The sequence below is a fragment of the Gopherus flavomarginatus genome, chromosome 2 (genome assembly GCF_025201925.1).
Source record: "Gopherus flavomarginatus isolate rGopFla2 chromosome 2, rGopFla2.mat.asm, whole genome shotgun sequence".
NCBI classification, from domain to species: domain Eukaryota; kingdom Metazoa; phylum Chordata; order Testudines; family Testudinidae; genus Gopherus; species Gopherus flavomarginatus.
In genome coordinates, this window is record NC_066618.1 from 121,782,461 (window position 1) to 122,847,354 (window position 1,064,894).

The following is a 1,064,894-nucleotide window of genomic DNA, read 5'->3' on the forward strand; positions in this document are numbered from 1 at the left end:
CAATGACAAAGTCTCCCTGGGACTCCAACCTAAACTTCTCGCCGAGGTGGCCTCTCCATTTCACCTCAACCAATCTAGCCACCTTCCAATTTTCTACCCCAAACTGCACACCTCTCCCAGGGCACGCTGTTGTGTTGTCTGTAAAGACTGACACGCACTTGCCCACCGCATGGGGTTGGAATACCTGGCAAGCCAGACGAACTGCCCTGAGCTCTCTGACATCGATGTGTAGCCAGAGCTCTTCTGGCGACCAAAGGGCTTGAGTTCTGAGCCATTCTTGGCTTTAAGAGGTTGGACCTTGCTGACCCTGTCACTCCTGCTTGTTGGCTTTTGACACTACCAACAAACTTGGTGGTGGATGGGTATACAGGAATTAGAACCCTTAAGCCAGAACAAAGTACTTTTTCTTCATCTTTTTTGCTATCGGTTGAATGGAAACTGGGGTCTGCCACAAGGCCTTGATGGGGTCCATTATAGCCTGATTTAAGGGCATAGCCACTCTTGAGAGGCCAAATGCAGCTAAAATGTCCACTGGGGCTTGGAAGGACTCCCTTATCCCCTCTACCTGGATCCCCAGGTTTTGGGCCATTCTTTTGAGGAGCTCCTGATGTGCCCTGTAATCATCCTGGAAGGGCGCTATGTTGTCTCCTGGGAAGTCATCTGTAAGTAAAGCCTACAAACACAGGCAAAATGACTGTGGGACTTTGGGATTATTTCACCATTTAATCTGCAACATCAGATTTGATAACAATACTGTGAAATGTTTTCCAATTTTTTTCACTGATAATGATAGTACAGAAAAAGATAAGAAACATATCATACTCAGTAGTGTACTTACAGTTTAATGAGCCACCTGTTAACCCTTGAATAGCCTGGTGATAAAACTTTTGATGAGCTAGTAGATCTGCTTTTCAAAAAACATTTCAACCCAACAGCCAGTGAAATAGTAGAATTATTTAAATGTAACTCTTGGTCAAGGAAAGCAGAGGAAACAAGGAGAATTTGTGGCAGACCTGAAAAAACTCTCTCATGATTGTGATTGTTGTGTGACCCTGACACAAGTGCTAAGAGACAGATTAGTTGTGGCATTAATGATGACAAAATGCAAGGAGATTACTGCCCGAACCACAGTTAGCATTTGAAACAGCTCTGAAATTGGCTCAGGCATGGAATCTGAAAATAAAAATATTCAGGATTTATGAATGCAAGATACAGGACCTGGGGAGATGGAAACACAAGGTGTACAGTGCACAAAATTTCAAGGCAACTTGGGAAACACGTCCAATCAGCTAGCAGAAATTCTTATCATTGTGGTGGCAAACACAACTCAATGGATTTTGGATTGAAAAAATGAGATACGTCATATTTGTGGGTGTCATAAACAGATAGTCAAGGGTTAATAGAACAGAAGTACTTCATGTCTCTTTTGCCTGTAAAGGGTTAAGTTCAGTGAGCCTGGCTGTCACCTGACCAGAGGACCAATTAGGGGACAGGATACTTTCAAATCTTGAGGGAGGGAAGTTTGTGTGTGTGCTGTTAGTGTTTGGTTGTTGTTCACTCTGGGGGCTCAGAGGGACCAGACGTGCAACCAGGTTTCTCTCCAATCTCTTTGATACAGTCTCTTATATGTCCAGAATAGTGACATAGGTAGATAAGGCAAGTTAGGCTTATGTTTGTTTTCTTTATTTGCAAATGTGTATTTGGCTGGAAGGAGTTCAAATTTGTATTTTGCTGAAAGGATTTTACTTTGTACTTGTATACTTAGGCTGGGAGGGTATTCTCAGTGTCTATAGCTGAAAGACCCTGTACCTATTCCATTTTAAATTTACAAAGATAATTTTTACTGTTTTTTCTTTCTTTAATTAAAAGCTTGTCTTGTTTAAGAACCTGATTGTTTTTTTATTCTGGTGAGACCCCAGGGGACTGGGTCTGGATCCACCAGGGAATTGGTGGGCAGAAAGGAGGGAAGGGGGAGAGAAAGGTTAAATTTCTCTCTATGTTAGGATTACTTTCTCTCTCAGGGAGAGTCTGGGAGGGGGAGAGAGAAGGAGGGAGGAAGGTGAATTTTCCTCTCTGTTTTAAGATTCAAGGAGTTTGAATCACAGTGATCTTCCAGGGTAACCCAGGGAGGGGAAGTCTGGGAGAGGCAATGGTGAGGGAAAGGGTGTACTTTCCTTGTGTTAAGTTCCAGAGGGACTGAGTCTTGGGGGTCCTCCGGCAAGGTTTTTTTTGGGGGGGGGACCGGAGTGTAGCAGGCACTGGAATTCCTGGTTGGTGGCAGCGCTACAAGTACTCAGCTGGTAATTGAGCTTAGAGGAATTCATGGGACGCTAACGTTCAGAGTGGGGGTTTATACCATGACAGTGGGTTGACAGGGCACAAAACAAAACCAGGAAAACTGACACACAAAGCCATGATAAAAAGGAACCTCATATCTATGTCACTTTTCATGTATTTTAGGAGGAAAGTAGTGAAAAAGAAGATGATGGTAGATATTATCTATAGTATAACAAACAAATATTCCTAAAGTAGGTCCCATTATATTGGGCTCCCTGTAAATAAAAAAATATATACAATTTGAGCACAACATGGAATGTAGAATTACTATTATGAACCAAGAAGTGTATGAGACCTTGTGGAAAGACAGTGAACCACCTACATTGCTGTTACTAGATCTGCCCGTTACTTTGGGGTATGCTCATTTATTCAGGTTACTCTTCTGCAGGGGGACTGTTCTGTCATTCTATCAATGTACTGCTTGTGTCATGTGTGTTTTCACATGGAGCTCTACTTCTCCGTTATGCAAGTCCTCTCCCAATGGAGCTTATCCTGCAGGACCTCGGTTCCCTAGAGCTGGGTTCCTCCAGCCCCAGAACCGGATGAACACACAAACACACACACATACATTAACAGAGCAAGTCTGAGCGGACTGGGTCAATCAGCACTTTCAAGCTGACCCCTTATATGTCCCTGGACAAAATGGGCTGGATCAAGCAGCACTTTCAAGCTGCCCCTCCCTTATGTGTCCCAGATTCAGCACGTCCCTATCCCCACTCCCACATCACAATTGTACTGGCAGTAACCTACTTGATGAGTATTTTGGGCACTGCAGGGATCTTTAGCTTAGGTAAAAGAAGCGTTGCTGCATAGTAAATAGGGGAAGCTAAAAACACAAAAGAGTAAAGTTCAGCAAGAGAGAGAAGCAACCAGCATAACCATAAAAGTTATTTATTGAATAATAGTGATAACTACACAAGGAGGGCTAAACCACCATAACATACATTATTAAAGGTTAATACCTAAGGTAGTAAGGAAAACAGAGAGAGAGAAAGAGATCTCACCCACTCCATGAGGCTTGAACTGGTCAGGGTTCCCAGGTGATGGTGGTAGCTCAAGGTCCTGAGTGCTGGAGACAGGCAGAGACCCCAGCACAATCAGTCAGGAGAAGATGGAGTCCCAGTGGAACTGATGCATAGTTTGAACGTAGGTAGGGTTTTTTGTAGAGAAATAACAATGGTTCAAGGGAGAACACTAGATTTGTTTATGGGTAAACTGATGACTCAAGGGTTTTCTTTAGGCTAGACAAAAGGAGCTGATCGCTCTTGGCTATAAGGTGGTGTTTTCTTCCAGGGAGCTCACAATGCAACTAGACAGCTTCAGTATTTTGGCTATCAATCAAGGATTCATAACTAGAATTGGTCTGATAACTGCTGAGCTGGGTGTGGGCAGGCATAGGTTTATTAACATCTGGAGCAGAGATTCCCATGATGCAGTGCTTCCCTGCTTTTCTGGTCCCAGAATTCAGTGCGGTTCTCTGTTCTCCATTCTATATGCTAATCCCTGTCACATCTTTCATGCAGATGAGACTAGGGGAATTGTCCTTGCTCTCCATTCTGTATGCAAATGGAGCTGCCTTAATCAGGGGAGGGATAGCTCAGAGGTTTGAGCAGTGGCCTGCTAAACCCAGGCTTGTGAGTTCAGCCCTTGAGGGGGTCACTTAGGGATCTGGAGCAAAAATCAGTACTTGGTCCTGCTAGTGAAGGCAGGGGGCTGGACTCAATGACCTTTTGAGGTGCCTTCCAGTTCTAGGAGATAGGTATATCTTCCAATTATTATTATTAATCTTGTCACCCTTGTCAGGAGGGGTCTAGGTTTGTCTCCCAATACCCTTCACTGCTCTCTGCAAGCCTTTTCGCTGATTGGTTTTGGTTCAAGCAGAATCTGGTGTGGGGAATGGGGTGGGAGTGTCTTTCATGAGTCAGACAGGCTAGATACTGTACCCTGGTTCCCCAAGAACACAGCACTGACTGGTGTCATTGCACAAATGTAGGATAAAATTTAAAACATACACTGAAGAATCAGTAAAGATTGCTTAATTGTAATGAAAGAGGTGCCAAGGCTTGGCCCCAGCAAGGCCTGGCACAAATTAAGCACTTGCTGGGTGGCTGACTAGACACTCAGCTCTGAAGGCAGCACAGCCACCAACAGCAGAGCAGAAGTAAGGGTGGAATGGTATGGTATTACTACCCTTACTTCTGTGCTGCTGCTGGTGACAGCGCTGCCTTCAGACCTGGGTGGCTGGAGACTGACAGCTATTGACTGGGAGCCCACAGGTATCCAGGCTATGAATTGCCAAGGCTAGAGTTGCTGGGGCTGATCCATGGCAAGCCCTATCACTAATTAAGTACTGAGTAAAGATGCCGGGAGCCACCACTGTGAAGGCTTGCCACCAGAGCCAAGTAAGATCTACTGTTGTTAGGGTTTGTAGGCACTGGTCCTAACTTGCTTGGTAGATGGTGATCAGTTGACCTTTCACTAGACTGGATAGGACAAGGACATAAATTGAAATCGGAAGATAATCTAGTTCTGGAAGCTGTTTTAAATACACATAAGAGAGTATTTAAAGATGGGCACTTTAAAAGGTACTACTGCTAAACTCTATGTAAATCCAAATGCCATGTCTTGTTATTTCAAACCCAGATCTGTATTCTTTGCCATGAAACAAATTTGAAATTGAGTTAAAAAGGCTACAGGCAACTGGTATTATTGAACCTGTGAAATTTCTGAATGGGCTGCACCAACAGTTCCAGTGTTGAAGCTGGATGGCTTTGTATGCATATGTGTTGTCTATAAGCTGACTGTAAATAGGATCACAATTAGAATATTAAGTTCCAAAAACTGAGGATCAATTTGCAGTTTTAGCAGCAGGGGAATTGTTTACAAATTTAGACATGAGCCATGCCTACCAACAGTTCATTCTGGAAGATGATTCCAAGCAATATTTCACTGTAAATACTCACAAAGGACTGTTTAAATACAATCAGTTACCTCTCAGTGTGTCCTCAGCTCCTGTTACTCTCCAAAGTACCACAGAAAAATTAATTCAAAGAATTACACATCTGGCAGTACAGTAGAAACTCAGAGTTACAAACATCTCAGGAATGGAGGTTGTATGCAATTCTGAAATGTTCACAACTCTGAACAAAACATTGTGGTTGTTCTTCCAAAAGTTTACAACTGAACATTGACTTAATTCAGCTTTGAAACTTTATTATGCAGAAGAAAAATGCTGCTTTCGCTTTTTTTTTTTTAGTAGTTTACATTTAACACACTACTGTACTGTATTTCCTTTGGGGGCGGGCGGGGGTGTCTCTGCTGCTGCTTGATGGAATACTTCCAGTTCCAAATGAGGCGTGTGGTTAGCTGGTCAGTTCATAACTCTGGTGTTCGTAACTCTGAGATTCTACTGTATATCTGGATGATGTACTAATCACAGGTACCACCGACACAGAACATTTACAAAATTTAGCAGACATGTTAAATAGGCTAAAGGAAGCAGGTCTGCTCCCAAAAAAGGAATGTGTTCCTTCCTGGAGCATTAAGTGATATACTTGAGATAAAAAGTGGATACTCAGCAAGGACGTGAGTGAGAGATAGAGTAAAAGCAATTGGGGATGCCCCAGCACTTGGGAATATTTCAGAGCTGAAGACTTACTTAGGCTTGCTTAATTACTACTGTAAAAGTTTTTGCCAAACTTATCAATGTTTCTAATGACTCTATATATGTTACTTTTAGAGGGGTTAAATAGTACTGGAAATCAGATCAGGAACAAACGCTGCATGATTCTAAACTATTGCTACAATTGCTGACAAAGAACTAATATTGACTTGTGATGGATCAGCTTATGCAATTGGAGCCGTTTTAGCTAACCAAATGGAAGATGGGTCAGAGAAACCAATTGGATTTGTATCCAAGACTCTGTCTTGTGCTGAACATTATTCAAAGCTAGATTGAGAAGGCTTAGCTGTTATCTTGGGGGTTCAGAAGTTTACATTATATATATAAATACATTATATATATAATGTAAACATATGGGTATATGTTTACAATCTGTACTCATCATAAACCCTATAGCTCATTGTTTAATTAGATGAAATCTATGCCACAGATAACGTCACCCAGGACCAGAGATGGGCCGTATGAGCCTATGACTCCTCCATTGTATAAAAAGCTCGTAAGAAGTTGAGAACCACAGATGCTGTAAGTGGGCTGCCTTTACTGGAAACACATGAAAAAGACAAAAGTGAATAGAGAGTATGACTAACGGACTATCTCAATACACCTCTAGTCACAGAATTCTAGGTAAAATCATGGACTGTAAAGATTTAGTACTCACAAAAGTTAGAGAACTTGTGCTAAGATCAAAGCTGATCAGGAGCTCAGACGATGCAGTGAATTTAGTAAAAGCAGCAAAGAGTCCAGTGGCACCTTATGTGAATTTAGTGTGCAAGATTCTATAGTGTACTACAGGAGCCTGACTCATCACTCCAAAGCAAGGATGTGAAGTAATAATGGATGAACTCAATAAGACACACCCAGGTAACACTACAATGAAAGAGTTAGGCTGGAGTTGCATGTGGTGCCCAAAGATGGATACTGATAATGCGAACAATCCTATTCTACTTGGCAAGAGAGTCAAAAAGCTCCTACTGTTGCCCCACTCCATCCTTGGTAGTGGCCAGATAAGCCTGGCAGGAGAGTACATATTGCTTATGTTGGACTATTTCTGGGAAAAATGTTTTTTAATACTAGCGGATGCACATTCCAAATGGGTAGACATCTATCCTATGAATACATCCATTAGAGAAACCATCATAAAAAAACTAACGGCCAATTTTAGATTCTGTGTTTTACCTGAAATGCTTGTATCAGATATTGGAAGTTCTTTTACTAGCATTGAGTTCCAAAGATTTATGACTCAAAACACTATTTAACATGTTACATCAGTATCTTACCATCCATCATCAAATGGGTTATATTTACTTCCTGCTTAATATAATGACTGTTGGATATATTTTATGTTTTTGTTCTTTGTTGGGTGTCTCCAACTATCTCACAAGTAAGTGGGGGTTACCTTGTGCTTAGAATGTTTCTTCCACACTGGCCTGTCAACCCTGCCAAGAAGGAGAAAGGGGTGTGTGTGTGTGTGTGTGTGTGTGTGTAAGCACTCATTTAAAGAGGGTATTAAAAGAACATGGAGTTACTATAGAAATAAAAAGAACAGGAGTACTTGTGGCATCTTAGAGACTAACTAATTTATTTGAGCATAAGCTTTCGTGGGCTACAGCCCACTTCATCGGATGCATAGAATGGAACACAAAGAAAGAAGATATTTATACATACAGAGAACATGAAAAGGTTGAAGTAGCCATACCAACTGTAAGAGGCCAATCAATTGAGATGAGCTATCAACAGCAGGAGAAAAAAAACTTTTGAAGTGTTAAGTGAGATGTCCCATGAAAGGTGTGAGGAGACCTTAACATGGGAAAATAGATTCAATTAGTGTAATGACCCAACCATTCCCAGTCTCTGTTTAAACCTAAGTTAATTGTATCTAATTTGCATATTAATTCAAGTTTGGCAGTCTCTCTTTGGAATCTGTTTTTGAAGTTTTTTCGTTGCAAAATTGCCACCTTCAAGTCTGTCACTGAGTGGTTAGAAAGGTTGAAGTGTTCTCCCACTGGTTTCTGAATGTTATGATTCCTGATGTCAGATATTTGTCCATTTATTCTTTTGCATAGAGATTGTCCAGTTTGGCCAATGTATATGGCAGAGGGGCATTGCTGGCACACGATGGCATATATCACATTGGTAGATATGCAGGTGAACGAGCCCCTGGTGGCGTGGCTGATGTGATTAGGTCCTATGATGGTGTCACTTGAATAGGTATGTGGACAAAGTTGGCATTGGGCTTTATTGCAAGGATAGGTTCCTGGGTTAGTGTTTATGTTGTATGGTGTGCGGTTGCTGGTGAGTATTTGCTTCAGGTTGGGGTAACAAAAGTTACCTATTTAATTGTCGAGTAACACTGCAGTCAATCAGAGGCCTGTCCCCAGCAGCAATGTTAATGGGAAGGAAATGAAGGTGAAGGTTAGACCTTATGCATACATACTTAATGGGAAAAATACATCAGAAACAATGGAAGCAAAAGCAACAACATGACAAACATGCTTATGAATGTAGTTTTACTGTTGGCAAAGCTCTATACTAAAAACTCTGGTTTGGGTCTCAGTTAGATGCCAGCTATCATCCAATATATTACAGGACCAATCTCCTACATGGTAATTCTAGGGATATCAAAGTCGTGCACCAAGATATGGATCAGCTGAGAAAACGGATTGTGGTAAGCTCTGGAGAGCAAGAATGGAATTGCCTCTGGAAAATGCCCAGTTAAGGTCTGTGCTAGTTTCTGGAAGTCTGAAGGGGCATCAACCTGCAACAAGATCGACTACTACAGACAGCCCTCATGGACAGACTGTGCAAGTTCCCATCACAGAATGGCAGGTTTGAATCAAAAGCTGTTCCTGAAAATGCAGCAATGATTGTGAAATTACCTTTTTCATTGCTTGAATTGAGGCATTCTGTACATGAAAAATGTCCACCTACATACTGCAAATATTATACAGTGTAATAGTGATTGAGTGCCTATTTCTTTATTATTATTTGCCATTTGAAATGCATTACTAATTATTATTATTCATTTTGTAATTAGTATAGTACATACTTTAAAGTGTGTGTGTGGGGGGGACACAATATTATGAGTCTTCTGAACCAGCCCCTGGGGAGGGCAGATAGTTGAACAAGGAAATGTGTGCCTGTCTAATGTTTGTTGGTTTGTTGTCGGCAATTGCTGGAAGTGGGAGGCCTGGAGAACCACTCCAGACACATATGTGCGTGTTACCTGAATAAACACTGTAAATAAATAAAGAAGCTACCACACTTGATTTTATGATACAACAGCTAGATTTCTTTCTTTTTGAACTTGATGGTTTTCCTAATATCCCAGTAAATTCCTAGTGATTGATCTGAGAATGCCATGAATTTAAGTGTTAGCAAATACTGATTTTGTTTGTGTAACTGATGATGCTGGGAACAATGAACAAAATTCCCACTGTGCTGCATTTTAGTCAGATCAAAAAGCGCCTGTCTCTCCAGTTCAATTGTATGTTTTGATTCTCAGATAAACAGCTTGTTGGATTTTATACCCAAACAGAATAATAAATCAGAAACATCAGCTTCTGAAAAATGATTCCTAAAGCTAAGACTCTAGGGCATTGTTTATTACAACAATATTCTGCATACCTAGTTTAGAGTGTCAGCCTTGCCATTATAAACTACAAGTTATAAGGGTTTGTAGCTGAACAGCAAAATTCCTCCAAACTAAAATTTTAAAACTAAAAGGTGTCTGATGAGAGGAAATGGTCTATATGATTTGCTGTCTTGGAAAAACAAAACAAAAAGGCCTTCCAGGATATTTCAGTTTAAAAAAAATATTTCTGTGACTGTGTAGAAACTGTTTCAATAAACCTTTTCACAAAGAGTTGTGACTTACTGCACATGGATTTATTTGGGTTTAGACCCCATTAGGAGTTGGGCATCTGAGTGCTAAAGACAAGCACACTTCTGTGAGCTGTTTTCAGGTAAACCTGCAGCTTTGGGGCAAGTAATTCAGACCCTGGGTCTTTGTTAGAGCAGACGGGAGTGTCTGGCTCAGTAAGACAGGGTGCTGGAGTCCTGAGCTGGCAGGGAAAACAGGAGCAGGGGTAGTCTTTGCCCATCGGGTGGCAGCTCCCAGGGGGGTTTCTGTGATCCAACCCATCACATACACATGCTGAGGCTTTTAATGAAATGATCAGATTCAAATTTTAACAATGTGAAATTGGCTTTTGGGGTTGTCCACGTACTCCAGTTCCAGTGGATGCGCCATGTCAGGTGTGCTTCCACCTGATGCTGACAATGGAACTGAAATGAATGCTGTCTGATTTCATGTGCATTGGGTCTCCAGCCAGCCATGTTGCTATAGTTCATTTTCCATTGGAGTCTTTTTCTTTGGTGGAATAGTAATTCACAGTCTTATCACTATGGTTATAGCTAACCGTAAATTAAGGATATTGTATCTGTAGCTAGAAAGTCTTGGAGGGCAGGGGGTACTTAACTTGATCCCTTTCACCCCACTCTTTTCTGTGTCCATATTAGGACTAAGTGTCTTCTGAGAGCTTTTGAACTAAAAGTTGTAATCATGAGCGATAGAAATTCTCAGACCATAGTGAAATATCTGGCTTTTTGTCCATGCTATCTGGAGGGTTTCTTTTCCTTCAAAGTCTAACTATTTTTAATACAGTGGATCGCTGGATTGTGTTTGTTATCAAGTTTCTGGGTGAGTGCTTGTGACTTCTTTCTATGTGCAGAAACTTGTAAGTACAGTTTGTTCTGAAAGCACAGTGTTTTTAAAACCCAGTGTGTGATTTTTGCTCTTTTTCAGGGAGACCATAAGTTCTGTTTTCTGGATCATCACAGTTTTTTATCGCTCCTTTTCTCTACAGATCAGGAATGTGATGATGGCTTTGACCTGAACTAGACACTTGTCATCCTCCCCTGCATGTTGGTCTACCCTCTCCTATTCAGGGTTTAAATGACATGACCAACTCTTTAAGACAAGAGATGATGTTTTTAGGAGATGTCACTGTATCTTTAAGATAAAAACGTTGGCCTTGTCTACACTGCCGCTTTAGAGTGCTGAAACTTTCTCGCTCAGGGGTGTGAAAAAACACCCCCCTGCGCGATGCAAGTTTCAGCTCTGTAAAGAGACTGCAGATAGTGCTACGGTGCTGGGAGCCATGCTCCCAGTGCTGGTAGCTACTCCTCTTGTGGGGATGGTTTTTTTTTTTTTACAGCGCTTTAAGGTTGGGAGTGAAGACAGACCCACTGTGGTTTTGATCACTTTCTGCTCCTTTGTTGTTTTTTGCTTGAAGAAAAACATTGTCTAATGCAGGAGCTTTTTCATTTGAAGCAGTGCTGCTTGCTCAGCCAGAGACACTATGTGCATTTTTGCAAAGTGAAGAGGCAGTTGCCAAGTTGTTCTTGCTGTTTCTTGCTTTCATCCATTTTCAGAGCTGCTGGAGAGACTGCTGTCAGCTCTGCCTGACGGCTGCTCCTGCTGGATGACATTATTTGATGAGCTGCAGAATCTGTTTTGGGGGCAAACGAAAGGATTTCTCAGGCTGAAGGAGCAGTTTTCACCTCCATGGCAGGAAGAGCTTTTCTCCTGTGCAGTCATGTTATAAGCAACAGGAACAGTAGGTCTCACAAGACAGGTAATAGATAGGAGAGGGCCCCTTTCCTTTTACAGAAGCTGTGCTGCGTCCTCCTAGCATTCGTGTTCATTTAACCATCTTAAACTAAGCCATGTCTATGCTAGCGAGCGGACAGTGGCACAGCTGTACCAATGCAGCTGTGCTGCTGTACGATAGCTCATGTAGTCATTCTGTGCCAATGGGCGAGACTTTTCCCGGCGACATAGTAAAATCACCGCAATGAGTGGCAGTAGCTATGTTGGCCGGAGAGACTCTCACACCAACATAACGCTCTGCACACTACCACCCTGAGCGACATACATTTTGCTGGCATAAGTGGTAGTGTAAACATGGTCTAAATAGTATGTTAACTAATCTACCTGGCACAGAGGAAAGACTCACTCCCCTTTGTAGAACAGAGGCTCCTGTCTCCAGTGTGTACTGTGATGCCTTTGCTACAATTTAAGAAACTGAAGTTCAAATACCAGAGGCCACTTATTATAAGGGACTAACGGCTGTAGCTCCCAACAGTAATGTCAGAAGGCCCTTGCCCACTGTAAATACTGTGGAGTGTGGCTAAATGTGCTGCAGGGTACGGTATCAACTGCTGTCATTGGGGGTTTCCTAGCCCTCCAGCACATACACTGAGGGTCTTCTGAGGGAGGAGGTGCTGCCTGGGACATACATGCTTCTGCAGGATTAATTCAGCTCAGCAGCCGTCAGACACATGCACATTTCCTGCTTGTTGCGCCCACAGACTTTCCTTTCTGTTTCTCTAGCTCCAACAGCAGTTAGTAGAGATTTCTGGCCTGAGGGTTAAGGGAGGCTGCTGAGCTTGGTGGGGGTGGGGTGAGGAAGGAGGAGGATGTTTTCTGAGCCCAGGGATGGGCTTTCTGAACACTTTTGTTTGCTCTGTGGGGAGGGGAGGCTGATATTGGCTTTGTATGGGAAAGGGTCTTGAGCTCCAGAGTGGCTCTGAGCTGTGGGCGCAGGCTAAGTAGGAAGAGGCAGGGCTCTCAGCCTGGGGCTCAGGGTTTGTGTCTGTGTGTGCACGGTGGGGAGGGGGATGGCAGTTTATGAGCAAGTTGGGTTGATGGATGCTCAGAGGCCTTGGGGAGGTTGAGGGAGGGGGTTGGATTTTGTACAGGAGAGAATGGGGGTCAAATGGTGAATGAAGCTATAGGTGAACTGGCAATGAGTATGTTGGGGGGTGGGGAGGTTGGGCCTGGGGGGTGAACAGTGAAGGGCTAACAGGGATAATCAGTTTGCTCCTGGCTTGGCCTTCACTATATAGTGTCCCTGTCTTTCAGTCAGAAAAGGGATGGGAGAAGGCAGCTCTTGTTCCTCCTGCTTCCTCATCAACCCGCCTTATTCCCACCAATATGGTTCCCAGCAGCACCTTGCCTAGCTTCCCAGTTTGAAAACATAATTTGCCAAGGTGCCGGGGTGCAGCAGCGTGCTACCTGCAGCCCTACTGCAGGGCATATTTTGGGCACCAGCCACCGCTAGACACAAGGAAGCAGTGTCACATTCTGGCAGCCATGCCATGTGAGACCTGGGCCTGGAAGCTCTTTGGGTGTGCTGAATCACTGCATGCCTAGCTCCCTTTTGCATCTGAGGCCTGGTCTACACTATGCGTTTAAACCGAATTTAGCAGCGTTAAACCAATTTAACCCTGCACCCATACACACAATGAGGCCCTTTATATCGATATAAAGGGCTCTTTAAACCAGTTTCTATACTCCTCCCTGACATGAGTAGCAGCACTGAAATCGGTATTGCCATGTCAGATTAGGGTTAGTGTGGCCACAAATCGACGGTATTGGCCTCCGGGTGGTATCTCACAGTGCACCATTGTGACCGCTCTGGAAAGCAATCTGAACTCGGATGCACTGGCCAGGTAGACAGGAAAAGCCTCACGAACTTTTGAATTTCATTTCCTGTTTGCCCAGCATGGAGCTCTGATCAGCACGGGTGGCGATGCAGTCCCAAATCCAAGAAGAGCTCCAGCATGGACCGTACGGGAGATACTAGATCTGATCACTGTACGGGGAGACAAATCTGTTCTATCAGAGCTCCGTTACCGAAGACGAAATGACAAAGCATTTGAAAAAAATCTCCAGGCTATGATAGACAGAGGCCACAGCACAGTGCTGTGTGACAAGCATAACGGAAAGCCAAAGAATCAAATGGATGCTCATGGAGGGAGGGAGGGGGGACTGAGGACTCCAGCTATCCCACAATCCCTGCAGTCTCTGAAAAGGATTTGCATTCTTGGTTGAGCTCTCAATGCCTGAAGAGTCAAAAACATTTTCCCGAGTGTTTCAGGGTATATGTCGTCAATTTACACCCTTCCCTCCCAAAAAAAGCAAAGGGAAAAAAAACCATTTCTCGCCTTTTTTCAATGTCACCCTGCTGCATTCTGCTGGTAGATGGGGTGCTGCAGCGCTGAACACCAGCATCCCCATCCCGGTGGATAGCAGTCATATTGTACCACCTGCCATCATCATCAGCCCGTGAATGCTCCTGGCTGGCCTCGGTGAGGTTGGCCGGGAGGCGCCTGGGTAAAAATGGGAATGACTCCCTGTAACCAGGCACGACTCACCCCCACGGCACCTCCTACTGGTCGCTTTGGGAATTAGCTCAAATTCCAGCTCGGAGCACCCCCTGCAGGCCAGTGATCCACCTTTCAGCTACTGGTCCAGTGTCCCTCCCTGGACCCTGGTGCCCCTTTTATGTGGGGTTCTGCCCCCTGGCAGTAACCCCTTCCTCTTTCTTAGGGGTTTCCCCTCCCTGGGAACCCCCTACCCTCTATCCCCACTTTGCCTCAATGTCTTGGTAACTGCCCAGTCATTGGCTAGCCCCACGCCCTGGAGCAGACTGCAGTATTAGCCTCTCATCATCGGCAAAGGGGGTTGGACCTGCTGCCTTGGCCTACCCCTGAGTTGCACCCTGCAATGCCCAGTACCTCTTAGCCTTCTGCTGGGCTGCAGCCTGGGGCTTTCCAGGCAGGAGTTCCCCAGCTCCTCTGCCTTTCCCCAGCCCTGCTTCACCCTAGGTACCTTATTTGGTTCCCTGCAGCCAGGCCCTTCTCTTTCTGTATTCAGAGAGAGACTGTCTGGACTCCTGGCTTATCTGCCCTTATATAAGGGCCTGTTGCTCAGTTTGGGGCGTGGCCCCAGCTGCTGCCACTTCCCCAATCAGCCCAGCTTAAAAGGCTGCTTTCTCCAGCCCCAGCCCTTATCCAGGGGCTGTTTTAACCCCTTCAGGGCTGGAGCAGAGATCCACTCTGCTACACTCCCGGTCATTCCTGGCAGGTGGTACAGAACAGCTGGTAACCGTTCTCATCATAGCAACTGGAGACTGAGCTTTATAAGCCCCCACCTTTCATGTCTAAAGAAAAGATTCTGTAATGCCTGGACTATCATAGCAGCTGGAGACTGAGCTTTATCACCCCTCACCCTTCATATCTAAAGAAAAGATTCTGTAATGTCTGGACTATCATAGCAGCTGGAGACTGCCTCCCTCTCATTTTATCTCACTAAAAAGTCAGTGTTTCTTATTCCTGCATTCTTTATTACTTCATCACACAAATGGGGGGACACTGCCACGGTAGCCCAGGAGGGTTGGGAGAGGAGAGAAGGAACGGGTGGGGTTGTTGCAGGGGCACCCCCTAGAATGGCATGCAGCTCATCATTTCTGCAGGATTTCTGGGGCTCTGACACGGAGCGGCTGTGCTCTCTGGTTCTCTAGTACACTTGCCCCCTATTCTAGGCAGGACTGACTCTATTTTTAGACAAAACATAACGAAGGGAACGACCTGGGGAGTCATTCCTATTTTTGTCCATGCACCCCCGGCCAGCCTCAGCGAGGCCAGCCAGGAGCACCCATGACCGCAGCAAACGGTACAGAACAACTGATAACTGTCATCTCATCGCCAGTTTACAATGGCATGGCAGACAGTGCAATAGGGATGGTAACCATCTGCTACCTTGCAAAGGCAAATGAATGCTGCTGTGTAGCACTGCAGTATTGCGTCTGTCAGCAGCACCACATATGGTGACAGTGACAAAAGGCAAAACGGGCTTCATGGTTGCCATGCTATGGCGTCTGCTAGGGCAATCCAGGGAAAAATGGTGCGAAATGATTGTCTGCCGTTGCTTTCACGGAGAAAGGCTTGAGTGACGACATTTACCCAGAATCACCCACGACACTGTTTTTGCACTGGGATCTCAACCCAGAATTCCAATGGGCGGGGGAGACTGCGGGAACTATGGGATAGCTATGGGATAGCTACCCACAGTGCAACACTCTGGAAATCGACGCTAGCCTCGGTATGTGGACGCACACTGCCGAATTAATGTGCTTAGCGTGGCCGCGTGCACTCAACTTTATAGAATCTGTTTTACAAAACCGGTTTATGTAAAATCGGAATAATCCCATAGGGTAGACATACCTTCACATCCCAGCCGGTGGTGCTACCTTTGGCGACTCTGTTGGTGGACTGTGGGATTCCTAGGAGAGGGGAGGTAGCTGCCACCTTGCAGAATGGACTCAGCTGTGCCCTCTGACAAGAATTGCCTTTGAGTAAATTTGACTCAGTATTAGTTTCCTTACAGAATTACAAATAAGGAGCTGGTGCTGGTGCAACACACTGGAATTGCTCCTTCATTCCTGTAGTGTCTTCCAGGTCACTGTCCTGGGTCGCTTGTCCTGCTCGTGCCCTTCTGCTGCTTCCTATCTCTTCCATTATCACTCCTGGGCTCTGCAGCAGCATGCCCATCCAGTTCAAGTTGAACTGACGCAGCCGAATGACATACCCCTCTACCCTCGGGAGCCAAAAAGTCTTACCGCGTTATAGGTGAAACTGTGTTATATCGGGGTAGTGGCAGGGTAGCAGCGGCAGGGCTCTGATGGTGATCTAAAGGGCCCAGGGCTCCCTGCAGCAGCCAGAGCTCTGAGCCCTTTAAAGCACTGCCCGAGCCCCACTGCTGGAGCCCTGCAGTATTATCTGCCTGAGTTTCTCGTACCAGCGGTGCTTTGGCTGTATTCTACACTGAGTTCCCATTTAACCAGAATGCTTTACCCCTTTCTGTGTGCATTCTTTTTTTACCATTTGGTCTATATGACCCAAGCTCAATCAGAATGGTATTTGCCAGGAAACCTATTTTTTGCTATCAGTCTCCTATCATCTTGGTTTATAAATCACTCAGTACACTGGCTTGAAGATTCTCCCCATTGCCACATAAACATGCTGTCTTGGTTACTCCCCTCCCCCCCGCCTTGGCTTACTATGCACCCTGAAAACACATGGGGTAGCCCAGCCAACAGAAGAACCCAGTTTAAAACATGAACTCTATTGCCTGTGCACGAAGGGGCAGAGAGGTTTAACACATGCTTTCATGAAACAATTTTAGATTCTGCTTAAAACCAGCTTGAAGCAGAAATTGCCACAGTTTTATTACCTAGGTAGGTTTGCTTGCCTTCTAGTCTGAATAAATTTAGTTGTAGGAAAAGGTGAAGCTGGGGTGGGGCCTCGGGGGAAGAGGTGAAGCCAAAGTGTGGGGAGGTTCCAGTGCTTCTGCTGTAGTGTCTGTTTTTCAGACATTAGAAAGTTGGCAACCCTAGTCACTTTGGAGAGGGAAAGGGCCAAGCTGAGGGATCCTGCTTCCAGAGTCCCAGAGGCCAGTTCTCAGGGGGACCCTGCATGCCAGCCTGGGACTCACCAGCTCACCACACAGTCAGTCCTGCCCTTTCTGTGGCTGGCTCCAGACTGCTCCAAAATGTCTTTCCCCTCCTCCAGGGCTCCCAGGGGATGGCATCTCACTTAGTGTTAGTCAGATTAGCTCTTTTTTCTGGGCTTTCCCTTTTCTATCATTTGACTCTGTCCCCTTCTTTCTCTCAGACATGGCCCCTCTTCTGAGCAGGTGCCCTGCCAGCCTCCTTGGCTCTAAACAGTGACTCTCCTCTCCCCTTCTGGGTTGCTTAGCCGACTCTGAGTCTGCCCTTGGTCCCCCTTCCTCCCAGGGACAGTGCTTCCCCCTGAGTTTCATGCACACCAAGCCCCAGGAACCCTGATAATCTCTTTGGGGGGTACAGATGTAACTGTTTAGAATGTCTAAATTGGTCCCTCACAGTTTCTAGTCTCTTTGGTGGACATTCCAAAGAAAGGTTTGTGAGAGGGATATAGACAAGGTTCTAAACTTCAGGCATAGTTACAACCAGGGCTGAAGCAAGCAGGTCTATTGTATCTTGGTACACGTGCACTCAGTTAGACTATTAGTGTGCATTTTTAATCTTCTGGATTATTACAAAGATGTATTGTGTTGTGATTCCCTCCTTCTCCAGAGTTTGGTTTGCTGCTCCTTTAGGGATGGGAGGCAATGGACTCATCAAGCTACACAAAGTTAGATTTTCTATATTTTATTCATAAAAACAGATTTGCAACAATTTTTTAAAAATTGATCTCATGCAGTATAAGGGTATACAAGAAATTTTTCATTTACATTTTCTTCTGGCAGTTCCAGTCTAGTTTAAAGCATTTGTGCACTAACATCATTGGAAAATGCCATTGGGGCACAGTCTCTTCATAAATTTACAGTACTGTTTTGCTGCAGTATAAAAGAACAGAAACATTAAATAGCTATATTCACTTAGTGGGTCTGGTTATGCTGCAGGAAATTAAAAAAAATGTCATGGAAGAAACTACAGTATCATTGAGACAAAGAATGTACTGCATGGTTTAAACCTAATAAACGGCACACAGTCGGTATTCACAACGTTACAGACACACACACACTCACCTCCATCAGGCCAATACTTTTGAGTTTTTCCTGCTATGTTGGATTAATATTTCTACAGCGATGTTTGTGTATACATTATATACAATATTGTCCTTTTCTCGTTTACAAATTAACAGATTCCTTTAAAAATAAACCAGGCTCTGATTAAATTAATAAAGCAAGAGAATACTGTTAACACACATTGAGTGACAACATCAATGCTTAAACAGAGTCATGAATTCTATTTTACCTGTGTTATACTTACATGTTTTTGTTCTGAAAGCTACAGGTACCTCCATAATCTCTCCTACTGTATGTGCCAAGTGAAATATTTTGTGATGCTCCCACTGGAAGATTTATATTTATGGTTATTTTTGGCTACGTAGTGAAGATTTTTGCTTATTTGTCAAAGCTGCAATTAAGTCCCTCTGTTAATGAGCCTCCTCCACTGTGCAGATACTGAAAGCTGCTCTTTAGTCATCTCTGGTCTGGGAGCATTTGTGGAATATTCACTTCAGAATGTGTGAGGTGGGCAGGCATTGGTTAAAGACACTTAGGATGACCAGATGTCTCAATTTTATAGGCATAGCCCCAATATTTAGGGCTTTGTCTTATATAGGCGCCTATTACCCCCCACGCTCTGTCCCGATTTTTCACACTTGCTGTCTGGTCACCCTAAGGACACTGAGTGCATCCTGAGGCACCACTGCTATTTTTAGCTAGACAATATTTTTATTTGGTTTAAGAAAATCACTGGTCTTAACAACTGACGAGGCTGTGATACATCACACTGCCAATACACTGGGGAATAGGCTAGGATTAGGCCTCACTTATAGTCCATGAGAATGTCTCTAAGATTGGTTCAGCTAGACCAGGGGTTCTAAAACTCGGGGTTGGCACCCCTCAGGGGGTTGTAGGTTATTACATGGGGTGTCGTGAGCTGTCAACCTCCACCCCAAACCCCGCTTATCTCCAGCATTTATAATGGTGTTAAATATATAAAAAAGTGTGTTTCATTTATTAGGGGGGTCGCACTCAGAGGCATGCTGTATGAAAGGGGTTGCCAGTAAAAAAGTTTGAGACCCACTGAGCTAGAACATCTTACAATTATAATACCTTAGAATAACTTTGCTTAGGGGTGTGCAGCTAAGGTATGTGCTCAAATATGAAAAACGATCAGCCCCTATCAACAGAGAGATTAAAATTCATGCTTTTCCCACACCTTTATTTTTCATATTCAAACAAAATATTCTATGGGCAAACTTGGTTTATACCATCTATTACCAGTTACAACTGTCACACACGCAGGTACCAAGCAAAGGTAGTGTATATTATTGTCTATGCACTCTGCAGAATTTGCCTGCAGTCGCGAGGTGCTGTGCCCTGCTCCCCCACCCACCCCGTGTACTAAATTAATATGATTGTAATTATGTGTGGCATAATTCAAACAAACTGTAAAAATCAATTCATCCTGTGACATTAAAACTTTACTACCCATCCATCCTCAGCTTCTTGAGTTAGCAGCCCTAGGACTTTTTCTGCCAGTTTTGTATATTACGGTTGGTTGTGTTTATTTTGAAAGAGAGGAAGAAACTCTGTCAAAATGAAGTCCCTGATGGTCAGCATGGGAACCTGGCAAACACCACAGCTAATCCCTGGAGAACTGTAAACAGTTCTGACTCAGAACAGCAACTCTGTGGCTGGTAACGCCTCAGGGCTGTTGCTACAACCTCTGCTTCTGCCCTATGTATAGTTTTTAGTTACAAGGGGACCCTGCTATTAGCAACACAGAGTCTAAATCACACTTCAGGAATCATTTCTCAAAATCCCCCCTTCCCACTGAAAATCCTCTCTGAAATGAAAACAAGCAAGACTAACCAGTGCAGAATGCTTCCAACAATTTAACACAACTTTTGTAAAACGAAGTGTATCTATTTCAATAAATGTTATAGCTCTACCATTTTATTTTTCTTACACGGACAGCATATAGTTCCATGTTTTCAGCAGCCGTGTAACAGTGACAGTTGAGTGGTTTGTTTTTTTTTAATTGTCTCATTTTTTGCAAGATTCGTATTTCCCAGCCTCCTTGTTGCTAGTAGAAATTTGGGAAGAAATATTTTCAATGACTTCTTTGTGAAGAAATAAAAGCTCCATGAATAAGGCTACAGATCAAACTCTAGGTATCTCTTGCTCTCGTCTTTCCACATGAGTTACACTGGTACTCCCATGATGATGGCCTTAGCACTAGTTCCTCTGTGTGGTAAGAGCAAATAGTATGTTTATAGCAGAGTTCTACGTCTGATGTTCAGTCCAGTCATTAAGAACTTAAAAGCAGTTCAGGAAGCTCTGATCTCCCATTTCTACAGGCCAGAAACCATCACTCGAAAAGATGGTGGCACGTGTCTGTGCCGAGGACTGGCACTGGGGCTTACACATGGACTGGCACAGCTAGCGTCAACTCCTCCTATGGATGGCAAATAGGCATGGTGAAGAATGGGCAGTTGTAAAGATAATCGGCGTTGTATACTGTAGAGAGAGGGAAAAAAGAGATGTTAGCAGAAGAGGAAAATTGAATATATCAAATGCTTGATGTCTCTGCAGGTTTCTGTAAGAATGTTTTCTCTGACTTCTGCTATTACAGAGAGGGTTAATACCAAGAACATTACATTTGCTGCTGTTGAGATATACCACTGCTGTTACCAACTTCCCTTTTGGGAGTTTTTTTTTGACAGACTAGACAAGACAGGAGAGTCTAATGGCTTGTTTCAAGTATCTCACAACTGTCTAAAATTCCCAGCTATTTTGAGATTAAATGTTAGATTGCTGATGTTTGGAAAAAACCTTTAGCTTGCAATGAGGATGAACTAGCTAACAGAGCACACTCACAGGCTGATTTACCACCATTCTGAAGGTTGGATAACTAGACAGAACAGAAACTGAACGAATGAGGTCCAATCTATGTGTATTTTTAGTTCAAAAAGATTAGAATTAAAGAAGTCAGTTTTTCAAATCCATTTAAAGCAAATAAGTGCATACAGAGGTGTGGAAGGAACCCATGGGTCACTTTGCATCTTTCTGTAGAGTTTGTCTACCTTTGCAGTTTGGGTCCAATCCAGGGACATGCTGAGCACCCCTCAAAGCCCAGTGAAGTCAATGGAAGCTGTGGTGGCTCAGCCGTCATAAAAAATCAAGCCTAACTGTCTATTTGGAGCTTAACTTTAGGCACTCAATTTTCCTAGTGGGCTGGTTTTCACATCACAAGATCCCACCATCATAAATGGTAGTCTTAAGCGAGATGCTGAAGAGTGAGAGCATGGAGTCTGAACTAATCTCTCCTCCCTGAAGGAGGAAGTCCTTCCAGAACAGAGTCGAGCCATACTAGCAGACTGCTTTGTGGAAACTTCCATTATCTCTGTGCATGGGCGGCAGATATAATAGGCAAGGGGAGGTGTTGCCTCCTCAGCACAGCTGTCCCTGCTGCCCGACACATGGGCTGTGGTGCCCCCCTCCCACCTCTTCCCCTCCCTGCTGTGACCCTTCCCCAAGGCTCCCATGGCTTGCTGCTGCTGCCTGGGGTGAATCTTCCTGCTCTCCTCCAGCCCATCTCCTTCCGCCCTCGGAAGTCCCCACAGTTGCCAGCTGCATCTCTCCTCACCCCCTGCTCTTGCGGGGGGCGGTGTGTGTGTATGTGTGTGTGTAAGAATGCGAGTGGGGAGTCAGTGGCAGTCGGGGGAGTGAGGAGGCGAGGGGAGGGGATCCCTGAGTAACTTTACACAAGTGAAAAAGCCTTCCAGAGACCTAGTAGCAGATCACTGAAACTGTTAAAGAGCCATTAAAGTGGTAATGAAGCCATGTAACAGGCATTTGCCAGTGCCCAGGAGGCCTTTGGCCACATTCAGCTGGCTTTAATAGTGTAGGAAAATGTGTTACTGGGGTTAAAAACAGTTTCCAGTTGAGGACCCTTCAGTTATTCTCTGTACCCAGAAGCAGTAACTGCTAACCTGGCTCAAGGAGGAGCTGACATAGCCAGTGAGTTTATTTCTTGATCTAGTCATTTTATTCAAACCCAACTGAAGTAAACAGGTCCAGCAGGGAACTCTGTGTAAGAAAGGTGATTAAATTACTGCCTTAATCAGGGCCGGCTCCAGGCACCAGCACAGCAAGCAGGTGCTTAGGGCAGCCAATGGAGAGGGGCAGCACGTCCGGGTCTTCAGCGGCAATTCAACAGCGGGTCCCTCACTCCCTCCCGGAGTGAAGGACCTGCCACCGAATTGCCACTGAAGAATGAAACGGAGGTAGTAGAGCTTGTTTTTTTGGCTGCTTGGGGCGGCAAAAATGCTGGAGCCAGCCCTGGCCTTAATGCAGACTGTCAATGACTTTCAAAAGGAGAGATTAGGCTTCAGTTTGGCACAGGTAACCTGGCTTTTCATCTCTCTCTATACAGCATACACTGAACTCCCTGCTGCGCAGCGGAGAATCTATCTGGTAACTGAGCTATACCTGTTGCCTGTTCAGTTCCCTTGGGGAATGTTATTAGTACCCTAAGGTGAAATGGGGAGAGAGTGTCACGGGGGCAGAAGCAGGGTGAGGAGTCAAGCGGTGAGCCAGCTGCACAGGAGGGTCTCATGGTGGGCGGGGAAAGGGTCTGCAGGGAGAGGTGAGGAAGTGAGCGGAGAGGGAGGTCTCAGGGGGGTGAGGAGGTGAGTGGTGAGTCAGCGGGGGGTGGGGCAGGGCTGTGGACAGAAGAGACAGGACAGAGAGCTCGTTTCTCCCAGGTGAAGTTTCAGCCACTGCACATGTCTCTGCCTGTGCTCTTTCTGCACTGTGGATAAACTGAGGTCTTCAGTTTCCAGGGCTGTCAATTTAGCACCTTTCACAAGAACCAGAATTTACTCAGGGCTGTCTACATGGGAGATTTTCCCATTTATACTAGTATAATTATTCTGGTATTGCTAAACTGCTATAGTTATACTGGTATAAGTTCCATGTGGACATTCTTGGTACAGACTAAGAGTGCTTTTTTTTGTTTTAGCTTAAACTGATTGCAAAGCAATATAAGCTAAACTGGAAAAAAGCACAGTTATACCAGAATATGAGTGTCTACATGGGAAATTTTACCAGTACAACTATAGCACTTCTCATTCGCAGCCTATAGCCTTCCCAAATGGATAAGTCGTTTGAAAAAAAAATATGCTTGAATGTTTGCTTGTTGATGATCTTTCTTATTCGAATAGATCTGCATTTGTTGTTTGTACATTATGCTGTCAAATGGAGATAGATTACTTGTCACCCATTGCTCTGCTCATGAACCAAAAATTAGTTACTATGGAGAACTTAAAATTGTTGGCTTTGTTCAGATTCTGCATCCCTGTGCTGCAGTATATCAGACAAACATAGGGGGTGTAAGTGATTGCAAATTGCAACACCCTGGACAGATAGACTCAACTTTACATTTCAGGGCTCTGCAGATTTCCTTTCAATGTTTGAAATGTTTGGTGAAATACAAATATACACTGTTTATCATGCTACTGATGGCATTACATCTAGTGGATTAAATCAAATCCGCTGATTGTTACTCTGCTACTCCGTCACACTATTTTGGTGGTATCAATTGAATCATGCCCGTTCCCAAGGAGTGCAAAGATGGCATGTTTGCTGAGTCCATGTGCTGAATCCTTATTAGTTTGATGTTGCACTTTTTAATTGTGTTTATGGTACCGGGTCAAACGGAGAATTGCCAAAGCTTATTTTCCCACCAGTGAAACTGCTTACTTTGACTATCACAAGCTCTTCTTTAAAGAGCTATTTGAAGCTATTCCAAGAGAATTCAGTTGCATAATAGACTGAATGGGATTTTTCACCCATTTAAATGTCAGCCATGCCACAAATAAAGCATGTTTGACTACATCAATGCTGGCTGCAGTGGGTGGCAATTTTGCTTTAACTGTACTTAAAATTTACTTTAACTTGAAAACTTTGTTTCCAGCGGGGTAGCCTCTGATAAGAGGATTGGATTAAACATAACAGTTTATACAAAAACTCTGTCTTAAAAAAAATATCTAGCTCATAGTTTGCAAGGGCAAAATGTCTAAAGAGGAGGTGAAAGTTCAACTTCTAGAGTTAGTTACTCTGTATGGAATTGTATTCAACCTGCATTGCTTTTCCCTACCTACATCTTGTGACCATAGCCTTCCATGATGACTGCTCATGAGGTACCTCAAGATGGCTACATAAAAATTGAGATTCCAAAATTAGTGGACATTTTGAAAATGTAGGGCTAACCAGGTATTGGTGTAGGAGAGTTTAGTATTTTATTATCTATAGATTATATTGCAAATCCCTGTCATTGCTAAAGCTAGCCAAAATGAATGATAATGTAAGCTGTTTCAGGAGTACAATTCAAACTGAAGTCAATTGGAGTTTGGCAAACAGAGCAGCTACAAGTCAGGGCATTGGATGGGGCAGGAGCGGTGGAAGTGCCCTAAAAGTGTGTGCGGGGGGGCGGCCACAGGTGCCTGAACCGTGGTCCTGCCCCCTGTGCCACGCCATCCCCCGAGGCCCTCCCCCGCACTGCCCTTTCCCCCCCGAACTCCTGCTCCCACACCACCTCTTGCCCTCAAGACCCCCCCCAATCACTCCTCTCTGCCCCACCCCCTGTTGCTTGCCCTTATGGACATAGCTCTGGCCCCCCAGCCTCCCTGTTCTAGTGCCCCGGGTATGGGGAATAGAACATAGATGGTTTTTCACTTCTGTATGGAAATATATTCTTTAAATTTATCGGGAACAAGTGAAATTCTAGCAATAGTGTAGGTCCAATACTAGATAAGGATGGTAAAACTGTCAATCATGATGTGAAGAAGGAAGAAGCATCTATATAAAAATATTCCAGGATTGTCATTCTGTGTGTCATGCAAAAGCCTAGAATGTCTGAGTCAGTGTGAGGCAATGGAGACAGCTACAAGCATGGCTGAGAACTCTGTGCTCATACTGTCACCAGGTTGAATCATCACTGATTTTCACAGGCTGTTCCCATCCAATGTTTAAGTTCTCAGCTATTTTGACTTTAAGAATTATAATACAGAGGAGATTTCAGTAACACATGCAACTGTGACATGCCAAGAGTCCATCGAAACCATTGTGATATTGGAGGTAACTCAGCCAATCATCTCCCTTACTCTACAGCTAATTTGCATGCAGCAGTTGTCATAAACAGATAGCTAAGGGTTAATGTCTCTTTCACCTGAAGCACCTGACCAGAGGACCAATCAGGAAACCGGATTTTTTCAACTTTGGGTGGAGGGAATTGAGTGTCTAAGGTCTTTGTTTTCTGCCTGCCTGCTTTCTCTGAGCTTTGGAGAAGTAGTTCTACTTTCTAGTCTTCTGTTTCTAAGTGTAAGGACAAAGAGATCAGCTAGTAAGTTATATGGTTTCTTTTCTTTGGTATTTGCATGAATATAAGTGCTGGAGTGCTTTGATTTGTATTCTTTTTGAATAAGGCTGTTTATTCAATATTCTTTTAAGCAATTGACCCTGTGTTGTATCATCTATACAGAGAGAACATTTGTACTTATTTTTCTTTCTTTTTATATAAAGCTTTCTTTTAAGACCTGTTGGAGTTTTTCTTTACTTCAGGGAAATTGAGTCTATACTCACCAGGGAATTGGTGGGAGGAAGAAATCAAGGGGAGATTTGTGTGTTGGATCGCTAGCCTGATTTTGCATTCCCTCTGGGGGAATAGGAAAGTACTTTTTGTTTCCAGGATTGGGAACAGAGAGGGAGATTCACTCTGTTTGGATTCACAGAGCTTGTGTCTGTGTATCTCTCCAGGAGCACCTGGAGGGGGGAAGGGAAAAAGGATTATTTCCCTTTGTTGTGAGACTCAAGGGATTTGGGTCTTGGGGTCCCCAGGGAAGGTTTTTCAGAGGGACCAGAGTGCCCCAAAACACTCTAATTTTTTGGGTGGTGGCAGCAGGTACCAGGTCCAAGCTGGTAACTAAGCTTGGAGGTTTTCATGCTAACCCCCATATTTTGGACGCTAAGGTCCAAATCTGGGACTAAGGTTATTACATGGTGGCAGGGGTGGGATACAGAATCCAGAAGCCAGTAGAAATATTATATTTTTCTTTTCTCTGCTAAGGGCTTTTTAGCAGAGAGAAGCAGTTGGTTTTAAAAGGGAACCAGAGAGAATTTTTTTTTTTTCTGCTCTCTCTCGCAGTTTGTGGCTTGCATGTTAAGCGAGAAGCCGTTAAGAAACTGTTGAGGGTCTTTTGTCATGCAATAGCCCTCCCATTAGGAGGCAAGTACCGGCACTTATATGCATGCAAATAAAGTGGTTTTTCTGGTTTCCCTTCATTGAACATTAGCTAGAGAGAGAAAGGGAAAAAAGCACTGTTGCTAGGCAGACTTCAGGAGGCAACAGAGAACCTGCAGTTCAGAAGATAAACACCGGAGGGCACCCCAACGCAAGAAAACAGGAACCATGACTTCTAAGGCAAAAATTGACGCCGAAGAACAAATCAAAGAAGCTGAACACAGGCGACAGATGGAGATGAAAGAAAAGGAAGAAAGCATCAAACTGGCAGCCTTCCAAAGAGAACAGGCGGCCCAAGAGGCAGCACACAAAAGAAAACTAGAAGAAGAAGAGGTGGCCCACCGCCGAGAAATGGAAAAGCACCAAAAAGAAATGGAAAAACAACAAAAAGAAATGGAAAAACAACAAAAAGAGAATGAAGAGAAGGAAAAACAGAGAAAACATGAACTGGAATTGGCAAAAGCTGGGCTGCATGTGCCAGCCAACCCTAACAACCCGGTGCCAAATATTGCTCCACAGCACAGGAAATTTCCCACCTACAAGGCAGGTGATGACACCGAGGCCTTCTTGGAAAATTTTGAAAGAGCCTGTCTTGGGTACAGCATTCCCGAAGACCAGTACATGGTAGAATTGAGGTCACAGCTCAGTGGACCTTTAGCAGAGGTGGCAGCTGAAATGCCTAAGCACCAAATGAATGACTATAAACTTTTTCTAACCAAGGCCAGATACAGGATGGGGATAACCCCAGATCATGCCCGTCGGCGCTTCAGAACCCAAAAGTGGAAACCAGAGGTGTCATTTCCCAAACACGCCTACTACATTGCAAAAAACTATGAGGCCTGGCTAACAGGAAACAACATTCAAACCTTGGAAGAACTGAACCTCCTCATACAAATGGAGCAGTTCTTGGATGGTGTTCCTGAAGACATCACACGGTACATACAAGATGGAAACCCCAAGAATATCGCTGAGGCGGGGGAGATTGGAGCCAAATGGATGGAACTGGCAGAAAGCAAGAAAGCTACTGTCAAGGGGAACGATTACCCCAGGGGGCACACAGACCATAAACCCTACAACCGAGGACAGCCAAAGACCCCACATACCACCCAAGTAAAGCCACAGATACCCTACCCTTCAACCTCACCAGTCTCCAGTAACTCACCTCGGCCCAGTGACCCATCAGATGGAAGATGCTTTAAGTGTAATGAACTGGGACATATCAAGGCCAAGTGTCCCAAGAACACCATGCGAGTGCAATTCATTACACCACCATCACACCCAAGATCCCCAGGCCCGGATGCCTCTCAAATACCCTTGGAGCGAAGGGAAAATTTGAGAGTGGGCGGAAAGAAGGTTACTGCGTGGAGAGACACGGGGGCACAAGTGTCAGCTATCCACCAATCCTTCGTTGACCCCAAATTCATCAACCCAAAGGCCAAAGTTACAATTTACCCCTTCATGTCACAAGCTGTAGACTTGCCTACAGCTCAACTGCCTGTCCAGTACAAAGGCTGGTCAGGAATGTGGACTTTTGCAGTCTATGACAATTATCCTATCCCCATGCTACTGGGGGAAGACTTGGCCAACCAGGTGAGGCGGGCCAAGAGAGTGGGAATGGTTACACGTAGCCAAACCAGGCAAGCTTCCAGACCCATTCCTGTTCCTGAACCGTCCACAGAGGCCCCGTCTGTGTTACCAGAGACCCAGACAGAGGTAGAGGACCCGGATTCCATGCCTACCACTGAAACAGCCACAGCATCTCCAGTCCCAGGCCCGGAACTGGAACAGCAACCAGCACCAGCAAGTGCAACCCCATCTTCAAACTCAACGCCAGAGGGCGCCAGCGAGCCAGAACTGGCAGAAGCACAAGACAGCCATACCCAAAAGGCTCAGCCAGAGCCTGAAATACCCTCAGGTGCACCAGCGGAGAGCGGTACACCAGCAACGGAAACAACCCCATCACCTACATCGCTTCCAGAGGGACCAAGCCCAAGTCCACAGTCTGAGGAAGAACTGGTGACCCCAGCCTCAAGGGAACAGTTCCAGGCTGAGCAGGAAGCGGATGACAGCCTTCAGAAAGCTTGGGCAGCGGCACGGAGCACCCCACCGCCTCTCAGCTCTTCTAATCGATCCCGGTTTGTTATAGACCAAGGACTTTTGTACAAGGAAATTCTTTCTGGTGGACACCGGGAAGAATGGCAGCCGCAAAAACAGTTGGTGGTTCCAACTAAGTACCGGGGGAAGCTCTTAAGCTTAGCCCATGATCATCCCAGTGGCCATGCTGGGGTGAACAGAACCAAGGACCGGTTGGGGAAGTCCTTCCACTGGGAGGGGATGGGCAAGGACGTTGCCAAGTATGTCCGGTCTTGTGAGGTATGCCAAAGAGTGGGTAAGCCTCAAGACCAGGTCAAGGCCCCTCTCCAGCCACTCCCCATAATTGAGGTCCCATTTCAGCGAGTAGCTGTGGATATTCTGGGCCCTTTCCCAAAAAAGACGCCCAGAGGAAAGCAGTACGTACTGACTTTAGTGGACTTTGCTACCCGATGGCCAGAAGCAGTCGCTCTAGGCAACACCAGGGCTAACACTGTGTGCCTGGCCCTAACAGACATCTTTGCCAGGGTAGGTTGGCCCTCTGACATCCTTACAGATTCAGGGTCTAATTTCCTGGCAGGGACCATGGAAAAACTGTGGGAAACTCATGGGGTGAATCACTTGGTTGCCACCCCGTACCACCATCAAACCAATGGCCTGGTGGAAAGGTTCAATGGAACATTGGGGGCCATGATACGAAAATTTATCAACGAATTCTCCAATAATTGGGACCTAGTGTTGCAGCAGTTACTGTTTGCCTACAGGGCTGTACCACATCCCAGTTTAGGGTTTTCACCGTTTGAACTTGTGTATGGTCACGAGGTTAAGGGGCCATTACAGTTGGTGAAGCAGCAATGGGAGGGGTTTACGCCTTCTCCAGGAACTAACATTCTGGACTTTGTAAGCAACCTACAAAGCACCCTCCGACACTCTTTAGCCCTTGCTAGAGAGAATCTAAAGGATGCTCAGGAAGAGCAAAAGGCCTGGTATGACAGACATGCCAGAGATCGGTCCTTCAAGGTAGGAGACCAGGTTATGGTCTTGAAGGCGCAACAGGCCCATAAGATGGAAGCATCATGGGAAGGGCCCTTCACGGTCCAAGAGCGCCTGGGAGCTGTAAACTACCTCATAGCATTTCCCAATTCCTCACTAAAGCCTAAAGTGTACCATGTTAATTCTCTCAAGCCTTTCTATTCCAGAGACTTACAGGTTTGTCAGTTTACAGTCCAGGGAGATGATGCTGAGTGGCCTGACGGTGTCTACTACGACGGGAAAAAAGACGGTGGCGTGGAAGAGGTGAACCTCTCAACCACCCTGGAACGTCTGCAGCGGCAACAAATCAAGGAGCTGTGCACTAGCTTCGCCCCAATGTTCTCAGCCACCCCAGGACGGACTGAACGGGCATACCACTCCATTGATACAGGTAATGCTCACCCAATCAGAACCCCACCTTACCGAGTGTCTCCTCATGCCCAAGCTGCTATAGAACGGGAGATCCAGAACATGCTACAGATGGGTATAATCCGCCCATCTACCAGTGCATGGGCATCTCCAGTGGTTCTGGTACCCAAACCAGATGGGGAAATACGCTTTTGCGTGGACTACCGTAAGCTAAATGCGGTAACTCGTCCGGACAACTATCCAATGCCACGCACCGATGAGCTATTGGAGAAGTTGGGACGGGCCCAGTTCATCTCTACAATAGACTTAACCAAGGGGTACTGGCATGTACCGCTAGATGAACCTGCCAAGGAGAGGTCAGCATTCGTCACATATGCGGGGGTGTATGAATTCAATGTCCTTCCTTTTGGCCTTCGTAATGCACCCGCCACCTTCCAAAGGCTGGTAGATGGTCTACTAGCTGGACTGGGAGAATTTGCAGTTGCCTACCTCGATGATGTGGCCATTTTTTCTGACTCCTGGCCCGAACACCTACTACACCTGGAAAAGGTCTTTGAGCGCATCAGGCAGGCAGGACTAACTGTTAAGGCCAAAAAGTGTCAAATAGGCCAAAACAGAGTGACTTACCTGGGGCACCAGGTGGGTCGAGGAACCATAAACCCCCTACAGGCCAAGGTGGATGCTATCCAAAAGTGGCCTGTCCCACGGTCCAAGAAGCAGGTCCAATCCTTCTTAGGCTTGGCCGGATACTACAGGCGATTTGTACCCCACTACAGCCAAATCGCTGCCCCACTGACCGACCTGACCAAAAAGACCCAGCCAAATGCAGTTAAGTGGACTGATGAGTGTCAAAAGGCCTTTACCCAACTTAAGGCAACGCTCATGTCTGACCCTGTGCTCAGGGCCCCGGACTTTGACAAGCCATTCCTAGTAACCACGGATGCATCTGAGCGTGGTATAGGAGCAGTGCTCATGCAGGAAGCAACAGATCACAACTTCCATCCTGTCGTGTTTCTCAGCAAGAAACTGTCTGAGAGGGAAAGTCACTGGTCAGTCAGTGAAAAGGAATGCTATGCCATTGTGTACGCCCTGGAAAAGCTACGCCCATATGTTTGGGGACGGCGGTTCCAACTACAAACTGACCATGCTGCACTAAAGTGGCTTCATACTGCCAAGGGGAACAACAAAAAACTTCTTCGTTGGAGTTTAGCTCTCCAAGATTTTGATTTTGAAATTCAACACATCACAGGAGCTTCTAATAAAGTTGCTGATGCACTCTCCCGTGAGAGTTTCCCAGAATTCAGTAGTTAAAAAGTGTTCTTAAAATGTAGAAGTCTGTTAGTTATATACTTAGGAGTATATGTAAAGGTGTATGTGTTGTATTAATCTGTTTATTTTCAAGTTCTAGAAGGAAATCGCCGCCAGTGAGCTTCCCCACTGTCTGCAATTTGGGGGGCGTGTCATAAACAGATAGCCAAGGGTTAATGTCTCTTTCACCTGAAGCACCTGACCAGAGGACCAATCAGGAAACCGGATTTTTTCAATTTTGGGTGGAGGGAATTGAGTGTCTAAGGTCTTTGTTTTCTGCCTGCCTGCTTTCTCTGAGCTTTGGAGAAGTAGTTCTACTTTCTAGTCTTCTGTTTCTAAGTGTAAGGACAAAGAGATCAGCTAGTAAGTTATATGGTTTCTTTTCTTTGGTATTTGCATGAATATAAGTGCTGGAGTGCTTTGATTTGTATTCTTTTTGAATAAGGCTGTTTATTCAATATTCTTTTAAGCAATTGACCCTGTGTTGTATCATCTATACAGAGAGAACATTTGTACTTATTTTTCTTTCTTTTTATATAAAGCTTTCTTTTAAGACCTGTTGGAGTTTTTCTTTACTTCAGGGAAATTGAGTCTGTACTCACCAGGGAATTGGTGGGAGGAAGAAATCAAGGGGAGATTTGTGTGTTGGATCGCTAGCCTGATTTTGCATTCCCTCTGGGGGAATAGGAAAGTACTTTTTGTTTCCAGGATTGGGAACAGAGAGGGAGATTCACTCTGTTTGGATTCACAGAGCTTGTGTCTGTGTATCTCTCCAGGAGCACCTGGAGGGGGGAAGGGAAAAAGGATTATTTCCCTTTGTTGTGAGACTCAAGGGATTTGGGTCTTGGGGTCCCCAGGGAAGGTTTTTCAGAGGGACCAGAGTGCCCCAAAACACTCTAATTTTTTGGGTGGTGGCAGCAGGTACCAGGTCCAAGCTGGTAACTAAGCTTGGAGGTTTTCATGCTAACCCCCATATTTTGGACGCTAAGGTCCAAATCTGGGACTAAGGTTATTACAGCAGTCTCATGAGTTGTGTAGATGAGACTGCACAGATGGGGGATTAGTTGGCCCAACTGCCCCACCTGTGTGCCCAGTTGCCACAGTTCTTCAAAGCCATGCACAAAACAACACAACCCCCCCCACACACAATAATCCCAAACACACACAACCCTTTATGGCAGCACACATCCCTCATTTGCCATCACAACACACAACCCCCACACACAATAACCCCAAATGCACATAGCATCTCACAGGATCACACAACTCTCATCCTCAACTGCACAAATCAACACAAATCTCCCAGCACAAACCTTCCCTCACTTCAACACAACCAGCGCACACACTAATAACTCCAAACATCACACTGAAGACTAGAATATTTAAGTCAATGTGAAGTGGCGGAGAGAGCTACAAGCATGGTTTGGAGCTCTTTTTGTTTGGAATATCACCAGGTTCAAACATCACTAAGACTCACAGTTTGTTAGCAACAAATTATTAAGTTCTTAGTCATTTGTGGCTTCTCCCATCCCCTATGACTTTATGAATTAAATTGGTGTGACAGCACTGCTTTCAGCGACTACTTCAATAAATATTTCTGTTCTATATTTGAAAGGATGAGGTATTCACATCTTACAATGACGATGAAATACTTTCCCATCAGTAACTAGAGTGAGTGGGTGTTAACAACTGTTATCCAGTCCAGCAGATTTTAAAATGTTTAACTTGCACCCAAGATTATTAAAAGAACTGGCTGAGGCACTCTCTGAACCATTAATGTCGGTTCTTGAGACACTGGGGAAGTTCCAGAGGACTGGGGAAAAGAAGCAAATGCTGTGCTAATATTTAAAAAGGGAATTAAAATAGGATGGACCCAGGTAACTACAGGCTTGTTAGCCTGATATCTCCTTCAGTGCGACTTGTGGGGACAAACAACCTAAGTAGCTTTAAGATGGAACTTGATACATCTATGAACAGGATTATATGACATGGTTGCCTGTGACTGCAGGGGACTGGAGTCTGACCTATGCCCTTCCAGTCCTATGTAAATGAACAACTAGTTAGAATGATAAATGATCTAAAGCTGTGTTTACAGAGATCAGCTTCCCTCTAGAAAAACTGACTTAACTCCTAGTAACTCAAGAAAAATATAATTTTAATATTCCGATTTAAAGTGACCTAATCTAAACAGCACTCATGAGTTTTAAATGGAAGAACTTTCTGTGGTGATCAGTTTCATACATGCCTACAACTTGTATTCAGTTCATGCCTTCAGTTAGTATTCAGCTTTATGATGAAGGGTCAGATTTTTAATTATTCAAATATATTGGTAATGCTGAGAGGTAATTTAAATGAAAACTCCTCTTTTTACATTGCAAAGCTTGAGAACTTGAAGAGCTATAAGTGTTGCATGCTAACAATAAAAGGAAGTGAATTGATTTTTGGTTATTACAGAAAGAATGAGTTGACATTTTCCAAAGTAAATGGTCACACTGTCTCCTAGGTTTGCGTGAAGAGGAGATATTTAACGACTTTAATTCTAGCTCTCTGGAGTTAATTATGTTAGATACACATTCCTGAGGTCTATTTGCTGAACTTACGGAGTGCTGCTAAAGCTGTGAATTGTTAAACTGCTTCACCAACAAGTGGTTCAGATCAACCCTAACTACTTCAACCTTCACGTCACTTTTTACCAAATTATTGAGTGTTAGTAACCTTAAAGACACGTACTCCACAACTCAAGCTGGAAAAGTGAGCATGGACACATTCAAAGTGCAATTCTACTTATGGAGAGCACAAAGGTTAGGTAAGAAATGGTCTCTTCTTAAAAGGTAAATAAAAAATTGTAGATCCCTAATCCCAGAGTCTAAAGAGTGTTCTGGTTCTCCTATAGGTACACATTCAGTGGTATGAAACCTAAATAGCAAAACCTGCTTTACAAGTACAAAAAATAATAGCATCTCCCTAAAATAGGTGCAATGTAGTGATACAGAATCACTAACACAAACATTTATTTTAAAATGAAAAGAAAAGACCCTTCAGACAGCACAGTGCATGAGTTTGGAAAGGAAAACAGAGAGAAATTTTAGACCAGTTCCTTGCCTCCATTTTAGCTGCTGTAGTGCCCCAAAGCTTCTGGAAACCAGTGAATTTGCACAGGGGAATTCCCATGTGGCAAAGAGCTGAAGGCTCTGTGCCACCCTATCTGTGCATTCCCCAGCATGTGGAAAAGGGATGTGGCTGCTCAGTGTGCGTTACACATAGGGTATGGCTACACTCGAAACTTCAAAGCGCTGCCGGAGGAGCGCTGCCGTGGCAGCGCTTTGAAGTGTGAGTTTAGTTGCATGTTAAAACAAATATTATGATCAGATCAAAATCTGTTGTTTTATGTTGATACTAGATTCAATTTATTTTATATTAAACATATTTTACTCTGCCCTTACAATTTTCAATATGATCCAGTTTTCTGTATAAGGAACATGCAGCCTTAAGGGAGCCAGTGTGGTCCAGTGTGCAGGGTACAGCAATGAGACCTGGGTTCTATCCCTGACTGTGCCATAGGGCTGCTGGGTGACCTTTGGCTAGTCACTTAACCTCTCTCTGCCTCTACCAGGCAGGTGGAGTTTGTCAGCTGTAGTAGGCAGTGCACATAGGAGAAGGAAAACTCTGATTCCAAACCAAGAACATCAGGCCTGACAAGCCAGTTTGTAAAATGTGTGCCAATGCTTTATGGGTCTGCACTGTCAACCCTGGCTACTGGGCCAAGGCAAAGAACCATGCAACCTTAGGGCTTGTCTACATTACCCGCTAGATTGACGGACAGTGATTGAGTTAGCGGGGGTTGATTTCTCACATCTATTCTAGACGCGATAAATCGACCAACAAGCGCTCTCCCATCAACTCCAGTACTCCACTGGAGCGTGAAGTGGCAGCAAAGTCAATGGAGGAGCATCAGCCATTGACTTACCACAGTGAAGACACCGTGGTAAGTAGATCTAAGTATGTCGACTTCAGTTATGTTATTCAGGTGAAACCTGGAGATTTGGGCAGCTAGGAAGAAGATTTTGGGGAATTCTGGCATGACATGAGGCATGGGCAATGGTTGAGGAATGTAGCCACATTAGGTGGATATGTCTGCTTAAATGATCAGCAATGAAATAGCTACCAATACTGAAATTTAAGCAGTTATTATTAGGATTCGGTGTTAACAGCTGTTTGGGATGAATGCAGTAGTTCAATTCTTTTATAACTACTAGTTCGCTGACTGCATAATTGATAATAAAGCTGGTAAAAATATTTTCTACAAAATGTTTTTCCATTGAAAAATGCCATTTCATCGAAACTGAAATGTTTAGTGGAAAGCTAGTATTTGAGGAAAATTTAGTTGAGGGGAAAGAGCGGATTGTGAGGGTTAGTTAGTGCTTATAAAGTGCTTTGAACATATGGAGTGTTCTGAAAAATCAGGCCCTAGGTGTCCCAAGTTGGGAACAATCACTGAGGCACCCCAAGTTAGTGGAAAGTTCTTCAAATATTGACATCAAAAAATTAAAGAGTATCAAAATCCATATGCACAATTGGCCTAAATTAAGGTTGCACAGGTAAACTCAAAAACTGTCATTTCCTCATTTTTGTGTGCTCTAAATAATGTTTAACAATAAGTGGGCTATGATAAAACATGATCAAAACTTAACTCTCCAGTTAAAAAAAACATTCTCAGTTCCTCTCTGCATTTACCACTAATCTGTTTTCACCAATATGCTACTTACTGTTCTGGAGAGTTGATATCTTCTACAGGATCTTTGCTTGTTCTGGAGGGCTCTGTTGTGCTCCACTGTGCTTGTGGATTTTGATCAAGGTGATTTTTCAAAACTGCTTTCTCACCATCTGGATGGGGGAAAATGTTTAAATTGTATTTACTATGATGCAGTGAAAATGTATTTTTGAAACGATTTCCTTTTAAAACATTTGATATATTCTTAGAGGCATGACGTGACCCCTCCATGCACTCCAGTCCAACAACATCTCTAATTTCACTGCAACTCTCAGCCTTTTTCTTCTTTCCCTCACCTCCATTGGTTGATGCCTACCTCAACTTCACTCTCTCTTCTACACTTGATTCCTTCAGTCCTTTCTCCCTTCGTTATGTCTGACTCACTAATTCCAACACTGGCTTAATCCTCACATCTTCCTCTTTCATCCCCTGCTTTCAATTACTCTGAGCACCTTTGGAGAAAATTAAGGACTATACTGACTTCCCTCATTCTCTCGTCTTTCAGATCTGCCTCAGTTCTTGACCAATACCATGCTTACTTACTAATGTGCCAGTAACCCATAGAAACTCCATCTCCATTTTCCATGCCCCTCCTCCAGCACTTGCCATTCTGCAAAAAAATGTTGACCCAATCTGGCAATACCTTTCATTCAATCTTTTCCCTCCTTTCTATGTTTTTCCCAAACCATCCAATTAATCACGTTTTTTATTTCCCCCGTTCTATTGTTTTTGTGCATCTTCCCATATAGCCCTTGATCAATGACACCTGGAAGAGGGAACACGTTCCTCTCAGTTTTGTTTACTGTCTTGTTGTCCATCTACATGCAATTGCAGGATGAATGTATTCTCACTCCTGGTCCCAGACTTTATTTCTTTCAGTGTGGTTTCACTACTGTATTGTCCTGCACTGAGAGCTCCCTATCTTTACATGGCAAAAAGCTGCCCTCGCCTTAGTTAAATCTGTCCTTAAAACATTTTGTGAAGCCTATCCGTGGTAATTCTCCAGTGGAATAAGTATGCAGCATTTCCAGGACTGGATTAGGGCAACCTGGGGCAGTAGTCATATCCTAATAAGTGGAACCCCAGTAGTCCTACTCACCCTGACCCCCCGAGGTCACTTACATAAGAAATTTAAAAATGCATAGGAGACTTATCTGTTCGGTATAATTTGGTATTAAGGGGCCTTCTAAAATATTAATGTATAGCTGTTATCACGTAACATTTAGACCACACACTGCTCTTAGCAAAGATGGCCACTGACTCTTCACTTGCTTCTTGCAGCGTGCATCTTTCCAACTGATGGCAGTATAGCAGGCCAGCATCTTTGAGGGCAGACTGGCTTCACTCCCTTTCAAATCTTTATGAGACAGCGGCCATCTTTGCTAAGGGCAGTATACAGGCTAAGTCCCATGGAGAATAAGGGGAGATGACGGTCATTTTGAGACAACTGTCTTAACTGTGGGTTGTTTGTGACTTCAGTCCCACTGAGAACAACATCATTTTGAAAGAGGACAGTTCTTAATGAATTTCTTTGAAGGAGAAAATTCTATGTGCCAGCCACTGTTGAGGGAGAAATTTGGAGTCATGAGGAACAATGGCAAAAAACTACCCTTGATCCTAAAAATTTCTTTAAAAAAAACCAAAACAACAAACTACTTGTGCTAGGAGAAGCTGGGGAGTGATAACTCAGTGGTTTGAGCATTGGCCTGCTAAACCCAGGGTTGTGAGTTCAGTCCTTGAGGGGGCCGCTTAGGGATCTAGGGCAAAAATCTGTCTGGGGACTGGCCCTGCTTTGAGTAGGGGGTTGGACTAGATGACATCTTGAGGTCCTTTCCAACCCTGATATTCTACGATCAAAAACTGGGACTGAAAGGCTGTAATAGAATATGTATAAATCTATTAAAGGTATTTGTTTCTAATATCCTGGAAGCACAAGCAGTGTTCTCTAGAGTAGAATAGTTGATGCACTTTGCAACGGTGCTAGTTAAGGCAAAATGGCTGTATGCTGAATACCACAAAGTCACACAGACAGATTATAAAGACATGTGATGGACTATGATGATGAGTCTAAAAATGTTATGTCTCTTCCTGAGAAATGAGGGGAGGTTGGATTAGACTTCACATGTAGTGTGATATTTTAAAATGCACATGACAGAATGTCAGTCTGTTTCTCAATAGAGCTCTTAAAGTTAACTGACAATGCCCGTTCTCACATTTTAGCTAACTGGCATGCTCATGAAGAGAGAGCTATGTGGCTAGTCAAATGGGTCAAATTCTGCTTAGTTATACCAGTGTAAATCCAGTGTAATCTCAGAGTCAAGGAAGACACTCTTGGGATTAGACTGGTGTAATGGAGCAGAATATGGCCCAGTGTATCTGTTCTCTCTACATTTATAGAGCGTCTGCATTACTAATGTGTTCCAAATCCTTTGTGACCATTCCCTCTTGGAAAGTGATATTTTAGTAGAATTGTATTTTGATGAGGGAACTGAACAAGGAGAGGGTCAATGTTACAGTTACATGTCTAGCTGCTTCTGTCCCCTTTCTGGTCTCTGAGTCACCCCTTCAGGTGCCAGGCCACAAGCTTTTACTTCTTCTGGGGAGGAATTCCAAAATTCTCCCACTATCAGATGGGATAGTACCCTGTGGTTCTTCCCTTTGGGAGTCTGTGATCAATGGTGTATACATTTGTCAGAGTCTGTTTCCCACTTTGAACTTTAGCGTCCAGAAAGTGGGGACCTGCCTGTTTCCTTCTAAGCTTAATTCCTAGCTTAGATCTTATCACACTGCCACCAACCCAAAATATAGTGTTTGGGTACACTCCCTGTCCCCCAAAACCTTCCCTGTGGAACCCAAGACCTAAATCCCCTGGGTCTAAAACAAAGGGAAATAAACCGTTCCCCCCTCCTTTCTTCCTCCCAGATTTTCCCCTCCCTGTGTACGCTGGGAGATCACTATGATTCAAACTCCTTGAATCTTAAAACAGAGAGGAAATTCACCTCCCCCGCTTCTCTCCCCCTCTCAGACTCTCCCTGAGAGAGAGACAGTGATCCTAACACAGAGAGAAATTAACCTTTCCCTCCCCCTTCTCTCCTTTCCCCCCACCAATCCCTGGTGAGTCTAGACCCCGTCCCCTGGGGTCTCACACAAGAATAAAAAAAAAAATCAATCAGGTTCTTAAAAGAAAAGCTTTTAATTAAAGAAAGAAAAAAGTAAAAATTATCTCTGTAAAATCAAGATGGAAGAATGTTACAGGGTCTTTCAGCCTCACCTAGACCAGGGGGACTCCCCCTCCCAGCCTAAGTATACAAGTTACAGCAAACAGAGTTAAAATCCTTCCAGCAAAATACACATTTGCAATAAAGCAAACAAACAAATGCCTAATCCGCCTACTATCTAGTACTTACAGTATTGAATAGAAGAGACTTTTTCAGAAAGATTGGAGAGCCTGTATACATGTCTGGTCCTTCTCAGACCCCAGAGAGAACAGAGGACAAAAAAAAACAGCACAAAAAAAAAGACTTCCCTCCACCCAGATTTGAAAGTATCTTGTCTCCCGATTGGTTCTTTGGTCAGGTGTCAGCCAGGTTCACTGAACTTGTTAATCCTTTACAGGTAAAAGAGACATTAACCCTTAACTATCTGTCTATGACAACATTGTTCAGACAGTCTTCTTAAAAACAAAGTATTCTTTATTTTAAACAATAGAAACAAAGAATTTTAGAGAAAAAGCATTAAAAACAAACAGTCTAGCTGCATGTCTGTCTTAGCACCCCCCTGAGAGTAGTGAGGGCAGGCCCAACTCCTTCAGATGCCCCCAGTATGGGGTGTCTTAGTCTGGTTTCCCTGAACAGCTGAATACGAGGCTGAATCTTCAAACTAATAGTCCTGACATTGTCCCTTTTTACAATCCTCAAGGGTTTGCAAGGAGGTGGTTTATCTTGAACCATTCTTTTCCTTCCTGCCTGTTTTTTCAGAGACACAATCTCCTCTCGTGTTAAGCCAATACACTCTCACAGAGAACATCTCAACCAAGTCAACAGACAGTATTCATAAATCATTACAGAGCAGCTCCAAATACATCAAGGTAGTTCTTTGCTACATATGAAAAGTGTGATTGTTGCAAGCATACAGGCAACATGGAAAAAGGCATGAAGGTGAAAATGGGCGAAGAAAACAAATGGTGCAGTTAGGGAGGAGGCTAGGACGGCGTGAAGGAAATGAGATGATGAGTAGCAATACACTAGAGAAAAGACAACACTAGAGAAAAACAGCAACAGAGCTGCAGAAAGCTTTCCATGGGTTTTATGTATTGTTTCTTTTGCAGTAGCACCTAGCATATGGAAACCTCAATCAGAGGCCATTTTGTGTTAGGTTCTGTAATACCTGTAAAAATATCCCCAAAGAGCTTACAATCAAGAGTAATAATGAGACAAAACAGATGGTGAAACAAGGCAGTGGGTTGGGTGTCAGGGAAGGAAGATGGAGTAACAGTATTATGTGTGTTTTTGTGCAAACTAGTTAGTCTCCACATGTGTTATTCTGTAGTCATCACAGAACAAGAGAGTCTTAAGGAGTGATTTGAAGGGAAAATAGGATTCACACAGGAGAGGATGCCGAAGTGAGTAGTGTATGGGAGTGCTATGGTCCAAAGGGGTAGGAGCAAAGATTTTCAGTATATTGGATGGACTAGTAATGAACTTGGTGAGAAGGAAGGAGGAGGCTAGAGTAGAAGAGTTACTTTAGCTAAGGCAAGGAATGACCATACAACAGGGACAAGGATTTCAGTTGTAGGAGTGGAGAGGGAAGGACGAAATTTAGAGATGTTATAAAGAATGAAATGATGGGATTTGATTGCCTGGATGTGAGGAGAGAAGAACAGAAAGGAGTCGAATCTGACACCAGTTAACATAAGAATTTTAACATTTTGGACAGTGGTGAGCGTGGGGTGGGGGGTGAAGAGAGCTGAAGTGTGCTGCATTTGCTGCAGCAGCTACTGTCATGTAGGTTCAGATTTTATTTTCTATACATCACATTTTTATGTGTATTGTTCTTGGCATTTGTGTAAAAACCTTGTAGTATCTACAAGCAGAGGCATTAGACAGGAATGCTTTTTTCTTTCAGAGATTAAAACAATGTTTGATGTAGAGCTGATTAAGGTGACAGTGTAACACACTGACTTTATGATACAGACCAATTAAATTAACAAACAAAGTTACATTTGGGAAATCTTAGAAATTAGGGACTGAACAGACCAGTGGTTTATCTAATCCACTCCTTTTTTAGAGCATCATTGTTACCCATACTACATTTTCTAGCCAATTGTCCAGTCTGGTTTTAAATGTCTCAGATGAGGTCCCACCATTTCTTGTGGGAAACTCTTCCACAATTGAACAGAGCTCAGTGCCAGGAAGATTTTTACTAGTGCTCATGGCTGGATGGTGCTCAAAATAAGTGTTGGAGCTGGGGAGAGCCATTACATGCCCACTCTCCTTCACCTCAACCTGGCCTCCACCCCTGACAAAGTTTTTTATCTTCCAAATTAGAAAAAAGAACAACTGAAATATTTGGGGGCTCTTCTCCTTCCAACAATACATAAATCCTGTCCCCTCCCTCAAAAGCTTCTCTGCTGTAATGCCAGCTGTTGTTTCCCTACTCCTCCTGAATATGAGCAAGCACCTGCTCCATTCACCAGGTTACAGGCTCCCCCTTTCACCCTTTTAATTGATTTACAGGCCCCCATGCTCCCCCTTTCCTCCTCAGTTGCAGGCTGCCCCTAGAAGCTGTTGATTTGCCAAGCTCCTCTCTCCTTCTGCCCCAGTTTTCCCCACTAGATCCCTGGGGCTGCTCCTGATGTGGGGTGGAGCTCTACACTCTGACTCTGGGACTACCTTGATTCTGCCTCAAAAACCAGCTTATGAACTTATGGAGCACTCAGGAGGAGCACTCTTAGGAGTTGGAGACTCACCAGCTCCTTCTTTCCTAGACTGCCCTCTCTGGGACTGCACTGAAGATGCTACAATCTGCTAGCCCCTACTCCCAGCCCACTTGCCCCTTGCTCTTTCCAGGGTGCTTTAGGAGAGAAGGGAGAAAAAAAAGTCATCAGCCTAAAAGGGGGTTAGTTTGTTTAAAAGGAGAGGAGATTTCATAGGTAGGGTTTAGCCCCATTAGTCCTTCAATACCTGAGTCATCCTCAAATTTACACATCCTTCTTGTGTCTCATTATTTGATACCCTCTCCTATCATGCTAGTCAATTCCTTTCCCTTCTTGACAGTACACGTAAGCATACTCATAGAGTATTGCCATGCCAAAGTGTTCATGAATCAGACCCCCCAAACTCATAATTGGCTTAAAATGACTTTTAAAATAATAAACATGGGGTTATTTTTATTTGACCTCTCATGTTTTCAAGCTTTACTCCACAGCCAGGAGGGCTAGTAACTTTCATTTTTTTAAAATGAAAACTACAATTCTCCCAGATCACATGCCTCCAGAAGCTGAGCCTTGAAGAAAAACACCAAATGTCCCAAGGCTCACAATAAAATTATGAGAATTGGCAACACTATATATAGACAAAGCAATGGCAGAAACTTAAAACATACCAACATTTTGAGAGCAAAGGGAAAGGACTTGGTTCAAATAACAAGGCTGCAATTTAAATTTCTTGGGCACATAGACACGGCACAGACAATAATATCGATAGTATTAACCAGTGGGTTTATTTTTTATATATATATATATATAATTTCATCATATGGTTCACATCATAATCATGATTTATGTGCAAAAATAGGTGAAAAGGAAATAAAGTAATTGCACTGGCAAACTTTCAAGCTTCCAGTTACCTCTGAAGCTCAATATTGGCTTGAACATCTCTTTCTTATTGTCTTCTCTTTCTTTGTTCATTAAGTACACTACTTAAAATTGCCTTCCTCCCTCTTCAAGGTGCCGTCTGTTACTACAGGATGTGAAACCTCAAACTGAATGGGTTGCACTGAAATGTTCTAACTCACTTTAAAACTGCATTTCCATTATCTGTAGGCAGTTTCTAAAGCACTCCACATTCGCATCTCATGCAGGTACTTAGAATCTTGAATAAATAATGCCTTGGCATTTTGTATTCACAGAGCAGTGGCAAGAGAGCCAGGCAGATATCAAGTACTATACATGGAACAGAACTGATTGGAAATGTAAAAGCCAGTGCCCAATTGTCATTGAATGGCAGAAAGCTTTAGCAAAGGACTTTTATTCATCTATGGTAGAGAAGTGAATTCTAGTTACAAAACTCACAAGTGTATAGATCCTCTCACTTGTTATAGTTTCTTAAAGAAACATGAGCTATTTCTATGGTTTCATATACGTTTCTGTAAGTTTAAATTTCAATGTCATTTGTACTGTTGTAGTTTTATTAAGGCTCTTTGTTACTCTGCTTAAGTTGCAGCAGCATTTTAATGGTTTGCTACTTGATGAAAATACTTCTGTTTACCCTGTTTCTCCTAGTTTGATCATTACTTTCAATTCTATTGGAAAACATATTTTACACTCCACTCATTAATAAATACAAGTCTAATGCTGACTTGAGGAAAACTGGCAGGTTTAAAATTCATACAGTTTTAAAGCCAGATAACCTATCTGTATTGTTAAAGGAATCAGAAATTTTTGAAGCAGATTTTTTTTTAAATCTACTTTAATTTTCCAGATGTATGTTGTTTGTTTCCTTTAAACAGTGAAAACAGACCAATCAATTTCTGTTTTGTCAGCAATTTCTAATGAATTTCATGTTTTGGGATCATAAGCCGGAGATGACAATCTGCAGATTAGAAACACTACACCTATTAAAAATAAATCATCTCTTTTGAAAAGAATAAGATAAGATGACCATATTCTCAGTTGGTATAAATCACATAGCTCCACTGAAGCCACTTCCCAGCAGGAGACAGTCTGGCCCAACCCTTCTAATGAGGTTAGGCTTTGAAAAAAGATTTTTTTAAAAAAAGCCAGGGCAAAATTCTACTCTCATTCCACTGTAAATGTGACAAAACTCCATTTATTTTAGATTTACATTAGTGTAAATGAGAACAGAAATGGAACCACCTACATTTTGGCCCTAAATGGACCTCACAGCTATTGTTACTACTGTTGTAGTATAGGAGTCACAGTATTAGGGTGGCACCCAAAGGCCCCAATCAGGATTGGAATCCATTTGCTTGGCTCTGTACAAACGAATAGGAGGTCCCTATTTTGAAGCAGTGTCCCTTTAAAGTCATATAGATCTCATTTTTGAAAGCCTTTGAATCTATCTGTGGTTCAGTCTCATGCTTAATGACTTCATCAAAGCAACTTCACTGAGGTATCATTTCTCTCTTCTGTTGCAGATGAACTTCTCTTTTCCCTGCGGTTACTAGCACCCTGTCTTTGAAGTTTGTTTTTCTTTGAAATATTTCTACAAGAGGAAAAATTGTAACACTAAAAAAACATGGGAGGCTGGTGAAAACTGACAGTAGATAGGCAAACCTGACCCACCAAGTTGTATTCTGAGTCAAGTTACAGCAGTGAGTAAAGATTATACTGTGTCTGACATGATGGGTAATACCTTCCCTGAGCAAACTATAGTGCTAAAGAGAGAAAATTTGCTAATGTGAGTAGTAAAAAGTCAGAGTTCTCTCAAGTAGGGGGGAAAAAGCGTTGCAAATCACTGCCTTTAACTTCTTACTATACTTCCCACAGTGCAGATGTCATTCCTTGATTCTCCTCATGAACTGCTCTACAACTTACCACATAGATGTAGAAATAAATCAAGGGATTCTACTGAAGAATATACAGTTTGGTTTTATATCAAAAGTCCTGTCATCCATGAATCATTTATCATTTCTTTATCTAATTAAATGCCAAACACAATGTTAATGCATAATTGACTGCATATTTTAAATGATAAAATGTCAGTAAACGAAAGATTTAAAATTCCTATGCCAACATAAAATAAGCCACATTACAAGTATATATTTTTTTCTGTTTTTCTTGTAGGGCCAAATTCAAACCCCATATACACGCATTCAATTCCCATTGACTCCTGTGGGATTTATGCACAAGTATTTGAGAATCGAATTTGCCCTTAAACAGAAAAAGGGAAGAAAAACTCAGGAATCAGAAGGCACCTATTTCCAGCTGTGAAAAGGATTAATAAAAGATCAAGTGGAAACTTCCTCTAGCAGATATAATCAATAGCTCTTTAGAGGACAACTGGTTACCAATGAATTAATGAAAGAAATAAACTAACAGCTACAGTAAGTGCAGGTCTACTCTGAAAAGCAACGTTTAAAATGGCATAATAAAGTACGTCATCTATTAGGTGAGCATATTTGCTCATTTGCAAGTAAAAAGAGGTTGAGATCCCATGCTGCATTTCTTGGAGGCATAGCACAGAAGGCACAGCCCAAGGGGAGAGGAGTTTGGCCTGCTCCAGAGGACTACATGGCTTCTGGCAGACATCTGAGAAGCCCCAGGATTGCACCAATGTATGGCAGCATCCTGAGGGCTACTTCACAGTCTGAAGCAACCCAGAATCTCTGTAGCAGTATGCACTAAAGAGACGCCCTGTCTTTTCTTGACAGGACCTTTCCTGTCCCTGATACACCCTCTACACTGGGACAACATGGGGCCACTTATGGCAGCCCTATGCTGTGCAAGTGCCATGGTAATTCTTCTGTGGGCCCATGAGCACATTTCTGGCTCCAATACACTGTCCAAGTGGCTAGGATGGGGGATAAAATCTATCCTTTTTTTTTCAATAAATGCCAACCTGGGAAACTCAATCTGGACTCTTCTTGCTTGCATATCATCACCAGTAGCAAATATTCTGCAGGCCAAATTCTGTTCCAAAGGGTGTTGTATACAATGTAACAGGATGGAATGTAGTGTTACAACTGGAACAAAACTAGCAATTCTGTTAGTAGGCAAGGAAGAACAAAATCTATCTCTGCACTCATAACTCTCCAATGCTAGCAGAAGCAATGCGTTTAAAGAAAATAAACTATTTGAAGAAAATAACTAATAGAGTTGATGGAATGTTACAGTTGAAAACATTTCTATTTGGTTTGGGAAGCCATTTGATTCTGTATCGCAGAGGTTCCAAACTTGGCCCCAAATAAACTAAATGCTTTCCTAATATTACTTTTCCATGTAAGCAATTGCTGTAGATGCCACAGGAATGTTATGGGATTATGGATGGGAGGCAAGTGTCTTGGACAATCTCTGTAGGGTCCATCCAATGAAAATGTTTGTGCTGCACAAATACAGCACAGCACTCCTGATATAAAGAGTCAAACTGGGAGTTGCAGGTGCTCAGCACCTCTTGGGATTTGGCTTTCTATTCACCTCGCTAAAGAGCGTGAATATAGATTGCTGTGGTGTGACAGGGGTTTTTTAATGGCACAAGTTTGGAATGGTCCCATTTTTCACATGTGGTGATATGGATCTTGGAGCTCATCCCAGAAGAGTGTTCCTAACACCTTCATATTCCACTACACCACTGTGTGTGTTCTGGCCAAGATTTTCTACAGTTAAACTCATAATTCCATATTTGAGATGAATGGGAAAATCAAGCAGCCTATTTAAGTGTTTAAGTACAGATTTAGGAGCCTAACTTTTGCTCCTATTTTAAGAAATGTCTCCATAATACACAAGTGTGTGCTGTAGTATTAAGATTTTTATAAGAGATGAGCTGTACGGCTTACCTGTGGTGTCATCCAACCTCTGAAATGTGGCCATTCCAAACTCATGCCAGTGATAGACAATTGGAACCTACTGCAAATATGTTCTTTTAGAACAGAGGAACACTGCAGCCTGGAGATTGGCTTAGGGATTAACCATGCCCATAAGAGCAGAGGCAAACGATTTTGCAGTGCCAAATCTGCTTCCCCTATCTAAGCCCTGGAACTACATCACAGCTTCAGTCTGCTGTTACTTCTCTTCTTTACTGTCCTGCTAACTCTCTCTCTCTCTCCACTCACCAGCAGGCCAGACATGTACTATGGAGTTAGTGCATATAGCCCATCTCCTGTGCCCAGACATAGGCTATCCCTCTGCCCCCAGGTGAGACATGTGGCCACTTTGAATTCATGCCAATACCATCTTTCTATCAAGCCACAACATTAAGCATTCCCTCTTCCCGTCTAAGTAGGGGCTCACAACAATTTCACAAATATGCTTCCCTTGTCTATTCTAAGAAGCTGCAGGGTCCAGCCACAGTGACCACCTTTCTTCTGGGCACTGGCATCTCTAAATTTAGAGTTCACCTGCTCAAAACCTTCCCCTGTCAAAAGTGTGTTATGGTAAGCTGTAAACCAGCATGCACAATATTTCCAGTTAGACACACCTGAAACTCATCTAAGAGACTGTCATTGCTACTGGGCCCTGCAACTTAAATAATAAAGGGATTTGGAAGGTTCATTATCTAAACTTTTAAAAGGGTTTGGTTTGGCTAGAGCAAACAGTGGGGTTTTATTTGCCTGAGGTTTTCACTCTGGCTAAACCAATTAATTAGTTCACAACAAAGAACTATTTTGGATACAAGAAGATTCTTGTGAGTGGAAGCAGTTTAATACAAAACAAACAAACAAACAAACAAAAACGGAACCAGTGGCATTAAACAAAGTTCAATAGGAGAGACTTTGTGTATTTTATATACCAGTGATCTGGAAGAAAGAATTTGAGAAAAATCATTAATAATAATATACTGCTAGGGGACAGTACAATTCTGATTAAGCTGAATAGATTTTGAAATCTGTAATTCAGTGCAGAAAAAGCTAAAATGATTTAGCCTAGGGACAAAGACATGAAAATGGAACATGCTCTTGGCATTTGCATGGTGCAAAACAATGAAAGGTCTGGGACACTGATGTTTAAAATTTGAATACCTTCAGCATGCGGTGGAAAGGTTAATTGAGCACAAACAGAATATGAGCTACACAGAAAATTATTCTAATAAAGTATTAGAATTAAGAGCAAGGTCATATTTAGAATACTCTTTACCAAGGGAATCATTTTTATTCAAACCACATATTCAAGAATCCATTTGGCACAATTTAATGGCTCTTTTTTGCATGAGCTATTGTTTGTGTTTTGTTATTTTTTTCTGGCGTGCCTGTCACTGGTGAAGTAGTCCACATTCCTTTCAAACACATTATAAAAGTGCTTAATTCAACTTCTCGGGGTTAGTTCTTGTTGCTGATCTCAGCCCAGTAATTGCATGACTCCAGCAGCTATATATGCTTTTTTAGGACATTGGGAACTTTCTGGAGCCAAAACTAGTGTAACTATAAGTACAGCCACAGTTGAAAATATGGATATTCTCTGACACGAAGGGAAAAAAGCTGCTTTGATCCAAGCCAAAACTTAATATGCTCAAAAACAAATTATTTTGACCTATTGCAACAATAGTACAACATTTTAATGACTGAAAGACTGCAACAAATATTTTCATTGAAGTAGCTTCTGTCTAGCTTAAACGGAGTTTGGGCCGCGCAGAAATATGGTACCTGTGCCCATCTGTTTGTTAATGTTTAAGCAATACACGATGCCTTATAATGATAGACTCAAGGAACTCAGCTTAACAAAAAGAAGCTTGGGGGTAACTTGAATACAGTCCATAGTACCTGCATGGGGAAGAAATGGTTACTCAGTGTCATAGGTGCTGACTTCCCCTCTTTCCCCTTGGTGTTCAATCCTTGCTCTGCCCCTGGCTCCACCCCCACCCCACCCCTTCCATGAGGCCCCACCCCCATTCCAAAGCCTTCCCCAAAGTCCCCGCCCCAACTCCACCATCTCCCTGTCCCTATTCCAACTCTTTCCCCAAATCCCCGCCCTAGCCCCGCCTCTTCTCTGCCTCCTCCTCTGAGTGTGCCATGTTCCCACTCCTCCCCTTCCCTCCCAGAGCGTGCTAACGCTGTCAAACAGCTGTTTGGTGGTGGCCGGGCGGGAAGCACTGGGAAGTAGGTGGAGAAGTGGGGATGCAGCGCGCTCAGGGGAGGAGGAGGAGGTGGGATGGGGGATGAGGGGAGTTTGGCTGCCAGTGGGTGCATAGCACCCACTAATTTTTCGCCGTGGGTGCTCTAGCCCCAGACACCCACGGAGTTGGTGCCTATGGTCACTGCAGTTCCTCAAGATGTGTCTCCCTATGAGTGCTTCATTCTAGGTGCACTGGCACCACCTGCGCCTTCGATTGGAGATTTATCATAGCAGTGTCTGTTTGGCCCATGCATATGTGTTACTCCGCCTCGTGCTGCATGCTGTTGTTATATAGCACTGTGTGAGCTAACTCTCCTCAGTTCCTTCCCTACCACGACACCCCATAACAGGGAACTCTGAAGCAGCAGGGAAGGAGGGCGGGTAGTGGAGCACCCATAGGGACATACATCTCGATCTGCAGTTACTGCACAGAGTAACTATTTCCTCTTCTGTGAGCAGTTACTCTCCCTATGTTCCACTGTAGGTGACTCCCAAACAGTTCCCTTTAAGGTGGAGGGGTCTTTGGAGTCTGGCTCTGCTGTACTTTCTTCTATACTGGACTAAACACAGTGTTGGAAGCAGATTTGTGAATTGTTGCACAGTGTTCAGCAAATGTACACAGAGAAGCCCAAGTTGCGGCTTTACATATTTCAATGATAGGAACATTCTAAAGAAAGGCTGTGGAGGTTGAAACAGACCTTCTTGAGTGAGCTCAGATGTCAGTGGGTGCTTCGAGATTATGAGATTGGCAGCAGTTGCTAATACAATCTTCTTGGCGCAGTGATGGGATTATCACAGCAAATGTCACCATTCTGAATTTTTGTGCCTTCACAAAGATGTTGAGCTGTCTTAAAACTAGACTGTGTCTCCAACCGTTGCCTTTTTGGGGGGACCAGGAAATAGCTGGAGTAAAACCTCTTCCCTCTGTGCTTGTGGGGACTGGTACAATTATGCCCAGCTGTAGAAGGGAATAAGTTTCCTGCCATAGCAGGGTCTTGTGAAAAGGGTCTCTGAAGAGGGATAGGGAAGGGGGGTTGGTGAGTGGAAGAGAATTGAAGTAGATGCAGTACTCTGTGGAAATGTTCTCCAAAACCCACTTGGTCGTAGTCACGGACTCCCATGCCCGCCAGAAGTGCTAAAGGGAGGAAGGTAGGTGAAACATTGCAGCTGGTATGAAAGGGGTTAGGAACTCAGGACTTGACCATCCTGTCTAAATTGATGCTTTGAGTTGAAAAGTTGTGAAGTTGAGGGCTGGGAGGTGGGTTGTTTCCTCCTCTGAAACCTCTGTCTCATGCGGTGAGTTTCATATGGCATCTGCAAGCCTGGGAACTGGGTGGGATGGGATCTCTGCACTGTCTGGGACCTTGTCACTGAGTCCTGGTGTGGTCTTTTGAGGGGTCTGAGCTGCTCCTGACTGGCCTTCCATAGCTTGCTCATGGATAGGGCAATTATTTGACCCTCACCTCTATATAATTCTAGCAGTCTGCTTCAGTCTCTGTTCATGGAGGTAGCCTGGTGCAGCCTGGGTGTCATAAAATCATAGAACATCAGGGTTGGAAGAGACCTCAGGAGGTCATCTAGTCCAACCCCAACACCAACTGCTCAAAGCAGAACCAACACCAACTGTTGCCCCTTTGCTGTTCCAGGCCTTTCCCTTTGCTTCTCTGTACTCTCCCCTTTATAGCAGACCTTGTTTCCCCTACTGGCTGCTGCAGCTGTGGGTGCCTGCTTCCATGATTGGCAGCCCTAGCAGCTCTGTGGGGGTGTGGTCAAGCTGCTTGCGGTAAACAGGAGAAGCTCTCCTCGCTGTTCTGTCTATGGTCAGTTTAGGGCTTGTAGACCCCATTACAGACCTACTAAATTTTCTCTTCTGGGCAGGCGTGTAGCTCCACAGAGATCATAAAGTGGCCATGGGCTCATTTAATATATGCAGAGATTCATCCATGTTGCCAGTGAACACCTCAGAGCTGTCAAAAGGGAGATCTTTATCGTATTATGGACCTAATTTTGGAATTCAGAGAGATGAAGCCAGGAGGCTCTCCTCATAACTATTGTTGTGGAATTCGAATGAGTAGCAGTATCGGCAAAGTTGAGAGAAGCCTGTAAAGTAGCTGAAGAATAAGATTTTTCTACCAAGGCGATTGAGACATTTAAGATTTTTATCATAGGGCATAGATTTAACGTGGCACTGCCTTCCACATTCATTAACCGCCTTGACCACCAAGGAGTTAGGAGATGGGTGAGAAAATAAAAATTCTAACTCCTTAGAAGCAACGCAATATTTTTTGTTTGCCCTCTTGTTCCTGGGAGAAATTGAAGCTGACATATGAAAGATGACATTTGCAGGATCCAGGAGTGCCTTATTGACTGGCAAGGCAGTGGGGGCAGAGGAGGCAGTAGGGAGGCTGTCAAACAGCTTATGATTCAGTTCTTCAATCTCCTTGATGGGGATCTGTAAAGAATCCACAATACTCCTGATGAGATCCTGAAACTGCTTAAAATTGTCGGCCAGGGATGGTGAGGTGGCATTGACAGCTTCATCTGGGGATAAAGAAGAGATGTTTGCAGTTGTAAATATCTACATGTCAACCCTGGCCTCCTGTTCCTCAAAAATCTCTTCCTGAGGCTCTAGCCTCCTAGAAAGGGAGGATGAGGAGGGTTATCTGTCTCTATGAAGGGTAGAGCTTGAGGCCCTAGAGAACTCATGGCAATAAGCCACTCAGGGGTTCCAGTATGGCCAATGGGGTGGTGCATATGGCACAGGTGGTGGATTCCATAGGTGCTCACCCCAGCAGGATGGTAGCTGTGGACATCTGTCATGAGTGACCTCAAACTCCTCAGGGATCTCAGGAAAATAGCCTTCCTGGGGGAAGAGTGAAGAGCCTTGCACAGATATTTGGGAGGCTGAGGAAGAGCGTTCATTGGAATCCCCTTTCTCTGAGTCACTTGGTAATGATGGGGCAGCAAAAGGAACTTGAGGTAAAACCATTAGTATCAGATGGGTGCTGAGGAAGTGTGAGATACCACAATTGGTACTTGGTAGGCATATGGCAAGCTGGAAGTTCTCGATATCCGGAAAGATCAGAGCCGAGAAATGATGAATCAGGGGTCTTTGACACTCTTGAGGTCTCAGGGAAACTGGAATTCTTGCAGTATCAAGATTGTTGTTGGTACTGTGTCCATGGCTTAAGCTGAAGTAATGGTAGCTGAAGGAGTGGATGGTAGCATGAATTTTGAAAGCTCCCAGGGGAATCCGGATGGAGCCCAAGCACTCTTTTTCTGTATCATGGTAGAGCTCTTCTTGCCACTGTAGTCTCCTGTCACTACCAATGACCTCTCAGATACATTAGAGTCGCTAGGCTTGGTGGAGCTCTCAGTATCTGTGGAACCATCAGCCTTGTGGGTACCATGCTAGAGACCAATGGGATCTGGTGGAGCTAATGACTTTGACTTCTTTGAGGTAGATTCTCTATCTGGAGAACTTGGGCATGGTCTTTGGAAGATTTATGAGAGGAATCTAGGGTCTTCCTCTCAGATGTCCTTGAGGAGTCCAGCTCAGAGATAGAAGAGGCAGCCGACTTACTCAGAAACCATCATATGAGGGGGCTCCTGGCCGGGGTCAGAGGCTGGATGCAGCGAGATCTCCATTATAAGGAGTTGAAGTTTTATCTCCTGGTTGTCCTGACTCTAGATTTTAACACCAGACAGAAAAGTTGCATTTTGGGGAAATATGAGAGATTCCCCAAAACAACAGATGCAGCAGGAGTGTCCGTCACTCCCCGGGATTGACTCTTGACATGACAAGCAACACTTGAAGCCAGGAGAACATACCCTTGGAAAGGGTGAAAGACTCCCCAGGGGGTGGAATGGGGGAACTATCTAAAAGTTATATATATTTTTTTATATATATATTTTTGTAAAAAATCTGACTATAACTAAACTATAACTCGGTACTAACTACTGTAATACACTAAGTACAAAAGCTAAGAGAAACAGTTGAGGCAAAAAACTCAACTCAGACAACTAGCTGAGGCTCCGTCTCAAGCTGGGGCAGTTGAGAAGGAATTGAGGATGGCTAGCTCATGTGGTGCTATACAGCAATGGCATGGAGCATGAGGTGGAATAACACATATGCACAGGCCAAATGGACGTTACCATGAAAAATCTCTGATCAAAGGCACAGGGGGGTGCCAGAGCACCTAGAGTGGAGCACTCAGTGGGGCACTACTCAAAGAAGAACAAATATTTAATAATGGTCTCTTCAATCTAGCAGAGAAAGGTATAACATGATCCAATGGCTGGAAATTGAAGCTAGACAAATTCATACTGAAAATAAGGCATACATTTTCAATGGTGAGAGTAGGGCTGTTAAGCATTTTTTAAAAATTGTGATTAATCATGAGATTAAAAAAATTAATCACGATTGATCACAGTTTTAATCACACTGTTAATAATAGAATATCATTTATTTAAATGTTTGGATGTTTTCTACATTTTCAAATATATTGATTACAATTACAAGACAGAATACTAAATCTACAGTGCTCACTTTATATTATTTTTTATTACAAATATTTGCAATGGAAAAATTATTTAAAAAAATAAAGTATTTCAATTCACCTCATACAAGTACTATGGTGTAATCTCTTTATCATGAAAGTGCAATTTACAAATGTAGATTTTTTTTACATAACTGCACTCAAAAATAAAATAATGTAAAACTTTAGAGCAGTGTGTCTCAAACTTTATGTGCTGGCGACCACATTTAGACTTAAAATAAATTGTGACCCCCCCACTAAAAAAAATTGTGATCCCCTACCTTTAGCCCCCCTTGAGGCATGGGGTTCCAGCCTTCAGCCTCCGCAAATGAACACATTACTTGTGTTGTGAACTAATCCTTAATTGACACCCTAGTGCAAAGTGAAAGGCCTTGGGGATTTATCAGTTGTAAGTGACAGAGAAGGAGTAAGACCTGGGTGCACTGATTGATGACTATGAGCTGCCAATATGATGCAGCTGTGAAAAAGGTTAACTCCTAGGATGCATCAGGCAAGGCATTTCCTGCAAAGATAGGGAAGTGTTATTACCACTTGTACTATAACAAGGTACTGGTGAGACCTTATCTGGAATACTGGATGCAATTCTGGTGTCCCATGTTTAACAAAGATGATTTCAAACTGGAACACGTTCAGAGAAGGTCTGCTAGGAGGGTCAGAGGACTGGAGAATCTACCTTACAAGAGGAGACTTCAGGATCTTGGCTTGTTTAGCCTAACAAAACAAAGGCTGAGGGGAGGTACGATCGCTCTCTGTAAATAAGTCAGAGGGATAAGCATCAGGGAGAGAGAGGTGCTATTTAAGTTAAGGGCCAGGGTAGTACAAGAACAAATGGATATAAACTGGCCATCAACAAATTTAGGCTTGAAGTTAGATGGAAGATTAAGGCCCAGAACAGCATTCCTAGGGGAGCAGTGGGAGAAAATAAACTAACTTGTCTCAAGACTGAGCTTCATAAGTAGGATTATTAAGTGATTAAAAAAATTAGTTGTGATTAATCATAGTTTTGATTGCACTGGATAAAAAGACGGTTTTATGTAGCTATTGCAAGGCTAAGTTCTAATACCATTGAAATACTTCAAGTCTGCAGTACCGCCTACACACTAAACATGCCTTTGCCTCCAGATCTTGTGCTACAGATAACCCACCAACAGCAAATGAATCCCTCCAGCCATGACAGAGTAACCTTACAGAGTTTCAGGATCGCTGCAAGCCCATGTATCAAAGAGAGTACAACAGTTTAACCAATGCTATTGCAAAGCGAATAGCTATGGTCTGCAGACCATTCAATATTGTAAACGACAGAGAACCAAGAGATGTTATTCGAATTGCGTTTTCCAATCAGTCACACCTCCCGAGGAAAACATGACCTATATCACAATGAGAAGACTACAAAGTTGGAGCTTCTGAAAAATGCACTGCTTGCTGTGACTGGTGATCCTTGGACATCCTTGAGCACTCACTGCTCTCTTGGGAGTCACAGCACATCTGATTGATGCTGCATGGACACTGCAGTCATTTGCTTTAGCAGTAACACCTACTGAAGAGAGATATTATGCTAAAACATGTGTAGAGCATTTCTTGGATGCTGCGAAAGAATGGAATATTCAAGAAAAGGTAACAACAATTAGTACTAACTATGCCATCAAAACTGTGATTAATCACAATTAATTTTTTTAAATCACAACTAATTTGTTTTGAGTTAATCGCTGAGTTAACTGCGATTAATTGACAGCTGTAGGTGAGAACAATTAACTACTGGAACAACTTAATTTGTGGTAAATTCTCCATCACTGACAATTTATATATCAAGATTGGCTGTTTTATGAAAAGATACGCTCTAGGAATTATTTTGGGGAAGTTCTTCAGTATGTGTTATACACGATATTAGACTAGATGATCATCATGGTCCCTTCTGACCTGGGAATCTATTAATTAATTCTGTGATGTCTCACTGTGACGTCCCAATGAATAGTAATTAGTTTTTCCAATAATATATATTGTGACTTTGGCAGACCAGGTGTAAGCTCATGCCAAGACATGTAGGCCTCAACTGAACACTAACAAATAAATAGCTGAAACCAGGTGAAATCCTCCTCTTGTGATCAGTAATAACGTGCAATGACACAGAAGCAGATTCTCCAGAAGAAAGTATGACTTATTTTGCCCAATTGGTACACAGGAATATGAAGAGACCTATATTATCTTACTTATGCCTGGCATTCTCCTCAACCCACTCTGTGGACTTGACTTGGTGTCCCTGTTCTCTCTGGGCACCAAGTTACAGCTCACTTGCTGCAGACTGTGACTCCCAAGTCACTCTGTGAGTCAGTTTCGCTACATGCTGACTCTGTGTTCCTGTCAGTTTCCAGCTGAGCAGACCATCCCCACTCATACCCTCATTTTCTGCCAGGGGCATCTTTTTAACTCCTCAGGATATTTTGATCGCAGCCCTTGCCTTGGGAAGAGATAAATGCCTTAGTCTGGGTGGTTCTAGCAAAGTAGTTTCTTCCCCCAGCTGATGGCCCAGCTCTTGTTCTTAACATCTTTGAAGCAGGTACCTTAGAGGTTGTCTAGTATGTGTTATTGTTTACCCGTCCTAGATTTTACTTTTACAGCCCCCTTTGATCTGATTATGCATTCAGGCAGGTAACTATACCAAACCAAACAGGGAAACAGGGTCAGACATAAGATTAACGAGAATAATGAGCCATTTTCCTGATTTGTCACATCATTATCCCCATTTTAGTCACAAAGCAGATCAATGTCAGAGCCAGAAATAGAACCAAGGTGTCCTGACTATGACTCAAGTGGAGCATGCTGCTTCTCAATAGCGGAACACCTTTAATGGAAGTAATTGTTTTGCCTGTATTTCTTTGGGGAGCGATGCAAAATACATGGTGAAAGCAGCTATGGGGTAGCTATAGTAGTAATGAAAATTCCTTTTTAGCACAGCCTATTTCTAGATAACAGTTTTCAAACATAAATGTCTCCAGTCTGACGTTTGGAAGCTCAAATCAGCACTTGGTATATAAGCACATAAATATTTATTTTTTGCGGCTATTTGCCAAAAGCAAAATGTGGACACCCTAATAAGACCATCATGTTTGAAAACTTGGTTTCCCATATTTAATACTGACAACATGGGTGAGGTAATATCTTTTATTGGATCAGCTTCTGTTGGTGAAAGAGACAAGCTTTTGAGCTTACATGGAACTCTTCTTCAGGTCAGGTCAGGTCGGGTCATGTTTAATACTGACTCAGTTAATTGTCACAACATCCAAAATAAAACAAGAAAGTCTTTTTAATCATCCCACTATGACTTTCTATTCCTGCTTGCAACACAGAAAATCCTTGATTCTGAATATCTTTTAAAACGTCTTTCTCTATGATATTTTACCATATATGATATGCTCTTAGAGTGCACAACAGGATAAGGCCATTTTATATAGCGAGGTAACTAAGCAGTGAACATAGTATAGTTTAGTATTAGATTCTGCATATTTGCAAAATGAAACTTTATAATTTAACACTCAATTCAGTAAAACGAAGAGCTCTGGAGCCAGTCCAACGGGGGGCCAGACTGCTTAACACTTTGCAGGACCAAGGCCTTAGCAGGCATCAGTGATTCTTACCTTTGCTGTCTGTAAAGTTCCGTATACTGAGGATGTCATTAAGATCCTGATAGTGGTTCTGCTTAATGTATGTTGTCTTCTCAGGTGTGTCCTGGAGCTGCATAGTAACCTCTTCTAAATCTTTGTCCAGCTGTAAAACAAAAACACAGTATAAGAAATCTAATGAGTGGGAACTAGGGCGGTCAAGTGGTTGAACAAAAAATTAATCATGATTGATTGTGTGATTAATTGCAGTGTTAAACAATAATAGAATACCATTTATTTAAATGTTTTTTGATGTTTTCTACATTTTCAAATATACTGATTTCAATTACAACACAGAATACAAAATGTACAGTGCTCACTTTATTTTTGATTACAGATATATGCACTATAAAAACCAAAAGAAATAGGATTTTTCAATTCACCTAATGCAAGTACTGTAATGCAATCTCTTTATCATGAAAGTTGAACTTACAAATGTAGAATATACAAAAAAACCTGCATTCAAAAATAAAATAATGTAAAACTAGAGCTTACAGCTCCACTCAGTCCTACTTCTTGTTCAGTCAATCGCTCAGATAAACAAGTTTGTCTACATTTGCTGGAGATAATGCTGCCCGCTTCTTGTTCACAATGTCACCTGAAAGTGAGAACAGGTGTTCGCATGGCACTATTGTAGGCAGTGTCGCAGATGCGCTAAAGATTCATATGTCCCTTCATGCTTCAACCACCTTTCCAGGGGACATGCATCGATGCTGATGACGGGTTCTGCTCGATAACAATCCAAAGCAGCGCGGACCGACACATGTTCATCTGAGTCAGATGCCAACAGCAGAAGGTTGATTTTCTTTTTTGGTGATGTGAGTTCTGTAGTTTCTGCATCAGTGTTGCTCTTTAAAGACTTCTGAAAGCATGCTCCACACCTCATCCTTCTCAGATTTTGGAAGGCACTTCAGATTCTTAAACCTTGGGTCGACTGCTGTAGCTAGCTTTAGAAATCTCACATTGCTACCTTCTTTGTGTTCTGTCAAATCTGCAGCGAAAGTGCTCTTAAAATGAACATGTGCTGAGTCATTATCCGAGATTATTATAACATGAAATATATATCAGAATGTGGGTAAAATAGAGTCGGAGACATACAACTCTCCCCCAAGGAGTTCAGTCACAAATTTAATTAACACATTATTTTTTCAATGAGCATCATCAGCATGGAAGCTCGTCCTCTGGAATGGTGGCCGAAGCACGAAGGGGCATACAAATGTTTAGCATATCTGGCACATATATACCTTGTAATGCTGGCTACAAAAGTCCCATGTGAATGCCTGTTCTCACTTCGTTATGATGTTTTAAATAAGAAGTGGGCAGCATTATCTCCCATAAATGTAAACAAGCTTGTTTGTCTTAGCGATTGGCTGAATGAGAAGTAGGACTCAGTGGACTTGTAGGCGCTAAAGTTTAGCATTGTTTTGTTTTTAAGTGCAGTTATGTAACAAAAAATCTACATTTGTAAATTGCACTTTCACAATAAATAGATCGCATTACAGTACTTGTATGAGGTGAATTGAAAAATAATGTTTCTTTTGTTGATCATTTTTACAATACAAATATTTGTAATAAAAAATAATAATGTAAAGTGAGCAGTGTACACTTTGTATTCTGTGTTGTAATTGAAATCAATATATTTGAAAATGTAAAAAAAATCCAAAAATATTGAATAAATTTCAATTGGTATTCTATTGTTTAACTGCACGATTAAAAATGCAATTAATCACCATTCATTTTTTAATTGTGATTAATTTTTTTGAGTTAATCACGTGAGTTAACTGTGATTAATTGACATGCCTAGTGGGAACCATTAAAAACTCAAGTCGCTGCTTCCATTATGTGCACTAAATGCATAGCTTTCTATCATTAGAATAGTAGACAGCTTGACATTGCAATTACTACAGTGTGTCAAATACTGATTTTTAATAGTACACATATAGTACCTCCAAAAGTCATGTTAAAGGTGAGTTAAAGTGGAAAGCTGTGCACATAGGACTCTAAATAGCCAATAAATACTGTTATTTGCTAGAGATAATGTACAAATGAAAAAAAAAAGCTGCTGTGTCATTTAATACTTTTCATTTTAGTTAAGCAAATTTTACTTCACATGACATTGTAGTCTTGCTGAATAAGAGAGTGAGTCCCTTGGACACTGGCATGCCTTGCATGGAAACCTCTTAATTTCATTCACTGCACACACATTACAGATGTACTATAGGTGGCTACTACACTGATTTCCACAGCAAGCTGCACACAGTCCTTTGTAGGAATTCTCCATTATTTCTAAATTTGACTTTGACTGAGTCAGTGGCACATCAGTAGTGCACAGAAAGATTCAGTCATTTAGCAGATTCAGTAATCAAACAATATATGAAATGTCAAAATATTCGATAACATGATGTAAAGAGAAAGCATTTAAACAAGAGGACTGATATAATCAAGTATATGTTGTGCAGGAGTTAAGACTAGGTGATCATAATGGTGCCTCTGGCTTTCATAGTTATGGGAGGGATTCTCTGTGCTGCTCTTGACCCTGTATGCCACTGAGCCAGCATATGGGACCTAAAGGCACCACAAGGAGCTTGGAGAGAATTCCCCAGTGTAGGTCCTATGCACAAGATGTGTGTTGGGGTGGAATGAGGCATGTTAGAAGAAGCTGAGTGATCTCTACAGTGTACATTGCTATACCGATTACGGACACTGCAGGGTGCACAGCCACTCAGACCTGGTCTACACTACGCGTTTATACCAAATGTAGCAGCGTTAAACCGAATTAACCATGCACCCGTCCACACAACGAAGCCCTTTATTTCGATATAAAGTGCTCTCAATATCAATATCTGTACTCCTCCCCAAAGAGGGGAGTAGCGCTCAAGTCAATATTGCCATTTCGGATTAGGTTTAGTGTGGTCGCAATTTGACGGTATTGGCCTCCGGGAGCTATCCCACAGTGCACCATTGTGACTGCTCTGGACAGCAATCTGGAGTTGGATGCACTGGCCAGATAGACAGGAAAAGCCCCGCGAACTTTTGAATTTCATTTCCTGTTTGCCCAATGTGGAGTGCTGATCAGCATGGGCTGTACAGGAGATACTGGATCTGATCGCTTTATGGGGAGACAAATCTGTTCTATCAGAGCTCCGTTCAAGAAGTCGAAATGCCAAAGCATTTGAAAAAATCTCTCCAGAGGCCACAGCAGGGACTCAACACAGTGCTGCGTGACAAGCGTAACAGAAAGCCAAAGAATCAAATGGACACTCATGGAGGGAGGGGAGGGGGACTGACGACTCCAGCTATCCTACAGTCCCCACAGTCTCCGAAAAGCATTTGCATTCTTGGCTGAGTTCCCAATGCCTGAGGGTCAAAAGCATTGTCCCGGGTGGTTCAGGGTATATATTGTCAATTTACCCCCCACTCCCTCCCGTGAAAGAAAAGGGAAACAAATCGTTTCTCATCTTTTTTCAATGTCACTGTATGTCTACTGCATGCTGCTGGTAGATGTGGTGCTGCGGTGCTGAACAGCAGCATCCCGTCCCCTTCCTTTTCTGATGGTAGATGGTACAAAAGGCTTGGAAACCATCCTCATCATCCTGTGAGTGCTCCTGGCTGGCCTCGGTGAGGTCGGCCAGGGGCGCCTGGGCAAAAATGGGAATGACTCCTGGTCATTCCTGGCAGACGGCGCAAAAGGATTGAAAACCATTCTCATCATAGCAACTGAGGGCTGAGCTCCTCATCCCCCCCCTTTCATGTCTAATGAAGATTCTGTACTGTCTGGACTATAATAGCAGTGGGAGGCTGCCCCCCCATCATTTTATCTCACTAAAAAGTCAGTGTTTCTTATTCCTGCATTCTTTATTACTTCATCACACAAATGGGGGGACATTGCCACGGTAGCCCAGGAGGAGTGTGGGAGGAGGGAAGCAACGGGTGGGGTTGTTGCAGGGGCACCCCCTAGAATGGCATGCAGCTCATCATTTCTGTGGGATCTCTGGGGCTCTGACCCGGAGCAGCTGTGCTCTCTGGTTCTCTAGTACACTTGCCCCATATTCTAGGCAGGACTGACTCTATTTTTAGACAAAACATAAAGAAGAGAATGACCTGGGGAGTCATTCCCATTTTTGTCCATGCGCCCCTGGCCGACCTCAGCGAGGCCAGCCAGGAGCACCCATGACAGCAGCAGACGGTACAAAAGGATTGATAACCATCATCGCCAATTTCTAACTGCAGACGGTACAAAAGGATTGATAACCATCATCGCCAATTTCCAATTGCAGACGGTACAAAAGGATTGATAACCATCATTGCCAATTTCCAATTGCAGACGGTGATATAGGGTTGGTAACCATCTCTGCTACCTTGCAAAGGCAAATGAATGCTGCTGTGTAGCCCTGCAGTACCGCATCTGTCAGTAGCATCCAGTACACATACGGTGACAGTGACAAAAGGCTAAACAGGCTCCATGGTTGGCGTGCTGTGGCGTCTGCCAGGGCAATCCAGGGAAAAAGGGCGCGAAATGATTGTCTGCCGTTGCTTTCATGGAGGAAGGGTTGAGTGACAACATTTACCCAGAATCACCCACGACACTGTTTTGGCCTCATCATGCATTCAGATCTCAACCCAGAATTCCAATGGGCGGGGGAGACTGCAGGAACTATGGGATAGCTATGGGATAGCTACCCACAGTGCAACGCTCCGGAAATCAACGCTAGCCTCGGTACATGGACGCACACCGCTGGATTAATGTGCTTAGTGTGGCCGTGTGCACTCGACTTTATACAATCTGTTTTAAAAAAACGGTTTCTGTAAAATCAGAATAATCCCGTAGTGTAGACGTACCCTCAGACAGCCTAGGCAGGAAATGCCGGAGCTTAGGTCAGTCATGGCCTATTTTAAGTTGTGCTGGAAGCAACACTGGCCCATAACCAGGCAGAATCCTGAGAATGCAAATGTGACCTTTTTCTCCCTGAGCTGCTTTTGTGTCCTGCGCCTCCTGGTGTCATGTCACACACACTCCCTCTATGAATAACATTTTCTTATAACAATAACAAAGTAGCACTGACATAAGTAACTCATTTGTTTATTTTTGGCAATTAAAAAAGGAAACTTACCCAAATTGTGGCATCATGGATGTGACTATGAAGTCAAGACTGCAGGAAGCATTTCATTCCTTTAAACAAGACAAGCTGGGTGAGATAATATCTCTTATTGGACCAACTTCTGTTGGTGAAAGAGAGAAACTTTTGAGCTTACACAGGATTTGAAGAAGAGCTTTGGGTATGCTCAAATGCTTGTCTCTTTCATGAAGAGAAGTTGGTCCAATAAAATATATTAGCTCACCCACCTTGCTTCTCTAATAAACTGGGACAAACAACATTCTTTTAAATGGTATCTTCACTCCCTTATAACCTTCCCAGAGAAACTCCTTTTATGGGGATGTTTTTCTGAAATTCAGCTCAGAGGTGGCATTTTTGTAAGGTTTGAAGAAGATCAAGCTCATGACAGAGTTGAGAAAGTTCCATGCTTTCTGTGACTTGAAAATTATTTTCTAACTTTTTAGATCCTTCATAACTCATACTGACCAACCTGCCAGTCAGCAGGTGGCCAATCAGCTGCTGTTTTTGGTTGGAATTGCCCTTGGTACCAGCCTCCAGGCAAGGGGAAAAACATCCTGAACTCTTTGAAAGCAGCCTTCAGACTGTAGGGAGAGAGAATCAAAGACCTCTCCCCAGCAACATGCCTGGAAGATCAAGAGAAAACACTGGCCTGCTGCACTTGCACCATAAAGGACTGTACAGAAACAAAGAATGACCTCCCTGAGGGCTAAACTGTGCTAGTAGGTACAGTCCTGAGTAGGGAGTGGAGCAGGGTCTGGATTTTAATTACTCCTGGTACTTACAAGGGGCTCCTTGTACCACTCTCTTTATACAATTCTAGGGACAATCTGTCCCCAGAATTTGATCTGGTTCTAGAACTGAGATCATAATAATGAATTAAGGTGTTTGTTTAACTTTACATTGCTTCTTCATAAATCTCAGATCTGGAAACATGATGAAGGTAAGCTGTAGAGGTAATCACAAGTTTTAACAGAATGAGCCCCAAGTTCTTCTGACACTGGAACTTTTGATTGCTCTTAGCAGGTTTTGGTATCTAGTTTAATCCATTTAGAAAAAGTCTGAACAGAAAGAACTTCTACTCTTGGACTGCTCTGCAAACGCTATGAAGAACCAGTATGATTTCCAACATAGTTTGTTTCTATTCTGGTAATAGCTAACAGTTCTTTTTGCATCCAATTTACATAGTCTGGCCTCACCAGATATACTCTGAGGCTCTGATTGGCAGACCAGGAGCTCGATGCTATAATTCAGATGGAATTCTGAGATCAACTTGGGCAACAATTTGGGATGAAGATTTGTCTTTGTGAAAAAATGAAACAGGAGAGTTTCTCTCACCTCTCTCATTGACCGAACTGCTACCATCAAGGCAACTTTCAGAGAGCTGGTGAAAAGAACCATAGTTTGCAACTGTATTAAACTTTAGGCTATGCTCATCACAGTGTTATCTTAGCACCTCTGCAATTCTGGTGAGTACTATGTTCAAGTCTCATGCGTTAGGAGGGTTATGAATTGGTGAATACAAATGCAATAACACTTTTAAGAAAATGTTTCACAGGAGGGTGAGTAAAACAGATGCCAATGTCACATTAGAGTGGTAAGCAGAAACCACCACCAAGTGTAATTTAATCATGCAGTAGACAAGCCAGGCTTCATTAAAAATGGCAAGAATTCTAAGATGAGAGGGACGGGGCAGGAGAGTGATGGGAGAAAGCAGAGTTGGGTGGCCAGGATTGGGAGGAACTTCCCTAGCCCGGGCAGGGAGTGGAGCATTGAGCTGGGAAGGTGTCAGTGAGTGACCAGGATGGTCCTGGCTGGGGGTGAGGGAGAGTGGTAGGCTATGAGGTGAATGGGAGGTGTTGGGAGGGGGCTGCAGGGTGAGATATTGGGGGCAAGTAGGGGGAGCTGGGGGAGATGGGGTGAGTTGTGGGGGCTGTGGGGGGGAATGGGGGATGTTGAGAGCTGTGGTCAGTGGGGCTGAGGGGTTGGAGTTGTGGTGAGTGTGGTATTTGTCAGGGCTGCTGGGATGTGTGATGGGCCTGTCACAACAAGCGAGGACTGGTGGAGGATTGTTGGGGTATATGTGGGGTGAAGGAGAATTCTGGTGTCTGTGTGTGGGGCGGGACACTTTAGGGAAGAGGGGGCCCTCCAATTACCATGGTGCACAGAGTCCCAAAATTCTTTAATCTGATCCTGCTCCTGGTCTTAAAAATCTGTGAATAATTTGTAGTGCTAGCTATGCAATTAGCTTAACTACAAATGTAAAAGCCATTTATTCTTCTAAATAAATATTGACAGAGTGTTGTGAGATGGTGGTGAAAATGGTTCTGTAGGAAGGTGGGAAGAGAAGATGTGAGGGGAGTTGGGGCTGCATGCCTTTTATAACAGGGAGCAGAATGCCTGGAACTATCACCATGAATGGCGTCACTGACTAATTGCTTTAAAGTGGGTCAGGGACTCAGGAGGCTCAGCAGTTAATTCCTACAATGTGGATTTGTGATAGCAGCCATATATAGGAGAACCTTGGCTTTCCCTAGTGAGTGCACACTGTGAATAAGGCTGCAGGATCAGCTGCAGAAGGGTAACAATGGGAGCAAGGACTTTCATGCCCTCTTGCTGAATGGGGAGGTGGGGCAGGCAACCCATTGCCCAAAAAACCTTACCATGGACCTTAGGGGGCAGCAGCTCCCCTTGCCAGTTCTCTGAAGGCAAAGCTGCTGTGTTTCCCTTAACACATCTCCAAGTCCGAAGGGAGACCCACATCTGTTGGATTTTGATATTTGTATTCAGAGACTAGAACACCACACATAGTATTAGGCCATGCTACCAGGAATTTTATACTATGGTAGTGCTCTGAAGTGCCAACCAAGATCAGAGTCCCATTTTGTTAGGCACTGTACAGATATAGAGGCACAGAGAGGTGAAGTGACATGCTTAAGGTCATACAGCAATTAAGCAGCAGAAATGGGTACAGAATCCAGATCTCCTGATCCACAACATAGTACCTTATCTACTGGAACACTCTGCCTCAGCTACCTCAAAATTGGGGTATTGGACCGATTCAGTAAAAGTGGAACTAATACTGGGATGCTGCAAGGTACAATAAAAAATGTCAATATACCATACCTACTCTTTGAGTCCCATGGTGGTCATGATATAAGATTTGCACTTTTACAACTACACCTGTACAACTCGAGGTGTTCAGTCTGTCCATAGGTAGCATAGGCGTTAATGTACCTGTTGGGAATTCTCAGAAACGAGGGAAGTTTCACGTAAAGCTGATACAGGTATCATCTGTGATGAGATGAAGTGTCTCATCTCTATTAGTTTATAAGTATGACAATACTTGTGATTTTATTTTTTCGCACTTGCTAACCGACTTTCTTTCTTTAGAAACAGAGGCTAAAATTATGAGATTTTAGTTGAAAAAAATGAGAATGGTTAAGCTTTGTATTGCTTTACAGCTATGCAAATGAAGTGTTTCATCCACAGGACAGATTTATCTGGTTTAGTGTATACAATAAATGATACCTCTGTGATTTTCATTCTCAAGCGGTGGTTTTCTGACTGCAGTCCTTCTAGCCGAGATGTACTGGCTTGATTGACACTGGTGACTGATGTTGATGTTTTTGAGTCTTCTTTCTTTTGATTTTGAGTGAATTGGAAACGTCTGTTCTGAGTGGCTGCATCAGGATTTGTCCTCAGTGTGATTAACTGAAAGGTTTAAAAGTTGTGAGAAATTCTGCAGAGGATTTTATTTTTATATCAGTTTCTTCCCCTCCCCCCTGACCCCCAAAATAATAGAAGGTACACTTTACTTTCCACATGGAGTACAATTTCTCTGTGACCATACAAACTGTTGAGCTATAATAACCTTGCAAGATGAACTGTTCCATTTTTTCCAATTATTGGGAAATGTTTCTTAAAGTTCCAGTTAAATATATTATTTTTAAAATTTACTGCATCATCCCTTGTTAGTTCTTTCTTTTCACTGATATTTTCATCCTTCAAAGGGAAACATTCAACTTAAAAATCACACTTCTGTCTGAAAATTTCTTACACCCTATAGTTACAAGGAATGTGGTGAGCAGAGAAAAGCCCCAGACAGAATGAGAAAGAGAGGTACCGGCAAAGGGATCACAGGGAATTTAGTCTAGGTGGGAGTTCAGCAGCAGGGGAGGAGGAGTAGGCAGCCATTAGTAGACTAAAATAAAGAATAGCCATTCAAATAAATTAAATACAACCCATTTTTAAAAAAAGGTTAAGCTCAAACTTAAAGATAAAGATAAACCGCAGTACAACCTAGTAGATAGTGACAGAGAAACCCCCTTCACTTTAAATATGAAGGTGGAAGGCCAGCAGCAGTTTAACAAGGGTGGGCGCTATCCAGTTTACTTCACAGAGTGCAAACTGTATGACCATTTGCCAAGTGACATATGTATAAACCCACTTTGAGCCTCTCATGGCCCTCAAGAACAGTGCAGCCTCTTAAGGCCAAAGCTGATGAACCAGTGAGGCCTACAGAGATAGCGAATTATTTGAAGAGACGGCATATAAGGACATGGTAATACTGTTCCACCTCAGAGCTGGCTCCCCACATCCTCCAGTTAGGGAAGTTGGTTTCATGAGCCGAAGGAATGGAGGAAAAAATGCCTCTCTTTGGAACTCCACCTCTGATAGAGGTGGGAAGAGGCTGATCAGGCACTGAAGTGATCATTCCAGAAGATGAGGTTATAAATGAGAGATGCAGACAGGCTATGGTAATAGGCTACATTTGAAGACATAAGGGTGTAATTAAGTTAAGGTATTAATGACTATTGTATCCAGTTTTTATAGTTAATATTCCCAGACAAAAAACTGCATTAAGATGGAGTTAAGGTAGAGTCTGAGTAACTTTTTCATTGAGCAGAACAAAATATCCAAAGTTTGGAAGTTTGAAGTGAATTAAATTCAAATTGGAAATAATACAGAAAGAGTAATTAATTATCAGATCAGCTGACCAAGGAATGTGGTGAATTCTGCATCACTTGGGAGTCTTTAAATCAAGATTTGGATGTCTTACTAGAAAGACGTGTTCCACTTCATCCATATGTTGTTAGATTAGATGCAAAAATCAGTAGGTGAAATCTATGGCCAATGTTATACAAGATGCCAAACTAACGTATCACAAAGGTCCCTTCCAGCCATAAAATTTAACCAATCCTCTGTTGCTCTGCACTTATACAGTCATTTTCAAGCGTCCAAAGTGGGTGTCAAATGCTACCAAATTAGAAAGACAGAATTTTACATCAACTTTGTACTCACTTTGCACTGGTGTAAAATATTAGGATGCCTAAGAAATTGGATTAAAAATGTTTTAATACCACTATACCAATCAATGCTATGCTCTCATATGGAATATTATGCTCATTTCTGATCACCCTGTCTCAGAAAGGATATAGTAGAAGACGACGGCTTCAGAAATGGGTGATAAAAATGAACAGGCATGAGAAGATTTCTATATGAAGAGAGACTAAAACTGTTAGGACTGTTTACTTTAGAAAAGAGATGAATAAGTGGGGACATATTAAAGGTATACATTGCAAGAAAAAATGGGCTTTAGAGGCAGCAGATTTAAAACTTCTAATAGGAACAATTTTTGACCCAATGCATATTTAACCTATGGAGCTCCATGAGATATTAATGGGGCTAACAATGTAATACTACTAAGAATGAGTGGACTTTTATATGGATAAGAAGATTTTCCAAAGTTAGGTAGGCAACAATGTATTGGATATGAATCTGCATACTTGGGGTATAAGGTAATCTCTAGGTGAAGAAAAGTTAGGATTAAACTTCTCTCTGATCTAGTTATTCCATTATGAGCTTTCTTGAACTTTCTTCTGAAGCATCTAGTGCTAGCAACAGGTTACTTGAGTAGATGGACCATTGGGCTGAGCTAGTATGGCAATTGCTATGTCCTATATCCTGAGCTAAGAAGAGAAAATAGTTTTTCTCTTTGTTCAGTTGTTTACTTTGTGTATTTGACAGTCATCCGTGTAGAGTCACTGTTTCTCCTGGGCAGTCAGTTACTCCCTTCCAGAAATCACTCTTACAGATATCAACATAATGACTTTTTAAAAATAAGAATTAATTTTTCAGAAATAATTAAATTGAAAAGCCACTTTCAGAGAGACCATCTTTACCTGGTATGCCATAAAGCTGGAATTTTTAAAAGTCATTAAAAAAAGTCAAGTAGTTGATGGGCCTTTAATTAATGCTCAGTTAAGAAAGATTGTGGTACCCCCATTTACAGGTGCCACAACTTGCCAAAGCAACATGAAGTATCAATAAAGCCTCTGTAGTCATACAAGTAACTATCCTGTAATTATATTCTAGAACTGATTTGACAGATTTGTTATTAATTATTATTATTATTTAATTATTTAATTTCATACTTATATTCAGGGTAGCACAAAAAGGCCACAACCAGATTGGGCCTCATTTTACTTGGCACGGTGCAAACACTGTAAACAATAGTCCTTGCCCCGAAAGAGCTTAGAGTCTAGAATACGAGACATAACAGGGGGCAGAGACAAACAAGTGGGCTGGGATGGAGGGAAGGGGAAGCAGGACAACAAACCTAAGATGGTATGCACAGTTTTTAGCCCTTCATGAGGAGTGATTACAGCACTCCCCATGACTAGCCATGATCAGGCTTCAGTATTCCGTGTACATTATGGCAGAGAGTTCTGAGGAGGGATGTGAAAAAGGACAATTTGGTGGCTTTATGGATTTTCCCTGGAAGCTTGGCAATAAGATAATAGATTGATGGGGTGAGGTTGAGATTTTTTCTATGCTCGGAGACATCAGTGCATGCTTGCATTGTGAGTGGAAGGAACCTGATGAGGGTGAGAAGCTGAGGAGAAGAAGAAGAGCAGAGATGAGTCAGCCTAGAAATGGGAAGGGATGGGAGGGCAGGGGCAGATGGAGGGATTGGAAGAAAGCTGGGAAGCAGTCTCAGTGTCTGTGATAGGGGAGAGGGAGGCAAGTGTGATGGAGAGGTGTGATAGGGATGGTCTTGTCAGATTTTGTCAAGTTGTTTTCCTTTGAAGAAATCAAGAAGATCCTATGGGGAAATATGCATTCATATTCAATTTGTCATTCACTAGTACTCTTAAATGTCTTGCTTCATGACTGTGTTTATGAATAAGCTCTCTTAACTTATGGTTATGTTGTAAGTAATTCTTCTGTAGGATCCAGTATAAAAAAGTTGGACTATACAGCCCTGGAGACTGAATTACTCTAACCGCAGAATGCATAAAGCACTACTGGTAAGCTAATGTGACATTCCACCCATATGTCTCAACCCTCACCTACAGGGACCACATTTAGAGGAGATTTAGTAGTTCAGTTCCTGCTCCCATTTGTAGTTGGTCTATCTGCTGAAAATGCCAATCACTGCCAGATGTGTTGGCGGTTTTGTGGCGTGTACACCTATTCACTAAGAACTGTTTTTTCTTCTTGCTAGGAACAGATGCCACAACTAAACCCCAGGTTGTGAGTTCAATGCTTGAGGGGGGGTATTTAGGGAGATGGAGCAAAAATCTGTTGAATGACTTAATTGGGGATTGGTCCTGCTTTGAGCAGGGTTGGACTAGATGATCTCCTGAGGTCCCTTCCAACCCTGATATTCTATGATATACTTTACAGAAGCCACTAAAGAATTGTTGACATTTGGTCATTATTAACCTTAGTTGGATTGGATCTGGTAACCTAGAGGTGAAAGGCTCCCAATCTCTGAGGCATCCAGTCTCCAACTAACTATATGAAAGTCATCCAGGATACACATTTCATTTATGTTTATTTTACTTCAAAATATCAAGTAGATTTCCAAAACATGAGGTCTTTACAAAGTCAAACTCCCATAGGAATCAATTTCCCTTTGACTCAGAGTCTGTTGGACTCACCTTGACTAGCACCTCACTTCACAAGTAGCCCACAAATGAATGGGATTATTTGTGGCGTGACATCATACTCTGGTTCTTTGTGAATACAGTCTGATTCATTCCACCAGTGCATAATATAAATATACACCTCTACCCCAATATAACGCTACCCGATATAACATTAATTCGGATATAACACAGTAAAGCAGCACTCCGGGGGGTGGAGGGGTAGCACTCTGGTGGATCAAAGCAAGTTCAGTATAACGTGGTTTCACTTATAACACAGTAAGATTTTTTGGCTCCCGAGGACAGCATTATATCGGGGTAGAGGTGTACAAGAGGAGCTCAAAGATAATAAAAGGCAATTAAATTGCATGTTTCAGGGCACATCTACACGGGTCAGGAAAGAATTCCTCTCTCCTTCCATCATTGAATTGCACAGTCGGTGAGATGGCTTTTTTGGGAGGGCCCCCCTTGGACGCATCAGATATTGGTCACTAATGTAGGCAGCATCCCAGACTTGATGGACCAATAGTCTGCTTTTATATGACAAATCCTGTATTCCTAGGAGATTCTATTATGTAGCAACCATTCCTACTGTGTCTGAGTGCTTCACAGTCCTTAACATATTTATCCTCACAATACCCCTCTAATGTAGACGAATAGTCTTACGGCTGTTTTGCAGATAAGGAACCAAGGCTTAGAGGGTATGTCTACACAGCCCATGACAGTGAGTCTCCCAGGCTGGGTCGACAGATTTGGGCTTTCAGGGCTCATGCTACTGCATGAAAAATAGCTGTGTTGGTGGTGTGGCTCAGGCTGGAGCTCAGGCTCTGGAAGCCTATGGAGAGCAGTGGACTCTACAGCTCAAGCCCCAGCCTGAGCCAGAACTTCAAAGCACTGTCTACACATCTATGTTTAGCATGGCAGCACAAACCCCAGGAGGCTGAGTCTGTTGACCCAAGCTTCTGTGGAATGTGTAGACATACCTAGAAAGATGGATTAACTTGCCTTAGGTCACATAGCATGTCGGAGGCACAGCAGAAAATTGAACCCAGGTCTTCTAAGCCTATGAATAGCACCCTTCCTCTCCTGCATTCCTTAAAAGAAGGAACCAGAGACCTATTCAAATTACAGATGCAAATCATTGTTTCCCGCAGACTAAGTGAGAGAGTGAGATTGTATGCATTAGAAATATTTGTTTTCAAGTTCTTGCACATCTTGCTTTATGTAGTCATCTTTCTCCAAAATCTCATGGAAGTTCACCCCCTCTCCCACTAGGGCTCAGAGATAATTTAATGCATAACAGATTGGCTTAATTTAGAAATCTCACATATTCTTCTTGCTTGGAGGAGTAATGAAATTAATATAGAATTACCATACAAAAATCAAGCAACAATGTAAATACTAGCATAAATGAATTCACCTACCTTAGGTACAAAAACAAGGCAGAGCGTAATGGTACTGCAGAATATAATGACTAAAGCAACAATGCAGAACTGAACATTGGGTTGATCCCGAGTGAGGAATGAAACTGCAGCTCCAATAATACACATGATCCCCACATTGTATACACTCATCCCGATGTATTTGCTGTCATTCAAAGCAGGAATGCTGACATTTCGAGTCTCCCATGCTAAGAAACAACCAAATAACTGAAATAGAAAAAAAAAGAAAGAAAAGAAAAGAAAAAAAAAGCTCACTGTTATAACACAATACCACTAGTTTACACGAATCAAAAAACTAGTTTTTATTACAAGCTGTTATATATTTGGTATGGTATTTCTCTATGAGCAATTTATGGATTGTTGACAGATCGATACAGCATTAAGAACCAGAGATATGAATGTGCACAGCACACAATATCTAATTCAAAATACACTAACTTCTACCAGTAACTACAAAAATTTGATTTATATTGCTAATCCTACTCTCAAGAGATAAAAAGAGATAAATGTGAAAACTATATTAGCAATCAGAAGAGATGGGACTGAATTTCCCCAAAGTTCAGGGTTGTTTGAATCTAGGCCCATCTTTAGCCATCAGTAAAGAAATATCATTACTGCTTTCATTCAAGGATTTCATTAAAACCCAAATATGGCAGGCCCAATTCATTTAGGCTTTTTTTCAGCGATGACTGAGAGTCCTAGTCAATCCTAGTCAATCATTCACTGATTATCACCTCCATTAGTAAACAGCAGTGCTGAGAAACATCCTGTGACATCATTCAGACTTGTCCAGATAGAAACACCCACAGAAAAAAGCAGCACACCAGCTGCTAGGACAACAAATGTGATTTATTTTATCGCAGGAGGAGTTGATAGTAACCATTATATTTAGGTGGCCTAACACCTAGTATAAACGATTCTTGTGACCTTTTTTGACAAGCTCTAACACCTCCACACAACAGGCCTTTGAAATTCAGTAGAGGGAATGTCTTTAGGCTTCAGCAGGGGTTCTCAACCTTTCCTGACTACTGTATCCCTTTCAGGAGTCTGATTTGTCCTGTGTACACCAAGTTTCACCTCGCTCAAAAACTACTTGCGTACAAAATCAGACACAAAAATAAAAAAGTGTCACGGCACCCTACTACTGAAAAATTGCTTACTTTTCTCATTTTGTCCATGTGAAATTTTAGCCTGTACTGACTTTGCTAGTGCTTTTTATGTAGCCTGCTGTAAAACTAGGCAAATATCTAGATGAGCTGATGTACCCCCTGAAAGACCTCTGCATACCTCCAGTGTACCCCTGGTTGAGAACCACTTGGTTAGAAAAGCAATTTTTCTTTGAAATTCTATTAAGCTGGAGCAGGACACGGTGCCCTCTGAGGAACCCTGGGGACCAGACAGCTTTTCTGGGACTGGGGAAACTGGGTCAGACTCCTCATGGCACATGTCCCCCATGTTCCAGCCCACCTCACTCAAACCAAGCCTCCCAGTATGCCAGGGAGACTCCCGTTTGCAACCAAAAACTCCCCATTCCCAATTTAATGTCATTTCCTGCATAAAAACATTACTCAGAATATGTGTCAGCCACACATGCACACCAGCCTTTGTTTGGAGAAACTCTGGCCAAAGCCATCCCTTGGGTAGGCCGAATCAGGGCAACCGCTCCAGGCCCCATACTTTGGGAGGCCCGGCGGGCTGGTATGATTAGCTGGTGCAGTCGGTCCTAGAAGCGATGAATCCGTCACTTCTGCACTGGGCCCCCCCACTCTGGGCCCCATGCTTTGGGAGTCCCCCCGGGCTGGTGCAATTTGTCAGTGTGGTCACTCCCAGAAGAAACGAATCCGTCACTTCCGCCCCAGGCCCTGCACCCCACTAAGGACGGCCCTGAAATATGACAGATGCACAACATGCTGGGTAATGTAGCTGACCTTTGCTCTCCTTTTGGTTTCAACCAATGGAAGTTCAGAAGGGGCAGAGTTGGATGGGCTTGGTGACCAATGGCACAGGGGGGTGGAAGCTTTGAAGAACAGGATTGCAGTGGTGGTGTGGAGCCCTGGCAGTGTGAAGTGGAGTCAGGTAAGGGGGTGGTGGCAGTATGTCAGGGAGAGGGCGGTCATGCCCCGCTCTCCCCCAGGCCCTGACCACTGCAGGGAGTAGATAGATAGGGAGTTCAGGGAGGGGGACACAGCCCCACTCACTCTGGGACTCAACACAGCAGGAGGTGGGTGGGGTGGGTGGGTTCATGCCCCTTTCTCCCCAGGCCTTTGAGTGCAACAAGAGGAGTATCAGGAAGGGAGTAATATTCCTCCTCTTTTGGGACTTGGTGCAGCCAGGAAGTGGTAGACCTGGGTAGTTCTATTCTGCTGAAAATACCAGGCCAAAAGTGAATGTCTTGTCTTCACTTCCCAAGGTGTAAATGCAGCTCTGCCTCCCAGAACATAGCCTACAGCCAGGGGCAGCTCTATGTTTTTTGCTGCCCCAAGCACTGCAATCAGCTGTTCACATGGATTCGGCGGTGTTTCTGCGGGTGATCTGCTGGTCCCGCGCCTTTGGCGTACCTGCTGCCAAATTGCTGCTGAAGCCACGGGAACAGCGGACCTCCTGAAGGCTACCTGACTGCCTCCCTCACAGCGACCAGCGGGCCGCCCCCTATGGCTTGTCTCCCCAGGTGCGCACTTCCTGCGCTGGTGCCTAGAGCTGCCCCTGCCTGCAGCTGAGCTTGGGATAGCCCTCCTGGGGCAGGGCCCACACTGGAGGTGGGGCTGCAACTCTGCTTGCTTTGTTGTGTGTCCTACAGGGTGCAGGCATTGGATGGGCTGGAAAAGGCTAAAGAGACTAGATGGGAGTATTAGTGAGTTGGCAAGGGGATGGCAGTGATGGTGTGTTAGTAGGGCTAGCAGTGGAAGCGTTGTGGGGTGGGAGGCAGGGCAGTGAGGTTAGCAGTGGGGGTGTTTGGAGGGCATCACGGGTGTTGGAGGCTGGGGTGGGATGTTTCCTGAAATGAATTTGGAAGTGTTGATCAGTATGCCTCATTCCCTTTGGGGGCACCACAGGGGGAAGGGAGGAAAGGGAAAAAAGAGAGAGGGGTTGCTTTCCCCTCAGCCAAATGCACAGTACCAGTCGATCATTCCCGCCAGGACTGCAGCCTTCTCCTGTTGCTAGCTAACGTAGCTAGTCTGGTAGCTCAAGTAGTAGTAGTCTGTGCTGCAATGTCCCTGATGATGATGATGATGGTGATGATAGGACATGGAGGGTGGAGGCTTACAGTTACAGTTCTGACCATGTAATTAAAAAGTGTCTCATAATGCATATGCATAAAGGGGCTGAATGAAGGTTGCAGAGACAAACTTAATATGAAGGTTGCTTACCTGTATCCAGTTCTTCAAAATGGACTCTGCATATTCATACTGTTGGATATGTGCTGACTGGTGTCACTGAATGGTGCAATCTTCCACTAGCACTGCCTAGTCAAACACTCACATGCCCCTTTCTGCCCCTACCCTCAGCCTCCAAGCATTATTCTGAGGACGAGGCTATAAAAGGGAGGGAGGCAGCAGTTACCACATCAGTTCCTTCCACTGCTAATGCTGAGCCAGTAGAAAACAGGACCCAGCAAAACAGAGGAAGGAGAACAGGGCATGTGAATATGCAGAATCCATCTCAAAGAGTCTCAGTTACAGGTTAGTAACATTAATTTCTTCTTTGACTGTTCTCTGCATAGTCCTACTCCTGGTATAGTTTAGTCTGTAGTACACATTTTAAATAGGATGGTGGGTATGGAGTCCTAACTAAACAAGGACTGAAGCACAGAACTACCAACTGTGCATCTGACCATATATAACAGATAATGTTTAATGAATATGTGTTTTGACTCCACATGGCTGCTGTACAAATTTATAGTAGTGGAACATGTCTCATACATGCCACCAATGCTGCCATCACCCTAGTAGAGTGTGCTTACAGTTGAAGAGTGGGAGATCATGCTGCACTCTTATAACTTTCTATTATACACTATCTGACCCATCTTGATAATGTTCATGCTGACGCAAGATTTCCTTTATCGTTACCAGCATACGAAACAAGCAATTTATGCAAAAACCTAAAGTCCTTGTTCCTATTGAAATAGAATGATAAAACTTTTTTTGCATCCAAATAATGCAGCTTTGATTTGCCCTTACTCAAATGAGGTCTGGGAAAAAACACTGGTAGACTAATGGACCGACTGATAGGGAACTCAAGTGATATTTTGGTATGAATCTAGGATGTGGATGAAGAAATACACTGTATTTATAAAAGGTCATAAATAGAGTGTCAGCCATTAAGGCATGAAGTTTACTAATCTTCCAAGCTAATGTTATGGCTATAATAAAAGCAGCCTTAACTGATAGATGAAGTAAGGAACATGAAAATAAGGGCTCGAAGGGTGGAGACATAAACTGTGATTGCATTAAGTCCAATGGTGCAATAGAATCTCTTACCGGGGGTACAAATTTAGTAATCCTTTAAAAAACTGTTAACAACATTATGTGAAAATACTGATTTGAATATGAGAAGCTGCTGTTGCAGCTAAATATACCTTTAAATGCTTTAAATATGCTTTAAATATAACAATTACTCTAATATAGTTTGAATAGGGACTGACACAGGATTTATACCCGTATCAGATAGCCATGGCAAAAATCTTTTCCATTTTAACTTATAATATTTGCTAGTTATTTCCTTATAGCATTAAGTAGAACATGTAGAAAAAAATTATCTAAGTTATATCTGCAGACAAAGACTTCTCCAACTCTGCTAAAAGCGTATTGCCCATGCTGTCAGATGCAGTGATGACAGGGTGTCGATGGTACACTTGTCCTTGCTCTTGTGTTAGAGGCCTGGTCTACACTACGAGTTAATGTCTAATTTAGCAGCTTTAAATTGAATTAAACCTGCTCTCGTCCACACAACGAAGCCCTTTACTTCGATATAAAGGGCTCTTAAAATTGATTTTTGCTCCTCCACGATGAGGGGAGTAGCACCGAAATCGACATTGCCATTTTGAATTAGGGTTAGTGTGGCCACAATTCGACGGTATTGGCCACTGGGAGCTATCCCACAGGGCACCATTGTGACCACTCTAGACAGCAATCTGAACTCGGACGCACTGGTCAGGTAAAAGGAAAAGCCCCACGAACTTTTGAATTTCACTTCCTGTTTGCTCAGCGTGGAGAGCTGATCAGTACAGGTTACCACGCAGAGCTCATCAGCACAGGTAACCATGCAGTCTGAGAATCGAAAAAGAGCTCCAGCATGGACTGTACGGGAGGTACTGGATCTGATTGCTGTATGGGGAGAGGATTCTCTGCTAGCAGAACTATGTTCCAAAAGACAAATGCCAAAACATTTGAAAAAATTTCAAAGGGAATGATGGAGAGAGGCCACAATAGGGACTCACTACAGTGCCGCATGAAAGTTAAGGAGCTCAGACAAGCCTACCAGAAAACCAAAGAAGCAAACGGAAGGTCTGGGTCAGAGCCGTAGATGTGCCGCTTCTGCACTGAGCTGTAGGAAATTCTAAGGGGGGCCGCCACCACTACCCCACCACTGACCATGGTTTCCAAGGAGGGGATAATCTCAGCCATGGCTGAGGATTCTCTGGACAGGGAAAATGAGGAGGAGGAGGAGGACAACCTTACAGAGAGCACACAGCACTCTGTTCTCCCCAACAGCCAGGATCTTTTTCTCAGCCTGAATGAAGTACTCTCCCAACCCTCCCAAGGCATTATCCCAGACCATGAAGCCATGGAAGGGACATCTGGTTAGTGTACCTTTGAAAATATAAAACATGGTTTAAAAGCAAGCGTTTTTCAATGATTAATTTGCCCTAAGGACTTGGGATGCATTCAAGGCCAGTACAGCTACTGGAAAAGTCTGTTAACGTGTCTGGGGATGGTGCAGAAATCCTCCAGGGACATCTCCATGAAGCTCTCCTGGAGGTACTCCAAAAGCTTTTGCAGAAGGTTTTTAGGCAGTGCAGCCTTATTCCGTCCTTCATGGTTGGACACTTGACCATGCCATGCTAGTAGCAATTACTCTGGTATCGTTGCATGACAAAGCCTGGCAGCGTATGGTCCCGGTGTTTGCTGGCATTCAAGCAACATTTGTTCTTTATCTTGCTGTGTTAGCCTCAGGAGAGTGATACTGTTCATAGTAACCTGGTTGAAATACGGGAATTTAATTAAGGGGACAGAGGTGGTGTTCCTAGTGGGCTGTTTGCCTGTGGCTGAAAAGAAATCCTTCCCTGCAGTTAGCCAAGCTGGGGGTGGGGGTGGGGAGAGGGCATTGGCACTGAGCTTTTCACGTTTGGCTAGCAGGGATCTTCCCTGATACCAGCCATGCGGTGGGGGGAGGGGTAAAGCGATCATCCCAGAGAATTGGATGGTGGGAGGAGCAGTTTAGTTTGGTTTCTGCTGCTACATCTTAACAAGAAAACCCAAGCACTCAACGGACTTTGCTGGGTATGTGGGAAAGGAGGGTGCTGCTTTTATGAAGGCTGCAGAAGCCAAAAGACAATGGCTTACCATGGCCGCATGCAAGCCGAATTCTGTTGCCCGGACCTGCATCTGTGATCTCTAACACCAAAGGCACTCAATATTAAGATGCAAAATGTGACCTTGTAGTGAAATCACGTGCTATGTAATGTGAATAGTGTTGTTCACCGTGAAAGAGTATAAGCATTGTTCTGTAAAATTTATCTTTTTAAATACTTCTCTCCCTTTTTTCCTCCTTCCCAAAGCTGCAAATTTTTCAAGTGCCCTGCCTCTGTTCTGAAGGCTCTCTCAGATAAGGTGGCGAAAAAAACGGATGCGAGACTAAATGTTCTCAGAAATCATGGAATCGACCCGCAATGAAAGAGCTCATCTGAATGAGTGGAAGGATGCGGTATCAATGTACAGAAAAGATGCCAGTGAATGTGAGGCCATGAGGGATGAACGTGAGGAGAGGCGAGATGCTCGAGATGAGAGGTGGCGGGATGCAATGCTGGGGCTGCTGTGTGATCAATCTGACATGCTCCGGCGTCTGGTGGAGCTTCAGGAATGGCAGCAGGATCACAAAGTGCTGCTGCAGCCCCTGGGTAACCACCCTCACCCCTCACCATGTTCCATATCTTCCTCACCCAGACGTGTAAGAACGAGAGGGGGAGGGGAAGGTTCTGTGCATCCGCACACTCCACACCAGTGGACTGCCCAACCAAAAGGCTGCCATTATTTTGAACTTTTGAAGTGGCCTTTTCCTTCCCTCCTATCCTCCTCCCAAACCCCACCCGGGCTACCTTGTCAGTTCTCTCTCCATTTTTCTAATCAATTAATAAAGAATACATGATTTTTAAATGATAGTGACTTTATTTCCTTAGAAAGCAAGCTGTGATCGAAGAGGGAGGATGGGTTGCTTACAGGGAATGAGTCAATCAAGGGGGCGGGTTTTCATCAAGGAGAAACAGACAGAACTTTCACACTGTAGCCTGGCTAGTCTTGAAACTGGTTTTCAAAGCTTCTCTGGTGAGTAGCGCTTCCTGGTGTGCTCTTCTAATCGCCCTGGTGTCTGGCTGCACGTAATCAGCAGCCAGGTGATTTGCCTCAGCCTCCCACCCAATCGTCCAACACCTGCAACACTATGCGGTGCCACCAATTTGTGCTTGTTTCCCGGGCCCAAAATCGGTGTTCCATGGCTAGAACCTGTCCCATTACCAGTATGATCTCCAATGTGCAAGAGCACACGGTTTGAGAGAATTCTGTGTCCATGTCCTCATCACTCTTGTTGCCGCGCTGCCGTAGCTGCCTCCTCCTCGCCTGGTTTTGCAGGTCCTGGTTCAGCATAAATTGCACGATAATGCGCGAGCTGTTTACAATGTTCATGACTGCTGTCTTGAGCTGAGCAGTCTCCATGATTGCCGAGGTAATGGCGTCTGCACAGTTCACCCAGGAAAAAAGGTGCAAAACGGTTGTCTATCGTTGCTTTCACGGAGGGAGGGGTGAGGCTGTATCCAGAACCACCAGCAACAATGTTTTTTGCCCCATCAGGCACTGGGATCTCAATCCAGAATTCCAATGGGCGGAAGAGACAGCGGGGACTATGCCCAAAATCGAATTCTGTAAATTCGGAGTAATCTTGTAATGTAGACATACCCAAAGGTTCTGTCAATGCTAGTAAGCATCTATCTTCCCTTGGAATGAAGAGCAAGTATGTGTACCACTGTTGTCTTGGCCATGCTACTATGATCAGTATCAACTGTGATTAATCCTGTCAGATTTTTTTCAACCACTTTCAACATTAGAGAAAAAGCCACACCCAGCTCAGCAATTATCTGACCAATTCTAGTGATGAATCCTTGACTGATAGCCAAAATACTGAAGCAGCCTAGTTGCACTGTGAGCTCCCTGGAAGAAAATACCACCCATAGCCAAGAGTGATCAGCTCCTGTTGTCTAGCCTAAAGAAAACCCTTGAGTCATCAGCTTACCTATAAACAAATCTAGTGTTCTCCCTTGAACCATTGTATTTTCTCTGTAAAAATCCCTGCTCGCTCTCCAGTCAGTGTTCTGATGCTTAGATCCAAACTGTGCATCAGTTGCACTGGGACTCCGTATTCTCCTGTCTGATCGTGCTGGGGACTCTACCCGTCTCCTGCCCGCAGGACCCTGAGCTACCATCATTACCTGGGAACTCCAACCAGTTCAAGCTTCAGGGTGTGGTGAGATCCCCTTCTCTTTCTCTCTCTCTGTTTTCCTTCTATCTTAGGTATTAACCTTTAATAATGTATATTATGTTGGTTTAGCCTCCTTGTGTAGTTATCACTATTATTCAATAAATAACTTTTATGGTTACACTGGTTGCTTCTCTCTCTCTTGCTGAACTTTACTCTTTTGTGTTTTTAGCTTCCCCCATTCATTCTACAGCAACGCTTCTTTTACCTAAGCTAAAGATCCCTGCAGCGCCCAAAATACTGTGGGGTTTGCTCATCAAGTAGGTTACTGCCAGTACAATTGTGATGTGAGAGTGGGGACAGGGATGTGCTGAATCTGGGACGCATAAAGGTAACAGCTTGAAAGTGCTGCTTGACCCAGTCCATGAAGCCCAGGGGCATATAAGAAGAGTCAGCTTGACAGTGCTGCTTCCTCCAGCCCAGTGTGTCCAAAGAAATATAAGGGGTCAGCTTGAAAGTGTTGATTGACCCGGTCCGCTCAGACTTGCTCTGTTAATGTACGTGTGGGTGTGTTCATCTGGTTCTGGGGTTGGAGAAACCCAGCTGTCATAAGCAGATAAGAAAAGTTAATAGCACAGAAGTACTTTATATCTCTTTGACTGTAAAGGGTTAACAAGTTCAGTAAGCCTGGCTGTCACCTGACCAGAGGACCAATCAGAGGACAGGATACTTTCAAATCTTGAGGGAGGGAAGTTTTTGTGCTGTGCTGTTAGTGTCTGGTTGTTGTTCACTCTGGGGGCTCAGAGGGACCAGACGTGCAACCAGGTTTCTCTCCAATCTCCTTGATACAGGTTCTTATAGATTCCAAATAGTGAGTACTAGATAGATAAAGAGAGTTAGGCTTATGTTTGTTTTCTTTATTTGCAAATGTGCATTTGTCTGGAAGGAGTTCAAATGTGTATTTGGCTGAAAAGATTCTAATTTGTACTTGTATACTTAGACTGGGAGGGTGTTCCCAGTGTCTATAGCTGAAAGACCCTGTACCTATTCCATTTTAAATTTACAAAGATAATTTTTACTGTTTTTTCTTTCTTTAATTAAAAGCTTTTCTTGTTTAAGAACCTAATTATTTTTTAATCTGGTGAGACCCCAGGGGACTGGGTCTAGATTCACCAGGGAATTGGTGGTGAGAAAGGAGGGAAGGGGGAGAGAGAGGCTAAATTCTCTCTGTGTTAGGATTACTGTCTTTCTCAGGGAGAATCTGGGAGGGGAAGAGAGAAGGAGGGGGGAAGGTGCATTTTCCTCTCTGTTTCAGGATTCAAGGAGTTTGAATCACAGTGATCTTCCAGGGTAACCCAGGGAGGGGAAGCCTGGGAGAGGCAACGGTGAGGGAAAGGGTTTACTTTCCTTGTGTTAAGATCCAGAGGGTCTGGGTCTTGGGGGTCCCCGGGCAAGGTTTTGTGGGGACCAGAGTGCACCAGGCACTGGAATTCCTGGTTGGTGGCAGCGCTACAGGTTCTAAGCTGGTAACTGAGCTTAGAGGAATTCATGCTGGTACCCCATCTTTTGGACGCTAAGGTTCAGAGTGAGGAATTATACCATGACACCAGCCCTAGGGAACCTAGGTCCTGCAGGATAGCTCAGTTGGGAGGAGACTTCCATAATGGAGAAGTAGAGTTCCATATGAAAACACAAGTGACACAAGCAGTACATTGAAAGAATTACAAACACCTCCCCCCCAGAAGAGTAACCCGAATAAATGAGCATACCACAAAGTAAGGGGAAATCTGATAACAGGATGTACATGAAAAACAGAAAAGCCTTCATATGGAATCTGGTAAAGCTTATCTATCTTGTTTGCAATTAGCTGCCCGACGATGGAGTATTCCATATTAATTTTGCTGGTTGCCATACTCTCTCCAAAAGTGAAAGAGAAACTTTATTTGTAGAAGTGCTTCCAAATATATAAAAAATGGGATGCACAGTTTCTTTTAAAGAAAAGGAAGGTTTTTTAAATGTAGAAACCATTCTGCTGATTTATTCCTGGGAATGAATGGCATCCTCTGAAGTTGAAGGTGTTGAGGCTACTCCCACATTTTTGTCGGGAGAGGATTCACCCATAGGTTCCTAGTCATGGGAAAGATCTGTCTGTAGAGAAACGTCTACCTTCTCCTCTCCATCATATAATTCATCATTAATTAGAGTAGGGGACTTGTATCCCATTACTGGATCCATTAGTGTAGGAGCCAAATGTCTTGGATCTGAATGTGCTCTTGAGAGTGAATGTGTCCGATACATATAATTTGGATCTGGATGTCTCAGATCCAGAAAGACCTCACCAGATTGATGGGGAACAGAAGGCCTGACCCTGGACGGAAGTTGATATGGAAAGTCTGGAGCTAACCAATAAGGTCAAGGAATTCATGGAGGCACTTGCCAATCCTGTCAATTTCAACAGTTTGGTATCATGGCAGAACCAGGGGGATACCTGGGTTTGTAGTAGTCCATGTCCAATGGAGGTCTCTGAGACTGTGGTTCTGGATTATTCATTGGATCCAGTTGTTCATTTGAATGTGGATCTGAGTCCAGATCTGACAACAAAATGATTGGGGTGGGGGGACTACTGAGATTGGTATTCTTAACATGGACATTGGAGAAATCATTGTCTGAGGAGAGTCCGAAGGTGCCTTGGGTGGTGGAGGTAACATCATCAATGAGACATCTGATTTCCTTTTCTTGTGAGAGTGTGGGGATGGATTCCCATCCAATCTTCTTTTCTTTGTTCTTGCAGAATCCACTGGAACTGAGGAGTGTGGTTCCACAGACACTTGTATGTTTGCTGCATTGGCTCTGATGAGTCTACAGACAGGTGTTTAGTCTTCCCTTTTTTCTTCCTTGGAACCGATGGCCTTGGTTCCATGGAAGCTCTTGACATCTATTGTTTACCTTGCATGTCTGATTTCCTTGATACTGGTACCTTCTTTGGTATGGGGATCAGATGACTTTGTTACCAAGTGCTCAATTTCTTTAGAACTGGAGTTTGTTGCTGAGACAGATGGCTTACGTTCAAAAGGCTTCCTGGAAACAGAAGGGCTCCCAGAGCTCACCCAGAGCCTTATCTTCCAGAGCCTTAGGAACTAAGGATCTGGAGGTTCTTGCTGATAAGGCTTCTTGTAGAAGGAAGGCTTGGAGTCTCTTCTGCTTCTCCTTTCTGGCTTGCAGTGTGAAAGTGCTGCAGGTTGAACAATAGGAAGGAGAATGCCCTTCTGCTAAGCACTCCAGGGAGCAAGCATGGGAGTCCAGATCTAGGTAAACTGCCAGACATGACACATCTCTTAAATCCATGCTTCCTGCTCTTTGGGTCCACCACAAGAACAACAAAAACTAATACAAACAATAAACTTACATTATCTATAAAACAACAACCAAGGCACTGTAACTAACAATCTAAAGAATCTTGATTTGTAGAAGGCTCATGACTGTGTCAGCAGGTGGAAGGAACTGAGGTGGCAACCACTGCTGTGCCCACTTTTATAGCCATGGCCTCAGAATGTGCTTAGAGGCTGAGGGTGGGGGCAAAGAGAAGCATACAAGTGACTGACTAAGCATTGCTAGTAGAAGGCTGCAGCGTTCAATGGCACAGCTTGGTGCATATCCAAGAATGGGAATATTCAGAGGACGCGCAAAGAAGAAACTGGCATTTCCTAACTTTTGAGTGCTTAACTTTGAATCCCTAATTATGTCCTTTTAACATTGTTTTTGGGTGTTCAGTATCACTATTACTGTTATTACAATAATAAAATAAAATATTGATTTACCATATTAGTTTCAAACCAGAATCCTGTAACTTTAATGAACAGAGAGAGTGGACAGTACATGCTTTGCAACCTGTGACATGTCAGGATTTCTAGCATCTCCTACTACAATCCTTACTAATTAGATATTTAGAATTTTTATTGAAATATGAAAAGATTCCTTTAAAAAAATCATTAGTCTGGGAATACAGCCAAGAAACAAAAATGATGCCAACATTTACTACAAAGGCAGTTATAAAGAGATCAGAAACATCAATTATAACTGAAAAACTGATTTGAAGAGGATTGTAGGAGTTGTGGTTTGACCCATCCTCATTTACAGCCCGAGCACAGCATGTAAAGTAGTTAAATATTCTCTAGCTCAATAGGAAAATACTTCATTTCTATGATAACTGAAGAAAGGGACAAGATTTGGGTGCAAATGTGTTTCTTTCACAACTGTATGTTATAATTTGGGGAGTTTATTCCTACTTCTCATTGGCATTTATGACAAAATACTTCCTTCTGGGAGAAATCCTTGTTTTTAAAAGAACCACAACTAATTATGGCCAAGGGGTGTAAAAACAGGGACAAACGCAAAGAGAGTTGCCCTTGGCCTGCTAAGAGGACAGTAATGGTTGTTGCAACGTTTCTTGGTTGCCAATATGAGTGACAGTACTGAGCCCAGCTAAGAATCTAAAGGGTTCTACAAACAGGCAACCGAACTGCTGATATGGTGAGAACATGTTGCTCTTCTCTTTTCCCCTTTGCCCTCACCATGCTGACTCCTTCCTTCCCAAATGAAGAAGCTAAATTGGAGAAGGGTTGTTAAGGCCTTGGCTACACTGGGCGCTTTACAGCACTGCAACTTTCTTGCTCAGGGGTGTGAAAAAACACACCCCTGAGTGCAGCAAGTTACAGCGCTGCAAAGTGCCAGTGTAAACACTGCCCCAGCGCTGGGCGCGCGGCTCCCAGCGCTGTAAACTAATCCCCACGGGGAGGTGAAGTACCTGCAGTGCTGGGAGAGCTCTCTCCCAGCGCTGGCACCGCGACCACACTCGCACTTCAAAGCGCTGCTGCGGGAGCACTCCCGCAGCAGCACTGTATGGCTGCAAGTGTAGCCATACCCTAAGATTGTGGGAAGCCTGCCACCCTTGAAAATGCCATTTTTGAAGTTAAGATTGGGAGCATGAACGGTTAGTGAAAGATTCTAAAGTCTGCAATTCACTGACAATTCCCATGAAAATGATGTGCCTGGCCACTTTTGAAAACCCCACTTAATGCTTATCTGCATAGTTAGGCACCTAAATACCTTTAAAAATCTGCCCCTTCCCTCTTTGGTTCAATAGGTCCAGAGCTTGTTGAGCTTCAGAACATATTGCAAGGCCTGTTTTTGATTTTCTCTGATGATGTGGGTGGGGTGTGAAAGGCTGGTTTTCCCTTCTTGGTTTGTGAGTTGGAAAGTTCTGTAATCCCACTTTTTGACATTAGATTATTTTGGGCTATCATCTTTATCTGTGTCTTTAAATCTTAGTGCCAGTGCACTTAGAGAAACTGTGACTGTATAAATTGGAAAATAAAACAAAAAAACCTCCTCTGAAGTCAATGGGGTTACAGCACTATACTTGAAAAGAGAATTTGGGCCATTAACAGAAATTCATTGTAAACTGCTGGAGGAAAACAGGACTGTGAGCAATAAACAGCATGGATATATAAGTTTTAACTGACAAACTTGATTTTTTTAATAGAATTACAAAATTTGTGGATGACAGGGATGCAGTAGAGGCACTATGGCTTGAGTGTAGCAAAGCATTTAATGCTGCCTCTCAAAACTACACTTGTAAAATCATTTCCAATTACCTTATTATGAGTACTATCACACAGAGTCCATAGTGTGTTGTGACAAATGTCAATGAACTGAGTTGTAAAGGGCTTCTGCTGGGGTACTGCAAGAACTAGTGTTAAGTACAGACTTATTTAACTTCTTATTATTTTTAACATCTTATTTTAGAACAGTGATCTTGAAGAGAAAGTAGGGAACTTCTGTCTTATCTGTTAGTTTCTTTTCCTGAAAAACTGAATGCCTGCAAACCTATTACGTAGCCATGTTGGTCCCAGGATATAAGAGAGACAAGGAGATGAGATAACATATTTTACTGGACCAACTTGTGGTTGGTGGAAGGGACAAGCTTTCCAGCTTTGCAGAATTCTTCTTCAGGTCTGGAGAAGGTAACCAGAGTGTCTGAGCTAAACATGAAGCGGGACAGATTGTTAAGCATAAGGAGTTCATATATGCTGTAGGAGACCACTTAAACTGAAGTGGGCAATAAAGGTTGGCAGACAGGGGTGTTATTAACTGTTGTAATGAGCCATAAAATCAGTATCGCTAATAAGTCCATGCAGATCTATTACCCTCTCACTGATTTGCTGGAGGGAGCTGAAACTTAATCACAGTGAGCCCTGGTCTATGGGGTCTGCTGACCTACTTCCAGCAGCAAGAATTCTTCCATAGCAATTTTATTTAATAATGTAACACTTATAATGAACATAGGTACTGTGCACACATAGGAATTTTTTTTCCTGAATGGACCCCTGAGTATGATCTGAATAACTCTATGCTTATATACCAGTTTGATTGTCCCACGTTTCCTTTGAGAGGCATGTCTGCTTATCCTCTGCACAACAGGTATGAGTAGGAGTGAGGAAAAAATATAACAAAGAAAGGTCACAGTGAGGATATCAGATAGAAGCATAGAAAAATAACAGAAAAGCTGGCTACTATCCTGCCAAAAGTCAGGCCTGTCAATAATTGGAGGTCTGTTTTGTCACAGCTTTGGAAACTCTGCATATTAGACCAGGCTGCTGCTTTGCAGATTTCACTGGCTGTTTACAGTTTGTATTGTAATAAACTCTGGGGGCCACTCTCATGGATCAGGGCCCTATTGCGCTATTTAGAGACACATAGCAACACCTTGGTCTCTACCTCAAATACACTATGGCTCTTTTCCGTTGGCTGTGCTGCTTCTTTAGTTTTTTCTTTCCTAAAATCAAGACACTTGCAGTTTTTGACCTGCAGATATTTCACAGTCTTAAGTCACTGTGAAAATGGAACTGTGGTATTCCACATTTATTATCTCTTGGTGACTCAAAATTAAAAAATATTTTACAAATAATGCCAAAGAACTGGTTGAATTTTTTTCACTGATTATTTTTTCAACAAAAATAGTGTTTTGAGCAAAACAAAAAAAAATCACTGACATTTTTTATTTTGTTTCCAATTTTCATGATTTGAAATAAAATATTTTGGGGAAATCAAAAGGGTTTGTTTTCAGTTTTTCACTGAAAAAGCAAAACATTTTCCTAGGAGAATTAGGAAAAAACAAATAAAAAAGTTCCTGTGAAAAACAATTGGCAGTTTTCAACCAGGTCTATAAAAGATGAGTTTTCTAAATACCAGCACTTCAAACTCAGTCATGAAATTGAAAGATAAGCTGTGTTCTTTCAGGCTTCACATCATCACCAATAATAGATTCAGCAGTTAACTCTTCTGTTGCTGATGTATAAGCCAGAAATGTATCCAACTCTCTTTCCCAGATTTGTGTTTATGTACAGTGCTAAATCAAAGTATTAATAGTGCTTAGTTTTTGCAGGAATGTAGCCAACTGTGAGTAGGAATACACAATGGGGGTGAAATTCACCCATTGGTGGAGGCCCACACATAAAGCCCAAAATTCCCACTACTGTCCTGCATAGGGGGTGCTGGTTAACCTTTCTTTATACCTGCATAGGCCCATGGACAGGAGGCTACATTAACACTGAAAGTTATTTAAATAAAACTTCTCATTTCATACCCTAGACCAGGAGTCTCAGACTCAACTGACCACGAGGGCCACATGAGGACTAGTACACTGGCCTGAGGGCCGTATTCCTGACACCTCCCCCTCTACCCTTGGCCCTGCCCCCACTCCACCCCTTCCATGAAGCTGCTCCCCTAACTCACCTCTTTCCACCACTTCCCTGCCCCCATTCCAACCCTAATTCCATCCCCTCCCTGCCGCCGGGGGTGCAGGAGTGGTTTGGGGTGTGGTAGGGGCTCGGGCAGGGAGTTGGGGTGTGGGGTGCAGGAGGGATGAGGAGTGCGGCAGGGGGTCAAGGCAGGGGGTTGGCGTGCAAGAGAGGTGCAGCAGGGGATCAGGGCGCAGGAGGGGTGCAGCAGGGGGCTCAGGGCAGTGGACTGGGGTGTGGAGTGCAGGAGGGGTGAGAGGTGCAGCAGGGGGTCAGGGCAGGGGATCAGGGTGCAGGAGGGGTATGGCAGGAGGCTCAGGGAAGGGGGTTGGGGTGCAGGAGGAGTGCGGAGTGCACCGGGGGCTCAGGGCAGGGGGTCAGGGTGCATGGTACGGCAGGGGGTCAGAGTGCGGCAGGGGGCTCAGGGCAGTGGGTTGGGGTGCAGAAGGGGTGTGGCAGGGGGTCGGGGCAGGGGTTCGACTGCAGGAAGGGTTCGGGGGGCAGGCTGTGGCTCAGTGCGCACCGGGGGCACACCGCTCCAGCAAGTGACTGGAACGTGGGGGAACAGGGGCACGGGGTGTGTGTGTTGCTGTTGCTTCAGGCACCGCCCCCAGCATCTCCCATTGTCCGGGAACGGGGAAGAGCAGCCAATGGGAGCTGCTGGAGGCGGTGCCTGAAGCAACATCAACACACACCCCTGCGCCCCTCCTCCCGCAGGTTCCATCTGCTTCCCGTAGCGGAGTGGGGGCAGGGCAGGCAGGGAGGGAGCCTGCTCTGCCCCCAGTGCACGTTGGGCCGGAGCTGCTCTAGGTAAATGCTGGAGGAGGGTGGGGGGGGGGGGCTGCAAGGACCTTGCAGGCCGCAGAAAATAACCATGTGTTTGAGACCCCTGCCCTAGACTTCCAGCCCACATGGATTGTAACAGCTTTTCCTTCCTTGTTTCTAGGCAGCCCGAGTCTTTCGTCCCTAGATCCTAACTGCTATTCCCTAACAGCTTTATAACAACTGAACTAAACCTGTGGTAAGCAAACACCTTTTAGAAAACAGCCTATAACTTCACATTATTTCTACTATGGTTTCCAAAGGTTAGATTGCAAGATTTTTAAAGTAATCAAGCACTTCTGCCACAAACCTACTATCAATTTAAAATGTTAACAACAAATGTACAGTTTATTTTATTGTAATATATTATATATTTTTGCTAAATAAAATAAATGCTACAATGGAGAACAAATATGTGAGACCCCATTACAACCTTCTGCAACTTCCCAAATTTGTTTTGGCAGTTCTCCTCTGGTTCAGGTTATAGGGATTTATCCTACAAGTCCATATACCCTAATGTATTTTTCCACATCCTAAAATATCACCATTATTTTATACTATTGAAGAAATATGTAGATCTGGTACCAGTTGATGTAAAAATCCCACAATCCATAAAAAGCAAAATAATAATAATAAAAAAACAGTTGTAAGGTGGAATATCCAGGATGATGCTGTATTGACTACATGCACAAGTTTAAATAGTGTAAGGATAAAAATAAGCCACTTTCCTCTTATGGGTATTTTCTTTGGCTACCAAAGCATTGGGGAAACAAGGAAAGCAAATCCATTAAAAATTACAGGTATTAAGAAAGTTTAACTAGGACTCAGGTTGTTTACCTTATTCTTTTACAGTACAAATTTTGATTCCTCAATGTACAGGTTAATCAAAAGTATCCAGATTACTCATTTATGAATTAAGTATTAAGAGTATAAATGAATGGTCCAGATTCTGAACAGTACTGCAGGGGTAGGAAAGCAGATCACATGTGCAAAAGCAGTGGTAAAGAGCTATGCAGTGGACATGTACACTAGACACAGTCTCAGCCAGTGCAGTCTGCATAAGGAAATTTATGTGGCTATGACAGGGAGGCCTGCTGACTGTGAGACAAATAGCGTGTATGAGGATACAAATCTTATATAAACTTTAAACATTTTATTTCTCAAATGGGTTTCATCTTGATAGGTTTTAAAGTACGGTAACTTTTTTTTCTATCAAGATTCCAGAAGACAAGCTATTGATTTATAGCCTAATTCCAAAATAGATGGGTTACTGTAATCTCCAAGAATAAGCAGCAGAGGTGATGAATTTATTGTTAATGTTGTTGATGAATGAATGTTGAGTGACAACTTTTGTTGCTAGTGTTTTTCCAATCAGCTATTTTTAGAGGATTTTTGTGTCAAACGTTGTGACACAATGTCCCCTCAAGACCTTTTCATCCAGATAATACCATGGCAACTTCTTCAAAAGTGGTATCATGCTTTGGATTTTTGATACTTTGGGAGTCACAGGTCACAGAGCATTATGGTATTCAAAAATCTGAATATTTCTAAATTTGCTGATTTAAATGCACTCCTTCAAACAGGGGCGTCCTTAGGATTTATGGGCCCCAACGCAGTATTATGAAACTGGTGCCCCGATGCCCGACGGCAGCCTGGGCTCGCAGCCTCGGGGGATGGGGAGGGATGAGGCAGCAAAGGATACTGAGCCACCCGGCCCACCTCATGGCGACAGAGAGTCACAGTTCCCCGCAGAGAGCCCTGTAGCCTCTCCCTCATGCAGAATGCGCAGCGCCAACACATTTGTCTCTGTGAATACAGCCCCTGCCTAAGGAGACTGCAGTGTGCACTGTGTGTGCGGGAGCCGACCCGCTCTTACTTGCTGTCATGGGCAGTGGGTGAAGCTGCCACTTGGGGAGGCTAGCTCTCCAGCCCACCTGAGGCCCCACCCAAACTCCAACCCTGCTCTGCCCCAGGCCCCACCACTCTCTGCCCAGGCCCCGCCCTCTTCCCACTGTCTCCCTCCTCTCTTCCCTCCCCCTCCCTGATCACCCCCTTCCAGCCAAATCCCTGAACCCAAATGAAGCAACTGACATTTGAAAAAAAACTCTCTTCTGCAATTTCTTTCTAAAAAAAATGGAGCATGTTTTCCACTGCATTCCAGAAGGTAAAGACTGGCATGCAAACGGTACCTAATTAACAGCATTAAACTTGGGAATAAAAAATATCAGTCATGGGTTTTTTGATATACCCTGAAGTTTGTCAGAGATCTATTTGCAAAAACTTTGTAGTAAGGGCAAGTCAGTTCTCTGGCTGAATAAAACATTACATATTATGGAATACATGATGCAGTTCTTATCTGTTTTACATTTTCTTAATCAGTATTTCTAAGCTGACTTTATATTTTAAATGTACTCATAAGCCTTCATAAAGTAATCATTCCAGATTACTACATATTTAACTCACTGAAACAAAGACATTCTTTTAAATTAATCAGTCACAGAGGTTTAGTGTGTTCATAACAATGTTCATTGCTTTTAGAAAAAGGGAATACTAATTTACTTCGTGTGATCTCCATAACAATAGACACGTGTATGAAATGTCACCAATTTTAAAAAATATGTTTCCAAAGATTTTAGGCATAAGAAAGGATTTTATATCTTACTAAGGCCATGTCCAGACTAGGTATTAAAATCGATTTTAGATACGCAACTTCAGCTACGGGAATAACGTAGCTGAAGTCGAATTTCTAAAATCGAAGTACTCACCCGTCTGGACGGCGCGGCATCGATGTCCGTGGCTCTCCGTGTCGATTCCGGAACTCCGTTCGGGTTGATGGAGTTCCGGAATCGATGTAAGCGCGCTCGGGGATCGATACATCGCGTCCAGACTAGACGCGATATATCGATCCCCGAGCAATCGATTTTAACCCGCCGATGCCGCGGGTTAGTCTGGACGTGCGCTAAGATACTGATTTTTCTAGAGGGTTTTCTTAAAACTAGTTAATCAAATAATCAGAAGTGAAGAAAGGGAAACTCGTTTGTCCAGCTATCTGGCAGGAAAGGGGTGTTGTCCCTTTAAGGGCTCTCTTCAAGGATTTTTTAGAGATGTGGTTTTATCATCTTCAGAAATACACTAATGAAATATTTTTAAAGCAAATTTTAAACTAAGGTCCTGTAGATGAACATGTTCTGAGTAAACATTACACTAATGCACAAATGTTTTTTTCAGTAAATTCAGAAACTGACATTATATACCTGGGGATTGGCAAATGCCTGTTAAATGGCTTCAGTACCACTTGAATGGCTCTTTAACAGTTTCAATGTTGTGCTAATAGGGCTGGCAGGTTTTTCTACTTTTAAATACTAGATCCCCTCCAGAGTAAGAGTCACCATGCTGCAGCAGCTAGCTGTGGGAGCCTGCAGGAAGGGTCAGAACTGGGATAGGAAGAGGCGGAAGAGTTTTTTTTTTTTAAATAGGAGATATACCAATCTCCTAGAACTGGAAGGGACCTTGAAAGGTCATCAAGTCCAGCCCCCTGCCTTCACTAGCAGGAACAAGTACTGATTTTGCCCTAGATCCCTAAGTGGCCCCCTCAAAGATTGAGCTCACAACCCTCGGTTTAGCAAGCTAATGCTCAAGCCACTGAGCTATCCCTTCCCCTAGGGTGGACACTAACACCCAGGGGTGCCCCAAATTTTCGGGTACCCTACACAGCCTTGTATGCTACATATGCCTAAGGACCGCCCTGCTTCCAAACTGATGCTAGATAAGCATGACCTAATCTGAACATGAGAGGATTAAGTTACATGGCTCCAAGGTAGCCCTCACATTTGATTTGTCCAAAGGCCCCTGGTGAATGGTGCTGCAAGGCAGTGTAAGCAATGTTTTGCAGCGATACAAATCAAGGCCAAGAAGCCTCACCTTTTGGGTCAACAGGCCAACTGAGAGCAGACTAACATTCCCAAATTCCAAAGACTAATCACCTTGGGGCAAGGCAGTCATGACAACCACAACCAGGCCATTCCAGCCTCTGAGCAATTTTTCCATCCACCCAAAGGAGGCCTGCTAATGAGAAGAGCTGTGCCAGCAGAACATTGCCATCTGGCTCCTTGACTGCAGTTCCTGCTCCTACCCTATGACAGTCCAGATGACTGTAAGAGCTGGAGTTTGCATCCCCCTGCCACCATTATCTTAAGGATCTTATTTTTTTTTCTATTTTGTTTTTATTTGGTCAGAGGCACCCCAGCCCCTTTATTATCAGAGTGTGGAAGTGAAAGTGTGGCTGTGTGCACACATCTGTGTGTGAGCATCCATAAAGTACAGGTAGGAAAGGTGCCAGAAGGAAAAGTTTCTCCAGGTTGTCTCATGAAATTATTCATAGGAGCATGTTCTGTGTTCTACATCTAAAATTCCACTGAGTCTTGAGTTATCTTGTGTAAATTTTTATTAGGTATTAAAAGGTATTATAATATCTATTGGGGAGGAGCAAAAGGTTAGATATCAAACAGCAATTGAATTCAAAGAAGGAATCTTTATAATTTATTCTGAGGTTGTGGTTCAAATATTAGATAATAATTTTGTTTCAGTTTTAAGATATTTAATAGGACTGTCGATTAATCACAGTTAACTCACGCAATTAACTCAAAAAAATCAATTGCGACTAAAAATTAATCGTGATTAATCACAGTTTTAATTGCACTTTACCAATTGAATACCAATTGAAATGTATTAAATATTTTGGATATTTTTCTACATTTTCATATACATTGTATTCTGTGTTCTACTTGAAATCAAAGTGTATATTATATTTTATTACATATATTTGCACTGTAAAAATGACAAACAAAAGAAATAATATTTTTCAATTCACCTCATACAAGTACTGTAGTGTAATTTTTTTGTCGTGAAAGTGCAATTTATAAATGTAGATTTTTTTTTTGTTACATATGTCAAGGTTCTTTCCCCACTCTGAACTTTAGGGTACAGATGTGTGGACCTGCATGAACACCTCTAAGCTTAACTACCAGCTTAGATCTGGTTTTGCTGCCACCACTCTCAAATACTAGCTCCCTCTTCTGGATAGTCTTGAGAGACTTCTTTACCAATTCCCTGGTGAACACCGATCCAACCCCTTGGATCTTAATACAAGGAGAATTTAACCATCCCCTCTTTTTTCCCCCACCAATTCCTGGTGAGTCCAGATCCAATCCCCTTGGATCTTAAAACAAGGAAAAATCAATCAGGTTCTTATAAAGAAGGCTTTTAATTAAAGAAAGAAAGGTAAAAATCATCTCTGTAAAATCACGATGGAAAATAACATTACAGGGTAATCAGATTCATAGAGCCCAGAGGAACCTCCTCTAGCCTTAGGTTCAAAGTTACAGCAAACAGAAGTAAAATCCTCTCAGCAAAAAGGAACATTTACAAGTTGAGAAAACAAAGATGAAACTAACACGCCTTGCTTGGCTGTTACTTACAAGTTTGAAATATGAGAGACTGGTTCAGAAAGATTTGGAGAGCTTGGATTGACGTCTGGTCCCTCTTAGTCCCAAGAGCAAACAACCCCCAAAACAAAAAGTACAAAAAAAAAGCCTTCCCCCCACCACGATTTGAAAGTATCTTGTCACTTTATTGGTCCTTTGGGTCAGGTGTCAGCCAGGTTTCCTGAGCTTCTTAACCCTTTACAGGTAAAAGGGTTTTGGTGTCTCTGGCCATGAGGGATTTTATAGTATTGTACACAGGAGGGCTGTTCCCTTCCCTTTATAGTTATGACAACATAACTGCACTCAAAAACAAAACAGTGTAAAACTTCAGAGCCTACAAGTCCATTCAATCGTACTTCTTGTTCACCCAATTGTTAAGACAAACAAGTTTGTTTACAATTACAGGAGATAATCTGCCCTCTTCTTATTTACAATGTCACCGGAATGTGAGAACAGCCATTCCCATGGCACTTTTATAGCCAGCATTGCAAGGTATTTACATGTCAGATATGCTAAACATTCGTATGCCCCTTCATGCTTCGGCCATCATTCCTGAGGACATGCTTCCATGCTGCTGATGATTGTTAAAATAATAATGCGTTAATTAAATTTGTGACTGAACTTCTTGGGGGAGAAATGTATGTGCCCTGCTCTGTTTTACCCACATTCTGCTATATATTTCATGTTATAGTAGTTTTGGATGATATCCTAGCACATGTTATTCATTTTAAGAACACTTTCACTGCGAATTTGACAAAATGCAAAGAAGGTACCAATGTGAGATTTCTAAAGATAGCTACCACATCGGACCCAAGTTTTAAGAATCTGAAGTGCCTTCCAAAATCTGAGAGGGTCAAGGTGTTGACCATGCTTTCAGAAGTCTTAAAAGAGCAACACTCCAATGTGGAAACTACAGAACCTGAACCACCAAAAGAGGAAATCAACTTTGTGGCATCTGACTCAGATAATGAAAATAAACATGTGTCAGTCCACACTGCTTTGGATTCTTATTGAGCAGAACCTGTCATCAGCATGGATGCATGTCCCCTGGAATGGTAGTTGAAGCATGAAGGGACATATGAATCTTTAGTGCATCTGGCATGTAAATATCTTGCGATTCTGGCTACAACAGTGCCACGAGAATGCCTGTTCTCACTGTCAAATGACATTGTAAACAAGAAGTAGGCAGTATTATCTACTGCAAATGTAAACAAACTTGTTGGTCTGAGCAATTGACTTAACCAGAAGTAGGACTGAGTGGGCTTGCAGGCTCAAAATTTTACATTGTTTAATTTTTGAATGCAATTTTTTTGTACGTAATTCTACATTTGTAAGTTTAACTTTCATGATAAAGAGATTGCATTACAGTACTTGTATTAGGTGAACTGAAAAATTCTGGTTCTTTTGTTTTTTTACAGTGCAAATACTAGTAATCAGAAATTAATATAACGTGAGCACTGTACACTTTGCATTCTGTGTTGTAATTGAAATAAATATATTTGAACATGTAGAAAACATCCAGAAATATTTAAATAAATGGTATTCTATTGTTGTTTAACAGTGCAATTAATCAAGCAATTAATCACAATTAATTTTGTTAATCATGTGATTAATCATGATTTAATTTTGTAATTGCTCTAATATTTAACCAACTCTAAATTATAATTTTGATTGACTTCAAAAAAATTCTTTAGGTGGGAATTATAACCAACAGACAGGAACCGTCTATGAATCTTTTCTTTGAATTTTTGAGGACTATTTTTTGTATTAATTTAATGATTTAACAAATTTGATTTAATTCCAGTCCAATATTGAGACTAACCTGTTGATTTTGCTTTGATTTTATACAGTTGATAGCTGTATTGCTTTATTCTTACTCTAGTTTAATTTTATCAGCAGTAGCTTAACTTTGGCGATACATTTTATTGATTTTTATGTTTAGAGTTTTAAGTAAATGCTTAAAACTGATACTGAGTCACATTTTAGTAAACAACATGGGTGTAGAACCTTTGAGAACTGGGATAGATATCAGCCGGTCAACCTAGAAACTTGACTCTTAATTAGTGTTTGATTCTCACAACACATTCCCAAAATGAGATGTGATTTTCACATACTGGAAGAAAAGATTTGTGGACCTGAAGAAAGAGCTATCAAGCCTGCATACCACCAAAGATGCTGAAGAGTACTTGGCCAAATTGATTTGGGCAGCATCATTGCAGAGTCCACAAAGAAAGAACTTGTCAATAAAGGAACTAGAAAGCACAGAAATTAAAGAAAAGATTGGCGGCTTGTGTGACTAAAGGAAAAAAGGAGGAATTTTACATGGCTAGAAGCAGAAGAATATGGACAATCTATGAGCCCCTAGAGGGAAGATAACCAGGACTGCTACCTAGTTGATGTTGGTATCGAGTATGGCAGCTGAAGAGAATGCTTCTGAAGATTTTACAGGGGGAATGGTATAGACAACTTCAGGGTGGGCAGGCATACCTGAAGATGGTTCCTCAGCCCAACTCACAAGGATGTAAGGTATGCTAAAGAGGTCTCCAACTGTCAAAAAATAGCAAATCATTTTCACTAAGACTCCATGTTCAGAACATTCTGCAAGGGAAATAAGGACAGCAGGATGCTGTGCTGTCTTCCTGGAGCTAAGACAAGATGTGACTGCAAAACTACAAGGGATTCTGATGGCATCAGGCAAAACTGCACTACTGATGACACATACTGGTACCAGTCCAATTGGTCTTTTCAGAGATTTTCCAGTCTCATGAGCAAAGGAACTCAATATTCTGGAAGCAAGCGAAATGAATAGAGTGATTGGCTTTGTGAAACATTAGGCCATCTTCTATGGTGAGAGGAAGCTGTGTGGCCTGACTGGCCTCTATCTCAGTATCTCTCTTCTGGGTGGCAGGCTATCTAGACTAATCACATGAGTGTTAACCTAGAAACAAAAAAGAGGTTGCTAAGGGGGTAAACACACTGCATGAATGCTCAAGCATTTAACTCACACTCAAGTGTTCATGAATGTAATAAATCAAGGTGTCAAGGGATGTAAAAAGATGAATTTTTGTAGTTGCCTGTACATCGAGTTATAAACACAAGAAACTGGAAATGATCATTCATGAGAAGAAGTTTGACCTAGTTGATATTCTTCTTGGAGCAGTGCAGAACCCTGGCAGGCAGGGAGCCTGCCTTAGCCCCGCTGTGCCACCAACCGGGAGCCACCTGGGGTAAGTGCTGCCTAGCAGGATCCCACACCCCAATCACCCTGCCCCAGGTCGGAATGCCCTGCTGCACCCTAAATCCCTCCCAGATCCTGCACTCCACCCCAAATCCCTGTCCCAGCCTGCATCCTGAAGTCTCATTTCTGGCCCCACCCCAGAGCCTAGAGGAAGCCTTGATGCAGGGGGAAGCCCTGAGCCTCTGCGCCCCCACCTCCTCCTGGAGCTATGTGGGGCCCATGACTGATTTTTAATTTGGGTCAGTAGCCCCTGATTGTAAAAAGGTTCCCCACCCCAATGTAACAGGTCAAAACATTAAATAAATATTTCTTTGGAAAGAAACTGGGTGAAATATTCACATTTTACAGTAAAAATGAAATATTTTCTATTCCAACAGTGATTAGGGAGGTTGTTAAAAATATCTATTAAAATTAACAAGACCAGATAACTTGTGCCTCATGAGTTCTCTGGACTGCTGACATTAGCTGTTAATACATATGGAAATAGTGGGGAAAATCCAAAGAACTAGAAAAATGCTTATGTAGTTCTATTATTCAAAAAAAAGTTAAGTGGCATGGTCTGAGTAATTATAGCTCTGTTAGCCTCCTATTTTTCATGGGCAAAAGAATGGAATGAGTGATATGGGAATCAGTCAATAAAAAGACAAAAGGCAGGAATAGAATTAATGCCAATCAGCATGGTTTTATGGGAAATAGCTTTTGTCATCCAAACACATGTTGTAAGTTTGATCAATAAAATGCAATTGCACTTATATAATACTTGGATTTCTGTAAGGCATTTAACTTAGTACTGCATGATGCTGAGATAAAAAAATCAGTATAGCACATTGTGATGGGACAGACAAACCCCATGCTAGGCCTGAAGGGTTTAAAGGGCCCCTCTGGGCCTGCCAAGTATGTTCTGGCTGGAGGAGCAAGTTAAAAAGGAGCTCAGAAGCCCAGGCAAAATGTGGTGGACAGGCTGCAGGAGAGACAACTCTTCCCTGGGAATCCAGGCAGAAGGCTGAGCCTGAGATGGACCACAGGCAGTGCCTTCTCCAACCACCACCCCCTACAGGTCTAGCAGGACTCCACTCATTTGGACTTTTTTAAATTAGGCTATTGACTGTTTGGACTGTAGTAGCCACTCCCCAAACTGAAGAAGCACATAGATAGGAGGTAGCGCAGTGTGGCAGATTTAGACTCCCTGCAAGAAGGAACCTGTTGTTGTTACTTCTCACAGGGCCCTGTGGGCTGAGACCTGATGAAGGGGGAGGGCCCAGCTCCCCCTCCCAAGCCCCATTTAAGGGTAATGGCCCAAGACACTTTCAGCCTAGGGGGAGGAACCACACCCACCCAACATAGAGATAAATGGCTGGAGGACAGGTGTGCTAACTACTTGGACACCTGGCCCACCATATCCCTTATCACACACATAAAATAGATTAATATCTAGTTGATAGATCTTAAAAAAATGTAATTTCTAATGGAGAACAATCAGCAAAAGTGTGTGTTTCTGTGCGGGAGCCACAAAGGGATCAGTTCTTGACCCAACGCTATTTAATATTTGTATAAATGATCTGAAAGAAAGAACAACATTATTGCCTGTAAAGTTAGCAGATGACACAAAAATTGATGGAGTTGTGATGAAGAGGACAGGTAACTATTACAAAGTGATCTGGATCATATAAGAATGTGGTATGATTAAAAAACAGTGCTTTAATATGGCCAAATCAAAATGATACATCTAGGAGAGAAGACAGTGTGCTGTACATATATATATATATATATATATGTGTGTGTGTGTATATGTGTATATATATATATTTGACAAGATCCTATGGGTGGCAAAGAGAGACACATTCAAACTGGAAAAAAGGGGCAAATTTTTAACAGTGAGGGTAATTAATCACTGGGACTTTAAGGGATGTGGTATATTCTCTATTACTTGAAATCTTTAAATTAAGGTTAGATGTCTTCCTATACAGGGGCGGCTCTAGCTTTTTTGCCACCTCAAGCACGGCAGGCACGCAGCCTTCAGCAGCTTGCCTGCGGGAGGTCCCCAGTCACACGGATTCAGTGGCTTGCCTGTGGGAGGTCCGCCAGTCCCGCAGCTTTGGCGTACCCACTGCCGAATTGCTGCCAAATCTGCGGGACCGGGGACCTCTCCCAGGCAAGTCACTGAAAGCAGCCTGACTGCCGCCCTTGCAGGGACTGGCAGGGCGTCCCCTGTGGCTTGCTACCTCTGGCACGCACTTGGAGTGCTGGTGCCTGGAGCCGCCGCTGTTCCTATAACCACAAGTTATTGGAATTCATGCAGAATTACAGGGTCAAATTCTGTGGCCAGTTATGCAATGGGTCAGACTAGGTGACCAAAGTAGAACAACAGACTGGGACTTACAAAACCTGAGATCTATTCCTGGCTCTAACATTGTCCTTCTGGATTACTGTGGCCAAGTAATTTCACCAATGTTTTTCAGTTTCCCCATATGTATAATGGAGATAATGATACTTAACTCCTTTGTAAAGCGTGTTGAGATCCATTCATGAAAAACTCTGTATAAGACGTGAGTATTGTCATTATTTCTGGCATGAAAAGTTATGGTTCTGCATTCACATGATAAAAGTAGGATGTGACAGTGCACCAGCCAAAGAGAAAACACACAAGGGCTTTCAAGGGATTTCTCTCAGTGGACAGGGAGTGTATATTTATGGTACACATCAGTGGCAGTAAGAAAATAATTTATAAGAAGTGTACTCCTTAGTTTGGCTCTTCACATAGAAATACGCTGACAGAAATTATCGAAAAACAATGATTAGGCAGAAAGGAGTCAAACCTTAGGCAACACATGTGTAGATGGTGAATAGACAGGTGCCGTGTTGTGGCACCACTTGTCCTCAGCCTGATAATGTTAGAACTTAAATCAGGTTATGAAAGGAAAAGAAGAAAAAGAAAGGCTTATGCCAATCACAGCACCTATAAACATATCAGTGAGCTAACTGTAATGGACACACATCTATCAGCATCTACCATCCCTTGCTATATGTAAAGTGAACCATATCAACATCACCAGGAATCCAAGGCTAGACATGGAAGTGAAGGTCACCTGGCTGGCACACACAGAAAGGCACAACATCAGGAATTAGTCTACTCAACTTCCGTGGTTGAGACACTTACTAAGGAATGCCAGAACACCAGACTCAAGAGCAGGTTTAGAGAGCAGTGCTGTAAATATGCAGCATGGCAAACAAATGTGGTCACACAGAAAATTAATCTGGGGCAGTGACCATTTAACAAATACAAAATCCATGTTAGCAATACAGAAACAGTGCAGTGAATAATGAGAGGGGCACAAAGCAGCCATAAATCTGTGTAGAGCCATGTTTCAAACACTGTGATATATTATAAGCACAATATATTATACGCACACCCATCTCTGAAAAATCATACCAGCGCAGGCTTAAAGAATTAGGCCTATGAGAGTTAGACGTCTAAATACCAGTGAGGATCTGTATCTTGGTACCTAGAATTAAGGCAAAGCTGTCCCACACAGTGTGCTATCTTACTTATGTTTCAAGAAACATGTGTGGAACTGGTGTTAGATTATCTCCAGAAAATCTTTCTACATCATCATAGATGTGTAGATAGGTAGTCATGGCAACTTATGAACATCAGCATATTTGTGATGTCAAATTACAAGAAACTGTTTAAAGACAGGATATGTGGTCCACCTTTCTCTTATTCTTTGAACACAAATCAGGAAGAAACTGAAGCCAATACAGGAGAAACCTCCATGCTGTCAGCAAGAGTTTCTTCAGCAGTTGCTACTATTAATGCTGTCTTAAAGTACCCACAAGTATGCAAATGTAAGTCTTTTGTGTTTGCTTACTTCTGTATACAATATGTGGAAAATGTGTAAGTACTGTTTTGGGGAATCGCTGTACAATTTATTCATTGTTTGAGATTATGAACTATTTGCATATATCTTTATCAAGCTACAAACTCCATTTTTATTATAAGGCTGTTTTTTTTGCCTCTCTGGTGTCCTTTAACTTCCATTGTGAAATTCCAAGTGGTGATGGCACAGGTCTAACATCAGAGAGTCACTAAACTTTGACAATCATCCATTTGAATGGAACATCCTTGGACAAAAATGGCTATGACCCAGGACAAAAGTCTGAATTAGTGTGCTCTAACTAAGTAATGGATCAGCAAACGGGGGACCTCAAAAGGTTGATCCAAAGGTCACCTGGCAAAAAGGATAAAAGAAAGGATCTGTTGTTTTGAGAGAGAGGCAGAAGAGATCAGAAAGACTCTATGATTTGGGGAAGCCATGTTCAGGAGGGTGTGGGAGAGGAAGTGCACTGGACTCCACAGAAGACTCTGACCTCAGCCCAGAGAATGCCCCAGTGTGGTAAGGAAATTGTGAAAGGGAAAAGTGTATAGGTGTGCTTATTATTTTGTCTAGATCTGTGTATTCCTTGTGCTAGCTAAAGTAAAGAATGGTTTCCAAAGCCAATCTCTGGATCTACTTTTCACTATCATGTGTCCCTGAAGAGTGAACTGTACTCAGAGCACCTAGGAGGTTAGTCTTCTGGGAAATGGTGTGCTTAAGCTACTGGGGAGGCTGGGGAGGGCAGCACTGGTCCTGGAGACTAGGATAGTTAGGCCTCCTGGTCCCATTTTTGTGAAGGAATAGCAGACAGAGAGCCTGTGCCCAGGAAATGTGCCAGAGAGGCCAAGAAAAGAGAGAATGCTACAGCCTGCTCAGTCCAAGGGAGATTTTAGGGCTGTAGAAGCCTTGTGAGTATCCAGCAGAGGGAGCTTTACCAGGGCTGTGTGCTATTTGTCTCTCTTAGGGAACTCTTTGCTGCTCTGTGAAAACATACATATTGTTGTGTATATTTATCAATACATTCATGCCAACAATTTCAGGTGTGACTTCTGATTTTGGGAACCTCAATTTTTGTATTCTCAACTTGAGACACCAGAGACACTTTAAATAATTTTTGCCTAAGTAAATGAATAAGTCAGCTGCTTAAAGCTAGATCCACAATGGGGACTCAGACTCAGTGTTGCAATATCTAATGTTTATGTGCCCTTTCGCCCAGTGGAATGCACAGCCCAGGCTCCATCTACAATGCATAGGCTGAGTCTGTGCCTAAGCATGAGATCTGCAAAAGTCATCAAGATGAGTGGGGAGCCACCTAAGCTAGCCAGTAGGAAATGCTGAAGAGAAAGGAGGGGCTAAGGCACTACCTCCTCCTCATGCTGTGTTTTATAGAGGGCCTGATCAGGTAGGTGAGATAGGTGGGAGAACACCTAGCTTGTGAAACCAACTGGGGCTTAGACGTGAGTTAGGAGCAAGGCATTAGGACTTCTGTGACTCTGTGCATGTCTACTAGCAGAAATGAAACCACCTAAGGGACTCTGAGAGCAGAAGTGTAGGCAGGACGGACGTTAGACTCCAGAGTTAGGTGGCAGCTGAGTAGAATTTTGTGAATCTAAATTTTGGACATGTGCACCTAAAGTGGCAGTTAAGTCCCTAAATTACTTTTGTGTATCTATCCTTTAGTGAATTATGTAAAATAACTGAAATGAATGTTTGTCTTGTTATAGATTGTTGAGTTTTGTATCTCAAACCCTTCCAATATTTTTCACAATCATATAATTGGCTTCTATTTTCTGTAACTACTGGCAAAGAATTTGTCTTGCATAGAGAAATATTAAACTTCTGTGATAATGAGATGAAAAATGTTCCTAAGGTCCTCAGACATTTGGCTATGCAAAAAAACAAAACAAAACAAAACAAAAATACCCACAATAGGACAAAGGTGCAATGATGACAAAAGTAGCCTAATTAGTAAGAGAGCATCTTTCTTTTTCAATAGCAGAGATTTGTGTTATGGTAAGGCACCAAAATAATAAAAGGTATGTATTTGGCTAATGGCTATGGAACACAGTACACCTCAAGTAACTGTAATTAGTAAAGCAGAACAGCCTTTGCAAACTTCAAAAAATTAGTCACATATCCTTTTGAAAGTCATGTATATGGCTGCCAGTAAATGAGGGACAACATGCACATGACCCAGAATGTCTAATTGACCATAATAATGAGTAGCTAATGATACATATGCTCTAGCCTACTTTTACTACTATAAATTATGACAGTAAGCACAGAGGTTACACAATATTCATTAGGCTTGATACTAACACCCTCCTGAGCGCAGCAAGTTTCAGCGCTGTAAAGAGCCTGTGTAGACAGTTACCAGTGCTGGGAGCCATGCACTGGAAGCTATGCCCCTCATGGAGGTGGGGCTTTTTTTAGAGTGTTCCATTTGCCAGTGTACACTGGCCCTTAGACTAGCCCTTAGAGCAGGGGTTGCAACCTTTCAGAAGTGGTGTGCTGAGTCTTTATTTATTCACTCTAATTTAAGGTTTTGCGTGCCAGTAATACATTTTAATGTTTTTAGAAGGTCTCTTTCTGTAAGTCTATAAAATATAACTAAACTATTGGTTTATATAAAGTAAATAAGGTTTTTAAAATGTTTAAGAAGCTTCATTTAAAATTAAATTAAAATGCAGAGTCCCCGGACCAGTGACCAGGACCCGGGCAGTGTGAGTGCCACTGAAAATCAGCTTGTGTGCTGCCTTTGGCACACGTGCCATAGGTTACCTATCCCTGCCTTAGAGTATGTTTGTACTGTAAGTGGAGACAGTTTCCAGGTTGGGTAGGTATATGTGTGTTAGCTCTGTTCAAGCTAGTGGGCTACAAATAGCAGGGTAGCTATAGCTCCACAGGCGGTGGCTTCAGCTAGCCACTCGAGTACTTAGCTGGGCCTCAGACTAGGTTGTATGTGGGTGGATTGTCTGTGCTGCCACCCACATTGTCACAGCTACACTGCTATTGTTAGCGCGTTAGCTCGATCAAAGCCAGCATGTGTACATCTATCCAAGAGGAAAATTACACCTCCAGTTGCAGCTTAGACATACCTTAAGGTCTTGCTCCTGGAACAATTAACATGCATACCTCTCTTTACACACAGTGAGTAGTCCCTTTGAAGTGCATGGGACTATTCATATTGTGTCAAGCTAATTGTCTGTGTAAATCTTTGCTGGATTGGGGCCTAAATCTGTGGAGACCTAAATGGTATTTGCATAACAATGTATCTGCAACAACCCAGAACATATATTTAAACCATATGCTACTGTTGAAGTTGTATGTGTTTGTAATTAAATACAAAAGCAGATTTGCAATTTAGTGTTAGTTGCTTTAATTGTCTCTATCCCACAAGTTACTTATTGACGAATGTATTAGTGGTGTTCAGTTGTCCATATGTAACATGTATGGAATTTTGCTCAGCATCCAAAGTAGTGTTTGTGATAGGCCACAAAAGATTAAGCAACATTCTCAGTAACCAAATTATCAAATTCATACTAATCTGTAATTCTTAGTTGATGCTTACATTATTTTTATTTAAATAGTAATGAATTTCTCATCAGGCTATGCAAAAAACTATTAGGACAAAGGAGCAATGATCATCAAATCAGCACCTACTATTTAGCTGAACTCACATATGTAAGAGAGTATCTTCCTTACAGAGATATCATCTGAATCTAGAGCACAAAAATAAATACTCTTATGTTATCATAAATGTTACACTGATGGCCAAAATGTTTCAAAGAAAATGTCTAGTCAAAAATGGTCATTTTATCCAAAATGAAGTTTAACAAACAACTTGTTGACTTTTTAAAAAAATGTGCCATGTGAAAATTTTCTTGGAATTTTTTTATAAAAATGATCATAGAAAATTGTATTGGAAATATTTTTGAATAATTATTTCTGCAATTTTTTAAAAAAAAAGAAAAAAATCAGTTCACTTTGAACCCTTCAGCATTTTTCAGAATTTTAATTTAATTTTTGACTAGCTCTATTACACAATTGTAGATGAACCAGACAAAACTTTTGACATATTAACTCTTATGAACAAAATTACAGAGAAAAATGTAACAAACACCAATGCCTACTTTTTACCTATGAAAATGCAGAGTGAACATTTTATAATTTTATAAGTTGATGTTGGCACTTAAGAGGTTTGGCCACTGATGTCCTTGCATACAAGTTATGGTCCTTTTGATCTAATACTCTATGAAACTGTATTACAAAACTAAACATGCAGAATGTGTAAAATCTGGTTACAGTTCAAGAATGAGAGTTTCCTGCTAGCAGTGACAAATTGGGAAGACACAGTAGAGATAACTGAAAATGATTATAAAATCAAAGAAACCCATTATTCATTAAGACAAATGACATACCAACCATTACAGTGGGTGATGTAATATCTTTTACTGGGCCAAGTTCTGTTGGTGAGAGAGACAAGCTTTTCAAGCTAACACTTGTCTCTCTCACCAATAGATGTTGACCCAATAAAAGAGGTTACCTCACTCATTTGGTCTCAGATATCCTGGGACCAACCCAGCTACAATAACACTGTATATATCAATCATCATGCAGCCTTTACATTGCAAAGAACATATATATTATGATAAAGCTTAATGACTTGTCAGCAATTGGGTACTAAAGACATGAACTCAGTGCTCTTTCCAGTTATAGGGGTCTGCATGGATCTGAGGGCAGAATGTGTCCTATATTTATTGACTGAAAAATACAGTGTGTCTCCTAAAATACTTTCTAATTTTCAGAAGTAATCTTACATAGGTTTGGTTTAACAGAAAGTTTACTAGTCACATAGAATTAATCATTAGCATTATGAAATTCAGAAAGAACCAAAATAGTATTGGTAGAATTTTCAAGAAGTGCCTAAGTAATTTGGAGTGACTTTCAATTGGATTGAGGCCTCTAAGGGTATGTCTACACTGCAATTAGACACTTGTGGCTGGCCCAGGGCTCAGGATGTGGGACTGTTTACCTGTGGTGTTGAAGTTCTGGTTCTGGTTGCAGCTGAGCTCTGGGACCTTCCCACCTGACAAGGTACTACAGCCCAAGCTCTGCCCTGAGCCTGAACATCTTCACTGAAATTAAACAGCCCCTTAGCCTGAGTTCCACAAGAGATTTAAAGACTATTCATATTTTCTCACTTGTATTCCCATTCTTTGATTGCCAAATTCTTTAGTTTGCATTATACCTATTAGGTTAAGCTTTAGTGTTGTATTTAATAATGCCCTTGTCACTTAATATAATATCACATCTGCTTTAAAAAGTTTTATTCAAGGATTTTTAAACTTACATCTATGCATCAGGAAAGCTGTTTATTTTTACCAAAGAGTAGCAACAAGACAGCACTGCTGTGTAAAGCAAGCAATACTTACCATGAGCAGCCCTTTGTAGGCATAGACAATACCAAGCCAAATGGTCATGTGAGTGTTTTCACAGTGCTCTAAAATTGGACGAATGGAAATATCTCTGCCAGCAGGGTCCGGCTACAAAGGGAAGAAAAAGTAAAGAGTAAAATATTTGAATTAATATTTGACATGTACTTATGCCTCAGAAGCCGTTTCATTCTGTTCCCGGTAGGTTGGGAACACATGTATTTGTGTGTAAAAGAAAAGCGAACTTTAGTAAGACTTTTGATGGTGTGGTTCCATAAGGCTGCAACGGAGCTTAGTAAAGATTAGTAATTAGGAAATGGAACGTGATAGGTGGATTCATGCTTACCCTGCTACAGCAAAATAGAAAGCAGAAGGAATGTTCGTCATATATTCAATGACTCTTTCATACTGCCAATCACATTAATCTGTTATAGTTTAAACAAATATATAACTACCATGAAAAAAATATCCAGGAAGGCATTCTGTGTAACTGAAGGGAAAGAAAACAACTTGGTCTTTTTGATTTGGGCAGCTAATTTGGTAAAAATAGTAAAAAAAAAAAAAAGAAAAAAAAGCTAATGGATATAGCTCAAACATGCAGCCATGAAAATAAATATATATAGTTAAAATCACTCTTCACTTCACCCTAAGTTTTGTGTCATTGATCAATGGCTGAGTGTGCAATGAGACACATTGTGGTATGTTCCAAACTATTTTTTGTTTTGTTTTATTGCTCTGAAACAAACCAAGTGCTTGGATGATGCTGTTGTCATTGACTATAGAAACTGCAGCAAAAGTTTAGAATATAACTCATCTCCAAATCCCCTTGAGACCAAGTGAAACTCTGTACAATTTAATGCTGCTAGAAACCCTCATAGCTTCCACTCACCCTCAGAAAAGAGGATAGTACAGCAATGCACGCCCTTTGTACCTGGACATAATATTTGTTCTTTACAAATTAGACTAGTGATTCTAACTGACTTTCTGTGTTACTTTGACAGGAATGTTCTGTTGTACCAATCTATCCGAAGTGGTTGTGAACTCTTATCTTGTTTTCCTTTTGAGAAGAACCTGAAATATGGGCACAAATGTTCAAAGCAACTCACTATTTCCAATTTAAAATGATGGTCCAGCTCTTCAGCTTCACTTTATGTACATGTGCAGTAACAGTGGAAGTCACTACAGCCAGTTCCTTTTTCAGCTGGCTACATGTATAAAATCTTTGAGGCAGAAGAATATTGATTTATCCAAGCTATGAAAAAATCAGTTTTTCTTTGACTCAAATATAGAAGTGAGTTTTTCATAGAAGGATTTCAGAGAAAAACTGACCATTATTCTAGGGTTCAGTCTTGCTCCCATTAGCATCAGTAGGAATTTTTCCATAGATTTCAATGGGTGCGAAAACAAGCCCCTACTCCATTTCCCTCCTCAGCCCTTCCATATGTAAAGCATGATTGCCTGACTACCACTGACCTCAGATAGCAACAAAGAATACAAAAGACAAAAAACAAAGAAAAAATAAAAGACAGAAAAGGAAAGAGGATTGTGGGGCATGTTTCTCACAATCCATAGTTATTTCCTTGCACCCTTGGCAACAGAATGACAGTTACGTCCACCTCTTCCCAGGAGTAACCCTGAATAGGATAATCTAAATCCTAAAAATCTCTCAAATAAAAGAGGTCCCAGAGGACGATTCTACTTTTTCATAAGTAGTGTATGGCCCCACTCTGACAGCCACTGATCACCTGCAACTCCTGTTACCATCAATATAAGCTACAGATGCTCATCACCTCTCAGGGTAAAGCTGCCAGGTAGCAGAAAAATATATTACAATGCTACTAATGTGTGTTTGGGATCATTAAAAATGTCTCCTTCTCCCTGACCTGGGACAAGATGCTTCATAATGCCAAAGTCTTTATGTACTGAATGTAATTTGACATTCCAAACTGAGGATAAAGCTTTCTGGATTTTCCATCATTTATGACTGAAATGGAGAAAACTTCAGGTGAGAGTTGCTATCTTAAAAATTCAGTAGTGTCAACATTTTCATATGAACAGGACTGTCCTGAAGATACATTTTCTCTAAGTTTCTAAACCTTGTCTTAGCTCATTACAAAGCGAAAGAGTTTTTTTTAAATACAAGACTGATCTCCAATACATCTTTGAGTTTTGGCGTGCCATTAATTGCATCCTTTTCTGAGTTTTGAGATAATTATTTCAGTTCCATTCTTTTCAGATCTACAGTATTCCCAAAAATGTTTAATTTTTAGCAGTGGGGAGCTACACCAGTTTACACCCACTCAGGATCTGGGCTCATGTCTTTTCAGCTACGTTCATCCTCTGCCCACACCCCTTCTCCTTTTTACCTCACGTTAGTGGAGTGGGGTTTGAGACCTGCACTCAATGAAAACCTGATGCTTCACCATACTTGTGCCTGCATGGAAGACTGGACTCATGCTTGCACTGAAACTCAACAGGGTCAAGGTGTTGTCCGATATTTTGACGTGTATGCACAAAGGGTCACTGAAGGGCTGCTGTACTACTCAGCCATAGGCAGTGAAATGCTCACTCTTCTGTTTTTCACTAAGGTATTTCTCTCCTAAAAGAATGTAGTTATGTTCAAATTAGGGCTGTCGATTAATTGCAGTTAACGCACATGATAAACTAAAAAAAATTAATTGTGATTAAAAAAAGTATCACGATTAGTTGCAGTTTTAATTACAATTTAATTTTAATCTTATATTTATATGAATTTGTATATAATTTATAATTTAATTATAATTTTGCATTGAATTAATCGCACAGTTAAACAATAAAATACCAATTGAAATTTATTAAATATTTTGGACTTTTTTTCTAAATTTTCATATATATTGTATTCTGTGTTGTAATTTAAATCAAAGTGTATATTATTTTTTATTACAAATATTTGCACTGTAAAAATGAACAAAAGAAACAGTATTTTTCAATTCACCTCATACAAGTACGGTAGTGCAATCTCTTTGTCATGAAAGTACAAATTACAAATGTAGATTTTTGTTGTTGTTGCATAACTGCACTCAAAAACAAAACTTCAGAGCCTACAAGTCCACTCAGTCCTACTTCTTGTTCAGCCAATCACTAAGACAAACAAGTTTGTTTACATACACAGGAGATAATGCTGCCCTCTTCTTTTTTACAAAGTCACCAGAAGGTGAGAACAGGCATTTGCATGGCACTTTTGTAGTTGGCATTGCAAGGTATTTATGTGCCAGATATGCAAAAAAATCATATGGCCCTTCATGCTTTGGCCATCATTTCAGAGGACATGCTTCCATGCTCATGACGCTTGTTAAAAAAATAATGTGTTAATTAAATTTGTGACTGAACTCCTTGGGGGAGAATTGTATATCCTCTGCTCTGTTTTACCCATATTATGCCATATGTTTCATGTTATAGCAGTCTTGGATGATGACCCAGCACATGCTGTTCATTTCACAAAATGCAAAGAAAGAATCAACATGAGATTTCTAACTGACCCAAGGCTTAAGACTCTGAAGTGTCTTCCAAAATCTGAGAGCGACGAGGTGTGGAGCATGCTTTCAGAAGTCTTAAAAGAGCAACACTGATTCAGAAACTACAAAACCTGAACCACCAAAAGAGAAAATCAACCTTTGGCTGGTGGCATCTGATTCAGATGATGAAAATGAACATGTGTCGGTCTGCACTGCTTTAGACTGTTATTGAGCAGAACCCTTTCATCAGCATGCACGCATGTCCCACAGAATAGTGGTTGAAGCATGAAAGGACATATGAATCTTTGGTGCATCTGACACGTAAATATCTTGCAATGCCAGCTACAACCGTGCCATGAGAATGCCTTTTCTCACTTTCAGCTGACATTATAAACAAGAAGCGGGCAGCATTCTCTCCTGAAAATGTAAACTAACATGTTCGTCTCAGCAATTGGCTGAATAAGATGTAGGATTGAGTGGACTTGCAGGCTCTAAAATTTTACATTGTTTTATTTTTGAATGCAGTTTTTTTTGTACATAATTCCACATTTGTAAGTTCAACTTTCACGATAAAAAGATTGCTCTACAGTACTTGTATGAGGTGAATTGAAAAATACTATTTCTTTTGTTTTTTTCCAGTGCAAATACTTGTAATCAAAAATAAAGTAAGCACTGTACACTTTTTATTCTGTGTTGTAATTGAAATCAATATATTTGAAAATGTAGAAAACATCCAAAATATTTAAATAAATGATATTCTATTATTGTTTAACAGTATGATTAATAGAGTGATTAATCATGATTATTTTTTTTAATCATACAATTAATTGCAATTATTTTTTTTAATCACTTGATAGCCCTAGTTTAAATGTATTTCAAATGCAAGTTCTGTTCTGTTATTAGGGCTGGAGAGAATGCATGAGTTCATTACTCAAAACAGAAAAGCAGGAAAAAATGTTGGTATACAAAAAAAGTTTTAAAATATTTTAAAATTCTACCAGAGTAGTAGATACATCATTTCCTTACTGGGAACAGTGCAAGAATTACACTAGAATGAGTCTGTAATGGACATTATATGCTGAGAAATAAATGTGGGCTTTTCTGGGATTCTGAGCTTGATCCTACAAGAACAGGCAAAGCTCCCACTGAAGACAAGAAGGTCCCAATCCTGTGAGGTGTTTCAATGGGAGCAGAGAATACTCAGCACCTTGTGTGATCAGTCCCGATATCAGTATCAAAATTAGTGAAGCTTCTATATTTGACAACACTCTTTTAAACCAGGCTTCAGATCCATAAAGTCTTAATATTTTTAATGATATTTTGTTGAATTCTCATAAATTATGAGTTGTGTGTGTTCCTAAATAGCCAGGAATTATTTTGCTGTATGTGGATTTTTGTGTTTTATTTTTCAGTACTATGGAATGCTATTCCTGCTTCACTGTTTCTATTTGCCTTTTTGTTGATGTATTGATTTTCCATGAATTTACTGATCCTGACTAAAAGCTAGATAAATCACAATAAAATAAGGTCTTTTCAGATGTCCAAAGAATGTTTTAAAAATCCATAATTATAACTAAATGCAGCACTTCACTGACCTCGCTAATCAAACACCATTTGTGCACTTTGCTATTTGCTGGAGAGCTTGGCCGTAGAGAAGATGACAGCTTAAAACCTACCAAGAATTGTATATGTACTGGAATTCTGCCCTTTCCTTTTATAGAAAGCAATTGAAATGGCCTTCAGATGTCATCAGCAAAAGCCTGAAGACCTCCTGTCTGTGATTAGGCTGAAGCTTTCCTACTTCCTTTGAAACCTAGTAAGGTTTCTTATACTGGCCTCAGTTTTTGCAATGCTTTCAGCAGCTCAACACAAACAGTTTATTCTGTTAACTTCACATTAGAGTTACACACCATCTACAATAAAATGCTTACTCTACTCTATGCCAAAACTGCTGAGTCTAGAGAAGGACTTTCGGACACCAATAAGCAGTTTACTTGTGAAATTCTCATAACCCTCTTGGATGGATGCATTATTATTAATAGGAGAGCAGCACCAACCCCCACCTTTAGGACGCTTAACATTGCTCATTATAAACATCCTCCACACTGTTTCAGACCTCTATTGCCTTCAGTGTTTGCAGCAGGGCTTTGAAATTTGGCGGGGCCCCTCTCTGAGGCAGAACAGGCACCAAATATGAGCGTCTGTAATGGACACAATGCCAACCCAGGAGAGGCATATTGTGAACACCGTGGATTTTTCTTAGCCATGGCTAGACAGGTTCACAACACTCAGAGCCCAAAGTACATCCAAAATGACCGACAGGCAAAAAATTGGCAAAAGAGCTTAAGACTAACTTTGCTACTTCTAACTATAGCAATAATAACTTTATGTGGAAACTTATGAACATTTCTCAAAAGGGTCTGATGGACGGCAGTGTTGGACACTGCTGAATAGCTGGTCAAAGCGTACAACTGTCAGAAGCAATTGAGTCATGGATGGGATTGTATTTCTTCATGCATGGCTAGGGGAGTATAAGGATATAGTCCCAATCTACCTCTCTAGAAAGGTCAGGGCTCACCCACTAGTGCCCCAGGCAGACAGTGCTTGAAGAGCTACACAAACTTAACCCAACAACTCTCTACACCTTTTCTGTAGTAATCTGCTTTATATGAGTGAACTGCAGGGTGGGATGTCGGGGTGGTGAAAATTATGGCCCTCCTTACTTGGGGTCAGGATGAGGAGATGTAGTACATCCACCTCAAAGTCTTTTGTGACTCTTGCACTCTGTAGTATGGCCACTGGGTCCACACACAGTGATTCTATGAACCCTCCTTTGGCCTGCACCTGGCCTTCCCTCTCACTGTTATCCCTGTCATACTAGACAAGGACTTCTCAAAGCCCAACTTCACAGTGTGAAGGGTATGTGTATTATATGTGGATGTCCCCTTTCATGGCTGCCTTTTGGCAGTCCCGCTGCATTGGCCCACATGGGTCTTAAGGAGGGAGAGGGTACTGAGTTGGCCCTCTGCACAAGTGTGAATTTCATCCATAGAAAATAGTGTCCCTTCCCCATGGAACCACTGTCACATACCTCCGATACCTTCCCAACAGATTCCTTCTTCACAGAATTTTCTTCAGTGTCTAGTCTGTGAGTACTGTAAAATGTTAAAAGTTTAAATCTAGAGAGAATGGATGATATTGTAGGTAGGGCACTGGAGTGGGACGCAGGAGATCTGGGTGCAGTTCTGGGTCAGCCACAGACTTCCTGTGTGACTTTGGACAAGTCACCAAGAGTAAAACTTTCCAAAGTGCCTAAGTGTCTTAGCCTAGGTTCCATGTTCATAAGTGACATAGACATTTTGGAACCTAAGTCTTATTGAAAGTCAAGTCAATGGACAATACTGAGTCATTTAGGCACTTTTGAAAATTTTACCCTTGATCTCTCTGTGTCTCAGGTGCCCATCTTTAAAATGGCAGTAATAATCTCCATTTCTCCCATCCTTCACCAGCCTTGTCTATTAAGTCTTCCTGATACATGTCTTGTTGATGTTGATAGTTAAACAGAAGACGAGCTCTGTGTAAGCTCGAAAACTTCTCTCTCTCACCAACAGAAGTTAGTCCAATAAAATATATTACCTCACCCACCTTGTATAATTCTAGTCATTTTGGAAAATAACATTCAGGGAAAACACACAGGGTTGCATTCTTCTCTCTTTTTTTAGACTTAATTGGTCTTCATATTCTCATTCCACTGTGTATTTTGTTTCTCCCGTCCCTAGATTCATATAGTTGCACTACAAGTGTAGAACACCACAGTCAATGCTGCTGCATAAACTATGCAGCTTTAACCTTTAAAATTTGGCACATTTAGGAGTCATATGGAACCCAAATGTGTTTCTTCATTAGAAAATCCTCATTTTACTAAATCAGAACACCCTTAGTTCTTTCTGAATCCGTCTTCTGCAAGGCTAATTAGATTTAATATTTCACTGCGCATTTTATGAAACTGAAAATGTTTTCTACATAAAAACATAAAATGCTTTTAATATGCAATGTATTGTGGTTGTCTTTGCAATTATACAAGGAAGTCAGGAATATAAATAACAAATGCTTATATATTTTTCAATTATCAGAACATTTAAGGACATTTTAAGATTAAACAAGTCCGATATGAAAAGAGAGTGATTTTCTGTGAAATTGGTCCTCTCTCTTTAGCAAGGTATTTATTTTGTAAAGTCCTTATGTTCACTAATGCAAAAATAACTGACACGTTACTAAACTGGGGTGACACATCCAGAATATTTTCCAAATTTTGAGGTCTGTTCATGGGAAGTATCGGAGAAAAAGACAGAATGTGATCTTTGTTTAATTTCTGAGCCTGTGGTCAAATGTGTTACAAGACATCTATGATACACAGTAGCTCACATGGGTGCAAAAGAGTTACTGTGCTTTGATATATGTGTGACAGACTGACCATATTCTGAAATATCCTGAACAAACCTTAAGGAATTAAGATAAATCTTTCTGAATTAGAGTTCATACCTTTGGGGCCCATTGAATTAAAAATACAGTGGTGTATGTGTTAATGTGGCATTGTATATAGCTTGTCTAGTAGCGAGGGCGATGCTAATATACTTCCTTTATTATCGCCCTTTGAAGCTACCCCCCAGCCACCCCCGGAGAGGTTTACATATGCTAGTTCAAACTGGATTGTACAGGGGCCCCAGACAAAGAAAGGGGTTTTGGATAAAAAACCTGGTTTTAAACTGGCTCAGGCACTTTTCTTTCTGATCCAGCAAATGGACAGAACCCTGGTTCACAGAGGGCTCCAATCCTTAGGGAAGTGTTGGAAGGACTGGGCCTACTGAGGCCCCATAAGACTGGGTTCTTGTTTTGAGCTGAAGTTGTTATGAACTTGTAACCAGAAGGAATCCCCGGGGGCCTGGAGTGGGCCCATGTCAGAATCGATGTTAGAGCTGGGGTGATCTCTGGTAATCTTAACAGCATGTGTGCAGGTTCTTTTATTGTTTTTAATATGTTTTCTCTGTTGTCCTATTACTTTAAGAATAAAATAGGTTTGCATAGGAAGAGCAGTGTGGTAACTTGTAACTGTTGACACTAACTCTGTTATCAACAGTAAAGAGTTCTGTGGCACCTTATAGACTAACAAAGGTATTGGAGCATGAGCTTTCGTGGGTGAATACCCACTTTGTAGGATACAGATCCAGACTAACATGGCTACCCATCTGATATTTGACACTCTGTTGTCAGTTTCTGCAGTAAAAGCAAGCAGTGTGCTTGGGCAGCTAGTCTCTGCTAGGAATAACACAGTGGAGGCAGGCAACTGTGCAGCCAGGAAATACCCTGCTCAGAAGGGAGAGAGATGTGAGTCTCCACCCAAGAAAGGCAAGAGCTGGGGAGCTGGAAGCCTGAGAATGAGTGGCCGTGCTGGAGCATTGAAGGAAATTCAGGTGCACTTGCCCTGAACTGTGACAATAACATGACATACATCTTGTTGGTGTTGATAGTTAAACAGTGAAATGCATGAGGCTTTGACATAGCATCCTAATGAAAGTACTGGAAGCTCCAGCCATTGGGGTTTTAAATAGGGCTGTCGATGAATCACAGTTAACTCATGCGATTAACTCAAAAAATTAATTATGATTAAAAACATTAATTGTGATTAATTGCACTTTCAATTGCACTGTTAAACAATAGAATACCAATTGAAATATATTAAATATTTTAGACTTTTTTCTATATGTTCATATATATTGTATTCTATGTTGTAATTGAAATGAAAGTGTATATTATTTTTATTGCTGTAGTGCAATCTCTTTGTTGTGAAAGTGCAACTTACAAATGTAGATTTTTTTGTTACATAACTGTAGTCAAAAACAAAACAATGTAAAACTTCAGAGTCTACAACTCCACTCAGTCCTACTTCTTGTTCACATTTACAGGAGATAATGCTGCCCTCTTCTTATTTACAGTGTCACCAGGAAGTGAGAACAGGCATTTGCATGGCACTTTTGTAGCTGACATTGCAAGGTATTTACGTGCCAGATATGCTAAACATTAGTATGCCTCTTCATGCTTCAGCCACCATTCCAAAGGACATACTTCCATGTATGACACTCATTAAAAAAATAATGCGTTAATTAAATTTGTGACCGAACTCCTTGGGGGAGAATTGTATGTGCCCTGCTCTGTTTTACTCGCATTCTGCTGTATATTTCATGTTATAGCAGTCTCGGATGATGACCCAGCACGTTGTTAATTTTAAGAACACTTTCACTGCAGATTTCACAAAAGCAAAGAAGGTACCAATGTGAGATTTCTAAAGGTAGCTACATTATTCGACCCTAGGTTTAAATATCTGAAATGTCTTCCAAAATTGAGAGGGATGAGGTGCGAAGCCTCCTTTCAGAACTCTTTAAAGAGCAACACTCTGATGCAGAAACTACAGAACCCAAACCACCAAAAAAGAAAATCAGCCTTCTGCTGGTGGCATCTGACTCAGATGATGAAAATGAACATGCGTCAGTCTGCACTGCTTTGGATTGTTATCGAAGAGAACCCATCATCAGCATGGACGCATGTCCCATGGAATAGTGGTTGAAGCATGAAGGAACATGTAAATCTTTAGTGCATCTGGCACGTAAATATCTTGCAATGCCGGCTAAAACAGTGCCAATGCTCGCTCCTTACAGCCACCACCTTATCCAGTAGTTCATTTTCCAGGGTGACTTTGTTTTTTTTCCTTCCGTTATACTGAAATTCAGCTTGCCAAGACATGAACTTTTGGCTTTCAAGTTATCTTGTTTCAACAGAATCTTAAAAAATTAAACTCTTTTGGAAACTGACAATACAATGGAAATCTCATTCACTTCACAATTTCCAAATCCTCATTGCTAGGAGCATCTTTCGATCCTGGCACACATGTATGACAGTAATTCTGTAATGCTCAGCTAGCTGAGATCACCATGCAATGATGTCCAATAGAATGCTAGTATATATAGCTATACTGAAATTAATGCCACATGTTATATATTGTAAACATATAATTTTATTTTGATTTGAGTTTTTGGAAGATGTAGAAAAATGTACTGTTTCATCACAACAACATTACCAAAGTAATAAAGCACCTACATCTTTCATGGCTTTCAGGTAATCTAATGTAGCTATTTAATATCATAGAACTTGCTACAAAGACAGATGGGATAAAACAAACTGGAGTTATGATTAAAAGGGAAAAAATGAAAGAAAAAAATGCCATGTCATAGATAACCACTGAAATTTCTTCTACTACAATAAAAAGAGCACTGTTGATTCAGCCTCAGCAATGCTCACACATTATTATCTTTGAAATAAATCTGCTTTCTTGCTCTCCATCTGTCTCTATACAAATAATTCCATAAAATAGTAATCATACATACTGTAGTTTACTGGGATTTAGAGATGAGAAAATACTCTTAGAGTTATTCATAGGCTCGTCCATTGTGAATGCTCTCATATTTTTACCTGCAAATGGCATGAATTCATAATTTATCATTTTATCCAGTGGGGATTGATTTTTGTGTGTTTTAAATAAACTGATTTTTGAGAGCCACATGCTTCCCGGAGAGGAGAGACTTGTGAATTCCACAGCCTAACCCAGATAGCTCCATTTTAATTTTAATCTATTGATCTAATTGTTTTTAAATAGATGGCATTAACTAAACAAAAAAAAAAAACAAAAAAAAAAAAACAACCAACCAAACACACAAACAAAACAAAGAATATAAGCAATGAGAGAAAGGAATATTCTGGTATATTAATGTCGAGTTCTCTGAAACACTATTAATTTCCTTAATATATAAATGCACTTAAAGGTCCAATCCTGATCCCAATGCAGTCAGTGGGAGTTTTGGTTTATATTATTTTCTTAAAGAAATCTAATCCAGATAGGATTATTGTCCAAGTATATGGTTTCAGACTTCCCTTCTTGTCTTCCTTTGATCACAGATTCATAAAAGTGTAGGGCTGGAAGGGACATTGAGAGATCATCAAATCCAGCCCTCTGTGCTGTGGCAGGGCCAAGTATTCCTAGACCATCCCTGACAGGTGTTTGTCTAACGTGTTCTTAAAAACCTCCGGTGATTGGGATTCCACAACCTCCCTTGGAAACCTATTCCAGAGTTTAAGTAATCTTATAGTCAGAAAGTTTTTTCCAAATATCTAACTTAAATCTTCCTTGCTGTAGATTAAGCCCATTACTTCTTGTCCTACCTTCAGTGGACATGGAGAACAACAGATCACTGTCCTCTTTTTATGAGAGCACTTAACATATTTGATTACTTTTGTCAGGTTGCCTCTTAGTCTTCTTTTCTCAAGATTAAACATGCCCCATTTTTTAACCTTTCCTCATAGATCAGGTTTGATAAATCTTTTAACATTTTTGTTGCTCTCCTCTTGACTCTCTCCAATTTGTTCATAGCTTTCTTAAAGTGTGGAACCCAGAATTGGATGCAGTACTCCAGCTGAGCAATCACCAATGCCAAGCAGAGTGGGACAATTACCTCACATATCTTGTATACGATAAAACACCCCACAATGATATTAGTCTTTTTTGCAACTGCATCATATTGTGTCGACTCATAGTCAATTTGAGATCCATTGTAACCCCCAGACTCATTTCAGCAGTGTTACCACCTAACCAGATATTCCCCATTTTGTATTTGTGCATCTGATTTTGTCCTTCCTAAGTGTAGTACTTTGCACTTGTCTTTATTGAATTTCATCTTGTGGATTTCTGACAAATTCTCCAATTTGTCAAGATTATTTTGAATTCTAGTCCTCTCCTGTTCTGTCCTGTCCTGATATGTCTGATAAATAGAGACTGAAATCTGCCTAAATATGTGCTTGCAGCCACTTGGACAAATACTATAAGGTATAGTAGAGTGTGCTCAGCACTGGGACAGGAGTGGTTACTTTGTGACGTGAGGCAAGAGGCCAGGATTTAAGGGCTATGGCTGTGCTACACATGAGACACAGGAATGTCAGGAGAGGATGGGGCCAGAAGCTTTGTTACTATGCAGCTCCTCTAGAACTCCATAAACTACTCATTTGGCTTCAGTAGCTGCTGTGGTGTTCTCCACAGACCTTGTAAAGACTGGGTGAAGGATTCTTCCTCTCTCCCTATGAACCTGTCCAGAACCCAGCCTACTACTCAGGCTGGGGGCAAGGATTAGGATTTTCCCCTTACTGCTTAGCAGGGGTTCTGGAACATTTTTTATAGTGGGGCTGCTAAGAGCCAGTGCACCAAACTGTAAACCCTGTATATAATGGAAACCACTTCAAGCCAGGGGGGCAGCAGCAGCCCTAGTTCCAGCACCTATGTACCTTGGTAAAATGGTACCAATGTTCAAATTCTCTTAGAATCGAGGGAGGCTCAGCATTGCTGCTAGCTGGGACACTCAATTTTGAGTCAGACAGAGAGGTCTGATGGCTAGAGTGTACTAGGTGCTATGAAGCCTGCCCCAGGCTTGCAAGAGTCAGTCTAGCTTGGGATTTTAGGTTAGGCAGAGACTTGATTCATCTTTGGAAGACTTAGTTAGCCTGGGATTAACGTTATATTTGGAGTTTGGCTTAGATAGAGGCCTGTTCCAACCTTGAAAGTTTGAGTTTAGCTTGGCAGAGCCTAGACCAGTCTGGAAAGATTTTGGTTCAACCTAGGAAAAAGCTAACTCTGCTTTTTGTTTGTTTGTTACTTTAGTTGGGAGATATAGTGTTATGAAGTTGCTAGGAGAATGCTTTTGTAATTTATTTCAGTTCACTTCTCATTATGTTGAGAAGACAAATAACCAGGGCTGCAAGCTCAAGAAGAAAATATATAGAGACATTTTATTGTGTGTGTACATATACTCAAATATCAACGTTATTTTAGATTTTACAGAATGGAAAGTTGTTGAAAGAACAAGGGAAGGTTCATTTAATATAAAAACCTACAGAGTATAGAAGAAAGGACTCAATCTTTACATGGGTAGTCTCATTGATTTCACTGGGATTGTTGATATTAGTAAGGACTGATGTTTTTTATGCTTATATAGTAAATTATATGCCTCCCCAGGAGATAAAAGTATGAAAGTTATGGGGATTTTTAGAGTCACTGAGTTTAAAGCCAGAAGGGACCATCAGGGCATCAAGTCTGACCTCTTGTATATCATAGGATTTCCACACTACCCAGAACTCACACTCTAAACCCAACAGCTGAAACTAGCCCACAGTTTTGCAGCCCACAGGAGACTAGACTGTTATAGGAGGGATCAAGGTGCACCAGTGCCCAAAATCCCTACAGTGGCAGGGAGATGATTTCCTACTCATCTTTCTTCAGTAAATACTCAAGCAGTGTTGCCACTTTTGTGACGTTATTGAGAGCAAACCAGGTAGCCATGAGAAAGTGTTCTTGTCTGAATTCTGTAAAACTTTTATGCAACATTTTCCTTAAATAATTTATCTTCTTTCAGCAGCTGTCAAACCAGATTCCATTTAACACAATTCTACCAAATACTTTTTCATGTTGCTGGCATAGAACAGAAAAGTTGTTAATTTGGTAACAGTTCAAAACAATAATCAGGCACCCTTTTATATACTCCTTGGACTGTTCTTTCTTATGTTACCATGCGCCATATGACTGAAATCCACATTTGCCTATGCAACAGTGTGTGTTTAATGCATGTCTGGGACAACTGGGCAATTCTGAACCTACTGTTACCTCTACAGTGTTAGGTAACATAGTTCCTATACTCTTAACAAAAATAGCTCTCTGTTCAAAATCTATTTATTTATACAATCATGCCTCAGTGACTTATAACAGTGAATGACTTAGGCAAGGCTATATGGCTTATTTTCAAAAAAGAATTCATTTTGGAAACTAACATGTCATACAGGGGATGATCCATATACCATTTTCTTCACCTTTTCATATATTTTAGTTGGTGGTTGAGTGTAGGTCCGTAGCTATACTTGTAAGCTTTTCCTCTGCATTTTAGGCCCATCTGGACTTTCAATGATTTAGCTAGTCATAGGCGTTTCTTGCCCACAGAAACCTCTGTGTGGTGTAGGCAGGCTGGGAGCCCATTTGCAGCAATGTAGTCTGCCTGGGTGCTATGGGTTAACCTTGGCTGACCTTGGACGCTCCAGAAAGGTGTGTGTGATGTATGGTGCCACTACCCTTGGCCCTGTTTATTCTTTTTATTCTTTTGGACAGTTCTACATATTAGCTGAATTCTAGTCCCAGCTCTCCTTGAAGTGACCTTGTGAAACTTCTGTTAGTTTATTTATAAAACTGCAGGAGTAGCAGGCCCTGGATGCAGCAGAGACGAATATTTGACTTCTTCTAGAGTTGGGGTATGAGGCCTTGCTTAATAATGATGGCAGTGAAGTGTATAGCAGTCAGAAAAGACAAGAGTTTAACTCATATTCACTGGCTCTTTGTGCTGTGCATGTTCCCCTAGGCTACAGGGTATTTGGAAGAGCTTGCCCACTGTTGCATGTCTGTGGATCTTTGCCTGAACTACAACATGGTGGGCAGGCAGCCTGATTCAGGCAAAATGTGGAACATACTATAAAATCTACTACACTTAAGAGGTCTGGTTTTAACAGTGCTTTCCAGGGATCTCACTTCAGAAAAATTCAGTTGGAAGGGAACAAGATTGAATAATATTACTTCAGCCTGTGGCTTTTCACATACAATTTAGAATATTCACAATCCCACCTTCAGAGTAAAAAGTTTAAAAGTTTAAAAGGAACTCGGGGCAGAGGAGTTTCCACTGAAACACAATGAAAACAAAGGAGCAACAAAATATAGATGCTAGAAGTAAATTACAGAGGTGGAGCCAACAGTAAGAGGATGTCAGCCAGCCTGAGGCAAACTTATGGGTGCGGTAGCAGCTGTATTTCATGCATGAAAAAAGATACATTTAGTGCTTTGCAAAATAATTAAATAAAACCTGGAATAGAGAGTACAGCACCTGATTTATCACAGAGTACTTATACAATATTTCTCCTTGAATCACAGATAATATAATAAGCAACAATATTCCTCACTGAATTTTTTAATATTTGTTTTATACATGTCAAAAATTAACATTTTGTGACAAAAAAAAGTCTAAGACTTGCACTTAATGGATGAAAGGTGGATTCAGATAACATAGAGTTGGATATTAGACTCCATACATGTATCACTCATTCTTTGCTTATGCACTGAAGGATGTGTCCTCTCACATGCCTGCCAGATTACAGAAGATCTAATTTATGTAGATAAACTGTAGGTATAAAAGAATAAGACTCTGTTGTAAGTTTGGTCTGTGACATGTTTATTTTTATAATACATACCAGTCATCTAAGAAAGGTCAGGGAACATGATGCTTCTGACGAAAAGTTTTTAAAATATATGCAATACCTTTTTAAGGGGACAGTGTCAACTTGAACATCACATTTCCATGGGGAAATTTTCTGAAGGATACCTATTTATAATTGTCTAAAAAATAATAATATATTTGGCTCAAAAACTTCATGAGCTGTTCCATATAATCAAACGATTCCCCTCCACCCAGTTTTCCCATTTAATTTTTTTTAGGGGGTAGGCATGCCTTCTCTGATACTGTTATGACACGCTTAAGTTACTTCCAAATGGGTCGGTGTGGGTGAGAGCAATGGCTGTGTACACAAAGGAGCTCACCTACATTTTAGGGATTATTAACTGGCAGTGTTCTGTAGGCATCATGGCTGTCATAAACAGATAGCTAAGGGTTAATGTCTCTTTCACCTGGAAAGGGGTAACAAAAAACACCTGACCAGAGGACCAATCAGAAAACAAGACTTTTTCAAATTTGGGTGGAGGGAAGTTTTGGGTGTGAGTTCTTTGTTCTTTGTCTTGTATCTGTGCCCTTTCGGCTCTGAGAGTGATTTTTCTATCTCCTGGCTTTCTAATCATCTGTTTCCAAGTTGTAAGTATAAGGATAGTAAGACAATAGGTTTATATTGTTTTCTTTTGTATTTATATGTGTGTAGTTGCTGGAATGTTTTAAATTGTATTCTTTTTGAATAAGGCTGTTTATTCATTTTTCTTTTAAGCAATTGACCCTGTATATTGTCAACTTGATACGGAGCCTATTTTAATGTCCTTTTTTCTTTCTTTTTATATAAAGCTTTCTTTTTAAGACCTGTTGGAGTTTTTCTTTAGTGGGGACTCCAGGGAATTGAGTCTGCAGCTCACCAGGGAATTGGTGGGAGGAAGAAGTCAAGGGGAAAATCTCTTTGTGTCAGATTTACTAAGCCTGACTTTGCATACCCTCTGGGTGAGGGGGAGAGATTAGATCTCTCGGTACTTGTGTTTCCAGGACTGGAAGCAGGGAATCTCCTAGGGTCGTCCAGGGAGGGGAGCCTGGGAGAAAGTAACAAGGAAACAAGGGGAGGGGGTTATTTCCCTTTGTTGTAAAACTCAAGGCATCTGAGTCTGGGGGTCCCCCAGGGAAGGTTTTGGGGAGACCACAGTGAGCTAGGCACTGTATAATTCTTAGCTGGTGGCAGCGGTACCAGGTCCAAGCTGGTAACTAAGCTTGGAGGTTTTCATGTTAACACCCATATTTTGGATGCTAAGGTCCAGATCTGGGAAGAAATGTTATGACAAATGGCAGAATTAGTTTTAAGGAGGGAACTGAAAAAGGATAAGAGAGTGGATTAACCGGGTATTTTAGCAGTTTGTGTTGGCATAGGTTACAGCAATCAAGACTTAAGGAAGAAGTGGATTAAAAAGGGACAAAAGATGGGACTGTTGGCTGAGTAAAAATGGAGGTCATTGGTGCAATAAGCCAATAGATAATAGATTAGGCAGGGGTGAGTCTATCTATGCATTTTTCGATGTGGTAGTGAAAAGGGATCCATCTGCAGGGCTTAAAAAAGTGAGAAGACATGATTGAAGTAACAAGCAAGGAAGGTTGAGGGGGGCAAGGTTGGAGTTGCCAAGTCCAGAGGAGAAGACATTACAGTACCTAAGAAACAAGATAAAAGTCTTGATGAAAGATATGGCTCTGGTACAGGGAGGACACTGGCTGCTGGTTACTTCTGGCAGCAGGCAGTGCTCTACCCCTACTCCCAACCCACCCACCATGGTGATGGAGAACCGTTATTCTGCCCTGGCAATGAGTGATGAGGAATCACCCCCAAAGTTTGAAGAGGAGAAGCTCTGTACCCCCTAAAGCTGGGAGGATCACAGCCACAACTCCCAGGAAGAAATGTAGGGTAATGGTGGTTGGAGACTCTCTTCTGACGGGGACAGAAGGACCCATCTGTCACCCTGACGTGGCATCCTAGGAGGTATGCTGCCTGCTAGGGGCCCATATCTGAGGTGTTACAGAGGGATTGTCGAGGATCATCCATCCCTCTGACTACTACCCCATGCTACTCATCCATGTGGGCACAAATGATACTGCGAGGTATGACCCTCAGCAGATTAGAAGTGACTACAGAGCTCTGGGAGTAAGGGTGAGGGAGTTGGGAGCATAGGTGGTGTTCTCTTTAGTCCTTCCAGTCAAGGGTAGGGGCTTCAGCAGAGACAGCTGCATCTTGGAGGTGAATGCCTGGCTGCAAAGATGGTGTCTTGCAAGAGGGCTTTGGCTTCCTTGACCAGGAGATGCTGTTCCAGGAAGAAAAACTGCTAAACAGAGATCGGGTCCACCTACTCAGGAAGAGGAAGAGCATATTTGGCTACAGACTGGCTAACCTAGTGAGGAGAGTTTTAAACTAGGTTCGATGGGGGCAGGTGACCAAAGCCCACAGGTAAGTCAAAAACATGGAGACCTGGGAGAAGGGTCAGAATCGGTGGGTGGGGGGGCATGGGCTGTTATAGCAGAAATAAGGGAGAGACAAGACAGAACTGGGGGAGGCGATAATTCAAATCAGGCTTGGGCTCGATCTAAGATACAAGAATAGCGTAGCTGAAGTCGACATATCTTAGATTGACTTACTTCACATTCTCAGGGTGCGGGATCGATGGACACTGCTCCCCCATCAACTCCACTTCTGCCTCTTGCCCTGGTAGAGTTCCGGAGTCGACGGGGAGTGCGTTCGGGGATCAATGTATCGCGTCTAGATGAGACGCGATACATCGATCCCCAATAGATCGATCACTACCCACCGATCTGGCGGGTAGTGTAGACATACCCTCAATATCTTAGATGTCTGTATACTAATGTGAGAAATATGGGGAATAAGCAGGAAGAACTGAAAGGCTAGTAAATAAACACAGCTATGACATAGTTGGCATCACGGAGACTTGGTGGGATAATATGCATAACTGGAATATTGGTTTGGAAGGGTACAGCTTGCATGGGAAGGACAGGAAGGGAAAAAAGGGAGGAGGTGTTGCCTTATATATTAAAAATGCATACATTTGGACTGAGGTTGAGATAGAAATAAGAGACAGACTTGTTGAAAGTCTCTGGGTAAGGATAAAGCGTAATGGGTGACAGGGATTGAGTGACTGTTTCTGGCTCCCCTGTCACTCCCCCTCTCTCACTGCAAGATTGGCTCTGGAATTAATCGCAGGTGAGTTAACTTGACTGTAGCAAACATGCCTCACCTGGCATTGGCACTGGGGATTGGGACCTCACATTCCAGGTGAAGAACTGAGGCTGCTCCAGGGCATGGGACTACAGCTGGGAGGGCAGACAGACTGCAGTGGCAGAGGAGTCAGTCATTAGGACCTGAGACAGCTGGGCCTGGGGAGACTGTGACAACCATTTGATGAGGAAGAGGAATTATTTAAGCTCAGTACCAGTGTGGAGACAAGAACAAATGGATATAAACTGGACACTAGGAAGTTTAGACTTGAAATTAGATGATGGTTTTTAACCATTAGAGGAGTGAAGTTCTGGAACAGCCTTCCAAGGGGAGTAGTGGGGGCAAAAGACACATCTGGCTTCAAGACTAAGCTTGATAAGTTTGTGGAGGGGATAGTATGATGGGATAGCCTAATTTTGGTAATTAATTTGTCTTTGACTACTAGCAGTAAATATGCCCAGTGGTTTGTGATCTGAGTTACTACAGAGAATTCTTTCCTGGGTGCTGGCTGGTGAGTCTTGCCCACATGCTGAGGGTTTAGCTGATTGCCATATTTGGCGTCGGGAAGGAATTTTCTTCCAGGGCAGATTGGCAGAGTCCCTGGGCTCTTTTTTTGATTTCCTCTGCAGCATGAGGCACAGGTCATTTGCTGGAGGATTCTCCGCACCTTGAAGTCTTTAAACCATAAAATATCAGGGTTGGAAGGGACCTCAGAAGGTCATCTAGTCCAAAGCAGGACTAATCCCCGGACAGATTTTTACCCTAGTTCCCTAAATGGCCCCCTCAAGGATTGAACTCACAATCCTGGGTTTAGCAGGCCAGTGCTCAAACCACTGAGCTATCCCTCCCCCATGATTTGAGTACTTCAATGGCTCAGACACATGTTTGTTACAGGAGTGGGTGGGTGAGATTCTGTGGCCTGCATTGTGCAGGAGGTCAGACTAGATGATCATAATTGTCCCTTCTGACCTTAAAGTCTATGATTCTATGATTCTATGAAAATGGGTAAAAAAACAAGGGACATGTCATGGTAGGGATCTACTACAGACCACCAAACCAGGAAAAAGAGGTGGATGAGGCTTTTTTTAAACAACTAACAAAATCATCCAAAGCACAGGACTTGGTGGTGATGGGCGACCTCAACTACCCAGACATCTGTGGGAAAATAACATAGCAGGGCACAAATTATACAACAAGTTCTTGGAATGTATTGGAGGCAATTTTTTATTTCAGAAGGTGGAGAAAGCCACTGGGGGGAGGCTGTTCTAGATTTGATTTTGACAAATAGGGAGGAACTGGTTGAGAATTTGAATGTGGAAGGCAACTTGGGTGAAAGTGATCATGAAATGGTAGAATTCATGATTCTAAGGAATTGTAGGAGGGAGAACAGCACAATAAAGACAATGGATTTCAAGAAGACAGACTTAGCAAACTCAGGGAGTTCGTAGGTAAAATCCCATGGGAAGCAAGTCTAAGGGGAAAAACAATTGAAGACAGTTGGCAGTTTTCAAAGAGATATTATTAAGGGCACAAGAGCAAACTATTCCACTACATAGGAAAGATAGGAAACATGGCAAGAGACCACCTGGCTTAACCAGGAGATCTTCAGTGATCTAAAACTCAAAAAAGAGTCCTACAAAAAGTGGAAACTTGGTCAAATTACAAAGGATGAATATAAACAAATAACAAGTATGTCGGGACAAAATTAGAAAGGCCATGGCAGAAAATGAGATCAAACTAGCTAGGGACATAAAGGGTCAGAAGAAAACATTCTACAAATATATTAGAAGCAAGAGGGAGACCAAGGACAGCGTAGGCCTGTTACTCAATGAGGGGGAAAGACAACAACAGAAAATGTGGAAATGGCAGAGGTGCTTAATTACTTCTTTGTTTCGATTTTCACCAAGAAGCGATTGGATGTCTAACATAGAGAATGCCAGTGAAAATGAGGTAGGCTCTGAAGCTAAAATAGAGAAAGAACAAGTCAAAAATTACTTAGACAAGTTAAAAGCAACAAAGAGTCTTTGTTGCTTTTTACAGATCCAGACTAACATGACTACCCCTCTGATACTTAGACAAATTAGATGTCTTCAAAATCAGGGCCTGATGAAATGCATCCTAGAATACTCAAGGAGCTGACTGAGGAGATATCTGAGCTGTTAGCAATTGTCTTTGAAAAGCTGTGGAAGATGGGAGACATTCCAGAAGACTGGAAAAGGGCAAATATAGTGCCCATCTATAAAAAGGGAAATAAGGACAACCTGGGGAATTACAGACCAGTCATCTTAACTTCTGTACCCAGAAAGATAATGCAGCAAATAATTAAGAAATCAATTTGCAAACACCTAGAAGATAATGAGGTGATAAATAACAGTCAGCATGGATTTGTCAAGAACAAATTGTGTCAAACCAACCTGATAGCTTTCTTTGACAGGGTAACAAGCCTTGTGGATAGGCGGGAAGTGGTAGATGTGGTATATCTTGATTTTAGTAAGTCTTTTGATACTGTCTCGCATGACCTTCTCATAAACAAACTAGGGAAATACAACCTAGATGGAGCTACTATAAGATGAGTGCATAACTGGTTGAAAAATTGTTCCCAGTGGTTCAAAGTTATGCTGGAAGGGCATAACGAGTGGGGTCCCTCAGGGATCGGTTCTGGGTCCGATTCTGTTCAATATCTTCATCAATGATTTAGATAATGGCATAGAGAGTATACTTATAAAGTTTGCGGACAATACCAAGCTGGGAGGGGTTGCAAATACTTTGGAGGATAGGATTAAAATTCAAAATGATCTGGACAAACAGGAGAAATGGTCTGAAGTAAATAGGATGAAATTCAACAAGGACAAATGCAAAGTACTCCACTTAGGAAGGAACAATCAGTTGCACACATACAAAATGGGAAATGACTGCCTAGGAAGGAGTACTGCAGAAAAGGATCTGGGGGTCATAGTGGACCACAAGCTAAATATGAGTCAACAGTTGTCAAGGTTCCCTCCCCACTCTGAACTTTAGGGTACAGATGTGGGGACCTGCATGGACATTTCTAAGCTTAATTACCAGCTTAGATCTGGTATCATTGCCACCATTCACAAGCACTACTTTTCTTCCCTGGGTAGCCTTGAGAGACTTCACCAATTTCCTGGTGAACACAGATCCAACCCCCTTGGATCTTAAAACAAGGAGAAATTAACCATTCCCCCTCCTTTCTCCCACCAGCTCCTGGTGGATCCAGATCCAACCCCCGATCTAAAAACAAGGAAAAAATCAATCAGGTATTAAGAAAAAGGCTTTTTATTAAAGAAAAGAAAGGTAAAAGAAAACCCTCTGGGAGAGATTAGCATACCAGCTACTCTCACAGATAACAGATTCAAAACACAGAGGATATTCCCCTAGGCAAAAATCTTAATACACACAAGAATACCCAAATTTGATAATTCTCTTAATGGTACCAAGACAAGTTACAAAGAAAATAAACATAAACCTATTTATCCCTTTCTAAAACTTACTGCTCTGATAAGAGACTGGTTCCTTGATCTTTTTCACTCTAGCTGAAACTGAGACTCTAAACAAACGAAAACTTCCCTCCTTCCTTTTGAAACATCTTGTTCCCCCATTGGTTCCTCTGGTCAGGTGTCAGCTAGGCTAGGTGAACTTCTTAACCATTTACAGGTAAAAGAGGCATTAACCCTTAACTATCTGTTTATGACAATAGTGTAATGCTGTTCCAAAAAAAGCAAACATCATTCTGGGATATAGTAGCAGGAGCATTGTAAGCAAGACACAAGAAGTAATTATTCAGCTCTACTCCACGCTGATTAGGCCTCAAGAGTATTGTGTATAGTTACGGGTGCCACATTTCAGGAAAGATGTGGACAAATTGGAGAAAGTCCAGAGAAGAGCAACAAAAATGATTAAAGGTCTAGAAAACGCGGCCTATGAGGGAAGATTGAAAAAATGGGTTTTTTATTCTGGAGGAGAGAAGACTGAGAGGGGACATGTTAACAGTTTTCAAGTACATAAAAGGTTGTTACAAGGAGGAGGGAGAAAAATTGTTCTTATTAACCTCTGAGGATAGAACAAGAAGCAATGGGCTTACTCTGGGCTTGTGGGTGGAGCTGAGGGGTTTGTAATATGGGAGGGAGATCTGGGATGAGGCAGGGGATTGGGGTGTGGGGGGAGGTATGGGCTCTGGTCTGGGGGTGCAGGTTTGGAGTGGGACCATAAATGACTGGTTCAGGATGTGGGAGGGGGTTGGGGTGCAGGGGTGTATGAGGGCTCTGGCTGGGGGTGCAGACTCTGGAGTGGGGCTGGGGCTCAGGAGCAGGAGGTTGAGGCCCGGGAGGGGGTTAGGGGTGCAGGCTCTGGGCAACACTTACCTTAAGCAGCTCCCGGAAGCAGCAGCATGTCCCATCTCTAGCTCTTATGCGGAGGTGCGACCAGACGGCTCTGCATGCTGCTGCTGCCCTGCCTGCAGGCGCCGCCCCTGCAGTTCTCATTGACCATGGTTCATGGCCAATCAGACCTTCGTGAGCGGTGCTTGGTGTGGGGCCAGCGTGGGGAGCCCCCTGGCTGCCCCTATGTGTAGGAGCCAGAGAGGGGACATACCACTGCTTCCTGGTAGCTGCACGGGGCAGAGGCTACAGGGAGCCTGCCAGCCCTGCTGCACAGCACTGCCAACCGCACAGTTAATGGCCTGGTCAGTGGTGTTGACTGGAGCTGCCAGGATCCCTTTTTGACCACATGTACCAGTTGAAAACTGGACACCTGATCATCCTATTCAAACCTCACTTCTATATGGTCCAAATGCAAAGTGTACTTCCTTTGACCTGGCCTTCACAAATAATAGTACAACCATTTGTTTTGTCTTTTTAAAAATTATAAACCCCACACAAAGTTCCTCACAGGGAGAAGAAACACGTGTGACAGTTAATCACTTATTTATTTCTCACTGAACAGCGCTTAGATACCACAGTGATGAAAAGATGGAAGAACCTGAATAGACTGTGAATTACATAACCTATTACTTTCCAACAGGGCTGGCTCTAGAGTTTTTGCTACTCCAAGTGGTGGGGAAAAAAAAAAGCCGCAATCTCGATCGGTGGCAGCTCCACCGCATCGCTTTCTTCTTTGGCAGCAATTCGGCGGCAGGTCCTTTGTTCTGCGAGGGACCGAGGGACCCACCGCCAAATTGCCGCTGAAGAGCCCGACGTGCAGCTCCTTCCCCTTGGCCGCCTTAAGCAGCTGCTTGCTGAGCTGGTGCCTGGAGCTGGCTCTGCTCTTCAAGAATAATGTATTACAAATAGTGAATAACTCAAGTCATTATTTTGTCTACAATCCAGGCACTAGAATTTGTTCACATCAAATGTTCTTCTAACAATTTTGAACACACACACACACACACACACACACACACACACACACACACACACACACACACACACACACACACACACACACACACACACACACACAAGAATCAACGCATGTTTATGCATAATTTGTGAACAGAAGAGAGGGTTAAAATCACTCATTACTGTTCTCCAAATAACTAAGTTACTAATTTTTCTCCAGACTTCTGGTGCTCTATAATTTTCAAACATTGCTCAAATGATTGTCCGTGCTAAAGCAGGTTCATGGTGCTATTACAAATACTTTAAAGTTGACTGTGATGCCCTCACACATGCTGAGTAGCACATTACTCCATAAAGAGTCCCACTGAAGTCAGTGGAGCTATCTGTGGAACAAAGAATAAAGGGTTACCTGACATGAATAAAGATATTAGAATCTGGCCATCAGAAAGCATATAGTCCACACCAGCCAATTTGTGTGTAATAGTACCTTACCCTTGCCATGTGAGTAAAGATATCAATCACACTTTGGTCTTACATGCTTTTTTACACACACAGCACTGCAGTGGCTCAGCTGTGCCACTTCAGCGCATTGGGTGAAGATACTCAATACCAACAGGAGAGAGCTCTCCTGTCAACTTAATAAACCCAGTTCTGCAAGAGAAGCTCTCCCATCGACATAGGGATGTCCACACTGGTGCTTACGTTGGTGTAATTTATATCACTCAGGGGAGTGCTTTATAGACATAGGCAGCTTTTGGCGACAAAACAGTGGAGGTGTACACACAGCAATGCCATTTTTGGCAACAAAACTTGTCGGTTTCAACAACAAAATAAAACCACATCAACAAGAGGCATAAAGCTTTTTGCGGCAAAGTTGAAGTGACAAAGTGTCAATATAGACACTGTTGTTCATTATATGACCAGAACTGGCCTCCCGCAGTATCCCACAATGCCTGCCCTGACCATTATGCTCACTCTTTTGAACTCAGCAGTCCTGCTCCCCTTTCAAATCTCACAGAAGTTCTGACAGCTGCTCTGTTCCAGACAACAAAGAGCAAATCATTGGTGTAGAACGCTCCTGCTCTCTCCCACACTAGGAACACAGAGGCAGACAGGCAGGGGTTCATATGTGTGTGTGTGTGTGTGTGTGAGAGAGAGAGAGAGAGACTGCTGTGCTGTGCAGAGCCAGGAAGGGAGACAGGGGCTGATGCTGGGGTTTCCCCCCCTCCATGTCTCAGCACTGGTTGCTTCCAGTGGCTGTCTGAATTTATGAGACAGCATGTGGACACACTCACTCCCCTCCTCACCACATACATTCCCCATCACACTTTCTCCCACCTCCAGACATGCCAAACCCAAAAAAACCCCACAGAAATTGGGCTTGTTTTTGGCTTAATTGGATTGTGAATTGCTTGTTGGCTAGTTTTTGGCTTGTAACTTGTTGCTTATTTGGTTTGTAGCTTGTTGCTTGTTGTAGCTTGTTGCTTCTTTTTTTTTTATTGGCTCCCGGCAAGGGGAAAGCAGAGTCAATGGGGGGAGAGAGTCAGGGGTACACAGCGGGCCCACCACAGTCCCAGACTGCATGCTGGGGGAATCTAGTCACATAGAGTGTTGCGGTTCTTAGGGATTGTCTTGTTTTGGCCTTGTTTTGAAATGGAATTAGCTGGATTTTTGACTTATTGTGAAAGCCGAGATGCTAATTTACCACGTGAAAGCTGGCAGCTGTGCCCACCTCCCTCCCCACACACTTCAGTAGAAAAGCAGCTGACTATCTACTAGGATGCCCCTGGAACAATGGGATTGAGAAACCTGCATCATGTGATGCTGTACCTGCCCCATGACGCATTGCACACCCTTCCCAAAGCACCTTGTGGCCACTTGCACAGTGGGATAGCTACTGCATCAACACAAGGAGCATAGTGTGGATATGCAACAGCTGTTCAATTAAAGTGGCATGACTTTTGGTGACTAAACTCTGCAGTGTAGATACACCCATAGCCTAAATTTCCTATGATGCCATTTTGGCTTCTTATGGTTCTTTAGATTCATTGTTTTCAGAAGAATTATAGCCATTTGTGCCTTAATTAAGGTTTGCTTTAATTATATTTAAATAAAGGGATTTAATTTATAAACTGATGTACATAAATAGACTGCTTTTAATGACTGTACCAAGCACAGTATTAATTCAATCAAAACTGAATAATGAAGTCAGTGAAGCTAAATACTTTCTGTATAAATGGATTTATGTACAAATCAAATCAAATTTGGGAACCAGCATCTCTTGTCACCTGCAAAAGTAGATTTCTCCAATATGATCATATCCCTGTTATGTAAAATGCATCTAATTTTTTTTAAAATTGGAAAATGTATTCCCCTAATACATATGATATAGTTTAATTCCAGTCCACAATATATTCTCATGCACCATGCTGTGATTTCTGCTTCTGTATGTGTCAAGCTCTGTGCCCTTCCTGTTTATCAAAATAGTTTCAAAAGGATTCAGTCATATTTCAGCTTTCCTGCTAAATGCATTTGATCATGCCACTAAATAGAGACCTAACAATGTAGCTTAAATATTATAGACTGAAATTAAATCCACCAGAGGCTGCTTGCTGCTTCTGGTTTGCTTACTGTGCACCTTACTTGGTGGAGGGGTAAAATGGACACAGACATCATGATACTTTCACTCTTTTATTTATAGACATTGTCATACCTATATGGCAATGTTTACCATAGTATCCTAGCATCTGCATGATTCTATGGTGATTTCGACTCTTCTTATTGTGATATCATTTAAACTAAAAATAAGAAAAGATAGCAATGATAAATATCTTGATTGGGGACATGACTGAGTGCTTCCCCATCAGCATACCGTTTGCCAGCTGAAAAGGTCCCATCTAAAATAAAAAACTACATTTAAACATGGTTGTGAAACATAACTGTGGTCAAACCCATGTTGTTATATGAATTACTCTTGCCCACGTAGACAGAAAAACATGTTAAAACCATGTTAAAAAGTGTTTTAATGTAGGTATTGACTGGGGTTAGCCAGGCTTCTGTAACATGGCTGTACATTTTTTTCTGTACATACAGGCAAGAATAATTCATAGTACAACATGGTTTGGCCACAGAGGTCTTGTCTACACTACGAAAAGTGTTACCCATTTTTCAGCACTGTCACAGTTGTTCATTGTGTCATCCAACCTTGAGGATAAGAAAACTGCCTGCACATGAAGTGAAATCCTGGCCCCATTGATGTCAATGGGATTTGCCATTTACCTGAAATGGGGAGTGAGCGGATTCAGCAAATCAAGACCTAGGTTCATTAGATACTTTGCATTACCAGCACTGTATCGGTATGTAATTTTTGAGTTGGCATTTCTCCTTTATGGTTGTTCTTTAATAGAGAAAATTTAAAATCTACAAATTGTGTATAGAAGAATCACAGTGTGCCCCTTTCTATTTACTTCATAAAATGCTGAACTGTCATTGAACAACACAATTCCAAAACAGAAGAGTAAGTCTGTATCTACACTACAGAGACTATACTGACATAGTTGTGTTGGCGTAGCTAGGCTGGCATAATCCAGGCTTTTCCATCAGTGTAGGAATGCTGTCTCCCCAAACAAAGTTGGCTCTGCTGATGGAAGCATTCTTCCATTGATAGAGCTGCATATACACAGGGGATTAGGTTGACATAGCCACATGAGTCAGGGATGTGGTTTTTTCACACCCATGACCGATGTAGCTATGCTGACCTAAATTTTAAGTGGCGTAGAGCGAGCCCTAGTCTCACCAGCTTCCTAAAGCTGTCCTTTACATGTGCAAACATTCACAGGGCTTTTGTACAGTTCGGTCTCCAGACTAATTAAGTACTCACTGTGGACAACACCTGTCACTCAGGCCAGCCATCTGTGTTTTCTCTGACTTAGCCCCCTCTCTAAATCCAGGTCAAGTCTAAACCTTGCAGATGCTTCCAGCATAACACCTCTAAGATCACTGTTACCAGATCTTCATTATCCTGCATTTCAATTACTGCAGCCTCCAAATCTCATCTTTCCGCACCATTTGCATGCTCCTAGCTTCAACCACATCATCCCTCTGTTTGCATCTGTCCACTGACTTCACCTTCTTCGCTGCATCAAACACAAACTACTTGTCTTTGCTTTTAAGGCCCTTGATAGTTTATTCCCACCCTACTTAACTCTGATGCACTAGTGCAGGGGTTGGCAACCTTTCAGAAGTGGCGTGCCGAGTCTCCATGTATACACTCTAATTTAAGGCTTTGCATGCCAGTAATACATTTTAATGTTTTTTAGAAGGTCTCTCTATAAGTCTATAATATATAACCAAACTACTGTTATATGTAAAGTAAACAAGGTTTTCAAAATGTTTCAGAAGCTTTATTTAAAATTAAATTAAAATGCAGATCTTATTAGTTTAGTGTGATCCTTGCCCTTGCTTTTCCTTGCTGTTTTCCAATGTCTGGCACATATTTAGATACTTAAAGCTGCACACAGGTTTCTGAGTGCTCAGTTCTTAACTGGCTAGAACCACAGATCGGCAGCTGAGGTGAGTGGAGCTGGTGGCTGGGAGGGCTGAGCAGGGCCGGAGGCCTGGTCCCTGTCTGGCAGGGGGCCTGCGCTGGAACTCCAACCAGAAGCAAGGTGAGTGGGGCTGCGGAGGGGATCCTGGCTGGCAAGGGGCCAGCAGCCAGAACCCCAGAGCAGCGGTGGGCTGAGCGGCTCAGCCTGCCCTGCTCTGTGGTTTCGGCTGCTGGCTCCTGCCAGCTGGGGTCTCAGCTCACTGCCAGCCTGGGGTTCCTTCACCCAGGCCAGCAGCGGGCGCTAAGTGGGATTGGTGGTGGGACCCTGGCGGTGGAAAACCCAGAGCGGTGGTGGGCTGAGCAGCTGCTGGCTCCTGCCAGCCGGGGTCTCAGCCCATTGCCAGTCTGGGGTACCTTCCCCCAGGCCAGCAGCAGGTGCTGAATGAGACCAGTGGCGGGACCCCGGCTGGCAAGGGGACAGCAGTGGGAACCCCAGAGCAGCGGTGGGCTGAGCGGCTCAGCTCGCCCCACATACCATCAAAAATTGGCTCGCATGCCACCTTTGGCATGCATGCCATAGGTTGCCAAACCCTGCACGAGTGAACGATCAAATCCTGCATCCACTCTATCAGCCTTTTTCATCCATTTGTATCATTTTCAAATGAGCTTCTTTGCACTCTCTCCCTTATGTATGGGAGAAGCTCCCTGTAAACATCTGTCGAACCACCTCATTGTCCTCCTTCAAAGGCCACCTTAAAATTCTCCCTGCCATGATGCCTATAAAATCTCGACACTACTTTGGCAGCTGGTGGGCTGTGTCTGCTGCTTATCACCATAACCAGTATTATGTCATTGTTTTCCTACGTTTGCCCCATTGGTGATGTATTCAACTGTTGTTCTATGTCTTAGATTGTCACTTACATATCCTTTGGTTAAGGACCATCTTTAGTATGTCTGTATTGTATATAGCAAAATGGAGCCCTGATTCATGAGTAGGGACTCTACGTGCTACCACAATACAGATAGCTAATAAATAATGATAACAAAAATCTTAATGGCACTACAGACTAGACTATCGGAGGCAACAATGTATCACTTTTTATTGTTCCTAGGCTGGTCTATCCAATAAAAACATTGCAATTAAAAGACTCCATCTTAGCCCATGTGAATATTATCCTTTTACTTTTGGAGTAATGCACGTGCAAAGCACATATCTAACGAACCCTGATTCACAAAAAATTCTCTATAAATTGATTTATAAACAAAATACCAATTCTTAAATACAGATATGACTAAAAACAGTCCATGTGGATATTTTTTATTGGACCAATGTCTCTTGGTGAAAGTGACAACCAATCGAGGTCCACAGACTTTTTTTTTTCAGGTCTGGGAAAGTCAAAAGCGCAAAAAAAAAAAAAATAAAATAAAAAAAAATGCCAGTGTATTAATTACATGCAATGCCAAGCCTGACTGAATGACTTTTGTTCTAATGTTCTGTCCTGGTAAAGAATTCTGTATAATTTCTAGACAAAAAGGAAACTTATTAAGAGTATTTAGAATAATTGCTGTAAGTATTTGTTAAAGGTGGAAAAATAAAAAGTTTTAAAACCATTTTACAGTATCTTCTGTTTAGTCCTCAGGTATATTTCATAGCTTTTCACTCATGCTATATCCCTAGTGCTGGTATTAGTGGGTATGTTGAAAATTTATGCAATGCTTTACATGGCTACCTAATTTGCCATTCAGTAGAGATGTTGTCATAGCAACTGCTAGATCTCATGATGCTTAACACTGTTTCCAGGATACCAAACACATACTCAAAGCAATATACCAGACTGTGTTTAGTCACATTCATCCACCTTTCTACAATTCAGCATTTTCCATTAAAATTAATACATTATCCCCCTGAAGGACGATTTTAAACAAATTGACTGATTCCATTGAAACCCTTTTCCCTGTAACTTCTCCTTCCACCCTAAACTGTGCTAAAATAATGTTTGCATAAGGAGGAAATTTGAGGAAGGAATTAAAATGCAATTCCAGGGACAGCTGTGGAATTAATGAGATCATACGATGTATATGGCATCTGCTGGTGACAATATTTGGGATCACTGTTACCTGTAAATATTTGTGGCCTAGCCTCTGTGATCACTGCAGCACAGAAAGGTCCTGTATAGTGAACAAGTAAATACTTCTTTCCCCTCCACCAAATCATTGCTATTTTATTTAACATTAGGTGGCTCTTGGTATGCAGAATTAATCTGATATCTGTTGCAATAGATCTACAGACCGTGCAGGGGACCTACTGAGACACATGTATCATGCACATCAGAAGTGATCTTCTAAAAGTAAAATGTACATGAAAGCAGAGTCTAAGTGGAATACAAGATTGTGAGAAGCCCTGTATGCAACCCAGTCTTGAAAAATATCATCAAGCTTGATAAAAGAGAGACCGAGATAGACTACATGATCAAGTCTTAAAAAAAAAAAACTTTTAAAAAGGGACTTCAGAGTCTGAATATGAGGATACAGGGCACCAAGCAGTTGCAAGTCAATACTCTTAAAATATTTGTTACTGTAGAGGCATTGGCAGTGTTCTGTTGCTTAAAAAAGAAAGAAAGAAAGAAAGCCAACTTGGGTTAAAAACTGAAGGCAAGAGTGAAAAACACACACAGACAAAAGGAAAACAGGAAAGGATTATGAAAGAAAGAGCTCTCTGTTGCACCCTTCCCCTCCTTTCTTGTCTGTATATTGTCTATTTAGGCTCCACTGTTGCTAATCCTTTTACAGGATCAAGACCTCAGACTGTATGGGTCTAATTCTCCACTCCCTGGCATCTGGTATTGCAATTTCCAGCTGTGCAATGTAAGTGCAAAACACTAATCTTGGTGTAAGGGATGGAAAATTCAGTTTTGATGGCATTTTACACCCAATTTACCCTGACTTTGCACAGGTGCAAGCCACTACACAAGTTTCAAGCCAGTGAAGAATCAGGTTTGAAATGATTTTGTTAGTCAAGGATCTGTCTTCTTACCTGTCTGATTTATCATGCAAACTTAATGGCGCTCTATAAATAACAATAATAAATAATAGCTGGCTCTTCTGTCTTTGCTACTTGTACATCCCTTTCAGTCACATCCATTTCACTCTGGGAAGCATTATGGGCAGCAGCATCAGAGCTAACAGCCTCCATCCTAATCATCCAAAAAATCAGTTCATTTATCTCTAATGCAATCATCTTCTTTAAATGAAGAGTGATGTTAACTTGCTGCATTAAGTTATGAGATCAACCAGTTCTCCTAATATGTTTACACTGCTCTAAAGAAGACAGGTCAGGTTCTGTTCTCAGTTACTCTGATTTTCACTGGTATAACTTCAGTAATTACTACACTTTTATACAAGTGTGACTGAGAATAGCATTTGGCCTGACAGTGCAGCAGACAACTGTGTACTCACTTCACTTACTGACATAAAAGCATGTTTCTAAGGCTAGCATTTGATGTCCAGTGAAAAAAAAAAACTTCAAACAATAACCTCCACCCTCATGATTAATCAGGAGTGGAATCTGTGATGAGTATTTGTCAGTGGCACTCGACATATGTTTAGTCAATGAATAGAGAGACTTCTATAATAAAAAAAACAGAACAAAATTTGAAGCCATTGCATCTCATTATCCTGTGCATTTCTCTGATCTGTGCCAGTATATTAGACTGCAAAGCCCTTGTAGTAGAGACTATTTTTCTTTGTACCTTGTGCAGCACCACACTCTTTGCTGGCACTAACCAAATAAGAAATAAATAAACATCTATTGTAATGATAAGTATTAATTCGATATTTCTAATGTACTGTATGTCATGACCAGGATGTGGGCAGTCTGAGCTAGTGGTCAGAGAAGGAATCATGACGGGTCACATACCCAGACATCAGAGTCAGGGGCGGCTCCAGGCACCAGCAAGCCAAGTGCATGCTTGGGGCCGCAAGCTGCAGGGGGCACTCTGCCAGTCGCCACGAGGGCAGCAGGCAGGCTGCCTTTGGTGGCTTGCCTGCGGAGGGTCCGCTGATCCCGCAGCTTCGGCGGATCTCCCACAGGCTGCCGCCGAATCCGCGGGACCGGGGATCTCCTGCAGGCAATTTGCCGAAGGCAGCCTGCCTGCCGTGCTTGGGGCGGCAAAATGCCTAGAGCCGCCCCTGATCAGAGTCTGAGCTATACCAGAGGGCAGACTGAATATCAGGAGGCAGGCAGGGTCATGCAGTAGGAGCAAATAGAACAAGGGAAGCAGTCCTAAGCAGTTGCATGGAAAGTTGCTCTTCCTGTGCTTGGTTTAAATAGAAACAGGGAACCAATCAGGATCCCCTGAGTTCTGCCAATCAGATCCCAGCACTGGAGGTCTGTGTCAGAGTTGAGCTTCTAATTCTGGCAAGTGTTAGCAGGTCACTGGGTGGCAGGTTGCAATTTACTTGTTCCTAAGTGCCTTGTAGAGAGGGTTGGAGACCCATGGTCAATGGGGTGCCTTCTGGTTGACATTAGACTGGGTTTTGCAGGGCGGTTCCTATGGAATGCAGGTGACTGCAACCTATTCTACTGGCTCCCAGACATGCTTCTCAGGACCATACCTCTCCCAGTCAGTAAAATACCAGAGCCTGCCACATTTACGTTTAGAGTCCAGGATCTTGTGAACCATATATTCCTTGTTGCCCTGAACTGGTGGAGGAGGCGGCAGGGGCCAGAGATGGACAGAGTTTTCCGTTTAGGGTTTCAAAAGTGATACATGAAACATTGGGTGACTCTTCAGAGACCAGGGTAGTTGAAGTTCAAAAGTGTCACAGGATCCTAAAGGGCCAAGGAACAAAAAATCCAGCTTGGGAGCAGGTCTGTCTGTGTGGAGATGCTCCATGGAGAGCTATATCTTTTGTCCCACTGAGTAGGTGGGGCCTTGCTGGTCTGCATCCATTTATAGTCTGCTCTGGTTTTTCCAAGGGTCCGTTCATTTCTTCCTGGGTCAGATAAATATGCTGCAATAGGTCTGAAGAAGCCGCTTTGGGAGAGAATGCAAGTAATTGCAGGAGGAATCAGAGTGATACCCATAGTTGGTAAAAGAGGGCTTTGACCCGTAGACAGAGGCGTAGCGAGCGCCCTCCGTACACACCAACCGGAGGGGCCCCCGCAAGGAAGGGGGCCCCTAAAAGTGGCAAAAAAAATGTAAGGTATAACTAGATAAGTGACATTTATTGACGCTATTGCACAATCCATGTCAGTTTTACTGACAAAACCGTGAAGTCATTATGATACATCATAATGCTATTGGCTACATCAGTTGTCTGTCAATCAGTTTCGAATTTTAGTTGGACCCATTCAAAGAATGTGTATTTGCGTTCATAATGGCAGTCGGCGGATAAATGTTATTAATTAAGTTGTTTAGTTTTTTATCGTTTCCAACCCAGAAGCATGCTTTGTGATGTCTAAGAGAATGTATAAGAGCGGAGCTAGTAAACGAAAGGCAGCAAAAGATGCCGAGAAGGAACTTGAGAAAATTCCAAAGTTGTCAACGTATTTTGCACTGCAATCCAACGTACAGGTACAGGCACATGAAATGGACAGCGCTAGCAGCGACGAATCATATCCAGAAGTATCCAGAAGTGCTTCAAGTGAGGTCGAAGGTGAAGCCAGTTGTTCTACCAAATAAACTGTGACAGATATTCCAGCTGCTGCCAGGAAAGAAGTATCTGAATCTGAACCACTGACTGATGATCCAGGAGATTGGCCGTCTATAATATCGGACAGGCAAGTGTTTGACATTGTTGCACATGGCCCACCGCAGCAGAATGAAAGTTACGAATTTCCATATAACAAGATTGCCAGATCTCTGGACTATGATGCATTGATTAACCAATTTGCGGAGAACAAGGCTCGAAAGAAGCGCTTTGCGTAAATACGGAATACATGTACACTGTAGGCCTATGTATACATAATATGAACCCTGTATATTGTATAAAATAAATACCGCATTCCAGTTTCTGCATTGTAAGGGGCCCCGGACATATGCTTGGAGGGGGCCACGTTCTTTGTTGCTATGGCCCTGCCCGTAGATGCATGGCTGAAAATGCTGTATTAAGGGAGAAGTGAGGACCAATTACCTTTGTGATGATTGATGTAACATCACAGATACTGCTTGAGGATTTGGTTGGCCTTTTCTGTTTGGCCAATGGGCTCGGGATGGTAAATGGAGGAAAGGCATGTGGGACTCCTTGCAAGCACAGGGCCTTGTTCCAGAACCAGGCTGTGGACTCTGACCCTTGACTAGAGGTGATGTGCTATGGAGGGCCATGGAGGTAGGCTACATGGCTAATCCAAAGCTGTGCTGTCTCTGCAGCTGAGGGGAGGCCTGCGCAGGGAATTTAGTGGGCCATTTTGGTAAAGTGATCCACTGCTGTCAAAACTCTTGTAGATTTTTGGTGGACTCCTGTAATTCTATAAAAAAATTCTATGTCAATAGTCACCCATGGTTGAGATGAGGCGTCCAAGGGCTGGAGGAGACCATGGGGCTTGTCGCATGGTGTCTTGGCGCGAGCAGAAACATCACAGAAGGCAATAAATTACTACTTTGGGGTGCATCTGGGGCTACCAAAAAGAGTGGGAAATTAATCATTGGGACTTAAAGTGCTCCAGGTGTCCTGCTAGGGGAAAGTTGTGCCATAGTTGCAGGAGAACCATTCTTGTGGATCCTGGTGGAACACAGACATTGGTCCCTTATGTTATGTAATCCCTTCCCAGGAGCCTTGCAGTTGCTTGTTGATAATGGCTTGTTCATCAGGTGGAATTCATGAAGCAGAGTTAAAGGCAGAGAACCCACGTGAGTATATCCTGGTGAAGAGCTCTGATGAGAAAGTTATGGGATTTGAAAATGAGGGTTGGTTCCTGGCTGGGGCTCATGGGTTGGTACTGTATCTACAGGATATGGTGTCAGGCTTGTTATTTTTGGTTTAAGAGTGAGGACAAAATCAAATTATGAGAAAAACAGGGCCCACCAAAGCTGCCATTGATCTAATGCTTTCACCTTATGTACATGACACATTACCCAGGGTACAATCTGGACTGATTAATAGTTGTGTTGTCTCAGTTCTCCAACCTGGGGTGCCTTTTATACTGCTTCTCTGTGAGAGCTACCACTCCTGGGCAACAGGTGGAACCCCCACTTTGGGGAAGCTAGTCCCCAACTCCACCCTTTCTGCCCGCACCCACCCCCGATGGCTAGAGCCAGAGCCCCGAGACCTCCTCTGCCCAGAGGAGCCCTGAGTACCCTCCTTGGCCAGAGGAGCCCCAGTCTGGCTGGAGGCCAGAGCATCTCCTCCCTCAGCCAGAGGAGCCTTGGGCCAGCCAGAACCCCCCTCCTCACCTCCCTGGAGGAGCTCTGGGCCAGCTGGAGATTCCAAGCTGCCACAGGGGAAAAGAGTCTCACTTTCGCCTGAAAGAAGTTTTTGATATGCCCCACGCAGGTTCCGGGGTGGCTGATGAGGTAGTGTTTGCTACTCAGCCTCTTGAGTTAATCACTAATCTCTCTGGAGTCCAGGGAGATTACTGATGAACCTGGAAAGCTGAATAGCACATACTGCTTCCTCAGCCACCCTGGAACCTGCATTGGGCATAATAAAGCACAAACTTCCTCAGTAAAATCCTGCAACCACGGGTTCAGCAGCAGCAGCAGCAGCGCCAGGGTAGACTAAACCTCCCCTGGCTTATTATATCCACTGCCCATGAACTCCTCATCTGCTCACACCAACCTCCAGCATGAAAGTTACTCCCAGTTATGGTATATGAATGCTGCAGCCAAGCAACACCGGCAAACTCCATAATTTTATTAGTAGAAAATGACATACTCAAATCCTGTTATCTCAAATAGAGTTTCTCAAACACTTCAATTCAAACACATTAGTTTAGATAAAACAATACAACACATTTATTAATTACAAAAGATAGATTTTAAGTGACTACAAGTAAAGAGACATAAAAGTCAGAATTGGAAACAAGAAAATAAAACACAACTAATGCCTAACTTAACAAGCTAAGCGAATTCAAAGGAAAGTCTCTCTTACTACATGTTTCAGCAGTTCCTGGCTGAATTTCTTTCAGTCAGTAACCCTCCCCCAGTCCAGTGCTGCTTCCTTTGTTCTTCAAGTGTTGGCAATGCTGTGGGTAGAGACACAGGGAGAAATCATTTGGGGTGTCTACTCTCCCTTCTTATATTTCCTTCTCTTCTTCGAGAATCATCTCTAGCTGAGGTTCAGGAGACAGAAAGTCTGTGTGGATGAGAACCCCAAAGATGTTTCTTTGTCAAGATGTAGATTTTTCATCCACATCTTCTTTCCTGACAAAGAATGGCTACTTAATCAGGTGATGCTCCATTTGATTTTGTTGACACTTGGCTGAGGCATCAGCTAGCCTCTTGTCTCTGGGGAACTGGTTTGTGACTGTTCCCCAGGCTTAGAACATGTCTTAGTAATATCATAGAGTAGAATATTATAACATTACATACAATGTTGCCATATATATTTTACCAGGACAATAATGTTCAGCAAATTATGAGAGTTTTCTGATAATGCTTCACAAGGCATACTCTGTACAAAATTTATCATAGTCCTGTAAAAGGGGTGAACACAGTGGTACAGACTGTCACAGTAGGTACTCCAGATTTTTATGATCAGTGAATACCTGAACTAGGCAGTGAGCTCCTTCCAAGTAGTGTCACCATTCTACAAAGGCATTTTTTATCATCAGGGGGTCCTTATCCAGTATTTCATAGTGTAGCTCTCCAGGGGTGAGCTTCCTTAAGTAGTACACAAACAGGTGTAATACTTTCTCAGGACCAAGTCAATGAGAGAAGATAGCCCTGATCACTGTACTGGAACTGTCCACTTCTATAAAGAAGGCTTGCATGACATCTGGATGAGTCAATAAGAGTGCAGTAGTGAAGGCAAGTTTCAGCAGACTGAATGCATGCTGGACTTGGGAGACCAATAGAATTGGGCATTATTCCAGAGGCGAGTGGTAAGGTGCTTGATTTGTTTTGAAAAATTTGGGATGAATTGATGATACAAATCAGTGAACTCCAAAAGCTTTTCAGATCATGTACCGTGAGGGGAATCAGCCAGTCTTGAATGGCTTAGACCTTGCATGGCTCCATTTGGAGCTCTTCTGGGGCTAAGATGAAGCCCAAGAACTCTGTGGATGCCTGATTGAAAGCACACTTCTCGATCTTGGTGTAAAGGCCATGCTGCCGTAAGCATTCCAAGACTTCAGACACAAGAAGTATTTTGTTCAGTGTACTCAGAGAAGACCAATATGTCATCTAGGTAAACTACTAAGTTCTGGTTCAATATGTCTTGGAATACATTATTTATAAAATGTTGAAAGATGGCCAGAACTTTGGTCATTACAAGATATTCATAGTGGCTATATTGGGCTCGGAAAGTGGTCTTCCACTGATCCTCTCCCCTAATTCATACAAGGTTGTACACCCACCTAGAGGTCCAACTTAGTGAATATACGGGCAGCCCCTAAACAACCCAGCAACTCAGGAGACAGGGGTAGTAGGTAACAATTCCTGAAAGTTATCTGACTCAATACATAGTAGTCGACAGAATCAGAGACTGCCATCTTTCTTCTTGATGAAAAGAAGTAGTGCGCCAGCCAAAATGGTCAACTTGCGGATATACTCTTGGGCAGGTTTTACAGGGTTATGCTTGGAGTGCCATCAGATCGGGCTCTGACATGGCATAAATTCATCCTAAGGGAATTTTTATTCCTGGCTGCAGCTCTATTGGGCAGTCATAGTCCCAGTGCAAAAGCAGGGTTTCCACATTCCTCTTTTCAAAAACATTGGTGTAGTCTTGGTACTGTAAGAGGCGTTCCAATGTAGCTTCAACAGAACGTTCTGCCTGGATAGCCACCCCAACCTGAGCCTGTAGACATCGGGACAGGATCCACCAGTCTCAAACAGTACTGCCAACAAAATTGCAATGGAAAACAGACTTCCTATAATTGCCACCAAACAAGTGGATTGTGTAGGCTCAGTAAGGAGATCCTGAGGATCAGGAGAAAGTGTGGAGAATGGATCACACCAATTTGTAACATTTCTCAGTTACCCTGAATCAGAGCCTCCAAGGGAGTTGTTTCCTGTGTTAATGGACTAGAAGCAAAGAGGAACCATCTACAAGGTTGAGAGTGGCTTTGCATTGCCGGGGAGTCTGCAGAATCTGGGCTGCCACTGCCTTTATGAAGCAGTCAGCTGCACTGAGTCAATGAGAGCCAGTAGGATGGGAGTTCACAGGAGCTCCCCAGGTATGTGCAACTGGACCAGCACCTGCACATGGGGAGCCCTTGGGCAGAGTCCAGAATGTGTTTCAGTTAAGACCAAGATGTAAGGGATCTCTTTTCCCTGATTTTTTTGTGTTCATACAGGACAGACAGAGATGGAATGACCTGATTCACCACAGTAGAAGCAGAGATGGTGCTGGTAGCAGCATTCCTTTTCTACAGTGGCAAGCCATCGATAGCCTCCATCCACCTGCATCAGCTCGAGGGGAGGCAGTAATGAAGAGTTACGTACATGGATAGGAGAGATGCAAGACCTTTCTTTTTTCCTCCCTTCGTTCCTATAACCAATTATCCATGAGGGCATCCAGACTCATTGGTGTCTCCACCCAGGTTAACTCATCTTTAATTTCTTCTCTCAGGCCCCACCAGAACTAATACAGTTCACACCTTGTTCTAATCTGTATTGGCTGTGAGAGGGTGGAATTGCATGGTATAGGAGGCTACAGTGTCCTGCGCCTCTCAGAGCTTTCTTAGGGCAACTCCACTGTTCAAGCATGAAATGGCACTAACCCACTTTGGAGAAAGACCGCCCAGTGTGTCGGTATCAGGCTGTCACATTCCAACAAGGAGGAGCCTCAGTCTAATGCTTCTCCTGACAGCAGGTTGATAACCAGGCTCACCTTTGCACCATCAATAGTGTAGGACTGTGGATGGATTGTGAAAAGCAGGTGGCACTGGTTTATGAAACCCTGGAATCATTAGTGACTACTATTAAACCATTCTGGCAGCTGTGTTGGGGAACATGGTTCTGTGAGCCCTACCTGGAGTGTGGTGTTTTCTACATGTAATTGCCTGACTTGGTTCTGCAATAGCTGGTTCTCCAAGGTTAACTGAATGACCTGGGCCTGCAGGGCTTGGTAGCCCATGCAAACTGTTATGACCGGGACATGACATGGCCTGTCTGATCTAGTCACCAGAGCAGGAGTCAAGAACTAGGCTAGGTCAATTACCAAGAAATCCGAGTCTGAGGTATGCCAGAGGGCAAAATTAGAGTCAAGTGTCAGGCAGGCTCATCAAGTTGCCAGGAGATCAGGCAGTCGGAGCAGGTAGCACCAGAGAAGCAGTCTTAAGCAAGAGAAACACACTTGCATGGACAAATTCCTCTGCTTGGTTTAAATAGAAGCAGGGAACCAATCAGGACCCCCAGAGTTCTGTCAAATAGAACCCAGGACTGGAGCCCTCTGTCAAAGTTGAGCTTTTAGTTCTGGCAACCGTTAGTAAGTCACTGGTTGACAAGTCAGAACTTACTGGCTCCTTGGAGACAGGGGTTTGAGACCTGCGATCTCTGACACTAACTGTTAGAAAACAATGATGAATGTATTTATTTATTTTGAACGCACTTTCTATCACTATCACATATCTCCCTTTCTTTCTTAACGAACACTCCTATCCCATTTCCACTATTCACACCTCTCTCTTCCTGACATGAGTTCCCAGCCCTTTTTAGATAATAAGACAAGACTCTTTCTCCAGAACTGTCTCCTCCCATGTCATTCCCTCCCTGGTACCTGTCCTGCCAGTTGTCATCCTGACACTTGTAGACACAGAGGCTGGATCAAAAAAAGGATTTAGGTATTGTGATACTGAGCACTACAAGCCTAACTTTTAGGTGCTTAGAAAATCACAGGAACAACACTGAGATCCACAAAGCCTGAGTTAAAGTGCATAGGTTCCCTATACTTGGGAGGAGATAGGTATCTTAGAATACAATCCACAAAAGACAACACTTACACTGGCCAATGGCAGATGCTGACCAGAGGGCTGTGTGCTAAACCCTTCCCCTCTCATGGAGATAGGTGCCTAAATCTGGAGTGCAGAGAGGAGCCTGTCTCTGCTTGTGACCCTCAGTTGGGAAGCCCTCTCCTCAAGTCAGGTGGCCAAGGAACCTAAATTGTTTCTTGTGAGAATATGTTAGGCACTTGCCTTACTCTACACAAAATAGCCCAGTGATTAAAGCACTCACCTGGAATATAGGAGACCCAGGTTTAATTCCTTCATCTGCTTTGGGAGGGAAGGATTTGAAAAGGCATCTCCCCACCTCTTCTGAGAGTACTGTAACCCTGAGCTATGGGACAGGCTGATGCAGAGCTTCTTCAGTCTCCCCTGTTAAATCTGTTCCACTATGGATAATAATGAAAGAGTGATGGGAGCAGAGGACTGGACCTTAGGTCACCCACTCTGAGGTTGGTGCCTTAGCCACCAGGCTTCAGAATCATTCTCTCTCTCTCTTTTTGGCCCAATGACTCTTTGGATTAAATAATTAAAGTGGAACAGCTTCAACAGGAGAGATGGAGGGAGCCCCACAACAGAATAACCCAGTGGTTAGATCACTTTCCTGAGAGGTGGGAGACTTACCTTCAAATCCTTTCTGCCCTAAAGGTGGAATGTGGGGAAACTGAACTGAGTTCTACCACTGTGCCAGGTAAGTGCTCTCACCACTGGGCTAAAAGTTATAAGGTGGGCTGCAGCTCCACCATCACTCCTCTTCTGGTCAGATTTTGAATGGGACCTGTGCAATAGGCAGCCCGGCCTTTGAGCACACCTACTGGATTGGGCACTGCAGGCAAGATAAGGAAAGGAAGACCTCTCTTTCCTGGTTTGTGGATCACTCTGGGGCTTAGATGTTCAGGTGCCTAGAGTAAGGCAGGAACAGGCATGCCTAGAGGCAGAACTTTAGGCATCTGGGAAACTTTTACTTCAAAAATTTAGGAGCTGAGTGAGTTTAGGTGCCTGTAGAATTAGATGGTAGCCAAACAGGAGTTTTGTGCATTGCAGTGGAATCTAACATTGGGATTTAGGCACCTAAATCTGGAATTAGTTATCTAAGCACTTTTGTGGATCTGAACGATAGTGCTGCCCATCCTAGTCCTTCTATATCACCACTCAGCACAGTGGTTCTGTGAGAAGAGAATTGCTGGGTTGTTCAGAACACATAACAAGAATGGGACATGCTGAGAACCAGCAATGATGACCTGGACATGTTGAGATTTGCTCTAGACAAAGTAACATTTCAGTACTATGTGGGACTAGTTAAATCAGTATTCTTTAAGCATGAAAAGTTGAAAAATCAAAATGAGATGCCTGTAGATGTACATCAGCACGTAGACCAGACCTTTGTCCTATAGTAACACACAGGAGTTGGTTCAAGAAGTAACTATAGTTGATCCATAAAGCAATAGAGACTGAAAAATAATTAAGAATGATATCAAGAAAGGTGGGATTGTGGCAGAACCAAGAAATGTGATACAAAACATTAGCAATTAATTATATTTAAAATACAATAAATGAAAAAGCTAGTCAAAATGACCAAAATCAAAATGGAAGAAATCAAAATTCTTACCTATGTCACTGAAAGTATTTAAACAGCTACAACAGGGTCAAAGATGGCATCCTTGTCCCTACACAATACAGGAAGCAAGAAGGCAAGAAAAAAACAGTATGGCTGGAAGGCAAGGCTCAAGGGGTCATTCAAACCCACCAGAGATCCTTCAGAAAAACAGAAATCCACTCCAAGTAAAGCCAAGAGAAAGGGAGCACAAACTATAACAGATAAAATATAAAATCATCTGCTAGTTATAAAAAAAGCAAACAATTCCTTAAATATATCAGATATAGGCAGCTTATGAGAGAACCAGTGTGTCCCCAGGATATAAAAGAGTAAAGAAAATAATTACATTGTATACTCATTGGGCAAGGAGCATCTTTTTTGTTCTGTGTTTGTACTGAGCCAAGCACAATGGGGTCCTAGTCCATGAGACTGGGGCTTCTAGGTGCTACAGTAATACAAAAAATAAATAATAATAACAACTAAGGAAGATAAGGGCATTACAGATATACTAAGACTCTAATTCTTTGCTATGTTACTCCAGTTTTATACATCACAGGTGTAAACTAGTTTAATGGACTGGAAAATCAGTGGGACGCTGGAAATGACTCCTCTGAGTCCTTAGCACCATTTTGATACAAAAATAGTCAGTTAACTTGGGATTGCTTCAAATAATTATCTCATTGACCATCTACAAAACCCTAAGGCCTATCCCTGTATAATGGAGTATAGGTGTCAATTATGTTTTGAGAGGGAGTGTTTGCTGGACAATCCAAAAATGCTAAGGTGAGCTCCTTGCTCTCATGAATAATAGAGAAGATTTGGCCCTTAGTATTCTGGAATAGTTGTAGGGAAAGGAGAAAGGAAGTAGGTTGATTGGCTGGGGTGGGGGAATGGGCATCAGGAAGGAAGGAGGGAAATTTTGATTTAGTGTTCTGTAATACCAATAATCACTGGCTAGTAAGTGTCTCTAATCTTCTTCTAACTTTGTTCTGGCATTTTATTATGTGCGTGGCACATCTATCCTGCCAGCTGTTTTGCTTGCTTTAGGGAACTAAAACTAGCTCACAGCACAGCAAAACTAGCTCAAAGTGTGTAAGAGAGAAAGGGGATATAAAATTAAATCTCTCTCATGTGCCACAGTTTGTCTCCAATGACCAAAAAATAATAAAAATGCACTATGGTCATCATCCCTTTGAAATACAATCAAAGGGTGCATCTTCAAATATTTTAATAAAATGGTCTCCAGGACTTGTTTTTGTCTAGTGAACAAATCACTCTTCCTAAACAGGGATGTTGTTAGTATGGCTCCAATGCACCTGGAATGCTCTATTCATACAAAAGCCACTTGTTTGAACGATGTGATAATTTAAGAAAAAGAATATGCTTATACAAGTGTACTCTATAGTGTAGCTTTTGAAGCCTTTTGTTCAGTCAATGCCCAGTGCCTTTAATGTGTTCCCACAGGATGAAGAAAGCTTCTACAGCTAATCCTGACTTTAAATGCTTAATATTCTAATCTGCCTCATACACGGGCAACACTGTTGATTAAAAGTAGGCTACATATGGTAGACTATGAAACTACTCAATTATCTGTGTCATTGCTTCATTCCCAATCTGCAGGAGGGGTAGGAAGGGAAGCCCTGTCCTAAATATTTTTTAAATAAGAATTTTATAAGGATGCCAAAAATTAATGTGAAGACATTTTGTTGTTAATCTTCCTTGGTACAATATAAGGGAAACAATTTTACAGTATTTCTTCTTTAATCATCTTGGTAAATAAATAAAAGGCATTTTAAAAAATGTTTCTTTATAAAAATGAATAGCTTTATATAGTTACTGAAATATCCCCTCTGCCCAGTCATAGTATCTGATCACATCCAAATGCATCTGTGAGGTAGGGAATTATCATCCCCACTTTGAAACAAGGGAATTTAGAAACAGAGAGATTAAGTGATTGTCCAAGGTCACACAGGAAGTCTATGGCAGTGTGTGGAATTAAACACACATTTCTTGAGTCCTTTTCCAGTGCCTTAACTATAAGATCATCCTTCCTCTTCACTACCCTAATGAACAATACCTATGATTATGTTTTATAATAATGAACACAAGGCTCCATCTGAATCTTGAGCACGTATACTGGAGCCACAAACCTCTTATTCACAGAACAATTGGCAACTGTTTACCCAATATGTCCTGAGACCACAGCAGTGGGAATTGAGCTTGGCACTTCTCTTCTTAATTTATAAAGTATTTCTTTAAAGATAGAACAAGAATTGCATAGTAGAGGTGCAGAAACAATATGCAAGCCATCTTGACTTCTGCTTTGGAAGCAGCAGTTGCTCATTTACATGTAGAGCCATTTGTATGACTGCCAGTGAAATGTATCTCCTTTAAGTGGACTTTAAATAGGACATTGCAGAAATAATCTAGCCTTTTTTAATGTTGCTGCAGTTTTGAAATAGTACTCAGCTTGCAGAAACGGGAAGGGGGAAATCTGTGTGAAGTCACCTCTTTGTTTTGTGTACTTGAAGTGTCTGCATTGCATCATAGCAATGAAAGAATTGTCACCCTGGATCAGCCCAGCAGTCCTTCTAGTCCAGTATCTCATTTCCAAAAGTGACTAATATAAGATGTTTCACATTCACAGGAATGTCTAAAATCCCCTTAACTAATTATAACATGCGAATGAAGGAAATTTCTTCCTACTCCAAGCAGTTAGTAGCTGGGTTGTTCCCTGAAGCATGATGGTTAATTCCTATTATTTGTATACACTGTTATTTTTTGTATTATTTCTATATCACTGTTATTTTTACTGCGCCTTGTATGAAAAAGGGTAAATACACACGTCACTCACCTTTACTGTGCCATTAATTGTTTTATATGCCTCTTCCATGTCTACTATTGTCTTTTCTCTAAACTAAATTGAAGACTTTCTATGTCTCTTATCATTTTTATTGTCCTTCTTGGGACCGTTTCAATCTTTTTCATTTCTTGCCTATGCTTGCTGTAACAGGGTTTCCAAAACTGTACATAGTATTCAGGTGGGGACATAAAACTGATGTTTATAACAGCATTGTAAAATTGCCAGGATTATTTTCTGTTCCTTTCTCAATAGGGTCTAACACATTTTTGACAGCTGATGCAAATTGAGCAGATATTTTGACTAAACTGTCCAATATAACACCAAGGCTTTTTCCTGAGTAGTTACAGTAAATTCAGAAGCTGTATACAAGTATTTAAAATTACTGTTTCAAAGTCAGACTGTTGCATTGTGTTTTCCAATACTTATCTTTGTTAGGTCCCTTTGAAGTTCCTCACAACCACCTTTAGCCTTAACTAACCTAAGTAAGTTTTTGTCAGCTGCAAATTTTGCTACCTGATTAGCTGAAAGGAGATATGAACAATTAATAAATATATTAAACAACATTGGTCCTCATACAGAACTTTGGGGCACTTCACTGACACACTCATTTCATGCAGGCATGTGGAACTAGGAGTGCTGGGGATACAGCAGCACCCCCTGGCTCGAAGTGGTTTCCATCATATACAGGGTTTACAGTTTTGTTTTACAGCATTCAGCATCCCCACTCTAAAATTTGTTCCAATGCCACTAGTTCCATATTGCAAATTTACAATTTATTTCAAATTCACAGCAGTATGACGTTATCATTTTCTGACCTGCAAGCTACAATTAAATCGTACTGTCAAAATAGAAACATAAATCTTCACAGGATCATTTGACCAGTATTCTTATTTACTTGCAATTTATTGTGATCTGTTTCATGTGATGCTTTCAGAAAAAAATTGTATCTCAGAAAGATGTGATCTTTATTCATGTTTTAAACTTCACCAACATAATTATCCAAAATGGGTATAAGTTCATACTTTGCTGTGATCTGCTTTTCCCCTTCTTGGGAAAGAAATATTTTGCCAGTTTAAAAAAGCTATGTCAGAAAAAGATGAAATACAGGCATATTTTGTAAAGCTTCTGGGATATCCTGAAAGGAAAGGATTTTATGTGACAAATTTGATTGGTTCATGCTGTCATTTTTGTGTTTATCTGGTGCAATTTATTTTCCCTGTTCCTTAAAATGCCTAGAAGAAAGCAAGCACTTACAGTATCCAAGATATTTTTTATTCCTTTTTGACCACTAGATGTCATGACTCACATTTTTGTGAATGTCTCCCATATTTTTGAAAGAATTAAAGAAATAATTAAAAGATTCATGTACTTTTAGACTGCACTCCTTAACAAAATGATGCCTGAAGAGGACATAAATCTTGGCAAAAACAGTGCACACCAGTGTTATATTTCAATTTGATTGTACTCTTTGGTTGGACCATAGCTAGGGTGACCAGATAGCAACTGTGAAAAAACGGAACAGGGGGTGAGGGGTAATAGGCACCTGTATAAGAAAAAGTCCCAAAAAACAGGACTGTCCCTATAAAAACGGGACATCTGGTCACCCTAACCACAGCTGTTAAATTAATGAAATAGAAAACAAAAGACCAAATTCAACCTTGGTGTAAGCAGAGATTAGACTCACAGTACAGAATTTGGCTACAAAAATAGAAAAATAAAAAAGACTTTATCAAGTAGTCTGTTGAAATTAGTGTAACCATGAGGCATGAAAGAATAAAAGAATACAGGAGAAATATATGTTCAGATTTTGTCTTCTCATTTAGAGTACATTACAGATGAGCTGTACTTTAAATATAATGATTAGAACTAGAGGAATAATTGATTTTTTGGATTTTTTGGTTCAGCCAGCAATCCAAAAAATAAAAATAAAAAAAATCAGTGAAAATATTTGGTTTGGATTTAAAAATGTTTGGAATTTGTCAGCAAACCAGAAAAGGTGGCTTCCAAAAGGAAAGAGAGGGTCCCTCTCGTAGCATTTAGCCCAGTGATTAGGGCATGTAAGTGGTGGCCACAGCAAATCTCTATTTTATCCTTCTGTTTTAAAAAGAGCCCAGGATGACAGCTGTAGCTAGAATTTAAGGGAATAAAAAGGGGATACCAAAAGGAAGAAGAAGAAGAAAAAGAAACAGTTGCAATTTTAACTGCCAGTCTTTCCTTGTCATTACTACTGTGTAAATTACTGGAGAAACAGTCCCCTTCCAGCTTCCTATAAGTAAAGAAAGCAAAATAAATAAACATCAATTTGAAACAAATCCCATTAGGGCTGCATGGGGGTAGGAGAGAGCAGTGGAGTGGCTCTGCAGTGGAGCATTTGCATAGGTCTTTGTAGAAGGCAGTGACATAGATGGGGCCCAGAAGTGGCTATGGGAGCTATATGCAGTTGGATGCAAGGGGTCCAGCACCCCAGACAACTGAGGTGCTCTCATTGCTACTCCAGCCTTTTTTAAGATTCACTGCATTTCTGGGTGGCTGGATTTCACCTTTCCAGGCTACATCCTGTACTGTGCAGCTGGGGAATGATCAGACTTTTTTTTTTTCCCTGAAGATTTTCATTCTGAGCTCCTCTAATAACTTTTGCTCAACTTGGAGCTTAAAACATGAATAAAATTTTAATATCCAAACAAGGAATAAGAGAATCTTCCAGAAACATGATATGAACCTTAAACAGGCTTAGTAAGAGTATAAACAGGGATTTTAAAGAAAATAGTACAAGCAGAGATAGTTTATTCCAGTATATATACTTGATATAATGTTGAGAGTCCTCACAGCTTTTCAGCCCAGAACTTCTCTGCTAATACTCAGAGCTTTCCAGGGCTGGCTTTCGGTGCTTCCCAGGGCAAAATTCCATGACTCATTTGTATAGTCCCTCCCATGTGCATCCCATAGAAAGGAAACAAATATCCTCCTTGAGTGTACAGCTGGGATCGATTGCCTAATTTCTCCAATACAGCAAACTTCTCCTAGGGTAAGATTCTTGGAGAACTCCCAAATCTTGTTTTAGAGTATTAAACCTAATCCTCACTGTTCCAATACTATTTCTAATCTCTAGGTCCTCCTCAGACCAATGCTGAATGTTTCAGTGTGAAATTGTAATTTTCAGAATATTTTTCTGTGATAATACATGCAGTACATATTGGACTGGACTGTAATATCCCTTTAGTCTCTAGTACACATATTCCTCACTCCAAGACCATGAAACATTACTACAAATAAAACTGTCCTTTGTTGAATCATCTATGACTCCTGTGTATTGAAATGCGGGTAGGTCAATTGAAATGAGAGTCACAGTCCTTCAGACATATGAATTAACAGAAGGAACTTTAGGGCTAGATTAAAAGTGGGTTCTTTCCTAGCTTTTCCTTTCAAGAGACTTCAGATCAAATCTGGCCTAGCTCACACATGAATATTAATTTCATCATCTCTGTTTAGTGTGAATCCTGCTCTTGACAGATGGATCAGTGTTGCTGCATAGCTTGTAAAATCAACTAATATATTTGCACATTTATGACCAGTAGCTGATTTTACAAAATACTCAATGAAGCCCTGCCACGTACAACTAAGTCAGCTGAACAGTACAAAGCACTCCTGCAGAAGACAACAAATTGCAATGAAGGTTTACTTCAAATAAATTAGTACCATGTTTGCATTCCTGTTGAAGGAAAATTTCACTTTTCTTCAGTCCCCACTTCATCTGAGGACAGGATTGAAATAAAATGTGTGTCCAACATGCAGACTGAGCTACTTTAACCTAGCAATTGTAAGTGTCATCATTTTTTGATGTGTTGAAAATATTAAAATGGTTCAGAAAGGGACCAGAAGAATGATTTGAGGTTTATTTAGCTAATCAAAGAGAAGGTTAAGTGATTATTAGATCATGGTTTATAAATATCTATATTGCGATAAGATTTCTGATAACAAAGGTCTCTTCACTCCAGAAGACAAAAGCATAATGAGATCCAACAGCTGGAAGGTGAAACTAGGAGAAGTCAGACTGGATGTAAATTGCAAATTTTTAACAGTAAGAGTAATTAGTTATTGGGAAAAATGACCAAGAGATGTGGTGGATTTTACATCAGTTGAAGGTTTAAAATCAAGATTGGATATCTTTCTAAAAGACACATTATAGCCCAATCAGTAGTTATTGGGCCAGGAATTACTAGGTGAAATTCTATGGCATGGTGTGATGCAGGAGATCAGATCAGATGCTCATAACTGTTCTTTCTGGCTACACACACACACACAAAATAGACAACTACCTTGCAGTATAAGAAGGGAGGGGGGAAGATTAAACTGTGGAATGATTATTATCCTAAATGGCTGAGCTATGGAACAGTTTAAAAAAAAATACCCGCCCCCAAACTCACCTCTGTCATGTACAATTCATTTATTTCATAAGTTAGAAAGCTTTAAAAAATTGTAAAATAACCCTGAGACTAATAAGCATGGAAAGAGAGAATGTTTCCTATATATTTCCACACATTGCAGGAAAGTAGAAATTGTGAGAGAAGCCTACGTTTGTCTGCAAGACTGGTTATCTGCTTAGATTTGCAGGACCTCTTCTTTGAAATTGAACACACAGTATCACTGGAGCAACTGATTAATCTCTTGTTTTGTATGTCAATGGGATTAGTAATACTTAATATAATATCTATTGTTGTAATAATAGGCCTCTTTTCCTTTCTGGTTGTTTTTGTGTGTGCAAAAATTAAATAAAACTGCATGCTCTGAAAAAAATTTCTGTAAACCACAAAAATAATTAAAAGCCTGAGAAATGTGAACGTAATGAAGACTTTGCAAATAGAGAAAAATACAACACAGAATAACTGCAACAGCAGCAGCCTTTTGAGCCTTGTGTGCGAACATAAGCAAGCACTGCCCATAATGACCACCAGATGGCTCCCTACACTGGAATGTTATAAACTTGTAAAATTCCTTTTTTTATAAGAATAAATGGCTTGTGCATAACCAGAGCTACTCTGATTTTCTCTGGATCTAAACACACCCCCATAGCTACTGAGCAGACATGCAGCCTAGAAACCAGTTTGAAAGCCTCATGCATATATCTTTTCCTGTTCAGTTTGAAGTCGTTCTTTACAAAAGGCTCCATGACTGCTTCCCATTCTGAAGAGGAGTGCCCTGATGTTTATTTAGCATTCTGTTCCTCATTGAAATGAAACATGCATGAGCAGTGGATGTAATAGGTCAGGGAAGGCCCTGTCTTCCCTGGCTGCAGCTGGGCTGGGGCTGCTCCAGCCGCGGGAGGGGGGAGTTGGGGTGCGGTGGGGGTCAGGGCTCTGGCTGTGGGGGGTGGGGCCTCATGCAGAAGGAGCGGGACCACCGGGCTAGTCTCCCCAAAGGGGAGGTCAACCTGATGCCAATGGAAACATATATCAGAGACGGCTGGACAGTTTTCTATAATAAAAGGGTTATAGAAAGCAGGGGTGCTGGGACTAGTGCAGCAACCCCTGGCTTGAAGTGGTTTCCATCATGTATAGGGTTTACAGTTTTGTTCAATGGCTTTCAGCACCCTGACTATAAAACCTGTTCCAACACCACTGCTTGAAAGGATTCTTGGTTTCTGATTAGTTTGGTCTTTTTTTAATTGCTACACCCAGCTGCATTTCTACCTAACATGTACTCATTAAATTGATGGCTGTTAAAGCTGTACCAGATTCCTCAAAACCTGCGCAGAAGGCTGTAGACAGCTCCTTGTCAGTAAGCTTTGTGTTTGTGCTATCTTTTTTTCTCTAAAATTCCCCACCACTGCTACTTCTTGTACAATTGCACTAGTGGGAGAAGTGAGGGAAACGTGTGTAAAGATAGCTCTGGGCAGCCCCTAGTGTTTTGAGCATGGTGTCATCTAACACAACTCAGAACTACATAACACAGTGTTTCAGATGCAGGTTCATCCATCTACACTAGCACAAACACAAAGTTTACTGACAAAGAGCTGTGATAAGACTTTTTTTTGGGGGGGGGGGAAATCCTAGTACACACAAAGTCTGAAGCTCTCTGGGCTGACAAATGGAAAAAGAGTTTTGTTGCTTATTTAGGGAATAGGAGCAATCCCTTTCGGAGCAATTGCCCATCCTCTTTCAGAATGCAAAAGACTATAGCTATGACTTCAGGTCCAGATTACTTTTCCCTGGAAATGTCCATGTTTGCTATACAATATCATTTGGAGCAGTGTGTACTAGAAAAAAAGGCACAGAGACTTTTGTAGACCGCACAAATGATATCCTACTGAAGTAGGATCTGCTGTCATTTGCCCCTCATCCAAACATTGAGCCAGATCCTCAGCTAAATATCAATGTAAATGTTAAATGTAGCATAAATTGGCACAGCTCCACTGACTTCAGTGGTGCTAAGTCAATTTACACCTGCTGAGCTGAGGACCAACCATTAGAAGCCTGGATGTCTGTTGAATTAATGAAGATAAATGTTCATGTTTCAGCAACTTTGATAATCTTGATCTTCTCCTTCCTCCATGCTCATCTTACAAGAACAAACTCTTTCTTAAATTCCTATTACTTCATTTTTGCATACTTCAGAGTGCTACGTCATTTTTGTTTCTTCCACCTGTTTCAAAATAAATTAACTAGTGAATTTCTGTTTTATTTTGGTTGAATAGTTTATTAACAGAATCTGAATCCATCAGTTTTCTTCTTTTATCCTTAAGGGAAGACAAATGCCACAAATGCTGTGTTTTAAAGTAATCAGCACTGACCTTAATTATTGTGCACTTAGCCGAGGGGAAGGGGAGCCTGCCTTTGAGGAGGCTGACCTACGTGGGTTCTGCTATGAGTGTGTGTTGCTTTGTAATGTAGTCCCTGTGTGCAGCTGTGCTCATGTGTTTTAGCAAGGGTTCCTTCTAAGAGCTGGTTGCTGAGAAGCTCAAGCCTTGTTTGAGAATAAAAGCAATAGAAATACATTTTTGCTGGTTTTCGTCTTAATCTTACTTTGTCCTTTGTATTGATTCTTCATTATGCTGGCACTCTGACAATGAAAGAGCACTTCACAGTGTGGCATAGTTTTTTTGTTAGGTTATCACTTTCTCCTCTTATATCTATCTTTTCAGACCAGCTGCTTGCAATATGAAATGTTATCGCCAAAGAGAGTGAAGAAGAAGAACTTTAATTTACTGAGAAACTAAAGTTATTTTTATGGAAGAAGAGATATTTACTGATATCACAGATCATTGTAAAATAAATGGAAGTGATTGAGATCCTCAAATGAAGAGAAGGTTCTTTAACTAAATCCCCACCTTCTCTTACTTCAAACACAAACTTTACTTCTTAGTACAGATGGTCCTCAGCTATAATCTATTCTCTAAGTGCAAACTGTTATAAATTATAATTTTATTAATAATAACCCCCTAAATTCTAGTGTTTGAATAGGGAGTGTAACCTAATTGTTAATTGGAGGAAACCAGGAGTAGGTTCTTCTAGGTTCTACCCCTAGATCTTCCACCATGCTTGCTATGTTTTACTGGGCAAGTGAGGAAATTAGAATACCAGCCTTAGCTATGAACAAGATGAACAGAAAGAAGACACAGAAAGCCTCCTAAATAAGCAACATGTCAGAGTTTTTCTTTACTACTTAAGGAAGTTAGAAGGGAGAACCTCACTATGGCAACCACAAAGGGGTGTGGCCTGCTACCTAGGAGACATAAGCAAATATTTTGCCAGGATATAAGTACCTTCATAGGGAAAAAAATACTGAGTACTGAGAGACTCTTTAATCTAGTGGTAAAAGGCATAACAAGAATCAATGGCTGGAACCCAAAGCTGGACAAATTCACACTGGAAACAAGGCACACATTTTTAACAGCGAGGGTGATTAACCATTGGAACAAACTACCAAGGGAAATGGTGGATTCTCCATTTCTTGACATCTTCAGACCAAGACTAAATACTCTTCTGGAAGATATGCTTTCATAGAATCATAGAATGGTAAGACTGGAAGGAATCTTGAGAGGTCTTCTAGTCCAGTCCTCTGCACTCAAGATAGGACTAAGTATTATCTAGACCTGCCCTGACAAGGGTTGGTCTAACCTGCACTTAAAAGTCTCTAAAGGATGTAGATTCCACAAACTCCATAGGCAATTTATTCCAGTGCTGACAGGAAGTTTTTCCTAATGTCCAGCCTAAACTGCCCTTGCTATAATTTAAGCCCGTTGCTTCTTGTTCTAGCCTCGGAGGTTAACGAGAACAATTTTTCTCCCTCTTCCTTGTAACATCCTTTTATGTACTTGAAAACTGTTATTCTGTCCCCTCTTAGTCTTCTCTTTTCCAGACTAAACAAACCCAATTTTTTCAATCTTCCCTCATGGGTCATGTTTTCTAGGCCTTTAATCATTTTTGTTGCACTTCTCTGGACTTTCTCCAATTTGCCCACATCTTTCCTGAAATGTAGAGCCCAGAACTGTACACAATTCTCCAGTTGAGGCCTAATCAGCGTAGAGTAGAGTGGAAGAATTGCTTCTTGTGTCTTGCTTACAACACTACTGTGAATACATTCCAGAATGGTGTTTTATTTTTTTCCAACACTGTTACACTATTGATTCATATTTAGCTTGTGATCCACTATGACCCCCCAGATCCATTTCCGCTGCCGTCCTTCCTAGGCAGACATTTCCCATTTTGTATGTGTGCAACTGATTGTTCCTTCCTTTGTCCTTATTGAATTTCATCCTATATACTTCAGACCATTCCTCCAGTTGTCCAGATTATTTTGAATTTTAATCCTATCTTCCAAAGTACTTGCAACCCTTCCCAGCTTGGTGTCATCCACAAATTTTATAAATGTACTCACTATGCCATTATCTAAATCATTGAATATATTGAACAGAACTGAATCCAATCCCTGTGGGACCCCACTCATTATGCCCTTCCACCTTGACTGTGAACCACTGATAACTACTCTCTGGGAAGGTTTTTCCAGCCAGCTATGCACCCACCTTATAGTAGCTCCATCTAGGTTGTATTTCCCTAGTTTTTTTATGAGATGGTCATGCGAGACAGTATCAAAAGCCTTACTAAAGTCAAGATTTACCATGTCTACTGCTTCCCCCCCATCTGCAAGCCTTGTCACTCTGTCAAAGAAAGCTATCAGGTTGGTTTGACGTGACAGTCAAACAAAAGTTACTGGGCTAAATGAAGAGGTAAATGGGCGGTATTTAAGGGCCGTTGATAAACAGGATGTCAGACTAGATGAGCTAATTGTCCCTTCTGACCTTCCAGTCTACGAATCTATGCAGCGCATAAGTTCCAGATGGCAGCACACCCTAACTGGCAACACACTTTGTCAGCAGCAAGTGTGCTCCACCACACATACCCCAGCCCACATCATGAAATCCTGGCTGGTAGGATTCATGGAACACAGAATTATCTCCCAATGTTTTTATTCCACCTTGTAGCACTGGCCAAGGCAAAATGTGGACTTTAACCTTTTTGTTCCTCAGGTTACACAACTATAAAATGGGTATAATATATATCTGACAGGTATTGAAGTTTAATGAATTAATGTTTTAAAACACTTTTAAATCTTCAGATGAGAGGTGGTGTATAAGTCCCATGTACTATTATTGTTATGATTAACAACGCAGTCTCCCCACTCTTTGTAAAATATATAATGGGGGGCTTACTGTGTGATCAACTGGTTAAGGCAGGAAGTTGAAGGAGGCAGGAAAACAGCAGACACCTTAACTAAGTGCTGCTGGACAACAAAAAATCACGAGAGTCTCTTTTAAAAGATCTGAAGTTGTGAAATTCATGATCCTATTGTGAGAGCTGTAAGGTACCTTCTCTTAGTTTCTGTGACTAAAACCCACAAATTCAAAATGATAAATCTTCCTATGTGAGATTTTTAATAGATGCAGAGCTGGTTAGCCAGTGATGACAGGTTCTACATACTTTAAAAGAGAGACTTTGAAGAGTAAGTCTCATGTTTCCTTACTCCATGAAAAGAAAAAGGGACATGAAGGAAGTGAAGTGAGGGATCAGGATGTGCCTTGATAGATTTGAAACACACACACACAGAGAAAAAATATTTATATATACACACATTACCAAAATACAATATAATTGTAAAGTAAAGTTAAAAATTTAAATGCAAAACGGTTAGGAAATGATGAAATGAGAGCATTAAAGTTCTCCTAGTAGTAATATTAACTCTGCCCCTTGGCACATATTTCTGATTGCAGACTGATAGATACCTACCTAAATATTTACAATGTGCAGTGCAGTTAATTTTGATATAATACTTTTTCCCCATTTTCTGGCTTTAGAATTGTGACCTTAATGTATTAATATTCACTTTTCTTGTTTGTTTGCTTTTTAAAGAAAAACAAAACAAAAAACTAACCAACAAAATTACTGCTTGAGTAATAAATATAAGCAATTAAACAGTCCATAATGGCTAAGAAGTTTGAAGTCCACAGATAACTTTGGATGGGGGTCATGTTCAGACCTTTACTGTGTTTTTTTATTTTATTTATTTATTTATTTGCAAGGAGACCGTTTTCTTCAGGGCTAGATTAACAGGGCAGCAGCATACAGGTTCATACTGTGACAGTCAAATCATTCCAACAGAAAAGGACAGATTTTTTTTAAATAAAAGCTTACAGTTTGCAGAAAATTGTGCAGTGCAGCAAAGATCACTTAGAAACCCTAGAACAGCAGGAATGGCAGCTCTTTCATGCCTATGATTTTCTTTTGTCCTTGAGGATGACAGGAATGTGGGGATTTTTATTTTTGGATTCTGTGTGTGTTGCAGCGAGATATTTGCAACATCCTTAATGCAAATTGTCCCAGCAGCAGCCTAACAGTAAGTAGATGTTGTCGGGTCATGCACAAAGCATATGATGTCATGTAAGGGTCAGGGCTTCGTTAGGAAACTAAATTCTTAGCAAATAACTACTAAGCAAAATTATAGGAAAAGCTGAGTTACAGATGTGTATAAATTACTTTTTAAATCCCAAACAAGATATGTGGAATGGAGCTTTACCAGCAGACAAGCTGAGCCAGGAAGTCAAGCATTTGAAAGGAAGCTATTTAACATCACTAATGGACCACTTTCCCCTCCCAAAACAATTTTCTTCAGGATGTGAGAATGCAAATATTTACCCATAGCATTTACTTTGTAAAAGAGGCATATGGGCCAGAGTATCTGGCCCACTCATTGCGTTGCTCAGGAAGCAGAAAAGGAGTGGAAACTGGCTGCATCTCACCAGCTATGGATTCTCTTGGCTCAAGGGAGTCCCCTACAGTTATAGTGATGATGGCATCCCCTAGCCACAGCAAAGAGAGTGTCGTGGGGAGGGAGTGTGGCTAAAGTGTGCTATGCTCAGGCTATCCCTAGCTTGCAAACTGTTTCCTTAGTACAGTCACTTGCTGCCCCAAACTGTTAAAGTTATGGCCAGTGCAGAGCCAGAAGAGAATCAGGGAATTGAGCAGATCTCAGTCATGGCAGAGCATCTGGATTTATATATTTTTTCCACTTAGTAACAGGTGGAAAGATTTCCTCACGCTTTCAAAAAGTAAAAATACCTCTACTATAACTTTTGTGGTGAAAGCAAAAATGGAAATTTTTAGCTTGAATGGACACATTTTCAGATAATTATGAGCAAGGGAAAACAGTTTTATAATGGAAATTTGTATTTAATTTCATGTATAGACATAATACTGTACAATTGAACTACAAACATTGTATAATTTTAGTTTTTACTATAGAGTAGACCTCGTTGGGAATTTTTTCATATCAATGATTTTTGAACAGGAAAGCAGTTGTAACCCACACACCTCCTGTGTGTGATGCTCTGTCCCGTCTAGTGGCACCAAGACCACTCAAGTGATTAACGAGTCTGCTACAGCTTTAGCTTATGCAGTAGAGACTCATGTTCTTAGTTCCAGAGGTTCCCAGGTTCATTTCTGCCCGCTGACAACCAGCCTGTGTCAGTGTTACACGGTGTCTTCAAAATTATATGTTCCATGGGAAAATTTAGATTTTCCCCAGATACTTCCATTTTTGGGGAAAAAATTGAAATTAAATATTTTGCTTCAAGTCTGTTCAATCCAAACAGAAACATTTCAGTTTGTGAAACTGAACCCACAAATTTAGTTTTGAGACAGTTCAACATTAAACCTCATCAGACTTCTGTAGTGCCTCATGGAAGTTGTAGTTCAGGCATCTTAAGTCCATATTCTCCTCTGTAAATCAGGGCCAGACTACATCTCCCACAATACACCACCCCCTAATTCTGACCTACTGAGCAGTGAATCATAGGGAGTCACATGGCTATGGATGCATCATGGGAGATGTAGTCTGGTTAGGAAACCTGATGCATTGGGGAAAATGAGGTCAATCAGCATGTCCAATGAGATATTGTGGCACCATAGGCAGATGCAGTTTAATATCAAACTGACTCAAAAGTAGACATTTTGATTAAGTTCAACACACTGAAAAAAATGTTTCAATTCAGAGATATCAAAATGTTTCATTTTGATTGCAACTGTGAAATCAAAACATTTCTGATATTTCCAAACTGAAAATTTTCAGAACCTTTCATAATGGGAAAAATTTAGATTTTTAACATTTTTATTCTGATTTGGGATAAAAACAAACATTGAAGTATCTGAATCTCCTGCATGATGGAAATTCCATTTTTTGCTCATCCCTAACACAGGGGCATGATAGTATATCTGATAATAAGATTGGGTTCTGTTTGTCCACTTAAAGTAAGGATTCAGCTTCTTGTTTTACATGAAAAATACACTACACTGCTACCTTGACAGAATGCCACCCGATATAACACGAATTTGGATAACGCTGTAAAGCAGTGTTCTGGGGTGGGCGGGGGCGTGGGGAGGCGGGGCTGCACACTCCAGTGGATCAAAGCAAGTTCAATATAACACGGTTTCACCTATAACGTGGTAAGACTTTTTGGCTCCCAAGGACAGCGTTATATCGAGGTAGAGATGTATATCTTCTCCAAAGACACAACACATAAACTGTGGGTAAAAAATGAACTTTTGGGTGATTTTCAACTAATTCTTACATAATTTATAAGTTAAAAATAATTTAAATATAGGAACTTTAAGAAAATGTTCTTCAGTGTGATTCTTTTCCGTAATCTTTTTGCTAATAATAAATAGCTGATCTAGTGTTATTAATATTTTCAATATTCTGAAAACTCACTATCAGCTACCTTTGAACATACATTTGAAAAAATCAGTTGCCTCCTTTTATCGCTAAACAAACAAATGCTGCTGTGCAAAGAAATGTGGGTTACACAAGCAGAAGTCTTGGATGATTGTGAGTTCCTTTGTTTTTCTGGGGGTGGACACGGAGAGTAGGGGAGTTCTGTAACTAGGGAGAGGGAGCAGTGTGTGCAACAAGAAAAGAGCAACACTGGTGTTAAAGCAGGATATTGTGGAAAAAGGGACAACATTTTTCAGAGCACAGTGTTGATTTCAATACCTAGGAACTGCTGGAAAAAAACCTGCCATGGCTGCAGATTGTAAAAAGAGATCCTATTTGGGAATATTTTCAAGAAATTCTTATACCTGTGGGTAAAAAAGGAACATGTGCCAAATGTAAACAGTGCAACAAAAAGATGCAAGGCCCGTTTATCAGAATGAAATAACATTTTGAAAAATGCCTCTCAGAAGGCAATGACTTCGAAGATGATGATGTGGACATGTCTGAACAATCAGGAGCAACTGGTTAGTAAACTTACTTTTGCATCATTCTTAAGGATTGCCTATCATATTTTACTCTGCTGGTGAAGGATAAATTAGATTATTGTCATAAATTTGTGTTTTGTGTGGATTACTTGGCAGGGCCACCCAGAGGATTCGGGGAGGCTGGGGCAAAGCAATTTTGGGGACCCCTTCCATAAAAAAAAGTTCCAATACTATAGAATACTATATTCTCGTTGGAGGCTTTGGGGGGCCCGGGGCAAATTGCCCCACTTGCCCCCCCCCCGGGGCAGCCCTGTTACTTATTATGAATTTCAAAATGTTGGTGTTTGAAATACAACTGGGATGTTAATTTGTCATGGGAGTACTTATCAATTACATTGTTACTGTTACAACTGCGTTTCTAAAATGATTTTTTTTATTGCTCAATATAATCAAACATCCTAGGTAAAGATTTCTCATTTAAAAGTAAAGTTTTAATAGGCATTTATGAATTTTAACGTTTAAAACATTTTTAATCAAGTTGTTTGGCATATTATTACTGATAAGGGTTTGAGGTTTAAGGACTTAAGGATATATTTAGATCATCTTTGTGATTTATTAATTAGTTTTCTGATAAAACTGGGTTTACAATAAATTATCTCACATAACCAGTGCTACAAACAGCTGTAGCAGGAGGACTCTTTCCTTTTCAATCTCATTTTTTTAAAGCTGAATAATACTCAGTGAGTGAGAGTGACCTCTTTTTTTTTTTTACCAATTTGTTTCAAGGTCCAGCTTAGACATAAGGGGGGTTATGAACGTCCATCTTCTGCAATGTCTACAATTTCAGAGTCATCTGCTAGTACCACCACATGTGCTGCAACTAAACATACATCAGACGGTAAATTAGCTGTATGATGACTTTTTTCATCACCCAGTAAATATGTGAATGAGTTCATAACCAGAACCAGTGAATTCTAGCAAGACTCCATAGATGAAAAGATTGCTAAATTCATTTATGCAACAAATTCTCCCTTTTGTCTTGTTCAGAACAAACATTTACTTGATATAGTTCAATCCTTACAACTAGGCTACTCTCCACCCGACCGAGCAGACAGTGCTAGGAGATTGCTGGATACAGTAGACAAGAAGGAAATCGAACGGTGTGCAAAAACCATTGATGGGAAATTCATTAATCTGAGTCTTAATGGCTGAAGCAATGTACACAGTGTACACAAGGATCCAGCACTGTATGCTTGTGTGACAACAGCAGATGGGGTTGTCTATTTTACAGAAACAATTGTTACATCAGGAAATGCCCGTACAGCAGAATACTTAAAAGATGTGGCAGTACTATTACAAACTGTGAACAGAAATTCAAATATTAAGTAGTTTTGTCACAGACAATGCTGCAAATATTGCAAAGATGAGAAGAAATCTAGAGGAAGATAATGAAGGGAACCTGAAACTTATATGGGTGCAGTATTCATGAGATGCATCCAGTGATGAACTGCCAAAAAATTAACAACTGGTTCCCTCCTCCTCACCCCACGAGGGGATTGTGGCTCCCCCCTACCCCCTGGGACTCCTGCCCCATCCAACCCCCCATATTCCTTGATGCCACCCCCCTGGGACCCCTGCCTCATCCACCCCCTTCCCTGTCCCCTGACTGCCCCCTGCCACCCCATCCAATCCCTCCTCTCATTCCTGATGGCCCCCCGGGACCCCTGCCCCTATTCAATCCCCCTGTTCCCAGCCCTCTGACCACCCTGACCCCTATCTACCCCAAACCCTATCCACTCACCCCTGAACTCCCCTGCCCTCTTCCAAACACCCGCTCCCTGCTCCCTGCCCCCTTACCGCGCTGGAGGCTGGGCCGGGGGTGCTGGGTCAGGCCAGAGCCGCTCAGCCGGGGCCGCTCGGCTGGGGGTGCCTGGCTGGAATCGGGGCCGGGCCGGAGCCATGCTGCCCGGCCAGCCAGAGTCAGGGCAGGGACTGGGGCACACTGCCCAGCTGGGACTAAAGCTGGGGCCGGGGCGCGCTGCCCAGCCGGTGCACATGGCTGGGGCTGGGGCCGGGGCCAGAGGTGGGCCAAGCCGCTGGAGCCGCGCCGAACCACTGGAGCTGGGCCGGGACTGACCCATGCTGCCCGGCAGGATCTGGGGCCGGGGCGGCTGGCCGGAGCCGGGCCACACCACCCGGCCGGGACCGAAGTCGGAGCCGGGGTCAGGGTGCACTGCTGGAGCCAGGCTGGGACTGAGCTGCGCTGCCCAGCAGGAGTGGAGGCTGGGGCACCGGGCTGGGGCCAGGACGTGCCGCGCTGCCAGGGCTGGAGCCAGGCCACACCACCAGGCCGGGACCGAAGCCGGAGCCGGGACCAGAGTGTGCTGCCCGGCCAAGGCCAAGGAGCTGGGCCGTGCCGCCCCTCCTCGCTCCCACCCCCACTCACCTGCGCAAAACCACCCTTCTCAGCCCTCCCAGGCTTCCTACGTACAGGGGAGGAGGCAGAGGTGAGCTGGGGCTGGGGGTGGGGCGGAGAGCTGCTAGTGCTTTACGGGTTGTTAAATTTAAAAGCCCTTTTAGAACCAGTTGTCCCACGTGGGACAATCGGTTCTGAAAGGGCTTCTAAATTTAACAACTGGTTCCCGCGAACTGGTGGGAACCGGCTCCAGCTCACCGCTGAATGCATCCTTTAGTCACAGACTTAATAAGTACAACTTCAGGAATAAAGGGAAATGTTGTTGAAATTGCAAAATAATTTCATAACAATTTTGCTAAAGCTTCACTGACGAGAGCAGGAGAATCCCAGCTAATTCTCCCCCAAGATGTGCAGTGGAACTCTGTGGTTGACTGTTTTGAACTGTTTATTAAGAACTGGCCTATTCTGATGAAAATTTGTGAAGAAAATCGTGACAAAATAGATGAAACTATCATAGCCAAAGTAGTCAACATCAGACTAAAGAGAAATGGAGAAGATCTTCTGAATATACTGAAATCTATTTCCATAGCACTGTAAAAACTGCAGAAAGTTTGCTACTATATTTCTGATGCAGCTGAAATGCAAAAGTGTTCTTAAAATGTGCTGAGTCATCATCTAAGACTGCTGTCATGTGAAATATATGACAGAATGCGGGTAAAACAGAGCTGGAGACATACAATTCTCCCCCAAGAAGTTCAGTCATAAATTTAATTAATGCATTATATTTTTAATGAGCGTCTTCAGCATGGAAACATGTCCTCTGGAATGGTGGCCAAAGCATGAAGGGGCATATGAATGCATATCTGGCACATAAATACCTTGCAATGCCAGCTACAAAAATACCACGCAAACACCTGTTCTTACTTTCTGGTGACATTGTAAATAAGAAGAGGGCAGCATTATCTCCTGTAAATGTAAACAAGCTTGTTTGTCTTAGCGATTGGTGAACAAGAAGTAGGACTGAGTGGATTTGTAGGCTCTGAAGTTTTATGTTGTTTTGTTTTTGAGTGCAGTTATGTAACAAAAATAATCTAAATTTGTAAGTTTCACTTTCATGGCAAAGAGATTGCACTACCGTACTTGTATAAGGTGAACTGAAAAATATTATTTCTTTTGTTTATCATTTTCACTGCAAATATACACTTTGATTTCAATTAGAACACAGAATACAATATATATGAAAATGTAGAAAAACATGCAAAATATTTAATAAATTTGAATTGGTATTCGACTGTTTAACGGTGCAATTAAAACTATGATTAACTGTGATTATTTTTTTAATTGCAATTAATTTTTTTCAGTTAATCACGTAAGTTAACTGCGATTAATCGATGCCCTAATGTTAATGATTATATCAGCCAATAAGACTGCACCTTTCTTTAGAAAATAACTGAAGTACAAATGAAAAAGTTGATTAAAATCAATTATTTAAATCAAGGTTTCCATTTGGTGATATAAATCATGATTTAAGTAGCTGATTTAAATTATATGGATTTAAATCAATCCATCCTGGAGAGAGAGAATGTATGCGAGGGTAATATCTTTCTTTGAACCAATTTCCTATTATGGAAGGGACAAGCTTTTGATCTTCCTGAGAAAGAAATTTCTGAAGATCAAAAGCTTGTCCCTTCCACCAACAGAAGCTGGTCCAATAAAAGATATTACCTCACCTATCGTGTCTCTTTTGTACTCATAGACTTTCAGGGCAGAAGGGACCATCATGAACATCTAATCTGACCTCCTGCACATTGTAGGCCACAGAACCTCATCCACTCCCTCCTCTAATAGACACTTAGCCTTTGTCTGAGTTACTCAATTCCTCAAATCATGATTTAAAGACTTCAAGTTACAGAGAATCCATCATTTCCACTAGTTGAAACCTGCATGTGACCTGTGCCCCATGCTGCAGAGGAAGGCAAAACCCCCCCACCGTCTCTGCCAATCTGACCTGAGGGGAAATTCCTTCCTGACCCCAAATATGGTGATCAGTTGGACACTGAGCATTTCAGCCATAGCTAACAACAAGATGCCAGGAAACAATTCTTTATAACTCAGAGCCCTCTCCATCTGGTTCTCATAACCGGCTACTGGAGATATTTGCTACTAGTGGTCCCAGACTGGTTATATGCCATTGTAGGCAGTCTCATCATCCCATCCCATCCCATCCATTAACTTATCAAGCTCAGTCTTGAAGCCACTTAGATTTTGTAGCCTCACTCCTCCCCTTGGAAGGCTGTTCCAGAACTTCACTCCTCTGATGGTTAGGAACTTTTGTCTAATTTCAAGCCTAAACTTGTTTGTGTCCAGTTCATATCCATTTCTTGTGTCAGCATTGGTGCTTAGCTTACATAACTCCTCTCCCTCCCTGGTATTTATCCCTCTGATGTATTTATAGAGAGCAATCATATCTCCCCTCAGTCTTCATTTGGTTAGGCTAAACAAACCAAGCTCTTTGAGGCTACTCTCATAAGTTAGGTTTTCCATTTCTTGGATCATCCCAGTATCCCTTCTTTGCACCTGTTCCAATTTGAATTCATCTTTCTTAAACATGGGAGACCAGAACTGCTCCAACTATTCCAGATGAGGTCTCACCAGTGCCTTGTATAATGGTACTAACACTTCCCTATTTCTATTGGAAATACCTTGACTGATGCCTACTAGAATCGCATTAGCCTTTTTCACAGACGCATCACATTGCTGTCTCATAGTCATCCTGTAATCAACCAGAACATGCAGAACTTTCTCCTTTTCTGTCGCTTCCAACTGATACATCCCCAGCTTATGGCAAAAATTCTTGTTGTCAGTCCCTAAGTGCATGACCTTGCACTCTGCGCTATTAAATTTCATCCCTTTTCTGTTACTCCAGTTTTCAAGGTCATCCCAGATCTTCTTGTATGATATTCTGGTTGTCCTTCATATTGGCAATACCTCCCAACTTTGTGTCATCTGTACACTCCTGCTTTTTTTGTGCCTAGATCATTAAGAAAAATGTTAAAAAGATGGTCCTAAGACTGATCCCTGAAGGACTCCACTAGTAACTTCTCTCCAGCCTGACAGTTCACCTTTTCAATATGACTCATTGTAGTCTCCACTTTAACCACCATTCAATTCTCATATTAATCCTCATCTTCTCCAATTTAATAATTTCCCATTTGGAATTGTATCGATTGTCTTACTGAAATCTGGGTAGATTAAATCTACCGCATTTCCTTTGTCTAAAAAAAACCATCTATCTTCTACAAAAAGAGATCAGGTTGGTCTGTCAGGATCTACCTTTTGTAAAACCATGTTGTATTTTATCCCAATTACTGTTTACTTCTATGTCGTTAGCTACTTTCTCTTTTAAAATTTGTTCTGAGACCTTGCGTACAATTGAGGTTAAACTAACATTAAACTAAAAGTTATCTGGATCACTTTTTCTCCCTTTCTAAAAAATAGGTACTATATTAGCAATCCTTCAGTCACAGGGCTTGCAATTTCATGTGCCAGTTATTTTCATATTCTTGGATGGAGATTATCAGGCCCCCCGATTTACTCCCATTAGGTGTTTGAGTTGGACTTTCACTTCAGATGTGGTAATTTTTATATTCTGATCCTCATTTCCATTAGCCACCCTGCCACTACCTCTAAGCTCCTCATTGCCCTTATTAAAAATGGAAGCAAAGTATTTGTTTAGGTGTGGGGCCATGCCTTGATTATCTTTAATCTCCACCTCATCCTCAGTGCTTAGCGGTCCCACTACTTCTTTCCTCGTTTTCTTTTAATGTATATGGTTATAGAACCTTTTACTATTAGTTTTAATTTCCCTTGTGAGGTCCAACTGTGCTTGGGTGACCAGACATCCTGATAAAATCAGGACTGTCCTGATATTTAGGCATTTGTCCCATGTCCCGACCGATGTTTGGTTGGGATGCAATTTGTCCCGATATTTTGCACTCCTGTTTTTTTTGCTCCGCCGGCGGGACTCCCCCCCACGTGTCCTGATATTTTCTTCATCCCATCTGGTCATCCTAACTCCGCTTGGCTTTTGACAGTTCTCACTTTTCCCCTCCATTTTCTGACCTCCAAGATGTGGCTTTCCATGCTAATCCATTCCATCCTCCATTCCTTGTAGACTCTCTGCTTTCTCTTAATAATCTGATTGAGATATTTGCTCATTCAGCTTGGTCTGCAACCCTTATCTATGAATTTCCCCCCCCTTGTTTGAGATGCAGGTTTTAGATAGCTTGTGCCACTTTGACTCAAAGTAATTCCAAGCATTGTCCACAGTCAGATCCTTGAGTTCTTCAGTCCAGTCCACTTCCCTAACCAATTCCCTTAATTTTTTTAAGTTTTCCCTTTTGAAATCAAGGACCCTAGTTGCAGATCTATTTTTGTTTATTCTTCCATTTAGTTTTAAATGAATTAGCTCATGATCACTTAAACCAAGGTTGTCTCCTGCAACCCATTCTTCTATGGGGTCCTCACTACTCACAATATTAAATGTAAAATTGCATCACCTCTTGTAGGTTCAGCAACTATTTGGTGAAAAAATCTGTCAGCTATCACATCAAGGAAGAATCTGAGCACTACTGTTAGTAGTAGAATTTGTCCTCCAATCTATATCTGGGAAGTTAAATCTCCCATAATCACACAATTCCCAGTAGTTTTCATTTCATTAAAACAGTCAGTAGGTCTCTATCCATACCCAAAACCGATTCTGGAGTATGTAGCATACCCCAAGCCCTATCCTTGGGGAGCCTCTGGTAACTTTCTTCTCCAAAGTGAATTTGATCCAAACAGACTCTGTTTTATCCATTCCATCACTTCTAATTTCTTTACAGTCTACCTCATCGTTAACCTACAATGCTCCTCCACCACTTTTACCTTTATTTCTGTCTTTCCTGAACAGTGCATACCCTTTAGTACTTGTACTCCAGTCATGAATACCATTCCACCATGTTTCTGTTATCCCTATAATATCTGGTTTCACTTCCTGCACCAGTAGTTCTAGATCCTCCATTTTGTTACCCAGACTCCTTGCATTGGTGTACAAACATCTTAGTTGTTTTTGCTTGACTTTTCCCAGATTCCTAACCAGATTAGTTAGTCATTCTACTGCCAGTATTGCCTGACTATTAGCTTAATTGATTTTGGCACTATCTTTCCTCTTAATGTCCATTCTCCTGCCCACTGCTGTTCCTTTCTTCATTGCGGAATCCTCTCTTTGACTTTCCGCCCTCTCAATCTTAGAATCAAGTGTGGAGTTTACATGAGCATCTCCCAACCATCTCCCCTGAGTTCCTAGTTTAATGCCTCTTAATCAGTTGTGCAATCTCCAACCCAGAAGTCTATTTCTCTCCCTACTCAGGGGGAGTCAATCTTATGAGAACAGTCCTCTGTCCATTAATGTCTCCCAGTTGTCGAATATCCTTAAGCCCTCCTTATAGTACCACTGCCTGAGCCATCTGTTGATCACTATAATCTTGTCTCACCTTTGCTCCCCTACTCTAAGGACAGGTAGAATCCCACTGAAGATCACCTGAGACTCCATTTCTTTAAGTGTCTTTTCCAGCCTGGAATAGTCTCCCTTGATGCGTTCCAGCAAGAATCTAGCTGTGTCATTTATTCCCACATGAAGGACAATTAGTGGATTCTTTCCTGCCTTTGTTCCCTTAAAACAGAATAGCTCATACCTGACTGCCTGTTTCGGTAGTGGTGTGAGGCACTGTTCAGTTGTAAGTATACACAAGTTTAAACAGCAGTGAGTGGAGATAGTAAGATTTGATTTCCCTATCCAAATGCCTTTTAGCCTTTCAGCTTCCTTCCAGCTCAGTACACCTTCAGGCTAAAAGGCATTTGGATAGGGATCTCTTCTTCTCCTGCTACATGCAACAGGAAAGTTGAATCAGCTGAAATGAATATACGTAAGAGTTCTGTTTATCATGCGGAAGTGAAGCTGTCCAAAGTCAAGATGGTTATCTCTGGACACTTATTTCCATTGGGACTGAAGCTACAGGCTACTCCCAGGGATGAGGACTGTCCACTATACTTTATGGTTAGGAAGCTGTGAGTAGATAATTTATGCCACAAACTTCAGCTCAGTCAGGGATCAGCATCTGGGGTTCCCTAGGAGAAAAGTTATGCATTCCAATGCTGAGGTGCACCTCTTCCTCTCTGAATAGCTATGGCCAGCCGGATGGAGAAGGTGTGGCATTTGAAAGGCTCCATGATTCTAAGAATTCAGGCACTAGTGTGCTGGAGTTAGGGAGGGTACAGATGGAACGGCTGGACATTCCCCTAAACACTAATTATTCCCTTTCGCTGCTTCCATCCAGAATCTGCCCTTCCCCAAACCTCAAACATTCCCACACCTTTGATATCTCCACATATATTCCCACAAGGGAAGTTGAGTGGGAATCCCTGGCCTGTTCCCCTTTTCATGCCCCTACAAAACCCTCCTACACATTCTCTATTAAAAGCCCTAGACACTCCATAAACAAAGACATAATTGAAAAGGGATTAAGTTTGGTTAAGTGTGACTTCTCATCCACAATGTGAACCCTAAAAAGCAAGTAAGTTATAGGACACCCATTAACCACCACCCTACAGCAAATTTCCACTGACATATTCCATACCATCTCAAGGAACTTTCTTTTGCCTCTAAGTGATAAAGAAACACTGAACATACACACAAAACATTAATCTTCCTCACAGTATAACACAACACCTGAACTGTGACCTTCTGCTTCCCCAACAAACACACAACATATCACACACTAAACTTATGCATGTCAAACCTGAACATTTGATAACGTTGATAAGATTATCAATGAAAACTGTGCTATGTGAGCATTAGGCTACAGTTAAGATAAGTTGGCATAAATTGGTATTTCTATTTTCCTTTCTTTTTAGGGTTTATATGGGTGGAAGGATGCCATACTTAACTAATATTATATTCTTTTAAATTAGGTTGTTTGTGGGATTATATTAAATTTGCACATATATAGGCACAAATTTTCGAAAGTGTGAACTACTTCTGGATGTCTCCATTTTTGTATGCCCAATTTAAGAAACCTAGGTATTAAGATGTGCATCATAAAGGACGTGCTCAAAATAAATGGACACCTTTGAAATCTTGAGCCATAGTACTTTAATCTGAGGATTTAAAATGGTGTAATAATGAAAATGATTAATTATGATAAACCTCACAATGCCCTTGAGAAGTAGGATTTATAGTCAGGTTACCGAGGTACATCAAGGTTAAGTGACTTGCACTATTATCAAGGTCTCTGAATGAAATGAACCTTAAGCATCAGAGGAAATAGAATCACTTTCGATTTGTGCAGTGCCATAATACAAACAACACATAATATTTAGTATCTGTATTTAGGTGGCTGGCTAATTCACAGTAAGTGCCCTGAACACAATATAACCAAAGGTTAATCTCCTTCAAGAAATCCTGAATTCTGCTTCATGATTCTATTCTGAGACAAATACTTTTTATCAGGAGCCAAATACTTCTGTGAGCACTGTGCAGAACAGCAGCTGCTAGTATTTTGATATATAAATGCAAAATGGCTCGAGTCCAACATTATGTTAAAATATCAGCCAAAACGGCTATACTTTGTATGATGATGACCTTGTAGACTGTGACAGAGTGTAAATGTCATTATTCTGCCTGTCTTAAGCAAAGTACTCTCAATAACCAAGCTGAGAAGATGAACAGACATAGGTTTCCTAAAAGATTTGATCCTTTTTCATCACTCTGATACTACTGACTAATTAAGTGGAGGTTCCATCATCCAATCAGCTATATTAATTGAAAGAAGGCAAACAATTAAATCCTGTTCTATCTGACTTGTTTTAGAACCTTATAGGAGAGAACTAAAGTAAAAAAGATCGATCTAAACCTGTGTTTCTTAACCTTTTTGATACCAACGCCTGGCTTGCTGCCTTCCTAAACTGTCAGGGAGATCTCAGGGTCTGGTGCCAGTCTGCAGAACAGTCACTGAGAAACACTGGTCCAAAAGATAAAGCTTCTTTGCAGAATTTTTCCTTTTAAAAAAAAGCAGAATAACTCATACAGTGGAAACAACTGCAGATAAAATGCAATTACCCAATCTGTTGACTATGACTTTGGAGTTAACATTCATCCTGTTGCAAATGGCAATATTTCATTTGACTAGGATCCAGATTTTACATTTCTTCTGAAAGTTGACACCTCCAATAACACAGTTCTTTTAGCAACTTGCTAATGCACTGGTTCAATACCAACACACGTTAAAGAGTGCCTCTTACAAACTATCAGCCCCTTATCAGCTCCTTATCTGCAGCGCCTCATGCTGGCAGCTCCTCCGGTGTGGCTGTACTGCCCTCAGCCCTGCCCACTGGGGCAGATACAAGGCTCAACAGCAGCTGTCCCATGTCACACTCTTGTGTTCAAGTGGCACAAATGCCCCTAGACAGGAGATGCTACGTAGAAGGGACAGAGGTAGGGCTGGGGGCGGGTCTGCTGGAAGAGCTGCCGGCATGGGGCACTGGCTCCTGGGAGTAGTGGCTCCATGTTCTGCACCTTTCACCGCTGTGGTTCCCAGGAGAACCCTGCGGTTCTGCAGCTACCGATTTATATCCACAGATATCCACACCCGCAGATATAAATTTGTATCCACGCAAGGCTCTACTTACCTCACAGCACTTGGATTTTCCTTGGGAGATCTGTTAGATGTATACTGACCAGGCCCACCTTCTTTAGATTGTGGGATCTCACTGCTTCAAGTAGCACATTAAGCTGGGCTATTTTTAACTTGATTTCTGCAGAAAGTAAACTAAATTCTTAATTCAGATATTAAATGGAAAATGAAAACTAAATCTGTTCCAGCCAGCAGAGAAGCACTGCTAGAGCATGGCAGCCAGGAATGGATTTCAAAGGTAAAACTACTGCCTGCTGCCAGACTCCAGGCTCCTGCTGATACTGCTTCCAAATGATTAGCTTAAAATGTTGAATCAGGAAGTTAAAGGTGTCTGGCAGTCAGGGACACCACTTGGAAGCAATAAAAGGGATGGGAGAAAATCTAGGGGCTGGGAAAAATGTACAGACTAACTGACAGGTACGCCTATATTATGCTGTTTAAAGTATAATTCAAAATAGAGGAATTGGTCTTCACATGTAGAAATAGTCTGAATTGAAAGAAAGTACACTGGGTAAATAAAAGCTGCGTAAAGATCTGTTTTTGGTTTGAAGCAATGAAATTCATATAACTATTAATTTCAAGTACTTATTGTAGTAAGCAATTTGTATTTTGTGATTGTCAATATTTTTTAAAATAACGCAGAAGATTCCAACTGTAGTCAATGAGATTTTTCTATGAAAAAAATCTCAATGACAACAATTTACAATGCAACGGAGGTTTTAAAGAACAAACTGGATTACAAATCTTATGTTCACACTCTCATTTGCTCATGTCACCCTCCCCACATCCCTTCCACTATGACAATGATCTGACTGCTTCTGCTATGTGTAAGGAACAGCACTGAAGAATGTACAAAGGCAGTTTGAATCCCCTTCTGAACTAGTCCACAAGTGCCCTACTCTCGCCTCCTTGAAAATCCGCCTCAAGACTATCTTCTCCTGTGATGCCTACACAGAATTAGCTAAACAATAAGTTAGTAGAGGGCCTGCTGGAGATAGTTGATTATTAGCATTATTATTACTATTATTACTATTACATTTGTCACTTGTCATCTCAGACTGGAAGTTCTCTGGGAAGGGAGTACTTTTACATAAAAGACAATAAATCCAATTTCTATTTGAAATGTACTCGATGTTTGACACAGCTAAGGAAAAGTATGTAAGAAATATAGGATTTCTGAAAGACAAATACTTATATTTAACTTGCAGCACAGTACTTGCCAATACTCAGAGCTTGTTTCCAATGGGCTTTTCAGAAACTTTTGAGAAAAGGTATACTAGACAATCAGTGCTTTAACCTTGAGATGATATTCTTTGTAACTGAATTATTCTTGGAATAATCTTTTCATTTTCATCTTTGATTGTAAGAACTGCCTACAGATATGACACAATGGTAAATTGTTGTTTTCAAGCTTGTTTTATTGCAAATTTTTAGATCGTTAAACACAAAATGAAATTGTGTAAAATGCCCTCATCTGCTTTGAAGATGTTCTACATGCTGTGAACCAGAACAGCAACAAATAATAAAAAAACCCAATCAAATAAAGAATGCTTATAACTGAAGTGATATGTTAACTAATGGACACAATAAAAATGCTTTTTCTAGAGGTGTGGGAAAGGCAGGATAAATACTATAAATGAATCTTGTTTGTAGGTTCCCTATATGTCTGGCCATAAAATGCATTCCTTGAACATACAAATATTTTACTGACCTTCAGGAGTTTTGCATATGCATGCTTTGAAATGTAGAGCTTCATCGTAACTAGATGCTTATAACTCCCAGCTCACATTCATGCCAATGGGAGGTGGCAGAGGGTGACCAACTCTTTGCAACTCAGCATCTTCCAAAATCAAGCTGAATTGGAAAAATCTGCTAATGTTACTTCTGATTCAATAATTCATCATACTGGGTAAAGATGGAAAAGTTTATCTCCTTTCCAATGCAAGACTATTCCCTACTGTATCCTTAGTATGCTAATTGCTCTTTAGTACAGTTGAGTTTTATTTCAATCCAGTCACAAAATGTCAGTATAAGAGAGTGAAGGGTGTTGTGTACTTCAATGGAGTCCAGTTAACACATAAAAACATGGTATGTTTTCTTTACAAAAATTCTACAACTTAACAAAACAAAATTCAACATTTCAAAATTAAGAAAGTTAACAGTTAAGTTATGCAGCCAGTTCCTTATTGCCATATACAAAGAAGAGAAATAAAATCTTGGTTATTGGGCTTCCCCCAGCTGCGCTCTAGTGCACAGGACCAAAATTTAACTGATTAAAATCTAATTTCAAAGTTATTATAGCAGATTTGGAATTTAGCTCTTCAAAGTCCTGAATTCTGCTTCAGGATTCTACTCTGAGCCAAATACTTTTTATCAGGAGCCAAATACTTCTGTAAGCACTGTGCAGAACAGCAACTGCCAAAGGGTAGTTGTGGGCAATTGCTCCTCTCTCCTCTGAGATAGCACAGGGGGCTACACAGTCATTTCTCCTGTTGTACATGTATGTGAGGGTTATGGGCAGATGAATGAGGAGACACGGGTGAGATGCTTTCAGTTTGCTGATGATACCCACCTCTACAACTTCATCATGTTTGACTGAGTGGAAAAATGGAATGAACTATCCAATGTCTAGATGAGCTTGGTGCTTGGATGACAAGTAGCTGGCCAAGGCAGAGAAAGTTCTGGTGGAATTTATATTAGCACAATATTGAAGGAGCATGAGTGCCTTTTGTAATACATGTGCATAACCCATGAGTGTTATTAGATCCAGGGCCACTTCTGGTTGCCTGGGTCACTTCTGCACTCTATTGCTAAGAGCATTTTTTCCCATCTGAGTTCAGTGAGAAGACTGTGATGTTTTCTCTCCAGTGCAGGTCATGCCACATTTAGACTGCTATAATGCACTTTCCAGGGAGTATATCTTGGGATCACGTGGAGACTGAGTTGGTGCAAATGCCATGTTCTACTAAGATCTGCACTGGCTTCCAATAAGCTTCTGAGTGGAACACAACGTGTTAGTTTTAAACTTATAAAAACCTAAATGGTTTGGAGTCTTATTACCAGGACTGCCTTTCTCGCTATGCCATACTGCCACGCAACTGAGATCACTGAGAAGGCTCCAGCCTAAGTGCTTCCAAATTGAATGACAGGGAGATGGTATTTGCCATGAAGGGTCCTCAGCTTTAGAACTAATTTTTCTCCTTTGACCACACAGCTGGCATTTGTTAACCTTCTGGGTATGCTGCAAAAAACAGTATTTTTCTCAGGTTTGTGGGGAGGAAGTAAGCTGAAAGCTGGAAGGGTTGGGAATATTTATTTTTATATTGGCTACCTTGTATATTGTATTATAAATCATAATTTATATGATAGGTGCCCAGAGCATAGGATGGGCACCTATAAATATTTTTACAAATCTAATTAAATACATAAAGACAATGGGCCAAATCCATCTAGTCTATGGCATCCCATCTTGCCAGAGATGAAATTGATATCAGTATCCTGAAATCCAAAATCCAAAACCCACAGGTAGCCACTGAGACCACACAAACATGAAAATGGATTTCTCATTTAAAATATCTATCATATATCAATAGCAGCAACATTTTCCCTGGTTTGTTTCAGTGGCTTTAGCTCACAGACTAGTGATAGCACAACAGATTAGCTGTCATAAGATGGCTGAAGTCAGTTCGTTTTGAACTTCAGTAGCTGAGACTAGAAGCAAATAGTAATTACGAAATGATAGAAGGCCCTCTTAGCACACATGCACACAAACTTGTCTGTAATTGAAATCCTACAGATCTGGCAAGTTGGGAAAGCTCACATTAAATTCATTGTTCATTGCTCAACACTCAGGGGGACAGAAATGCCTGGAGCTCTAACAATTAAGTGTTCAAAAGGCTTTTTTGTAACTGGAATGTAACGATTCAATTGCTGTTGTAATCATTATTGTTAGTAGATGGGAATCCCTACAAAGCGGACTGTCATGCAAGTGGATCATTTTCAATACTCTGCATTCCTGTCAGAATGAGAGTGGGCTAATTCTCTTTGTCAATCTTCTGTTTTTGCCTTCTTCAGTCAGATGCTTTCCCCCTCTACATCTATTATGTTCAGAACCAGAAAAGGGACTATGCTGATCTTATGTTACTGCTCATCATTTTTCACAGACAACACAATCAGTGTGATTATGAAAAATATGCTATTCCCACAGAGGACAATATCGTCTAGTAATGTCTCTAATGCACTTGAAAATGTGTTTACCATGTGCTAATGATATCATTGAACAGATGCACTGCTTGTCATTCCAAAGGGAGCAGTAGACTTTCTAAAATAGAGCATCAGTGAAGTAGTTTCTGCGTAGAAAAGGGGTGTCATCTGATTCTGGTTTGTCACCTCTATCATATATTGGGCCACTCTCTCTCTCAAAAAAAAAAGAATAATTCCCATTCCTTCTGGGGCTTCCTAAAGAAGTTATTATTAACTTACATATAGTGTTCATTGTTAGCATAAGGCAAAGATTTGCCAGGATCACTTGAGTCACTATGTTTAATTTTACCATTGTAAGGGTAACACTTCTGTAGCGTTTTTCATCTGTAGGTCTCAAGCCAATTTAAAAAGGTGAGTGAGCATTATTAACCTCATTTTAGAGACTGGAAAATTGGCTCACAGGAACATGTAGGCCAGGAGCAAGGAAGGAGGCTGCTGGCATAGGGAGGCTGCAGCCTCTTTCAAAGATGACGCCTATGATAGGATTACATTGGAGAGGGGAAATTTTGAAAATAAGTTATACAGGTGACCTAGATCCATTTTATTAGCAGGTGAAAAATCACTCATTAGCATCTGAGGGCAGGAAGAGCAAAGTGTATCTTCTGTGATGCATATCCAACAACAATTTGGAGCAGTACACACACAGCCATTGCTAGAGGGGATGTCAGATGGGTGTTGGGTTTGCTCCTGAATAGCACTGCCTCTTGCTGAGGTGTATCCTCTTACACCCCTTTTTCCACATTATATCACCCCCTCTACTGCCTCTTTACACACCTAGCATCCCAATCTTGGGTACTGGGGCACTATCTGTGGCTTAGGGCCCCTTCCGATCACTACCCTGCTCTGCTCCTGCTCTAATTGCCTATCACCAAGGGTCTGTATGATACATACATTTGTGGTTTTGGTTTCTCCCACCATTTGCCATGAATGGCCCACTCCTGCAAGAGGAATCGTACCTAAGCTGTGAGGGACCGTGTCTATCCTCTGCCCTTCCCTGCTACACTCTCAGAGAACAGGACATGCCAAAGGGAAACGAATATTTTCCCCATCAACCCTTTTTACCTCTAGCTATGGTGTCCGGGAGTGACAAGCACTTTTCATTGGTGGTGCTCAAGCAGGTTAGACCCAAAACACTGTCATTAAAAAAAAAGAAAAAAAGGAAAAATAGCGCTATCTGTTTGTTACACTAGTTACTATGTTACCTGTTAATGTTGTGTATTGTTACTAATCTAATGATTCCCTCCCTTTGTGTTTCCCTCTAAGTGCCACTCTGGGCCATGACAAGAGTCCTGTTTCATTGGCAGGACAGGCCACTGAGCCCTAAATAGAGCCTCAAGCCTTTGCCTCTTCTCCCTTTGCTTTAAATAGAGCCCCAGGGGCTGTATAATTCCTTGGAAGGAGGGCCCAGTGATGGAGGTTGGGGGCATCAAGGCCAGTGGCTGTTGAAAGAAGAAGGGGATGTAAAGTTACTTTGGAAAGTTTCTGAAGGGGCATGTTGTGTGTGTCCTCACTGATGTACCTGTTCCGTGTTCCCTATTCTAGTGCTGTGAATGAACGGATCTGCTTTTCTGGCTGAGGCAGGACTATGTAGACAGACACAGTAATGAAAGGGTTTTTTGCGGTGGTCAGCGTGGCCTGTGTGTGGGTGTATTTTTTAAGTTTGTATAGGCAGTAATGGGTTTTGGTTTTTTTTTTTAATATTATTTTCCATATTGAACCCTGTGAGACCATTCTCTTTCTTTTCCTTTCTTTATAAAGGGAATTAAAGTTATGGTTAGTATTCTCCCTGCATAGCTGCTTGGGGGAGTGGGGTTCGCAGTGAGTCAATGGCAGATTCAGAATATAACTCAAGTCTCCTGACTCCCCCTTAGCTGTACTACCATTAGAACATGCCACCTTCAATGTTGATAGTAAATCTTCAGTGACTTTTTGAAGGGACTTGTCACTGCTCTTGAGTTGTATTGTGTTGTAATAGTCATTACATTCATTTAGGTGATTCAGCAAAACTGCTAGCCTGGGATTGCAAATTTCTAATTGTCCACAGTGACTAATGTTTTTGAAGGGTGAATAAGATGTGACATTTTATCATCATCATACATAGTAAAACTTGGGCAAGTAGATTTTCTGCCTGGACTAGTAATTTTGTTATAATTTTGCAGAGCTGTGCTGGAATTTTAAACAGTCATCTTTAGGACACTGTAACCTCAATGTCCTCAGACAATCTTCATGCAGCTGGTTGGTGCAGTCTGTTTGCATCTGTTTGCAATATCACAGGAATTCTTAAATCTTAGGTATGTCCAGTTTTTGTAAGATAACACTCTGACTACTAAGTTGACCCACGGCTATAATATAGGTGGGTCTTTGTATGCACCATTTAAAATGAGTTTACAACTTTTCAATGAATTTCTAAAGGTGTAAAACACTTAATTGTGGCTTTCTATCTCTGAACTCCAGAAAAATCTACTCATATGCAACCCTGGGCAGCCAAAATATTTTACAGGTGTCTTGCACAGTGTTGAAAGACCTTAAATCCAGAATTATTATGCAGTAGATGGGCAATTTAGAACTGCATGCATCTGGGTTGGAGCATGCTTATTTTTTATTTCATTCTCTTAAAAGTCACCTGATAAGAAACCAAGATTGTTATTTTAATAAGTTCTTAAATATAAAATCAATCCACCTCTGTGAAATAATGCATACTTTCAACTTGGTTTACCATAAAGAAACCCAGGATCCTAGTTCAGTAGTGTGGTGCTCCAACATGTCCCTATATAAGGAAACTTAATTACTTAGCAAGTTATAATGTGATATGTAGGAATATGAATAAACAAATCACCAACTGGACTTGTACAATTAAATAGTAATGTTAATCTCAAAGGAAAGCAGCTATATACCCTAATCTGACCCTGTAAATATTAGACAGTTCTAAACTGCATACAATACATGATTTACAATGTTCTACTGAACCACTGGATGGCATCAACCTATAATGTAACCAGTCGCTGCTGCTTTTACTGTTTTTAAATCCTACTGTCAATGCTATTGCTTGCAAAAACTTTATGCATATTTCCAGATTTTTGGTTCATTGTCTAAACTAAAATCTAGAAGGACATTGGCCACACAGTTGGAAAGCATTAGCTCTGCTACACAGCAATTTATAATATTTAGTATATTTTACAATTGCCTAATATAGTCAATGGATTTTTTTAATAAAAGGATATGTGTGTTTCAATGGTTAAAGTATGCATTTGTTTTTTAAAAAAACATATCTCATTTATGTCAATAAATATCTACTGGCATATTTAAATTAAAATGTAGTCAACCATCTTCTAAGTTTGCACTGAACAGACCATTTTCTTCTGAATTTAGGGTATTGTAGAATAGTACTGGATAGTCACCCTGGCTAGTTTGTGAAAGGATTTCCCTCTTATCACACATCCTAATCCTGCACAGGGTTACAGCTGGTCATGCAGTTAATCTGTCAATGAGAATCAGTGCTGGAGAAATTATTCATGAGAGTATGACACTCTGCTGGAATACGGTCTTCATGTGCTCAGTTCTGCCTTCAAGTATAGCTGTAACAAATCTCATTCAAGCAAACTGTGAATGCAAACCTGAAAGCAGAATTGAGTGCTGGTTATGCAGTTTGGTGTACAGGGCCGTCTTTAGCCATGGGCAGAACTGGCAGCCGCCTAGGGCACCACTAGGTCTGGGGGCACTGCTCTGCTGAGAGCCTGGACAGACAGGAAGCATGTAAGAGGAGGGCTGCTGCGTCCTAGGCCACGTCTACACTACAGCATAAAATCGAAATTATTAAAACCGGTTTTATAAAACTGGTTTTATAAAATCGATTTTACGTGTCCACACTAGGGCACATTAATTCGGTGGTGTGCGTCCATGGTACTAGACTACCATCGATTTCCGGAGCGGTGCACTCTGGGTAGCTCATTAAAAGAATGAGAGCAATAACTTCGATTTCCGTCCACACTAACCCTAAATCGATATAGTAATATCGATTTTAGGGTTACTCCTCTCGTTGGGGAGGAGTACAGAAATCGATTTTAAGAGCCCTTAAAATCGATTTAAAGTGCCTTGTAGTGTGGACGGGTACAGCGTTAAATCGATTTAACGCTGTTTAAATCGATGTAATGCTGTAGTGTGGACCAAGCCCTAGAGAGAGATGAATGCAGCACAGTCTGAGGGAGGGGATTGGCTGCTGGGATCTCTGGGAAGGGGTGGGGGAAGGAACTCACCTGTAGGGTGACCAGATGTCCTGATTTTATAGGGACAGTCCCGATTTTGGGGTCTTTTTCTTATATAGGCTCCTATTCCCCCCAACCCCCATCCTGGTTTTTCACACTTGCTGTCTGGTCACCATAGGTGGTGGTAATTGGTACCTATATAATACAAAGCCCCAAATATCGGGACTAGCCCTATAAAATCAGGACATCCGGATCTGGTCGCCCTAGCTGGGAAGCGCGTCTCTCCCCCGGGCTGGCAGTGATCCATCTCATCTGGGGGGAGCTGCATAGGGCAGGATGAGCTGCTGTGGCTTCATGAGTGCCCTGACCCTGAGATCAGATGCTGTGCTAACTTCACCATGGTCAGCTGGGCTGGCGGTGGTGCCCATTGGCATGTGATTGGACCTGAGGGTTTGCTGCTGCTGTTGCCACTCTGCACCCCAAGAGGTGGATTTTGGGGTCCTGCACTTTTCCACCTAGAGGAGGAGATAGCTGGACCAGCAGGCTGGGGAGTGAGCAAAGCATGAAAGCAGTACTGTGTTTCCATTTAGATTGTCATTTAACAAATTTGGTCCCCAAAAATGCTTGCTAACAATCCGAATTCAATTTCAATATATTTTTTTTAAAAATCAATATCTTAGCCAAAAACAGAAAATTAAGTTGACAATTATTTGTGACAAGATTGGTATGGGGAAGGGAGAAGGCCAGTTTTCATCAGACAAACAAAAAATGTTGACTGACTTTCCTATAGCCCTGTTACTGCTAAATAGAGCCTACGGCAACCTACGGCACACATGCCAAAGGTTGCATGCAAGCTGATTTTTGGTGGAACGCAGCAGCAGGCTGAGCGGCTGAGCCCACCACTGCTCTGGGGTTCCGGCGGCTGCCCCATTGCCACTTGAGGTCCTGGCCACTGGCCCCACTCAGCACCCACTGCTGGCCTGGGGACCCCCAAGAAACCCTAGGCTGGCAGCAGGCTGAGAAGGCCGGCAGCTGAGACTCTGGCTGAGCCACTCAACCCGCTGTCGGCCTGGGGTTCCAGTCACTCAGCTGGTAGCGGGCTGAGCAGGACTAAATTCAAGGAAATAGGAAAACAAGAGCAACCAATGACAAAGTGCAAGAACCTAGAGCAGTGGTCCCCAACCTTTTTCGTCTGGCGCCCGCCAGACAAAGGACCATGGCAGTGGACGAGCATCCGCCAAAATGCTGCTGAAATTCGGCGGCATTTCAGCGGCGACACCTCTGGATGATGCTGCTTATCGGCAGCAAGCGGCGTCATCCAAAGGTATCGCCGCCGAAATGCCGCTGAATTTCGCTGGCATTTCAGCAGATGCTTGTCCGCCAGCCAGTACGCAGGTGCACTGAGAGGCCCCTGCGGGTGCCATGGCACCCACAGGCACTGCATTGGGGACCCCTGACCTAGAAAGCCTCCTGAAGCACGGCTATCGTTTTGATTTAAATGGACTTGAACTGTTTGAAGAATTGAGTACACTGTCATCTGTGTTGTCACATGCAAAATCGATGATGGACATTGTACAGTTTACTCATACCAGCAAACTTGTTGACATATATCCTAATGTGTACATTGCCACTCGTATTCTGCTGACAATTCCTGTAACAGTAGCATTAGGAGAATGGAGTTTCTCAAAACTAAAGCTCATTAAAAACAATCTCCGCTCTACAAGGAGTCAGGAACACTTGACTGGTCTTGCTATTCTTGCAATCGAACAAGACATCACTTTGTCTTTGTCATATGGTGACATTATTCCTGATTTTGCAGCCAAAAAAGCCAGAAAGATTGCTTTTAATTAAAAAAAAATCTTTGTTTCAATATCTCTTCATATAAATTTCCAATAAAATGTTGACAAATTAAAAAAATTATATTATTTGCATCATTCTGTCAAATCAGAATTTTTTCTATAGTGCTACTTCTTTAGTGCTAGTCCATCAGCATTACAATGTACTTAACTATGTTAAACTGGTTTTAATAACATGCATGTTGCAAGTTTTCCAATAGTGTAAGCTTATGTTTGTGTTGCTAAGAGCAAGACAGGCACAGGGGCACCGGTTTAATAATCCCGCCTAGGGCATCATAAATCCTAAGGACGGCCCTGTTGGTGTAACTAGTAGTCTTCTGGTCAGGAGAGAAAAGGTACATGACTGGAGTAGCAGGACTGTTGTAAGTAAATACTGAAAGGCATTGGCCGTGTGGTGAGGAAATATCGTCAAATCTGCACAGTGGATCTGTGAAAATTATTACTCTTTATGCTATGTACATCCAAACAATCTCGGAAGAGATTAGATACTACGATAGGCTTTGTAGAAAATACTAAATTGACTGACAATATAACTGCACCTAGCAGGAGCAGATCCTTCAGTTCTTTATGCTTTTTCTCCCATCTGCACTGTTCTATGCCAGCTTCCTTGCAATACCCTTTGAGGATGAACTCTGCAGTTCTGGTGCCTGTCAATGCTTAGTCCCTTGTGCTGTTTCTGCCTCCCTTGAGGACACAAATCAGCTTCTTTTATCTCTGGAGAATCCAGCAAAGAGCATCCACTAACAGTCACCATAATCCATTTTCAGTTGTCTTAATTAAAATGCGATTTATTAGAGAGACAGAGAATCAAATTAAAACTTAAGCATACTACAAACATAGCTAGACTAATGCCACAATAAATTTCTCTCTCTAGGCTAGACTCATTATTTAAGTCATCACCTATTAGATAAGAAAAAATTTAAAAGTATATATTTTAGAAAGTTAATATGCTTCTGTCCTGACAGCAATAAGCTCAGTCTTTTAACCTCCATTTCCTATATTGTATCTCAGATCTGCAATTTCAGGGCAAAACGTAGCACTCAGTAACATTGTGTTATGGGCCCAAACTTCTTTCTGGAGTGTCACAGATCCTCAAATATGGCCAAACCATTCCTAGTATAGTTCCATTCAGGTCAATGAAGTAAGTCAAGGATGAATTTGGACCTTTACAAGGCTCTGTGAAATTCTGGAGAAAAGTTTGGGCGTATAAAGCAATGAACAGGCAGAGTATGAGGTGTCTAGAGACCCTAATCTGCCTGTTAGCAGCAGCGCTGTGAAGGTTGATAAGGGGATTGGCAGAAGGAACTGGCCTTTCTGCCCCTTGAGAGCTCTGATCATTAGGGAGCTGGGAGGAAATGTGAGCATGGGTCATGGGTAAACCCCGTTAGGGGAGATTAGCCCCTGCCTGAGGCCCTGTTCCAATCCCACCTCCAGCCCCACCCCTGCACCATCCCCCCTCACTCACTGGATCCAGAGTAGCCCTGAGATGCCACTGGGGCCCTGAGCTGCCAGCTGGCACGAGCCACCCCTGGCTGCCGGCTGGCCTGAGCTGAGCCCCTACTGTCTTCAGGGGAGAGGCTGAGCGAGGGCAGGGCCAACACCTGGGTTTGTGGAGGCTTAGACTCTCCTAGCCTATTATACCCACTGCCCATGCCTGCCAGCCTGTATTACACTCCCAGATGGTTTTCACACTGGGGTTTTATTAAAGTTAATATCCAAAAAACCAAAACACAGGCAGCTTGCACAAGCCCCACACTAGCTCATTCTCACCACAGCCACCACCCTTCTGGGACCACTTCATCCTTCCCCACTGTGTTCCCTTTGACCTCTTCAGCACAGCTCCAAACCCTTAAAAGGACAGAGCACAACCTTAAAGAGACAAGGTGCAGATAAATCTAACCATGCCATTCCCTTATCAGTGCTATATCTACTTCCCCTTGGAGGATGGAACTGCCACCGCAAAGGAAGAGCTCAGCCCTGCCCAGGTGCGGATAGGTAACTGGTAGGTAATGAGTAATCAATTAGCTGGCCCAGGTACCATTGAAAAGAGACAGCTGGAGCTGGAATAAGATTGCACAAGGTGGACTGCAGATAGGAGCATGTGTTCTGATTGCATGAACACAGCCAGGATTCATGACTGAATAAAGGTTCATGGAGCAGGTTCAGTGCATGTTCACATGGAGGCACAGAGTGGGCTAAGAGATAGAGGCCAAAAGAGCAGTCTGAACTAGACCCAACTGACAGTTGGTATAGAGCAGGTCTAGTTGTCTAGGATTTAGCTCTCCTTGTCCTCCTTTCAGGTCAGCTCCTGAAATTTCAAACGAGCCTCTAAAAAAGAATGACTGAAGTATTTTATACAACTGACAGAATTTTGACCACATCATACTTCATGGACAACCATAACGGTGCACTTTTCCGTTAGATTTTTACAATAGTAGGAGAACCTTTGTTTTTCATGCAGTAGCTGTTGTCTCTCATTTCTGCTAATGTTGCCATCTAGCTCTGGAAATATTTCCTAATTTCCTCAAAACATAGTATTTCAAATACACCTCTCATCCTGCCTACATCTTAGTCAGCATGAAGAGGTCAAGGAGCATGGATTCTGGATGACATCTCAATTATCCCTGGTTGAAGACAGATCATTGTCCAGTTTGCCTCTGTGCCTTCAAAGAAGGGGCTCATAATTCTTAGATTTATCCTAACATTAATTCTACTCTCTATTAAATATGAATTATTTATAGATTTTATAGGTTTCAATCTGTCACATTGCCCAGCACTTAAATGTAAAATATTCCACTCTAATGCTGGCTGAACAAATCCAGCTAAATGCTAATACCATTCATTCATACCAACAAAAACGGAAAACAAATAAATAGCAACCCTTTCACCAAGAAATCCCATTTAATGTTGTGTGGTTTGTCATTTGTTATATGGTATTGTTTGTGCCCCCTGATTGGATGATTAAAACATTTTTAACAGGAGAACCAATGGAGAACAACAAATAACAGTTCCAAAAGAAATTTGCAGACAAATAACATGAACTAACCCTCACAAGGCTTTTAGATTTGTGAACATTTCTGCTGGGTGTTACTGATGAACAAAAAATGATGCCACAAATTGAACAAAAATGAACCTGTGCTTCTATTCAAAAAAATATTTGTGAAACAGTTCACTCTCCAATCAATTCTGCCAATAACTACTACATTGTTAAGAGTATAACTGTTTTTAGAGCAGGGGTTCTCAAACATCATTGTATTGTGACCCCCCTTCTGACAACAAAAATTACTTCCTTACCCCAGAAAGCAGGAGCAAAGTCTGAGTCTGCCCGATGACCCACCGCCATGGGTGGTGGTGGGGGACCTGAGGACCTGAAATTTATTAGAATAACCTCTGATAACTATGCCTGAGATCCAGCAGTCCAAGGTGATTCCAGTCCAGGACGCCTGAGAGAAGAAGGCATGGCATTGAAAAATGGTGGGAACAAAAGACCGAGCGCTCTCACCAGGAACAGCCCAGAGCTCTTCCCAGTTCTGTAAACTTGCTGCTTTTTTTCAGGTGCAGCTGGGTGAGCCTTTCTTGTGAGAGAATCTTTTCTTTTTATTAGATGGGTTGGCAGGCTGTTGGAAAGACTTGAGCTGCTGTATCTGATAAGACTCTAGGGTGGGAAGAGCTTCCTTTTAGCAGATAGTCTGTATAGTCCCCATGACTGGAGTGTGGTGCTGGAGTCTTTAGTGAATAAAAGGCTTCACTGGTTTTCACTTTGAAAAGGTCTGGCCCTTCAAATGGGAGTCCTCAATCACTGACTGGCACTCTTTAGGGATGCCTGAAGATTGTAGCCATGAGACATGCTGCATTGTCACTGCTCTGGCTATTCATCTAGTAGTTCTGCCGAAACATCAAGTATTGCTTGAAGGGAGTGGTTTGCCATGAGATGCCCCTCTGTTATGATTTCCTTTAGCTCTGCTCCGGAGCCTGGAGGAAGCATGTCAAGGAAATTTGACATTTTGTCCCAAGTGAGGAAATCATACTTGAAGAGTAGGGCCTGATAGTTAGCAATAAGCATCTGTAAAGCTGTAGAGGAACAAGTTTTTCTTCCCTGTATCCTAATGCAGATACTGAATTAGGAATAACAGCCTCATCGGCTGACAAAGTGAATAAATAGTGAGGGGCAGAAGAAGGTTTCTGGTGAGGAGAATCTTCATAGTTTCTTCAACCTCAATTGTCTGGTTGTCTTCTTGTCTCACAGAAGCACCCAGAGGAAATGAAGATCTTGTCCTTGTCTTTGGGAATCAAGTTCTTGATTTTCCTCTGTCAAGGAAGGTAGACATGTCCCAGCAGTGTCAGGGTGCCATCCCATAGATGTATGGGTGAGAAGGATGTGTCCAACTGGAAAGATTCCAGGGGTCGCAGGCATGTTTGAGGGGACAGGTTGGGGCTTAGTTATGGGAACACTGGGTTGGTCTCTGGTTTCCACTCCAGATAAAGGACATGAAAGTATTTGTCCAGACACTTTGAAGGGGGTATAAGTAGAAAGGGGCTAGAGACAGTTCTTGTGGCTCTGAGAACACTGATGAATGAGGACAGAAATGAATTGGGAAAGTCCCAAATGTGAGGTAAAATGTTTGTCCAGCATCCAGGAGATATCATCCAGCACCAAACCCTGATCAAGGGATTTGAAATGTGACACTAGAACTTGCAGCACAGAGGTAATCTGGGTTGAGATCTCGGTACTTCAAGGATGTGGTTAGTATGTGCATCACTATGAGTGGAATCAGTGCTGAAGACCCTGGCCTCAAGGCAGGTGGTGCAGATTCCAAGGTTGCTGGATTCTCTGTAGGGCACTACTTTACTTTTCTGGTTCCCGAGTTTTGGTGCTGAGGGGAAGCACAGAATTTGACTCTTTTTTTTTTCCTCCCTGGCTCAGAGAGGGAAGATCAGAGCCAGTCATGCCTGAAGAAGCAGAGCTCCTTGCTGCTCCTGGGACCTGAGGTGATGCCATAAGGGGAAGCAGTGCTTAGTTGTAGCCACAGTGCTTGGTCCTGAAGACATGGAGCTGACTCCATCCTGTACTGTGGACTTGGAATCAAGGCATCTAATCTGTATTTGTCATTGCATCTAAGAATTTAGGTGCTCTGGTGCCAGTCTGGATGTGCCTTGAAGAACTCTGAGTTGGAAACTACTTTCAAGGACTGTTCCAACCAGTGAAGCGTGAGCTGGCTGTCCCCTTTGCATCAAGTCCTGTATAGAAAGTCTTGACAGACTCAACATTTACTGGCGAGATGCACCTCTAAAACAGAATAGACAAGGAGTGTGACAATCTGGAAAACATGAGGCAGTTGGAGATTTTGTTTCACCATGAGGTGGGAGAAAGAGTTCCAGTGCTGAGCCAGTCAGCTGACAAACCAAAGTTAGTTATAACCGCCAACTGGGCAGAACCACTTTTAAAACTCTAAAATCTAATCTGACACTATTTAGGGAACAGAAATTGAAAAAAGAGAGGTAGAATTGTTTAAACTAAATCCACTATAGGGTGGACAGCACTGAGTTCAAACTCTTTGCCCTGGGAACTGAGTGGCAGGTGGGGTCACACAGCTTTACGGGCCCTAGGGTAGGGGACACAAGGGCTTGTAGGGCACATGCGGCGAACCAACAGACACTGATGGCCAAAAGGTTATGAGCTTGTGCACTTAAGGACGAAATGTGGGACCCAAGTAGACAATACTTAAAGAGGAACTGGTATTTCATAGATGTAGTGGGAAATCAAATCAACTGGATACAGTGGTTTGTGGACACAAACTGCAGATATGATAGCCTGAGACACAAGTAGAGACCTGATACATAAGAAAGCATTGCATGGTAGATATGACTGTGAGGTGCAATCTTGCTGTGGCAAAAAAAAGCCGAGGGGAACAGAGCCTTTACTGTGTCAGAACTTTCTGTGGGTTGGGGATTTGCCACTCCATGTCCTTAGTCTATCCATCTGATTTGGACACCAACTAATGCAGGGAGTTATTCAATGAGGAAAGCTCTACTTAACCATAGCAGAACTTCTGACAGGCCTGAAAACCACTACTTTATTGCAGCAACTATACTTGCACCCAATCTGGACACAACCATACTGAGAAGGGGGCGAGCCTGTATGTGACAATTGAATTGCTATTCCAAAGGCACTGTTAATGATAAATCAGAGTGTGGCTTTCACAGAAATTGAAGTCTAAGGAGGAAGTTGTAGAGCAATTAGAAACTCAATTACAGTAAGTCATCAGGACCAGATGGTACTTCATTCAAGGATTGAAAAAGAATAAACTGTTACAGAGTGTAGAAACTGATGAGGACATTTTATTTATTCTGAAATTCATAAAAAAACAGATTCCCCACACATTCCCTCAGTAAAATTTACAGTACACTATTCATTGACAGTTGTCCACCCACTGACCCCTGACTTATACTACAGCTCAATCTATTCCCCAAAAGTCATCCTCTTCAAACAAAAGCCTAAGAAAAGGGAAGACCTTGAAGGTCAGACTTGAGCTCTGACAGACAAAGTGAGTTTCAGAGCCTCAGCTCTCCACTGAGAATGCTGTGCCCAAGAGATCAAACGTGTTGACTATTAGCAAAATTTCTCCAGCCCCACCACAATCTCAGGAAGAAAAATGGTTTGAAATTCAACAAGAGATAATATTGCATTTGTACTTTCCTAAAATGGATATGGCTAGGATGGCAGTGGTCCATCTGGTCCAAACTGGATCAATCGTATCAGTGAAATAGATACAGAACTCCTGCTAGGAAGAAATATTTTATTCTCTTTCCAAGAAAAGGCAGCACAGGTTCACCTGGCTGTCCAGCACTTCGTACAGACCTGCTGGTAGGGACTTCATGAATGCTGCTATTAGAGTAATGCCTACTATCCCCCTGCAAACGTCTTCCCATATATTTCATGTGTCACGGCTCATCTGTATATCTGGGTGATCTGGGAGGATGAAGTTTAGGAATAGGACATTTTAGCAGACACTCTAGTGATGGTTGAGGTCAAAAGAATCGATGTCCTACTGGGCCTATAATAGAATGGGTCACTGACTGCACAGAATTATCTCTTAGGACAATCTGCAACACTGACAGTTCATTAACCTCTGTGGGGTAGGGTAGGGGGAGGGACCCCAGTGTTTCCACTCCATTACGGCACATTGGAGAAAATAATGGTTTGACTGAATGAGGCGCAATCCTCACAGTCCAATACAGAGTTCAAATTTAAAACATCTAAACTATGCCTCCCCCTCATATGTGACTGAATAGTATTTGCTGAATACAAAATTCAGTGAATTTTTATTAGAAACTATTCAAAGAATACCACTGGCTAAAAACAGTAGTCTATAGAGTACATGAAATATTGATGTTGGTATTCAAGCTTCAAAACTGGCCATTCAACTATTCTAGTGGATAGAATTCATAGAATTTTTACTTTGAAGGCATATATATTTTCAGCCAGAATATGCTGACAGTGTTGAAGCTTCATGAATTCACAAATACTGAAGGTTAAATCAAACCCAAAGGCTAGTGTTTAGAAAATACTTACAATCCTTCCCTCTCCCCCACTTTTCAACTACTCTATTGTAGCACGAGAAACTACTTTGCCTAATCTAGTGCAATATAAATTCAACATACTGTTCATGAAGATATCCTTACAAACTGCAAGTGTTCCTAAACATAGTAAAGCTGCTTATGTAGGGCCTATTTAAGAAGATATTATTGGGAATTGCAGATGAGTGAACCTCATTTCAGAACCAGAAAAAATCACTGAGAATCTAGTGAAGAGTAGAGTAGTAAATACTGATAAAAATAATCTGAAAGGGTAAAATCAACATGAATTTGGTCTTTTAAAAAATATCAGCAAACACACAAATCTCAGCCTAAGTTTTCTTCTCAGCAATTCCTATGGCTTTCCTGCAGAGACCTCTATTCAAAGAACCAGTCACATCTCTTGTATATCTATGGTGGTGTTAATAAGCCACTGCTGCCACCAAGAGTTCAGCTTTAGGCAACATTCTAATTCCTGATAGCAGGGTTGGTCAGCAAAAGAACTCTGCCACCTTGTTGCTGTTCCTCAGCATGCTAGAGAGATGAATCATTGCGTACCCCATGTGTTAGTATTGGCTGTTATTTTATATATTAATTATTTAGAGGAAGAAATGGATAGTGAGTTGGCAAAGTTTGCTGACCATGCTAAATAGTTTCAGTTATTAAAAAGAACAGAGGAGTAAAACCACAGATGGATTTAAACACATTGGGGATTGGCCACTTATGACACCAGATGGTACAGATAATCCACACTTACATTTTAAAAGCACTGTGCTAACATTAACTGAAACCACAGAACACCAGAGGGATAAGGAAGGAGAGGCATGTAAGTAATTATTCCCAACATACAGATGGGAAAATCAAGACAGACAAGTGATGAGGCTTGCCAAGGGCCACACAGTGAATAAGAGTGAGAAATGGGATTTGGCCAGAGGAATCAGGGAGTTGATCTGCTTACACCAGCGCTGAATTTCATTCTGGCAGTCAGCCCTATGCTTAATCTACAAAAACATAACTCTAGCTAGTGTACAGGCGTAAGGTTAAGCACACTGGCAAAAACAGTCTACTCTTCTCATATACTAATAGGGTCTGAAATTGTGGGGTTCTGTGAGGGGGGAATTTAGGTCTATTTTTGGTTGTGCAACTGATTCCAAATACGTGACATACCACAAGTCATACCTGAGTAATTAGTTTAAAAATGGCAACCCTTAACTGTAGAATAGGTTGTCAAAAATAATAATATACTATATGCCTGATGTAGGCAGATTTCAGAGGGGTCTGGGATGGAAGATCAGTTAGATAGAAAATGAGTATTTAAAAATGGAAGACAGATTGTCTGTTGATGGAAAAACACAAAGTGGAGCTGATCCAAAGCCCATTGAAGTCAATGACAGTCTTTCCATTGACTTCAGTCAACTTTGGATCAGGCCCATTAAGTGCTCTACTCCATTTAACGTCAGCCTCCTTGTTGCCCTTCAGACAGTTTTGTCACTGGGTGTGCGAATCGTCTCCTCTGTAGCTCATATGTTCTGAAAAATTCCTCTTGTGTTTTTCTCTTTCACTAATAATTTTACCTCAAGTCTACTCTTTTGCTTCTGTTTATAAGCTTTTCTGTTAAAAAGGATGACCTGATATTTTGCTAGAAAACAAGGAGGGAGAACCTTTTCTTACACCGGAATACCCAAACTACAAATAACAGACTAGCAACTGTAACAAACTCTGATTCTAATCTGATTTTTCAGATCTGGATCCAGGATTAAGCAGACATTTAAAATATACCTGTGCATTTGAGGACTGGAAAATCATAAACCTTAACTGCAGAAAAGGTGGCTCAGATTTAAAGGTAGAATATCCTTAATATGTATGGTGCATTTTTGAAAGGGAGGATTAATATTTAATAATATTTGGATGGTGAAAATGCTGGAAGAATGTCTATGTACTTAAGGTAGAGGAGGGCAGTGTTACCGACTGACCAAATTTATACAACAGCAAGTTCTGGAACATCTTGCTGTCAGTTGACTGAATATTACAAACGAATCCGTAATGGAGTAATTGCAGTACCAAAGCTGTTGTCTTGGAGGTGCTGCCATTAGATGATTTCTGGGAACTTACAGAATGCTCTGCTACTCTGTCTGCCAGTACCGAAAAATTAGGCCCATCTCTGGATGTGGCAACTACCAGAAACGTCACCATTTTTAAAAAACAGACGTTGAATCTGTCCCTGTTTTCATTCTCCTCTCTCTGGATTTTTTTGTACTAGCTGCAAGTTCGGATCCTTTGTGCATGTACAGGAGAGCAGGATATTTCCACCTCTGCATCCACACTCTGTGCTTCAGTCATGGGAGGCACTTGGATGTTTTGCTCTGTTCAGACTGAGAAAAATCACTTGAAAAATCTGGCACTGGCATCATTTTAGAATGTCAGGCTTCAGACTGTGGGGGTGTTCTGGATTCTGGTGATGGTTTGATAGGAGTCATATGTTCACACATATCTCCTTGACTAGCTCTTGTGATTAGCTTTTTTATTTTTTGGCTTTCCTAATATTAATATTAGCTTTGAACATAAATAAAGTAAAGACCAGGGAAGGTTTGTTTATTAAATCTTTACAAGATTTAACTTGAACTATTGTCATGGTCAGTTCACATCTGAGAGAGAGAGATATTTTCTATTGTGGTGTTGCTAGGATGGGCTAGATTCAACCTTACGGGTGCAGAGCAGTTCAGTTTGCATACTTTTGTGTCAGTAGTGGCAATTATACTGCAAAAAAGGGGAGACGAATCCTAAAGGAGGGCAGGCAGTAGTACTGCTGCTGCCTCTCCCCAGGTTTCTGATATCTAGTGTAGACTGGCACTGAATTAGCACATCTCTTCACTGGCCTAGCCGTGCCCCCGCCCGGCCCAGCCCGGCCCAGCCCTATCAACTTTTTTACTTGGCCAAACTGCTCTTAGAGGTGGTCAGTAGTGTTATGTTTTACCACTCATATTGACACAGAAATTAAAATCTTCCATAAATATGTATTACAGACAAGAAGTGTTTAAACCCATTAAAGTTGTCCTTTAACCCATCAAAGTTAAACTGAACATTCAGCAACTCAAATGCTCTTTGGTTCTAGAAGTGTGCCGGTTTGGCAGAGGAGGATCTTACTTTTCCTAAACCATTTCACCCATGCCATGAGCTATAATATCTACAAACACCACATTAAACAGCAGGGCACCTACTGCACTCATTTACATGGGTGCAGAAACATTGTGCTCGGTGGGGCTGCAATAGTGCAAATGAGAGTAGAATTTGAGCTACTGATGATATCAAAATGTCTGCTATAAAATAGGCTGTAAGTAAGTTTCTCCCTGATTTTGATTGTTCATATATGCCACTGGCTTGAAAAGTTCCAATATTTTACTTCTTTTATTTCAGGGACACTGGGAAACAAACACAGCAATTATAATTATTTCTGATTTTTTCTATAAGTTAAAAGAGTTAATTAGTTCACAGATGGTAGAATGGTGAAAGGGATGGATGTAGTCAGCTTGCCTAGAAAGCTGGATTTCAGAACATATGCAGTGAAATGAGACAGAAAACAGGCTGGTAAAAATAAATCCTAGTTTCCTCATAGACTTAAATAGACAAAAAGGTCAGAATAAAACTGTGGCCTGCATATATCCAGATGTATACTGATTGCATCATTGCGAAAAGTTGTCATAATGGCCAACAACCAATTTCAGACAGAGGATGAGAGTAAATCTTCTGGTGAGAAAAACAGCCCTACATGATTTGTCTCTTTCTCTCATCCTCTCTAATCAGAATAGATCAGTCTAAACATGCTCTAGGGCTTGCTGATATTATTCTGCTCTACTGCTGATAATGAATCTGGACACTATTTTTATATTGCACATTTAAATGATTTAAATCAAAATATTTTCATGGTTTCTCCATTTACTGTATATATTAATAAATTATAAAATTATTAACTTGCAGCATATTCAGTACGTGTTTTATTTGTACACATATCCTCATGATTTGACTCTTATCTATTTTACACTTCTATGGTTCAGAAATCCATCTACAACAATACACATGATTTACAATTGGCATCACATTAATAGTCCTTATAATAAGAGCAGCTGTGGCCATGGCTTACACTGTGTTGGCTGAATTCTGGATTTCTTATTCGTTTTTTATAGTTGGGCAAACTCCTATTGAAATCAAAGGAGTAAACACCTCAGAATTTGCTGAATTAAATGATCATAAAGCAGTTAAAACATTAAGGTGCTTGCCTCTAGCAAAGGTTCTAAACTCACAGAAGTAGGATGTCACATAGGCAAACTCGGCAGTTGCATGCATGCAACCTCATTCAAACCAATGAGACTTTACATGTTTCAATGACAGCACAGTTTGCCTTAGTCCTTAACCTAGTCTGTTACACTTAGTTACTGTAAGAGTATCATAACAAATGCATCATTTTATATATCATGGCCATCCTTCTGGTTTCACATACACCCATGCAGCTCCATGAAGTCAAAGGGCCTGACACTCTTTTCATACTAGTCTAAGGGAGAGATACTTTCAGTAACGCCAGTTGCATCACACTAGCTAGTACAATACTTAACACTGATATGAAAGGAGAATCAGGTCCCATGTATACTGTAATACCTCCTAATAGCAACTTGAATTCTATCTAGGTTTTTTACTGTGTTCTTTGCCATGTTCTACGAGTACCTTAGCTAAATGCAAACTGCTGGCCTAAATTCTAAATTCACTTTATTTAAATTAGGTTCTTAGGGTATATGTATAAAAGAATTTAGGCATTTAATTGCTGCTTAACTCACCTTAATCCAAAATTTAGATTCTCAAAACCCCTGCTCAACTGCTACCTGTAAATGGCAAAATTACCTATGCACCTAGCAGTATGTTTACATAGCACAAAAGCAAACAAGCAAATAAAACCCATGGCAGCAAATCTCAGACTTGGGCTTGCAGAGCTCATACTATGGCACTAAAAATAGCCGTAGAGACATTCCTGCTTGGGCTCTGAAAGCCGGAGAGACGGGCGAGTTTCAGAGCCTAAGCTCCAGATGAAGCCAGAATGTCTACACAGCTATTTTTAGCACTGTAGCAGAAACCTGAGTATGTAGACCCACAGTCTGAGACTCTCTGTGGCAGGCTGTTTTTGCCATGTAGATATAACCTAAGTTTCCACTGCTGGGTATGCACAAAGCTGCTCCGGTCCTGATGCCCACGACCTAGCTCATGCCTAAGCCTGTTGGGATCCTCAAACTAGGTGTCCACCAGCTTATCTGTTCTGTGGGTCCTAACCTGGTAGGTATGTGCTGAGCCTGCCTGTTGGATTGGGCTCATAAAAGATGATGATGAGTTGGTGATGGTCCATTCATGCTGTAGCCCAGTGATTAAAGCAGTCACTCAGGATATGGGAGACCTAGTTTCAAATCCCTTCTCTGCCTGATTTGAACCCAGGTTTCTGACTTTTCAGGTAAGTGCCTTAACCACCGAGCTATCATGTATTTTGGGGTAGGTCTCTTTCAGTCTCTCCTGATGAAGCTATTCCACACTGTAAAAATTACTTAAATATCAATTATAGCAAGGACTGGAACCTGGGTCTTCCAAGTGAGTGCCCTAACCGCTGGGCTACAGAGTCATTGCTAGCCCTATGTCATTAAAATAGTGGATAAAGGAGAACAGGTGGACATAATACATTTAAACTTCCAAAAGGCCTTTCACAAGGTTCCATACAAAATACTACTATAAAAGCTATGTAGTCATGGGGTGAGAGACAAAGTATTGCCATAGATCAAAAGCTGACCAGGAGACAGAAAGCAAAGAATAGGATTAAATAGTCAGTTTTCATCATGGTTAATAACAGAGTGCCTCGAGATTCCATAGTAGATCCTGTGTTGTTTAATATATTCATTCATGATCTGGAAAGGGAGGGGAACAGTGAGGCATCAAAATTTGCAGATGACACAGAGTAATTTAGGTTAGTCAGGACCGGAGAAGACTGTGAGAAAGTTCCAAGAGACCTAAAGAAGCTAGAGCAATAGGCAACATGATGGCAAATGAAATTCATTGTGCAAGCAAAGTAATGTACATTTGAGGGAAAATTTAAACTATTCATGCACCAAATTGTGTTCTAAATTAACAGTATCAACTGAGGAAAGGGATCTAGGCACTACTGTAGACAGCTGGAGAAGACTTCTGCTCGATGAACAGCTGTGGTTAAAGAAGGTAACACAAAATTTGGATGCATATGGAATGGGATGGAGAATATTATAATGCCTTTATATAACTCAACAGTGTGGCCGCATCTGGAATACTGTGTGCAGTATTGGTCACCCTATCTCAAAATGTATATTGTACAATTAGAGGAAGTTCAGAGAAGGGTAATGAGAATGATTCAGGACCTGGAAAAACTCTCATAAAACTCTGAAAAGAGTGTAATTGATTCTTTTAGAAAGGAGACAAATAGGAGGCATGATAAAAGTATATAAAATACTGAACTGTATAAATAAGGTAGACAGAGAGAACAGAAGTTCCCAGTTTTATATCACAAGAACAAGAGAACATTCAATGAAATGAAAATGTCACAAATTCACAAGCATTTAAAGGAAATGTTTTTCCAGATGTGATTAAACTTTAGAATTGATGGCATAGGAAGTTGTTGAGGCCAAGAACTTAATAAAATTTTAAAAAGAGAGTGGACATTTATATGGATATCAAGAGTATCTAGAGCTATCATAACTAATGACAACAAAAATGTTGAAAAGGATACTAAACCTCGTGCTTTAACATTTACAACAATCTATTGGAGATCATGATGAGACCCCACACTGGGGGCAGATTATCCCACATCTACCTAACGTGAGGTTCTTATAGCTTCCTCTGAAGCACCTACTAATGCCACTGTCAGACACAAGATAGTGGACTAGACGGACCTGGGGTCTATGCAGTATCACAATTCCTATGTGCCTACAATTAAAAAGAATCTCAATCTAATTCTGTTTTTTGAGAGATTTAGAATTAAAAATTGTTTAAAATGCAATAGGGCTAATAATTAACATTGGACTAGCTTGTGGCAGTTAGCCATATCCCTGCACTGAGTGCAGTGAAGAGCTGTACAACCCTAGAGGGAGCATCAGGTGGCCTTCTGCTTCAGAGAGACACACAATGCCTCTTGGCAGACCATAGCTACACTGAGGAGAGAGCAATCTGACATTCCTTTGAGGCATGCAGCATAACCTCTCTCCAGTCACTCCTCACCTCCAAACCCAGGGAGCAACTGGGTAGCAGTCCATGTGCTTCCACAAGCACAGGGACTACCATTCTGGCCATCCTTGAGGACTATGAAAGGTGGGGTCAAAAGAAGGAAAGGGAAGGTTTTTATACCCTACTCACTGAAGCTGGGTAAGAGCTGACCATAATCTTTCCCACAGAGGTTATGGACTAAATTCACCACATGCATATGGAGGCATAATGCCTGTGATGACAGTGCAGTTGTGCCTACTTTTACCAGCAATAAATGTGGCCAATTGCATTAGCTGTTCAGTAAAACCCTGGAAATGTAGGATTTCACTGGCAAAAAGTATAAAGAATAAAACTGTCTTAGGTAAACACTGTTTTCATGTATCAGAGGGGTAGCCATGTTAGTCTGGATCTGTAAAAGCAGCAAAGAATCCTGTGGCACCTTATAGATTAACAGACATTTTGGAGCATGAGCTTTCGTGGGTGAATACCCACTTTGTCGGATGCATGTAGTGGAAATTTCCAGGGGCAGGTATATATATGCAAGCAAGCTAGAGATAACAAGGTTGTTCAAATAGGGAGGATGAGGCCCTGTTCTAGCAGTTGAGGTGTGAAAACCAAGGGAGGAGAAACTGGTTTTGTAGTTGGCAAGCCATTCACAGTCTTTGTTTAATCCTGAGCTGATGGTATCAGATGAACTGAAGCTCAGCAGTTTCTCTTTAAAGTCTGGTCCTGAAGTTTTTTTGCTGCAGGATGGCCATCTTAAGATCTGCTATAGTGTGGCCAGGGACGTTGAAGTGTTCTCCTACAGGTTTTTGTATATTGCCATTCCTAATATCTGATTTGTGTCCATTTATCCTTTTCCGTAGAGACTGTCCAGTTTGGCCGATGTACGTAGCAGAGGGGCATTGCTGGCATATGATAGCATATATTACATTGGTGGATGTGCAGATGAATGAACCGGTGATGGTGTGGCTGATCTGGTTAGGTCCTGTGATGGTGTCACTGGTGTAGATATGTGGGCAGAGTTGGCATTGAGGTTTGTTGCATGGATTGGTTCCTGAGCTAGAGTTACTATGGTGCGGTGTGCAGTTACTAGTGAGAATATGTTTCAGGTTGGCAGGTTGTCTGTGAGTGAGGACTGGCCTGCCACCCAAGGCCTGTGAAAGTGTGGGATCATTGTCCAGGATGGGTTGTAGATCCTTGATGATGCGTTGGAGGGGTTTTAGCTGGGGACTCTATGTGATGGCCAATGGAGTCCTGTTGGTTTCTTTCTTGGGTTTGCCTTGCAGTAGGAGGCTTCTGGGTACACGTCTGGCTCTGTTGATCTGTTTCCTTATTTCCTCGTGCGGGTATTGTAGTTTTGAGAATGCTTGGTGGACATTTTGTAGGTGTTGGTCTCTGTCTGAGGAGTTAGAGCAGATGTGGTTGTACCTCAGTGCTCGGCTGTAGACAATGGATCATGTGATGTGCCCGGGATGGAAGCTGGAGGCATGAAGGTAGGCATAGCGGTTGGTAGGGTTTTCGATATAGGGTGGTGTTAATGTGACCATCACTTATTTGCACCGTGGTGTCTAGGAAGTGGACCTTCCATGTAGAGTGGTCCAGGCTGAGGTTGATGGTGGGGTGGAAGCTGTTGAAATCCTGGTGGAATTTTTCCAGAGTCTCCTTCCCATGGGTCCAGATGATGAAGATGTCATCAATGTAGCATAGGTAGAGAAGGGGCATGAGTGGACGAGAGCTGAGGAAGCGTTGTTCCAGGTCGGCCATAAAAATATTGGCATATTGTGGGGCCATGCAGGTGCCCATAGCGGTGCCATTGATCTGGAGATATATATTGTCATCAAATTTGAAATAGTTGTGTGTGAGGATTGTTTTCATGCTGTCACTCACATTCTGTTTTTCACCTGTACCATGTTATGCTTTAATCAGGCCTGTTGGCAAAGAGAACTTGATTCTCAGGTAACACTGCAGTTCTCAAATGCATAATTTTCTAATTGCAGTATGATGAACAGGTGGTGTAACAAAAAATTAGGACTAATAAAATATTAAACAAAATATCTGTTCATGAGGTAATGAAATAATTACAGAAAGCATAAACAAATGCTTGGGGCTGAATCCTGCTCATCTTTTTCATACAAGTAATCCCACTGATTTACAAGGGAAAATTATGTACCTGGTAATTCTGTTTCTCATAGTTTCCTCTTCTCCTATCCTACCATATGGAAATCAGGGACAGATAGTATTATGATGCCATCAACTGGAAGCAGGGAGGTAAAGAACTGTGAGACCTTGCCCATAGACATATAATCCTCCCCCATCCTGAATCCCTTCAGATATACTTCCAGTACAACTATGAAAGGCAAAAGCTGAATAAAAGATTGTGTCAAACTGAGGAGAGGACAATCTATAGATATCAGTGGCAAAGCACCATGAGGAGAGAAAGGTGATATATAGGATGGAAGAAGAGGAGGTTATGATAAAAAGAACTACTTGGTATCTAATGTTCCTTTGTCATATGTCTTGCCGCCTCTCCCATATAACTATGATCCTACCAAATTCATAGTCCATTTTGGTAAATTGCATGATCAATAGAATTTTAAAAAGCTTAATTTTCATGATTTCAGATGATTGAAATCTGAAATTTCATGGTGTTGTAATCCTGGGAGTCCTGACTCAAAAGGTGATTTGGGTGGGGACGGGGGTGGTCACAAAGCTAGTGTAGGGGCGAAAGTGGTATTGCCACTACTACTTCTGTGCTGCTGCTGCTGGTGGTGCTGCCTTCAGAGCTGAGTGGCCAGAGAATGGCAGCTGCTGGCGGGGTACCCAGCTTTGAAGGCAGAGCCACCACCAGCAGCAGCACAGAAGTAAGGGTAGCAATACAATACCATGCCACCCTCTCTTCTGTGCTGCTGCTGGTGGTGACACTTCCTTTAGAGCTGGGCTCCCAGCCAGCAGCTGCGGAGCTTCCTGCAGCCGGGGGTGTAGGAGCAGGATTTTATAATGTCCCATAAGAATTAATGTATGATTTGATTTCATCCTGTTAGCTACCCTTTTTGAATAGCAGAAAGAAATGACCCTCTAGGACTATGAGATTCTGTTTTCCCATATGCATTACAAATTGGGCCCTCTTTAACTCTTTGTTTTAAAATTTAGATACTAAGAGACAGGATTCTCTATTGTGTCTATGTTAAGTAGATTAGAGGAACATTGAAGGCCTGGGTCTCAATGTAAATTGTCTTGGTCATTGATTGTAAAATTTAGCAAGGTTTAATTTGCAATGCCTTTTTGCTCAATATAAAATACTACTGTTTGTATTCTCAATCTTTTTGTGTGAATGAGGAATGTATGCATCAGGAAAAGATAAGGTGTGAAGGCCATTGTTATAGCCAGATGGTCAAGAAAGAAGGAGTGAAGAAACTTAAAGGCATCAAAGAATCATCAATGTGCATCCACAATGAAGGGCAGATTGACGACCCTGAGGTGAAGGCTGGGACCCCTAAGGACAATTGATTAAATCGGAACAAAGGACAGGATGACCCTCTTGGAGGTGTATTGGAATGTTTACACCAATTAAGAAGTAACAGGTCACAAACTGACACAGAAAAATCCATAGACTTCAACAGAGAAAAAAAACCTATAAGAACAGGGTGCTTGGCCATGGGACTTTGGGTTCATCTTGCCACACTCCAGGAGCATCGGATTGTGGCTGACAAGAGTCCAGTTCCACACTCATGCTCAATCTAACTGGCCATTAGATTGATTCGCGCTACAACAGACTGGTAACTATGAACATCAGTGGCAGGAGTGTGTGTGTGTGTGTGTGTGTGTGTGTGTGTGTGTGTGACTAAAAAGAATATGCTAACTGTTGTATTTTCAATAAATGCTGCATATTTACCTTCCTCTATAAAGATCCTGTGTGCTTTGTATGTGCATAACAGGGGAGGTCCTGGAGGTGGGTCTGATCTGGCCCCAAGAATGGCTTGTGCAGCGGAAAAGGAAGTCTCATCCCTCCTCAACCCAGCCAGGACTAGCAGCTGGAGCCTGATGCTAAGTAGGAGCCCCCAGCTGGGGAGCCCCCAGCTCTGCCCCTCTCTGGCTCTAGGCCCAGCACTTGGGGGCTAAAGGGGCCTTGGGCTGGCTCTGGGTGTGTGGTGAGGGTGACCATGGTATTCCCCTGACCACAGCACCCTGGACAGTCGCTCACATCACCCACTTGTAGGCACACCCCCCCCTCTAAAAAGTGATAACCCCCTCCGCACCATGCCACCCTCACTTTTATTCTGCTTCTGGCGGTGGCGCTGCCTTCAGAGCTGGGCACCTGGACAGCAGCTGCCACTCTCCAGCTCCCCAACTCTGAAGCCAGTGCAGAAGTAAGGATGGCAAAATCCCCACCATAGCCATATTTCACTGGGGAGACCAGATTTCACAGTCTGTGACACATTTGTCATGGCCGTGAATTTGATAGAGCCCTATGCATAAGGTAAGAGATATCTTTGTTGCAAGACTCCTTGACATCAGCGGCTAAAAAGGCTTGAATGAAGATAAGGGATCATTAAGCTAAGGGTCTTGGTAAAGATGCTGGGAGGCAAAAGACAGACCAGAGTGTGGGGTAATAAGCTGATAACAGTTGTTGCCAAGGTTGAAATAGAAAGCACCAGTGCGCTGGTAGAACTGGGATACATAGACATCTTTCAGGTCTGCACCAGAGAGAGAGAAGCCCTAGACCAAGAAAAAAAGGACAGACCTGGTGGTTTTGATCCTGCACCTTCTCTTGTGCAGACACCTGCTCAATGCATGCAGCTTGAGAATGGGCGTGAAGCCTTCAATCTTTTTGTGCATCAGACAGTACTAAAAAGAGAAACCTTGTCTGGGTTCTTCAGGAGGAACAGGAAGAATTGCTCTGTTGCTGAGCAGATTCTGGATCTCTGAGAGAAGAGCCAGGGACCTATTCTTTTCCAAAGGCCAGGGAGTTAAACTGAACCAGGAGAGTCAGGGTCCTGAGCTGCACTCCACTGAGTACCCCTGACAAATCACCTCCTTCACCCAGGCATCTGAGGAGGTGGTAGCCCACACTCTTGCAAACATCAGCGGGCTGCATCGCCCAGTGGTGGGGACAATGTTCCTGAGTGGTAGCTTAATTTCAGCAGGATTGCTTTGGGAAAAGAGGGAAAGGGCAGGAAGAATCTAGTTCCATAGCTGCATTCCACCCCTCAAGCCAAATATATCTATGCCACTATGCCCACCCCTCATAATACAAACAATAGAAACCTCATAAGCCCTATGCAAGGCCAAGCCCTCCTGCTTATCTGTGGGAGAAGTCATAGTCTTGTGTGAAAGGTTGATTTAGAAGGTAGGACCTGAGCATCCATCCTAGGAAAAACAAAACTTGTCTAGTTTCTCATGGGAAACAGGATGGTGTAAGAGTCCAGGGAGTGTCAGTTCATGTGGCTCTATTCTTCATACATAACACATAGAATTATTATTAGCAAATGCACAAGTAGTACAATAAAGATGGAAAAAAGTTCAAAACACAATAAAGTAGGGAGATAAACCAGAGATGTAGAAATAAATAAAAGAAAAATGTCAAATATGTCAAAAGGGCTTAGGCCGGCATCATTCATTTTAGCCATTCAATAAATAGCCTGAGAGTCAGCAGTGTGAAGTCTGGAAAATTCTTCTGATAGATCGGCACCACATGAGCAGCCATTTAACAGATGTGCAGCATCCTCACCTGTACAGCAGCTACACACAGAGGGCTGATCTTGAGTTCCCAGGTGTAGTCCTTTGCCACACACCTGTGCATATGAAATGGTGAGCTTGCACCAGAGACAGTGTGGCAGCTCAAAACCAGGCAGGCTCTTATCAGGCTGAGTGATGAGGAAGGAGCTTCGTACAGAGGGAATGTCTAGAATGGTTGAGTGGAAGGGAAAAGCCACCTGGCCCTGCTCAGGACTCTTACTCAGGCAGGTAGCCTGTCCTGCCATCCAGACCATTATGGCTATTTTTAGTGCCATCGGTTGATCAAATCTAGCATCCATACATAGGCCTGAACGGGAAATTACATCTCCGCTTGAAGTGTAGATGTAACCACAGAAACAGCTCCCATAAGTTGTGCTCTGGCACCCAGGGAATGTGGAGTCACACTGTGTGGCCTGCTCTCCTAGGCAGTGGACTAACAGTAGTTTTGTCATGTTTAAGGCCTTCCAGGGTGCTCCTAGACACCAATCCAGCAAACACTTAAACACATGCTTAATTTTAAGCATAAAGTAATCCTACTGAGTTAAACATGACTAGTCATGTGCTGAAGATTAAGTATATATTTAAGTACTTTCCTGGATTCTGCTCATAGCAGAAAACAGGATTTGCCCTTCCTTTAGTGACTTGAAAGAGGGTAAGCTTTGCGGTGTGAAAATTTGTAGATGATATCAAGATAGTGGAGGACAGCAAATAATACCAAGACAGTAGAATAGATGATAGAGGGGGAAGATTACAAAATATTAAGATTTACTTGTTTAGGAATGTTAGGGGGCTATTCAATGCTAGATAATGCAAAGTGATGACTGAACCTAACTACAGCACCTTCTGTGGTTTGAATGCCTCGGAGCTATTTATAATTTCATGCTTATCACTTTTTGCCTTTAGCCAATAAATAATTCTCTCTGAATTAAAGACTCATTATAGGACTATTTTTTGCTGACAAAAAGAGGCAAGATAGTGGTGCAGGAAGGTTACAAATTTAACAGTTAATTGCATACAAAAACCCCTACACTAAAAGAATGTTATTTAGGTTGCAAAGTCAAGCACTCAAAAGTTAGGAAATGCCAGATTTACAGTTGCCAGTGCAACATTAATTCTTATGCCTTGTAGGTTCACCTTGAATGAGGCAGGCGTCCTGCAGAAAAATAGTATGAGATCATGTAAATAAAGACTGTATCATAATGAACATGAGGAAAGGGATTGAATTAAAATTGTGCAAGCAACGGTAAATTTGGCATTTCCTAACTTTCGCATGCTTGACTTTGTGACCTAAATAATGTTCTTATAACATATTTCTTTACAATATAATTTCCTAGTTTTTTTTAAAGAATAAAGCTATAATAATATATATTTTTTTTATTGCGGGAATTTAGGTTGTTCTGAAGCAGTGAAGCAACACGAAGGTGCGGTGTAAGCAAGTTTCCTTCCCCACCTTCCGAGAAACAGAATCCACCCACTGCATAGTGGAGAGTACCCCTCTACCATGGGTTTGACTTTATTAATGTGATGAACATTTAACAATAATAAATTCATTAATATCTGTAAAGGCTTGAGGATGGAAAACACTTATAAAATACTAAATAGTATTAATAATTAAGAATAAGGTGATGACACAGTTGTGTGTTGATTACAAAACGTCAGTACTGTTATGCTAAATGTGGAAAACCTGGTCTAGAAAACTTACACCAACTTGAGTGAGTCAAATATCTGACTGTATTTGATCTCTTTAAGTATACTTACAGATGCCTCTCTCTATAAATCAGGTCAAGGTAGGCATCCATCTTCCAATTTGGTTTATACAAGTTCCTGGTCATGCCACCAAGAATAATGACTGTGCTAGGCACCTTGGGTAGACTTAAAAAGTATCAGACTTGGGAAGGCCTCTCACGTAGGTGAGGTTCTATTATTGGATAGATAGATGCAAGGCCAATGATAAAAGAAGAGAACTCACTGATTCGTAAATTTTCAAAGCCAGAAGGGACCATTGGCCTCCAGCGTAACTCAGGTCATAGAATTTTGCCAAGTAATTCCTGCACTGGAGGGGACTAATCTTCCCTACTAGGTAAGTGAGCTAGAGCATATTTTGTAGGAAGACATTCAATCTTGGTTTAAAGAGCTTGCTTTAAAGAGCTGATGTATTTATCACACGGTAAGATGGTCTAATCATTTATTGCCATCATGGCTAAAAAGTTCTATCTTGTGCTCAGTGTGAGTTTTTTAAACTTTGACTTTCAGTCACTGGACCATCTTATGCATTTGTCTGCTGGATTAAAGGGTTCCCTAGTGCAGATCTTTTCTCCTTTATGTAGGTGCGTCTAGACCATGATCAATTTGATTCTTATCCTTTTATCTGATAAGCGAAATAATTAAGTCAGAAGGCCCTAAGTGGTATAATCAAAACACAGGATAGGTCAGATCCTACAAAGCTCAATTATACTTACTAATATATGGGATCTGTGAGATGAATAGCTAATATCTGGATATGTTGCAGTTCTGCCTGACATCTTCTCTACGAGATATTTTGTAGCTCAGGTGAATGTGCACTGAGCTACTATCTAGGAACCCATGACTTCTAATCCCAGGTCTTCCACCAAAAATGGGGGGTAGCAGTGGGCATGAAGATTTTAGATTCCTGGTAGCTCTGGAATGCAATACAGCTCCACACTGCCCCTTATTGTGGTCAATGCCCAAATGACACAATCTAGGCTTAGTTAATTTTATGATCTAGTGTTTGTGTTTTTAATATATGATTTATTTAAATTAACCATGAAATGGTATATTAATTACTGTTATTTCATTTTAGACAGCCAAATCAATTTCAAAATGATCAATGAATGTTACTTAAAATGCATTTCAAAATCAAACACATGACATAAGCAAAAGCCTTTCAAAATAAGCAACATTCAAAATCTGTCTTTGAAGAAAGTAGAAGAATAACTGGTTTGCAGCTTGGATCCTGTATGTCATGTCAGTATAAGGAAAAGCCTTGTGGCAGGGAGATTAACATGCATACAGTTCTTTAATTTTCCACTTAACTAGGGTTCTTGCAGTAAATATAGGCTACATGGAGAGAGATGGCAAGAAAAAGAGCGACAATTCTAGGCAGGAACAGATTCCCTCAAGAATTTTTTAATATTTTCTTGTACCAGCACATGCACTTTCTTATCTGCATTTTGCAGCAGGCTAGCAGACACTAATGAGAGATTTCATGTTCATACCAATTACTTGAAATATTTAACATCCCTCTTAAGGTGCATTTACACTTCAAAGAAATGACTCACTGCATGCATTCCACTATATTGCAAAGGAAAAAATTGTGTCCCCACTTGGTATTATTATAGAAATGTCTTTGAGTTCTACTATGGTTAAGGTCCTATTATCAATTTTATTTTAAATCCTTACTTTCAGAGGTTTATATTTTGGTGTAAAACATTGTTTCCAGATTTTAACTTGATATATAAGCAGGGCCCGGCACATCCTGCAGTGCTCCTTTCCACTGTAGCCAGCTTTGATCTCTATTGGGGGCCAAGGCACTTCTCATCCACCCCCATAAATCTGACAGGTGCCTCTGAGGGGCAGACACTCCCAGCAGCAGCACACAGAACTTTGGAAACTGCTACTACTGAAATGAGCAGCCTCTTTTCCCAGCAGCCAGCGCCTCCCTCACTGGTTACTGCTGTTCCTTACCGTTAGAGCTAGTAGGAATTTTTCCACTGACAAAATTTCCCACCAGAAATGGGGTTTCACAGAAAATGATTTTTTTTTGTTGGAAAGTGTCATCTTTGTTTACCCTTTTTTGTATTTTTGACAGGTAATTTCCAAGTAAAGTGAAAAAAAAAAAGACTATTCCTTTTAATTTCAAATTTAATTTTTTTCCCCAACACAATACAGGAAAAGAAAGATGAAGGGGTTGGAGGCACTTCTCTCCAGTTCACAATTCCATCAATGACTAATAGACACCCAGATACTACAGTGATGAAGGCCACATCAGAACCTTGATAGATGTCCTTCATTTCAACTGTCAACATTCAATCTCATTTTAATCCCCAAATTATTTACATTCCGCACAAATTTTGTATCCCTCCACTATTATTATTAAAAATATACACATCAGAAATAAAGAACTGGGAAACTGAAGTAACAAAATGTGGACTCATTCTTTTGTGCAAATAACTTGTGTAAATAAGTTTTAGGTTTCCTGCATGAATAATATGCCCCCTGCCCCCCTTTTGTATCTTTATCACACACAGCATCCCATGATTGGATCTTGTCAAGGTTGAGGGGTAAAAGGGAAAAAAGACAAAAGGGAAAGGAGGAACAATTACAACATCTTGTCTAGATGAATAGTTAATGCATCGCAAGCTGGCGTGTGAAGCTACATCACATTAATGTGCTGCATACCTACTGGTAATGTGGACTTTGCTATCGCACACTAAATGTTTCCTACTGAGCTTTGACATACTCCACTTTGACAGAGGAGTAGATTAAAGTGCACTGGGACACTTTTAGTGTGTGGCAGCATGGCCCCACAGATATGCATGGCTTGCTAGTATGCTGTAGATTTACACCTCAGATTGCTGTGTACTAACTGTTTATCTAGATAAGCCCACAGAGAAAACATACTGAGAAAAAAATGGATTGAAAAAGACAAAGGAAAAGATAAGATAAATAGTAATGGAAAAGAAATAGCATAAAGGAAGTGAAAAGACCAAATGGAAAGGCAGACAAAGTAATTTTTTAAAGGTTTTACTTAATAGAAAATGTAACTGTCAAAATGGTACGATAAATAAACAAGGACGAGACAAAATGTGTTGTGAGGTGAGGAACAGAAATTGCTGAAGGCCAGCTCTGGCTTGCTAGAATTCTCCCTCCTATTTTCCCAACACATTTTTATGTGGTTACTTCTCTCTGTAGATATCTAAACTCCCATACACTCTTGTGGTTAGACTGAATATACTCTACTAGCTAAAGCCAAACAAACATGGTATGAGATGTCTGCAGCTACAGCTGAAATGACAGTATTTAAGAGGTCTCCCACTGCCAGGATACTGGGCCAAACCATCAAGCTATATAGGATTAAAATGTGATACTTGTCATAGTGCACAGTGTGGTAACAGTGTAAGGGCAGAGTTAAAACTGTTTGGAGTACTTTAATTCTGCATATCCATACTTTTGAATATTTGGTGGGGTATTTTTAAGTGCATCTTCAAGTTAAAGTATCAGAGGGGTAGCCGTGTTACTCTGGATCTGTAAAAGCAGCAGAGTCCTGTGGCACTTTATAGACTAACAGACGTATAGACTATAGACGTATAGATTAACTACGTCTGTTAGTCTATAAGGTGCCACAGGACTCTTTGCAGCTTCAAGTTAAAAACGCTTTCCTGTCAGAGAATTGTTTACCAACTAGTGTTATAAGTAACACCTAAGATAAGTACAAATAAAAGAGGTTGGAGAGAAAAAAAGGTCTGTTCATTTACTTTATGCATTTGAGAACAGTTTGTATAGTCAATTTTGCCATTTTCTCTGTATAGTCAATCATTTTCTCCCTTGCTATGAGTTTTTCATACGGTAATTGGGCAGGACACTATGACTACCATGCTAACACCAGCCAGTCTCAACATGAGCCAGAGTTACTCTATCAGGTTACTAACTAGGGGGAAGGAGGTATAATCTAGTGGTAGAGTGCCAGGAGCTGTTGAGTTCTAATTTTGGCTCTCATACTAATCTTTTGACATAGGACAAATCACTTAATATCTCCACCTAGATTTCTACATATGTAAAATGATGATTTTACCTACCACCAAGGGCTTTGTGAGAATTTATTAGATGTTTGTAAAGAACTTCAATGAACAGCATTGTTAACAAATATTTTATTATTTACAGAGACAGTTTCTAGAACATCTTCAGAAAGTGGTTTTCTATTAGTAAGGAAATCATGACAGTGGACAGTACAAGCTGTGGTAAGATTAATTTCTTGTTCATTTGCTATGGGCTCTCAAAAGTGGGGGAACTATTGCCGATTTTTGTGAAGTGCTGATAGATATTACCTTCAAATGCTTTACCATTGGTCAAGCCAAAGGAGATATACTTCCGTTAGACTAATGGTCTAACTAATTCCAAAACCACTTTATCCTTTCTGTATACTTACTGTTATTTCTTTCTGAAAAATTTGAACCTGGAGCTCAAGCTTACTTATTAGAATAGCCACTATTGGCTGTATGTGCATAATTCCTATTAAACCTGCCTAAGGCTAGGAGCTACTATAGTATTTGTAGCCAGCAAGAGGTGATCTGATCCATATAGAAGGCAACATATTAGTCAGACATTAAATGAACTCAGCATTGAAACACCATGCAGAGCAGCACTCTCTCTCCATTGCACCAGTTGGCCACCTCCATCCTGCCATTCTTAATCTATATAAATTGTTGTTACTGTCATGTATTGTTTCTCCCAAAGACATCTTACCCTCAGTACATAAACATTATACAAATTTAGTTTCATGTCCTTTAAAGTCCTGTTAGATCTATTTCTTGTAAGGAAGCTTCTTTATCTGTTAACCCAGATAGCATCTTGTTAGTAAACACATTTCAATGATCAAGTTCATTTGAGAGTCTACTTCTTAGGCTTTTCTCATAAGTATGAAGTCAGGAATAGCTTGTCAGTGTTAAAATATTTGGAATTTTGTTTTTCATTCCAATTCTCAACATTTTAATGTAACTAACCAACACAATCACACATATGAAGTATACCTGTGCATGGTAGTTTCAGAAATGGTATCAGCTTTTAAGAACCAATGGCTATTGTTCCATGTTGTTAATGAGAATATTAAATTTTCATCTATAAAAATTAAAAATAGAATGGATACTCTTTGGAGAATTAGACAATGCCTGACTCCTAAAGACATTTCCAGACTGATTAATATGATTATTTCTCTTTATGATGAGAAAGATTTAATATTCAAAATAACCCAAGTGTATGTCCTTTATACTAAAGCAGCCTATTTCATTTTTAGTGAAACATATAATAACAAATCAGAAAAGAATAGCATCTCTTATAATTGCCTTCATGGGATTTGTAGAACATATCTGGAAAACTGTCCCTTAAGGATACCTTCTAGTTGTTTGTGCAAATCAGGGTAATGATTAAACTAATTCTTCCATCAGGTAATGCCGCTTTAGGTCAAAAAAACACTTGAGCTTTTTGGCTACTCATTTCTGGATTAAACTAGCCATTAGTTGATATTTCTGCCTTTAAAAAAAAAGAGTTATTTTTAAATAATGAAATATAGCTTAGAGGATGTACGGGGTAATGTTTTAATTTTTATAAATTCTGTGTGCTACCACTACCGTATTGTGAATATGTCCTTGGCATCTTTCCCCAGGGGAGTAATGTAAAAAAGTTTTGAAGAACACATGCTAGTATCCTGGTTCAAAACCCAAGAACAACATTTTCAAAATATTTTTGAAACCTATGCATGAATGTGCATATGCAAAAGGGGTCATTATGCACACATTTTAAATAAATGACACTAACATGGCAAAATCTGTTGCATAAATAAATGGGAAGATAAAGATAACTGGGCAGTCCAAAGCCATGACCATGTATTTAAATTCAAACATTAATTTCCATGCTTAAAATGACAAAGTGATGTGGATGAATTAAGGATAGCACCTTACAAAATATTCAGAAAGAAAGGCTAGGTTCATGGACTAAAAACTGCCAAACAACAATAGCAGATGGCGATGATAAAGTGTGATATATCAAATTAGGGAGAGGTATATACTTGGATACGGAGAGATCAATGTTAGGATCAGTTTTATTTAAGAGGATTAAGGGTGAAATTCACTCTTTTGCACAGGGGCAGCACAAAGCTTCTGCACAACATAAATCCCATTTCAATCCTCGAAACAGTGCCTAAATGGACTGTGTGTGATGCACAGGCCTTGGGCTGGCCCTGCTCATAAAGGGTGAGTTTCATGCTCTATAAATACTAAAAATACCAGTTCCATAAAATAAGCACTTGTAGACTTGGATTTTCAAATTGCCTAAGGAAGTTAGGCATCTAACTACCACTGATACCTTCAGTGGGATCTGGGTAATTACTTCCCTTAAGACCTTTTTAAAATTCCAGCCATAAGGAATATAGGCCATTCTTCAGACCATGAACCAACCATAAACTGCTCTGTGTTGAGAAGAAACTTCCCTTATAGGCATGTTACTGCCTAATTTTTTAAATTGGGTTTTACACCTTCCTCTGAACCATCTGGTACTGTCTGAGACAGGAAACTGGAATGGATTAAATACTCCTATGATCCTAATATCTTTATTATTTATCTGGAAGAAGAATTAAACTACACATTAATTAAATATGCAGATGACACATTATGAGGTGTTTCTAATCTCAGAGAAGACAGAAATAATTCAAAGAAATTTAGGATAGAAATATGGGAAGGAAATGTGAGCTGACATCAATGTAACACTGGCAGATCAGGTGCCAACTCATGCCAAAGCCCTAGGCCAATTCACTTGTGTATTAGTAGGGATGAAAGTGATTGTTAAATGTATGAGAATGTATTTGGTGTTTAAACTTCATTGAAAACTAATGGGATGTTACATGCATTGTTTTCACTTATCCTGTTGTAATGTAATGGCAAATATTTATTCTGTACATACCCCTGTAACCAAATAACCCATCAAAAGAGAAAGAAGACTTGTGTAATGCAAATGAAGATCTTTGAGAGGAAAGCACCAATTTCAAAGCAAGTGGTCATTGTGTTGATGATCAGAGATCAAAGACTCTAAATGTGGTCCTTTCCCTCAGCTAATCAAAGAAAGAGCCCATTTGGGTGGTGACCCTATCAGCTTGTTTTCTATACAAAAAAGCTGTAAGTATAGATTTAGGGAAAGATTTTGCATCTCTGGACTGTTTGTATTCTAAATGGGCAGAATAGCTGAAGGAGAAGACAGAGCTCTCCAGATTTACTCTTGGTTGCCCTGAGAGACTTGTGGGAAACTGGTAGAATAATGCATCTCTACTACTATTTTGAATTATAGACTGTGACTTATCTGTACATATATTTTACCTGCTTTAACCTCTCAGTATTTCTCATTTTTTTTCTTAGCTAATCAACCTTTAGTTAGGTTACTATAGAATTGGCTACCAGCGTTGTCTTTGGTGTGAGAGCTAGGATGTAACTTGATCTGGATGAGTGACTGGTCCTTTGGGACTGGGAGTAACCTGAAATATTTATGACATAAGTGACCTTTTATCACATAGTCCAGCATGCCTATGTGGCAAGAAAGACTGTGATGTCTAAGGGGACTTTCTGTGACTCCATTGTTAGACTACTATAATATTTGGAAGTCTACATTTGGTACTGGGTTGGTGAAATCTAATTATAAAACATAATATCAGTTTGAGGTGCCTGCCCTGCTTCTTAACAGTCTACCTTGAAGTAGGCACTTATGGTCATGAGCCACTCCAGACACCACGATAATCAGGATATCTGATATATGGATATCAATAGAAAGGAGATACGTAGGAAACCCATAATACTGAAAAAGAACTAGTGGAGAAAGTGAACAAACAACATAGGCACCCACAATGAAATGTAGCATAATCTCCACTGTTTTGCAATTTAAGGCAGCTTATTCAGAGGCATCCCTTCACAGACCAGATATATAATGTAGCATCTCAACATGGTCCTATGAGCTCACACTGTATAGTTCTTGCACTTCAGTACCAGAAGAATATTGAAAAATTAAAAGGAATTCAGATAACAGCGATCAAGAGGTTGAAATGGCTTATACATTTAAATTAGAAGGAAATAATAATAGCATCGATACATGATGAATACGTGTGGCTATGATACATACCTACTAATATTTGAAAGGAATAAAACCCAAGAAAGCAAATGAGTTGCTTACATGAGTATAAGCAGTATAACTATAAAAATTATGCAATGAATATAAGTGAAGAAAAATTTAGGCAAACAACAAGAAAAGTTTCCTGAGAAGTGAGATCTGTTAGTCTCTGGAACAGTCTCGTAAGAGAATTGATTACTTGGGGCATTTTAAATGAGATTGTACAGAGAATTTTTTAAAAAAATGTGTAAGAGACAATCTTGCCTTGCAAAGAGATTAAAATTGAAAACAAGCAAACAAATAAGCCCTAAACCAAAAGTACTTGAACTTGCAAGTTACAATCCCCCGTCCCACCACCTGTCCACCTGTCAATCTGGATTGTTATTATTCACCCAAAGTACCCTCCCTGAATGTATTCCCTCAGGCTCAGTCTGGGTGGAGAAAAATAAAACCAAAGTGCTTAAAGGCCTGCTCCTGGCTGCTTCTCTCCCTGCTGGGGTTGGGGGAAGGATTTATGATCATCCCTAATGGAAGGAGGAAAGGTAGGCCCTATGTTAGGTTACTTGTTGGTGGCAGGCTTCAGAGTGCTGTTTTCCCTCACAGCAGAAGCAGTCTTTGTAAGGGGATTAGCAGGAGCGGCACCAGGGTTTTTGGCACCCTAGGCGGGTGTCCTTCCGCACTCCCGGTCATTGGCGGCAATTCTGCAGCGGGGGGGTCCTTCCACGGCTCCCGGTATTCGGGGCACTTTGGTGGCAGGTCCCGGAGCGAGTGAAGGACCCCCCGCCACCGAATTGCCACCGAGGGTGGCAAAATGCCACCCCCTCAAATCCTAGCGCCCTAGTTGACCGCCTAGGTCGCCTAAATGGAAGCGCCGGCTCTGGGGATCAGTGTTCTTTGTGTCAAGCTCTGCTCCAGGCGCTGGGGAGAGTGAAGATATTGGGAACCAGCAGATTTAGGCCATGGGAGCAAGCTTTGGGGCCTCTGTGGCACTCTTGAAGTAACAGCAGAATTTAAGAATGCTAAAGTAGGGAGAAGAAACATTTGCTAGTGAGAGAATGCTGGGTTCTTTCACTGATCTGCCATACATTGACTCATTCCCTCCTATGGCAGAAGAAACTGAGGCCAAATTGTTCATCTATACCTGTAACAGATTCCCTTGAATTGTAAACATTATTATTAATTTGTATTATAGTAGCATCTAATGTGCACTAGGTGTTGTACAAATAAATGGGAAGACACAATTCATGTCTCAAACAGCCCAACACACACAGAGGAAAAGGATTCAATATACAAGTAAAGCGATGAGAGCGGTGTTTGATATACATCCTGTTTTAGAATGTATACACATTACACTATGCATACATTACACACTAAAAAGCTATGTTAAAAGAACATTAAGGTTGAGAAGTCAAGCATTCAAAAGTTAGGAAATGCCCGTATTAAGGTTGCATGAGTAACTTGAATACAGCCCCCTTGTGCATATACATGATACAGGCTTTAATTACATGGTCACATACCATTTTTTTACGGAGCCCCTTCCTCATCAGTGCACTACATGGGCAATGTTCATTTAATGAACAGCTATTCAATATTTTGTTATATCCTCATTGTTCAATGTGTGACCATAGGACTTATTTCTTGAACAATATTCAAACCCTGTTATGAAGTCAGAAAAGTCTCTGAGGATATTGATAATTCTATGAGACTTATTATTATGGTATCCAAGTGTTTCACAGACATTAATTTATCGTCACAAAACCCCTGTGCAGTGAGGGTGGCATTATCCCCATTTTACAAATGGAGAGCTGAAAGATTAAGGTCAAAAGTATCCACTCATTTTGGATGCCCAACTGAGACACTGAGGATCAGATTTTTCAGTCTTTAGAATTATATTGCACTTCATGTAGTCAAGCACAGCTCCCATTGACTTCAGTAGCAGCTGTGAGCACTCAGCACTTCTGAGGGTCTCAAGTCAGGCATTCAGAAAATGAGGAACACACAATTAGTGAATGGATCTGAAAATGTTTGGTTTAAAGGATTTGACCAGTATCACATAGGACTTCTGTGGCAGGCGCAGGGATATTATGCAGTTCTTCAGGGCAGCAGTTAATTGTTTTAACCATAAGACCCCCTTTCTCTTCCTGCAATCTCCTGCCTCATTCATTATATATTTTCCAGCTCCTGCAAGGACCCTGGGAGGGACCCTACAGACAATAATTTCCTTTACTGCAAAACCCCAGAGCAGGTCTCCATCCTGTGCAATAAATGAGGGAGGCATCTAGTGGAAAAAGTAGCATGTGATTATGTAATTAAAGACTTTAGTAGCTGCTGTTTAACATCCTCTTGAAATACTAGTGGAATGGAAAGTGTGCTATCATCAAAATATAATATATCAACATATGATATGACTAAATCATCATTTTTTTTGCCAAAGAACAGAAATATTTATTGAAAACTTAAGCCTTTTCCGCATTCTTATTGATAATTCTGTTATTTCTATCTAGAAATGGACCAATACCATTCTCAGGGTTCTTTTTGTCCCTAATATACTTAAACTCCTTATTATACTTAGCTCTGCTGGCAATAGATTTCTTGCATCTCTTCGGTTCCCTTATCAATTTTCTACAATTCCTAGTTTCTGATTTATATTCATAACTATCATCTTCCCCTTTCTTCGATTTGGTTTTTATTATTTTTCATAACTAGCTTCAATTTCACTCTAAACCAGGCAGTTTTTAAACCACTATGACCTTCTTCCTCAGTTGTGGGATTGATATTCTGATGTACTAGTGTGGACAATCTCTCCTTGATTATTTCTATTTTGTGATATCAGACATGATTCTGAGCTGCACCTTTGAGATTCTCAGATTCTCAGGACAGCCAGGAAACAGTTAAATCTACAATGTAATCCAGAGCAGTGATTCCAGCCAAGGAGCCATTGCATCAGCTGAGAATAGTCAGAGCACAGTGGCACTCTGGGTCATTCCCCTGAGATGCATCCTTACACTGACAGCTGCGAGATGGGATAGCATAAAGCCATCCCACCAGTTCTGTGTCATCTGGGTATTTCCCAGTGACCAGTTCAGTCAGCTTTACACTTCCTCCTCAGAACCAGTGTAAAGGGGCCAGAGCAGAACACAGAATTGGTTCCACTGGCTGCATTATACAGATTACATGCAAGAGACTTTGTAATACAGGGATGAGAATACGCCAAAAGTAGGTAATCCAGCATTTGCTAGAGTAGATGGTTTAAAATAAAGATATTTACTGTTTTTTGTTGCAGTGACAAGAATGAATGATTTATTAATACTTAACATATGTTGAAGTCTAAAATATTCTAGCAGCACAAAGGAACTGGACAACTGCCCTAAAGAAATAGCCAAGGATTCCTCTAGTTTAGGGGAATTCAAATGTGGTGCATAGCTGGCTCTATGCTTCTTTCCCCCTCACCTAATCACTCCACAAGGTAATTAGCATCTCAAAAGGCCTTCTTCCCAACAACTGACCTAGAAGGAGGTAGCTTGCAAAGCGGGGCTGGAAATCCCCAGCTGTGAGAATTGCCTTCAGGAAAGACGCTCCCTCACTTTCACATCTCCAAAGGTGGTTCCTATCTCCAGTTCTACCACCAATGGGATCTGACTGGCTGAAGGGAAGGGACTCAGCAGTCCATCAGAACATCCATCTCTGACAAGTCCACAAAGCTATAGCAACTGGCCACCAGCTGGACTGAGAGTTGTCTCTCTTTCAAGGTCAATTACAATTAGAGGAGGATGAAATTTTTCAGATAAATAGTTTATTCAACAGAAAATATTTTGGTTGACGCAAACTAATTTGAGAACTTGACATGAATAGTTCTGGCCATTTACAAACCAGACTGAAAAAGAAGAGGAAGAAAAAGGTGGTGATGGTGATGTGCTACTGTTACCCCTTCTCCTCACCTCCACACTATCTCCTTCATAACCTTTGGCCCAGGAGCTAGGGAGCTCACTTAGGATGTGGGGGACCCAGGCTCAAATCTCTGCTCCAGAGCAGACCCAATCCAGATTTTTTGAATTCCAAAAAAATTCAGATCAGTTTGACCCAAACAAAATTTTGTTTTCGAGTTTTCAGAACTGGTACCACACACAAAAAATAATTATGTACCCTGTTCTAATTATAGTGTGAAAGGAGTTATAAATAATATGACCAGAGGGAATGAGACAGAGTTCACCAGGTCCTGGGATATAGATCCTAGAGGGTGGGATTAGGAAATGCTGCTTGCCAAATATTGGGAGACAGAATGGAAGAGAAAAGAAAGTTCCCTCCAGGAAAATATAAAGTCTCTTGTATTGATGGTTACTGAGCCTCCTAAATGTAGCTACCTCAACTTTTCAGAATATAAGATGTTATGCAAAACCAAGTTTTGTTTTAACATTTTCTCTGTTTTTAGGGTTTTTTTAATTAGACCATTTGCGCCTTAGACTAGTTTTGCAAAATTTCACACAGACCATCTCAAAGAGAGGAAACACACCTCAAAGGGACACAGACTATGGGATTTTCTCCCATAAAGTGTGGTGCAGTCAAGGCTGGGGGCAGGCATATTCACGGGAATTGCCCAAGGGCCATGGAGAAGAACTGAATTAAGGGGAGAAGGTAACAGTGTCACAATCTATCATGTCTTAAATATGTCACTAGTGCAGAACTGGCACTAGTTCCACTATGGGTGGGAAGGAATGACAGCAAATGGCAAAAATTCCATATTTGTGGGACTTAGGATGACCAGACAGCAAGTGTGAAAAATCGTGACAGAGGGTGGGGGTAATAGGAGCATATGTAAGAAAAAAGACCCCAAAATAGGGACTGTCCCTATAAAATTGGGACATCTGGTCACCCTAGGGGGACAGCAAATTTTAAATGATCATCTGTGTGAAGCTGCTCAGGGAGGTTGGAATGTTAGGTAGGACAGATTAATGGGCAGAGTGCAGGTGAATGGTCAAAGGTGGGTTAATCTGCATTTGATTACCTGCATATCACCTCCAGAAATGTGACATATTGTTGAGCACTGGAGGAACAGTCTTATCCTCATTGCCAAGGAAAGGGCTCAAACTAGAGGCAGAGCCTTAGGCGAATCATGATGCCCTCCAAGTCAGCAATGAGGCTGAAATCACTATTCCATTGCTCAGTGTCAATAACAATCTTTAAAACAGTGATTCTGAAAAAAACCTGACAAGAATATTTGTGAAAAAAATCTGATTTACTGCACATCGGGAGTAGGCTCCGTCTGCAGAAGCCATCTGTCTGTGCACTTCATCGCTGTTTTCTATAGGAGACAGGCTGTCATCTGAAGGGTTTATTTCTGCTGTTTATTCTGTTCCTTCATTTATTTTGGGGTTCTCATTTGAAAATAAATGAAGTAGTTTGTATATTTCTTCATCACAAGTCATTTTTGAAGGCTAAAGCATGAATAAAAAATGTAGGAAAGGGATTAAGTTTTGGTGAAAGTGTAAATATAGGCGCAGATGGAATCAGATGACTGTGAATGGTATCAACAGGCTTTACGCAAAACACTTTAGGGACACCAACAGGCAAGTTTGAATGCGCTAACATAGCGAGTACATGTATCTGAGAAAGCAAGCATTTGCTATATTGTCAATATGTCTAACTGACCTTTGTATATGGCTCTTTTTACATTTATGTCAGCGGTGTGTTGTTATGATCACATTCATAGAAACACATTTATATACTCTGGGATGTCTAAGCATGTGCATGGGCAGCGAGTTCTATGGGCACCAGGAATATTCCTGGCCTGAGACTCAGCTCCAGCACTGTCTGAGGCAGGGCTGAGGGAGAGACCCAGCCTTCCGTCCCCGAGCGCTCCCCCCATGCAATTTAAAACAACCTGGGGGCCCCACACACCACCAGCAGCACAGCGGAGCTGACCAGCTTCCCGCCTGCTCGCTCCACATAGCTGCTGGGCCCTCCCTAAAGCCCCTGGGTGGTGTAGGTTGGGTCTGTGTCCACACATGCTGCTCCCACCCCAAGCGCCCCTGCAGCCAATAGGAAACTGCAGGGGCAGTGCCTGGGGGTAGCAGCACAGGGAGGCCTCCTGGCCTGCCCTGCCTAGGAGCCCCAGGGAAGCGCTGCGCCCCCCTCACCCCTTCCCAGAGCCTGCACCCCCACCCCTTTCCCATACCCCCTCTCCTGCCCCCAAATTCCCTCCCAGAGCCTACACTCCCACCCCCAGCCCAGAACCTGCACCCAAATTTCGTCCCAGAGCCTGCACCCCTCACCCCTTCCTGCACCTCCAGCCCCTGCCCCAGCCTGGAGCCTGCACCCAAACTCCATCCCTGACCCTGCGCCCTCACCCCCTCCTACACCCACACCTCTTGCCCCAGCCCAGAGCCTACACCCAAACTCTGTTCCAGAGCCTGCACCCCCTCCTGTCCCCAAACTCCCTCCCAGAGCCTGCACCCTCACCCCAGCCCAGAACCTGCACCCAAATTCCATCCCAGAGCCTGCACCCCTCACCCCTTCCTGCACCTCCAGCCCCTGCCCCAGCCTGGAGCCTGCACCCAAACTCCATCCCTGACCCTGCACCCTCACCCCCTCCTACACCCACACCTCTTGCCCCAGCCCAGAGCCTACACCCAAACTCTGTTCCAGAGCCTGCACCCCCTCCTGTCCTCAAACTCCCTCCCAGAGCCTGCACCCTCACCCCAGCCCAGAGCCTGCACCCAAATTCTGTCCCAGAGCCGGCACCTCTCACCCCCTCCTGCCTCCCCACCCCTGCCACAGCCCAGAGCCTGCACCCCCATTCCCTTCCCACACACCCTCTCCTGCCCCAAACTCCCTCCCAGAGCCTGCACCCCTCACCCCCTCCTGCACCCCCCTCTCTCAGCCTGCAGTCTGCACCCAGCACCTAAACTCCCTCCCAGAGCCTGCACGCCAATCCCCTGCCCCAGCTCAGACCCTGCACCCCAGACCTCCTCCCCTCACCCCAACTCCCTCCCAGAGCCTTAGGCAGGTTGGGGGTGGAGTTTGGGAGGGTGGGCTCTGGGCATTCTAGGCACCACCAAAATTTCTGCAAACCTGCCACCCTTGAGTATGTGTATATATAAAATTGAGTTCTACCAACAACGAATATAAACCACTATATTAAGACAAAGATGGATTAAAGGCAGATCCTTGGAAAAAACAGATTTGGACCAAGTGCTAGGAGCGATCCACAGTCAGGTAAAAACGAAATCTGCAGCGTCCAGGAGGATCCACTTCCAACATATTCTGCAGCTGCTCCGCACCCTACAAACTGCAGCCATAAGTGAGCAGTAGCAAGGCTGACTGCTGACATAGAGCTGATTGCAGCAGTGGCACTGATGTTTCTTCCAGGGGAGAGTAGCATACGGCACTTTGCTGCAGATTCAGCAGGGATATCTCCATGCATATGCCCTTCCTACAAGGTGTGGAGTATGGTGCTTCCTGCCCTGCCAGCTTCCTCAGGGTGGGCATAAGAGAGAGAACCCTAAAGGCCCAAACACAGTTTTCCCTTCTGAAAGCCCCCACCCTGCAGGGCTCCTACCCCCTCTACAGAGGGGAGAAAGACAGGAGTCCCATCCAAGAGAAGGAGAAGCTCCCTTCCCCTCATCTCTTTGCTATAAGGGACAAAAGTGTGAGGGTGAGTGAGGAAGTAGGGAGAGAAAGATCAGAAAGGAGGAAAGAGCAATCTGGGAAGAGGGAGACTAGAAGAGTGAAGTAGAGGAAACAGGCCACAGAAACTGTGGGAATGTGGAGGGGAACTAGAGAGAATACGGTGAGTGAAAGAGAAAATGGAGAGGAAGAAAGGAAGAGGAGACTGGAAGCAGAGTCTACAAAATAGGGAGAATTTTGACATAGGTATGAGATGTGGTGTGATAAATGAAGGGGGCGGGGGATAGCTCCCTTTTATGGACACCCAGCCAGCCAGTTAGCGATACAATTCCTTTAGTACCTGTTCTCTACTTGCTTTACCTGTAAAGGGTAAGCAAGCCCACAGGTAAAAGGAAAGGAGTGGGCAGCACCTGACCAAAAGAGCCAATGGGAGGGCTAGAACTTTTTAAAATGGGAAAAAATATTCCCTTTGTCTGTATGTTGTGGTTCTCTGGGAAAGAAGGGAGCAGTTATGCTGTGAGAAACTTTAACACAGGTTTGAAAAAACATCAGATCATACCTAAAGAAATGTAAGTAAATTAGGGAATGTCTAGGAAGATGTGATTAGGGTTATTTCTTTTATTTTTTACTGGCTTGTGGACTCCTCTGTGCTAACCCCAGATGCTTTTGTTTTACTCGTAACCTTTAAGCTGAACCTCAAGAGAGCTATCTTGATGCTTAATTTTTGTAATTGTTTCTGTTAAGATCTAACAAAAAGCCTAAGTTCCAAATGTATTTCCTTTCTTTTTGGGTTTAATAAAATTTACCTTTTTTAAGAACAGGATTAAATTTTTATGTCCTAAGAGGTTTGTGCACATGTTGTTTAATTGGTTAGTGGCAACAGCTGATTTCCTTTGTTTTCTTTCTCAGCTCTTCCGGGGGATTGGGGGGAGGGGGGGCGGCGAAAGGGCTTGAGGGTACTCCACTGAAAGGAATTCTCAAGTGAGCCTTCCTGACTCCCAAGGGGTTTTTTTGCACTTGGGTGGTGGCAGCATCTACCCATCCAAGGTCAGAGAGAAACTGTAACCTTGGGAGTTTAATACAAGCCTGGAATGGCCAGTATTAATTTTTAAAAGCAGCAAAGAATCCTGTGGCACCTTATAGACTAACAGACGTTTTGGAGCATGAGCTTTCGCGGGTGAATACCCACTTCTTCACCCACGAAAGCTCATGCTCCAAAACGTCTGTTAGTCTATAAGGTGCCACAGGATTCTTTGCTGCTTTTACAGATCCAGACTAACACGGCTACCCCTCTGATACTATTAATTTTTAGAATCCTTGTGGGCCCCCACCCTCTGCACTCAGAGTGGGGAGTCTGCCTTGACAGAAGGAAATCAGAATAGCAAACAGGAAAGAAAAATATTTTGAAGAGGAAGGAGAAATGAAGAATATTCTTAAAATATTAAATATATTAAACAGAAGAAAATGATGCTGAAAATTTTGATATAAACATACAACATGTACAGGAAAATGAAGAAACAGAGAAAAGGGGAAGAAGAAATACATTGAATACATAGGGACTGACTTGACTTGAATGGGAATTCAAGTGATTTGAATGGGAATTGTCTCAGGACAATTGTATTTCCCTTTAAAAAACTGGCTGCTAAAATATTATAAAGTTCTCCTAGTTGCTTAATTTTATAAATCAGGAAACACTAGAGGATGTGGCTGTGCAGGAGGAATGGAGTTTGCAGGAGCTGTTTGTGGCTGCAAAATGTGCAGGGACAGTAGGGTCCTGTGCCCCATAGGAAAAGACAGTGTTGGCAATTCAAAATGTTATTATTTGTTTTGCTCTGCCAATGACATGATTATGGCTGGGACTACAGCTCATCTGGGAATGGCTTGAGAAGCTCCAGCCCTCTAGAAAATTTGACTAATACAGTGACTAAAGTGAAATCCCTGCAAGCTGCATGGGTGCTTTTTAAAGACACCATAATAGAGGCCCAACTTAAATGTATACCCCAAATTAAGAAACACAGTAAAAGAACTAAAAAAGAGCCACCATGGCTTAACAACCATGTAAAAGAAGCAGTGAGAGATAAAAAGACTTCCTTCAAAAAGTGGAAGTCAGATCCTAGTGAGGTAAATGGAAAGGAGCATAAACACTGCCAAATTAAGAATAAAAATGTAATAAGAAAAGCCAAAGAGGAGTTTGAAGAATGGCTAGTCAAAAACTCAAAAGGTAATAACAAAATGTTTAAATACATCAGAAGCAGGAAGCCTGCTAAATAACCAGTGGGGCCCCTCGATGATCAAGATACAAAAGGAGTGCTTAAAGATGATAAAGTCATTGCAGAGAAACTAAATAGATTCTTTGCTTCAGTCTTCACAGCTGAGGATGTTAGGGAGATTCCCAAACCTGAGCCGTCTGTTGTAGGTGACAAATCTGAGGAACTGTCACAGATTGAAGTGTCACTAGAGGAGGTTTTGGAATTAATTGATAATCTTAACATTAACAAGTCACCGGGACCGGATGGCATTCACCCAAGAGTTCTGAAAGAACTCAAATGTGAAGTTGCGGAACTATTAACTAAGGTTTGTAACCTGTCCTTTAAATCGGCTTCGGTACCCAATGAGTGGAAGTTAGCTAATGTAACGCCAATATTTAAAAAGGGCTCTAGAGGTGATCCCGGCAATTACAGACCGGTAAGTCTAACATCGGTACCGGGCAAATTAGTTGAAACAATAGTTAAGAATAAAATTGTCAGACACCTAGAAAAACATAAATGGTTGGGCAAAAGTCAACATGGTTCCTGTAAAGGGAAATCGTGTCTTACTAATCTATTAGAGTTCTTTGAAGGGATCAACAAACATGTGGACAAGGGGGATCCAGTGGTCATAGTGTACTCAGATTTCCAGAAAGCCTTTGACAAGGCCCTCACCAAAGGCTCTTACATAAATTAAGTTGTCATGGGATAAGAGGGAAGGTCCTTTCATGGACTGAGAACTGGTTAAAAGACAGGGGAAAAAGGGTAGGAATTAATGGTAAATTCTCAGAATGGAGGGGGTAACTAGTGGTGTTCCCCAAAGGTCAGTCCTCGGACCAATCCTATTCAACTTATTCATAAATGATCTGGAGAAAGGGGTAAACAGTGAGGTGGCCAAGTTTGCAGATGATACTAAACTGCTCAAGATAGTTAAGACCAAAGCAGACTGTGAAGAACTTCAATAAGATCTCACAAAACTAAGTGATTGGGCAACAAAATGGCAAATGAAATTTAATGGGGATAAATGTAAAGTAATGCACATTGGAAACAATAACCCCAACTACACACACAATATGATGGGGGCTAATTTAGCTACAACAAGTCAGGAAAAAGATCTTGGAGTCATCGTGGATAGTTCTCTGAAGATGTCCACGCAGTGTGCAGAGGCAGTCAAAAAAGCAAATAGGATGTCAGGAATCATAAAAAAGGGGATAGAGAAAAAGGAGAATATATTATTGCCAGATTACAAAACAGATTATATTGTGGTTTTGCAGTCTGTCAGTGATTTTTTAATTCTACCTGCCCAACCCCAGTGCTGTTTTGTGGCAATTAACGTTGCCCACCCTCCCAAATGTACTGGGTAATGTGATTTCCACCCCTGCTGCAAGAGCTCTCAACTCCACATCTGCCTGTCCCCTGCCCAGAAATTAATCCTTCCCCCCTTCCCGTCATCAGTTCTGCCATCACCCAGCCCTTCCATTCTTCCCCATCAGCTGTCTCAGTCCCATTAGCCCCTTCCCAATAAGTTCAATCCCCACAACCCATTTGCCCCCATCCCCTTCAATTCAGGCCCCCACAGTTTCCCTCAGTACAGCCTCCTCAGTACAGCCTCCAGCCCCCACCAGCGGCCACTTCACTAAGTTCAGCTCCCCACTTCCTTCAGTTCAGCCACCCATTAACCCCAACTCCCTATCAGGTATCATCAGAAACAAAGCTCCTCACAGATCAGAACACACCAACTAAAAGCAGTACCAGACTCTTCCACAACAATAGATGCAAAACCCTCAGTCATATCACCATTACTATGATTATCAATACCTCCCACAACCTTTTAAGATCCATTGGTCCTACACATGTCTACCATGACAGGTGTACCTCATCCAGTGCATCAAACGCTCCAACCATAATTGTGTGGGTGAAACTAGACAATGACTACTCTCTTGCACGAACCCACACAGAAAAGTGATAACAGATAAAACCACCCTATCGCTCATGGGCTAACACTTTTGACAAAACAGTCACTCCATGCAGGGCTGGCTTTAGGAAGTGCGGGGCCCAATTTGAACAGTTTCGACGGGGCCCCGGCAGGGATGACTAAAAAAAAAAAAGAAACACATGTAAAAAAACTCATGGGGCTTGTACTCACCGGGTGGTGGTCCGAGTCTTCGGCGGCACTTTGGTGGCGGGTCCTTCACTTGCTCCAGGTCTTTGGCGGCACTGAAGGACCCGCCACAGAAGTGCTGCTGAAAACCCGTAGCACCTCCAGGTGAGTAAAAATTAAAAAGGCACCTCTAGCCAGGGAAGGGATTCTCACTGGGCACGGGGCCCTCTTAGGCGCGGGACTTGATTTGGGGGAATTGGTGGAATAGGCCTAAAGCCGGCCCTGACTCCATACATGACCTCTCAGGCCTCGTCCTCAAAGGAAACCTGCACAACACCTTCAAAAGCAGAGCCTGGAGCTTAAATTCATAACTCTGCTAGAAAACCACAGTTTTAATAAAGACATTGGATTCACAGCTAATTACAACAATCTGTAACCCACTAACCCCCCTTTTTATCCTCTGACTACAGCAGTGTTAATAGGCCACTTCACCTTGAATGATCCCACAGAATATGTACTAATTACTTAGGAGAACAGGCACTGACTTTTCCGGGGAATGCTCCATCCCTGCCTCTTCCCATCCCTGCTTCACTCCAGGCCCACCTCTTCCCACCCTCACTCCACCTCTCTCCGGAGCAGGCTGCATCCCTGTCCTCCCCCCCCAAAGTTCTAAGCACCACCAAAACAGATGTTTGGCGGTGGGGGAAGTACGGGGGGGGGGGGGGGAAGGAGGTGGAGAAGAACTTGTGCAATGCTGCCTTGTAAAGTAGCTGCTTTTCCACAGAATCTTACAAGCAGTGGACAGAGCAGACAGCCAAACAACATTATAAGGGAGCATTGCACAACTTGAGCTTGTTCCCTAATGAGCAGTGACAAAACTTTGAAATATTAAGCGGGAGGATGTTAAGTGAGGAGTTACTGTATGTTACTTGGGTTATGCCCCCTGCTGACACTTCAGGTACAACAATGAAAAAGCCCAACAGTGCTGATGGCCCATCAACATGAGACAACGGATTATGAAAGAGCTGAGTCTTCCTGTGAACATGTGGGTCAGCCTGTGAAGAATGGCTACAGGGGCCCTACAAAGGCCCATGTCACCTGATACTGGAACCCATCTTGAATTCTGTACTTTTCCATGAGAAGCTGAAAGGGCAGCGTGGTCAAACTAGGAACCAAAGGACTCCTGCCTTATGCAAATTCTATTTAAGGGTGGGGAGTGAGGTACGACAGGTTGTCAGTTGTCCTCTGCTGCCCCACCCAAGGTGACTGCTGGAAACAATTAAGACTGAACTGGGGGAAAGGACTGGACCCAGGCTGGAAGGGCATCTGGCCTGTGAAGAAGATTATTAGAACCACAGTTAGGATGAGAAATTACATGTAACCAGTTTCTTTAGTATATTAAGCTTAGTATGCATGCTCTGTTTTATATTCTTAGTAATCTGCCTTGATCTCTATGCTACATCCTTAACTACTTAAAATACACCTATTATAGCTAATAAATGTATTTCTGATTTATAACAGAACCCAGTTTATGTGATTTTTAATGGGTGGTGAGGGGAGTGGAGTAAGGAGTTGTGCACACCCTCCTCCACATTGAGGGAAGAAGCAAATTTCATATAATTTTGGGTTTGTACTCTTAAGAGGTGGTGGACATATGGGTGCTGTGGCAAACCCCTTAAGCTGAGCCTTCCTGGAGTGGATCTGTCTCTCTGGCCCTTCTATGTGCTTGGCTGGAAAAGGCTGGGGAGCCGAGGCCAGCAAGACCAGATAAAAGGCAGCCCAGGCTGTCAGAATAGTTTGACTCAGTGGAGTTCCAGCACACCAGATGACATCCCAGGGGGTCCAGCTCATCACAAAGAACATTCAAAATACCTTATTTCCATGTCCATATTTAAAGGATAATCCTGCTTCCCGCCCTTGAGGAACATCATTATGAAAATCCTATTGCAATGGATCTGTGGACCTTAGCACAATGAGAACTAGGAAAATGTACCTATACTTACCTCAAAATTTACTCAATTCATGAAATAAGCTCCACAGATCCAGTGCACCCAGGAGATAAATGGATCATGTAGAATAGAGATGGAAATTAACATCCAAAGGTTTGAGTTTGTTTCTTTAGAGATAATTTTCCAGGCTCTGCTATAGGATAATTTAGGAAAGTAGGAGTAAATTATCCTGATTGGAGAAGTTGTCTCAGCTGGAGGGAATTTCAGGGGAAGGGGCATCCCTTGCCAGCAGTGACTGAATAGCCTGGTCTGCCCTAAGCTGCAAACAGGCTGAAGCACTCATTGTAGTGGATTTGTGGACTTAATTACTTGAAGAAAGGAAATTTTCAGGTAAGCACAGATACATTTTATAATTCCTCAAAAAAATTGCTACTTGGCATTCCAAGCAACCAGCATCTTCCTCCTTCTGTATGCTCCAGGATGATTTCCTGGAAGACTAATGGACTCCAGCTACTTCTGGTCCCTTTTTATTAACTTCTGTCTTCCAACATAGCATCCTAGTCCAGACTATGGGGCTTCCTGACTTGGCCTGCTTGCTGTTAACTCCAAACCCCAGATGAGTAATATCCAGTTATAGGCTAAGTTCCCTCTAAACTGTGTGGCCATGTGGCCGTGCAGCAACCTATTAAGTGCTGTGCAGGTGTCCACAGCTGTGGTGGGGAGAGGTGCCCCTCCCCTAGCCCCTGACCCAACCCATTCTGGCCCAGACGTGCCGTGGCCTGCGGGCCCCTCTTTTGGCCCCAACCCAGCCTTGGCATGGATCTGCCGTGGATGTAGGAGAGGCAGGTGCCCCTCCCCTGGCCCTATCCCAGCCCCAGCCTGGACCTGCTGCAGCTGTGGGAGAGATGCCTCTTCCCACAGCCCCAATCCCGGAGCAGCCGCAGTGGGGAGAGGCACCCTTCCCCCTCCAGTCCAGGTGCTGCTGCAGGGAGAGAGAGCTGGGGGAGTCATATTTACCCGTTGCAGCCCCAGGGCAGCCTGGACCCCAAACTCCTCATGCCCAGCCCCACACCAGAGCCTGAACCCCCAGCTGGAGCCCTCACTCTCCATATCTCAACCCTCTGCCCCAATCCTGAGCCCCTTATCCCCAGCCTCACCCCAGAGCCCACCACCCCAGCCACAGTTCTCACCCCCTCACACCTTAACCCTCTGTCCCAGCCCTGAACTCCTTCCCACAGTCCAAACCCCTCGCCCCGCCAAGCAGAATGAAATAGGCAAGTGTAAAACAGTAGAAACAAACCTTTCTGTATGATAGCAAACCACCTGCAAGAAATCAAACCCATAAGATGTGGCAGGAAATATTTTTCCTACATAGTGAAGTGAGGGGGAATCTGTAAATTAAGTGGCCTAGAGACGGGTGTTGTTATAATGATAGAAGAAAAGCAAAATCACATAATTCTTACAGCCAAAAACATAAAGATGCTTTAAATATTTTTAGTTTTACAATGTCTTAATTATTTTAAATGGCTTTGATTGTTTTCTCTAGTGTCAGATGTGGGGAGCAAGTCTTGATAACAGTCATCTGTTATGTTACAGTGACAAGCAGGAAGAACAAAAGATGGGTTTGCCGACTGTTTAAACATTGCTTGTCTTGTCCTAGTTCTGTATTTGAAGCTTGCTCTTTAAGCAAATTATTGGGCATCTTACTGTGGTCTTTAGTCAGTCAAAATCCTTTGGCCTGTGACTGCCTAAAAACAGTGACCCCCCGTAAATTCTGGCTATGTATTCTGCAGCACCAATGGGGAAGGAGAACAGTTAATGGGTATGCAGTTATTCAATTCCTTTGGCCATAATCTATGAATCAGTCATGTAGCGGGCAACAGCTAGTATGCTGGAAGAATCATTTGTATTTCCCATGCACTTCATTTTGCTTACTTGGATCTTTCATATAGTACCAGGATCAGACCCATTTGAGGTCTATAATATGTATTTTGATCATTCATATAAAAGGACATTTAGCAGTATGTTTTGAGATTGTGTGCTCGGGAATGGCTTCTGCTCAATAGAAGTTTATTTAAGGAAAAAGGAATACCAAACTAAAAAGATTTCAGAGTATCTGACAATTTCTTGGTATTTCTCTTCATAATGTTAGAATTCCTAGCAAACAACCTCTCATTAAAGTTTTGCCCAATAGGTACTGATCTGCAACTTATCACCTTAGAGTTTCTATCCTGTGGGAGTATTTCTGCTTCCTTAGTGCCCCACCATCTCACATGCATTGTCTCAAATAAATTCAGTGTGCAAATATCTATTCCTTTTGCTGGATGAGTGTCAACAAGAATGACAAAAACATAAGAAGCATCCTTTGGGCATGTAGAAATTTTTTTAACATAGCCTATTGCCAAAGAGGTTATTGCAAGAACTGATGTGTCCGGGAAAACAGAAATTCAACCATTGGGAACATATTATTAAGGCCAATTCTGAGTTACTCCACATGAACAGACCCCTGTGTTTGTGCAGTATGGCTTGCTGCATCAAGGGCTAAACTAGCAATTTAAAAAAACCCTATAAATAATGCTCTAGGAATTATTTATTTTGTTTTATTAAATGTAGTCTATAGAATGTATATAGCCAGTATATATAACCAGTATATAGCATTCAAAATGCCAAAAAAGTCTTGCCAGTACTGATTTTTCCCCACTTTCGCCCCCAAACACAAACCAATATATGCAGTATATTTCACAATCACTTTCTGATCCTGTGGAAAATATATTTAGTTTTAATATTATCTTTCTTCCTGGTCTCCAGTAAGATTCTGTAAACTTTGGATTTTTTTTTTTAAATCTAAGTAAAAATTGAATGTGAAATTTACCTCTGTGCGGAGGGCCACCACAAAAACAGGACTTAAGTAATGGATAGGCCTTGTATTGACTCTATGCACAGATGTGAATTTCACTTTGAAAGCATTAGATATGATGTTATATAAAGATTCTTTGGAGAAAGACTACAAAATATTAAAAAGACAATGCTATGAAATACCAACCCAGGTACAATTATGTGTTCTCTCTCTATTCCATGCCTGTCATTCTTTCTCTCCCCTCAGTGAAGTCAGCAAAAATGCATGCTTGATTTATTATCTATTTACCTTATTCAGCTCATCACTCCCTCAAGGAACTACTTGTAGGCTTCATTACTTGATTTTTCCCCCTTGCTTCTCTGCCAATTGTGCCTTAGCAACTAAAGTAAAATTAGCATCAGAGAGGAAATTCTGAGCAGCACAGAGCTAGAATCTTGGGAAATTCACCTTTTAATTTACAGGAGATGATGTTAAACTGAATGTGTGGCTTGATGAAATAATCACTTATGCATTATGGTTTCTTATTTGGAGCTAAACTTTCTGACATGCTGGTAAGTAACAGTCCAATCATTCTCTAACTCTACAGTGCTTGGACAGCAACCAAGGCTTTCATAGTATCAGAAGTAACAGCTTTCAGCTAGTACTTGTTGAAAGCATTTTGATATAATCAGGTACTCTACTATACTGGAAAAACAATGTAATCATTTAAGAAAATCTGGGTAAGCAACATTAGAACAGCAAACCCATAAAACAGAGACCAGCATATTCAAAGGCTGATTTCACTAGTGAAAAAGGCTATTGTGGAAAATATACCTTAAATAGAAAGACTCTAATGACCATTAGATGACCATAACGATCTGCAATAAGAAAGATTATGAAACAAAACGAAAAACATTTAAACACAGGGAGAGAAGTCCAAGAAAGAGGTAAAAGGAAAAACAAAACAAACCCCAATCCCCCCCAAAAAATAATATTAAAAACCCTCCCACCAAACTCTCAGAATTAATTGGGCAGAAAGCTAGCAACAATAGAGCTCCATCCCCTCTTTCCCATTATTTAAATTCTTTTTTATAAAAATAAATACAAGCATTATTACTAGTGTTAAACTACTAGTTTTAAATTAAATTACCCATTTAGGAAACTGAATACTATATAGTGTTTTAGATTATTACATGTTTCTGGTTTACCAACAAGGCGAATGGTCCTAGAGATCTGCACAGAGGAGATTGTGCTCTGATTTTTGCATATTTCTTTGATAATTTAGGCTTTATCAAGAACAAAACAGACAAATAGGCTATCTAGTTCAGTTTACAGCCTCTTTCAGTGGGAAGTCCTAAATGCTGTATAGGATGGATAAGAACCCCCTATAAAGCGCATGGCCATTCTGCATTAATATGCACTAGGGTAAATTTCTTTCCCTACTCCAGCTAATTAGTTTATGGCCAGGTGAATGAAGAGTTGGAATTGTTTTTCCTGTAACTATACACAACTATAAACTTTTTAATCTGAGTTGCCTGCTAGCGAGTTCCAGAGTGGAATTATATACACAGCACACTTTTAAATATCTGGCCGTAAGTGTTGCAATGGGAGCAAGCGGGTACAGAAATTCCAGCTCAGAGTGTGTGTGTTGAGCATTTGAAAATCTAGCCACTCATCATACATTTACTATGGCATATTATTCTCTCCTTAAAAACTATATAGTTCCAGCGCCAGATTTTGATCTCAGCTACAATGGTATAAATCAGGAGCATCTCTTTGAAGTCAGTTGAGTTGTTGAACATTTCCACTGGTGTAACTGAAATCAAGGGGCTAGATACTCCACTTTTACACCTGTGTTAGGCAATGTGTGTGATGCAATTAAACTCTTTGGAGTTATTCCAGACTGACACTCACATGAGACAGTTATAACTAGAATCTGGCACCTAGTCCTTAATTTCAGCTTTTATGAAATTCCTTCTGTCTTTCTCTCTCTTTCCACACATGAAGCCTAAAATATTGTTTATTGCTCTTCTCTAGAGTTTACCTATTTCTGTTTTGTTCTTTTCAAATGAGATGACAAAGGCCACAATATTCAAGGTGAGGCTGTACCATAAGTTTCTATAATAGCAATAATCTTTTCTGTATTAATATATCTTTTTCTTAAAGCAACTCACACATTTTTCACTTGTCACTTTTTTAACCTCCACTGCACGTGATGCCTAGGTCTTTCTCCTGGGAGGTTAAAACTAATTCAGAATTCAGCACATATGAATAGTGTGGATTGTACCTTTCAATATGGATTATCTCGTATTTATGAAACACTAAAGCAAATCTGCTCTACGGGTCTGACCTAACATTACTAGTGGGTAAAGGAAGGTTCTTGTGCACAGGTACAGCTATCTCATAGCTCTTATAGTTATGTCCAATCATTTCAGGTGAAATTCAGTCCACCCACACAGGCTCCACACAGGTGGAGTGCAGGAAGGTGATATACACTCCCCCGTTTCAGGGCCAGGATGTTGGGCTGCTGCAAAGCCACCCTGTTGCTTCCCATGGCCTGGAATCGCAGCAGCAGCCTCTCCATGTCAGTTGTACAGGACACTAGATGCGTATGTATGCATCACTGGACCACCCCACTCCTACCCCAGAAAAGACCTTTCACATCAGCCTGCATAAAGTGGTGTAGAGACCATTTCCACAGCACAGAGAATGCACAAATGCTCAACCCCTGGACAAGGGTTAATTGGTGCAGAGGGTCTTGAGTCAGCCCTGTGCACTAGAAGTGCAATTAACTCTCACAACAGAAACAACGAGGAGTCCTTGTGTGACCTTAGAGACTAACAAATTCATTTGGGCATAAGCTTTCGTGGGATAAAAACCACTTCATCAGATGCATTGAGTGAAAAATACAGTAAGCAGTATATATATTACAGTAGCGCAGCCCTGCCCCGGTTGCAGAGCGCAGGGGGTGGCGGTTGAACATGATGGGAGACAGGCCGCTCCTCCAGTGCTGGCTGCGGGCTCCTCTTTGGCTTGTTCCCAGCTCTGCCGCCTTCTCTCCCCTGTGACGCCTCCTGCCAGGGGAGGGGAGCGGCAGCCCGGACTGAGCTGAACTCATGCCGCTGCGCAGGCTGAGCCCGCGGCCATCTCGTGGGGTTCCTGGGGAGCGGGAGGCCCGGGCACACTGCCCTGTGATCACCAGCTGCTGGCTGCTCTGCCCCAGGCCCCAGCAGTTGAACCCCGCAGCCGCCCCAGCTCACTCCATGTGAGAGCTACAGGTGGTGCTCCCTGCCTGGCTGGCTCTGTCCCTGGCCAAGCCATGGGGTGACCGCCTGGGACGCTGGGGTGTTGCTGAGGCTGCCCCAAGCCAGACTCCCCGGGGTCCACTTCCCCTCCAGCCATGGGGGCCCTCAGTCAGTGTGGGAGCCGGGCCGCAGCCCTGCTCTCAGATCCTCCTCCCCTCCCTGCACTGCATAGCAAGACGTGAGACCATAGGCAGGGCAGCTACAGCCATTTCAGACTGGGATTGGCGCTGGGGGAGTGCAGGTGATTGTGCCCTGGCTGGAGGGACCGGGCAGACCCCTTCAACACCCACTGCTTGCTCCTGCCTGCACAGGGCTGCGATGCCCAGCTCCGAAGGGCAGTGCCAAGCCCCCGGGCATGCTTGCAGGGAAGGAGAGATAGGAGGCAGAGCTGCTGGGTGTCTCCCACGCAGCTCCAGGCCTCTCTGGCTACTTGGCAGTGACAGCCAGGCTGGGTGGCCAGCCAACAGTGTGACTTGGTCTGACCGACGTGGACCATGAGCTCTGGGGTTGGCAATGATGTCTTGCCTATGCCAAGGCCTCAGTGCAGAGGCAGCCTAGCTCTGCCCAGGCAGACACAGCCCCGCTCACTCCTTGGCCGGCCCAGTGAGTAAATAAGAACACTAGTAGGAAATTGTTTTATTTCACTAACTACAAATTCTCTGTTTTCATTTTTTAATTTTTTAAAAACAAACACAAAACAAAACATTGCAAAGTACAAACCTGTAAAAGCCAAAAAAAAGGGAGGGGGGATTTTTTTTTGCTTGGGGTGGCAAAAAATCTAGAGCCAGCCCTAAATGGCTGAGATACTGCAGTCTGCCCCAGTGAGCGGGAGCTAGATGGTGACTGGCAATAGCCAAATACTGAGGCGAGGTGGGGCTAGTGAGTGGGGGTTCCGCTGAGTGGAGAGATCCACAAAAACTGTGGGGGAACTGCCTGGGGGGGCAGCACCCAGAGAAAGGGTCATCTGGGGTTTGGGAGGGACGCAGGGGTCAGTGGCAAAGTGAGACACTGGCTGACAAGAGGGCGCTCCGGAGGCTGGAGAGCTAATTCTCGAGATGACCAGCCGGAGGCGCCGCAGCAGTGAGTCTGCACACGCTTACAATCTGCCATAAAAATAGCCTAGAACATGAATGGTACAATTGAAGGCAAATAAATTATCAGTTTTTTGGAATAGTTAAAAACTACACTATACACAGGTTGCTTCATCCTTGCCTTAAATATTGAGACCGATGGAAGATCACAGTTGTTGAATAAATATAACTACAAAATATACTAGCTCCCATGGATACTAACTGGGACAAACCAAAATGATCTGCCAATTCAGATAATAATAAACAAACAAACAGAGAAGGAGAGAGTGAGAAAAGATGGACCAAACCCATTTGGAGCCTTAAATGCACAGAAAAAATCTGAAATTTGTGTGAAACTTTACAGGAAGCTAGTACAAATATTTTAAAACAGAATGCATATGCTCATGATTGCAAGTGTGTGCACTGATGAATTTTGAATGAGCTGCATGTTGAATTTGATATGAAAAGGAGCTTAATGAAAATAAATAATTACAGTAATCCAATTTTTAGAAAAAAGCCTTCACCAGTAATCCCAAATCCTATTGCTGAACAATGGAGCTTGGTGATACATTGTAGAAGTAAAATAAATTTTAATGATATGTATATATTGATAAACGAAAAATAGTATAATATCCAGCCTTTTTACATATGAGGCTGAGGCTGAAGTTAGTCAGTTATTACCAAATGGGCTGTCAGGGTAGAAGTATCACTCATATACTTCGAATGAATAATAATTTCCTTTTGTGTTGAGATTCAATTCCATAAAGTTGTAGGATTTCTATTGCTGAGTTATTGTTATTGGATGGTCTAGGACACAAGTGAAGTATAAAATTTTGAGTCAAAAAAAATAATCCAATAGGAATGGAAAAACCTAACTGAGGGCACAGTAATGAAGGAAAGTGAAACCTGCATGAAAAGCCGTTTAATTAGGAACCTGTCTGAAGAGATAGCCCAGATGTAACCGAATTGTACTGAGTACAATTTTGCTCCATTAGAAAACTAACTCTGTTAAACACTGAATAATTACTTAGAACAGGTTTCACTGTAGTTGCATCTTGCTTAGGGTAACTCAGTACAAGCACAGCAGCCAGTGTGACAAAAGCACAATGAAGTCAAGTGACTTGGCAGAAGTGCTACATAGGTAGAGGACTCAGCTGAGATTTGCAGCTAGGATGCTGGGTACTGAAATGTCTCTGTATCCATAAGGCAACATGACTTGCTTAAAGAGAAAGTGCGGTTTTAGTGGTAAAGAGGACTAAAAGTCCGAACTCTTGGGTGATATGTTCAGCTCTGGCACTAACTAAGTGGGACGTTAAGCATGTCATTTAACTTTTGCCTCAGTTTGCCTTCCTGTAGGTGCTCTAGTAAAATGGGTATAAAACCACTTATCATGTTTTGAAGTCTTATTAGCTGTTTGTAAAAAGAACTGAGATTTTCAAATGAAAGGTGCTTTAGAAGTGCAAAATATTTATTATTATGATTGAATTTTTGGAATGTATATAAAAAAGGGGGTTAAAGAAAATGTAAGCAAATACTTATTTGTCTTAGGTAAAATCATCTAACAATCATTAGTCTTGGATGAAAGCAGATACAGTTACTAATTCAGCAGGATCAAAATGTACAAAATAGGTAACTTGTATAAATGAAAAAAAATAATATGGCTACTATTATCAAAACAAGTCCCTGTTTTTATGTTAACAAATACTGATTGCTAGTTCTTGAGATTTCCCAGATTTCAACCATTTGACAATACTGGCTTTTTGAAAACCATGAACTATTTTACACAGTGATCATCAAACTGCTTTATTTATGCTGCTATGCTCAAAGTATTGGGTTGTGAGGTTTTGAACAATCTAAATAATTGATGATATCCTAATCAAAAAGAGATTCACATCAAAGAAAGACGCTACAGTTTCTGTTCATTGAAAGAGTTAGTCAAACAAGCAAAACATAGGACATTGCTGGTATAAACAAAATTTAACAGCTCCAGTATATCTTTTATGGACTCTCACTCATAAATCTCGCAGATTGTCTATTGGGCATAATTCAGCAGAGCATATGTAAAAGAAGTGAAACTCAGTCAAAATAAAACTATTTCCCCAAACTCCTCCTCACCTCTAATTTGCCCCTGCCCCCCACACACTAGTGCATAATCTAATTGTTCAAATGTCTAATTTCTCTAGAGTTAAGGCTGAGTAATACTTACAGTATTAGGCCCCAATGCTACAAATTGTTCCACATGGAACAGGTGACCCACTGGTGCCGAACAACTTGCAAGGTTGGTGCTTCTAAGCTTGTCTTAAAAAGAAGCTCTATTGGTTTAATTTAAATAAATTAAAAAACCTGTTCAGTGAAACTGGTGTGATCCCATGTAGACACACTTATATACATTTAAAACTAGTTATATCAGTTTAGTTTTCACCTGTAAGATTAGCCAGGCAAGCTAAATTGCTGTAATACAAGTTAAAACTAATTTAAGAGCGCCAGCAAACAAAGTTGCATAGGTTTGAGCAACTCATTTTAAAAACACATATTTAGTTAAATTCGTGCAGCTTTCTGGATAGATCAGGTTTGTCTCTCACCAACAGTAATTGGTCCAATAGAAGATATTACCTCACCCACTTTGTCTCTCTAATATCCTGGGACCAACATGGCTACAATAACACTGCAAAAAGTACTTCAGGACATTTATACTAGATAGGATAAAACTTAATTCAATAACAACGTTTCACAGGATAAGATTGTCATAAGCTACTTGATTTCCAATGGGAGTTAGGTGCCTAAATAACTGGGCCTGCACCCTAGTCCAGACATTGCAAAGCACGATGGTGAGCCTGTGGCATTGAACTGCAACCCACCAAATTCATTTCATATAGAGGCTAGCAAAATGCCAAGAAGGCTAACGGCATTCTGGGCTGTATAAGTAGGATCATTGCCAACAGATTGAGGGATGTGATCATTCCCCTCTATTCGGCATTGGTGAGGCCTCATCTGGAGTACTGTGTCCAGTTTTGGGCCTCACACTACATGAAGGATGTGGAAAAATTGGAAAGAGTCCAGCAGAGGGAAACCAAAATGATTAGGGGGCTGGAGCACATGACTTATGAGGAGAGGCTGAGGGAACTGGGGTTGTTTAGATTGCAGAAGAGAAGAATGAGGGAGGATTTGATAGCTGCTTTCAACTACCTGAAAGTGGGTTCCAAAGAAGATGGATCTAGACTGTTCTCAGAGGTACTGGATGATAGAAAAAGGAGTAATGGTCTCCAGTTACAGTGTGGGAGGTTTAGGTTGGATATTAGGAAAAAAGTTTTCACTAGGAGTGGATGAAGTAGTGGAATGAGTTACCTAGGAAGGTGTTAGAATCTCCTTCCTTAGAGGTTTTTAAGGTCAGGCTTGATAAAGCCCTGGTTGGGATGATTTAGATGGGGATTAGATCCTGCTTTGAGCAGGGGGTTGGACTAGATGACCTCCTGAGGTCCCTTCCAACCCTGATATTCTATGAAACATCTATTAAATGGGAATGACTTTTTACCTTTACTGAGCTGGGCTGGTTTCAAACTGGTGGCCTATAAATGAAAGCTTGGTAGTGCATTAGTAACACTCTGAAGCATCCACTCCCCTAAAATACCTTAAAGAACAAGCTTGTTTACTAGAAAGATAAGTTTATTTAGTCAAATTTTAACCATTTTGGAGCTTCCATGGAGAGGATTTTTCCACTTTCTTGATGCAAAAACAAAATCTCTTACACATTGGTCTGAAACCAAACACACTTAAAAAAAGTGCTCTGTACTATTTTTAAAGGGTCAGCTCCTATTAACAAAAATATGAACACTAAAGTATAACAGTAATACAAATACTAAAATTAATCCAAATATGCTTCTAAATGCAATGTTTTATAAACATTCCAACAATTACTCTAAGGTCCTCAAACTCACATACATCTCATTTCCCCCACCCATGGATCATTAACAAGGTTTGAATGTGCAACCTTCAGAGTCATAGCATAGATTTCATTATTTCACCTATACATTACTCTCTGTGGACCAGCCAATAGAGGAAGACACAACAGACACTTCACTAGAGGGTCACTCAGTTCTTTCTGAGACAGCAATTGAAAATTGGACATCAAGATTATTGGTTTCCATTACTGGGCCAGGAAACAGAGTGTTGTTAAGTGGCTACTGACAGCACAGCCAAATGTTATGTCATCCATTTGAATCATTGGCAGGTCTGAATCCAGAAGTTCTAGATGTAAAAGCATGAGTCACTATCATTTGTGCTAAAACAGCTAGCCAGTAACAGACTTATAAATCCACATATGTAGTCTAGCCACTGTGGAGAGACAAAGAGCTATATTATGTTAGTGTGGGATACACAAGCAACATTTGGCTTTTTTTTTTTGTTCCAAAAGGTGATATAGCAAAGTGTATGAGAATTGGAGCTATTATGAGTTATCAGAGTTCTGTACCATCTTTGCTTGAAATGACCTTGGGCAATTTCTCGGTTATTTTATCTGTCAAATGGTGAATGACCAATACTTCTTCTAAGGTAGAGTCTGAGGGCTTGGTTAATTATAATAAAGGCTGTGAAAGACACAGAAATATAAATAGTTATGGGAGAAGGAGGGATTAGAACTCAGTCTTCTATCCTGTAATTTCCCTCTAAATTACAGGGCAATGCATGTTGGTGACTCTTTTTTCTCCCTCTATTGCCTCCAAAATTGAGTGAAAGCAGGAGCTAATTGTGTTTTAATGAGAGCTACTGAAGCAGGTTCAAGATCATGTTACTTGCTATACATTCAAGAGAGTTGGAACTGCTGCCTATGGCAATCTGCAGCAATATAATTTATGGAATTCTCTCAATTGATAAATAATTATAATGTACTGGTTGGGTCTCAGACACAAGAATGCTAGCAAGAAGCTGGATTTGATTTCCTGGCCCCAATCATATGATCCATATCTGGGTGACACAACCCTTGGCAAATGGCAGGAGTTACTTTCCATTGATTCTGTTGGGTAGCATTAAACTGAAGACAGAACACTTTGGAGAAACATCATTTGTTACTAGCAACTAAGCACTGTTATTTAAGATGTATGCATTTTCTGAAGCAGCCAGCATTGGCTGGTGTCAGAGATAGTATACTGTATTAGATGGAATGTGGGTCTATTCCAGCACGTCAGTTATGATCTTAAATTAAATCTTTATGAAATTACTTAAATCCTCAATACGAAATCCTCATGTCCTTAATTATCTATACTATGTGTCTGTATAAAACCAATGTAAAATATCCAGGAAGCTAAAATTTTCTAATTGTGTCTTGATTACTTCATAATTAAATAGCAAAAATAAATCAGCTACTTCTTGACAAAATTCTTCCAAAAAATGGTGAATATGGAATATTTTGGTTCCCCAGGAAGAAAGATAGATAGGGAGGCAGAGCTAGAATGACTCTAATATTGACTTTGGATGAACACAGATCTCTTGTATCAAAAACTAAAATAAATCTCAGCCAAATGTATTTTTGAAAGTATTTACACAACACTTTCATAATTTAAATAATCTACTTCTGCAATTCAGTATTTCTGGTTTCTCCTACTACCTCTACAGTGAAGTCTGATGGGTTGGCATATTATTAGGGTAAAAACCTTTATGACAACATGAACTTTCCTACATTAAATAAGGCTAATTATTTTAAGCAGACAAAAATGAAAGATTTTTGAAGTTCCCACATGTGAATTATTCTGTGTTGATATATGGAAAACTGACTAAGCAGCAAAGAATCCTGCAGCACCGTATAGACTAACAGATGTACTGGAGCATAAGCTTTCGTGAGTGAATACCCATTTCGTCAGACACATGCGTATTCACCCACAAAAGCTTATGCTCCAATACATCTGTTAGTCTATAAGGTGCCACAGGACTCTTAGTTGCTTTTTACAGATCCAGACTAACACGGCTACCCCTCTGATACTGGAAAACTGACTGTTATCTAAGAGATGCTTTACTTAACCATGCATTTATTTCTCTGTATTTAGTACAGTCCTCTACTTGAATAGTCAGCAGCAAGCCACCTGCTCTTTCATTTCTTCAAAGTAGGTCAGCAGTCAGTCATCAATCTTTCATCTTCATTACTGCTAAATCCTAAAGCTTGAGGAAAACAAACAGTTTTTAAAAAGATGCAGTGATAGCGGTGGCACTCTCTTTTCTGTGTTAGCCATTTGTGGCTGAAAAACTCCACAATCCAGATAATGCTAGCCAGGCCTTTAAGTGGGAAACAACAGGCATTCTATCACTTTGCATGGGCTGCTGAAAAGAACTTAGGGCACAGTCCATAAAGCATATTTTATTCAAGGTTTCTAAACAAAAACACTTTTTATTTTTTAATCTTGATTTTTAAAATACAAATGTTTATTTGCCTCTCCTTAAAACACTTTTGTCAGTGCACAGTGGGTCAGCCCCCACATTGTATAATGAAGCTATGATGCTCACTGTATACACTGAATATTTTTGACTTTGAGCATCTGGTACTGTTTCAAATATCTGTAGGAATCAGGAGCACACGCTATGGCTCACTTATTTATTTTTTAAAAGATCTATTTTACGTTTGAAAGAGATGTATTTCAAATCCTGCCCTTTAGTGAGTTTTCTTTTCTCAGAAGTCACTATAGTGCTAAATAAACATGAGCTAACACTGGTCCCATCTGCCTACTACTTGAGCAATTTAAATGAACTTGCCTTATCACAGTATCCACAAGAAAACCACTCTTTGAAATAGGCTTGGTGGTGCCAACAGAAAATCAAGTAACACAAAGTACTTGGGAAAAAATTGCAGGCCAAGTGGTACCAAAAGTGACCACTGAAAAATGTCTTAGTTACTTGCTCTGATGCATTCAGACCTGCCATCATAGTATGAAAAAGCACCCGCTTGATCCTACAGGAACATGAGAATGAGAAGAAATGGAAAGGAATGAAGTCAGTCTAAAAGTGGCATTGAATATCCCCTTCTGTGTAGGTGAAGAAGAAGAAAAGTAGGTAGAACTGATGCAGTATGCCAGGAAATGGAGAGAGCAGTGGATTTACAGCATGGTCTCTATAAGGCCATGGAAGGCCTTCTGTAGGACAGCATGCTGTAGCAGGGAGACAGGGTAACAATGAAAACTTATTTGTATTTTTGGAATAAGTCATCCCTTTACTCAGAAATAATCGGAAGGACCAATGACATAAGGACTTAACACTTTCTCTCAACAAATCCTAAAGGACACATTCTGCTACCTTTGCACAGGTATTCAAGTCCTAACAAGAGGCAGAACTTGTCTGGTTTCATTGTAGAATGAAAAGAACCACTCTCTGTTCTTTGCATATTGTGGAACCATGGTCCGTGGCTGCTGCCGCCAAAGAAACACAGGGATGTGCGTTTCTGCTGACTCTTGGTGATCCTGCTGAGAAAATATAGCTCTACACCACTCCCAGTTCAGCTATGTAGCAAAAAGCTGCTAGACTAGATGATCCATATGTAGCATGGACCCATAGGATTTTGAGGCATCATAAGGCCTATTTCTGTGCAAGTGCCATTAGATTCTGTGATAGAAAATTCCATTCTGCAACTTATTATATATTTGACTATATCACACTAATATCTACGATATCTATCTTAGGGCTTTCTATAGCACCCATCATGGTGTCATCTAAGCATTTCCTAGGAAATCTGTATAGTAAGCTTTCTGCAGTAATGAACCACTGCTTGGAGAATTATGTATATTAAACAATCCTCAGCTACTGGTTATGGTGGAAATTAATTAAAACTTTATTGAAAAAAAATAAAAATTAGCAAAATAGAAAGATCAAAATGATCACTCTTTCTCCCTCCCTGTTGTCACTCTTTTCCACCTTACTCCATGCCCACCCCATTGTAACAATAGTCCTTCTGCAAGGAAGGAATCTTCCTGTGGGTTTGTTCATTCTGCTGTCCTTTGTTGCTACTCATCCTGAAGGTGTCTCTGCAGTGCTCTTAATAGGCTCTCTCTTTTTCCATACTAGTACACGTGACAGGAATAACACTTTGCACTCCCAAAGGACTTTACAAATTTTAATGAATTGAGTTTTGACACACTTGAGAGATAAATAAGGGTCCAAAGGCAATGAAGACACATACCTACAGCCAAGGGGAGGGATAGCTCAGTGGTTTGAGCATTAGCCTGCTAAACCCACGGTTGTGAGTTTAATCCTTAAAGGGGACATTTAGGGATCTGGAGCAAAAATCTCTCTGGGGATTTGGCCTGCTTTGAGCAGGTGTTCAACTAGATGACCTCCTGAAGTACCTTCTAACCCTGATATTCTATGAACAGAGCAAGATCTGAAGAGAAGGCACCTCCAGGTAGGCTAAACATCTGAGATCACCAGTGCTTAATTTGTAATGAAAGTGGTACTGGGGCTCAGTCAATTAGGTGCCAGTTCTCAAGCAATTTTTTTTTACTTTCATAACTGATGTGGCAAGTCCCGAGGTTCCAGGGCTCAGCTCTGGCAAGCATGGTAGCTAGAAATTCTTCTCTCTTCCTCATGAAGTTAGGTGACAATGCACTGGTCTTAGAGGATAGAAAATTCAGCTAGTAAACCATTTCCTAGTCATACATTAAGACTCTATGGGACAGGATCTCTGCTCTACTTTTATTTGTACAACTCAGAGGGCACAAAGGGGCCAAGGTCTAACCACATCCCCTTAGCTCAAGATTCTCCTGCCATGGGAGTATTCAGCGGGTAGACAGCATATATAGTCAGCTCTTAGGCCACTTCACACCCCCAGGCATGCTCCAACTATACTTCACACCCCCAGGCATGCTCCAACTATACTCATCTGGCAGACATCCCTGCTGTAATCTACGCTGTAGCGAGTCAGAAAATCAAAGAACCATTTTCAGTGCATTTTCTCTATTTCCTCTTGGAGAAATGTACATAAAATAAAATTCAGAAAAAGTTCAATGAAAGGAAATAAAAGGACTCCCTTAATTGTAGTTACGGTTACTGAGCCCAGCAGCAAAGCATCAGAATTCTTTGGTATCAGAGGCCAAAGGAACAGCAGCATCGAACAAAATGTTAATAATGTGGGTCTTTATCTATATAAACTATGTATATAAACTGGTCGTAGAGAAGCAATGAAAGTTTGGAGAAACAATAGAAAGGCTAGTTCTAGCATACAAGAGAAGAGGCTGTTCTCAATTTAGCCTTAAGTAATATGCATGAGTTGATGCAAGAAGCAGGGATGATAGCAAAAACTGACAATTCACACTAAAATGTAAAAAAGAAGTTTTTAATAAAATGAGGATGCTAGTCAAATAGGCCCCAAAGTCAAAAGTAAAGGAAGTAAAATCTATAGATGTGTCATGAATGCTACTTAAAGAAGCAACAGAATTGTCTCAGAAGCCTGGGTACTGCTGAACAAAAGAGGAACTAGGAAAGAAAGAAGTAAACACATAAGTATAAATAAATGGCAAAGTTTAAGAGGTTATTTGAGCCAAACTGAAATCTCATAACCCTAACTATGGTGAAACTAATAAAAAAGTTATTAAAATTACAGCAGGCAATGTATAGAGGGAAATTGAGAGGACTAAAAGAGCAAATAGCTGAAGATATGAAACACAACAATAAATTCTTTAAATATATCAGAAAAGAATCAGTGGATCACCTAGGCTAAAAGGAGATATTACTGAGAAACCAAATGACCACTTTGACATCATTACCACAGAGGATGTTGGGGAGATACCTACCCCAGATCCACTCTTTTCTGGTAACAAATATGAGGTACTATACAGAGATTAAGTTGTGAATAAAAAGTCCTGGAATAAACTGCCAAATTAAAAGCAATAAATCACCAGGGCCACATGTATCATCCAGGAATTCTGAATAAGCTAAAGAAAGAAGTGGCTGAGCTTCTTGCAAAAATGTACTATCTCATACGAAAAACAGCTACTAAGCAGAGAATTGAAGGGTTGGAAATGTTATAAAGGTTATAAGGGTGATCCAGGACTTACAGCTGTCTGACTTCTATTCTGGATTTCTGTCCTATATAGATTCTTATGCTGCATTCATCTCCATAGTATCTGAGTACCTTCCAGAAGTGCATTAAGCAATGGGACTAACATCTGTCATGTCTTTATTCTCTCATCCTCTCCCTAGGGAAGGAAGCATGTGCAATGGAGTGTTTTGGTTTTTTTAGTTTTATATATAAAATACACACACACGCACACAAAGCTATCAGGGAAGATAAGGTCAAAGAAATAAGCCTTGCAGTTGCAGTATGTGCAAGGTGGCAAGGTTTCTGATGGTCTTCAGTTCCTGAGGGAGTTCATTCTGATCTCGGACCAGCTCCGAGAAACTTATGTCTCCTGCACCGATGAGCTTTACCATTATTATAGAGAGTTCCATCATGAGTAAGATTAAAGTTGTCAACTAGGGTTGTCATCCAACAGCTTTAGGTGATCTTCCAGATATCATGAACCCAGGTCATTAAGCACCTTGAAGAGCAGGACCAAACCTTGAACATGATTCAGTAGTCTATGGAAAGCCAGAGTGTGGAGGACAAGTATATGTTGCTGAGGAGATCAGCTACTGCAGAATGCTGCAGAGCAGTGTGAGTTTCCTAAGTGCTGACATCTTCATGCCCAGGTATATTGCATTGCTATAGTCCAGCTGAAAGATTACTGATGCCAGGAAGGGACTGAGTCTCCTAGCCTATCAGAGATGTTCAGAAGTGTTACTTCCAGAGGCTGCTATGTGAGAGCTCAGCCTCAGCGAGGAATTAAAGAGAACTCCTAAACTAAGGACTGACTTGACCACAGACAATATGTAACTGTTAATAGTGTGTGTGTGTGGGGGGGGGGGGATACAATTTAAAGATTCTGGTGGTATGCATCAGGGTTCAGGGAAGGTCATATAAGCCCTGGCAGAAATTGGGGAGAGGAGGCTTGTGACCCCATGTGACCGCCCCCAGGTGTTGCCTCTCAAACTGATGAAATGTGGATGTGCACCTTCAACCAAAGAGATGGCGCCATGGCTGCAAACTCTTCAGAATGGTTTCCTCTGACCATCACCATAACCTGTCTTGCTTGGGTTCAACTTCAACCAGCTACTGTTCATCAAAGAGCTGATTTCATCTTAGCACAGGCTACTTTGGTGGTAGTGTTGTGGTCATACGAAGGGCTGAAGGTTAGGTAGACCTGTGTGTTATCTGCATATTGCTTGAGTCTGAGTCCATGTCATCTGACCATTTACCTAGTGGCTGCCTGTACATGTTGAATAGAACCAGAGAGAGAATTGTGGGACTTGACAAATAAGAGGTCTGGTAGGGGAGGTGCAGTTTTCCCATTACTACTCCTTGGGTCCTCCAGGAAGGACTCTAACTATTCAGTGTATTATTATGGACCCATGCTACCTCTCTCTGGTGGGACTAACAGTATCTTATGGTTACTGTGCTGAATGCTGCAGAAAGGTCAGGGAGGATGACAATGGATGTCTGTCCTCTATCCATCGACAGCAGGAGATGATCCGCCAGTTCTGCTAAAGCAGTTTCAGTTCCATGTCTTGGTTTGAATCCAGATTGTTCTGGGCCTCAGACATTAGCTTCAATTAGATAAGCTTGATATTGACCCTTGGTTAGCTTCTCTATGAGCTTGCTCAGGAATGGAAAGTTTCCTAGACTTGAAGAAGAGCTTCGTGGAGCTTGAAAGCTTGTCTCTTTCACAAACAGAAGTTGGTCTAATAAAAGATATCACCTCACCCATCTTATGTCTTTAAGTTTAATGCTAGGCAGTAGTTGGCTAAAAGCATGTATTTAGGATGGGCTTATTCACTGTTGGTTAAACTATTGGGTGTTTGATAGAAGGAAGGGATGATTCCTTCCCAGAAAGAGAAATTGGATACTTTGGTCATCAGTGGCAGCAGTTGCTCATGGCTTTATTTCACCAACCAGGAAGGATTCACAAGCCTTAGGTTGAGACTCCAGAACTTTTTAGTGAATGAATGCACTGAACTCTGGGAATTCAGGGAAGTATTGGTTGGTAGGAATAGGTACAGTTGATCCAGGCTGTTTGGAGCCTTCTTGAATATTCACGATCAAGTTGGGGAAGCAGGAAGTTCTTCACAGTGCATATGTAAGATGCAAGATGCTGACACTCAGGATTGATTAAGTGGTTTATCACCATGGATAGCTTCTCAGAGCAGAATTTGGCAGCTTCAAAAGAGGCTGATAGGAAGTTCTCTTACCCTGCAATATAGCCTGTCAATACAGAATGCCATTATACAGATCAATGGTTTGCCCTCATCTAGGATACTGTGTCACTCCATCTCAAAAAGGATATTGCAAAATTTGAGAAGGTTCAGATAAAGGCAATAAGAATGATTAGAAGCATGGGGAAAAAATATCATGTGAAGAGATATTTAAAAGTGGGGGATTGTTTACCTTAGAAAGAAGACAAAAAAAGAGGAAGCCACGGTAAAAGTGTGCTAAATAATGAATGGTACAGAGAAGGTTTGCTTGGGAGCGTCTGGTTTTTTTTGTGTTATGACACAGAAACAAGGGGATACTCAATGAAACTAAAAGGCAGCAAATTCAAAACTGATGAAAAGAAATACCTTTCACATAATGCCTTATTCACCTGTAGAATTAATTGCCACAGGATATCAGGGAAGCCAAACAGACAGCAAGATTCAAAGATGCATTGGATACGTACAAAGATAACAAGAATATTCAGAGTTATAAGAGTTAATGCTTTTTTAAAAAAACAGTTTTTAAGGGATATAAAACCTCATGTTTCAGGATTTAAACCAATCTCCAATTATTACAGATGGAATTTTTCACAGTGGGCAGATTATCTCATAGCTATGCATGGCAGGGTAACTTACAACTTCCTTGGAAGACATCTTGTCCTGGCCACTACTGGAGACTATGGGTCTGATCAAGTCTGGCAGTCCCTATGATTTACAAAGTAGAGTCAAGCAGCTGAAGTGAACAATGGAGCCAGAACCAAAAAAGGAATGCTCAAAGCACTGAACATCAGCAAAACTCTCGTTTCAACTGAGTAGCTGAGAAAGGAGCTGTTCATCCTGCCATCTTGGAACCGACTCTGCCCTATTTTTATTTTTGCCAATTTCATATCGGTTCCCATGGAAACAGAAACAGAACTAGCCACCAGCTGAGTCAATTTCAGCTGCTGGCTTCCAATTCTCATGTCTTCTGTTTCCCTGGAAACTGATGTGAAATCAGCAAAAATAAGGTAAAGGTTTCTTTTTAAAATATATTCTCTTATTTAATATTCACTTTTACTTTAGATCTGGTCCAGCTCCCACTGAAACTAATGAGAGGTTTGCAACTGATTTTAATGGAAGAAGGCTTGGGCCCTTTATTTTCACCTTCATTGGAAAGGCTGCCAGTAGCCAGCAGGCAGTAGCAGCTGAGAGTGAGAGTTCTCAATTTCACCTGCTGGCTGGCTGACTGCCTGCTGAGATCTACAATGGCTGGTTTTGAAAGCAAACTACAGATTTTAGGAGACATTTGGCTCCCACAGTCTGTAATATTTCAAATTGGAAGGAAAGAAATTAAATTTATTTAAAAAATAGTAGGGGAAACAGATGGGTGTAATGATATTTAGAGAACAAATTGACTAACAAGCCCTGACCTGTGTTAGGCTGAACACCCCCAGAATCTACTTCAGCCAACTGCATGCTTCATTTCATAATGTACATTTGAAATAGTTCTCTCTAATCCAGCTGTTAGCTGATTGAATAGCCCAACAAGCATAATTTAAAGAGTACATATATATATATACACACACACACATAAGAGAGAGAGATGAATGTGATTTGATTGAAGAAAGTTTTGAATCTGCATAATCATTTCCACCTGAACACACACATCAGAATTATAAAACTGCTTCACCAATTATTACTCTAAAATCCTCCCATATTTTTAAATTTATTTTTTTCTTCTGGCATTAATTTGTGTCAGATTATTTACTATTTCTTATGGCAGTGTGTGGTGGCGAAGTCCAGGCAGAAGGAAGGTTTTCAATGAAGTCAGACTAGATTATCATAATGGTCCCCCTTTAACTTTCCTCTGCTGCTCCCCAGAGTTTTCAGGGTTCTCCAAAACTTGACCCATGCAAGTTGTGAAAAGCTCCAACTACTGCCACTTCAAAGGTGGTGCTGTAAATGTACCTCCACACATAGGAAATAGTCATTGAAGTACAAGGTCTAATTTTCTGCTGAAACATATATCCCTATGCAAGCCAAATGCCATCAGTGAAACAGCAGGTAAACCCTGTGTATAATTTGATCCAAGATTTCTGACTCTCAACAAAATCTTGCTTTTTTGATCCAGCATGTGTTGCTACTTGCACACACTTAGGGCCAAATTCTGACCTCAAATACTGAACAATATGATTTCAGTGGTACTGCAAACATCGTAAATCACTGCAAAATTTGGCTCAAAGAGATTGCACAGATGTAACTAAAAGCTAGTCCTAAGACTACAGCAATTACCATTAAAAAGTCAGTTTATTCACAGGTACTATATAATAGTTTCTGATATACACATTATTATTCCAAGAAGAGAGAAGCATCTGTTGTATTTTAGCTACCACAGTAGGATAACACCAGATAATAATAATACCTAGCAATAAATATTTAATAGCAGCCATCCTATATATAGCAGAGGAGACATGCAGGGGGAGGTGGAAGTGAGCTAGAAGAGGGATTTAATAGAACTACCTTTTTTGTACAGTGAACACTTGGGGAAAAAATGATTAGTCATAAATAGAGTTGTTTCCAAAAGTTTACAAACAATGAATTAAAGGTGGGGAACAGCTGATGTACCTTACTGAAGTTGTACCTTTATTGATCTGTAGTACAAGAAATTCTTCCTTTATTTACTTGCATTGTGTCAATTGCAAATGGATACCAAAATCAAATAATAATTCTCTTGGAATAAACCATTTTCTAAGGAAGGAATTAGAACATAAGAATGGCCTTACTGGGTCAGACCAAAGGTCCATCCAGCCCAGTATCCTGTCTGCTGACAGTGGCCAATGCTAGGTGCCCCAGAGGGAGTGAACCTAACAGGTAATGAATTCTGTAATTGGGCATGTGAGATTAGGTATCATCCACAAAAAGTTTATAGATACTGAAAAGTGTGAACAGAAAAGAAAGGAGAGAAATGAAAAAGTGAACCATAGTTTAAAGTGACTGGTTTTATGTGTTTTTCAGTCATCCAGATTTATTACTTAGCACTTTTGATCCATGAATATCATGTCTTTCTCAATTTAAAGTGAGCAGCGAGCTCAATCATAATATCACCTATTTTTCAAAAATAAACGAATAATTTCTGGTGTCTAAACAGATCCTGGAAACTACAATAAACCAAATAGGTACACCAGCCAAGCAAAGGTAGAAGAGCTACCTGCTAATTAGCTGAGCTCCAGCTGAGAGAGCAGGGCTGTGGGGCAGCCCCACTCCCGCCGGCGCTTTGGTCAGGGGAGTGGGGCCATGGAAGACCCCAGAGCAGACCGCAGCCAGGGTAAGTAAAAAAATGTAAAAGGTGCCTAAAGTGCGGGGCCCTCTTAGGCGTGGGGCCCGATTCCCAGGAATCGGGCGAATTGGCCTAAAGCCAGCCCTGCCAGCCTGTCCCCGAGGAAATTGATTCCTTTTCTCCTAAGGTGTGAGCCATCCAAATGATACAGTCCTATATCCCCATAAAAGATGGATTAGTGTTTCACAAAGCCAAAACTCTACACCCTATGTCGTTTACCTAGCCAGCACAGTGCCACAAGAAATGGTAGAAATCAAGGAACCGATTCAAGTCAAAGTTTTGTATAAGACAAGAGGGCATGGAATCACCATTGCCTTTCATCATGTTCTTAATTTGGACATTAAGAATGGTAGATGAGTTGGAGGACATGATATTGGGTGATCTAGAGTTAAGCTCTTTAGTTTATGCAGACGACATAGTACAACTGGGAGACACGTTTGAATGAACAATGATACTCCTCGCTACCCTGAAAAATTGGGGCAGTCAACATGGACTTACAGCAAATGCCCTGAAGACAAAGTAGTGGCATCTTGGAATAGGGACAATAGATAAAGTGTTGAAAACAGCAGCAGTGAAGTCACAGAACAAGTAATATCTTACGTGTACCTAGGAAGCTTGATCTGTGCCTGTGGTTCCATCAAGGATGAGGTTAAAAGAACCATGATTTAGCTACAATGCTGCACAGAAATTGATGAAATTATGGACTGATAAAAATGTTTCACTTGGTTACAAAGTGAAAATGTATCAAACCAGTGTACTAATAGCATTACTCTATGGTCTGGAAGAAGCTGCATTCAATTAAACAAACATTAGATGTCTGGAGGAAGTAGATATGACAGTTCTTTGGAAGGCAGCAGATGTAAAGTAGGCTTTTAAGAGAAAGGAAGAAGTTAGAAGGAGAGTCAGATGTGAAATCAGGGTATGGGATTGGCTGCAATCAAAAAAGAATCCTGTGGCACCTTATAGACTAACAGACGTTTTGGAGCATGAGCTTTCGTGGGTGAATACCCACTTAAAACTCATGCTCCAAAACATCTGTTACTCTATAAGGTGCCACAGGATTCTTTGCTGCTTTTACAGATCCAGACTAACACGGCTACCCCGCTGATACCTGCAATCAAAAAGATTACAATAATGGAGACACTGTAGCAAACATACAGATGACAGCATGGCAAAGAAAATAATGCAAAGGCAACCAAGGCCAGTCAGACCTCGAGACCAATCACTGATCAGATGGCATGACATTATACACAAGCACATGACTAGGCTGGGCTTAACAGAGGAACAAACCATGGACAGGAATGAATGGTGATGCTCTAATGCTCCTGTCTGTAAAGATGCTTTGAAATGAGAAGAGAAAAGTTTGAAGATGAAAGAATAGGTATTGTGGGTTCTTTCCAAGACTGACCTCAGTTCTAATTGGAACTACTTAGACTGCCATTCTCAGCCTGCCAATTCTGAAGTCTGCTCAGACATTATCTATAAGACTCCAAGGCTTGGTCCCTTACTCCAAATTGTCGTTGTAAAGCTGTCTTGAAACCCTAAATTCTTTTAAATATATATTACGCATGAGGGTGTGTGTGTGTGTGTATAAATATATAATGTGTGTGTGTAATAACTTATTGAACTATATACTTGAATTCTGAAGAAGCTGTTCTATAAGGACTAGAGTTGGCTAGAGGAAGGTCATTTGGTTTTGCAGAGGATATAGTTATTTCAAATTTGGTTTTGTTCTGATTTGGAATGGAAAAAAAAAGATTCTCTGTGAAAGGGAATGGAGCCCTGGCTTCATGGCACTCTGTCCAGTGGGCTGCCCCAGAATTGTGGATCCTGGAAGCCCTGGTGTCTCTGATTTTGAAGTGATCTACCTGGAAAGCTGTGAAATCAGGGCTTTCCTGTAGCTCACAAAGTGGGTTGCTGAGGAGCTGGGAGAGTGAGCTGGCAGGAAATTGTCTCCATGAAACATCTTGATTTTGACAACTTGGCAAATGCTGATGAAAAACTATTGTGTCAGAATTTTTATGACCTGCTCTGATAAAGACCCAAAAGACTTATGAAGTGGATAGACTCAGGAAGAAGTCAGTCCTAGAGAGAAAATAATCAAGTTTTTCATTCTGGATCATTACCTCTCCAACAGTCCAAGTCTTTGAGGATGTAAAGACAGTTACTAGGGACAGAGCAGTAAGTAGGACAAAAGAAAAATATTTGTGCTTATTTAAAATTAGTAACATTAACTAACATTTTCAGACAGCACCTTCATGCTAAAAAGATACCCCTGCATTTGAATGAAGATAAAACCTTTTTGTGACACTGTTTTACAAAGAAAAAATTAGATGCAATGGTAGAAAAACTTAGGCCTATGTCTAGGGGATCCCATTAAAAAAAAAACGCAAGAGAGCTGAAAACCTAGATTTTTAGACAAAATATTTTGTCTTTGTTCATACTTGTGTATATGGCCTTCTTGACGAGTTTGGGGTAATGAGAATGATTATTGTTTCCTCCTTTTTTATCTTCTGCATCACACTTTCTAAGGCCTTGGCTACACTGGCGCTTTACAGCGCTGCAACTTTCTCACTCAGTGGTGTGAAAAAAACACACCCCTGAGCGCTGCAAGCTCCCAGCGCTGCAAGCTAAACCCCACCAGGATGTGGAGTACCTGCAGCGCTGGGAGAGCTCTCCCCCAGTGCTGGTGCTGCGACCACCCTCGCACTTCAAAGAGCTGCCGCGGCAGCGCTTTGAAGTTTCAAGTGTAGCCATACCCTAAGAGTGAAATTGGGGCATAAAGCATCCTTTTAGGCAAATAGTGAACTAGTGTCAGTTTGCAAAGCCCTTGGCCTGCTTCTCTATTGAAGCACTTTTCCTTTGTTTGTAGATTGGATAAAAACATCTTCATTTGGGTGTGGGTTAACCACCTGATATCATTAGGAAAACATTGATTGAATTGTTTATCTGCTGATGGGTTAGTCAGTCTGCCTTTGTGTTCACTGTGAATTAGGTTGATGGAGATTAGGTGAACTACTGCCCTTCCCCCATGATCATTTTTGCATAATTTTAACACTGAGACTTGTATTTCTTGAGCCCCCTTGTCCATTTATGTATGCCACAATCATTGTGTTACATAACTGAATGTCCTTTTTCAAGTTATCCTAGAAATCAAGAAGAACCAACATGACACCTCTTACCTCTAGGAGAGGCTAATGTTAAGGATTCTGTCTCTGAACACAACATATTGCATGTTTCAGAGTGGGAGCCGTTTTAGTCTGTATCAGCAAAAACAACTATGAGTACTTGTGGCACCTTAGAGACTAACAAATCTATTTGGGCATAAGCTTTTGTGGGCTAAATCCCACTTCATCAGATGCATGTTGCATGAGCACTGTAGGCCCTGTGTGTGTTACCCACACAGAAAGGCTATCATCTGTGGTCAAGATTTTAGGGTACAGACTGTAAAGGGATGCACATAGAATGAGATGGACTTCTTGTTTCCACCAACAGAGGGTCTCAGTAACTCTTGATGACATCCTCACTCTCCTTTGCCTCTGCAGGGATGGTTTACTTGTTCTAGGCCAGAAGGAGGTATCCCTCGGTCATTCTTATATGCTGCCTTGCTCATCAAACATGAAGGCTCAGAAGCCATAGGCAAAGGTGGATCAAAAACACTTGGTTTTGATACTTCAGGTATCAGAGCCTGCACCTGGTTAAACTTCTCTTGCATAGTGAAAATTCTGGCCCTCTTTGTGTCTCTCTTGACTCCTTGGTGAATGGTCATTATGAACCCATGTATCTGAAGCAAGGAGAGACTCCTTTGAGTTGCCTTCTGCAAGCTTCCCTGGGATGGTGCTCTGATATGACTGTTACCCAGATGAGTTCCTAGACTCCTCAGCCTGGATTTTATCATTATCAGCACCTTTGTGAAGATGCTGCTGATGGAGAATCATCTGAGGAGGTAACATGTCATGCAGAGAGTCATTATTTTCCACAAGTGAGCCAGAGAAATTGTCAATGACAGAGTCTGATGGCTATGTGCATATAATATGTTGCCAGGCCTACAGACGGTCTGGAGATATTGTAATGACAGCAGAACCTAAAATCTCCTTGACCAGTTTATCTTCTTCATTAAACGGCTCAGACTTTTGAGGTCAAGAGGAACTTGACTCCTGATATTTTTCTTACTGTGGAGAAGCAGTAGAGCACTGAGCACCTTTCTTCTGGAGAAAAAAGTTCTATTATCCCTAGTTCTAGTAGTTACAAGATCTCCTTCAGGCTAATTTGAGATTTCTCATCATCCATCAAGGCCAGAGAGAGAATAAAGAAGGTATGTGGTGGTGCCTGAAGTTCTAAAAAGTAGCATGTCACACAATCTCTTTTACCTACTTGTCCAAGGCCAACTGGAACCATGTATCTGAGAACTGGGATATTTTGCCCCCAGGCCTATTTCTGGGTAGAGTCAGGCATGATTGCTGTCAAGCCAGTGGCTTGGTCTAGAAAAGAGTAATCTGAATTGTCAGCCACCGCTATCAAGCTTTTTCCCAAACAGGCTTTCACATGAGAATTTTGAGGTAAGAGGATTTGTTTGGAGTAACTATCCACAGTCCAGAGTTTAAGCCACACAGCTTGCTGTCATGAGCCTCCTGGCCAGTCTCATGAAATCCATGTATATCTCTACCATGAGCACAATAGACAGATATTTTCTTTAGCATCAGCGTAAATTTATTATGATTCCAAGGATCTAGTATAAATCATTGCATCTGGATATTGTGTCTCTGGTGAAAACTGTTACTGCCAGAAAAGCTGTGAGCTCTGCTGACGAACTTTCAGTCCGCTTCTAAGAGTGACCTCTGTTCTACTTTCTGCAAGGTCTCTGGGAAAATAGTCACTTTGTGCAGGGAAAGTTGGCAAGGGAATGGTAAAAATTCTCACACCTTGGAAATAAGATATTTGCCCTTGAAATTCACTCACTCATCCTCTCTTTTCTGCACGATCTCAAAGGTGACCACCACCTTCTTGCTAATGGTGTCTCACATCTGAGGGAAAGCATCTCTCTTGTTTCTCTGGCTTGAGGTTACCATGGTTCAAACCTAAGAATTCCCCTTCCTCACAGGAGGAGCTAGAGATAGTGGAAGAGGATGAGCCTCTGGGGTGTTTCCTGGCTTTTTTATTACATTATCTGTCCTTTGAGGATTTTTTGGTTTCTTTTGTCTCTTGGAGGGAACATTTTTGTCCTGATCTGGAAACTGATCCATCTTTCTGGATGGTGCTCCTCTGTGGGACTCAGCTCACAAAGGAAGGCTTTGACCCCTTCGGACCACCAATTGTCATCCAATATGTAACTGGAGGGCAAATGCAGGGAGACATTCCTGAGGGAGCCCAAATTATTCTTACTCTGTTTGCCTAACCACTGACTCTAAATGAATGTGGAAGGCCATGGATTCTCACGGACAAGACTGAGCTGTCTCTTGCATTTGCAAGAAGCAAGGTGCAACCCACATGTCTCAGACTTGGAGAGGCCAGTGCTCACTTTTCCATGACAGCTGGCTAGCTCTTCTGTGGTTACCAGCTGAAGAAGAAAATCCCATTCACTGGAAAAGTCCAGAGGCTCGCCCTGGGTGTTTGGTCAGCTAACTATTATTTAAGACACAACAATCTTTTAGTTATAGTTAATTCAACCATCACCTGATCTGAGGTCCTGATAACATCAGACACACAATTGTCCATGAAAGACCCTATATAACCTAGGGAAAGTAATATAAAGGCCGTTCCAAATGCTCATCTTTGCCTCTTTCAACAGTGGAAGAGCATGCTGCATACAAGGCTATTTATACGGCTGTTCTGATGATTCCAAGGCAGATTAAATGCACAGTGGAGATCCTGGTACTCTATGCTGCTCTGGATACACTACATCTATCCAGGAATTTCTTTAAAAAAATGTTGTCTTTCCCAGAAAAAGGGTAAAAGATTCTCATCAGTGTGGTAGAAAGAGATTACTATTAGGAAAATACCAGTCATGATCTTGCAAGTTTCTTTGATGACAGTGTACTGACAACCCCTGAGAAGCTTCATTTGAGCTACACAATATGAGGTCACCTTGAAGTGGGTTTTCTAGTTTTTCCTCCAAAAGGGCAGACATTCTTTTTTAAGTTTTGTTTAGAAGAGCCTCAATTTCCCATCGGAGCTTGCACCACCTTTGTTCATCTACAAGCCCTTTAGTTCTAGAATAAGGAACTTAAAAACAGTTTACAGTATTATTTCTTATATTATTAATGCATATCATGAAATTTATAGGATATGCAATGTGTCTGAGTTAATGTGGAAAAGAATGTTTAGACTTCCTGATCTGAGTGATTGATTTCACAGCCTTAAAATTACATGAACTCTAGCTGCTTCTATTTAATATTAAAGCTCCATGGGGCACTAAAAATACTGAGCAGAATGACTGATAACAGATGCACTGAAAAAATGAATTTCTGTATGCCCACCAAGAAGTCAGGTTTTCATGAATAATTTTCTATATAATCCACTTAAGTTATCAATTACATTTTAGTATCTTAAAATATAGAACAAATAAACAACATTGAGAGAAAATACTAGAGAGCAACAATAAGGTACCACAACAATTAATCAATTTCAGTGCCTGCCTGTAAACAATTAGGGATATGCATCTGTGTGTGATTACACATCCGTGACCCTAACACACACACCTCCCTATTTTTATATGTATATTACAAAAGGCTGACCCATGAATGCTTTATGAAGTAGGAACAAATCAGGGAAACAATAAGTGATCAAACAGAGAGAGCTTGATTAACTGAAGGTGATACAACAGAAGAACAGGATACTGGGTCAGACCAATGGTTCATCTAGTCCAGTTCCTGTCTTCCGACAATGGCAAATGACAGGTGCCCCAGGGGGAATGAACAGAACAGGTAACCATCAAGCGATCCATCCCCTGTCACCAATCCCCAGATTTATACTTGACCCGTAATTACCTTTTTCAAAGTCACTTTTCTGATCTTTTCCTGTACTCTGCTTCTTTAAGGCAAGAGAAACAGAGTGAGAGAGGCTGCAGCTGTTGGTGCTCAAGAGCCACCACCTGGTTATGTTAACTGGGACTGAATTACACAGACTGGGTTGTAGATGATTTACTAATCTTTTCCCTAGAGGGAGGAAAACTCTATCTCTAACATCACTAATATCTGAGAGTTATTAGTCTGTACACCTAATCTCTGTTATTGCCTGCTGTGCTAGGACATGAACTCATGGCAGAGGTCAAAAGGATCAAAGGCACAAATACCCACTGAAATGAATGACATCAGTTATCAATTTCAGTTCATAATAAAGTATGTATTTATGTGATACAAAGCCTTTGTACGCCTGGAACTGAACGATGCCTGAAACCTTGGTAGTTATACCAGCACTTACACGCAAACTCACAACAATACCCTTTTCCTTGGCTAAAGTGACATTTACTTATTCTGAGCCTACTTTCTGGGGAGAAAATCCTATTAAAACTATATTTTGTGAAATAAGCAAGACAGTGAAAAGCTTTAGAGTCCATGTTAATTGTTTGTGACCACTTTTCATAAAGTTATGCTACGCCACAAGGTGACATATTTCAATTCAGCAATAGTTTATTTCCAGAAGTACCTACTACACCATCGGCACTTTCCAAACAAACAGTTAAAAAGGGTGCTGTCTATCCCCAAAAGCTCACAATCTAAGAAAGACTCCATTGCAGAAAGCTGTAGTAAGTGTTATCTATATTTCCTTAAGCACAGAATTTTCCAAACTTTGAAAGCTGAGACCTCCCTCAGAAAATATTAAGCCAGTTATGTCTCGTTTCAGTTCCAGCTTGTATTGTTAAAGGCCTACTCATGTTAGGATTTTAATGAAATGAAATTATATTTTAAAAACACATCCTTAAATTTGTCCTTTATGAACTGATAATATATACATTTATATATGATGCTAAGTATTGCTCAAATACAAGTTATTATTTAAAACTGACATAAACATTACTCTTCATGTTTACAATATTATTACTCAACAGTGACACAGACCTATTGTTTCAGGCTCTCTGCAAATTCAGGAAGATATCTCCACACCACTTAATTTCAATCACACTTTCAAGTTCTTTTCCACAACCATAACAGCTAGAGACTAACTTTGAAAAAAACAAACCTCAAACACTGGTGAACAATTTTGCACCCTTTGGAGTGTCCCTTGGAAGGCACATCTCACTGTTTAGGAGACACTGCTATGGCATATTGGAGCGAGGTCAAAGACTCACCGGCGTGGCACCTCCTCCTGGTTATCTAGGAATTAGCTTTTTTCCAGCATAAGAAGCACCCTCTGCAGGTCGGTGTCTCGCTTGCTGCTGGCCCTGTGTCCCTCCTGGACCCCGGTGCCCTTTACCCCCACACTCTGGGTCTCCCTACCCAGGGGAACTTCCAACCCTCTAAACCCACCTTGCCTCAGTGGCTGCTGCCAGTCATCATCTAGCCCCCACCCACTGGCGCAGACTGCAGTCTGTAATGACCACTCATCATTGGCAAAGGGTTAGGACCAGCTGCCTCTGCCTATTTCCAAGCTGTATCTCTGCAGCCCTAGTACCTCTTCATACTGGGGCTGCAGAGATACAGCTTCTGTCATAAACAGACAGTTAAGGGTCAATGCCTCTTTTACTTGTAAAGGGTTAAGAAGCTCAGTGAACCTGGCTGACACCTGACCAGAGGACCAATAGGGGGACAAGATACTTTCAGATCTTGGTGGAGGGAAGTCTTTGTTTGTGCTCTTTGTTTTGGGCGTTGTTTGCTCTTGGGACTAAGAGGGACCAGACATCAGTCCAGGCTCTCCAAATCTTTCTGAATCAGTCTTTCATGTTTCAAAATTGTAAGTAACAGCCAGGCAAGGCAGATTAGTTTTATTTTTGTTTTATCTTGTAAATGTCCTTTTTTGCTGAGAGGATTTTACCTCTGTTTGCTGTAACTTTGAACCTAAGGCTAGAGGGGGTTCCTCTGGGCTATACGAATTTGATTACCCTGTAAAGTATTTTCCATCCTCATTTTACAGAGATGATTTTTACCTTTCTTCTTTAATTAAAAGCTTTCTTTTTAAGAACCTGATTGATTTTTCCTTGTTTTAAGATCCAAGGGGATTGGATCTGGACTCACCAGGGATTGGTGAAGGAAAGGAGGGGGGCTGGTTAATTTCTCCTTGTTTTCAAATCCAAAGGGTTTGGATCTGTGTTCACCAGGGAATTGGTGAAGTCCCTCAAGGCCACCCAGGGAGGGGAGAGTTTGGGGGAAACAGGATTCCAGACACTGACTTCTGGATGGTGGCAGTGTACCAGATCTAAGCTAGTAATTAAGCTTAGAAGTGTCCATGCAGGTCCCCACATTTGTACCTAAAGTTCAGAGTGGGGAAGGAACCTTGACAGCTTCAAAGGCCTTCATCAAGGTTTGCAGCCTGGGGGCTTACCAGGCTGGAGCTCCCTAGCCTTATTCCCCAGCACTGCTCTGGTTCAGGTACCTTTCTCTCAGGCAGCTAGTCCTTCTCCCTCTAGGGCTGGAGAAAGACTCCTCCAGCTTTTGGCCCAGAGCCCTCTTATCAGGTCCAGCGGGGCCCTAATTGAGTTGGCCACAGTTGTGGCTGCTTCCCCTCCCAGCCTTCCCCAGCTGTTCTCACTCCTCTTATTTCAGGAGCGGGATAACCATGCCACTACACATACGTTTTAAAAATGTATTTGCCTAAGAAAACCCAGTGCAAATAAGTCATCCCCAAAATAAACCCAAACCCCTTTTCAAAAATGCTGGTGCAATATAGGAATAATAGAATAAAATGTTATAGTATAGAATAGAATGACAAACTTATTTTTGCAGATAGTAAGCAGCACTGGTGATAAAAATATTGTTTTTCTCACTGATAACCCAATATTGATGACCACAAAATCAATTGTGGATTAATTGGCATCAGTCTCCATGTTGGAAGTATGTAGTATGCCATGTGAAGGTACAGGGCTGATGTGCACATAGATAGGGTATTTCGTTAACTTTATGTGATTTCTTGTGGTCCTTCCTTTTACTTTCAAAATGTTCTAATTCTAGGAACAATATCACAAAGTGGTATTATGCTGTTGTTGCCAGACAATTACAATCTTCAACATGACCTTTCCAGGAATTACATCAAAATAGGAGCAATTAGTGTGTGTGCGGTGGGGGAGTAGGGTGGGATGGGGTGCGCTGGGGTGCTCTTACAGGTGAGAAATATATATAGATATAGGAAATATAATTCCTGAACATCTGCAATAATAGTGCAGTCTAAGCAATGACCTCTCCGCAGATGTCTTGAATGTGTTCTTACTGAAATTGCCTAATGGATTCTGTAATCTATTATTTACTGCAAGAGTATCTGTTATAGATTCTTATTACAGAAATCTCCTGTGTTTACAGCATTATTGCATCTAAAATCTCTAGAAGTGACAGAGATGCATCACCTTATTTAGAAGGCAGCTAGGATTTTCTCTGTAGTTTCATTTTTACTTTATTAAAAACAAAACAACAATAAACCTCTACTTGGTCTGTTTTAATATATTATCATGTATCCTTATCTAGATCCAATGAAAGCTACAGAAGCAGACATGGGACTATAGATATTGATACTTAGTCTTAGTGACATACCTCCATGTTGTACTTTTCCACTGTCCTTCTCAAGGGGTCCACAACCTGCCAGCAAATCAAGATGCAAAGATCAATCAGCAGCATCCCTCCAACTATCACCATCAGCTTCTGGTCCTTAATGATCTGGAAGGACAAACATAGAGCAGAGGAGGGCATTCCCATGAGTCTGAGATTCCTCTGGAGCCTTCCTCACATGCAGTGAATAAACATGCACTGTTGCTAAATAGGCTTTTTAATAATATATAGAGAATTATTTCAGAAATAGCAGGTGAAAGAAAGATACTGTAGTTTTGTCTCCTGTTTAATGTGAGTGTCTAACAATTATATAAACAACTCAAAAGGAGATAGTGAGGACTGGTAAATACTTATTAATAACAAATTCAGAATTCTGGAAAATCTAGAAGATTCAATCCCAAAGATCAATTACTATGTGTATGTGTGTGTATATAGAAGTCCATTAATTATTACAGCTCTCACCATAACAAAAGCTATAGTTACATTTTCAATTCAGTTTGAAATCCCGTTTTCTAATAAAGGGAATATACGTTTCCGTCGCAACCAAATGAAGAGGTTTTTTGCACATGTAGCTCAGAACAGTTAACTTTAATATTTTAAAGTTTGCATATGCCCAGATTTCAAAAGAGAATAGTTGCTTTACTAGTTAAAATAAATCAATAAAACCTACACTTACAGCCTTACAGGGGTATAGCAGCATCTATATATAATTTCTATTGCATACAAAAAAGTCACCTTTAATTGTCTTTTAATGTAAAGTCAAACACTTCAAAGTTAGGAAATGCCACAATTAAGATTGACTCTTAATTCAGCCCCCTTGTGCATATGCATTCTGATGCAGTCTTTAATTACACAGTCACAGAGCATTTTTTCTACAGGGCCCCCATTTCAGTGTTCAATGAAAAGGCCACCAGAATGGGCAAAACAATGCATTTCTCCCTAGTCTCATTCCTGGAAACGGGTAAATTGTTTTAGGGAAAAAAATCTAAACAAATTCAACCTGAGAGGGATACATGGCATGGAAAATTTCAGCCCAAATGATTAAATTTTGTCAAAGTTTTAAGCATTTGAAACCAGGGTCTTATAATGGGAAGAGTTAGGCAATCTACCAGCCCTACCTATAAGAAATTGTATTTTCTATTGAGTTTCTATAAAGTTGCAGGAAGGGGTGCATATTATATCACTTCATTTTTTCTTCCATTTGGAAATTAAAAGCTTTCCCCTACTTGTCCTTATAGCATATATTTTCAATTTTATTTAAACTATGTAAACTTTCACATATTGTGCCTGTAATCCCTTTCCACTGAAATTTCAGGAATAAAATTATCTCTAAACCAGTTACTCCACAAGCTACTTATTAAAAAATGTGACAAAAATTATAACTAGAAACATAAGAATGAAGGAAACATATGAAAGCCCTACCTGTTTATTTAGTAGAATACACTCTCCATTCTCAGAGAAGCTACTGCAGTATTGTATGCCACTTTCTACTAGCTGCTTTCCCAATTATTTAAATTATTTGGAGTAAAAATACTAAGTTCAGCAACCAGAATACCTGAAGTTACCTTATGTGTTATTTCCATTTTCTTCCTTACTAAAGTCCATATACACCGCTATCTCAATATAATGCCACCCGATATAACACAAATTTGGATATAACACGGTAAAGCAGTGCTCCGGGGGGGCGGGGCTGCACACTCCGGTGGATCAAAGCAAGTTCAATATAACACGGTTTCACCTATAAGGCGGTAAGATTATTTGACTCCCAAGGACAGTGTTATATCGGGGCAGAGGTGTATCTAATATTGTTATAATTAAGGGCTAGAGCATGACCCTTACTATGTGCTCACCCATTTCATGTCTGGCACTGCAGGATGGAAGTGGGGCTGAGAGCAGCTGCTGTCACTATGTTGCTACTCCCCCTTCTGCACAGCTGGGCAAGGAGTGGGTGGAAGGGAAGTTGCATAGGGAGAAGAGCTAGCACTGCGTACTTCCCCTGCAGACTAAATTGGAAACAGGCACTGAACTGTGACTCTCAGTCCCAGTCTGCTCTTGGCATAGCACAATTACACCCTGCGCTTTACTCATGACCAGCTGTAAGATTACACTCTAACCCTAAGGGATGTTGTGTAAGGGGGACATTTACCCTGTGTACAGGGACAGCCCAAAGCCTTAATGCATCACTTAAGTCCTCAAAGGAGGGTTTAGGTAAATAAGTAATGCAGTTCTTGTGCTGTCCCTGGGCACAAGGAGGAATTTCACATTGAGCTAATAGAGAGGTATGAAGATAATCAGTAAGGGCTAGGTCCATAAAAGGGCTTAAGTACCTAAGTCCAACAGTTAGGACCACTGAGATCCTCAAAACCCCTGCTCTGATGCCACCTAATTCTGTAGGCACCTACACTTCCACTATTAAAGTTCCCTAGGTGCCAAAGTTTCTGCCAGTGAGCATGTGTACACATACCTCAGTTCAAGCACCCAGGCATCTATCACACGCCTAACCCCGAGTGGGATCCTCCAACTAGGTGTTCCCGCACCCATCTCACCTGTGGGGCATGATCCAGTAGGTGTTCTCTGAGCAAACCTAAATCCACACAAAAAGGCCAGAGGAGGAAGTGATAGTGCTAACCCCCTCATAACTTCCAGGTTCATTTAACCTGATATGGAGATCCTACCTCTCAGTAAAGTACCTAACCACATGCAGAGTCACTCTAACACTCTTCCTGGCCTAACAGGAGAGACTGAGAGAACTTGTAGAATACCCTGAAGTCCAGTGGTTATGATACGCTCCTGTGAGGTGGAGACCCAAGTTCTTCACATCAGGTGGAGGGGAACTGAACTCGGCTCTCTCATATGCCAGGTGAGTGCTCTAACCACTTGGATAAAAATTATAAGGGAAAAGTTATACACAATTGAAACCATGGTCTTACAATGGGAAATGTTAAGCAACCTACCAGCCCTACCTATAATTAATTGTATTTTATATTGAGTTTCTATAAACTTGAAGGATGAGGTGCACATTATTTCACTTCATTTTTTTTCCTTCCATTCGGAAATTAAAAGCTTTTCCCTACTTATCCTTATAATACATATTTTTAATTTTATTCAAACTATGTAAACTTTCAGATATCAGGAATCAAATTCTCTATAAATCAGTTACTCCACAAGTTACTATTGAAAAAAATGTGACAAAAATTATAACTAGAAATATAAGTAATGAAGGAAACATATGAAAACCCTTCCTCCACCTCTGTCATTGCTCACCAAAAAATAGTTTAGGTGGAGATAGGTTCCTCCTGCTGGCCCAGTCTTAGGGTATGTCTACACTACAGGATTACTCCGATTTTACAGAATTCGGTTTTTGGCAACAGATTGTATAAAGTCGAGTGCATGCGGCCACACTAAGCACATTAATTTGGTGGTGTGCGTCCACAGTACCAAGGCTAGCATCTACTTCCGGAGTGTTGCACTGTGGATAGCTATCCCATAGTTCCCGGAGTCTTCACTGCCCATTGAGATCCCAATGCCTGATGGGGCAAAAAAACAGTGTCGCGGGTGGTTCTGGGTACATGTTGTCAGGCTGCCCTCTCCCTCCTTCCCTCCGTGAAAGCAATGACAGACAACCGTTTCGTGCCTTTTTTCCTGGGTTACCTGTGCAGACACCATACCACGGCAAGCATGGAGCCCGCATATCTGACTGTCACCATAAGTCTCCTGGGCGCTGGCAGACGTGGGACTGCATTGCTACACAGCAGCAGCTCATTGCCTTTTGGCAGCAGATGGTGCATTAGGACTGAAAGCCATCGTCATCATAGAGAGATGAGAGTGACTCAGCCAGGTCATTTCCCATTTTCTGCGGAGGGCCCAGGAAATGTTGAGGGCTAGTAGTCATAATGCAGCATCTTCTGGTGAGTAGCTAGGAGATGACGATGGCTTTCTTAATGCAGCACCTTCTGCTAAGTGCCCTGGAGATGCTGATGGCTAGCAGTCATACTATACCGTCTGCTGTCAGCCTAAGATGTAAAAGATAAATGGAGTGGATCAAAACAAGAAATAGATCAGATTTGTTTTGTATTCATTTACATCCCCCATCCCTCCGTGAAATCAACCGCCTGCTAAACCCAGGCTTTTTAGTTTGATCCTTGAGGGGGCCATTCTGTGTGACAGTTGTTCGTGTTTCTCCTTGATGCAAAGCCTCTGCCTTTGTGGAATTTAATTCCCTATAAGCCATGTCATCAGTCGCCCCTCCCTCTGTCAGAGCAATGGCAGACAATTGTTTCACGCCTTTTTTCAGTGCAGACGCCATACCATGGCAAGCATGGAGCCTGCTCAGCTCAACACAGCAGTCAAGAACATTGTAAACGCCTTTGCATTATCATGCAGTTTATGCTGAAATAGAACCTGCAAAACCGGGCGAGGAGGAGGAGACGGCAGAGCGGCAATGAGAGTGATGAGGACATGGACACAAAATTCTCTCAAACCACGGGCCCTGGTGCTTTGGAGATCATGGTGTTAGTGGAGCAGGTTCATGCCGCAGAATGCCGATTTGGGCCTGGGAAACAAGCACAGACTGGTGGAACTGCATAGTGTTGCGTAAGGGCACTTTCATGGAACTTTGTGACTTGCTTTCTTCTGCCCTGAAGCACCAGAATACCAAGATGAAAGCAGCCCTCACAGTTCACAAGTGAGTGGCAATAGTCCTGTGGAAGCTTGCAACGCCAGACAGCTACTGGTCAGTCGGGAATCAATTTGGAGTGGGAAAATCTACTGTGGGGGCTGCTGTGATGCAAGCAGCCAAAGCAATCACTGAGCTGCTGCTACCAAAGGTAGTGATTCTGGGAAATGTGCAAGTCATAGTAGATGGCTTTGCTGCAATGGGATTCCCTAACTGTGGTAGGGCAATAGATGGAATGCATATCCCTATCTTGGCACCAGGGCAGCTAGTACATAAACTGCAAGGGGTACTTTTCAATGGTGCTGCAAGCACTGGTGGATCACAAGGGACGTTTCACCAACATCAATGTGGGATGGCCGGGAAGGGTTCATTATGCTCGTTTCTTCAGGAACACTGGTCTGTTTAAACAGCTGCAGCAAGGGATTTACTTCCCAGACCAGAAAATAACCGTTGGGGATGTTGAAATGCCTGTAGTTATCCTGGGTGACCCAGCCTACCCCTTAATGCCATGGCTCATGAAGCCATACACAGGCAGCCTGGACCGTAGTCAGGAGCTGTTCAAGTATAGGTTGAGCAAGTGCAGAATGGTGGTAGAATGTGCATTTGGACATTTAAAGGGTCGCTGGTGCACTTTACTGACTCGCTTAGACCTCAGCCAAACCAATATTCCCATTGTTATTGCTGCTTGCTGTGTGCTCCACAATCTCTGTGAGAGTAAGGGGGAGATGTTTATGGGAGGGTGGGAGGTTGAGGCAAATCGCCTGGCCGCTGATTACGCACAGCCAGACACCAAGGCAATTAGAAGAGCACACCTGGAAGTGCTGCGCATCAGAGAAGCTTTGAAAATCAGTTTCATGACTGGCCAGGCTACGGTGTGACAGTTCTGTGTGACAGTTCATTCCCTGTAAGCCACCCACCCTCCTCCCTTCAATCACAGCTTGCTTGCAAAGGAAATAAAGTCACTATCATTTAAAAACCAAGTATTTTTTATTAATTGATTATAAAAATAGGGAGAGAACTGACAAGGTAGCCTGGGTGGGGTGCGGGAGGAGGGAAGAAAAAGGCCACTTCAAAACTTGTTGAATGACAGCCTTCTGTTGCTTGGGCTGGCCACTGGGGTGGATTGGTAGGCGCACGGAGCCTCCTCCCCCCACATTCTTGGGTGTCTGGGTGAGGAGGCTATGGAACTTGGGAAAGGGGGAGGGCGGTTAAACAGGGGCTGCAGCGGCACTCTGTGATCCTGCTGCCATTCCTGAAGCTCCACCAGACGCCAGAGCATGTCCGTTTGGTACTGCAGTAACCCCAGCGTTGCATCCTGCCTCCTCTGATCTTCCTGCCGCCACCTCTCATCTCGAGCATCCCTCCTGTCCTCACGTTCGCCTCCTCGTCCTCACGCTCATCCCTTCTGTCCTCATGTTCATTGGTTGTTTTCCTGTACTGTGATACTCTGTCCTTCCACTCATTCAGATGAGCTCTTTAATTGCGGGTCAACTGCATGATCTCAGAGAACATTTCATCTTGTGTGCATTTTTTTTGCCGCCTTATCTGAGATAGCCTTCAGGACGGAGGAAGGAAAAAAGGGAGAGAAGTATTTAAGAAGATACATTCTACAGAACAATGCTTATGCTCTTTTACGATGAACAACACTATTCACATTACATAGCACATGTGATTTCAGTACAAGGTCGCATTTTGCATCTTAATATTGAGGGCCTGTGGCTTTGGTGTTAGAGATCACAGACACAGGCAGGGTAATGGAATTTGGCTTGCATGCGGCCATGGTAAGCCATTGTCTTTTGGCTTCTGCAACCTTCATAAAAGCAGCGCCCTCCTTTCCCACACAAAGCAAAGCCCATTGAGTGTTGTGGTTTTCATGTTAATGTGCAGCAGCAGAAACCAAACTACCCCTCTCATGCAATTCTCTGGGATCATCGCTTTACCCCTCCCTCCCACTGCATGGCTGGTATCAGGGAAGAACCCTGCTAGCCAAAAGTGAACAGCTCAGCACCAATGCCCCCACCGCTTGGCTATCTGCAGGAAGGATTTCTTTTCAGCCACAGGCAAATAGCCCAGTAGGAACGGCCACCTCTGAATGTCCCCTTAATTAAATTCCCGTATTTCAACCAGGTTACCATGAATGATATCACTCTCCTGAGGGTAACACAGTGAGATAAAGAACGGATGTTGCTTGAATGTCAGCAAACACCAGGACCATACGCTGCCAGGCTTTGTCATGCAATGATACCAGATTACATGCTACTAGCATGGCGTGGTAAAGTGTCCTACCATGGAGGATGGAATAAGGCTGCCCTCCCCAGAAACCTTCTGCAAAGGCTTTTGGAGTACTTCCAGGAAAGCTTCATGGAGATGTCTCTGGAGGATTTCCGCTCCATCCCCAGACATGTTAACAGACTTTTCCAGCAGCTGTACTGGCTGCGAATGCATCCCAAGTCCTCAGGGAAAATTAATCATTAAAAAACACTTGCTTTTAAACCATGTTTTATATTTACAAAGGTACACTCACCAGAGGTCCCTTCTCTGGCTTCATGGTCTGGGATACTGCCTTGGGATGGCTGGGAGGCTATTTCAGTCAGGCTGAGAAAAAGATCCTGGCTGTTGGGGAGAACGGTGTGCTGTGTGCTCTCCACAAGCTTGTCCTCCTCCTCCTCATCTTTTCCGTTTGCAAAATCCTCAGGCATGGCTGAGAATACCCCCTCCCGGGAATCCACAATCAGGGGTGGGGTAGTGGTGGCGGCCCCCCCTAGAATTGCATGCAGCTCAGTGTAGAAGCGGCATATCTGTGGCTTTGCCCCGGAGCATCCATTTGCTTCTTTGGCTTTCTGGTACGCTTGTCTGAGCTCCTTAACTCTCACACGGCACTTTAGTGAGTCCCTATTGTGGCCTCTCTCCATCATGCCCTTTGAGATTTTTTCAAATGTTTTGGCAATTCATCTTTTGGAATGCAATTCTGCTAGCACAGAATCCTCTCCTCGTACAGTGATCAGATCCAGTAATTCCCGTATGGTGCATGTTGGAGCTCTTTTTCAATTCTCAGACTGCATGGTTACCTGTGCTGATGAGCTCTGCATACTCACCTGTGCTGATCAGCGCTCCACGCTGGTCAAACAGGAAATGAAATTCAAAAGTTTGTGGGGCTTTTCCTGTCTACCTGGCCAGTGCATCTGAGTTCAGATTGCTGTCCAGAGCGGTCACAATGGTGCACTGTGGGATAGCTCCCAGAGGCCAATACCGTCAAATTGCATCCACACTAACCCTAATTCAAACCAGCAATGTTGATTTCAGCGCTACTCCCCTCACTGGGGAGGAGTACAGAAATTGATTTTAAGAGCCCTTTATGTCAAAGTAATTGGCTTTGTTGTACGGATGGGTGCAGGGTTAATTTGATTTAACGCTGCTAAATTCTACCTAAACTCATAGTGTAGACCAGGCCTTAAGTGACTACATAGTGACATGGGGTGAGGCTTAGGCCACACCCCTTCACCTCAGCATTTTCTGCAGGCTAACTTTTTAAAACAATATTTATTTTATAATAGAGACCGGGCAAAAACTGCTACAACAGTCTCTTGGAGAAGAAAAATACAGTAACTGCAGTTCTTTAAGATGTTTCTCCCTCTGGGTGCTCCACCTGCACCTTCAATAGGAGATTTTCATAGACATGTCTGTTCAGCCTGTGCATGCATGTTACTTCACCTCATGTTCTGTGTTGTTGCTACATAGCACTGTGTGGGCTAACTATCCTCAGTTCCTTCTCTGTTACAAAGCTTCATGACCAGGAACTCCAAAGAAGAGGGAAAGAAGGGCAGGTAGCAGAACACCCATAGAAGAACACATCTTAAAAAACTGCAATTACTGCATAGGATGAGTAACCACGTCTTCTTCTCTGAGTAGTATCTGCTTAGGTGCTCCACTCTAGGTAACTCCCAAGCAGTTCCCCTTTTAAAGAGGCGGGGGCTTCAAAGTCTAATCCAGTATGGAAGAAAGTACAGCTGAGCCAAACACACTGTCGGAAGTAGAGTTGTGAATTATTGCACACTGTTCAGCAAATGTACACAGAGAAGCCAAAGTTGTGGCTTTACATATTTCAATGATAGGAATGTTCTTAAGAAAGGCTGTGGAGGTGGAAATATATCTCGGAGAGTGAGCTCAGATGTCAGTGGGTGCTTTGAAATTACAAGATGGGCAGCTGTTGCTAATATAGTCAGTTTTCCACCTAGAGAATCTCCATTTAGAGATTGCAGTTCCTTTTGTTTTGTCTGCAATTGAGACAAAGAATCTGGAAATCTTCCTGAAAGGTTTAGTCCTATCAAGGTAGAAGGCCCTGGATCTCCTGACATCAGCCATGTAGACCAAGGCCTCCCCTTTATCCTGGTGAGAATTATGGTGAAAGACAGGGAGCTGTATGGGCTGATTAATATGAAAATGAGAAGGTACTTTTGGCAAAAATATGGGGGCTGGTCGTAATGTAACTTTATCTCTGAAAAATATTGGGAATTGTTAATATGCCATAGGAGACCTTATTTTCTCCACTTGTCAAGCTGATGTGATGGCAACTAGAAATGCCATTTTCATCGATAAAAGGAGTGAGCAGGCAGCCACAGGTTCAAACAGTGGTGAAGTAAGGCATTTGAGAACCAAACTGAGGTTCCAATAAGTAAGGAGTTTAACTGATGGAAAAAGGTTGCCCTTACCTGTAAGAAATCTTGTTGTTACTTGGTGGGCAAATACAGTGTAAACCCTTTTTTGGAAAATGGAAGGCCATGATGGCAGCCAGATGAACTCTAATGAGGCTCAGCGATAACTCCAAGGTCTGTAGTATAGAATAGAGGACAGTATGTCTAGCAGCAATAAGGTTGTTGCAATGTGTTTGGGTGATCAGGGAGAATACTGCCAGCTGTATCAGGTAAGGAAACCATGTTGATCTGGCCATATCAGAACAATCACAATAACTCTGGCTTTGTCCTTTCTTATTTTGAGTAGGACTTTGTACATCAGCAAAGTCAGGGGGAGGGGTAGCTCAGTTGCTTGAGCATCGGCCTGCTAAACCCAGGGTTATGAGTTCAGTACTTGAGGGGGCCATTTAGGGAACTTGGGTAAAATCTGTCTGGGGATTGGTCCTGCTTTCAGCAGGGGGTTGGACTAGATGACCTCCTGAGGTCCTTTCCAACTTTGATATTCTAATACATACAGAAGACCCAGTGACTATTATAGGTGAAAGGCATTCCTAAGGGATTGGTGACACAGATTGGCTCTGGAACAAAAGTGAGCACATTTTCCTATTATTGCTGTGGCAAAAAGGTCTATCTGAGGAGTGCACCATTGTTGGAACACATAGATTCCACTATACTTCCCTATCTCCCACTCATGGTCTTGAGAGAAGTGCCTGCTGAGTCTGTCCATGGTCACTCCTGGAAGGTAAGCTGCTGCAATAACAATCTGATTGCATATACTCCAATTCCAAAGTTTTATAGCCTTGGCACAGAGGGAGGGTGATCTTGCTCCCCTTTGCCAGTTTATATAAAACATGCATGACATGTCTGTTATGACCTTCATGTTTTTGCCTCTGATCAGTGGCAGAAATTGGAGACAGATGTATCTGAATGCTCTGAGTTCTGGGAGGTTGATGTGCAGAGTGGCTTCTTGGGGCATCCTCCTGCCCAGAGCTGTGTACAACAGGGCAGCATCTGTTATTATGACAGTCGTTGGGAGAGGGAAGGTGAAGGGGACTCCCTCATGCACATTGTGAGTGTATTTCTAACAATTGAGAGAGTTCTTTACAAAAGTGGGTATGGAAAGCAGTATGTTTAGACTGTGTCTGCTTGGTGAATAAATTGTCCTGAGCCACCCTTGAAGGCATTGCATGTGCAGTTGTGCATGATCTAGAATGGAAGTGCCAGCTGCCATATGCCCCAGTAGTTGGAGACAGTTTCTGACCGGGATCTGAGGACTGATCTGAATCATATTGACTAAGTTGGATAAGGACTGAAATCTGTACATTGGCAGGAAGGCTCCCACTACTACTGAGTCAAAATGAGCCCCTATGAATGCCAGCTCTTGCACAGGGGTCAAGGTGGACTTCTGAATGTTCAGTTTCAGCGCCAGTATGGCCCTGTACATTGCTTGTGAAGTCACTCCAAGGAGTGTCCTTTCAGAAGCCAATCCTCTAGGTAAGGGAATACCAAAATAGCATTCCTGTGGAGGTGTGCCACTACTACCAACATGAACTTTGAAAAGACCCTCAGGGTGGATGATAGGCCAAAAGGACTACAGTAAAGTGAAGGAATCATTTGTGGAATGAGTGGATTGCAATGTGGAAATATGCATTCAGAAGGTCAAGGGTCGAGAACCAATCCCCTTGATCCAGTGACAAGATTATAGCTACAAATGTTACCATTCTCAATTTTTGTGCCTTCACAAAGTAGTCTTAAATCTAGGATGGGTCCCCAACCTCTGCTCTTTTTTGGGACCAGGAAATACCTGGAGTAAAACCCCTTCCCTCTTTACTGTGTGGGAACTGATTTGATAGCACCCAGGTGTAGAAGAGAATCTATTTCCTGCCATAGCAGGTTCTCATGGGAGAGGACCCTGAAGAGGGATGGAGAAGGAGAGTTGGTGGGTGGAAGAGAATTGAAATGGATGGAATACCTTGTGGAAGTGTTCACCAAAACCCACTTGTCTGTAGTGATGGACTCCCAAGCCTGCCAAAAGCGGTAAAGGCAGGTGCCAAAGGGAGGAAAGCAGGTGAAATGTTGCAGCTGGTATGAAGGGGGATGGGAACTCACCACCTTGATCTTCTGATCAAAACTGTTGTTTCAAGGTGGAAGGTTGTGAAGTTGAAGGCTGGGAGGTGGGTGGTTTTCTCCTCTGGAATGTCTACCTTTTGCAGTGAAGTTCATGTGGCCTCTGCGAGCTTGGGAACAGGGTAGAATGAAATCTCTGCGCAGTCTGAGACCTAATAAATTTTCTCTTCTGATGTGTAGATCATAAAGTGGCCCTGGAATCTTTTAACATGTGCAGAGATTCATCTGTATTTTCAACAAACAACCTAATACTGTCAAAAGGAAGGTCGTCTATCGTATTCTGATCCTCCTTTGATATTACAGAGAACTGAAGCCAGAAGTCCCTCCTCATAACTACTGTCATGGAAAAGCGAACAAGCGGCAGTATCAACAAAGTTGAGAGAAGCCTGCAGAGGTGTTCTGGTGGGGAGTTGGCCTTCTGCAATAATTGCCAGGAACTGCTCTCTGTGCTCTGCCAGCAGATGTTCAATAAGGGAGTTCAGCTTAGCATAGTTTGTGTTGTTATACTTTGTCATTAAGGCCTGGTAATGGGTGATTCTAAGCTGTAAAGTAGCTGAAAATAAGATTTTCTACCAAGGAGATGGAGGCACTTAAGATTTTTATCATAGGGCATAGATTTAACGTGGCGCTGCCTTCCTCATTTGTTAACCACCTCAACCACCAAGGAGTTAGGAGATGGGTGAGAAAATAAAAATTCTGACTCCTTAGAAGCAATGCAATATTTTTTGTTTGCCCTCTTGCACATGGGAGGAATTGAGGCTGACGTATGACAGATGATATTTGAAGGATCCAGGAATGCCTCATTGACTGGCAGGGCAATATGGGCAGAGGAGGCAGTAGGGAGGTTTTCAAGCAGTTTATGATGCAGCTCCTCAATCTGCTTGAGGGGGATCTGTAAAGAATTAACCACTCTTCTGATGAGATCATGAAACAGCTTAAAATTATGAGCCAGGGATGGTGGTGGCAGGACAGCTTCATCCAGGGATGGAGAAGAGAGGTTTGCAGTTGGAGAGACCACCTCGTCAGTCTTGGCCTCTTGCTCCTCAAAAGTCTCTTCCTGAGGCTCCAGGTTCCTGGAAAGGGAAGGTGAGAAGGGTTGCCTGTCTCTATGAAGGGCAGAATTTGAGGCCCTAGAGAATTGATAGTGATAAGCTCCCCAGGGTCTCCAGTATGGACAATGGGCTGGCGCATATGACATAGGTGGTGGAATCCACAGGTGCTCACCCCAGCAGTATGGTAGCTATGGATGTCTATCACAAGTGACCTCAGGAAAACAGCCTTCATGGGGCAGAGTGAAGAGCCTTGCACAGATATTTGGGAGACTGAGGCAGAGTGTTCATCAGAATCATCCTCCTTTAAGTCACTCAGTAATGGTGTGATAGAAGAAGGAGCTTGAGGTACCACCATTTGTTCTGGTTGGGTATCTGGGGAGCTGAACGCTTTCTGGGTGTCCAGAGATCTGGATGTTTCCAGTACTGAGAAGAGATTGGAAACAAACAATGGTGATTCGGGAGCTGCTGACACTTTAAGGGAATTCAGGGAAACTGGAATTCCGGTGGTACCGAGTATGTTGTTAGTACCATGTCCCTGGCTTGAGCTGAAGTAATGGTAACCAAAGGAGTGGATAATACTGTGAGTTTTGAACACTCTGGGAAGAATCTGAATGGAGCCAAAGCATTTTTTTTCAATACCGTGATACAGCTCTTCTTGCCACCACAGCCTGCTGTTGGTACTGATGGCTTCTCGGAGCTCGATACCTTAGAGCAGAGGTGAGCAAACTAGAGCCCACGGGCCAAATCCAGCCCACAGGACCCTCCTGCCTGGCCTCTGAGCTCCTGGCCCAGGAGACTAGCCCCCAGTCCCTCCCCTGCTGTTCCCCCTCCCCTGCAGCCTCAGCTCTCTCTGCTGCCGGAGCAATGCTGTGGGCGGTGGGGCTGTGAGCTCCTGGGGCAGCGCAGCTGCAGAGCCCGGCCTGATCTGGTGCTCTGTGCTGCGTGGTTGTGTGGCTGGCTCCAGTCGGGTAGCACGGCTGTAGCACCGCCAGCCACTGGTGCTCCAGGCAGCATGGTAAGGAGACGGGGTGGATAGAGGGCAGGGGAGTTTAGGGGTGGTGGACAGGGAGCAACAGGTTTGGATAGGGGTCGGGGTGGTCAGAGGGCAGGGAATGGGGTTGAATGGGGGTAGGGGTCCCGGGGGGGCAGTCAGGATGGAGGGGGGTTTGGATGGGGCGGTGAGGGGTAGTTGGGGGGAGGTTCCTGGGACAGTCAGAGGACAGGGAATGGGGTGTGCATGTGTGGATGGGGCAGGCCTGGGGGGGCCGTCAGGGGGTGAGAAGCGGGGGGGGGGTTGGATAGGGAGTGGGGGCCAGGCCACGCCTGCCTGCTTGGGGAGGCACAGCCTCCTCTAACTGGCCCTCCATACAATTTCGGAAACCTGATCTGGCCCTCAGGACAAAAAGTTTGCCTGACCCTGCCTTAGAGTCCCTAGGCTTGGAAGAGCTCTCAGTACCTGAAGAATCAACAGCCTCATGGGCACCATGTCAGAGACTGATGGGATCCAAGAGAGCTAAAGACTTCTTTGAGGTAGATTCTCGACATGGAGAACTCGGGGAATGGTGTATGAAAGACTTATGAGTGGAATCTTAGGGCTTCTCAGATGCACTCAAAGAATGCCACTCAGACAGAAGAGGCATTCTGACATTCTCAGAGACCCTCAAACGGGGGGATCCTGACCTCAGTCAGCAGCCAGATGCAGTGAATGCTCCATCATAAAGATTCAAAGTTTTATCTTCCTGTTCTTTCTGGCTCTAGAGTTTAACGCCAGACAGAAGTTTCACTTTTGGGAAATTTGAGATTCCTCAAAACAATGGATGCAATCGGAGTATCTGTTGCTCACCACTTGGACAACTAGCTAAGGCTCGGCCTCAAGCTGGGACGGTTGAGAAGGAACTGCAGATGGTTAGCCCACACAGTGCTAAATAGCAATGGCATGGAGCACTGTCATAGTATAATTCCCAACTCTGGACCTTAGCGTCCAGGATATGGGTACTAGCCTAAAGTCCTCTAAGCTTAATTACCAGCTTAGATTCTGTAGCGCTGCCACCAATCAGGAATTCCAGAGCCTGATACCCTCTGGTCCCCCCAAACCCTTCCCTGGTGACCCCCAAGACCCAGATTCCTTGAGTCTCACAACAAAGGGGAATAAACTATTTCCCTTCCCCCTCCTTTCTTCCTCCCAGCTCTTTCCCACCCTGGGTACACTAGGAGACCACCATGATTCAACTCCTTGAATCACCACCCCGAGAGGAATGTTACCTCCCCGGAGAGAGATACAGAGATAAACGCAGAGAGCAGGTTTTTCTTCCCTCCTCCCTTTCCTTTCTCCCACCAATTCCCTGGTGAGTGCAGAATCCCTTCCCTGGAGTCTTACAAAAGATAACCAAAAAAATCAATTAGATTTAAAAGAAAAAGAGGAAAACTTTAATAAAGAAGGAAAAACATAAAAATTGTCTCTGTAATCAAGATGGTAAATATACAGGGTTTTTATAGCTTATAGACAATAGAAAGAAGCTTTCTCCAGCTGAAACACAATTTAAGCTACTTCCAGCAAGTACGCATCTGCAAATAAAGAAAAACAAGTTAAAAGACTATAACCGCCTTTTTACTTACTCACTATTCTGAATAGATAAGAGACTGCAGCAGGGAGATTGGCAGAAACCTGGTTGCACCTCTAGTCCCGTCCAGGACCGAGAGAGAACAACGCACAAACCCAAAACCCACAAAACAAAGGCTTCCCTCCACCTAGATTTGAAAGTATCTTGTTTCCTGATTGGTCCTCTGGCCAGGTGTTTGGGTCCTGTTTGTTAACCCTTTACAGGTAAGAGAGACATTAACCCTTAACTATCTGTTTATGACAAGCACAAGAAGAAGTAACATGCATGCGTGGGCTGAATGGACAATGCTACGAAAAATCTCTGATCAAAGGCACAAGGTGTGCCAGCGTACCAAGAGTGGAGCACCCATAGGAACACTACTTGAAGAAGAACATCAGGTTGCAGTAGGTATATTGTCTTATCTATATAGACGCATATTTGCTCTGTGGTTTTTGTAATTTACATTTTAGTTTAGTTTTGGTTCCTATAATTTTCATTTTGGTTCTTGCCTTTCTGGCTAGCAGCTCTGTTGCAAAAGCAAGTTAAAGTGACCACAGATCTCCTTTTTTTTTTTTTTTTTAAGAAGAATTTCCTCAGGACTAGATTTCGATCAACCTGTGTCTGGGTAGGGGAGGAGAGGTGCATCACAAGAGCTGTCACTATGGGCAGGTAATAATGCCCCGTGAGTCTTTCAAAGAGCAAATTGCTAGAAAAGAGGCAAGGAGGAGGGAGGATCATGTAGCACTGGAGGAAGTAATCTGTGCCACCCAGCAGAAGGAGTAGAGCACAAACCCTCTGTGTAACACCAAGCAGCCCAGGAAAAATTAGGAAAAATTGTGCCTTCTGAGACAGTCTCTCTCAGTACTTCCACTTGAGGATGTGGCTCCATTTTACCTCTGACTTTGCACAGATAACACAATCTAGCTCTTAGCAAGGAAGCCATTTATCAGAATGCTAGCTCTTGAGATTAAGTAGAAAGCATTCACTTATTTTCTAAATATAAGGTCAAATCCACAGACACTCAACCCAGTCAGAAGACTTGCCAGCATCAAATTATAGCAAAATTCCTGTTTTCTTCATTGGGACAAAGGCGATGCAATTCAGTTTTCTTCACAGATTATTTGGAGATTGCCTTACAGTAATAAAGCTTGCATGATTTTATGTATTGATTGTTTGATTACAACCTGCATTCAATTTGCCAATATTTAGCACAATTTAATGTCTAATTTTAAAAGAGAAATTGGTCAACAGGTTCAGTGGTCATCCATGGATTAGACCTCCTTTTATATCAATGCAAAGAATGCAGCAAGCTTCCATATTAGCAGGCTATCCTATTCTGGAATTGCAGCAAAAATGATACCTAATAAAGGAATACATTTTTGTCTACAAGTTTTAAAGAATTTGACTAGAGAGCCATATGCTCTTGGGCTTTTTCAAAGTTTTTCAGTCTCCTATGAACCATTTGCTATGATTTATACACCAGCTTGCTGCAGACTAACTGTTCATGTAGACAAGCACGTAATTTCTTTTATTTGCTACTGTTTTTTTTGCCCAATAGCATATTAAATTCACTGACTGCCTGTGTACATTCCCTCTATTTCTTTTGCCTTCCCGCACTCTTAGGAAGAGCTTCTCATCTACATTTTTTATGGAAAGTAATTCTACGTATCTATTTTTTTTCTGTAAATTACTAACCATATCAAGCCACCACCCTCAAATTACTAATCTGGATACTTCCTATAAAGGTAGAGTAATAGAATCATAGCATATCAGGGTTGGAAGGGACCTCGGGAGGTCATCTAGTCCAACCCCCTGCTCAAAGCAGGACCAGTCCCCAACTAAATCATCCCAGCCAGGGCTTTGTCAGGCCTGACCTTGAAAAGGAGATTTCACCACCTCCCTAGGTAACCCATTACAGTGCTTCACCACCCTTTACCAGCCTTACTAGTATCCTCCAAATCATTCAATTTTGTACACACACGAATATTTGTAAAGTTTCTGTGCCTATCTGTACATTCTATAATGAAGTATTGTTTAACATCAAATGCTTTCCTGTTTCTATCTCTTTTATTTGTACATTAGGCTGCATAAACACATAGTTTGTGTGAAGTATACATGCCCATATTTGATCTGAGCCTTTAAAAACTAATTTTTTCAATAGTAAATGAAAAGTAGTTTGATGGAAATGTAAAATCAGTTTAAAGGTTAAAGAGCAGTAAGGTAAGCTATGAATTTAGATCTAGGCTGCCCCCCTGCCCAAAGAAACTTCCTTAATTTCTTATTTAGCAACAGTCATAAGTTAATGAGTGCGGTAAGAGAGAATGGCTGACAAGTTAGAACTGTCCCACTCCCCAGAGAAGAAAACATGTATAATTCTTTATTGGAATGGCAAAATATTACTGGAGGCTTGTCCCTCACTTTAGTACTCTGACTGCCTACATCACTGATCAGTGTAACGGGTAAGCCACACAAGGTACTCTGGTACAAACAAGGTCAACAGGCTTTCTTGAAACTGAAGGAAGCCCTGTGCACATACCCAGTTCTGGTAAGCCCTGACTTTGACAAACCTTTTATGGTGTTCACAGATGCCTCTGACACAAGACTTGCGGCCATGGTGATGCAAACTGAGGAACAAGGCAGACACAATCCATAGTATACCTGAGCAAGAAACTGCTTCCCCAAGAAAAAAAAATATCTAACCATAGGGAAAGACCATTGTGATGTGAGTCCTCAGCAATGTACAGTCTCTTTTGAATGACATTTCACAGTGTACACAGACCACTCACCTGAATATATCAAATGAAGGGCCTAATGCCAAGTTGCTAAAATGGAATGTGGGGCTCCAAGATTATGATATGGAAGTGATACATGTTAAAGGGAATGCCCATTTAGTTGCTCATGCTCAAACCAGGAAATAAATTAATTGGTTTTCCTTGGGCACAGGACGGCATTCTAGTTACTTCCACTTCTTGAAGGGGGAGATTTGACAGATATGACAATGCCCTGCAATATCCTGACAAACCTTATGGAATTAAGTGAAACTACTGTATTAAGTTTAAGTATCTGGGGAGTCCATTGTATTGAAAATGCAAAATGTTTATGTACTATCGTGGGATTGTATGGAACTTCTTTAGGAGGAAAGACATGATTAATATAACCTCTGGGAGATACTAAAAACTTCAAAGGACTTTTTGGGACAATATCTGTGAACTAGTTTTCCTAGGAAATACTTATGGACTGAGGGAAATGCAAATATCCCACCTCAATCCATTTCTTTGAAACTGCACTTTGAGCAGAGACCCATTGTCTGGCCGATTACCTATTCCATATCTCTTCAAAGCACCAAAGTGGTTAAATGAGTGATTCATTATCATAGATTGAGTCATGGGTTGGTCTCATTCTGAGCAAAGAGTGTGGTGAACTTGAAACCATGGGAATTCCTCTGTGTGGAGTTTTGAAGGATTGCTTCTGTTGGAGGGGGTGATCTCTGTTAAGCTTATTACCAGGTGTGTAGGTTCTTTTATTGTTTTTAATATATTTTCTCTGTAGTGCTATTACCTTAAGAATAAAATATGTTTACTTAACTTACCTGTGGGCAGTTACATTGTTATTAGTCTCCCAAAAAAAAGCAAGCAGGTCTGTTTAGGTACTCTGCCTTTTTTTGGGAATATCGCATAGACGGTAGGGAACTGTTCAGCTGGGAGATATCCCTCTCAGAAGGAAGAGAGATGTGGGGCTTCACCCAAGTGAGGTGATGGCTGGGGAGCTTGAAGCCTGAGAGGGAAATACAGGTGGAATTACCTTGAACTGTGACACAAGTTATTGATTATTTTTAATGAATTGAAGTGTGTCCATTAGCCTAGAGGGAAGACTCCTAACAATCTTGCTTTTGAATTTTTGAAAGAACATTTGTCTGCAGTTACCACAGCAAATCTTGCAAGATAATGGTCATTCCTTATTGTCATTTGCCACTGTCAAGGTTCCTTCCCCACTCTGAACTTTAGGGTACAGATATGGGGACCTGCATGGGCACTTCTAAGCTTAATTACTAGCTTAGATCTGGTATTGCTGCCACCATCCCCAAGTACTACCTTTTTCCCTGGATAGTTTTGAGGGACTTCACCAATTCCCTGATGAACACAGATCCAAACCCCTTGGATCTTAAAACAAGGAGAAATTAACCATCCCCCCCCTCCTTTCTCCCACCAACTCCTGGTGAATCCAGATCCAACCCTCTTGGATCTAAAAAACAAGGAAAAATCAATCAGGTATTAAGAAAAAGGCTTTAATTAAAGAAAAGAAAGGTAAAAGAAAGCCCTCTGGGAGAGATTAGCATACCAGCTACTCTCACAGACAACAGATTCCAGACCCAGAGGATGTTCCCCTGGGCAAAAATCGTAATACACACACAAGAATACCCAAATTTGATAATTGCCTTAACGGTACCAAGACAAGTCACAAAGAAAATAAACGTAAACTTATTTATCCCTTTCTAAAACTTAATACTCTGATAAGAGGCTAGTTCCTTGATCTTTTTCACTCCGGCTGAAACTGAAACGCTAAACAAAGGAAAACTTCCCTCCTTCCTTTTGAAACATCTTGTTCCCCCATTGGTTCCTCTGGTCAGGTGCCAGCTAGGCTAGGTGAACTTCTTAACCCTTTACAGGTAAAAGAGGCATTAACCCTTAACTATCTGTTTATGACAGCCATGATGACCAAAGACCTAAAGACTGTCCTTTGCAAAAGGATTGGGCCACATTAGCCATATCAGGCACGCAGGGACCATCTAATTAGCCTTTGAAAAAACAAAGGTAGCCCATGAAGTGGCGTAATGGGGAAAATGACCTGCATAAAAGTTAAGACCATGCTGAAGAGAACCATTTTCTCTTGACATCACCATCATCTGAAGCTTGGTGCCCCTTTCTTCCCTGGACTTGCCAGCCAGAGGAAGAAGAGATACAAGATTCAGGTCAATAGCTATGAAAGCTTGATCAATCTGAAACTAACCGAGAGATCCTGAATGTGCCTCGTTAAGCTACTTTATAAGCTCTGGCCACCTGATTCTATCAACTGGTTCCAGTTAACAACAGTCACATGAATCAAAGATCCCAAGAAACAAGGAAGAAGAAAGAATGCATCCTTGTTTTTAATTTTGTTTGGCGTGAGGGGATGAGCCGATGATCCATCAGGTACAGAGGGGGAGAGAGATAAAGAAAGATAGCACCCTCAATAGTTCACCAGAAGTGAATATTGAATCCCTGATATGTTATCTAGTCAGAGATTCTCCTGGATTAGAAAAGGGCATTATTCAAGAAGCTGCTAGTGTGTATGATTTAACAATCACCTCTGTTTTAAGTCCTGTGGAAAGATTATGTGTTATTATCTGAAGAGGGAGGGAATAGAGTTGTGAAACAATAGCCTGTAACGTTAATGAGCCTTAAAAAGAAGAGTTAAAAGGGGAATTACAAAAATCATAATTCTAATAGCTGTACGTTCTTTAAATGAAATACAAGATTATGTCATGATTTTGGCAGTCTTACTGGCTGTGGTCTTAGATTGAAGGCAAACTGGCTCCTTCTTGAATCTCCCATGTAGGGTTAATAGAGTAACTCTTCCTTATGTCAACCTCATAATTCGATTTGACTGCCTGTGTATTAATTTGAAAAATCCATTGATTTTATTTCATTTGTGATCTTGATTTGATCATTGTATTGTTTTATGTTTTATTAGTTTCTGGAAGTTATAATAAGCTAGTCAGCAACATGCTTGATTAGTTTTATGTTTGCTTGCTCATTCTTTTAATAAAAGTATACTGACCTGGTTTCGCTCTCAAAACTGCAACATATGTCAAACTACCCTGAGGGCAAAAGTATTATAATTAAGACATTGATGAGTCACTTGGTTCTGCCCTTAAATCAATATCTACATCCCTTGCATCTGACATAATCATAATGTTAATTCCAACATCTTATACACCTTATTATGGCTAGAATTGGTAGCAATGAATGTGGTTAATGTTGCCTTACACTTTCAATTATAAGCCTGTTTTCCGTTCTGTATAATTTTGCCAAACTTTATCTGTTGAAGCTGAGATTTTTCATGTTTGTTCTCTGCCTCACACTGAATTGTTTTGCAAGTTTTTTTTTAAATGGTTCAGCTGTGTCACAGAACAAAATTGGGGAAAAAGCCATAGGTTTACTAATGTTAACATTTTTTCCCTTTTTTGCAGAGACTTAGCATTGCTATAATTTGGAGCAGGAACTTGACATTTGGCAGGAGGATAATTCTGTGATCAGTGATTTGCCTTTTTATGTCCTCACGAAAATTCATTCAGATTTGGCTGAATTATAAGCCTCTGAAAAATGCCCTTTGTACATGATCAACAGAGCTTGTTAGAGGCTTGCTGATATCTCTCCCCACCCAGCCGCCCCCCATCCCCCACTAGCATACAGAACCACCCACCTGCATTCTCAGATGTCAGCACATTCACTCCTCAAGAAGTACTGGATACTCTGAAAGAGGCTGACTCAAGACCTGTGAATCTGATCCATGCTCGTCCTGGCAACTGGTGCCACTCATGACCTAAATAGCCAATGTCTCATTCAGGAAAGGAATCTTCCCTTCCTCCTTCCAGAATGCAATAGTCTGACTAACATTGAAGAAAACAACCTAGGAGCCATCAGTTTTAGCCAACTATTGTCCAGAATTAATCCTTCAGTTCCTGAGAAAGCTTACAGAAGAGCCAGCCAAAAGACAAGGAGGGATTCTCTCTGGTGCTATTATGCTAGTATGTCACTAGGTCACCTGGTAAGATGACATTAGCTCAAGTGTCAGCAATATGCAGATGACACACAGATCTACTGACCCTTCACCACCAACACAGCCTAGTACTTGGACAAGATCAGCTCATAGGTGAAGAACGTGAGCAAGATGGACATTATATTGGTGGGTAGAGGAAAGCACTTTAAGGAGTCTGCAGCAATTGTGCTGTCTCTGTTGGTTGAATCTACACACCCACAATCAATCAATGCAGTCCTTAGTGTACAAGTGCTCCTGGATTCTCCACTGACGCTAACCACTCATATATCAGCATCGCTACATTTCCTCATTGACTAGGAGACTAAGTCCCATCCTGGCAGACCAATGATCTGACCCCATTATACAAACTTTCATCACCTCCAGTATTGAAGGCAGCAATGCCACATACCTGGGCATGGAGCCATCAGTCCTTAGGAAACTCCAACTAGCACAGGAAATGGCAGTGCATCTCCTCAGTAACATGGGCTGCCACAAGCACATCAGACGTGTCCTCTGCTGTCTACACTGGCTTCTCATAGAACATCAAGTCAAGTTCAAGATTTTGGTCTATATCTTAAAGGCACTCAATGGGCTCAGCTCAGAGATCACTTAAAGCTAAAAGATCACCTAAAAACTCTAGTATGAAGACTGGTCAATTACACCTTTCCTCAGGCACAATAAAACTTTGTACAACAAGGGTAAAGCTCACCCATGCAGGACACAGAACTTTCGGTTCAGAGACCAATCAGAGACTGAACTCCCCAAAAATATAGGACCATCACAAACCTCACCATTCCATACAAAGTGCAAAGCACATGACTTCACTCTTGTATTCTCTCATATAAACACATAGCAGTGTGTAAACAAACAAACGCCACCACCAACAAAAAAATCTTACCAAACAAACCACCACACTGTACATACAATTCTTCCCTTAAGGAGAGGATTAGAGAAAGAACAAACATCACATGACAGATGTTAGTCATGCCATTGACTGTATTACTGGAAGGTGCCCAGATATTACAGTGATGATATAAGAACCTAGAGAGAACAGAATAGAATAGAAAGCCCACAGAGCTTTCTAAATGTGAACTGCACTGAACATGCTCCCAGGCCTCACAGAGCTTCCTGGCTGGGAGACACAGAGTGAGTGTTCTACTCAGGACCCAGGCAAGTAGCCACCACTTCTTTACTGGTCTAAGGGACAGCGGGTAGGAGGACCATGAGTTCTAGCCCCAGCTCACCCACTGACTACTGTTAATAATTCTCTGCACTTCACAAGTCTTATTATTGAGGAAAAATTCATATTTCCTATATTAAGAACTGGATAAGTATCATTCACTCCATTTTATGGATGGAGTAATTAAAGAGGTGTACAAAAAGTTATTTCAAACAGAACTGGAAACAGAACCTACATCTCTAATATCGGAGAGTCAAGTCTTATCTACATATTCTTTCAAAATGAACATGCCATATCTATGTGATGGGTTGTGCTGTCTGTAACCACTCAACCATACTTCCCCTACAGCCAGGAATTGAACCCAGAAAGACAGATTCCCAACATTCCTCTATCTAGTAAGTAGCTTTTAAAGCCACTGGCAACATGGATAATACTCTTGCCCTAGGGGCTGGTCCGTATAAAGGATGAAATATGTTTCTAACTCCTTTATCAAGTTTGCAACTCAAAATAAAAGGGGGTTACTTACCTGTACAATAACTTATGTTCTTTGAGAGAACTTATATACATTCCACAGCTGGTGATTGCATGTCCAGTGCATATGTGTCAGAGAACTTCCTAGTTAGCAACATCTACAAGGGTGCCACATGCACCCTTCACTCCAGATAGAAAGAGCAGTGCTGCCCCACTACACCCAGCTCCTTTGCCATGGTTTGTGGGACTCCAAAGTAGTGGGCAAGAAGGGTGGAATATGGATATGGACTCACATCTCAAAGAACATCAATTACTGCATAGGAAAGGTATAACAAGTGGGGTTCCGCAGGGGTCTGTTTTGGGACCGGTTCTGTTCAATATCTTCATCAACGATTTAGATGTTGGCATAGAAAGTACGCTTATTAAGTTTGCGGACGATACCAAACTGGGAGGGATTGCAACTGCTTTGGAGGACAGGGTCAAAATTCAAAATGATCTGGACAAATTGGAGAAATGGTCTGAGGTAAACAGGATGAAGTTCAATAAAGATAAATGCAAAGTGCTCCACTTAGGAAGGAACAATCAGTTTCACACATTCAGAATGGGAAGAGACTGTCTAGGAAGGAGTATGGCAGAAAGAGATCTAGGGGTCATAGTAGACCACAAGCTTAATATGAGTCAACAGTGTGATACTGTTGCAAAGAAAGCAAACGTGATTCTGGGATGTATTAACAGGTATGTTGTAAACAAGACACGAGAAGTCATTCTTCCGCTTTACTCTGCGCTGGTCAGGCCTCAGCTGGAGTATTGTGTCCAGTTCTGGGCACTGCATTTCAAGAAAGATGTGGAGAAATTGGAGAGGGTCCAGAGAAGAGCAACAAGAATGATTAAAGGTCTTGAGAACACGACCTATGAAGGAAGACTGAAGGAATTGGGTTTGTTTAGTTTGGAAAAGAGAAGACTGAGAGGGGACATGATAGCAGTTTTCAGGTATCTAAAAGGGTGTCATCAGGAGGAGGGAGAAAACTTGTTCACCTTAGCCTCCAATGATAGAACAAGAAGCTTAAACTGCAGCAAGGGAGATTTAGGTTGGACATTAGGAAAAAGTTCCTAACTGTCAGGGTGGTTAAACACTGGAATGGATTGCCTAGGGAAGTTGTGGAATCTCCATCTCTGGAGATATTTAAGAGTAGGTTAGATAAATGTCTATTAGGGATGGTCTAGACAATATTTGGTCCTGCCATGAGGGCACGGGACTGGACTAGATGACCTCTCGAGGTCTCTTCCAGTCCTGGAGTCCTGGAGTCTATAGATAAGCGAAAACTGCAAATAACACAAAGTTTGGAGGTATTCCCAATACAGAGGAGGTCAGGAATACCATACATTATTTGGTTGACCTTAAAAACCGGAGTAATAAAATGGGATGAAATTTAATAATGCAAAGTGCAACATCATGGACTTAGGGACTAACAACAAAATTTTTTGCTATATACTGGGGACATAACATTTCAAAGTGACAGAGGAGGAGAAATACATGGCTGTACTGGTCAATCACAGGATGACTGTGAGCTGCCAATGTGATACGGCAATGAAAAAAGCTAATGCATGAGGTGAGGTATTTCCAGTAGAGACAGGGAAGTGTTAGTACCATTACACAAGACACTGATGAGACCTCATCTGGAATACTGTGTGCAATTCTGGATGCCCATGTTTAAGAAAGATGAATTCAAACTGGAGCAGATATAGAGAAGAGCTACTAGAATAATCAGAGGAATGGAGAACCTGCCATATGAGAGAGACTTAAGGAGATTAGCTTGTTTAGTCTAACAAAATGAAGGCTGCAAGGAAATACGATTGCTCTCTATAAATACAGCAGAGGGATAAACACCAGGGAGGGAGAGGAGTTATTTAAGGACCAAGGTTGGCACAAGTACAAATGGATATAAACTAGTCATGAACAAATTTAGGCTTAAAATTAGATGAAGCTTTCTAACCATCAGAGCACAGAAATTCTGGAACAGCCTTCCAAGGGGAATAATGGGGCAAAAAAACCTAACTTCTTTCAAGACTGAGCTTGATACATTTACAGAGGGGATGGTATGATGAGATTGCTGACAATAGCATGAGGCCCATCTGCATCTGCTATTAGCAAATACCTTCAATGGCCAGAGATGGGACACTAGATGGGGAAGACTCCACATTAGCATAGATTATTGTTTTCAAGGAGTGAGACTAGTGATCTCTAACTAACTGATTGCCATATTTGGGGTTGAAAGATAATTCTTCCCCCAGGTCAGACTGGCAGAAACCCTGGGTTTTTTTTGTTTTCTTCCTCTGCGGAATGGGACATGGGCAACTTGCTAGTTTGAACAAGAGTAAATAGTGGATTCTCTGTAATTTGAAGTCTTTAAATCAAGATTTGAGGACTTAGGTAAATCAGCCAGACTGGGGTAGCAAGCCAATAGTATCCATGCTTGCGGCTGCTGGAAACGAAGCCTCATCTGAGATGTAACAAACATGCAGGCCACCAGTTGCCTGAGGAAGGAACTTATCAGCATTCGACAGTGAGGCTGAAGGTAAGAGAACAGGTCCCTCAAAGTCTGGAACCTGTGAAGTGCAAAGTAGGTCATGGCTGTGGTGGTATCCAATATGGAACCTATAAACTATTGTGTGGGCATCAGGGTTGACTTATTTTTGTTCACTAGCAGGCCTAAACATACAAACAGCCCCATGGCTGTACTTGGGTCTCCAAGTGGCCTCAGACTAGTCAGTCATTGAGGTATGGGAAGACTTGAATGTCTATCCTCCTGAGGTAGGACACCACCACTGCTAGGTACTTTGTAAAGACCCTTTGTGCTATACAAAATCCAAACAGCCAGACACAATACTGACAGTGACTATAGCCTGTCGTGAATCTCAGGAAACATTTTTACTGCAATATAGAATATACATCCTGGAAGCTGAGACAGCATAACAGTCTTTCTAATCTAGGGATGAGATGTTTGATGCAAGAGACACCAACCTGAAACAGAATCTCAGGATGTACGTGTTTAAATCTCATAGGTCATATATTTCCTGAAGCTGCTTCCCCATTTTTCTTGGGGATGTGAAAATAACTCAAGTAGAACCATTTTCCCCTTCTGCTGGGGGGACTTTTTCTATAGCATTGAAAGCTGGGAGGAACTGCACCTTGGTTTAATGCTCTCTCTTAAGATGAGTCGCTGAACAGGTATGGGGAAGATGGGTAGATAGGAAGCAGGAGAGCAATTGTATTGCCCATCTCCACTACATTAGATGCCCAATGGGTCTGATGTGACTTTGGACTAGACGTGGTGCAAACAAGTCAGATGGTTGCCAAAAGAGGAGAGAGAACTAGGGCTGAACAATGAGTGATATGCTGTTCTTGGGCATGGAGTCAAATCTGCTGCCCTGTTGCAGAGGAGGAAGGTTGGTGTGAGGAAATGGTGACTCCTCCTGAGGACTTCCTCTTTGAAACCTTCTGCCCCTTCCTAGAAGGCACCGGTGTTTTGTATTGATAGTAAAGAAGCTGCCTGTGGTAAGTCTGAGGCCTGAAATGCTGTCACTTGAAGGTTGGAGTGTAGACCTACAAGGACCTGAGCATGGCCCTAAAGTGACCCCATGGCTACTTAGGTCTTGTTGTGGAACAAGGAGCATCCTTCAAAAGAAAGACCTACAATTGTTGTTTGTAGCTCCTTAAGAATTCCTGACAAGGACAGCCATGAAGAGCGGTGCATTGTTGCTGCTGTTGCCATTGTTCTGGAGGCTGGGTCCACGGCATCCAATGTCTCCTGAAAATATTGCTTAGCAACCAGCTGTTCTTCTGACATGAAAATCTAGAATTCACTCCTGAATTCTGGTGGGAACTTTAAATTGAAGCACAGCATGACACGCCACTTAACCTGGTTATACTTCATCAGGATTGTTTGATATCCTCTTCTGGAGGCTTGAGGTAGACAATGACTTCCTACCAAGCAAGTCAATGCACTCCTTCTCCTTATCTTTCTGTGTCAATTTCTGAAGGTGCTGGTGCATTCTTTCATTCACTGCCATCATTACCAGTGACCCTAGCACCAGGTGTGAGGAGAACTGCTTGTCACCCATGGCCAGTACCCAGTACCACCAATTGGTTCACTTTGAAGTCAGTGCTATGGAAGCAGGTGTCTGCCACAGGACCTTCACTGGCTCCAGCAGTCACTCATTTATAGGAATGGCTACACAGACCAGAACCAATAAGTGTAATATACTGAGTACCTTGTGCAGCGTATCCCCATACCTCTTTGGTCATGATCTGTGGGATTGCTGCTACCCATCTCATGAGATCCTAGAAGATTTTATGATTATATATATAGAGTGGCTGATGCCTGATCAAAGGCCACAGCCTTGTCTGGTAATGATGAGGTGGTGTTTTCCAGTACTGGCTGTGGATGGTCCAGCTCTGGAGGCTGCTGCTGCAGCTCGCTGTCTTGAGGACAGGTGCCCCCCCTACTTGAGACACAGAGAAGCCAACCTGTGTTCGGAGTGTATGGGGGAGGAAAGATCCACGATGTTCTGCACTGTCCATAGGGCCCACATGGCCACTCAAGTTGGTACCAGCAGTCCTGCTAAGGGTTGGTAACAAGCTTATGCCTCGGCTGAGACCAGGTTTCTCTTCCTCATACAGGGGAGGATGAGATCACCAAGTCATGGGCTCTGATTGGGGATAGATGTAAGCTCTACTCCAAGTCTCTTCCAGGAGCAGGGATGCCCTCCCTGCTATCAGAAGGACAGATGTCATTGGCCTCGGGGTACCGTGGCAGCCCTGAAGGCAACATCAGGTCCAGGAACCTGAACAGCAGCATCAGCAGTAAAAGACATTCAGGTAAGTCTTTGGTCAAAGGATTCCATGTTTGAGCTCCTGAGATGGGGGATACTGGTCCCAAGATCACTGTTGTGTGGAAAGGCCGAGCCATTAAAGCTGCCTGTGCCATTGTTGATGCTGGTGCTGCATAAGGAGCCAAGGCTGGGGCTGGGGCTGGTACCAGCAGGTGTTGTCTCTCTTGCTACCGACAAAGTGAGTATGGCTGAGCAGGTGCCAGCAAAAACCTCAAACCCTGTTGCATGTCCAGCTCCACACAGCTAATGCCAGCTGTGGTGCTCAGGGAACTTGTTCCAAGTTTTGATGCATCCTTGATGTCAGGAAGTCTTGTAGTCTTATGCAGCTTAGAGTCTGAGCCTCGAGACAGTATTCTATGCCTCTCCGCACGCAAGGACTTGTGCTCAGTGTCTGACTTATCCTGCTGCTACAGTGCACCTCAAAAGGTTTTAAAAATAGCAACAGCTTGGACTTTGATAACCTTTGGTCCCTCAAAGATCTGGAAGTCTGGAGCCATGGATCTGAGTCCGGACAAATGGACGGCTCTAACAGGAAAGCCCTCAAGTGGGATTTCCTTGAGTGCTGGGTCCACTTGGAGAATGACCTGCAGTGCTCACACCAGTGCAGAACACATCCCTAACAGAGGCAGAATAAGCAGCTTGTGTGGCTCTTGTTGAGAGGCCTTATAGCCTCGGATGAAGGGCACTCTTTAACACTTGGGGAATTATGGTCCACCACGCAGGCCCCACTGGTACTTGGTCTTTAGGCAGAGAACTTCAGTCACCAATGACCTCAGGTCTGGTATGCTAACACTAGTCTCAGAGCCAACTGTTGGCTTCATTCAGCCATAAAGGTAGGTTGCTCCCAGCAGAGCTGCTCAGGGAGGCTGGAGAGGAAAAGAAAGTTGGTGGCAGCTAGGAAAGGGAAATAGGTATGGACTCACTCCACTGATTTTGTTGGACATGGTGCAATAAAACTTCACTTAGGGCACCTGTATATCCAGGACTAGAGCTCAGCAATAGTTAAAAGTTCAGAGGAAAACTAGAAAGATGACTGCTTTATTAACAGTTATCAATCATGACCAGACAAAATGGAGAAGCAGCTAGTTCAGCTATAACATAACTACACTCACATCATTAAAATAAAATAACCCACTCATTGGTTGATCAGTGACCCTAGGCAGAAAGCTGTTGCTTAGCAACTTTTCCAAGCAGAATATTACAAATCAACCCTTTCACATGTGTCATGCACCATACAGTAGACAAGTGGCGTGACTATAGCATGATAGGCACACAGTTCCTTCTTTGGAAAGCTCACCGTCTCACCATCACTGTAGGCCAAATTCATCCTTCAGATTAGCGCACCTGCTTGGCCTAAGGCTGAATTGGGTCCTACGTGTGGAGGATTTTCTACAAGAAATGTGTAATTGTCATTGCCTGTGCTAAAAGGGATCCCAATCTTTGGAAAGAACAGTACAAAGGGCTTGAATGGGTTGGAAGAAATGTTCTGATTTTGTTTGAGATAACATTCAAATATCTAGTCTATATTTTCTTTAATGAACAATTCTGTAGCAAAGTATGATGCATCATTACTAAATAGCTGGGGACATGAATGCACTTGATTACATTTATGATCCTGTTCCAAGCTATTCAGGAATGAATTGTCTCATACTGTATAGCAACGTGTTCTTTGTTCTGTCACCCATTATTCTTATAATGCATAGAGATTATGGTTGTGGCACCATTTGTGGGCAGTTACATTTCTTTTAGAATCTTCATTGTTTTCCACAGCTATGAAGGTTTAGTCTTATCAAATTACATCAGACTAAAACTTGCTTACACCAATTATCAGTTCAGCTAAAATTGGGTATTTTTCTCCTAAAATCGTATACTTCTAGGGAGTGAGCTATTCTACTTTAAATCAGGCTAGGCCCTCATAATGTTTGAAAGAGTGCCATATGTGGAATATTTTTGCTCAAAATGCAAAGTGGGTTGTTATTAGCTTTGAAATAAAGGGAGATTTCTAGGTTTGGTATTACCAAGCATGAAATACAAGAGGGTCTATCTAACTATGACAATACTTACTACATTCCAAGTGTCACCAAAGGGATTACAGCAAGGGTTTCACTTATTGATATCGGTAACTTTTATGTCAAGATTTTCAAAAATAGGAGTCTAAATCCCTATTTAGGCACTTAAATAAGTGAACTGGTTTTTCAGACATGCTGAGTCTCTAGCAGCTCCCAGTAACCATCGTTTGAGCTCTTGGGAGCTCAGCACTTTGGAAAATCACACCATTTACTTAAGTTCCTAAATATGGATTTAGGAGCCTCACTTTAGGATGCTATTTTGGAGGCTTTGGACTGAATCTTTATGTACTATCATGGAAAAAATCAATAAAGTACCTCTGCATCTGCTCAGATCTTCTTTAAATATGCTCTATTCACATTTGAATAATAATCATCTGTAAAAACATGCCATGAAATTACACCTGAAAAACTCACCATGTATTGGATATACTATGGGCCATTTGGTCAAGATGCTAAACATTCATAGTGAAAAAACAAATTTCAAACATAAGGTTTGTCTTATTTCCTATTTTAAAGAATTTAACAATAAGGCCAAAAAAATTAAAATGTTAAGTCTCCATATGTTGGTTCTTTAGAACAGATGGTCTCTAATATTGCATTTTGGTGGTGCGAATCTGATTAGCTAAAATAATAATCTGGGTCTTTTGCTTTCTCCCTGCAAGACTTACGAACTTTCAGATTTACTTAGTCAAACACAGAGACACCACCTGGGAAATCCATTACAGTTTTTTTGCTCTAAGTACAAAAACCTCTAGCTAAATTTGTATTACAAAAATGTTTTGAAAAGGTGTAAATATTTAAAAATCACCTACTGAACAATTATCTTAATAATAGAAATTAGAGATGGAGAGAACTAATTAGGTCATCTAGTCTAATATTATGCTAATGCAGAAAGGACCAGATTTACAAAGGTATTTAGGCACTTAAGATAGGTGCTTAGTGGAATTTACTGAACCTTCTGTTAATACATTATCTAGTGCATTGTTCAGTCTAGTTTTAAATAACTGAAATAATGACACATCCATTGTATCCCTTTAAGAATTGTGTGGGAAAAATGTGTGCCATTTAATAGAAAATTATTACCTTTCTATGGGTTTTTTAAACCAACCACAGCATTTAATAGAAATTATATCCTGGCTATAAACTCTATTGGATGGTTAAAAAAACTGATAGAAAGGATATATTTATCTAATAAATTCTAGCAATGTATAGAGAGATTTATTTATAATATTATTAAGGGTCATTCTCTTTGTGCTGACACAGCAGAGCAGGGTTCATCAAGGAGCCAGTTATGGCTTCCTGGTTCTTTGCTTAGTCATAGACACAGATCAGAGCAGTTTGTGGGCTGCTTTAACATGTGTCAGCTGACAATGGTCCCCAAAGGACAGTTTGCCATCTGAGGATAGCTTGAATGCTGTGTGTTCTGCCCGGGCCTCTTCCCTCCACTGCTCTGTGCCAATATGCCCACTGAGCTGGTGTCTGTTGTGAGGGTGTCAGGGTCAAATTATGGCATAGGTATGATAGGTTTGTGCCTACTTCGAGCTTTTATTGAACAAAATAGTAAATTTCTGGATCTCATAGTTGTGAAAAGAAGTTTAAAAATATGACCAGAGAGTACCCAAAACAGCACATGCTTGCACATACTCTGGAATAACAGCTGTGAACAGGGCCAATTCCGAAAACCATTATTCTGGGGCATCCACCAACATCACAGAGTCCTCTGCTGTGGTGTATGGTAAGAAATGAATGCAGTAGATGAGGCTCGTCTATCCAAACAGACAGGGCCGTCCTTAGGATTTATGGTGCCCTAGGAGAGATTTTTAAACTAGTGCCCCCGTGCCTGTCTTGCTCTTAGCAAAACAAACATAAGCTTACAGTATTGGAAAACTTGCCACATGCATGTTATTAAAACCAGTTTAAGTTAATTAAGCACACTGTAATGCTGATGGACTAGCACTGAAGAAGTAGCACTATAGAAAAAATTCTGATTTGACAGAATGATGCAAATAATAATCTTTTTTTAATTTGTCAACATTTTATTGGAAATTTATATGAAGAGGTATTGAAACAAGGATTAGTTTTTATTTAAGAGCAATCTTTCTGGCTTTTTTGGCTGCAAAATCAGTAATAATGTCACCGTATGACAGACAAAGTGATGTCTTGTTCGATTGCAAGAATAGCAAGACCAGTCAAGTGTTCCTGACTCATTGTAGAGCGGAGATAGTTTTTAATGAGTTTTAGTTTTGAAAAACTCCGTTCTCCTGATGCTACTGTTACAGGAATTGTCAGTATAATACGAGTGGCAATGTACACATTAGGATATATGTCAACAAGTTTGCTGGTATGAATAAACTGTACAATCTCCATCATCGATTTTGCATGTGGCAACAACTCAATTCTTCGTACAGTTCAAGTCCATTTAAATCAAAACGATCACCGTGCTTCAAGAGGCTCTCTAGGTCAGGGGTCCCCAACGCGGTGCCCTCAGATGCCCTGGCACCCGCAGGGGCCTCTCAGTGCACCCACATACTGGCCGGAGGACGAGCATCTGCCAAAATGCCACCAAAATTCGGCATCATTTCAGCGGATGCTTGTCTGCCACCACGGTCCTTCATCTGGTCCCTCCAGATGAAAAGGGTTGGGGACCACTGCTCTAGGCTCTTGCACTTTGTCATTAGTTGCTCTTGTTTTCCTGTTTCGTTGAATTTAGTCCCGTCAGCCCACTGCCAGCTGAGTGAATGGAACCCCAGGCCGACAGTGGGTTGAATGGCTCAGCCGGGGTCTCAGCAGCCAGCCTGCTCAGCTGCTGCCAGCCTGGGGTTCCTTGGGGGGTCCCCAGGCCAGCAGTGGGTGCTGAGTGGGGCAGCGGCCAGGACCCTAGGTGCCAATGGGGCAGCAGCCAGAACTCCAGAGCAGTGGTGGGCTGAGCCGCTCAGCTGGCCGCTGCATGCCATCAAAAATCAGCTCACGTGCCACCTTTGGCACGTGTGCCGTAGGTTGCCGACCTCTGCTCTATACACTAGTAAGGAGATGAGCATATTACAGTTGTTGGAGGGCTCTATTTAGCAGTAACAGGGCTATAGGAAAGTCAGTCAACATTTTTGTTTCTCTGATGAAAACTGGCTCACTCCCTTCCCCATACCAATCTTGTCACAAATAATTGTCAACAACTTAATTTTCTGTTTTTGGCTAAGATATTGATTTTTTAAAAAAAATATTGAAATTGAATTCAGGATTGTTAGCAAGTATTTTTGGCAAACAAAGTTGTTAAATGACACTTTAAATGGCAACACAGTACTGCTTTCATGCTTGCTCACCCCCCGGCCTGCTGGTCCAACAGCTTCAGTAGAGGAGGAGATAGGTGGAAAACTGCAGGACCCCAAAATCCACCTCTTGGGGTGCAGAGTGGCAACAGCAGCAGTAAACTCTCAGGTCCAATCACACGCCAATGAGCACCACTGCCAGCCCAACAGACCATGGTGAAGTTAGCATAGCATCTGATCTCAGGGACGGGGCACCCATGGAGCCACAGCAGCTCATCCTGCCCTGTGCAGCTCCCTGCTGATGAGATGGATCACTGCCAGCCCAGGGGAGAGATGCGCTCCCCAGCTAGGGTGACCAGATCCAGATGTCCTGATTTTATAGGGCCAGTCCTGATATTTGGGGCTTTGTTTTATATAGGCACCAATTACCCCTATCTAGGGTGACCAGACAGCAAGTGTGAAAAATCAGGACGGGGGTGGGGTAAAAGGAGCCTATATAAGAAAAAGACCCCAAAATTGGGACTAGCCCTATAAAAGTGGGACATCTGCTCACCCTACCCCAACCCCCGTCCTGATTTTTCGCACATGCTATCTGGCTATCCCGAGCCCAGCCCTGTGTGACCATTCCAATCCTGGCTGCCTGCTGAGGAAGTGTTACTTTCACTTTCATTCCTCAGCCAGCCTCCCCTCCCCCCAGCACCTCACCAACCCAGCCCTGATGGAGGGGGGGGGGGGAGAGAGGGGTGCTCCATGGGGGGGAGGGAGAAAAAGATGGGGTGCTTTGTGGGGCACAGGGGAGAAGAATGGACATTATGGGGGACAACAAAGGATACTGCCAGAGCTGCTGAACCTGCCTCACCTCATGCCAGGGGAAAGAGTCACACTCTCAGGTGATATCCTTCCCCCACCCCTTCCCAGAGACACCAGCAGCCAATCCCCTCCCTCAGACTGTGCTGCATTTGGCTCTCTCTAGGACCCAGCAGTCCTGCTCTTACGTGCTCCACTGCTTCCCGTCTGTTCAGGCTCTCGCAGAGCGGTGCCCCCAGACCTAGTGGTGCCCTAGGCGACTGCCTATGGCTAAGGACGGCCCCGCAAACAGATGCACACCCTAACCGATGGGGTAAGTACTGCAAGGACTTGTGCAGTCACACTGCCTCTTTGGAGGGAGAAAAGTCCCATACTTTTTCTGCAGGGAGGGAAGGAGAGTTCCTGCTCCTGCTCCATGGGAGATGGAAGGGAACAGGTTTCCTGCCATTTTCTGCCCCTGCCTCTTTGAGAGAAGAGTGGACCCTCTACCACTGCTACTTCAAATGTGGTGCAGGACAAGGAGACATGGTGCAGCTGTTACTGAGAATGCGGTCAAGGGAAAACAGGTATTTTTAATAATGACTGTTTTTTACCCCAACCAGCTATTTGAAGAGCTCTAGCATCTCCAGTTTTTGTAGCAGGATATTGAAGTATGACAGAATCAGAGCTACAGCTCTGGTTAGGGGAAAGATGCTGCTGCCATAGAGTCGTTGCAAGAAAAGGTCACCAGACTATTTTAACATGGGCAAATCAATGTATTTTTGCACAGCTTTGTTATCAAAAGCAGCTGAACTGTTTTGGCTGAAATTTTCCAGATACATTCAGCCTGAGATAGAGACCTGGCCTGTAAAAGTTCAAGCAGTGAAAGTTTGGCAAAGTTATAAGCAACTGAAAACAGGCCTTATAATGAAAAGTGTTGGGTAACCTTAGTAGGTAGTGCTGCCTGCCCCACCTATAACGATTACAAGTTATTTGTTACAAAGAACCCCTGCCTCATTCAGTACACAGGATGGAGAATGAATGAGGCAAAGGGTTGGTTCAAAGAGGTAAAAGGAGGTTCTCATGTGTTTAAAACACTGGACTGGGACTCAGGAGAGCTGGTTTCTATCCTTGGCTCTGCCACAGATTTTCTACAGGATACTGGCCAAAATGGTCAATGAGGCCTACTTAAGAAAAACTTGACTCTAGCATTATCTAGCTTTTGAATGCTTGATTAACTTTACTTTTACATCTTTTTTAATGTAATATGTCCTTATATTCAACCTGAACAGAGTACTACTTTGCTACATTTCATAGAACTACACATAGCTATACTAACTTGGACCTCTATAAATAATTCTTCTTTCTCCTTGATGTTTACAGCTTTCATCTACTTAGAGGTGATTTTCATATCCCTTCTCTAATCATCATTTGGTTACACAATACAGATTTAGTTCTTTTACTCTTTACTCATATATGAGTGAGGGTTTCAGGTTGCCAGTATGATTGCAGACTGATTGCAAATATAAAGAGACTCTGATGTAGTGGCATTACAGCATAAATGCCAGTCTTTGAAGAAGATAATACTTTTCCACTGCCTTCATTCACGTTGCCTTTACCTTGTAACAACATGTTGACATCAGGATAAAACAAGGCCAGAAGAAGTCTAGGATGGTGGTGAGCTATTAAATACTCACCAATATCAATAAAAGACATACTATCATTTGCACACAGGGCCAGCTCCAGGCACCAGCATTCCAAGCTGGTGTTTGGGGCGGCATTTTGCAAGGGGTGGCAGTCCCTGTGTTTTCGCCCCAAAGCAGCACACCGAATTGCCGTTGCGGACAGCGGGGGCAGTCTGTGCGCTTTTAGGGTGGCAGGCATGTTTCCATGGCAGCGGCAATTCAGCGGCAGCTTCTATGTTTAGCTGAAGCCGCCGCAGACAGCTAAACATAGAAGCTGCTGGCGAATTGCCGCCACCGTGGAAATGCGCCTGCCACCCTAAAGGCACACGGACTGCCCCTGCTGTCTGGTGGCAATTCGGCCGCTGCTTGGGGCGGCGAAAACTGTAGAGCCGCCCCTGTTTGCACACAAAAAATCCCTATCCACATGTCAGATGTAAGTACAGATACAAATGGACAAAGGTAGGAAGTTTTGAATGAAGTTGAATCAAGGCTGTCATAGCACCAGCAACATTGCGCTTCCAGTGTGGATTGCAACAAACGGTATTCTGGTCCAGAACTGGTGATTGCCAATGCGTCATTTTATTTGTCTGCCAATGGACAACATTTTACTGGAACAGGGCAAATACTGATTATGGAAACTCTAACTAAGAAATTGTTGTTTAAAATGTGTTAGCCTTCCAGGCTCAATCCTTGAGGTGCCTGAGTTGTGTTAAATGCACCTGACGCGGGAGGGAGCAGAGGTGATTTTTAGGACCCAATGTAGAACAGAGCAGCTTCACAACTGTTCTAATTTTTGCTGGTAGGACTGGCTTCCTTTAGCAGTTCTGCCTGCTGAGGATACGCTAGAACACACAATGACTTCCTGCCATTGGCACAGGGCCACTCAGAGGATTCAGGGGGCCTAGGGCAAAGCAATTTTGGGGGGCCCTTCCATAAAAAAAAAGTTGCAATACTATAGAATACTATATTCTCGTGGGGACCCCTGCAAGGCCCAGGGCAAATTGCCCCACTTGCCCTCCGCCCCCTCCCCTCCTCCCGGGCAGCCCTGCATTGGCATTCCTCCTTCTCCCACTCTTCACTGCCAGCACATTGTTTGTGTCAGCGCAGGAAGTGGGCTACTTCCCCCTCCTCTCAGTAGGCAAAATCCTCAACTGCCTGGAGCAGCATAGAGGGGATTTGCGAAGGCAGGATTGCGCCCCAATTAAAAGTGGTTTTTTTTGGTAAATATTAATTCTAGTCTACTTTCCATTATCTCTAATGAGCTCTTTAAAACTTTTCCCTACTGACTTTGTCCTTTTTCATTTGACAAAAACTGATTCCCTTGTACTCTTGTGTTTCTAATGTAGCTGAAATTAACGTGATTCTTTTAAATTACTTCTTTTTAGCACTAGATTGATCAAAGAGGTTAGCACTGCTTTGGGAATACGGTATCATTTGACAGTTGGCTTGGCAGCAGGAGAAACTCATTCTGGCTTTTGTTGGTTATTTTAAAAAAAGAAGAACAATTGCAGCAACAAAGTAGTGGATTTAAAGAAAAACAAAACAAAATTGAATGTGGAGCATTGTTTAAACTAATTATAATATTACAAATCATATTCTCAGCCAAGTTTATAGTGTCTTCAAATATTTGTTTCAATCTCCACTGGACTGAACTTGAGTTGTACATTTCAATTTCCAATGAACAACTTCCGTTTGAACAGAATCTTCACTCTAGTTTTTTAAACTTCTTTACCCACCCTCCCAACAAAAACAAGTATTCTCCCCCCCCAAATACTTCTCTTAATGAAAACTAAAACATATCAGTTCTTTAATAGAGACAATTACTGGTTTACTCTGATTATTTTGATTGGGTACAGAGGATAGCTGCATGTTGTAGGCAGGGACAAATTCCACTAGCCTCACCAGCTACAAAGAATTCAGACACAGTGTGGAAGCTATTGTATTGCTCTAGCACTGTATGAAAGTAGTGGGGAAAAACCAGATGGTCCTTTGGCAAAGCACCTCACTCCATCCCTGTCCCCTCTTCTCACAGCTATACATAGACCCCCACGGGGGGGGAGCTGTCAGGGAACAGGGGGGAGTTGGATGGGGCAGGAGTCCGGGGAGAAGCAGATGGGGGGGGGGGCCAGGCCACGACCCCCTTCCAAAACCCGATGTGGCCCTCAGGCCAAAAAGTTTGCCTGTCTCTCTTCTATACAGTTTTTTAGAAGGAGAAAGTAATCTGTCAATATATAAACAGATGAAAAAGTTATTTATAGACTGCACCATATATATTAAAGGTAGAAATAAAACTATTAGGTAAATTTGTCCTGCTTACTAATGCAGAATGTTTCCTTTCATTATATTCTCTTCTCTGCTGTTTTATTCAGTCTACCTTTAAATAAATCAAGTGACGGGTTCTAGAACTATGCAGAGCCTATTTCACAATCTAATAGATTTCACTGTTAAGAATATTGTCCTCAGATTCAGGCTAAATTATCCATGATGACTGACAAGGTATTGTACCTAAAAGCAATGTTTTATTGAAGCTGGACATTTATGAATAGAGAGACCCAGAATTATCCATAAAGTATTAAACAAAAGGATATTTAAATCATTTAAGATATATCCGTTATTTGTCAAGTTAAAAATATTAGAGTTTCAATTTGTTTGGTTTGCTATAGTGCGTATGACCAAGGCTTGGATCATTTTTTTTTAATCTATTGTCTGTAAGCTAAATCTGACTGAAAACGGCAATAGTGTATTTTCTGTCAGTTCAGTGGTTACTGCTACTGTTACTCTATTTTGGGGACAACAATAAATTCCCACTGTCAAATCTGCAGTAGAATTACAATGCCGGACATTGTACTGTCCCTGCTGGAAAACATATGGTACAAGAAAAGAACTTCATGTTTCTGAGTCATCTCTCCTGTCTTAAATAGAGATTATCTAGCTTGGTAAACCAAAATGGAACACACACTACAATTAAACATTTTGTGTGGACAACTAATTAGCTAATTTGCATTTTCTTGTCAGTAAATAGTCCTCTTTTTAAGGATTATACATCTCAAACTCTGAAATGGGAAACCAAAATAAGAAAGGACGAGGGAAGGGAACTGAAGTGATTAATATTGTGAAACAAACGTAGTTTTGATTCATAGGCTGGTAAATTATGTTGCAATCCAATGTTTTGACTGAGATGCCCTTAATATTTCCAGCATCTCTCAAGATAAAGCAGTTTATTGGGCAGCATTTAGGTATTTGAAAACATTATCCAACCCCCATTACTGTGCTTTTATATAAAAAAAAGTTTAATGCACAATTGTCAATTAATGACTGGATTAACCAAGTTATTCACTACATGTCAGATCCCGCCACCCTTACTCTCTCTGAGTAGTACCTTAATGTGTAAATACTCTCACTGAAGCGGATGGGACTAGCTGAGGAAAAAGGTACTAGTCAGTGGGTGAGTAAGGGCCACAGAATGCAGCATTTAATAATTAAGCATTTGACTGTCTAAAGGCAAATGGCTTGTCAGAGTGAAAAGTGAATTCTTAATTAAAGCCCAGTAGACTGAATTATTCATTCCTGTTAGAGACCTTTGGAAATGACATATTTTGGTGCACACAATAAACTCTACAATATAAATACAATATTAGAAATAAAGATGATGAACCAAATTCTGTTTTTTGTTAGACCAGCAGAACCTTGAGCAGTGGACTTCAATGGACAGAATAGTTGTTCAGATGTTGGAGAAACATTGTTTTGTGCAGCAAGAGTTCAATTCTGGGAAAGAGGATCCTTGGACTCAGCTAGAATAAGTGTGAGCATTATGCTGGCCCTCTGTATGGAAGGGCTAAGGTGGGAAGGGGCTCTCATGCCAGCCAGTGCACTCATAATTTGGCTCTTAATTGTTTTCGTCATTCAAAATATTCTGCACGGAATAAAAATACATATAGAAAACTCTGGTTAAGAACCAAAATATAAGAAGTAACGAAGTGTTTTTGTGGTCAAGGCACCAGACTGGATCTCACGACTTCTGGATTCAATTCCTGGCTAAGCCAACAGACTTCCTGTGTACTAGGAGAAGTCACTTCATCTTTCTGTGCCTTAGTTTCCTCATCTGTAAAATGAACACAATTGTCCCTCTGCCTATCTAGATTGCAAGCTCTTTGGAGTACGGTCTGTCTCTTACTAGCTATGTATACAATAAGTAGCACAATTGAACCTCCAGGTTCTCCTGTAGTACAAATAATAAGGTAATTAAAACGTAGGGTCCTTGAAAAGGGCATGCAGAGGAATATCTTCAAGATGAACCTGTGCATTTTCCAGATCACTTTCCCCTTTCTCGGGTTTATGTGGCTCTATTTTTCCCTTTCTTAGCATACGTATTACAATTTCACGTATAGAATTGTGTATGGTGGCGGATTTTAGCTCTACTATGGCCAATAGTTTGTCAGCTTTGTTTTTTCATTCTAATTTCCATTCATACTTTCCCAATAAAATGAGTAACTTAATAGAGTCTCATAGACTAAAGCCAGAAGGGACCATCATGATCATCTAGTCTGATCTCTTGCATATTGCAGGCCACAGAACCTCACCCACCCACTCCTGTAATAGAGCTCTAACCTCTGGCTGAGTTACTGAAGTCTTCAAATCATGATTTAAAGAGTTCAAGTTACAGAGAATCCATCATTTACACTAGTTTAAACCTGCAAGTAACCCATGCCCCATGCTACAGAGGAAGTCGAAAAACATCCCAGGTCTCTGACAGTCTGACCTGGGAGAAAATTCCTTCCCAACCCCAAATATGTCAGTCAGTTGGACCCTGAGCATGTAGGCAACAACCACTAGCTGGACACATGGAAAAGAATTATCTGTAGTACCTCAGAGTCCCCCCCAGCTAGTGTCCCATGTCCAGTGTTTTTAAAGAAAACCATCTAACATTTTATGTGTATAAAGAAACCATATTAGAAAAAACAACAACATAGCAATCCAAACATGAGATACTACATACTAAATCAGGGATCGGCAACCTTTGGCACACGGCCTACCAAGGTATTTACCTTGGCGGGCCAGGCCAGTTTATTTACCTGCCACGTTTGTAGGTTCGGCTGACTGTGGCTTCCACTGGCTGCGGTTTGCCGCTCCAGCACATCCTTCAGTCCGTGCTGCTTTCCGCAGTCCCCATTGGCCTGGAGCAGCCGAATCTGCAGACACGGCATGTAAACAAGCCGTCCCAGCCCACCAGGGTGCTTACCCCGGCGAGCCGCATGCCAAAGGTTGCCGATCCCTGTACTAGACAAAGGTCTGAACTACCGTATTTCTATCATGGCTTTTCTATATCTACAAAATGTTTTGGTTACAATATTGCTTCTTTTAATCTGACTCTAACCACTACTGTGGCTCAATTCTGACTGATCTTGGTCACTGCCTATGCCTTTCCAATCAAAACTAGAACAACAAAATCCTACAAGTACTCTATCTTGTCCCCTCCTAGCAAGCTATGAGAAACTTTTGTTGGCAACACTTATATTCCAGGTGGTGCAAACTGACTTAATATGACCAAAAGAATGGCCATATTGGGTCAGACCAAAAGTCCATCTAGCCCAATATCCCATCTTCTAACAGTGGCCAATGCCAGATGGTTCCAAGGGAATGAACAGAACAAGTAATCATCAAAGGATCCATCCTGTCATCCATTCCCAACATCTGGCAGTCACAGATTTAGGGACACCCAAAGCATGGGATTCAATGGAGCCAAGACATGTTACACCAATTGATGATCTGCTCCCTGGAGATTTATGGATGCTGGAGGAACTTCATAAACTACGGATATAAACCAGTGAGGAGCAGGGTTTCCCCAGCCTTTGCATTTCGTGAACCACTTTGTAGATTTATGTCCTTCTCTTGGACTCATGGATCCTTTCAAAGCCCACAGCTTGATTTTCAAAACAGTTTATTCCATGGAACACCACGAAGGGCTCTGTAGATCACTATTTGAGAACCTCTGATACAGAGGCTAGGAAGGGGATATAAAGAAAAAATGGACAGAAATGTTGACTATTCAGTGTATTTCAATACGATATTTTTCTGAAAGGGAGGACAGTGTTCCATAGCATCAGTGGAAGTATGGGTATCCAGGGGGTTTACCAATAGTGCAGATAACAGCTTCATCATATCTGTGATATGAACAGTTGTTTCCTCACCTTTTTCTTCATTTTTACATTTTTGAAAATTGCATGAACTCTCCAGGTTTTTGCAAACATTGCTCCAAATGCAGTTGTGTAGCCCACAGTAAGAATCCACGTCCGGACCTAAGATATAATCAAAGACACAGCCTTTTAGTTTTTCACAGGTAGTTTTAATGTCTTAAACTTCTCAAAATAGTCTAAAATACCTATTGTATCTAGAGATAGTAAAACAGTTTAGCAATTTTTTTTTGAAATTTTTAAATTATGTTTCACAAGGTAACCGCACAGTTTTCTTCAATTTTTTACAAAACATTTTATTTGATTTTTTTAATTTTCAAAATTTCAATTTGTTCCCCTCTTTCTTCCCTATTTTTCTGTTTCCGACTGAATGCAATAAAATGAAGACTGAATTCTTTCCCCCCTCCACTTTTGCCTTTGCAGTTTTCCCCCTTTTCCACTCTAACTTTTCATAACATCTTCAACTTTGGAAAAACTACAGAATAGCAAAAGGAGAAACGAAAGTGTGACTCTGCTGGTCTGTAACTCCGCTTGGAGGAGAAACAAACAAGAGGCCTATCAAAGCCTGCATCTTTGGGAGAGCTATAGCAGCAGTCAATAGCTCAACAAGTTAGTAAATTTGACAGATAGTGTGGAACTAAATGGTGAAGGACCTTAATGCCAAGGGAAGTGTGTTTGGTACAGTGAAGAAGGGACACAAAGGAGGAGGAGCTGTGGTTGGAGCAACAACCAGAAAGATGAACCTTACAGCAACATTTTGAATGGACTTAAGGGACCAATGGGGATAGCATCAAAGTTAGACAGGAGATTACAGTACTCAAGATGTGAGATAACGAGGGCCTGAACAAGAGCCTGTGTAGTCTGGAAAATCAGAAAAGATTGGATCTTAAAAAAAATATCATGTAGATAGAAGTTGGGAGACATGGACATGGCCTGAATGAATAGGTCTTAGAGCAAGGGTCTCAAAGTCCCAGGTCGTGGGCCACTTGTGGCCCGAGAGCCTCCGCACTGTGGCCCGCGGAGGAGAGACGCACGCAGCCACGCTGTTGGCAAAGTCTGGTGCAGGCGCTGCACACCGCAGAGTGAGGGATAGAGGGACAGAGATACCATTACTAGTTGCTGGGTGCATTCAGCTATGGAGGCAGCATCATTAGTTGCTGGACAGAATCAGCCATGGAGGCAGCATCACTTTTTTCCACAAGTCAAAATACCGAAGACAACTATTTGATGCACACCTTGCTGCAATCCTGAAGGTTTCAACTGCTCAGTCACTGAGGCCAAACATCAAGAAACTGACAGAACTGAAGTGCTGCCAGGTGTCTGGCAAACACTAAAAACCCTCTGGCTGGTGAAGAGTTGTATAAAGCTGTATGACAGTTTTTTTATTTCTGAGAAATTTGAAATAAAAAATACAATATAAACGTTTTCTTTTCTGAACACCATCTTCAGTGACATTATTGGACAGCTGGGAGGATTTGAGGACTGACACTGGCCCTAAGGTAAACTGAGTTTGAGACCCCTGTTTTAGAGAGAGAGGACCGAATCACAGATAACATCTAGACTGTGGCCTTGAGTGATTGAGAAGATAATGGTCTTATAAACAGTAATGGGAAACTAGAGGAAAGAGGAAGGTTAGAAGGAGAACCAGGCTAGAACAATGCCTCAAAAGCAGTGGAGGCCAGGATTTTAAGTAGGAAGTCATCAATGACATCAAAGACCACTAAGAAGTCAAGTAGGATGTGGCTAGAGTACAGACTCCTGAAAGCAGCTAACAAACAAATGTACTTAATGTTATTGTAGATATTGGCTTCCTACAGATTTCCACGCAGAAAGAACTTCTGTACACATATGACCAGGCAGAGACCAAAATGTATAAGGTGAATGCAACATTGAGAGTAGAAATCATTGGAGAAAGGTATCCAGGATGACATTATTATATATATATGAATAAATAAAAAAATCAAAGTTTACAAAGAATGTGAAATCTTAAGTGTATCTTATAGATGGTGGCTCTGCTATTCACCTCAATATAGCAGAGTTAAGCCAACTCCAATTGGTTTTGAAAATCCACGTTACACAACGTTTTCAGGCTGTTGGTTTGTGATTTCTCTTCTAGTCAGCATGCAATGCGTTCTTTTCCCAAAATGTGTGATAATTGTATGTAATGTTCTAATGTGTTATTAATAAATATTCGGTACTTTTGTGTATCCAATAGTGATATTTTGGCAGACAGATACATGATATTTTAATACCTCTAGTAAAGCTCTTTTTTGTCCTTATTCAAGCAGCACTTATTCTTGGGGATACTAATAAATTCAATTATGTTCATAATTCATAAAATTGTTATTTTTACCATGCTCAGTACAAAAAGGTTATGATTTGGATTAATTTATATTCTAATAATATAGCCTATTGGCTGTAGTGGAAACCCTACTAATTAAAAATAATTTGTTCAAAATGAGATCTCTGCAGCCAAGGATATGAAGATGATTTTAAAATGAAAATAGGTTTTAATTTAAAAGAAATAACCTTCCATTTTTCTGCCATCATTCATAAAGCACACAGTAAAACAAGGTATTTACTGTACATTAAGTACAGTAATATCATGATCAGTTAGAGAAATGATGTTCATTGTTTGCATTGGATCTAGACTCAAAGCCAAAAGAACCTGACAAAATTAATAATGACTCATGATCCTGTTTCTCTATTGTTTTCGCTTAATATACTTAAGATATTGCTTTTATTTGCAGTGGAGAGTGTAGAAAGGTGCCATGATGTGAACAGTGAAACTGGTTCACCAACAACTACAATGTGCCAGATTCTGCCCTCTGCTAGCTCCCATCAAAGCCAGTACTTTTGTTTCTCCAGACCTGGAGAAAAATCACGATATAGAATTCTTTGAAAATAAGGACTTTTCCTTGCTGACAATAATATTTCCATTTATTTGAGCTATTCTCAGGAAAAAATACATCAGTGTAAGTGTTATTACTGCTGCAATCCCCCTCTAAAGCTGGATCCAGCAAAGCCCTAACACAGGTATTTAAACAGGCAAGCAATCCCATTGATTTCAGTACAGTTACTCATATGCTTAAAGTTAAGCACCTGTATAAGTGCTTTGTGGGACTAAGATCATAACAAGAAACATTAGAATGAATAGAAATGTACACATTTATAGAAACATCTGTTCACCTTGGGTTTGGATCTTGCTGCCACTGAAGTCAATAGCAAAACACCAATAGATTCCAGTGGGAGGAGAAGAAAATGCAGGCCATAAACGATTGAGCATGTTTACTTACATTTCAACATACTTTTTAAAAAAAAAATCAAGCTCTGTTATGACAAATACTTAAGTCTTTCAATGCATTCTTTAGAGTTTGTGGTATCTGCACAGTACTGTCAAAAATGTGCAGCAATAATATTAGAAAATTCAAAACTGCTGTTTCCACACAAATCAACTATTGTGCTTTCTCACTCTCTCTCTCTCTCACACACCATGGGCTTCCCAGTTGAATTTGTAATAAACTTTAGACTATTTTCAATTATCCCAGTAATAATGTGAGATTGTATACTAATTGTTCATGATTTACAAGGTAGCTTTAACATCTAGACATTGTCCTATTGAAGGAGAGGCAAAATGTATTCAATATTTCATTAATAAATTTGAATCACAAATTACTGCCTTACATTCTGTGATGAGCCCAGTGTGTACTTGCTTCAGCACGTGGAGCGTCCATTTAGCTTTAAAACTTTTGTCCCTGTAATTTGTTTGAAGGAAATTTGACTTATCAAGATAGAAGCTGAACCTACTCTCATTCTAGTCAATTGGAAAACTCTCTCTGATTTTAACAGGAGCAAGATGAGGCCCTGAGCGAGCAGCACAGATTGTGGTGGCCATGAAAATGGTTACACAAAACACATAGATTAAAATTAAAATGTAGGAAAGAAAAACAAGAGAGCAAGCAAAACACAAGACGACTGGCTGACAATCCCAGCTGTCATTTTTAAAAAGGAGTCGAAGAAAATTAGATGCTCAAACGCCTCCCATAGCATGACAGGCACACCTGGCCCAGTTTCCTTTTTCAGAGTTCCCAGTAACTCCATCAAGCCTTCTTGACACAATACTATCCTCCTTATAAAATATTGTGCAAGTTGTCCACAAGTGAGTCCCAAGCACATATAATTTGTCACCCTACTGAAAACAGTGTTAAAATCATCCAACATCTCAGCCCACAACACCCCACATTTCACACTCCAGCACCTTTGACCACACCCAGAGTCTCTGGCAGCCCTCCTTTGTCCTTGTACCAGTATGACCACCCCAGTTCTTCCTACTGGAGTGCAAGCCTAGTCTTGCCAGCAGGAACCCCACCCGACTCTTTGCTGGGAAATCCTCTTTTACCAAGGGAGCATCCCTTACTCTCCCTGGCCATCTAATGGTTCTTCTGTTTCCAGTTCTTCAGCCCTGGAGATGTCATCAGATAAGCTCCTCCACTGCTCCCCAGCCCTCAGTTCTGTAGCTTACAGCTAGCAAGCAACTCCCTGCACTGCTTCTCCTGCCTTTAGCCCTGGCTCTTTGGCCTGGGGACACCAGCCAGAAAACCCCTCTTACTGTTCTCCTGCGTTCAGCCTTCTCCTAAGTTCCAAATATGTAGTCTCTAGAAGCTCTCACCTATCCATGACTCCTACTCAGGCAGCTCTGATTCACCAAGTCTCTTCCAACTCACTGAGTTTCTCCCAGCTCCTGATAGCTCCCAACTGGAGCCCCACTCTCTTAACTGGTCGAATGTGCACATCTGTCCTGGCACAAGGGGTACTGGACCTACTTCATTCACAGGGGCCAGTCCCTCTGTGACAGTTCCATACAGTCTTTGGCTCTACTGAAAATCCCCATCAAAATAACTAAACTTGGGTCAACAAAAATATAAAAACCTGAAGAAAGTTGAAAGAACAAAGAAATAACTGGAAAGGATAAGAGGAGAGAACATAACAAATACAGAAACCAGACAGAGGCATGTGTGCTCTTACATCCCAGTGGTTTTGAATGTGGGATGGATTGTTCAGCAGGTAATGTCAACAGCCAATACAATGTAAAATTGGTTCAGATGCTGCAGTACTTTGTTTTATTTTTGATTAGGCACATTTTCCAAATCTTAATAGCATATATCTAGGTTTCTTTGTGCCAGACTACGTGATGATACATTAGATTTTGTATCGAAAAATGTAAATGATATCTTAGACATAGCTATCATGTAAAGTATAGCACATTGGTTTCTCTCTGACTGGAGTACTGTATTTAAGTCAAAAAAACTTGCTCATATGGAGGCTAGCTGACCTTTATTGTCCCCTGTAATAACTGAGCTGAATCCAGGGAATAAAGGGCCTGATTTTCAGAAGTGCTCTATGTGTCACTGGCAGACCTGGTGCCAGCTTTTGCCAAGATTGTAGGAGTTAGCTGAGTACTGACAAATTTATATCTGGAAATCAGACCAGATCACCTGTATGTTAGTATTATTGAAGTGAGGTCTTAAAGTTGTAAGGATGTGTTTAATGTTTAGACTCTATAAAATACTTGTAAGTTGCTGCATGCATTAATCAAACAAATCAAAACAAATAAAAGGAAGTTCTTCTTCACACCGCGCACAGTCAACTTGTTGAACTCCTTTCCTAAGGAGGTTGTGAAGGCTAGAACTATAACAGCATTTAAAAGAGAACTGGATAAATTAATGGAGGTTAAGTCCATTGATGGTTATTAGCCATGATAGGTAAGGAATGGTGTCCCTAGACTCTGTCTGTTTGTCAGAGGGTGAAGATGGGTGACAGGAGAGAGATCACTTCATCATTAACTGTTAGGTTCACTCCCTCTGGGGCACCTGGCATTGGCCACTGTCAGTAGACAGGATCTTGGGCTAGAAAGACCTTTGGTCTGACCCAGTACAGCCATTCTTATGTTCTTAATCCTACTTGTAATGTCTGGATCGCATGCTACAAAAGTAATATGTAAGTTTTGCTTATAATTGTAAAAAAGGCCTGCTCTAAACTTATTCTCTCTGCCTATCAAGGACGACTATCAAGACTGAGTGGGCCATTGTGAAGCATCATGATAAAGTCTGCTAATTGCTCCTACACAGGCTACGTGCAGGTGGTCTCATCCCATCAGTTTGAAAAGAGAGCAAGCCGACTTTAGAGCAGCCCCAAAGTTGCTGCAAACTATGCCAGGGCTGGTATAGAAGAGCTAGATCAGACAGTCACAACTGGCTCCATTACAGTCCTTCCCCATTCATATGTTCCCAGATGATATTAATGGCGGTTGGGTATCTATCACACAGGTTGAGGGACAAACAGCTGCTCATTTTGAGGGAAGCTGGGCTCAAACCCAACCTTAGGGACACATTAGCCTTCTCAGCCCACAATGAGCTCAGTACCGAGATCACAGGGCATTGCTAAGCCTATTAATTGTTTGTAAAGTGCTTTGAAATATCCTCCAATGGAAGGTGTTACAAAAGTCTATATATTATTATTAGATTTAGTATTCTATCTTATTTCCAACGTGCACACCAGTTTAGTATCTAGGTGCCACACACTTTCGTGGCATTTCTGCTTTCCAATACTCTCCTGACCATTGGATAGCTGTTTTCTCAATTATTTTTCCACTGGCTTGCATTTTTTCAGTTTGCATCACATTTTATTTCAATCCATATTTCCAGCTTCTCTTGTGATCAGATACCATGGTGACTGTAAGATTAAAAATAAAAAGGTAGCCTCTTTGCAGTATTTCTCCTCATCCTCTGGTACACTTCCTAACTGATCGTATCTGAGCATTTAATTGAGTAGTGTTTTGCTATTTTCCAGATCATTATTAATAAAGATGTTATGAATAAAACAAAGCCTACCACTAATCTATGCAGTACTGCCCAGAACACTTCCTCACAATTCAGTACTCAGTGTTATTTATTATTTCCCTTCGTTTACTCGCCTTCAGCCAATTTTCAGTCCATGCATATTGGAATTTTATTGCAGGACATTGGCCTGTTCTATTCTAGATAGGACACTAAATCATGCTGTAATTGATATTATGGAATGCTGTTTGCCACCTATTGTAAGTACACAGAAATTGAGTACAGTGCAGTATATATTGAATGTACTTAATTAGCTTTGCATAGAAAAGAGGAAATAGCAAGATGGAAGCGGTAACTGAGTTTAGGAACACTGGCCCTAATTCATGAAAGCACTTGATCATATACTCATTGTAAACTCATGTATAACTTCATCCCTACTCAGCAAGGTAGTTGATTACACACTAAGTGCTTTGCTGAACTGGGGCTATTGTTCATGCTCAGTTTTCAATTTCAACATAGCAAATGCAATATACCATATCCTCCTGGGACAAGCACATTGCAGAATAAAAATGGTATTGTAATGTATCCAAAAATTGCCTGAAAACATTCAGTGCTAATAAAACTTTATTTGGTATGATGTCATACCACGTCACAACCAGCCCCCTCCAAAAACAATTACAGGATTCTACATTTGCCACATATCTGTAAACAGAAGATGTAAGTTATGAGCAGGTAGAAGAATTCACCAAAAAACATCAAGGACAGGATTGCTCTGAAAGCAATAAAATCTGTACTACAGAGAAACACTGTCCTAAACAGAAATAATTTGCACTAGGCAGCCATATCACCTGAACTTTGTGAGCAGCTTTAGGAGCACACAAGGACCATCCCTAACCGGCAAGGACCCATCACCAATGCAAGAAGTTCAAAAACTTCTGCTGTATGCTTGTATATGCCAGCATACACCACTTTCCCATCTGCCTCAAGAAAAGAACTAGTGGTTAGGCTCTGTACAAGTTAATTTTTACTCACATCTCTGCATTATAATGCAATGATATTGCTTTTTTAGGAGAATGCTACAGAATTAGTTTGTATACTAGTTTTTATGTCGTTTTTCCAAAAATGTCAGCACCTTCTATTGCATTATCCCCAAGTCACATCTTACGGCTCCACGAAAGCTTGAAAAGCTTTAAATGTCTATGTTCTTTTATTTCTTTCTCAAATAATTAATTCTTATATGGTATCCCACTTTTTTTTTCATGGTATTGTGGCACTTCCATAGAGAGTGTAAAAATTTACACATTATGATTATGTTGTATCTTCTGTTCTTTACACAAACATAATATGAATTTGCCTGGGGACTGGTCCTGCTTTGAGCACGGGGTTGGATTAGATGACCTCCTGAGGTCCCTTCCAACCCTGATATTCGATGATTCTATGAAGGAACCATATGGACAAAGTGGAGTGCAAAAAATGTTTACTGACTGCATATAACAGGGGTGGCCAACCTGTGGCTCTGGAGCCATATGCGTCTCTTCAGAAGTTAACATGCAGCTCCTTGTATAGGCACCAACTTCACGGCTGGAGCTACAGGTGCCAACTTTCTAATGTGCTGGGGGGTGCTCGCTGCTCAACCCCTGGCTCTCTGACAGGCCCTGCCCACACTCCACCCCTTCCCGACCCCTCCCTTGAGCCTGTTGTGCCCTCACTCCTTCCCCTCCCCCTTCCAGAGCCTTTCGCATGCCACAAAACAGCTGATTGGGAGGTGTAGGGAGGGAGGGGAGGCACTGATCGGCAGGGCTGCTGGTAGGTGGGAGGCGCTGGGAGCAGGGGTGGGGAGCTGATGGGGAGCTGCTGACATATTACTGTGGCTCTTTGGCAATGTACATTAGTAAATTCTGGCTCCTTCTCAGGCTCCGGTTGGCCACTCCTGCCATACAACATGTGAGTCCTAGCTACAGATAGAGACTGCTGCTCTGGCAGGGTTCTGGTGGCTTCTGCAACATACACAGTTGGGTTTGCAAGGCTTACGCTCTGGTGCTAAAAATAGCCATGGTGATGTTCCCACTTGGGCTGGAGCTTCAGGTCTGAAATCTGAGGAGAGTGGGTCTCAGGGCACCCCACAGGAGCCTAACCTAATCCCTGTGATTTTCTCCAGCCTGCCTTCACTTGTCCCTTCCCAGAGAGTGGAAACTTGCCTTGCTTCGCTCTCTGGGGTTTCCTCTTTCACTAAGTTCTCTTTCCTCTCTGTGTTGTTCTCCTGGATCATTTCCCAGCTGAGAGAACTAATTGTAACTGAGGCCAGGTCCACACTACAGCGTTAAATCGATTTAAACAGCGTTAAATCGATTTAACGCTGTAACTGTCCACACTACAAGGCACTTAAAATCGATTTTAAGGGGTCTTAAAATCAATTTCTGTACTCCAGCTAAACGAAAGGAGTAACCCTAAAATTGATATTACTAAATCGATTTAGGGTTAGTGTGGACGGATATCGAAGTTATTGGTCCTATTCTTTTACTGAGCTACCCAGAGTGCACCGCTCTGGAAATCGATGGTACCCTGGGACCATGGACGCACACCACCGAAGTAATGTGCCCTAGTGTGGACGCGTAAAATCGATTTTACTAATATCGATTTAAAGCTGTAGTGTGGACGTAGGCTGAGTCACCAAATCAGAATTACCTGGGGGTTGAATGCTAGATCACAGGCCAGGTTGAGTCTGACTCCTTTAAAGGGCCAGGCAGTCTGTGACAATGGACCACCTGGCTGATCCAGTAGGGCAATTCCAATGCTTCTGTGTGGTTTTGGAACCCCTTAGAAACAGTCATGAAATAGGAGAAATGGTAAGCTGATCTTTATATATTGTGAATATGTAAGAAAACAATAAAGCCAAACCCCAAGCAGGGGTAAATGTGGACTATATCCAACATGCATAGCTTCAGTTGAGGGGAGGAGGAGAACTCCTTTTATTTATGGCCTGCCTTTAAGATTTTTTTTCCTCCTTTTATTATTCAGTGAAATAAGATAGTTAAGCTATTTAAATATTTTTTTCAGTAGTCTCTACAGATCTTTTTTCCATATGTAATACATCAGTTTTGCTTGTAATTTTGTTTTATAAATGAAAAATGTCTTTAGTTAAGATAGTATATAACAGATACAGTAATATCTCTGAAAATTAAAAAATTAAAGCTGCTAATGAGTCACTAGTGCAGTAAATTGCAACTAATTTCTTGCTGTGTAAATTCTGGCAGTGAATTTGAAAAACAGAAATTAGAGCAATTACACAAGGATATTAAACAACTGAAATATTTTAGCATTGAGGCACTGGTGGCAATTCCATTGTGCACATGATAGTTGTGACTCCATCGTTAAAACTCAGTTCTGTTTTGCAAAGAACACAAGGATTCAACCTATTTTATGTGAAAAAATTTAGAACGCTTTGTAAGTACAGAATCTATTTTCTGAGACATTACAAATAAATCCATTTATTAGTTTACAATTAAATTTATTAATAACTATGCTCTTTAACAAATGTAGTGTTCATTAATTCATCTTCACTGATTTTAAGGCTAGATGATGATGATCCAATCTGACCTCCTGCACAACACAGGGCACAGAATTTTTACTCAATGATTCCTGCATCAAGCCTATAAATTAAGACCACAGTTTTAACTTTACAAGTCAGTAATACCACAAGGAGAAAAATATGAAAAAAACCTGAAAGTGTCTTAAAACAGTTTAATCTAATCTGGGACCATGGACACTAAAATGCCTTAATTATAATCAGATGATGATTACATGGTGTCACTGTCACTACTGGCCAGAATAAAGTTTGTCTGTAGGGCTAGACAAAGGATGAAATTTCATTTCACAAAAAAACTGAGATTTTGGCTTCATTTTGAATTGAACAAAAAATCTGAATACTATGAAATTCTTTGCGAAGGAAAATGATGACTTTTCTTTTTTTTGTGATCTACTAAAACACTGTGTTTTGACAACATTGAAATGTTTCACTATTGATTTTTAATTTTTATTTTGCTTTGGAATATACAGTATAAAATAAAAAAAATCAAATTGTAAAGTTGTTTCAAATGCAAAAATCAACCTATTTTGTTCCAAAAAGGTCAGAATAGGATGTTTTGACATTACTGGAACTTTTTTTCCCTTTGAAAAAAAATATCAGTGAAATCAACTTGATTAGTGAAGTATTTCAGTTTCAGTCTCCGTGTATTTCCAACTAGCAATAGCTGTCTGGATGCCTTAACTGTGCATTTTTTAACTTATAGACTCACAGACTGAAGGTCAGAATGGACCATTAGGGTCATCTAGTCTGACCTCCTGCACAATGCACGCCACAGTGTCTCACCCACCTACTCCTGTAATAAACCCCTAACCTATGTCTGAGTTATTGAAGTCTTCAAATTGTGGTTTAAAGACCTTAAAATGCAAAGAATCCTCCAGCAAGTGACCCATGCCCCACGCTGCAGAGGAAGGCAAAAAACCTCCAGGGCCTCTGCCAATCTTCCCGACCCCAGATATGGCCATCAGTTAAACCCTGAGCATGTGGGCAAGACTCACCAGCCAGCACCCAGGGAAGAATTCTCTGTAGTAACTCAGCTCCCACCCCATCTAACATCCCATCACAGACCACTGGGCATATTTACCTGCTAATAATCAAAGATCAATTAATTAACAAAATTAGGTGATTTCATCATACCATCTCCTCCATAAACTTATCAAGCTAAGTCTTGAAGCCAGATATGTCTTTTGCACCCACTACTCCCCTTGGAAGGCTGTTCCAGAACTTCACTCCTCTAATGGTTAGAAACCTCTCTCTAATTTTAAGTCTAAACTTCCTAGTGTCCAGTTTATACCCATTCGTTCTTGTGTCCACATCGGTACTAAACTTAAATAATTCCTCTCCCTCCCTAATATTAATCCCTCTTATATATTTATTAAGAGCAATCATATCTCCCCTCAGCCTTCTTTTGGTTAGGCTAAACAAGCCAAGCTCTTTCAGTCTTCTTTCATAAGGCAGGTTTTCCATTCCTTGCATCATCCTAGTAGCCCTCTCTGTACCTTTTCCAGTCTGAATTCATCCTTCTTAAACATGGGAGACCAGAACTGCACACAGTATTCCAGATGAGGTCTCACCAGTACCTTCTATAACGGTACTAACACCTCCTTATCTTTACTGGAAATACCTCGCCTGATGCATCCTAAAACCGCACTACCTTTTTTAATGGCCATATCACATTGGCGGCTCATAGTCATCCTGTGATCAACCAAGACTCCAAGGTCCTTCTCCTCCTCTGTTACTTCCAAATGATGCATCCCTAACTGATGGAGGGGGATAGCTCAGTGGTTTGAGCATTAACCTGCTAAACCCAGGATTGTGAGTTCAATCCTTGAGGGGGCCACTGAGGGATCTAGGGCAAAAATCAGTACTTGGTCCTGCTAGTGAAGGCAGGGGGCTGGACTCGATGACCTTTAAAGGCCCCTTCCAGTTCTAGGAGATTGGTATATCTCCAATTATTATTTTTTATATTATAATTTATAACCAAAATTCTTGTTATTAATCCCTAAATGCATGACCTTGCACTTTTCACTATTAAATTTCATCCTATTACTATTACTCCAGTTTACAAGGTCATCCACATCTTCCTGTATGATATCCCAGTCCTCTGTGTTAGCAATACCTCCCAGCCTTGTGTCATCCACAAACTTTATTAGCAAATTCCCACTTTTTGTGCCAAGGTCAGTAACAAAAAGATCAAATAACATTGGTCCCAAAACCTATCCCTGAGGAACTCCACTAGTAACCTCCTTCGAGCCTGACAGTTCACCTTTCAGTATGATTTATTATAGTCTTCCCTTTAACCAGTTCCTTATCCACGTTTCAGTTTTCATATTAATCCCCATCTTTTCCAATTTGACTAATAATTCCCTATGTGGAACCATATCAAATGCCTTACTGAAATCGAGGTAAATTAGATCCACTGCATTTCCTTTGTCTAAAAATCTGTTACCTTCTCAAAGACGACGATCAGGTTGGTTTGGCATGATCTAGCTTTTGTAAAACCATGTTGTATTTTGTCCCAGTTACAACTGACCTCAATGTCCTTAATTACTTTTTCCTTCAAATTTTTTTCCAAGACCTTGCATACTACAGATGTCAAACTAACAGGCCTATAGTTAATCTGATCACTTTTTCCCCCCCTTTCTTAAAAATAGGAACTATGTTAGCAATTCTCAGTTGTATGGTACAGTCCCTGAGTTTACTGATTCATTAAAAATTCTTGCTAATGGGCTTGAAATTTCATATGCCAGTTCCTTTAATATTCTTGGATGAAGATTATCTGGGCCCTCCGATTTTGTCCCATTAAGCCGTTTGAGTTTGGCTTCTACCTCAGATGTGGTAATATCTACTTCTATATCCTCATTCCCATTTGTCATCCTACCATTATCCCTAAGCTCCTCATTAAAGACTGAGGCAAAATATTTGTTCAGATATTGGGCCATGCGTAGATTATCCTTAACTTCCACTCCATCCTCAGTGTTTAGCGGTCCCACTTCTTCTTTCTTTGTTTTCTTCTTATTTATATGACTATAGAACCTGTTACTATTGGTTTTAATTCCCTTTGCAAGGTCTAACACTACATGGTTTTTGGGCTCTCTCACTTTATTCCTACATGTTCTGACTTCTATAAGGTAGCTTTCCTTGCTGATCCCTCCCATCTTCTACTACTTGTAGGCTTTCTGCTTTTTCTTAATCACCTCTCTGAGATGCTTGCTCATCCAGCTTGGTCTACAACTCCTGCTTATGAATTTTTTCCCGTTTCTTGGGATGCAGGCTTCTGATAGTTTCTGCAATTTTGACCTGAAGTAATTCCAGGCCTCCTCCACCTTTAGATCCATAAGTTCCTTAGTCCAATCCACTTCCCTAACTAATTTCCTTAATTCTTTAAAGTTAGCCCTTTTGAAGTTAAAAAACCCTAGTCCCAGATCTATTTTTGTTTATCCTTCCATCTAGTTTGAACTGAATTAGCTCATGATCGCTCAAATCAAGGTTGTCCCCTACAACCATTTCTTCTGTGAGGTCCTCACTACTCACCAAAACCAAATCTAAAATGGCATCCCATCTTGTTGGTTCAGCAACTACTTGGTGAAGGAATCCATTAGCTATCGCATCCAGAAAAATCTGAGCCCTATTATTATTACTAGCACTTGTCCTCCAGTCTATATCTGGGAAATTAAAAGTCTCCCATGATCACACAATTCCCATTAGTGTTTACTTCATTAAAAACATGAAAGAGGTCTCTATCTATATCCAAATTGGATCCCGGCAGTCTGTAGCACTCCCCAAGCATCTCAGGGGAGGCTCTAGTAGCTTTCGTCCCCAGTGTGATTTTTGTGCAGACTGTCTTATCCATTCCATCACTTTTTCTTTACAATCTACCTCATCATTGATACACAATGCTACTCCACCATCTTTGCCTTTATTTCTGTCTTTCCTAAACAGTACATAGCCTTCAATATCAATCATGAAACTATTCCACCACGTTTCTGTTATGCCTATAATATCCAGTTTCACTTCCTGCACCAGTAGCTCTTGTTCCTGCATTTTGTTAGCTAGGCTCCTCGGATTAGTGTACAACATCTTAATTTTTGCCGGTTGGCTTCACTGTCATTCTTTACCCGATTAAGCACAGACATTCTACTGCCAGTATCACCTATTTGACTGGTATCTACAGTACCCTTCCTCCTCATGTCCATTCTCCTACCCATGGCTGTATCCTTTCTTACTTTGTTTTCTTCCCTCTCAACGTTAAATTCCAGCGTGGAGATTACCTGGACATGTCCCAACCATCTCCCTCAAATTCCTAGTTTAAAGCTCTCTTAATCAGTTGTGCCGGCCTCCATCCTAGAAGTCTATTTCCCTCCTTACTCAGGTGAAGTTCATCCTGAAAGAACAGTCCTCTGTCCATGAATGCTTCCCAATGACCATACATCCCTAAGCCCTTCTTATAGCACTACTGCCTGAGCCATCGTTGATCACCATAATCTTGTCACACCTTTGTTGCCTTTCTCTAGGAACAGGCAGAATCCCACCGAAGCTCACCTGAGCCTCGATTTCCTTAAGTGTCTTTCCCAGCCTGGCATAGTCTCCCTTGATACGTTCCAGTGAGAATGTAGCCATATCATTCGTTCCCACATGAAGGACAAATCAGTGGATTCTTTCCTGCTCTTGCTAGGATCCTTTTCAGGCTCAGGTCCACATCCCATACCTTAGCACCCGGCAGACAGCACTCCCTTGTGTTCTCCGGATCAGCTCTAGTTACAGGCCTGTCTTTTCTTCTCAGTAAGGAGTCCTCAGTCACGTAGACCTGCCTTTTCCTGGTGACGGTGCAATTCTCCAGTCTATCCCCTGTTCCCTCTGGCTGCAAGTCCTCTCGATTTCTATTGTCCCTTTCAGTCCTCCACAACCCATCCTGTATCCTCCTGGGGCTCATATTTGGTGTTATCTCCATTGACTCTTCCCCCTTCCTATAGGACTAGCTGCTCTTCTCTTCTTCCTTGCCCTCTCACCTTCAGCGACCACCTGCTGTGTCCCTTCTTCATTTTTCAACTCTACAGACCTGTTCTTGAGCTCTATTTCTCCTTCACTGTCCCATCTTTTCTTCTGCCTGGTTCTCTTAGTCACATGCTTCCACCGTCCACTTTCCTCACCCAGCAGTCTCCTCTCAGAATTCTTTGGTCCTGCTTTCATCTGCAAGTCTGAGCTTTTCCCTTCAGCCTCATCATGTCTTTGCTCCATCATCCACTCGAACCCCCTTCTAAACTCGACCAGAGTTTCCACCTGCATCTCCAATCCTTGGATCTTTTCTTCCATCAGCTCTGTCAGGCGGCACTTCATGCAGATGAATCTCTTTTCAGGTACCCCCTCCAGGATCATGTACATGCCGCAGCTTCCACATCCAGTCATCCTCACTGTGTCTTTCACTGCTGCCTCTGTATTGGCCATAGCCTTCCCACCTAAAACCTGTTAGTCCAGGAAACACAAACCAAAGCAAACCACCACCACCACGTACAGCAAAACAAACCCAATAGGCACCAGAACACCAGCAGAACACCATTCACTCCCTTCACTAGTCTGTCAATTCCTCTGCCTAGGTCTCTTAGTCTTCCCCACAAACTCCCCCTGTAAACTACCACTGAAACTCCCCTGTTTACAGCTCTGTTTGCTGGCTCCTATGCTGTTGCAGCTGTCTATGCCACTGCCTGACTGGCTGACTACCTTTATGGGACCCCTAAGCAGAGAAGCCCCACTCCCTGTTCAGGGCTCAGCTTTTCTCCCAGCACACTGCCCCTATCAGCCTCCACACATATAACTACAAAATACAATACACAAAATACAAAAACCTTCTCCTCCAACAGAACTCCCACTGAAACTCTCCTGTTTACAGCTCTGTTTGCTGTCTCATGTTCGCATTTATTTTTAATGTAACCTTAACTCTGAATTTTCTGGGTTTATAATGCTTGGTCTGGGGATAATTACAGCACCACTGTCATATTTTTTAACCTTTAATCTTAAATTAAGGTTACATACTCTTATCAATAACTCCATTTTAACATAGTTTTTTGTCTTGAAATTTTAAACTAAAGAGGCTGATTCCACCTCACTTAACAGAGCTCCTGGTTTAAGGATATTAAATTGCCAGTATTACATCATCAGAACAAACTCAATAGATGATCAGTGCACTTTAGGGCAGGACTTGTTTTCCAGAAACTTTTAAGAGCTGATAAGCCCTTCTGTGAATATTAGCTTCCTAATACTCTGCAAATGTTCGCTAACCAAAAGAACAATGAAAAATAAAGTCACATAATATTTCATTTCTTCTATAGATTTATCTGGAAGCATTTTAATTCAGACATTATATGTAATATTCTCAGGCACTAGGCTGAGTACAATCTCATGGGTTTGTTCAAGGACAATGATTTTGTGTAATTTAAGAAACATTTGTGTTATTTTTGGAAAGAATTTCCTTTATCTTTTCTTGTAAGGATGTTCCTCTTATCTCCTGCCCTATCTGATTTGAAGAGTACATTTTATTCCTGAAGAAAGGATGTTTTCTGATTTTTGATGGGGTGCCTCTGTTTCTACAGGAAAGCTGGAAAGAGCATCTGCCCTCTCATGTTCTAAAGAAGACTAATATTGACTGTCAAAGATATCTGACCAATATAAAATACCATCAAAGCAATATATCAGCTGGAAAAGAGAGTACCTCAGTTTTGTTCCTTGTATTTTAAATAAAGGTTTATAGTCATTTGTTAAAATAATATCTCTACAGTGTAGGTCATGACAAGCTATAATCAAAATGTCACACTGTAATCATAGTTGCCATCAGTGTACATACGTTCTTACATTATGCAACTCATTCTATCTGGGGCCAACGAAGTAACTTTCTTGGAAACTCCATTGATGCAGCATGTGGTAGACCTCCTTCTTGGCAAACTGACCAATGACCTCCATTGGTTCCCTGTTTAATTGTAGACTCAAGCCTTGTCTATACATGAACTTGCATCAGTTTAATTAAATTAGATTAGTTAATTGGATACAAACCCCTGTGTGGATGATTTTATTTTGGTTTCAGAGTGGCTTACTTTGGCTCAACTAAAACCAGTTCCTTTCTGACTATAAGTAAACCAAAACAAGTGTCCACATGGCCTTTTGCACTGGTTTAACTTGATCAATTTAAAATCACGCCTTAGTTAACTTGTGAAACTCTGCATAAAGACATGTCCTCAGTTTAAAATCCTGGTCCTACTCTACAGTAGGCTAGATATCTTAGAGATCATCTTTCCACTGAAGTCAATGGACTATCACTTCTGTAAAGTTAAACATGCGGGACAGTATTTGCAGGATTGGTGCCTATGATAGTTTACAGCCTAGGTTGAAAACAGTTCTAGAATACTTGCATAAAATGAACTTCTTTAAGGTCGAGAGACTGGAAGAAAGTTTTGTAGTAAGCTACAATCAGGAAATGTATAGTAATGTTTAATTGACAAAGAAAATATGTATGCTCAGAAAATCATAATAGACCACAGTTCTGATTAGGTGCTGCTCTACACAGGCAGCTTTCAATAACTAACAAATATAGAATTTCGAAATTTAGAAGTGCAGTTACACTTAAGACTGGAACCATGGACCAAACCCTGAGAAGTTCTGAGCACCTGCAAGTTCCACTGACTTCAATGGCAGATGCAGGTGCTCTGGACTGCTCAGAATTTAGACTCAGATTTCTGAAAATCCTGGCAAAAGAAGTAGAAGCATCAATGTTAAAATGTACAGAATAATTCACAGAGAACATACATATAATGTGCTAAAAATTATCCCTTTTGCACAAAACATAAAACTGTTTGCAAGAGATTCTTAAGTTAGAGAATTTGAAGTTACTTACTGTGCAAAGTGTCTCAAATGTCTTTTCAGAGACAAAGGATCCATCAAGGCCAAAAAGAAAAATAGATGCATAGGAAAGCATCCCCCCAAGGATAATAAGGTTGTTCATGTAGGGACTGGACATCTTTATTAGCCTACAGACAGACGCAGACGGTGCATTAAATAGAAAAAGACAACAGTTAGATGACTCAAACCATAATGAACAATTTCATATAAAATTAATTAAACAGATGGCTGACCCTACTTGTGGAATTCTACTAGAAATCTAGAAATATGCAAATTAATTTGTGCTTTCCAAAAAAAGGTTGGATAAGCATATTAATTGTTAAGGGTTTTGATCTTCTCTGCTACAGCTACTCCCTACTTTACACATTGGTTAATTAACTAGGGTTTATGCTAATAATACACAGTGGAAAAGATTAATTTTTCAAACAGAATAAAAGAATTTGATCTAATGGATAATTAATATCTTTCAGCACAAAGCTGTTATATAGTAATTCCAATTAAAGCAAATAATATTTTTTAAAATGTTGTCTTCCCAATGTGATGTTCTCTTCATATAATTTTAGTGTCTACAAATGTGGTACTTAAATATGAAAAAAAAAGGAAAAATTAAAAAGATAATGTACATTTCTTACTTCTGATTTCTGTTTTTGATGTTAAAGAACAAAAAAGCACTGGCCATGATCATTCCTAGGATAGTGAGTGCTGAAAGAATACTGTAGAGAGGCAAGGAGATCTTACGCAGCTGTTCTTGTATAATCGTTTTGTCCTTTGGAGGCTCCAATCCTAAAATTTCAAGAAGAAAAAAGCTAAAGCCCACACAGAGATTGAATTCTTGTGAAAAAATATATCCCTTCCATTACCCCCAGAAGATCTAAAGACAGTGGGCCATATTCATCCCTGAGGTAAAGCTATTTACTTCAACGGAGATATACCAGATAGTCAAGAAATGTTTGGACTTCGGAAATGATATAATGCCACTTTGCTGGAAGGAGAAAGTCCCAGTTCAGGAAAGCTTTAAGCATATGCTTAATTTCCTTACTCAGGAAAACAAATAAGCACTGCAATACACATGCTTAAATGCTTTTCTGAATTTGAGATGACAAGTAGTCACACACTAAACATATTCTTTCCTAGTCTACTTTTATTTACAGCTAGTCAAACCCTAAACTCCTTATTAGGGTTCCAGTAAGTCCTTATTCACTGAAATCACTAGCAATTTGCCCAAGTTAAAACCAAGTGAGTACTTCAAAATTGGGCCTAATATTTTGTCATCAAGCAAGGATTGACCAAAAAGGAAAAACAGCAGCAAGCCATTACAGCTCCCTTATGATACCATATATATGGGGAAGAATATGGCCTTGTGTGTGTTAACTCTACCGCAAACAAATTCATATCCATGTTTTAGAACATATGATTGGGTTGTCAGTCAAAGTCATTACATCCAACCCCAGCCAGTTCCCATTGAGACAATGTAACAGTTCTCTATATTTTCACTTCAGCTGATATTCACCTGTGTGCAGAGGGATTGTGAAAGGCCCTCCATATTACTTAAGCCACACAGAAGGGTTTCAGTGCCTGATTGTCTTTTCACAATGGAGAAGGTATCCATGTCAATTCCATATAGGGCAGTGTCAAACACTGACTTGACTTTGCCTCCTGACTCAAACCCTGACACCTAATTTGGACTCTGACCCTTGGTATCAACCCTGGCCTGGACGTGACTTAATTCCTCCGCTACTCTTAGCCTCAGGTTTGCCCTTGTTCCATCCTTGAGGGGATCGTGACAGTAAGTTTCATTCTTGGATATGTTCCTGATACCTGGAGGAGAACTGGTAACAAGGTGGCATGGTTCCAACATGCATCTTTAGTCACTAAAAAATTCTTCCTGCAAAAATGAAAAAGGTCAATCCCCACCAAATATTGATGCCTGGCTCAGTGATGTGGCTGACATTGCAGCTACTGGATGACTGGCATTCCACAAAAGGGGAATGCCCAAAAAATTCAAAGCAATTTGGGCTGAATTTTTAGAGCTCAGTGATTAATGCAGCCCCTGGAGACAGATATGTTGCTTCATTTCCTTCCTTTTGTCATAGACTTTTCTTTCTTACTTTGTGTATTATGAAGGCCTCCCATAGGCCTTCATCTTTTAAAACAGTCTCAGTGGTTGAAACCTCCCCATGCAGCATGCAGCAAACTCTTAATCCTGTTTTGCCACAACTGAGTTTGTCAACTTTTGTGAAATGTGATTGTTTTCATTTCGTAAATAGAGTTAGAGATGGATTAACACACTATTCTACCATAACCACACTTTTAACTGCTGACTAAAAAAAGGAGGGCATAATGGGCGAGAGGTTTGAAAAAAACCAACAGAAAAAACAAAGTTGGCACCTCCCATCATTTCTTACAGGATAAACCATCATTACTCTCCAAACCATTCCAAGACAGTTAAAAAACAACCATGAAGCATACAGATATATTTCTATGATTTCATAAGAAAATTAACTTGGAAAAATATTTAAAAAAACACTTCTGATGTTTTTTTCCTCCCTGAATCTGGCTTGAATACATTTCCCAATGGGCCATCAGTATTGAGTTGATCAAGTGGTGTAGATATTATGCAAGAGCTTTTATAGACGCAGTTGGTTGGTCTTGTATCTGTGATGATATGCCTAACCTGTCAGGGAATGGATCCTGGGAGCACTCCCTCAGAAGGGTCATCCTTGCACCAGTGATGAGCCTGGCTCAGGAGCTGAAGGGGGTGAACCTGTGTTTCCCCTTTCCCAGGGCTTCCAGGATCCCACCTCAACTCAGGTGAGAACAGCCCTGAAGGCTACCCTAACTTTGACCTACGTGAAACGGCTCCAGTAGGCTGGTGCACCATGGTAGAATACCTGGGGCACAGTAATAATCAGTTCATGCTCTAGCTCTTGCCAACTCACCCCGGAACACACCTGTGTGGGCAGCTGTTGCAAAGGTCTATGCCTGTTCTGCACCACCTCTGAGACCCTATACTGAGGATATGCCCTGGAGGAGCCTTATGACTACTTCTCAGCCATTTTACACTAGCTGTGCTGGGAGGAACACACCTGAGAATTCCCCCCTCAGACTGCAAATCTTTTGCAGAACTTTAATTTAGGTGTTATATATTTACTCGAAGGGTGATGTTCTTCACAAAACTCCAGATTTTCTGAGACAGGAAGTAACACCAGCTTCCCAAATGCCATAAAGGGCCATTCCAGTAGCCAGGGATTGCATGGTTATAGGGACACCTTGGCCACATAGCTTCTGCTGGGGTGCTGGGCGAAGAAGGGTGTGGCAGTTCTGTATCACCCAAGCAATCCCTCATACTGGGGGAATCTTTAATGGATCCTTTAGAACAAGTTTAAAGCTGCTTTGTGCTGCCAGACCAGTATAAAGAAATGTTAGCAGGGCCTGAGGTCTGGCCCTTTATCTGTACCTAGTTATACATGCACACAACTATTATCTGTGAAAAAAAGAGACCTCTTATTCATTTCTGTAAGTTTACTGAAGACAATAAAATCACAACTGGCATCTTCATGTAGTTACAAAGACTAAGAGAAATGTAACCTCCTCTTTAAATACTCACACATCATGTTAGTGAGACTGATTGGTGGGGATGACATAGGAATGAAATTAAAGCATTTTGGATTTGTGAACATGAAAGAGAAAACCTATTTTGAAACCCACTGAAATAATGAAGAATATCCCTTTTCACAGATCATTTATGATTAGCACGAGATGTCAAAATGAGAAATACTAACACAATATAATCATTCAAAATGTTGCTACTTTCTTTTCAGAACTCTCCTTTTGTAGCTTTTAAGAGCCTGCATGACACAATACAATATCAAGCACGAGCCACTGGCCCGAATCCCCTCAGCATATGATTTTATAACCTTCTTTTTCAGTAACAGAATAATAAAATGTGTCTGTATAAAGCATGAAGTCTGAACTATATAGCAAACCATATAACTGCTGTGCATCTTTTCCATTTCCTGTCCTACCTTGGAACCTGATGGTGTTGTTGATTATTTCCAGTGTATCAGCTACAGCATTATACTCTCCCACCTTCACTTCCTTTCTATCTGCAGAGAAACAAACAAGTAGGATTGTTTATGTCAGTTCACATCTTCTCAATAATGTAACTGTTTCCCTTTCTTGTTGTTGCTATATTTATACTCAAGATACCACAGAAAATGGCTCAAAGAAAAGAAAAACGCATAAAGAGTATGAATTACTAAAGCAGAGTGGCAGATTTGATATCTATTAGTATAAAAAGAAACATTTTTGAACTTTCAGAAAAATACAAAGTTATATTGGACAATATATCTATTAAGTCTTAATTCAATACTAATTTGCATAAATAGCAAACTATTCTACTTTAGAATGAACATTTTCTCTAATCCCAAATTGGTAACTTTAAATACTGGTTTGGGGTCAAATTACCACCTTTACCCATGCTGAATAATACCCTTCTGCTCAATTTAAACAAATAGGATTGCTTGCTGAATGAAGCATTTCTCAGAGGGAGTAAGGATGACAGATTCAGACCTTTGATGAGCTGCTTAGTTAAAAGAGCAACTGGGAATCTGACATCTGAATCTTATTAAGCAGCGAAGAATCCTGTAGCACCTTATAGACTAACAGACATTTTGGAGCATGAGCTTTCGTGGGTGAAAACCCACTTCGTCGGATGCATGTAGTGGAAATTTCCAGGGGCAGGTATATATATGCAAGCAAGCTAGAGATAATGAGGTTAGTTCAATCACGGAGGATGAGGCCCTGTTCTAGCAGTTGAGGTGTGAAAACCAAGGGAGGAGAAACTGCTTTCGTAGTTAGCAAGCCATTCACAGTCTTTGTTTAATCCTGAGCTGATGGTGTCAAATTTGCAGATGAACTGAAGCTCAGCAGTTTCTCTTTGAAGTCTGGTCCTGAAGTTTTTTTGCTGCAGGATGGCCACCTTTAAATCTGCTATTGTGTGGCCAGGGAGGTTGAAGTGTTCTCCTACAGGTTTTTGTATATTGCCATTCCTAATATCTGATTTGTGTCCATTTATCCTTTTCCGTAGAGACTGTCCAGTTTGGCCGATGTACATAGCAGAGGGGCATTGCTGGCATATGATGGCGTATATTATGTTGGTGGACATTCAGGTGTATGAACCGGTGATGGTGTGGCTGATCTGGTTAGGTCCCGTGATGGTGTCGCTGATGTAGATATGTGAGCAGAGTTGGCATCGAGGTTTGTTGCATGGATTGGCTCCTGAGCTAGAGTTCCTATGGTGCGGTGTGCAGTTACTGGTGAGAATATGTTTCAGGTTGGCAGGTTGTCTGTGGGTGAGGACTGGCCTGCCACCCAAGGCCTGTGAAAGTGTGGGATCATTGTCCAGGATGGGTTGTAGATCTCTGATGATGCGTTGGAGGGGTTTTAGCTGGGGACTGTATGTGATGGCCAGTGGAGTCCTGTTGGTTTCTTTCTTGGGTTTGCCTTGCAGTAGGAGGCTTCTGGGTACGCGTCTGGCTCTGTTGATCTGTTTCTTTATTTCCCTCATGTGGATATTGTAGTTTTGAGAATTCTTGGTGGACATTTTGTAGGTGTTCGTCTCTGTCAGAGGGGTTAGAGCAGATGCGGTTCTACCTCAGTGCTTGGCTGTAGACAATGGATCGTGTGATGTGCCTGGGATGGAAGCTGGAGGCATGAAGGTAGGCATAGCGGTCGGTAGGTTTTCGGTATAGGGTGGTATTAATGTGACCATCACTTATTTGCACCGTGGTGTCTAGGAAGTGGACCTCCCGTGTAGAGTGGTCCAGGCTGAGGTTTATGGTGGGGTGGAAACTGTTGAAATCATGGTGGAATTTTTCCAGAGTCTCCTTCCCATGGGTCCAGATGATGAAGATGTCATCAGTGTAGCGTAGGTAGAGAAGGGGCGTGAGTGGACGAGAGCTGAGGAAGCGTTGTTCCAGGACAGGCCAGGACACCCCATCATCTCGGGCATTGGCACTCTCACTGAAGGACTGTCTGGATATGTGGACTCTCTACTCAGATCCCTATGCCACCAGCAGTCTCACGTGCCCACTCTTTCAGTATTCTGGGATGGAAATTATCCTATCATCCCCAATTTTACCACATTAATCTCTTTAAGTTTTATTCATCAGGAAACTGTTCCTGACCACGAGTTCTGCATGCGTGCCTGCGGGAGGTCCACCAAAGCCGCAGGACCAGCAGACCATGGGACCAGCAGACCCTCCACAAGCACGCCTGCAGGAGGTCCACCAGAGCCGCCTGCTGCCCTCCCGGCGACCGGCAGAGAGCCTCCCGCGGCATGTGGCCCTGCTTGGGGCGGCAAAATGTCTAGAGCTGCCCCTGTCTATAGGTGCCCCTGTCTATAGGTGCCCCTGTCTATAGGGACAGTCCTGATAGTTGGGGCTTTTTTTTATATGGACTCCTATTACCCCCCATCCTCTGTCCCGATTTTTCACACGTGTTATCTGTTCACCCTAATTCCACTGAGTGGCTAAGTGCCTATAAGTTTGGTGTCACAACACTGAGAATTGCACTGCCTAAGTTCCATTGTGAATTCAGCCCCAGGTGTTTCCATCAGCTTGACACTGCCATTACCTATGTGGTACTTTGCTCAGCCTCATGCTGGCCTTGAGGCAATTCTTTGATGAAGCAGGGAGGTTTCAGATAAATCATTTATTTGCATATAAAAAGGTTTGAGAAGCCATTTGACATGCCATACATCTGCATAAGAACAAAAGCACAGGCATATTGGGTCAGAACAATGGTCTATCTAGCCCAGTATCCTGTCTTCTGACAGTGGCCAATGCCAGGTGCTTCAGAGGGAATGAACAGAACAGGTGATGATCAAGTGATCCATCCCCTGTCACCCATAACCAGCTTCTAGCAAACAGAGGCTAGGGACACTTCAGAGCATGGTTTTGTTTTCCTGCCCATCCAGGCTAATAGCCATTGATGGACCTATCCTCCATGAACTTAACTAGTTCTTTTCTGAACCCTGTTATAATCTTAGACTTCACAACATCCTCTGGCAAAAAGAGTTCCACAGGTTGACTGTGCGATGTGTGAAGAAATACTTCCTTTTGTTTGTTTTAAACCTGCTGCCTATTAATTTTATCTGGTGACCCTCTAGTTCTTGTGGTATGAGAAGGAGTAAATAATACTTCCCTATTTACTTTCTCCATACCCAGTCATGATTTATAGACCTCTATCATATTCCCCTTTAGTCCTCTCTTTTTCCAAGCTATAAACTTCCAGTCTTATGAATCTCTCCTCATATGAAAGCTGTTCCATACACCTAATCATTTTTGTTGCCCTTTTCTGTACCTTTTCCAATTCCAATATATCTTTCTGGGGATGGGGCAACTTGCAGTATTCAAGATATGGCTTTATATAGAGGCAATATTTTATTTTGTCTTACTGTCTGTATTTTTTGTCATGGGTGACAGATGAATCCCCCTTTGGGGAGGCTAGCCCACCAGCCCTCCCCTTCCGCCTGCGGTCCCCCCCCACCGGCATGCTGGAGCCCCAAGGCCCTCCCCCAGATGACCAGAGGAGCCCTGAGGCACCCCTAGGGCCAGAGAAGCTCCAGCCTGTCTGCCCCAGCTGCACCCACCTGCCCAGCCCATCCGTGCCCACTGGTTCCCTCCAGATCAAGCACCTGCCCAGCCCCAGGTCCCAGCCAAACTGCTGTCCTCCCCCTGAGCACATGACTGGCCTCAGCGCCTGCCGAGTCACTGGCCCCCTTTGAGTGCCAGGCCGCTGGCCCAACCCTGCCAGTTTGAGTTCTGCCCCTGGCGGGCCTGAGCTCCAGGCCACTGGCCGGTTTCAGGGTAGAGACGAAGGTAGAGTGGGGTCTCTTGGGGAACATGGGCGGGGCCAAGGCCTGGGTTAGGGGAGGGTTAGTCTGCCCTGGCCTTTAATACCTGCTGTCCATTCCTTTCCTAATGATTCCCAACATTCTGTTAGCTTTTTTGACTGCCACTGTACATTGAGTGGATGTTTTCAAAGAACAATCCACAATGACTCCAAGATCTCTTTCTTAAGCAGTAACAGCTAATTTAGACCTCATCATTTTGCATGTATAGTTGGGATTATGTTTTCTAATGTGGATTTCTTTGCATTTATAAACACTGAATTTAATCTGCCATTTTGTTGCCCAGTCAACCAGTTTTGTGAGATCCCTTTGTGACTGTTTATCCCTTTTTCCAGATCATTTATGAATATGTTGAATAGGATTTGTCCCAGTATAGATGCTTTGTTTCCTATCTTTTAACCAGTTACTGATCCATCCACAGTTTTGAGATAAAGCATGCTGCCTTCTTAAACCCATTCACTACAGCATGCAATGGCTACAGACACATGATTTTCTGGCAGTGTCTGTGTTCTGGGGGACATCTTGCTCCAGGCTTTTCAATGTACAACAGTCAAAAAGCTTTTCATACCTGAGCCATTCTTTTTAGGTGACAAATCTGAGGAACCGTCCCAGATTGACTTGTCAGTAGAGGAGGTTTTGGAACAAATTGATAAACAATAATAAGTCACCATGACCAGATGGTCTTTACCCAAGAGTTCTGAAGAAACTCAAATGTGAAATTGCAGAAGTATTAAGTGTGGTATGTAACCTATCATTAAAATCAGCTTCTGTACTAGATGACTGGAGGATAGCAAATATGATGCCAATTTTTAAAAAAGGCTCCAGAGGCGATCCCAGCAATTACAGGCTGATGAGCCTGACTTCAGTACTGGGAAAACTGATTGAAACTATGGTAAATAACAGAATTATCAGACACAGAGATGAACAGCATGTCCTGGTCCCCACAAGGAGAAAGGCCATTCTTAATTTAGTCCTAAATGGAGCACAAGATCTGGTTCAAGAAGTGAATATACCTAAACTTCTTGTTAATGGTGACCATAATGTAATTAAATTTAACACATTGATTGGGGAAAACATACCAAAGAAACCCACAAGAGTGGAATTTAACTTTAAAAAATGGGAACCGCACAAAAATGAGGAAGCTAGTTAAATGGAAATTAAAAGGAATAATCACAAGCACTAAATGCTGCAAACTGTATGGAGATTACTTTCAAACACCATAACAGAGGCTCAAACTAAATGTATACACCAAATACAAAAGAACAGTAAGAGGGCCAAAAAATGCCGCCAAGGCTAAACAGCAGGCTAAATGAGGCAGCTAGAAGTAAAAAAGCACCCGTTAAAAATTAGAAGTCAGATCCTAATGAGGAAAATAGAAGGGGGTATAAACTCTGGCAAGTCAAATGTAAAAGTATAATTAGGCAGGCTAAAAAAGAATGTGAAGAGCAACTGGAAAAAGACACAAAACTAACAACAACATTTTTTTTTTTTAAGTACATCAGAAGCAGGAAGCTTGCCAGACTATCAGTGGGGTCACTGGATGGATCAAGGTTTAAAGGAGCATTCAAGGAAGACAAAGCCATTGCGGAGAAGCAAAATGAATTCTTTATATCGATCTTCACTTCAGAGGATGTGTGGGAGAAGGGCTGGCTCAAGGGTTTTTGCCGCCCCAAGCGGCAAAAAAAAAAAAAAAAAAAAAAAGCCGCAATCGGCGCCTGCTCCACTGCACCGCTTTCTTCTTTGGCAGCAATTCGGCTGAGAGGGACTGAGGGACCCACTGCCAAATTGCCGGTGAAGAGCCTAAAGTGCCACCCCTTCCACTTGGCCTCCCCAAGCACTTGCTGGCTGAGCTGGTGCCTGGAGCCAGCCCTGTGTGGGAGATTCCCCCACCTGATCCATTCTTTTTAGATATAAATCTGAGGAACTGTCCCAGACTGAGGGGTCAATAAAGGAGGTTTTGGAACAAATTGATAAATTACACAATAAGTTACCAGAACCAGCTGGTATTCACCCAAGATTTCTGAAGGAACTCAAATATGCAATTGCAGAACTACTAACTGTGGTATGTAACCTATTGCTTGGATCAGCCTCTGTACCAGATGACTAGAGGGTAGTTAAAGTAAAAGTTGCTTTTTTAAAAAAGGTCCAAGGGCAATCCTGGTAATTATAGGCTAGTACACCTAACTTCAATATCAGGCAAATTGTTTGAAACTACAGTAAAAACAGAATTATCAGACACATTGATGAACATTTGTTGGGGAAGAAATATGTAAAGAGAAATCATGCTTCACCAATCTACAGAATTCTTTGAGGGAGTCAACAAGCATATGGACAAGGGAGATCCAATCGATATAGTGTACTTGGACTTTCAGAAAGCCTTTGACAAGGCTCTCACCAAAGATTCTTAAGCAAATTAAGCTGTCATGGGATAAGAGGGAAGATCCTCTCAGAAATTAGTAACTGGTTAAAAGACAGGAAACAAAGGGTAGGAATAAATGGTCACTTTTCACGATGAAGAGAGGTAAATAGTGGGTCTCTCCACAGATCTGCACTGAGACCAGTGCTGTTCATCATTTTCATAAATGGTCTGGAAAAAGGGGTAAATTTGTGAAGTGGTAAAATTTGCAGGTAATACAAAACTACTCAAGATAGTTACGTCCAAAGCAGACTGTGGAGAGTTACAAAAGGGATCTCACAGAAATGGGTGACTGGGCAACAAAATGGCAGATGAAACTGAGTGTTTATAAACGCAAAGTAATGCACATTGGAAAACATAATCCCAACTATTCATACAAAATGGTGGGGTCTAAATTAGCTGTTACCACTCAGGAAAGAAATCTTGGAGTCATCATGGATAGTTCTCTGAAAACATCTGTTCAATGTGCAGTGGCAGTCAAAAAAAGAACAGAATGTTAGGAACCATTAGGAAAAGGTTAGATAATAACACAGAAAATATCATAATGCTACTGTATAAATGCCGTGTATGCCCACAGCTTGAATAACACTAGCAGTTCTGGTCACCCATCTCCAAAAACATATACTAGAATTGGAAAAGGTAAAAAGAAGAGCAACCAAAACAATTAGGGGTATAGAACAGCTTCCACATGAGGAACAATTAAAAAGATTGGGACTGTTCATCCTACAAAAGGGATGAATAAGGGGGGATATGATAAAAGTCAATACAATCATAAATGGAATGGAGAAACTGAATAGGGAAATGTTATTTACCCATTCAAATAACACAACAACTGGGGTCACCCCATGAAATTAATAGGAAGCAAGTTTAAAACAAACATAAGGAAGTAGTTCTTCACACACACACAGTCAACCTGTGGAACTCATTGCCAGGGGATGTTGTGAAGACCAAAAGTATAAGAGGGTTCAAAAAAGAATGAGATACATTCATGAAGGATAGGTCTATCAATGGCTTTCAGCCATGATAGTGAGGGATGCAACTACATGCTCCAGATAGCCCCAAATTTCCAACTGCCAGAAGGTTGGATAGGATGACAGGAGATGGATCACTTGAAATTACCCTCTTGTATATATTCCCTATGAAGCATATGGCACTGGCCCAGTATGGCTGTTCTTGTAATCTTATGCTTCTTTTTTATGACCAAACTCATAGCAGAATTTTCTTTGGCATTTGGTCCTGAAGATTATATAGCCAAATACTTGTCATATTAATTTTTCTAAATAATGATAGCAGAGACAGTCTTCCTTAATTTAACTTTCTGTTGAATATTTTACTTATGGACGTGACAGTGCCAATTGCATAAATGAAGATGCATTGAGATTTGCACATAAAGGAACGCTGAAATCCCTGTTTCATAGTTTAATGGCTGCATTTATTTTCCAGATTTCACACAATTCTTTATAGGACAATTGAATTTTCCATGTAGCTTTATAGTAAAACATTATTTAACTTTTGCAGAGGAAACATTTAACTATGTTCCTCTAAAAAAAACCCCAAAAACTGTTTTCCTCCCCATTGGTTCCTCTAGCTCTCACAATCCCCACAAATTCCATACTTTTCTCTCCTTCAAACATATGCATATTATGCCATTATCTTGAACAAATGAAACTTCTGAGCATTTAAATTAAACACTAAATTATTCCTCTGATTCAGAATAATTTAACTGAGTTTTGCCTAGATTATCTGGAGTAACTGTCAAATTCTGTCATCAGTTTATGCTTTCCAGTGTTGTCAACCAGCCCTTTTGCTCAGCACAAAGGTCCTGCTGAGGCCAGCTTGCCAGCACTGGGTACGGGAAGGCTCTGAGGCAGGGCCGGTGTAACCACTAGGTGAACTAGGCGGCCGTCTAGGGTGCCCAGATTTGGGGGGTGCCAAAAAGCTGTGTCCAGCATCATGGGAGTCAGCTGAGCAGGGTAGGGCGGGGCCTCCATAAGAAACCTGCCCCCACAACAAGGGGCACTGCGCAGGAAGGTCAGTGGGAGCCTGAGGTGGAGCAAGGAGGAGACAGCTGGCTGGGCGTGGCAACCAGCATAGCTGAGGGACGGAGCTTTTGGGGGAGGCAGGACATGGTCCTAAGCTCAGCTGAGCTTCACCCTCCAACGTGCTGCACCTGCGGCCAGGCGCAGCCCCCTCCTGGGGTGAGGGAAAGTGAAACTAAACCCCACAGCGCGATGGAGGAGAAAGGGTTGGCAAAGGTGCCACTTCTAAAAACACACACACACCCCGGTGGCACTGAGCCAACGTGGGAAGCTAGCCCTGATCCCGAGGGAGATCTTTACCTACTCCCTGGGAAAGCCCGGCTCTGCCCTCCTTGCCCCAGGTCCCCCCTGGAGGGGGAAGTACTCAGAGCCTGGGAACATTTAAAGACTCTGCGAGCTGGGATCATTCTCAGCCTCCTCCTTGCTCATAGGTTTTCCCTGGCCAGAAAGGACGGTTGTGATCATCTTCTCTGACCCTCTTTATTAATTCTAATGAACAATGCCACATTATGCAGTATTCATTTTTGAGAGTTTATAATAAGGATGCTCTGGGGGGGAAAGAATGGGAAGAGGGGGCGCAAGGTGGAAGGTTTGCCTAGGGCGCAAAATATCCTTGCACCATCCTTGCTCTGAGGGAGCACAGAGGAGGGATAGGTAGGAGGAAGTGTGTATAGGGCTGAGGGAGAAAATTTGAATAATGGAGGTAAGTGGAGGCTGGAGTGAGGGGAAAAGGTGCTAGTGTGGGGAGAACCCCTGTGTAAGCAACTCTTACATTGGTGAGCACTTACTTACAGAAGTAGTCCCACTGACTTCAGAAGAATATTTGTGTAAGCTAGTGCTCACCAATGCAGAACTGCACAGTCTAGGCCAGGGATCAGCAACCTTTGGCAAGCGGCCCATCAGGGAAATCCGCTGGCAGGCCGGGCCAGTTTGTTTACCTGCAGCGTCCGCAGATTTGGCCGATTGTGGCACCCACTGTCCATGGTTCGCTGTTCCAGGCCAATGGGGGCTGCAGGAAGCAGTGGCCAGCACATTCCTCAGCCTGCGCTGCTTCCCACAGCCCGTATTGGCCTGGAACAGTGAACCGCAGCCAGTGGGAACTGCAGTTGGCTGACCCTGCGGACGCTGCAGGTAAACAAACCGTCCTGGCCTGCCAGCAGATTTCCCTGATGGCTGCATGCCAAAGATTGCCGATCTCTGGTCTAGGCCTTTATATGTACCTCTGCCCCAGTGCTTTTGACTGGTATGCCAGGGTAGCCATGGCACGGGGGGCATCCTGAATACGTCTACTGCAGAACTTAAGGCAAGAGTGCCATGAGAAAATCTGGAACTGCCAGTGTTTTTAGCTCTGCTGCCTTAGTGATCTGCTGCACAAAGCACCAGTGCTATGGAAAGACAAGGGTTAGACAGACAGGCCATATAAAGGGGCCAGGTAATAGAGCCAAGGATATGTGTGGGATAAACACACACACACACACACACACACACACACACACACAGAGAGAGAGAGAGAGAGAGTTTGTGTGTGTGTGTAAGGAATGTGGTTGTAGGGGCCTTCTTGTGCCCCTCACTCCCTTAATGCTCCTATAATGGAAATAGAGCCAATAACTTAGTGGGGAGAGGAGAGCTAGCAAATTAAGACATAGAGTTGCCAAGGAGAAAGCAAGCTGGGGATTTGTGAATGGAGCAAGAAGTTCCACTGTATGAGTATGCTGCCCTCAGGATCCCACTTGCATGCTGTCTCCTTTGATGCCCCCATAAGCCATAATCTCTGTAGAAGGTCTTCATCCTTCCCAGTTGTAGCCCTGGTGTGATGGATTTGCACCCTTAACTCCAGGTTAACTAAGATTTGTGTGAGGAATGTATTTATGCTTTTGAGTGGTATCACATCACATGGCATCTCTGTGTAGGAAAAACTGTCTCTTCTCAACTAATTGAATACACCTTGATAACAAATTACTGGCATTCAGTAAAGGACTGATTCTGATACCTTTAGTCACATTTCATAGAATCATAGAATATCAGGGTTGGAAGGGACCTTCGGAGGTCATCTAGTCCAACCCCCTGCTCAAAGCAGAACCAATCTCCAACTAAATCATCCCAGCCAGGACTTTGTCAAGCCTGACCTTAAAAACCTCTAAGGAAGGAGATTCCACCACCTCCCTAGGTAACCCATTCCAGTGCTTCACCACCCTCCTAGTGAAATAGTGTTTCCTAATATCCAACCTAAACCTCCCCCCACTAACCCAAAGTATCCATTTACTCAAAGCTACTTCCAATTTAGCTGAAAATTCACCATTCACAAGCCATTTCCATCCCACTGAAAGGTAGCACCGCCATGCAGAAACATGGCCATGGCATTGGAAAAAAGGGAGGGCCAATGGGGGCATGTCAGGACATGCCCAGGTCCTTGAATTGCCTTAATCCAGCTCAGCTCCTGATTAAATTCATTTTTAAATAATCCTCTCCTTCCTTGGCATTTACACCCTTCAGTTACTTATTAAATGTTTTCTTGTTCATCCTTATTCATTGTTAGGTTATGATACATGTATTTAGTTCTTTTAGAACCAAATCATCAGCCAGTGAGGGGATTTAGGGAGGGCTAAATCCTCTCTGTGACTGGTGGTAGGCCCATGACTAAGAGGGTTGGGGAAGAAATAACTGGGGAGAAGTCTGGTTGAATAGTATCAACACAGAGTATCAGTCACAAACATCAGGAGAATCCAAGAACCCACTCTAAATTTGTATGGGTTCTATGAAAACTTGTTTGAACAGCTCTGCTTTAACCAGTCCTGCTTTTGTGCTGCTTACTTTGTAATGTTTAATAAAATAAATACCCTAAACTGCAAAAGCTAGAAATGCCATTTTAAATACCTTACATTAACTCAGTAATGTAATCTAAGAGTTACGGAAACTAATTTAGCACAAAATAATCACAGAGGCATTTTTTTGTTGTGGTATCTTGCAGAAGCTTGTAGCACATCAACATTATCCTAATAGACCAGGAAGTTTTTCAGTTATCCTCACCACAAATCAACAATTAAGTAAGTCCATGCCCCACATTTCTAGCTCAGAGAAGTCACAACTGCAAGCTTATAAATAATGAGTGAGTGAGCGAGCCTTTCTTCATATATTTCTATCCACTTTTAAACAGTTGCAACAGTTTCTTTGTTTAAAGACAATAGTGCTGAGATTAAGATTTGCAGTTCAAATGAGGAGTAAAATGTCAGGTTGTGTAAACAATTATTCTTCACAGTAGCTGTCAGAAAGGAAGAGAAGACAAGGAGACAGGAGGAGAAAAAGGAGAGGGAGAAAAGTGCATGTGTGTGAGAGAACCAAAGTGCAAAGGAAGGATTTGAATTACTGTAGCGTTCTGTATTCATTATAATTAGAGGTGACAAACTACTTTTGCTAGCATAAGAGCATCCCTGACCCTTCGCCCACAAGTTAAACTGAATGTTTTTGACATTCAAGAGAGACTGGATATATTTTCGCCCCCCATCATTTTTCATTTTCATATACGTCTGCAATTCTTGATTCTTGCTCAGACGAACTGCAGAAGGGTCATAATAATAAATCTTAGCACTTTACATTATCAAAGCACAGTATATAAAATTTACTGATAATTAATCCTCATAGCACCTCCCCTATGCATTATTATTCCATTTTAAAGATGAGGAAGAAAAGACAGAAAGATTAAGTGCTGAAGGCCAAAGAATGTGCATTAATGGCACAGCCAGGATGAGAATTCAGAAGTCCTTGACTTCCAACCCTGTGCTCATTCTACCAGATTTATTAATGACATTTAGCCTGGCAGGAAGTAATAAGTACGTATGTGACATGTCACAAGAATCACTGATCTAATGAAATTTCCAGTCCAGCTTTACAAATTCAAAAGATTCACATAATACGGTAAGTGTGTCCATATCTGGATGCTTATCAAAACTGAAATTACTAACCTCTCCCCGTTTCCTATTTTAGCCATTATACATTTCCACTGAGTGCATGCAGAAATTTGTTTCATACATATATAAGGTACTACAGCCTTGCAGCCGAACCAGAACCCAATGACACCTGATTACATGTACTGGGTTCTGGTTGGGTCTGAAAATAACCAAATTTCCTTTGGCTCAGGTCGTGTCGTATAGTATCTAATCACCTCCTCCTGCCCATGCAGTTGGCACAGTAGTGGCTGTGCACCGCACCATGCTCTTGCCAGCCATCACCATCTCACTGTGCTATGTGTGCTGTGGAGTGAGTGTGCTGATGTGCTTTCAGTTTGCAGCACACACAGGGCAGAGATGGAGCCTGCAGGAACAGGGCACACAGCCACTGCCATGCTGATTCCATTAGCAGGAGGCAGCCAGAGATTGATTGTGGGCATGATTTAGTTGGGGTTGGTCCTGCTTTGAGCGGGGGATGGACTGGATGACCTCTTGAGGCCTCTTCCAATCCTAATCTTCTATGATTCTAAGTGTGGGGAGTGCAACTGAGCCGCAAGGACACATTGTCACTGACAAGTTTGGAGAAACATTATCAACTATTAGAATTAAAAAACTTAATCCTGAGCTTCCTGACTAATAATAATATGATCATTTTACACGTATATAGTGCCTTTCATTCAGAAGGACAGAGCTCAGAATCAGGCATTAAACTGCTATATAAATCATACACAAATATTTTATCCAGCACTCAAAAGTACCCACCAATTGGGTATCTTCTACAGTGAAAGATGAATGAAGGATTTGAATATTTGATGAATACTTCTAAATCTTGTTCCTAATTTCTTAGCTCATTTAATCAAGTCCTTGGTATCTTAAACTAAAGCTTGGTATGGGATTATAAATTGTATCCCTGATTTTATGATGAACATAGTATATCACAGAATATTAAATTGATAATCACAATTATGTGTAACCATTAAAAAAATCAGCTAATAATTTGAACTACATCCAACTCAATTAAGGTAGTAATAGGATTAGAAATTATAACGAAGGATTGTTCATAGTGCATTTATATTATAAAATATACGTGTGTGTAATATGTGGCATTATGCTGCAACCTTAGTTTGATTAAGGCATTTCCAGTCTATTGTATGCTTTCGCATATAATTTGGTAAACTCTTCCATTGAAAACTCTGTTTTGTTTACTCTGAAATCTTGAAACATTAAAAAAATCAGTTAGTTTTAGTATTTACATTATTTCTGAGTTTATACATTGTGAAAGGTATTTATCATTTTTAATGTTGATATTGGTCTAAAGACATCATAACAATCTGGATTTGACTCCTAACTGTCAAAATATTTTTCTTCATTTAGTGTATTGAATCAAAATCCTCCTGGCAAAGTCCCAAATCAATATGCTGTTTCTCAGTTGTAAAATGTACGTTGGAACCTGTATATTAAGCACTGTGTGTAAAAAAACAGGGATCCAGTCAGTTGTCCAGCCGCAGCTCATAAGAACATGAGATGTTGTTCAACAACAGTACAACATTAGACCCCCATCCTGCAAATTTTTGCTGTATGTGCTTAAATACCTTTATTCATGTTTGTAATTCCATTGTCTGTAATGGAGATAGTCAAATGGTCAAGTTACTCCCATACACAGGCTTGGACTAAGCTCCAGGAAAGTATCCCAGGAGGCCTAATGTTTGGAGATTTTAGAAGCCCTTGCAAGCAGTGGCAGGTTTAAACACAGATGCCATTGCTATGAGGATGAGAGTCTTGGTTGGCAATGAGCCTAAGGCCCAGTAGCTTAGATCAACAGATCCATCTGTTGGAGTCCCTCTGCTAGTGAAAACTGAAGCCAGGATGCTCAGGAGGTGGGGATGCTGGTGGCAGAGGGGCATTCCCTGGATGCCTTCTGTTGCCTCTTGAGTTTGATTTTAGTGTGCTGTAGTAATATACACGGAGGCATGATCTAAGAAATGCCGTACTGTACCATATTAAATTCAAACACAAGAGGCAGCAAATGACCAGGAGGGAAGCATATGCATCATGTCAACCAATGAGGCTGCTGGGCCTGCAGAGAATCTCAACATGAAACAACAGCTGTGGTGTTTGCAACCCTCTTATCTGAAGGAACAAAATACCATCACTGTCTCCCAGGGCGCTAGTGGCAGCAGTAATTGGGTATTCATAATGTGAACTACCACAGCCAAGATCTCTCCTGGAAGCTGGTTCTCTCACCTCCCCGGAGGCCCTTTCTTTCCCAGGTCAACACTGCACATACATAACTGTTTACAGAATCTGGCACCAAGTTTGTGTGACAGCTTTCTTACAAACTGTATCTCTAAACATGTTATAGAATGAAGAGGGCATTGGTTCGTGTTTAGAGTAGAGCATGCCTGACAACAGGGAGAAACTGAAAAATCTGAGATTTTCATCTTGGCTTGTTCCCACATGACAAAAGAGAGTGCGTGAGTGAGAGAAAAATAGCATAAAAATAAATACTTTTTTAAAATAAGGAAAATTATATATTTCATGACCATTAGTGAGTCAGGATAACAAATGGGTCTCAAGTGTTTAAAAATTGTTTTCTTGGAAGCCCAAATAAACAGAACTCATCTCTCTATTGTTCCTTTATGCCTTTCAATATCACTTCCACAGGGGCAGCACTGATAGCCTGAGGATAGGTGACTGTAGACGGTTTCTGTTCCCAGCTCTGCTACTGACATGTTTTGTGATCTTCAGGAAGCCATTTTAGGCCAAAATTTTCAAATTTAGGTGAAAGTTCTGTTCCTTAAAGCACATTTAGGTGCCTAAAAAATATACTTTTCAAAGCTGATGTGTGTGTCAAGTTTTTTCTTCTGTAAAACTGCAATAACTTACCTGCTATTGTGAGACTTAATGAACATTTGTAAAGTACTTTGTTTAATTGAATAAAATGTTCCTTAGAAGTCCAAAATACTACTACTAGTTACAATAAATGCTATAAGGATGGGAGAAAAGAAACATTTTCAGATAAGATTTAAGATGACATTTTTGAAGAGATGAGAGGCAGAGCGTAACAGGGAACCTGAGGAAGTAAGCAAGCAAGACTTGAACAAAAGGGCTTTCTGTATATGAAACTCTGAGGGAGCCAAGAGGAGCCAGGGGAAGACCAAAGGAGAAGAAATCACTCATCCAGTATATCTACATGGCTGGCTCATGGACTACAAGATGGATAGAAAGCTGGCTAGATCATCGGGCTCAACGGGTAGTGATCAATGGCTCCATGTCTAGTTGGCAGCCGGTATCAAGCGGAGTGCCCCAAGGGTCGGTCCTGGGGCTGGTTTTTGTTCAATATCTTCATTAATGATCTGGAGGATGGCATAGATTGCATCCTCAATAAGTTTGCAGATGACACTAAACTGGGAGGAGTGGTAGATATGCTGGAGGGTAGGGATAGGATGCAGAGGGACCTAGGCAAATTAGAGAATTCGGCCAAAAGAAATCTGATGAGGTTCAACAAGGACAAGTGCAGAGTCCTGTACTTAGGATGGAAGAATCCCATGCACTGCTACAGACTAGGGACCCCGGGGCTAAGCAGCAGTTCTGCAGAAAAGGATTTAGGGGTTACAGTGGATGAGAAGCTGGATAAGAGTCAACAATATGCCCTTGTTGCCAAGAAGGCTAACAGAATGCTGGGCTGTAAAAGTGGGAGCATTGCCAGCAGATAGAGGGACATGGTCATTCTCCTCCATTTGACATTGGTGAGGCCGCATTTGGAGTAGTGTGTCCAGTTTCGGGCCCCACACTACAAGAAGGATGTGGAAAAGTTGGAAAGAGTCCAGCAGAGGGCAACAAAAATTATTAGGGAGCTGGAGCACATGACTTATGCGGACAGGCTGAGGGAACCGGGATTATTCAGTCTGCAGAAGAGAAGAATGCGGGGGTGGGGATTTGATAGCTGCTTTCAACTACCTGAAGGAGGGTTCCAAAAAGGATGGATCTAGACTGTTTTCAGTGATACTAGATGACAGAACAAGGAGTAATGGTCTCACGTTGCAGTGGGGGAGGTTTAGGTTGGATATTAGGAAAAAAACGTTTTCACTAGGAGGGTGGTGAAGCACTGGAATGGGTTACATAAGGAGGTGGTGGAATCTCCTTTCTTAGAGGTTTTTAACATCAGGCTTGACAAAGCCCTGGCTGGGATGATTTAGTTGGTGCTGGTCCTGCTTTGAGCAGAGGGTTGGACTAGATGATCTCCTGAGGTACCTTCCAACCCTGATAGTCTCTGATTCTGTGAAATACCAAATACATTCTCTTGCTTTCCTCCTATGCCTATTTTGACCCCTATGTGTGGAACTACCATTTAGGCCATGTCCCTGCACACCCACTTTTGTCCATTACATGTTCTCTTGTGAAGGCTCACCATAGTTTTATCTGTAGCATACAGGGGGCTGTAGAGTCTCTCTGGCTTTCATCTTCACTTTTTAGGTGAAACCAAAAGGTGGAATTTTGACTACGTATGGCCTTGAGCCGCCAACATAAGATACCCATAGGTCTGACCCTGAGGTAAGACTTCCATAAGAATTTTCAGTCTAATCTGAAATGAGTGTAACAAGGGTGGAGAGGGACACAAGTGTAATAATAATACAAAATACACGGCTACATAAGTCACCTTATATCTACGAAATATCAATTGTCTCTCCACTGCTGACTCATCCAAAAGAACAGGGAACTCTCTACACAGAAGCCTGGCTGGAGGAAAGGACTGGAGTTCCTCCACCTGAACACATAGCTAAAAGGATCAGAGACTACATCTGGGGGGAAATGCTCTCTGGGAAGGGAGGTCAGACCACGACAACATAGAAGATGACCAGAATAAGGAGAAAGAAGGCAGGAAGAATTGCTTAGTCTGAGGATGCTAACTAAAACCAGGGCTCATGAAAGGGTCAGGATCAGACTAAGTGAGCTGTTGGTTATTTTTCAAAGATATATAACTCTCCTGTGCTTTCAAGAGTAAAAGTGACTGTGGTTAAGAAATTCCTTTGCTAACCCTGGGCTCTTTGGATGCCTACCACTTTGTCCTGGAAGGGGTTAATCAAGAAGATTAAGCACCCACACCAGGTGGAACTCTGAGGAAGCATGTATAAGAAACTGGGGGCTAAGGAGGGGTGAAGGCACTGATTTCAAAGCTTAAGGTCATGGGGCTGTGGAGTCCCATGTCCCAAGGAAGGGGAGCAGACATGAGACCTGCACCCAAGAGTGTGCGTTAGAAACCCAGAGCTAGGAATAGTGATCCGACTCTACTCTGCTTAGAAACATGTGGGATCCACTGGTTAGGTACACCAACAACAAACTGGTGTTCAAACAGAGGGGATTGGGTAAGCTTGTGACAATGAGCATTTGGATTTTTTTGGCATATAACCCCAGTCGCAGGTATAATATTTCACCCCACAATAATTTCTATTAAAGATGCTTTTTGGAGGTAAGCAAGTCAGAATCAGTGTTAGAATGTGCCCAAACACTTTCAGCTATGTGGAAAGTAAAGTCAATAGAATCAGAATTTAACATATAATGATTTAAGGTTTTCCTGTTATGACTGTAATTTGGTTTCCTACATTCAATATGACTTTTAAAGAAAAGCCTTATATTTACGAGATGACAGCTTTCTTTGTTCCACAGTACTTCTCACAACTAGTAACTAAAATGTACACATTCTAATGGTTCTAAAGCTACTGTAAGGAACTAGGAGCAAATTTTCAAAGACAACTTCAATCGGGAAACCATTTGCTAATAAAAGAAAGATCAAGTTGCTTTGTATTTGTTAGGAATGAGAGCCATTCCAGCTAGAACCTGCTGAAAGTCAAGGTCACCATGAAAACAACTCCATTTTCCCAGCCATTTTCCAGTGAATCTCTTCTTGCTTTAACTCCTGGCTCTGGCAGTCTCTTTAGTGAATTATTAATTTAAACATAACTGCAAGGAGAAAAAATGAAAAAGCTGTAGTCTCTTGCCAGTATTAGTTAGGAACAATATATGTTGTTCTATGACACAGGAAAATGTTGTGGTTTATGTCATAAATAGCTATGTTTTGAAATTACACCCCCTACCCTTTATTTCCAAAGGCTTTTCCAACATTTTTCTGGGACTCTGTAAGCTACATACTTTTAATTTCCTTCTTACAAGACAGAAGAACTATAAAAAGATAAGTGCATTTAAAATAAAAATATCTTACAGAAATCTAGAACTATTAAATTATAATTGCTCTAAATAAAGAATTTTACGAGCATAAATCAATTACAGAGTGTAACTGTCAAACTCACGTTCATAAAGTTAAGCATATAAGACATTGCAGCATTGAGGCCTATAGTTTTAGCACTGAAAGAAAATACATAATGTAAGGTAGAGAATCCTTGAAATCCTGATTCAAATTTGAAAAGCAGAAGTGTGCATTTCATCCTGCATATCACTATCGCACATTAAATGAAAGTGAGGTACAGCAGAGATTTTATAAAAATCTGGGTATAAAAAATGAGAATGAGTACCTCAGAGTAGAAACTCTGAGTTACAAACACCTCAGGAATGGAGGTTGTTCTTAACACTGAAATTTTTTTATTTTATTTTTTTAAACACGCTGGACAAACTGTTAGGGTTGTTCTTTCAAAAGTTTACAACTGAACATTGACTTAATACAGCTCTGACACTTTACTATGCAGAAGAAAAATGCTGCTTTCGCTTTATTTTTCAGTAGATTACGTTTAACACAGCATGGTACTGTATTTGCTTTTTTTTTGGTCTCTGCTGCTGCCTGATTGCATACTTCTGATTCCAAATGAGGTGTTTGGTTGACTGGTCAGTTCATAACTCTGGTGTTCATAACTCTGAGGTTCTATTGGAAACCTATATAGCTGTGCAAGACTGAAAAATATACAATTTTGAGCTGGTATATAAAAAATAATCTCAGAATTCCACTGTAACTAGAATTGTATAATAGCACATTACAATGTTCTGAAACCATGTGTGACTTCTTCCCCCCCCCACTATCAGCAGAGTTCTACTGTAATCAAGTTTATTGTCAGCATTCGACTGCATTACTGCTGTTGAACCTTTATTCAAATATAAAAATAATTAATACCAGATTCTCACACTTGTAATCTTAACAAGATTCTTAATTTTATACAGTTATGGACTTAGGAGCTACAGACTAGGGACCGAAGAGCTAGGCAGCCGTTCTGCAGAAAAGGACCTAGGGTTACAGTGGATGAGAAGCTGGATATGAGTCAATGTGCCCTTGTTGCCAAGAAGGCTAACAGCATTTTGGGCTGTATAAGTGGGAGCATTGCCAGCAGATCGAGGGATGTGATCATCCTCCTCCATTTGGCATTGGTGAGGCCTCATCTGGAGTACTGTGTCCAGTTTTGGGCCTCGCACTACAAGAGGGATGTGGAAAAATTGAAAAGAGCCCAGCGGAGGGCAACAAAAATGATTAGGGGACTGGAGTACATGACTTATGCAGAGAGGCTGAGGGAACTGGGATTATTTAGTCTGCAGAAGAGAAGAATGAGGGGGGATTTGGTACCTACTTTCAACTACCTAAAGGGAGGGTTCCAAAGACGATCGATCTAGACTGTTTTCAGTGGTACCAGATGACAGAACAAGGACTAATGGTCTCAAGTTGCAGTGGGGGAGGTTTAGGTTGGATATTAGGAAAAAAATTTTCACTAGGAGGGTGGTAAAGCACTGGACAGCCACATATATTTATAGTGTCAAGTATCAGAGGGTTAGCAGTGTTAGTCTGGATCTGTAAAAGCAGCAAAGAGTCCTGTGGCACCTTATAGACTAACAGACATTTTGGAGTATAAGCTTTCGTGGGTGAATACCCACTTTGCCGGATGCATGTAGTGGAAATTTCCAGGGGCAGGTATATATATCTGCAAGCAAGCTAGCTATTATGATGTGGTGTGCCCCTACCAATCTGAAACATTCTCACCAGGAACTGCACACCTCACCATAATAACTCTAGCTCAGGAACCAATCCATGCAACAAACCTCGATGCCAACTCTGCCCACATATCTACACCAGCGACACCATCACATGGCCTAACCAGATCAGCCACAACCATCACCAGTTCATACACCTGCATGTCCATCAACGTAATATACGCCATCATATGCCGGCAATGCCCCTCTGCTATGTACATCGGCCAAACTGGACAGTCTCTACGAAAAAGGATAAATGGACACAAATCAGATATTAGGAATGGTAATATACAAAAACCTGTAGGAGAACACTTCAACCTCCCTGGCCACACAATAGCAGATTTAAAGGTGGCCATCCTGCAGCAAAAAAACTTCAGGACCAGACTTCAAAGAGAAACTGCTGAGCTTCAGTTCATCTGCAAATTTGACATCAGCAGCTCAGGATTAAACAGACTGTGAATGGCTTGTCAACTACAAAAGCAGTTTCTCTTGCTTGGTTTTCACACCTCAACTGCTAGAACAGGGCCTCATTCTCCGTGATTGAACTAACCTTGTTATCTCTAGCTTGCTTGCATATATATACCTGCCCCTGGAAATTTCCACTACATGCATCCGACGAAGTGGGTATTCACCCACGAAAGCTCATGCTCCAAAACGTCTGTTAGTCTATAAAGGTGCCACAGGACTCTTTGCTGCTTTTATAAATTTATGGGTGAGTCAAAGATTAACTGTCAAATTAATAAGGAGGTGCTGCATTCATTGTAGGAATGAAAATCTTTCCAAACTTCGAATGTATTCAAGTATCATTCCTTTCTTATGTGGCTTCTCATGTATTTAGTTATATGTCTGGTGTCTATTACCGACTCTAACCTTTGGCTCCCCCTCTGGCATCTCCCAAATTTCCTCTAAAATTGGTGGTTAAATATTTTCATTACTGCCAGCATTGCTGATCTGGCTGAGATCCAGGGATGAAAAGCAATATACAAGCGCTAAAGATGATCATTAGGAGCCAAGATTTTAAAAATGAGTGCCTGCTTGTAGCGGGGTGGTCACCCTGCTCCTGCCCTGAAGGGCATAAAACAGCCCTAGGAGAGGGCTGCAGTGGGGAAAAGACAGGCTGATTGAGGGAAGCAGCCACAGGTGGGCCCATGCCCCAATCAGGCCACAGGTGGCCCTATAAGAGGGCTGAGGGCCAGAGGCTAAGATGGACACACTCTCTCTCTCTCTAACCTCTGAGGGAGAAGGACCTGGCTGCCTGGGAAGCTGAGGAGGGTACCTAGGGTCGAGAAGTGCTGGGGAAGGGCAGAGGGAGCTGGGTAGCTCCAGGCTAGCAAGGCCTGCAGCCTGGGGCTAAGCTAAGGGCCCACAAAAGGGTACTAGGGCTGCAGAGGGGCAGCCTAGATATAGGTAGAGGCAGCTGGCCCAATCCCCCCTTGCCAGTGATGGGTGGTTTACAGACTGCAGTCTACTCCAGGGAGCAGGGACTAGATGAAGACTGGCACTAGCCACTGAGGCAAGGTGGGGATAGGGGGTCAGGGGTTCCCCTGGGAGGGGAGACCCAGAGTGAAGGGGTACTGCGGTGGGCAGAATCCCTAGTCAAAGGGTACTGGGGTCCAGGAGAGACAGGGCTATGACTCACTGGCACAGCACCTCATACAGGTTGTCCAGGGAATTAGCTCTTTCCAGCCTGGAGCGTCCTCTGGAGCAGGTGAGACACTGGCTGCAGAGGGTGCTCCAGGCTGGAAAGAGCTAGCTACCTGGATGACCAGCATGAGGTGCTGTGCCAGTGAGTCATAGTCCTGCCACACTACTATAGAAGGCTAAATCCTGAGTAAGTGGCATGATTTTCGAAAGTGCTAAGCATTCAGCTACTTCCATTGGATTATTATTATGAGACAGAGGGGGGCAGCTGGGAATGGAGTGCTGAGCTGCTGGCCGGAAAAGGGCCTGCACAGGACACAGTGATTTGTTCCTGGGGGAAGAACCATGAGGGGTTATATAAAAGGTAAATGCTGGGAGCAATGGACTTCCAAAGGAGGCTGTGCAATTCCCATCACAGGAGATTTTTTAAGAACAGGTTGAACTCATACCAGTCAGGGATGGTCTAGGTTTACTTAGCCCTGCCCCAGCGCAAGGTCCTGGGCTTGATGACCTCTCAAGGTCCCTTCCAGCTTTATATTTCTATGACTCTATATACCGTGCCAGGCTTGAAGAGTATCCTAGGGGAGGAAGAGAGTCCAAGTGTCAGGCTACCTGATAAAGGTTCAGCTAGTAGGGATGGGAATGAAGAGCGAAGGGGCCTCTTGAAATGCTGCATAAGTAACCAGCTAATTTTACTCCAGGCCTACATTTCCTAAATGATAATATATAGTAGCAAAGCAAAAATAAATAGAAAAATATTATGTTTATTTATAAAATCATATATACATCACTGATGAGGCAAAGGACAAAGTAACTAACTACAGAGACCCCCCAGGGCCTTATGAAGCAGCTATGCAGATCTGTAATCCCCTATTCATGATGAGATGAAATATTTTCAGGGCTTCTTTTTCTATCACCAAATTCTTAATCTGTTCAAATCTGTAGAAGTTATTAGCATCCAAGTAACTGTTTCGAATGCATCACCTTTCTGAAACTTCCTGGAAAGAGTTCAGAGACTTAAAGGCCCTACTTGATTACATCCAGTTCAAAGACAATAATTACCAATTGCATAAAGACAACATGTCAACACAATTTGTGATTGACTCATTAACTTGTTGTCATGTTAACTGAGGAAAGTTTCTAAATTTTGCATAGGAAGATTAATAGCCAGACTTGCAAACAAATAAAGAAATTAAATTATATTGAATTTATTCATAATATATAGAAGGCCACAGGGTTTATTCACAGGTTTTCCTCCAAACTTGAGGTCCGATTCACTCACAATAAGCACCCTAAATTGCTGCTGACTTCAATGAGTCTTCATAAAAGAACCTTTGATAGATTTTATGTATACCAGCTGTATTCAGCTGAACACCCATAAAAAATGTAGCATATGATCCATCCTATATGTTCTACACTACTCTTAATACTGAACGCTGCTTTTGTGAAACTTTATCCATCAATTCTGTGAAAGAAATTTAATAGCTCTATTCTGAAATGGCTCAATTTCCTGTCTCTCCTTTCTTAATAGAAGACTTTTCTTACATTCCCACCCAATCCTTTCTTTGAGGTAACACACAAAAATTACCTGCTATCTGAAACCCAATAACATGGTTCTTACTTCTCTAATTCTCACTTACTTCAAACAAATGTTAATAATTTATTCTATATCTTGTCTTAGCACAAATGTAATTTAATAAGCCGCAGAGCATTATGCAAGTAGTTTAGTGAAAATCCCATTTGAAAAATCTTAAATTTCTGCGCTTCTTGCAAGAGAGGTTTTCTTAGAGGGATCCATGTTTTATTAATTCAGTTCTATAGCAGAAAGCACAGAAATCCAGTGAAGATCATGTTTCATAGTACTACCACAACTCATTGCTGCTCAGAGTACATCATGCTTAGATTATATTACAGAATTTATAGCATTCACTGATAAAACTATACTTAAAGTTGAGAAGGCCATATAATTGTAAGCCCATTCAATCATAAATTTTCCCAAAATATTTGTTTTTGGACTGAAGTTTCAACCTTTTCATGTCAGCCAAAGCTTAAGTGACATCAGTTTAGCCATTTTTGAGTTAAGGAATTGTGAATTAAATACACATTTCTCTTATTAAAAAAAATCTTGCAACTTTATCTGACTATCAAATAAAACACACTAGAATATAAGAGTTCCAAATGTTTGTATTCCAATTGAGGAATGAGACCCTTCCTAAACTGGGGGGTGTGGGGAAGTCATTCTAAGAGTTAAAGCTTTACATTTATTTGCACATGCACAGTATTAACTCAGTTCACTACTAAGTACTGATATAGTGTGTTTACTGCACACATGCTGAAACCAGCATAGAGTGTCTGGCATACACAGATGATTGGATTTTTTTTAAACCTCTTCAATACTGATACTTATGTAAGAGTGTGACAAAGCAAAATCTTCCCTGTCAACATGGGCAGCTCAGCATGTAGCATAAATATATCTTGTTTTCTTATAAGGTATTAGATGAAAACAAATGCTAAAGTGACTTTATGATTGAGAAATTAAAAGCCAGGATATTCAAAAGTTTGGATTCTTAGAGTATCATACAAAGATGTCAGCCGGATTCTGCATTCAGTCATTGTGGAGTACATCCAGAGAACTTTATCTGAAGTCAGTGGAGATTGAACAGAGTACCCAGGATGAGTACTGGGAGGAGTTTGGATCACCTGCACTGTTGTAACTCCAATTTAAAACAAGCTGTCCATAAAATCCCTTTTGGGTGGTACGTCCTGCAGTGTCTACTCTCCACAGTAGTCCCCAGCTATGGCTTTGATAGCCTCCCAATAACACTTTGGGAATGTCAGCCATCTCAGCAAAGTGTAGCGAGAGCCCTCCGTACCCTCCGACCGGAGGGGGCCCCGCAAGGAAGGGGGCCCCTAAAAGTGGCAAAAAAAAATGTAAGGTATAACTAGGTAAGTGACATTTATTGATGCTATTGCACAATCCATGTCAGTTTTACTGACAAAACCGTGAAGTCATTATGATACATCATAATGCTATTGGCTACATCAGTTGTCTGTCGATCAGTTTCAAATTTTAGTTGGACCCATTCATAGAATGTGTATTTGCGTTCATAATGGCGGTCGGCGGATAAATTATTAATTTAGTTGTTTAGTTTTTTATCGTTTCCAATGCAGAAGCGTGCTTTGTGATGTCTAAGACAATGTATAAGAGCGGAGCTAGTAAACGAAAGGCAGCAAAAGATGCCGAGAAGGAACTTGAGAAAATTCCAAAGTTGTCAACGTATTTTGCGTTGCAATCCACCGTACAGGTACAGGCACAGGCACATGAAATGGACAGCGCTAGCAGCGATGAATCGTATCCAGAAGTGCTTCAAGTGAGGTCAAAGTTGAAGCCAGTTGTTCTACCAAATAAACTGTGACAGATATTCCAGCTGCTGCCGGGAAAGAAGTATCTGAATCTGAACCACTGACTGATGATCCAGGAGATTGGCCATCTATAATATCGGACAGGCAAGTGTGAGACATTGTTGCACGTGGCCCACCGCAGCAGAATGAAAGTTATGAATTTCCATTTAACGAGGAAAGACGGAGGTTCACAAGTACTCATTTCTATCGAACCATGGCAAATAGCGAGAAAATAAGATGTTCATGGTTAATGTACTCAGTTCAGAAAGATGCCATTTTTTGTTTTTGTTGTAAATTATTTGGCACTGGCGACATACCGCTACGTCGTGGAACATCTGCTTGGAAAGCACTGTCAAAAAGACTTCAGCAGCATGAAACAGTCAAAGGTCATCAAGACTGTATGGTGAAATGGTTTAACCTTCGGTCAGGCATAGTAAACCATACATCTATTGACCAAAGTCGAATTGCAGGCTTTTCTGAAAGAAAAAGATTTCTGGAGAAATGTTGTCAAACGCATGGTTGATGTCATTATTTTCTTGTCCGAAAGAAACTTGGCATTTCGAGGAAATAATGAAAAACTCGGCGATCCTTCGAATGGCAACTTTTTGGGACTGTTTGAATTGCTTGTAAAGTATGATACTTTCCTCAACGAACTTTTACAGAGGATTAAGAAGGCAGAGACACATGTTCAGTACCTCCGTCCACAGATCCAAAACGAGCTGATTCAACTTGTTGCCAGTAACATTCAAGAGGCCAACATAACGCAGCTTAAAAAAGCAAAATATTATTCAGTTATTTTGGACTGTACTCCCGACGTGTCACATGAAGAACAGGTGTCTGTGGTGTTACGCTTTGTCGAATGCAACGGTGAAGATGGTGTCAATATTCGTGAAGCGTTTGTTGGTTTTCTTAATGTTCATGATACAACTGGCGAGGGCTTATTGGAAGCGTTTCTTGAAAAGGCAAACAACTTAGGAATAGACATTCCTGACATGAGAGGCCAAGCTTATGATAACGGCGCAAATATGAGAGGAAAGAATAAAGGAGTTCAAGCCCGCACGCTAGAAATAAATGACCGTGCCTTGTATGTACCATATGGAGCTCACACTTGGAATCTTGTGATCTCAGACGCAGCAAAGTCATCGAAGTTGACTTTTTCGGTCTGATTAACAGAATATACGTTATCTTTTCTGCTTCACCGTCATGTTGGGATATACTTTAAGAACATATGCCAATATCTGTTAAAGGGTTATCGGACACTCGTTGGGAATCGAGAATTGATGCTGTGAAGCCATTGCGTTATCACCTTGAAGATTTGTGCAATGCTTTGTCAGCTTTGCGAGAATATGCGCTCGAAAAGAAAGATGGCAATACAGCAACAGAAGCCGGTGCGCTTTTAGACCATGTTACTACATGGCCTTTTGTTCTGACTGTGTACACGTGGTACGATATACTATTTCACGTCAATAAAACCAGCAAATTAATTCAGTCACCAGATGTGTCAATTGATGTACTGCAGGCAGAAGTCGGTGCTACAATGAAGTTTTTGGAAGACTATCAAAATACAGGATATAACTCTGTGGTCACAAATGCTCGTGAAATAGCAGAGCATATGGGTATTGAGCAGGTGTTTCCAGAATGTTTGATTATGAATGTGCTGATGATTCGAGTCATCTTTCTGCCGAAGAAAAATTCAAATCGCAGTTCTTTCTTGTTCTCACTGATCAGGCCATATCTTCTGTTTCGTCGCGATTTGACCAACTCGTGGAGTGGTGTAAGTTGTTTGGATTTCTGTACAATGCTAAGAGCCTACAGCAGTGTCATAGAGAAAATGAACTGGAGAATCACAGCAGAAATTTTGAAAGAAAAATGGGAGACATTGATGCCAATGAACTCATAATGGAATTGAATCATTTTATTTATGTCATCGAGAAAGAGAGAGGGCTTGTCACGGCAAACAATTTTTTAATGTACATATACAAGAACAGCCTTCAGGAGATATATCCGAATCTTTGCATTTGCATCAGAATTCTTCTGACCACACCAGTTACTGTCGCTGGTGCTGAAAGGAGCTTCAGCAGAATGAAACTGATCAAGAATATCCTGCGCTCAACCATGACAGATGACAGGCTTCCTGCGCTTGCAGTTATCTCAATCGAAAACAAGATTGCCAGATCTCTGGACTGACGCATTGATTAACCAATTTGCGGAGAACAAGGCTCGAAAGAAGCACTTTGCGTAAATATGGAATACATGTACACTGTAGGCCTATGTATACATAATATGAACCCTGTATATTGTATAAAATAAATACTGCATTCCAGTTTCTGCATTGTAAGGGGCCCCGGACATATGTTCGGAGGGGGCCACGTTCTTTGTTGCTACGGCCCTGCATCTCAGGATGTCTTACCGGGTATCAAGTTTTAAGAATGTCAGTGGAGTCTTACTAGATATCAAGCTTTGTCTTTTAGTAAAGTGTGGATTAACTTGTGGGAACAGTTATTGAAAGGAATGCTTTAAGAGGCCAATCCTCTAATCCTGGTTCACTCCAGATTGCTCAGGTCTCTAAGATCATCTCTACTGAACAATAATTGGCATATCCCCACTACTAACAATTTTTCCTTTTTTTTTTTTCCTTGTCAGTTAGTTCCAGAACCTTATTTATTTGGATTATAGATCTCTCCTTCAGCAGCAGGATATATTTGTGATTCTAAAGCAATAATAGAATGTAAAATATGAGTTTGCGCTCTGAGTTGCTTAAGCCTGAGCACAGCGACTTCTCAGACAGACTGCAAACATACAGTACAATAGGCCAAATTGTTTCATTTATATGATGTACAATTTCATTAACTTTAGCAAGGTTCCATGGGTTGTAAAGCAGATCAGTATTTGGTCCAAAATTTTTTAAAAAGATTCCATGGCATCTCTGGAAGAAGATTGTCTTCACCATTTGGATCTAGGCTCTTTCCTCAGAGGACTTGGAAATGCTGAGGACCTTTTAGTTTTGCTTTTCACTGTTTGCTTTGCATCTAAAATATACTGACAGTTTTTTTAAAATGTGAGCTGTAGTACATTCTACTGGATCTCAGGGGTGTGATAGTTTTCATTTCCTGAGGTGGGTGTAATTTGTTTTAGGAGGGAAAGATGAATGGTTAGAAACACAGGTATAAGAAATTAGTTCCCTTTACTTACAAATTTACTATTCCTGCTAATATAGCTTTGAACAGAGTTATGAATGAAGAAAACCCAACAATATCCTCACTTGCACATGTTCTTAGAATAGGCCAATTTCTGCTGTCAGTTACACTTTTACAACTCCAGCTGAGTACATGAGTAAAACTATGAGTAGACTTTAGCCCAAATTCTCTACTGTTACCAACTCAATGGTCTCCATTGCCTCTCTCAAATATTGATGGTTTAACTTAAGCTTGCTTCAGTGGCGTCTTTTATGTTTTAACTCTTGACTGGAAGACTGACCTTTGGATGCAAAATGGAAGGCAGTGTTCATGCTGGACTTTAATTTTTAAAAAGAAAAGAAAAAAAGAATACACTTCTAATATCTGAACATGCCTTTTGAATATCAAAATTATTTTTATTATAGAAAGGCTTGTTAGCTTAACAATAAGTAATGGTGAAGGAATTTGTATTGTTATATCTGTATTTTAGGGCCCTGTGATGGGACGGCTGCCCTTCACTGGCAAAAAAAAGGGGATAAAAGCAGCCCTAGGGAGGCTGCACCAGAGGCAGCCAACCAGAGGGCTGAGAGGAGCAGCCAATCACGGCCAAGTAGACCCATATAAAAAGGGGGCAGCAAGTTCTCTGTTGGGAGCCCAGGAAGGAAGAACTGTGTTCCTGATGGGCTGAGGGAACTGCCAGCACCTTGGACAGAGCAGTGCTGCAAACAGAGGCCCTAATACAAGGGGGCAGGGGGGCTGATACAAGGATAAGAACGCCAGAGCCACTTGGAAAGTGGCTAGACTGTAGATGGCAGTTTGTCATTGAGGGGAGGTGGCTGAACAGCAGACAGCAGGTCCTTCGAAATGGGGTATGGCTGGAGGGCTGTGTTGCTGAAGACACTGCCGTTCTTGGAGAGATGTAGATCCAAGAGCAGGAGTCATGGCAGCAATATACCACCCCATAGAGCTAATTCCCAAGACAGGTTGAGGGTGTGCCAGAGTGTTAAGTGAACCATGTTACGGGCCCTGATCCTCAATTGTAGCTGAAGAGTACGATTGGAAAAACCTAGGCAAAACCATTTTCCATCACAGAATGCAGTTCAATCAAAATTGAAAAACTTCACATAACTATGAATTTCACTTAAATTGCATTTCAAGGAAAAATTGTGGTAGAGTTATGACAGTGTCAAAAATGTCCCATTTCCAGTTTTTTGGAACAAAACATTTCAATTTTTCCTTTCAAAATGACTTTGTATTATGACTTTTTGTATTATAATGTAATTTAAAAAGTTGAAACTGAACTCAAACACTTAAATTTTGCCCAAATGAATCAGGTCAATCAAATGGAAACTTTATAAATTTTCAGGTTCATTCCTAATTGGAATGAAAACAAATCTTGAAACCTTCAGCAGCATGGAAATTCCATTCTCCATACATCTTTGCTGAAGTGTACATCCTGGGGGATTCAAAGGTGGATTTAAGCCATCTTTTGTACACCACTGATGCTGGTCCAGCTGTGTACTGGGCCAGACCCCCAGAGTAAACTTGTACACACTGGGGGATTTTCTGACTTGTGATGGCAGTCAGTGGCCTTGAGCAGATGTTATAGTAGCTGGAGATTGCTGGGGCACTTGGAAGCCCCAACCACACCTCTTTTTCCTCAGCTTTGACCTTATGCTGACTGCATAAGGGAGGGAGATGCCCTATGAACTCTTATGCTGGCTCTGTGCTATCAAAGGATCCACCTAAATGTGGAGATCCTGCAGTTGCTGGCTTTACCAACTTTAGGGCAGCAACAATTCGAAGTGTCCTCCCCAGGAAACTTTGAACCTATGACTTTTAAACAGTTCAACCAGCGATTTAACTAATCAAATAAAATCTCAGTGAAAGAGAGCAAATAACTTTGTTCCATACAGTACAGTCCACCGTTTTGAAAATTCAGATCTAGTTCTGGCAATCCCATTGATTCTAGTTATTTGTTTCACCATAGTACCTAGAATCCCAACTATGATCAGGCCCTGTTGTGCTAGATGCTTCACAAATACATATTGAGCAACAGTTGCTCTCCCAGAGTTTATAGTCTATGTAGATGAGACAGAGAATGGGTGGGAGGAGAAACAGAGGACAAAAACAAAGTGACTTGCCTAATGTAATACTGAAGGTAAGTGGCAGAGTTGGGATTAGAACCAGGCCTTAAGAGTGTTGTCCCAGCACCTAATTCACTGGACCATGCTGTCTTTACTAACAGAGATAAGTCTAGTGATGTTGTCCCAATGCACTTTCAGATTGGGGTACTAGCTGATTTTAATGACTACACATTTTTTCTTAGCAGTTCAACCACTTTATTCTTGTATACTTTTTCTGTTCTGTTGTGCATTTTGTAGCCATCTTTTTAAAGTGAGACTTTGTGCTCTTTACATGGTGACAGGATTTAGAGTGGTAGTTGCGTTAGTCTGTATTATGGCTGACTGAAAAGAAAGCTTCTTCAGCTCTCGTCCCCTTACACTCCTACTCTACTTGTGCTAGATTGATGACATCATCATCTGGACCCATGGGAAGGAGGCCATTGAGGAATTCCACTAAGATTTCAACGATTCCGCCCCCCCCCAACCTCCGCCTGGACCAGACCACACAAGAGATCCACTTCCTAGACACTACAGTGCTAAGCGATGGTCACATAATCAACCTATACCAGAAACCTACTGACTGCTATATTTACCTACATGCCTCCAGCTTTCATCCTGACTAGATCACACAATCCATTGTCTACAGCCAAGCTCTAAGATACAACCACATTTGCTCCAATCCCTCAGATAGAGAGACAAACACCTACAGAAGCTCTATCAAGCATTCTTCAAACAGCAATACTCACCTGGTGAAAAGAAACACACTGACAGAGACAGAAGGGTACCGAGAAGTTACCTACTACAAGACAGGCCCAACAAAGAAAACAACAGAATGCCACTAGCTGTCACCTACAGCCCCCAACTAAAAGTCTCCAGCGCATCAAGGATCTATAACCTATCCTGAAGGACAATCCTTCACTTTTGCAGATCTTGTGAGACAGGCCAGTCCTTGCTTACCTGAAGCAAATACTCACCAGCAACTACACAACAAAAACACCAACCCGGGAACCAAACCCTGTTATAAACCCTTGTGCTAACTCTGTCCACATATCTATTTAAGGGACACCATCTGGTGTTTGTTCACCTGCACATCTATCAATGTGATATATGCCATTATGTGCCAGCAATGCCCCTCTGCCATGTAGATTGGCCAAACCGGACAGTCTCTATGGGAAAAAAAAAAAACAACACACACAGAAATCTAACATCAGGAATCATAACATTCAAAAAACCAGTAGGAGAACATTGAGTGACCAGAGAGAATGAAGTAACAGACTGGAGTGGCAATTCTTCAACAAAAAAACTTCAGAAAGAGACTCCAATGTGAAGCTGCAGAACTAGAATTAATTTGCAAACTGGATACCATCAGATTAGGCCTGAATAAAGACCGAGTGGTTGGGTCATTACTAAACCTCAATACTAATTTCTTCCTACTGTTACTCACACCTTCTTGTCAACTGTCTAATGGGCCACTCTCTTACCACTTCAAAAGAGATTTTTCCTCCCTTGGTATCTGCTGTTATTTGATTTATCTCGTTAGACTGACCTCACACTTGGTAAATCAACCCCCATCTTTTCATGTATTTATACCTGCTATTGTATTTTTCACTTCATACATCTGATGAAGTGGGTTCTAGCCAATGAAAGCTTATGCCAAAATAAATTTGTCTCTAAGGGTACGTCTACACTACGGGATTATTCCGATTTTACATAAACCGGTTTTATAAAACAGATTGTATAAAGTCGAGTGCACGCGGCCACACTAAGCACATTAATTCGGCGGTGTGCGTCCATGGTCCGAGGCTAGCGTCGATTTCTGGAGCGTTGCACTGTGGGTAGTTATTCTGTAGCTATCCCATAGTTCCCGCAGTCTCCCCCGCCCCTTAGAATTCTGGTTTGAGAGCCCAGTGGCTGATAGGGCAAAAATCATTGTCGCGGGTGGTTCTGGGTAAATGTCGTCAGTCATTCCTTCCTCCGGGAAAGCAACGGCAGACAATCATTTCGCACCCTTTTTCCCTGGATTGCCCTGGCAGACGCCATAGCACGGCCACCATGGAGCCCGTTCAGCTTTTTTACAGTCACCGTATGTGTACTGGATGCCACGGACAGAGGCGATACTCCAGCGCTACACAGCAGCATTCATTTGCTTTTGCATGATAGCAGAGATGGCTACCAGTTGTTCTGTACCGTCTGCTGCCAGTGTAATTTGGCAATGAGATGACAGTTATCTGTCCTTCTGTGCTGTCTGCTGCTATCATAGGTGCCCCTGGCTGAGATCAGCCGGGGGCACAAAAGCAAAACTGGGAATGACTCCCCGAGTCAATCCCTCCTTTATGGTTTCTAAAAATAGAGTCAGTCCTGCCTAGAATATGGGGCAAATGTACTAGAGAAGCAGTGTATCAGAGAGTACAGCTGCTCTGTGTAAGATCTTGCAGAAATGATGAGCTACATGCCATTCATGGGGGGTGCCCCTGCAACAACCCCACCCGTTGCTTCCCTCCTCCCCCAACCTTCCTGGGCTACCGTGGCAGTGTCCCCCCCATTTGTGTCATGAAGTAATAAAGAATGCAGGAATAAGAAACACTGAGTTTTTAGTGACATGAGGGGGGAGGCAGCCTCCTGGTGCTATGATATGATGTCCAGGCAGGACATTAAGCAGCATGGGGGAGAGGAGCCCAGCATCCCACTGCTATGATAGCCCAGGCAGTACAGAATCTTTTCTTTTCACATGAAAGGGAGGGGGCTGATTGACGCTCAGCCCCCAGTTGCTATGATGAAGACGGTTACCAGCCGTCCTGTACCATCTACTGGGAATGACCGGGAGTCATTCCTATCTTCACCCAGGCGCTCCCGGCCAGCCTCATCTGAAGCCAGCCAGGAGCACTCACGGGCTGATAAGGACGGTTACCAGTCCTACTGCACCGTCTGCCACCAGGGAGGGGAGAGGAGTGGATACTGCTTTTCACTCCTGCAGCATCGCGTCTACCAGCAGCATTCAGTAGACATAGGGTGACACTGAAAAAAGTCAAGAAACGATTTCTTTCTCTTTTCTTTCACGTGGGAGGGGGCAGGGAGTAAATTGACGAGCTATTCCCTGAACCACGCTGGACAATGTGTTTGACCCTACAGGCACTGGGAGCTCAGCCAAGAATGCAAATACTTTTCAGAGACTGCTGTGGACTGTGGGATAGCTGGAGTCCTCAGTACCCCCTCCCTCCCTCCATGAGCGTCCGTTTGAGTCTCTGGCTTCCCGTTACGCTTGTCACGCAGCACTGTGTAGCCTGTAGATTTTTTTTTCAAAAGCTTTGGCATTTCGTCTTCTGTAATGGAGCTCGGATAGAACAGATTTATCTCCCGTACGGTCCATGCTGGAGCTCTTTTTGAATTTGGGACTGCATTGGCACCCATGCTGATCAGAGCTCCATGCTGGGCAAACAGGAAATGAAAATCAAAATTTCACGGGGCTTTTCCTGTTTACCTGGCCAGTGCATCCGAGCTGAGATTGCTGTCCAGAGTGGTCACAGTGGTGCACTGTGGGATACCGCCCGGAGGCCAATACCGTTGATTTGCGGCCACACTAAGCCTAATCCGATATAGTAATACCGATTTTAGTGCTACTCCTCTCGTTGGGGAGAAGTACAGAAACCAATCTAAAGGGCCTCGTAGTGTGGATAGGTACAGCGTTAAAATCGGTTTAAACGCGTAGTGTAGACCAGGCTTAAGGTGCCACAAGGACGACTCGTTTTTGCTCTTTACATGTCATTCTACACAGTTATCATGAATGACAAACCAATTCTGATATTATCTTCCTCATTCCCCCTGAATTTCCTTTCCTGGTTAGTGAATAGATTACTACTGAGTAAGGAATCACTTGTAACTGAATATTCTATAGGCCACTTCATAAAAGTACTTGCGCTCAAAAAATCCTGTAATTTTTTTTAAGGGGGGGGAGGGCAGATCAGTCACTGAATTTTCTAACAGAAGTTCACTGATTTATCAAGCAAAGAATGAAGATTAATTTAGACATGTTGTGTACTCTGTGCAGTTACTCTGTTTAGCTATACTTTGTTTTAACCACCAGTGTTTATGTCCCAGCTCTCTCAGAAACTAAATACTGCACCGTCATTTATCATTGGAACTGTCACCTATGATTAGTTCTGCTTATGATGCACAACAGACTGAGTTTCTTTGCAGTGATTATGCTTTTATCTTTATATAGTGCTTACACATTATGCGAAGTGATAGGAGTTATAATGAAGGAGAGAAAGAATGAAATCTGGATTAAAGTTGTGGTAAACATAAAATGAGGGTTTTTTTGTTTTGTTAGAGTCAAATTTCACCACTCTCAAGGTAGTAATTGGGATAACCAGCATGATTTGTGGCCAAATTGTATATAATCAGAGCAATCTGTAATTTCTAAAGTGGAAACAGTTTCCAGGTCTTGGATTTGTTTTTATTTTATAATAGAGATCTTAGACTAATCATTGTTGTAAAACAAATTATGAAAGGTTTCTCATTATTGTGTTACATTATGGCTCCAAACCTTCATTGGTGTAACTCCATTTTCCTCTGATGTTCCCTCCACCACACTTGCCCTTGTCCCCATGAAGCTCTGCAACCCAGAGAATTGCAGCATGCATATTAGTTGAAAACTATTGAGGATTGATTGAGTTACCTCTGATATGCAATGACACTATTTAAGAATGATCTCACATTGTACTCAAGGCCAGAGCAATATCATAACAATTAGATACAACAAGAGCAATTAACTGTGCTTAGTTACAACCTAATTTTTTTTTAAATGTTCATCTGTGGTAGTGAGATAGATTTTTGTGAATTGTTGGTTCTCCGGTGCCTATGATATTTTAGCTACAGGGGCTCCAAAAAGGTTATTGTCTCAACAAAAACTTCAAGGGCTAATTTTGAATGATTTTTAACTCAAATTAACAGATGTAAATCTTCACAAAAATAATGCTTTACTCAGATTATGTGCTGTAAATTTGGGGAGGATAGAGTCTGTTTCATAAAAATAATATTTGCATGTAAAGCAAATTCAACACAAACTTAACTGTTATGCTTCCATTACATACAGATAATATTTTGTTGTCCTGCTTTATGTCTAGCTACTGGTAGCAGACTTCAGGGTTTTTTAGGTCAGTTTCCATTTGGATCTGAAATTGGTGATATCGAGTCTGGTATTTTCTCAGTATAAATTGTTTATTTACAAAATGTAAGTAAGTCCTGTTCCCCTGGACAATTTTTTTCTTCTCCAGATGTATTTTAATAAAAATACATCTGGAGAAGAAAAAAAAATCCACAAAGCTGAACAGAAATGAGTCCCGGGGGAGAGGTAACTCCTTCATGCAGACACATCTGATAAGACCATTGCCCTGTTCCCAGAAGCAGGTGTCTTGCCTCTCTCTCTATTCAGGATCTCTCACCTCTTAACACAATTTCTTCTTTCTGCCTCAATCCCTTGGTTTTACACCTGGGAAACACTTAGTCAAGGTGGACTGACCTGGTGGGTCTGGGCACCTGCCATCCTTTTGTGCAACTGCTCTGCAACACCAAGGAACCTCAGAGCTTCAACTTCCAGACACAGGAGAGTGGTTTAACCCACATCATACCTTAACTCTCTAGGTGCAGTTACCACTGAGGGTCTTCACTGTTTTTATGGGGAGATTCAGCCTACATGTATACATCAATGACCTCTAATGGGCAAACCATACTAGTATGTTATGGTTCAAAATACTACTATGACCAAACTGAAAAAATGCAGGAATTTGAAGTGTCTGAAATACTTGTTTATCATAGGTTCATTATTTCACAGGCCAGTACTTTCATAGATTCATAGGCCAGAAAGGACCATCGTGATTCTTAAATTTGACCCTTGCATAATACAGGCCAGATAATATCACCCAGTAATTCTTGCATCAGGGTATATTAATATTTTGTATGAAGTGAGGTGTTTTATTGGCATTCTGACACTACAGATTATACTGCCACAGGATTTTTTTTAAAACCATGACAGAAAATCAAAGCACTTAGGACTTATATAGCAGTTTTCATTTTCTCAATATTTTACAAGCACAGTAACTATTTGCATTTCTATAGCCTTTTCCATCTGAGGATCTCAAAGCATATCTCTATCTAATTTTCATAAGATCCTATTGAGGAAGGTAAAACAAGTGAAATATATTTCTTATGATGCATCCTGCAAAAATTAGACTAAATGGGATTTTTTTTATTTGAATTTAAGACATAAGAATCCTCGCAAGCAGAGTCATATGATGCTTAAAAATAAATCACAGCTCAAATTTTTAAAACTGCACATACTAAATTATACAAGCATTTTGTATATAGTAAATTGCACATACTTTTGCATGTGCCTTGTTTTGAACACAAATTTCAACATGCATTCACAAACATGATTTGCAAATACATATGTATGGTATTTGTGCATATAAATCAGAATTTGTACTCTGTATACCTGAAAATAGTGCTTGTTCAAAAGTGACTTTTCTAGTATAACAAACATTTTCTTTAAAAATGCTTCATAAAAACTTTGACTGTATTGTGTATGTATGCAATATAAATGTGATCCCAGAGCCTCCCGAAGTTAATGGAAAGGCACTCTTTCAATCAGTGGGTTTTGGATCTGTCCCACAAAGAACAAGAGAAAAAATAATACCTTTGGTGTGATATTTAAAATATGTACAAATGCAGGTGTTTTATATAATCTATCAGGTTACAGGATTGATCCTACATGTCCTGAAAGTCTTCAACACTCACTCAAAGCAGTCTCTTGAGATGTGTTCAGCAGTTCTCTGTATTAGGCTCATAGAGCAGAATGGTAATACTTACTATTAAATAGCCTAATGACAATTGTTATGTAGACTTCTGTAATTCATCATACCACAAGCTGTCACCGATTAAAACCAATAAGATGGTTTTAAAACCTTGTTTAATCATTAAAATGAACGTCAGGGCTGTATTCTCAGAGGCTTGACCCACTTCTGACTCAGTTTGACCCAATTTACTTGATTCTTTTTAATACCATTTTATAGTTTAATTGCTAATTGATTTTATCCATCTAACAGATCAGCTATTGATTTTCAGTGTAAGATGATTGACTGACTTCAAAGTAATTTGTTGTGAAAGAGACATCTTGTTAGACAATCAATGCTTCTGTGGTGCCTGGGGTGAAAGAAATACCCACTGTCTTTGATAGGTGGGTAGCTAGCTTGCCAGTTCTTAAATATCTCCTGTGACCAGGACTGTACAATCTTCTTTGGCTGCTTGTTCCATTGCCTGACTGTACTATATAGTTGTATAATGAAAACATTATGTGGAGATATAAGTATATCTCACGGAACTGGAAGGGACCCTGAAAGGTCATTGAGTTCAGCCCTCTGCCTTCACTAGCAGGACCAAGTACTGATTTTTGCCTCAGATCTGTAGATGGCCCTCCTCAAAGATTGAACTCACAACCCTGGGTTTAGCAGGCTAATGCTCAAACCACTGAGCTATTATGCTGATATTTAGCCTAAATAGTCCTTTTACTTCCTGCTCTGTCTTATATAATTGTAGACTGAAGCAAAAAAGCCTATCCTTGAGAGTGGGAGTTAAGCTGTGATACAGGAAGAGAAACCACAAGTATGGTCCAAGAGACACCCCCCTTCAATTTCAGAACTGTGTGGGATATCCTCCTCGTTTTTGGAGTGTCTGCTTCCTATCAATCTTCAATAACAGTAGTTCAGAAATCTCTGAGATGCAAATGATCCCCACTACACACTCATATAATCTAAAAACAGCAACTCTCAACCTTTCCAGGCAATTGTACTTCTTTCAGAGTCTGATTTGTCTTGAGTACCCCAAGTTTCACCTCACTTAAAAACCACTTGCTTAAAAAAGTCAGACAAAAATACAAAATGTCAAAGCACACAGTGAAAAATTGCTTATTTCATTTTTACCATATAATTGTAAAAATAAATCAATTGGAATATAAATATTGTATTTGCATTTCAGTGAATAGTATGTAGAACAGTATAAACAAGTCATTGTCTGTATGAAATGTTAGTTTGTACTGACTTCACTGGTGCTTTTTATGCAGCCTGTTGTAAAACTAGGCAAATATCTAGATGTGTTGATGTATTCCCTGGAAGACCTCTGCGTGACCCTAGGGGTATGCATAACCTGATTGAGAACCACTGATCTAAAACAAAGGAGTTATCTAAAGAAATGCTTTGGTCAAAGCATGGCTGTATTTGCCAGTTTTGCAGGGAGTGTGATTGTTTCTGGCTCTTTGATGGATGTGGGAAGCATGGTGGGAGAGGAATCTTTGTGCCCTCCCCTGCCCAGCACTGGGATAATTTAGTGCCAAACTGGATGTTTATGTTGGATTTACACCAAAGGGTGGATTTATTAAGCTAATAAAATATTCCATAAAACATTAACTAAAGAATTGTACAGATATTTTCTAACTGCCTGGCATCATTGCAAAAGAAAGTCATGTCAAAGGACATTGATTTTGTTCAGCAATATTAATGGACCGGAAGCGTTAATTGAATTCTCTATTCCTGTCCACTCCTATGAGAGCTGCTCCTTAGATATATCCCAAAAGATGAAGGGAGAAGAAACTGGAATGACAGATAAATCTCATCTACTTCTAAATTTCTACTTATTTCCTCCCCTCCTTTTTTTCCACATTAGTCTGTCTGTTTTTATCTTAGTCCCAAGAATTATTGTAAATGGTTTGACTGAAGGAGGGTAATGATAATTAAATTATGAAACAGCAAATTTGTGTTTGTCTCTTACTGCACAGACTCGGGGTGAAATCTTTGCCCCATTGGGCTCAGTGGTAAAATGGGGCCAAGATTTTACTCTCCAGGTTTTATCATCATAACAAGCAGCTGATTAAAAGCTACTATGTGACTAAATTTATTTAGTTGAAATTAACACTGCCAGACAACAGTGTTAGAGGAAACCTAATTAGCTAAGTTAAAGATGCATTTGCTGCTTTCAGATGTTCATAACTTCAAAACCACTGATGTAGATTTCTGCAAACCTCACTTGTTCTGCAGATCATACTAAGAATTAAACAAAAGAACACAAACCTAAGGACTGTCTGCTGTAGCTCTCTGCATGCAAGAATAGGTATGAAATTCCAATTTATACATTTTTAATTTGACAAGGAATATAATGCTATAGAAGGCACCATAACATAAGCACAGGGTGGCAGAATTAATGTGGAGTTTTTAACTTTAACCCTATTTTAATGACTTGAGTGCTCAAAGGTTGCATTAACAGCAGCTTTTGGTACGAATATAAAATAATGGAACTATGAGCAAAAAGCAAGATGGGTTTACAAAGAACAAAACCCGTCAAATGATTGTGATTGCTTTTCTGGTGACAATTACTAAACCAAGGGGTGAAAGGAAGTTGGATTTTAGTAAAGCAGTGATGCAATGTCTCACTATATCTTAGTCTGCAAATTCATTCAAATTGGCTTGGCTATAAACAATGCCACATGGATTGAAAGCTGTCTGAATAACTAAATCAAAGACAATGATGCAATGAGCAATATCAAGTTGTAGGGTACCACAAAGAATCAGTTTTAAATCTGTTTTTTTAATAAACTTCATCACTATCCTGGCAGAGGGGATAAAAACAGATGCCCTTAAAGGCTAGATTGTGTTTGTAAAGCATAGTGTGGATATGCCCCTCCTCAGGAGGAGCATTGAGAAGATTGTGATTCAGGCAGGCACAATCTCTCCAAGTGCAGCTCTGTGCCCAGCAAGGGTACACACTTGGCACAAGCCATTAGGATGGAAGAGACTCCTTCAATTGGTATGCTGGCTCCACTTGTGGCTGGTGGTAGAACGTTCATGAGCGGCAACGTAGAAAAACTTAAGCCAATACAGTATATCTAGAAAAATTTTTAAATTTAAATAGGCTGAAGAGTAGCCTGCCTTTTTCCAGTGTGTTGGGAAAACTGTCTCCTTTGCTTGTGATGTGTAAATGCAGCTGAGATATTCTAAAAGCAAGAGGTGCAGATGCAGGCAGTCTGTCTTTGGGAGTGTAGCAGAGTGCTGGTGCAAAAGCACCTAATTACCCCTGCTCAGCCAGCTCCAATCAAGGAAAATAGATTGGAGCTGGTGAAACGGACCTGATGCCTTGCCTGGGGATTGGCTCCACCTGCAGGCCTGACAAGCCAGCAGTTACAAGGGCTGGAAGGCAGAAGAAAAGCCAGCCAGGGAAAGGTCAGGCTTCTAGCTGTGGGCTGACTGCAGGAAAGGAGGGAACTAACCCTGTAAGCCTTGTATGTAGCTCAACACTGGTGGTGGGAGAACTGTGTATGTGTAAATAAAGACATGGATGCTGCATAACTGAAAGCCTCTGGACACTTATTGTGACAGCCAACGGGCTCTAGAAGAGGGGCATGACAGAGAACCTGTCACAGGGAGGGTTGGATGAGGGCAAAGTGTTGTACAGAGCACCCCTGCCTACTTTGAAAGGAGCAGTATGTACTTCTGCCAGTATTTGTTGACAGAAATTAGCAAGTGCACATGGCCCCCCATTCTGTCCAAGTTATTCTTCCAATATAACTGTCTATGCCCTCATGGATGTGAAGTGCTGCCAGGCACACTAGCTGAACTGTGCTGGATGGGTGCATTGTGGGTGGCAGGAAGGAGTTCTCTCAGCCCTCTTCCTACATCCAAGCAGGACAACCAAAATTGTGCTTGCTGTCAGGGCCCCAGGCAAGTTCTCATGGATAAATTCAATTTCACAGACCATTTCAGATACAGTTGTATCCCAGGTGGATGCTTATACTCCCGGACAAAATTCTGTGAAGTAGAATTGGGGAACTTCTAGCCCAGGGGTCGGCAACCTTTCAGAAGTGGTGTGCCAAGTCTTCATTTATTCACTCTAATTTAAGGTTGTGTGCGCCACTATTCTATTCTAACATTTTTGGAAGGTTTCCTTCTGTAAGTCTAATATATAACTAAACTATTGTTGTATGTAAAGTTAATTAGGTTTTTAAAATGTTTAAGCTTCATTTAAAATTAGATTAAAATGTAGAGCACCCCAGACCAGTGGCCATGACCCAGCAGTGAGAGTGTCACTGAAAATCAGTTCACGTGCCAGCCATGGCGTGCCATAGGTTGCCTACCCCTGTTCTAGCCTCACAGGGCTGCCCCTCAGACTACATCCTTCTCTTAAGTGATTATGTAGCTTGAAAAATCATACCATAATCCTAGCAATAAGATCCACCTAGCAACTCAATGTCCAAGGAAAGGAGAAACTTGGAAAACACTAATGCCTAGAGACATGTGCTTGCACACTGTGCAGCCACAAGGCCCATGTGGACTGCCAAATTTCGACTAGTTCAGTCCCACAGAAGAACCAGGAGTCTAGGTTTGCTCCATTCTCAGCCAACTGATTTTTGGGTAGAATTTTCAAAAGCATTTAACTGACTTAAGGGAAGAAGCCTCATTGACAAGAATTTTGTCTGCATGAAGTGCTGCCTGATAGAGCTGATGAAAGAAAAGATCTGAGGACTGGAGATGCAGCTGGAAACTCTGGTTGAGTTTAGAAGGGGATTCAAGCAGATGGAGCAAAGACATGAGGAGGCTGAAGGGGAAAGCTCAGACTTGCAGATTGAAGCAGGACCAAAGAACTCTGAAGGGAGACTGCTGGGTGAGGAAAGTGGACAGTGGAAGCATGTGACTAAGAGAACTAGGAAGAGGAACAGACAGGCTAGTGAAGTAGAAATAGAGCTCTGGAACAGGTTTGCGGAGTTGGAAAAAGAGGCGGCACAGAAGGTGGTCGCTGAAGGTGAGATGGCAAGGAAGAAGAGAAGAGCAGCTAGTCCTATAGGAAGACAGGAAGAGTCAATGGAGATGACACCAAATATGAGCCCAGGAGGATACGGGATAGGTTGTGGAGGACTGTAAGGGACAATAGAAATCGAGAGGACTTGCAGCCAGAGGGAACAGGGGATAGACCAGAGAATCACACTATCACCAGGAAAAGGCAGGTCTACGTGACTGGGGACTCCTTACTGAAAAGGATAGACAGGCCTGTAACCAGAGCTGATCCGGAGAACAGAAGGGAGTGCTGTCTGCTGGGTGCTAAGATACGGGATGTGGACCTGAGTCTGAAAAGGATCCTAGCGGGAGGGGGAAAGAATCTGCTGATTGTCCTTCATGTGGGAACAATGATATGGCTAAATTCTCACTGGAACGTATCAAGGGAGACTATGCCAGGCTGGGGAAAATGCTTAAGGAAATCAAGGCTCAGGTGATCTTCAGTGAGATTCTGCCTGTTCCTAGAGAAGGGCAACAAAAGTGTGACAAGATTATGGTGATCAACAGATGGCTCAGGCAGTGGTGCTATAAGGAGGGGTTTGGGATGTACGGCCACTGGGAAGCATTCTTGGACAGAGGACTGTTCTCTCAGCATGGACTTCACCTGAGTAAGAAAGGAAATAGACTACTAGGATGGAGGCCGGCACAACTGATTAAGAGAGCTTTAAACTCGGAATTTGGGGGAGATGGTCGGGACATGTCCAGGTAATCTCCACACCGGAATTTAACAATGAGAGGGAAGAAAAAGTAAAAGGATACAGCCGTGGGTAGGAGAATGGACATAAGGAGGAAGGGTAGTGTAGATACCAGTCTAATAGGTGATACTGGCAGTCGAATGTCTGGGCCTAATCAGGTAAAGAATGTCAGTGAAGCCAACCGGCAAAAATTAAGATGTCTGTACACTAATGCGAGGAGCCTAGGTAGCAAAATGGAGGAACTAGAGCTACTGGTGCAGGAAGTGAAACCGGATATTATAGGGACAACAAGCATGGTGGAATAGTTGCCTTCAATACCTGTACTCCAGTCATGACAATGTGCTGTTTAGGAAAGACAGAAATAAAGGCAAAGGTGGTGGAGTAGCATTGTATATCAATGATGAGGTAGACTTTAAAGAAATAAGAAGTGATGGAATGGATAATACAGACTCTGTCTGTGCAAAAAAAAAATCACACTGGGGAAGAAAGCTACTAGAGCCTCCCCTGAGATAGTGCTGGGGTGTGCTACAGACTGCTGGGATCCAATTTGGATATGGATAGAGATCTCTTTAATGTTTTTAAATGAAGTAAACACTAATGGGAATTGTGTGATCATGGGAGACGTTAACTTCCCAGATATAGACCGGAGGACAATTTTCCTGGATGCAATAGCTGATGGATTTCTTCACCAAGTAGTTGAAGAACCGACAAGAGGGGATGCCATTTTAGATTTGGTTTTGGTGAGTAGTGAGGATCTCAGAAGAAATGGTTGTAAGGGACAACCTTGGTTCGAGTGATCATGAGCTAATTCAGTTCAAACTAGATGGAGGGATAAACAAAAAGATCTGGGACTAGGGTTTCTGATTTCAAAAGGGCTAACATTAAAGAATTAAGGAAATTAGTTAGGGAAGTGGATTGGACTAAAGAACTTGGGGATCTAAAGCAGGAGGAGGCCTGGAACTTCTTCCAGTTAAAGTTGCAGAAACTATCCAAAGCCTGCATCCCAAGAAACGGGAAAGAATTCATAGGCAGGAGTTATAGACCAAGCTGGATGAGCAGGCATCTCAGAGAGGTTATTAAGAAAAAAGCAGAAAGCCTACAAGGAGTGGAAGATGGAGGAATCCACAAGGAAAGCCACCTTATGAGGTCAGAACATGTAGGGATAAAGTGAGAAAGCCCAAAAGCCATGTAGAGTTGGACCTTTCAAAGGGAATTAAAACCAACAGGAACAGGTTCTATAGCCATATAAATAAGAGAACAAAGAAAGAAGAAGTGGGACCGCTAAACACTGAGGATGGAGTGGAAGTTAAGGATAACCTAGGCATGGCCAAATATCTAAACAAATACTTTGCCTCAGTCTTCAATAAGGAGACTAGGGATAATGGTAGGATGACAAATGGGAATGAGGATATGGAGGTAGATATTACCATATCAGGGTAGAAGCCAAACTCTAACAGCTTAATGGGACTAAATTGAGGGGCCCAGATAATCTTCATCCAAGAACATTAAAGGAACTGGCACATGAAATTTCAAGCCCATTAGCAAGAATTTTTAATGAATCAGTAAACTCAGGGGTTGTACTGTATGATTGGAGAATTACTAACATAGTTCCTATTTTTAAGAAAGGAAAAAAAAGTGATCTGAGTAACTATAGGCCTGTTAGTTTGACATTTGTAGTATGCAAGGTCTTGGAAAAATTTTTGAAGGACATTGAGGTCAATGGTAATTGGCACAAAATACAATATGGTTTTACAAAAGATAGATTGTGCCAAACTAACCTGATCTTCTTTGAGAAGGTAACAGATTTTTTTTAGACAAAAGGAAACCCAGTGGATCTAATTTACCTAGATTTCAGTAAGGCATATGATATGGTTCCACATGGGGAATTATTAGTCAAGTTGGAAAAAATGGGGAGGATAAATACCACGGAGGGAGAGGAATTATTTATGCTTAGTACCAATGTGGACACAAGAACAAATGGATATAAACTGGACACTGGGAAGTTTAGACTTGAAATTAGACAAAGGTTTCTAACCATTAGAGGAGTAAAGTTCTGGAACAGCCTTTCAAGGGGAGTAGTGGGGGCAAAAGATATCTGGCTTCAAGACTAAGCTTGATAAGTTTATGGAAGGGATGGTATGATGGGATAGCCTAGTTCTGGCAATTAATTGATCTTTGATTATTAGCAGGTAAGTATGCCCAATGGTCTGTGATGGGATGTTTGATGTGGCGGGAGCTGAGTTACTACAGAGAAATTCTTTCCTAGGTGCAGGCTGGTGAGTCTTGCTCACATGCTCAGGGTTTAACTGATCGTCATATTTGGGGTCAGGAAGGAATTTTCCTCCAGGGAAGATTGGCAGAGGCCCTGGAGGTTTTTTGCCTTCCTCTGCAGCGTGGGACACTGGTCACTTGCTGGAGGATTCTCTGCACCTTGAGGTCTTTAAACCATGATGTGAGGACTTTAATAACTCATATAGGTTAGGGGGTTATTACAGGAGGGGGTGGGTGAGATTCTGTGGCCTGCATTGTGCAAGAGGTCAGACTAGATGACCCTCATGGTCCCTTCTGACCTTAAAATCTACAAGTCTATTGACTCACATAGAATTTGCAAAAGAGCCTACCCTCTTATTTTCTATATGACTTTTCCCATATACATTGTAGACAGTTGACAGGTAATTCAAAGTAGTAACACCCAGGTAACAGAAAGATTGACAATAGATTATATAGAAATTTTTTTTAAAGGGTGTTTGAAGAATTAAGACAGCAGTAGTGTTCAGTGGCCCCCAAATCAAGATTGGGGCCCTATTTTGATAGGTGATATACAAACACGTAGTCATGGTTGTGCATTCACAAGTTTATGATCTAATGTAACACAAGGTGAAATGAGTGTGTGTGACAGCAGTAGGAGTGTGAGGAGAAAGGAGACAGTGATAAGACCACATGATTATCGGCACAAAACTTCAATTTTCCAAATTTTTTTTTAAAACATTTAAATTTTTTCCTGTAAAAACCTTAATAGCTTACACTCCTCTGACATTTGCTTCCATGTTAAAATAAGTGATTCTGGGGTTTCTACCTTTTATTTTTATTTTGTATTTGTTTCTTTTTCCCCCTTCCATGTATATGCTATCACCAACCAACCTTCTACCTAGTACTATTAATTCTTTACAAAAATCAATCTTTAAATCACCCTAACAATTCCCATGAATTGGGCCTCCTCCCTGTCTTTTTGCAGAGTGCTTGCTCCATTGGGGAGGGGTGGTGAGTGGGCACCAGGATTCTCCTATTCCCTCTGCCGCTGTCCAAGAGCTGGGAGAGGAGGCCATATAGTGTCAAGTGCAAGAGAAGAGCAAGGATGAGCTGAGACCCTGGGTACTATACTTCAACATACATGAATTTCAATAGTTGAAGACTTGATTTTCTTGTGGAACTAGACATTATACATTCCACAATTATACATCTTTATCATAGTAACAACTGCTAGAGTTAGTTAATGCTCCAGCATATAATATCTACAATTTACAAACTGTAAGGTGGAGTGAAACAGTCACTCCATAATTAGGGCTGCAAATGAATTTATGTTAGCAGGTAATTTTGGCCTCCCTCTATGATCTACAGAAGTATTGTATTGACCTCAAAATTGCCAGATTACTTCTGGGGGCTAGGTAAAATATTTGACAAAATATTTGTACAAAACTGGAAGTGAATTGCAGGGCCACCCAGAGGAGGGTGGGGCAATTTGCCTCAGGCCCCGCAGGGGTCCCCCATGAGAGTTTTGCAGCGGCCCTGGAGCAGGGTCCTTCACTCCCTCTGGGGGCCCTGGAAAACTCACGGGGTCCAGGCCCCCGGAGCTTCTTCTGCTCTGGGTCTTTGGTGGCAATATGGCGGTGGGGGGGGTCCTTCCGCTCTGGGACCCGCCACCAAAGCGCCCCTAAGACCCACAGCGGGGGCTCCTTCCACCCTGGGACCTGCCCCAAAGTGCTGGGTCTTCGGCAGCAATTTGGCGGCGGGGGCTCCCTGCTGCTGACGGCCTCAGGCACCCTGAATCCTCTGGGTGGCCCTGGGGAATTGGGCAAGGTGTTCCAGAATAATTCTAAAAATAAGGTGTTTAACAGTTCCAAAGCTCTTCTAATTATTTGTCTTGCTACTTTGTAGCAAGAAAGTAGAACAGAGTGATAAAAGCTACTTTACTAACTATCTGAAATGTTGTGCCCAAAATAGAAATGTAGTTGATTAAAATTTGATAGCTCCGGAAACCAAACATGATCAGGGCAGCTAAGGTTGCCAAGGAATGTGAGCTATCACATGGCCAGTAGAATATTATACTCAGAGACTGGATGTTATGCAGAAATGCTGAATTTTGCAGGACACTTAGAGCATTAGGTATATATGAGCTCACAGCCTTGCAAATAAGGCCTAATCCAAAACCCACTGAATTCAATGGGAATCTTTCCAAAGGCTTCAATGGACTTTGAACCAGGCCCATACTTTGGGGAACACATGCCAGTCATTGCCATCACAAAACCCTCCCAACAAGCTTAAAGCAACTTGAGCTTTGCTAGGCTTCCTGAGAGTTAAATGTTCTTATTTTGCAGCACCATACGCCCATTACAACTATGCACCAATACAATCTTTGTTCTGCAAATTCTAATCCTCATTTGGGTTGGCACTCAAATGCATTATGAGCTAACACTAACTCATTGGCTTACACAAGCCTCACATAGTGGTCAGCTGTATTAATCAAACCTGCACAACAAATGAATAGTGGTTCAACTATTTATGGTAATTCACAGTTAGGTCATCAGGGATTTGATGTATATGCAACCTTAATGGACCTCAACATTTTTTGTATGTGGGTATCCCTGTAATTTCAAGGCTTCTAGTGTATTCTTGATCCTTCCTAGAAACTCAGAAGGATCATGTGCAGTTAACGCATTTTGATACACTTATAGTAGTTTGTAATTCATACTTTGTGGGCTTTTTATTTCCTTTGACATTTGGATGGGAAAGCATAAAATGATAAATCAGTGAACAACTTCCTCCTCACAGTCAGACCCCATGCCATTTGCCAATAAATCCCAATGTTTACCTGCTGTCACATCGCACTGTTACAACCATGCTCCAAATGTCACATTAGCAAAGTCAGGTTAAAATCACTTTGTAGTATAACATTTTTACACTGACCTTTTGATGGGCCAGAATGACAGGAAAGGCTGAGTTTCTAGTGCTCTGTGCAGGAGGCCTCTATTTTCATGAAGAAAAGAAGCACAGGCCTCAGGAGCCTATTAGAATGATCAATATTTCTGAATATGACACATTGTCACAACAGAGCTAGTCCACTTAGGGCCTGATCACGCAAGCAAAGGTTGCAGAAGCAGTCCCTGAAGCTAAATGGAGTTACTCACCCTGAATAAGGACTCCTGGATTTGGTCTTTCATGTGGATAACACCTCCTGTTCTTTTAAAAAATATGGCAATAAAGTAGCCTGCATTGTATGTGCTTGTAATATCCTCCCTTTGGCAGTCACAGTTTACCACTTTAACAAGCTTCACGGCTGACTAAGAGTGTTTGTTTCACCAGGCTTATTATTGACCTTTTTAAATAGCAGGGACTTCTGTTAATAAATAGGCAGCTGTTATACTCTTATTTACTATTGCTTATTGATGCAAAACACCCAAATGCCTTGGCGATAGGTGGCAAAATATAGTTCTAAGGGATAGATTACCCAGTATTCCCTGTGTTCTAAGAGGTGGTGTGTGGCTATGCTATCTCAAGAGCACCCTAGGGTTTGGCTACACTTGCAGCTGTACAGCACTGGGAGTTAAAGCTGTCTTGATACAGCTGTGTAGGCAAGGGTGAGCTGGAGCCCCTTCACAGGAACCAGTTAAATTTAGAAGTGGTTTTAGAACCGCTTGTTAACTGGCTTCCTACTAGGGAAGCTTTGATGGGCTCCAGCCAGGAAGTATGTAATTCCTCCTCCTAGCCACCAGGGGGCGATGTGCTGCACTGCAGGAGTCATGTGGGCTGCCTCCTGGCCCTGTTGCTGCTGCTGCTCCTCCTTAGACCTCTGGCCCTGGGGCACCTGCTGCTGCCTGGTGGGTTCCCGGCTGCGTCCTGCTGCTCCCAGCCACTCTCCCCGTGTGAGTACCTGCCCCCCCTGCCCGCAGCCACCCCCAGCTATCCCTGCCCCACGCCCCTGTCTGCAGCCAGGCCCAGGTCCACCGGTGCCCTGCAGTTCTCAGGGCAGTAACCCTGCACACCTGCTTCAATGGGGGGGGGGGGGCAGGGAGCAGCTGAGACCCACACATGTGCACACCCTAGGGTGACCAGATAGCAAGTGTGAAAAATCAGGACAGGAGGTGTGGGGTAATAGGAGCCTATATAAGAAAAAGACAAAAAATTGAGACTGTCCCTATAAAATTGGGACATCTGGTCACCCTAGCACACCCCAAGGGAGCGGCGGGGATCCACACATATGAAATGGAGCTCATTTCTAGTTCAGGCCCATCTTTTTAAAAAATAACTTTAAGTAGGGTTAACATACATCTGTATTTTCCCGGAGATGTCAGGCTTTTAGGTTCTTAAATCGGTGTCTGGGTGGCATTTTTAAATTTTAAAAATTCCTCCCAGGAAAATACAGACGTATGGTAACCCTATTGGTACAAAAAATACATACTGTGGCACGTCCCTTAAATCAGAACTTTTTATAGGGAAGCGGTTGTTAAAATTGTTGCAGCTCATCACTGTGCATAGGGAAAGCGCTGCAGTGTGGCCACATTCGCAGTGGCATTGGGAGCAGTGCATTATGGGCAGCTATCCCAGCATTCAAGTGGCTACAACGTGCTTTTCAAAAGGGGGGTGGGGTGAAGCGTGACAGGGAGCATGGGGGAGACAGAGAGAGGGGATTTTTGGAGCTGACACTGTGTCAGATCCCTGCCTTGCAAGTTCTGACTCCTTCCCCCACCCCTCTCTCATTCACTTAATGCAAATACCCTCTGTTTTTTCCCTCACAAACCTGATAAGCAGCTGCTCTGAAACAGACTCCCCCCACCTCCCATGCCATGCTGCTTCTCTCCTTAGGCCTTGGCTACACTCACACTTTACAGCGCTGCAACTGGGATGTGAAAAAACACCCCCCTGAGCGCTGCAAGATACAGCGCTGTAAAGCGTCAGTGTAATCAGGGCAGCAGCGCTGGGAGCGCGGCTCCCAGCGCTGCACGCTACACCCGTAAGGGATGTGGTTTACATGCAGCGCTGGGAGAGCTCTCTCCCAGCGCTGCCGCTCTGACTACACTCACACTTCAAAGCGCTGCCGCGGCAGCGCTCCCGCAGCGCTGCCGGGGCAGCGCTTTGAAATTCCAAATGTAGCCATACCCTTAAGCAAACATTCCAAAGGGATCCCTCTGCCTGCCTGTGCTCGAGCATACTGTAGCTGTGTTTGTTTTGTAGATAAGCAGCTCCAGGAGCCCTGAGTTAACAACAAAACAAAGTGTTATCTTCACTTTAAAAGCATTATGGGTATGTTCTGGAGGTCAGTTACAGCATAGTAAGATTAATCACTGTTTACACTGGCACTCTAGCACTGTTCTCTTTATTCTTGTCGAGGTGGAGTACAACCAGCACTGTAGCCAGGGCGATACAGCGCCTGTGGTGGCTTTACAGCACTGTAACTCTCAAGTGTAGCCAAGCCCTTAGGGAAGAGTACAATTCCCTTTCTGCCCCCCTGGAGATGGTAATCAACTACTGATCCATATCAGTAACAGATTTCTACCCTCATGTCCCATGCTGGCTGGTGCACAGGGGGAGCAATTAAAACCCCACCTATTCCTCCTATTTTCACTGGAGATGCAGGGAGACTGTTCAAGTGTCTGGTGTTGTAGGAAGGATTAATAACCTAGCACAGTTGTGCATATCCAGCCCCAATCTGGCCCAATACAAAGATATTATTATAAATCACATATGCTCCTAAATCCAGGCTTATCCAGACAAGACTATACAAGACCCTTTGAGTCAATTAAGACCTGGAGGATTCACATGTCCTGGATGTGCAGAGAGTCTACCTATCCAGGAGAAGGCTAGCTCACTGCACAAAGAGGTAACAGTTTGCCCACTCTCCCCCCCAAAAAAAAATTGAACCCCAAAACAAACCTTTCTGCCAGGAAGTTTTGTCTCTGTGTACTTCCTGCAACCTGCTATTCCTATGTCTGACCCTCTCTCTAACAGCTGTAATACACTAAATAAAAGCAATATTTATTTGGTTCATTCTTCATTTTAGCAATAATTTTAACAGTAAATGTGCTTTGGTCAAATCAGTTCTCTGGAGATAGAAGTACTAACTTGTATCACTTAAAAAAATTCCCTTGTATTAAGACTGACAATGTTGTAAGCAAACATCTTTCCTAACCAGCCCTAAAAACACAGCCCATGTACTATGTGAAGTCCAAACCCCTCTCTTTCCTGCAATTTGGCTTTATTAAATCAGTAGTCAACAAATCAGTTAAAGTAGAGTTCAAACTTTTGCCTCAGATTTCCTTAGGACCCTTGCCTTAGAGAGTTAATCCTCCTCCAGTCCAAGTGGGGTAAAGAATCATCTGTTAGTCAGCAAAACCCACTTAAAATTTTCTCCCTTTAAGATTTATTTGTGACCAGGGTGGGGGTGTTTCAGATAACACTGCCAGCTTGTTACATTACATTGTTTAAGATAATTGTAACTTTTTCTTGCCTCTAACATGGTTAGTGATTACATATGCTCATTTCCCACTAAACATGTTTACAGAATTAATCTTCTGTAACTTCTGTACAAGACTTTAGTGATGATGTATTTAAATAGATTGTTTATGGGAACTAAAATGTCATTTTAGTGAATGAGGTGCCAATATACTGACTGTAGTTAGCTCTGGTATGAAGTGAGATTCGCATTTTAGAATGACAGAACAAATGCAAACTCTGACATGGTGGCAAAAACCAGAAGTGGTAAAACTGGAGAGCAATTGAGTCTGCTCATACACTTTATAAGTAATCCACCCCTACAGTAACAGTATCTCTGCTGTGACAGTAGAAACTAAAAATCTCTAAATAAAAAGTTTTCCAGAATTCCAGCATTAGTACCTGCATATATCCTTACAGTACAAAACAGCATTTTAGTGAACCAGCAACTTAGATTTTTTAAGCAGTCATATGGAAGAACAATAATACATCTTTACCATGGTAAGGGTGCAGACTTACCCCTGCAGCACCTCCTGCTGGTCATCCTCAGGAATTAGCTCATTTTCCAGCCAGGAGCACCCTCTGCTGGCCAGTGATCCACCTTACCTCACTCTAGCCCCTGTGTCCTTCCTAGGACCTCAGTGCACCTTTTACCAGGTGCTGTCCCCTGGCAGTACCCCCACAGTTCTGGGTCTCCCCCCCCCAGGGGAACCCCCAACACTATCCCCATTTCATCTAAGTCTTGGCTACTGCCCAGTCTCCATCTAGCCCCCACTCACTGGGGCAGACTGCAATATCAGCCACTCATCACAGGCAAAGAGGTTCAGACCTGCTGTGTCTGCCTCCCCATGGGCTGCCCCATTGCAACCCTGCACCTAATCAGCCTACAGTCAGGCCCAGAGCCTAGAGCTTTCTAGGCCAGAGCTCTCAGCACCTCTAGCCCATCCCCATCCCTGCTCCTAATCTACAGATTTTGCATAGCACCTTGCAGCCAGGCACTTCTCCTTCTATAGGAAGAAGGAGACAGACTGGGCTTCTGGCTCACAGACTCTTATAGAGGCCAGCTGAGCCTGATTGGGGCATGGCCACAACTGAGCCTACTTTCCCCAATCAGCCCAGGCTTCTTGCCCCAGCCACGGCCATCTCTTGGGCTGTTTCAAGCCCCCAGGGCAGGAGTGGGTATCCTTCCCGCAACAACCACATTTGTCTTCAGTTTTACCATCAGTCCTTTTGCCTGTAATAGACCTCCCTCCTACAACACAGAGGTATTGAAACACCACCCTCATTGTGTGTGTTCCTGTATGCTTGTAGAGTTAGCTATTATTCCACAACTGAATAGAATGATAAAGGAAAGAAATCTTATCAGATAACCTCTTTGTAAGACCATTCCATTAGGTCTTCGGAGTGGTTCTCTAAGAGTATGTCTACACTGCAGCTGGGAGCACAGGCTGGCCACCTGAGTACAAACCCACGGCCTGAGTACAAACCATCCATACCCCCTAACTACATACTTGGATGTTAGCCCCAACCACTGCCCATGCCACTCCTGGCTACACTGTTATTTTTTGCATGCTAGCTCAAGCAGAATTAGTGTATATCTGTCTTCTCAGGCTGAGAAGCGTGTTCCCTTCCTAACCCTTCCTTAGCATTTCAGTTCCCAACTACACAAAGAAGTTGACATGCTAGCATTTTTTATTGAGCTGTCCCTCTACATTTACTGGGTCAAATTGCTGTATCTCCAAAAAATGAATCCACAGCCCTCCAGTGAACTAGAAAGTTTCTTATCTCTCTGTAAAACTTCTTTCCCTTTCTTTTTTTAAATGAGTTTCAGCTGTTTTGTTTCCTTTTTAATTAAGAATTACACTTAGTATCATTACAACAAATTATCTTCTTAATATTTAACTACATCAAACAAATATATTTTTCCATGACAATATAATTGGAGAAACAATATCCTTGTCATGAGCATTTCTCACCACCCTCATAACTTTACTAGTGACAGTTTCTTCCATACCACATACCACATACCTATAGGCCAAATGCTCCTATCCTAAATTCAAAAGGCATGGAATTGCCCTGGCACTGTTCATGGAAGGAGCAGATTAGGGAGAGACAGAGTAGAGAGATTCTGCAGCCTTTGTGCTTTCCTTTACACTGCCTCTCTCCTAACAACAACAAAAAGAAACCAGACAAATAGGGAGTGAGTTGTATCTGGCTGTTCTGTAAAGATATGGCAGCATTAGGCATCATGTAAGAGAAGAAATCCCTTAAAATAACTAATTCTGAAATAGGAAAAGTTTTGAGTGAAAGTTCAGAAACAGGAAGTTTCCAAGTCACACAGACAAAGTTCTCTTCAGATGTTTCTTGTACATCATTTGATTACTGGGGAAAATAAATTGTGTTAATTATTTGGAACTCAATACATATCAATCTTGTTGGAGAGTAACTTTTGTGGAATTCCTATTAAACATTTTCCATGTTTCTTTGCCTTCGTGTTTAAAAAATCTTTAGTAAAGTATATAGTTTTAGTATAAAATGGTGAAATTGGTTTCTATAAAACTTAGAACCTTAGAATTTAGGGTGAACAAAAATGAGTCTTGAAAAGGTAGCTAGGAATGTTCATTGTTTAGAGTCTGCCTTACATACTGTAAATCAGCAATTTCTTTCATACCTGGGCTTGCTACATTAGGGAGTTTTGCACAACCTAAACAATCCTACCTTCACATACGTTTTCTTCCTCTACAAAAATTCTCACATGCACGTAAATAGGTCTCCCTCACTTTGCACACAGGTAGCTCCCCTCCTGCTCCCTACACCCCTTTCTTTTCTTTCCCTACACACCTCTCTCATCCCATTCCTCCTAGTTACTGTATATTGCTTAGTACCACTGAGTAATTCCTCTCTGTTACTGGGGTTTATAGCCTTAGCAGATATGGCATACATAAAGTGTATAGTAAACTTATGTTTAAATTATGTACATTTCTTAAAAGAAAATCTTGATGGATTGCAAACAAAGCCACCAAGTTGATAGATTCTGGGAGGTAGTGATGGGGGCGTATATATATCCAATTTCTCTTTGTGCTATTAACTGTGATGTGGACAAAGCAAATAATCTGTTTACTCCTAAACCACATGTAAACAGTTTACCTCAAGGAATTGTAGGTGTACCCCCATGTCAAGCAAATTTCAAAGGCTGTCTACAGGTAACAAAAGCATTGGAATTAAAAAGGGTCACGTATTAAAAGAAATTTGCCAAAATTGGTATTATTGAAACATGATAGAATGATTCGCATAATATGAATATTAAAATCAGTGGATACACTCTATTTAGGAAGGAAAGAATGGTCTGCATTGACATTTCAGAAAAACAGGACCTGGAATACTTATGGACAGTGTTCTAGATCAGCAGTTTTCAACCTTTTTTCATTCACCTTTTTTTAGGTGCGGACTCTTTGGAAATTTTAGACATAGTCTGCGGACCCCCGCAGGTTTGTGAACCATAGGTTGAAAATCACTGTTCTCAATGATAAACTGAAAGATGAGGTGTTACTGGAGGTTTTGTACACCCACCAAACCAGACTGGAAATTAGAACGAACATCTCCTTAAACATCTGTCTATAATATGGAGAAAGGAAAAATTGTGTTATCAAACGGGATTTCAATCTAGGGGATATATGTTGGCGGTCATATGCTGCCACTAATAAAACTTACTTGGAATTTCTAAAAGGTATAGATTATATTTTTCTAACACAAAGTATTGCACTCGGGCTAATTCTATATAGGACCTTAGTCTTACAAATACAGATGACTTAATTGCTAAACTAAAAATTATTTGCCTAGGTGCCGGCAATCACAAACTAATTACACATTTAAATGGAATGGAGTTCTGATAAATTACATATATGTCTCACACACACACACACACACACAAAACTACATTAAAAGAACTTTATCAAGGCTGCAATGTCAAGTACTGAAAGCTGGGAAATGACAGAAGTAAGGTGGCCTCTACAACTTTATTTCAGCCCTCCTGTGCATATGCACAAGTATGCACATAATCTTTTTTCCCACAGGAATCCTACCTCATTCAGTGCACAGTATGAATGATGCTCAATTAATGAACAGCTATTCAATATTTTATTTTATCCTCATTGTTAAATGCCTTATTTACTGCACACAATTCAAACTGTGTTTTAAAGACCATTTTTTAATTTCCTCATAGGCTTTTGTATGGTGCTCATCACTATGGTATCCGAGTGCTTCACAAATATTAATTACTGTAATTCATCTTCACAGGACTGCTACAAATATATAACTAGGCAGGATGTTGTCTTAAGACCAGAATATGCCCACTAAGGGTGATGTCTTACAGGTTTCACTATATTCAAACAACTATGGACCTGTTCTGAGAGACCTTAGAGCCTGTCTCATATGATTGTGAAATCTGAAATAGAATTGTTGAATGATAACAGCAGGTGCACCATAGATTCAATTCTGCTGGTAAAGTTACAGGAGAGATTGACTTGGCTAAGTGGCAGCTCAGAAGATCTAAAATCAGGAATGCAAAATATTTTTGAAGTGCTAATAGCTTAGTGACTTTAGTAGCTTTGCCTGTCACTGATCAAAGTGGAGCCTAAGGGCAAGAACAAAGCAACAGGAACCTGCCTGCACTGAGAAAATGAGGTTTGTGTTTAGGAAATGTGTTAGTTAAACAAATGTTAATGAACATGTTTTTAAATACAACTTACCACCTAATGTAGATATAGACAATGAAAAGTGAACATATTTTTAAACATCCCTAGTTTTGTCTTCTGCAGATGCTTGTGCTGTTTTAAAACACATTAATTACCATGTGTTGGTTAACACATTTCCTAAACATACCTCCTTTCCTCAGGGTAGACAAGGCTTATGAGAAAACTTCACAGCAAGAGTACTGTAAAGAGACACCATTTGTTTGATATACACTCTATATGTTCATGAGAAGGAAAAATTAATTATACATTAAATACTGGCTATCTCGGAAAAAAGTTTCTCATTTATTTAAAGTTAGCTGGCATCATTTTTTGTGGCCTTTGTACAAATATGAAGGTCAGGCATAGTTACAGCCCAATATGGGGCTAATTTAAAATGAAGCTCTCCTAAGAATGTTTTTTTGTATAGTTCCTGAACAGATATCCTAAGCTCTCCTGTCTGGTAACTTCTGAGAACAGCCCAGGCTCCCTTATGGAAACAAAAGGGGACAGGGAGCAGGAATTAGCCAGGCTATAACCAGCCAGAAAGTCAGGGGAGAAGTACCAGAAGTTCTTTCAGCTATTCCATTATGGTAGAGGTGGGATAAAGCATCCCAAAACCTCAGAACCCAGGAATGGTGGGGGCAGGACAGAAATCCATAACTCTCATCCCCCTGTAGACACCAGCAGCTGGGATGGGCGGAGGGAACAGGCACTGCCTCTTCTTCAGAGAAAACCAGTTGGTCTTGGGGATAATCACATCCCACGCAAATGAGTCAAGACAATGAGATCAGAGCATCTGATTTAATTGTCAGTGTACACTGCCTGCATGTGGTCTAATCCTCATGTGGATTTCTGTATGTGGTACAAGTACAGCCCCATCACCTGGTACTCATAGGCCCTGTCTATACTGGAACTTCATTGGCAAAACTTTTGTCATTCAGGGGTGTTAAAACACACACACACGAACGACAAAAGTTTTACCAATGAAAAATGCTGGTGTGAACAGTTGCTTTGTCAGGAGGAGCGCTCTCCTGCCAACAAAGCTGCTGCTGCTAATTGGGGGTGGAAATTTTTTGTTGTCAGGAGAGCTCTTTGTGTGCCTTTTAGCGTCATGGCTGCAGAGGCACAGCTGTGTTGCTAAATGGTTTGCAGTGTAGACAAAGCCACAGGGGAAAGGAATTAGGGCCTTGCAGCTGAGGTGGAATCTTTTGTTTCCTCTGTTATAGAATCTTAATGTCTCAAGTATCAGAATTGTTGAATGTAATGGGCCACTTGATTAATAGTCTGTCTCCTCCAAACACCTGTAGTAAATGTCTCCAGCTATGAGGAATTCTCATTCTCCATCCTGGAGATGACCAACTGGATTTGTAGAAATTTTATGGGATGCACAGCAGCAATACCAGTCCAGGAGGAAACAGGTGCCCTGTCTTGACTCTAATCTAGTTTCACAGTCCTAGGATTCAAATGTTCACGCAATCAACAGTGAGATAGATCCTCCTCTTTTTGGCTGGTTGAACCCAGGGAGATTATTTGGGCCTTTTAGGGTATGTCTACAGTGTAACAAAACACCTACCACTGGCCCATGTCAGCTGAGTTTGGCTCAGGGTCCCAGAGCCAGGCTCCAGCCTGAGCCCAAACATTTACACTGAAATTTTATAGTCTCATGAGGTTGCATCTGATCACACAGCATGGGAAGACATATCCATGCTAATTCTGATGGCATAAGCCAGGTGTTTTATTGCAGTGTAGCCATACTCTTAGTGATCGAAGTCATGAATGCCTTTCCGTGGGAGGCCAAGATGCTGGAAACTTATCAACAAGCCTTGTTCTGATCCTTGCTTAACCTTTACATTAACCTTCAATATCATCAAACTTAAGGTACCATTTATGTGACTATAGGACCAAGCTGACGTAGATAGAGTTATTTAAGTGGCTCTATTCTTTGTTCTCATAGAGATCACATATGGCCAATGGCTCATTCTCCTCAAAGGCACTCAGTTATGGAATCTCACAAGGCTCTGCTCTTGCCTGTAGGAGATGTGGTCTACAATTTCAACAATATTCTGATAATATTCAGCTTTACATCTCCTTTTCAACCTACCTTAGCACAGCAGTTTTCTTGCTTGTCTGGCACCTGGCAGAAATAGGAAGCTGCATGAAAGTAAAATGGCTGAGGCTTCATCTAGATAAGATAGTAATGATGCTGGTGGACAGAAGACTAGCAGATATCTTCTCCCACAGTCTGCTATGTCATCAAAGTGATCTGCAACTTCTATGTGTTATTGCAAGCTTGACTGCTCCTTGATGTCCACGTAGCAGAAGTTGCCAGGAATACCTTTTTCATCTCTGACTGGCCAAAAGACTTCAACATTCACCTCAGCTTCAGACCTGACCAAGGTAATCCCTCCTTAGACACCCTGAGGCTGGACTATTGCAATATTGTATTAACTTGGACTAACTTCAAATACCACTTGGAAATTCAAGTTAGTGCAACATGTTTTCCAGTAGGTTGTTTGGTATATAATGGACAATATGAAGCACCTGCATAATATGCTCTTGTTGACCTACCCTATTGGAAAGTAGGCCAACAAGAGCATATTACACAGGTGTGACGGGATCCCCCCCCCCCCGGGGTGCTGCCTGGGACTGTGCCCCCTGAACTATCCCCAACCTGGGCTGTCTCTCACAATGCCTTGCTAGTGACCAGCAGCAACCCCTCCAGGAGCTGTGATCACTTAGCACAACTGAATGTAGAGCCCCACACCCAGCTAGACTGCATGAATGCTCCCAGAGCCACTCATGAATCACGCAGAGAAAGGCATCAGCCAAATCCCTCCAGTTCCCAGCATTGTACAACGGGAATATACTGTCTTGCACTGCTCAAGATGGGCAGTGCAAATTTATTAATTGGTTCACCACTTCAACAATGGAAAGTGGACATACACCAGCCTTTTCCAACCTGAGCAGATTTGCCCCACATTTCATACAAACTCACTAGTAAAGATAAACAATTAAACAAATGTATTGACTATAAAAGGTAGATTTTAAGTGATAGGCAAAAAGTCAGAGTGGTTATCAAAATAAAATACAAGCATGCAGTCTAAACTCTCAACCCTATTAGACTGGGCAATTTCAAAATTAAGCAGTTTTTCTCACCCCACTGGACAGTGCAGTCCTTAATATACAGGAGTTGGAGTCTTGTCATCTTCTTAGTGTCTTAGTTGCTTGCAGTAAAGGTGGGGGCAGGAGAAGGGCCCAGTATGTGTTCTCTCTGTCTGTTTTATACCTTTAGTCCATGTGCTTGGGGAGCACAAGTCCAGGCATGTCTAGGGGCATTGCTGAGTCTCTCCAAGCAAGGTTGAGCAAGTCCCCGGGTGTGGCTTCATGCAGGTGAGTCATTGCATTGTAGCTCCCTTGCTGGACAATGGCTGATGGATTGTTTGACACTCTGCCCGGGTGTTGGTTACTTTCCTTGATGTTGCCTCTGGGAAGCTAATATTTGGCTGTTCCCCAACTTACAGCATGTTTTAGTGACAACCATACACCACAATTCTCATAACTTCATATGTATTAATGATACACATATATGTATAGAGAAATGACTTTCAGCAGATCATAACCTTTCCCCTGATATCTTACAAGGCATGCTTTATATGCAAAATCATGATTAAATGAAAATGAGGAATATGGGGGTTACACTACGCAATCCCAAGATATAGAATGTCACAACAGATACTTTGTATTGTTCATTATATACCAAATAATTTCTGCGTTAGAATTCAAGATGTTTTCCGTGATCTGTAAAGCACTACATTTGGGTCCCAGCTATGGCTGACTACACCTCCTTCTTTTTTCACTGCAGTAGCTAAGGTTGGAGGGCAATGACAGAGACCAAACAAGCTTCAGCAGCAACTGAAGATGGAGATGACTCCAGAATGAGTTTGGGAAAAATAATACTACTTTGATTAAACTCTAAATTTTAAAGTTTAACTATAGTTCATTGTTCCAAGTCAGAGATGGGCTGTGGTTAGTATCTGAAATCACCGAGCTCGTAGTTAGGCCTTCTCTTTCCTCAGGGTGTTGGTGATTAGCTTTGCACCCAGTGGTCAAACAGTTTGTAGGCCGATTTTATTGAAAAAACATTAAATTGATCTTAAGGAGATCTGGAGACTTTTTCCCAATTATCAAATTTTAAGGCAGTTTGTAAAATAAGCCTTCCTTTTTCCAGAAAAATGTCTCCTCTCCCCAGCTGGCTTCGCTTCTTAGGTCTGGAAAGCCAGTTCTCTCTGACATTGGAATCTCTCTTTCTTAGATGGACAGTCCTTCTTCTCATTATCTACCTCCTTCCCTTCATATTCTGTGATCTTCCTCCTTACTATAGGTAGAGGGCATATTCTGGCAAGTATTAATGGGGAGCAAAGAATTTCAGTCACTGACTCTAGTGCAGAACAATAATCACTTCCTCCCTTTGTCCAGTGTGGGGTTTATATACTCCATCACAGAACTATCTGGATAGATAGCCCTTAGGTTTAAGCACAAGGGAGTTGAGGGAAGAGCAATGTTGGTCAAGGACCCTCACCTCTGGAATTTGATCCCATAGGAAATCCATTTGAGCCCCAAAGATTAGGGTGAAGTGTAAGATGTATGTATCTCTTTGCTGAGGCTTTGTGACAACAGCACACACTTGTTTCTGCTGCTATTTTATATCCTCTGGGTGCTATTCATGATTTTATGTCTCCTCAGAATGAAGAGCTGGTTGCTGAGAAAGGGTTGTGTGATATATGCTCCCCATTCTTGTGGTGATGTGTACTTTTAATCTGATATAGAATATACCTAGATACCACTGTGACAAGTGCTGTATAAATATTTTATAAGTTATAATAGTAAGTGTAACTTGTATGCTTTCATAGATTTTAAGGCCAGAAGGAACCATTAGAATCATCTAGCCTGATAACACAGGCCATACAAGTTCACACAGTAATTCTTACATCAAGTCCACAACTTCTGGTTGAGCCATTTATAAAGACAGTACAGCCTCTCTATTCTTTCTTATTTCCCTTAATATACAACAGGGATCACATTTGGCCCTCTTAGCCACCACGTTGCACTAGGAACTTATGTTCAGTTTATTTATCTACCAGGGCCTATAAGGCCCTTTCAAAGTTACTGCATCCTGGAAGCATGGCCTATATTCTTGGTTCCTAGATGTATTACCTTGTATTTTCTATTCTAAAACATATGTTGTTTGAATGTGTGTCTGTGATGCAGTGACTCCCATCACCTGCTAAAAGCAGAAAATATCCAGTCATGCTCTGCCCCTTAGGGTGATTAACTAATTACCTCCTGAAGGAGTAGGGGTGGAGCTAGCTAAGGACTCATTAGGCACTTAGACCTTATGAGGAGATGAGGAAACTCTCCTGAGAGGAGAAGATTGGAGTAGGAGAGTTCCATCTCCCTAGGAAGAGTCTAGAAAAGACAGGACTCTCCTGTGGAGAGAAATATAGGGAGCTGGTGGAAGCCCAAAGATAGAGTAGGAGGACAAACAAGGAGCAGCATAGGCTTCTCTGGGGGGAACCCTGAACTAGAGCTTACAAGAAGCAGAGAGATCACTAAGGAGGCAGTGAGGGAAAACCTGCTAAGACCAGAAGCAACAGAGGAAGAACTCTGCAGTGGCAGGTTAGGCTCCTGGGGGAAGGCTCTGAGGTAGGGTTATTAAAAATATTTCAGTGGAGCCCAAGAGGGGTGGAAGATGAATTAGTCCACTAGAGAAAAGAGAAGCCAGAGGACTGAGAACCAAATGGAGGTTGTACTAAGCACAGGCTGTGGAAAAGCAGCATAAGGGCGCACAGAAGTAGGGAGCAGCCTAGGGAAACAGCAGCATGTCTGAAACTGCACATCTAGCTGCTTAATACAGGGTGTAGGTTCCCCTTCTTGTTCCTAAAGAAGGGGCCTGCAAGCCCAACATAAGAAATATTGAGCCTAGGGTGGCGCTAAGGATTGACCCCAAAGGATGGGCTGAGGAATAGCCCAAGACGGGAAACTGAAGGATCTCTTGTGTTAAGATGTTTTGTGAACTTTCAGTTGGACCTTCGGGATACCCCTGAAGGAGTTTAAGCATGTATGTGACTTGGTGGATAGCCCACAATAGGCATGGGAGCTGAGGATAATGGCAATATCATGCACTGATGCAAGCGGGTGCTATAACAGTAAGTGTGCCCCCAACAGTCCCATTTATCCAGTGACCCAGATCACATAAGTCTTTGTGTCTTCTACAAACTTCACTTGCAAACACTGTGTATTTTCTCCCAGGTCACTAATAAAAAGCAGAGGCCAAGAAACAATCCCTGTGGCATCTCATAAGAAGCGTACCAATTAACTGATGATTCCACTCTTACAACTATGTTTTGTGATCTATGTTAGCTAGCTACTAATCCATTAATATGTGCTATATTGATTTTGTATGGTGCTCATTTTTAATATGAATGTTCAGTGGTACTGAGTCCAATGCCCTGCAGAAGTCCAAGTATATAACATCAAAATGTAATTTATCAAACAAATTTGTAATCCCACTTTAAAAAAATATTCAGTTAGATCAGTTTTCCACACAGTTATGGTGATTGGCATTAATTATATTCACAAAATTTAATTCTTTAATGATTGAGTCTCAGTGGATTAATTTTATTTTGCCCAGGATCTGTGTCAAGTTAACAGGTGTATAATTACCCAGGATAACCCATTTACCCTTTTTAAACACTGGCACTAAAATTAACCTTCTTTCAGTCCTCTGGAACTTCCCTGGTATTCCAATATCTGTTTAAAAATTAATATCAATGTTTCAGAGAGCTTCTTGACCAACTTTTTAATATCTTTAGTAGAAGATATCTAATCCTGTGGATTTGTATTGATATTATATTGTAATATTGAGTGTATAATAAAAAAAGAGAAACAAATCTGTTTGCTGATGGTTTGGGGGTCATTTATAGCAAGCTAGCCAGCCTCTTCTCAGTTAAAATAACACATTTTTTCCTAATTTAAATTGTATACACTGCCTCCTGCACTCCATTTGCAAAGTTACTAAGGAAGGAACACAAGCAATTGAGAATTGAATATAAATGTGCTAAATAAATAGCATTTGCATTTGATTTAATCTAGACATTTTTCCCTAAAGCAGTAAACAAACTGCATGTCTACATGGGCCTATGTTATAGTGAAATGAGGTGTGCTACAAAAAATTGGTTAATGACCACCCAAGGATGTAGATTTGAATGATCTCTGAGACAGAAATCCAGTGCTTGCCAAGAATTGTAAAATGGTCACCTTTGACTCCTGGGTCCTGAGTGGCTAAAAATAATTTGAATACAGAACATCTGAGTATACAGCAGAACCTTTACATATTAAATATCATTGAGGGTGAAAAATGAAGGCAATTGCTTAAGTTTAATTTAAAAAACCCAAGAATTCTTAAGATGAAACATTTTTTTTTTTTTTAAAAGTATGGCCAGAACGTCACCAGCTTCTCTAAACCAGTTCTGAAGAAATACCCTTTTCCTTCTCCTTGGACTCCATACTTTTAAGGTCCCCATATGGAGAGGATCCTTCACATATCCTTCTTTCCTGCATGCAATTTGGGCTCAGCAGCCTCCAAGCATAATCCATACAGAACCCTCTAAGATTCTGAGGATTAACCAACTCTAATCAAAATCCATTGGCACTACTTTTATATTTCTTTTCTCTTGGCTGTCAACCCAGAAATCAAGAGCTGCCTGGAGAAAATCAGCATTTCTTTATCATTAATGTTGAGGTAAAAAGCTGTCATGTCTCTGGGGGGAAGAGGAGGTGATCCTTGTTGGCAGGTTTTAACAGGGTGGAAATGTTTGTGGGGAGGTAAATGTAGCTAACAGTGTCAGTCCAAAGTGTGATGGCATGACCAGTCTGAAAAAATGGTTGCTGTCATGCAAAGGTGCAAATGGTTGTTATGGGTAACAGACCCATTCAAAGGTAGCGTTGAGAGTTAATGCCTATATTGCATAGACCTACTGCTTGAAGGACAAGCCTTTGCCACATTGACCAGCAGAATTACATTTGGAATAGTCTTCTAAACTTGGTGAGAATGTCACTCTTTCTTTCTTAAGCATTATTTGAAAGGGATTTGCCAGCTATCATCTCACCACTATCCTCAGAAAACCATCATCATATGTAGCCATGGCCAACCTGAGCCTCAGCCTCACTATAAACTGGGTATATCAAAATATTCATTGCACTAGATACCACAGATCCAAAGTATGACGTGTTATTCATACATAGACAGTGTTGCAGCTAGCTGTACTATATGATATAGTGCCAGATCATAGCTAGTCCCCTTACACAGCTTTGCACTCCTGGGGTGGGGAGGAGGGAGTGAGAGTGGGGCTATTTTTGCAGTCCATATGCTACTAAGATGCTTCTCCCTAGGAGGCCCTCATCTTGAAAGGAGCCAGCAGAATTGGACAGTCACATTGGGGGGATATGCTGCACTCCATGAAGGGGTATCGTTCAGAAACTGAGATGTGAAGGATCAGATCTGGTGGTTGGAGTGGTGGCAGTTGGGTCTAGGGGTCAGTGTGGTGGCAGCCCGGCCAGGAGCCAGAACCAAAGATCAGCACTGGAATCAACAGCAGGCTCTCAGTAAAGCAATAGTAGGGCTGGAAGCTAGAGCAGGAGCAGGGTTGGAAACAAGGCTAGAGTGGGAGCAATGCAGGAGCAGGCTAAGGCCTGTGGAGTGGGTCAGCCCTATCAGGCAGGGGAGGGGTCCAAGTCATGAAGTGACATTAGGCAGACTGCGCTGCTGTTTTACCTGTGAGATGTATATACCTGCCTGGAGAGTCATCAGACCAGCTCCTGGCTTGTGGATTGGCTGAAGCCTAGCACAGCAATGACTCATTGCCTCACATATAGCAGCATGTATGTTTGCACACTGAGGGCTAGATTAACAAAGGAACTTGGGTATGATGATGACCAGCATTGTCATGCATAACTTTTGGGTGCCTAGAAAATCACCTGAGTTCAGTGCCTAGGCTCCCTGTTCAATGAATGGGGAGAACAGCAGTCACAAAAGCCAGGCTACTAAACAATGCTTCATCTAAGAAAGTCAATGGGAGATACCAAGCTGACAGATGTGTACTAAGTCCCACTCCTCTCACAGACCGGCATCTAAGTCTGGGCTGTATGGAGGCATCCAACTCTTGCTTGGATTCTCAGCTACAAATCCCTTAAGGGTAACACTGACAGACCCTGGTCGGTGGCAGGCGGGATCAAACCAGGGATGTGGGGAGGTTAAAGCACGAGCCTCTACCACATGTGCTAAAAGCCAATTTGCTGTTAGCTAAGGCTGTAGAGCAGACTCATTTTATCGCTTTCTCTAAATGGTCTCAGTGCCACTAGATGGGACAGACCACCACACCCAGAAGGTGTGTGGGTTACATAAGTACCTATGTTGTTTTAGCAAGAAGCAGCTGGGGGGTGGATAAGGAGCAGGAGAATGACTGGGTCCCTCATAACTCTTAGCTCAGGCCTTGGCTACACTTGTGTGTTATAGTGCAATAAAGCCACCAAGAGCGCTCTACCTCATTTCCTGTCCACCCTGGCAAGGCACGTAGAGCGCTCTGACTCCACAGCTGGAGCACTCCTGGTACTCCACCTCCCTGAGAGCAATAACATTTGTTGTGCTCTCGCTGGAGCGCCGTGGCACCAGTGTGGACGCCTAATGCACGCTGATTGGCACTGATTGGCCTCCGGAAGTGTCTCATAATGCCTGTTCTAGCCACTCTGGTCATCGCTTTTGAACTCTGCTGCCTTGTCCTCGGGTGACCAGGTGTCAGACCCGCCCTTTAAATTCCCTGGGAATTTTGAAAATCCCCTTCCCGTTTGCTCAGCCAGGTGTGGAGTGCTCTCAGCACATCTTTCCAGGTGGCCATGCCTCCATGCACCAGGCAATCCCCAGTATGGAGCAATGGTGAGGTGCTGAACTTCATCAGTGTTTGGGAGGAGGACACTGTGCAGTCCCAGCTGCGCTCCAGCCGTAGGAATTACAATACCGTCAGGCACATATCAAGGGCCATGATGGACAGGGTCCATGACTGGGATGTGGTGCAGTGTTGGGCTAAAGTGAAGTAGGTGCGGAATGCCTACCACAAAGCCTGCAAGGCAAACAGTCACTCCGGTGCTGCCCCCACGACCTGCAAATTCTACGAAGAGCTGGATGCGATACTTGGAGGCAATCCCACCTCCACTGCAACAACCACCATGGACACTTCCAAGCCCAGCACAGCAAGGGTGGGGAGGAGGAGGAAAGCACGAGTGATGGTGCTGAGGATGGGGGAGACACCCCAGAATCCCTAAATGCATACAGCCAGGAGCTCTTCTCGAGCCAGAAGGAAAGCAGCCAGTCATGGCATCTGATGCTTGGGGAAGGACAAGCAACAGAGGAGGTTCCTGGTAAGCAGCTTTCTTTTCAGGAAGGAGGTTTTTAAGTATGGGCTCTTTGGGCAAGGAGGGTAAGGGCTGCATGCTTGTCTAGATGCGGAATAGCACATTGATGTGGTCTATCACATTGCGGTAATTGGCATGGGTGATCTCTTCAAAAGTCTCAGCCAGAATGTGGGCAATGCGCCTGCACAGGTTTATTGGGACAGCTAGCGTGGTTCTTGTCTCAGTCAGACTAACATCTCCACACCACTGTACCGTGAGGGGCGGGGGGACCATTGCTGCATACAAGCAAGCTGTGTATAGGCCAGAACGGAAGCCACATTGTAGGAGAAGACCCTCCCTTGCTTCCCTGGTCACCCTCAGCAGCGAGATATCTTCCAGGATGAACTCCTGTGGAGAATGTTGGGACAGTGTTCAGGGTAGGTGCCCCCTGCAGCTGTTGGCTCTCCCCCAGGCACAGAAACCCAGAGGACAGTACAGCCATGAAACAATCAGTCCCCACGGACCCTGTGCTTACTTACCATTTCTGGGGCTCCCCTGGGTTATGTGCCCTCGCTTTGGGACAGGCAAAGTATGGTTTTTGTGATTGCCCTCCTTAAGTGCGGGGCAAACATTGCTCTGTCTGATGTGTGCAATGCTGCCTCTGTTAAGTGTTGCATTTTGCCTGTCTAGGTGCAACCTTGAGATCTCAGCCGTCATTCTTATCACCGGCCGGCAGACTGAAAAGACCCTAGAAGAGGCTGCGTAAAAGCAAAGAAGACATGCTGCATGAAGTCATGCAGCAGTCTGTAAATGAGAATCAAAAGGCACAGAAGTGGAGGGAGAGCGAAAGGAGGTTAGCGACCGATCGGTAGCTGTCTAGAGTTGCCAGCTTCCAAACTGCAATAGCCACCCGCTTCTCCACCAACAGGGCAGCTCTCAATCTCAGGCCTTGCGCCGCAGGGTGGGGCGAGTAGCACAGAGTCCCATGAAAGTGGCTTTTCTCATCTGAAATTTCTGCAGCCACTGATCGTCATTCCAGACTTGCAGGACGATGTGATCCCACCATTCAGTGCTTGTTTCCCTAGCCCCAAAGCGGCGTTTCATGGTGGAGAGCATGTCCATGAATGAAAGAAACAATTTTGTGTCGTATGCATTACGTGACTTGATATCATCGTCGGACTCCTCACTGTCACTTTGGCTCCTGAGCAGTAACTCGACTGCCAAACGAGATGTGCTGGCGAGACTCATCAGCATGCTCCACAACAGTTCGGGCTCAATTCCCGCAGACCGAAAGGGAAGACAAAGCACGTTCTTCACAGAAACCATTGAAAGATGGTGCCAAATATGGACGGAAACACAGGGATTGCTGGGATGCGAAATGATGCATCACGGGGCATTGGGACAGGATCGAGAATGCCCCGCACCCCACATCCCCTTCCCACAAGCCACAGTGCCAGAATGGGAAGAGGTGCTTTGTGGGATAGCTGCCCATAATGCACCACTCCAAATGCCACTTCAAGTACCGTGAATGTGGCCATGCTAGTGCACTTGCAGTTGTCAGTGTGGACAGACTGGAGCGCTTTCCCTGGTGTTCTCTCTGAAGGCTGGTTTAACCCAAAGCACTTTACATCTGCAAGTGTAGCCATGCCCTCAGCGTTCAAGGATGTGGGAGACACCCTGATCAAATCCCTCTGCCACTTAAGGAAAAGAAGGAATTTGAGCTGAGAATCTACTACCTCTCAGGTGAATATCCTAACCATAGAGATAGGGATATTCTGATATGTGGCTCTTTCAGTCTCTCCTGGTGAAGCTGTTTCACTGTGGATAAATAACGAAGGAATCACTGAGCCAGAGAGAAAGAAAGCAAGCATGAATGACACTGTAGCCTGGTGATTAGAGTACTCACATAGGATGTGAGAGAGCCAGGATCCAGTGTCGTTGCTCCAATGACTTTGTTTTATTTATTATCCACACTAGAACAGCTTCAATAGGAGAGAGTGAGGGAGCAACATACGAGGCTATCCCATAGCCAGGTGCTTAGGGTCCTCACCTAAGAAGTTGCAGGTCCCATTTCAAACCCCTTTTCCCTCTCAGGTGGAGTGGGGGCTCCCACATCCCACATGAGTATCCAAACCATTGGGCTAGAAGTTGGAGGGAGGTTGTCCTCCTCTGGCTGTTTTTATGTGAATTCAACTATAGGGTCCTGTTCTGGTAGATGAAATGTAAACACACTTACTGGATTGGGGCCTGCAGATAAGTTTGGTGGAGGAATGCCTCTGTTCCCTTGGTTCATGCATTGCTCTTGGGCTTTGATGTCCAGAGCCCTGGCGTGGGGCTGCAGTTTGCAAGCTCAAAAGCAGGAATGTAGGTGTCTAGGGAACTTTTGGAATCATTGGAACAATTGAAACAATCCAGGGTCATGCTGGATTTTCCATCACTAACAATTTTTAAATCAAGTTTGGATTTTTTTTAAAAAGACATGCTTTAGGAATTATTTTGGAGAAGTTCTATGGCCTGTGTTATACAGGAACTCAGACTAGATGATCATCATTGTCCTTTCTGGCCTTGAAATTTATGACAAAAAGCTTTTATGCAAAAATTCAGAGGCTGAAACTGAGCAAATTTAGGTGCCTACAGAGCTAGGGGGCAGCTAAGTGGGGGTTTTGTGAATCCTAGTGGGGCCTGATTCTAGGATTTAGGTGCCTAAAGTGGCAGGTAGGTGCCCAAGTCCTTTTGTGAATCTATCTCTGAGAATCTCCAACAGGTGTTCTGTCTCCCTGGGGGAGATTGTCTCCTGAACTGGCTTCCCAGTGCAGGGCTGTAGCTAAATCCCACTGGTTAGCCTATAGAGAATGCCAACACGGAGTTAAAAGAGCTGAAATACAAGGTGGGTGAGATAATATCTTTTACTGGACCAACTGCTGTTGGTGAGAGAGACAAATGGTGGAAGTTGGTCCAATAAAAATTATCTCATCCAGCTTGTCTCTCTAATATCCTAGGACCAACACAGCTACAACAAACTGCACTAATAAAACTGGTGAGAACAACTGTTCCATCTTTCTAAGTTCTAAACCTGCCTTATTGTTCAGAAAGGACTGCATTTAACACTCACTATTTCTGCTCTTTAGCACAACTTTTCAATAGCTCTTTGCTTGTTTTAAATCTCTGGTTGATGATGAATATTAGATGCTCAGTGATGCTTAGTGCAAGCAGAGAACAATACAATTTTTCTCAAAGAGAAAGAAAAGTTAATTACTTCTGGGCACTTTTTACTTCATATTCCTTTATTTAGTTTATTTCCAAATGGCTGTATGTCTTCAGGCTACTCTGAGGCAAATAGAACTCAGAGTCACACAAGTTTGCAGTACCAGACATGATCATAATGTAAATTAAAGGCAATAAACATCCATAGCCTACCTTGAAACTGTGTAAATTTGATGGTTCCCATTCTCTCTCCATTTCTGAATACAACTTGACCCTAAATAAAGCAAATAAATATCTTAAGTTTTATAAAGACTTTAGAATTCATTTTAATTCAAACTACAATTCATTCCAGTTCATAGTTAAAACATCTAATATGGACATTGCTCAAAGATCAAACACAGCTGGTATTCAAATAAATCAATAATGAGCTCCATATAGAACTTTTCATCCATAGATCTCAAAGTGCTTTATAAAGGTCAGTATCATTGTACCCATTTTACATATTTGGAAATGGAGACAGAGAAGTTAAAGTCATCTAGCAAAGTGCTGGCAGAGCTGGGAATTTTAAAACCAGGTCTCTTCATTCCCAGACTAGAGCTCCTAAGGATAGTTTTAGGGGCTTGAGGACCATGTGTTCAGAGTACAATTCTGCTACCCTTACTCATCTTGAGCAATGACTTAATATATGACTATAGAATATCAGGGTTGGAAGGGACCTCAGGATGTTATCTAGTCCAACCCCCTGCTCAAAGCAGGACCAATCACTAACTAGCCCCCTCAAGAATTGAGCTCATAACCCTGGATTTAGCAGGCCAATGCTCAAACCACTGAGCTATCCCTGCTCCCCTCACTTCTGCTGAGATCAGTGGAACTACTTCTACAGTAAGATATTACTTTAATGTGAGTCATTGTAGAATTGGACCCTAACTGACAAAGGACCTGCACTAGGTACTCTGGCTGCCAGAGATACCTCCATAGAAGTTTACTTAACTGTATTTATTTGGACTAGAGACTACCTAATCCTCATGACAGCACATAGTGGATGTGGAGGAGGGAGTAAGGACCTTCCCCTGGTCCGCCCACCTTGCCTTGCATAGCATGTATAGAGAAGTAATCTAACTCTTGTGATTGCCATTAAACACCGTGGGAGCCTAATTATCTTCTCATATCAGTGCAAATCAGCACTTAGTCCTTTGAAGTCTGGGGACTCCCACCAATGTAAAACCAGTGTAAAAAGAGGAGAATCAGTCTGTGTGTCTTTGAATGTAAGAGACACACAAATAAACTGTTGGTCCATCAAATCCAGTAATCTGATTCTGGCAGTGGCCTATGCCAGATGCTTCAAAGGAAAATGAATATCCCCACAATACACCAGGATATTTGTGGAACTCTGTTTGTGAGGAATTCATTTCCTACCTCCTGCAGTTGGGGAGGGATAGCTCAGTGGTTTGAGCATTGGCTTGTTAAACCTAGAGTTATGAGCTTACTGCTTGAGGGGGCCATTTAGGGATGTGGGGCAAAAATCTTTCTGGGGATTGGTCCTGCTTTGAGCAGGACTAGATGAACTCCTAAGATCCCTTCCAACTCTGATATTCTATGATTTGGTCATAAGAAAATATGTGGAAAACTGAGGTTTCCTATCCATTGTATCATTGTTTTTATCTAGGATTACAGTAAGTGTTATCAAACCTTATACAAGTATCTGGTATTTTAAAATATGCTATTAAATAATTTATTTCATGAACTTTTAGGCAATCAATTTCACAGGTTGACTATATGCTTCATAAACAAGTATCTCTTTTTATTAGTTTTAAATTTAATACCTTTCAGTTCTGCATCCCTTTGCTCTTGTTTTATGGAATAGAGCAAGAAGGAGCATCTGAACAGAGGCCTTATGACCTTCATTAGTTAGAGTTTATAAATTAAGACACTCTTTTCTCTTCTGTCCATGCTAAATTATTCCAGTCTTCATAGCCTCTTAACACTTGTAAATCCTGCCATGTTTCACTCCAGCTATTTTCATTTTCAGGTACAGAATGCTCTTTAAAGAGACTATTGGCCACCATTCCAGTATGTGATCAGAAAGGAGACTGCAACAACTGCACATCCAGCAGTGTCTTTCCTTGACTCCAGGGGCTAAGCACAGTCTCATTCAAGATTTGTTGCCATGCTGCCCTAAACACCTGGACTAAAATTTCTAAAGAGTTTTTCAGCGAGATCATATATACCAGGGGTAGGCAACCTATGGCATAAGCAGCAAAGAATCCTGTGGCACCTTATAGACTAACAGACGTTTTGGAGCATGAGCTTTCGTGGGTGAATACCCACTTCTTCAGATGCATGTGATGGAAATTTCCAGGGGCAGGTATATATATGCTAGCAAGCAAGCTAGAGATAACGATGTCAGTTCAATCAGGGAGGATGAGGCCCTGTTCTAGCAGTTGAGGTGTGAAAACCAAGAGAGGAGAAACTGGTTCTGTAGTTGGCAAGCCATTCACAGTCTTTGTTCAATCCTGAGCTGATGGTATCAAATTTGCAGATGAACTCCACATGGACTCCTCCTGAGGGTCGAAATGACAGTCTGGACCTATACATTGAATGCTTCCGCCGGCGTGCACAGGCAGAAATCGTGGAACAACAACATCGCTTGCCTCACAACCTAAGTCGTGCAGAACGCAATGCCATCCACAGCCTCAGAAACCACCCTGACATTATCATCAAAGAGGCTGATAAAAGAGGTGCCGTTGTCATCATGAACAGGACTGACTACCAAAAGGAGGCCGCCAGACAACTCTCCAATACCAAATTCTACAGGCCACTTCCCTCAGATCCCACTGAGGAATACACTAAGAAACTACAGCATCTACTCAGGACACTCCCTACACTAACACCAGAAGAAATCAACATACCCCTAGAGCCCCGACCAGGGTTATTCTATCTACTACCCAAGATCCACAAACCCGGAAATCCTGGACGCCCCATCATCTCGGGCATTGGCACTTTCACTGAAGGACTGTCTGGATATATGGACTCTCTACTCAGACCCTATGCCACCAGCACTCCCAGCTATCTCCGTGACACCATTGATTTCCTGAGGAAACTACAATGCATTGGTCACCTCCCAGAAAACACCATCCTAGCCACCATGGATGTAGAGGCTCTCTACACAAACATCCCACACACAGATGGAATACAAGCTGTCAGGAACACTATCCCTGACGATGCCACAGCACAACTGGCTGCTGAGCTCTGTGCCTTTATACTTACACACAACTATTTCAAATTTGATGACAATATATATCTCCAGATCAGTGGCACTGCTATGGGCACCCGCATGGCCCCACAATATGCCAATATCTTTATGGCCGACCTGGAACAACACTTCCTCAGCTCTCGTCCACTCACGCCCCTTCTCTACCTATGCTACATTGATGACACCTTCATCATCTGGACCCATGGGAAGGAGACTCTGGAAAAATTCCACCACGATTTCAACAGCTTCCACCCCACCATCAACCTCAGCCTGGACCAATCTACACGGGAGGTCCACTTTCTTGACACCACGGTGCAAATAAGTGATGGTCACATTAACACCACCCTATATCGAAAACCTACCGACCGCTATGCCTATCTTCATGCCTCCAGCTTCCATCCTGGACACATCACACGATCCATTGTCTACAGCCAAGCACTGAGGTACAACCGCATCTGCTCTAACCCCTCAGACAGAGACCAACACCTACAAAATCTCCACCAAGCATTCTCAAAACTACAATATCCGCACAAGGAAATAAGGAAACGGATCAACAGAGCCAGACATGTACCCAGAAGCCTCTTACTGCAAGACAAACCCAAGAAAGAAACCAACAGGACTCCACTGGCCATCACATACAGCCCCCAGCTAAAACCCCTCCAACGCATCATCAAGGATCTACAACCCATCCTGGACAATGATCCCACACTTTCACAGGCCTTGGGTGGCAGGCCAGTCCTTGCCCACACTGCTTCTGAAAGGTTGCCGACCCCTAATATATACAGTTCCTATGTGGATGAAATTCAGCCATCATACTTACTACATTTCACACCAACGTGGGTCTTAAAATAAAGATAGCTGAGATGGAGATGCAGAATGAAGTTAACAATTAACATATGCCCAGGGCTAGGAGGTACAGTAGTTAAATCATTTGCCCTACACCGCTATAGATCTAGGTGCAAAACCTGACTTAAGTCACAAATAGAATGAGTTTGGTAGTTCAAGATCTAGAGGCTCTGGCAGGGTTGTGGGTTATTTATCCTGTACCAAAAAGTGTGCCAGATGTCTCAGACCACAGGTAAGATGTGATCGCTGCCTGGAAAAGCTTAGAATCAAAAGTATCCTTATCCAAGTCCAGTAATACTTTACTGTGTGAATAGTCCAATTGAAGCCAATGGGACTATTTGCAGACTAATCAACTTGAGTAATGGTGTTAGAATTGGGCCCTGAATAGCCAAGCCAGATAAAGGATGTGAGAAGGGCACAGCCATACCAACAAAGGCATCATCAGTTCTGCCTGGCCTTTACACAACTACATGGAATAGGGGAAGGAGCCATGAGCCTTACCTCCCTTTGTAAGGATATACAGAACTGCAGACCCTGCACTCGTGGAAGGGAAGCACAGTTATTGCGTCCTAACTACTCCTCCAGGCATGAAAGATGCTCTAAAAGGACTGAGGAGATGTGCAGGGCCAGCCTTAGGGGTGGGTGAGCAGGGTAGTTGCCTTGGGGACTGTCTTCTGGGGGTGCCACACCACTCAGACACTGGCTTTGTGTCTCTTTTTTGTTTTTTCTTGGCTGGCTGGGGAGTGCAGGGTGGGCATCAAAAATATTCTCTGCCCTGGGTCACCAAAACAGTGAAACACCTAGGGTTGGCTCTGAAAATGTGTTTGGGGATGAGTATGCTGCACACCTTAAAAGGGAATAGGGGCACGTGTGCTCCTGCTGCAGATCAGAGAGTTCTGCAAAGTATTCTCTCTCTCTGTGGGAATATTGTAGCTTTGGGTTGCCCTCAGAGGCACAGTGGAACACTGAGGCACAATCAAGCCCAAGGTGTTTGAGGTTATGTTAGGTATATATCTTGCTAGTTCCAATGTCTGCAGTGTTGTAGCCATGTTGGTCCCAGGATATTAGAGACACAAGGTGGATGAGTAATATCTTTTATTGGACTCACTTCTTTTGGTGAGAGACAAGCTTATGAGCTTATACAGAGCTATGCTTCATGTCTGGGAAACCTACTCAGAGTGTCATAGCTAAATACAAGGTGGAACAGATTGTTTAGCATAAGTAGTTAACACATATTTCAAGGGACCATTCAAGGTGTAGTGGCCTTTAACACCCCACTAGTCAAAGAAGAGAAAGGAAGTGAGGGGGAGAGAACAAAGATTGGGGGGTGGCATTGTTAGTGGGTTAGAGAATGTTGTAATAAGCCATAAAATCCAGTGTTTCTACCCAGTCCAGGATTGTTAGTGTCGACTAAAATTGTGAATTTAAGCTCCCAGGCTTGTCTTTTGAAAGTGCTGTGCAGGTCTCCTTTGAGGATGAGCACTGATAGGTAAAGTATAGAACCATAGGTGCCGACTCCTTGGGTGCTTCAGGGCTGGAGTACCTACAGGGAAAAAATGGTGGATGCTCAGCACCCATCGGCAGCCCCCCATTAGCTCTCCCCCACCCTCCTTTTGTAAGTTTTACATTTGCTGGCTCTTAATTTGACTGTCCTCTTGTTTTTCTTACATGAGTGAGAGAGAACAAAATTCTAAGTTATTATATGAGCTCATATTATTCACAGATAACAGTGATCTCTTGTGGTAGTTCCCCCCCCCCCCCCCAAGTATTGTCATAAGCTCTGAGTTAATCCAGTTTTCCAAATTCTACAAAAAATAAATAGTTTGCATATCTTTACTTATTAGTTTATTGGGGGGGAGTAGGGAGGTCATTGTCCCTCCAGACTGCAAGCCTCGGGAACGCACGTCCCTTTTGGCTTGACTAGAGCTGCCCCACAAATATAGAAGTCAAACTGCACCTATGTCTTTACTATTCTTTGTAATATCAGCAATATTTTGACAAATCCATAAAACGAGAGCATTTACACTACTCATCTGCTGATTAAAGGAAAAGCCATCCTCACTTATATGCTGTGAAATTATCCACTGGAATGGATCAGCTCTGATTCAGCTGAATATACATAAACTTGTAGATAAATTATGTATTAGGAATAACAGCTGTACATTTTTAAAGCTTTTATTTTGAATTCTCCATTGTTAAGAATTGCTGCATTATAATTTAAGCAATATACAAAGAAATTGCCAAATTTATTCAATGTATGTTTTCTCCAGTATTTTCTATCAGTGTAGCATGATTTTTATTATGCGTATATTCAAAACACAGTATTTTATCAGCAATAAGGCACGCTGAATAATGCAAAAATAATGAAATCAAATGTTATTAAATGGAAAACTTACGCTGATTTTATCAGCTCTAATATTTGATTAAATTAGAGTTCTAAACTCATGAGTTTAGTTCTAGAAAATTATACATAAGTACATAAAGCAAAAAACTCCATCAGAGAAGTGTAACCTTGCCACCTACCCTACAAGTAACCCCATCCACACAAATGTTAGGAAACAGGAAAGTCAACAGTGGAAATGCTATAACAGAAATGCTATTACTGTTCCAGGATTAAATGCTGACTACCCTGGTCTCAGGCAGGTCTTTCTTTCTTTCAAGAGGACCTCATACATCCTGAGTTATTAATATGTAATTTTACATATATTGTAACTTAAAGCAGTAACAGAAAACTATAGTAAGCCAACTGGGGGTGGGGGAGGAATCTAGTAAGCTAGCTGGGGGTGGGGGAGGAATCTACTAACTCAAACTTTGGCTATTTTATCTGAACATGAGACAGAATCCTACTTTTTGGTTTAACAAAGTCTAAAAAATGTATTAGTACCTTTATTTCATAAACAGATGGAATTTATAAATAAGCTTATCAATGTTTAATGCCTATGATTTATGTGAGTAACATTGATTTTTGTGTCATTGTACAAGATGACATTTGTAGATGACAAATTACTTATAATGATTTAACATGTATGTTCTTTGGCCCCAATCAACTCATTTTTTTTTATGTCAAGGTAGTAAATCTAAAGATTTATCAAGAGGATTGTCTACCATATATTCCAGACTCATAAATTATTAACAATATTTTTCTTCGTCTAAGTGACAGGAATGTTTGAATAATGGATATGTCTAATGCATGCATTAGGCCCTGAGCTTGCAATAGTATACACTAGTGCAGACCCATATAAATGCAAAGAGACCCATAAACATCAATAGGGCAACACTTGGGTTTAAGGCCCCTTTGCAAGACCTAGACCTTCTTCAATATATGTACCATCTATGACTAGTTAGATCAACAAATGATACTCTGTAGAATTACAAGACAAACAACAAAATAAATGTAATATTTAGATGCATTAGTAGCAGTCTTTGGTGGTTTGATATGTCATCAGTTGGGTCATTACAAAACCTAATTTCCCCTATACTAATTTCCCTCCCCCCCTTACTCACACCTTCCTGTCAACTGTTTGAAATGGGCCACTCATTACCACTACAAAAGTGATTTTTCCTCCCTTGGTATTGTACTGTTAATTGAATTGTCTCATTAGACTGACCTCCCACTTGTAAGGCAACTCTCATCCTTTCATGTGCTGTGTATTTATACCTTGTGTATTTTCCACTCCATACATCCGATGAAGTGAGTTCTAGCCCACAAAAACTTATGTCCAAATAAATTTGTCAGTCTCTAAGGTGCCATAAGGTCTCCTAGTATAGATCAATGGTTTTCAAACTTTTTTTTCCCCATCGCAGAACCCTTAAAAAATGTTGAATGGAGGTTTAGACCCCTTTGGAAATCTTAGGCATAGTCTGCAGACTTCCAGGGGTCCACAGACCACAGGTTGAAAACCATTGGTGCAAATGGTTGGACTAGGATGACCAGACAGCAAGTGTGAAAAATTGGGTCAGGTGTGTGTGTGGGGGGGTAAATAGGAACCTACATAAGAAATACCCAAAAATCAGGACATCTGGTCACCCTAGGTTGGACTCATGCTGGAGCCCAAATATCTACACTGCAATTTTTAGCCCCACAAGCCTGAGTCAGCCAACCTGAGCCAGCTGCAGCCATGACCCAAATTCAGTTACTGCTTCCCCCTTCTCACCCTGTAACTATGACTTCTATTCTTTGTTCCTAGTTGTATGACCTGGCATATGATCATAACAAAATGCAGACTGTTTGACTAGGCCTCCTTAGTAAACAATCCAGACCACTCTGTAAAAATGACTTACTCATAATTATTTACCATTCCACCTATCTTTATGCCATCTGCAAATTTTATTGTCAATGATTTTATATTCCCATCCTGTTACTGATGGAGATTTGAATCAGCTATTCCATTCCCCCATAACCTCCCAGTCATTGACAGGCTAACAGGTCCATAGTAATCATTCCATTTATACTTTTTAAATATTGGCACAACATTATCTTCCTTCAATCCCCTGGGACTTACCCAATATTTCAAAACATCTTTGTAACAGGTTCTGTCACACCTCTCTTCCAGAGCCAACTGGCTGTCCCAATAAAGTGCAGAGAGGCTTTCTGTTATGCAGCATCCATGGCTTTATTTACACATACACAGTTCTCCCACCACCAGTGTTGCACTATATACAAGGCTTACAGGGTTAATTCCCTCCTTTCCTGCAGTCAGCCCACAGCTAGGAGCCTGACCTTTCCCAAGCTGCTTTTCTTCTAGCTCCTAGCCCTTATAACTGCTGGTTTGTCAGGCCCGCAGGTGGAGCCAATCCCTAGGCCAGGCATCAGGTCTGTTTCACCAGCCCCAGTCTATTTCCCTTGATTGGAGCTGGCTGAGCAGGGGTAATTAGGTGCTTTTGCACCAGCACCCTGCTACAGTCTTAAATTAAGATCAATGATTAGTCAACTTTTTGGTGCAAATTATCCCAACCCACTGAAGTAAAAAAAAATAACTTTTGTAGGGGCATTTAACATGCTCCTTAGTTACTACTGGAATAAAAATATTTTTACCATGACTATACTATAATTATCCAGCTTATTTCAAATACAGAACTGAAGTATTTATTGAATGCTTCTTGTTTGTGTGCATCATTGACACTTTTACCATCTCCCTCTGGTTATTGACATATACCAATGTTAGGATACCTGTTTAAAAAACATTCTTGCAGTCCTTAGACCTGCTGGCAATAGATTCTCATTGATATCTTTAACTTCCCTTTTTAATCAATAGGGATGGACAGAAAGACATGTTTAAGTGTTTTCCTGAATCAGGTTCAAGTACTGCACATGGATAAAAACTTTCAGAGCTGGCACGCATATTTTCACAAAATCGTAATTGCTGTTTATAGTTTTCCAGACGTTACTGTATTCAAAACACTTATTTCAGAGATGTTTCAGTAGCACATCTCCTACTGTTATGCTTTAACCCTATATTATTTCTCACTATTTAAATATATAATAATAAATAATTATGCTCATCAGTAATGACATCATTAATTACACCCAACCACATTATTTTTCTGGTTTATCTGGGATATTTTTTTTGGTTCTGCTTATATAGATATTATATAAATAATTCCTGTTAAATTACAATGGCATGTAGCCAATCTGTGACTGGAAGCAGCAAGTTATCTCCAAGTGCTGATGATGGGACACTAGATGGGGAGCCCTCTGAGTTACTGCAGAGAATTATTTCTCAGGTGTCTGGCTGATGGGTCTAGGATCTAACTGATCACCATATCTTGGGTTTGGAAGGAATATTTTTCCTGGGTCAGATTGGCAGAGACCCTGAGTTTTTGTTTTTTGCCATCCTCTGCAGTATGGGGCCTGGGTCACTTGCAGGTTTAAACTAGTGGAAATGGTGGATTCTCTGTATTCTTTAAATCATGATTTCAGGACTTCAGTAACTCAGCCAGAGGTTAGGTGTCTATTAGAAGAGTGAGTGGGTGAGGTTCTATGGCCTACAATGTGCAGGAGGTCAGACTAGACGATCACGATGGTTTCTTCAGGCATTACCGTCTAAAATGGAGCTCTTAGTAGTTGTATATTCAGGATGGGATTATAAGAACACAAAGAACCCTCTATCAGAGATTATGTCAGTTCTTCAAATTGCTGGAATGATGTGTCCAGTTCTGTTATGAACACTTCAAAAAGGATGTTGAAAAACTGGAGAAGGTTCAAAGAGATACAAGAATGATCTCTAAAATTATAGAAATTATCATCTAACACCAAAATATTATACCCTACGCAGCATAATACTATGTTTGACCTCATTCTGACAAAGATGAATTGAGCACGGAACTAAAAAGGAGTTTTAAAAATATATCAGGAACAAAAGAAATCATAGCAATGACATAGGTCTGTTACTACATAATGATAGTGAAATTATCAATGATGGAGAAAAGGCAGAAATGTTCAATAGATATTTTCTATATTTAAGAAGAAGCTGGATTACTTATTCACAGTTTACAATGATAATGAAATGTTTTCCATTCCAACAGTTAGTGCGGGGGATGGTTAAACAACAACTATTAAAGTTAAACATTTGTAAGTCTACAGGATCAGATAACTTGCACTCAAAAAAGTTTTAAACCAGTCTGCCAAAGAAAAATCTGAATGACTGAATCTGACACTTTACAAAACTTGGAACACTGGGGAAATTCCAGAGGACTGGAAAAGACTAATGTTATAGCAGTATTTAAAAAGGTAAATGAGAACTATAGAATGGCAATATAATTAATACCAACATAGTTTTAAGGAAAACAGGTCTTATCAAACAAATCTGATGTTTTGTTTTGATGCAATTTCTAGTTGGTTGACAAAGGTAACTGTGCTGGCATAATATTCTTAGGGCTTGTCTACACAGGGAAGCTATTACAAAATAAGCTAGCATGTGAATTTAAAGCACAATACCTATTCCATCATAATTTTCCTGTGAATACTGTCATTCCCCCTAAAATATGACTCTTTGCAGTTTAGCTTACTCAAGTTGCCAAAGTGCATTAAGCTAAACAGCACAATAGCAAATCTTTCCAGGCTTTTTCCTCATGTAGACAAGCCCTTAGACTTTGTAACACATTTAATCTGGTATATTCTGATTAAAGAATTAATATTATATAAAATCAAAGCAGCACATATTAAATGTTTTTAAAACTGGTCAACTGATAAGAAAAAGTAGTTGTAAATGGGGAATCATCCTCCAGTTAGGGTTAGTCCTTGTGGGCTTCACTGGAATCTGATCTTGGCCCAGTACCATGCAAATGTAAATTTTCTGTATCTGATTATTTTTATCAGATGTCCAGCTTTAGTTAAAACAGAATCTTTTAACATTTCCAAATTGAAAATTTTCAGAATTTCCATTCCACACAAAATGATTCAGAAATTCATCCTATTGTCCCAATTTGGGATAAAAATAAATGTTGAAATTTTGGAAGTTCCTGTAGGATGGAAATACTAAATTTCAATCAGATACAGTGGCTAATATCAGTGGGTCACACACACAGTAGGCAAACAACAGTATATAGAGATGTCACTTGCACAGGGTCTGCTTGGCAGCTTGTGACACTGCTGATGGGAAATGGGTGCCTGAACAAATGTGGGGAGGCCCTGTTCTGGTGTCCACTAACAGAACACAGGGTGAGGAAGGCTGAGAAGGTGATGAGGGTGCTACATGTTGTCAAGTGATGGTGAAGTTACTATTGTTGTGTAGGAGTAGTTACTGAAGTTGCTGTATAGTCAGCTACAACCTGCTGTTATTTCACTATGAAGGATAATTCCTGGGTCAATGTCAGCTTTTGTTTTCTGTTCCTTCTAGTTTGGCCTAAATGTGACATATCCAGTTGCTAGCCAGTACATATGTTAGGTGTCGTATACACCATGACTACACATATTATAGTCATGGTCATAATTGGTATAGTAACTATATGTTGGGTAATTATGCTAAATTGCATTATGATTACTCTTGTTCTTCTATGCTAAGTATCCCATAATACCTTGTAACAGTATAACGCAGCATTTGGCACTCGCAGATAGGGAAACTGTCAAAAACAAGATGCAGAAGTTTTCTATTTGGGTATAGGGAGTGCCCAACTAGTTTAGAATTCTGGATTCAAAAACAATAGGTAACAGAGAATTCTTTCCTGGGTGCTGGCTGGTGAGTCTTGCCCACATGCTCAGGGTTTAACTGATCGCCAGGGATCGGGAAGGAATTTTCCTCCAGGGCAGATTGGCCGAAGCTCTGGAGGTTTTTCGCCTTCCTCTGCAGCATGGGGCATGGGTCACTTGCTGGAGGATTCTCTGCAGCTTGAGGTCTTCAAACCACAATCTGAGGACTTCAATAACTCAGACATAGGTTAGGGGTTTGTTATAGAAGTGGATGGGTGAGATTCTGCGGCCTGCATTGTGCAAGAGATCAGACTAGATGATCATAATGGTCCCTTCTGACCTTAAAGTCTATGAGTCTATGGTACCAGGAAAACAAGTTGAAACTGGTGGGTGGAATCTTAAATAATGTATAGAGGTTTTGGCTTGTAAAAAAACATTATAAATAGAAGCAGTTTGGGGAATTTGGGGAGGGTGATGGGTTAGGGGGAGGGAGAACACCTCTATGTAAGTTCAGTGAACAGTGTGTTAGACCTGCTTCCCAAAAGGATTGTCAAGGTATTGACTATTTTCTGTACTGTACTCCTTTTGTCTTTAGACAGTAAATCGGATGAGCTTGGTTATTTGGTTTTGAACATTTTTAATATTGGGTAATCAAACAATTGGCTGTACAATTAAGCATTACAGTTTTCTTTCAGTAATGTCAATATATCCATGAAACCATTTTGGAAAATCTTCCTGGAAGCCTTCCTAAGTGTTCTTAAACCCAAGTAACACTCCCTTAGCTTTCCCTGTGACTCTGTAAACTCCTCTAGATAAGTCTCTTCCTCATCAGTTACTCTAATATTGCTCAGTGTGAGAGGGTGTCATGGTAGTCTTCTGTGTGACCTTGCAGAGAACCCTTGTGCTGACAAATCGGCATAAGTCATAAACTCACAATTGTGACAGGCTTGCCTGCAGATGTACCTTTCAAATGCAGGATTTAAGACAAGTCCGAAGAGACGAACACTCATCCCTTCTGTACCAACTGAGCAGCAGCATTACACTGTGGTGGGCTAAGCAGATTGACATTACTATCTAAGCAGCTAGTATGTATATACCAGTGCGCACAAATTCTGGACAACTGTTAGGTGGGGGCTAATTAACTGAAACTGTGGAGGAAATAAGCCTTCCACATTGTGTGGCAGGCAACACTGGCTACAGCTAGTGGCAAACTCAGCCTTCCTTACTCTGTGTGCCCATGCTAGTGTCTGGTAATTGTAGTACATGGAAAAAGATAATACTCGTTAGCACTAGCATCAGACATGGTAAGGATGTCAAGATCTCCTATCTCTCTGTTACTGACCATAGTGACATGCTGGAGGACTGCCAATTCTGAGGAGTTAATTCTGGTGCAGCTGTCCTTTAGCTTGTAGTCCCTTGTTGTTTTGCCAGACACTCACAACATTTCTATTTGCCTAGATTATCGTGTTATCCCATTCCTTCTCCATATCTTTTGCTCTTTGCTTGAATCTCCAACAACAATTGTGTAAAATGTCAGTCCACATAGAGACATAGCCAGACTGGAACAAATAATTTGTCCATTGAGTCAGTTATCCTGTCATCAACAGTGGACAACACCAGATAGTTCAAATAAGGTGTGAGAAAATTAGTAGCTGGAGGATTACTTGCTTCTAGAGAAATTTTCCTCCCAACCTTCAAGACCTAGCGGTTGGCTTATGCTCTGAAGCATGAGGCTTTCTATCCTGTCCAAATCCTTAGTTTGTTTCCACTATTGACTCTGCCAACACTGGATGTTCTAGTTCTCTATGTACTTTTTGGAATCCTGCTAATCTCTTGGCCTCATTGGCATATCATGGCAATGGGTTCCATTGGCTAAATGTGCACTGTGTGAAAAATTATTTCCTTTAACTGGTTTTAAATTTTCTACCTTTCAGTTTTTTTAAATGTCCGCTTGTTCTTACATTATGGGACAGGGAGAATAGAAGTTGTCCATCTATCTCCTCTATATCATTTATTATTTTGCTTACTTTTATCACTCCCCTTCTTATTCACCTCCATTCTAAGATAGAGTCCCAGTCATACAATCATAGCTATGTAGGGCTGGACGGGACCTCAAGAGTTCTTCTAGTCCACCCCCATTGCTGAAGTAGAAGCAAGTATATCTAAACTATCCCTGACAGGTGTTTGGAGGTTTTAAAAAACATATTTGGTAATGACGGGGATTCCATAGCCTCCATAAGTAACCTGTTCCAGTGTTTAACTATCCATATTTAAGAAGTACTTCTTTATATCTAACCTGAATTTCCCTTGCTGCAACCTAAAGGTATGTCTATTCTTGTGGCAGTGTGTACAGTACTGACAATGCACACCTAGCTAGCATGGGTATAAACAGCAGTGCATGCATAGCTTAGGTGAGTAGAGTACTCTGCATGCCTGAACCATAGAGTATATATACTAAACGACTCTCTATGCACCCACACAGTGTCTCCCATGTCTACATTGCTATTTTTAGCAGTGTAATGTCCCAGAGCCTTTCCCCATTGTAGTGAAAGACTGGTAGGGAAAGGCTCCAGGAGCTCCCCTCTGCTCCGAGCATTTCCCTGCTGCCTCCGCATATGACAGAGCCTTTCACTACTGCACATACCAACACACTGTCTTTTCAGTCTCTGCATATGAGAGTTTTTCCAGACAATCATCTCCAATAATTCTGGTCACCCATTTCTGAACCCGCTCTAATTCTCCTGAATTCTTTTTTCAGATATAGTAACCATAAATGAACATGGTAGTCCTAGTGAGGGACATTGATTTATATAACGATACTATAATATTTTCAACATATTCTGCATCTTATTCCATATCGGTGCTAACATTTTGCTATATTTTGGATCTTTTAACTCCACTACATGTTAAGCAGAAGTCCTCATTTATCTGTTATAGCAGAACAATTGTCCATAAGGTCTTTCCTCAGAAAAAATATTGTATGTTAGTACAATTTCATCTACCTCAGCATCTGTGAAGTTACCCCCCTGCTTTTTATTTTTTTTGAGGGATGGGTGTGGAGGAATTCTTTTCCCATTATCCCAGCTCTGCCCTTTGTCATTAATTTGCCCTTTCATAAAACCAGCACTGCTGTCAGCACCAGATAAACCCAAACTGAGCCACTCTAGGACTGCTGGGATAACAATTCGGTGATCCACATACACTTGTAAACAGCTCTGCAGCCAGGAGGCAGTGCTATCATTTTATTTTCGAGCATGGCAAGCAAAAATACTATTAGCAAACTCATGAGCACTTTGTGTTACACACAGCAGCAAGTCTGAGACTGAATTATTCTGACAAGAGGTAATTATTGCAGCCTGAACAAGAGCTGAGAGTCTCAGCTGATGGAAGTGGGGAAAGGGCAGGGAGTTAAATCTAAGGAATGGCAGTTATTGGAGACTGAATTTTTCTTATAGTAAGATCAGCTGAATGCATGCTGAGATGCACAAGAATCACATTACAGTAAGAAGTGAGGAGGGGGAGTGGTGTTAGGTTTCCTTTCATTCTTCACCACTAATGATTGACAAATGTAATGCCATTATTCTTGGTTTCTTAGATTTATCCAGTAAAAGAATCCTACTGCTGTGTGAGCCATCTGTTCTGGTGCTTATGGGAATATGAGCTCTTCAGGGCTTTCCTTTTTCCATTATCATAGACAGTCTCTGATACTGTTAATGTTTTAAGCATTATGAGTAAGTAAATAAAACGATGCATCTTTGACTAGAACTTTTTTTTTTAATAAATTAAAAACAATGTGACAGGCTCTGTAATAATCACCCCTAAAATGTGGTGCTATGCTGAGTGCTGGAGACTGATACTGAGGGACAGCAGTCACACTCCCCCTGGGCTGGCTTTTGGATCACTTGAAGAGTTCAAATCCTTGCTAATTCTTCTTTTAATCATGGCTCCGTCTCTTCTAGACACACAAATAAATAGTGATATAACCACTCTGATAAGATGTCTTTTTGGAGTGGTGATAGAGGAAACCTGCCTCTGTCTTTGCTGAAGCTGAAATTCTGTATGCTCCTCCATAGCAGCATTGCTTGGAATAGAATCAAGACATTTGCAACAGCTGTCAGAGTAAATCTGTACTGCAGGGGTGGGGTTCAGAATTGTCCTGTTGGGAATCAGTTCCCCACTTGTTTCAGTTTTGATCTCTGTGGGCCTGTATAAAGAGTTTAGATACTGCAGTACCTCTGGCTTCAACATACAGCATTTTCTAACCTCATCAGGCCCCCTTTTCCTTTCTACATGCTCGTTAATGAATCAGGAGAGCAATTTACCATGTATCCTTGGCAAGTTTTGTGCCTGAGAATGCTGTATGTTAAAGAACTCAGGTTGAAAATTAAAGATCTGAAGTTATTTCTTACATGTTTTACTTATACTGTATCAATATTTGCAGAAAGAATGCCAGTGTAGATTACTTGCATTGCATTCCACTTTTACATTTCTCCTGCAGATGATCTGAGAGATTATAATGTATGATCGGGGAGGTATTGCACCCTCCACTTGTCCAGCAGAAGTTCCTAACACAGTTGATGAGTCTGACAGACTACTCCATTTCATCAGTTGTTTTTCATGTTCATCCTGCATAAGTTCTTGGTGAGCAGTGTTTGTCCAAAGCAACATATTCAGTGGGCATAGCATTTTTTAGTTAGTGTATACAAGTCTGTCTAGGCAGCAGAATGCTTGGAGGAAATATGAACTATTCTCTCACTTCATGGGTACCTATGGCTGAACGTCATACTACCATATTCGTAATCAGTGAAGGTGGCTGAATTAAAACCCCATCAATATGGGGGGGGGGAGACAACAACTGGCAGGGCATTGTTCATTAGGGCCCTCAGCCTTTGGAATTCACTTGTTCCCCAGATCTATAACAAGGCAAGTTTTTATCACTTAGGGCATGCTCCATGGTCCACCTTTTCTCCCTTCTTCACCAGTAGAAGTTGACTGGATAGGGCTGGTAGTTGTGATGTCGGACTCTGACAATTGGGCATGAGGTCAATTAATTTATTTTATGTTACTGGCAGAGGCGGCTCTAGCTTTTTTGCCGCCCCAAGCACAGCAGTCAGGGAGCCTTTGGCGGTATGCCTGCGGGAGATCCCCGGTCCCGTGGCTTCAGCGTACCCACCGCTGAATTGCCACCGAATCCACAGGATCAGCGGAACTCCTGCAGGCAAGTCTCCGAATTCTGCCTGACTGCTGCTCTTGCAGGGACCGGCAGGGCACCCCTCGTGACTTGCCGCCCCAGGCACGCACCTGGAGTGCTGGTGCCTGGAGCCGCCGCTGGTTACTGGGGAAAGTGATGGGTCTGTTTTGCCTGGGTCTTAGTACATTTTTAAAAGATTGTCAAGCACACACAGAGCATTACATGGGCACTCGTACTGTTGTCTGTAAAAATCCAAATGAAGAAATTAATACCAGTTTGAGAGAGATTCTCTATCCTTAAAATACAGAATACCACTGGAATTGGCAATAACTTTAAAAATAGAAGAAATTTTCTAAGTTACCACTATGCAAATTCAGATTTATTATTAGCCAGAATTTTTAGTTCTGGGTAATTAAGGCAGAGAGGGTCAGTAACTTGGGTGAGAAGTATAGTAGCCTAATGTATTAGACAGAGCCCACAGAATCAAGACACTTGACTTTTAATCTTCATTTAGAGTTTAATCATTTTTTTAACTAATATTTAGTGCAAACACAGTCTGAACGGTGCATGGATGCATGGCTAACTTAGCTATGTCATGAACATTCATATCTTGTCAATTGCCAGTTGAATGAGCTGGGGCACTAATAATTCAGCCAAACAATTCATCCCTTCAATGTAACAATCAAGTGACCTTTCCATCCCCTACATTTAACATTCAAGTCCTATGTTTTAATTTAGTGACACAAAAGGAAAAATGAAATATGTAAAAACAAACACATAGAAAAACTAAAAAAAACTGTTTCAAAGAGGTCTTAAAAATCCTTGTGACAACAATGTACTTATCCACGTTTCTATGGTTCCTCAGTTTTTTCCAGGTATTATATGTAATTAAATCTGTCTAGGCAGCTTCTTTTCAAAACTCCCATAGTGGTGCAATGAATTTTTAAACCTCACTGCCTGTCCAGTTTCGTCTCTGAGCTAAAATTTATAATTTCAGTTACAAATTACTAAAAGTATATACAATAATCTTGATGTATAGTGATTAAGACAAGAAAGAGATATAGTGATTATAACGCCAGAAAGTAGTCTAATATTTTGAGTTCATGCCAACATTTAATACAAAAAGTTATTGTAGCTGCCTGACATTTTCCATTATATATGAGAACTATGGCAAACAAAACTGATGCATTTTATTTAATAATACAGATATTTATGGTCAAATAATAGGCATACATGTTCATGAACTCGATCCTACAAACCTTACTCATGCAAGTCCTCCCACTTAAATCAATGGGACGAGTCTCCTGAGTACTATTTGAAGGATTATATCCTGTGAGTGTTATGCAGACCAAAATTATTTTGCTTTGCAAGATGAATGTACACATACTAAAGAAAATAGATATGATCTTTTTAGCTACTGTATTTTTGTTTTTTTCCTAGAAAACACTCAAACAATACAGGTTCTATAAAAACATCTTGAGTTTAACTTCAGGTGGACTGTGTCAAGCTTGCACTGTTCTAATTATAGTGTTTGTGTATCAGAGTCTTAGTTTCTTACAAAAGGACCACAGCGAGGTTGACAGCAATAATAACGAAACACTTTGAAGAAAGGCAAGTAACAGATTCCATTATTTTCCTCAGGGTATCTTTGGTGTCTTATCCTTTCCTTATCTTAATCAACACATTCAAATTGAATAAAATAGAATTCAATTTGTAGATAAATTTGTAAATTATTCGACAAGCTGCAGTATTCTGTACATCAGCAACCTCTTTATTCACTAACGCCCTTAAATCAATTGCTTTTATTTTTATAGCAGTCATCAAAGCCAATCAGCTATGCTAACTGGCTTGATGTATAACTCTCCTATACTGAATTAGATTTTTCAGTATGACTAATGAGATGCCTTTTTTTTTTTTTTTTTTGCTTTACTGGTCTCAAGTGAAAGTGCTGTTAAAAACCAAAGTATTTTCTTCTGTCACCAACATTCCATGAATATTTATGGTCTTCATTATGCAGCAGTGATCTGACAATGTTAAATTCCAGATAGAATGAGGATACCAGACTTTCAAAGGGATTCTGTTCTTTCCTTCAGCCACCCACAAAAGGAATTCATAATTGCAAAACATCTAACACAAATAATTGCATCTCAATTAGATCACATTATATCTCGATTTTCTAAACTGGCCAAAGGAATCACTTGTTCCCCACTAAAGGATGTGTTCAAAAACACTAATAAACGGATTGTGGAACCCTTACTCATCATGAGGGATCTCTTGCTCAGTGAGCAGTCCCAGTGAAGACAATGGGCTAAATAATCTAGGTCTCAGGGAGTAGCTGGGACCAAGAATGCTTTTTATCTGTGCTTAATGAGACAAATGAAACCTCAGATTTGGGTGCAGAGCTCACTACAATTATCTTCAACTTGAAGGTGACAAAGACATAATGAAGGCTACATGGGGCTACACATTAAAATAATTTAGTAACTTAAGTTAGGGCAGAATCCAACTGCCAATTTATTATAGAGTGCTTTACTCCTCTCACAAATTACACAAGTACTCTGTACTGTCTACCTGAGGGCCCGAGAAATTGATTCTCTCCTTGGTGTGATGCCACTGTAGTTGCAATCAGAACCGATACCTAAGATCAAGTTTAAATGGGAAGGGACAGGTGTCAAGCCATTGTATATAAGTCATCCTCAACTCATGATCCTCACTTCTGACTTTGGTCCATCAGAACCCAGATCTGTTGAACTTCTGAGTACAAAATAGGCTCATTTTTTCTATTGGCCTAACCCTCAAATAAAAGTTGAGAGTTTGTGCTGGCACGATGATGGAAGGTTTTCATTGGTTGGGTGATTTATATGTTAAGATTTCGGATTGGTGAGCACATTCCCATTTTGAATTTCAGCCATGCTCTGGAAAACTTAAATACTTTCAGGAGTGTCTAGAAATGTTTGAGATAAAATAAACAAACAAACAAATACTTGGAAGCTACAAGTGCTGCTCAATGTTCATTTGGTAGTTAAGGCATATAGCATAACTTATACCTGTGGTTTGTGTATTGTAATGGCCTCTTATTTGCTTTTGGGTGCAATCCATTGTGTTGATCATAGAATATTAGAGTTGGAAGAGACTCATAGACTCATAGATTCTAGGGTCAGAAGGGACCAATGTGATCATCTAGTCCGACCCCCTGCACAAAGCAGGCCACAGAACCCTACCCATCCACTTCTATAACAAACCCCTAACCTATGTCTGAGTTATTGAAGTCTTCAAATTGTGGTTTGAAGACTTCAAGCTGCAGAGAATCCACCAGCAAGTGACTCATGCCCCACGCTGCAGAGGAAGGCGAAAAACCTCCAGGGCCTCTGCCAATCTGCCCCAGAGGAAAATTCCTTCCCGACCCCAAATATGGCGATCAGCTAAACCCTGAGCATGTGGGCAAGACTCACCAGCCAGCACTCAGAAAAGAATTCTCTGCAGTAACTCAGATCCCATCCCATCCAGCATCCCATCACCGACCACTGGGCATACTTATCTGCTGATAATCAAAGATCAATTGCCAAAATTAGGCTATCCCATCATACCATCCCTTCTATAAACTTATCAAGCTTAATCTTAAAGCCAGATATGTCTTTTGCCCCCATTACTCCCCTTGGAAGGCTGTTCCAGAACTTCACTCCTCTAATGGTTAGAAACCTTCGTCTAATTTCAAGTCTAAACTTCCTAGTGTCCAGTTTATACTCATTTGTTCTTGTATCTACATTGGTACTAAGCTTAAATAATTCCTCTCCCTCCCTAATATTAATCCTTCTGATATATTTATAAAGAGCAAGCATATCCCCCCTCAGCCTTCTTTTGGCTAGACTAAATAAGCCAAGCTCTTTGAGTCTCCTTTCATATGACAGGTTTTCCATTCCTCGGATCATCCTAGTTACCCGTCTCTGAACCTGTTCCAGTTTGAATTCATTCTTCTTAAACATGGGAGACCAGAACTGCACACAGTATTCCAGGTGGGGTCTCACCAGTGCCTTATATAACGGTACTAACACCTCCTTATCTTTGCTGGAAATACCTCGCCTGATGCATCCTAAAACCGCATTAGCTTTTTTAACGGCCATATCACATTGGCGGCTCATAGTCATCCTGTGATCTACCAACACCCCATGGTCCTTCTCCTCCTCTGTTGCTTCCAACTGATGTGTCCCCAATGTATATCTAAAGTTCTTATTATTAATCCCTAAGTGCATGACCTTGCACTTTTCACTATTAAATTTCATCCTATTACTATTACTCCAGTTTACAAGGTCATCCAGATCTTCCTGTATGATATCCCGGTCCTTCTCCGTGTTAGCAATACCCCCCAGCTTCGTGTCATCCGCAAACTTTATTAGCACATTCCTGCTTTTTGTGCCAAGGTCAGTAATAAAAAGGTTAAATAAGATTGGTCCCAAAACCGATCCTTGAGGAACTCCACTAGTAACCTCCTTCCAGCCTGACAGTTCACCCTTCAGTACGACCCGTTGTAGTCTCCCCTTTAACCAGTTCCTTATCCACCTTTCAATTTTCATATTGATCCCCATCTTTTCCAATTTGACTAATAATTCTGCATGTGGAACCGTGTCAAATGCCTTACTGAAATCAAGGTAAATTAGGTCTACCGCATTTCCTTTGTCTAAATAATCTGTCACCTTCTCAAAGAAGGAGATCAGGTTGGTTTGGCACGATCTACCTTTAGTAAAACCATGTTGTAATTTGTTCCAATTACCATTGACCTCAATGTCCTTAACTACTTTCTCCTTCAAAATTTTTTCCAAGACCTTACATACTACAGATGTCAAACTAACAGGCCTATAGTTACTCGGATCACTCTTTTGCCCTTTCTTAAAGATAGGAACTACGTTAGCAATTCTCCAGTCGTACGGTACAATCCCTGAGTTTACCGATTCATTCAAAATTCTCGCTAACGGGCTTGCAATTTCATGCGCCAGTTCCTTTAATATTCTCAGATGAAGATTGTCTGGGCCCTCCGATTTTGTCCCATTAAGCTGTTCAAGTATGGCTTCTACCTCAGATGTGGTAATATCCACCTCCATATCCTCATTCCCGTTTGTCATCCTTCCATTACCCCTAAGCTCCTCATTAGCCTTATTGAAGACTGAGGCAAAGTACTTATTTAGATATTGGGCCATGCCTAGGTTATCCTTAACCTCCTTTCTATCCTCAGTGTTTAGCGGTCCCACTTCTTCTTTCTTTGTTTTCTTCTTATTTATATGGCTATAGAACCTTTTACTATTGGTTTTAATTCCCTTTGCAAGGTTCAACTCTACTTGGCTTTTAGCCTTTCTCACTTTATCCCTACATGTTCTGACCTCACTAAGATAGCTTTCCTTGCTAATCCCACCCTTCTTCCACTCCTTGTAGGCTTTCTGCTTTTTCTTAATCACCTCTCTGAGATGCTTGCTCATCCAGCTTGGTCTACAACTCCTGCCTATGGTTTTTTTCCCCTTTCTTGGGATGCAGGCTTCTGATAGTTTCTGCAGCTGCAACTTAAAGTAATTCCAGGTCTCTTCAGCATTTAGATCCACAAGTTCTTCAGTCCAATCCACTTCCCTAACTAATTTCCTTAATTCTTTAAAGTTAGCCCTTTTGAAATAAAAAACCCTAGTCCCAGATCTATTTTTGTTTATCCTTCCATCTAGTTTGAACTGAATTAGCTCATGATCACTCGAACCAAGGTTGTCCCCTACAACCATTTCTTCTATGAGGTTCTCACTACTCACCAAAACCAAATCTAAAATGGCATCCCCTCTTGTCGGTTCTTCAACTACTTGGTGAAGGAATCCATCAGCTATCACATCCAGAAAAATCTGAGCCCTATTATTCTTGCTAGCACTTGTCCTCCAGTCTATATCTGGGAAGTTAAAGTCTCCCATGATCACACATTTCCCATTAGTGTTTACTTCATTAAAAACATTAAAGAGGTCTCTATCCATCTCCAAATCAGATCCTGGCGGTCTGTAGCACACCCCAAGCACTATCTCAGGGGAGGCTCTAGTAGCTTTCCTTCCCAGTGTGATTTTTGCCCAGACAGACTCTGTCTTGTCCATTCCATCACTTCTTATTTCTTTACAGTTAACCTCCTCATTGATGTACAATGCTACTCCACCACCTTTGCCTTTATTTCTGTCTTTTCTAAACAGCACATAGCCTTCAATACCCGTACTCCAGTCATGACTACTATTCCACGATGTTTCTGTTATCCCTATAATATCCGGTTTCACTTCCTGCACCAGTAGCTCTAGTTCCTCCATTTTGTTACCTAGGCTCCTCGCATTAGTGTACAGACATCTTAATTTTTGCCATTTGGCTTCACTGACATTCTTTACCCTGTTAGGCACAGACAGTCTACCACCAGCATCACCTGTTAGTCTGCTATCTACACTACCCTTCCTCCTTATGCCAATTCTTCTGTCCACGGCTGTATCCCCTCTTACTTTGTTTACTTCCCTCTCAAGGTTAAATTCCGGCGTGGAGATCTCCTGGACATCTCCAAACCATCTCCCCCAAATTTCTAGTTTAAAGCTCTCTTAATCAGGTCGGCGAGCCTCCATCCTAGAAGTCTATTTCCCTCCTTACTCAGGTGAAGTCCATCCCAAGAGAACAGTCTTATGTCCGTAAATGGTTCCCAATGGCCGTACATCCCAAAGCCCTCCTTATAGCACCACTGCCTGAGCCATCTTTTGATCGCCATAATCAACGGATTCTTCCCTGCTCCCGCTAGTATCCTTTTCAGCCTCAGGTCCACATCCTGTATCTTAGCACCCGGCAGACAGCACACTCTTCTGTTCTCCCGATCAGCTCTAGTCACAGGCCTGTCTATTCTTCTCAGTTAGGAGTCTCCAATCACATAGACCTGCCTTTTCCTGGTGACAGTGTGATTCTCCGGTCTGTCCCCCGCACCCACTGGCTGCAAGTCCTCTTGATTCCTATTCCCCCTTGCAATCCTCCTGGGGCTCATATTTGGTGTTGCCTCCATTGACTCCTCCCCTCCTCCTGTAGGACTATCAGCTCTTCTCTTTTTCCTTGCCCTCTCTCCTTCAGCGACCACCTGCTGTGCCTCTTCTTCATTTTCCAACTCTGCAAACCTGTTCCTGAGCTCTATTTCTCCTTCACTGGCCCGTCTTTTCCTCTGCCTGGTTCTCTTAGTCACATGCTTCCACTGTCCACTTTCCTCACCCAGCAGTCTCTCCTCTGAAATCTTTGGTCCTGCTTCCATCTGCACGTCTGAGCTTATCCCTTCAGCCCCCTCGTGTCTGTGCTCCATCATCTGCTCAAACCCCCTCCTAAACTCAAGCAGAGTTTGCACCTGCATCTCCAGTCCTCGGATCTTTTCTTCCATCAGCTCTATCAGGCGGCATTTCATGCAGACAAAACTCTTTTCAGGCGCCCCCTCCAGGATCATGTACATGCCGCAGCTTCCACATCCGGTCATCCTCATTGTGTCTTTCCCTGCTACCTCTGTATCAGTCATAGCCTTCCCACCTAAAGCCTGGTAGTCAACACAACACAAACCCCCAGCAGGCACCAGACCACCACCCTATCCCTTAACTAGCTTGTCAGTTCCTCTGTCTTAATCTCCCCTGCACCCTGCCCCTGGAAACTCCCACTGAAACTCCCCTGTTTACAGCTCTGTTTGCTGGCTCCTGTGCCGCTGCAGCTGTCTGGTCATTTAGTTCAATCCCCTGATCAAAGCAGGACCAACACCAACTAAATCATTCCAGCCAGGGTTTTGTCAAGCGGGGCCTTAAAAACCTCCAAGGATGGAGATTCCACCACCTCCCTAGGTAAACCATTCCAGTAGATTAGTGAATCTTCCTAGTGAAACAGTTTCCTAATATCCAGCCTAGACCTTCCCCACTGCAACTTGAGACCATTGTTCCTCGTTCTGTCATCTGCCACCACTGAGAACAGCCAAGCTCCATCCTCTTTGGAACCCCACTTCAGGTAGTTGAAGGCTGCTATCAAATCTCCCCTCACTCTTCTCATCTGCAGACTAAATAACCCCAGTTACCTCAGCCTCTCCTCGTAAGTCATGTGCCCCATCCCCCTAATCATTTTTGTTGCCCTCCTCTGGACTTTCTCCAATTTGTCCACATCCCTTCTGTAGTGGGAGGCACAAAACTGGACACAATACTCCAGGTGTGGCCTCACCAGTACCTAATAGAGGGGAATAATCACTTTCCTCGAGCTGCAGGTAGTGTTCCTACTAATACATCCCAATATGTCATTGGCCTTCTTGGCAACAAGGGCACACTGCTGACTCATATCCAGCTTCTCATCCACTACAATTCCAAGGTCCTTTTCTGCAGAACTGTTGATTTTAATCTACTAAACCTTATGTAGTTTGGGTCCTGGCTGCCTAAAAGACAGACTCTTTCCCAGTGTATCAACTTCTGCAGCCTGATAGAAACTGAGGTTGAGAGCAGTCACATCTGGAGTATGTGCAGGAGGTCAGACTAGATGATCATATTGGTCCCTTCTGACCTATGAGTCTATGAACCTCCTTATGGTCTAACAGAGTCCAAGTGTAGAGAATCTTCAAGCTTGTTTACTCTACTTTTATTTTGTCTACTCAGGCCTTTTGCCCAAGGTTAGTTGATAAGAAATAAGGGCATGCATATATTGGGGCACTCAGGAAAGTTAATCCAAATAATTTTTTTAAGTAGATTAGTTAAACCTCATTAAACCTGTGTGAACACTCTTACTCAGAATTAAAGTGACCTTAATTCTTTTGGGAAGAGCATCCATACAGGGGTTTAAAGCATTTTAAGTAAACCACTTTAAATGTACACCTTTAGTTCAGTCAGATTAACTTTCTTTTGTGTCCCTGTGAAATAACTCCTAAGTCACTCTTTGTTTAATGTGTATACTATTAGATCCTAGGGGAAATTTGTAAATGTCTTGTCTTTTAGTCTGCTACTCTGCTCAAAGGTTTTGCAATGTGATTTCAATGAGAAAGAGATACTTAGAAAGTGGTAATATGAAAACAAAGCTTAAAGTGAGTAGGGATAAAAAATACAGATGAGAGACATATGGCAGCAAAAATACTCATGTGGCCAAATTCTGCCCCTAGTTACATGTAAATGTGGAGTAACTCCATCAAAGTTAATAAAACTACATTGGTGTAACAGAGCAGAATTTGGTTCAATGTGATATGAGATTGTGTAAACAGAACATTGTGTCATAGATATGTAGGTGGTGGCCCATCCCTGTTTAGTACTGGTGGGACTGCACCTAGAATACTACACACACATCTGCTTATCTTGAGACCAGACATATGTTAAATTAGAGAGAATTCAAAAAGGGCTGGAAGGATTCCTTTGTAAAGAGGAAGAAAAAAAACAATCTCTAAACAGATACAGCCTGGCTAACTGGCAACCTACTGGGCACAGTATACTGTAGAGCCAACTTCAAACTCCTGAAGGCTGTAAATACCATGCAGAAGACTGAATTGTTAGTAAGACTTCACCTCAATATTTTTTATAGCGAGATCTATTAGATTAGTGGTTCTCAACCAGAGGCATGCTGAGGTCTTCCAGGGGGTACACAACTCATCTAGATGAGTCTTTCTCAACCTGGGGGTTGCAGCTCCCAGTGGGTTCATGGGACGGGTTTAGGAGGATCATAGGTGCAGGGCCAGTATTAGGGGGTGGCAAACAGGGAAATTGCCCGGGGTCCTATGCCACAAGGGGCCCAGCGAAGCTAAGATACATGCTTCAGCCCAGCCAGTTGGGGCTCAGGCTTCAAACAAGGCTCACAAATCAGAAACAGGCTCAAGTAACACACTGAAATGTAAATACAATATTTATAGTCCAATTGGTTTATTTTATAATTATATGGTAAAAATAAGAATGTAAGTAATTTTTCAGTAATAGTGTGCTGTGACATTTCTATTTTTATGTCTGATTTTGTAAACAAGTAGTTTTTAAGTGAGGTGAAACTTGGGGTATGCAAGACCAATCAGGCTCCTGAAAGGGGTACAGTAGTCTGGAAAGGTTGAGAGCAACTATGTTAGACTGACAGTTTCCCAAGGAAAGTGTTGTCTTGTCTTTTAAAATAACAACACATTCAAGGATAAGAGGTAAGGGGCTAGGTTCCCTTTAATCTACCTGGCCATGCAGCAGACTATTTAGCTCCATGAAGGTTCCCCGCCCTGGCCCAGGCCCAGGCCCAGGCCCGCCGGAACTGCTGTGGCCGGGGAGAGGAGCCCTTCCCCCAGACCAAGTGATGCTGCAGAGAGAGAGAGTTGGGGGGAGTCCTCTCTCCCTGCCATAGCCCTGGGCAGCCTGCACCCCAAACCCCTCATCCCCAGCCCCACCCCAGAGCCCGAAACCCCAGCCGGAGCCCTGACCCCGCATCCCAACCCTCTGTCCCAGCCCTGAGTCCACTCCCGCACCCCAATCCCCTCATCCCCACCTCAGAGCCCGCACCCCAGCCAGAGCCCTCACACCCCCCACCCTGCAACCTTCTGCCTCAGCCCTGAGCCCCCTCCCACACTCTGAACCACTTGGTCCCACCTCGTCACATGAATTTTGTTATCTGCAGCAATATGGAGGTGGGGATGTGGTGAACATAACAATATTCATTCCACACATGGGTGGGAAAAATTAGAGAGAACACTGGACAGGCATGTGTGGGGGAAGGAAATTTCACTGGTAGAGGGATAGGGAAGATATGAAGTATTTTCCATGTCCATGTCCAATTTCAGTGATTTTATTAAAATCAATTCCATGACTTCCTCTTGCACCATCCATTATCCATCCACTGTTTATAAAAACCTTCCCTTCACCAGGGACAATTGCACAACAATTTCCAGAAATAACCCCTCAACTGACATACTGAACTGTTAGTTCTAGAGTTGTTGAAATAAGTCATGGTAGAAAATTCAACAGCCAGCTTCAACTGACTTTTATGTCCTGAAAATCCTATAAACAGCTTGTTCCATATATTCTGACCATCTCTGCAACCCCATAGATATTCCATTTAGTCAAATTATATGGTACTGCATATCTCTGTAAGTGTTAGGGAAAACTGGGATCCACTGACCAGCATGAATGGTCAATAACTGAAATGCGATGTTTCCTGAATTGCAGTTGAACATCTTTAGGACACTTTGTAACATTACTGTAAATTTGTATGAGGCTTTTATGAATCCTTAGTGTATTATCTCTTCACTGTTATTTCATTCACATAATGATGTATAAAAAAACTCCATAATACAAATTGAAAAATATGAATTATTTAGCAAACTGTAATAGCTTCTGTAAACAACATTGTAGGATTACCCTGAATGTAATGCTAACACTTTGGACCTATTTCTCCACTCCATGATACCTGTTTTAGTTGCATGTCAATCCACTGCAGCCCTCTCAAATGTATTGAATTTTGCAGGATATTTCATATTTTGTCAAATTAGGCTGCCCATTCCATTCTACTGCAAACATGCAATGTTCTGTGCACAGAGAGACTCCATTAACATCCATCTGGTATTCTAGGGGATGTGCATTCAGCTAGGACACCATGCATGCAAATCTCACCTCTATTGACTGCTGGATGTGCTCTTCATAGTGCTTATTACTGACCAGGGCCTCATACCTGACCTCAAAAGCCAGTAAATTATTAGCACCTTGTCATTTTACAAACAAGTTAATAGAGCTGCTGTTGTACAAGGTTACTTCAAGCAGAGTTAGGAATAGGACCCAGATCTCTAATAGAGTAGATTCAATTTTCCATTCAGCTACTGTATATTGCCTTGTAGAAAAAGTGTGCCAAATATGTATGCTCTGGTTATCCTATTTCTAACTATATTGCATTCCCTGCCCAGAGACAAGGACAAGAATCTACAATTCCTTATATCCAACATTCTACAGCTGTATAGAAAATAGTTATGTTAACCCCCTGCAACATGTGTGCTAAGTCCCCATTAACAGCTGGACCACATAAAGGATCAAAAATACTCAAGTAGAAGTGTGGCTGGAGATTTCAAAGTCTAGGGCTCAAACCCTTTTAATGACGCTTGTAGCAGTACTTTATGAGTGGATGTGATAAAGTCTGCTTTTCCTTTTTTTTCTTCAATAAAAACTGTCTTCTTTAATTCCCACAGTGAGAAAATCTCTTTTAAAAGGGTAGGGCAGCAGCTATAGTCAGCTTCCCCATTTATAATTTGGTACAAATTCCAGGATATCTTCCAGCTGTGTAAGGTGACTGCTGGTATCACAAAAAGAGAAGGGAAGCGGGGAAAAAGAGGGAAGGAGCTGGCATAAATAACTAAGGCATGGACTCTTTCTTCTCTAATATGAAATGTAAGAGTCAGTCTACCACTTGGGGCCCAGTCCTTCGCCATTAAATCAGTGGGAATTGTGCTGCCTTTCAATGAAGTCAACATTACTGACAGTCTTCTAAATATAGTTGTCTACCTATTTTACTCTTCTCAGTATTATGAGTTTTCTTGCTTCGATGAATTATCAAATAATAGTGGCAGTTTAGTACATGTGTAATTGACCTTCATAAAGACTAGCTGTTGTGGAATGATGGCTATGATGGATTATGAAAAATTATTTTGAGTTAAAATTTATCATGCTTGATCTTAGTTAAAAAAAGATTAGGGGGATGGGAGGGGAGGTGGAAGTGGAATCCGTTCAAGTTTTCTGAGGTAAGAATTTGTTTTTTAAAAATGCTTTTGCCAACAGCTACCATTGACTGGTATCTGATATACCAGTTTTCCCCTGTACTTCTTACAGGAAATATCTGCCATATTTTGTATTTTACTCTAAGGTAACTCTTGGCAATGTTGACTTTTTAGTGGTCACTATTGCATACTTTTTCCACAGTAAACAAAACAAACAAATAAAAATTTTTTAAAACAGCATAAAAATGTAATTGTTTTCATTGTTTTCTTCCCAGACTATGAACTTTTCCAAAGGTAGGGAAAAAAGCGGAGTATTTTTAAATAGTTGCATACTGTAACTTTTCAATCAGAGTACAAAGATGCAATATTTACTGCACATTTATAAAGTCCAGTATAAAACATATGACACATCAAATGTCAGATTACTCACTGGGTATGCACTGCCTATAGTAGCAGATTTTTTTGTGTGTGTCAACATAAGACAGCTATTGAATGAAAAAAATATTGTCCGTCAGTATAGACATCATGGAGTGGATTGGTCTAAAATTTGTAATGCCCCTATTAGGCTAGCCGGATTAACTATATAGAACTACCTAACAAAGTAGTTATACAAATTATATATCACAGTACATTTTCTTAAGTCTCTTTCAGCCATTTTCCAGGGACTAGATCAAGATTTTTGTTGTAGCCCTGAGTTTGAGACTCTATATAGATGTGCCACCCCAGGCTGAGATCCAAAAACAAACTGTGACTCAGAATCATCCCTGTGAGTCACAAGTCCCCTGAGCTGCTGTACTGCACAAGGTATGCATGCAGTGGGCCAGAATATGCTGCATCATGCCCATTTCTAGACATAGCACATTACCTTTGTCCAGCTCAGCCAGGTCTCACTGCAGGCACACAGAGGAACATAGCTATGATTCTACCAACTCTCTATTCCTTCTCTCCCTTCCGCACCCATTTGCTCATACAAGGAATAGTACCCTGCAGATCATTCTTGCATGCTCCCCTAACCAGACTGCCAGCCTGCACAAGCCCTAAATGACAGTGCTGGTGTGTATGGATATGTGGGTCAGAGCCTCACCCCCTCTAAGCACCTGTGGAGAGAGCATGAGACCTAAAGTACATTCTAGCTTCATCTATGTTGGGATTGGTCCTGCTTTGAGCAGGGGGTTGGACTAGATGACCTTCTGAGGTCTCTTCCAACCCTAATCTTCTATGATTCTATGTAATGAGAGGATGGCACTAGCAAAACAGTAATGCTCAAAGCTGAGTAAACCATAAGGTGTTTACAATGAAATAAGGTAGGCCAAAAAAGCTAATGCATACTCCAGAGGCATTGAAGAAAAGAGGAGGAGGAGGAGAATTACGCCCGTCTATACACCTTTGGAACTACTGCAGCTGGTAGAGTGTGATCACTTCTGGGCATCATAATTCCAGAAAGATATAAATGAAAGACAATTCAGAAAACAGCAACCAAAATGATAGATTCTCTCACACTCACACATGTAGTACTTTATTTCTTAAGTCACTAGAACTGCTAAGGTACTAAATATAAATAATGGGGACAGAATCTGTCTCAAATTGATTATAGGTCTGTAGGGACTGATTTATTAGGACAAATTACATGTATAAATATATATAGTGCTGTAGTAGAGCACGGTAGGGACCCATTGGCTCCTGCCTCTGCTAGATCCACAAAAGTTACCCTGGGGTTTGTCACCACTGGTGCAGTTTATTTACAGGCTTGTTCCCACCACGGTTTTCACCATGTACAGTTGACCCTTTACTGTCTGCAGACAGGAAGAGCTACCTCCCTGTTTCCACACCCTGCCTTTTCCTTTTCTTTCTGCTCCCCCTTGGCTTTCTTCCCCTAAGGCATTTATACAGCCCCAGGCTAATTAGGCCACAATTAATTCTGCTCCTCCAGTTAGGGCCAGATTATCTCCAGCCAGCTCTAATTTATTCCCCTAAATGGGAGCTGTTGTGACAGACGGCTGAATCATCAACCCTTTGCCCAGCACCCTCTCACAAGTGCTGAATGATAAGGAAGACAACCTAATCTGGATGGCTTCCATACACATGATTAAGGAAGAGGTATGAAGGTATCTAAAAGAGTGTCATAAGGACGAGGGAGAAAACTTGTTCACCTTAGCCTCTAAGGATAGAACACGAAGCAATCGGTTTAAACTGCAGCAAGGGAGGTTTAGGTTGGACATTAGGAAAAAGTTCCTAACTGTCAGGGTGATTAAACACCGGAATAAATTGCCTAGGGAGGTTGTGGAATCTCCATCTCTGGAGATATTTAAGAGTAGGTTAGATAAATGTCTATCAGGGATGGTCTAGACAGTATTTGGTCCTGCCATAAGGGCAGTGGACTGGAGTTGATGACCTCTTGAGGTCCCTTCCAGTTCTAGAATCTATGAATCTATGAAGGAGGAAGTGGACAGATTCATAATACTCCACAATGGAAGACTAACACTGTTTCCCAAACTTGGGATGCCGCTTGTATAGGGAAAGCCCCTGTTGGGCCAGGCCAGTTTGTTTACCTGCCACATCTGCAGGTATTGAGATTGTGCTACACCTCAGAAAGTGTTTGTTTGCCCTGTGATTCCAGACTGTGATGTGTATAATTTGAAACACTTTGGGACTCTGCAGGATAAAGTCAATATAAATCCAAAGTTGTCATATTTCCCCCCCATTTGACAATTTTATTTGTGACTGTTAAAATTACAAAATAAATATAGCCCACAGAAGTATAAGATACTATATCTATATAGTACAGTTAAGATTGCAGCATTTAATTGCATGTCTCTCAGTGAAGTGAAAGGCATATCATAAGCTAGATTTTCAGCTGTGACAAGCCCCCTAGGCTGTGACATGCTTCAGTTGAAAAACCCAAGTGTGACATGCCTTTCATTTCACTGAGATGCTTATTAACAATTTTACAATCCTCTCATTTTGTATAGGCAGTTTTTCCTCTGGTATTCTCTCATACTGTACATGGTATAGTGAAACAGTTCTCTAAAAGGAGACAGTTCAAAGCTAACTGTACATCCAGAGGAATTTTCTTAATTGGGACACCCCCATACTAGATGGTGTATCTTGCCAGTGAGCAGCTTTCCTAACCAAGGCTTTGATTCAGCAAAGCACTTTTCGCCTCTATTGACTTCAGTTGGGCCACTCATTTGATTAACGTTAAACATGATTAATGTTAAGTGCTTTGCTAAATTGGCACCTAAGAGAAGAGACGATTATAAACAGTCTGAAAAGTCCAGGAGAAAAAAACAACATTGGACTGAATGAAAGTACACATTTCTACTTTATTCTTTTTTTAACTTAAGAGGCAGAGAATTGGAATTTCCCGCCTATTTAACATTTGGTCAAACATTTATTCCTTTAACACCAGAGAAGTGTGTGTTTTAACTTTTGCAAATGAGTAATAGATGGAGACTTTGATTTTATTTTGATTTATAAGTGGAATTTTTGCTAATATTATCCTAATTTAGTAGCAGTTATTTCCAGTCACTATCACTAGGCCAAACTGGCTAGCTCAAAGACCCTTAATAAATGAAGTAGTTGTCCTATTTAAGTGCATCCTAGTGAAGCAGAACACATTGTATTCTCATTTTCCATAAGAAAAGGATTGCAGTCAGAGATACAGTACAACACATTTAACATTTGTTACAAAACATTTACATCCTCGGGAAACAATAAAGATTCCAGACTCATGTTTTTATACCCCTAGAGTTAACACTTACCTTACAGAAATTAGAGATGGAAATATTCTGATGGAATATGTAGTGGATATTTATTGTCCAAAGTGATGGTCAGATTGACTGTTTAGTGATGTCATAGCAATGCACTTAAAGCCAGATTTTTAAAAGGTAGTTAAGCACTAGTAGATGCCTTTTCAAAAGCATTTTCAAAAGCACCTAAGCTTCATCGTTAGGTACCTAAATACCTTTAAAAGTCTGGTCATTACTCCCATTGGTGCACCACTAAAACATAGGCATCCCTATGCTCATTACAGAATGTGGATTCAAAAAGGAAATGGGGGCAAAAAAGAGGGTGTTTACATCTTTTCCCCTTGCTTCATTTTTGTAACCCCTATTTTACAGTAATTGCCAAAGGAATGATCTTGTAAAATATTTTTTAGATGAGCGGTGTCCAGCTAGTGCCTTGGATCCCACTTATGGCCCTTAGTGTTCTAAATTTGTTGCCCTCAGAGAAACTATATTTAAGCCACAAAAAGTATTTTTTAATTATGATTGCCAATATATCACAAGCTGTTCCCTGCAAATTTAAAATGGAGCATGTCAGTCAGCCTGGGACAGCTCTAGGCACCAGCAAACCAAGCATGTGCTTGGGGCAGCACATTTTCAGGGGCATCATTCCAGCCATCTTTTTGTGTGTGCGCTTTGGGTGGCAAAAGCCTAGAGCCGGCCCTGGCAGCAGCAGCGTGTCATGCGTAGGGGGTGCCCTGGGGCCGCTGCGGTTCGCACCATGGGGGAGCAGTGCCCGCACCTCGAGGCTGGGCCGAGCAGCCTCCGAGCGGGGGATACTCAGGCTGGGGGCCGCCCTGCGGGGCAGATGGAGCTGCCTGCAGGTGCTGCAGGGCGACTGCCCCCCCAGTATCACAGCTGGGGCTGGGCAAAACAGCCTGAGCCACACAGGGAATGCGTCAGGGCAGCCAGAAGCAGCAGCGGGGTCATAGAAGGCAGGGTGCTGCCGTGCAGGGGCCGCATCCCGCTTTCCAGGGCTCCCCTCCCTCTGAGGCTGCCCTGCCCCGGCTCCTCAGTCTCCTCTCAGGGCTGTCCCCTGGCTCTGCCCTCCTAGGGAGGCAGAGAGGTATGTTGATGAGGCTCTCTGGGACACTGTAGCTGTAGACCCTGCACTGTTAAGGAGGATGAAAGGCTCAGGGAAGGACAGCAGTTAATGGGAGCAGAGGGAAATCTTCCCATAATTGGGACCTTCCCTCCAGATGATGTTGGGGTATCCTCTTGCACTGAGGTTACCTTTCCGGAGGAGAGAACTCCAGTCATTAGGAAAAGGCAGGTGTTAGTAATGGGAGATTTGATCATTAGAAACGTAGATAGCTGGGTTTGTGATGACTGGGAGAACTGTATGGTGACTTGCCTGCCTGGTGAGAAGGTTGCAGATCTCTCGAGGCATCTAGATAGACTTATGTGTAGTGCTGGGGTGGAGCTGGTGGTTGTGGTACATGTACATACCAAAGACATAGGGAAAGGTAGGAGAGATGTCCTGAAGGCCAAATTTAGGCTGCTAGGAAAGAGACTGAAAACCAGGATCTCTATGGTGGCATTCTCAGAAATGCTTCCAGTTCCACACACAGGGCCAGGTAGGCAGACAGAGCTTCAGAGTCTCAATGCGTGGATGAGACGATGGTGTAGACAGGAGTGGATTAGATTTATTAGGAACTGGGGAAACCTTTGGGATAGGGTGATCCTATACAGGAAGGATGGGCTCCACCTAAACCAAAGTGGATCCAGACTGCAGGCACTTAACATTAAAAATTGCTCTGCAACCTTTTTAAACTAAGAGATGGGGCAAAGTGGAGCACGTGGATTGGACAGAGACTTCTCTTAGAGGACAGTCTATTGATAGAGATTCTCTAGGTTCTAGTCAGGAGAAGAGGATGGAAGAGGATGAAGTATGGGCCAGATCAGATGCGAAACATTCACATAAAAATAATCTGACACATCAGAAAAGGGCAGACAAATAAACAGTGACAAGTTTTTAAAATGCTAGAAGTCTAAATAATAAGATGGGTGAACTAGAGAGTCTCGTTTAAAGGAGGATATTGATATAATAGTCATTACAGAAACCTGGCAGAGTGGGGACAATCAATGGGATACAATCAGTCCAGGGTACAAAATATATCGGAAGGACAGAACAGGTCATGTTGGGGGTGGGGGCGGGGTGGGTGGGAGTGGCACTATATGTGAATGAAAATGTAGAATCAAATGAAGTAAAAATCTTAAATGAATCCACAGGTTCCATAGACTCTCCATGGATTGTAATTCCATGCTCTAATAAGAATATAAAAGTAGGGATCTATTAACGACCACCTGACCAGGGCAGTGATAGTGATGATGAAATGCTAAGGGAGATTAAGCTAAGGCTATCAAAATAAAGAACTCGATAATAGTGGGGGATTTCAATTATCCCCGTATTGACTGGGTACATATCAGGAGCCAGATCCTGCACTCCACCTCAGGAGAAAATGCAGAGACAAAATGCAGAGATAAAATTTCTCAATACTTTAAATGACAGCTTTTTGGAGCAGCTGGTACAGGAACCCACAAGGGGAGAGGCAATACTTGATTTAGTCCTGAGTGGAGCGCAGGATCTGTTCCAAGAGGTAACTATAACAGGACCGCTTGGAAATAGTGACCATAATATAATAACATTTAACATTCCTGTGGTGGGAAGAACATCTGAACAGCCTAACACTGTGGCATTTAATTTCAGAAAGGGGAACTATGCAAAAATGAAGAGGTTAGTTAAAGAGAAATTAAAAGGTACAGTGACTAGAGTGAAATCCCTGCAAGCTGCATGGACACTTTTCAAAGACACCATATTAAAAAACACAGTAAAAGAACTAAAAGAGAGCCATTGTGGCTTAATAGCCATGCAAAAGAAGCAGTGAGGGATAAAAAGGCATCTTTTAAAAAGTGGAAGGCAAATCCTAGTGAGGTAAATAGAAAGGAGCATAAACACTGCCAAATTAAGTGTAAAAATGTAAAAAGAAATGCCAAAAAGGAGTTTGAAGAACAGCTAGCCAAAAACTCAAAAAGTAATAACAAAATGCTTTTTTATGTACATCAGAAGCAGGAAGCCTGCTAAACAACCGGTGGGGCCCACTAGATGATCAAGATACAAAAGGAGCCCTTAAAGATGATAAAATCATTGCAGAGAAACTAAATGAATTCTTGGCTTCAGTCTTCACAGCTGAGGATGTTAGGGAGATTCCCAAACCTGAGCCGTCCATTGCAGGTGACAAATTTTAGGAATTGTCACAGATTGAAGTGTCACTAAAGGAGGTTTTGGAATTAATTGATAAACTTAACAGTAACAAGTCACCAGGACCAGATGACATTCACCCAAGAGTTCTGAAAGAACTCAAATGTGAAATTATAGAACTATTAACTAGGGTTTGTAACCTGTCCTTTAAATTGGCTTCTGTACCCAATGACTGGAAGATAGCTAATGTAAAGCCAATATTTAAAAAGGGCTCTAGAGGTGATCCCGGCAATTACAGACCAGTAAGTCTAAGGTCAGTACCAGGCAAATTACTTGAATCAATAGTAAAAACTGAAATTGTCAGACACATAGAAGAAAATAACTTGGGCAAAAGTCAACATGCTTTCTGTAAGGGGAATTAATGCTTTACTAATCTATTAGAGTTCTTTTGAAGGGGTCTACAAACATGTGGACAAGGGGGATCCAGTGGACATAGTGTACTTAGATTTCCAGAAAGTCTCTGACAAGGTCCTTCACCAAAGGCTCTTACATAAATGAAATTGTCATAGAATAAAAGGGAAGATCCTTTCATGGACTGAGAACTGGGTAAAAGACAGAGAACAAAGGGTAGGAATTAATGGTAAATTCTCAGAATGGAGAGGGGTAACTAGTTGTGTTCCCCAAAGGTCAGTCCTCGGACCAATCCTATTCAACTTATTCATAAATGATCTGGAGAAAGGAGTAAACAGTGAGGTGGCAAAGTCTGCAGATGATACTAAACTGCTCAAGATAGTTAAGACCAAAGCAGACTGTGAAGAACTTCAAAAAGATCTCACAAAACTAAGTGATTGGGCAACAAAATGGCAAATGAAATTTAACGGGGATAAATATAAAGTCATGCACATTGGAAAAAATAACCCCAACTGTAAATACAATATGATGGGGGCTAATTTAGCTACAACTAATCAGGAAAGAGATCTTGGATTCATCGTGGATAGTTCTCTGAAGATGTCCACACAGTGTGCAGAGGCAGTCAAAAAAGCTGACAGAATGTTAGGAATCATTCAAAAAGGGATAAAGAATAAGACGGAGAATATCTTATTACCCTTATATAAATCCATGGTATGCCCACATCTTGAATACTGCATACAGATGTGGTCTCCTCATCTCAAAAAAGATATACTGGCATTAGAAAAAGTTCAGAAAAGGGCAACTAGAATGATTAGGGTATTGGAACAGGTCTCATATGAGGAGAGATTAAAGAGGCTAAGACTTTTCAGTTTGAAAAAGAGGAGACTAAGGAGGGATATGATAGAGGTATATAAAATCATGAGTGGTGTGGAGAAAGTGAATAACGAAAAGTTATTTACTTGTTTCCATAATATAAGAACTAGAGGCCACCAAATAAAATTAATGGATAGCGGGTTTAAAACAAACAAAAGGAAGTTGTTCTTCACACAGCACACTGTCAGCCTGTGGAACTCTTTGCCTGAGGAGTTTGTGAAGTCTAGGGTTATAACAGGATTTAAAAGAGAAATACATAAATTCATGGAGGTTAAGTACATTCATGGCTATTAACCAGGATGGGTAAGGAATGGTGTCTCTAGCCTCTGTTTGTCAGAGGGTGGAGATGGATGGCAGGAGAGAGATCACTTGATCATTACCTGTTAGGTTCACTCCCTCTGGGGCACCTGGCATTGGCCGCTGTCAGTAGACAAGCTACTGGTTTGGGTGGACCTTTGGTCTGACCTGGTACAACTGTTCTTATGTTCTTAACTACAAGTGCTCTGAGCAGCTGTTGCCCTTCCCTCACTGACTACAGGTTGCATCACAGGTGCAGGAGGTGAGAATAGGACTGGTTTGTTCTATTCCTTGCTCAACTGTCAGACTGTGGGAACCTAAGGGAGAACAGGACAGTTACTTGATTGACTCTGCCTGAGCATAAAGGAATGCTAGCAAAGGATGGCTCTCTTCCCCACATACGGTCACCAGGCTGTAGGGTCAGGAAATCCAGGATAGAGGAAAATGAGAAAAAGTTGAAAACCAACAATCAGTTTCAGCTCCATAATTCTCTGCTCTGGGAGCTGCTCTAACTTGCAGTTAGTTGGCAACCATCTCTTAAGGACTCAAAGCCAGCTGGAGACTGGAGTGCAATGCTGGAACGTCCAGCAGGAGAACTGCAGGTTGTTTCCTATCCCTTTGTGCTGCCTGAGTGAAGCAAAGGGAGTAAAATGATGCAGAGAATCTGCCCCAGAGTTTGGATTGTGGCCTTTTGACCTTTATAAAAATAACACATTTAGCTCCCTGAAAAGGTTGAAAACTACTGCTCTAGAAGCTGTGGCAGCCAAATCTTAATACCACCCCAATCCTTTGCACTCAGACACAGATTTCTATGGTAAAATACAGTGAAAATAAGACTGGATGTTTTCGTAAAATCTCACCAGTTTGATCTGACTTATAAAATGAGATATAAATTTAGGAAAAAAATTAACAGCCATAAGCCAGATAGCTGTGTGCATTTGTCGGAACCTTATACTGCACTTGTCAAATAGTTGATGGCTACTCCCAAGTCATGCACCACTAGTCCATTAAGTTATTGCTATGTGAGGTCATTTAATGCATCTCTTGGGGAACAATACCAGACTTGCTAAATGTTTGCTCGTATTGTTAACGTTTAAACAGATATAATCAACTTAAAATCTAACTTTTTTCCTTAAAATTTCTAAAGTAATTTCAGACACTATATATTATCCCAACCACCTGTCAATTTTGTGGCCTTGTAACCATATTTTAGGAATCATTTTCTCTCTGTTGTTGCTATGTGAAAGAGCCACACACAACAGAAGAAATCTATTGTTTCTGATCTTTCAGTTACAGTAAACTTGGGGGATTACTTGTAACTAAAGTACAGTAAGTAAAATTTTACAGATGAAAGTGATTTTTTTAAACCAATGTCCCTTTAAATGATGAATACAAATTACTTGTACATTTAGGTTGCCTAACACTGTCCATTATAAAAGATTCTTGCAAGATGTTTTAAGAAGCTCTAACACTTGCTTGTTTGCATCAAGCATTTGAAATTCATGGTAGGGTGGAGACCTTGAGCTAGAGAAATGCCTTTTCTTTGACCCATAAATTCCATGCCTGTTTTTTTAAGATACATACTTTTGAACATGACCATATCCTTTCTCATACTTGAGTTCCCCAGGAACATTTTAGCAGTAAGCAAAAATAACTGGACATGAACATTCTAAGGAAGGACCCACACTGTTAAAGCAGCAGTAGCACACATTGCATTGGGAACACCTGGAAGATACTAAATCAGCTGAAGCAGTGGCAGATAGGAGGAGAAAGCTGGCTGGATTAGGCTTCCCCCTCCTAAACCACACTATCCCTGGACCAGGAACATGGCTTCAAAATGCCATCAACCCCCTTTTTTTCCACATACCATACGGGGCAGGACCTCTTCCAACTGCTAGAGGGCAGGAAGCGAGGCGGGTCAGAAACTGGACTGAACTCCTCTCTAAGCCTCCCAGAGCCAGCACATGACTCAACAACCCATCCTTCCCTCTGGGGGTACCATTTGGGCAGGAACCCCATCGACTGAGAGTAGGTAGGAAGGGAGAGACACGGGTCAAGTCAGAATCCCTATGAGCATGCACTGGCCCACCCCTGTTCACTGTAAAAAAAGCCTTCTGCTTCTGCTAGCTAATGTCCTGTAGCTCACATGATAAAATTATCTTTCACAATACTCATGATTCATGGTTCAACCTGTGCTGATGATGCATGGGTGGGGTATTATAGTTAGCTTTAATTATACGATCAAATACTACTTGCTTCCAAAGGACCCCTGCCTCATTGAGTGCCTAGGGTTGTTGCACAAGAGGGCAAAAATGAGGTGTGTAAGCAACCATAAATTCTGACATTTAATATCTCCTAACTTCACCCCTCCCCCCATATGTGATATAAGGTCAGTTCTTTTCTTTCCTCATAAAACATTCCCCTACAATCCTTTCAGTTTTTGTAGCTTTTTTCTTGAATACTCTTCAATTCATTGATATTCCCCCATAGTGAAGTCCCCAGAATTCTATACATAACCTCCATGGCTAAAAAACCTAGACAGAAGAAGCTCTTCTGTTCCCTCTACTAGGGAAAAAGGGAAAAGTCAACTTTGGCCAGTTTCATTTACATTACTTAGAACATTTAACCATAATTCCACCTCCTCTGTTGTTGTTTTTGTTTGTTTTTATGAGTAAATTAGATACTAGACTATCAACACTGTACTGTGAAGCCAATTAGATCAGCAGCAATGTTGCAGCAGAACTAATTCTCCAGACAGACTGGACAGGTGCGGAAGAGAAGCAGCAGCTGCACTGACTCTGTAGCAAGGCCTGACTGGAACAGTGGCAGAATGGAGTTAAATCCACAGTGAAGCCTGAATGGATGGGTGGTAGCAGCAGTACAGCGCTAACTTAATAAGGTTCTGGCTTGTCTGGCCAGTGGAAGCAGAGGTGAAATCCCTCAATCCCAAGGAGATGCTTACTGGGAGTGAGACCCGGCAAAACAATTCTATTAGGACAGGAGCAGACCAGAAGAGGAGAGCCTCTCCTGGATGTCCTTTGGCCACCACTGAGATTAACTCACAATGTGAGGTTTTTGGTGTGTGAGGTTTGTGTTCAGACAGAGTTAGAATCATAGAAATGTAGGGCTGGAAGGGAACTCGAGAAGTCAACAAGTTCAGCCCCTTGCATTGAGGCAGGACCTAGTAAATCCAGACCATCCCTGGCAGGTGTTTGTCCAACCTATTCTTAAAAACCTCCAATAATAGGGATTCCTCAACCTCTCTTGGAAGTGTATTCCAGAATTTAAATACCCTTATAATCAGAAAGTTTTTCTTCATATCTACCCTAAATCTCCCTTGCTGAACATTAATGGACATGGAGAACAATTGATCACCATCCTCTGTATAACAACCCTTAATGTATTTGAAGACTGTTATCAGGTCACCCCTCAGTCTTCTTTTCTCAAGACTAAACATATCTAGTTTTTTAAGCTTTCCTCATAGATGAAGTTGACCAAATTCCTGCAGTATTAATTTGGCTTGGTCAGTTTCTAATATGCAACTCTTTATGTAGAGAGCTGTGTGAGTAATAGTTTTGTTTGTTTGTTTGTTTTTTGTTTCGGTCTGATGGCTGAGCAAGAAAAAAGTTTGTGGCAGATCAACCCAAACCAGACCTTTTTCATATTTTCTTGCCAAAATTAAAAAAAACCTTTATTTTGGGCTGAACAAAATGTTTAATTTGACCTCAAAAATTGTTCCCCATTTTTTTTTAAATTTAGTTTTGAGTGTTTACCTTTACCTTTTAAAAAATACACCTAGCTAAACTTTGAAACGCAATGCCTTCCAAATGGAAAGCTGAGATGTTTAAGTTTGAAAATGTTGAAACAAAACATTTTGACTCTTATAACATTTTTTTATCCAAATTTGCAAATAATTTTGGTCACTCTAAAATTACATTTTTTGGCAAACAAACTATTTATACAAATTTTAACTACCATTGAAGGTAGTTAGTCACCCTAACTAGAGCTAGGGTAAAAAAAAATCTACAAAATGTTTCTAAAAAATAATAGAAGATTGAAGCCAACTGTAACATTTTGAGAATACATGTCAATTTGGAAAATTGTTTTGGTTAAAAAAAAACCAGTAATATGAAAAGGAATCATTTCAACATTTCTGACTGGAGCTCAGGTGTTTCCTGGCCCAGGTGCATGGCTAATCACCAGGCTATAGAATCACTCATTCTCTGTCTCTGGCCCAGTATAGATTTAATTAGGTATACAAAGTGGAACAGTATTAGCAAGAGAGACTGAGAGAGACCCACCATGGAATAACCAATAGTCTGGTGCTTAGGACACTCACCCAGAAGAATGGACACTCTGAGTCCAGTCCCTGGGTCTCCTAGAGTGCAGGTGAGGGCCCTCACTACTGGTTATAATGGGGGGGCACCAGATCCACTTCTTCCTCAATTTTGTGAATGGCACTTAAGTCCCTTTGTGAATCTAGCTCTTTGTTCCCAAATGTCCTGTGTTTTAATGAAACAGGTTAAAGAGGTTTGAACATGTTTAACATGGCTTTAACAGGTTGAACAAAAAGTACTGTGTTCAATCCAAAACAAAATTATAACTTTTCAATTGGCTGGAAATTCAAATAGATTTCCATTTCAGGAAGACCTGAAAACATTTTTAGTTGGGTTTTTTTTGTTTTTTTTTGTTTTTTTGTGGGGTGGGCAGGGTAGGGAGCAGTGAATTGCCAGCTAATCAAAAAATCATTGACTTGCACAGCTATAAACCCAACAAGTATTTTGTGTGCTTTAATGAAGACCTAATCCAAACCATCTTTACTATCAAGTAATATAGGTAAGACTACAGGCAGCAGTATTAAGAAGGAGGGAGAAAGAACAGAAACCAAGAGAAATAAAAAAATTGACAGATTCAAAATAAATTCAAATGTATTAGAAAGTTATTTTAAAATATATTTTGTAAAATCTAGAACATGCTATTATGGCACTTTAATTTTCTTGCATTTCACTAAAATGCTCCCAGGCTCCCAGAAACGTATTTGCAACTAGAGCACCTCTCTGAGGAAGAAAACTAGTTCATCACAGAAATTATGTCTGCCAAAAGAGAGGAGCAGTGATGTATGAAAATATAATCCACTGAACATCAGACCTGACAACCGCAGAGCATCTCCAGGCTAAGCCAGCTAACAGCAGCATTTTTAATATTACAGGTGGATTTACACTCAGTGAAATGTTAAACTTTAACATATAGAATATTGTTGCCTAGAACTCTCTCAAAGATTAACAATAGCGGAGTGTACATTAGTAAGTGAAGCCAAAATACCTGAAGATTTGCTGCATGAGTAGAGAACTAAGATATACAATTATATGAGGTTTTGGCTAGCAAAAAAAAAAAAAAGACAATACCAGACACATGCATGAAAATCTCCTACACTGTAAATTGATAGATGTTTTGCATACATGATACCAAATACATTTTATGATTGATTTTATTTTGCTTATTTGTATTTATAGACCACCCAATTGAATACTTTTGGTGATGTAAAAAAACAAACAAACAGTAATTCAGTAAAATAGGTCAGAAATCATTATACACCTTGTCATGCCAATAACATTATTGAAATTGAAAACTGTTTACTCAAACAGTTATGATTTGAACATAGTCAAAAGTCAGTTATCTGAATTGAGTGTTCCTAAACTCTGTATACTACCTGCTACAAAACTAAATAGATGTTGAACAGTTATTTACAGAAGTGCAACAGCAGCTCTTCACAGAAAATATAAGTAGCTATTCTTTAAGGATTTACAATAGCAGGTTTCTACAAAGTGATTTATGAATAGTCCATTTATCCTTTTCACCATTTACAACCCTATCTGGTGTCCACTTGAATCCTCCTTCTGTATTTTTCTTTTGTATTTTTCTTTTGAATACAAATTTCATGTACAGTATTTCAGAATAATGTGGTGCCCAGTTAAGAAGTCCACTACTGTGCTCCTTCAAAAGAATATGTAAAATGTGGACAATTTCAAAAAGAGACTGCTCTATATTTTTTGTGATTTACAAAATCTACAGTGGAAGTTGCTGCCTTTTAGAGTCATGAGTAGATCTTATTTTAACCACTTTAACTCAACCACATTGCAGTTCTCAAATGTATTTGACATCTGAGACACTTCATTCTGTACAGTACAGTATAGTATCTACAAGAATTCTCCAAATGTGCTTGATCAAGCTTTTGCGTCTAATCATTCATCACTAACTACAGCGCTAAATCTGATAAGCACTCTTACTGATATTCTGAAAATCATTTCACAAAGGATTTTTTTTTTATTTCTATGAGAGGATTTTAGGAGTAACATTTTAGCTTACATTCACAATCTATTTATTAAAGCATTTTACTATCATAGGGTCTACTTCTGCTCCCAGTGAAGCCATTGGGAGATTTGCCATTGAATATAATGGGGGAAGGATAAGATTTGTAATATCTTATTATTACATATTAACTGTAAGGCCAAAAAAGTGATAATATAATACCTAATAAAATAAATTAATCACAATAACAATAAAATATTTACATCAATATATTTCATCCCAGAAAAATCTTAATGAAAAGCTAAATCCAACTGAAATCACAAAGAGAATTTTAGGTATACAGAATCTAATTACCAGAGTTGGAATATACCCAAGGCAGCAGGGCAAACATCTATTCTAGTGAAAAGTTAAATAGAATCGTAATACCCTTAAGAGCTCAGCACACCAGTTGTATATCTCTTCTGAATACGGCATCTCTAAAATAATAGTGGCTGCATGGACCAGATCATATGCCCTAAAGGGAACCTTCCACCAGCCGCATGGATGGGGCCTAATGTGCTTTTGCAGTATTGTCTTCTACAACCCACTTCTCTGCAGGGTCTAGGGTCCAGATCAGAGTTGGAACTCTGTGGAAGAAGAAGGCAGGACAGGAGTGGGGTCAGGTCATCCAATATTGTTCCCGCAATCACCTGTGGAACTTATGTGGAAAATATAAAACAGGCTGGGTTTGTATTACCTTTCCTTTAGGTCACCCTCAAACCTAGCAGGCAACCCTGGAAAAATGTCTTCATTGCAATTACAAATGCAAATAGTGCAAAAGAGGGTGGAAATAGCGATGATCCTAAAATTGCCACACAGTTTTCCCACTGAATGATACCAAGATCAATAGTAACTTTACTTACTAAAAGTCTAGTTACTATTAACAGCCCATACGTTACCTTTTACTTTGTGCCACTATCATACTTAGCAGTAAATCCACCATGAATCTGGCAGCACATAATTATAAGGTCTTCACAGCCTGGAATGTCTCTTACACTATGCACAGTAGGGCCCAATATTGATTGTGGCCCCTGGACACTACCCTAATACAAATAATAATTTAGCTCTTTCAATAGAATGATTTTTGACACACCTGACATGGTCTGGAACACCCTTGATATAGTAACTATGTTTATGGCCATCTTCCCCTAAACACTGCACCTGCTTCTGAACCTGTGTATTTTCCTGTGATCTGTTTGCCCAGAATAACAACAAAACAACAACAACAAACAGTTCTAAGAAAGCCATGGTCAGGGAGAAAATCTTGAGGTACGTAACACTCTCTGGGCTGTATTCTGCCTACCTAGTCTGGTCTCAGGTAGAGTTGTATGAACAGATGATTTCAGTTCACTGGCTGTTCTGAAAAAATTAAAAATAAATTCAGGTGCAATCCCATGTCAAAAATTTCAGCAAATCAAAAAGTCAGTTTTTATTTCATTTCATTTTATTTTTTGTCAAATGAACCACTTAGTTTGACCCTAAACAAAGTTTCATTTTGATTTTGGACGTTTTGACTGAAAGCACAGCCTACACATTATTGTAATAATCTTTATGGAAAATATGCCTTGTGAGGTATCATTTAAAAGCAATAACACACTAATCAATAATATTATTGTGCAATGTATGTACAAAATGTATATTAAGAGTTATGAACACAAGCTGAAATTATGACTAAAATGTGTTTTATCAGACAAGTCTGGGAGGGAGATAAACTGGTTTCTCAAAGACAAAAGACAAGCTGATGCCTCTAACCAGGCGTCATCAAAGCGAATTGACAAATCACCTGTTAAATGACCACTCTTTGGCAATGAAGAGGGCCAGGAACAGATTGGTCTGCATTTTAGCAAACAACATGGAATCTCTTTCACTATGAGACCCCCTGTCTCCATCCTCACAGCTCTAATGAACTTTATCCAGAGGTAACCCTCAGGACAATGCATTTCAAAGGGTGACTGGACTATAAAAGTGAGGGGCAAAACCACCTCAGTTACCTCTCTTTCTTATACTTAAGACGACAAGGAAATCAGCCCTTTGACTTTGCGGGGAGATCATGACCTGCAAATTTGGCCAGCCCTGTTGTTGGGAACATGTGGTAAGGATTTTACTTTGAACCAAGTCTAGCTTGTTAAGTTTTAGCTACTAGAAAGTATTTTATTTTTATTTCTCTTGTAATCATTTCTGAATTTAATATCTGATACTTGTACTCACTTAAAATCTCTCTTTGTAGTTAAATAAACTTGTTTAATTTTTAATCTAAACCAATCCAGTGCTGTGTTTAAACTGAACAGTTTAGCAAACCCAGCTTAAGTAGCAAATTGTTGAAAAATTGTTGAATATTGACCCTTTACAGGGGCAACAGACCTTTAATATCTGAACTGCCCAGAAGGAGGCTGGACAGTGCAGAACATGCTTGGGAGCGAGGGTTAAATTCAGGACTGGGAGTGTAATGGGGCCACCCTGCAAGTAGTAACCAAGGTTGGAAGCCAAACTGTGACTGGAGTGCTGCTGACAGGCTGCTGGGATCTGGGCTGCTGGGCCAGGACTGTGGCTATACACAGACACTCAGTGTGATCTGCATGTTGTAGTCTGGTTGTGAGCAGCCCAGCTTGGAAGCTACAACAGCAAACCATTTTAAGGCACCCTGGGTTATGAGGCCAGTGGTGACACAACTTCTCACTGGTCTGGATTTAACTTTTTTTTTTAATAAATGCAAAGGAAACAAAGGGTTAGATTCACAAGGGGACTCAGGTGCCTTTCACAAAACTGAGGGGAGGGGTGCCCCCTTTATATCCAACAGCACTGAAGCTAGGGCACTCAACTGGCATGTGAGAGACCCAGAGACTGGAATCTGTATCCCTGGTCATGGGTGAGTGCCCTAATCTCATGGGACTGTAGAGTTAACCACTATCAATATTTTGTAGGCTGAGAAGTGAATATGGTGCTAAGCGCAATATTCATTCAAGTTCACCAATGTGAAACATACTGCCAATGCAGGAGATTTAAAAGAAGATATTTCTTTGAAGTGTAACAATCTCCTTCAACCATGTCTCCTCCATGTGGACTGTATTTCATAAAGATGCAGTTGCAATTCAGGGTGTTGCTGTGAATTAGGGTGACGATGCTTCCAGGTTCTTGTTGCGTACATCTCCAACTAACAGGAATTTACTGCAGAGGCAAACGCTGCACCTTGGACCATGGAACCAAGACCTGATATGAAACCATAATCTCTGAGGTTGAGTGAAGATCCAGTTAAGGAATGACTATGTGAGAGTACACTATTCCACCCGGTCTGCTGTTCAGGGGTCAGAGATTTCTGTGACCATGACCACAGTCTCAGAGAGAGTTGGGTTCCACCATAATTTTTTCATGCTCATATGCTTTCTCAACTTCTAGGAGTCTCAGCCAAACCAGTTCTGCTGCAGCATTAGGGTCTTTTGATGCCTGGTCATGGCTTATGTGCAAAGCTCTCAGTTCCTGATCTGAGGTTTTCTTCTTAAAGGATAACCCCTCTTCCAAACATAAATGCTCAAAGTCTTTTCTGTCAAGATCTTCATATGACGGTGATTCACCCACTGTGATTGATCTTTAACTCTTAAAACTCTCAATATCAAATTTAAGCTTTTAATAGCGTTGGGATATGATTTTAAAACCCAGCTGATCTGTAGCATGTGAATTCTACCAACTACACCAATTGTCATGCTGTCTGGAGTGGCTTAAGACAATGAGTGCCTACCTCAGGGCAGACTGTCAGAAAACAACGGCAGACACCTCAAACTGGTGGTATATTCCACAATTAGATTTCACCGAGCCTGTAATAAATGTGAACTCTTGGATCATTATACCAGTCTTACCAAGGAGTCACAGACAGTCCTCTTAGCCTTTCCAGTCTATCTGGTTACCCAGACAAACTGAACTTTGTGATAAAAGGTTACTTAAATCTAAAATCACACCACATCAAGTTTATACTAGTCCCAAGTCTCTTGCACAAAATCAGTTGGTACTCCAGATCTTACACCAAAGACAACGCTGGCAGCCAATTCTATAGTAAACTAACTAAAGGTTTATTAGCTAAGAACAAAGAATGAAAGTTATTGAGAGGTTAAAGCAGGTGAAATTGTAGCTCCGAATGGTGGCTATGATGTAACAAACTGCCAGTTTCCCCAAAGCCTTTCAGGGCTACCCAGAATAACTCTGAGGATTTCCATCTTCTTGTTTAGTCATTCTACCGTGTTAAGAGTCCAAACAGTCCAGAGATACAGGATCTCTCTTTGAGTCCCTATTTATATCTTCTCACAAAAGACAAGCTGACAGCCTCTCTAATCACATGGGCTTTGCTTTTGATGACAGAGAGTGAGGAATGTACTTAGACTTTTGACCTCCTACAATATACATAATAGCCACTTGCTTTGAAATTAGCATTTTCTGTTAAAGTCCTTCATTAGCATTTCATAAGATTTGTCTGATGAGTAATTTAATTGCAAGGGTATATATCATGTAAATGTTTGCTATAACATTATGACAGAAATAGATAAGAGAAAACAATACAAGTAAGTTTCCATTAGTTTTATTAAGTTTAAACACCCAAAACAATTATACATTTATAATCTCTTTGATCTAATACACAAGTGAATGGACCTGAATGTAACATGACTTGGTCAGCCAGCACCATAGCCTCCTTGAGGGAAAAGAGGCTGCCTGTTTCATTATGTATGTATGTTACATTCATGTATGTTCTGTACTTAAGAAATCATTGATACTGACAATCTTTGCCAGCTATCCCCCTGCATCAAATCTTCCATTTTGGGGTACAATTATGGAAAAGTTTGCAGTGAGACAACTCTCATGATATCTAGTGCTTTCAGATATACAGGGCAGGCTCCAGGCACCAGTGAAGGAAGCTGGTGCCTGGGGTGGCCAACAGAAAGGAGGGGCAGTCCATCCGGTATTGGGGCGGCACGTCCGGATCTTCAGCGGCACTTCGGCGGCTGATCAAGTGCTTTAGTCCTCAGTGGCAATTCAGCGGCAGGGTCCTTCACTCCGTCTCTTCTTCTTTGGTGGGAGCTCAATCTTTTTTCTCTTTGTTTTTCCTGCCGCTTGGGGCAGCGAAAAAGCTGGAGCCAACCCTGCAGATATAACTTGGGTATTGAAGAGATATGTTTGTGCCAGATTGTAATTTAGAAAGGTTCCCTCATAAGGGACAGTATTATGTATATAGGAATTTTGAAATGTGCCCTGGAAGCAGGGATGCAGAACACAGTGTAGCTGTATATAGCAGTTCACCACAGAAAGATTTAACATTTCTCATTCACTGGTTTGTTGTTTAATGAACACCAAGATTATTACGCGGTGTCAGAACTCCTGAATGAGAAGGAGACTGCAGTCATTGTGAGGTTAAATCCTGTGTTTGAAACTGAAAGCAGAGGAAAGGGGACATGTGGCGTAGCAATCAGAGAAGAACAAAGGCTTTTGTGTGTATTTAATGAGCACAATAATAGCAAGACTAGCTTAAGAAGGAAAGAAAGCCAAACATGGATCTGTTGCAACCTCCACCCAGTTGGCAATTATCAGGCAACTGGAAAAAATTCTGACAGAGATTTGAATTGTATTTAGCAGCCATATGGGCAGAAGAAAAAAATTATAAAGTGAACATGTCAATCTTTTTGCATGTTGTTGGGGAGGAAGCATTGGCTATCTATAACAATTTTAAATTTGAAGATGAAAGCATGAAGTTAAGTAAAATACTGACTAAATTTGGGGAACATTGCATGCCAAAAAGGTTAAGACCTTTGAGAGAGAATTTTTTTACATGCATGGAAAAAACTGTTGACACCAAAGAGCAATATGTTACAGAATTAAGGAGACTCAGTAAATCCTGTGACTTCGGTGAGTTGAAAGAGGCTCTGGTCAGAGATAGAATAATTTGTGGCATTAAAGACAATGTGTCAAGAGAGAGACTGTTCCGTGAAGGAGATCTAGCTTTAGAAATAGCTCTCCAGATATGCAGGGCAGCAGAAACTGTGAAAGCACAAGTCACGCAGCTGAAGTCACCGGAAGAGGTTGTTCACATAATAAATTCAAAAGAATATAGCCAAAAAATGTCTAGTCAAAAAGTGGAATCACTCTCTACGAAAACCACTGCCGAGGGGAGACTGAGTTCAGACAATCATGTGGATGGCATGGATCACTACATGGCCCCAAACAGTGTTTCGCCTTTGGGAAATTCTGTCATAAATGTGGGAAAAATAATCAGTTTGCAAAATGTTTCAGATCCCACATGCAGAAAAATCAAGTGCATTCAGTTCAAGACAACCTGGTTGAGGAGTTTTATACTGACATGCTGGGATCAAGCAGCCTGATAAGAGGGTCTGGATAATGCCTGAGGAAGTGAATGAAACAATTATTCCGCTCAAACTGGACACAGGAGATCAGGTTAATATTTCGTCTGAACAAGATTATAATGGCTGAAAATAAAAACAAAACTGGGACCAACAAAAGTAAAAGTAACTAGTTATTCTGGAACAAATGTAAACAGTGAAGGTGCATTGTTAGCATCAGCTATAAAAACACCACGACAGACTCCTGTTTGTTGGCGTGCCAAACAAGGTGAGACAAATTTAGGCCTGGCCACCTGTGAGAAAAACTCAATTAGGTAATACAGGTGATCTCACAACAAGATCATACTGAACCTGGCAATGAGGTATTCATTTGGGAATATCATGATTTGTTTCAAGGGTTGGGTTGCTTGCAGAATGAATGTACAATCCAGATTAAAAAACATTTCCCTCCATTGTCCACCCACGTAAAAATATGCCATTTGCATCCATGATAAACTCAAGACTGAGCTTGCAAGGATGGAAACAATAAAAGTAATACAAAAAAATTAGAAGCCAACAAACTAGCTGAGCTCCTTAGTCATTGTGGAGAAAAATAACAGACAGCTACAAACATGCTTAGATCAGAGAAACCTCAACAAGGCTATAGAAAGAGAAAACATTTCAAACTGACAACCAGAGAAGAGATGATGGCTCAATCTGCAAATGCTCAATATTTCAGTAAATTGGATACATCCTCAGAATTTTGGCAGCTAAAATTACATGAAGAAAACTCAACACTATGCTTATTTAATACTCCATTTGGAAGATACAGATTCTCACACCTACACTTTGGCATAGCTCCAGTACCAGAAGTATACTAGAAACCATACATATGATCTATTAACATAGTAATGGTGTTGACACCTCATCCAGGGCTCAACTAAAAAGGAGCATGATTGGAGATGTCAGGAAGACCTGGATATCACTAGAGTTGCAAACCTGAAACTAAATAGGGAAGGCATATTTACACTACAAGCTTAAATCGACTTATGTTAGGTCAACTTACAGCCACCGCTGTAATTACTGTGGTGGTTCGTGTCCACACTGCCCTCCATCTGTCACTGGTGTGTGTCCTGACCAGGAGCGCTTCTATTGACTTCAGATGGGCAGCAAGGGTGGCTGAAAGCCTGGGCTCTCAGCTCCTTATAGCTCCCCACCAGGAACCCAGTTACCCCTGGGCTCCTAGCTCTGCATTTCCCACTGGGAGGTTGGCTCCCGGTAGGAACCAGGCAGCTATCCAGGCTTTGACCTCCCTGCTTCCTCCTGGGAGATTGGCTCCCCACTCTCCGCTGGGAGTGGAGCAGCTGACCAGGCTCTCAGCAGGGACGGGGAGCCAGGTGAGTACAGCCCAGCTCAGAGTGGGGAGCTGACACCCCAGGAGCAGCTGGACTCTGAGCAGGGAGTCTGAGCAGCAGCCCAGGTGGGAGCGGAGAACCAGGAGCCAGGGGCAGCCTGGCTCTGAGCAAGGCACCCAGGCAGTGGGCAGCAGCTTGGCTGGGAGCAGGGAGGACTCAGTGCTATGAAACTGACAAAAATGACAGCCAACAGCCAGTGTAAGTAATGTAGTGTCTACATGGAGATTACATCACCCTAACTACACAGACACCTCATGGAGGTGCAGATATGATGTCGGTGTAGTAGGGCACTTACATTGGTGGTAGCAAGGCTGTAGTATGTACATAGTTAGGTCGACATAAGCTGCCTCATGTTGACCTAATTGGGTAGTGTAAATCAGGGTGGAGAAATGTATTTTAGGGGTTACAGAACTGACTTTTGTTGGAGATATTGTTTCCAATGAAGGTGTAAAACTTGACAAAAGGAAGGTTTCAGTCACTGGAATGATGCCACATTCCCAGTCAAAGAAAGATGTTCAACAGTTCCTGGGAATGGCTAATTATCTTGGAAAATTCATACCTAATCTATCTACAAAAGTAATGGCTTTGAGGAAACACCTAGAAAATAAAAATGAATGGTGCTGGGGTGCAGAATAGGAGGAGTCAAGGGAAGGTTTGAAACAACAACTGATACAACAGCCAGTGTTGAAGTTCTAGGTACCAACCAGGCCTATTAAATTGTCAGCAAATATCATGGGGTTAGGTGCTGTGATTTCACAGAAACATGAGGATTGTTGGCAAGCAGTGGCTTACGCATCAAATTCAGTGACTGATGCAGAAACCAGATATGCACAGATTGAGAAGGAGCTATTAGGAATATGGGTTGCCTATGAGAGATTCAATCCATATATTTATGACCTGACAGTGCATGTTGGAACAGACGACAAGTCTGGTAGCATTATTTGGCAAAGTGCTAAATGACTGTACCTTAAGGATTTAAAGCATGACGATAAAGCTTCGAAAGTATGATTTGGTTGTAACTAAGAAAAATGATCTGCGATTGATGCAACAAACCTCTAAAAACTGAGACCCCCACCTTAATTCTTTTAGAATTAGAGGAAGTCACAAAGCAAGCCAGGGAGACCCAATTAATCACTACTACAGCTTCTTGTACAAATAAGTACAATTTACTACTAGTTAAAGTTCTTTCCATATCGAGTTGTTCCTGGGAGGTCTCATTTTCTTCCACTTCCTCTTGTGAAATGTACTCTTATACCATAGACTCAGTTGAGAGATATATGGCATCCTTTGACTTCTTTACTGCTGACCTAAGTGTGTGGAAAGACGATCTGCATAAGGCTAACTTTATCTCTTTTTTAATCCCTCAGACTAAAGCTTCAGAGAAAAATTAGCCCAGAAAAAAATAAACATTAGAAAAGGAGTGAAAAAAATTGTCTGGAACTAGGCAACCACCAAAAAAGAAAATAAACTTTGCAGAAGCAAGTTGAACCTGATTTGCTTCTATGAAGGCAGGAAGTGAAATTGGCCTGTGGAGAAAAGAGGAGCTGACCCTGATGAAGTGCACAAAAAATGTCACCTATTGGTTGGTTACTAGTAGGGCCCAATGTATATTGTGATTATGCAGCTATAGCCACATAATTACACTGTTTAAGTAGCAGTATAATTATACTCCAGGATCTAATATTTCCTTTTATTTATTTTATTACAAACATTTATAGCCTACATGGCTGTGAAGAAAAGCTCCAAAATACAGCTGAGTGTGAAGCAACATAATGGCCTTGCCAATGGGTGTGTCTACAGTTGTAAATTTTTTACCGTTTTAGAGAAGTGTGGAGCTGCAGTAGTAATAGCAACGGTGTAAGCTCTAGCATAGCAAATTACTATCCCACCCCATCACTCGCAGTGGTGCAGCTGTGCTAGCTACTGCATTGTGGGAGGCAAAGCAAAGGTTCCACTCACTTACTTGGAGAAGGAAGGTAAGTAGCAGACCCACAGCACATTTTTTCTGTCTCACACCTGAACCCAAGATTTAGGAAGGCTACACACGGACTGTGCAGGAATGTAATAAGTTTTTCACTCAGTCTAGCCCTAGATATTTTTCTTCTTGATTGTATTATGTGAGAGATACTGTTATAATAGTGAAAACCAGTTAAAAAAGTCAAAGCTATTAAAAGCCATATTGAATCCACTGTGCTTTAGACAGATAGTGAATGAATTTGTAGTGCTACAAAACTGTAAAGAAAGTAATCACCACCAATTATTGGTCACTGGCATTAGCAGAACATCAATTTAATGAATCCAGATGAACCAAAAGTCTATCTAGAAAACAAATAACTTGAGTAATAGAAAGAAGAGTTTTAAAATACCCATGAGGATAGGGCATTGCAAGGAAGGGTAACTGTAAAAGGGTTAGTGAGACTGAGTCAGATATCTCACTTGACATTCAATGTCCTGGGCCCAGAATCTCTGTAGACGATTGTCTAAAGCTCCAGGATGAAAACAGTGGTTGACAACTCTGCTTTTCAGGCACAAGGAACTTCCTACCACATTGGTAAGCTTGTCTGTGCAGAAGACGGAGCTTTCTCAGGGGCTGGTCTGAGACTGTGAAACACACTTGCACAGGAAGCAAAGACCATCATAAACCTCACCACCTTCAGATTCAAGTGCAAGGAGCACTTCTTTAACTGGCATTCCCTAATAAATACTTGGCAGCATGTACATGAAAAAAATCAAAATACACTATCAAACCAAAACACTCCTGTTCACACTCAATTCTCCCCCTGGGGGGAGGGTGAGAAAGAAAGAGAACAAATCACATGTGATAGATGTTAGTCATGTCACAAAATATACTAACAGAAGGCATTCAGAGACTATGTAGATGAGGGGCAGTATAATAATTTATAAAAAACAGAATGATATTACAAATGAGTGATATTTTCCTCTGGAAAACTGTTTTCTCAAGCAAGAGAAGCTGCTCGTGTTCTTGGGTAGCACTATGAAATGAAGAATAGTAGCTTTCTGAAAGGAGAATCTCTTCAAGGACATTAACTGATATTTATTTCAGACAATTGTCCTGGCAGATTAATTGTATTAAAGCCATTGTCATCTATCTTCCTATGAAATTCCACACAGAAATATGTTGAGAGAATACTTAATTCATAGTGGTAAGCATTCACAAATTAAAAAAACAACACACCACCTGAACTCTGCCCCCTTGTGAGTCTGCACTGTGATACACTATTTAATTCAACTTTTACATACTAATTTACAAATAAAACAATAGCAAAAGAAATTCTATAACTTTATATATAGTTGTAGGGTTTACTTATTCATTTATATTGCATTTCACTGTTGTTATAGTCCAAAATACCTTTAGTGATATTGACTCAGTTCCTGAGGTCCTGCAGGACCCAAGGATAGGGAAGAGATGGCTTAAACCCACCTTTTCACTTTCCCTGTCCTGGGGCAGATTCAAGGCTGCACAGACGTACATGAGCTGTAACACAACCCTATAGGCCATTCACCAGCCCAGGATAGCTGAAGTGAATGATGCTATAACTGTCCCCGCTCCACCCCGAGTGTTCTCACTAAGGGAAAGGGAATCACCAGTTATCCTGTTAGCAGCAGCAAGGGCCAAGGATCCGGCCTACAATCTTTATATTCCAGTTATCTGTTCTCTAAGGTCTGATTTGTAATAACTCAGCCTGTAGCTATGTACAACCAAAAATGTTCTGTTAGCGGCAGAGCCTTACTTAAATGCAATTTAGGGGCTGAAATACTTCACTACAAAGCAAACTTAACTGTGAACTTGAATGGTGTCTATATGCCAACACATAGCCACTGCTTCTCTACATCCTCTACTTAACTTGTAACATTCTGTACCAATACAGTTTACTGCTTTTAATTTAAGTGACTTTCATGGATTCTGTCTGCCATACCCATCGTACAGCAAACTGTACATGTGTCTCTAAGACTGTAGAAAAACTGTATATTATACAACCATCTGTATTATGGAAATGCCATTTGTTGTTCCACAATTAACACTAAGCTGCATTTTGCATGTAAAGCAGGGATTCATTCACAGGGTCACATATGAAAATACAGGGCATCTTTCCCTCAAAATTATGGCACCTATTATTTGAGTACAGAATGGAGTTTCTCAGAATTTACCAGTAAATTTGTTTGTTAGTTTAAGTTAAAATTAACTTAAAAATGGGATCTTTAAGATTTGTAACTGTTGGTATCAGACCATTTCTTTGTCCTCTGTTATCTCAGTAACAGAATAACACAGATGTTTCAAACTTCCCAAATAATTAAAACTCAAGAAAATCTGGCTTATTCACTACATTTGAAGATTTTTTAAAAAATATTTAATAGTATCTTATTATGAAGAACATCAAAAATTTCTCCTTCAGCAGGGGCTGACAAACTACATAGAATTCTATGTTCAACTGCCCTCTTTCAAAAGGGCTGCATCACCCATTGTTCCTAATGAGACTGAAGTCATACCTAAAATAACCTTGTGACTCCCTGTAACTCCCTTTTGGGACAGGACCCCAATTTGAGAAAAGCTGGTCTCCACCATGAAATCTATATATTATAGGGGAAAAGCACACAAAACAACACATTTCACAATCTGTAACGCATTTTTCACGGCTGTGAATTTAGTAGGGCCCTAATAATAATCATATGGTTATTTCATGGCATCACTATAGGGCATGGGCATGGTTGTGTGGGTATCCTAATTATACATTTCCAAACCTTAAAATGTTTAGACTTTTTTTTAGTTTAATCTTTACTTTTATTTTCCAGGGTCAATAAGGTTTGGTTGGGGGGTAATTGTAACATGCCTAAATTAACATTAACCCCTAATTTTTGCCTGGGAATATCACAGGAGAAATTAAGAACAGCATCCCTCCCTAATCACTTATGTTACAAGGTCACCAGAGACTCCCTGCCTCCCTCCAATAACTTTGCCCTCTCCTCAGTTTATCTGGCTCTTTAGTAAACTTTTGAACTGTACAGCTAAGTTAGTGATGCATGGATGTGTAGTGGAGCTGTCCAAAGCAGTGTACTTTGCAAATTTACCAAAAAAAAACACCCCCTCAAAATCACCAAAACCTGAATAACGAGCACCATATGCTCAAATGCAAATTTTCATATGCTCAAAATTAAAAATAAAATTAATAAAATTAAATTAAAATTAAATGGACAAAATCAAAATCAAATTCACCAGAACACTCAAAAGTGCATAAAACTAAGGGCTATTTCACTATTGCTGGTCCAAAACAAGGTCATAAGAATTCTTGTTTTTACAACTTATTTAAATGATTATTGTAGCATGTAAAAAACTGAACCACTTTTGTAAAAAAACCTTTCCAATAAATTAAACAACATTTAGACAGAGACTACACCTCAAATATTCCAGGCCAAAAGGGAACATCTGGGAAAGATATGAGTGACTGAAAACAGGGACTGAGAATAGAATTGCTCATACAACCTTACCTGTAGTGGTTGCTGTCACTCATAAAATAATACTTACTAGCCAGCATCATCAGCTTAAGTTCTGCATATCACCTCAGTCCTAACTACTTCCATCTGCTGCTTTTCAAGTTCTTATGTATTCTGCAGCTCTACAGATGCATAATACTGTATTTTTCAAGATGCTATGGAATTCAGTATTTGTCCCACAGCATTTGTGGTTTTGCTGCATCAGGCAGCAGAAGTTTTGGTTTTGGATAGCATCGTGGGATCTGGAGCCCGGGAAATAAACAGGGTTGCCAGGAGAGCCTAGTCAAAACCTATCTTCAGAAATAATCAGTGTTGAAGTAATCAGTGAATTTTATGTCAATGAGTATTTTCAGTTACAAACCACAGCAATGTGAGTTTGTGAGCAGGATAGAGAGAGGTGGAAGTAAAGGCTATTTCATGGCAATGGTTTAAATTAATGCTGGTGCAGAATTTAGGAGCCACGATGGTGGAATTAGCTACCATTGTGCTGCAGAATAGTCGGCGCCTTGTTCTCTGCCTGACATAAAAAAGAAACGCCGGATCTCTCATTTTCTCGCCTCTCAATTATAATTCTTTGTCAACTTGCATTATAGTAAATAACTCAAAAACATAAAGACATACCCACCAGAAATAAACTCTCACATCTTTGCAGCACAAATAGAATTATAATCACAGATAATTACAATATTTAGAATTGTACAGTGTCCTCCCTGCTACTGTCCATAAGAGTTCCAGACATGAATTAAGGACAGAAAATGGCCCGAGTGAGAACATTTACAGTATCATCTAAACCCGATAAAATAAACAAGCAGTAAGAAACATTAGAAATATTTTTTAAAATGAACAAGTCAGAACTGTGATATGAAAAGATATTTATCCCCTACAGAGTCGGCATTAATTCCACCATTTGGATAGTCTAGCTTCTTCATGGAACAAAGACAGACACTCTCCAAGCTGCCACAATTAATCCTCAGCCTGGCAGGTTAAATCATTATGTATTTCAAGTCTACCTTCATTCGTCTTCTAAACATGTTATAGAATCATAGAATATCAGGGTTGGAAGGGACTGCAGGAGATCATCTAATCCAACCCCGTGCTCAAACCAAGATGTTAATGGACTATAATACACAGACTCAAAATTAGACTAAAATTAGCCACATTTCACATTTAGTAAGTTATAACTGTGCATTCCAAATTTCAGTGGCTGAATAGACATGAGATATCTATCATATTGGGTGTTTCAGAAATGACCTTTCCACTGATACAATGTGTCATAACAAATTGAGGGAGTTCAGATTCTTTTCCTTCAATACATATTAGGAACACAATTGACCCATGTAATGCTATTGACTGTAGTACGGTTGCATGGATTTATATAAGAACACACATTGCCCTAATCACTCTGTTTCAAGGTATAATTCCTTAATGGAGGTTAATCTTGATTATTTAAAATACCCTGCATATAGAGAGATCCAAATCAGTTTGCTCAAAGAACAACCTTTAAGAATTGTATTTCATACCTCCCACCCAATGGTGTGAAACTGGATGTACACCTTAGCTCCAAGTTGATGGAAGCCTGACAGAAAACAACCAAATCTTAAATACACTGATTATATTTTGGGTTCTTAATTTTGATTCTTTAAGTAGCTTAGTAGCATCTCTTTTTTTGATGTTCTCCTCCAATTCTTCAAGCCAGATTCATGGTTTAGAATAAATTCTTGTGAGCCAGCATATGAATTGTCACTGAAACCGACATTGCTGCTACTTCTTCTGCCACCACCTTTACACATGATACCTGCTACAATTCATTGAGTTTGGCTTACCTCTCTATCCCTGTGCTGTTCTTTTGATGGTATTTGGCTGGAAAGGACACAAGTGAAAGAGGCAGTGGTGACATAGGATTGGCTTATTGACTCCTTGAGCTTTGTCTATGATGGCGCATCTCTGTAATTTGTCTATGATGGTGCATCCCAGTGTAAGGCTGTACCTTAAATGCACGATTGAACCCTAAATTGTTAATATTAAATAGATCTCAATTTAGAGGGGTTTTTTTCACAAGAAAGGGATAGCTGAAAGTGTCTAGAGTGTGGCAAACTACTTCCTGAAGTGGATCAGCTCCTGGGAATAGGAGTATTGTAAAACTGCCACTTTTCCCTTCCAGCCTGATCACCTTGGAGCTGCAAATTCCCATTGGGCCTGAAACAGAAATTGTGTCTTTTCCTTCTCACACTACATCACCAGTAATAAAGATTTTGCAGGATTATATTACTTTCTAAGTTACATCTGTGTCTCTCAATTAGGCCTCAGTAATAATTTAAGCGCATAATTCGACAGCACTGGAGATTCAAGGGTCATCTGGGCTGGATGGGAAAGTGGGCATTATACCCTTTGGCTGCTTTTTCAGCTGATCAACACAAACTGGATAAGGCATAATTGTAATAGTAAGTCTAATTAACAAATAGAAGAGCTTATCAAGTGATATGGATAGATTCTTCATCATTTAAATCAAGACTGGATATCTTTCTAAAAAGTATACACTAGTTAATTCAGAAGCTGTAGGTCTTGATTCAGGGATTACTATGTAAAGTTCTACAGCCTGTGTAATACAAGAGGTCAGACTAGATGATCATAATGGTTCCTTTTGGCCTGAAAAATAATCTATGAATTTACTAGAAACATGGTTATTTGCAGCATTCATAGAATCATAGAAGATTAGGGTTGGAAGAGACCTCAGGAGGTCATCTAGTCCAATCCCCTGCTCAAAGCAGGACCAATACCAACTAAATCATCCCAGTCAAGGCTTTGTCAAGCTAGGCCTTAAAAACCACTAAGGATGGAGATTCCACCACCTCCCTAGGTAACCTATTCCAGTGCTTCACCACCCTCCTAGTGAAATAGTGTTTCCTAATATCCAACCTAAACCTCCCCCACTGCAACTTGAGACCATTGCTTCTTGTTCTATCATTTGCCACCACTGAGAACAGCCTAGTTCCATCCTCTTTGGAACCCCCCTTCAGGTAGTTGAAAGCTGCTATCAAATCCCCCCCTCACTCTTCTCTTCTGAAAACTAAATAACCCCAGTTACCTCAGCCTCTCCTCTTAAGTCATGTGCCCCATCCCCCTAATAATTTTTGTTGCCCTCTGCTGGACACTCTCCAATTTGTCCACATCCTTTCTGTAGTGGAGGGACCAAAACTGGGCACAGTACTCCAGGAGTGGCCTCACCAGTGCCGAATAGAAGGTAATAATCATGTCCCTCAATCTGCTGGCAATGCTTCTACTAATACAGCCCAATATGCTGTTGGCCTTCTTGGCCACAAGGGCACATTGCTGACTCATATCCAGCTTCTCATGCACTGTAATCCCCAGGTCCTTTTCTGCAGAACTGCTGCTTAGCCTGTTGGTTCCCTGCCTGTAGCATTGCATGAGATTCTTCTGTCCTAAGTGCAGGACTTTGCACTTGTCCTTGTTGAACCTCATCAGATTTCTTTCAGCCCAATCCTCCCATTTGTCTAGGTCACTCTGGACCCTATCCCTATCCTCCAGCACATCTACCTCTCCCCACAGCTTAGTGTCATCTGCAAACTTGTTGAGGGTGCAATTCATCCCATCATCCAGATCATTAATAAAGATGTTGAACAAAACCAGTCCCGGGACCGACCCCTGGGGCTCTCCACTTGATTCCAGCTGCCAACTAGAACTGACCCGTTGTTGTATCCATGTCGGTCTCAGGATATGAGAGACACAGGGTGGGTGAGGTAATATCTTTTAATGGACCGACTTATGTTGGAGGAAGAGACAAGCTTTCAAGCTGCACAGAGCTCTTCTCCAGTCTCCACAGACCTAGAGAAGAGCTCTGCGTGAGCTTAAAAGCTTGTCTCTCTCACCAACAGAAGTTGGTCCATTAAAAAATATATTACTTCACTCATGCTGTCTCTCTTAGAAAAATGTTAATCATTCAGTCATGGATTATTTTATTTTCATGGAATGGTAGCAGTCTTACTGCAGTCTTTTAATCTTTATAAATTAACTGAAAATCATTTAGAAAATTTTAAACACATTGCTCTGCTGTTTTTCTTCCTTTTACTTGGTGTGTGAACCGTTAATACTACCTGTTTTGAGAGGGTGAGAAGAGCAGATCTTGTTAGTTAATTAGAGGAGATGCTTTCAATCTCTCATTATGCTTCTTGCTATATTTTGCTTGACATTTATATTTCTACGTTCTCAGGGTTTTTTTCTTTTAATGAGTATATGAATGGTGCACTATGCATTTCAGTTTGTTTAATTCTGAAAATACTTGTACCCATGAAATTCTACATCCCATTATTTTATGAAGTGTAAATTGGATTGTCGGCCTCATTTATCAAATCATAGAGTCACAGAAGATTAGGGTTAAATGTGACCTCAGGTCATCTAGTCCAACCCTCTGCTCAAAGTAGGACCAATTCCCAACTAAATCATCCCAGCGAAGGCTTTGGCAAGCTGAGCCTTAAAAACCTCTAAGGATGGAGGGTATGTCTACACTACAGGATTATTCCGATTTTATATAAACTGGTTTTGTAAAACAGATTGTATAAAGTAGAGTGCACGCGGCCACACAAAGCACAATAATTCGGTGGTGTGCGTCCATGTACCTAGGCTAGCGTCGATTTCTGGAGCATTGCACTCTGGGTAGCTATCCCGTAGCTATGTCGTAGCTCCTGCAGTCTCCCCTGCCCATTGGAATTCTGGGTTGAGATCCAATGCATGATGGTGCAAAAACAGTGTCATGGGTGATTCTGGGTAAATATCGTCACTCATTCCTTCCTCCGTGAAAGCAACGGCAGACAGTCATTTCGCGCCCTTTTTCCCTGGATTGCTCTGGCAGATGCCATAGCATGGCAACCATGGAGCCCATTTTGCCTTTTGTCACTATCAACGTATGTGTACTGGATGCCGCTGACAGAGGCGGTACTGCAGTGCTACACGGCAGCATTCATTCGCCTTTGCAAGGTAGCAGAGACGGTTACCAGTCGTTCTGTACCGTCTGCTGTACCACTGTAAATTGGCGATGAGATGATGGTTATCAGTCGTTCCGTACCGTCTGCTGCTGTCATGGGTGCTCCTGGCTGACCTTCGCTGAGGTCGGCCGGGGGCGCAAAGACAAAAATGGGATTGACCCCCTAGGTTATTCACTCCTTTATGTTGTATCTAAAAATAGTGTCAGTCCTGCCTAGAATATGGGGCAAGTGTACTAGAGAACCAGTGTATCAGAGAACCAGAGAGCACAGCCGCTCCGTGTCAGATCCCACAGAAATGATGAGCTGCATGTCATTCTAGGGGGTGTCCCTGCAATAACCCCACTCGTTGCTTCCCTCCTCCCCCAACCCGTCTGGGCTACCATTGCAGGGTCCCCTCATTTGTGTGATGAAGTAATAAAGAATGCAGGAATGAGAAACACTGACTTTTTAGTGAGATAAAATGAGGGGGAGGCAGCCTCCAGCTGCTATGATAGTCCAGGCAGGACATTAAATTGTGGAGGGGAGAGGGGCGCAGCATCCCGCTGCTATGATAGTCCAGGCAGTACAGAATCTTTTCTTTAGACATGAAAGGGGTGGCGCTGATGGAGTTCAGCCCCCAGTTGCTATGATGAGGACAGTTACCAGCCGTTCTGTACCATCTGCAGGGAATAACCGGTAGTCATTCCTATTTTTACCCAGGCGCCCCCAGCCGACCTCACCTGAGGCCAGCCAGGAGCACTCATAGGCTAATGACAAGGATGGCTACCAGTCCTACTGCACTGTACCATCTGCCACCGGGGAAGGGAAGGGAGAGGATGCTGCTGTTCATTGCCCCCGCACCATGTCTACCAGCAGCATGCAGTAGACATACAGTGACATTGAAAAAAGTCAAGAAACGATTTTTTTCCCTCTTCTTTCACGGGGTAGGGGAGGGGGAGTAAATTGACAAGATATACCATGAACCACCCCGGACAATGTGTATGACCCTACAGGCATTGAGAGCTCAGCCAAGAATGCAAATGCTTTTTGGGGACTGCGGGATAGCTGGAGTCCTCAGTACCCCCTCCCTCCCTCCATGAGTGTCCATTTGATTCTTTGGCTTTCCATTATGCTTGTCACACAGCACTGTGCTGTGGACTCTGTATTATAGCCTGGAGATTTTTTTCAAATGCTTTGGCATTTTGTCTTCTGTAACGGAGCTCTGACAGAACAGATTTGTCTCCCCATACAGCGATTAGATCCAGTATCTCCCAAACAATCCAGGCTGGAGCTCTTTTTGGATTTGGGACTGCATCGCCACCTATGCTGATCAGCGCTCCACGCTGGGCAAACAGAAAATGCAATTCAAAAGTTCGCGGGGCTTTTCCTGTCTGCCTGGCCAGTGCATCCGAGTTCAGATTGCTTTCTAGAGCGGTCACAGTGGTGCACTGTGGGATACCGCCCGGAGGCCAATACCGTCGATTTGCAGCCACACTAACCCTAATCTGATATGGTAATACCAATTTCAGCGCTACTCCTCTCGTCAGAGAGGAGTACAGAAACTGGTTTAAAGAGTCCTTTATATCGATATAAAGGGCCTCGTTGTGTGGATGGGTGCAGTCTTAAATCAGTTTAACGCTGCTAAAATCAGTATAATCACGTAGTGTAGACCAGGCCGGAGATTCCACCACCTCCCTAGGTAACTCATTCTAGTACTTCACCACCCTTCTAATGAAATAGTGTTTTGTAATATCCAACCCAGACCTCCCCCACTGCAACTTGAGACCATTGCTCCTTGTTCTGTCATCTGTCACCACTGAGAACAGCCAAGCTCCATCCTCTTTGGGACCCCCCTTCAGGAAGTTGAAGGCTGCTATCAAATCCCCCCTCACTCTTCTCTTCTGCAGACTAAATAACCCCAGTTCCCTCAGCCTCTTCTCGTAAGTCATGTGCTCCAGCCCCCTGATCATTTTCATTGTCCTCCACTGGACTCACTCCAATTTGTCCACATCCAGCTTCTCATCCGCTGTAATCCCCAGGTCCTTTTCTGCAGAACTGCTGCTTAGCCAGTCGGTCCCCAGCCTGTAGCAGTGCATGGGAATTCTTCCTTCCTAAGGGCAGGACTCTGCACTTGTCCTTGCTGAATCTCATGAGGTTTCTTTTGGCCCAATCATCCAATTTGTCTAGGTCACTCTGGACCCTAACAACTACCCTCCAACATGTCTACCTCTCCCCCGAGCTTAATGTCATCTGTGAACTTACTGAGGGTGCAATCTATCCCCTCATCCAGATCATTAATAAAGATGTTGAACAAAACCGGCCCCAGGACCGATCCCTGGGTTACTCCATTTGATACCGGCTGCCAACTAGACATCGAGCCATTGATCACTACCCATTGAGCCCAACAATTTAACTAGCTTTCTATACACCTTATTGTCCATTCATCCAATCAATACCTTTTTAACTTGCTGGCAAGAATACTGTGGGAGACCATATGAAAAGTTTTGCTAAAGTCAAGATATATCCTGTCCACTGCTTTCCCCATATCCACAGAGCCAGTTATCTCATCATAGAAGGCAATTAGGTTAATCAGGCATGACTTGTCCTTGGTGAATCCATGTTGACTGTTCCTGATCACCTTCTTCTCCTCCAAGTGCTTCAGAATGGTTTCCTTGACAACCTGCTACATGATTTTTCCAGGGACTGAGGTGAGGCTGACCGATCTGTACTTCCCTGGGTTCTCCTTCTTCCCTTTTTTAAAAAAATGGGTACTATAATTGCCTTTTTCCAATCATCCAGGACCTCCCACAATGCCATGAGTTTTCAAAGATAATGGCCAATGGCTCTGCAATCACATCAGCCAATGTATCCTTGGATGCATTTGATCTGGACCCATGGACTTGTGCATGTCTAGCTTTTTTAAATAGCCCTTAACCTGTTCTTTCACCACTGAGAGTTGCTCACCTCCTCCCCATACTGTGTTGCCCAGGACAGCAGTGTGGGGGCTGACCTTGTCTGTGAAGACCAAAGCAAAAAAAGCATTGAGTACTTCAGCTTTTTCCACATCATCTATCACTAGTTTGCCTCCCCCATTCGTTAAGGGTCCCACACATTCCCTGACCTTTTCTTTGTTGCTAACATGCCCGTAGAAACCCTTCTTGTTACCCTTCACTTCCCTTGCTAGCTGCAACTCTAGTTGTGTTCTGGCATTCCTGATTACACCCCTGCATGTTCGAGCAATATTTTTATACTCCTACCTAGTTATCTGACCAAGTTTCCACTTCTTGTAAGCTTCCTTTTTGTGTTTAAGCTCACTGAAGATTTCACTGTTAAGCCAAGCTGGCCGCCTACCATATTTGCTATTCTTTCTGCACATCGGGATGGTTTGTTCCCATACCCTCAATAAGGCTTCTTTAAAATACAGCCAGCTTTCCTGGACTCCTTTCCCCCACATATTAGCCTCCCAGGGAATCCTGCTCATCAGTTGCCTAATGGAGTCAAAGTCTGCTTTTCTGAAGTCAGGGTCCATATTTTGCTACTCTCCTTTCTTACTTTTGTAAGGATCCTGAACTCAACCATCTCATGGTCATTGCTGCTTACGTTGCCACCCAGTTCTACTTCCCTTACCAATTCTTCCCTGTTTGTAAGCAGCAGGTCAAGAGGAGTGCGATCCCTAGCTAGTTCCTCCAGCACTTGTACCAGGAAGTTGTCCCCAACACTCTCCAAAAACTTCCTGGATTGTCTGTGCACTGCTGTATTGCTCTCCCAGCAGATGTCAGGATGATTGAAGTCCCTCATTAGAACCAGGGCCTGTGTTCTGGAAACTTCAGTTAATTGTCCAAAGAAAGCCTCATTTACCTCATCCTCCTGGTCCAGTGGTCTATAGCACACACCTACCATGACATCACCCTTGTTGCTCTCTCTTCTAAACTTAACCCAAAGACTCTCAACAGGTTTTTCTCCAGTTTCATACTGGAGTGCTAAGAAATCATACCGCTCTCTTATATACAGTGCAACTCCTCCACCTTTCCTCCCCTGCCTGTCCTTCCTGAACAGTTTATATCCATCCATGACAGTGCTCCAGTCATGTGAGTTACCCCACCAAGTCTCTGTTATTCCAATCACATAATTTGCTCAGTTTTCTTTTCTACCACCACTGATCCATTGTGTATATGCACAGTGCCCATCTTTTCATAAAGGAAAACAGTTATTTGGTTGTATTAATTTTGTGTCTTCTCGTATACACATGACACTTCAGTTTTTCCATTGAAGTTGGTTTAGAAATCCATGTTTTTTTCTAGGTCTCTCAAATAATAGTGTAATTGTACAGATTCCTTTAGAGAATCCATCATGTTTCTCAGTAGTGAGCCTCTTGACAAGAAAGCAGAAGCCTGAAATTCAAATGCTTCAGTTTCCAAAGGAAAGTTTCCTTAGAGACCATTTGGCCTTGCTTCAGAAATGGTCTCTGCATCAACAGTGTCATACTCCTAGAATCACTTTATTAAATAGCTGGGGATGAATGCCCACACAACATATATTTACATTTTGCATTCCCATATGGATTTCAGTCTCTATGTTTTCAAATATGGTTTTTCTAATAATCTTGCCATATGATATTTTCCATCACCTACATATACAGCTGAATTCACCTCTGAGGAAGACCAACACAAATAAAATGGCATTGGTAATAGCAAGCAGAAACTGGTGATGTGAAGACTTTTTCAGCCTGTGCTGAGCAATAAGAATTTTATCTATACTGCATATACATATGGTTTGGAAGTGCACAGAACTGTCTAATGCCCTGAATTGTGTTATACTTACAATTCATACACTGAAGTGAATGTGTAAAATTCGCATTGTGAAGTTATAAATTTGTATAACAATTACTTCAGATTAGATTTGTTCAATTTACAAACTCTTCTCGAATGGCAATCCCTGCAAACTCAGTTCAAGTTCTGAAAGTCAGGCTGGGTTTTTTTAACTTAAGTATCAACATAAGTAATACAGATTCTGTAGGGCCACATTAAGCACTCATTTATATCCGTGAAATGCCCATGTCTTCAGTTATGCACTTAAATTATCACTGAGGACAGAATGACACAGGTGTAACTGAGGGCATCACAGGCCCTGGAAAATCTTTTTTTTTACTGGTGATGTTGGGTGAGAAGGGAGGGGCCTGGCTTATATTTCAGACCAAAGGGTAGTTTGCAGAGATGGCAATTAGAAAAAATATTTTTTTACTTGTATGTTTAGCATATTTATTATGGAAATCATAGAATATCAGGGTTGGAAGGGACCTCAGAAGGTCATCTAGTCCAACCCCCTGCTCAAAGCAGGACCAATTCCCAGACAGAGTTTTGCCTCAAATCCCTAAATGGCCCCCTCTAGGTTTGAACTCACAACCTGGGGTTTAGCAGGCCAATGCTCAAACCACTGAGCCCCTTCCTGACACCTGTGCAGTCACTTTTAGAGCAGACTTGCACTTATGGCCTCCAGAGGCAAATAAGAATGACAGCTATTTCATTCAGCAGCTCAGTCTAACAATACAACCAGGACAAAGCTATTTCAAACTACTCAAGCACAAGATGAAGTCTTCTACAGCAGGGTACTGAATGACACTTATACGAAATATACAAGCATTACACCTTCGGAATTGTCATTGGCAGATCATTGATTCTGAGGGCAGGACTTTGTTACCAAACAGTTTCTCAAAGCTACCCATTCCAGTTTTACTCGGACACTCCATTTTTTGCTCCTGTGTCCAAGTGCCATAGGGTTGCCATGTGCCCGGTTTTCAACTGGAAAGTCAGGTTGAAAGTCCTGGCAACCCTAAGTGGCACCCAAACAAAATGTCCAGTTACTGTGGGGTGGGGAGAGGTGCTGGGTCATTAACCCATGCCAGGCCCTGCTCAGCCAGGGTTACCTCCTACATGCAGGCAGACTCCTTGAGACTTGAGAGGAGTGTGAGATGGGGTCAGAGCCTTGGGGCAAGAGGTGGGGCAGGGGCAGCAATTAAAAAGGTGGCAATCCTACCCTCTGGTTATCACTGTACCACAAGTAGTAGTACAGTTTCAGTGGTGTCTAGACAATGTTTTAAACACATTACCTTTAATAGCAGATCTAGAGGGAATCAAAAGAGACAGACCCATTTCCTGCTTCAACATCAATACATGAAATCATAGAAATTGCATTTGGAATTGCAGGAAAGCAAGAAAGATCACACTTATGCCTCCACATCCTCAAATATCTCCCAGTTTGTTAGCAAAGATGCCAGAGCCCCAAAAACTCTGCTATAGCCCTGAAGTAGGGTCCTGCTGCAGCACTGCTCCTTCACTTGTGAACTGCATCTATAGGCTGCAATGTGCAGCACAAACATGTCCCTGGTTGAGCATTGCTTCATAAATATAATGTACCGCTTCTAGAGGGCATAACTGTACTTTAATGAAAAACATGTATGTAACCTCTCATTCAGTAGAAGGCTGTTAATTTAATGCACATAAAATATGACTCAGCCCATTGAGAAAGCCTTCTATAAAGCAGCTATAATTGTTTCTTTATTATCAGGTCTCTAGTGTTATATATTGGAACAATTATATGCTATTTTCAGCGTGTGCAAGAGTACAGTTCGCACTTTTATTGCAATTCCCTTGGAAATAAATAATCTTGCTCAAACTGAATTCATCCAGGGCAATTTTCATAGATATGCAAAAGAAATGCTGTTGGTGGCATGTTCTTAACCATTATGCAGTTTCCATTGCCTTGTATTTTGTTCTCAATTACATTATCATTAGGGCCCCCAAAATTGCTCCTAATAATAAGGATCAAATATATATATTTCCATACAGATCCCCACCTGCTATTGACTCAATTGCATGATGTTATTTCAGGTAATATGAAACCTTATTCAGTTGAGAACTGATTTGTTTTTCTGCAAAGGGTTGAAAAGCTACCTCACTACAAAATGTATCAATCTGTTTATTGCATTCTACTGCCACATTTGTGAAGACAGTCTTAAATTCTCTCTGCATTACCTGTTTCTGAGTCACTGATTACTCAAAAGCCAATGATCCTGAATCAGGGGTAGGCAATCTATGGCATGGGTGCCGAAGGCGGCACGCAATCTGATTTTCAGTTGCACTCACACTGCCCAGGTCCTGGCCACTGGTCCAGAAGGCTCTGCATTTTAATTTAATTTTCAATGAAACTTCTTAAACATTTTAAAAACCTTATTTACTTTACATACAACAATAGTTTAGTTATATATTATAGACTTATAGAAAGAGACCTTCTAAAAATGTTAAAATGTATTACCGGCACGCAAAACCTTAAATTAGAGTGAATAAATAAAGACTCGGGACCCCACATCTCAAAGGTTGCTGACCTCTGTCCTAAATGTTTATGGATTCTAACATATACAGCTCAAAATGGGGTAATAATTGGTGTCTGCCACAGACCACCAAACATCACTAGGGAACAGGATGAATGCTTCCTTACACTTCTATCTACAATGCATAGGAAAAAAGCTGGTGATCGTGGGTGACACATCCTGGAGGTCTCATGCTGCCACTTCTAAAACATTCTTGGAATTTCTAAACATCATAGATGACAATTTCTTAACTCAAAAATAGTTGCAGCCAACACCGGGGAATTCTGTATTAGACCTTATCCCAACAGATAAAGAGAAACTGATCACAAAACTAAAAATAGATGGTAGCTTAGGTACTAGTGATCATGACATGAACACATTTATAATGTGCAAACAGAATAAATCCAGACCAGTAATATATAGACTTGATACTGTAATAGGGCCAATTTCACAAAGCTGGAAACAATTATGAGCCAAATCAGCTGGAAGGAAGAATTTAATGAGAAAAGTGTGAATGATAATTTGGAATCTTGTAAGAACACCTTAGTAGAAGCCCCAAAAGCCCCAGTCCCACAACTGAGGAAGAATGCTGTAGTGGTTAAAAAACTGTCTTGGTTCAGGGGGAAGTGAAGGCAATCGTAAAAAAATAAAATAAAATATATAACTAATGGAAGAAAGGGATAGTTGATAGTAATGAATTATAGAAAATTGATCTGGGAAGCCAAGGGACACCGGGAGAATTCTATGGCCAGCAGAGTTAAGAACAATAAAGCGTTTTTTAAAAAAAATATATTAGGGAAAAAAAGTATCCGGACACTGGTATTAGTCCATTACAAGATGAAAATGGTAGAATTATCAATGACATATAAAAGGCAAAAGTGTTCAATAAATATTTCTATTCTGTATTTAGGGGCGGGAAAACAGATAATATAGTCTCATCATATGGTTACAACATTATTTCCATGCTAGTAGTATCTCTGGAAAATGTTAAGCTGACCTCACTAAAGGTGGAAATTTTTAAGTCAACAGATCCAGTTAGCTTGCATCCAAGCATTTTGAAAGGCCTGGCTAAGGAGATCACTGGACTGTTCATGTGGATTTTCAACAAGTCTTAGAGCACTGGGGAAACTCCAGAAGAAAACTAATATTGTGCCATTTTTTTAAAGAGTAGGCAGGATAACCGAGATAATTACAGGCCTATCATCCTGACATCTACCTCAAGCAAGATAATGGAATAGCTGATATGGGACTTGATTAATCAAGAACTAAAGGAGCGTAATGTAATGCAAATAAACATGAGTTTGTAGAAAACAGATCCTGTCAAACTAACTTGATATCCTTTTTTTAAAAATGAGATTACAAGTTTGGTTGACATAATGGACTTGTACTTCTGTAAGGCATCTGATGCGATATTATAAGACATTTTGCTTAAAAACCTCAGATGATATCAAATTAACATGGCACACATTAAACAGATTAAAAATGAATTAACTGGTTAACTGATAGGTCTCAAAATGTAACTGTAAACAAGGAATCATCATTGAGTAGGTCTTCTTCCAGTGGGGCCCTGCAGGGAGTGGGTCTTGGCCCTGCGTTATTTAACATTTTTATTACTGACCTGGAAGAAAACAAAATTATCACTTATAAAATTTTCAAATGACACAAAAACTGAGGAGTGGTAAATTATGAAGAAGACTGGTCATGGATTCAGAGAGAGCTGGGCTGCTTGGTAAATTGGGCTCAAGCAAACAATACAAGCTTTAGTAAGGCTAAATGTAAATGTATACATCTAGGAAGAAAGAAGGTAGGCCATACTTAGAGGACGGGGACTCTATCCTTGGAAACAGTGTCTCTGAAAAAGATTTGGGGTCATGGTGGATAATCAGCTGAACATGAGCTCACAGCATAACACTGTGGCAAAAAGAGCTAATACGATCCTGGGATGCATAAACAGGAAATTTTGAGTAGGAAAGGTTATTTTACCTCTATTTGGCATTGGTGGGACCTCTGCTGAAATAATTTGTCCAGTTGTGTGGACCACAGTTCAAGAAGGATGTTGATAAATTGGAGAGGATTCATAGAAGAGCCATGAGAACGATCAAAGGATTAGAAACTTGCCTTATAGTGATTAACTCAAGGAGCTCAATCTATTTATCTTGACAATGAGAAGGTTAAGGGGTGACTTGAATACAATCTGTAGGCACCTACATGGGGAACAAATAATTAACAATGGACTCATCAATCTATCATTGAAAAGTATAACGCAATCCAATGGCTGAAGTTTAAGCTAGATACATTCCAGCTTGGGGCAAGTGTAAATTTTTAATGGAGAGAATAGTTTATAATTGGAATAATTTACCAAGGGTTGTAGTAGATTCTCCATCACTGCCAATTTTTAAATAAAGAATGTATGTTTTTCTAAAAGATATGGTCTAGGAATTATTTTGGGGAAGTTCTGTGGCCTATGTTATACAGGATTTCAGATTAGATGATCATAATGATCCCTTCTGGCATTAAAATCTAGAAACCTATTAATTCAGATGTCATAGGGCAATCTCACCTGCTGCCCTCACCTGGCAGGCCGCAGCATAACAATCACTCCTGCCTCCGTTTCCCCTTTCGGTATCCCCATAACTCCATGCAAGTTTATCCTCTACTCCATTAACAGGATGCATTACCAGAACATAGTTCAAAATAGTCTATAATAAAAGTCATACACATTTAGTCCACTGCTTACCCCAGCACAAACTGTCATTAAAACTCAAGACATCCTGTTTCTTAATGCTCCATTTATCACACACAGGTGCTTTCAACTGCATCTGGACTCTGTCAGTTCTATCCTCCTCTTGTATGAGGACTGCTACCCCAACCCTTCCAGCTGAAGTGTAATGCCACTCATCCCAACAAGAAACTTCACAGCCTCTCTGCTGGGAGCATCCCTGCCAAGGAGCATCCCTCACTTCCCCAGCCCTCTCATGTTTTCTCTGGATCCAGGTGTGTGGCACTGAAGAAATCAGCTGGTAAGACCACTCCAGCCCTTGGCTCTGGCTGCCTGGTTTAGAGCCAGCAGACAGCTCTCCATGCTGCTGCTCCTCCTGCCTTCAGCCCTCTGGTTCTGGCTGCTGTCCTGTTGACACCAGACAGCAAATCTCTCTTGCTGCTCTCCTGCCTTCTCTCAGGAACCACTGGTTCTGCTTCTTTCTGGGACTCTCCTAGTCCCCTGGTCTCTATCATCTCTAATTTACCCATCCTTTCTGACTGAACCAGTCTGCTCTGACTCACTCAGACTCCCTGTCACTGTCGTCTCCACTGATCTGCTTACTGGCTCTATCTGTATCTCACTTAGTGTCTCCCCAGAGATTCTCCCCACTCCTTCATAGTTCCCAATAACTTGGTCAGTCTCTCTCTCTCCTACTGAGACTCTACATAGATTCTCCCTGGTCCTTTATAGCTCCCAGGTGCTGTCCTGCCCTCTTAATTGGCCACATGGGAGCACCTGTTCTGGCACAGGGGACCTGGATTGGCTTTATTTACAGGGGCCAGCTATCCTGTGACAACAGGACTGTTACAATGTCAAAGAAATTGGAAGAGAAATATCTACTTGGGAAATACAGGAAAACAGTGCTAAAGCACTTTCAAGAGAATAAAGTATCTCTCTAATTTACATACAGACATAATGGCTCCCCACAGAATAATGTGTCAGAGTCGAGGGCTTGGTCCTTATCTACAAGACACTCAATGGTCTTACTCCAGAACACCTGAAGGTGAAAGATGAGAACTGCATCTGACAGCTCTGTTCTTCTGGCTATATGGAACTGTCCATTGCAAGCATAAGGCTTGTCTGTAGAGGTAACAAAGTTTTTGCAGGGGCCAGGCAAAGATTATGGAATGAAAATAAAAACCACTAAAGACCCCAACGCCTTCTGTTCCAAGTGTAGTATGCACTTCTTCAATCATTTTTATTTTTTGCTATGTAAACACACATCATTGTTCATACCATATATTATATTAAAATAATTCCCTATGTGATTTTCCCCTGGGGAGAGGAAAAAAGAATGTACAGATGTTAGTTATGTTGCTTAATGAGCTACTGGAGGAAATTCACATACTACAGAGATCAACACTAGATAAGAGCCTGAATAGAACAGACTAGTCTCCTTACATAGAAAAGATGTAAACTTTCAGGTGTCAATTTTCCACTCAGCTCAGACACAGTGGGAAAGTTGGACTGTAGAGAGCCGATTACTTCAAAGCTGCCCAGCCCCAGTGCAAGTTAGAGATGCAAAGGTTTATAATTACTACATGTACTAGAAGACATTCATACAATTATGCCCACATATTACTACTTTACATTTGCAGAAGGTACACAGGCTTTTCAAATACCAAATTAAATCCTTTGTTCCACGTAGTATAGCATTCTTGTCATACTTGATGCTTCATAAGAAGATTAACTTCAGTAATAGAAAGTTAGTCAAAAATGAAAGTCAGACTCTCTGCCTCACTTCACTGCCTTTGTCTGGGGCACATGTGTATGTATATGAATTGGGTAGCATCCCTTTAAATACTTTGTGAGCCCTCTGATGGTGCTCACTGTCCTGTGTTTCCAGAGCAGCAGTATATATACCTAACTAGGCCTCACATTTTGTATATTAGTTAGAGAAAACAGATTTTTTGGACCCTACTATGCCCATGTAGTTCTTTCATATTCTGATTGTTGTGTAAAGAACAAAAGACACAACTATAGAGAAGTTCTCAGCAGGCACAGAACTGCCATTGCAAGGTTCCCCCAGCCAGCCTCCTGAGTGCAGGACAACTCTGGATCAGAGCTGGCTGGAAAACAACAATTCTGTTTAGGGAAAAAGTTTGAGATTTCAGAATTTGTTTTCATTCTGCATCGGAAAAAAATCGAGACCTTTCAAAAAAATTGTTCACAAGAACCCCTAAGAGAAGAATAGCCCAGAGGTAACGGCATGAAGTTGGGAAATGGAAGACCCAGGTTTACATCTGTTCTCCGAATCATATGGAGCAGGGATCTGAACCTGGGTGTCCCATCTCCAAGGTGAGACTAGTCCTCTCACCACCAGGCTAAGAGTTAGCCTCTTTGTCTCTCAGAATATTTATTTATACAAAGTGAAATAGCTGCAAGAGGTGGGATTCCCTCAATCTCCTGCTAGAGCTGTTCTGCTATGTATAAATAATCAAATATTCATTGGGCTAGACAGAGAGGGAGAGAGAAAGAGACACTCTATAGCTTGGTGGTTAGGGCACTCAGTAGGATCACCCACATCCCAGGTAAGTGCCTTAACCACTGGGTATTGGCTATTCTGGGGTCAGCGGGGATCTCTCTCTCTCACACACACACACAAACATACACAGACACACATGAGAAACCTTTATGATGAAACAGCAACTTTTCAAGAGGGGGCCCGGGGGCTGTCAAAAGTTTCTCAACCAGTTTTAGAAATGAAGGAGAGGAGGAGAAATGGCCAAAGTATGCTATCCTGTGGCTTTGCTCAGCAGGTGAATGGTGCCTTGGGGGCCATTACCAGCTGGCTCAGCCTAGAGAAGCCCCTAGACATACTCTAAACTATGCTCAGGCCGAGCCAGGCAGAGATGCAGGGAGCTGTAACTATTTCCCTGATGGTCTCCCCCTTTGCATCACCAAGTATAAATTCAATGAAGCAGAGAATCTGGCCCAAAAGATCCACAAACTGCTAACAGGGTCTTCTTCCAGTGTACTGAGAACCAGATCACCTGTGGGAAGGACATGTTAAACTCAGAGTTTATATTTTAGAGAGGAAACAAGAACCATTGTTCATGGTTTTGCTCTTTTTGCAAGACCCCTTCTACTGTGTCCCTCTTTTGCTGTCACTCATGGAGCTATATCTACACTGCGGCGCTTATAGTGGCACCGCTGTACCAATGCAGCTGCATTGCTTTAAGATCTCTGTGTAGCTGCTCTGTGTAAACCACTCCCAATGAGCGGCGGTAGCTATGTTGGCAGGAGAGCATCTTCCACTGACATAGCGCAGTCCACATCACCGCTATTGTCGGAGAAACTTATGTCAGTCGGGGGTGTCTTTTTTCACACCCCTGACTGACAAAAGCCTAACATTGCTCAGTTAGTATAATGGGATATCATTATTTGATCAAATTATTTTCTTCTATTTCAAGATCTAGAATCCCATGATTTTTGCTACACTGGAATATTTTTCTATGGCAGTTTAATATACTGCTGATAAAAACCTGGGCTAAACAAAAATGTACATTTTATATGTAACAAAGGATAACATTAAGATTGTTGATGAAAATATCAGACTAAAAAGTACCTTGGCCTCTAATTGATCATTTTAGTTGGCATTGCCTTAGGGAATAGGTGCTGTTTTGATAAAAATAATAACTTAATTATACTACACAAATTGCCCTGACCAAGGTACTCAACACATTGAACAATAATTTAACATACTACAAAAAAATTATAAAGCAACAATATTAATCACAGGTGGATAAAACACAATTAATATAAAAATCACATAAATGCTCAACCTGGCTGATGATGAAACATTGTTCCTTTCTCCTCTCAAAGAAACATAGTTCATAGATGAGTTTTCACTTTTTCATGTCTCCTCTGCGAATAGTTTAAAAATTAAAATGTGATGCTTCTTCATCTCAGATTAAATACTTTTCCTTCACAACCAAGACTGTGGCAATAAAATCTATCAGTTTTACCACGATGTGCTGTAAAGATTTAACAAGAGGTGGACATAGAAAAGAGAGAAAGGAAAAACAAAGGGCCTGATATTCACTTTGTGATCTAACCCTTACTAAAGGGTCACTGCGCCAGGAGCACCCCTGGAGGGAAAATGCAACTCAGGGAACCACAGTCTCATTCCTGGTCACCCTGCTGCTCTGGGGAGGTGCAGGGTGACCAGGTACAACAGGGCTACATTGCAGGACTCCTGACATGCCAGCATAGCTATGCCACCAGGTGTTTTGGAGGGAGATAGAGCTCCACCCACTCAAACGGGGGGGGGGGGGGACTATTGAGCATTAGTCATGCAGAATTGAAGTCTACTCCCTTGTGCTGGTGACAGGATGGGCCCTGATCTGCTTGTGAGGTATTGAGAAAATGCTCAATTACTAGAACTTTTATATTATTGCCATAGGTTCATAGACTTGAAACATCTCTGTGCATCCCACATGTTGATCTGTCTCTCTGACATATCTTCCTGGATATCTCATCATCACCATCACGATTGCACCCCAATGCCTAGCTATTGCCTTTGACTCTCACTTCACTTCTGGACTCAGTACTGTCAACAAGCTTTCTCCATGAGTGCTAGAAACTTACCTACATTTTAAACAAAAATTGAGATCATTTAAAATTATAACTGGGTTCAAAAAAGGATTGGATAAGTTCATGGAGGATAGATCCACCAGTGACTATTGGCCAAGCTGGTCAGAGAGGCAACCACATGTTCTGAGGGTCCCCGAGCCTCTGACAGCCAGATGCTGGGACTGGACGACAGGGAATGGATCACTAGATAATTGGCCTGTTTTGTTCTTTCCCTCTGAAGCATCTGGCATTGGCCACTGTCAGAGGACAGGGTACTGGGCTAGATGGACCATTGGTCTGACCCAGTACGGCCGTTCTTATGTGAATCTCATGTAATCACCTGACAACAGAAGCTTGGGGCTTTAAGTGAAACACCAAATATTGTGAGACTTAAGATAAAATCACAAGAGTCAACAACAGTGTGTGCCACACATCTAAGCCACGTCCACATCTTGCTGCTTTTTTCCATTGTAACAACTCTGAGGTCTGGCCTTTTCTAGCAACTAAAATTCCCATCAAGGCTCTCATCATTTCTTGTCGAGGCTCCTGCAATAGTCTCTTCTCTGGCCTCCCTGACCCACATTGTCAATTTAAAATACAACTGCTATGATCACTTGCCTGGACTGATTAAATCAACTTCCTCTTTGGATGCCTTGAATTTACCACTTTAAATTCAAGCTTCTTGTCCTCATCCTTAATGGCTGTCCCTAGCTTTGCCCCGCTCTATTTATCCTGCCCCCTCAAGTGCCCTTGTGCCCTCTTCCTTGCTGACTTTTATGCTTGCAACACTTCCCCAAACTGATCCATGAAGCCATTACCCTCTTTAAATCCTTCATGCAACCGAAAAGAGCCAGCACTCCCATAACACTTTTGCAGGGGAGGGATAGGAAGTGAGACAACATGACCCCACAACCCACACATGGCCCCAGGTGCCTGTTCCCCACACCTTTCAGGGAGACCCATGAAACAGCAGCTTCCCCAACTATGGGCTCAGTGGGAGAAGAGAGGGCTAGGAATCTTCCAGATATCCCCTTGTACCCCATGTCAGCAGTACTTGTACCCCATGGTCAACTGCTTTGCTGGATTAGCAGCTTTCTCCTATTATCACTTACCCTTCCTTGTTCTACAACTTAGGTGATAGTAATTTGTGTTACAATACAAAAGGTGCAGTGTTCAAACCCTGCTGATGATAGTTACAGTTGGATATCAAAGACAATTGTATTTTCTTTTAAAAAGTAAGCAATTATGTATAAAAACCTTTGTTAAAAAAACACCATTTCAAAATCAAACACTGGAAAGTTAAGAAATCTGATTTACAGTTTTCTGTACAATATTAATTCAGCCCTCTTCAGCACATGTATTATGATACTACCTTTAATTAAATTATTACATTTTTGTTTCCACTAGATCCCTGTCTCATTCAGTGAACAAGAATGCATAAGCATCAGAATTAAATTTGCATGGGCAATAGTAAATTCTATCATATCAAACATTAGTGTTTTTTCTTTTACATTGCAGCCTAAATAATATTTCTTTAACAATTTTATTGTAATATAAGTATTTCCAAAATGGAATCTATCATAATGCTACAATACTTAATGATGATATTAAATAAAACCAATCCGGCCACTGATTGTTGATGTGGGCAACTAGATACTTCTCCCAACATCATTTTTGCCATATATGATTACCCTTTGTTTACGTTACTTCAACCTGTTTTGAATTCAAGTGATGAGTTAATATCTAAAATGATTGGAATTAACTTGTGCCCAGGCTGCGAAGGGTTGTTACGCAGTTGTACAGATAACCAGGGACCAGTCAAGGACCCTTCCCAGCTTCTGGGTGCTGTACTCAAAAGCACATGAAACATGAAGTCCCTGTGTTCAGGTAAGTGCAGGAACTGCTACCTCCATGCCACACCAGCAACCCACACTGTCCTAAAAGTCCCCATTCCATATCTACTCACTTAGCATTACAGGTGCTAATCAGCAAGCGTGCAGCTTGCCCAGGTGAGTGTAGTGGCAGGTTCTCTAGGTATGTTGTGAAGCTCTGGAAGGCATTCATCCTGAGGCAGAGTATCTCCTAGAACTACCCCTGGAGAGTACAGCTCTGTATCAACTCTAAACTGAGCTGTACTTTTAATGTACATCTGACGGTTTGTGAGACATGTTATCAAATGACTTCTGAAAACTTAAGGGCCATATTCCGATCTGATTTACACTCCCTGAAATCAAAAGACTTATTACAGATTTAAAGGGGTATAACTGAGAACAGAATTTAGCTGTAGATATATTGGGCTAGATCCTTAGTCCCACCAAAAATGCTTTGTGATGCTCCAATAATGTAAAGCAGTCTTAAAGCTGGCTGAAATGGCTACCTGGGGAAATTCCTGAGTGGTGAAAGACTGGTGTAGCTAGTACCACACTGCTATCTCCTGCCCCTCACCCCCACCTCTCAGCTATCCAGTGTGAAGAATGTAGTGGGGAAAAGAAAGTGTTACAAGAACACCCCAGCATTTCATCAATCTCTAGCTGCTAAAATTGCCACCTAGGGTCTATTGCAGCTGGTACAACTTACAGATCTTTGGGGACACTCTGAGTTGTTCCTCAAGACTATAGTGGTGTCTGGCAGCCCATGGATCAAGGACCCATAAGGTGGCAACATCATCTAAAGATTTTGACCATTATACTCACTAATTCTGTAATTCTAAAATAAATATATCAAGTTTGTGTGGGATTGATTTTACAGATTAATGCTTTTGTTATCCTCTAGAAGTTTAGGAATCTTTCTCTTAATATTGTAGTTGTTTTATTATTTTACAAGACAAGACATGAAAGTTAGATTTTGGTAGTAACTCTGCACACAGATGCAGAGATGGAACTCAAGTTGAGTACTTCTCTTGCTGCTTCCCCATTTCATCCCCCCTTCCTCCCTCAAGATCGACACTACATGTACTTTTCTCCAATCTTTCACAAGCTCCCTAGTTTTCATTAGGTTTCCAATATGGTCGATAGATCAGTTAAGTCCATAAGGTACAAACTACTCAGTGCCAGGACACCACTACTCAAAAGTGAAGCAGCTTGCAGGACTTGGGCCTAAGTTCTTTGCTACTTCCCTTAATACCTCATGATGCATATCCTAACAAACTGATGTACATATGTTTGGATTTTCCAAAACATTGATATATCTGCTCTTTTTCAACACCCATTTCGCCTTTGACTAGGAAGGGAAACAGAGTTATCCTATATGAATCACACTCTGTACCACACAACACCATATTTTCTATAAGAAGAAATTGTCACAAAACCAGAAGTACTTGAATGCTTACTTAGTTACATATCAAACATAGATAATGTATCATGGATCAGATTCTCAGCAGCGGAGGATTCATCTTTCTTTGGAGCGGTCCTCCTGGGGCCAGAGTGCTACCTCTACAGCCTGTATCTGACAGCAATACAGCACAAAGCTGCCACAGTGCACCAGGAGCCCAGTTCAGCTAAGCACATGCTTCAGTGCTCTGCTGAAGTGGTACAAAGAGGATGTGGCCCACGTACCATTAGTAAGTAAGGAGGACAGAAACCTCCCAAAACACAAGAATTATTTTTCAAACTATTTAAAAAATGTCATGTGAATACTTTAGATACTGACTTAAAAATATAGTGAATAAGAGCAGGTTAGGACCTACCGTTACACCAAAGAAGTTGGTTTCATTCATAGCATCCAGAAATATTTTGCCAAGTTTGTGGTTTGTGTAGTTAAAATCCTCAATTTTTTGGTGTTTGTTTGTAGTGTTGAGATATTTCATTGCCCGCTGCAGTGTTTTGGCAATCACCCATATTCCATCATAGGCATAACCATGAAATTTACTGGACTGTCCATCTCCCCGTTTGTCATTATACTCCCTTTCATACTGCTGTGGTGTCTGTGGAGAAGAAAATAAAACTTCATGACATAGCTCAGGACTTCAGAGATTTGGGGTCCTGAATCTTCGTTTTTTAAGTGTCCCATTGATATAGAAAAGATTTTTAAGGCAAGCGCTAGGAAAAAGTTAAAATCCCATGAGATCCTGCATTCTTATTCATTTCAAAAGTGATGGTGGGAGGTGGAGGGAAAGACTCTAAACAGAGATGAATATGTATTGCACAGGCTGTGTATGTAAGAAGCAACCATTTTAAGTAATTTTACTTTCATACATTAGTCTTCTGTTCCAACACATCCAGCATCCTGGTTGCATGCTGGTGATCCATAGAATTATCAAAGGGGAAGTTTCTTCCTGATCTCTGTCACAGAGGTTGAGGTATAACCTTATCATTTATTCCTAATGTAAGTGATTTTTTAAAAAATCACAAAAGTGTCTAGGGTTTTGTTATCATTGCTTTGTTTCAGAATCTTGCTAAGCTTTTGACCTCAGTAATAGCTTGTTGCAATGAGTTCCGGAATAGTAGCATTTTGCACTCAATCTGCACGGGTGTGAATGGCTACATGAGGGAAAGCAGTGGAGAATCAGGCCCATTTATTCATGGGCTGGGACTTTATGCATTATATTTTATACAGAAACAAATACTCACAACACACTTTATGGGCTTGTCTGCACTACCACACGGGATAGATCTAAGATATGCAACTTCAGCTACGTGAATAGCGTAGCTGAAGTCGACGTTCTTAGATCTACTTACCGCGGTGTCTTCACTACTGTAAGTCGACAGCTGACACTCTCCTGTCGACTCCGCTTGCGCTTCTCATTCTGATGGAGTACCACAGTTGATGGGAGAGTGCTCAGCTGTCGATTTATCATGTCTGATCCAGCGGGTGGTGTAGATAAGCCCAAAGTGTTATAAATAACATCTTGAAAAGACAAAGAACCTTCAAAAATCATACATGTGGTTATGTGATAAGCTGGCATTCTGCATATTTATCTGTCTAAAATCTGGGGCGCATCCAATCCTGTGAGTCACAGAGAGCTAGTGAGGTTAACAATTTGCAGGATCAGGCCTTACTGAGTATAAATAATATATACAACTAAGGAAGGAGATAGCAAAAAAGGTTTCTAATGATCTGTCTGCCCACATAGTATCTAGTACTGTGGATTATAATTTGGGGATTTTGTATAAGGCTTGTGCTTTACTGCCTTAAGGGTATGTATGTGTATGTCTATAGGGAAAATCCAAGAACACAGACATCAGGGAGAAGGATTTTATCTGTATATCACCCTGCAGAAGAGAAGAAATAATATCTTACTTGTTTTAAAATAGCATACTGGAGGAGAAGGATGATCATATCAGCTGCTATCCAAGTGTAAATAAGTAAATAATAAGGATGATAATTAAAAAAGAAATGAACTGACATTGTTTAATCAGAATGTTAAAGTACTTAACATTTTTCCAGTAAGCTCTGATGTCAAAAAGTGACTCATGGAAAAACATAAGCACCTCTGATTAAAGAAGTGTTTGGAAATCTGGCAATTGTCAGCAGCAGCCTTAGTTCTAGGTCTAATAATAGGTGCTTCCTAGGGGCACCAAAAACATAGGATCTGGTTGCCCTCTGTGCCTTGCAGTTACCTGTAGTAATACTGGTGTGCTCTACACTCAGCATCACCTTCTGAGAAAGGCTACTCAATAGCAGCACTGCTCTTCGGAGGCAGGCTACCTGCCTCCTAGCGGTGCCAGAAGCAGTGATTTCCTCCTCATTTGGGCCCTAGAAAATCTTTAGTCAGAAGAACAGTCTTCAGGGACACCCCAGAAGGTGGAGAGCGGGGAGGTGGAAATGAAATGAGTCATGGAAGAGGCAGAGAGAGACCTGGGAAAGGGGCAGGAAAGTGAGAGGACAACGTACGAGGAAGTGGACCAGACAGGGAAATCAAAATGTGGGAAGAGGGAGGCAGAGAGATTGACAAAGGAGACTGGGAATGGTAGACGAAACTTGGGGAGACCTAGGGAAGGCTGTGGAGCAACTGGAGATTGGTTCTAAGAGCCCTAAGGGTTCCTGTGCTTCGTAGACATTCATCCCCAGCATCATGGGGCTGGAGGGGTGGGCCTGCTCCAAAGGTCCCAGCACTGTTGAGGGCCTTTTCCAAGGGAAATGAAGCAGCAGGCCCTTAGTAAAGGTCTGCAAGTTGATGAAGAAAGGGCTGGCAGCTTGAGGTAAAAGAGAGATTGTTCAGGGGTCCACTCATAGACAAGGGAGATAAAATGAGGGCAGGAGGAGAAAAGAGAATGAGGGTTACACAAAAACATGGTGGAAGAAGAGGATTGTTGTGGAGAATCTGGGGTGAGAGATGAGGGACTGCTTAATGCTTGCTGTACTCTGACTATTTCTTTTGGTAGTTATTAGTCCCTCTCTTTCCTGATCACTAAATTCACCCAAAGACACAAAACATTTTTAAAAAACCTACCCTACAATGTCTCTTTCTGCAGTTATCAAATTTTAAATAATTGACAGGCAAAACAATATGTACATTAGGGGAATATTTTTGAATGTTGCAAAGTAGCTGAAAGAAAGATACTGACCCGTCCTGATATGGTCTTTATCACTTTTGAACTGAGAGGTTCAAAATCCACTCCAATGTAACCTTCCATGGCAGTAAGAAGGTTTTTGCTGACACACTGTGACGAATTAATCCAAGAGTCCCACCATGAACTTTCATACCACCCAGGAATGATCCATTGATATTTACTGCCATACATCTCCTCATCATAAGCCTACAATAATAATAAAAAAATCAGTAGACATTGAGAGTTTACTGGTCAAAACACTTACAACAAACATCAGAAATAAAAGCTCTCCGCATTTAAGTTTCTACAGAATGAATTTACTGCATATTTATAGAATGCAAAAATATTTTAAATAACTTATTTTCTAATAGTGCAAATTTATTTCTTTTTTGTTTCAAATTTATGTACATGAAGATAGCATTTTAGAAAATAATAAGTCATAAGCTGTTCAAAACCAGTTTAATTAGAAGTAGAGGAACAAAAAAGTATGTGGTATCTAAAGGCAGGGGGTGGGGGTAGAAGCTAAACACGATCGAGGGAAGTGGCGCAATTCCATAAGAAATCCTCTATAACGTGGCTTTCAACTTCAGTCTGAGAAGAGTGGAAATAGATGAGTATGAGTGCATATGCACAAATGTGCATTGTTAGTGTGAAACAGCTATATTAAACACAGTCACAATATTATTTTTCCTTGGGTAAAGCACGCTTGATTTCAATTAATGACACAGTATCAGAGCAGAATGTAACCTTCTGCTGCAACATTGACATTAAAGTCTTATCAACTGATAAAGAATCATTCAAAATTGAAACAAGAATTAGGGAAAGAATATAACCAGAAAATCATCAGCCTGTAACCCAGAAGACAAAAATTCACAGTGTTTCAGATGTTCATGTTGTGATGTGATAAAATAAGTTGAAGAGAAACATTAACTAGACATTTGTTTTTTGAGAAGTATGAAGCAGTGATAAAGTTTGTGGCATAGCAAACAATTTTTGCAGATATTCTCTTTTACATAATAAACTATTTAATATTGAAATCTACTTTTCAAAACATTAAGCACAGCCCATTAAACCCACAGAGACTGGAAGTTTTACTTTAACTACACAAAACACACAGAACAGAGGTATCCACAATACTTTATTTTTCAGACATGTATGGGAACATACATGAAAATTTGTTCTCCATGCAGAAGAGGAATTCATTATGGTTGATAAAGGAATCCTGAACTTTTGTATTGTGAAGGAAAGCCTTCTTTATCTAGCAAAAAACCTGCAAATCTTTCCTGAAGATTCTCTTTCCTTGTTGCTGCTGGATGTCTTCTTGTGGACATTTCAGTTCTCTTCAAATAGTAATTTTCATGTTTCTTTGCTTCCTTATAAATATGTCGGATGTTAGAGATGCAAGGCATGTAATGGAGGTAAAACAGATGCCCAAGTCTTTCAGAAGTATATGATACAACCCTAAAACCCTTAAATGTAATAGACTTTCATAAAATCTGAAAAAGGAAGAGATTCTTACAAATATTCATTTTTTTCCCAATCTGCATCATCCATATAGAGAACAGACTAGGAGCAGAAGAGGGAATTAGCCAGGATATGAATATGAAGCACACTTACTAAGAATACAATCCTTAAGAAAAATACTCCAAAGAGGATCTGAAGAAGGCCCTGGGGATACTTGAAGATGAGATGGAAATGTTAAAGCAAGAAACAGAAACATGGACAACTCCCAAATGAGGTTAATGACCAGGTGTAGGAAGAGTGTTAGAGTTGGGTTTTATGCTTGCCTGGACTATTACAGTGCTGCCAATAGGGGCGGCTCCAGGCCCCAGCACGCCAAGCGTGTGCTTGGGGCAGCAAGCTGTGGAGTGCGCTTTGCCAGCGCCACGAGGGCGGTAGGCAGGCTGCCTTCGGCGGCTTGCCTGCGGAGGGTCCACTGGTCCCACGGCTTCGGCCAAAGCCACGGGACCAGCAGACCCTCCACAGGCAAACCGCCGGAGGCAGCCTGCCTGCCGTGCTTGGGATGGCAAAATCCCTAGAACCGCCCCTGGCTGCCAACTCTTACAAATTTACAATGAGCAAGGCAATTTTGTTTGCCCCAGCTGCAGGAACTCAGTTCAGATCAAGTTGCACAAATTATGCATATAATGTGCTGCTTGATGGAGTGGAGCGCCTTCAGCTTCTCCCAGAACCCCAAAATACCAATTAATTACCTGAGTGTGCCCCACAGCTATATCTTTATTCAATTGTTCATCCTCATAGTCCCACATCAATTCCATGCTTCCCCTGCCCCACCGCTATTAATTTTGTGCCCCCAGCTGAACAGAAATTCTGCCCCTCCACCACCCATGTGCAACTTGCTTCACTGCACACCTCTGCTCCGCCTACAGCTGAAGAGGTTCATCATCCTCTCCCCAAGCCTGTGCCAGAGGCAGCTCCAACAGGTCGACCCCATCCCTCCAAGACTTGGGGAAGGGCAGATCTAGGGGGTTTTCTTCCATCAGTACACTAAAGTAGCACTAAACAGAGTGCACTGGCCAGATAAACTAGGTTTACAGCTGCTTTGCATCACCAGAGCAATACAAAGCAGCCCGTGTGTAATCATGAATCTTCCTACCTGGACAGCTCTCTGGGCTGACCAAGTTCCCACTTGGCCAGCTCCCAGGCTACTCACCTGATGGGGAAGTTGGTGGGCTCCTGGGCAACTGGCTAGGAGCCAGAGACACAGCATGACAATTTTAAACAATTCTGTTTCAGTTCTTCCAAAATAGAATTTTTCAAAAATGTTTATTCTGTGAAAAAAATTCACTTTTTTTTGAATGATTTTTTTTAAAATATAAAATTTTCCATGGTATGGACATTCCAGTTCCCACACAGCTCTACTCTTGACACATATTCCAGTCAGACTCCCTCACACCACAGGCTCATTTAACCAACAGAATCATGGCATACAAATTGGCTATAGAAGAAGGGGAATGACTGCTTGAGTTCACCCTGATATTTCAATGGTTATTGAACTGGCCCTGTATAGAGTCTATAAAACAATTAATTAGATACAACAGTTTTTAATGTCTTGGTATAATTACTAATTTCTTCCAATACAGGTTATCCATAACTTTTGAATTAATTTTAACTATACAGAGGGCTTGTCTACATCAGAAAGTTGTAGCGCTGGTGAGGGAGTTACAGCGCTGCAACTTAGGAGGTGTACACATCTGCAGGGCACCACCAGCGCTGCAACTCCCTGTTTGCAGCGCTGGCCGTACTCCCGTTTTGTCTCGGGTGTAGAGGATCCAGCGCTGGTGATCCAGCGCTGGTAATCAAGTATAGACACTTACCAGCGCTTTTCTTGACCTCCGTGGAATAAGCAGGTATCCCAGCATACCTGAGGAAGCCTCTGGTAATCAAGCTGGTCTCCTTCCCCGGTTTGCTCTCGCGTTCCCCGAACCCCGAGCAAGCAGGTCTCCTTCCCTGAGGTTTGCTGGGTGGTTCCGGGAACGCGAGAGCAAACCGGGAAAGGAGACCAGCTTCGCCGCGGTTTGCTCTCGCGTTTCCCGGAACCACCCTGCAAACCGCAGGGAAGGAGACCTGCTTGCTCGGGGAACGCGAGAGCAAACCGCGGCGAAGCTGGTCTCCTTTCCCGGTTTGCTCTCGCGTTCCCGAACCACCCAGCAAACCGCAGGGAAGGAGACCTGCTTGTTCGGGGGTTCGGGGAACGCGAGAGCAAACCGGGAAAGGAGACCAGCTTCGCCGCGGTTTGCTCTCGGGTTCCCCGAACCTCCCTTGAAGCCGCCCAACAGCACTGCAGTGTGGCCACATCTAACACCACTTGCAGCGCTGGTTGCTGTAAGTGTGGCCACTCTGCAGCGCTGGCCCTATACAGCTGTACTAATACAGCTGCAACAACCAGCGCTGCAAAATTTTAGATGTAGACATGGCCAGAAAGTTTGAAGTCGGTTATTCCATTATTATGATCCTTTGGGACACAGGAATAACAGACATAGATATTAAATTTCTTAAAAGGACCAGCTTTTAATTAATTTAAACTCAAACCTATTAAGAGATTTACTTGTAAATTCTCAGAAAATGTATTCGATAGTCATGTTTGGGAAGAATATGTTATATTTTTCTTATATTACAAAGAGCTTGAATCCATGCTCTAAATGCAAAATGGAACCTCAACCTTAACTAAGGTCACATTTGCACTGATAATCCTGTATCCATCTTCATCCATCCAACGAAAGTGTGTTCCAGCTACAAAAAAAGAATAAAATCTTACTTTGCATGAGGGGGAACATTGTTAAGTTTCTGCCAGGGGTGCTGGAACTAGGGGTTCTGGGGGGCATGGCAATACCCTCTGGCTTGAAGTGGTTTCTATCATATACAGGGTTTACAGTTTTCTTCAATGGCTTTCAGTATCCCCATGCTACAAATTGTTCTAATGCTGCTGGTTGCTGCATGATAAACCTGTCATCTGATTTACCTTTGTTCCCTTAGGTTTGTTGCATAAGATAGTGGGACAGTAATGGAGTCTACAAACCCTATAGCGAGCACAGACAGAAGGGGAAGGAGATCATCTCCTGTTTACAGGCTAGCAGCTTGACCACACCCCCATACAGCTGCCAGAGCTGCCAATCATGAAGGCAGGCACCCACAGCTGCAGCCAACAGAGGAAACAAAGCCTGCTATAAAGAAGAGAACAGACAAAGAAAAGGAGGTACAAGGGCCTAGGAGAGCAAACAGGCAACACCCCTGCACCAGGCTGCCTCCATGAACACAGCCAAGAGGCTGAAACAGACTGCTAGACTTAATTAGAGATGAGGGTCCAAGAACTGCCCTGACTGTGGGCAAATTAAGGAGGGACAGTCAGACCGCTCAAAAGACCATACCAGGAGCTGGTGACAGTGACAAATATGTCCAATACCGTTAGGGCTTTGTCTGAAAGCCTCATTTTGCATACTGCCTTATTTAATTTGTCTTTGATGGTTTAACCAAGGCAGAATGAGAATACATTGCACGGTCCACAAACAACATTCACCTTAATGGCTCCTCTACAACAACCATATAGAACACTATGAAAACATCAGAAGAAACAGAGACACCATTGAGAAATGAAAGGGAAATGCAAGCCAACAAGAAACTCTGCTTGTTACCAGTGTACTGCTTTCAGAAAAACAGATTTGGGCACTGGGGAGTGTAAAAGCAATAATGAGCTGAATCACCTCATCCACAGTAAGCAAACTTAAACTCAGAAGGTCATTACATTATATACAGGGACCAATAAGTGACGTAGGAGCCTAAGTCCCATTGATTTGCCATAAAATGTAGGCTTTCAAGTGCTTACGTAACTCTTGAAAGTGAACATAGGTGTATAGGCCTTGCTGGAGGCCTGGGCATAACTAAGATTATGATCGAGAGTAGGCCTTTGCAGAATAGTAACACACGAGGTGTCAGCTAACCAAATAAGCACATTCCTGACTGGACAGGATGGTACAAAAATACACAGATCTCTCAAGTGACTACATAAACACATTACTACGAGATGGTACAAGAACACACTGACCTCTCCTAAAGATGAGGATGGGATGACAGGATAATGGATGAGGAGGTTTTGTTCAAACTAGCAGGTACAAGGTGTAAGGGTGGTAACTAGCAATATCTGGACTGTAATATGTAACTTGTTTGTATCAAAGTATAAATGGAGAAGTCATAGGAAGGGCATCTTTGTATTGGGATAGGGCAGTGGTTTTCAACCAGAGGTCTTCCAGGGGTTACATCAACTCATCTAGATATTTGCCTCGTTTTACAACAGGCTACGTAAAAAGCACTAGGGAATTCAGTAAAAACTAAAATTTCATACAGTGCTCTATATACTATACATTGAAATGTAAGTACAATATTTATATCCCTATTGATTTATTTTATAATTAGATAGTAAATACGAGAAAGTCAGCAATTTTTCAGTAATAGTGTGCTGTGACACTTGTATTTTTATGTCTGATTTTATAAACACATAGTTTTTAAGTGAGGTGAAACTTGGGGACACACAAGAGAAATCAGACTCCTGAAAGGGGTACAGTAGTCTGGAAAGGTTGAGAGCCACTGGCCTAGGGGACACCATCTTGTTATGTTGACTCAGCCTCTACCTTATCACAGGAATACATAGGTTAGCATCCCTATGAGCTGTTGGACAGAGCGCTAGTATCTTGGTCTGCTGAATCAACACACTGCACTCTGCTAGTGCAGCCAACATCTGAGCTCCAAGAACAACAGTACTAGCAGCAGTAGCAACTCTGCAGCACTAGCAACAGTCCACAGCTCTAACAAGAAGGTGTTTTGGAAATTTGTACACCTACTGCATTCCAGAGGCATTTTTAGTATGTATGCTAGTCTAATAAAAACGATTTTCCATTAAAAGTCAATGCTGTTGCATAGCCCCACAAGGAAAAGTGAAAGAGAAAATGGGAAAATAAAAGGAGAGATGAAGGGCTGCATCCTACTGCCATTGGAGTCGATACAAAACTCACATTGATTTAAAAAGGAGCAAATCAAGTCCTGGGAATCTGTAGTTTTGCATCAGGAGTGCTGCATAAATCTTGCTCTGATTATTTGATAGAAGTTTATCTGAAGAACCACTTAAAGACCGTGAGCTGAAATTGGTGCAATGTACACCTTCTTATGTTCTCCTCAGCAGAAAGGGCCTGATTCAAAGCTCAATGAAGTCACTGTGGAAACTCCCACTGGCTTCACTGCGGGTTGAATCAGTTAATTTGTTTAAACGTTTCCCAGGATGCTAGCCAATGTTCCAGTGACATCTGTTCCAGTCTTGGGGTGGTGTACAGCACTAATGTGCTTTGTACCCATGGCCTTTCTCCTTCGGTTATACAGGGTTTCTGGAGTGCGGCCAAGTGAAAGTGATGACATTTCAGAATACACAGACAATTATGCAGATCCTGAGATTGCCTTTTGGTTTATTTCTGGCCTATCCACCAAGCATTCAAGTTATAACCTCCAATATGAAAATGTGTCCAAATACAATAGCACCTTACTTTTATAATCCCAAATTACATCTCTGGAAGAGATCAGTCCTACCCTCTAGTGCACCTACCTGAAGGTACACCTACAGAATAAAATATCTGGCAGCATACCTTGATTTTACTAATTAAATAATTGCACTCCCAGTCAAAATAGCTCAGCATAGCTGTGGGAGTACTTGAATCAAGAATATATTTCATGATTAATAATAATCCTACATGACATATTGACACTCATTTTTATATAAATGATCCACCCAAAACTGACTCCTTCAGAACCCTAAATATGTCACAGACGGGTTATAGGCAGCCAGACCTAGTAGTCAGAGCCGGAGTCCGCAGTCATAAGACAGAAGCCTTCTAGACCAGCATGTTCTAGACCAGAATTTCTCGTTTGTGGGAAATTTAAATAAACAACTGGGTTCATTACAATTCAGAATAAAGTTAATTTTCAAAAAGGCAAAATTTCCAGCAAACCATAAATCCCACGTTCTGGCCAGCTCTACACTAATCAAACTGTTTTCTACAGTTTTGCTCAACAGTCCATCCCCTTTGCTGAGTGCCTATTTGCTTTATGTCCTATACTCCACTTCAGTCCATTGTCTTTCCCTCTAGCTATGCCTTCCTGATCTAAAGTCAGTAAAAGAATTTAAACAAAACAAAAGCAAAACTCATGGTACTACCATGATTTCTGTAGCCATCGTATTGTTCACTCTGCCTATTTGTTCTATCCTTTTCCTCCCACCCTGTGTCTGTCCTGTCTATTTAAATTCTAAGCTCCTCAGAGCAGGGACTGTCTCTTATTCTGTTTGTACAGTAACTGGTGCTTTGTGGCCCTGTCCTTGGCTAGCCCCTAGGCATTACTGTAATAACTATGATACATAAATAAATGAGCATTAACCCCAAAACCTTTATCTGTTATCAATAACTGTTTACGAGTTATTAATAATCAGCCATGATACTGAACTTATTTACTGGTAAGACAGTATGTGATGAACATCTAATGAGCTAAGGACTTGACACTCTATACCCCAACTTGTAGGGCTACTGTGTTCTATGTGTATGCTTGTTGCAGCAGTGAACAGAGAAAACATCTTTATGTTCAGGAATGCAGGTTTTCATGTGTAGAATTGCTTGCTTGCTTTTTCTTTATCCTTGGATGTGACTATTTGTCCATTATTGAAAGGTGTTAGGAAACTAGTCTGTGTTTTGAGAACAGAACAGTCACTGATACAGCACACACATCTTTCCACAGGTCTCATAATTCTTTTTTAAATGTGGCTATGCATTTTCGCTCTCCTGGTGTAAAGTCCTCTGTTGCAGCTACAAATGCCCTTTCCTTTACCTCACCTAAAGGGATGCGAGGTGAGAGGGACTGCAGAGAGGTGCAGGCAGGGGACATGACTGTGGTCCTCTCCACTGAGCCTCCATTAGCATAGGTACCCTAAGGACAGTTACATAAGTTAGAGCAGTCCCTAGGTTACTCCATCTTATGTCAGTGCTGAGGTCAGAAAACCATTACCAGCTCCCAAATGCCCCACTCCCCTGAGCCAACCAGACACAAAACAACAGGGGAGATTCTCAACATCTCTGTGTGATTTAAATACTAGAACAAAGTGCCTTGCATGTAAAGACAGTTTGAAGTTACTATGGATTATGTGGAAGAGCATGTAGGGGGTAGTAGGATAGGCCACAGAGGACAGTCCCATAACACACAAATGAACAGGGAAAGAATAGTATTTGTGCTGTATTTTTTCATTCCTAGTTTAAGAAAAGCACACATTTTTCTCTGATGTGGAATATAGCCAACACAGAGCACTGCAGGGAGTGTCTCAGAGATAATGCTAACATCTGTACAATCAGAGATGAGAAGAGAGAAAAATGAAACCTTTTTCATTGACATTAAGAGAGTTTTCTTCTGCTTCCCTAAAAAGTTCCATGATACATCCCTGTCTTACCACTATTGCAACAGTGACAGCTGCTGAGTAAAAGTCAAAATATTTCCAAGTGACATATAGCAATCTAATTTTGAACTTTAGGTTTTTACTCCTTTGCTGTGATGTATACATTTCTGTTTCTCTATACAAACACTGCAAGACTGCCTTGGGAGGGAAAAAAACAATTTTTGCTTTTTTATAAAGTCAGATTTTGCCATTTTTGTTTTGCCTGCATCTTTTATTTGCAGCGTTCACATAGGACCAACTTTGATTCACTTAGATTTCTTTAGATTAATTCAATATGAATACAAATTTGGGGCCCTTAAAATTAGTTTATTCTTTTCAGTCAGATACTAATAAAGGTCCAGATACTGCTCCCTGTAACTTCACCAGGATTATGTGTGTATGCTCTGTATATGGATATAAAGTGTAAATTTGGGGGAAATTATTTAATTGCATGATGATTTTGTACCAGTCTTTAATTTATACATATTTCTCTTAATTTCAGAAATCTTTGATTTTACATATTAGTACTTGGTTTTGTTATGAATGTGTCACAAAACTACAATATGCAGAAGAGAGACTGTTTTGACTCTTCAGTTTTAATTATATGAATAGAACCATTTTGAGAAGTGAATGTAACAAGGATAACTTCTGTAGTTAGTAATACTGGAATTCTTTTTTATTTTTAGTCACAGATTTCTTATTCTTTGGAAAAGAAAAAAAAAAAGCCTACAGCAAGAACATACTCTGGCACCACGGAAGAATTCCTGGATCAGGGCCAGATACAGCAAGTCCTTACTCTTGTTAGTAAAAATACTGATTTCAATGGTACTATTCACATGAGTAAGGGCTACTTGCTTAGGTCTCAATTCAGGAAAGCACTTGAATAGATCCTTAACTATAAATATGGCCCTACCAAATTCACGGCTGTGAAAAAAGCATCACAGACAGTTAAATCTGGTCTCCCTTGTGAAATCTGGTCTTTTGTGTACTTTTATCCTATACTATACAGATTTCATGGGTGAGACCAGCATTTCTCAAACTGAGGCTCGCAACCCAAAAGGGGGTTGTAGGGACATCACAAAATGATTGTGTGTGGGGGGGGGGGCGTCATGGTATTGCCACCTTTACTTCTGCACTGCATTCAGATCTGGCTGGAAAGCAGCAGCTGCTGGCTGGGCAACAAGCTCTGAAGGCAGTTCCCCACCAGCAGCAGCATAGAAGTCAGGGTGGCAATACCATACCATGCCACCCTTACTTCTGTGCTGCTGCCTTCAGAGCTGGGCCGCTGGAGAGTGGTAGCTGCTGGCTGAGGGCCCTGCTCTGAAGGCAACAGCACAGAAATAAGGGTGGAAATACCATATCATGCCATCCTTACTTCTGTGCTCGCAGAAGCTCTGGCTACCCAGCTCTGAAGGCTCTGAAGACAGTGTGACCAGCAGCAGCAGTGCAGAATACCGCAACCGTACCACAACCCCGTTTTGGGTCAGGACCCCTACAGTTACAAAACCATGAAATTTCAGATGTAAATATCTGAACTGTGAATAGGTGAATTGTTATTCAACTTCTGTGCTAGTCATGGATTGTCCATAACGAATACCATGTCCAAACACCAGGTTGCTTATAAATGTACTTGGTACCAGAACACCTTGGGCCGAAGATTGATAATCGACTTTACACTCATCTTGTCAGACCTAAGGCCATATGTTCTATACACTATGGTGAAGAGAGGGGCATAGCTGGTAACAGATGACCACTTGGTGGTGAGTTGGATCTGATGCATGAGATGCTGACTGGATAGACACAGGAGGCTCAAATGATCAGTGCATGTTGCCTAGGAATGCCTCATGGAGGACCCTGTGCAGAAAGGCTTCAATTTCCACCTCCGGAAGAACTTCTCCTGCATTCTGGGTGAGGTCTTGGACATTGATTCTGAATGGACCATGTTCAGGGCCTCAGTTATTGAGGGAGCCACAAAAAGCTGTGGCCTGAAGGTAGTTGGTATCTGTCATGGTGGCAACCCTAGGATCCGCTGGTGGACTCCAGTGGTGAGGGAAGCTGTCAAGTCAAAGAAGGAAGCCTTCTGAGCAATGCTTGCAAACTGGACTCCTGATACAGATGAGAGGTACCAGCTGCGGTTGTGGCGGTTGTCGAAGCCCAGGCGTGGAAGGAGTTTGGAGATACCATGAATAATGACTTCCAGATGGCCGCAAGGGTGCTCTGGCAAACCATTTGTCACCTTAGAAGGGGTCGGCGGTATGTTGCCAGGCTGTACTCAGCAAGGGTGGTGAAATGCTGACCTTAGCTGAGAAAATCATAGAGAGGTGGAAGGAGCACTTTGAGGAACTCCTCAACCCAATGTAACCCCTCCCCGCATCCTTCCAGGAGGGAGCACTGGAAACCTCCAGTGAGATCGGATCTATTTCTGATGCTGAGGTTGATACAGCAGTAAAATGCCTTCATAGTGGTAATGCAGCAGGAGTGGACGAGATTTGCCCAGAGATGTTGAAAGCACTGGACGATGTTGGGGTGTTGTGGTTAATGTACCTCTTCAATGTTGTATGGAAGACAGGTGTAGTACCTCTGGACTGGTAAACCAAGATGGTGGTCCCAATCTTTAAAAAAGGAGACCAGAGAGTGTGTTCCAACTGTGGGGGGGGGTCACACTCCTCAGCCTCCCCAGCAAAGCCTATCCAAGGGTACTGGAGAAGAAGTTACACCCGTTAGTTGAACCTCAGATTCAGGAGGAACAATGAGGATTCCTTCCTGGCTATGGAATAATGAACCATCTCTTTGTTCTCTCTCAGATACTCGAGGGCTTGTGAGAGCTTGCTAATCTGGTATACCTTTACTTCGTAGACCTCGAGAAGTCATATGACCACGTTCCCCGAGATGTGTTAGGGGAAGTGCTGTGGGATAATGAGGTGCTGGTACCACTTTTTCATGCTATCTGGTCCCTCTATTCTCAGAGTGAGAGTTGCATTCACATTCTTGGCATTAAGTTGAGTTCATTCAAGATGGGTGTTGGACTCCACCAAGGATGTGCCTTGTCCCAACTCCTGTTCATAGTTTTCAAGGACAGGATATCAAGCTGCAGCCAAGCTGTCCAGTGCATCTGGTATGGGGACTTGGAAGTGACATCTCCGCAATTTGCAGATGATGTTGTCCTTGCTTCTTCAGACTGTGATCTCTGATACACACTCGAATGTTTCACTGTGGAGTGTGAGCTGGCTGGGATGAGAATTGGTACCTCCAGTTCAGAGATCATGGTCCTCGCCCAGAAGAAAGCGGACTGCTCTCTCCAGGTGAGGGGGAAGCAGCTGCCCTTAGTGGACGAGTTCAAGTATCTAGGGATCTTGTTCATGAGTGATGGCAAGCGGCAGTGTGAGATCAATCAGTGGATTGGTGCAGTGGTGGCAGTGATGAGGGCGCTGTACTGATACGTGGTGGTCAAGTGGGAGCTGGGTTCTTGGACAAAGCTCTTGGTTTATAAGTCACACTACGTTTCCATTCTCACCTATGGTCATGAAATTTGGGTAATGACTGAAAGGGCAAGATTGAGAGTACAAGCGGCGGAAATGAGGTTTCTCCACAGGGTGGCTGGGCTTACTCTTTGAGACAATGTGAGGAGCTTGGCTATCAGGAGAGTGTCAGAGTACAACTGTTACTCCTCCAGATCGAGAGGTGCCAGCTGAGGTGGTTTGGGCATCTGATAAGGATGCCCCCGGGGAGGCTTCCGTTGGAACTATACTGGCCACGTCCCACTGGGAGGAGGTCCCGAGGCCAACCCAAGACACACTGGAGGAATTATATCTCCTGACTGTCCTGGGAACAATGGGGAATCCCCCAGGAGGAACTGGAACCTGTTGCGGAGGACAAGGAGGTCTGGTCCTCCCTATGCTCCATGCTGCCGCCGCGACCCTCACCAGGAAAAACGGCATAAGAAATATCTGAAATCATTAAATGACTGTGAAATTGACCAAAATGGACCATGAATTTGGTAGGGCCCTAATTATAAACCCATGCTTAAGTCCCACTGAAATCAAGTGCTTACATGTTTTCCTGAATAGGGATGGATTTAAACATGTGCTGAAGAGCTTCCTTGAACTGAGGCCTTATAGGTTTGCAGGGGTGGCCCACAGGATAGCAATTCAAGTTTTCAGATGTACGTTTATTGAAAGGCAATTCATTCTTTCCCCAAATATGCAATTAAACATCTTTACTTACGCAACAGAACACTTTTGCTGCCATTTGCTCATCAAACTGGCCAAGGATTATCCGAACATCATTACCCTGTGAACAAAATAACGTATATTTAAGTTTAATGCAGTCACAGGCCTAGAATAAACTATATTCAAAGTAACTTCTTCTTCTAAAGGCCCAATTTTGCCACACTTACTCAGACTGAGGAATATTGTACTTTTTTAGTAGGCCCTTTGAAATCACTGTGAGAACTTGCAGAGTAAGGTAGAACATAACAGGTAAGATCCTCAGCTGCTGGTAAAAGCCATTTTGGAGTTATGCTAATTTACACTAGCTGAAAATCTGGCTCATTATGAATAAAAGTGGCAGAACTGCAATTTTCAAACAAATAATTGAGAAATAACAATATTGAGAAGAGAATAGTCATACTTATTTTGTGTAGCTACATCTTACTATTCAATAATACTAAGAAAAAATACAGATCAAAAGGATATTTGATTTGCTTTGTCTTCATTTTGCACTTAAAAAGCAATTGCAAATATCTATGGATATATATTTTACAGTACACTGTCAATGTTTTCACCTTATCAGTCAACATAGACAATGGACACATGTAAATGAGATAAAACACATTCACCAACTTTGATAGTGCCTAGAGATTTTATTCATATCACTACTCTTTCCATAGACAGTAGAATATATCAATGTCTGGGGGGGAAAAACTGCTTTGAGAATCCACAATTGAAGTCAATAGTCAATGGAGGTCATTTTGCCTTCATGTCCAGAATATGTTAATGAAATTTTCAGATGACTTCAGAAACTGGAACTAACTTTCTGTTAATGTATGAAAAAAATAGTACAGACAAACATTAAACACAGAGCAGTCCATTACAACTCTCTGTAACTTAATACTTAATTTCACACAACAGATGGATGATCAGACAGGGTTTGAACGAGGTTTTGGTTTTTTTTATGGGTAGTATAAAATGGTTTATTAGCTTGCTAGCGCCACTTCTTTTTACAAAGCAAAATATCAAGCTATTCAATTTGAGTTTAAACGGTGGAAAACATTTCAGTTATAATAAATTCGCTTTATTACAGATTTTCAGTTTAGATAACTTCAAAACTTTTTTTTTTGTATAGCAAATAATACATCTCAACAAGAGGTACAATCTGGAAAGAACTATTTTGCTCTTAAAATTATCTGAAACTAAAGAGTTTTTAGCATTTGCAAGTTTTGCAGTACATGATTTTCTTTGGATGTTCTTAACCTGTGCAGTTTCACTAAGCTTATTTATTTTGTTTACTTAGTCACATTGTAATAAAATACTCTGTCTGAAACAGATACATTTAAAATCTAAATCCAATTAGCTCACATAAAGCCAAGAAAAATAAGTTTTTTTTATTAAAAGGAGTCTCATTCATATGAGTCCAAAAATGTTTGTTAAAGCAACAGGGAAAAAGTATATGACAATGAAACAACTCAACCAAGTTCTGTACTTTAAAAAATTATAAAACTAACTATCCTAATTGTTTTGAGACCCTTAATTGAATTGTCAGACTTCTGTGCACATAAAATCTCAACTTAAATATTGCATTATCTAAAAACTAAACTGAACTAAAATAAAATCAATAACAAAATTTGCTGAAAACAAAAAATGAAACCAACAAAATCTGTTAAAGTTGAAATTTTAAACTCATAAAAATACAGTAATTACATTATAGTTCCCATAGCAACAAGAACAATTTTTTAAAAATAGAAAATGTGTTTTCTTGTTGTTACATAAAACAGAAAGTATTTGAGTTACTATCTTATTTTATTTTTATATCACCTTTGGACTGAGAACAATCATAGGAAATTTCAGCCCAAAATATTAAGTTATTAGTCCTGAAAAGGCAGGTTTGAGAATCTTATTCTTTACTATAGTGACTCTATAATTATTCTATTGCAAAATATTATGCAAATTGCAAAGCATATTATATCCTCTTCAGTAATACCCTTGTCCTTCTTAAACATCCTCATTGCCTACAGGGGTTCTCATTATACTGATATCACTGTGTAATTAGTTTGGCAAACAACATATAGCCTGAAATCTTTCTACTTTGAACACAAGTGTGTGTTCTATGTTTGCTGGTTTTGCAAGGAAAGAAACAGACAAACATTCAAGAAATTCTTTTATTAAATGTTTATGAAAGGAGGCCAGATTGTCAAAATAGCTCAGCACCCAACTGCTGTAATTTAGGCACGTAAAAAAAGTGACATGATTTTTCAAAAGAGCATAGCTCCCATTTATGAATTCAGTGTGGTGACCAGAGGTGAGCCCAGCTGTCTCTTCTGACTCCCTCTAGAGTTAGGGAAGCTCTTGTTTCATGCTGTGCTCTGAGAGGGTTGGGGAATAAGCTGCTGGGGCTATGTGTAACCTCTGGGGGATGGTTGTGGGGTTATGTTATCTCATTTTCTACCCCTCCCTTGCACAACTGTTGTGGGAGCTTTGGTACCATATGGTTGCATGAAGAATTTAAAGCAGAAGAGGCTTTATGAGGAAGGTGTTGCTAGCATAAGAGACAGCAAAGAAGAAGGCACAAAAACACTTGCAGGAGAAATGGAGAAATGGATGACACCACCAGCAAACCAGAATCAGAGAGAAAAGCTACTGAACATACAAGACTAGATAAATAGAGAGGGGTAGGGCTAGGGAAGATGTCTAAGGACAAGAAGCATGAATTTAATTTAAGTTCGGAGCACTCACAGCTGCCAAGTCAATTAGAGTTGTGCTTTGAAAATACTGAAGTGCTTTAAAATACTAAGTACTCTGAAAAATCAGGTCAAAAGTGGGCACCTAACATTAGTAGACAATTTTGGTGTTAATCTTTCTGTGCCTCAGTTCCCCAGTTGTAAAGGGGGGATAATAATACCATCTGTTCTCACAAGGGCATTGTGTATTAGTGTTTCTCTCTCATTAGTGTTTGGGAAGTACTCAGATGCCATGATGACAGCATCACAGAAATGTCCAGGAAGAAATTAATAATTTTGTATTCAGTGCAGGTTTGGATGGTAATTAATAAGATCTAAGGACACACATCGAATGAAGAAGATAAAAGGAAATATTGAATAATTGCCTATTCATAAATGAGTAGGGAATCCTGTGGGGAAAAATAGGATGTGATCATGTCATTAAGGATGGTATCATAATGCATATACACAAGGAGGTTGAATTAAAATTGCATGGGTAACCTTATTTCCAGCATTTCCTAACTTTGAAGGACTTAGCTTTGCAACCTGAACATTCTTTTAATGTAGGATTTTTGGATGTAATATACATAGAGGAAAAAAAGAGGAGAGAAAAAGAGACAGATAGATCTTTTGGTGCTGTGCAGCCAGTTCACACTGCACTGCCTCCATAATCTTGCTGTAAAATAAGAAAACAAGAACATAAGAACGGCCATACTGGGTCAGACCAAAGGTCCATCTAGCCCAGTATCTTGTCTTCTGACAGTGGCCAACACCAGGTGCCCCAGAGGGAATGAACAGAATAGCTAATCATCAAGTGATCCATCCCTTGTCGCCCAGTCTCAGCTTCTAGCAAGCAGAAGCTAGACACACCATTCCTGCCCATCCTGGCTAATAGCCATTGATGGACCTATCCTCCATGAATGTATCTAGTTCTTCTAGTTCTTCGACAGTCTGAAGAAAGATAACCCCAGAGAAAGAATCACCATCCAGCAGGATAGAGACAATGCAGGGATCTTATGTCATACACTCTGCCTGTTGCTGGTGCAGCAGGGAAAAAGGAGCATAGCTGGAGAAAAGGGGATGTGGCATTTTTGTTCCCCCATGGCCGTTACGGCCTCCATCAGAAACAGTGGAGCGCAAATGTGAGCTGTAAACCTCTGCCTTGCACTCTGCCATTCTGACATAGCCAAAGATTAATTACCTCCCAGTGCTCAAAGGCAATTACTGCATGTAAAAAATACTAATGCAATAAAAAGAATATAATACCCATATAATGTTTATATGACTGATTTTCTAGTAAAGCAATCTTAACATTTGTCTTGGGTTCTAGCTTTAAGGATAATTCCCTTAATCTTCCCTTTACTCCCCACTGCTCTCACAGCCCCTCCTTTTGGATTCAAAGATTAAGACAAAACTAACTTCAGAGCCAGAAAAGTCTGCTTTAAATCAACCAGAGGAATCATCAGTGTGTGACACAAGGCATTTGATCCCTAAAAAGGATGAACATAACATACTAATTTAACAGCATTCCCAATTCCTGTCAGCTGAAGAAATGGGTGACTGGGCCTACAAATTAGAACAATACATATCTCTATTATTCAGGAACCAGGCTCACCCAGAATCCTATATTTTTTAATGCTTTCAACTTTAATTATTTATAAATCTCCAGAGAAAATGCAACTTTCATGAGTAAATTGGCGGTTGCTCAGCTTTGCTAACTTGCTTTATATTACTGTTACCCCAGCAACATAGCTTGTGAATCATTTATTAACCATTGTCAGAAACACATTTTCAATCAAGCCAAGGCAATCATTCTTCTTTTCATTTACTAAGGCAGTTCACTGAAATATCAAATCAAGAGATGGGAAAATCCCCATGTCACAAGTGCTAAAGAAAACAGAGGACCAAATTCAGCAGTGATGTCAAAAGTAGTGTAAGATACTTGAGAGTAAAGTCAAGTTCATTAGTTTGGTGTTCCCTGGGAACTGCCATTCTCTCTATCTTTATCCCTTCCCTACCTACATGGGATAAGTAGGTGTCCCACCCACATTCTTCATTCATGCTCTTCCACTTTAACCCCCTTATTGTGCCCTGCTGCTGGCTGACCTTGCTTGGGTAAGTCACTTCACCTCTCTGTGTTTCACTGGTTACACTGAGCTAAAAAGCAGCCTACTTGACTGAAAAGGGCAATAGTGAGGCATATGCAAGGAAATCATATTGCCAACAGTGGTTGATAGCTGGCAGTTTCCCCATCTGAAATATGGGGACAATGATACTGATCCCCTTTGTAAAGCATTTTGAGATGTCTAGATGAAAAATGCTGTATAAGAGGTAGGTTATTATTTTTGTTATAGGCAGGGCTGGCAGTAATGCCTCTTAAGCCACATTTTAGGCCCTATTTTCAGTTGCTTATAACTTTGCCAGACTTTAATCATTTGGTCCAGGTGTCTATGTTAGATATTATTAATATTGTTGTTGTTGTTTTGGAAAGTGGAGGAAGGAAGAGGGAATTTCAGCCAAAACTATTGAGATGTTTCTGAGGAAAAGGGTAGGGAAAACCTGCAGTCAGGTTTGGCCATTGGGGGGCCCTCAACAACTGCAGCTTTGATTCCTGCTATCTTGGAGGTGGTAGACAGTCTGTTTCCTATAGCTGAGTATTTTTAAACTCAGCCAAAACAAAGGCTCATGGATAGTAACATCTGCTAGAAGGAAAAAGTATTAGGCTGGAACCCATGGGTTCACATCTAAGGATAAAGACACCAATCACCTGGAATAACCAGTGTGCAAGGTTTATTCCCTGGCACTAGCGGTCTCTCAGGGAGATGATACAAAATGGTGTCACTCCCCATGGGATCTAGAACAACTCTTGCTGATTTCCAACAGGCAGGAATATTCCATCTCCATGTGAGAACAGCTCACTGGTTACACTGAGCTAAAAAGCTGCCTACTTGACAGGACAGCCTTCACATACTTTCATATTCTGATCTGTGGTCTAACTGAATACATCCCTGGTTTGTGTAGGGAGAGACATCTATCAAATAACATTATGTTCTGCACTCTCCTTTTTATAGCACCAAAGATTTGCACCAAATGTTTGGCTTTGTTAACTATTTTTCTCAGAGGTCAGATCATCTATGTCTGGATTTAAACTCTGGTCCTTAGTAAAGTGTGCATATTGTTGCTGTCCTAGGAACTTTGTGTAAGCAAAGAATGGTTTATTTTCATCCCCATACAAGAGAGGGAGTCACTGGAGTCCTGATAGGCCTCAAAACTGCAAGACTTTCCTGCCAGAGGATTCCTTCAATTGAGTGACACATGTTATCAGGCTACATGTGAAAGTTCTGTGAGTTTGCTTTTAGATATACCACCATCATCTGACCACTAGGAACACCTAAGACATTGTGGTAATAATAATGGTAGGGCCCAGATATTCCTGAATGTGATAGATGACAGATTTCTTCACAAAATAGTCACTGAACCAACAAGAGGTAATGTAATTTTAGATTTAGTACTGGTAAGTATTGAGGACCTCATGGAAGAAATGGTTGTAGAGGATAACCTTGATTTGAATTAATGGAAGGATAAACAAAACAAGTCCTGCAACTAGGAGTCTTGATTTCAAAAGGGCAAACTTTAAAAAAGTTAAGGAAACCAGTTAGTGAATTTGACTGATCTAAAGAACTTCAGGATTTGAATGTGGAGGAAGATTGCAATTACCTTAAATCAAAATTGCAGAAACTATCTGAACCCTGACTCCTAAGCAAGTGGAAAAAATTCTTAGGAAGGGTTTGTGACATTGCACCCCATAATGCTTTATGGAAATATGCTTATGAATGTAAATATGACATAACTGGAATATGTTTTATGTTAGATATTCCATGTAACATATTTGTGTAAAGGTTATGTTCTTCTGCATGTATTCATCCTATTTGTACAAATGTATCATTCTTGTACCTGAAACTAGGAATATAAAATAGAACTCTGAGGTCCTATTGTAGTTATGCAAAGTGTAGGCCATTAATGGTGGCTTGGAATCTTGATGGTCCCCATTAACCAGGATAATATCTTCCCTGAAATTATCTAATTCTTTTTTTAACCCATTTATACTTTTGACCTTCACAACATCCCTGGCAACGAGTTCCACAGGTTGACTGTACGTTGTGTGAAGAAGTAATTCCTTCTGTTTGTTTTAAACCTTCTCCCTATTAATTTCATTGAGTGACTCCTGGTTCTTGTGCTGTGTGAAATGATAGAGAACACTTTCCTACTCACTTTCTCCATACCATTCATGATTTTACAGACCTCTATCATATCACCCTTTTGTCACCTCTTTTCTAAACCGAACAGTCCCAGCCTTTTTAATCTCTCCTCATATGGAAGCTGTTCCATAAGCCTTATAATTTTTTCCCTTCTCTGTCTCTTTTCTAATTTTACTACACCACTACCTCGATATAACATGACCCGATATAACACGAATTTAGATATAACACGGTAAAGCAGTGCTCTGGGGGGGGAGGGGGAGGCTGTGCACTCCGGTGGATCAAAGCAAGGTCGATATAACGTGGTTTCACCTATAACACGGTAAGATTTTTTGGCTCCCGTGGACAGCGTTATGTCAGGGTAGAGGTGTATATCTTTTCTGAGATAGGGCAACCACAACTACACAGAGTATTCAAGGTGTGGGTGTATTATGGCTTTATATAGTATTATTATATTTTTTGTCTTAATATCTATCCCTTTCCTAATAGTTTCTAACATTCTGTTAGCTTTTTTGAATGCTTCTACACATTGAGTAGATGTTTTTCGAGAACCATCGAAAGTGTTCGCACTATCTTTCTTGAGTGGTACCAACTAATTTAGACGCCATCATTTTGTATATGCACAGTTGGGATTATGTTTTCCAAGGTGCATTACTTTGCATTTATCAACACTGAATTTCATCTGCCATTTTGTTGCCCAGTCACTCAGGTTTGAGAGATCCTTTTGTAGCTCTTTGCAGTCTGCCTGGGACTTAACTATCTTGAGTAGTTTTGTATCATCTGCAAATGTTGCCACCTCACTGTTTACCCCTTTTTCCAGATCATTTATGAATATGTTAAATAAGACTGGATCCAGTACAGACCTCTGGGGGACACCACTATTTACCCAGAGGTGAAAGTAAGCTGGTCTGGTCCAGTCTGGCATACCAGTAAGAAAGAAAGATGACCACACTAGCAGGGGTGCTGATGGGGAGATGGGGGAGCTGCCCTGGGGCCTGGTGATTTAAAAGGGCCTGGTGCTCCCGGCAGTGGCTGCAGCTACTCTGGGGCTCTGGCAGTGATTTAAAGGGCCCAGGGCCACTGCCACCACTACCCCAGGGCTCTGGCGGTGATTTAAAGGGCCCAGGGCTCCAGCAGCGATTCAAAGGACCCGGCTGCCCTTTAAAGTGGCACAGGCTGGACAGCATTGAAGGACTGGCTGGGAGAGTCTGGCACCAGCCATGCCCCTTCTGCCTGAGGCCCCACCCCTTCCAGGGGTCCAGAACTGCCCTTCCCCTTGCCCAGGACCCCGGCTGCCCTGCGTACTAGTAAGTCATTTAAGTTACTTTCACCGCTGTATTTACCTCTCTCTATTCTGCAAACTGATCATTTATTCCTACCCTGTGTTTCCTATCTTTTATCTAGTTACTGATGCATGAGAACACTTATTCCATGACTGCTTACTTTGCTTAAGAGACTATGGCAAGGGACTTCATTAATGGCTTTCTGAAAGTCCCAAATACAATATATCCACTGGATCATCCTTGTTCACATGTTTGTTGCAGGGGCACCATTTAAGGAGGGTAAGGAGGGGCTCTTACCCTCTCCCCGAGTTTCATACCAGAGATCTGCTCACAGCACATGCCCTAGCCCAACAGAGCTCTTAACTGCAACATAGCTTGAGCTTCCGCCCCTCGGGCAGGGAGTTTGTTTATAAAAGGAGGCAGAGTGATTAAGATAACAAAAGGCTTGTCATTAAATTAAATTAAGGATTGTTAGATGATCCTGAAAGCATTGCCAGGCACTCCAGTGAACAGTACGAAACAAAAGGTAGGAATAAATAGTCAGTTTTCAGAATGGAGACAGATAAATAGTGGTGTCCTCCAGGGGTCTGTATTGGGACTAGTGCTGTTCAGCATATTCAGAAATGATGTGGAAAGAGGGATAAAGAGTGAAGTGGCAAAGTTTGCAGATAATACAAAACTACTCAAGATAGTTACATCCAAAGCTGACTGCAAAGAGTTACAAAAGGCTCTCACAGAACTGTGTGACTGGGCCACAAAATGGCAGATTAAATTCAGTGTTGATAAATGCAAAGAAATACACATGGCAAAATACAATCCCAACTATACATACAAAATGATGGGATCTAAATCAGCTACTATCTGTCAAGGAAGAGATCTTGGAGTCATTGTGGATAGTTTTCTGAAAACAATGGCTATATATATATATATATATATTTATATACACACATATAGCCTCTATATTATTCCATGGTACACAAACATATTGAATAATGAGTGCAGATCTGGTTACTCCATCTCAAAAAATATATAGTGGATTTGGGAAAGGTACAGAGAAGAGCAACAGAAATGATTAGGGATATGGAACAGCTTCTGTATGGGGAGAGATTAAAAAGACTGTGACTTTTCAGCTTGGAAAAGAGATGACTAAGTGAAGGAATATGGTAGAGATCTAAAAAATAATGAATAATGTGGAAAAATTGAATAAGGAAATGTTATTTACTCCTTCACATAACACAAGAACTAGGGGTCACCCAATGAAATTAATAGGCTGCAAGTATATTTAAAACAAACAAAAGTATTTTTTCACAGTCAACCTGTGGAACTCTTTGCCAGGAGATGTTGTGAAGGCCAAAACTATAACATGGTTCAAAAAAGAACTAGATAAGTTCATGGAGGATAGGTTCATCAATGGCTATTTGCCAGGATGGACAGGGATGGAACATCATGTTCTGTGAATCCTTAGTCCACTGTCTGCCAGACACTGGGACTGGGCGATAGAGGATGGATCACCTGATAATTCTCTCTTCTGTTCATTTCCTCTGAAGCATCTGCTATTGGCCACTGTTGGAAGACAGGATAGTGGACTAGATGGGCCATCGGTCTTACCCAGTATTGCCATTCTGATGTTCTTCTTATATTTTCCCAGATGTATCTGTCCCCCACTGTAATCCACTAGACCCACTGCACCTCCCAGAGCAGAGACAGAACCCAGGAGTCCTGATGGTGTCTCTCTCTCTCTCTCTGCAGAGTTAGTAACAAAGTAAGAATATACATTCAAATTTGAAACTTAACCAGTGTCCCTTAAGTGACTTGCCACAAGATGTCAGAACACATTATTATTATAGCTGAGTGGGTCTTATATTTATTTAATTTTCTTTCTTTTATATAAGAATTGAATACAGTGCTCCTGTCAGCTAATTACTAACTTATGAGCCAAAAAACTAGAGTTTTCAAGTGCTTAAGTAGCTCTGGAATCACAACTAAGGATGCCTTCTTTACCAAACTCTGAAACAGTGCCCCTGGTTTGTTGACTCCCTCAAAACATTCTAATAGATTGGTGAGGAATGGTTTCCCTTTACAAAAGCCACGTTAACTCTTCCCCAGCAAATCATATTCATCTATGTGTCTGATAATTCTATTATTTACTGTAGTTTCAACCAGTTTGCCTGGTAATGAAGTTAGGTTTACTGACCTGTAATTGCCACCATCGCCTCCAGAACCTTTTTTTTTTTTAAATGGCATTACTTTAGCTATCCTCTAGTCATCTAGTACAGAGACTGATTTAAGTATAGGTTACATAACACAGTTAGTAGTTCTGCAATTTCATATTTGAGTTCCTTCAGAAATCTTGGGTGAATACCAACTGGTTCTGGTGACTTATTATTGTGTAATTCATCAATTTGTTCCAAAACCTCCTTTATCGATACTTCAAGTCTGGGACAGTTCCTCAGATTTGTCATCTAAAAAGAATGGCTTAGGTGGGGGAATCTCCCTCACATCCTCTGGAGTGAAGACTGATATAAAGAATTCATTTAGCTTCTCTGCAATGGCCTTGTCTTCTGTGAGTGCTCCTTTAACACCTTGATCCATTCAGTGACCCCACTGATTGCTTGGCAGGCTTCCTGCTTCTGATTTTTTTTTTTACGCTATTAATTTGTGTCTTTTGCTAGTTGCTCTTCAAATTCTTTTTTTAGCTTGCCTAATTATACTTTTACAATTGACTTGCCAGAGTTTATTCTCCTTTCTATTTTCCTCTAGAGGATTTGACTTCCAATTTTTAAAGGATGCCTTTTTGCCTCTAATAATCTCTTACTTTGTTGTTTAGCCATCAGAGCTGGTGCTAGGTATAAGCAGACTAAGCAATTGCTTAGGAGTCTGAGCAGCTGAAGAGGACCCCCTATTAATTATTAGTATGTGTTGTGGGCAGAGGTGGGAGAAATACTTTTGCTTAGGGCCTCCAATGGGCTAGCAATGGCACTGTTAGCCATGGTGGCATTTTTTGGTCCTCTCACTTTTTTTTTTGTATTTGGGGCATACATTTAATTTGATCCTCTATTACTGTGTTTTTAAAAAGTTTCCATGGAGCTTACAGGCATTTCACTCTTGTGACTGTTCCTTTTAATTTCTGTTTAACTAGCTTTCTCATTTTTGTATAGTTCCCCTGTTTGAAGTTAAATGGTTCTCTGGTGGGCTTCTTTGGTATTTCTCCCCTGCACGAGGATGTTCAATTTAATTACACTATGGTCACTATTACTGAGCAGTTCACTATGTTCACCTCTTGGACTAGATCCTGTGTGCCAGTTAGATCTAAATCAAGAATTGCCTCTCCCCTTGTGGGTTCCAGGACTAGCTGCTCCGAGCCATTAATGGTGTCTAGAAATTTTATCTCTGTATTCTGTCCTGAGATGACATGTTGCTAGTCAATAAGGGGATAATTGAAATTCCCCATTGTTGTTGAGTTTTCTATTTTTATAGCCTCTCTAATCTCCCTGAGCATTTCATAATCACCATCACTATCCTGGTCAGGTGGTCAGTAGCATACTCCTGCCACTATACTCTTATTATTCAAGAATGGAATTTCTATCCATAAAGAGTCTATTGTACAGTTTGATTCATATACAATTTTTACTATATTTAACTCTATGCTTTCTTTCACAATATAGTGCCACTCTCCCAACAGCCCGAACTACTCTGTCATTCCTATATATTTTATACTCTGATATTACTGTGCCCCATTGATTATCCTCATTCCACCAAGTTTCTTTCATGCCTATTATATCAATATCCTTATTTATTACCAGGCACTCAAGTTCATCCATCTTAGTGTTTAGACTTATTGCATTTGTACACAAGCCATTATAAAATTTGTCAGCGTGTAGTTGTCTGCCTTCCTGTGTTGTAATTGAATGGGAGTTTCTTTGACTGTGTCTTTTCAGCTCCTGCAACTTTATCAATGTCTATCCTCTCCCCTTCACTAGGATATAGAGAATTCCTGTTAGTTGATCCTCCCCAAAGGGATAGCACTGTTCAAACCATATGTGCTCCTCTGCACCTGTTGACTTTCCCCCAGCTCTTAGTTTAAAAAATCTTCTATGACATTTTTAATGTTACATACACATTCTGTTCTGTTCTGTTTTTGTTTAGGTGGAGCCCATCCTTCCTATATAGGCTCCTCCTTTTCCAAAAGGTTCCCCAGTTCCTAATAAATCCAGAATCATCCTCCCTACACCATCTTCTTATCCACACATTGAGACCTTGCAGTTCTGCCTGTCTACCTGGCCCTGCATGTGGAACTGGAAGCATTTCAGAGAATGGTATGATGGAGGTCCTGGACTTTAATCTCTTAGCTAGTAGCCTAGATTTGGCCTCCCATCTGAATCTTCATCCTTCACCCTGTTTAAAGAGGTGTCAGATTTCCATCTCTTTCAGAGCACTTGCTTGTCTGTATTTCCCCAAGCCTCATTCACATCTAGTGAAGTAGGCACCATGTTTTAGATGATCACAATGCCTTAGCATGAGACAACCCTATCCTCAAGTTCTCCAAACCTTTGAAGCCTCTGAGGCTGTAATCAAGAGTCTGTCCATCACAGCTGTACAATTGTCAAAATGAATGAGTGTTGCATGAATTTGCAGGTGTTCAGCCACCTGGAGATGTCAAAGTGCTCTCAGTTAAGCCTGATGTAGTTTCCATGGCAAGCTTTCACACTGTCTTCTTCTTAGAATGCTAAATGGTTCTATTTAACCTCTAGATGTGACTTCAGTAAACCTTTTGCCCAGTGACTTAGGAGAGCAAGAAGTGCAGTCACTTCTAATACACTCTGGACATAGCATACAGAATTAATGCTCAGTTTGGCAGTTCTGCTGATCTTATTCACCTAGAACTCCTCAGCCCAGCTTCCTGGGAGTTGTGCCAGGAGTGCTGGAACAATTTGTATAGTGGGGGTGCTGATGATGGAAACCATGTATTTGGTGTTTGTTATTACTACTTCAAGCTATGGGGTGTGGCAGCCCCACTAGTTACAGCACCTCTGGGTTGTTCTGCTCACTTAAACAGGTGGGAATATACAAAGAACAATTGAAGAAGATGACGGTGAAAGTTACTTACCAGTAACCAAGTTATTTGAGATGAGCATCTGCATATTCACATACCCCGCCCACCTTCCACACTTTTTTGGAGTCTTAAGACTTCCCAAATTAGTGGAGCAAAATGAAGGGCAGTTGGGGCCATCCTCACTTTTATACCCTTGGAGGTCTCCTGGCAGAGAGGCGAGGTAGGATGGAAGCGCGGTTCCAGCAAACACTGCTGAACAGAAGATTTCAGTGGCTCCCGGCACAGGCACTTTGATTACACAAGGAGGAATATGCAGGGCTCACCTTAAAGAACTCCAGTTATCAGGACACAATCTGCATTTTTCTTGTCTCCAGTTGCTGAAGGCTGCTTGGTTCCATTCAGGCTCTGTGGTTCAGTCCAGGGACTACTGTGGAGCTGCCTTGATAGACAGACTCTCCTTGGATTTCATGTATAAATCCTTCAATCAGCTCTTGAGGTTTGCCTTAGAGTAGCAAACCCTGATATCCAGCTTGTTGATCTAATCCCAGTCATTTATTTTTGCAGCCTGCTCAAAATGGCTGATCCAATCAGCCACTAGGCTTTAAGACCTTTAACAACATTGTAGTAATGGTGCCCCACGCATAAACTGTAGTCTTTATAAAGCTTTTGTATAGAGCCCTTTATATGATTGACTGTCAGTTTTGGAAATCAATTACAGATAGAGGGCAAGAGCCTGGAAGGAGCGGATTTCAGTAGGAACTGAGGATGATCACTGCCTTGTGGGATCACAGCAAATCAGTGGCATAGCTGGAATTTATAACTCAGGATCTCCTGACTTCCAGGTCTTTGTAAAGACGACTAGACTGCTGCCATGTTCTAGGCAAAGAGGAACTAAACACCATCCAGCACTACTTTAAGCTGCCGTTTTTTCCCAGCAATAAGGCCAAACTAGCTTTCTGATCTTGGCAGGTGAGCTAAATCTTGTGTCTTCCTCAGACACTATGGTACAGAAGATATTTCTTTTAGGTTCTCTTCCATTTGCTGGAAGCTGTCCATTAATTAATAAAATGGAAACGGCTGATACAAGTTGGTGAAGACGAGCTGTTCTACTATGTAAAATAGCTCTCTACTAAGTTGATCAAATTGCCTCAGGATATTCCCATGACTTTCTGCTAGTCTCTGCTCCAGCTGTAACATCAATCACAAGATTTCATACTTAGATTACATGGCAAGCAATGCCTTCTTCTCCTTAAGTGGTGTAACCAGATTCCTTAACGTAAAAAGTAGAATACCAACAAATTTTGACCTAGAATAATCTTTTGTTTAGTGTGTTTCAGAAGTTCAGTTGCTCTTATTGACTGATTAAATCTGTATGTCTTTTTACAAAGATGTTTACTGGGACAGAAGGACCTAGAAATCAGCCAGATCTCTCCAACTAGGGATCTGGCCAGTATGGCAGAGTTACAAATTGGCTCTTTTGCCTCCCACTCCATCAGCATTTGGCAATGGGAATGTGGTGGGGCAAGACTGTGCATGGCTGAAGATCTATTGCATTCTAGTAATCCTGGGGTTATGGACAGGTTGTATACTTTACAGGAGTGTGAAGGCTTGTGAAAAAATATGCCAGAATCAGGGCCTTCATAGAACCTACCCCAGAATTAGGGGAACCACAGCCAGATCTCTTGCTGCTTCCCCTTTTAGCTGTATCCAGGGGAAACTAGGAGCAGCTGAGAATATAAGACATGTATGTGTACATACTATAGCTACCATTCAATATGACACATACAATGTGAGCTACAAAGTGCATAAAAGTCATTTTGCAGCTATTGGAGATACATCCACTTATCTGGCATGTTATTTGTGTTGGCCAGAATGGTTTTGGTTCTATGTTCACCCTCTTCTAATGCAATGTACTTTTTGCTGCTGCCGTCTGCAGTAACCTGTGGAGAAGACATAATTTATTCACAACTAAATGAAAGCCAGTGAGCTGTTAGTGACAGAACTGTATTTCATGCACTAGTACTAGTCTAGAAGTCAGTAGAAAAGTGGACTATTCCCCCTTCATCAGCCTGTACTTGTCATGAAAATATAGTCTTCACATTCTAAAAAAATGCGAGGAATTACTATTCAACAGCAAGTTGCTCCACAAGGGATGTTAGTTATATGTAATCCACAAATCTGTGAAATCCTATTTACTGAAATGCACAGAAAAGTGTTTCTAAAAATTCAGAACACTGACAATTCAATCAAATGGATGACTGGGCTGAAAAGCCCTTTTACGCCCCGATACTGCAAATAATTATGTACATGCTTATTTGAGTTCAGTGAGATTATTCCTGTGTGTAAATTTAAGCATGTGTATAAGTGTTTGCAAGATTGAGGGGTTTTAGTGTCCAAAGACTCTACTAGAAATATAAAAATGGTAACAATAACTAAAAATGCATTTGAATTTGACACCATCATTGAAGTCTTCTGGACACTTTACAAAAAATAAGTAAAGTCAAAATCATATCATTAAGAGAACAAATCTATCAAAAATGCAATATCCGAGCTAGTAAACAATCTCTTCTACATCTTATTCATTGACATATAAAATATAAAACTTGAAACAATGAAACTAAAATGGAAATAGAACATTACTGAGCTTTGCCTAAATGCCAGAAGTATATTGTGCTGTGGTGTACTGTATTTTTAGGGGGAGACCATTCCAGATGTAAGCATTTGACAGAAAAGGAACCACATCTCTGTCACAGAGTGAGCTGGTCCTTTAAGAAATCTAGGTCTCGGTTGTGCCTGTACCAGGCCAAGCCCACCTCTGTAGGTATATGAAATGAGATAAGTCACGTGATGGTGAGCATGTGTCTAAACAACTTCTAGTGGGATGAGGGGCTAAGAGCAACCTGCAAGGACCTAAATAGAGAAGGACTCCAGGGGAAAATTGGAACAAAGGAGGACTTCACTCCTGGGGATCAGTGCTCTATGAAGAGCAGGAGGTCTGGCTGTGTAAGAGACCCGGGAAAGGAGGCACAGGATAGCTGTGGTTTTGGGGGTAGGAAGAAATGTTAAAATCTCACAAACTCCTCTCTCTCAAACTCAACTGCTCCTAAACTACAGCTCACAAATGAGCTATTTTAAGATGCCAACTCACAGGCAATTCATATAACATAACAAAACTTGCCAGTGTTTCAAGGAATCCATAGATCATGTTGTATTTCTATAAACCTTAATAAGTATTTTGTCTTCCTCTACATATCCCATAATTGTAAATTTAAATGATGTTCTTTCAGCGCATACATTAATGTGTCTGTTACAAAGAAAGAGGTTTTTACTTTCTATTTTGATCACTGTTACAGACATTTTGATAGTAACTGGGTGCCAATTTACCTATACTACAATTACACCTCATTGAAGAAAAGATTTCTATTTTCAGAAGTGAATGCTTAAGTTGCACACACAAAATATATGCATGCACCAGAAGTGAATGAAAACCTCATAATCCCCACATGCAGAATAGATGATTGCCTTGACCCATTTATTCAAGGAGATGTAAATATAGGTTTTGTGTACTTAACAGGTGAATATCTGTAATTAGCATGTAAAGCCCTAACCCTCTAAAATTCTTCCGGTTCTGCCAGAAGGGAGATCTCAATGTTATTCATTGCAATTCACCATGGAAGGCAGGATATCTTCTGCAATACAGGAGGAATTTTGAAGGGCCAGTACTAGAGGTCCCTATTTTTGAAATTTTTACTTTTTCATCATTTTTCGCAATGTGAACAAGAGAAGCAGAAATAGATGCAGGAAGGACAGAAAGGTGCGGATTCTGTTGTTAACATGAATTAAAGACCTGCTTAATCATTTTAATCTGCCAGTTAATAAATGACATACTTATAGTATACACAGCAAACACATTGACTAACATACTTCTCATCTCAACTTTACAATTAATATTAGTGGAGGACCTGTCTCATTGTTGAAATTGCTATGGGAATCACTTCCTTGGAATATGTGTCCAATCTAACAGTAGATTAGTTAGTGAGAGGGCAAAACAAAGCATAGGTTGATAACGTGAGGAAGGCCTCATTTGATCATAAGCAGCTGGAGATGATCAGGTGTTAGGACCCTATAGAGATGCAGAGTTCTTCTGCTTATTTTCTAAGGGTATAGCTACACTGCAGTTAGAAATCCATGGCTAGCCCATGTGTAAGAGGGTGGGGACCTCCTCCCAGGTCCCACTGTCCATTGTTTACCCCCTCTTTTTGCCCACTTGGCAACACTTGGGGAGCTCACTGAGGCAACTACCCACAGATAAAGCATCAGCTCCTTCTCTTCCTTTTCCCTTGCAAGGGAGGAAGATCTGGCTGGAACAAGGTTCTGTCTCTCAGACAGCCACTGGATAATCAGCTTTGTGGGCTTAGTCTCTCAAAGTCTATTGCCCCTTCAGTGGGTTTACCTTCTACCCCAATTCCTTGGGTGTATTGCTTTGCTGTCTGTCAGGGTGGCTTCAGGAGCAGTATGTCTCTTGGCTGTCTCCTCCTTGGCTGGCCTACCTCTGTTACCAGCAGTCTCTGGGTGGGGCAACCTTCTTTCTGTTCATCTCCTTTCCTTGGTAAATTTCCTCTTTTAAGCTGCTGGTCCTTCAGGGTGAACAAATCTTGCAAGTGTTCCTCACTGGAACCCAGAAGAGTTCATTAGTCTCTTCCATACCAGTGTGAGGGCATGTCCCTTCACATACCCCATCCCTTAAGATGGCCATTTGGGTTTAGGTTGTCTCCATTCCTGATCTCTGATTAAAAGAAATTGGCATGGTCCTTTCCCACCCTGGGTTGTACTCAGTAACTACTTGTAGAGCAAGGTACCATATTATATGGGGGTTCGTATTCCCCATGGTCTGGATCCAGTGTAAGGGTGTGTGATCAGTGATAAGAGAGAAGGGGCGACACAACAGGTAATATCTGAGGGTGTCTATTTGGTAGTTAATGCCTCCTTTTCAATAATTATGAGTTTTCCCTAGGGAATACCTACCTACTTAGGTGTACGGCTGGCTGTTGTTCTCCTCTGAATTTTTGTGAGAGGACAGTGCTGAGACTGACATCTGAGGCATCTATGTGTAGTATGAATTCCCAAGAAATCAGAGCAGAATGGCATGGGTGCCTGGCATAGTTGTGTTTTTAGTTTCTGAATGCTTCCTCCCACTTTCCATCCCAATGAATTTTCTTAGGGTTGTTGACTTTTATGAGATTTGTAAGGGGGGCCTTCATTGAACTGAAACTTGGATAAACCTCCAGTAATATCCTGCCAGGTCAAGAAAAAGTCTCACTTGCCTCTTCATCTGGGGGATGGGGCATAGTGGGAGGGCCCGCATCTTGTCAACCACTGGCTTAATAAAGCTATCTCCTACACAGTACCCCAAATAAGTTACTTCACCGATAGCCAACTTACATTTCTCCAGGTTGGCCTTAAGTCTTGCTGCCTGTAGGGCTTTAACACCACCCTTAAATGCTGCAGGTGGTCCTCCAAGGTGGGACTATAGATGATAATGTCATCAGTGTAGGCCTGTGTGTATTGATGATGGAGGTTGAAGAGCTTATTCATAAGCCATTGGAAGGCAGTGGCAGCCTCATGGAGGCCGAAAGGCATGGTCTTAAATTGGAAGTGCCCAAAGTGGTGGAGAAAGCAGTTTTCTCTTGCGAGGAAGGGGATAAAGGGATATGCCTATAACCTTTTTCAGATCAACAGTGCTTAAGTGCTTCATCAGTCCCAGCTGTTCTAGTAACTCGTCCACTCTTGTCATTGGGTAGATGTCAATTTTATGATGACATTGACTTTTCTGAAGTTAATGGAGAAGCGAACTGTACTGTCTGGTTTGAGAATAAGAACTATGGGCTCCTCCATTCACTTCTGGATTCCATAATCACCCCCATCTCCAGTATCACTCGTACTTCCTCTCGGACTGTATCCCACATCCTTTGTGGCAACGATCTAGGGTTCTCTCAGACTACCTGGCTTACGGTAGTGTCCAGGTGATGATTGACCAACCACATTCTCCCTGGGCAGTTGGAAAACTGCAAAGTCCCCAATTAGTTGGAGGAGTTGTTTCCTTTGTGCAGAGAAGAATTCTTCCCCTCTCCCCCAATACGGTTGCTGGAGCTTTGCTGCTGGGGAACTGGAACCCCAATTCTAGTTCTGCTGGAAAAGGAGTTATCAGCAGGGCTTCCTGCACCATCCAAAGTTTGAGAAGTTTCACATGTTAGACTTTGGTTTCCTCCTGGGTAGCCTTATCTCATAGTCCACAGTCCACCACCTTGAACAGCTCCTGCCATCGAGTGAAGGCAGTAGAAGAAGAACATGGTCACCTGGCTGAACAGTCCATAGTCATACCCTTTTACTATAATTTTGTTCCTGTGTGTTGGGCTTTCCTCAAATTCTCCCTAATGAACACTCCTATGTTTTTGAGTTGCTCCCTTAAACTGTAAGATATATTGGTTCATGCTTAAGAACCTGACATCTTGTTCTTCCCACCTTTCTCATAGCAAGTCCAGGATGCCCTGCAATTGGTGACCATAGAGAAACTCAAATGAGGAGAATCCTGTTGAGGCTTGTGGGACCTCTCTTATAGCAAATAGGAGTAGTGGAAATAGCCAGTCCCACTGCTTAGGGTCATCACTGACAAAGCGCTTCAACATCCCCTTTGGGATCTTATTAAACCTCTCTAATAGACAATCAGTCTGTGAGTGCTACACTGAGGTCTTTGGGGACTTGACCTTCAAAAGGGAGCATAATTCCCATATCAGTTGGGAAGCAAAGTTATTACCTTGGTCTGTTAATATTTTGCTGGGAAACCCTACGCATGAGAAAAGTTCAAGAGATCTGGAAATAAAGCTGTCACTTTCAGGGAGCAAAGAGGAACAGCCTAAGGATACCTGCTTGCATAGTCAATAATCACTAGCATGTACTGATGCCTCGCTGCAGTCTTTTCTAGGATTCCCACCATGTCCACTCCAATCCTTTCAAATAGAGTATCACAGGGCCAGGGCTGGCTCCAGGGTTTTTGCCACCCCAAGCGGGGAAAAAAAAAAGCCGCAATCGTGATCAAGAGCAGCTCCACCGCGCCACTTTCCTCTTCAGTGGCAATTTGGCGGCAGGTCCTTCCCTCCGAGAGGGATGGAGGGACCTGCCCCCGAATTGCCGCTGAAAAGCCCGACGTGCCGCTCCTTCCTCTTGGCCGCCCCAAGCACCTGCTTGCTGAGCTGGTGCCTGGAGCCGGCCCTGCACAGGGCATGGCTTCTCTCCCCCTTATCCCTGCAGAAGCTGCAGGGACTCCAGTGGTTGTGCCTTCACTGTACCCTTTTATTTTAAGTTCCATCCACCATTTCTACAACAAACCCTGTTCAGCGGTCTATTTACAGCACGAACAGTACTTTTTGGCCCTCTCCCCAGGACCTGAGGTGAACAGAGATCTCCATCCCTTGAGGCCTCCATGTAACTGGGTTCAACTAGCCTGGTCCCCTCTCCCTCCTCCTTGGTACTTCCTTCCTGCCTCTTTATCAGCCTTGGACTGATGGGCTAATTGACTTCTTACTCCATCCAACCAGCCAGCCTGATTGTCTGATTACTTCCATCAGCATTCTCAAGGAGAACTAATTAACATCTGAGTGATCAGAGTGCAGGCTTACCTGTTCACACTCTGCACTTTGTCACAGGGAGTCTCAATCGAGGGCAGAAGGACCAAGGGTTCTGGCTAGTTGAAAATCTGGGCAGGAGGAACAGTGTTCTCTCACTTCATGGTGTACACCTGGCCAGTAGAATCAGGCTAATATCTGAGCCAATGTCTTCTCTCTCCCCAGGTGTCCCACACATGGGATATCATGCACCAGCTGCCATACAGCCCAGCAGGGCCGGCTTTAGCCAATTCCACCAATTCCCCCGAATCGGGCCCCGCGCCTAAGAGGGCCCCGCACCCAGTGAGAATCCGTTCCCTGGCTAGAGGAGCCTTTTTAATTTTTACTCACCTGGTGGCGCTTCGGATCTCCAGCGGCGGGTCCTTCGCTTGCTCTGGGTCTTCGGCAGCACTTTGGCAGTGAGTCCTTCAGTGCCGCCAAAGACCTGGAGCGAGTGAAGGACCCGCCGCCAAAGTGCCGCCGAAGACTCAGAGCACTGTCCGGTGAATACAAGCCCCACTTATTTTTCTACAGGTGTTTTTTGTTGTTGTTTTTGTTTGGTTTTTTTTTTTAGTCATCCCTGCTGGGGCCCTGTCGAAACTGTTCGAATTGGGTCCCGCACTTCCTAAAGCCGGCCCTGCAGCCCAGCAGTGCTGGCATGGTACCAGCAGCCAGGCCATCACCACCGCAGCTTGCTGATTCTTCTCAATTCGGTACAAGCACTCCTTCCTGAGTGCAAAGTGAGGGTACCATTTGCCTCCCTGAGACTCTGTTACTTCTCCATCTATGGGGGCCAGTTGCTCAGATACACGGCTTAACAAAGGGTCATTCTTCTCTCCTAGCACAAAATTCCCTCTCCACAGGAGGGCTTCCAGGTCCTGATAGTCTGCCTCTTCTTCCTCTATGTGGCTCTGCGGAGGGTTGAATGGGATGTTCTTTCCCTGGAGTGGTTGGCTTTCTCAAGGCTTACCAAGCTCTCGGGAGTTGGTGTCACCAATTGGCCCCTGTTCTCATTTGCGGCCTGAGCCTGGATATTAATGACTCGCAAGGTAAGCCAACTTTTCTATATGGGCTCCCACCGTCAGTTGTAACCTCTGGCTCGGGTAGGTCTTGACATCACTATGGATACATTGAAGGTAGAATGTGGTCTTGGGAGTGGTGTCACTTCACACCATGGAGAGCTGGACCACTATCTGGCTTCAGCCAGAGTCCAAGAGTCCTTGAACCGGGTTCCATTGGACCATCACAAGTACCATCAACTTGGGCAGAGGGAGGGTCGTGCCCAGGTTTCTGACATCCAGTCCTGGATGTGCTCATATTCCATCAGTGGGCCTCCCTTTTTATGTGACCTGTCTCCCCACAAGAATAGCGTGTTAATGGGCTGGAGTTGCTGGCCTCTTTCTTAGGTTGGGGGAAGCTTGTCTGTGAGCTGCTGGCCAGACCTTGGACTGTAGCCCCGCTTCAGTTGTCTGGGGTGCCTGGTGGTCCCAGTGATGGCGTTGCATTGATGCTCAGCCTCCTTGTCCCCATAGGGCTGCCTTGGCCCTGAGGAATGCTGACCCCCTCGGAGAGACCGCTATTGATTTGGCTCACCCTCCCACCCCCGTGTCCCTTGCCCTGCTGATGTCCAGAGTTATTCTGCCTTTAATGACTCTTCAGCTCCTACAAAATCATCTATTAACCTGATTACTTCTCATAGCATCCCACAGCAATGCCGTAGTACCCACTCCCTGCCTCGGCCACTTGAGTTCTTTCAGTCATTGTGGTTGTTATGTGTCATTCCATATTCTTTATGAAAATATGCTTATAGTATGAATATGACATAACTGAGATGTACTTTATGCAAGATGGCTCATGTGAGATATCATTGGAAAGGTTTGATTTACTGAATGTGATTATCTAATCTGTATGCCTGTATCATTTCTGTATCTGAAGTTAGGATTATTGACTATGTATCTGTATTTCAACTATGCTACTTGGGGTGACACCCACTGCTAACACTTCAGGTACAAGAATGGAAAAGCCAGACAGGGCGGATGGCCCATCAGCAAGGACAACGGACTGTGAAAAGCTTGGCCTTCCTGCAGACGCTCCATACTACCACTGACTCATGAACGCTGTGATCCTACAGAGTCAGGTGGTCTTGTCACTTGATACTAAAATTTTACCTGAGACTTCTTGTAACTTTCCGCTGTAAGGGAAGGGGGGGTTCACATTTGGGAAACAAAGGATTCCCATCTTATGTAAATCCTATTTAAGGGTGGGGAGGAAGGCAAACAGGACTCCTCCTCTCCATGGCCAGTCTGGCCAAGAAGAAAGACTGTAAAAGGGAAGGCAAGGGGAAGTCCAGACTAAGACAGGGCTCCAGTCTGAAAAGGAATAGAACGGGAACTCTAAGCCACAGAAACTTTGAAAACTGCCTGCAACAGTATCTAGGGTGAGGAATACTATTTGTAACCAATTTCTTTAGTGAAACTAGCTTAGTTTGCATGTTTGATTTCATTTGCTTAGTAATCTGCTTTGTTCTGTTTGTTACCCCTTTTACCACTTAAAATCTGCCTTTTATAGTTGTGTTTATTATTGAACCCAGTTACTGGAATTTCTCTCCACATTGAGGGAGGGGGAGAATTTCATAATATATCTTTGGATCAGCATTCCAAGGGAGGTGGACATCTGAGTATGGGAGCAAATCCCTGAAGTTGAGTCTTCCAAGAACTGATCTGCAGCTGGGTGTGGCCATGCCTGTGTTTGTGATAGAGGAGGTTTTAAGAGCCTAGTTCAGCAACACAGGTTAAAGGGGGCCCATGCTGGCAGAACAGGTAGAGTCAGTGGTATCTCATCATATCAGGTGGCTTCCCAAGGGATCGAACCCGTCACAGTAGTAACATTCGGGGTCATCCCCGAATGGAGTATCTCTTGGCCCTAAACCACTGGCTCTGGGTCTCTTCCAAAATATCCAAATAATTCAAGTTAGCAGATTTTTCATTTGCTTGTAATCCCTTGCCTGCTCTGTGCCCAGATTACAGTAGGTAGCCTGTGCCTGACCGATCAGGTATGGGATTAGGATAAGAGCCCATTGTTCTTGGAGTGACTTGGCTGTCAGTGCTACCCTCTAAAATGTGACTAAAAAGGCTGTAGGGTCATCTTCTGGTCCCATCTTGGTAAAGGCAGAGGGACCCCTTAAGTGGAAGCATGACCCCACCTCATTCCTCCCTGCAGGCATAGGGCCAGTACTATCTGCTGTAGCATTTCCTTTTGGAACTCCTGATGCTGAATCATCATGATCAGGGTACTTCTATACAAAGTGAGGCAGCCCACAGTAGCAAGTCTCAGTGCCCAGCCTAAAGAACATGGGGCTTGCACTATTGCACTAAAAGTAGCTGACAGTTGTTGTGGCTGGGGCTGGAGCTCAGGCTCTGAAGCCAGGCTTGAAGGCTTGCTGTGTAGACAGACCCATAGTGTCAAGTACTAGAACCCTGTCTAGAAATGCAGACCTATTTTGACAACTGTTGTTAGCCAGTCATCTTAGGGAGTTGAGGGAGATGAAACTCAAGGCAAGGACAGAGAAAGCTGTCTTGGGAGATCCATAGGAACAGCTAAATTCAGGAGGAAGATTAGCACTTATGGATTTATGTTTTGTTGCTAAGAATAAAGCGAAAGCCCCTGAAAAAGGATAAGGTTTGGATGCTGACCCTGCATGTGCATGTGCTGTGTTGAGAGCCAATTAAATATTGTTTGTTAATGGGATAAAAGCAAGATGTCAAGAGAACACTGAGATTGTATAGTTATGCACTCAAAGAAATGACCAAGTTAGGGTTACACAAAAACATAAACTCTGCCCCTAGTGCCTAGTTTACAATAAAGCCTTTAGTTATAAGATCTTTGGCTATTTGCTGTTTAAGGGCTCAATTCTGTACTAGTGAAATCAAGCGGAGTTCTTCCACAAACTTAAATCGGCGTAGGACTGAGTCTTACCTCTTGGGCCTCCCTAGCCCTTTTTCTGTTGGCTTCAGCAAGCCTCATTCCTGCAAATACTTGCATATATACTTAACTTTAAGCATGTGAATAGTCTGGTTGAGTTTGTTGGGACTACTTGTATGCTAAAAAGGATGTGTTTAAGAGTTTGCAAGACTGGACCCTAGGCCTGGGTTTCCATTTCCTGAAACATATGTGTTTGGCATGAATAACAGCTTAATCCTTGCTATTTAACAATAGTGGATAAGTGTGTGTAGGCGTGGGCATGGGGATGGATGGGGGAAAGAGTTCCTTACAGTTCTTGTTTTGGGGTATTCATGTTTTCTATGACTATGGTATTGTTGGCTCTGCATTTATGTGATTGTCTTTTAATTTTGTTAAAAAATGTAAAGGGGATTAAAAACAAACAAAACAGTTTCTATTACATATTCATTGTAATACTCAGACACTCAGTTACCATGTATCTAAGAAATCACTGTAGTAAAATAAATCAGAATGATAGAAAATTTCAATATCAAATTTATCCTTGAATAATTTGCTTTCTAGGAAACATAAAATATAGTTACTAACAAAGAACTCAGTCCAAAACCAACTGAAACATTTAGACTATATTCACTGAATGATTTGGACATAAAGTCCTTTCAAAATAAACCACTATTGGGTACAGGTATGTATACATCATCTAGATTTAGGTTCCCAGTGTAAGTATTTAATATTAAATGATATATTTGTATGGTTTAATAGGTAGCAACTTCTATAAGCCTACTTACTTATTTCTGTGTTTAAATTAGACACAACATGAACATTAAATATGTAAAAGATTTCACTGACTGGGAGCATGACTTGGCCTCAAAATGCCACTTGTTAGTACTATTAGATCTTTTGGCAAATATAACTTTTAAATTAATCGTGCTTTATCAGTTTTCTTGAAGGAAAAAAATGTAAATAAACCAATTAAATGTTATGACAGATGCATTGCTGATACCTTTTCACTCTTCTTCCTGATTACTCAATCTACATTACAGCAATTGCACATACCTTGAGCTTTTTGACATTGGTGCAGGGATCATTGGAGAAACTCTCAGTATCCGAAATTTCGATGTCTTCACCATACAGAACACTGGTCAGATCGTTCCTCACCTGTCACAGAATGAGAAAAAGGTAAAACGAATAAAGGAACCCACAAAGGAGGGAGCAGACGGACTCTCTTGGATCACCATAAGAAGATTCAAACACATAAAGGGTGATATGTATACCAATTTTCTTTTTTCCCTCTAGAATGAGACTGTCGCAGTTCAGGGCAACTGCACCTGTATTTCCCTCCTCATAGTCCAGCAAGGGCACCCACTCTCAGGCCTCCAGCTGCCCTGCCATCACCTGTATTGGCAGACACGTGTGCCTCTTTCCCTCTTAAATGGGGCTTTTCCATACTGCACACTTCCCTGCCTACACTGTGAATTCCCCAGCAAGACAAACTTTCTAAACAGGACTGCTTTGTCTTCTCCTCAAAGACTATAAACCGTGTCATTGCCACAATTAAGGTACCACACAACTCTTTCTAAGCAAGCACATTTATTCTTAAGGTGAAAGCACTGCAGAGAAAACATATCGGAAACAATAAAAGAACCTATACGGATGCTAAAAAGTTAACGGAGATCACCTCAACCCCACCAAGGACTCTGGCAGGAGATCAGTCCTTCAAACCCCACCAAGAAGTTTTTCTGTGATCACAAATTCATGAGAGCTCTCATTCAGAACAAGCACCCCCATGAATTTGTGAGCCACTGCTTTATCCAGTTTGGGCCCTGGATCTTGTCCTCTTATAACAGGTGATCAGCAGACAATGGGTTTCTCCTCAGAATGTAGCTACAAAGTTTGAGTCCAGAGGTGAGAAGTTGACATACCCTCCTCTCAACTATTTCCTGGGAAACCTAGTCAACTAAAGGTTCATTCTTATCTGGATATTCTTTAAAAAAGTCTTTTGAAGCTCAGAAAACTTACCAGCATTTACATTAGCCCTGTCTCCTCCCTAGTGATGTTTCATACAACCCCACAATAATCCATAAAAATTTGCATTTTAATACAGTGAACCCCTAAGATGCTGAAACTTAATTCAATAAGGTTTAATTTAATTCAATGAGGTTTGTAGAAGATATTACAGGAAATTGCCATATCTGTCACAGTGACCACAGTGTTCCATATACATATAACTGTAGATTCATAGCTTTATTCTGAGCAATAAAATGATCATGGCCAACCTCCTACTTTGCATAATGATAGCTGACTGATTATTAACAGCAGTGAAATTTGACAAGAATTCATAGGCCTACATTCTCTCCTGCAGCCAAAGATTCACTTGATGTCAGAGAGTGGTGGGTGGAAGTAACATCAGGGAACCAGTTATGGCTCCTTGACTCTAAGAGTTTGTCTACACTAGCCTCAACCCCAACATGAGTTAAAGCACCCTAATTTATGCTACTGGAGGACTGGCCTAGCATACTGGAGTTCTGCAAGGCAAGAAAGGGGCCGGGTGCCCTGCAGTATGCCTCCTATGCTAGGAAAGAAGATGACGTGGTTAGCACAGGAGCTGGGTCCACCAGCTTTACACCGACCAGCTGAGAGTTCTCTGATCAGGAGAACTCTCAGCTGTCCAGTTATGGGGGAGGGATAGCTCAGTGGTTTGAGCACTGGCCTGCTAAACCCAGGATTGTGAGTTCAGTCCTTGAGGGGGCCATTTAGGTATTTGAGGACTTAGTTAGGGCTCACTCCTCTGTTGAGCAGGGGGTTGAACTGGATGACCTCCTCAGGTCTCTTCCAACCCTGATATTCTATGATTCTAGAGCAAAAGAAATCTCACTAACCTACACAACCACCAGTAACTAATGTAGTCAAACAGAACCAGCTGAACTAGTATTAGTTGAGTTCTTGCATCTGGAAACAACCAAAAAGAGAGCCATAATACTGTCATAGTGGGTTACTTTGCTAGGCTTGTCCAAGCCTATCTTACCAGTACCCAGTCAAGCAAGACTGTGGCAGACAAGATCTTTGGTGACTTTATTTAAGCATTAACATCTTTGGCAGTGTATTTAGTTATATATCTTTTCAAATCAAGTGACATGCTGGTCAAAGCACTTACCTGCACATTAGAGTTTTCCAGATAATATGTAACTCTGGAGCTCAAGTTAGCTAATTTTGCAACCCACCAGTCTGCTGTGGTATTGAATCTTGAAGAGGTAAAAAGATTGGTTTACAGGTTATTACTATAAACCTTCTGAGGTAGACACAAAATATGTTGGTTTCAGACTGTTTCATAGCTAGAAACCCCAGCTTCTGTGAGTGAAGGTGATAATTCTTCTTGGCTGTAATGTTCTTGACACATAACCAATGACTCATAGTTTATTTTCTTGATATTGGTATAGGACTGCATCTACTCCCTTACTGAAAGCATCCACAGGGGTCAAAGGGTAAGGTAAAATCAGGATATGCTGTTATTGATAGCTGTACCTGGCAGTCAATCAGTTGGCTTAAAACATTTAATGTTGCTCAGTTCATTTAGCCAGCTAATTGGAGGGTATTTGTCCAGACACCTTTCCTTTTCCTTTGTGTCTTCTGCTGCTTATGTATCCACTTTTCAGGTGCTTTTTGTCAGATCCCAATGGAACAGACAAAAAGTCATACACTGGGTTTGTTCGAGAAATGTCTTGAATATACCTTTGATAGGAGGTACAAAACCACAGATGCTTAGGAAGTTCCCCTATTGTAGGGTATGTACAACTACTTTGTCCACTGAATCCATCTTATAACTTTCAGTGTACACCACCATTCCCATATAATGTATCTTACTCTTAAAGAGATTAGATTTAGATGCCTTCAGCTTAATTCCACGTTTTTGTAACCATTGTGCTCCTTACATTTTTCCTATGTTTTTCAAATGTGCCACTGCACACAAGGATATTCTTCAGATATGAAATATGTGCCTCACCCCTACTCTTAGCAAGGTACTCTTTCCTACACCTCTGGAAGTCAGCAGATAGTTTTGTTAAGTCAACTGGAATGCTACCAAGTCATACAGACCTTAAGGTCTTATGAAGGACTGTAAGGTCATAACTTTGTTTAACCATGTGATGGGGTGTTTGTCTCAGGGAAGGGGTTAAAATCAGCTGAGGGAGGCAGTGCATGGAGCAGCCAGTCAGAGAAAGACTGCAAAGAGCAGCCAATCAGGGCCCAATGGTCTCACATAAAAGGCAGCTGCAGGGCAGAGCAGGGTCAGTTGCTGTAGGAAGCCCAAGGAGAGAGGACTGTGTTCCTAGCAGGCTGCAGGAAGGTATCACCTTGGCCAGAGTGGTTGCTGGCAGGGACCAAGGAAGTAAGAGGGAGCTCCTGGCTGGTTGCTGGGATGTGCTGTCTGGAGGCCCCGAGAGGTGGACGAAGAATGTGCTGAGGCCACAGGGAAGTCGTACAGGGAATTGAAGTAGCTCTGGTGGAGACACTAAGGAGAAGCAGTAGGAGACTGCTATCAACAGGGTCCCTGGGCTGCGACCCAGAGTAGCAGGCAGGCCTGGGTTCCCCCCACTCATCAGTGGTGAAGTGGTTGGTCTATAGAACTGGGAAATACTCAGTGCCCAGAAGGGGGAAAACACAGATGGTGACATGGCCAGAGGGCAGAGTCATGAAGAGGAGACGGTGGTTCCTGGACTGAGGTAAGTCTGCAAGAGGAGAAGGCAATGAGAGAGGCATCATCAAGAAAGTGTACACGGGCTGAAAGACCTAATCCCAGAGACAGACAGCAGGCGGTGCTGCTCACTTTTGTGAATAGACTCCATCACAAGCTCTGAAATATTATTGATATGTATCCCCTTGATCTAAGAGAGAAACAGGATTTACCTCCAAGCCCCTTTAGAACATTTTGGATTCAAGGATTGGGTTGTGTGCAACATATGTTCTTCTGCTCAACTCTGTAATCTATGCAAAGTCTTAAACTATCTTCTCTTTTCTGTACACATACCAATGGTGGGGAATAGGATGAATTTGAATTTTTTTTGAGCAGTTTTTTCAGCTATTCCTTTATCTTGTTACATAGTGAATGTGGCACCCAGATAAAAGTCTTCTGAATGGTTTGCTGGCTGTATAACTTGACATGCATCTCTAGATCAGGGATCTGTTCCTTGTTTCCATCACCTCTGGAAAAAACTTTGGATTTTTTCAGCATTTGTTGAGCAACTTGCCTCTGTGCCTCCAATAACTGACTCAGATTGACTGCTAGTTCAAACAAATCTTGATCAGCCCTTGTGCTGAGAGGCTGTTCTTTCTTTGTTGGCTTAGTCCATGAACTTTGGTACTAGCATCTCTTTCTTGTAACACTGATTCCACCTACAAAGGTCTTATCCGCTGAACATCCAATACAATTTCAGATCTGGTCTGCTGTAGGATTTCCTGCACCACTCATCCCTTCAAAATAATATGTTTTGATGGATGACTGACAGGGATATTTATACAGCAAGATAGTCCTCTGGGTATTTTGACTAATGTCTCTTTGATATCCAAGTTCTTAAGCCCTGAGGAGCAGCATCTTGGCTCAAGCACTGCTGTTAAACTTTCAGTATCAAGACCTGCATAGGCCCAAGCTATTACATTAGTGGTTTTCCCTTTGGGGATAACTGCATCCCTTTTTCATACTTCAAATATGCACAAATTATCTGAATAGTTATTTCTGATGAAGTTCAAAAGAACTTTCACTTTTGTCATTCCAACATGAGGAAATGTTCATTCCACGTTGTTATGGGGACTAGGTACTGGTTCCTTGCTGGATTAATTGTGTCGGTGTTTGACTGTTTCTTCAGCAACACTGTAGCCTATTATCTAAATTTCTAATTCATGTGGATTGACCAATATAGGAAGAATATGAAGACATTATCTCTTCAGTTAACTGAAACAGGACTTCAATTCATCTTCTATAATGAATTTGAGTCCTGTTAGCAACTTTAAGTTCAAGACAAATTTCTATTTTCAATAACCAAAGCTTTTAATAAGATTTTAAAATGTCTCAGAGATTATCCGCCAATCATTGACTTGAGACCATCACACCTGCAGTCATATGTCCCATAAAGTTTGAGTTTTTATTTTAACAAAATACCACCATGTATATTTCTTTCCAACTAAGATAGCTATTCTGGCATGCTGCTTGGGTGGCAGATGGCAAATACATGTTGGTCCTATTGAATAAAACACAGTGTTCTCATTTTTGTGACATTCCTGCATGATATGGAGGTTCTGTATAGTCTCAATCCAGATATGCAACAACTGCATGATTTGTTCCTGGAGGGGAATGCTGTCTTTGCAACCTGTGAAGTGCCACTGGTCATACTTGGTCCCCTCTGCCATTTCTCGCTTGGCTGGTTTTTGGCAGGCTCATCAGTTTTCCCCTTGAACTATCTCATGAAGATCAGTCCTGGGCCTCTTGCTGTGATTACTGCTTTCATGCCCTCTGCTTCACTGCACCCCTTTCTAATCCTACTTTCAATTTGATGAGTCAAACGGCTAAAATTTAACCTGTTCTTTTTCTGGGCCTCCTTGCTGTAGTTGCTCTGTTTTCAGCCTGCAGCCCAGTTTCTCTGCAGATTACACTTTTTTATTTTATTTTATTTTCTAGCCCTGCCTGCTTTACACTCTCTCTCTCTTTCAGATTGAGACTTTTCCTGCCCTCACAGCCCTTCTTGGAGCTTTGGCTGCTCTCTCTCCCTGGAATGCCTGGTCTGGGAGTTGCTGCAGTTCCTGAGGGTGAGGAAGACAAGCCCTCATATTTCACTGCACAGGAATCTCACTTCATCCTGCTGTTTCCTTGGCTTTAAAGCAGATTGTTTTTCTCTTGTTGCTCCTGTGAAGATGTCCTCTCTTTTTCTATTTCAAGGGAATCTGTGCAGGGCTGGCTCCAGCTTTTTCGCTGACCCAAGGGGCAAAGAAAAAAAAAAGCTGCAATCAGCTGCACTTCGGCGGCTGCTCTACCACGCCGCTTCGTTCTTTGGTGGCAATTCAGCGGCTGGTCCTTCCCTCCGAGAGGGACTGAGGGACCCGCTGCCGAATTGCCGCCGAAGACCCGGATGTGCCGCCCCCTTACATGGGCCACCCCAAGCACCAGCTTGCTGCGCTGGTGCCTGAAGCCAGCTCTGAATCTGTGTATCCTTACTGAAACTGCTCTTCTTTTGGCTTGCAGGCCAGTTCTCTACAAAGCTACCCTCTTAATTATGGGGCAGTGATAGATGGACCATAGTTAAGATTGCAATATAGTGTCTGTTTTTAAAGCTGAATTTTGCATCTTCTCAAAAGCCCACCGGTAGTCAGATCAACTTGAGAATTGGTATGCTAGTTCAGAGACTGGGGTGCACATTTGAGTTCATTTGGTCAAGAGGTTTATGAGATACAGTCCCACTCCTTCAAATGATCTGTTTTTAAGATCTCCATATCCTTATGCTTGTGCAGAAATAATGACTATCTGAATGTTTCCACTGCAATGTAGTGCCCAGCTACAAAAACAGACTCCAAAACCTCACTGGTATAAAATGTTCAACTGTATTTGTTGTTCTTGTATTTACCAGTACGGCTGAGAGGTTCCCCACAGGAGGGAGGGGCAGATGTGGGGTAAATATCCTTTGCAGCAGATGGTACAGTGAATAGGAACATGAGTTCAAATCTCTTCTTCCACTGACTGCTGTTAGTATTTCTGTATACCTCACAACCATCATTATTAAGTCCCCATATTTTTATCCTAGGGGGAGGCAATTGTCATTCCCCCAATTTGCAGATAAGATAATTGAAAGGTTGCACAAGGCACAGCTAATATAAAAACCCACAGCACAGAACTGTCTTTTTGTTCTGCTTGTCCAGTGCCTAGCACAATGGGGCTCTGGTGCATGACTCAGGCTCCTAGGTGTTACAATAACATAAAAAAACTGTCTTTTGAAATCTTTGCCAAATCTGTGTGCTTGGCTAACCTCCACAGGAAAGCTGCCACTACAGCCATAAATTTTGTGAACACCCAAGGAGGTGAAAATAGGCTGAATGGGAGTACCATGAATTGGTAGTGTGAGTCATTCACTACAAATTTGAGGGAGCTTCTGTGTCCTTGTTATATTGATACATGAAAAATAACTCTTAAATTGAGAGTGGTGTACCCATCTCTGGGATCCAGAGAAGGGACAATGAATGCCAGGGAGACCAGGTGAAACTTTATCTTTTTAAGATAATTCTTGAGTTAACGCAAGTCTGAAATAGGTCTGAGACCTCCCTTGGCTTTTGAGATTAGAAAATAACAGGAGTAGAACCCCTTCCCTCTTAAATTCTGCAGAACTTCTTCCATGGCTTTCACTCGAAGGAGAGATTGAACATCCTGGACCAGAAGTTCTTCGTGAGAGGGGTCCCTGAAGAGGGATGGAGAGGAAGGGTGGAAAGGAGGGGTAGAAATAAACTGAAGGGTGTATCCCACTTTAACAGTGCTCAGCACCCCATGGTACAAGCTCTGAGGAAGTGGGAAAGGCCAGTTCACAAATAAAAGAGAAATAGAGTCTCGGATCACAGGACCTGGTATGGTGTCCTTGAGTGTCCCATCAAAATGCCTGCTTAGAACCCCCATGATGTCTGGGTGGGGCAGGCGTTGAAGTCAACGTAGAAGGGGGTGGTGGCCTGCCCCTGAACCTCCTTTTTCTTTTCCTCTGCAGGTCCTGACAGGCAGTCAGGGCAGATTATTAAAGTAGTACTTCCTAGAGGGAGCTGGGATGTACAACCCAAGGGGCTTGAGGGTCGCTCTCAAGTCCTTTAGTCCATGAAGCTTTGTGTCCGTCTGCTCTGAAAAGAGCAAAGCTCCTTCAAAAGGCAAGTCCTGAATAGTCTGTTGGACCTCCTAAGGGAACCCAGAGGACTGTAGCCATGAACTCCTGTGCATGGTCACTGCTGAAACCCTGGACCTGGCAGCCAAGCCCTGCTTGTAAAGCAGCCCTCACCACTGATTTTCCCTCGTCCACCAGTGAGATGAACTCTTGCCTGACCTCTTGTGGGAGCAAGCCTTTGAAATTTTGCATGGAGTCCCACATGTTAAAATCATACCTGCCTGGCAGCACCTGCTGGTTTGCAATTCTGAGTTGTAGCCCCCAGTAGAGTATATTTTCCTACTGAAATTTCTTTGAATTCTTTGATTTTTGAGGTTGCACCCTCTCTTTCTCTCTCATTGGCGGAAGATACCACTAGGGATCCCAGGGGAGGATGTGTGTAAAGGAACTCATAATCTTGGATGAGAACATAGTATTTCCATTCAGCCCATTCTGAAGTGGGAGGAAGGGATGCAATGGTCTGCCACAGAGTTTTAACTGGGTCCATAATGGCCTCACTGAGAGACAGGGTTACTTTTGAAGGGCCCACAGTGGCTAAAATGTCAACCAAGCTATGAGAGGACTCTTTCACTACCTCCATCAGTACACCCACATTTAAGGCCACTCTCTTTAACAACTCTTGGTGTGCCTTGTAGACATGCAGAGGAGGTGACATTGAATGCTGAAATGACTCTGGTATGGTAGGAGCAGCACTCCTCACCGACATCGAGACACTCAGTATGAGTCTGATGGCCTGGCATAGATGGAGGTGTCAGTGCTGCCAGCATGAGCAGGAACGTCAGCCTGGCCCATGATCTTTCTTCATGTCAGGCTTGAAGTTCTTGGAGATCTGGCAATGGTCCCCAATATGAGTTTTCCCAAGGCACTTCAAGCAGCCTTAGTGTGGGTACCTCAGAGGCATAGTCTTGTTGCAGGAGGCACAAGGCTTGAAGCCTGGTGACTGAGGCATCCCTACGCACCGGGGATGGGACAAAAACCCTGATAAGCATGATAACTAGCTTACTACACTTGACTAAAAATAGCTATGTACAATAAACAGAGAAAGTCCACTGAGAACTTGTGAATGCAAGGAGGGCAGTTCCAGCAGCCATCCTAGGCAGTAAGAAGGAACTGAGGAGTGCGGGTTCAGCAGGGTGCTTTATACTGGTGCTAACGGCGCGTGATAGCAGAGGGCACTTGAGCTGTCCCAACGGGTACCACTGAGGGAAAAATTTCTGGTCACTGTGTGCAGGATGTGCTCACACCTACAGTGGAATATGCATGTCAAATCACTCAAAGACACAGCCTGGAACCCCAACATTCAGCTGCTTTCTAGAAAAGGATTTCAAAGTACATTAGTTCTGGAAGGATAGAGCTTTGGTAGGGCTCTGATGCCCTGATGGTCCAACCCTGCTGCTGACACATGGGATGGGGGAAGAGCGTTTTTGTTCCATGTGATGAAAAGGTAGCTATATATTTGTTTAAAACCAATGTTTGCATTCTCTGTAATTAATACTACTACTACTACTACAAAAAAAAAAAAAAAAAGCCAGATCAACCCAAACATTGGTAGACTGGAAAAAAGTTCCACATACTGGCAGAGCCAAAATAAAGCAAAAAATCTTTTCCCACACACATTGCAGAACCAAGTCTTATTAGCCACCTTTCAGAACAATTAGATTAAATTGGTGCATTAAGGTATGCTGTCTGTATGGGGCTATTCCTGCATGTTCAAGTCTAAAGCAGTGGGTGACATAAAAATTAATTTGCCTAGCAATTGCACATTATGAAGTTTCTGTGTCATGAATGAGGAAGGAAGCTGAAAGAAGGAAAGTAAGGTCCTGGGGTTAAGCTAATAGACAGAGACTCAAGAGAACTAGGTTTTTATCCCTGGCTCTACCAGATATCCTTTGTCATTTCTCACAAGTAACTTAAACCGGAATTTTTGAAGGTGGCCTTAATCTCTGTGTCTTGATTCCCCCGCTATAACATGGGGGTAATACTGCTTCCCCACTTCACAGAGGTGTTGTGAATTTAAATTCAGTAATATATGGGAAGCAAAAACCAAAACCTGGAGCCGTGAATGGAGAAATGATAAGACACTGTGGGGCCAGAATGTTCAGCAATGGGAGAGGTGACCTAGAGGGGGTTTCAGGTAATAGTGGGAGCACAGGAACAGGGCCTTTGGGTAGGGATAAGTTCAGGGCCACTGCATCTCTGCTCTGTAGGGTTGGGCAAGCAGGGGCCAGAGTGACCAAGGGGCTGTAGAAAAAGCAAGCTGGGGTAAGGGCCCAGTCTGCCCCCTCCAGACTAATGATCTTTAGGTGGAAGGGTGTCCTTGTGGTTATGGTACTGGACAGAAACACAGCAGATCAGGCTCCAGTTGTCGGTCTGCCAGAGACTTCCTCTCTGATCTCTGGGTCTCAGGTCATTATTTGTAAAGTGTGGATATCGTACTTCCCATTCTCACTGGGGTATTGTGAGGACATATCCATTTTTTTTAAGGTGCACAGATTCTACTGATGTACTCATGTGTGTAGCCACTCACCCATGTGAGTAAAGGAGTCCCAGGTACAGTGATATGTCTCCTTTGTCAGCCTGATTTTTTTGCTTTTTGTTGAGGAAAAAGAATCTCTCTTCTTTTCCAATGAAAACACAAATATAAGGAGTGTAAATACTGCATTCACCTGCTACTGTATCTTGACTAATAGTTCAGCATTCCTGTAACAAGTAGAAGTGTACAGTTTGCTCAATACACAATCCTAAATTTCCTAGCTCTAAATTAAAACCACAACTTCTAGATTAATAGTACCACTTACATTTTAACAAATATTTCCAATTGTGTGTGCATGTGTACTAAAGCTCTATGTAAATTCTGGAGGATAAATCCTTTGTTGTTCAGGGGAAATTTTAATCCCACCAGATGTTGATCATAAGAGACTCTTAATGAATGAGAACTGGTCAGAGCAGATGGTTTATACAATCAAATATTTTACTGAGATTTCCTGCTGCAGAGATTTATATTGTATTTTTTTTTAACTTTTGTTCTATTAGATTTCCAGGGTAAACATAAAGACAAGGAAATAAACAAAACAAGTTATCAAATTTGAATTAAAAGAAATAAATTGTAAAAGAACTTCTCTGGTACATGAGAAAATATGCATCATGAGGCATTGTGAGGGAGGGATTACAGTTTCTGGGATTATTAAAAGGTAAAGGAATCTCAGCACACAGGTTGCTTTAAAGCTAAAACTGTAGCAATCAAACACAATGATCCATATTTCCATTCCAGTAAACCGGATACGTTACTCACTCATATTTATAGGCTCCAGTGAATTAAATGCAACTGATTTTTTTAAAACTACTGGAACAAAGATTCTGTTTAGTACTGCACATATTAGCCATTTTCTTCACTTGTAAGCTCCAAAACAGTCTTCAATTACACCTATGCAAATACATTAAATTACATGGGGAAAGAACCTGGCTCAGAACAGAAAATGGGAATAAAAAGAGGCATGAAGACAACAAAGAATACAATTAAAAAGTTATCTATAAGAAATATAGGATACTAGAAAAACAGACTGATGGGAAAGATATGAGCAGAGGGATTTTTTTTTTGAGAAAAACTAAAGAGGGAAACAGTTAATTTCATTGTTTTATTAATTGTTTAATAGAAGTCCGATTAAAACCCAAGATTTATGTATATGGTGCTTTTTTTTAGGTTGAGATGAGGGGAGCTTGGGCTAGTCAACCCTGCAAAATGATCTGTGTTGGCAGACACATGCACTATCTTCAAGAGGGCTCTAGGCATGCAGATTGTCTTGCAGCTTTGAGGTCTTAGGCCTGGTCCACACTACACAGTTAAATCGATTTAAACAGCGTTAAATCGATTTAACTCTGTACCCGTCCACACTACAAGGCACTTTAAATCGATTTTAAGGGCTCTTAAAATTGATTTCTGTACTCCTCCCCAACGACAGGAGTAACTCTAAAATCGATATTACTATATCGATTTAGCGTCAGTGTGGACGGAAATCGAAGTTATTAGTCTCATTCTTTTACTGAGCTACCCAGAGTACACCGCTCCGGAAATCGATGGTAGCCTAGGACCATGGACGCACACCACCGAATTAATGTGCCCTAGTGTGGACGCGTAAAATCGATTTTATAAAACCAGTTTTATAAAACCGGTTTTAATAATTTCGATTTTATGCTGTAGTGTAGACATGGCCTTAGTATAAAACAAATGCTGACTCTGGGTTGTTGGTTTTTTTTCCTTTTTTGGGGGAAGCATAAGCAGTGCCACTCACAGCTGTAACATCCCCTGGCATTTCTAGTGCCCCCTGTTGACTTTTTTGGCCCTGTGATGGTCCACTTCTGCCTATGTCTCCTGTGGCTTAGCTCTCCGGCCAGGCCATCTTTAAATTCAGCCCCCTTCCACAGTAACTAAAGTCTAGCTAAACAATCAAACAAAACACCCAAACCAATGTGGTTCTGTCCCACTTGGGCTAATTTTTAGCATACCTCCTGGCCTCAGCTCTCACACCTTCTGGGCTACCTTTAAGTCCTTCCAGTTCTATTGTAGGGAGCTGATTCTCAGGCTTCCTTCCCTAGATTCTCTGTCTATGATTCACTTACTCCTAACCTTACTCTTCACTCCTACTCCCACAGGCCTGCCAAGTTCTTCTTTGCTCTTTTAAACTGAGCACTGCCTCCCAGGGCCTTCTCCCTGCAGACTTTCTTCCTGATTCCCACTGCCTCTCCTCCCATAGAGACTCCCAGCTTCTCCCAAGGGCCTCCCCATTTCATACAGACCATATCTCAGGGCCTCCCACAGGATCCTACCTTTCTCCCTGTTGGTTCTCTCCATCAGGAGACACTTGTCCCAGGTTTAGTTCTCTCTCCCTATGTAGTTCCTTCTTACCCTTTCACAGCTGGGATCACTAGTTGTAATTAGGTCACCAGATCAGAATCAGCTGGGGATAACTGCTAAGTCACAGATGAGACTCAGCCTGATTTCCCTTGAAGGGCCAGCCAGCCTGTGATAAGATTTTAATATATGTGTGGGTTTTGGATGAGTTAGGGAGTGTCTTATAGGAAATACATACGTGTGTTTGAAGAGGAGCAAACTGAAATTTAGTCAGTTTCAAACAAGAGTTAAAAATAATTCCAGGGATTGTGCTTGTCACCCTTGGCAATCGTTGTGGTTTTATAATCACTGTTTTTAACATGCTTTTTCTTCCCTCCTTGCTGTGTGGAAGAACCACAAAAACAGCTGGGTGAATACAATTATGCAAAAGGCCCTGATCCTTCAAAGACTTACACATGCTTAACTTTATGCACGAGTTATTCCACTGAATACATGTAAGTCTTTAAGTATCCTGACAGCATTTTATCTCTGCTCCTACAAAGCAAACATACTGAAAAATTGGATAATTTTTTTCTCTAATCTGTTTTGATGAAAATAATCCAAGGTGTTACTTATAAGAGAACCAAGAGGTACTGTACATAGCTGGAAGCAGAAGATGATCATTCTGTGATCATCAGAAAAAAAAGAACCAAGAAAAATTCTCCTGATCTACTGGTACCCAATTGCTATCAAGTACCTAGCATGGCAGCTGCGGAGAATGTCAGGGTTGAATGAAAATGCAACTAGAGGAAAGGAATATGCTGAGGATGGATGTTCAACCTAATCCACAAGGATGTCAAATGTGCCCAACAGAAGGTCTCTTACTGTCCAAAGAAAACAGACTATCCTCACTGGAGAGTGGATGCTAAGAAGAGTTGACAGACCATTCTGTAAGGAAAAAAAGACAGCAGGATGGTGTGCTTGTCTTCCTGGTGTGGAGATATGTCACTGCAAGATTGGATGGGATCATGAAGAGGGTAGGCAAGGATTCACTCATTATGATACATATCGGCAGGAATGTCAGTGCTTCAGCTGATACCCCACAGACCACTGAAAATTTCAAGAACTTTAAAGAAAAGCTACAAAGGAGGAAAATACAAGTAGTGATCTCTAGTATTTTTCTTGTCTCCTGAGCAAAAGAAGACAGAAAATACTAGAGATGAACTATTGGCTAGGTAAGTAGAAGGTTTTGGTTTCATGGAACATTGGGTCATCTTTTAAGGGGAGAGAAGACTGTATGGTCTGGACAACCTCCATCTCATCAGAAGGGGAACCAATATTCTGGATGATAGATTTGTGAGATTAGTCAACAGAGCATTAAACTAGCAACAAAAGGGGAAGGGAAAGAGAGTAAACACAATCACAATAAACAGACATATAACTCAGACATCTGTTATCATAAGAACAAAGTGTCAATGGATGTATATGTAGAGAGAAGAAAGTGCAATGTGCTAGCTAAGAAAGCAAATGTGATCCTTGGATGTATCAACTGGCGAATATAAAATAGAAGTAGGGAGGCATTATTGTCTCCTGTATACATTGAGACAATTGCATCACTGAGACTATTAGTGGACTACTGTGTCTCGTTCTGGTGTCCATACTTCAAAAAGGATGTTGACAAATTGGAAAAGGTTCAGAAAAAGAGCTACAAGAATATTCCAAGTCTGGAAAAGCTGCCTTACAGGGAGATACTGAGGAAGATCAATCTATTTAGTTTATCCAAGAGAAGGATAAGAGATGACTTGATCATTTTCTGTAAGCTCCTACAAAGGTTCAAAAGTCATTGAAAGTCATTAGGATTTGTGTTCCTAAGTCACTTCCATGTTTTTGAGAACCCTACCCATTATCTCCTCTTTGCCTACTTCTTTTATACCAGATATCATTACTATCCACTTTGAAAATTAACCCCAAAAAGAAATAAGTGATACAAATAAGGGAAGGATTTCTGGGTTTGTAAATACGAGAACATGATTGAGAAGAAGATTGTTGTTCTCTGGTGCATTCTGGGTGATATCTCAAAATGGAGTACCTGTTGCAGGGCTGGGTAAAGCGTTTTTGCCACCCCAAGCGGCAAAAAAAGAAAAATGCCATGATCGGTGGCATTTCAGCAGCGGCTCTAATGCCACCACTTCATTCTTCAGTGGCAATTCGGTGGCAGGTCCTTCCCTCCGAGAGGGACTGAGGGACCAGCTGCCAAATTGCCACAGAAGAGTTGGACATGCCGTCCCTTTCTGTTGGCCACCCCAGGCACCTGCTTGCTGCGCTGGTGCCTGAAGCTGGCCCTGAGCTGGTGGTGGAGCAACAGTAACACTCATTGAAGCCTTTTGGATAATGCAGGCCTTTTGCCTCTACAAGAGCTTCCTTAGAAAAGGGAAGAGAAGTAGGCTACTTGCTCCACTGTTCCCCACCCCACACAAGCAAACACTGAAGGAGCGAGTGTAGTCTTATGGCCTGTGAAGGAGGTTACAGCAAAATGCAGCTTAGGTTTGTCAATCTGGGAAAACCTTTTAGAAACCTGGGCCAAGTGTTAGGTTCCAGGATTGTTTCACCTGATATTCAGTTTCATTACTAAGTCATAATTATACAAAATATTTGATATGTATAGGTTTTAAATTATTCAGAGAAGGAATTCTATATTGTTCCATGAATAACAATAGAAACATAATGAGAATTACTCAGAAAAATAATTTATCCATGAGATACAAAGGAACACATTGCAAAGAGGGTGGTGACTTTTGCAGTATTCAGAGATCTTGGTCCTTAATGAAGAAAAATATTATTACAAATATATGAGTGGGAAACTTGTTATACATCACTGAATTATTCATTTAGGGGTTCATCTACAGTGCACATGAAATATCCAAAGTTTTTGTGTGTGAGCAGCTTCTGAGGGACACAACTAATGGTAGATTGACTAAGGGGAAGGGAGGCTACTTTCCCACAAGCTCTGGAAATTTCTGTATTTGGGAGGTCTTGTGCTGAAAACTCCTCAGGGCTCATGGCTCCTCCTGTGTGCATGGTTAGGAAACTTTGTGAAGAGAACTGGGCTGTCTGTCCCCCACCAGCAGAAGGGTCATGCAGGCAATAATGATTTCAACTCTACTTGACTACTTTGCATAAGTGCAACATGGAACTTTATCGGTTTCACTGGTTTACATTGGTGTAAATATAAGGAATTTGTTTTAAAATCTGTATTTTCTCTTATTTAATTCTGGTAAAATTGCATAAAACATATATCTGTCCCTATCTTTATTCTATTATGTGTCTCAGAATAAAATCACATACTCTAGTGGGAAAACACACTTGGATGGGATCCAAAACATCAGCTCAACTGTTTTTTATAGATAGATAGAAATAAGGGTGATTTCCTTCCATGAACTTTGCAGCGGCATCAGTGAGGAAATATTCATTTGCAGGGATTTGTGGTGACTGAACACCACATACACACCATCTATAAAATTCCTGAAAAGACTGTCTGGCCCTGAGGTTGTTATTTTCTAAGTAGACCTCTGTTACTCATATCAGTCCTTCCACAGGAAAAGCAACGGCACACTATGTACATCAAAAGAAGACGATCTCCTCAAAATTTTATTTAATCAGGAGAAAAGAACGAAAAAAAATCCTGTTTGAAAAAAGTACCTATTTTCTGGGGAGCAATGGCATGTGAAATGAAATACAAAATAAGTAGCAACAGTGACTGATTCCTCTGTATCTAAAGATTCAAAACATAAATGTCCCGATGTACATAAGTATTGATTATATATTTAAAGATACAAGGATTATAGGAAATAAGCAATATTATCTAGAAGTGTATCAACTAATTTAGACAGCAGGAAAGCCTTGTTGTGGGAATGTAGCAAGAACATCAACTGATATCTGGAACACAACAGACAAAGTCCAGCCTCAGCCTATGAGACCAGACTGGATTAAGGCAATCTGTGGTTTTAGAAGCACCTCCACCTTTTCATGGTGGAGGAGAGGATCGTTAGTACCCATCCAGCCCCTGAAAAACTAATAACAAATTTAAATGTAACAACAACTCTAATGAAGTCAAAAGAATGAGGAGTACTTGTGGCACCTTAGAGACTAACAAATTTATTTGAGCATAAGCTTTCGTGGGCTAAAACCCACTTCATCGGATGCATGCAGTGGAAAATACAGTAGGAAGATATATATATACAGATGGCAACACCCATTTTTTCATGTCCACTGTATATCTATCTATCTATCTATTTTCCTACTATATTTTCCACTGGTTCTGTAATTGGCAAGCCATTCACAGTCTTTGTTTAATCCTGAGCTGATGGTGTCAAATTTGCAGACGAACTGAAGCTCAGCAGTTTCTCTCTGAAGTCTGGTCCTGGAGTTTTTTTGCTGCAGGATTAAACAAAGACTGTGAATGGCTTGCCAACTACAAAAGCAGTTTCTCCACACCTCAACTGCTAGAACAGGGCCTCATCCTCCCTGATTGAACTAACCTCGTTATCTCTAGCTTGCTTGTATATATATACCTGCCCCTGGAAATTTCCACTACATGCATCCGACGAAGTGGGTATTCACCCACGAAAGCTCATGCTCCAAAATGTCAGTTAGTCTATAAGGTGACACAGGATTCTTTGCTGCTTTTACAGATCCAGACTAACACGGCTACCCCTCTGATACTTGACATTCTTAGCATGTTCATTATTGTTAAATAATTTCTCACAACTAAAGTCTTCAGATGAGTGGTCATTGTGGTTGCATGCAGTAAGAAATTTATTATCTGGTTATTTAAGATTGGTTTACAGAAATTGCTGAAGTTGATTTCTAAGAGCACCTGGTAGAAAGAAGTAATGTCAAAGCAGCTGTTAAATTATTTATGGTTTTTTCATAAGTTAATTTTCAATATTTACAAAAGAAAGCACATCAAAGAAGTGTCTAACTCAGGTCTTCATTGAAGTGAAGGAGAGGGGAAAATGTATTTCAAGTTGTTAGGTATTGTCTTATTCCGATTGTATTGTGGAATGTTACCTGTTTGTAACTTTGTTTAATGTACTACTAGTAATAGAGTTTGTATTAAGTTTGAAAACCTTTAATAGACATGCATGTTAATTATAATGGAATGTTCTGTTCTACTCCCTACAAAAAGCAGTAAAAGGCTCTTCAGCCAGTAAGTCTGAACTGTTTGAATATTAAGGGCCCAATCCTGCATGAAGCTGAATGCTTCTGGGAGTGAAGGGAATCAGTACCTCCTAGGATTACTTTACAGGATTCTGCCCTAAGTACTTAAAACTATAATGAATCTTAAATGTAAATATAGCAAACCTGCTTCCTACTCCCCAAACATGGGTTTTTCTACCCCCTAATGTCTGGTTTCACACTGTGAAACTGTTTATTAAGGCATGCTGCTGTACTGTAATATAGGAAAATGAAGTTGGCTATTAACACTTTTGATAGAAGCCTAATGGTTTAATTGCAACAGACTCAGGGGACTGCACTAATATTTATGAAAACCTCTGTGTATCCAGGAGACAGTGATTACAAGCTGAAAACTATGAATACAAACCTCTGTGGGAAATCAGATAAATTAAGTGTTTATTTTATAGAAAAATTGATTGATATTTTGATGAAGGGGCAGATTACAGAACACACACCTGAGAGCATTCAAAAGTAATCTAAAATTATTAATGTATCAGCCGTCCTCCCAGATCACAGTCCAAACTTCTTAGATTTCCCAAATGCAGATGGTTCATCATTACTAAACTTTACAAATTTAGCAATATTGTCCAGTGACTATACATCCTGATTTATGTATACTGCTTGCTCTTTTTCATTTAAACTTTGAAGACAACTCAATAAAACTGCAACTGTCATTGATTTACTTTCCACATGGCTATATATGTTGTTCCAAGTGGTTTTGTTTTGATCAGCTGTGTAGAAATGAGTGCTTTAAAAACTTCATCAATAAATATTGAAGTCTGTTTTCTTCTTGTGGTGAAATGGAAGAAGGGAAATGACTTGGCCTGCCATCCCTGAGATGCACTTTTCAATAACATGCTGTGATAAATGAAGGGGGTAGGTATAGCTCGCTTTTATGGACAACCAGCCAGCCAGTAGCTATAAAAACTCTCTTAGTAGCTGTTCTCTAATTGCTCTACCTGTAAAGGGTTAAAAAGTCTCACTGCTCTGCATAAGTAAAAGGAAGTGAGTGGGCACCTGGCCAAAATAGCCAGTGGGAAGTCTGGAACTTTGTAAAATTGAAAAAAAGACTTCCCTTTTGTCTGTCTGTGGTTGTTCTCTCTGAAGAGAGGCAGGCAGTGCAGAGCTATGCTGTAAGAAGATTGGACCAGGTATGAAAAATCAGCAGTATCATACCTGGAAACTACTCATTTAAAACCCCAGATATGTAAGTAGATCAGGAAATGTCTAGGAAGATGCAATTAGGTTTATCTCTGTTATTCCGTTATGGCTTGTGGACTCCTCTGTGCTAACCCCACATGCTTTTGTTTTGCTTGTAACCCTTAAGCTGGACCTCAAGAAAGCTATTCTTGGTGCTTAATTCTTGCAGTTGCTCTTTTAAAATCTAGCAATAGCCTGAGTTCCCAGATGTATTTTCTTTCTCTTTTTTTATTAATAAAATTTACCTTCTTAAAGAACAGAATTGGATTTTTGTGTCTTAAGAGGTTTGTGCACACGTTGTTTAATTAGCTGGTGGTAACAGCTGATTTCTTTTTTTTTTTTTTCCTTTCTCAGCTCTTTTCTGGAGCGGGGCTGAAAGGGTTTGAGAGTACCCCACAGGAAGGAATTCCCAAGTGCACCTTCCTGGGCTCTCAAAGGGGTTCTGCACTTGGGTGGTGGCAGCATCTGCCCATCCAAGGTCAGAGAATAGCTGTAATCTTGGGAGTTTAATACCAGCCTGGAGTGGACAGTATTCATCTTTAGAATCCTTGCAGGCCCTCACCTTCTGCACTCGAAGTGCCAGAGTGGGGAATTAGCCTTGTCACATGCTGATTAGGACACAACCAGTCTTCCATATTGTTCTGCAGCACAGCTTCTCTCCAAATTCATTACAAATGAGGTAATGGCCCCCCCCGTGGAATGCAGAGGTAGTCAAGTGGTGTTGCTGGAGATGCCAGGGCTAAGCTCTGCCCTTCAGCTCAGACCACCAGATTTTCTGCCTCTGGCAGTGGAATAAGTTAGCAGTGCAGTTTCTTCCAACCATTTTGTTTTAAAATATTTTTTGAAATTTGTTTTCATGCAGTTGCAACTTAAAATCTTCTTCTTCTTCCTCCTCTGCACCATGTAAATAGCAGATTTCAACCATCTGGATCTGCTACTAGAGCACCTCCCTGCTGGATTCCTCTGACCCCACACAGGCATGGCTGAGCTATTTCACAAACACTTGGCTTAAATCTAAGCAGTGCTCCCTTCGTGAAGCATCATATATGGGTTCTTCAGAAGCTAAATTATCCCCTGCTTGTTGCCAACCAGCTGTCCCTCACACTACCAGGGTACAAGGTTGGAGTCAGACAGGCACATCAGGTCCCCTCCATGCCTTGAGGAGCCAGGACACCACACAGAAAAGACCAGTCAGGAGCTTTTGAGCATTTGGGAGAGTCTAAGGATGAGGAGGAACTATCTGGCCTGTTCAGTGGGTGAGTCCCACAATAGACCTGGGCAGGAGGAGGAAAAACTCTGAAAGAAGCCAAAGTCACACCACCCTCACAAATACTGAAGTGGGTCCTTGACTCCCTGAGGAAACAAGCAGGGTTCCTACACAGCTCCCCTTCCTCCCACTATGATTGGGGGATTCTCATACTGTGCTGGGGTAAGTCCTGCAAACCCCAGAGACTTTGGGTCCCTAAAAGTAAGTCCTTTGCAACCAAGGATTAGTTGAGCCCAGTAATAGCCTTTTATTTATTTTTTTTAGTTTGGGGGAATTTTGTACAATTTTGTTTTTATCCATGTTGGCGGTGGAGGACGGGGACCTTGAAGGGGGGAATGGATCCTGCCACCAGTGAGTAGGAGTTGCAGGGTGAGCTTGCCCTGCATTCACTCCACACGGGTGGCTCCAGTCCTATAGGGCTGAGCCCATTTCCTTGCTCTGAGGCCTGGTCTACACTACGAGTTTATATCAAATTTAGCAGTGTTAAACTGCATTAACCCTGCACCCGTCCACACAACGAACCTTTTATATCGATATAAAGGGCTCTTAATACCGGTATCTATAATCCTCCTTGACGAGGGAAGTAGCACTGAAATCAGTATTGCCATTTCGGATTAGGGTTAGTTGGCTGCAATTCGACGGTATTGGCCTCCGGGCACTATCCCACAGTGCACCATTGTGACCACTCTGGACAGCAATCTGAACTTGGATGCACTGGCCAGGTAGACAGGAAAAGCCCCACAAACTTTTAAATTTCATTTCCTGTTTGCCCAGCGTGGAGCACTGATCAGCATGGGTAACCGTGCAGTCCAAGAGCTCCAGCGTGGACCATACAGGAGATACTGAATCTGATCTCTGTATGGGGAGATGAATCTTTTCTATCAGAACTCCGTTCCAAAAGACGAAATGCCAAAGCATTTGAAAAAATCTCCAAGGCTATGATAGACAGAGGCCACAGCAGGAACTCAACACAGTGCTGCATGACAAGCATAACGGAAAGCCAAAGAATCAAATGGACACTCATGGAGGGAGGGAGGGGGGACTGAGGACTCGAGCTATCTCACAATTCCCGCAGTCTCCGAAAACTATTTGCATTCTTGGCTGTGCTCCCAATGCCTGAAGGATCAAAAACATTGTCGCGGGTGGTTCAGGGTATATGTCATCAATCTCTCCTCCCCACCCCCTGTGAAAGAAAAGGGAAAAAATCATTTCTCACCTTTTTTCAATGTCACCATATGTCTAGTGGATACTGCTGGTAGACACGGTGCTGCAGCGCTAAACAGCAGCATCCCCTCCCTTTCCTTTCTGATGGCAGATGGTGCAATAGGACTGGTAGCCGCCATCATCATTCCATGAGTGTTCCTGGCTGGCCTCAGTGAGGTCGGCCGGGGGCGCCGGAGCAAAAATGGGAATGACTCCCGGTCATTCCCTTCTTTAAACTTTGTCTCCTGGACATTCAGTCTTGCCTGGAATATCATAGCAGCTGGAGGCTGCACTCCTCTCCCCCGCACCACCTTAATGTCTAATGGAGATTCAGTCCTGCCTGGAATATCATAGCAGCTGGAGGCTGCCTCCCCTACGTTTCTTATTCATGCATTCTTTATTACTCCTTTATTACTTCATCACACAAATGAGGGGATGACTGCTACAGTAGCCCGGGAGGGGTATGGGAGGAGGGAAGCAACGGGTAGGTTTGTTGCAGGGGCACCCCTAGAATGCCATGCAGCTCATCATTTCAGCGGGATGTCTGGGACTCTGATCTGAAGTGGCCGTTTGCCTCTCTGGTTCTTTAGTAGGCTTGCCCGATATTCTAGGCGGGACTGACTCTACCTTTAGATAAAATGTAAAGAAGGGAATGACCTGGGGAGTCATGCCCATTTTTGTCCATGCGCCTCCGGCCAACTTCACCGAGGCCAGCCAGGAGCACCCATGATAGCAGCAGACAGTACAATAGGACTGGTAACGGTCTCTGCTAACTTGCAAAGGCAAGGGGATGCTGCTGTATAGCACTCCACTACCGCATCTGTCAGCAGCATCCAGTGGACATAAGGTGACAGTGAAAAAAAGCTAAACGGGCTCCATGGTTGCTGTGCTATGGCGTCTGCCAGGGCAATCCAGGGAAAAGGGCGCGAAATGATTGTCTGCCGTTGTTTTCACAGAGGGAGGATTTACTGATGAAATCACCAGAATCACCCGCGACACTGTATTTGCTCCATCATGCATTGTGATCTCAACCCAGAATTCCAATGGGCAGGGGAGACTGCGGGAACTATGGGATAGCTATGGGATAGCTACCCACAGTGCAATGCTCTGGAAATCAACGCTAGCCTCGGTACATGGACGCACACCACCGAATTAATGTGCTTAGTGTGGCCGCGTGCATTCGACTTTACACAATGTTTCCAAATACTGGTTTCTGTAAAATCGGAGCAATCCTGTAGTGTAGACATACCCTGAGTGTTGCGACCTGACTCACAGGTTGCAGCACTCGTCAGGTTTGGCTCAGCCACTCCCATCATCATGATGATGAAGGGGCAGGTGGGCCAAATTTAAGTGAGTGGCACTGGTATCCTGCATGTCAGGTTGTCTCTCTGACATGATGGCGGAATGTCTGAGTAAAGCAACACTGTAACCCTGTGTAACAGTCATGATGCCTCCCACTCAAATTTGGGCAAACTGCCTCCGTCTTTCTCCTCTCCTCCGCCCCCGGCATGATGGAGGGGTGGCTGGGCCAAACCTGAGCTGAGCTGTAGGAAAGAAGCCACTTCTGGGGGGTGAGTTTTTCATTTAATCATTTCTTAATCAAAAAGATTTTGTGCTGAATAAACCTTTGAAGTGATTTGTGATGAGCGATGGATTCTAATGTGATGGCTACAAGGAAGCCATTTTATAGCCATTGCTAAACTTCAGCAGATATCATGTGCATCCAAACTTACAGGTGAGGAGCTATTGGATGAAAAGACTGAGCAATTAGTAGTTGAGATTGAGGAGAGTCCTCAGTCCCCACTGCTGAAACCAGCACAGCAATCCATTAGTTGCTACCAACACCAAGGTTATCCAAGAAAGGACTCTTACCCTGGATGAGGAAAATATCTGGAGCAGAAGCTTCCAAGTAAACCCAGGTAAATTTTCCTTCAAACCAACAAAATCCTCAGCATGACAAAGTCAATAGTATTGGTATAAAAGAGTTCACAGTTCCTGTACAGGACTCTTTCTTCTGATCCACCCTCTGAACTCAGAGCCATAAGTGGCTGGTTGTAGTCACAGCAAGGCACAAGTTGCATGTTACACACCTATACCCATGCACAGACAACATACCAATCAGTACTCTGCCCAGAGAAACAGACCCATTCCAAAATGAACAGCTGCTGGAAAGGATTCATAGCCACCAGTTCTTCAAAATCCAGAGGAGCTTTTGATCCCAATCTAGCAAATTGCTCACCCAGAGATCAAAACAGACATGGCTCTGGCTGTAATTTTACCACAATGATAAAGATGTTCAAAGATCCAAAATTTCATTGCATTCAAACATTTCCTGAGAGATCCTCAATAGCCAATTATCTTGAATGGTTGGAATTCTTAGTGCCAGACAGAACTCATACAGGATATTTCACTTACTGATGCGGTTAAATTTACATTGCTGATGTAAGGTGAACTAGAAAACAATCAGAAGCAAGGATTCATGGGATTAGAACCCACTTCTGAACAGCCTGGGATGGTTGACATCCCACATTGCCCCCATCAGGGCATGCAGAGCCATAGCCAAGGAACATTGTGGAGATTAGGTGCTGCAGGAAATGCTTCCCGAAGGATCCAGAGTGACAGTACCCCTAGCCCTCTGATTGGCCAAGCATGCTACTTAACCCTGGAGAGTGCACAGGAAGCTGAGCAACCACACAGATATCTGGTCTGCTGTAATTCCAGACCCTATCTTGCTCTCTGACTCTGAACCTTGCCTCCTAACTCAAGTCTGGTGCAATCTCTGGTCTCTGACCTTGTCCTGACTCTGACCCTCCTGGCTCTAGCAATTCCTCAGATCCCTGCTCACTGACTACCATTTTGTGGCTGTCCTTGATGTTTGGACACTAGTGCAGCTGTGACCACTATGTCAGATGGCCTGTGTCCTAGTCCCTTACATGCAATGCTCAGCACAATGGAGCCCTGACTTCTACATGCCACTGTAATGCAAGTACAATAATAATCACAAAGGTCTGGTGATCTCAACTACACCAGAGTTTCTCCAGATTGAGCGGAGTCCTACAACAAGCACTGTAGAAAAATGAGTACTGGTCATAATGGCTTTTTGTAGCCAGTCACATCATAGCCTACGTTTGAGTATCAGTTGTCAAGTTCAATCAAAATGACAGATTGGACAAGCCTGTGGCTGGTTTTCTAGTCTCCATTCCCTGTGAAAGGAAAGTTTTGTAAATAGTTCCAATAGCCATACAAGAATCACACTGCCCTTGTCATGAGGAAAAAGTTATTCTTCTAGCTTCAGAAAAGTGTCTGTTCAAGGCAAGTTCCTCTCTCCATAATTCCTAGGAAATAGTTCTATCATTTTTTTCTAAGCCTCAGAAGGTTGTGGCATAAATGGGCATTCCTAGAGCTCTAAAGATATACCTCAAGCATATGGAGTGCATGTGCCATTTGCATCTTATTCTATCCCAAATGTCATGGTCTTAGGACCTCAGAGTTGCTACAGGCAAGATGTACAAATCCTGTACCAGCTGGTATGCTAGGCATCTGGGAAACTATTCCCAGATGTCCTTAGAATCACTGGGGGGAAAGTGTATGGACATAATCCAAGGAAGACTTGCAAAGTAAATTTGCATTCCTCTGCAGAGACACACACTGGCAGAAAGGTGCTACTGGATTAGTTCCTATATAACTTCTTAGTTTACAATGCTCTTCTTTTATATGGGCAGAACTTTCATTCCTGTCTACTATTCTACTATAATAAATTAACTCTGTTGATCCTTTCCCTGCCTACTTCTGGGATTCATTGCTTGCTACTTCCCATGAGTAATGAATGAGGAGAGACTCTGTGCAACAGAAGGAGACATTTCTTAGCTGATCAATTTCTTTATGTTAGTGACTTCTCTCCAAATTCAGCCCACGCTGGTAGTCTGGTAAATAACCAGAATACAAATTGACTTTTTTCTCTAAAGGGAGACACATATCGTTGTGGCAGGGCACTGCTAGGAAAGCCCTTAATCAGCACCTGCCACCCCACCCCCAATCAGGGGGTATGGACTGGGGCTCGGTAAATAGCCCTGTGCCTGCCTGGTAACTGCCCACACTTGCCAGCCTCATTAGCAGGAGCTAAAAGGCTGGGAGGAAGTGGAAGAAGAGGTGAGGTTTGGTTTGGTTCAGAAGGAGCCTACTAGTCTGTTGCTGGTCAGGCTGGTGTGAGGCCAAGCTGTGTAAATAGCCTGCAAATAGCAGGAAACTGGTGATGGGAAATGGACACAACATCTAGAGCATGGGTGTTACACCAGCTTGGAGTGTCCATGAGGCCAAGGGACTGAATCCAATGAGGGGCAGTGTGCACCCCGTTACACATGGGGACTTGTCTGGGATCTCAGCCACTGCCAGAGAGTGGCATCCTGAGCATGAAAGGAACCATGCAACGGCTTGCGAAGCAACAAGAGGAGCTGCAGAAAACCCTGCAGGCCTTTCAGCAGTCCCACCAGGCTGAGAGACAGGCCTTAGTCACTTGGCAGGCCAAGTAACAAAAGACCCTCCAGGCTTCATCAGGGAACTGGCCAGTGTACAGCAGCAGCTTCTGCACCAGTTGGTGAGTCCCCCGGGAGGTGATGGCAGCCGTGCATGAAGGTTGGGGCTCTGTAAGATGGGCCCCACCGATGACCCTGACACCCTCCTGTGCACTTTTGAATGGGTAGAGGTGGGCACCAGATGGGACAAGCAACGTGGGCTGTAAAACTAGCCCCCTATCTGGCTGGAGAGGTGCAGGCTGACTACATGGCCCTAACTAATGAACAGGCCAAAGATTGTGAGGCAGTGAAGGTGGCAGTCCTGGACTGAGATGGGACTCTCAGCTGAAAAGTACCAGCAGACGTTTCGAGCAGCATGGTAGATACGGGGTTTGCGGCCTCCTGCTTTTGCCCAGAAGGTCACGGACTGGGCCATGCAGTGGTTAAGGCCCGATACCCAAACGGTGGGAGAGATAATGGACTGGGGGATCCCGGAAAATGTGTGATTCTGGGTCCAGTGGGACTAGCCAAATGTGGCAGAGGCCTGTCCAACTGACTGATGAATATGCAGAGATGGACTTTCCTCGAAAAGAGGGGCGGACAGGCTGGGACTTGGACTGGGGGAAGAAATCCAGAGAATTTCCACTTGAAAGAGACCCCGAGAAAAAGAAAGAGGAGATTCAAGGGGCCCCTAGTTGCCTGGAGCAGATGGTCTGCTAGCAATGTGGGCAGCAGGGACACAAGTGTTGGTACTGCCCGGAAATGGAATGCAGGCTAGCCGAATTTTATGGCTGGATGAACAGTGGCGGGTAGAAGTGGGGGAAAGGACTGGCCACCATCCCCGTGTGGTAGAGAGGGAATTAGTGGACACGCTGTTGGCCTGCACCCTCCTTCAAAGAGGGCTGGTATAGCCACAATGATTTATCCTCGGGGTGTGAATGAGGCTTCTGTGCATCCATGGGGATTGGTGCCCCTGTAGGTTGAGGGCTGGTTTGTCTGGCAATGGAGTGGCGATGGTAGAGGGGTTGCCCTACCCTGTGGTCCTGGGGACAGATTGGGTCCCTGTCCCAAAGGAGAAAGGGGGCCATGGGAGGGTCCCTTCAGGAGGAAGATGGGGGGAGACCCCATTGAAAGGCAGGGAAACCCCTACATCCCTCAGGCCCAGCAAGGGAGAGAACCTAGGTCCCCTGAGGACAGAGCAAAATCCTAGACAACAAAGCCTGAATGAAGACAGGAGAGAGTGAGGGATCGAAGGAGTGCCCTGCTAAAGACACCCCTGGGAAAGAGGTCCGAGGAAAAAGGGGGGAAAGACCCCAGGGAATGCCTGGAGGTAGAACTTCCAAGAGGGGAGAGCCAGACTCTCCTGAGCTGGACAACTGTGCCTGAGGCCCCAGGTGGCCAGCACAAGGTCCAGAGTCACCCGACTTCCCTGCCTGACAACAAGAGGGAGCAGCCAGTAGAGCAACCAAAAGGCTGTGACTGGTACGAGGACCAGTGGGTAGCCGTAGACAGTCCACCCCCTTCCCAGTGTGCCTTTTGTGGCTGGGGGATAGACAAACCCCGTGAGCAAGACTTCCCAGTGGGGGGCGGGGGGCAGTGGGCCTCCCCAATAGCAACCTCCAGAGCAGGGGAAGAAGAGGCCAAACCAGGTTCCCCTGGTGGTCTCATAGACTCTAGGACTGGAAGGGACCTTGAGAGGTCATCGAGTCCAGTCCCCTGCCCTCATGGCAGGACCAAATATTGTCTAGACCATCCCTAATAGACATTTATCTAACCTACTCTTAAATACCTCCAGAGATGGAGATTCCACAACTTCCCTAGGCAATCTATTCCAGTGTTTAACTACTCTGACAGTTAGGAAATTTTTCCTAATGTCCAACCTAAATCTCCCTTGCTGCACTTGGTCACTTAAGGGGGGAAGTGTGTTGCAGGGTGCTGCTAGGAAACTCCTTAATCAGCTCCTGCCACCCCAACCCCAATCAGGGTAAATAGCCAGTGCTTGCCTGGGAACTGCCCGCACCTGACAGCCTCAGTAGCAGGAACTAAAATGCTGGGAGGAAGTGGAAGAAGGTGGGCAGTGACCAAGAGGGGAAGGTCAGGCTCAGAAGGAGGAAGGATGCTACTAGTCTGTTGCTGGTCAGGCCGGTGTGAGGTCAAGCCGTGTAAATAGCCTGTAAATAGCGGGAAACTGGTGATGAGAAATGGACACAAAATAAAGAGCACAGGTGTTGCACCAGCTTGGAGCATCCCTGAGTCTTTAAGGAGCGTGGCCAAGGGGCTGAATCCAATTGGCATGGTGTGCACCCCATTACACTCATCTTAAGATTATTTAATACATTATATCAAGTTGTCTTAATGCTAGTAACCAGCTGCTGGAGTGTTTCCTTATAGACTTTAAGGCCAGAAGGGACCCTCATGATCATCTAACCTTACTCACCCACTCCTGTAATAGATTCATAACCTCTGTCTGAGTTACTGAAGTCCTCAAATCATGATTTAAAGACTTCAGGTTACAGAGAATGTACCATTTACAGTAGTTTTAACCTGGAAGTGACCTGTGCCCAAGGTTGCAGAGGAAGGCACAAAAATCCCAGAGTCTCTGCCAATTTGACCTGCAGGAAAATTGCTTCACGCCCCAAAAATGGTGATCAGTTGGACCCTGAGCATGTGGGCATGACCTACCAGCCAGACACCTGGGAAAGAACTTTCTGTAGTAACTTAGACTGCTCTCACTCTTCTGCTGACCTGAGCTGAAGGGTGGAGCTTAGTCCTGGGGCATCCTACAACACCCCTGTATTCCATAGTTGGGGTCATTAACCCATTTGCAATGAATTTAGAGAGACACTGCTACCAGGAAGATTAAGAAATGTCTTAATTGACAATTTTCTCCCTTCTTTTCCTAGGCCATACACAATGTCCCCGCATGACTGTATCATTTGTACAATCCCCACATGCTCATGCAAGAGGTAAGGCGTGTAGCCTGCAATGTCCAATAATATTATAACTATAATATAATCTTTGTCCCACAATCTGTCCTCCAGATATACATCTTTTCTGGCTGTAGAAGGCCTGTGGGGAGATTCTGAGATCAAATGCCAGTGAAAACTACTGAAAATGGAAAGCTTTGGCATAGCATAGGTTCAAGTAACCATTATTTTATTGACATTATGATTAACTGTCAACCTGTGTGGAAGCTTCCCTTTATGACCATGATTTTTTGATGAGACAGTTCTCACAGTATATAAACACCAAATACTTCCATGACTCTTTTCAATTTGGGTACCCACCAAGGAATGATACAGAGACTGCTCCTGCTGCACTGGAAATCTTCCCAGAGGGGAGGTATCGTTGGTACTACAGTAGACCTTAGTGGGAGTTCCCTGACATTTTTGTGGTTTTGTTCCTATCTCAGTGGGCTGATAACATGCACATATAGTTTTCATCTCTTCCCATCCAGATAGTATAGTTGAGCACCTTTCTGGAGGAGACCAGCTCACTGAGGCTCAAGCCAGATAAAAAGAAAGGTGATATTGGTGAACTAGGGAAAGCAATCAGAAGATACAGGAAAAATCTCTCTCTCTGGCTGTCAATTTTTCTGTGTGTAAAATGTGTTCAGGGCCTAAAATAGCTTTTTTCATTTGCATTTCTCTAGTAAGTTGTGACCTCTTCTTTCTGAGGCAGACCTTGCTATCACAATCATTTCTTTGTTACCTTAAGTCTAGGTTTTTCTACTGTACTATACTTGGAGCTGCACCTTAACTCTGTTTGGAAATAAAGCTAGTATAGACTGTGACATCTCTCTCTTTATGCGTATCCCACTGATAGCACGTTACACCATTGCTTCATAATCCACACTGACTTCATGTTGGTTTCCAGGTAGAGTTTAAGGTGTTGGCATTGAACTGTAAAGCTTTAAATGGCCTTGAACCTGCCTATGTGAGATAATGCGTCTCTTGTGGGCCCAGACTACTAGAGCACAGTAGAAATCAGTGAAGTCCCTTGAGCTGGAGCCCCTCTTGGTATAAAAAAAGAAGGGGCTGCTCTTTGTCTCAATGACTAAATAAAGTATAGGATTTAAGTGGTTGCAAGTTAGGGCTCTGAGGGGGAAAAAGAAGCATGAAGTGTGAATCATTAGCTGAATGTATGCAGAGAGAAGGCAATTGTGAATTTACTGAAACAGAAGCACAGATGGTGTTATAGTAAACATCAAGTGCATCTCTCTCCCCGCACTTAAGAGACCTAAGAGAGCAAACTTGGTCTGAGGTGAGGTATATATCATCCCAGACAGTGCCTCTTCATATCAGTGACATGGACAACAGCGTGCATCACCTTGAAGAGGTCATCTGAAGTAGGAATATTAACAAATGTCAGACACTTTTCACTACTTCCCCGTAATGGGCATGTGAGAAATATGGCCAGATTTGCACTGAAGGAACAGTCCACCACTCAGACAGTACATAGAAGGATGCTTTGGTGAGAAAGGTGGTCTGTCACATATGTTAGTTTGGAGTACACCCTTAAATACCCTCCTCACACTTATTTCTAGTCACTGTATATGATCTTTTCCTAAAGGGCCTAAAATTAATTAACATACTGTCAGGTACTTCTTGGTTTGATCTTTGAACCACAGTAGATGAAAAGCAACAATGTGCAGTAAATATTATTGAGAATAAGATACCTTGGGAGTTTCTCTCCAAAATGTTATGACAGTTTCTGCAGTTATCCACTGTAAGAATGAACACTACTCTATGTGAGCATGTGACTAATAAGCTTCACGCAGATAGAGAAATAATTCAGCAATAACTTTGTTGTTACTGTCAACTGATAGCCAGGCGTTAAACTTAGAATAACCCATTAGCGGAGACCCTTCTTTAATGGGGGAGGGGGACTAGCAAAACATTTGGGTGTACTCAAATTTTCCTGTACATAACCATAGCTGAGATTCAAAATGCTTCTCTTGTGATCTGCAGACAGCAGGTTTACCAGGAAGATTCTTGTAGCCAAACTAGTAGCTGTTTCACTTGGGCAATAGCAGTGCAAATGGCTATAAGGGACTGCGGCATAGATGGTCTGGGCTAGCAGTCACAGAAGGGCTGAGGATTGCCCACCAGGGGCAGTAGTTGCTGAGCAGAAGTTAAAGGAATCACAAGAGCCAGGTCCTGTAATAAGCAACAATCTGGGTCAGAGTCAGGCTGAAGCCAGAGACTGGAGATCAGAGGCAATAATAGGCTAGAATCAAGAGGTAGGAATCTGGGTCAGAGTCAGGCTTGAGTCAGACAGGAGAACAAGCAAAGCCTGGCATTGCACCAGGCTAAAGTCTGTGTGGTTGCCTAGACAACTTCTTGGGGCACCCCTGATCTAAACAGGGCACTTGGCCAATCAGAGGGACACAGAGTACCATCACTCTGAGTCTCTCTCTCGGGTGGTACTTCCTATGGCACCTATTCCCCATAGTGCTCCATGGCTGTGCCACTGAATGGCTCCTAGTGGTAATGTGGGACTATTGGCTGTTGCAGGCTCTGCAGCGCCATGTTCTAGTCCCTGGATCCTTACAATAGCCTACCACCCCACCACTAAGCTTCAATTTTGAACTGGAAACCTGTTCTCCACTGAATTAGAGGATATTTAGCCTGCACCCTGTCCGGTCTCTGTCCTTTCTGATAGGTCAGTCAACATAAGTACCAATTTGTGCCAGGTATAGGGGGGTCATTGTGATACTGTTGTACTGGAAAATGACTGGGATCATCAACTCATGTCACATAGGTAGCTGGATACCCAAGAGATGGTAAAACCTTTTGGTCACTGTCAGCTTAGCTTAGACTGGAACTGGCAGCACAGAAATGAAAGGTTTCCTGTAACATGTTACCAGTTAATGACTATCCTAGCACATACAGGGACAGTGACATCTAACATTGATTTCTGAGTTGAGCATTGCATAATGAACAATGTTGGGAAAATGGAAGGAAGTGGATCTAGATGATCAGTGAAACTGTTAGAATTGGTGAGAATGTTTTTGTAAATTTCCTCAGTGCAGACAAGGCCATAAGTCTTCTGGCCTAGGCAGACTAAATTTCTAATGTAAAAATAATCAGATTTTTTTTTTCCAAAATAAAAACCTTTTGGGTAGAGCTGAATGGAGAAAGGTAATTGAGGAGTTTGATATTTTGAAATTTGGTTTTGTTTCTATTTGGAATGAAAATAAAAATGTTTTTAAGTTCTCCATGAAAGGAAATGATGCCCCAGTTCCAAGGCAGTCTGCCTGGTGAGCTGCCTCAGAGCCACAGACAATGAAAGCACTAGGGTCGACAACTCAAAATCAGTCCATCTGTCAGGCAGGTGAGCTGACAGAAAACTAGGCAGAACTTGGTCATAATCAAATAGTTGCCATGAAAAAATTCTAATTTCAATTAATTAGCAAATTGCCACAAAAATGTTTATTCTGGATTTTTCTGACCACCTTTACTTTCTGGCTGTCTTTATATGTAATAAAGAAACAAAAAAGTGCATAAGCCCAATTTATTTTCTTTGCAGATCATCATCAATAGTAAAAATAAAATTGGTTACATCCAGAGAGCACTAGTTTGTGATCTAGAAACTTCAGCTGATATAGTACTTGTAATGATTTTTGTATCTATTTTATACATAAACTTTGAACGGAGGGCATTTTTTTTTCTATAGACTACAGTGTTTTTGTTGCAGCAATACTAGCATGTCTAACGTGTATGTACAGTCTGCCTTACTCAAATTTTTTGAGGATTCTATAGATGTAATATTTTCAGTTCCATTAAATTGAAGTGTTATATCTAGAATGCAGGGCACATATTCTTATGACCATACTCAGGTCACAGTATAGTAATTTGATTGTGCATTTTTTACATTTAATTTGTGTTAAGTTTCATACTGATTTAAAAAAAAAATTTAATGACTTTTTAGATCCTTATGGGAGCAGCTTTGGCATATTGACAGGCCTTCTTTTCCCCTACATTCCCAGCTATTCATTACTGTGATTACTGTGTTCACCAAGGATACTAAGCACCAATATTTACTGCAGTATAACACCCAGCAACTGTTTGTCTGTTCATCCACATGCTGCATCTTGCCATAATCCTACATTATGGTCTCTGTGAGCCACAGTCAGTCTTTGTTTTACTCAACTGTAGAGTGGCTAGCATAGTGGGGCCCCGAAATTCCTGACTTGGTCTTCTACGTGCTATTACAGTACAAACAATAACTATTAATAATACTATATTCCAAGTTAGCAGGATATTTAGTTTGAGAAAGTGGGAGTAATAGCTTTTTCCTCCCTATGACCTTCATTTGTAGAATATATTTCCTGATACTATCTATAGTCCCAGTTGGTATTAGTAATGAAAAGTAGGATAAAAAACCCAAATATTTGCTGCTTCATTTAGCTACTATTAAGAATTGATGTTTTATATTTTCACTTTGTATAGTGCTCTGAGATATTTCTGATAAAGCACTTTATAAATTCAGTTTTGTTGTCGCTGATGTTGTAAAAATGCTCAAATGGCCCTTCAGGTATATTCAAGCTATCCAAGATATTATTCAGTGCAATAACTACTAAAGAACAGTCATTTCCGAATACAATCTTCATGAATATTCACACAACCTCCTGTGATATGCATTTAGATAAAACCTGTTTTCTGGTGTCTTATTGAAAGGCTCCTGTTCTGAAGCTCTGATGTTATTAAGAACCATTAACATTAAAAATGTTTCCTGACGTGATTCAGCCAGCTTCTAAATTTTAAGAAAGAATTTCTCCTGTGAAAATATTTAGGAGCAGGGATACTAACAGGGTATAAAGACAATATTTGCTTCGAGAATCTGTGCCAATCTATCAGATTATACTGTATTTGTGATGGGGTGCATTGGCTTTCTGAGATTTAAGGGGAAACATACCTTGATGCAAAGCACCTGCTCCAAGATGGTTCCTGGAAATAAAACTCACTATTCCTGTAATTACTGCAGAAACATATCAAGGACCAATGGAAGTTAAGAGATTGAGTTTGCTTATGCAGTTGCCCTTCTTGCCTTGACAATTAACCAGACAGGAGGTATATAACCTCGTTGCCCTAAACTTTGCACTCCTGGAGAAATAATAATCCAAGGGAGAGGGGAAGGTGGGTAACCACTGCAAACATGGAGAAAAAATACACCCTAAGAACTATAATTCCTAATGCATAAACTTTCCTACACCTTCATGAACTGCATCTGCTTTATCATTTGTGGGAGTTTATCAAGCAGTACAACACTCAGATAAGCGAGCTGAGGAGTTCTCATTTAACATAGATTACAAGATTGCCCTCTGAAAGCAAGTATTAGGGCATGTCTATGCTGTCCTACAGTTTGGACTAAGGGAGTGCGAAGAGCAGAGAGCACCAAAGTAACTCCCTCGTGTGGTGTTGTGGGTGTGAACTTAAAAATCCTGAGTTTGCACGACACAAACTCAGGCTATTTAAGTTAATGCCTGCAGTGCCCAGATGGAAGAGTTACATCTCAGCACTTTGGTGCATACTGCTATTCACATCCCCTTAGAACAAACTCCAGGGCAGTGTTAGCATGTTCTCAGATCTAGATGTCAAATTGAGAGAGCAGTTCTATGTAAACTTATGTACAGATTTTCAAACTGGAGACATTATGAAGCCATTCCACTGCAGCTGCCTTTGTCCTTGTAGATGGACTCCTTAGACCATGGACTACCTTTGCCCTGGCTATTGTATAACATGTCTCAGTATGTAGCCTAATCCACTTTGACAGATAATGTGTAAGACAGCGCATACACTGATTCACAAAGCTATAGCTCGTCTATTACTTCCTAAATATTTCATTCTATACAAATATAAACTCAATGCCCTTTTGACATCTAGGTTATAGAGTCAAATGTTTACAGAATGAGATCTCAAGAAGAATGCCAGGAGATAGATGCAGGTAGAACTCAGGAACATGTTCTGGTATAAATTTCTGGTCATGTAGGATAGTCCTTATAGAATACAGCGAAGGGAGGATCAGGCATTAAACCCTGCAGCCCACTCATTCTTCACAGATGAGTCTGCAAACAAAAAGGGTGGCTGTTGTGCCCCGTAAAATAAAGAACATTTTTCTATGTGCTCAAAAGGCAAGTCAACAAAGACCAGAGTAACTGTGAACACCACAGTGAGAGCCTAGATTGTAACAAGGTTATGAATAAGTAGCAATACTCTATAAAGTAGTTCACAAGTCCCTGGTGATAGTTGAAAAACTTAATGTAGTAAAACTGTTAATTAGAGGGTAGTATGGTGAGCTTGAATGAATACAAGGAGATGCTGTAAGATGAGTACAGCAAAATAGTACAAAAATGTTTTTGATATAGAAGGAGAGCAGGAGGACTAATTGTTAACCACTTCTAACAGTCCATATCTCTGCCACGTCGGAGAACAGCATATTAATATAGACAGTTTTCTGTAAATAGCAAGATTTTTTTTAACATCTGCTAAACAGACAAGGCCAGGACAGATGTTCAGAGACCCAAGCCGTGTGGCAGACTGCCACTGGGCTGGGGGGTGGGCTGAGATCATGTTGCATCAAGATGTCTAGTAAAAGTGGTGGAAGATATAGCTGCTCCTGTGCATGTATTAGAGATTGTTTGGCCAAGCTAAGGCAATCAGTCTGATCCACCCCCTGTCATGTGCTCTTTTTGATCACCAATGCAATCACTAAAATTAATAGAAAGGCCTAAGCAAATCTTTTGCTCCAATGTAACAGGACACAACTTGACTGAATTTCTCTGAAGCTCTGCTGTGGATCAAAATCAGGGGTGTGTTACTGCTGATTGATGCAAAAAAATTGACCAATGGACAACACAACAATAGGGGGAGTGGGATGGCTGGGTTAGACCTATATTCTATTGCACTTCTCAGCATTGGCTGTTACAGCTGGACTGTGGAGGTCCCTTAAAGGTCCACCATGAAAGTTAGCTCATTTGAAGGGAGGAGTGGCCAAACAGGAGCTGTGTTGGCCTTGTGGCTCCTGCTGCTCCCAACTAAGGATGGTGGAGACTAAAGGGAGCTGCAGCTAAAAATTCATTGACTAGGCAGCCACATATGAGACTTACCCATACCACTGGCCCTGGGAACATAAACTTCCTGATGTTATTATTCAACTTTCAAAGGGGAAAGATGAAGAGGATCACTGAAAAAGGTTGGGTAATGGCATGGAGTGGAATTGGATAATGTGTCCAACCTGAATAATATCTAAAATACAATTATCCAGGATAGTTCCACCCAGTGCCTCGAGGAAATGGATCAAAAAGAAAAGGGAAACTAGACAAATTAAAAACTGGATCAAAATTCCTAGACATATCAAATCCATAAGCCATTGTATAATCACCATCGAAATCATTGCTATGTTAATTTCAAATTTTTTTTTATGTAGTCACATGTTCTTCCATGAGGTGTCATGAGGTAAAATGGAGACTGTGGCTTTCAGAGAAGCTTAAACAATTATCTTCCACTTCTCCACATCTAGTGTTGGGTCTGAGAATGAGGCTGCTAAGAGGATTCCAAGTGAGAAAGTGAAAAGCTATTTGTGGGGTGGGGGTGGGTTTAGACCTACGTTTGAACTTGGTGTGTGTTAGAATGGGTGAGCTGCAATCATTGCTGCCTATGTTATGGGGTGTGTGGAGAAGTAAATTGTGGGTTAAACTAAAGGGGATTTTCTGTTGTAACATGTATGTTGAATATAAAATCTGTTATAATGGAACCATATGCAGTCTTGCCAGCTCTTACAAATTTGTCACGTGTAACACAATTTTGATATCTGCAGCGAGTCTCATGGGGCAGCTTCTATTGTTGTGTAAGAAAGGGTGATGGTGGTGCAAAAACTAGGGGTGTCAATTAATCACAGTTAACTCACGTGACTAACTCAAAAATTAACTGTGATTAATTGAAGTTTTAATCACACTGTTAAACAATAGAAAACCAACTGAAATTTATTAAATATTTTTGGATGTTTTTCTACATTTTCAAATATATTTATTTAAATTGCAACACAGAATACCAAGTGTCCAGTGCTTACTTTATATTATTTTTATTACAAATATTTGCACTGTAAAAATGATAAAAGAAATAGTATGTTTCAATTCACCTCATACAAGTACTGTAGTGCAATCTCTTTATTGTGAAAGTGCACCTTAGAAATGTAGATTTTTGTTTTGTTATATAACTGTACCCAAAAACAAAACAATGTAAAACTTTAGAGCCTACACGTCCACTTAGTCCTACTTCTTGTTCAACCAATTGCTAAGAGAAAAGTTTTTTTACATTTATTGGAGATAATGCTGCCAGCTTCTTATTTACAACGGCATCTGAAAGTGAGAACAGGCATTTGCATGGCACTTTTGTAGCCAGCCTTGCAAGGTATTTGTGCCATATATGGTAAACATTTGTATGCCTCTTCATGCTTCGGCCACCATTCTAGAGGAGGACGTGCTTCCATGCTGATGATGCTACTTTAAAAAATAGTGCATTAGTTAAATTTTGACTGAACTCTTTGGGGGAGAATAGTATGTCTCCTGCTCTGTTTTACCCACAGTCTGCCATGTATTTCATGTTATAGCACTCTTGGATGATGACCCAGCACATGTTGTTCATTTTAAGAACACTTTCACTCCAGATTTGACAAAATGCAAAGAAGGTACCTATGTGGGATTTCTAAAGATGCAACAGCACTCCGCCCCAAGTTTAAGAATCTGAGGTGCCTTCCAAAATCTGAGAGGGACGAGGGGTGGAGCACGCTTTCAGAAGTCTTAAAAGAGCAATACTCCAGTGCGGAAACTACAGTACCTGAACCATCAAAAAAGAAAATCAATCTTCTACTGGTGGCATCTGACTCAGATGAAGAAAGTAAACATGTGTTGGTCTACACTGCTCTGGATCGTTATTGAGCAAAATCTGTCATCAGCATGGATGCATGTCCTCTGGAATGGCAGTTGAAGATGAAGGGACTTATGAATCTTTAGCGCATCTGACATGTAAATATCTTGCAATGCCAGCTACAACAGTGCCATGCAAACATCTCTTCTCACTTTCAGGTGACATTGTAAACAAGAAGTGGGCAGCATTATCTCCTGCAAATATAAAAAAAACTTGTTTGTCTGAGCGACTGGCTGAACAAGAAGTAGGACTGAGTGGACTTGTAGGTTCTAAAGTTTTACATTGTTTTATTTTTGAATGTAGTTATTTTTTGTACATAATTCTACATTTGTAAGTTCAACTTTCATGATAAAGGGGTTGCATTACAGTACCTGTATTAGGTGAACTGAAAAATATTATTTCTTATCTTTATCATTTTTACAGTACAAATACTTGTTATCAAAAATAAATAAGTGATCACTGTACACTTTATATTCTGTGTTGTAACTGAAATTAATATATTTGAAAATGTAGAAATCAAAAATATTTAAATGAATGGTATTCTATTATTGTTTAATAGTGTGATTAATCATAATTAATTTTTAACAATGCGATTACGTGCAATTATTTTTTTAATCACTTGACAGCCCTAGCAGAAACCAAAGTTATTCTGGAAGGTGGGATTCTAGACAGCAGGGACCTATAGCGAGATATATCACTTAGCCAATTCTTAATCCATTTAATATATGCTGTACCGGTTTGTATGGTGATTTTTTTTACCCATAATGTCTTGTAGTACTAAGTCAAACAACTTTCAGTATTAAGTACATTATATCAGCACAGTTATGTTTATTGCCAAACTTGTGATCCAGTCAAAACACAGTATACATTTAATTTGACAAAACCATTTTTTCATAAAACCCATGTTGATTAGTATTAACTAATTAAGGACAGGACCCCAGGAACGAGGAAGACTTATGTTATCTTCAACACAGCGTATATTTTTAGAATGCGAAATACAGACTTCATTAGAGCATTTAACCAAGTGTTGTATTGTTCTATTCTAAATTAGATGTGTAGATGCCAGGTTATTTCTCAGATATCCTTAGGCTTAAAAAAAAATAGGCAACACATTAGCAATGTTCCAGTATTCAGAAACAGAGTTTTTAAAGCTACGTCTCAATGGTACGTCTGCTATTTCACACTTTATTTACTTTAGAATACTCAGATGAATACAATACTGTGCTGACAGTCTACTGCAGTTGAGTTTCTCAGTTTGGTTCATAAACTTCCTCCACGGAGACTTCAATTTCTGTTAAAGCTATACTCTGATTTCCTGTAAAGTCCTTTTCGAAGAGGAATTTCCCCATGGTCCTCTACAGTAAAAATGATGCACCCATGCTGAACTTCTCTAATATTTCCCCATTTCCCTTATTTCCCATTCTCTTCACCATCAGTGGTTAAGCGGGCCTACAATCACATTCAGCCATATGTATTTTGTTTGTTTCTTTGCATCCTACCTTCATACCATCTTTTTTCTTTTTAAATTGAAATAATGCCTCATGTCAGGTTCTTTATAAATTAATGAATATCATTCAAAAATGGCAGGATGATTATGTTGAAAATGAGCATGTTGTCTTAGATGGCATTTGTAGCCTGCTCAGGAGGTACCTATTCTGGTGCTCGGTTGTGGCCCTGCATTGAGCACTTCAGAAGGAGAGGTTTGAACCAGGCTAAGGTCCAGTAATTGGTCTTTCAGTCCCTGTGCTGTGGACAACAAAAGGCAATAAAAAGACATTGATTGTTACATTTTTGCTTCATTGCTTCCATTATATTTCTCCACACACAAATCCTGTTCTTCAGTTCATGTTGATAAATAAAAGGTACTTGGTTTAATAAATTAACGCCCATCTAAGATTTATTTAAAGGATGAGGCTGCTGAGAGAATTCTGAGTGACAGAGTTGGGACCTCTATGTTCTACCTTAATACAAATTATAATTATCAGACTACATAGCTGTACTGGTTTTGTCTGGCAACAATAATAAGTGTCATCTACTCCAAAACTACTTAAGTTTGTCCTTGAATACACGGCCTAGAATAGGGTTAGATGGGACCAATATTGGGGTGCAGATTACCCCTCAGCACCACAGCCTCCCTGCTTGAGTGTAGAGTGCCTCTCTGTCATCATTCTGGCATGATTCATAGGGTGATCAGATGTCCGGTCTTTGACTGGAACACCTGGTTGAAAATGAATCCTGGCACCTCTGATCAGCACAGCTGATCAGGCCATTGACTGTGATTAATGATGCCACACAGCAGGGCTGGCAGGCTCCCTGCTAGCCTCCACGCAGCATGGCTACTGGGAAGCAGCTGGCATGTCCCCCCTCCAGCTCCTATGCGTAGAGACAGTCAGAGGCTCCGCATACTGCCCGTCAGAGGCTCCGCACACTGCCCCTGTCCCAAGCGCCGTCCTCACAGCTCCCATTGCCTGGGAACTGCGGCCAAAAGGAGCTGCGGGAGAGGCGCCTACAGGTAGGAACTGGAGGGGGGACATGCCGCTGCTTCCGAGAGCTGCTTGAGGTGAGTGTCACCCAGAGCCTGCACCCCAATCCCCTCCTGGACCCCAACCCTCTGCCCCAGCCTTGATCCTTCTCCACCCGCTGAACCCCTTGATGCCAGCCTGAAGCACCCTCCTACACACCAAACCCCTCATCCCTAACCCCACCCCAGAGCCTGCACCCCCAATGGCACCTCAATCCCCTGCCACAGCCCTGATCCCCCTGCTGCCCTCTGAACCCCATGGTCCCAGCCAGGGGCACCCTCCTAAACCCCAAACCCCTCATCCCTACCCCCAGCCCAGAGTCTGCACCCTCAGCCATGCTTTGTTGTCTCTAGTATGTAAGCTCTTTTGGACACAGATTCTCACTACATGTCTCTACAGTGTCAAACACAATGGGGTCCTAACAGCGATTGGGGCCTCTAACCACTACTCTAAAATAATTCTAATCTCGTCTCATGTGCAATATCAGAAAGACGACAAGATCTGTTGGTTGTGAGTAAGAAGTTTGATTTCCATTTCTGAGAAAACTGCCAGCTGGAATACGGCCATGGGTGGAGCACATTCTAGAACTTTAACGCTATTAAAGGTGATCTACAAATTGGAAAAAAATGGAATTGTGCCCTTTTTAGAAAACAAAAAAGTACAAAGATTTTTTTTAAAGTGACATTAGTGCAATCTGCTTGTTTTTTTTCAAACAGAAATTCAGGCCCTGTCTGGGTTAGAAAATTCTTGGATATCTGGAGAACTGGTAAAATGGGGACTTCATAAAAGTCAAGAGAATTAAATCTTAGCAATCAGAGAGTAATGGATTTTTAGTCACTGTTCAAATCTGAAATCCAACTAAGCTATGTTAGTTTATACCAGTTAAAGATCTCATGTGTGTGTGGGAGAGAGTTTAAAAACATCTCTTTAATTCCAATGTTTAATTAACATTTTTGATAACCGACACCTTTGTTAAAGATTGATATCCTCACATATCTTCAATTAATGTTAGACACAAAGAAAGATTTGTGAGACCCTCAAGAAGCCCTTAGCAAAGCAAGGGCAAACCAGACTTGATATTTCTATCACAAAGAAGGAAAAAACAAAAGAAGAGTTCCAGGTCTTTTTTGCACATCAGAAAGAATAAAAAACAAAAAGCAAAAAACAAAGAATAAAAAATATTTCGCAGATCCTCTGTCATGTACCAGGTTACCATTTTTTCCTAAGAACTCTTTATAGAGTACAAGACTCTGAAAGGTCAAAAATGTATTTAGATTTATATGAACTGAGGCAATAGAATGATAAGCCTGGTTACCTGGAGAAGAAAAACCAACATATAATTAGTTGGTTTTCATATTCAGGCTTGCCCTTCAGTAACATGTTGTTATTTACATCAATAAAACTCTAAGAAGGGCTCCCATAACCATGCACAAAAAGAAGTCTGATTGCATTAGGAGTAATGAGATACCACAGTGTGCTGCCTCCCTCAGCCAAAAGTGGAATTTGCCAGCACTCCTACATCTCATTTGCAGTACATTGAGAACAGTTGTATAGATGCCCACATAGACACCTTTCAGATTTCTTTGTATGATACAATGGACTTTTCAAGTCTGGTGTGTAGATCTGTAGAGTTAAAATGTTTGTTTATAGATCTCTTATATACAATTGTCATGGTATAATTCCCCACTCTGAACTATAGCGTCCAAAAGATGGGGTACCAGCATGAATTCCTCTAAGCTCGATTACCAGCTTAGGGCCTGTAGTGCTGCCACCAACCAGGAATTCCAGTGCCTGGTACATTCTGGTCCCCCCAAAACCTTGCCTGGGGACCCCCAAGACCCAGACCCTCTGGATCTTAACACAAGGAAAGTAAACCCTTTCCCTCACCGTTGCCTCTCCCAGGCTTCCCCTCCCTGGGCTACCCTGGAAGATCACTGTGATTCAAACTCCTTGAATCTTAAAACAGAGAGGAAAATCCACCTTCCCCCCTCCTTCTCTTTCCCCCTCCCAGACTCTCCCTGAGAGAGACAGTAATCCTAACACAGAGAGAAAATCTCTCTCTCCCCCTTCCCTCCTTTCTCCCCACCAATTCTCTGGTGGATCCAGACCCAGTCCCCTGGGGTTTCACCAGTATAAAAAAACAATCAGGTTCTTAAACAAGAAAAAGCTTTTAATTAAAGAAAGAAAAACAGTAAAAATTATCTTTGTAAATTTAAGATGGAATATGTTACAAGGTCTTTCAGCTATAGACCCTGGGAATACCCTCCCAGCCTAAGTATACAAGTACAAATTAAAATCCTTTCAGCAAAATACAAATTTGAACTCCTTCCAGCCAAAGACACATTTGCAAATAAAGAAAACAAACATAAGCCTAACTCGCTTTATCTACCTAGTACTCACTATTCTGAACTTATAAGAGCCTGTATTGGAGAAATTGGAGAGAAACCTGGTTGCACGTCTGGTCCCTCTGAGCCCCCAGAGTGAACAACAACCAAAATCTAACAGCACACACAAAAACTTCCCTCCTTCAAGATTTGAAAGTATCCTGTCCCCTGATTGGTCCTCTGGTCAGGTGACAGCCAGGCTCACTGATTTTGTTAACCCTTTACAGGCAAAAGAGATATAAAGTACTTCTGTTCTATTAACTCTTACTATCTGTTTATGACAACAATATTTTAGCCAAGTATTAATTTGAAATATTTACCCCAAAACTTCAAAGCACCTTTCCAATGTATTGAGATAGCTGAAGAAATAGATAGGCGTTAGGTGCCTAGGAGATTTTGAAAATCCCAGGAGACAGCTATCTGCTTCTTTAAGCACCTAAGGTCCCTAAATTACTTAGGCACTTCTGAAAAGTGAATCCCTGGTGCTTTGTTGGACTGCCAGTAACCAGTACAACTAGCAGGGCTGTGATTCTCCTGAACTGGTTTGTACTGATTGCTTTATTGACTTCCTATACGTGCCAATTTTGTTTTCTCTTGGGCGTGGGAGTACTAAGTTAGAGCAAAGACACCACGGACAATGTTACCAAACAATCCCTGCATACCACAGGGAATCAGAGTGTGGCTTGTTAAGAACCTCCATCACAAAGTAGAGTTTCCGTATACTATCCTGTTGGGGTTTTTTTGTTTTAAGTTTTAATTACTGAGCCTGGGAATTACTCAAATGAGATTTGTTCACCTCTGTTAATATGAAATTGCCAAAGCATCTTTGCAAAGAATGTTTGCTTTTTAACTAAGTGATAATCTATTCTGTAAATAACTGAACCTGAAATTTTGGTGCATGTCTGCATGATTACCTTAGACTGGCACCTAAATTGAATTTATTCCAAATCCTGGAATACTCTAAAAAATTCCTGTCTAATTCACTTTCTAGGAATAACATTTCCTGTCTAATTCAGGGAGGCTTAACTTTCTTGTTTTTGGATACATGTTGAAATAGTAACTCCTTCCATGGGGGATGATGAATAGTTAGATATGATAATTGTTCCAGCATGTCTAAAATCTAGGACCAGGGTAGAATCACTAGTATGACTGAAGTATTCTCTTGTCTCATGTGTATTGGGGTTCTAGATACCAGCAGAAAAGTAATAAAGTCATACAGATGTGCAGTTTTCCAGGGTTGAGACAGTACATCTTTTCCCCCTTGATTTCTGTGTTTGGAAAAGAAAGTGAGTCTTGCTATTCTATTTGGTTGTAAAGAGGTCCCCTATTAGCATTCCAATTTTCCATGTCAGTTAATGGATTACAGACTAAAGGAAACACCATTCTCCATGGCTCCCCAATTGGCTGCTCAACAAGTGTTACTCTGTATTGATCTTGTCTTTGATATTATTATGATTTTTATTTGTATTACCAAGAATAGGGCTCCTATTCATAGACCAGGACCTGGCCCCATTGCACTAAACACACACACAAGGAAGACAGTACCAGCTCCAAAGAGTTCACCATCTAAGTATTAAAGTATAAGAGACAGATTGAATACAGACAGAAATATGAGGGAGTACGAGGAAACAATAAGTACTATATTGATAACCAAAGCATGCAGTGCTATCAGCATACCAGCAGCTTAACCTCCATCAAATTTACTATAGGTGACTCAGCAAAGGAGAGTTTTAAGGAGGGATTTGAAGGAGAACAACAGGGTAGGTGTTTACAGGTAGCTTCTCACAAGTGAGAGGAGCAGCATGGGAGACAGCATGAAGGCACTTTTTTTAAAATTTAACAAGTAGGCAATGGAGACTGACATGATCTGCCTGGGTGTGTGTGTGTGTGTTCCTGTGGACCATCAACGTCGGCAAAATGTCTCATGGCCCGCAATCAGGTTACCCTGATGGGCTGCATGAGGCAGAGGCTTGCAAGAGGAGGAATATTCTCTTGTCTATAAAGCACTTCTGGTTAAGGTCCAGGAGTGCTGACTCATCCTGGCTGAGCTAAGTTGTCTTTTGATATTGGAGAAGTCCAACAATGCATACATCCAAAGTGAACAATGGCCATATTTCCGGCACTTCCTAACTTAACATTTTTAACAGGGTTTTCTGTATGTATATCATGTCCTCCTCTATTGCCTTAGAGTTTCATAATAGTATCTTTGTTTGAATTTCATATTGCCTATGTGGCTAAAATATGATTTCTCTGTGCTTTCCACTATGGTACCAGCTATTATCTTAGATACCTTGATTCAGATTGCCTGCAGCCTTGGCATTGTTCAGCCTTACCCTGGAACTTCCTTCCAGTCTCTTCACACCTTTCTTGTGTCTGCCATCACAACCTCAACAACATTGCCAATACACACCACTGCCTCCATTCTATGAATGCTGAAACACCATGCCTTCATCACCTCTTGTTTTGACTATTGCAGTTCTCTTCCCTATGGCCTCTTCAAATCCCAACTCTCACGGCTTCAACATTTGCAGAAGGTTGCTGACTACTGTCTCACAAATACAAAGAATCTTGCCAGCATAGGTGCAAGAGCTTTCTCCTCTGCATCACTTGCGATCTTGATCCCTACCTCATCAATTCATCAGTTTTCAAATCTCACTTAAAAATCTGCATTTTCTCCTTTTCCTATACATCTTAATTTATCACTTCCTCTACCATTTCTATTAACTTTAGGTATTAACTCTGTAAAGCATTTCTGAATACATTTGTATGAGAAAATGCATAATGAAATGTGCACTGTGGAGCCCCAAAAGGTACATTTTCAGCACAATGCATATCCAGAAACTTTACATGAGGTTCACTTCAGGGACTTGATTCTCCTCCCACTTACACTAGTATTACCCCAGTGTACTTCCATTGACTTCAGTGGAGTTACTATTGATAAAAACTAGTGTGACTGAGAAAAGAATCAGGTGAGGATCTGATTCCAACTTCAATGTGTTTAGTCTCATGTTCAGCATTCTTCTGATATGCAGGTGAGCAGCCAACTGCTAAGGCCTGGTCTACATTGCGGGGGGGGGGGAGGTGGGAAAATCGATCTAAGCTATGCAACTTCAGCTACGAGAATTCTTATGTTCTTATGGGATTTGAAGCCAAAGTTCGAACTGGAAATAAGAGCATTTCTAGCCATTAGAACAAATAACCAGTGATGTGGTAAATTCCCCATCACTTGGAGACATTAAGTCAAAATTAAATGTGATTTTAAAACACATACTGCAGTTGAACTAGAAGCTATTGATCTAGATGCAGAAATTAATGGAACGAAATTCTCTGGCCTCTGCCCTGTACTATTCAGTAGGTTAGACTAGATTATCATAATGGTCCCTTCTGGCCTTAAGCTAAATATATGCAGAAAAAATCCAGTGACATCTATGTCCCAGCTCCCATAACTTTTTCCTTAAAATACCCTGGCACAGACCTATTTTATGACCTTGGAATGATGGTGAATTTTCCATAGTTAAGGCTGCAGCTGAGTTTCCTTATTCCAATTTCCCTCTTGCCTCTTTGTGCTTCAGTTCCCATGTGAGTAAAATGGGTATAATGATATTTTCTGTTGACTCCTGAACTGACTGTGACCACGCATCATACCTCATTAGTGATTTTATGCTTGCTAAAGGTAGAATGACATTATAGACCATAAGATTGACCAGGTGCATTGGTTATTATTTGGAACATGCATGGGGATTGCAAATAGGTGAACATAAATAGCTTTTTAGGCTTGCTATAATTAAAGGTCTGTGGTATTAGTATGAGGCTTTGTGGGAGTAGTTATGCTAAAGGCTGGGAGTTGGGCCTACACTAGTCAGCTAAAGAGATAATCCCAAGGCAGATATTTTGCACACTCACTGAGACACTATCTAGCAAACAAACATAAAAGGTAACTGCTTGATCACAACACTTGTGGCTAAGGTCCCTGTCCTTAATTTGTAACAAAAGATGTGCCAAGGCTCATGCAACTGGGTGCCAAGGCTCAAGTAATTTTGTACATTCATAACTGATGCAGCAAGTCCAAAAGATGCTGGGGCTCATACTGCCAAGCCCTGGCCTAAATTAAGCACTGTGAGGTCCTGACCCGTCACTGAGGTTCTAGGCTATAACTGAGGAGCACCTCTCCTGTCCCAGACTCACCCAGCACTGCCCCAGGGAACCAGCAGGCAAGCTTTCCTAAATGGCCCACTGGTTCCTGATTGAACATTGTCCCCTCCTGGCCCTTCTCAGCCTCCAGAGGACCAAGTCTTTTTGTTAGCCCAGCCTGAATTTTTTTTAAGCCATTGCCTCCAGCAGGAGGCAGAAAATGCCTGATACACTCTGTCTGCAGTGTTGTTGTAGTCAGGATGTTCCCAGAATATTAGGGAGAATGGGGGCAAGGTAATAATTTATTAGCCCAACTTCAAAAGTTGGTCTAATAAAAGATATTACCTCACCAACTTTGTCTTTCTGATAGACCCTCTCAGTTTTTGTTTTTGCAGAGATATTGGTCAAACAATAGGCAGGAGGGCTACCAAGGAAAGGTTTAAGCCAGAGCTAAATTTAAAATACTTTCCATTCAAGTATTATGTGGAGAAACCACACAGAAGCCTCAGAGAGCTCAAAGGGCATAAAAATGAACCGTGAGTAAAGTTCCTTGCTGATTGGCTGTCCACTTTTAGAAAAACACAGGAATTTACACTCCATTTAAGACCCAATTTTGCACAACTATTTTGTCATTACCTGGTAAAGAATGGGTTTCTCTGAATGAACAAAACAAGAGTTTGAACAGATATCCCCACATTTTGTTTTCAATTTAAGGAGGGAGAGGGAAAGAGAGAGCAATATATATATGTGACAAAGTTCCTCCTCTACCTTGGTGAGTCCTGTGCTTATTGGCAGATTTTGCTAGCCTCAGAGATCTTCCTGTGTTGGATCAGGAGTTAGGAGGAAACCCAGACTCACCCTCTACTCCGAGTTCCAGCCCAGAGCCCTGTGGACTGCAGCTGTCTAGAGTGCCTTCTGGAACAGCTACATGACAGCTACAATTCCCTGGGCTACTTCCCCATGGCCTCCTTCTTTGTCCTCACCACAGGACCTTCCTCCTGATGTTGGTTAACGCTTATACTCCTCAGTCCTCCAGCAGCACATCCTGTCACTCTCAACTCCTTATGCACACCTCACTAACTAGAGTGAGAGCCTTTTTATACCAGGTGCCCTGACTAACTTAATTAATTCTAGTAACTTCCCAATTGGCTACAGGTGTCCTAATTAGCCTGCCTGCCTTAATTAGTTCTAGAATGTTCCTGAGTGTTCTGGAATAGTCCCTGTTATCTTACCCAGGGAAAAGGAAGCTGCTTAAACTGGAGCTAATGTATCTACCTTTGACCACTCTCTTGTAGCCATCTGGCCTGACCCTGTCACAAGATATATATATCCCAATCCCAAAGTGGTTATTGTATTAGAGAACAGGGAGATGGGAAGTCACTAGTTTTCAAGTGAGAGGGCAAACATTCTCAAACCTGATCCCTCTCCTTTCAGAAAATCCGTCCCACCTTAGCCTCCTCACTATTTACCTGAGGCTGAAATGGCTGCATTTGTCTGTTTGTTCCCTTGTGACAGGCATTTGTCCTGAAGTGTTGGGAAAACAAAACCAAACAAAACAAAAAACCAAGGGTGATAGAATTCATGGGAAGAAACTAGCTAACAAATACTTCTATTTTTCCATTATACTACACAGGACAAAAAAGGCTAAAATAATTTGGAGGCTAGCTTCAAGACTGATCAAGGAGGAGTGACAAGGATAACACAGATCACTCTTCTGATCTACCAATGCCAGAGAAAACGCTTTTTTTTAACTCATTAGATCTGACAGAGGTGGAAAGATGAGACTTCGCTAAGCTCAAGGCAAATTAGTGTTAGTTGATAGCACATCAGGTCATCATACAAACTAAAATTAACCAAACAAAGCTAGAGAGAAGGAAATGACTGGAAAACAACAGAATGGTTGTAAGCTATGCAATGTAGTATATAAAAAAACACATCTTAACTGAAAGTAGGTTGTGTCCACTCTTTCTTAAATGAAGTTGCTGTTGAAATTCTGAGTGTTTAATACTTCATTGTAAAGTTGCAGCTTTATAAATTTTTTTGTTCTAGATTTTGTATTAAAGATGTTCATTTATTCCGAGAACAGATACAGCACCAGATTCTCAATGACAGTTTTTCCTTTTGCATCTTTGAGGCAGTGCAAACTGTTCAGAATCTGTAAAAGGCATGATGCATTGATCACAGATTTTAATTATGATTTAAATCAGTAACCAGGAAACCTTGATTTCAATAATTTGAATCTTCTTTTGCATTTATAATTCTAAGTTATGTTCCTAAAGAAAGGTTCATTCTCATTGGTTCATATAACCAATAAAACGTTGATTTGCAACTAAATATAGCCTTTATATTAAATTTGGTACTTCTTTTGCTAATCAGGAGGATATGTTATATCTATACACCATTTATTAAGCAATTATATAGCTCAAAAAAGATTCAGATTCTTAATTTTTACATTTTTGTTTGTTAGAAATAATGCATTTCTTATTTATTAGATGACCATGTTTTTCTCATGATTTGACCTGAACTGCATTTGGATGGAAACAGTAATTCAATTACAAATAATAAAAAAAGCTGGCTTTGTGTATTAGCTAAATAAAACTACCTTAAATGTGCTTGATACATAAGAAAAATTCATCAAAACATTTTGCATTCAAAAGTGATTTATTTCACAAACCAGTACTAGCTTTTGTAGTTAGTAAACTTATGGAAAATTTTTGGTCACCAGGGGACATGTTTTCAGAGCATTTATGTGTCTAAAGATGCAGGTAAGTGCCTCATGGGATTTTCAAATTGCGTAAACAGGTTAGGTGCCTAAGTCCTATTGAAATTAGTAGGAGCTGAAATCAATGGGTGTTAATTTTATCCTGCACATTCAGCTCATCTTTCATTTGAAAATATAGTTCTGCTCCCACCAGCACTTGGCTTTTGTCTCCTGGTCACCCTGCTAGCATTGCTCTCTTGACTGTGTGTAGTTTGATGTCCTTTTCTGTAGCCTCTGATTTCCATCAGCTTTGCTGTTGAAATTGGACGACAGTGAAGCATACTAATGGATTCAGTCTCCTGATCCCTTTCCCTCAAGTCACTGATGCTGGATATATATGCCCTGCTCAGGGTGTCAGCTAACACCAATAACCATCCTGGACAATGTCTAATCTCTACCTAGTAGTGCTAGAGGCACATCAACATGTGCAGCAATCTCTCTGGAGCGCTAAGAAGTGTCTGATGACTGATTGCATAGGGTGGCCACAGGTCTGCTGATGGAATCGCTCTATACCATAGCCAGAAGCTGTCTTTCTATTTGGAAATAGCCCTGTTCTGTCTCTGACAGGGCTCTGCTAGCATAAGCAATTGGTGGCTCCTGTAAAAGAGATACATCCAGTCCCCTCTGTGATGCAATGTCAGTGGCTGACTGGTAGTTCTTCAAGACCAGGGCATCCATTATAATTTATTTCAGCAGATCAAAGCTTCCTGTTCGGGACCTGTCCAGTCCAACTCAACATCTGGCCTTCTGACATGACATATGGGCTCTGCTACCGCAGCGAGGTGTAGACAGAACTTGGACATAAAATGTATCATTCCTGTGAAGTAGTATTATACCCCTTCCACATCCACTGGATCTGGCATGTATCTGACTGCTTTTATCTTGGTGGGATCTGCTTTCAGTCTCTCTGCCGTGAGCAGATGGTCAATGTAAGTTACCTCAATCTGTCTGAGTCACATTTTTTTGGATTAAGTTCTTGTCCCTGCGTTGCTGTAGAAAAGCTTGTAATTTTCTGCCATGGTCTCATTCACCTTTCTCTCATTGCTGCCTTCACCTATAATGAGGATGCTATCTGCTATTATTCAGCTTTCTCCCACAAAGGCCGTCCTTCCAGTGCTTATGTGAGGTGTCTCTGGAACAACACTGGTGCTTGGCTTATGCATGTAGAGCCATCTATAGTGACCAAATGGTGTTGCAAAGGTTATCAGACTGCTGGACTCTTAATCCAGATTTATGCACCTAAACTCACTCCTCGCATCAGACTGCAGGATTCTGGCTTTGGAAAATTCTGGCAATATGCCATTAATGGTGAGCAGTAGACAGTGGCATCTTTACAGTGTCCAGATCAGTGGCTTTGGATCTATGGCGATGTGTAATTTATCTGATGGCTTCTCTACCACCACCATGCTGCTTACCCAGACTATACAGCCTATACAGGCCTCTACATGTGCTACAACTACACTTGGCAGAATTCAATATTTTTTTTAAAAAATTCAATAGAAAAATTTTGGTTTTTAATCTTTTTTCAATTTTTATCAGTTTTTATTTACGTTTCTGCAGAGTGTCAGCAGCCTGGATGAGCTCCCAATAGTGGGGGGAGGCCACCTTGCTGCTTAATGGCTCCTGTGGGGAAGTTCCTCTTCCTCCTCCTTGCAGTCCTGGCTGAGGGTCTCTGCTCCACCAGCCCTCTCTCCTGCACCTTGCACCAGCAGGGATCAGGTGTCAGCTGCCCTGTGGCTGGGCAGGAGCCCTCTGCAGCTCCATTGTTGCAGAAATGAGTGAGAAGGTCCTGGTGGGGCAGAGCAGAGAACCCTGGCAATCCCAGCTGGTGAGTGAGAGAGCAGGTCCATGACAATGACACCCAACCCCAGCAGGTGCAAGGTTGTGGGAAGGAAGAGGCTGCACTTACGCCAATTATTGATTTTTTTCCCCATCCATTTCAGCATGTCAGCTGAAATCAACTTTTCCCATCATCAATTAAAGTCAAATCCTCCCAAGCCAAGCCTAGTTACGATCCTCCTGCTCTGCAGATGTTCCAGCTCCTTGCATACTAGATTTACATAGTGCCACTGGAGTTTTGCTTCATAATAAGCACACAGGTCCCACTGCGGGATCTACTACCAGTTGCTGCTTTCCTTTGAGGCACCTGCTGCCGTTGAAAACATCCCCATGTTTTTAAAATTCTCTCCATTGTCCCTTTCTTCTTCTTAAACTACAGCTATAAAGTTTTGATGCTACATCACGATCAAATCTATGGCTTGTATGACTGCATTCCCCAAGAAGGGTCTGCAGTCCTTACTATCCACCATCATAAATTGTAGTTGGTACCATCTCTTATTTTTTGGGTTAATTATTATGAGTTTACATTTTCCTATCGGCTGCATTATGCTCTCATAGTACATTATTAGATTGTGCCCGCTCTTTGCAATGGGCATGTTTGAATCCAAATCATCCTGAAAAAATGTCATGGCAGAAGGCTTTACTAGCCAGCTGAAATCATACAGGGTGTCTGCTATTAAGATTGTGGCATGCACTGAGGTTATTGTCCATTGTTGCTTTCCTGATAGCCTGAATTTACGCTTTCAGACTCAAAAAGAGAGAGTCATCATATCACTGCTGCTGTCTGATGTGCCATCCCCTCTTGTACAACTCTGACTAAATCTTTGAGATTTTCCTCTGCTCTCTCACACACACTACTAAAATGGTTCCATGAGTCACATTCCTTGCACTGCTGTCCTAGTTATGAACATTTCTGCTTTATCTGCTGTCACAAATCTGTTCAAGTCACATCGCCCCCTTTAGGCTATGTGGAAAATGTGTGCAGATGAGTCCAATTATTCCCTCAACACAGCAGGTGTTGCTGTGTGTCATTCTAGTGTCTGCCTCTCAATCCTCCTGCTAAGGCCTCTCGACTGTCTGGTCCCCTCTCAGGATTCCAGGTGAAACCACAAAACTGCTCACAGTCAGCAAACAGGGTTAAACAAAAAAGGTAAAGTAAAATCTGTAAGCAGCTCCCTCCTAAATATGGGCCTCTCTTACTTCAGAAGGGCCTTGGGATAATCCAGGCCAGCTTCAGAATACACTGGGGCTCCAGTGCAAGTCGCAATCCTTTTTCCTATTCAACTCAACTGCACCCTCCTTCTGTAAGGGCAGGGGCTCTTGAGGCTGGATGTCCTCTCTTCAGGGCTGGAGAAACTCAACAGTCTCTTCCCTTCCCAAGGTTGCCCCTCAGCTGAGTGGAGTTCCCTCTTTTTAACTCCTCCTCCAGTCCTGGCATGATTGACAGGTGTGGCAGGTCAGGGCCAAAGCAGCTTCTTAACCCCTTTCAAGCTAGTGCAGGGTTTATATACCACATCATACCTGATCATGCTGTCTCCCATAGTAAAGGAATCTTACTCTGAGTATGTAACCCTGGCCACCTGCTCTGCTTTGCTGTTGTCTCACCACATGTACTTCTGGGGGTGTTTTGCCCCCGACAGCTTTCAACCTTTCTCTTGAATCTTTTGCCACATTCTGCATGTCTTAGCATCTGTCTAATGAGACATTGCCTACTAGGGCTGCCAAGCCTCCACTAATTCTATTGGTGTCACTAGAATAACATTCCCTCCAGGAATCATGGGCCCACTGACTCCAGCTACACTGATCAAGAAGCATGCAGTGCGTAAGTGCCTTTGCGAATCTAGCCCTATGTGCCAATGTGCATTTTTATGTGCCAAAATACCTTTAAAAATTGTGGCACTTAGGTGATTTTGAACATTTTGAACATTTTACCCTCTGTGCCAAAGCCAAGTCCATACACAGACTGTCAAATATTGAGATCAGAGGCCTCTAGAATGGTCTCACCACAATCTGCTTTCTTTTGGATGTGAACACTCTTATTGTAATCCATGTCTTGGTCTCCTCATAACTTGACTACCGCAATGCACTCTATGCCTCAAATCCAGTTAGAAACTGAAGCTTTTCACTTCCTAAGAAGATTATCTCATCATGAGCACATAAAATTAGTGCCCTACAGTCTTTGCAGGTAAAATGAGGAGACATGTCAGGTATGTCACTCTAAAGGCACTGGCAGGAGAGAGTGAAGGAAAAACAGACTGGTTTCTCCACTCCCATCTTCTGCTACATGAATTAAGGTAGCTACAAGGGTTTCTCGGGACTATATGGAGAAACTATGGCTCTTGGGAGGCATATGCAGGGCCTGGAATTCTTAATGGAAACTGGAACTACGGAGGAGCTGAGGCCTTGCGATGATTGTCATGGATAGGGACTGCAATCTATGGGATGTCTGTGGAGGAGACTATGGATTACAGGAAGTTTCTGTTGGAACAGATGTTTTGGTGGGAGGACTGAGGCTGAATGGGGAATATCTGGGGAGGGCTGAGGTTCTTCGGAGAGGAGACTGAAAATTGAGGAAGATTTCTGGCAGAGATTAGAGTTACCTGGAGGCCTAAAGCCTTCTGCATGTAGGAAACTGTCTCCTGTGGCATGTGTAGTGGCACTGCAGTTCATGGAAGGGATCCTGAGGGCACAAAGTTTAGTGACAGTGTGTTGAGCAGTCACAGGAAAGGACAGAGGACAAAATGGGAGGGCAGAGACTAGAGAACTGCAGGAACAAAATGGAACCTGAGGCATATGTGGTGAGCAAAACTGGAAGAATAACAGATTTTTCGGTTCACGGTAGTTTTAAAAAGGTGAAAAATATTTATTTGGGGTCAAATAAAACATTTTGTTCCAACACAATTGAAATGAAATGTTTCTATTTTGACTATTTTAAAACATTTTTATTTAAAAATAAAATTAAAAAAATCTAAAAGATATTAAAAGTCATTTCAAACAAAAAAATCAAAATATTCAATTTACAGAATGTCAAAACAATACATTTTAAATTTTTCAGATTTTTTATTTCAAAAAGAACATTTTGATGAAACTGAAATTCTTGAAATGATTGGGTGACACCAACAGAAAACATGTTGGTGTTGCTCAGTGTGCTTTTCACCAAAAAAAGATTTGGATGAAACATGTAGTTCATTTTTAGTGATGAGCTGAGGGGACAGAGAAGCAAAAACGTGAAAGGTGGAGGGAATGGTGTGAAAGGGATGAACGAGTGATATGCTTTTTTAGGGAAAAGGGATGGGAGAGAGGCTTTCAGAGAGGACGGAGAATGATGCTTTTTGTGGCGGAGGAAAGAGCAAAGGATGGGATACTTTTTGGAGAAAGGGAAAAGTGAGGATTTGTGTGGGAGAAGAAGAGAATGAGGTGACAGCATAGGGAGAGGAAAGGAAAGTGAGAAGAAATGTAAACTGGAGATTTTCTGCTAAGGGGAGAGTCATGAGAGTAAAGTTTTGCAGGAGATGGGGTTCAGGAAGGGGAAGAGAGAGAGTGGATGGCTTTCTGAGGTGAGGAGTTTAAGATGACCTCACAAAGCAAAAAAAGTGTTTGTATTAGAAGGCCTGAAGAATGAGTTTTTGTTACTTGCCCTGCCAATTTGTGGCATGTTGTTTTAACCATTTAATAACCATGGTTATTGTGATGTTACAGCCTATATGATTTTATAAAAATATGCTAATGAGTGACTATAATGTAACTGGAATATGCTTCATGCAAAAGGTCTCTTGTAAGGTGTCATTACAAACCTTATAATCTACTGCGTGTGATCATCCTATTTGTATAAATGTAACACTTTGTATCTGAAACTAGAAATATGAAATATAACTCTGAGGGCTTATTGTAATTATGCAAAGTGTGGGCCATTAATGGTGGTTTGGAATCTTGATGACTCCAGAGCAATTGACTGGATGGCTCTGTTTGCAGGCAGGCCTTTTTGTGAGTCAGGCTGGGAGGAATGAACGCTTGAAGGCCTTGGCTACACTCACACTTTACAGCGCTGCAACTGGGGTGTGAAAAAACACCCCCCTGGGCGCTGCAAGATACAGCGCTGTAAAGCGTCAGTGTAATCAGGACAGCCGCGCTGGAAGCGCGGCTCCCAGCGCTGCACGCTACACCCGTAAGGGATGTGGTTTACATGCAGCGCTGGGAGAGCTCTCTCCCAGCGCTGCTGCTCTGACTACACTCACACTTCAAAGTGCTGCCGCGGCAGCGCTCCCGCAGCGCTGCCGGGGCAGCGCTTTGAAATTCCAGATGTAGCCATACCCGAAGTCTTGCAGTGACATGTGATCATGTCATCTGAACTGGAATCCATCTTTAATCTGGTGTCTTTCCATTGAGAAGGAGGGGGTGGGAACCCAGAGAGGGACAAAAGGATTCCCGTCTTATGCAAAAGATATATAAAGGGGTGGAACAGAACAAATGGGAAGGAGAGAGCTGTCATGAAGAATCCCCTAACTACCACCTGAGCTGGAACAAGAGTTGCACCGGGGAAAGAACTGTGCCCAGGCCTGGAAGGTGTCCAGTCTGAGGAAGAACTTACTGAAGCATCTCTGAGGGTGAGATCATCTGTATTCAGTTTGATTAGATATAGATTTGCGCATTTTATTTTATTTTGCTTGGTAACTTACTTTACTACTTGGAACCACTTAAATCCTACTTTCTGTATTTAATAATATCACTTTTTACTTATTAATTAACTCAGAGTATGTATAAATTCTTGGGGGGGCAAACAGTTGTGCATATCTCTCTATCAATGTTATAGAGGGCTAACAATTTCTAAGTTTACCTTGCATAAGCTTTATACAGGGTAAAACAGATTTATTTGGGGTTAGACCCCATTGAGAGTTGGGCATCTGAGTGTTAAAGACAAGCACTCTTCTGTGAGCTGCTTTCAGGTAAACCTGCAGTTTTGGGGCAAGTAATTCAGACCCTGAGTCTTTGTTAGAGCAGACGGGAGTGTCTGGCTCAGCAAGGCAGAGTGCTGGAGTCCTAAGCTGGCAGGGAAGACAGGAGCAGAGGTAGCCTAGGCACATCAGGTGGCAGCTCCAAGGAGGGTTCTGTGATCCAACCTGTCACAGTTATAGTTTGCAATATTCTACATTTTAAGTTTACAGTTTTTGCCCTAGCCTTACAGATTCCATTCCATGATCCTTCCTCACTAGATTTTTTAAATTCATATGGACCTTTTTTGCTAGCAACCCAGCAAGAACATACCATTACACTCTGTGGGGACTTCCAGGGAGGGGCTAAGGGGATTCCCTAACTCGTGGTTTTCTGTCATGTTAGTTCATGATTCCTACAGAGGACAACTCGCTTACCTACCAGATCAGTAGTCAGGAGTCACCAGTGTTGTTAGATATTCAAGGGTGTGTGTTTGTGTGTGTGACCAGTGTTGTTAGATGTTCAAGAGTGTGTGTGTGTGTGTGTGTGTGTGTGTGTGTGTGTGTGTGTGTGTGTGTGTGTGTGTGTGTGTGTGTGTGTGTGTGTGTCCTCCCTGGGCGCTGACCCAGCTCTGCACAGACAGCTGGCACAGCAGACCTCGAGCGAACCACCCAATGTCCATAAGATCCATTAAGATATGAAGGCACCAGGCCAGGTTTATCGTTGACGATGCATGGTAATAGCACCTGGCAGGCTCTACAAGGATACTAAGACATGTATGCCCGTGACAATGGACACAGCTCAGTAAATGGCAGGACTTTTCATTCCCCCTTTGCCTGGCCAAAGATACTTCCTTTTGAAATATTTCTTTATACCCTGATACAAACAAGTTACTATTGCCCATCTGACGTGGCTAGTTATCACCCATCACTTTGTACATGTTGGTTTGATCAAAACATCTCTATTACGCACTGTTATCCTGACCATATCTTTTCAGGGAGGGGAGTCAGTGTGTTTCTGTTATTTTGGGGGAATGTTTTTGAACCATCCTTGATATGGGGATGTTCTGGTACCACTTTTCTGAAATGTGTTTACGTTAGTACTCTGTGCCTAGCCCTTTTTAGAAATGCGTGTTTCTGCAATATCAGCCCTGCTCTTGCCAGATCCTGTGAACTTGCAAGCAGGCAGAGTCTGACTTTTGCTAACTTTGCTTTACACTAGCAAAGCTTGCCCACTACTTTAGCTCAGGCCTCTGATACAAGGGCTTATATTTCAGACTCTCTTTCTACTACAACATATACATAAAAAAGAAACAAAAGGCAGCACAGAGCCTTCTCCCTCTGCCCCTTTTCAATGCCACCTTTGGAAGTGTGTCTTTGGAAGAGGCAATGTGATAGGTGGAAAGCAAGCATGGGTCTTGTTTGGGGAGATAGTGGAAAACCTAGTTAAAGATTTGGCAATTATTTAGTGAAAATTTTGCCAATAAAATGAACAGTTTTTGTTTCAAGGAAAAAGTAAAAAAGTAAGGGAGAGTTTTCCTTTCATTTTTAACTTTTAAAAAACCCTCTTTTTTGGATACTTTTCTGGTGTGAATTTATTTATTTATTTTATATTAATTTTCTCTTACTTTTATTTGGGGAGGGGAATAAAAACTAAGAGAAAGTGAAGGTTTTCCCCAAAACTTTCATTTTGAATTTTTTTATTGAAGCAAATAAACAAAAAATATTATTAATATTTTTGCAAAAAAGTTCAACCAGCCTTACAAAGTGCTTTTCTGGAGAACTGGAAATATTAAAACATATAGAAAAAGGGGATTTGAAAGGTTTTGGAGGAAGAACGAATGGAAAAGAGAAGGGAACAGAAAATGGGAGTGAGAAATACAAGAAAAACAGACAAGCTATATGGAACTGAAGAGTTAAAAAATGTTAAAAATGTTATAATAATGGTTGATGATTGATAGACACCTTTGGTGTTTCTTAATTCTTTTCCTTCTTTCTCCCCCCACCCCCTTCTACACTGTTCTGTTTCTCTCCTCCACTACATTCTGCCTGTCTTTCTACTCACACTACTGACCTCCTGCTGGAGAAAGGGTGGGGACTCCTATCACGATGCAGTCCCTGGATGCTGTTTGGGGCCTCCACCTAGTATATGAACTTTGTGTCAGTTGGTGTCTGATCAATTTGAAGCTCCCTAGACCCCTCTAACTGCTGGAAGGGAGGAGAATTTTCTCTCTGTACTTCCCCTCTTATCCTAGAGTCTCTTCGCCTCTGTGACCAGCCCCCCCCCCACACACCTTCCTTAAAGAAGACAGAGGTGAGAAGAAGTCCAGTGGTCTAGGGCCCCAAACCTGCCTGTGTCTCTGCCTCCGGTGCCAATCCTGAGTGACACCGAGTGGCGCTGCTACTCTGTGTGTCAGGTCACAACACCAGAGTTGCCAACTTTCTAATCACACAAAACTGAACATCCTTGTCGCGTCTCCCAATCACTCTACTCCCCCTCCCTCCGTCACTCACTATTCCCCACCCTCACTCACTTTCACGGGGCTGGGGCAGGGGGTTGGGTGCAGAAGGGGGTGAGGGTTCTGGGCTGGAGCCAAGGTGAGGGGTTTGGGGTACAGGAAGTGGCTCCAGGCTTGGGCTGAGGGGTTTGGAGTGTAGGAGGGGGCTCAGGGTTGGGGTGGGGGTTGGGGTGTGGGAGTGGGTACAGGGTCTGTGTGGGAGTTTGGGTGCAGAATAAGTGTGGGCTCTGGCCAGGTGGTGCTTACCTTGGGTGGCTGCCAGAAGCCGACAGCATGTCGGTCCAGCTCCTAGGCTCATGGGTGGCCAAGTGGCTACATGTGTTGCCCCTGCCTCCAGGCCCCGCCCCCACCAATTGGTTCCTGGCCAATGGGAGTTGCAGAGTTGATGCTCAGGGTTAGGGCAGCACACAGAAACCCCTGGCTGATCCTGCACCTAGGAGCTGGAGGGACATGCTGGCCACTTCCAGGAGCTGCACAGAGCCAGGGCAGGCAAAGATCCTGCCTTAGCCCCACTGCACCACTGACTGGACTTTTAGCACCTATTAAAATCTCCCGAACTGCTTTCAATAGTCACCAGGAGATTGATGCCGATTCCAGTAGACTCCCAGACAATGCGGGAGGGTTCGCAATCCTATACAACACCACTCACTGAACTTTGCCTCCCGGTCATGAGTGATGGGGGAAGGGAGCGGTGGCCAGACCAAACCTGTTCAGGGGCCTAAATAGGGTTGCTACCTTTGAGATTCAGAAAAAACAGCCACTGCCCTATCCACCATCAGCTTGACCCTCCTTTCCCCTGCCACCATCCTGACCCTCTTCTTCCCCTCCCAGGCACCCTCCTACCATCATTAGTCTGACCTTCCTCTTCGCCTCCCAAGTGCCCTCCCTCCAGTCTGTCCCTCCTCTTCCCACTTCAAGCTTCTCCACCACCAGCCTGACTCTCCCTTGTTCCAGGAATCCCCACACTCACCCTGATCCGAGAACCTAAGCCCAGGCAATTCCTCTGCTGTCCTCTCAGGAGCCTCTGCATCCTTCACCCTGGTCCCCCTCCTTACCCTTCCCTGCTGGTGAGCCTCAGGTGCATCCTGCTTCCCGGAGCCAAAGGGAACGTAAGAACGGCCATACTGGGTCAGACGAAAGGTCCATCCAACCCAGTATCCTGTTTACTGACCATGGCTAATGCAAGGTGCCCCAGAGGGAGTGAACCTAACAGGTAATGATCAAGTGATCTCTCTCCTGCCATCCATCTCCATCCTCTGACAAACAGAGGCTAGGGACACCATTCCTTACTCATCCTGGCTAATAGCCATTAATGGACTTAACCTCCATGAATTTATCAAGTTCTCTTTTAAGCCCTGTTATAGTCCTAGCTTTCACAACCTCCTCAGGCAAGGAATTCCACAGGTTGTGTGCTGTGTGAAGAAGAACTTCCTTTTATTTGTTTTAAATCTGCTGCCCATTAATTTCATTTGGTGGCCCCTAGTTCTTATATTATGGGAACAAGTAACTAACTTTTCTTTATTCACTTTCTCCACGCCACTTATGATTTTATATACCTCTATCATATCCCCCCTTAGTCTCCACTTTTCCAAGTCCTAGCCTCTTTAATCTCTCCTCATATGGAACCCGTTCCAAACTCCCAACTTCTGCATCAGTGCATGGAGAGTCTGGCATGTGGATCAGGCCCAAGTGCTGTGCCAGCAGTACTTCCAGTGGCCGGATGACCTGTATGCCATAGTGGAAGCTGCTGCTGGTGTAATGCCAACAGACCCCGGTCGTCGGCAGACAGGATCAAACTGGGGACCTTTGGAGCTTAGTGCATGAGCCTCTACTGCATGAGCTAAAAGCCAACAGGCTGTTAGCTAAGGCTATAGAGCAGACTTATTCTCTCTCTCTCTAAGTGGTCTTGTGGGTGGGACAGAACACCACATCTGGGGGGTGTGTGGGTTGCACTGGCACTAAGGTTACCACCTTTGAAATGCCAAAAACCCAGCATCCACCCCACAAGGCAAGCCTGCCACAACCCCACCCCCAATCACAAGGCAACTCCACAAACCGCGCCCCTACAGTCACTTGTATCTAGACAGAGAACACATATAGATTAGATTGATAACATCGCATGTCTCCTCACTCTCGTGTGACTCAAATCCTCTCTCACACACACAGTGCGCTTGCACATTGGTAGCCAGACAGCTGTTGTCAGATGCTACCGGTGTGGTGCTCTGCTCTGCTCAATGTTGGTATCACTCGGCTGCGTGCGTGTTCCCTCTGTGTGCTGTCCCAGCTTTGCACAAACAGCTGACACAGCAGACCCGAAAAGAACTCCCAATGACCACAGAGTCTAATAAGGTACAAAGGCACGTCAGCCAGGTTTATTGCCATATGGACACAATTGCAGTTCCCTGTGGATTTCTTAGTCCAACTCAGGGCATACTATGAGAAAGTGCCTCTTGGCAATGGACTCAGCTCAATCAGTGGCAGGACTTTCCACTGCCCCCTCGGCTGGACAAAGACACCGCCCCAGGTGTACTTCGTATACACAGGTACAAACAAGTTACACATCACTCCTGACATATTGAGGTGCAGCCCCTCTTCGCAGTAAGGTGCCGCCTCTCACCTTGTACATGTTGGTTCGAACAAAACAACTCTATCCATCATATTAGACATTTGGCCTTGTCATTGGGATGAGTCAGCCTGCTCCCTGTTATCTGTGGAATGTTCCAGTATAGGGTGTTCTGGTACCATGTTTATACTTCAGTCTACTAGGTGAATGTATGTTTATGCAACATCAGCCTTTTCCTTGCCAGCTTCTGTGAGCGGGGCCTGCCTTTGACTCACAGCTTAACTTTGCTTTATATTAGCAAAGTCTTGACCATTTACTTTAGTTCAGGCCTCAGGCCTCATACTGGGCCTTTATCAGGGCCTGTACTTAGTATAACAGCTACTGTATTTTCAACAGTTTTGATCTGTTATCACTTAAAATATGGAAGTGGGAACACTGTAGCACCTTTAGCTGGACACAGAAAGTTTTAACATTTGATATCCCAGTGTACTGTGGTAACGCAAATCTTTAGACCCCCATAATTCTCCCTCTCTCCTCCCCTGAGCAAATTAAATTATTTTTCTGGAAGCTGGCAAATCCATAAAAAAACTAGGAAGTAGGAAGACTTTAACTATCTTTTCTTCTTCATATTATTAGCTAATTTCATTAGTTTTACACACTTTTCATTTCTTCCTTCTTTTCAAAATGCCACCTACATTGATGATACTAAACTGAGAACTCCAACCGAGGGCAGAGGAATAAAACAAAGGAACCACTGTTAGAAATATAGGCAGAGCACAAACACAAGCTAGACAAGCACAAGTTAACTTATTTTAAAAATAATCCCAAAACTCAATTACTCAACAGAGGGAACATACTTGAAAAGCAGCAGCAGCAGCGTAGCAGACAACAAATTAGACATGATGCCAAAATGCAAACAGCAGTAAAAAGAGTGATTTTAGGTTGCATAGGAGGAGGCCTTATACCACAGAACAAAGACATAGCAGGCTCTCTTCAGGTATTTGTGGGATCACACCTAGAATACAGCTTTTAGTTCTAAGTACTCTGAAGCCACAAAGTTGTATATATAGGTAAATTGGAAAATCCAGCAAAACCAATTAGAATAGTGGAGAGATTGATGTGTGAGATATATATGGTATCTAGCAGTCTACTTCAAAACCATGTTCAGATGCACTCCTAATATTATTTCTTCGGCACTTTTCCATTACTCATGGCTGCCCACACTGAGATAATATAGCTGTCATTTCCTGTCATCTGGCATTTTCATGGACATTCCTTAGAAGAAACAGATTTACAACTTGCGTGTATCAGAGTTTTACACAGAGAGTATAAATTTAAGGCATACTTTGACTAAATATTCTTTGTACTTTTAAAAAAATCCAGCAATCTAGTTTTATTTAAATAAACTGGAATTACACAAGAAGCATCAGAACTACTTGGTGTGACTCCAGAGGAAAGATGTTCCAAATGGACATCATAGAGCTTTCTGGGTTTTTCTATATTCTAGAATTTTATTGTTTGCATGAAACTGGAAGACAAGGGGGAAGGCTCCATATTAAACTATAAGAGAAAAGATTTAAGTTTTAACGGTTCCAAGTGTGTTATACATAAGCCACTTGGATGCAAGTGAGGTGTTGATGGGCTCTTTCACTACCTCAAGTTTAACATAGTGTGTGGCAATTAAATTGGCCATCTGCACACAGAAGGATGACACTTAACTCTCAAGAAGAATGAAAATTTCTTTAATTCAGTTATGTATAACATTCCTTTTGGATATGATCTCAGCAGAGGAAGAGGGAGAAACAGCATGGATACACTAGGAAAAAAGTGTGGTTTTGTCATGTGCTACCTAATACATGTTAAAATCCTAGCATAGAAAAGGCAGATGTGGAGGGTGACAGTTTATCTGAACCAGATAACGTGTTAAAACCAAAATTTTCTTTGCCTATACTAGGATTTTAACATGGGTTAGCTAGCCCTTTTTTCATAATGACAAGACCAGAGAGAGAGAAAGACAGGGCAGAGGGTTGACCCATTCCAGGATCATAAGATGTGAAGTATAGATAAGGGGAGTGAAAATAAAATGGTGCAACTAGTTCTACCTTCTCATTCCCCTCTAGACCACAGCTTCTCAAGAATACACTTCGTACAAAAGCCGGTTTAGACACTAGATTTGCAAGTGCACAAACTGATGCTAGAGGCGTAAATGTAGGAACAGGCTGAGCTTAGATTTGGCCTATGTACTAGCCAAACCAATAACCAAAGATAAAATTCCTTCAAAAGTATATATACATTACAGATTAAAAGGAGGATGTAATTAGAACTCTATGACATTTTTTATTGCAAAAAGGTGTATTTTGTACTACAAGAGAGCTATATTGATGTTAAATTCTAGGTAGTCTTTACCTTATGTAGCTATCTAACAGGTAAAACCTGGGTGGTTTAACTTGAAGTACAAAATACCCCTTTTTTGCAGTAAAGAAATAGCCTAAAATCTTGAAAGGTAGAACACTAGATGTTGGGGAGAGCCCCGTGCATCCCACTGCCACTATTATGGCAGCAGGTCCTGCAGGAGCTGTGCGATGCCAGCCCTACTGCAGTGCTCCACATTGAAGGAATTAGTTAAGGTTTCCAAACACTGATGGCTTGTCTACATAAAGAATTTTTTTGCAACAGTGTTGTTACAACAGAGTACAAATCCCCAGCAGAGATATGCTGCACCTGTGCAAAGTAGAATAACTTGAACCAGTCTGAGCCTCACTTTACAACAGTGTATCACATCTACACTGTATCAGCATAGTTCTACAAGTACCAAAATCCCTAACAGAAGCAGGCTTTAAGCATAGTAAATGCCATCTGGCAATAAAAACCAATGAGATTTAAACAATGGATGCATTTTTCCCCAGTAATGATGGAATTAGGTTCCTGAACATTAAACATTAGAAATCACCTTCTTATACTATTAGTTAAGCAGCTCTTACCTCAGAGAATCTTTGTACATCCTGGGTTAGAGTTCCCACCCTCTTCCATTGATAATATTTGAGTAACTTCAAAATTGCAGGATTCACTGCATTATCAGATGGCACTGTCCGGAAGAAATAAGGATATTTTTTCTTATCAGCTAACTCGGGGGTTGTTGCTGCAAATGAAAGCTGAAAAACAAAGAAATGGAAATCTCAATGAGTGAAATCTAATTGCTGTCCCCATAAGAAGCTTACCCTACTTAATGCAAGGCAAAGTACATGAGGTGATGAATTATGGACATTTGGAGAGTTTTTGACTGTCTTATGTTAAAGAATAACAAACCTATTTGAAATCTTGCTACAATCTTTTAGTTTTCAGAAATAAACCTTTTCAACCTTAAAATCAACACCAGATATCCTATTAAAATCACAACATTGTAGTCCAACTGCTACAAATTTAAGTTCATGACTCATTAGAGTTTTAAGAGGGTTGCACTACAAAATTCCCTGGGTCAGATTAACCACACCTATATTAAAAACTAGGAGCAAGAAGCTTTTGGGGAGAAAACCTCTGAAGAATCCCCTGTGGAAATCCCTCCAATGTCCCTCCACAAGGAAGGGTCCAGAGCCCACTGCCAATCCTGGTCACCACTCTGTGGCATCAGTGGAAGTTGTGGGTGTGCAGAACATTTAAAAATAAAGCCATTTAGTGGCCCCATGTGGATTCAGGTGTCTAAAGCCATGGAGGAAGTCCCTGGCTCCAAATCTCCAAGTGTGTTAGTTAGACAATGGCTCTCTCTGGACTGTTGTATTAGGACAGAGCCAGATTGTCCCTGGCTCTAGCACAACTTTTAAAATTAGGCCATTTGGGTGCCTAAATGTGGAGTTAGATGACTAACGCCAGGCACACATCTGGAAACATTGGCTAAGCTTCTCTGACTACGTTTCTCCTCTGTAAATTGGAGAGGATACAGACTCACATCTCAGTGGGGTTTTTGAGAAGTAATGAGTAACTGTTTTTCAAAGTGCTTTGAAAACCAAGGCACTGGCTCAGTGCTGAAAATGGCAGTTGGAGTCTAGGTTCCCAATGTTTTCAACACCAATCATAGTATTATAGTACTGGAAGGGAACTCAAGAGTCTTCTAGTCCAGTCCCCTGAACTCATGGCAGGACTAAATATTATCTGGACCATCCCTGACGGGTGTTTGTCCAACGTGCTCTTAAAAGTCTGCAATGATGGAGACTCCATAACCTTCCTAGGCAATTTATTCCAGTGCTTAACCACCCTGACAGTTAGGAAGTTTTTCCCAATGTTCAACCTAAACCATCCTTGCTGCAATTTAAGCCCATTGCTTCCTGTTCTATCCCTCAGAGGTTAAAGAGAACAATTTTTCTCCTTCCTCCTTGTAACAACCTCTTATGTACTTGAAAACGGTTATCATGTCCCCTCTCAGTCTTCTCTTTTCCAGACTAAACAAACACTATTTTTTCAATCTTCCCTCAGAGGCCATGTTTTCTAGACCTTTAATCATTTTTGTTGCTCTTCTCTGGACTTTCTCCAATTTGTCCACATCTTTCCTGAAATGTGGCACCCAGAACTGGACACAATACTCCAGTTGAGGTCAAATCAGCGTGGAGTAGAGCAGAACTACTTCTTGTATCTTGCTTACAACACTCCTGCTAATGCATCCCATAATGACGTTTACATTTTTTGCAACAGTGATACACTGTTGACTCATATTTAGCCTGTGATCCACGATGACCCCCAGATCCCGTTCCACAGTACTCCTTCCTCACACAGAGACTTTACTTACCCTCTAAAGGGTTGTTCAAATGCCCCTTGCCTCCCAACCATTCATATTTGTGTGCTATATTTGTGGATATCCAATTGAGTACCTTATGCATCAATACCTATGATACCCTCATTTCTTCCTCTCAGATCTCATCTACCTTTCACTTTACCTCCCCAGTCCTCCTCCTGCATCACCATTTCCCTGGATTCTAATTACTCTCCTCCTTCCCTGGGTCTCCTTAGTGCCCCTAACGTCCTTTCTGTCTCTCCTACAGGTTACCTTCTGTCTGCTTTTCTTCTGCCCAACTTTCAACCTAATATTCCAACTTTCTCTTTCTTCTTTTCCTTTCTCACTGAAGGGGGGTTTTCTCCACCCTCTTGATGTCTCTATCTACCCTCAAACCAATCCTGAGCCACCTGCTGCACATAGACACTGTTGTAGGGGCAGCGCACTCAGGTACACATTTAAAGATGCCAGTTTCTACCTCCATGCATCAGGAAACAGCAGAACTGAGAAAGTCAAAAGAACCCTGCTGAATTGTCTGACGTGCAAAATTACTGCTGCTGAAAGGCAGCACAGTTTTGCAAATGACTTTCAGACAAACCATATGCAGCTGCTCAGGGGATAGCATATGTGGTACCTGTGTTTGCCTCAGGCCTTCCCACCTACTTCCTGAAAATGCCATTTCTGACATCCATGGGTTACTTGTGGTTATTTTCTGTAGCAAGTTTAATACTCCAAAACTTCTGCCAAGAACCTGGCTCTCCGGCTGCTGTCACCCATGCATGGCTTTTGAATCTCTTTATTGTAACAATTTGATAAAAATTGGGGCTCTCCATATCGTATAACAGAAGGGAACATATGGCTCACAGTGATTTATTTGTAGATGAATCCATAAAAAATTCACTGTTCTTATGCCAGAAGGATTTTTGGTTGATGCTGAAAAAAGCAACAGAAGTTGTATAATGAGATCATAATAAAACTGATCTTTCAGGCTCAGTAGAAGAATGATAGAGCACAGGTGTAGTATATAAATGTATCCAAGCGCACTATTATGTACATTTGCATTTTTGACCATGCATTCTTTAAATTATATTGATATTCAAAAAGAGATGAGTCTAAACCAAAACATCAGACCTAAATACTCCTGCATGTTGACAAAGATTGGATGTAGCTTGGAAAAGATAGGAGCTGGAGCCTGACCCTAACTCAGAAAAATAATGCTGCATTGGTTTGAATTTGGTCCGTATTTGGGAGGTTATTTTCACAAACAGAAGGGGTACAAACCCAAAAAAGAAAAACAACAAAGTTAACGTTTGCAGAAATGGTTGCTTTACCCTCCATAGCTCACCAAGGAAAGTTTCCTGCTGCTCACTGGACAGCAGCGGAGTCAATTTTTCAAGCCCTATACTACTATTCATTTAACACTGCCCTGTGAAATATGCTAAATAATTAAAACAAAGCTTCACTTATTAAAACTTATGAGCAAAGTGCATTTTATGATCATGTAGCCTTGATTTTCTTTCACGGCATTGATTGGCTTATTCGTTACTTCACAAAATTTAATATTCTGCCATGTGTCTTCAAGTAATTAATTCAGAGAGCAAAGGAATGAAAGCCTGTGAAAAGAACCGTACAGCTTCTCTGGTTTTCCGAGTAAAGTTAAACTTTCTTTAAGGTACTATACAAAAGAGTGCTATAGCTGTAAATGAAGACCTCCACATCAAGTTGAGAGAGAAAAGATCTTCGAGTAAACAGTCCAGCATGAAAAGGCAGATGACAGCTATGCTGTACAAAGCCTAGTGACTGGAAGAGACTTCATTTGGGAATTAATTCAATAAAAAAAAATCTAACAAAGAAAATAATATGGTTGTTCTTTAAGAAATAAAAGTTGTCGAGATTTTACAGCAACACAAATGAAGGGAGGAGCTGAGGCTAGTTTCATACTGTCATGGTATAATTCCCCACTCTGAACCTTAGCATCCAAAAGATGGGGTACGAGCATGAATTCCTCTAAGCTCAATTACCAGCTTAGAACATGTAGCGCTGCCACCAACCAGGAATTCCAGTGCCTGGTACACTCTGGTCCCCTCAAAACCTTGCCCGGGGAACCCCAAACCCAGACCCTCTGGATCTTAACACAAGGAAAGTAAACCCTTTCCCTCACAGTTGCCTCTCCCAGGCTTCCCCTCCCTGGGCTACCCTGGAAGATCACTGTGATTCAAACTCCTTGAATCTTAAAACAGAGGAAAATTCATCTTCCCCCCTCCTTCTCTCTTCCCCTCTCAGATTCTCCCTGAGAGAGACAGTAATCCTAACACAGAGAGAAATTAGCCTCTCTCTCCCCCTTCCCTCCTTTCTCCCCACCAATTCCCTGGTGAATCCAGACCCAGTCCCCTGGGGTCTCACCAGAATAAAAAAAAAACAATCAGGTTCTTAAATAAGAAAAGCTTTTAATTAAAGAAAGAAAAAACAGTAAAAATTATCTTTGTAAATTTAAGATGGAATATGTACAGGGTCTTTCAGCTATAGACACTGGGAATACCCTCCCAGCCTAAGTATTCAAGTACAAATTAAAATCCTTTCAGCAAAATACAAATTTGAACTCCTCCCAGCCAAATACACATTTGCAAATAAAGAAAACAAACATAACCTAACTTGCCTTATCTACCTAGTACTCACTATTCTGGACATATAAGAGACTGTATCAAAGAGATTGGAGAGAAACCTGGTTGCACGTCTGGTCCCTCTGAGCCCCCAGCGTGAACAACAACCAAATTCTAACAGCACACAAACAAACTTCCCTCCCTCAAGATTTGAAAGTATCCTGTCCTCTGACTGGTCCTCTGGTCAGGTGGCAGCCAGGCTCACTGTTCTTGTTAACCCTTTCCAGGCAAAAGAGATATGAAGCACTTTTGTTCTATTAACTCTTACTTATCTGTTTATGACACATACCCAGGGAGATGTGCCTGCCTAGAAGGAGTAGAGTACAAAGAAGCTTGGTCCTGTCATGTTTCTTTTACCAGCAGGTATATATTGTGGACAAGGAAAGAACTGGAGAGGAGCAACTACTACTACAGGAGTAAGTAGTCATTGGGGGGAAAATACTACTTCATCCAACCATAGAGGCACACAGTATGTGTAGTGTATAAAAAAATATAATTAGGGCTGTCAATTAATCGCAGTTAACTCACGTGATTAACACAAAAAAATTAATAACGATTAAAAAGATTAATCACGATTAATCACACTTATAACAATAGAATACCAATTGAAATTTATTAAAAAGTTTTGAATGTTTTTCTACATTTTCAATATTGATTTCAATTACAAAACAGAATGCAAAGTGCACAGTGCTCACTTTACATTATTATTTTTTATTAAAATATTTGCACTGTAAAAATAATAAAAGAAATAGTATTTTTCAATTCACCTCATACAAGTACTAAGTGCAATCTCTTTATAGGGAAAGTGTAGAGCCTACAAGTACTCTCAGTCCTACTTCTTATTCTGCCAATTGCTAAGACAAACAAGTTTGTTTATACTGACAGGAGACTCTGCTGCCTGCTTCTTATTTACAATTTCACCTGAAAGTGAGAACAGGAGTTCACATGGCACTTTTGTACCCGGCATTGCAAGCTATTTACATGCCAGATATGCTAAACATTCAGATATCCCTTCATGCTTTGGCCACCATTCCAGAGGACATGGTTCCATGCTGATGATACTGTGTTATAATTGAAATTAATATATTTGAAAATGTAGTAAACATCCAAAATATCAAAAACAAATGGTATTCTTTTGTTGTTTAACAGCATGCTTATTCACGATTAATTTATCACAAGAAAGGACTGTTCTGGCTTAAGGGCCTAACACCAGGAGAAGCTTATGACTAAGAATCCTGTGTGAAGATAGGTGCCTTCCTCTGGTCTGTCAGTCAAGTACCTATGGCCCAATCAGGTCAGAAACCTAAGTCCCTTTGTGGTGCTGGGCCCTGAGTGTCACTCTTCTCCTCAGCATTTCACTCCTGTTAGTTTAGGCAGCTTCCCACTTGGCTTGCTGACTTCTGAGAATCATTTTTGCCTACCTCTCTCCGTCTGATGCATGGTGAGCCCAAGTGCCTAATTTGGGTCTGTCAATTCCACTTGGCAGCAGAGAACCTAAGAGTTAGGCATTGCGACAGCTTTTCACTAATACAACTTCCTTTGTTTTGAAGCTATGCAAGGACCTGGTTCCAATGAGCAGCTGGACAGCTGTGTCTCATTGCTAATAGTAATCAGGTAAAACTGAGGCAAGTTTTCAGAGTTTCATCTCATCCCAGCAGCTGGAAGTGAAAAACAAACAGAAGTTCCTAACTGAATTCAAAGAGGAAGAAGAAGAGACAGGATCCAACAAGTCAAGAAACATCATTTATTTGAAAAATAAAGAAAAGAAAAAGGAAGGGTGAAGCAGAATCTGGAGCACTCCAGTATGGAAGAAATACCATAAGAGTCATACCCTTTGCCCATGTCCAGACTAACCCGTGGCATCGGCGGGTTAAAATCGATTGCTCGGGGATCGATATATCGCGTCTAGTCTGGACGCGATGTATCGATCCCCGAGCACGCTTACATCGATTCCGGAACTCCATCAACCCGAACAGAGTTCCGGAATCTACACGGAGAGCCGCGGACATCGATGCCGCGCCGTCTGGACGAGTGAGTACCTCGATTTTAGAAATTCGACTTCAGCTACGTTATTCACGTAGCTGAAGTTGCGTATCTAAAATCGATTTTAATACCCTAGTCTGGACGTGGCCTTTGACAAAACAGGAAACACGCAGCCGAAGTGGGGCAAAGTGGTTACACAGGAAGCTCCAGAGTTTAACCAAAGAGGTATCTTTCATCAAACACTCAAAAGTTAGGAAATGACAGAACTGAGGTTTCCTGTGCCTTATTATACATTATTTATATGATCACATATTATTTTGTGCACAGGAACCCTGTCCCGTTCAGTGCACAGGATAAACCTGGACCCTGAATCAGGGCTGTGGAGGGAAGAAGTCTTGACTGCAGGACCTATGTCTCATTTGCTGAAGAAGTTGGAAGATGTGTTGTGAATAAGGCAGGGGACTGCAGGAAGAGAAAGGAGGGTCTCATGGTTAAGGCAGTTAAATGATGCCCTGGAGAACCAGAGTCTATCCTTGTCTGTAACACAGAGATCCTGTATGATGCTAGTCAAGTCACTTCAACCAAACATTTCACAGGTGGTCACTAACTGGGTTTCTCATTTTCTGGCAGCCAGACTTGAGGTCTGATTTGCAGGAGTCTTGGATACTCACAGCTGCACCTAAAGTCAATGGCAGAACCTAAAGTCAATGGTGCTGACTCTCCGGGGCTGCCTGCATACTGCCTATAGGAACTGGTAAAGTGCTATGTAATGCTAAGTACTCTGATAAAAGAAGTCCCAGGCATCACCAGCTGGGCATCAAAATTTAACAAATCCTCCTGATTGTAATCTTTCAATGCCTGCAAAACGAAGATAATACCACCCCCTCACCTCATGAGGCTTTTATGAAAATAAACTAATTTTTGAAACACTCAAATATTCTAGTGATGAGCACTATAGAAAAGCCCACGGGGAAATGAATAATTCTGTCTTTAGAGCAGGGTTTGTCTAGTGTGCAGTAAATAACGCCTCAGGTCACACATTGAGCAATTAGGATAAAACAACGGGTCTTTTGATTTAAGTGTCTGTTCAACCAGGGCCAGCTCCAGGCACCAGCTAAGGAAGCAGGTGCTTGGGGCAGCCAATACAAAGGGGCAGCACCTCCTGGTCTTCGGCAGGAATTCGGCGGCGAGTTCCTCTGTCCCTCTCTTCCTCTTTGAGCTACCACCAAAGAGGAAGAGAGGGAGCGAAGGACCCGCTGCCAAATTGCGACCGCAGAATCAAGCGGCATGATTGAGCTGCTGCCCAAGTGCCGCCAATCAGCTTTTTTTTTTCTGCCATTTGGGGTGGCAGAAAAGCTGGAGCCAGCTCTGTGTTCAACGTACGTACAGCAGCAGTGTTTTTAAAAAGCAAACAAAGTGTTATGATTATGTGGAAGGCACTTAAGAGTTAATATTGTAGGTCACACTAGATCTGGATACAGTGCTGACTGTTCTCTATGGTGTTCAATAATCACGCAAGCCAAGAGGTCTGACAGAAAACACCAACTCTGTATGTTCAGGATTGCATAACATGAGACTCTGCATAACACAACAATCAGTTGCCACACTTTACTGCATCACTTCCAAGTTACCACTAATAAAGCACTTCTCTCTCTTGCAACTGTTCCTGCCGGCCCACATGAAAATACGGTGCCACAACTGTATGGATCTTGCCTCCAGCAGGAGGAGAAAACAAAGGAAAAGTGCAAGACAGCAGAATAAGTGAAACTCCTCTAGAGTGGGTGGGAGTTTCTTTTCCTTCACCTTCAACACTGGAGCGGCTTCCCAAAATATGCCTGCTCCAAATACTTGGAGACCAAGCTGTCCCTCAGCAAGTGGAGCAGCTCTGAATGACTACACTTCTCCAGGAGGCAAGGGAATGGGCAAGAGCATCCAATCAGATGGGACTGCACTATAGACTGGGGTTTCCCCTTCAGACCATTTAAAAACCCCTATTCTGAAGAAAATCTGTTGAGTTGACAGTTCTTTTTTTTTAAACCCCATTTACCTCCCCTTCAGCCTGGGGCTTTACCTCTGACATCAGTGCTTGTTAACAAGAGTGAGGGGTACTAATTAAATTCCCTCACAGTCATTACTCTTTCCCTGTCCAGAAAAAGGAATATGAATAGGTAGACAAAAGGGTTTGAGGTACATTTTGTTGGGGAACATCATGTTTTTTATGAGCGTGCAAAATGTAATAAATGCTTTCAAGAACCAGGTGAAATTTCAGAAAGCTTCCTAACAGATGTTCATAGACTGGCAAAGCATTGTACAGGCAGAACACTCTCAGAAGAAACAGTAAGGGACAGATATGTAGAAGACAATCACTTCTGGAACTATCTACTTTTAGAACCTGACCCTGCTAAAATGATCACACGAGTATGTCAGCATGAAATATAAGACAGCAGCAACATCTATCCCGGGAAAATATCAAAGGGGAACCCAAAGAAGCAAATTTAGATGTTAAAAGGTTCCACATAAAAGCTCAAAAATAAATGCACAGCAGATCACTGGTGCCACTGTGACAGAAGACTTATAGGGCAGGTGAATGGAAAACTACAACTGGAAGATGCTGTAAGACACCTGCCATATATTTGGAAAACATGCCCAGTTTGAGAAGCTGAGTGCAATAATTTCACAGACAAGGACTTTATGTAGATCTTCAAAGCAGGTGGAAGCAATACAGAATGATAAACAACAACAGATAGGGGAGATAATTTTCCTTGACAAATCATTCATGTGGATACGGGTGATTCATAGTATAGTTAAGATGGTTGTCACTGTGGGTCTTGTATCTAGTTTTAAAACAGTCCTTTTTACTATTCATATCATATGTGACTATGCATGAATGGTTAAAAGGTCTGTTTTTAAACTGGATCCATGACCCACAGTGACAACCATTTTCACTCTGTAATGTATTCCTGGCTAGTCCAAACAACTCACTAACAGAGATAGAAGGGAAAAATTAGGACTTGATAAATATAAGAAAATAAAAGAAACATGTTTCCAGGATTAATAAAACTGCTGTTCTTTCTGCCAGCTGTAAGTGCTCTCGTTAAACTGAAACAAGTATTTTTGGAAGTGGATTAAGCTAAAGTGAAAACTAACCAAAACTACGAGAAGGCTCACTAGAGTAGAATAGCAATGTTTACATGAGGAGCTATTCTGGGCTTCCCCTCCTCTGCATGTGGGTAAGCCCCCACATTTCAGTCCCTGCTCTACCTGATTCAGAGCAGAGTTTTTCATCCCTCATTAGGCAGAGTAAGGACTTGAATGTGAGTCCCCCCTCTTAGGCCAGTACCCATGCCACCCAGCTGGTCTCACTGATCCAAAACCTTCCTGCTGAAAGTTACATGGAAACAGCTACATGTCTGCCAAATGTTTCAGTTTCAATGAAACAGTATAATGTTGCTGCAAAGAAATTTCAACAGAAATGTTCTGACCAACTCTACTCACTACAGATTGTTACTGGCTTGCTGTCAAAAGCTGTCAGCATTCCATTAGCACTGCTTGTTCAGCACCGCTCATCCAGCTAACACATGTTAAAACTACAGCCTGCTGTGCCTTGCTGTGTTAGCTAGCACATTTAAAAGAAAAAAAGCACACAGCATTTTTCCTAGTGTGGACAAGCCCATTCTGACTGATAAGGGCTAGAAAAAAATTTCCCCCAATGGGCAAGTTGTTTCATAATTGTGCACTACAGGATTTATTGCATTTCCTTTGTTACTGGCCATTGTCAGAGGCAAGATGCTAGACAAGATAAATGTGACCCAGGGACCCATTGGGGTCAATCGGCAGATGGGCTCACAGGATTTTATAGGGATTCTCTGTGTCTGTTATATGCGTAATAATTCATTGAAGGGTGGCATGTCAGGATTCTATGGAGTGCCAGTAGCCTAATCACTGTGAAATGTGTGCATGGATGATACTTAAGGAATTATGTATTTATGCTAAAAATTATGTTCTTAAGGTCATCCTGTTAAGGCAGCTCAATGGGAGATGATGTACCTTGGAAATGTTCCTTTCAAGCAGGAGGTAGCAGACACCTATCTCCCTGTCTGGCCATTTGGATGTTATGTATTGCATGCCTCACAGTGTATATCTATTTGCATACTGATCCAGGTGCCACTCAAGAGACTACAAAATCTACAGGAAGGAGCCCTAATTCAAATTTTTCTCTGCTTTCCCTAGAGATGGCAGAGCTGGCTGTGTCTGACAGAGTCCTTGTATCATCCGCTTGTGCTGGGGCACTGAGTGCAGAACATACAGACCCGGAACCCGCCCTGGCCTCATGTCCCCTGCCCTCTAGTGGACTCTGGAGCCCCCTCCCACCCCAGCCTCCTGCCCCATGCCCCTGAGTGGTCCCTGGAGCCCCCCTGGCCTCATTTCCCCTGTCCCTGAGCAGCCTTTGGAACCCACCCTGGCCTCCTAGCCTCCCCACCCCATGTCCTTCAGAACCAGTCCCCAGAGCCCTCTTCAATCCTTAGGAGTGGACTTCAGCTGGCTCTTCCAGGATCATCATTCACTGCAGTTACAAGTAGGGAATTGGGGGCCAGATTGGAGTAAACGCCCTCAAATCTCTGCACTGGGACAAAATAACACTTTGTCATAGTTGGTACTGAAGCTGGCACACTCCAAAGAACTTCTGCAGCCTCTAGAAGTGCGTTGTTGATATGCAGGGCTACTTTCCCAGGAGCAGATGTCTGCAAGATAGCCACTAACGTATGGGTGTTCTCCTGCAGGGACTCTGCCTGAATGCCCAGAGAAGCAGCCCTGGACTTTAAAAGGTCCTGATAGGAGTTGAAATCCTCCAGAATTGGAGGAGAGGAAGAGCCAAGTACTGTTGAATTGTCCGGGGATGAAAAAGAGGCAGTTAACTGCACTACGGCTGGCTTTCTTTCCTGGACTGGTGGAGTTGGAAGGAGCAGCTCCATGGGCTCTGCAAAGCAAAGGCTCACTGGATCCACAGTTTCCACCACCAATCTGTCCGGAGACATTGCCTTAGAGTGACCTCTGATCCAGTGAGGGCCTTGGTGCCAAAGCAGACCACACAAACTGTTCAAGCAGGTGGTGCTTTAGATAAAGGTATCTAGTCACCTATGTGTGTTTCATGAACAATCTACACATTAAACACTACTCCTTGATATGGGCCTCACCCAAGTATGGCCTCACCCAAGCACAGCTTGTGGGGAACCATCCCCCACATGATGGATGATGTTTAAACTCCAGTGAGGGCCTCCCTTAACTAACAACATCTAACACTAATCTAACTTACACTAAGGGTACTACTAACTATATACAACCAGAAAAAAAGACACTAAACTAGTGAGAGGTTTTGAGGGTAAGACTACACAGAGTTCTGACTCCAGCTACAGGTGGTAAAGAAGGAACTGAGGGGAGTTGGGATGGTGCTGCCTTATATAATCTGGGGAGGGGCTATGGACAAGAGGCATGAGTGCTGCCCCCGAAGACTGAGTACTGTTAGGTAAAATTCTCTGACTCCAGTGTGCTGGGCGCTCGAACACCTAAGTGGAATACATGGCTGCATCTACTTAAAAAAAAAAAAGTATCCTTTTCTGAATGATTATTGAGAATGGATGATTAGAGGTGATTTTATGTGTGCTGAACTGGCCTCATACAAAGCAACAGGCTACTTGTGGGCAATTAAATACGATAGTTACTCAGGAATTAAAAAATAAAGGTGTACAAATTTAGATAATGAGAATTCAGGAACCTTTCTTTGCCAACCAAGGTGGCTAAACAAAACAACCAGAGTATTAAGGAAAAGTACTATACCAATGCCTAAAAGCAAGGTCTGTCTAGGTTAAATTGCCACTAAAAACCTCCAGCAGATATGCCAGTGACTATCATCATTACAAATATTTCTGCTATGAAATTGTGATGCAGCAGTTTCTGCACTAAGAAATGCCCAGAACTAGTACAACTTGATGTTGCTTTCATCTGTTTTGGGAACTGTAGAGTTTAACAAAATACACAAACAAGAAAACTACACTTATTTTATACTCCTATTAACACAACTAATATCAGTTATGGATCAGACAGGTACATTTAGAAGATCCAAAACAAAGTTATTTATCAAGTGCTAAAATATTGTAAGTAAACTATATGGTTTATAATTCACTGATTTGAAGTGGTTCAGAAAATCTCATCCAGCATTTTATTTTACAAAAACAAATTATAGAATGGAAAATAACCTTACATCTTAAAAATACAAACTCTCAAATGCGATTGACAAGGCAGAATACAGCTTCTGCAGTTTCTCACTGTGTCATTTTCCCCAAAGACAGTAGCTAATTGTTGCCTGAGTAACTCTCAGTGTGTTTTTCTCAATATGCATGCCTGGAAGGTCATTTCAGTGGTTACTATTAAATGAATAAGTGTTCCTTTATGTCAGTATTTGATTTTAAGTACAATATTTGCCCCTGGTCTTTGAATGTATGCATGCTGGGTAAAAACTTGCATTGACATTCTCTACACCATTTAAGATTATGTACACTTCAATTAGATCTCTCAACCATCATTTCCAGTTGTTGCCATCACCCTCGTTCCTAAGGGCTGATATACGCTGTCTTTAGACCTTGTTATCTTTTTAATTTGTCACTAAATTCACAAAACTGTTCACTCTGATCTTGTCTGTACCCTAAACATTCCCTATACCTCTGCTGATCTGGCCAATAGTTTTGAGCAGGTATGCATCATATTTTCTAAAATTTGAAACTGAATTTAGGTTAAACATTCAATTGGAACACTGTGTTTTCATATGTAATAACATAACTGTAGTTTGTTCTTTTATGGACAGTGTGTGTATTCAGCCTCATTCTTTGGTGCTGATAAAGAAAAGTGCTTCAGCATATGCTTAACTTTAAGCACATGAGAGTTACATTGACTTGAAAAGAATTACTCACATGCTTAAAATTAAGCACATGCATAAGAGGTTAGTATGGCCAATTACTTTTGCAAGGTTATTTTCAAACACAATCTTTTCCAGTTCAATCCCATATGTATAACTTTTCTCTAAAGTGGTTACGAGTTGAAATCACTTGCCCTTTCTCCATCTTCCTCCTTGTCTGACCCAAAAGCTTTTATGAACTATCCTTTATTTTTACAACATAATTCTTGCTGAAATATTCTCTCCAAGTTTTTAACTTACATCTTCCAAACCTAGAGCATGGACCATAGAGATTTCATTACAATACTGTTTCACCTTTTGTAGTGACCGTTTATGGACTTCAGCCATTATCTTGGTTTCTACCACTCAGAGTAGTTGGTCCATCTACTCTCTTTTCAGAAGTATGACCAAAAAAAGGCACTGGTGTCCCAACTGCTTGTCAACATTTTACTCATGCCTGAGCATATTCTATATGCCCAATATTGTGGAAATTAGAGTGAAGTGTGGATATACCTATTATGCCCTAAAGACTGCACACATTTTTGCTTCCATTTCTGTTGGCATAAATCCCATAAATCAATGAAGGGATACTCCCTCAAATGGTTGTGTGTGTCAAATTACAATGTATGATTGTAATGGTGTCACCATCAAGCTATGATGAAACCCCTAATTATGCTTATTGGAGTGGGAACAGGAGGTACAGAGGAAAGTCCATTTTGCAATCCATGTGCCAGAAAACATACATGTGAACACATTTGAGGATTTCACCAAAACACCCTCATTACAAAATCAGAGTGGGCATCTGTGTGTGAAGACCATGGCTTGAAGCTAAACAAAAAGAAAACTGAAATTATACAAGTAGGGAAGGTGGAAGAAAAGCTGCTGATTGAAGTTTCAGGAGAGAAACTGAAGAAAATAGAATTTTTATACTTGGGAAGTACACTTAGTGCCATGACAGAGAGATCTGGAGAACTGAAAAGAAGAAACAAATGTGCATAGGTAGCAGGGAAAAATGTGGCAGGAGTATTGTGGGACTGGCAACTAAATAAGAAACTCAAAAGGGAACTGTATGCTGTGTGAGTCCCTACCTGCTCTATGGTTTGGAAACAGTGGGTCTTATGGAGGAGGAGATACAGGAGGTTAGAAAATAATATACCAAGGAGAATGGCAGCAAGCAGAGAGTAGACAGAAAGCACATGGAAGAAATTATGGTAAAGAAAAACTTGAGATTCTCAGTGATAGACAGGCTGGACAGCATACTCTTAAGGTGGAATGGACATGTGATAAGACTAGGAAAAGAACATCCAGCAAATAAACCAAGAAAGAACACGGAAGCCTGAGGATACAATGGAAAGACTCCATCAAGAGAAGCTAGAAGAGAAAAAAACTGGAACTCCGAGGCCAAATACTCAGTCATGGACCAAAAGGAGTGGCAAAGAATTGTGGGCATCTCCAAGACTGTGTAAATGGGAAAAGGAATCAAGAAGTGAAGTGAGTGGCTTTCATTACAACAGTAACGTAAGTGTGCTTTTTCTCCAGGAACTAGATTTTAGTTCATGCTAACATGCTATTTCACAGAACTTAGTAGCTCCTTTCAAGTTAAACTCACCCCAGTTTTATTAAGCCAAAATAATAAATACAAAAGTAAAATATTGTGGAAATACTCCAGAATAATTAATATCTGATTTACAATTAAATGGAGATTTGAAATAGGCTTGTGTGTGTTAAGAGACTATCATGTAGACACAAACAGGATATGGATAATTTTAAAAAGAAAACAGACGCTGATTTATTCAAAGGTCTGGAATTTTAAAGAACCAATTCTACACAATCCTCATTCTAAGGCAAGAATACATATCACGGGACACATTAAAAACCTAGATTAATATATTATGGATCTCTATGACAAATACAATGTGATTAACTAGAGTCATTGTCTGTTTGATAATCAGAAGTTTATTCAAAGAGATCCTTTGAAATTACATGATTTAGTGTACTGACTAAAAGAGAAAATAGAATAGGCTATTTTATTTTATTTATACAAAGTGCTGCTGGTAAAATGAGCATACATCTTAAAATTTGTGACTCCTAATTTATCTGGCCACTTGGTGAGAAAAGAGGAGTTAAACCATGAATGACAGGTTGGACTGGCTCTGTAACTCAATATATTAGCAGTAACAATTAATATTGTAAAGAAATAAGTAGTCTGGAACTCTTAATTTAGTGAGATTTCTTTGCTTAAAGTATCTTTTTGTCAAGTTTTATTTTGCTTAAGCCCATGCTGAAGCTCTGGCAGGACTCACAAACAAGGCGTTTTCCCACCTATCTTGCCTGTGGGACACAATCTGGTCAGTGCGTGTGTTCAAAGCACACCTAACCCACACAAAGGGCAGAGGTGATGGTCCCCTGCCCTCTAAACAGGCACACTTTGTACTCAATAGCCTAGAGGACCTACCAAGAAGGTGGGAGACCCTGGGTTTAAATCCCCCTTTTTGTCTTTTCATACCTTTCCCATCAACATTTATTATTAATGTTATTGTGACATCTTAGGAACTTTCACATACTTTCTACAGTTGAGCTCATAATTAGAGTAAATTCTTAGGCCTAATTATCACAACAGACCACACTTCCTGGTATAGTTTGGTTGCTATGTGCAATGCCATAATCCAGCTAACCACTCAGCTATGCCATCTTTATGATTGCTTTGCTTCTTGAGGTTGGTGCAAAGCAGCCAGATTGTGCCAGCAAATCTGGACCATGGTGTTTAAGATATTTAGAGTCCACAGCCAAAACAACAGAGTTTGTGGCTGTACCAGCACCAATATATACCACTTTGAAGATTCAATCAACTACAGTAGATATAAAACTAATACCCATCAGAGACATCTACCAGACAGAAACTCCATATTATGGAGTTGACATACACTAGCGTTGCACAGGGGCATAGTTAAGGTCATCTGAGTTACCTTAATTGTGCATATTTATTTCATACTTTTTGAACATTTTATTTAAATTTTAATATAGTATAGCTCCAACTGTTATTTTACATAATTTTAAAGTTTCCTATGATATGATGTTGTTTCCCTTTAGTTCTGTAGCCAGCAGAACAGGGTAGCCTCAGAGAGCACTCAGCATGACCATACACTTTGAGGCTTTTTGTTGTGCACTTCAACTTCCAGGTTGTGTTAACACACCTCCATGTAGCCTTAAGGACAGAAGACTTGATACAACATAGAAGCTCACCATAGATGGTCACAGGTAATAGAATGAAAGGGAGAGATGCTGCAAGTAAGTGCTCAAAATTCACAGAATTTGGCATACCAGATGATTTGCTTTGCCCAGTCCTAAGGCTAACTTTAATAAAGATATCTAAAATAAAGGCAAGGGGCTACATCTCCAACACCCTTCTGGCTGTTTTAGGCTTCTCTGCCAGTACAAAGCAGCCAGAAATCCTACAGATCTGGCATTCTGAGCATACTTTGGTTGGCCTAGAGGTGGTGCAGGTGGCATGGTTGAGGAATAGAGCCTAATGACCGTATACTGTGACACTCAGCTAACCCCAGCTTCCATAATGGTCCCTTTGGTTTGTGGCAGCTGGATATAATTTAGAACAGCCCAGAGGCAGCTATGTAAAGATGGCAGAGGAATGTATGAAACGAAAGCCACCTAGCCATTTTCACCAGAAGATAACTCAAGGTAAATGGGGGAGAACAGTATTTTTCCATGTTAGCAAAGAGTACATATCAATTTGGATGTTGTGACAGCTTTTTGTACTTATTGTGTTTACTATCTGAGTACATATAAGCTATAAATACATATTGGCTAAATTTTCAAAGCCTAGGTCTTGCACCTAGTGCCCCAACAAAATCCCATATTTGCATATGCTTTTAGCTTAATTGTGTCCATAAATAACCATCTGCACATGCAATTACCTGATCTGTATGCATAGATACAGCCTGTGGCGAGCACATCAATTGTACACATTTTTGAAGTTACATCTTCTGGGAATCGTATACTGACTTTATATCTTTTTAGATGATCGTTTGAAAAAAAATCTCTGAACCAACTCTTACTCTCTGTTACTAAGTAACACATAGTTATAGAATACACTGTGACATCTCCAAAGAAGAAAGCAGTCTATCAATTAATTGCTTATCTTTTTAATGCCCTGAATATGTATTTAAATTATATGTTTGCCGTTTTCTAGAAGAGATTAAGAGAAAGTTAAATCTAACAAAGAGCCAGTAAAGGTCACTTGTAAAAATATTAAAATAAAGGAAATTCAGACTTTAAGGCTAGAAATACAGAGTAATACACATCTTTAATTCATTCTGTTCTGCTTCTTGACTGAATGAATAGGGCACAGAGCAATGCATTATCAAATCAAACTCTGGCCTCATAACAAGAAGTTACTAGATGAGTATCTTCACTAAATCTCCAAAGAGAGTGAGCAGCTTTAACTTCCCAAAACTTCATTAGCTTATGCAATTAATGTATTGTATTTGCATGCGCAAACACCCAATTAGATGTTGTTATTTAGATGTCTATTCATTTTGAGTCTTCTTTCATGAAAAAGTACCTGATTCACACACAATTTTAGTACATGTCCACAAATAGTCACATTTCTTCCTTCTTTTTTTTTTAAACTGGGAGCCAGATGTGTCAGGAGGAACTAACATTCAGATAGATAAGCACAATAACTTTAGATTTCAGCTGAAATGATCAATGATGAAATTGGTCGTCATTTCAATTATCTTTGTTACACTTCAGGGCTGACACTCTAGTGAGATGAGTGGGAGAGATTCACGCTGCTTTCAAAACTATAGTTTCAGGTTGTCCATAGACTTAGTGCTGCCAAAGGGGTGAAGGTTTGTATCTTGTTTAAATGAGGAACAAAAGTCAAGGGATGAAGTTCTGTATTGAATATTTTCTGGGATACTAAATGTAAGCCTGATTTCATGTTGAGTGTGGTATAAATGCCTAGACCAGTGGAGCCCAAACTTTTCCGTTGTGCCCCCGTTACCAGTAATGGAATCTGTCCATGTCCTTCCTCCATTACTGCACAGCCAAGGCTTCCTCAGCAGATGAACTTGGCTGTAGGTGGAATTGGGGGGGCAGAATTGGGGATGGGAGAGGAGCTGGGGCTACAGGTGGAACAGGTCTGGTAGGGGACAGGGAATGAGGGCAGAGCTGAGATGGGGGCAGAGCAGGGCCTGTCATGGAGCTGCAGCTGGGGATGGAGCTGGGCTCGGGGCAGAGCGGGGGTGGAGCAAAGCTGCAGGTGGGAGCGGAGCTGGGCTGGGGGCAGAGCAGGGGTGGAGTGGAGCTACAGCTGGGGGCAGGGGTGGCACCTCTCCCATCACTCATGCCCTTGAGCATTCCTCCATGCCCCCTGGGGGCGTGCCCCACAGTTTGGGGACGACTGGCACAGATAGAAGACAGGAGAATGGTCTATCTGACCCATACATGTTCTTACTGGAGTATTTGGTTTTATGAGGAGGATGGATGGGTACATATCTGAGTGTTTATTTTATGTGGTTGCTCAGCATCCTCTAGAACAGTGTATACTATTTTGGTGCAGACAGTGGGAGTTCTGTAGCTATTATTGGTAAGGAAGATGTGGGAGGATGGGTTTTGTTTTGAGGCTGGGGTCTGTAATGGTATATGCATTAACCCGTTGTTGTTTAGTGCAATCCACAGTTAGTACTAAAAATGTCTGCATTTTTTGCATGGTTTCAAGCTTAACTCTTTAATAACAACACCACCTGATATTAAATATTTTGGGTTACATTCTCTGGCCTGTGCTATCCCCTTTACACTGCCAGAAATAGGCTATGAATCTCCCTGAGGATACAGAGGTGACAGCCAACTCCTCCATTCTGCCCTGCAGTTCCCAGCATAGGGGGCATGCTAGGGGTGGAAAAAGGCCATAGCTGGAACCTGCTGCACTCTTAGCAGTTCATCCCTTACTCCTCAGGCTACCTTAATCTATGCTGAGATGCAGGCCAATACAGAGCTGGTGCCAGAATCAGAATATTGCAGATGACTCCCTTAGAGGCTTATATTCCACTGCATCAAGTGGAAACTAGAGGCAAATGTGAGTCCAAACCTTTCTTTATTTACTTTAAAGTACAAGAGAAATTGTAAAGTACAAAAATTGTGTTAACCCTTTTGATATAGGATGGAAAATATTAGCTATGTTACAACCAAAACTTTCTTTGGTTAAGCATTTATCTTAGTAAATTGGATTTCTCCAAAAACTAACCCCACAGACAGTCTCACACAAAAGAGAAGACGTCACAAATCATGTATTTCAGGGTTTACAGCTGTTACATACGTTGCTATAAAGCCATTAATGCCTGCAGTCACATCCTATGGTTCAGGGGTCAAGGCTGTTACAGCTCTATCAGTCAGCAGGCCGTGCTCCTAACTGACATTAATCACAGATTTTGGGGTTCACAGCTGCGATAGCAAGTTGATGGAGCTGGCAACAATTTATTTCACTTAGAAACAAATGCTGCCATAATCGCATTGCTTATAATTACCAAGGATCCTTTTGCCAATGGTTCTGTTGCTTACAGTCATCTGAGATTCAAGGAAGGATTCATGACACTTAGTAACCCGATGCTATCCGTGGTGCCTAACAACAGAGAGTACTTTTGACTATGGTAACAGTGCGTGCAAATATTGCTGATATGCTGGTAAGATTCATAATAATAGTCAGGTGCCTGATAATTCCTGCAACTGTTAAAACATTAGTCAATGCTTAGAAACAGTGCTTCTATATCAATTATGTTTATAAAGTCTGATAAGTGACATTTCTAATGTCTGAAGACATTAGAGAACATTAAAGAATTGGTCTCTGACTGACTTTTTAATTATTTAGTGTAAACCCAAATAAATAAAATTATTTATATGCACAAACACTCTTTAAGATCGTGCTAATAAGATGACTGTATTTTGAAAATTATTGATAAAGTTCTTTGAATTATAAGTTAACAAATATTTTTGAACCTTTAAAAAAGTGAAACTGCTAATTTTCTAATACCTAAAATTAATAAAACAATGTCAGATTTGTTCCAAACTCTTAAAAACAAAATTAAATTCTGCCTTGAAAGTAATTATGGGAAATAAGTCTTAAACCTTTTTATTGTTAAAGTAAAGCAAATAGGGTGGGGTGAAGCTCAATATCAGACTTATAATGAAAACAGAGTTAACAAGCCTAAGTATGGAGCACCTAATCTGGATCTGTAACTTACATTCTTTGTACTCAAAGTGTAAGCACTGTAGTATTGGGGTAGGATACACTGTATTTTTCATACATAACAAAAAAGGTGAATCCCTGCTTTAAGTGCAAAACTCAGCCTTAACTATGGCTGGTCAAAAATTGAATAGTTTTCTCTCAAAAAAGTGATTTAGTCAAGATTAAAAAGTTTAAGGTGTAGATCTTGCTACCATGATCCACGCCTTTGCAGCAATCCAATAATGGGGTGACAATGTGCTGTGCATGAGGCTGTACACATCAACCTGAAAACTTAAGCTGGAGTTCTGTACTGATCTGTACTGGCTGCCTGTGGGTTTATATATTGAATTTAAGGTGTTGGTTTTGGTCTTTTAGCACTCAGTGACCAGGTACCTTCCTAGTAGAGAAACCTCTTCTCCCCGCATGTCATGCTGCCATTATTGTGATCAACAACTGATTGCTGGATCCTCATTGATTTGAAAGGGGGTTGGATTAGGGGGCTGGCAGTAGTGTTTGTTGTGAGAGGCCATCAGCTCCAGAACAAGCTCCTCTCCAGGTCCAAAACACTACAAGTCTATTGACCTTCAGGTCAAGAGGTAAGATTTGTGTTCTGTGAGCTGTCTGTTTTTGTAACTTATGCTAGGGCACCCAGATCCATGGACAGGTGTCCCCTTCTTATTTTTATGTAAATCTAACTAAATAATAAATACTATATCCTAGTTTTGTCAATACTTGCTTTACAATTATGTTAAGAAAGCTACTTTGATTAGGTCTGACAAAACACAACAAAAACCAACCCCATCCCCCAAGGGATTGTACTTTCCCCAAGTCATCCAAAAGTTCAGGTTTAACTACAATACTCAAATTTAAGTCTGACTCTTAAAGGATTCCTTGTATATCCCAACAGTAGTCAATGAAGACAGCAGAAATTATGAGAGAAAAATTAAGGACTTTAATGCTAATAAATTACAGTATCCAATCAGAGGACCCAGTTATTTGAATTTTTTTATTGGACCAAATCAAATGGTCCATGTGTAAAATACTCTCTAGTGAAGGAAAGAACAGCACAAGGCCTTAGGCTATAATCTATTAGCATTCTGTACACATCCCACAAAAGTGAAAGGCAAGATATGCCCCAAGTTTTTCAAATTGCCTTTTAAGTGCAACTAAGAAGCAATCAGTATCTTAATAACAGCAGATCCAGCTGCTATTGTAGTTGTAAAATAAAAGGCTGAGAAGGAAGAAAGATGGTTAATGATCCTATTTTAAAATGCCAGAGGTGTACTTAGATACTACAGTGATAGGGACCACAAAGGCAATGAAAAATAGGAATAGGGATAATACTAATCAGAGAAGTGAGTGCTGCTATATTTAAAGATAATAGTACTCACACCTGATACATATATTACAGGAGAATAATGTTAGAATAACTGAAGCTGTTCTAAGGTTATCTGAAATATCTTGCAGTCAGTAACTTTATCACAATCTAGTTTTATAGATAATATAAAAGTCTTAAAACTACATTTTAAATTAGTTTTTACAGCAGAGGTGGTCTTCTCTGAACCAAAGGGCCATATGTGAATTACTGAGATCCCTACCATTGAAGGAATCATAACCAAGCCTGCTGCTAAGACTCTTCTAAGTGAAGGAACATGTGATTACTCTTATTTTAGATGCTATTTGGGGGATCTGGACAAAAACTGACTGCAGTTTCAGAAGCAGATTAGCCTCAAAAGAGATGGAGTATGTTTATGCTAAACTACACCAGAATCTGGCAAAATGGTTAGATGTGGGGCATTCCTGAAGTCTGAACCCAAAGGTGACATAAGTGACAGAAACTATCATGTCGATATGCTCCTTCTCATTGGGTTAATGGGATGTGACACTGGAACTGAGGAAATGCCACTGAATCATCTCAGATTACAGCTTGGAATCAGTAAGAGAAATATGTTCTGAAGGCAGATCAAAATCTCAGCATGGCTTCCGCAAAATGCTTCCTTTGAGCCAAAAGACCTAGAGTGAAGACTGATTGGTACTGAAAGACTGGACATTTAGCAGGACCCAGAGAGAGAAAAATCAGAAGTCTTGCCTATAGTAAGCATAATTAGCTTTCAATCCAGCAAAGGAGTCTGGTGGTGATTCTGGCAAAAAAATAAACAAACAAAAAACACCTTACCATTGTTTACAGTATTGCCAACCTTAAGCATTCAGAAATCATGACTACACTTCCCTCCAAATATGAAGATTTATAAAAATACATTTGGGGTTCCTTTTGCTTGTCTTCCATTTTTTAGCATCTAGGATTAATATTTGTAAGTTGTTCTCTTCAACCGTAAGAGCTAGAAATGTAATTTTTGTAATGAAAGATGAGACTCTCATATAATTTTAAGACTCCCGTAGCTGGATCATTAAACATAAAATCTGGGCATCTCTTCTATGAGTCTGGCACCACACTCTATATCATCACTCAGCAGATGAGTTCTTGCCACAGTTCTATAAATAGGGCAGTTTCCACCCCTGAGAGCTATTTCAAGCTATCTGTATAGCCCACACACATTTAATGTAGTGCTCTGTCCCCCTATAGCGGTAGGTGCACCACATATAAAGGTTAAAGATGATGTTGCTAGATATCCTTTCAGCTTAGGCACAGAGGCTCATGCTCTAATATCCCCCGGGCCCAGGTTTGATTACTCACAGTGCACTCAGGGCCTGATATAACTAAGGGTGGTTGTAGCAAGGAAGCGTGGCCTCTCTCAGTGGTGGACACAGAGGGAACTCCACAAGCTGCCTAGTGGGTGGAGCAAGGAGGACCACGCCCTGCATGCAGGAAGCAGAATGGCAGGATAGGAAGGGGAAGTATAAAAGGTCAGTCCAGTAGCTTGGTTGGGAGGGAGCTACTGAGGGAGACAGACATATTTTCCCTGCTGCTGAAGCAGGATGCTGAGGAGAACTGAGACTGCCCTGAAGAGTCTGCACAAGCCTCCAGAGAACCCTGCAACTACCGATGCTGAGGGGCTGCTATTACTACCCTTGGCCATGTATCCTGGGAAGACTGAAGATGACCCCTGGACACAGGTACCCCCAAGGGTGAGAGTAGGAAGAAGCCCAGGGAAACTAGACAACAGTCTGATTAAGAGCAGGCCTGGTGTGGTCAGTGTCACATGTAGCTGAATAAAATGGTGGAGGTGTTAGTTAGCTCTGCTTGTTAGAGGCCTGTGACTATGCAGTGTTGTAGCAGTGTTGGTCCCAAGGAATCAGAGAGACAAGGTGGGTGAGGTAAATATCTTTATTGGACCAACTTCTGTGGTGGGAGATTTTGAGCTACAGAGAGCTCTTCTTCAGGTCTGGGAAAGGTATTTAGAGTGTCACAGCTAAACAAAAGGTGGAACGCATTGTTTAGCATAAGCAGTTAACACATTTCAAGGGACCATTTAAGGTGAAGTGCCCTGCTAACACCTCTCCAGTCATAAGGGGGAAGGGAAGGGAGGGGAGAAGGCAGCTAGGTGAGTTGTTTGTGGGGTACAGATTGTTGTAATAAGCCATAAATCCAGTGTCTCCATTCAGTCTATGATTGTTTGCATCCAGCAAAGTTATGAATTTAAGTTCCCAGGCTCATCTTTTGAAAGCGTTGTGCAGGTTTCTTTTCAGGATGAGGACTCATCAGGCTCAATGGGTCGTGATCAATGGCTCCATGTCTAGTTGGCAGCCGGTATCAAGCGGAGTGCCCCAAGGGTCTGTCCTGGGGCTGGTTTTGCTCAATATCTTTAATGATCTGGAGCATGATGTGGACTGCACCCTCAGCAAGTTTGCAGATGACACTAAACTGGGAGGAGTGGTAAATAATGCTGGAGGGAGTAGGGATAGGATACAGAGGGACCCAGACAAATTAGAGCAGGGGTCTCAAACATGCAGCCCATGCGGTAATTTTCTGCAGCCTGCGAGCTCCTCGCGCGCCCCCTGCCACCATCCCTCAGCGTTTACGTAGAGCGGCTCCATCTCGGGAAGCGGCTGGAATGTGGGGAAGGCACAGGAGTGTGTGTGTTGCTCTTGTTTCAGGCAGCACTCCCAGCAGTTCCCATTGGCCGTGGTTCCCCATTCCCGGCCAATGGGAGCTGCTGGGGGCTGTGTCTGAAGCAACAGAAACACCCTGATCCCTTTGCCCCTCCTCCCCCAGGTTCCAGCTGCTTCCCGGAGGGAGGTGGGGTGGGGCGGGGCGAGGCAGGCCTGCAGGCAGGGAGCCTGCCCTGCCCCCGGTGTGCACCAGGCCAGAGTCTGCCCCCTGAAACTTTCCTGCAGCTGAACCCCCTGCCCTGACCCCCTGCTATACCCCGCACCCCTCCTGCACCCTGACCCACTGCCCTGAGCACACTGCTGCACCCTGCACCCTGACCCCCTTCCCTTAACCCCCACCACACCCCACACCACTCCTTCACCCTCTGGGGGCAGGGAGACGGGGAGTTGGGGTGGGGATTTCAGAGAAGGGGTTGGAATGGGGGCAAAGAAGGGGTGGGAAGAGGCAGGGCAGGGGCGGGGCCTCATGGAAGGGGTGGAATGGGGGCAGGGCTGAGGGGGGCCGGGGGGAAGTGTCAGTAATGCGGCCCTTGGGCCAATGTACTAGTCCTCATGTGGCCCTTGTGGTCATTTGAGTTTGAGACTCCTGAATTAGAGGATTCTTGGGCCAAAAGAAATCTGAGGTTCAACAAGGACAAGTGCAGAGTCCTGCATTTAGGACAGAAGAATCCTATGCACTGCTACAGACTAGGGACCGAATGGCTAGGAAGTCCTTCTGTAGAAAAGGACCTGGGGAATACAGTGGATGAGATGCTGGATATGAGTCAACAGTTTGCCCTTGTTTCCAAGAAGGCTAACAGCATTTTGGCCTGTATAAGTAGCAGCATTGCCAGCAGATCGAGGGACATGATCATTCCGCTCTATTGGTGAGGCCTCATCTGGAGTACTGTGTTCAGTTTTGGGCCCCACACTAGAAGGAGGATGTGGAAAAATTGGAAAGAGTCCAGTGGAGGGCAACAAAAATGATTAGGGGGCTGGAGCACATGACTTATAAGGAGAGGTTGAAGGAACTGGGATTATTTATTCTGCAGAAGAGAAGAATGAGGGGGGATTTGATAGCTGCTTTCAACTACCTGAAAGGGGGTTCCAAAGAGGATGGATCTAGACTGTTCTCAGTGGTACCAGATGATAGAACAAGGAGTAATGGTCTCAAGTTGCAGTGGAGGAGATTTAGGTTGGATATTAGGAAAAGCTTCTTCACCACTCTCCTAGTGAAATACTGGAATGGGTTACCTAGGGAGGTGGTAGAATCTCCTTCCTTAGAGGTTTTAAAGGTCAAGCTTGACAAAGCCCTGGCTGGGATGATTTAGTTGGGGATTGGTCCTGCTTTGAGCAGGGGGCTGGACTAGATGACCTCCTGAGGTCCCTTCCAACTCTGATATTCTATGACTGATAGGTCAGGTATAGAGTGATCAATTTGTGAAAACTGTTGACCCACAGGTGATAGAGTGTTTTTTGTCTTTTATCATTTTCCTGTGTCAGTTCATTCAAAAGCATAGTGATTGTCTGGTTTCACCCACATAGTGCACTGGATGAGGTACACCACATGTTGTGATAGGCATGTGCAGGATCCATAGATCTGGAAAGGTGTGTTGTGGGGGGTGTTAATCATTATAGCAGTGAAGCTATGTCTGTAGGCTTTGCTGCTGCTGTTCTGGCAGAGTCTGGTGTTGCTTTGAGTTGGTGTGTCCTAGAGTGTGGGGAGCTTGCTTCTGATGCTAAGCTTGCAGAGGTTGGGGGAAGGGAGGATTTGTCTGAAGGCCGGAAGAGGGGATTCGGGAAAGATTTCTTTCAGGATGGGGTCCCATCGAGTATGGGTTGTGGTGCGGGTTCCAGTGGAAGGTGGAAGGTGACAACTAGAGGTCTGCAGTTGGAGGGGGTTTTATTTCTGTATTGAAGCAGGTTCTCTCATGGTACTTGTGTGGCCTGTTGCATGATGTAAGCTATGCTTGTAATAGGATGAGATTATGTTTTCCATCCTCATGGGTGAGGGAAGGGAAGACATGCGCATGTACCTTAAGACTGCAGAATGCATCATTTCTATACAAAATTGTCGAAGTTATGTCAGGTGCAGGCATCAGGTATGTAGCACAAAGGAAATTGTCAGCAATGAAGTGGCATATGAAGGGATTCTAATGGTTAAGTGAAAGTATAGGTTAAGATGGTATCCTGTGAATAAGTATAAGGGAACTGTAAGATTGGGAAGTGGTTATTAAATAGTATATGGTATTCTTTCAGGGGAGTTGGTTAAGGTTATGCCTACATTTATGGTGGCATGTAGAGTATATACACTACACACATGCCTGACATAGGTATAAATAGCAGTGTAGATAGCGAGACACTGCTTAGGTGCGTGGAGCAGAGACACATGCCTGACATAGGTATAAATAGCAGTGTAGATAGCGAGACACTGCTTAGGTGAGTGGAGCAGAGACAAACCATACCCTCAGGGTGCATACCCTACCTGGGCTCTCTAAACACCCATACAGTCCCTCCCACATCTGCACTGCTACCTCCTCAGGCAGGTGTTCAGAGGCAGTGATGTTGGCACATTCCCTCAAACAATCCAGGCAAGCATAAAGTGAGTGCTCAGAAGCCCTCATTTTTTTTCTTTATTGGTGCATATGCACTGTAATCCTTCCAGACTACACATCTACACAAGCAAAGAAGTGAACATATATTTAACCCCCAAAGACTTACCAGGGTGCCACACACTAGCTTTGGTAAAGCTCAACAAATTGAGACCATTTTGGCATGCATCACATCAATAGTTTGAGCTCTAGCTTTGTTTGTTTATTCAACAAACAACATTTTGAATAATTGCTATTTTTTCCAGGGCTTATATCTCCACAACCACTAGTTCAAACTACCTCAAATTTGTGTCACTAACCCTGCACCCTCCCAACTAATTTCAAAAGGAATCTGATTAAGCATGTCAATTTTAGAGGATTTTAAAAGGTCAACCTTTAAATAGAAGTTGTGAAACAATCTTAACTATAGTGGCACTGCTGAATCACTATACAAATAATACAACCTTTAATTTTAAGATGTATGGCATAAATGTGAACTGAAACTCCCTCATTAACAAGACTGGTCATCATATGATTTTGATTTGCTTAATCTCTTCTGTATGCTCCATACAGATTTTACAATTTTTATATGATCTTGCTCAGGTTGAGTGAACTGGTTGATTTTGCAGAGAAAGTTTGGCTGTTATACAAATGTTTTATCTCAAACTACTCTTAGATCTGAAAGCTTGATAAAGTTTTTTTAAAGAGTGTTGTACCAGTCAGCCAGAAATATAAGTGCTGAAACACTGCAAGAAATTATATTTTCCATGACTAATGTATCCAATGGCCAGCCCTAACATCTAGGTCGGGTGTTGGCAACCTATGGCATGTGCGTCAAAAGTGGCACGCGGCTGCCAGCCAGAATCCCGGCCGCTGGCCCTGCTCAGCCTGCTGCCGGCTGAGTGAATGGAACCCCCGGCCAGCAGGAGGCTGAGCAGAGAGAGCAGCCAGGACCCCAGACTGGCAGCCGACGTGCCCCCCGGCTCCCCCTTCACCACACTCGGGTTCTGCGGGTCCCAGGAGTGTAAGCCACTGGGGCACGGGGACCTGAGCCTGCTGCGGTGGTGGCTCACACTCCCAGAAGTTGGAGAGCTGGAGCGTGGCGAGGGGGGAAGCTGGGGGGCACATGGGAACCGCTGCTCACATGCATCCTCTGCAGGAGCCCACCTGGGGGGGGCACCAGGCCGCAGCCTGGGTAGGTGCGCCCCCCCGGTTCTCCCCTCACTGCGCTTGGGTTCTGCGGCTCCCGGGAGTGCGAGCCGCTGCTGTCGCTGCCCCTCCTCCAGCTCCCCCACCTCCCACTGCCTCAGCACTCCACATGGAGTTTTGCCTCTACATGGAGCCAGCATCTGACCAGCATGGGCATGGTAAGGGGAGTCTTGGGGGGCAGTCAGGTAGCAGGGGGAGAGTTGGATGGGTTGGGAGTTCTAAGGGTCCTGTCAGGGGGCAGAGGGTGCTTGGATGGGGCATGGGAGTCCCCGGGGGTCTGTCTGGGGACAGGGTGTATGGATAAGAGTTGGGGCAAGTCAGGGGACAGGTAGGTGGTAGGGTCCTAGAGGGGAAATTGGGTGGGTGGGTCTCAGGAGGGGGAAGTCAGGGGACAAGGAGCGGAGGGGGCGGTCGGGGTGCAGTCTGATGGGGGCAGTCAGGGTAGGGAGTGGATGGAGGTGGGGCTAAGGCAGGGCTCTCCCCTCTTTTTTGATTGTTGAAATATGATAACCCTAGGTGAGGGGGGGGAAACGGGGGACACATGGGGGCTGGTGCTTGCATACATCCACTGCAGCCTGCAGGAGCCCTCAGGAGGGTGCCAGGCCACAGCCTGGGCAGGAGGGGGCGCAGCTGATCCCTGCTATTGGTGCCACTGCCTTTGCAGGGCTGCTGACCCCCTGCACCACGCCAGCTCTTCCATGGCTGGGGCTCGCTGCTGCTGCCGCAAGCGGGACACTCTGGCTCTCCGGTGCCTTCGGAAGGCGGCTTCTCTCTGTGGAAATGCTGCAGCAGCCCAAGCCCAGCAAAGCCAGAGAGTGGACTCGGGCCGGGGGACACTGGGGTGGGCTGGAGAGGGTTTGCGGGGGGGGGGAGGGGTTGTGCACTCTCCAGGGGAATTCAAGGGGTGGAGAGGGGGGAACCTGGTCTGGGGAGCAGTTCCTGGGCACGGATGGCCCCTGAGCAGGCTGGCTCCTGGGGTCTATAAAGGCTCATTGCAATTTGCCCCTCAATGAACCGATGTGCAGGGCAGGGGGAGATGGAAGTTTCACCTAGGGCGCAAAATATACTTGCACTGGCCCTGCCCCAGGGGGTGCGTGCACCTCAGGTTAAGAACCACTGCATTAAACTGATAAGATCTGCATTTTAATTTAATTTTAAATGAAGCTTCTTAAACATTTTAAACTTGTTTAGATTATATACAACAATATTTTATAGACTTTTAGAGAGAGACCTTCTAAAAATGTTAAAATGTATTACCGGCACGTGACACCTTTAATTAGAGTGAATAAATGAAGACTTGGCACACCATTTCTGAAAGGTTGCCAACCCCTGATCTAGATAGAAAGTGAAGGGTGATTGCTATTCCAACCTGTGAACTGTGTCTCAGCCCCACTCCAACCCCCACTTAATGCTAAGCATTAAATCTAGTTTCCTGTCTGTGTATGTGAGGAGAACTTATTACAAATTAATGAAGACAGTAAGAGTTAAATTAAAATAAACTATGTAAAGACAGTTGTAATTCCAGGATAAAAACTGAACAATACGCTAAGTAAACACTTACAGAATGCAGTCATTTGACAAAATGTAACTGATGCTATATGAAAGTTTGAGAATATTTTCCATTGTCCTCCTTGCTCTTTTTACAATTCCTTTTCTACTTTATATATTTCTTGTACTTAAATATTTGAATTTTCCCTTTTTCAAAATAAGAAATTATATGCAAATAACTTGCCAAATGTTAAGTTTTGAGATTTAAAAGACACCAGTGTCAGGAAACAGTTGCCACTATGACCTTAAGTTCTTTCATTTCTGTGTGAAGGAAGAATTATAGATTCTGTTGGGTTCTATGAAACTTTTTCTTCAAATCTGGAGTTCTATACTGGGTACATACAGGGGCTACAATATTTATGCAGTAGTTTTAATTCGTCTATATACATTTATTGCCTTTCTCAGGCATTCAACAATTAAACTCTTCAGTATCTAGGTTTTCTTCCTGTGTAAATGCATATTTCAAGCTACTTGTAAAAGAATAGCCTTTTTTAGCCATTGATACAACATAAACAACAAAGCATGCTGTGTGAACGCTGAACATAAGAGGCTTAGACACTAAGCCACATCATTGTAAAAACACTGGCTGAAAAACTGTTGTGATACACGTCACGAAGTTATTCCAATGTCAGACTGATATTATATGATTAATTAGAAGGCACTTTTGTATTTTAGCAAGGCAAAGGCATCTCTCATAGCCTATGTCTACACTATGGATTTTATAGCAGCACTGCTCTATTGCTACAGCTCTATCATCACACCCCTGACCAACAAAAATGTTACCGGCAAAAGTGGTAATGTAGACAAAGCCTTTGTTTGATCAGCAGCAGATCAGCAAACTAATGTGTTTGTAGATTTAAAAATAAATTGGAAAAAAGACCGTCTGTATACCCCATTTGGAGCAGTATACGAGGACAATGCTGTGAGCAGATGCTAATCCAAGGGTCCCTAATCACTAATAAATGATTTCTCCTTTTTAACTGAACATAAATAATGGATATATTGAAAAAGGAATTGTATGTCAAAGTTCTGCAGAGGCTTTTTTGTTGGTGGTTTTTTGGTTAGCCTTCTGTTTTCCTGTCCTGGTTTCTTTTTAATCAAAGAAACAAGGAATATTCACATCAATATTTTAGTAATGCTTTTATGTAGTCACAGCAAGCCTGCTCAGATTTTTTCATCATAACAACCAAATTTCTGCTTCTTTAAAGAAGAAATTACCTTACATAACTGGGCATACACAATAGGTTTCTGAAAATACTACAAAGTGTCTTTTCTTTAAATTTTATTTAGTGTAAGGGAAATTTCAAATGACTTGGAATTAACATGCATAGTTTACTCTGTGCCTGCAGATATAGGTTGGCATTTGCTACATTACAGTATCTGTAATATCCCACTGAGTTGCCATAAGGACTGCATAGGATTTAATGTCAATTGAGGCCAAGAGTAAATGGAACATAGACTTCAATGAAAAACAGCAAAAATTAAAAAACAATGATTCAAGAACAAACTGTTGTGTTACAGTGTTATAACTGCCACCAGTAGGGCTGCCTTTCTACAAAATTACATTTTTTAAATGTGTGTGTACATATATTATATATATTTGACAAATTCATTCACACTAAAATTAGCAAACAAAATCTGTTTAGTAGCAGTTAAGCTGAGGCAGGACACACTCAGTTCCACCCAAAATCTTATATCCATTCTTTTCAGAGAAAAGACTTTTGCATTCCTTTCTCCCTTCATACTGCCTACTGAACAATCAATTAGAGGTCGGTGAAATGTTTCAGATTAACCTTGGCCCTCCTCCCCCCAGTGCAGATTCATGTCCAGCTTTTCATGAATTCATGTCAATTGCAGCTAAGTATTTTGGTAAAACAATTCAGAAGTGTCAAAATGAACTGTTTCATCATTATGTTTTCACTTTTTTGGAGCTAGGTTCATAAAGGGACTCAGACACCATTCACAAAATGGAAGAGGTGGTGGTGTCAGTGCCCCTTATACCAAATGGCCCACTTGTTAGGCACTCACCTAGGATATGGGAGACCCAGGCGTAACCCCTTAGAGCAGAAATTTGAACTGAGCTCTCCTATAGCCTGGATGAGGGCCCCAACTACCAGGCTACTGGGTATTCTAGGATGAGGTTGTCTCAATCTCTCCTATAGAAGCTGTTCCACTCTGTATCCAGTTATTAAAAATTGATTGGGAGAAAAAGAACCTAAGAGAAACACTGATTTTATAGCCTAATGGTTAGGGCAGTCACTTAGAATAAAGGAGATGCTAGTTCAAGACCCTCTGCCTAAATGGTCATTTAAATCCGGTTCTTGTAGGTGATTGCTGTAATTGCTGGGCAAAAGGGGTGGTAACACTAACCTCTTTGTGGTTTAGTGAATCTAGTATTTCATTTCATTTTTTTTAAATAAAACAAAAAAAGATTAAGGATGCCCAAAATCAAAATAAAGCATTTCATTTCAGGTGGAACAAAACTGTTTGTTTGATCCAAAATCTATTTCTGATTTTTTGATTCACTAACAATTTTGAAAAATTTCAGCATTGGGATGACCCAAAACAATTTTGTTTTGGAACTACAGAGAACTGAAAAATCAGTTAAAATAATTTTTAAATAAACATTTAAATTATAAAAATGATATAAAAATCTAATTCTGTAAAGCCTAGATATACCTTAATATAAATATTAACAAATCAGCATATCTGACTGTCACACATTTCATGCATTTGGGAAATTATTCTGCCTTAGGACTCTGAGATCAGTTAAAGGTTTTGTGTAGGAGTGCAAGCTGGATGTAGTTGAGATTATACACATACACTGCTCTTTGGTATTTATTAGTGATGGAAGTCCAAGCCTTAAGTGTGCTATCAATAGCTACTGCATTAGCATAATAAATACCTGAAGAAATTATTTGTAGATGGTTGGCACACTTAGGGATCAATGATGCAAACACTTGAAAACTTGCCTGACCATTTTATGCGTTCAAAAGGACTACATGTGTGCTTATGTGCTATCCTGGTGTCAGAACAGTCAGCCCTTTGCAGGATTGTACCCTAAATGTGGTAGTAATCTTTTTTTTTAAAAATAGATAAAACAATCGTGCAATTGCTATCTTAAGCCTTAGTCACACTCATGCATTTCTGATTGTAAAAGTGGAATTTCACAGAAGTAACTGACCAGAACTCGATCTTGTATGCCTAATTTCAATCCATAGTAAAACAGTACAATATTTTTAGAGAAATTTTGTAGGTATCTAGAGTACCAAAACACGAATACTAAAAGTGGGTTTATACAAAATCCATCATGCCAGAATTTTATACAAGAGTGCAAAATTAATGGCTGAAAATGTAGTTAGTATGACATTCAGACTGAAGTGCCTGTCTCGTGGAATCTTACTTTATATAAACCCCTGTTTTGAACATTCATATAAATAGCAAAGTGGCTTAAAGACCTTAAGTAAAGATTGAGTATGTTATGGATAAGAGGTTTCTCCTGCTGGGGTGAGAGGTCAGCAGGGAAGGAAATCATTAAAATAAGAATCCCTTGATGAAGAAAGTATCTATGAGCCAACCTCTGGCAGGCAGGCTGATTGTAGGTAAGTGTGGGCAGTTTGTGACATCAGGGGGCAGGAAGTTCTGTAATGTTGAATATAGCCTTTTCTCTGTGTTTTTATTAGGGGCAGAGCCTTGATTTATAGAATGTGGGAGATGGGGGGGAGGTGAGACTGAAATGGTTGACATTATCCAAATTAATACACCCTAAATCAGGCTACACTCTGCTACAGTTCCAGCCCACTGAGGATGATAGAATTTCATTACACAACCAGTGGTTTTTGTTCTATGTCCTTCCTGGCTGAAGACAAGTGGGGAAGTACTGGATCCTCTCAGAGTGGAAATTCAGTGCCCCTTAGAGTGTGGGCTGCCTACTGCTTTAAAGAAAACATCAATGAGGCCTTTGCTCAGAAGCCATTCTTTTGATATTGCCAACTAAAATCACTATTTGAAAATAGGATCTAGATGGATCTGAAAATATTACTGGGAATGAATTGATGAGATGGTCTAATCTCCCATAATGGATGAAGATCAGCTATCTATGCTGTTAATATTAGGTCTCTGCATTTTACTCAATTGATCATAAGGTGTTGACTCACTTACAAGCCTTTGCAGGAGAGAACACTGCTGCTCTTTAGTTGCTTCATTCTTTAACCTCGTCTCCACAAGTATTTGAGAAATTGCTTCTCTTCTCAAAGAACTCAAGTGTGGAACTAGACTACTGAAATGTACTCTACACAGGGTTACTTCATTAGAACAATTTGGAGACTGAAGCTGATCCAGAATGCAACAGCTTGCTTATTGATACTAATGCTCTGGGATCTACACTGTCTCCAGTTGGAATTTAAGTTGTTGACCTGTAAATCATCAAATGCCTATGTGAGACCATCTCTTCCTGTGACATATACGTAGCCAGCACTTTCTTATTAAGGAGGGGGAAGCTGGCAAGGTTCTCTCTATGAAGGACTATGGAATTTGCTTCACCCCCTTTGTCCAGAATAGTCTAAATCTGGTAAGCCTCCAGGCAGAAATGACAAAGCCACTATTCAGAAAGGTTTTTAGAGAAGGTGAGAATACAGCCCCAGAATGTAAGGTGTAAGGGATTTTTTCTCATGGATGGATGGCTTAGCAGAGTGGAGTTATTTCTGTTTGAATTTGAGGGGAGGGGTATTAAATGCTGCTAAGGGAATTTTGTAGTTGCAAAATTGTAAATCTCTTGTAGAGGCATCTTTTTGCTAGTATCTAAACAAAAAAAATTGACATATTAAGTCATAGGAAGGGTGTCTAGTGCATTGTTGCATGGATCAGTGTGTCCAGTCTGATTAAACATCTTCAATAGTATTTGGAAAAAGGAAGAAAGTAAACCTTAATGAAACTTGCAGATGATATTGACACAAAGACGTAATGCAAAAAGACCTATTGAAGCTAGTAATATGGGAAAGAAATAAAGTTGAAGGTTCTCCCCATGCACACACTAATTAATGGATTAGTAATTCACTAAATAGAAAATATTCATTTCAGAATGAGAGCAAATGTAAAGTTTGTAGCAAAACATTTCAGGTAGCTATGAGTAAGAGAAGATGTGTTTGGAGTTGTAGTATGCAGTGTTGTTGTAGCCATATCAGTCCCAGGATATTAGAGAGGCAAGGTGAGTGTGTTAATCTCTTTTATTGGACCAACTTCTGTTGGTGAAAGAGACAAGTTTTCAAGCTAAGACAGATCTGGGAAGAAGAGCTCTGTGTAAGCTTGACAGCTTGTCTTTCTCACCAACAGGAGTTGGTCCAACAAAGGATATTAATTCACCCACCTGGTCTCTGGCATTGCCTTTTCAACCTTAAAGTTGCCATATTGAAACGATAAAGAAACACAGTAACTGTGTTCCACAGTCTTTAAGAACTGTTGCCCTTTCCCTTCTTTTAGTATAACAATTTTATTTATGCTTAAATATATAGGACCATTCTCCCGTGTGCTGCATGGATGTTCTAAGAAGGTGAGTTTAGGAAGCCACTCCCTTGTGTCTTAGTATGGGAATACAGAGGGTTGAGATGAATAAGGCATTGGACGGCACACAAAGGAATACGACACGCTGGCAAGACATTCAAGCCAATCAGACTGCAACTACTTGGGACTGTCATAGCTCCTTTGAAAAAAGGAGAAGTGCAGCCAACCATACAAATTTGCCATAAACTGTCACTATAAATCCTTAAATAAACCAAGAAAATGGAGGGTATGCTAGAAAATGAGTACCTCTACCCAGGTGTTATGGGAAGTAGCCAATGGCTAGAGTTCAACTTTGGATGTGTAGTTAGAGAAACTAGCCCAGAAATCTAAGCTCAGACTGGAAGGTTGGAATGTTGGCACACTAGCTGGTGGAACACACAGCTGGTAGAGACATTGAGGAGGAAGGTACAGGTAAAATGCATCCAGGAAACAAAATGGAAAGGAAAGAATGCCAAAACAGAAAAAGGATACAAAATAATTTACTGTGGGGCCTCCAACTCAAGAAACCGAGTAGGCATAGCTCTTGATACTAAAATAAAGGAAAGAGTGGGACAGCAAACAAAATCAACAATAGGCTAATGATGGTCAAGTTGGCTTTTGAATGTTGCTTGCTAAACATAGTCACCAAATACCTCAGTCTGACTGTGGTCAGAATGAACACAAGTTTCTGGGAAATGTTAGACACTGCTCTTCAGCAAATTCCAGGAAATAAGGAAATAGTGGCACTAACTTAAATGGGCATGTTGTAAGAGACAGGAATGGATATAGTAGAGTACATGGTGGCCAGGGATATGGAACTCTAACTGAGGAAGATGAAAGCACATTACAGCTGGCACAAACTTGTGACCTAAATGGTAGCATGTGACAGGAAGATACCTGTAAGTTTAAAAAGGGAAAGTCTATAAAATGATGAGTCATCCAGTTTTAATGTATGGCACTGAGTGCTGGGCAACAAGAAAGAAACACAAGCAAGTGATCTGCTCCACAGAAATGCAAACGTTGACAGGGGTGCTGGAACCATTTGTATAGCGGGGGTGCTGAGAGCCATTGAACCAAACTGTAAACCCTGTATATAATGGAAATCACTTCAAGCCAAGGGGTGCAGCAGCACCCCAGCACACCTAGTTTCAGCACCTATGAATGTTGAGATGGATGAGTGGTGTAAGACCAAGTGAAGAAGGTATATGTTTGAGTATGTCTCTAAGTAACACCCATAAATGGGCGGGGGGGAGGGAGAGAGAGAGGAAGCATAGGCTTAGATGGTTTGGTCATATAAACCACAGTTCTGACAATTGTGTGGGTAAGAATACAAAAGATCAAGAATGGCAGAAAAAGACAGGCCGACCCAAGAAGAAGTGTTGGGATGTCATAAAGGAAGATGTTAAACTGTGGCATGATAGAGGATATGGCACTAAATAGAGCACTTTGGAGGGAGAGGACTTGTAGAGTCAACCCCATTTGACAGGATTAAAGCAAGGGAGAAGGAGGAGATTGCAGCTACTTGTATGTGTGAACTGATGCATTAATGTTACAGGTCTCAGTACTGTTAATGCCTGAGAGAAGCAATATGGGCCTGGGCCCTTAAATGGCCAAGGTCTTTTCCAGCTCTATTCTCACAAAGGTGAAGGTTCCTCTTGTTGTAACATACTCTTAGAGAGGGTGGGCCCAGGCTCCCCTATCCACTGCATCAGGTTCCAGTCCAGAGCACAATGGCAGGCAGCTACATTTTGCACCTTAGGGTGCTACGCAGCTGCACCCTTGGACCACTTCCTACCCCAGTCTCCTTTAGCTTCACAAAGTAAATCAAAATATCTTCAATCAAGTCTCTGATCTGCACACTCTTTGGCAGGTTTGTGCAGGTCTGCATCGTCAGGTCTCAGACAACAAGCTCCTGGGCAGCACTTCTCACTCAGGGCAACCATCTGCTCCCTTCTACTGCCTGTCTGCCTCTAAGCTGCTCTGCTTCCTTTTTAGCTTGTGCAGGCTTTGGAGGTGTGGCTGGGTGGGATCACCTGGGCCCAGAGCTGTTCCTAAACCCTTTGTACATCCCATCACAGAGGACTTTCAGCTTTCTATTGGATGAGTCGATGTTTACATTTAAACTAAATGCACTAATTTCACAGCACATTCACCTTTTCCTACTTCCTTAAATAAATAAGATATGGAAGCTGAACACTAATGGAAAATGAATTAGACCAAATGAATAGATAATAGTTTAAATTGCTTACCCTTTCCATCCCTGTCAAGGTTCCTTCCCCACTCTGAACTTTAGGGTACAAATGTGGGGACCTGCATGGACACTTCTAAGCTTATTTACTAACTTAGATCTGGTAACTCTGCCACCATCCAGAAATTTTAGTGTCTGGAGCACTTCCTGTCCCCCCCAAACTCTCCCCTCCCTGGGCAGCCTTGAGGGACTTCACCAGTTCCCTGGTGAACACAGATCCAAACCCCTTGCATCTTAAAACAAGGAAAAATCAATCAGGTTCTTTAAAAAAATTTTAATTAAAGAAGAAAGGTAAAAATCATCTCTGTAAAATCAGGATGGAAAATACTTTACAGGGTAATCAAATTCGTATAGCCCAGAGGAACCCCCTCTAGCCTTAGGTTCAAAGTTACAGCAAGCAGAGGTAAAATCCTCTCAGCAAAAAAAGGGACATTTACAGGTCGAGAAAACAAAAATAAGACTAATCTGCCTTGCCTGGCTATTACTTACAATTTTGAAACATGAGAGACTGATTCAGAAAGATTTGGAGAGCCTGGATGGACGTCTGGTCCCTCTTAGTCCCAAGAGCGAACAACACCCAAAACAAAGAGCACAAACAAAGACTTTCCTCCACCAAGATTTGAAAGTATCTTGTCCCCTTATTGGTCCTCTGGTCAGGTGTCAGCCAGGTTAACTGAGCTTCTTAACCCTTTACAGGTAAAAGACATTAATGCTTATCTGTTTATGACAACCCCTGCCACCAAAAAGCATCATTTGGGATGGCTCTATAATATGTGAGGTACATGACAGTTAATTCACATGACTAGCAGTTTTCACTGAAGTTTTGCTGAAGAAACTTTTTTTTTTTTAAAGGTCAATGTTGTGATTGTAGAAATAATTGGCCAAATTCATTGCAGGTGTAAGTGGATGAAATGTCATTGAAGTCAGTGGCGCTGCACATTCTTACACTAGTAGTAAATTTGACCCAATATTTTCAAAGTGCTTTCAACATGAACGATGATGGCATTTAAGTGCCAGTTGTTACTATATAATAGCAAGAGCAACGTGCCACAGCCATAAGATGGAACAAATATTGTTCCGATACTCCGTAGCAAATCACTACAAAAATCTGATGTGCATTGTTTTATTTTGGTAATCCTCTTGGAGCCTAATCTCTGCATATATCAAGGAATATTTTTAGAAAGATAAACAGAGCATACAGGAGTCAACTGAAGTTCACATTAATTATTTTGTTCTATTACTCTGATGCCACCCAAGTACTTCATAACATTTAATGCAATCTAGTTTCAATTAGTCTCTGTTATTCCCTTGACACCCTAAAATGAATATTTTCTAGACCCATTAGAATGAGTATTTATCAATAAGAACAAATCTTTTTTATAAATATAAATTAATTGCCCTTTTCCTATAATGTCTTTTCTTTTTGCTTTTCTGGAAGCTATAGCAGAGTGCCATTGCAAGCTAGTCAAAAATATTACTGTGACAGTCTGTACCCCATGTTCATCCTTTTATAAGATTATGATTTTGGCCTTGTGAGGTATCCTTTGAAAACTCAATATCTGCTGAACATCATGGTTTTGGTATAATATATGCATCAATCTTGTACATAAAATTATAATTTTCTACTGTATAACGTTGCTGTAATGTGTTCCAGAGTTAAAAAGGCAGGACCAAACCGATTTTTCAGAGACAAATACACATGGGTGCCCCAGATAAGTACCAAAGTCAAGTGGGCTATTAGTTAAGCGACCACTTTCTGACATGGGGAAGATGTGAACAAGAAATTTATATTTCAACAAAAGGACAGTTCAAATTTTATGTGCAGAAGAAGCTGTTTGTCACCATGACTCAGCAAGAATGTTTCTAGCACAAGGAATTTAATTATAAAGAGGGGAGAAAAACACTTGACCTCACTCTCCTCCTTTATCTCAGCTCATTGGATGACTCTTAAAGAACTGAACTTGTGAGGGAGAAGGAAGGTTCCTGGCCAGTAGAGACAGCTGTAAGCTTATGGTGAGAAAACCTTTTTGCTTTTATGTTCACTTAAGCTTGTTAAGTTAGGCATTTAGCTTGTATTTTATATTTTTATTTCTTTTATAACCAATCCTGAATTTTATGCCTCATTACATGTAGTCACTTAAAACCTCTCTTCTTTCTGTAGTTAATAAATTTGTTTTACTGTTTAATCTAACTAATGTGTTTGAATTAAAATGTGTGGGAAATGTAATTTCAGATAACAAAGCTGGTGCATATCATTTTACATTGATGAAATGATGGACTTTATATGAACTTGCACTGTTCAGTAAGGTACTGGACAATACAAGATGCACATTTCTGGGGGAAAGTCTGGGATCAGGGAATCTGCTAGTGTTCTTCTGCGAGCTAGCAGCACTCAATACTGTGCAGGTGGGAGCAAGTTACATGCTGAAGGCTGTGTGTTAACTAGCCAAGAAGAGCTACTCACCAGTAAAGCTGTGTAAAAGGCATCCCAGATTGGAGAATTGAGGAGATTGTACCCTGGGTACAATGTCACAATTACTATTAATTTTTAATTAACATTTTAACTTTGTTAGGCTGGAAATTTTTTTTTGTTAGTTTTTTGGGGAGTTTTTGTTTTTTTTGCCTGGATGAAGAGTTGCCTTGCTTCTTGATGAGGGTTGGGGAGAATCGGTTCTTGAACATGTGCCTGTTGGATTTTGGGAATACTTAGAATGGAGTGAGGGTTGGAGGGAAGAGTAGCCTATACATGAACACTTAGATAGTGTGGTGAGAATAGGTCAAGCCCTAATTCAAGCCCAGTTTATTTTTGGGATTAGCTCTGTGGAGCACTTGTCTAATAATGTGAGTAATACTTATGTTGAGGTAGCACATAAAAGGAACAATCAGGTTAGCCCCCAGTTGTAATTCAGGCCCTGCTGCAAGGAGTTTACAGTTTAAAAATACAGGATATAATAAATGGTGGAAACAAAGAAGCGGGCTGGGGCTTGTGTGTGCGTACAAGGCAGAATAACAAATTTAATGCAATGTTCATAATTAACCATTCAATAGCAGAGGTAAAGGAGGATATTGATATAATAGGCATCACAGAAACCTGGTGGACTGTGAGCAATCAATGGGACACAATCATTCCAGGGTACAAAATATATCAGAAGGACAGAACGGGTCGTGTGGGGAGGAGTGGCACTATATGTGAAAGAAAATGTAGATTCAAATGAAGTAAAAATTTTAAGCGAATCCACATGTTCCATAGAATCTCTATGGATAGAAATTTCATGCTCTAATAAAAATATAACATTAGGGATATATTATCGACCACCTGACCAGGACAGTAATAGTGATGATATGCTAAGGGAAATTAGAGGCTATCAAAATTAATAACACAATAATAGTGGGGGATTTCAATTATCCCCATATTGACTGGGAACATTTCACTTCAGGATGAAATGCAGAGATAAAATTTCTCGATACTTTAAATGACTGCTTGATGGAGCAGCTGGTATGGGAACCCACAAAGGGAGAGGCAACTCTAGATTTAATCCTGAGTGGAGCGCAGGAGCTGGTCCAAGAGGTAACTATAGCAGGACCGCTTGGAAATAGTGACCATAATACAATAGCATTCAACATCCCTGTGATGGGAAGAACATCTCAACAGCCCAACACTGTGGCACTTAATTTCAAAAGGTGGAACTATGCATAAATGAGGGGGTTAGTTAAACAGAAGTTAAAAGGTACAGTGACTAAAGTGAAATCCCTGCAAGCTGCATGGACGCTTTTTAAAGACACCATAATAGAGGCCCAACTTCAATGTATACCCCAAATTAAGAAACACAGTAAAAACTAAAAAAGAGCCACCATGGCTTGGCTTAACCATGTAAACGAAGCAGTGAGAGATAAAAAGACTTCCTTTAAAAAGTGGAAGTCAAATCCTAGTGAGGCAAATAGAAAGGAGCATAAACACTGCCAAATTAAGTGCAAGAGTGTAATAAGAAATACCAAAGAGGAGTTTGAAGAACAGCTAGCCAAAAACTCAAAAGGTAATAACAAAATGTGTTTTACGTACATCAGAAGCAGGAAGCCTGCTAAACAACCAGTGGGGCCCCTTGACAATCGAAATACAAAAGGAGCGCTTAAAGACGATAAAGTCATTGTGGAGAAACTAAATGTATTCTCTGCTTCAGTCTTCATGGCTGAGGATGTTAGGGAGATTTCCAAACCTGAGCTGGCTTTTGTAAGTGACAACTATGAGGAACTGTCACAGATTGAAGTGTCACTAGAGGAGGTTTTGGAATTAATTGATAAACTCAACATTAACAAGTCACCGGGAACAGATGGCATTCACCCAAGAGTTCTTTCAGAACTCAAATATGAAGTTGCGGAACTATTAACTAAGGTTTGTAACCTGTCCTTTAAATTGGCTTCGGTACCCAATGACTGGAAGATAGCTAATGTAATGCCAATATTTAAAAAGGGCTCTAGAGGTGATCCCAGCAATTACAAACCAGTAAGTCCAACATCAGTACCGGACAAATTAGTCGAAACAATAGGTAAGAATAAAATTGTCAGACACTTCGAAAAACAAACTGCTGGGCAATAGTCAACATGGTTTCTGTAAAGGGAAATAGTGTCTGACTAATCTATTAGAGTTCTTTGAAGGGGTCAACAAACGTGGACAAAGGGGATTTAGTGGACATAGTGTACTTAGATTTCCAGAAAGCCTTTGACAAGGTCCCTCACCAAAGGCTGTTAAGTAAATTTAAGCTGTCATGGGATAAAAGGGAAGGTCCTTTCATGGACTGAGAACTGGTTAAAAGACAGGGAACAAAGGGTAGGAATTAATAGTAAATCAATAACTATCAATAACTGTCCCTCCAGGGAACGTGGGCCATCCTACTCTAGTTCCACTGCTCACTATACAATAGAGAGCACATGCAATGAAGTGAATGAGAGAATGGAGATGGGGCAATGATTTGAAGAAGCAGAGATGGGATAAAAGCTGGGGATTTTAATGGTGGGAGAGACCAGTGCATATCTGTATTGTGAGCAGAAGGAAACAGAGAAGAGTGAGGGCAGAGGTGAGGGAGGTCAAGAGACCAGTTAGATGGAGTGGTTAGGGCAGGGAGAGGTGTTTGAGAAGAAAAGTGGAGAAATTGTGACGGGGGAAAGGAACAGAGAATGATACAATGGTGTAGGGAAGGGTGAGGGATAATGGGAGAATGGAGGGAGTTGAAGGGGGAAGTCTGTGTTGAATTTTGTTGTTTGGGTTTTCTCTTTGAAGTTGGCAAAATCCTACATAGAAAGGGAGGATGAGACAGGAGGGAAGGAGGTATTGAACTAAAAAAAAAAAAGTGACCAGATGGCTGGGATTGTGATCTATGGGAGTCAGAGTGGGAAAGTACTGCTGCTTGACCAGGAAAAGAGTCAGGAACTGGAGGGAACAAGACTGAATAGGTTGTGGATGGCTGATCTTTATAAAGATGGAGTGTGTGCTCCAGAGACAGTAAGAGAAGGGGAGTGGATATGAGGTTAGGAAGAGTGGCATGAGGATGGTTGGGTGATGGAGACTGTGGTGGGAGAAAGGGTCAGGGTTACAGCAGATTTCACTGGAGGCAAGGAGAAGATGTGTGCATGTGGGAAGAGTGAGATCAAGCTGGAAATAGGAAGAGGAGTAGATAAAGTTAGTAGGAAGTGTGGAGAGGGGAAAGAGAGAGGTTGATATTATTGACTTTGCACAAAACTGAGGCTCAGATAATATAGAATGTTGCTGCCATATGGAAGAAGGATCCTTCACGTAAGTGTGAAGACAAAGCACAAGCAGCACTATTACAGAATGGTCCAGATACAAATAATAAAAGATACAGACAAAGCAGCTCTAAATGAACTCTCTCCATACATATTGTTTCTATGATGGCATTTAAAAAAATGGCCTGGTAATCTTAATTCAGTCTCCAATGCTTCATTTAGCTAATCTCATCTACACATTTTTCTTTAACCAGTTCTGCTCAAGGAAAGCTAATATCTGAGCCTGCACAAACCTGACCTTTTCTTTTGGACATAATCTGTACTGCAATAATCCATGCCTGTCATCTCAAGATTAGCTACACTTTCAGATCATTTGGAAATTTAAGGGCTTGTCTTCACTACAGAGCTAAATCGGCACTGCTGCAATTGATGCAGCAGCATCGATTTAGCGGGTATAGTGAAGATATGCTCAATCGAAGGGAGAGCGCTCTCCCATCGATTTCTGTACTTCACGTCAATGAGAGACAGAAGCATTGTCGGCGGGACAGCATCTCCCATAGACAGAGCGTAGTGTGGATCCCACAGTAAGTAGATCTAAGCTACGTCGATTTGAGTTATGCTACTAACATAATTCATTGTATAGCTTAGATTGACCAGTAGTGGTGGTGTAGACTTGGCCTAAGATTGGCGTAGAATGGAGTTGCTCACTTACTAAGAATGGCGTTTCATGCAGAGAGAACATTACACCACTGTTATGAGAGGAACTCAGATCTTGGTTTTCCTCTATAAATCCGTAAATGGCATGAATCTTCGCCACCTGAAAAGCTCTGAGTGACATTGGCAGTTACAATCAGCAAAGATGCTGAATTAACACTAAAATGGAGTGGTCTGCTGAAAAGGTATTTTCTGTGAGGAATCTTATATGCTGGACTTCCCATTTTGTTTACCCAAAGTCCAGGTTAGGTAACTTTTTGTGCATGCCTCATATTCATCTTTTCTTCCAAAAGGTCTTCTGGGAGAGTTGAGTTGAGAAGCTCAAAGTGGCTGGTTGTGGAGTATTTATGCTGGGGTCTTAATTGGTGAATATAGTAGCCTCCTGGTTGTTGCATAGTCTAGAGTCTAGACTGTAAAGCAGTCTTGGTGGTAATGGATGGTTGTTAAGGATACTTATTCTTTAGGTTGCATTAATATTTGCACAGGTGCCTAGACCATGGATAGTTCCTTTTAATAGATTTAAGATAAATTCTAAAACCTTTTAATATAAAGCAGCTTGATATACAGACAAGACAAGCTACAGAGAAGATTGATGATAAACTATCCATTTTTTTCAAAAACTGTTCTTGAAATATTTACTCACCCATATTCAATTCATATAAAGAGGAACCCAGGAAGGCATAGAAGGCAAGTTAATCTATTTTACTTTATTCTTTGCACAACCTAAGCCTCCCACTGACTGAATTAGCTTTTCAGCTCAGATATCTGCACCCATAATCAAGTGGGAGAATCAACTGAAGTGCATTATCATTTAAGTCTTCAAACACTTAATATAACATTGTTTTGAGCTGCATGAAACCTTGTAGGTTGACTTAAAATCCCACTGATTTTGGTAGGTGCTCTTCAATTAATATTCTGTAACCATAAGCAGCACCTAAGACAAAAAGGCATCCATGAATCCACCCAGAAGGTTTTGATTGAGTCCTGTTTGGGTTACTGGTCTGTGTATGTGGAAAGAGTCATCTCACAGAAACCGAGGTCAGAAGGAATCAGATGGGATGAGAGAGACAGCCTTGCTATCTGGTCACCCTAACTGCAATCGAGCAGAGGTTCTTCCACACACTGGCTAAAGCTTCTTTGGTCTACACTAACCTTGAACTTGCCAACTGAGTGAACAAATAGCAAGGACTTATATACAGATAAATGCTCATCAACAGAAGGAAATCAAAGGAATCCCTGGCCACAGTGGAATGCAATCAACTGAAATAGGAATTGAGCCAGCTTGAGCACCTGAGTCAGATTGGACATTTAGAACATGTTTCTGCTCTGTCTGTAACTCAGAGGCCCAGAGAGAAGAGGTTGGGTTGACCCAGCTCAAATGATGCAAAAGCCCATGATCTCTGAGGGGAAAATCTCCCTGGGAGGTTTATTTGGCTCAATTCAACATTATAGCTCATGTTGGCTGAATGGCTGACAGGAAGGACACAAAGGAGAACTACTAGCAGCCAACTTGGGTAGTCCAGCTCTGATGATGCTGCAAAATTTACCTACAGAAAAGAGACTGAGTTACCCAGACCTGATACGAGCTCTTGACATGTGGTTTGGAGCTGGCCAGGGAACAGCTAAGAAGAAACTCCACCTGAACTGGCAGAGGACATGTGGAGACTTGTGTTCTTGCATACCCATATACCACCAAGACATTCTAGCATAGACTGGCAATGGACCACTTTACAGATTATCAGCTGAACTTGGACTTGCAGATCCAGATCAGCGAAAGGAGCCCAAAGACACTATGAAGAGCTGTGCAATTTACCATGGAACTTGAATCTTGCAGCAGTATCCTAGAAAGCAGCAGCAGGCACTAGTGAGAAAATAGAAACTGATATCCCTGACCCCAGTAAGTACAGTTGTGCCTAATAGGTATGATGCAAGAAAGCATTCTAATCTGGTTCATGACCTTATGGAAACTGAGAAACTGATACGTTTTATTTGTAAAACAAGGGGAATTGGCAGTAATGCAAAAATTAAAGGAAACGGTTCAGTTAAATGCTGGAACTGACAAATGCCCCCCTCCCCCCCCCGCCACCAAAGACCCTTATAAATTTAAGGCAGGTGACTACTGAAAGCTTCTCTTCCAGTTCAAGAAATGGAGGACCCACCAAACTGAAGGGTAAAAGCTTGGAGGCGGTATAAAGAACAGTCCTACAGTTTTTGTTTAGGTCTAGGCAGTTAAACAACAATGGGAGTATGGCTAATAACTGTGAAATCAAAGCTATGAAAAGTCTTACAAATTCCGTTTGTGGAAATCCCCTTTAAGACAGATAGTTTGTAGGCAATGAGTTTGCAGTGAATGAATAGTCAAGCCTGTCTTTGAGGGAAGAAACTATTATAAGAGCTATATGCTGTGGAAGCTTTTCACCAAGGGGAAGATAGGAAACCTGTTTTGAGACCCAGGGTCCATGGGCAGCAAACTTTGAGTAGCTACTCAGGTAAAAAGAGGCAACAATATTTTTACATTTTGATATTTAAATAAGTAATGTGGTACTTCTAGAAATTGTAATATAAACTGCTTATCCACTCTGAGTTCATTAGCTTTAAATAAAAGCTAATCCTTAAAATTACTCTATCACAGGGTCCACTCACAGCTAAGGGTGCCTCCTCTTGACCACTATGAGGATTAGTGCCTTCCAGGTGCTGCACCCTCCTCTGACAGTTTCTCTCTCTACCCATCATTCCCTCTCACTTGCAGCCCATCTCAGTTCAAGAGCTGCAGCTTCTTCTTTGTGACCTGGCCCTCCAGCCGGGTCACTATGATCTTCCCTTCCTAGGGTATATCAGTTTTCCTGGGCAAACTGTCCCAGGCAGTCCACTCTGCACTGCCTGATCTGTGCCACTTCCAAAGTGATTGGTAGGGGAACTCAGACACTTGTGCTACATCAGGTTCCAGCTCAGGGACCCTCTGATCAGCAGCCAAGGTCTGCACTATCCTACACCTTATTGCTTTTTCCCTGAGCATTTCCAATGTTTCTGGTTTCCCCTTCTCTGGGTTTGCCAGTCCAAATTCCCTCCTCCCAGGGAGGAACTGTAGATGACATTCCTTAATCTCAAACATACCTCCCTTCACTCACAGAGTCTACTTTCCCTGCAGCTCCTCAGATTAATATAGGCCCCTCCTGGGTCTATCCAGCTGAGCCTCACCTCTAATTAGTCCTTGACCCCTGGTTCCTCCTCCAGGTGTAGGCAGGGCAGTTACCTGGTGCACCTAGCCATCTTAACCCCTTCAGGCCTTGTGTGGGATAGACACCCCCCATCACATACTCAAATTAAAAAAAGGTTCCTAGATTGCATTGTGGACATTTCCACTACAGTAGGTGCACTGCCTAATCTTGTCAATATTACCTGATTCATAGAGCTATTTGATTTAACGCTTTTTCCCTTTATAACACTGAGTTTAAATATGAACTGACATTTGTTTCAAACCTTAAATATTACTACATATTCAAAAGCTACCCTCCCTCAAATCTTTCAATAACCATGCTTAATGTGAATTAGAATAGACAGAATTGTTCTATCAGAGAGCAAGATTTCTTTTCTTGAAAGGCTAACTTTTCAATGTGTATTGCCATTATATTCATGAAAGGTAGAGTAGTGTCTGAACCAACTAACCATTAAATTAAAATAAAGGCAAAGGATCCAAAATAAGGAATTAGGAAAAATACCTTTCAAATCCATCTCCTCTTATTCATTTATTCATTTTACTACTGTTCACACAGATGCTCATTTACAGATCTTATGAGGATTGGTTCAAAAGGTTGCATTAGTTTAGCATTTTACTCTATTAAATGTATCCAATACTTCCCAACACTTCATTCCTTTGTAACAGTTTTTTTAGTAATTATAACATTTACTTTAAAGGTGAGTCCAATATATCCATTTCCATAATGTTGAAAAGTTTAAGAAAAATGAATTTGCACCCAAAGTTCCTTGTTGATTTACTATGCTTATTTACATATTCCTGTTTTTGTCTAATTCATCATTTTTCCTCTATTTTTGATCAAGTTCCAACATTCTTAGATACAGTTATAGAGGGGCAGTTCCAGAAATCACTGATAACTTCTAACCATAGTAACCAATACTAACTAAACGTAAGATTTTTCCTTATCAGGGACCATACTCTTGGAATAGTTTTTAACAAAATACTATAGAGAATTCATTTCAGTACTAGGGAGAAGGAAAAACATGAACTGCCTTGCCAGGGCAGACCAGTGGTCTGTCTAGTCTGGTATGCCTGTCTCTGAAAGTGGCCAACATCAGATGCTTCAGAGGAAGGTGTACGAAATAGAGCTGGGCAAAAGAAGATGAACAAACAGTTTATTTGCTGAAAACATGCAGTTTCAGGTTGACTAAAACTAATCACAAATTTGACATGAATTCAACAAATTTTGGGCCAGGTTCCAAAGGGAACTTAGGCACCATTCACAAACTAAACAGAAGAGGTGATTCTGGGAATGGTTAGGACACTCCTGTGGGATGTAGAAAATTCAAGACCCAGTCCCTGCTCAAAAACAGATTTAGTTATACAAAGTGGAACAGCTTGAGGGAGGAGAGAGAGAGATCCACCCCAGAATATTCAGCAGTGTGGTGGTTAGGGTACTTATCTGGGCGGAGGGGGCAACTTCAAGTCCCTGGTCAAGAGCAGAGATGTGCCCCCATGACAGGTGAGTGCCCTAACCATTTGAAAACAGTGAAGAACTCCCACCACCTCTTCAAACCTAGCCCTTCATTTTCTTTGCTTTTATTTTAAAAAAGAATAAAAATGTCTGCAAATGACAAGTTTCAATCAACCCCAAATGAATTTTCCCTTCTACTTTTACGATTTGCTGAAAAATTCAAAAAAACATAGGTTTCAGTTTGGCCCGAACTGATCTTTTTTTTTGGTGGGGGAGGGTTCCTGTAGGAGAATTGCCAGTAAACCAAATAAGCGGTCATTTGCCCAGATCTAGTAGCCAAATCCCCTAATGGACAATTATTAAATTACCAGTCTCTAGGGAAGTTTCTTCCAAATCCTCATCAGTTAGTGATGACCCTGTACCCTGAAGCATAAGGGTGTATATCCCTTCTACATTTATTATTTCTCTAACGTAAGTGTGAATGTTCTTATCTTATATATAAATATCTAATCCTCTTCTGAACCGTGCTAAGCAGCTCATGTCAGTGATATTTTGTGACAATAAGTTATACACTCTAAATACACAGTGTGTAAAAATAAATAAATATCTTATCAGTTTTATAACTGTTACCTTTCACCTTTATTTGATGTCCTTTTGTTCTTGCATTATCAAAAAGGGGGGGGGGGAAGAGTCCAGTCTACTTTTTCCATGCACCATTCTCTGTTATGGTGACACCCAACCAATCCAAATGTTTAGTTTGTGTTGTCCATTAAAAGTCTTAGTGATATATTACTAGCATATGGTGTCCAAACTTCAAATAGGATGTTGAAAATTTGTATATGGTTCAGGAAAGAGCTGCAAGAATGTGTTGAGATCTGGAAACCTTGTCTTACATTGGGACTTAAGAAGCTTATCAAAGACATGGCTTAAGAGGTGAACTGATCATGGTATATAAGTAGCTAGATGGGGAGGTGTTTATGATACCAGAGGGCTCATTTATCTGCCAGACAAAGGCAAAATAAGATCCAGTGGATGGAGCACAAAGCTAGACTAGTTCAGACTGGAAACAAGGCACAAATCTTTAACAATGAGGGTAATTATCCATTACAACAATTTAACACAGGATGTTGTGCATTGCCTGTCATTGAAAGTTTTAAATCCAGATTAATATATGTACCAGAATATATATTCCAGAATGTATGGGTTTAATGCTGGAATTATTGGATGCAATTATATGCCTTGTATTACACAGGAAGTCAGACTAGATGATCATAATGGTCTCTTTTAGCCATAAAAATCTGATTTTCTATTAATAATAAAGTTAAGCTAATTAAATCCTACTTTAAACAATCTTCTCTTGTTTCAACAAGGCTGACATACTCAATTTCCAGTTGGTTTTCATACTATACTTAGCTACAGTTTGAGAAATCTAAGCAATTTTAAATCCCATTTTTGAAACAGCCCTTGTGATTCAGTGTTTGGTTCTTGGCCCTACACTATTTAACATTTTTATCAATAACCTGGAAGAAAACAAAATTCATCAGTGATAAAATTCAAAGATGACACAAAGGTTGGGGGAGTGATGACTAATGAAGACAGGTCACTGATACAGTGGTAGCTGAGCACAAGCAAACAATATGCATTTTAATATGGCTAAATGTAAATGCATACATCTAGGAACCAAAAATGTCATCCATACTTACAGGAGGGGGGAATCTTCCCTAGAAAGCACTGACGCTGAAAAATGTTTGGGGGTGGTGGACAATCAGCTGAACATGAGCTACCAAAACAAGGTTCTGGGTTTTTTTTGGCCAATGTGATCCTTGGCTGCATAAATAGGCAGATCATGAGGGAGGGCATAGGTTATTTTACCTCTGTTTTTGGCACTGGTGAAACTGCTGCTGGAATACTGTGTCCAGTTCTGGTGCCCACAATTCAAGAAGTATATTGATAAATGAAAAAGGTTCAGAGAAGAGACACAAGAATGTTGAAAATTAGAAAACGTGCCTTACAGTGACTGAGTACCTTGAGTCTATCTATTTAGTTTAACTAGGAGAAAATTAAGGCAATAACTTGAATAAAGTCTATTAAGCACTTACACAAGGAACAAATATTAGATAATGAGTTCCTCAGTCTAGCAGTCTATAGAAAGCTATAACACAATCCAATGGCTGGAAGTTGAAGCTAGACAAACTCATAGACTCAAACTCAGATTGGAAATGTGTAGAATTTTAAAAGTGAGGGCAATTAACCATTGGAACAAATTACCAAGGATCATGGTGCATTCTCCATCACTGGGACTTTTAAAATCAGGATTGGATATATTTTAAAAGATGATATTCTCTAGTTCAAAAGTAATTTTTAGGGTAGTTCTATAGCCTGTGCTATGCAGGAAATCAGACAAGATGACAACAATGGTCCCTTCTGGCCTTGGAATCTGACTCTTACACACTAGTGGAGCCTGATCCTATAGGCGTGTTCTGAGCAAGAGACACAGAATATGTTCCTAGACTAGTCAATAGCCCACTGTCCAGGTTATTTAGCTGAGACATAAGAAACCAGAGTTTGAATGTGCACTCTGCCTGATTAGGAGCAGGGACTGGAACCTGCCTCTCCCTACAGTGCAGGTGAATGCTATAGCCAATAGCCCAGTGGTTTTGAGGGGGAGGGGTGTGTGTCTGTCTATGTGGTAAAGGGAAAACCTGGCTTAGCTGCCTAACCCTATGAGAGGGTTCCTGGGTTCCCATGGGTAGATATGTGTCTAACGTCCAGATCAATGGGATTCAGGTGCTTTTCTTAATCTAGGCCCTAAGCTCTGCTCCTTTCCTTTGAATTTCACTTCTGGCTACTCTACATGGCTTCCCACTCAGCTAATTGGCTTCTCAGAAACCCTTTCTTGTGTGCTTAACTCTCCCCATATAATGCAACTAACTGGACAATTAACTAGGGGCTGGGAATTCCACCAAATAGCAAGGCACCTAGGAGTTAAGTATTGCAACATCTAAGTACTTCTGTGAATCTAGCCAAGTGCCCTTTGTGGCCACTTACATTCCTTTTACAAAACTGCTATACAGGCCTAAATAACTACCTTTGAGCCACCCAAACTGATAAGTTTTGTTATACAAGGTCTTGAAAAATCTGTCCTTGATATTCTTAAATTAGGCTGTTTTTGTAACTGCTATTTCAATTATATTGATTTAAGTTCACTCTTTAATTGCTTAGTATTGCACTGACACTTATATCTCCTTATAATTGACTGTGGGGAAAATAGTCAGTCTGCACCTCACAGCTGTGCAATGATTATTTAAGAAAATGCACTAATTACACTTGAAACACCTTTTACGTTCTCAGTTATTAACATTCATATTTGGTGTTACACATGGCTTTCAAATGATGTCTTCAGAGTTGAAACTTCAAGTGTGAAAACAGCTGTGACAGTAGCTGCCTTTTAATTACAATGTTTCAGAAATGGGCCGTCATGTTAGTGTTTTGTTTTTTAACATTACTCTGATTTTTTGCTACCTATATCACTGACAAATTAGTCGGAAAATAAACGCAAGCCGCTGATTGATTAAACTTTATATTTCACATAACACAGTATATGCTGCATATAAAATAGTTTTATATTGATTAAGCAGACTTTGTCTCCCTCAAAGAACTGATGGGCATGATCCCCCTGGGAGGCTAATATGAGGGGGAAAGGAGTTCAGGAGAGCTGGCTATATTTTAAAGAAGCCTTATTGATGGCACAGGAATAAACCATCCCAATGTGCAGAAAGGATAGCAAATATGGCAGGCAACCAGCCTGGCTTAACAGAGAAATCTTTGGTGAACTTAAACACAAAGGAAGCTTATAAGTAGTGGAAACTTGGACAGCTGACTAGAGGAAGGTCAAAGCACAATTGGAGTTGCAGCTAGCAAGGGACGTGAAGGGTAACAAACGGTTTCTACGGGCATGTTAGCAACAAGAAGAATGTCAGGGAAAGTGTAGGACCCTTATTGAATGGAGGAGGCAACCTAGTGACATACGATGTGGAAAAAGCTGATGTACTCAATGCTTTTTTGGCCTTGGCCTTCACAGACAAGGTCAGCTCCCACACTGTCCTGGGCTGTCCTGGACAAACACAGTATGGAGAGGAGGTGAAAGAACAGATTAAGGACTATTAAGAAAAGCGGCACATGCACAAGTCCATGGGGTTGGATCTAATGCATCTGAGGGCACTGAGGGAGTTGGTGGATGTGATTGCAGAGCCATTGGTCATTATCTTCGAAAACTCGTGGTGATCAGGGGAGGTCCCAGATGACTGGAAAAAGGCAAATATAGTGCCCATATTTAAAAAAGGGAAGAAGGAGAATCTGGGAAACTACAGACCAGTCAGCCTCACCACAGTTCCTGGAAAAATCATGGAGCATGCTCTCAAGAAATCCATTTTGAAGCACTTGGAGGAGAGGAAGGTGATCAGGAACAGTCAACATGGATTCACAAGGGCAAGTCATGCCTGACCAATCTGATTGCCTTTTATGATAACTTGCTCTGTGGATATGGGGAAAGTGGCGGACGTGATATACCTTGATTTTAGCAAAGCTTTTGATATGGTCTACCACAGTATACTTGCCAGCAAGTTAAAGTATGGATTGGATGAATGGACTATAAGGTGGATAGAAAGCTGGCTAGATTGTCCAGCTCAATGGGTAGTGATCAATGGCTCGATAACTAGTTGGCAGTCGGTATCAACCAATGTGCCCCAGGGATTGGTCCTGGGTCCTGTTTTGTTTAACATCTTCATTAATGTTCTAGATGATGGGATGGATCGCACTCTCAGCAAGTTTGCAGATGACACTAAGCTGGGAGGAGGTAGATATGCTGGAGGGTAGGGATAGGGTCCAAAATGACCTAGACAAATTGGAGGATTGGGCCAAAATAAATCTGAGGTTCAACAAGGATAAGTGCAGAGTCCTGCACTTAGGACAGAAGAATCCCATGCACTGCTACAGGCTGGGGACCGACTGGCTAAGCAGCAGTTCTGCAGAAAAGGAACTGGGGATTACAGTGGATGAGAAGCTGGATATGAGTCAGCAGTGTGCCCTTGTTGCAAACTAGACTAAAGGCATATTGGGCTGCATTAGTAGGAGCATTTCTAGCAGATTGAGGGAAGTGATTCTTCCCCTCTATTCAGCACTGGTGAGGCCACATCAGGAGTATTGCATCCAGTTTTGGCCCCCAACTACAGAAAGGATGCGAACAAATTGGAGAGAGTCCAGCGGAGGGCAATGAAAATCATAAGGGGGCTGGGGCACATGACTTATGAGGAGAGGCTGAGGGAACTGGGCTTGTTCAATCTGCAGAAGAGAAGAGTTAGGGGGGATTTGATAGCAGCCTTCAACTACCTGCAGGGAGGTTCCAAAGAGGATGGAGCTAGGCTTTTCTCAGTGGTGGTAGATGACAGAACAAGGAACAATGGTCTCAAGTTGCACTAGGGAGATCTAGGTTGGATATTAGAAAAAACTATTTCACTAGAAGGGTGGTGAAGCACTGGAATGGGTTACCTAGGGAGGTGGTGGAATCTCTATCCTTAGAGGATTTAAGTCCCAGCTTGACAAAGCCCTGGCTGGGATGATTTAGTTGGGGCTGGTCCTGCTTTGAGCAGGGAGTTGGACTAGATGACTTCTCGAGATCTCTTTCAACCCTAATATTTTTCTAAGCCATAAACTTCAAAATCTTCATCTATCTTTGTGTAGAATATGTGATTTGGAGAAAATTATCACTGATTTCTCTTGTCCTTGCTTAGATAGATGATAAAGTATGTTGTCCTTGTATAACTGTCTGAGAGTTGGCAACAAAGCTCATGAGAGACAACAGTACTCAGATATAATTTAGTCTGAATAAATAAATTATGCACCTGAGTTGAGGAAGTGACAAATAGTTGATTGGTGTGTAAACTTTCCTTTCATCTCCATTCATAGCCTTTAAGGTCAGAAGGGACCATCAATCATTTACTCTGACCTCCTGCATACTGCAGGCTGTAGAACCTCACCCACTCCTGCAAAGTGGCTGTGTCAACCATATTCCTAGGATCCTTGTTGGTCGTTTCAAACCACAGTCACACAGATGGTCTGTCAAACAGACATCTTTCCAGATTCATCATCCCTGGCCCCATTTGAGTACGATACTAGAATGCCAGACCGGAAAAGAAATCCCTCTGAGCTCCTCCCCAACTTCAATTTGAAAACTTGCACTCGAGCCCCAGGTCATGATTTTCATACAATGTAGAAAATTACAAAGTCTGTGGGGGTTGCTGATAGAGGGGTTGAAAGATGCTACAAATCTCTCAGTGCAGTATTTTAAATAAGCTTCACTTGAAAACAGCCCATATACCTTGCAGTTGTTGTTGAACATGATGGCCAGAACACGTTATTTTATACTGAAGTTTCAGTTGTCAGCGAACCATTGTAGAGTGCAGGGAAATGTCACATTTTTTCCTTCAGGCTGGCTGTTGTGTGCCATATTGCTTCAGGGCTGGTTAGGCTACTTTCATGTTTTACTTTCAGTTAAGAATCATGTATAGAAACTTCCAATTTAGCATCTTAAATTAATGAAAGACTTGAAAGATGTCCACTCACTTGCTAAGTAACGAAGTTGGGGAGGGAGAGAAGTCTAATGGATAAGGAAATGAGGGGGAAGAACACAACCATTAAGTGCTAAGTCTCGTAGCATTCTTTCAAATATCATTAAGATTAGAGCCCTGCAACTCAACCTGAAGGGACTCTGTCATGTGCAGTCAGACATAGTAGGCAAAGCAGGAGTCAGAGTCATGCTGCAGAATGAGTGTACCAAGGAGTCACAGCATCTCTCAAACACAGCACAGCAGAGGGGAAGCAGACAGCAGGAGTAGGGCATGCAGCCAACACCATACCAACCCCATGGGCAGAAGGTAGCAGCGCTGACTCAGGTGCCGGGGGGGGGGGGGGTAACGGTCCGGTTGGAAAAACAACTCAGTCCTTTTTGGGTTCAGGTCAGGTGAGCTGGAGTCTGGTTCAGGCCTAGAAATTAGGCCTAAGCAGCCCTCTAAGATTCTCCTTCCCTCTCTTTCTCACTGGTTGGGTACCTATTATGTACCTATATTTAGAACTTACATTGCACTTTACGATGTTCAACGTACTAAACATTTATAGTGTTATTGACAACGGTGTGAAGTATAACAGGCATTATCAGCCCCATTTTACAGATATTGAAATGGCGGCAGAGTGGTGGAATGACATACCCAAAGATTGGACAATGAGGCAATAGCAGACAGTGGCACTGGAACACTTTGTAGTGGGGGTGCTGAAAGCCAGCTCAGGAAACTGTAAAGCAGTGGTCTCCAAGCTTTTTACCCGCAGCTGGGACCTTGGGCACTCCCTGCATCCCTATGATGGCAGAGCCAAGATCAGAACTGGCTAAATAAGAGATATTATTTCATCCACTTAAGGAAAGCTCATATTACAACATAAATCAATTCTAATGTGGACAACTTTATAATGTTCGGGTTTTGTTTTTTTTTTTGCTCAGCTCTAATTGACCATAGTTACAGTTAATGGATATTAAACAGAACTTCAGGAAACTCAGTGAACCCGATTAAAGCACAGAATAATATTGAAGCTCATCAGTTATCTGTGCAGAGGTATTAAAGCCCAATTTATAAAAAGTGTCTCAATCAATTAGGAGTAAAAAAAAAAAGTTGATAGTTCTCTAAATGTACATATACAAACAAAGATCAATTCTTCTGCTGTGTATTTATACAGCTGATCATTTCAAATGTGCAGAATTCATTAAATGTAAACATTTTATAATGCTTGTGGGAGCCTTCCTGTCTGCTGTTCCCCTGGAATAAAAACAAGTTAGATTACAGGCTTCATTAGCAAACATCCACTGTAGATACTTAGCAAACATTACAAGCCAAATGAATGGAATACAATAATTTGTCATACAAGATAAACATCAATATACCTGACATAGTATGAAAAATGTAAAATACAGCCTCTTAATGTAGAGCAAAGAATGCTGAACCAAGGAAGTTTCCAGAATATAGCGATGCACTTAGTTTACATCCACAACACAACCACAATGTTACCAAATTTAATTTTAAGAGCACTGTGTAACATGGAACTACTTTTGCATTTATTGTCCCGTTGAAGTCAATTGGAGTCTTTCCATTTACTTAAATGGACTTTGGATCAGGCCTATAGACAATAAATAGACAGATTTATGACTTTAGGCCTTTTCCAGAAGATTTAAGTTACACCCTTAATGCTTCACAGAATTTCAAATGAGGGGGAAATATTGAAAAATGTTACTGTCAAATGACAAAGATTAAGCAATTTACAAATAGTTTAAGTATTAACATTTCCTCTACTGTGAAAGATTTTCTCAATATTCAACTTAACGTTTTCTGTTTTTATTTTTATAATGTCAATGTTTATTAGCCTCAAAATATCTCTTACCTCTGCAGACAAAACATTAGTATGGAGAAGCTCCTCAGTAGGGAAGGATGCAACCCAATTCCCAGTCTAAACGCTGCATTTCATATCCTCCACTAAAAAATTCACTAAAATGTCCCAGGCTGAGCGTTGGCAAGGTACCTCTTGGCGAGAGGTACTTTTTTTTTTTTTTTTTTTTTTTCCTACCAAGCTTCATGCATAGCAAATAGTGTTCTGGAGTTATAGTCCCCTCAAAATTCAGTGGAAGCTCAGTCTGAAAATTCTTAATTCTTTTGCTTACTCATACCTCAAACATAAAAGAAACCAACATGAAACAAACATCAAGATATTCCTCAGTACCAGCCTTAGCCCATTTCATCCTTTTTAGAAATAAGAACAGAAGACATTTTGGGATTAGTTTCTGGAACACCATCCTGGAAAATCAGTTTGCACAGGCCATTTTCAAATTATCAGTACACTGAGAAAACTTCTGGCACTCATTGCTTCTTAGCTGAGTGTAGTATGATAAGTGGAACTGAAGAAAGAGAGTTCAGGATACAACCTAAATCCATATTGCTAGGTCCCCAGACTCTAGAGTACCAGCATATAACACTGGCCACTCAGCAGACTTAAGATCTTTCCTACAACCTTACCTGCCACCCACTTCATTTATTGCTAATACAGTATTGCCAGGTGTTCAAAAATCATAGGTCAGGCCTCCAAAAGCATCACTGGTCATAAATCATGAGATTAGGGAGGGGTTGTGTTTTTTTTTAAATGGGTTCTCTCTACTGACCTTCTGATTTTTTAGCCTTTAAGTTGCTTCACTTGCTTCATGTTTCCAAATTCTCAGCAAGGCTCTGCTTGATTGGAGCAGAGACCTGAACCCAATTCTCCTACAGCCCAGCTGACTGCCCCAATCACCAACCTATTCTAGGGGAGATCTCTCTTGGCCCTCTCCCTGCCCTCACCCCTCCAAATTCCATTCTATCCCTGAGACACTTTTACCAATGAAAGTTTTGTCAAACCCATTACAGTCTCACAAAAAGTTTCAGTTCCATCAAACCAGTATTTTCTAATGAAAAGATGTTTCACTTAGAAATTAGTGACTAACATTACTGATGAACCCTTCAGGCCCCCTGTTATGCAAAGTGATGGAAGGGAAATACTTACATCTAAAGTGAACATGGCAAAATTAATCTCTTGTCCCTTCATGCTTTGGCCAAAGTAAGAAAGCACTGGACTGGGTGCCACAATGTTTTTCCCCTGTGCTGCTCCTGAAGTGGTGTAGCTACTTGCTGTCCCTTATACAAGGCAGATTTTAATTGCACAATCTAGCTGTCAACTTATTCCCAGATTTGGACCTTAGCGTCCAAAATATGGGGGTTAGCATGAAAACTTCCAAGTTTAGTTACCAGCTTGGACCTGGTAAAGCTGCCACCACCCAAAAAATTAGAGTGTTTTGGGGCACTCTGGTCCCCCCAACAACCTTCCCTGGGGACCCCAAGACCCAAATTCCTTGAGTCTCACAACAAAGGGGAATAAACCATTTCCCTTCCCCCCTCCAGGTGTTCCCTCCCTGGGTTCCTGGAGAGATACACAGAAGCAAGCTCCGTGAATCTAAACAGAGGGACTCCACTCTCTCCTATTTCCAGTCCTGGAAACACAAGCACTTCCCTCTTCACCCAGAAGGATGCAAAGTCAGGCTAGTAAATCTAACACACACAGATTTCCCCCTGACTTCTTCCTCCTACCAATTCCCTGGTGAGCTACAGACTCAATTCCCTGGAGTTCCCCACTAAAGAAAAACTCCAACAGGTCTTAAAAAGAAAGCTTTATGTAAAAAGAAAGAAAAATACATAAAAATGGTCTCTCTGTATTAAGGTGACAAATACAGGGTCAATTGCTTAAAAGAAATATGAATAAACAGCCTTATTCAAAAGAATACAATTTAACACATTCCAGCAAGTACACACATGTGAAAACAAAAACAACAAACCTATCTTTGTACTTACAACTTTGAAACAGAAAATTAGAAAGCAGGAGATAGAAAAATCCTTCCCATAGCCGAGAGGGACAGACAGAACACAAAAAACAAAGAACTCAGACACAAACTTCCCTCCACCCAGATTTGAAAAAGTCTTGTTTCCTAATTGGTCCTCTGGTCAGGTGTTTCAGGTTACTCCTTTCCAGGTGTAAGAGACATTAACCCTTAGCTATCTGTTTATGACATGCCCCCCAAATTGCAGACAGTGGGGAAGCTCACTGGCAGCGATTTCCTCCTAGGACTTTAAAATAAACAGATTAATACAACACATGCACATTTACATATACCACTAAGTATATAACTAACAGACTTCTACATTTTAAGAACACTTTTTAAGTACTGGATTCTGGGAAACTCTCACGGGAGAGTGCATCAGCTACTTTGTTAGAAGCTCCTGAGATGTGCTGAATTTCAAAATCAAAATCTTGGAGAGCTAAACTCCAACGAAGAAGTTTCTTCTTGTTCCGCTTGGCAGTATGAAGCCACTTTAGTGCAGCATGGTCAGTTTGTAACTGGAACCGCCGTCCCCAAACATATGGGCGTAGCTTTTCCAGGGCGTACACAATGGCATAGCATTCCTTTTCACTGACTGACCAGTGACTTTCCCTTTCAGACAGTTTCTTGCTGAGAAACACGACAGGATGGAAGTTGTGATCCGTTGCTTCCTGCATGAGAACTGCTCCTATACCACGCTCAGATGCATCCGTGGTTACTAGGAATGGCTTGTCAAAGTCCGGGGCCCTGAGCACAGGGTCAGACATGAGCGTTGCCTTAAGTTGGGTAAAGGCCTTTTGACACTCATCAGTCCAGTTAACTGAATTTGGCTGGGTCTTTTTGGTCAGGTCAGTCAGTGGGGCAGCGATTTGGCTGTAGTGTGGTACAAATCGCCTGTAGTACCCGGCCAAGCCTAAGAAGGATTGGACCTGTTTCTTTGACTTTGAGACAGGCCACTTTTGGATAGCATCCACCTTGGCCTGTAGGGGGTTTATGGTTCCTCGACCCACCTGGTGCCCCAGGTAAGTCACTCTGTTTTGGCCTATTTGACACTTTTTGGCCTTAACAGTTAGTCCGGCCTGCCTGATACGCTCAAAGACCTTTTCCAGGTGTAGTAGGTGTTCGGGCCAGGAGTCCGAAAAAATGGCCACATCATCGAGGTAGGCAACTGCATATTCTCCCAGTCCTGCTAGTAGACCATCTACCACCCTCTGGAATGTGGCGGGTGCATTTCGCAGGCCGAAAGGAAGGACATTAAATTCATACACTCCCGCATGGGTGACGAATGCTGACCTCTCCTTGGCAGGTTCATCTAGCGGTACTTGCCAGTACCCCTTGGTTAAGTCTATTGTAGAGATGAACTGGGCACGTCCCAACTTCTCCAATAGCTCATCGGTGCGTGGCATTGGATAGTTGTCTGGACGAGTTACCACATTTAGCTTAAGGTAGTCCACGCAAAAGCGTATTTCCCCATCTGGTTTGGGTACCAGAACCACTGGAGATGCCCATGCACTGGTAGATGAGCGGATTATACCCATCTGTAGCATGTTCTGGATCTCCCGTTCTATAGCAGTTTGGGCATGAGGAGACACCCGGTAGGGTGGGTTTCTGATTGGGTGAGCATTACCTGTGTCAATGGAGTGGTATGCCCGTTCAGTCCGTCCTGGGGTGGCTGAGAACAATGGGGTGAAACTAGTGCACAGCTCCTTGATCTGTCGCCGCTGCAGACGTTCCAGGGTGTTTGAGAGGTTCACCTCTTCCACGCCACCGTCCTTTTTCCCGTCGTAGTAGACACCGTCAGGCCACTCAGCATCATCTCCCTGGACTGTAAACTGACAAACCTGTAAGTCTCTGGAATAGAAAGGCTTGAGAGAATTAACATGGTACACTCTGGGCTTTAGTGAGGAATTGGGAAATGCTATGAGGTAGTTCACAGTTCCCAGGCGCTCTTGGACCGTGAATGGCCCTTCCCATGATGCTTCCATCTTATGGGCCTGTTGCGCCTTCAAGACCATAACCTGGTCTCCTACCTTGAAGGAACATTCTCTGGTATGTTTGTCATACCAGGCCTTTTGCTCTTCCTGAGCATCCTTTAGGTTTTCTTTAGCAAGGGCTAAAGAGTGTCAAAGGGTGTTTTGTAGGTTGCTTACAAAGTCCAGAATGTTAGTTCCTGGAGAAGGCGTAAACCCCTCCCATTGCTGCTTCACCAACTGTAATGGCCCCTTAACCTCGTGACCATACACAAGTTCAAACGGTGAAAACCCTAAACTGGGATGTGGTACAGCCCTGTAGGCAAAAAGCAACTGCTGCAACATTAGGTCCCAATTATTGGAGTGTTTGTGGACAAATTTACGTATCATGGCCCCCAAAGTTCCATTAAACCTTTCCACCAGGCCACTCGTTTGATGGTGGTACGGGGTGGCAACCAACTGGTTCACCGCATGAGTTTCCCATAGTTCTTTCATGGTCCCTGCCAGGAAACTAGATCCTGAATCTGTAAGGATGTTGGAGGGCCAACCTACCCTGGCAAAAATGTCTGTTAGGGCCAGGCACACAGTGTTAGCACTGGTGTTGCCTAGAGCTACTGCTTCCGGCCATCGGGTAGCAAAGTCCACGAAAGTTAGTACGTACTGCTTTCCTCTGGGCGTCTTTTTTGGGAAAGGACCCAGAATGTCCACAGCTACTCGCTGAAATGGGACCTCAATTATGGGGAGTGGCTGGAGAGGGGCCTTGACCTGGTCTTGGGGCTTTCCCACTCTTTGGCATACCTCACAAGACCGGACATACTTGGCAACGTCCTTGCCCATCCCCTCCCAGTGGAAGGACTTCCCCAACCGGTCCTTGGTTCTGTTCACCCCAGCATGGCCACTGGGATGATCATGGGCTAAGCTTAAGAGCTTCCCCAGGTACTTAGTTGGAACCACCAACTGTTTTTGCGGCTGCCATTCTTCCCAGTGTCCACCAGAAAGAATCTTCTTGTATAAAAGTCTTTGGTCTATAACAAACCGGGATCGATTAGAAAAGCTGAGAGGCGGTGGGGTGCTCCGTGCCGCCGCTCAAGCTTTCTGAAGGCTGTCATCTGCTTCCTGCTCAGTCTGGAACTGTTCCCTTGAGGCTGGTGTCACCAGTTCTTCCTCAGACTGGGGACGTGGGCTTGGTCCCTCTGGAAGCGATGTAGGTGATGGGGTTGTTTCCATTGCTGGTGCACCGCTCTCCGCTGGTGCACCTGAGGGTATTTCAGGCTCTGGCTGAGCCTTTTGGGTATGTTGCTTCTGCCAGCTCTGGCTCGCTGGCGCCCTCTGGCGTTGAGTTTGAGGATGTGGTTGCACTTGCTGGTGCTGGTTGCTGTTCCAGTTCCAGGCCTGGGACTGGAGGTGCTGTGGCTGTTTCAGTTTCAGTGGTTGGCATGAAATCTGGGTCCACTACCTCTGTCTGGGTCTCTGGTAACACAGACAGGGCGTCTGTGGACAGCTCAGGAACAGGAATGGGTCTGGAAGCTTGCCTGGTTTGGCTACGTGTAACCATTCCCACTCGCTTGGCCCGCTTCACCTGGTTGGCCAAGTCTTCCCCCAGTAGCATGGGGATGGGATAGTTGTCATAGACTGCAAAAGTCCACATTCCTGACCAGCCTTTGTACTGGACAGGCAGTTCAGCTGTAGGCAAGTCTACAGCTTGTGACATGAAGGGGTAAATTGTCACTTGGGCCTTTGGGTTGATGAATTTGGGGTCTACGAAGGATTGGTGGATAGCTGACACTTGTGCCCCCGTGTCTCTCCACGCAATAACCTTCTTTCCGCCCACTCTCAAATTTTCCCTTTGCTCCAAGGGTATTTGAGAGGCATCTGGGCCTGAGGATTTTTGGTGTGATGGTGGTGTAATGAACTGCACTCGGTTGGCGGTCTTTGGGCAGTTGGCCTTGATATGTCCCAGTTCATTACACTTGAAGAATCTTCCATCTGACTGGTCACTGGGTCGAGGTGAGTTACTGGAGACTGGTGAGGTGGAAGAATAGGGCGTCTGTGGCTTTACTTGGGTTGTATGTGGGGTCTTTGGCTGTCCTCGGTTGTAGGGTTTATGGTTGGTGTGCCCCCTGGGGTATTCGTTCCCCTTGACGGCAGCTTTCTTGCTTTCTGCCACTTCCATCCATCTGGCTCCAATCTCCCCCGCCTCGGTGAGATTTTTGGGTTTTCCATCTTGTATCTACCGTGTTATGTCCTCAGGAACACCATCCAAGGATTTAACATTGTGTCCTGATATCCAGGCCTCATAATTTTTCCCAACGTAGTAGACGTGTTTGGGAAATGACACATCTGGTTTCCACTTTTGGGTTCTGAAACGCCGACGGGCATGATCCGGGGTTATCCCCATTCTGTATCTGGCCTTGGTTTGAAAAAGTTTATAGTCGTTCATGTTCTCCTTAGGCATTTCAGCTGCCACCTCTGCTAAAGGTCCACTGAGCTGTGGCCTCAATTCTACCATGTACTGGTCTTCAAAGATGCTGTACCCAAGACAGGCTCTTTCAAAATTTTCTAAGAAGGCCTCAGTGTCATCACCTGCCTTGTAGGTGGGAAATTTCCTGTGATGTGGAACCATAATTGGCGAAGGGTTGTTAGGATTGGCTGGAGCATGTTGCTTAGCCTTTTCTAATTCCATGGCCTGTCGGTGGGTCTCCCTCTGGAGTTCTATCTGTCTTCTGTAGGAGGCCTCTTCTTCTTCTAGTTTTCTTTTGTGGGCTGCCTCTTTGGCTGCTTGTTCTCTTTTGTAGGCTGCCAGTTTGATTTTTTTCTTCCTTTTCTTTCAGCTCCACCTCTTTTTGTCTTTTTTCCAGTTGTCGCCTGTGTTCAGCTTCTTTGATTTAATCTTCTGCTTCCCTTTTTTCCTTAGAAGTCATGGTTCCTGTTTTCTTGTGTTGGGGTGCCCTCCGGTGTTTATCTTCTGAACTGCAGGCTCTCTGTTGCCTCCTGGGGTCTGCCTAACAACAGTGCTTTTTCCCTTTCTTCCTCTAGCTAACCTTTTAAATGTAAAGTAAACCAGAAAAACCACTTTATTTGCATGTGTATTGCTGGATACTGACTCTCAATGGGAGTGCTATTGTCACAAAAGACCCTTAATAGTTCCTTAATGGTTCCTTGCTTAATATGCAAGCCAGAAACTGCCAGAGAGAGCAGAAAAAAAAATTCTCTCTGGTTCCTTTTAAAACCAAACCCCCTCTGCTAAAAAGCCCCTAGCAGAGAAAAGAAAAATATAATATTCCTACTGGCTTCTGGATTCTATCTATCTCACCACTGCACACCATGTCATAACCTATTCCCAGATTTGGACCTTAGCGTCCAAAATATGGGGGTTAGCATGAAAACCTCCAAGCTTAGTTACCAGCTTGGACCTGGTAAAGCTGCCACCACCCAAAAAATTAGAGTGTTTTGGGGCACTCTGGTCCCCCCAACAACCTTCCCTGGGGACCCCAAGACCCAAATTCCTTGAGTCTCACAACAAAGGGGAATAAACCATTTCCCTTCCCCCCCTCCAGGTGTTCCCTCCCTGGGTTCCTGGAGAGATACACAGAAGCAAGCTCCGTGAATCTAAACAGAGGGACTCCACCCTCTCCTATTTCCAGTCCTGGAAACACAAGCACTTCCCTCTTCACCCAGAGGGTATGCAAAGTCAGGCTAGTAAATCTAACACACACAGATTTCCCCCTGACTTCTTCCTCCCACCAATTCCCTGGTGAGCTACAGACTCAATTCCCTGGAGTTCCCCACTAAAGAAAAACTCCAACAGGTCTTAAAAAGAAAGCTTTATGTAAAAAGAAAGAAAAATACATGAAAATGGTCTCTCTGTATTAAGGTGACAAATACAGGGTCAATTGCTTAAAAGAAATATGAATAAACAGCCTTATTCAAAAGAATACAATTTAACACATTCCAGCAAGTACACACATGTAAATACAAAAAAAGAAACCTATTTTTGTACTTACAACTTTGAAACAGAAGATTAGAAAGCAGGAGACAGAAAAATCCTTCCCATAGCCGAGAGGGACAGACAGAACACAAAAAACAAAGAACTCAGACACAAACTTCCCTCCACCCAGATTTGAAAAAGTCTTGTTTCCTGATTGGTCCTCTGGTCAGGTGTTTCAGGTTACTCCTTTCCAGGTGTAAGAGACATTAACCCTTAGCTATCTGTTTATGACACTAGTCCTTGGAGAGAATTTACCGTAGAATTCATAAAATGAAAGAGACTTGAAATAAAGCTTAACTTATCCATTTCTTGGCAGGTTGAGTTACCACTATTGGCATTGTCACCTATCAACTCACATTTTAAACTAAATCATATACCTGACAAAAGAAAATCATAGTTTATGCTGTTTTTCACACAAATATTGCCATGATAATAGACTGCTCACTAGAAGAATAAGACAAAATAATTTTCACAAGAACTAACTATAGCCACTTCATTTCAAACTACATTTTTGATACTGTTCTCATTCCTCAGTGATTTTCTTTGGGGTTTTGATCAGTTACCATGTCTGTTTTTTAAATTTTGTCTGATAACTGTAAGGCAGTATCTATTGGCTTAGGAAATTTTGCACGAGTGGTGTTATTCTGGTATAGATTTATCAATACCACCACCTTTTGCAGATGCCCTCCATTGGTGAGACTTATCTTATTTTCAGAAATCTCTAATGTAGACAAGCCCTAAGTCCCAAAAAAATCAAAGGCTTTGTTTTCCTATTTGACCTGGAAACTTTCAGGACCCAAGAGAACTATTTGATTTGAATCTGTCAGAATGGCTTGTTTGATAGAACAGCTTTTATTTCCTTTCAAAGTTTGGCCAGACTGAGGTCTAGAAGGATCGCTAATTCCTGTTTATTAGCTTCAAAGTCTCCTTCCCCAACCCCTCACTGGGTGGAATCAGAATCATCTCCTTGTAATCTGCATCCATTACAACCTCTGTCATAGCAGTTTCAGTTGTTTCTTCCCTCTTTGCTAAATAAAAAACAACATCTTTAATCATCAATAGGATTATTTCGACAGCCAATTTTTTTGCACAGTTTCTTTAGTTCAGTGGATCTTGTATCTTAACTACACAGCATTCCTTTTCTTTATCTCAGTTTTTATGATTCAGTACAACTCTGAAACCACCTGTATTTGTACTAAATTTCCACTACTTTTCTATTTAGTCTTGTTGTGCTTATGGTCACTAAAGGCTAATGACTTTGGTAAAATATTCTATTATTCGTTAGTAGTGCTTATTGCTAATTGATATTTGGAACTTTCCTAAAATTAATTTTAGGCTACTTTTTTTGGTACCAAAACTGGGCGTGGAAAAACTTGTTTCTTTATTCTTTACAGGTTCTTACAGATAGGTATCAGATGATATTATTCCTAAATCAGTTTTTTCACTAGGTTGCACAAAAGTAGTTTATAAACAGTTCAGGTTTTTTTAAACTGATAATTTTTATTTTAGATCCTCTCTAATTCAGATATATTTATTTACAGTACAGAGACCAAAATATTATAGTTCTAGCAATGGGTCAATAGAATATTTAATTCTTCATATAAAATCATAGTGGATTAAAGAAAAGTTATTTTGAAAACAAAACAGAGTAAGCACTTGCAAAATAAAATTAGTTCACAACCAACCAGTGTAAAATTAAGATAAGACTTTATGATTTAGGTATTTAAAAGAGCTCTTGATTTGCATCAGCTACAATCTAGCAACTCATTGAAATCAAAAGCTCCATTTCTATTTTTACACTCATCAAGTCACTGACAGAGTAAAGAGACTAAAACTAGCATAGTGTCCATGAATGATTTAAGAAGATGGCTATTGCATCAGGCTTCCACCATCAATATTTATACTCCATTGCAGACAGATGTGACAGAGTTCCTCATAAATGAACTCTTAAAAACAGAAGAGATAAAAGACAGTGCTGTCAACAGTTTGCAAACATTTTAGGAACTGTATACTCTACAGATGTTGCATTGTGAAGAAATAGTACATTTATGGTATATTGGTTTTTTAGTATGTGTTTTCAATATAGGATAAGAGAGGTTAATAAACTGGACAAAAAACACAAAATACCTGTAGCGAAGGGAACAATCGTAGACTGGCCAGTGGGATGTTTTAAATAACAAAACAGCTTTTCCTCCCCAATCTCTATTAAATTGATTCCTTGAATGGTTAACACTAAGAAACAGACTGGGGTATGTAATTAAAAAACAAATTGTAATAACATTTTTCTTTTCAAGAAACCCCGTAAATTACAGAGGAGAGGAGGCCTGTTTCTTATACAGGTCAGGATGCTGAACAGTGAAGACTATAGCTGGGTTACATTTTTTCGACTTAAATTCTGTTTTGCTGAAGAATGTAGATTAATGTTGACCAAAACATTTTGCAGATTTGTGTCAAATTTGCCAAATTGCTTCAGTTGGGAAAAATGACCTGAAAAAATAGAAACGTTTCAATTTGACTCTAAATGACTTTTTGTTTTGAAATTTACTTCAGTTTCATTTTTAAAAATTTAAAGGATCAAAAAAGTCAAAAACTAAATTAAACATTTTGTTATGAGTTAAATGAAATGCTTCATTTAACCTAAAAGTAATTATTTTTTGTTTGGCCAGTGAGTTAACAATGAGTTATTCACACAACTCTAGTCAGGTATCCAACACCCAGCCTCCAATGGGGCTACAGAGACTCAAGTGAACTGTGCTCTTTGGTTTTTCAGCACTCAGTGCTCACATGCCTATTTAATTCCATTTAAAAAAAAAAAGAGAAAATTGAGGACACATTGGTACAGTTTACTGTTTCCTCTTACTAGGTAAATCAGACATTTATCATAGCTATGCTGTAAACTTTAAAATCAACTTCTCTTCTAGCTCATTTTGTTCATTTTTTGCTCTTATATATTGGATAATGGAAATGCCCTTTGTTTCTGTTCATATGTGAAATACTGGTATTTTGTTGCTTTGCAAACCATATGAAGATAATGGGCATAAAATTTTAATGCAGTGCATCTGTGCATGTCACACATCTGAGGGCTGAATTTAGGTCAACATTTTCAAAATGTGGTTGCCTAAAGCTACATACCTAAATCCACTTTAGGATAGCAAATTTGAAATGTTGGCTTTTAGTCTTAAGATTTACATGTGACAGCTTATGACCAGAGAACAGGAGCAGTTGCAAATATTTTGAATTATTATTGCTTGGGTGTTTTGAAATTTAGTTTTTAAAATGTAAACTTTAAGAAATTCTGTGTATATACTAGGGACAAGACTGTGGCATTTAGCCACAGCCAATAGAAAAGTAGTCGTTCTTCAGGAAGAATCCTGGAGAGAAAAGCAGCCTTTGATGCGTTCTGCATCAAACAGCTTTCCATTTGCACTGGGGAAAGCATAGTCTGTTTTATCCTTTTGAGGAGTGCTGCGTGGTTCCCCCGGCATGGCCTATCAAGTCTGCCAGCTAGCAGATAAGGGATCTGGAGCCACGCCTCCACCTATATCCCACCCCATCTAATTGTTCCCAGGAATGAGTATCTTGGTAGCAGCCGCTGTGCTTCCTTTAACACAGTAACTGCAATTATAGCTGGCCCTTTAAATGTCTATGTACATATAAGTTAGTCTTATGGGAGAGAGCAATGTGGCTGGATACGACCTGGTGATTAACTAAGACTATGATTAACACAAACATGTCAAGTCTCATTCATTGGGTGTGAGACTCATTCATTAGCATGCTATCTCACTCTCACACACATTCCTAAGCCTCTCACTCATTTTGAGTAAATATATAAAGATTTTAAACATTGTTATTTAGACGCTATAACTGACAACAATACATCAGGTGTCACAGGCATGGGGCTTAGAGCTTGCTTTCCAAGCTTGTGTACTGTGGTAATCATGGAGCCTATAGACCCACATCCTATATGTGCAGGAGAGGGGAGGGGAGGATATGCGGGGGTGTTTGTGACTACGTGATGGTCAAAAAATATGAGTTCACCCACAAATGAGCAGACTGCACAAATTCATGTCTTCAGGGATCTCCAGCCATGCAGGTTTTTGTTCTAGCCAGCAAATAATTGTTTTTATTAAAATCCACTGATTTGCATTGTACATAGAATTCTCATGTGCCCTAGACTTTAGTATGAATTGGGACATTAAAGTGTTTCATATGCAATATTAAGTGTACATTGTAAAACAAATTATTGCATGCTGATTAGATTAAAAAACCTGGACTATTAGATGTTGCCAAGGTCCAAAGATGAAAGTCCCTGTTTTAAGCAATGACCCAATACACCACCTGGAAAGTCTCACTTTTTGGCCTTGAATCTCACTCCTTGGGACTGTAAATCTTTTTAAAGACAGTCAATCCTTGGCATTATGCTAAGATTATTTTCAAAAGTGCCTAAGTCTCATGGACTTTCAATGGAACTTAGATTTGGAAGCCACTTAGGCATTTTTTGAAAAAATTGCCATAGTCTTGTTTAATTGCCAGCCCTTGTGCAGTCACATTGTTTTAGAGGAGAAAGTGAGCCTGTAAGTCATTTAGATGATTTTCAAAATTTTACACTGTGTGATTAATTTGTGTATCAATTTTTTGTTTCCTTTTGTTACTGGATTTGTGGAGTCTATCAAAACTCAATCTACTTATTTTATCCGAGAGAGGGGGAAGAGGTGACTTACCCTGGCCTAGAAATACCTTGGTGAGAAAGTGACTTCGGATAGTAGAGCTCTCTTTAATCTACCAGACAAAAACCATTTAAAAAAATCCAGTGGCTGGAACATAAAGCTTGGCAAATTTAAATTAGAAATACGGTACACATTTTTAACAGTGAGTGAATGTAATTACTACTGCAACAACTTTATAAAGGATGTGTTGGATTCTGTCACTTGACGTCTTAAATCAAGATTGATTTTTTCCCCAAAAGAGATGCTTTAGCTCTGTGGCTCTCACCCTTCCCAGATTACTGCACTCCTTTCAGGACTCTGGAATATAAATACTGTACTTACATTTCAATTGATTTATGTTATATGATAAATTATGATAAACATGAAAAGTGAGCAATTTTTCAGCAATAGTTTGCTGTAACACTTTTGTATGTTTGATTTTGTATGCAAGTAGCTTTTATGTGAGGTGAAACTTGGGGTACACAAGACAAATCAATGTATAGTCTATAGAGCAGTATAAAATCACTGTCTGTATGAACTGGAAGGAGCTGAAGAACCAGCTGCTCTAGCTGTGGCACATAAACATGGTGCTGAAGATTGAACTGGAGAGCTACAAGCTCTAGCGCAAAGAGCTGCAGGAAAAGACTTTGAACCATGCAAGGCCCCAGTATTACTATGTGAGCAAGGACAGACCAAGATGTGATGTTCATCAGTAATAGTCTGTCTTTCTCCTTGTGTCAAACTTGACTTGACTTTAACAGTTACCTGACAACTATGAAAAGGAAGAATTTCCAATTAATGTGTTCAAGAAAAAATGACCTTAAAGATACAGAAAAGCAAGCAAGCAGCACTTGGGAACTTTCTTTGAGAGAAGATAGGAATTTTGCAGGAGTTAGACAAAGCAGTGTCTGTTCCACCATCACAAAGACTCATCAGTGGCTATGCAGCATTTCCCAAATGCAGGCAACTGTGGCCGCATATAGCCACCAGGAGCTCTTCTTGCAGCTGCAGCCTCCTGGTCTGTGATTCTGGGAGGAGGAGGGAAGCAGCAGCCACCCCTCCCTTTCCCAGTTGTTCCTGGATGCACCACCTTAGTGTTGGCTGCTGATGCGGCAAGCAGGGGTTGGGCCCTGCCCCCCCTCTGGAGACAGCTGGGCACAGTGCTGGAGGAGCAGGCAGCCAGTGAGTTCCCCACCTTCCCAAGGGTGGTGGGGTCAGGCTTTGGGCTTCATCCCTGGTGTGGTGAGGCAGCAGGCTCTGGCCGCAGGGTTTCTGGCTCACAGTGCATGGCAGAGGGCCCCAGACTCTGGCCATGTGGCTTAGGGCTCTGTCTCCATCCCCCAGACATAGGGCTTTGGGCTCAGCCCCCTGACCCCCCCAATTCCATTGCCCATGGCCCTTCCTGCCTATGCCAACCCCCCTCATCCAGGGCTTAATTTGTCCCCAAGCTTGCTGCGGCTGAGTAAGTCTCGGGTATGTTTGTTTACTGCTAGCTAGTAAGTCTGCTGTGAAAAGGGATATTAAACATACAAGTATCATTTTTCACAACACACGTGCTAGCTAGCAATAAATAAATTATTGATTTTGATGTGTAAATGTGCATATTTGTTTTTCCTAAAGCTAATTAAGTATTTTAGGAAAAAGTGTGAGAGCGACCACCAGCAAGAGTTAGTGGCCACACTCTCAGACCACCAAAAAAAATTGTCCTGAGAACCCCTGTTCTAGAGCAGTGCTTCTCAAAGCTGGTCTGCCACTTGTTCAGGGAAAGCCCCTGGCGGTCCGGGCCTGTTTGTTTACCTGCCGCGCCTGCGGGTTTGGCCGATTCTGGCTCCCACTGGCTGCGGTTCGCTGCTCCAGGCCAATGGGGGCTGCAGGAAGCGGCATGGGCCGAGGGATGTACGGGCCACCACTTCCTGCCACCCCCATTGGCCTGGAGCGGCAAACCATGGCCAGTGGAAGCGGCGATCAGCCAAACCTGCAGACGCGGCAGGTAAACAAACAGGCCTGGACTGCCAGGGGCTTTCCCTGAACAAGTGGCAGACCGGCTTTGAGAAGCACTGCTCTAGAGAATATAATGTATCCATACTAGATTTTTAAACAATGAAATGGAAGTCCTGTGAAAACACCTACTGGATTTATAATAAGGGTATGTAAAAATACATCAATAAGCAAAAGGACAAATGTGGCATCCTGGGACTCTGCAGGTATGTAACAATATGTAATCTAGAGGGGTATGAAGACTGAGCTTGGACATTCTCTGAGTAAGACACTGAATTCTCTCATACATTACGTTGTGGGTGTAATGGTTAAATGAAAGCCTTGTTAGTTGCACTGGAGAAGATAGAAGTTTTAGTGAATTTTGTAAATTGCAGACACTACATGTGGATCCCAGAAGTGTAGAACGATAGTATCCTTTATACCAAAGGAACCAATTATCCAGCCCAATATGGCCACTTCTAGTTCTGAATGTCCCTCCAAAGTTACCTGATATGCTTTTCTAAGAGAAATTAGATTTTAGAAATACAAATGGCATCACCTTCATGGACTGCATCCCATTTTTTTTTAAAAAAGGCTAACTTTTGTAACAATAAGCAGTAGTCAGTCACTAATAACCTATCAAGAAGCGGGAGTATTGCCTTTGTCAGCCTGACCTAGATGAAACAGGGGCCAAAAAGAAATCATTTTTTCAGTACTCCTGTGTGTCACAATCTAATTACCTGGTTTTCAAAGTAAAGAGAATCATTCACAAAAATACAGCAAATGAAGCATCTTGAATCCCTCAGTTTAGAAAGAAACAGGCAGAAAAAAAGATGTTTGCTGTGCTCTCCATTTTTTCTGAAAACTAGTGGCACTGGAGAAAGTGAAATCCTGCACACTGTGCCTGGCTCAGAGGCATTCCTGATCTCCAGTAGATTCTTGTGGGAGAAGTCATAGGGTTGAAAATAAGAGCTGTGGAGTGAAGGGAAGTTTTTCACAAATAACTTTGCAATTTCAAAATCTGGCTTCATTCCAAATTGGAGGCAAAACTGAAAAGTTTAAAATTATTTCTCTGGATAATTATAATCATTTTGAGTTGATGGATACATCTTGTTTTGATGGAATTGAAGTGTTTTAGTTCCATTTTGACTTTATTTTGTATGATATTATATAATGATACAATAGAAAATTGAAATTTAAAATCTATCGGAATGAAAAATTGACACATTTTGTTCCAAAAATGTTGAAATGGTATATTTTGATATTGGTCAGAACTTTTTCTTCCAGGGTTCTTCCAAAATGAAATTCTTGAGAAACCAACCCAATTTTGAAGTGTTTTGGATGTCAATAGAACTGCATAGTCTGATAGAATATAATTCTGTCAATTTTTCCAATTATTTCTACTGAAAAATCAGAATAGAAAATCAGTTAGAAATTCCAATTATACTATGATACTCATAAGAACATCACTTGGGAAAGGCTCACTTTTCTTTACGCAAACAAGCTGCACTGTGAGACTATTATATAGATCTATTATGTATTTCAATAAAGCTAAATCATGTGAACATGGACTAACTGGAGACAGAATTTATGTAGATAAATAAATCAGATCAAAGCAAGATTTTTTTAAAGTGGATTTGACTCTGAAAAGAACAGTGGAGGTTTATAGTTCAAATGAAAACAGCATCTCTAACTAAAGTGTTAACAAGCAAGCAAGAACTGAATTTCCTCTTCATACCAAGGTATAAGGACAGACTGCAAGTAGAACTGTATAAGCAAATGGCAGATGTCAGGTTTGTTTTCAATAAGTGTGCAGGCCAATGCAATAAAATACAGATGCATCAACCACCAATTGTGTAATGTCATACTTATAATAAAAGGAATCATTTTGCAAGTGTGTGTTTCTAAGCACAAATTGCAAAGAAATACAAAAGCAAAATTAATGAACATACAACTGGCAAGTAAAGCTCTAATGTTGATCATACCCAAACAGGCTTTTTTGGGTCTCAAAATATTTAGAAAAAAAGATTGGTTTGTGACATGGGAAATAACTGAACAGAACAGTAGTTTCAAATCAGTTACTGGAGCTGAGTACAATATAATAAGAGGTAACCTATCAAATAATTAGTGACTGCTCAATGAACAAAGTGAACCCATGTGGCAAAGTTAAACTAGACTGCCTTTAAAAGCATAAATACCATTCAGAGTTTGACTCAGTGGAATAGGAAGTCCCATATTTGCTTGAGTTGAAGCTAAATCTGTAAATGCAGATGACTAAACAGTCATTTTCTATAGACCATGATGCAAAGAATTTGGTGAGGTGCATTAATGATATGCTGGGATCACTGATGAATTATCATTGAAAATACATGCACCACAATGTTCCATTAGTACTGAAAAATAAGAGACAAGCTGAACTTGACCAGATGGTGAAATTAAATGTTATGGAGTGCATACACACAACAACTAACTGGAGTAACAGTTTGGTCACTGGATCTAGACAAACCTTAACTTATTTGATTTAGCAAAAGGATTTGAATAAAACCATCAAAGCTGAGTACTATCCCTTGAGAACAGATGAGGCCTCCATTTGACTGTCTCCTTGTGATGGAGTATTGTTGTAGTAACCAGTGCTTCCAATTCTAATAATTAGAAGCAACATCTAAACACCACAGGTATACAAACTCCACTCTGATCAGTAAGGGCTTAAGGACCTGCTAAGGGCTCAGCCAGTCTCATCCCACTACACCTGCAGGAGATGCATAGACAGAAGGAAGAGTTAAAAGGGAGCAGAACAGCTCACTTGTGGGCAGACCAGGAAGAGAACAAACCTTTAGCTTGCTGCTCCTCAGGAAAGGGCTGAGGGAACACAGGATCTCTCCATCAGCACCTACCTGAAGGTCCCTCCTTGAGGGAAGGGAGGACCTACTTCTGTTATACCCAGAGAGGGAGGGATTTCCCCCTCATGCCTATGAACCTAGTTTATTTTTGTTGATTCCCTGTGTTTTGTTTATGGATACCCCCGAAGGGGACAGACTTGGAACTGACCTGGAGAGACAATAGTGGGGTGGTAGGAAGTGACTCAGGGAATACAACCTTGAGATGCCTCTAGGTGTCAGACCCTTTGGTAGCCCTCACAGGGATCTGGGCCAGAGCCTCGTAGAGTGAGAGGACCTGGGCTCCCCTAACAAAACCCCCATATGCCTGTTGAAAGGCCTAAACCCTGACCACTAGGTGAGGATCCCCATGAACACTGTCTATCACACTCCTTTAATCAGACTGTAAACTCTTCAGGACAGGGACTGTCTCTTACAATGTGTTTGTACAGTGCCTAACACAATGGAGCCCTGATTTCAGGTGGGACCTCTAAATGTCATTGTAATGTAAATAATAATTGTACATGCTTAAGTGTTTGCTAGATCAGGGCCAGAGTGTTCAGCACCTTGCAGGCTTTCAGCCAAAAATGAGCAAAATATATTCAGAGATGATGTAGTGTTTTGCAATTTATCAAAGCAAAGAACCTTAAATCTTCCAGAAACAAATTTCATATTAGGTTAAATGAGAGTAGCAAGTTATTCAGGATGCCGCCTCAGTGAGAATGAATTTTGACAGGACACGAAAAAAGCAGAAGCAATTCTACAAATGGAAAGACCCCAGCACAAAGGGATTCTTATAGAGATTCATGGACACGTTAACATAGATAAGCAAATTCATCCTTAATTTATCACAAGTCAGGGCTCCACAAAGAATTCTCCTTGCGGACAGTGCAGAATGGCACTGGGATGATTGGCAAAAGAAACACTTTGGTGAATTAAAATAAATTGTCCCAGGTTTCTGTGTATTGAATTATTCTGAGATTAGCAAAGAACCTAATATCTTGCCTTTTTTCAAGATGATTATCCAGTGACATACTATGCAAAGCAGTGACTAGAACACAACCATAGTATTCTCAGACCAAAAAAGAAATATTGGCAACTGTATTTGTTTGAGTGTATTCATAGTCATAAATTGATTGAAATAGAAAAATCATTAGCCATCAGAAGACACTGGGCAAAGCACTGCCTAGACTTCAGAAAATAGCATGAAATTGCAAAAATATACTCATTAAATGTGACATACAGGCTTGGTAAAGAGCTTCTTATAGTGGACATACTTTCCAGGACACCTATCAATAGTGAAAACAAGGAGCTGCATGAAGCAGAGTCTGAAGTAACAGTGACCCATCCAGGGCCGGTACAACCCATTAGGCAACCTAGGCAGTCGCCTAGGGCATTAGCATTTGGGGGGCAGCATTTCGGGTCCTTCAGCAGTGACTGCAGCAGCCCGATCTTCATCTGCCCCGGTCATTGTTGGCATTTAGGCGGAGGGAGTGGGGCAGGGGGGCGCAGGGAGGGCCACCTGCAGCAAGTAAAGGGCGGGCGCGGAACGCAGGGGAACCAGCTCATGTCTGCTCCACCTCCTCCCCGAGCACGCCACCCCACTCTACTTCTCTCCCTCCCAGGCTTGCAGCGCCAAACAGCTGATTGGCGCCACAAGCCTGGGAGGCAGGAGAAGTGGAACGGCGATGGTGTCCTCGGGAAGGAGGCAGAGCAGAGGTTAGCTGGGGTGGGGAGCTGCCACATGGCTCCCCAGGCCAGGTGGAGCTGCCGTGGGGGGGGGATGCCTCAAGGCAGAGCTGGGGCGGGGAGCTGCCAGACGGTGGAAGTTTTGCCTAGGGCGCGAAACATCCTTGCATTCTCCCTGGACCCAAAATGACCCAAAAGTTTACAACAGTGAGTAATTCTAAATGGCTGCCCAGCAGAAAAAACCCAGCCACTTCCAAGTAAAAAACCTCTTGGAATTACAGAGATTAAATTGCTATATATGATGGGATTCTGTACAAGGGATATCATGTCATAATACAATACAGCATGAAGTCAGAAATGCTAAATATAATCTGCAATGCCCACCTGGGTTTAGAAAAAAGTGTAAGAACAGAGCCCAAAATAAATGCTCCCATCAAAGATAGCATATTGAAGTTTAAAATGTACAATCAATATAGGAAAGAAAATGCAGAGGAACGATGGACACCCTATAGAGCATTGTTAGAATATCACAATACATTTCACAATTCTCTTAGGATAACTAATTCAGAGACTAATTGGAGGAAGATTAAAAACATTCGTGCCAATATCTAACTAATTTCTTGGAGCAAACAAGTTCACCCTGAAGTAATTGCTTAGGAGCGGTATGCCAGAGAACTAGAACAGAAAAAGTACCACAAGAATACCACATACTGCTGTGAAGCTCTGGGGGTTCACCCAGACCAGTAAGGGGTGTGTCTCTGCCTGCCCTGTAACCCTGGGTGCTTCTGTGCTGTGCTGCTTTGGCTCAGAGCCCTGACACCAGCAGCCTACTCACAGCACAATGGCCACACCCTGACTTCCACCAGCCTGGTAACTCCTTGCAGAGTGACACCAACAGCCCTTCCAGTCCTGAGCCTTCCCAAAACCATGTCCCCTGCAGTGTCCAGTCCCTCTCAATGGACCTTCAAAGAAGTGATCCAGCTTGTTGCCTCCAAGAGACAACACATTCAGCAACTTGTTAGTTTGGCTGAAGACTCACACTTGAGTTTAATATACAGCACTGAGATGACTTTGTAATAAAATAAGAATAAGTTTATTAACAAAAAACCATAGTTTAAGTGCTTTAAAATAAGGGTGAAAGATAGGCAAGGTTACATATCAAACAAACAAAACACTTTCTAGTGAATAAATAGTAGAAGAAAAGAAACCTAATCAAGATAACGTTCTGATGGCCACATTTCAGCCCCTTCTTCCAGTTTTGGGCTCCACATCACTTTGATTTGGGCAGTCACATTGGCTAAATAAGGAAAGATATTAAGCTTCACTGAATCATGTTTTTTATTTTTGTCTGTCATTTCTCCGTGGTGCTGATAGTCAGTTGGTTGCTAGGTTTTTCACTAAGACTATGGAAGTCATGTTATCAGCCTGTAATCTGTTAAATGCCTTAAAAACCACCTTCCTTTGCTTATGTAATTTTAGTGCCTTTCTTTACTGGCTCTTGTTGTATAAAGTGTGTTATGATTTGATCACTGTCTTCCTTTTAATCAGTGAAAAATTCAACATATGGTACTTGAATTCTAGTGTAGAAAGACTCACAGGGAGTTCCGCTAGGTGCTACTCAAAAGCTGGAGCATGAATCCTTAATCCATCATGAGGCTGATTGCAGCTGTGGAAGAATTTTTGAATTTTCACAATATAGGGTTGATGATTGTTATTATTCTTCAGCAGGACTTAAATAGTATGTAAACTTACTGAGATTGGAAGTTAAGATGATTAAGCCTGTCAAACTCCTAATCTCATTCATTTAACTTTCATTATTTGAGCAAAAAGCAAAAGTTCTTGTCATGCAAAAATGCAGATAGTATGGCAGCTTAATCAATATGGACACAACGGGCCTGTGATGCAGTGAAACCCCATCCTGGGATAGAAAGGATTAAGAGCCAGTTACTTACATCTGGAACAGAGGGACTCCTGTGAAGGGGCTTGATCCCATAGGAGAACAGACAGCTCAGGAAAACTCAGCCTCATGGGCCAGGACTCAGTACAGGAGCTGAAGGGAAGACTTTGGAGTTGCTGAGAAGGAGATTTAAGACAGAGCCCAGAGGAAGGGCTGGTTTGTTGAGAAAGTTTGGAAATTAGTTTGAGCTTTTGTTGCCCCAGAAGGGATCTGACTTAGAGGCTTCTCAGCTGGAGAGCTGAATTGTACACAGAGACAGATGGCTTACAGGGGGTGCATGCTGGAGATGAAGACCCCGGTGACATCACACACCCACACTGGCAGAACTGTGGAGTTGAGCACAAGGGTGGTTATAAGGTGTTCCCAGCTGTAACTACCACCAAGGAGTTTTTCTGACAGTCTGGTGTTCAGGACCGGTGCAAGGATATTTTGCGTCCTAGGCAAAACTTCCACCTTGCGCCCTCTGCCCCCACCCCTCCCCCCAGAGCACTGCTTATTATAAACGTTCAAAAATGAATACTGCATAATGTGGCATTGTTCATTAGAATTAATACAGATTCGGCTTGAAAATTTATTAATTTCATTATTTAGCCTACATATTTAATGAAAATAATTGAATAACCTGACAGGGTGTGGGGCTGGCTGGCTCTGGGCAGGGCAGGGGATGCGAAGCTGGTTGGAGATGGGGTGTGGGGTTCGCTGGAGACAGGGGGTGCGGGACTGGCTGCGTGCAGGGCAGGGGGTGTGGGGCTGGCTGCAAGCAGGGCAGGGGCTGCAGCAGGGGCTGGATGGAGACAGGTGGTGTGGGGCTGGCTATGGACAGGGCAAGGAGTGCAGCAGGGGCTGGCTGCATGCAGGGCAGGGAGTGAGGGGCTGGCTGCGGGCAGGGCAGGGGGTGTGGGGCTGGCTGGATACAGGGGTGTGGGGCTGGCTGGATACAGGGCAGGGGGTGTGAGGCTGGCTGTGGGCAGGGGGTGCAGCAGGGGTGGCTTCGGGTAGGGCAGGGGGTGAGGGGCTGGCTGGAGGCAGGGGAAGGGCTGTGGGGCTGACTGGAGGCAGGGCACGGGATGAGGGGTTGGCTGCAGTCAGGACAGGGGGTTCAGCTGCCATGGATGGAGCTGGAGCACAAAGAGCAGCTGCAGAAGGAAGAGCTGTTGGACAGAAGCTTCTGTGAGGAACCGGCTCTGTCCCATGGAGAGGTACCACTGCGGGATATGCATTTTAAATAGCAGTGGGGATGCCCCTGCAGCCCCTTGCCCTCTCAGCCTCCTGGGCACTGGCTGTCTGCAGCTCACTCCCTTGGGGCTCACCCCGCTCTGCTCCTCTTGCCCCCAGTCCCTCATTAGGCCTGGGTGCACGGAAAGCATGCAGCATATCTTTGTACTGTGTTAATGACTCCTAAACTGGTGGGGGCTATGTCTAATTGCTGCCACTATCTCTTTCTTTGCTGGGCAATTAGATGACAATTAATTTGGAATAGCCCAGAGGGGTCAGAGTAGAGAAGGAGGGAGGAGAGACCTTTAGGTTTCAGTTCTGTGCAAAGCTGGTTAACTTTTCTTTTCAGCTGCCTATAAACAAACCTAGTAGAGAAAAGAGTTTCTTCCCCACATCCCCTCCCCCAAAAAATCGGTTATGATTTTAATGGATCCAGAAGCAAAATAATTCTGTAATCAAAAAGACAAGTTTCCTGCTTTCCCTTCCACAAAGATCTATTTCCAACCCAGGTAACTTATTATTTATCATCTGTAGTAACTATGTTCTCACGTTTGAATGATACACTGTAGTGTTGTCGGAGTTCTTTGGAAATCCCTCAGTTCTTTTGCGGTGTTGGGAGTGAATGCTAGACCCTCGGTTAATTACTTTTACCTTACTTCACATGCCCTTCTTTCGGTCATTAATTTTTGAAGTTAAATTAGATTTTCAAAACCCAGCTTTAAAATGATGTTCATGCCGACAATTGCAATTTAATTGTCCAAACGGGGAAATTGATGCCTTGAAATTATGGGATCTAATTTTAAAACTGTATTTAAAATGTGGCATTATAAAGGGGAAATATTTTAAAAGGTTTTACCAGCATCCCCATTACTGTTACCCAGGATTCTGCTTCAAGCAGTAACACAGGAGGGAGAGGGCAATGGACAGATTAATGTTCAGTGGTAATTCAAACAAAAAGACATTTACTCTTAAATTATCTCGTTGATGCCTAATTGACGATCTAATAGCATGTATCAAGTACATCAAAACTTCGCTGAATAAGCTTGATAGCATTTCTAAGGGGGACACTAAACATTCCTCAACCCTCCCCTCACCCCCCACTATGCCCTGATTGGGCAGGTAGGCAGCTCCGGTGGATGCAGTGGTGTCTGCGGGAGGTCCACTGGAGCCGCGCGAGCAGCCGACCGCCCGCAGGCACGACTGCGGCAGCTCCACAGGCCGTGGAGCTACCACGGGAGCTGCCCCTGCCGACCCTTCCGAACACCCTGGGCTGCCGGCTGCCGTGGCGGCGACCTGACCCGGGCCAGGGGACCCCCTGGACTGTGGGCTGCCGCGGCAGCGCCCTGACCCAGGGGACCCCCAGACTGCCAGCTGCAGCGGCGGCGCCCTGACCCAGGGGACCCCCAGACTGCCAGCTGCAGCGGAGGCGCCCTGACCCAGGGGACACCCTGGGCTGCCGGCGGCCGCCGGCAGCTCAGATTCCCTCTCTGTCCCAGCAGCAGCGGCTGCTCAACCCTTTAAAAAAAAATTTGAGGGCGCTTTTTGGCGCCCTCAAATCCCAGTGCCCTAGGCAACCGCCTAGTTTGCCTAAATGGTTGCACTGGCCCTGCTGGTGTTACAGGAGTACAGCGGCGCTTTGACCAAGATCTTTTCCCTTTTGCATGCCATGAATGTGCTCTCTGTACTAGTTCTCCATTATTTGGAGATTCCCCTTAGATTAGGGGAATTCTCCATTAATTCCAGTTTTCCAGATACACTGTTCTAGTGGTGCAGAGTAAGGGCAGCCACAGATGTGATGCTCTGTTCAGAACCTCTTTATAAGTCAGAAAATATCCTGTCTAAGAAGTGCTGGGTGCATGGATACAACATGGGCAAATTAAGGCTGGCTACTTTGTTGGAGACAATGGATCTAGGAACTATGGAATGTTCAACTGATATTTTTTTGGTAGGGGGGAGGGGATTCTTTTTCCACACCCTCTGTCTCCTTGTAACCAAAGCCATAGGAGAGGGGATGCATCTCTTACAGCAGAAGTATCAAACACCAACCCTGCTTGATGTAACCCTGTATAATAAAGTCTATAGGAAAACCTAGGAATAAACTCAAGATGCTAATCTGAGTTACAATACAAGGGAAGAAACGGCAGTTTAACTTTAAACCCTGTTAGCTAATGTGGGTTAGTTAACCCAAGTTCAGAATACTGTTTTTATCTGCAGTGAAGACCTGCCCAAAGAGATTGAAAAACAATGTTAGCTAAAAGTATCATTGGTAAATACAGGCCCTATTCGCCGGATTCTAAATTCACTGGCGATTGAGGGGACTAGATAATCTTACATCTATATACTGAACCATGGACCAGAATTCAAGTTAGAGTTTGGCCATCTCCACAGAATGAGTTTGGTCATAGGTTCTGATTCAGTGGAGCATTTAAATGCATGCTTAAATACATAGTTGAATATAATTTGAGTCATCTGGGCTCCAGTTCAGAGAAAGCACTTAAGCGCATGCTTGCTATTCAAGACAACCCTTAAGATGATTTCAGTGGAAGTTAAGCCCATTCTTAATGGAATAGGCATTTTTTTTGCATCAGGCCCTAAAAAAAAAAAAAAAAAAAAAAAAAAAGAGGCAGAAAAAGCATGATAAAGATTTATCTTTTAGTCTGAAAGACTTCTTCGGAGAAGTCTAAGCAATCAAAAACTAATACTGATAATCCCATCCAGAGGCAACTGAATAAAGCTTAACCTATCAGTTACCATGCTGAAAGCAATAAGACATGCAGTACAGACTAGAAAACAGTAATTAATATTTGTATTGTGAAAACAGTACTTAGATTTAAATAACTACCTTTTTCTTCATTGTACAGTGCCTAGCACAATGAGGTCCTGATTGTTATAGTAATATAAATAAATGATTATGCTGTTGTGAATATAAAAATGAATTTACAAATCACAACATAACCCAATATATAGCTAATTCCACAACTGTTCAGTGCATAATAAAAAGAGCCCAAGCTAAGTAATAAATCAACCAGCTATCTATAGTTAAGTATTTCAGAATGATTGACAATGATTGATTCAAATGAGTAACAATCATTCTTCAATTATGCTGTGTTTTATGAGGTTCATATTGGATTGGCCATGTTTTAAATTCATATATCCTCACTCACTGAGTGATGGGCACAATATAAGAACAGAGAAGTGACAAGGATGATCCAGAAATGAAAATTAAAAAGCATTGCCTTCAGAAATGCTAACTGTGACTAGGTGGACTGGCCCCACACTGGAGCGGAAGGGGTTAAGGCAGCGCTCTTAGCATCAGAAGCCATGCCCCTCAGCCCTGCTGGGCATGCTCCAACTGCTGCTACAGTATAAAAGGGAGCAGCATAGCTCAGTCTGGGCTGACTGCCAAGGAGGAGAAATGCTTAGTAGAGGCTCCAGCCCAGGAACCATTACAGACCTTACCTATGGGAGCTGAAGAGCCTGAGACCCAGACAAAAGGCCTGCTCCCATCAGAACCCCAGGGAGTGTCCTATGGCTAGGAGCCTGGAGGCCCTGATACCCTATGGACCACTGTTGTAGGAAGTGACCCGGTGGGGGAGTGGCACCTTCCAACCTCATACGGTCAGTGAGTTTCAGCGAGATTCCCTGCTGACCCAGAGGTGGACTGCTGTGCTGCTGTTAGAGCACTGGGTCAGGGTCCTGTGGGGTAGGATGGGCCTGGGCCCCCCTACTGGGGCTGCCACCCCCATGGCCACACTACACTGCATTTGATGGTGTTTATATTGACTCTGGTCATTGAATGGCGCTGCCCTGCAGACAAAGGGAGCCCTATTGACTCTGGCCATTGGGTTATGTAACCCTGAGTCTTGGCATAACCCTTTTGGCTTCACTGTGGGGCTATCATGCCCTTGCCCCACCCCCAGGGTGATGGGGTATACTGGCCCCATGACACTAACCATATATTTACAAGTAGTGAGGATAAATGGAACATTCCTTGTCTGAGTTTCAGTTAAAAATATTCCTGACTTTAAAGTCTTGCAGCTTATCAGAATGAATGACAGCAAAGGCAGAGGCTCATCCTACACATAAGAAAAGAAAGTGTTGACTGTCCAAGGGATAATCAGCTTTTGATATAAGAAATGGAAACTTTATATCTCAAATACGAAACAATAGCACTCACAGCAAATCAGTCTTCAGAAGAGGCTACATGCCCTATCAGGGATAGCCTACCTGACAAAAATGATAAAATGTGCATTACTGAGGGCAAAATTGGGTTTCTGTCAGCAAAGGGGGAAAATAATTAAATAGATCAGGGTGTCGGCAACCTTTCACAAGTGGTGTGCCAAGTCTTCATTTATTCACTTTAATTTAAGGTTTTGCGTGCCGGTAATACATTAATGTTTTTTAGAAGGTCTCTATAAGTCTATATATTATAACTAAACTAGTGTCACATTGTAAAATAAACAAGGTTTTCAAAATGTTTAAGAAGCTTCATTTAAAAATTAAATCAAAATGTTGACCTTAAGCCGCTGGCCTGCTCAGCCCGCTGCTGGTCTGGGGTTATGTTCACCTAGGCCGGGAGCGAGCTGAGTGGGGCCTGCGGCCGGGACCCCAGCTGGCAAGAGTCTGGCAGCAAGAACCCCAGACTGGCAGCGGGTTGTGTGGACTGGGACCCCAGTCTGGCAGTGGGTTGAACAGAACCGGCAGCCAGGATCCCAGACCAGCAGTGAGCTGAGCGGCTCAGCCCACTGCCGCTCAGGGGTTCCATCCACTGGCTCCTGCCAGCCGGGATTCCAGCTGCTGGACCTACTCAGCCTGCTGCCAGTCTGGGGTCCCGGCCCTGCCCACATACAGTGGGTACCTACTTTCTCCCTGGTTCTGGCCCATTCTCATCCTCTCTCTGCACTGAGCTGAAGGTGGGAGTGCACTGAGCACAGGGCTGGGGGTGAAGGGTCTGGCCAAGAGCTAGAATGAGGGAGGAGGCTCAGGATTGGGGCAGGAGGTTTGGGTGTGGGGCACTTACCTGCACAGCTCCCATTTGGTCCAAGAGGTGCAGGTGAGTGTGTGTGGGGTGCAGGAGCTCCCATTTGGTGCTCAGGGTGAGGATATGGAGGGGTGCAAGAGTCAGGATGTGCGGGATGCATGGGGTGGGAGGCTGGGTAGGTGGGGGGTGCAGGTGTCAGGGCAGGGAGTGGGGGGATGGGGATGTGTGGGGATGCCAGAGTCAGGGCTGGGATCATGGGGGGGGGGGGTGAAGGAGTCAAGCAGAGGGCTGGGTGTGTATGAGGGGGGTACAAGGCTCAGGGTACGGGCCGGGGGGGGTGGGGCTGCAAGGCTCAGGGCAGAGGCCTGGGTGTATGCGAGGGGGGTCAGGGCAGAGGGCTGGATGTCTGTCAGGGGGGGTGATCAGGGCAGGGGGCTGGAGGGGATATGCCCCTATTCCACCCCCCCTTCCCCAAGGCCCTGACCCCACTTCTTCTCCGCCTCCGCTGGGAGCACACTGACTCTGCTTCTTCCTGACCCCCTCCTTCGCAAGGTCCATCAGCTGATCAGCCGGCAGGGAAGGAGGGAGGGTGGGACAGAGAGGCAGGGGAGCTGGCAGGACCAAGCTTCTGCCCCTTGCCCCCTGCCCCTGCTGGGGAGAGGTGGAGAACAGCAGGCCAGGCTGTGCTGGGCAAGATTTTTAATGGCACACTCCTGCCTGCCAGGACTCCGGCAGGCAGCAGCGTGCCATTAAAAATTGGCTCGCATGTCGTCTTTGGCACATGTGCCATAGGTTGCCGACCCCTGAAAGAGATTATAGAAATAAGATCTTTTTAAATAAAAAAGAAACAGCATTTAATTTTGTTAACATCTCAGTAGAAAACAGGTTTCTGTAGCAATACAGTGTATCTTTGCTTGATATTTTAGAAAACTAATGTTTAAATTCCAGCCTTTGGCCTAGACAGAGACTATCAGCATTACTTTATCTCCCTGATAAACCTTTTGTATTTTTTTGACATTAGCACAATTTTATTTAAAGGAGCTCAGTTATTTAGATCCAAGTCTTCATAGGTAACCTTTATACTCACTTAATCTTGAAAAAAAACCAAACACTAAACCTACTAGGCACAGAGTGAGCTCTTTCAGAACTGGCTGAGCACTTTTAAAGTAAAAGGTAATCACAAGCATAATTTACTCCCTGAATTCACTGTAAAGGAAACACTGTATGCTTTAAACTGTCAAATACAATTTCCTATTTTGATTAGGATCTTCTCATAAATAGGTTCTTATACACTGAGGGCTCAGTCCTACCCACCTGAAGTCAATGAGAGTTTTGCCAATCAGCTCCCATGGGAGCTGATTAAGACCCTTATGAGGCAACACTGAATGTGAGGGGGTGGAATGAATTCAGATAGAGAGCAGCTTGAAATATTTCCTGAGAAAGATGTTTTAAGTAGTAAGAGCCACAGAGCTATCTTTATACAGTACCTCCAGAAAGGCAGAGTAGATTAATAATCCATAAGAAACTGTCATCGCAGTCAATTGCTGCAATAAAGAAACAATAAAAGGTTTTTAAAATATCCTACAGGTGTGGAATTTCCTGCAAAGCTTTTTTTAGTGCATCCTTTGATGAAATGGTAATTTACAGTAAAATGTCACTCACTCAAATACACTATCTAATCATCAAAATGATTTTTTGGTTACATTTTATTCCTCAAAACCCACTTTAAAAAACAAAATAAATAAGCAATATACATGTTTAAATGTATGTTGCTTTGTTCTCCTCAAAAAAAGCAAAATACACGGTACCTCTCAGAATGAAGGGTAAAACAAGTAAGGAAGATAATCATCATCAGGAAATCCATGCTACAGGACATTAAATCTGAACTGCTACATATATAAAAACAAAACTCTTAAGTTTTTTTGGGGGGCGGGATTTCCTTGGGGGGAGGTTTAAAGAAGATAGTGAGTATCTATTAGCAAGACACTTGAATCTGATTTTGTTTAATTAAATAATTCAAAACTAAACTCAAAACAAAGACATGCACAAACATTAAACTTTATTTGGGTTTGTTTAAATGTATTTGCCTACATCTGGTATAGCAATTAGCCTGCAGAAGATGATTAAGAACAATAAAACAGCTTAAATATGTATACAGTAGGTGCTAAACCAGTGTCAAATTCCAGAATGTTAAATCTATTTGCACTTACGGCTAAAAGAATAACTCATTGAGCACAGCCTAAAAATGAATCTTCGTGGATTTTAGTTTTGACTTTTTTGTAGTAAATTTCCTAGGAAACTGCATTTACCTCTTTTTACTCTGTTTTATTTTTGTTAACAGACAGACACTGATGAAAGGGATGCTGTTCTTCTGTGAATCTCCAATCAAAAAAATTACTGTACAGTGATACTACTAAAGTAGCTACCCCCTGTCTGTACAGAACAGAGTTGACATGGGACATTGACACAAAGAATCATTTGGAAAATAAATAATTCACTCAACTATCAACAATTTGACAACCTGACCTAGATGGTTAATTTTCTTCATGTAAATTATATAGCTGTGTGTGAGATAAGTATAGTGGATAATCATTTAGATATTTTTTTTAAAGTCATTAACTGAAAGCACAAGGAATAATGCAGTCTCTGACTCTGCAAGAGTTACTGCAGTTACGGGGACAAAAAGAACCTGTTTTATGCCAAAATGCCATTTTTACCCATGGGTTCACTCTAGCAGATAAATGTTAAAACACATTACTAAATATTCGTAGAGTTAGAGGCCAAAAGAAATCATTATAATAATCTATGCATCTGTCCTCCTGTAGACCATAGAACTTCATTCACTCATTCCTGCATCAAGCCCAATAACTTGTGGTTGAACTAGACCGGTCTCAGTTCCTAGATGTATAAACTTTACATTTTGCTATATAAAAAAGGGGAAAAAAAACCACATTGCTTAGTAAACTGGACACAAGTAATCTAGATGGTTCTGACTAAGGCCTTGTCTACACTAGTACTTATGTCAGTAAAACTTCTGTCACTCAAGAGTGTGTGAGAGTCAGTCTCTCTCTAGCTGGGAAAGGAAATGGACCTGGGAGCTCAGGGAATGGAGCAGGGCTGGGGAAGGGCCAGAGGAGCTGGGGAACTCCAGCCTGGCAAATCCCCAGGCTGTGGGCCTTGCTAAAGGCCAAAACAAGTACTGGGGTTGCAGAGGCTGTAGCCTGGGGTTAGGTGGAGGCAGCTGGTCCAACCCCGCCCCTTACCAATGATGAGTGGTGGCCATTACAGACTGCAGTTTGCCCCAGTGAGTGGGGGCTAGATAATGACTGACAGTAACCACTGAGGGAAGGTGGTTATAGAGGGTTGGGGGTTCCCTGGAACAGGAGAGCCAGAGCAGGGGTACTGTGGAGGGGTAAGAGGCACTGAGGTCTGGGAGGGACACGGGGGCCTGAAGCAGGTGAACCACCCAGCAGAGGGTGCTCTGACTTGGAATTGAGCTAATTCCCAGGACAACCAGCAGGAGGCGCCACACCAGTGAGTATCACCTCGCTACAGTATGCACAGTGCTATGTCAGTGGGAGACACTCTCCTACTGACATAGCTACTTCCACTTGCTGAGCTGGTTTTATTAGGTTGAGTGGAGAGCTCTCTCCTATTGGCATAGAGTGGCTACATGAGTGCTTTTACAGCAGTGCAGCTGTAAGCTTGTAAGTTTAGACATGGCCTAAGTGAGCCATCTACACCCATAGTCCAAGACCAAGCCATAGTTACAATACACTTCTGAAGGGTGTCACTGTGGTTGGCTGCTTTAGGCCTCAATTCAACGAAGCATGTGCATGTATATGCTTAAGTGCTGTGCTGAATCAGGGCTTTAATAACTTAATTTTCTTCATTATATTGAAAGCTAAAAACCTAAGTTAACAGCAGCCAGCTGCCAAGCCGTGACTTACAAAAAGCCACGTGGTATCTGCCCGTAAGCAACGATGAGTGCGGAAACTGCTGTTTTGAGCTGTTTTCAATCTGATTTCTTGCCTAAATCTGTTGCTCTCTCCCACTCTAACCATGATCTCAAGGCAGACAGCTGCATAGAGGGGCACAGTAGCTCTTTTTGTCCCTTTCATCCTCCAGGAACTGTAAAGGAGTTCGTTTCAAAGCCGTACTTGGTTTTTATTTTGATAATTTTTTAAAAGGAGTGTGACACTGGAGATTTCACAATTGACATACATTGGGCTAAGATTCTCTTTTCCCCCTAAGAGCACCAGATTCACAGTCTGTAAGTACCTACATGAAAAGAAGATTTCTGATGGAAGGGATCTCTTTAATCCAGTAGACAAAGGCATAATATCCAATGGCTGGAAATTGAAGCTAAGTAAATTCAGATTGGAAATGGAGTGCAAAATTAATCATTGCAACAACTGACCTAGGGATATGCTGGATTGACTAGGAGTTGAAATCTTTCAATCAAAATTGGACATTTTTAAAAAAGATGCTCCCGCACAACCAGAAGCTATTGGGCTTGGTGCAGGAATTCCTGAGGGAAATAGTTTGGTCTGTGTTAGGTAACACATCAGACCAGATCATAATGGTCCCTTCTGGTATTAAAATCTAAGCCTTGGTCTACATTACAAATTTATGTCAGTATAACTGTCGCTCAGGGGTGTGGAAAATCCATGCTCCTGAGCGACGCAGTTATACTGCCTGACCTCCCAGTGTAGACAGTGCTATATCAACATGAGGGTTTCTCTCACTGACATAGCTACTGCTGCTTGGGGAGGTGGAGTACCTACACCAATGGGAGAAGCTGTCCCATCAGCAAGTATGTCTTCACTAAGCACTGCAGCACTGTAAGTGTAGACAAGCCCTAAATGAGTATATTTAAAATTGTTTCCAACTTCTGCCAGAGACCAGAATTGAGTGAGTTTAGTCAGTGGCAGATTAAGGGAATCCAAGATCCTAGGCCAATGCACATGTGACCACAGGAACCTGTGGTTCTACCCCCACAACCCATGTCTTAGCACCAGCCAATACTTGGAGTTGCATTGGCCATGGGAACCTCTTCTCCCAAAGGAAACATCCTATGATCCCTCTATTGCCTCACAGGGGAACAGCAGAGTGCCCCTCAGTACTTGCCACAGCATTTACTGAATATGTCTGCTTGGGTGAGGGCGGGGCGGCTCCAGGCACCAGTGCAGCAAGTGCGTGCCTAGGGCGGCAAGCCGGGGGAGGCGGCGTGCTGGTAGTCATGAGGACATCAGTTAGGGAGCCTTCAGTGGCATTTCTGCGGGAGGTCCACCGGATCCACGGCTTTGGTGGCAATTCGGCAGCAAGTACGCCAAAGACATGGGACTGGTAGATCACCTGCAGAACTGCCACCAAATCTGCATGACCAGCGGACCTCCCACAGAAGTGCCGCTGAAGGCACCCTGACTGCCATGCTTGGGTTGGCAAAAAACAGAGCTGCCCCTGTCATAAACAGATAGTTAAGGGTTAATGTCTCTTTTACCTGTAAAGGGTTAACAAACAGTAAACCTGGAACACCTGACCAGAGGACCAATCAGGAAACAAGATACTTTCAAATCTCGGTGGAGGAAAGCCTTTGTGTTTTTTGGGTTTTGCTTTGTTCTCTCTGGGTCCAAAAAGGGACTAGACATGCAACCAGGTTTCTTCCCAATCTCTCTGCTACGGTCTCTTATATATTCAGAATAGTGAGTATTAAGTAGGAAAGTCGGTTATAGTCTTTTGATTGTTTTCTCTATTTGCAAATGTGTAGTTTGCTGGAAGTATTTTAAATTGTATTTTTGCTGCGGGGAGGCTTCTTTCTGGTGTCTATAAGCTGAAAGACCCTATAACTTTTACCATCTAAATTACAGAGACACCTTTTACTTTTTTCTTTCTCTCTTTTTATTAAAAGTTTTGCTTTTTAAGACCTGTTTGATTTTTTCCCCATGTTGAGGCTCAAGGGAATTGAGTCTGTATTTAACAGGGAAGGAGAAGGGAGGGGGGAAGGGTGGAATCCCTTTGTTTTAGATTCACAGAGGTTGAATCTGTCTATCTCTCCAGGATAGCCCAGGGAGGGAAAGCCTGAGAAGGAGAGAGAAGGTGGGGAAACAAACCTGATTTCTCTGTGTTGTGATTCAAGGAGTTTGAATCACAGTAATCTTCCAGGGTAACCCAGGGAGGGGAAGGGTTTACTTTCCTTGTGTTAAGATCCAGAGGGTCTGGGTCTTGGGGGTCCCCAGGTAAAGTTTTGGGGGGACCAGAGTGTACCAGGCACTGGAATTCCTAGTTGGTGGTAGCACTACAAGATCTAAGCTGGTCATTAAGCTTAGAGGAATTCATGCTGGTACCCCAGCTTTTGGACTCTAAAGTTCAGATTGAGGAAATACACCATGACAGCCCCTGGTGGGCGGGCCAGGCTAGCTACACTTTAATCATCCTGCCATTTCACATTGCTCTCCATCAGTACCCGGCCCACGCTGGGGAAACTAAGGATCCAACCAGTGGACCAAATTTGGTGATGAATCCTGGTCACGCGGCATGTTGTACATAATGTAATCTTTGGGTGGGATAAAGTTCATTTCATTTCCCATCTCTAGTGCCTTAAAAAACCTAACTCCTATAGAAAGTAGTTGGAGATCCAGAGTTCAGTCTCTACAGATTTTCAGCAAGGATTGCAGAGTCAACCTCCCCACATTCAAGTTACAAAAGGAACTAAAGAAATGAATTTAATTAAATAACTCTATAAAATCTTAGGATAAAGAAACAAATAATGTAATGTTTACAGCATGACATGGCTATTTCATAATCCACAAACATTTATGTATAACTGTTAAGGTAAAGAAAACAAATTAAAATCTGAATAGTTTAGTCTCCACAAAAATACAGTGAGAAGAAACTGAAAGTTCCCAAAAGCTTAGGTTTTGTTCACCTAAGTCTCATTTAGTCTTTGATCACCAAATCTATACAGTCGGTTGAGTCTAAGGGTATGGCTACACTTACAGTTGTACAGCGCTGGGAGTTAAAGCTGTCTTTGTACAGCTGTGTAGGGAAAGCGCTGCAGTGTGGCCACATTTGCAGCATTTGCAGCGCTGTTGGGAGTGGTGCATTATGGGCAGCTATCCCAGCGTTCAAGTGGCTGCAACGTGCTTTTCAAAACAGGGGGGTTGGGTGGGGTGTGACAGGGAGCGTGGGGGAGACAGAGAGAGTGGATTTTTGGAGCTGACACTGTTCTCAGCTCCCTGCCTTGCAAGTTCTAAGGACTGGAAGATACACAGCACCAACCTTCAATCATTTTAAAAGTTTTGAGCCCATCCCCCACCCCTCTCTTACTCACTAAATGCAAATTATGCACTCCTAAATAGCCTTCAGACCACATAAGCAGCTGCTCAACACTGACTCCCCTCTCTCCTCAAGCAAATAGCTGTGAACATTCCAAAGCAATTCCCCTGCCTCCGCTCGTCGCTCGCTGGAGCAAAGAGCAGCTGTGTTTGTTTTTTAGATAGGTAGCTCCGGGGAGCTCGGGAGCTCTGAGTTCAGCCATTCTTCCGGTTTGTTGTGGACAGGAATTCTGGGATACCTCCTAATACCCTGGAGGCCAATAACAGCGCTTTTGGTGGCCACACTTGACGAGCAGTGCTGCATCACCAGCGCTGCAATTGTTACACCCAAAGCAGACCAGGTGTACAGCCAGCGCTGCAGCCAGGGAGTTGCAGCGCTGGATGTGCCTTGCAGGTGTGGACAGTTACTAAGCTGCAGCGCTGTAAACCCACCACCAGCGCTGCAACTCTCCAGTGTAGCCAACCTCTAAAACAATATCTTCAGTTAGAATCCATGCAGACATTTCCTCTGCTGAAATCACTGCTAGCCAGTCAGCTAACTGATTAACTAGACACTCAAGTTAAGTGTATAGATTTAAAGAAAACCCCACTGCAAAATGCTTCAGAGTTAGGGACAACAGTCTGCTTTCAGCTCCTGGGCTCAGCTTCTCTCAACTCACACAGGACACATAGCCGTCTGCAAAGCCACATCCAATTCCAGAAGCTTCTGAATGTGGAGTGCTTAATCTGCCTAGCAACAATGACCCAGCCAACTCACTTCTACCTCCCTACAATGGGTCTCTTAAAGAGGTATCTCCCTATGAGGCACATGGGTTACACATATGCTTAGAAGACTCAGTCCTCTCCTGGGGAAGCCCCCCTTCCTCATTCTTCCAGGTATAGTCAGGGCTAATCAGGGGGAGGGGCAGGAGGGCCATTTGGCCTGGGCCTCAAGCTCAAATTGTTTGGTGTTTGATAAGTTTTGCAATTTGTTTTTATGCGCATCCCTATCAGACCAAAATGTGGTGCACACTCTCAGTTTAGAGCTGCAAATTTAAACAAATAAGAGATGTGATTTTTCTTAACTGATATTTTTATTAATATTTAATATGACAATCTATATCAGTTCTGATGGCACAAGATTAGACCATGTGTCGTCATTTTTTATTTTTATTATGGCTAGGGGCCTCAAGAGCTGGAAGTGGCCTGGGCCTCTCTGGACCTCTGAGAGGGCCTGGGTGTAGTTAACATCTCATGAAATGCATTGGATAGTTCTCTCAGAGCTGTTGCTAAAAGCTTTATGCAGATCAGAAACTTATTACATTATCTGTTCAATCACTGTTACACTCAGGGCATGTTTTCAAACTTTGTTACCACCGCCGGCAGGGCTAGAAACTTACTTTAAAAAAATACAGTGATTCTGATCTCTTTATGTGACTAAGAGCTAGACATGGGTCAATAATGCTTTTGTCTGCATTCAACTCTGATCTTAAATTTATTAAAAAACTATAACACACAGTGATTGGAATGTCAGTGTGAGATTTGGAGATTTCCTTCTAATATCCCAGAGGTTTAGGACTTGAATGAACATGTTTTCCATTTAAAATTTGGAAACATTTTGCTTCCTGAAAAAGTCCAATATTTTGGCTATTCAGGGAGGAAAGAAACATTTATTCTGCATCTCCCTAGTGCTCACTCAAATTGCGAACTAATTGCACTCAGATTTCATTCAGACTGCAGATTTTTTGGCAGGTAATCCAAAAAGTCTATTAAAAGATCTAACCAAAAATACAACAGTCTATTAGGGTTGTCCGATTCTCTTACAATTATTTTATCCAGTGTTCTATGAATTGTTAATATCCACTGGGACTGCACTTCATGTGTTTTCCAGATGAATACTTCCCTCTAATTTTTTTCCAGTTTAAAACATGTAAATTTTCCTATTAGCTAGGAAAGGCTTTCTGCTATGAAAACAGGTCATTGTCCATGGTTCTCTTACAAACTGTAACTCTTCTGCAAAACTATCTGAGTGAGTTGAGATTGTTTGGTAATGGAGAATGAGGCCCAAGAGCTCTTTTCTTAATATACTACCTGTGATGTTATTGGAAGTCACCAGATGTTATCATTGCAGATAGTGTTTCAAATTCTGTTAATCTGAAGGTATAAGCAGCTACTCTTGGAGAAGTGTTTGTCAGCTGTAAAGCTGTTTGTTCAATTCCTTTAAAGTGCTGAGCATAGCACCAGCAAAACCTATTTTCACTGTACTTTCCTTACAACACTCTCTCTCGTCTCTTTCATTCCTCTCAGACCTCATTCTCTTCTCATTTCTTTCTGTTTCACTCTTCCTCTCTATCCAGTCTTTGTGTAATTCATTCTATGCACATTCTCACACAAACTCTCTATGCTCTCCCTCTTTCTCCTGCCAGTCCCACACTAACTTAGTACCTTTCACTTACAGTGGGAGTTGGGGGCTCAGGGATGATATGTGATATGGAGTAGGGGAGGAACCAGCCTCACTCCCCTCAGACATCAGGTTGGACACTGGTATCCTCACTTCTTTCCCAGGCTTGGAAGTGCTGGGATCCTCATTCCCTCTCCTAGAACTAGGGAGATGGAAGATCCAGGATTGTCACTCACCATCAGGCTGAGCGGGAGGGTGGCTGTTTACTGGGATCTTTACTTCTACACCATACTGAGAGTGGAGCTGCAAGGACCTTTACTCACTCTGAGGTCAGAGGAAGGGTCAGGAACTTCACAACTCTTCAAGACATTTCAGGCAGAGCAGGGAGCTGTGCCTTTGACCTTAGCTGCCATGTACAGGCTGCACCTGCTTCCTGTAGGTTCCAGCTCCTAGAGTCTTTGTAGCCCATGGACTGCAGGCAGTAAATGGAGATGGCACAGAGCAGCAGATACAGGAATCATTCTGAACAGTTGTTACAGATGACATTCACTTGATCCCTGCTGCCTCTGCTCCCACTTTTCCAGACCAAACAACAAATAGGACTACATCAATATCCATTTGGTGGGAGTTCTGGACTGTAATTTGTTTGCTCACTTAAATATAAAGGAGGTCCTGACCATAGTGGTGGGGGAGGGGGAAGTGGAGAGGACAGCCGAGAGAGAAGAGTTCTGAACATGGATATTAGTAATCCGAGACTGGAGGTGGATGGAGAGAAATTATAATGGAAGCTCTCCACTGGAAAGATTTAGGAGACAGTAAATAGAATCCACCTTTGCACAGCCACCAAAGGCCCACATTTATCTGTATTTACGGTTGAATTTCGATCCTGAAGTGATCACACGTAAGTTTAGGCAGGCAGCTTCCTACCAAAAGCTTAGAAGTCAGATGATTAAAAATAAATGTAGGCTTGTTAGATTTTTTTAATCATGATTTTTGTAGGTTGAATTATGATTGTTGAATGTGTGCGATTGGTAATACTGAATTAGTGGTAAAGTGCACATCATAGTGTTTTGAGCAGAGTTTCACAGCTGCTCCTTTTTCCTCTCATCTTCATTTTCCCCCCCTCCAGAATACAATATCCCTTGAAATTTGTTTATACGGAACCAGCCCCTACCATACATAGGGTTACCAGATAGCAAGTGTGAAAAATAGGGACACTTTTCAGGGAGGGGGTATAGTTGCTTATATAAGATAAAGCTCCTATTATCAATCCAGTCCTGATAATATCAGGATGTCTAGTCACTCTAGCTGCACACATCACTATCAGAGCACTGGGACTATTTGAGGAGAAACATGAATAAAGGGGGCAGAATACGGCCCCATGTAACTCTAAGAGCAACAAATTCCATGACCCTTATTGCAACCCCTAACAAAGGAGATAAATGAAAATAAAGCCACCTATTGCAAATAATCCATGTATTGGGTCTTACACGAATATTAGTTTCAAACAGGTGTGTGGGTGCATTTTGTAGGATCATTATAAAAGCTCCTCTTTTTTATAAAGAGAGAGGTGATAGGAGCTGTTGGCATTTTCATGATATATGCCACTAGTATAAAATACATCAGTGATTATTTAAGCACACGCACAAAGAAGTTGCTGCTATCATCCTGAGGTAAATAAATCAAATACTGTGAATTCTAATTCCCTTGCTATTGTCAACAATTTATAGACTTTTTTGAGTTCTACTATCAGAAATGCAATTTTTTTAGTGTCCTGAATGTAACATGGTTAGGTAATTTTAGAGCTCCAGTTCATATGATGTATTTTTAAATGGACATTAATACACAATTTTTTCCCCTCACACACACAGCTGCTGAATTTAACTTTGAGGTTACAGTTTCCTGTTTTTCTGCTAATGGTACATTAGCCTTCAAAGCCTGAAGGGGGAATAGGTAACTACAGAAACTGCAAACATACATTGTGTTAAACAAGATTAAAATAAAAATCTACTACATAAATTTTAGTGCTTTCTGTTAAAAATACAGGTGAAATAATTAAACACAGTCTGCTTAAGAAATATTTTAACCTAGGCTGTATCTTAGAACTGCTAGCAATGATATATATCAAATCAACTTTGGCAAGAGTTAAAGGTTAAAAATATTAAAACATAAGGCAACAGCCCTTAGAGATGTAAGAAAGGTGCTGAATACCACAACTGATGTCAATGCTTTATGGCTAGTTTGGCTTTCTGTTGTATGTATGTCTGCTGGTATACATATATGAGTCTATATATGGCTAGCTGCCTGAGAATAAAGTTGAAGCTCTTAGACCAATAGGAGCTGTTGGCTTTTAAAAAGGAAGATTCAGGATCTGAGAGCAGGAAGCTGGTGACCTCTCAAGCCAGCTCCAAGCCCTTTGGTTGTGCAGCGTTAGTTCTGTGTGTGAGAGCAACTAATCACTCAGCCTCTAAGCTGCAAAAAGCTGTTGTGGCAGAGCTCTGACCTTGCCCGCATAGGTCCTGTGTTTCTAGGTGGTTTATGCTAGCCTCAGGGCTCCACATAGCCCTTCTCTCTCTAGGGCCAGGGTTACAAGCTACTGAGCCCTTTTCATCATAGGCCAGCAAGGAGGTTCCTGTAGTGGTGGGCTGGGGGAAACCCAGGCCCACCCTCTACTCCAGGTTCTGGTCCAGGGACCCTAATGGTAGCAGTTGTTGGCAGCCAACCTTCCGCTGCCAGAGTTGCTACATTTCCCTGGGCCACTTCCCGACAGCTCTCTTGCTTCTCCCTTACCTTAGGGCTCCCTTAACAATGGTTTGAGGGTGTCTTCATTAAACAGCCCTTCAGCCACACTTCCTCTCCTCTGCCTAACTGTAGTGAGACCTTTTTATAGTATCAGCGGGGCCTTAATTAGAGTCAGGTGGTCACATTAGCTTAATGGCCTCACCTGACTCTTTGCAGGTTAATTAGAGTCTGGTGTTCTCATTAGCCTGGAGCAGCCCCTGCTCTGGTCAGTCAGGGAACAGAAAACTGTTAATCCAGTGGCCAGTATATCTGCCTCCTGCTATTCTGCTGTACCTAGCTGGCCTGGGTCTATCACAGTATGCATACTAAAAAGCTAAATATATTTTAAAATGTCTTATTGTTACACTTCTGAATGCACCTTCTATTTTGCATTACTGTGGATTTCATCTATTTAAGACATTTTCATATAATCAGAAATTTGAGATGGAAAAGACCTAAAGTATTAGGGCAAATAGTATACACTCCCAAACTGAAGAACTATTCTGTAAAGTATATTCTCTCATGGGTTGTTGTTTTTTTCTCAATCTAGCTTTAGAGTATAAGCTCTTTGGGTCAAATACTGTCTTTTTGTTCCTTGTTTATACAGACCTACCACAATGAGATCATGGTCAGTGACTGGGGCTGCCAGGTGCTACAATACTACAAATAATAACTAATAATAAATTACAAGTGATGGGGCCTCCATATCTTCTCTCAAGGCACAATTCTATCTCCCTAATAAAACTTCAAGATTATAAATATTGCAAGGTATTCAGTCACATTTTTCCTTTGCTCAATTTTATTTTCTTATACCTAGTTTTATGCTCACATAACACCTTAAAATTCTTTGCTCTCTTCTGTGTTCATATACTGCACAAACTCTTATCTTGCAGCATTTTATTCTTTATCAGGCCAAAGAAGGGAAAGCAGCAGTGGAAGGATGACAAAAGGATTTGTTAGAATTGTCTGTATTCCACGCACAGAGCAATGGTCCCACAGAAAGTATCCAGAGAAAAGAGAGACTAGATGGTGGTAGTCAATTACTGACCATGCCTAGTTGTTGTTTAAAGGCAGTGTGGAAATCACCATTGCAGGTAAAAATTTTAAAAATAAGAATTAGGATTAACATTTTGCAGCTTTTCTGAGTAACTGAGGGCTAAAAATCTCACTTTTGGGGGGTGGAGGTTAGTAAATGAAAGCTGAGAATCACACACAATCATTACTCCTGAAGCTTGGGCTTTAGGTTAAAAAAAATACTGTAAGTCCTGATTTTATAGGGACAGTCCCGATTTTGGGGGCTTTTTCTTATATATGCACCTATTACCCTCCACCCCTGTCCCAATTTTCACACTTGCTGTCTGGTCAGCCTAACTGTAAGACTTGTGATAAAATGTGTTTGCAGTGTTATTGTAGCCATGTTAATCCCAGGATATGAGAGAGAGATGGTAGGGTGAGGTAATATATATTTTATTAGACCAATTTCTGTTGGTGGAAGATACTTCGTGTAGCTCGAAAGCTTGTATATATAAGAATCCAGTATGTTAAGAAAAGGACCCTGAGCTGCAAGCCAACAGACAACGTGTTCTAGTTTTAGCCCTTCCCTTGGCTGCTGTTAATATTTCTGCACACTTCACAATCTTTAACCACCAAGATTTCATAGCCAGACCTTAATGAGGTAGCTATCGCGCACCCATTTTATAGATAAGATAACTGGGAGGTTTCCCAAAGTCACTTCAGGCATAGCTGAGAACAGAGCCCCAGTCTAAAATGTGACCTACTCAAATGTTATTCCCTTTGCCATACTGGCTTTCAGAAGAAAGGGGTCAAATTATATGCTGTTTTAACGCAGACTAATAATGTGACTCTTTTCCCGTCTCTAGTACCATATGTAGAGGTTTATAACTGCTACTGCCGCTGCATTAATGGACCGACTCTTTTAGTTCGAGGAGGAGAGGCTCGTGCTTTTAGATCCAGAGGTCCCAGGTTCAGTCGTTGCAGATAAAAAAAACAGAACAAAGAACAGGCTCATTGCTTATGTCTCTGATCAATAGATATAACCTAACTCGCTGAGTTAGGAATTTTGATACCTAACATTCCAATGCTATTTCACAAACAGTTGCACAAACAAGTGGGAATATGTTGTGTCTCCCTCTGTGGACTGGTCCTCACAACGCGTAACAATATGACTTTCCCTCCATTGAACAGGAGGGAAAACAAGATGGATCGTGGCAGAACTCTTCATGATAGTGCCCTAGGGAAAGAAGAGCAATACCCCCGTAGCACTTTATGAATGAAATGAAATGATGGAGCCATCCAAGAACAGCATCATCCACTCCTCATGCAATCTTCAGCTGAGTTAACACCACCTCATGATTAACAGTACCAAGGCTGCTGACAGATAAATTGTATCAGCATGGACACCTTAATTTCATCCACAGCTAAGAGATTATGTACCAGCATGACCAGTGCAGTTTCATTTCCATATGCAGGAACCAGATTGATTGACAAAAGTCAAGGAGATCTGAGCCAGAGATGTTTCACCAAAATCTTCTCTATGATATAAACCAAAAACTGGAAGATGTGATGTTTGTCAATAGTTACCCAGGCCATCAATGGTGTGTGTTGGTTTCTTGAGCAGAGTATGCACCACAACTTCTTTACAAGAAACTGGCATCCTGCCTTCCCTAGCTGACCTTCTCTAGACAGGAAGAATATGGCTCCACAAAGACAGGTTGTGGGGAAAAATGTTCCAAGGTGGACTATTAAAACAGGTCCCTCACTCCAACAGGATAAGTGAGCACCAAACTCAAAACGTATGAAATGTGTCAGTCCATGCCAAAGGCCCAGTTTATAACCCTCCTCCCTTCTAGTTTCCAACCACAAACTCCAAAGTGTGGCTAACTATGTGCATAGAGCTAGCACCACTTGGGACAGCCCATAGTGGCTATCAAATCCGGAGCCAATTCAGCATTGCCAAACTTAAAGGCACATATCATGAGGCAAATAACCCAAAATCATGAGACTGACCCCCCAAAAAATCACTACATAGATTTTTGGGTTATCTTTTGATTTTTGAACTGTGTACACATGTATTGTGAGTGTGATAATTACAGGCTTTCCAACTCTTGCAAATGTACAGGGAGTAATAACATTTTGAACCTTTTTTGCAGGAGCTGTCACTAGAAGACCCAATCAAGTGTGGGGCCCACTGTTCTAGACCCTTCACAAACACAAAGTAAGAGGCCGTTCCTTTCCCAAAGAGCTTATAGTCTAGTGCAAAGCCTGGTGGTTGGTTTGTGAGGTGAGAGTTGGAAGTGGAACTCACTAAACTCCTCACGTATAAGGGCTACCAAATATCCATCATATTGGAATCTCTGCTAAGCTAACTTGTGGCCTGTGGTGGCAAGGCTCTACAGGTCATTAGCAATGAGCTGAGGCATCCAGTCTTCCAATAAGCACTACATTACATGTTTTGAGAATGAGGCTTGTTCTCTGGAAAGATAAGTTTATTCAATCAAATTCTGACTTTTTGAAGCTTACAGAGGCAAAGCTTTTCCACTCTCTGAATATGCAGGCAAGAACTGCAACACACTACTTTCAGTTAAAACACATTCTACAATAAGGTGACCCATCCAGTTCTTAAAGGGGTTTATTAACAAAAACACTAGAAATGCAACAATAAAACAAACATAACACAACATCCAAATTCACTTCAAAATATTATTTTTGCTACATAAAATAATTCCAGCAACCACTCCAGGGTCTTTTTATTTTACAAACATTATATTTCTTTCCCCTAGTTCAGCTACAGGGCTGGAACTCAAAATCTTGAGAGCCATAGCACAGACAGGAGTTATTGCGGGGCGGGGCAGGGGGGCAGAACGAGGAGTAGAGAGCATGTTATCTTCTACATGGGCCAGCTCATGGATGATGACATATCACACACATTGCTAGAAGATTACACAAGTATTTGTGAGACAACAGTGTAATGACAGATATCAGAGTTCCTGGTTTCTGTTCCTGGCAAAGGAAACAGAGTGTTGGCTAGGGATTACAGATAGGCTAGCCAAGTGTAATATCACCTCTGCAGGGATTATCTGAAGAGGCTGAACACAGAACCTCTGGATGTAAGAGCATGACTCTTTAGCTAGAGAACAAGGTCTGTTATCATGGTGGTAGTAGCAGAGTCATAAACCTCTTTATATGCTCTCACCACTAGAAGGTGACAGAGCCACATCAAATTAGCGTGGGTCACACAAAAATCTGTCATGCTTCTTCTGAAAGGCACTGTGGCTCAGTGGAGAAGAGTTGGGCTCTATTATGAGCTCTGCCTGATATGACCTTCTGCAAGATCTTAGTTGTCCTTTCTGTAAAATGACTGAATAATGGCTACTTCCCCAAAAGTAGCAGTTAAATGTCTTGGTTCATAATAAGACTTGTGAAGACCACAGAAATGTTAACTGCAGTCACTGGAAGAACTGAAGCTAGAATTCATGATCTCCTGGTTGCACCTTAATGCATTTTCTCCACAAGTATAGGGATTTCTCTCTCTCTTGTCCCTTACCCCCAATCCAGAATAATATGAAGGCAGGAGATTATCACATTTTCACATGAACTCCTACAGCACAAGCCAAAATTGCATTGCTTATGACAAATTCATGGAAGTTTGCAACACAGCCAACTTTAAGGATTTGTCATCCACATGAATGATGAAGTCACTGAGCACTATTAGCACTGGCACCTCCAACATTACTGAATTTTAATGATTGGGAAACAGGATCCTTGAAAAAGTGACAGGGAACTTGCCAATTAAAATGACATCTTTTTTAATGCAAGTTCATAGATGAGCTTCCTCTGCAGAGGTATTGCTGTAAGTTAATTTCCAGTCTCATTTCCACAAAGAATGCAAAGGATGTTTCTATAACTTTGCAGCGGAGCTATCTGTGCCTCTGATCCACACTTTTATGTTTTATAGCAGAGAATTACAAAGTGAAAAATATCAATAAGCAGTACATTTTACTTTGTGGCATGAACAGAGTGGAATGATTCAGTTAAGGCAAAGGAGAAAACCTGGAGGGCAACAGACTGCAGGAGAAAGCTTTCAACTAGAGCCAACTACATTATGCAGTACAGTGTACAGACGTGTCAGCCAGAATTCTGATTTAACTGAGTAGCAACTAATGCCACAAAATAATACTTATATTGAAATTATTTGAAATTTTGAAATATCATACCTACTGAATGATCCAAGTGGTTTAGAAGTCTTGAACACTGGAAACAAGCACTACCCTTGTATCTCCCACCCTTCACTTTCTTCTAATCCAATTAATATAAAGTAATAATGTAATAACTAGACTAACACTTCCCCTTCTTTATTACTGATTAAGTCATTCTCCTTTTCTCAATAGATTCAGGGTCTTCAGATCAGAATCTGTTCATCTAAACAAATCTACAGGTTGGTGGTTTAAATAAAATTAAACAAGAGACTATTATAATAGGAGAACAAACTGATGCTTTCTTTTGTTTAAAAAATAAAATAAACTCTTGCCAGAGCCATTGAAATGTCTAGAGATTGGTGCAAAGTAGAACACTGGATCCAAATGGTAGAGATGAGGTATGTGGGTCAAAATCTGTATCTAGATTTCTATTTGGACTTTGCAGACTGGCTCAATCTCTGCTTTTCATATGCACTCTTGATTTCTAAATGGTTATAGGAAAGATATTCTTCATGTTCTGTTTACAAAGTACAAGGTTTGTTGGATACTTTTTAATCCACTCCCCTCTTCAAAGTGTGTGTTTGGAGACTTCTCATACTTAGACACACACACACACACATCAGATCCAGGTTTGGATTTTGTGGTATTTGGGTAAATATTTCTTGTTCTCTAAACTAAATAATTATATCGCAGCTATTTAGTCTTCAGGGGCGGCTCCAGACCCCAGCACGCCAAGCGCGTGCTTGGGGCGGCAAGCGCAGGGGGGGCTCTGCTGGCGCCACAGGGGCAGCAGGCAGCTTCGGGTGCCTTCGGCGGCTTGCCTGCAGGAGGTCCGTTGGTCCCGCGGCCTCTGGACCTCCCGCAGGCACTGTTCCATTTTCAGTTTTAGGAAGCAAATCCACATAATTTAACCCATCTCCTTGATATATAGTGTACTCTCACATTAATTTGAATATAAACAGCACCACACTTGTACAATATTTCCTAACATCAGTGCTGTGCAGTAATATATATAAAGTCTATAATAGTTATACTACCTATTCCATTAAGCCTATTAAACAGTGCACATGATATGCTGCATATTGGATAACATACAGTTTAATTGGCTTTACAGAACAACTTAGGGAGGACATCGACTCAGTTCATGACAATGAATACTTTCACTTCCTATGACTTTGAGACTTGAAAATGGAACATTGGAATGTGTGATTGCTTAGTATAGTCTGGAAATGTCAAGCTACTGTAGACTCAAAAAAAAAAAAAAAAAAAGAATGATACCAAAACTTAGAGAAACAATTCTCTCTGATTTGAGTCATGGCTGGAAATTAAGATAATACACAGATAACTACATTTCAGACACCCTCCATGGTTAAGAAAAATACAAGTTTGGAAATAATGTGGTAGAAAAAGTCAAATTCTGATTCAAGTTAAGGGCTACACAAACTGTGCATGTGGCTATCCTGTCTTCAGGAAGGCCATATGCTGCTTTGGGCTGGGAAAGAAGGTTCCTCTGCTGGGTCTGTGCTCAAGACAGAGTAGCTTGAGCCACATGGAATTAATGTAAAATAGGTGCTTGCCCCTAAAGTAATATGAGGAGCATCCCAGCCGTTTCTTACTCCTCCGTATGGCACTGTGGTTTATTTCCGTGCCCAATGATGTGATCTAAGATCAGTTCTATCATTGCCTACACATTCGGACTGAAAATATTCCCAAGTGTTACATCTGCTTTGTAATGGGGAACTAAAGGCAAGGTTTGGGATGACAACAATGGAGTGGAGAAAGCACTTCGCATGTATGGCCTCAGTTCCCAAATGGTAAAACTGTGCCTGAATCAGTGGTCATAATTGTTGGAACACTATTCTCATACAAAAATATCCATAAAGTATATTGGAATTCCCCACGTAGAGTCACCAGGAACTACATTGGCCATGTATGTATTGGAAGGAAATTTAAATCAACTCTTTAGGGTATGAGAACATAGAGAGCAACTGACGTTAGCCATGACCATGCTTACGTGTGGCGAAAATCAAACCGAAGAAAAACAAAATTGCAAAAAGCACCAAGAAAATTTACAACAAAAGGCTAATAAGCAAGATCTTAGAGCAGCAATATCAAAGTGAACTGAAAAACAGATTTCAGGCACAATAAGACTTAGATCCACCACAAAAGTTAATACTGACATGCCATGCTCCTTTCTGCATGACAGTATCATAGATACTACAATAACTGTAGTTGGTTTCCTGACAAGCAAATCTAATGTCTGGATAAATGAGGATAAGTGGTGCTGTGTCAAAGAGAGGAAACAAGCCAAAGCAAACATTACACCTCCAGAAAAAGAAACAGCAAAAAATCTGTATGAAACAAGGATAAAGCAGTAAAAAGCAGCTTGAGAACACAAAAAGGAAATGCATAAGGACATAAGAATGGCCATAATGGGTCAAACCAAAGGTCCATCTAGCCCAGTATCCTGTCTTCCGACAGTGGCCAATGCCACGTGCCTCAGAGGGAATGAACAGAACAGGTAATCATCAAGTGATCCATCCCCTGTCACCCATTCCCAGCTTCTGGTAAACAGAGGCTAGGACGTGGATAAGATTGTCAAAGAAGCATCTCCTGAAAGAGATGATAGTAAAACACTTTGTCATCTCAGTAAGTTCCTTACTGGGAGATATACACCAGCCAGAGGGCCTATCAAGGAAAGTCTTTAACAACAGAGCAAGAATAAAGAGGGCAATGGGCAGAGAACTTTCAAGAGGCGCTACACAGAGCAGCACCAGAAGAAACTGACTTTGATGAAGAAATTAAATAACTAGAGCTGAGCAAATGTTTTTGGATTAAACTTTTTGGGGGGATGAAAAATGCAGATTTGGGTCAACCAAAAACACTTCGTGAATTTGTGTAGAATTTGCTGAATTGTTTTGGTTGAAAAAAAAATCAAGATGATTTTTTGTTTTAAATTTTACTTTAATTTTATTTTAAAAGGGTTTTAAACCCCACAAAATGAAAAAAAAAACAAAACATTTTGTTCAACCCAAAACATTTTTTCCAACTTTTTCACTGTTCTGAAAAATTAGAATGTTTTTCTAATGTGGTCAACCCAAAATGATATATTTCTTATTTGGTTCAGCTAGCAAACCAAAAAGTAATGATTCTCACCATTCTAAACTAGATACTGTAACATCTGACATCACAAACTAAGAAATGAAAGGCATGGTAATGGAGTTAAAATCTGGGATAGCTACAGTTGAAGACTAAGTCACAGGGGAAATGTTAAAAGCTTGTGATGATGGGACCACCAATAAAGTCACTGAACTTTCAATAAAGTATGAGACAAGGAAAAACTTCTAGAACAATGGGAAAATGACATACTCAAAATATCAAATAACAGTGACCGAAGCAAATGCAATAATTGGCAAGATATTATATTCCATTTAATAACAGGCAAAGTCTTCCACAGTATTTTAAGCAAAATAAAGGAAGCAGATAAGGCCAAGATAAAGGAAGAGCAGGCTGCATTTCAACTTGGAAGATCATGTGTCAACGAGATTTTTCACCCTAAGAATAATCATTGAAGAGCATTGAATGGCAAAGAGCACGTATCATCAACTTCACAAATTTCATTAAAGTATTTGTCAGCCTTCATTGTGGTTCACTCTGGAACATCTTGAAACATTATAGCATGCTAACAACAACAATTAACATCAGCCAAGCTTTAAATCAAGGTGCAATCTCTCACCTCTCCTTTTTGGCACTGCCACTGACTTAATCACGAGAAAAAGTGTAGACTAGCGGTCGGCAACCTTTCAGAAGTGGTGTGCCGAGTCTTCATTTATTCACTCTAATTTAAGGTTTCGTGTACCGGTAATACATTTTAACATTTTTAGAAGGTCTCTCTCTCTATAAGTCTAAACTATTGTTGTATGTAAAGTAAACAAGTTTTTTAAAATGTTTAAGAAGCATCATTTAAAATTAAATTGAAATGCAGATCTTATCAGTTTAGTGCAATGGTTCTTAACTTGGGGTGCACGCACGCCCTGGGGCAGGGCCAGTGCAAGGATATTTTGCCACCTAGGCGAAACTTCCACCTTGCACATCAGTTCATTGACAGGCAAATCCCCGAAGAGCCTTTATAGACCCCAGGGGCTAGCCATGCCCAGGGGCTGCTCCCCAGACGAGGTTCCCCCCCTCCCCGCCCCCTGAACTCCCCTGGAGGGTGCACAGCCCGGGGGGGGGCGCTCCTGCAGTGGATGCATGCGGGAGGTGGGCCTCATGCACCCCCCAGCTCCTCCCTCACCGCGCTTGGGCTCTGCAGCTCCTGGGAGTGTGAGCTGCTGCCGCCCCTCCCACAGCAGGCTCAGGGCCCCGCGTCCCGGCGGCTCACACTCCCGGAAGCCACAGAACTCGAGCGTGGTGAGGGGGGAGCCAGGAGGTGTGCCTGCCACCAGTCTGGGATCCTGGCCACCGGCCCCGCTTCACTCAGCTGGCTGTGCGCGCTGAGTGGGGCCGGTAGTCGGGACCCCGGCTGGCAGCCGTGTGCCAGGCAAAATCGGCTCGCATATCATAGATTGCTGACCCCTGGTGTAGACTGGTACAACACAGGAATCTCACGGCTTAGCCACAGTACACTCAAATAGCTCGGGTTTGCTGAGAACATAGCTCTCCTAAGTGACAGCTCAACCAACATGCAAGCAGAGACCAAATGACTGTCCAGAATGCAAAAGATGGGTTTAATAATTAGTTAATTAAAAAATTAGTCTGATGAGAATCCTAGCAGCTCCCAACGCAAACATTACATTAATATAGGTAAAGGAATACAAAAGGTGAGTCAATACACATATCTTGGCAGTAATGTGCAAGACCAAAGGAATAGCCAGAAGGAAATTATGTAACAAACTGGCATTTAACATCTTAAACGAGATTTGGTGATCAAAAACAATCTACATTTAAGACCAAATTATGAATTTTCAACTCAAATGTTATTTCTGCCTTAATATGAGAATGCTGATGATGAGAATCCTTCAAAAGTAGACAGACAAACAGACATCTAAATGCCTTCAAAAGAAAATGCCTCAGAAAAATACTAGGTATTAAATAGAAATAATTTGTAATTAATACTGAGATTCATCACAGAGTTTGACAATTCTTTATTTCCAAAGTTATCCAGAAAAGAAGATGGAAATATCTGGCAGATGTGCTAAGAATGAAGCCAGAGCATCTGCTGTAGTAGACATGCCTTGAGCAGCAGGAGGAACACGAAAAATGGCCACCCAAAACAATCCCAAACAGAACAGAAGGGAAACATGTGATTTAACAACATAAAGGACTTTGTAAGAGCATCCCAGAATACACAGGGATGGTAAACCCTTCATTGTGCCCCAAGTGATGTTTGACAGCTGTCGGAGAAAAACTCAGTTCTCGCTTTTTGTTTGGGTGCAGCAAAATCAAATACTTTATTTTAACTCCAGCAATTGCAATAGAGGGAGGGAGTGCCCTAGGACACTGGGTCGCCCCAGTCCCGGACAGGTCTCTCAACAGGTAAACAATTACAGCAAGCATTTATACCTTTGTTACAGACAATAACAAGCAGTAATACAGACAATAATGAGCAACAGCTGCATTTTGTTTATACATAGGCTATCCTGCTATCTTATTTTCCTCACGTTGGGCGCCAGTCTACGTATTTAATTATCAGTGCAAGGTCGTGATAACTTCTCACACAGTTCTTTCCTACTCGCCTCACACTATCCTTGCTTCTACAAATCTCACGTCATTAGGGTTACAGCTGGCCTAACTCTTGCTAACAGACTGACATGCATTAAGATCCCCTACAAATCCTTGTCAATTCTTTCCCTACTTCCACACTCCCCCCTTTTGTACTTCTAGTACAACAGATATTTTCAAATCTCTATTTGCATTAAGCCATGGATTTCTGATTCTACATCAGATGTTTCAACCTTAGGGATTTTCACTGGTGTAATGACAATACATAATTAGCATGGTCATGAAAGGTATTACTATTATTATGTCTTTTACAACAGCAATGACATAATTTTAAACTAACAACAATGGAAGCAATAATATCCCCATAGCAATAATATGATGAGGTTGTTGTACAGTTTTCGTTACAAAGCATAATATATCATACTTAGTACACAAAGTAGACACTCTATAAGCTGTATGAAAGGCATTCTTTTCAGCTTGACATATATTCTGAAGCATGTGAACTTGTCCTTGCAATTCAGAGATTCTTTGAACCTCTGGTAACAATGAAAGCAAATTTTGAAATCAATCAGGTCCTAAGCTGGTCCAACTAAACTAAGGGCTACTTGCAAAATTCTATCTGCAGGCCAATAAACAATATGATTGTCTGCAGTGGTGATGAGATTAAAATGTATATCTTGCAATGTGGTGGTTTTAACATACATACAGCTACCATTAGCTTGAAAAGTAAGTGTCCTGTCAGGATAGTTCCTTGTCCTCTACCCTCCCGGCAAACGTTATCATAAACAACAGTGACAACTTCTCTTGGCTTCAGTGTATGGATACACTGAAGCTGCAGGGGTTCTAACAGCCAAATGTCCATTGACTCCCTATTCCTATACTTCCACACAGCAGGAGAAGGATTCAGAACCTAATGAAAATCAATATAATTGCATAATGTTTAAGTCAGGGTAGTATTTGGTCCACAGTAATTTAATCATAACTCTAAATTAGCCCATAATCTCAAATGTAGCTAGCCAGACCTGTGGAGATGTTTGGGGCCAAGGGTCTGTCACAGCTCAGGGCAACTGCACCTGTATTTCCCCACAGTGGTCCAACAAGGGCACCCACCCTCAGGGTATGTCCAGGTTGCACTGCCTTCACTGTGTTATTCCTAGCAGAGACAAAATGCCCAAGCACACCTGATTGCTTTCTCTTCAGAGATAATTAACAGTGTGACTTCCCACAGTTATAGACCCAACACAGATCTTTCTATGCAAGCCTATTTTATTCTTAAGGCAAAAGCACTGCAAAGAAAACAATAAAAGCAACAGAAGAACAGACACACATGCTAATAAGTTTACCAGAGACATCCTAACTCTAACATGGGCTTTGGCAGGTGAATCCTTCAAAACCACACAAAGGGGTCTCTTTCGTGGTTATAAATTCATAACATCCTAAGATCAGAACTAGCACAAGTCTTAGGGCCTCAGTAGGCTCAGTCCTTCCAACCCTTCTCTAAGGATTGGGGCCCTCCAAGGACGGGGGTCTTGTGTGTTTGCTGGATAAGGAAGAAGGCAGTTTAAAATCAGGCTATTTACCTAAAATATCCTGTTGGTTCCTGGAGAATTCTGTTTGAACTAGTATACGTGAACCTCTCTGGTGGGGTGGCTTGAAAAGGCTGATCACGGAGGAGTTACATTAGTATCCCCCCCATTAGAGAAAGTACATACAATGCCACAATAACTCATACACAATTGCATTTGTAATACAGTAGATCCCAAAGATATTAAACCTAATTCAATAACGTTTAACTTAATTCAATAAACTTTATATTACTTCCATCAGATTTGTCCAGTTTATTATAAGATATTGTCAGTCTGTCACAGGAGCTACTTCCACCATATTGTGGAGGGCAATGTTTCCCAAAGTGTAAGGTATGCCCATTAGGGGAGGTACAGAGGACAAAGCCAGAACCCTCAATTGTTCTCCAGAGTCTCAGCTTTCCTCACCTGAGCAGGCATGGGAGAAAAGTCACTTTGTACCCTCTTCACAAACCACACTGTGAAAGGGCAAGTACAAAAGCCTTTTCTCTTTAACTTTGGGACTTTACATAACTTCCAAGCATCTTTCTCTGTAGCTAAACAGAAATTTATGATAGATTTTGGTTTCTAAACTAAATTCAGACTCACTCAATACCCTAGTAATAATATATATATTTTCCAGATAGTTTCTCTCTGTAAATACTGGGAAGAGCAGATTTGGAATTTGTGGAAGTAATGTATCAAAGTGAATATGATAGGAGTTCAAGTTTGCACAGGATGCTTGGCAGAATGGATTCATTAACACATTTGTTATCAGCCAAATATCATCAGTGCACAGCAGAAGGTAAACTAGTGGTTCTTCCAACAGTAGGTGCACTGCCTGTGGAGGTCTCTAGGACATTGAAGTTGATATCTTACAAATCTTAAAAGACTGGGAAAGTTCCAGAGTACTGGGAAAAGGCTAATGTTGTACCAGTATTTAAAAAGGGTAAACGAGATGACCAGGGTAACCTGTCAGCCTGATCTCAATCCTGGGCAAAATCACAGAAAGGCCAATATGAGATGTAGTCAAGTAAATGATGACAGTATAATTAAGAGCACTCATTGTGGTTTTATAGAAGATTTTGTCAAAAAAACTTGCTATTGGTTTTTGATGAAAGCACATGTTTGGCTGATAAGAATGTAGGTCACACTTAAAGAATAGGGAACTATATTTTGGAAACAGAATCTGAAAAGGATTTAAGAGTGATGGTAGATAACCAACTGATGTGATGTGGAGTCCTACAGGGCAAACACAATCCTTGGATCAGGAAAATATAGAGTAGAAGAAAGGAAAGGCTATTGCCTCTGTATACATTAGTGAGACCATTACTTCAATACCATGTCAAGTTTGGTTTCCACATGGTCACGAACAGGGTCTCATAGTGCCCCCTAGCGGCAAAACTCAGTGTTGTGGTACTCAGCCTCTGTTTCCCCTCCTCAGGCTCTTAAATAATGGCTTCAAAAACTCCCCTTTACAACACCATTGTTTGTGCTCATGTATTAAAAAACAAACAAGTCTTCATAATCCACACTTAATAATGGCCAACAGACTAGAAATTATAAACAGAATATTTGGCCACCACCAATGCTCCTCTTCCTGGCTGACCTTCAGCGATGGTCTCACCATATCCTTATGAAACATAAGAAAACATAAATTTGGCACCCATCCTGGGCACCCTTTCTGCATATTCTTTGCATCTGCTCCTCTGCTCTGCAGAGCTCTTCCTTGCTTGTTTACCTGAGCACCATCTCCCAGGTCTTTCTTCCTGGAGGCCCTTTTTCTCCAGCAGGTTCCCACTGTCTCCATTCCCAGGACCTCTCTGCTGCTCCTGCTTCCCTCTCCTTAATGAAAGCCTGGGTCTTTACAGGGCATACTTGTCCCTTTCTCATCTACATCTGACTAATGGACAGAGCTGGCTTGATTCAGGCCTCTGGCCTTTAAAGGGGCAACCATGCTGCTACACACATTTGAAAAAGGAAATTGAAAAATTGGAAATAGCTGAGAAAAGTGCTAGAAAAAAGGTCTGGAAATCTGTCTAACAGAGAGGCTAAACAAGCTTAATCTAATGTTGTTTGTGGAAGAGTTTGTGTAGCTGTACTGATCCCAGGATAAGAGAGAAACAAGGTGGATGAGGTGATAACTTTTATTGGACCAATTTCTGTTGGAGGAAGAAACAAGCTTTCAAGCTTCACAGAGCTCTTCTTCAGGTCTGGAAAAGGTAACCAGTGTCTCACAAGGTGGAACAGATTTTTAAGCATAAGAAGTTAAGATGCTGCAAGAAAACACTTAAAAAGAAGTGGGCAATTAACACCTCTGCAGTCATAGTACAAAGGAGGGTTAGTAAATTACAGATTGTAATAATAAACCGTGTCTCTGTTCAGTCCATGAGTTTTAGTGTCTAGCAGAGTTATGAATTTAAGTTCCAATTCTTCTTTTGAAGTTGTTGTGCAGATTTCCTTTGAGGATGAAGGCTGAGAGGACAGATTTGAAGTGATTGTTTTGCGGAAAGTGTTCACCAAGAGGTGATGTGGTGTTTTTGTCTTTTATCACTTTTCTGTGTGCATTCATTCAAGAGTGTAGCGAGTGGTTTCACCCAGATAATTACTGCTGTGGCATCTGATGCACTGGATGAGGTATGACATGTTGTGATAGGCATGTATAAGACCCATGGATCTTGAAAGGTGTGTTATGGGAGTACTGATCATCATAGCAGTGGAGGTTTTTCTGCAGGTTTTGTATCTGTTGTTCTGGCAGGGTCTGGTGCCATTTTGAATTGGTGCATCCTAGTCTGGGGGGAGGTTATTTCTAATAATGACATTGGAAAGTTTGAGTGGTTATTTGAAGTCCAGAAAAGGGGGGGTTGGAAAAATTTCTTTCAGGATTTGGTCCCTATCAAGTATGGGTTCTAATTGTTTGATGATTTCCCATATAGATTCTGGTGTGGGGTGGTAGGTAACAACCAGGGATGTGTGATCAGTGGAGGGTTTTTTCCTGCACTGAAGGTTCTCTCAAGGTATTTAGGTTATCTGTTTCATGATACGATCTATTTCTGTCCTTGTTTGGTGAAGGAAGTTTTAAGTGTATTAACATGTGTCCAAGACTTCCTCTTCAGAGCATGTTTTGTGTTATTCAGAGCATATTCTATCACCTGTGGGTGAACACTTTTCACAAAGCAATCACTCTCTATCTGTCTTATCTGTCCTTGTCCTCAAAGAAAACTTGCAAAATACCTTCAAAAGACATGCATGGGAATCTAAATTCACAAGTCTGCTAGACACTAAAAATCATGGTCTAAACTGAGACACTGGTTTTACAACTCATTAAAACAAATGGTAACCTACCTGTTAACCCTCATTTATCCTATTACTACAGAGATATTATTTTCCATTTAATTTTAAGTGGTTTCTTGCAACATCTTAACCTCTTATGCTTAACAATCTGTCCCAGGTTCAAATTTGCACAGGATGCTTAGGAGGATGGATGAATTAACACATTTGTTATCAATTAATTAACATATTTGTCCCACCTTGTATTTAGCTGTGACACTTTGGTTACCTTTTCCAGACTTGAAGAAGAGCTCTGGGGAGCTCCAAAGTTTGTCTCTTCTACCAATAGAAATTGTTCTAATAAAAGATATCACATCACCCATCTTGTCAAGTTTAATCTATTTAGTTTATCCAAAGGAAGTTCAAGAGATGACTTGATCATAGATAGTCTAAGTCCAACAAAACTGGCTCCTCCGATCATGCCTTGGTCCATTACTGCTTGCAGTAGCAGTGTGAAGGTAACCAGGCCAAGACTGCTCTGTGTGTGGAGAGGGAAGTGCACTCTGCCCGCAAGCTCCCCAATGAAAAACTCAGCAAGGGGGATGGAGCAGGGAACATAGATCTTTCCATTTGACTTTGGCTTTCTTAGCCTTGTTTCTCTCTCTGAGGGACATCAGCCACTGCAAATGTCTCTGGAGGAGACAACAGAGCTGAGGGGAAAAAACCACAAAAGGCAAATAAAGCCCTGAGACCTGACTGGGAATTAAACAAACAAATTATTGAGCCAAATTCTTAGTCAAAAATTTGAATTAGGATGTTGGAATTTGTTTAACCAAATTTTGAAATTAGGTTAAAAGAGCATATAAAAATGGAAAGGTGATATTGTGTTAGGCATTCTGGAAATCTTCATATTGTGTATTTTTAGAAAATATACAAGTACCGAGGTATTTCAATAATGCTTTGCCATATACCAAGTTGAAGATGCACACCACATGATAGAGCCCACTTAACTCAGTGAAAAAGTGTTAATTATTTTGGTCACATTCCTGATACTGTTTTAATTAGGACCATGATAAATGGAAAACTGTGTCCATTAATATTTTAGCATGCAATTTGCTAGACTGAGTAATGTGAAAAATAACCCCGTTAATGTGTGATTGTAGCCCAAAGTTTAAATCTTACATTCTCAGCTTCTAAGAGGATCTGAATAGAAACAAAAGGATTTATTTGGCAATATGCTTATAAGTAGCCTTTAAATTGAACTGAAGCATTTTTTATTCTTCTGTCACTAAGTTGTAGAAGATCATTCGTCTGGTATCTGGACCTCATACTTCTATTCAGTCCCCATATGTTTTGGACAAATGAGTTAATTAAGCATTCTTCTATAGGGCACGTTTTCTGTTTTTGATTATACAGATCACAGATTCAGCATTAGCATTTGATAGTTTTGACCCAATTTATGACTGTATCGTGTTTTATTTTAAGAAGTGATTGAAATAAGCCTCTTACTCCACTTATAATGAATTGGACTTGCTGACATTAGATCAAAGACAAAAGCTGTATTGGTGATGCTAGTTTATTGTTTGTTTCAACAACATAGTACAAGTTGGTTAAGATTAAACGGAATAGATAATCATACTTAAATAAAATTAATACTGGATAGAAGCTAGTCTTCAACTGATAGGAAGTCAGATTAAGCCAGCTCATCTTGTTAAACTAAATTAGTTTTCTACATATGAGCAGAAGATGGAAGGAAAGGAAAGTTCCCTTCGGCTAAATATTTCACTTTATACTCTGGGTAGGATGTATAATGTTTACTGTACCTCGTCCTGGAGTCTTGGGATAACATTATTCTATCTAATTTAAACACAGTGGGCCTAGAATAAATATTATTCTAGCTAATCTAAACATAATGGTCTGATTCTCCCTGATATTAATTCCTGTGTATTTGTAGTTTATGCTGGGGTAAACCAGGAGTAATACAGTGGTGAATCAGGGTCTGTGCTTTTATTGTTGAAAAAAGACCAACTTTTTTCATAGATGCATAGATTCCAAGGCCAGAAAAGACAATACAATCATCTAGTCTGAACGCCTCTATAACACAGACTGTAGAACTTCCCCAAAATAATTCCTAGAGCATATCTTTTGGAAAAACATCCAGTCTTGAGTTAAAAATTACTAGCGATGGAGAATCCACCACGACCGTTAATTACTCTCACTCTCAGTTTCAATTTTCAGCCATTGGATCGTGTTATACCTGTGTCTGCTTGATAACATAATCTTATAACCTACTTTTACCAGTCTTTGAAATGTTCTTCACTTTACTGTATTGTATGTATCGATTTTATTGTGTATGATCATCTCTCTAAACTTAAGAATTTTAAGGTGGCTATCCAATTAATAACTTTTCAGGTCTAAGAGTTCGATCATGATAGTTGCTACCCTAAAATAATGGGAGTTGCCTATGTAACTGTAGAAATAAGTTAGTCTTTTTTTCAAATTCCAGACACAATAATGATATTGTAATTAGAACAAATGGAGTATAGGCAGAAATAGAAATTTCCCTGCACATGTAAGTTTCAGTTTGTCTTATACCATAGCCTGATGTACTGAGCTTGATTTTCTTCTCAGTTACACTGGCTTTACAGTGTTAAAACTCCAGAGACTGCAAGTGAGTTATTTAAGATGTAAGTAAATGATGTTGGGCAGAGCTCATGAAGGGAACAAATAAGATGTTGGGGTAACAGAGAGAAAACAAGTCACATTTTAGCTCGTCCAATGCTGGGAACACTGGGGACCAAAACAGCTGTGACACAGTTTAGAGAAGACAGGGACTGGCTATTCAGCACTCTGACTCCTCTTTCTCCCACACCCCTGTACAGCAGGGGCAGAGTTTATAGGGCCCTATAAGAGGAGAAACCTCAGCAGTTTCAGCTGTTTTTTGCTGCCTTTGTTATACAAAGCAGCTGGAACCAGGGTTATCTTTCCAAATAACCTGACGCCACATTTATTTGTTTAAACGGTGGTTGACAAATTGTTTTGCAGCATAATACTTTTGACAAAAGTTATTCTGACAAACTTATTTTTACCAAAAAGCTGAGTTCCTTTCAAAATTAAATTAAAACATAACAGTAAAATCAGTATTATGTTATTATGTTCAGTGTCTAATAATTACTATTTTGCAGGCAAGCTTTCACATAGATCAATATATATTGACTTCAGTGGCTTGCACTATGGGGATTCTCCATATCACAGTCCTAAATTTAGGGCCAACAAATTCAGAGTAAAATGGTTCATTTCAAGGAGGTTCCTAAAGTAATTGAGAAGACATAAATCATGGTTGCAAAGTCTACAGTGAAAAGAAAAAGGTTGCAATTGCAATCATATATAAATGAAAAAGCTGTCCAGTGTAGAGAATTGCCCAACATCATCCGCTTCAATCTCTCAGAGAGATAAGAATGAAGGCACTTAGATATATCTTTAACACTTCATGACCAATGTATCAAATGCAACTAATAGATCTCATACTACTAACAGGAATATTTCCTCTTCATCCATCATTAGAAGATCAGTGCCACAAGAGCAGTTTCTGTGCCATATCCAAGTCATTACCTAGACTGACAAAGGTTAAGGAAATCTCAGGCATCCCAACACTATGAGTTGGATGACTGCAAACCTTTTCAAACATCATGAGCACAAAGGAAAATAAAGACTCATGACCTTTACCAGTCAGGAAGAACATGTGTCCAGAGCACAGATTGCATTATGAAGTTCACCTGACCACTTAGAGAGCATTGCTGGTTGAAACTCAAATAGAGATAATGCAGCATTTGTCTCCTCTAGACAACACACTTTCCACATATGCAGAAATCTCAGTCTGAATCTGGGTGATTTTCTCCACAAAATAACCAGCAATATAGTTGTAACAGGAGCTATTCAAATCAGACCATTCACCAACCAATACAGGACTGGAAATAAATCTACTTATCAAGAACTGGCAGATGCTATGGTAGAGGCAAAAAAACTTTCTTCAGCTACAGCGTATGAATGATTAAATAGCTTTAAGACATACATTCAATCATCCTGAGACTTTATCTACCAGTCTTTATCTAGCAGTCTTCCCTCCCATTTCAGTTGTTGCAGGCCATCTGTAAATCCGCATGAGTTGTGATGCAGAAGTCCAGGAAGTTGTCATCTTTTTAAGTGGTCAGGAATGAGCACATTATAATTTTTAGTCATTGTGTAAAATTCAAGTCCTTTTAAATAATGGACAAAATGCAACTGCAACATAATATTTTCCAATGTATTTTCATTGTTGTTTACCCCTCAATTAATCTATGAGATATATGCCTTTTGCAGTGTTCTACCAAGATGTGGCTGCATTTTGGTGGTGGGTGAAATTATTATTATGTAGTTTGTAATTCTGCAGCATATTTTGAGGTTTGTAAAAGGCACTATCTAAAATGGATATGTCACTGAATGTTTGTGGGGATAATTTTTAGAAAGATAGTAAGAGAGAGAAAGAAAGATTATGGGTTGGGGAGGGAGAAGAGCCAGCAAGTAAGGGGAAAAGAAAAACAGAACATAATAAACAGTAAGAAAGGAAAGGACATAAAGGGACAGAGAGAGAGAGAATCATAGAATCGTAGGACTGGAAGGTACCTTGAGTGTCTTCTTGTCCAGGCCCCCAAACTCAGGGCAGGACTGTGTATTATCTAGACAGGGCTGGTGCAACCATTTAGGCAAACTAGGCAGCCGCCTAGGGCGCCTAGTGGTTGGGGGCACCTAAAAGTCCCCTCAGGCGAGGAGGTGGAGTGGAGGTGAGCTGGGTGGGGGGGCGTGCAGGGAGGGCTACCCGCAGTAATGGGGGAGGGGGCACACAGGGGGACAGCTCCCCGCCCCAGCTTACCTCCACTCTGCCTCCTCCGCGGAGCACACAGCCCAGCTCTAAGTCTCCTCCAATCGGCACTACACGCCTGGGCGGGGAGGAGAATTAGAGCGGCGCCGGCGTGCTCAGTGGAGGAGGTGGAGCCGAGGTGAGCTGGGGCGGGCTACCTAGGCAGGGTTAGCTTCCGTGGGGGGAGGTCTCCCCAGGCAGGGTTAGCTGCCATGGCTGGGGGGGGAGAGGGGGAAAGTCTCCCCAGGTAGGGTTAGCTGCCATGGGGGGGACAGGGGAGTCTCCCTGGGTGGGGTTAGTTGCCATGAGGGGACAGGGGGGAGAGGGGTTAGCTGTTGCGGTGGGGGGGTAGCTGCTGCGGGGGGGCTCCCTGGGTGGGGGGCTGAGTTAGCTGCCATGGGGGGGCGGGGTTAGCTGGGTAGGGGGTGGAAGTTTCACCTAGGGCGCGAAACTTCCTTGCACCGGCCCTGTATCTAGACCATCCCTGACAGGTATTTGTCTCACTTGCTTTTAAAAATCTTCAGTGACAGAGATTTCACAACCTCTCTAGGCAATTTATTCCAGTGCTTAAACACTGTGGCGATTAGGAATTTTTTCCTAATGTCCAACCTAAACCATCCTTGCTGCAATTGAAGCCCATTACTTTTGGTCCTATCCTCAGGGGTTAAAGAGAGCAATTTGACCTAGTTTCCACTTTTTGTAGGACTCTTTTTTGAGTTTCAGATCATTGAAGATCTTCCGGCTAAGCCAGAGTGGTCTCTTGCCATACTTCCTATCTTTCCTAGGCAGTGGGAAATTGTTTGTTCTTGTGCCCTTAATGTTTCTTTGAAAAACTGCCAACTCTCTGGAACTGTTTTTCCCCATAGAATTGCTTCCCAAAGGATCTTATGTACCAACTCCCTGACTTTGCTAAAGTCTGCCCTCTTGAGAATTAAAAACACAGCAACAATTTCAAAATGGTGTGGAAAATGTGACCTAAAATAAGAAAGAAAGAGTGGAGTGAAAAGGTCAGGATATGGAAAGAATGAATAATAAATTAATGGAAGGCAGGGTACAATTCATTTTGTTAAAGTTCATTATTAAGAAAGTTCTTTAATAATGCTGCAACTCAATAAATAATAAACATCATGTGACTATATTATTCTCTTATATTGCATGGGTGTGGTTGATTTGGGGGATGTTTTGGGGGAGGGGAAGAGAGGGACAGCTTTGGAAGCATGGTGGCACAAGTATTTTTCACTTGGTCTAGAAAGCTTTGCGGAAAATATCAAGCTATGAGCAGGAAAGCTATCCCTATCTTTGATAACAAATGGAAGGATGTTTAAGCAACTACTCTGCTCCTCTGCTCTCTATTTTCTTCTTCTCTACTCTACTCACTCCTTCAGGAGTGCCCTGCACTGAAGCATCTCTTTTATGGAGACAAGCCATCACTTCAGCCAGCCAGAGGGAGTCAGTGCAAATCAAATCAGTATATACTGTGGGCTAAATATGCTGCCTCTGTGGCTTTCACAGGAAAAGAGTGATGGAGATTAGGAAGCCAAATTCAGATTCTTTTCCTTGCAGCGTAATGCCAGGTCTGTCTACTGCCAATAGTTATATCTATAGAAATTGTTTTCCCTCCTATTCCTCTTCTTGGCTTCATCTAAATTACTACTATTACATTATCTACATTACTTTCTATGATTCTGTATAAGTGTCCATTGTCACACCTTTAGGTGGAACCTCTGAAGTTTTTGGTGGACAGTAGTTTTGAGTCTTCAGGGATGCTGTATACTATTTATTGGTTCATCTGCCAAGTTCTGCATAATTGTTGCTACTGAAGTTAAGTTTTAAATCAAGGATACTAGTTAAATAAATTGCAACCTTGTGAACAGAAGGATTTGTGCTTATCCACCCATCAAACTTATTCACAAATAATACGGACTGTATGGCAGTACAGTCTAGCAAACATTATTAATTTTTTGCAAGCCATATCTAAAGTTGTATTCATTACTGCTGCACCACTCATTACACTTCATGAAATCCCCAACGCTGCTCTCATTTATGTTCTTTCATCATTTAGTCAATGAAAATATCACATTTTCCACTGCTGCGCCCTCTTCCCCCCAGGATACCCTGCTATTTTCATGGTGGAAGAGACCTTTTCCACATCATAAAAGCTATCTAAGCTGAGACTAACAAAACTTCAGCCAAGGTATAGTGCAGGAATAAAAATAAAATCTTCTCTTGACAACAAAAGTTTTTTGGGGTTTCTATGAAAGATCCTTCATAAAAAAAAATCAGAAAATTCTTTGCAAAGAGTCACTCTTAAAATACAGAGAAAATGAAAATGTTTAGGGGACATTTAAAGAAAAACTGAATATCTGGAATTTTATCCCTCCCCACAAGTCAAATACTGGTAGGATAACTCAAGTGAAATAACAACTTTCAACTCTGAAGAGTTACAGGGAAGGAACAGAGAGGATACCAGAGGCCCCCAGTTGAGTGCATTTAGTTGGTGTAAAGTTTTCCCTTGAAGCTTCATAGTGCTGCCTCAAGCTGATTAATATGAGACAAGTGTTATCCCTTCACTAGTGAACTACCTTAGCTATCCAGCTAAGTCTCCCTTTTCTTCACCTTCACCCCCACTACTCCAACATGTCCCCTTCACAACCTTAATTCTGCCCCTTTGTGTCTCCATCCTGTGCACTGAATTAGGTAAGGGTCCTATGTAAAAAAATTACTTACAGAACTTAAGTAATTGTTATACACTTATAACATGTAATTTTTGTACACTTCCCCTGGGACAGTATTTTATCGATTGAATAAACCTATCCATCTATTCAGGCATTTATCCACTTCCAAAACTAACTTAAAAATGACCTCTTTGAACTTTTCCTATCACTGCTAGCTTATTGGTTATACACTGGTCATATATGCAGTATGTAGAACTTAGAAGCCTTCCCACAGCCAGTTCCAAATCATTCACATTTGAGGGATAGGCCAGGGAGGATCCCAAATGACATCCTCAGGTTAGCTGGCTAGTTTGTATGGTCCACTATAAATCTGGAGATTCTGAGCCATAAGACAAGGATTTCCTCGTTAGGCCTTGGGGCATCTCATGCTTGAGGCATCTCATGATGCTCTTTATTGGTCCTAACTGGATGACTGTTTTAAAGATCAGTATTAATAAATTCTATGATTCCTCAGGGTGAGGTAAATTCCCACAAAGTGAGACCTTTAAGAATGACAGAGAAGGGAACAGCTGGGAATAGATGTGATGTAGGGCCAAATACTGAGGTCTTTATTTAGTTTTTACTAAAAAATTATTCATTTCAATTTCTTTTGAAGTCAGTGTGAGTTTGCTTGAATAATGATTAAGAAAAAAACTGAGTGAAGACCTCAGGATGTGTTGATTCAAAGACTACTGAAGTCAAAGCCTACTGAAGCAATTAATGATCTGGAGGATGGCATGGACTGCACCCTCAGCAAGTTTGCAGATGACACTAAAATGGGCAGAGTGGTAGATACACTGGAGAGTAGGGATAGGATACAGAGGGACCTAGACAAATTAGAGGATTGGGCCAAAAGAAATCTGATGAGGTTCAACAAGGACAAGTGCAGAGTCCTGCACTTAGGACGGAAGAATCCCATGCACTGCTACAGACTAGGGACCGAGTGGCTAGGCAGCAGTTCTGCAGAAAAGGACCTAGGGGTTATAGTGGATGAGAAGCTGGATATGAGTCAACAGTGTGCCCTTGTTGCCAAAAAGGCTAATGGCATTTGGGGCTGTATAAGTAGGGACATTGCCAGTGATTTCCCTACATCCCCCTGAATTTCCCCAACTCCCCCATTTTGTGAACTAGTTACATGTCAAACCTGGTGGCTGAACTTTGCGACTTTGTCCTCACCCACAACTATTTCGCATTTGGGGACAATATATACCTTCAAGTCAGCAGCACTGATATGGGTACCCGCATGGCCCCACAGTATGTCAACATTATTATGGCTGACTTTAGAACAATGCTTCCTTAGCTCTCGTCCCCTAATGCCCCTACTCTACTTGCACAACATGGATGACACCTTCATCATCTGGACCCATGGAAAAGAAGCCCTTGAGGAATTCCACCATGATTTCAACAATTTCCATCCCACCATCAACCTCAGCCTAGACCAATCCGGACAAGTGGCCTACTTCCTTGACACTACTGTGCTAATAAGCGATGGTCACATAAACACCACCCTATACCGGAAACCTTCTGACTGCAATACTTACCTTCATGCCTCCAGCTTCCATCCAGGACACACCATACGACACACCATTGTTTACAGCCACTTCCATCCAGGACACACCATTGTTTACAGCCAAGCTCTAAGACACAACCGCATTTGCTCCAATCCCTCAGACAGAGACAAACACCTACAAGACCTCTATCAACCAATACCCACCTGCTGAAGTGAAAAAACAGATTGAAAGAGCCAGAAGAGTACCCAGAAGTCATCTACTACAAGACAGGCCCAACATAGAAAATAACAGAATGCCACCAGCCATTACCTTCAGCCCCCAACTAAAACCTCTCCAGTGCATCATCAAAGATCTACAGCCTATCCTGAAAGATGATCCCTCACTCTCACAGATCTTGGGAGACAGACCGGTCCTCACTTATGGACAGCCCCCCAACCTGAAGCAAATACTCACCAGCAACCACACACCACAGAACAAAAACACTAACCCAGGAATCTATCCTTGCAACAAAGCCCGATGCCAACTCTGTCCACATATCTATTCAAGTGACACCATCATAGGACCTAATCACATCAGCCACACCATCAAGGACTTGTTCACCTGCACATCATGCCATCATGTGCCAGCAATGCCCTTCTGCCATGTACATTGGCCAAACCGGACAGTCTCTACGCGAAAGAATAAATGGACACAAATCTGACATCAGGAAATATAATATTCAAAAACCAGTAGGAAAACACTTCAACCTCTCTGGCCATTCAGTAACAAATTTAAAGGTTGCAATTTTGCAACAGAAAAACTTCATAAACAAACTCCAATGAGAAACTGCTGAACTTGAATTAATATGCCAACTAGATACAATCAATTTAGGCTTAAATAGAGACTAGGAATGGCTGAGCCATTACACACATTGAATCTATTTCCCCATTTAAGTATCCTCACACCTTCTTGTCAAACTGTCTTATGGGCTATCTTGATTATCACTACAATTTTTTTCTCCTGCTGACAATAGCTCATCTTAATTAATTAGCTTCTTAGAGTTGGTTGGTCTACGCATCCAATGAAGTGGGCTGTAGCCCATGAAAGCTTATGCTCAAATAAATTTGTTAGTCTCTAAGGTGCCACAAGTACTCCTGTTCTTTTTGCAGATACAGACTAACACGGCTGCTACTCTGAAACATGCCAATTTAGTGACTGTTTGGAAATTTGAATTGAAATTGAAACATTAATACACACTTTAAAAGCATATACAGTGTATGATAAAATACGTGTATCTGAAAAAGTATAACAGATTTGAAAAGTAGGGATATAGACTAGCTTCCTTATACAGCTGTTGTTTTTTATGACTGTCATAAACAGATAGCTAAGGGTTAATGTCTCTTTCACCTGAAGCACCTGACCAGAGGACCAATCAGGAAACCGGATTTTTTCAACTTTGGGTGGAGGGAATTGAGTGTCTTTGTCTTTGTCTTTGTTTTCTGCCTGCCTGCTTTCTCTGAGCTTTGGAGAAGTAGTTCTACTTTCTAGTCTTCTGTTTCTAAGTGTAAGGACAAAGAGATCAGATAGTAAGTTATATGGTTTCTTTTCTTTGGTATTTGCATGAATATAAGTGCTGGAGTGCTTTGATTTGTATTCTTTTGGAATAAGGCTGTTTATTCAATATTCTTTTAAGCAATTGACCCTGTGTTGTATTATCTCAATACAGAGAGAACATTTGTACTTATTTTTCTTTCTTTTTATATAAAGCTTTCTTTTAAGACCTGTTGGAGTTTTCCTTTACTTCAGGGAAATTGAGTCTGTACTCACCAGGGAATTGGTGGGAGGAAGAAATCAAGGGGAGATTTGTGTGTTGGATTGCTAGCCTGAACTTGCATTCCCTCTGGGGGAATAGGAAAGTACTTTTTGTTTCCAGGATTGGGAACAGAGAGGGAGATTCACTCTGTTTGGGTTCACAGAGCTTGTGTCTGTGTATCTCTCCAGGAGCACCTGGAGGGGGGAAGGGAAAAAGGATTATTTCCCTTTGTTGTGAGACTCAAGGGATTTGGGTCTTTGGGTCCCCAGGGAAGGTTTTCCAGGGGGACCAGAGTGCCCCAAAACACTCTAATTTTTTGGGTGGTGGCAGCAGGTACCAGGTCCAAGCTGGTAACTAAGCTTGGAGGTTTTCATGCTAACCCCCATATTTTGGACGCTAAGGTCCAAATCTGGGACTAAGGTTATTACAATGACAGTGTCAGTGCATTCATTTTGGTGACGTTGGCCAACTTAATCATTTCAAATGATGATTTGTAAGAAAAGTCTAAATGAGCTCTCCCTGACAGCTAGTGATGACCTGGGGGCTGGTTGTATTTTTATTCATACCTAATCTACCTAAGTATCCAGCAAACAGAGCTGTGTTGCCCAAGTGATAGATTTTGGCTGGGGTTGGGTTACAAATCACTTCAATGCAGTGGAGGTGGGGGAATAAAATGTTGTTCTTATTGTATGAGTAAAGGGCAGTAGAACTTTACTTAGCCTGTGCTGATTGAGGGCATCGAGAGAGAGTGGGGACCTGTCCCTCTCCACTGTTTAAAGACAGAGCTGATTAGTATTTTGTTCTGTTAAGTGACTACTGCAGCTGAAATCACCAATAATCAGGTCTAAGTGCTTAGTCCTGCTGTGGGGACAGTGTTCCTGTGAGTACACTATTTTTGTTGTAAGAGACAGCCCAGACTGCACTAGCAGTGAAGTTCCTCCACTGAGAGCTCAGCTGAAATCACTGAGAGCTGGGTGGAAACTCAAGAGACCAACGTGCAGAGGTCACAGTGGCAGGTGGCAGCAGAAGATGACAGCGCAGGGCCATTGGCAGCAGAAGGGTGGAGTCAACAGTGGCACAACAAAAAGCAGTGGCATGAGCGAACAGTGAGCAGCTCGAGGAAGTAGCAAGGTTCCCTCTTTTCCCCTACCTGGGAGGTATACTCACATGAAAGCACCTCTGAACTCTGAGTCTCCACTGACCAAGGACAACAGTGGTGAGTGGGGTGTGGTTGCGGGAAAAGTGAGGGGCATGTTAAATAAACATTTGTTTGTTGGACTATATTTTAGTGTATTTGCTCTAGAATGCTAGATTTGTGACTGGGAATGGAAACTTATATAAATATGATTCCGAGTAGGGCAAGATTTTTAAAATGCATTATTTGCCAAGGTTGTTATCTCACATCATTGCTATCTTGAGAGGTCATTATGTTGGGGAGTTTCTGTACTGAACATTTTTATTATAATTAATTTTTACATAAGAATGGTCATACTGGGTCAGACCAATGGTCCATATAGCCCAGTATCCTGTCTTCCAACATTGGTCAAGGCCAGGTGCTTCAGAGCGAATGAACAGAACAGGTAATCATCAAGTGATCCATCCTCTCTTGCCCATTCCCAGCTTCTGGCAAACAGGCTAGGGACACTCAGAGCATGGTGTTGCATCCCTCCCCATCCTGGCTAATAGCCACTGATGGACCTATTCTCCACAAATTTATCTAGTTCTTTTTTTAATCCTGTTATAGTTTTGGTCTTCACAGCATCCCCTGGCAGAGTTCCACGGGTTGACTTTATGTCGTGTGAACAAGTACTTCCTTTTGTTTTTTTTAAACCTGCTGCCTATTAATTTCATTGGGTGACTGCTAGTTCTTGTGTTATGTGAAGGATTAAATAACATATCCTTATTCACTTTCTTCACATCAGTCAAGATTTTATAGACCTCTATCATATCCCCCCTCAGTCGTCTCTTTTCTAAGCTGACAATTCCCAGTCATTTTAATTTCTCCTCCTGTTTCATACCCCTAATCATTTTAGCTGCCCATCTCTGTACCTTTTCCATTTGCAATATATCTTTTTGAGATGGGGTGACCAGATCTGCACACAGTATTCAAAGTGTACACAAACCATGGATTTATATAGAGGCAATATGATGTTTTCTGTCTTATTATCTATCCCTTTCTTAATGATTCCAAACATTCTGTTTGCTATTTGGACTGCCGCTGCACATTGAGTGGATGTTTTCAGAGAACTATCCACAATGACTCCAAGATCTCTTTCTTGAGTGTTAACAGCTAATTCAGACTCCTTCATTTTGTATGTATAGTTGAGATTGTTTTCCAATGTGCATTACTTTGCATTTATCAACATTGAATTTCATCTGTCATTTTGTTGCCCAGTCACCCAGTTTTGTGAGATCCCTTTGTAACTCTTCACAGTCTGCCTGGGACTTAACTATCTTGAATAGTTTTGTATCATCTGTAAATTTTGCCACCTCACTGTTTACCCATTTTTCCAGATCATTTATGAGTATGTTGAACAGTAATGGTTCCAGTACCAACCCCTCAGGGATACCACTATTTATCTCTCTCCATTCTGAAAACTGATCATTTATTCCACCCTTTGTTTCCCATCTTTTAACCAGTTACTGATCCATGAGAGGACTTCCTTCTTATCCTATGATGGCTTACTTTTCAAAAGTCAATTTAAATTAAATACATTTTTTAAACTATATATTTTTTAGAAATCTAGATCTGTTATGTGTTTTGGTGTAACCTGCATTATCCTTATGTTAAATTTGCATTATCCTAACAAAACATTTACTTTATTCATATCTCTTTTATATATCTCATCGGCCCTGACACCCCCCCCATAACTTCAAAAACCCCCCCAATTTCAATTCCTGGGGAAACCACTGTTGCCAGCAGATCAAGGGACATGATCATTCCCCTCTATTCGGCATTGGTAAGGCCTCATCTGGAGTACTATGTCCAGTTTTGGGCCCCACACTACAAGAAGGATGTGGAAAAATTAGAAAGAGTCCGGTGGAGGGCAACAAAAATGATTAGGGGGCTGGAGCACATGACTTATGAGGAGAGGCTGAGGGAACTGGGGTTGTTTAGTCTGCAGAAGAGAAGAATGAGGGGGGTTTAATAGCTGCTTTCAATTACCTGAAAGGGGGTTCCAAAGAGGATGGATCTAGACTATTCTCAATGGTACCAGATGACAGAAGAACGACTAATGGTCTCAAGTTGCAGTGGGGGAGGTTTAGGTTGGATATTAGGAAAATCTATTTCACTAGGAGGGTGGTGAAGCACTGGAATGGGTTACTTAGGGAGGTGGCGGAATCTCCTTCCTTAGAGGTTTTTAAGATCAGACTTGACAAAGCCCTGGCTGGGGTGATTTAGTTGGGGATTTGGTCCTGCTTTGAGCAGGGGGTTGGACTAGATGACCTCCTGAGGTCTCTTCCAACCCTGATATTGTACGATTCTATGAAAGGGAGTCTTTCTATTTACTTTATTGGGCTTTAGATCAGGCACTGGATTAGTACACTAAGTTGCTTGAATGATCTCTCTATACTGTATTTCATTAATCTTACAAATTCAGGTATATATCACATAAAATGTAAATAAATATCTGCCAAGACAAACCAGGTAAACCAAATACTTTTAATTTCTAATCACAAATATTTTGAACAGCTTTATAATATTTTTGAAGCCTCAACATGCCAATCCTTGAAAGTGTTAAGTTAAAGTTTCAAATTAGTATTTGAAATGATTGTCCCTTTTATATATAACCTCATTGACCTTCAAAGTTATTGTATATTTATTCACATTTAACATTTTGCAAAGCATTAATCAAAACTTTTGACAGTTATTAATTTTCCAATAATTTCTTTAAAGAATTTAAACAGTCACTAGTCAAATATATTATATGTCATGACTTACCTGAACCAAATTCCATCCTTTTAGGGATTCAGCAATGATAGAAGTGACTGTTGCACATACTCCACCAAAAACCATCAGATGATTAGGTCCATATTTTATTGCATCATAGAAGGCTTTAAGTCCTTTTGCATTGTCACACTGGAAAAAAAAAAGAATTTTTTCTTAACTAGAAATTGCTGACAATATGGACCATTACAGATAAGAATGACTCAGCAACAAACTACTGAACAGACAAAACATTCAGACATTGAATTGACTGGGTTTGATTTCTTAGTGCCCAAACTCGCAAAGTGCTGTGCACCCGAGCTTTGGATTTCCTGAACACAAGGACTCTCAATGTGCCCAGCCTCTGTACTGGAGGCAAAAGCTTATAGAAAAGGTTTCTTGCATCATTTAATTCCTTTGTGCCCACTCTGCCAGAATTTTGATAGCTAAAATGTTAGCCATTAATGTCTGTGATGGAGAACGAAGCAGCAGTGACAAAGAACAAGTACTGATGATTCAAAATTTTAATAGAATCATTTTGCTACTCAGCTAGATTTTCTCTGGTAGAGTATGTTAATTCTTGACATGACAGATTTGTCAAAGAATATATTTTATGCACTGGCATCTGTTGTGAAAGTTAAATCCATGTCAAAGCATGCAAATAACATTATTTTGTATTAAAAAAATGTAAAACCTCTATATTTTATGTGTATACATATATACAATATAATAAAACAATACTTTTAAGTAACAGGGACACAAATTGGTCAAAACATCAAGAAAGTGTCATTTTAAAATCCTATGACTATAAACAATTGGATTACTTCCTTGTTTTAAATTATAAAGAGCTCTACTGTAGTTTGCGAGTAAGCTGAAAAAATGAAGCCTGAAGAACAATTCCAGTCAAAGTTGCAAGGGATGTAACTCTCAGGCTTATGCTGGAACAGCCTCAACTTCTTTATAATATCTCATATAGTAGCAGTTTGATACTTCATGTTGTATAAGAATGTTAGTAGAACATATGCCTGAAATCAATAATTCTGACTTCCAGATGTTAATAAGAGCAGATACAGATCAGATATCTGTCAGGCTATATGGTGGCTAATGGGACCAGCAGATTCTTTTTTCTAGTTCTCCCCTTTTTATCCTAGGAAGTCCTCTTTAAATATAATCCTTATAAAACCATGGTACAACAGCCTCCAATATTTAATTATAACTATTCATTTGTTCACATGTATTCATAAATTGTTTATTATAACATTTACTATCATCCTATTTTAAATAGAGTATTAATTGTGTTGCACTTTTTAAAAGAACACAGATTTCTACTAAGACATTTGCAAGCATATATTAATCTTTTTACAGATTTCATACTTTAAAAGAAAAATATTGTTCTATTTCCATTTGGGACAGAATTATTCTTCTTACTCTTATCAAAGGATACAATTTTGCACTTAATGCATTTTTATTGCATGATACAGTACAAATGGATTCTTCTTTCTCCCCATTATGTCAGATGTTTTCCATAAAACTCGTTCAGCTTGGCAAAGACCTATCAATTTGATGGACTGCTGATAAACTCAAACAATATAGGAATTAACGATGTGATTACTGGATTGAGGAATGTCCCCAAATTGAAGTAGCAGTTTATCTTGAGCAGAACTTCAATGACACTCTACAACTAGGTCAAGTTCTAAAACATTTCAACATACTGTACTCTTGGCTTGAAAGATTTATACCTCACCAGTCCAGGTTGTAGGTCCAGTTATCTATTTCCCATTACACCAACTTCAGGTTATTTGATGCAACTGCTGATGTGTGTGTGGATATTTAGTGGTATTTGTATTTCACAGAATAATGGTATTTATGGAAAGTGCAAACCAAAATGTGGAAGAAGGAGAACGTCAATATTAAAGAAATAGTTGGGACGTGTGGCCAATAAAATATAGTACATATAAAAGGAACAGAGGAACAAAAAACCCTTACTCCACAAATTTAAGATCTACAAGCATGTTTAAAAATGAAATCTTTAAAGTAACATGACTCATGCTGAAGTTCACCACTCAGGCCTGGTCTACACTACGCGTTTAAGCCGATTTTAGCAGCGTTAAACCGATTTAACGCTGCACTCGTCCACACAACGAGGCCCTTTATATTGATATAAAAGGCTCTTTAAACTGGTTTCTGTACTCCTCCCTGATGAGAGGAGTAGTGCTGAAATCGGTATTACCATATCGGATTAGGGTTAGTGTGGCAGCAAATCGACGGTATTGGCCTCCGGGCGGTATCCCACAGTGCACCATTGTGACCGCTCTGGACAGCAATCTGAACTAGTATGCACTGGCCAGGTAGACAGGAAAAGCCTCGCGAACTTTTGAATTTCATTTCCTGTTTGCCCAGCGTGGATCGCTGATCAGCACGGGTGATGATGCAGTCCCAAATCCAAAAAGAGCTCCAGCATGGACCGTACGGGAGATACTGGATCTGATACTGGACAGAAATCTGTTCTATCACAGCTCTGTTACAGAAGATGAAATGAGAAAAAATTTTTAAAAATCTCCAGGCTATGATACAGAGTCCACAACACAGTGCTGTGTGACAAGCGTAACAGAAAGCCAAAGAATCAAATGGACGCTCATGGAGGGAGGGAGGGGGTACTGAGGACTCCAGCTATCCCATAGTCCCCGCAGTCTCCGAAAAGCATTTGCATTCTTGGCTGAGCTCCCAATGCCTGTAGGGTCAAACACATTGTCCAGAGTGTTTCAGGGTATATGTCGTCAATTTACCACCCCTCCCCCCCCATGAAAGAAAAGGGAAAAAATCGTTTCTTGAATTTTTTATATGTCACCCTATGTCTACTGCATGCTGCTGGTAGATGCGGTGCTGCGGCACTGAATAACAGCATCCTCTCCCTCCCCTCCCCAGTGGCAGACGATACCATACAAAAGGACTGACAGCTGTCCTCATCATCCTGTGAGTGCTCCTGGCTGGCCTCAGATGAGGTCGGCTGGGGGCGCCTGGGTAAAAATAGGAATGACTCCCGGTCATTCCCGGTAGATGGTACAGAACGGCTGGTAACCGTCCTCATCATAGCAACCGGGGGCTGAGTTCCATCAGCCCCGCCCCTTTCATGTCTAAAGAAAAGATTCTGTACTGCCTGGACTATCATAGCAGCAGGATGCTGGGCTTCTCTCCCACCCCACCGTTTAATGTCCTGCCTGGACTATCATAGCAGCTGGAGACTGCCTCCCCCTCATTTTATCTCACTAAAAACTCAGTGTTTCTTCTTCCTGCACTCTTTATTACTTCATCACACAAATGGGGGGACACTGCAACAGTAGCCCAGGAAGGTTGGGGGAGGAGGGAAGCAACGGGTGGGGTTGTTGCAGGGGCACTCCCTAGAATGGCAAGCAGCTAATAATTTCTGCGGGATCTGACACGGAGTGGCTGTGCTTTCTGGTTCTCTGATACACTGGTTCTCTAGTACACTTGCTCCATATTCTAGGCAGGACTGACTCTATTTTTAGATAAACCATAAAGGAGGGATTGACTCGGGGAGTCATTCCCATTTTTGTCTTTGCGCCCCCGGCCGACCTCAGCAAAGGCCAGCCAGGAGCACCCATGACAGCAGCAGATGGTACAGAATGACTGATAACAGTCATCTCATCGCCAATTTAAAATGGCACAGCAGACGGTACAGAACGACTGGTAACCGTCTCTGCTACCTTGCAATGGCAAATGAATGCTGCTGTGTAGCACTGCAGTACCGCCTCTGTCAGTGGCATCCAGTACACATACGGTGACAGTGACAAAAGGCAAAACAGGCTCCATGGTTGCCATGCTATGGCGTCTGCCAGGGCAATCCAGGGGAAAAGGGCGTGAAATGATTGTCTGCCGTTGCTTTCACGGAGGAAGGAATGAGTGACGACATTTACCCAGAATCACCCGTGACACTGTTTTTGCACCATCATGCATTGGGATCTCAACCCAGAATTCCAATGGGTGGGGGAGACTGCGGGAACTATGGGATAGCTACGGGATAGCTACCTAGAGTGCAACGCTCCAGAAATCGACGCTAGCCTCGGTACATGGACGCACACCGCCGAATTATTGTGCTTTGTGTGGCCACGTACACTCGACTTTATACAATCTGTTTTACAAAACCGCTTACATCTTATTTCTCATCCTTTTCCTAAATATTGACTATCTGAGCCTGATCCTGCTAATGAATCTGCCTGCATGGAGCCTCAGTAAAATGGATGGGACTCCACTCGGACTTGATGGTCCAAGTGGGGAGATCCTTTAGAAGGTTTGGGAGTTTAAATTGTAAGTTGTCTTATTTATTTTATGCTTTTATATTTAAAAATAAAAATAAACCTACCCAAAAGATCTAGGCACCCTGACAATTCAATTATCAATACAATATTTCCAGCAGCATTAAAAAACAAACATTAACAGAGGATTAACTTTACTTGGGCAGTTAGCCAACAAACAACAAAAGGCTCCATCTCATCCAAGCCTCTACCAGAACCCTGTCAAATGGATGGCTCTTTCAGAATTTCTAGAGGTTCCCAAATATGGGCTATTTTGGATCAAGACGGTGGTGGCAGTGGTTAGTCCTGGAACGCCCATGTGGACTCCCAGCAGCTCCATATCTGAAAGGGGATTTAGTTTGAGCATTTCCAGTGTCCATAGCTGAGACAATATGTCACAGGAAGAGAAGTGTACTCTCCCAGTAGGCACTTCCCAGATTATTTAATGCTTTCCAGGTCATAACCAGTTACTTAAACTCCATTTGGAGACCGATATGCACCCAGTGCAGATCCCAGAGTACTAATGGTACATACACCCAGTGAGATGCCCCACTCAATAAGTGAATTGCTGCTTCCTGCACCATTTCAGTTGCCCTGATTATTATAAGTGGTCCAATGTAGAGCACATTCCAATAATCTAATCATGAGCTGACAAGAGTTTGGATACTAGTAGCAAGACCCACATATAGCATAGGAGGCTGCAAACTCCTGGCTAGATACAGACAGCAGAAAACTGACTAGTTTACTTCTGTATTATGATCATCCAGCAACAGCTGGAGGGACAGAATAACATCTAAATTACAAATCCCAATGACAGAAGCACTTACTCAATTAAAGGAACTGATGTTATTTCTTCTATCATCTCCTCTAGTTACCTCACCCAGCTACTCATCACCATCTCAGTATTGCTGGTTTGAGCTTGAGCTAGCTCCACACCACAACTAGATGCTGACTGAGGCATTGAATGAGACTATGCCTCGGTCTACACTAAGAGGTTAGGTCGAATTTAGCAGCATTAGATTGATTTAACCCTGCACCCATGCACATAACAAAGCCATTTTTGTTGACTTAAAGGGCTCTTAAAATTGATTTCTGTACTCCTCCCCGATAAGAGGATTAGCACTGAAATTGACCCTGCTGGGTCAAATTTGGGGTAGCGTGGAGGCAATTTGATGGTATTGGCCTTCGGGAGCTTTCCAGAGTGCTCCGTTGTGACCGCTCTGGACAGCAGTCTCAACTCAGATGCACTGGCCAGGTAGACAAGAAAAGCCCTGTGAACTTTTAATTTCATTTCCTGTTTGGCCACCATGGCAAGCTAATTAGCACAGGTGACCATGCAGAGCTCATCAGCAGAGGTAACCATGGAGTCCCAGAATCATAAAAGAGCTCCAGCATGGACCAAATGGGAGGTACTAGATCTGACTGCTGTATGGGGAGATGAATCTGTGCTATCAGAACTCTGTTCTAAAAGATGAAATGCCAAAACATTTGAAAAAATCTCCAAGGGCATCAAGAACAGAGGCTATAACAAGGACCCGCAGCAGTGTCACATGAAACTTAAGGAGCTGAGGCAAGCCTACCAAAAAAACAGAGAGGCAAATGGCCGCTTCAGGTCAGAGCCCCAGACATGCCACTTCTATGATGAGCTGCATGCCATTCTAGGGGATTCCTCTACAACTACCTCAGCCCTGTCCATGGACTCCATCAATGGATTTTCACGCAACAGGGATGATGAGGAGGAGGTTGAAGATAGCGCACAGCAAGCAAGCAGAGAAACCATTTTCCCCGACAGCCAGGAACTGTTTATCACCCAAGAGCCAGTACCCTCCCAGTCCATGGAAGGCGGGCTCCCGGTGGGCACCTAGAAGGTGAGTGTACCTTTGTAAATATTGCAAAGAGTCCTATGGCACCTTATCGACTAATAGACATATTGGAGCATAAGCTTTCGTGGGTGAATACCCACTTTGTCGGCTGCATTCCCTTGCTCATGCTCCAATACGTCTGTTAGTCTATAAGCTGCCACAGGACTCTCTTCTGCTTTTACAGATCCAGACTAACATGGCTACCCCTCTGATACTTTGTAAATATTGTACATGGTTTAAAAGCAAGCGTGTTTAATTATTAATTTGCCCTGAAGACTTAGGATGCATTCACGGCCAGTACAGCTACTGGAAAAGTCTGTTAACATATATGGGGATGGAGCGTAAGTCCTCTAGGGACATCTCAATGAAGCTCTCCTGGATGTACTCCCAAAGCCTTTGCAAAAGGTTTCTGGGGAGGGCAGCCTTATTCCATCCTCCATTACCACGCCAAGCCAGTAGCACATAGTCTGGAATCATTGCACAACAAAGCATGGCAGCGTATGGTCCCGGTGTTTGCTGGCATTTAAGCAACATCCATTCTTTATCTCTCTGTGTTATCCTCAGGAGAGTGATATCATTCATGGTCATCTAGTTGAAATAGGGGAATTTTATTAAGGGGACATTCAGAGGTGGCTGTTTCTGCTGGGCTGTTTGCCTGTGGCTGAACAGAAATCATCCCCGCTGTGCGCCACGCAGTGGTGAGAGGGGTGAAGAAATCATCCCAGAGAATAGGGTGTGTGTGTGGCGAGGGTTAGCTGGGTTTGTGCTGCATGTTAACCCAAAAACCGCAGCCCCTCCTTTTAAATGGCCAACCCAACGGCTGCTTGGTATGGGACATTAGGGTGCTGCTGTTTGAAACCATTCCCACATGTTATGAAGGTTAAAGAAGCCAAAAGACTGTGGCTTACCATGTCTGCCTGCAAGCTGAATTCTACTGCTCACCGACCCTCTGTGTGTGATCTCTCACACCAAATCGGCAGGCCCTCAATATAAGAGGCAAAATGTGATCTTGAAAAGAACGCACATGTGCTATGTAATGTTAACAGCTTGGTTCACCATGAAAGTGTCTAACCATTGTTCTCTAAAATGTGTCTTTTTAAATACTACTCTCCCTTTTTTTCATCCCGCAGTTGCAAATGTTTCAATGCTCCCTGTATCATCTCCATCCCAGAGGCTAGCAAAGATTAGAAAGCAAAAAAACCACACTTGCAATGAAATGTTCTCTGAGCTCATGCAGTCCTCCCACACTGAAAGAGCCCAGCAGAATGCGTGGAGGCAGACACTGTCAAAATGCAGGAAAGCACAAAATGAATGTGAGGATAGGTGGCGAGAGCAAGAAGAAAGGTGGCAGGATCAAGATGATAGGTGGTGTCAGCGTGATGAAAGGAACCAGGAAGCAATGCTCAGGCTACTGGAGGATCAAACTGATATTCTCCGGCATATTGCTGAGGTGCAGGACAGGCAGCAGGAGCACAGACCACCGCTGCAGCCCCTGTGTAAACAACCGCCCTCCTCCTCAAGTTCCATATCCTCCTCACCCAAACGCACAAGCACACAGTGGAGGGCCTCTGGGCACCCAACCACTCCACCCCCAAGGACTGCCCAAGCAACAGAAAGCTGGCATTCACTAAGTAAGTTTTGAACTGCAGCATGGCCTTGTCTTTCCCTCTTCCCCTCCTCCATCACTCCACCCAGTGCTTCCCTCCTCCCCCAACCCGCCCAGGCTACTTTGGCAGTTATCCCCCCATTTGTGTGACGAATTAATAAAGAATGCATGTATTTGAAACAGCAATGACTTTACTGCCTCTGCAAGCACTGATCAAAATGGGGAGGGGAGGGCATTTGGCTTACAGGGAAGTAGAGTGAACCAAGGGGGCGGGTTTTCATCAAGGAGAAACAAACAGAACTTTCACACCATAGCCTAGCCAGTCATGGTTTTCAAAGCTTCTCTGATGCCCTGCTGCACTCTTCTAACTGCCCTGGTGTCTGGCTGCGCATAATCAGTGGCCAGGTGATTTGCCTCAACCTCCCACCCCACCATAAATGTCTCCTCCTTACACTCACACAGCACACAGCATGTAGTAATAACGATGGGAATATTGGTTTCGCTGAGGTCTAACCGAGTCAGTAAACTGCACCAGTGCACTTTTAAATGTCCAAAGGCACATTCTATCACCATTCTGCACTTGCTCAGCCCATAGTTGAACAGCTCCTGACTACTGTCCAGGGTGCCTGTGTATGGCTTCATGAACCATGGCATTAAGGGGCAGGCTGGGTCCCCAAGGATAACTATAGGGATTTCAGCATCCCCAATGGTTACTTTCCAAACCAGAAAATAAGTCCCTTTCTCCAGCTGTTGAAACAAAATAGAGTTCCTGAAGATGCAAGCATCATGTACCTTTCCTGGCCATCCCACGTTGATGTTGGTAAAATGTCCCTTGTGATCCACCAGTGCTTGCAGCACTATTGAAAAGTACCCCTTTCAGTTTATGTACTAATGGCCTTGGTGGCCCGGTGCCAAGATAGGGATATGCATTCCGTCTATCGCCTCACCACAGTTAGGGAATCCCATTGCAGCAAAGCCATCCATTATGACCTGCACATTTCCCAGAGTTACTACCCTTGATAGCAGCAGTTCAGTGATCGCATTTGCTACTTGGATCACAACAGCCCCCACAGTAGATTTGCCCACTCCAAATTGATTCCTGACTGACCGGTAGCTGTCTGGCATTGCAAGCTTCCAGAGGGCTATCGCCACTTGCTTGTGAACTGTGAGGGCTGCTCTCATCCTAGTATTCTTATGCTTCAGGGCAGGGGAAAACAAGTCACAAAGTTCCATGCAAGTGCCCTTATGCATGCAAAAGTTTCCCAGCCACTGGGAATCATCCCTGATCTGCAACACTATGCAGTCCTACCAGTCTGTGCTTGTTTCCCAGGCCCAGAATCGGTGTTCCATGGCATGAGCCTGCCTCATTGTCACCAGGATGGCCATATTGCCAGGGCCCGTGCTTTGAGAGAAGTCTGTGTCCATGTTCGACAGGAAGTACGCTAAGTGCTGCATTAGGGAGGCTGTGTTGGTGAGTATCTTAGTGTTTGTTGTGGGGACAGTTTGTCAGTTTGATTGTGTGCTTGATTGTTTGTTTGAAAGTGTGAATTGGGAGTGCTTTGTTCCAGGTGGGCCTTGAGCAGGCCTGACTGTTATAAAAAGGCAGTCAACAGCGAACCAGCTGAGCAGCGAACAGCAGAGGCTAACAGAGGGAGTTTGCCTGGGGAGAGCCCACTGAGGCTTTCATCTTGCGGGCTTCTGTGAGTTGCTGCAACAGCTGAGGAAGCTCTTAGAAGGAAGAAATTATGGAAGGTGAGCATTCAGCTGTTGTAACGTGCATATTTGTCTTTCTTCCACAGGACAGAAGCAACTTTGTCTATACAAAGTCAAACTGATCTCCATATTGGAAGAGAAGGTTCGAGGTCTGGAGCAACAAGTATCGACCCTGCGTTGCATAAGAGAAAATGAAGATTTCCTGGACAGATATCAGGATATGCTTCTACAGGCACAACAATCTGAAGAATTGGAGCAGGCTGCACAGAGGCAACAGATGGATGGTGAAGAAATTTGGCAGCATGTGACCTCCACAAGAAGAAAGAGGAGCGTCCATGTACCAGCAATGGAGATACAGGTGAGCAACCATTTTCATGTTCTCTCCACAGGTACTAATGCGGAGAGTGATGTAGATAATACATCTGAGGGAAGGGAGCAGAAGAAGACTCCACCGATTGGAAGGCATGTGATGCACTGTCCTAGGGATGGGGGTTCCACGACCACTGCTCCCAAGAGAAGGAGGTGGGTGGTGGTGGTTGGGGACTCCCTCCTCAGGGGGACTGAGTCATCTATCTGCCACCCTGACCGAGAAAACCGAGAGGTCTGCTGCTTGCCAGGAGGTAGGATTCATGATGTGATGGAGAGACTGCCAAGACTCATCAAGCCCTCGTATCGCTACCCCTTCCTGCTTCTCCACGTGGGCACCAATGATACTGCCAAGAATGACCTTGAGCGGATCACTGCAGACTACGTGGCTCTGGGAAGAAAGATAAAGGAGTTTGAGGTGCAAGTGGTGTTCTTGTCCATCCTCCCTGTGCAGGGAAAAGGCCTGGGTAGAGATCATCGAATCGTGGAAGTCAGCGAATAGCTACTCAGGTGGTGTCGGAGAGAAGGCTTTGGATTCTTCAACCATAGGATGGTGTTCCAAAAAGGAGGAGTGCTAGGCAGAGACGGGCTCCACCTAACGAAGAGAGGGAAGAGCATCTTCACAAGCTGGCTGGCTACCTAGTGAGGAGGGCTTTAAACTAGGTTCACTGGGAGAAGGAGACCCAAAGCCCTGAGGTAAGTGGGGAAATGGGATACCAGGAGGAAGCACGAGCAGGAGTGTGCAAGAGGGGAGGACTCCTGTTTCATACTGAGAAATCAGGACAATCAGCAAGTTATCTTAAGTGCCAATACACAAATGCAAGAAGCCTGGGAAACAAGCAGGGAGAACTGGAAGTCCTGGCACAGTCAAGGAACTATGATGTGATTGGAATAACAGAGACTTGGTGGGGTAACTCACATGACTGGAGTACTGTCATGGATGGATATAAACTGTTCAGGAAGAACAGGCTGGGCAGAAAAGGTGGGGGAGTTGCACTGTATGTAAGAGAGCAGTATGACTGCTCAGAGCTCCGGTATGAAACTGCAGAAAAACCCCAGAGTCTCTGGATTAAGTTTAGAAGTGTGAGCAACAAGGGTGATGCCGTGGTGGGAGTCTTCTATAGACCACCAGAGCAGGGGGATGAGGTGGCCGAGGCTTTCTTCCGGCAACTAGCAGAAGTTACTAGATTGCAGGCCCTGGTTCTCACGGGAGACTTTAATCACCCTGATATCTGCTGGGAGAGCAATACAGTGGTGCACAGACAATCCAGGAAGCTTTTGGAAAGTGTAGGGGACAATTTCCTGGTGCAAGTGCTGGAGGAACTAACTAGGGGCAGAGCTGTTGTAGACCTGCTGCTCACAAACAGGGAAGAATTAGTAGGGGAAGCAAAAGTGGATGGGAACCTGGGAGGCAGTGACCATGAGATGGTCGAGTTCAGAATCCTGACACAAGGAAGAAAGGAGAGCAGCAGAATGCAGACTCTGGACTTCAGAAAAGCAGACTTTGACCCCCTTAGGGAACTGATGGGCACGATCCCCAGGGAGAATAACATGAGGAGGAAAGGAGTCCAGGAGAGCTGGCTGTACTTTAAAGAATTCTTATTGAGGTTGCAGGAAAAAAAAAACATCCCAATGTGTAGAAAGAATAGTAAATACAGCAGGCGACCAGCTTGGCTTAATAGTGAAAACCTTGCTGATCTTAAATGCAAAAAAGAAGCTTACAAGAAGTGGAAGATTGGACAAATGACCAGGGAGGAGTATAAAAATATTGCTCAGGCATGCAGGAGTGAAATCAGAAAGGCCAAATCACACTTGGAGTTGCAGCTAGCAAGAGATGTTAAGAGTAACAAGAAGGGTTTCTTCAGGTATGTTAGCAACAAGAAGAAAGTCAAGGAAAGTGTGGGCCCCTTATTGAATGAGGGAGGCAACCTAGTGACAGAGGATATGGATAAAGCTAATGTACTCAATGCTTTTTTTGCCCCTGTCTTCATAAACAAGGTCAGCTCTCAGACTGCTGCACTGGGCAGCACAATATTGGGAGGAGTTGATCAGCCTTCTGTGGAGAAAGAAATGGTTTGGGACTCTTTAGAAAAACTGGACGAGCACAAGTCCATGGGGCCGGATGCACTGCATCTGAGAGTGCTAAAGGAGTTGGCGGCTGTCATTGCAGAGCCATTGGCCATTATCTTTGAAAACTCATGGTGATCAGGGGAGGTCCCGGATGACTGGAAAAAGGCTAATGTAGTGCCCATCTTTAAAAAAGGGAAGAAAGAAGATTCGGGAAATTACAGGCCAGTCAGCCTCACCTCAGTCTCTGGAAAAATCATGGAGCAGGTCCTCAAGGAAGCAATTCTGAAGCACTTAGAGGAAAGGAAAGTGATCAGGAACAGTCAGCATGGATTCACCAAGGGCAAGTCATGCCTCACTAACCTAATTGCCTTCTATGACAAGATAGCTGTCTCTGTGGATGAGGGGAAAGCAGTGGATGTGTTATTCCTTCACTTTAGCAAAGCTTTTGATACGGTCTCCCACAGTATTCTTGCCGGCAAGTTAAAGAAGTATGGGCTGGATGACTGGACTATAAGGTGGATAGAAAGCTGGCTAGATCATCGGGCTCAACAGGTAGTGATCAATGGCTCCATGTCTAGTTGGCAGACAGTTTCAGGCAGAGTGTCCCAAGAGTCAGCTCTGGGACCGGTTTTGTTCATTAATGATCTGAAAGATGGCGTGGACGGCACTCTCAGTAAGTTTGCAGATGACACTATACTGGGAGGAGTGGTAGATACGCTGGAGGGTAGGGATAGGATACAGAGGGACCTAGACAAATTAAAGGATTGGGCCAAAAGAAATGAGGTCATAGTCCTGCATTTAGGACATAATAATCCCATTCACTGTTACAGACTAGGGACTGAATGGCTAGGAAGCCGTTCTGCAGAAAAGGACCTAGGGGTTACAGTGGACGAAAAGCTGGATATGAGTCAACAGTGTGCCCTTGTTGCCAAGAAGGCTAACGGCATTTTCAGCTGTATAAGTAGGGGTATTGCCAGCAAACCGAGGGACGTGATCATTCCCTCTATTCAACATTAGTGAGGTCTCATCTGGAGTACTGTGTCCAGTTTTGGGCCCCACACTACAAGAAAGATGTGGGAAAATTGGAAACAGTCCAGCAGAGGGAAACAAAAATGATTAGGGGGCTGGAGCACATGACTTATGAGGAGAGGCTGCGGGAACTGGGATTGTTTAGTCTGCAGAAGAGAAGAATGAAGGGGGATTTGATAGCTGCTTTCAAGTATCTGAAAGTGGGTTCCAAAGAGGATGGATCTAGACTGTTCTCAGTGGTAGCAGATGACAGAACAAGGAGCAATGATCTCAAGTTACAGTGGGGGAGGTTTAGGTTGGATATTAGGAAAAACTTTTTCACCAGGAGAGTGGTGAAGCACTGGAATGGGTTACCTAAGGAAGTGGTGGAATCTCCTTCCTTAGAGGTTTTTAAGGTCAGGCTTGACAAGGCCCTGGCTGGGATGATTTAGTTGGGAATTGGTCCTGCTTTGAGCAGGGAGTTGGACTAGATGACCTCCTGAGGTCCCTTCCAACCCTGATATTCTATGATTCTATGATTCCTCATCACTCTCATCACCACGCTGCCGTCGCCTCCTTGCCTGCTTTTGCAGGTTCTGGTGCTGCATACACTGCAGGATAATGCGCGTGTTTACAGTGCTCATAAGTGCCACAGCGATCTGAGCAGGCTTCGTGCTTGTCATGGTATGGCACCTGCATGGAAAAAAGGCACAAAACGATTCTCAGCCGTTGCTCTCACTGAGGGAGAGACAACTGACAACATGGCTTACAGGTTTGGCTTACTGTACTGTTCCCACAGTCTCCACCGCCCATTGGAATTCTGGGTTGCGATTCCAATGCCTGATGGGGCAAAAACATCATTGCGGGTGGTTCTGGGTACATGTCATCAGCCCTCTCCGCCCCCGTCCCCCCGTGAAAGCAATGGCAAAAAATCATTTCTCATCTTTTTTCCTGGGTTACCCATGCAGACAACATACCACGGCAAGCATGGAGCCAGCTCAGCTCACTGTCACCATACGTCTCCTGGATGCTGCTGGCAGACATGGTACTGCAGTGCTATACAGCAGCATTCCCTTGCCTTGCCCTGCGGACGGCAGACAGTACAATACGACTGCTAGCCATCGTCGTCGTCCTGTTGGTGCTCCTGGCCGACCTCGGTTGGTTTTGTCAGGGGCTCCTGGGCAGACATGGGTGCTCCTGACCAGCCTTTCCATTAGACGAAACTTAAGGGAATGACCTGGAGTCATTCCCATCTATGTCCAGGCACCCCGACCAACTTCGCCGAGGCCAGCCAGTAGCACCCATGTCTGTTCAGGAGCCCCCAACCGACCTCACCGAGGCTGGCCAGGAGGAAACAAGAGATAGCAGCAGGCTGTACAATACGACTGCTAACCGTCTTCACTAACTTGCAAAGGCAAGGAGCTGCTGCTGTGTAGCATTGCAGTACCGCTTCTGCCAGCGGCACCCAGATGTACGGTGACAGTGAGCTGAGCAGGCTCCATGCTTGCCGTGGTATGTTGTCTGCACAGGTAATCCAGGAAAAAAGGCGAGAAATGATTTTTTGCCATTGCTTTCGTGGGGGGGATGGGGGCTGACGACATGTACCTAGAATCACCTGCGACAATGTTTTTGCCCCATCAGGCACTAGGAGCTGAACCCAGAATTCCAATGGGTGGCAGAGACTCCAGGAACTGTGGGATAGCTACCACGGTGCAACGCTCCGAAAGTCAATGCTAGCCTCGGTACTGTGGACGCACTCCGCAGACTTAATGGTCTTAAGTGGGGACACACACAATCGACTATATCAAATCGATTCCTAAAAAATCGACATATTAAATTTACCTAATTTCATAGTGTAGACATACCCTATGTGAGTTATATGAGAGACACAAAGCTTGGTGTCATCAGCATACTAAAAACACTAGACTTCATGTCCCCTTATTAATCCTTGTAACAGCCCTATATACACATCACACAGGAGAAGTGACAGAATGATGCCTCTGACATGTGAGAGCTCTATTGCAAGAGGAACAGCTACCAGTGAGATCTCTTCAAGAGAAAAGAACAAAGCCAACAAAAAGCACTTCTGTTCCCTCCTGCCAGGGCCTGCAGACAAGTCAAAGTCACTTTGTGATCAAAAGCAGGGGACAGAACTAATAATACCAGCAAGAACACATAATTCTCATCCATTGCCTGATCATCAACCAGCACAACCAATGTAGTTTCAATGCCAAAGCCAGGTATACATCCAGTAAGACAAGAGTTAAGGAAATCAGAAATATTGTGACAGTAGTCTCACCATAGTCTTACTCCAGAAGGGAAGATGTGATCCCAAGCAACAACAGGCCCAATTTTTACTGCTTATAAAGTATCTAAAATAAACTTATTAATAATAAATTATTGAACGTTATCAGTTTAAAATTCACAGTTATGAATTTCAGAGGTACTGATCATCTAAAGCTCCCTTTCTAATCAGTCTTAAATGACTGTGCTTGGCACCTCTGAAATAAGCCCCATATATTTTACTAAATAAATAAATAAATAGAATAAAATAATCTTGTCTTGTTAATAGCACTGTGGATGATACAAATGGAAAAAAGTTTTAGAACTTAAATGCTTTTCCACCATTTTTGCTTTTTGTTAGCTTCTTTTCCCTCTCACTCTGTGCAGATGATGAAAATAGAAGTCACTATCACATTTGTTTACAGTTTGTTACTAATCAGTTTCACTTTCTGGTTATCACACATTAGCATCCAAACTTGAGTCCACTCACCATGTTAGATAAAGCTTCCACTTTCTTCTCAACGAAGGACAGAATAGCTTATGTCCTGGAAACTTTTTCATTTAACATTTCTTATTTCAGTTTCCCTAACAGGGGTGCTCAGCCATACCAAACCTCAGTCTGATTAATTTCCCATTGCTACTAGATAAAACAAAAAGTAAATGTGATCAGAACTGCTTTCCTCCACCCCCATCTGCCTCTGACTAGGATCCTTCCTCCTAGATGTGAAGCATGCTATCATGATTCATGACTTCTGTCACTTCTTGTCTGAAGTCCAGATTTTTAGAGGTATTTAGAGTTACTTGCCTTAGCATTGCTAAGCCCATTGACTCTCAGTGATATTTAAGATCCTAAGCACTGAAGTCACTTTTGAAAATGGGACCTAGACATCTCAGTCTCTTAGAGGCAGGTATGTACAGGTGTTTAGGCACCTAAAGATGCAGCTAGCTAGTGGGGTGCCTAGCTCCCACAGAAATCAAATAACGATGAAGAGCCTCCTGCCTCGCCCCCTAATAAAACAAAATAATTAAAAAAAAATTGTTTCAGGTTGAACCAAAAACCATTTTCTGGATTTTTTGGCAAATCAAAGAAATTTGAACAATGTTGTTTCAGGTCATAGCTAGACTCCTCCTTCCCAAGTGAGTGCCTAATCACCAGGCTATTGTCTGGTCTAGGGTGGCCATAGCGGGTCTGACCAACAGTCCACCTAAGTCAGTGTCCTGCCTTTCTACAATTGCTTCAGAGAGAGTGAACTTAAAGGCAATTTATTGAATGATCCATCTCCTGTCTTCCGTCCCAGCTTCTGTCAGTCTGAGATTTTGAGACACCCAGCGCATGAGGTTGCTTCCCTGACCATCATTGATGGATCTATCTTCCATTAAGTTATCTTATTATCTTCTGAAACTACTCATACTTTTGATCTTAACAACAACCCCTGTCAATGAGTTCCACAGGTTGACTGTGCATTGTGTGAATAAGTATTTCCTTATGTTTGTTTTAAATCTGCTGCCTAATAATTTCATTGGGTGAACCCTGGTTCTTGTGTTATGTGAAGGGATAAACAAGACTTCCTTATTCACTTTCTCCACACCATTTGTGATTTTATAGACTTCTATCATACCCCCTCTTAGCCATCACTTTTCTATGTGAACAGTCCCAGTTCTTTTAATCTCTCCTCATATGAAAGCTATTCCATACACTTAGTCAGTTTTGTTGCCCTTCTCTATATTCTAATATATCTTTTTGAGATGGGGCAACCAAAATTGTATGCAGTATTCAAGGTGTGGACATACCATGGATACATATAGTGACATTATGATATTTTGTTTTATTATCTATCCTTTTCCTAATGATAGCTTAGATTCTGTTAGCATTTTTTGTCTGCTGCTGCACATTGAGCAGATGTTTTCAGAGAACTATCTATGATAATTCCACAATAATCTATTTCTTGAGTGGTAACTGCTAACTTAGATCTTATTCTTTTGTAAGTATAGTTGAGATTATGTTTTCCAATGTGCATTACTTTGCATTTATCGAATGAATTTCATCTGCCATTTTCTTGCCTAGTCACCCAGTTTTATGAGATCCCTTTGTAATTCTTCATAGTCTGCTTTGGACTTAACTATCTTAAATAATTTTGTATTGTCTATAAACTTTGCCACCTCATTGTTTGCCCCTTTTTCCAGATCACTTATAAATATTTTGAACAGCACTGGTCCCACTACAGATCCTTGGGGGACCCCAATATTTACCTCTCTCCACAATGAAAAGTGACCATTATTTCCTACCGTTTCTTTTCTATCTTTTAATCAGTTACTGATCCATCAAAGGACTTTCCCTCTTATCCCATAACTCCTTACTTTGTTTAAGAGCCTTTAGTGAGGGACGTTGTCAAAGGTTTTCTGAAAGTCCAAGTATATTACCTCCACTGGATCACCCCTCTCCATGTTTCTTGACACCCTCAAAGAATTCGAATATACTGGTGATGCATGATTTCCCAAAAGCTGTGTTGATTCTTTCCCAACCTATCATGTTCATGTATGTGTCTGATAATTGTATTCGTTACTATAGTTTTAACCAATTTGCCTGATACTGAAGTTAGGTTAACTGCCTGTAATAACCTCTGGAGCCTTTTTTAAAAATTGGCATTACATTAGCTAACTCCCAGTCATCTGGTACTGAAGCTGATTTAAGCGATAGGTTACTTACCAAAATTAGTAGTTCTGCAATTTCATATTTGTGTTCTGTCAAAACTCTTGGGTGAATACCAGCTGGTCCTGGTGATTTATTAATGTCAAATTTATCAATTTGTTCAAAAACAAATCTAATGACACCTCAATCTGAGACAGTTCCTCAAATTTGTCATCTAAAAAGAATGGCTCAGGCGTGGGAATCTCCTTTACATCCTCTGCAGTGATGACTGATGCAAAAGAATTCATTTAGCTTCTCAGCAATGGCCTTGTGTTCCTTGAGTGTTCCTTTAGCACTATGATTGTTCAGTGTCCCCACTGACTGTTTGGCAGGCTTCCTGCTTCTGATGTACTTAAAAACTTTTTTGCTATTAGTTTTTGTGTCTTTTGCTAGTTGCTCTTCAAATTCTTTTTTGGCCCTCCTAATTATATTTGTATACTTAATTTGTCAGAGTTCATATTATTTTCTACTTTCCTCAGTAGAATTTAACTCCATTTTTAAAAGTATGCCTTTTTATCTCTAACTACCTTTTTTACTTTGTTTTTTACACATGGTAGAATTTTTTTGGTCCTTGTATTGTTTTGTTTTCATTTTTAATTTGGGTGGACATACAGTTTGAGCCTCTATGATGGTGTTTTTAAAGTTTCCATGCAGTTTGCTGGCATTTCACACTCATGACCATTCCTTTTAATTTCAGTTTAACGGAGACTCTTCATTTTTGTGTAGTTCTCCTTTTTGAAGTAAATGCTAGCAAGATGGGTTTCTTTGGTTTTTCCCTCTGAATGAGGATGTTCAATTTAATTACTTTATGGTTGCTATTACCAAGCAGTTAATCTATATTCATTTCTTGGACCAGATCCTGTGTGCCACTTAGGACTAAACCAAGAATCGCCATTCCCCATGTGGATTCCAGGATTAGATGCTCCAAGAAGTAGTCATTAATGATGTCTAGAAATTTTACTTCTGCATTCCATCCTGAGGTGACATGTTGCTAGTCAATATAGGGATAACTGAAACCCCCCTTTATTATTAGGTTTTCTGCTTTTGTGGCCTCTCTAATCTCCCTGAGCATTTCACAATCACCATCACTGTCCTGGTCAGGTGGTCAGTAGTATATCTGTACTGCTATACTCTTACTATTCAAGCATGGAATTTCTATCTGTAGATCGTCTATGGTGCTATTTGATTCATTTAAGATTTTTACTATATTTGATTCTATGCTTTCTTTCAAGGTGCCACCCCCACCTGACTACCACCAGTGAGATCTAACTCTATCATTCCTATATATTTTGGACTCTGATATTACCATGTCCCATTGATTGTCATTGTTCCACCAAGGTCTTGTGATACCTATTATATCAATAGCCTTATTTAATATCAGGCACTCAAGTCCTTCTGCGTATTTACACTTCTTGCAGTTGAACACAAGAACTTATAAAACTTGTCAATGTTTAGTTATCTGTCTGCATGGGATATAATTGAATGAGACTTGTTTTCATTTGACTGTTTCTCTTCAGTTCCTACCTGGACTTTATCAGCTTTTATCCTTGTCTCTTTACTAGGCTATAGAGCATTCCCTTTATTAACTCCTCCCCTAAGGGATGTGTCTGTCCAAACCTTATGCTTCTCTGCACCTGTTGGCTTTTCCCAAGCCCTTAATTCAAAAACTCCTCTATGACCTTTTTCATTTTACATGCCAGCAACTTGGTTCCATTTTGATGTAGATGGAGCCCATCCTTCCAGTATAGGCTTGTCATGATATAATTCCCCACTCTGAACCTTAGCGTCCAAAAGATGGGGTACCAGCATGAATTTCTCTAAGCTCAATTAGCAGCTTAGTACTTGTAGCGCTGCCACCAACCAGGAATTCCAGTGCCTGGTACACTCTGGTCCCCCCAAAACCTTGCCCGGAGACCCCCAAGACCCAGTCCCTCTGGATCTTAACACAAGGGAAGTAAACCCTTTCCCTCACTGTTGCCTCTCCCAGGCTTCCCCTCCCTGCGTTACCCCGGAAGATCACTGTGATTCAAACTCCTTGAATCTTAAAACAGAGAGGAAAATTCACCTTCCCCCCTCCTTCTCTCTTCCTCCTCCCAGACTCTCCCTGACAGAGAAAGTAATCCTAACACAGAGAGAAAATTAACCTTTCTCTCCCCCTTCCCTCCTTTCTGCCCACCAATTCCCTGGTGGATCCAGACCCAGTCCCCTGGGGTCTCACCAGAATAAAAAAAAATCAGGTTCTTAAACAAGAAAAGCTTTTAATTAAAGAAAGAAAAACAGTAAAAATTATCTTTGTAAATTTAAGATGGAATATGTTACAGGGTCTTTCAGCTATAGACACTGGGAATACCCTCCCAATCTAAGCATACAAGTACAAATTAAAATCCTTTCAGCAAAATACAAATTTTAACTCCTTCCAGCCAAATACACATTTGCAAATAAAGAAAACAAACATAAGCCCAACTGGCCTATTCTACCTAGCACTTACTATTCTGGACATATAAGAGACTGTATCAGAGAGATTGGAGAGAAACCTGGTTGCACGTCTGGTCACTCTCAGAACCCAGAGAGAACAACCACCAAAAACTAACAGCACACAAAAAAACTTCCCTCCCTCAAGATTTGAAAGTATCCTGTCCCCTGATTGGTTCTCTGGTCAGGTGACAGACAGGCTTACTGAACTTGTTAACCCTTTACAGTCAAAAGAAACATGAAGTACTCCTGTTCTATTAACCCTTAACTATCTGTTTATGACAAGGCTCCTGCTTTTTCAAAAGTTTCCCCAGTTCCTAATAAACCCAAATCCCTCTTCTGAACACCATTGTCTCATCCAGGCATTGAGACCCTACAGTTTTGCCTAACTGGCCTTTCACATGGAACTGGGAGCATTTTAGAGAATGCTATCGTGGAGGTCCAGGACTTTAATCTCTTACCTAGCATCCTAAATTTGGCCTCCAGGACACCTCTCCTACCTTTCCCCATGTCATTGATACCTACATGATACAACCACTTGCTCCTTCCCAGCCCTGTATATAAGCCTGTCTAGATGTCTCAAGATGTCTTCAGCCTTCACACCCACCAGGGAATTCTCCATGCAGTTCTCCCAGTCATCACAAACCCAACTATTTACATTTCTAATAAGTGCACCCCCATTACTATTACCTGTCTCTTCCTAATAACTGGGGTTCCCTCCCCCAGAGCAGTATACTCAGTGTAGGACTATACCATGACATCATCCGGAAGGAGGGTCCTAACTATGGGATTGTTTCCCTCTGCTCCAGGTTGATGTTCTCCTTCCTGAAGACTTTTGTCCTCCAGAATAGCACAAGAGGTTGTCAGGCTGGGGATGGGACTGCTCTACTGTATCCTGAAAAGTCTCATTTATGTACCTATCACCTTTAGCTCCTCCAGTTTAGCCACTCTAGTCTCAAGAGTCCATACTCAGTCTCTGATGGCCATGAGCTGCTTGCACTGAATACACACATATGCCCTCAAGGCAAGTAATCCTACATGCTGCATTTAGTGCAATAAATTGGATTCCCCCCCACACACACACACACTCTGCTGATGGACAGCTGCCTGCATTATTGTTACTCTTGTAGGGTTTTTTGTTTGGTTGTTTTTTGTTGGTGGTTTAGGGGTTTTGGTTTTTGTTCAGGGGGGTGTTTATTGGCCTAAGTCTAGAGAATGTTTGTTATGTGTATCTGGTTCGCATGCTCCCTCTCTAAGCTCCCTCCCAAAACTGACATTGTGACTGACATTATTTTGATCCTTTCCCTGGATAGTTTAGCTGCCCATGCCATTTGGAGGCATTACTCCAGAGTTAGATTGATTTCTCTAAGTAATCATGCCTTTAGATTGAAATCATATGTCCCACAAAAAATCCTATATCTCTTTAAGGAATATTTTATATTTTTAAAATTACATGTGTTCTCAGCTTAGTAACACTAGTATCTATTTTCTCTTCTGCTTCCTGATTTCAGGTTAAAACAAACATTTCAACACTGTTTTATTCTCCCTGGAGTCACACTACTCAGATATTTTTTATCAAATGTTCAAGTATTTCAGGTATTATCCATGGCAAAGTGTCTCACACACTTCTCATCTCTTTTCCCCAATTAAATAGCAAAACACTTTAAATTAATTTTCTCATCTTTATCCCCTGGTTAGCCCTGTATACAGCCTAATTTCTTTATTCTACTGATTCATTAATTGTACAAGATTTTTTGGTTTTGTTTTATTGGTCTGGTATTCCAACTTTACTCATGGCCTGAGTACCTCCATATTATGTGTTTCATCTGTTTACATGTGCTGTTTTTTTCTTCATGCTAGTCACACCCTCTTCCTTATTACACATGTCAGACTAATCCCTGCCACCATGTAATAACATGAGAGGATTCCATTCTTATTAAACTAAAAATAGGCTTTTTATTTTAAAAAGAACTATTTATGGAGCTGTTCTAATTGCAGATTAATGTTCCTAGCCACCTGCACAAAGACTTCCTGGTATCTCCTCCAAATTCTTCCAGGTTGCTACACTGTTCACTAGACCTCATGAAGAATAGGTTTATTTATGTGACATGGTTGAATTTTTGAAAGAGGAAAATTTTCAGAGCCAAAAACCCTCTCAGAGCTATTTAAAAAAACAAAGAAAGCATTTCATTTTTTCATAGCCCTATTACTGAAAATAGTGTGGCTGAGTTTCTTTGAACTTAAAATGTCTTGCTTGATTACAGCCCAAAGGTTGCCCCATACCCCCATTTACAAAGATTAAAAGAGAAACAAAAATAGGGCTTTCAGCAGAATGGTTTATTGTCTGGAAGTTTCGATCTACAGCAAGTACAGGCAGCCACAGCCAAAGAAACACTAACTCAACAGCCATACTCAGCTTTTTTAAAAGTCCATAGGTATGTCTATCCTGCAGTTAGACACCTGTGATTGACCTGCGCCAGCTGACTTGGGCTTGTGGGGCTTGGGTCAAGGGGCTGTTTAACTTCAGTGTAGATGTTCACAAACCCTGGGACTCTCCACCTCAGAGCATCCAGGCTCCAACTGGAGCCTGATGCTTGACACCACAATTAAACAGCCCCTTAGCCTGAGCTCTGGGAGCATGAGTCAGTGGGCATGGAACAGCCGTGGGTTTTTAATTGCAGTGTAGACATACCCTATGTTACCTTTTTAAAATGATTAAAATTCGCAGTTTCACATTTCCTCAGGATGTTAAGCAAGTAAAGGGTTTACCTGTTCCCCAAAATGACAAACAACCAGTGTATTTTAATTAGAATGAAAGCAAAACCATTCTCTTAAATCACAATACAAACTCTTACTGAAGCAAGATTTTCCCTTCATAGCTGAGCTCGTTGATTGCTTCCAGCTGTTTCCTGCTTCGGTGGGATTATTCTCAGAAGAAGGCCCTTGCCTTCCAACCTGACAGCTCACAGGGTCCAGCTGAGTATAAGGTACATATTAACTATTATGCTTATGGTAAAATAAATAGAGCCTTTCTACCATGAAATTGTTAGAAATAATTTATTTCTAATAAAACATTGAATTAGTCTTTATTATTCAATAAGATAATGATAATATCTTTGTTGTTTTTTATTAGTAATAAAGGCTTTTGAGATTCCTCCGGCACATCAGTTGTGCTTTGGCATTTAATCGGCATCAAAAGGCATTGTTTCACACACTTGAACACCGTGATCATTTTCATTTAACTATAATAATGCAAACTAGGTGCTGTTTTGTTGCTTCTTTCATTCTCAGAGAAAGTGATGGAATGTAGTAGACTTGCAGGGTATTGCATGATTATGACTCAAGTACAAATTGAGGTACTAAGGAAAATAATTTTGGCAGGTTCAACTCAATCACTAGTGTCAGTTTGGTGTGTGGTTCTAATATTTTCACATTTCTTTTCACGCTCTTCATTCTCATTGTTTATATTTAATTTCCATAAATAACACTTCCTTTCAAATAGCGTAACAGATCTTGTCATGTTGCAGATGGACCCCTAAAGACTACATGAAATCTATCTTTTTCTTCATTCTTATACTGATATCATTTTAGAATATTAGCCAAAAAGCCACAAAAAGACATTTCAATTCAGCTGAGAGATTTTCATATTTTAGCTCATTTAACATGCTCCTTTTTTTTCTTCATCTAGAGTGAGATTGCTATATAGGAGGTGAAAAAGTGGGTGAGGTAACAAATTTTATTGGACCAAATGGAACTGTATTTTTAAAGGTTTATTATAACAATTATTCTTTCATTTTTATTTTATTTTCATTTTTATTGTTATTGATTAGTAAATGTTTGTTTCTCTTTGCACAAGATGGTGATCCATTGTTGAGAATTGTGACCAGTACTTGAGGTTCACTAAATCCAATAGGATTCATAGATTCTAGGATTGTAAGGGACCTCAAGAGGTCATTGAGTCCAGTCCTCTGCCCTCATGGCAGGACCAAATACTGTCTAGATCAGGGGTCCCCAACGTGGTGCCCGCAGGGACATCTAAATGAGCCCGCATCCTGACCAGCGGTTGAGCATCCGCCGAAATGCTGCCGAAATTCGGTGGCATTTTGGCGGCGACGCTTCTTGATGATGCCGCTTGCCACCGACAAGCGACGTCATCCAGAGGCGTTGCTGCCAAAATGCCGCGAAATTTCGGCAGCATTTCGGCAGATGCTCGACCACTGCCACAGTCCTTCGTCTCGTGACCGTCAGACAAAAAAGGTTGGGGAGCACTGGTCTAGATCATCCCTGATATAAATTTATCTAACCTATTCTTAAATATTTCCAGAGATGGAGATTCCACAACCTCCCTAGGCAATTTATTCCAGTGTTTAACCACCCTGACAGTTAGGAACTTCTTCCTAATGTCCAACCTAAACCTCTTTTGCTGCAGTTTAAGCCCATTGCTTCTTGTTCCATCCTTAGAGGCTAAGATGAACAAATTTTCTCCCTCCTCCTTATGACACCCTTTTAGTACATGAAAACTGCTATCACGTCCCCTCTCAGTCTTCTCTTTTCCAAACTAAACAAACCCAATTCTTTCAGCCTTCCTTCATAGGTCATGTTCTCTAGACCTTTAATCATTCTTGTTGCTCTTCTCTGGACCCTCTCAAATTTCTCCACATCTTTCTTGAAATGCGGTGTCCAGAATGGGACACAATACTCCAGTTGAGGCCTAATCAGCACAGACTAGAGCGGAAGAATGATTTATATTGTCTTGCTCACAACACACCTGTTAATGCATCCCAGAATCATATTTGCTTTTTTTGCAACAGTATCACACTGTTGACTCATATTTAGTTTGTGGTCCACTGTAACCCCTAGATCCCTTTCTGCTGCACTCCTTCCTAAACAGTCTCTTCCCATTCTGTATGTGTGAAACTGATTGTTCCTTCCTAAGTGGAGCACTTTGCATATGTCTTTATTAAACTTCATCCAGTTTACCTCAGACCATTTCTCCAATTTGTCCAGATCATTTTGAGTTATGACCCTATCTTCCAAAGCAGTTGCAATCCCTCCCAGTTTGGTATCATCTTCAAACTTAACAAGCATACTTTCTATACCAATATCTAAGTCGTTGATTGAACAGAGCCGGTCCCAAAACAGATCCCTGAGGAACCCCATTTGTTATACTTTTCCAGCAGGATTGGGAACCATTAATAACTACTCTCTGAGTATGGTTATCCAGCCAGTTATGCACCCACCTTATAGTAGCCCCATCTAAATTGTATTTGCCTAATTTATTGATAAGAATATCATGCAAGACTGTATCAAATACCTTACTAATGTCTAGGTATACCACATCCACCACTTCTCCCTTATCCACAAGACTCGTTAGCTTATCTAAGAAAGCTATCAGATTGGTTTGACATGATTTGTTCTTTACAAATCCACGCAGGCTATTTTCTATCACCTTACCACCTTCCAAGTGTTTGCAGATGATTTCCTTAATTACTTGCTCCATTATCTTCCCTGGCACAGAAGTTAAACAAACTGGTCTGTAGTTTCCTGGATTGTTTTTATTTCCCTTTTTATAGATGGGCACTATATTGCCTTTTTCCAGTCTTCTGGTACTCTCCTGTCTCCCATGATTTTCCAAAGATAATAGCTAGAGGCTCAGATACCTCCTCTATTAGTTCCTTGAGTATTCTAGGATGCATTTCATCAGGGCCTGGTGATTTTCAGGCATCTAACTTTTCTAAATGATTTTTAATTTGTTCTTTTATTTTATCTTCTAAACCTACCCCCTTCCCATTAGCATTCACTATGTTAGGCATTTCTTCAGACTTCTCGGTGAAGACCCAAACAAAGAAGTCATTAAGCATCTCTGCCATTTCCAAGTTTCCTGTTACTGTTTCCAAGGATGTATATGAGTATGTTAAATGCATGCTCTTAATGATGCTTTGGAATGATGCATATTTTATACACCTAAGCTATACTGCTGTAGTATCTGATTCATTAATGTTCTCCACATTCAGTTTTAATAACAGAAGTAATGTCTTCCAGATAATTTTGTAGATATGAACAAATAGTTGAAGCAGGTAAGAAATGTGATTGCTGAATTCTATTGACCACTATTTCAACCTTACTTCTTTTAGTACATTTAAAATTGAGATGCACATACTGACACCTATCTGAGTACATGCTCAATACAGCTGTTCAGTAAATAAATGGAAGGATAGAATTAAGATGAATGTAAAAAACGGAAAATCTAAATTCATAAATAACAACAATTGGGCAACAGCTGTAGACTGAAAAAGTTAAAAGTGTACTGTCTTGTAACATTCTTGGGATGATTGACTACAGTATATGTCACAGGGTGGCTGGTCCCCCATATGTGACTAATGAACTGCCTCTCAACTGAGACTTTGAGGTCAGGGATCAGGTGATAGCTTGAAGATGATGTGGTCCTCATAAAAACTAGCAAGAGCTCTGAGGTTGGGCACAGCTCCAGGGAGCAAAAAAATCTCCTATGGGAGTCAGTGGAAAGAGCCCATGCTAGATTCACAAAGAGATTTAGGTGCCCAAATCCAAAATTTAGAAACTCTCTTCAAAACCATTGCCTAATCCTATAGATGCCTAAATTCTCTAGGTGTCTCTGTTTTCACTGGTAAAGTCCCCTCAGCATCAAAATTTTGGCTGGTGGGTATGAACACATCTAACCATTTCTGATGCTGCTGAGCTCATATCTAAGCTGAATGGGATCCTTAAATGAGTTGGTGCCTTGCCTATCTTACCTGCAGGGCCTGATCAGAGTATGCCCAATGAGGAGGAGGATTTGATGGTGCTGACAGCAGCAGCTTTTCCCCTTGTAACTTTTACCCCAGTAGTTAGAGTATTTACCCAGTCTGTTGGAGAACTGTGTTCAATCCCCACTTTGATTTGGAGCAGGGACTTGAATACAAGTCTTCTGTATTCCAGGAGAGTGGCCTAGTTGCTGGGCAATGGGGTGTTACAAGGCAGGTCTTTCCCAATCTCTCCATTTGCAGCTGTTCCACTGTTTATAATAATTAATTGAAGTAGGGGTGTGTGATGCTGGTATACCTAGTGCCAGCTTTTGCCAAAGGCTGTAGGAGTCAGCTGAGCACTGACAATTTCATAGCAGAAACCAGACCAACTCACCTGTACATTAATATTGTTCAAGGTAAGTGTTAGACTTGTAAAGAAGTGCTTAGTGTTCAGAGTCTATACGATGTTGTAAGTTGCTGCTTGTGTAACTCTGACAGACCTGGTTGTCGGTGGGTGGGATTGAACCAGGGACTTCTGGAGCTTAGTGCATAAGTCTCTACTGCATGAGTTAAAAGCCAACTGCCTGTTAGCTAAGGCTGTAGAGCAGATTCATTTAACTCTCTCTCTCTCTTTAACTCTCAGTGCCACTAGGTGGGACAGAACACCACACTCAGAAGGTGGGTGGATTACACATGCATTAATCTTACTTGTAATATCTGTATCCCATGCTATAAAGTAATATGTACATTTTGCTTTATAAAACTGTAAAAAATGCCTGCTCTGTTCTTATGAGCCCAGGCAGGAAGAGTGATCCCCCTGCCCATCAAGAAGGCCTGTCAAATCTAAGTGGGCCATAGTGAGACATCACAATAGAAAGACTGGGCTAATGGCTCTCACACTCGTGCAGATGCTACCTGCAAGGAAGTTCATCCTATCAATGTGAATTCTGGAAGAAGCTAACTGACATGAAAATTCTTCATCTCTTTCCTGATTGAACTCCCACAGGGCTGAAGTTAGGAAACAAAAGCAGAAATCCTCAGGATCAACCTGAGTTAGCCGTAAAATAGTTCAATGCTGATAGATTACTACATCTCTGTCATTTTTGGAACCATAGACTGTAACTCATTTGTGTGCATATGTTGCCTGCTTTTAACCTGTAAATAACTGTCTCACTGCTTTTTCCTGTTAATAATCCTTAGTTAACTATAGGATTGGCTACAAGCTTTGTCTTTGGCGTGAGATCTGAGGTCTAAATTGACCTGGCGTAAGTGAATGGTCTCTTGGAACTGGGAGCAACCTGAATATTTTGTGATATTTGGTGTAAGTGACCCTTTATCACTAAGTCCAGCTTGTGTGGGTGGCAAGGTAGACTGGAGTGCCCAAGGGGACTGTCTGTGACTCTACGGTAGGACTGTTATAGTGCTTCATGAATTCACATTTGTTGCTGGGCTCGTGAAATCTAATTATAGAAAATATCACCAGCGTGGGGTGTCTGACCTGCTTCTTAACAGTCTGCTCTGAGACTGGCACCCACGGTCATGAACCACTCCAGAAAGTGTGATGGGGGCTACTCTCACATCTTAGGGAAGGCCCCTACCTACTGGGATACAGTCTCCCCCTACTGACTATTTAAGTATTTTATAAAAAGTAGAATATCTTCATCAGGAGACACTGGGAAAACCATGCCCCAAAATATCCCACAGCTCAGTGGTTAGGGCACTCACATAGGAGACCTGTGCTCAAGTCTCTGCTCCACCTCCAGCAGGGTGGGGCTTGAACCCAGGTCTCACAGGTGACAGCTTAAACACTGGGCTAAAAGTTACATGGGGAGGAGGCACCACCACCTTCTCTGACTGGTTTTCACAAGAAAGGGTTGAGCTGGCTTAGGTGCCTAATTCCAGGAAAGAGTTCATGGCTGTGAATCCCAAGTGAAGAAAGGTGCCACTCTCTGGCCTGGAGTTAGGAGCCTAACTCCCTTTGAGCGATGGGGCTTAGGCTATATCCCTCTATTCATAATTTCTTATTGGCTAGCTTAGGCAATGCCTTGCTCAGTGTGTTGGCTTTCGTGGATTCCTTCCTTAGACACCTAACTGTCCCCATGCATTGTAGAAAGATCCTGGGTGCCAAACCTGGGGCTGTGCATGGGAGATGCTTCCCCTTGGGGAAGTTAACCCCTGCACAGCCTTTTCCGGTCAAGGCCACGCCTCTTCTAGATGAGGCTCTGCTCTCGCTCGCTGCTCTCAGCCTTCCCCCCGCCACACACACACACCCGTGGCCCCAGGGTGGGGGGGAGAGGCTGAGAACTTCACCCCTTCCCCCCACGGTCCTGGCCAGGGTGGAGGGGTTGGGTGGCTGAGAGCTCAATCCGGGCCATATAGGTGGGAGGGCTGACAGCTTAGCCCCATCTGGAATCAAGCTCTCTGCTGCTGCCGGAGCTCTGAGCCCAGGCTCCTTTCCCCATGGCCATGTCCTGTTCCTCCCATGGCCCCAGCCCCACACTGCCAGTTCCTACATGGCCCTGCGCCAATTCCACCCCCACTCCACCTCTTCCCTTGGAGGCCCCACTCCCTGCTCTCTCCTTTGGCCCCCACCCTCACTGATGCCCTGAGACCAGAAAAAAATTGTGGCAGGGAGCAAGAGCTCCTCCAGCCCAGGGCCACGGCAGGGGGAGATTTTTGCAAAAGGCCCCATGCAGTAATCTACCACTTCCCCCTGCTCCCCAGCAGCATGAGATTTGGGGAGGCTTAGCTTCTACTAGCCTCCATTATGCGTTGCCCTAAACCAACATCTTAAAGCATTATTAAAGGGTTTTCTAAGTACAGATGAAATGATATTAAAGCAGGGGGAAATCTTAATGTATTCAGAAAACCCACCAAAAACTGTAATGCACAATGCAACCCAAGAGGTCAAGAAATTTTGTCAAGGACCTCTCCCAACTTCTCGATCACACATTACATTTTTAAATTCAAATCCTTCTAGGATGTAAAACAGTTGAACTCTGACCATAATGAATTAAACTTTATTAAGGTAATATATTTAAAGAACAATATGTGATTATTTGATTATGCTGCCACCTAAGTTAGCCTCTAAGAGGCAAATTTAAGTTCTGCATGTATTTTTTTAATTTAGTTCAAGTTAGTCCATACCACCAGCCTATGACAGTATAAGACATCTAGGACTGGAAAATCTTATAGTACATGACAGCATACATAAATGTTAGATACTTCCATCACCAGCTAGTCACATACAGCAATACAGGAAACAGAACTTGTCACTCTTGTTTACAAGATGTAGGTCCACCTGGAACTGTAAAGGAGCAGTTCATTTATCTTACCCTGTAAACTCTTGATTACTGATTCTTTGGCTGGGCACACCACCTGGCAATGAAACCTGGGCACCTTTCCACATCCTCCTGTATCCTCTTGAGCTGCGCACAGTACAGATGCCTCATTCCTTTTGTCTTGTCCTTTTCTTTCTCCTCTTATTCCCTCTCTTCCCCTCCTCCTTTTCTGTGCATGTTTTGCCCTAGGATCCTACCTGACGCACCACACCTATGTACTTATTTGCTACACCGATACTGACTTGGACTCCTTATACAGTCCATGGGTGGCGTACCCGAGCCCACTTATCCACTGACACTTTAAAAACTCTTGCACCCCAATCTGGGTCTATGCTGGTTATGTGATACGTATGTATCTCTTCATCCTTGCAACCGATACCTGTAATCCCTCATAACTCAAGCCTGACCCCAGATGTACAGTACCTTCCCTCTTAACTTGTGTATATTTAAATTTAAACACTAACTTTAATAAAAATTGTGTTCCCTTAAATCTGTATCAGGGAGTCAAGCAGGGTGGGTTAGGGAAAGGTTCTAGGCAGAAGCTCTGCAGTTAAATAGAACAGGAGACCAAGTGGTTTTGGGGCTAGTGCTATTGTACTTATGATACTGAAGTAATTTATTCAGTGTCACATTCTTTTTGTGATGCCCTTCCACTGTTACTGTGATAGTGAATCTGCTGCTCTTCTGTCTCCTGCACTGAAGGTGATAGGCCAGCAGGAAGGACATTGATGGAGGAGGGGGGCAGGACGCCTGGGAGCCAAAAGAAGAGTGGAACATTGGAGGTCATTGTCAAAGAGCACGCTTATTAGGACATTTTACTGAGGGCTGGTCTACACTACGGGGGAAAACCGATCTCAGATACACAACTTCAGCTACGTGAATAACATAGCTGAAGTCGAAGTATCTAAGATCGAATTACTCACCGTCCTCACGGCGCGGGATCGATGTCCGCGGCTCCCCATGTCGACTCCGCAACTCCGTTGGGGTTGGTGGAGTTCCGGAATCGATATAAGTGCATTTGGGGATCGATATATCGCATCTAGATGAGACGCGATATATTGATCCCCGAGCAATCGATTGCTACCCGCCGATACGGCGGGTAGTGAAGACGTAGCCTGAGTGTGGCAAAGTGACTCACCATCTGGTGTGCCACCTAGTGGATAGGAGTGGTTTTGCATGCTTTCATCACCTGTAATCCTGCTAACCTGGTCCCTTTTGCCTTTGCTCTTGCCTCTTTTGGGGTAAACCAAATTGCCTTAACCAAGCCCTAAGTGGAATGGATCCATACAAAACTTATACAAAACTTAATGGGGCTGACCAGAGCTTTATGTGTGCCAGGGCTTGCCAGTGTTGAGCCCTGTGACCTCTAGGCTTGGCAGTTCATAGCCCTGGCACCTCTGGGCTTGTCATGGCAGTTATGAAAGTAAAAAAATGTGCTTGAGCCCCAGAACCTTGAGTCCTGCTCCTATTTCATTACGAAGTAAGCACTGGGCCTGACTCTCTACTGCCCTGGATCGTATGAAGTCATTTACACAAAATGAGTATAAAGTGCTCCCACCGGTGTGAATGAGCAAAGTATTCTGATATAACAGTATTTTACATCGATTTTGTACAAATGTAAATTAACTACATAAACTGCACGACAGGAGACTCAGGCCCGCTATTTGAACAGAAAAAGAGACAGGCAGAGGTATGTATTAATTAATCACAGAACACACAACTCAGAGTTCTTCAGAGGGCATCAGTATGTGCCTTGGATACTCTATTAAACTTCAGCCCAAACATCAGTGTATGAATTAGAAAAAAAGTGATATGTTGCCCACACAAAAAAAACGCCCTTTCCTTTTTAAAAACTCAATTTACTAACCATTTTTCAACAGGAATCAGAAGTGAGTTATAACAAACACCTATACATCCAAATGTGAGCACTGCCCAGGGCGAATTTAAAACACAAGAACAGCAACAAAAACCCCTACCAAGGAAATGGTATTAAAAATCTGTGTCTACAACCATTATATTATTTTATTCATGTTACTTTAACTGCCTGTGTCTGTTTACTGAAACTACTTAACAAAGTGTGTTCAAATCTATAAAACACACTAAGAATGGATTAAAAGATAAAGTTAACTAAATTGGCAGGTCACAGCAGAAAACTGCTGAATCTAGGAAGGTTGTACAATAGAAATAATTTCTTCAGAGAGTAATAATTTCTAAAGCCTGTGTTTTAGGGTTGGGTGGGTTTTTACTTATTAATGTTTAACTGTCAATAGTCCATATTAAATTTTAAAGTTTGGTTTATTTATATTATACCCCAAAGTAGGGGAAATAGGGGTTAACTTTCAGTTATCGAAGCGTTAGCATTCATTTCCTCTTCAAAATCTAACCCTTTCAAGGAGACTGGATTCATTTTTTACTCTTTCTTGGTTCATGCTCCCACCGAATATAAAACATGCAACTATATCGAAGTCAACCCTTTGTTCCTCCTGCACTATTGCCCCAATTACTTCCATCTGCAACTCTCTCTCATGCTTTATATGCAGCCCAGACTCAAATATTCTGTACCAAGAAGCATGCTCATCAGATTTTAAGGGGCTGGCATGCCACAGTGACTAAGTTAAGCCTTCATGTACAGTTTATGAAAGTTCAATACCCTGAACTTGTTTAAAAGCAACAGAATTGATAACAACTGATTTAAAGAACTCTGGACATTATGTGTGTGATTTTAATTTTTTTAAATCTGACCTCTGTAGGTGGTTAGGAGGGGGTAGACAAACCGCACACTAGCCAAAAAAAGTTAATCAGCCATTGTGGGCTCAATCAGCCCCACCCAACTGCCCCTTCAGTGGATGTCAGACTTGGAGGAGGAGTTAAGAGGTTATTTTGGAAGTAGAGCACACGCCCAACCCTCACTCTATGAGAGAAGCCTGGCTGGGGCTAGGACTGGGATGTGCAAACTATGGCCCAGGAGTGGCACTCAGCCCTTCAGATGTTTTAATCCAGCCCTCAAGCTTCCGCTAGGCATTCTTAAATAACAAGTACAAGTAGATGAAAAAGGCAAACACTACCCATGTTAACAGGTCCTTTTAATTGGTCTAGTCCATCCCTTTTTCAAAAGAAGTGGGTGAGAAAATCGTCAGCAAGCCCCTAGGTAGTCATGACTCCTGAATGTAATGCAGATCCATTGATCTAGCTAATAAATTCTTCATGCAAGAGACAGGGTCTCTCCATCACTGTATGCCAACAAAGCCTTATCTTATTCATGCCCAGTGATACACAAAAAGAGGGTGGAATCCCTTGCTATATTTATTTTGACATTGAACTAAGCAATGTGACCCTGACTTTGGCTGTTTTTGCCAATCTGCTAGTGCAAAGTGGACCTACAGCCAATGGAGACTCTCACAAAATAAGGGACTCAATGCAGGAAGATCCTCAAGTGGCACACAGCAGCCATAATGGCTTTTATGCCATATCTCTTCCCTTTGGTTAGCATACAATGTGTGGCCTAGGAAAAAGAGGGCTACACAAAGGGGCCTTGGATTCAGCGTTGCAGCACCTAATTTGTAAGTAGCCCACAGTGCAGTGGAATCCACAGCCCAGAGTTAGGTACCCAGGCTCCCCATAAAATGCATGGGGAGAATAAGTTCCTAAGATTGGGACTCACAGAAACCAGCATGCTAAGTGCTGCCTAAACTAGTCAGTAGGAAATACTGAGAAGAGGGGAGTGGCCTAAGCACCATCCTGCCAGCAAATTGGGTTCCTCTCTCTGCTTGGGATCCACAGGTGTGAATCCTCTCCTCAATTAAGCCACGTCTGTTCTTTTCTTTCAAATAGAAAGACTGGCTCTCCTTTTTCTGCCTAAAGCAGAGGAGGGATTTGAACTCAGGTCCCCCACTGCCAAGGGCTGGAGGGAGGTTCTCTGAATTACTGCTTCTGAGGCTGTTACATTTTTTATAAAATAATTAAATAATCATTAGAACAGGGATTTAAACCCAGGTCTCCTCACTGCCGTGTGAATGCCATAACCATCACCTCATAACTCTTTTTGGCCCAATGACTACTTACTTACTTTATTAAAAGGTGGACCCTCTTCAACAGCACAGTTTCAGAGAGCCTCACTGCAGAGACCTGGGTTCAGATCCCTTTACCACATCAAACAGAGGAGGGATTTAAACTTAAGTCTCTCACATCCAGGACACTATACTGCTAAAAATGGCAGTGTAGAGGAGGGAAAGCACAGCTTGGGCATGTAGAGAGATATGTAGGCTATACACCCTAAGGTTCTGGCATGTCTTTACTCTACTCACCTAAGCAGTGCCTCACTATTTACATTGCTATTTATACCCATTCTGGGAGGGCATGCAGTGTCTGTATTTTACATGCTGCCCTAAGTGTTGACATAGCCAAAGAGACCACTACCTATTATCTCAGTTCTCCCACTGACTGGTTTTAACAATTCTGTGCACTTGACATTCTTTATTATGGAACAATGCCTCACGCAGATATTTTAGGAGGAAGACAAGTATCATTCCCCAATTTTACATACAGGAAAATGAAGAGAATGCATATAATCACTTCTGTCAGAACTAGGAATAGAACCCAGGGGCAATATTCTATGCTGTTTGTCTCAGGAGCTGCAGCACAGAGGGTACAGGCTAGAGAGGGGAGCAACAATGGTATTAAGCCATCTTTACGTTTTCCAGAATTTGGGCTGCTCTGGACACTTCCCCTCCAGCCCGTTCATACCTTGTCACACCCTTTGGCTGTGCAGACAGCAGTATAGGAGTCTTTTCATCAGTTTTACAATGCCTACACTGGGGAGAATTCCCCGGAGAGCTGCTCTGCTCCCTTTACAATGCATGGAATCCACTAGAGCAACATGAAGGAGCTAAAGCAGGGGATAGAATCTAGCCCTAAGTCTCTAATAAGGTGGATTCAAGTTTCATCAACTTGCACACACAGTATATCGATTTGGCACATTTATCCTTAGACCCATAGCTATTTGTAACCACTAGACCACATTCACCTTAGACCGAGGAATACAATCAAGTTTCTGTGATTCCCAACAGGTTTTTATTGATTAAGAAATAGCTGTGTAACCTACTGACAAAATGTATTTCTTATGACCTTCGAGTGGCCGGTGCACATGGAGTATAACAGTCTACTACTGCTAACAGTTACTTGTTTAGCTCAAGTGTTGTGGATTTAAAAACAGACCCTTCCTAAAAGATAAGGTCAGGATGACTGTATGTAATAGAGATGTCTTGATCGAAAGAAAATGTAAAAGGTGATTGGTGAAAACTAGCCACATCATGGGGCTGTGACCAGCTATATCAGAAGGGCAGTACTAACTTGTTTGTATTGGGGTAAAAAGATGTATTTCAGAGAGAGTATCTTTGTCTGACCTAGGGAGGAATGGAATGTCCCACCGTTCACTGAGCTGATCCATTGTTACGGGGATACATGTAGTGGTGGTCTGGTAGAATCTGCAGGATACTAGTACTGTGTTTCATCAACAATAAACCTGGCTGGATGCCTTTGTCCCTTCACGTATCATGTGGTTATTGGGTGGTTCGCTCAAGCTCAGCTGTCTGTGCAGCGCTGGGGTGACACACAGAGGGAACACATACACACACAGCCAAACATCTATCAACATCTAATCACACCTGACTGTAGGCTCACCTGTCACCACTGATGATCGAAACATGCTATTAAAGTCAGAAGGAAGCAAAGGAAGTTTGCTTGAGCAACAAGGTGATTTCCTGTTATGACTGCATTGGGATTTCCTGCTTGTGCCTGCTTCCTGTTCCCAACCCTGTTTCTGATTCCTGCTTCTGCCTCACCCTGGCCTTCACACCTGTTGACACTGTGCTCTGGCTCTAGGACTGCCAACTTTCTGCTCACACAAAACTGAACACCTTTACCCCTCCCACTGCCCCACTCCTCCTCCAAGGCCCCTCTCCTGCCCCACCCCTTCTCTGAGACCCCACCCCAGCTCAACCCACACACACCCTGTCGCTCACTCTCTCCATTCACTCATTTCCCCCTTTTTTACTGGTCTGGCTCAGGAAGTTGGGGTGCAGGAGAGGGTGAGGTCTCTGGCTGGGAGTGCGGGCTCTAGGATGGGGTCAGGGATGAGGAGTTTGTGGTGCAGGAGAGGACTCCAGGCTTGGGGGTGGAGCTGAGGGATTGGGAGTATGGGAGGGGACTCCCAGCTGAGGGAGGGGTCTGGGGTGTGGGAGTGGGTATAAGATCCGGGCTGCGGGTGCGGGTTCTGGGCTGGGCCTAGAAATGAGGGGTTTGGGATGTGGAAGAGGGCTCTGGGTTGGGATGGAGGGGGTTGGAGGGCAGAAAGGAGATCAGGGCTGGGGCAGGAGGTTGAGGTGCAGGAGGTGTGAGGGCTTCAGCTGGGGGTGCAGACTCTGGGTGGGACTGGGATGAGGGGTTTGGGGGTGCAGGAGGGTGCTCCAGGCTGGGATGGAGGGGGTTGGAAGGCAGAAAGGAGATCAGGGCTGGGGCAGGGGGTTGGGGCATGGGTGGGGGGTGAGGGCTCTGTCTGGGGGAATGGGCTCTGGGGTGAGGCTGGGGATGAGGGGCTTAAGGTGCAGGAGGGTGCTCTGGGCTGGGATCAAGGGATTCAGACGGCTGGGGCAGGGTGTTGAGGGGTAGGAGGGGTTCAGAGGTGCAGGCTCCAGGCAGCACTTTACCTCAAACAGCTCCCGGAAGCAGCGGCATGTCCCTCATCCGGCTCCTATATGGAGATGCAGCCAGATGGATCTGCGCGCTGCCCTGTCTGCAGGCACCACCCCCGCAGCTCCCATTGGTCACTGTTCCCAGCCAATGGGAGCTGCAAAGCTGGCACTTGGGGTGGGGGCAGTGTGCAGAGCCCCCTAGGGTGGGACATTCCATTCCTCCCTAGGCCTAGGAGCCAGAGGGGAACATGCCGCTGCTTCCAGAAGCCATGTGGAGCTGGGCAGGGAACCTGCCTTAGCCCTGCTGTGCCACCAACTGTACTTTTAATGGCTCAGTGCTGACTGAAACAACCAGGGTCCCTTTTTGATCAGGTGTTCCAGTCAAAAACCGGACACCTGGCAACCCTATATGGATCCGTGCTTGATCTTTGACTCTCCTCCAGTTCCTTACCTTATCCCTCACTTCTAACCATGCTCCAACCCTGGTCTCTGACTTCTGACTCTAGCTTGACCCTTGGCTCTGGCATTTGGTATCTGACCCTCAGCTTCGATTCCTGGTTCTGACTCTGGCTTGACTCCTGGCTCTGGTGCTGACTTTGGCTTCATTCCCCAACTTGGGCACCTGCTCTGCCCACTAGACCTGACTCTGCTCTGACTACTATGCCAGACTGCCTACATCCCAGTTCATAACAGTTTTCTCATACTTTCTCATATATTCATCTGCCTCTGTTTCCCAGTGCTGAGGGGTTAATTGAAGTTTCATTCTGAATCAACTGCCGGGGGGAGACAATACACTACAACATAAGAAATTAAAGGGTATCTGTGTTCCCTCCCTGTTTTAGAGAATAAGGACAGTGGAGCAAATTGAGACCTAGTGTAAGAGGATCCAACTTCCTAAGCAATTACACCTTGTTATGCCAGGTCTAAATTTGGTGCACAGACCACATGCATCAAAATCAATCAGTAAAATAATATATTCCCCCTAATAATTATGGAAAAGAACACAATAATGTATGTCATGAAGAGGGAGTTTATAATCCTATAAGCAAACAAAGGGGCTCAGGAACATCATTGTATGTCATACAACCATGAAATGAGTGTAAAGATTGTGCCTTGTGGGATAATCATATTTAATGTTACTCAGTAGACTACAAAGTCACATAAACAACAATTAAATCAATGAGTAGGATGAAGAACCAACTGCTGGCATCCAGATAGCAGACACATCATGTAAGAACATTCAGACAGGCAGCCCTAGTTGCGCAGATCACGTTTTGAATTATTACTATTCTATGTTATAGCACTTAGCTACTAATGTTAGACTCTTTACAAATGCATACAATAAGAAAAGCAGTAACAATGCCTATATTTAGATTGCTTAACACTTCCTTTATAAAAAAAAGTCTGCCTTTTTTTTTAACATTAATATTTCCATACTTTGCAATAGACGTTTAAATATGGCATGGTAAGGGAGACACTTTTTTGCTGTTGCCATGAAAATTATTTAGATTGGGTTGTGCTAGGAGCTGAAAAAAAATCACCGTGCCCCACACTGATTTGCTGTGGAGTTAGCCAGAGGCTGACTCTTAATGAGTCATTGATGAGAAAGAGACTGGAATCCTATCAACATGCCATAAGGTAAATTTATGAAAAAACAAATGCCTTTAAAAGTACTTTGATATATTATGTCAAATTATTGTAATTAGATCAGGTTTTTTGATAATTACAACATACTTGTAATGTTTTATATCCCTAAGTTACTGATGTACTCTCAACCTTAACTCTATCTTAATGTAATTTTCTGCCTGGGAATATATATAGGGTTTGTAGACAGACAGACAGACAGACCCACTACATAGACCGTTATAATATGCATGTGATAATGTAGAGAACCATGTGACAAATTGTATTTAACATGCACCTTTGACCACATCTCCTGTACTCTTCCCACTAATCTATCTCCACAACATTTATTCTAACATTCCAAACTTCTAATCAGCTTCACACAGCTGTCACTTAAAAAAAAATCTCCTTTTCTCTGAAAGTGGAATTTCTCCCCAAAGTTATCCAGGAGTGAGCTGCAAAGCAGGACAATATTCACCCCTGAACTACTGACAAATTTAAGGTTCACTATATAGCAACCCATCAGGAATACAAAACGATGGTTTAAACCATTGGGTAGTTTGAGATTATGATTTTAAAAAGCTATATTATGTAGTATAATGAACTGCTGGCTCATTACTGGGTAACTTCCCTACACTCCAAATGAGCTGCTGGGACAGGATCTAACTAGTGCAGGGCACTATATTACCCCATTCAACATCCTTCCATATAATCCATAATCCCTACAGCACTAGAACAAGTAATAATATACTCTGGTGAGAGGGGAGAAGGCATGGAAGAGAGCATGAGCACAGAAGAAGCAGGCTGGAGCTAACAGTTTCGGAGCTGGCAAAGGGAGAAAGGACAGGTAGAAAGCCATGTCAGGGCTCGGCAGAGCCACATCCTCTTGCTGACAGGGGGCAACAATAGCTTACATTGGAGGATACAAGAGAGCAGCCTGAAAGCTTTGAAACCTTTACCTCTGAACCCTCATATTGGAAAAAGTTGGGAACTGGTGGACTGATATTTATTGTCATTGTTTAAGTTCTTGTGCCTAGAGTATATGCACCCTTCAATTTTGGGGGCCCTAGTAAAATAATTCCTGATTTCTCATTTGAAATGAGTGTGTGTTTATGGGATCCCCCCAAGGCTAGAGCTTGTACAACCTCATATCCAGAGCATCTACTGTCCTTGTCTCTGAAGTCACAGCAAACAGAGCATGCAAGCAGACACCTAGAGGGCAATAGTGTACTTTAGAATTCACAGTGATACCCTGCAGAGGTGTTTACTACAATAGTTTGAATAGGTTTGTAACATGTATTCCTAACTGAAGAGATAGTTAACTGTAACCCCCTCAGGCTTTAGAGAGCATGGCCCCTTTAAATCTTTGTCCTGAAGCAGAGAAAATGCTGATTGTTTCAGGAAAAGGAAATGCCAAGGGTATGGACACAGGGAGAGCAACAGGCTGTATGTGTCTGCAGCTCCAGACAGGAGGCCTGCAGCGAGAAGGCAATCACACAGCAAAGCAGCCGAGAACCTACTCAAACCACGGGAGGGACAGAGCAGCCAACAAGGAATGCCACAGGACAGGAGCCAGGAGGAGCACCGTGCCAAGGAGGAATCACCCAAGAAGGACAAACCAGAGCTGAACCCAGTATCACCATCACCCAGAGCTGTATGGGGCCATGAGTACTGGGGCTTGTGACCTTGCTGTGAGAATAAGTAGCTAGTTAAGAAGGAAGGTTATCGCTTTGTGTGGGTTTGCACAGAGTGACAGAAGAGGGCACCAGAGGGTTTCTTGGAGAAATTTCGTTGGTGCTGAAGACTACTACCAGACTGGAATTCTGCCCAGGATTCCTGAATATAGACACATTGCTCAGTGTCTGCCCTTTCATATCGTGGTACCACTGGGGCCTCGTGGTGGATGTAATCCTGTTCTACAGCTCCCCTTATGTTCCCCCCTGTTGTTTTTCTCCATTTCCTTCCCTATATTCCATTGTGTACGTGTGTTTACTCAGGGGGAGGAGGGAGAAGGAAGGGGAAGGGTTAGAACAAGTGCCCTTGGGGTGGAAGGTGGTTTCCCTGCTGCATTCCTTCACACTTTTCTTGGCCAGAGCTACCTGCAGAACAGACTCTACCTTGGATAGAAGGGTGCTAAAAATACATAACACTAGGTACCCAGGAAGGATCTGGGATCTCTGTCATTGGAGGTGTTAAAGAATGGATTAGACAAATATCTGTCAGGGATGGTCTGGATAATACTTAGTCCTGACTCAGTGCTGGGGACCGGACTAGATGACCTATTGAGGGTCCTACCTTTCTATGATTCCATGTGATAGTTAAACTTTGTCTCTCTCAGAGGCTATATAGTTGGAGGCTGGCGTTACACACAAAAAGATGCAATGAGAAAAGTCAATACCTTCTTCATAGATTTATAGATTGCAAGGCCAGAACATCATAGTGATCATTGAGGCTTACCTCTTGTATAACACAAGCCATAGAACTTCCCCAAAATAATTCCTAGAGCATATCATTTAGAAAAGCATCCAATCTTGATTTTAAAATGTTCAGCGACTGGGACATCACGAACAGGGGCGGATTTACCATGATACAAACCATGAGGTGGCACAGGGCCCACCACAACAGGAGGGCCCCCAAAATGCAGAAGAAATCTCATCTGACAACCTGCCCCCTAGTCTGGGCCGGTGGCGCAGCAGAGCTCAGGCAGGCAAGCTGCCTGCATGCTGTGACCAGTGGCCCAACTGCTGGCATGTCTCTGCATAACCCTGGTGGGAGGGGGGAAGAGGTGCATGCAGACTCGCTGCCTCCCTCCCCGCAAGGCATACCCAGAGACGTGCCAGCAGCTGGGCTAAGGCAGCTCCCTTCCTGCTCTACCTCCCTCCTTCTGTGCCACGCTGCTCCCAGAAGCATCCAGCATGTCCCTGCGACCCCTGGGGGGGGGGAATCTCCACACACTGCCCCCGCCCCGATCGCCGACTCCGCAGCTCTCATTGGCTGGGAACTGTGGCCAGTGGGAGCTGCGGAGGTGAAGCCTGCAGGCAGCAGCATGCAGAGACCTCCTGACTCCCCTCGCCCCGCCTAGGAGCCATTGCCAGGGGCAGGGGGGTGCCAGTCACTTTGGGAGCTGCACTGCCTGAGGTAAGTGCCACTCACTTACCCGCCTCCTGCACCCGCTGCCCCAGGCCAGAGCCCGCATCCTTCACCCAAACTTCCTCTCAGAGCCTGCAGCCCTCACTCCCTCCCACATCCCAACCCCCGGCCGCAACCCAGAGTCCACATCCAGCACTCAAACTTCCGCCCAGAGCCCTCATCCCCTCCAACACCCCAACCCCGTGCCCCACCCTAGAGCCTGCACCCAAACTCCCTCCCAGAGCCTGACCTGCACACCCGCTCCTGCACCCTAAACCCCTGCCCCTAAGAAGATACCTCACTTTATTTTCATTTACTTTCCATTACTTATAATATAGGAGGAGGTTGAAGAAAAAAAGAATGAAAAACAGGGCGGGGGAGGAAGATAGGAGCAAATGTCCTTTTTCTTGGCTGGGTCCTGAGCAGGGGGGCTGCCATAGTATTCTTTCCCCAATCTGAACCTTAGAGTCCAAAAGTTGGGGTACGAGCATGAATTCCTCTAAGCTTAATTACCTGCTTAGATCTGATAAGCTGCCACCAATCAGGAATTCCAGTGCCTGATACACTCTGGTCCCCTCAAAACCTTCCCTGGAGACCCCCAAGACCCAGACCCCCTGGATCTTAACACAAGGAAAGTAAACTCCTTTCCTCACCGTTGCCTCTCCCAGACCTCCCCTCCCTGGGTTACCCTGGAAGATTACCATGATTCAAACTCCTTGAATCTTAAAACAAAGGGATTCCCTCTTCTCCCTTCCCTTCCCCTTCCCTGTTAAGTACAAACTCAATTCCCTTGAGACTCAACGAGGGGAAAAATCAGACAGGTCTTAAAAGCAAAACTTTTAATAAAAAAGAAAGAAAAAAAGTAAAAGTTATTTCTGCAATTTAGATGACAGGGTCTGTCAGCTTATAGAAACTGGAGAAAAAGCCTCCTCCAGCAGAAATACAATTTAAAATACTTCCAGCCAAATACACATTTGCAAATACAGAAAACAATCAAAAGACTATAACCGCCTTTCTTACGAAACACTCACTATTCTGAATATATAAGAGACTGTAGCAGGGAGATTGGCAAGAAATCTGGTTGCATGTCTAGTCCCTTCCAGAACCCAGAGAGAACAAAACCAAACCCAAAAAACACAAACAAAGGCTTCCCTCCACCAAGATTTGAAAGTATCTTGTTTCCTGATTGGTCCTCTGGTTAGGTGTTTGGTTCCCTGTTTGTTAACCCTTTACAGGTAAAAGAGACATTAACCCTTAACTATCTGTTTATGACAGGGGCCCCAGAAATGAAGATGCGTACAGGGCCCCACTAAGTCTAAATCCGCCATTGACCACGACCCTTGGTAAATTGTTCCAACGGTTAATTCCTTTCACTGTTAAAAATTTACGCCTTATTTCCAGTCTGAATTTCTTTAGCTTCAACTTCCAACCATTGGATCATGTTATACCTTCCTCTGCTAACTTGAAGAGCCCATTATTAAATATTTGTTCCCCCTGTAGGTACTTATAAACTGTTATCAAGTCTTAACTTCTTTTTGTTAAGCTAAATAGACTGAGCTCCTCAAGTCTATCAATATAAGGATTTTTCTAATCTTTTCATCATTCTTGTGTCTCTTCTCTGAACTCTCTCCAATTTTTCAACATCCTTCAATTGTGGACACCATAACTGGGCACAACATTCCTGCAACAGTTGAACCAGTGCCAAATATAGAGGTAAAATAACCTCTCCACTCCTACTTGAGATTCTCCTGTTTATGATCAAAAGATCACATAAGCCCTTTTAGCCACAGCATCATACTGGGAGCTCATGTTCAGCGGATTATCCACCACAACCCCAAAATCTTTTTCAGAGTCACTGCTTCCCAGGAAAAAGTCCCCATCCTGAAAGTATGGCTTACATTTTTTGTTCCTATACGTATAACATTTAACCATATTAAAAAGCATACTATTTGCTCGCACCCAGTTTATTAAGTGATCCAGATCACTCTGTATCAGTGACCTATCCACTTCATTATGGAAACATAGATATCTGGGATTGGAAGGGACCTTGAGAGGTCATCTAGACCAGTCCCCTGCACTCATGGCAGGACAACTAAGTATTATCTATACCATCCCTGACAGGTGTTTTGTCTAATCCAATGACGTAGATTCCACAATCTTCCTGGGCAATATATTTCAGAGCTCAACTACTCTGACAGGAAGTTTTTTCCTAATGTCCAACCTAAACCATTCTTGCTGCAATATAAGCCCATTGCTTCTTGTCCTATCCTCATAGGTTAAGGAGAATATTTTTTCTCCCTTCTCCTTGTAACAACCTTTTATGTATTTGAAAACTTATCATGTCCCCTATCAGTCTTCTTCTTTTCTCCAGACTAAACAAACCCAACTTTGTTAATCTTCCCTCACAGGTCATGTTTTCTAGACCTTTAATAATTTTTGTTGCTCTTCTCTGGATTTTCTCCTATTTGTCTACATCTTTCCTGACATGTGGCACCCAGAACTGGACACAAAACTCCAGCTGAGGCCTAATCAGAGCAGAGTAGAGCCGAAGAATTTCTTCTCATATCTTGCTTACAACCCTCCTGCTAATGCATCCCAGAATGATGTTTGCTTTTTTGCAACAGTGTTACACTGTTGATTCATATTTAGCTTGTGATCCACTATGACTCCCAGATCCCTTTCTGCATTACTCCTTCCTTAGCAGTAATTTCCCATTTTGTATTTGTGTACTTCCTAAGTGGAGTATTTTACATTTATCATTCCCTCAATTTTTGTGTTATCTGCAAGGTTTATCAGTGATGATTTCATGTTTTCTTCCAGGTCACTGATAAAATTTTGTAAATGATTTGTGATTATTAAAAACATTTTTTGTAAAATATATTTTCAAAAGAAAATACCATGGTTTGGCAGAGTATAACAGTTGTAGTGCAGTTCATTTGGGATGATCTTCATAACTCATTTATTTTGCTCCACATAAGTAATCTGGTAATCCTAAACCTATGCCACACCATCATGTACTCATTCTAAATTCACTTAGTTCCGTATTGCATGTGATATAAGGAATATTGTATAGTAACCATGTATGAGACAAAGTTACTTTGTAAATTAAATTGTGTTTAAAAAAAATTGTTAAGGAATGACATTTTGGATATTAAGAATTGTTTAAATTCTATTTTTGTTCATATTTGTATTTATATAAATACTTTCTTGTCCTTTCTCATATGCTTTGATGAGCAGTGAAAGTGTTAATAAGGATCATAATTAAAGTATCATTGGCATCTGAATTAGCATCCACTGAAATAATGGGTCCATTCACAGATCAAAGCTATTGCTTCAGACTTCCAGCAAACTCTGCCAGACATCTTTGCACTGGTTATATTCAGTTTGTATTTGAAGTTTTTCTCCACAACCATAACAGCTAGAGATTTTTTTTTTAAGAAGAAGGTGAAGACTCTGTCTACACTCCTCTCTTCTTGACTAGTGTCACTTAGGGGGCATGCCACAGACTTTTTGAAACATTGCTGACTAAACTGTGCATTTAAAAATACATTAGCAAACGTATGCAGTACACTTGCTAATACATAATGTACAATGTTTATAATTGAAATGTCAACATTTGCAAAAGATAGGACAGTTGTTTACCATTCTCAGTAAAGCATAAAAATGGTAGTATCTCAGATACCACTGTATTGTCACCTTTGTCAACAGTTACCTTTTAATAGTGAACACTTTATGGTGGTAGCTGAATATAAAAACACATTGCAAAGTTTATGGACAGCATGGTATATATATTTACATATATTAAGATTTTTAAAATTCTCATTCATTCCTATTCCTTTTCCTTAATAAAATCTCTCCACAGAGATGTCACTAACATGATTTCATGGTACCATTAAGGGAATTATCAAATTTGGGTATTCTTGTGTGTATTAAGATTTTTGCCCAGGGGAACATCCTCTGTGTATGGAATCTGTTGTCTGTGAGAGTAGCTGGTATGCTAATCTCTCCCAGAGGGTTTTCTTTTACCTTTCTTTGCTTTAATTAAAAGCCTTCTTTTTAAACACCTGATTGATTTTTTCCTTGTTTTTAGATCCAAGGGGGTTGGATCTGGATCCACCAGGAGTTGGTGGGAGAAAGGATGGGGGATGGTTAATTTCTCCTTGTTTTAAGATCCAAGGGGTCTGGATCTGTGTTCACCAGGAAATTGGTGAAGTCTCTCAAGACTACCCAGGGAAGAAAAGTAGTGCTTGGGGGTGGTGGCAGCGATACCAGATCTAAGCTGGTAATTAAGCTTAGAAGTGTCCATGCAGGTCCCCACATCTGTACCCTAAAGTTCAAGTCCATTTCAGGAACTTTCACCAGGGCTACAATAAAAGATAGTATGCATCACAATTGTGTCAATAAATTTGTGAGTGCTCTTTGTTTCGCTGGGCAACCACTATTAATTGATTACCTACCCTTGTTGTGCCACATTGGTGGATAAGCTTGTAATTTGCTGCCCATCATGTAAATAATGCGTGGACTGTTCTAATGTGTCTCCTAGATCATCCTAAATTTGTTGGATCTAAAGCAGAAACTCTGAAGAGACTGGCAAATAACAAGAATGACTGCCAGATTCTGCGCACCAAGGTAATTTTCATTGTTGAAAACTTGGAACTACTGTGTGACACACAGAAAACACTGGAGTTTTCTTCGACTACTGCCAACATGTTTGCCAATACAAACTGGATCCTGAGAACCAAAATCTCAGCTGAATTGAGTACAAAAGCTGCAGGAGAAACAAATGGTGAGAAAACCCAGCTGTTTCTAGAAATTCTTTGGACCTCAGCACATCATAAATCCTAAAAAGCATTCAAAACCTTTAACAAAATGCTCAGCGAGAAATGGGAGATGCCCGTGATCCATAACCTAAACCCCAAAGTATTTGATGCCAAAGATTCTTTTTGGAATATCATCCAGGTGTTTCACCCCTTCCTCAAGGTGAATTTTGCAGCAGACTACGACCACTATGCCAGAGTGTTTCAACCATTTGCCACTAAAGATGAAATTTCAAATCTGAAAGGGGAATTTAACACTTACACAAATTTGCCTAATCCTGACAATGTGAAACTGGATGTGTTGGCTTTTTGGAACAGTCATCAAGACGTACTTCCCAACTTCAGCAAAGTGACACAGTGAGCTTTGATTGTACTCCTTGGACCTGGTGATGCAGCGTGCACATTTTCAAAGTTGGACTACCTCCAAAACAGCAAGAGGCTCAACAAGAGTGAGGATACTTTCAAGAAAACTATGCATGCATACGCAAACTAGCATTTCTGGAAAAAGTACTAGCTCTGAGAGAGACAAAATATACCTTTGTACATTAAAAAAAAGTTTCAATTATACTATAGTAAAATAAGTATATTGTGAAAGAGATTATGTGTATATTTTTGTTTTTCTTTTTCCCCAAAACTCTTCCTGATTTTTAATTTTTAACATGATTCTATCACAGTTTTAATGTCTGGAAAATTAAAACTGAAAAATTCCTGGATATTTTTTTTTAACAAATAAAAATTGAAAACACATAACACTACTCATAACTAAGCCCCAGCAGGATTCACAAAATAGGCATTCAGCCAGTGTTTAGAGCAATCAGCCAGGATGTGGGAGACCCCACATTTGAATCCACACATTGCCTGATATGGAGCAGGGACCTGAAGTTCTGTCTTCTACCTGCTAGGACAGTGCCCTAGCCACTGGGCTATAGGGTATTCTGGGGCAGGACTCAAATCTCTCCTACTGCAAGTGTTCCACTGCGTAAAAATAATGAAATATTCATGGGGCCAATGTGAGAGTGACTCTACAGTTGACTGTTAGAGCACGCAGGTGGGAGACCCAGGTTCCAGTCACCATGCTCCAGTGATTAATTATTTATATGAAGTGGTATCGCTCCAACGGGAGCGACAGAGAGAAACTTACCTCATAGACCAGTGGCTACGGCAATTTCCTGGGAGGGGGCAGAATTAACTTCAGGTGCCTGTTCCACATCACGCAGTGTGGGGATGTGAACCTGGTCTAGGTCTCCCACATCCTGAGTGAAAGCTCTACCACTGGGATAAAGATTATAAGAGATTTCCTTCTTGTTTTTTTGAGAGAAGGTGTGTTTAGGTACCAACTCCAGGAGAAGGTTCATGGCTGTGAATCCTAAGTGGAGGGAGGCACCTCCCTCTGTCCTGGAGTTAGGCACCTAACTTCCTTGAGGGACAAGGCTTAGGCTTCCCATCTCCTCAGCATATCCTATTGGCTAGATCCCTACCCAATATGCTGCTTTTTGTGAATCCCGTTTTTAAGTGCCCAACTCTTCCCATGTATTGTATAGGGAACCTGAGCACCTAACTAAGGGCTGTAAATTCCACAAGGCAACAGGGCAGGGCCGGCTTTAGGCCTATTCCACTAATTCCCCTGAATCGGGCCTCGCGCCTAAGAGGGCCCCACGCACAGTGAGAATCCCTTCCCTGGCTAGAGGCACCTTTTTAATTTTTACTCACCTGGTGGCGCTCTGGGTCTTTGGTGGCACTTCGGTGGCGGGTTCTTCGCTCGCTCTGGGTCTTTAGAGGCACTTTGGCAGTGGGTCCTTCGCTTGCTCTAGGTCTTCGGCAGCGGGTCCTTCAGTGCCACCGAGGACCTGGAGCAAGTGAAAGACCTGTCGCTGAAGTGCCGCCGAAGACTCAGAGCACTATCCAGTGAGTACAAGCCCCACATGTTTTTTTACATGTGGGTTTTTTTGGTTTTTTTTTTGGTAGTCATCTCGGTCAGGGGCTGGTGGAAACTGTTTGAATTGGGCCTCGCACTTCTTAAAGCCAGCCCTGGCTGCAGGGAATACATCACATCTCTCTATGTGAGACAGATGCATCTATATCTATCGTTCTCTATAAAGCTAGAAAGATAGTTATGTACCTTTATTTGCTATTTTTCTCTGTCTCTAATACTATGAGATAGTATTAAAATGGAAAAAAGTCAATGATAGTTATGAAGGAGATTAGAGAGATACAATGTCAGATAGTAAACAGTCAGTATGAAAGTTTTAGAGTTCACTTAAATAGCTGAAAGCTAAGAAATAAAAATGATGACACAATGACAAAGAGCCAGGTTTAATTTTTAAAGCAAATTTTACTTAACATTTTCTACTGATGCCCAGGCAAATTTCCGTCTATGCAGAGCCCTTCCCTTCTATGGTGACAATGAATACACAACGTCAAGTAATACACAGACTGAAACAATGTTTATGTCAGCTTTTGCCTTTTGGACCCGCTACACAGGCCAGAGCCCTGCAGCCCCGCTCTCTCGACCGGAGCCCCGCAATCTCGCGGTCCCGCTCTCCAACCAGAGCCTCCACAACCCCACGGTCCCACTCTCCCACCAGAGCCCCGCAACCCCACGGTCCCACTCTCCTGGACAGAGCCCCGCATCCCCGCGGACACACTCCCCCGGCCGAGCGTGGCAAATCCCGTGGTCCCACTACCCTGGCCAGAACCCCATAACCCCTCATCCCCGCTACCTCAGCCAGAGCCCCGCAATCCCGCCGTCCCGCTCCCCTGGCCGGAGTCCCGTAACCCCGCAGCCCCGCTACCCCTGCCAGAACCCCGCATCCCAGTGCCTTCAGCTGCAATCTGCAGTCCCGCTCTCCTGGCCGGAGCCCCGCAATCCCGCAGCCCCGCTACCCCGGCCGGAACCCCACAACCCCGCAGCCCCGCTCCTTTGGCCGGAGTCCCGCACCTCCAGTTCCCCGGCCCGAGAGTGGCAAGTGCGGTTGCCCCACTCCCGGAGCCCCGCAACCCCGCTACCACTGCGGGAGCACGGAAATCGGAAGTGCCCCCCAGAAAGTACATGCCCCACGAATCGGGCCCTGCACTGGCTAAAGCTGGCCCTGAGGGCACATAAACGCTAGGTGCTGCAACACCACTAAGCAGTCCGGCAAACTGCTGAAGTCAATAGGAGGTACTCAGCACTTTGCAGAATTGGTCCTCAAGCTTGAAAATTGTACTCAATTGTACTCAATTAGATTGTATTCAATTTCCCTTTTGGATTCACCTTTTAAGATGGCCTTGCTATTTGGTCATTACTTACTCCTCCTTATCTAAAGAAAGGAAACAAAATTTGAGGCTGTGCATTTAGTAGGGTTTAGACCAAAGTCAAATTCTGGCACAGAATGATTTGTCAGGCTCTGTAGAGAAATAAAGGTCCTTTTCATTGAAATCTCTTAGAATCAACACATTTCACGCAAATATGCATATTTGTGACAACCCTTCTTTCTGTTGAAATAAGACTTATTTGTAATAATTGATGGACACAAAGTCATTCTAATTCTTGCATAAAGGTATATGGAAGAAGACAGCCATCCTATGGTTTTGGCTCAGATTAATCCTGATAAAATTATAACGTTCAGTAACATCAGGTAGTTATCGGAGAATGATAGACATATCCTTTGGGCTGGTATATTGAATAAAGCTCTCAACAACAGCAGAATTTCAGTACATTTCTTTAGGGCTTTCTTTATTTAGAGGCCAACTGAAAGTTAATCATTAGTACACTCTGCAGTTCCTTCCTGAAACCCAGGACCTGCTGCCCAGCCTTTCCTAAAGCCTTTTCCCATGAAGGCTTTTATCCTCATTCCCTGAAGAAGTCTCCTACCAAACTTTCTACCTGGCTGCTGCTGAGAGTCCCTCCCAGCTCCTTCCCCTGATCTGAGCATGCTTCCTTTTATAGGATTTATAGGATTTATAGGATCAGTGCAGTTATGTGATCCTCGGCCTCCTGACTCAGCCAGGCCTTTGAAAAAGAGTGATGGATCTCATCCATCCATTCCAGGACCTATGCCCAGTTATATAGCCATGAAGTTAGAATTCTACCACTACGTTCTGCCAAACTGAGACACACAAACAAAGGTGGAGTAGTTTAATACAAACAGAATCCTAAAACTATATTACAAACGTGAATAGATTTTGGGTGGGTGGAGTTGACAATCTTCATTAACTCTTCTGTTATGTTGGTATTCTTCTAGGTCAGGGGTTCTCAAACTGGCGGTCGGGAACCCCTTCAGGGGGTTGCAAAGTTATTACATGGGGGGTCACGAGCTGTCAGCCACCTCTACTCCAAACCCCATTTTGCCTCCAGCATCTATAATGGTATTAAATGTATTTAAAAGTGTTTTTAATTTATAAGGGAGGTCATACTCACAGGCTTGCTATATGAAAGGGGTCACCAGTACAAAAGTTTGAGAATCATTGTTCTAGGTCCCGATTCAGGAAGGTACTGAAGCATGTGAATAGTCCCACTGATTTAAATTAGATGATACGTGTGCTGAAAGTCAGGTATGGTTTAAATACTTTCTGGAATCGATGCCCTAGTCCATTTACCTATCTGCTAAGAACTCCTCAGTGCAAACTGGCAAAGGATTCACTGTTCTGTAATGGTAACTCCTGACAGGCCTGATAAACTCACTACTCCTAGCACACCGCTTTCATAATATTTATCAATAAATAATATCAGGTAAGATCTTAAATGAAAGCTAAGATCACACTGGTCATTAATATAATTACAAAATGTACAAATACCATGCAGTGTGTGTATGTGTGTTGTGGGGGTTGGCTGTATACATATACACACATACATACTGAAAGTATGTTCCTAAAAAAGTCTGAATCAAGGCAAGTTTGACAAAGAGGTTTCTGCCAGACAATGGATGTGTATTCAGCTGTCTGCCTCAGTTCACATGTAAATTAAGAATTGTAAGCCAACATAATGAATGCTCTATTTGCATACAAAATTGACATGAGGATGTGAAGTCAGCATGAAGTCAGCATACCAGGAAATAAACCCCCGAGGGTCATCCGGAATTTTGGAGGATATAAGGAGAAGGCAAAAGGACACCCTATGCTTCCCTGGTGAAGGATAAAGAGGAGAGCACTTTTGCATTCATGAAAGAGGAATCCAACCCACAATGGTTAGAGAGGCTGGGAGATTGCTTTCGGTGAGATAAACTACTTTAGGCAAGGGTTTATCCTGCTAAAGTTAAGTTTAATCTCTAGAAAGTGTGCTATGATTTTGTTTTATATATAACCTTTCTGTATCCATTATTATCTGCAAACACTTGGAAGGTGGTAAGGTGATAGGGTATAGCCAGCAAGGATTTGTAAAGAACAAATCATGTCAAACCAATCTGATAGCTTTCTTTGATAGGATAACGAGTCTTGTGGATAAGGGAGAAGTGGTGGATGTGGTATACCTAGACTTTAGTAAGGCATTTGATACGGTCTTGCATGATATTCTTATCAATAAACTAGGCAAATACAATTTAGATGGGGCTACTATAAGGTGGGTTCATAACAGGCTGGATAACCGTACTAAGAGAGTAGTTATTAATGGTTCCCAATCCTGCTGGAAAGGTATAACAAGTGGGGTTCCGCAGGAGTCTGTTTTGGGACCGGCTCTGTTCAATATGTTCATCAACGACTTAGATGTTGGCATAGAAAGTACGCTTATTAAGTTTGCAGATGATACCAAACTGGGAGGGATTGCAACTGCTTTGGAGGACAGAGTCATAATTCAAAATGATCTGGACAAATTGGAGAAATGGTCTGAGGTAAACCGGATGAAGGTTAATAAAGATAAATGCAAAGTGCCCCACTTAGGAAGGAACAATCAGTTTCACACATACAGAATGGGAAGAGACTGTCTAGGAAGGAGTACGGCAGAAAGGGATCTAGGGGTTATAGTGGACCACAAGCTTAATATGAGTCAACAGTGCGATGCCGTTGCAAAAAAAGCAAACGTGATTCTGGGATGCATTAACAGGTGTGTTTTGAGCAAGACACGAGAAGTCATTCTTCCGCTCTACTCTGCACTGGTTAGGCCTCAACTGGAGTATTGTGTCCAGTTCTGGGCACTGCATTTCAAGAAAGATGTGGAGAAACTGGAGAGGGTCCAGAGAAGCGCAACAAGAATGATTAAAGGTCTAGAGAACATGACCTCTGAAGGAAGGCTGAGAGAATTGGGTTTGTTTAGTTTGGAAAAGAGAAGACCGAGAGGGGACATGATAGCAGTTTTCAGGTATCTAAAAGGGTGTCATCAGGAGGAGGGAGAAAGCTTGTTCACCTTCCCCTCTAAGGATAGAACAAGAAGCAATGGGCTTAAACTGCAGTAAGGGAGGTTTAGGTTGGACATTAGGAAAAAGTTCCTAACTGTCAGGGTGGTTAAACACTGGAATAAATTGCCTACGGAGGTTGTGAAATTTCCATCTCTGGAGATATTTAAGAATAGGTTAGATAAATGTCTATCAGGAATGGTCTAGACAGTATTTGGTCCGGCCATGAGGGCAGGGGACTGGACTCGATGACCTTTCGCAGTCCCTTCCAGTCCTAGAGTCTATGAATCTATGAATTATCCTCACCTCACTATCTCTTAAATCTTAGACTCTGATAATAAATGTATGATTCTTTTCACTATACATATATCTCAATGCTGTGATGTTATCCAATCACTGATCCTCAGTGAATCAAACAAGCTAGTGTGCACACAGCCCCATTGTGGCTAGCAAACCTAGTATTTCTGTGAGTAGCCAATGACAGGGGCTGGATATCACAGGGGAATGCTTTAAGGAGGCTCAGGGATTAGGTGCACCTATTGTTAACCTGCAAAGCAAAGTAAGGGCTGACATTGCCCTGAGGAGATTGTTTGGCTGGCCAACAGGCTAGTGTTCACAGAATCACAGAATATCAGGGAGCAGGCACCCAGTTAAACACTAGCAAGCCTCTCAGCTTTTTACTGAAAGTAGGAGGCTATCAAGGTGACTCACAAGCCTAGATACTCCAAGAAGCATCACATTTTCTTTACAGCAAGAGATAACAGCTGTGGCTGAATTTTCTTTGATACCTATGCCTGAGTTTTTAAGTTTGAAGCATTTTTCTGTAATTTATTTTTCACTAAAAGCTTTCTGTAATTATTATTAATATAAGAAAAGTAAATACTAGGGTAAAATCCAGTTTCTAATGGCCACGTGGAGATAGATCCTTACATGGATGCACAAAAAAAGGAGGAAATGAGCAACACACCTCCCTTCCTTTGCACACCTTCTTCAGAGGCCTGTCATGATTTTACTGTGTCCCCTGAAGCTCTCAATGTCAGTGCAACTCCACCCACTCCCCAGTGCAGGCCAGTGCCTTATAGGTTTGATAAATGATTAGCAGTTTATGACATACTTCAGCAGTTAACATCACAATGAGGCCATTTTAGAATGGAACATGTTTAGTTCAGAGCTGCACTCTTACACATTCCAGCCCCATTACATATAGCTATAAAAATTAATGAGAAATATTTGTTGAAAGTTTTAAACTATAAGACATATGGAGTTCAATTCTCTATTGCAATATAGACTTTTTGTTCCACTCTGATGGTGCAAATGGGCAACAGATCTAGTCTGACTAGTCATCCGGAAACACTCATAGTGGAGAAAATTGCCCAGAAGGTCTATATACCAGGGGCAGCAAACTCTTTCATTGGATGGGCTGATCTGAACTATACGTTTTGGATTAGGCATTATTAATCCACATTGGAACTCACACCGATGTCAATAGGTGGCTTTCTGTACTAACTAAACTTTTAGCTATTATTATTTAAATATATTATTGTAACATTCTGCATCACTCAATGAGAAAACATGCTTAGTTTCAGGCCATTGCTATTTTTGTCCTTTGCTTCTCTTCCTCTTCCCTGTCTCTGTATTTCTTTCCCTGCAACAATTCTCATCCTCCCTCCCCACCCACTCCATCCCACTTCCCATTCCGTTTGCTGAAAAGATCAGTAATTAAATAGTTGTTGACACTGACGCATCGTCACTGGTCTTTAGAGTTGATACTCTAATGAGATTAATCATGGACAGGTAAATTGACACCTTGGGCATTTTTAAACTGTTTTCAGATGTAGGGAGACGTTGCTGAACTGACTACACTAAGGTCAGTAGGAAGATTTTATTTTCACGCATGAGGGCTGGGAACTTGCTTTTCCTTTTAAAATGACAGCGTGGATTTGGAAAGCTGGGCAATCTTAATATGTCTTGCAGGCCACATAAGTACATCAATCAATCTAAATTTGGCCTGTGGGTCATAAATTTGGTATTCCTAGTACAGAAAATAGAAGCTCTGGCTATCTGCAGGCACAGAAACAACCCTGGGGGCCATAGACAGCTGGCCATGCTCAATAAAAGAGGGAGCAAAGAATGTGGCGTAAATGGGTTTTGGTCTACATGGCACATTTTGCACAGAGCAGAACTTGACATAAACAAAATATAGCGGGTATTGGATGTGTTAAAGCACCTTTCCACTGAAAAATTATCCTAACTATGAATATTAATATTTAAACTAAAATTAGGTCCAGTTGTCACTGTTTTATTAATGTTTCACTTTATGATACAAGATAAAGTAGTGAAACAGCTCAGAATTTATTTATTTTTAATTTCTTCCCAGGAAGATACAGAACAGCTCATTACTCAGTTGAATGACAATATCTTGATTAATGAAACTGAAGCTCAGAGAGAATGTTCTTGAGTTTACACACAGAAAGTAATATTGAAGTTATACTTTAACAGAAGGCCAGAACCAAGCCTATAAAATTGGTGTCAGGTAATAACAAAATGAAACAAAAGTATGGCTATTCTCTGTGTTATCACTAAAAGTCAGTGAAAAATAACTGATTATCATATGAAAGGATGATGTCATTAATGCCCTGTTAAAGCACATGTCAACTTGTCCAAGGTTGTATTCTCTTCTGCCCCACCACACACCCGTATCATTCGGAGTTTGGGGTTCTTTGCCAGTGTCTATCAGAATCTCCTTTATTGTGCAAACACTGTAAATTAATAGGTATTAGAGGATTACATGTTTGCAACTAGAAAAAAGTGATGCATTTTAAAAAATATAAGTGGCATTGATCTTATCCTCCCTCTCCCTTCTCTCTTCTTGTGTGTCCTACTCCTTAGTCAGGTTTTATCTTAGATAGTAAACTCTTCAAGTCAGGCACTGTGTCTATATGCATTCATACTGGTCTTAGCACAATGAGACCCCAATCCTGAGTGGCACAGTTGCTCTCCAGTATAAATAAATAATAATAGGCTCAACTGATGCTTAATGCAGTTTTCTGCTGGTGTAATCATGAGACGAATTTGCTGTATTGATGGATAGTACTGCCATATGTGAGCAACACCCCACTGCTGTACCCCAATGCAGCAAGCAAAACAATGCTAGCAAAAGTTTCATGAAATGCTCATTGCATTGCTTAGGGGGATGAACTGTATGCGTGTGTTTTTAAACAGTTGACATTTCTTCACTCTTATAGTCTTTTGACCCAGAGGCTTTGTACTGCTGAGAAATGTCATGTGCTTGTCACTGATATTGGTGAATTATTAATAAATTGTTTGGTAAAGTATATCAAAAGCCTAGGCTTATTATGAGGGTTAGGGATTTTTTTGAGGTGAAATACTAGATTCTCAGCTAATGTAAAGTTGGTGTAGCTCAACTGACTTCAATGGCCCTATACTAATTTACACTAATTGAGATTTTGGCCCAATGGTATTAGTGGTGAAGCAGGGTTGAATTAGGTTCCAGGAATTAAATATCTGATAAGAATATTTTCTTACTAATATCACAAAATAGCCAGAGAATCTGAGTAAGCCATTATACGGATTTGAAAGAAAAATTCTCAGGAAGAAGTTTTCCCCCAAGAATCTTCTTTAAAAAAAATAAATACAAAGAAATAGTCCATGCACAAGTCTCTAAAGTGAAAAAAAATAGACTATTTCTTAGTATCCCTGCAGTATGCATAAGCACTGAGCATTGACCAACTCTTAGAATTTAACTGTTTCTATACAACACCTCATCTTCTTTCTGGTGCCTTGTGTAAATCTCTTGGTGCTTGTACTTGCATGGGATAGTCAGGGCTTAAAAATGTACATACTTATAAACATTGTCTTATTAAAGGTAGAAATGGCAATGATACTCAGAGTTAAGATTGCCTAATTCATGGCATTAAAAACCCTTGTTTTTAGTTGCTTATAAACTGTGCCAATTTCCATGCTGTCTTACCCTAACAGGCTGAATATTTTGTAAAGTTTTAGTAAAAACTGTTCAAACATTTCTAAGATGAGGATTAGTGAAGAATAGGTAATTTTGCCAATGTTAAAAAAAAATTCACTTGTTTCTTTGAAGAGCTGTAGCATTTCAATGCTTTTGAGCAGGGGCTTGAAAATTGGCAGGAGTACGCTACTGAGGTTAGAGTGATGCCCTTCACTGTTCCTGTGAAAATCTAGCCAGACTGGACCATGTTATTAGCCTCTGAAAATCACCATTTGACAAGGTGTGCTGAGTGTGTTAGAGGCTTGCTCCTACAATCGACAAACATATCATCTAGTCTTCACAGTTTTAAAGAAAACCTTTAAAACATGCAAACTGAGTCCACAGAAAACTTGCAGTAAGAGCTCTGAGATGTGTGAACTGCCACATTAATCTCTAGGGTATGTCTATTAAAAGACGCAATGGGCCGTACTTGCACCAGTGGGCCCTACTTTTGTAAAGGGGACCATTCAGTGCAACAAAAAATTAAGTCTATTTACAGGACTGCAGGCTTGGAACTTGCTGCTTCATTTAACTGCACCACACCAAAGAGTGTGGGGGTGTAAACATGTAGGTGTGTGTGGCCCTCCTTCTCTATCAATCTCCGAGGGAGGCCAAGCCTCTTGGCTGTCACACCCCTGGAATAACAGTCTTAGACAAGAGGGAAGTTAGCAGTCTTGGGGATCAATCCCTCCAGCAGGGTTGAGCAGTGAGTGGTCAAGCGGCCCAAGCCCTCAAGCCGGTGTGAGCACCCAATGCAGTCTAGGAGGCTCAGGCAGATAGTAGACTCCCACAGGCCTCCTGGCTGAAGGTGGAGGGGCTACCATCCCAGGGGTGGGGTGTCAGGGGTTAGGGGGACACAGGCCAACCGACTCCACTGCATCCCAGCCCAGTGCCCTACAGTGGCAGAGTGGTTTGCCACTGGCTCAGCAGGGATCCAGCTGCAACATGCTGAACTGGATTCAGGCACCAACCCAGCCGGATCGCAGTCGACTGTCCCTGGGCCACTTCCTGCCCTTCCCTTGGGGTGTACCTGAATCTCTGGGTTGTCCTCTGTCTCCCTTGGGTACAATGAAAGTGGTAATCCCAGCCACCCCTCAGCACTGGGCATGTCTGGTAGCTCAGGCAGTTTGCATGAGTCCTCAGGGCAGCAGGAGTCCTCAGCAGGCTCAGGCCCCAGCAGCAGGGTGGAAGCATCTGCCTCCCTCAATGGCTTCCCCCCAGCTAAGCTACAGGGTCTGCCTTTTATACTTCTGGTTCCTATCCCACCCCTCTGGTTCTGGCGTGGTAGGTGTGGGGGCAGGGGGCGTCTAGCCCTACCTCACTGTCAATCTCTGAGGGAGGCCACACCTCCCTGTTACGGGGAGACTCCTACTGACTAAACAAGAAATAAGAGTGGAGTAGAGCATAATACTCTGGGTAACCCAGTTTACCCAACCATGGCCACTTTACTATACCTGCAAACCCAGACACTGTGTAGCAGGAAGAAAAGAATGCAATAGGCCTAGTTTACCACCCAAGCACATACACTACACCTACCAGTGTAAAGTGCAGAAGGGCCCTCCTGACCCCTCCCTCCACCACTATTTCCCTAGTGGGAAGAATGGACCCTACTGCTGTTCCATAGGTGGGGGACGGAGGGCCAGCTGCTGCCCCTACAGATCTTGGAGTGAAGGCCACCCCTTCCACTATAATTTCAAGAAGGGGTTTGGGTGGGAGTCATAGCATGAAGGCAGGACTCCAAGCACACAGCCAGTGGGAGGCTCCTTATGTCACAGAGTGACCAGAGCCCCAGATTACATTAATTTTGAGTCTCAAGCAAATGTAGGATTGTGGCATGCAAACTCATGTGAACTCAATGATAGGTTGGGAGACTCCATATTTCTGCTGCTTGGGTGATCAAAAAAATAATATAGTAGAGTATGCTTGCGAAGCTAACACCAGAGTAAGGACCATGTTTGGGACTTTACAAAGCTTTTACAAGGTCTTTACCAGAGGAACAATGGATTATGTCCTTTATAAAGTGGCACTAGAAATGGTAGAGAGGAAGCTTCATGTTAAAAGACTTTCAGAAACTCGCTGCTGTGCTAGGAAAGAATCAGTGTAAGCCCACTGGAGCATTCTACCAGATGTGGTCTGCTTTTCAATGATATTCCTCAAGATTCACAGCTTAATTCAGAAGTAAGAACTACAGCTGGAAACCTCTTTGCTTCCATTCATCGTTTCCATTTTATTTTCGCTCTGAGTTTCACGAGTTTGCTTGACAAATCAAATGCTTTAATCATGTCTTTGCAAGATAAAGACTTGCAAATTGTTACATCTTCTTAACTGATATATGCCACATTGCAGTATCTGAATCAGATATTAATTCCCAAATTAAGGTAGCAGTGTTATTGGAAAAGAAGATATTTGATTATTTGCAAGATGACAGCTCTGAGGGATATAATTCTGAGCAAGAGTACAAAATGAGCTATAGATCAAGACAGACCCCTCCTTGGTTTCAAGCCTACCAATGCACTTGTGACACAGCCATCATTTGAATAGTTCTACAGATCCAAAGTCCAGAAAATGCTCACAGTTATGGTGCAAGAGATGGATCTCACGTATAAGAAGATGAAAGAAAAGCTCATTCTAGTTATCGTACGCCTGAAAGACCTAGGCACAACAAAATGTGAATGCTTCAATCAGGCATTTCCTGTTTGCAAAATCCAAGCTGAACAGTTGGTGATAGAGCTGATATTGTTTAAAGCTGATCTCAAGAAGAATTTTGGTACAAGTTTAGATACTGGTTTTGATTAATTAATCAGGCTTTTATCTGCGGTGAAAAAGGGGTTCCCGAAATTGCAGACGGTCTTTAAATTAGCAAAAACAATCCCTGTAACTTCAAAAAAAGAATGAGTCTCTACCAAGATGAAACTGATTGAACCAGTGATGACCAGTTGGACAGTTTGTGTCTTCTTGCTTGTGAAATGGACACTGTTGACTCCCTAGACACTAAGACAATAACTGAAAAGTGGAGCACAATGAAATTGTTGAAAAATTCCCTTGATTAGCAGTTTGTTAGTCAAGACATTTAAAGTAATTATTTGCTTGTTTTGTCACTTCTTCATAGGCTGCAGAATTAATTAGCCTGCAAATCTGATACTAGTTAAAATTTCAGGCAACCTTTGGTAAATTTTTTGGGTCTTCTAGGTGAAATTACAGCTTCCTGAGGACTATTCTATTGTAGTTTCCAATCTGGTTGCCAAGTTCACTTCTCTGAAGAAGACACTGATCATTTCCAGTAGTAGTAGGCATATCTGGTATTTGCTAGCTTTCACCAGCCAGGAGGTGCATGGTAGTGGTTCTCATATCTTTCAGTGATTTTTAAGCTTTGATAAACATGGTGCAGGCAGGCTGAGAAGTGGAATGGGTGGGAAGGGGTTGGGTAACATGATCTGGTCAGGAATATAATTTCTGTCAGTTTCATTCATAACCAATTGATCTCACTAGCAGATTATTATGACAGCTCTCTATAGGTAGTAGTACTTGGGTCCAATGCCTAGATTATGCAATCTGAATTACTAAACTGAATAGCTCTGAGGGCCATAGTTGTGTTGCATTAGTAACAGAGGAACAGAAACCTCTGTTTGCCTTCTTTACTCTGCTGGTGTAGTTATGTCAGAGTTTGTGTTTGTTGGTGAACGGTTCAGACAATTTTTATGTCATTGGCTATTAACCTACTATGTGCTTCGTCTGCCAGAGTTCATCTGTGAACCATGGTGACCTTCTCAGTTGATGATGGGAGAGTGGGTGGCTTGGGGACAAGATGTCAATGATAGTATATATCAAGTGATGTACCAGTGTCTTGGCCTTATAGTTAAGCAGCCTGCTCTCCTGGGGCAAATTCAAAACCTAGATTGTTGAAGAGTCTCCTGAGTGAACCTGCTTTGGTTGATAGTTTCCATGGTATCTTCTATGTTAAGCACTGGAAGACAGAGAGATTACTGCAGCTGCCTGGCAGTCCCTGCAATGGTATTTGAATTGCATAAGTGATAGAAATTATTAAATTCTGAAATTCAATTTTTCTTCTCATCCAGTGAACATATAAATTAGCATAGTGTGGATAGAATCCTCAACTTGTCAGGACACAGTCCTACAATCTCCATTTTCTCATGTACAAAAGATATCTGTTCTGGATATAGGACTTAGATAAGAGGACAGAAAATTTATTTTTCTGTGATCGTGGACTTCTGGTTGATCTTGAGACAGACTCAGTAATCTACAGTAGTCACCTTTAAAAACTTATCAGGTACCTCAGAGAACAGAACAATTTTTTATTCACTATTTTCAATATTTTAGGCAATCTTTTATTATACACAGAATGTAGCTACTACTACAAATACCAAATAAACATATCTTTTCCTCTAAGGCAAAACTGGAAAGGGATCATTGTATCTCTTTTCTGGACAACACAAAAAATCACACAAAATGTGATTCCCATTTTTCCAACCATAATATTTCTCTTGTTTGTTAGCACCTCTCCACCTAAATATTAATACAAAGCAGGCCTTGTTAGGCATTGTGGCTAAATGGTGCTTATAAATTTAGTTGCATCTGGTGCTTTTATACTGTTGAGAAACTGAGACTATAGCATAGTCTACACTTAAAAGTTTTTCTGATTTAGCTATGTTACTCTGGCGTATAATTTGCCACCCACCCTGACCCACATAGCTATAGAAAAAGCCTTAGTTTAGATGCAGTTATACTAACAAAAAAGTCCTTCGGCTGATACATCTTCTCCCTTAAACAAGTAATACACTCCTCCACAAAGTTCTAGAGCAGTTCACACCTCAGGTGTTTTTGAAGCTGTCTACTCTGCAGACTCAGGGAGTCTTCGCTACACTGACTACACTCAGGTCACAGTTGAAAGGTTCCTTGAAAAACTGATAGCTAAATACTCATTTTCACTTTTTAAATGACAGTTTACACTCTAAGAGACAAGGTGGGTGATATGATATCTCTCATTGGGCCTACTTCTGTTGGTGAGAGAGGTAAACTCAAAAGCTTGTCTCTTTCACCAACAGAAGTTGGTTCAATAAAAGATATGACTTCACTCACCTTGTCTCTCTAATATCCTGGGACTGACGCAGCTACAACACTGTACACAACAAGTTTAGGCTTGGGACAAATTGAGTATGTCCTGAGGGCTGCCTCCATACACTCCTGCATACTTTCTAAATAAATCAGATACGGGTGGTCAGAAACCAAAAATTCTGATGCCCAAGTATTTATGAGGTGTTGGAATTTGTTTTTGTTCCACATCATAATGAAAATTAGACTTTTTGAAATTTGTCATGAGAGACCTTCCCCTCCATTTTCCCGTACCTACCAATAAAACACTGTGAGGGCACTCCGCTGGGATTGGGGAAACACAGGTTCAAGTCCTTGTTCCAAATCAGACAGAGTAGGGACCTGAATCTAGGTCTCTTTCTTTCTTGGAGCTGAGAAACTTTCCTGCCAAAGGCTTTATTGACACAATATATTTCTGCAAACAACTGCAGTTTTGACAAAGCCACATTTTCTGTCCAGAAATGTTTAACTGAAAAACTCTCAGCCAGCTCTAAATTTCAATTTGCACAGTAAGCTCCAAAGAGAACTTCATGAGTCTTTTTCTCTTTTCCCTTCACAGACCTTTCTTCCTCACTCTACTTCCATGCCCCTTTCTTTCATTGATAAAAATGGGTCTCCCTTTTGCATTTTTAGGCATAATTTAAACTCTTGCATATAATCCTACTATTAAGAATGTTTAAGCATAACACGTAGCCTCTGTTTGCTCCTTTCATCCTCAGCCCAGGGGAGAAATTGACATAGAGCCCAAGGAAATGTGTGTGTTTGTGTAAGTAAGCAAGCATGAGTGTGTGTGTAAGCAACAGTCCCATCATGCCAAGACAAGGAGAGTGTCTCATACCATAGCCCTGACATGAACAGATAGAGTGAAATGGAAGTGTGAAGAAGGAGAGAGAAGACTGAAATACCATTTGTCAATATTTGCAATGCTCCAATACCAAATAAAATATAAAACTGATGCTCTAATAAATTTGATTTTGACACATGCTCATCTTATTGAACACTCCTTATCTAAACAGAAAATACAAGATAGTAATCAGTGTTTAGTTTCTGCAAATCTACATTCATACTTTTAATATTAAAAATGTAGGTCGCCAATTCATTTGCAGTTATTTTTTGTATCACAGAATTCCATTTGGAATATTAAAGCCAAAAGTCTCAAAAGAGCCCACTAATTTTTGAGTGTGTTGATGCCAAACCTGCAGACACTTGGGCCAAATTTTAAGAAGAGCTCAGCAACTATTTTAACACCTAAATGAAAAGGCCAGATTTTCCAACAGTGCTCAGTACTACTGTTCTTCATGGGAGCTGTGGAGTGCCAACTACATTGGAACATCTGCCCTCCAAGTTTAGGTACCTAAGTGGAAGCTGAGCTCTTTTGGTTTCTGAATACTTTGAAAGCCTGGGCCCTGATGTCTTAGGTTGGGAGCTCAAAAACAGATACTCAAAAGTAGTAGGCTTCTTTGAAAATGTTGGCCTTAATGCATCAAAGTCCTATTTCTTCTAGTCACATTGTTGGTTATTTTGAATTTCTACATAAGCTGTCAAGAGTTACAGAAATTTTAGACAATGCACTGCACATAATCAGAAGGAAATAAGGTTAATCTCCTCTTAAATATTATACCCTTGAACCAAGCACTGAAGTTGCAGATGTAATATTTCCAAATAGGTACAATTTATTTTTTTCCAAAGCTAGCATGCTGAACAGCTGGGATCTGGAACAATTACTTTACTCCATAAGGTAAGAGTAGGCTCATTACAACATATGCTGAATCTAATCAGCAGGCATTCTAAACCTGGTTAAAAAGGATTAGATATGATTTTTCTTTTCAGATTCAAGCAGAAATTAAAATGACATATACTCTCTTTGAAAGAAGACACTGCCCAACCAAGCCATGTTTAAAATTGGTTAAGCTGGAACTGAGTTCCCAAATCAGAGTGTAAATGGAGAATTAATTGAATGGGTAGTCAGATATTGAATCTTCACAGCTCCCTCACCATGCTCCTTTTAAAATCCCGAAACTACAGTTGGTGCTAGGGGAAGGAACTTCCCACAAATTATTAGAATAGTCAAAGAGAACATTGGGTGAAATCTATGACCAGTGTTATTCAGGAATTCAGACCAGATGGCCTTAAAATAGGTAAACCTTTGAGATTTATATCTTTCAAGATGGCACCAAACAGTGATGTAGTAACACCAGTGGTATCGATATGATACCTACAAATCTCTGATCAATCCTACGATTAAAGAGAAGAAAAGTGTCTGAGGTTGTTCTGCTGACAATAGAAACTTGCTAGTTAAATGTAACAATGTTACAGAAGATAATGAGCTATATTTTGCTCATTTTACGTGTGTACTTCTTTCCACCTCAATGAGATTATTTTTATGAGTCAGCCTTTGGGCACAGCTTTGCAATACATGGTTGATTTCCTTTCCATTACTTTCACACAATTCACAGGCACAAATTGTGGAACCAGGGAGCTAGAGGTAAGATAGCAACTTTCTTTCCTCCAAAAAAGAGTTCTCGATTTAAAATGTTTTGCTCTTGGACCAGCCAACTCCTACCCCAAATGAAAGAGTTCTGGAACTTTGCTACCACTTCAAAGAGATGCATTTTTTTGTCTCCTTGAATATCAGAACATTCTGCCTATCAGTCAACAAAGACATGCTTAAGTGATTTGTATAATTAAATTTGAAACGTGAAATCAAGTACAAATATGACACCTTTTAACAAAAGCCATATATGGTTTAGGCAATGCAGTATGGCCTCAAGTTTTAGCCTAATAGTGCTCTGTAGGGGGCAGGGAACCCCCAAAAGAAGTGCATATTTATCTCCCTGCAGTAAATGATTTAGACTGATAATCATTTAATCAGTGACTCACAAAAAATTCATTCACTGTACACCATATCTTTAAGACAAAAACAGGATCAGAATGACAGTAAGGTCCTGAGAATCAAACAGAATTATAGCTTTCTCTGGCCATTTATCAATTCAGGTATATCATTTTGGGACTTTCTCTTTTAAAAAAAATTTAGTACACTCTCCTGGGGAATAGATACAATGTAGTTTAAGCAGAAAACTCCACCTTATACTCACAGTCATTTCTGCCATGACTACTGTTACCCAACTTTATTGGCATTTTTTTCACTGGGAAATTATTGACATTTTCCTTGCAAAGATCATATACTATGAGGTATACATAAATGGAGTTACCAGAGATTTCATTTTTAACCTGCTACAATTGTCATAGAAATGTTTCCATTAAGATGTACACAATCCATGAAAATAATCACTGTCCAATCAATATATTGAAAAAAGTGTAGTTCCCTTGTTTTGTGCTTTGATAATATTCTGCATCTGGAGAATGTCTGATAAACTGCACTAGGGGTTGTATTAATCAATCACAGAATGTTAGATAATAGAGGTTGAAAAGATCTACCATATCCTATAGTTATCCCCTTGGCTATGACAGATTGTTCCTTAAGTAGAAAGTGCTTTGTGCAGTTTAGTTTTAAATTATTCAAGTGCTGGGGCTTCCAGATCTTCCCTAGTGTCTATTAAACTTTAAAGTTAAAAACAAAATTCTGAAGTATCAGTTTCAATGCCATAGTTTCACTCCATTTAACCAAGTGGAACATTTTTCTCCCTTATATATGGTGGCCTGATATTGATTTATTATATTCATTAATTATCTGAAAAAGGAGGCATACAGCGAGGTGGCAGAAGGCTGGTAGGTCTCCTAGCGACTTTCACAGAGGCCCCACTTCAGCAAAGCAATTAGGCACATGTAGGGGATCTCTCCAATTTCATTGAGGGATGTTCCACAAAATCCTGCTCACTAAAATGTCTGATTAGAAAGAAGCTTCCTTGTTGGTAAGTTATTTCATAATTGCCTATTATATGAATTCTAGAACTTACAACTGAAGCACCTACTACTATAAGAGACAGAGTCCAGGCCACATACACAACTGAACTAATCTTAAAATCACTTATGCATGTGAGTTGTTATACAATAAAGTTACTTTATGCATGTAGTTTTAAAGTAAAGTTACTCATGTGCACAAATATTTGCAGAATCAGGCCCATATACTGATTTAAATTCAGTATTACCTGGTGCACATATATTAACTTTTTATTCCTGGAGCAATGAATTCTTCTGAAATTGCTTGTGCCAGCCTAGAGAAACAATATGGGTGAGGTATCTCTTTTATTGGACCAACTTGTGTTGATGAAACAGACAAGCTTTCAAGCTCTTCTTCAGGTATCTTGTCTTGTTCACAAACAGAAGTTGGTCCAATAAATGACATTACCTCAACTACCTTGTCTCTCTAATATCCTGGTATCAACATAGCTACAACTTTGCCAACCTAGACAATTAAGCAAAAATATAACTGCACTTAAAACATAGTTTAGGAAAGTAGATGCGAATTCACACTTTGAAAAAAAAAAGTTCAAAAATCAAAAACAGGCTATCATTTAAATATACAGTTTTTTACACTAACCCCTTGTTTTCTTTCTTTTAAAAATCAAACACAGGAAACTGAACACAAAAATGCACTTTATGGTAATGTTAAGGTTATGAAACAAGCAAGCAAAAGTAAGAAATTTCAGAAGTTAAGATTACTACAAAGACAACACAGCCAAGCTGCACTTGTAAAAATCAAATGATAGTAAATAAGTTCAGCCCTGGTAAAAACACCTGCAGCTCCAGCAACATATTAGTTCTGCATGATTTATTTTTAGTAAGATAATTTGGATCAACCAGTTTTCATATTCAGTTTTTCTAAGTACTGCCCAGAGGGCGGGGCATGAATCAGTGTTCATGTCACACTCCCCATCAGTACCAAGCCCAGCATTGCATTCCCCGTCAGTACCAAGCCCAGGCCCAGGAAGCTAATGATCCAATCAGGGGACCATATTTGGTGATGAATCCTGGTTACATGCCACCTGAGGTATGTTGCACATACGCTAAGATGAAGAGTACTACCCTACACTGTCAGTTTTTTATCAGCAGTTATCCTGACTAGTTGATTATACCTCTATTCCTTATTCTTCTTGAAGTCACATTTCAAAATGTAGTTCATCTATTTTAAAGTCACTGTAGATTTTGAATATTTCTTCCTTTACTAATGGGTCTAACTTTCTTTCTAGTACTATCTGTCCCCTATTCCATCCCTATGTGTTTAGTAAAGCTTTTCACACTTTCCTTAACTGCTTTGGGTACCATTAACACATTCTGCTTTTGTGCTGTGCTGAAAATAAAACCTAGAAAGGGTCAATCAGTCCTCAGATGTTCCTAGGTTTGTGTCCGACCCTCAAGATCACTAATAAGCCTGTGACAGTGGCCTTGATTCTCCACTATATTATGAGTTACTCTGGGGTAAAACTCGTGTAACAGCCAGGTCTAGTTTGTTTTAATGGTATAACATGGTACCGGCCGAACCTGCAGACGCGGTAGGTAAACACACCAGCCTGTCCCGCCAGAATGCTCACCCTGGCAAGCCATGTGCAAGAGGTTGCCGACCCCTGGACTATATACTAGTGTTACCTATATTAATCCTACAAATTTAGCTCACTTATTGTTCATCTAAGTTTATATGGAATGGTTCACTCCTAATATTTTTTTCAGTTAAGAAATAACACTGAGGAGTTTATATTGGACCTCCAGCTGAAACTGACCAGAGATCGATCTGTCTCCTTTTATAGCCATAATAATAATAAATAAACTCCATACATTAATTTATTTTACAGGTGCTAACTGTATGTTGTGACAATGATATAATCATTAATCAGCTAAAGAGTCCCCACGTGAGATCCTTCTGGGATTCCTAAGTATAGGTACCTCACACCGAATTTTTTATTTTTACATTAAAAAGCCAGCACTCCTAGAGCCATGTAACTCTACGGAGCTACCATATCTCAGAGTACACATTAATGTTCTGGAAATGTGGTAGGCCATTATGCCAGCATGGACATTAGTAGTCCAAAAAAACAGCTTTTTCAAAGTATCTTCTATGGTAGCTTCCACATTAGGATATTTAGCCAAAACAGAAACTAAAATAGAAATTCTAAAATGCAAAAAGTTATTTTAGTACAATATTAATGTTGCAAGGGATTTTGCTTAAATTGAAAACAAAAAATCAAGTAGCAACCAATTATGAGTCTGTGAAAATAGGCTCATAATGCACAAAGAAACTGTTTTATAACCCTAGCCTTTGTGGGTGATAGCACGCTTCTGCTATAATAAATAGTTTCACTTGAAATAATTAAACAATAAATACCAGTTATTTTCCTTTTATATCTCTTTTTGGTAAATACATGCAAATTAACATGAATCATTTGGCACGCTCACGTCCACGGGTCGGCAACCTCTGGCATGCGGCTTGTCAGGGTAAGCACCCTGGTGGGCCAGGCCGGTTTGTTTGCCTGCCGCGTCCACAGGTTCGGCTGATCACGGCTCCCACTGGCCACGGTTTGCCACTCCAGGCCAATGGGGGCTGCAGGAAGTGGCATGGGGCAAGGGATGTGCTGGCCGTGGCTTCCCGCTGCCCTCATTGGCCTGGAGTGGCAAACCACGGCCAGTGGGAGCTGTGATCGGCTGAATCTGCAGATGTGGCAGGTAAACAAACCGGCCTGGCCCACCAGTGTGCTTACCCTGGCGAGCCACGTGCCAGAGGTTGCCAACCCCTGCTCTAGTCACACCTGGCATCACAATTTTAGCATTATTTTTGAAGCAAGAATCACTTAAAACCTTCTATTCCAGCAACAGAAATAATAGCATTTTCTATACTCATTACAATCTTATCAATGCATTTAGCCTTCTCAAACAAGTGCCCCATTTCTAGGTTGCTCATTTTTTTCAGGACGTTATGTAATGCAAGTTCTATAGCAGTTATTGTAATAGCACTACACAATAGTGTAGGACTATAAATACATGGATGTAGAGCAGATCCAGCTTTTATATGGATGCAGATCAACTGATCCAGCTTTTATATTCTGTGAATAACTTAGAAATGTCAGAGCTAGTCTCAACTTCCGTTAAAAAAAAATCCTTTCCCCATCTATAATTATTTTCATGCTATGGAAACCTACGTCTGCTTCAGAATTCAGCAGCAGTGTACAACAGAAAATAGCATGAATGCTACTTTAAATAGGAACCTTCCACTCTGTATATATTCAGAAACATATTGGAGTCATGTCATTACTGACCAAAATAACATTCTTACTGCTTTTTACTCATGTTATCCCTGAATCATGATACACCAGCCAAAAAAACAAAAAACTTGACTTTGATGTACCCGGTAGATTTTTCAGGGGTGGCAATCAGAAGCAAAACAAAACAAAACAAAACAAAAAAAACCACTCAGCTTTTTAATTTATAAACTGTGGAAATCAATACAATACAAACATGGAAACCAAGAAGACCTCAAGATAAAGCAATGCATCAATGTCTGGCCTTAGCCAGACTTAAAACAAAGATTCTTTGTAGGGAAGCTAAGGACAAATAGAGACAAGGCCTGTTACATGCAGTGCTATTGGAGGTATTGAGAGTCACAGTGTGCTACACAACTAGAGAGCATAGAGAAAATGGAGAACTCAATATGGCAGTCCATAGCAGCTACCACTGGCTGGCTGACTCAAATCTTTCAAAAACTGAAGCAAGTCCTGCTCTGCCAGTCACCCTTGTAAAGTGGTTGGTGCACTAGGAGCAATCACTGCTTTACACTCAAACTCTGCATTATGTAATGTGCAGACAACAGACTTTTTCCTGACTGTCACAGCGCTCTGTGCCTCTGACTCAGGGATCTCTAGCTGGGTTAAGTGTAAATGCAATGATGTGTCAAAAGGCAATGTGGTTAATCTCCTATGGGTGATTCTGCTGGTGGTCTTTTCTTTCTGCTCAGGGGGGCAAACAGGTGGTCACCAGCAGAAGATTCCATGGGAGTGAGGGGGATGGTAGAGGTGAGTGAGTCACAGAAGGAAGGAGCCTGAGGCCCTAAGAAACATCGGGATTGAAGGCAACTGGGAATGAGCATTGTGAATCAACAGGTGTCAGGGCCCATATAGCCTTTGCAGCTGAAGTGCCTACAGCACTTGCTTTACTGGTGGTATAGATGACACACTCCCAGGAACAGTATCAAGACAAGAACTGACCCCATGAGGGGGCAATGTTTATCATTATTTTGGGATCCTGAATATTGTTTTAATTCTTTGTAAAGTCATGGGGATTGTTCAGAGTGTGACTGCCATATACATGACTTGCTTGACAGCTATGGAATGGAAAGACATTATGAAACAGACAGAACTACACAGACACTATACGGATTCAGTGGTGTTTGGTACAAAGCAATCTCTCTTTGTAGTGAGATAAGCTATTTTATATACTATGGCACTCTGAGCACTCCACTTCCTCTACCTGTTACCTAGGGAACTGTATGATGGCATGGTCACCATAGAAACTGTGGACTGGCTTGAGAGAGGTTTCCATTGCCATAGATGGCACTTTTTGCATTATTCTTCATTTATGTTCCTCATATCATTGGCATCACTGGGAGTCCCTCACATTTACTGACAGGCTATGTTCAGTAAAGTGCACTTTCTAACTTGCCAGTCTGTCAATATTTATAATTCTTACACTGCATGAGTGGTGAATACACACGAATTGTTGTATTCATGGGATGGAAGCCAGTACTTTGGTCACTCAAATGTGACAAGTTCCTTCTCTCCTTTTCAGTGTGGGCACCAACATGAAATTTGTGAAGCCTTACCTTACCCACATGCCTTCATTTATTAGCATATGTACAACACTTATTAACATATGCTAATGAGATCTGTGCATGGAGCATTGTATTTGGAAAAGGTCAGACGGTTAGACAGGCACTCTGCAACCTTGAACAGACATCGTAATGCATGTTCATGCCTCAGACATATGGGGTGATTGACGGAGCTTGCCTTGGGGATGATTGTGGGTATTGTTCTATCTGTGAGTAAGATAACCCCCCAAGAGGAGACAAGAGAAAAAAGGCAATGTCCGAGGTTGACATTGATGTATGCATCATCGATGTTGGAGTGGCCAGTCAAGGATTTATTGTTTGATGAACGGGTCAGCAGAATGGCTGATATCCTGAGGTAAATTCTGTGGTCCAGGATGCCAATAGAGCATGTGCTGTTGGGGGATCTTTCAGGCAGCTAGAAAATATGAACAAGTGGAGCCCACTGGAACACAGATTTAAGGGCCTCTTGGAGGAGCACATATATAGCCATTGTTAGTGTTTCTGCTGGATCTGGGACTCACTGGAGCATCTGCTGTCCTTGGAGTCGAGATTAGCATATATTTTGCTGATGACAATCTTGCAAAATCTCCTGCTGCTTGCTGTTCTCCAAATTAGACCACTCCTGCACTGTCTTTACATAACTAGCTACTCAGTCTCAGAATGCAGCATACTGTCCATTTGCATCGCTGCCCTGCTTTGCTCCTGTTGCTTATTACCAGTGTCTGTAGAGCTTATCTGCTTTTGTTCATCCATTTGGTTTCTCTCATAGTCTGCCACAAGTAGTCGAGCCATGGGCAAGGATATACACTGTTCACTGCATGCTCCACCCTCAGGGCATCATGGTGAGGAGCAAAGCACAGTCACCTACTCCCCTGCCTAGATGTCTTTGGCAGTCATGATGAGCTTCCAAAAATAAGACCTTGCATATTATTGGTCACCTTTTATTTCTTAAGTAAAAAATATGCTAATCTGTTTATTACCACTGTTTCTGTTTTCCATGTCAGTGATTATTATTGCTAACTACTGTTTCTCTTCTTTTGTATCTCCCTCTAGCTGCCATCATTCTCACTTCCACCTGGAAGATATTGCAATAAATCCTTCTTGATGTCAAAAGATCCTGCATGCACTCCCCGGTAACCCTGTTCTGTACTCTCCATTTCAGAACAGGAGAGGAGAAGCTCAGAATAGATGGAGCAACTACTACAGCTGACTCCAAACCACATGGGTAGCCTTCGGAAGTGCAAATATCCTCCTGGGCGTGCAGGTGCTCAGTATGTTATTTAGACATCCAGGTTTGAAAATGTTGGGTCCAAAAACTTGTGATTCTGATCTTATTCTTTAAAGGGAAGAAGAAAGTCCTGCTGTGAATAACTACTAAGTAGAGTGCCCATACTAAAATGGCCTATTTTTTTTTATTTTGCTTACAGTGAATTTCTATTCAAGCTTTGATGCCTTCAGCTGAGGCACTAGATGATCATGATTCCTTCTGACCTTAAAATCTGTTAGCCTTGGTCCCCTCATATCTATTCAAAACGCAGCCTCTCTCCAATGCATCATGCACAAGCTTCTTGAGGGTCTATATCACATAGACTCACCTTACCTTTCAAAACTGGTTCTACTGAGACATAGATCACTCTTCACTCCACATATGGTGCCAGTCTCAATCTCCCTTTATTCCCCACGGGTACCTTCAGGAAATGTAAGACGACATTCACCAAATCACCCTTTATCCTCTTTTAAAACCTTCCCTAAAAACCTTTTATATGATGCTTACAAATCACTAGTGCCTACATCTAGTTAAGCTGGTGACCATCTATGAATATCTATACCCTGTTATGACTAATTTATGCAATCACACATCTCTGTCCTTTACTTTGTAATTCTCTATCTTCCCAGATTTGTTATCTGTGGCATTTTGTGTAAATCTTATATTGTGAGCCCTCTGGAAGCAGTACAGTTAGGCCCTAATCCCTATTTATAGTCTTTAGGTATTACCACACTAGAAATAATAAATAAGAATTTGACCACATAATAATGGTATCATAGGGCCTTATGTATGCCTCTTGGCTCAGTTTACAAGTAAAAAGTTCATTTTCCTAGCCTTCAGATTCAATCTGGAACCAAAATCTCATGCATCACCACCTATGACAGGGGTTGGCAATCTTCAGCACGCGGCCAATCAGGGTAATCTACTGGTGGGCCACGAAACATTTGTTTACATTGACCGTCCGCAGGTATGGCCACCTGCAGCTTCCAGTGGCCACGGTTTGCTGTTTCTGGGCAATGGGAACTGTGGGAAGTGGTGGCCAGCACATCCCTGTGGCCGTCGCTTCCTGCAGCTCCCATTGGCCGGGAAAGGTGAACCATGGCCACTGGGAGATGGGGGGGCCCGTGCCTGTAGACAGTCAATGTAAACAAACTGTCTTGTGTTCCACCAGTGGATTACCCTGGCAGGCCACGTGTCAAAGGTTGCCGAGCCCTGACCTATGATAAAGTGCTGTAGGCCAAATTAGGCCCTCACAGACACCTGGCCAACCCTATTGCCTTGCATGTATTTGTCCTGGTGTAACTGATTGGAACTTTGTAAACAATTCTGTTCCTGGACCGTAAGGAGTAATGAAAATATCTCTCATCTATGTGGGTATTCCCTGGCTAGCAGAGTTTACAAAAAAACAAACAAACAAAAAAAACCACCACCACTTTTGTTCACTACATTAGGCTGATGTGACTGAATATACAGAGAAAAGATCTGTTGATTTAAAAGGTGGCATTTCTACAGTTTCTTTCAGAGAAAAATATGGTTACTCTTTATCACAGACAACAAAAAAACAACAACACCCTGTATGTTTATTACTCCTAGCTAAAGCCAGAACTTTGTTAAGTTATGCTAGGAACATAGGAATGCAAGTGACATTCTTGTTCATCATGTCCAAACCCCTGTTATTGCAGGGAATCCTTTTCTTCTTGTGGGTTGAAACTTATGCCAATTTTGGGGTATAGCTTCATGAACATAAATTCTCAATATAGTTAAAAATAATGTGATTTTAAAAAGTTATTTTTTTCACAATCGGCATTCAGAAAGGCATGTATACTAATTAATTTCATCAATAACTTTTTCTCTTTTCCCTTTATCTTATATGCTGCTTAGCTTTACATGCATGGCACATGCCTGTATTTTCTGTGGCCTATAAATTGTTGCAGTTTATAATGAAAAATTTAATTTGGGAGAAATTTTAAAACAAAGGAAGAGCGCCTCTTAGAAGGTGAATGGGAGCATAAAAGACTGCTTTAGAGTGCCTCAGTTCTACCTTTTTGTATTTTAGGCCCCAATACAGAAAACCATCCCTATTCAGGACAACACTTAAGCACATATTTATGTCCCATTGAAGTCAACAGGGCTTAGGTACATGCTTAAACTTCACCGATTTTAAGGCTAGAAGAGACCACTCTGATCATCTAGTCTCACTCCTGCATTACAAAGGCCATGGAACTACATCCAGTTAATTCCTGCATCAAGGTAATAAATTGTCATTTAGATGGAGTGATGAAAGACTTTTAAGTGACTGAGAATCCACCATGTCTATAAGTAAGTTGCTCCAGTGGTCAATCACCCTTAGTGTTAAATGTGCACCTAATTTCTAGTCTGAATTTTTGTCAGGCTTAATCTTCCAGGCACTGGAAACTTCTATACCTTTGTCTGCTAGATTTACGAGCTTCTGCTATCAAAAATAATTTCCCATTGTAGGTACTTCTAGACTGTTAATTTAGTCACCATTTATCCTTCTCTTGGATACACTAGATAGACTGAGATTCTTTAGTCTCTCAATCTAAAATATGTGTTACAGACCATGAACCATTCTTGTAGTTCTTTTCTCAACAATTTTTTCCATTTTGACACCAGAACTGGACACAGTATCCAATTAATGATTTTGTTAATGCCGTATACAGCAGCACAGGATGCAGCAGCACCACTGGCTTGAAGTTCAGGGGTGCTGTGCACCTTCCTGGATCCCCACTCTGCGCATTGCAACCTGCCACAAGGGGGTCGCAGCATCATTCAGATTTGGCCCATCCGACACTCTGTAGATGGAGGGATAGCCAGTCCAAACCTGAATGGCGCTGCAAACCTGTGCACCAAGAAGCAATGCCACTTGGTTTGGGAGCCCTCTCAAATGAGGGGCCCAAGGCAAACTGCCCCTTTTGCCTCCCCCTCTAGGCACCGTAATAATAGACCAATCAACACTGACTGTCAGATCCTGGGCAAGATATTTTATAAATTATACAGTTGCAATCTTGTGAGAGACAGTTAATAGCTGGAATGCATTTGGCATGAGTATACAGTAGAATAGTTATTGACAATGTCTCAGAAAAGAATAGGAGCTGCTGAGTCAGCCATTTTAATGAAAGGACTAGATTTTTCCTGCAAGGTGCTTTGGGACAGAAAAATTCATCTGATCACGTAAGTCTGGTTGGCATGGAAAATGGTTGTGGCTGCGCTATATTTGGGAAAATGATCGTGTTCTTTGTTTGACATGTTTAAAAGCAACAGAAAGGAAAGATAAGTGAAGATGTAAGGCACAAATTTACTTTTGTAAGAGATGGAGTTTAAAACTGGCAGAAAGCATCTGAAAAGTTTAAGGAACATGAAAGATGAAACTTTCACAGAGAAGTTGTGAAAAAGATCTCCATCTGGGTTGTATACCCATTAATGTGATTCTGCCTAAACCTGTTGCCAAAGAACAAAACATTGCAAGAACTGAGATATGAATGTTGTTTGAGCAAATTAAGTTCCTTTGTCATCAAGGCCTGCCTTTTAGAGCTATCACAATTGTGATGGGGTGCTCTGACAACTAATGCTAGAGATAGCAGACACTAAATCCAATGTAAGGGAATGGCTGTGACCAGACAACTGGATGCTAGATGCCATCCAAAATGAGATTATTAAAACCTTCTTTCATGCCTGTCAGTGAGAAGGAGTTTCACAGGCTCTAGACAGTTCATTCTTGGGACTGACTGCAGAACAACCTATGTAAGTACCTATGAGCAGTTTTAATGGAACCTGCAGCTTGTGGGGAAAAAAACTTGAAGTAAAAAATCATTTTCTGGGATTTTACAATGCATCTGACACTTCTGCAGAAACTGTACTTATGTATATTAAAAATATATTTTTGTAACTAAATTTGCCTCTTAAACGTCTACAGAGTTATTGCTTTGAATGTACAAGCAATGTGGCCAGTACATTCTCAGGTGTGTAAGCTTGACTTAATGGTATATGCTCATCTATTCACTGGCTCTTGTTCTGCAAGATGTGGACTGGGAAGTATGTCTCGTGGCAGACACATTAAAATTTGTTCAGAACATTCCAGTTATTATTAGAGAATCTACCAAGCATGTCTGTATCTGTCTTTGATTCTGGAGAAGCAGTCTGCGATATTTTAAGTCTGTGCCTTATTAGATGGTGCATTCATATAGTGGCAATCTCTCCTTTGTTCTGCTTACTCCTGGAGATGCTATTAATACTTCAGCATGATAGCACTCCCTCGGTCTCCCCTGTTGAAGGTGTTCCACTATGAATAAATAATGAAAGAATCATTAGACAGAAAGAGAGAGAGAGAGAGAATGATGACTCTATTGCATGATGGTTACAGCACTCATATGGAGGATCCAATTCCCCTGCTCCAATGATTTTTAAAATTATTTACCCACAGTGGAACAGCATCCGTGGTAGATACTGAAGGAAGTCCACTTCAAAATATCCCATAGCCCAGTAGCTAGGGCTCTCACCTGGAAAGTGGCAAAGCTGTGTTCAAATCCCTTCTCCCTTTCAGGCCAAGGGCAGATTTGAACTGGGAGTCTCCCACATCTCAAGTGACTACATTAACTACTAGGCTAAAAAGTTATGAGGGAGTATTTTCCCCAACCCCAGCCATTTTATGGGAGCTCACCTATAAGGATTCAAGCTGGTAGGTGAGCTCTGAGCATGTGTACCAGATCGGATCCCACAGGTGAGTAGGCAGCCAAACACCTATCTTCACCTGGCTCGTGACTCAAGGGCTCAAATATCCAGAAGCCTGGGGTGCGGCTGCAGTGTGACTATTCAGAGGCAGAAACACAAGCACTTGGGGAACATTTACTGCAAAAATGTAGGCACTGAGCAAGTTAAGGCACCTAAACAGGTTTGGGGGCAGCTGAGCAGGGGTTTTGTGAATCCCAGCTGGGCCTGATTCTGAGATTGAGGTGCCTAAGACAATAGCTAGGCATCTCTGTCCTTCCGTCACTGCAGCCCCACTATCTATTTTTTATCAGTGTCATGCAGTGCTTTGTCAAATGCCTTACAAAAGTCTAAATATGTATTTGCCAACACAGACAGCTTTAAGAACAGGTGCACTTCCGGCACCTTAGAGACTAACAAATTTATTTGAGCATAAGCTTTCGTGGGCTAAAACCCACTTCATCGGATGCATGCAGTGGAAAATACAGTAGGAAGATATATATATACACAGAGAACATGAAACAATGCGTGTTACCATACACACTATAACGAGAGTGGTAATGGTGTTTGTAATGGTAATCAAAATGGCCCATTTCCAGCAGTTGACAAGGTGTGAGGAGCAGTGGGGCGGGGGAAGAAGACAGGGAAATAGTTTTATTTTGTGTAATGACCCATCCACTCCCAGTCTTTATTCAAGCCTAATTTAATGGTGTCTAGTTTGCAAATTAATTCCAATTTGGCAGTCTCTCGTTGGAGTCTGTTTTTGAAGTTTTTTTGTTGTAATATTGCAACTTTTAGGTCTGTAATCGAGTGACCAGGGAGATTGAAGTGTTCTCCAACTGGTTTTTGAATGTTACAATTCTTCACATCTGATTTGTGTCCATTTATTCTTTTAAGTAGAGACTGTGCGGTTTGACCAATGTACATAAAAGAAAAGAATAAATGGACAGCTGTTTGGCAGCAGGGAAGCGCTGGGAGGGAGGGGGAGGAGCTGCTGCTGCTGCTGCTGCTGCTGCTGCTGCTGCTGCGAAGGTGCTTCCTGGTGTCCTTGCCTGCAGCGGGGTGTGCCTGTGTGGGGTAAGCCAGGGGCACTTTCCAACCACAGTACAGTACAGTAGTGTACTGTATATAATGCCTTTTGTCTGCCTCCAAAACATTTCCTTGGAACCTAACCCCCCCGTATTTACATTCAATCTTATAGGAAAATTGGATTCATTTAACATTGTTTCACTTAAAGTTGCATTTTTCAGGAACATAACTACAACGTTAAGTGAGGAGTTACTGTACGGGCTGAGAAGCTGAAGAATGACTGGTGAATGTGTATTTGATGGACTCAAAGCTTGCTTGCAATGTTTAATGACTAGACTGATTCTCAGCAAGGCAAACATTCTCATTGTTATTGCTGCATTTTGTGCATTACATAAGAGTTGTAAAACGAAGGGGGAAAGGCTACAAGCAGTGTGGTGGGGGTCAGGTGCCATCAGCTCTCTGCTGAATTTGAACAGCCAGACAAAAGGGCTATTTTAAGAGTCAACCATAGAGTTATAATGCTGAGAGAGGCCTTAAAAGATCATTTTAACAGCCAGTAGTGTGGTGTGATGCTTTTGTGCACCTGTGTGATTTCATGTATTTACACATTAAATATGGTTGGGGTATCGACTCCCATTATTAACTGGGGTTGCACATAGTTTAGTACATGCCATATCTTTTTTTGCACATTATAAAAATATACTCTAGTTTTGAAACACTAAAGCTTTATTGTGTGTAACTGAATAAGAAACAAACCTGAATAAATTATTTAAAAACATGTTAGCAGCACTCTCAAGAGGTGACCCATACTTAAAAAACAAGTAAAACAAACACATGCATATACTACATATACACATACAGACACACACTCATATATGTTTCAGTCATGGTTAAAACAAATAGTTGTGCTTGCTGGCTGATCCTGTAGATATCACAGGTCGGTGTAGATGTAGTTCTCCTTGTTTTCCCCTGACATGGAGTGGTGGGGGAAGTGTTCATGCCATGCTGCCACATGTTATGCTGGGGGTATAGGGAGCAGAGACCATAGACTTTTACATGGATTGGAAAGGCTGCTGTGTCAGGGGTCTTTGGGCATTTAGCTCAATGATGTTCTAAGCCATCTGTGTTTGTTACCCAAGCAAAGCCATAGTCTGCTGGTTCATTTCCCGCTGCATCTCTGAGTCCCTTTGCCCTTTTTCCAGCATGCAATCTCTCCATTCCTGGTCCTTCTCCATGCTCTCAGTCATATGGCCCCTCCAACTGCTGTATTTATAGTCAGCAGTATTGAACTGCACAATCTCAGAGTATATATCCTGCTTGGTCCGCTTCTTCCTTCGCCTGATTCAGGTCAGGCATTCAGCAAGTGTGGAGGGGGACATCTTAAAAGGCTGCTGATAAAAACAGACAGATATACCATTAGATGTACAGTTGTAGTAGAAAGGTAAAGATAAATCTCCCAAATCCCTTAATTATTCCCTAAAAGACCTTTAGCAAAAAATAAAAATTGTCACTGTAGCTTTGGAGCAGCTTATTACAGAACCACTTTGCAGCTCAAGTAATAGTAAGTGCTGAGTAGCATAGTGCGGAACTGTTATATAAGGCAATTAGATGCTGGACAACCCTGGGTATGGGTATAGGGAAAGTGCACTGGATATTGTAAATAGTTTCACAGGCACTGGTAATTTTGGCTGATATTTCACTCATGAGGGTGACAAAAGCCCAGAGAATGCAGCTGCTACTGGAGTCCCAAAGTTGCCTTGGTCTAAATGCTGCTAGCCTATTTACTGCAATTGGCCGCGGAAGTCAACACAGAAGGGTGTGGGAATATCTCCTATCGTGAGAGAAGAAACAAGACCGCCATCACTGTTATGCTCAGGAGGGGATTGAAGACTATCTCCATGAAAGTTTCACCAAGATTGTTCAAGAGGATAAAGGGGATATGACCATCTGAGAATTGAATCCCTCCCGCTAGGCCAACAAGCCAAAGAAAGGAAAAGTGAACACCACCGCTACCTCTACTAAACCGTTTGAACTCATATCCTAACATGTAGTACTTGACGGAACTGACAACTATATGTGCATTCTAAAGCATTACTTTGTATTCTATTCTCAGTACAGTCCGAAAAGTAAAATGAGGAATCCAAAATCGATTCCTTCTTTCTGTAAACAGGCAGATGGGATGGGTGCCATTTTTAAATAGGGAAGAAGGGCGAGGGAGGGAAGGAAAGTTCCGTGTATCAAACAGGTAAACAAACATGCTTAAGTAATAATAATTACCTGAGCTCCCTTCTCCTTCATCACTAGGCTCATCTGTGCTCGCCTGACGAGACTGGTTTGATTCCACCAGAGTTTTGAAGAGCTCCTGGCTTGCTGCATGGTTTATGTCGCACTCTGTATCCCCCCACATTCTCTTCCTCCTTGCTGTGCACAACAGTGGTTTCTGCATCTTACTCTAACGAAGTATCCAGTCACATTCAGGGCACGCTGGTAGACTCCCCGCCATGTATAGCATGTAGCTCATTGTAGAAGTGTCAGCTCTGTGGGGCAGACCCAGATTTCTTGTTGTCCTCCCTTACCTTCTAGTATGCCTGCCAACGTTCTTTGGCTTTCACCCAGCATTGCTGCGCATCCTTGTTGTGGCCCAGGCTTAGCATCCCCTGTGCAATCTGCATGTAGATACCTATATTCCTTTTGTTGCTCCTTAGTTGGGCTTGCACAGCCTCTTCTCCCCACAGGACAAGGAGATCCAGGACTTCGGTCCTGCTCCAGGCAGGAGTACAAGGTCTAGGTGTAATTCTGTATGCATTGAGCTGGCATGGTTGGATGCTTACAAAGGTGGGCAACTAGGAAAAAGTTTAAAAAATCACACTGGAACTTGTGACGGGGGCAGGCTTCTGGTATCTGTGACTCTGGGCAGTGGAATTCAAACTTGTGACTGTCGCCAGGACATGGGGCATTGTGGGACAGCTGCTGGAGGGCTGGTAGGATCAACAGAGGTGACAGTATCTATACTAGCACTGCATCGACAGAAGTAGATTGACTTTGGCTCCATTTGCAGAGGTCATATTATTGTGCTGATGTAATGGGGTATGCCAATGAGAGACAAATTTAGGTGAGGACACATGCAAAACGAAGTCAAAACAAGTTGATAAAATGCTATAGTATAGACAAAGCCAAAGTCAGACTGGAAATAAGGTACCAATTTTTTTTTTAAACTGTGAGGGGAACTGATTGCAGGACTAGTTTAATTAGGGATGTAACAGTTTCTCCAGTACTAACAGTTGCAGACAAGATTGGATGTCATTCTAAGAGAGATGCTCTAGTTCAACAAGAATTTATTGGCTTGATGCAAGAATTACTGGTTGAAATTCTATGGCCTGTGTTATGCAGGAGATCAGATTATTGATGATCACAATGATTTCTTCTGACCTTAAAAGCCGATGCATATTCATAGATCCATGACCTGTCCTAAATCTCCTATGTATACTGTCTGACTGGGAACTGACAGAAACAGAGTAGACAGGGTTTGTGGAGGTCCCTAGCAGGTCTTCTCATCTGTGCTGTAAAACCTAAACGGTTTGAAAGGTCTTGCTCACATCTGCCAATACAATGGTTTAATTTCAGCCTTCAAAATTGCTGATACTTAACTGTAAATACACAGGAAAATATTACCTTGTGTCCAACATTGATAGTCTCAGGATTGTCCATCTAATCCTTTCTAAATATGCTGCTGCCCTCCCCAAGTATTGTATGTTTGGTTACAATCCTCTTTGCGTGTAAGTTCTGGGCTCTTTCAGTAGGTACTGTATGGTATATCTATTGCAACCATGGAAATACTCAGGAGAATAAGTCTTTTTGGCAGAAGATATAAAATCTATAATGCCACGGATGACAGTTGGAATAGTTGGATTTAAATGTTGATGTGACTTTTCACATTACAAATTACAGAAGGGGAATTTCAAAATCTCAGCTAAAGCCAACATATTGTTTTCAGCACAAAATATTTCTGCTACTCAGTAAACCCTCTGCTCTAATATAGAAACACAGTCAGAATAGTTTTGTTTTACAAAACTTCCTAGGTAGTCATAATTGAATAAACTTAACCTGAACTAATGCAGTTACATATTTCCACTGTAAAATTCTTTTATCATATCCAGTCTCCACCTACAGGAGAATGTAAATAAAAGTAGGGAGCAGATTCAGCCACTATTTGTGGATTTGCCATACCAAATAGTTGCTCTTTATGTGATGGCAATCAAGAGAAACAGACCAGGAAACAGAACCAAACAGAATCAGAGCCATTACATTTGGGAAGGCTGGAAGAGTCAGAATCCAGTGTGACAGAACAGGCAGGGACTCACACAGAGATCAAAGCAAGAAGAAGGTTGCAAGGCTGGGGCAGGAGGGAATGGATGGAGGACTATCACTGAGTCAGGAGGATGGCAGGAGACTGCCATCTTCATTAGGAGACTGGCATCAGGGGCAAATGTATGTGAATATATCTGCCACCACTTTATGTATTTGGTATTTAATGTACTATAACAGACCTGTATCTCATTTCATAACTGACTGTGCTTACCTCCCAACCTACAATTAAGTCTGTGCTTATCTCCCAACCTGCAATTAAGTCTGAAAACCAAAAGAGAGCAGGGGTAAAGTATACCCTAATAATGGAAAGACTACAAGGCCAACAAGGCACTTTAAAATATAATCTGAACACCTCTAAAAATCAGGCCATATTTAGGTGCTTAACTTTGGGCACCAAATTTGAATATTTTGGTCCAAACAGTAACTGCTGCAGTTATTTATTGCAATGCAATTACATGGCTAGCAATAACTGGCCTCTGGATCTCATGTCCAGTGGAGCACTGAAGATTTACTGTGACGTGTCTTTCAGTAAGCAAATGCCACCTTTACTGTGTATTTCTGTGCTTAACAGATTTGCACACTACAGTATTGTTCTGACTCACCATTTTCTTGCACCTTGTGCAGTCAATTATGCAAAGTGGGTGGAAAACACTACCGAATTAGGATGTAAGTATTGTATACTCACTATGAACGGATGTGAATGACTATATAATACATGTTGCATCCACATACCCTAGACTACTATGTTATGCTACCTACACTGATTCAGTGCCCTAGAGGGTGAGGCAAAGAACAGGCAATGTACGTGAAACTGGTGGGTCTGTGCTGGGAGCAGGGGAAGGAGCTCTACACGTGCCTTGCAGCCATAGAGGGTCACTTGGAATCCTAGAGACTCTTTCCCTTGGCTGGGAAGAAGTGAGTGGCGAAGGGGCTCAGGACTGTTGTACTTCCCAGAAGCAGGGGAAAAGGGTACTCCAAAATGCACTCCCAATGGCTTGGAAGTCTCAGGAGAGTAATAGCTGAACACCACAGAAAGTTCGGAGGTGTGAACTCCTTTGTTCATTTTAACAAGATGTGCTCATCTTCTGCCACCAGTTCTTTCAGTGCTGAGTGCCTGTATTATGCAGGGAGCCTGTGTATTCTCAGGTCCTTCCAGGCTCACACTGAGTATTGTCTTTTGATAATTCATTCCCTGGTCTTAGCATTGTGTGCCAGTGCTGTACACCAAACGTGCCCATGTTCAGCTCCCCAGCCTTGTTTCAGCACGATGTGCATCTAGCTAGCACTGTGCTTGCACTGCATGACTAGCTTTCTACATTGTAAACACAAGTCATTTGGTAAAGGAGGAACCTTTGGACCGAGTAAACTCAAATTTCTACCTCAAACTCTAACCCAGCCTCTCTGCTGACCTGCCAGTTTTCAAGTGGACCTAATTCTTCCTCTGAGTTTTAGGAGACTTTGGAAGTTTGCCTTTAAATAGATGTGCTGTTGCAGCCTGTCTTAGCAGCTGCTGCTAGCCCTGTGCTGACATACCAGGAAATTCTTGTAGCAACCTTATGCACCGCTCTGTAAATCCAAAGAGAAAGATTATCATACCAAATATTACATTGTGGAGCTCAAAGTTTCCCCTAACTTTGCCCAAGTCTGTCTACTTGTATATCAGTTTTCAGGCTGCTCTAACTGTGCATGTAGATTTTTGAGCACTTTCAGAAGTCTCCTTTAGAGAGACACCACGATGTCAACTAAAATCTGGTGCAGCTCCCTCCCCCCTCATAATGCAGGGATATGCCTTAATCTTTGATCTCTTAAAATTACAAGATGAAGGAGGAAGACCAGTGATAAAATTTTTTTCAAAAGCACCAAAGTGACCGAAATGTCTAAATCTTTTTTGAAATTGTGACAACATTCCCCAGATACTTAAACAAGTTTGAAAATTTACCCAGATCTTTATATAAGGTCAATTTAATTTTTCTGTAATGAAGGAAAAAAGTATCAGAGGGATAGCCGTGTTAGTCTGTATCCACAAAAACAATGTGGAATCCGGTGGCACCTTAAAGACTAACAGATTTATTGGGCATAAGCTTTTGTGGGTAAAAAACCCACTTCTTCAGGGGGGTTTTTTACCCGCAAAAGCTTATACCCAATTAAATCTGTTTGTCTGTAAGATGCCACTGGACTCCTTGAAGGAAAAAAGGGTGAATGTGTTCACAACTAGTCCTTAAAAATATGCAGGATACAGAAGCCATATGTGAGAGAAAGTTCTGAAGAGGAAGTTGGAGAAGATATTCCGTGAAAAATACAAAAAACCCAGCTGGAGTTAATCATAATGAGCCAGTTCCTAAAAGCAAACTAGTGTGAAGTACAAATGCAGATTTGCTTGAGCAAAAGTTGAGCAGGACTTTCAGGGTTCGATTGGTATCTTTAACAATTTCTATCTAGGTTGAATTATCAAGTTAGTTATTAAGATCATGTGCCCATCTACACTGAAATTAAACTATACTTGTAGAGTTGTAGCTGTAGAGAGTGCTAACAAAAACCAAAAGTGAAAACACCCCAACCATATTGGGCAGGAATTGCTCTTTGATCTTCCATGCCACATACCATGTCACGAAGACACACATACAGTGAAAATTAGAGAGAAAGTGGAAGCAGTAATCCACTGAAAACATCACATTTTTTGTTTTCTCAACTAAATTTATTCTTTCATACGCAATATCTAAAAAAATAAAGTGAATAGGAATTTCTCCTCAATCACATCCAGCTATTTTAAGCTTTTGTATAGAGGTCATCATCATAGAATCTAAGATACAATACATTTCTATAACAAATGACAAAGCTTGAGTCTCCTCAGTTCCACTGGTGTGTTTCCACTGAATCTAATATAGGTACAAAGTGCCAGCCCGTGACAGTGTCAACTGATTACATCCATATTTTCCCTTAGGAGACTGTTCCACAGTCTAACACACTTCACTGTTAAAAGTTTACCCTGAAACTCAGTTTAAATTTTTCTTTACTTGATTTAATCCAGTTACTGAATTAACACTCATGTATTAGAGGGATAGCCGTGTTAGTCTGGATCTGTAAAAGCAGCAAAGAGTCCTGTGGCACCTTATAGACTAACAGACGTTTTGGAGCATGAGCTTTCGTGGGTGAATACCCACTTCATCAGATGCATGTCTGATGAAGTGGGTATTTTAACACTGGATTACAGGTTTGCATAAACTATCGTATTGGTGCACCAAGATCTTTACTCAGTGATTTTAAAATCCTGTTTAAATTCCAATTTGAGTAATTATATTTCTACCTGCTAGCCCAGAGGTGGGAAAACTATGGCACGTGGGCCACATCCAGCCCACAGGACCCTCCTGCCCGACCCCTGAGCTCCTGGCCCGGGAGGCTCACCCCCAGCCCCTCCCCTGCTGTTCCTCCTCCCCTGGAGCCTCAGCTTGCTCTGCCACTGGCACAATGCTCTGGGCAGCGGGGCTGTGAGCTTCTGGGGCAGTGCAGCTGCAGAGCCCGCCTGACCCGGTGCTCTGTGCTGTGCAGTGGCAACAGCATGGCTGGCTCCAGCCTGACAGTGTGGCAGTAGAGCCGCAAGCCACCTGTGCTCCAGGCAGTGTGGTACCAGGGCAGGGAGTGGGGGGTTGGACAGAGGGCAGGGGAGTTCGGGGGAGTGGTCAGGGGGCAGAGGGGTGGATAGGGGTTGGGGCGGTCAGAGGGGGCAGGGGTCCTGGGGGGGCAGTCAGGAATGAGAGGACAGGTTGGATGTTGTGGCAGGGGGCAGTCAGGGGAAGGGGTTCCCAGAGCAGTCAGGGGACAGGGAGAAAGGATGGTTGGATGGGGCAGGGGTCCCAGAGGGGCCATCAGGAATGAGAAGAGGGGTTGGATGTGGCGGCGAGGGGCAGTCAGCGGCGGGAGCTCCGAGGGCCATTAGGGGACAGGGAGAGGGGGAGGGGTGGATGGGACAGGGTTCCCGGCAGGGCCATCAACCCCCTTCCCTAAGTGGCCCTCCATACAATTTCCGAAACCTGATGCGGCCCTCAGGCCAAAAAGTTTGCCCGCCCTTGTACTAGCCCCACTCTCCCTGCACTAATGTAAATCAAATGCAGTATTATGATCAGTTGGTAAAATTATTTGGGATCCATTTGGCTGGATAGTGCCAGATCGTGCCTGGCCCTAACGCATCCAGACAAGGAGATAAAAGCACTCCCAGCCTTCTGTACTTGCCTTGGACAGAAGGGGGCAATGCAGGGACTGCCTATCTGGTACTCCCGTTTTCTCCTTAGCACAGAGCTGGAACAGAGCCTTAGTTCCCTCATGCATTTATCAAAAGAGCTGTGCCAAGATGGGAGATTGGGAGGGAAGTATTCTGTACCTGATAATGGAGTGTTGCAAATTATTTTCCAATAAGAACTGTAAAGAAATCAGCTAAACAGCCTCTCTCTCTCTCAGGGCTCCTCCCGGGAGTGGCACAGCTACACATTACAAATTACTCAGAAATATAGCGTTGACTTAATCTACCTCTCCATAAATGTCTGCTAGAACCACTTGCTGTCTCTTTGCATTGCTGCTTCCCAGGTATCCCCTGTTCTGAACAGTCAGATTAGTTACACAGATTATTTTTCACCACATGTATTAGTGTGTGTTTCAAGGTGAATGTTCATTTGTTATTTCCTACTTAGGTCCCTTTATTTCTCTCTCCTCACAGCAGCCTCGTGTAGATTGGACAGTGAGCCCAAGATTAAAGTTTGCAGACACTTTTTTTGTTTCTATTTGAAATTCTGGTTTACAATGTAAACTGGTAAGGAAAATTCTGAACTGTCACTACATACTGGCCAGCCACCCTCACTCTCTCCTCCCACAGCTATGTCATTTGGATGTGCATTCTGAGCCCACATGTTCTATTCAGAGGGACAAATCACATCTGCCACTACAGAGGGGAGAGGAGGATCAGGATGAATCTATCACTTTTGCAAAGGACAGCAGCAGTTCTCAAACTTCATTACATAATGACCCCCTTCTGATTGGGTGACCAGATGTCCTGATTTTATAGGGACAGTCCCGATTTTTGGGTCTTTTTCTTATATAGACTCCTATTACCCCCCACTTGCTGTCTGGTCACCCTACCTTCTGACAACATAAATTACTACATGAACCCAGATGAGAAGACTGAAGACCAAGCCTGCTTGAGCCCCACTGCCCCAGGCAGGGGGGCCAAAGCTGAAGCCCAAGGGCTTCTGCCCTGGGTGCGGGGGCATGTAATCTTAGGCTTTGGCTTCAGCCCTCGACAGCGGGGCTTGGGCTTCAGACTTGCTGGGATCGAGGACCAACACCAGCCACAGCAACCCCATTAAAATGGGGTTGCAACCCACTTTGGGGTCCCAACCCACAGTCTGAGAACCCCTGCTCTGCAGGATCAGTGAAGGAGAGAGGATAATGTTTGCCCCAGCCCATCCTGCCTCCTTTCCTCATGGAGACTTCAGACCCATGGGGAGCATTCTGCAGGGTCCATAGGAAAAGGATGGTGCTACAGAGACAGCTATGTCCTATTTTGCACAGAATCTGATAACTCCACCCCCGGAGAAACCCATCTGCAAGGAAAGTCAAGAGGGTACAAGCCTCCTCAGATCTCTCCATACTCTAGGACTGTGAACTTCAGAGTGCTTTAGTCTGCACTGTACAGGACATATAAAATGGAAAAGAGTAATGAGCAGGGAGGCTGCCAGACATACCAGTCAGTCATTAACATGTGAGAAGGAACAAGCATGTTTGGAAGTGTCTCTTACCCCCCTGTACTCAGTCCATTTCAAATTCAGAAGAGCGCCTTGGAAAACTCTGAATATTTTAATGGTTGCAATAGGTGCTTGTTCCCCAGTCAGCAAAGGAGAAATACTGCAAATGCAGCCATTCATTTGAATATAAGAGAGTATTCCATTGTGGGTGTTTTTTATGATCAGCAGAGACAACTAAAAATATAGTGCATTATTTCCTGTCTGTATATGGCTTTAATTATTTTATCTGGAATACTAAGGAATTTTACATGCTAGCTGGAAACAATCCAAGAATCTCACACAATGTATCAGATTAGTCATACAAAAAAATCTTCACGTTTTGTTTTTGTTTTATATTCCTTCCTTCTTTGCTCACATAAGGGGTTGAATGAGTTTTAAAGTCCTTCAATAAAGCTGTAAATAGCTAGCTTTAGCATATCTTCTAGATACTCATTATCCAAAATGGTAAAAAACTCCTAATACTAGTTTGTATTATATGCCCCCTACATGCATTAAGGTATGTCTGCAAGATACTTCCATTTCAAAGACAGGCATTATAGTGCATTCCTTCTATTGCTAGCCTGAACTAATGATGTTGACTGTCACTCAATAGCAAACTAATAATATGTATTGATTTACTGAGTGTCACATTCCGGTGAGCAATCCAGACCAGTGAGGGGCTGTGTCATCATCTGCCCTGTGACTCTGGGTGCCTCACAATGCTTTGCTATTGCAGGTCCCAACCTGAGCCACTCACAACCAGCCTACCAGCATGCAATTAACACCCTGAGTTTCTATGCAAAGCTACAGCCCTGGTCCAGTATGTCTGCCCCAGCAGCCTGCCAACAACACTCTAGTCACACTCTGGCTTCCACCACCCTTGGTTACAACTTGCAGGGTGACCCCAACACACTCCACTCCCAAGTTTTCCCCAAAATGTATGTTCTGCAATGTCCAGCCCCCTCCTGGGCAATTCAGATATCAGAGGTCCATTGCCCCTGTATGGCATTAATATTCACCAGTTTGTTACTTTAACTGGCGTTACGAAACAGTTCAGTTTAAACACAGAACTGGATTAGTTTTGATTAAAAAATTAAACAAATTTATTTAACTACAAAGGTGTATATTTTAAGTGAGTACAAGTATAAGATAGTAAAGTCAGAAACGATTACAAGAGAAATAAAGCTAAAACACTTTCTCATAGCTAAAACTTAACAAGCCAGACTTGGTTCAAGATAAAATCCTTATCACATGTTCCCAGCAACAGTGCTGACCAAATTTGCAGGTCAGGATCTCCCTCCCTCAACAAAGTCAAAGGGCTAGTTCCGTTGTCTTCTCGGGTATAACAGGGATAGGGACAGAGGCCTTGCAGTGTTTTTGCCCCTCACTTTTATAGACCAGTCACCCTTTGAAGTGGTGACTGAGGATTACTCCTCTTCTGAGGATTACTCTTCAAATCAAAGTTTATTCAAACAGTAAAGGAGGCAACATGAAGTCTGGTGGTGAAGGAGGCTCCATTATCTTTCTTCTCCCCTGTGTTTTCTGAAATGCAGACATTCCTTGTCGCCTGCCATTTCCCCATCTTGCTGTCTCAAGGAGCTTGTTTACTACTTATATGTAAATCCACGTAAAAACACACTTTCCTTTGTTTAGGATAGACCTGTTTAACAACTTTTGCCTAGGCCTGTGTGGGTTTGAACATGTGCTAACAACATAATACAGGGGTAATTCATAACCATTACATAAAAGTTGCTACATATATTTCACCATGATATTATTGACCAGCAAGGTATTAATTTTAAAATGATACCACACAAGACAAATTATGTACAAAGATTATTACAATAGTGTGAAGGGTGTGAATACAGTGGTGATTTTGGGCACACTGAGACAGGACTTTTCTTTCAAGCTTTGAAACCAAACAAAATCCCCAGCAATTTAATCAGTATAAGTACTGAGTTCAGCAAAGGAAAATAAGTTCTCAGATTTAAAGTAAAACACATACCTGACAAATTTTAAAATACCGGTAGCGGGGCAAGCACCCTGCTCTGGAGAGAAAGGTGTTAAAACTAGCTCTGAGAAAGGGCTGCCCCAAAGTACCAATCAGGGGAAGTCAGGTAGCAGCCAATCCAGGCCCGGTAGGGCTGGTATAAAAAGGGCTGTGAGCTAGGAGGCAGAAAGTCTCACTCCAGCCTTGGGGTGGGAAGGACCTGGCTGTCTGGGAGCACAGGGTACCTTTGATAGAGCAGTGCTGGGGAAGGGGCAGGCTGAGCTGGGGAACTCAGACCTGGTGACCTCCCAGGCTGAGGCCTGACAGGAAGGCCTAAGGAGGTACTGGGGCTGCAAGAAAATGCAGCAGGTCCAACCCCCTAGCCAATAATGAGTGACTATTCCAGACTGCAGTTTGCCCCTGAGTAAAGGGGCTAGATGAAGACTGACAGTAGGTCAAAAATGGCTCAAGGAAGTGGGGTTCCCTGAGTGAGGGGCAGCATCCCAAGGTAAGGGCACGGTGGTCTGGAAGGAATGTGGGGCCTATATGTGTACAGATAAAGCGACTGCAGAAGGGTAGGTAACAGAGGGCAAGACACTGGCCCATAGAGGGCACTCCAGGGCGGAGAGAGCTAATTCCTAGACTACTGGCAGGAGATGCCACACAGGTGAGTCAGTGATATGCTACATACCACATATTTAAGACATTTTAATTAGCAGATGGACAGAAGTAATTAACGCCTGTCTTATGAGTAAGGAAGTAATCTAATTTCCAAGGGTTGTCCATGAAGAACTGAACAGTCTGTTCCCTGTCTTATTCACAAAACAGTAAATACAGCAGGGGACTCACTGCTGTGCTTTTCCCACTTAATTTCTAAGAAACACCCTATTATGAGACCATTAAGGTTCAGCAGAGTTCAAGGATTCAACTAGAGTTTCACCTACATTGCAAAAGAGAACCGTCTTTTAACCATACTGGGAGACAACTGTGCAGTTGCAGTCTTCTGACACAGCAATATTTATAGTGTAGAAATAGTATATAGGTGTCAAGGTTCCTTCCCCACTCTGAACTCTAGCGTACAGATGTGGGGACCTGCATGAGAACCTCTAAGGTTAACTACCAGCTTAGATCTGGTTTTGCTGCCACCACCCAAATTATTTGAGTCATCTGGGAAACTCTGTCTACTTCCCCTGAGAATATCGCCCTCCCAAGTACTTAACCCTTCCCTGGGTAGCCTTGAGAGACTTTTCCACCAAGTTCCTGGTGAACACTGATCCAAACCCTTGGATCTTAAAACAAAGAGAAATTAACCATTCCCCCTCCTTTCCCCCCACTAATTCCTGGTGAGTCCAGATCCAACCTCCTTGGATCTTAAAACAAGAAAAAATCAATCAGGTTCTTATAAAGAAGGCTTTTAATTAAAGTAAGAAAGGTAAAAATCATCTCTGTAAAATCAGGATGGAAAATAACTTTACAGGTAATCAGATTCAAAAAGCCCAGAGGAACGCCCTCTAGCCTTAGGTTCAAAGTTACAGCAAACAGAGGTAAACCCTCTAGCAAAAGAAACATTTACAAGTTGAGGAAACAAAGATAAAACTAACACGCCTTGCCTGGCTGTTACTTACAAGTCTGAAATATGAGAGAGTTGTCCAGAAAGATTTGGAGAGCATGGATTGATGCCCGGTCCCTCTTAGTCCCAAGAGCGAACAACCCCCCAAACAAAGAGCACACAAAAGCCTTCCCTCAACCAAGATTTGAAAGTACCTTGTCCCCTTATTGGTCCTTTGGGTCAGGTGCCAGCCAGGTTACCTGAGCTTCTTAACCCTTTACAGGCAAAAGGATTTTGGTGTCTCTGGCCAGGAGGGATTTTATAGTATTCTACACAGGAGGAATGTTACCCTTCCCTTTATAGCTATGACAATAGGTCTGAGGACTGTCTCTATTTCAATTATCTTATACAAACAAGAACACTGAATGCTGCAGAGTTCCATTTCCCAAAAAGGGAATTTCAGGCACTATCATTACAGATAATGGCCCTCAGTTTGCCTGTTAGAAATCTGCCCAGTTTCAGCAGAATGGGAACATTAGAACTGCATGAATTTTGTTTGCTGGCCATTCTGAAAAATATATTTTAAAAATTGTTTGAGGTTGATCCAAAGCAATTTTTTTTTCAGAAAAGTCAAGAAAAATTGTTTTGAGTTGAAGAAAATGTTTTTTTCACCCTGAAATAATTTTTTTCAAATTTTCCTTGTGAAATGTTTTGATTTTGAGGTATTTTACACCTTCTAATTTTTTAAAAATAAAACTGAAGTAATTTTGAAATGAATAGTTGTTTTGAACCAAAACATCAAAATGTTTCATTTCAAAAATGCTGAAATGAAACTTCTTGAATTTTTTTTAAACAAAATCAATTTGGTAAATTTAACAAAAAATTGAAATGTTTTGGTTGACCCGAATCTGCATGTTTTTTCTTTTAGTGAAGAAAAGTTTTGGCTGAAAATTTTTGCCCACATCTAGTGAACTTATTACTGCCCACATCCTGCCCACATTACAGCCAGTCTAATGTTAAAGCATATGCAGCTGTCAAGAAACTACTACAAAGGCAAACTGGGATCAGCAACTAAATGAATTGTACTGGAGAAATCTACCAACAAAAGGCACAGTTAACAGTCAAGTGTAGCACCATGTCATACTTCACACAGACTACAGCAAATACACATTTTAAACCCACAGTAATGGAAAAGGGGATAGAACAAATTAAACTCTGGCAAAAGCATGCCAAATACTAATATGACAGAGGTACTAAAGAACTCCCTGAACTCCAGATATAACAGCCGATCAGAGTACAACCAACATCTAATGTCTAGAGCGGGGGATCCTGGGACAAAATTTTTGGTGGCCTCAGAGTGTGGCCATCAACTCTTGCTCGTGGCTGCTCTCACATCTTTTCCTAAAATACTTAATTAACTTTAGGAAAAACAAATAAATATGCACATTTACACATCAAAATCAATGTAATTTATTTATTGCTAGCTAGCAAGTCTGCTGTGAAAAGTGATACTTGTATGTTTGTTAATATCACCTTTCACAGCAGACTTACTAGCCACAGTAAACAAACATACAAGTTTTACTGAGCTCCAGCAAGCCTAGGGACAAATTAAGCCCTGGATGCAAGGTCGGGTAGGCAGCAGGGGCCAGGGGCGATGGAATTGTGGGAGGCAGTGGGGGTCCAGAGCCCAAAGCTCTGTGGTTGGGGGATGGGGACCGAGCCCAATGCAGCATGGACAGAGTCTGGGGCCCTCTTCCATGCAGCGGGAACCAGAAGCCCTGTAGCCAGAACCTGCTGCCCCACCACCCCAGGGTCAAGCCCAAAGCCTGAGCCCCAGGGAAGGTTGGGAACTCAGCTGCCTGCTCCTCCAGCATTGTGCCCAGCTGCCTCCAGAGCAAGAACAGAACCCAATCCCTGCTTGCAGGAACAGCAGCCAACACTAAGGCAGTGCATCCAGGAACAACAGGGAAAGGGAGGGGCCGCTCCCCCCTCACCCGAATCACCTCTCAGGAGGCTTTGGCCACAAGAAAAGCCCCTGGTGGCGGCATGCGGCCACGATGGCCGCATTTGACTCTAGACCAGCATTTCTCAGGCACAAAACAGTTTTTTTATCCAATGAATATTTCTGAGAGTTTGAAATTTTTACCTGTCTCAAAACGGTAAAAATTTGAAATCTAAAAAACATTCTCAAACTGAAAACTTGATTTTTTGGAGGGTCAATCAAAATGTTACATTTTTATCATTTTGAATTGTTTCATTTAGATTTTAACATTTTTTAACCTTTTTCAGTCAATTTAGCTTACATTTCAAAGTGAAAACTCATTTTGAATTGGAAAACTGGCATTTTTTGTTTAAAAAATGTCAAAGTGAGACATTTAAAAAATTTTGAAACTTTTTTCCTTGATATTTTTTTAATCTGGAAATTCATTGACCCTGACCCAGATTTGTGAATAGTTTTGGTTTTGACAACCTAGCAATTTTTGACAAAAACAAACAAAACCAATTTGGTGAAAAATTCCTGACCAGCTCTACTAATGACACAGACAAGGGATGGCAGGACCGGAAGGTGTATGCAACAGTAGCACTAAAGACACAGTAATAGTACAAAAGCACTGCTACAAATTCCATTTCCTAAGAATCTCAAATGAAGATCCAAATTACTCCTTCCACACAGTTTCTCATACCAACTGCAGGTTCGATAAAGCTATTGATAAGCACTGCAAAGAGCTTCCTGAGTGCAGCTTTCACAGACAACACTGAGTTGTATGTTTCCATGGCACCTGACCAGGACAAGGCAGAACAGGGTCTACATTAACTTCAATTGGTTTGAATTCGAGCCAGCGGACAACGATTTAATCCAAAGAAGAGAGATAACAACGGGCAGGGAAACTAGCCAGAAAAGTTGAACTTATGGGCACACTCCAATCGAGGGAGCATGACCACAGTTGTAAAATAGGCATGTAGCCTGGGGTTCTTAGATTTTATGTTGGTCCTACGTGGCTAGGTAATGGCCATGACCAAGCATGCTTATTTCCCCCGACCCTCCATCTGCATTAGCCAAGAAGTGTGGAACCTTTCCAATACTGACCTTGCAACAGATATCAGTGCCTGTCATCTCAAGATTAGATTGCTGTAATGCATTGTATGGGGCTACACCTTGAAACCATTTCAGAAGCTGAAGCTAATAGGCCACAGCATTCTGAGCTAAGTTGAGTTGCATATTGGGAGCACACTGAACAGTGATTCAAGATCATACTGGCCTCCTATAAACTGCTGGGTGGGTTTCAAGTTGTTTTTAACTTATGAATGCTCGGCACCTGCTAAACACACAACCCAGTGACTTACTACCACTGTTAAGCAGAGGTAATAGAGCTGGACCCCCTTTCGATATAAGGGCTTGTTTCACAAAGTTGTTTTACCAATTTAACCATGCTGGTTCAGAAACTGATATAGTTAAATCAATGTAGGATTTAACTATATCAGTAGGAAGAGGAGGTTACTCACCTGTGCAGTAACTGATGTTCTTCGAGATGAGTGTCCCTGTGGGTGCTCCACTCCAGGGACTAAAAAGCAGTGTCTCTTAAGGAGGTAGGGGACTTCGGCTCTGGTAAGAAAGTTGTGGATCAAACAGCCCTGCCCATACAATTATCAGTTAGGGGTCCTTGGGTAAGAGCATAGTGTTTTGCAAAGGTGTGTTTGGAAGCTCAAGTGGCAACCTTGCAACTATCTGCAAGGGGAATGTTATGTAGGAAAGCTATAGATGTTGACAGGGATCTGGTGGAGTGTGCTCTGATAGAAGTTGGAGTCGTCATTGATAACAAAGGCGAATGCAACCCGCTATAGAATTGGAAAGTCTCTGATTAGAGATGGCTGTAACTCTGGAGCATTCTGCAATGAAAACAAAGAGTTTCAGGGAATTCCTAAAGGATTTGGTCCTGTCCAAGTAAAAAGACAAAGCTCCGTGCACATCTAGTGTGTGCATCATTGACTCAAAAGTGTTTACATGCAGCTTAGGGAAAAAGGTAGGTAAGTGGATAGGTTTGTTGACGTGAAAAGACGAGCGCACCTTGGGAAGAAATTGGGGGTAAAGTCAGAGGGTAACTTTGTCCTTAAAAAATATAGTGTACAGTGGATCTGCCATGCACGCTCTGATTTCTCCTGCACATCTGGCAGAGGTAATTCTTTCTCCTGCACATCTGGCAGAGGTAATTACCACTAAAAACACAGTTTTCATGGATTAAGTGCAGGAGCTGGTCAAATGGTTGCTAGCGGTTCAAATGGTTGTTGCGTCAAGCATGTTAGAAATAAGTGAAGGTCCCAAGGTGGAGTGGGTGGTTTAATGTCCTGGTATAGGGACTGGAGGCCTTTGAGAAAGCACTTTGTGATGGGATGAGAAAAAATAGTGGTTTCTCCGGTCTTGTAGTAGAATGCCGTAATTGCAGCTAGATGGACTTTGATGGAACTGATGGAGAGTCCAGATAATTTAAGCTTTAAAAGGTAGTCGAGTATTAATATATAAGAGGTGCGGAAGTAGGAGCGGTTTGTTTGTCAGAAAACCAGTGCGTGAATCTCGTCCACTTACGAAGATAGGTGGTACATGTGGAATGTGTTCTGCTATGTAAAAGTACCCTTTGTACCTGGTCAGAGCAGTATAGTTCCTCACTGAAGAACCATTAAGGAACCATCCTTTGAGGTGTAGCATGGGTAGGGTAGGGTGATGTAGTGGACCACTTTGCTGTGATACTCAATTTGGAAGGAGAGGCAGCGGAATCGGGATGCAAATAGACATCCTGGTAAGAAAAGGGTACCATGCCTGCCTGGGCCACATAGTGGCTATTAGTATGACCCTGGCACAATCAGTCCATATTTTGAGCAACACTCTGTGTAGAAGTGGCATCAGGGACAATGCGTACAATAATTTGTCACTTCATTAGATCATGAAGTGTTTCTCTCTAGGTCAGCTCTGGAGCACAATTCCGGACACTTTTTGTTGGTTGCAGTTGCAAAAAGGTCAAGTTTTGGGAAGCCCCATATTTTGAATATGTTGTGTAGGATGGTCTCATTTATCTCCCATTCATGATCTAAGGGGGATGCTCTGCTGAGATCGTCTGCGGTGGTGTTTAAAGAACTGGGTAAGAAGCTGAAATCTGGATATTGCATTGGCGACACCAATTTCAAAGCTTCATAGCTTTGGTGCAAAGAGAGTGAGATTGAGCTCCTCCTTGTCTGTTTATATAAAACATTCAGGCGATGTTGTCGGTCATGATCTTGATGTTTTGGTTTTTGATGAAGGGGAAGAATTGGAGACAGACATTGTGGACCACTCAGAGTTCTAGAAGTTTATGTGTAAGGAAGTTTTGGTAGGGAACCAAAGTCCCTGAGTGGTATGATGTGCCATATGTGCCACCACCCCAGCCAGTGAGGGATGCATCTGTAGTAATTATAATGGAGGGGGAGTCCTGTAGGAATGGGACTCTGGAGCAGAGGTTGTGTGGAAGGGTCCATCATATGAGTGAGTCCTTGACTTTGGTAGGTATGGATAGAAGTCTGTTTAGACTGTGTACTTTTGGTCTGTAGACAGTGGTCATCCAGCCTGGGAAGCACTGCATGTAAAGGCGTGTGTTTCTGACCACAAAAGTACAAAAGGCCATATGGCCTAGAAGTTGTAGGCAGTCTCAGAAAGTGACCTGAGGACTGTTCCACAATTTGGCAATCTTATGGTGTTGAATCTGTCGAGTGAGAGAGATGTGAGTACCATTAAGGAGTTGAGGTGTGCACCTATGAACTCCAGTCATTGAGTAGGAGTCAGTGTGGATTTGTTTTCATTTATCTTTAGGCCAAGACCCTTGAAACAGTCAACGGTCATCTGTGTGGACTGAATGGCCTCCTTGAGAGTCCACACTTTGAGACAATCGTCCAGGTAAGGAAAAATTATGACTCCTTTTTTCCTTAGGTGAGCCATCGCCACCATAAGAATTTTGGAAAAGACGTAGGGAGCTGTTGAAAGGCCAAAGGACAGAACTCTGTACTGGTAGTGCTGTGAGCCCAGAACAAAGTGGCCAGTGTTTGCCCCATATTCTTGGCAGGGCCCATAATGGCGGCGTTAATAGGGAGAGCAATCTTAGATGCACCGGAAGGTTGCAGGATGTCGGTCAGCTCATGCTGATTTTCAGGTACTTCCTCCAGGGTAATCTTAAATTTGTTAGCCACTGTTTGGAAGAGATCCTGAAATTTAAAAAATAGTCCACTGTTGTTGGAGTTGGGGGCATAATAGCCTCATCCGGTGGGGATGATGGGTTAATATTGTTCAGAGAGGTGATAGGTGCCTCTTCTTCTGCGTGCAGCACTGTGGGTTGTTCCTGTAGTTCAGTTGCAGATGTATGCACAAGTTCAAGAGGAGATGTATTGTTACCTCTTCTGGGGCTGTATCAGTCACCTGTATGATCCCCAGCGGCCTCATTAATGCCACTGTCCGTGGAATGGCATGAATGGTCCCATCCATGGGTGTGCATATCAAAGCGGTAGGTCCTTGGAATATGAGGACCTTGATCTCCTGTGTCCCATGCTGACTGGGGTCTGGAATTGGGAAGAATGCTATGGTGAAAAACCTCCTGAACATTATCATACTTATCACTAGAGAAGTGAGAGGGAATGGGAGATAACTGTTGGGGCCAAGTTGAGAGGTCTGGTGAGAGATCAGTACCAAGCAGGGGAGACTGTAGGGTCAGAGATACCAGCAAATCCCTCGAATGAACAAACTGCGGCACCGCGATGTTTGCAGTCAGAGAGCATTCTGTTAGCTGCAATTGCGGTGCCGTGGGATTGGGCAGTGCTGAATACCGTTGTGTTGCATGGGCAGGCGTAGTTGCTTGAGGTGCCGGTGCCATGGTAGCAGCCGCACTGGGCTGTGACATGGGCGGGCTTAGTTGAGTCGGCAATGTGTCTTTCATGATGTTGCTCTGTGCCGCATGAGAAGAGGCAGTCAACTTTAAGCATGAAGCCGCGGCACCGGGACAGTGTGCCTCTGAAGCAGCCAGGGTATGCGCAGTGCTGGAGGTGCCTGGTGCTTCATATGTACTAAGCCGCAGAGTGGTTGGCACTGAGGAGACAGACCTGCTTGGAGATCATTTGGGAAGTGGTAGGTCTCTGTGAGGCAAGGCAGGTGGTCGTTTTTTGGCCTTTTAAAAAATATTTTGCTGATCTAGGAAGGCTTCATCTCAATGAGGAGTCCGCACTTGGGTCGGAGGCAGGTCCCAGGGACTTCTCCATTAGTATTAACTTGAGCCTGAGGTCTCTATATTTTCGTGCCCTGGCTTTTAATTTACTGCAGTGGATACATTTCTGGGGGACGTGGGACTTCCCCAAGCAGCAAACACATTGAGAGTGTCCGTCCAAAATAGAGATGGCATCTCTTCACGTAGTGAAGCGCTTAAAACCTAGAGAGTCAGGCATATTATGAACTGTTTAACTGACAGGAAAAAACGGAAAGGAAGAAAAACTGTGTTTTGGGGTTTGAGGAGAGTTTTTTTTTTGAGGGATTGGGAAAGGAAAAATAAAAATTAACAGACTAAATACAGGGTAAAACTGTGTAAAAATAACTAAACTAGCTAAAAGTGAAGACGTTTTTAAGTGAGTCTGCTGAGTTCCGTCTCAGGCTGGGGATGGTAGAGAAGGAACTGAGGAGCTCTGCCACGCGTGTGTGCTGTTGAAACACAGCTGGCGTGCAAGGCAGGCACCATGCGTGCGCGGCCTGTGTGGGTGAACTGCTGTAGAAATCTCCAAGCGAAGGCGCAAGGGTGCACCAACACCTGGAGTGGAACACCCACAGGGACATCTCTCGAAGAAGAAGGCAGGAATATCAGTACAAAACTGTTCACTGGTATTGCTTATTTCAGAACACATATAGGGTATAATGGCATCCCCACGAGGGGTTATACTGATAACTGTTTTGAGAGCAACACAGTTAAATTAGTACAAGAACCATGTATAGATTAGCTCTAAGAGATAAGTAGGAGCTGCCAAGTAGAGCTGGTTGAAATTTTCTGAATCCCAAATTGATGATGATATCTTGGGGGATTCTAAAAAAGTCATACAGTAGTAAGAACAGTAAACAGTTTTAAAGAATTCCTGAAAAGATTATTGACTTTCCAGTCAGCTCTACTGGCAGGACATCCCCTGCTCTGGGTCCTTGGAACAGGCTCTTACATGACTAGTGTGCTACAGTCCAGATTTTTTAACCACCCAGGCACTAGACAAAACCTTTTCTCTCTCCTCAGACTTTTAAGGAGAGTGCTTGTCTGAGGAAGTTTACATGTATAAGCAATCATTTTGCATGTTATAACTACTCAGAGCCTATGGTGGGTACCTATAGACAATTTTATAAATTCAAATGTATAAAAAAATATGAACAACATTTTCATAGTATTGGGAGAAAATTCACCTCCAACCATGTCTGTGGTCTGCTCAAGGGATGTCCACTTCAGGCCTCTCTAACCATCATCTCTCTCTGGGCCAGGACCCATGTTCCTCTGTTCAGACCAGGGATTTAGGCTGCAGCCTGCTTGCAATTCACTGTGATTATCCCAGCAGGTCTGATCTTAGCTCAGATCCTGCAGTATTGCTCTCTCCTAAGGGCTTGGACAGTGGTTTACCAGACAACTATGAGTTACACAGAGCACAGTATATTTATTGTAGTATAAAGCACTACAGAGGAAACATACAACAATAAAAGGTTTAAACGTATACTTATGGAGGCCCTGTCAGGTTCCAGTCCTTCAAACCCTTCAGCAGAGTTTGCCCTCTTGGTTAAAGCTTCATGCCAGTTTGTTGGATCAAAATTCCACACAGGCATCCAGTCAGATCCGGTTGACTCTTTATAGCACAAGTTATTTCTTTGTCTCCTGGGTCTCTTGAACATTGTCTGAATCAGTATATGCAAACCATCTTATGGGCTCATACTTTTCTGGAGTTGCTTACCAATCCCAAGCTCTTCAGTAATTACCCCCTAGTGATTTAGTTCCTGGACAGAGAGCAGTAATCCTCCCCAACAAGCCAACATACAATCTGTGGCTCAGAGAGATACAGATAACATTTATAAAGTGGATACAATAATCTAAGGATGTGTCTGTATCCATCCTATTTGTCACAAGGACTCATTTTGTATTTTCTGCTAGGTATCAGATAATATGTTGATTTATTTCACCTCTGTTGAACTCTATTGTGTTCTATCAGATTGAACATGAGCAGAATTTTGAAATATTTGAGATGTATTATATATGAAGAGTCAGTAACAGTAAAAAATTATTAAGTTTTTAAAATATCTTGTTGTCTTTCTGCATCAGAAGTATCCATGCATTTTCATTCAGCACAGATTGAATACTAAGTACTATTATTTGGTTGAATAGTGAACAAAGTCAGTGTATCTAATTAGTGGGATAACATTGTCAATGCTGCAAGGAGACTTGGGATGGCTGTAAAAATCAGTCTGAAGTTTGGGTACCAACACAAGTGCTTGTGAGTTAAGTGCCTAGGCTAACACAACACTAATAACAATACTGCCTTGGAGCATCTAATCCAAACTGACAACAAAAAATATATATACATACGAGTCAGAAATTAACTGTAGTACTAGTCACTTGTCAGGTGTAGTTTAAAACCCCTTCTCCTTTCCAGGTCATTTTCCATGACAGAAAATCTAGTCAATTAAGTAGTTCTCTTCAGCCTTTTAGGAGAAAATCTCAGCAGTTGGTCCCCCTGTCCTGCCACAACAGCTACATCAGAACTCTTGACTTTTTCGGGTATATATCCCAATCCCAGTATCAACTAATAAAATTTTGATAGAAAACAGAGGGTCCTCTTCTACATCATCTATAATACAACTGGTCACATTTATAAATTATAGCCAAAACCTGAAGCTGGTTTCTCAGGCTCTGATCCTGCAAATGATCTTGAAGATAATCTTTTCTAGTTTTCTATCAAATCATGGGGTCTGACTTTGAATTAATTAACATCAAGGTAAAACAACAGTCACTCACTGGAAGCTAATAACATTGCAGTGGTGTAAGTGAGATCACAACTGAACCCACTGTGTTTAACAAATATTTAAATGTGACTATGCAAAGAATGAAAAATGTGGAAGGGCCTCTATTGTGTGATCATATAATTAAAGACTACATCATAATGTACAGGCTGAATTAAATTGCACAGACAACCTTACTTCTGGTATTTTCTAACTTTTGCGTGCTTTTTTCTGGAAGCTTAATAACATTATTTTAACACAGATTTTTGTGAGTAATTTTCTAGGTTTTTAAAAAAACAAACTGAACCCCCCCCCCCAGAAGACCCATCATGTGGCATCACACTGACACGTGTGGGTCACCAACAGGGTTGGAATCTTTAAATACACCACATAGACTTCTCCTACTTGAGCTAATGGAGAAACTTTTAGCAATAGTAGATAGTTATGACCAATGTGGACGAGCACCAGAGGGGGCAGAGACACACACTTTGCTAGTGGGCATCACAAATATGACAGCTGAGGAATAGTGAGACACCAAGGAATCTTGGGTTCCATTCCAGGCTCCCATGGGGAGTGTGCTCTAGTGGGCACAATCTCTTTTTGCTCATTCCCCCAAAGCGTGACCCCTTCTGAACACCTGTTCCTTTCCTGTCTTGTTCTCACCCCCTGGTTCCTAGTCCCAAATCCCATACTCCTCACCCAGCCAGTCCCAGTCTCCACTCCTAAATCTTTCCATCCCAATCCCAGTCTCCTTGCCCAACAAAACCTAATCTCACTCCTAGTGTCCCTATTCCTAGTCTCAGTGTACTCCACTCCTCAGCTCCTTGTCCAGTCATTTCCATTTCCATTTCCCCCCTTCTCACTTCCTAGTTCCATGCCTCAGACAGTCTCAGATCTCCCTCTCTTGGGTTCTTGTCCAATCTTTCAGCACCACCACTCTAGTCTCTAATACCCAAATCCATGTTCCCCAGCCTCATTGGCTCCCACTCCCAAACTCTGTTCCCAAGCTCTTTGTCTAATTTCAGAATATGCCATTTGTTAAGTGTCCTCCCAAACTCATTGGCTCAGTCTCTTTGCCCAGTTAATAATCCTAACTCTTCCCCTGCACCCTCATCAGATTAATCTCTCTTCCCCATTCATCTCCCTTCCCCCATCCCACAGGCTTCTAGTCTTAGTCTCCTTGTCCAGATAGTTCTGAATTCCATCCAGGCTCCTTTTCCAATCTCAGTCTTCTGTGACCCCCTGGCCCTAATCTTCCCCCATCCCCATTTCCCTCCTTTGCTCCTAGTCCCAGACTCCTTGCCCAATCACTCTCAGTGCAGTTTCACACACACACACACACACACACACACACACACACACACACCATCTCCCTGGTTTTGTGTCCCAATCTATTTCTCCTGTTTCATGTAGGTCTGGCTCTTATCCCGTTTGCATTTGAATCAGATTACTTCCTCCTCCATGTTGTCTGGGCCTAAGAGGGGAGGTCACTGAGAGCACAGACAAAACAGGCTCCCTGCTCCATGCAGTGTTAGATTTCTACTCACAAAGTACTTTCAAAACGCTTCTATTTCTTTTCTATTTTTCTGCTATACTTGTTTTATTTTGAAGTCAATATTACTAAGGCTGTGAGGGTGCTAAGGGATAACCAACATGAGATAACATTGATTAAAATTTAAACACATCTGTAGCAGATAATTGTATTGCATGTCTTGAAATTCAGACTGCATGCAAGTCAGCAGCAGAATAAATGCACAAAATTTTAATTTGTTCTAATCTCAATTTTGTTTCTTTTTCTAGACACAAAACACATGCTGCCCTCTTGCAGTTCCTTTCTACATAATGCTCCCTGGACCAATACTAGATTCTGAATTCTGTATTCTTGATATGGTGTCCATTGAAACTCTGACCTCAGATATGCTTCTGTACATTTCCTCTACTTCTCTGTTCTCTCATTCACCTCTCTTCATTCATGCCCAAAACTTTCATGATCTTTCCCATTTAGTCACAGTATATGTTGCAGATATTAATTACAATTTCTAAGGGTCAAACATTTATATTTTTTTAAGTGTGGTTCAGTTACCCTCACACAGTAAAAGAGTTACAGTAAAAAGCCAACCTTTTGCTATACAGTGTTTTAAATTGCATGTGTTTCTCCCATGCCCATCCTTACTGTGAAAAGACTCTACAGCCCCACAGCTAACATCAATGGCTGATCCACCTAGGCAACTTCCTTGGTGTCAGGTATCATACTTTATATGGAAATGAAAAGGGGAAAATGGTCTGAATGTTGACAATTCCACTCTCCTTTCCACCAATGGGTCTGGCTACTGAATCCTCTCCAAAAGGAGCAATACAGTTTCAGTCCTGGAGTGAGCAAATTGTAAAAGAAAGCAGTAAAACAAAAAGTGAAAGATGAATAAAAACAGAGGGTATGGCTACACAGCAAAGAAAAATCAGCAGCTGCCCATGCCAGCCTACTCGGGTTCACAGGGCTGTTTCATTGCTGTGTAGACTTCCAGGCTCAGGCAGGGTCCTAGAGTCGGGCTCCAGGATGAAACCAGACGTCTATACAGCAATGAAACAGCGAAGTGAAGTCCGAGCCCTGTGAGTCTAAGTCGCCTGAGACTGGCCAGCTGTGAGTTTTCTTTCCTGCGTAGACATACCCAGAGATGGGAAAGAGACTGACAAAGGATGAATGTAGATTATGCACATGGCTAGTCTATGCATCTGTATGCTTCCTGACACGTTTTTCCCTGTCCTTTCTCCCTTGTAACAAAGAATTAGAAGGAACATCCACTTCTTCCTTTTTGTCTTAAAATTTTCAGGTTTTGGTTTTTCAATGAAAAGTCAAAAATTTCTACTGAAAAAACTCCACTTTCCAAACAGCTTATTCCAGACCTAATACATGCAAAATGATGTTCTCTAACTTCTAACACACAAAAACAGGTTGCCGCCATTAGTGCAAGAGCATTATCTCTTTTAGCTCCTGCTGTTAGGAGGTTATGTGAAGAACTGCTCAACTGAAGTCATTTGGAGTGAACAGCAAGAAGTATTATTGGTCCTACAAAACCCAAGGATTATGCTACGTATTCTTGAGTACCATCTACTGGCAAATTGTCAACAACAGAGAGAGCGAGAGCACGCACTTTCTTCCTATAATAGAAATTGAGTAATTTCAATGAACTATATAGTTTTTTTAATTACTAGGCAACTTTACACCTCTTCTGTTTCATGTACTTTTATTTTGAGTCCCTTCCTTCACATACAGTTTGCCCTCAAGAGATTTCTCTGCTGCTAGATTTTCTCACATCACTTTTGCCAACTCCTGATGGTTACCAGTAAGAGATCTCCCCATACAGTCACTGCCACTCCCCTCTCCATCTGTATCTATGTGAGGGGACATACTTGGGTCATAGCTTGAGGGCAATTGCTACTTTACTGCTCTTAGGAAATTATAGTTGTGGAGGGTAGAGCTGTCCTTGTATTTCTATCATGTATGACCTTGGTGGTATCCTTGCATATATATGTCCCAGCCCTATGTCTCCTGTCTCTGTCACTAGGTGCTGGTCAGTGCCTCCAGTAATCAACAAGGAATTAGAGCAGTAAAAACTATTTTACTTCTCATGTTAAACATGTTAAAAGAAGATGTGAAGAACTCCTAGGGGAAGCCATCTACAGTACAAAACAAGAAGTTATATTGATCCTAAAAAAACCTCAGGAGCTATGTTACAGAATCTTGAGTCCCATCTACTGGCATTCTATGTATCAACTATTTATAGATATAGATATAGATATAGATATACGTAACAACTTTACCAAGCCTACAAACTTATGAACAATTACACGTTTTATACTAGTAGATTGTGCTCTTTATATTAACTATCTATCTACATAGAGAACACACATAAATCAGAGCTCTCACTGTCTCTCCTTATAATGCAATTAAATTATTTTAATAAGCCATAAAATTTTGAAATTACTAGGCAATTTTGCTTCTCTTCCATTTCATGTGGCTTTATTATGTGTTTCTTATTTCTGATTATATTAATTAAAAGGAGATTTCTTTGCTGATAGATATTCTGCCATTCCTTTATCACTTTATCTTGATCACCTGTAAGAGAATATTTTTTCAGTCATCACCATTTTCACATTAAGCTTCTGTGTCTGTAGTTGCATGTTGTGACTCTTTTGGATCTGCACTTAAGGCAGTTCCTTGGTACCATTAGGAACCAGTTATGCTACTTTTTGCATAAATATCCACTTCCTGCCCTCCATCTCTTATCTCTGGCATTAGATGAAAGTTGTACTCTTACTAATTGTCTTATCTGAACTATGAACACTTTACTACTTATATCTTAGTAGCATTTGACTTGTTTTTACTGCTGATTACTTTGTTCTGCAATTTCACAAATAATGCTGGGTTCAAAGTTTATTTCCTGTAAGTAGAAGAATCCGTGTAACATGAGCTATACTGGACTGCTAGCATTGTCTACTATTGGTGTTTTTCTCCAATCTAGTAATGCTTTCTTTGGTTCTTTAATATTCTGGAATGTCCTTTCTTTTAAGTTTCTTGACAATCTTGACAGGTACTTCTGCTTTGCCATTACACTGATGTGGAGAGGACATGATATGTTTAAATTCTGCAGCTGCTATAAACTGCGTAAATTGCCTACAGACAAACCAAGGTCCATTATGTGTAATAACAGACGTGAATTTGATGATGCACAAACTGAGATTTGTAGCATTCGGTGATAGAGGTTTCTGGTGTTGGGCATAAGGGATATATTTCAGAATAATCAGTCATTACACGGTATTCTCAATTCCCCATTGTACAGACATCCATGCCTAGCTTGCTCCATTGTTGATTGGGTATTTCATGCATCATGAGTGGCTCCCTTTGTTAATTTGCTATGGGTTTATTGTAAATACTGCACTGACGTGTGAAGTCTTTGAAATGACTGCTAATGATTAGGGCACTAGAGCAGGGGTTCTCAACCTTTTTCTTTCTGAAGCCACCCCCTAAGCATGCTATAAGAACTCCACAGCCCATCTGTGCCACAATAACTGGTTTTCTGCACATAAAAGCCAGGTCTGGTGTTAGGAGGTAGCAAGCTGAGCAATTGCCTGGGGTCCATTCCACAGGGGCCCCTGCAAAGCTACATTGCTCAGACTTCAGCTTCTTCCCCAGGTGGCAGGGCTCAGGGCCTCCAGCTTCACTCCCATGCCATGGAGCTTTGGCCTTCTGTCCTGGGCCCCAGCGAGTCTAATGCTGGCCCTGCTTGGTGGACCCCCTGAAGCCTGCTCGCAGTCCCGCAGGGGTCCCTGGACCTCTGGTTGAGAACCACTGAATTAGAGAATATCTTGGGTCATGTGTAGATATGCTTCAGAATCCATGTGGCTAGCGTGTACACAGGCTAGCATTTGAGGTCATGTGTCTTTAGGTGTTATGACTCTACTGTCTTTCCAGAGAACACCATTTTGTATTGTCAGTTCTCAGTATACTATCTCCAGTATTTACAAATACTGAGTGGTATCACTTTCTTCCTCATGACTGTTCTGATTGCTTGAAGTACAGTATCTGTTTTGAGTATGTCTCTACAGCTGCAGAAACTATTTACATATCACACAAAGAAATTCTGCTCAACTTATGTGTTCAAGTTCCTGATAAAATTTGTCTTTTAGATTTATGCTGAAGATTTTATGATCAAGGGTCTTGGTAGTCACTGTCTTTTGTGGCACCTCTGCTTTGAAGGAGAAGTCTGAAATGAACATCAGATGCCTCTTTTTGTATTGTATATCCAAATAATAATTTGAATTTTCATTATCATTCTTGAAAATATCTTGGAGCTGATACAAAGACTTTCTGAAGATTGATTCCAAAGGTTTGTGTTCCACATGGACATGGTCATGTCCTACAAAATACTGATCAACTGATGCATGCAAAAACAAGAGCTAGACATTCTTTCTTCCAGTAAGCATAGCTTTATTCTGCTTGAGATAGTTTCCCGGAACTACTAGCTGACTATTTTATAACAACACTTGATCTCAGTCTACATTCACTGGCATCACATTAAATGGCTACAGTTATAAGTTGCTTCTCAAAATAATATTTCAAGAGTGGATGGTTATTCACGATCTTTTGGATCTATTTGAGAGCATCATGCAGTTGAGATTCTCAGCACCCTCAAGCATCTATACTGGCCAATCTCCTAAAAGGTTCACTGACTGGGGAGAGATGAGGCAGGAGCATATAATTAACAATCCCTAAAAAGCACTGCACATCTTACACATTTTTCCAATGGGGCATGTCAAAAATTCCTCAAACCTTTCTATGGTCTAGATTTAAGTCTTTTGCTGTTAAAAAGTGTCCAAGATGTATGTATGTATATCTCTATATATCCAGGTCCCAGAACAGTCCCATACATATATTCACTTTAAGAATCACTTGAGATGCCTTATTGTTCACTGTACTACGATATTACAATCACAATAATCTTTCATATCTAGGAAAACACCTCCACAGTCATACACTAAGATATCATCAGCTCCCCCAAATCCTTCTAGAATATCATGTTGATGTCACTGGCACTGCTCAGGCACCTGAAAAATGCCAAACGTCATTGATAGCCAAATACTACTGTCAAGAGTCCAGAAGGTCAACAAATAACTGCTCTCTTTATTATTACTTATGAGCATTAGTGCTTTTGGACATGTAAAACTGAAAAGACTTTTGCCTTTGTGATTCTTAGTAACATCTCTTCAGTTTTTAGTAAGGGATCATGGGAGCATTTTAGAGCATCATTCGGCAGTGGGGAGTCTATATAGAGATATATATGTATGTTGGCTGTTTTTTTAGTTATAATTGGCATATTGCCAGTCCAATCTGTTGGATGTGTGATTTTCTTTTAAGTCTTCCATCTCCACAAAGTAATTAATATTTTTTAGTTCATTTTACAAAGAAAATGCTTCTTTTTGTGGTTGTGGTGGTAGTAGTGATTTTACCTCAGGGCTGATTTTCAAGTGATATTCTCTAGTAAATCATCCAAGCTCTCTGGCTAATCTATCTTAAGTTTTTATAAGGTCACCCTTCACTGTGGCATCTGAGTGCCAAAAAATCCCCATAGGCATCCAGCATTTTTCCTTTTTGTTAAAGGCATATGCTGGAACTGTCCATAGTTTTACATATCAATATGTCACCAATTGCTTGTAGCCCTCATTCAACCTTTAACTCATTTCTTCTGAAAGCAGAATCATTGGTGTATTTCAATTATTTCAAAATCTAGTTTGTGGAATTTGCCCATCTATGAACATTTTAATGTGCAGTATCTCAGTGAGTACATTAATGGGCTATTGTGGAATTTTAGCCTGGAGTTGCTTTCCAACATCTCGGACGATTTATTCGGTACAATTTTGCAATAATAATTAAACTCATTATGCAGAGAGAGACACTGTTAATTTGACACTTGAATGTCTGAGATGGTTGCCTGGGTGATGCTTGAAGATTTACTTGTGCAAACCACTATTTCTCTTTGCTTTTCACAGCCCTAACCCAATGGGTGGTGATAAAAACAAACTCATCCGTGGAATTATCACTCCCCACTTGGCATACATTTTATGGTGATTTCACCTCTATTTGCATGGTTTCGCTATGTAATTTATTTTATGGCACTAAGAATTCTGACATTGTCCCCTGCATATTTGCCTTGTTTATTCTTCCACAATCTATGTAAGGGTTTTATACCGCCACCCAACACCATGATACCTGAGCACCTTTTATGTATAATTAACTAGCAATAGGAAGGTCCCTGGTGGGCTTCATGTAGTTTTCTCTTCTTTCAGTATATAGAAACCTCTTTGTTTCCAGTTTGTCTGTGCTCTATTTTTAAAGGAGAAAGATGAAGGGAGGGGGTTAAGTCTTGTACATTCTTGATGTGGTGAACAGGATTTATCAAAGTGGAAGGTTTTGCAGCATTTCCGAAAGACGTTCAGACTCTGGATTTGACAGATTTCCTTAGAAACTTTGTTCTATAGCCACATCCTCTAAGCTAAGCATTCTTTGAGCCCATCTCTCATGAGCTTTGGGCTTAGTGCCATGCTTTGGCACAGAGGAGTGCAATTGCTTAAGTTTGGAATGCAGTCTTTCATGAAGTTTAGGCTTGATCCATTCATTGTTTAGATTAGAAGATAAGGATCAAGGCCTTAAACTGGTATTGGAAGCTGACTGGGAGCCAATGAAGGGACTGGAGCATGGGCTTGATGCATTCACAATGGAATAAACCATGGAGGAGGAGGACAGCCACATATTGTACCAGTTGAACCCTGTGTATCATTTTCCCAGTCAGCTTCAGATACAATGAATTATTCTGTCTTGATGTGACAAATGTTTGGATCATTGTGACCAGGTCCTCCTCCAGCATGAATGGGGCAAGTTTCCAGTCAAGCTGGAAGTGAATTAAGACATTTTTATACACTGACACTATCTGGTTATCCAAACTTAGTAAGGAGTCAAACAGAACTGCAAGCCTTTGTACCATTTTAACAAACAAGGTCTGTATGTGTCAGTGGAAGAGGGAAAAGCATCCTGAATAGTTCTTTAATCCATTTTCCCTTTCTGATCAGCATTTTAGTCTTGTTTCAGTTGAGTTTGCAACAGCTACACATCATCAAAGTGTAGGCAATCTAACATTTTAGTAATGGTGGCATTGCCTCAGTGAAGAATGGAAATCTACAATTCAGTGTCATCAACATGTTGTTGGAGTAGACAATGCATTACTTGCTTGCCCTTCTGAGACCATCAGTCCTGTTTTCCATTTTAGTCTGTGCATCTATTTTGTGTGTGAGGTACATCACATTATTATTTGTATTACAACAGTGTCTAAAGGTCTCAGTCAGGGATTAGGGCCTTACTGAAGGTACGGACACATATATGGTGGGCCGTAAGGGAGTTTCTGAGAAGCAGCTAGCTCAGGAAGCTGTATGTTTGGTCTGTTTGTTGTGTGTCTGTGACTGAGCATTCTGGACCTTTAATCAGGCTGAGTGTTTAACGAGGGGATGGCACAAATTAGCTAGGCTATGTAGCTACTGAAGTTCTGAGAGGGTGAACAGGAGCAAGCTAGAGTTCCTGAGGGAGGTTGTTGTGGTGAGTATAAATGATACATTTCTACATCAGCAACAATGGCAACCAGCACTACAGCAGTTATCGAGACCTTTGGAGAATATGTCATGTTTTGTTTCCTGTCTGAAGACAAAATTCCTATGTATGAACTACACGTTAGTCAGCCCATCACATGTCCAAGTAATTAATACCCAAAGCAGAGAATCCACAACAATGTGGCATCCTGTGCAGTGATACATACTGCATATGCCCTGAACATACTTCACTATATTTGTCTTTAAATATTAATCCATGCTAGACCCTAATGTATAATATTTAGCATGAATGAAAAAAGCAGCATTGTCTTATTTTTCAAAAACAATATTAGAAGTTAAAAGGACTTTTCACAAAGGCCCTTCCAGAAAGCCTAAAATATTAACTTGCTGTGACATTACTTACTGTGAATTCTAGGCAGTCGTTCATTATTCTTAGAAGTTTTTAAGGCCTGGCTTGACAAAGTCCTGGCTGGGATGATTTAGTTGGGGTTGGTCCTGCTTTGAGCAAGGGGTTGGACTAGATGACCTCCTGCGGTTTCTTCCAATCCAGTCTTCTATGATTCTATGATTTGAAGATAGAATGTTGGCGAACTAGAGAACTGATGTGCCCTTGTGGTATTGTTTACAGTGTTCTTGAAGAACATCAGGCCAAAACTTGCCCTCTGAACTATTCTGTAAGCAACAAATTGCTTTTAAACTCCATATTGTTCCATATTTATGTGATGAGATAGGTCATCTGCATTTTCTAAAATAAGCTAGTAGTTACAACAGAACACTTAAAGACTGAAAACAGAAATTATCTAAAATACACTGGGGCCTTAGATCAAGTCATTTCTTGTTTCTTAGAGGGCAAAAATATTATTTCTTTTCAGCTATTCTTTTAATGAAGGATAATATTGGCCAAATTGTTAAAATGGTCACAACTTGGTTTCTAATTCGATACCTAAAATACTGGACACACTGTGTTTATTTGAATGATAATCAACATTAGCACAAACCTTTGAGAAAACAGAAAAGTGACTTGAAATCTGTAGCCTATCACATGCAGTATGTTTACTTGCCCCTTCTAGCAGATGAAAGCATCTGGAAGTCATTTTTGATGGAGATTGTTAACACCTCTGTATAGTAGGGCAGGGTACCAATTTCCTTCTTGAAGATGACCACTGGACTAACTAGTTTCCTTTCTCTCATGTATTATTCTTTTTCTTTTAAAGACTTCTTATCTGTTATCATGTGAAGTCTTTGATTTCTTTGGCACCTTTTAATCTCATCTTTGCAAATGGTATGGGAAAGGGCTAGTCCAATTGATTTCTTCTTCTTGAGCTGGTATTTTTACTGATTGTTTATGATCAGTCAGAAATCTTTGCTACGATATTCATTAGCTTTTGTTGACTTGCCTATGTACTTTGAGTGTGATGGAAAGAGTCACACTAGACTTGTGATGTCCATTCCTCTTAGGTTAGGTTTAAGCAATTGCTCATCTGACCGAAGGACAGCCTCTTTTTGTGTGGTCATACAGGTTTCTATTTTGTATCCTTTCATTAAACATGTATGTGAGGTTACTGGAAGAAAGAGAGGGAAATATATAGGCTGCAGTAGCAGGAATGATGCCTCTCAGCTTTCTCCCCCACCATCCACTTCTGAACCTATTTCTTTGCTGTCCCAGTGCAGAGCTGTAATAAGGGCTAGATATCTGAAATGTAATGCACACAAGACAGAAGTAGACAATATAAGTCTTCTGTACAAAGCAGCTGAGGTCTAGTGAGGATGTGTATTCTCCTTTTGCTAGTGAAATTTGTGAGCCTCAACTACTCCTGGATTTCCTAATAACAGCACCAGTCTGAATCTCTTCTCTAAGTGCCTGTTTAGAAGATTGCAATCTAATCTTTCCGGAGTGGACCTTGCAATAGTTGTCCAGGCCATTGGCTCTGGAATTCTATTCCAACATTGTATGATTTTTAAAAAATAATGTTACTGACATTTAAGAAAACAAGAATGATCACACTGGGTCACACCAATGTAGGGTTGCCAACCCTCCAGAACTGGCCTGGAAGTCTCCAGGAATTAAAGATTAATCTTTCATTTAAAATTATGTCATGTGATTAAATCTTCAGGAATATTTCCAATCAAAACTGGCAACCCTAGACCAATGGCCTATCTATCCCAGTATCATATCTTCTGCAGCAGCCAATACCAGATGCTTCAGAGATAATAAAACAGACCAGGCAATCATCTTGGATAATACCCATTGATGGGCCTACCCTCCATGAATTTACCTAATTCTTTTTTGAATCCCATTAATAGTTTTGGTCTTTATAACATCCTCTGGCAACAAGTTCCAAAAGTTGATTGTGCATTGTGTGAAGAAGTACTTCCTTTTGTTTGTTTTAAACCTGCTGCCTATTAATATCATTGGGTGACCCCAGGTTCTTGTGTTATGTGAAGGGGTAAATAATACTTCCTTTTTCACTTTCTCCACACCATTCATGATTGTATAGACCTCAAACATATAATCTCTTAGTTGTCTCTTTTCCAAGCTGTAAAGTCCCAGTCTTTTTAATTTCTCTTCCCATGGAAGCTGTTCCATACCCATACACCTAATCATTTTTGTTGCCCTTCTCTGTACTTTTTCCAATTCTAATATATCTTTTTTGAAATAGGATGATGACAACTGCACACGGTATTCAAGGTATAGGCATACTGTGGATTTATATAGTGGCATGATATTTTGTCTTATTAGCTATCCCTTTCCTAATAGTTCTTGACATTCTGTTATCTTTTTTGACTGCTGCTGCACCTTGGGCGATGTTTTCAGAGAACTATTCACAGTGACTCCAAGATTTCTTTCTTGAGTGTTACCATTTGATTTAGACCCCATTATTTTGTACGGATGGTTGGGGTTATGTTTTCCAATGTGCATTACTTTACATTTATCAACACTGAATTTCATCTGCCATTTTGTTGCCCAGGCACCCAGTTCTGTGAGATTCCTTTATAACTCTCCGCTGTCTGCCTTGGACTTCACTATCATGAGTAATTTTGTAACATCTGCACATTTTGGCACCTCACTGTTTACTCCATTTTGCAGATTATTTATGAGTATGTTGAAAAGCACTGGGCCCAGTACAAATCCCTGGTGGACACCACTATTTCCTTCTCTCCATTTTGAGTACTGACCATTTATTCCTACTCTTTGTTTTCTGTCTTTTAACCCATTACCTATCCATGAGATGACCTTCCCTCTTATCCCATGGCTGCTTATTTTGCTTAAAAGCCGTTGGTGAGAGACCTTGTCAAAGGCTTTCTGAAAGTCCAAGTAGACTGGATCACACTTGTTCACATGTTTGTTCACCCCTCCAAGAATTCCAGTAGATTGCTGAGGTGTGATTTCCCTTTACAAAAGCCATGTTGACTTATTCACAACAAATCATGTTCATCTATATGTCTGAATAATTATGTCCTTTTCTAAATCTGCCTGGTACTGAAGTTAGGCTTACCAGCCTGTAACTGCCAGGATCAGCATCCAACTTTAACACATTTATTTCCAAGCACAGAGAATGAGAGCGGTTCCTGCAACTGTATTTTCAGTTTGAACCTTTAACTGTACAATGATGGAGGCAGCTCTGCTCCTCACATTGGTCTTAATTCAGAAAGCACATAAGTATATTTGTAATTTTAAGCACGTGCATATTTCCCCTGAAGACTGAATCAGGGCCTTACTTAACAGAGCTACTCAGATGGTTAAAGTTAAAGTACATGTCTAATGCTTTGCTGAATGATGGCTATTGTGTAGTTAAGTTAGTTATGTACATGTGTACCCAGTCAAATGTAAACACATTTTCACCAGAATACTCAAAAGGTACTTTTATTGTAAGAGTGACTGCATGGTCACATTTACATTTTCTATTGGCAGCTGTTTCAGCACAACAACTGTAAAAAAAAGTCAAAATAATCGAATAAGGGGAAGAAATATGTATTCATTCTCCTGCTACTCAGAAAAGGCTGAACTGCTTGTGTTTAGCCTTTCCACGACTACCCATCTTTAAGCAGAGACTAAGCCTGGAAAATTTCAGCCAAAAAGGCAAACTTTTTGAGAGAATGAAAGTGACTGAAAACTGGGTCTTATAATGGAAATATTTCAATAACTATATTTAATCAACAGTGATAATCCCAGTTCCAGTCCACAAAATGATCTTGTTTCCATTATATTAAATCAGATTAACTATGGGTCCCTATTTAGAAAGGAAACTTGGAGTTGAAGTTGTGTGACAGTTTTTATAAAAAACCCTGATTTTTTATCTTGATCTAACTCAGAGAAAAGGTATTTTTTTAATTTAATTTCTCATGTGTACACAGAGGAAAAGAGGAGAATTTTTCTGGGAGATTTTGAGGTTAATGAGATAAAAGTGACACAGGCTGAATCATGACTAACCCATTTCCAGAAGCAGCTGGGCTTTCCTCAGCAATCTACTGGGGTGGAGAGTTTCTGCTTATTTTATGAGATCTACCAAGATCACAACTTAGTGGTATGAGAAAGGTCAAATCCACAAGCATAGGCTGAACTGATGCCTGACATGTCAGGCATTTTTTTTCTTTACAGGTCTTTCTAGATCCTTCACCATTGTACTGTAGGAAATTGTCATTGAGGAAGTTGTACTGCATTGACTGTTTCAGAGTAGAAGACAGACATGGTGCAAGAGAAAAACTACTTTGATGAAGCTGATCCTGAGCATATCAAAATGCTTGAAAACTGACAGGTTGCTACTACTTCTCAGTAGTGAAAGTCGAATGGAAGCATCCTTCAGTACTGGCTGGGTCACTACCATGGGCACAGAAGCAACCAAATTCAGGGTTTTTTTCTGCTAATTTTGGCCAGTACTGGATCTGTAACTGAGCCATGATGGCTTCTGTGGTGTTGTTGGTAAAGTCATGGAAAGTTTTGAAGCTATATTGCAGAGCAGGTGTCCCATTATGAAGGAATCTCACATGCAGACGCTATCAAGGTAGGGATATGCAAGAAAAAAAAGTGTAGTGCTATACGTAACTGCATGTGCATTTGCAAATGTGTGCTGGGGAAACGTTTTAGCTGCAAAAGTAGTGTGTCTGTACACATACAGTCCTTTGCAATCTCTTTTCACAATGTCAGCCTATTTTTATGTAGAGACCTAAGAGTCTGAGAAACTACTTCAATGAAGGCAGAATTCCTTCCACCAAAACAACCTCTTTAACCACCTTCACTGCACCTTATTTATCATACAATATAATATTTAACATTGTTAACTAACATTCTGCAGTTATTTCATCCTCAGAATACTGCACTGGGGCCACTAACCTTCTACATTATACTATGTAAGCACTTCATTTTAAAAATAAAGTGGCTGAATGTCCAATACTATATGGGACATACAATTGCAGATGAGAGATGCAGTATTTCTTTTCACGAATGTCAAATCTCATGAGTAACAGACCATACAATAGTTCTGAAAGTTTTGTATGAGCGAAAGAAAATGATTCTGAATTAAGGATACATCTTATTCTATGAGTATATTTACTAAAAACATCAGCACAAGCTTTACTAAAATATGCATAATCATTCTAACACAAGTAACACTTTGAAGGATAAAGAAAAATGCATTCTCCTGTGTAACAGAAGATTTGCAGTAACTGTTAAATTGTGAAATATTGATCACAACATAATTGGGTTATTTCCAGACTAGGTCTGCTGTACAATTGTAATATAGACTTGAAAAATAATGCTGTAAATTATCCCAGTTCTATCATCCTATAAATAATGAAGCAAGTCATTACATACGGCAACTGTGCAACATTCTGTAAAGAGAGGAGAAAACTCCAATTAATTGTCAAGGTTCTGAAATATATTCTTATAACTGAACCTTTTGATAAAATAATTTTGGAGCAACTGAAACTAGTGGAGCCCTTCTTCGAACATCAGTGTCTTGTCCCAAGACCCGCATTGCCCCACAGCCAAGCACTAACAGATGTCTTCCCAAGTTGGCTTCCCAATGGTAGAGAAAGCAGTGAAATGGAGTCTGTGTGGTACCTAAGTGCAATTTTTTTCATTTACACACATACACTAATCCTGAAACAAGTTCCAGGGAATCCATTATTTTAGGAAACACAGCCCAATACCAAATTCCTATTTGCAAGAGAGAATCTCTACCTCAAGAATGGATTGAAAAAACAAAGCATAGACAAATTCTCCTGAAGAACTCCCTCTATCCAGAACATTGTATAACTAAAAGTGAACAAATATTTAAGACTAAACTTTTTCACATGCCAAGAAACAAAACTTGGAAGATTAGCATAACAGAACCACCTAACGATGTCTGCCATAATCATAGTAACACATTGTAAGCCAGAAAGTACCTTCTCAAGTGAATGTTTGCAGTACAGGTATGTAAGATGGAAGCACAAGTGTTAGGAAGGTACACAGTAAATTGTAGCAAATGGGGAAAAGAAAGCAGAAGAAACCTGGGGAAGTGTATGAAGGAGATAGGAAAAGAAAATAATGCAGGAAAGGATAGCTTGATATCCTGAAGGCTACCAAAAAAATGTGTAGGTGATTGGAAGAGAGAATGTATTTATATAGCAAGGGAACTACTGAAGTCTAGCTAAATAATTCTTATTTCTTACTCTTAAACTCACCTAAAATTCCACTCTACAATAAGAGACAGTAAATGTTGCATAGTTAAACTCTCAAAAGCCAAGAAATGACTGGCCTTTTGTGCTTGTTTACTGTGATACAGAGTATGATTCTCCACTCTTACTCCAGAGTGCTCTAATTCCTTTAGTTTTTATCCACATGAAACTGGAGTAATAGAGTGGTGGAATTAAAGGAGACTTAAATTACGTGATCACATCTGGTTTCTCAAATGAGAAATTCCCCCCACCCCCCTAATTTTGTATGGTGCACAGGGCTCTACATTAGCATTGACCTCATTCACTGTACATCTCGAATATAAATGATTTTCATAGCCTCCATTTGCCTGGCATACACAGAGCAGAACACCACAGTATGTGTTGTTACACATGTATCTCAGATTGCAAAATAAATGTATGATATTAAGAGAAAAATGTAATAAAATTCATTTTTGGAGCTTTTTAATTTGAGAAACAAAACAAAATCAAGTGATCTAGTTTCAGTAATCTGAAGCACTTCATTATACTACAAGTTCTCTGTGTCTATTATAATGTATGAGATAATAAATGGTTACACTGATTAGAATGACAGATTCCTATATTGCTAAAATAATTCTGCTATTTTTGAAAGTCTAGCTGAACTCAAATTACAAGATAACAGCCTATACTATCCTAGGTTTGTATCTAATTTACAACTATCTGAAGGTTATCAGTTTCCCTGATGTGATAAGAAATAGTAACCTGGTTAAAAGAAGTAGATGTATTTAATATTGCCACTAAAAAAAACCAGAACTTGAAAAATCCATTTGCTACTGGTGAGTGGGAGGCTTTCCTGGTTAGGGCCTAAGCCACCAGTTTCTATAGATTAAGATTTTATTTCTAAAACAAGTAAATTATTAACCTCATGATTGCAAAGAAAACCTTCCAAATTGAAAATTAATGGAAACCAAGGCAGTGTTGTGCTCTCTACTCTGCAAATACATAGTATCAGTGTCTACTTCTCACAGCTTTACCAAGAAATGAATGCTCTGGTCAGTTTCATGGCTGCTGCTCAATGTTGCTATGGGAACTAGTGAAGGGTCATGGAAGTTGCATGGGGCTACTGCTGCTGAGGAAAGCTATGAGCACTAGCAGTAGTGGGCACTGGAGTTAAAGAGATGGCTGGGAAAAAGGCAGTAGAGAAGACACTTCCTCTTTAGCCCTTTAGTAGCTGGGAAGCTTTGAAAATATCCTTTTTCCTTCCAGCAATTAGAAGGTGATGGAGTTTCAAATTCTATAATTCAGCAACTAGTGAGAGACTGGTCTTAAAGAGGAGACCTTAGTCAGGGTTTTGGGGCATCACTCTGGCAGAATCTCAGAAACCTTCTCTTCTCAGCAGTTAGGTGAGATGGGTAGAGGGCTTCTCACCAAGCCCTTGCTATTGAACTCACTGGGACATCCTAAAACTTATCTTTCAGGAAATTCATATAAAAGTACATCTAGTCTGTTGTACTCTATTGCTTTGACCAACAACAGAGCCTAAAACCAAGATTTTAGAAAACGGAAGCCTCAAGTTAGACTTCTAAAGCTATAGTAAGTAGAATTATAATCAAAAGTGCTGAATACATAACTGTTTCCAAGGAGGACAATGGACATGGATTTAGGAACCTAATTTTAGGCTCCTATTGTTGCCACTCTTGGACTAAATCTGTGACCTTCAGCATAGTTTATAAACAATCCATTGTTTAAGGTTGTAGATATATATAATATAGCCCAAAGAAGAGCCCAACAGTATTGTCCCAAGAGTCCCATTATGGTCCTCTAGGGACAAAGGGGGGATTGTTAGGTCTGAATAAAGATATAGCAGACAAAACCAGGTATAAGCCTATATAAACAGTTTTGTTGCGTTATAAATTATTTACTAAAGCAACCCACCCCCTTTTTTTAACAACTAGAAACTAAACACCTTTAGTATACATGCATGCCTAAAGTTAGAAATGTAGGGGAGTTAAAAACAAACAAAGAACAAAACCAGGGAGTGAAAACAAGGAGGCTGGGAAGCTAGGGCTTTTATTAGTTTTTTGAAGGAGCTGCCCGAACACAGCACATTTGGTACTATGCCAGGAATGCAGCTTTTTTTTTATTTTACTTTTTTTCAGCGCTTGTGAGACATGCTGCTGCTTCTCAGTGTTTTCCACTCAGGGATTACCCACAAACCTTTGTTAGCCTGACTTTGGTCAGGTTGGCATACCTGGTTTTGTCTGCTATATCTTTATTCAGGCCTAACAATATTATGCTAGCAAATTAATTTCCATCATAAAGTGACTAGTGACCAGAGTGACCAGAGTAGTTGGACCAATGAAAAAGGAAATTTGGCTCCCTACTCATTCATCTATGAAGAGACCTAAAGAAATTAATTTATTCTGCACATTCTATGGCTAGCAAATATGGCATTTAATGTCAATTCTATTGCCATGTAGGTAGAATGTTTGTGATACACATATGTGTACACCGATTTGATGTAAATCTTTTTCCTGTGAAGGATAAATGAAGAATTTAAGAATATAATCCTAAGAGTTGTGCAGGCAGTTTGTGTTATAAATCTTGTAATGTGACAGCATATATTCATGCAGCTAGCAGCCAGAAAAATCTGCTTTGGATGTTGTGTGCTTTAAAAAAATGCAGAATTTCTTCAGTTCCTTATTTATTCAAATGCAGTCTTTGAGGAACAGCATGCCATCCAATCCTCTTACTTTTATTCAGTCTTCTCTTTGCACATACACACAATTATGTTGAAGTAACAGGAAAAATATGTCTGTGTCATCTTAATAAATAAGATGCTTGCAGCAAATAAGGTTATGCATAAAAGTTTGCTATGTTACAAAAGAGTTAAATTGCACACTACTGATAAGAGAACTTAAAAAAAATTCTTAAGTTAATATAAATTTTAAAAATCCACATCTTAAAAAGGTTTCCAAGGAAAAAGAAATTATTATGATGAGCAAATCCTATAGAATTGTTGTATAACTTCCTACCAAGGATCATCACTCTTTCAGTAAGAGGCACATAATGTGTTTTGGAACATCAGGTTTCCTATTGCACTTAAAGTGGTTATAATTTAATTATATAAAAAAAATCTCTTAATCATCCAAAAATTCCATGGCACTTTACATTTCTCATCACCCAAGAGAACTAATTTAAACTTAAATATTTTAAGCCATCCATTTTGTCAGTAAAAGAAAACATGTACTCTAATAGACTGTGCAAACACATAATTATGCACTAATCCACTAACATACTATGAAATTCGTACCAAAGGCTCAGTTGCTGCTCATTTTTAAAATCAGTACAGTATTTTTTTTATTGTTGTTACATAATTTATAGCCTTGAGAATAGAGCATACAATGCAATGAATCAGCAGGGTTTCATTATCTTACAATCAGTCTGTCAGGACCATTCTTTCTTCATAAAACCCTTTGATCTAAGTAATAACTTATTTTAATTTCTACTTTATAAATGAGATGCCCCTTCTCTGATATTCACAAGAACTAAGGTACTGTTAAGTATGAAAGATGAGAGGAATAGCAGAGGTGGATTGAAACATACCCCAGATCCAAGTATCCCTGAGTGTTTAGACTTGGGGTCAGATCCTCTTATCCTTGAGATGAAGCAAGCAGCCAGTAGGAAACTACTGAGTAACTGTAGCATGGAAGGGATGACATATACTCAGAGCAATCTTGGCTCCCATCAAAGCTGCTTCTGGGACTTCAGGGGAAGTTGGGAAGGTTATACACACTGTCCCTTCCCTGTCCAAATAGGGCTGATTTAAAACACTTCAGTAAAAATAAAAGACCCACATGACACAGCATAGGGAACACTTTTCAGTTCTTAAACATATTTTCTTCTTAAGGATACTTGAGGACCCCAGTTTGGACACTACTGACATAGGATAAATGTGAAGTTCTCTGCAGGAAGAATTTACAATGGCACACAATTTGGCTCAAAAGCCTACCCACTGCTATCTGCTGGTGGAATTACTCTTTTGCTCAGTTGGTACTGTCCGTACTTTTCATGCTGAGTCCCCGATTCAATCCCCCCTGAAGAAAGAACTGTGCAAGGGGTGGGCCTAAGACCTCAAGTGGCATCCATCACCCACCCCCGGCTATGCCTGTTTGGAGGAGAGAAGAACTCCACAGAGGGCCAGCTCAGGGCCACAGTCTCAAGAAAGCAGACACTGCAGCAGAAGCAATTTCAGCACTAGACACTGTCAGATGGGATCATCAGATTTTTGTTTTCTATAGTTTTTGCCTTACAGTCTGGCTAATTGCTGTAGACCCCTCCCATTTTTTCTACTTCAGTTTTATCCTGTTGTACCTCTGCATCCAACTGGGAAGCAGGGAGTCCTCCCTCTAGTGACATTAAGCTCCTGTTTTGAGCCCTACTGGGTTGAGAATTACTGGCCTTTGAATGTATAGAAAGGTCTTGGTCCAGAATTCAATCCTGCCCATCCCAGGACTCAGAGAGGTGTTTTGTCCACATTTTGAGGATGAAGATGGAAATACTTCTCTGGGAATTTTGTTAAAATAGAAGACAATTACTTGATGTATCTCAGAGATTTGGAATATGTGAAGTCACCACAGGAAGATGGATTACTGATAACACTATTATATCTTAGTGGGCAAACACCAGATAATGCATTCAGAAGTGCATGATAAATTAGTTTGTCATGTGCTTCTGAAGTTTCACATATCACATGACTGGCCTCCACATAAATTGCATTCATCATGCACATAGGACTGCTTCACTTGTGTTCAGCTCACTAATCCATCTCACTGGGACTACTTCTAATATCCCAAAACTGAACAGCTTCAAAACAGCACCCATTTATTTGGGGAGAGCCGGGAAGCTTAATAAACATCGCAGTTGCTAACACTTTCCATTATTTAAAAAACCTTCATTTTGAAGAGCTTATTGCCACCATGATTTATTGGAATTCTTACAAATTTGACCAGGAGATGGTCCTTGGGTCTTTGGCTGGACACAAGTCATGCACTACCAACTTCAGGTTTTAAATATTGATCTGTTTCCACATGTTTGTAATCAATATCAGTGTTTTCAGATCCTGCTACAGGGACGTCTCAATTTCCATTCCCCTGCCTCCTGAGGAACAGCAGCCAGTTAGAGCTGCTCTGTGCGCAGAGTGAAAGCCTGGTCCTTCAATATAGTGAGCTGGTAGAGCTACCATCCCCAGCCTCCCAGTTGTATAAGCAAGTTGCTGGGAGGCAGTGCACTCAGTACTATGTTAAGTATAGGAGATACCCATGTTAGTCTGTATCCACAAAAACAACAAGGAGTCCATTGGCACCTTAAAGACTAACAGATTTATTTGGGCATAAGCTTTCGTGGGTAAAAAACCTCACTTCTTCAGTGAGGTTTTTTACCCATGAAAGCTTATGCCCAAATAAATCTGTTAGTCTTTAAGGTGCCAATGGACTCCTTGTTGTTTCAATACTATGGTCTCCCAGCCAGCTGGACACCAGCTGCTCCTGGCTAGCTCAGCAGTTCCTGCTGTTCCCAGCCACACTCTGGCTCTAACTGTCCCTCCCACCCTCCTGCAGGCAAGGAAGGGCAGCGAAGGCTGGTGGGGGGGGGGGCTGGCTCTTTCCCCACCTCCCCAGAACTCTAGTAGTGGTCAGTGAGGCCCAGCTCATGTAGATGAAGATCCCAATATCCCCACTTCAACCCCCTGACGTAGGCGGCTGCAGCCCAGTCTCCATCTGCTCCCCTGTGCCCCGACCCTATGAGCTGCTGCCCATCCCCCCAGCAAGCTTTCCTCTGTCCCAAGCCCAGGCCCCAGCAGTCCCAAGTCTTAGCACCTCCCTTACTATAGACATCCTTGGTTTTCAGGGGTTTGCCTGCTGTCCCTCCCTATCATCAGGGTGACTGCCAAGAGCAACCACTTCCACCTCAATTCAGAGAAACAAGGGGTTCTTCAGGAGAAGGGGGACACAGCCCTGCCAGTAGACAGCCATCTCTGCTGTCTCCCACCTGGCCTGCCAGGGAGAACATCGACCTCTTCAGTAAGGTTTGCCTGTGACAGGGCATTTAGTCATTATATGAGCAACACAGAGGGCAGAGCTTCTCCTTGGCTGGTAGATCTCTGACTGCCTGTGAGGCTGGGTCTAGCTGAGGAAATGAGGGGTTATGGCCTCAGGTGTTTTCTACACTATTACCCTCCCTCCCCAACCCAGGTCTGACCATGTCTAGCTCCATCATGGCAAGAACTGCATAGCTACATCATGCTACAAACTGCCTTCACCGTGCATTGCTAAGATTTTACAGCAGGATAACACACATTGCTTATCTCACTATTAAAAACACCTATTTAGTCTGTCAGTGAAGACATAACCTGCACCTCTTCTCCTGGAGAGGCATGCTCTTGTCTGAGATTAGGAGAGCATTGACCCCCCCCAAAAGACTATAAGATGGGAGGCACAGCCAGCAACCTCCTGAAGCTGGGCTCCCAAGAGACAGTGCTGGGGACAGCAGCACATTGAGATAGATCAGGGGCAGAGGCACGTGTGGGGCAGCAGTACAAGAAAAATGGTAGAAGCTGCACTGAGAGGTGAAGGACAGGGGCACACAGGGCTGAGAGTGGGGAGGGGGTTCCTCCACTAGCTGGGACCAGCTGGGAAGTGGCAGGATGAGAGCTCTGCCTGCTACACATACTTAGAGACCAGACTTTCTGGCATATGTAACAGTTCTGATTGATTGCCCTTCCCCAGCTAGCAGGAGAATGAGGGGGTGGGGGAGAAGCAGCCATTCAGATAAGAGTTTTGCTATAGACTAGAGATTTTCCCCACAGTCCCTATGATGGTCTGAAAGTGTACAGTCTATGGAGAAAATCCCCAGAGAAGGTAGTTTTAGGAGTGGGTAGAGATGCATGTGAAATGAGTGGATGTGAGGTGCAGGTATGGGTATACAGAATGAATGGCTATATGTATTCAAAATGAGGTGTGTGCATGCAGAATGAGTGGGTGGGTAAGTGTAGAATGATCTAAGGTAGGTGCAGAAAATATGAGGGAAAGATTGGGAGTAGAGTGAAAGTAGTTTGGATGAATGAGAATTAAAAGGTCACTATTGAGTGCATTTCACAGGTGTAAGTCAGACAAATGAACAATGTGCAAGTGTTTGGAAATTCTTGCAGCTTTGTTCAGTTAGTATCTATGGAGGAGATTTTGGCAGGTAGTTGCAGATTCTGCGTGAAGTTGCAAACTTATACCCCAGGACTCTGGACAGACTGGTTTTGAAGAAAAGGAGGTGACCTCTCAGTGTATGACTGCACAAAGAGGTAATTTGTAAGACTATGAATAGACTAACACCCTGTTAGACCCTTGGACAGCAGGAAAGGTTAGTCTACATACTCTACTGCAGGAGGAGAGAAGGATAGTGTGGTGATGGCAAGGAGATGACAAGCTAAGTTTGGCTTTCTGTAACATGTAAGCAATTTACCTGTTGTGTCTTTTCTGTAACTTAATCTGAGTATGTCTTATCTAGTTTTGCGTTTATCAAGTATAAGTCTAGATATGTTAAGACAACCATTTACTCTCTTAAATCCTGTTTAATAAGCCTTGTTTTATTAAGAGAACTGCTGCATATGTGTAAATTTCATTCAGTCCTGTCTCTGAAGAGAAAAGCAATCAGGCAACCTTGCTGAGAGGAGCCTACAGGGTAAGAGTTCTGAAATCTACACACCCCATACTCATCTCAGTCTAAAGGCCATGGACAGTAGAGTCCACTCCTAGCAAAGCATTGCAGAAGGCCCAAAAAGGTAACACACAATGGGGAACTTCGCCTGTTTGGAAGCACAGTGAAGAAGAGGTAGTATATTGTGGCAGACAGTCTTTCTGGAACACAGGAAACTTAAAGCAAGTTAAAAAAATAATAATAGGGATACAATTGAAAAGTGAGAATTTTGTTGGTCAGATTGTTGCTATCAGTGGTCTGCCTCTCAACTCCAAACTGGTAGTGGTGAACACTACATTTTGTATCAATTATGAATACTTTTATTTCAAAGTATTAAATATGTATGGATTTCAGCTGATGCAGAGCTTTATATTCTATATTATGCTATTCTGGTAGACTCCTGTAGCATTAATAGAAGCACAGGTTGGGAGTAAGAAAATTGGTGCTTATTTCTGGCTGTAACAAAAGCTTCCTGTTTGACTTTAGGCAAGACATTTAAATTGTTTCCTCATCTGTAAAATTAGGGTCATAATACCTACCTGCTTCACAGGAGGAGATAATATTAATAAATTCTGTTTGTAAAGTGTTTTCAGGTAGTTGGATGGAAAGCACGACAGAAATTCAGATAAATGATTATTCAGTTTTGGTGCACTAGTTAATGCTGTTCTGTTTTTATACTCAACTGATTAATCTTTAAAAAAAAAATAGCACTGGTTGAGTTCTCTCAGAGAAGAATATGGCTATTCTACCAGACTAAAGATAGCTTACTGGGAAGAAGAGCAATAGTCAGGGAAATGTAGCAATCAACAGAAATGAAACAATTTTATTCAGCAGAGGTTTGGCCTATGAGTGCAAGTAAAGCATCTGGGGTGGCTAGCCGTACTGTAGGTAGTTGCACCTCAAACCTCCCTGCAAGGTCAGTATTTGGTAGCAAACAGTTTCTGCCATTCCACCAGGACAAAAGATCAGCCTTTTGCACTACCACATCAGCCATATCACAGGAAAGGGAAGGGGAAGGAGTGTTTGAAGCAGAAATTGCTGGAGGATGGTTTTGGACAGCCTGTTGAGTTGGTTGTTGTATGAGTGTTGATGCTGCTGGTCCCAATGTTATCAAGGCATTTCTTGTGAATGACAAGGAATCTAGAAAGTAGTGATTAACATGAATATCACTGTGATTGGCAAGCTATGTAGTTTTTCCTTGTCCTAATGTATTGCAGGGGGAATATCTATTATAGGTACATCAAATAGGTTTAGTCAGATACATTTAATTCACATGAAATAAGACAAAACTGCTTATTGGAGCAGTAAGGTATATAGATCACAGAAATCAGATTTCACACAGGAAAATGTTTTGGCCCGGAAGGGTATGTATTGAGCCAAAGAATGTTATTTCAGATTGTGGGGAAGACAAATCTACTTTTGTCTAATGTTAATATTATGTTAGTAGTGTGTCATTACACACTGAAATCAGGAAACTTGATGTAGGAGATCTTAGGTGGTGAGGGAGAGATAATGTATTTAGGAGCACATTTCTTCTAATTCCAGGACTTCCATGGGAGTTTAAAGCAAAGATTGTGAAGACTAATGATGCATATAAATCACCCTATTACATCTTCTGAGGACATCACATTGCTTACATTAGAGTGCCTCTGCTCAGTCCTGTTCATGGTTTAGCCTATCTTTGATTATTATAATACTGGTATAAAGAATCCATAACTTCCTATACAACTATTTGGTTGCTTATATTTCCTGATGAAGGTCTGTGGGACATGGAAACTTACCCACATAAAACAGTGATCCCACTTTCATTTCTTTGAAATGTCCTGTACAACTGATGCTGCGTACATTTATTTGGTGGCTGCTAGAACTAACTCCATGAGTGGATCACCACCTATTGGCATTGCACACAGATGCTCCTTCCCAATCTTTGACCATGTATGCCTTCACAAATTTGCTTTTTTTCTCCCATTTGTATTTTGTAAAATGTAAGTGAGTTGACTGTAGGTAATTCATCTGATGGGGATCTTTTAGCCATATTTCACTGTCTATATAGATTATGACAATTCTGTCACAAGATCAGTAGGATCACCGTCACCTCATACACAAAATTCTTTTTGTATCCCTTGCTCCAAAGTTCACCCAGATCTGTAGCTCTGTCTTGCCAGAAGCTAATTCTGTTTTTGTGGAAGGGTAGGAGGATTATCTGTCGGCAATAGAGAAATATTACAGTGTTCCACATGAAACAGTCCTAAAAGCTTCTCCTTCTGTTTGTATGTCTCTCCCCCATCACAGGGAATTCAGATATGTCTGCATGTGCATATTTGAATAATAATTCTTCTGAGTGGTAGGCACTTTATATCAGAGAATATATTGTAAGAGCAGTCCTGTGTTGGCAGGTGATGAATCAGACGGCATAAAGTTCTTTTCCGTCTCTAATTCCTCTGATACCAAGTCAGACACTCTACCACCTTCTGTCCAGCTTCTGCCTCCCAGCTAGGTTTTACGGAGCAGTAGCCTATGATTCATAAGCAAGATAAGCAAGGGCCACATACAGACATCAGGAGTTGTTTAAATCTACTGTTTTGAGAGCACTGCGTATAAGAATGCCATGCTCCTTCATTTTGGTATAAGCAGATGAAGTAAGGAAGTAAGTTAGAGCTTGTGGCTTATAGACTAGCAGTCAGTGTTTCCAGTAATGTTTTTTGGAGTAGCCTACATAGAAGATTGTTACAGCTGGAGTGTGTGGGATCATTCAAATAGCTAAATGATTTTCTGGTATCACTGATGTATTGTGCACAAGGGATGATAAATATGGGTAATTAAGAAGCAAGATGAAAGATGACAGTGTGAAGGAAAAGATGGCAAGAAGTTAGAAAGGGAGGATGATATAAGATACAAAAGCTCAGTAAAGAATAAGTGCAGGCACTCACAAATGGAAGTTATAGAAATCTAAGAATGTAAATTATATACTGAAATAGTACTATTTCTCTATTTTTTTACTTCCCTCAAATTAGTTTGTCAGTGTCTCTGAAGTCCATACGGTTAATATTAAAAAAAATTCAATCTCCCAACTCCACAAAAATATTCTAATATAAATGTTTCTCCTCAGGGATACAGAGGGGATCAAAAGCAAGGGAAGCAGTGTAGAGAGCAGAGTTCCAACTGTGGAAATTCCAACCTTCTCCCATGGGTGCTGCACAGCTTTGCTATGTAGGCTCTCTCTATGTACCACTGTGCAGGAGCTTGGGAAGCTGGTGATGGGCTGTGACAGGTGTATGTGACTGCATGGATCCAATAGCCCAAATCGACTATGGGGTGGGAGAGCAGAGACTGCTGAGTGGTGTTTGTGAGCCAGTGGGTGAAGATTTTATCCTCCTGTAGCTCCTGCAGAGAACCCTCGTGCAAAGCCCAAATGCTGCAAAGATCGGTTCAATTTTGGCTGTGCTGTGCCCCACCTCCACCCTCTTCTTTTCTTCCACTTTTCTGGGCTATAATGGGCACTACTATAAACTAAGAGTCTACCACATAAGCTCACTGTAATATCCTCATACATTTTGAATAAGAGATTCAAATTATACTGCAGTCATTGCAGGGTGCCAAATATGTTTAAAGGCCCCCAATGAACTTTTGCTGACCACATGTGGAATAGTGACTATGACAGATGGCCTGAGGACCTACTCATAATTCATATTTAAAATCATATTTGCTTAGGTGATTAACAAGGTGCCTGACTGAGACTATACAGCCAGAGTAATCTGAAAGGTGGCATTGAGGTAATACATTAAGCTTTTAGAAAATAGTATTAGTCATTGTTAAAAGGATCTTCATTGGTTCATTTCCTATAGAAGTCTGGAATTTGGATTCACTTTGAGTAAATACACGAAAACTAGTTTTGAAAGTAGGGGTAGCAGTCCTGGATCAGGGGTTACTTGATAAGAGAAATCTCTAGGCATGGCAAGGGGTGTTGGTCTCCAGACAGCACGCAATGCTGACAGCCAGGCTTCCCACAGCCATTAGAGAGTATAGCTTTCAAGGGATGCAAACTACTCACGTTGTTTCTCTAATTAGCTAGCAATGTCTTATCTAATTTAGCTTTTGAAAAGGTATAATTCCAGATACGTTAAGCAAACAGTTTGTTTTAATTTAATTTGATCTGTCTTTAAAATAAGTCCTGTTTTAGTATGGTTACTGTTGTATGGAGTATTTCCTATAGATGTCCCCCAAGAGAGGAGAACCCCATCATATCTGAGGTACTAAAGGGTAAAACATTTCTGGAACATACATGCCTCGCCTCTCCTCTCCCCGCATCCCCATCACTCACTTAGCTTCTATTAAGCGAGAAAGGTCAAAGGCGTCCTCTCTCAGGAAACAGTGTTGCTATTGGCCTGTGGTGGGTGAACATCTGAGGTGGTGAAAAAGGCTCAAGCAAGAGACGAGCATTGAAGGTGATGTTTACCACACTGAGGCTTTGGAATGATCACCTGTAATGATAGCTCTGGTACAATGCATTTAGTTTTATTTAAAAATTTGGTCGGCTGTAGTCTACATGTAATGATGATCCCATGAGGACAATATACATATTGTCCTGCTGGAGCATATTTCTACAGAGTACAAATCACAGGAAGTATAAGACAGCCTAAAAACAGGAGAAAACCCTGAGCTGTAGAAATTACAATTCATTCACAAGAATTTTTAAGGTAAGACACTGTTTAGTTTCTTTAAAAGAAAGTCACCCAAGTTGTTTTCTATTTCATTGTAACAAGCCTTACGTCAGTAGTTTGGGGCTGCAACTTCAGAATTCTGCCTCTTAGTATTAGCTCTAGGCATTATGGAGATATGTAACAGCATATGTAAATATGTAAATATGTAACAGCATATGTATGTTTTATAAAATATGAACATTTCCCATATCTCAGTAGACCTAACGGTGACTGAAGTAGTAAGGAGGGAAAGGAATATTCTTTCCCCAGCAGACAGTATAGTTTCCAACTGAACTGGTGTAACAATACTCTTGGCACTAGGTTCAGGTAGATGCTGTGAGTGCAGGGGATTGGACTAGATGAGTTGAGGTCTCTTCCAATCCTACAATTCTATGATTCTGGCAAGCTCTGCTCTATCCTGACAGGTCCTGGTCTAAGAGCGGGACAATTGCAAGATTCCACCCTAAGCCAGGTAAGGGCAAGAGGCCTAACACCTGAGAGGGTGCACTCAGAGACCAGAAAGGGCACAAAGGTCCTGTTACCTCATAACTGTAAAAATAAACAAACTTACATTCACTCTGATAAGTTATTTAGTTGTATGTGACACTTTGTCTAGAGCCTGGCACAAGATGCATCAAGGTTAGGATCCGGAAATTATTCTGACATTGTTACCCACATCAACATGTGAAAATATTAGGGTGCCAGGTCATCTTGTGTGTATGTAGCCTTCCCTCAAGGTGAGGCTCAAGCTTCCTCATTGATGCTTGCTACTTGAAGTGACTTCTCCACTCTCCTCACACAGACTGGGTCCCAAGTTCTTTTCCTGACTCCTGGTGTCCCCACCTGAGGGGAGCAATCACTGTCTGACACAACAGGTACCATCTCTTGGGAAAATGAGTAATGCTACTAACAGGCAAGGAGTTTAAAACCCAATATACAAGAAACAAAGTACATCAACACAAACCCCAGCAAAGGAAAGATACATCCCCACCTCTCAACACTCAACCTCTTGCCAACCCCAGCTTACCCCTGAGCACCTTCTCAGGCAGATGGTATACAGTCCAGCTACAAGTTCGGCAATACTGTGAACATTGGCCAGTTTAAACAAAATGGGACCTCTTACTGTGTCTTCACCCCTACATGATTCAGGGTTCTCTACTGGCTCCTACTACGCTCACTGATCTGGAGTCCTGTGGAGATCTCAGCAGCTAGTCCTGAGTCAGGTCCCTGCAGGGCTTGGACTGCCTGAACCATGAAACTTTCCCACAGCAGTTCAAAGACTCCGTTTGTGAGGAGTGGGAGTTAATCAGAGAACCCCTGAGCTGCTCTGCTTCATTCTCTCTTGGAGCTCCCATCCCAAACTCAAAGCTCAAAATGGAAACTAACACTAGTCTTTGTCTTTAGGCTGTCCCCTCTCATAGAGGGGCTAAGTAGCCCTGACTTCTCATCGGCTCAGCAAACTGTTTGTCCAGATCATTCCATGCAGAAGCCCCCCTACTGGATTCAGCAGGAATTTCTAGTCCATTGTATTCCCAGAATGGTTAGAGTCGGGGTGGGAACTTGTGTCAGAGTGCTTTTGTAGCCATTACAGCTATAGTCCCCATTGGTAAAAACCATTAGGGGCTCATTCTGACACTGTAAAAGCTAGAAAACTTCAAGTGGGTGGTTATGTGTGGGAAGTTACAGGCCATTATAGCTTCAGATGAGACACAGCAATCCATAGGCCAGAAGAGGAAACCAGATCATCTAGTCTGGCCTCTTCAACTATGTCAGATAAAAAAGAAAGACCAAGGATGGTGTGGGTCTGCTGCTCAATGGAGGGGGTGAGCTGGTAGTGGAAGATGTTAGGAAGGCAGAGCTGCTCAATGCTTACTTTATTTCTCATAAAAATAACATATGACTGGTGAAGTTACCATAGACAATAAAGGGATAAGGATGCAGATTGGGAAAAGTAAAGAACACGTCAGCGATCTTATGACCAATCTGAATAAATTCAAATTAGCTAGGCCTGATGCTATTCACCTGAGGATGCTGAAGGAATTAACTGAAGAAATATTGGCGCCACTGGCAATATTTGCAAACTCATGGATGACAGGAGGGATTCTGGAAAACTGGAGAAGGACTAATGTAGTGCCCATATTTAAAAAGAGGGGAGAGAGGAGTTGAGAAACTATAAATCAGTGAGCCTGACTTAGATACCTGTCTAGCTACTAGAGCAATGTATAAAATATTCAATTTGTGAACACCTGGAGGATGAAGGAGTGAATCATAGCAGCCAACTTGGATTTACCATGAACAAATTATGCCAAATCAGCTTGATTTCCTTATTTGATAGGGTAATTGGTTTGGTGGGTAGGGGAAATGCAATGGACATAATACACCTGCACTTCATCAGGGCCTTTGACACAGTCCCACATGACATTCTGATAAGTAAGTTCGAGAAATGCAGGCTCGGCAGAACTACCATTAAGTGGATACATAATTGGTTAAACAACTGCAAAGAGTAAATATTAATGGAATTATGTTGGATTGGAGGGAGGTCTCAAGTGGGGTTCCACTGGGATCTGTTCTGGGTCCAGTGTTATTTAACATCTTTATTAATGAACTGGATGTAAGTATAGAGAGCATACTGATAACACAGATGACACAAAAGCTAAGGGGATAGCCAACAGTTTGGAGCGTAGAACTAAAATTCAGAGGGTCTTGATAAATTGGAGAACTGGACTATAGACAACAAAATGAAATTCAAGAAAGACAAATGTAAGGTGCTACACTTAGTGGGAAAAAACAAATGCACAAATACAGAAGGAGGAGAAATTGGCTTGGTAGCAGCACTGCTCAAAAGGATATGGGAGTTGTGGTGTGCTAGTATATAAGTCTGTTTGTTAGCCTGAGATAGAAGTTTGGGTTTGACTTTTGATACTCTTATATCCTTACTAATATGTGTGAACAAAGACACTGTGTGTTGCATTTCGCACAACCAGAGGTGACTTTTAATACAATGAGAAAACATAAGGAACAGATCTAAAGTGTTGCTGGATATAGTGGGAATGTAACATATGAGCATACTCTTGAAGGCTAGCCCAGCCTCAACTCCTCTCTAGCGATTAGGTCAACCTACCAGTCTAGAGGGGTGAGGGGAATGGAGAGGGGGGGACAGTATAAGAAACACTAAAAGACAAAGAAAATCCTGGCCTTGGCTAGTATACAACCTCACTCCTTACCTCTCCCATGGGGTACAAAAGCAGTGGTACTGAAGCCCCCAGACCCAAGACCCTCCAAAATGGAATATGACCGTAAATTATAAAGGACCAAGGGCATGGACTACAGGTATAATTATGCCTGCTAAGGAAGGGGAACAAGGACACTGGGAAAAAGGCTCTACCAGCATGCAGAGCTACAGATATGCTTGCTTGAATTAACCCCAACAAACATTGCATTGCCTATGCTTCAGACTTCTGGTCTTATACTTTCTGCCTGCGCGACAAGAACCAGGGGAGGGGTAAAGGGAAAGCCCTTAACATGGTGGATCACAACTCAACATGAGTCAGCAATGCAAAGCTGTTGCAAAAAAAAGCAAATGCAGTTTTGGGTTGCATTAACAGAGGCATAGCATGCAAGTCACGTGAGGTGATAGTACTGCTCTACTCAGTGCTGGGTAGGCCTCAGCTGGAGTACTGTGCCAATTTTGGTCACCAATGTATAGAAAGAATGTGGAGAAACTGGAGAAGATCCAGAGGTGAGGGACAAAGATGATCACAGGCATGGAATGCAAACCATATAAGCAAAGGCTGAAGGAACTGGATATGATCAGTTTGGAAAAGAGGAAATTAAGGGAAGGCTGCTTGTGGTGGGGTGGTCTATACACAGGATCCTGCACACCCATCCCACGAAAGGAGCAGTGGATCTAAGTCCTCCAAGTGGCCCAGAGAGACTGTGCAGGAGGCAGCCAATCAGAGGGACTGCAAGGAGCAGCCAATCAGCACCTACATATAAAGGAGCTGCAGCACCACAGACGGGCAGATCTTTGTTGAAGCCACAGGAGTGCAGCTGGTATTCCTAGCTGGCCAAAGGAAACTGCAGCACCATGGACAGCTCAGTACTGGCAGGGGCTTGGGGGGAGAGGAAGAGCTCCTGGCTGGCTGCTGGGCTTGAACATGGCAGAACCCTGAGGTAAGGGTGAAGCATGCATGAAGGCTGGAGCTGTGGGGAAGTGGCTCAGGGAATTGAAAGCAGTTTAGTTAAAGAGACATGGTGGCATGTGGCTGCTATTCTTAGAGTCCTTGGGCTGGGACCAGGAGTAGTAGGTGGGCCTGGATATCTCCTCCACCCCATAGACCTCTAGGGAACTAGCCTACAATTGGACAGCAATAACCTCCCAGAAGGGCCCAGACAAGACAAAGCTATTGCCTCCAGGGATTCCTGGGTGTATGGCCTGATACTAGGGCTGGGGCTGTTTGAAGACTGCAGGCATACCTGACCAGAAGGGTATGCTTGTAAGAGGTGGGTGCCATGCTATTACACTACCATAAAAAGATAGAGAAGAGTTATCTCTTGTGACAGAGGACAGGACAAGAGGCAATGGGTTCAAATTACAGCATAGTAGATTTAGATTAAATCTCAGGAAAAACTTCCTAACTGTAAGAACAGTAGGACAATGGAACAGACTGCCTCAGGAGGTTGTGGAAGCTCCTTCACAGAAGGTTTCCAAAAGGAAGCTGGATACCTATCTGTCTTTGATGGTTTAGTCACAACAAGTCCTGAATCTTGGCAGAGGGTTAGACTAAACTCTTGTGGTCCCTTCTAAGTAGAGTGACCATATGTCCTGTTTTGGTTAGGACAATCCCTTTTTTTAGTCCCTGTCCTGGCTGTACTGACTTTTTTGACAAAACTGATCATTGGCAAGAGCAACTGGACAAATGCCCAGTTTTGCCAAAAAAAAGTGGGGTGTGACTGCTAGTGTGGCGTGGAGAAATATGTGGGGTAGGAGTGGCAGTGGCAATGCCAGCTCTGCACTGGAGGGAGGGCTGCATACAGTGAGGAGAGGGGGACCTTGGGCAGCCCTGTGTGTGGGCAAGTGGTGGTGGACCTTCGAACAACAGCCCTGTACACTGGGGGGGGGAAGGGACATGGAGGGGAAACGAGATCCCAGCCAGGCAGCAGGGGACTTGGAGGATCAGCCCTGCATGCAGGCAGGTATCATGGGGTTCGAACCAGCCCCACTCATGGGGGGTGAAGAGGACCATGGGGGGGGGAGTTGTGGAGGGGACCTCCATGTGCAGCTCTGGGCACCACTGGGGAGGCTGGCCCCATGTGGACAGGAGGCAAGGAGGGCTTGGATGGCCTAGTGTATGGGGGGTGATGGAGGGGCTGGGGCTGGCCCTGAGGGGAGGGGGATGTCCAGCCAGCCCTGGGGATGTCCTGTTTTCCTTTTGGGAAAATATGGTCACCCTACTTCTAACCCTATGATTCTATGTCGCAGGCAACCAATGCCACCCAGCACCTGCACACTAACCCTAACAACTAAAGTTAGGCCAAAGTATTAATGGTCTACTCTCTTGTGACTGTACGTGCCTGTGACTCAGGGCCCAGATATCCCTAGGGCATAATGGTGGGAGGGGATTAATCCCAAAGAATCAGCAGCTGAATCAACTGATTTTTATAGCAAAACATTGTATACAAATGTTGAGTAAAATCTTATGAAAGCTTGTAGTATTCTGAACTTTGTCATGAGATACATACAGGCTATGGTTATGAATGAATGTATATAGAGAACTGTGCTCAAAAGCTTCAGTTCCACCTCACAGCAGGTCTATGAGTGAACAGAAAGGGAGAGACACCTCCTAAGCCAGCTGTTTTCACAAAAACTGGACACATCTAACAATCCATTGCACAACCCCAGGAAAAGACAAAGATGGGCCATTAGAGTTCATGACAAGATATTGAGATTATGGGGATTTCCATATCTGGAATATCTATAGTGACAGAAGTGGAGGAAGCCTGCCTTTTCAAATGGAAGGGATTTGAAGTGAAAGACATTCAAAAACTTAGGGACAGTATCTAGGCGGAAAGCTGTCCATATATGCTGGATCCTCTGTAGCTAGGGGGTATGCAATTAAGCTGATCAGAGGCAATAGGTAACTTGTATTAGAAAATGGATTTTTATCTAATATGCAGGTGTAAAACTTGAGTTTGTATATGTTTGTTTTCTATAAAACTTGTATACATTTGCTCTCATTTTATCTTTCAATCTGTACTTTTTCTATTAGCTAAAGCTTATTTATTTTTACCCCAAACAGGTTGCTTTTGTGCAAGTTGTGGGGAGACTCAAGGGTCTCAGAGCTCAGGCTCCTGTCCAAGTGGCAATGTCTACACAGCTAATTTTAGCCCCACTGTATCAGCCCAAGTCAGTTGACCTGGGCTCTGATACTTGCTGTCACAGGTTTTTTGGGGGATGCAGTATAGACATGCACATGGGAGCACCAAAGGGCATCACGACCAAATATGTCCTTCAAGAGATGCTTAACCTTCAAGTTAACACCATTCAGCTGGACCAGGTAGATTATATTGTTGGAATGGCAGAAACTGATCCTCTGATATCACGTGAGACCCAAATTATTTCTTTATCCATCCACTCTCCACATTAACTGATTATTGTGGATTTGAAATCTTTAATTCCTAGAGGATGGAAGCAGATATTGTTTTCCTTTCCCCTTCCCTGTCCCCCCCTTGTGGGTTTTTTCCATTCTCCATTATTTTTCAAAAATAAATTAAGAAATTATTAGAGGGTTGTATATGCAACAGAAGATCTCATTATTGCTTTGCTATACCAGAAAGCATCACCAATGGAAAACTGCAAGTCACCTACTACACTTCTGCTTAGATCTCAGATCAGGGCAAAACTTTCTGCACTTAAAAGTTGTTTCATTTAGAATTCCAGAAGAAAGAGACAGTGGCTCAGTTTGCTGGCTTTGAATTCGGCTTTGGGATACTGTATGATTTCAAGCATGCTATTTCTGGCTACCACTACCTAAAAGGTAACATGGTTTGAATTACTCAGAACTCCAGAACAGAAACCGCAAGGCACTGAGATGCATTATCCAAAATCTGATAAAATTTGGAATTTATTTTTACCAACTTTAAGATAATTTGCTTTGATGTAGCTTCATTTTGTTTAGTCATCTCCAGATATTTGTGCTGTGAGTGACTGGGGTTCAGGGCAGGGGGTGATAAGAGGATGTAATCAGGGGAATTACTTCACATTAGTGTGTTTCCTGGGATTTGGGCTTTTGTATTATTGTCCCTTAGCCTTAACTGGTTTTGACAAAAGTGTTTTTGTCTGAATTTCACTACGGAAGAAAATATTGCCATCTGGGTACACTCTGTTCCAATTCCATTCCACAGCCTGGACCAGAGGTTTTCTTATAATGCTTTATTTGGTCAGATTGAATGTGAATTTTCCCAGGAAAGTCACTATTCCTAAAACTCTTCATAAGTTCCTTATTTGTTTTGGATAGGCCACAGGGGTCTCAAACTGTGGGTTGGGACCCCATTTTAATGGGGTCACCAGGGCTGGCTTAAATTTGCTAGGGCCCAGGCCAAAGCCAGAGCCCCACCACCCATGGCTGAAACCAAAGCCTGAGGGCTTCAGCCCTGAGTGACGGAGCTCAGGTTACAGTCCACCTGCCTGGGGCTGAAGCCCTTGGGCTTTGGGCCTCCCAACAGGTGGGGCTCAGGCTTTGGCTTTGGCCCCCCTCCTGGGGTGGCAAGACTCAGGCAGGTTCAGGCTTACAAAACTACATGAAAGGGATAGCTTGGTGGTTTGAGCATTGGTCTACTAACCCCAAAGGTCTAAGCTCAGTCCTTGAAAGGGCCACTTAGGGATCTGGGGCAAAATCAGTGCTCACTACTGCTAATGAAGAAGGGGGATGGATTCAATGACCTTTCAGGGTCCCTTCCAACTCTATGAGATAGGTATAGCTCTATTTATTCTGTCCTCCTTCTGGGGCTGTGTAGTATTTTTTGTTGTCAGAAGGGTGTCACAGTGCAATGAAGTTTGAGAACCCCTGGGCTAGGGCATTCATAGGATAGTTTATTTTTTGCAGGATCTGGCCTCATCTCATTTTCTGAGGAAATTTCCCTAATTAATACTTTTCTTTCAATTTTTTACTTTCTTTTCAATTTTTAGGCCATTGTCTCTAGTAATGTGCAGAGCCCATATAAGCCTACTATCAAATTCTTGTTCTATACTTAGCTTGCACCTGACACCATCAGGAGATGCTGATTAGCTCTGGAATATTTTGACTGCTGCAAAAACACCAAAAGGCAGGCATTTTCAACACTACCTACAAAAAGGCATGTGAAAAATTTTGAACTCAAGTAAAGGGTATTTGTCAAAACTCATTTGATTTATCCAAAATGGTGGAAGAGATCTGTCATCTGCCATTTCTCCAGGATTTCACATCTGTGTATGCAATAGTGCTCTCACTTTATCCTGGCATTCCATCTTTGGGGTCTAAACACAAATTATAGTTTCACTTTTTTTCATTCCCACAAGAGGCAAGAAAAGCACCTATTTTTCTATAAAGTCTACTGAGATGAAGTGTTTGTGCAGTTTGTCCCTGAAATCCTCTGAAAAGTTCCTGGCTGCATGTATGTATTATTTTTAAGGTTATCTTATCTGTTACTGGTTAACCAATCTTTTTATACAAGTCTGTATCTGAGTCAGTTCTTGTATACAAAATAAGAAAATTGTTATTAATCCCAATTGCTGGCTTGGTTAAAGGCCTAAAATTGTTCTTCAGTAACCCATAAGTGTTGCAAAGGAATTACGTCTGTTAATTGTGTCCAAGTCAAACAGTGTCTTCCTACTGCCGAAACAAGATATTTTCAGTCTTGTTTTGTTCATCATGGAGGTCTGTTTGCCAGGTTTCATCACAGTAGTACAGGTAACACTGATTACCACACTCCTGTCTACCTTTATGAAATTTGCATGCCATTGGTGTTTGTCTGCTAGCAATTGTTGATGTATGCAATAAATGCATTATGCCTCTTCACTGTACTTATGTATTTATGGTTCTCTTGCTTCCATTGGTGGGTACAATACCTATACCTATAGAAGACTCTACTTCTATCCAAACACTGGACAGTATCTATATCCATGTTCAGTCTTGTACCTGAAAGTCTTGATCACGGTATAGGAACAAGTTTTTGGTGCCCATCCTTGTGTTCTTTCCTTTGTTTCCCTCTTCTGCACATGCTTCATGTCCTGCTATGAGAACTTTTTTGGCTTACTTAAAGCCTACAATTAGAAGTTTGGTTTTTTCTGCTGCTTTGAAGATTTTTATGGGGGAGGATTTTCTAACTAAACTCAACAATTGTGGGTGGCATGTGAACTGCAGGCTGGGGGAGGCTAGCTTCCAGCCCCACCCCTTCCATCCCAAGACCCCTTCTTCTGCACCTCCAAAGCCCCCCTCCTCCCCCCACAGCCACCGGCCTGTGCCCCATCTGGGTAGTGCCCGCAGCCTCTCCAGCCCTGGCACACCAGGAGGGAGAGCATGCAGCACCACCGCAGCCCTGGGAAAGCGGGCGACATGGCCCCAGCCCCTGGAGCCCAGTGACTCCACGGAAGCAGGGTCCTGGGGGGAGGCAGACTGTGGGCAGGGCCACGCCTGGCTGTTTGGGAAGACACAGTCCACCTTCTTGCCACTCAACTTTTCAGCAAACACTCCAGCAGTTGAGTGCTGGAAGCTCCCAAATATCTCCAGGGGCCTTTGCATCAGGCACCTGGAGATATTGGCTCCAGGCAGTAGCCGAGCAAGATTGTGCTTGGGCAGCAGATTCTATGGGGCGGCATTCTGCCCAAATCTAGGGCAGCATGGCCGCTTTTTTTTGTTGCTGTTGTTCGCTGCTCTGGCCTCCTTGTAGTGAGCGGCGGTGTGGAGAAGGAGCACCCTGCTTGGAGGGGACTGTGCACGCCATCTGCCCCAGCTGGTGCCAGGTCTGCAGCAAGCCCGGCAGCCCACGTCCTTCCCTCCCTGCCGACCGGAGTGGTGCGGAGCCCTCGTGCCCCACTTCTCTCTCTCCCTCCACTCCCTCCCCCTCACTCCCGCTAGCCGGGGCACGTCTGCAGTGCAGGGATCCCCTTGCACCCTGGCTCCGGCTGCCCTGTAGGGGTTTTTTTCCCCCTTGCTTTGCCGCTCCAACCAAGCCCTGTTGGTTTTTTGTTTTGTTTTTTATCCCCTGATTTGCTGCTCTGGCTGCGCCGCAGGTTTGGGGTTTGTTTTTGTTGTTTTTTTTTTTGGCTTTGCCGTTCTGCTTGAGGCAGCAAAAAAAGCCAGAGCCGGCCCTGCAGCTACAGTTAGTAATAAGACCATTCCTGGCAAAACTCGTGCCCATCTACTGCAGTTGTACACAGCACAAAAATACTTCCATGTCTTCTCCATACTGCTCCTAAACCTTAATTCCAGTGATTGTTTCAAGGTCTTCATGTTTATTGGCTGCTCTCAAATTCATCCACTACTTGTACCATAGTATCTTGGTGATCATGAGTCAGACCCCCCAAAATTGTAACACTGGCTTAAATTATAAGATGAAGGTTTCTTAATTTGTCTTCTAGTTAGAGCCTTTAGGCCTCATGTTTTGAAACGTCTCTACAAATACAAGGGCTAGAAACTTTACATGAGAAACTCAGCTTTCATTTTAATCTCCTGATGCCAGGATGTGGGGCTCTAAAATAGACAGCAAATACCATAAATTATCCTTGTGATAAAGTTGAGAGTTGGCAACACTGACATGTTTTCTTTTCAAAGCAAGAAGCCCTTGTATTCATCAAATCACCTGTTTATTCTCACTTTGTATACACTTAGCGCCATGTAAACCAATGCCTGCTCTTAGCTGTGGCCTGGGGCACTGTAATCTGAGCAAGCACAGACCTTTACATTCCAACAGGATGAGATAACTGATCTTTACAGCCAGCTCCCAATTCCCTATATAAATATGGAGCTGGAAGCCTATGTGCCTAACTTTTTTTAAAAAATAAGTACTGAGCATTCCTATTGAAGGAAATGAGTTGCAGGTGCTCAGCACCTTTGAAAGGCAGCCCAATTTTAATGCAAGGATCTAAATTTGAATTTAGGAGTATATCTAATTTTGTGGGGGGGCGGGGGTTAAAAATAGAGTTCAGAGTCTGAACTGAAGGTTGAAAACATCAGTAGTAGCATAAAAATGCATGAAGGAGAAACCACTTGCAGCTCCAACAATATTTTAAGAAAATGTTAGGCGGCTGGCAAAGGGAGCTGAAATTGTGCTATGCTATTATGTGCATTCAATCAATCCAAACTAAATATTTTCTATGTTTCATACTGATAAATATATCCAGGTAATATCTGGAACATCAATAGAGATTCAGCAGGAAGAGTCACCTATTCAATATCCCCCTGCTGTGTTGGAAATCTAAGAAGAATATCTAGTTATAATATAGAAGCAGGTCCAACCCTATTCATCTTGTTATAGTGTGATGACATCACACCTTAAGGAGTACAGTTGCAGGCCATATATGTTCAGCTTTACCTCCACCTTTGCAGTGATTCACCAACCCCTATCTGTTTTCCCTTCCCTTACATATTCCAAAGCCTAAACACATCCACAATCATCTACACCACAAACAACTCATCAATAAGCACTTGCTTTCAGCACTGCCACTTACTATGTTAACTGCAGAATCTATACCTGATTCTGTAAGATCAAAAGGAACACCTTATTTACTTTAAATATTCAGGTCTAGGACACTACTATTTTTATTTTATTTTATTTTATTTGAGGGAAACACTTCTCAGTCATTCAGAACCACTTTGTAAAATAATTGGTTTTATGAGGCCCATCATAAAATACTAATTCAATACCTCTTCTACTGCAGTCACACAATAAAATCTCATTTAACTAGTATACAATACCATAAAAACTGAAAGGGTCAAAGGCTCTTTAGCTTTGAAAAGAAAAACTTATTTATGAAATAATTTTAAGTGATAATCTTCAGAAGTGAGTGAACAAGAGAATTTATTTTCCTGTTTCCTACTATATTTTCCTATGGACTTGCAAACACAATATACTGAAATTGTTCTTCAATACTTAAGATTTTGAATTAAGGCTCATTATGCTACATTACTGGTTTTAGAAACACTTAGGAATCTTCTCCATCCAGCATAATTTTCTTTGTGGACTTTTCTTTTATTGCCTAGAGATTAGGTATCACTTGAGTTCTTTTTAAGGATAGTAAACCCAAATCTATTGAGAGATTTCCAGATAGGGTGCAGGAGGTATCAGTTCTATCATGTGCATCATGTTAACTGTTTCTGCTTAAACAATCAAATGTAGGTATTCTGTATATTGTTACAAATCATCATGGAATCATCATGGATAGTTCTCTGGAGATGTCCGTGCAGTGTGCAGAGGCAGTTAAAAAAGCAAACAGGATGTTAGGAATCATTAAAAAGGGGGTAGAGAATAAGACAGAGAATATATTATTGCCCTTATATAAATCCGTGGTACGCCCACATCTTGAATACTGCGTACAGATGTGGTCTCCTCATCTCAAAAAAGGTATACTGGCACTAGAAAAGGTTCAGAAAAGGGCAACTAAAATGATTAGGGATTTAGAGAGGATCCCATATGACGAAAGATTAAAGAGGCTAGGACTCTTCAGCTTGGAAAAGAGGAGACTAAGGGGGGGATATGATAGAGCTATATAAAATCATGAGTGATGTGAAGAGAGTGGATAAGGAAAAGTTATTTACTTATTCCCGTACAAGAACTAGGGGTCACCACATGAAATTAATAGGCAGCAGGTTTAAAATAAATAAAAGGAAGTTCTTCTTCACACAGTGCACAGTCAACTTGTGGAACTCCTTGCCTGAGGAGGTTGTGAAGGCGAGGACTATAACAGTGTTTAAAAGAGAACTGGATAAATTCATGGTGGTTAAGTCCATAAATGGCTATTAGCCAGGATGGGTAAGGAATGGTGTCCCTAGCCTCTGTCTGTCAGAAGATGGAGATGGATGACAGGAGAGAGATCCCTTGATCATTGCCTGTTAGGTTCACTCCCTCTGGGGCACCTGGTATTGGCCACTGTCGGTAGACAGGATACTGGGCTAGATGGACCTTTGGTCTGACCCGGTACAGCCATTATTATGTTCTTATGTTCTTAAGCGAGACTGAATAAAATAATGTAATCTTTTTAAGAGGCTATCTTTTCAAATTAAGGGGATGAGGTCTAAGAAGGAGTTGCATATAAACTATTACTCAGACAAGGTTGAACACTTGCTTACAAGGCATATTTCCACTAAGTCAAAGAGAACACTTGAGGATAAATATTTACTTTGTACATATGACAGTAAAAAACTTAGTGGGTAACATTCAATCGACAGGGATGACAAGTATACTCCATCTCATGTGACAATCACTTTGCAGCCTTGTTATATTATCAGTACTGCCAACCCAAGACATTCAAAAGACAGGCCCACCAAAATGAGAAGACTGGTTTAATAACTTTAATTTAAAAATTTTTTTCTTTACTTTCTGAAACTTTGGAGGGCACTCAGGTCATATCTTCAAAATTTTCTCTGTAATCATGAAAGCTAGAAGCTTACTGTAAAAATAAAAGCAAGATGTCCACACAAACACTTGTCTTGATGTACTGATTCTTTGAGTAAGAGCTCAACCACCACAAGGCTTGCTATAAAGTTGTAAAAGTTGGCAACTCTGCATTCCTATCTTCAGCGGAGCTGCAGGACAGGAGCCCACTAGCCCCTAGTAACCCTAGCATCCACTGCTCCATAACAGGTCCCCTAAGCTTAAGAAGCCTCAACACCCACTTTCCCCCAGTATCCCACACATCATCTAAAACCTGTCAGTACCAACAACCCCAGCTACCCTGTGCCCTACCCCCAGACATCCTCAAGCTTTCATACAGGTACTCAGCTTTATGTTGCTCCCCAACCTACCTTTGCACTCCTAGACCTTAAGACCAGAAGGGATCATAATGAGTATCGTCTGAACTCCTGCACATCGCAGTCCACAGACAATCCCCCACCCACTCCTGTAACAGGCCCATAGCACACCCTGCTCTGAGCCACAGGTTAACAATAAACTTAAGTTTATGAGTATATGCAAGTCATACAAATCAAAACAGATTCAGCAGCTATGCCCCGGGCTGAGGCACAGTACAAGGCCTATGTACCATTTAAGCCATTGAAACCAGGCACAAGCTCTTTTGTGCTGACCCTCTGCAAAAGGGTGCATTTCATATAGTGTCATTAGGGTCTCAGTACTGAAGAGGGAATTTCAGGGGGTATCTAACATGTCAACACTATATATATATCTATATCTAGATAGATAGATAGATAGATGATAGATAGATATGCGAATCTGAAAAACACTTCCGTTGTATGAAAGTACAGAGCTACAGGAAAAGCTAATAAGAACAAACTTGGTACAGACTGTATAGAGCAGCCTAATGAAAAGGGCAAAATACTAAACACAAAAATGAGTCAGTTCCAATCTGTTTACTATAGACTAAATTCTGCTTTCAGTTACAGCCATACAATTATCTTGATACTATACATAGTGACCCAACAACAGCTACACTTGTTCTTAATATGGTTAAACAGTACCATCACTGACATTCCCGACTGTATAAGTCATATGTCAGGCCCCAAAAATCATGACATGGGTTGTGGGTTCTTTGCCTGGTGGTTTGAGCCTGTATGGTACACTGGAATCATGTTTTTAAGCTTTTCTCTGAAATCATGAGAACTAGAAAATTGCTTTTTTAAATGAAAAACTGAGATACTCATGTAATCACTTGTCTTCAGGAGACATAACTTTAAATAAAAACATCAATTATAAGATCTGGCTATACTGCAGTACATGCAAAGTTTTAAAACTGACTTCTTCATTTAACAGGAAGTCAAAGTGAAGACCATTTTGAGAAACTGACTTGGTTAAAGAAACAGTCACCTTAATAAAAGGTATGATGTTTGCAGATGTTTCTCTTTGAAATTTAAAACCACTGTTCTTAAAACAGATTTTTTTTGAATGTTTGAAACCCAAATAATGAAACTAATATAAAATATGAAACCATATAAAAATATAAACTATATAAAAATAATGTCTAAGTCAGGCTATTACATCCATATTTAGGTATTCTTTGTTCATAGCTCTGGGGACCTGAATATGAAATTTATTCTAATAAAATTAAATTGATTCTTTGATTTTTATTGTTCCCCTTGAAAAAAATCCAAAAAGGGAAGCAAACAAGTGTTAAATGAAATGGATTTATAACATTAGTTGGGGTTGGTCCTGCTTTGAGCAGGGGGTTGGACTAGATGGCCTCCCGAGGTCTCTTCCAACCCTAATCTTCTATGATGCTATCATTCTTTCCTTTTTAATAATCTAAGGAGGTTATTAGGAAAACAGGTAGAACACTTGTTTGTAATGTGATTTCTAAGATGACAGAGGCCCTTTAATATTGCATTTTCTTTTATAAATTATAAAGCTAATGTTGCGCAGTTTATCATTACCATTGCAGTTATGATTACAATAGAAGCATTGTAGTTTAGTTCTTGACCACTTAAAACTTACAAAATAAAATAAAAGCAAATCCCAACAGCTGTGAATATAAACCTGTGCAAAGTCAGCATTTCCTAGAAGCACAAAAATTGCTACTATTTGTATAGTTTTCTGAACATGAGTCTCTTGCTGCCCATTTATGAGCAAGGATTGCCAGTTATTAACTGAAAGTTCATTAGTTTGAACTCTGTCAACAGTTATCCACCAGGGTATAATATCATGCCAACACTTCCAAAAAATTGTTATTTTAGTAGTTAACACAAAGTGACTAATCTTGCAATCTTTACTCACTTTGAATAATACTTACACAGAAAAACCAGTTCAAGCAAAGTAACTGAACTGCCCACTAAATTGCTATTCATCTTAAGGGCTGCAGAAACTATACTGATGGCATCCCAAAACTTCAGTCAGCTCAGCTAACTTTCCTACTCTTCTTGCTCTGTGAACCCCTGCTACCTGGCTCTGCAGAACAGATCCAATTACCTGCCAGTAGATGACTGGATTTACTGCTAGCATTCCCCTTCATCTCTGGGCATGGCACAGCAGGTTCTCATCTTGCACCCCCTACAGACAGCTGCTCTGGCCCTCTTCTCATTATAACTCAGCCCCACAGCCAGATAACACTTACTGCTAACCTCTTCGGGGAAACAAAGTCCAATAAACTGAACTCAAACATAAAACTCTTCACCCCTACTCAGATTCACTGCTCCACAGACTTTCCACCCCTTCCTGGGCTCTGCAGGGTTCTCCTTCCACTCTGGTGTGGGATGACTCCTCCCATGGTGTTCTCCCTAGAGGCCCAGCTCCCAAATCAATAGTGCTTCACCCTCTTGTTTCAGGGTGTTTCTGAACCCCCTTTTCCAGTGGACCAGGAAGGGAACCCAGACCCTTCCTCTCCTCTGGGTTCCAGTCCAGGGCCCCTATAGGAAGCAGCCAAAGTCTGTTCCTTCAGATTCTTCACTGCATCTCTTTCTTCTTACCCTGACCTTCTTTCAGACACTTTTCCACAGCCCCTCCCTGGACTTGTATATTTGCATCTCTACATGCATGTCCTCTGCTCTCTAGCAGAGAGAGAAGAACCACAGAGTTCTTCCCCTTTCTTCCTGCAATCTCCTCCTTATCCATTCAGTTCCTCTCCCAGATGCTCTTCATATTTAATTGGACTTGGTCCACCCTCTGGGGGCAACCAGGTGTACTAACTGCTCTGTCTCCAATTAACTCTTTCTTTACCTGTATGGGGTACCTACTCCATCACATTGTCACTTCTGGGGAAAGCTAGAGGCTGGTCCACCAGGGTAGGAGAGAAAGAATACATCAGATATCTCAGAAACATCAGGTACTCAGCTGTATACCCTTCATTTCTGACCCTCATGTCCTGCCCCGACACCAACTGGCAGAACCTCCTACCACCTGTGGAGAGTGAGGAGCTCCCATGGGCCAGTCTGTGTTCTACCCTGGTCCCCCAGCCCATCGGGGATATTAGTTGGGGGCTCCTTCACACAGCCGTGAGCATGGGTACTTGGCACAATTCACCCTCCTCCTTGACACTTGCAGTGTAAGGGAGACCTTGGCTTATCTACCTCAAGTGTGCCAGGTTGCAGCTCCTTTTCCAGCTCCTCCAGAACCTTCTCCTCGGGACCTGGCTGCACTCCCCCAAGCCCAACGTTCACACATCCCATCCATGGCCCCAGAAAATTACAAGACCTCCTCATCAACCTCCTCCTGGTACTGGCCAAGATGGCTATCCACCATACTAGGAGGAGGATGCTGGACAGGGAGGTGCTCTGTGAGTGTGGGGCCTATTTCTGTTCCTCTCTTAGATCATGTCTCCTGGAAGAGTTTCTCTGGGACATGTCCACTGGCTCCCCTGATGCCTTTGAGGAGCAGTGGGAGCTGTCAGGGGTTCTCTGCTTGGTGTCCCCCTCTGACTTCCTGATTTTGACCCTGTAATACTCACTCCCATCCCTATTTTATCAATTGTTGTGCCCCACATTCACTTGGAACTTGGGTCCACTCAGGCTTGGGCCAGAAACTCAATAGGTACCCAGCTGTGACAAAACAGTGAATTCCATTTTAAACATGCTGAATTCTGTGACAAGTTGGCAAAATGCCAGATTGTACAACCACAGAACTGCAACGTTCACAGAGCCATTACTGGTCACACCCTTCAGACATAGGCGCAGTTTGATTGCTATATTTGGGGGGCAGCACGCACGCATGTGCGCACTGAAGCCAGTTCCACTGGCTTTCTCCTGCCGCCTGAAGTGGTACTGGGCTGCCAGCGGTGGTGAGGGCAAAGTGCCGGCTTAATGGGGGAGCCCTAGCTGCTGCTGCTGCCAAGGGGACGTCACATGCAGGGGTCCCGCTTCCCCGCCTCATTCCGCTATCCCCTTCTCTTCCCTATTCTATCCCCCTTCCCCTCTCCATTGATTCTTGCCCCATCTCCTCGTCCTTCCTTTCCCCACCCCTCTCCTCTCCCCACTGTTTCTTGCCCCATCCCTCTGCCCCCAGTCTTCCATCCTTCTCTCCAATTCCCCCATCCCCTTCTCTTCCCCCTTCCCTCCCCAGTGCCTCTTCCCCCACTCACCCACCTTCCCAATATCGTCTGACCCCCTTGCATTGCTCTGCCCACCCCACCCGGCAGACACCCACTGTTGTACAGGAAACAGAATGGTGGCCATGCAGAGCACCCAGCGCACATAGAAGCAGAACACGACCAGCACTAGGACCCAAGAGGCGGAGTCCAGCTGCAGAGGCAGAGAGCTGGAGCATCCACCCTCCCTCAGCTGGCAGGAGAGAAGCTGCTTCATTATGCCCCCTCCATTCCCCAGTCAGGCCTGGCTTTCAGGGAAAGGGGTTGAGCAAGCTGAAAACATGCGGGAAGGAGACGCAGCATGCAAATGACAAAGCCCCCATCCCATCAGCAAGCTGAGCAGAGCAAGCCCTGGACAGCTCGGCACTCGCAGAAATAGGAAAGAGGGCAAGCCTCTTCCACATCAAGCCTCAGTTTGGGGGGCAATTCCCCCCCCCCAATTACTCCCATGCTTTTAGACCTATTGTTCCAAGCACTCTGCAGACCAAGTCTGGCATCAATTTATGCTCCATTCTTGTTTCCAGCAACCATAAAACCTAGAAGCTTAATTTTATGTAAAATAAGTGCCAAGATTCTACAGCATAGTTTTGTAGTAGGAAGCAAGTTCTGCGGCCAAGGAATACATGGAGCCCTGGATATATTCTTTCATTGGATCAGTTTGCATTTCCGTAGGCCTCCAGCCAGGAGGAAAGGACACAGAACTAGGAGAGGAGGATAAGGGAAGGTGGATGAATAGAATGCAGTGTCATGGGAACACCATCCTGGCACCACACAGATGGCAGGGGGAGAGGCCAAAAAACAGGACCTGGAGACCAATTCTGCCCTTTCTCAGGCCAACAGGCAACATATTTTATGTCAAGTTCCTAAACTGGAGGCAGTTTGTTTTTAGAATTTTAAAAATACAACTAAAAATTTCAAATATATTTGTTTTTGAAATTCAACAAAAGAAATTATGAGGGAGAGGAGAAGTGTCCTTGTTTGTATGTGTTTGTTTTTTTCCAGTTCTGCACCTAACCATACCCCGGAGGATATTTGACTAGTTCTAAGTGCACATGCACCATGTATAATAGTCATCCTAAATATGGAGAGGACTACCCTGGCACAAGACACTAGCAGCTTATAGATCTGAAAAAAAGGCATTATGTAGGACAGTGGACCCAGTTACCAGCCTGGGAAAACAATTAGCCACACCCAGCTCACCTTCTAACCCTTACGTCTGGGCTCTGTTTATTCTCCAGCACACATACACATGCACAAAATGTGGCTCAATAACATAAAATACTAGGCCTTTTCCCAACCTAGACTGTAGAGTTCTTTGGCCTCAAACAGCTTAATAGTCAGGACTTTACCCAGGCTAGGGCCTACTACTTGCAGTCTTCTGCTATAGTAGCAGGAAAGTGTCCTCCCAGACTCCTCCTGGTCCTGTTGGGTTCTCATTTATTGCCCTTACTGGTAATCAGACTGTGATGGGATATTCACCCCACACTGGAGTAGAAGGGGTTAATCGAGGCCTCATGGGCCTGCCATACCCTGTCCCAGAAAGGAGCAGTGGAGGAGAGTCCTCTAATCGGCCTAGGGACGCTGTGCAGGAAGCAGCCAATTGGAAGGGGGGCTGCATAGACCAACCAATCAGGGCCCAGGAGGTTCAAGTAAAAGGGGCTGCAGGGCAGGGCAGAGGTGTTGTGTTGCTCCAGGGAGCCCAAGAAGAGAGGACTGTGTGCCTAGCAGGCTGCAGGAAGGTAGCATCTTGGATAGAACAGTTGCTGGCAGGAAGCAGGAGGCAGCTCCTGGCTGGCTGCTGAGACTTGTGGGCTGGAGGCCCTGGAAAGAGTGTGAAGAAGGTGCTGGAGCCATAGGGAAGTGGCCCAGGGCATTGAAGCAGCACTGGTGACAAAGTTAAGGAAGGGCAGGAGGAGGCTGCTACCTACAGGGTCCCTGGGCTGGGACCTGGAGTACTGGATGGGCCCTGGTCTCCCCCACCCCCACTCACCCCTGGGGAAATGGCTGGCCTATTGATGGAAATACCGAACCGCCCCAGAAGGAGACAAAATGCATGGTGACCTGGCCAGAGGGCTGAGTCATGATGCTGCAGTACTTGGACTGAGGTGAGTCTGCAGGCAGCAAGGATGATAGGAGAAGCACCACCAGAAGAGGGTGCACCAGGTGGGAGACCTAATCCCCATTACAGGCAGCAAGAGGCACCGCTGTGGTGAGTGGACCCTGTGAAACCGACCCAATCACTTGATGCTCTCCAGATGGGTCATACGATGTCCAGCACCTATCTGCCAGACTCCTCTCCAGACAAGAGGCTGCCCTGTTACACATGAGCTCAGTCTGTGCCAGAGCCCCCTCACTTTCACTCAGGTTGACAAAAATTGTGGTGGAGAATCCCCATGGCAGTGTGTCAGCTGCACATGAGAAGACTGCACAAGGTATCTGGAGGCTCTCCTTTGTGCTCCTCTTTGCTGTGCCCCATTGTTCATTGCATAGGGAAATACTCATACAAAATTTGGCAAGCTGGAGTCTCTACATTGAGGGACTCCATGCTCATTGTGCCACTTCATTCCCTCTGGATCCCCTCCTGGCAATATATAACCGTCTCCACACCATTAACTTTCTGTGGGCCCATAGCAGTTTTGATTCTGGTGGGAATGGTTACTGAGGTTCCCCTATAAGGATATCATATTTAGGCAATATCTCCATATTAAGGACTCTGATCTATCTACTGGAGAATGTATTTGGACAATTGATACTCTCCTCTTCTTCTGAGCCTCTTTGAGAGTTCATGAGAAGCTACTTCCCCCTGTGAAGTTTCTGTCTCTTACTAGGGATGGTATCCACAAAGGGACATAGGCATTGCAACACTCAGCATCTTGGCACCTAACTTTTAGGTGCCTAGAAAATAACAGGAACTACTCTGCAATTTAAGTATAGTATTAACAATACTATTTAAGTATTTATCCATAGTGGAAAGTCATTGGTCCAAAGACCAATGTTTTTTTTAAAGACACCATAATAGAGGCCCAACTTCAATGTATACCCCAAATTAAGAAACACAGTAAAAGAACTAAAAAAGAGCCACCGTGGCTCAACAACCACGTAAAAGAAGCAGTGAGAAATAAAAAGACTTCCTTTAAAATGTGGAAGTCAAATCCTAGTGAGGCAAATAGAAAGGAGCATAAACACTGCCAAATTAAGTGCAAGAGTGTAATAAGAAAAGCCAAAGAGGAGTTTGAAGAACGGCTAGCCAAAAACTCCAAAGGTAATAACAAAATGTTTTTTAAGTACATCAGAAGCAGGAAGCCTGCTAAACATCCAGTGGGGCCCCTTGACGATCGAAATACAAAAGGAGCGCTTAAAGACGATAAAGTCATTGTGGAGAAACTAAATGGATTCTTTGCTTCAGTCTTCACAGCTGAGGATGTTAGGAGATTCCCAAACCTGAGCTGGCTTTTGTAGGTGACAAATCTGAGGAACTGTCACAGATTGAAGTGTCACTAGAGGAGGTTTTGGAATTAATTGATAAACTCAACATTAACAAGTCACCGGGACCCGATGGCATTCACCCAAGAGTTCTGAAAGAACTCAAATGTGAAGTTGCGGAACTATTAACTAAGGTTTGTAACCTGTCCTTTAAATCAGCTTCAGTACCCAATGACTGGAAGTTAGCTAATGTAACACCAATATTTAAAAAGGGATCTAGAGGGGATCTCGGCAATTACAGACCGGTAAGTCTAATGTCGGTATCGGGCAAATTAGTCGAAACAATAGTTAAGAATAAAATTGTCAGACACATAGAAAAACATAAACTGTTGAGCAATAGTCAACATGGTTTCTGTAAAGGGAAATCGTATCTTACTAATCTATTAGAGTTCTTTGAAGGGGTCAACAAACACCTGGACAAGGGGGATCCAGTGGACATAGTGTACTTAGGATTTCCAGAAAGCCTTTGACAAGGTCCATCACAAAGGCTCTTATGTAAATTAAGCTGTCATGGGATAAAAGAGAAGGTCCTTTCATGGACTGAGAACTAGTTAAAAGACAGGGAACAAAGGGTAGGAATTAATGGTAAATTCTCAGAATGGAGAGGGATAACTAGTGGTGTTCCCCAGGGTCAGTCCTAGGACCAATCCTATTCAATTTATTCATAAATGATCTGGAGAAAGGGGTAAACAGTGAGGTGGCAACGTTTGCAGATGATACTAAACTGCTCAAGATAGTTAAGACCAAAGCAGATTGTGAAGAACTTCAAAAAGATCTCACAAAACTAAGTGATTGGGCAACAAAATGGCAAATGAAATTTAACGTGGATAAATGTAAAGTAATGCACATTGGAAAAAATAACCCCAACTATACATACACTACGATGGGGGCTAATTTAGCTACAACGAGTCAGGAAAAAGATCTTGGCGTCATCGTGGATAGTTCTCTGAAGATATCCACGCAGTGTGCAGAGGTGGTCAAAAAAGCAACCAGGATGTTAGGAATCATTAAAAAGGGGATAGAGAATAAGACTGAGACTATAGTATTGCCCTTATATAAATCCATGGTACACCACATCTCGAATACTGTGTACAGATGTGGTTTCTTCACCTCAAAAAAGATATACTGGCACTAGAAAAAGTTTAGAAAAGGGCAACTAAAATGATTAGGGATTTGGAGAGGGTCCCATATGAGGAAAGATTAAAGACGCTAGGACTCCTCAGCTTCGAAAAGAGGAGACTAAGGGGGGATATGATAGAGGTATATAAAATCATGAGTGGTGTGGAGAAAGTGGATAAGGAAAAGTTATTTACTTATTCCCATAATACAAGAACTAGGGGTCATCAAATGAAATTAATAGGCAGCAGGTTTAAAACAAATAAAAGGAAGTTCTTCATGCAGCACACAGTCAACTTGTGGAACTCCTTGCCTGAGGAGGTTGTGAAGGCTAGGACTATAACAGTGTTTAAAAAAGAACTGGATAAATTCATGGTGGTGAAGTCCATAAATGGCTATTAGCCAGGATGGGTAAAGAATGGTGTCCCTAGCCTCTGTTCGTCAGAGGATGGAGATGGATGGCAGGAGAGAGATCCCTTGATCATTGCCTGTTAGGTTCACTCCCTCTGGGGCACCTGGCATTGGCCACTGTTGGTAGACAGATACTAGGCTAGATGCACCTTTGGTCTGACCCGGTACGGCCGTTCTTATGTTCTTATGTTATGTAGTTTGGGACGATCAAAGCCATAGTTTGAGTCTTAGATGTTTACAGAAAAAGTTACAAGAATCATAACATTCATGTCACGGGTCCTTATGCTCTGATAGTGTCCCCCTCGGGACTTGTTGGGCACTGTACAAACAGAAAAGAGACAATCCCTGCCCTGAGGGGCTTGCATTCCAAGACACAGAGGAAGGGTTGAATAATTAAATGAAATTGGCCCAGCTTTGTTAAAGATATTATTTTTTTTTAAATTAGGGGGTTAGAGATAGGAAGAAAGGGAGCAGGAAAAAAGAAACAGAAGAGGAACAGTTACAGCTTGTCACTTATGCAGCCATGATTATCAGGCAGTGTTTTGTGGGAATCATTGCAGATGATTTGAAGGAGGACAAAGTAATGACTTTGGATTTTCTCACGGAGCTTTTCCCATTTATAAAAGGGCAGCGAAAGCACGAAGGTGTTTAAGAGAAAGGCTGACTGTGGGTATTAAAGATGGTGAATCCTGGCAGAGGGATGTTGGGGGTCAACATAATGAGAGGTTATAAGGTCAGCTAGTTAGAGTGGGACTAAGGTATAGAAGGCTTTGAGGTAAAGACAAGAGGCTTGTATTTAATGCTCAGGTGAAAGGGAATCCGGGGGGAAAAGACAATGGGGAAAATGTTGTGAGTAAGTAGCCAACATTATTTTTGCAGCAACATTCTGAATAGACTTGTGAGTATCAAGGTTGCGATAGTCAAGGTCAGACCGGAGGAGTTACAATAGCCAAAATGTGAAATGATGAGGGCTTGGATGAGTGCTTTCGCAGTGCCCAGAGGAAAGGCTGGAATTTACAGTTACTGTGTAAGGAAAAAGTGTTGCGACTTAGAAATGGCCTGCATGTGGCTACAGTAAGGGTATGTCTACACTTTGAACTGGATGTGTACTTACCAGCTCAAGGAGATGTACCCACACTAGCTCTAATCGAGCTAGCATGGTAAAAATAGAGCATAGCCACATAAGTGGAAGCGGTAGGAGGAGCTAGCAGCCCCAAGTAAAATCTCATCTGAATCACTAACTACAACTACCCTCTCCTGTTGTTCATGTCATGGCACCTGTACTCCACTTTTAGCATGCTAGCTCAAAGAGAGCTAGTACAGGTATGCCTGTTTGAGCTGGGAATCACATCCCCAGTTGAAAGCATAGGCATGTCCTAAGAGGGCCAAGTCAAAACTGAAATCCAGGTTACAGGCTTGAGTGACTGGGGCAGTGGTGGTGTTCTCCACAGTGATGCAGACATGGGGGACAGGGGAGAATTGAGGGGGAAGCTCAAGAGCTCAGTTTTGGCCATTTTGAGTTAACATAATGAATCCACAAAGATGTCAGAAAGACAGGCCAAGATACTAGATTGGAGGAAGGGAGATAGGCACCTAGAGAGAAGTAGATTTGAGAGACTTGAGAGACATCAGCATAAAGATAAGCACACCTACAGTGAGAGTGTACTGGGAGAAGAGCAGGAGCAGCATGGGAACTTACCTGCTTGCACACTGGCTTCTGTGGTTGGGAGCCAGGATGAGAGCCTCAGAAGGGGAAAGCAGAGCTGGGGACCCTGACTGAACAGGGCTTCTGGAGAATCTGGAAGCAGTCAGAAAATTGGGCAGGTGCAGCCTCCAAAAGATGTGCTTTTGTTCCTTTTCTTTACCAAAAGGGAAGATGTTGTGTCAGAATCACTTGATGTCTATGAAGAACATTACTTGTTGGCACATATTGTCAGAAGAAAATAGTTATAATAGATCATACAAATGATTTAATGAAACCAAATTCAGTTTTGAATAACTGCTTATGCAGTACATTTGATTATTTATTTGCTTTAATTATTATACGAAACCTGAACTGTCTACATTTTTATTTATTTAAATCATTGAAACCAATAAAGCCAGTCAATCCAGCTGCCACACATACTGAATTTCAAAATAGGTGTGTTTAAGAAATTTAATGTAAAAATAAGTAGCTGATCAAAAAATGTAGAAAAGACATTTTAGCCTAAGAAGAGCACTATGACTCCATTTTGGGTGAAAACTAATAGTATCTAAACTACTTGCAAGATTGTAGTACTGCTATAAGTGCACAGCACAATACAGCCTTAATTAGGGAGCTGTGACCTGCACCTCCACAGTAAGACTGAATGGACATATCTGAAATCCTGGCAAAACTGTGTACCGTAAGTGGTCAGCCAAGTTCACAAGTTGACCCCATCTAGAAATATGGACTTGTTCCTACAAGTGCAGATCAGGGAAGAGCCTGAAGCAGGTGACACTGGCATGCTGGAGACACTTGGATGGTGGCTACTGTTGAAAAAAATGGCTAAGCAATACCAGCATGCATGCCAATATGAGACGATGCACTGACTCACAATCGGTGATTCCTCATAATCCATGATATGTTGTGCAACAAATTCAAAAAAGCAGACATACTGTGGGATGAGAGGAGGTCCTGCCTGGGATCAAAATAAGGGGGCTGGAAAGAAAAGGTATCTGAGGCTGGACAAGAATGAGCTAGAAAGAAGGGGTTTGAAAAGGATAAAAACTTTCCATGCACAGTGGTCTTTGTTTTCTTTGTTATTTTATCTCCTGCACAAAACAAATAGACCTGAATTCTAAAATTTTCTTTACCCAAAAGAAACCCATCTCAAAACTGTATTAGTTATCAAGGAATCCTTTGTTTTGCCAGTGCATTTTCTCAGCTGAAGGCTGTTATACATAAGGAAAATCATCTTGCCTTGTAAAGCAAAACCAGGTTCTAAATTTTTTTTTCTATCACTTCTTTAGCTTTAGAAGCTAAAGAATAATGCATGACTTGTCTGGGAATGACAGCAGAATGAAAACATCACGGATGGTATTTATTGCAGAAGTTGACAATTCTGCACTAGTCACAAATCACAACAATGTAAATTGCTTCAAGAGTAACAGCACTCACCAGAGGCTTGGATTCATTCAAACAGAACAATGAACAGCAATACTAGGATCTTATCAGTTGCATTAATTGAATATAATCTTTCCCAGAATCTGATTATTGTTTCAGCTGTCCATTTTCATTTTCAAATTATAGGGCTGGTAATTCATAAAGCTTGCACTATTAAAAAACATCTGAGGGGAGTATTCCATAGAAAAAACTTTTGTGAGAAGACAAGAGTAGAACTGTGTGGAGAAGGGAAATTCCATTTCATGGAGGCTTTTCAGGATTCTGACATTCAATTTTGTTCCTATTAGGAACAAAACATGAAAGTTTTGAAATTCTCTGCAAAAGAAAATTCCCCCCAAAAAACATTTTCATGTTGACAAAATTGAACATTTTGTTTTGATTTCAACTTTTTCAACCATAATTTCTTGGAGTGCAGCTCTTATGTCACAGATCACTGGTGGATCATCAGAGCAGACTTCCTCTCTATGAAGACATAGGTGGTCCATTAGAGCACAGCGCCTCTCTTCTACACATTCCCTCCCTCAGATCCATGCTCAGTTTAATCCCCACTTCTCCTCCATCCCCTTACACACAGCCCCATATAGCCATCATGCCCCCTAAAGCTCCACATATCTCCCATGGATTCCTACAACTCTAGGCCATCTCAATCTACCATGCTCTTTCCAAGCCAAAGCCCTCATCTTCCTTCACAATGCAACCCCACTCCTCAAGATGTTCAAATAAACCTACTAATGTGGGGTCAAGGCGGTCATGGGCTACAGTGAGCATTCTGACACTCGTGAGGAGACCTGCCACAAAAACATCTCAATGTGGGGGAAGGGAAGGGCCAAGGAACATGTCTTCATTCCACAGGAGTGCTCAGGCAGGGCACATGCAGGGTGCTGCCAGACGCAGAGAGGGCCAATGGAGGGCATATTCAGGAGCAGCTCAGATTTGCAGGGGGAGCTGGGAGTGGGAAAGGAAGAATTAACACTGTCCTGCCTTTTCCACCCTCCTACTCTTCTGTGGTCCATCAATCTCAGTGTGGCAAACTAGAGCATTTTCACTGGGCAGAGAAAGAATGAAAGCACCAGTGCTTTGCCCCTAACTTCTTCTGCTCCGTCACTGTGCTGCTCCTGCGTACAGCTTACCCAAAGTTGGAGGTAATTGCTACACTGACATATCTGCTTCTAGCAGCCCCCACCCAGTCATCAGGTCTATGCTGGAAATACTTGAGGCTGTGGGGATCTGAAGCTAAAGAAGGGGAACTAACACTGGGAAGACATGTCACACTAAGGGAGGAGGAACCAAATCAGGAAAACGACATTGGGCATCATTGTGGACAGTTCAATGGAAATCTTGGCTTAATGTGCAGCAACAGTCCAAAAAGCAAAAACAAAAAACAAAACAAAAAAACTGTAGATTTTAAAATGAGGGAGAAAATAAAGGGAGGCAGTAAAGATTAGCTGAAGAAATAGAATAATATCAGTGAGTGAACGAAAACATCTTGTGCTTCCCCACAAGATATAAATGTAATAAAATCTTTCTGTTCTAAGAAAACTAGCTAGAACTCCCTTACCATAACTTCCTACTCAGGGCAATGGTTGCAAACACTATGTGCATCCACAGCATTCTCATCCTCTGCTGCACTGAAAAGTGAAATATTGGCATAAAACTGAAATTGGATGCCTTTCGTGGCAGTATAGAGCATTAGCCAACAGGCAATTAGGCAGGCCCCATCATCCTATTTTTTTAAAAATTCAAAAAAAGAACAATTGCCAATAATCACAGCAGAGAAAGATTTTCTGTAATGTTTGTTAGAGAACAGAGCATTTTTTCTTTGGTATTTCCAGTTAGACAATTCTAATAATGGGGACAGTAATATGGCAGTTTGGGAAGGCTAAAATTAGCATTTGACAAGTACTTTGTGGTTCACAATGTAAATGTCTGTGGTATTATAATTCAGTCCCTCTAAAAGATAATATATGATATTCTGCTCATCTGAATTACCGAATGCATGGTCTTTTAGTAACTTCAGAGGGTACTAATACACATAAGTTCCCAAAGCATCTTGTCAAAGCTTTTTCACAATGCAAAGATAAAAATACTTCTAACTACACTTAATGTGTTTTGGAACACAAGCTTTCTGAACCACAAGACTCTTTTGTTTTCTGTACTTTTCTGGGCAGACAGTTTCATACAGCGTTTCAAAAGAAGTCAAAAATGCAATTTTATTTGTGCAGATGGAGCTGCAAATTCTATCCTAAGAGTTGCACATAGGAAAATCCAACAATTCACAGTTTCTAATATGAGAAATTACACTCTAATTAATAAATAATAATTGCATGATAAAGTCAATACCAGTTGCTAATTTTTTAAAGTTGCTTTTAAGTAGAAATCATTGTATGTATGTCCTCCAGCACGAAAAGGAAGCCAATGTCAAATAATTCAAACAAGCTTGATGTTTAAGCTTCAAGCAGAAAAGCTTTCTTATTTAGGTAGGATAAGAAGAAGGGGACTTTAGAAATTTTCAGTGTGGAAATAATTTGCTTATCAGTGTCACTCTATGTGATGGTTTCACTGGGCCTTCTTAAAAGGTATAAGCATACAAACTCATGCATTAGACAAGCTCTGTTACACACAGATAGCATTCGTTTAGATTCTTGATGTCACACCCTTATTACAAAGCAACCTGTTTGTTACTTAAAGAATAGACCAATAAAAGACCTAATCCAGACCAAGGCATGTTGGTTTGCTTCTGAGGCAGTGTGAATGGGTTAAGGTGAGCTATCTAGCTGCATGCTGTGTTTTGGGTCAGGCTTAACTGAACACAAATCCCAGCTGGGGAAGGAGGTGGATGGTTACTATGAATGGAGGACGTTCAGAGCGGAAGAGGGCTGCAGGCAGGGCGAAACTCTGCAGTCACCCTCTGGATTGAGAGTGTAGAGGGACCAAGAAGGTCAAGGAGGAAGACTTAAATGAGAGGGAGGAGAGTAGAAAAATATCCTCTCCCTGGGAAGCAACCAGACAGAAGGATGAGAAGAGCAAGGCTATTCCCAAGGTGAGCTGGAAGCCTGATGGGAGGCGGGAACCCTGAGGACCTGCAGCCTGCCTGAAGCTGTGAGTGAGGGGAGGAGTCTGCCAGTTCTTGGACAGGGGGGCTGTGGGAGGCATAGGAGCCTGGGATTAAGTGTGGGGAAAAGACTATAGTATTTGAGGCACACCTGTGAGGAAGAAGCAACCTAATGAACCCAGCTGGGCTGAAAGTTTGTGTGTGTGTGGTTCTACTGGATTTTGATAAAGGACTCTGTGGTCCCAAAAGGGGCTGGACTCTATCATGTGGTCTAGTCGGAGGGCCAGGACACTCCTTCAGCTGGAATAGACCAAAGCATTGTGGAGGAAACTGAGATGTGAGTTCTGCAATGCCACATCCAACCAGGAGGTTGTGTTTTAGGGCAGCAACTTGCCACAGGCAAAGCATGTACGCATAATGATGGACTCAAACGACCCTATGCAATCAAAGGAAAAAGTGGCACCTTGGAATGGCACAGAAACTACCCAACAATAACACTGAGTATACCATATGTTTAAACCACCCTCCCAGTTGTACCATATAAATGTCTGCTGTCAATATCTCTGCTAGCCAAAACATAACACAAGATGCAAGGTGATTGAGTTCACAGTCTGTGTTCAAAGAAAAATTGTTTTTAACTCCCAAGACATCATAGAAGCCTAGATGAGAATAAAGTAGGAATTTGGAGGAGCCAAAATAATGTCCCTTGTCCACCAGTAGAATATAATGATTTGGGGCCAGGCATGTAAGAATCTATCTACCAGCTAACTCTGAGAGCTTGGGAGGTTTGTGGGAGAACCTGCAAATGCCACTAACATAGAAGAAAGCCTCCAGAGACACTCACATGTTTGACAGTCTGATTACATCTGCTATCCTCTCAGTTAAAATCGAGAGAGAGAGAGAGACATTTTGCCTCAAAATACCCCTTTGGTCTAGAGAAAGATGGGCTGGGCTGGGAACCAGGAAACATTGGGTTGTGGCCTCATCTCTTCTGATGAATTCTGTGAATAGTGCAGCTCACAGTACTAATGACTGATCAAGGTCTGGCATCTCCACCCCAGGAGAGAGGTAGCTGAGTAACTGACAGGTTGCACAAGGTCACTTCAGGCAGAGCTCGGAACAGAGCCTAGAACACTAATATGACACAGTCAACTTTCATTCACTCAATCATACTGTCTTTCAGACTGTACCAAATCTATGTGCCTAGCGATCATATGGATAACTACTGCTCTAACCACCAGACCGTACTCTACTCACAGAGACAGGAATAGAAGCCAGAAATCCTAATGCTCCACATTCCACTGCTGCCTCACAAATAATTATGTAACTCACTGTGCTTTATGTCCTCCTCTAGGGGTTAATTCACCTAGAGAACAGCAGCCAAACTCTGTAACCAGTTGCTCATTTCACTCATATAGTAGAGATCTATTCTGTGGATCCAGAGTTACCCAGTTCAAAACTTGCTAACCATCCATGTGGAAAAACAGCATGCATTCATGAAATTAGAGACTAACATAATGGAAACACAAGGAATGAGAATTAAGGTTGCTCTATATGAAAAGTGTTTGGTGGCTCTCCATTCCAGCTCCCATATCACAAACTCATGACCACACTTTGGCAGATTCCTCAGAGAGGCCAGGATTTCCATGACCATGGAGGCTGAACTGTGCCAAGAGCACAGATTACAGTTGAAGCCTGCTGATGAGTGTATGGAAAGCTTACCTCTCCACTGCCTTACAGGTACACAGAGAACTTCATTTACCAGGGCTCTTATGCAAATACCTGGCACCAGCACTGAATTCACATACTTAATTCACACACCAGCTTAAAAAATTGTATCTTCATCCTGTTACTCTAATATTCTAAAATATATTAGTTTACCAAGGTCACATTCTGCCAATTTCATTTCCAGTTAAGGTTGTGGGAAAATGAATAACTAGAACAGTTAAATAAATTTGTCCTGTTTAATTTTAGCAATGGAAATTTATGTACAGAATTGATTAAGTTCTGTTACTATTTAAACACATAGCCAAAATATAAGGCAATGTTGTAGTATAAGGCATCGTGTTAGTTTTAAATTAAGCACTTGAAAATTATACTACAGTGCTGGTGAACCAAACAGACAGTTGCTGTTACATGAGAAATTGTCTCAGAAATAATATTTTGAAGCCTTAACAAAGGATAACAAAATACCTTTCATCACAAGTACCGTATGATCATTATTGGTATGACACACTCTGCCTATCTTACAGATAGATAGATAGATAGATATGGAAAGCTATAAATAAGCAAATATTTGTTTGATTTGATATTTGGTAGACTTCTTAGAAAATAAACAATATATTGAGGGGTAAAAATGTACTTTAACATGTTTCTGTTGCATTTTCAGCCTGTGACTGGTAGGTTAAAAAATACTAGATCAGTTATGTCCCAATTTGGAACGTGATTGCATTTGAGTGGACTTTTGCATTACATTGCACTGTTGAACTAGTGCTCAACTGACTTTGTGAGGGTTCCATATAGACACAGCAATTCATGCCCAGGGAGTTATTTTCAGGCTTAGGGCCTTAGTGTTAACTGCAAAACTTTTATGCACCTCTTTCATTGCTAGGTTCTGGTTTGACTAATATGAAGAATTTTGTTTCTGCTATACTTGTTTCACTATATAAGCTGATCTGTGTGGACAGAAACAGAAGTTGACAGAGAAAATATTTGATTGATCAATTAACTGTTTTTATTTATATGTAATGCTGTGTACTTTACATACAACAATAACTTGACATATAGACTGAGATCCTCAGCTAAAGCCCAGGAGCATACAACATAGTTCAGGTGACCTTTGCACTCCCCCAATCCTGGGCTGACTGTGTGAGGAGCAGTCCTCTGTCTGGACCACTAGCATAAATTAGAAGAGCCCAAGAATTACTCTTAGTTAAGCTAAACAAACCCGAGAAGCAGTACAGTATGTGGGGATCAGTGAGCCATCAATCTCCCTTTTCCAGCTATTCTCTCCCCCTTTGCTGGCAGCAGGAAGAGAGGAAGAAGAAATGGGGGTGTAAGAGATTCTACGCTATCTCTATGCCACAGAAGAAATCCCTTTACACTAGGCAGGATGATCCTCCTGTGGCTGGCTACACAAGCGTTAGAGCTAGAATCAGTTGGAAAGGTGGTGCAAAATGGCCACACAGCACCACAAACGTGGGTCACAGAGTTAGATCGCGCTGGTCAGATTATGACAATTCTGTTTTGCAACAACATTAGAAATTTAGTTTCCTGCTACAGTGGAATGAAACCAAAACCTTTTGAACATTTTTGCAAAAATGGAATTGTGTGTCAAAATGTTCATTTTCAGATTGAAAGTAGAGCTTTTTGATTCAGGGAGGGGACATGTGTGGCTAGGGCACTGGTGTGGACAATTCAATTTCAAGACCCTCTTTCCCTGATTTGGAGCCAAGTTTTTCATCCCATATTACTCTGCATTAGGCAGAGCAGAGATTTGAACCTTATCTCCCACACCAGTGCCCTAAACCACTAGGCTACAGAGTGTGAGTGTCTTTCTTTCATTTGATTAAAACTGATCTCTCTCGAATCAGAATGTAATTTTAACTTCCAACATAAATCAGTGCTTTAATTTCACTTTTGTCTGCTTGGGGGGGGTCTCTCCCCTGACACCTTCATGATCTTGCAAATGAGAGAGGGGATTCAAATATTTGGGATGAATCAAATTTTGAAGTATTACAACTACAAGTGTCCCTTCAAATGTCTTTACACCTAATTCCTCAGAACCTCCAGCTCTTGTACATCTCTCCATTGCTGGTTACGTGGTCCAGCAAGCTACCCTTACCCAACAAGGCCTCATGCACTGACTGCCTCCTTTTGTGACAGACACACAGCGCATCTTCCTTTTCTTCCTTCTCTAAGAATGACTTTCTCTATGGTAACTGTTGATCTGTGGAGTGACCTCCAGAGAAAGCAGGAAAAAAAAGGACAGAGTTACACAGATAGTCCAGAGAGAAAGGACTATTCAGCAAGGCTCAATGATTGAGGAGGGAACATCCTGCAGGTACCATAGCAAGTAGGACAAGTACTGCTGCTAAGTTGCTTCCAGAGTGCTGAGTACAGCACTGGATATATGACTTCCCCAACTCACTAATGTAATGCTGCTAGCTCCTGGGATTGGAGGCAGAGCCTCAAGCCTCCATCCAACAGGCCAAGCTGAGGCAGAGAGCCAAATGGCAGTGGAGAAAAGAAAAACAAAACACAACAAACACATTTATCAATGACTGAAGCTGCCTTGCTATGAGGGGAGAATTCCCAACACATGAGCAACTGAAAATGCAGTGGAGAGCTTAAAAGTATGCGATCACACGCTATTTAACATAAAACCCTGTAAACATTACCACATCCATTTACCTGAGAATCCTTTAATGTTACCTGGAGTTCATAGTTCTTCAAAATCCATGAATGCCTGTATAAATGTTCCAAGGCTAAATGAATAGCAGGTAACACTCCTGCTGTTAGATTTCTCTGGCCTGTTATGCAACTGACCGGTAAAAGCCCAAGAATAGATAGGCACGTACGATCCCGTTCTTCAGAACATCTGATTATTAGCAGCATGTAAATTACCAGAATCTTCCTCCTCCATTTCCAGAAAACCATCTTTCCTAGTCTCTCTCTCTCTGTCTTCCTGTCTCCCCTTGGAGCATTCATCCCTAGAGAGCACAGGCCTCAACTTCTCTCTCTGCCAGACATTTTGCAGCTTTCTTTTACCTTGGTCAGTTATGTCCCTCTGAGAAAGGAGCTAATTGTTATTAAAGGATAAAGAGCTCTCCAAGGCTGGCTTTTCCAATTTGGACAGTAATCCTGCTCACAGCAGTGGTGTGAATCAATACTTCACAAGAATAATCTTTAGGCAAATTGCACTGCCAAGTCTAATTTTAAACATGTGTCATTTCAGACATTTCTTTAGCAGAAATAATCATCCATAGTTGACAAATCTATAAACAAATAAGTATAGTCATTTTTTTAAAATCTGATATTCTATTAGTGGATCAAAATGCTAGTATATTGAAATATTATTTTCAGTGCCTCTTCATGCTCTCACGTATGCAATATTGCTTCAGTTTATTTTGTATAATTTAGCTATCAATCGTTGTTTCAAATTACATTATATGAACCAAACAGAGAATATATAGTGTTGTACATTGATAATATCTTATATGCTTCCAGAAAGGAATAAAATAGCTCAATCACAGTTGCACATCTTGGGCCTGATTCTATTCTATTCTGATTCTATAAAGATATGGAGAAATTGGAGAGGGTACAGAGAAGAGCAACAAAAATGATTAAAGGTCTAGAGAACATGACCTATAAAGGAAGGCTGAAAGAATTGGGGTTTGTTTAGTTTAGAAAAGAGACGACTGAGAGGGGACAGGTATCTAAAAGGGTGTCATAAGGAGGAGGGAGAAAACTTGTTCATCTTAGCCTCTAAGGATAGAACACGAAGCAATGGGCTTAAACTGCAGCAAGGGAGGTTTAGGTTGGACATTAGGAAAAAGTTCCTAACTGTCAGGGTGGTTAAACACTGGAATAAACTGCCTAGGAAGGTTGTGGAATCTCCATCTCTGGAGATATTTAAGAGTAGGTTAGATAAATGTTTATCAGGGATGGTCTAGACAGCATTTGATCCTGCCATGAGGGCAGGGGACTGGACTCAATGACCTCTCGAGATCCCTAGAATCTATGAATCTATTCTCCCTGCACACCAAAACTTCTGTTAAAGTCAATGCGAATTTTGCATGTACAAGGAATGCAGGTTTGATCTTCTCTCTTACAATGTTCACCCTTAAATCCTGATGATTGCTTTGGATAATATCTTAGATATCTAAATAATTTTACTTTGGTATTTGCAGTAGTCTTAAGAAACAGCCATATAAGTATAAAGAAGTTATAAACCCTGAGGTAATCATACCTATTTATCTAAAGAAAAATTGGCAGATTTTCAGGGCAATCACTATAATTATAAATAGATCTGTGTGAAAAAGATTTTTGCCATCCTGCAAAATGTTTTGGAGATTCCAAAAAATATTCCCATTCCAAATTGGGACAAAAAAATCTAAATCTTGAAAATGTGCATGAACCAAAAAAAAAATCTGGTTGGCTGAGTCAAAATGTTTCATTTGGATAACTTTAAAAACATTTAATTTTGATTTCAACCATTTTTAATGGTAAAAAAAATACTATAATTAGATTAAATTTCTAAACAAAAATGAGAAAACCAGAATTTTTCATTTTGAAAATGCTGAGACAAAACATTTTGACAATTTCAAAACTTTTTTCAATAAATCTCTCTAAACCAACCCTTACCCACAAAGAGTTTTCATTTGAATGAACTGGCATTTTCTGACCAAAAAAAAACCAAAACAAAACACCATTCATCAAAAAATCCCCATCCATCTCTAATTGTAAACATCCTAATTTATGGTAATTGCATTCTGTACATTGGATGTCCCAATGTACAGAATATGCTTTAAATAAAATTATGTTAAATTTATGTTAAATTTAAATCTCAGCTGGAAGTGATACAAAGCTAGATAGCATTTTAACAGCTATCCCTGAGTAAAGGGGTAAAGCATAGCTGCACTGACCCAGGAGGAGCCCAGGGAACGAACTGTGTTTCAGTTTACTGCTAGAGCTAACCAGTAGACAGTTACTTCATACTGACTCTTGCACCAACTCTCTTGTCCTGGTTAAGGTAACCTAGTGTCCGGTTTTTGACCAGAACACCTGGTCGAAAAGGGATCCTGGCAGCTCTGGTCAGCACATCTAACAGCATCGTTGACTATCCGATGGCAATGCAACACAGCGGGGCTGGCAGGCTCCCTGCAAGACTCTGTGCTGCGTGGCTCCCGGGAAGCAGTCAGCATCTCCCCGCTCTGCTTCCTACACATAGGAGCAGCCAGGAGGCTCCGCATGCTGCCCCTGCCCCAAACGCCACCTCCTGAGGGGTCGGTGCCTGCGGATGGGGCAGTGCACAGAGCCGCCTGGCCGCTCCTCCCCATAGGAGCTGAAGCGGGGGACATGCTGGCTGCTTCTGGGAGATTTTTGAGGCAAGTGCTGCCTGGAGCCTGCACCCCCGAGCCCCCTCGTGCCCCAGCCCCCTGCCCTAGCTCTGATCCCTCTCCCATCCTATGAACCCCTCAATCTCAGCCCAGAGCACCCTCCTGCACCCCAAACCCCGCTCCAGAGCCCACACCCTCAGCCAGAGCCTCATACTCCCCCCACACCACAACCCTCTGCCCCAGCTCAGAGCCCCCTCCAGCACTCCGAACCCCTCAGCCCCAGCCCAGAGCCTCCTCATGCATCCCACATCCCTCAGCCCTGGTCCCATCCCAGAGCCCGCACCCCCAGCCAGAGCCCTCACCCCCTCTCACATCCCAACCCACTGCCTCAGCCTGGAGCCCCACCTCTCCCGCACTCTGAACTCTTCATTTCTGGCCCCACTCTGGAAACCGCACCCCCAGCCAGAGCCCTCACCAACTTCCGCACCCCATCCCCCTGAGCCAGCCTGGTGAAAATGAGCAAGTGAGTGAGGGTAGAGAGAGCGAGTGACAGAGGGAGGGGAGGATGAAATGAGCAGGGATGGAGTAAAAAGTTGCAAGTAGAAAATTGGCAGCCCTAGTTCTGACCTATGCTGGGAAGAGCAGAGCCCACTTCCCCCAGGCTCAAGCACACGGTGAATGGAGAATAGTGAGTGCCCAGCCTCGCTCTTCCCCAGCAGCTCCGATGAAGTGAGGCAGTACGGGGAAGCACACAGGGCAGGGAGAAGAAGGGATTTACTCCTCTTTATGTCCTTGCCTGACTGCATAGAGCTAGGCCCAAATCCAGCACAAAATTATTGGAACCCCCCCACTGAGTAATTTAGAACATTCTCTGGTGAGACCACTACTGAGTATGCAAGGATGGATCAATCCTGCAATAGCAGGGGAATAGATATAATGATGCAATCGGTATCTTCCAGCTCTTATCCCAATGATTCTATAATCTGATTTTAAAAAAAACAGTTTTCAAAACTTGGGGGAAATTAACCCTTAAGTAGGGGGCTGGCACAAGGCCAATATGCCACTTAAGTCATACTTAAGGACTTTTTTACACAGCTTAAGTGGGATTAACTTGTGCATAGGCCTTGAGGTAGAACCTCTTTACCAGGGTTAATTCAATATTGCTAACTCCAGGCATTCAAAAATTATGAATCAGATCCCCCAAATTCATGATTGGCTTAAAAATTATGAGGCAGGAAACTGGGTCTTCTTTTTTGCGCAAAAGGATTGAAATTTGTATGCTCAAATATTGGGGGTATGATCTTCCCCCACATATATACAAAACTGGTCTTCATTCAAATATTCACTCTTCTTGGCCTGTGCTATCATCAGGTCTTTTCAGCTAGGCCATCAATGTGGTCAGATGTTAGGCTGCTTGTGTGTATTCCCCCTGTGTGCTGTCCCAGTGCTGTGCAGGCAGCTGGCACAGCAGATCTCGAGCGAACCGCCCAATGACCACAAGATCGGTTAAGGTACTAAGGCACCCAGCCAGGTTTATTGTCAACCAAGCACGGTCCTAGTTCCCTGAATCAATGTCTACAGTTATACTAGCACATGTATGCCCATGACAATGGATGCAGCTCAGTGAATGGTGGAACTTTCCATTCCCACCTCAGCTGACCAAAGAATGGGTCAGTGTGTTCCTGTTATCTTTGGAGAACGTGCTGGTATCGAGGTGTTCTGGTACCATCCTTCTGGAATGTGCTTGCATGAGTGCTCTGTGCCCAGCACCTCTTAGGAATATATGTTCTTGCAATACCAGCCCTGTGCTTGCCAAATTCTGTAAGCAGGGCCTGTCTCTTGTTCATAATTTGAGTTTGCTTCATATCAGCATAGTTTTGACCACTACTTTAGTTCAGGCCTCAGGCCTCATACCAGGCCTCTGACACAAGGGCTTATGTCTCTGGCCCTCTTCCTACCAGGGGCGGCTCTAGGCACCAGCAAAGCAAGCACCTGCTTGGGGCAGCCCACTTGCAGGGACGGCAGGGGAGCTGAGAACCAACATTTCCCAGCATTCCCTTGGCCACTACCAACGGGAAAGGAAGGAGGGGGAGTTCATGCGGCAGGTTGCTGGGAGTGCTGTGAATGGTAGGGAGACCTTATTTTAACATTCAGAAAACAAGACACTCCGGGGGAGGGAAGCCCCACCCTGCCACCATCCACTCCCTCCGACTGCCCCCCCCAGAAACCCCAACCCATCCAACCCCCCTGCTCCCTGTCCTGTGATCGCCCCCTCCCGGGACCCCTGCCCCTAACTGCCCCCACCTCCTATCTAAGTCTCCCTTCTCCTTGTCCCTAACTGCCCCCTCCTGAGACCCCCCCCACTTCCCCCCAGGACCCCACCCCCTACCTATCCCCTGACAAACCCCTGGGACTCCCATGCCTATCCAACTGCGGCCTGTTCCTTGACTGCCCCCCCAGAACCCCTATCCCTTCTCCAACCCCGCAGCCCCCTTACTGTGCCACTCAGACCAGCATGTCTGGCTCTGTGCAGCTCTAGACAGGCTCCTGCATACATGCTGCCACGCTCCCCCACGGAGCCCACAGCACCCCCCCCCACACACACACCCCCAGCATCTGCCTTCCAGATTTGAACACCTCAAAATTCAGGAGTGCTCAAGCTCAGGTTGGGCAGCTGTTACTTCATTTCTCCCAAATCAAATATACTGATCCACTGTAACTGGCTGTAGAAAAAGTAGGATAAAATTGAGCAAGAAATGCTTCCCAGTGGTTATTAGGACTGGAATTGCTATTTTCAACAGCCATTGCCTTTTTTGTTTGTTTGTTTGTTTGTTTAAAAGGAATACGGTGATATTGCATTGGCAAATTCCCCATAAAAAGAAAGAGTGAAACAAAAGAATAATAAAGGCACCTCAACTTTTCCTCATTTATGGAGGATAGTCTTATAATATGCATCCAGATATCCTCCAATCACACACGCTGAAGATTGTTCCACTTTACTGCAGCTCTGTAACCATATGGGAACCAATCCTTCTGTGTTTTGTGCACATCCAAAATTCTTGCTGAATGACCCGCCCTGGGAGCGAGTTACCAGTGACTCAGGGCTGCGGTGGAAGGAAGGTGCAGGTGGCGGAGGGAGAGCCCAGGGGTGGGGCGGCAGGAGGTGTTGAGGAGGAGCACTGGTGCGGAGGAAAGAGGGAGCCCAGGGCTGGGATGGCAGCGGGGTGAGGGGAGGGCACTGGTTGGGGGAAAAGGGGGAAGCCCAGTGCTGGGGTGGCAGGAGGTGTGCGGGGGGGAGAGCCGAGGACTGGGACAGCAGGGGGGTATGGGGCAGAGCCCAGGGCTGGGATGGGGGGCAGCCAAATTTTTTTTTCTTTGGGGCAGCAAAAAACCTAGAGCCAGCCCTGCTTCCTACTACACCACTATTGGCAGAAAGAGGGACAAAATGATTCACCAGTATCAGGGGCGGCTCCAGGCACCAGCATGCCAAGCGTGTGCTTGGGGCAGCATGCCACGGGGGGCACTCTGCCGGCTGTTGGGAGGGTGGCAGGCGCAGCCTTCAGTGGCATGCCTGTGGAGGGTCTGCTGGTCCCACAGCTCCAGTGGACCTCCCACAGGTGTGCCTGTGGAGAGTTCGCTGGTTCCCCGGGACTAGCAACCGGCAGAGCACCCCCCACGGCATGCTGTCATGCTTGGGGCGGCGAAATGTCTAGAGCCACCCCTGACCAGCATGACCTCATGTTTTCTGCAACATATCACACTTGATTTCAGAAGAACCAGCTCATTAGCACTAAATTTTGCAGAAAACTGAATATACCTGCATTGCCCCAGTAGCATTCCAACAGCTATATTGCAACTCATATTATCCTCCTGTGCAAGAAAGTAAGAATGAGTAAGAACACACACATACATCTGTACGTAGGCTACTCAGACCTTAGGTCCAAGTATTTTGGAGTAAACGAGGCTAGTGGCTGACCAGAATAACTGCAACAATGTGAAATAGGTAGCAGTTTACTATCGGCATGAGCCAGTAGTAAAAACTACTACCCCCATAAGTGAGGGGCAAGCAAAAGAGGAATTGTAACTCTTATGTGTATCTGGACTCACAATGCCTCTCAGGGCTACTTCTCATTTGGTGCACTGTATGCACCACAACTTGCTCAGGGCTGTACCTAAACTCACACTCTTGTCTTAAGGATGTGGCATGATGCCTGGTAAAGAAGGAAGATAATGCTGGAATTTGAGCTGTGTGGAAGTCTGTGTCTGTGAGTTTAGTTGTTTGCTTTAATAACCACCTTCTGTTTAAGAAAGAAATATACAATGACATGGAGGCACCTTGCTCCCCATCATTTAGGGCTGAAAAAGAAGTGCTGCTGTTTTGACTTCAGCACATAACACTTGAAATTTGTAACAGGTGATATGTCTGCTTAATAGATTAAAATAGCCCAGTGTCAATCTTGTGTTGTACCTATGTATTACAACCTATAGCTCTGTTGAACTGAGAGAACAAATTATGACTGTTTACAATAATTTTTTCAAATCTTTGTTGCTCTTCATTAAAAAATATATCTACACTAAAAAATCCTTTTCTGAAAATGGTTTTCAGCAGTGGATTCTGGTACTGAAAACTGTTTCAGCAAATGTAACTGAGACTTCCACCAAGAAGCACTGTACTGAAACAAATCCAAGAAACACTCTGGGAGGTCATCTTCACTTGCCCCTTTGTCCTTAAAGACAAGTTCTGCTCTGATAAGTGCCTATAGAAATAGAATAATGGAATTCCCATATTCATTGTCTCTCCATTACTCTACATCACATTTAATCATTTTGCAAGGAAAAGGTGGTGGTGTATTCCGCCCTACCCCAGCCCTGCAAACTACGTTTTTTCCATCTCATTTAGGGTGACCAGATGTCCCGATTTTATAGGGACAGTCCCGATTTTTGGGTCTTTTTCTTATATAGGCTCCTATTACCCCCACCCCTTCCCTATTTTTCACATTTGCTGTCTGGTCACCCTAATCTCATTCATCATCACCACAAATAAAGATTTTACAATAGGATCTTAGTTAACATTCTGCTGATGATGCATTAGTCAGAAAAGAATTAATCTCTGCAGTTGCAAACAGGAATAAAAGGTCGCAAAAATTTTGTTTTCATTACTGTAAGCATATATGACTGAATATGCAGTGGGGGCAAATCTGGGGATTCAGAGGTATCATGGTCACATAGCCACTTTTCTGGCCACAATTTCACTTTAATTATTTTTCTTTTCCAGAATTGACTGGTTTTACTGGTTTTATTTTGACATAGTTGTCAACTTCCAATAAAATGTGTTTCCTGCCAGGAATAGTTAGTCACCTAACCAGAATTTACTTTCCTGTTTCAGATCTTCATAGATGTTTGCTGATAAAATTAATACTATTATCTGTGTATCAAAACAGATGTCCACAACTTTTCACTTTGCTGAATTAACTAGCCATAGGTGCCATCCAGGTAGCTGAACACATAGATTTACCCATCAGGAGTTGGAATATTTGCTCATAATATATGAAACACCTGTAAAGCATATGTTTTACCTTAGTCACATCTTTCAAGAGAATTTTCTGAACTGAACTTGCTATACACACATAATTTTTTCCCACAGTCATGAGCAACTATCAAATCCTAATCTAACAAATGATTCACTGTATATGCTTCCTAAATCTACTTCTCAAATTGGAAAGTCAAATATGTTAATTTTTGGAATTGTGCTAATTTTCAAATAAATTTAAACTAAAGACCAATTAGGCTACTCAGTTTTGAACCAATATTCTCCAAAATTTTTAGCTGGTTTGAGCAAACAATTTACGTATTTTTCCTTAGGGATAATCACTACACTTTTGCTGAAGCTAATTTCCAGCCTTAGGAAATTAGTTACTCTTAGCATTTCTTTTGTGTGATGTCATATGCACGCATAAAGAACAAGGAGTACTTGTGGCACCTTAGAGACTAACAAATTTATTTGAGCATAAGCTTTCATGGACTAAAACCCACTTCATCAGATGCATGCAGTGGAAAATACAGTAGGAAGATATATAAACACAGAGGACATGAAAAAATAGGTGTTGCCATACTAACTATAATGAGAGTAATCAGCTGAGGTCGGCTATTATCAGCAGGAGAAAAAGAAACTTTTGTAGTGATAATCAGGATGACCCATTTCCAACTGTTGACAAGAAGGTGTGAGTAACAGTAAGGGAAAAATAGCATGGGGAAATAGGTTTTACTTTGTGTAATGACCCATCCACTCCCAGTCTTTATTCAAGCCTAATTTAATGGTGTCCAGTTTGCAAATTAATTGCAATTCTGCAGTTTCTTGTTGGAGTCTGTTTTTGGAGTTTTTTTTGTTGGTGTATTGCGACTTTGAGGTCAGTAATCGAGTGACCAGGGAGGCTGAAGTGTTCTCCAACTGGTTTTTGACTGTGTGGCAAATTGCCGGTACTGTTATGCTGGGTCTCGTGCTTTCTCTTCTTTTGGGAAGGTTTCAGGGCGCCATTGCTTGCCTCTGAACTGGTATTTTAATTACCCCACTAGTGTCCTTGAGGAGGGCAGTGGAGAGGGAGGGACCTGGGCCCGCCCTCTTCTCCAGGTCCCAAGCCAGGGGCCCTGAGGTTTGTGGTGAACCACTTGAACTAGTGGTTCCTTCCCCTGGGCTACTTCCCTCTCCTGCCCTTCAGTTTGGGAAGGGGCTTCTTGCCCTCCTTTTACACAAGCCAGGTGCCCCTTACCTAAGGTTTCTTTTGGATTTCTCAGCCCACTGCAGCACTCCTCCAAACTTTCCTTTTGCCTCTCTTCAATACTGTTCTGTTCTCCAACTCCTTCAAACTGCTCTCTGCTCCAACCAAACCTTCCTGCTCCAACTCCCACACTGTCTGACTGAAGCAGGGGGGTTTATCACATGACTGACTGCTGGTGCTCTAATTGGCTTCAGGTGCTCTAATTGGCTTCAGGTGCTCTAGTTAATCTATAACAAACCTTCCTCCCCTTGCAGGGAATAAGGCTCCCTGCTAACACTCTCCTGCTGCCCTCTGGCCATGCTGTATCACATATCCCCCCCCCCCCCCGCTCAACACCAAGGGGTTGGGCTACTTGGGACGAGAGGCAGTGCCGTCGCGATAGGCCACCAGCGTTGCCATGTTGGCTTCCAGCTCTGTGCTGGACCCGAAAATGAAAAGGCTGCAGCGAGAGGAACCACCTCGTCACTCTGGCGTTCTTCTCCTTGTTCCTGTGCATCCACTGGAGCGGGGCGTGGTCTGTCACGAGGGTAAACTGCTGCCCTAGGAGATAGTAGCGGAGAGTCTCCATAGCCCATTTTATCGCCAGACATTCCTTTTCGACAACCGCGTACTTTTGATCCCTGGGGAGGAGCTTCCGGCTGAGGTACAAGATGGGGTGGTCCTCCTCCCCTACCATCTGGGAAAGGACGGCACCGAGCCCCACCTCCGAGGCGTCTGTTTGTAGGATGAATTCCTTCTCGAAGTCTGGGGCTATGAGTACTGGATGGCAGCATAGGGCTGTCCGTAAATCTGCAAATGCTTCTTCGGTCGCATCAGTCCACTTCACTATCTCGGGGCCCCGAGCTTTTATCAGATCCGTCAATGGCCCTGCTCTTGTGGCGAAATGAGGGATGAATCTCTGATAGTATCCTACTATTCCTAAAAATGCTCTGACCTACTTTTTGCGGATTGGTGGAGGCCAACCTTGTATTGCCTCCACTTTGTTCCATTGGGGTTTTACCAAACCTCTCCCTACTACATGCCCAAGGTATCTGGCCTCAGCTAGTCCTATCGCGCACTTGAGAGGGTTAGCAGTGAGACCAGCCTTTCGCAGGGCGTCCAGCACTGTTTCTACTTTTTCTAGGTGCGTTTCCCAGTCAGGGCTATGTATGACTATGTCGTCTAAATAGGCGGCAGCATACTTGGCATGGGGTCGTAATAACTTATCCATAGGTCTTTGGAATGTTGCAGGGGCCCCATGGAGTCCGAAAGGGAGGACAGTGTATTGAAACAGGCCATCAGGTGTAGAGAAGGCAGTTTTTTCTTTGGCATCCTTGGCCAGGGGAATTTGTCAATATCCTTTGGTCAGATCCAGAGTGGTTAGGTATCGGGCCTTGCCTAACTGATCAACTAGCTCGTCAATGCATGGTATCAGGTAGGCATCAAAGTGGGATACTTCATTCAATTTCCGGAAGTCGTTACAAAACCTCAGGGTGCCATCAGGCTTGGGGACTAGGACGATCGGACTGGACCACTGGCTGTGGAATTCTTCAATGACCCCGAGTTCCAGCATCTTCTTTACTTCCATCCTAATTTCTTCCCTTTTAGCTTCCGGTATTCGGTATGGTCTTATCGTCACCCTTACTCCGGGGCTGGTGACAATATGATGTTGGAATAGTGTTGTTTGGCCCGGTTGTGTACAGAATACGTCCTGGTTCCGGTGGATCATTTCAATGACCTCTGTTCGTTGTTCTGGGGTTAATTCAGGAGATATCTTTACCTGTCCCTGTGGGTCATCTGTCTGAGGTAGAGCTCCTCGAATGACCAGACATGTCTCTCTGTCATGCCAGGGCTTCAGTAAGTTGATGTGGTAGATTTGCTCGGGCTTTCAGCAGTCTGGTTGTCTAACCTTATAGTTCACTTCCCCAATGGCTTCCATTATCTCATATGGTCCCTGCCAGCTGGCTAGAAGTTTGCTTTCTGCTGTCGGTACTAACACCATCACCTGTTCCCCCGGCTGAAATTTCCGTACTTTCGCCCGATGGTTGTAATATGTCCGCTGGGCTTCTTGTGCTTTTTCCAAATGTTCCCGTACTATCGGAGATACTCGAGTTATTTGCTCTCTCATCTGTGTCACATGCTTAATGACATTCTTTCCTGGGTTGGGTTGTTCCTTCCAATCTTCCTTGGCGATATCTAATATCCCGCGAGGGTGGCGTCCATATAATAGTTCAAAGGGAGAAAAACCGTGGACGCCTGGGGGACTTCCCGTATAGCAAACATTAGATACGGTAGAAGGGTATCCCAGTCTTTTCCATCCTGTGCTACCACCTTATGGATCATACTTTTAAGGGTAGGATTAAATCGCTCCACCAGTCCATCTCTTTGTGGATGGTAGACTGAGGTCCGTATGGCCTGGATGCAGAGCAGGGCACATAAGTCTTTCATTAATTTTGTCATGAATGGGGTTCCCTGGTCTGTCAGGATCTCCTTAGGGATGCCTACTCTGGTGAAAACTTGTAGTAGTTCTTTTGCTATTGCCTTGGATGTGGGGTTTCTTAAAGGAATGGCCTCTGGATACCGCGTGGCATAGTCAAGGATGACTAGTACGTTTCGGTGGCCCCGTGCTGATTTTTCTAATGGGCCCACTATGTCCATGGCTATCCTCTCGAAAGGGACATCAATAATAGGCAAAGCTACTAATGGGGCCCGCAAGTGAGGTCGGGGGCTATGCAGCTGGCATTCAGGGCAGGAGGCACAATAAAGCTGGACTTCTGCACGTATCCCTGGCCAATAAAACCTTCTTAGGATTCTAGCCAGTGTCTTGTCCACTCCTAGATGTCCCCCAAATAGATGACTGTGAGCTAACTCTAGTACTGCCCTATGTGTTTCCGTGGGACTAAGAGTTGCTCTACTTCTTCCCTTCGTATTTGCTCTATCCTGTACAAAAGATCGCATTTGAGCACATAATATGGCCTTCGGCCTTTGATTTTTCCTTCCACAGGCACACCATTTACTTCCACTACCTCCTCCCTCATGTTCGCATATAATGGATCTTCGGCCTGGTCCTGCCCAAAAGTCTCACGTGCAGTACCGAACTGACCTAATTCTAGGGGGCCTATTTCTACTCTTCCCCCTGGGGTGCTCCTACTTGGGCTAGGAACTGCCTCTGAGTCTTCCTTGGCCTGGATTATCTCCTGGTCTCCTGAGCGGGATCGCCTACCCACAAGGGAAGTTTTTTGATTCACTGCTAGAATCCTGGTCCCTAACCTTTTATCTGCCCTTCGTTCTCACCTAGACCTTCGAGGTTTTCCAGGGGATGAGAATCACTGTGGAGCAAATTCAGCAAACACTGGGGTGAGGCTATCTGTAGTTGCCTCCGTCTCAGCCTGGGGGTTGCTACCCTCCCCTGGCTCTATTGGGGTAAGTAAGCTTTCAAACCCAGGGAAGTCTCTCCCAATCGAAACAGGGTAGGGGAGCTTGGGGACCACCCCTGCAGAAACCCTGGTAGTATTTCCTTGGATCTCAATCCATACCGGAATTGTAGGGTAAAAATTCACGGTGCCATGTATGCACGTTACCCCTGTGTTTTTGGCCCGGGTTAGTTGGTCTGTTCCCACCAACTTCCCCGAGACCAGCGTGACAGCACTCCCGGAATCAATTAATGCTATGGTCTTTATACCATTCACTTTTACTGGTCTGGTATATCCATGTGAGGTCATTGTGACCCCTACCAGGCCGATTAGGCCACATTGCTCCCCGTAATCCCCCAGATTACACTGCATAGGTTCTTCCTTGTTGGGGCATTGGGCTGCTATATGCCCCAATTCCCCACACTCATAACACCGCCCCCTTATTCCGGTTGTCGCCCTCTGCCTGGGGCTATTAGACCGGCCCCCCACCTCTCTTCCCAAACCCCCAGGTCCCTTCCTGGCCTTGAGCCATTCCTCAGTGTCTTTCTTCCCGGTTACAGTTCTCCTATAGTTCTCGAGAGCCCGGGGCCTTGGGTTTGGGGTTGGCTTCCTGGATTGCCGTGTCTCCCCACCTGGGGTCTGGAACAGTTTGCGGGCTGCCAGCTGTCTTTCCACGAGGGAGACCAACTCATCATAGGTAGAGGGATCATTCTGGCCAACCCAAGACCTGAGACCTGGTGGTAGCCCCCTCATATACCGGTCCAATACCAGTACCTCCATCATCTTCTCAGAGCTAAGGGCCTCAGGGCGTAGCCATTTCTGGGTTAGGTGGATCAGGTCAAACAATTGTGATCGGGGTGTCTTGTCCTCCGTATATTGCCACTCATGGAACCTCTGGGCTCACAGTGCCGTCGTTACTCCGAACCTGGGCAGGATCTCTGCCTTTAGCTGGGAATAATCTGCTGCAGCCTCTGCAGCCATATCGTAGTAGACCTTCTGGGCTTCCCCACACAGGAATGGGGCAAGAATACCAGACCACTGATCTCGGGGCCAGACCTCCCGCAGGCTGCTCTTTCAAAAGCCAGGAGGTATGCCTCCAAATCATCCTCCCGTGTCATTTTCTGTAGGCAATGGCTAGCCCGTATGGTCCAGGTCCCTTCACAGTTGCGATTCTGCTCCATCTGGTTCACCGGGTCTTTCAGCAGTGCTCGGTCCTGAGCAGCCTGACTCATCAACAGATGATTGGTCTCCTGCTGCATTCTAGTCGCCTCCTGTTGGGCGGTTGCTTGGACCCGGGTAGCCTCCTGCTGGGCCGCGGTGGCTTGTAGAAGGGCCTTGACCACGTCGTCCATCTTAAGGATGGGAGGGTTTTGCCTAACCCTGGACTAAGTCCCCAGCACACAGATCCCACTCCTGACACCACGTGTGGCAAATTGCCGGTACTGTTATGCTGGGTCTAGCGCTTTCTCTTCTTTGGGGAAGGTTTCAGGGTGCCATTGCTTGCCTCTGAACTGGTATTTTAATTACCCCACTAGTGTCCTTGAGGAGGGGAGTGGAGAGGGAGGGACCTGGGCCCGCCCTCTTCTCCAGGTCCCAAGCCGGGGCCCTGAGGTTTGTGGTGAACCACTTGAACTAGCGGTTCCTTCCCCTGGGCTACTTCCCTCTCCTGCCCTTCAGCTTGGGAAGGGGCTTCTTGCCCTCCTTTTACACAAGCCAGGTGCCCCTTACCTAGGGTTTCTTTTGGATTTCTCAGCCCACCGCAGCACTCCTCCAAACTTTCCTTTTGCCTCTCTTCAATACAGTTCTCTCCTCCAACTCCTTCAAACTGCTCTCTGTTCCAACCAAACCTTCCTGCTCCAACTCCCACACTGTCTGACTGAAGCAGGGGTTTTTATCACATGACTGACTGCTGGTGCTCTAATTGGCTTCAGGTGCTCTAACTGGCTTCAGGTGCTCTAATTGGCTTCAGGTGCTCTAGTTAATCTATAACAAACCTTCCTCCCCTTGCAGGGAATAAGGCTCCCTGCTAACACTCTCCTGCTGCCCTCTGGCCATGCTGTATCACAACTGTTATAATTCTTGACGTCTGACTTGTGTCCATTTAGTCTTTTGCGTAGAGACTGTCCTGTTTGGCCAATGTACATGGCAGAGGGGCATTGCTGGCACATATCAATATTGATATATATGCCATCATGTTCCAGCAATGCCCCTTTGCCATACACATTGGCCAAACAGGACAATCTCTACGCAAAAGACTAATGGACACAAATCAGACATCAAGAATTGTAACATTCAAAAACCGGTTGGAGAACACTTCAACCTCCCTGGTCACTCGATTACAGACCTCAAAGTCGCAATACACCAACAAAAAAACTCCAGAAACAGACTCCAATGAGAAACTGCAGAATTGCAATTAATTTGCAAACTGGACACCATTAAATTAGGCTTGAATAAAGATTGGGAGTTTTACACAAAGTAAAACCTATTTCCCCAGGCTATTTTTCCCCTGCTGTCACTCACACTTTCTTGTCAACTAGTGTTTGCTTCGGTAGCTTATATACTAAAAAACTGGAATGATACAGAGAAGATTAGCATGGCCCCTGCGCAAAGATGACATGCAAATTCGTGAAGTGTTCCACTATGAGCTTTGAGCTTTGGGCTTTGAGCAGAGGGTTGGACTAGATGACCTCCTGAGGTCCCTTCCAACCCTGATATTCTATGATTCTATGAACCATTGGAAGTGGGCCATCCTGATTATCATTACAAAAGTTTTTTCTCTCCTGCTGATAATAGCCCACCTTAACTGATTACTCTCATTATAATTAGTATGGCAATACACAGTTTTTCACACCCTATGTGTATATATATCTTCCTACTGTATTTTCCACTGCATGCATCTGATGAAGTTGGTTTTAGCCCACGAAAGCTTATGCTCAGATAAATTTTTTAGTCTCTGAGGTGCCACAAATACTCCTTGTTCTTTTTCCTGATACAGATTAACATGGCTACCACTCTGAAACATGCACACATGTATTCCTCTTCTCCTACTTTAGTCTTAGAACAGTCATTTTCAGAAAAGGGATTAATAAAGCACTTACAGAAAGACCTTCTCTGAGGGTGTTTTGGGGCTTTTTTGTCATTTGTTGTTGTCTGGTACATTCCAAAGGCAAAGGGGGGAACATTTAGAGTTCCCTTGTATTTATAGCATTTTAAATAGAGTTCTGGACTCCTTCATCTGTACTTCTAAGACACAGTCCAGTTTAGAAGTTATTAGCTCATGTCAAAGTTTGACTATATATTTAAACTACAGCTATGTGTCATTTCATGCCTCCCACACAATAGTTTCTCCCCTCTTGAGGACAGTCCATTAACATTTAGAGGGATGTTCCCATCCCACACTGATGCACTGGCTTTTTTCAAAGCAGATTATCATTAAAACTGAGAGAAATAATAGCAGTTTTCAATCAACTGAAATTGTTTGGGAATTTGAGTCAAAGTAGGCAAAAAGTTTCAGCTGAAAAAATGGGGGGAAAAAATCCAAAAAAGTCAAAATATTTCAACATTTTTCTAAATGAAACATTTGGACTTTTCACTTCACCAAGACATTTCATTTAGAAATTTAGCTAGATTTAACAAAAATAAAAATACCCAAAAAAGGTTAATAAAAATCACCCAAAACCAAAATGAAACATTCCATTTTGGATCAAATTAAATGATTCTTTCAAAGTGAAACAATTTTTTTTTGTTTCAATGAGAAAAAACAAAAGAGTATTCATTTGAGTTGATCTGAAATTATTTGTTTTTCTGGTTTGGCCACTAAACTGAAAAATCAGTTATTCACTCTGCTCTATCATTCACCCCCTTTGTATCTCTGAGTTCCATGTTTAATTGCTTATTTTAATCAGGGTACGGCATACTCACAGGTCCTTTGAAGCCCTTATTATCTATTTAACTCTAATATGATTTATTTTTATGGTAACTCCAATTGTCACATCAAGATACATCTTCCTCCCATGGCAGGAGAGGAGACACTACCAAGATTAAGCCACTCCTGCACAGCTCTGCTCTGTGTGTGCCTCAGCTTTTCAGGAGCCAGCTGTTCAACTGAGAAGCAGCTGACAGCTGGTGCAATGTTCCTCTAAGGATTTACTTTCCACACTACTACCCAGAGCAATTGGGCCTGCTTGTAGGCCAGAGAGCTTCATCTGAAAAAAGCAGAAGAATCGGTTTTAGCTGCGCGCACAGTTTCTGTTGCCTCCTAACAGGTGGTACAAGGGACTATCTCATCTCCTCCCTACAGAGCAACACGCTTGAAGTAGAAAGGTGATATTACCATTATAAATGGCATTAGTGAGACCATAACTAACACAGTGTATCCAGTTCTGGTATCTAAACTTTGAAAAGGCTGTTGACAAACTGGAAAGGGTTCTGAAAAGATCTACAAGAATGATTTGAGGTCTGGAAAACCTGCCATAGAATGAGAGACTAAGGAAATTCAGTCTATTTCATTTATCCTGTGCTTATGCAAAAGTTCAAAATCAATGCCCCTTCTGGTTCTAAAATGTATGAATGATTGAAACATAGACTTTTCCATCTCTAGGCTGCAATCAGTGGAGTAGAGTGGGATCAGAGTGAAAGCTTCAGAAAGCATGACTGCAAGCCACCAGTGGCCTGTGATCTGTATAAAGAGTAATAAGGCTCTAGGGACATAAGACTCTTACAAAACAATATTTTTGCTACAGTCATAAAAGTCACTTCTATCAGCGTAGGCTATGGAAATAATTACCTAATGATTCTATGCTTAAAATGTATATGTTAATTATGAAATTAAACTATGCCTGATCTATAAAGATCCCTGCATCTAGTATCTGGTGAAAATAAAATAATGTGCAATAGTTTCAAATGACATTTTATTTGCAAGACTTTGATTTAGAAAGATACTATACTAGGCCTGGTCTACACTACACATTTATAACGATTTTAGCAGAGTTAAACCATTTTAACGCTGCACCAGTCCACACAACGAGGCCCTTTATATCAATATAAAGGGCTCTTTAAACCGGTTTCTGTACTCCTCCCCGATGAGAGGAGTAGCGCTGAAATCAATATTACCATATCGGATTAGGGTTAGTGTGGCCGCAAATCGACGATATTGGCCTCCGGGCAGTATCCCACAGTGCACCACTGTGACCACTCTAGACAGCAATCTGAACTTGGATGCACTGGCCAGGTAGACAGGAAAAGCCCTGCGAACTTTTGAATTTCATTTCCTATTTGGCCAGCGTGGAGAGCTCAACAGCACAGGTGACCACACAGAGCTCATCAGCACAGGTAACAATGCAGTCTCCTGAGAATCGAAAAAGAGCTCCACATGGACTGCACAGGAGGTACTGGATCTGATCGCTATATGGGGAGAGGATTCTGTGCTAACAGAACTCCGTTCCAAAAGACGAAATGAAAAAACATTTGAACAAATTTCCAAGGCTATGATGGAGAGAGGCCACACTGGGGACTCAGTGCAGTGCAGAGTGAAAGTTAAGGAGCTCAAACAAGCATACCAGAAAACCGAAGAAGCAAAAGGAAGGTCCGGGTTAGGGCCGAAACCATGCCACTTCTACGCTGAGCTGCATGCAATTCTAGGGGGGTCCGCCACCACTACCCCACCCCTGTCTGTGGATTCCGAGGTGGGAGTGGTAATCTCAGCCATGGCTGAGGATTCTGCGGAAGGGGAAGATGAGGAGGAGGAGGAAGATGATGACGAGCTTGCGGAGAACACACAGCACTCCGTTCTCCCCAACAGCCAAGAGCTTTTTCTCACCCAGACGGAATTACCCTCCCAAGCCACTAGCCCAGACAATGAAGCCATGGAAGCGACCTCTGGTGAGTGTACCTTTGTAAATATAAAAGCAAGCGTTTTTAAATGATTGATTTGCCCTGAGGTCTTGGGATGCATTTGCGGCCAGTACAGTTATTGGAAAAGTTTGTTAACATGTCTGGGGATGGAGCGGAAATCCTCCAGGGACATCTCAATGAAGCTCTCCTGGAGGTACTCCAAAAGCCTTTGCAGAAGGTTTCTGGGCAAGGCAGCCTTATTCCGTCCACCATGGTAGCACACTTGACCACGCCATGCATGTAGCAAGTAGTCTGGTATCATTGCATGACAAAGCCTAGCTGCATATGGTCCCAGTGATTGCTGGCATTCAAGCAACATCCTTTCTTTATCTCACTGTGTTATCCTCAGGAGAGTGATATCGTTCATGGTAACCTGGTTGAAATTCAGGAATTTAATTAAGGGGACAGAGATGGCCATTCCTACTGGGCTGTTTGCCTGTTGCTTAAAAGAAATCCTTCCTTGCAGGTAGCCAAGCGGGGGGAGGGGAGAGAGGGTAATAGCGCTGAGCTTTTTCGCGTTTGGCTAGCAAGGATCTTCCCTGCTACCAGCCACGCGGTGGGGGGCAGAAGGGGGGTGATTAGCAGTGATCTTCCATGATACCAGCCACGCGGTGGCAGGAGGGGTAAAGCGATCATCCCAGAGAATTGGATGGGGGGGTGGTTTCTGCTGCTGCATGTTAACAGGAAAGAAGCAGCACTGAACGGGATTTGCTTGGTATTTGGGAAAGGAGGGCACTATGTATATGAAGGCTGCAGAAGCCGAAGGACAATGGCTTACCATGGCCGCATGCAAGCTGAATTCTGCTGCCCAGACCTGCGTCTGTGAGATCTCTAACACCAGAGCTGCAGGCAATCAATGTTAAGATGCAAAATGCGACCTTGTAGTGAAATCACATGTGCTATGTAAGGTGAATAGTGTTGTTCACTGTGAAAGAGTATAACCATTGTTCTGTAAAATGTATCTTTTTAAATACTTCTCTCCCTTTTTTACCTCCCTCATGCAGCTGCAAATTTTTCAAGCCTCCCTACTCCATCCCGAAGGCTCTCTCAGATAAGGCAGAGGAAAAAAAAGATGCGAGACGAAATGTTCTCGGAAATCATGGAATTAACCCGCAATGAAAGAGCTCATCTGAATGAGTGGAAGGACGTGGTATCAAATTACAGGAAAGATACCAGTGAACGTGAGGCCAGGAGGGACCAACGTGAGCAGAGGAGAGACGCTCGAGATGAGAGGTGGCGGCAGGAAGATCAGAGATGTAGGCAGGAAGATCAGCGGTGGTGGGATGCAATGCTGGGGCTGCTGCGTGATCAAACTGACATCCTCCGACGTCTGGTGGAGCTTCAGGAACAGCAGCAGGGTCACAGAGTGCCGCTGCAGCCCCTGTGTAACCATCCTCACCACTCACCACGTTCCATAGCTTCCGCACCCAGACGTGTAAGAATGCATTGGGGAAGGCTTCGTGCAGCCGCCCACTCCACCCTCGTGGACAGCCCAACCAAAAGGCTGTCATTATTTTGAAATATTTTTAGTGGCCTTTTCCTTCCCTCTTATCCTCCTCCCAAACCACACCCAGGATACCTTGTCAGTTCTCTCCCTCTTTTTATAATGACTTTTTAATAAAAAATACATGATTTTTAAACGATAGTGACTTTATTGCCTTAAGCAAGCTATAATCGAAGGGGGACGGTGGGTTGCTTACAGGGAATGAGTCGATCAAGGCGGGGGGTTCATCAAGGGGAAACAAATACAACAGTCACACTGTACCTTGGCCCGTGATGAAACTCATTTTCAAAGCTTCTCTGATGCGTACCGCTTTGTGGTGTGCTCTTCTAATCGCCCTGGTGTCTGGCTGCGCGTAATCAGCGGCCAGGTGATTTGCCTCAGCCTCCCACCCCACCATAAAGGTCTCCCCCTTACTCTCACAGAGACTGTGGAGCACACAGCAAGCAGCAATAACAATGGGGACATTGGTTTGGCTGAGGTCTGAGCAAGTCAGTAATGTGCGCCAGCGCGCCTTTAAACGTCCAAAGGCACATTCTACCACCATTCTGCACTTGCTCAGCCTGTAGTTGAACAGCTCCTGACTACTGTCCAGGCTGCCTGTGTATGGCTTCATGAGCCATGGCATCAAGGGGTAGGCTGGGTCACCCAGGATAACTACAGGCATTTCAACATCCCCAACTGTTATTTTCTGGTCTGGGAAGTAATTCCCTTGCTGCAGCCATTTAAACAGAGTAGTGTTCCTGAAGACGCGAGCGTCATGAACCCTTCCTGGCCATCCCATGTGGATGTTGGTGAAATGTCCCTTGTGATCCACCAGTGCTTGCAGCACCATTGAAAAGTACCCCTTGCGGTTTACGTACTAGGTGCCCTGGTGCTCCGGTGCCAAGATAGGGATATGGGTTCCATCTATCGCCCCCTCACAGTTAGGGAATCCCATTACAGCAAAGCCATCCACTATGACCTGCACGTTTCCCAGAGTCACAACCTTTCGCAGCAGCAGCTTAATGATTGCTTTGGCTATGTGCATCACAGCAGCCCCCACAGTAGATTTTCCCACTCCAAATTGATTCCCGACTGACTGGTAGCTGTCTGGCGTTGCAAGCTTCCAGAGGGCTATTGCCACTCGCTTCTCTGTGAGGGCTACTCTCATCTTAGTATTATGGCGTTTCAGGGCAGGAGAAAGCAAGTCCAAAAGTTCCATGAAAGTGCTCTTACGCATACAAAAGTTTCACAGCCACTGCGAATCGTCCCAAACCTGCAAAACTATGCGGTCCCACCAGTCTGTGCTTGTTTCCCAGGCCCAAAATCGGCGTTCAATGGCTAGAGCCTGCCCCATTACCAGCAGGATCTCCAAAGTGCAGAGGCCCGCAGTTTGAGAGAATTCTGTGTCCATGTCCTCATCATTCTCGTCGCCGCTCTGCCGTAGCCGCCGCCTCCTCGCCTGGCTTTGCAGGTCCTGGTTCAGCATAGACTGCACGAGAATGTGCAAGGTGTTTACAACGTCCACGATTGCAGTCTTGATCTGAGCAGGGTCCATGCTTGCTGTGCTATGGCGTTTGCACAGTTCACCCAGGAAAAAAGGCGCGAAACGGTTGTCTGCTGCTTTCATGGAGGGAGGGCTGAGGCTGTACCCAGAACCACCCGCGACAATGTTTTTTGCCCCATCAGGCACTGGGATCTCAACCCAGAATTCTAAGGGGCGGAGGAGACTGCAGGAACTATGGGATAGCTATGGAATAGCTACCCACAGTGCAACGCTCTGGAAATCGACGCTAGCCTCGGTACATGGACGCACACCACCAAATGAATGTGCTTAGTGTGGCCACGTGCACTCGACTTTATACAATCTGTTTTACAAAACCGGTTTATGTAAAATCGGAATAATCCCATAGTGTAGACATACCCTGATTTAGTTAAGTCAAACAATTTAAAAAATTAAGGTAAGAAACTGAATGCATTTGTTCTTAATTATAAATTGCATTTCTTTCTCCTGCTCATAGTGCCATCTTGCTCCTAAATAACTTTACTGACTTTTACAAATGTTGATTACTCAGCAGTTCCCACTCTTATTCCAGAATAAGAGTGCCTTTTTTTGGTTTATTTTAAGAAATTTCCAAAGTGGATTAAACTAAATCAGAAAAAGGCAGAATACCAATGTCCACATGGCAGCTTCTCTAGAATAGCTATTGTGGAATAGTTCATTCTGCAATAGCTTTTCTGGTCAATTTCCCCATGTAGACAAACCCTAAATCATGTAACAAGTATTTAACATGAGATTGAAGTGACTAAACTAGATGTTTGGACCTGCATCAGTTGCTATCCTGCATGTTTTTCTACATTCCATTGGTCCTTTTTGTCTCTTGCTTACTCCCTGCTTTCTACTATTTGTAAAGCAGTAAAATGCAGTGTCTAAGTGGTGGAGAAGGAATGTATGATAGTGGTTGTTAAAGCACAGGACTGGGAGTCGGGTATTTTGAATATTATCCCTGGATGTGCTATTGACTTGCTGTGTGATTTTGGGTAAGAACTTATCCTCTCAGGGTCAGCCTTGGCCCTCCCTCCCCTTCTTCTGGACCATGCAATTGATTCTCATTTAAAATTCTGTGGATGGGGAAGAGAAAGAAAGAGAGTTGGGCCCTCTGCTTTCTGTAAATAAAGATACCCACACTTCCACAGACTCACAGGACTCTTGTGAGATTGAAATCATTAGTGTTTCTAAAGCATTGTATGATTCTATGAGGAAGGCCCAGGGCCGGCTCTAGCATTTTTGCCACCCCAAGCAGAAGAAAAAAAAAAAAAAGCCAAAGCGATCGCGATCAGCGGCAATCCGCTGGCAGCTGTACCGCCGCTTCTTCTATGGCAGCAATTCGGCAGCAGGTCCTTCGCTCCCAGAGGGAGTGACAGCCCCGCCGCCGAATTGCTGCCAAATGGCCGAACGTGCTGCCCCCCTCTTCATTGGCCATCCCAGGCACCTACTTGGTACGCTGATGCCTGGAGCCGGCTCTGAGAAGGCCCTATAGGAGTGCAGAGTATTAATATTATTGTAGATATTTGTTAGTATTTAATACATTTTCCACTAATAACATTGAAAGGACATGTGAGTAAATGTATCTGAAACTGATAATGTTTGAAAAATATACAAATTATTTCCGTGTTGTGTCACTTGAGTTTTAATCTGTCATATAGAGTTGAAATTGTAAAGAAAAATATCTATTGAGTATTAGCTCTTTATTAGGCAAACACTAAATTAGCTGCTAGGGCAGGTACAGTAAACAGTGGAAAGGAAGTTAATTAACATCCCAAAAGGAGCCTTTTACAACATTTTCCTGAGGGAGAAGGATGCAACATGTTTACAAAGAGGCTTACTGTGTATACACTCCTTTACAGGAATTTTGTAGATCAGTGAAACTGTAGAGGAAACTGGAACCTGCCCTGTGTAACCAACACAGGAATTATAATGGAGAATGATTTGGGAGAAAACAGACAAGAGTCAGACCAATATCCCCTGGCTAAATACACTGAAGGAATACCATTTTGTGAGGGAAATGGTATGATAAGTAAAGCTATGATACTAAAAAGGTGCTGCAGGGCAATGATGAATTAGGCTCACAGCGTTCAGTGCTTTAGCCAACCTGGTAAAAATGCAGGGGACTGCCGCAACCAGTGAGTCTAACAACAATCCACATGGTTTCATGAAAAATAGGTCTTCTCAAATGAACCTGATATCACAAGTCTGGCTAATTCTGCTGATATAATATACTTGGACTTTTGTAAAACATTCTATCTAGTACCACATGGCATTCTGACTAAAAAACTGGCACTGTTCAAGATCAATATGGCACACTTTAAATTGATTAAAAGTGGCTAATTGATATATTGGAAATGTTAATGGTGACTCTACAATGAGTGGGGGTGTTTCTAGTGGTTCTCGGCCCAACACTATTCAATATTTTTATCAATAATCTTCAAGAAAATACAAAATTGTTGCTGATAAAATTGGCAGATGATGCAAAGATTGGCGACTTTATCCACCCTGGAGTCCCTGACAACAATTTTAACAGTCTATATGATCTAGTCCTGACATCATAAGATTTTTGTTAAAATTACATTTGGCTGGGGGAGGGGACATTTTTGTTAGATTTCAAATTTTGTTAGATTTCATTTCTAGCATTTAGTAATAGTTCTTTACCAAATGCTATTAATTAAACCTGCCAAATGGGAAAGATTAAAAACAGCCCAAAACTAATATCTTAAAGTCAAAATGACAGATATTCACATGCCCCAAGTCCCTCCCTATCAACCCCAGATTTGGGACTGTGGATTGGTGCTTATTACATCACATGAAGGTGGAGCGCCACGTCTCTCACAGGGCCCAATTCTGCATTCCACTGTGGTCCCTTTGCATTACTCCAGTGATGCAAAGGAGCTGCAAACCCAGCAGATCTTACCAACTGGAATTCCCTGTGCATAGATGGAATCTCTGCATGGCAAAGAGGCTCTGTAACATTCCCCTTGCAGACAACATGGGGGGAATGGCAAGGAGCACAGAAATATGACTGAAGCTATATTCCAGCCATCCCATATTGCCAGAAGAGCCCTTTGGGACACAGGCAGCTGGGCATAAATAAGAGCAACCGTGAGGCTGCTCTAACTTAGTCCAGGAGCCAATCTAGTGCTCTGCCAGACCCAGAACTGAGGAACCGCAAAGGTGATGCAAACATCAACCTCACCTCAAGTTATGTGCAGCTTTGCTGGGTCCAAGAATCAGGCCCACAGCATATCTGGCTTCTTAGATTTTCAGAATCTTTTACTATTTTGTAGGTTTACTAGTACATGAAAAGTATTCACTGCACATAGCAGTAAGTTCCAAAAACTCAAAAAAATCAGATTTTGCCCTTCCATTCTGGTGTTCTGACAATGCAGGGTTAGGGTAAGCTTGACACACAGCTCCAAGAATGCAGTCTTCCACATTCTGAAGTTCAGGAGCCACTGCTGGTCATTCCAGATCTCCATAAAGATCCAGTCTCATAATGAGGTGCTTATTGGGTGGCCCCAAACATGCCACTCTGCTGAGTGCAGCTGCTCCATGAATAAATCCAACAGGAATGGCTGAGTGGCATCAAAGGATGGGTTCTCTTTTGGCAACTCCCTCCACCTGCAGATTCCTCTGGTCAGCACTTCAGAAGCAGTGCTGCAGCTTCGCTTCTCCATAGTAATGAAGAGGAGTTCTGCAGTTCAGAATTACATGGGCGCCAACTGAATTCCAAGAAATGATGGATGCTCTCAGACTTCCCTCAAATGCCAACAGGAATTCCATAATATGCCCTAAAAATTGCCCACAATGCAGTGATCCTGGAAGTAATACAAGGGACTCTGGAATACCTTCCCAAACTCTCCATCATGCTGAAATCATTGGTGGTGCTGTGTGGTTACAAATCTTGAAATGTGATGCTGCTTGTGCCTATCCAGCTAAATCAATTTAAGTTGTATCAGTGCAATGTCTGCATGCATACAAGACCTTGGAGATTTAATAAAATACTTCCATTGCAGCTCCCCACCCTTCACCCCACTTCACCCTTTTTATAGCAAATATTCTGTTATCCCCAGGATTTCATCCCATTTTTTTGTTTGCACAAGCAGGAATTCCGCCTTTGTTTATATTAAGCCCAGAAATAGCAATTCCTCCCCCCCCCTTCATCATTTGAAGATCCTTTCTTGATGTATTCATAAGACAGAATAACTTTACACTACAGAAGAAGTCAATTTACTGTTTGAAACAGAGTTCTCTGCACAAGCTTGTGGTATCACCTTAGATGGAACGATGAGTCCTGAGGCTCATATGAAATCTAATAGGCATGTGCCAGAGAATGTTATGTCGGCTATGTGCATGTTGGCAAAGAAACTTAGGGATGCACCTTCTGCAAGTCAGGGATTTATACCTGTGTAAGGAGTGCTGCCCATCTCTCTCCTTTCCTCTCCCTCACTTGAACACCAGTGGAAAAGCAAGCAGAAAATTAGAGCAGCCAATTAACTATTAAGTGTTCTTATGTTTGGAAAATCCTGAGGGAGAAAGACAGAGAGAGACATCCCAGGGGTAGTGGTAGCTAGGAGACGCCTTAGCATTATGTCTCTATTGGCGTGACATCAAAAGATAGCTGAAGAGGCCACAGACTGTTTTTCAAAATCATTGTATATTAATTATTAGTGCTAAGCACCGAAATATGCTCTAGTTATTGCCAAAATAACACTGCTACTCACAATTATTCATGCACACTGTGACTTAAGTGTAACTGTAGTTTAATGTATAGGACTCTGCAGTAAGTACCTATATCAGAAAATATAAACGGCTATTTAACAATTACAGTGTAATGGTTGTGCTCTCCTAGGTGGGATGTGTACCCAATAATGCCCCATCTATAGTTCTGAGTGTAATCTATGCTAGTATCAAATGCCACTGAGGACACAGAAAAAAATGCTTGTTAGTTTCACCTTCAGCTCACATTTCCTTTCTTATCCTTAGGTTTCTCCCTTGTATTCTTTTGACCACAGCCCTTTATGAAACAGATGAAGAGAACACTTTTGTCTGTCCCCTTTTGACTGAGACTCCTGAATTGAGATAAGGGTCCAGACACCTTTTTCTTTTTAACTACCTCTCTTTTAAGGTTAAAAGGATTTGCTCTGTTTGGACTGGCCTGTGAGAAGTTACCAAAACCAATCTATGACTGATACAGGCTTCTTAAAATTATACAATGTATTGAAAATAGAGAGAAAATTTTAATAAAACAAAAGATATGTGCAGAAAATATCTAGATTTTAATTGTTCATAAAATAGATTCGAAAAACTACTCTCTGCTTAGTTACACAATAAGACAGGGAAAATGCATTATATTCTTAGAAATTCAGCTTTTCTCTTAGACCCTTTTGGACCAACATCATGAGACATTGTCCTTTCTGGTTGCAGTGATCTGCCTGCTGTGCCAAGACCTGATTTCCAAATCTTTGGCTGGTGATTCAGTTTTTGTTAAAGAACATTATCATAACAGGGTGAGTTCCATCAGAAAATCCACAAAGTACTCATAGATTAAGTGTAGCATCTGGGGAAAATGAAATTATCTCAGCACTCTGTACAATGTTATTGTCCCCTCTTTCTGATAATAATTCCCCCTACTTCTGAAACAATCTCCCACCTTCTTGGCTCCAAATCCTGTTTTAAGTAATTTTGATCTTCAAAAGACAAGATGATTGAATTCTGACTTGCACATCCATTATTCTTGGCTATAGGTGTTGAGGCTTCATAAACTTGCAGTCTGTCTGTGCCAGTTTGTGTATTGGGGGTCCAAGAGACAGAAAGTGTATTCCTCATTAAGGGGCTATGTTCAAAGGCACAAAGGGCATGTAGGCACTCAACTCCCATTGAAAAATCAGTGACAGTTGGATGCCTGACTCCCATCTGTGACTTTGAAAAAATTCTCCCTATAATCCCTCTTACCAACTTCCACTTGCTATGAAACTAATATTAGTGACATATACCACATTCTCTGTCACATTGCTCAGTTCCTTTATGTTAGGGTTGTTTATTTCCCTACAAAATTAAGTTCTACTCTAGAAGCTGAATGAATGTATAACCAAAGGGAGAAAAAAAGAATAAATACACCTTAGTTATTGGTCCAGTACTGAGACATGTCAAGTTTCCTCAACAACTAAAACCAGATCCAAAGCCCTTTAAAGTCATAGATTTTGGATCAGGCTCCTAGAGAGCAGCAGATACTCAGCAGCTCACTGTATTTGGCCCTAAGTTTCTAAAACAACATAAAAAACAAAATCTAGCATGACCAAGAAGGGTCTTATTCAAAGGCTATTGAAAACTCAATGGGAGTTTGGTTACTCACTTAATCCTCAATCCTACAAACACTTACACTTGTACTTAACATTATTCACATGAGCAGTTGTAGTAGTACCCATGTGCATAAAGTTAAATACATGCATAAGTATTGCAGGATTGGATCATTAAATTGGAGCAGGATCAGGCTTTTGATTTCCCTTGAAACAACCTTTGCATTTTCATAAATGTGCTTGATCACATTTTACTGAGAAAATATAGTACACACCCTCATCTGGCATGTGCCCCAGTTCGGCAAAGGACTTAAGCATGTGCTTACCTTTAACATATTTAAGTGCTTTGCTGAAGAGTAGTGGGGTTAATCATATGCTTAAAGTTAAACATGTACTCACTGCTTTCCTGAACTGTGGCCTAATTGAGAAAGTGCCTGGCAATGACTTGAATATAAATCATTGCATTTACAGTAAATGTACTCTTATATATTACAGAAATCACAAGCAGTAAATTAACAATACTCATTTAACTTGCCAGAAAAATATCTGAATATATAAATGCTTTAAACTGTATAAGTCAATCCAACCTGAATTAATTTAATTATTTTTATGGGCTTTTATTACAACTTTGTAAAAAAATACAATATATTTCAATACTTAAACAAAGTTGTCTCAAGGGGGATTTTGTAAAAAAACAATAAAAAAGTTTAATATTCCAAAGCATTACCATATGTAGACTTAAGTATTACAAATGCACTTATAGTATGTCTCAATATATTCAAAAATCAGATTCTTTCACTTGCTATCAAGCCCTGAATTCAATGTTCTGTTTCCCCGTTAGGAGATGATGATTGCTCTGTATCTGTGATGTATGCAACTGTTATGTCCTAAGATATGCACACTCCCAGGTCAGTGATTATGTCATGAATAGAATGTAGGTGTCCTACTCTAACCAACAGACCACATATTTTTGTCAATCTCAGCAGCTGGGCAAGGACTGAGTAGGCCTGGTAATTTTACAACACTATCACTCGCATTTTGTCCACATTAGAATTAAGACAGCAGCTGAGTAGACTCCTGCACTGGCATAACTAAAATTTAGAGGATAGACTGACAACTTTTTCTCAAGTGCTGTCATTCTGGTACCTGGTGCCATTCTGGTTATTTAATTGTGACTGTTAAGCATACAATACTGATCAAAATATGCTATACATTTTCTAAACACAGTAAAGACTATTTATATTTTAATAAATTATAATAATGTTAACCTGTTCATATGGTACATACATGTGTCAATTGATTACAGTCCCAATTAATTCTGTAGATAACCTCATTCTAGCTTCACTAATTGAAGGACCAAAGAAAAGTTTATCAATTAAAACAAGCACAGCCATTCTCAAAATCAAATCTGCACTTTTTTTACACTGTACCCATTAGACGATTGTATATGAACTTTCCTATACATTAAGATGAATTAACATCCTATGATCACTGAGGGCTAGCTGATATTCAATATTTCCCCAGGTCATTGCTATTAACAATCAAGAGGAATTCAAAGCTACATACCAGGTTTATGTCAGGACCCTACTTCTTAATTTCCCTGGAGCATTAAATAGTAAAAGTGGAGTTTTTAACAAGACTGTTATTCAACCCACTGAGAAACAGAACCTATTTTCTAAATACTTTTAGTGTTAACTCTCTAGTTCAGAAAGCAAACTCTGTGTTAATAAATAACATAGATATACTCAACAAAGGTTTTGAGCTTTATATAAAAGTGTAGCAGCTTATTGAATATTATTGGATCCTTATGTAAAGGGGAAATTTTGTCCAAGTTTGCCTATTTTATTTTCTTTACACATTTTTTATAATAATACCATCTTTAGGAGTCAGCAGTTTATATAAGATAATGTAGAGAAGAATGAATTAGTAAAATTGTGAGTATTTCTCACAAATATTGTGCTTATATAAAATCAGGTATTGTCATTCAGGAAAAAAAACATAATCCTTTTTATTATCATTTCACAGTTCACTGGCATTCATTTTCTAAGGACAACTAAGGACTATCTTAGGCTCATCATGTCTGTATTCTATTTCAACATATCATTTGCATTAATACAAAAAAATGCTGCCTTAGAATGTTTGCTTAGAATTTGTGTCTTCAATGATATTCATTTCCCCTTAAAGAGATCTGAAAAATTACTACGCTAAAGATAATATAGTTTTATGTAAATAAAAAGCAGGAGCTACAGAATAAGAGATTCCCTAAATAATTTCTGGATTAGACATATTACAATGAAAGCAGCCTATCCTTGATGATCTCAGTTTATTTCTCAGATTCTGAGGACAGAGTGGGAGAAAACAGGGCTTTTTCTTAAAACAAATTAGGACAGGGAAGATGTTCAATAGTTAATTGCTTTACCAGGTTTGTCTTGGAAATTGATATCAGACACCAGTATTACACAAGAAATGACTGCCATCTACAGGAAAGGTTCAATATTGAATCAGCATTTATTGGCTGCAAACACGCGTTTATTAAAGTTGTGACGAAAATCAAGTGTAATTGAGCAAAAAATAATTTTTCAAACCTCACATCCCTCTATAAATTAAAGAAAACGAGAAATTCCTGTACCAAATCTGTCATCGTTTCCTGCCCAATGTCATCCTTCAGCCTCAAAGAAACAAATCTGAAACACAGGGCTTTTAGGACTTAGGAGTAGCATATACACAACACGGAGAAACTGCAAATTTAACTCTTTGTGAACATTCGCTGTTTTGATTTCACAACACTGTACTCATGCTGTCACCCCTGAAATTCGCCTGCATTCCTTAACGATCGTGTGTGTGCGCGCGCACCACACGCAATTGATACGACTACATAACCTATTAATCGTAACAAATGGGGTAGTGAGGACAAGGAGATGTAGATCTCTACATCAAACAGGGTAATGCTTACGCTGAATAAATCTGCGAGAACTAGAAAACGAAGACGCATTCACATCCTTACATTGCATTCACCCTCCAAATACACCTCTGGAAGGACGTCCCTGCCTGCTCAGGCCGTGCAAGCTAAAGCTGAAATGTGACAAAACCCACAAGCTCCTTTTCCCACCTCCTCACAGAGCTTCCTTCAGCTACATCAATTTCCACTCAAATCCAAACGCTGCATCTTATAAATCCGGATCGCAGGGCCAGCTCGGGGGGGTGGGGGAGAAGGGGGAAGGTCACTGACGTGCATCTGTTGCTTAACAAATCGAACCCGCACTGGGAAAGAGATACAGCCTGAGGCTCTCAACGCAGAAAGCATCAATTAAAACCATCCTTCTACAGGCTTCTCTCAAGAAGAAGGGCAGCAAACCCAAGCTATCACACAACCTAGCAACCCAGACACCTGCCCGGCCCTGCCCCCACCTTGTCACCGTGCCCCCGTCTTCCCCAACAAGCCAGCAGAGGTGGTATCGGCCGCACTCTGCTCTCAGCGACACCGCTATAAAATGCGGAGCAAGCCCATTGATGCCCGCAGTCCTAGTCCGGCCGTGCCCTGGTGTCACTGAGAGCACAACATGGCCCGTCCGCCCCGCAGCCTGCCTCTCCCCCACCGCACCCTGGGTATCTCGCTCCATGGCAAAACACCATTGCAGCCCTAAACATCTGCCAGCTGTTTGCACTCCATGTTGACACACAAGGCTCATGTCCGGAGCACAGCTCGCGGGTCAGGCCAAGTGGGGAGAGCAATCAGCTGCGCATCAACCTGTCCGGATGCCCCAAGGTCTGGGGCTCTGGGAGCTTGCGGGGGAGGGGGGAATGTCCTTCCCTCTCCGAGCACCTGCCGCATCCCCCGGACTTCCCGGGGCACCTCCCCTGCACAGCCCAGGCAGGCGAGGGAAGTGGGTAGCGGGCTGGCAATGCGAGGCTGCCGCCGGAGAACGGCATCCCTACCTCGGTGTCATAGAGCCGGAGGTCCAGCGAGTAGGGGTTGAGCAGGGACTCGTTGCGGATCTGATCCATGGCCAGCTGCACGGCGGGCAGCACGCCCCGGCCGATCTTGCTCTTCTGGTCCTCCTCTGACGGGCTGAGCGGCATCAAGCCCATGATGGAGATCGGCGTGGTGGCGTTGGGGAGCAGCCCGGCCGCCCCCCGGGAGTGCCCCCGCGCCCAGCCCAAGCACAGGAGCAGCAGCAGCATGGCAGGGCAGGCGGCGGCCGCGGCCGCGCAGGGTCTCTTCGGGGAGGGCGGCATGCTGCGGGCGGCGGCGAGGGCGCGGGCACCCTCACGCCGGGCGCATCGCTGGGTGGCCGCTTCCCCCGGCCAGGCAAAGGGCGGCGGGGATGGGCGCGGGTCTGCTGCCCGCTCTGCACCGGCACCCCCGGCAATAATCCTCCTGGCAATGGCGCCTCCTCCTCCACAGGTCCGCCGGCCGCAGCCGGCCGCGGCAAGGCGCGGAGAGAGCCCCCAGCCTGCAGCGGCCAGAGAGGACCTGCCTCCCCTTGCACTCAGCGCCGCAGCCGGCCCGCGCAACCCTGCTCTGGCGTGCGGGAGGCGGCAGCCACCATAGCGGAGCTGCGGCACAGCGCAAGGGAAGGCTGAGGAGAGAAGCCCCCTGCGGAGGCCGGGCGGCGGTGGAGGGACGCGCTGCCTCCCAGGTCTGGGGGAGATGCTAGTGCCGCATTCCCCTGAAGCCGGCAGCCGCTGGCGCTCGCCCCCCCGCCGCACGCGCCCCGCAGCTCGCCGGACGGGAGAGGCGGGAAGGGACACGCTCCCCCTTTCCTCCTGGAATCCCAGCCGGGCGGCCCCGCCGCTTCATCCGCGCTGCCGCCGCCGCTGCCGCTGCTTGGGGTTGTTGTCACCGGGCTTCTTCCCGCCGCGCGGAATCGCTGCTGAGGAGGAGACAGCGGAGTCAGGAGATGCGGGTTTGGGCACCTGCACCAGCCTATAGGAGGGAGGGAGGGAGAATACTTGGGGGGCGGGGGGCTCGCTCCTGGCAGCTGTAGTCAGTGCCTGGGAATCCGAGACGTGTTCAGGTAGAAGGGTGCGCTGCGAACATAGAGGGACATCTGGAAACGCGGGGGTATTTGGTGTGCAGAGTCTTTTCCATGGAAGGGCTCTATTTGCAGTCCTACTTTTGGATTAGAAGGAGATCTGTAGAAGCACAAACCGGTCATTACATGCCATGACTGGTATGGTGTCTGCCCGGGTAATTAATAGAGCTCCGCATATATCAGCCCGGGCCCCCTCCACGGAAATTTTTATGTAATCAGATGACAAGAACTGCCCTTCCCATCGCCCCATTCTACGATATAAACACTCTCCACACCCTTACAGTCACTATGCAAGCCCATCCTACCCTCATACTCCACCCCATGCACCCCTCCCCACACATACTGCACACACACTAGCCCACAAATCCACAGCTACGCTAAGCACATTCAAACACAGGGCACCTCGCAGAGTTCCCTCCATCCCACACACATATGCAATCAGTCCTCTGCCTAACACCTGGAGATCCCACACAGGCAATACTCTGGGCCATATGTATTCTGCTTTTGTAGAATTTGGCATTTTTCAAGATGCCATGGAATTCACCATTTTTCTGCAGTCTGGTGCCCTACAAATTCCCTTTGGTCTCCCTGCTTGAGATTGCAACTAAACAAATGAACGTTGCAGCAGAATTTAGCGTTGGCTCTGTGGAGTTAAAAGGTTGTTGCCATAGAATTTGTGCCTCAGAGAATATGGGCCCTATACACATTGTAGGCATTCATTCATACCATGCAAAGACACCCCAGGCCACACTCACCTCCCCTGTCTCCCACCTGCACACATACTGCACACTTGATCACATCTGTACACATTATCCCATACCACTCTCACACAGGTACATTTTCCCCTGTGGAACAGAGATACACTGTACACAATCTCCTCCCCTGACTATATTCTGCAAAGTCCCTCAACAGGGAGGCTTTAACTCAAAACACTGAGAGAGTCCAGGCAGCAATGTAGGTGAGTCTTTGTTGTTTTAGCACTAGAGGTTAACCATCCACAGTGTGATCAAAGAACACAGAGCTATGCACAATTAAATGCTTCAGACTCCTCCCTTTTTATAATTACTAATTCTTTTCCTAAAATCACCAAGGATCTCATTACAGGTTCCACACCTTTTTTCTTAACCAAATGTTAGCACTGGCCAGTAAATCCTACCTATATCACATATGTACTGGTGCTAACCGTGTGATAAATTATAATAACAGGAAATTGCATTGATAGATTAATAATTTTAAAGCCAGAAGGGACTCTTATAATAATCTAGCCTGATCTCCTGCATAACACAGGCCATCAGGACTGGCCTTACCATGAAGCAAACTGAGGTGGCCCCCTCAGGTGCCAGACTAGGTGGGGAGGAGGGGAAGGGGGCACCATTAGGACCCAGAGTGTAGAAAATTGTGTCTGCTGCTGGTGCATATGTATTCTCTCTGCTCTATATGCATAGAGATGGTGGAGTGCTGTGCTGGAGGAAGAAAGGCACAAGAGACATAGCCAGTAGGCAGGAGAAAAGGTGAGAGGGAGTAACAGGGAGCTGCAGGGAGAGATAGGAGGAGAAGCCTCTTATGTACCTCTCTAGCACCCCCAGGAGCCTGGACTGATTAACACCAGCTTCTCAGGGAACTTCTTGTTTCCTGTTGCTTCCCTGAACCCACTTGAGGAGAACAGGCAGTCAACTGAAGTAGTAGGAGTCAGGCCCTTAAGACACTGATATCTTCCCTCACTCAGGCCCTGCTACCAGCCTGCTTATTTGTCCCCTTCAATTGAGTGTTGAGAACCACTCTAGCTGGCACAGAACAGCAGTCATGAGTGAAAGAAGAAAACACCCCTCAGGGGCAGCATTCATAAAAAGAAAGCAAGCAAAGGAAGCTTTTCTATCTAAGCAGGAAGGAGCTCTCCTGAGATACATAGACACAGAAGTTCACGGTAAGCCTTCCAGTCCCAGTGAGTAAGTGAGTGGTGAGGAGATGCCTGATCTTCCAGTTAGTCAGAGTGCAGGTGACCTGGCAGCTACTGCAGCATCCATATCTCCATCTCAAATGGATGTAATCATGCACATTCCTGAAGAAAAGTGTAGATCAGAGAAGAGTATGGGTGAAGGCGCAAGAAAGAGTGCTGCTGAGTTTAGTTCCTTGAGTCTAGATGTTCCAGGACTGTGAACCCACTTGAGCAGTACCCTGAGGGACTTCTTTGTACTGCATGGGCCACAGCAAGTGAAAAACTTCATGTTCCCCAAAAACAATGAAAATAGAAGTTTCCATCCAACACATTACTGGAATGAAATCCCCAATGATGACAAAGTGGATAGGCCATGGCTTATGTACCCCAAAACCCAAAATGCTGTATACTGTTTTTGTTGCAAACTCTTCCAGTCTAATGTTCCAGCCACGCTGGGTTCTACAGGAACAAAGGACTGGAAAAATCTATCCAGAAATCTGGCATGCCATAAGAAGGCAGCAAATCACCAGAGAGCATTCCATAGGTGGAAAGAGCTTGAGATGAGACTAAGATTAAGGGCCACCAGAGATGATCAGCATCAAGAGAAGATCGCATCAGAATCTCTTTACTGGCAAAATGTTCTGAAAAGGCTCATTGCCATTGTGAGAATGCTTGCTATGCAAAACCTAGCACTATGTGGCACTTCAGATCAGCTGCATGTGCCAAACAATGGAAAATTCCTTAAAATTGTGGAACTGATGGCTGTACTCCAGGAGCATCTAAGAAGAGTCACCACCCAAAAAATGTACACACACCACTACTTTGGAAAAACAATTCAAAATGAGATCATACAGTTACTGGGAACAAAAGTCAAACAGAATATTGTGACAGATCTGAAGTCAGCAAGATATTACTCTTTTATTCTGAACTGCACACCTGACATCAGCTATATGGAACAAATAACTTTAATGGTGCGTTTTGTAACAAAAGAACCTAGTGAAAAATGTCCCTGCAATGGTGTCTGTCAGAGAGCATTTTCTAAAATGTATTGACACTGATGATACTACAGGAGCTGGTATGACAAATGTACTTCTTAAAAAGCTGGAAGATACGGGAATTGCAATAGCTGACATGAGAGGTCAGGGCTATGATAATGGTGCCAACATGAGAAGAAAGAACAGAGCAGTGCAGACATAGATTCAAGAGTTAAACCCTCAAGCTTTTTTTGTCCCAAGCAGTTCTCATTCATTGAACTTGGTCAGTGATGCAGCATCAGCTTCCAGTGAGGCTGCTGAATTTTTTAATGTAATTCAAAGCATCTATGTATTTTTCTCTGCATCAATTCATGGATGGGAAATTTTGAAGCAACATCTGGGAACATCCTCTCTGACACTGAAACCAGTGAGTGCCACACGATGGGAAAGTCGAGTGGAGGCGATAAAGCCTATCAAAACGAAATTGGGAATATAGATGATGCCATAGTTGCCATTATGGAGGATAATGCTATGACAGGAACTGTTCGTGGGAGAACAGTGACAGAGGGTGATGGAATCACCAGAAACGTACATAACTTCACATTTCTGTGTGGCTTAGTGTTGTGGCATGACATACCGTTTGAAATAAAGTTGTAAGCAAAGACTCCAAAGTGTTGATCTTGATATATCTGGAGCAATTGAACAACTGGACAAAGCAAAGTCATACCTACAGTCTTACCGGTCAGATGAGGGATTTCAAAATGTTCTGGAGAGTGTACAGAAGTTGGCAAAGGAACTTCAGACTGAAGCTTTTTTCCCACCCATTCAAGAATACAAGAGTCACCGAAGAAGAAGACATTTTGATTACGAGGCACGGCATAATCCCATAAAAGACCCCAAAGAACGATTCAAAGTTGAATTCTTTAACCAGGTGCTAGATTGTGCAATACAGTCAGTTGAAGAACATTTTGTGCAGCTCAAGGAACACAGCGGTATAGTTAGGATGTTGTACGATATTCCAAAACTCCTCTCTATACCTGAAGAAGACCTACACCAGCAATTCAGGGCACTAGAGACAGTGTTGACACATGATGACGTGCGATATTGATGTGAGTGATTAGGTGGTGAACTGAAAGCACTTTCAAGATACATTTCAGCAGGATCAACTCCAAAGGCTGTTCTGGAATATAAATGCACAAATAAGTTGACCACCCTCTTTCCAAATGCTTTTGTTGCTCTGCGCATACTTCTAACACTTCCTGTAACAGTTGTCAGTGGAGAACACAGCTTCTCCAAGCTACACTCCACAATGTCACAGGAGAGGCTGGTTGGCCTTGCAACCATCTCGATAGAGCATGAGCTGGGCCAGACTGTGAACCTTCAGGAAACAGTTCAAATCTTTGCAACCAAGAAGGCATGGAAGTACCACTTTGATTATTCAAACAGATAAAAATGCCAGTGTTCACTATGCAGACAAGAAAAGTTACATTTACTGTTCAGGCATTTGAAAGTTAAGTGTTACTTAAAATTTTTGAACAAGGCATTTTAAATTGTTGGTTCTCCTTTACTGGGGTAGGTAGCAGAGCAGTACCATGAGAGGAGTAGAACAGGAAGAAGACAGAATTGAGACCTTACAAAGTTTTGGCCCAAGCAAGGGGACATGGGGGCATCATTTGAGTTCCCTGCCTCAGGTGCCAAAATGTTGTGAGCCAGCCCTGCAGGCCATATAACTTTGCCCAGTAATTCCTGCATCCAGCCTTCTCAACTTCTGGTTGAGAAACAGTATATCTCATCTTAATTTGAAGACTTCAGATAATGGAGATTCCATCCCATCTCTTGGAAAGTTGTTCCAGTGGTTTATTACTCTGTTAAAAATGTGCATCTTATTTTCAGTTAGAATTTGTCTAGCTTCAGTTTCCAGTCATTGGATCTTGTTATGCCTTTGTCTGCTAAATTAAGGAGCTCTTGCTTTCAGAAATCTTCCCCCATCTAGATACTTGATCAAATCATTATACATTTTGTAACCTGTTTGATAAACAAAATTGATAGAGCTTCTTGAGAATGTCACTGTAAGGCAGGTTTTTCAGACTTTCAATCATTCATGGAGGCCTTTTCTGAACCCCCTTGTGATGCTTCCTAGGCGTACCCAGGGTTGTGAGGCCCCTCGCTATTACCTGCCCTTAGCATGAGGAAGCCTTGTCTGTGCCTGCTGTGGGTGAGCTGCCCAACTGCACCAGCCACAGACAATACAAACACTCCTCTCTAGGCTTCACAGGCCCAGCTGTCAGTGTACAGGTTAGCGAGAAGCACACGCCAAACCTCAAGCCCTCCGAGTTTATTTAACAAATAAGCCAGTGGGCTACTGACTTTCAGTAAAAACCTCACATGCCACCCTTTGGTGAACTATTATGCAGATATGCCAGATCCAGATGGCACCAATGGGTCCTTGAGTCAAACCTTTCCAGTTCTTCAACATCCTTTTAGAAGTATTGGCACCAGAACTGGATATGGTATTCCCATGCTGTTTACAGAGGTAAACCTCCTACTCCTAAATAATATTCCCCTCTGTACTTCAAGGATCGTCTTAGCCCTCTTAGTCACAGCATTGCCCTGGGATCTCATGACCCCTAGATTATCCTCCATGACCCCTGAATCCTATTCAGAGACACTGCTTTCCAGGATGCGATTCCCTGTCCTGTAAGTGTGACCTATATTCTTTGGGCAGGATGAACACAAGATGTTCACTGTTGTGACACTGAGTGTCACAAGGCCTAACTTGTGGATGCCTAGAAGTTACGATTCACAAAGCCTGCGTTAGGCACCTAGGCTCCTTACAAAATGATATGCACCTCAGACTCTGATTCACAAAACCCAGTGCTCTAGGTGGGGAGCTGCCTAAACTAGCCATTGGGAGATGTTGACCAGAGGGGATATATGCTAAGCCCTGCCCTTATTGCTGAGCTAGGCAAAAGTCCAGGCTGTGGGAAGGCATCAGTTTACCAGTTTCACCTCATATCACCACTCCACTTAACTCACAGCACTTAGATTTATTTGTAGTGAAGTAAAATATATGGGTTATTTAACAAAGCATAGAGATTCAAAGTAGTAGCAAGAAGTAAGTTTGAAACAAAGGCTAGATCAGGGGTTGGCAACCTTTGGCACATGGCCCATCAGGATAATTCATTGGCGGATCAGAGGCTTGGTTTTCTCAGCTATGAATGCTCTCCTGGAGTTAGGCACCTGCAACATTTTAGCAAAAAGCTAAGTAGGGGAGGTGCTCACCTTAGAGCTCAGTGTTTCAAACACTCACCTGGGATGTGGTAAACCAAGGTTCACTTTCCCCCCACCCTGCCTTCTTTGCCAAAGTGGGAGAAATAATTTGAATGGAAATCTCTCAACTGTCAGGTGAGTGAGCGAATCCCTGAGCTATGGGATATTTTGATATATGGCTTCCTTAGCCTCTCCTGTTGAAGCTGTTCCATTGTGGATGCATAATGAAAGAGTAGTTACAGTAGGGGGACTGGACCTGGGGTCTCCCACCTCCCAGGTGGGTGTCCTAGCCACTGGACTACAGAGTCATCCTCAGTGCACAAGCAACCTTAATCTTGACATTTCCTAACATTTGAGCATTTTACCTTGAAATCTTAAATATGTTCTTTTTATGTAATTATTTTGTATAATTACTTACAACTGGGAGAAAATTTTCAGCCAAAACATTTTTCATTGAAAAATGCAGATTCCAGTCAACCAAAGCATTTCATGAATTTGTGTTGATTGTGGTCAATTTTTATTTATTTGTATTTTTTCTTTTTGAAATGTTGGGCTAGGAAATGTTACAGGAAATGCTGTTGACCTCTTATTCCTAAAAGCCTGGCACCAAGAGCATTCACCTGGGATGTGGGAAACCAGATTGAAACCCCTACTTTAGAGCAGGGATTTGACTCTGGGTCTCCCTCATCCCAGGCAAATCCCCTAATCTCCAGGTATTCTGGGGTACGTCTGCTATAGTCTCTCCTGTTGAGCTGTTCCACTTTGCATGAAATACTAAATATTCATTGGGCCACAGAGTGAGAATGACTCTAAAACATGGTGATTGAGGCATTCACCTAGGACAGGGGACTCCAGGCTTCCAATCCCTTCTCTAAGTGAACAGTTAATCAGTTATTCAAAGTGTAACAGCTTCAGTAGGAGAGATTGAGAGAGACCCACCCAGAACATAAGAACAGCTGTACTGGGTCAAACCAAAGGCCCATCTAGCCCAGTATCCTGTCTACCGACAGTGGCCAATCCCAGGTGCCCCCGAGGGGTGAACCTAAACAGGTAATGATCAAGTGATCTCTCTCCTGCCGTCCATCTCCATCCTCTGACAAACAGAGTCTAGGGACACCATTCCTTAGCCATCCTGGTTAATAACCATTAATGGACTTAACCACCATGAATTTATCCAGTTCTCTTTTAAACGTTGTTATAATCCTAGCCTTCAGAACCTCCCCAGGCAAGGAGTTTCACAAATTGACTGTGCGCTGTGTGAAGAACAATTTCCTTTTATTTGTTTTAAATCTGCTGCCCATTAATTTCATTTGGTGACCCCAGTTCTTGTATTATGGGAATAAGTAAATAACTTTTCCTTATTCACTTTCTCCACACCACTCATGATTTTATATACCTCTATCATATCCTTCCTTAATCTCCTTTTTTCCAAGATGAAAATTCCTAGCCTCTTTAATCTCTCCTCATATGGGACCCCTTCCAAACCCCTAATCATTTTAGTTGCCCTTCTCTGAATCTTTTCTAATGCCAGTATACAGGGCCATAGCAACAAAGAACGTGGCCTCCTCCGAACATATGTCCGGGGCCCCTTACAATGCAGAAACTGGAATGCGGTATTTATTTTATACAATATACAGGGTTCATATTATGTATACATAGGCCTACAGTGTACATGTATTCCATATTTACGCAAAGCGCTTCTTTCGAGCCTTGTTCTCTGCAAATTGGTTAATCAATACGTCTTAGTCCAGAGATCTGGCAATCTTGTTTTCGACTGAGATAACTGCAAGCGCAGAAAGCCTGTCATCTGTCATGGTTGAGCGCAGGATATTCTTGATCAGTTTCATTCTGCTGAAGCTCCTTTCAGCACCAGCGACAGTAACTGGTGTGGTCAGAAGAATTCTGATGCAAATGCAAAGATTCGGAAATATCTCCTGAAGGCTGTTCTTGTATATGTACGTTAAAAAATTGTTTGCCGTGACAAGTCCTCTCTCTTTCTCAATGACATAAATAAAACGATTCAATTCCATTATGAGTTCGTTGGCATCAATGTCTCCCATTTTTCTTTCAAAATTTTTGCTGTGATTCTCCAGTTCATTTTCTCTGTGACACTGCTTCAGGCTGTTAGCATTGTACAGAAATCCAAACAACTTACACCACTCCACGAATTGGTCAAATCGTGACGAAACAGAAGAGATGGCCTGATCAGTGAGAACAAGAAAGAACTGCGATTTGAATTTTTGTTCGGCAGAAAGATGACTCGAATCATCAGCACATTCGTAATCAAACATTCTCTTCTTACGTCGCACTCTGGTTTCTGCAAATACCTGCTCAATACCCATATGCTCTGCTATTTCACGTGCATTTGTGACCACAGAGTTATATCCTGTATTTCGATAGTCTTCCAAAAACTTCATTGTAGCACCGACTTCTGCCTGCAGTACGTCAATTGACACATCTGGTGACTGAATTAATTTGCTGGTTTTATTGACGTGAAATAGTATATTGTACCACGTGTACACAGTCAGAACAAAAGGCCACGTAGTAACATGGTCTAAAAGCGCACCGGCTTCTGTTGCTGTATTGCCATCTTTCTTTTCGAGCGCATATTCTCGCAAAGATGACAAAGCATTGCACAATTCTTCAAGGTGATAACACAATGGCTTCACAGCATCAATTCTCGACTCCCAACGAGTGTCCGATAACCCTTTAACAGATATTGGCATATGTTCTTGAAGTATATCCCAATGTGAAGGTGAAAAAGAAAAGATAATGTATATTCTGTTAATCAGACCGAAAAAGTCAACAGCATATTTCGATGACTTTGCCGCGTCTGAGATCACAAGATTCCAAGTGTGAGCTCCACATGGTACATACAAGGCACGGTCATTTATTTCTAGCATGCGGGCTTGAACTCCTTTATTCTTTCCTCTCATATTTGCGCCGTTATCATAAGCTTGGCCTTTCATGTCAGCAATGTCTATTCCTAAGTTGTTTGCCTTTTCAAGCAACGCTTCCAATAAGCCCTCACCAGTTGTATCGTGAACATTAAGAAAACCAACAAATGCTTCATGAATATTGACACCATCTTCACCGTTGCATTCAACAAAGCGTAACACCACAGACATCTGTTCTTCATGTGACACGTCGAGAGTACAGTCCAAAATAACTGAATAATATTTTGCTTTTTTAAGCTGTGCTATGTTGGCCTCTTGAATGTTACTGGCAACAAGTTGAATCAGCTCATTTTGGATCTGTGGACTGAGGTACTGAACATGTGTCTCTGCCTTCTTAATCCTCTGTAAAAGTTCGCTGAGGACAGTATCATACTTTGCAAGCAATTCAAACAGTCCCAAAAAGTTGCGATTCGAAGGATCGCCGAGCTTTTCATTATTTCCTCGAAATGCCAAGTTTCTTTCGGACAAGAAAATAACGACATCAACCATGTGTTTGACAACATTTCTCCAGAAATCTCTTTCTTTCAGAAAAGCCTGCAATTCGAGTTGGTCAATAGATGTACGGTTTACTATGCCTGACCGAAGGTCAAACCATTTCACCATACAGTCTTGATGACCTTTGCCTGTTTCATGCTGCTGAAGTCTTTTTGACAGTGCTTTCCAAGCAGATGTTCCACGACGTAGCGGTATGTCGCCAGTGCCAAATAATTTACAACAAAAACAAAAAATGGCATCTTTCTGAACTGAGTACATTAACCATGAACGTCTTATTTTCTCGCCATTTGCCATGGTTCGATAGAAATGAGTACTTGTGAAGCTCCGTCTTTCCTCGTTAAATGGAAATTCATAACTTTCATTCTGCTGCGGTGGGCCACGTGCAACAATGTCACACACTTGCCTGTCCGATATTATAGACGGCCAATCTCCTGGATCATCAGTCAGTGGTTCAGATTCAGATACTTCTTTCCCGGCAGCAGCTGGAATATCTGTCACAGTTTGTTTGGTAGAACAACTGGCTTCACCTTCGACCTCACTTGAAGCACTTCTGGATACTTCTGGATACGATTCGTCGCTGCTAGCGCTGTCCGTTTCATTTGCCTGTACCTGTACGTTGGATTGCAGTGCAAAATACGTTGACAACTTTGGAATTTTCTCAAGTTCCTTCTCGGCATCAATAAAAAACTAAACAACTAAATTAATAACATTTATCCGCTGACCGCCATTATGAACGCAAATACACATTCTTTGAATGGGTCCAACTAAAATTCGAAACTGACCGACAGACAACTGATGTAGCCAATAGCATTATGATGTATCATAATGACTTCACGGTTTTGTCAGTAAAACCGACATGGATTGTGCAATAGCGTCAATAAATGTCACTTACCTAGTTATACCTTACATTTTTTTTGCCACTTTTAGGAGCCCCCTTCCTTGTGGGACCCCCTCCGGTCAGAGGGTACGGAGGGTGCTCCCTACACCTCTGCCAGTATATCTTTTTTGAGATGAGGAGACCACATCTGTACACAGTATTCAAGATGTGGGCGTACCATTGATTTATATATGGGCAAAAAGATATTCTCCGTCTTATTCTCTATCCCCTTTTTAATGATTCCTAACATCCTGTTTGCTTTTTTGACTGCCTCTGCACACTGTGTGGACATCTTCAGAGAACTATTCACGGTGACTCCAAGATCTCTTTCCTGATTTGTTGTAGCTAAATTAGCTCCCATCATATTGTATGTATAGTTGAGGTTATTTTTTCCAGTGTGCATTACTTCACATTTATCCACATTAAATTTCATTTGCCATTTTGTTGCCGAATCACTTCGTTTTGCGAGGAGGGCCTGATGGTTAGGGCAGTCATCTGGCATATGAGAAACCTGAGTTCAAGTGTCTGCTATATTGCTAATTTCACTTTCCTTCTTAACCAGGATGTTTTTTAACCAAGGTAGCCCTTATTTATGATTGTAGAATTGTATTTTTGGACTTCTAGTAAAACAGTTTTACACAATTATTTGCATTTTTCTGTTTAAGTTTCCCCTTTCAATCAGTTTGGTCATAATTGTTTTAGCTTTGGGAAAATGCTAATTTTAAATATATATAATTGCTAGGGTCTATATTCTGTGTGCACATAATTAATGTAATCAGGTCATAATCAGTTACACAAAACCACTAATTTACAGTTCAGTGATCAATTCATATTTATCTGTGAGAAATGAGGACTAATATAGAATCACCTTAAATTGAATTAATAGTTTTTGTGCAACAAAATTATCATCTATTATTTCATTAGAAACTGCAAGAATGTTTTACTAGTGGCAGCATGAGACCTGCAGCATATGTATCCCAGAATGAAATTCCCCAGAATAACACAAGTCTTCTTTCTACACATTATTGGTGGATGCTTAAGGAGGTGTGTAGGCTCATCTGTTTTCGTATTTGGTGGTCTACAACAGACCTATTCCACTACCCCCTTCTTCTGCTTTCTTAGTTAGCAGATTGATTCATAAGCACTGCAGGTCCTGTGCTTCTGAGTTGTCAATAAGTCTAAAATAGGTAATGGCATCTTTGATGTACAATGCCACCCCCAACCCCTGCTGCCTGCTCTTTCCTTCCTAAAGAGGGCGTATCCAGTGATTTTAACATTCCAGTCATGTGAATTCTCCCACCAGGTTTCAGTAATAACAGTTTTGCCAAATATCTTCTCATAAATTATTTCCAATTTCTCTCATTTGTTACCTAGTCTTCTGGCACTGTATACAGGCAGTTAAAGAATTTATTCTCTTTACATTTCTTGACACCTTTATTATATTCATGATACCTTGAGCGTGAATTATATGTCTGAGCATACCATGGGAGATGGCCCAATACTCTGCAAAACCAAATAGCCCTGCGTTACAGCACTTATCAAGACAATGATTCACCTCCAGTACCTTCTGCTGTCTGTTCTTGCTTTGTGAAATATGAAGGATATCTCAGAAGATAACCTGTACTTTCTTCTTCTCCTTCAGCTCCCCTTGGAAATCCCTGAGGTTTTTTATAATCTGTGAAATATCAGTGGAGCCATGTAATTAATGCCAGTATGTACCATACTACTGTATTCATAAATGTGTGCATACAACTGCATGTGCCTAACTTTAAAAATCTCTCCTTAAACATCTTGATAAGTGTATCTTTATTTCTTCACAGCCTTCCAGTGTGTATTACAACAAAAGAAATCAAACGAAACAACTACAAAAACCCTCCAACTTAGTTTTTAGAGCATCCAAATACAATACAATAAAATGAAAAGGTGCATATTTCCATTAGAATTACCAAGCTGATAGCATCATTTGTTTTTAAGCACGATTGCACAAAACAAAACAATAATAATTACACAATAAAATAATGTAAAGGAACACAATTCCATCAGTCTTTGTTAGGAAACCAACATATATTTCCCCTTCTTCAGAAATATTTACTCAATATATACAAAAACAACAATAAAAACCAACACAGTTTCCACAGTCTTTGTGTTAGCACAGCAAGTGGGAGACTGCTTCCAATTCATTGCTGACTTGTATAGGTACAACAAACCCTTTTGTAGCCCCAGTGCTCTCATATAAACTTCAACATTCCTCCATCATGGAGAGTCACTCATGAGTGTTTGTGTGGAGACAGTAGTCATTTCTCATGTTTTGTTTTTAATAATGGGATTATTTCCCATTTTTTTGATGTACAGAGTGTCCAACAGTCCGTGACCTGGTGTATCCAAGGCTCACCACTCTGATGGGTTAGCTTCTGTTCAGGGAAAACAGTAAAGAGAACAAAGAAAAATACAGAGTAAAATAAATTGGCCAATGACTTCAAGAATGTAGGATAAGCAGACTCAGGATCCTTAGGTATATCCTGGTCTTGAGCAGTTTAGGGTGTTGACTTTTACAAATCTCAATTATAGCAAAACTTCCCTTTAATGCAGGCGCTAGCAGGAAGTAAGCTTGCAACAAACACTGGAGCCCAATACCCTGGAGATGTGATGTTCCAGGTAAGGTGTGCAGGCTTTGAATAATTCAACTGATGGAGCTCAGTTTAGTGAGGGTCTGTCTGCATAGGTAAGGGTTTAATAGAGGATTAGCTACTTCTGCATAAGGCATCATTAAGACTTCTGTTGCAGGATATGTTTAGCAGCAAAAGGAAACTTAGTGGTAGGGACAATGAGGAAAAACTGCATGCGTTTGAGAAATGCAGCTTTGAGAAATTTTCCTCCTGGTTTACCCTTGCAAGCCTAGATCATAGCTACATGTGTAGAGCCTAGAGCAAGACTTTAGGAGTGGAGGTAAATGACCTAGCAGAACACCGAACCGCTCTGGTTGTGTTATGATAATCCCTTAAAGAAAAGCTCTAATTTTGTTATCCATTAGGTCTTTGAGGGAAGTAGTAATCACAGAAGACATGGTCCCACTGACCCAGTAAAGGGAATTAGAACCTACCTTAGAGCCAAATTTATTCTTCCACTTTTCTTTAGGATTTTATACAGATTAACATAGGCCTGTGATTGCGTGTTCATTCTTCTGAGCAACGTGCAGTCACTGCCTCTTCTAAAAAAGATGAACAGCAGGAAAGAATATCTTTCTTGCTTTGTGTATTCTTAAGGGAAGCCTTACCAGAGGAAAAACAACAGAGATTTCCCTTCTTGAACTGCCAGCACCCTGTTCACTTTCAGGATAATGTTATCAATATATCCAGAGCTGCAAGTTCTAAGTCCTTCTCACAAGCTGTATAGCAGAAGAAGAAAAGATGTCACTCTAACACAGGAGGAAACAGGACACCTCGTGTGTGTGTGAGAGAGAGTTAATTTGTTTTATTTTGTTTTAAGAGGTTGTCTTGGCCCTTTTAATTTTTTTTTTCTTAAAGAAATCCCTTCAAAGGTTAACCTTATGACTGTGATACAGGCTTGTCCTGTAAGTTCCCAGTGTGGCAGGCAGAGCTAAGACAGGAGTCTCCCTCCAAGTATTTACCATAGAGCGGATAAGGAACAGTCCAGAGACTATACTGTGACTGAAATCAGCCTCTCATGGAAACATGAGCCCCCAGGGAGACTACAACTTTTTGATCAGGCCAAAGAGATACAGAAGTTAGCAGCAGCTAGTGTGGCATAGCCAGATTCAGGATGATTGGAACCAAGGCCAGGGATGAACAGTGTTGAGGCCAAATAAGCAACATTTTATTCAGAATCATGAAGGTCTCAGGATTGACAAGCACCCCATGAAAGAAGGTCCTAGGGTGGCTGGAGTCATATGTGGCATGACTCGGGTGATATCCATATGTGAGAGGATAAGGGTAAAGTGTTAAATGGCCCTGCCACAGTACACATGCAGGCTGTGGTGTTCTTATCAATACAAGGCAGGGGTGGCTCCAGGCCCCAAGCCCCAGAACTCCAAAAGCATGCTTGGGGCGGCAAGCCGCGGAGGGCGCTCTGCTGGTGCCGTGAGGGCGGCAGGCAAGCTGCCTTTGGCGGCTTGCCGCCGGAGGGTCCGCTGGTCCCACAGCTTTGGCGGGCGGACCTGCCGCAGGCAAGCCGCCGAATCAGCCTGCCTGCTGTGCTTGGAGCAGCAAAATGCCTAGAGCTGCCTCTGATACAAGGAGAGCTTCTATTTAAACAAGTATATATTTATATATTACAAAGCACAGCAATGAGAAATTGCTCTAAGCTTCAGCCAGCCAAAGCCTAGTCTGATCCCAGTTATCCAGAACCCTGTGTTTCAAAATGGGGGATAACCTTTGGTTTCTGTAGGCATACCTTACTTCCTTATGCAAGAGCTACTGCACATGTAGAGTGGATCCCCTTTGGCCATGGTCCGGTCATGTGACCCACAAGGCCCTATGGCTGGCGTTAGTCTTGGTTGTAGCTCCACCCTTCCCTTGACACATCAATCTCTTCTCCACCAATGAGGTGAAGCCAAGAGTTCTCAGCCCACCCCACTTAGGGGTACTGAAGGACTGACTCCCAGCCAGCCATGATCTCCCTCAAAGGGAACAGAATCTTATCATTTAGTTAAAGGCACACTCTGTCCAGGCAGATGCTGGATTGTGCACTGATCCTATAGCCAAATGCATTACTAGGCTACTGGGGCGAAAGAGGGAGAAGAGAAGCAGCAGGTGGCTGGCACACAAAAACCCTAGAGTCACCAGCTGTAAATTCCCGTCAGAGAGCAGACTGCATGCCATAGCTATAGAAATAGCAAACTGATTCTGAGAGAGTGCCCCGACTTCTAAGTGAAGAGCCTGGAGTACATCAAATTTTTATCCCATAGTTGCTTCTATGGTGAATTTGTATATAGTTACCTAGTCGTTTCCTCAAACCAGAGGATTCGCTTTGAGAAAACAGGAGTTTTATGCAATTTTATGTTACTATAAACCTAAACCTCATTGCTTTTCTTAACAGATGGTTCACACTAGGCAACGGGATTTCTCTCTGTACAATTCTGTTGTGAAGTCTGTTTTTTCTTCATCTTATTTGCATATCACCACCTACAGGTGAAATCCTAAATTCCTGACTCCATGAAAGCTCCAAGTCTTCAATGGGAGATCTGTGTGTGTATGGACTGTAATATATGGCTCTTTAACTGATTGATATCATACAATTTTTAGAAGTACCAGAAGGAAACAGAAGTGACCAGATAATTTTGCTTTAATTTTAACACCTCTCTCTTGTGCCAACATCTGGTTTGATTTGTGGATTCACCAGAATGGCTTTTTTTTTTTTTAAACTGAACACAGGTGCTACTAGCCAGTGAACAAAAGTGCTAATGAGTTTAAGCCTCTATTTAGTCCCTTCACAACCATCGCGATGCTACCTTACACTTTTACTTTATTGTCTCTTCCTCTCTTTCTCTCTCATGCACACACACACAGTCAGTTCCTTTATTTGTTCCCTTACTATATGTACTGGACTGAAGCCACTACCCTATTTCTTTGTAGATTCTTAGATATCCAGGGACAAATTCAACAGTGAGCTAAATGACAATCTAAGTGGGTAAGGAAACAGTTGTAAATGGTTAGTGGTAAAGTTGTGTAATGTATACTAATTTGGTATCCAGCAGGTGAGTAAAACTACTGCAATTTGTATACAAACAGAGAGAGCAAGGCAAGAGGTTATTAGGAAAAAAGAACTAACAAGAGTGTAAGATAAAACAGTTGTCTTTTCCTCTGTGCTTAATTGTTGGAAGGATCAGGGCCAAAGATCAGAGAAATTTTAAGAGAAAAGTACTGAGACTGCAAGAAAGAAATACTTACAAAAGAGTTTCTAAACTATCAGTTCACAAATTATTTTATTAGATCCAATATCAGTTTCATCAACCAAATCCACAGAGACAGAATGGTAAAAGGTGCTTATAAAAACATTAGTTTTGCAACAATCTTGGAAGAACCTACATACATATTCTCTAAAGGCACAGAGTCCCCAACAATCATGAAATAAGTATGCAAATATGACATGAGTTCACCAGGATTCAGAAAAGGTATGGATGTTTACATGGATAACAAGAACATCCATAATTACAAAAGTAAGGATAAAAGAATAAATTTAAGTATTTTGGAAGAGAAATAAACACTCATGTTTTAGCACATAAGTGGACCTCTGACAGCGATAAGAAACTTGCTCTATGGGCTGAGGCATCTGTTGCTGACCACTGTCAAAGACAAACTACTGGACTACGATAACTTGTCTGATTTAGTATGGCAATTCTTATGCTCTAAGCAAACAACTTCTTGTATAGACGCTAATCAAATATTCAGACTTCAGCAGGAATGTACATGATGAACTGAACAGCTTGTTATTCATAATCAAAATTCTTAGAAAACAATTACAATCATGAAGACAAATGTTTAGATTAGCATCAATTACAAAACTTATCACTTAAATTTATTACAAAATAATTTTTGTTTCAATGATCTTTGTAAAAAAGGAGTGCATTAACAGTAGCAATGAAACTAAAGTTACCCATTTTTAAATGTATTTGCTTAAAAACTGAACTTTGAATTAAAGCTTTAGTGTCTATGAGTCAGATTCTGAATGATTTACTCATGCAGAACTTCCATTTGAAGTACATACTGCACACTTCTAAGACTGGGCCCGATATGAATTTAATTCTTCCCACAGTCATTTTTAATATTGGTGCTTTATTTCTTACACTAACAAAAGATCAGTAAATAATCACTATTTTTACTCCAAAGATAACCTTAAGCAGCTTTATTAGGAATCTGTCAAGTACCATGAACTTTTAAATGTTATAACATTCAGTAAAATATGTGCAATCTGGAGTGTTATTTGTGCAAGATGATTAGGACCTAGTCTGGCTTGAGATGTAGACATGCCACTCCACACTGATTTCAGTGAGAGCTCTGCTTGACTTTCACATCTCAGGGCAGAATTTGACCTAAGTTTACATTTCTGGAATTTAAAAGAAGAATCCTTAGCTAATATCTGTTAAAAAGCCACCACTGTAGAATGTTTTAGAAAAATAAACATTTTAAAGTTACTGGCAGATAGCTTTAGTGCAATTACTTTCACTTCCTCACTTGCACACAGTAGGTTAAAAAAATATAATCATGTGTGAAAAAGCATAAAACATTTTAAAAAAACAGAATAGCTGCCAAGTAAAGAGAACAGTGGAAGAGGAGATTTCTGCAGCACAGTATATTCACAGTGCCCGTTCAATAGAGTTCAACACTTAATGCCTTTTAGTGCTCCAGAAAACAAGGTTTACAACTTGTAAACAAGTTACAACTTTTTTCATACAAAAATAGATCAGCTATGTAATTCTTCCATGGATTTCCTAGCTGCTGACTAGAAAGATAATATTTTCATATTCAGCCATACAGTTGATGACGTCTGGATCAACTTCTTTCTTTGAAGAACCATTTTTGGTATTCTGAATTGCTACATGGTCGCAATAACGGCGCTGGATTGCCATTATAAGAGTTAGACTCGGCTTGTAGGCACTTCTGGGTTTGTACATGGAACAAAGTACCATCCTACAAAAGATGATGGAAAACTATTATTTACAGCACAGTCTTAAAATTAGAGTTATTAATTAAATTTTACCATATTTGAAATGTAACAGGAAACATCTATATCTAAACTTATACTTTTCCTTAAAAGTACTGCACTGAATCTAAGGAGCCTGATGCCAAGGTCAAAAACTGTGTCTTATGGGTTTACATGAATGTTGCTTTGCAGCAATGGGACCCAAAACCTCAATTTCTTTCTTAGTGGCATAAGCTGTGGCTAGAGGAACCTAAGGGTTAAACTGCTCAAGATAGTTAAGACCACAGCAGACTGTGAAGAACTTCAAAAAGATCTCACAAAACTAAGTGATTGGGCAACAAAATGGCAAATGAAATTTAATGTGGATAAATATAAAGTAATGCACATTGGAAAAAGTAACCCCAACTATACATACAATATGATGGGGGCTAATTTAGCTACAACTAATCAGGAAAGAAATCTTGGAGTCATTGTGGATAGTTCTCTGACGACAACCACGCAGTGTGCAGCGGCAGTCAAAAAAGCAAACAGGATGTTAGGAATCATTCAAAAAAGGATAGAGAATAAGACGGAGAATATTTTATTGCCCTTATATAAATCAATGGTACGCCCACATCTTGAATAGTGTGTACAGATGTGGTCTCCTCATCTCAAAAAAGATATACTGGCATTAGAAAAGATTCAGAGAAGGGCAACTAAAATGATTAGGGGTTTGGAAGGGGTCCCACATAAGGAGAGATTAAAGAGGCTAGGACTTTTGATCTCGGAAAAGAGAAGATTAAGGAGGGATATGATAGAGGTATATAAAATCATGAGTGGCGTGGAGAAAGTGAATAAGGAAAAGTTATTTACTTGTTCCCATAATATAAGAACTAGGGGTCACCAAACAAAACTAATGGGCAGCAGGTTTAAATCAAATAAAAGGAAATTGTTCTTCACACAGCGCACTGTCAACCTGTGGAACTCCTTGCCTGAGGAGGCTGTGAAGGCTAGGACTATAACAGGGTTTTTAAAAGACCTAGATAAATTCATGGAAGTTAAGTCAATTAATGGCTATTGGCCAGGATGGATAAGGAATGTCCCTAGCCTCTGTTTGTCAGAAGGTGGAGATGGATGGCAGGAGAGAGATCACTTGATCATTACCTGTTAGGTTCACTCCCTCTGGGACACCTGGCATTGGTCACTGTCAGTAGACAGGATGCTGGGTTGGATGGACCTTGGGTCTGACTCAGTATGGCCATTCTTATATTCCCCTCATATGACCTTGTCTGACAAAAATCCTTAGCTTTTTGCTTATTTTGTAAATAGTTTTTATTTCTGTTGGTAGTTTTAGGAATTTTCTATAATTTTTAGGATAATTTACTCATCCTGTTTAAGTGGCCATAATTCTAGTGCTTCTATTCCAGGTGTGTCTCTTGCCCAGAATCTTTATGAAGTCAGATGCCTACTTTGCTTCTGGGTAGTGCAAGCCTTGGATGGATTCAAGCCTGCCAGCTCTTCATACACAGAGTCCCCAAGGAACATCAAGCTGACGTTTAAGGCCTTCTGATTACAGGAGTCTCGAGTTCATCCAAGTGAACCTAAACTACATCAGCAATGCCTGCCAAGAAATTAGGTTCCTAGGAAGCTACATATCTAACTGTGGAGAAATCAAAGTCCCCTTTCCCAGTCCAGGAGGAGATTCCAGGACCCAGCTGTTTCTAGGTTATGCCACAACCTCTCTACTGCACTTTAACATAGTACTGTTTCAATGGAAGTAAATTACTTTGGCATGCAACAACAGCATCTACACAGAGCAGTTACTGCACAACATGCTAGTGCACTTTAGAAATCACAGCCATGTAAATGAGTGTTACCCCACCGTGCAGACAAGCCCAGGGATGAACTATTAATAGTTGTCTATTGCAAAATGCAAAAAATTCTCTGATTTGGAAATAACTCTCGCAAAACATTACAAGAAAAATGTAATTATCATTGACAGCATAAAATTTGTGGGCCAAATCCAGAGGTCTTTTTTTTTCAGTTTTTACTCATTATTTACTTAGGGCCTGATTTAAATTCCATTGGATGTGCCCTGGATCAAAATGTGCCTGTTCACCATCTTAACCTCTGGCAGTGTAATGTATGGATATTTTGTACTGGGAGTCAATCTTCCCACTGACTTCAATGAGTTTTGGATCAGGCCTCATGTCTTTAAATCACGCAATTACCACTGGTTTCAATACATGTCACAATATTAATGGTATGATTGTACATTATTACCAACATCTAGAGTATACATATCAGCACGTAATACTGAACCTAATAACATCCACACAAAAGACCATTATGTTGTCTAATGGCTAAAGTTTCTCATGATGAATAACCAACATCACAAACATAAATATCTAGGGAAACAACATTTAAGTTCTGTTGAAAATCAATACAGCTACTTCACAGCCGCTTATAAAATGCATCATCTTTAGCCAACACATGTAACAAACATCATAAACAAAAATGCAACAAACAACTTAATTCTGCTCCTGTAGTGACTGCAGCCTCATCCCTTCTTCATTCTGTTCCTTTCATTTTCTTAGAGAATGATTCTTCAAACTCTGATTCACAACATTAAGGATTCCCATAATTATGCCTCTACATGGCAAAATGCATGTTCCCCTCTCTATATAGGTTTTTCCTAAATGCCTTTTTAATGACAAACTATGACCTTTGTCATCAATCTCTGATAAATTAGTGCAATTTTACAGTTTCATATCAATTCTATCCTCCAATTTTACCTCTGTCCTACCTTTTTCCCAAAAAAAGAGCGTAAGAACTTTCTATACTGCAGCTGGAGATTCTCAGTTTCGGATGCACAAAACACATGGGGACATATGACAAATGGCAGTGTTCTAATTCCTCTCCTAACCTGTTCAAAAAGGCTTGTGCATGCTTCACTGGAGAATGGAAGGAACAATGTAAACCATAATTTCCATCAGCTAACTGCAGACCTCACAAAAGAGTCTAAATGCAAAAAAGAACCCAGCCTTAATTATAGCACCATTGCTGCCCTGTCACACTACATTATTCAATTGGGTAATTTGTTCAGTAACAATTCCCAATACAAATGTATTATTATCAGTATTTGTGGTAGGAGGTCTTCTGAAGCTCAAAAAGGGAAGTTAGGTAGGAAGGGACAGATTTATAGAAAGCCTTGAAGGTGGTGACTGGTATCTTAAATCTAATGCAACAGGAGATGGGGAGCTAGTGTAGGAATTAAAAGGCAGTGATGTGATCAAGTCAACAGCCATGGGAGAGGATTTTAGTGGCTCAAAATCAATACATTAGTCTTAAAAATTAATGCTTCTGAATGCACTGAACTTGGAAGTATTTCAAATCACATTTTTTCAACTCTTGCTTTTTCTGAAGTGTCTGGTATCCATTCAATATGTGTCATCTTAGGATACGTCTACACTGCATACTCCTTATGGCAGTACACAGAGTACACCATACACATCTCTAGCATGGGTATAAATAGCAGTGTGGACAGTAAGGCACTGCTTAGGTAAGTAAAAACACACCTGAATCCTGTGGGTATGTACCCTACACAGCTCTCTATATGGCCAAGCAGTCCTTTCCCTGTCTACTTTGCAATTTTTAGCAATGTAGTGTCCCAGTGGAAGCCTTTTCCCACTGTAGGGAAAGGCTCTGGCAGTGGGGATAGCAGCACATCAAAATGTGCCCTCCTCTGGGCTAAAAGTGAAAAGTGGGATGGTGGCACCATTTTGATTGACTCCCAATACTTGTCAAAATATCCATACATTACACTGGCAGAGGTTAAGATGGTGAACAGGCACATTTTGATGCAGGGCACATTTTGATGTGGTGTGATGGGGAAGGCAGCAGAAACTGTATGGGAAGGGGGCTGAGTTATGGGGCATTGTAGATCAGATTGGGGGGATATTAAGGGGCTGTGAGCTATGGGGTATGTGTGACAGCTGGGGTAGCAGGTATAGTTCCTGGACAGCAGGGTGCATGAGGTATATATTGGTGGATAAATGGATTGCAGGGGTAACGGGCACCATGGTGTGGCAGGGCAGCCTTGGGATACGCAGGGGTTGGAGGAAGTAGATATGGCAGCAGGAGATATGACTATGGGCAAGGAGAGGATAATACGAGTGATGTACAGGGGGATGTGAGTATGTGTTTGAATGTAAGGGGAATGGGATTTGATACAGGGAAGGGCAGAGAAGAATGGTAGGTAAGTGAATGGGCAGGGATAGTGGGGACTTCAGTGAGTAAGGCATAAGGTCTATGGAGGCAGCAGGGAGCACGGAATTGGCAAGGAAGTCTTAGGACACAGAAATATAGGGATAGAATGGCAGGAACAGCAACAGGCAGTGGTATGGGTGAAGGCGGAGGCATTGCTGTGGTGGGTGATGGGGTTGGGAGACAGTGGTATGGTGAAAGGAAGATGGAGAGACAAGGGATGTGAGGAGACAAGCTGCTGTGTGTGTGAGAATAGGAGCAAAGAGACTGTGGGTGGAATAGATGAGTGAGGGTCAGGTGGCACAAGTGCCTGAAATACTCTCCCAGCACTGGTGACTCAGGATGACAATATAATACAGTTGGAGGTACCAAAACAGGAATGTCAGAGGTGCTGAGTGACCCTGCATTCAGGCACCATCAGCACAGAGGGACTGGGCTCATTCCACAGCCTGTTTTCCCAAGACTCTTTCTCCCACACATATCACCACTCACCCTGCTCCCTCCCTCATGGCCATACCATGACTCTTCAGTCAAAAATGGGCCATTTAAGAATTTTTTTTCTGAGTCTCACCTGTTTTCGACTCACATAGTAAGAAAATTATGAATTTTTGTGATTTGAAAATGGACTTGCTTCCAGATGCTAGCACCACATAAGAGTAGGCTACTTTTACAAACAATTAATGTCATAATTTTGGATTGATAAGACAATTCATCAGAATGGTTTCTATCTAAGAGCTCTGGATGTAACACCCCAATCCATATACTGGGTTTGTGCTGCTTGCATGATGACCAGAAACAATGAAGTTAAAAAACTGACATGCTTACCTCTCTGAAAACAAATTTCTGATTTTCAGGAATATTTTGAACATTGTCTTGACACAAGTACATTGTCAAATAGTCAGTCCCAGAATCAACGGCTGCACAGGCTTCAGGCTTCCGGGTGTTGTAACGTATTTCATTCTGAGATGTATATTCGAAAAACTGCCAGTCCCAGACAGGAAACAAAGGACATTAATGTTACATGTGCAGTATGCAAACAAAAAGCATTTTATTAGAAAAAAGGATGCAGTAAAGATAAAAAATTCCATCTATCAATGTGCTAATAAGGTCACTTAGAGTTGCCTGTTCATTTAGATTTGGAGAGAAATTCTGTTGAGAGTTTTTGTTCCAAGAGTCCTGACTAGTACTAGTACTAGTATTTACTTTACTTTCCCATAGTATCACCACATATTGTTTCTGGTAGCACCCACAACGTGCCAAATGTTGTACAAACACGAAGGAAAGCAGAGTTCTCTATACTGAAAAAGTTACTAATCTTACAGATTGATTTAAAAGTTTGATTGTAATGCAACAGTTTTTAATCTACATCATCACTACAGTAGGATGGAGACTAGTTTATAGATTGACACTAGGCCTCCATAATTTTAGTGTCACAAATAATGTAATTTTTAATTAAGGGAGTTGGCTGTTCATTGAAACATTAAAATTTTCAGTTTGATCAAAAACTTGTTTCCAATTACAGTTTACAGTATGCAAGATGAAGTGCATTTAACTACGTCAATTTTCAGGATGATATTCTAAGCAAAATTAGGTATAGCTTCTTTTAAACATAAATAGGATTTTAAGGAAGTTGTGTGGCATTGATTGTAGATTATCATACAATAACCCAGTTTTGGTTGCATTCCTGGGCATCTCACATCTTGTGCCATTAAGGCTGAAAATGCTGTAATGGTAATAATTGGGGTAACAGAAATTTGCTAGGAATTCTAGCAAAACCAGACTTTTTTCCTGCTTTACCTGGAGCTACAGTGATATTTATCATGGATTTTTGCCAAAATTTGGACTTCATCAAAGGGGATGGGGAAAGTTTAAATAGTTATTTGTATTTAGCATGCTGGTAAATCATCTTGAGCACTATTATGCACGGATGTGAGGGATGTTTATATTGTTTTAGGGGGACTAAGTTATACTTACTATGGTAAGACAAGAGACTTATCCACCCTAGAAAATATCATACACATTGTTATCAGTGAAGCTGCCCCAATGTTAAAAACAGTTTAACTGACAGCATAGAAGAGAAAACCATTTACAAAACAGTTTTAGGAAGTATGACTGAGGCTTTATAGAAGCAAATATACCTGAAACAATTGTAAACAGCACCCAATGTTAATATGTACAAACTATTCTCATGCAGAAAGGCCAAGGTAAGTAATTTAAAAATACTTTAAAAAAGTCACTGTAGAGAACTGCTAGAGGACCACATTTTATAGATCACATAAGCTTCCAGAAGCCACATTGTAAGTGCCTAAGGCTTTGTAACTGACAACTAGAACTTGCCTGAAAATGAAATTTCTGTTCTGTGGGAAATGCTGACTAAAAAAAAGAATAGAAATGAAATGTCGAATTTTCTTATGGAATAAAAACTTTTTTATTTGAAACCACAGAAACATTTCATTTTGATAATACTGAAACATTATAAAATAAAATATTAAATATATAATTTTAAACTTAAGGTAAACAAAATGAATTGAAACAATAATATTGAAACACAACATTTTGACATTATTGAAATGACTCATCCTCCCATAACTTTTTGTTGAAATGGACACGTTCCAATGAAATGTCTAAATTTTCACAGAACTCCATTTTCTGATGCTAAACTGTTCCACTGAAAAATTTTCAACCAGCTCTACTTGCAATATGGTTTACACCACTTTTTAAAGAAAGTACCAACCATCTCAATTCTATGAATAATGGAACTACCAATAGTCATAATTAGCACATCACACATTCCCATGCAGGAGAGTCAGGTTATAGTTCTTGATTTGATTTCTTATTCCTCATGTTGAGCACATCTTGCTGGGGAGGAACTACATCACAGTCCAAACTAGCCTTTGTAGCAGCATAAGGAGATGAGTTTAATACATTCTATAGAGCCAATACAGAAACATTCAGCAAACACTCCCTATAAGTGTGGAACTGAGGGTATGTCTGCACTACAGCCCTAAGTTGATCTACGTTAGGTCGACTTACAGTAATTATTGTGGTGGCTGATGTCCACACTACCCTCCCTCTGTCGGTGGTGTGCACCCTCACCAGGGGCACTTCCACTGACTGAAGAGTGGCAGTGTGGACGGCTGAGAGCCAGGGCTCTCAGCTCCCTGCCAGAAGCCCAGCAGTGCCCCCTGGCAGTCAGCTCCTAGCTGGGAGTAGGGGCCAGCCACCTGGGCTTCTCAGCTCTCTGAGAGCAAAGACTTCAGGCAGCAGCTCAACTGGGAGTGGGGAGCCGGGGGTGGCAGGGTTCTAGATACCTGGCTTGCTTGTTAATTTCACGGCTTCTGGAGACATGAAATTGACAAGATAGCCAACAGTCAATGTAAGTAACACAGTGTCTATACAGACACTGCATCACCCTAACTACACCGACATAAGCACTATGCCTCTCATGGAGGCAGAGTTATGATGTCAGTATAATAGGGCACTTACACTGGTGGGACAAGGCGGTCGTGTATACACTGACATCATTAGCTGCCTTATGTTCCCTTCTCAGGGACCAGCTCACAAAATCAGAAGGCTTTTACATTCCACCCCTCTACTCCCCATTTGTCTAAAAATGATCAGCTGTGAAACAGTAACATCCCTGTGATGAATACTCTGTGAACCAGCCTCCCCCATGGTCACAATGTCATCTTAGCTCCAATAGTGATCCCTAGAAATATTATTCTATCATGGGGGACCCATAATCCTAGAATTCTGGAAGGGACCTCAAGAGATCTCCTAGTCCAATCCCCTGCACTCATGGCAGGACTAAACATTATCCAGACCATCCTTGACAGGTGTTTCTCTAACCTGTTCTTAAAAATCTCCAACCTCCCTAGGCAATTTATTCCAGTGCTTAACTACCCTAAAAGTTAGGAAGTTTTCCCTGATGTTCAAGTCTAAACCTCTCTTGCTGCAATTTAAGCCCCAATGCTTCTTGTCCTAATCTCAGAGGTTAAAAAGAACAATTTTTCTCCCTCTTCCTTGTAACAACCTCAGTCTTCTTTTCTCCAGACTAAACAAACCCAATTTTTTCAATCTTCCCTCATAGATCATGTTTTCTAGATCTTTAATAATTTTTGTTGCTCTTCTCTGGACTTTCTCCAATTCAGCCATATCTTTCCTGAAATCTTGTGTCCAGAACTGGACAGAATACTCCAGCTGAGCCTAATCAGCGCGATCTCTCAACACTGATTCTTAATCATACTTAAAAAGTCACTGGACTTTTGAGGGTTTGAATCCGAAGGCCGGCTACAACCTGTCACTGTGACAAAACTTCCCAGACAGGAAATGGTGTTCAGCCTGCCTTCAGACTTGCATCCACGCAGATTTAGCTCCTACCACTCCAAACAGTAATGGATCAACTACTGCAGCCAACACTGTCCTCACCTCCTTTCCCCAGTGAGTCCAAATATCTTCCTTCTATACCCCACTCAGACTGATGCCACCCTTCTTATAACTTTTAAACCAGTGGTTAGGGTAATTACCTAGAATGTGGGAGATCTGGGTACAATTTCCTCCTCTGCCTGCGTGGAAAAGAGAGTTGAATTTGTAACTCCCATGTTGCAGAAGAGAGTCCTAGCCACCAGTCTCTGAGATATTCTGGAGAGGACTCCTAACCTCCTCTGTTAATGCTGTTCCATTTTTATAAATAATTAAGTAGTCATTGGAGCAAGGACTTGAACTTGGGAGTCCCACACTCTTGTGCAACATTAACAAATTCTGGTGACCTCTTTTGTGAGTGCCCCCATGTTCTGGAGCAGGGCATTGAAATTTGGTAGGAGGTGGCCTGTCTGTCAGGGATGTGCCTTTTACTGTTCCCGTTGACTGCACAGGAAGACTGGGAGCCAGTGGGAGGTGTTATATTGTGATATCTTCACAATAGAATGAGAGTTAATTTTTTTTTATTTCTAATCAAGAAAAAGAATAAATTGCAAATTGTCATCCTGTCACAATAACCTTTTAAAAGCAGGAAAATAATAGTTCTCTCTATTGGTTTTGCCCTTTTACCCTTTTTTTTCCCCTCTATTGGAACAAAGCTGAAATTAATATGTTTTTGTTGAAAAACTTTAATTAGAATATGAAAATATCCTAAAAAGGAACAGAAACCCCTGAGTATAAAATTACTGGATGAGTGCCTTTTGAAGTTCATCCATTCCTTTGGATGTGATTAGCTCCGATGTCAATCCATGGAAGTAGTCACTTCTTTCTAACAAGAAGCTAGCTGACTAAATTATCTGTTTATCTATTTCATTAATCATCTCACTGAACTACTCATTTGAAACAGCGTGTTGGGGGAGGAGGACTGAATTGTGGAACAAGGAAAGGGATGACATTTAGTGTGCTTAAAATCTAAGATGTGCCTAACCTCACCCAAATCCCTTGGCTTTATGATGTATAACTACACCCCCATCCTTCATCTGTCTTTGTCAGGGCAGGGACTGTTTCCTGTGTTTAGAAAGTACCCACACATTTTGGCCTCTTCTGCAATCTAAACAACAAATACTGTTAAATACTAACACTGATAATACAGCTGCTAGTAATAAATCTTACTGCCACATGATAAATCATGGCAGGAACAACTCTGTTCTCAATTAAATTCAATGGAAGCTTGCACTGTCTTTTTCCCCCAAAAAAGAAGGTAAAATGAATTCTGCACTGAAAGTTTCCCTTTGAAGATAGCTTTGCTCACACCCCTTTATATTTTAAATTTCTTCATAGTCTGACAGTTTCAAGAAGTTTACAAAGGTGACTGGTAAACTGCATGACCCTCCTCAACTCTGGTGCTCCTCTGAAACTATTTATCCTTCCCAGAATATCTTGTCCCTGTTCACCTCCCCAAACCCAGCCACCTGCCCAAGTTTTCTAGTCCCTCCTGCCATACACTTACACTCCTCTGCCTCTCAACCACACACCTAGATATTGCACCACCCCTTCCACTATGGGCACGCCGTACCTCCTCATCCTGGAAGGAACCAGAAAACATACCAGGATGGCTGATACACCAATACATCAGAAAGATTGCTGGCATGTGGAGGCACCAATCAGTCCTCAGTAGAGTTATGTGAAACCCCAGCATTAAAAGGCTACTTACTCAAATATCTTAAGTTATCACAGTCCCGGAGCCCTGCAACCCTTTCAGAGGGTTACGGTCTCATGACTGTATGTAGATAGACCAAAACTGTACAAAAAACTAAAGCCATTTTTGTACTTGGTATTTCAAACCATGAGAAGTATAGCGTAACCCCTTTGGGGTTTGGAGAGCATGGCCCCTTTAAATCTTTTTCCCAGGGGGAGGTGGAGAGTAAGAAAAAAGGAGGGAAACACCAGGGGGCGGGTCTGGAGTTCCAGGGTGGGACAGAGGCAGCCAGGAGGCCTTGGAAAAGTGAAGCAGGGAGAACCTGCCTGAGGAGGACAGGCCCGATCGGGGACAGCCTGGGACAGGAGCCAGGAGGAGCACGGTGCCAGGGAGGAATCGCCCGAGAAGGACAGGCCGGAGCTGGAGCCAGTATCACGGCTGCCCAGAGCTGCGTGGGGCTGTGAGTACTGGGGCTTGTGACCCTGCACTGGGAATAAGGAGGGAGGTTGTAGCTAGTTAAGTGGGGAGGTGGTCGCTCTGTGTGGCTTTGCAGAGAGCGGCAGAAGAGGGCACCGGAGGGGTTTGCTGGGGAGAGTTCACTGGTGCCGAAGACAACCAGGAGCGCACAAGACTCACCACTGGACTGGAACTTTGCTCAGGATTCCTGAACTCTGTGTGCAGACACATTGCTCGGTGTCTGCCCTGTCAGACTGTGCTACCACTGGGCCTATGGGGCCTTGGTTTGGATGCAACCCTGTTTTATCGCACCCCCTATATTTCCCCTTGTTGTTTTTCTCCTCTCATCCCTCTGTAAATAAATATCTCCCTTTGTTATATCCATTGTACTTTTCCTGTGGGTGTGTGTGTTCACTCTCGGGGGGTTGGAACAGGTGCCCCTTGGGTGGAAGGGATTTTTCCTGCTGCATTCCTGCGCACACCTTTTCTTGGCCAGAGCTGCCTGCAGAGCAGACTCCATCTTGGCCACGAGGGCGCTAAAGTTACTATGGTGAGGCTAACAGGCTTTAAACCAAGAACGCAAAAACCAAAGCTGAGAAAGGATCAGGTTCTAAGGGAGTTTAGAAGAAACACCTTTACCCAGGATGGCAATTAATATGTATATATCTAAAAAAGTTAGACACGTATTCAGATGAGAACACATTTTAAAAGGTACAATTGCTTGACAGATGTGGGGAGACTTAGATGGGTCAACATGGCCTAGTTACCTTCCAAATACAACTTAGAACTGTGAAAACCTGACTTCAGTTTTCTATTGGGCACCAGAAAGTTAACAGAATCTCATGGAGGAAACAAAAATAGAAATGGTGCTGACTAAGATCACATTGCAGTGGTCACATGTCCCCTCAGAAATACTGTGGAACATTTTTACTTTGTATCATACATCCTAAAACAATTAATCATAACATTTGTCATAACTAAAGTAAAAAACAAATCTTACCTGATTTTGTCCCATGCCATGGCATGGATATAATATGATTCTGTGCCCTGTTACTTCATGTTCATTTGGAGGATTATAATCAAAGCAGTAATTTGCCATTCCTTTATTTTTCAGCTAAATAAGAAAAAAGAACAAATTGAACATCAGCCTGAAGTAGATACATTTATGTCACTTCATACCCCTATGCTGTATTATACGCTTCCCACTCGCAGTTCTGAACCCCGGTAGAGATGGTTTCACTGAATCTGGGCCTAGCAACAATACATCTGATAGAGGTGGCTTTGTAAAACTGAACCTGATAATAGTGGACCAGAGTAGACCTTGTGCAGCTGGCTTTGCTGAACCAGAACCTGGCAGCAGCAGACCTGGTGGCAGCAGCTTTGACAGATTGGATTGGAGCAGACCTGCTATTCCTGACTTGATTGGACTGGGCCATGCCTGGCAGAAGTGTATGAGAGGCACTCACTCGGATTGCCACATAATCTAACTGGATTCTTGAGTCAAGTTTAGGTAAGTGGGGACTGTATCTGAACAGTAATTTGGGCCCCCAGCAAACTAGCCAATTAACCACTGAGCCTGGGAAGTCTGCCATATCTCTAATTCTTTTCCTCCTTTTGTTCATTTAAAAAAAATTGTTTTTTAAATAGAGATTTATTTCATTTTTTCAAAATAAAAGAACTCTTGTGTGCTTTCAGAGTGAAGAAAAAACCCTGTGAAGTTAACTAGTGTTTAGGATTTAAGTTCCTAAAACCTGCATGTGGATACAATTTCAATGGCGACTTGAATCAATTTTTTTTTTTTATTTTTAAAGGGAAGACTAGTCATTATGCTGAACCCAGCCTTTATTACTGCTATAGACACTTGCAGAAAGATTACATTATGTTTTTTTTATTACAAAATATTCCACAGGCAAATCAATAAGGACTTCCAATTAATAAAAATATCCAAGATAAACAAAAGTTACTTGAAAATTAGTTGAACCAGGGCACAATGATAGTTTAAAAATTTATACATGCTTTGCACACTCACATATTATCCACTTTAATGAATGTTGAAACAAAACAACTTCTGTAAATAAATATTAAAGCTAAATGCCTCTTTTACCTGAATCCTACTATGTCATATATAAAAGAATAAAACAGGCAGGGTTAGTGTCAGGGGCAGCTCTAGCTTTTTTGCCGCCCCAAGCACAGCAGGCAGGCTGCCTTCAGCAGCCGAATTGCCATTGAATCCGCGGGACCGGAGGACCTTCTGCAGGAAAGCCGCCGAAGGCTGCCTGACTGCCGCCCTCACAGGGACTGGCAGGGCGCCCCCCGCGGCTTATCGCCCCAGGCACGCGCTTGGAGCGCTGGTGCCTGGAACTATCGCTGGTTAGTGTCCCTATGACTATTGAAGGTGTAATTTTGCTTCTTCTCGAGTACTAGGTGATAATTATATCCATAGTTTCCAATGCAGAGAACTAATAGACATGAATAAATTAGGACAAATCAAAGTAAAGCAAGTGAAAGGGTATTCCACAAATATTTTTCTTTACTTTTGTTTTCCTCCACTTTTACCTATTACCCAATCTCCTCTTTCCACATTTTTTGGATCCGTTTGCACTGTAATACTTTTAGCCTCAAGAACACTCCTTATGCACCCTTCTCCAGATATTTCTCACCATTCTGGTGAGTGCATTAACATCATTAATCAACATGTGATTAAACAATAAGAGTGATTTTGAATTCTGATGATCTCGAATTCTGATGATCTCTATCTAAGCAGCTGTAAACCTCACAGTTTAGTGGCGCTTTCTAGTGCTAAAGGAAGTCTCCCTGGCTTCCTTTGTATTGTAGAGTGGCTTGTATTGCAGGCAGTTGCATTAGAACCTACTCTGTCCCTTTTGTAAATTATTATGGTTTGACCATGAGAAATTTTAATTTACATTTAACACCAGTAAAGGGCTACATACAAAAATAGAAAAGTAAAATTGAGCAAAGCTTGAAATAACTATAAAAATTACAACCTTCCCCAACACTTGCACCCAATACCTATAATATCGGATATGAAGGAATATCAGATTAAAGTTATGCTGAATTATAAATGACAATTTTCTTACATAAACTAAAATCATTAATGGATTTCTCTTGCCCTCAGTAACTGACTAAAGAGTTAGAGGTACTACTCATTAGTATGCTCAGAAATCTAATTGAGTTGCCACACTAGCCATTTATTCCAATGGGAAGATCAACGGAGTCAAATATTCACCCCAGCTGTCACTCCCTAGATGACTGCTCCAAGCAAAGACGTCACCAAAAGTGCTCCACTAGCATTTGACCAGCATAAATATTCTCCTGCCTATACTCCATTGAACATCACAATGCTTATCTCCCAATTTAAGTTAGCAATACGATATTATTGCCTTTTAGGCACAACACTATTTTGTGTCTGTGTGCATAAGTTAACTACAAACCAAATTATTGCACACAGATACAACTCTTTCTTTGTATGCTGTAGACATAAAGGAGAAGAAAATTTAAACAGGGTTCTGAAACTGAAAACTCAAAAGAAAAAACACTGTATAAAAGATGCCTAATTACCTCAAATTTCAATTCAGAACAACTTTTTATATAGTATTTATGCTCCATCATTATGTCATCTCATCTTTGTGTCCCCTACACACACTTCTGTTGTGCAGACAAACTACTAACATGTAGTGCCAGTATTTCAGCCTGATTATAACTGGATCGCTTATTTTGCGAACTCCAGAATTTGCTAATGTCATTTTACAGCCATAAAGTAAGCCTTTTAGAGATCTAAGAACCTTACATATGGGTACAACCAGGTACTAAGCACCTAAATGATACAAGAGGCACCTGCAGATATTTGTACCCATAAACTGCAGGTTTAAAAATCTGGTCCTGAAACCATTTATGCATGAATTCACCAGTCTCTTGTTCCAAGGCAGGAACAGATGAGAGAGGGTTTGTGAAAACACTATCTTCTCCCATTACCTGACGAAGACAGTTTGCTTTGCGCTGACAAAAACAGTATCATAATAGTATCCATTCATTCATGTAATCTTTCAATATTTTTTTTCCAACATGTAACAAACAAGCTTAAATCATGCAAGAAGAGCTAAAGTAAGAGTATAAACAGAAACTTAGTATAGGATTTTAAATTTGTCTGTGACTTACCTTAATATTTTAGTAGAATGCTGCATTAAAGAAAATAAAAACAAGAAAATATTTGTTCTCCTTATGAAGCGTTTAGTTCAGCTCATAAAAGTTGTCAGTAATTCTGTCTATGCAGGATTTCTGACTGTGTCTTTGCCTACATATTTTTTTTTCTTCTATGCTGTGTATTCTGTAACCACAGCTAGTCACCATTCCCTTTGGAGGTTGGGGATAGGTAATTTAAACTGCAATTGTTAAAATATTCTGAAATATTAGGGAGCAATTCTGACAGGAACACGATAGGATTTTCAAAAAGTGCTCAACACTGGCTCATCGTCACTTGGAGAGGAGTTAGACTTCCAACAACTAGTGCTTTTGAAAATCCCCCTCCTAAAATCATAGGCTAACTGTGTGTGTGCCCTTCCACTTCCTCAGAGCCTAACAGATTTCAAAGAAGTGGGGATGGAGGGCGAGGTCTCTTGCCTGGATCTGTATTAACAACCTATTCAAGAGCTTCATTTACAGATGAATAACCTTCTTGTTGCCTTTTGATATTATCACTACAGATCCAAAAAAAGCAGTGATAAACACCAAGGATGTAGGACAGAAGCAGCTCTCTTACCTAAAGAATGGCTGGAAGTCTGCTTTCCTGAACTGGACATCAGACCTCAAGGTAAGTTCAACAGTAACGCTGGGCAAAGGTATGGACTGAGTGAGGGGTTTTTCATGAATGTTTGTATTCTGGTTCTTGCAAAACCAGCTGGCTCTGCAAACAAATGAACTTTGTGGAGAAAACCTATTTGTCAGATAGGAAAGGTAACTATTGATAAGTGTAAACCAGTGTTCCCTTTAATTCTGTATGTCAATGTGCGGAATTAATTTTAATATATGCACCAATAGGGAGGTGATATGAGGTGGGGGTGGAACTGAGGGGTTTGGAATGTGGGAGGGGGCTCAGGGCTGGGGCAGAGGGTTGGGGATGAGGGGATTGGGGTGCAGGAGGGGTCTCAGGGCTAGGGCAGAGGGTTGGGGTGTGTGGGCTTTGGCTGGGGATACAGGCTTTAGGGTGGGAGTGGGGATGAGGAGTTTGAGGTGCAGGACAGAGGACTGGGGTGTGGGGGGAGGGGTTAAGGCTCTGGCTGGAGTGCAGGCTGCCGTGGGGCTGCAGCAGGGAGAGAGGAATCCACTAGCCCTCCCTCACTGTGGCAGCTCTGGCGGAGCTGAGCTGGGCTGGGCTCAGGGAAGGGCTCCTCTCCCCAGCTGTGGCAGCTCCAGAGGGCCTGGGCCGGGCCTGGGGAGGGGCTCCTCTCCCTGGCAGCTCCAGAGGGGCTGGGCCAGGCCGTGGGACCAGTGCAGCCCTAAATAGCCTGCTGCATGGCTGCAAGCTTACAGGGAACCTAGGTGTAGACCCACATCACATTGTATGATTGTTTTGTGTTGTGCCCAGTTGTTTCCATCACTTTCTCCCACTTCTAGCTAAATCAGGAGTGGGCAAACTTTTTGTCCCAAGGGCCACATCTGGGTGGAGAACTTGTATGCAAGGCCATGAATGTAGGGCTGTGGCAGGGGGTTGGGTGCAGGAGGGGGTGTGGTGTGCAGCAGGGGGCTCAGGGCAAGGAGTTCGGGTGCAGATGATGTGCGGGGTGTAGGAGGGGGCTCAGGGCAGGGGGTTGGGGTGCATGAGGGGTTTGGAGTGTGGGCCCCGGGCCCCATCCCTGCACCGCTTAAGTTGAGTGGCTCCAGGGTGGCAGTGGCGCACAGGGGACTAAGGCAGGATCCCACCTGCCCTGGCTCCACACCACTCGTGGAAATGGCTGGCATGTCCGGCAGTGGCTCTTGGGGATGGGGTGGGGCAGGTGGCTCCGCAGCACTCTGCCCTCGTCTGCGGGTACCACCCCCGAAGCTCCCATTGGTTGCGATTCCCCATTCCTGGCCAATGGGAGCTGTGGGCGGCGGTGCACAGAGCCCTCTGCCCCTCCTCCCGCCGGGGCTGCAGGGACATGGTGCCAGCCGCTTCCAGGAGTGGCGCAGGGCCTGGGCAAGCAGGGAGCCTGCCTTAGCCCTGCTGCGCCAAGGGGCTGGCAATCCCGCAACTGAAAAGCTCTGAGGAGCTGGACTGAAAGCCCTGACAAGCTGGATCCAGCACGCAGGCTGTAGTTTTCCCTCCTCTGAGTTAAATTTTTATTTTTTCTTAAATAAACCTACGTTTGTTTTATATTATAAGTGCTCACAAGTGATGTGACTTACAAGAGTGGTGATGGAAAGTTAAAAAGGTAAAATGGGGTATAGTGCACTTTTGGATGCAGAAAGGATGTTGAATTTATGTGATTAGCCAGTTTCAGGGGCTGGATAGCACAAGGGAACGATTCAAAAGGACTTGGAGATTGGGATGCACTTATTGTTAACTTGCAAGGCAAAGTCAGGGATGGCATAGCCCTGGGAAAAGTTCTTCAACTGCTGAAAGGCTGGTGGTGTCAGGTGGCTAACACTCAGCTACCACAAGAAAGGCTCCCTCTTGCTGGAGGCAAGAGGTAACAAGGCGATTCACAGTCTGGGTGCCTTGAGAACCATCACAATACTCTAGAAGCAGACTTGGGGCTTGTAAAAGGCACCTTGAGACCTTCAAGGGCTTATGTGCTTGCTAACTCATATTAAAAAAGATTATATATCTTAATTCACTTAGCTCCAGGTTGGGAGAGGATCTCATTCTATAAGCCTGTCACCACAAACTACGAATTAACTTGATGATTTACAAAATCACGTTGTTACTACATATCTTAATAGAACAAACTCTTAGTATGTATGATGTGTTCCTTGACTTCTCCTAGCAAGGAATATGGTCTGAAGAAGAAGACCTGATAAATTTAAATTCTCTGGATTATTACCGTAGATAGAATTTAGAGCAAAGTCCTGAAGATCAAATAATCAAAGTCATGCTAAAGAAAGCCTGACATTGGCTGGAAATCTTGTTGAACTTTATTTTGAAAACTGACCTTTTGTGGATTTGATTTAGACTGTTTTGAATTTGCCCAAGATTGCCTTGCTTTAGAGTAAAGATTATTTGGCATGATTGTTTGGGATGATATACCCTACTGGAATGCTACGGAAGAACTACTACATACACAGTATGTAAATTTTTCATGAATTACAGTATAAAGCCCAGATTAACCTGGAAAAAGAGAAACTAGTGCTTTTCTTCATTTTTGTCAGGTTTCTTTTATTTAGTATGGTTTGATTTCTTTGTCTTGTTTTTATTTTCCATTCAAAGTTAAAAAGTCTAATGGCATCTTGGTTTTCAACCAGGATTCCTAGCCATTCATAGGTTTGGTTTTGCCTGCTCATCTGATGCTCTTTATACCAGTTACTGACATTGGGGGATGTGAGGGAAGAGACTTAATCCACTAACAGGACCTAGCCTCCATTCCAGTCTTTCTGGATGGACCAGGAATTAGGCTTACTACAGAAAGAATTCCGACTTTGGTCTCAAACTGAAAACAACTACTATCAACCTATCCTTAAAAGAATGTGACTATTCACTCCCCTCCCACCTTTTCCTTTTCCTGTCTTCTATTTTATATGTGTGTGCACATTTGGTTCCAGAAACTGACCTTAAAAAGCAGTCAGTTTTGTCAGTAAACTGAGAAAGCTTTGCTTGTAAGTAAATTGAGAAAGGTTTGGTTGTAAGATCACTAACATTTACCTCATGTAAGAAACATGATTAAAAACAAAGCTTATTTTTGTAACTTGCAGTTTTTCCTGCATGCTTAGTTTAACCGTGTGGGAAGGTTACCATCACATACATTTATTGAGAAATTATGCCTGAGCTCATTAAAAAGAACCTTGAAACACAGCATTTACTGGAGTCAGCCACATAGTAACAGTTGCAATAATTAGTACCATTTTTGTTAGTAGCTGAATTTCTTAATTCGTTAGTTCCATCAGAATTTTACTGAATCTCATTATAACAATTTACTTTTCAAATTGCCCATTATATTTTTGGTTATACTTCTTTCTCAGATTTTGTTTCACCTTCATCTGTTAATAAGAGAAACTGGTGTATCTTCTGTCATGCAGATCAATGCAGACAAATGATTTGGCTTCTTTGCAAGCTCTTTAACCTTTGACCAATCTTTTCACTTGTTTTTAATCTAGCAGAACAAGATTTTCTTCTTCCGAAATATTTAAAGAATTTACGATCTTTGTATATATGGCTTTTTGTTCTTTAACATTTTTATCATCAGTCTGTGGCCTTGATCCTACAGAACTCTGAAGTTAATGGGAGTTTTGTATGAAAGAGAATAGTAGCAGTAGAGGTAGTACAGACTCTCAAAGTGAGGCTCTGTTCTGAAAAGGGACTGGAGTTGCAGGATTTAACAATTACTATCTCAATGATTTTGATCAACTGTGCTCATTTTACCAGAAAAAAAGCTATTTTTTTCCAGTTCTGCAACTCAAACTTGTGCTCTTCAATAGTTTTGCATGTATCTGGAAGGAATGGATGAGACTGCTTTGGACTGACTGCATTCTTTCCTTGTTCAGAGGTCCCAAAGGATTGTATTGGACAATTGGTGATCAACTACAAGTGCACTTTCATATGGGGAACTGTAAGGTTCTAACCTATCACCTCTTTAGTTCAGTATGTAATCGGTCTGTGTGACACTCTGTATCTCGGGGGAACACCATGCACCCCCATGTTCATTCTTATAATATGATTGTGTCGTATCCAATGCAAAGTTTGTCATGTTGGGTGTCTTCAGAAGGCTCATCATGCTCTGAGCATTGTTACAGTAATGTTATAGGTTATAATTCCATGTATATAGTTATGAGGCTGAAAATGTGTCCCCATGGCTTAAAACAAGCCCAAGCAAAACACTCCAGGAACAGAGGGGCAGTTCACAGCTAATCAGAGCATGTATGGGACAAACCCAGCCCAGCCTCACAGGAACAAAGGACACTGGCCTAGGCAGCAACAAAGGATCTGTTGGACTCTCGAGTGAGTTACCCCCTTCCTTTGGTCAGTTTGGGACTATGATGAGGTAATGCTCACCTGACCCAAAAGGGAGGGGGGCAAAGCCAAGAGGGAAGAAAGAACAGGATAAAAGGGAGAGATGTTTGCCATGCTCTTCCTCTCTCTCCCACCTCCATCTACAGACACCACCACCAAGCGATTGAAGCACTGATCAAAGGGCAGAGCCTGACTGAAGGACAAGCAGCCAGCCTGTGGTGAGAAGCATCTAAGTTTGTAAGGGCACTGAAAGTGTTAAGATCAGCTTAGAATGTGTTTTGCTTTTATTTCATTTGACCAAATTTAACTTGTTGTGCTTTGACTTATAATCAATTAAAATCCACCTTTTGGAGTTAATAAATTTGTTTATTCTGCCTGAAGCAGTGTGTTTGGTTTGAAGCATGACAGAGACTCCCCTTGGGATAACAAGCCTGGTATATATCAATTTGTTTGTTACATTGACAAACTCATATAAGCTTGCAGCATCCAGTGGGCATAACTGGACACTGCAAGACGGAGGTTCCTACGGTTGTGTCTGGGACCAGAGATATTGGCTAGTGTCCTTCGGTTGCACAATCCAAGCAGCGGCTGGCCAAAAGTGCTCACTCATGTAGCCGGGACCAGCTTATATGCCAGAGGCTGTGCGTGAACATCCTTGGAGTGGGGGTTCTCACAGCAGAGCAGGGTAAGGCTGGCTCCCAGAGCCGAGGATTGAAGTGACCTAGCAGATCATGGTCCAGATAACACCAGGGGAATGTCACAGTCTGCTAGGGGAATGAATGAGGAGACTTGCGCTAGGGTGTTTTCAGTACACTGACAACACACAGCTTTATTTCTCTACTGAGAAAAATCCAGCAGAGGCAGTTGAGTGACTAATCCAGCACTTGGCAGTATTAAAGCATGCTGGGTCAGTCTGGCTCAGTCAGGACAAGATTGAGGTGATGTTGGTTGCCTGAGATTAAAAAGCAGAAGTGTCAGAACTTGCTCTAGGAAGGGCCTGAGATTATAAACTTGGGGTAACCACAGCTACACTTAGAAGACCAGCTGACATTTAGGATCATATACTTGTCCGTGCCTGGCAAGAAGGGTACAGCTTTATCTTTCAGATGTGGCTTTTGCTACCATCATCCATGCCTCAGAATAATATTATTTCAATGCATCTTAAAATTTATATGTAAGATGCAACTGGTGTAAAAGGTGGCTGTCCAACTGGTAACTGAGGGAACATTTACACTGCAAAAGCCAAAACCAAAACCAAAAAAAAAGTGGCAGTGAGTCTCAAGGTTTGGGAAACCAACTCAGGTTTGCGCTACAGGGCTAAAAATAACACTGCAGACATGCCTGCTTGGGATGCAGCCTGGTCTCTGAGACCCACCCCTCTCTTTGGGGCGGGCAGGAATGTCTACACTACTATTTTTTAGCCTGCAGCATGAGCCCTAAGAGTCAGAGTCAGTTGATCAGGGTTCTGAGATCTGCTGCTGCAGGGTTGTTGTTGGGTTTTTTTCCAGTGTAGATATACCCCTGAGTGTCTTAGGGTATGTCTACATCTACAATTTTGCAGCGCTGGTTGTTACAGCTGTATTAGTACAGCTGTATTAGGCCAGCGCTGCAGAGTGGCCACACTTACAGCAACCAGCGCTGCAAGTGGTGTTAGATGTGGCCACACTGCAGCGCTGTTGGGCGGCTTCAAGGGGGGTTCGGGGAACGCGAGAGCAAACCGGGGAAGGAGACCAGCTTCGCCGCGGTTTGCTCTCGCGTTCCCCGAACCACCCTGCAAACCGCAGGGAAGGAGACCTGCTTGCTCGGGGGTTCGGGGAACGCGAGAGCAAACCGGGGAAGGAGACCAGCTTCGCCGCGGTTTGCTCTCGCGTTCCCCGAACCACCCTGCAAACCGCAGGGAAGGAGACCTGCTTGCTCGGGGTTCGGGGAACGCGAGAGCAAACCGGGGAAGGAGACCAGCTTGATTACCAGAGGCTTCCTCAGGTATGCTGGGATACCTGCTTATTCCACGGAGGTCAAGAAAAGCGCTGGTAAGTGTCTACACTTGATTACCACCGCTGGATCACCAGCGCTGGATCCTCTACACCCGAGACAAAACGGGAGTACGGCCAGCGCTGCAAACAGGGAGTTGCAGCGCTGGTGATGCCCTGCAGATGTGTACACCTCCTAAGTTGCAGCGCTGTAACCCCCTCACCAGCGCTGCAACTTTGTGATGTAGACAAGCCCTTAGACAGCACATGACACCTGTGCTCAGGGATCTGCACTGGTCAACAATTACCTACTAGATAAACTTTCAAATGTTTAGTTTTGACATATGAAGTCCCAAAAAGTCTGGGACTAGAATATCTGAAGGATGACTACCGCCCACCGCTCCCCATGACAGAGCACCACAGTTTTGATCACTGGAGATGCTCATGCTTGACATAACAGAGAGGGGACAGCTGGCTGAGCATTCTCCATAAGGCCCCCAGGGCTTTAGAATACCTTCCTTAAACAGGCCCAAAACAGTTCAGCTTTGTCAGCTTTGATGGCATGCTTTGGAGCCCTTTTGGGGGAGTTCAGAAACTGAGGTGCTATTTGGTGTACTGGATTATTAGCATTTTTTAGATTAAGAATTGCTGCTTAGTAGAAGGAGTGATGCTAACTAAGATGTGTATTATTGATAACCAACAGCATGCTCAGCTGATTGGTGTGGGTGCTTTATATTGCTACAAATAAAAATAAAATCCTAAAAAAAATCACTAATAGAAAAAAAAGTTTTATTTCCTGACTATTAGTTTAATCTCAATTATGTGTTCATATATGTTTAAAAGCACTTTATTCCTGTTTTCAAGTTCAAAACTAACAATATATCCCAAAACCCCAACAAATGCTTTTTTCCTTATCTGCAATGTTTTAAGAAATGTTGAAAGCCATACTCACTAACCCCATTAGCCCACTTAAGACTTAATTTTGAGCTGCAATTTATGGCAGGTTTTGGTCTTAACCATACTATTTTACTTTATATTAAATTTCTAATACCCAACAAATTTTAGTGTCTACCAAGTCTAATTAAATTCTACCAAAATCAATATTTTCTGGAATAAAAATACCAGGCACATCTTTATCTTCCATATTTAACTAATAAAAGCGAGGAGAAAGTGACTTAGGGAGACACTTTCCAGACACTAATCAAGCATGTTGCCTACCATTCCAAAGAAGCCAGCTCTGTCTTCAGGTACATGAAGTTCAGGGTAAATATTCTCCAAGAACCATCTAAAGTCTTTACATCTGAGCTTCTCTCGAAGCAGCCTCCTTTCTGTCACATCTCCATAGGGCTCCTACAATAAAATAAAATACAATAGAAGAATAAGAACAGGTGCTTTCTGTTAGATTAGCAACATACACTATTAGGAAACTTATCCTGCAGTGCTTTCCCAGGGGAAAAAAAACTCCCATTGCTTGTCCCTGGATTTGGTTTCATTATTATTAAGTTTCTTAATATTTAAGCAACAACAATGCTTTCAAACACTATGCAAATTGAATTATTTAAAAAAAATCTGTTTAAAGTGAGAACACAGTAGGAAATTTACAGTTAGGGCTCTTTGGATATTTTAAAGTCTCAGTAACAGTGCATGAATTTAAATTAAGAGTGCTAAATTATTCTCACCATCCATTTGCAAAATCCTCTCTAAAGACATCATTAAACTTAAATGTGTTTAAAAGCTTGGAAATTCTCTGTTAAGGCTGCCTTTGAAGTTGTATCTTGTAAATTAGTAAATTCAATAAAAGAAAACTAAGTTTAAAAATGGAACCTTAAAGCTGCTAAAGCAAGCCACCACCCAAACTTTTCACTTGCTACAGATTCAAATAGAGCTCACATAATTTCTTCAAATCTGCCTTCAAAATCCACTTCTTTCCATAGTCCAGGGGTTCTCAACCTGTGGTCACAAACTCATTTGCAATCCTCAAGTTTCCCAGAGGCGACCTCCCTTTTCCTCTGCCCCTTTCTTATCCTTTCACTAAAACAAAAGTAAGTTTCTAGCCTCTCCTTCCACCCTTTCCACAGATAAGACAGAGTCTGGGAGGCTTATGAAATTACTTTGTCCTCTGCAGACAAAAGGCAAAGGCCCTACGCACATCCAAGGAGTACCATATCACCTCTTGCCTACTCGTGTGAAATACAGGTAAGTGGATACTTGACTGATGTGAAAGTAAGATACTACCTTAAGAATAAATATTGGGTAAAGTCTCATGCATATTTTATCCTTCTGGAAAATTGTATGGTGAGGGGTGTCAGCCAGGAACCCTCCTAACTCCCCTATTCTTTTGGCAGACATGATTACAACTAGAACTGTTATCTTTATGGAAAGGTGTAACAAAAAGCAAGATGCCAGAGGCTCAAATACTGCCCTTGTCTGAGTTGATAAAACCTGGTTCAAAACTGCTCCCTAGCATCCTAAGGTACTTTCTGAACAATGTCTGTCAGCTTATTAAAGATGATAAAATTATATTTATCCATCAATGCTTGATGGTTTCAGTTTGACACTGGAGAGGGGCCAACGAGTACACCTTCCTCCTAGAGAGGTCCAATCTCTTTGCCTCCTTCTCATGTTTCTCAAGTTCTCTTGTTTCTGCATACTACGCTCAATAGCAGCTGATACTACCAGAGAGTTGGAAGACCAATATGAGAATAGTTAGTCCAAGCCTTTTGCAGATATGAAATATCTCTTTTCAGCTTGCTTGGATACTGGTGGAACCATCTGCCAAAGTGTCCTCGTGGATTCAAGGATACATACGATGTTCTGCAGTCTGTGCAGGGCTTCCTGGATTTCTTCCAGGGAAACCTGTGGTGTCTCTGCCACCCTTTTAAGCAAGTTCTGGGAAGCCTTAGGATTATCAGGATATGGCTGGAATCACCACCTCATCAGAGAGGAGCAGCAGACAGTGGGAGTAGGGTGGAGGCCTTAGAGCTGGACAGAGTCAAACTCAATGTGCTGCTCCTACCTTCTTCAGGCCAAAATACAGGTCCTCGCAATCAGAAGTTTTCCCTGGTCTCCAGAACCTCTCCACGAGGAATCTTTGGAGCAGGAATTTCCTCAGCTGTTTTGTCCTTCTTGGAGACAACTTGCAGATACTGCACCTGGATCAGACGTGGGTTTCCTCCAGGCAGTACAGACTGGCATCATGGTAGTCTGTGATCAGGAAGGATTTGTGGCAGTTGATGAAGTTTTTGAAGCCACGAATCCTTCCTTGGGGGACTCTCCCTACTACTGTCAAAGAACGGGGGTGTGATGGGGAAATACAGGAAGCCCTCTCTGACCCAGAGGAAGATCCCAAATCTCAGGGGACAGAACCCCAAATGTCTATCCTAACTATACTAAATAGCTAAACTATTACAAATTATTTACAGGAAAAAGTTGAAGAAGTCAGTGTGAACACTGAAGCTCCATCCTAACCCACAAGTGGTAAAAAGGAACTAAGATGGCAGCTGTCTGGCAGCCCCCTTTATAACTTCGGTGCAGAGCACAAGAAAAGTAGGGGCACATACTCAGACCAGATAGACACTGCTAGGAAAATTTCTGCAGTCCTTGACGCATGGCGCAAATGCGTAAACCTGAAGTGCACTACACATAGGGACAAGCACTTAAAGAAGAACCACTGCATTCCAAGCCATTCTGACACATTGTTCAATTCACTGGGAAGCTTAGGTGGCAGCAGACTGGAAAAAAAAATCAAACAAACAAACACCAAAAGCAAACAGAATGTACTTGATAAGGCTCTAAAAGTTGAGAACTTTATTAAAAGGTAAGCCCACAAATTCACATCTGTCATAACCTAGTCCCAGATTTGGACCTTAGCGTCCAAAATATGGGGGTTAGCATGAAAACCTCCAAGCTTAGTTACCAGCTTGGACCTGGTACGGCTGCCACCACCCAAAAAATTAGAGTGTTTTGGGGCACTCTGGTCCCCACAAAAACCTTCCCTGGGGACCCCAAGACCCAAATCCCTTGAGTCTCACAACAAAGGGAAATAATCCTTTTTCCCTTCCCCCCTCCAGGTGCTCCTGGAGAGATACACAGAAGCAACCTCCGTGAATCCAAGCAGAGGGAGTCCACCCTCTGTAATTCTAGTCCTGGAAACAAAAGCACTTTCCTCTTCACCCAGAGGGAATGCAAAATCAGGCTAGCAAATCCAACACACACAGATCTCCCCCTGATTTCTTCCTCCCACCAATTCCCTGGTGAGTACAGACTCAATTTCCCTGAAGTTCCCCACTAAAGAAAAACTCCAACAGGTCTTAAAAGAAAGCTTTATATAAAAAAGAAAGAAAAATACATAAAAATGGTCTCTCTGTATTAAGGTGACAAATACAGGGTCAATTGCTTAAAAGAATATTGAATAAACAGCCTTATTCAAAAAGAATACAAATCAAAGTACTCCAGCACTATAGACATGTAAATACAAAAACAACAAAACCATGTTTGGTACTCACAACTTGGAAACAGAAGATTAGAAAACAGAAATCAGTTCTCAAAGCTGAGAGAAAAGCAGGCAGACAGACAAAGACTCAGACACAAACTTTTCTCCACCCAGAGTTGAAAAAATCCGGTTTCCTGATTGGTCCTCTGGTCAGGTGCTTCAGGTGAAAGAGACATTAACCCTTAGCTATCTGTTTATGACACGCCCCCCAAACTGTAGACAGTGGGGAAGCTCATTGGCGGCGATTTCCTTCTAGAACTTTAAAATAAACAGATTAATACAACACATGCAGCTTTACATATACCACTAAGTATATAACTAACAGACTTCTACATTTTAAGAACACTTTTTAACTACTGGATTCTGGGAAACTCTCACGGGAGAGTGCATCAGCTACTTTGTTAGAAGCTCCTGTGATGTGCTGAATTTCAAAATCAAAATCTTGGAGAGCTAAACTCCAACGAAGAAGTTTCTTGTTGTTCCCCTTGGCAGTATGGAGCCACTTTAGTGCAGCATGGTCAGTTTGTAGTTGGAACCGCCGTCCCCAAACATATGGGCGTAGCTTTTCCAAGGCGTACACAATGGCATAGCATTCCTTTTCACTGACTGACCAGTGACTTTCCCTCTCAGACAGTTTCTTTCTGAGAAACACGACAGGATGGAAGTTGTGATCTGTTGCTTCCTGCATGAGCACTGCTCCTATACCACGCTCAGATACATCCGTGGTTACTAGGAATGGCTTGTTAAAATCCGGGGCCCTGAGCACAGGGTCAGACATGAGCATTGCCTTAAGCTGGGTAAAGGCCTTTTGACACTCATCAGTCCACTTAACTGCATTTGGCTGGGTCTTTTTGGTCAGGTCGGTCAGTGGGGCAGCGATTTGGCTGTAGTGTGGTACAAATCGCCTGTAGTACCCGGCCAAGCCTAAGAAGGATTGGACCTGTTTCTTTGACCTTGGGACAGGCCACTTTTGGATAGCATCCACCTTGGCCTGTAGGGGGTTTATGGTTCCTCGACCCACCTGGTGCCCTAGGTAAGTCACTCTGTTTTGGCCTATTTGACACTTTTTGGCCTTAACAGTTAGTCCGGCCTGCCTGATGCGCTCAAAGACCTTTTCCAGGTGTAATAGGTGTTCGGGAGTCTGAAAAAATGGCCACATCATCGAGGTAGGCAACTGCAAATTCTCCCAGTCCTGCTAGTAGACCATCTACCAGCCTCTGGAAGGTGGCGGGTGCATTTCCAAGGCCGAAAGGAAGGACATTGAATTCATACACCCCCGCATGGGTGACGAATGCTGACCTCTCCTTGGCAGGTTCATCTAGCGGTACTTGCCAGTATCCCTTGGTTAAGTCTATTGTAGAGATGAACTGGGCACGTCCCAACTTTTCCAATAGCTCATTGGTACGTGGCATTGGATAGTTGTCCAGACGAGTTACCGCATTTAGCTTACGGTAGTCCACGCAAAAGCGTATTTCCCCATCTGGTTTGGGTACCAGAACCACTGGAGATGCCCATGCACTGGTAGATGAGCGGATTATACCCATCTGTAGCATGTTCTGGATCTCCTGTTCTATAGCAGCTTGGGCATGAGGAGACACCCGGTAGGGTGGGGTTCTGATTGGGTGAGCATTACCTGTGTCAATGGAGTGGTATGCCCGTTTAGTACGTCCTGGGGTGGCTGAGAACAATGGGGCGAAGCTAGTGCACAGCTCCTTGATTTGTCGCCGCTGCAGACGTTCCAGGGTGGTTGAGAGGTTCACCTCTTCCACGCCACCGTCTTTTTTCCCGTCATAGCAGACACCGTCAGGCCACTCAGCATCATCTCCCTGGACTGTAAACTGACAAACCTGTAAGTCTCTGGAATAGAAAGGCTTGAGAGAATTAACATGGTAAACTCTCGGTTTTAGTGAGGAATTGGGAAATGCTATGAGGTAATTCACCGTTCCCAGGCGCTCTTGGACCGTGAATGGCCCTTCCCATGATGCTTCCATCTTATGGGCCTGTTGCGCCTTCAAGACCATAACCTGGTCTCCTACCTTGAAGGAATGTTCTCTGGCATGTCTGTCATACCAGGCCTTTTGCTCTTCCTGAGCATCCTTTAGGTTCTCTCTAGCAAGGACTAAAGAGTGTTGGAGGGTGCTTTGTAGGTTGCTTACAAAGTCCAGAATGTTAGTTCCTGGAGAAGGCGTAAACCCCTCCCATTGCTGCTTCACCAACTGTAATGGCCCCTTAACCTCGTGGCCATACACAAGTTCAAACGGTGAAAACCCTAAACTGGGATGTGGTACAGCCCTGTAGGCAAACAGCAACTGCTGCAACACTAGGTCCCAATTATTGGAGTATTCGTTGACGAATTTACGTATCATGGCCCCCAAAGTTCCATTAAACCTTTCCACCAGGCCATTGGTTTGATGGTGGTACGGGGTGGCAACCAAGTGATTCACCCCATGAGTTTCCCTCAGTTTTTCCATGGTCCCTGCCAGGAAATTAGATCCTGAATCTGTAAGGATGTCGGAGGGCCAACCTACCCTGGCAAAGATGTCTGTTAGGGCCAGGCACACAGTTTTAGCCCTGGTGTTGCCTAGAACTACTGCTTCCGGCCATCGGGTAGCAAAGTCCACTAAAGTCAGTACGTACTGCTTTCCTCTGGGCGTCTTTTTTGGGAAAGGACCCAGAATATCCACAGCTACTCGCTGAAATGGGACCTCAATTATGGGGAGTGGCTGGAGAGGGGCCTTGACCTGGTCTTGGGGTTTTCCCACTCTTTGGCATACCTCACAAGACCGGACATACTTGGCAACGTCCTTGCCCATCCCCTCCCAGTGGAAGGACTTCCCCAACCGGTCCTTGGTTCTGTTCACCCCAGCATGGCCACTGGGATGATCATGGGCTAAGCTTAAGAGCTTCCCCCGGTACTTAGTTGGAACCACCAACTGTTTTTGCAGCTGCCATTCTTCCCGGTGTCCACCAGAAAGAATCTCCTTGTATAAAAGTCCTTGGTCTATAACAAACCGGGATCGATTAGAAGAGCTGAGAGGCGGTGGGGTGCTCCGTGCCGCCGCCCAAGCTTTCTGAAGGCTGTCATCTGCTTCCTGCTCAGTCTGGAACTGTTCCCTTGAGGCTGGGGTTACCAGTTCTTCCTCAGACTGTGGACTTGGGCTTGGTCCCTCTGGAAGAAATGTAGGTGATGGGGTGATTTCCGTTGTTGGTGAACCGCTCTCCGCTGGTGCACCTGAGGGTATTTCAGGCTCTGGCTGAGCCTTTTGGGTATGGCTGTATGTTGCTTCTGCCAGTTCTGGCTCGCTGGCGCCCTCTGGTGTTGAGTTTGAAGATGTGGTTGGAATTGCTGGTGCTGGTTGCTGTTCCAGTTCCGGGCCTGGGACTGGAGGTACTGTGGCTTTTTCAGTGGTTGGCATGGAATCTGGGTCCATTACCTCTGTCTGGGTCTCTGGTAACCCAGACGGGGTGTCTGTGGACGGCTCAGGAACAGGAATGGGTCTGGAAGCTTGCCTGGTTTGGCTACGTGTAACCATTCCCACTCTCTTGGCCCGCTTCACCTGGTTGGCCAAGTCTTCCCCCAGTAGCATGGGGATAGGATAATTGTCATAGACTGCAAAAGTCCACATTCCTGACCAGCCTTTGTACTGGACAGGCAGTTCAGCTGTAGGAAAGTCTACAGCTTGTGACATGAAGGGGTAAATTGTCACTTTGGCCTTTGGGTTGATGAATTTGGGGTCAGCGAAGGATTGGTGGATAGCCGACACTTGTGCCCCCGTGTCTCTCCACGCAGTAACCTTCTTTCCGCCCACTCTCAAATTTTCCCTTCGCTCCAAGGGTATTTGAGAGGCATCCGGGCCTGGGGATCTTTGGTGTGATGGTGGTGTAATGAATTGCACTCACATGGTGTTTTTTGGACAGTTGGCCTTGATATGTCCCAGTTCATTACACTTAAAGCATCTTCCATCTGATGGGTCACTGGGCCGAGGTGAGTTACTGGAGACTGGTGAGGTGGAAGAATAGGGCGTCTGTGGCTTTACTTGGGTTGTATGGGGTCTTTGGCTGTCCTCGGTTGTAGGGTTTATGGTCGGTGTGCCCCCTGGGGTATTCGTTCCCCTTGACTGTAGCTTTCTTGCTTTCTGCCACTTCCATCCATCTGGCTCCAATCTCCCCCGCCTCAGCGAGATTTTTGGGTTTTCCATCTTGTATGTACCGTGTGATGTCCTCAGGAACACCATCCAAGAACTGCTCCATTTGTATGAGGAGGTGCAGTTCTTCCAAGGTTTTAACATTGTGTCCTGATATCCAGGCCTCATAGTTTTTCCCAACGTAGTAGGCGTGTTTGGGAAATGACACATCTGGTTTCCACTTTTGGGTTCTGAAACGCCGACGGGCATGATCCGGGGTTATCCCCATTCTGTATCTGGGCTTGGTTTGAAAAAGTTTATAGTCATTCATTTGCTGCTTAGGCATTTCAGCTGCCACCTCTGCTAAAGGTCCACTGAGCTGTGGCCTCAATTCAACCATGTACTGGTTTTCAGGGATGCCGTACCCAAGACAGGCTCTTTCAAAATTTTCCAAGAAGGCCTCGGTGTCATCACCTGCCTTGTAGGTGGGAAATATCCTGTGCTGTGGAACAATCATTGGCGCAGGGTTGTTAGGGTTGGCTGTGTTTTGCTTAGCCTTTTCCAATTCCATGGCCTGTCGGTGGGCTTCCCTCTGGAGTTCCAGCTGTTTTTGGTGGTCTGCATCTTTGGCTGCTTGCTCTCTTTTGTAGGCGGCCTCTCTTTCTCTTTCTCTCAGCTCCATCTCTTTTTGTTTTATTTCTAGTTCCTGTATTTTTTTTTCCATATCTCGCCTGTGTTCGGCTTCTTTGATTTGTTCTTCGGCCTCAATTTTTGCCTTAGAAGTCATGGTTCCTGTTTTCTTGTGTTGGGGTGCCCTCCGGTGTTTATCTTCTGAACTGCAGGCTCTGTTGCCTCCTGGGGTCTGCCTAGCAACAGTGCCTTTTTCCCTTTGTTTTCAAGGTAAAGTAAACCAGAAAAACCACTTTATTTGCATGTATATAGTGCTGGTATTTGACTCCTAATGGGAGTGCTATTGTGTGACAAAAGACCCTTAAGAGTCTCTTAATGGCTTCTTGCTTAATATGCAAGCCACAAACTGCCAGAGAGAGCAGAAAAAAAAAATTCTCTCTGGTTTCTTTTTAAAACCAAACTGTTTCTCTCTGCTAAAAAGCCCTTAGCAGAGAAAAGAAAAATATAATATTCCTACTGGCTTCTGGATTCTATCTCACCACTGCACACCATGTCATAACCTAGTCCCAGATTTGGACCTTAGCGTTCAAAATATGGGGGTTAGCATGAAAACCTCCAAGCTTAGTTACCAGCTTGGACCTGGTACGGCTGCCACCACCCAAAAAATTAGAGTGTTTTGGGGCACTCTGGTCCCCACAAAAACCTTCCCTGGGGACCCCAAGACCCAAATCCCTTGAGTCTCACAACAAAGGGAAATAATCCTTTTTCCCTTCCCCCCTCCAGGTGCTCCTGGAGAGATACACAGAAGCAACCTCCGTGAATCCAAGCAGAGGGAGTCCACCCTCTGTAATTCCAGTCCTGGAAACAAAAGCACTTTCCTCTTCACCCAGAGGGAATGCAAAATCAGGCTAGCAAATCCAACACACACAGATCTCCCCCTGATTTCTTCCTCCCACCAATTCCCTGGTGAGTACAGACTCAATTTCCCTGAAGTTCTCCACTCAAGAAAAACTCCAACAGGTCTTAAAAGAAAGCTTTATATAAAAAAGAAAGAAAAATACATAATATGGTCTCTCTGTATTAAGGTGACAAATACAGAGTCAATTGCTTAAAAGAATATTGAATAAACAGCCTTATTCAAAAAGAATACAAATCAAAGTACTCCAGCCACTATAGACATGTAAATACAAAAACAACAAAACCATGTTTGGTACTCACAACTTGGAAACAGAAGATTAGAAAACAGAAATCAGTTCTCAAAGCTGAGAGAAAAGCAGGCAGACAGACAAAGACTCAGACACAAACTTTTCTCCACCCAGAGTTGAAAAAATCCGGTTTCCTGATTGGTCCTCTGGTCAGGTGCTTCAGGTGAAAGAGACATTAACCCTTAGCTATCTGTTTATGACAACATCCCTTCACTGTTTTCTGAGAAGAAACAGACACTCTACATTGGCAGCTCCTCCCTCTTCCATACTCAGGTTTGTTGGTTTCATGTGGAAAAGTTCTGAACCACTTATCTGAGATCACACAAGATGCAAGGATTTTCCTTGCTGCATGTGACTTTTCCCTTGCTGAATACATCACTGATTACCAATGGCTTACTCTGAATACTTTTCTCCCTGGCCAGATTACAATATGAGTTGTCATCCTAGAGTTTGATACTCCTAGGAAGGTAGCAAATAGGTGTCAGGGATCACGATCACCCTCCCGTCTCCACTGCTAAATGAGAGGAGGACCCGAGATACAGACAGACGGACTCTAACAGATAGATAGAACAATGTGATGTTAATATTGGTGGAGTCATAGCACTATCCGTAGTTAAGATTTTCCCAAAGTTTTAGTTTCAGTGGGAGTGTTCAACTTTCACCAAAACTGTGTTTTGATTAAGATTACTTTAAAATGCCAATAGTATCTTGTGAAGTGTTTGAATTTTCATGTCCAAGTTGAAGAAAAACATGGCTAATATGAGCTTAGATGTAATGGTTCCCAAATTCCAGATGGCTAGCACATGTGGATGAGAACAGCAAGTACGCTCTGTCACCCAATGCCCCCCTTTTCTCCTCAGCAAGGCCCACTATTTTCCTGTTGCATGAATATGTCCTCCACTGGGTTTATGATCTCAGTATTGATTCCCTGGAGATACCCCTTCCTCAGGCATGCTTCCGTACTCCATCACCACAAAGAACTCTGCTGGGGAGAGAGGCTGTCAAACTACCAAGGGCAGGCAGAGTAAGGAACATCCTGTATCAGGATCCAGGAGCCATTTGTTGCATCACGTTGTTATGGGAACCACAATTCAGTGTGCACAATTTGTGGAAAAACAAAAAGCAAACCCCCAGCCTAAACACAGTGAGTTAAAGCAACCCAACTAAAAAAAATCTAGGCTATTAACAGAAATAACTTCATTTAATGACAGTTAAAGATTCAGCACAACATCCTGCTGCCACCCAGCACCTTAAAATTATGGAATTAAAAAATAAAGGGAAAATTTCCCAGCATTTATTGCCACCTTCCCATCATGCATGATGCCATCAACAACATTCCCATGCTCTGGAAAGCATTCAATTCCATCTCCAACAGATACGGAAAAACAATGCAGATCCCTGTTTCATCAAACTTGTATTCTAACACAAAACTTTAACGGGTGACCTCTGTAATGTTAAAGTAGAACAACTCTGCATATATGTGGATTGTGATAATCATATGCACCAATATCTTGAAAAAAGAGTGCATGAGATTGAAGTTAACGGGTTTTTTTGTTTGTTTTAATATAGTACAGTAAATATGGAGAATGGAATAGAGTTTGGCCAGAACCCTGGCATTAATATCTCTACTCTTATGAAAAGTGCAGTGACGTCTTTGACCACAAGTGGCCAAGGATATCAAAGTTATGTCTCTTTTGAAAGAGGGTACCTTTGCCAAAACTGCCCATCCTCTAAGGTCACATGTACACTAGGAGCTCTTTACCCAATATAGGAATACTAGTATACTATATCAGCAAAGCGCTCCCAATCTAGATGTAGTTATACCAGCAAAAACTGTGTTTTTATTGGTATAGAGGATTCCATCCACCCTATGAATGAAAAAAATCTATTCCAGTAAAGCACTTTTATGCCAGTATAACTGAGTCTATGTAGGAACTTTTGCCAGGACAGCCATGTCAGTCAGGGATCACATCTCTTCACACCCCAGACCTAGCGGCATAGCTATGTTGAAGTCTGTAACATAGCCATCTCCTGAAACCATATTTGTGCACTGGTTAAGTATCAACTAAAACAGAACACGGTTAACTCGTGAATCAACACAACCATATCCTGCAGCATGTATGGTATATATATTCCTTGTATGTCTCCCATTCAACTACTGACCCTGTCTGGCCATGCTTAGCCTGTGAAATCAATGGGACACAGGACTAAATATGCTGTGTTGACAGGTTCAGCAAATATGTCTATTGTGTGCTTCAAACTGTCGTGTCAGCTTATCCATATAAGTACAGGTTTGAAGTGTTCTGTACTTTAGTGAGCAATATGTAAGTGGCTGATGTTTTTAAAAATTCCATTACTCAGTAATGGCTATCCCTCCAGGAATCTGATCAATTAGTGGAGATTCTGCTTCCTATAATTTATAACAATCTGTTTTCACTTCATGATAAACTCTTAAAATAAAGGTGTATAGGAGATGGTCGGGTCTCGTGGTTAAAGCATGGGGTTTGCAGATGGAAGTAGAGTCCTGCACAGGACTAGTGTAGAGCCCTATAGCAGGACCAGGATCCTGCTGCTCTAACAGTGGGAACAGCCCAGGAGCAGGATTAAAAATAATCCTGCACAGGGCCCTAGATGGAAGATTTGGGTTCTACTTCTAGCTCTGCCACAAAAATCACAAGCTTGGAAGGAGGGATAGCTCAGTGGTTTGAGCATTGCCCTGCTAAACCCAGGGTTGTGAGTTCAATCCTTGAGGGGGCCATTTAGGGAACTGGGGTAAAAATCTGTCTGGGGCATGGTCTTGCTTTGAGCAGGCAGCTGGATTAGATGACTTTATGAGGTCCCTTCCAATCCTAATCATCTATGATCACAATATTATAATTTTAGGTAGCACAGTAGTATAAACCACTGGAAACCATTGAAGGTATTGCTTCCTATGCTTAAGATTACCTAAAACTTTCCTATTATAAGGCCCCTTTTTCAGTGGTTTATAACTTTGCCAAACATTAACCATATAGGTTGTAATTCTCCATGCCAGGTGTCTGTTTCAAGTTGAAAATTTTGGGAAAGTTTCAGCTAAAAATGATTCACCTGCTTCCAAGAGGGAGATAAGGGGGAAATGTTGTTTTCCCATATTAAAAAAATTCTTATAACCATTTCAATGAGAAGCTCTAGTGACATGTTGTTGAGCTAAAGCATCTTGTTTAGAAAGTAGGGCTGTCAACAATCAGAGAAATTAATTGTGATTAATTATACTGTGAAACATCAAATACCATTTATTTAAATATTTTGGATGTTTTCTACATTTTCAACTATATTGATTTCAATTACAACTCAGAATACAAAGTGTAAAGTGCTCACTTTATATTTATTTTTGATTACAAGTATTTACACTGTAAAAAAAAGAAATAGTATCTTTCAATTCACCTAATACAAGTACTGTAATGCAATCTCTTTATCATGAAAGTTGAACTTACAAATGTAGAATTATGTAGAAAAAAAGTGCCTTCAAAAATAAAACATGTAAAACTTTAGAGCCTGCAAGTCCACTCAGTCCTACTTCTTGTTCAGCTAATCACTCAGACAAACAAGTTTGTTTACATTTGCAGGCGATAATGCTGTCCGCTTCTTGTTTACGATGTCACCTGAAACTGAGAAAAGGCATTCTCGTGGCACTGTTGTAGCCAGCGGTGCCAGATATTTACGTGCCAGATGTGCTAAAGATTCACATGTCCCTTCATGCTTCGACCACCATTCCAGAAGATATGTGTCCATGCTGATGATGGGTTCTGTTTTATAAGAATCCAAAGCAGTGCGGACCAACACATGTTCATGTTCATTATCTGAGTCAGATGCCACCAGCAGAAGATTGCTTTTCTTTTTTGGTGGTTCAGGTTCTGTAGTTTCTGTATCAGAGTGTCGCTCTTTTAAGACTTCTGAAACCAAGCTCCACACCTTGTCCCTCTCAGATTTTGGAAGGCACTTCAGATTCTTAAACCTTGTGTCCAGTGCTGTAGCTATCTTTAAAAATCTCAAATTGGTACCTTTGCATTTTGTCCAATCTGCAGTGAAAGTGTTATTAAAATGAACAAAATGTGCTGACTCATCATCTGAGGCTGCTATACCAGGAAATATATGGCAGAATGAGGGTAAAACAGAGCAGGCGTGTAACAGGGTTCTGGCTAGGAGATCCAAGCCAGGCCCCTGTTAGCCCAGCTCCACTTAAAAAGGCAGATTAGTTAGGACTGGCTGGGGAGGCCACACCCTAATCACCTGAGGGGATGGACCTGCAGGCCTGAGTGGCCAGCCTGCTATATAACGCTGGCTGGGAAGAAGCAGAGAGGGAGAGACAGGAAAGGGAGGAGCCAGGAGCTCTAGATCCCCGCTGGCAGGAGAAGCTAGAGGTTTCCCAGGGTGTTGGTCTGTAAGATATGTAAATAGTAGGTGGTGGGGATAGGCACAAACAATAAAAGAGCACTAGTGCATGTACTTTGGAGCGGTTTCCGACTGAGTTTGTGGAGGGGCCGGGAGCAGGCACTGCTACAAGGGGACATACAATATTGCCCCAAGGTGTTCAGTAAGAAATTTAATTAACACTTATTTTTTTAATGAACATCATCAGCATGGAAGCATGTCCCATGGAATGGTGGCCAAAGCATGAAGGGGCATATGAATGTTTAGCATATCTGGCATGTAAATACCTTGCAGTGCCAGCTACAAAAGTGCCATGCAAATGCCTGTTCTCACTTTCTGGTGACTTTGTAAATAAGAAGAGGGCAGCATTATCTCCTTTAAATGTAAAACTCGTTTGTTTTAGCGATTGACTGAACAAGAAGTAGGACTGAGTGGACTTGCAGGCTCTGAAGTTTTACATTGTTTTGTTTTTAAGTGAAGTCATGTAACAAAAAAAAACTACATTTGTAAGTTGCACTTTCACGACAAAGATTGCACTACAGTACTTGTATGAGGTGAACTGAAAAATATTTTTTAAAATCATTTTTACAGCACAAATATTTGTAAGCAAAAATAATATACACTTTGATTACAACACAGAATACAATATATATGAAAATGTAGAAAAACATCTAAAATATTTAAATAAATGGTATTTTATGTTTAACAGTATAATTAATCACAATTAATTTCTCTGATTGTTGATAGCCCTACTTTCTAAACAAGATGCTTTAGCTCAACAACATGTAACTAGAGCTTCTCATTGAAATGGTTATAAGAATTTTTTTAATATGGGAAAACAACATTTCCCCATTATCTCCCTCTTGGAAGCAGCTGAATCATTTTTAGCTGAAACTTTCCCAAAATTTTCAACATGAAACAGACACCTGGCATGGAGAATTACAACCTATATGGTTAATGTTTGGCAAAGTTATAAACCACTGAAAACAGGGCCTTATAATAGGAAAGTTTTAGGTAATCTTAAGCATAGGAAGCAATACCTTCAATGGTTTTCAGTAGTTTATACTACTGTGCTACCTAAAATTATAATATTGTGATCATAGATGATTAGGGTTGGAAGGGACCTCATAAGGTTATCTAATCCATCTGCCTGCTCAAAGCAAGACCATGCCCCAGACAGATTAGTTTTGGAAAAAAACAATCTCTGGAACATCCCACCAGCAGCATTCTCTCTTATTTATGATTCTCCATTAACAATTATGTTTTTAGATCTGTATTTTAATCAAATTAATTTGCACCATATTAATTTTGTAGCACATTAATATTTTAAAATCAGAGTGTTCTACAGCACTATGCCAACTTACAAAAAAACAAATCTGTTATGTCAACAGTTACTTTTAGAGAGAACGGTGGGTGAGGTAATATATTTTATTGGACCAGCTTCTATTAGTGAGTGAGACAGTGCTGGGTAGCTCAAAAGCTCATCTCTCTGACCAACCGAAGTCAGTCCAATAAAAGATATTATCTCACCCACTTTGTCTCTGTAATATCTCTGTAATGACCAACACAGCTACAAAAACACTGTATAGAACAGCTACCTTTATCAACCAGACTTGTAATCTTGTTGAAGAATATTGCCAAGTAGGTTAGATAAGACCTATTTTCCATTAAACTAGTTGGTAGCATTAATTGTATTTCTATCATGTACTGACAGAGTCCTGTATCAGCTGCTGCATTAATCCAATATGCATCGATGTCAAGCTAACCAGCCTGTCATTACCTGGGTCATGCAGCTTACCCTTTTTAAATACAGGCACAGCTATTGCTTTCTTCCAGTCCTCTGGAGTTTCCTCAGTTTTCCAAGAGATATTAAAAATTAACCTTGTAGATAATGTTCATTTTTATGTCAGGGAAAGACATTAATTTGTAAGAAACCTGAATTTAGCTACTAAAACAAACCAAAAAAACCCCACCATAAATAATTTTTCTGTTAAACCGAAAAGAAATACAAGTTGAGTTCTAAGCACAATAGATATCAAACTCACCATACGTGCATGTGGATTTCGGTGGTAATAAAGCTCCTTATATTCATCCATCCAAACTTCTGCTGCACGTACACTGTTAGCCAGGGCCTTGGCGCGTGAGTAGGGAGCTTGTTTGGGGAAAATGTGACCTACATGAGAACATGGGTGGATCTCAAGACTTCCTCCACACTGCCAGATCTAAACAAAGAATTTACATTACATGTTGGCAATCTGAAATCACGTGAACAGTAGAATATGCAGAATAACAATACTTTACAATACTTTGTATTTATAGCATTTTCCCCAAAATCTCAAAGCATCTTATAAACTATAAATATCATAGTCTCAGGAGGGAGGCAAATATGATCCTCAGTTTACAAGTAAATAAACAAAGGTGTCAAAGCACGTCAGTGGGAGAGTGGGTAAGATAACGAAGCCAGGAATATCGTGGTGCTTTCACTGGAGTTCTGGTTGGCAAAGATGAGATACTACCGATGTTCAAAGCGTGATCATGTGCGCTATGCTGAGCTGCACCGGGCAACTCAGGCTTACTTCCTCCTCTCTGGGGTTCAGATAATCCAGCTCTCCCCATGGGGTGTAAGTAATATATACAATAGGAAAGTGCCTACCGCCCTAGCTCTTAAACATGTGAACCTAAGCTTTCATTTAAATATATTTCTAGCCCTCCTGGTTGTGAAGAAGTGATGTCTGCCAGAGTCTGCAGACAGCCTTCAGCAGAAGGAGAAACAGCATTCGCTAGATGCAGGGAGGAAGCCACCTGTCCTGAGAGTGGCCAAGATGAACAGCTGGCGTGGCCTATCTCCAGGAAAAACTAACAGATCTAAGGTTAGAGTGCTACAGACCAGTATCAAGAAAACCTTTTGGAAAAGACCTAAAACCATTTAGCCAAAATCATGTTAAGGTCTACAAAATGCTTGCAGGAACCGTGTCTAAACTTTGTTTCAACAACTGGACTCTTATGGATATGTTTTGGGTTTTCCCAACATTTTTCTTGTTTATGAGCTAAGACTGTTTAAGTTAGAAGAACTCCTGGGAAAATTCAAGGATTGATGTGAACCACCTTAGCATTATTCCATAGAGCAAGTATAAAACCCAGAGTGAAGGGTCTCTGTTCAACCTGGTTGGTCTTTGTCTTTTCTTCTACCAGTTTTTTACTGTCCTATTCTAAACTTTTATTTTTTGTCCCAGTTAATTAGTATGAAGCCTTTAGAACTTCAAGCCATGATGTTTCCTGATTCTCCCTACATTCACTGGTCACTAAATTTGATTTAGCTGGCTTCTGCCATTAGGGTGGGGAAGGAATTTTGTCCAGCCTTCCTAACCTGACCTCAGATGGACCAGAGACTCTGCCCCCACAAAAAAAGAGCCACAACTTCAACCTGAAGCTGATGGCAAGCACACCCCACATGCCATCAGAATAGAAAATGGGCACTTATTCTCTTCCATTTTGCCATCTCCTCTTTGCTCTGTCTATGTTCCGCTGGGGAAACTTAAGAAAATTCACAACTCTGTCAGTAAGCTCAGAAAGTTTCTATTGTATCATCATTTCCATCTTTTCCAAAGAAGATTAAAAACAAAGCTGTCCTGCACACTTAGGTAAATTAAGTTTAGGTAAATTAAGCATTTGGATCTTGTGTTATTAAGAAGTTGGACCCAAGACCATTAAAAAGCACCCAGAGGTGTAGGCTGGCTGTGGGGTGCAAAGTAAAATCAAAACAATCTTTTTAACTGTATTTTGGTGACCTGAAACTCTGCATCTACCACTAGAACAGATCAAGCGTCACCTGCTATTCATGGGGAGAACTTGTATAGCATGCTGGACTTTGCAGGATTGGTTTCCCATTGCTAGGGCTCAGTTGCCCCTGGGCTCTCCTCACATTCACTTTCTTGCTCCACAGGTCAGGTGTGTGCATTCTACAAAGTGGCACCCACTCATGGAACCAAAAACCATAAAATCATAGAACTGGAAGGGACCTTGAGAGGTCATCTAGTTCAGTCCCCTGCACTCAAGGCAGGACTAAGTATTATCTAGACTATCCCTGACAGGTGTTTGTCCAACCTGCTCTTAAAAATCCCCAGTGATGGAGATTCCGCAACCTGCCTAGGCAATTTATTCCAATGCTTAATCACTCTAACAGTTAGGAAGTTTTTCCTAATGTCCAACCTAAATCGCCCTTGCTGCAATTTAAGCCCAGTGCTTCCTATCATATCCTCAGAAGTTAAGAGGAACAATTTTTCTCCCTCCTCTTTGTAATAACCTTTTATGTACTTGATAACTGTTATGTTCCCTCTCAGTCTTCTCTTCTCCAGACTAAACAAACCCAATTTTTTCAATTTTCCCTCATAAGTCATATTTTCTAGACCTTTAATCATTTTTGTTGCTCTTCTCTGGACTTTCTCCAATTCGTCCAGATCTTTTCTGAAATGTGGTGCCCAGAACTGGACACAATACTCCAGTTGAGGAATAATCAACACAGAGTAGAGCAGAAGAATAACTTCTCATGTCTTGCTTATAATACTCCTACTAATACATTCCAGAATGATGTTTGCCTTTTTTGCAACAGCGTTACCTGTTGACTCATATTTAGTTTGTAATCAGCTATGAGCCCCAGATCCCTTTATCCCTTTCTGCAGTACTCCTTCCTAGGCAGTCAGTTCCCATTCTGTATATGTGCAACTGATTGTTCCTTCCTAAATGAAGTACTTTGCATTTGTCCTTACTGAATTTCATCCTATTTACTTCAGACCATTTCTCCAATTTGTCCCGATCATTTTGAATTTTAATCCTATCCTCTTAAGCACTTGCCACTCCTCCCAGCTTGGTATTGTCTGCAAACTTTATAAGTGTACTCTGCCATTATCTAAATCACTGATGAAAATATTGAACAGAACTGGACCCAGGACTGATCTCTGTGGGACCCCACTCGTTATGCCCTTCCAGCATGACTGTGAACCACTGATAACTACTCTCTGGGAATGATTTTCCAACCAGTTATGCACTCACCTTATAGTAGCTCCATCTAGGTTGTATTTCTCTAATTTGTTTATGAGAAGGTCATGCAAGACAGTATCAAAAGTCTTACTAAAGTCAAGATATACCACATCTACCGCTTCTCCCCTATCCACAAGGCTTGTTACCCTGTCAAAGAAAGCTGTCAGGTTGGCTTGACATGATTTGTTCTTGAAAAATCCATGCTGACTGTTATTTATCACCTTATTATCCGCTAGGTGTTTGCAAATTGATTGCTTAATTATTTGCTCCATTATCTTTCTGGGTACAGAAGTTAAGCTGACTGGTCTGTAATTTCTCGGATTGTCCTTATTTCCCTTTTTATAGATGAGCACTATATTTGCCCTTTTCCAGCCTTTTGGGATGTCTCCCGTCTTCCATGACTTTTCAAAGATAATTGCTAATGGCTCAGATATCTCGTCAGTCAGCTCCTTGAGTATTCTAGGATGCATTTTATCAGGCTCTGGTGATTTGAAGACATCTAACCTAAGTACTTTCTGACTTGTTCTTTCCATATTTTAGACTCTGTTCCTACCTCATTTTCACTGGCATTTAGAAGAAGAGATACTGTTCTCAGTAGATTGAGTAGATCTTCATAATTATAGTCCATCTCTTGGGAAAATTTTGGCCAAGCTCTTAGCATCACTTCCCACGTAAGGAACAAAACTTTCCCGCTCTGGCCACACACTCATTTTTCTACTTTGAGCAGTCCCTTTCTGGCTGCAGCTCTCTCACTTAGAAATGTTCTTGGCTGGCTTTCACTGAGGCTAATGAGCCCAAGCCATCTCTGAGCTGTGTTTGTTAACTCTTGCCTCCCCAGCCTGCAGTCCTAAAGCTATTGCACTTGGGTGCACTTTCCGCTATCCCCTGACTGTTCTTGCTAATGGTAACTTCAGAAATATTCAGAACTGGAGACCCCTGCATTACTGAATGCCTATCATAAGACACTGGCTACAAATTTTGGTAAAGTGGTTGGGAAGTACTGCTGAAAAAATTGCAGCATCTGAATTCAGTGTTGTGCAGAGGTACCGTGCGGCAGACATTCTTTGCAGCCTCATAAAGGTTTCTCAAGTAGTCAGAGGGGAGGACAGGAAAGTTCTGCCGGTACACTGGAACAAGTTAAGGCTTTCAATAATGGTTAACCTGGGCTATCTGTAGATGCCTTTTGCAAAATACATTTCAATGAGCCAGTTTATTGTTTCATTTTAGTTATTATGCAAGCAGGTAACCCTCTTTGAATGGAGAGCAGGATATTAGGATATGCTCAAAGGTGAAGTAGGGTTGTCCTGTGAGCATCCTGTTATATCAAATATATTTTTAATGCACTGTTATAAGCAGTATAAGGGGGCACAGCTGTTTGGAAAGTATAAGTGAAGAAATGAAAATCTTTGTTCATTTGGATGAGCATATGGTTCTGGTAGGCACTAGAGAGGAGAGCAGGCCCATTTTTACACACTTGACCTGTATTCAGCAGCAGCAGGAGCTAAAATTAATATGGACTAGAGCAAAGCAATCTACTGGGGACTAAGGAAGTCTCTTTTGCTCTATCAAAGAGAATTCAGACACTGAAAGACCCACCCAGCCCCTTCCAGCACTGCTGATACCCTAGAGGTCCCTTTCAGTCAGGCTTCCCCAGCAGTAGTGTACTAAATTAGCAGAAAAAGATAACTGCTTTGTCAGCACCAGACTGTGAAGTAGAACAACTGGATCCTGATAACTGGTGGATAGGATACAGCTGTACAAAAAGCACTTGCTACACATTTGTGATTATTTAACTTATGTGCATCCATCATCTGAGAAAACAACTTACAAGAATGGTTTAGTCTTTCATTGATTGTGGAATTACAAATACAATTTAGTGAAAAGAAACATTACTTATGTGCCAGTTCTAGAAGGAGAATTATGGATAGCGTGTCCTGAGGTTTTAATTCTATTTGTTTTTGTTCTTCATTTTCCACAGGGTTAATAGAGAAGGCATGGCTGGTGTGCTTTTAAGCATAACTGGGAAGGTTCCAAGGCTCAGTATATGTCAACAGGTGAGTAAAAGGGTTGAGAAGAGAGAGAGGCCTAAAAATTTACATTGTAAAGGCACAGCATATCAGTGCTTGTCTACACAGCCCCACAGTGTGGGCTATCGGGGTGCAAGTTCCAGCACATAGTACAGAGTTGTGTTGTAACTGTCCTGCGTAGACTCACCCTAACACAAACTAAAGGGTTAGTCAGCATTAATGTAGTCCAGTTTAGTGCACACTGCAACTCACACCCCTGTAGTCAGCAGCATGTGGCTGTGCACACAAGCCTCTCTCATGTATTGAAGGCTTTAAAACTATATTTAAAGGTGGCAAATGCCAGGAGCTACATTTCAGGAAGTGGGGCTTTCAGTTTTGGAAAGCTTGGTATAAGAATATCCTTTGGGGGATATTATGTGGAAAAACATCTTCCTGTTACAAGTTGTCTTCTGAACTACCTTACAAAGAGCACTGAATTTTATTTACAAAGTTTTAACAGGTTTACAAATCATTGCCATCTAAATATCAGAGACAAAATGATAATCATTACAACACTGAGCTTTTGTTCAGAGAAACGATCTACATTAATACAAGCTGTCAGATCTCTCTGTATAACCAGGGGTTACCATATTCCAGAGTGAGTCTTTTATACTATGCAGGACATATTGTTTCTGGTGATTTTATCAAACTGGGTGAAACTTCTGATTATACATATTTATCAAACCAGGCTTTTCTATTAAAAATAATATTAAAAATATTTGATAGGTGTGCTGGGTTTTTTGGTTTTTTTTTTTTATTTTTTGCAGGGCAATGTACTATTGAACAAATAGTAACTAAATATCTAGGTATTTATTTGTTCTCTGTATATTTTTCTGGATAAGTAACTGGTGAATTTATTGTCACGGAAAATTAACTCCCATATTTTAGAACTATTTCTCTAGTTTTGGTCTATTTTCCTTTCTCCTATATGTTGTTTTCCCTAAAGTAGAAAAGACCTTCACTTATGCCGCTCTCACAGACCCACATCACTACTGAAAAATGACAAATATTTTAGCAAAAATACTAGCAAGTCAATTGGAGTCCATTGCCTCCATTTACATAAACCCAGATCAAACTGCATTCATTAAGGACAGACATATGTTGGACAATATTTGGAGAGCACTTGAAATCAGCCATAATTCCAAATAAAAAAAATCCATTAAGTTTTTTATCACTCAATGCAGAGAAAGCGTTTGCACTGAAAATTCTCATCAAATTTACTGTCCAATTTCACTCCAAAGTCTTTTGGTTTAACTGTTTAAGTTTAAACTTCTCCCTCATGGAATAAATATTTTGAAACATTCTTCTCTGTATGTTATTTACATTTACTGTACTCTCTGTCCAATTTTTTTTTAATCAGAGTCTGACATTTTTTCAAGAAGTATATTTATATTAGCAACTCAAACATTCTTGTTCCACTATTTCACTAAGGAAAGTAGAGTTTATCATCTGTGTTTTGACCAAACATTTTTAAAGACAGGTAACTGGGTACTGTGGGGTACACGTTTAACTGTGATAAGTTGACAACAAATGAAACAAAGTGGCCTCTAAAAGGCTCAGTCCTGCAATTGCCTACCTCTGTGTATTAATGTATACAACTAAACTATTATACAATAAGGTTTAGAAGGAATGGGCCCTAAACTCTACTGAACCAAACAAAGTACATAGGAGAGTGGAATTTCCTTCTGCTCTTCTCTCAGGAAGTCCCATTCCACTCTATCCTATTAAAAAAAAAAAAAAAAAAGAAGACTGCAAAGTCTCTCCTCAAAATCACTGAGAAAAGTATTCCATAATAACAGCTTTTAAAATTACAGAAATCCTCTCTACAGTTGTAATTTTAAATGTCCCTAAAAAGAAACCCTAAAATTACTAAGTAGTACTATCAAATTCTATTTTCTTCATTAAGGCATAATTGTACAATATTGGTCACCCTTTTAAAAAGTTTACACTGCTAGAATTTTATTTTTTTAATACTGAAGATATATTATGATCTCTATATAAACTGAGATACAAAATGAACAGCTGTAAAAACTAAGTAAAGAATTCAGCATAAAAAAACCCCACATACTAAATGATAAATGTGGTATTAACGGGTAGAACTCCTTTCCCACTAAACCACATCTATCCAGTAGAACATAAGAGTACTTAATACATAATGTATAGCTAATGTAGAGCTGTGCACATTGATTTTTTGGTTTGCAGGCATTTCCAAAAATTTTTAAAAGACATATTTTGGTTAAACAAAATGCTTTATGTGACCTGAACTGTAATTTTTGATTGAGGGTGGAGTATTTTATGATTTTTTAAATAAAAAGGAAAGAAATTATTAGAAATATTATTAGAAATTAATAGAATTAGAATAAAAAAAAAGAACATATCAACTTTCTGAATTTTGTTTGCTTTTTCCCTTCACATGTACAGTTCAGTGAAACTGACATGAAGTTGAGAAATAATTTTGTATACAAAATGTTTCAGCTGAAAATTTTCACTATAATATGGTATGTGCTTGCATATGTGTACGTGTGTGTTCTAGTTCTTGTTAGCACAAGGCTTTCGGTTAGAAAGCACAGGAATTTTTCCACTAAAAACACTGGAATGACAGACTTTTTCCCTTCACTTTGCCCATACGTAAAAAAACCATCTATATGGTAAATATTTTTTATTTTAAAAAAAATGGATTTGCATATTATCAGGGAAACTATCAAATATATTAAACAAAGGAGACAGGAAAATCACTTTCTGGCTAATCTGTTTGTTGTTGTCTCTTCTCCCATTTTTCACTAGTGGATTAAGGGATAGGCAATGTTATGATGCCACCTATTGGGAATCAGAGAGGCAAAGCATTCTGAAACCTTGTCCTTGATATAAACCCTCCAGTGAGAGAAACAGTATGCTAGATAAATAATAAAACAAGCACACAGTGGCATACCACACAGCATGGGAGTCCCGGGGGTCTGGCTGGGGACGGGGGTGTGGATAAGGGTCGGGGCAGTCAGAGGATAGGATAGGGTCCAGTCTGGGGACAAGGAACAGGGAGGCTTAGATAGGGGGTGGTGTCCTGGGGGGCAGTGAGGGGCAGGGGTTCCATGAGAGGGTAGTCAGGAGACAAGGAGCAGGGGGGTTGGGAGTTCTTAGGCGGGCAGTCACCCAGCCCTCTCCCCTGAGCCCTGACCCCCCCCACACACACACACTGCCCTCTGTCCGCACACACCCCAGACCCCTGCCCTGAGCCCTGTACCTCCCTCATACACACCCAGCCCTCTGCTTGACTCCATTTCCCCCCACCCCCCAACAACTCGAGCCCTGACTCTGGCACCCCCACACATACCCAGGCTCCCCTCTGCCCTGACACCTGCATCCTCCCACATACCCAGCTCCCAGCCCTGACTCCAGCCCTCTGCCCTCAGGGTCCCGGCCACCAGCCCTGCATGGCCTGCAGCTGGTCTGGGGTTCTGGCTGCCAGACCCTTGACAGCCGGGGTCCTGGCGGCGGGCCTCGCTCAGCCCGCTGCCGGCCTAGGTGAAGAGAACCCCAGACCAGCAGCGGGCTGAGCAGGGCGGCAGCATAAGATCAACATTTTAATTTCATTTTAAATGAAGCTTCTTAAACATTTTGAAAACCTTGTTTATTTTACAATACAACACTAGTTTAGTTATATAATATATAGACTGAGACCTTCTAAAAAAACATTAAAATGTATTACCGGCACGCGAAACATTAAATTAGAGTGAATAAATGAAGACTCAGCATACTACTTCTGAAAGGATGCTGATCCCTGACCTAGAAAGTGTATTCAGTTTGGACAGAGATGAGCAGAACAGTGGGTTTGTTCAGGTGGAATTCACTATTCACCATGGGAATGAGTTCTAGAGAACACTGAAAAAACTCTTTCCAAAACCATTTGGAGATATGGAGGAGAGATGATGGGCACTCATTTCACTCACTCATCTGGCTGAAGGTACTGCAATAAGGACAGCCCTCTGAAAGGAAAGAAATCAAAGGAATCTTCCCTAAAGCTTGATAGGGGTTCCCCATCAGAACATGCAAAATGAGGGTCAAGTCCTACTGATGAATCACTTGATGAAAATCTTAACTGTTCTTTAAGTTCCTTTTTGAATCCCAACAGAAAGAAGTCCAAGACTTTCTGCCACGAGCAAGACAGGGGAGTATTGCTCAGGGTGCCATATGAGGCCACAATATCTTCCATATACAACAGTACAAAAGGCAGAAAATTTTCTGCTGTTCACCAGTCTGTCAACTCAGTGGAGAAACCTTCTTTAAGGAAATTTATCTGCTGAACTCATACACAGCCACCCTGAAACAATGCAAAATACCAATCCCCGAGATGATCTTGGAAGCAGCCATAAAAGGACTCATTTTTAGGTTTTCAGGCCTGAAAACCTAGGAGCAGCCACAGAGAGAGCAAAATTACAATTGCTTTATTCTGCCTGACCTTCCTCAGCACCTCAAGCAGCAGGGAAAGCAGAGTAAAGCAGCATTCCTGTTCCCTGGCTCCAACTCCATATGAAGTATCACAAGAGAGAGCATAGGAGTTGGGGGTCCAAGCTTACAGCCCTGCTCCGCCTCTTTACCTTTCTCTGCCTCTATAGAGCCATACGCTCCAGAACTGGAGGTTTCCTTCTACTCCCAATTCTGGTAAATCCTTCTCTGAGGGGTATTTCTTCTGCCCCCAGCTGCCTTCTGTGCCCCACCCTGGGAGTCCCCTGCTCCTGTTCTTTCAGGTCTTGCAGGAATTTCTGCTGCTCCAGATTCGGCCTGTTGGAGACTGTGGTGGGCAGATTCCTGCACTCCAGTCAAGAAGATGTTAAAGACATTCTTTGGACACAATCAGCCTCAACATGGTGCATCTGTGAGGCCTGTTGCACCTGGAAAGCAGTGGGTCCTTAAAAGAGAGATCCAAGTCCAGTCCACGGTGGCACTCTGAAGTGAGCAGAGCTAGAACACAGAGCTCCCAGGCCCCATGGAGCAGGGGTTGTTTATCAAGGAAGATGCTGAAGACTAGATGGACCATCTTTGTTTTGTTTTCCCTTTTAGGGAACTTCAAGTAGCTCAGCTTGGGTCCTTTGGACACATGGAATTAGGAGTCCAGGCCCCCTTCACAGAGACTACTTATCTTTTGTCTTGCAGGAAACCACAGGGTGAGCCTGGACCATTTTATGGGGTTCAGGGCTATTTTTGTTTGAAATGCTTTATACCTTCCCAGAAGGGGACGTCCTCCCTCAGACAACAGCCAGAGGACCACACCTCAAACTCCAAACTGGCTCTACAGTGAGGCCAATATCCCAGAAAGGCTACCTTGGGATGAGAGAGGCGCCCGACCTCATTCCAAAGGGGCTCCCTCGAGGTACAACCTGGCACAGGGCTCTCTGGTGTTTCCCTGCCCTTATGCAATTCTAACCATCCAGCTGGAGAACTCCTGTATTCCCCATGTGAACAATGCAGTTTCTGCCTGCAGGTGACCCATTCCTCACTCCACCTTTATGCAGAGGAAGGAGTCATGACATCAGACAATGGCTGGCCCTGACTGAGAAGGTGGGATGCTTGGCCACAGGGTTTGGAAGACTGCCTTCCATCCTCTCTGTTCAATCTGAAGCAAAGCCATCAGACTTCTTCTGACCTTTTCTTTTTAACCCCCTCCTTTCTTCTTGTCCTGTCCTCTTGGTCCCTGCACTACAGAAACAGGCAGAAGGAGAGAGCAATAGTGAAAATTCCTTTTTTCCAAAGTTAGGAGGCAAAGAAAACCGTAGAAAGACACTCCAGACCTCAGCAGACTAACAGAACTCTCTGCCTCCTTGTTTCAGTAGATGTCACCATAAAACTGTCTATTACTTAAATCCACTGTCACAGGGTAAGAGGGGAAAAAATAATACATTTCTTACTTGATCCTTTTTCTTTCTCTTAGCAGCATCTCTCTGAATTCATTATGAATGGGTTAAAGCCCCCACCAGCTATGGAATTTGGAGGTGATCCAATATTGTTGCCACTGGAGGCCTCAGGACTAAGCTCCATCCTCAAATTGGGCCAGCAGAAGCGTTCTTCCACAGCTGTAGAAACACTCCAGCCTTACCTTAGTGGTAAGGCACTTTGGTATAATGTATTAAATTAACCTTAAGCCAATATATGTCTAAGCCTCCCTTTAGAGAAAAGTTTCAATTTATATTCTGCTCATTTACCAGACTACTAGGTTGAGTTGAATTCGGAGGGAAGGTGCTGACAGAAATAAAAAAAAAATTATCTGGTATGAAAAAATTCTCATTTGGCTGCACAGCTTCTCTCCTAATTCATTACTCATGGTATGTAGCGACTGGTAAATACTAGACGTAGGGAGGGAAAGGATAAGAAGAGTTTAATCATTATAGTACAGTAACTGGCAGGAATGGAAGTTCTCCCTATATAAAGCAAGAGTATTATAAAATAAGGAATTGTGTGGGAAGCAATCCAGTAGCCCCTTCTTACCAAAAGATGCCTCTGCAGAGGAATGGAAACTTACTTTGCAAATCTTCCACAGAGGAGACTCATATACTTTTCTCCCAGTGCCTAAGGGGACTGCTGTGAATTGCTTCCCAGATGTCTAGTATGCCAACTGGTGCAGAATTTTTAAGTCTTGCCTGGAGCAACCTAGAGGCTGTTGGCCTTGGCATTTCGGAGAGAATGAGATGAACAGGGTACAACTGGTTTGTGTACTCCATATGCTTGAAATATATCTTTAGAGCTCTAGGCCACAGCCTTCCATAGTAATGGGAGAACCGTTTCCCAGGAATTGTGAAAAAGAGGAACATACTTTGAAGAGAAAGATTTCTGGAGCTATAAGAATAACCCTTTCCTCAAGGCAGTGTGGTTCTTGTAGGATGTGGGAACAAATTCTAAAACTTGCCTTCCAGCGGTAATGGGCACTAGAAAGACCAGCCACATGCTTGTCTAATTTGTCACTGTGGTGAAACTTGGCATCTGATACTCAAATGGAAGTTCTGATGTGCCTGGCTATAAAATGCCACTGTGGCTGGTATTCATGTTTCTAAAGTGCCTGGTTATAGGACACAAACCAAACCTCCTGGAACAACTCTAGTATAGCTAAGATCACCAGAGCTTTGGGATTATTATAATATTTGTATTACAATAAGCTACCAGAGGTTAGGGCCCTATTAGGCTGGGTATTGAACAAACACAGATGCAGCTGCTGCCCCCAAAGAGCTTTGTTTCCCCTCACACTAGAAATGTTATTTTGACTAGATCAATGAGTGAAATATCCAGACAGAACTCAACCAGGATACCAACCTGTATCAGAAGTTACTCACAGAATCACAGAAATGTAAGGTTGAAAGGACCTCAAGAGCTCATCAAGTCCAGCCTCCTGCCCTGAGGCAGGACCATGTAAACTTAGACCATTCTTGACAGGTGTTTGCACAACTTGTTCTTAAAAGCCTGCAGTGATGGGGATTCTATATCCCTGCCTTGGAAGCCTATTCCAGAATTTCCAAGGGAGAATGGAGGATCCATGCTGAACTACACTTCTCTTCTGATACCCAGGTGGTTAGTTCTAGGTGTTCACAGTCTGAATGAAGGAATCTCTGCTTCAAGAGCTCTGGTGTTTTCGGCAGGTACGATGTGGAGTCCTTGACTATCTAGCAAGTGCAAAGTTCCTTCTGGGCCAGTGGAGGACTAGGAGAACTACAATTCTCCCTATTCCTCTTTTCCATATCCTTTACGTAAACTGTCTTGAAAGTAGCAGATTCTTCTTTACCCAGGAATTATTTCCATTGTCATGGAGAAGCTTTGACCTTTGTATACTTTCTGGTTTCAGAAAGGATATCAACACTCATGCCCCAATCATAAGCCAATCTCAACCAGGAAGTTGGAGACTTCCTCTGCAACTACCATAACACTGCTCTACAGCCAAAATGCTTCTGAAATAAATGTAGTCCAACTTTACTAATTCTGGGTCACTAAGAATGAAAATGATGCTTAAAATTGTTGATTGGCTCTAGTTTTCAAGATATGGTATTGTGTCAGTGTATACGACCCTTGACTTGGGAATGGCAGAGGACAAGTGAGTTATAAAGGGAAGGGATCTCAATTTAAACCAGAAATGACTAAAATACATCTTTGACTGGTTCTATGAATAAATCTATGACTGGGTTTGGACAGTACTTGCTTTTTAGGCAAAATAATGAATGATGCAATCTGAAGCTGGTATTGCATCATATATTATATGAATTGTATCATGTTATTCCTAGAAGTCATGGATGATGCAATCATAACGAAGCTTACATCACTCTGCTGAACAAATTGCCCTATATCAGCTCTAAAAATCATACAGTGTCGTGCTCTCTTATTTGTCAGTGTTTGATTTTGCAAAGGGACACATTCCTGTTTCGCCAAAGTGAGCAGAGATGCCTCGTACTTGTGTGAACAGTGCGGATAACTTCTGCTATGTTTGTGGAGAAGTGACTTTTGCATCACAAAAGCGCAGTATAACCACTATGGTTAAGAAAGCCTATCACCTTTCTTTTGGCTGCAAAATTGGAGATCAGGACAAGAGGTGGGCCCCACACATATGCTGCAACACTTGTGCAACAAATCTTCGCCAGTGGTTGAACAGGAAATCTATGCCTTTTGCAGTGCCAATGATTTGGAGAGAGCCAACAGATCATACCAGCAATTGTTACTTCTGCATGGTGCCTCCAGTTGGGAAAGGTGTGTCAAAGAAGAAAAAGTGGACTGTGCATTATCCAAACATTCCATCAGTTATACACCCAGTACCCCACGGAGAAGGACTGCCGATTCCTGATGCACCAGAATCATTCTCACTTGAGTCAGACGAGGAAGAGGAAGAGGATGAAACTTCTGGTCCTGAACCATCAATGTCACAGGACCCACATTTTCTCCCATCCTCCTCCTCTGAACCACACCTCATAACACAAGGTGAACTGAATGACCTTGTCAGGGATTTGGAACTAGCCAAGAGTAAGGCAGAGCTGTTGAGCTCCAGACTACAGCAGTGGAATCTCCTGGCAGGCTATCAGGGCAAATGGAGCCCATCAATGCTTGCAGACTATTGCTGGACAGTGACAAGAGATGCTCCATTTTATGAATACAAGAGACAAGCCAAGAAGCACCGAGTAGATACTGAATAGGACTAAACTATGTACACAATAGTGTTTTGCCTTTTGTTTCATAATAAATTTTATTTATATAACCCTTTTGCTGATTTTTAAAGTGTTACATAAACAGGACAGGTGAAATATTATCATGTAAAGCAACCATAAACACATGAAAAGACCTAGGTTTACAATTTATGATTAAAACTCTACTATCTACACAATATACATAGACATAAAATATAAAAACTGAAATATCTTAGAAACAGTAGCCAGTTGTTTTAATTGTCATATTTGAATTCAGCACATCAAAATACATAATAAATAGCACATTTTCTCTCTGAAGCAGACGACTTCTCAAAAATTGTAGACCAGTGTAATTGCTCATTATATGGTTTTTTACACCATATAGCTGGTACTAGTCACTGTTATGGACAGAACCCGATCCCATATGGTTATGTTTGTGGGGTTTTCTCCTTTTTGTTTTTAAAGACACACTCTGATAGAGGTGTTGAAAAACTAAAAGGATGAATACTATGAGATTTTGGAAATTTGTTTTCCAAGTATGCTTGCTGCCATAGAGAGCATGCAAAGGTCTAGAGTGAAAGTTGGGTTGGCTTTCAGCATGTTGTATGTACTTAACTTACCTTCCCACAAAGAGGCATTCAGCTGTGATCAGAGGATGACACTTCATTTTACATTGCATAAAGTGCATGATTCTATTCCTCAGAGATAATTTTTGCAGGTGCATTTTGAGAAATCCACTCAGGGGCTGAAGCTGATGCATGGCACTAGGAGATAATTGGAGATAATTGGCTACTAAGGATCCCTCAGGAAAGGTTTGTTGCAATAAAATTTTGGATCTTTGAATATCTTTATCATTGTGGTAAAATTACAGCCAGAGCCATGTCTGTTTTGAGCTCCGGATGAGCAATTCTCTGCGTTGTGATGAAAAGTTCCTCTAGATTTTGAAGAACTGCTGGCTATGAATCCTTTCCAGCAGCTGTTCATTTCGGAATGGGTCTGTTTCTCTGGGCAGAGTACTGATTGACATGTCAGTGCATGGGTACAGGTGCATAACATGCCACCTGTGCCTTGCTGTGATTACAACCAGCCACTTATGGCTCTAGGTTATGAGGGTGGATCAGAAGGAAGAATCTTGTACATGAAACGTGAACTCTTGTACACAAATGCTCTTTGTCTTTCCATAAGGAGGATTTTGGTGGTTGGAAGACAGTTTTTCTAGGTTGCTTTGTAAGTTTCTGCTCCAGATTTTCCTCTCTGCGAGGGTAACAATCCCTTGTTGGCTACTAACAACAGCGGTATCCAAGAACAGATTGCTATGCTGGCTTTGACAGTGAGGGCTGAGGCCTCTTTTCAAGCTCAGCTACTAGTTTCTCTGATTTCCCCCCCCAATAGATCTTCACCTGCAAATTTGCACAAGATATCCATTTAGGATGAACAATGGCTATTTGTAGATATAACATGGCTTCCTTGCAATGCCAAGTTAGAACCATTGCTTGTCACAAATCATATCTTGACCAAGACAGAACCCAAGATGTCCCAATCCAAGCAAAGATCACTCCTTTAGACAATGAGCCACTTATTTGCTGCACAGTAGGCTTTCCTTTCTAAATACATGAAAAACCTTTGGTTTGAAAGGCTATTGCTGAGACTTCGAAATTGCTGTGCTGTGTGCCATCTCTACTGACGTCTATGAGGTCTTTTGGAAGAAAGTCTCCTTCAGGTGGTGTGATTATGTCTTTCACTGGTACAGCTACTGCTGCACCTTTAGACTTCCAAAATGTATGAAATTTCTTTGTTTATATACAAATGCATTAGTTTAACACAGAGGTCGGCAACCTTTCAGAAGTGATGTGCTGAGTCTTCATTTATTCACTCTAATTTAAGGTTTCATGTGCCAATAATACATTTTAAAGTTTTTAGGTCTCTTTCTATAAGTCTATAATATATAACTAAATTATTGTTGTATGTAAAGTAAATAAGGTTTTTAAAATGTTTAAGAAGTTTCATTTAAAATTAAATTAAAATGCAGAGCCCCCCAGAGTGGTGGCCAGGACCCAGGCAGTGTGAGTGCCACTAAAAATCACCTCACATGCCACCTTCGGCACACATGCCATAGGCTGCCTATTCCTGGTTTAACATTTGGTTTAAATCAGATGTCCCCATTTGGATCTTATGATGCCCTCAAAGGAGGCATCAATGGTAAACCACTTATCTACTAAAGCTTGAAAGGGAAGACGTTTTATTAATATTAATGAGTTACTTGCAAGACACTGCTGTACTGTCCTGGAAAATTCCAGCAGGTGTTTTTTTATTTTTTGTGATGCACATGTGGTATTTCTTCTCCTGACTGTTTACAGGGTGAAGGTAGTACAATGTTCACTCAGGCCTGGAAACAACATAACAGAGGAGGGTATTGGTACACATACCTCAGTTGTAAAAAAGTCCATGGGAGCTGAAAGACTGTCTACCTACTTCCCCAGGGTGGCTAGCACCCTGGCAAGTGCTGTAGGAGCAACCTAGTATCACTCAGGGCTTTCTTCAGTCAGTCAGGATCATCTGATCATGAGAAGGGAATTCTCACTTACCTCCCTGTAATCCCATGAAGGTGCAGCTTTGCGGGGAGTGAAATTGGCAAGTGCCTCTGGTCTGGGCATAGACTGCCTAGTGCTCCGAAGGCCTGTGTGTGGAGCCAGCCTTGGAGCAGGGAAGAGGTGGAGAAAGGGAGGCCCCTGTCCCTGGCAGAACGAGGGCTGGCTGATGATCACAAGGCACAAATCCTATTCCACTGCTGCTTGACTCTTAGCCCCGTCCCTGGCAGAGCAAGGGTCCCTGGGCTGGGAGCCAGCCAGGCACAATTCCTGAGGCAAGGTTGCACAGGAGGGACAGTCTTCTTCACATGCCCAGACTCAGACTCAGACTCTAGGACTGGAAGGGACCTCGAGAGGTCATCGAGTCCAGTCCCCTGCCCTCATGGCAGGACCAAATACTGTCTAGACCATCCCTAATAGACATTTATCTAACCTACTCTTAAATATCTCCAGAGATCGAGATTCCACAACTTCCCTAGGCAATCTATTCCAGTGTTTAACTATCCTGACAGTTAGGAACTTTTTCCTAATGTCCAACCTAAATCTCCCTTGCTGCAGTTTAAGCCCATTGCTTCTTGATCTATCATTGGAGGCTAAGGTGAACAAGTTTTCTCCCTCCTCCTGATGACACCCTTTTAGATACCTGAAAACTGCTATCATGTCCCCTCTCAGTCTTCTCTTTTCCAAACTAAACAAACCCAATTCCTTCAGCCTTCCTTCATAGGTCATGTTCTCAAGACCTTTAATCATTCTCGTTGCTCTTCTCTGGACCCTCTCCAATTTCTCCACATCTTTCTTGAAATGCGGTGCCCAGAACTGGACACAATACTCCAGCTGAGGCCTAACCAGCGCAGAGTAGAGTGGTAGAATGACTTCTTGTGTCTTGTTTACAACACACCTGTTAATGCATCCCAGAATCACGTTTGCTTTTTTTGCAACAGTATCACACTGTTGACTCATATTAAGCTTGTGGTCCACTATGACCCCTAGATCTCTTTCTGCCATACTCCTTCCTAGACAGTCTCTTCCCATTCTGTATGTGTGAAACTGATTGTTCCTTCCTAGGTGGAGCACTTTGCATTTATCTTTATTGAACTTCGTCCTGTTTACCTCAGACCGTTTCTCCAATTTGTCCAGATCATTTTGAATTTTGACCCTGTCCTCCAAAGCAGTTGCAATCCCTCCCAGTTTGGTATCGTCCGCAAACTTAATAAGCGTACTTTCTATGCCAACATCTAAATCGTTGATGAAGATATTGAACAGAGCCGGTCCCAAAAACATGCAGCAAGGGATGGGGGGTGGTGAGCATGGTACAGAGCCTTGCGAGATGGCATCTGTGTAAGAGAAAAGCCCCAGTAAACACACTCTCAGTAGAAGAAGGTAAAGGAGAGGGGGTTAAACCCCTGATTATCACCCCACTTGCTTTTGCCTTTTGGGAATCTCCAGGTTTTGCAGCACTTATCCTAAGTATAATGAAACTCCTCAAATTTGTAGTGGGAGGAAGGGGAGCTGGGTAGGAGCCCTGCTACTTTCCCCAAGGAACAGAGGATCTTCTTCAGTATCTGGATCCTTTCAGGGTTTTTCTGCCTCCAGCCCAGCTCTTTTGTAGGACTTGCCCACTAAGCTGGCCAGATAGCTTTCTCCTTGTCCTTAGGTTCTCTTCCCAAAGCTCAGAAACCCCAAGTGGGCTTTTGTGCTTTGAGGTCATGACTTCACAGGGCAGGGCAGGGACCCGACATGCCAGTCAGACTCTTTGAGTCCCTGGCTCTGGGAACAGGCAGGGCATATTTCATTTGCTGCAGAGCCTGTAAGTGCTGCCTCACATTAGATGTAAGCTATGTGTTTGCAGGACAGCTCAGCCATGCCTGAGTGGGGACAGAAGAGGCTGGCAGGAGGGCGCTGCAGTGACAAGGTGGTTGAAACCTAATCCGGAGGAGGAGGAAACCGAAGAGAAAGATTGTAGGTCACTACTGCACAAAAATGAATAAAAATAAAAAGGCTTTAAAACAAAACAGGACAAACTGAACCATGAACTTGTTCCACCGCCAGAAGCAGAATACCTGGTGGCCTAAATTGAAGGGTGGAACTTAGTCCTGGAGGCTCCAGCAACAATAATGGACCATCTCCAGATTCCACAGGTGGAGGGCATTAACCCATGAGTAATCAATTCTGAGACAAGCTATGCAACAAAAAAGAATGATTTACCACAGAGATATCAATATTGTCAAAAGTCTTTTCTGGTGATGAGCAAAAACAATAAACTCCCAAGTACCCTGTTCTGAAGCTCACACAAGCTGATAAGGCTACCTTAAGTTGAGCTACAACTTAACATTGCACCTCTAGCAAGAGGAGGACCACACAGGGTAAAGCATGAGCAGCCTGTGCTCACCTGGAAAACTGCAGCAGTACCAGTAATCACCAAAAAAGTAGAGGACAGGAAGCCCTTTTGCCATCAAAATGTGTTGGCCTGTATCTCCTCCCTCCTTCTGTGCCAAGAACCCTTCCCACTCTAGCATAACCATCTACCTTGATTGTTCTCCGAGTGCTATCCCTGGAGAAACTAGCCAGACCCACTCACCCATAAGCTGCTACGATGTCAATGCATGGCAGTTCTCCCTCTGAACTGCACAACCATCATCCTGTTGCATAGTACAATGCTTTGTGGGGGCTCTTTAAGTGAGCCCTCTTGTCAGTGATCCCAACTTATTGCTGTGGAGGGATGTAGACCATCCCTTTTCACCAACTTCGCAAGGGGTTTGCTGTTGATGCCCCCAAGCTATTCCTAAAGTCAAACTGTGTAAAGCCTTGAAGGAGCACAGTCTGGCCTCTGCTCTATCAGTAGCTGCTGTATCTTTCTCTCCTCCCACTCTCCCTCCAACCACTATAGAAGTTCTAGGTATGGGTCAATACTGTAACTCATTTAACGTTGTCCCACTTAATGTTGTTTCAGTGTTACGTCCCTGCTCAATTAGGGAACATGGTCGTTTAAAGTAGTGCAATGCTCCCTCATAACGTCACCTGGCTGCCTCCTTGTCAGATTCTGTGGAAGAACAATGACTTTACAAGAGAGCATTGCACAAGTTTGCTTCTCTGCCTCCTCCCCAGCGCTTCTGCTTGGCGGTGCTTAGAACTTTTTGGGAGGGAGGAGGAGGAGTGGAGATGCAGCGCTTCCCTGCTCCTGCCCCTCCCTCCCATAAAGTCCTAAGAGCCGCCAAACAGAAGCACTGGGAGGGAGGGGGAGGAGGTGGAGAAGCGGAACTTGTGCAATACTCTCTTGTAAAGTCGCTGCTCTTCCACAGAATCTGACAAGGAGGCAGCCAAACGACGTTATAAGGGAGCATTGCACAACTTTAAACGAGCATGTTCCCTAATTGAGCAGGGACGTAACATTGAAACAATGTTAAGTGGGACAACGTTAAATGAAGCTGCTGCTGCTGCAAAGATGCTTCCTAGCGTCCTTGCCTGCAGCGGGCTATGCCTGGGTGGGGTAAGCCAAGGGAACTTCCCAACCACAGTGCAGTACAGTAGACAGTATAATGCCTTCTGTCTGCCCCAAAATATTTCCTTGGAACCTAACTCCCTGCATTTACATTAAATCTTATGGGACAATTGGATTCATTTAACATTGTTTCACTTAAAGTTGCACTTCTCAGGAACATAACTACAACCTTAAGTGAGGAGCTACTGTATAGCTATAAACTTCTCTTTCCTCCCATCCTCTCTCCTTACTTCACAATCCACTAAAGGCAAATTTCAAAGACGGCCATCAGCCCACTTCTCAAAATTTCATGCTGAAATTCTGAATAAAAGTACATTTCTGCACATTTTGCTTCCAAAATGACCACTGTGGGGTAAGTATAATTTCTGGAACATGAGAATGATAGAAACAAACTCTTGGAAATCTCTGTGCAAACACTGTCACTTTTACACACTCTATGTTAAACCTCCCTCTCTGTGCAGAAGATGTAAAGAGGCAAATGTAAGATAAAGCCAGTTTTTATCCTCCAACAAAATTGCTGATTGTGTCACTTACCCTAAATGAGAATTCAAGGTTTTCTCCTCCCCATACTTCCATTCCTGTGTCATAGGAGCCAAGATAGTCAAAATATTTCTTGCTGACAGCAAACAATCCACCAGCCATAGTTGGAGACCTGTGCAAGAGAAAAATAATTCTGAATTGGGTGTGGGGAGGAATCTACACACACATCTACTATTTTCTTAATTGTTCTCTAGTTACAAAGTAACAATACACATCAGATAAGTATCCTAGTGATATAATACTTAAGCTTTATTTGCTAATAAAAAAATTGTATGGCAAAAAAGTGTTTCTTAAATGCATTAAGAATGGACTTGCGAAAAAAATTCTGGGGAAGTAAACATAATATTAAGATAAACCAAGGTATATTTTAGTGTCACCACAGGACTCAGTTGCTTTGTAATGAATGAAAATACATGCCTCTTGCTTTCAACAAAATAGGGGCTTAATCTTGCTCCCACTGAAGTCAATGACAAAACTCTCAGACTTCAATGGATTAAGCCCCTAAAGTGGGTATAACCCTTGAAAGTATATGTCCCCAACTGTTTTTTTTTGTTTGTTTGTTTTTAATTTGTTGACATTGCCTAACCAATGTAATTGGAGAGGCCAAAAAGTGACATAAATAACCATTTTGACAGATTCTGAGTCAAGACGTCTGCCAGGGAAATCCAAATCTGTTGTTTCCAGTGGGGCAATGCTGACTACATAGAATTGAACGTATATGACTTTGTCTATAAATTATTTTCAACTGTGGGAAGAGTTGGCCCTTTTAAAGCATATATTGCTGTCAGGACTATATTCTTCTTGCACATCACAAATGTAATTAGGTTGTGATCACCACACCTAGGCTACTAATAAATTTTTAGCTTAGTGATCAATTCACATTAGTAAGTCAAAATGAGGTCTAACAGACAACCTGTTTAAGCAGCATGTTCTCTGCCCTGTAGCTGCATGCTGTTCCAGTGGAGCAAGGTGAGGCAGAGAAGACAGAAGAACCTCCACCAGCAGCCAGCTCTCCTGCCTCACTCCAGCACTTGTTCCTCCCCACACAGAAGCCAGTTCCCCCACCCAACACTATTGCTCCCTCAGGTAACTATATTCCCATAGCCAAGATCCATAATCCCCAGAACCTTGTATTATCTCTTAGCAGTAGCCCCACAAGCCCAAACATTTCCTATTCAGCACCCCAAAACTACCCGTTTTTTACTATGATAAAAAATAATCCTACAAACTTTTGTGGCCAAAGGATCTTGTGACTTGGTGAGCTGTGGAATATGTATGTTTAAACTATTTTTTGGGATTGTGAACCAAAATATGTTGAGAAGTCCTGCACTACTGTCTTAGTTTCCCCATCTTTAAAAAATAATGCTCTCTTATCTCTCAGAGGAGATAAATTCATTAATGTTTGTGAGGCACTCAGATATTCTGGTGACAACATCCCTAAAAAGCCTAGGAAGAAATGAATAATTCTGTATTTCACAGAATCATAGACTTTAAGGTCAGAAGGGACCATTATGATCATCTAGTCTGACCTGCACAACGCAGGCCACAGAATCTCACCCACCCACTCCTATATTAAACCTGTGTCTGAGCCACTGAAGTCCTCAAATCATGGTTTAAAGACTTCAGGGTGCAGAGAATCTTCCAGCAGGTGACCCGTGCCCCACACTGCAGATGAAGGCTTTGGAGGATAGGTTGAAAATAAAGGCAGGGGCCACTGATTAAATGATAAGGATAAAAATACTGAAAAGCTGCGTTGTTCCTGGAGCACACTATCCACTGCTGAACTGGAGTAGCCTCCAAGGTGGAGGGCAGAAGCCACCCAGCAACACATAGGATGTTATACAACTGCAGGGAACAGTGGACATTTAGTACAATTACACTGGGCAAACCTTACCTCTTCCAAAAAATGCATCATGACCTTAAATTGAGGATCTGTTTGTTGTGTGGGATGTTTGTTTAAAGTCATCATAGAATATCAGGGTTGGAAGGGACCTCAGAAGGTCATCTAGTCCAACCCCCTGCTCAAAGTAGGACCAATCCCCAGACCGATTTTTGCCCCATATCCTTAAATGGCCCCCTCAAGGATTGAACTCATAACCCTGGGTTTAGCAGACCAATGCTCACACCACTGAGCTATCCCTAAAACTTCCACACAGACTTCTAAAGCCAGATCCTCAGCTGCTGTAAAACAGTGCAGCTAACTAAAGTTAGCGGAGCTACACTAGTTTACATTAGCTGAGGATCTGGTCCAATTTAGCTTGAGAATAAAGGGAGAACCTGTAGATACAGCCTGATCTCTCCATATGAGGTGACGTAGTTTTCCTGAAGAAAAGCCTTCTCCAGTAGCTCCATGTTTGGCGCTCTATGCAAACCACATACAATTAATCATTTATTTCTGCCAACACTCCTCAGCTTTACTTAACAGATCATCATAACCTCTTCCTCTTATGTCTTCTGTTGCCTGTAATACATTTCATACACAGTGTCATTACTCCTCACTGCTTTTGCAGTCTCCTCCTAAGGACAGTATTCTTCCATGTTTGCTTCTCATTCAGGACCCAATAATACAACCCTTATGCATACCTATGTGAGTATGTCCCATTTACTTAAATGAGACCACTTGATGGAGTAAGGACTCACTAATGATAGGTTGCACTCATTAGCCTGTAGGCCCTGATTCTGCCACCCTCACTCATGCTGAGTTGTAGCTACTCTGAGTAAACCCACCACTGTTTATAGGCAAGGCTTAAAAAATGTGTACAAAACCTACTAGCCCAAGGACCAAGACTACTTGTCAGGCCATAATACACCAGTGCCTTAAGCAGCATGCACCCTCCTGCTCTGTATCCACCAGAGCTCTGCCTCTGAAAACATAGAAAAAGACATCACGACATTGGTTTACACTCTTCAGATTTTTTTTTTTTTAAATATCATCAAAAGCTGAGATTTTGAACAAACTGATAACACTCACCCAGGAAAAATTCCTACTTACTCTTGATGAATGGATTTTGCCCGCTCTTTTAATAGGACAACTAAGCTACTAATATGAGAGTAGGGTTGCCTGTTTCAGTACTATCAAACCTTATTATTAACTATTGCCTCTTGCCTATTTGCCAAGCTTCTTATTTGTGTGCATAAATCACCACTTGCTATTCTCTCCAAGTCTCCTTTCCTTATCTTTTCCCAGTGTTCTACTGTTATTCCATTAGATTTAGCAGTAAACCTCTTTTATATGGCAAGAAAGGCTTCCTGAGTAAATGCATTCATGACAATTTACATAGCAAAAGTAATGTAGATTTCTTTTTTAAAAGCAAAATTTTGCCAAAAGCATGATGACTGGAACTACATTAAAAAAAAGAAAGAACTTTTTTTAAAGAACTCTGTATTTTCAGTTTCAGTGCTGAATGCTAAGTGCTCAGTTATACAAATTCTTTGATTGCTCTTCAGCTCAAGTTAAAATTTGTAAATTTTATAAAATTTGACATTTAAAATGAAGATACAGCAAAATAATAGTCACCTGATTACATCAGTTTTGGACTGTCTTCGTTTTTGCTCCCTCTCTGGGATAACATGCCAAGTGAAAACGAGTCTCCAGTCAAACCCACCAATCTGTGGTTCCCCAGCATTTCCCAAGTACTCAAATGTATTCCATTCAATCACATCGATCACAGGACACACAACTGCTGACTCATCTTCCCCAATTCTAAATTATTTTAAGAAAGAAAAAAAATATTTTTGTTGACACTAGCAGAAACTAGAAATGGCAGGACTAAAGAAAGAGTTTATTGATACAAAAGTTTTTACCCCCATTTTACATATATTGGGATACAAGTAACGAACAGTTACTTACAGTAGGTGTGCTTCTTTGAGATATTTTAGTGAGTGTGGATCCCGCTGTAGGTGCACGTGTACCTCATGCACACAAGACCAGAGTTTTTTTGCTAACCAGGTCCATCAGGGCTGCACTTGGGCCCCATGTCTCCTAGTGTGGACAATCCCTCTGTAGATGACAGACAAGTTGTACCCTCCCTGAACTGTGGAAGTGAGGCATTTCAGCTGTATCTGTCAACAAGTGACTGAAGCACTGCTCTCCTGAATTTGGCATCCAACCTGGCTGACATGTCAAGCACAGAATGTCTAAGAAAAGTTAGTGGGTTGCTTCACTTAGCTGCCTTGCACATCTCAGAAACTGGCACAAAGGGCTGGCATTAGGGGTATAGCAAGCAGGACAATTGCCCAGGGCCACACATCACAGGCGGCCCCATGCAGCAGGGCTTGGGCTTCAGAAATGTTGCAGAAATCCAATGTGTGAGCAGGTAAAGGAGGCAGGGTGGGGGCTCACTCCTTAACTTCTGTCCTGGGCTCCAGCGACTAACACCGAGAGTGCCTTGACGTTCAGTGAGAGAGCCTGACCATTATAGCAGATTTTTATTCTCTGAGATGAGACAGTTTGGTCTTTCGATGTGTCCCATTTCCTCGGGCCAGGATCAAAGCTAAGGGTTGCATCACTGGAGCTGGGGTTGGTGCTGAAGGAGTTGCTGCATTGTAGGTTGCTGCTTCTCCCCAGGCCTTGACACCCTGCATGGCGTGGTGGATTCCTCTCTGGAGACTTAGCAGTGTTTGTCCTTATGGTAGGACACTGCACTCCTTCTTGAGCTTCTGCCTCCATGTTTGAAGTGGCCCTCTCAGTACCTGACTTCAGCTGCTGCTGAGACCTGCTGTATCTTTCCTCAGCACCATCTTCTCCATGCTAGTCTTAGGCATCACCTGCTTGCTCAGTGTAGTGCTGGATCATGCTGGCTCATTCACCAGCAGGATTCCAGATCTCGTTTCCTTAGGGTCTGAGGAGACCTTCATGGACTGTTCCAGCAGATGGCAATTAAGCCTTGTGTTTTGTGACTTACGCATTCTAGCAGAGGAAGACAAGCACACCAAGGCTACGTCTACACTACAGGATAAATTCGAATTAGCTTAAACTGATTTTATAAAACAGATATTATAAAGTCGATTGTGCGCGTCCACACTAGGCACATTAATTTGGTGGTGTGCGTCCATGGTCCGAGGCTAGCGTTGATTTCTGGAGCGGTGCACTGTGGGTAGCTACTGTAAAATAATGAGGCCAATAACGTCGATTTGCGTCCACACCAACCCTAATCCGATATAGTAATATCGATTTTAGCGTTACTCCTCTCGTTTTGTAGGAGTACAGAAATCGATTTAAAGAGCCCTTTAAATCGATATAAAGAGCAGTGTAGTGTGGACGGGTGCAGCGTTAAATCGATTTAACGCTGTTAAAATCGGTTTAACAGCGTAGTGTAGACCAGGCCCAAGCATCTTCTCTGAATGTGCAATTCCCTCAGGCAAAGAGAAACACCTACTGTGCCCATCCTTCAGAGGGATTAGTCCATTGCTGGATACACAGGGTTGGAAGCCCGCAGGTTTTGAGTCTGCCACGAGAAGGAGCCCTGTACAAAGATGTGTGTATGGGAGGCAGAGTCTGAATAATAGACTTGAGTCTTAATGGGTTGCATCAGTTCACGGTGGTCAAATACAGTAATCAGAAGTGGCTTCAAAAACTTTAGAAAGTTTTGAAGTTTAGCCTGAGTGAAGAACTAGCAGGCAGAACAGGGGAGGGATGAAGCCACCCAGCCCTTTATATGGGCACATGCTCATATGGGAGTATGAGGATGCATACACAGCCCTGATGGACACTGCTATTCAAAACAGCTCTATTTTCATGTACATGATGAGGTGCATGTGCACTTACAGTGGGATCCAGACATAACTTGAAGAAGCACTGGACATTTTTCCATCCAATCATAGAAATATTTTGCTGTATATTAAAAAAAAAAAAAAGTAATTGCCACACAGGTATAATTACAAAAGAAAGCAGATAAACAAGCACAAAAAAAATCTGCTTTTTCTGCAAACTAAGACTGAACCAGATCACCCAAAATATATTCAGTACAAAAGTAAGAAACAGTTAACTTATGTTCCATCCTCAACAAAAGGGATCCAGATTCTGAGATCACCTGATTAGGCTGATTTGTATAGAGTTGTATGGAAGGCAATTCACTACATTTTCAGTAAAGAAAATCAGACTATTCATCCAAAGTCCTTCCTAAGACTGCCATCTTCTGGCTTACCTAAACTACTTACAGACTGCCTCTTCATACGTAAGGTTGTTTCTTCAATCACTTGATATTAAAATCCTGATTATTTTAATCACTTTTCCCTGCTGTTTTCCATTTAATCTGGTACAATTAATCTAATATGTCTGGAATTTACCATACATGGTCCTGTCCCAGAGGTTAAAATTTAGGGGAAACAAATCAGACAGGTTGTTTGTAACAGGTCAATTAAAAAAAAATCTGAGTTTGGGGGAAGCTGTCAAACATACCTAAGGAAGTTAGGAGCATGTTTCCATTGAAAGTCAATGTGATGCATGCTCCTAAACCCGTTAGGGCAAGGCAGTTTTGGAAATCTCACTTGTGTTTTTTGTAAAGTTGTACTTTTTGGCCTCTTCTTCAAAGTCCATTATACTCAATGGGAGTCTTTCTATTGACTTTAAATGGGTTTGGATCGTGTCCGTTAGCCTCAGCAAGAGCTGGTGCCTTTGGGAAGGATTGAATATAGTCTCCTATCTGCAACACAATCTTCATAGTCTGTTGTAGGCATTGTAAATATTTGCAAGTGTAGCTCTGGCATTAGAAGGGGTCTGAATGTGGCTTTGAGAGCAGAAAGAAGAAAAAAGATATGGCATTGTTTACAGAGCCTGAGAGAAGCTAAACTCTGCTGTGGGAATATCTATGGCTCCATTCAAACTAGGAAAAATATACAAGTGTATTTAGTAGATGTGTAATATATGGATGAGGCTGAAATAGTACTACAAATGTTTCAATGTAATGTAGATGGGGTATTTCGTGATTTGTTCTGTTAAATGAAGGCTTGGATTCTGCATCATTCTGTGATGGAGATGGCATATGTGTCAAATGACAGCTGTAAATCAAAGCATTGCTGAGTATACAAGACTCAAATTATAGTGTGTGTACACACAATCTTAATTCTTTCCCATTGAAAACTCTTTTGCATAGTGCCTGACCCAGCCCTCTTTATTCCATATGAATATGGAAAGAAAACTTGGAAGGCAAGTTCTTATTTGCTCTTCTTTCCAACTTGCTTATGTGTATCTTGCACTGAAATAGTGAACCTCTGTCTAGAACTGAATATCTCTAGAACTGTTCCTTGGTCCCTTACCAGGCTGACAATGTGGTCACCAACAGAGCTGTGCGAATAAATGATTTTTTGGTTCACTGGCAGGCCAAACAATTGGGGGAAAAAATGGTTTCAGGTTGGACACTTACAGCCTTATCTTTTCATAGCAAAGGGTTAGATTTACAAGGCAACTTCAATGCCAGTGGCATTCACAAAATGGAGGAGGAGACGTCACAGTGGTGATGCTTCCCCTTATACTTTATAGCCTAGTGGTTAGGGCACTCACCTGGGATGTGGGAGACCCAGGTTTGATTTCCTGATCTGGAGCAGGGACTTGAGCCCAGTCTGTCCTTCCTAGGTGAGTGCCCTAACCCTTGGTCTATAGCAGTGGTGGGCAACCTGCAGCCTGTCAGGCTAATCCATTGGCGGGCCGTCAGTTTGTTAACATTTGCACAGTCACCCAAAGCTTCCAGTGGCCACGATTCGCCATTCACGGTGGAAATGTTGAAACTCACCATTTTGACATTTCTGAATTTTATCCCCTCCCCCATCCCCAACAGAAATAAGTTGCCAAAATTGACAGAAATTTGCAATATGTTTGGTCAGCCCGAATATGCATTTTTCAGTGAAAAAAGCTGTGGCCAAAAAACATTACCCAGTTCTAATCACAAACACCAAATTAGGTGAAAAGTTCAGGGCTCCATATAAAACACTGTCCCCTGTTCCTGGCAACAATTCTTCATTCCTTTAGGAAGAAGGAAATTGGATCTTCGAACCTCTAATTCCACTAGGCTATTAATCTGTTCTATAGAGAAACAAAATTTGCTGTTAAATAAAATGAATATTTACCATTCTGTTGCACTTCAAATAGCAAATACTTGCATTCTCTCAGAAATCACATTGTGGTAATTACTAGTTAATGACGATATTTTCATTACCTCTACAAAAACAGCAAATTTAACAGAGGACTCTTTTTTCTCAAGTTTATAATAAAAAAAAATGCACAATTTGTATAACTTTACCTTTCCAATAGTGGTTCAAGCCACCCTTCATGACACTCACAGTGGCAATCAAGAAATGTCAAAACATCGCCTTTCGCAAGAGAAGCTCCCAGAAGTCGAGCTCGAACCAGTCCTTCTCTTTTATTTGCACGAATAAGACGTACCTTGCGTAAACCAGCCACATAGTTTTCCAAAGGTTTCTTTAAATGGTCTATTACAAAGAAGTTGAACAGATCACTGTAAAATTATTGTACATAGCAGGTTATTAAAAAAAATAGTATTTAAAGCACTGTTGTAATACACTGATAAGTGTTGTGTGATCTAGCCTGTAGCCCTTCTCCCAATCTTGGCATGTCCCTAATACCTGGACAGGCCAAGGGAACAGACGATGTAAAACCAGGGTGGACAAAAATCATGTTTATCTTGTTAAAAATAGATTTTATTTAAATCAATTTTTAAAATTTAAAGTCAGACTTTTATTTACATGTTGCTTGTTCTTAGCTTTTTTCCTTTCTTAAAGCCTTTAATGGCTGAAGTGGATGATTTATACTTGTTTCTTTAAATTAGTTTTCTAATCGTTAGGAACATTTCCAATTTTACAATTTTTTTTTTACTAAGAAGTTTCACACTGAAAATGGTCATTTATGCGATAAAAAAAAAGATATAGGCCCAATTCTGTAACATTCTTATTGTGAGAACACCACAAACTCAAATACAAAATTGACAAACAAATAGCCCATATTATATTTGCAACCAGCACCTTCAAATATATTGAACTTCCACCAGTTAAGAAAACTGAAAAGCTTTGCCCATGCTGTTCTCCTCCATTAGGGTTTGCAGTCTGAAGTCAATAGGATGTGTACTCTTAAATCATACAGTGCTTTTGAAAATACCACGTTAGGAGCCTAATCCTATTTTGAGCATTTTGGCCTGTTTGTACAAAAAAATTCACAATAACTTTGTTCATGTATTGAAAGTTTAAACAGCTTTTCTTTATTAACTTTGAAACAATTTTGTTTTGAAGTGACAAAGATTTTGTGCGATTAATAGTAAAGTTTTTTAATAAAAATACAATTTAGATCCTGATGCTGCAAAGTTATGCACCTGCTTAACTTAAGGACAAGCTGTCCCACTGAAATCAAGGGGGAATACTCACATGAGTACCTATTGAAAGGTTTGGAGAGTGAGGGCCTTAATTTTCAATATTTTTGGTTTTTACAAAGCCTCAACTTGATCTAAATCAATTATTTAAAACCGACAACCCAAACAAAACCAACAAAAGATTTAAATTATTATATAAAATCATTCCATCTTGTGTTAAAGCAGCTGTACCAGTTTTTACACCAGTCAAAGGTTTCTCTATGTGTGGGGAAAGGCTCAGTTGCAAGTTTGAGGGAGCTGATTGCACTACTCCCATGGAGCAAAGGGGACTTTGACAGGACCAAAAATCCTGACCCTGTATTTCCAATTGAAGGATGTATGTCTGTAGTTGGTATAAAATATTTTTTGAAAAATACACTCTTTTCAAGTATGGTTCTGCTCTGAAGACTGCTTATTTAAAAAAAGTACCTAACATATCTACTCCAGGCAAGACTGAGTTCTTCAGGTCAAGGACTACGTCTTTGTATGGAGTATGCATCATGCCTAGCACAACAGGGCCCCAGTACTTTGGGGGACTTCCAGGCACTATTGTAAAGAAATGCTCAGAGAATGTACATCTCATTTGCACTAAAAGTTTATGATAAGAGAATTCTGAGACAAGTAGCATCACACGAGCAAGGAGAAATCATTTATTTGGAGAGGCAAGAAAGGATATTATCTTAGAAAAAAAGGAGGTATTTCCCAAAAAAATCTTCACTCTGCAATGCTGAGGGTTGGAAATGTCCTTACAACTATAACCCTCAGGTGTAAACTAAAGGTGCCCTGGGGCTGCTGTTTTTGCAGTGTAAAAGAGGAGCTCTGTATACAACACTAAAGCTGCCATATACCAGAACTCAACGTGGAAAACACACTCAGAATTATCCAGGGTGATTCCGAGCACATGGGCACCAGGTTTGTATAATTTTTGGTGGTGCCCAGAACGGGTTCAAGCAGAGCCATCCCATCCATAGGATGGACCAGGGCAACCACCCCGAGCCCCATGCTCTGGGGAGCCCCATGCTTCAGACAGCAGCGAGCAACCCAGCCCCAGCCTAAGCAGGGATGGGAAGAGGCGGGGCAGGGGCTAGGGTGAAGGCATAGAGTGGGGGTGGGGCAGGGGCTAAGGGGAAGGGGTGGAGTGGGGGTGGGGCAGAGGCGAGAAGCAGTGGGGCTGAGCGGGCTGGGACCAGGTCACTCTCTGCTGCCGGCACCAGGCCCCCCGTTAACCCACCAGGCTGCCCTGGACCCTACGGCCCCCTGAACCACAGGGTCCCCAAAGCGCGGCGCCCAGGGCGGTTGCCCCAGTCTATCCTATGGATGGGATGGCTCTGCAAATATCAAGCCCGAACACTTGTGGAGCCGGACCCATGTTCCTGAATATTGGTGGAGCACGAGCACCACAGGCCCATACAACTCACAGCCTATGCCTGAGCACTCTGAGTGACTTGCTTCTGATAGCAGGTTTTTGAACTGCAAAAACGAAATTCATGTGGTGTACAGTGGAGTTCTCCAATTGTTCATGGGGTTGTGTCGGGAGGACTTGATCGAAAGGCTGAAAATCATTTCAGGCAGACTAATATGCATAAAAATCCAGGCTCCCTCCCTAATGTTCATTTGGAATGAGTTGAAAGATGCAATCCACTGCAATATCAAGATTATCAGTTGAAACTGTAAAAATGCCATTACACTTTTATTCCAATGTTTGTGTGCAATATGCCTGACTAGGTACTGCGTGCCATCAGGGCACAATAATGAGCACAGGCGCCGACTCCGTGGGTGCTCTGTGACTGGAGCACCCATGGGAAAAAATTGTAGCCAAGCTCCCGACTCCTCGCCTCCTTCTCCCTGCCCTGAGTGTGCTGCGGCCTCGCTCCTCTCCCTCCCTCCAAGCTCTTCCCATGCCCCCAGCCATCTAATAGCTGTTTGGCAGTGCTTCGGATTTTCCGGGAGGGAGGGAGGGGGAGGAGCAGGGACGCAGCACGCTCAGGGAAGGAGGCGGAGAAGAGGTGAGGCAGGGACAAGGACTTGGGGTAAGGAGATGGAAAAGGGGCGGGGCTGGGGTGGGAAAAGGCAGGGTGGGGCAGGGACTTTGGGGAAGGGGTGGAATGAGGGTGGGGCGAGGGCAGTGCAGGAATGGGGGTCAAGCACCCTCTGGGCAGAATGGAAGTCGGTGCCTATGATAACCAGCAAATGGCTTACTGTTCCATACATGTTCAAAGTGGACTTTCTGGGTTTTTCAGAAAGATGACGAACAAAAATCAGAACAGGCATTTTGCAAAACCAGACAAAAAGGGCATAATTCCTGTACACACTCTTAGCAGTTCCTTAAGTAAATTCAGCTGCTGAAAATGCAATCTGGAAGTGAATGGATTTGGAGATATGTTTTTCTTTTTAAAAAAAAGTACAATAGCAGATATCACCCCATTTACATGAATAATAGTACAATATTTCAGTAATCTGTCTTCTGTCTGTAAATGTTTTGGTGAAAGTTTAGGAAGGGGCTGAAAAGCAGACCAATTTCTCTGTGAAAGATATCCTAAAAAAAGAATATTAGGTTTTTTATCCCAAAAAAAGAATATTAGGTTTGTATTGATTTAATCATTTTGCTCCAACAGTGAGATAGGCTTAATTTTAAATCTCTACCCCTCTGCCCCTGTCCCTTTCCCCCTCTGCTCCTGTTGCCATGTCCTGTCCCTCTCACACAGCTCCTGTCTGTCCCTTTCTTTGCCTCTCCTTTACATTTGAATCAGTTAGCTTCTTTCTCCTCCTCTTCCACATTGCCTAGCTGCTGGAGGAGACCACTGAGGGTATGTCTACACTACGAAATTAGGTCAATTTTATGGAAGTCGATTTTTTAGAATTCAATTTTATACAGCCTACTGCCCATGTCCATACTAAGCGCATTAAGTCGGCGGAGTACGTCCTCACTACCGTGGCTAGCATCCAGGGCCGGCTTTAGGCCGACTCAGCCGATTCCCCGGAATTGGGCCCCGCGCCTAAGAGAGCCCCGCACCTTAAGCGCCTTTTAAATTTTTTTTTACTTACCCCGGCTGCGGTCTGCTCCAGGGTCTTCCATGGCCCCACTCCCCTGACCAAAATGCCGGTGGGAGCGCGGCTGCCCCACAGCCCGGCTCTCCCAGCTGGAGCCCCGGCCGGAGCGGGGCAAGCCGCCCCGAGGTCCCGGATGGAGCCCCGGCCAGAGCGCGGCAAGCCGCCCTGCGGCCCCGGCTGGAGCCCCGGCCAAAGCGCGGCAAGCCGCCCCGCAACCCCGCTCTCCCAGCTGGAGCCCCAGCCAGAGCGCGGCAAGCCCCGCCGCCCCGGCCAGAGCGGGGCAAGCCGCCCCGCAACCCTGATCTCCTGGCCAGAGCCCCGGTCGGAGCACTGCAAGCCACCCCGCAACCCTGCTCTCCCGGCTGGAGCCCCGACCAGAGCGGGGCAAGCCCCGCCGCCTCGCTCTCCCGGCTGGAGCCCCGGCTGGAGCGGGGCAAGCCGCCCTGCAGCCCCTGCTGGATCCCCGGCCAGAGCGTGGCAAGCCACCCCACGGCCCCAGTTGGAGCCCCGGGCGGAGCGGGGCAAGCCGCCTGGCAAATGCGCTCTCCCGGCCAGAGCCCCAGCCGGAGCGCGGTAAGCTGCCCCGCAACCCCGCTCTCCCGGCTGGAGCGGGGCAAGCCCTGCGGCCCCGGCCAGAGCCCCGGCCGGAGCACGGCAAGCCGCCCCGCTCTCCCGGCCGGAGTCCCGGCCGGAGTGCGGCAAGCCGCCCCGCTCTCCCGGCCGGAGCCCCGGCCGGAGCACAAGCCCTACCCTGCAGCCCTGCTCTCCCGGCTGGAGCTCTGGGCCCTTTAAATAGCCCCCAAAGCCCTAGGATAGTGGGGGGCTATGGGGGCTATTTAAAGGGCCGGGGCTCCAGCTGCCTCTGCCACCCTGTCCTTTAAATAGCCACTGGAGCCTCCCCCCTGCCCCCATGTATTCTCCAGGGCTCCCTGGCTATTTAAAAGGTCTGGGGCGGTAGAAGCAGGGGAGCCCCAGGCCCTTTAAATAACTCCCAGAGCCCTGGGATAGCGGGAGCCTTGGAGGCTATGTAAAGGGCAGGGGCTCCAGCTGCCTCTGCTGCACCCCCAGCCCTGCATGCACCAGCCCTGCCCCCCCGCCTGCAGCCAGCTCTGCATCCCGTGCCCACAGCCAGCCTCTGCCAAACCCCCTGCCCCTGTCTCCAGGCAACCCATGCCACACACCTCTGTGGCCCTGCTCAAAGCCAGCCAGCCCCCCTCACAGCCCTGCCCACACCCGCCCTGCACACCCTGCCCGCCCTGCCCACACCCAGCCCCGCATCCCCTGCCCTCTCTCCAGCCAATCCCTGCTGCACCCTCCTGCCTGAATCCAGCCAGTTCCGCACTCCTCTATCTCCAGCCCTCTCAACCCCTGCTGCATTCCTCTGCGGCCCCGCCTGAAGCCAGCCCACCCCACACCCCCTGTCTCCAGCCAGCCCTGCACCCCTTTCCCTGCCTGCAGCTAGACCCTACCTCCAGTCAGCCCCTGCCCTGCCTCCAACCAGCCTCATGTCCACTGCTGCCCTGCAGTTCCCAGGGCAGTAACCCTGCACACCTGCTTCAATGAGGGGGGCAGGGAGCAGCTGGGACCCACACATGTGCACATCCGCAGAGAGTGGCAGGGACCCACACATGTGAAATGGTGGTCATTAATAAGCAATCAACAGCATATATGATGCAATGTACATAATATATAATTGTATTATTTATGTAGTTATGGAAAGTAAATAATACATGGAAGAAATAAAAGGCTTTTTTTTTTACATTTTTTTTTTTTTAGTCATCCCTGCCAGGGCCCTGCCTAAAATGTTCGAATTGGGCCCCGCACTTCCTAAAGCCGGCCCTGCTAGCATTGATTTACAGAGCGGTGCACTGTGGGTAGCCATCCCACAGTTCCCGCAGTCTCTGCTGCCCATTGGAATTCTGGGTTAAGCTCCCAGTGCCTGATGAGGCAAAAACTTTGTCGCGGGTGGTTTTGAGTACATGTCGTCATGACCCCTCCCTCCCTCCCTCTGTGAAAGAAATGGTAGACAATCATTTTGTGCCTTTTTTCCCCCGAGGTCCCGTCCACTGGACCCGCTCAGCCCGCTGCCTGCCTGGATGATTGGAACCCCAGACTGGCAGTGGGCTGAGCAGGACCAGCAGATGGAGCCCCAGACTGGCAGCAGTTTGGGGATCCGTCCGCCGGCTCTTGCCAGCCGGGGTCCAGCTCAGCTCCATTCAGCTGGCAGATCTCGGTGAGGTCGATCAGGGGTGCCTGAACAGACATGGCTATCTTCCTCTTAGAGCACCAAATGGGAGTCATTCTCTTCTTTAAGTTTTGTCTCATGGAGATTCAGTCCTGCCTGGAATATCATGCGAGCTGGAGGCTTCTGCCTCAGGCTGCTCACCCGGCCAGCAGCACCGCACTGTTGCACCTACCCAGTCTGCCCCTTGCTCCCATGGCTCATGAAGCCTGGGGGACATTAGTAAGAAGCAGTTCAACTTGTGGAATGACAAATCCAGAACGAAGGATTGCACTCTATGATTATAAGATTAAGATTATTTCAGAGTCCTAGATAGCATTTAGTCCCCATAAAAGGCTTCATGAACATTTTCCCGCGCCTCTAACAAAAATGTTTCATTTATCAGAGAAGCTGAAACGGTAAGGAACCCGGGACTATAACTTAGAGAGAGTGTCCCTATTATTAAACTCATAATTGATATAATTAAAAGTAAAATTTCACAGCATGGTCTCTTCTAAGACTAAAACTGCACAAGGGGAGTCAGAAAAAGGAACAGTAACCTGTTTCCACCAGGTTTTGAACTGGGGACGTTTCGGGTGTTAGGTGAACATGATCACCACTACACTAAGGGGCTTTTGTGTGTTAGGTGAATATGATAACCACTACACTACGGGGCTTCTCTTTTTTTAACAGAGACTTTGCCGAATGCACAGGAATGTTTTCTGTAGCTACAGAAGCTACCTAATGCAATGTCTATATCTATGGCCTTCCTGCTCACAAAGTGGTCATGCCCCTGTCCAAGGCTGACACAGCACGGAGTGCATGTGACACAATGACCTGGCTCAGGCAGGATCGCTAGTGAGGCATGATACTTTTGTCGTTAAGCAAACACAGCAATTCTTTCCTGGCCTCTGCCATTGAATGCCTCCATGCATTACACTGTGCCCTATCAATGCGGGAGGACTGCATGAGCTTGGAAAACATGTAATCAAGAGTGCATTTTTTTCGCCTTCTCATCTGCGATAACCTCAGGGATGGAGATGATAGGGGGAGCGTAGAAACATTCTGGGGGGACTGCATGGTCACCTGTGCTGCTGAGTTCGCCACGCTGGCCAAACAGGAAATGAAATTCAGAGGTTCCCGGGGCTTTTCCTATGTACCTGGCTAGTGCATCTGAGTTCAAAGTGCTGTCCAGAGCGGTCACAATGGAGCACTCTGGGATAGCTCCCGGAGACCAATACCGTCGAATTGCATCTGCACTACCCCAAATTCAACCTGGCAATGTCGATTTCAGCATTAATCCCCTTGTTGGGGAGGAGTACAGAAATCCATTTTAAGAGCCCTTTAAGTCGACAAAAATGGCTTCGACGTGTGGACGAGTGCACGGTTAAATCGATCTAACGCTGCTAAATTCGACCTAAAGTCGTAGTGTAGACCAGGGCTGAGACTCCAGAAAAGAGTCTCCTAGCTCTCACTTTTACTGCCTGGCAACATGACAGCTAGGAGGATCAACTGCAGGAGAAGTTCTGCTCAGGCTCTGCATCCCTGGGATGCAGTATGCTCAACTGCTCCATGAGAATGGACCGTCACAGTCAGTTCAGCAGTTAGGAGCAGGGGTTCTGGAACAATTTTTATATTGGGGTGCTAAGAGCCATTGAACCAAACAGTAAACCATGCATATAATGGAAACCACTTCAAGCCAGCACCCCCAGTGCCAGCACCTATGATTAGGAGCTGTGCAATGACTGATCATGCAGGGAACCATTCCCTGAAGTACATATTTATATTTTCCAATCTTTATGTTGCATTAATGTGGTCACTTATGATACTTACATATTTTAATTATACATTTAAAAATAAATACTAGTATGTTTAATATAAGTTGTGGACAATAGCTTACTATATTGTATGTATTGAAACATAAAATGTATATTTCGAAATATATACATTTTAAGTAGTTTTTTAAAAGTTGTTTTAAGATACATAGACTGTGACATACTTTTTTTATTAAGTACATCACAATTTAAAAAATTCATTTAGTAACACTTCTGAATCGAGATGTGCTAGTATAATACAAAAATATTCAGAAATAAGTTGTGGCAGAAAAGAGCAGAACTTTGTAGAAACTGAAAGGACCAATAGCTTAAATTTATCACTCATTTGTGTATAAAATTTTGCATCCATGCTACAATCCTTCATTGTAAGCCATATCAATTTACAGTGCAGGGAAATCAAGTAAAGGTTTAAAAAAGGGGAAAGTAAGAATTTTGATCAAGTTATGTTAGTACCACAATATTCTTGATAATTAATTTTTCAGAATTTTCTATACTTCCCCCTTCATGTGGACTTTGGACAATAGTACTGCCACCCTCTATCTTCCTTGTACTCTACAAATATAACCCTTACTTTTAATAAAATATTACATAGGAATATGAAAAATATACCCAATTCTTCCACATATATTCAAAGTGATATTTGAGAGTGAAAGAACTGTAAACATGCATTATATATATCTTAGCAGTATCTCTCAAAATCCTGAAAGCTCTTACAAAATAAGTAGCAATTTAAAAAAAAAAAAAAAAATATATCCCCACCAGTAAGCCATTTCTTTCATATAACAATATTTGCAAATAGCCAGAGTATAATGATCTTACATTATGAGTGGCAGACAAAACTACACCTAATATTTTTACGACACATATTTCTAGCTGCTATCTTACATGGGTCCCCACTACTGTAACATGTGAGTGCCTCACAATCTTCAATGTCTTTATCCTCATAACTTTGTGAGGTACCGATGGGGAACTGAGGCCTACAGAGATTAGAGGGACTTGCCCACAGTCACATAGGAAGACTGCAGCTGACCAGGGAATTAAATTCCAATTTCTAAAGTCTCACGTTAGCACTATAACCATTACACTGTTCCTCCTCTCCACTTGCTGAACAAGACACTGAATTTGACAGTCCCACCAGCATGGCAAAGTAAAAGCGATTTCAAGCTACAGCATGGCTAAATATAACAATTACAAAATGTTAGTGAGCTGTTACCCTATCAGTATACCTTCTACTCCTGCAGACTTTTACTTCACCCACCTTGTCTGTCTGACAAAAGTACTGTTATTTATACAATGAAATACCTACCCTTGTCACTATAATCATCCACCAGGATAACTTCTTCCAGCAGAATATCTGGGGATGTCTCAAGAACACTATGTACTGTTCGCAAAAGTGTTGACCAAGCCTCATTATAAAAAGCTATTACAACTGAGGTTTTTGGAAGGTTATGATAATCGTATTTCTTCTCTTTGCACCTGTAAATAAAGGGACCCAAATTAGTAAAAGTGTGAAATTATCTATAAATTTTCAGAAAATAGTTTTCAAATGAAGACTGCATACAGTGCTTACTAATTTTTTTTTTAGCAAGATATAAAGGAACAATGAGGAAAGTCATGCAATGTGCTTAGTGAGGTAGCTATTATTCAGGGGGACTCTAACTTCTTCAGTTTACATTTATATTTCAAAAATATCCAATCATCTAAAAAGACAAGGGAAGATGTCTCTGGCTCATTTAGATGCAATATGTGTCCCATCAGAAAATGACTTCAAATTAAAGAATTTTACAATGGGGAAAACGCTGTGGCCTCCGGCTCACCACAGGAAGACACACCCAGTGAGGATATTGCAACAACTAAGATTTGCTATTATTTTGTGCCTAAATTACTGATAACTTAACTTCTGTCCTGGAAGCTAAATTTGAAAAACTAGAGAACAAAGTGGAAGTGCTCAATAGCAAAATTGCTACTACAGAAAAAGCCAAAACATATCTAAAGAAAATTCAGTAACAGATAAAGACAATGGAATTTGTGCAACAAAGTGCCTTAATTCCAAGGAGACCATAAAAATGCTGGAATGTGATACTAAAAACCTTACGAAGAGAGAAAGGTATAAAAGTACACACATAATTGGCTTTGCAGAAGGACAGCAAATTCACAATCCTGTCAAGTATTTTGAAAAATGGCCATCAAACACCAAAATATTAGTATCTCTTGATTAAAAAGTTCACACAGAATTCCAAGGGTGATCTACAACAACAGGCCCAAGACTAGAGTTGTACGATTCCAAACATACTATGATCAATAAGGTTTTTACAGCTTTGCGATCAGAGGGCAAGATCAAGAAATCTGGGAACAGAATGTATATTTTTCAGCATTTTTACTTGCAGTATAGAAATAGAGGGCAGACTGTACCATGCCCCTGCCTAGCAACAATTCCATGTCAAATAGATTGAATTTGCTTTGCTTTACCCATCTATGATTTACTACAAAAATGCTACTTTTCTACACCAGTAGAAGCACTGCCTCAAGAAACTTCCAAATCTGCCAGATGACTAGGACTGCATATTTAACAGCCTCCTGGCCCTTTAGAATGGAAATGTATACTTTAAGTATAAATGTTGCTGTTTGCACGGTCTAATATTTAACCATAAAAACATGAATAGAAAAGACAACATATATAGAATCACAGGGTTAGAAGGGATCACATGGGTCATCTAGTCTAACCCCTATAGCACTTCCCTAATTTAAAAGCTAGCAGTTATACTTCACCTTTTTGCATTTCCGGACTTGAGTATTTAACTATACAACCATAACATTACATCCCTCCTTTTATTTTTGTATTTAACTCTGTTAAATAGGTTTCTAGTTTGCACACATCACCACAGCATCTAATTATCTACACTCTGTATGAACCATTTCACCTACCCCTGGGGTATTCAACACAATACATTTATTAGAAAGAGAAGGTGGGTGAGGTAATATGTTTTATTGGACCAACTTCCGTTGGTGAGAATGACAAGCTTTTGAGCTTACAGAGAGCTCTTCTTCAGGTCTGGGAAATGTACTCAGAGTATCACAGATAAATACAAGATAAAACAGATTGTTTAGCATAAGGAGTTAACACATATTTCAAAGGGCACATAAGTAAATAACACATATTTCAAGGTGAGGTGACCCGTTAACACCTCTCCAGTCATAGGGGAAAGAAAGGGGGAAAACAGCTGGGGGGATGGGTGAAGTGGGTTATAGATGGTTGTAATAAGCCATAAATCCAGTGTCTCTACTCATTCCATGATTTTTAGAAGAAGAATTTCTTCGGGGCAAAGGGCTCACTGGTATCATGTAATGAGTTTCGGCTGGCCTGACCAGTTCAGCGTACCCCAATTCACTGATGTCTTAATCTGTATCTAATAGGTGGCATGTAAGATATCACTGGAAAACTAATAACTCACTGATCATTAATATTTGTGTGTGATGTATGCTGGTAAACAAGTCTGCCCTAGACAAAGGAATAGGCTTATTTTTCTGACTAGCCTGGTCGTCAGGCAGAGAGAATGAAGGTCTATTTACATATGAGATTAAAAAAAAACTATCAAGTTAACAAGTGGGGAAGGATACAGCATGAGGTCTACACCTCAGCTGGGAAGAGAAACTTTATCTGGGCTATAAAGATGGGGTCTGAAGCTCAAGTGATAAGCAACTGAATCAACTGACTGTACAGTACTACTGTATTATAAACATATGATGACTGAAGTGTTTTATGAAAGCCTATGACACACTGGTGATTAATAGAATTGTGAACCGTATGTATTAATGCTAAATAAGGAATTATGGATACTCATTAATATTGTGCTTTACAGTTTGTAACCAAACAAAGGGAGAGACAGGTCTCTCCCAGACAGGAGGGAACATCACAGCTCTCTACCCATCTCCAATGAAATTAAGCAAGGTGTGACCAAAACCAAGGGAGGCCCCATTTACATTTCAATCAGCAGCAGGCTGCGAAGATCACGGGAAGTGAAGAACAGCATGGCATCACCCTGCCTTTTGAAACAAGGTCATTGAACTTTGAGAGAGATAACAAACAGAGGCAGAAAGCCATTTTGGCATTCAGCATTACACAGACACAAGGGGCCAGAAGTCTTGCAAAGCTGAGAAAGAAGGGTCCTTCTACCAGTTGGGGGAGAGGGCTTGAAGTCTCTATGAACTAAGGTGAGAAACTTGCTTAGGCAAAGACCTTTCACCTAAGAAGTCATAGGAAGCCAGTATCTTATACTTCTGTAGAAGGTCCTGACCGAGGGAAAGTCAGCCACAGCTGGGAAGAAGAATAATTGGAGAGAGAACCATCGTCAACAAAACTTGTATCTTGCTAGATTAAGGGTTAGGCTTTTAGATATGTGTTTGCACTTTCATTTGTTTGTAACCCTTTCTAACTTTATTCTTTTTACTTGGCATCACTTAACCTAGATCCTTATATATATAATGAATCAGTTTACCCCCGTTAAAAATTAATAAGCTCTAATGTGGTTTTGTCTCTTTAACCAAACCAACCTTATTATTTCTCTGAGTGGTCCAGGAGAGTAGTGGACACTTCAGAGCAGATGGTTTTGGGAAACGTCAGGACTTGTGGTGTGCTGGTTGTCACCCCGCAAGTAGTAACCAAGGCTAATGGAAGCCAGGGTGGGGCTCTTGTGCTGTAGGTAGGCTGCTGGAGTCAGAGCTGCTGATCCAGGGCTGTACAGCATACAGACTCTCAAGGAGTGACCTGGATGCTTGTCTGCTGGCATTCTAGTGTGTGAGCCACTGCAACAGGGCATTTAAGGCACCTAGAGTTACAGGGCAGGCAGGGACACAACACCTCACTGGTCTGAACTGCACCCCCAGAACGTGACACCCCTATTCTGACACCTTCCTTTCTGAAATTCTCTCCATTTTTAAATGACATTTTACTTCAGAGCTTTGGATATAGGATGACCAGACGACAAAGATGAAAAATCGGGACAGGAGATGGGGGGTAATAGGCACCTATATAACAGAAGACAGTACTTTAGGAGGCATGAGACTCATCAGAAAACAAACCAGATCCCTCAAGAAAAGAAGGTAGTACAGGCACAGGCCTGTTATGCATAATCCTAGAATGGCTCTGAGAAGGTTACATAGATTCATCACAGTTTTTATGTTCAAGTTTATGACCATGGAAATAATCATCATCCCTTCTGTCTCCTAATAAGATTGGTTTGTGGTTCTCAATCCCAAAGAAGTCTACTTCCTCATAGCCATCAGAAACACATTACAAATATCTGAGGTTATATGTGGGAAAAAAGCACTATCACAATAGAGTGCTACTTGTCAGTCTATCTATGGCACTGAAAGGATACGCCAAATTAAGAACCGACTCAGACCAATGGTCTATCTAGCTGAATATCCTCTCTTTTGACAGTGGTTGATTACAGATGCTTCAGAGGGAATGAACAGAACAGTACAATTATCCAGTGATGCATCCCATGTCATCCAGTCCCAGCTTCTGGCAGTCAGAGGCTGAGGGACTCCCAGAGCATGGGATTGTGTCTCTGACCATCTTGGCTACTAGCTATTTATGAACCTATCCTCCAAGAACTTATCTAATTCTTTTTTGAACTCAGTTATATTTTTGGCCTTCCCAACATCCCCTGGCAATAAGTTACTGAGGTTAACTATGCACTGTGTGAAGAAGTACTTCCTTATGTTTGTTTTAAACCTTCTGCCTAATCAGTTCTTTGGGTTATCCCTGGGTTTTGTGTTATGTGAATGGGTAAATAACACTGCTTCATTCACATCCACACCAGATTTTAAAGATCTCTACATACCCTCTTTTAATCATCTATTTTCTAAGATGAACAGTCCCAGTCTTTTTAATCTCTCCACATGGAAGCTGTTCCATACTCTCAATCATTTTGTTGCCCTTTTCTATATTTTTTCCAGTTCTAATATATCTTTTGGGGCAAACAGAACTGCATGCAGTATTCAAGATGAGGGTGTACCATGGATTTATATAATGGCATTATAATATTTTCTGTCTTATTATCTATTCCTTTCCTAATAGTTCCTAAGAGTCTGTTAGTGTTTTGACTGCTGGTACACATTGAGCAGATATTTTCAGAGAAATATCCAAGATGACTCACAGTGAGCTCTTTCTTGAGTAGTAACAGTTAATTTAGACCCGAACATTTTGCATGTATAGTTGGGATTATGTTTTCCTATGTACATTACTTTGCATTTATCAACACTGAATTTCATCTGCCATTTCGTTGCCTAGTCACCAAGCTTCCAGAGATCACTTTCTAACTCTTTACAGTTTACTTTGGATTTAACTCTCTCGAGTAATTTTGTATCATCTGCAAACTTTGCCACCTCACTATTTACCCCCTTTTCCAAGTCATTTATGAATACGCTGAACAGCACACATCCTGGTACAGATCCTTGGGGGACCCTACTGTTTACTCCTCCACTGTGAAAACTAACCATTTATTCCTACCCTTTGTTTCCTATCTTTTAACCAGTTACTGATCCGTGAGAAGACTTTCCATCTTATCCTATGACAGCTTACTTTGCTTAAGAGCCTTTGATGAGGGACCTTGTCAAAGGTTTTCTGAAAGTCCAGTTATATTATATATCCATTGGATCACCCTTGTCCATGTTTGTTGACTCCCTCAAAGAATTCTAATAAATTGGTGAAGCAGGATTTCTCTTTACAAAAGCCATGTTGACTCTTCCCCAACGTTTTGTTAATTTATGTGTATGATAATTCTGTTCTTTACTATAGTTTCAATCAATTTGTCTGGTACTGAAGTTAGGCTCACTGGCCTGTAATTGCCAGGATCACTATGGAGACATTAAAAATAAATTAGTGTTACATTAGCTATCCTCCAGTCATCTGGTTCAGAGACTGATTTAAGAGATAGGTTACACACCACAGTTAGTAGTTCTGCAATTTCATATTTGAGTTCCTTCCGAACTTTTGGGTGAATACCAGCTGAGCCTGGTGACTTATTACTGTTTAATTTATCAATTTGTTCCAAAATCACCTCTACTGACACCTCAATCTGGGATAGCTCCTCAGATTTGTCATCGAAAAAGAATGACTCAAATGTTAGAATGTTCCTCACATCCTCTGCAGTGAAGACCAATTCAAACAATTTATACTGCTTCTCTGCAACAGCATTGTCTTCCTTGAGTGCTCCTTTAGCACCTCGATCATCCAGTGGCCCCACTGATTGTCTGGCAGGCTTCCAGTTTCTGATGTACTTTACAAAGTTTTAGCTGTTAGTTTTTGTGTCTTTTGTTATTTGCTCTTCAAATTCTTTTTTGGCCTGCCTAATTGTCCTATCACACTTGACATGAGATCTAGTTGTGGCAGCTGCACAGCTGAGACATCATGGGATTCATCTACCTTCTCCTACCTGGACCACCAGCTCATATGAGGAAGATCCAGCCAGACACTAACAGAAAGACATGGACATGGATTTTCAGACTCTGGTCTGCAAATAAACTGGGGAAAATCCATCCTTGTTCCCTGTCAAACGATATGTTGCATAGGCATAGTTCTGGATTCAGTGTTAAGAAGAATCTTTCCGCCAGGTGACATATCTGAACATACTACAAGCCCTGTCTACCTTAAAGACTAAACCACATCAGACAACATTTTTCTCACACTGATGGAACTTCATTCACATACATAAACATCATACTTGATTACACATGAGGTCTGTATAACACTGAACATCCCAAAACTACACAGTCCTATATGGACATTTTGGACTTTCTTCTCTTCAGTCCAACAAAGACTCTAACACAGCTCAGTTGGTGGGAATAAAGGGACTGTTTGGTCCTCTACCCCAATCCAGAGTCTCTGCATCTGGAAAGCACAGATTCTAGGCATTTGGCTTTCAGAGACCTCAACCGTTTCTCTCAAGTTCAAGCAATTCTACTACCAACTTGGGAACCTTCAACTCTGAAATTCTACATCCAAAAGTGGAAGAGATTTGCAACATGGACCAGGAAGAAAGGCTATCAAGTGATTAGTCTCCTCCATCTTAGACTGTTATATCTGAAGAAACTAGGACTGTCTCTACTATCTATCCAGGTAATTTCATTGCCATATCACAAGCTAATACAGAGAGCTAGTGTATACCCCTACTGAATAGTCTCAAAATTCCTGAAGGACCTCACTAATACCCTTCCTTCTCTGAAAGAACTGCCCCTTTTTAATTTGGTGCTAAGAAAGTTAACAGGAGCACCACTCAATTCCCCTAGGAGACTGCTGTTTCACACCTCTCATTTGAAACACCATCTTAACAGCCATCACTTCAGCCAGAAACTACAAGCCCTGATGGCTGACATACCTTTCACTAATATTCATAAGGACAAAGTGATTCTTAGACCTCACTTAAACCTTATTCCTAAGTAGTTACAGATTTCCACATGCATCGATCACACTTTGCTCCTGACGTACCACCCCAAGATCCTTCTTTGGGAGACCCACCTATACGCTCTAGAGGTGAACAGGGCTCTCTACAAACAGCTTTATTCTCTCCAAAAAAAAAGTAAACTCCACTAGACCAGAGGTCTCAAACTCAATTTACCTTAGGGCCAGTGTCAGTCCTCAAATCCTCCCAGCAGGCCAATAATGTCACTGAAGATGGTGTTCAGAAAAGAAAACATTTATATTGTATTTTTTATTTCAAATTTCTTAGAAATAATAAAACTGGCATACAACTTTATACAACTCTTCGCCTGCCAGAGAGTTTTTAGTGTTTGCCAGACACCTGGCAACACTTCAGTTCTGTCAGTTTGTTGATGTTTGTCCTCAGTGACTGAGCAGTTGAAACCTTCAGGATTGCAGCAAGGTGTGCATCAGATAGTTGTGTTCGGTATTTTGACTTGTTTATATTCATTGTGGAAAAAAATGACACTGCCTTCATGGCTGACTCTGCCTGGCAACTAATGATGCTGCCTCCATGGCTGACTCTGCCCAACAACTAGTGATGGTATCTCTGTCCCTCTCCCCCAGCCAATAGGAGCTGCAGCAGACAGCTGGCCGTGTGGCTGCATGCGTCTCTCTTCCGCGGGCCACAGTGAGGAAGTTCTAGGGCTGCAGATGGCCCGCAGGCCAGGACTTTGAGACCCCTAAACTAGAGTTTGTAGTTTATGGAGAAAACAGCAAAGGAGATGCAATATCTACTCAGAATAGTCAGACAATGGAAAAGATCATGTATGGAAACTTATTACAACATAGTTTAAATGCCCATACCTGCAAGGATTAGTGCTCACTCCAGTAGGACTACAGCTCTTTCCATAGTCTGAGGCTCTGTCAACTTCAGAGCAACTTGTACAGGTCTAATTACATTGATTGTAATTACACTGATATAAACGCCTAATGTAGATACATTGCATAGATGTAAAATGAGGCTTACAGTAGTGCAGTTTACTTCAGTGTGTTACTATATAAAGCAATCCATGCAGGGGTAACTACATGAATGAAATAGGTATTCTATTCTATATGGATTCTTATACCATATTAATCACTGTGGTATCTGATTGCCTTCCAGTAGTGCATTAAACAACATGACTACACCATCTGTCATGTGGCATTTGTTCTCTCATCTGCTCCCTGGGAGAGAGGTGTGTGCAATGGTATCTTATTTGGTAAGTTGTGGGTTTGACTGGTTTTTGTAACAGTACATGTTGCTTTGTTTTTATGTTAGCGAAGGCAAAAATCAAAGCAACGTGCCTCACACTTGGAAGAGGTGGTGGTGAAGTTTGTGGTGGTACTTAGTTCCTTGGAAAGTTCAGTCCACAACCATGAACCCCAAGGAAGGTCTGTCCCCTACACAAAACACTGCAGAGTTAACTTATTTTCATTTATTTATTTTATTGCAGAATTCCACTGTGACAAAGCAGAGTAGTTGTCAACCATGGTCTGCATCCCAGAGCTTCAGACAGTCTTTTACATATCCAGGGCCCAGGCCATGGACTGAGACCTTAAACTTGACTCAATATTCTATGGGAGGGCTAAGGGCAGGTTCGATGTACTCGTGGTAGCCTGTATAGCTGAGGAGATGCACTTCAGAATTCTGTACCAGCTGTAATTTTGTAAGTGCCAAAGACTTCCTGCCTACGTATAATGCATTGCTGTAGTCCATTTGAGAACTGAAGGTGCAAATAACTGATGTCAGGTCCTCATCTGCCAGGATGGGATGGAGTCTCCTAACAACCAGAGATGACAAATGCATTACTCACAGATGCTCCTGTGAGAACTCAGCATCAACAAAGAATCAGCTCAATGTGTTGCTGCAGTTATCTAAGAGGACACAATATATTAGGATGGATACGGAATGAGACAGCAAGTAATACCAAATAATAATAATAATAATGCCACTATATAAATCAGTGGGCAGTACTTTTCACCCCATCTCAAAAAGAGCATTTCAGAACTACTGGTGATTCAGAGAAGGACAAAGAAAATAATTAGGGGTGTGGAAAAAGGCTTATATGAAAAGTCTGAACAGTTAGATTATTTATCTTAGAAAGGAGACAACTAGCAGAGATAAGAGTATATGGTACAGAGAAGGAGCATCTGTTTACCTTGATTTATAATACAAGAACAAGTGGACATTTGATGCAGTTAAAAAGTGGAAAATTCAAAACGGATAAAAGGAAATACTTTTTTTTTTTAATACAACATGTAATTACACTGTGGAACTCATTGCTACAAGATGCAAATGAGGACAAAAACACAGTGATATTCAATATGGGACTGAATATTTAAGAACAAGATAAGTTAAAGAACAGGATAACAAGAATATCCACAGTTATAACAGTTAATGCTAACAAATTTTGGAAGAAGTATTAAACTTCACATTTCAGGGCTGAAATCAGTTCCTAACTACTAGAGAGCGAGAGCTTTCTTGCATATTCCTCAGAAGCATATAGTGCCTGCTCCTGTTAGAGACAGGATATTGAATTGAATAGAGCATGGGTGTGATCCACTACGTAAATTCATATGCAAATACCAACAGTGCAGTCCTTTAATACAAGCAATGATATTTTTCTTCAAGATGAATAATAGTCTCTTTTCATCCCACGAGTACATTAAGAAAAAGTATTGCTACTTAATGGTGATGCAGGACTTTGTGGATATTGTGGGAGGTTCATGTCATCCTAATCCATTTTGTATAATGTTTGTGAAAAGCAAGGTGAAGTTTTCAATGAATACTGCTGAAGCTACTTAACTGGCCTCAGCTTACGCACTATTGGTCAGACAAGCAGTTTCAGCTCGGGCTGCATGAACTGCCTGGTAAGTGTGTGGCACAGATTAGAAGTATTCTGTACACACACTTCCAAAACTGGGAATTGAAAATAGTATACAAAGCGGATCTTCTCTTGTCCTTCCATTGCAGTCATAGGTTTTTCCAGTGTTAGGCACATGATAGTGCCCAGTCTGTGGCCTTGGTGTATCTTTCATGGTGTATCATCTGTCTGGGTCACTGGAATAGCCCCACTTCCGCATATGGACCTTTGACCTCCCAACTCTTGTCAGAGGCAATTTAAGCATCTCCAGTTGGATCAATCCTCTTCTGTGCCTGCAGAAAGGAATCTGAGAATGCCAATGTGAATTTTGACATCTGCGTTGAATAATTCTAGCTGTTCACATCACATTACCAGCTGGGTGGCATCAGTGTTTTGTTTTTTGTATTTTTTTAAGTGGTTCCATTGCAGCTAGGAACCTTTTCCAAGATTTCAGGCATCTCACTGCCAGCATGCAGCCATTCAACAGATGTCTGGTATCTTTGGCTTGTCATAATCGTTCCATTTTGCTTTTGACCAATCTCCTGATATCTGGTGGATCAATTCCAGCAAGCACATAAAAGTTGTTCACATTTGATGGTTTTAGACACTCTGCGATATAGCAGCAGCCATCATTCAGAACATGATCCAGCTTTTTTGAATAAGATGATCTTTCCCACACTAGACTTGCATATTTGGACATTGAACAGCAAAGTGCAAGAGCAGTGGCTCTTAGTGTTGCTGGGTTGACTCCCCATTTTGAATTTGCAAGCTTTTTGAGAATGCTATTCTGCGTGCTAACTTTGCCTTTTATCTTCTCCATGTGTGCCTTGAAGAAGAGAACATGGTCTAGTGTCACTCTAAGGTAGACAGGATTCCAGCAGTGGAGAAGTGATACTCCATTCCAGATGATGTTGAGTTGTCTATTGGCCTCACAGCTACGAAGACAGAAGAGACTCACTTATATTTTGTCTGGACTGGCACGCAATTGTTTCTTGATGTAATAAGAACATAAGAACGGCCATGCTGGGTCAAACCAAAGGTCCATCAAGCCCAGTATCCTGTCCTCTGACAGTGACCAATGGCAGGTACCCCAAAGGGAATGAACAGACAGGTAACCATCAAGTGATCCATGCCCTGTCACCCAATCCCAGCTTCTGGCAAACAGAGGCTAGGGAGACCATTCCTGCTCTTCCTGGCTAATAGCCACTGATGGACCTATCTCCCATGAATCTATCTGGCTCCCTTTTGAACCCTGTTATAGTATTGGCCTTCACACAGAAATATGTGGATCATTTGCTTTAAAAACATAAACTTCAATACATATAATCAAGCTTACATGCCTCTCTAAGTATAGAAGCAGTGGAAATATTAATATTCACATACCAAGGCAACTTTTTAAGGTAAGCTATTTCTTTTTCATCATCTTGCTACGGACGTGTCATAAACAGATACTAGGAGTTAATAGAACAGAAGTACTTTATATCTCTTTTGCCTGTAAAGGGTTAACAAGATCAGTGAGCCTTGCTGTCACCTGACAAGAGGGCCAATCAGGGGACAGGATACTTTCAAATCTTGAGGGAGGGAAGGCTTTGTGTGTGCTGTTAGTGTTTGGTTGTTGTTCTCTCTGGGTTCTGAGAGTGACCAGACGTGCAACCAGGTTTCTCTCCAATCTCTCTGATACAGTCTCTTATATGTCCAGAATAGTAAGTACTAGGCAGATAAGGCGAGTTAGGCTTATGTTTGTTTTCTAAATTTGCAAATGTGTATTTGGCTGGAAGGAGTTCAAATTTGTATTTTGCTGAAAGGATTTTAATTTGTACTTGTATACTTAGGCTGGGAGGGTATTCCCAGTGTCTACAGCTGAAAGACCCTGTAACATATTCCATCTTAAATTTACAAAGATAATTTTTACTGTTTTTCTTTCTTTAATTAAAAGCTTTTCTTGTTTAAGAACCTGATTGTTTTTTATTCTGGTGAGACCCCAGGGGACTGGTCTGGATCCACCAGGGAATTGGTGGGGAGAAAGGAGGGAAGGGGGAGAGAAAGGTTAATTTCTCTCTGTGTTAGGATTACTTTCTCTCTCAGGGAGAGTCTGGGAGGGGGAGAGAGGAGGGGGGAAGGTGAATTTTCCTCTCTGTTTTAAGATTCAAGGAGTTTGAATCACAGTGATCTTCCAGGGTAACCCAGGGAGGGGAAGTCTGGGAGAGGCAACGGTGAGGGAAAGGGTTTACTTTCCTTGTGTTAAGATCCAGAGGCACTGGGTCTTGGGGGTCCCAAGGCAAGGTTTTTGGGGGAGGGACCAGAGTGTACCAGGCACTGGAATTCCTGGTTGGTGGCAGCGCTACAAGTACTAAGCTGGTAATTAAGCTTAGAGGAATTCATGCTGGTATCCCATCTTTTGGACGTTAAGGTTCAGAGTGGGGGTTTATACCATGACAATGTATCTATGTGTGTGTATGTATAGATGTATATTTTATTGTTGATAGCTGCCTTCACTTCCCTTCTAAACCAGGTCAGTTTAGTCTGGATTGTGGCTTTGAGGACGTCTAGTAAAGTGTTATTAAACAAATCCTTATTATCAATCACATTTTTCCAATTAAATTCTTCCTCTCAGCTGATTTGGCTCATAATTATTTTCAACTTTGTGAAACTGGCCCTTTTAAAGCACCAAGTGTATACATTAGTGGTCTAGACGTTATTCTGTTGGTGCACTATAAATGTGATCAAGCCATGTTCACTTGTACTTAAGGTTAAATTAATTTTTTGTTCTGTGATCGGTTCCTTTTTATCTCTCAACTCAGGTCTCCTATAGAATTCCCCTATGCTGGATGCAACTCTTTTGAGTTAGTGAATTGTAATATTTAGAAATTCCAAGGATGTTTTAGTACCGGCAGCAGGAGACGTCCAGCGTATATCACTCCAATTAAAGTCACTCACGATCATGCAGCTTTTTTCCTACAGATGACAAATAGATGCATAAAGAGGGGGCCATTTTGTTCCTTAGTGTGATTTGGTGGTCTGTAGCAAACACCAGCTAAACACTTGTGCTTTAGGTGGCTATGCCCTGCTTTGTCATCTGATTATGGGGTATAACATAATACAGTTGAACTGATCCTGAACCTTCTTTGCTTCCCAGAAAGTTATCAGAACCTGAACAGCGGCCTCGGACCAGTCTGAGTTATTCGTATGATAGCCAACATTAAGGCGTGGCACTACAGTAAGAAAAACTTCACATAAGTGTTTAAAGATACGGTGGAAACAGCACACAAGTGAACTTCAAGGCCTGTGTAGCACTATTTGTAAAGTTAGAGGTGGTTTTAGAAAGCAGAGTACTAGTCCATCATAACAGATTCTTGTGCACTGTGGGGCAGCAGTAAAAAAAATTGTGTGTTGTGAAGATTACTACATCAGCAGTCTCCACCCCCACTAGCACTGCACCAGTGGAGACTCTCAGTGTTAGACCACATAGCTGTTAGCCTTGTTTTGTGTAAGGCAAACCCGAAAGAGTGGTTGCAAGGTGGGCACAACTAGGAGCATTTCTGTGTGTGGATACACAAGATGGCCATATCTTATGGTCAGGATAGACGCTAATGGTAAGCGGCACTGGTTTGAACTTGAGAATATTTGTTCTTCGGCATAATTGCTCATATCTGCTCCACTAAACAATATTTGTTTAAGGAAGATATTACATTGCTATTGCAATTCAAGGAAACTGACCCTCGCTCACCTCCATATGCACACTGCCAATATACTATTTCCATGTCTTTTAAACAAGCATACAAAATACAATAAGATGTCCAACAGTTTTAGAGTCATTCATTTTTAAACACTTTGAAAAATCATATGCAAAGTTACTACAGGGCAGGAAGTCTATATATTAGTAAGGAATTGGCAATTAAACTCAACAGCTAACTTTGCTCAGAAAGCAGACTGCTGTCATCTAGTACCATTATATCTGGTACACAGACTGTTTCTAGTCTACCTTTCTAAATTAAGATTTAAAGGCCAGTACCATGTACTGCATCAAGGAGTAAAAACAATGGTCTGAAGAAAGAGAACCCAGGGAACTACAGACCAGTCAGCCTCACCTCAGTCCCTGGAAAAATCATAGAGCAAGTCCTCAAGGAAACCATTTTAAAGCACTTGGAGAAGAAGGTGATCAGGAACAGTCAACAAGGATTCACCAATGGCAAGTAATGCCTGACCAATCTGATTGCCTTCTATGATGAGAGAACTGGCTTTGTGGGTATGGGGAAAGTGGTAGACATGATATATCCTGACTTTAGCAAAGCTTTTGATATGGTCTCCCTGTCACGGAGTCACCGGGCGATGCTCTGCAACTGCTCCCCACCAAGCCAGGCAGGACTTTGGGGAGCCTCCTCTCCCGAGGAGGAGCAGACTTGTTCAGGGCAAGAAGCTCACACGGCTTCACCTCCTGGGTCTCTCCTTGGAGCATTCAGCATCCTCTGCCCCTCCGTGCGCTTCCCACAGCGAGTCCACCCCAGCGGGGTCCTGGGGAAGCTACCGGGTCCTGCACCCCCACTTTGCAGTCAGACGTGACTCTCAGCCAGCCAGTAAAACAGAGGTTTATTCGATGACAGGAACAGGGTCTAAAACAGAGCTTGTAGATACAGCGAACTGGACCCCTCGGCTGGGTCCATTCTGGGGGGCAGTGAGCCAGACCCCCAGGTCTGCCCTCCACCCTTGACCCCAGCCAGCTCCAGACTAACAACCCCTCCCAGCCCCTCCTCTCTCCTCAGCCCCTTTCCCAGGCCAGGACGTCACCTGATCCCTTTGTCTCCAACACCTTCAGCTGGCACCCTTGCAGAGGAGGGGCCCAGGCCATCAGTTGCTAGGAGACAGAGTGCCAGGCATTTAGGTGCACTGGCCCTTGCTCTGCCAGATACTTAAGAACTGCCATGGGGACACTGAGGCACCAACACAGTACTCAGAGAAAACATTAAGAACTTTCCCAGTTCGTCACATCTCTCCCCCCTTTGAGACCGAACTGAGCGAGGTCACTCCAGCCAGTGACCTGGGGAAGTTCGAACCCACCAACTTTCCCATGGATGCCCCAGCATCCCTCCCATTCTTTGGTCTGAGTTACACCAGGACAGTCTAGTCTCACGCCCTCCCTTAGGTCGGGTGTGCTTCATGGCACTTGCAGGCCGCATGTGGGAAGGTTTATGCAGCCCACACCCTTTGCCACCCCAATACCCCTGGGGTTCAAGCTGGGATTGGGTCTTTTCCCAGCTCTCTGGTCTGTGATTCGGGCTCTCTTGGTTAAGAGCCCCCATCTTGGCCTTTGCCAGCTCTGGGCTTGGGCAGCCACTTCCCACTTTGTGGCCCAGACACAACACCTCTGCCGTCCCCACCTTACACTTTCCAGCTTTTACCGTCAGTCCCACCTCCTTGAGGCAGCCCAGCCCCCTCTTCACCTGGGACACCTGTTCCTCCCAGGTCTGGCTAAAGATGCACATGTTATCAGTGTCTGCCAGGACCAAGTTCTCCATTGTCCTTTGCTTGTCTAGAATCTCCCCAGGCCTAGGCATGGGGTGGGCATCAGAAACTGTGATGGCTTTAAGCTTCTGATAGCCCCCAAAAAACCAGATCTTCCTGTCTCCCTTGGGGATCAGCCCCATGGGTGAGGCCCATGGGCTGTAAAACAGCTGGATCCCATCTAAAGCCAGGATGTTCCTGACCTCTCTCTCCAGGATCTGGGTTGCTTTCCCAATGACTCTGAATGGGGAACACCTGATGGGGAGATTGGCTCCCACCTCAGGGAAGAGATCTCCCAGGGGGTCTTCCCCCTTCTCCATCCAATCCTCCCCCTTCAGGTCCAGGGGTCCCCTCACTCTCCTCCCATCCAGCAGCTCAAATGGGAAGAGCCCTGTGGATTCCTGGAGCACCACCAGCTGCCTCCTGATTCCCCCCAGTTCTACTTCCCCTTGGGGAGCCCATTCCCAGTACAGGAATCCCTTCTCCTGCAGGACTCTGTCCCTGCAGCCTTCCCCAAGGGGGTTTGCAGCGCTGTGGCCAGCAAGTTCCCTCAGCTTCTCCAAGGAGGGATCCCTCTGCAGCTCGGTCTGGGATTCAGCGGCTGGGGCAGGGAGTGGGACCTGCTCCCTTTCGCTGGCTGGGCCAGGGGTCACAGCCCCCCTGAGCCCTCGCCCTGGTAGCTCCCTCCCTGCTGTGCAATCACTTTCCAGCAGCAGGTCTGGACCAGGCAAACCTGTTTGGCAGCTGACCTGCCCTGCCTGGGTGTCCCCCCACTCAGCTGGGGTCTCAGCTCCCCCCGTGCTCAGCGCTGCCCTTGCTGTCCCAGTGGGGCCAGGCAGTGAGCTCTTTGCTCTGGTCCCAGCATCAGAGCCAGCGTGAGCCCCCTCTCCGGTGTGCAGGGGGGCGGGGAGCATCTCTCCCTCCCACTCAGCCCCAGGGGGCTGGTTATAGGTAGGCAGGTATCCTGAGCCCAGCAGCCCCTCCCCCCTGCCAGCCAGGTCATTTGCATTTTCACTGACCATTTCCATCCCAGCCAATTGGTTCTCTGGATTTGAATTCAAACCCTCGGCCGTTACAGGAGCAGGGCCTGGATCCTGTCCCATGGGGAGACAGTCACCCCCCAACAGGGCCTCCCAGCCGATATCCTGGAGAACCCCAACCACCAGCCAGCCCGACCCCTACTGGGTCTGCACAGGGATCTGGGCCATAGGCAGAGTGAGGGGCTTCACCCCAGGGAACTTCACCCAGGTCCCACAGTCCCTCAGCATCTGGGGCTGCACCACCACAGTTCTCTCTGTCCCAGGGTCTTGCCCCCGCAGGTGTGTTTCCCCACTGACCCCTGGGCAGCCCCCTATGTCTCTCTGCTCCACCATCACCAGTCCACGCTGCTGCTGCTTCTCCTGCAGCTTTTCCTCAGGCTCTTGCTCTCTCTCACGGTCCTCTCGCTCTCTCGGACTCTGCTCCAATCCCATCTGTCTCCGATCCCCTGATGGGGAACCCAATCGTGAAGACCCTCGTCTGATTGGGGCCCAGACTCCTGGGGATGCCTGGCTGATGCTCCAGCTGCTCTCAGATCCTCTTGTAGCCCCATCTGGACCAGGAATCTGCTCCTCAGAGCGGTGCTTTTCCTCCAACTGCACGATTAACTGTGCCTTGGTGAATTTCCCCATGCGTAACCCTCTCTTTGTGCACAGGATTACAATGTCCTTCTCAAGGAGATGGTGATAGGCCATCACTTCACCGTTCCCAAGTGGCTCTGGACTCACAGGCCTGTGTGCTCTTGGCTCCCCCATGGTTTCCAGGAAGAACCCCTGGTGTGCCAGCCCTTCTTGTGATCACCACCTCTTTGCCAGGGTCGAGCTGCAGACTCCTCCGCCCCAGGGACTGCTCCTGCAATCCCCCGGGGAACCCTGCTACTGCAAAAATCCTTCTCTCTCCCAGGGTCGAGCGGCAAGCTCCTCCGCCCCTGAGACTGCTCGCTGCAGTCCTCAGGGGGACCCCGTTACTCCAACAGTCCTTCTCGCTGGTCACACACTCCCAGAGGTTAACTGCCCCCTGAAACCGTCCCTCTCTGAGCCTTCAGCATGCCTGGTCCTTATTATCCCTCCTCTGTTTTACTCCTCCCCAGTCACTTACTGCAAGCAGCGCCATGCCATTCACGGGGTGCAGTACATCCCGCCGCTGCCACCAGTTGTCACGGAGTCACCGGGCGATGCTCTGGAACTGCTCCCCACCAAGCCAGGCAGGACTTTGGGGAGCCTCCTCTCCCGAGGAGGAGCAGACTTGTTCAGGGCAAGAAGCTCACACGGCTTCACCTCCTGGGTCTCTCCTTGGAGCATTCAGCATCCTCTGCCCCTCCGTGCGCTTCCCACAGCGAGTCCACCCCAGCGGGGTCCTGGGGAAGCCACCAGATCCTGCACCCCCACTTTGCAGTCAGACGTGACTCTCAGCCAGCCAGTAAAACAGAGGTTTATTCGATGACAGGAACAGGGTCTAAAACAGAGCTTGTAGATACAGCGAACTGGACCCCTCGGCTGGGTCCATTCTGGGGGGCAGTAAGCCAGACCTTCAGGTCTGCCCTCCACCCTTGACCCCAGCCAGCTCCAGACTAACAACCCCTCCCAGCCCCTCCTCTCTCCTCAGCCCCTTTCCCGGGCCAGGACATCACCTGATCCCTTTGTCTCCAACACCTTCAGCTGGCACCTTTGCAGAGGAGGGGCCCAGGCCATCAGTTGCTAGGAGACAGAGTGCCAGGCATTTAGGTGCACTGGCCCTTGCTCTGCCAGATACTTAAGAACTGCCATGGGGACACTGAGGCACCAACACAGTACTCAGAGAAAACATTAAGAACTTTCCCAGTTCGTCACACTCCCACAGTATTCTTGCCAGCAAGTTAAAAAAGTATGGGCTGGATGAATGGACTATAAAATGGATAGAAATCTAGCTAGATTATCGGGCTCAACGGGTAGTGATCAACGGCTCGATGTCTAGTTTGCAGCTGGAGTGACCAGATGAGAGATGTGAAATACCAGGATGTGGAGGGGCGGGGTGCAGCAGGGGGGTTGCCGGCAGAGCAACAACAAAAATCCAAGAGCTGGCAGCAGAGTAAAACACAAAAACAAAAGAAAAAACAACAACCAAAAAAACCCAAGAACCACTGGAGCATATGAAAAATTGGTGGGGGCTGAGCACCCACCGGCAGCTCCCACGCCCTGCACTAGCTCACCTTCGCTCTGCCTCCACCTCCCCTGAGCTGGCTGCCGCATTCTGCTTCTTCCCCCTCCCTCCAGCACTTGCGCCGCCATACAGCTGATTAGCCCAAGCCTGAGAGGGAGGGGTGAGGAGGAGGAATGTGGCGTGCTTGGGGAAGAGGTGAGGCCAGGGTAGGGATTTGAGGGGGAATCCAATGGAGGAGAGAGGGGTGGAGGGGAACGAACCCCCTCCGTCTGTGTGCCAGAGGGCAAAATATCAGAACTATTCGCGTCCCAACTGAACATCGGTCGGGACGCAGGACGAACAAGTAAATAGGACAGTCCTGATAAAATTGGGATGTCTGGTCATTCTATTTGCAGCCAGTGTCAAGTGGAGTGCCCCAGGGGTTGGTCCTGGGGCCGGTTTTGTTCAACATCTTTACTACTGATCTGGACGATGGGATAGATTGTACCCTTAGCAAGTTCACAGATGATGCCAAGCTGGGGGGAGAGGTAGATACCTTGGAGAGTAGGGATAGGGTCCAGAGCAGGGGTTCCTAAACTTGGTTTGTGGCTTATTCAGGGTAAGCCCCGGTGGGCCGCAAGATGCTTTGTTTATTTGAGTGTCTGCAGGTACAGCTGCTCACAGCTCCCAGTGGCCACGGCTTGTGGTTCCAGGCCAATGGGAGCTGCGGGAAGCAGTGGCCCAGCCTGTGCCCCTTCCTGCAGCTCCCATTGGCCAGGAACGGCGAACCGCGGCCACTGGGAGCTGTGAGGGGCCGTATCTGCAGACGCTCAGGTAAACAAAGCATCTCGTGGCCCGCCTGGGGCTTACCCTGAACAAGCCACAAACCAAGTTTGGGAACCCCTGGTCCAGGGTGACCTAGACAAATTGGAGGACTGGGCCAAAAGAAATCTGATGAAGTTCAACAAGGAGAACCTCAGAGTCCTGCACTTAGGGCAGAAGAATCCCATGCATTGCTATTGCCTGGGGACCGACTAGTTAAGCAGCAGGTTTGCAGAAAAGGACCTGGGGATTACAGTGGATGAGAAGCTGCATATGAGTCAGCAGTGTGCCCTTGTTGCCAAGAAGGTTAATGGCATATTGGGCTGTATTAGTAGAAGCACTGCCAGTAGATCGAGGGAAGTGATTATTCCACTCTATTAGGCACCGGTGAGGCCACATCTGGAGTATCACATCCAGTTGTGGTCCCTGCCACTACAGAAAGGATGTGGACAAATTGGAGAGAGTCCAGCAGAGGGTAACAAAAGTAATCAGGGGGCTGGGACACATGACTTATGAGGAGAGGCTGAGGGAACTGGGCTTGTTTAGTCTGCAGAAGAGAAGAGGGAGGAGGGATTTGATAGCAGCCTTCAACTACCTGAAGGCAGGTTCCAAAGAAGATGGAGCTAGGCCAGGGGCAGGCAACCTATGAAACGTGTGCCGAAGGCGGCATTCGAGCTGATTTTCAGTGGCACTCACACAGCCCGGGTTCTGGCCACCAGCCCAAGGGGCTCTGCATTTTAATTTAATTTTAAATGAAGTTTCTGAAACATTTTAAAAACCTTATTTACATACAACAATAGTTTAGCTATATATTATAGATTTATAGAACGAGACCTTCTAAAAATGTTAAAATATATTACTGGTACGCAAAACCTTAAATTGGAGCGAATAAATGAAGATTCGTCACACCACTTCTGAAAGGTTGCCGACCTCGGAGCTAGGTTATTCTGAGTGGTGGCAGATGACAGAACAAGGAGCAATGGTCTCCAGTTGCTGTGAGGGAGGTCTAGGTTGGATATTAGAAAACACTATTTCACTAGGAGTGTGGTGAAGCACTGGAATGTGTTACCTAGGGAGATGGTGGAATCTCCATCCTTAGAGGTTTTTAAGACCCGGCTTGACAAAGCCCTGGCTGGGATGATTTAGTTGGGGATGGTCCTGCTTTGAGCAGCGGATTGGACTAGATGACCAGGGCTGGATCCAGGCACCAGCATTCCAAGCACGTACTTGGGGCAGCAATCAGCAAGGGGCGGCAGTCCATGTGTTTTTGCCTCGAAGCAGCATGCCAAATTGCTGCCCTGGACGGCGGGGGCAGTCTGTGTGCCGTTAGGGCAGCATGTGTGTTTCCGTGGCAGCGGCAATTTGGCGGCAGCTTCTATCTGCAGCTGTCCGAGGTGGCGCAGCTTCTGTCTTCCGGCACATGCACGTGCTGCCCTAATGGCACAAGAACTGCCCCCGCTGTCCAGGGCAGCAATTCGGCACGCTGCTTGGGGCAGCAAAAACAGTAGAGCTGTAGATGACTTCCTGAGATCTCTTCCAACCCTAACCTTCTGATTCTATAAGTCTTAATTCCTGCTTTGTTGGCTGTACATCTTTTAAACCACAAAATGGCCCTTAATGCTCAGTTCAGTCGGTCACCCAGGGCGAATGAGGCGACTAAACAGTCTGCAGGGCCAAGATCCTTGGCAGGCCCAGGAGGGCTCCCGGAGCTCAGCGGCACTTCTGGGGGATCTGGGGCCGCGTTTCTGCGGGGCGCGGAGCAGGACAGGCTGGCTGCCGCGAGTGGGCGCAGGACGGCCGCGCCCAGGAAAAGGGAACCCGCCCCACGAGGGCGGCGGGCGGCACCTGAGCGCACAGAGCGAGTGCCGGGCAGGGGCGCCGGGTACTCACAGCGGGTTCCAGCGCTCGGGCAGGCGGCGGTGCAGGGAGATGCGGTCGCTCAGGTAGATGTTGATCTGGTGATGCCGGATACTCTCCTCCTGGCGGTTCTTCTCGGCCGGGCTCAGCTCCAGCCGCACAGCCTGGCCCAGCTCGCCCAGCGCCCCAGGCTCCAGGGGCGGCTTCTCGTACACGGGTCTCCGCAGGCGCTCGGGGTCCTCGGGCAGTGGCGGCTGGGGGGCCCCGCGGGCAGGACGCGCAGCATCGATCTCCGGGGGGACGCGCCGCCACACCAGGAAACCCAGTGCCGCCAGCAGCCCCAGGGCCAGCAACGCCCCTGCTCCCCGGGGGGCCCGGCCCCGCCTGCCCCACCACTTGCCGCGGCCGGCCAGCCCCACCATGCCGCGCTGGGGGCGCTCCTGGCCGCGGGCGGCCTGGAAACTTTGCAAAGTTTCACAAACCTGGGAGCAGCACAACTACCCGAGAACGGGCGCTAAAGCTCCCCCTCCAGGAAACTCGGCCGGATCCTCCGCCAGCGGCTCCTCCCTTCTCCCCGCCCCACTGCCAACAAGACCTGGAGGGCAGAGCCGGACGGAGCTGCCTGGGAAGCGTCAGCCCAGCAAGAAAAATCCAGTCTCCGCTGTCTACATTTAATAGGCTCCAAGTTCGTCCTGAACTCTTTCAAATGGGAGCTGAGTGTTGCTGCCCTGCTCAGCTTGTACCAACTGCTCCAGAGGTCTGACTCCTAGCTATGCTCCCACGGCTGTAGAATCTTCCCCTCCCCAAATACAAACAAATCACTGCTCATGGACAGGAAAGCGTCCTCAGAGTGTAAATGCCAGGCAGGAAGGAGCTCAACACCTGAAGCATTTGATCTGCCCTTGATGGAGCTTCACGGTAACAGGAAGAGCTCCTAACAATGCTAATCATCAAAACCCCATTGCACTTGGTGATGCACAGTTTTATTGCAAGCTTCATGGTATTGAGTGTTTTTCTTAAAAGACCTAGAACCCCTCTTTATTTCCAACACTTCTTATTGCAGAGAAAACCTGGAAAATGTGACCCAAGTGGACCCTAAATGTAAGGGGACTGATGGACCCTTGCTAAAATTCAGTGTGTATGTATTGGGGGGGGGAGGAGGTGTAGCGCCCAGTACCAAAAGTAAGTGGTAGGGGCAATGGGAAATCAAGACCCTGATACTGACAGTCCCCAGAAACCAGGGGAGAGGCCAATGCTCCAGGTCAGGCTGATTGATAGGGCAGGCAGGTTAATAAGGGAGTCAGGATGCCAGGAGGTCCCGTCCTCTGTGTGTGCCAGAATTGCCTGGGTCAGACAGAGTGGGGCCAAGCTAAGAAGAGAGCAGGGGCTGAAGCTGAGCAGGGGAGCAGAGCCTTGCCTGCCAGAGGGGCCAGAAAAGGAGTCCGGGAAGCAGCTTAGTGCTGGGAGCAGCACCATAGAAGCAGCCCAAAGAGCAGACCTGCACTGGGAGCAGAACTGCAGCAACCAGACCAGAGGGGCCAGAGAAGAAGCAGCAGCAGTGCTGAGGCAGAATGGAGCTGAGGCTAGGGCTGGAGCAGTCTGGAGCTTAGTGTGGTGAGCAACTGGGGAGAGCAAGGGGCACCCTGGGCAGTGGGCCCAGTGCAGGGAGATGCCCCCAGCCAAGTATCAGAGGGGTAGCCGTGTTAGTCTGGATCTGTAAAAGCAGCAAAGAGTCCTGTGGCACCTTATAGACCAACAGACATATTGGAGCATGAGCTTTCATGGGTGAATACCCACTTCGTCGGATGCATATAGGGGAAATTTCCAGGGGCATATATATATGCAAGCAAGAAGCAGGCTAGAGATAACGAGGTTAGTTCAATCAGGGAGGATGAGGCCCTCTTCTAGCAGTTGAGGTGTGAAAACCAAGGGAGGAGAAACTGCTTTTGTAGTTGGCAAGCCAGATGAACTGAAGCTCAGTAGTTTCTCTTTGAAGTCTGGTCCTCGAGTTTTTTTGCTGCAGGATGGCTACCTTTAAATCTGCTTTTGTGTGTCCAGGGAGATTGAAGTGTTCTCCTACAGGTTTTATATATTGCCATTCCCAGCCAAGAGGCCTTGCAGGCCAGACTTGGAGGGTCCCCGTAACCTCAGTGGGGCGGGGGTGACATGAGGAAGAAGGGTCCTGTCACTAAAAGCCTGAGGGGGTGTGGCCACCGCCAGAGCACATATCCGACCTGTGGCATCCCTGCAGGACAGCCAGGGCCTGAGGAGGAGGCCTGAGACTTGTGAGGAACAGACTGAACTTCCCTTACATTCCAGAGACTGCTGGTTGTGATAACTGTGCACAGTGGCATGGGGACATGTGTTTTCCTTTAACCTTTCCCATTTTTTCCTTATTTTTTAAATTGATTGGTGTTTAATAAATTGTATTTGCTTTGAACTGTATATAGTGATCAGTGGGTCAGGAAAGCATCCAGTGCAGAGAGAGCACGCTGGTGTGGGGGCATCCTAGCCCCTACCCTAAGTGACCACAACAAAGTTGGAGGTTGAGCCCCCCAGGAATCCTGGGCCCAGCCTTGTTGGGGTTATGAGAACTCTGCCACACAGATGAGTGGAAGAGGAGCTCTTGAGGTCAGACAGGCCTCTGTGTAAAGGAAATGCAGCAAGGACTCAGATCCTTTCGCTAGCCCATTTCACTGAGGTAGTGTTCCCCACAATAGCGGGACCATTCCCCCACTTGCATAATGGCTCAAAGCAAAGGAAAAAACCCGTGTCATATAGTGGTTTTTGAACGTTTAGGGTTAGCAATACTCATTCTATGGCACAATAGGGCCAAATTTCCCAAGATCCCTTAAAATTTCACAACAATGCTAATTCATTTGTATCCATGAAAAACCCTAAGGCTATGTCTACACTTAAACTGCTACAATGGCATAACTAACATGTCAGTGTAGCCACTCACTAATTAATCCACTCCCCTGAGCGGCAGTAGGCCTTCTGTTAATCTAGTGCTGTCTACACCAGGGGTTAGGTCAGTTTTACTACGTTGCTCAGAGGTGTGCATTTCTCAAACCCCTGAGTGACATAGCTGGGCCAACTTAGCTTTTTAGTGTAGACCTGACTTTAATTCTCATCCCTTTCCCCCCTAGGCAACACCAGATGAAGGCATAGACAGTGTAGACCTGTGCCCAGGGTCCCAGCTCCTAAAGTCATGTGATTACATCAGTCTCTTAGCTTTCATTTTAAAACACTTTTTTAACTCTCATAGGTGCAAAGGAAAGCTTGAAAATGTGACTATGATAATCTGCTGTGTCTGTGGACAGCCTAGAGCAACAGCTCTGAGGTGTGAAACACCCCCTGTGTAATAGCAGAGTGTTCATTCCAAGATTCCCTGCTCAGGAGGTGCGGGATCTACCAAGACCACCCCAGCAGAGGACTCTGTAAAAGTAAAGCACTAGAGCAGGGGTTTTCAAAATGGGGGTTCGGACCCCTCAGGGGTTTGCAAGGTTATTATATCAGGGAGTTGCGAGCTGGCAGCCTCCACCCCAAACCTCGCTTTGCCTCCAGCATTTATAATTTAAAAGTGTTTTTAATTTATAAGGGGGGTTGCACACAGAGGCTTGCTATGTGAAAGGGGTCACCAGTACAAAAGTTGGTGAACCACTGCACTAGAGGCTTTGCCTATCCACTCAGACACACCCTAACTACTGGGACAAGTGGCACTGGGAGGCGCCTGCTGCCGTTACTGTCCCTGACTCTGGGAGTGGAAAAGGACAGTCTGCCTCTGTCATGCCAAGTGGTGGCAGAGCCATGACATAAGAATGGATACACAGGAGCTCCTCCCTCACCCGCCACTCCCCATGTTTCTCTACAGTGTCTTAAAGCCTTGCTGTCCCCAAACACACAAAATATGGCCAATAGATGCAGCAACATTATTTCTGAGTAGAGGTTTCTTTGTAGGTTCTCTAGGATCCATAGGCTTGTGTCATAAACAGATAGTTAAGGATTAATGTCTCTTTTTCCTGTAAAGGGTTAAGAAGCTCAGTAAACCTGGCTGACACCTGACCAGAGGACCAATAGGGGAACAAGATACTTTCAAATCTTGGTGGAGGGAAGTCTTTGTTTGTGCTTTTGTGTTTGTTGTTCGCTCTCGGGACTGAGAGGGACGGGACATCAATCCAGGCTCTCCAAATCTTTCTGAATCAGTCTCTGAAGTTTCAAACTTGTAAGTGATTAGCCAGGCAAGGCGTGTTAGTCTTATGTTTGTTTTCTCAACTTGTAAATATTTCTTTTTGCTGGAAGGATTTTACCTCTGTTTGCTGTAACTGTAAACCTAAGGCTAGGGTGGGTCCCTCTGGTCTATAGAAATCTGATTACCCTGTAAAGCATTTTCCATCCTGATTTTTACCTTTTCTTTCTTTAATTAAAAGGTTTCTTTTTAAGAACCTGATTGATTTTTCCTTGTTTTAAGATCCAAGGGTATTGGATCTGGACTCACCAGGGATTGGTGGGGGAAAGGAGGGGAATGGTAAATTTCTCCTTGTTTTAAGATCCAAGGGGTTTGGATCTGTGTTCACCAGGAAATTGGTAAAGTCCCTCAAGGCAACCCAGGGAGGGGACAAAGTTTTGGGGAGACATAGAGTGCCCCAGACACTGGAATTCTGGGTGGTGGCAGTGAATACCAGATCTAAGCTAGTAATTAAGCTTAGAAGTGTCCATGCAGGTTCCCACATTTGTACCCATAAGTTCAGAGTGGGGAAAGAAACCTTGACATGGTGGCAGAGGTGGGATTTTTTTAGGAACCAAAAGCCAGTGGGATTTTTTTCTCTCCTTTCTAGCTGCTTGGAAAGCAACCTGAGGGCAGAGGTGTTAAGTTTTTTTAACAAGGGTCTTTGTTAAGAGGAGGCTTCAAGCTGTGAGCAAGCAGACAGCAAAAGGAATTTACAAGCTGAATTGTTTTCGTTCTTTCTACCCCTCGGGTATAGCTAGTTAGAAAATCTCTGTTAACCAAGCAGCCCTGAGTGGAGTGCATCCCAGTCAGTGAGCTGCAGGGGGGTGTGGCCAGCACAAGAAAGCAGGAAAATGAGTACCAGTGAAACATTTAACAGACTAGAACTGGCTAGGCTGGACGCAGAAGAGAAAGCCAAAGAGACTGACCACGGGAGAGCTATGGAGATGAGAGAAAGAGAAGAGGAAGCCAAAGAGGCTGACCACAAAAGAGCTATGGAGATTAAACAAAAAAAGATGGAAATCAGAAAAAAAAATGAAAATAAAACAAAAAGAGATGGAAGAGAGGGAAAGAGAGAGAAAGCATGAACTGGACATAGCAAAGTCTAAGTCAGATGGACCAGCCAACCCTAACAACCCTTCTCCAGGTACTGTTTCCCATCCCAGAAAATTTCCCACCTACAAGGCAGGTGATGATACTGAGGCCTTCTTAGAAAATTTTGAAAGGGCCTGCCTTGGGTACAACATCTCTACAGACCAGTACATGATAAAACTGAGGCCACAGCTCAGTGGACCCTTAGCAGAGGTGATGGCTGAAATGCCTAAGGAACACATGAACGATTATGATCTTTTTCAAACCAAGGCCAGAGTCAGAATGGGGCTAACACCTGAGCATGCCCGTCGGCGGTTCCGAGCCCTAAGGTGGAAACCAGATGTGTCATTTACCCGACACGCCTACCAGATTGGGAAGAATTGGGAGGCCTGGATATCAGGAGCAAATGCTAACTCTCGGAAGAGCTGTCCTTCCTAATGCAAATGGAGCAGTTCTTGGAGGGTGTTCCTGAGGAAATAGAAAGGTACATCCTAGATGGGAAACCCAAAACTGTAACTGAGGCGGCGGAGATTGGAACCAGATGGGTGGAAGTGGCAGAAAAGAAAAAAGCTACTAGCAAGGGAAGTGAATATCAGAAGGGGCAAACTGAAAATAAACCCTACCACCGGGGGCAACCCAAGACCTCTCCTACAACCCAAGGAAAGCCCCAGACACCCTATTGTCCCACCTCACCAGTCTCCAGCAACCCACCTTGGCCCAGTGACCAGTCAGCTGGGTGATGTTTTAAATGTAATGAACTGGGACATATAAAGGCCCACTGCCCCAAGAACCCCAACCGAGTACAGTTCATTACGCTGCCATCGCACCAAAGATCCCCATGCCCAGATGCCTCTCAAATACCCTCGGAGAGAAGGGAAACCTTGAGAGTGGGCGGAAAGAAGGTTATTGCATGGAGAGACACCGGGGTACAAGTGTCAGCTATCCACCAATCCTTAGTGAACCCCAAATTCATCAACCCAGAGGCCCAAGTGACAATTCACCCATTCATGTCAAAATCTTTAAACTTGCCTACAGCTGAATTGCCTGTCCACTACAAGGGCTGGTCAGGAATGTGGACTTTCGCAGTCTATGACAATTATCCCATCCCCATGCTACTGGGGGAAGACTTGGCCAACTAGGTGAAGCTTGCCAAGAGAGTGGGAATGATCACACGCAGCCAGGCCAAGCAAGCTTCCACACCCATCCCTGTTCCTGAGCTGTCCACAAGGGCCCTGTCGTAAACAGATAGCTAAGGGTTAATGTTCTTTTCCCTGTAAAGGGGTAACAACAGTAATATGAAACGCCTGACCAGAGGACCAATCAGGAAACAAGACTTTTTCAAATCTGGGTGAGGGAAGTTTTGGGTGTGAGTCCTTTGTTCTTGGTCTGTGCCCTCTCGGCTATGAGAGTGATTTTTCTATCTCCAGGCTTTCTAATCTTCTGTTTCCAAGTTGTAAGTACAAGGATAGTAAGACAATAGGTTTATATTGTTTTTTTTGTATTTACATGTGTGTAGTTGCTGGAATGTGTTAAATTGTATTCTTTTTGGATAAGGCTGTTTATTCATTTTTTTTCCTTTAAGCAATTGACCCTGTATATTGTCACCTAAATACAGAGACTATATTTTATGTCCTTTTTCATTCTTTTTATATAAAGCTTTCTTTTTAAGACCTGTTGGAGTTTTTCTTTAGTGGGGACTCCAGGGAATTGAGTCTGCAGCTCACCAGGGAATTGGTGGGAGGAAGAAGTCAGGGGGAAAATCTCTTTGTGTTAGATTTACTAAGCCTGACTTTGCATACCCTCTGGGTGAGGGGACAGAGAGATTAGCTCTCTCGGTACTTGTGTTTCCAGGACTTGAAACAGGGAGAGTAGAATCCCTTTGTTTAGATTCATGGAGCTTACTTCTGTATATCTCTCCAGGAACCCAGGGAGAGAACACCTAGAGGGGAGGAGGGGGAAGGGAAATTGTTTATTCCCCTTGGTTGTGAGACTCAAGGAATCTGAGTCTTGGGGTTCCCCAGGGAAGGTTTTGGGGAGACCACAGTGAGCTAGGCACTATATAATTCCTGGCTGGTGGCAGCAATTACCAGATCCAAGCTGGTTTTCATGCTAACACCCATATTTTGGACACTAAGGTCCAGATCTGGGAAGAAATGTTATGACAGGCCCCGTCTGTGTTACCAGAGACCCAGACAGAGGTGGTGGAACTGGATCCTCGGCCAACGACTGCAACAGCCATAGTGCATCCAGTCCCAGAACCGGAACTGGAAAAGCAACCAGCACCACTGTTGCCAGCACTGACGCCAGCGCTTGCAAATCCATCTACAACTCCAATGCCAGAGGGCACCAGCGGGCCTAAACTGGCAGAAGGAGCAGACAATCCTACCCAAGAGGCTCAGCCAGAGCCTGAAATATCACAGAGTGCACCAACGGAAAGAGGTTCACCATCAACAAAAACAACCCCATCACCTACATCACTTCCAGAGGGCCCAAGCCCAAGTCCACAGTCTAAGGAGGAACTGATGTCTCCGGCCTCAAGGGAACAGTTCCAGGCTGAGCAGGAAGCAGATGACAACCTTCAGAAAGCTTGGGCGGCAGCAAGGAGCACCCCACCTTCTCTCAGCTCTTCTAACCAATCCCGGTTTGTTGTAGAACAAGGACTTTTATACAAGAAAACTCTTTCTGATGGATACCAGAAAGACTGGCATCCTCAAAAACAGTTGGTAGTTCCAACTACGTACCGGGGAAAGCTCTTGAGCTTAGCTCATGATCATCCCAATGGCCATTCTGGGGTGAATAGAACCAAAGACCGTTTGGGGAAGTCTTTCCACTGGGAGGGAATGGGCAAGGATGTTGCTAATTATGTCTGGTCTTGTAAGGTGTGCCAACGAGTGGGAAAGCCCCAAGACCAGGTCAAAGCCCCTCTCCAGCCACTTCCCATAATTGAGGTCCCATTTCAGCGAGTAGCTGTGAATATTCTGGGTCCTTTCCCAAAAAAGACCCACAGGGAAAAGCGGTACATACTGACTTTCATGGACTTTGCTACCCGATGGCCGGAAGCAGTAGCTCTAAGCAACACCAGGGCTAAAACTGTGTGCCAGGCCTTAGCAGACATTTTTTCCAGGGTAGGTTGGCACTCCGACATCCTTGCAGATTCAGGAAATAATTTCCTGGAAGAGACCGTAAAAAATCTGTGGAAAGCTAATGGGGTAAATCACTTGGTTGCTACCCCTTACCACCATCAAACCAATGGCCTGGTGGAGAGGTTTAATGGAACTTTGGGGGCCATGATATGTACATTCGTAAATAAACACTCCAGTGATTGGGACCTAGTGTTGCAGCAGTTGCTTTTTGCCTACAGGGCTGTACCACATCCCAGTTTAGGATTTTCACCATTCAAACTTGTGTATGGCCACAAGGTTAAGGGGCCATTATTGGTGAAGCAGCAATGGGAGGGGTTTACGCCTTCTCCAGGAACTAACATTCTAGACTTTGTAAGCAACCTACAAAGCACCCTCCGACACTCTTTAGCCCTTGCTAAAGAAAACCTAAAAGATGTTCAGAAAGAGCAAAAGGCCTGGTATGATAAACATACCAGAGAGCGTTCCTTCAAAGTAGGGGACCAGGTTATGGTCTTGAAGGCGCAACAGGCCCATAAAATGGAAGTGTCCTGGGAAGGGCCATTCACGGTCCAAGAGCACCTAGGAGATGTTAACTATCTCATAGCATTCCCCACCTCCACCCTAAAGCCTAAAGTGTGCCATGTTAATTCTCTAAAGCCCTTTTATTCCAGAGACTTAAAGGTTTGTCAGTTTACAGTCCAGGGAGGAGATGACGCTGAGTGGCCTGAAGGTGTCTACTACGAAGGAAAAAATGATGGTGGTGTGGAAGAGGTGAACCTCTCCACCACCCTGAAACGTCTGCAGCGGCAACAGATCAAGGAGCTGTGCACTAGCTTCGCCCCAGTGTTCTCAGCCACCCCAGGACGGACTGAACGGGCATACCACTCCATTCACACAGGTAATGCTCACCCAATTAGAACCCCACCCTACCGGGTGTCTCCTCATGCCCAAGCTGCTATCGAACGGAAAATCCAAAGCATGCTACAGATGGGTATAATCCGCCCCTCTAACAGTGCATGGGCATCTCCAGTGGTTCTGGTACCCAAACCAGATGGGGAAATACGCTTTTGCATGGACTACCGTAAGCTAAATGCTGTAACTCATCCCGACAACTATCCAATGCCACGCACCGATGAGCTATTAAAAAAATTGGGAGGTGCCCAGTTCATCTCTACGATAGACTTAACCAAGGGGTACTGGCAAGTACCGCTAAATGAACCCGCCAAAAAAAGGTCAGCCTTCATCACCCATGCAGGGGTGTATGAATTTAATGTGCTTCCTTTCGGGCTGCAAAATGCACCCGCCACCTTCCAAAGACTTGTAGATGGTCTCCTAGCAGGATTGGGAGAATATGCAGTTGCCTACCTCAGTGATGTGGCCATTTTTTCTGATTCATGGGTAGAACACCTAGAACACCTGGAAAAAGTCTTTGAGCGCATCAGGCAGGCAGGACTAACTGTTAAGGCTAAAAAGTGTCAAATAGGTCAAAACAGAGTGACTTACTTTGGACACCAGGTGGGTCAAGAAACAATAAACCCCCTACAGGCCAAGGTGGATGTTATCCAAAAGTGGCCTCTCCCAAAGTCAAAGAAACAGGTCCAATCCTTCTTAGGCTTGGCCAAATATTACAGGCAATTTGTACCACACTACAGCCAAATCGTTGCCCCACTAACAGACCTGACCAAAAAGACCCAGCCAAATGCAGTTAAGTAGACTGATGAGTGTCAGAAGGCCTTTACCCAGCTTAAGGCAACGCTCATGTCTAACCCTGTGCTAAGGGCCCCAGACTTTGACAAAGCATTCCTAGCAACCACAAATGCCTCTGAGCGTGGTGTAGGAGCAGTTTTAATGCAGAAAGGACCGGATCACGAATTTCATCCTGTCGTGTTTCTCAGCAAGAAGCTGTCTGAGAGGGAAAGCCACTGGTCAATCAGTGAAAAAGAATGCTACGCCATTGTGTGCGCCCTGGAAAAGCTATGCCCATATGTTTGAGGACGGCGTTTCCAGCTATAAACCGACCATGCTGCGCTAAAGTGGCTTCATACTGCCAAGGAAAACAACAAAAAACTGCTTCGATGGAGTTTAGCTCTCCAAAATTTTTATTTTAAAATTCAACACATTTTAGGAGCTTCTAACAAAGTAGCTGATGCACTCTCCCGTAAAAGTTTCCCAGAATCAACTGGTTAAAAATTGTCCTTAAAATGTGAAAAATCTTATCGTTTTACATAATTAGTAATATATGTAAAGGTGCATGTGTTTTATTAATCTGTTTATTCTAAAGTTCTAGGAAGAAATCACCGCCAGTGTAGTTCTCCACTGTCTGCGATTTGGGGGGCGTGTCATAAACAGATACCATATTATACTCAGGATTGAACAAAGACTGTGAATGGCTTGCCAACTACAGAACCAGTTTCTCCTCTCTTGGTTTTCACACCTCAACTGCTAGAACAGGGCCTCATCCTCCCTGATTGAACTGACCTCGTTATCTCTAGCTTGCTTGCTAGCATATATATACCTGCCCCTGGAAATTTCCACTACATGCATCTGAGGAAGTGGGTATTCACCCACGAAAGCTCATGCTCCAAAACGTCTGTTAGTCTATAAGGTGCCACAGGATTCTTTGCTGCTCATAAACAGATAGTTAAGGGTTAATGTCTCTTTTACCTGTAAAGGGTTAAAAAGCTCAGTAAACCTGGCTGACACCTGACTAAAGGACCAATAGGGGAACAAGATACTTTCAAATCTTGATGGAGGGAAGTCTTTGTTTGTGCTTTTGTGTTTGTTCGCTCTCGGGACTGAGAGGGACGGGACATCAATCCAGGCTCTCCAAATCTTTCTGAATCAGTCTCTTAAGTTTCAAACTTGTAAGTGATTAGCCAGGCAAGGCTTGTTAGTCTTATGTTTGTTTTCTCAGCTTGTAAATGTTTCTTTTTGCTGGAAAGATTTTACCTCTGTTTGCTGTTACTGTAAACCTAAGGCTAGGGTGGGTCCCTCTGGTCTATAGAAATCTGATTACCCTGTAAAGCATTTTCCATCCTGATTTTTACCTTTTCTTTCTTTAATTAAAAGGTTTCTTTTTAAGAACCTGATTGATTTTTCCTTGTTTTAAGATCCAAGGGTATTGGATCTGGACTCACTAGGGATTGGTGGGGGAAAGGAGGGGAGATGGTTAAATTCTCCTTGTTTTAAGATCCAAGGGGATTGGATCTGGACTCTCCAGGGATTGGTGGGGGGAAAGGAGGGGTATGGTAAATTTTTCTTTGTTTTAAGATCCAAGGGGTTTGGATCTGTGTTCACCAGGAAATTGGCAAAGTCCCTCAAGGCAACCCAGGGAGGGGATGAAGTTTTGGGGGAACAAAAAGTGCCCCAGACACTGAAATTCTGGGTGGTGGCACTGTATACCAGATCTAAGCTAGTAATTAAGCTAAGAAGTGTCCATGCAGGTCCCCACATTTGTACCCATAAGTTCAGAGTGGGGAAAGAAACCTTGACAGGCAGCCTGGCTCAGAATCTCATTGCCCCAAGTAAAGTGAAGGAGAGAGCTAGCAGCCAGTTTCAGCAGCTCATCTTTTGGGTTTCTCTGGCTTCAACTGCTGCACTGTACTCTAGCCAGCCCAGCTCATGTTGATCCCTTGTTGCAGCTGGACTCCAACTCTCTGCTTCCCTTACTTGCAGAGTGCAGTGGTTTCCTTAGCGGTGTTAAATCAGAATAACTTTGCAAATACATGAAATGGGCAGCAGTCAGATATGCTGTTCTGTTAATAAAAAAGAATATGAGATCACTGTTATGGTTTTGCATTAGAGTACAAGTTTGATTAAGTTAGGATACATGTTGTTTTTTAAAAAGAACAGGAGTACTTGTGGCACCTTAGAGACAAGCAAATTTATTTGAGCATAAGCTTTCGTGGGCTACAGCCCACTTCATCGGATGCATGTAGTGGAAAATACAGTAGCAAGATATATATATATATATACACACAGAGAACATGAAACAATGGGTGTTATCATACACGCTATAAGGAGAGTGATCAGTTAAGGTGAGCTATTATCTGCAGGAGAGAAAAAGAACTGTTTGTAGTGGTAATAAAAACCACTATCCTTCTGCTGATAACAGTTGGGGAGAGGAATAGCTCAGCGGTTTGAGCATTGGCTTGCTAAATCCAGGGTTATGAGCTCAATCCTTGAGGGGGCCACTTAGGGATCTAGGGCAAAAATTGGTCCTGCTAGTGAAGGCAGGGGGCTGGACTCAATGACCTTTTGAGGTCCCTTCCAGTTCTAGGAGATTGGTATATCTCCAATTATTACCTATGGAAGTGAAAACCTTACGGAGTGAGTTATCTACAGTGTTATAGGCAGCACGAAGGTGGAAAGGAATGCACAATGTTTTCCTCTTATTCCTATTATTTTAAGGTTTTGTATAAATGGGGGGGGGGTTGATGCAACCTCCTTGTCACTAAATGTTGTCTGTAGGACCCCTGCCTCATTTGTTGCAGAATTGAGATGTGTGTACAATTTGTGTGTACTGGGACAGGCAGGTCTAGGCCTGCCCAAAGCCAGAGGCCCATCCTCTCAACTGAGAGGGAGGAGTCATTGGACCCAGGCCACAAGTCAGTATTGTGGACAATAAATGAAATAAACAGAGACCGGAGAATTAGTGGGTGCACAGCACCCACCGGCAGCCAAGCTCCTCTCCCTCCCCACAGCGCCTCCCATCCACCGGAGGCTCCCCTGATCAAATCCTCCCCCTCCCTCCCAGCATATCCCGGCCACTGCAATCAGCTGTTTTGCAGCGTGCAGGAGGTGCTGAGGGAAGGGGAAAAAGTGGGGATGTGGTGCGCTTGGGGAGGGGGGTGGAACTGGGTGGGAAGAGGCGGGCAGAGATGAAGTGGGGGCAAGAAGAGGCTTGGGGGAAGGGCTGGGGTGTGGGGAGGCCTGGGGCAGAGTGGGGGCAGGAAGAAGCAGAGCAGAGGTGGGAGGTTGGGTGAAGGGGTCAGGTGTGGGCAGGTCCTGGGGCAGAGCAGGAGTTTGAGCACCCCTAGGCCCAGAGGAAGCTGATGCCTGTGGACAGGAATGAAGGTTAAAGGCTGAAAATCAGGAATCTACGGGGAGTCACTGAGCAGAGAAGCCCCAGCAGTGCCATCTTCTCCATAAAGGTGTCTAAGGAGTCAGTGAAGACCACCCAGAGGAACTCTGCCTGGAGGTGTGAGAGGATGTGGGACTGGAAATAGGCCAACACTCACAGAGAACCCCACCCCCCCATCCAGCTTTCTCCTTCTGGATGACCATCTTGGCCAGGAGCATGTTGACCAGGAGGTCCTACGACTTTGTGGGGCCATGAAAGGGATGTGTATAAATGAGAAAGTGCAGGGAGAAGTGCAGCCAGAACCTCAGTAAGAAGTTGAGGAGGAGCTGGAAAAGGGGCTGCAACCTGATGCACTCTACATAGATGTGTGTCACAGTCTCCCACTCACTGTAGAAAGAACAGGTGTCAGGGGAGTTTGTGAACTGTGCCTGTGTCCTGTGCTTACAGCTCCATGGAGGAGCTGCCAACTAATATCCCAATAGGCTGTGGAAACCAGAGTGGACTACAGACTGGCCCACCAGGGTTCCCCACCCTCCTCAGTTGGGGCAGGAAATAAAGGTCTGGAAGGGGATAGTACGAAGTACCACCTTGTACAGAGGTTTTCTGGGCATGGTTTAGAGACAGACTGTCTGAATGTCATTCAGCTGGTTCAGGTGGCAGGTCGGAGGAGGCTTGCAGGATGGGGCCCAATGACAAGTTCTAGGGGGCCAGGGTTAAGGGGTGGGCAGGGAGCACCCTCCCAGACAAGCTGATCAAGAAAATTGAGATAAATGGGACGCAAGGCTACCCTAGCCTTCTGGAGCACATGACGGGGAACACACAATGTGGGCAGTCCTATACGCTGGCTGAGCACCATGGGGTCCACTCAGTCTCTATGAACATAGTCCAGGAGGTCTTAAGTTCTGGTGACACCAGCAGGATCATCCTCTGGTGCACCAAAGTGGACTCCATCAGCTGCACACAAAGGTAAGGGTTGTGTGGCAGGGCTTCTGTGAGAAGATTGTCCCCCGCAGTGGCTATGGACTTAGTTACTGAAACTAGATTCCAGGTCCTAAGGATGTCCTGGTAAAAGACTGGCAGCTCAGAGAAGTCTTGGGGGTGATCTCTCGGGTGAAGATAAAAGAGCCGTCAGTCATGTTGGAGGCATCAGAGGGAGAAGCACACCAGTATGTTCCATGCCAGACTAAGAGCAATGTAAATGACTCTCTGCAAGGCCTAAAGGCGGAAGGTGTGGACCAGGCTGCAGATGCATACCAAATGATATGTCTTCACCTCCTCCCCTTTTTCTCCAAGCTGTAGAAGAAACAGGATCCACAATTAATCTTCCAAAGGAGCTAGATGCAGGATCGAACAAAAAGCAGCCCTGGTCCCATGGTCGTCAAGTGCCTGGAATTCTTCCTGCTTCTCCTGACACTCTCTGCATAGAGATGGATCCCTGGGGTGAGCGGGCAGGTGCTTCTCCAACTCCGAAACCTCTCACTCCCAAGTGCAGTCACTGCAGAAGAGGTGTCAATGAGGCTATCACAGCCATCAGGTGGTGGTCCGAGAACAGGACCAGTGTGATGATGGAGAAGTGGGCCTGCAAGTTGTTAAATCAAGAGACATAAATGCATTCCAACTGTGAGTGGCATAACTCAGTATCCTCTACCCAGACATTAGTGCTTTTCACTGCAGTATGTAGCTATACGTACGATACACGCTACCACCAGCCATAGGCTCTGGCTGAGTGGGTCAGATGAAATGGTGAAGTAAAATTGTGTATCAGCAGTTTAGAGAAAACACTGCAGCCCATATCTTTTTACTAACCCTCCCAACAGCCCCGTTTTGTAAAAGAGAGGTAATAAAACAAAACCCTATGCAACTTCGCAAGCAAGCTCCGTCACACAGCAGGAATAGTTTCTCACCATTACCTTTAGAGAATGTTCCACAAGGAAGAAATGGAGCTACTCTAAGAAAGACACATCAGCCCCTCTGTGATTCACAGTTGAGTCAACATCTCATAATCAAAAGGCAATTGATAGATAGATTCAGTATCAGCATGGACACCTGATCATCATCCATTGTCAGAAATAGAGTATCTGCCAATGCAATCGACAGGTTCTCTGTTCTGTATCCAAGTCAGTACCTCATTTTACAAAGGCCTAGATTTGATACTAGATACTGTGAGAGTTGTCTTGCCAAAACAGTTTCAATAATCAGAGCCAAAAATGGAAGATGGGACATTGTGATAATTGGCTAGAATGTCTATGTGAAACGAAGATTTCTTGAGCAAAACACGCACATGCCTCTTTAAGTGAAGCAGACTATCTGCTCTCCTGCAAGGAGGCATTAACAATCACCACTAACAGTGGGTCCAGCACTTCCTCACAGGCCAGCCAGGAATGATATGGATCCCAAGCACAAGTTATTGTATAAATTCCTCCCAGCTCCTCCAGAGAGAGACACTGGTCATAACTCAAGCAGAGAAGATTGGCGTTTGTCCCCTTGAAAATTTGCCCTGCTCCCATGGAGGCATATGGCCCTGACTATCTTTGAGTAATTTTACCAGCAAAGTAAGAATAAAATTCCTGAGAACAGGATGTACTAACCTTAAAAGCCAAGCAGAGGAAACCTGGATTAAACATATTGCCTACCATAAAAAAAAAGAAAAAAAAAAAAGGATGAACTGACTCTTTGCAGTTGTCTTCTTTGTTTGCTGCAGAGACACAGCAAAAGACATTAAAAATCTTTACAATCAATTGGTCAATTTAGGTCTGAGACGACTTCTACTGTTGTTCTGTCTTTGCTCTCACTTCATTTGTCACAGTTAACCTGTAATCCAAGGTGATCTGTGAAATTAAAGTGGAAATATAACATTTAGAGGCCCAGCAGGAGAGGTGACCATCTATCTTAAAGAGAAAGAAGCAATAATCAGGCCATGACAAGTGTTTAATTTACAACTTTCTGACCTTCAATACCAATCCCAAAACTAAATCCAAAATGTGCATGAGGACTGAGATAGTTACTATAGTGACCATGAAATCCTGGGCTGTTTCAGAAGTCGTGCTCAATCTGGGCATTGAAAGCACTCTAGTGTCACTATGGGTTGAAGAATATCTGGGTTTGCTGTATCTGTGGGTGACTGCTTGGATAGAGTTGGCCGAACTCAAGGGATAGCATTTTGGATAGAACGAACAGGCAGGGTTTTAAGGGTGTTGGACTGGAATGAAATTGGTCAGATTGGGATAACTGGACTGAAGAGGTTACTGTATGGGGTTGAGTGTGGAAGGAAGAGTCTTGGATGGAGATAATTGTACCAGGGAAAGAAGAAACTTAATTGGGCAGTGGTTGTATTAGGTTGGAGAAGAGTCTGGAGTGTGCAGTGATACTGAAATGGGTGAGTGACTGTAGCTATTGAGGTGGAAGTGAGAATAGGGTTGTGACCAGGATCCCAGGGGAGCCAACTGGGGTCTCTCAATTAAGGTGAACTGCAAAGAATGGGGCAGACAATCTCCAAAGCTGGTGGATATTCCAAGACTTAGATTTACCAAGCCAGCACAAAACAGTTTCTGTTACACCTCACTGGTTACTCAGAAGCCAGCAACACAGTTCCCTTAAAGTAACCCAGCCTCAAGCCTCCACCCAGATACCCAAGTCAAAAATGATGAAGATTACTGAAAATCTTATTTCATCATATAAAAAAGAAAAGGCTCTACCAATTTGAAAGGATCAGACACATTACAGGTACCTCCCAGGTTAATGAATATTCCAGATCTTACCCAAATACATGCTTACAGCCAATTCTTATTAACTAAACTAAAATTTATTTAAAAAGAAAAGAGAGAGTGTTGGTTAAAAGATCAATATACATACAGACATAAGTTCAATTCGGGAGATTCAGATTCATAGCAGAGATGGTGAGCTTTGTAGTTGCAAAGAGTTCTTTTAGAAATAGTCCAAAGGTTATAGTCCAATGTTTATATTTCATTGGAGTGTAGTCTGAACTGGGATCTCAATCTTGCGACTCAAACTTCTCCGGATGAATCTTAAGCAGATCTGAGATAAAAAGGATTGGGACCCAAACATCTTTTATACACTTCAGACCTTCTTTGACAGATTGGAGTCCTTCGGGGAACAATAGGCCTTCATTTCCTAAGCATTGTCATTAATTATTCACACAGATTAACATAAGGCAATTGCCTGTTTTCCACCATTCACAAATGATTTGGTATACACTTTAAAGAAAGATGAATACAGCGATTTCCTAGGTTTACAGTTCTTTTGATCTCTGAATTAACAGAACACAGCATAGACAGGGATTGTTTGGTTACATTGTTGACCTTTACCAAAATATATATGTAAATTCACAAAAACAAAAACATTATCTCCCCACATGTTTTTAAGGGTTGAATTTGAGTCATTCATCCTGCAGGATGCTTAACCCTTTCTGGTCATGCGTCACAAGAGTATCAGGGAACTATAGGTACTGACAAGCATGGATTTTGAGGGTAACTGGCTTGGGTTAGAGAGGGAAGTGGCAGCATAGGGGATATAGAGTGGTGTGGAGGGCAGTTGTTTGATTGTGGGGTTATTGTGTTTGGATGAGTACTGAGGTGGGGACAAGGAGCTGTAGCATAACAAGCACTGCACAGATGTAGGAAGACAAGGTTATGTTGTGGGAGTGGAAGTAATAAGTGGGGGGAAGGGACAGTAATGAAGCTCTAGTGTGGTGGTGATTGTAATGGCTGAGGGAGGGCCTGGAATGTGGGAAGGAGAGCACTGAGTGGGAGGAAGAGGCTGTAATATGTCTGTATTGGGTGACAGGAAGAGACTGTGCCATATGCAGAGTCAGATTAACCCATTACTGGACCCTAGGCAAACATAAATTTCTGGGCCCCTACCTTCTACTGTGACTAACAACAAACAGCCAATAAATAGAAAGAAGGGGAAAAATACCCATCCATGATGTTACCTCCCTTACGTGCCACTGCAGTAAATTCCAATCCAGCGTGTTCACTTACTGCTGTTGGAAAAGGAACTGGTTTCTTTACCCAGTCCCTCCTCTCTCCTTGCTCTGTTGGGAATGGCACAATGAATCTCAACCATATGTGAGGACTATCCCTGCCCACTCAGGCACTGATGCAGATTTGCACATGAACTAAAAGAACTTCAGTCACTTGAGTGAGTGACATTGGGACCTGGCACATGGGGTTGTAACACCACTCAAGTTTGGTCTGGCTTCCCCTCCATCATGATGGAGGGATAGCCAGGCCCAATTTTGAGTAAGTGGTGTTGCACTCACAATGCCACTCAAATTTGGTTCAACTGCCCCTAAAGTTGTGATGAGGGATAGCAAAGGCAAATTTGAGTGGTGGTGCAACTCCATTCATGAAGTCACAACACCACTCATTCAAGTGAATTAAATTATTTGAGTTTGTGTACAAATCTGCATTGATAACAAACACAAAAACACAATTTGCCCCCTTCACCACAGTCTGGAACCTAGGCATGTGTTCAGTTTGCCTATGCATTAATCCAGTCCTCACTCTATGAGTGACGTGGGTGGGGGAAAGGGTTTACAGTGCGAGGGTGCTAGGTGGTGTAGAATGTGGGGGTGGCTGTATTGGTTTGGGGGAAGGATAACTGATTGAATGAAATGAAGTGTCTCTAATTTTGGGGGTGGATGTACTGAATGGAGGAAAATGTCTGTAGTTAGGTGGTGAGTGCAGTGAGCTGTGGTGTGGGGGTGAAAGCGGGGGAAGAGGTGGTAATTTGAGGTGAATATCCTATGTTTGGGGATGAGACAGTAATATGGAGGTGACAGTAATGGAGGGCTATGGAGATGACTATCACATAGGAAAATAGGATATAGACAAGGAACTGTAGTGTGTGTGTGCGTGGATGCACTCGGTTGGAGGAAGGGTCGGTTGTGTGTGTGTGTGGATGCACTGGGTTGGGGAAGGGGCAGTAGTGTGTGTGTGTGTTTGGGAGGAGGTCAATAGCGTGTGTGTGAGTGAATGCACAGGGTTGGGGAAGGGGCAGTAGTGTGTGTGTGTGTGTGTCTGTGTGAGGGTCGATGCACTGAGTTGGGGGAAGGGTCAATAGTGTGTGTGTGAGTGGATGCACTGACTTGGGGAAAGGGGCTGTAGTGTGTGTGTATTGTGACAGACCCAGGCCAGTGGGGTACAGGAGTCTGGTCCTATTGGTATCCAGGAAGTGGACGGGTGAAGCCCGCCCACTGCTAAAGGACCTCCTCCAAGCCTAAGGGGAGGATCCACAGGTCTGTGACACCAACTAATTCCCTGGGACAACTAATGAAACAAACAGGATCGGGTACAGGAGTCTAGTAGAGGGCAAATATACTGGTCCTATTGACATCCAGCGGGGGGCCACTTCTAAAGGGCCTCCCCCCAGCCTAAGGGGAGGACCCACAGGTCTGGGACACCAAGTAATTACGGGGAACAACTAATGAAAAAACAGGATCGGGAGTGAGGTCATAGGGCTAAACGAAGGGAACCTGATGGGGACACTGAGCAGAGAACCCCGGACAAGGCCCACTGCTCCTCGAAGGAGTCAAGAGAGCCAGTGGACGCCGCCCAGAGGAACTCTGCCCGGATGCGTGAACGGATGGAGGAATGGAAATAGGCCCTACAGTCGCAGGAAATCCCGTCGGCCAACCTCCTCTCCCTGGTGTTGTAGATGGCCAGTTTGGCCAGGGCCAAAAGGAGGTTGAGAAGGAGATCCCGTGACTTTGTGGGGCCACGGATGGGGAGCGTGAAGATAAAAAGGTGAGGGGAAAAGTGCAACCAAAAACGCAAGAAAATATTCAGGAGGAGCCGGAACAGGGGCTGCAACCTGGCGCACTCCAAATAAATGTGCGCCAAGGTCTCCTTCTCACCAGAGAAAGGGCAGGTGCTAGGGACAGACGTGAACCGCGCCAAGTACATCTCCGCCGGATCCGTGAGGGGGGTGCCGTCCTCCGCCAGGAGGCAGGTGACGTGCTTCTTGGCCCCCCTCCTTTTCTCCAGGGCGTAAAAGAACTGGGAGCCGCGATCCATCTCCCGAAGGGCCCGGAGCTCCTCCCGCTTCTCCCGGCACGCTCTGCAGAGGGATGGATCCTCGGGGCTGGCGGCCAGACGCCTCTCCAGCTCCAAGACCTCCCGCTCCAACTGCCTTATCGCCGCATCCCTCCGTCGGCTGGCACCCCGAGTGTAGGCACGGCAGAAGAGCCGGGCACGCACCTTCCCCAGATCCCACCACCGCCGCACCGAGGAAAAGGCGTGCCTCTGCCCTCGCCAGGCCAGCCAGAACTCCCGGAAGGACGCCAAGAAGCCCGCATCCTCCAGCAAACTATTATTAAAGTGCCAATAGGCCGGCCCCGGCCTCTCCGCACAGAGAGAGGCTGTCACGGTGGCAAGGTGGTGATCCGAAAAGGGGACCGGCCGAACGCTGGAGGAGTGGGCCCGTGAAAGGTGGAAACGTGACAGGTAAATACGGTCTAGCCAGGAGTGGCGCGACCGATGGGCCTCCACCCGGACGAAGGTGAACGTCGAGACGTCGTCTGGGTGGTGGTCGCACCAGACGTCCACCAGGGAGTGGCGGTTGACGATCTCCCGGAGGACGTCTGCGGCGGCCGGGCACTGCTCGGTCCCCGAGCGGTCCCGTTCCTCGAGGGTGGAGTTAAAATCCCCTCCCAGGACCAGGCACTCACGAGGATCCAGGGAGCCGAGGAAGGCGGACGCCTGCTGATAAAAACGTAGCCTCTCCGGGCCCCATGTCGGGGCGTAAACGTTGACGAGATTAACCACAAGCCCCTCCATGCGGACCCGGAGGTGCAGCAGGCGACCCGGCAGAGCCTCGGCGACCCCCAGCACCTCGGGCCGTAGGTCGGGGGAGAACAGGGTCACCACTCCAGCCGCGCAGACAGAGAAGTGGCTAAAGTAGGCCCCATCCCCCCACTCCAGCCGCCAGCTAGCTTCAGCGGCCGGATCCGTATGGGTCTCCTGCAGGAAAACCACAGAATACCCCCCCTCCCGGAGGAAGGAGAGCACCTGGCTCCTGCGGAGACCCATCCTACAGCCCCGGGTGTTTAAGGTGGCAAGGACGATCGGCGCCACGAGGAGGGCTGGGGGGGATCCTCGCCGGCAGACACGCCCACGACCTCCGGCAGGCCGCGCAGCAATCCGTGACCAACCCCGAAGGTGAGTAAAGAGTCACGGAAGACACGGACCCGCCGGTAGGCCACGGTGGCCTGCTTCCTGGTCCTCTTACCCTCCCCCATGAGGGCCCTCGCGACCCAGAGGACCTGATGGAAATCCCCCCACCGCTGGAGCGCAAGATGGACTTTGTTCCGGGAGCCACGGACGTCCTCGAGGAACTCCCACAGCTCCTCCCTCAGCGCATGGGGGGGTGGGGTCACTGATCGATGACTGGCCCCCAGTGGGGCCCCCGTCACAGCCCCGTGGCCCACCAAGGCGGGTGGGCAGGGGGCAGATCCCCAACGTGGCAGCAGATGGACCGATGCCACACGACCCGCCCTGCTCCCAGATTCAAGAAGGGGTGGGGAAAGGAGAACAGCAGCTCCTGGGGGGTCAGGACAGGAAAGAACTAGTGAACCCGCTCCCTGGGAGGTATTGCCAGGGGTGGCACTGGCATCACAGGAAGTGGAGGGGACAAGGACAGAGCCAACAGGAGTAGGGCGGGGATCAGGGAGAGAATCCGGGAAGGAGGTAGAGGCAGGATCCGGAGCCTCCATAGGTGAGACGCCGGAAGGTGGCTCCTCCTGGCCAGGCTCAAGGATCTGGGAAGTGGGCAGGGGACCCCTAACGATGCCGGGCTCAGCCACTGTGGCACGTGCGGCAGCCTCGGCATCCAGAGAGAGATGGTGGTCAACGGGGTCCCCGCTGAGGAAGGAGGGCGGGTCCTCCACACCCAAGAGGGACACCCCCTGGGAAGCGGGGCTCGGCAGCGGGGCACTGGCCGTCGCCCCAAGGGGCTCGGCGGCCGTCAACAGAGTGCCACCCGCAGCCAGGTCGATAGAAGATTCCAGGGGACCCTCAGAGGTGGGAGCAGAAACAGCGGTTTGGGGAAGGGAACCCAGGGACAGGGGGGATGTAGGGAGGTCGCCCAGATCGAGGCCCGCCATCATCCTCCCCCTGCATGACTGGGGTCAAACCCAGGGCCTCAATCTCCGCGTAGATGGGAAGGAGATCACCGTCCACCACCCCAGGGCCCTCCCCGCCAGCACCCGAGGCGATACCCACCGCAGCGCTCTCAGAGGCGTCAAGTGGGAAGGGGGCATGAGAGGCTCCCTCGGGGGCTTCCACGGGAAGGGACCCTGGAGGAGGAGCGGTGTTACCTTCCGGTGCTGCCACAGCATCCCCAGCCGGCTCCACACAACGGGAGTCATCAGGGGGCAAGGCAGAAGACTCGTCATCGGTGCCCCCCTTCCTGCTCTTCCGGGGGGCCTCCGAATCCGAAGAATGTAGGCAAACTCGAGCCTTCCGCTTGCCCCGCTTCCCCTGCACTAAGGACCAGGCCTCCATGGCATCATCCGGGGGCCGGCTAACAGGGGTCGGCTCGGGGGGCAAGGGCAATGGCTCAGGGACTCGGGGAGGCAGTGGTGGGACAGCAGAAACCGGGGAGGATTCCCCCTGGGATGAGCCCTCTCCCACATCCGGTGGTAGCCCCGCCACACCCTCCTCCATAGAGGTGGATCGAGAAGGAGGAGAAGGGGCAGCTTCGGGTGCTGGGCAGCCAGGGGCACCGGCGATGACAAGGCCGGCGCCTTGCCGGGGCTCGGGGGTCCCGGACGCTCCTCCATGCTGGGCCAAGGGACAGTCCCTCCGGACGTGCCCCATCGCCCTGCAGAGGTAGCACTGGGCCTCCCCCGTTGAGTAATGCACCCGGTAGTGGGCTCCCTGGTAGGGGACCAGAAAGGACCCCTCGAGCGCCTCTCCGCCACGCACCGCCGGCGGCAGTTGAAGCTGCACTTGCCGGCGGAATGAGAGAACATGACGGAGGGCGGGGTCCTTGCAGCCCAAGGGGAGAGGGCTGATGACAGAGATGGGGCGTCCCAGGGCAGAAAGGGCGGGCAGCAGGGCGGCATTGGGCAGGAAGGGAGGGACGGAGGTCAAGATTAAGCGGACCCCCAGGTTTTCCAACGGCTCCAGGGGGACGAACACGCCCCCCACCGCCAGGCCCGTCTCTACCGCCTCCTGGGCGGTGGCCTCCGATGCCAGGAAGAAGACCACCTTTCCGTACATTTTGGAGGCTGTCATGATGGCCGTGGGCCCCACTACCCTCGCCAACGCTCGCACGTAGGTCTCCACGTGGGGCGAGGCGGGCACCAGGAGGCAACGGACGCCGTGCTTCCTGGTCAAAGTGGGAAAGGGGCCCCGGCCGCTGTAGATGTTGGCGGAAGCGGCGGTCAGAGGAGCAGCGGAAGGCGGGGGGGCTGCCGCCACCTGGGCGTACGCCCTGGGGGCCGGGGGAGGGACACCGGCAGAGCTAGTGGAGGGAATAGCGGGGAGGGATGCCGCAGCCGGTAGCGGGGCTGCGGCAGCGGGGGCAGTCTCCGCCATGGAGGGCCTGGCCTTTCTAGCGGGGCCCTTACCCTTCTTCCCACTCCGACCCTTCCCACCAGCTGGGGGGGCTCCCCCCGAATCAGAAGGGGCGAGAGACGTGGCAGCAACGGAGGTCTCCCCAGTACTCGCCACCGCCGGTGCCCCAGCAGGGGCGGTGGTAGGTGGATCGGCAGCGGCGGTCGAGGTAGAGGCTTGGGCAGTGGACACGGGGGCAGGTGGAGGAGGGGCAGTGGGAGCATCGCGAGAGGTCTCCCCCGCCATAACGAGAGCGGGGAGGGGGACAAAGAGCGAGGGGAGGGGAAGGAGAGGAGGCGGCCACCCCTCCCCGCTAGGCTGCAGGCAGGGGAGGAGGGCGCCAGAAGGGGAAGGCTAAAGGGGCGTAGGGAGCAACCAAGGACTAAGAGTGGGATTGTTTCAGGGCACCAATGCAGAGGGGGGTTCCGGCTCCTCCAGTTGCACTAGGGGAGCGGAGGGGCAACGGCAGAGGGGGGAGTGCAGTGAACAAGGGGAAACCAAATGGGGAAGGGCACAAGCGCCTGAGAGGGGGCGTGGGTGCATGGGGGGGACCGATCAGGGCTGGGGGAGCACAGGGTGGGGGGAAAGGGCGAGCTGAGATTGGGGTAGAGGGACCACGGGGACAGCTGCAGGGCCGGGGCAGAACTATCAGGCAGCAGAGGGAAATAGGTGAGGTGGACAAATGTGGCAAGGGGCAGGGGATCAGTCCAGGAGGAGGGGGGAGGTGGTGCACCCACAGGCACTTGTGCCAAAAAGTCAATGGTTGGCTGCTGCTGCTGCAGGCCCAAATGGTGGAAGTGGGCGCGGTGAGCCAGGCGAGCAGCTCAGACCTAGAGGCAGGAGTCCAAAGCAGAAGGAAAACAGCCAGCGGGGGTGGTGGAGGGGGCAACGATGGTGGTGGGGGCGAAGGGGGACACGGATGGACCGGGGGCAGGCTCCAAGCAACATCCCCGCTGCCCCAGCAGACACAGTCCAAACCCCCACCACAAGAGCACAGTTCGAAAAAGACTCAGTCCAGAAAAGCCCCCTCCACAGTGGTCTTTACGTGGTTTCCCAGCAGCAGGCGGTCCTCGTCTCCTTCCTCTTCTCCTCCGGGCACCAACAGCTCCCCAGCAACTGCCCCAGCAGCCCCAGCAGCTCCAGGTGGTGGTGGTCTGGTGTCCAGGCAGGAGGGACCCCGCTCAGAGGATGGTGTCCTCAGCAACAAGAGCTGGGGTCCCTCACTCTCCTCCTCTCTGGGAAGCAGGCCAGCAGCCCCCTCCCCCAGGGGCTGTAGGTGGAGGAACAGAGGGGGGAGTGGGAACCACCAGCCAGCCAGCAAACAGACAGCAGAGAGAGGGGTGGGTGGTGGTGTCTAGCCCAGCCAGGGGAGCAGCAGGAGCAGGAACAGCAGCAGAAACAGCAGCAGCGAGGGCCCAGTACCCAGCAGCAGCAGCAGCCCTCTCTCTCCTTCCTCTACAGCAGAGCAGTCAAAGGGAGAGCCAGTACTAGCCCCAGGAGAAGCAGGCTTCTGTTCCCTGAGGGATCAGAGCAGGGGCTGCACTAGAGTAATCAGGAACCTGTTAGAACCAATTAAGGCAGATAGGCTGATTAGAAGACCTGCAGCCAATCAAGGCAGGCTAATCAGGTCACCTGGGTTTAAAAAGGAGCTCACTTCAATTTGTGGAGGAGGGGTGCCAGAAGCGGGGAGCAAGAGGTGCAAAACTCTGAGAGGGAGAGGGGCTGCTGCTGGAGGAGGAGGAGGAAGACGAGGACGAGGATGAGGATAACGATGATGACGACGACTAAGGAGTACAAGCTTTATCAGACACCAGGAGGAAGGTCCTGTGGTGAGGATAAAGAAGGTGTTTGGAGGAGGCCATGGGGAAGTAGCCCAGGGAGTTGTAGCTGTCATGCAGCTGTTACAGGAGGCACTATAGACAGCTGCAATCCACAGGTTCCTGACCTGGAACCTGGAGTAGAGGGTTGGCCTGGGTTCCTCCCAAACCTCCCAACTCCTGATCAGACAAAGGAGGAGTTGATCCAGACTGTGGGTTCCACCAGAGGGGAAGATCACTGAGGTGAGCAAATCTGCCAATAAGCACAGGACCCACCAAGGTAGAGGTGGGTATGTATACACAGTCTGTATACATAGGATTGGAGGAAGGGGCACAAGAGTGTGTGTGTGTGGATGCACTGGGTTGGGGGAAGGGCAATTGTGTGTGTGTGTTTATATGCACTGGGTTGGGGGATGATGGGGAGGATGTCCTGTGTATGTGTCTGCACCAGGGTGGATATGATTTAAATCACTAGTCAGGAAGACTTGATTTAATCATGGCTTTCTACATAAAAGTGCATTCTTGTTGATTGTTATAACCTTACTACATATCCTTCACAACTCAGACTGATGTAGGTTTCATTTTTAGAAGGTATGCACTATACATTTTAAAGTGATTTATTTTGAAAACTTTTCAGATTAGTTTTATAGCTATATCAGAAAATGAATGATTGTTTGGTTATTTCATTCACCAAAGGTAATTGAAGCAGATAGTTCACCTCCCAATGACTTCATAAATATCTCCAGTTCAACAGGTTAATCATTAATATTTGGAGGATTTTCTTGCCATCCTATATTAGGAGGAGAATGTCACCGGACAGACATTTACATTGTTTTATTTAACTAACCTTATATATTCTGGATTTTTTTCTTCAACAGCAAACATATAATATAATATTTTAACAAGTTAAACATTCAAGTTTTTAAAATCAGGTTTGGTTTTGTTAAAATTGTTTTTAACTAAAAAAACAAAAATTAAATCGACTGTCAGTCAGGTCAACATGAGAAACTTAAAATATTGGCTTCTGCAACTAACTCAGTCGACTTCACCTTCATTTTCCTGTTTGTTCATAATCTGGAAAAAAAAACTTTTCTGCTTTTTCAGGTCCCAAACAATTTCTCAATTTGGAATGAATTAGTCCAAAGGAAGAAAATATTCTTTCTACACTGACAGAAGAAGCTACTGCTGTTAAAAGTGAGATTATCACTTCAACAGTCTCTGAATCCAAGTGCTTAAGTGACTTCCATCGGTTCACTGGTGTGACTTTCTCTAAACATCATCAGCAAACATGTATTTCTTAAATGGTTCACCCTTAGCTCTGAAGTTTATTAGAGTTGGCATTATGATGATAGCTGGATGTCCATGTCATAGCCAACGCCTCTTCTTCAGCAGTTAAGGTTTGACCCTGGTACCGAGTGTTGAGAATATTTGCAAGAAAATGAGCTGGAGATAGTGCTTGTCCCATTAGTTTTTTTAATGCCTGTAATTTAACTCTTTTTAAGATCTCACTCAGTTCCTTCCAAATTTCAACAGCGTCAGCAACAAAACAGCTATTTCCCTGCATTTTGTTCAAGGCTACAGAAATAGGCTTCAGGGTATTCAGCACGTGTTCAACATATCTCTTAAGCTCAAAGTTGAGAACTTTGGCTGTGACAGTGCCATCTATTTTTTCACGCTTTTGTTCACAAACTGCCATCAGATTAGGCCAGTTCTTGATATAGTGATATATCATGTGATATATCGCATGTCTTGTGGGAGAGTTAGCTTGGATCCTCCCACTTTTTTCAGAGCAGCTGCTGCAAAGTGGTTGTTACAGAAGTATTTTGCAATTTCAACAGTAGCCTTTATTTCTGGAACACTGAAGTCTTTGGCTAGGAGGTGCACCAAATGAGCACTGCAACCATATGTTATTAGCTTGAGGGTCTCTTCACTCTCTTCTAAATAATTTCTTCTCATCTTGAATACATTTGCACCATTATCTGTGACCAAGTTGTGTACTAGACATTTGATATTTTTTGTTATAGCTTTTACTGCTACTTCTTGTAAGTATTCTGTTGTGTGTGCATTTCCTGATGTATCAATTGTTTCTGTAAGGAAGACGTTCCCTTCTTCTGTTAGACTTTAAGGTGCCACAGGACTTTGTTGCTTTTTACAGATCCAGACCAACATGGCTACCGCTCTGATACCTTCTTCTGTTATCACACAAGCACATACAACAGGATCATTGTGGACATTGCTCCATTAAGACTCAGGTTAACAATTTCACCCTCTAGACTTTTTGCACACTACTCAATTTCTCTCTCATACACTTCATTCAGCAATTTGCCTGCGACATCTGCCCTGTTGGGTGGACTATATCCTGATCTTAATGACTGAACCATGTTAGTCAAGTGTCGGTTCTCAATCATACAGAAAGGAGAGTTTGTTGCATAAACAAACTGGGCAATTTTTTTCATCAATTACCTCTTTTTTGTAATCTGCTGGTTTTTACCACAAACTTATCTATGGTTGTTTTCTGGATGATGGAGATTTTTTTTCCTCTTTTGCTTCAGGTGATATACTGTGGCTGTGTGACTGCAGTGAGGTGAAGACTCACTGACATGGCACCTCCTGCTGGTCGTCCTGGGAATTAGCTCTCCAGCCTCTGGAGCACCCTCTGCAGGCTGATGTCTCAACTTGCCTCTGGCCCCCGTGTCCCTCCTGGACCCCGGTGCCCCTTCTCTTGGAGTTCTGCTCCCTGCAGTACCCCACAGTCTCACTGGGTCTCCCCTCCCCAGGGAATCCCTACCCCCTATGCCCACCTCGCCTCAGTCTTCGGCTACTACCAGTCACCATCTAGCCCTGCTCACTGGGGCAGACGGCAGTATAATTGCCACTCATCATCGGCAAGGAAGGTCTGGACCTGCTACCTCTGCCTACCCTTAGGCTGCCCCTCTGCAACCCTAGTACCTTCTCGGCCTTTAACAAGGCCTGCAGCCTCTGGGGTTTCCAGGCCAGAGCTCCCCAGCTCCTCTGGCCTTTCCCCAGCCCTGCTCCACTTTAGGTACTCAGCTCAGATCCCAGCAGCCAGGTCCATCCTTCTCAACATCCAGAGAGAGACTTAGCTCCAGCCTAGCAGCCCCTTGATAGGGCCAGCTGTGGCCTGATTGGGGCCTGGCCCCAGCTGAGGCTGCTTCCCCAGTCAGCCTAGTCTTACTGGTTCCCCACCACAGCCCTCTCGCAGGGCTGTTGTAAGCCTTTCTGGGCAGGAGCGGGATGCTCACCCCGCTACAGTGACATACATGATGTGACTGAAACACTACCATCGGCAGATAACTCTGAAACTACAGAAAATGATGGTGATCTTGAAGGTGGATAGTCTTCAGAATCCTGTATGTTGAGGATGGATTCTCCTAAACAAAATAAGTCAATGCAGTTATTTTATTATTATAATACTGCTCATTTAGTATTGCTCATTGCATTCACTGACACTCAGTACTACTTTAAGGTGAAATTGTAAAAGGGAGATCTGCCTATTTCAGCTGTTTATTTTTTATCACAATTGCATCTAAAATGATAATACCAAAGAGCAGGGACCAGCAGCCTTTGGCACGCAGCCCGCCAGGGTAAGCACCCAGGTGGGCCGGGCCAGTTTGTTTACCTGCTGCATCCACAGGTTTGGCTGATCGCGGCTCCCACTGGCCACAGTTCACCGTTCCAGGCCAATGGGGGTGGCAGGAAGTGGCGGGGGCCGAGGGATGTGCTGGCCGCTGCTTCCCACCGCCCACATTGGCCTGGAGCAGTGAACCACGGCCAGTGGGAGCTGCTATTGGCTGAACCCGCTGGACGCAGCAGGTAAACAAACCAGCCCGGCCCGCCGGGGTGCTTACCCTGGCAGGCCGCATGCCAAAGGTTGCCGATCCCTGCAATTGAGTAAGAACTATATTTTTTTTTTGCTCAAACATGAGAATTCAAGAATAGTCCAGAAGGAAGACAGGCAGTCCTTAAGAAAGAAGTATGAAATAAAAAAGTTTACCAACCTGAAGATTCTGCATGTTCAGACATGTTCCTTTCTTCATCTTCAACACAACTTCCTCCTTAGAAGGAACATTTCTCAAGATGTTTCATTCGGGCAACCAAGCCTTGCATTGCTTTGTTGCATGGTTTGCATTTTGCATGCATGCCTGTCTTACTCACAGGTAGAGGAACTTCATTAAAATACTCCCAAACTGGGTCTCTTTTACGGCCTGCTACCATTATAGGTTTTCCCTTCTAGTGAGAGAATGGTATGGTAGATCACAAATCAATGAAGGCTACACTCAGAAAGACCTCAAGACTTCTGGAATATGAGGCTCAAACAGTTTCACTTTTGTTTCTGCCTGTCCTTCCCTTCTCACATTTATCTCCAGACTTCTTCTCCTTGTGCAGATCTATTCCATCCCCAACAATCTTCTATTCATTGAACTTTTTGAAACTTTTAGAGCGAAATAAAGGATTGACTCTGTGTACACAGATTTGCAGAGGGACAATAGGGTTGAGGTCTGTTATTTCTCACCTCTATACATTTATGTATTTAAAAAACATTTTTGCTGTTAACAAGCATGTTATCTCTGGAGACACAAATCCACAGTTTGAGAACCACAAAACTAAGCATCTCTGATGGTATTTTCTAGACTGAGCACTGAGTCCAATTGGGTAGATTGAAAGATTAACCTAAATAATCTATACAGAAGCCCCTGGAACCCCATAAGATTGAGTCCCTAATCCATAAACTATTGGAACTCATTTACAAAACTTTTCTTTAACTTTACATGAACATATTGTCTCATACTATAGAATTAGAATTTATAATCCCTATTCCATGATGAGATATCTTTGAGCTATAATGTATCTTAATTAAACCTATTTTTAGATAGGTTTTTTCCTCAAAAAGCATTTTATCAAAAATGATTTAAATAAAAAAAATTGATTTTATTTAAAAAAAATCATTGCTTTTTATGCACCCAGGTCTGCACTAGATTTGGGGGTGCTGTAGTGTGGGGTGACTAACAATTGGGGGGATGGGATCAGGAGTGGGGGGGCTATAAGGTGAGTGTTTTCAGCCATTCCCATTCTGACCAGGAGCGACGCCTGCTGCCAGCAGATACAGCAGCTGCGCTCTCCTCTGGCCCCAGGAGCAGCCCCACTCTGTGGCCAACCCAGATGATATTACAAACTGCTGCCTGTGTATGCTCAGTATTGCTGTTACTGAGCATGCACAGTAATATCTGCTGAAGCATCTATCTTCCCTGGCCTTTACTGTATGCTCCTTCCCTGCTGCTCATGAGCGCTAGAGGTGTCAGAGGGGGCAAATCAGATGGAGGTTTTGACGGAGTCTGTGCAAGGGGCTGAACTGAATGGTGGGGGATCAAACAGCTGGGGGCATGGAAGGAGAAGGGCCAGAGCAAAATCGAGGATGGAAATAGGAGCTGGGGTTGAGATAGTGGCAGAGGGAAGCCCTGGGATAGAGCAGGGCAGAGGGGATGAAATTTATCCCAGATGAGGTGAGCCATCAGCAGTGTTTGCAAAAATGAGTGTTGAGGGGCAGGGGCAGAGGTGCTGACTTACTCAGATCCCGGGGGGTGCTCAACCTACATAGAATCATAGAATATCATGGTTGGAAGAGACCTCAGGAGGTCACCTAGTTCAACCCCCTGCTCAAAGCAGGACCAACCCCAACTAAATCATCCCAGTCAGGGCTTTGTCAAGCCAGCCCTTAAAAACCTCTAAGGATGGAGATTCCACCACCTCCCTAGGTAACCTATTCCAGTGCTTCACCACCCTCCTAGTGAAATAGTGTTTCCTAATATCCAACCTAAACCTCACCCACTGTAACTTGAGATCATTGCTCCTTGTTCTGTCATCTGCCACCACTGAGAAAAGCCTAGCTCCATCCTCTTTGGAATGCCCCTTCAGGTAGCTGAAGGCTGCTATCAAATTCCCCCTCACTCTTGTCTTCTGCAGACTAAACAAGCCCAGTTCCCTCAGCCTCTCCTCATAAGTCATGTGCCCCAGTCCCCTAATCATTTTTGTTGCCCTCCACTGGACTTCTCCAATTTGTCCACATCCTTTCAGTAGTGGGGCCCCCAAAACTGGATGCAATACTCCAGATGTGGCCTCATCAGTGCCTAATAGAGAGGAATAATCACTTCCCTCGATCTGCTGGCAATGCTCCTACTAATGCAGCCCAATATGCCGTTAGCCTTCTTGGCAACAAGGGCACACTGGTGATTCATATCCAGCTTCTCATTCACTGTATTCCCCAAGTCCTTTTCTGCAGAACTTCTGCTTAGCCAGTTGGTCCCCAGCCTGTAGCAGTGCATAGGATTCTTCTGTCCTAAGTGCAGGACTCTGTACTTGTCCTTGTTGAACCTCATCAGATTTCTTTTAGCCCAATCCTCCAATTTGTCTAGGTCACTCTGGACCCTATCCCTACCCTCCAGTTTATCTACCTCTCCTCAGAACTTAGTGTCATCCACAATCTTGTTGAGGGTTCAATCCATCCCATCATCCAGATCATTAATGAAGATGTTGAACAAAACCAGCCCCAGGACACTGGGAAACTCCGTTTGATACTGGATCCCAACTAGACATCAAGCCGTTGATCACTACGCATTGAGCCCGACAATCTAGCCAGCTTTCTATCCACCTTATAGTGCATTCATCCAATCCATACTTCTTTAACTTGCTGGCAAGAATACTGTAGGAGACCGTACCAAAAGCTTTGCTAAAATCAAGATATATCATCTCCACTGCTTTCTCCATATCCACAGAGCCAGTTATCTCATCATAGAAGGCAATTAGGTTGGTTAGGCATGATTTGCCCTTGGTGAATCCATGTTGACTGTTCTTGATCACCTTCCGCTCCTCCAAGTGCTTCAAAATGGTTACCTTGAGGAACTGCTCCATGATTTTTCCGGGGACTGAGGTGAGGCTGACCGATCTGTAGTTCCCCAGGTTCTCCTTCTTCCCTTTTTTAAAGATGGGCACTATATTTGCCTTTTTCCAATTGTCCTGGACCTCCCTCGATTGCCACGAGTTTTCAAAGATAATGGCCAATGGCTCTGCAATCACATCAGCTAACTCCCTCAGCACCCTTGGATGCATTAGATCCAGCCCCAGGGACTTGTGCATGTGCAGCTTTTCTAAATAGTCCTTAACCTGTTCTTGCACCACTAAGGTCTGCTCACCTCCTCCCCATACTGTGCTGCCCAGTACAGCAGTCTGGGAGCTGAACTCATCTGTGAAGACCAAAGCAAAAAAAGCATTGAGTACTTCAGCTTTTTCCACATCATCTGTTACTAGGTTGCCTTCCCCATTCAGTAAGGGTCCTGCTCTTCTCTGACCTTCTTCTTGTTGCTAACATACCTATAGAAACCCTTCTTGTTACCGTTAGCATACCTTGCTAGCTGCAACTCCAGTTGTACTTTGGCCTTCCTGATTACACTCCTGCATGCTCCTATGCTCTGCCCCAGACCCCAACCCCACTCCACCCCTTCTTCCAAGCCCTTTGATCCACCAAACAGATTACCTTTATAAACTGTTATTTTGCCTCTCTATCCAGCACCGTAGTGCTTTTTCATGTCATAGGGGGGAAGGATAGCAGAGTGGTTTGAGCATTAGCCTGCTAAACCCAGGGTTGTGAGTTCACTCCTTGAGGGGGCCATTTAGGGCTTGGTCCTTCTTTGAGCAGGGGGTTGGACTAGATGATTCCTTGAGGTCCCTTCCAACCCTAATGATTCTATGATATGCAAAAAAAAAAAGTGTTTTCTAATATTTAACTTAAGTCTCCTTTGCTGCAGAATAAGCCCATTACTTGCCATCCTATCTTCAGAGGACATGGAGAACAATTGTTTCACAGTCCTGTCTCTTTACAACAGTCCTTACCATATTTGAAGACTATTAACATGTCCCCCATCAGTCTTCTTTTCTCAAGACTAAACAAGCTCAGGTTC

The 1,064,894-nt window shown here is 42.4% G+C and overlaps 2 protein-coding genes and 1 non-coding gene across 3 annotated transcripts; 1 reads left to right on the forward strand and 2 right to left on the reverse strand.

Annotated features, from left to right (window-relative positions):
- Positions 1–18,041: 18,041 nt before the first annotated feature.
- GABBR2 (gamma-aminobutyric acid type B receptor subunit 2) lies at positions 18,042–913,166 on the reverse strand. Its single transcript, XM_050938162.1, has 19 exons — positions 912,921–913,166; positions 717,207–717,344; positions 589,303–589,473; positions 524,657–524,758; positions 498,678–498,743; positions 485,492–485,683; positions 482,671–482,907; positions 401,253–401,313; positions 330,787–330,867; positions 327,394–327,544; positions 326,757–326,889; positions 308,453–308,560; positions 265,960–266,082; positions 107,347–107,457; positions 71,992–72,216; positions 66,165–66,347; positions 57,496–57,625; positions 36,294–36,411; positions 18,042–20,942 (listed from the first exon to the last, which is right to left on the reverse strand). The coding sequence occupies exons 1-19, from the start codon at positions 913,164–913,166 to the stop codon at positions 20,777–20,779; spliced, it is 2,742 nt and encodes a 913-aa protein (XP_050794119.1). The 3' UTR covers positions 18,042–20,776.
- LOC127046052 (U6 spliceosomal RNA) lies at positions 896,294–896,400 on the forward strand. The gene has a single exon (XR_007772917.1). It is a non-coding gene; the product is annotated as a U6 spliceosomal RNA (small nuclear RNA).
- Positions 913,167–930,451: 17,285 nt separating the features above from the next.
- Positions 930,452–1,031,829, reverse strand: GALNT12 (polypeptide N-acetylgalactosaminyltransferase 12). The gene is made up of 10 exons (XM_050938217.1): positions 1,031,033–1,031,829; positions 1,009,644–1,009,813; positions 1,000,112–1,000,301; positions 995,392–995,577; positions 991,869–991,986; positions 971,044–971,220; positions 955,356–955,487; positions 944,008–944,121; positions 937,259–937,414; positions 930,452–932,175 (listed from the first exon to the last, which is right to left on the reverse strand). The coding sequence occupies exons 1-10, from the start codon at positions 1,031,419–1,031,421 to the stop codon at positions 932,038–932,040; spliced, it is 1,770 nt and encodes a 589-aa protein (XP_050794174.1). The 5' UTR covers positions 1,031,422–1,031,829; the 3' UTR covers positions 930,452–932,037.
- Positions 1,031,830–1,064,894: the final 33,065 nt, after the last annotated feature.

Bases quoted from the DNA above. Each gene is read 5' to 3' on its own strand.
- GALNT12 (XM_050938217.1), bottom strand. From the start codon at position 1,031,421: ATGGTGGGGCTGGCCGGCCGCGGCAAGTGGTGGGGCAGGCGGGGCCGG. The intron at 995,578-1,000,111 runs GTAAAGTTATAC...AAAATAATTTAG, and splicing joins CTTGAACCACTATTGGAAAG to AATTGGGGAAGATGAGTCAG. The intron at 944,122-955,355 runs GTAGGCAACATG...TTTCTTATTTAG, and splicing joins GAGCTGGCTTCTTTGGAATG to CTGAAAAATAAAGGAATGGC.
- GABBR2 (XM_050938162.1), bottom strand. From the start codon at position 913,166: ATGCTGCTGCTGCTCCTGTGCTTGGGCTGGGCGCGGGGGCACTCCCGG. The intron at 498,744-524,656 runs GTATGTGCAATT...TTTTGTTCACAG, and splicing joins CCAATGTCAAAAAGCTCAAG to GGTAATGATGTTCGGATAAT. The intron at 482,908-485,491 runs GTCAGTATCTTT...TCTTCTCCACAG, and splicing joins TAAAGACCATATCAGGACGG to ACACCACAGCAGTATGAAAG.